A 1,153,433-nucleotide genomic window follows, 5' to 3' on the forward strand; every position below is an offset into this window, starting at 1 on the left:
ATCTTAGAGATCTTTTTCAACCTTATATATTCTCTGATATACTTATGCTACTAAAAGTACAAATTGTATATATGTATATTTATGGGTGCGTGTGTGTAACAGGTGTGCTCCCATAGCCAAATGACGCCGAGGAAGGCAGCCCTCAGCCAAAGCCCGGCGGGACCCTCAGCTCGGTTCTGACCCTCAGCGCGGCCCGTCTGGGCAGGCTGCGGCACCAAGGCGCACTCCAGCCCCAGCCTCCCCCATACACCCGCAGGCAGTTCCCGTGGAGCCCGGAGCAGGGAAGTTTCCCGTGAAACACCCGCAGCCGGGACAGCGGGTACAGCACGGCGGGGACAGCCGGCGCCGCTGAGGGCCGGCGCGGGCCGGGGGCGGGGCGGCGGGCGCGGCCGTGTGTCGGGAGCGCGCCCGGCGGGCGGCGGGCGGCCGCCATCTTCTCTGCGCGGCCGGCGGGAGCGCTCTCTCTGCCCCCTCCTCCGCTCCCTCCTCCTCCTTCTCCCTCCTCCCACTACGCTCCACCGTCGCCGCCGGTCAGGAACGGGGCGACCGGGATAGCGAAGGCCGCGGGGAAGGCGGGGGACGGGGGAGCAGCCCCGCGGGGGCGGGCGGGCCGCGGGGCGCCAGCCCGGGGGGTTCGTGCGGCCCCCTCCGCTCGCCCTGCCGGGCCCCTCTCCCCATGGGATAAGCTGTAAACATGTTCAGCTTTGAAGGGGATTTCAAAACAAGGCCCAAGGTGTCCCTCGGAGGAGCGAGCAGGAAGGTAAGGAACGGCGCCTGCCCGTGCCTGTGTCTGTGTCGGTTCCGTCGCCCCCCGCCCTGTTATCCGTGCTTTTACCGTCGGGCCTTCAGAAATGGGAGCAGCGATGACTAAGGTTTAATAGAGGGGAAGAACCCTCCTCTCCCGATGATGTGTTTATCTCTGATCTCCCTGCCTCTCTGTTATTATTATTTTTTGTGTAATCAGGCCACACCATCCCAGGCTTGTAGTGTAGTAAGAATTGTGGGAAGCGAGGAAATGTCTCCTTGGCTCGTCCCCCCCGCAGGCGATCGATCGATCCCGGGTGTCGTGGCCCGTGGCACCTCCCGAGCAGTCGCTCTCCAGGTCTTCCAGGGGGAAAGGACTCGGAGACCTCCTGTCATTTCCCTCCGGAGGGAACGTGTGGCGTGGACCTGCCTCGCCGGAGGGATGTGGGACACACACAGCCCGAATTGCTGGGGGTGGTTCATCCACGTGAGCCGGGGCTGCCGGGTTGGTCTCTGTCAAGTTTAGGTTCAGTCAATTTGTCGTGCGCAGGGTGAGTAGCAGTTAATTGTCAGCTGTACCAGACTATTACATCTCCTTATGTTTATTGATGGGGAAAAAAGCAGAATGATTTATTCGGATCTTGCTGATTGGACAGGGTAAGCAAATGTTTAGTCGAGCACTGAAGGGCACAAGACTTCCGACGAACGACAGAAAGGACAAAGTGTTTTTAGAAGTGCCCTGATCTGTAGGGGTCACTTTAATTCGCTGTGAAAATAGCGAGTCTCCCCGTTGTCATTGGAGATGACTGTGGGGGAAGCTAATGAGTGTTTCCATTAGTATTTTTGAATTTTAATTGGGTAAAAAAATAAGTCTTAAGTTTTTATTACTGTGCACTAAAACCAAATGGAAACTTTTAGGGTTTGGCAGTACAGTGAGGAAATGAGCAAAAATACTTCAGTATGTGATATTAAAATCGCAGTGAAGTTTGCATTTTGGCGTATTGACTTAATATGAAGAGATTGTATATAGCACTGTATTTAGATTATGCAGCTTTTCCTCTGATTCATCTTCTGTTTATCTTAAGACATTTCTGTTCATTAGGCCATGTAAACTGGCATTACATGAGTCAAAATGCCATAAATACTCCCCAGCTTAAGTAGGAGTTGGCAGAACATGCCCTGGTCCTCAGCTGTACACTTCAAGTACTTTGCAACTTTTGACCCTGACTTGCTCATAGTGTTTCTTGCTGAACATGTTGCCTCCTACAGAAGTAAACAACTGTCATAACATTATCTTTTACACTTATCAATTCATGAAAATGTATTAGAATTATGTCTGTTTTAATTATATGGGCGAAATTTATTAATGTTATGCAGGTATAAATTTCCAAGGGCAAATATTAGCATGTAAAGGACTGGGAACTGAAATTGATGCGTAACCTTCAGTCTGTGAGTAGAGGTTGTGGTTCATGATGAGATTGATACTGACTGGTGCACAGATTTCGTGATTTTACATTGGTTCACTGAAGTGCTTGTGCTGCATCAGTGCAAATCAGTTACACGCAGCTTTGGGCATCATGGTTGCATAGACATCCTAGAGTGTCCTTGAAATAGCTGCTTCTTTTCAGAAGCTGTATACAGTTCTAATGAAAGAATTTCTTTGAACAGTACTAAAAACTACTTCTAAATGCAGTTTACATGAACTTCGGTGAAAACATACTAAAACTAAAAAGAGATTGCTGTGGGAAGTGTTTATGTGAGTTCTATATGATGCCTTACAATTTTAGCTTTTGTCTTTTTCAAATCCTATACTGTATTAGTGCGTAGCTCTAAACTCCATATAAAGTGTAGTTAACTGTCTTCACATTTTGGTTAGACAAAACAATCCCTCTGGGCCTGTTATCCAAGGACACCCTACAGCCTCAGGCCCCAGAAAGTATGAATTAAAGTGATTTGGGGGGAACAAACTGGGGAATATGGCTTCATTACCTGAAGCTGTAATTGGAGGATTAACACCTGATACATAAGTAGACCAAACTTATATCTGTCTGAGAAACTTGTGACCATTGTCCATTTTGGGTGTAGCTCTTAATGTACCTGATGGCCCTTAATTAAATATATCTTCTTTTATCTTTTAACTTTGTCTGGTCTTTATTTCTAGGTAAGCCTGTGTTAGGCATCATGTGAGTTTCTCATTATTTCACATCATAGGCTCCTTTGGGATCACGTTTCTCATACGTATTGGCTGCATTTTTACAGACAGCTGGATTGTAAATGGTATCCTTTCAGCTTTTGGTACACATACTAAAAAAACCTCATTTATTTCACAAATGGTGTATAACTTAGAAAGATGAACGCTGTACCTCTGCCATGCTTTTGGTAGCTAGCTGTATACTTAGTGCTGCCTGTTGTGATTCCTTTGGTGGAAGAAGGCACAGTTCAGAAACACTGGGGCCACACAGGTTGCCTAATGCTAAGAATAACTCTGTGCCCAGTTTGGGGAAGTTCCCCAAATGTGGGTGCACCACTGCAGAACAAGGACAAAACCTCCCCATACAGACACAGGGATGCCTGTTTGAGGAGCCAGTCAGTGCTAAAGGTGCAGTGGAGCCTGATGTGAGTACAGCTACACCAAAATAGTGATCAGCAACACTATTAGAAATGTGGTTTTGCTGATGGAACTGCAGCTGCAAACAAGTGTGTTGGTCACAGCTCACATGTGTTGACACCTGTCTGGCACCGCCATGTGTGTCTGTAGTGCTCCCTTAGGCCTCACAAGGGAACTTCAGTAAGTTCTATCAGTAGGAGCACAATGATAGAAGTAAAATTGGGGATTTGCATAATTGTGGCAGTTAGATATTGAATCTAGTGTGCCTTCTCATCACTAGCTTCTATGGCATTTTTGAATTACAGAAACAGAGAGCTTCAGGTTTGTTTTTGTGCTGTTTGCATTTTATATTCATGTGTGTTATGGTCTGAATTGTGTATACTTTTGAGAGGCACTTCAGTCCACCCATATCAAGCATCACTTGTTTTTATTCTAGTCACTGGCTGCAAATTAATGTTCTCAAAATTACTACCTCAGTGACTGATCCTTTCAGAATATTATTCTAGCATTATAATAATGCATTGTACAAAAGTGTAAAAGCGTAGGTGGTATTGTCAGTGCTTGGGCTTTTCCTTCCATAACTACTTTCAAGAATCTGCTGATTCATCTGGACTGTGCCCTGTTGTATATGTTTGAGGGTGTAGATTAAGGATTTTATTTACAATCTGAAAATCTGAGCTAATTTTAGAGGATTTTTTAATTTTTGGGGTAGTTTATTGTCACCTTTAAAACACGGTTCTTTGCTTTATGTGGCTCTTCATAAGAAATTTTCAAATTTAGTTTAATTGTAACTGGCAAACCATATTTTTGTGCTTCTTAAGTAAAGTAGCCTCCAAAAATGAATGCTGTTATTAGAGTTCAATATGGGAACCTCTTGAATTACTCGTGGACATTTTGTACAGGACAGTAATAGTTGCCTGGAAGGCTGTGGCTGCAGAGAGTCTGTGGTGTGTTAGGCAGGAAATGCAGAGCTGTGCATGAAGAGCTGGCTTGGGGTGCAGCTCAGATTGGCCTCACCTAGCCCAGCTGTGCAGGGGACTGGAGCAGATGGTCCCCTCACCTGGCTGCTTCCCAGCCCATCCCCTGTGTCCCGTGCAGTGAACAGATTCCTGCCAGGTGGAGTGTCACCAGGCCTTCTGGGGACAGCTGGCAGCTTTCACTGATTTTAGCATGAGGCTGGACACAGCACAGAAGTGATTTAGCCATATCAGCCTGATTTGGGAACAGTCAGGCTAGTGTTACTTCATTAATTCAGTAGTATTAAGAAAAATCTGAGGTAGAAATGCTTTAGTGCATCCATGCAGGGCATCCCCAGGCCAATGCTGAGATGTACAAGGGGCTCTGTAGCTCCACAATTGTTTGGTTACATTGTGAAATGTATGAATGACACCTTGGAAGTCTTAACAAGAAAATGGGTAAAAGAATATTCAGTCAAATGTACAGTATCACTTGAGCTATCTAAACCATGCTTTTACGAATTCCAAGACTGTTTAAAATAGAAAACTCCCTCCTTTTTCAGGATTTGTAATACAGGTAAGGTAGCACAGTCATGAAAGTGAAAGCAACTTCATTGAGTTTGGGGTTCTTTTTGATCTTTGGCTTTTTTTTAATGGAAGACATAGAAGCTTACTAATGAACAAATATTGATGATTTCATCTGTATTTTAAAACGTCTCAGTAATTTCTTTTAATCTAGACATTTTTACTAATCAGAGATCTTCTATTTGCAAAGTTTGTTTATATTTTAATTTTTTAGTTACTGATTTGCTTTCTTAAATTAGAAGCATGACATTAAGCATTAGATTCTTGTTTATATTTCCCTCTTCTTTCAGCTGAAGTGCAGTGGTAGAACTCCAGAAACACCTTGTTTACTATTTTGTTGTCTGTATTCTACACATTAAATAACTTCTTGTGGAATTAAAATGAAAATTTTACGAACAGTAGGCTGTAAAATTGCCAGTGTATGGAGAGATCTGTCCATGTTGGGATTGGTTGTTGTGGTAAATGCCAGTAGGATATAAGCATTGATGGGACACTTAAAAAACAGCTTTGTTTCTCTCTTACTGATTGAGTGAGAAAAAATAGTTTATAATTTTAGGAAGGAATAATTTCTGTTTTATTGTAACTTATTTGACCTTACACCATGCCACAATGGAAATAAAATTATGGTAAGGATTTATAGTATGGGAATTCTAGTTTAGAATTATAAACTGAGTGTTTATTTTTGAATGATGGGAAAGAATTGCAGTGCTTTGCTCCCTAAGACCTTTGTCCTGTCAGGCACATGGCGTAGCTCTGTGTGCAGGTGCATACTTCATTCTGAGTCAGGGCTGTTTTTTATCCAGAATCTTGCAGTGTCACAACTTAAGTCTTGAAATACTCTTGGAATTTCAGATCTGTGACATAAAGTATGGGAAGACTGTCACGTTCTAAAACAATGACTGCCTGTCAGTAGGAAACTACACAGTTAATGCATACTTGGTTTTTTGGCATTTTTTTCTCTCTGTAACATTTGAAATTCTCCTCATTTGAAAGCAAGCTACAAAAGATGGAGTTGTAGTTAGCTGACAGCAGTGATTATGCTGTTATTTTCAGTTCTTTGCTATTTTTTCAAATCCAGGTAAAAAATTTTTAAGTACAAAATATTTATAAATTTTATTTACAAATAAAATGCTTCTATAAATACATTTTTCCCACTTGCGTCTAAGAAAATGATGAGTCACAGAATGGTTTGGGTTGGAAGGAACCTTAAAGATTACCCAGTTCAACACCTTTGCCATAAAGGGCAGGGACACCAACAGAAGTCACTCACCTATAGCTCTGTGTACAATATACATCTTCAAAACCATAATAGGGACAAACTGAGCATAAATGTAAAAGCAGCTTTCTTGCATTTCAGTTGGCTTCTGGATCCTCCAGTCAAACTCTGGTTTCACTGTGTGTGGTTTTGTGGGTACCATGATAGAAGAGGTTCCAGATCCTCCCGACACCCCACAGTACATTTCAGCTCAAATGCTGAGGTGTTTTCTAGCGAGCACTGTGACATTGACTTGAGTGAGGCCAGGCTTTGCCAGGCCAAATGCCTCCTCCTGGGCATAATTCAAACTCCCTTCTTCTGCAACATTGTCTGCTCTACATATAAACGTATTTCTGGCTATTTATATCATTATTAAGAAGAATCACGAACTGGTTAAAAGCAGAATATTTCAAGCTGCTGAGCATACTCAGACATGTTCAATGGAATTTACATTGTTGAGGTTCAGTTCAAGACATTGTAAGCCTTTTAAAATGCAAATTTCTTTTACTATTCAGATTAAAAAAAAACAGTTGGAGTTCATCTTGTCTAAAATAATGTCGGGAAATAGAAACTTTATGGAGAAGGTAGGGGTATCTCCCAGCGGCCACATTTGTTCTGTAAAAATAAATGTTAGAAAATTTTCCATTTATTTGCTGGAATTACTGAATACTTGTGTTAAAAGGAATTTTATTCTATAAATTGTTTAGGTCACTTCATTTGTTTTGGGAGTCATTACTGATTTTTAAGTGGTTCAAGTAAAATTCATCTGTAAAGTCATGTTCCTCATTTTAAAAAAGAAAAGAAAAAAATATTCAAGTTCCTGGATTTTGTGGATGAAAACCATACAAGTTTTTATAATTGTCCACAAAATATAAAAAGATCAAGTGTTTATTTGTTTTTTAAAGAAAATTGCATAAAAAGTCATGCTTTGTACTTTGCATGAACTCTTGTAATATGAAATACAAAACATTCTTAGCTATTAACCAAAATAAATCCTCTTCGTTTATAAAGAAGCATCAAACATTTGTAAATAATATTAATTTTTTGGCTTCAGTGTGCTATTAATATTTTTTTTTTAAATCAGTGTTTAGCTAATACTTGAAAATAATTATTCAGTTTCATCTTTGCATCTGGGCATATTTAGGTTTTAAATTTATTTGCTATAAGATGGCTTGATTAACATAGCTGTCCAGGAATGTTCAATTTCAGATTTTAAGAGTCAACAAATATTAGAAGTGTTGAAAAGCATTTAATTATGTGTACATTTTGTTTTTCTGAATCTGGATTTTGAGCCAAGAAGGCTGAAAATTTATTTCTCTCAGGACAAAGTGTTCAAATGCAGAAGGAAAAGAGTAATAGTTTCTGTATTTGTGTACCTTATTCAGTCTTTGTCTAGGATGTGAAAGCTAGGAGCTCTGCAAACATACTTCTGCAACCAAAAAGTGTATTTCAGCAAAATAAGGGTAAGAAAACAACTTCCTTTTTTTTTCATTAATGTTTGAACTGCTGTTTTTGAAGCACTGACACTGACATGGTTCCACTGTCAGCTGCTCTCAGCTGCTGCCTTACAGCAGTTCTGCCACCCAGAACTTTGCTGTGATGAATAGCACAGTACATGGAACTCTATGTTATCCCCATGTACAAATGAACATTTCAGATGTTACTCAACATTTCTTTGGTGGCAGTCACACGTTTTCCTTTCTGTGTACTGTCCTCGTCTGCTTCCCTGTTTTCACCTCTTTCTCCTCCTGTCTTACCCCTTGAGTCATCTGTAATGTCACACTGTGTTTTGCTTTCGTGTTTCTTTGTGCCGTGCCTCCCAGGACACTTCTCAAATTGGGTTTTTCATGGTGCTGCAGCTCAGCATGCTAGAGCAGGAGGTTGGTTGTCCTTTCTCATAGGAGAAAACATCAGGCAGGAAAGGGACTGCCAGGTGTCTCCTACATTGCATGAAAACTCAAGGACGGTGTATTCCCTGTTCTGCACTTGGGAGGGCAAGGCCTGAAGGAAGAAGAACGCACCATAAAAAGTTCAGTGATCCAGGGAATGGCTTTTCACTCCTTTTGAGTTAGGCGTGACAGCGTCGGGACAAGCTCATGCTTTGTTCCCCCAGCCTTGTCTGCTTGCCTTGGAAGGAAGATTCAACACCTGATGTGTTCCTGTCTGGCAGGTGAAGAAAGACGGTGGCATGAGCAGCACAGGACCAAGGCACAGTGGGGAGTAGGAGCCAGGTGTGATGTTTGGGAGTTCCTCTCGGGCCGTCTCCTGCTGTCGGCAGCAGGAGAGGTGCGCCTGTCGCTCTGGGTGGGAGTTGTCAAATGTGTCACTTGAGTAACGCTGTTGTCATTCACAACCAGACACAGAGCAACAGCTACTGAGTTTGGCTCCTTTTCACAGTGCTGGTTGTCAAGGGCCAATTCAGGGAGGATTTCAGGGGTGGCTGCAGTTAACTCTCTTTAAGAAATTATTTGATAGCATGCCCTTTGTATTGGAAAATTATTTCGTTGTTCTTTTCATCTCATTCCTACTGCAGGCTTGTTTTCTTTTGCACATGCATGGTTACTTTTTAATTTCTGAAGTGGCAGTGTATTGCAGCTTAGTTTAATAATGCTTTAAGGGGATGTAATTCTCTTGAATTTAATTTAAATGTGTTCTTTAGTAATAGTTATGATCCGTGTATATCTTGTGAACATCAGTAATAGTATTATTTTACCCGTAATGATTTGTTACAGGTGGGTTGTACTTACCTGAATATTTTATTGTCTTATGATAGTTCTTCTGTTTTATCTATTTTATACTTTAACAAGTTGGCATTTTTCTTTACAAATACTCAAAGCAGGTATGTGGCTGACGAAAAGCTTAACTTTTGTTGGTTTCAGAGTCGATTGGATTAAAGACCGATTGCTACAAAGACACCCAGTTCTTCATCAGTGAAAAGCTGGTGATACACTAAGGATACACTTTCTGTTATATCTCCGTCCCTCTTCTAGGGATTTGAAATTGTTTCTGATAAACCCTCTGGCCACTTACTTCCCTTTATCTACTCATGATTTGTATTTTTTGTCTTTACTTGTGTTTTTTCATACCATTTTCTTCTCTATTCACACGCAGCAATTTGTTTTCCTTTTCCTGTATTTTGTTCTGCTTTTGTTTTCAATTCTCTCTGAAGTGTGAGGGCAAATTACAAAACCTTGTTTCTAAGCAGAAAGGCACTTTACGTGATAGTTACTGTCTGCAGAACAATCACTTCTAAACTGGGAAATTTCACCAACTACTTTAATATATCAGGTATCAGCTGTTGAAAAAGTCCTGAAACTTAAAGCCATTTGTTGGTTATTAATTTAGTACCTTGTTTTGTCTTTGTGTGTGGCTTTCTGTACTGCTTGAGTGGAGATGCATCATCCTTATGTATAGATTTCCTTAGGTTTGTTTGTGGTGCGTTTAACACATGGAACAAACCCTGTCTTTAGAGGGCAATAGCTGTAGTTAGTGGTGTCTTTGGCCATAAATACGGTCTTTAGAGGAAAGATGGTTAACCTTCTTGTGGGATTTTTTTTTTCTTTTTCACTCTCTTGGTGGTCTGTGTAAGAGTATTTTCTATCCTAAAGAAACTAAGAGAATCATGACTTGCTTCCTCTGTATCACCAGAAAAGAAATGCAGAAGTTTTGCTCTCGTTTTTTGTATCTGCTGTAGATATTGAAAGTTTTCCAGCACAGTAGTTTCAGGTGTAGTTAAATATTTTATAAATATTTGTTTGCCAACTTCAAATTGATTATTCTATATTAAAATACAGTACATTTTCTGCTTGAGTGTTTTTTAATTTCTTAACTTCTCTAGGCTAATTGGGGCATGCAGAGAAAAATGAAGTTGTCATATGTGTCGTAGTGTCAAAAAATGAAAATAGTTTCTTTAAATCTGCTGTGTGTTTTAGACTGGATATGGGAAAGTGCCAGGGTGCTTTCATCTCCTGTTGCCTGCAGTGGAAACTGAATACTGTGTATCAAAATTTTGAATTATTTTGTATATTTCTGTGGAAATTACCAAGAATCACCCAATAAGAGACTCTTGCAAATAAAACTTTGTTTATATATTGTAATCTATGAGTACTTGTATAATACTGTGGTTTAAAAGTTAATGCATCGTTTTTCTGTTGAAATAATATTGGGTTTTGAGGCCTCATGAATACTTCAGTATTCTTGTCTTTTTCTCTGTTGGTGAGGTCATTGTCCTGAAAATTTTGATGCATAGTCTTACTTTGGGTGAAGAGTTCAAAATTTTAAAAGAGAAAATCCCTGCCATTTATGCTGTGTCTCTCTTGACATCTTTTCTGGACAAGCTTTGGGAAAAATGAGAAGTAAATATAAAAGCTTCCTGCCTTTTTGCAAGTTAGACAAAAGCGTGGGGCTTTGGAACAGGATGTGATTGCTCTGAACGTGCCACAGCTTGCTGTGTGCACCTGGGCCAGGGATTTATGTACCCTCCAGGCAAGGAAAACACTCAGACTTGTGGTATGACCTGGTGGGACTGGGACCTTATTGTGCTCCAGCTCTGCCGTTTGTAAATGGGTGATGTTTGCCAGGGCAATTGGGATGCTGAGACCACAAACAGATCAGGCATCAGTACAGTTTGCTGCTCTTTACTGGTCCCTTTCCATAGGGACATAACTTCCCTCCATCACTGTTCTTTTGGGAGGGCTGCATGACACGAACTTGTGAGTTCAGAAAATGATTAACACCTTCTTTTCTCTGTTTTATGTGTTAGGCATTTTGAGCAATCCCTGAAGTCTGCATTAAGTATCCTGAGCACGGTTGAAGAGGTTTGAATGAAAATGCAGTTGTATGTTTATTTCTGTCTTACAGGAAGAAAAGGCTTCTCTCCTTCATCGTACTCAGGAAGAAAGGAGAAAACGAGAGGTAAAGTAGCCTGTAAGCGTTTGTCTGCCCACTGGATTTTTCTTTGGTGTTACATTTACAGTGCAAAGTACTTCTCCTGCAGTGTATTTAGTTCAGCAATGTTTTCTTTCAGTTTGCATGTTCTGTATAGTCTTAAAGTATGCTTTAATTGGCAAAACAATTTGAGTGCTTTAGAATGTTCTTTAGAAGTGCTTTTCATCTCAAGATAAGCATGCACTGGGTGCAAAGGGAAATTTCCCTTTCATTTTGGTGTTTATTGGATCTTGTCTTTGTTGAGAAAAGATAAGGATTTCTCTAGTAAATTGCAAATTTTACCTTGTCCATAATCTATTAACTATGGGTTGGTCTCAGCAAACTTTCTTCTGCTCCTGGTTCTGCTATGATTTCTTGGCTGACCTTTAGTACTTCACTTCCTCAGTGTGTGTCTCAGTTCTGTGAAGGTAAAATCAGAGCAGTGATTCTTGAATGCTTTGAAAAGTGCTGATTTGAATTTACCTGATAATTAAGGAGCAGTGAGAAGCTGATGTGTGAGGCTTTAAGCAACCTTAATACTGGTTTGTGATGGAAGTTTACTGCTCTGGAAAATTCAGTCTGGAATAATGCATAGAAGGAATAGGCACTGAAATGAAGAACTCTAAATTTAGTAGTATGGAATTTGAGTCCATATGTTAACTTTATCATTTCCCCCCACCCCTCCCATATAAGTCGAATAAAAATTTGATGTTCAATACCATTTAAAAAAAATGTAACTATGCAGGTTTCATGCTCATGAAGAAAACATCTCTTTTGGCCCTTAAAGGTGTGTTTGTCCCATGCTGGGTTAAGCACAAGTTCTGTAGTGGCTCCTCAGTTTCTGTGCACAGTTACTGGTTTTTTTTCTCTCCAACATGGGTGTGTAGGTATGGACTAAGTTCAAGTATGAAAGTATCAGAATTTCACCCTTTAGTTCAGAATTCCATGCTATGAATCAGCTTTATGATCAATGAGTCATTAGCAACATATTAAAAATTCTTCGTGTTCCATAAACCCATTCAGTTGCTTGGCTCTGTCCTTTGCAAAGCCGATGCAGAGCCGTGCACTCATCCCAGTGGAGGTACACATGTGCACACAATGATTTGCTGTGGCATGGAGCACATTTTCACAAAATGAATGACTCCTCTGAGAATAAAATCAGCTGTGGCTTTTAAAAACTGCCTGTAGCAGAATCTTAGCAGTGACCTCAGACTTAAAACCTTTGCAATTAGGAGTTTCTAATTGACAATTATGTGTTCTGAGATAAAACCAGTACCTAGAGAGAAGGAAAAGTTATCTGTGTTTTAGTTGAGCCTTACATTGTGATTATAAAGAGATGCTGCCTCTCTGAAACTCTCTCCTGATTGCACTTTTACTGTCAATATTTTGGAGAGAGAAATACCCTTTGGCCTAAGAAAATTTTGATTTTGGTCCATGATTTAGAGGCAGAGTCCTCAAGAATCTGCTTATTCAGATAAGTTGCTTTAAGAACCAGAATTTTCCAAGAAAAATAAAATAGGCCTTGAATAGCAATTTTGGCTGGTGTTCTCTCTGGTCAGTTCAGGTCATGCTTTTAAGTTGGATGTGTCTTTATAGGACAACACATTGGAAATCAAGATTTTGGGACTTGAAAGTTTATGTGAACTTTCCAAAAATATTTTTATGAAATTCATGAAAACATTTTGGTGTTTTGTTTTGCCTGGTGACACTCAGAGTTATTGGTACAATATAGTTTAAGGATTTATTAGGTTAAAAATTCTCTTTTTAAAGCAGGCTTCTTGATCCTTGTATTTTCCTTCAACCACTGCTTTGTAGCTCTAGGTTCATGAGCAACTCTTTATTTGCCCTCTTTTATTCCCTAAGAAACCATATGGATATTGTTAGAAATACAATTAGAGTAGCCACTTCCCATCAATATTTATTGTAATGGGATATGCCCAGGGTATTGTCAAGGAACCCTCCCAGAGCTCTTTCCATAGCATCTCAAGCAAGCTGACTTTCAGTTCCTCAGAGACATTTTAAAGGGGTGATTTTTGCTACTCTTTCCACCTGCTGAGGAAGATGTCATAAGATTCAGTAGATATGTCTGGTTTGGAAAAGAGATTAAGAATTTTTATTAATTTCTATATTTTGCTCCTGGGCCACAATGAGCTTTAAGCCTCATTTTCCTTTTGACAGAGGTACTGTCTCCAAATAACTGATTTTTAAAATTGTTTTTCCCACATCTAAACTGTGCCAGCATCATAATGCTTATATATTATTTGAATGAAAACAAATAAGTGGGTTGTCAGTGTTTGCTACTCTATGCAGAAAGAGGAATTATGTCATTGAGTTTGATGAATCCTTCAACATTTTTCAACATAGTGTTAAGACTTTGTCTAATAAAATGCATTAACGATAAAGTGATGCAAAGTAATAAAATATTTATGTTGATTTCTGTAGTATTATATACTTTCTGAGTATTAAAGATTCTTTTGCAATATTTAATGGTAAATTTGCATTTAAAAACATAAAAGGCATTCTTGCTGATTTATGTGTATTGGGTACAAACATTAAAATAATTTATTTTACTAATAATACTGCTTAATTGTCCTCAAAAGGCCATATTGAATACAAATGTATTTGATAAAATGATAGAAATTAAGGGTCAGTCCTATGGTATTGATTTCAGTTTTCTTGTTTCTTTTACAGGAAGAAAGACGGAGGCTGAAAAATGCAATAATAATCCAGTCATTTGTAAGAGGGTACAGAGACAGAAAACATCAAGTTAGTACCTGGTTATTTAATTAGAAAGATGCTAAATAGTTTTACTGGAAATGAGACTTTCTAGTAATAAATAATTTAATTGAAAAATAATTTTGAGTATTTGAGAAAGTGACAGTTCTATTTTCCCTCTTGACATTTTAATTTCAAACTCAGTATTTTAGTAAACAGATGTGTATTCTGCAAAGCATGGATGTGACTAGACCTGAGTGGGATCCTGCAGTGGTTTTTTTAGCTGATAAATTGGATAGAAAACATTAGGTATTAAGAACTTTCAGACACCAGTGGAACTTTTAATTTTTTTTACTGTATGGCTAAAGTGATATTTTGAGTCAAAAAGTTGTTCTAAGTTGCTGTTAGGTAGATTCTTTTAAGAAAGAGTTTTGTTTAAATTCATTAATTTGAGTAAACTAGACTAAAATGTTTGAAGTGATAATGCTTGATAAGCAACAGATTTGCTGTAACTGTACTTTTGAAGTTGCAGAGTGGAGTTATGGCTTCAACTATGATATCATGTGTACATTTTGATCTCTTAATAAATGTGTTTTATCTATTTTACTGCTTTGCAGCCTGACTGGATGGGAAGCTGAAATTTTGCATCTCTGTTTTAATTTATAACCATTATTGATACATTGATGCATGTTTTGTTTTTAAGTACTCTATCCAAAGAAGTGAATTTGATCGCTGTGCTAATTTGGCTCAGTCTGGAGGAACCTTTTCCACTGCTAATGGAGCGAATTTGACTCTTTTAGTTCGCCAGTTACTCTTTTTCTATAGACAGAATGAGGATTCAAAGCGTTTGGTGAGTGCTGTAACATACTTTGATCCTTGCATTTCATGCACTTTTAAACTAGTCTTTCACTTACAAGTGTATTTTTCGCTATACTCTGCTGTTTTTCATTTAGTCACAATAGCTTAAAATTAGATTTCACAAGGGCGTGTGCCCACACACATACATAGTATGTGAAATTAAGCCTTGAAAAATCCTATGTGTATTATTCACTGTAAGTTTATAAAAACAATATACTTCTGTTAGGATTTTAATTTTTAGACAGTATTTCTGCTTGGCCCCATGGTCATTCTCAAGGTGTTTGGGTGATACTTTTTTTCTCACTGTTCAATATTGCTAACATATCAATTGCAAAGTCACTGCCAGCTTCCCAAATGTGTGAGTAAGTGTGATTCATAGTGGCTGTTAATAATGGATATTAAAGAATTATGGCTGTTTAAAAACATAAAATTACCAGATGGTGTAACTCAGTCTTAACTTTGAAAGTTTAGTACTAGTGGTTGTGAGTTTATAGTGAGTAACAATTTTTTTTCTCAACTGAACATGATTCAGTCTGAGTTTGTGTTTTCTAGGTCCTCCAAAGGTATCCACAACAGCACTGAAATATTACTGAGTTGCCATAAATGCTAGAACTTGTCCTGATAAACTGTAAACTTGTGCATATCTTGTTGCAGGTATGGATGTGCCAGAATTTAATTAAACAGAGTTCTCAGTTTGTTAAGCAATTGGATGGTCCAGACAGACTTACTTGCTTATTCCAAATAAAAAGACTGTTGGGGCTGTGTTGCAGGTGAGTTCTTTTTTCCTATGTGCTACTATGTAAAAAGTGTTCAGAAATCATGTTGGGCACTTGCTGTTTCTTTTTGCAGCAAGTGAGGTAGTAAATATCCATTTATTTTATATGGAGGACTGTTAATATTAAATATATGTCGGCCATGGTATAGGATACCTGTTCTATGTAGAACAATCAAATGTTTTTAAGCTCTGTTGACTTTCCATGTCAACATGTGCTTAAGGGCTGCCCTCCTAGGATAGGCCTGAGTATGTTCTTAACTGTTTTTGTGTAGTGGTAACATTGGCAATATTTGTGGAAAACAGATTTTCTTGGGAATTGGTAGTGTTTAGATGTTATTTTCTGAAGTACACTAATGTTCCAAGGATATGCTTTGGATAGATGTTGTTTCAAAATTAATATAATTTAATATGCCTTTCCTCATCCTTTATTTGAACAGAAGGCATATTAAGCAGTTACATTATTGGCTTCAGCATTAAATTTATTATTTGTAGTGGGAAAAATCTCAAAGATAAGTTAAATCTGTTGAGGTGATTTGAATATCTGGCAGCTATTGTTAATATGTTATTCGAACACAATATATTTGTTCTTATCCATAATAGGGACTAATTACACTCTGCAGAGCTTTAAAATACTTGTTTTTTAGAAAATTGTTTCATTTTAAATGACTGAAGCTTGTGTTCTTGAAAGTGTGTAAACTGTATGTATGATAAAGAGTGACACCAAATACTAAAGAAGACTTGAGTGATGGGCTTTAAAGTCCATGTGCAGTGGGACACAGCTGTGGTGTTACTGCATGGAATTGTACATTTTCAGTACAGTGGAAATTGTGTTTTTGTAAATGCAGCTGTTAATATGGATGGGGAAGAAAGCACATTTTTAGGACAAATCAGCCCACATATATCTCAAATTAAAAAATACTTTTGATTCTAAACAGGCTCTTAATCATCATAATTTCAATGGTTACTGGTAGCTGTTACATAAGCAACTTGTTAAAAGGGTGGGAATGGCTGTATTTTTATTATTTCAGTCTGTAATCAAAGATGTATTGTGTTAATTATGCACATGATGTTCCCTAGCACTTGTTCCCAGCCTCTTGCTCTGAGACTTTCATGGCTTCATTTGTAGTATCTTAGTGGTACATGTTGGTAAAACCTGTATTATTCTTTGCTTCTCTTCCAGTTTATGGCAGTAGAAGTCGAAATTTTCAAATGACTCAGAGCAAGAATTTAGTAGGATTTAAAGGGAGAATGCCATATTCGTAGATACCCTAAAATCGGGAGTTACTATTTTAAAGATGCCATCAAAAAGATGTAGCTAAACCACTGAGAGCACCTGGAATCCAAGTAGATAGAAATAAGTTAACTTAAGGTGAATGGGTGGTGAAGTATGAGAAATATCTTGTTGAATAATTTTAATTTCATTTACAGGCTACTGCAAAATTGCAATGATGACAGTCTGAATGTTGCACTTCCTATGAGAATGCTTGAGGTATTTTCATCTGAGAATACGTATTTGCCTGTTTTACAAGATGTCAGCTATGTGACATCATTAATTGAACAAATTTTGCACTACATGGTTCAAAAAGGTAAGTAGTTAGGAACTAGAAGTTCTGGGAAACAATAAAAAATTGAACACCTGAAGCCCATATTGTTTAATCAAATTTTTGTCTTTACCACAGACACGATGAATAAAGTGCTGCATACAGTAACATATATATTTGGTGGATGTTGTTCTTGTAATGAGGTCATGGCTTTAGAAATTACTGCTTGATTTCTTTGGAAATTGTTTATAAATTGAATATTCTACTAAATTGTTTATACAGACCTGTAGCACAGATTTTGAGAGTAAGTGGATATTGCCTAACAAGTTTTATTCTAGTACCTGTTTAACACTTTCACATGGACACACACACTGTGGCAGATCTAAGCTTCAGTTGTGTAAAAGTTGGTCATGGTGTTGCAGTACTGTTCTCTGTAAATGTTAATATTCATTATTAGTCTAGGTTGGCATTACCTTTTCATCCTGCCAGCACTCAGACACCTTAGCAGAGATGGTGGCCTGGATTTTATTTCTCTCCTACCATCATCAGCAAAACTGTTTGTCAAACTGCACTCAATGACACCTGTGCAAACATACCAAAAGTTAATGAATTGGATAGTTAGCACCAAAATGATATTTAGTTGCAAAGAAACTTTATTATTCTAGGAATGTCCAAAATAAATTATTTTGCCTTTTTGGTACGGTGGCTTGAGTTTGCAAAACTAGTGAATCACGAGGAAAGACAAAAACATTTTGAAATAAATCTCTTGGACAGCCTCTTTGGTATAAAATGCAGAAAGATCATCTTCCAATCATTGGTTATTGGAATATTTCTATATAATATTTAAAGTACATTCAGTGGACTTGACTACCTAATGCTGTTACTAAGGACTGTATGTCGAAGTCCCTATGAGAAAAGAAATTACTCTTACTGTAGCATTTATTTTGCTTATCTTGGCATAATAAAAACTCTTTGTCTCATTGGTTTTTATATAATGAATATCTCTTCCAAAACACATGTATTTGTTCTTTTAGTATATTATTCTCTCCTCACAACTGATATATATGTGAAAGTTTAAGATTATAGAATCATAGCCTTTTCACTAAAATGTAGCTTTCTGATTACTTACAACAAAAACAAAAAAAAGCAATTTTGTGTAACTGCAAATGTTCTATCTCCTAATAATTTTTGATGCTTAACTTGTAAAGAATCTGTTACCAGTTTTCATTAGTGTCTGTTTTTGGATATAATTTGCCTTCCATGTGTATGTGGTCAGCATTGCTAGGCCATTCCTTTATGGGGACTTGCACTGTGACAAGTTAGGTGGTCCCTGAGAAGGGTTCTTAGACTGGACTCTCAATGATGTGGCACTGTTTATGCATTTACAGTGTTCCTGTAATTGTGGAACTTGTGTCTTAGTTTGGGAGTTCATTGAGCATGAAGGAAGTTGGTTTAAGAAGAATGAAATCACGTGGTTCCATTTGTACTTCAGTGAGACAAAAATAAATTACTCTCTATCCATGTCTTTATGGCATGGGTAATAATGCATTTTATTAGTGTCTGAGGGAGCCCTGTTCTGGAAATAGTGATTGTATTCTTCAGCCTGCTGAGGCAAGGTGATCACAAATTGGGACATTCTGCCAGCAGGCCTCTTGCCTGTATGATGCAGTAATGTTTGGGAGTAGAGTGGAAAATTCTTCATTTATGAAAGAGTAGAAGGACAAAATGACTAGAGTCACTTCAAGGAGAACTTCTTTTTCATAAATCATTACTTTAAAAAATAGAATTATTCACTTCATCAGCAAGACTTGATTGATCTTTGAAAATCAAACTCTGAATATGGTTATCTATGAATGATTTTTTTAATGTGATGTTTCCAAAGAGATTGCTGGTATAGCCCATTAATTATGTGAATGTGACTTGGACTATTGTAAAATATCTTCTTGAGTCAAGCTTCATGTAATGAATTCTAAAGGTTTTTTTTAACTTATTTTATATTGTTTTATATGGAAAAGAAGAAAAATAATACTGTATTTAAAAATGATTTTTTTACTTACAGGCTACTACAAGTCGCTTTATTTGTTAATTAACAATAAGCTTCCCTCGAGTATTGAGTATTCTGATGTTTCTCGTGTCCCTATTGCAAAAATACTTCTGGAGAATGTTCTGAAGCCATTGCACTTCACATATAGCTCCTGCCCAGAAGGTGCAAGGTAAATAAAGATAATATTAAGCATTTGTGTACTCACTTGCTCTAGTCAGAGGTGCAGTTTGTGTTGTCTAGTGTCCAGCTGTTTTTTCAGTGCAGTTTGTTGATTTATTTGTACCGTGATGATTTTTTGGTAACGCTGTACATCACTGAAACAATGTAGTTTCAGGTGTGTTTAAGAAAAAGGCAATAAAATGCTGAATGCTGCAATAAACAGCACAGAGAATAGCAGGTATCACAGTACACAGGAATGAGGGTGTGGAAAATTTAGATGAGAGCAGAGATGCAGCTAAGGGTAGATGAAAAGAATTTTAGAGTTCAAAAGAACTTTGTGACAGATGGGCTGAGGTTTATGGAGAGAAATTACTAAGGCAGCTTAAGCAGAAAGAGGTATGTAAACAGAGGGAACATAAATTCAGGTTGTATCATGTGCAGTACTGTTTTTTGTTGCAATAGGATTTTGTGTAAAACGGGTTTTTGAGATACATTTTTTTCCTTTGATTTTTTTAAAAAATGTATTTAACTTCAGAATAGTTCTTCGAGTTCATAGAAAGTTTTAAGGATAGAATTGCATGTAACATCTTCAGGAAGAGGATTTAGTGTAAGAAGTTAATTTTTGAGAAATCTGAGAAATTTTATGTACTAGGACAGAATTAATGGAGCACATCTTTGGAGTCCTCTTGATGGATGTGTTCGTGCTTGCAAAATGATCTATTATTCCATTGGTATAATTGTGGGAAATTTTGCCTATATTTCCTATAGCAACAATTTTTCTTCCTTTCAGGCAGCAGATTTTTGCAGCCTTCACAGAGGAGTTTCTGGCAGCACCTTTTACAGATCAAATATTCCATTTCATCATTCCAGCGCTTGCTGATGTGCAGACTATTTTCCCTTATGAACTCTTTCTGAATGCACTATTATTAGCAGAAAGTGGATGTTCAAGAAGAAGCGATCAAGCCCCATGGCTTTTCTACTTTGTGTTAACAGTTGGAGAAACATATTTGGGTAAGCAAGCTGAGTGGACAATTCATAGCCTTTTCCATGTTGGAATTAATATATTACGTATTTCTTCAACATGGTTCATTGCCAAGTAAAAAGGACAGTTTGTGGATAAAAGTGTTGGAGAGATCTGTTACTTATTCTTAACCTTTTCATTATAAAATTGCATTAATTTGGTAAGATTTGGCATAATTTGTTTTGGTCAGGTATTTCTGGTAAAATATTTTTCATAGCACTGTGTGATCTCACTGATGAACTTTTTTTCAATGTATGTGCTCTAGGATCCCTTTCGGAGGAAGGACTTCTTGTGTATTTGAGGGTACTCCAAACTTTTCTCTCTCAGCTGCCTGTGTCTGCTGCTGGTACAAATTGTCAAGATGCAAACAGTGATTCTGAAGATGAGGATGAAGAAATCAGTAAAATGACAACTACACCGGTAAGCAGTGCAGAATTCCTGTGAATTTGTACAGCAGCAGCAGCAAAAATGGGCAAAAACACGATCACTCCAAGTCCAGTATTTTTCTATAAGGGAGTCTGCTTCTTAAAAATTGATGCTTGTTCACTGCAAGCAAATGGAACTTATTGTTTACATTAAAACAAACTCCTTACTAGAATAATGGATCATAAACTACAGATAGTGTGTCTCTGAAAGTACAAAGCTTTTATTTTAAAGAAGGCTTAAAATTGCCTTTTTATATTTGTATTTTGCAGAGATTTTCTTACTCTCTGTATTCTGTAGGTTCACGATGATGCTGAGATATAATGAAATACACTGAACTTAGTATTTTTTTTTCTCATGGAAGTAACTACAAGTTAAACAAGTGTTTGTCCTGTAGAATAGGTCTGTATATACCCACTATCTCAAAAGCCCTCAAAGGGAAACACCTGCTTTCTCTAATAATACATAGAGACACTGTTATAAAGAACTTCACTATAATTTAACCTTATAAACAGAATAAATCTAACTAACTTTAGTCTCCTACTACTCATATCAAGGCTTTGACTAACCAAAGTTGGACAGATGTAAATTTAACAGTTTCTTACTGTCCTTTATGTAATCTTTCAGAAGATACAGCCATTCAAAGGACTTAGTGTGCGTGCTTTCATTCTAGAATGTGAGAAAATTCACCATATTTAAAATTCATTAAAAAAAAACTTAGGGAGAGCCATGTTGCTAGGGAGTACTTGTAGCATTTAACTTGAGTGTTTTTAGATGTTGCATGTTACTGTTGCACCAAAACCTTTACCAGCACGGTGTGAATAAAATACTTAATTTGCCAGGCACAAACACTGTGTTCAATGTAAATATTGGCAGATTCTACTTGTGGCATAGAGATAGGTGATGCTTAAGAGATGATTTGGTCAAAACAAAGCACTAATTTCTATTCTCAGGTAACTTACACTAATTCATAAATTAGAAAAAAAAATTTGCTCAGAGGAGGCCGCTTTATATAGATAATACTGTTTATTGCAATATAGTTTTTTGTGTGTTTCTCCTATGATTTTTTTGTACCTATTCTATATTTTCATGCACATTTGTCTTACCAAAAAAAAAAAAATATAGTGGGTGAGGAACCCCTCTTTCTTAAAAATTTATTACTGATTAACTTGTGTCCTTCAATGAGCCTGACAGCTTTGATCAGTTGGGGGCAAGATAAAGATAGGAAATTAGGAAAAGAAAAGGTTGAGGTGGACTCAGTTATATGCCAAGAGAAAGCATTCCTCTTCACACACTGCTGGTACTACCCAGACATATGGTGACCACCCTGAACTTTGTTGTCATTTGTTAATCCAAGAATTGTGAATGTGAAAATACTCCTTGTAAAGGACTTTAGAATCAACATCCATTTCTGGGTTTCATGTCCAATGCTGATTGATGTCAGTGAAGAAGAGATGATCATTCATGTGTTTCATGCCAGTAAATGATTTTCCCTAATTGTATGCAAGTGTTGCAGATCATACTTACAGTAAAGGCAGTATTTCCACTGGCCTCAGTGAAGGATGGATACCAAAGCACAACATTTACCTGCCTGGGGCTTTAAGTTGGCTCTTGGGTCTGATATTTTTAAGACTTGGATATACCTATGTGCTTCTGTTTTATGTATTGTACAAGAAAACTTCATTCTAAGTTAAATTTGGAGGTATTTTTTAGTAGAAAATGGGATCTCATTAAAAAGGACTAAAAATAAACTTTCCTTTGATGCGTTTGTAGGCTGATGGGAGAATTTCAGTCCAGTACATAACTGAGGAGTGCCTCAAGAAACTGGACACAAAGCAGCAGACAAACACTCTACTGAACATGGTTTGGAGAGATTCAGCCAGTGAAGAGGTCTTCACCCTGATGGCATCAATCTGCCACACGCTAATGGTACAACACCGAATGATGGTGCCAAAAGTCAGGCAAGTAGAAATAATAGTCATCTTGACTGTAGTACATCTAAAATGAGTTTTTTTAGACTTGTTTTAAATTCCTTGTTGAGTTTTTTCTGTGTTTTCTTTTACAACTAGCTGAAATAAATTAGAATTTCAGAATTAAAACAGTAATTCCAGGCAAGCCAAAGAGTGGATTCTTTGTTTCTAATTTTTCTTGCTGTTCACTGTGCCCTCTCATGATTCTTGTAAGCATTTTATCTGTTCTTGCTCAGAGGCAGTGTTACGTGTCAATCTAGTAGAAATTGGACTACCTTGTTTTTAAAACATCCAGTGCTGTGAATTCCCTAGTCTCTCTGGCTAGCTGAGCACTGAAACCAACTTGCTCCCACCCTAAAGTGTATGCCAAAATCTCTTGCTACAAATTAAAATAATTCCTAACTATTGAAAACTGCTATTGTTTGGGGAGAGTTTGGCACCTGAGAAGAAACAAAGGAGATGTTCATTTGTGCAGTATTCTTTTACAAAGATTGTAAACCACAAATGGCAGAACAATGAGAGAAGATTTTTTTACCTTTTTATTATCAGACTGAGACCCATAAGTATTAACACTGTTCTGGTGCAAGTAGTTTTGAGTACCTATGTAGTTGCTGGTAGTAAAGTAAGTATTTAGGGAATGTTGTAAACATAATTCAAACTGCATTGTAAACAGTGATACAGAAAACTAATTAGGTGCTATCTTAGCCCAATGGTGTTTATAGCTGCTAGAGGAAGTAAGATGTCAGTGAAACTGTGATTGCTCGATTAGGGTAATTAGTTCTTTGTAGACTAATTGCATTAGAGCAGGATGTGAGACCTGAAGATCATAGCAGCAGTTGAATTAGTGTGCCAGCTTTATTGTTGCAAGTAGTACATTGCCTTGGATAGTAATTACTGAGCTTAAATGCATCGCTGCTTTGACTGGAGGCTTGCTGGTGAGCTGTGTGGAAAAGGGTGTTTAATGAATAAAGAAGTCACTGAACTTTAATTGTATGAGTATGGCATCTATTTCCTCTGAGGAGCTCTATTGGGTCTTTGCAATTATTTGTGATAACAAGCTCTTTACACATTGGATACATTCAGGAGTTATGAAAGTTCTACTCAGCATCTTCTAGTAGAAAATAATTCACAAATTGTAACATTTGAATAGCTGAATTTTAGAAATAAGTAGTAGATACTAAGATTTCTGTCAATGATACCAGTGCAATTACTTTCATGGTCAAAATGAACTTATTTTGCACAGATGTTTGGTAAATTAAAGTAGACAATTGCTAGTTCTGACTTAGAAGTCAGCTGTAAGTGCTGGGTTTGCCAAGGATCATCATTTCAGCAGGTGTCAATCTTTTATCCTATTCTCTGTACATTTTAGACTGGCCTAGGTTACCAAGCAGCTGTTTTAGACATAATTTTTGAGTGTTTTTTGAAGGACAGATTATGCTTATTTGTGTAATTTAAAAGGATAATTAAAAGACTTTTTGTCATTAAGTTGCACTGTTTTTATTTGTCTGGTGTTTTTTTTCGAAGCCCAAATAATTTTACCAAATTTAATGATAGTCTTTTGAAAACTTCTACACTTGCTTTGAAACTTCTAAATTACTTAATATCCAGAGTGAAGTATATCTACTTAATAAAACCATGTAGAAATAGTTAAGCAAAAATAATTTATCTAAAATTATTTTTAATATATTCTAAGAGCTTAATAGTGCTCTTTAATTTTGTGTTTGGACTCATACTGAGTCAAATGGTTTAAAATAGAAGGAATTGTTAAAAAGACAGTTTATTTAACATCATATATGTCTGTAATACAAAATAATGATAAAAACATAGAGGCTGCAAGTCTGAAAAGTGGGATGATAAATAGAGTAATAATTGAAAATAATCTTTCAATAACAAGAAAATTGGACAAGCTTCAGAAGAGACAAAATGACAAATACCTCAGTATTGTTTTAATAGTTCTGAGGTTTTTTTCCCTTCTGGGACAAAGATGAGAATTTCAGAATATAGACTTGTGTCACTCTGTTAAAGCTGAAGGCTTTTTTTTTTTTTTTTTTTTTCTGGAGGCTTCCAAGTAGTTTTATAATTTGACCTATGATTCTGATATTGTGTGGTGTTAGGAATATTGGTGTTGCTGAATCAACTCAGTATTTTCCTTGGTTTTGCAACAGAGACCAAGACAGAAACAAGATACCCACAAGTATAATGTTTTGAAAAGGAGCAAGCCTGTAAAGTTATTTTCTGATGCTCTAGACAGTGTGGTGGGATCCAGAGGTGGATAACTGAAAAAACACATAGCTTGGAGTTAGTTATTATGAATTTTGGTGAACTTTGAATAATTCTGGAAATATGCTATCAAGCCAAATTAAAGAAGGTCACAATACAAGAAAAACCTGACTGTAGCCTATGTTCAGTAACCTGGATTAGAGGTGTAAAATAAAATCCTGGTTGTAAAGGAACCATTGGGAGTTCTGCTTGTTTTGAAAAAGGATGGGGCTTTAATCTTTTTACTATGAAGTTGATACATATTATTGAATACAGTTATTTAAAAAAAAGAGAAAACTTGTGTCTTGGACTGTAGCTCTCAAAGAGAGACTTGCAAGACTTTTTTCATCAAAACTATACTTTAAATAAATAGTTTCTATTTCTATTTTCTAAGTTCTGTTTCTATAAAACATTTCAGGGTGTCATTTAATACCTTAGGCTTCATCTTCATTACAGCTGAGTATTGAACAGTGGTGGAAGCTGTGCTGGTACTGGGATGTCAGTCACTGTGTGTCAGTGCCCCCGAGTTCACTCGCCTTGCATTGTAACAGCTCCACAGTCACTGTTCATCGCTACTGCTAATTACTGTAACATTGCTCATCTTAGCCTGTGGTTCAGAATTGTTTGTTAGATTACACTCTGTGTGATCTGAGCAGCCTCTCTTCATATGTGTGCTGAGATACCCAGGCTTTACCTGAGGCTGTTGGGGTCATTCTTTAGGCAGTGTTCTGATACTGCTGTGTTTTTCTTAAAGCCAAAATCATTGTATATGCAGTTTGAACCTTCTATTTTAAGCTTTGCTTTATGTTCTTGGTGCAGTACAAACAGAGGTAGAAGCAGAAAGCAGCCAAAGGAGCAGGACAATTCAATTACCAATGTCTCGTACCTGTGACACCTCACGGTTCTGCAGTGACAGAATCCGCTGCCCTGGCAGCAGTGACCTGTCGCAGGCTGTATGAGCTCCTCTCATTCTGCTGGATTCTCTTCATTAACTTAAATGGTCTCAGTGGGAAACTGGGCCCAATTTATGACCTAGACTGAAAATCCTGCCTTTAACTAATTAACTTGTAGTGGTGCCTCAGCTAAATTAAGCTTAATGGGTCATTTAATCTGTCCCATTGCACAGGAGGAATTTGACACTTTTTTTGAACCAGAGGTGCCCAAAATGCTATTCTGGCAAGTAGACATAAATCATGTGGCCTTTGTGGACAATTAGATACCTAGAGAGAGAAACAAGGTTCTAAATAAATGATCGTTATGTACTTACTTTTGGGAACAGATAATTTAATTTGGTATGATTAAAATTGATACTTAACAGGAATCAGCAAAGTCAATTTAACTCTATCACAGCCTGAGGTTGAGGCAGTGTGTGTTTTTCCACTTGAAAGAAGTTTATCCTTTCTGGTAGCAGAGAAATGTTTCTTTCATCCAAATGACTCTGCTAAATCTTAATATTGGACTTTACAGAAAATCTATTAATGAATGCATTACATAAAACATGTATAATCTCATAATAAAGAAGTTGGTGGCATTCAGTGAGATTTTCAAGAAAATGCAAAACCTCCAGATATGAGGAGTTTAAACTAGCTGCTTAGGTTGTTTTTAGAATTGTGCAAATACTGAAAATGAAGCCCCTAGGTTAGATTTTACAAGTTTATATAAAAATCAAAATCTCTCTAATCTTTTTCATTTCTTGTTTTTTGTGTGTGTGTGAATTTTTTTTTCTTTAAAAGAAAAAGTGGTCAAGGCTGTATGGACACTCAAGCTTTTTATTAGCTGATCTCTAAACTTCGTGGATTCATAAGGCTTTTTCCTCAGGATATACAAGCCATCCCTGTACTCTTCCACAGTTTATCAGAAATTCTTGCAGTGTCATTTTAATGTATCTCTACCCAGAAAGGCTGTTTTTAAGCATATGAAAATCTTTTCTCTGCCAAGGAAACAGACCAAATAATGTAGATTTTGACTTACTTTAATTTTCAGAATTTTAATTTTTTACTTAATTTTTTTTTTGCTTTTTCACAGTCCTTTTTTTTTTTTTTGTCAATGTGAAACCAATAGTTTTAAAACTTTATTACAGCCAATTTTGTGTAGATGCAAGTTTTCAAGGCCATCCTTATATTTTGTGGTGGGTTTCTTTTTTGTACTTTTTTGTTTTTTTGAAAGCCAATTTCTGTACTTGGAGTGGAAAAGTAGCTGGTTTTTCTGCCATTTTTACTTTTGCAGTGGATTAAATTTCAAGTGAATCTAGCAATGCAAATATCTTGTAACACATGGCCCAGTTCACCATTCTGTGTTCAGTTTGCAGTTCTGTGTTTGCTTTCTGGTCACAGTATGGAAACTTTAAAATGGAAGCTTTAGAACTGATGTATTAATTTTCTTCATTTTTACAGTTATTTCGTCTTAATCAAACAGGCTGTTGGTACCATCTTCTACCAAATGTGCATTTTTGTACTTAAACGGATTTTCAGGAAAGGGAAATGTGAAAGTTGAATGCATTCAGCATTTCTGGAACTGAGCCATGAAACAGAGCAGTTGCTACAATTGACTGCCTGAATCACGGATATGGAATAAAAATTGCTAAAACTTAGGCAAAGGTTATTATTATAAGCTCTTAAGGCTTGTCCTTTTTTCCCCTTCATTACTGCTGAATATTGCTAGAATGAAAAAATGAATTACATTATGATAGGTTCATCGTCCATAATGTTTGTTCATTTCTGCTCAGACTGTTACATAATTTCCAGGGGTGATTGTGAAATTAACAAGTTTTTGCTTGGAAGCTGTGTGAGACCTGAAGGCAAGGTGCCAAATTACTTTTCTTTTTAAATATGAGCATTAAAACTGAAGGTCACCGAGGAAATTTCTCATTTCGGAAACCAAGACATCTGAGCTATCATTCAGATACTTAAACATTAAAACACAAATCCTTATTCTAAATCAGCTAGGTATGATAAGGCTGTCCTTACATATTAATGCATAATTTTTGCCAAATGTCAAAATAATGTGACTTTAGAAGGAAATAGAATTCTCATGTATCAAATTCAGGTTGAATTTTTTTTAAAAAACCACATAGTTAAAGTAGAACTTTATATAACAGCAAAACTTACCTTAAACTGGCATTAACTCAGTTGCTTCAAATTTGACTTGGACTTGGTCATGTCCCCATTGTGCAATTTCTGTGAAATAAGTGAAGCTCCCAACTTTTTTTAAAGGTACTGATCTGTGCATTTAAAATTCAAAGAGGCACACTGCAAACTCAAGGTTCCTTTTTTCACTTTCCATTTTTCTGCATGGCCCTACTCTATTTCCAGAACTCCCTGTACCTGTGAAATGATTCTTTGTGCTTGGTGAGGAGTTGTGCCCTCCTCATGCTGCTTTATCCTGGCACAGATCCTTGTCTGTGCAGCTGCATCTGGGGGATGCAGGTGAGCTGGGAGCCCGAGGAAGGGACCAGCTGTGGGCTCAGGATTGAGGCTGTGCTGGTGGGAAGGAGCAGGAGGAGCAGCCAGGACCCAGGGGCCTGTGCACTGGTCTGTGACAGAGTGTGTAGGTGTTCTTGTGTGGGATTTAAACCATTCTCCAGTGTTTTTAATCAAAAATATCAATCTTTATTGATGTTTTATTTTTTTATCCTTAATTAAATATATGCATCTTTTCCTTTTGCCGTCTAGCAAATTTTAATTTCCATGTGGTCCATAATAAATACTTTGTTTTCTGGCAGCAGGTAGTTTCCCCTCTCTGCTCCCATTTCCCATTCTCCTATCTCTTGTATGCCTGGTCACAGAGAATTTTGATTTTGCAAAACTATTGACCAGTGGAAGATGTAGATCTCAGTATTTGTTTTACTTACTTTCTAATAAGAATGAGGAGACCTAGGAAAGTAGCATCTAGAAAAATTAACTGAATACTGTACTTTGATACCTGAAAAATGGCTGTTTAGTCAGTGAAATCTGGTTTGGTTTCTAGAAGACATTGTTTCAAATTATTTTGTCCCGTATGTTGTTTCCTGCAGGGGGAACAGGAAAAGTCACACTAGGGGTGACTTTCTAGTTTCAGGAAGCTTTTTATTTCTCATTTCTATGAAAAGTTGATCATACTGTAGTCATGTCTGAAATCATGTGGTTGAAGTCAGCTCTGTGTATAACTGACTTGTGAAATTGTACGTTTATTAATTAATAAAATTTTTTCAAACAAACAATAAATTTCACTCTACAGAGTGTTAGTGTATGTGTAGCTTTCCTGCCATTGTTTCATTGATGTTCTATTTCTCTCTGCCACGCTGAGTATACCAGTAAAATTGCCATAGTTCTGACATAAACGAAGATATTTTAATCTACCTTTTGCAAAAATTGCTGCATTTATTACTGTCAGAAGAACCACAGAAGTGACCTGTTAACTAGTTTGGTGTAATTTTCTATATTAGAATTTTTAAAGTCCCAGATCATTAATTCAGTGTTACGTTATTTTTATTAATATATGTTGAATTCTGTGAAAGACTGGAAATGTTTATATTGTATAGTTCGTTGCTGATTTAATAAAAACTGTTACTTTTAGTATAAGGTTTTATATGGTTGATTTTCAGCTTTTGGGGCTTTCACCAGATTTGATCCAAATAAGACCCTTCATCCTGAAAATGTAAATTTAAATCGTTAATTTCTGAGAAGTGCTTGACAGAAAAGTTCTTAAAGAAACATTGTGTTTTGTGAATACAGTATTTTGGAAGATGCAATTAATTTGAACTTCTTCTTGCAGGCTTCTTTATAGTTTAGCCTTTAATGCCAGATTCCTGAGGCATCTTTGGTATTTGATATCTTCAATGACTACACGAATGATTACAGGGTATGTATTCTGCCATTTCTGGAGCTGGTTCTTTGTTAAAATAGAGCATATCTAGTGAAAAGGGAATGGGACAGTTAGAAGTATGGTTACTTATTCCCTTTGATTTCATAAAACTGAGTAAAATCTTGGAAATCAGACAGAATAAGAAAATACTTACCTAAAATGGGTTGAACATTTTGTACTTCTTGGAGTGCTTACCAGCATCAGTGTAACAAACACTGAAGCTCCAGTTCATTATCCCAGGCGTGTGAGTTTTATCTCACATGCTCTGACTCGTCCAGAAACAGGTGGTGGCAAAACCACTTTCCTGGGAGCTGAGGCACTGGACCTACAGATGTGTTCAGTGCTGACATGCAGAGAATTATTCTCTGCTTCATGTCTCCAGAGTATCTGCAGTCTGTATTAGTTAATGACCAGGTTTATTTGTCATGGAGACACTGAGGTACCAGTCACAAGAACTTGTGAAGAGTAACCTTATTTTCCAAAAATTGGAAATAATAGTTATTTAACTGAGAACACCATTGTTATATTGCTGTTGGAGCTACTACCAGATTTTTTTACTAGAATGTTGAAGATAATACTTTATAGAGTATTTTATTAACCCTCTCTTTTACGCTGCATTTTGTATTTTAAGGTCTATGGTGCCACTCCTTCAAGTGATTTCAAGAGGCTCTCCAATGTCTTTAGAGGACTCTAGTCGAATTATCCCTCTCTTCTACCTTTTCAGTTCTTTGTTTAGTCACTCACTTATTTCTATCCATGATAATGAATTCTTTGGTGACCCAATAGAAGGTGAGTTTCGAACATACTAAATAGCAGTGCTGTGTAAAATGTTTTTGTGTGAGGCTGGGCAATGATTTGCTGACATGTGGGAGGAAGGAGCTTCTGGGCTGGCTTACTGATGGTCCCCTGAGCACCAGCTGTCAGCTGGCTCTTTTATGGTGATTGCACTTAGAAAAAAGAGAGAAAAATTAATGGTCTGCACCTTGGGAACCCTAGCTTTACACACGGTCTGATATGGAAGTTCTTAATCATGATAATTTTTAATGAATTAGTGAAGAGAGCAAACTTCTTCTGGACTGAACCTGTAGTTTAATGTATAAATTTAACATAGCAGGAATCAGAAAAGAGATCAAGGGGATATTGTAATGAAAATAATTGTGACCACACAATCCCAAGATTTGATCTCCTTTCTAAATGTTTACTCATTCTCTTTTTGGGTGATGTTTCTTTTCTCTACCTTTAGATTATGTGTGTGAATATTAAAGTTTAATTAAATAAGTGGAGTTTTAAAAAGTCATTTAAGGAAACTTAAACTTGTGTTTCATGTAGTTGTAGGTCAAAGACAATCATCAATGATGCCTTTTACACTAGAAGAGCTTGTAATACTCTCTCGCTGCCTTCGAGATGCATGTCTAGGAATCATAAAGTTGGCTTACCCAGAAACAAAGCCAGAGGTTCGTGAGGAATATATTGCAGCTTTTAGAAGTGTTGGAGTAACAAAAAACACGGAAATGCAGCAATGTATACAGACAGAACAGAAAAGGTGGATTCAGTTATTCAAGGTAAATTGTGTCAATTTTCAGGCATAGCTGAATAAAATTTTCATGATTCTGCTGAAGATATGAAATTAGATACTTTGATCTCTAATTTTCTTGCTGTTGCAACAAGGAATGTAGATTTAGGAAGATTGCTGTTTGGCTTGTATGCTAAACTTCAAGTAACTAAATTCTGATAACAATTTTCTTTTCCTTCTGTCAACTCTTTAGTTTTCTTGCTTGTTATGTTTATAAAAAGTTACTGTGTAAAATATGGGGTTCAGCTCAGTCTCCCATTCAGCAAGGTAAGCATGTTGTTATAACTTTGTATAGGTGTGAAATTCTAACAAAATCTAGTGATTACTCGGGTACTTCTGTATTGGAGACTTCACTATATTGGTACCATGCTCTATTAGTTTTGTTGGTATTCTCCTAAAATCTGTTGGTATTCCTCATTTTGGGTTTGCTGGAATACTAAAGGAAAGGTGAATCTGGATTAGCAAATGTGAATTTAGTGTATGTTCTTTCTGGATACCCACCAGTGTTTTTCTGCTGATTTTATCTGTGGCATCCTAGCTAAGACATGAGTTAAGAGAAGCTGAAAACATTGGCAGAAAAAAACCCGTAATATAACTGTTGCTGAAAAAAAAGAGTGCTTGACTTGTCATGAAAATTCTGCAGCAAACACATCTAGTCAGCTAAAATCGCTCATTAAAGAAGTGGGAGCAGAAGAAATGCATTTTCCAAATTGAATGCTAGATTTACAGTCTGTTTAATACTGGCGACCTCTCGCACACTAATGTTCAGTTCGAGTCATCAGCTGTCCCTTCAGGTCTTTTATCACTGCTTTTGTCAAGCTATCTATTTAATTGAAAGAAGTTAATTGAATGAAAATGATCAACTAAGCTTGTATTAATATTGCTAATGGAACTTTCTTCTTGGCCATGTTTAGAGAAAGATGTCATGCTAGACTTTAGGAAAGGCCCATTAAGGCTTGCACTTAACCTGATGGGCTAATTAAGGAATGCTTATTCATTCTACAAGTCTAAGGTAGCCTCTATCCAGCCTATTCTGCCTGATTTTACAACACATTTCACTTATGAGCATAAGCATTAATAGCAGTGAGAGTAACTGATAATGTTTTGATCGCATTGAATACAGTCCTAATGCACCACTGAATTTGTAATTTGCACAGATTGATCTAATATATGTTTGCACAATGTAATTTAATTACATGTCTTTAAATTGCCAAATAAACTTTTGATTTAAAGGTCACTAATGAAACCCCCAATATGTCTTTTTTTTTTTTTTGAGAAATATGTCAGACCAGGGAGAGTTTTATGCATGCAGTTCATATCATGCCTCCTTTTTGTTTGCTTTGGTTTATTATGCTTTATCAATCTTTCTGTAAATTGGTGGATTTCAGGTGAATTTGGTCATATTTTGCTGTCATTCAGAAAGCTGTAAAATCCTGAGTTACTTTGTCCCACTTTGACAGTCAGAAATTAAACTTGTAGTGGAACTGTCAAAACTGAGTGTGCTCTTATTATGTTCAGGAGCCAGAGTTGTCTTCCATCAGTTGAATTGAAAATAAAAGTCTTGAGGGTATCTGGAAGGCTCCAGTTCTACTCAAAAAAGAAGATAATAGTAGAGCTTCCCTCGTTTACTTCCTCAGATGCATGTTTGTTGTTACTGATAAAAAAGGAACGTGGCTGAAGTTAATGTCATCGAGAAGTCTCCTGTGCATAGCACTGAGTCTTTCCTGAGGGCACTTTCCAAATTGCTTGGTGCCAGTAAGCAGGCAGCAGTACCTTCTTCCAAATCATTAAAACAAAGCTAAAGTAGTTAATTATAAATTCAAGTAGAAAATTATTTTTCTTTCTTTTGCACTATATCAGGTAAATCCCATATAACTGATAGATATATCTTTGCTGAAGCTTTTACAAGCTGCTGGCTGAAAAAAAGGCACATTCCTTCTTTATCATCTGTGCTTTTAATTTATATATTTCCTTTTTCTTATTTTTCATGTCTCTGGTGTCTAGTGAAATCCATATGTGTATATATAAAGTGAATGAAATATGTATATATATAAAAATATCCACACACATATATACATGCACATACAGGCTTTACTTCTGCCAGGTAATAGTACATCTGGAAATAGTGAGGCTGCTGACAATGATGTGCATATTTGCTAACAGATTGGAGGTCTTTGGTAAGGTTTACATGTGTAAATGTCTTCATTCAACAGAATCCCCCATTTTTGGCTTGGCAGAATGATGAGTAGTGTAGTCAACTGTTTGAGATTTCATAGAAAATCTTAAGTTATGAGTACATGAAAATGGATTTTGTTAAACAAAATAATTATTTCACTATCCTAAGTTAATCCTGTGAAATCAAGTTTCTAATTTTGTTGAATTTTCGTTTTAAATGCTGCTTGCACTGGATACTTTATTGGGAAGAAATCCCATTTTAATATTTTTTATTGTAGTTTATCTTCCCTTTCAATAGAATACATACGTACAAAAGTTGTTACAAAGTTGAGTTGGGCTGGCAGCTGAGTTAGTGCTCTCAGTATACATGCATTCTGCAGGAGAAACTCCCATTTCACCTAGTCTGATTCAGCTTCCTTTAAGGTTTCTTTAGTTGCTTATAAAATATTGTATTTACATGGTCTTCGTGTGGATCGTATTTTCTGATTTTATTTTCCTTTTTAAAAGCATTTGCCTCACTTACAGTAGTAATGAGACCAGAGGGCTTCAGTGACTCATGTAACCTGCACTGAATTTTATAAGGGAAAGGTGATGAAAATTCCCATGTAATCAGACAGTCCTCTTAATAGCATTCTTTGTTCTGTCTTGAATGAAGACATTACCTTAAAAACTGGATGTTAAAAGCTCTTTTGTGTGGCATCTAGACACAGAATCCTTTAGAAGGCTCATTAAACTTTGTTACTCTTGACACCTGTCTATTAAGACTGTCTTTTAGCAAGATTATTTCAGAAAAGCTCAGTGTACCTTTTTTTTGTTATTCATTTTTCAAGTGCTGTACCTTAAAGTTGCCAAACAGATGGCTATTCATTATAACAGTGATAATGTCTTCTTAGCCTAGTAATTTACTATTCTATTGATTCCACTTAATTCTGTTTTATGTAGTGGTAGGTGAACTTGATACAGCTTTGGACAGAAGACATGCAACCGAGTGTGGCAGTTCTGCTTGAGGTGGAGAATTTTTTAGCTTGGTTTCTCTACTTCTGTTTTCTTTTCTGGATTGGAGGAAACTGCCAGGAAAAACACTAAAATTGCAAAGATACCCTAGTGACCATGATAACAATTTTTCTCAGCCTCTCAATTTTGCTAGGAAGAGAAAACATTATATACATACATGATATACATTGTATGTAGACTTGTTTAGGTGTTATTTTCTTTAAACAAGTAGTTTAGTATTGATAATGACTTGTTTGGGTTTCCCTGAACTGACATGCAGCACTTTAGGTGTGCAGTACTGCTAAATCCTATGTAATCCTGGTTCCTTGATTTTGGAATGAGACTTGTATAAGCCAGGTTTTTCGATGTCTTGCAGGTGAACCATGATTACTTAATTTCATTCTAAGGTATTTAAGTCTAACAGCAAGGTTTTGTGAGTTAAAAATAAGTGGCTATTTTATACATTACTGATTTTTTTTAAAAAAGCTTTTGCGTTGTACATTTAATTATGTAATTACATTCACAGTGCTAAATGTATATTGAATGTCTGTGTTTCTGACACCTAGGTTATCACAAACTTAGTGAAAATGTTGAAATCTAGGGATACAAGGAGAAATTTCTGTCCACCAAATCACTGGCTCTCAGAACAAGAAAATATTAAAGCAGACAAGGTAAGAGTCATATCCTTTTCAACAAATTCTTAAAGGTGCCAAATTTTCAACGGTAAAGAGTTTGATTCCTGACAGTATTAGTGATGTTGATTTTGCATAGATTGTATGGTTTAAAACCTGGAATAATGTTGCTTTTCTCTATTATAAGAGTCTTGCACCTGTTAAGAAACTTGTATGTTAAAGCATGTTTCCAATCAATAAAGGAGAATTTGCCCTACAGTGCAAGAGTGTAAATTATTGGCATTTATAGCCAATAGGAGAATTGGAAATCTAGTAGCGTTTAGTTGCATATTCTCATAGTAAAAATGCTAAATGAAAGAATTGCACTGTAGTGGGGAAGATTCTCTTCCAAAATGATAGAAAATTCAGCAGCATTTTCTGTACTTACCTCACCTTGAAATTACTTTTTCTAAGAGCTTTTGAAAAAAAAAAAAGACATTATCTCTAAAATTGTATACGTGTGTGCAAAAGAAAAGGCTAATACCTGCTGTGGACTGGATTCCTTTGAATCATGACACATGCTCAGTATAAAATAAACAGAATATTTGACGCCTCAAAATTCAAAGTCAGCTTGTCTAGTGTCCTAAATACCAGAACTGAATGTAACATTGTGTGGTATTTTAAAATACTTGGGATTTATATTGTATTGTTGTTAATTGTGCAGCTCTCCTGTAAGGCACAAGTATAAGGAGGGATCAGCAGAAAAGAAAATGTTCATTATTGCATATGACAACTCTGTGCATTTTCTATGCAGTAGTAAATTGTAATGTGTAATCAGGTCCTTTTAACTGTGAAATCCTGTTAATTTGTGAGGTCACACAGCTGTATGTGCCATCAGCCAGACACATCTGGAGAGTCAGGAGGATGGGGAGGATAGGACCACTGCAATCTACTTTGGATGGTAAGACACTGTCTATGCCATTTTAGCTCAGCTAAGTCAAAATAAGAGTTGGCCTTATGCAAAGAAATCTATCTTTTCTAGAGCTCAGTTGAGTATTTTGTAGTAGAATCTTGGTAGCCAAAAGCGACTTTTTCATAATTTTGGTTAAGATTTTTTTTAATTGTGTACTCGTATGCATGTGTACATGTCTTTAGAATATTTAATGTTATTTAATTTAATAATTTATTTGCCCAAGCTTCTGCTGGCATTGATGAGGGGAAATGATGAGGTAGAGAAATTGTGTTTTTAAAATGATGTATTAATAGGTATAAAAGGCAGTTGCATAGAACAGGAAGTTAATACAGTTGCAGAAGATGTAAAGCATTGAGATTTTGCTTTTACTGTATACTATACAGAAACATTTTCATTATGTATTAAACTGTAACAAACAGGCTTTGCATGGTAAATATTGATTCCTGTTTATAAATATTGTCTCTAATTAGATAAGGCAGAAACTTAAATCTCTGAATTACTCAAAATATCAGGATTTTATGGAACTTGCAGAGAAAGATTAGAGAATGGGACAAACTTAGCAATCAGGGTAAATTTACACTAGATTAGTTGTGCCAATATGCTTTCTCATGTAGACAGTCTGTTTCTTCAAGCTTTTCATACCTTTTCAGCTTCACTATTCTAGAATTTTACCTCTCTATGAACAGGTAAAATAATCATTAAATCACTGGCACTTATGCAAAATTAATAATGAATTAAAAATGGGGCCTTTAAGTGGCAAAATGATTCATCTACAATAGTCCTTACTGTCTTTGAAGATGATGCAATCTGGTTTAGTTAGTTTAGCAGGTACAGTAGATCATGTAGAGACTTTGAATGCTGCTGTAGACTTGTACAGAATTCCGAGCTTTGTCCTGGGTTGAAACCTAAAGACTTCTAGTGATAATTTTTATTTGAATAGCTATGATGGTAGAAGTTTATTTTGATTACCTTATTAGTGTAGTTGCCAGATAATAACTGGTTGGCTCAGTTTAAGTACTGCTGAGAATATTTAATTTTTTATGTTTTCAGTTTAGTTTCTTTCTTTGGAAGTCAGCTCTTCTCCACATCAGCAGTCTTTGTTTCTTTCACTGACCTACATGACTCTCCCCAGCTGTTTATATTGTCTGGATGTTCTTCACTGTCAAACCTGTTCCACATTAATGACTTCCACATTCTCCTGGTCTCCTTGCCCTCATACCTACAGTACCTTGAGCTCTCTGCTGGGTCTTCCTTCCCCAAATGCCCCCAGTTCTCTCCATTTCATGCCTCCCCTAGTGTGGGCAGTTGGGGAATAAGGAATGCCTGTGCTGTGCTGGTGTGAGCAGCTGTTCCCTCCTTTTTCCTGGCTGGCTTCAGGTGAGCTGGCACACTGAGCACTGCTCTCCTGGCTCTGCCTGTGTTCAGGTTGCTAAAGGAATTTCTCCTCTCTGGCCCATTGAAAATTTTCACAGTACTTGGTATTTTTGAATTTCCTGTTCTCTGTCGAAGTTGAAGTTCAGCTGATGAACTCAAGAGATGTGTTGGAGGCAAGATGGTGAGGAAAGATGACTGTGTTCATGTAAACCTTGTTTTCATATGAAATCAGGCTAAAAAGGAAGTGCAGTCAACATGAATGTGTGAAAACAAGCAGGTAACCTTGTGCACATGACTTGTTTAATCCCTCTTGACTCCATATGGGTTAAAGCCAATTAGCATGAAAGTACTGCTGAATCACATATGGTCATGTTTATTTGTGCTTTTTCATTTACTTAAATGGCAGACTTGTGAGTTCTAAATGCCCTCTGTATTGATGACTCCATCCCATATTTCTCTTTAAAGAAAGAAGCTGTGATGGAGAAATGCAGATAAAATTGACTAATTGACTGAAATAATTGAACTGTCGAAGTCATGTAGTAGTTTACCTTTGCTGTACATGCACTTTTCATTTAAAATGCTTTTAACTGTTAGCTTAATAGGCTTCATACATTGACTTTAATTAAAAATGTTTACTAAGTAAACTAAAGGTAATCACAAATAAACATTTTATCAGAAATTCCAAAGGCTTGCAATGTTGAAAGCTGCTCCCAATGAATATATATCAAGATAAATGATGTTTAGGGTCATATCCTATTAAATTGGTGCTTAAAATATCCCTACTTAAAGTGCTTTGAGGATTTAAAAAACAAACAAAAAAGAACACTGAAATGTTCAGTCCAGAAGATGGCAGAAGATGCTTGTTACCATGGGTAGAAGCCAAAAAAACCCCCCTTGAAACTGTAATCCAAAACTTCCAGCCAGGGTAGTGACATGAAGCGTTTACTTATTTCGTAATACACTCTGTGAGTATTCCAGACTGTGGAGTCTTTTTTCAGAGAGGTGGTTATTAAGCATGAAAATGAAACAGCTGAGGAACTGTGGGTGTTGTTACCTCTGTAGACTGAAGTCAGGTGGACCTTTGGCCACAGTGGCTCATCAGTGAGCAATATTGACTGCACTTAATTAATTTACAGTCAGATATGTGCTGGCTGGCTGAGTTTGCTCCCATGAAGTTGGAGCAGGATTGTCATTTCTACTGTGCATCACCAAAAGTTTAGTTGTTTCCTTAAACTACCCTCTGTGGGTTCAAAGGAGCTGCACAATCGTTTGGGAACTGCATAAATCAGCCTCTCTGCTGTGGCTTCTTGAATTCTTCTCCAAGATTTTTGTCTTAAGTACGTTATACAGGTTCTTGGTGATGTTTTCACTGTTTTTGCAGTGACTGGATTTAATGTGGTCATTGTGACTTTGCTGTTAGGAGAGAAAACTCTTTGAAAAAAAATTTATCTTTCTGTTGGTTTCTTTAGATGTGGTTTCATTCTAAAGGTTTTTACCTAAACCAACTTGATTGAAAGTAGATGATGTAGTTGAAAGCACAGTAACTGAAAACTATTTTGAGTGTGAGAGTAGGAGTATTGTATATTCCTACAGTGAAAATTCTAAATCATCACAGTTACTAATTGTCCTCTGTCATGCATTTTTCATAATCACTAAGCTAAAATGTCAGTAAGATTTATTTTTTTATGAATAAAATAGAGGTATGGAAGTATGTATTTTTATATGCATTTTGTTTTCGTGTGTTTTCACTGCTTATATTTCAGTTTGCCTGTAGCAACTAATGTTTAAAGAAAGGTAAGGCTTTGAGTGAATATATAGTAAATAAACTATTTTAATATATGTATTTTTATACAAAGTAGTATATATACACAAAATAGATTGAGTCACTTGATACAAAATAAATTGTTTTAAAAAATGTTGTTTCCAAAATTTTTAAAATTATTATTTCTGTTTTAAGTGGGTTTGGAACCAGCACCTCTTTCTGTATCTGAAGAACGACAACTTGCAATTCTGACAGAGCTACCTTTTGTAGTTCCTTTTGAAGAAAGAGTAAAGGTACCTAATTTCTAATTTAATATGCAATTGGTTTTTTAGTTGTTTTGAGTAAGTGTAATAGGAGCACTCAGGTAGAAACTGGATTCAGTTCAGATTCCCTACAGAAGGATATGGCAGTCTGCACTATTTTTCTTCAGTACCCATGCAGCAACTGAACATTCGAAGTTAATGATTTCTCTCTTACTTTCCTACTTATGTTGCCCTTAATAATATTTGCACTGAAGTTGGAAACATTTATTGCGAGGCGGAGGAGAGCAGTTTGCAGTCCCGGCTCAGAGGTGGCTCTGCCTGATTGCGCCCCCTTGTGGTGGCCCAGCGCCCGCCGCCTGTGTCTGTGCCGGAGTGCGGGCTCACAGCCCTGCTCGGCCTGAGCACTCTGCGTTTGCTCCAAATGAGATAATGCATCTCCATTTGGGGAAATTAACACACAGACATTGAGTTCCTGCATTCGTAACTGAGTAGCTGAGCTTCAGTGGGGTGTATAGCTTAAAACTTGCAAGATTCTTGATTGATTGGATTTGCTTTTGAATGTTTTTGAGATTTTATAGGTGTAACTGTTCTATTACCTATTTCAGCTTCCATCGTAAATATTCTAAAAGTTTTTTTTTCTGTTAAAGACATTTTTTAAAACTGGTTTAGTTTTAGTATCAATTATGTAAAAACTGGTCCCTAAATTGTCTTGGAAATGTTACATTTCAAGACACCATCAAGGGAATGAAAAATAATTCCATAGGGAAAGTCAATCTTTATTTGTCAAAACAGACAGAGGCAGCTTTGGTAGAAAATGTGTGGTTTTTTTCTCAGGCTTCTATGAAACAGTTGTTCCAACAAAACATCTTATTGCTGTATGGCAATCCTATACTAGGATTACAGGGAATGGTAGGAACTGACCTCAAGCAGGGATCTCTATGTCATGACTTAGTCACTGCCTTCCAGACTCTGGACTTCTTAAAGCTGTGTTGAGATGCATTCATGTTATTTTTTTGGAATTCATAAAGCCTTTTTTGGTGCAACTGGAATTCATAGAATTATTTTTATTCATTTATTTTTTATTCATTTATTTTGTGCTTTTATCACAAAAACTGAAGTAACAGTGGCATGAGAGCTTGGTAGGTAAGGATAAAACTACAACTGAACTTCTGTAGTTCAAAGAGGAGATCCTGTTACACTGTGTTTTGGAACAAGTGTGTACAGTCCTTTTTGTATAATAGTGGGAGTCAGCATTCCTTTGGAGTCTCCCATTGCCTCTAGAGAGCAAGTTGCAATAAGGGAAGAAAATACCACGACCATAATGAGATTTTTTTTTCCCCTTTTGGTCAGTTGCTATCTATTGCTCTGTAATTTAATATGATAAGCTCAATGCTGCTTGTGTGTGTGGGTTGTTCCATATGCCCTTTCATTTTCTGACTTCCTCATGCCATTTTTTCCTTGACTTACCAGATAACAGATACTCTTACAGGCAATTGCAGAGTCCAGTTCCATGGTAGGTTCTTCAGCTTTCTGGCCCCAGAGAGAGTTTTCCCCTTCAGCCTAAAGACACATTGGGGTGCACCTTTCAGTCTGTAGGAGGGAATGAATCCTATTTGTAGCAAATGCCTTGGTTCTCACCTCCTTAGGCCATGCTTTGGTCTGCTTGCCTATGGTGGTGTTACTTCCCATGATGTGTGCTTCAGTCAGCATTGCTTGTTCTCCTGTGTTTGTCTGAAGTCATTGCAAACACTTCAGTTGTGCATCAGAGTTCTCATTTTTAGGACTAACATATCCAGGAGCATTGGGTTATGTAGGGAGTCAGAGTCAGTGCCAAAAAGACTTCTGCTATGAGATGTAATACCAGATGATTTTTTTCATCTGGAGTTGGGTAACAATAATTAATAAACTACATCTAGTCCTGCTTCAAAAAGTAGTGTGGTGGTGAGCATATTCTCATGCTCTGTACATAGAAAAAGGTGCCTGTGGCTACATGTCTTGATGTTACAAAGGCCAAAAGGGATCTCTGACCACATCCTTCCTCTCATAAGAGTAACTTCAGACTTGGCTCAGCATGCACAAGGACTTGTCCAGATAAGTTTTATCTATCTTCAGAAATGGAGATTTCACAAACTCTCATGTAACCTTTTCCATTACCTTATCACTCCTATTATGATTTTTTTTCTTTATGTCCATCCCTGGTTTCTCTTTCTGCAGCTTAGGACTATTTTCTCTTGTTTTCCAGCTGTGTACCTTAGGAAAGAGTCCTGCTTTGTCTATACTGTAATTTTCCTGGTTGGAAAGCATCTTCTCCACTAGCAACAGTTGCCCATAAAACCAGTAGATTTGAGATCTTACTCTACCTTTGTTTGATATGATCAGATTTTGTCTTCCATGGAAAATTTGTTGTTTCTAAAAATCCCTGCAGACTCTTACTTTATCTTCTTCATTAAAAAATTGTCTGACATATTACTGGGAGATTATATCCCTTGGAAAATGTTCTAGACTATTTATTGAATATGGGAATGATGCCAAGAGAGAATATAGCAAACATACACTGCCTGGATAGAGGGGATGTTACTATGCATTAGGCAACCCCCTCCCATGCTACATCTTGGCATGAAGCACAGTTAGCAACAGTTATTCTTCAGGGGGGCAGGTTCCTGTTGTGAAGACTTGAAAATGGAAGGTGTGAAGTTCAGTTTGTACTTCACCAGGCATAATTGTTTTGAATTTTTATGATGCTCTGGTTCTTTTTTTAATATGGCAGTAACATCCATGATTTTAGTCTGAATTATTTGTTCACTGCTTATACAAAGGGGAACTGGTACCTATTTTCTTATTACTGAGAATGTTCCTGACCATTGCAAAAAGCAACAAAAAATTATTTACCAGTATTGAGAATAACCTCTGTGTGTGTAAAATACTCATGGAACTTTTTCCTTTGCTTTTGAATACTTTGCATTTCAGAACTCAAAGTTAGGGAGAGGAAACTGGAAGCACTGGCACAATATATGTAGATTTGCCTCTTTATGTAGAAGGAACTGAGGATGGTGTCTTAGCACAGGAAAGTTCTTTGCATTTCTGTCCCCCCTCCTTCCCTTCCATGGGTCATGGCTCTGTATTAAAGTTTCTGCAGCTCAATGAGACAGAAGATAAATCACTTTAAAGTGAGTGCCAGAGGCAGCTCAAAGGACAGTAACAGTAGTGAATAACCATTTCTCATTGAATGTTTAGATGTACACAATGACATGATTGCTCCTTGCATTCATTTTAACAGATTTTTCAAAGACTGATCTATGCTGATAAACAAGAAGTTCAAGGAGATGGGCCATTTTTGGATGGAATTAATGTCACTATCAGAAGAAATTATATTTATGAAGATGCTTATGATAAACTTTCTCCTGAGAATGGTAGGTTGGCAGTTAAATTATCAGCTTGTTGCAACACTATTGTTCTTACCATGTACTTCCATATTTGCTTATTTGACTGGTATGCTGTGGGTTTATCAGCTCTGAGATGTGGAAGTTCTTAAAAGTTAAATTTCCTTGTTTTTACAGAAGTAATTTTCGCCCATATTCTTTCTGATTATTGCAGTCTAAATCTCTTTACAATCAATTTTTATGGTGCTTTTCTTCCCATTTGCCCATCCGAATAATTGTAATTTGTATATTTTTCTCTGTAATTCATTAGATATTTTCTGCTTTGGTAATCTTTGCCAACAAATGCATACGAACTGATTGGGACTTGCTAGGTAAAATGTGTCTGATAATAGTGCAGGGCTCTTTTTAATGATGGGATGTAATACTATACATTTTAATACCTTGAATTAAATCACATGTTTGCATGAATCTGTGTGAATCTTGCACTCACAATATTTTATATAAATACAATTTTCAAGTTATTTCTGGGTCTCTTTTAAATACTTTGTGGGATTTTTTTTTCTTCTCCTCCTTGTGGTCTTACCTGCTTTTTTTTTATGACTCTTAAAACAAGACATTTTCTACAAACTGAGTGTTTCACAAACTGAATATTCCAAAATTTAAGCCAGTAATAAGAATTTTGCTGCTATTTACTAGGTCAGTTTTTATTCTAGCATATATAGCCTCTCTGTGTCGTTACATAAGTTTTTATCCATACAAAACTGAAGCAGACAATTGCATTTGAGTTTGTCTTCTTTCTCTGCAGAACCCGACTTAAAAAAACGCATTCGTGTTCACTTGCTTAATGCACATGGTCTTGATGAAGCTGGTATTGATGGTGGTGGAATTTTCCGAGAATTTCTGAATGAACTCCTCAAATCAGGATTTAACCCTAACCAAGGTTTTTTTAAGACCACCAATGAGGGACTGCTTTACCCTAACCCTGCTGCACAGATGCTCGTTGGAGACTCGTACGCCCGACATTACTATTTCCTTGGGAGGATGCTTGGAAAGGTAAAACCACTGTTCTGTAATACAAAGCTATAGCAGTACTGAAATTATTCAGTAATGGGTTTTTTTCTAATTAGGAGGAGTGGATGGGAAAAAAAAATATTTTCCCAGACTTGATAGACAGTAACTTTCGGATGTTGAGTATGAACCTTGCTACTACTAAATTTCTGGTAGATTTTAATGAATTATATACTGGAGAAGTACAGCAAATTTGTGTTATCCTGACTGCCAGTTGAGCAAAGTTTGTTTACTTCTTTGTATATCCTTGTACTTAAGGTTAAGTTGATTGAAGTCACCAGCTCTACTCTGCACAGAGTGATTTTCAACCTGGAGCTTTTAGGAATATGACTGCAGTTACATTTCTGTGATTTGGAATATATGAAATGAATGTTTTAAACAGTTACTAATTGTATGAGGTATACAATTCTTGGTAGCATTAAAAATTTGCCATCAGCATTTACCATACTTAAGAGCCACATGCAAATTACTTTTCACATATTCTGTTTGGAATTTTGTACATTTTATGTATTTCTTGAGTTTTAGTGCTTGATAATTTGGTGGTATGACTGTTCAAAGGCTAATAGATGGTTGTTGAACTAGATGAAGAATGACGGGGGAGGAACAAAGAGAAACCATTACAAACATTAATTGCATTCAATTTTCTTTTATGGTCGAGTTTAATACTGAGGCTGTTTCATTCTAAGCACTCAAAATAATTTTTATAAAGCTAATAATTGTGAAATAAAATTTGGAATACAAACTCCATTGCAGAAAAATAGAGTATTAACTGCTACCTAATTGTCTAATACTGAAGGTATTTGAGATGTAAAAGTCCCATTTAGCTGCCTGAAGTATTTTGGAGGCTAAAATGCTGCTGCTGCCTTGGAGTCAGCATTGATGTACAGTCAGCAGGTTTGATGTGCAGTTGGATGTCTTTGTAATGTAGCTGGAAGTGGTTTCAAGGGATGTTGTTGGCAAACAGTGAATTGTTGAAACAGTGCTGTGCTTGGGAGTTGCCAGTTGACTGATTTAGATAAAACTGCCTCTTTGTAAGCAAATTCCCTGCTAATGCATCCTAGCTACTGCCATATCCAAACTTCTTAAAGAATGGAAATTAGAAATTGGCCATTTCAATCAATAATCTTTGAGTGATGTTCCCACTCCTGTTGGGAGATTAATTCAGTACTAATACAATAGTTGGTAATTATGTCTAATACTACCTATCCAAGCGTAATTTTCTTTCTGCATGTATAAATTTTTGGAGTGCGAAAGCAAATATTTGTGGTATTGTTAAGGAAATTACTTCACCACAGAAATGTTTTGTGTATATCTAGGAAGGAGGCAGGGCTCAACTGTCAGGGGAAGTTTGAAACATTATTTAAAAAAAAAATTGTAATTTTGAGTCTTCAGTTTCCTCTGTCAAAACAGCACATTGCCTTCTGTAATTGAATTTCAAATATTAGCATAGAGACATAAGTTGCAAAATGTGTTTTATCTCACAGAGTGCTACAAGTAGATTTTTTTTTTAATCAGAGAATCTATTATTTAACATTTTGAAAGCATAAATTGTTTTTGTATTTGCAGTATGTGTAGATAAGGTAAGAATGGACAGTGCTACTTAATAATTACCCTTGCCCAGGTGCACAGACACCTTTTTAGTAGTGTATTTAGAGACTTGATGAATTAAACAGAAAGATAAGGCACGACCATACTATTCAAAACCTGCCAGTATTGTGATCTTGGTTAGGTTATTGACTACCCACTCATCCGTTTTCAAAAATGTATCCATTTTGTGCCTTGCACAGGGTTATTTGAGAGCAATAGTGAATTATTAAAAGTCCCTTTGCAAACAAAATAGATATAATGCAAAGGAAGCAATCAGGCATCCACAGCAATTTCTTATTTGTGGAAACCAATATGTAAAGAGTGCTGCCACCAAAAACTCTCACGTAAGAAGCTTCAATGTTATCAGAAAACAAATACATTAAAATATAATAATTCATAGAAATTCTCTGTCTCTTGGTAACCACTTCATACTAATATCCAAATGCATTTAACTTTCAGCACCATGAAGTTACACCTAATTCAGTTTTTCTTCTCATCAGGAAGTTTGTAACAACTTGGCATCTTCTTTGTTAATTGGTCAGTTCAGAAGCAAAAAACATCCGAAAATTTAAAACGTATCTTGAAAAATGGTATATCTGAAAATGTAAATAATTTTAATCCTGAATAAATTCCTGACTTTTGGGTATATTTTTCTAGTTGATGAAGAAATTAAAATCAGTGTACAAAATGCCTAGCTTGTTCATGCAGCTTTTGTAGTCACTAGATGAGCAAAAGGTCTTGTCAAAATAATACTGTGTGATCATGTAATTGCATATGTTGTCCAAAATCATCCTTAAAAAAAACAGAAATGAGTTTGCTTAAACAGCAGCTACTCAAACACTTGCAAAGTTTACATTTCTCAACTGTCAATGACTTTACTCTGAAATGTAAATATTACCTTAGCACTGGTGCCTTTTAAACATTTTCCTTTTTCTTCCTGAGAAGTTAAAGCTCAGCTTGCCATGCACACCTTTGGTAAGAATCTCCCACTGCCAGAGGGGTTAGGAACTTGAACCCCTGTGTTGCCTGCTGGATCACAGCTGGGGCACTCTGAGTCTCAGGCTTTGCTGGAGAGCCAAGGGTGTCCTGGGCTGTCAGGAATGACCAGGCAGAGGAGTTCTAACCCCAGATCCTCTTTGTTGTCCTCTCTGGAAAGTCAAGTCTTCTTGTCCCAAGTGGTGTCCCAGAGGGATGGATGGTCTGCATGGCGTGATCCTTTTGCTCTCTTGGTAGTTTTGGGCTGTGGGCAGGCTCCTGGTTTGGTTCCACTTCCTTCCTACATGCAAGGGTTGTTGTTCTGGCTGCACTAAAAATCTCCCCACGTGCAGACTCTGCTGCTGCAGGTTTGATGATGTAGTAGAATTGGCTCAGGAAAACCCAAAAGGTGCTTTTTTGACAGGCTGCCAAGAAGCAACAAAGCAAGGAAATTTGGAAGCAACGCCTGAGAATATTAAATGAGAATTTTCTCCATGCTGATTCTTGAGTGGTCTGTTACAAACCTGAAAAGAGGGAAAGACTGGTTAACTATTCCAGCAGAAATAGTGCTTGGTAGAACAGTGACAGAGAATTAAAATCTGAACTTCACCGTGTTCTGACCTAAACTCTGTCTAGTATGCAACATATTTCTCCATTTCCAGTTTACATTTGCATTTATTCAACGATGTTACTGTGACAGATGTTGTGGAAAAGAACATTATTTGCATTTGGAATTCTTTGACATCAAGCTGCTAATTCTTAGGATAATTTACTTAAATTTCATGAAGTATCAGCATTGATTTAAGAATATGGCAGGAAATCCATAGATAGATTAGGATGATAATTTTTATGGTTTCCTCTTCTTCCCTTTTGACATAAACCTGCTGGTTCTTGCATTTATTTTGTTTTGCAGTGACTGTCTTTGCATGTTAAACAGAGTGACTCTGACAGTGGAGATTTTTGTATAATATACTCAGTGTCTTTGAATTTACTGAATTCTACCACCTCTCTTATTCCAGAATATTAAACAGTACTTGTGAGTCACACATTCATGTTGCTGAAGAACATCTATTTTTGAAATATAATATTAAGTCCCCTTTTCTGAGCAATAGAACCTGCAGTCCTTGGAAGACACTAAGGTTTTCTGAAAATATTTAGATTTGTTTTGCCAAGACCCAACTTCTGTCTTAAATAATTGGGAAAGTAATATGGAGAACATAATGTCTTTTGAGTTGTTATGAACTGACTCCTTCCTTTGTGGAACCAAGTAAAGAAGTTTCATAGAAGAAGAAGCAAGGATTAGAGAAAAACTATCATGTACATGTTAAATTTTAGCTTTATTTTGATGGTGGATACAATCTAAGTTTAGTTCTTTGATCATTAATATTTAATGGTATATAGGAAGTCAGTAATTTGCATAGACTTGTGGATATTATATGAATGAAAATCAAAGTTGTTTATTTTCCTATGAGTTTTTGTAGTTTACTGATTTAAGATCTAACAGACTGTTTTCTTCACATATCTAAATGTTACTAAATAGATACAATTGAAAAAAGAGTTACAAAGTAAATCCTAGGGTAAAATGAAGCTGTAGAAGAGTAATAGTATATCAAATACAGATTTTGTTACAAGTAAATATGGGACCTAATTATTGATTTCTGTGTATTAGAGAGTGTACCTTATGGTTTCTGTTTGTAACTTTGAATACTGTGCCTGTCTGGAAGGCACAATTCTAAGATGAGCAGTGTCTGTAGAATCCATTCTGCAGAAAAACTAAAGTACTTCTTAATCATTCTTGGATCTTACCTAAGAAATATTGAATCAGGGGAGTCTTTTCACAGCAAGATCTGCATCAGCTCCTAAACGCTTAAATTATAACTAAGCTGCACATATGGAGTTAAAACATTCAAGGAAATGTTTTTAATAACATATTTGAGTGTTGTTTGTGCACCAAAAGCCTGTGGAAAGAAAACAAAGCAAGAAAACCTCACAATGAGAACTGAGTTTCATATATTGGATTATTTGGTAGGATGGTGTGTCAAATATTGCACTGCCACTCTTGACTGTTGGAAGGTGGGTTTTTTTTCCTTCTGATTTCTAGGCTGCCCATTCCCTTTTCTTATTGTTCACTTAATTAGACTCACTTTGACTTGGTTTAAGTCAGTACACCCTTGATTGGTTTGTGCTGCAGCCACAATTGATACTGCTGGTACCTGGGAGGGTGGGTATGGGGTTGGTGATACTGATGCAAAGAGGAAGTAATTGGTATAAACTCTTTGTTTTATTAATTTTAGTTACCTCACACATGATTTTGTAGATTCAGCATTTTGCTTAAAAGCAAGTTAGCTGATGATCATTTGTCTCAGAAAATCCTGAATCATCTGATATGGAATCAAAACAGGAATTTACCATGAAAAGTGGCACGGTGCTTTAATGATAAATTTACAGTGTGGAAACACAATCCTAAGAGAACAGAATTGATACCTTATGGAAGTTATTTTATGATTTATGAATGCAGATGTAAACTAATTTGAATCTATTTTCTGACACAGTTCTTCAGCTTGTCGATTCCTTTGTGTACTGGTGCATTTAACAAAACCAATTATCTTTTGATTACAAATAGCTATGTTAGTAGTAACCTTGTAAATATATGTCTTGTGCTAAAAGACTACTGAAATGTGGTATTTTAACTCTAAATCTTTAGGGAGGAAAAGTGTTTATTGATGGATTGTGATATTTATTGGGTCATAATGTATTTAAATTTTCTTTAATGCATATGTTAGTGATTGTTTACCGTGATAAAGTGCATAGAGGTCTCTGCAAGGAGTTCTGCATGGAAAGAATTACCTCATGTCAGTGGTCACTCCTCAATTAAAAGTTCCATTAGCAGATGATTCCTGCTTCTGGTTTGTGTACTGATTGCATTTTATTGCCTCTAAATCAGGTTCCTAGACAGGGAATAAATAAACAGTTAGAGTGTGTGGTAATGGTATCCGGATCTTTTTTTCACAGTTGGGAACACCTACATCCATTTCAGTCAATTAGGTTTGGAATATTTACTGAAATTCTTGAATTGGTTTGAACTTTAAAAATTACTAGTTTCACTGCTGTTAAAATACAGATTTGTCTTAGAAACATATCCGTAGGTTAGTTATATAGTATTAAATGTTTCAGTATATCAGAAGATCAAACTTAAATAAGGAGGAGAAGTTTTCCTTTTATCTTCAGTTCTTCCTAAATTATGTTTAAATTTGAGACATGAAGAATCTATTAAGCCTTTACTAGAAATTCGGTAATGAATGATAACTATCAGTTATCCAGTGCATCCACAGGTATCCATAGTGCTTTCCTTTCTCATCCCTCAAAACCCCCCAAATGGCATTGATCACAATTTATATCATAATTATGGCATAAGTTACAGAGATAACTGTTCCTTTTAAATGAGAATGAAAGTATCAAGCTGATAAAATTGTACTTTTCTGCACGTGCTGGCATTTCTGAAGCACTTTGTTTTGGTAATAAACGTTAATGTAATTAAAGACATCCTAAATTCCTAGAATAGGAATGACTAGCATGACTTTCAATTTATAAATTAAAAATCAATTCAAGGTCATTACAGTTGATATGATCCAATGAAGTGTTTGTGAATGGATCCTTACATTTTCCTGGTCCTGTGTTCATGGGTTTGGTCTGTGCTGCCACACCCCTGCCATCCATTTCAGGAATTTGCACTGACTGCAGCACCTGTGACAGACAGGTCTTTCACACCTGTGTCTTGCCACCCCAAATCTCTGGAACTTCTATAAACTTGTACTCACTGACCTTCAAATTCCCACTGAATGGGAAATCTGAAGTAAAACCAATTTACAAAAGGTTTTTTCTAAAAAAAAAAAAATAATAATTTTAAAATGTGATGATATTCACACTGCTGCAAGGGCTATTAAAGCTTGCAGAAGCCTAATTACAGCCATCAAGCTGTGGAATTTTGGACTCCTTTTAAAAGACAGAACAAAGGCGAGCTATGAATTTTCACATAATACAGGGAAGATAATATACCAGTTTTTCCATTATTATGGTGATACAAATGTATCTGGACATCTGCTACTGCTTGGAGGAGAGGCTTGGAAACAGTGACTTAGAGCTCCCAGGTAAAGGCACACAGTGCATTGAGACACACACCTGAGAGAAATAATTTTATTTTGCCACATTGGCTTTAGAAACAATAGCATTTATAGTTTGCTCATTTTAAAGCATGTTATTAAACATATCTTTAAGAAATTGTTTTATCTAGGTATTACTAAATGTTAGCTCTAAAAGTGCTTCAAAAACATAAATACATGTTAATTTTAATTTAACTTAAATTTTTAGTTTAGTCTTTTTCATTAGGGTTGAAAAGTCTCTGCTGCCCCCAAAGGCTTTGTGAGTGTGATATTTCTAGGATATAAATAATAAGGTAGAAGGAAGTTCTAATGGTTTTGCTATTTTTCGATCATTTTTATTAATGACTCTGTACAGCTTTGAAGATCTATTGCACTCTGTAAGTGCTAAGTATTATTTAATAGTAACTGTTTAAAATTACTGAAATAGAAAGGGTTATGGTCTTGGGGGCTGATTATGGAAATAACTGAATTTCAGTCCAGTCATTTACTGCCTTATCCCAAAAGCTGTGCATCTTTCTAGGGAATATGACTTTAGCATTGTTTATGCTTTAAAATACAGTTCTGGGTTGTGAAGGATTAATGGAAAGTAGAAGCAGTGACTGATTATTTTTCTTAAGAGAGATTTTAGTTGAAATAATAAATGAGAGAATTAGCTGTAGACCTGAAAGTGTAAGTAAAGGCACTAAAGCTTACAGGGAAGGAGGTTTAATTAGTTCATCTGTGAATTTGTTTACAGAGTTTGAACTTTATTCAGCACGTTGTAGTGCTTGTGTAACCTCTACTGTGTATAGCTAAGCTGGCTGAAATGACTCTTAATAGCTTACATTTTGTCCGAATTTCAAACATGGTGTGAGATATTTTCTTTCTGAAGAGTTTCCTAAATCTTGGGGTCATACCTGAGCAATACCTTGTGTGACTACGTAGTACTTAAATGGTATCGTGATAGTTACCATCTATAGTGTCTGTCAGGCATTATTCTTGGTTTTTTGAAAGAAGAAAAGTCCTCCTTGTCCAGAGAACTGTCATCCTTCTCTTTTTGCCACTGTGTACAGCTATCCTTCAGCCCAGATTGCTCTTCCATAATATATTACAAATACTAATTGCATGCCTGTATTCTGAAGGGTGCCTGCCTTAAAGAACTGCTTCTTGTTCCTCCACATCCCAGATGTGTAGTGAGTGCATTCAGTAAATTTGTGTCTGAGCATCATATTTATCATCACTTCAAATGCCCACATTGTGATCTGTGTCACTGAACAGAGTAAAGGCCAGTCCCTGTAGCAATCAATTATTGTGGAGCTATTCTGTAATCACAGGTAGCTGAAATTATTTAAGAGAGGAACAACAGGCTTCAGACTGCATGTGAAGTGAGAACTTAACCACAGAGTAGGCTTTCTGTTACTTTGGTGGTTTTTAATATTCTGGTACATTCTGCAGACATTAACACAAAGGGGGAAACAGGTGGGTGAAGTTCCTTTTACTGGATACTACTTTTTCCATAGTGAAAAAACTGCTCTACTTTTTTTGATATCTAGAGATGTCAACTTCAACTAAAGAACATCCCTAATCTATGTGAGTTTGAAAGAGTGCTGGGAAATTCAGGTTGGCCTTTTCAGCAGACATTACCTTTTAGGTACTTGGGAATGTGTCACCCTGTGAGCAATACAGTGCTTGTGGGATTGCCCTTGATGTGAGCATCACTGGCTCTGCTGCAGACCAGCTGCTTGCCCCAAGCTTGTACCAGCTGGAGTGTTAATATCCCAGCCTTTCAAGGAGGCAAAGCTGTCTAGGATCAGGTGAGGTTTTTGTGTTGACCCCCACATCTGAGTGTTAGAAACTGGAAGTCTGATGCCATACATGACCACCAGTCACTCCTTTCATGACTTCCCATCTGAACTTTTTGCCTTATGTAGGCGTGCTGCAGGTTATGGGCTGCAGGGTAGAGACAGTGAGGAATGGGAACTGTGAGAATTCATCATAGAAAGGCATCAATCTCATTGGTGACTACTGCAGAGTGAGAGGAAGCTTGTGAAAGGGTGAGAGTACTTGAAGTCTGAGAAGAGATTAGTTTTAAAATTGGTTAAGCTTGCTGGCTTTGATCTCCTGAAGCAGTGTCTGAACAGGAAGCTCTGGTTTACCCAAACAGAAGTAGCTATCTCTGTCCAAGAGCAAGCCATTTTCTCCTATCAGTGTTGTTGCTCATTGGCTGTGAGGGAAAGAGAGAGGAAGGTTCTGTGTGGAGAGCATGGCCATATATTGTATTAAAGGACTATATAAGTATACTCTTAATGATGCAGCTTCACACAGCAGCTGATGAATCTGGCAGGTGCTTTCCTCTGGTACAGGTGGTCACCATTCCCTTGCCTGTTGCTGGGCTCCTGCATCCTTGAGGATGATGTTGCAGAAAACCAGTTTAGACAGGCATAGAACTAAGCTTAAAATAGGGTAACTTAGAGCTCCCCAAAGCAGTTCAGTATGGAAAAACAAGGAAGGAGGGAAGTCTCCCTCTTGGCCATTAGATTAGCTTCAGTAAGAAAAATCCCCATCAGGGTGGGCTTCCATGGGCAGCTGGCAGCTCAAAGGTTTTGCTCCTGGTGAAACAAATGGTCCTGCAATTCCCACTGTGTTTCAGCCATGGCTGGGAGCTGGGTCTTGCTCTAATTTAAAAGAAACTTCAGTGTCCATGCTGAAGTGCCACCAACATACACCCACCCTGCAAACCCCAACAGCCGAAACAAAGCACAGCACAAATAATCTCCAAGTTTTAAACCTTACTCAGTTTGTAATGACCCTGTAGCTTCTACTGTACAACTGCTCTGCTTGCATCAAACCTGGGGGAATTAGCAGCTGATGGGTTTCATTGCCTGGCAGGAATGTGTGGAATCACATTTTTTAGCAACAACAGGTAGTTTGATCAGTTTGTGCTGACTAAGAAACAGAAAAGTTAGATGGAATGCAGAAAATAAAGTTTCAGTTTATTTACTCATACTGTACACAGCATTTCTCAGCATCTGTGCACAGTGCTGGGACTGCAATGGCAGCATTCACCTCTTTGAAACAAACCCAAAGTTCATTATTACTTTATTCACCAGAGTTTTAGTGCATTTTTTATTCAACTTTATTAGGATAGCTTGACTTTCAAACTAATTAAAACACTACTGTTTGTCTTCTTTCCAAAAATACTTTGAATATTGCAATCACTTAGCTAAAAGAGGGACTAATTAAAGTTATTCTTGAGTTGCACAATTTAGTTTATTTAAAAATGCTTTATATAGTTTTTAGATGAAGTTATAAATGTTCACTTTGGAACTACCTGAAGATTAATAGTGATGCATTTGAAATGCATTATTTTTTTATTGATTCTTAATGTAGTAAATTACTGAAGTTATTTGGCAGCAAACAGAAATAGCCAGTGATGTTGTTCACATTTATTTTCCTGATAGCATCACAATTTGCATTAATTGCATTGCAGCTGCACTCACTTATATTAAAAAGCTTCTACCATAATTAATCCTTTTTATTTCAAATCATTTTGGCACAATTTCTAGCAATAAACACTCATAAAAGACAGACACTTGAAAAATAACATACAAGTTTCTTCAATATACCTATTGCTGTTTTTTTCCTGACAAGGAATTATTGATAGGCTTCTAGGATCAAGTGTTGCAAGTGGTAAAGACTTAAGACCAGTTTGAAAAATGCTAAGTGGATTATTTTGCATAAAAAATAGACAGGTTCTGAATTTGTGTAATTAACCTGTGTTTAGAAAATACCTTGATTTATGTCTACATTTGTATTTCAGTTGCATACATTATGGAAATTTAATTTATAATCCATTTAGCTGATGTGATCATAGTTTTTAGTGCTATCATTTATTAGTCCTTGTATATTAAATGCTCTAAAGGCTTAAACCTGCCTTGTGTAAAAAATTACACCTCTGCATTTACATTTTATGAGTCACAGATGGAATTCCATTTTAAATTCGGGTAGCTTTGATATATTTAAGGAATTACAATAGCTTTATTGTTACTAATGCAGGAACAGCAAACACTGACCTTACACATTGCAAATTAATGATTTATCCCTCTAGTTTGCTTTTAAAGTCAACTATACAAATGAGGATTTTGACTTCTACACCTTGAATAAATCATATAGCTCTAAATATAATGCACCCTTTGGCTTTGAACTCGTTATTCTCAGGGTTTTTTGCAAGGTCTAACTCACCTCATAGAAGAATGTTCTTTCAAAAGTTTAAGGAATTGTGTATATTTTTCTTAAAGTCTTTGTTGGAATATCATTGAGTGATTAGAGCTGCATCTATTTGTCTTTCTTCAGTTTTGTTTTTTTTTCCCTTGGTGGGATTCCTTTTCTAAGTCTGCAGCAGATTATGGAGGAATTAAGTGACACTGAAACGCTGCTTTTGGAGAGTTAAAAAGGAACAAACGATGATGTTACAATCATATTATGTTGGTGATGCCTTTTCTGATCAGCCTGGCAGTGATATTAATGTTCTGTGAAGATTTGGTTGTCATTGATAGAGATGCTGATATGGCAAACGGACTGGACAATGAAAGGCAGCATGTGCCAGGAATGGGTCTTTTTAAACCAGTGGTCCTTTATCAGAATTGCTCTGAAGGGTACACCTCTCATTCTTCTGAGAGCTACCATAAGCACTTTCTTCTTCCAATCAAGCAGTTGTTACTTTGCATTACATGGAAATGTGCTCATGCAGTAGATGAACCTAGAATGGTGTTGCTGGAGTTTGAAAATTCTTGAGGATAATTTGGTTGCAGTCAAAATACATCTTTTGTGAGAGCTGCCAATTTGGGTCAGGTACATGTTTGGTTTAGTAATTTTTTGACACTTGTAGCAGTGTCTGGCATAGAAAGAACTGGACCAGTGATACAGTCAGAACTAAACTCTTGGCTTGGAAATGAGGATGTTTTGACTGTGCATTAGAGCAGTGGAATTCACCAAAAGTGCAGTAATGAATCTGTGTAACATGCACGAGTTAGTTTTTAGTAGTTTAAAATGTACTGGGTTTACAGAGGTATTTTAAGGGGATAAGGGGGATGACAGTTTTACATGTAGTGATTGATATGAATGGAATAATGAGGCTTGTGATGGTGCTAATGGAAGTAGAGATGTAAACTTATTTTGTAATTCTTGATGCAGTTGTATTGTCCTTTAGCAAACCTTGCTTTTCCTGAAAATAAGTGCAATTTGGATAAGAAGAGTTATGACAGATAAGCAATGACCTTGCATTTTAAATCACAACATAATTAATTTGTGAGATTTGGGAACTTGGTATTTCACAAGAATATTCACATTTCAAATTTTGGATGAATATTCTTAAATTTATGCAATATCTGAGCTGTTTCCATTCCAGAAGAACCTACTCAGGCACTAAATTAAGACAGAATTACTCAAAAGTTAGAAATAGACAATAACCTTCTGAATTGCTGCATGTATAACAATAAAATCTAATGTGCTTTTAATTGCTTTATTTTTCAGGCTCTTTATGAAAATATGCTGGTGGAGCTGCCATTTGCTAGTTTTTTCCTCTCAAAATTATTAGGGACAAGTGCTGATGTTGACATTCATCATTTAGCTTCACTAGACCCAGAAATGTACAAAAATTTGCTTTTTCTCAAGAGCTATGAAGGGGACGTGGAAGAACTTGGACTAAACTTCACTGTGGTAAATAATGACCTTGGGGAAGCACAGGTAAGAAATGCTTTGAAATTTTTTTTTCTTTTATCTATGACTGATGAATCTTTACTATCTCTGCTAACTAATTTTTAAATTTAAATGTGGTAGGAAACAACTAGTAAAGGTGCTGTGAGGCATGAGTTGGGATTCTGACTCAATATTTGGAGTAGAGAGTACACTAACTGTGTACTTAAAAATAACTTGTAGTGATTACTTAAAGGTCTGGTCCTTTAAGGAGTAAACTGCAGTGATGATTTTCTAACAGTCATACATATAAAGTTCTATTGCCTGAGAATGTTTCTTGAACAAAAATGTGTTGTTTCTTCAGTTGCACTTGTAATAATAGCAAAATTTAGATGATGTGTAAACTGCAGTACTGCCTGGTTTTAGAACTGCAGTTCGCAGTCTGAGAGGTTTTAAATAATAATTATAGTAAACACCCTTTATTGGGAGGTAAGTGTTGTCTCCTTTATCTGTAATTTTCAAAGTAACAGAGCCTGAAGTTTGATGAACCTTATTTTTTTTTTTTATCCCCTGCTCTTTTTTTTAAAGGGTTGAGATACCACATTAGTCAAAGGGGATAAAAGGTGTTCAGTACTTCTGAAAAGCAGTTACTTAGGTCCTTAAGTCTGAGTTTTTAAAAGCAGTCGCACCATATAATTTGATTACAGCTTTTATTTGCTCTGTTGTGTGTACTAAAGATCACTCCTAGTAGAAAATAAATGTCACTAGAGATCTAAAAGCCTGCCTTAGTGTGCTAATGAGGGTAGCCTCCTAGGTAAAGTCTTTTGTCATGCTTCCTCTTTCATTTTTGAGAATTTAAAATGGAGGATTTCAAACTTACACTTGATTATGGCATATAGTTGGATGAAAAAAGGAGACCTCACCACATTGTGACTAGCAGCAGCATCTGAATTATGAGGAAGAAACAGAGAGTCCAGAAGGGGCTGAGCAGTGCTCTGGGGTTTGCTGCTCAGGGAAGCCAGGACTGTGCACATCTCCAGTGCAGCAGCACCACTGAGATGCAGTAACCTGTCCTGGAAATTGGTACCTTGAATTCTCTGCTGCTGCTTAAGTCATAGCAAGTTTGCTGGCCAAGACTTCTGCTTGAACATTGTCAGGCTTGGATTTTATCTTTCTCTTCTGTCATCCATTTGCTGCCCTTTTGGAAGATCCTAAAATCTGGATTGCATTAAACTTTAAAATAATACCCATAGATTTGGGGTTCCTAAAGCATACTAAAGGGGAGAAGGCAACAGTTGCCTGATACAAGTAAGGTTTAATATTTAACATGTGCCATATGTCATTTTCCTCCCTGGATTACACTCCCTATATGGAAACATCTGACATGCACTGTCTTTAAAAAAGCACTCAAAAACTTGAGATAAAGATGCGATACAGATATACCCAAAAGCACATTCTTAGAGTGCCTACTCGGTGGTACCGTGTGCTCGGCATGGCTGGTGCTAAACTGAGGTCTGTAGCACCCAGAAATGGGGTTCTGGAGAGGAAAGCACGCCAAATGGCAGCTTCCAGTATTACCTGGGACTTTTTTACAATGGGTGGAAAATCTGAGTTCTAAAACTATTTATTTAACTCTGCTTAAAGTAATAGCTTTGTTGGTCACAGCTAACACAAATCCAGTTTAGAATCAACTAAAATGAGGGCTATGGCCGCAGTTTTCAAGACTTCTCATTTGTAGTTGTTTGCATAACTTTAAAAGGAAGATTTAATATATTAGTGAGTTAATGAGTATCAAGATGAAATGTAAGTTAAAATAAGTATTCTGATGCTGGTTTGCTTTTTTTGTACTTGAAGAGAGAACATTTTACCCATGAAGTATCAGCCATCTTTTTATGAGGCTCACTGCATGTTAGTGTAGTTCAACAGAACCCATTGGTACTTGTCACTGTCTTCTGCCTTTCAATGCAACCAAGTCCCTTTTTATACTTCATTTCATTACCTTAATAAACCTCATAGGGATAAATACATTTTATCTGCTATTTGACTTGTAACCATTGCATACTAATTGATTGTGGCAAGGTAAGGCTAATTCACTTTGGGAAAAAAGCTTAATTTGCACTCCTTATGTTGAATGTACATTATATGTCGTTTTCAGCTAAACAACCACTTTAGTGTTTAATAAATTAGTGCCCAATAAATGCATCATAAATCTATCGTTGTAAATAGCTGTCCTCATGACAGTGTCCATCCACCAATTGTGGCACAGAAGCATTATCTGCAATGAAAGACACATTCAAAAGGGGCTCGATTGCCTGTGTCAGTAGTAGAAGGTAGAAATTCTATTATCAGTGTATTGATTCCAATCCTGTAATGTGCTTTTAGACCCCATTAAACTATTGTCAAAGTGCATTCAGCAGAAGTTGAAAAAGGTACTTAATAATTTGCACATTAGACCTGCTAATTAGGGGAGCTATGCCATCAACCTTATCTTCCAACCCCAAATAGCTTTTGATAAAGATCTATCTAATGCAGTGATAGCAGCCTGCATTTCAGCTGTTGGGTCTCCTGCAGAAAATAGTGGCCAGTATCACAGTCTCAGAGGAGGTCAGCCTGTGGTCACAGGTCTGTATATTGATTTAGTTTTTCCTTTTATCTTGTAGATGAGATGGTTATGAAAGGTCTATAAGAATAAGGTTAGCAAATTCAAGAAAATACCTTCTCTTCTCAGACCTTCCTCCCTCCCCTTCTCTCAGTGAGGAAGGCAAATTTTTTGGCTGTCCAGGGCAAGAAGGAGATGCAAATACTCAATTCCTCTTCCTTCAGAAATGTTGGGTACTGTACTCCAGAAACTCTGCTTGAGAGTATCAGTCTCAAACACTGGTACTGAAGAATATATGGATTACAAGCTGAGTGTGATCAGAAGATTCCATAAATAAAGTGTAAAAGCACAAATCCACAGAGAAGCACTATGATATATGGCAGCTGTTTCTATGAAATCCATATCATATAGAACTTGGTTTTGGGACCTTTCTTGGGCTTTTTAAACAGATGTGAATGGCCTTTTAATGTCACTGAAAATATGCTGACTCACCAAAGATGAGTTCTTTGCCTTTAAATTTCTTTGTGGGGGAGATTTTGAAGCCTTGAAAAGAGTTTTGAAAGTTTCTGTCATGACAACCTCTTTACTAGGATATAGCGGCTTAGATGGATGATTTTAGAGGGTTTTCATCGGCAAAGTAATTACTTGAGGCTGAGCCTTCTCAGGCAGACTCTTAACACTTAATAGAAAATGCATTCTTAGGTATTCATATGCAATCTCCTACCTGGAATTACTGCATGAACATCTGGAAGGCAGGTAACAGGGAAAGGAAACAAAAACTTTATTGACTTCTTTTCAAAATGGGAAAAAACTGTTGGGGTGATGTGAACAAAAGTGATCAGAGCCCAAGAGAAAAGATACAATATTCTCATAAGAGTTCTTGAATATCTGTAAGAGCTTTATGAAATTGCACTGGAGATCCTGTGGTTCTGAGAAGAGATGCCTGTCTTACGTCTTCATATTGGACTTTTCTATCCCTTTTTGATATTTCCCCTTCATTTTGAAGATGTACTTTGTGAGTAGGGAATCAAATTTATCTGAATGATCTGAATACTTACCTAAATTATATCTATGGTTTGATTGCCTTTAGTACATTGGAGTTTGATTACAAACCAAGTTAAAATGCTTTTTGTTTGTTTGTTTAAACTTAGATCTACAGAATAGAAATGGATGACGCAGGGCTGTAGTTTCCTCGTGTGGCCAGTCCCGGGTAACCTGGGTTATTGTCTTGCCCCATCTAGTGGCCAAAACTGGATGGATAAAAGTAAAAATGAAGCTGATAAATCGTTTAAGATCTACTAAGTTGTGCTATGGCCTTTTTGAAAAGGAACTCTTCAACAGTCATTCCTGACTTTTAGAATTAGGTGGGAATTCTACAGTAGTTCCTTTAATGCCATGAAAACACTGAGTGCATCTACCTTTAGTTTTATGCTTACCAACTGTTACTGTTCTCTATTTTACATCCTTCTTAGCCTTTTTGGCATAATATATTTATTATCTGTTTTCTGTTATCCCTTTTGTTTTGGTCTTGGATGATACTGTGACACAACAGTGGTAAAATTAACCTCACAGTGACAAACTGAAAATGGATAGTTTGGCCTCAGGAAAAACCCAGGAAATGCACTCAGCTGAGTGCTGTACCTGTACTTGTGGCAACGCAGGGCTCTGGGGAGGAAGGGGAGCTACAGAAATGTTGCTGGATCAGAAATTAAGATTTGCTACTTAAAAATATAAAAATAAAATGAATAATTTGATTTAAAAAAACAAGCAGCTTTGTCCTGTTCTCTAAAAACAGTGGTCAGAAAGAGTGCAACACCTCTTTTTTTCCTTTGTTTTGCAGGAAGAACTTATGGGGAGAGAATAGCTTTTTATTATAGAATGTTTTCCTGACATCCTGACAATTTTCCTGACATCCTTAGAGCACTGTGGAGCCAGTGCTATTACAATGCAAATGCAAATTAATCTGTGTCCTGATTTCTGTTTGTTGGCCTGCAGGGAAGATCAGACATTTTACTTCACCTAGTGCTGGGATGAATCTTAAAATACAGAAATTTTCTAGAACACCCTGCCAGTAGTTCCCTTTGACTATTTTAGGAAGGAGGTCAGTTCAAGAATCTTTTAGTGTAAATATTGAACTCACATGTATGCACATGGAGTGATATCTGTTGGTGTATTGTTGGTGTCCATATTCTTAAGAGATGCTTGATGAGTTAGGTGATACAAATATGCTTTAATGCACTTTAATATGGCCTAATTCAGTGTGTCCATACTTCAGAGAGAGGGATTGTATTAAGTGGTGTCAAAAACGCAAGGGATTCTGCAGTTGTGCAAAACAAGTAGAGAAAGTTTGTAAGTGGGCAGGTAGTGAAGTATTATTAATATTGAGGTCACAACACTGATCTGTTCATGTGGAACACCACTAATCTGATCTTGTAAAGCTGAAGAGGACAAGAATTTAAGAAATAAGAGAAAGCTTTCTGGTCTTGTTAGGCTTTGTAAAAGGTATTTTATAGGAGGAAATGAAAAATACCTGTCTTTAGTTCTGTGTAAAAGTCTCTGGGAAGATTAATGAAGTTGCTGCCCATAGGTAATACATCATGGATATATTTGAGGAGGAAGGAAAGAGCTGATTGAGCTCTTCAACACTGAAATAAGGACAATGGGTATGAACAAACTTCATCCGTTGGATTTGAAGTGAAAATTAGAATGTTTCTTGTCAAAAATTGGATTAATCTGATGACTGACTTTCCTGTGCCAGTTGTAAAATTGCTACAGTGGGATGAACCACAGAGAGCTCAGCAGTGCAGGGGCCCCTTCTTATCAGCTGTTTCCACTATGGTATGGAACATGTCCCACACTTCTATTAATACTCCACGTGGACTTTACCAGTAAAAACACCCTCACCCTTAGGCCAGCCAGTGGTCCCAGGCACTGGCCTGTACCCTCTGGAATCTGTCCCTGGGAAAAAATCCCTGGCTGTGTCCCATGCCAGGCTCTGTGATGGTGGATCCCAGAGAGAGCCCTCCTGGGTCGTGTCCCTGGTTCTTGTCCAAGGGAGCAAGATAATGTGTACAGGGTGTGAAATGGTGTCACCTACACTCACACCTATCTTTTGCTTAATTCTTGCAGGAATAGGATTTAAGCATAATCAGTACCTGCACACAGACATGGTGGAGTATTGATGAGTTTTTTTACTGTAGTAGCTAACAAAAGCCAGAAGCTTGCAGCTGAGGGATTAAAGTGGGAAGTAAGGCATATTTTTAACACCTATTGTAATTCAGGTTGTAGTAGCTTATCAAAGAAAATGGTAGATACTCCATCACAGGATTGCACATCTCTAAAGGTGTGCTCTAACTCATCTGTGGATTTATGGAGTTAAATACAGGAATCTCTAGACAGAATCCTTTGGCCTGTGTTATCTGGGAGGTCAGAAGTCACAGATCTTAATGGTTTCCTTTGCCTTAAAGAGCTATGAATCAAGAAAAAAATCTGAATGCTCAAAAGCACTGTGAATTTTTAATTATACCATTTTGCACATTTAGCTTAGTACAAGAACAGCTCGCATTATTAGGTAGCATGTTAGAAAAGGACCTATTCATGTGTTTAATTCTCTGTGCTCTAAAAATGTCATCATTACCACATACTGAAGTGTACAATTGGTTTAAATGAAGAAATTGCTGACTAGAGAGTGTAGGGAAAAAAAAAGGAAACAGTTTTTGGAATAGTGATAGTATCTCGGCTTTTCAGGTTTTTTAAATTCTTCTCTTAATTACTCTAATAATACCTTCTCATTGGGTTGCTGCTTAATAAAATTAACCTGATGTAGTAAAGAGTAGAATATGTGAAGGCCTATAGTGTTCTGATAACAGGTATCTGAACCTGGTTTTATATCTTAATACAATTATAGTATCTTTAGTTTTGGGGTTTTTCTTTAAAATTTTTCCCATACTGAGGTACCTTGGTGTACTTGAAGGACAAAAACAGCCCTTAGTCTTGATTTGTTTGGTTGGGTTTTTTACTTTCATTGAATGTACTAAGTATGTACAACAGTACATTTTCTGTAGGATGAATTGTGAATGCTGAGCAATCTGCAAATCAGACTTTGAATTTTAACTCAGCAGACATTGCTTTTACCATAATGTGACCCTGCAGAATTCACCAGCAGCAGTTAGGGAAGAGCCCAGCCAGTCAAACTCAGCTCCCCTAATCCAGCTGTGAGGAGAGTGTTCTGTGTGAGCTCTGTGCTGTTACAGGCCACTCTCCCTTCCAGGGCACTCAGCAGTGAAGCTGGGGGAGCTTGCCAAGGAGTATTTTCATCTCAGTTCTTGTCTGACTCGGATTGGTGAATTTGGTGTTACAGACGGCTCCTGTGAAAGAGCTCTGACTGTGCTTAATCTGCTGTCTGGTGATAAACTGTGGGACTGTGTGATGAGCTGCATTGGCAGCTGGAGGTCTGGGTGCACAGAATGTGCTCTTACACATAACCAGAAAAAAACACCTCCCTTTGTAACTCCTCATAATCTTCTATCTTCCTTTGAGGTGAATATTCCTGAGCGTATTCTAGTCAGCTTCAAACGGATACGTCAGTTCCTAGAAAGTTTTGCAGCGCCGTTTCACGGTTAGAGCACGGAAGTGCAGGTGACCAGGTGCTGAGAATGGCTGTGTTTGTAGGTGGTTGAGCTGAAGCCGGGTGGAAAGGACATTCCCGTCACCAGCGCCAACCGCATCGCGTACATCCACCTGGTGGCAGACTACCGGCTGAACAAACAGATCCGCCAGCACTGCCTGGCGTTCCGCCAGGGACTGGCCAACGTGGTGAACCTCGAGTGGCTTCGGATGTTTGATCAGCAGGAAATACAGGTACTTTGCTTAAAGCTGCACAAAACAATTGCTCTAAACACAAATAATTGCTGGTCCTGTAATGTAAAGGTCTCATTTCCTTTGCCATTAGGTTCTGACTTCTGGTGCGCAAGTTCCTATTAGTTTGGATGACCTTAAATCTTTCACAAACTATTCAGGTAAGCATATTTTGCTTAAGGAGAAAAAAATCTATTATGACTGACTTGGGAATAACTGAACTTGCTTGTTTTCCTACCTTTTAAGAAAAAGTTTCAGGGTCATTCTTAATACCTTTGGCCAAATCTGTTGGATGTGCCTAAATTTGAGAAAATTGGCTGAAATTACAACTCAGTTTTATAAACTGTGGGAAATTGAGATACACAGTTTATTTTATTTGCATGCTTAAATGCAAGTTTATAGCCAGATAATTTGAGGGTGTTTAATTTCTAAATTAAAGTTATCACTAACTATGTCTGATTGATCTGAAAATAAGTCTGCAAATAACTCTGTGGTAGTAATTTCTATTACCCCATTTAGATACTTAACATGTCTCAGAGAGTCTGAAGAGAGAGATCATATATGTTCCTTGTGAGAAATGCAAGGTATCTTTCTTCATTTGTCCCCTGCATTTATCATGAATGTAATCAAAAAGTAGCTACCAAATCATCAGTTCACATCTGGGCTTATCTCAGGGTAAGCAGATTCATTCATCCTGGTTCTTGCAGATTTTTCACACTCTTAGAGTGAAAGGCGATAATCTGAAGTCACTAGCTAAATGCTAAACTAAATAAAATGAATTCAAAATAGGATTCCGTGAAGAAAACTGCATTTAAGAAGCTGAGGGATATAGTAGCCATAGGTAAGCAAAGAAACTGAAATTGCAGTGATGACAGACCTGTAGGTACTGGAAGTTAGCAATACAAGCCTACGGTTATAATATTTTCCCCAAACCTTCAAGATAGATGTTAGGTTTTCTGAAGAATTTATTTTTCATGTAAAACTATTCTAGCTGTAAATAATTTAAATCTCATTGTAGGTGGCTACACAGCAGACCATCCTGTAATTAAAATATTTTGGAGGGTTGTAGAAGGCTTCACTGATGAAGAGAAACGCAAACTACTCAAATTTGTAACGAGCTGCTCTCGACCACCTCTTCTGGGGTTTAAGGTATGTCCTCTGACTTCCTGGCAAGCTTTTAGAGATGCTGGACATGTTGGTCAAGTTTTTCTTGTCTAGCAATCAAAAATTTGAGAATACTCGTCCATGACTACAGAAACAGCTTCAGTGTTTGCATTTGCATGTATAATAAGTACAGTTTCAAAATGTGCGATGAAATGTTCTGTTACTTTCTATTTTAACTGCAAAATTTGATAAGCCTGCAAATCACTGATTAGAGCATTTGCTGCATGTGGTGGGAGGTCCTTGCTGCCATTTCATGTTGTGCAGAAACAGACTTGCTACCAGTTTCAAGCAACAGGTTGAGCTAAGCCTGGCGTCTTCTAAGGCTGGTTGGTAATTGGTCTGACTGTCCCGTGTGTCAACTTCAGGATGTAATGAGTCATGTCTTAGACTCCCCAAAACATGCTAACCAGATATCCCCTTTAACATAACAGTAAAGGGTGTCCTTAGGTACGGATATGATGTGGAGACAATGGACATGGCTGTTGAATAACATGAATCCTGTCAGGTATTTGTCAATTGATTTATGTGATTCCTTATTTAAAAGTCTGCAGGCTTATCTCCTAAACCCCCCAAGTCCATGCAAATATCACTGTACAGTACTCTAGCAATGAATAGGATTTTACAGGACAGCAGGAAGAGCAATTGGAAAACTCTGAGATGAGACCAAGATAGGACAGTGCACATCGGTCAGATGAGGAAGGGAGAATTGGGGAACAGCTGGGGAAACCAAGTAAGCAGTTCCCATTTGTTGTCATCCTCTTTAATTACAAGGGGAGAGGAAGAAATGCAGATGTAGGTACCCAGCTTTGAGGTAGCCAGTGTGACATTTGAAGAGATGGAGGAAGTGAATCAAAAGTCTAAAAATGTTAAGACTGACAGTGACACACTCAAAAGAAGCTAAATGTGGAAAGCTGCAGTTTGTGTGTTCACTTGGGAGATGGGCCACAAACTGCCTGTAGCATACATGGTTGGGAAAAAATGGAAGTAAATTAAGTCACCAAATTTTCAGCATGAAAGCAGTAAGTTAAAAGACGAATTCACGGTACGAGGGGCTTGCTCAGCCACATGCAGCAGTGTTGGCAGAGAAAGCGGCTGCAAGGGCATGGGAGCCGCTCTGCTGGGCAGCTCTGAGCGGGGCCTCGGCAGCGCCGCCCGGTGGCTGCAGCAGGACCTGTCAGCAGGGATTGCCCTCCAAACCAGGGCCTTGCCAGGAAGAGGCTGCCAGAAAAGGCAGTGGTGACTGGGATTGTCATCAGCAGGAATGTCTTGGTAGCCCGTGACAGTGCATTGTTTGCAGCTTTGAAGGTGCAGAGTGTGAAGCCACGGGAGGGCTGAGTATTACCAGCCAAGTAAGCATGAGAACGTGTTTATGTTGATGGGAGACATGAACACAAACCATCTTCAAAATTTGTTTGCACTTTTAGTGTGTGTGCTGTATTTTTCTGAGAGAAACACAATTTCTGGTTCTCGCTCTGAAATTTTTTGTATGTGCATTATATTGTGGGACCAGCATGCTTTCTTCAAATTAATTCATGTTGATTTAAGATTAGGAAATATCTTGATGGTCGTAGCTTATAGATTACGTAGTCCAGCTTTGCATCATTTAAAAAATTTAAACTTTCATTGCCAGAGTCAGGTTCAGAATAACATTTACTAAAGCTAATTAAAGTTTAATAAGTTTAATAAATGTGATTGTTACGGACAAAAAAAAAAATCATTAAAGTGTGGTTGAAAATTGTTAAGTTCCAATCAGGTCACATAATAAATTGATGATACTTTTCCCTTCCAAACTATTGCAGTTTCCCGCTGTACAGTATTTAATTATGCAACAAATGGTGCCCTTGGCATGACATTTCAATTTAGAACTCCATTTTCCCATTTTTAAAGCTAGAGCAGGGGAATTCAATTAGCATTTTGAAAGGAACACTAAAAATGCAGCATTTTAGCCATGAAATACTTTTAAGGCCTCCATTTGAACAATAATTTAGCTTAGAATCTCATTGACCTTTTGCCATTGGAGCTGGAATTTTTTTTCTAAAATCAGAACTTTTTTACCTCAGGCAAGCAGTCGATAAAATGAAAACTGTCTTGCCAGCAAAAGCAGTGCTTTGGAGATAACAAATAAATATATTTTTCTCTATACTACTTCTTGGAAGAAGATAAATGGGATATTATTAAAACAATTAATATTACATACAAAATGTCTTTAAAGTGTGTTCTTCAGATCAGTAGTTAACACATCAGAAGAATAATCAGGGTTTGACAAGTTTATATTATTACAGACTCACTTTGCACATTGATACTATGTTTTTTGTAGCATTGTAAATTTGTATCATAGACTGTATGAACAATAACAAGTCATTGTATTTTCCTTAGAATCACATAAATTGCTTTGTGTATTCCAAATTAGTGGATCTTGTTGGAACAAGGCAAACACTACAATTCAAGAGTAGTTTTGGTGCTATGAGAAATGAAAGAAATGCCATTTGAGTGTCATTGTGACAGGTTTTAATCTAGTGATTTACTTCATAGAAATACGTGCCATCTGCTACAGGGTAGATTTTGGCTTATATACTTTTTTTGATGTGTGCTTGTTTTTTGTTTTGGTTGCATCTTCCAGGAGTTGTATCCTGCATTTTGCATTCACAATGGAGGATCTGATTTAGACAGGCTGCCTACTGCCAGTACCTGCATGAACTTGCTGAAGCTTCCTGAGTTTTATGATGAGAACCTGATGCGAAGCAAGCTCCTCTATGCCATTGAATGTGCTGCTGGATTTGAACTCAGCTGAGTCCAACCAATGCTTACTTGGATGATCTGCAGAAGAAAGAACCAGTGCCTACTCTATAAGCAGCACCCATACCCAAGCAGTTTTAAGGGAATTCTGTCTACATTTCTGCAGCTCTTGTGTCTTACCAAATGCCCTCAAATAGGTTTCATTTCTAAACACAATTTCTTAGTTAGCTTCCATTACTGAATATTGTGTTGACACTGCTTTATGACTGAAAACAATGAATGCTGTGTGCAGCGTGGCTGATTTCTGTGTTTATGTGAAGAAAGAGCACATTTAAAGAACAGTGACATCTCAGTGAAATTAACCAAAGATGAAGCTTTGGCTTTTTGCTGTTCAAACATAAATAATTTTGCAAACTGGCAATAAAGTTGAGTACTCTGCGGTGCATTGGGATAAGACAGGGCTAACATCCTGTAATTAATCTTTTAGAAGGCAAGATGGGCAGATGTTTGCAAATGTCCCAGAACTGAGAGGATGAAAATGCTCATTACTGACAACCTAACATCTTAATTTGCATTGTAGAGTTGTATACAAACCATAGAGAGATGGGCAATCCCCAGTCATATAACTTCAACCAGGGCAAATGCTGGATTCTGCACCTGGGACAGGGCAGCCCTGGCTGTGTGGACAGAATGAGAGGCTGGAGAGCAGCTGTAGAAAGGGACCTGGGGGTGCTGATTTATTTATGGCAAGTTGAACATGAGCCAGCAGTGCCCTGGCAGCCAGGAGGGCCAACCCTGTCCTGGGGGCATCAGGCCCAGCATCACCAGCCAGGCAAGGGAGGGATTGTCCCGCTCTGCTCTGAGCTGGGGCAGTTTTGAGTGCCACAATATAAAGAAGACATTGAGCCTTTAGAGAGCATCCAAAGGAGGCCATGAGGGTGAAGGGCCTGGAGGGGAAGCTGTGTGAGGAGTGGCTGAGGTCACTTGGTCTGTTCAGCCTGGAGGAGACTGAGGGGAGAGCTCATTGCAGTTACAACTTCTTGTGAGGGGGAGAGGAGGGGCAGGCACTGATCTCTGCTCTCTGGTGAGCAGTGACAGAGGCTGAGGGAACAGCATGGGACTGGATTGGGAAAGATTCAGGTTGGATGTCATGAAATGGTTTCTCACCCAGAGGGTGGTTGGGCACTGAGCAGGTTCCCAGGGCAGTGGCCACAGCCCCAAGTCTGCCAGAGTTCAAGAAGCGTTTAACGATGCTCTCAGACATTTGTTCTAACTCTCGGGGTGTCCTGTGCACAACCAGGAGTTGGACTGGATGATCCTGATTGGCCCCTTCCGACTCAGCATAGTCCATGGTTCTATGATAGTTGTTGCAGAACTGATTTTGTTTCATACTACCTTCCCTTAAGATGGTAGGCACTGAGATAAAATGGGTGTAATATTCCGTTTGTGCTTTCTGAAACACTTGGAAGAAAACATATTTGCATTATTTTAAATTCAGCCTTTGCTGCATTATTATCACTTGGACACTGTTCTGAATGGATGTGACTTTCCAGGTTTTCTCTGTTCTGTTTCTGTCTTTTGTGCCTGTACAGGTTTTATTGACTGGTTGGTCGGTTTTAAATTAATCAATCTCCTATTACATACACAGTACATACAGAAATCACCACTTTGGAAAAATATACATGTAATAATTATTAAAGTTATTTGAACCAAAGTTATCAGGCTTTATCTTTTATATTTGAAGCCTGTGGTGTTCACATTCCTTTCCCCTATCATTTCTTTCCATCTTAAATGCCATATCTGTGCCGTAGACACTAATAAAATTAACTTTTTTTCTGATTAAACAGCTTTTATATCCATTTCCCTGCAGCATTTCTGCTGAGAAAAGTAAGTGGGAATATGCTGCTGAATATAATTTGATATCTGGGAAAAAAATTGCTCATGTATGGAAGGAGCTGATCCTCTAGTAGTAGGCACATCGTAGGGTTTCATATGCAAACTGCAGTGAGTTTGAAAAAGGAATTATAGTTCAGACTGTAAGATTCATCAGTCCCTCCCTCTGGACTTTACTTTTATATTTTAAATCATCAAAAATTACAATCAAATTTGTATTCATCTCTTATGCAAAAAAATATTTTGCTGTTACTGGAAACTCTGCTGGATTTCCTATTTAATAAGCAGTAACCAGCAATATCCTTTTAAATGTGGGGAAACTGAGTGGTTTTAAGATGTTTACTAGTAACCATATAAAAATGTATAATTTCTTAATTTGGGTAATAAATGAAGTGTTAAAATACTATTTGTAGTCTTGATGTACAGAAATAAAATGATTGGTTTTCTTTTTGGTTTTGCTTTAGGCTTTTTATTTATGTTAAATGTTACATACTCAGCTTATTCTTTATCCCAAATTCTTTTCTTGTATATTTTTCTACATAAATTATGAAACTTGTAAAGAAGTTGAAAAAGAGATCAGTAATAGTGAAACTGCCTCCTAATTGCAAAACCTGAACACTTCTTTTAGATAGCATTATTTATTTTAGAACCTAATGCTTTAAATATTTTGAAATTATTTTTCAATTCCATTATTTTGCTACATTGGGTAGTGTTGTATCTGTATTTTGTAAAATTAAATTAAATTTTTCTATTAAATATTTGTATTTTTAAGATTGTGTTGGAGTCATGCCAAGTACAGGTGACTGGTGACGTCCACTTTGTGCTTTTGAAAAGGAGCCAGTGCCCACTATTGCTGTCTGTGGCCAGGAAAGCAGCAGGTGCCACAGGGAGGGTAGGCTGGGGGAAGTGTGACTTGCACAGAGCTGTAATTGCATGAATCCCAGAGCTGCAGAAACCTTCAGGAGAATACTTGAGTTAGCTGACAATACTCTGCTGTTTTATTTCTTTGTTCTGCAGCACTCGGTGCTGTCTGTGTCTCCTGTACGTGGAGTGTGACTCTGGCACAGGCAGGCCATCAGAGCAGGTGTCCCGATTTCACTGTGCACAGGCTGGAGCTCTGTGCAGCTTCACCACCTTCAGAATCCAGGCTGCAGTGAGAGCAGAGTGGGGCTTTCCTTTGGCAGCCAGTGCTTCCAGCTTTGCCAGCTGTTTGCAGAGAGGCAGGATGAAGCAGGAGCTCCTGCTTTTCAATGATCTATTGCTGGATATTTTAAGGAAGAGGAGATAAAGGTGTGAGAGGTGTCCTGAGGAGCAGGGGGGTCGAAATGATCACTTGTAGCACTTACGTAGCAAGAATTGTTTCTATATGAAACTGGATTTTCTGGATTTTAAAAGAAGGGTGGATTGTCCCCCAGTGGTGATGCTCCCAGAGTTTAGGTAGGCAGAGGCAGGAGCAATCTGCATGCAAGCAACCTGAAATATTATTGTAGATTTGATCATCAGAGTTATAGCAGTGATAATTATGAGTTTGGGGTTGGTTTCTGTACAAGACAACCTATCTTTAAAGTAAGTTTCTGTACTACAGTGTTTCTTCCTCCTAGTTCAGTACTTGCTTTTTGAAAAAGCAAGCATTTTCTGATTGGTTTTTGTTTTCAAGTAAGTTTGGGTTTGTAATTTTGTAACCTGTTCTACAACCATTTTGTCAAGGTCTGTATGATGGAAGAGTTCACAAATTTTTCATCTCTACAAAGTTCAAAGGCATTAAAAGTGGAAAAAAGAAATAAAATTAGGACTTGGTCTCTTTATTTCAATGAGAGTTTTTCCAGATGGCGTTTCAGTCCCATTAGGTGGATTAAAAAAAAAATAAAGCACAGCAAACCAAACCAGGAGTAATTGCCCTTGTCCTTAATCTCTCTTGTCTTCCGTCATGCTCCTGGAAGCCAGACTTGTATAAATGTCACAAAACTGATTTCTAGGGAATATTTTTATACCTTGAAAAGAGGAAAGATTTCCCTGCAGTTTCATGAATGAACACTGAGCTGACAGAAGTTTGATTTGAATAAGGAGGATATCTTCAGGTATTTTTTGGGGAGATGCTCCATAAAAATAATAAAAAACTAGCTCCCTGATGCTATTAGTAGCAATGATGACTTTTTATTTTTTTATTTCTTTTTTTCTGCATCATTTGAGTAATATAGCACAAATGTCCTCATTTAGTCCTATAAAGGGGTTTGGAATTCAGAGAAAACACTTTGAGTGAAGTGAGTTCATACAGTTCAGTTTCTAACAAAAACTGTTAGTTAAATAGCAGTGAGACAGCACATACTCTTATCACTACTGAAAAATAGTACAGCACAGAAAAAAAAAGGAAAAAAACAAAAGAGGAGTGTTTGTTGGACCTGTAATATTTGCTCATATAAATGAATCTGTGTTAATAATGGTTTGTGATGTAAATGCTTGTTACCTTTTCTTTCCATGATGCTTTTGCCTGTCAGTGGAGAGAAGAAATGAACATGGTCTGTAAAACTGATCAGGATATCTATATTTTTATTGACTTCTGCTTTTGTGAATAAAATAATTTGAGTTTTCTTGAAACTCTGCAGAAACACTCTTTTTTTTTTTGCAGTAAATTGGGCATTCTATTGTTAAAACCTGGTAGTGCTGAGTATGTTCTAAAAGAACCTAATATTAAGTGCTTGTTGATCTTGAAGATAGTACTGTTGGAACTGGCCACCCATGCAGTGACAGTCACCATTTCCAAGAGATTTAGAATTCCTGGAGATGGGTCACTGAGGGACTTGGTTCAGTGGTGGGATTGGCAGTGCTGGGTTAATGGCTGAACTTGATCATCACTGAGGTCTTGTCCAGCCTGAACATTCCTGTGGTTCTGGTGCTTTGGGATGGTTTGTACCTTCAGTGTTCGAGCAGTGATTCCCCACTCTGCCAAGGAAGCTGCAGCTCTGAGGTTTACCTTTGTTTCAGGGTGTCTTTCAAACAATGCACTTGCTCTGCTTTGTAAAAACTTCTTCAGAATCTTTGGAAAGAAAAACTCCATGGATAGAAGTCTGAGAAGCTGCAACTCATAGGGAAGAATGCTGCTCTGTCAGCAAACACAAGAATTTCTCGTTCAGCTGCTTCTGGAATTCTAGCACATGAAGGCGGCGCAATTTAGTTTTTATCTGCTTTTAGACTTACCTGCTTCCCTTTGCTTATTTATTATTTTCATTGTTAAATACACTTTTAGTTCTCCTTTAATATTTATAAAATTAGTATTGTGCATATTTTATTTTTGAGTGCTTAGAAATAGCAGCATATATGCTTCAGCTTCTCCTCAGCCTCTCCTCATATGACAAAGCCTCCAAAACCTTAATCATCTTTCTCTCTGCTTGCTTGTTTGTGAACCCAGCAGCATCTTCAAAGTACTTTTTGTGGACTTTGATGTGACTGGGAACTGAGTTAAGTGACAGTAAATCTCTCCCTTGTCAGATTCCTATGGTTGTTAATCAGTGGCATTTATCAGGTAGGGTTGGATTTAAGATTTTGTGGCTTTGCTTTTTCAACTTCCAGTGCTGCTTTGACTTTCCAAGGATTTTGCAAATCTCTTATCAGTGCAAGATAGCAGACTTGGTAAAAACTGAGCTCTGAATTATTTTCACAATTTTTTATAGATAGGATGCTAAACATTGATATAAAAACCATAGGACTAATGTTAAATCACCTAATTGTATATTTGCTTCTGTCACCGACAGCATCAAACACCCAAGTGCAACCTCTTGTGCAAACTCGTGCATTTTGATTGTCTTCTGAAGGTCGAGTAGCCCAGAATTCAGCAAAGCACATCAGACAGTCAAACAGGAGAAACATGGGAATTCTGACTGCCAAAAAATGGGACATAAAAGCAGGCACAGATGTCCTGCAGCTTGTTTTCACACTGTCAGAGGAAGAGCTCTTCTTCTGTGATGGTTAAAGTGTTGCTGCATTTATTGCCAGAATAGTTGCTCTCCAGTCTGGGACTAAGCTCCCCCATCCACAGCTCTGCAGAATCATACATTCTGTTTGCAAAGTTGGTTCATGTATTTATAGGAGCAACGTGCTCAAATTTCCTACTATATTTAACATCATTCTTTTCTGCATTCCCAGAGCAGCTGTTTGTTCATTCTGTGTAACATTTAACCAAAAAGTAGTTTTGCATTATTTCTATTTTATTCTTTGTTTATAGTTACACATAGTTCTTGACTGCTGAAGAAAGAAACAGGCATTCACCAGATGGTGTTATTTCAGATCCTCCTGCTACTGCTGCTTGCCCAAATGTTAGACCTGGGAAAAGTGTCTCTCCTCAGTTGCTATGTAGTTTTGCTGTATGTTGTCAAACAAACCTTCTGAAGGAATTATTTCCTTCTAACCCTTATCTTAAGAAAAATTATTTTCATTACAGCTCTATTTTTCTTTTTTCCCCTCTTCACTTTCAGGCAAACAGCAGCAGAGCTCAAAGTTCTGCAGAGATATTTTACGTATAATTATCTGGTTGATCTGGCTATTGATGAAAAATTACACAGAATTAACTAATATTTGGGATTGTCACATATCTCTGATCAAGTTAATGAACATAAATGCTGCTCAAGCTGTCCTTGCAAAGAATAAGCACTTGGCATAAGCTGTGAGATCGTCTGACTGCTCCCAGTAGTTCCTGGGTTGTTGTGTGCAGACCCCAAATAATCAGCAGAATATATCTGATATTTCAAGAGGAATTGGCAAAAACATCAACTGTGCTGAAGTGGTTTAACCACTTTCAAAAGCATCCACTTAGCTCAGGCTTTTGCACACAAAGAGGAGTCCAGATAAACTTGCAGCCTCTAGATTACTAAGACACACTGTACAAATGAAAACTGAGGTTGTGCTCAGCAGGAAAACACTGGAGAATGCAAGTGAAAATGGGTTATTTTGTGCTTTTAATGCTTCTCCTGAAAGTTTTAAACTCTAGGTGTATTTCCCATATTTCAAGTCTTAATTGTTTCTGATAAGCTATCAGCAAAAAGTTAATGCTTATATTTAATTAAGTGGCATTTTCCAGAATTACTTTGCCAGCAGTACTATAATTAGATGACATGAGAACAGTGTTTGATACATATGCTCATATTCTTTGTTAACACCAAAAATAGAACCTGTAAATCTGTAAATAGAAAAACTGGATGCATTAAGCAGCAGGGCAGAGCAGCAGGCCGGGAAGGCTGCAGCCATTACCACCTCAGGAGGACTAATATTAATGTCTCTCTAATGCAGCATTTTTAAGCATTTCTTGTGTTCTGATGGGCTTTATATACTTGACCTCTACAAATCATAAAAGATGGTTTAAAAAAGGAATCTGGGAACTATGTGAATTGCTAATACCTCCTGGAATGCTGCCACATTATTTTCATCATTAGGTTACAGCTAACAGTTAGGCCTGAATTCATGTCCCTTAAGTTCAGGCATCTGTGAGGTGGCTGTCGAGGCACTTGGGGAGAAAAGGCAGCCCCAGGACAGAGTTCTGGCAGGCAGTTCCTTCTTTCCTGAAACATCTCCAAAGAGGGTGGAATGAACTGTGCCCTGCAGGTGCCCTGTCCTCCTCTCTCTCCTCACGCTCAATGGCCCCAAACTGGATGTTTGAGACAGCTGAAGTTAGGTGAAGTGACCAGACCTTTCCCTCATGTTCCCAGAGGAGAGTTGGAAGTTCTTAAACAATTAAGAATCTATTCTGACTCAATGACTCAGCACTTGGATATCAGCCTGGATCTCTGATACCAACTTTAACAGACCCACCAGACCTTCTTTTGTTATTGGAATGTTGATGCTCTGCCAGCAACATCAGATTTAATGCCCCTTAACACAGTATTCCAGGCTTCTGCTGCAAGCAGCAAGCCATAAAAACATAGGACACTTTGACTCCATACTTTTGCAAATACCTACCTTTGAAGGTTTTCTGAATCTAAAAGCTTTTCAGTTTTATTAGTCCTATAAATAGATCTAATTTAAAATGTTAATGAGCCAGTTATGTAATCCTTTTGGATTTCGGTGAAACTTTTGATACTGTCTCTCCCAGGATCCTTCTGGACAAAATGTGCAGCACACAGCTGGATAAACACATCATGGGACGGGTGAGCAATTGGCTCCTGGGTCAGCACAAAGGGTTACAGTGGATGGGGTCACACCAGCCTGGTGTCCCGTCACTAGTGGGGTTCCACAGGGCCCCAGGCTCAGCCCTGTGCTCTTCAACATCCTCATAAATTACTTGGACGCAGGACTGGAAGGGATACTACGTTTGCCAAGGACACTAATTTGGGAAGAGTTGCTGACTCCCTTGAGGGAAGAGAGGCCCTGCAGAGACCCAGACGAATCAGAGGGCTGGGCAATCACCAACCATGTGAAGTTCAGCCAGGGCAAGTGCTGGGTTCTGCACAGGACAGGGCAAATCTGGATGTAGGTGCTTCAGTATCCTCTGCAGCATCTCTCCTGGTGGTGCTATTTTAATTGAAATCACCTGCCTTTCCCTGTTATAAAGAACAGAAAATTAAATATCATGTGCACAATATGAGCAGACTTCTAAAAAGGAAATAATTCTTGTCATTGTTCAATGTTAGAGATAATCTGGGCTATCAAAGATTGTAAGTTAAAAAAAAAAAAAAAAAGAGTTGCCCTAATAAATGATATTTGTAATTGGTGGCTCTGTAAACTGCCCGTTATGGAAAGTCTTAGGAAATATCTTCATGTCTTCCTCAAAGATAAGCATAAACCAATTAAAATGTATTTTTAAAAATTAATTACACAATCTTTTGTTTTCATCTGTAACTTTGTTAGGAAAACATTTATTTACATTCTCAGTGTTTTGCTACAGAAAATTCAAACTGCCCTGCCCTCAGCTATGAGCAGGCACTTTACCTTCTCATACCTTCCTTTTTCCAAATGCAAAATTGGTCTCTAAGCCTTCCCAGATATTATTCCTATATCTGAAGGACGCTAAAGCAGGGCTATGCTGTCTGGAGTCAGAACAGTGTTAGAAAATCTCGGGGCAGATTAATGTAATGATAACAATTGTGTTAAAGAAGCCATAGTCCTGTTTGCATTGATGCAGGCAGTGCTTTGATTCCAACCCTCTAGTTCCATATGGAATCATGCTTCTTTGCCATGTTCTGTTTGCTTGGATAAACAGAAAGTTTTATGGTTGGCATCCATCATATCTTAACTGTAAATATAAAATCTGCTCTTTAAATTATTAAAGCAAAGAAACTGCCTCATGCAGCTTCTGTCTTGTTTACTGCAGCTCAGGTTTTAGGACTCTTCACTCTTTTTTTCCCCTCTGTAATTGGTTATGAAAGGTTAAGGAAAAACCTTTATTTCCACAGCAAGAAATGTTTAAAGGATTAAATGAAAATTTTGTATGGTCTCCTCCCACACCACACGGTACTGACCTGCTTTGCATTTGCCAGGCTGTGAATCCTCTGAGGTCTGAACCTCAGCCATTAGGAAGAGCCAGTCTAACCTACAATCCTTTGGGTTTTTTCTTTCCAAGTGGATCAACAACTTGGACTTCACAGCTACTTGCTGATGAGAAACTAATAATGGAGTGAGGTGTCTCTTCGCTCTAATTTTGAAGAATTGTTTCCATGACCACAACTTAGCATCAATAATCAACAATATTTCTTTTGAAGTTTGCATTTCCCCAAGCACCAAGCCTATACTTAGGGTTGTCCTACTATTTGTCCTGCTGATTTGTTTTAGGTTTTCCTCTGCCTTTTTCCAAGCTGGCTTTTATCTTTTTGAACTGACCCCACTCCCTAAATAATGAGTAGCCTTTTAATTGAATTTATTTGGGAAGCATACATTTTAGGCGTGGAAACTCTCTAACTTCACTTTGGTGATCTATAAATTAATGCCTCCACTTTTTAAATAAGGGGCAAGAAATATAATTTTACAGAAACTTAAAGCACAGATAAAGTCCATATTTTAAAAACAGAATAATAACTTTGCTGCCCTATATTTTGCTCTCAGCCATGGCACTCAGAAAACCACATACTCAAATATAACACAAAGGATGCTCCAATACATTCACCCAGCACAGGTCTCTGTCCAGGTGCTACATGCAGGGAGAGGAATCTGACCTCAAAGGAATCGTGTGCCAGAGTTACAATTTTTGAGACTACAAATTAAACACAAGGGGGAAAAAATTTTGTCATCTCACCTCTAGCAGCCAAGCTCACCTATTCAAAGAGTCTTTCTTAAAACTGTTAGTTGTTTTTTCACCTTTTCCTACAGCACCACACCCAGGCATCACTTCTTTTTGCATTCCCCTCACAGAATCCCAGAGTGGGTCAGGCTGGAAGGGTCAATGGATCACCTGGTCCAACCTCCCTGCTCAAGCAGGGTCATCCCAGAGCACGGGATTGTGTCCAGATGGTTCTGGGATATCTCCAGAGGGAGGCTCCACAGCTTCTCTGGCCAATCTGTTCCAGTGCACGGTCACCTGCACAGTAAAGAAGTTCTTCCTCACGTTCATGTGGAAATGTCTGTACATCGGTTTCTGCCCACTGCCTCATCTCCTGTTGAAGAAGAGCCTGGTCCATCCTCTTGGCAACCCCAGTTTTTGAGTAAAGACACGAAAGGGGAAGAAATTTTGTCATCTCACTTCTAGCAGCCAAACTCACCTATTCAAAGAATGACTCTCAACATTATTATTTTTCTTTTTCCTACTCATTTCCCCTCAGCTACACACCTGGGCATCGCTTCACAAAATCATATCGTCAATTAGAATCCAACCTATGACTACCCAATCTAAGAATCCAACCTATGACTGAACATCATCATGCCTAGTAGATAGCCTGTGATTCTGTGGAGCAGATGTCGCTGGTTTGGAACGTGTGGGGGCACAAACGCACAACGACCCCGCACCGCCCGCAGCCCCTTCCCCTCAGCGAGCCCCGTCCCCTCAGGCAGCCCCTTCCCCTCAGCGAGCCCCGCCCTCACGGAAACCCCGCCCCGTCTCGACCCCGCCCCGTCCTCGACCCCGCCCCTTCCCTGTGCAGCACCTCCGGCCGCCGGCAGGGGGCGCTCTCCGCTCACACGGGACACCCGGCGGGGCCCTTCGAGAAACTTCCGGAAGCGGCGGGGCGGAAGTGACGGCGCGCGCTGGCGGCGCTTCCTGTTTGCGGCCGCTGCCGTTTGTCCCGGCGGGAGCCGCGGGAGGGGACGGGCGGAGCGGCGGCCACGCTGAGGAGTCACCGACGGGTGAGTGCGGGGCACACGGGCTTGTGGCCGGCTGGACGCGGCCGTGCGGGAGGTAGGGACAGCGGCGAGCTGGCGCTTGGTCGGGCCGCGGTGCTCGGCAGCGGTGTCCCTGGTACCGGGGCCTCGCGGCGCGGCTGGCGCAGGCCCCGCAGTGCTGGAGCGGCCCCAGGTGCCGTGGGGGTTCTGCCTGGCCTTGGAGGGGCTCGGGGAGGGGGTGGCTGCTCAAGGCTCCCCCCGGACTCGGGACAAATGCCGGGATGTTTGGTCCCAGCTCGCACTCTGCCTGTTCGCCGCAAGGCAGAAAAAATTCCGGATTTCTTTTCCTTGCTCACAGTGATGCCAGTTTCTAGAAGGTGAGGGCGATCCTCGGTTCGTTAAACAGGCCTTGTCCTTAAAGCGTCTTTCATCGCAGGGGACTGCCTTGGCGGCTTGTGAGCGTTATTGTGTCCTCCTTTTTTCCGTTCTCTGCAACTCCCTGAAAGGCGATTGTAATGAGGTGCGGGCCGGACTCCTTTGCCGTGCCTGCAGTGAGAGGAACAGAGGAAATGGCCCTAAGATGAGACAGGGGAGATTCAGATTAGATAACGTAAAAAATACCTCATATTTAGGGTGGAATAGGCACTGGAATAGGTCGCCGAGGGAGGTGGTGGAGTCACCATCCTTGGAGGTGTTTAAGGAGCGCCTGGACGTGGCGCTGGGTGTTGTGGTTAAAGGACACTGTTGGGGGGGTGGTTGGACTGGATGATCTCAGAGGCTTTTTCCACCCTTGATCATCCTAAGCCAAACGCGCTGGTTTTCTCCCCGCTGGAAGCAGTTTGTTACGTTCTGCTCAGTGTTTATTTCTCGGGATAGGGGCAGGAGGGAGGTTTGTTGTGGGTGAGGTCGGTAGAGGTCGGGTGTTTTGAGCTCGCTGTTGCCAGGTTCCAAGCTGAGTTGAAAATTGACACTGCCAGGTAAGGGAACACTGTTTGTTGTCAGAATTTGCTGCACTTCAGAGGGGGCAGTGGGCTGGCTTTAGGACCCGCGTTCCTGTTTGCACCAGCACTATGTGTTGTGTTGCTGTCGGAGCTCTCCTTGGCTGCTGAAGACGTGTGCTGCCAGCCTTCAGCTAACAAAGGTGTTAGAAATTATTCAAAATACTGAACAAATCTGTTTTAAAATGTTATAACAATAAAGTGCTACTTATTTGGACACAGTAACAGGAAGGCTGCGTTTATAACAGAGCTAATGTGTAAATGGTCAAGCTTGTGACGTTGCATAGTTAGTGATCAAATCGAAGAGATTTTAGGGTATAAAGTGTCAAAAAGTGGTAAGAACAAGGTGCTGACACAAAGGGAGCAACTGAGATGAAGCAAGGCTCTGCCTCTGGTCCTGCAGCAGAGGTTGCAGTCGCTGCTGCCTGCTGACCTTAATTTTTGTTTACTCTGTGGAGATCCTTGTACTCCAGTTAGGGATTTTATGTTCAGCTGGTGATCAAGAGCCTGGTAGTTAAAATACCACTTAGTTTGATGGATTATGTTGTCAAAGAAGATTTGTTTGGACCAATGAGTAAATGTATTTACAGATCTTGTCTCTGTGATTAATATTTTTATTTTTTTAATTGCAAACAAAATTTTAACTATTGCTCAACACTGGTCTAACTTTACTCCCCTTGGCTCCTGTGCTGGCCTCTCAGTGGAGAATAAGAGTGTGTTGAAGATGGATAGTAAATTAGTATTAAATTTTCTTAAATAATCTCTCTTGGAGGAGAAATTTAAATTGCTGCTTTTATTGGCAGCCTTGTTTAGACTGCAATACTACTAATAATGTCTCTATCTGTAAACTGCAGAGTTCCCCTTGTTCTCCATCAGACTTGTCTTTTTAGTACTTGTGCTTTCAAACTGCAGCAGATTCTCACCCAAACAGCTTCTCTCTCTGGTATTTTCTCTGTCTTTCCCACATCGATGCAGTTGGCTAATTTATCTGGGCTGGGCTTGGGAAGAAGGCATGCAGGGTTTTACTTTTGTGTGACATTGAAGTTTTAGTTAGACGGTTAGTGTGTTTTGCTACTGATTTTTTTTTTTAATAGATAAATAAATTTCTTTACCTACTGTATTGTTTGTTTTATCCATTAGAGGTTTTGCAATGTATGTGGGGAGAGGTAACAACTGAGGTTAAATCGTCATCTTAAGCAGGATGTAGGAGTTCCTTACAGTAACACGGACTGTCCTGAGGAGAAAACACCAGGTTTTTGGTTTGTTGTGCATCTGTGCCGAGCTCTCTGGCGCAGTGAGCTGTGTGAGCTGAGGTTGCGTGGGACGAGGGCGGTGATTGCGCTGTGCCCCGTGCAGAGGCGCCGCGGTTGTGGCCTGGAATCGACGGAAATGTCAGCGCGGGTTGAGCGCCGGGCGCAGCCACCCGTGCGAGCCGGGGCCGCTCTTGGCCGCCGGCTGTGCAGGAGCGGCAGCTCGGCCCAGCCATGCGCTGCACTTCCACACTTCCAGCAGCGCTGCTACTGCTTCTTAACCGTGGAGTGATGCTTTGGAGCGAATTCCTAGCTGTAATTTTCAATTGAACTGCGTGAGGTTTATGTTTAAGCATTGTGCTCCTTAAGTAGGAAGTGCTCCCATTTCTCTAATAGCATTTGTAAAGAGCCTCTCAGTTGTGTCCTGGAAACAATTTCTGTCAAAGCTTTTTCTTTGTCTTACTCAAGCAATGGAAGGGTTAGTGAGAAATTACTTAGCTTTGTCAAAACTTGCTGGATCTTGCATATGATGATTGTTTCTTTCAAGATAGATTTAAAATTAAACTGTTGATGAGAGTATTAGTAGGTTTAAATTATATTTTCTTTTTGATGAAATACATTTGAATGGACGGTAGATTTCCCTTACTTTAGACTTAATGAAATAATTCTGCATTATTTATTTAACTGCTAAGGAAGAAATAATTCATGCATATGCATTTCACTCCTACAGTTACTAGTTGTTGGTTTTATGTTTTCTGTTTGTTCTGAATGCAGAAATCCCACTGATACTGGTGAGGACTCAGTACTTATCAAGCATCTTAAAGGCCATATAATAAGTCTGAAACCATTTGTAGCTACATTGCAGCCAGTTTTTATTGAAACTTTAATTTTTCTGGTTAGAAAATTTTTTTCTGTCTTAAAATGTAGTCTGAATCTGTGATAGCCTGTCAACACTCTGAAGAAGAACTTGCTCTTTGCTTTAATAAAGCCTTTTTTTTTTTTTTTTTTCTGGCTTAAATGAAGTTATTATGACTCCAAAAACACTTCAGGGGAAATGTGTAGAAACTTGAAACTATTTTCTTTTCCCTAAAGGATCATCTGATTGCGTGTGATTATTTTCCTAAAATTTTCTGGGCCTTATCTTTCAGTGGAGGCTTTTGCTGTTTTTAATTGCTTCATCATACACAGATCACATACTTTTAAAAATAAGATACTAGTTTTGCTTAGTATAAAATACCCTTTTATGGTTAGTTTTAGGAGAGTGACAGTGTTCCAGATATTTGTGACACAATTCCAAATTTGGACACCTGGGTTGTCGTGTTTTGGAAAAATGCTCCTTTGCTGTAAGGAAAGATCATAAATAAGTCCCCTTTTATCAGAGATCAGATGGATAAGCAGGAGAGTCTCAGCCAAGACAGTGAGGGTGGCCTATTGACTGATCAACATCCTTTCCTGTTTTTTGTTAGCCAGTTTGCATTTCTTTCACAGATGAAAATTTTGGATTTCTTCTGTTTCCATTTTTGGTTGGTTACTTTTTTTAAAATGGTTTCTTACTTGTTGCTCTCTGCAAGCTTTCCATGTGCCAGGTAGCAATACAGACCAAGTCCTGTAATTCCTGCCAGAGTTGTGTCTTGCTGCCCTTGGGGAGGAGAGGAGTGGACAGGTTTCTTTGTAATTTCCTGCCTTAAAGGAGTGAGGGTGTCCTGTGCAGGTGTCTCTGGTGTTTGGCTATGGTGGAGTTTTGTTGTTCAGGCTTTTCTACAATGGAACATGAACTGCAAGGTAAAGCAGCCAGCCCAGCTGCCTTCTCTCTGTATGAGCTGGGATAATAATAACTGTATCCAAATCCACTCTGCTGTCTGACATACAAGCAGGATGTTTGCTGTAAACATGAGATTAAACTAAGCTTTTTGGAATGTTCATTTTATTAAATTCATCTCCTGGGGATGCTGAGGGAGTATTAAAATAATGAGCATAAACATGGCTATTTAAGTAAATTTTACTAATTTTAATTATATGGTAAATTGACATTTTTCCATGAAACAATAAATTTCAGGAGCCTGTGAGGTTAAAGTGTGACAGCTTTTCTAAGCTTAGGTAAGTAAAAGCTAAAACTATTGAAGTTGTTAATATGCTTTAGTCTACACTGCACTGTGCATGTATAAGTGGGAGGAAAAATTAACGCTGGTGCCTTGTTTAAATGTATCTGTCAGGTTTATTAAACACAAAACTTACACAGGTTTTCTTGCTCTGTGTTCTTGCACTCAGAAGTAACTTTATTTGTTAGTGAGCATTCCTAATATTAGAAAAATTTTCTGGTAAACTGTGGGGGTTTTTGTGTTATCACAGTGGATTTTTGTGAGTTCAGTGAACTGGGTTTCAGAGCAGGGTGTTTGTTCCTCCAGAGCTGCCAGCAGGATGCAATCCTTTAGGTGAGTCCATGGAAAACAGGCAGGTGCTAGGCCTGGGTGGCTGTGGGATTTGCAGAGGATGTTGATGACTGCCTGCTCTGTGAACTTTGTGAATCAGGAGTTTGGAACTCCATCCCGCTCTCCAGGTGTCTGCTGTAGTCTAAGCTCGAGCTGTTCTGGCATCTTTGAGGACTCTCTGTGCTGCCTGTTGCTTCATGGCCAGAAATAGATAACTTTTTCTGACTAAGCTGACTGCAAAGGTCGCATACCCCTTGCTGTCTGAATTCCCTCCTGGCTGCTCTAAAGAATGTCTTGTTTGGATGCTTTCCTTCATTCCGTATTTAGTTGGGGTGCTGCTTTGTCATCCCTGCTGCTTGGTTGTCTGATTACTTGCTTTTCTCTGTTATTTGATCTTACAGAAGTTTAGAGCTCTCTACGTATCTGTCTACTGTGATGTTTCTCATGCTCTTTGTGTAGCTGAGGACTGTGCTGTAAAGAGAGTTTATGAGCCAGGTTTTGGGTAACTCAGGCTGAGCGCTGGGCTGAGCTGTGCGAGCAGGGCCTGAGCCTGGTCATGTGGCCCTGTCACCCGCCTTGAGTCAGTAGTTCAGGGCCACTGCTCTGTAAGCCAGAACAAAGCTGCCTTCTCCTGTGATGACTGAGAAATCTGTAAACTATGGAAACCTTTGGTTCACATAAACATTTGCCTGTTTGATTTTCAGGCCCTAAAGAAGGAGTTGGAGTAGCTGATAGCACACTGTAAACATAGTGCAGTTCCCAGCTCAAGGAACTACAGATTGTTGTGAGCAAACACGAAGGTCATGAAAAATCTCCTTCAGCTGCTTGTTTTTTTTTTTTTACCTGTCTTTTGTTGTGAAATTTTGAAGATTTTCTGTGGATGGAGGCGGGAAATCAGCTAATGTGGGCTGGCTTCCTCCTGACTTCAGAAAAAACTCTAAAGTGCCTAATTAATGAGCCTTGCTTGTATATTTGGAGACAAATTGTTTGACAGATTGGGTTTTTGGAGAAGATTTTTGTCATGGCATTTTGGTTAGGGTAGTTGAGTGGTTTCTTTCAGGGAGGTATATGGTTTGCATCTTTGAAACACCTAGGCATTTTTACCATGCACATTCTTACTAGACTTGAAAGTACTGATTTTTTTTTTTTTTAATTGGCCGTCTTCTATTTTCTAAGTCAGTTGTCATCCATATTCTGCTTTATTATTAGCTGATAGTGGCTGTTTTCTTGAGTGAATATTTTAAATAGTTCTGTCCTGAAAAGATTGAAGATAGAGGTCTTTTCTAGTTTGTGAATATTGTTGGATTTTTTTGGGGGTGTGTGGCGTGTTTTTTGGTCAGTCTTACTGACTGTTGAGGGGCTAAATATTAGCTGATTTCTTAAGCTGGACAAAAAAAGCTGCAGATGGATCTTTTTGTTGTAAATATTTTGAAAACCTTTTTGCATACAAAAAGAAGTTCCTGTGATTACTAAAATTTCAGCAGTACTGTTTATGCTTTATGATTACTAGCAGATAGAAATAACAGTATATCATAGATAAATTCTTGCTGTCACCTGACTTTGGTAACACATTGGTTAGGAGGAGAATATTAAGAGGTTGTTTTCTTTAGAAAGTTTCTGGCTTGTTTTAATTCCAGACTTTATAGTAGTGGCAAGTAAAAACTGAGCAGTAACACTCACTAAAGACAGAATATGCAATCCCCAGACATTCCTTTGAAACAAATAATTTCTCTATCTTGAAGGAGTTGCTTTTTCGGGTCACAGTCATCTGTTAAGATGTGGTTATGTTGCTTCAGCTTTGCTTTTCTGTCCCAAATTCAGGTTTCTGTTATCTAGGATATACGGTGTTTGTATTGAGTCTGAACTTAACAGCTCTGCAGCATTGCTTTTAAACAAGCAGGAAAGTTTAAAAAAAATACTGTGTTGAAGTCAATATGACTACCTGTGTGCACAAAGTTCTCTAAGAAAAGATGTGATTTATTTTCTACATCTAAGTTGCTTTTCCTACATGCTTTTTCTAGTTAGAAGCTGGAGTTTTAAATTTTCCCTCTAAGATAGGTATCAGAATTGAGAGGAGAGCTAATGAAAGTCTTGTATGTAAGAAAGGGAGAATATGGCAAGAGCACTTAGTGTTACAGTATATGCTCCTGTCCTGCGGCTTCTTGCTGTTTGCTTACTAGTTTTAGGCTGGTATCTCTTGTTAGGGGGGACTCTGAGCTCTAGCCTTTAGTTTGACTCATACTAGATTCCCCCCTTCTGACTTCCTTTTGTAAACTATAGGTTCCATATCTGCATTGCTCATAAGGCTGGATATGGGATTTGATAACATACTTAACCCCTACTGACTTTGCTCCTCACCTCTGTGTTCACAGAGTTCTAATTGTTTTGTGGGAAACAGCAAAACCAGAGAGACCTGTTGATAGCAAATATCCTGGGATATTTTTGGTAATCTGTATGTTTACATATTGAACCTTGCCATTAGTACATTATTATTGGCATTCTTAATTTTCATGCACATCCCCCAACTTCCTTTGGTGTTGCTCACAGTATTAACTATACCCTTATGGGGGTTTTTGAGGTTATTTACTTACTACAGGGCTATTTATTTACGACACTTACTAGACTTTAATTTTGTGTTTGTGAGACTGTATGGTTAAGTAGATTGCTAAAACCACCCAAGTTTTAAACACGTGCATCCTCCAATACATTTGCTTCTGTAAGTAGTTTGGAGAGGGGAGGAAACATGGCGGGTATCTCTTAAACTAGTTTTGCCATTTGAGGAAATGTATGTGTAACCACAACCCATAATTAGAGTTAATTAAGCTTTAACCTACAGCAGGAACATATTTTGAAGATGTACCAATTTATTTTAAAAGGAAGTCTTTTTTCAATGTTTATATCCCAGGATGTTGAGAGATGAATGTAAAATAAATAAGTACAGTAAATTTGGGTTCAGAATATTTCACTAGGCTATGTCATACTTGGTTCTTTCAGCATTTATGGGAAAGAAAAGGAAACTGAGACTTTGCCTGGGCTAAAATGAAAAACAGTGAATGATTTGAGGGAGGAAAGGTTTTCAATGAATTTTTGTTCTTGATGCATGAGATAAGAAAATGTGACTAATACATTGCTGTATTGTTATGTTCTGAGTGTATTAGGGTGATTTTTCTCTGCAGCAAGTTGATAACTACTGGAAAAGGTCACTGTTTCCTTGTTCATTAAACTTTAAACAAACCAGCAGTGGTAGGATGGAAAGGGGATTGGAAGTTTTGCCAAAATTCAGACTTTTTGCGGTGGTGGAGAGAAAGGCAGCATTGCATGAAGACATGAAACATTCTTGAAACTTTTAAAAAAAGTTATTTTGTCTTAGTGGTCATTTGTTTGGAGTAATGGTCTGTGTAACTGTTCCTTATTCTCTATTGTTGACAAGAAACTGTCAGTATTAAAATTGCTTTCTTAACTTCTGGGTTTTGCAGGGTGCTTGTGGTAGCTATACTAATAAACACTAGGCGCTTCTGCACTTGAGTTGGTTCATTACTTTGCAGTTGGAGCAATCTTGCCTGATTATGTGCAAGTGGAATTCAGTAGCTTTGACAACCTGCACATTTTTTGTCAAAGTCTGAGTACAAGAAAGGCTTATTGGACTCAGTAAGGTTGAGTTTTAAATTTCCAAGACCTGCACATACATTGTTTTTCTCAGTGGAAGTAATTTTCTGAAGAACAGATGTGAAAGATGGGTCCCTTTTGTTTATGCCCATGTGTGCTTAAGACATGACAGGTGTCATAGATAACAGGTGAACTTTTGCATTCAGAGTTATTCATATCTACATCAAAACTATGATCCAGATACCCTTCTTAAAATACTGATTAAATTTAGCCAATCAGTCTAATCTCTTTCAGGAACTGCTATATATCTATGTGTTTGCATACTTTGTTTCGGTGGGATTAAAGAACATAAAAATTGGAATTAAAATAATTGTTTGAGTAAAGCGTTTTATTTTTTGGAGTTTGGAACATATGAACTTTGTCTTTCTTCGATCAGGTTTGGTACAAGGCAATGCCAGGCTCCTGCCTGATTTTTATGAAGTAGCTGTACTGGACAAGCTTCATTTACAAGTTGTTGTTGTTACAGGACTTGAAAGACTCAGCTGTTGTTACCAAGAAAATTCCTGAAACATGGTGGATTACTATGAAGTTCTGGGAGTGCAGAAGCATGCCTCAGCAGAGGATATCAAAAAAGCGTGAGTGTCACTGGTGTAGATATTACAGCGTTTAGGGGACAGATACAATTACACGGTTTTTGGATTCACACTTTGTTGTCTTCCCACGTTCTTTTGCAAATTCCTGCACGTGCTACTTTATCAACTAAATGTTTGAACTGTGATCTTGGATGATTGCAAAACACATCAACCTAAGTGTAAGCTTAGCTTTGCCTCTCTAAGTAAGAAGTTATGAACACTTTGCCTAAAATGTTTCATTTGAGGATAGGAATTATGTGCACGTGTAATTGTCAAAGAAGGCATTGATGTTAGGATGTCACAGTCAGTGTATTCTTGGAGCTTTATCAACTTTTAACGCACCAGATTCTGCTTGATGCTTCCTTGGTTGGTTGTAGTACTGAATAATTATAGAGCTTTAAGGAGAAGCCCACTGCAGAGATATTTTGGAATGTGTTGCTTAGGCCTCACAGATGTTGATCATCAGAAAGGCACAGGAATAATTTCAGAATAAGTAAAGAACTGCAAACCTACTTTCTAATTCAGAACATATCTGAGTCGGTGGTTCTTTGTGTACCTGCAGGATCTGTTGATCCCAACATTTAGATGCATGATACAAAGAACTAAGAATTTCTTACTTCAATCCCTGACAACCTGTTTAACCTGACAACATTGTGTTTATCTGTATAGCATATTCCATTATTTCAGAGTAAAATATCCTTTGTTTTCCTTCCACTCAGGTACCGTAAATTGGCACTAAAATGGCACCCTGATAAAAATCCAGACAATAAAGATGAGGCCGAACGGCAATTTAAGCAAGTAGCTGAGGCCTATGAAGTCTTGTCAGATGGTAGGTATTTTAAAAGGGCTCTTGAACTGCCTGTCTGTTCTGGGGAATCAGACTGAAAACGTTGATCTACGGTGCTTTGAAGGGGTATTGTAATTTTGGTTCACCATCCAACTTGACTACTTCTTTTTCAAAAGAAAGTAAGGAGAAAGAAGCTTGCAGATAAAACAGAATAAGAGAAATTTGGAAACAACAATTGCAGGATCTCCCTAGATATAGAGCCAAACTACTAGAAACTGAAATTCAGTGTCTGCCAGAAATTTCTGTAGAGACTTCTGTGAATCCCAAGATTAATTTTATCTTAGCAGGTGAAGCCAGTGTTACCATCACTATAGGGATATTGTGTTTTTCTTCTAAAGTCAAGCTAGAACAATTCTGAACTATCCACTGTTAGGCCTACAGCTGATAGATTTTTTTTTTTTTAACTGTAAACTAGTCTTGACAAAGCCCAAGCATACTGTAAACCTTGCTGAAAATTTGGATTGCATTTGAGTCAGTTCTGTGAATTCAGTCAACTGTGGTACTGAATATAGTGTTTATTTTGAATTGTTCTGAAAGAGGTGTTTAGCCTGAGCCATTTAGTGCAGGAATGCAGTTTACAGTTCACCCATGTCTTTTTGCTTGAAGAGTGTCCTTAACTTTTGCCAATGTTCTGACAAAAGCAGCCTGAATCATAACAAAGTGATTTAAGCTACTTTGATTATTTTCCTCTATAATTGACTGCAGCTGTCTATATGCTATTTCTGAAGTGTCCTTGATTTCACCTGAGACAGTGAGCATGGGAAAGCTATATTTAAAGCACTAGCAGCATCTAGATTACCTTTCAGAGTTCAGCCTAATTTAGTGAGCTGCAGTCTTGTACACTGTATTTCTTTGCTTGGTTTTGATACTTAATTGACAAGAGAGAAAAAGAACTTAATTTATCATTAGTTCATTGTATTCGTGTCTTTAAAGTACTTGATCCTTCTTAAGCTAATTTTTTTGAGCAGAATAAAAATAGGATACTGGTCTGGTTGTTATACAGATCTCTAAGTTCTTTGGAAACAGTATACTGCTAGAAATTTAGAACATCTTCTAAAAGTGCTGCCAGTTTTTGGATCTAGGCCAAATCCTAAGTTACTGGTCTTAACAATCATTTTTGCAGCAGGGATACCAGAATCCTGAGCCCATTGGTTGAGAGTCAGTCAAATGTTCTGCAAACTTAATGAAATTTTCTGACACCATTACAGGCTTGAATTATGACAGAATTTTGGCAGAAAAATAGTTTTGTAAGGGATTACATAAGCAAAGAATACTGAAATTGGGTGATCATTGAACACACTTCCCTTGTGGGAAGCCTTGTGGTTTCAAAAATGGAACATTTTTCAAGATGAATTTTGTCTTTGTGAGCCTTCAGAGCATCCTTGCTGTTTCCTGCCCATGACAGTTTATCTACCTTCCTGCTTTCTTTTTCATAATTTGATGGGTAGGCTAACCTCCTTTCTTTAAAAACTGCTTTCTAGAAAAGCAATACAGATAATGTATCAAGCTTTAGGGGTTTGTCTGCTTGTGAACCTATTGCAGGCTCGTATTATTTGAGATGATAACCATTATATAAAATTTTAATTCCTGTTAGTCAGAAGTATTTTACTTTCCAGCATCTATTTGAGGTAACTGCATGTTCTTCCAGTGATGCAGTTGAAATTTTAGAAACGTGTTTCACTGAAGAGATTCCACTGGGAAAAGCATGATAATATTAAGAGACTAAAATCAAATGCCCTGATTAGTTTTTGACTGATACTTCCACACCAGTGCAAGCAAAGTAAGCTGTCTGCCTCTTTAAGCTCTTCGGGTTCCCTTGCAGTACCAAAGTGCCATCTGATCTTGTGCAGTAATTTAGAGTTCATTTTTTTCTCCTTTCTCATGAATACTATAAGGCTGGTCTGCAGTGAAATTAATAGTCATCCCATGCTTTCTAAAATAATAGAGAGCAAGCAGTTTGAGTCACATCCTTCCATGGCATTTTGGAACATCACTTCATTCTCCATTATTAAGCTAGCAGAAGTGGTTATAATTAATTTTAAGGGTTTTGCAGTCACTCATATAAACACTGGTCTTCCGTTTTCATAACTCTCCCACAATGTGCTCAGTCTTGTGCAATAAAAGGTGAAGAGGCAATGGTCAAGGTTTGCAAGTGGGATAGAAGGAAGGGAATGCTTGAGCACTGGAACTGTTCTCCAGAGAGCCTGTTGAATCTTCTCTCAGAAATTGATGCAATCACAGCTTTATTCAGGCAAGATGTAACCAGCTTCACAATTAGATTTGTGTGGAGGAGCAGGCTGAAATCCAGAGGTCCTTCACAGCCCTAAAGCTTTTCATGGTAGCTGTCCAAAGATGAAAACTGCCATATTCTTCTTAAAGGCAAACTTCCATGTGAAGTTTGTCCTTAAACCAAACTTTTGCTCATACTTCAGGACCTTCTACAACTTAATGGTAGTAAAATTTGAAATTCAGTAACTGTTCTTTGTGAACTAAATTGCTTTGGCAGTCCTTGTTAAAGATGTTCAGCAGTTATATGCCAGAACTTCCTTAAATAAACTAGCTTTGAGAAGATGCTTAACTGAGAATACCGGTTACGTATTTTTATTTTTTCACAAAACCAACAAACGTGTTTACTGACATGATGTACAACTTTTCCTTATAGCTAAAAAACGTGACATCTATGACAGATATGGAAAAGAAGGCCTAATAAATGGAGGCGGAGGTATGTTGAGACACAAGTTCTTTGATTTCTCTATTTTCTGTAGCTTTCCTTCCAAGACAGGAATCTGGAAATGCTTGTACTGAGGCCTAAAATTCAGTCTTTTGAAAATAGAGATTACAACTGTTTACAGTTTTTCTAGTTATTATGAAAGGTGTTACTGTTATCAAACAGAGAAACTATTATAAAAAATAATGAAGTAATGTGTGTACTTAAGTTGAATGATGTCTGAAAGAGAGGTTTTGGAAATCATTGATATTTTTAGGTGATTCAAGTATCCTATAAGCCTGAGCTTTGTTATTAGTAAGAATATCTGAAGGTAACTGAAATTTAACTTTTTTTAAATTTTTTTTTTTTTTTTTTTTTAGGTGGAAACCATCATGATAATCCGTTCAGTTTTGGATTTACATTCCGTAACCCAGATGATGTCTTCAGGGAGTTTTTTGGTGGAAGGGACCCCTTTTCATTTGACTTCTTTGGTAAGTGATCCCCTGGTTTTAGTTACGTGTATCTAATGTGTGGCTAAAACTTTACTCTTACAAAACAAACATAGCTAATGTAGTTGTATTAGAAATAGTTCTAAAAATGAGGCAAACAGTTGGTATTTTGTATTATATTTGAAATCTTGTTTCATACCTGTTTCTTCGTTAATTTTATAGTATAGAACAGATATGGCCTGCCCATTCATGCTTTGTTGGAAGGCCTGGTTTTCCAAACCATAAAATGATATCTGCAGTGTCTCTAAGTTGAAAGGAAATAATATTCAACAAAAAAATGCATACTGGAATTTCCTTTCAAGAATTTGAGCAGGCTAACTTAGTCTTTTGGACTTCTCTCTTTTGATCTATAAATAAATTCAAAAATAAAACTTTGAGAGCTTCTGAATGGGACAGCTTCACTGTAACTGTTACACCATAACTCTGTGTGAGCTTGTGTCCTAGCAGGACAGATTTTCTTCTACCAGAAGAGGAGCAGTTGCATACACAATCTAGACACTCTCCCAAATTCATGTCACTTGTTTGCTTGGGGTATAGAGCCCCTAGAGACCCAGATAAAACAGTTCTTGAGGCCTGAATTGTTCATTTAAGAAGCATTCATTAAAGGAAGTGATATGTAATAAAAGTTGTCAAAGTAATCTTTTTACCCTTGTGCTGAAGGTCTTCTGGCTTGTGACATTGCTTGCTCTAGTGAAGGTCTTTTCAGAGGTGCTGGGGTTCTTATGCAATCTGTGTGCTCAACTCAGCAAAATGCTGACCTATAAAGCAGAACAGATCCTGTGTTCAGTATTTACTGTGAGGTAGTTCCATACTGAAAACTGCAAGGAGTGTACTTGAAAAACCGGACTTTCTTCATGTTCAGTATGTAGATATTGATTTATCTCTATAATAATGTTTGTAAATGATTTAATGTTTTTTAAAGTAGTTTATTATCTTTGGCAGCATTAAGGAGTAATTCAGCTCAGATTTTAATTATATCTTTCTCTGGTTTGCTATTTCAGGATCATCAGCTGTTAGATGACTAATGAAGGATTAGAAAAGGAGTTGAAGGCTAGAGGTTGAATGCAGTAGAAGGCTAGTTGATGAATTAAATGAGTAGCTAGAGGAAGAATCTGGTAGAAGATAGGCAGCTGAATTGGGCAGTTGATCCAGTGTGAAATCAGCTGAAAGTAGGAAGGGGAAGATTGGAGAAAGCATCTAACAAAATACTGATGGTGACATGGTCACTGAACTGGGTACATGCAACTTCTTCACTGTCTGCAGTAGAATAAGAATTTTAAGAAGTACTAGATAAGGATTTCAGTTTAGATGAGTGATCTCAGCACTAGTTAGGACACATCTGGAGTACTGGTCCAGTTCTGAGCTCCACAGTAAAAGAAACAGCTACTGGATAGAGTCCAGTGAAAGGCCACTAGGATAATTACAGGAGCTTCTCTCACATGAAGAACAGGTTGAGAGAATTGCTGTAATTTTTCAGTATAGAGGGGGCTCAGGCTGAGAGTTTCATCAGTGCATTGGGAAGGGAGTGGAGAGATCAGAGGCAATAACCACAAATGGAAGCCCAGAAGTCTCTGCCTGAACTTAAGGTAGCACAGCTGTACTATGAGGGCAACAGTGTTGGAGCAGGTTGTGCAGAGAGGTTGTGGAATCTCTATGTTTGGAGATAACCAGAAGGCATCTGGAGTGGTCCTGGAAATCCCACTGCAGTTGAGCCTATTGGATCGGATGAACTCTAGACATCCCTGTCAAACTCAATTGTTTTGTGATTGTGTGGTAGAAAACCTAGAAAAGTCTGTGCAAGATGTTGAGTAGGAACCTAGTGTGGAGGAGCTGGGAGAGAATGTTCAGTTCTTTTGTTAATTTTTTGATTGAAGATCTATTAAACAAAATAGTTGGTTCTCATCAAATATCTTTATAGTAAATTGTATAGGTGAGGTGTTCTAGCTACTAGTAGGAGACTGACATAGGTTCTGTTTGATTTTGCTTGTATTTATTTTAGCAACACTAACAGAATACTTAACTTGTTGTCTCTGAAAATGTCAGTATTCATGATTAACTTTAAAGCTATGAAGTTTAGTTTTGCTGTTAAATAAATGATTGGCTTAAAGAAAGCTGAGGCCTTGCCTTTTGGGTTCCTTAGAAGGAAGGCTGTACAGCACAGAGCTGGCCAGCTTATCAAATGGAGGTACCACTGCTGCCATTGTTTCCATGGGATACTGCAGCTGCCATAGCCCCTCCTGTAGAGGTACTGGTCAATCTTGCCTTGGAGCACCAGTGGACTTAACAACATACCTCTCACTAGTGATCTAGAGAGATATTCTCCTGCTTAACATCCAGATTTATTTATTTATTCAAAAGCAGGTTATCTACTTCATGTATTGATCGTTGTCTTTGTCAGCTTGAAGATAAGAGTACTGAGCACAGGCTCTGCTTCTTGCCAAAGTTCTGGCAGTGTCAGCAGTGTTATGTGCACTCTGATTAATGAAAACTAATCGTTCCTAAGCTACCTCTCTACTTTATGTGGATAGTTGCAGTGTCAGTGACCTAAAACCCTCAGTTAAGCTTTGGATTTTGAGCGTAAGCTCTTGAAATTTTTCTAGTAAGAAGGTTTCAAAGTGAGCACTTCTTCTTTTTTCTTTAAGATGTTGAAGACATTCTCTAACATGGGTAATTGTGACTCCAAACAATTTTTTCCCACAAATTTCTGTAAAAAGTATTTGAATTGGTCTTCATACATACATGAATGTTTCAAGATAGTACAATATAAAAATGTGTGCTTTCAGCTGAATGTAGTGCATTTTATAATTCCAAAAGCAAGCAGAAGAATTTCATGTATAGCATGAATATTTGTCTTGGTGAGCTACAGCCCTATTAGGTTCTGCTGTGTTCAAACAGTAGAACAGTTCTGTCCTGACTAGTGGGGAATTAATTTATCTTCTAAAAATGAGGAGTTTTCAACTTGTTGATGAGTTTTCTGTGGAACTGGTAACTTCTTAAGGAGCTACTCAGATTATAATTGATATTCTAAGCCACTAAATAAGGACTGAGGTCATGTTTTCTAAAGATGTGCACTGGTGGAATCAAAGATGAAATTGAATAAATACTTTAAAGCATTTGTACTTTTTATACAGTTTGAAGTGGCACATAGTGAAGCCCACAGAATGCAGGTGGGACTCTCTATATCCTGATTGTCATTGAGTATGTAAAGAGCAGCATTCATATGCATAATTTCTGTAAATTTATGGATGTGAAGAACTTCTGAAATTGTGCTATGAATTGAGTCTGTTCAACTCTACCGAGCTATAGTTCACTGCTTTTGCAGTTACAGAAAGTTTTTTTTATAAAGAGAGACATCTTTATTCATCTGTAGAAAAGACGAGAATGTATGAAGACTTCTGTGGTGATTTTTAAATTATGAGTCCCTTCAGACTTTTCAAATGAAAATCTATAGTACTGTTGGAGACAGCTCTGAACACTTCCAAAAGGAGCAAAATTAATGTTATGTGCTGTGGGTTGCACTGGAGACAGTCACAGTTTATTTTCACTGTTTTTTTCAGGCAAATTCTTTGTAAAACTAGGGGTGCATGAAGGAAAGTACTTTTTAAAACTTGATCTGATATTATGACAGATGCTTAACTCTTACTGTGAGATTTGGAGGCTTGCTTTTTTGTAGCACGTGGTAACATGAGTGTGTGTTCCTGGTCAGCTCTCCTAGGGATAGTTTTTAGCCTCTGACATAGGGATGAATGGTGATCCTTGTGGCAGGAAGAAAGGTTGGTGCTTCCTGTGCAGCACTACACTTCGCATTGCAAAGTCCTGCCTTGGTGTAGCAGTGTCTGATGATCTGGTGTTCAGTCTGTCCCATACACCTCGGGCTCTCTGACTCTTCTTTGGCATTGGAACTCACTGTTTGCTCTTAACGTAGGGATTGGTTTCTCATGTCAGTATACTTAAACTTTATACTTCAGCCATATCCTATTCCATTTATATGTGGTGCTTGCCTTAATTTGGTTTGTGTTCCTTGTTGTGTTTTATTTATTAATAAATTTATTTATTTATTGGGTAAACTGTTCAAGGACCTTTTTTCTTCTGTACTTTAATTGTTCACAGGAGGGAAGGTATCCCAGTGCTACTGCTGGTAATGGAGGTGTATTGATGAAAGACTGCTGCATCAGGCTGAGGAACAGAAATTAATGTCATTTGGTGGAGGCTGGGCTGTATTTCTGGGCTGTTAAAGAATTTATTTGGTTTTGGTTTAGAGACTTTTCAGATTCACTTCAAGAGTGGGGTCTGTGTTGGAAGGTGTTATCAGTGAGAAGTTACTGTGAAAGATGGAGTTGGTATAACAAGATCATAATATTATCCAACAGAAACTCCTTAAGGAGTTAATTATTTTTTTTTTCTAGCCTGGAAGCTGCATACACACCTTAAACCATCTCAGCTGTCTCCAGATGTATCAATGTTGCCTGAGTAATTTGTGTATGGGCTAGGAAATACAACTCAGAGCCTACAGCAGATCAGTATCCTCCAGCAGTGGTGTCTGCAAGCTTGACAGGATGGTTTAGGGCATTTCAAACTGCTTCCAGTGTCGGTGTGTAGTTAAATTAATTCCACAAGGAACCAGGCTTTTCTCCTGGTAGAACATGTTACTAACGTGACATGATAAATTGCTCCTGGTGGGTGCCCCCTCTAGACTCTGATGTCTCAAGAGAAGTCTGTTTGTAGGATCTCTTTAAACAATGATTGTAGTCTTGACAGTTTTGCTGTGGTTCCTAAACATTTTAGTTTTCTCAGTGTACACTTGGAGATGGTAATACATAAATGTCTTTATTTTTTTTTTTAGATTGTGAAGTAGAATTCATGATGTACTTTAATGCATGTAAAGCCATAGGGATTCTGTGGAATTTTCCCTTGAGAATTCTGGTTACCTGGTTTATGTGATATTTCAAAATTTATATTATTGGAAATGAAAGGTAAAATGAAACTTAATATGTTTATATAGCTAGTTAGATGCAAATATTTGTCACAGAGAATTTCAGCTAGCTAGATATCTGGTATGTAGTTTGTTTCCATCAAATGTCAGGATTACTTCAGCTTGACTACTGTAATATTGATTACATAAAAAGAAGCAGGACTGTTCTGGAAAAGTTCACTGAGTTACTTTTAGTATCCAGGCAAAAGAGTCTTAATCTGACAAGAGAGGGGAAATTTTATGTGCAGTAATCATTGCAAGCTCTACATGATATGTATTTTAGGATGGTTTTCCTGAATGGGACAGCTTTGTCAAACTATTTGTCTCAAGGACAGAAAGTTGTCTTGCTGTGGCAAAAGATTCACATAAGAATCAGATCATGGCATGCTATCCCATTTCTGATAATTGATTGTTTTAATGTTCAAATGCAAAATGTATTTGTTAGTAAAATGGGTAAAATGTTAGTAAAACTGAAAATGGAGGTGGCTTTCAGTTAAAGCTGTCTTGAACAGCAGTGTCTTTTTGGTAATTAATCTTTTCGTTGATGTAAATTTGCTGCTTTTGGTGCAATTTATGAAGTGCTCACAGATTTGCATGTGCATTCATTGCTTTGGTTTAAATGTGCAGTTTTATTTCATAACCACCAGTCTTGGATCATAAGTATCCACTGAATGGTCCAAATCTCACCATGATTTTTAAAGGAATAACTTGATAGGTTTGAAGAGGGTTTTTGAAACACAGGAATTGTCTCACCCAGACAGCATTATCAGACAGGAGTAGGAAGTGCTGTGGCTCCATGGCCAAACCAATACATAATTACTCCTGCTGAAGGGAGGAGGCCTTGTTCCAAATCCTCATGTCTCTCTTAAAACTTTAATCTTTGTCTGATATCCCATTAGATAGATTGAGAAACTGCTTGATAGCATACTAGCCAAAGTTTGTCTTGGGAATCCCAGTCCAGATGAGGTTGTTAATCCCCAAGAAAATGGTTTGATTTGGTTTTGTTGGACAGGTAGCTGGTTCAAGTGGTCAGAGCACAAATGCTGAACATTGCCTAAGGAGAGCAGGTCATATGGAGGTAATGGAAGTTTCTCCATTTTTAAGATGTATCTGAACATTTGAGCATTCATTTGATAAGTATGAAATGCTGACTACTGTACTCCAACATCTCTGTAATTACCATATAGATGGCATTCAAAGGTGATGTTTTAGGTCTCCTTTTCTAGAAAATAATGAATCACAAGATCTCTGCTATATATCATTAGAAGGACTTCCAAATGCTTCTTCTGGTAATTTATTAAATGAGTGGGGCAAACATCTGTTCAACATTTAGTTTATCAAAGTGAGCAATTATAAAGACCGTACTGAAACATTAGGCAGGTGAAGCAACAGTGCTTGCATCGACATTTTAGTGTCTCCCCTGAGTAAGGGGCGTCAACAGTGTGCTTTGTAAGGAAGAGACTATTTCCATTCAAAAGTGCTTACAGGTTTCTGTGGCCCCTCCAGTTCTGATGATAAGTTTTTTAGTGCTTGAGTGCTCTCCAGAGCTGTAGCACGAGGTTCTGTGTGCCTTTAGTGCAAGTTTACATCTTTGAAGCTTCTTTTCAGGTAGGATACAACGTAGAAAACACCTATTCCCAGAATTCTGTTGTTATGTAGGTATTGTGTCAGTATTCCTCTGCATAAATGTATTGTTCAGACCTGCATCTGAGCCTCTCTCCTGGCAGGATGTATAAAGTCGTTACAGGATGCTTTTGATACAGAGAAAGGATGGGGCAGACAGCCTTTGCTTACTGCAGCAATAAGCAGTGGGTTTGGCCGTGCCCTTCCACAGGGGCTGCACAGTATCCTTTATCCTTTCTCCATTCTCCTGTTTTGCAGTGAGTGCCCCCTTCCTGCCTCTGCAGTCGAAGCAGTCTGCTCAGGTGTCGGGCTTTGGCAGAGGCAGTGATGAGGCTCTTGTGGTGGAGAATAAAGGAAAGAAGGTTCACTGGCTGGGGAGGTGGCTCAGTCAGTGGGGTCTGAGCAGTGGCCCTGCTTGGACAGGGTAATTCCCTTTGCACATTGTCCTGAAAAGATGAGCGACATCTCCGACTGTGACAGGACTGTGACAGTACGTGGAGCGTTTGCTGACAGCTCACCATTCATCTCAACACCTTTGGTTTTTGGAGGTGAATGATGGCATTGCAGTGGAATGTGCTCAACACTCAGTCATTGATAGCATCCTTCTATGACTGAAAGAATCTTCTTGTGCTGCCTTTGACCTTTGGGCACTTCTGCTGCTGCCTGCCTTGCAACCAGCACGGTTGCTTTTACAGCCACGCTGTGAGCTCTAGCAAAGAACTGACGTGGCTGAACTTGCTTTCATCTGGAGATGCTTTTTTCAGCATATCAATTCCTGATCTAGTTCCCCAAGCAAGAGCCAGGATACAGGAGTTTTGGTAAAAGTGACTGCCATAGGAAATGTGATTATGTATTGTAATTTCAGCTATTGCCTTAGATTGCTATAATGAATTCCGAGTTTTAACTGCACTGTGGACTGCTTCAAATTGTGGGGTTTGCCTCCTTTCCTCCCTTCCCCTTTTGTATGGTGCTTTCCTGCCCATTTTTTTTCTGATATACCAGTCTTTCAGTGCTGGAAGAGATTAGCTTATGAGTGCAATAGAAAGTAACAACTCACTGTTTTCTTTTGGATCAGTGAATTACTGCAACTTATTTGGTTCCGTGATCACAAGGCAGGAAAGGAAAACAATCACATCTTTTAAGTAGTATTCAGCCATGAGCTGAATGGGAAAAAATCTTGTTTCTGTGTTACAGCTGGGGACTTCTCAGAGGGAAGAGATTATGACCTGCTTATTTTGAGCTGCAGTGAGATATTTATTACGGTAGTTGTTGTTATTTGACCTGTTTAGAGGTGAAATTCCTTTCCTGTGACTACAGAAAAGCAAGGAAATATTCCATGGTTTGCAGGGAGCATATTTAATGTTTTACCCAGAGGAACAAGACTGTTGTATTTGAGTTAGCAATGATTTTTCTAAAGAGAGTAAATTTTCCTGGAAACATTACCTCCAATGCAATTATTTTCAGACAGGTTTGTTAGGTACAATCTTCGGTGTTGCTGGGGGTTTCGGGTTCCAATCTCCACATTAACTTTTTGGCTCCTGTGACTTCACTCTTCCTACCTAGTAACAGTGAGAGTCCTCAAGTCCTTCATTTTGTCTGGTGTTTTGGTAATGGGCTACCATGAGTTCTGTGCTTAAGCATTTGCCTTTTTCCAGAAAGTTTCATGTCATCTCCTATTGTTAATAGATAAGAAGTCTTTCTCACTGGCTTTCTTGAGGTTTTTTCTCACCTTCTCTTCTCTCTTGATCTTTGCTGTTTTGACAGCACCCCAAATTCTGTATTAGAAGTATACTCCAACCTTTTTATTGAAACTGAATCTAATAGTCTGTCCTCCCATAAGCTTCTGGTAATACCTAGATTATAATAGACTGAATTTATCTCCAAACAGTAGTTACTAATACTCTTTAAGTGTCACTGGTTTAATATTTTGATTTTCTGAAGCTTGGAAATTGTATTTATATAGTATTTTCCCTTTTTTAAAAAGGCCTTGACTAATTTTTTTTTCCTGCTTAGTTTTCTTAATCTGATACGCTGCTCACATTCAGTAAAAAAATGGACTGGAGGTACCAAAATGACTATAGTAAGAGGAATCATTAAAAAACGGCAACACCTTGCATTTGAACAGTTTGGAAAAGGCCTTTTTTCTGAAAAGGTTATCAGGGATGGAAAGGTTCTGCTAAAATAAACTTACAGGGCTGAAACGTTGTTATTTTGCTGAGTGGTGCTATTAATCATCCTGATTTAGGGAGTAAAAGCATAAAGAGGGTGTGAGTAGCTGTGATGTTGCTATATCAATATGTATTTGGTGGAAGATAGAACAAATGATAATGCAACAGCCTCCTGCTGCCGTCTTTCAATGGTTTTGATAATTTTTTTCTTCTGCCTGCTGTACTTGGCTGTCAGAAGTATAAAGGAATAGTTTCTCTGACAAGTCCTGCCCCTTTTCCTGGCTGGGCACAATCCATCTTGCTGAGCATTCTGCAGTGCACTGCGGAAGAGTGGCTGGTCTGTCTAATGTGAGAGAGTTACAGGAAGAGCACTGGAGGATTGTTCCCAGGCTGCTGGCAGCAATCACCTGACATTTGGACACGTGCTGATACCAAGTGCTGACCTCTTCCTTTGCTGTGCAGGCTGATAAGGCATGGCCAAGTCTTGGTTAGGCTTTGGTGTGGCAATAATCCACTGAGAAGCTGGGTTATTATCAGGGATCTCTAGGAGAGTCCATGATCTTCCCTTAAATAACTTTGTTTCTGCAGCTGTTGTGCAGGGGAGGAGAGATTCACTTGCAGAATAGGCTGATAGACTGTGGGAGATTAAAAACTCAAAGCTTACATGACAGGTTGTTTTGTTTTTATTCAAACTCCAGGTAACGAGAAAATTTGGATTATAAATAGAAAGCTTAACAGTGGGAGTAATATAGTATAGATCATTTGTACACGTGAGTGAATGACCTTCATAACTAACCTCTGAGTCATTCCTGTGAGAATAAATTGGACTACAAAACAATTAACTGCAGTGGTTGTACTTGCTGGTTGATATGCTAGACTGACAAAACTGGCCTTTTTAAAAAATGGTCATAATGCTTGTTTTGGAAATTATAATAATTCCTGTATTTCCAGCTCAAGTGTTGGTTACCTTCTATAAAGGTACTAATAGGTCATCTTTATATTGAGGAAAACTTACTTTACATGGGAAAAAATGAAGCTACAAAACAAAAAGTGTCCAAGGTAGAAAAAAATCTTATCACTTGCTTGCCAGTGTATGTAAGATGAAAGTTTGATGCTGTGTTGTTTTACTTAATAACTGTGGAGGTTAGGAGAGGGGTAGGGGTATTTTTTAGCAGCTGCCCTTGTTTAGCATAAATACATTGTGACATTTCAATTGCACATAAACCAGATGGTAACTTACATATTTTTATTATCATACTGATTACTTAATGATGCAAAATGCATATTGCATTAACTTGGTGATTTATCATAAATCAGCTTGGATTTTTGTGGAGGTACCAGAAGTGGAACAAATACTGCATTTCTGACCTTCTCTTTGTCAATTTTAGTTTTGAGAAGTCAGGCAGTTACAAATCTTTCCTTGCTTTCACATTTCTATTACTGCTATCACCAGGTTCTGCATTTTTCATTAAAAGCTTATTCTGAGCTTTCAATACTGAGTCTCTGTGTGCACAACTTGGTAAAATCATTGGTGTTCTCCATAACACTTACTCTGGGAGAATTGTGATTGATCAAGAGAGTGAGTAGTTGTAGTTCCTAAACTTTTTTGGTTTTAATGCAAGTATTATGTTTATTGACGTTCTGGTTTATGATTGCAATTTTTTTCTTGTCTCAAGACAAGTTCTTTGTCTCGAGAGAATTAGAAAAAAGCAGTTTTTTGATAATTCTAGTAAATAAAGACTGCTTAAGACTGCTTTTATAGGTGCTGGTGTTGTACCCTATGGCCTGACACCTCCCCCATCTTTTTTTTTTTTTTTTCCTTTTTGGAAAGAGGCTATTGTCTTCCTGGTGGAGATGGAACAATAGCTGTTCTGAATGACATAACAGTGGAACTTGAATTTGAAATAACATTTTATCGGTGACCCCCTTTCTCTATTTTTGCCTCTCCCTCCTGCTTGGTACAGACAGAATGCCTCTTTGGGACACTGTGTGTAAACCTCTCTACTTTGCTGCTAAATGTGCATCAGAATACGTGTTTGGAGTATCTAATATGGCAAGTGCTAAATTAAACACTTGGAACGCTTTAGGGTAATGAGTCATCAATCCCTGGCTGCTGTTTTTAGATTTCAATAATTAATACAACCTATCTGGAAGTTATTTTTCAGATCATGGTGATCCTCAATAAATCTTGAATAGAAATAAGCTGGAAAGTTCAGGTACCTTTATGCAGTATTTTTCATTAGGTTCACTGGTTTTTCATGCTAAACAGGGAAAATAAGGCAAAATCAACTACTTTTTATATATAAAATTATTTTTAGGTGCAGAAGCAAGCAGAATTTAGACCAGAAGGAGCATAGGAATTACCTTTGGGGGAGTCTCTTGTTCAGTAGCCTCATATATTTCAAAGAAAGAATCTTATCTGTTAGCAAAAAAAAGTTTGTTTTTTTAAATAAAGAATTCCTAATGATTAAATACACAATCACTCAGTAATACTGACCTCTTAAATGTTGTCTTCTGTTTTGTAGAAGATCCTTTTGAGGACTTCTTCGGGGGCAGGCGGGGTCCAAGGGGAAGCAGGAACAGAGGTGGTGGTGGATCATTTTTCTCGGCCTTTGGTGGATTCCCTGGTTTTGGAAGTAGTTTCTCTCCATTTGACACAGGTAAATATCATAACATTTAAAAACAAATGCAATTTTGGCTCACAGAGGGTTGCAGTATAATAAACTGGCTTCTCCATTCAACTGATTCTGTGACTGATTTTTTTTTTCTTTTTTTCTTTGAATTAAGCTGCTCTCTTTAAGATGTAAATGTAAATAAAGCCATAGTTAGAATATTTGGGCTACCTGAAAATTTATATAAAGTTAACAGATCTCTAAGAAGTAGAACTTTGTTTCCTTTATTTTGGTGCTACAATTTCTTTATGGCTTTAGAATTCTTTTGTTCTGTCTGCTTTCAGGAGTGTGATGGCTTTTATTACAGGTCCTGAAAATCCTGTGACTAAATCCATGGTACTGCTTAGGTTGAGTGCTGGGAATCTGGGTACTGCTTGGAATGTTACTGGTACAGGACTTGTTCTGCCTGCCAGCTTGGGGCATCCCAACATCTGCACTAAAGCTGATGATCAGATTCAGTAGAGTTGCTGGCTTTCCCCTGAGTGCAGAGTGTGGATAAAGGCTGAATGCCTTTTCAGGGGAGGAATTAACAAATGGTTTTTGGACAATGCTGTGCATTTGGAACTTAAACTGTGTGTCCATATGAGAGAAATGGATGGGGCTGGAGCCATGGTTTTATTCTCATGCTGGTGCTAATGCCATCTAGTCACTGATGCTGTGTGATCTAACCAGCTGAGGGTTTCCTGAAAGTGGGATTAGTCTGAGTGGATGATAAATTTGGATTCCAGAGTCATGCAGTCATTACATTTTATTCAAATGCTTTCTTTTTCAATAGGTTTTACGTCGTTTGGCTCTCTGGGACCTGGAGGCCTTACTTCATCCTTCTCCTCTACGTCATTTGGTGGCAGTGGGATGGGAAACTTCAAATCAGTATCAACCTCAACTAAAATAGTTAATGGCAGAAAAATTACTACAAAGAGGTAAGTGATCTAAAGATATTTATGTGAAACTATATGTAGAGATGTACATACCTGTAATTACATGCATATAAACACACTGTATCTTTGCACACACATATAGTGATACATGTTTTTATGGTTTTTTACTTTTGTTATTATCTTCATCATATTACTTGGATTTCTCTAAATGATTAAAAACATTTTGAAATATTTTATTAGGTTCCCTTCTATGCCCTGTTAAGTTACTTAATGCTGTAGCTGGAGCTCTTTAAAGCTTCAGAACCTCCTGTGTAGTGCTGCACCTTTTATTATGGTCCTTGACTATTGTCTGCTCAGTCATTTGAACTTCTGGGAGGAAAGTGTGCTTGGTGTCTATTGATTGTGAAGCTTTTAACTGGGAATTGGGAAGAATTTTAATTTTGCAGACATTATGAAAGAATTTTCCCTAGCATCTGCTTAGTGTGCTTTCTTAGGCAGTGTTTGAGTGAAGTCTTGCTAGTAATTTTTTTCTGTCTGTTAAGTGAAAAAAGCAGCTGAAGCCTGCTTTGGAGAAAAATGTGTCTGTTGGAAAGTGAATTTTCAAGTCCTGTACACAGTGTACTTTCTCTCCATTTCATGCTTGTGGTGGGTAAATCATTGCATTTGGGAAATCCAAGTCTTAGTTAGCTATAGAATAACCTACATGGAATATTATAATCAATATAGGAGTACTGAACAAGTAGTTAAATGTAATTTCATTACTTAATAAAAAATTACAGAAAAGCGAGGGAGAATGAATTTTTATTTTTTTCTCTGTTAATTCATGTCCCATACTTGTAAAGTGTAAGGTTCTTCTGTGAACTGTTGTACTGGAGAGCTCCTATCATCTTGACCACTTAAAAACAGCCTCTGGATCACATGATGGTGTGGTCATGATGTTTTCCTGTAAGTGTATTCCAGAGAAATCTGAAAACTCAAGAGCTCTTTAATAATCTCTCTTCAGTCAGGAATACTTGAATTTTGTAACATGCATGCTGGTTATGAAGTTGGTGTATAGTAGGTCTACAAATTACTTGCTCCAGTAAAATTAAGAGTGGATTAAAGACCATCTTGTGTTCAAAATTGTGATTGGATCTAGAATATCATACATATAACAAATGGGTAAGGACTAAATGCAATGTCAAGATTGTGCAGCTGATCTGTCAAGGCATTTAGGCCTGGATAACTGCAGTGTGTGGGGTGAGCACAGCTGTGAGGGTGTATGAGGTGGCAGCTGTAACTATGAGCTCTACATCCTGGAGGATTCCAAGTTCCAGCAGGCAATTTTCCTGACTAAGCAGTGGGGAAATGCAGATGGTTACTGGTGACAGCTCTGGTGCTGGTAAACACCAAAGCTTGCCAAGTACAGTTGCATTAAGCAGGTGCTGCTCCCATACAGTTTGTTACCTAAACCTGAGGTCTGGCTTGTGTTGAAAACTGCCTGCAGTGCTCTAAAACGGTTCATGGTGTTTTTTTGTCTTGCAGGATTTTTGAGAATGGACAAGAGAGAGTAGAAGTTGAAGAAGATGGCCAGTTAAGGTCGCTAACAATAAATGGTAAGGAGCAGCTGCTACGCTTGGATAACAAGTAATTCAACGCACGCATTTAACAGAAATTTTAAGCTATAACAGCCACCATTTGAGGATTGACAGGAACATTTTTTGAAGATTTCAAACGAATTCAACTTTCTGTATATCTGTACTCAATCTTAAGTAGTATAAGTAGCTCACAGAAGCTCGTATTTGTCATAGACTTTTGAGTTAATCGTTGGGACCACATCAATTGGACCATTTTTTGTCCTTAAAAATGTTGTAAACTTCTGTATGCACTTTTCTTTTCTTATCTGTGATCAAGGTGAACCATGATCCTTCAGTAGTGCTAGGGCAAGATGTACACTAACACTAGCATGAATCTTGCTTTTTCCAATTTGAAATGTGAGCCAATTGGTAGTTCAAGTCTGCTGTGAAGTTAACAGTTCCAGGATAACCTTTTTAATAATTTCAACTTTTTTTTTTTTTTTTTTTTTAATGTTTAGTAGTGAACAATGTTAATACATTTCTGGTAATGCATTTCTGGTTTAAATAAATTAAGGATGTTTTCTAGTTGTGCATGAATGCAGACAACTTTAGTAAGTTTTGACAAATGTTTAAATGTGTAATGTAAGCAAAAGGTAAACAAAAGTGAAGCCAGTGAGCTGAGTCTTTTGTCATTTGCTAAAAAAAATTCAAAATGAATAAATGCTGATGTTTGTGGTGCATTCTTTCATGAATGGCATTTGTAACCTTCCTGTGTCTGTGTGTGATTTGGGCAACTTGGGAAAACGGTGCTTTTTTTTTTTTTTTTCCCCCCTTACCATCTTTTTCTTCAGTCTTAAGGATGAGGGCCTTTTATCTTCGCAGATGTTTTCTTCAGTATGACTGAAAACATGATTTTTAATTTCATTTCTAAACTTGTATTTGAAGCACCTATTTTTAAGAAGCATTCAGAGGCTGACTCTCTAACTCCATCTTATGCCCTAATATGTAATTATTTTAGGTTTAGGCCTAAAGTGACTATATTTTTAAAAGTTTCCTAAAGTTATTCGGTGACTTGCTTCAAGAAATAATCTGTAGCAAATATAAATATACATTTGATAAATTTATTTATTTAACATTCAATAATTACAAAAAGACTGAGAATTATGAGATTTTTTTGCTATTTTGAGAACATTTTGAAAATTTGGAAAAATTATTAGGATTATGCTATCTCACTCTTATTTTTAGTCCTCAACCAAAAATCGAAAGATGGATTAATGCCCTTTGTTAAATTAACGGAGTGAAGTAAAGTGTTCATTTGTAGTTAAGACCAGATTTTCAAAGTTGAATGAAATATGATTTGGTTTTTGTGTGTCACAGAGAAAGCACGCAGGTAATGGTGTATGTCAACACCTGCCAGGTTCTGGATAGTTCCATGCATAGATCATGGATGTGCAGTTTTCATCTGTGCACCAGCTTTGAACATCTGGCCTTCACAAAACTCTTCAGGGTGGCTTAGTGTTTAAAAAAAAAAAAAAAAAAAGCATGGTGTTTTCAAATGATCACCTAATGCCTTCTTGCTAAACACCATCTGCTTTGTACTAACAAATGTGTTGATTATTAAATACATTGAAAAGATATGCTCTTGTTTTTCATGCAGGAAAACCATTTCAACTTAAGCCAAACCAAGCTACAACAGAATTCGTATTTGCAGTAAAGTTAGTGTATTGTAACTTTGTCCCTCTACCATTAATGCTAATTTGAGATAGAACTGACAAAAATAACATGTAGAAGAAAAAATAAATATGTGCTTTGGTTTTGGGACTAAAGCAGTTATATACCTTTTCAAGTTCTTTGCAGAGTTCCTGTCACTTCAGTGTTGTGTTTTTGATGTAGAAGCACAAACTTAGTTTAGAACTAAACAGTGTTTTCTTGTTAATGCTGATTTTTCCCTCCCCGTGTATGTTACTTCTTGATCCAGATAACTAAACATGAAATTTATTTCAAAATTTGGCTTTGTTGTGATGTCTTGAGTTATTAAAAATGTTAATTTATATTTATAGGATGCAGTGTGCTCCTTTAAATTATGTAAATTGTAAAAAGTGCTTTAAAATTGATTAACCAAGTCAAATAAAATTAGGACAATCTGGAGTTGAGTTTGAATGCCTTCCTCTGGATACCAGTAGGTTTTATATTAAAGTGCCAAACTTTGCCTTCTAGTTTTATTCCAGGTCTTCTTCTTTAACATTTAAATTACCTTGCTCAGGTTAACTTGAACACAATTAGGGTGGCAAATCTGTACCCACATGGTTATCTTCTTACCTAGGAAAGTGTGGTCCTTCTCACAGTGTTACACACAAACAGGTCACACCAGGGTTCTACAGTGAAATTTTTTAACACTAAATGTGCTTGAGATCCAGTGTTTTGGATAATCTCTGTTCTGCCTTCAGATCCCTGAAGCTGAATGTCAGAGCTGGCCAAAATGCAACATTAAAATGGCAGTGCTGCATTTCCTTTGTAGAAAGACAAACTGGCGAAACACTAGGAATGAGTCAGCAGAAGGCAGAGTTTGGCAGTAGATTCCTACAGGAATGAGATGCCCACACACCAGCATTTCCATAGGCTGCTGGTTGAACTGGATATGTGGTCTTGGTCCAAATACATCATGGGACAAGAAATTCCAGTTCCAGGTTTAAAAAATTGTCATTGTTCACTTGACCTGAACCTAACAGTCTCCATCTCTTTCAGTGTGTTTTTTGAAATAGATACAACACCACATCCAACATTTTTTTTGATGCAACTTCTTGCATCCAGCTCCTTTTTTAAAACACAAAATAAATCCACATTCCATGTTATATTCAGAATTTCTTCTGCTGAATTTAGTTATTTTCTCCTGAAAACCCACTTACTAGGTTGCTTTGAAAAAAATTTTGTTGTTCCTTTCTAATATATAATTTGCATGGGTATATGAGACCTGTTATCATCATGGGCAGCACATTTCCTTAAACTTCAATTTGGCCAAAATAGTTCAAAATAATTAATGACAGAAAAAGTTACTGCTAACAAGTGCTAGGTACAAATGCCCAGTGGGATGAGGCAGCTTTCAAAACCAAGTGCTGTTGGATTTTCATACATCAGGGATTAATTTAGAATGTTTAGGGACACCATCCCATTTAAATTAAGCTTCCTGGAAAAACAGCGGTTTGCAAAAACCAAGATGGAGTTTTTGAACCTGCTAAGTCATTGACTCTTTCATGCTCTGCTTCAAAGTTCTTTGGTGGATACAAGAACTTTGTAATGCTTTCTCCTGGTGCAGCCTCCTTCGGGTCCCTTGTGCATGGCAGTGATTGCAGTGCAGCACACTAACCCCAGTTTCTCTGTAGATTGCATGGCACCTACCCCTTCCACTTGGCTTTACTGAAGGAGTTTGGGATTTTGTGTTAGAATGCTTCACACTGTAAAATGGCTGCACTCCTGCAGTGCTCAGTTCTCATAATACCTTCTGTGCTGGGAATCAGAGGGGTTGGTTTGTGGTGTAGGTGACAAAGCTGCTCTGTTGAGAATGTGTACGTAGCATTTGTAAGGTGGATCCTGTGATTAATTGATGAGCTGAGTTAGAATGCTGAAAACAAGATTGTAAAAGGTTTCAAAACCCATCATCTCTAAGCCCAGAGGGTTTGTATCTCTTCTCAGTGTTTGTGTTTGGTTATCCTGTTTCCTTGATTCCTTCAGTGTTTTGGCATTAGGTGTAACTGGAGGTTTGTCTTTTGTATTTAGCTGTGCTGTGTTTCACATCATCTGTGGGATGGTCCAGTGATAAACTTAGATTTAATTTTTTTTTTGAAATGTGAGTTCCTGAATCTGCTTCTGTTCTGTTTGAGAAGTGAGCTTTAATACCTCTTTTGCCTGAGTTTAATCTGTGGTTGTACCAGGATGGTGCTTCTGAAGATGGTTGTGTTGCAGAATGAATGCTACAGCTGTTTGATGCTTGTGGACAGAGAACCTTTGAAAAAAGGCTCAGTACTTAAAATACTTGTTAACCTTTCTGTGGAAATGTTTCTTAGTATTTTTGGAAAATCTGCCTCTTTGGTTGTGATTTTTGGGTGTTCTGGTATTTAGGCTTGTTTTTCAAGTCGTGATATTCTCACGGGCTAGTGGCAGTATGGACATCAGTAATCTTCCAGTCAGCAGTAACCAGACATCGAAAGCTTCCTTTTTTTAACATAAGAAAGCTTCTTTACACTGTCTGCTCCCTCAGGGCTTGTTTGCTTTAGGATTGAATTGTGACCACAGATTTGCCTTGCTTAGTATGCAACACAGACAGTTTGGGTTTTCTTGTTATTATTTCAAGTTGTTGTCCTAGGTACAGAACTTCTTATCTTCCACCTGAAATGCTGAAATGGTCCTTACGTTGCACTGTGGCTGGAATGAAGAATATTGACTGTATAATTCTAGTGGGTTTCTTTACTTGGTTTTGAAAAAATATCTCTGCTAGAGTTGGTCGCTGAGTGAAGTGCTCTCCTGAAAGGTTAGAGCTGAAGGTGGTTGGTTTATACTCTGCCATATAATAGGTCATACATTCACAAAATATTAAACCTCATGTTTGAGATGCTGCTGTCAGATTAAAAACCCTGAAAGAACTAAAATCCTGTGATGATCAGAGCCGTAACTCTGAACCTCTGCAAGCTGTGCTGATTTAAATCCATTGAAACTTCTCTGAAAACTCTGCTCTGGCAGACTCAGCACTGCATTAGGTGTTATCTCTCTCACAACAGCTGGTAAAAAGTTAATCAAAACCCCACGTGAGTACTCTATGCTCTGTCATGCTGCTGTGGCCAAAAGATAGGCAGGAGTTTGGAGGTGATAGTGCCCAGGCCTGAAAGCTGGGCTGTCCTGGTGTGAGGTAGATTGCACTGATGGCCTGACTGCTAATTACCTTATAAATAAAGGAAGTGGAAGACTTTCAGATGTTGTCAGCTTCAAAATGTTGTGGTGGGGATTAAAGTATATTTAATTGAGAAGTAAAACATTTTATCAGAATGACACTGTTAAATAGAATTCTCCTTAGTTTCTCTGGCTTTTACAGTAAGATTAACCTTGCAGCATATTGAGTTAATTTAAAACTAAAAATAGGTAATTTTTGAACCTGACTTAAAACTGACAGTCAAGAAAATGTATTTTTAGAGGCTCCTGGTAATAACTCTTAAAATTTGGCTTTGGCCTATAGCTTATCCTTACCTCTGAATCTCAGATGAGGGCTCTGCTAGCTCATCTTTTCAATGCAACCAACTTCAAGTGAATTTCATAAAAATAGACAAAACAAAACCCTGTACCTGCTAGTTTACCAACAGTGAAAGTGAAGCTGAATTCTTTCATTCACCTGAATGTTAGAGACAGATTATTAAATAGTAACACCTAGTTGGTAGCAGCTCATGTGAGTGTGCTGGTCTGTTACGTGACAGAACAAATAACATGGTACATTAAGAATGCTTCAGTTCCTGCTTTCTTTGACTGTTAAAACTAAAATTTGAAATTACCTACATTGTTTCTTATTTGTAAATTATTTGTAAATTTATTTGAATTGCTAGAATGAGAGAGGAATCCAGCCTGGGTGACTGGTCATAGAATTCATGTTGTGGAACACACATTCCAGATGGCCAGAAAAGAGAATTACTTGGCTGTGTCTGTAATGGAGTTGCTTGAAGGTGTTAGTAAACCAGCCGAAAATGCAAGGCAGGAGCTCTGGAATCTTCTGTCTTGGTTCCAGTCACAAGCTTGATTGAATTGTAGTGCAGGAGGGGAGTTTACCTTCCAGTAATAAAGACACTCAAGGCTGCAGAGGCTTTGAGACATCTGTTAGAGAAGCTGGGCAGCCTCATCCATCTTCCAGTTTCCCTCCAGAAACACGTCAAGTGTGTGTTAATCTTTGTAACAGATATATAGAGCAATTGCTAATTTATCACACATTTGCATAACTATCACCATAGTCACCTCTGGCAAAGTTTTCTCCAAGACATGTAGTTGGAGGCTGCCTTTTACTCTTTACAGAAACAAAATCTGCATTTGTCGTCCTGTTGTGATATTTGTCATACTCAGCAATGGAAATACTGTGCTTTGCTTTTGTGAAAAAGCATTCTACAGTATCAGTCTCTATCATTCTCCTTCTGGAGAGAGCTAGACTGTGGATGTTTTAAAATTGGTTTGAACTTCTCTGTGAAAGTGTTTTTGAAGGAAAATGGAGAAAACCCACATGCCAGGGCTCAGCCTCTCCTGCAGTATTTCTTAGCTAGAGGACTGATCCTTCTGTCTCCAGGGGACCTTGGCCAGGCTTTGTAACAGCACTGCCTCTCATCAGAAGGCACTTCGGTGCTTTGAGTTATTTGGACATCTCCTGTTAAGTAGTCACTCAGACACTCCTGAGAATTACTCTGCTAATCTCATTTCTTACTGCTGGGTGCCTTTGGAAATATGGTCAGGTCCTTATCACCAAATGCACTGCACTTTGAAAATGAAAGAACTTTATTCATCTGTTTTACACAAAGTGGGAGCTGGGTGTCCAGGAGAGCAGTAAAGAGCTAGAAATTCACTTAGAGCTGCTTTGGATTTATCTGGTACTGCCTGCAAGCAGGAGTAGCATTCACAAGCCTCCTGCCTTCAGGTTTTGACTGAACTCCTGAGTAATTGCAAAGAGGTGGAATATTTTTCTCCTGGGGACATTCACTTTGAGAGTTAGGGCAACCACCAAAACATTGCTTTTATTAGACACCTCTAGTGCTACTTCTGTCTTTTCTGGGATTGGATGGTTTAGCCCTGAGAAGAACAGCAAATCTTAAGGTCCTTGAAAACCAGTAAGGGAGAAGCAGGAAAACAATGCAGCTTGTTTTGTGCTGTTGACATAAATTTCAAGGACTTTTCTCCTCATTTGGCTTTTGCCTTTCTCATCAGGAAAACATGATCACGAGTTATCACAGTGAATGCAGAAGTGGTGGGTGTTCGTGTCTCCTCCTCCAGTGAACCCTGCTTGTTCTCTGGCTGCCCAGGCTCAGGGCTGTTCTGGAGGCTGTTCCCCTGCCAGCACAAGCAAGGGAGGTGCTTCTGCAGCCTGAGGATGCTGTGCCAAATTCCACTTTGATTCTAAAAAAATGTGTACACCAGTTAGAAAAAACTGTGCATATCAGAGGTCGCCTTGTTTGGAAGCAGAGTATAAATATTTGTATCAGGCTAGACAAATTCAAATGAGAAGATAAACATACATTTTTAACACATGGATGATTAACTGTTGGAAGAAGCTGCCAAGAGCAGTAGTTTCTCTGGCTTTTTCAGTGCCTTAAAGACTAGCTTTCTGAAAAATATCTCCTAGTGAGAAGGGAGTGCTTGGGCTTTACAGAGAAGTAGTGGAAGCTCTGGGAGCCTGGGGTGCAGAGTGAGATGCACCATTGAGCACAGTGTTCTTCCAGCCCTCCTCCATTTCTCTATCAGCTTCTTCCCTCCTGATGTGTTGACATCCATGCACAGGTCATGTTCCCTCACTGTGGTTTTGAGACTGGGGATGCTTTTGTGACTGGGGGGTTGCTTTGCCTCTTGGGAGGTGCTGAAGAAGCAGGGAAGCTGGGAAGAGAGGAGCCAGCACCACGTGCATCTGGGGCAGCCTGATGACTATTGCCCTAAAGCATCCAGTTTGGGATGTGTAGGTGCCAAGAGTGGACTTCATGTGGGAGAAGACATTCTGGATCTGTTCAGGTAAGTTGTTTTATTGTAATGAATGAATGGGATGTTAAGTGAGGAGGAACCAGGGTGAGGTCCATGATGAATGTGCCAGGGAATTAGATTTGGAATTTACAATACATTCAGCCCTTGTGTATGTCCTGTCTTCTCACCAACTACTGACTGCACACCTTGAGGCAGCCTAATTCCAGCTCCTGAGTTGAAGATTAGGAGGTCTCGTGTTAATTAATGTAATGATTCACCAACAAGCCACATTTCAGAGTAAACTATTCATTTTCTTGAATGTGGGCAATGTTTTAATGATCTGAAGTTTTTTATTTTTAGTGTATGTTAAGTCTCATGTAGCTAGCAATACATGTGTTTTGTATTTGAAGTGGCTGTGATGAAAAGAGCTGGCTTTTTGTTAATGGAATCACATTTGGTAGTGTGCTAAATGCCTAAGACTGCATTATGTCAGATAAATAATTCTATAGAATAGCCAGGGAAGTGTCCTACAGGGCTTATGTGTGTGAAAAACCTCTGTGGATTTTGGGTTTTGTATATACCCAGAGCTGCGTTTTTTAGTTTTATTTCTAAGAGAAACTTGAGGAAAGGCAACTTTATAGAATTATAACTCAGCATCATTTGGGTCATGTAAGCAACAAACATAGTTTGTAACAAAACTAAAATGTAAGCTGTTGTGTGGTAAAATCCTGGTATCTCTTAAGGTCCTTCCATATTTTCTGGGAAAGGTATCCTCCTTCAAGAGAGCTGGAACTCGAATGTTAGTCTTCAGTGGTCAAATGAACCATATTTTGAGATCTAAGTATTCAGCCCTGAAAATAGTCTTTGTGCAGTCTCCTTTCTGAGCAAGTAATAAAAACTGTAAGGCTTTTGCCAGTCACCAGCATGGACAGAGCCAGCTGTAGTGACACGAGGAATCTCGTTAATGGAAAAGCAAACAAGTGTACGTGCTGTACTGCTCTGCTCTTTTGTGGCCTAAAAGGAGGCTCAGACAGAAATATTTCTGTAGTTTGCAAAGTGTGTAGCCAGTGTACACCTTGAATGTTTGTTAGCAGTAAAAGGCTTCAAAACTAATTGTTTTTAAATGTACTAGATCTGGAACTTGGCAAAGCAAAACAATTCTATCAATTTTATCTGTATTTTCCAAGGACCTTCAAAGATTTGAGTTGCATTCTGTGTGAAACTTATTTCAGAGGTGGAAAACACAGTTCTGTTTGCTGTACAACTCAAGTCCCCTGTTACATCACTGGCAGAGTCACTGCCAGGTGTTCATAGACTAAACACTGTTTTCTTTTGAGAAGTAGGTAGAAAATGACAAGTAGATTGGTTTTTACAACTGTTAAGTAAAAAGAAAATTATGTGTACTTTACTATGCATATTCATATTTTAGAGGTGTTATATGTCAATGTCAGCTACTACTATATAGTATCTAAATTGCAGGATCTATTGCAAGGGGGGGCATGTGTGCATAATTTCAAAAGTACTTTTGAGGCATTGCTATTGCCCTACTTTTCATCTATATTGAAAGTATTAACCTGAAAGAATTGGAAGAAAGTCCTTTCGGTTAAAGGTTAAAATAATTTGTCCTGAAGCTTTCTCGTAACAGTTTTGTAGCCATTAATAATTTATTTATTAATAGCTATAACTCTGTCTTGAAAAGTGTCATAGAACAGAAAGTGACTTTTAAGTGGCTTCTAATGCAGTGACTAATTGAGAAGATGCTTCTTGTAATCACTCCTAAAAACAAGAAGCTCAGCTCAGGGAAATAAAACATTTTTCTGAGAAGACACAGGTGTTTAAACCTCCCTGCTCTTCTTGATGAACCAAATTGAGAACATAAGATTAATTGATTACTCTTACATGGTTTCCACTCTTCCCTCTCCTCTAGCACTTGCTCTGAGATCAGATCACATGTGTGCTTTTGCCTTCGAAATGTTTATAGAAGATGATGACAACATCCCTGGTAACCCTTTTCGTGGAATAAATCACGAAGCCAAGTGCATGCCCGTGCTGCTCTGCTGCAGGGGAGGTGCTTGTTGCCCTGCACAGAATAGTTTCCAATAGTGGAAAGTTCTTTTATGAGAGCTGTTTGTGGGGGGGAATTTTGCCTTGTGCCTCCCAGCTCGTCCTAAAACCAAAAGCCAGTCCCTGGTTCACGCTGGGCTCTCGATTCAGCTCGCTGTTGTTTTCTGGGTGTGGTGGCAAAATTACCCAAATTGTCAGTGCCTCATGTTGAGTTTGAGCCTGTAAGTGGCACAGAGCCAAGCTGGCAACTTAGAGTGCAGCTCTAATGTAGGTTACATGATAGATTGTTAACAGAGGTCAAAGCCTCTTGGGTTTTCTATTTTTGTGACAATTCTGGCTAATCTTTCCTTAAAATATAGGTCCTCCAGATTTTCAGTTGAAACTAGGGTAGAGGTGGACACTCAGGTCGCAGCTGAACTGTCATCAACATTTATTTATTGCTGTTACAACAGCGTGGTTTTATTTATTGATTTATCTTCTCAATTGAATTCTGTGCTTTGAAGGCTTTTGCAAACAGTTTCCATCTCCTGGAAGGTTATGTTGCTGCCCTTTTGGCTCCAATTCTGTTTCCAGTCCACTATTCAGCTATTCAGTCTTGACTAAGCAACTTTCTCCTTAGAAAAACAGTTTATGATTTTTTTATTTAATATTTTAAAATATTACTGTAAAAGGAGATTGTTTCTGTAGAGATACCAGGCTGTATCCAATACCAGCAGTTGAAGCAAGGTCAGAATTTTAATTGGAAAGTGATGAAATGTTCTCAAATGTGCAAAATCTAGGATTATTTCTGTCAGTCACTGACCTGCATGATAACAAGCGTAGGTGAACATCAGTCTTACCTATTGTGCATCTGTTCCAGGTTTCCTTTCTCTGTCACAGTGCAGGACAATTCCAGCCCTGCAAAGGGAGCCACACTGGTTCACAAGGCCTTTTGTGTAAATGAAGTTTGACACCTTCACACTTAGTAAAACTCTTGGCAAATGTTTCTGAGAAGAGTCTGAGTTTGCTGGTGTTCAAGGAGGAGGCGGAGTAGCTCTGGTGGATGCTGCACTTTGGGCTGCCAGTAGTACAAAATTGTAGTTAGCTCAAATTTTGGAATTTTTTTTTATAGTTTTTCAAATATTTATACCATGACATAATGAACCTACTGACAAATAGTCACTTAAACATCTGGAAAAGGTTTCACTGCCATTACAGAATTAGAGGAGATGAGGGTACATCTTTATGCTGAGCGATTTTGAGCAGAAGCTGGTTATGGCAACTTCAGGTGTCAAGTTGTTGTTCAGTTGTGCAGTTTTGGTGGGTGCAGCCCTCCCCACGTCACATCCACCTCTCCACCAAGACCCAGTGGGCACTCCAGTGTGTGTTCCACCTTTCTGGCATGTGGAGTGCTCCAGCTTCTCTTCCTTTATGGTAATTCTTAAATACTGTCCCCCCTTTTTTGCTTTGGCTCTAGAGACTGTGGTTGGAAATGGTTGTTACTGTCCTTGGTGCTTCATCCCATGGATCTCAAAGGTGTGTGAGAAGAGGAGAAGGTGGGATAGTGCCACTGCAGCAGCACAGGGTGGGAGCAGCCCTGACTCTGGCAATGGGCAACCCTGGGATGGCAGTCCTGGGAAACAGATACATGGCCTTCCTGGGTGCACCAAGAGGTACTAATGTCACTCTTCAAACTCTCCTTCTCTTTCCAAAACTCACAAAGCTCTCTTGGTAAAATCTTGCCTGCTCCCACTGGATCTCTGCAGAAGGAGTGTATAAACTGACTATACTGTTTCCAGGCACAAAAGAGAATTGTAAGTATTGTTAGTGCTGGGTGGCAGTCATGTTCCTGGTTTGGTGTTTTTTCAGTTGAGAAAAATCTTTATTTCTGTGCTCTCTTTGTTGGCTGTTTGGGTCAGAAGTTCAGTTTGAGAAGCATACATGGAACAATTTATTTTTGTCTGTTTAAATACATGCATGTATATGTATGCATACATTTGCATTCATAAACATTGTTATTGATAGGATTTGAAAAATTAGTTGTATTTCTAAGCTGTGGGGAGTTTTAAGGCATAGACCTTGGCTAGGGAAAGGTGGGAAAGGAAGAAAGTTTGGAAACTTTGAGAGTTCCGTGATGGATTGGAGATGCCAAACAACAAAAGATGGTGCAGCTTGGGAGTCATGTCTCCTCTAAGGCCAACTGTACATGTTTCATAATTAAATACAGTATTTAGTCTAAACTACTATTGAATGTCAACTTGAAACACTTTTTTAAAAAAATTCAGGCTTGTCATTTTTGTGGCAAAAATTGAAAAGCAGCTAACGACTTAGTCATTGTCTGTCATTGGGAAGATGTCAGAAACAAGACTGGGTTTTGTGGTGAAGGTTCAGTAAACACTTTGAAACCCACTGAGCCATCAGAAGAGATGTCCTGTTCCTGTGAGCATGTGATGTTTTCAGGATCATTTAAAAGATGATGGTCTCTGGAGCTCTGTAAATCAGGGATGTGTGCTCACACTGGAAGATGGGATTTGCCTGTCGTAGTTCTGGTATTACAGGGATAGATGGATGAGGAATAAATTGCATATTGGGGGGTATAATTGGAGAGGGCAGGTATCCCTTCTTTTTTTTGTAATTAATATGTGGAACCCTTAGTGTCAGAGCCATAGTGTAATATTTAAGCCTCAGGGTAGAAGGGAGAATATTTTTCAAATTATTAACCTGAAAAGATGAGACCTTGCAAACTCGTGGACAGTGCAATATGAAGTGTGGAGCTTGCACTTACTGTCTCGTGTCTGTGATATTTCAACAACACTAATAGCCATTTGATGAAAGTATAAACTTAGTGATTTTGTGCTTTTGCCAAATTACTATGGAAGTGTTGACAAAACAGCTGGGGAAGTCATTCATCACATTTTTCTGAAGTCACTCATGAGATTCTTTTCTTTTTAAATTTAACTGCATGGCTTTTTCTTGATGTATCTTTTTTTCTTTTACGGTAATCTGGGTTTGCTGTGCATTAAGGTTTTGAAGACGGGTTTAAAGCTGAAAATCAATGGAAAAATATGTAACACAGCTGTACAATTTGCAAATTGGGGCTTGCTCAGAACTGTTCTGGAGATGCTCTTTCAGAGAGGGCCACTAATGGGAATATAAGATGACATCTTGTTACTTTAACTCATTAGTTTTTAAGAGCTATAACGATCTGTTGCAAAAGTAGAAGAGCACTTTTCCTCTGCTTTTGCTGTTTGAAGAACTCTTTAAGTAGAAATCAATTTTGCTTGACCTGGTGGTGGTGACTCCTAGAAGGGCTGAAGACAAGAAGCAAAGTTTTGTCTTTGGGGGCAGTGAAGGAGCTGTTTCATCTGGAACTGGGAGATTCTGGAGAACAAGCGTGAGAGGTGTGAAGGTCCACAGGACTCTGCTTGGGCACAGGGGCAGAGGAAACACTGGTGGGAGGCACCTGTGTCTGGGTACACCATGGAGCACCTGGCAGGGCTTCATGTAGTTGCACTGTGGAATTTTTATTTCTTTGTTTCCCTTTAATAGTGAGTATTAAGTTTCATTATAAGGATTGGTTCCTTTTTTTTTTTTTTTCTCAGTAGGATTTTGGTTTGCACTTCAAATACAATTTCAAAGTGAAACTGCAAGGCTTCCTGATGGTAGAGATGAAACCCACGGGGATTTCTGTCTGTGGTTGAAATATAGTTGAGATGAAAAGCCCCTTTTTGTTTCAGGACATTTTGAGTTGGAAGGGACCTTAAAGTTCAGCCAGTTCCAAGCCCCTTCCACTATCCCAGGTTGCTCAGAGCCCTGTCCAGCCTGGCTTTGAACACTTCCAGGGATAAGGCAGCTACAGTTTCTCTGGGCAACCTGTGCTAGGGCCTCACCACCCCCACAGCAAATATTTATTCCAAAATATCTAATCTAAACCTGCCCTCTTTCAATGGTTTAAAGCCATTTCCCCTTGTCTTTTCACTATCTGCCCTTGAAGGTATCAAACCAAATACAATAATTTGCTGTCAGTGATCCAATTTCTGGAGGAAGAGGAGCCATGTGAGAGCCAGAGGCAGGTACAGTGTTCTGAGCTCCATCTCAGCTATGTGTTGTGTTGGAGAGAGAAGCCCCAAGAGTAGGAGCCCATGGTACAGGTTGTTGAAAGGGTCTGGTCACTTCAATGTAGTGCTGTCCAATGAGACTTAACAGGAAACTGGGGTAGACCTCTGACAGGACCCTGAAAAGTGTAGAAAATATCATCTTTAAAGTAATCTTGATTGGTGTTTAAAAATCAGGTCCATTTGGTCAAGCTCCGAGCTTGAAATCTTGCTAATTTGTATTTATAGATGTCAAGCTGTGAAGCTCATTCCTCATTTTTTGCTTTCTTTCAAAATTCATGCAGAAATGAATAAAAGGCCCTGCTTGATAAAGTCTTTTAAAATTAATAAAATTCCCTTTGAGCTGCAGCATGCAAATTGGGTCATCTCTCTGCTTGCTCTAAATGTGAGGATTCATGTTACCTCCTGCCATTTGCATTTCCCACATCCCACATCTTTAAGGTGAGAGCAAGTGGCATTATCAATACGGATGCCCCGGTGTGCTTGAACAGAAGTAAAATAGCTGCAGAAACCTGGATGTGCTCAGCCTGTGCCTTCTCTCTTGCTTCAGAAACAATGTAAGACCAATTCACTGGGCTTTAAAAGGTTCTGAGGAAGTTTTGGCAGGGAGGAGGTAACTTCAGGCTCTCCCAGCAGCTCCCTCTCTTTAGGCCAGGCTCTAGAGCTCGATCTGGTCCAACAGGAGTGGCTATAGCCATTGATCCCTGATAGCCACCATGGGGAACAGCATGATCACATTTCCTTTCAGAGCAGTGCTGTTGTGGTTGGTGTGTGCTGAAAACTCACTTTATTTTACCAGTTTATTGCAGATTGGGGAATCTTTGTGGTGAAATAATGCCTTGAGTAGCTTGTGATGTGCTGGGAATGCAGGATTCGTGTTGGTACACGCTGAGCTGAATGCAGGATATAATGGGGTTCTTGGGTGTGGATGGGGGTGGTAGGTAAAATCCACCTTAAAAAAAAAAAAAAGGAAGAAAATCCAAAGTTTGAACTTTGTTAGGGAGCTGCTGCAGGGCAGGGAGGGTGAGCAAACCCAGCGTGGGGCTTTCCCTGCTCTGGTCTGTGCCGCAGGGGTACAGCTGGGCAGGAACAGTTGAGCTGGCACTGCAGCAGATGAATACAAGGCAAAAATAAAAGGAGCGAGTCCGCTGCCAGCTTTTAAAGGCAGAAGGGCAGAGGGTTGCTCTGTGCATTGAACAGAAAGCATTGAGCCCTGCCCTTTCCTGGACACTGGATGTGCTGCAGCCAGGCCTCTCCCGGGACAGAAATAGCACTCCATCAGTCTGTCCCTTTGCCCAAATCCCACACCCTTGTTTTTTCCATCACTTCCCAGGACCTTGCCACCATCTCCCCTGCCATCTCCTGCCACTTCTGGATTTTTCTTCCCCCTTGCAGGAAATGCCTGGCTTGCGTGGCAGGTGAGATAGTAGTGCTGGTCCTGGCCTGGGAAAGGCCAGCCCAAATCCCCTAATTATAAACTTAATATGAGTTTTTGGGTTGAAGCATGGAGACATAACCCATATCTGAGTGCAGTGCCCTCGGTGCTGAGAGCTGAGCCATCAGAGCCAGTGCAGGATGTGAGATAGGGAGAGGAGGGGCTGGGACCCTGGGAACAGGTTTCTGCAGGGCACGGATTGGCATCTTCAGTTTCTGCCCAGCTGAGCATTCCAGGCACCGCTCTGGATAAATATTTCCTTGAATTTTGCAGGACAGGAGTCTCAGACAGACACCAGGAAACTCTGAATCACCTTGTGTTCTCTGTGACACCAAGTGCATTTGCTCTGGGAGGAAAATGATTGCCAATAATTGGTGAAAGACACTGATCTGTGTGAGCTGACTCAAAACGTCATTGTTTGTCCTGTGCTTTGGCTGCTAAACGTCACTGTTGAAATAAACTCCCTTTACAGTTTACAAAAGTGACGGTGCAGATGGGGCAGCTGCTCTGGCATTCCCTGGATAGTTTCTGAGTGATTTCAAGCTCTTTTAGCTTTCAAAACTATGTGCGTCTTTTTAATCAGAGGATTTTAAAATGGCTGCTTTTTCTTGTAAGCATCACATCAAATAGCAAGAGAGAGGTTTTTAAGGGCCGTGACTGTCAAACTCAGAGGATTTTTTCCAAAGAGGACTCGATGCAAATTTTGGTTTCTATTGAGTCTGATAAACCCAAGAGAGCACAGGCTGAAAGAGGGTTTTATAACTCCTGCTAAGCGTCACAGTGTTAGTGTTTCCCGGCATTTAGAAACAAGTTTAAGAACAATTAATCAGAAGAACTTGCTCAACATAGCCTCTAGTAATGGTGAGGGAGTATATTCTTGGCTGAGCGTGTTGTCTGCAGTTTCAGGAGAGGTGAGGGGTGTGTGTGTGTGTGCACGTGGTTTTGGAAAATACCCTGGGCTGGGTGTTTTATAATGAGCATCCGTCGTTTCCAACAGCAATTAAAAAAAACGGATGATTTGGCAACTTTCTGAAAACAACTTTCAAGGTGTGGTCCCCCAAATTAGACCATTTCTGTGTTTTAGTAGAGTCACCTGGTCTCCTGCTGTCTTCTCTGTGCTATCATACATTAGGTATGAAGCTTTCATGAGAAGAAACAAAAGATCCAGTTAATCTCCAGGATTTTTTCAGCCCAGGGTAATTTAGGCCTGTAGACAGATCTGTTATTAGATGAGTTCTCAGATTGAACTAGTTCCTGTAAAACATAAGATTTCCCAGCAACTGTTGGGCTTCAGTCTGGGAAGAACCCTGGTGACTTCTGCCATGGTAAATACTACTATAGCTGCTGTAATAAAATGGAAAAGTTTATCGGTAGAAAAATCTTACCAACAGGTTCCAAAGATCATAGTGCAATTCACTTCAGATAAATGTGTTTAAATGGGGATTTATTTCTTTCACTTTTGGTTGCTCCTTCCGTTGCAGTTCAGCTCTCTGTAACAACAACGGATGTGGTTGAGTCATCAGAAACTCCAGTGTCTTCTGTAAGCACAGGCTAAATTCCAAACCCTTGCAATATGAAGGGGGAAAAAATTCAAGAAAAGCTTCCCCCATCCCGCTTTCTGCACTCTTTGTGATGTCAGCGTGCATCAGGAACGGGTCAGGTGAACGAACCTCAGACTGCCAGCTGAAGCAGCAATATCATGCCTTGCTCTGAGTGTACATGCCCCTTAAATTCAGAGTCTTGAAGTATTAGAAAAACACAGGCTATCCTTCAAAGAAGATTTGAATGGAGGAAGCGTCTTTGAATAACCGGGTGGCAGGAGCTGAGCTGGGAGCTGTTGTGTCCTTGGATGCAGCAGATGTCCCTCGCCAGGTGCATCTCCTGATGCTGCGTGTGGGACCAGGGGCTCTGTGCTGTTTGTGGCCTCAGGGAAGTGTTCCTTTGACTGAGCAAACTGGTGCACCTGCTTTTTATTTCATCACATAGGGGAAATCCTGATTCTAGGTGTATTTCTTTGGTGAGGTGTGTAAGGACACAGCAGCGCCGTGCGGGAAGTGAGCTGGTAAATGCAAATCAGCAGCTCCATCTCCTCAGGATGTTTACCCTGGTTTGTTCAGCATACTTCTGTCATTACTGTCTTGCCATTAATTACTGCTGATTCCTGCTAGGATTTCAGTTCAATTCCTGGACATACATAAATATTACTTAAACATAACACTAAATAACAATGCTAGCCCGTGGGGGACTGCTTTGTCATGAAGTGCTGCGAGACTTACCTGTCCCAGCTCACCTGGCCGTCTCTGCCGGTGCTTTTATTCGTGTGAGTTATCTTCATTTTCCGGGATCAGAGACCCTTGGGTGTAGCTGGTGGCTCCCCTAAGCCCCGACCTGGTCCTATCCGTGTAAAATCGCGGTGACACGGCGCGGTCCGGGCTGGCCGCGGCGGTTCCGCTGGCACACCTGGCCGCAGCCAATATTGCCCTCTGCTGGCACCAGGGAGCCCTCTTCTCCCCTGCCATCTCTGCTATCACAAGTTATTTTCCAGCTCTTCTTGCTTGGAGCAGAAAGCAGCTTTTAGCCCCAACACAGCTTTTTAGGATGCTACAGCTCTGTATGGTTTTTTTTTTTTTTTTTTTTTTTTCTTCCCTGGAAGCTGCTGTTCGTTTCAGAGAACATGGTGCACTAGAAAACCAAATCTTAATTATTGTTTTTAAATGCTACTGGTAATGCCAAATCTGTAATTGTCAGAATTAACCTTTAGAAACATAACTTCTCCAAACTGGTTGTGCAAATGAAATAACTGCTAGGTTTTTAATTATTATTTTCATTAGTAGAATAAGATCTTTTCTTAACACCATAACCTGGATGCTGATTCCAGCTGCCCTCGATAATTTCCCCCTTCCCTGCCCCAGCTGGGGTGGCTGCACGATGAGCTGGCTGCAGGCCCCGAGCTGGGTTAAAAATAAGCTGCCAAAAGAGTTATTTTTAACATGGGCCAGCCCCTGCCTGGGGTCACAGCGTGGCTGCCCAGGCTCTCACGTGGGTGTGCTGGCTTGGAGGCACAGGGGATGGCAAGAAGGAGGTGTTGGGGGAACTGAGAGCTCTTTAAAGCACCCTGAGCACTCCTGGAAGGTGCTCCTTGGGTGGATATTCCTGCTCAGAACTCAAGTATTCCATACCCATAGCCCCCATTACCAGCTGTCTTCCTAAAAGCCATTTCTAGGATAAACATCACTGCTGACAAAACTCTAGCAGAATTTAAGCACTTTTTGGTGGTGATGTCCTTTGTGGCTGACTTCTCCCAGAGTAAATTCTATTCAGGTTTTCTATTTGCAGTGGTACAGTCTGGCTTGAATGTTTCAAGTATGTAGAACAGGAGAGAACAGTTGATGCAAATCACACCTTAATTTTGCTGTGCCAGGTGTGCTAAAGGTGGATGATCAGAGGAGGATCAGACAGTTCATGCCATGCATAGCACTGGAGTTGATTCAGTCTTTCAGTCACAGCTGACATGGTATTACACCATTTAACTGATTTGTGGTGCCATCCTGCTCTCCCACTCATAAGAGGGGAAAAGTTTTGAGGTTTACTTGTTGGGGTCTAAAATTTGCCTTTGCTTTGGGGATATGGAAGACTGAAGGACTCTTTCATGATCAAGATGGATTTAATCCTTTCAAATACTTAAAGAGAGCTAATAAGAAAGATGGAGACAGAACTTTTTGTTGGGCCTGTAGTGAGAGGACAAGGGGTAATGGTCTTAAACTGAAGGAGGGTTGACTTAGATACAACGATGAAATGTTTACAGTGAGGATGGTGAAACGCTGGCACAAATTGTCCACAAATTGGGACATGTCTCATCCCTGGAAACATTCAAGGTCAGGTTGGATGGAGCCTTGAGAAACCCTGATCTGCTGGAAGATGTCCCTGCTTATTATAGGAGGGTTGGGCCAGATGAGCTTTAAAGGTTCCTTCCAGCTGAAGTATTCTGTGATTCCAAAGGTGTGCTGGTTCCTTGAGCCCAGTACAGAGGAGTTGTGTCAGTGTGCCTGGTTGGGATGTCTCTGTCATGCACAAACACACCCAGAGCCTCAAGAATGGCCTCGGCATGTTTCCCATTCCTGCATTTATTTGCAAATATAAATTTTAAACATACATTAAGCGAGAATTTGCACATGAAAAAGAAATGCACCTGCACTTTGTGTTTCCATGGGAGAGGAGGGATCTCCTATTTCTGGTGCACTGTAATTTGGTAGGAAATGAACTCTCTTGACTGTTTTGTGTGTGTGCAGCTGATGTAAATAGGTTCCATGTGCTTTTTTTTCCTTAGTCTTGGCATTTTATAGGCTTACCTTCACCATCAGCCTGATACCTGCTTCAGTGCTGTTTGTATAGTGTGTAAAATCCTGTAGCCTCTTATGGGTAATGATGGCAATTCTGCATCTGGCATTCCCTGAGCTTTTCCTTGTCCTCTGCGTCTTGTAGCTGAAGTCCTGGTGCTGTCCTGGCAGCCCTCTCCTACTGCAAGGAGAACCATACACTCAGGGTTTTACACTGGCGTGATGCAGGCAGGCAGAGGCTAAATGCAGAAATCCTTGTGAGTGATGATCTTATCACCACTCGTGTTTTTGTGGTGTTTGCTTGTGCTTTTGGAAGCGAGGGGGACACCAGGGTACAGAATCAGGAGTGTGGAGGTGGGGATGGGCATTTAACCAGTGGGGAAGGAGCATCCTCTGCTCACACCCAAGCCCAGCCTGTTGGACGCTCAGGAGGACGATGTGAGGCACGTCCTGGAGTCCTCCTCTGCTGTGGGGCCTCGGGTGCCTCACTGCACTCTGAAATGACTTTTTAAACACGCCTTGCCTCCTTTTCCTCATGCCCTCAGAAGCATCTCCCCGTGTACGATTACAAGGTAAAGACAATGCAGCCCGTTGTGTCTGGAAGTGGTGGTGTGGGGCACACACAAAGTGGGTGTTCCTGCTCTGTCCTGTGTTGCATATGTGGTGCCTTTTTCATCTTCAAAGCATTTTCCAGCCATGAACTAAGAGCACACGCATTAGCTGAGAGCACACACCCCTCCCTGAGCAGCTGATGCTGGGCACATCCCAGGAAAAAACTTCCAGAATATGACACACCACTTTTGATGAAAATAAAAATGATGCCATATTTCATCAGCTCTATTAGAAGTACTTAAGTAATTGAACTAATGAAACTTTAAAAAGCCTTTAAGAGACAAATGTGGTACACACCTTTGTTCTCTGTCTTTCCCTTCTGCCCCCCTTATTTTCACTGTTGAACATATTTTGTTGACTTTTTGGGGTCTTTGTTTTTCAATGTGTGGTTTTGCTGAGTTCTGTGTGTGTTATGGGAGTTGATTTCTCGGCTTTGCCGCAGTGGTAGTGTTACAGTTTCTGCAGCAAAGGAAAGTGTCATCTGCAAAACAGCATGAGTATGACGGGAGTACCTCATCTTTCATACCAGTTTTTGCAAACATTGGGTTTTATTTCCATTGTGTTCATTGGCCTGTGCTGTGTGTGCCTGCATTGCCCCTGGGCTGCTTACCTCTCACAGCTTCAACATGAGATCTTGTCTTCATGTGGTCCATCACACATCTCCACCATCCTTCCAGCTGTGATGTCCAACATCTGGCCCCTCTGAACCCATGTTGTCTAAATTCTTGTCCCACCACCCCTGTAAGCAGTTTGGGTATTCATCTCTCCCTTTCTCTCAAGCAGGACAGTCGAGGTGAGGTGGGATGTGATGACATGCTCTGCACAGGACAGAAATCCTGTCCAGGGCCATGTTTTCAGCTCCCTCACCCTGCCTTTTGGGCAAAAGGGGACAGTGGCCCCTGAGTCACCATATCTAGTGGACTGTGTTGGGTGGCTTCAGTGTAGTGACTGGCCAATGATGGAGCTTTCTGCTGCAGACACTCCCCAGTCTGCAGATACAAAAAACCTAAAACAAACCACTAATTAAATAGCGCAAAACTAACACCGTTGTTACACTTTCTGCTGCAGACACTCCCCAGTCTGCAGATACACAGGACTGTCCGTGACCAACCACAACCAAGACATTGGTTTTGTGCCCCCAAACACCCAGCCCATTTCTGAGGGCTTTTTTTTTTCCAGGCTGAATTGATGCATTCTGGGTGCAGCTTACTTTCCTTGCGTTTGTTTTTTTTTTTCCTTTTGCAGGGGAGGCAGACGAAGAAGCCTTTGCCGAGGAGTGCAGACGGAGAGGACAACACGCGCTGCCCTCCCAGCCCACCAACCTCCGCCTGCTGAAGCCTCACAAGTCTGCCAGCTCCCCCCGCTTTGCCTGCCACTACAGCAGTGATGAGGTGGAAGAACAAGACAAAAGCCGGGTTACGAGCAGCTTCGAGGCCCCATTTTATTTATCAGGTGTGCACAAGCATGTTGGTGAGAAACGTGCAGAGAAGGACCCATCACACACTCAAAAGTCAAACTCAAAAAGCCAAGGAAGGAGTTGGTGCTGTGTGTTGACTTAATGTTAGTTCCCTGGTAGATAATAAATAGCAAGCAGCTTGTTTGCCTTCATCCTGCTTTAGCTCTGATCTACCATTTAGCCTAGATTCACTAACGCCCTGGGATATTTAAGGATCCAGGGCAAATACTGTTGTGCTGCTGAAGTGCCTCTGCTCTTTGTTGTTAAAAGTGAAGGCATTTTAGAGGTTAACTCATCACAGTACTTTGCACGTTCATTTACTGAAATTGTGCTTGGCTTCCTTGTCCAAGGAGAAGTTCAGCAAGTTGATGCTATTTCTGGAAGATGCAGTTTTAGGCAACTAAATCCTAATAGAGGGGACTGAGAACTTCAGGCAAACGTGGCAACGTGGCAATTGTCCGGGTTATTTTTGGAAGTAATTAATCCTTTGATGTATTTCCAGTCTGTAATTTTTTTGGCAATGTAGTCCAGAGGCTATCTTGGACAACGAAGTCCTCAAAACTACTTGATTTAATTGGAACTTGTGGCCAGGACTCCAGGACTGCGAGGACAGGTTTTTGTGATATGTGAAAGATGCCTTTTTACTTGGATGCCCAAACCAAGGACCCTTCTCAGTAGTGTGAAGTCAGGTGAAGTGCTGGGAAGTGTGAGCCTATGAGGCTTCTCAGGGTAAACACAACACATGAAAAATATGCACTGTATCCCAAAACAGGTGCTCGTGTACTCCCAGAACTGTGCCAACTTCCACTGTGTTTATGAGCCTTTAAACCTAACACTGTCTTTTGTATGGAAGAGCTAAAGATATTATGATGGATGACAGATTGAAAAAATATAATAATTTATATTAATATCTTCCTGAAAAGTTGTTGGAAGCTTTGTGTCTTTAAAGATGACCAAGCTGAATATTTTCTTTAAAAAAAAAGGAAAAAAAAACACCCCAGAAAAGTTACAGAGGCTTGAATGTAACCTCTGGGCTGATGTCCTGAAGCCTCCCACGCAAGAGAGAGAGACAGGTTTGGTCTCCTGTGTCTGTGGCTGGCAAAACAAAACCTTGGCTTTGCCTTTGGACACACGAGGATCTCTGCAATCACAATATTTTGCAGTGGATTCCAAGGAACACCTGAGTTTAACATGCACCATGCAATTTTTGGAGCAATTTTTATGATTGCTTAGGACTTTTTGCTGTGAATTTATTTATGCTCCAAGACGCACAAGTTAGCAATTAAAATTAATTTCCAGAAGTATTAGTGCAATCACAAAATGCTCTCGTCTACCAGTAGATTGTGAGTTGCCAAAAAAGACTCAGGGTGAAAACTTAATTGCAGTAAGACTAAGATTTTACTGTTGCTTTAAATATTTTGCCTGCTGTTCCTCTGATGGACAGGGCTGCTGAAGGACTGGTCGAGTCAGTCATAAAAACCTACGTGAGTGTCTTAATCCCTCCCTGGGGAGTTTGTGCACGAGCCCTGGCCAGTGATGCCATTTCCCTTCATGGGTGTTCACCTCTGCTGACTGCCTTGCCCTGCAAGCAGCTTCACCAGCACAGCTCTGTAATTACAGAGACCACTTTACTCGCTTGGCTTCTCATTGATCACTGCCCTGCTTACACGGGCCAGCATCAGGAGAGAATCGTTTCTGCCTTGCTCCAAAGCCCTCTCAGTTCACTGGGAAACAGTCAAGTTCAGTGGCCTCGAACCAGGTGCAGTTCCACCTTGAATCAGACGTTTTTGCCACCACCAGCATAGGGCCCTTGACAGTGGGACCAGTTTTAGATGTTGTCCCAGTTGGAGCATCTCAAGCAAACCCTCAGTCATTAATGATTCACTTGCAGTGAAGTGGTTTTCTTTTCCCAGCTCTAAGAATGGGACTGTTTGAATTTTGATTTGTTAAGTCAGTAGGAAATTTAAATGAAGGAGAAGGGGATAGGATTCGTCTTGACTATGTGATGGGAATCCCTCTGGAAGTGGCATCTCTAGTGCCCAAGAGGAAAGGCTGGCCAATTCCTGTAGACTGGCAATATCCAGAGGTGAGATGAATCCTCTCCTTAGTCAGGATTGCCAGTCATCACATTTAACAAAAAAATGAGAATTTAATTTAATTCTCCATCTACCATGGATGCTTTGTGTTTTAGTGGAAATTGCTCTGGAAACTGTTCCTGGTTTCATTATGGCTTTTTAGAACAAAACTTCACCTCTTGTGCTCTGAAGTCGCTGCATATCTCAAACAGTTCTCTAGCTCCCAACAAGGAATTTTTGAAATGAGAATTCAGCTACTGCAAGTGCAGTGCTCCCTGATAGTGTGATACATGGCTGAGTGGTGGGATCCAAGCTGTGTCAAAGTGATGTTAATGCCAGCAGAGACCTGGGGATGGCAGCTGTTAATGCCAGAGCTAGTGGTAACTACCCCTTAAAAACTACTGCTTTGGATTTGAGAGTTTTGACCTTTATCCATCAAGAATGATTGAAATGTTTAATTGTTAAAATAGTGAAAAAATATGATACAAATTTCATTATTTGGAAAATAATATTGCAAGGTTTGCTCTTCCTTTTCAAAGAAATAGCTTGCATTAACCTACAACTTACAACATTAATAATTCATTTTTGCTGCATTTTCATCTGCTGACATTTGTGAAGAGGAAGCCATTCTAAAAGAACTACCTTAACTAATCTTGATCCTTTCCTAGCATGGATTCCTTTGCTGGAAAGCTGAGCTATTTGTACTTTATTTCATCTTTAATTCAGTCTCTGTTCTTTTTACCAACATGCAGTTTCCTGAATTGTATTTTACTAACTAGTAACAGTGATGTGCTTTGTTATCCAAACTAATTACTTTATAATTCCATCATAAACTTCATTTTGGGCATGTAATGGAAAGAGAAAGGAAAGCAAAGCCACTGTTTTTTGTGGAAATCTAATAGACGAAGAATGCTGGAGATGTGGAGATGGAGTTCTTCCTCCCTTTGCTCCACATCCCCTGGCTGTAACTGTGCAAGTGGGATGGGCTAACAGCTGTACCCGTGTGGGGCAGGGGCTGGGAAGGCTGGCTGGTGGATTTGGAGGCTGGCTGGTGGATTTGGGGACTGGCTGGTTGCCCCCAGGCTTAGCTCAGAGCTGCCTTCAGGCATGGTGTTTTGGCTGCTGGTACAAAATCATTCTGTTACCCATCAAAGACAGCTGGGCTGTGTGTGGAAGGGCTTCCATGGCTGCATAGCCTTGCAAGCTTTTGCTTGCAATTTGGTAGTAAAACCTTGGAAATCTATTCAGTGCTGGTGTTATCCTAATTTATAGGAGGTAAACAGGTGGTACCTGGCTTGGTATGTTCTTGTGGCAATTCCAGGCAGAATTGGTAAAGAAAATGGGATGGTGAGCAAGCATGAAGGAAGGCCCTTGCAAGTTGCTAAAGCTTTTCAGCCCCCTAAAAGGTCAAAGTTGGGATTACATCACTGGGTTGGCCAGTGAAACTGGAGAACTCACGCCTTGGATTTAACAGTGTGGAACATCATACCTAGATGGGGTGGGATGTTTTGTCACCCCAGGTCTTGACTGAAGGCTCCCTCCCCACGATGCTCCATGGCACAGGCAGGAGCTGTGGATGAGGAGAAGGAATTAGTAGGTCAGGCTGTGCTGTGTGCTGGGCAGTGGCTCAGGCTGAGGGGAGGGGATGTGAAAGTGTAAAGCTGTAATTGCAAATTGAGTCATGCACTAAATTATACTGAAGCTGTGATCTGGGGGGAATTTTTACAATGGCATATGTGAGTGTGATCAGTCTAAAATAACAGAGGGTGGCTGCAACTCAGAAGTAAGCCAGATGCCTTTGATATCGCAGTTTATTGTTTTGACTAGAGAGACATTTCTAAGAGCAGAAAATTAGAAAGAGCACTACAGAACCCAGCTTGAAAGTGCCTCACTGCCCTTTTAAACTTCTGTGGGTGTTGGGCCATGGCTGTTTCCATGCTTTTGAAGGAAGGTCACAATGTTAGCAAAAAGTTGGTAGATCTTGGAGAACATTTTCTCTGAGACTTGAGCAGAAAGTGTGAACTTTCTGCTCCCACCCCGAAACTCAATGTTTTACTCTCAAAGTGGAAGGAGGCTCCTCCAAAGTCTTCACCTTAGCAGATCTTGTACAAAAATCACTCGTGGCCCTTATTGCTCACTGATGTGTGCCAAGCAGCAGCAATGCTGTGTGTTAATTGTGGCTGAACACCTTGTTTCCTTCTGCTGACTCCTCTGCTTCCCTGTGCTGGCAGAAGGAAGGTGGAGCAGACCCGTGGCCACTCTCTGCGTCCTGGTAGAGCAGGCAGATGTCAGGCAGGACAGGAAAAAGTGGGATACCAGAAGCGTGTTGGGTAGGAGTGTCACACTTGTGCCTTTGGATGTGCACACCTCCCCTGCAACTGCCACCCAGGAATGCCAAGAGTTTCACAGCCAGTGACTGAAAAAACTCGTGACCCTGGCAGGTGCAGAGGGCAGGGAAGTAGAAAGCCAGAAGGAAAGTCAGTCTGGGACACAGCAGAGAGGCTTTCCAGTTTGGGTCCTTGCTGAGTGATGGTTGAAGGAATTGCACCTAAGTGTTTCTGGAAGTAGTTTTCAGCCTGCAGCAGCTTTATGAAAGCTGGAATTACTTCTCTGCTCCTTATGGCTCTTACAGAAGTAGAAAAGAAGGGGCTGAAATGGGCTAGCTGATGCTGTTTCTTTTAGACAAGGATTATCCAAGTAAAGCAGGTATAATTCCTAATGGTGTGGATTCTTGCTTCACCCATCTCTGCTCCTGGCAGCTGACAAAAGCAAGAAACACTAACTTAGGGAGATTTCTATCTGCATTTGAGTGAATCTGTTTCCCAAACGTCACAGCTTGGGGAAGCTCTTGGCAACCTGTTCTCCCTCTGCCCCATGAGGCATTTCTAGAGTTTGGGTGGCTAAGGACTGATGCTAAGGGTGGAAATTTGAACAGCCTTCTCCAAGGCCAGCACTGTTTGGCTGAAGCCAGTTCAGCTTGGCACTTACTATGGGAAGTTTCTATGGACACTTTGGGATGCTGGCGACTCTCCAGGACACAGGCTCACTGCAGAGTGATCAGTCATGGGGCTGCTGCTTTCTAATTCAGATTTCGTTGTCTCATGACTTTGGGGCTAGTCTTGTAACCAAGGCAGCTAAATACACTTTTAATTAGTGCTGGTTGAAGTATTTGAGTGAAATATGCACCGAAGGGTTACATCTTCAGTGTGTAATTCTTATTTATGCTAGGAGCTGCTTCACTTGGATCAGGTTTTTGGCTGTTATCATCCAGCATAGCATTGCTGGAGCAACAGACTGGCAAAGTTTGACCTATCCTTTCTTCTTAGGTGGGGATAGAAAAGGAAATGGCAGACAGTGAAATTATTTATCACAGCAGGCTCAAAACAGAAAAGACCTGGCAGTTTTCTCTTGAGGAATACTCTGTGTTTGTGTGTTATCTCCTACTTTGGGCAATCTCTTTCTGTGTGTCAGTGATAACGCTTGAAAGATTTCCACTTTTCAGCCTTATCATTCCAGGGGCTGGTAGGAGACCATGTTGTCAAATGCCTAAATATCTTCATACCACAATATTTTAACATTTAAGTGGTTTCATTTATAAGACAATAAATTATGTGGCATTCACTTCAAGTAATAATTTACGTTGACTCAATATTTTTAAGAAACAGTTGCTAGAATTGCTTTCAAAATCTCAAGCATTTGAACTATTGCAAAAAAAAAAAAAAGTATAATGATATAAAATAGCAGCATCAAATGCTATCATGCCTGGATGTGGAAACATTTTAGAAATACTAACACTGTTTTGAGAATGAAAAATGAAAAAAAATTATCAATCTAATACCTGCTAGGGTTTAATGACCCTTTCCCAAATATGTGTTATTGTTTCATAGTTATTACATGAGCTAGTTCTGATCAGCTGAGATGATGCTGGTTTTCCCTCCAGTAAAGGGAGGAATCCTTTGAATAACACCCCAGAGATGACTGATTCTCGGGAGTCAGCACATCTCTTCTACTTCCGTTGACCTCTGTGGGAAAGCAGGGAGATGCTTGAGCCCTTCAGGGATGGGCCTTACTCAGTGAATTGAATGCAAAAGGATCCTTTTTTTGGTGATGTACGGGTGACCAAGGGGCTGACGTGGAAGGAAACTTCCTGGATGGAGTTCTTAGTGAGGAGATGTTCCCACAGTGACTCCAGGGACAGGAGTTTAGCTCAGGGGGTGACAGAGTGCAAGGAAAACCCAGTGTCATCTGCAATTCTGCTAAGCACTGCCAGTTTCCCTCTTCCTTAAACAAGAAAACTGGTTTCCACTCTAACTTTGTGCAGGCTGATCGCTCATGGCAGAATTTCTAAATAAATAGCCTACCTCTTGACTCAGATGATTGCAAAAGATGAAGTCATGCTGTGGGTACAGCACAGGAGCTAGAGTGATAACCTAGAACAGTTTCCCGTTGCTACAAGTGAGTGTATTTCGTCTAAGCTTTGATAATGTCTCAAACGGTTTTAGCTGAAAGACTTACCTCGTGGTTCTCCCCAAGTCTTAAACTTAAACTGCAGAACTTCAGCTCTGCCGTGGGCACATCTCTGACTGTGCTTGGGAGGAGCTCTGGTGAGGAGCACACTGCAGCCACAGCGTGGCTTTGTACTCCCCTGGCCTCCCATCACTTCCTCCTCCCGTCTTAATTTTGCTATTGATAAATTGATGAAGAACCAGGTGCACTGGTGAAACTGCTTCCTTGGGGTCACCTCTGCCTGCCTGCTGACAGAACAGAGGAAAAAAAAAAGAGATTTCCATACAGGCAGAGCTGTGCCTTTCCAGGGCCATTCCTCTGAGTCCCAGCCCTGCCTCTCGCTGGATTGCAGGGGCTGCTCTGTGCTGGTCCTGGTCACTGGACTGTGCTGATCTCCAGTGACAGAGCACCACTGAGCTGAAAGATCCCTCCAGCTGTCTCAAAACATCACACAATGATTGTCTGGGGGAAATGTTTACTGGCTCTCAGTTTGGATTTATGAGTGCACCTGGGTAGATGTGGTGGTTCACACAGTTCACTGCCCATGCAAGTCTGCCAGTTTTGCTGCAAGTTTGGAGGAAGAGATGTGATGCTGAGCAAGAATTGGTTTTCACACATCTCTGTGGGGGTAATAAACCATTGGAATGATGATCACATGGCTGGAAGCTTGTGCCTACTGAACCTGCAGCAAATAATTGTTGCTTGAACTCAATGCTTTCATGCACCATTGGGGCTGCAGTTGAATATAACCTGTGGTGCATAGTTAAGCATGAGCAGGCTGATGACCAGCATATAAAATATATATTGGTAAACACTGAGCACCTTCTTATTTACTCAGGATTCTTGGCATTCCCTAGTCTTAAAATGGAAATGCAAATATCGTGGTAACTCTGACTACCGTGAGCAGGAAATGCCAGTACTTAAATTGCTCCTGCTGCATAAATCTTATTTATTGCTTCCTTTTTGAAAATTATTCTGGTTTTGCATGTGCTCTAATTTTGAAGCTTTTCCTGAATGGCTTTGAAGTATTTTGAAAATTCTCCAGATCATTTCAAACTTCAAAGATTGGTAGTAATTTCTTTCTATCCTATGTAAGGGATATAGTAGAACGGGGGATATAGTGGAAATGGCAATTAAAAAAACCAAAACAAACACATTAGGAAGCTTTTCTTTAATATTCTTTAAACCATTCAGAGAACATGTGCTTTTGCTAGAGAGAAAAGTCGGTGAATGCTGTGAAAAGTGTTTTACAAGCCATGTTTCCTCAGGATACAAAGAAGGCAGCAAGAGGAGGAAGCAGAAGCAGAGAGAGGAACTGAAGAAGAAGAAGGCAACCAAAGCGAGTTACTAAAATGGACTTCCCTGCTATGCCAGTACCTTTATAATAATGACAACAACTTCATGTTACCTTCAAGCACACCTCTTTTTTTGTGTATATTTTTTGATTGTTCACACTGCTACCAAGGAAGTGACTCATGTTTCAAACTGTACTAAAATTGCACTATGTTATTCCTCTTAGTTTCACAGAGTGGCTTTCTTGCCCGTTCAGGTTAGGGAATTCAGACGAGGCAGGTCGTGGTTAGAAGTGTGTTATGTTTGAAGATTGGAAAGTTACAGAATTTCTTACCTCTTCCTTCCCTGGGACTAAGATGATCTAGTCTAGTGTTTGTTATTTGTCTTGTAGGATATAAAAGGCAAATGCCTGCTTGTTTGGTCACTGGCATCAACACCAGGCCCATTGAAAGAAGAGTCCTGTTCACTCATGTCATTGGGAGTGGGACTGAGACATGAGCTCTTGTAGGGTAATTTATGCGAGATTAATAAGTGGCTTTTATGGTTGGGTTTTTTGGTTTTGTTTTTTTTTTCCCCTGGCTGGGCAGTTCTGCCTCTGCTGTTAAAATGTTCCCTGATATGAAATTGTATCTTGAAGTTATATCCTCTGATTTTAAGAAATGTAGTGTAATGATGGTCTCCTGTAAGCACTCCTACTGATTTCTTTAGGCTTAGTTGACTCCTGCTGAATCATTTAGTGAAATCATTCCTTATTTTAAAAGTTTATTTTCAGAACCTAGAGACAAATGATCCAAGTGCTACTTTAAAACTGCTCTTTGTTTCTTCTGAGTAGGTTTTAGATAACAAACATTTTTTCAGCATCCACTTTAGATTTTATCAACTTGTTTCTGCAAAGAACTTATACCTTTATGTATGAAAGCATTTTGCATTGGTTTTATTGCAGGACAATTTTTTTTAAGCTTGAAAAGATGTCTTAGATCTAAAAGAAATATATATTTCCTGGCAAGATTACTTCCTTGCTTCCCATACTTGTCTCATGTGCATGACACATTGCTTCTTTTAACCTTTTAGTGTGTACAGAGCCCCTCTGTTGCCTTAAGCATTTACCTGCATGTTTCTTGTCAGTGTGTTGTCTCCTTTTTTTAACCTCCGGGTAGGAGTTAGCAGCTTATGGTTTTGTTTTGTTTCTTTTGTCTTCCTCTTGCCAATATGTTGTTGATGTAACAGCCTTAAACCTGGCAATATTGAAAGTCCACAGTTCCTGAAGAAACTCACTCATCCTAACGTTTCAAAGATGTAGGAATGCACACAATGGTGTAAGAGAACAGCTAAACAGAAAAGCCAAGTCTGCATTCTAGCATGGTTTGGTATAACAAATTCTAGTGTCTCTGGTATCTGAATGGTTGAGCTTCAATTCCCCACTGTAACCCTCTGCAGGCACCACATAACACACAATAACCATTTGTGAACTCTCTTAGGGTCTGTAAATTATGATTAAGATCAAATAAGGACTGAATACTGTTTTTCTGTCACTTAAGTACCACCTGTTTTTTTGTGCAGTGTTACTAATATTTAAAAATAAAGAAAATCTGCCTTTATACTTTGTCCTCTTGCACTGTACTGTAGACTGGCATCAGTTGTCTGTGGTTCATTTCCATGAAGTTCAGGCTGTAAGTGCAGGGGGGAGCGTCCTCATTCACACTACACTCACAAGCATTCCAGGTAATTCCTTTTGTTAAATCCATGAGCAAGTCAATACAGTCCCTGTGTCAAATGGCTGATACTGGAAAATGAGGGTTCTTTCTGGCTGGAAACATCACTATGAGGAGAGTGTACTTGAAGCAGAGCTTGCACATTTTCCATGCAAGGAATATTCATCCTGGATAATGCACAACACTGAACTGCACCCTGGTTAAGTTGCTTTCCATACTCTAGGGGAAATGTCCCCCATACAGATGTTAGTTTAAAGCTGTTACTGCTCATTATTTGTTGGGGACATGGGGCATGCTTTGGAAAAGCAGCAGAGGTGGAGGAAGGGAGAGGTGACACCAGCTCGGGGCTGGTCTCCCCAGGGCTGTCCCTGTGCTGTGAGCAGCCTCCTGGAATGGGACAGAGTGGCTCCAGATCAGGAATGTGCCTTGAAGAGTTAGAGCAGACAGGGATTTGGTACATAAATATCTGCTTGACTCAATCCCTGTGTTAGGAGGTGGGTAGAGCATTAATTAGGAGACCTGCAGGCAGGCTCTAAATTAGTGAGGAAAAGCTTGTCTCAACAAAGGCATCCTTATCCAAGGGTGCTGCCCTGCTTGCAGGTGGCCTCCTACACCCGAGCTTTCCACTGGGAGAAACTCCTGGGAAACAGAGTCCCCAGAGGAGGGAACCGCGGGCGTCATCTCTCCCATAACCACCTGGAATCTGTCTGAGCTTGCCCAGAAATTAAGAGACGTGGGTCCATGGCCACTGAGCCTAATTCCTTCTTTCTCAGCCTAATTATTTCTGGATTTTAGCTGAAGGGGAACTGCTCAAGTGTAGCATGGCTGTAGCACTATGTTCCCGTGGCTGTGGTGCTGCCAGGACAGCCTGGAGCTGGAGCTGTGTCTGCAGGAGCAGGCACATGGTTCTGTATCCCATTGCATCCATCTGCCACAGGTGAAGGCTGCCTGATGATGTGGGTACTTAAATATGTGTTGGGGTAGGAAAAAATGCAGGTGGGTGTGAGACAGCACAACTGATAACAGATGCTGCTGGCCCAAGAGTGGCTGTGAAAAAATGTATTGTGGAAGTTGGGAAATGATTCCTGCCCATCCCACAGTACCTCTGTGGAAGAGCTGAGAACAGAAATAGAGGTAGTTTAAATACAGGGCCTGATATGATGTATAAAATGTATTGCAAAATGATTCTTTATGGAGCAGATACCTGGGCTCCAAGACCCAAAATGTATCCCATAAGAAAATAAATTTACTAGGGTAGATAACAGTTGAGTAACAAGAAGGATACACTGAAAGGTATCCCTTACAAAGATACACTGAAAAAACCCCAATTTTGAGATAGAGGGGACACAATTGCAAACAAACACAATGCTGACAGATAAATGTTTCTCCTCACTTGGAAGCTGCCATTATGAAAATGGTTTTAATTCAGTTGTTTTTCCACACCTTTCAGAGATGTGCACTGTCTACTCTTTGAACCAAGACTTGGCAAGACTTTGATGTGAAATAAATGATCTCAGAGTGTGTAGGTGTCAGAATGATAAGAAAGTATTTTTCAAGTTTTTTCCCCAATCTCTGCTCCCTGCTGGTGCCACCTTCACGAGCAGCTTGCAGACCTGTGCATCCTCTGCTCTTAGAGGTAACACAAAGCTCTGTTTCCTTCTGTCAGCTTGGCCTTTACAGAAACTTCCATTTCCCTCAAATTTCAAACTATCTCATGAATAGTATGTATTTCTTGAAATAACACACTGAAAAGATGATGAGTCAAATATCTAGAAAATGTGCAGTAATCATCAGGTAAGCACTAAGCTGCCTGTTTTCCCAACCACCTCTGAAATGTGTGACTCGTTGTGACTACTTGTTCTTCAGGAATGTTCCCCACCATGTGCCACCAAGTGGTGCCTATCAAGTGGTAGGATTAGCTTGTTACTATATCAAATGTCATAGTTTTATTCTACCTGTAAAGAATTCTATTAATTTCCATTTTTTCCCTTTTGTTTTGTGTTCTAGTTGCACAGGATTTCCTGGATGCACAGGTTAATCCTTCCTACATTTCAGATCTTGGTTATCTTGTGCAGTTCTGCTCTTTTATGTCCAAGCTGAGCTCACATTTTAGGGCTCTCTCTCGTTTCCTTGCCTGGGCAGCACCTTGCTGCCCTGTAACTCACACACTGATGGGAGGGTGGGGGTGGCATATTTGCCCAGGATTAACTATATTTAATTCTCTTCTTTCCAATTGGGAAGCTGGTCTTAAGATACTTTTTATCACTCTTTGCAAAACTTTTCTCATTGCTACCTGCACTAAAATCTCCAGGCAAGGCAATTTTCCTCCCCATTGATGAGAATTAAAAGAGAGCACTTACAGCCACATACAGATCTCAGTAAATGTTCATATTTGGAGCTATGATTGATTCACTTGCCCTGTGTCAGCACACTTTGTCTCTTCACAATCTCAAAAAGGATTAGGTGGGGTGTTAGGAAGTGTCAGATTTGCTTTGTACTTTGTTGGTGCCCTCTTAGCCACCAGCTGTTAACTCCTGACAGTGGGAGAAGCACTCACAAAGGGGCTGAGCTGACGTGAGATGACATTTCCAAGCACGGGGTAGGTTACCTCACTGCTCTCATCATGACAAGAAGAGGCTGACCGTGTCATTTGGCTTATCCTGAACTACAGTTCAAGTATCCCAGACTTGAGATAGGCAGGATCCTACCTCTTCCTGAAGGCCTCATGCTGTCACTGCAAAACCAGCCCAAAAAAGTAAGGAGTGAGTGTGAATGTGAGATTAAAACACTTGCTCTGATAATGAGTCTGAATGCTTTGATTTCAAGGGAACACCTCAATATCTGCCTGGAAGCAATCATGGATTTTCTAGGATGTCTTCAAGGAGGAAATGGGACCTCACTGTGCTGGCTGGATGTCTGATTGCATCTCTTCAGTGTCTGTTTGCATTGGCACACACATGCACCTTTCTACTGAAATAGCAGATGTCATATTTTCCACCCCATGTTTGGGAAGTGCTCATCCTTTGGACAATGCTGAGCAATTTGCTTGTTCTTTAGGCTGCTGGTGGTTGAAATGTAATGAAGTATTATATGGCAGGTGCTATTTTTACATTATTTCAATGTTAAGAGATTGCAGCTGGGAAAATTTCCTTTAACTTGAAAAACAAAACTTACTTCCATGATTTTGAGATGAAAGCCAAGATGGCAAAATCGTGGATCACACCAAAGCTTTTATGCACACACACCCCTTAAATGTAATGGGGTTAAACCTATAAAATATGTGTTTCTGCCTGATTTTTTGAGTTCAGATGTGTAGCATTTTTGGATGGTTTAATACGTTTAGATGAGCAGTGTTATTGTATATTGCTACATCAGAACAAGAGAGGGTTTGCAGCCTCTGTACAGATTACACACTCAGAGCCAAGGAAGGGAAGGAGCAACGAGGAGAGGTTTTGGAGCACTAAAAAACCACTTGCACAGTACCTGGAAGGGACATTCACCACAGGTGGTTGACTTGATGCTGGCAGCAGACACAAGCTGCAACCTGCCATCCTGGCAGAGCTGTGACAATGGGTTTCACCACTCTGGGATGTGAGGGGAGGAGGTACCAGCACTGGAGCCTTCCCTGGGCTGTGAGTCACGCTTTGTACCCATGAAAAGGGTTTGTCAGCTGCCTGGCCCACTGTCCTGTCTTTGATAGTGACTAATGTCACTAATGGGGAAAGCACACGAACAGGCTGAGCGTGTTATACCTCACCAAAGTGTTTTCCCAGCTGTGGCACTTTGGGGGACAGAGGCTTCTGGATCCAGAAATGGCCTTTTTGTTACCCAGTATTTTTTTCCCATTGACTTGTCAACCTAGAAAGCAGCTCAATACTCATTGTCCTGTGACAAGGCATTCCTCATGTGACTCCACTGGGTGACAAGACAGGTGCTGAGTTTTAAAACTCTCTCCTACATCTTCCTTTGGCTTCCTCCCCTCCTCCATCCCAGCATGGGAGAGACCACCCACCACGTCCTCACTCATCTTTTCCATGGCACTTGTGATTTTACACATCTCACTCATGCCAGCCTTTGGTTAACTCTTTTGTGGCTCAAGGGGTTCAGTGCATTGAGCCATTCCTTGCAGAAACGCTTTTCTACCTTTGATCACCCTCTCAGAATGGGGAAAGATGGTTAAACAGTGGCTCAGCTCCATAAATTGTGCTGACCATCTGGACAAGCATGAGTAGCATGCTATCAGCTTGCTAATACTGCACTGACAGAAAGAGAAGTGTGCCATGGGATGCAGGAAGGGCAGACCTGGGGCTGGCTCTGCTGCCCTCAGTCTCACCAGGCTCTCACAGGCTCTGGGTGCGAACGCATGAGCTCATGGCAGTGATGGTATCTCCAGAGCGTGGTCCCACACACCTTCCCTCCCCCTCAGCCGAAATCACGTCATGGGACATTCCTTGGCAGCATTTGGGATGTGCTCCTCCTGACTCAGGCTCAGCTCCTGCTGCCACTCATTCCTCCTCCAAGCGTTCTCTGTCCGTGCCCCTGCTCGACTGACAGCGCCTGGGCTTGGGATCCATGGCCAGTGCCAGGCTGCCTGCTCCCACAGAAAGCTGGCACTGCCTGAAGAATCCCTGCCAGCCAGGGAGATGGGGCCAGTAACCTCGGGAAGGCTCCTGGTGTGACACATCCCTGCAGGCAGTGCCAGGAGTCCTGGGCGGTGTCACTTCTCGTGTCCCCGATTTCTGCAGCACTGCCCTTATCTACTGCCAACCCCTTCTTGTTCAATATGCAGAAGTTATTTCCCATCTGTAGCAATCTGGGCTATGAGTTTCCTTGTTCCTGTCAGCATCTTTTGTGCAGGGACAACTGCATGCAAGTGTTCCCTTACTGTGTTTTTGGGTCATCCACGTCATCTGGGAAATCTTAAATGTCTGGGGAAATAGTTATGAGGAAATGCCAGTGATGGGAACATCCAGAGAGATGGGAGGGGGCAGGACAGCAAACAGATAGTTAAAGTGCAAAGGCAAAACCAGCTCATCGATCTGAGTCCCCAGAATGTTGTGCCAGGACCTGGCAAAGCCCAGAGTGTGTCTGGCTCTGCAGTTCTGGTAAGATCCAGCTCCACTGTAAATGTGATTTTGCCCAATATGTTTTTGCCTGAGTGCAGACACAGTCTCAGGTGATGGGTGACCCCTGCCTGCTGTTCCTCTGCTCCAGCAGACAGCCCTGCTGGGGTGTACAGGGAGGAGGTGTTTGGGTGCACCTGAGCCCCTGTTTTTCTCAGCAGGATTCAGGTTTGGTGGTGACATTTTCTTTAATCAGTAAAATTACTTCCCTTGGAACCATAGATTTTTCTATCATTATTTCTTAGGAAAATATTATTCAGCTCATGTAATGCAAGTCTGAGGTTGCATTATGAGATGGATGTGATAGAACACGATGGTAATGAGTCACCTCATATCATGTTTTATTGTGATGTGTCAGCTGAGAAAGGTAGAGAGCTCGAGGTGTTTCCACCAGCCCAATTATGAAACAGCCGCTGGTTCATGCAGGAATTAGTAAGTTTTTCCTAGGTTAGTTAGCAGATGAGTTCTGGTCTGTCTTTTAACAATGTGGTTTTTTAGGCTGCTAACAATGAGCTGCCTCAGAATCTATTTTCCACCCAGAAAAGTCATCAGTCTCTAGCTAGAAAGGGTTATATGTGCTCAGAAACTCCAGTCATCAGGATGAGACTGTCTCTCTTGGCAGAGGGGAAAGGTTCTGAGATGGCCTGTATTTTAGAACTACCTTCTGCTGGCATTGACTAGAAGGGGGTGATGATGCCATCCTATTGCTGCTAAGTGAGACTATGGAGGTATAATTTGGAAAGCCAGGAGATTACAGAACAGGCCCTGTTCTTCTCAGTTTAATCCAGCACACTGGCAGAAGTGATCAAGGCAGGCTTTGTATTTCTGTCTCTGCTGGCTGTGTTCTTGGTGGACATTCACAAGGACAAAGGACATTCCTTCAGGACGTTGCAGAAGTCTGAGTATGAAACCATGTCTGTGGGATGTGGATGATGGAAGTGGTGGAAACCAATGGGTCTTGGTCCCTCTCCACCCCTGGTCTGGTGACACCTTCAGCCAGGTGCTTTGCTTCCAGCTGAAATGCCCATGGATTTGCCAAGGCTGTACAAGCAAGCAGCCTCTCAGCTGGGTAGTCTGGAAGTATCTGGGCGTAGTTTTTTTTCTTTGGTAGAAGTTTAGGTAAATATCAAGAATAAAGATGTGTATGTCCAACTTTTCTGGTGCTATTTCTTTGATTTCTAGTGGACTCTGTGGAGGGAGCCTGTAGTTTCCAGCCTCTCATAAGGGGACAGATTTGGGGTGAGCACAGGTGTCTCCTCTCTCACAGCCCTGTGCCTTCTCCTGACCACAGCTCTTCTGCAGTCCCTGCCCGTTCAGCCCTGCATCTTTTTGCAGCAGGAAAAGTCAATTCAGTGAAATGCTCTGGGGCTTTTGCTGTGTCAATAAACAGAGGCCAGGGCAGGATCTTTCCCTTCATTTTTGTACAATGGTTTGAAGTGCCCTTCTCAAAGTGCTGGTGTCACACCATTAACCCCTTACAGCCCTGGTTTGAGGAGAAGGTTTCCCAGTGGGGTCATAAATGCTTCAGAGGAGACATCCAGGAAGGGAGGCTGAATAATGGAAATGTTAACAGACCTTTCATTACACACCCGATACATCATTACTTAATTTCTTTGCTTTTGTCTCCTGTTCTTATAGGTTTTTTTTTCCCCCTGATCAATAGCATTCATCCTACTCAGTGAACAGTCTTGAAACTGTTTTTATGGCATGAAAATTACTGTTGCTTTGACTGGCTCCTATTACCAGGTGACACTTCTTGGCAGAAAACAATGAATCTTCCTATTATTCGGAAAATAAATGTGATTTATAGGAGCAGCAATTGATAGTGGTCTGTGTCTTGCCATCAGCATGCTTACTTTCCTGAAATAAGGCTTTTACCTTTGGAGCGTGAAGGCTGTTTGTCTACTGCTGCAGAGAAATTATAGATATATTTTTTTAACCCCAGCTTTCATTAAAATTGTTTAAAACTATGATAAGGAAATCATCTGTTGTTGTTTTAAGTGTTTGGTGCCTATGCAGGAAGCAGCTGTGCAGGTGTGAAGTTAAGCAGGCTGGCAGGGAAGGACAAGCTGTGGATGCTGGAGGTGGTGGAAGGAGGAGGGGAAAGGGGAAAGCTGACCCGAGCACCTGCTGTCCCTTCCCTTCACTCATGGTAGAGATGATGGTCAGCACTGAGGATTTCTTATTAAAATCCCACAACACTGATTAAAAAAATAATGGACTGCAGGGGAGGAGAACCTCTTCCCCTACGAGCTGGGCAAGACATTACCCAAACATGTCTGGGGAGATCCGTGAGGATCATTCTTTCATTCTTGCTCTTTTTCAGCAATCTTTGCTGCCAACTGGTTGGCCTTGGCTGTCCTGGGCCAGCTCTCCCCCAGCCAGAACAGAAGTGGACACTCTCCTTGCTAATGCAGGTGCAGAATATATCTTGTGCTTCTTCAAGGACAAATAGATAAAGGTCTCACCTATTTTGGAACACTTTTAAATATTTTCATAGGGCAAATTAACTAAGAAATCCCCCGCATCACTTTGGATTTTTTTTTTTTTAAGTTAAAAATAACCATGGTGTGGTGGGTTGATCCTGGCAGGATGCACCCACCAAAGCCACTCTGTCCATTCCCTCCACAACTGGACAGGAAAAATAAAATATAAAGGAAGGGTTCATGAGTTGAGATAAGGACAGGGGGAGATCACACAGAGATTAACAGCCAGGCAAAACAGGCTTGACTTGAGGATGTTAATTGAATTTACCAATCCAAATCAGAGCAGGATAATGAGAAGCAAAATTAATCTTAAAGACACCTGTCCCTATTAATGTCCCCCCCTCACTCTTTTTTCCTGAGCTCTCTCTTCCCCTGGGAGCTCTCAGGAGATGGGGAATGGGGTTACAGTCACTTCATCCCCATTGTTTCAGCTGCTGCTCGGGGAGAGAGATCCTTCCTTCCCTTGCTCCAGTGGGGGGTGTCTCCTAAGGGAGAATTTTCCACGAGCTGCTCCAGCTCTGGGGTCACTCTTCCCTGGGGTCATACCTTCAGGCACAGCCTGCACCAGTGTGGGTCCCCCACAAGTCCCACCAGGGATGGTAGGTAGCTCCAGACGGGCTCTTCCCTGCACAGCTCTGCAGCTCTCTGCCAGGATCCCTGTCAGGAGCCTACTCCAGCACAGCTTTCCATGGGCTGACAGCCTTTTTTCAGGCATGGGTCTCCTCCTAGACCCCTCTGCCCCCTGTGAATCCCCATGGGCTGCAGAGGCACAGCTGCCTCACCACGGGCTGCAGAGGAGCCCCAGCTGAGGTGCCTGGAGCACCTCCTGCCCCTCCTGCACCAACCTTGGTGTCTGCAGAGTTGTTGTTCTTACATATTCTCACCCCCTCTTTTCTGGCCACAATTACATCTGCCCAATAACTTTTTTCCCCCCTTTTAAAATATGTTATCCCAGAGGCATTTCAATAATTCCTAACTGGCCCAGCCTTGGCCAGTGGCTTGTCCATCCTGGAACCATCTGGCACTGGCTCTGCTGGACACAGGAGAAGCTTCCAGCAGCTTCTTGTGGAAACCCTTCCTGTAGGGTGGGAATTTTCACCTTATAGGAATCAAATCAGCCAACAACTTCTGTCGTACAATGCACTGCAAAAGGGGCCGCATTTCTTTTGCAAAATTACTAGTAAAAAAGCTCCACATCCAAAGAGGTTCATCTGCACATTTGCACAGGAAAGGCTGAACACTGAACATACACCTATTTCTGCTGCACAAAGGACCAATGACACAGGGACCAAATTATTTCCCTATACAGAACTGAGCTGCTCAGAAAAACAGTTAATCAAGATATTTTCATTAAGGTGTTTTGACAAAGATGAATGTTCCCAGAGGAAACAGGTACATCAGACAGGAAGAGTTGGACCATTAATTTTAAAAAGTCAATTTTCTGTCAAGTAAAGTTGTATTTTGGATTGGTTTTACTACTCCTTCCTGCCAGCCTGCTTGCTCTGCTTTGGGGTCAATTTCTGCTCAAGCTGAAGTGAATACCTTAAAGTTGTTTTTTCTTCACAGAAATAAATATTCAAGCATTCACATCCACATATATATGGACCTTAAGAATCTTTTGGGATGTTTTTACATACTTTTATTAGGCCAAGAAGATGGATAACTGTCCTAGCAGCTAGGAGGCTGAAGCAAACTAGAATTGCCTTTATCATTCTTAACGCAATGGAATCAGCAGTTTTCTGAATATATTTGGGCAGAACCTTTATTTTTCAGACCTCTCAGTTTATGCTCAGGCAGTGCCAAACACTGGGGAGATCTAAGCCTGATTTGGGATTCCTCAGTGGAACTCCTTTGTTTTGGGGTCAAGAGGAGAATATTATGAAAATCTGATCTGCCACATTACATGGGACCATATAACTTCATTTAATGATGCCTGAATTGAAGTTATGATCTCATGGCAAGCCCAGAGTGTATTTCATAAAGGAACACCCATCCACAACTGGAATATTTATCTCTTTTAAGCATCATCCCATTCAGAAGTTACTTCAGTTTACTCAGTTCCTCAAACAGCAGCTTCTTCTACACAATTGCCTGTCTGGCTGCAGGGTCTTTATACAGGTAGGAGCATCTCTAGCCAGGACTAAACACAGGGTTTGTCCTCAGTTAGCTACAAGGAATGGGTTTTAGTGGGGGAAATGGCATAAATACAGTTTCCAGGGTAGCTATAATTACACAGACTTTGATAAATATAATTACACTGTTGTTAAGGGGATTTTAGTGTATTTTATTTCTTCCACTTGCAAGAGCTGGATAAGAGATAGAGAGCTGTCAAAGGGAGTGCACAGTTTTGTTTCCTTATCTGAAATTAGAGCCCCAGGACACAGCTGTATTCTTACACTTTGAAGATTAATTTAAAATAAATACCATGCTTTTTATATCAGACCCTTGCCTTCTGTCTGGGATTTCTGTCACGTGGATGCATTTCCTGCAGGTGCAGCTTTTCCCACTTTGCTTCCCCTTTTTGGAGGGGATGTTTGTGTATGTGTACTTGTGTGCTCACCTGGTGCAGGACCCAGCACTGTGTGTTTTAGCACTGCATTTATAATGATAAATATTCCTTTACTGGAATAATGACATGTGAACTTAAAGAGGTGTTAAACCTTCATTATACCAACACAGATTCTGGAATTATTTAAGGCTTCATGCATGTAACATAAAGTATTGTTATGTGCATCATAACCCTGAATCTCACTCTTAAAGGATATTTTATTTTGATCAGGAAACAGAGAAGTTAACTAACAGAAGTACCATGTTGCAGCCTCAGAATCCAGTCATAATTGGGTGGCATTATCAGGATGTGTCCTCTATAAAAGATCCCCAAAAGGTCTTCCTATTTAAATTAAACCTTGTGGAGTGCACAATGTTTTTCTGAATGGGGCTAACCATTCCTTAATTTAGCCCTGGCAGCTGCTGTGCTATTTGCACTAATATATGCTGATATTCAGTGAATTAAATCTTGATGCATCCTTCCAAGTGCAGTGAGGAAGAAATCCCATCAAGGCACTTTCCCTAAAGCAGCCTTCACCAACTGATTTGTGTTGCTCCAAACGTGGAGCACTTTGCTCCAACACACACAGTAAAGCCCCAAATCCTGACACCATTTATGAGCCTATAAGGAGCTTTGCTCCACAAAGCTTAACGTACTCCTGTCAGGTTCCCGACTTCATAAATAAAGCAGAGGTCTGCCTTCACCCTGGGAAGAGGTTGCTGTGTTCCTGACTCTTGTCAAATGGAAACCAATACTGAAACAGCTTTTTGGCATCAGCCAAGTACTTTCTGCTTTGTAAGTTACCACCTCAACCTCGTTTTTGATACAGCTGAATTTCCCAACAAATTAGCATGATTTATCAACTTTGTAAAAAACCAGTTTCTATTTCTTTAGAATCTTATCTGCAGTTCCTGAGCATTTGGGGTTGCTCAGCATATTATTCTGGAATAACCATTTCTTTTTCTGGAGGAATTTACCCTTTTAGACATGAAAATCAAAGCTGCAAATCTGCTCTAGTGAGGCAGAAAGTGGCTTGATGTGTGATGCATGGCCACATTACAAACAGAACTCTGTCCTTGACAAGGTGGTGTTCAGGGTTAAGAGACTGGGACTCGGAGGATTTTCATGCAGTTCCTGACTCTGCTCCTGATTTCTTGAGCCAAGCTTAGAGTGGTTACCAGTCAGCCTCTCTGTTCCCCCTGTGTATCTCTTGCACTTCATTCAGTTCATTTAGCTCATTAATTTTTCAGACCAGGAAACCAAAAAATGCTGCTTCACAAGGCAAACAAACAAGGAAACAATGTGGAATAATACAGAATAAAGAGCCTTGTTTCAGCTTATAAAGATGAAGTTAAACCCTACAGTGCATTTCTCCTTAGAGCCAATGCTGATACAGCACATTTCTCCCTGTCCCTGAAATCTAGACACACCAGAGAGGGAGATGGGTGAGGTCTGCTAAGTGCCCTGCTCCACCCTCTGCCTGTGGCTCTCCTTGCACCCCCTCTCATTGTGAGTAATTGTGTTTGCAGTGCAAGTATTTGTACAGCCACAGTCACATCCGAGGGCTTTCCCAGAGATAAGGGGCTCTATTTCACTTCCATCCGCAGCTATCTGCAATATAATGTAATTAATTCATCCCTTGTTTGTCAAGAGAAAACAAAAGTGAACAGCTGAAATGGTATTCGGAGGAGCAGCACATTCCTGCCCTTTGGCATAATTCAGCCTATGACTCTTTGTCCAGCTGTTCCTGTGCTGTGATGTCCACCACCCTGGGATGTGACACGGAGCAGTGCTACAGGAAGACACCATCTTGATTTATAGGAAAATTTCAGCACATCCATTACTGATAAAGTTATTAAACTCCTTCAGTTATTTATCTTCAATATTTGTGACCTGTTCTTTTGTAGGCACACACATTTTGGGGGCATGGGCTAGTGCAAAGTACCCAGCAGTTTTCTGGCTCTCCCTCAGCTCTGCCCCAGCACTCTGGAGTGAGTCCCACTGGAGTGGAACAGACCCTGGGACTCTTCTCTTTGAAGGGTTTAAATACATTTTCCTGCTTGTTAGACAAACCTAATGGAACTCTAACTATCCAAGCCAACTAGAGTGGTAAAAACATGCTGTAAAATCTCAAGAATTCAGAGCAAAAGAAGGAATGCTTAAAAAGACCCTCAAAGCAGCTATATTTAATGGAATTAGATATCTTAGCTAAATAAATAAGCTACTGCTTGTAGAAGAAAAAAAAGAACCTCAGTGATTTCCCTTGAGGTAAAATCAGTAGAGCAAAAGAAGGAAAAAAAAAACGGACTAAAAAAAAATCCCTCACCATAAACCCCAAAGGACTTGTCAGCTCTACAGCAGAAATTGGAGAGACTACTCAAGCAAGAAGAGGATTAGGCTATCTCCTATCAAAGCACCCAGGGACTGGATTTTTACAGCAACTTAAACAGAAAGTGGTGGAGTTTTGGGTTTGGATTTTTAAATCATTTCCAGCTGTGGCAAAGACTGGAAGAAAAAATATGCACAGTATTACCCCTAAGGTGATGTCTTTCCAGCAGGACCAGTGCCTGTGGTCCATCCTTCCAGGTCCATCAACTTTAACCATTTTAAAAGTGCTTTGCTTTGTGCAGTGACCAAAGGCAGTGTGAAACATTTACAGCTTTGGGTAAATCTCTGAGGACCCATGTCCCACGGGTCCCACAAGAGTGAGCAGGGCTGGCTGTGAGAAGGGCAGGACACAGTTGGTGGTGAAGGATCCCAGATGCTGCAGGAGAGCTGGAGGCAGCCACAAATCCTTCCTCCTAATCCTCTCTCACCTGGGCTCCTGATCCCAGACACATCAGGGTTCAGCTATCTGAATCTGCTCAGGCTTCCAAAAATACCAGGCATGGCCCGAGCAGCCCCCTTAAGCATGGCTGTGCTGGGAGAACGCAGTCCCAGCTCGTTCGCTCCGTGCAGGAGCCCCAGGCTCGCCCCCTTGCACGTCCCTGCCCCACAGACAGCATCACTGCATTCACAGGTAGCAGAAATGGGGCAAATTGTCACTGCAGAGTGGAGAAATTGTTCCTTGTTAAAACTCAACACTTTTTTGCTAAACCCTCACATTTGAGACTGTGCCCGTGCTCATGATTCCTGAGGGGAGGGCATGGGTTACCTGGCTGCTGTGGAGTCCTGCTCTGCCCTGGCACAAGTCCCCTCCTTGCTCTGCTCCTCTCCTTCTTTACACGGGGCTTCCAGGGACCATCTCCTTTGGGCTCAGCCCAGCTCCAGCCCTCTCTTCTTCAGTTCTGCAGCTTCTCCAGTTGGGTTGGTGGCAGCTGCCAGGGACACAGAGAAGTTGGTGCATCCCTTGTCTTTCCTGTGGTATGGCTTCTGCTGTCATTTGAGAGTAAACTGTGCCAGGGCTGCAAAACTGAAAATCTTCACCTGCCCATCCTCAGACCTGTGTGTTCTGGTCCCTCACAGTCCCTCTGTGGCTCAGTCTTGCTCCCATCATCTGCTTTCTATCTTTAACCAAAGATTTTTCCCCCAGAGAGAGAACAGATAGGGTTTTAATTTGTAGTCTACTGGGCTTTCAACTTGCTCTTCTAAAAGTTATTAATTCCAGGACAAACACAATTTTCTCTCTCTTTTTCAGCCTCAGATTCTGGTGCTGTTGAGGTAATGTGTCTCTGTCTGTTTAACTTTATATAACTGTCTCCCTTTCTCTTTCTTTTTTTTCCCCTTTTTTTATTTTTTATTTTTATTTTTTATTTTCTTTGCCACTTTATCAACAGCTGGAGAAAAAACTGTTATCTCCTTCCTACGGGCAGGGCATGAAAGAGATAAAAAAGCAATTCCAAAGCCAAAGCTTGAAGTCTACCTGACTAGCCTTCAGCCACCAACCCTCCTTTAGCAAAATCTGACAGTGTCCTAAGCCTGGGGCCTCACTAGGCTCTCCTTGGAGATTTCCTTCAACACCCCCCATGTTCTGCATTCAGAGACACACAGCCACCAAGTCTGTGCAGCAACCTGTGCTCCTGCTGGGGGTCACCACCGAGGTGCTCTGTGCCCATTGTCACCTTCAGAGCCAGCCCTGAAAGGGCCCCGTGCCTGAAGGTGGTGTTGATTTATGGTCAGGGGATGAAACTTCCTGCTAGGATGGAGTAGCTGCAAGTTCACCTCCCTCAGCTGCCTGAATGCTTCAACAGCATTACCTGCTGCTCACAAGGTTCTGCAGCTGTAGGGAGAAGAGTAACTGGGCATATCTCAGACAGCAATTCCAGGATTTCATAAATGTGGGAAAGCTTGACCTTAACATCTGGAATCAAGTCCTCTCCACAGGAGACCTTAACATGGAAGTGCTGTGTTTAGCCCCTTCCCCTATAACACTTTGTGAGGTCAGTTTACCTTACCTTGATGCCATTCCTAAAGGTGTTTGACTTGCAACAGTGCTCCTTGTAGGTACTGGAGCACTCATGTTCTGTTTATAAAAGTAACTCATCCAAGTTAAAATAGGAATTTGTTCTGAAGCTATCAATCCAGTTTGAATTTACATCACTTCTTTTTAACCTCAGGACTTCTCAAAACAATTGCTTCAGTATATGAATATTATGTTATCAAATAATTTTTAAGGATGCTATTGGTCTAGATAGGGTGGTATCAAGGCAAACTGTATCAAAGAATCCATTGCTCATTGCTCAATATGTGATACAATGGATTCCATGTCTTTACAAGTTTACATGTTTAGCTCCAGGCATTTTATTATGATTGGCACTAATGATAACCTTTCAAAATAAACATATGTGTATTGTTTCATATTGTTAGTAAAGTGATTCTAATCCCTACTCCCCCTAGTTTTCCTATTTTAAAAATTCTTCTGACCAGAATTTTGCAGACCAGTACTGAATTATTTCAGATTAATAATTTTGATGCCAGGGAAATATTTTACTGGTAACTCCCTCACTCCCTGGAAAATCCATTCAGATTTTAAAATCTTAGAAGGAAACCAGAGATTTGCCAGTTCCCAACTGTCATTTGCTCATTATAGCCTACATTTGGAGCATTGCCAGAAGCTCTCATCAGTCTGCAAGTGATGTATACGTGGCTCTTTCAGTGTCATGTAAGGCTGGGGACAAGAAATAGGCACATGGAAATGATGGCTGCTGATTTCACTATGAAGATGCTCTTTGACCTTGACCCCTGCCTGGAAACCACAATATTATTAATTCAAGTCTCATGTTGTCTCTTCTCTTTACTTCTAATCTGTGTAGATTTTATTACTAAATACAGTTTACAGATTTCATAAACTCAGAATAAAATCACACTGTTAGCAGGACACCCCCAAAGTCTGTCTGCCAGGGTTCTCATGGGAGCTAGTTACTCTTTGCATGGCCTCAAAACCTTCCTACTGACCCAGCACAGGAGCAGAACTAATACTAGAAAGCCCTAAATTCACTGTTAGTGTAGAATAATTGTATTTAAAACCATTAACCTAAATCCCAATTGAATTCATTTAGAAAAACATGAGTCCTTGGAGTAGCACAGATACCAATTTTGTGTGTGTGTGATAGCACGGATTCTTGCTTAGGAAGATTTATCTGCTATAATGACATAGCTGCATTTAGATTGTGTGGAGCAGTACGTGCCATAAACTGCTTGAACACTCGTTACACCTGATGAATGAAACAACCCTCCTGGGCTGGAGAGAGATGTTGCTGTTATAGATTATGATACATCATATATCACATCTGGTTGTTATTGTTCTACCCAGGTTATTTTATGTGTAAAAGGGAAAGCACCAGTAGGAATAAGTCCTGCTTATTTTGGAAGAAACAGATGCTCGGCAAACAGGAGACAGAGCAAAAAGCTTAGAAATTGGGATATCTGCTTGGAATCAAGAAATCTGCTGGAAATCTCTCTGACAGTCAGAGGAAGTGCAGGAGGACTTGACTATTTGGGGAAAGCCTGAAGAATATTATTATGGATCAGTTATTATATTGTGGGCTGCTTTTTTTTCCTGAAGTACACCAACTTGCATTCTGATTTTAATTCCTTTCATTCTGCGTGCTCATCCTCTGGAAATGTTGCCATGAGGGCTGCTTATCCCTTGCATGGGTCTCAGGTTGGAGTCTGGTACTCGATGCTACTGATATGTGTCTCTTCTTCTGTCCCCAGGGTGCATTAGACTGGGGCCCAGATCTGCATTTCAGTGGCTCTCTAAACGGTCTAAGTCTTGGGCAAAGGTAAATCCTCCTAAAATTGCAGGCCAAGCGCTGTTCTCTTTGTGTAATCTGTATAAACTCATATTTTTTTATTAACTGGTAGCACAATTCCTCCAGTTCTCAGGTTTACACTTTTGGTTGGCCATGGATCTGTTGGCAGGCAGGGAGCAGCTTCTTTCAGCCAGGGCCAATTCCCGATGGAGTCAATGGGTTCTGAGCCAGGCCAGCTGCCCTTGGCTGTGAACTGTAAAATAAATATTTCTCTTAAACACAGAGCATCTTGACTATTCCAAGAATGTCTCAAAAGCCGATCTAGGCTATGTCAGCTCTTCTTCATATGCAAAGGGGAAAAATCCCTTCAGAACTGAGGCATGGGAAGTATGTAACACTGAGATGTGTCATTGTCTAAACTCCGGGCAGGGTGGGATGTTAGGGAAGGTTTCCAGGGAACCAGAAAAACTTTCACAAACTTACTGGCTGACATCCATGGCAAATGTCATTCCAGATATGGCAGAGAATTAAGCAGCTCTAGAGTAAAGCAAAAGCACATCCAAAAATAAAAATCAGAACACTTATATTTTAATGCTAAACGCTTAAAAAATCAAGTGCTGTAAAAGTCAGTGAGCGTAGGGAAGAGACTTATAATCCCTGGTAGTATTTAAGTGCGTAATTTTCTGTGATTATGATTAAAACCAAGTTAAGTCTTTAGATGCATTCAAATGTGTGAATTGTTTCCTGGCTTTCAGAGGGACCAGTCGTTAAGTTGCATGCAGTGTGCTTTGTGGTCAAAATTTTTCTCACCTGGCCAGTGATTGATCATGCTGTGATGTGAAAACTGGCTCTAGCTTAAAGTGTCTGTTTTAAAATCTAATAAATAGATAAACAAAGCAAGCAAACCAACAAAAGCTGCCTTTCAAAGAAGCCCACCTAGGACTTAAAACCTTCTCATTCAGGCTACATAAAATTTTAGAACTAAACATTGTCCCTTAGTGATTCTCCCATTTTATGTCCATTTACTCCTTTATCATTTATCTTTCCAACCCTCTGTGGGGCATCACTGGTTTTGATCCCGGTATCCTCTCAATGCTGACAACATCTGGATTACTGGGTTCCTTGGGTGGAAAGCACCCACAGGCAGCTGTGTCCTTGGAGCTACTGCCTAAGCACCTACAGCAGAGAGTGCAGCTCTGGTCAGGGCAGTCCATTCACCCACGGGAATACTGGAGATCATCCTGAAGTTCTGACCTGCCTTTGGCCACACGATTCCCTCTCTGGGCTCCAGGGCTCCCACTGACAGTGACTGTAACAGGGTCCCACACACAGGCACCCTGGCACATCCCTGGGATTCTGTGTCCTAAGCAGGGTCTGGATCCTACCTTTGCTATCCAGACTAAAACTCTGGCACATCTTTGTGACTGGTCAGTTGCTTTTAGTTCAGTTTTTAATCTTTCCTCACAATGTTTCCTCCTTTCCACATCCTTTCCTAATCAGGGCAGGGTGATAAGGCTGTTCTGCTTGTCACTCAGGCTCCCAGCCCAGCCATTGTATGAGCTGGGATTTGACTGAACTGTGATTACTGAAATCTCAATGCTTCCTCATTTCTGACTTCTCAGCAGCCAGCCCTTCCCAGCAATGCCCACAGGTAAACCTCTCCTCCAGGCACCCCCATTTTCACACTTATATCCCTGCATGTTTCTTTCCATTACCCTTGAGAAATTCAATCCTACCCTGCTCCTACGCACGGGTTACAAAAGGTCATTCTCTAGCCTGGATTGCCTCTCACCTTTCTTTTTCCACACTGACACCTTTTTCTCAGATATTGAACATCAGCCTCTTGCCTTGGCTCTCTGGGCACAGCCTGGCCAGCTCCCAGCCTTTTGCCTCAGCTTCCACTGCCTGTCAAGGCACTTCTCCCTGCCAGGGTGCCATCATTCCTCGTTTACTTTTCCAACAAGAAAACCTGAATACTTTCTTCCATAGGCCCTAGGGCTTGGGAGAGACATCTTGCAGAGCCACAAAATGACATCATTACCTGCCTTTAGAGCTCTTATTTTAATTATACTTTGCCATAAAGCTTAAGAAAAAAACCCCCACCTTTGTCATAGTACATTACACAAATATTTTATTATACAGAATAAATGTAGTTGTTCATGATTTCTTTTATTTCCTGTACATCTTTTATTTTTGGTTTTAAGCTCCTTGGGGTATCAACTGCATTCAGAAGTTTGTTATTAAAGAAAACCAAAGTACATCATTAGGATAAATTAAGAAGGGTAATAACTTTTTCATTCAACAGAAAGACAGACCTGAATTTCCTGTTAGTTGGATATTGTGAACTCCCTTAGGACCCCTGAATGTAGCCATCAGTTTGCCCCATTCATTGGCTTTTTTCTGGGGTAACAGAGCATGGGGTTAGCTTTGGGAGACGTGAGAGCACCCTATTTCAGTCAGCCTTATTTCAGCATAAAACCCCAGCTGCTTCTTCAACGCTGCACTTTTTGGAGAAGCCACTGGAGGGAAACCTCCACTACAAAACCAAACCCATCTGCAAACGTGCTCCAGCACATCCAGCCTCGTCCCTCCTGCTCCCTCTCAGATGGAAGAATCCAAACGCAGTTGTTATTCTGGTGGCAGATTACTTCTGGTTTAAAATCAAAGAACTAACATGACATAAAGTTATTGTTTCTATAGACACAGGAGGAAAAGAAAAAAAGGAAAAATGTTTATGTCACTTTGGACCAGTGTTAAATCTCACAATTTTAACGAGGGGGAAACAATGTTGGAATTCCTGCTCTGGCAAAGCCCCTGCTTTCAGGGCACCTGTGCTGACACAAGAAAAGAATCCAAGACTGAGCCATAGCTCGAGTCTGCATCACCAGACTCATTTAGGCAAACAATTTCTGAAGGCCAGGCTGCTCCTGCTGCTGAGGGTTTTGTGAGTGATAGCCACAGCAAAAGTGAAATTGTCTCATTCTGGGTCTCTGGAAGCTGCAGAATTTCCCTTTTTCCACACCAGGTATACTCCTGCTATTGCAATCACAGTTTCTCTAATCTAAAGGGAGTAGTATTTATGGCTTTCTGCTACTTTTCCAGAAAAAGATAATAGTAACCATGAAAGTGGCAATCTGGAGAAAATATGCCAAATGTGTCTAAAACATCTCTGTGCAAACATTACACTATTTTTGTCTGAAACAGAAGGCAGGAAGCATTTATATTCCTGAGTACCTAAATTTATCTTCAAAAGAATATTTATTAAAGTCACCATAGAAACAGAAATTTGGAAGTATTAGACTTATTCCAGTTGTTGAAATTACTATTTCCTCCACAGCAGGATCTTTTATATTACAAATAATGAAGAGTTCAAGATCTGTTATAATCTTATTCTAGATATTTTTGCTCTTTAATGGAAAAATCCCAACTTCTGTGGCATGAAAAACTTCCCTTTCACATCCCTGCTTTAATTCACTGATCAAAAAGAGAAAAACCTTTGAAATATTTACTTGGAAGTAAAGATATAAGGAAGAAGTTTGCACGTGCAGTGCACAATTTTTGGGCAGTATCCAGGAGCGTTTGTCAGATTTAAAAATCTGACAAAATTAAAAAAAAATTATTTTATTTATGTTTTATTTTCTGACTGATAAGCAAGGTCCACGACTGACTGTACATAGAACAAAGAATCTGCTCAGCCTTGTGGCCCAGTGGTCACTCTATATTGTGTCATCAGTTGTCACAGCTGCTGCTTGCAAAGCCATTTTAAAAATGACCCCATTGCTGGCTTGCAAAGACCATTTTTGTAGCTTGACTTCTTTAACCACAGCATCCCCCAGCTGACCCATGCATGAGCTGCAGCCCACGCTCTGGCCATGCTCAGGACATTCTCTCTGCTTTTCCAAGGGGATTACACACCCCACGTTCCTGCTGGATTGACTCACGCTGACCACAGCCAAGCCAATGAGCTCCATTCTGGAACTATTGATAAAGAAGCATCCTACAAATGCCAAACTCTGAAACAACTGGTTCTGTGTGCTAAAAACCAACTTAAACCATGAAAAATGTTAAGTACTAAGCAGCCTCTGCTCTCATCCTTTGTGCAGCCTTTCACACAGCTCCTCAGTGCAGTGGCTACTCCAGAGTTTCATCATTCCCAGTATGGATGACACAAATGTTCCATCATGAAAACTTCACCTTTTCTCACTGGATGTATTTTCTAAAAGCGACAATGTAATCCTGTATGCACAGGTTATATTTATCACAGCTGGCTTAGGCAGCGACAGAATTAATTAGGAAGTGTCTCAAATGTCAGATCATTAAATGAAATTGTAAAAAGGTAAATTGTAGTCTTCAGCAAGCAGAGATCTCAGAAAATGATCCTTGAAACAAATTGCAATTGCTGTAAAAGATTCATTTCTTCTTTACAATAGGGACAGTGTATATGGTTCCACATAAACACTATAACTTTCTAATTTGATGTGAAGGTCAGTATAGAGGTCGTGATGAAGAATTTCTTTTAGTCTCTGAGGAATGACTAAACACCGAACAAATATTTAATTTGCATTTTACATTACTATTGAATAGACTTTTCTTCTTCAAAAAATCCCTGTAGAGCTTATTTCAGCTCCTGTCAAAAATTTACACGATTAAAATGGAAAAAAACAAGATATACAACAGCTAACAGTTGACAAATTCTTCCTTTTTTACTATTTTAATAACAAAAAAAGTTAATATAATAGTAAAAAATGGAAAAATGCAGCATATTTCTCTCCTTCTACCCTAACATAAAAATTTTCTAGCCTGAAACCAGTATTTAGACTCGGTAGTAGAAATAAATTTTAAAAGGAGAAACTCTAGTAATATAGTTTTAAAATCATGGCTGTGAGGTCTGATATTTAATGCACTCTTTGATTCTGCAGACTAACAGGAAATTTATCTGGATCAGGATGCCAACTCTCACCCACATTGCAAGAGGTAGCAAATGAAGACAGAAAGCAGCATGTGGGGGGACAACACATTATTTTCCTCCCTTCTCCCTCTTCCCTCCCCAAGTCAATCTGTTTGGACTGTGCCAGCTGTGGTGTCAGAGCAGTGTGTTATGAAAAGGGATGCTTTGAAGGGGCAACTTGTATTATATTAAATTAAAACATAGGTCCTGTAAAACAGGGGGCTGAAATATGGCAGGACTTATTAAAGGGTCTTGTTTCTTCTTAAGATTACCCCCATATCCACAGCTTCTGTGTGGGCACCATCTGCCTGGCCTCACTGTGTTAAAATCTGTGTCTCTTACACTTCCCACATTGATAACTGATAAAGAGGGTCTGGAGATTGGCCACCCTCACAGGAGCCCTTCCCTGGGATTTCAAGTTTCATGGTAGCAGAGATGGTCTCTACCCCCTCTCCTCTGCAGAACAGTTTGGACAACCTATTCCTGAACTTATTGAGTGCTTGGCAAGTGAAGCCACTTAAGTGGAAGGCCTCCAATAATTTTTCCCTGCAAAAATTTTCTACAGCAATGTTGCTGATCCCTCCTACAGTCCCAGGAGACTTTGGAAGAAGGGAATTCTCAGCAGAAAAGTGAACATAGATACCTCTGTTGCTGTTCCTGTCTCCTCTGCACAGTGCTGAAGAGGGGAGCTCTTTCTCATCTGTTTTTCCTGCCCTAAATTCAGTAAGTGAGAGGTGAGCATGGCCTGGAGCACAGATGTGCCTCCACATCACTCCCTGGGGCTGTGCTGGAGATGGCAAGGGACAAAAGCAGCCAGTGGTGACACTTGCAGATATGAAGCTAGATAACTTCGAAATTCAACTTTCAACACTTCCCTTGTGACTCATGTTTGTTAAATTGTGTCAGCACATGGACCTGCTGGAGCAGGTCCAGAGGAGGGTGATGAAGATAATCAGAGGGCTGGAGCACCTCTGCATTGGAGACAAGCTGAGAGAGCGAGGGTTGTTCAGTCTGGAGAAAAGAAGGCTCCAGGGAGTCCTCAATGCACCTTCCAGATCCTAAAGGGGCTACAAGAGAGTTGGGAGAGGGAATTCTGACAAGGACATGAAGTGATGGAACAAGGGGGAACAGCTTCAAACTAAGAGAGTAGGTTAAAAAGAGGTGTTAGGAGGAAATTCTTTACTGTGATGGTGGTGAGGCACTGGCACAAGTTTCCCAGGAAAGTTGTGGATTCCCCATCTCTGGAAGTATTTAAGGCTGGGTTGTATAGGCCTCTGAGCACCCTGGTCTGAGTGAAAGGTGGCCCAGCCCATGGCAAAGTCTTCAGAACCAGGTTGTCTTTAGGGTGCTCTCCAACTCAAACCATTCTGTGATCCTGCGATATTGGAACTCACAGACACGTATGGCAGCTTCACCTCAGCTGGGACACATCCACAGCCTGCTGTGACAGAGGAAGTGTTCCCACCTAGAACTCTGCAATTCTCCACTGCACCACCAGACTCACAGCACTCAGTGAGACTGGCAGATCATGGCAGTCAAAATGTCCGTGTCCCTAAAGGAACCCAAAAGTGACTGACCATCAGTCTCTAATCCTCCACCAGTCCTGCAGAATTGCTTTCATTCAATCTTCCTTGTGTTTTTAGCTGGTATCACAGGGACTCCTTCATGCATGCCCCTCCTATTGAAAGCACAAACCTTGGTCATCTGCTAGGATGGCACAGTGAATGTTACATGAGTGAATTTTTGGATTTTTTTTTCTTTGTGAACTGTTAAAGTTGCTTCTGGAGGACATAAATGCCTTTTCTGTCTGTCTCCACTCCTCTGTCTTCACTTTTGATGCTGAGGACATTCAAGAAGTACAGGTCATGTTGCATGGGATGTAGGAAGCTTAATGCACAAATCACAGACCTTCTGTTTCATTCATAAAGAAATAATGGGAGATTTTGTTTTCTCTCAAATAAATCCTTTGATTAAGAGGATGATGATGGGCATTTTTTTAAAGTGAGACAGCAGTAATAATAAAAAGGTCTGTTTACTTTTTGTTTCATATTATACAATGATTTGCCTGAAAGAGATATCAATTGTATTTGTAAAAGAATATTTTTTCCTCACTGTTTTTAGCCCTGCGTGTTGCACTGATTAAGGGGAATTGATCTTTGCTGCCACACGGAAATGGAAAACAAACATGAGCTCAGTGGTTGTATAAGATGTGCTCCAGGGCCATAATTTGAGCCAAGAGGAACACTTTGTGGCTTAGACCATGCAGACAAGTCTATCAAATGTACAACGTGTCATATACAGATTTCTGTTTAGTGGACCTTTCTGTTCCAGCCTCCACATTTATCACTGTCTCCCTGACAGGAGCTCTGCCCTGTTATCCTGACTTGTATGTCATTTATCAGTGTTAAGTACAACAAAAGAGTATCTCTTTAAACCCCCTTTACCCTTTCACATGCTTCTACCCTTGAATAATGATATCTGTCTCTGCAGCCACAAATATTCCATTTCATCCTTTCCTTTGTATTATGTTAGTTGCTCAAAAATGATTAAAATGGCATTAGTGCACTTTAAAATGAAAATTATTATATTATTGTTGGAGTCATGTGTAAGAGAAGAGATAAAAGCATTTGGGTGCTTTTGCCCCCTTTTAGGCCTGTCAAGGCAAAAGAATTTTGTATATATATGTATATACAAAAAATTCCATCCACAAAGCCAAAATTTGCAATGCCACTTCAGCCCAAATCACACAGCCCCAAGCCTAAAGCTGAATTTTTAGCTGTGGGTATAAATAGCTGTGTCCAGAGGAAAAAGTGTAAATTATGACATAAACAGAGACATAAAAATAACATTAATGATCTTTGAACATACTTTCACCTATGACTACTGCATTTATTTTATTCAAGAACAAAGAGGAAAGAGGTGAAAATGGGTCACAGAAACCTTACAAAGGCTACACAAAAAGTGTAGCAACACTGAAAACAATTGCTAGAAGAGATGTTTTCAAGCAACATTTCATGGCCATGCCTGCTGCCATGTTTTATAACAACAGACCGCCTTTATAGGAAGTTGGTAACATGCTGAGAATCATAAGCTTCACAGAATTTATGTTTAGCTACTGCCTTGCTAGACATTTTATAGAGATGTGTTAGCAACTCTCTATAACAGGTATGGTTCAGGCTCAGGTTATTAATTATAGCTTGGAGATTCAATTTATAATCAATAAAAAACCCAAATGAATTGCCAGTTTGAAACTTTGCTTCTCATTTTCTCATGTGTACATAGGCATAAATCATCCAGTTCTCACACCTCCTGCTCTATTTCCCAGACCTATTTCCCAGTTCTCTTTCTGAAAGGCAGAAAACACCTCATCCTTCACGCTTTTCCCAGCCTCCTCATGCTCCTGCACTGGTTGGATGCATTCCCTGGCACTCCTCATCACTGTGCTCGATCCTTTCAGACACCACTTACAGGATGCTGGGACCTGCAGTCTTGGGCACAGCACTGAAGGAATATCTGCAGGGGGAGAGAGCTCTGCATGGCACAGCTCCTGCAAAGTGATGGCACGGGAAAGGATGAAAGGATCCCTCTCACCACTCCAGATTTGGATGAGACAGACATCATTTGTGCAACACATGTCAAAGCCTCTGTGACAAAGAGGGATAAGTTTCTGTATGATGAAAGTACCTGATGCTGAAGGAATGCCCAGGAAAGGATTATTGGATAAAAACAGGTCACCTGCTCCTGAAGCTGGTACAATACCAGGAATACAGGCATACATGGAAATGGGGGAGAAATTTGGACCGTAGGGTGTCTCCAGGAGCTCTTGATTCCCAGGTCTGGTAGCTGAAAAGGTTCTTGGGGTGTCTAGGAGCTGGAGGCTTGATGCTATCCCTGAGCAGATTTGTCTTTTGTATTTGTATCCTTGTGACCAGTTGCTTTCAATGCAGTAATTAAAAGTCTGGCTATATATCCTGCTAATTGCCTTCTCTTGTTTTGCCATTGAGTTTACTTGATCGCCTGGTCTTAAATACACTTAGCTGAAAATCACTACATTTCTACTGAGTAGAGGAGGCATGTTCTGGATCAGGTTTTCAGGCAAAAAAACCTAATAGGCTTATAAAAAGGATGGTGTTTGCACACTTGTGTGCTGGCATGGCAGACTCTGGAGTCTGCTTTTTGTTGACAAGTTGCTATCACAAACTGGAGATCTGGGAGCGAGCCTCTCACAGAGGCTGCCAACTGGCACAATGCATTTTCCAGCTGGCAAGCAAGTCCCAACCCCTGACTGTCCTAGGAACATCTCTGGAGAGCAGTGAGGGCAGTCTGAACCTCCTTTCTCTGGCTGCTCTGCAAAGACACCACCAAAAGACCCATCCTGGTGTGACCATCACATGTGTGCAATGCTTCAGATGAGCTCCTCTCAGACAAAGCTTTACTCAATGTCACTGTGGCAGCAGTTTTCCCAAAATGGGATAAACTGACCTAACAGCCACTTCCCAGTAGAATCAGTGCCTACTCCTTTCCCTTTCCCCCATCTCTGCTCTCTGCCATACACTCATGTCATTAACCATGTGGTAGGTATGTGGCTCTCTGAATCTCTCTGCAAGTGGATGCAGATCTTTCATTCAGTAAAATCCCATTTTTTGTTCCTTGGCTACCAAAAATTGCAGGAGACTGGACTGACAGACAGCAGAAGACCATGAGAAAGGACTGATGAAAATAGAGGTGGTGCACAGGAGATAGTGAGAACAGTGTCTGAGCGTAGGAAAAGGGCACAAGACTCATGTCTGTTTTTAGGGCAGGAGCCATTAGACCAGCCCAGAAGATCATGACTCTTACCTTGATACATCCTTAGCTTTCCTAGGAATTTCATTCCTGCTACAGCTGAAGGCAGCCTTCTCACAACTGCCCTGGGGCTGGTGGCTCACAGCTGCCACACAATCAGCTCATGACTCAGTCATTTCCAAAGATGAGCTCCCATCTTAGGGGTGCTATTTTTTCAGTGTTAGTTCCAAATGTATCACTTAATATTTTGCACCTTGAATGAATTTTACCCTGTTTCTATTATTTCAGTCTGAAGCACCATGCAACCCCTCCTTGTACCACGTATCAGCTCATCTCTGTTGGGAACACCTCCCAGCTTTGTGCCATCAACACAGACCATCAAATGCTCCTGACATTTGTGCCAACTCAGTGTTTGCATTTAGGGTATGTTTTCAACAAACCACATGCTACTTCACATACCCTGATGGAGCATGGCCTAACCCCATGTTGTCACTTAGTGAAGCCTTTGATGCTAAACACCATCCTGGCAAGATTGTTATAACTCCCTCTGAAATCACAAGGGGTCTTGGCAGGGATGAGAGTGTGTTAGGCCACTGTGCAGAACAGGCTAGAAAGTTTGGGACCAATAAATCTAAGTTGTTGAGAAAACGGTTTGAATATGCCAGTGGTTTTTTAGGGTAAATTTTGTAGCTTTTTATCGATCAATACAATGGAAACCCCTCCCCCCCCACCCTGTGTTTAAACAAAATTACAGTGAATTGCTCAAAGGCAAAACAAAATTCTCTGCTCAGCTGTTTGGCTCACATTCATCTCCCTTTACTCCTATAGAAGTGACATTTTAATTAACTGTGTCAGGTGGATGTGTAACATCTCTGCTGAAAAGCCTGTATCTGCTCAGCTGTGTGTCATAGTTTCTATACCACCAAGATCTACCAGAGGTCACGCTTTTGTGGCAGGAGTATCCAAATTCTAAACAAATACTTCCTAATACATAATCTGTCTAAGCTTTTCTTCTACTTGCACAAATGTATGGAAAGTAGTGATTTACATACACAATTTTTTCTAACAGCAAGCAAAAAAAATTTCTATAGCAGGATCAAAAATCAGTTCTTTGTGGGTAATAAACAGTTTTGCATGGGACTGGCTGCCTAAATGGTAGTGATTTTGTTCCTCGAGTGAGTGCTTTTAGCTATGAATACCTAAGTGTGCAAATGTAAACCGCTGCTTCTGCAAATATATGTGCAGCTCTGAGGTTCACTTTCTGTGAATGTTAATGGACACAGAATTCAATCACATGAATATTCAAAGAAAGTGAACACAAAAGCAGCACCAGGGTGGTTGAAGCAAACAGATGTAAAAACGTAAGCCCAGAATCATGGTTCCCCCCCGCCAGTGTGAGTACCTTCAGCTTTGAGAGCTTTACAGTATTGACCAGATTCTGAATTTTTCAGGTAAATATAATGCAGTACAAGCCATGACACTCCACAGAGTCTTGTGAGGAACATATCGGTTGTGTCAGGAAGTCTGATTTGGATCTGAAGCTTTCCTAGTCAACTGTCAGCTTAGACCTACATGGGAATGGTGTGGTGCAGGAAATACTTCTGCTGGGATGACAAGGATATGGTCAAAGAAGAGGATCACTATCTTTATCAGAGTCCCTTGTCAACCAGGAGTGAGGGAAATGATATTTATGAAACTCTGTGAAAGGGAAGGGATGAAGGTGAGCAATATTTTTACTATTTTACAAAAAAAAAAAGTATAGTGGGGTTTAAATTGCAAGTGTGTGATTTTAACATCAGTGAACAGGAGGAAGAAACAAAGGAGGAATGGAAATCTATATATACACTTATACATTACTTGAACATATATTCTCAATCTGTCACCTTTAGACGTGCCTGCTTAGCTGCAGCTGTGAGTGGCAACCTCTGAAAGAGTCACTGAAGCAGGAGTGGGCATACAAATACAGTAAAACTCCAGGTGGCTGGAGTGCTGCATTTTGTTATTCAGGAACTTTCCTGATGCATTTTAATTTTACCCATAAAGAAATCACATACGGACACAATCTACAGGGAAAGAACATTGGAGGTTATGAACGAAACCAGTTAAAATTAAAGAGAGGCAATTCAGACCTTTGGAAAAGTGAATGGTATTTTCCCAAGCACATCATGAGCACACAGTCAGTGGGAGCTCACCATACATCAGTAATGTGAGTAAATGGCAACTCCCCCGGGGAAACTGAGGCACATAGTGACTGACTGGAACTCTGATTCTGCAAAGCACTTAAATATATGCTTCAAATATGGGCCATCCTCAATGATAGCAAATGCTGTTTTCCTGAACTTAGTAACTGTTTGTCTCAAATCCCTTCTCCTTAAAAGAGGGATGATGTGATGGCTGTGCTTAGAATCTTTCTATGGCTGGAAGCAAGCATCAGTTTAGTTAAAAGCTACACATATGGCTGAAGGCCAGAGCAGGAGGGGGTCAGAGATGGGATTGAGACAGAAATATTGTTGAGAACATCAGGCACTGATGTTCTGATCACTGGGGTTTGATGACAGTAGGAAGTGAGGAAGAACAAGAACTGAGACTGGAGGTGACAGACAAAATACAAAAGTAAGTAGGAAGCCTCAGGAAGATGCACTGTTGAATCTGTGTTGCTGTTTCAATGGAAATTAAATGTAGTGTTCTTACTTACCGTGCAGAATACACAGGAACCAGCCTGGAGCTTCCTAGATAGCCTTTTACTGCATCAGCAGAAGGGAGGGATACTGTGGAAAGGCTCATCTCCCCTCATTCACTTTGTAAGATGGGCAAGACTTGGCAAGGCGGAAATCAGCACATTTCTTTTCAGTATATTTCCTTTTAATCTTCTTCTTACAATTAAGAAAAACTTGTGCAGTGATTCATGCAAGCTTTATGCTCAGAATCTTTATTTCGTCATGACACCTTCATTTCTGCCACACAGCAACTTTTTTCTTTAATAGCTATCAAGGAATATGGATTATATTTATTTGTTTAGCTAATAGGAAAGGTTTGGGTTACGTAGTCAATCTAGTAGGTTTTGAAGTCTGTTCTAGCAGTTTAACAGCTGACAACAGACCCTCAATAATCAAATCTAAATTCATTTTCAAGGAAATTAAATACTACCTTTCATTATGCTATCTTATTGGCACCATGTCAACTGCTATTTTACTGATACTCCTCCAGAAAAATGAGATCTGATAAAAATTTGCATTTCATTTTACATTATTTATCAGAATTTTAGTTTAGATTTCGTAAATGTCTCATAATGATAATAACTGCAACTGTCTGCACAGTTGCATGAAGACCTACCAAAACTGCAGCACACAGCATCACTTATTCTCTGTGTGGTTCCAACACAGAATAACTCCCTCTCTACTCCATCCGGTGTCAGCACCTCCTCCCTCTTCTGGAAATGCCACCAAATGATTTGGAGATGGTATAAACATGACTGAAATAAATTTAAGCAAAAGGATTGTGCACATTGATATATGGGGAGATCCACTGTGGTAACTTATGGAAAATGGTGGGAAGCCTGGCACTGCCTGAGTGCTTTTCCTTTTTTCTTCAATGAGGTGATCTAGTGAAAAAGCAGAATTTGACTAGGTTGCAACTCCCCTAACTGGAGTTATTTAGGAAGCAGGCACATAGTCTACACCAGCCACGTGGGGTCCCTCTACATTCAGTGAAGAGGAGAGACACCTTCATCCCTCTTATTGTGGCCTCTCAAGAGCTTATGCTGAGGGGCCACTGTGATTTTGGACAATCCTTCCTCAGGAAGACTTAATTTTCTTGACTGAGGTTTGCCAAAAATACTGACTTAAAAGAAAAAAATCTCTTTGAGTGTATTTTTCACAAAACCCCGTGTTCTTTGAAAATTTTCTGATCCTTCACTTTGAACAGTATCCAAACTGAAATAAAACCTAAACAATATCTAGCTGCTTTTTTTTTTCTTTTTCCATATTCCAATACTCCCTGCCTTCTCTCCGTTTTTCTCCTTATTTTCCTTTGCTTTTCCAATTGAAGAAAAATAGAACAGAAAATACAGAGAGTGTGAGGATGACTAAGCCTATTTAACTAACCTGTTAAAGGCTTTCTAAACATACAGCCAGAGATCTGCTCAGGACTCTCAGGGCAAATATGGCTTCACCATAGGATATTCTCTGCAGAGCTGTATGGGATTAAGTGAGCAGGGTTACCTCGTCACTTTCTCCTCAGCCATTAGTCCACAGCAATCTGCTCTCCACACTCTCGGGCTGCTCAGAGTTGAAGGGAGAGAATTTACAGTAATGGCTCATTTCTGCTAGGTCTGTGCCCTGGTAGCAGACAGTCCCTCTTTCCATCAACCTGGTGGCTCAAAGCAGGCAGGGTGCTGCAAGTCAAACAGAGCAGCCTGATTGATCATTCTGCAAATATTTTGCTTTTTCAAATTTGCTTACATACCAAAATACGGGTTTAGCTGATAAAAGCCAATAGCTCCATCAGAGTCCATTACAATCTATCAGGCAAATACTCAGTAATTTCCAAATTAGTCCATGGACTACAATACATTCAAGTCATCTTCATAATCTCTCTTGTAAAAAAGGCCCACCGTTATAAGAATTACATAAACATGGATTTACCAGATAGATAGCTTGCAATGTAAATGACTTGTGTTTGGATAGGTAGAATGCATATCAAAATGCGCGCTCAAATGAGAGACCATATTGACTCTCTCCGAGTTGTAATGGTCTATTAGATAAATATTATCTTGGTTCAGGATAGAGGTAGTTTTCTATATGCACAGTTTCCTAATAAGCCATATGGACTCTCAGATAAAATTGTGCCTTCAGATTTCAAAAGTGATATGGCTGAATAGCTGTAATGAGTACGAGGAGGCTCCTGTAAACCAATTAATCAGAATGTGTCACTGAATGCCCCCTCCCTGTTTTGTGTTAGGATGTGTTACAATACCCACCCAGCAAACATGCACTGCTCAGTGGTATTAAACACATACCAGGGCCATGGCAGCCAATCCCTGTACAAGAATGATGCTTGTATTAGTATCTCTGCACTTCTGTGATTCCAGTCATCTTTTTATTATTTTTCATCCTGTTCACACAAATGCACACAGACTTACAACCACTGCTCACCAATATTAACAGAAAGAATTTTAATGGTGTCAAAGACATGGATTTCCATCACACATTGCCTTTTCTCACTTAATAATAATTTACTAAACACATTTGTCATCATCGGTGGCAAAAATTCAGTGGATTTACATTTCATCTACACGGAATGTGAGCTCCAGGAATCCCTGCATAACCTATAAAATGTTCACATGAACTAAACAAGCCTGGGATGCAAACCAAGAGAAAAACCATTTGCTGAAGCCAAATCCGAGCCTTGTAGGTGACACCCCAAGCAACTTCTCCCTCCTTAATAAACATGGGGATTTGTCCAGTGCATTTGTACACCACACTGATGTGGAAAATCATGTGGTGAATTCTAGTTTATTTCAAGTGACTGTGTTTCTTAGAGCTGACTGGTTTTTTCCTTCTGGCAAAAGAGGTCTTTTGCTACCACATAAAAAACTGTGACTTCAAGAGAACAAAAAAGGACATTATTTCTGGATAAATCAAATTTTATTCAGCTTTTCCTCATCATTATGGAGGAAATTTTCTCCTGAAGAATAACACGAAGATGTGCCTACACAGCATGGTTCAGCATTATGCAGATATGATCAGGGTGACCTTAGGGTACCACAGGCCTTATAAATGACTTCTGGTGTGCTTTCCCATAATTGTCTCTCAGACTGGACAGCACACCAATGCAGAAGTACCTGGTAAAAAGTTTTTAAAAAATATGTAAAATGGTTTCCCAGCAGAAAAAGTGCCTTATGGTTGCTGTGCTGGATGCTCCCAGATGGCTGCAGAGGGTGAGTCTCAGTTTGGGAAAGGGATGGTCCAGATACAGGCGAGGCCATGAGTGTCATGATATTCTTCCTCACCCTCCATAAATGGTTTAAGTAACTTTTGGTTTAGACCATTGCTTATTTTACCTGCAGACCTCAGAAGCTAAGGCAGCAGACAGCAGATTATAAAAGTAATTTTAACAGGTGAGAAATGGAACTTCATTTGGAGCTTTGTCCCATGACTTCCTTGTTATCTTGATATTATTTAAAAGTAGCTCTGCTTTGAATGGCTAAATTCTTTCTCTGAAGCATGCTGCTGAAATGGAAACATCATACAACTTTGATTTCCTCTGAATGGAGAACACATGCTGCTCCTGCAAAGAACATACAAGATTGCCACGCTTTTAGAAATCAAATGTTAATTATGACTGGGGATTGGAGGACACAATAAGCTTTTGCCCATTCATTGTGGCCAAAGATAATTTCCAAGCCTCTACCAAAACTGTATTTTGCAGGTCTGTTTGGACTCTTGTATTTTATCAGGAGAGAAGTACTTCCAGCCCCTAATCTAGACAGATGAAGCTGTGGCTGCAGGCACTGTCTAATGCTACTGCCTACCTTTGCAAAGAGGACATCAGCATCTTGCCTGTGCTCATGTTCACAGCCATCCTCCCATGAAGGAGTGTTAAGATTTTCAGCTTTAAACAGCTCTACTGTGCTGTAAACGTGCTGTTAAAGCTTTTATAGGCCAAGTTACACAATGATGTTTTTCTTTCTGTGTACATAACTTTGTATGTCAAACTTCCAATGTGAAAATAACACCATTGTAAGCCTGAAGCATTAAGAGGTGTCAAAAGAAAGTCAACTGCAATCAGTTGCTTTATCTTCCCGAAAATTTGACCACAGGCAAATGAAGATGTGGCCTGGGTTTCCAATAAAACATGTAACTTACTAAACCAAAGTTGCACGCTTGGTAGAAGTTTTGGACTCTGCTTTTCCAGGCTTTTATAGTTTATGCAGCTTATTTTAACAATGAAAGAAAAAAAGTAGGAAAGAGCTGAGCATTGACAGCGTTTCAAAATTTTGTTTCTGCACGCTGTGTTTCAGTGCACCTTTGGCACTGCCAGACTCTGAAGCCAGCAGACCACTCTGGCCAGCCCTTCTGAAGGCAGCCCTCCCTTCCATTCTCTAAGGAACGCTGCTCTCAGGAGATTTCCAGCACAGCCCAGGCTCTGTTCAAAAGGCTCAGATAGGCTTGAATAAACATCTGACCTTCTCGAGGAAGAAAATGTAAACTTCCCTCCCCTCCCACCCAAGCTTGGATTCTTTTGAGGTTCTTTTCTACTATTTGTCTTTATTTATCAAGCAAAGAAAATATGTTTGACCCTATAGAAGAACAGAAGATTTCCACACTTGAAGACGTTTTCAGCTATAATGGAAATAAGTGGAGAGTTCAAAATTGTGAATAAATATAAAGTTTGTGGGAAGGAAGTTTTAAAGTTTTTTATATTGGGAACAATAAAAAGAATAAATAAACCCCCAGGTACACAGCACATGATGAGTCCCATTCCCAGGTCCGGGTGACAACTGTGTTTGTAATTATATTGCAGGTATTGTGGAAAAAGTGCAGAACTGTGTGGCTTGATCAGCCAGGATTTCATGTTTTTATTTTACCAGAGCACTGCTATTTTCAGTGAATTTTAATGTGTGCCATCAAACCCAAAAAGTAACATAAGCAGATGTCAGTTTTCTTTTTTATTAAATGCATATCTTTTTTCTTGCCTTTTTCACTGAACACTTCATGTCTTCCTCCAAATTGTTCTAGGTTCAGCCTCCAAGAGAATAGCAAGGGAAAATCAGGCCATTTAAAAATAAAATAGATTACTTCTGCACAGCTTTCTTTAATCAAAACCATTATAACTGAAGGCTCAGAGCCTTGATTACACCTCTTCAGAGGGCACCCCTTGATTTTTGCGCGACATCCCTGATTATTTTATTTACTTATTTATTTATTTATCAGCTTTTACTTTCAGCATTGATTTCTAGGTCACCGAGTAGATGCTTTTTCTTGCTTTAAATGGACTTGCTTGTTTTTCAGTGGCAGGTTATTTTTTTTTGCAGGGGCTATGAAGTAAACATGCCTCTTTTTCAGAAGATGACAGAAATTCCCGTGATCACATATTCCTGGATTTCTTTCTCTTTTGCCTTCCCCTAGCCCCTGTGGTGAGCAAGATTGGACCAAGAGTCATTCCTCCCGACCTCTCCTGAGCCCCTGCAGAGATAAGGGCCAAAAGGTCATTTTCTCAGGTTCCCTCTGGAGGGAGAATCCAAAGGTCATTCCCTCCCTCCCCAACTTACCCCAAGTGCATCTGAGAGACATTTAAAACTCCTTCGAAGAGGGAGGGAAGAGTCCATGTGCTTTACCTACTGAGCAGCCAGGAGATGTGAACCAGGGCTGCACCTGAAATGTTTATCATAGAATCCCAGAATTGTTTAGGTTGGAAAAGACTTTCACATCAAGTCCAACCATTTGCTCAGCACTGCCATGTCCACTACTAAACAATGTCCTTAAGTGCCACATCTACATGTCTTATAAATACCTACAGGGATGATGAATTCCACCACATCCCTGGGCAGCCTGTGCCAATGCTTGACAACCCTTTCACTGAAGAAACTTTTGCCTAATATTCAATCTAACCCCCCCATGGCAAAACTTCAGGCCATTTCCTCTTGTCCTACCACTTTTTACTTGGGTGGAGAGACTGACCCCCATCTGGCTACAACCTCTCCTGTTGTAGAGAGTGATAAGGCCCCCCTTTTCTTCAGGCTGAACACCCGCAGCTGCCGCTCATAAGACCTTGATGCTCAAACCTACCCAGGCCTGATCTTGGGTTTGAGGTTTGGCACTGTGAACTTCAACATGGATGGGCACAGATTGATCATGCAGCTATGACATGGGCTTAACTATTTCTGCTTCCTTTCCCCCAAATCAGCCTTTTCCTTTTCACAGTCCCCAGAATCCTTCTTGTCCTCCCAGATCAGGGTTTCACTTGGAATTAACCAGATGCCACTGGGGAGTTGTGTTAAACAGCTCTGAACATCCTGATGTTCCTGGTTCTTGGGAATGGGGCCGCAGGGATCATTTTATGAATCCCCTAGAAAACAACCCCCGATAGACTCCCACAGCCTCACCCAGAGCTCCTGCTGCTGCTGCCTGCTGCCCTGTCATCCGTGAACCCTGTGGACCAGTTTTGGATTTCCCAAGACAGAAGTAAATAGTTAAGGCGAGCTCCTCTACACTTCCTCCTCATCCCTTTCAAGGAAAAAGTCTCTTCATTGCTTGCTCTTTGAATGATGAAGTAAAAGCGAGCGATTTCTCATCGTTAAATTCTTTGAGCTGCCTGAGGAAGGAAGGAAGAGAAGAGCAACACTTATTTCACAAGGTCCCCTGCAGAAGGGGGGCACCAAGGGTCACTTCCTCTCAATCTGTCCCCTCCGAAGGAGAGCAGTCAGGCTGTGTCAATGCCATGGTCCCTTTGTGGCGGGTAGGCAGCCGGAGGTCATCCTGTGCCCCAGCCCCGCTCTGGCTGGGATGCACACACGCTGCTGAGCCCTGGCTTTCTCTCGCACACGGGGGGCTGGGGAGATTAGTTCTTTTTTCCTCTCTCTGCTTTGTGTAGAGGGAACTCACAAGTCACTACCTGGGCCCCTTTTGGAAAGAGACAATAGCAAAAGGGCAGTCCCTAGGGGTTTTTTTCTGGGGATTTTCCAGGCTGCTGGGACACAGTAGAATTAGCTAAGCAAAGCTTTAAAATCCAAATAAAAGTGAAGTGCTGAAGTACAGGTTTTGAACCACTTGGAGGTTTTGGTGACACTCTCACTGCAGTTGCAAATCCACAGCAAATCCACCGACCTCCCTGTACACATCAGCCCCAAATTTGGGGAAAACACTGAGCTACCATGAAGTACTTTTAGATAGCAAGGATCATGTGATATACACTAGAAAATTTGGGTTCTGTGTTGTCAGACAGGAAACAATAAATAAAACCACCTATCCTGCTTGTTGTTTGGGGTTTGAATTGTTGCAGGCGGCTCCTTTAGAGCCTGATCTCAATATTTTGAAATAACTCAGGTGTTCTGACTGAATTTCATGTGCTTTGGCTCAGGCCATGACTGGGCTTCTTTCCTTACATTAATCTTTGGGCAGATCTTTAAGGAGCCAAATGTGGAATTTGGAGTCAAGAGCTTCCTTTTCATAGATATCTTCTGTTCTTTCAAGTCTTTGGGTCAAATTTTGTTCCGACAGGGGCTTGTAGTTCCCACTGAACTCAAGGAGCAAGATTTTGCTGTCTCCAAAGCAGCATTATTTAGTTGCTTACTTTAGACCAAGAATTTGGACCTAAGATATAACTAGTAAATACTTTTATCTTTTTAAGGTATCCTACAACTTCAGCCTTCACTATTTTAAACAGCAAACTCAAAAGAGATGTGCAGACTCTCTACGTACTCCTAAGACAAGAGAAAATAATTCATCCCTTGCTAAGTACAGAAACCAATTCAGCAACATGAGTTAACTTATGCCCAGAACCTCCATGTCTCAAAATTCCTTTTGAAACACTCCGAGATCATTTACAAGAGATTTTAGTCAAGCCTTCCTTCCTTCCTTCCTTCCTTCCTTCCTTCCTTCCTTCCTTCCTTCCTTCCTTCCTTCCTTCCTTCCTTCCTTCCTTCCTTCCTTCCTTCCTTCCTTCCTTCCTTCCTTCCTTCCTTCCTTCCTTCCTTCCTTCCTTCCTTCCTTCCTTCCTTCCTTCCTTCCTTCCTTCCTTCCTTCCTTCCTTCCTTCCTTCCTTCCTTCCTTCCTTCCTTCCTTCCTTCCTTCCTTCCTTCCTTCCTTCCTTCCTTCCTTCCTTCCTTCCTTCCTTCCTCCCTTCCTCCCTTCCTCCCTTCCTCCCTTCCTCCCTTCCTCCCTTCCTCCCTTCCTCCCTTCCTCCCTTCCTCCCTTCCTCCCTCCCTCCCTTCCTTCCCTCCTTCCTTCCCTCCTTCCCTCCCTCTCTTAAGGCACTCCTGGCCTTGGGACTGCAGTCTGCACATCAGAGTCTGCACTGAAATAATTCAGGACTTCCCCTTCCAGCTCTTGAGATTACAGAGATTTTCTACAGGAGCAACAGCACTTAAACGTGGAACAACACAGTTTTTATGGCCTAGGTGAAATATATCTCTGTGATGCTCCGAGGTGTGAGCAGTAAATGGTTACAAAATGTTTCCAGATCCCCATCTAAGTGTGCAATATTGTTACTCTACAGCATTTCACCACTGTGAAGATCAGGACTGATGCTGTTTGTTCATCAGTGCATCATAAAATCCCCTTACAAATGAAGATTTTAGCCTTTGCACATGAAGTGACATTATTCCACACTGTGTTGCAGTGACACAGGTGGAGTGTCCTTTGTCAGCACTGAGCCTTCCTCTCCACACATGGAATCATTCAAGGATGTGAGGGGGGACAGGGTCCTCTCTCCTACACAGACTCACTTGACTCATTCAAGCGTGAGCGCCTATTTCCACCTGTGCCTGTGGATCCATGAAGCATGCCATACTTCCAATGGAGCATGTGAAGATTCTTTATTAATTGTGATGGTTTCGTTATTGCCAGTGCTGTCTGTTAAGAAGAATACAATGAATTTCACTCATTGCAGTATCCTTTCCTCCCCTCCCTCCCCAAAGGCAAATACAAATCCACTTAAAAAGTGGAGATCTTTTGACTTCTAACAGAAACTTTTATCCACATAAGAGGATAAGAAATTCATTAGCTTAAGTTGTGTAATTGTAACAGCTCATTAGAGAACACTGTGCCTTTCACAGTGAGCATGCCTCCAGCTTTATGTGGAATCTGTCAAAGTTAAGGATAAAGGTATGGGACAACTTCACCATCTTGGAAAGCAATTTCTGTTTTTTAACTATGCAGACCACGGGGTTCATTAAATTATTTTAATGAACAGTCACAGGCCTGATGTTCAAATCTTCATTTGTGTCTAATTGCAAGCAAAATATAAAATTGCTAAATGGACCGTTCTTGACAAGAGAAAAAAATACGGTCATTAATTATGTTTTCAGACTATTTGTTGTTAGGGTTTTTTTTAAGGTAAAATAAATATTTTGATCTCAGGTTTGTCTGCTGCAAAATACTGCTGTGAAAATCCTAACACAGCTTCTCTTCAAACAAGGGGGAAGCTGTCACTTCTGAACAGAAAACATAGTAATTAGTCATACTAATTTGTTGAAAGAAAGGAAAGATAAAGAAGAGTTCTCAGCCATTTATCAGATCAAAAAAGTTAGTGATACAGTATTTTTCCATCTATGGAATCTCAGAAGGCATGGCCTTGAAAACACAGGTAGTTTGCAACATTTTATAAAATATATGAGGGGAGATTGGAATGTATTTTTCAATCTTCCCTTGGCAGCCTTCATGCCTTTATTCAATTTATGCATCATCTCTTGAAGTTCAATATGGGGCACTGGGTCCCAAAATGCACTTTGAAGCATCCATAGCAAATCTTCTGATCTCTGCTCTCACTATCTGAGCAACATATGCATTAGAGTGGAATTTGGGATCAGCTTTTAGGTTGAAGGGTTACTTAGATAACCCACAGTATCTCAGCTTCAAGTGCAATGCTCAGGTTTGGATAAATGATTGCTTTTCATTTTCCCCAAAGATAAAAGATACAGTTTTATACTAGGATTTACAGACCTCTGTACCCACATAGACATCAAGTATTTATTTTAAAATATATGTTAAATACAAATACTTCAAAAGCAACTATTTCCTTATGCTATTCTGAGAAAAATGATACTACTTTACAGAACATGATAGTTGCAGTAAGCTACCATTGTGTGCCTTTAGTGATCAACGAGCTTTCCTGCCTTCACTGCTCTTACTTAATCTAAACAAAGCTCAATCCCTTTCCTTCCCCTCAAAGAATGGAAATTACACATTTTTGTGTGTGTAGCAGTACTACAAGAAGAAAAGGAATTGCATGTGGTGAGGCTCAACTCTTGTTTCCAGGTACAACTTTACTAGAGCGAATTTTTGGGTTGTTTCTGCCACTATTCTGTCACTTGCATTTTGGCTTCGTTCTCCCGTATGTCACCCGAGAGCAATGACTGTGTCCTGTGATAAAACAAGCCATGGGCTTGGAAGGGCAAAGCCACAACGCAGTGATTATTGCTGGAGGGTGCAGCGGAGAGAAAAATAATCTGATTTTTCAGCTGATTCCCTGAAAGTGATGTGTCGTTTATGGAGTAGTACAGCATGCTCTCAAGGAGCATTTCTGTCTCACGAAGACGAAATAAAAAATCCTGTTTTCCCAAATTACACAGCGATTTGCACTTAAGAATTTTAAAAATAAAAAAGAGGGGGGATAAATTTAGATAAATTTACAGTGGTTTTGTTCTAGGTGCATACACGGCATCTTCCCTCTGAGAAATCCTCAAGCTGAAGGTGCTTTAAAATACATTTAGAAAAAAAATCCTAAAAATAAACAAACAAGCAGATAAATAATCCGCTTCCTAGCGCTCAAACCCCTCAAGTTTCTCTCGGTTTTACACAGCGGTCACAGTTAAGGATTGCACGGACACTCTTCCCACACCACGCAATTCCCTCAGAACCCGCCCCGCCGCCGCCGCCCGCCCACCCTTTGTGTCGCGCCTCCTGATTGGTCCGACGGCGGTTGCAAGGCCGGCGCGGATTGGCCGGGCGGCGCGCGCTGTTGCCATGGCTCTGTTGCTAGGGAGGCTCTGCCGTCTCCGGGCCCTGCAGGAAACATGTAATGAATTATGGATGCTTGGTTTGCTCAAAGAGGGCCTGATCTGTAATGCAGATGAGCTGCCAGGCCTCCCCCCCCACCTCCCCCACCCCCCTTTTCTTCTAGGTTCTTAAAAAAAATAGTTAAAAAAAATCGGGGGGCGGGGGGAAGTGGAAATCAGTTTTAAATCAGAATCTGCCGTTTGCGCGTCCCCCGCCGCAGCAGCGGCTCCCGAAGCCGATGGCAATTCTCATGCAAAGGCAAGGCCAGAGGTCACTATCTGTTATTTGTTCAGGAAAAGCTTGTAGGATTTTTCACTGAACTCCGTGACCTACTGGGGTATTATTTTTTCCCCCCTCTTTGGTTGGGAGACAAAATAGGATACAAACACCAGAAGTGGTATTTTCTAACAGTTGGAGAGGAAATTGTCCCCTCGGTGCGTGAGGAACGCAGCAGCCAGGCTGGCTTTTCTTGCCTCCTAAAAGATATCTTTGCCGAGACGTGACCCCAGACCTTCCATGGTGAGGCTGCCCATGGTGGCTCAGGCCTCTGGCAATGGTGCCAGAAGCCTTTGGCTGTCGAGATGTTCCCTGCGAGTGCCACAGCTGTAACATGCCCGCTTCACTTCCCCGCAAAACTGGATCTTGTTCCCCACAGATCGCTCCCCAGCTGGAATCCCCCCCCTCCCCGCTTGAACAAAGCCTCTGGTGCTTCATACCTGAATACACAGGTTGCTACAATTAATTTAATTCCCTTAATCTTCTTGGAATAAGAAGTACACTGGATGTTATGCTACAGAAATGATAATATTTTCCTATACCTAATGAATACTGATGTCAGAAGAGACACCTCTTTTATGCTCATGCAGAGTTTAGTCTTGCTTGGGGTATTTTTTTCCAACTAGTGACAAATTGTTTCAATCCTTTCTGTGTCAAGTCTCCATGGACAAATGTGACTTGAAAAGTTCTTAACTCTCAGAAAAATAACGAACCTGATCTTTGTTTTGAATCATATGGTGTAATTTTGGCCACACTCAGCCAAGAGTGGGCACCCTTAGCTATCCAAATACTGACCACAGCAGAGGTCTCTTTGCACCTTGAAGGTTCATCATTGAGGTGAGAGATGAAATAGCCCCGCCCCTCCTCAAAGCCCTGTTTTTCAGAGAATTCCACACTAAACAGTTTACTCAGCAAGGAAATTACTGAGCAATTAGATTAATTTCTACATATTTTGTATTGTGGAATTTTATGCCTTTTGCACCTCAGATCCCGACTGGTTCATGGTTCTTCCTCTGGGAGAAGTAAATACTTGAGTAAGAGGTCTGAGATGAAGACAAAATATATCTGACCCTCCTGTGATTCAGAGTAGAATGATGCCTTGTTCCTAGGACTGTTAAACAAATTGCCCTGTTGTGTAAAACTACTGAGCTCTTAAAAATAAGGAAGTTTGTGAAACACTGAATATAGGAGAAGAAAACACTTATGGTGAGCTCTGGCCGTCAAGCAGTCCCAAGAGCTTCATCTGCAAGGGCCCTTATGTTTTATTATTTTTTATTATCAAAATATTTTCTATTGAAGAAAATTATAAGGAAAAATTGTTTTGTCTATCCTACCCATTTTTGAAAGAGCTTTCATCAAATTCCATTAAAAAAAATTTCAGGCTACAGAATTAGAGAATCCACGGTGCTTAAAGTTGAGAAATGTCTGAGATATTTTTAGCTAAAAACATAGTAATAAAATTTGTACATATGGATGTATTAATTTTTTTTTTTTGCGGCAGTGGTTCCCTGCAACATACATTAAAACAAAAGATATTTAACAGTTTGCACTTGCAGGAAATGTACGTCATGTTTCTGTGAACCAAATAATTGTGGCTTACACTTTTCATTTATTGATCTTCATTTTCGTATACAATACTCTGTGTCTAAGGTATTGGAAAATGTTATTCCCACACCTATACAAATACATGCTGCACATACCATGAGATTTGGGGTAGCTTAAATAGTCAGCAGAGAGGCAGAAAATGACTTCTTAAGCACATAAGCAATTTAAACAAATCCATATTTCCAGTGCTTTAAATGGCCTTAGCATCTCTCCCATGCTTCCTATTGAGGAATCACAAGAAATTCAACCAGCAGCAGCCAAGCTCTTTCTGTAAATCTGCTGTCAGGTTGTGGAAAGCTCGTGTACTGATGTCCGCAGCACAGCTTTTACCTTCATGCATTGGTCCAAACTTCACCAAAATAGAGCTGGAACCTTCAGGGCAGAGAGACCTCAACTCCAGCAAGCCTTGCATCTTCCCCAGGACATTTTGTAGGCAGCTCCTCAGGAGAAACCCTGCTGAGTTCTCCTGATTAAGATTTTATAATTCCCTTTGCTGTGTTTGTGCGCTGAGGGGCGAAGGAGGGGCTAGAGGCCTTTGGGGTATGGACCTAACAACCTGACTCAAATGGATACAATACATACTGCACAATAGTTCAAGTGTGAGAAGGTCTGGAGTCACCAACAGGGAGAAAAATGATGCAGGAAGCTTTCACAAAAGAAGCAGCTCTTAAGGAAAGGGCTGAATGAGGAAAGGGAAGATTTTGGTGCATGATGAGCGGGAGATTGGTGTGTGGCCAGGGTGGAGCAGGAGGGAATCTTCAGAAAGCAGGAGCAGCTAGGAGAAACAAAGGAAAAATAGTAAACTGTATTTTTTTTCTTCGTTCCTGTGGGATTTGATTGAAAAAAAATCAAATCTATTTCCATGGAAAATAACAAAGATATATTTACCTCCAAATTTTTAATGTTATTGTTTCAGTGGAAGCTTCTTGATTTTAGAAACAAAGGGCTTCTTTCAATTTACTTTAAAAAATGCAAACTTTCTAATGCTCCTTTTCTATTAGGTCTGTATAAACAAAAAAAGCTTTCCATTTTTAACAATAGCTTTAAAATAGTGCTTTAGCACAAACATATTCTTCACAAAGATCCTTCTGTAATTTAAAACATTTTTTTTCTGAAGTAATTTCAACCAGTTTATGCTATCAGTAATCTTCATAGAGTTTACATTAATCCACAAACATTGTATAGTGTGATGAAGTTGATGAGAATCAACAAAGGATAAAGTAAAGTATTGCAGCCCAGATAAAGAAACCCTCTGTTTAATGCCAGCTGCTCAGGAAATGTCAAAAGTAAAGTGAATTTCAGGTCAAGGGCACTGGGAACAGTTTGTTAGCAAACCCTAAGACAGGCAGCTCTTGTTATTAGTATGAACAAGGATATGGTGAGTTCTTTTTAATCTATCCCTGGGCCTCTTTCTGGCTTCCCAGACATGAATTCATCCCATTTGGGCTCACCTCTGTGGGATTGCTAGGAGTTTTTCAAAACATACCGTCTTTGCTCTGTCTAATGTTCCCCATCAGGTTCGCTAAAGGCCAGGATTTCAGAGAAAATCCTGCTCCTAGGAGACCTGTGGGCTCACTGCCAGACCTTGAAAGTGAACAAAATTGTGGGCAACTGTTCTTTTTTTTTTTTCACTTGTCTTGACAGCAAGGATTTTCTTCACCCCTTGTTTTTTGCCACATACCTGTGAGTGTACCTTGTTTATCACCACTTAAAGGAGTTACTCCTTGATACAATACTAAGTTGACAGGTGGAATGTCTGGGGAAATAGGAACAAAGTGTGGGCAGGGTAATAACTGGGTGAACCTCTCTATTGGTAGCCCTTTCATGAAGGATGGGGCACTCTTTCATGTGACTAGGGAGCAGAGGAGCTGGTTTGGGAGAGTGAACATGGTATATGCTGATACTGCTTGACAAAATGGCACCAGCAAAGTGCTGAAAAATGAGAATACTGTTGACAGCCACCCTGGAATGAACAGCAAAGCAGCTTGGCTCTGTGAATTCAGAGCCATAATAGGCACTTTGATGTAGATGTGCACCAAAAATACAAGGAATTTTGCAACAATTGTTCAGAATTGTGCAGGTTAATAGCATAGTATAACTCTTTCCTTGCTGATGTTCTTTAATCTCTTCAAAATTTCAGGGATCCCTTAAAATGCATGTTTAGTTCTTGAATGCTGTGGTTTGGGCCAGAGGAAAAATCCTAGTACAAAACTCTGCAATGTAGTTTGTAACATGCAAACTGTCAACACGCTGTGGGATATGACTTGTGCATCTTTATGATACAGCACTAGGTGAAAAACTTCTTCAGTACAAAGTATGTAAGCTCAGCCAGAGCATTAGTCAGACTGATGAGGCCTACTCATTTAGAAATTGTCATAATATGCAAATATGTTCTCACATTTTATTGTTTGAATAGTGGGTATTGAGAGATATAGATTGGGAAGAAACAGATGAGTGACTCAGAGGCTACTGGTGCCATAAAACTTTACGGTTATTAGAGCCAGACAGTCTTTCAGATTTGGTTCTGTTTGCAGAGTAATTGTCCTGTGAGAAAGAACAGCCAATATGATGCAAGCTGCTATGGATCCAAACCTTCCTCTCCGCAGTGACAGCATTTATTTCATCATATGTTATATATTTAGAGAGGAGAAATTTATAGAAGATCTAATGAGCCCAGGCATTGGAGATAAACATTATTTGGCACATAATTTGCTTATTCTATTTAGTGCGGTTTTCCTTAGATTGAAACAAGCCCATGTCCTAGAAGTAGGTATGTTGGGATCACAAGGTCAAAATGAATATTCTGTCAGTGTGTTGTGGTCATCCAGGCTCTTTAGGAAACTCACTTTATATCTGTTTCAAAAGACATCTGTACAGATGGGATTAGATGGGATCTGTACATGGGATTAGGCCCAGCCAGAAAGGGTTTATGAAATGCAAGCTTTGCTTGACCAAGCTCATCTCCTTCTATGACAAGGTAACCTGAGTGGGTGAGGGAAAGGCTGTAGATGTTTACCTGGACTCTAGTAAAGCCTTTGACACCATTTCCCATAGCATTCTCTTCCAGAAACTGGCTGCTCATGCCTTGAACAGGTGCTCTGTTTACTGGATAAAAACTGTCTGGATGGCCAGGCCCAGAGAGTGGTGGGGAATGGAGTTACATCCAGCTGGTGATTGGTCACAAGTGTGTGCCCCAGGGCTCAGTACTGGGGTTAATTCTGCTTCATATCTTTATCAGTGAACTAGGCGAGGGGATTGTGTGTGCTCTCAGTCAATTTGCAGGTGACACCAAGTTGGGTGGGAGTGTTGATGTACTGGAGGGCAGGAAGGGTCTGCAGAGGGATCTGGACAGGCTGGACTGATGGACCAAGGCCAGCAGTATAAGGCTCAACAAGGCCAAGTGCTGGGTCCTGCATCTGGGTCACAACAATCACAGGCAGTGCCACAGCCTGGGGACAGAATGGCTGGAAAGTGGATCTGTGAGAAAGGACCTCGTGGTGCTGGTTGACAGCAGCTGAACATGAGCCAGGTGTGCCCAGGTGGATAAGAAAGCCAAAGGCATCCTGGCCTGCATCATAAATGGTGTGGCCAGCAGGACCAGGGCAATGATTGTTCCCCTGTATTGGGCACTGGTGAGGTTGCACTTCTAATCCTGCATTCTGTTTTGGGCCCCTCACTACAAGAAGAAAGACATTGATGTGTTGGAGAGTGTCCAGAGAAGTGCAACAAAGCTGGTGAAGGGTCAGCAGCACAAATATGAGTAGCATCTGAGGAAACCAAGATTGTTTATCCTGGTTAAAAGGAAGCTCAGGGAAGACCTTTTCACTCTTTACAACTGCCTGAAAGAAGGGTGTAGCCAGGTGAGGGTTACTCTCTCCTCCCAAGGAACAAGCAACAGGACAAGACGGCACAGCCTCAACTTGCACAAGGGGAGGATTTGACCAGATATTAAGAAAAATGTTTTTTCATCAAGGGTTGTCAAGCACTGGAACAAGCTGCCCAGGGAAGTGGTGGAATCAACATCCCTAGAGGTATTTAAAAGATGTGTAGATGTGGCACCTAGGGACTGGTCTTGGCAGTGCTGGGTTAAGGATTGGACTCAATGATCTTAAACGTCTTTTCCAGCCTAAAAGATTCTGTGAAATATCTCAGCCCTGCTACTCTTTGCTGTCTGTCACACAAATCCTCTTTCATGCAAAACTTTTTCACAAACCTGGAAAGAGCCTTTTTCTGAATGAGCCAGGAACAGTTACTCCAAAGCAACTGGTTACTGGCCTCCCCACTCTTTGAGCAGCAGCTGTTGGTAGGATCATGGCAAGTGTAGCCATGGAATCTGCTTTAACAGCAGCTTGGTAGCTGCTTCAGCTTTCCAAGACAGCTGGCAGCTGAGTTGTAAAGCTGCAGCCAGTCAGCAGTGAGATGTCTAATACATCTCCAGAAATCACTGTGTATTTGCCATGATTACCATAGTGACGCGTCCCACTGTTTTGTCCATGCCCTGTGATCAAATAGAATCAGTCAAGATGTTGCCATTTATCCAAAACTGAAATAAAACAGTGAGATAAGAGGAATAACAGCACTTTGGATGTGGATCCCACATGCCATAATTCTATTAGATTACAAATAGCTTCTGTTATGTATGGCCTGGGAAGAAAAGATACCATGATGGATAGGTTCCTTCTGGAGAAAGCACTATGGTACCAGAATTATGGATGTTTCATAGGGAATAACTGCCTGTGTTGCAGAGATGTTGATATGGTAACAGGTTGTGTGAATAAAAGCAGCATAGATAATTGGAGTGTAATAGTTAAAACATTACTCAGCTTATTTGCAAGCAAAAGCTCCAATTTACCTTCAGCAATCCCTGTGTAACACAGAGAGCTGCTGCATTGTGCCTTGTCTGAGCTTTTCAAGCAGGTCTTGAACTCATAGCTACTGGCAAAGGTGGCAGATTTGAATATCTCTATGCATATATAGGAATTTTGTTGGCATTAGTATCAAAAATCATTTTGTGATAAGGGAAAACAACATTGATCCTTGGTTTCTTAAGAGTAATTCCTTCTAAGATAGGAAAGCGCCATAAGATCCTCTAGTTTAATCTCCTATGTAATATGGTCTATTCAGTTTTAGTTGATACACAAATATTTGCATAGTTTAAATGATGCTTTTGGTTAGATTAAAGAATTTAAGTCTTCAGGGGTAGCAGTTGCATGCCACAGGCATAACACAGAAAGAACAAGCTGTAGTGCCAAGTATGTGTGAGGCCTCAGTGATGATAGAGAGTTTATTAAATGGGATGTGCCTAGTTGATCACAATTAGTAAAAGTTTCTCCCATCTTTTAACTAATTTTTTTTTCCAATTGGACCAGATAAATTCTTTCCAACCAATTTTCTTTAATCAATACGGTTCTGCACATTTAAGCCAGAAATACATATATAGTATCTAGGAACATTTGTCTCTGTCTGGTTAGAAGCCAGATCTTTGGTGCCGTTTTGTAAGTTATGGCAAATCTGTAACCCAGGCCCTCAAACAGTCAAAGAAATAAAAAATCCCAGTCTCCAAATGCCCAGTCATGTCCATCTGGCCAGTTGAGCATGGGAGGGAGAGGGAATCCTTCTTGCCCAGACTTGCTCTGAGATTGTATTGAAACCACATCTGTTAGGAAGGTGTGTGGTATTGCCTTGCAACCTCCAGCCAGGAGTGAGACCAGAGACCCTCACCTTTGCTGGAAATCTTTTAGTGTTTAATTACCCTGCTGCCAGAAAGTTACATCTTGTTTCAAGGTTGAATTTGTCTAACTTCCAGCCATTCAATCTTCTTCAGGCTTTTGTCAACAAGATTGAAAGCCCTTTATTAGGTATCTTTTCCACCAGGGAATACCTGTATAAGCTGATAGAGTCATTGTACAACTTACCTGACATTCTACCTCTAAAATAATTTCCCAACTCTTGATTTCCTCACGTCTTCCTGCCAGAGATTTCTTCATTCCATGTGCTGGATGGTGAGAAACCAACACTGTCTTCTAATAAGAGATGAGGAAAGAAGAAGAAATTATCTAAGAAAGAGGAGAGGTTCAAAAGGAATTGCTTAGAAGAGGCATTTTCTCTTGATTTCAACTCATTTCTGCAATACTTCTAAGTAGTACCATGTCCTGGACCACACCTGGCATAAACCAGACAAACTCCAGTGATGGAGTCAGCTCCTATCAGTGGAGCTGTTGCTCTTTATAGCATTTGAGGATGTAGAAAGTGCTTTATAAAGAAGCACATAGATGGTAAGGCACACTGGCTAAAGCAAGAATAACCTGTAGCATCCTGTCTGGAGCTCTGCAGAGTCACTGTGAAATCACAGAAAATCCCAACCACTTAATTTAGCAAGTCATGTTAAACACGAAGAACAGTTACAATTTCACTACCAATTCGCTGTCAAGAAGTCATTTGTCACCCTACCCCTCCACTTATTGATACATATAATCAGCACTTACCTTTCATATTATGAAAACATGAAGAAAGACCTGCCATTGTAGAACATCACTAGATTAGGACAAAAATTTAAGGCAGTCCCCATAGCACCAAAATGTTGATTTATAATATTAACAATTTATACTGTAATAATATTAGCTATTTATACTGTAATATTAACTATTTATAGCTGACCAAGTCTAGGCATTTAGTGCAAAAGGAGAGAGGAATTCAAAATAAGAAGGTGAATACAGCTCTTCCCTAAGGAAGAGCCATGATCAGAATTCAACCTTTGCTGGTGGTGTAGTTTTTGTGTGTACTCTATGGGGGTAAGTTCTGCAGCAGAGCTTTATTTCAAACATCTTCATTTTTCCTCTCAGGGTGAAGCAAATGTTTTAAATTACAGCTATAGCATGGAAGAGAGAATTCAACTGAAGCACAAATATGAGTCATGAAAGTGTTTGTGCCTTATTTTCAGGGTAATCACTAAACACCTGCTAAATTACATTTTAAAAAATTACCAGTTATTCACAGTGGGTTTTATCCTCTTGTTTATTATTTTCTCTCTTAAGTCCCACTCTCAATCCTTGATCTGCATGGGAAGATTGTCTCATCCATCGTCCAGAGCTCCCAGAACTCAGCAGAGCTCTGCATGTACTGATGCTCTGCCCAAGGACTGAGGTTTGTGCTAAGGGGACAGACCTCGAGGCCTTTAGGCAGAGTTCTGGCACAGCTCTGGGTGCACCAACACAGCATGAGAGAGGAAATCATTACCCAGAAAAATAACACAGACTGTTTTTGAAAGCTAGTGCAGCAGAAAAAAAAATTTAAGTGACTCATCCACATTGATTCTGTCTAAACTTTACTTTTCCACATGTTGCTGTTTTCTTCTGTTAGCAATTTTAATGTAAAAGTGCTTCGTGGAGGAGAAGAATGTTGTAGATGGGCACTGTCCCCCCTGAGATGTGTAGTGTATACTCAGTTACTGAGCCTCCTGGGAACATGGTGGAGGGCACATGCTCAGTTGTCTGTTTTGCTTTTTATGTTTTCTTCAGTTGTTTTTCAGTCTGGCACTGAGTGGGCAGACAAGACTCTTGAACAATCTGTAATTACATCATGTCACAGTTGATGAGGTTACAAAGGAGTAAATATCTAGTTGGTTTTAGAGAGGATATTTTTAACAATACTCACTCTACATCTAATAGAGTGCATCTGTGTCCTCTGTGGGCACTTTGCCTTAGATAATATAAAAGGAGAGCAATGGGGAAAAGAGCAGCATAATTATATCTGCATAGTCTTCAGCAGAATCAGTTTCTGCAAATACACACTTGACATTTCAACTATTTCATATCAGTGCTGCTCCTATTGATGCCAGTGGCATCTCTGCCCTTGAATAGGAATAGGATTGAATTCTGACTGTTGAATCTCTTATGACAAGAGAGGTGGAAGTTTCCCAGCATTGCCATAGGGAAAGAGAAAAGTTTCATTAGACCATCATGTCAGTAATTCTTGACCTGGGGTTGTGACTGTGTCTTGACAACTTTCCCTTCTTTTGGTTCACAAAGAGAGACCAGAAATCCAATATATTTTTCTGTTGTAACATGGGTCACAGCACAGAACAGAATAAAATAGTTCCATCAGCCTGCCTCTGCTGGATTGTTACCTGCTGTGTTTCCACTTTGGCTAGCCAAATGTTGGCATCTCAGTGATACAGAGCAGCCTGCTCTGGACAGTATCACTTGTGGGAAGTCATATGAAATTATATTGCATTTATACCACTCAGGGCTGAGGGAAAAAACCTTTTGAAGAGTCAAGTGCCACTTTCTCTTTATAATGGCAATGTAGAAAGATTTGTATAAAAGGCTGTTGGATATCGATGCTTGAGGTTCTTTGGTGAAGCAGTTACTGAACACACTTATGGTCATATTTATTAATTATTTGTGCTGCAATGACATCTATTAATGCACGTATCTGGTCCAAACATACAGAGTGACATCGCTTGAAAGTCCATAATTTCCAGCTTTCAGGGCAGGAGTGGGAACAATCAAACTGACTTCCATGAAACAGCATCAGCTCACTTCAGCTGTTGCTCTCTTTGCAATCTGAGGATGAGACTCAGGCTATTGGGAACATCCCCTGCCTCTCAGCTTCAACATTCAAGGTTTTGCAAGTAGCTTGACCTTGAGCAACAACAGACTTCCCTTTGCACATTATGATGAAATGGCAGAACTCCCCTCTATACAGGGATATTATTTCCTGGTTTATAGTGCAGGAAAAAATAACTGTTAAAAATACCTTTAGGAAAATAAGACAAAATTGAGAAAAGGCAATAGTACACTTAGTTTGCTAAAACTGGGATGTAAGTGCACACTTACTTTCTAGAGTTACTTGCTGAATTTTTGAAGAGATTACAAATAATTTGTTTTTGTTTTCCTAGCCTTGCTCTGCCTCTTTCTTCTTTTCAGCATCTGACAATAGCACCACCTACACAATACAGCAAAAATGATCAAGAAATCGGGGGAGTGGTTAGGTGATCTGCGTCTTGAGCAGCCTGCTAAGAACCATCTTCTGAATGAGAAAATTCAGACGGAATGTAGGAGAAATCCATCAGCACTTGCTTGCTTTTTTCCTCCTCTTTCCTCTAGCCACAGGAGAGCAAAGCAATCTCTATCCCCTGGGCCTGTTGTCCTATGGAGGGATTATCCCTTCCTCCAGCATGAAGGGTTATTTGTGTCTTCTTTTCATCTATCTTTTACTCTATTTTCCCTGTCTTCAAGTTTTTCCCTCTCTTATTTAAACAGTGTTGCTCTGTTTTTGGCAGTAAGGAGTGCAGGACACAACAGAACCAGGCCTGCCTTCATCTAAAAGGCAGAAAGAAAAGAGTCCTTTTCCTTCTGGCTTTGACATACTTTGTGAGATCTCTGCCTAATCCTCACCATTCTCTTCCTCTGCCTCTGCTCCTCCTTTGGGCTGCCCACTTAAACACTCCTCTTGCTACTCTTCCCCCTCCTTGCGATGTAAAACCTCAACATCCAAGTAATGAATGCTGTCTCACCTCTTTCTCTTCACTCATATCCCTGCAAGGTGAATGAACGCCCTCACAGTGGAAGGAGGAGATAAGAAATTCCCCGTGGAATTATCACAGATACTTAAAATAATTTGGAGCAAAAATCCCTGCAGTTTTATTGAAAACACCCCCCTCCACACACAGAGATTTATTTATCTGCTTTACTGCATTTTGCTTACGTCAAGAGCCGGATTGCTCCTGTACAGCCCCCCTCGCCAGGCAGATAATTGCTACATATTCTTTTGTACTGCTGCCACCACCTCCACCATCGGGCGTGTTCCCAAACAATCGCCTGCACAGCCTCGGAGCAATCCATCTCCCTGCCGACACTGGGAGAGCAGTGCTTTGGTATTAGAGGTCTCCCAGGAGCAGGTGAGAGTCTTGCCTCTTTTCTTGAAAATCAGATGAAGTAAATGCGGTGTATTTCTCCTTCCCTTTCCAGATAATTAGCAAAGATGTTAAATAAAGCCAGCGTAGCTCTCTGACAGCTCCAGCCTCTCCTCCATGGTGTCTCGTTGGCCGTCATTTCCATGCAGACACACCGACCTGATGCAGTGTCATTTATCTTTACCTTTTGTTTACAGCCACTCAGCCAGTTGTCACTCTGTGTGACAGTGCCTGTATTCAAGCCAATATGAATTTATTTTTCAAGAAAGAAATTTCTGAGACCAAAGCTTATGCCTCACTAAGGATCCAGCTAAACTGCATTGCTGGCAAGACCTTTTCCTTCACCATCATCCATTATATTCATGATTAAACAGATGATAGCATAACCTGGCCTTTCTTTTTTCGTTATTTCCTGTTCAGGGTTTCTTCCACATGCTGATAGTTATCTTTTCAGCTGAATAGTCATTAAATTCTATTGCTATGCATTTTGGCAATAACAATTTTTAGGTGTTCTTTGATTTCCTTCACCTGTCTCCATCTCCTCAAGATTGGTTTCCTTCTCAGCTCCCTGGACATGAGACTGTCAGACTCTATTGGCTGTAGGCAGCTGGAGACCCCAAGAATGCCAGGACTAACCATAGTTCCATGTTTTTTCCTAGGAGAAGGATGCCTGACAAATGTGACATCAGTGTGTGTGAGGCAGGGCATAAACAGCTTTTTGTATGTTGCTGTAGTCACAGCAGTGGGTCTTGGTTTTGAGCTTCTTCCTTTTCTTCCCTTCCCTTTTCCCTGGCTGCTAAGTGAGGATGAAAGGAGACAAGCTGGATGTGGGGACAGCATCCCAGGGAGAACTGGGCCACATCTGTTTATCCTCCCCTTGCCTGCACTCGTGTGGCAGTGTGCAGGTAGCAGCCTCTTTGCCATGGCCTTGCACAGAGGCAGGAGGATGCACTCACCTACTGGGTTTCCAACTGCATTTTCCAACAACTGCAATGTTTCCTTCTGGACAAGGGCAAAGCTGGATGGCAACGGAGTGCAGGGACTTGTTTTCCATGATGCATACCAGAAGCAGGTTCAGCAAAAGAGTTTGCTACACTGTGGACGAGTAATGACTCTCCTTTCCCTTTTTACTGCTAAAGTATTCATTGCCAAAATAAATATTTCATTTCCTGGTACTAATGCAGCTCAAGAACCGAGAACATCTGTATTCCATTCCCTAATATCTCTTACCCCAACACCACATAATATAGAATTGCATAAAGAAGACTGGAGAAATAAGGAAATACCTTAAACTGCTTCCAGTCTGTCTCCATCTTCAAAACCAGGACCCATATGCTGGGCCCAAATACACAACTAGATTAACTATTTCATGCAAAACTTCTGGTGAACCAAGAAGTTTCCATTATACTAAATATTTAATTGTAAAAAAAGTTATCTCACTGTGAATTTTGCTGTCTAATTTCATACGAAGTATGCTTCTTTGTAGTATTGACAGGGTGGTATATATGATTTTTTTAATTTGGAAAGTACATTTTAGCTAGAAATTACATGAAAATTTATTCCAAAAAAGTTCTAAATTTTTAACATCAGATGAAAAATTAAATATTTTTGTACATGAAGTATTTTGTTTTACCTGATACAATGATTTAAAAATCTTTTTCTGTTTGCAGATAAGTAACAAAGTAGTTTGAAATGAGACAGTCATTTCAATGTCATTTTTTCAGAGCCACTAGTGAGATAAAAAATCCATTATCTGTAAAGCTCAGAGTAGAGAATCTAAGCCATGAAAGTTGTGTTGAAAGCATCTTGTGATCTTTAGATGGTAGGCGCTGGCACACACACACACACACATATATATATATATATGTATGTATGTATCTGTGTTTATATATGCATCTGTTTGAAAGCATGAGCATTTATTTATAAACAAGGGCATTGTGCCACAGGGGTTTGCCCTCAGATGTAGTGGCTCCATATAGCTCACGGAGAGGCATGCAGCCAGCATTATTGTGGATATTATTTCTTTACAGCTTTGCCCCCAGGCCAAGACTTAAGCACAGTTATATTTGAGTATATCAATACTTGCACTGAGCTTTGCATGAAAGTTTTCCTTAAGTCTTTCCCAAAAATCTCCCATGAACACACAGTGTGGGATTTTGTTACTAACCCTGTTAATAGTCCCCCAAATCCCTCCTTATCTTCTGTTTTGGAAACCATCATGATGTAATACATGTGTGTGCTGGCAGTGGTATAGAGAATGCTGAGGGCAGTAGTTACACACGTTTTGGAGAAGGTGTTTTTGCTGCCATCCCTGGCAATATCAGGATAGGTAAATTCAGTTCCAAGCCTTCTATGGTGGGCATGGATGCAGCAGCCTGGCCCTGATCCTTCACCCTGAGTCTTGCCTGCCTCCTGAGTCAGGTGGAGCTGCCTTTGCCTTTATCCATGGACAGAGAATTGAGCAAGAGGTGCACAGGAGCAGCACAGCCTGCTCAGCGATGCCGAACGTGAGCGCTCCGTCGTGGCGCAGGTGCCACCTCGTGCTGTGGGTGAAAGGAAAGCCAGGGAAAACAACAGATCAGCCTTTGGCTGCACAGAGCTGCAGATCAGGTCCCCAGTGCCCCTCTCCCTGCTGATGGACAGCAGCGTGTTGTGGAGGCAGTGTAGCATAGCTTGTTTAATGCTGCATTATGGTAATGAATACCAGGGAGCCATTAACACGGGAATCTCAGATTTCAAATATAACGAACCACACACTTCAACGTTTTCTAGCAGTGTGTTCTTTGGAGCTGTAAGCACATGATTTTTTTTTTAATCAACTTTCATCCCAAAGCAAATTTTCCCAGCTAAGTACCTCTTTAATCAATCTATTCACAAATATATATATTTGTTTTTAATAACATTTGTTAATATTTGCCAGAAACATAATGACACTGCTATTTTTACCCATGGTATGTTCTTTACCTACTTAATGTTATACAACCTTTCTAAAACCAAATTAAGCAAAAGCATTAGCATCAATCCATTGAATTCAGGTGCTATTAAAATAAAGTAGATGTTTTCAAACACTAGAATGAATGGAAAAATATTGCCTTGACTGTCAGATTGCATTTCTTTCCCGTTGAAGCTAAGTGGGTTAAATTAAGTGATTAATTAACTATGCATCTGCACAATTAGGTGGGCATTTTTATTTTGTTTAACTTATATATTTATTTCCAACTTGGGAAAAAAGAACTGCAGCTAGACAAAGGGAAAGCATTCCCCATAGCACTATTGTAGTGTGGTTTTTCACGATCATTTCCATTGGAGTGCTGTTAATTACTTAGGTTTATAACTCAGGCATAAAAATTTGCACAATGGTGAAATTTCTCAGAGAAGATTTTGCTAAGCTTTATTAACTGTTGTTTTTGTATTAGAAAAGCTGAAACAACATCCAACAACAATAACCACATTTGTTGCAGGTGTTCCGAGTCTCTCCTTGTTGTGAACTGACTTGGTCTAGTCTGGGTACCATTTCCAAAACTATCTCTGGAGCTGCTGCCTGGACCTTTGCCTGTGGTTTGCATGAGGGCAAGGCAGGTGCTGCTTTGCAGCTGAGGAGCTACCCAGATGCCTAAGCCAGTCTGGGGCAAAAGCAGCAATCACGGTTTCAGTTTCTCCAGTTCCCCTTCCAAAGTGCATGGGGCGGTTCATAAACCTGCAGCAAACATTCAGTGCAAGAAGGGCACCCAAGGCTTCTCCACTCATAATGAAACTCTTCTTTCCCATCTCTTACACTGCTCCCCCAAAACTGCATCTGGCTGCAGCATTGTGCTGGATTTCTCATTGAATTTCCTCTTGCATAGCAAAACCAGAACTGCTTTTTAGCGCTGCCATTGGCCAAACCTCCTTTCCAAGATGGTTTTTATCTCGGTTCTTGCCAGAATCCCAGTCACTGGATGGTACAAATGCTGTAAATGGACTAATGTGGGCCCAGCAAGCACTGGGGCTGCTGCTTTGAGCTGAGCTTTTGAAAATAATGAGCTGGATTGTCAGAGCCCTTGGTCAGCAAGGCGAGAGAATGAGAACCCTGCTGCTCCCCTGCTCAGTTTGCAACTCCAGCTGCCGGCAGTGGCAACTATTCAACTGAAATTCCCTCCAGTGAGAAAGGTCTTTGGCAAGATGGAAATGTTGAGATTTTTTTTTCCCTCCCCTGTAATTTTTGTGGGTTTTTTGGCATCAGATGCCTTGTGTCTTCATACAAAAGTTCTTTTCTTTTTCTTTTTTCCTTTATTTTAAGCTGACATTTTGATTCTGCCTTAATTAAACAACTTTGGAAGCAGCATGACTCTGTTTTGGAATGAGTTGCACTGGTACAAATTTTGTGCAGAGGCATCTCTGTTTCAGAGTGACTGCATCCCTTCTGACAGTCCTCCCACAGCTAGCCCTCCTTGCTTTGCTTAAGGCCTGCATCAGGATAGGTTTTTTTTACCTGCATGAATCCTACTGCTCCACAAGCATCCTGACCAGATGTCACAGGGCACTTTTCATGCCGAGAGAAAACTGCTTTTGCTCCTTTGCTTTTCTGCTTGCCTGACAACCCTCATGCTCCTTTTCCCCCTCCTCCCCTCTTCCATTCAATTACTGATCCAGTGTGGATGTCATGCCCCAGGATTTCTCAGGGCTTTTTTCTCTCCCAGAAAAAGAGCTTGTGCAGTCCTCACTGGATCCGTTCTTTGCTGTGACCTCCCAGTGTCTGGGGCAGAGCATGCAGGAGGAAAGCACTTGTGGGGACAAATGCCAGCACCCTACTGCATCCAAGGAACACGTGTGGCTTTACTGCACTACAAAAATGCTCTCTTGCTACTCCCTCCACCTAAAGTTGTGCACATGATTTAGCAAAGTTTTAAATAGCTATAAATAGTGGTTGTTAAAAGATAAGTGACTTTTTTTTTTACTGTTGCTCTTCAAATCCACCCTCCTCCTGCCCTGCTCATATGGTGCTCCTACAGCCTTATACTTTAAACAGCTGTGTTTTGTTCAAAGTGTCTAATTTTGTAGCAATTGGCCAAATATCCCACCTCTCCCTCATGCTCGTGAACTTGATCTTTCTCTGTCTTGCCTCTTCATAAAACACTGTAAATAGTCAACTATCAATATTTTGCTTACCAGGTTAAAAAAAAAAAAAACTGGTTCAGAAAAGCCATGAGTGAACTGCCTCCTAGGTTTTTTAACTGTATTTATAGTAGAGGAGGTAAATTGCCAAAATTAAACCATGGCAGCATGACAAAAACCCGTGGAGATGATAAGGCAGAAATTCCTAGACATCCTCTCTTGCAACTCCACTTCCAAGCCCATGAGCTCATTCCTACCAGCTTGGGATGTATTTCTCAGACTGGAAAGCACCTTCATAAGGAATTATCAGTATTTTTAGTAAAATCCTTGGGAATTTTAACAATTCAGATTCAACCCTGTCATTATTAAGTCTCGTTATTTGAAGGTGCACTCTTACGATCAAAAACCATATGGGAGAGGATTTAAAGAAAGAAAAGTAGTGCTCAGTTTCAGGGCTGGGCTATGGAATAATGGACAGCCTCTTCATGGGGCTGTGTTGATTCAGTGTTTCCTTCATATCCCAGCAAGGCCTTTCTGTCCACCAACCTGGTACTGTGAGCATTGCTCCATTTTCCAGGTTTATAGAGCCTTTTAAAACAATATGCATTTCTGCAGCCCAACATTTCAAGAAAGCATCCACTTACAGAAGAGAAATCTTTGGAGTTTAAGAATAATTACAAATCAACTATTTGAATTACAAATATTTTTTACCCTGTGCTGTTGCTTAGTGGATTGAAAATTGAGTCCACTTATTAAATGAATTAAATGGAATGTGGGAAGAAGACTATTGGGAAGTGATTAGCTGATCCCTATGTCCTGGAAAGTCTGGTAGGTCACTGCTAGGAAATTCATAGCACCCCTAAAGCCAAACAACCACATACTGGATTCACAGAACATCTTCCTAGGGCCTGCACAGCTACTTTGAAAAAATCCAGTGGTACAGTAAGCTTGAAAATGCTCTTAAACTGGCATTAAAAATATCACTGAATATGTTTGATAAAAATCTTCTATCAAATGCATTCTTTTAGGAGTGGGAGAGAACTGCATAAGGACATGTCAGGCAGAACTAGGTAATTTCTGGAATTCTGGCTTTGTAATCCCTCTTTTGAAAGAGAGACAACAGAAGCAGTTTAATTCCAGGAAAAGAGGCAGAGCAAATGTTTCTCCTTTGAGCAAGAAAAGAGAAGAGGGAAACTGTGGTCATTCCCCGTTGTACTTAGGCTGCAGGGCAGCTCCAAGCTGTCTCCTGTGCAGGGCAGACAGTGGAATTACAGCCAGCATAGTCCAGTGGGCAACTCACTGCCCTACCAGCTATGTTTAGTGGTGGGTATTTTCAGCAGCAGGATTTTGTCTTGTAATCCACGTCACACAGCACCTGACTGGCAGATGTCTGGGTGCACAGGGAGGCTGGGAGGAATCAGTAGCTTGGGAGTGCTGGAGTTTTTTTGGACGTGACTATTTTGATCATATTGTCTCTATTCCAAAAGTGAATTTCTAACTACACCCACAGTTCTGGGTGAGTAAAAAGCCAGACCTTGCATAAAAACAATCAATTTTGTAAAGTTGTTGAAATGGCAAGATCTTTAAAAATCTGTCAGCTCATTAATATATAATAAACCTATGCCAGCTTGCCCTGAAATAATTTAGTAGATAAAATCTCATTTTGCTGTTAAATGAATTTTAGAACTTTCAGGGTATTTTTTTTGTTTTTAAATCTTGTTTTCATTTACAATTGCTTGTAACTGTTTATATCCATTTAATGACTAAAAAAGCATGTCCACAATCTGTCCCTGGCTGAATTCCTCTGAATAGTTCACTCGTTTAGAGCAGTATTGGCTTAGTGCGTTGGTTCAGTGACCAGCGTGATTTTTGAATCAATGTAACACAGGAGAGGGCTTACATTACTGCTGCCACAAAATGTAATCAACTGCCTAGCATACTTGTCTGAAGAATTATTAAAGCATAGAATGCAAAGTGGCAGAAATAGAAGTATAATTCTAGTAAAATCATCAAAGGATGCAATAACCGAGTTAGAAAATGCAGTGACAGATCTAATTAACGAACTAAATTACAATTCAGTCCAAAAATAATTGTCATTAGAAGTAAAATCACATTTCTGTCTGAAGCATCTCAGCATGTTTGCCATAGTGATTGCTAAAACTAGAAAGAAACCCACTCTCATTATTTTTTTAATGCAATTATTACACACAAAAATCAGTCATGAAATCGAATATGCCAGTTTAGCAAACGATTCTCAGCTAAGAGCCTTCCCTCTCACACCACAAGGTACAGATTTAGGCTGGGGCTGCTGGCTTACAGCACTTTGTTTTTGTGCTCATGTTGGAGTCAACATTATTTTTGGACTGACTCCTTCCTCCCAAAGACCTCTTTGTATTCTGACTTAAAACAACAGACAATTTAATTTTAATATTGATCTAATTGCACATCTGAATCCGTTGGAAGCTGTCTAACAAAACAAAAATACTAATAGGGCATGTGCCAACTGCAGTTTAAGTTGGGCTGCTTTTAATGTAAGCTGAAGAGCTTTTGTATTAAGCCTTAACAATGGCTAATACAGCTGCTGAGCTGATTACTTAAGCAACTTCTGGATATATTCACACATCAAATTTGAATTCCAAGTATTTTGCATACTGTTTCCACCTATATAATTGTCCGCTGGCCCTTATCATTATTTATTATGTAAAACTGATTTTTTTTTTTGAAGCGTGAAGAATGAAGTAATTTAGTATGCAAACAGTTAAAACTCTCATGTGGATTCTGATTTCGTATGTGTTGATAAATTCACTTACGGTGACTGACAGTGTGAGACTTTTTGGGGTCATATCGGTCACTCTTTCCATGACACTGATGAAAATGATAAACTAAATGCCAGAAGTGTCCCTGGCGCATCATAGGATGAAATGTGTAAAATGTCAGTGTCTAGCCTGTGTCTATTAATAACTAAATATGATTGTGTGTAATGAGCAGAGATTTTCATGTTGATTGAAGTATGATTTCTTTTGATCTTCCAGATGTTGCTGCTTAGAAATTCATATTGCTCTTTTGCTTCTAAATGCATAATGACCTTTTAAAACCTTTTAACTGTTAAAACTCCTATTATTTTCAACAACATAGCCAAGTTTCCATCTGTTTTTTTAATGTTGATTGGATGTTTCTCTTCCCTTCCTCACCTTCCTTTCTCTGGTCTCCTCTTTCTCTCTCTTTTTTATACTCTTCTTTTCCTCCTATAAAATTCTCTAGCAAAGTTCCTGACATCACATAGACTCCTGTGCTCAAAGGGGCAGAAGCATAAGAGGGCAGGACCCTGTCACCACTTGTGTCACTTCTACACCCTAAATGTCCTAGGCTGTTAGCCAGCATTGCTGGAAAATTTGTCCTGAGCAACCATTTCAGGCAAACACCCAGGTTACCTCGCTTCTGAGGTAGAAAAGGAACAAAAGCAGGTGTCAGAAATTAAGAATCGTGTAGCTGACGTTGATAGTGGAGTGATCAGCTCTGAAGAAAGGAATTGTGGAGCATTGTAAGCTTTCTGCATGAATAATGCATTTGTGTCGCTCATTTTTGGGCTTAGTCACACCCTGCCTTCCACATTTGGCCCCTTTATGGTTGCACCTGTGCATGAATGGTGACTGCCTGAGAGCCTGCAAGAATAAAACGAGTCCCTGAGTAAAGGCAGCAGCAGCAGCAGCGTAAACATCTCTTCATTATTCAGCTTTTGTGCCAATCTCACATTGGCAGGAGGCTGTCTCTGGCCTGTGTGACTCAGCCATGTGGATGCAGGAGCTGCTTCTGCACCCTGAAGGTGTTTCAAGCGCTTGACTGATTCGGTCAGCAGAGAAAGGAATCTCTACTCCTTGCACCTCTGCCAATATGAGTTTAGGATGCTTCAAGAGTTCTGAAGGGGCTTCACAGTGCCCAGGTTTCCTCCTCATCAGTGAACCATTCCAGCACTGTTCATACCAAAAAGGCCTTGGGACGCTACCCAGTCCAAATTCCCATTTCAAGCAGGGCCAGCACTGGCTTGAGACCTATTTCACCCAAGCTATTTCAAGTATTTAGGAGGGGTCTGGAAAGACAGCTGCACCTGGCTTGTTATGTTTGGAATGGTGTATACTTAATGGGTCAAGGGCCAAATCCTCTTTATAGTCTCATTCTGAGTGAATGCAGTGTCTTTGAACAGGACTCCTGTAAATTAGCACGAGGATGTACTACTTGAAACAGTTTGACCAATTCACTGTAAAAGGACTGTTCTATCTAAATACTTCCAAACCCCCATTTGGGCCCACTAGGAGTTGTTTCAGCTCTTCTCATTACCTGGATGCTGGCACAGGGCCATGCCTCAGGTATTTTGTGCCCTCTGAAATGGGGAGGTGGCTCATCAATCTATTTAAGCTGTTGTGTAACAGCAGGAAAAAGTACCACTTCTGCTTGGGCACTGTGTAGGTGGAAAAAGCAAACCATTTCACCAAGTTTTTTACACCTAGATCTGTTCCTGGAAATATTCAACATGGAAAACAAATTATTTTGGTTTTAATTACAGATTTTGCCACAAAAAGGACACACAGAGCCAAACCCAAGAAGATCCCAGACCCATGGAGGCCCAGACCAAGTCTACCATGACAGGTAAAGAGTGTCTGTACCAGATGATTATTTAGTGATTAAAAATGCTGTCTGTCATATGGCATCTTTGCAATATCCTTGTGAAAATAGATGCATCTTTTACTGATGTCCCTGTGGTTTTGTTTGTCCCTAATGCAATAGTGGCAGTCCTGGGGCCCTATTGCTCTCAGTTACCTCTGGTTCCTGTGCAATGTACTGTGTCCTTCATTATATATTCTGGTCCCATCTGGTCTGACAAGTCTTCTCCATCCTCAGAAGCCATTACAAATAATAATGATGACAAAACCCAGAGAATTTTTACTTTATTTTGAAAATGATTGTTTTGTGTTGCATGGTGGCGCTTCCTGCCTCTCTCTGGGGTCCCCTGGCAACCATTTGCTAGCCTCCTGCCATCAGATCCGTATTGAGCAAGGGCATCTGGAAGCTCATTTGGGATGGGAACTGCTTCCTTTCACCATTGCTGCTGGCCTTCTGTGGGCAGAGGTGAGGTTACTGTGCATGCAGTGGATTCATGACCATCACTCTGATAGAGGCTATTTAAGCATATTGTAGCAGTTTCATTTGTATGTTGCCAAAATATTAAAAGAAAAGCTGGTGATAATACAGTATCAACCACCAACACTGCATAATTAAGCATGCATTATTTGCAGTTGATGTTTGTCTGTTTAATAGAATTAAGGATAATTAAGAGGAAGCAGAAGATATCTCTGCACAATGTAGCAATCTACCAAAGTAAGTGAAACAGAGAAAGCAGTCTCTGAGTAGGATTGCTTACTCTGTGTGGTGTTTGGTCCTTTGTTTCTTCTATGGGTCACTTACTATATATTAAAATTATATATTTGTATATGTACATGTATATATACATGGGTTAAGTGAAAAAGTGACAGATCATGGCTAGGGCACATTAAGATTTTATAAGACATGCTCAAATTTTGAGAGTTGAGGCATTTGCTACATAAGACTAAGAAGGACACATCCCAGCTTTCTCTCATCCAGCACCCTTTTCTTTTGTTTTCACCGAGATGCCCTGTGACTGTTCCTGTCTGATCACATTCCCCACTCTCCTCACCCTGAAGCTAACATCTCTGCCCTGGCTGGAGTAAGTCCAAAGGTTGTTAAACACTGGCTTGGCCACTGGGTTTTGCTACAGGAGTGAAAGTGGATGAATGCCTTGTGCCAATCCATACCTTGGTAAGAGCACCTTCTTCTGATGTCCCACCTTGGGGCTGAGCCTCCTCCCCTGGCTGTGGTGCTACAGATATAAATCACCTTTCTGTAGCTGGACAACCCTTTGCTTTAAAGGTCTTTTCCTTTAATCAAAAGCAGTAGGAACAGCAGAGGGAGTGTGGCTGAAGATGTATTTACTTGAAACATCCAGAGCTCTGAATATATCACCAGCATGGACCAGAATGGCCTGGGGAACATCTGTGCTTCAGCTTTGCTCAACAAAGACAAATACTTCTCACTCAGTGCTTTGTTCTTATAGACATTTCCATATCGGTAGAAATAATTCAATGTATCTTGGTAATTCTGTTAAGGCAGGCTCACCAGTTCCCCCACTTTGGATTCAATAGTAATTGTGTTGATATTACCTGCAGGTATCTTTGTGAGATAATGCTGTTAATGTCACTACTCCAGAAGCTTTATCAATACATTAATTGGTGCAGGAAAGTTGACAGCCTGCCCTTACAAGTGCCTTGCTTTGAGCAACCTGAAACTGAAATGATTATTTGACATTATTTTTATTTTTGAGGATAGTGGTCTGCAGAAGGACAGCAAGAAGCAACATCCTTAAATGGCACTCAGGTTTGATGAATGGATAACTAATGCAATCACTATTTTTTGTTTGTTCCTGTACTGAAGGCACACCCAAAGGCTTTGGTGAGGATTAGGGTCTTTGTGCTCAATACCATGTTACAAAAAGCTTGCAATAAAATGTGGATTCATATATAAGAAAATGAAACTATTCCCTTTCAGAAAAATTTAACTCCTTTCCCAACAGGTTGATAAGCGACCTCAGACAGCAGTGGTTGGGAAGAAGAGACAGCTGTCATGGTGTGCAGCAGAGCTTCCTGACAAGGGTCCTATTCCTCCAAAAGACTCCAGCAAGAGGAGTCTCTGCACTAACACAGGGCTTTGTGGGAAAAATATGCTCCAAGATAGAAATTTATGTCTCTGTCTTCATTCCTCTAACATCACCTTTGCAGACAGGCAGAGTTGGTGGCTCCCTGTGGCAGCAGTGGCTGGCAGACTGCCTTGCTTGGACAAGGCACCTGGCAAAGCTCTCCCCAGTCCCTGTCTGGCCAGTCTCTATTGTACAGATTCTGGCAGATACTATTGGAGACAATGATTACTAATCTGTTTCTTCCTCCTCAGCAATAACTAAAGAAGCAAGTCTAGTTCTCCTTCCCAGGCTTGTCCCTTCCCCCTCTCACCTGATCCAGCATCTCCTGTTCCCACTCACAAAGTTTTCAGGTAGATAGGTCAGATACAACTTAGAAAAGCAATCTTCTCCCAAACTGGTGTCTCCAAGCTTTTCCTACAGTCTTCCTCTAAATATTTTTTTTTTCGCTTTTGCAGAATTGAATTTTACCTGTCGTAAGGATCAGCCTTGAGCTGACTTTGCACTCTCGAGCTCTGCTGAGAGCTGATCCTGAACTGCAGATTTTGTCTGCATTTTGCAGAGTTCGCTAAGGTCTAGACTTCCTGACATTGTACAAAAAAGCCCTGATGAGGTACCACAAAGGGGTAATGAGTACTACTGCCTGGAAAGGTGGTAGAGGCCCCATCACTGGAAACAGGGATGTTGATGGGGCTCTGAGAAACCTGGTTTAGTGGGAGATATCCTTTCTCATTCCAAGGGGGTTGGACTAGATGAACTTTAAAGGTCTCTTCTAATCCAAACTATTCTATGATTCTATGCATCTATGAAAGTGGCCTGAACGCAGCTGGTCTAGCTTGCATGTATGGTTGAAATTTTAGAGGCCTGGGCAGAAGGAAAAAGAGATGGATGCAGCTACCTAAATCTTTTTGCCAGTCAATGTAAAGGCATAAGCAACGATAAAGACTTCCAGAGGTTGCTCCTGTCTCCCTTATTTGTGATGTGTGAGGAAACAAGAGGGGACTCACTGGAAATGTTAGTTGTCTTCATGCCTTTGAAATCTGCTCCATCACCTTTCTATAAAGGTGAAATTTCTAATTTCTATAGAGGTGAAATCTGCTCCTTTCTATAAAGGCAGGATTCCAGTACTGGACGGTGCCATTTGTTATGTTATGAACTATGTGTCAGCAGTTAGAGTACTGATTTAAGATGGAGATTATCTAGCTCTCAGCTTTCCTCTGATGCAGGAAGAAACGTTCTCCTATTTCCCAGATCTCCAGGCCTGATTTATCCTGGACGAGATATGTGTCCTGGACAAGAACAATCACCAGCTCTTCTTTCCAAGCCAAACCAGGTTACAGCCAAGCTGTCAAGAGTCACGTGGAAGAGTCAGCAAACAGGAGGGAAACATGCATGATCAGGCATCAGGCACACACGAGTTTTGCCATGGCTTTCTCCTGGTTTTTATTCAGTCATGCTGAACTCCACCAGCAGATCTGCCCCAGCATGGCCCTGGTGGTATCAGAAGTCCTGGCTCATATGGAAGCTGAGAGAGGTGCAGGTGCCTGTTGGTCTATGCTTGGGTTGCTTTAGGATCAGTAGCCTCAACCATGCTCCCTGCACCAGCCAGTGCAGCAAAGAGTGTGGGCAAAACTGAGGCTAAACCTGTGTGGATTTAGCTGTCATCATCCAAATATGAAACTATTGAAAAGGAGCAGTTTTGACAAAGTGGACCAGTGTCTGATATTTGTAAACCAGCATGTGTCTGTGTTCATATTTATTCACACCATTCTTCAATGCTCCAGTTCCTAGATTGGTGTGAGGATAGTTCCTTGGAAATTAATAACTGTTAGAGCTTTGTGGCTCAGTGAGTTGTTTACTTCCTTACATCATTAATACTATCCTTGTAGGGAGTAGGAGTGCTGAAAATAATAAACACTCTTTCCTTCATTAACATGCTGAAGGCTGTGGAAGCAAAGGCAAGACATGACTGCTAGTTACAGCTTCCAGCTGGTGCTTCAGTCCACACTCAGGTATTTCTCCTTGCTGTAATAAAAAAGTGGTATAATCACATAAACCCAAGTTTTCATCTTTTCTGGCATATTGACTGTTCTGCTGCCCGTCTATCTGTATATGTATTGTATATACATTGCTTAGAAAATATGCTGGATTTTACATATTAGGTGTGGGTATCACTCATTACAGGAATTCACCCTGAGCACTGGTCCTTGGTGGGGTGCTGGTTCAGTAGGTGGCACTATTTCCTCTTAATTTAGGAACAAATCTGACTCCCAGCACCATGTGTGGGAGCCTTAAGGCCCAGTTTGAGTCAGTTAGCAGGGCTGGTTGCTTTTGTGCAGGACATGTAGCAGCATTTCTGGCCATGGGTGAAAGGAGCCTGACTTTGGCATCGTAGTCAAAATTAATTTATATAGTTTCATTCTGATTCTATAAATCTCTTTTGCACATCAGCTGGATGTTGCATTGGTTCTTCACAGTCTGAAAACTGCTGTCTGGTACTGAATATGTTGTAGTAACTCTCTTAAACTAGTTATTACTAGCTACCCCAGAAATGGCTGCATTCCTACAGTAGAAAAGAGATGTATCCCTATACATTTCTCCCTTCATAATATTCAGTCTTAATTAATTGCAGCTTATAAATTGCTTTCAGATCCCCATAGGGAAAAAAAATTATATGGAAGTGCAAAGTATTGTTAATTGTTATTTTAGCACTTTAAAAGCATGAACCTGGCCCTGAAAACTAGCCACAAAATAATGCACTAATTCCAAATTCTGCATGAGAAAACTCGAGGCCACAAGGGAATTTGAAAGGTTCCTAATTAGGCAGAACTCACAAGGCAGACAAAAACTGGAAGACAAAGGTTAAACAAAAGAGGCAAGAATATATTTCATAGGAATCCAAAACACAAGTAGAGAAATGCAGTGATGGACAGATACTTGGTGTGGACCCGAGGCCAGGTGCAGATGCACCCGGGGAGATGCCTGCACATTAGCATACATCACTCTGCTAAATGTGCTGGGCAAACCCAGGCCTGAGGTAGCTCGAGCAACTTCCTTGGAGTGACACCAGGGATTTGCTTGGCCCCTTTTGTTTTGCTGATATCACGAAGTGGAGATGGAGAATTAGAGTGGCATTGATAACTGCCTGCCATGCAGTCAGGGGAGAGGGTGATCATTTGTGTGCTGCTGGCTCTGCCCCCTAGGGTCTTTGGATTTTGTGTTTTTTCCACACATATTATTATCCTTACTATTTTTAGAAAATTCTGTAGAGAAAGAATAAGTTGTTAAACATAAGAACTTAAAATGAAAAAAGTGAGTAAAAGCCTAGGGGCTGGATTTACAAGGACAGATCAGGGTACTAACAGCCATTTTATGCTCTAAGTCTAAATGTAAATTTTTAAACTGTCTCCTCCTCCCTTTAATTAAATTTATTTTAACAGGAAATTTTTAATTCCCTAAATACAAAAGTTTCCACTGGTCAGTTTTGCCAGGTTCCATGACACTGGGCTTGCACAGACTTTCATTTGCAATGTGATGACTCTGAGGTGCTTGACATCTGCTTCACTGACAAATTTTCTCTCTTTCCCACAGAGCAGATCCTGAAGCCATCCTGTCCCTCCATATCCCTGCATCTTCTCACAAAACACTCCTCCCTGCTACACATGCAAACCCCAATTCTTTTGAGTATCCCTGAGGTAAAATCCCTGCTTTGTGTGTTTTGGGACAGGAACTCACAGCCAGATCTCCCCTCTTTATGGAAACTTTCTGCCAGTGGGGTTCTGACTGAGATAGGGTGTGGTTGTCTTGGTCAATCCCATAAATTATTCTCAATGTAATAGAAGCCCTTTCCTTTGCATTTATTTGCAATTCAGTATGTACAGACTAAGGCAGCCAGCCCTGCCTCTCGTCCAGTACAGGTAAGGATCCAACCCTCAAGGCTGCAGAATCAACTCTTTACAGCTTCTTGTTCCCTGTGCCTTAATGAATATGTATGTTTTTAGTGCAGCATGGAATAGCTCAGGTCCCATGAGCACAGCAAGCAGGGAAATGTTTGATTTGAGAGCCTGAGATAGGGAGCAGCAGTAGTTGAAATTCAGGTACCACAGGGATTTCTGTACAGGAGGAGAGCCATGGTAGCTATATAATTTAGGTACCAAAGAGGTCTGGAAAATGGCTGGTTTGGAAGTTAGCACATGGACCAACAGTTAGACACCTCCAGCACCCCAGGGAATCAAGCTCCAGAGGCTTCAGCACAGTATGCAATCCATATTCACATATTTTCATTATTCAAAAAGGTTTTTACCTTGCCTGGAAATTAAGCACAAAGGGCCTAATTCTGGATGTTGCATGGATAAAGCCCTTGGCAACTATCACTGAAATTGATCACTAAAACAGTGTTTCACTTTTGCCTCTTTGAGAGTGGGATTTTTTCCATACCTAACCAGATAGTTGTCATCAACCTGAGCCATACACCTGCATAAGAAAGTGTCTCTTGTTTTACCATTGCCACAGCATTTCCTCTTTAGACATTCACTGCATATCTGAAGGCTCCACAGTTTACACAAAAAATGAAGAGCTACTCTTTCCTTGCTAGTCTTTTACTGATGTTACCTGTGATCAGGATGCAAAAGTCAGTGTTCATTTCCCATCCCTGAAAGTGTTTCAGGCCATGTTAAATGAGGCTCTGGGCAACCAGGTCAAGTGAAAAGTGTCCCAGCCCACAGCAGGGATTTGAAACTAGATGGTCTTTAACGTCCTTCCCAACCCAGACCATCCTTTGATTCTGTGATGAGTCTGATTTTCTTGACATAAGATATGAGTGTAGCACCCTTAAGAGAATCCACAAACACTTTATGGAGAGGTACAGCATCTCTCTCTTGGGCTGATCTTTGCTTAGTACATGCACTTTTAAAAGGCTAAATATTCCCAAGAAAAGGTTAAGACCAGAGTTGGTTTTCTTTTTTTTTCCCCCAATCAGTCACAGCCCAAGTACTTAGAATAAGGTTGTATGAGGCAGCTGAGCCTTCAGTTCACAGTCTGCAAAAATGTTATGTCCTCTTGTACAGATCCTGTGGTCTGACTTCTTCCCTTGCATTTACTTTGGTCTCTGGTCCTTGTAGCAGCCAGTCTGTATCACTACAGAGAAAAAGAACTCCATTAACATACATGAAGAAAAGCAGAAATGGATGTTTAGTGTCCTAACTGAGCCAGTGGGAGGGACATGGTGGGCCAGCACTGCCAGCAGCAGAGGGATGTGCAGGAATAGGGACTGTACCCCAGAGAAATGAGCTGTGAGCTTCCCTCTCTGCCTGTGAACCTTGCCCCTTAGAGGTGAACAGGTGTCATTCTTCTGTAAGATCCACCCCACGAGCCTTCCAGCCCAGCTTCCTATCTAGCAACAAACTAGACCCAGATGCTTTAATTGGAGCATGCTACCATTACACACACCATACTGCAATCTGGGTGGGGAGTAGGAGAGAAGACCTAAGAAGTGATGCTAGCTGTGACAGGAAAAAATGGCTTGCTTTTCTTCTGTGTTTCAGCCTAATTATTGTACTGACAGTCTGTCTTCACTGGTGTCTTAGAGCTTTAGGGCTCAGTGCTGAAAGCAGGATAAGTGCCAGCAGCCAGGGAATAGGGTACTTGGTACAAAACAACAAAAACATCTTCATGAAGGCAGTGACCTGCAGGACTCTAATTAGCTCTGCTAGCAGCAGGGCCCAGCTGTGATGCTGAACACAGATCTGAAGCTTGAAGAGACTGGCCAGCCACAAGCAGGCTCCATAGCTGTGCCAGGAGAGAAGGGAATTCTGCCACAGTGACATGAAAGAATGCTCAGAAGGTGTCTCGGGCTCCTGTGCCAGCTGGCTGAGTGGCTGCAGAGCCTGCCTATAAAGACCACTTTCTGGGAAATGGAAAGACATCTATGTTTAATATTAGAGCTTGTGACTCATTTTCTCTATTTGCTACCCCAACTGCATAACCAAACAGAGTCTCCAATCTTCCTTCCTATGACCTTCAATCATCTGTTGGAAAGACACGTCACTCGGAAGAAATGGAGAGAATTTATTCAGAAATTTCACTACTCGAGATGAAGCAACCTCTGTGCTGCATTTGTCCATCTTTCCTTGAAGACCAAAGATGAGGTGGGTCACACAAAAGGCAGATTTTTCCATCAGTCTGACCTCACAGCACAGTCTCCATATTTTGTTGAATGCAGGAAGCCGATAACCTTATCCTTGTCATGTTTTCACAGATCTGTACCTCTTTTCATCATATTCCTCCAGGCAATTCCATGTCTATTTTGTACTTAACCTCATAGTTTTTATTTGCATAGCAGGTTGCCTATTCCTTTACTTTTGCACATTTCTTTTGTTTAAGAAAGAATCTCATCCTAATCCCTTGAATTTGCCCATGATTCTGCCATTAATACCTCAAAAAAGGGTGCAAAATATAAAAAATCTCTCAAAACCCAGAGAAAAGAGTATCCTAAAGAACATCAGTGCTAAATACTGTTGTTTACCTATGCCCTCCAAATGCATTAATAGGTTAGAAAATGGAGATAAGTCTAGGTTAAACAGACAGCTTTGTTGCTTTGCACATGACAGGCCTTTAGACATACAAAATAAATAAGACAATTCAAGCATGGCTTTACCACTCAACATACTCCTCCTTATGTTCTTACAAAAGCTCATACAATTGTGTGTTGATGTAAAAGGCACTTTCCTGCCTGTGATTATTTATGCAATCAGTAAGAAAAAATTCATGATGAACTAGACTGTGGGTCAGCTTCTGATCATTCTAATTTGAATGCTGGATGAAGAAAAAATGTCACAGGCAGCCAATATCCTGGAAAAGAGATCTGTAGGGTCACTGACAGGAGACTGGCAGTGAGTTGTCACAGTAGACTTTGCTGGTTATTTGCTGTCTTTCTGTGAATCATCTGGTCTTTTTCTCCTTGATCACAGGCTTAGGCTCCCCTGCATGCAGGACAGATGCCTCATTTGTGGGTACCAACAGGAGTCATGTCTAAGATGAATGTTGAACTGCTCAGATCTGTTAAAACCGAGAAACTTCTGGGCACAACTGAAAATACAACATGAATTGCCTCAGGAACGCTGGTGCTCGAGGCTGTGATGCCTGCAGATTTTTAGGTGCCCTTTAATTTCATGAAGAAATGGAAAAAAATCTGTGGCTTGATGTCTGGCTGATAGCTGGCAGTGAACAGAGTGCTGGGCTCTCATGAAAGCCCATCTGTGTCTGGTTTGGGCTCCAGCTGAAGAAGAATAGGAAGAAGCTGCAGAAGGTGTAATGGAGGACTACCAAAATGGCACGAGGTTGGGAGCTCATGGTTCACAAGAAGAGGCCAAAGGAGTTGAGTCTGTCCTGCCTTTCTGGAGACAATGCTTAGGATTGGATCAGCAGCTCAACAGAGACAGAAACTCAAACCCTTCTTGGTAGTGCCAGGCACTACAAGAAGGGCTAAGATGCCAAAGTGAGATTTGGGGTTTCAGTCTGAACATAAGGAAAGATTTCAGCAGGAGGCACAGCAGTAGTAGAGCTCACCAGAAATGTTGTTCAACCTCCAAGAAGTTCGCACATCTCAGCTACAAAAAGCCACAGGCTTGGTCCCTTGTGAGTGATGAATATAATAATGGAGACTAGACATCTCCAGATGTCCATTGCAACCAGCATTTCTGTGTTTCTGTGATTTGGAAGATTTTTAGCATATTTTGTAGCTGAAATGCAGTTCCAGACTTCTCAAGTGAGACTAAGTCAGAGCAGGAGACTAGAACACAAAGAACTGAGAGCAAAAGTTTTGCTCTAAAAACCAGTGCACCAGAAAATTGAAAGAATTTTATCCATATGCTATTGTAAGCTGAAGAGCTGCATGTTTGCCATTACACTGAATGGGCTGACTGTGAGTTTCTCATCACGGTGTGAAGAGTTAGGGAATGCTTCAGAAGGACCCTGCTGGAAGGAAACTCTGCTTGCTGGAGTGGTGAAAAGCTGCCTCTCAGCTGACAGCAGAACAAAGTCTTCCTATGTTCTAAAATGATCCTCACAGAGACCAAGAAGCGAGTGTGTGTGTGGGGTCCTTTCTGTCTCCTGACAGTGGTTGTGCTCTGGATTAAAATGTTGGGGAGAGAGAAGGAAACACCTTGGGGAGAGGACTCAGCATTAATTTTACTGTTACTCTGTTTTGGAGTGAGCAATACTGAAGTCTTAGGCTTGCAGACATCCACGTGGTGATAGCCCCCAATTTAGTCTGCAACAAAGAAGGCTGTTGTCCACACACACACACACACATATATACATCTTTGAAATACCATCTAGCACCACTCATCACATATTTCCTATGTGATTAACACGTTCCTGTTGAGTGGGCAAAAGTAGCATTTCCAGTTTTTGCTGTACTCCAAGTCTTTGAGCGTCTGGGCTGGCAGCTGCACGGGGAGCATAGAGTGCACTCCATATCACCTAATCCCAAATGTCAAACTGAAGAAGGAAGTTGTAGCTGTGACAGGCACACAGCGGTGTGCATGAGTATGAAACCTAAAAAAGAAATAAACTTGTAGATCTCTGTGGATCTACTTAAACACAGTATTTTATTCCATTCTGTGTAGCTTTTTATACAGTTCTGATCACCATAGCAACAGAGGTCCGCTCTTCAAATGGTATTTAGGTATCCTTCAGCACCCAAATCTGTCAGCTGGGTACTATTGCAGTCACAAAAAGATTATTAAGCTTCCACACACTCTTGTGTTTATTCAAAGTTCCTAGATACAGGTGCTGCCAATAGCTGGGAATATGCTAAGTGCTGCAACTTAAGCTGAAATAGGACTTAAAGATCCCCAAATGCAGAATTTCCCCACTTCACTGTCCAGTACCTTTGAAACCCTAGGAAGATGGTTAAATGAGCTGTGGTTCAGCCTAGGGACAAATATGGCCCTATATTCATTTTCACCTCTGCCAGTCTTGCCACCCTGGCAGCCCTCTCCAGCTTGGTGGTTTAAGAACTGATGTGTGACAGGCGAGTTCAAATTTTGCTCTGAATCATTTGATGCAGAGAAATATGACTCCTCTCCCACATCCTACTATTACCCTACTGCCAGCTCTCCCTGTTTGAATGAACATGCTCAAGCAAAAATATTTCCTTTGCAGAACACCTTCCCCTTAGGGGAATGGTTTGAATTTTGCCTCAAATGAAGCAAAACCAGGGAACTGAGCTGGAGTTTCCTGCAGTGCAAGATTAACAATCATCTGTCATGGTTTGGTTCCATTATCTTTTTGTAAAGGGAGATATGTACGCAGGGGGATTTTTAAAATATACATATTTCCGTGCATATAAATTGTGTCCCTCTTTGCATTCTTCTACTTGGATGAATAGTGTGTGGATACTTAGCAGCATTGCACAGATTTTGCATGCATAAATATTGTTGTGTACATTTTTTATTCCCCTCTCTAAATAGCTCGATATACGTGGAATGCAGTGACGTTTATGTTCAGGCAGTGTGCAAAGCTGTGAGTGGATGTGCCCTGTGTGATGGGGGAAGGGGATCTCCTTGACACAACACTTATTAGTATCATCAATCACTGGGGATGTCATTTCCAAATTCCCTTTCCCTTACCTAATTTGCTAAACCTAATTCTTTCTCACACTACAAAACCCAGCATGAGAGATGGAAGTGATAATAAGAGATGGCTTGCTCTACTGTACAGAGGCAACGTCAGCCTGGCACCTTCTAGAGGGATTTCCCATTTTCTGTCTCTTTCCATGTAGGGTGCTTTGTATCTGCTCAGCCCAGAGCAATTAGAAGCCCATTGCATCCCTATTTTACTGTGGCTTTATTTACTTCTGGCTCCTCAGTGAGCTCTTTAGTTGCTGGAGTCCCTAAGTCAAGCATTTTGCTTGATTTGTCTGCTGGTGCTTTCTTGGCTTATTTGCTAATGCATCCAATTCAGGACACCTCCAAAATGCACTTCATTAATCTCAACAACCTAAGGCTATATATTTTTTTTCCCAAGTCTGGCACTAAATTAGCCAAAGACCTTTATCAAAAACTTGCCTTATTGAATTTGCCAGTCCTGTCCTACTTGTGCAAATAATTGCATGTCTGTAAAACTTGGAGGGAGGAAAACAGCAAGCCATGTGTGGAATCTAAACTACTGACTCAAAACTCCCACCCCTGACATGGACAGTGCCAGGATCTCATCCTATATGGGCTGTCACTTCCATTCCATATGCAAGTCCTCTTTCTGTCAGTGAATTTAACTCACCAGAAATCATTGATTTCCCTGGGTTTATTCACAGGATTGTCCTACACATGGACTCCTAATGGAATTAATGGATCTGCATCCTGCCCACATAGATTATAGCACCGGATTGGGGCTCAATTATTCATGGACGTGACTTTGTTTCACCAGCAGACCTTAAAAATACACAGCGTCTTCTCTCAGTTGTTATAAAGAGGATGCCAGAGAAAGAGAACAGAAATATATGAAAACTATAATAATAAGGCAGGTCAGGAGCCTTAGGAAGAGATGACCTTCAAAATATCATGCACATTAAGGGAAAAAAATACCAAACAAGCTCTGTTTTTCATAAAACAAGGAAGATGCATCCAGTGTGTAAAGCTTTTAACCAGCATAAAGAATCAGTGAAGCCTGACTCTTACATTTGATGAGAAATGAGTAAGACTCAGAATACAAAGTTGTCACCAATTAGCGGCATCTCAGCTGAAAGTGTGAATATTTTTAGAAAACTGAAAGGATTAGAGGCTTATTTTTAAACAAAGAAGAGGTTTTAATCAGATGAAGAGATGGATATTATGAGGAATGCTTTGCAAAAATCCTTTGGGAATTTGGTTGCTTAGTGCCAGGAGGAATGGTACTTACCTAGTATTTTTTTAATTTTTTTTTTTTTTTTCACTTTGAACATCTGTAATTCCCCCAGTGACAACACAGTCCCTCGAGCTAGACCATTGGGACTCCCTGTTCAGATGCTGTCATGATGACATCAGTCTTGGTGGGAGCACAGGAAATAACACTGTGGATCAAGGCACACCATGCTGAAGATTCACCAAAACCAGAGTGTTTATGAGTCCAGTAAAACTGACCACACTGGGAAGGTCCTACCCAAAAGATGAAAAATCACCAACTCAGGCCAAGAGCAGTCAGGATTTACTAGAAAACTGGGGGAGAGTGTTTCTGACACAGAAGCTGAGATAACAGGAGATGTGCAATGAAGGGTCCACTGTGATACCCAGATTTGTGGTGCTGCACCTCACTCACCCTGGGTGCCTCCCCAGGCAGTCAGGCACCGAAAGCTTTATTACTTGAATGCCCCCTGGCAGCAGCAAGAATTCCAACCACAAACTCTGCTATTTGCCCAGAGGTTCTGAGAACCCCAAAACTGCTGCTCCTTTACAGAGAAGGTACCTGTTTGCTCAGCTTCCTCACTGAAAGCCATGTTCAAACAGCAACAGCTGAAAAAAAAAGACTTAAACAAGGTATTTGAAATTGAAAAAGCTCTTCTGAGCAGGGATTGACCACTACACTTACCCAGTGCTCTGTATTCAGTTCTTAGTTACCTTTTAGGCAGCTCTGTAAAATTTATTCTCCAAAGAAAATATAAAATCTTGAAAAGCTAGAAAATTTCAGTATTTCTATGTGAGAAATATCTAACATAAGAAAAATGTCTGCTTGCTACAGCCCAGATATTTAAGGTAAATGTGCTCTGATCTTGTGATTTCACATCAAAAGGGATTCATGCCACTGCCAAATGTCCAAGGAAAGGCACCATAAAAATCCTTATGTCCAGTTGACTACCCATAAACAAAGCTACCAGAGAAGTCTTCTTTCTTAGAGCTTAGAGTGAGTACCTAATGGAAATGCCTTTTAGCATAGAGAGGCTACAAGGAATGCAGCAAAACTTTGGCACTGAAACTACAAGTTGCTTTTCAATGGCTCTTTGCCTCCCCAGACCCAGAACTACAACTCCTCCCTACAGTAAATGCTCTAATATTCAGATTGTCTGAGGAATATGGATATTGTTTTATCCTTTTGTAGAAGAGCTAAAGAGTAAAAAATTTAAATAAATTTTAAGTGTAAAATGATACGTGATTAGACACAGAAAATAAACCTCAATTCCTGCATATTTTGTGAAGGCTGGCAGAAGTTTTTTCTGCATAAAATCTGCTATGAGAAAACATTTAAAAACATTTTACTAAGAAATGTGGCCATATCTGCCAGAGGCAAAGGAGCAAACCCTATACAGATGATGAATTTGAGAGATCTTAGCTAGACTTTAACAACCAACTGCAAAGATGGACAAAGCTCTTATCCCCAGTGGCTGTGTTTCCACTCCTCCAGGGCAGTGGAATTTAGCCAGGTCTCTGGTTTTCTTTTTCAGTCTGTAGAATATTAAAGAAGATACCAAAACAACTTTCTTGCAACGAAACAATATTATACTCCATGATATAGAAATTTTTGGCAGTTAAGTATCTTATTATTCACATTTGGCCTTCATCAGTCACTGTAGTCCTGTAAGACCATTTAATACTGTGCCTGGTAAACTTTCTCAACAAGCCTGGAAGATTTGTTGTATTTAGGTCAATACCACAGCCATTTGGTTGACCTGTACTAAGGAAAATATTACTTTAGCAAATCCACCCAGTCATGTGCTGAGGTGCCATTCAAGTTAGGAAGGTTATGAAGGCAGTTGTCCCAATCTTCCTGCTGCTCAAAGGACAGTGCAATAATTTTGGCCCAGAAGCCAGCTGTAGGCTTATTTCAAATATCAGCAACTTTCACCTTGGTGTAAGGTTTAGTGAAACTCATTGTTTTTAATTTGCAGCTTTGAGAAGTGTAACCATCTATGTTTTATAGATTTTTCTTTTCCTGTGAGGAAACTCATCAACTTTGATGTCTGTAACTATTGATTCTCTGCATTAAGGGATTGGTAAAACAGATTAACCACAATAGCATGTTAATTAAGACCATGTTTCAGCTTTCCAAAATTACTCTCTTTTTGCAGAAAGCTGATGAATTGACTGGCATTAGAGACCATCTAGCCCAAGGAGCCAGAAGGTACAGATCCCAGGGGAAATCATGCACATACCCAAAAGAAGGCTTGGAGAGAGTGCAATCCCATTTTCACAATGTCCTGTGTGTGTCTGTTGTATCCAAATCTTTAGTGATGCTAAAGGGATACTCCACATATGCAGAGTCTGTCAGATCTTCAGCCAGGTTGAGACAGGATTTGCCATGCATGAAAATTCCAGGATGAAGGGTCAAGGCTAGAAACAGGACCTTGTCCCACAGAAAGATGTTCTGCCACACAAAGCCAGTCTATCAGCCCAGGAACCTCTTCAAGTTTATTATATTAACTTCAACTAAAGCAATAATTTGCCTCCTTCCATCATTAGCTTTCATGTCTCTTGTGCAGCTAGGCTTTAATCTTTGGAGCAGAGTTTGTGGTGGGTTTGTGTCTGGTCCCGAGGGTGCTGACCTGAGCTGGGACATCATGGTTGGCCCTGGGTAAATACCTGTTTGCAACTGAAAGGAAAATCCAAATGCCTTTGTGTTTTTTTTCTCCTACCTTGGTTCTCCTAGAGCCCTGCTCTGGAGGTTGGACCCTCTGTCTGCTTTTCACTCCAGCTTTGCTCTGCCTTTCTCAACCTGCACTCGCACCAATTGTTTGTTTTTCTTTTCAGAAGCTACAAACTGCAGGGCCAGCTCAACTCGCATTAGTGTCAGAGGAGTATCTCTTGGCAGTTTACAAAAGAAAAAAAATGGAAAGTTGAGTATCATTTCATGTGAAATGTTCTAGAGTGCCTATGCTGTACTTCTCTGAGAGGCCTGAGGCTCCAGCTACCTGAAAAAGCTGATAAAAGCTGCTGTCATCCAGTGATTCTGCTCCCCTCTACAATTGCTCTGGTCCTGCTCTGTGTGGACAACACACAGGAACTTTTTATTTTTTTTTCCTCAGTCTTAAGTGGCAACCTCTCTTCCCAAACCTCCCAAGTGGATCATAAGATTGGGGATTGGGGGAGCAAACTCCCTCCCACTGTATCAGGAGATCAGGCTTGTGACTTCCTGTGGAATCTGAATGTACAGAAATCTATGGAATCTGATGAGATGCATCCCAGAGTCCTGAGGATTTGGGTGATGTAGCTGCCAAGCCACTCAGCAGTCAGGTGAAGTCCCAGGTGACTGGAGAAAGGGAAATGTTGCACCCATCTTAAAAAAGGGTAAACAGGAGGACCCTGGGAGCTCTCAACCTGCTCCTGGGCAGATCATAGAACAGAACCTCCCAGCAGATGTGCTAAGGCACACGGGGGACAGGGAGGTGATTTGAGGTAATCAGCATGGCTTTGCCAAGGGCAGGTCCTGCCTGACCAATCTAGTGTCTTCAATGATGGGGTGACTCCATCAGTGGGCAAGGGAAGGGCTACAGGTGTCATTCATCTGGACTTCCATAAAGGCTTTGACACAGTCCCTCACAACACCCTTCCCTCTAAACTGGAGAGAGAATGATTTCTCTCTCCAATGATGTGTGGCCTGTCCAGTGAATAGGGAGTTGTTTGGATGGTTGCATCCCCAGGGCAGTGGTCAGTGGCTGAGATCCTGATGGACATCAGTGACAAGGGATGTCCTCAGGGGCCTGTGCTGGGGCCAGTGTTATTTGATGTCTTCACCAGTGACACAGTGAGACTGATGCATCCCCAGCATATTTACAGGGGGCACCAAGCTGAGTGGTGTGCTTGATGTGCCTGAGGGATGGGATCCATCCAGAGGGACCTGGACAAGCTGGAGAAGTGGCCCATGAGAACTTTGCAGTGTTGAACAAGGGCAAGTGTAAAGTGCTGCACGTGGATCAGGGCAACCCCCAGCATCAGTCTGGCTTGGGGATGAAGGGATTGAGATTTGCCCAGAAGGACTTAGGGGTGATGGTAGAAGAAATGCTGGACATGAGACAGCAATGTGCACTTGCAGCCCAGATGGGCAGCTGTATCTAGAGCTGCATCAAAAGCAGTGTGGCCAGCAGGTAACAGAATGTGATTCTGCCCCTCTACTCTGCTCTCTACTCACCTGGTGTGCTGTGTCTGATTTGGGGGTCCACAGCCTTAGAAAGAGATGGACCTGTTGGAGTCACTCCAGAGGAGGCCACAAAAATGATCAGAGGATTGGAGCACCTACCCTACAGACAGGCTGAGAGAGCTGGGGTTGTTCACCTGGAGAAGAGAAAACTTCAGGATGACTTTAGAGCTCCTTTCAGTACCTAAAGGGGTGTATAAGAAAGATGAGGACAGAGGTTTATCAGGGTCTGCAGTGACAGGACAAGAGGTAATGATTTTAAAAAACAAAGGTAGATTTAGACTCAATATAAGGAAGAATTTTTTTTATGGTGATGGTAGAGAAACACTGGCACAGGTTGCTCAGAGATGTGGTAGATGCCCCATGCCTGGAAACATTAAAGGTCAGGTTGTACAGGCTTTCAGAGCAGCCTGATCTAGTTGAAGTTATCACTGCTTATTGCAGTGGGGATGGGCTTTTAAAGGCTCTTTCCAACCCAGACTGACAAGTCAATGATTCTGATGCAGGCTGGTAGTTAGTCCTGCTATTCATTCAAGTTTCACTTGCATTGAAGTATTCTGCAAATGCCCAGTGCTCTTCTGATGTATTCAGTCAGAAAAAAAATGATGAGAGTTTGCTTTTTATGCAATGATGTGGATTGCTTTTTTAGCTATTCTGTCTGGGAGCGAGAAAAATTGGATCAATGTCCAAGGGGTGTCTCTGGTGGTAGATCAGGCTGGTCTGATCCACTGCCAGAAAGAGATAGTACCATGTGGGCAGAGTCACCTCCAGCAGCAAAACCCTCTCTCCATTTCTTCCCCACCCTCATTACCTAGTGCAAAGATATCCAGCAGACTCTTACCCCTCTTAACATCATGTAAGCTGGAATATCTTTTGTCCAAAAAAAAATATTGTTAGCACAGCGCTTCAAGGTCATGTACGTTGCTGTGCCCAGTTAATTTCATTTTCATTTGGGTGTGTAAAAAATTGAGGAACATAAGCTATATAGCTTTTGAATATTGTTTAAAAAGACATCTTTCCTGGATAGATGGGAGTATGCTAAATGTGTGTATCTTTTAGAAGAAGCCTCAATTTTATTATTGCTACGATTTTCCACTTTCACCATTTTCTGGAAGGAACGGGGTTATTTTGTTCAAAGATTATTTTAGCTGGTACTATCAATTTTTCTGAACTGCTTTCCCCCTCCCCAGAAAGCTTCCTTTTAATAACAGTTGTTATTTCTTTGCAACTGCTAGGAAGAGGAGTCCAATAAACCCCTCCTTGGGTTCCTTCCAAAAATTAAAAAAAACCATCTCAGCTGTCATTCAGGCCTGCCTTTCCATTAATTCGATTTCAATGTATTTTATGTGACTGTGTGCCTGCCTTTGCAACAGCAAGGAATCTCAGTGGGATGGAGCAGCTTAATCGATCAGCAATCCTGGTCACCCAGAAAGAGTGTTAATTGGCCTCAGTACTTGAAGCATGTGACACTGCCTGACCTAATCATCAGAACTGGAGAAGTCAATAAATTAGAGTAGAAATGCAGATGGATAAAATAAAGACCCAGCTCTATACAACACGCTGTGAACATTGTTCCTGAATAGTGCTGTATGGAAAAGCCAACTCAAGCATTTTCTGGATAAGGCCCAGGGGAGCTCAGAGCAAGAATAATTTCATGTTTTCAGAGTTTCACCTTTTAGTCTTCCATCACGTACACTTGCTATGTCTCAGCAATTTGTCTGAAAGCTCCTAACTGAACCTGTGAAAATTCATTCTCCCTCTCTAATAACCAGCAGTGTAGCTTGCCTCACTCCTGTGCTCCCTGGGGAGGGGCTGAGCCAAACCAGTGTGACCTGGTCAGGGGTTTGGCAGGGACATGCCCAGACTCACCTCCCTCTGAGAGAGGAGCAGTGTTCCCACAAAACCTGATGTCTATTTGGGTTAAATACTGCAGGTGAGAGCTCGCTCCCTCTGCCACCATGGGAGCAGTTTGCTTTTTCACGGGGTCCAGCATTAACTGCTGATGAGCAAATAACTTCAGGATGCTAATTTAGACCCATGAAGAAGCTGGTGTGAGCACCTCCCACAGAACAGCCAGTGAAGGAGAGTGTCAGGGCAGTGTCCTGTCGGCCTCATTAAAAGTGCTCCCTTCCCTGTGCTGCAGGCACAGGACTTTGCTCCCTGGAGCCAGCAGGGGTGATTTTCCAAGTGTTGGCTGCAAAGGAAGTAGCATGTGCAAGCCCAGGGTGCCACAGTAAACATGGAAAGGACTGCCCTAGTGACTGAAGCATGTGGGATGTAGGTCCAGGAAGAAGCTGAGGGGACAGAAGAGGCCAGAGTCCCAAACCTGCTCTCTCATGTGGAATGGCTGTGCAGAGATAGAACCCTTAACAGCCCTTCTGTGGGTCTAGGCAGTGTCAGGATTGGATGTGGAATAACAAAGCTCTTCATCCTGCCTGTTCCAAAGGCAGTGAGACCCAAACCTTCTCTTAAATGTCCAGAAAAAGAAGGAAATAAATATAAATGCCCAGCAAATGCATCTATCAGGCAATTAATTAAAGGGAGGTGATGCAAGGTCTATCACTGTGCTGGTTTTGCCCGGGATAGAGTTAATTTTCTTCACAGTTTCTAGTATGAGGCTGTGTTTTGGATTTGTGCTTTGATAATGTAGAGATGTTTTTGTCATTGCTGAGCAGGGCCAAACACAGAGCCAAGTCCTTTTCTGCTTCTCATACCACCCTGCCAGAAAAGGTGGCTGGAGGTGCAGAAGATATTGGAAAGAAACACAGCCAGGACAGCTGACCCCAGCTGGGCCAAGGGATATCCCACACCATATGGCATCATGCTCAGTATGTGAAGCAGGGGAAGAAGGAGGGAGTGGAGAACATTTGGAGTGATGCTGCTTTCTTCCCAAGTCACTGCTATGTGTGATGGAGCCCTGCTTTCCTGGGAATGGCTGAACACCTGCCTGCCCATGGGAAGTGGTAAATGAATTATTTCATTTGCTTTGCACATGGTGTGGCTTTTGCTTTACCAGTTAAAATGTCTTTATCTCAACCATGACTTTTCCAGCTTTTACCCTTATATCAGATTTTCAGTTTCCTACCAGTTAGAACCACCTTGTGTTGGTGGAATCACTGGAGGGCACTGGTGGGAGAGGCACTGCTGCCAACCAGGTGTGAGGATGCCAGCAGATCCAGAATAACTCCCAGATCCCAGGAGAGCCAATGTGATAGCGAAGGGTTGGATGTCTCCTACACCAAACATTATAGATGTCCAACCATGAGTAAGTGAACATGTGCCTGGTAGGAGTGCTGTGATGCTGTTTTATCCTGCACAAATGTCTGGAGGGACATTTATCCATCTGTTGGCTGTCCACATAGCTGTGCTCTTATTTATTCTCTCTTTTTAATTTTCTTTTTCCTGCTGCTGTTTATTTCTGTCTAGATCTGTGATATATATATATCTATGTATCTATCTATATCTATCTATATATATAGATAGATATCTATATATCTATATCTATATTTATATATCTAAAACAGCTCCAGAGACAGTTGCACAGATAAACATCTGTTGCAAGGTATGGTCCATAGAGAGAAAATACTGTAGCAGAGAAACCAACACAAAATTGCAGTCAAAAGTCATAGGCACAGTCCTATTAGTTGCAACTGGTCAACAGAATGCATTTGCAAAAATAAACAAAGCTTAGGGAAAAAAAATCAGATAAAGTTAGCAAGGCACTACAATCTCATTTAGTTGCCCTTCAAGTGCTAGAAGATGTTCAGAGACAGCAGAGCTTCTGATGTTAAGTCAAATATGAAAAGAAAATAGACTGGATTATTGTAGCCTGGCAGACATGAAGGAACTTAAGGAATATGAGCAATAAAGTCTCCAGACCAGCCAGGTGAAAAGTGCAAACCTGTCCTGTCCCCTCTGTCCATAGCTCACTTTTTCCCAGAGCCAACAAAAAATTATCTGTTACCTGCTGGCCTTTCAGTGGGGCAGATAGGATTTAAAAATAACAGCAATAAAGCTTTCCATTTGTATTTTAATAAGGAAACATTTCTTTTTATCAGATTACCAGGCCTGTCATGATTCACCTCTGAGCCCCTTGCTTAGCTAATGAATTTATGTCCCTCTCTCTAGGGGAAGAAGATCTTGTCATTCACAAAATGATGCCATTATCAGCATATCTCATGCTGAGGTGAGGCAGGGAAAGAAATCCCTGCTCAGCTTTCTTGGTGCTGGTCTCTCCTTCCTGCTGTGTTTGGTGCTGTAAGAGGGCAGACCATTGTTTAGCTCCAGCCCTGTGCTGCTCAAGGGCTGCTGTCTGATCTCAGAGCCTTTGAGGTCAGGAGAGATCACAGTGCACAACGGAAAATCTCACACCTTTGTCCTTTCTCAGACCAGGAGCTGCTTATTATGTTACTGCACAAAAGCTTCCTTGACCCAACTTGGGCATGAAGTGAGTGGAATACACTGCCCTATCCTTCACCAAAAGGTTGAATGAGAGTGAATTTTTGGCCGAAACATGGTGAAAAGAAGGCTGGACTGTGGGCCAGGAGGTGATTCTGCATCTCTGGCATGGACAAGGTGTTAACCCATATAGCAACAAAATCCCCCAGATGGCTTCAAACTTTGCTGAAGACAGTTTGCCTTCCATCCCCATCCATTCCTGAGCCACTTCACACCATGCCAGGGCAGCTTCTCTGCTCTGGTTCAGGATCCCAGAGCTGCTGCCTACCACCTTCACCCTCATTGTGGGTAACTGGTGAATTTAAGTGTGAAGATGGCTGAAGAGCAAACCTGTGTTACAGTACAAGGGGCAGACCTAAGTGCTGGAACACCATCTGGTATTGATTTTATAGTCTCTAGCAAAAAATCTCTAGCTAAAAAAGAAAAATAAATGTATTTTCCCCCCCTAACTTCGAAGTGCCAGTTATTCATAATCCTCACACAAATCTGGCCTATACAGGGGCAGTTCTCACTCTCAGCTTTGTGCTGCAGTGCTCCTGGCACACCAGGGAGGATTTGTGGGAGCTGGGTCTGGCAGCTGCCTGTTGGCAGAGCAACATTCCCATGGGAGGTGCAGTGTCCCTGATCAGACCCCTGAACATGCTGGGGAATGACAAGGGAGACCTAAAGCCCGTGGCCAGGTGGGAGTTCTTCCACATCTCATGGTGCTTTCCTTCTGCAAGGGAACCTTTTCAGTAATGCCCTGCCTGCCTAATTCCCAGCCTGTGTTTTCCACTGGGGATAGTATTTTTCTGCTCTTGGCCCATAGATAATTCTGAGCTAAGTAGTTTACCACTGTTTCTTTCTCTCTGCTGATTTGGAAGAAAGCTGAAAGGATTATCTGGGTCTACCACTTAATTTTTAGCTGTTTGGATTAGAGAAACCAAATCCCACCTTCTATACCTACATTACTTACTGAAGGGTAGGGGATGCAGATGGTATGAGGAGAGGAAAGTGTGTGTCTAAGTAAATACTTATTGGAAGGTTTAGAAAAATATCTGTTAGTGGTACTCTGCTGTGCTCTCACCTCTTGTCTCCTGGAAGGTCTAACCTGCCAGTGCATTCCCTGACCCTGGCTATGAGCAGGAGAAGTTTATCAAGTTTATCCTTATGCTTCCTTTCCTTCTTTGCCCAACACTCTATATCTCACTGTGCATTAAAGGAAAACTCAGACAAGTAATTAAATTACTTTTCCTTGACTTAAAATACTTAATAATATTAAATGAGCTTTCACAGAAGCCAAAAGTAAAAGCTATAATGGCATTTTCAGGCAGCATTAAATTGTTAATTAATTGACATACATTAGAAATAGTGTAACTCATGGAGCATCAGCCATCTATTCTGAAGAAACATTTAAAATGGGATGGTCTCAGTGACTCACACTGGTCAGATGCAGCTAGACTTGTATATATAGCTACAGGAGTCTGCTTTAGTGAGGGGGACTGTATTGGTTATGTATGGAGGGGCTGCTGTGTCTTCCATTTACGTAAGTCCTGCTTTTACAGAACTGGAATTCACCAAAGAGAATTGAAAAAGCTTTTTCAAGCCAGCATTCTGCTAAAAAAAGAACTTTTGTGGACATTTATGTGGTTCTGTGTACGTTAGATGTTGTGTTGGCAACTTACAGAAAAGCAAGTTAGATGCAGGAAAAGAAGATCTGTGAAGGTCTTCCAGGATAAATACCTACAACATTGACAAAAAACGTGCTTTTTTTTTTCTTTTTTTTTTTCTTTTTTTTTTTTTTTTTTTTTTAACTGAGAAGAAAAAGATTATTAGAGACTGAAACATGCTCAGCAATGAGATGACAGCTCTGGCAGATCAGTACAAAGATGTCCATCCATTCCATTCCTAGGTGAATGTGATGATACAGGAATCTCTCAGGAACCTCTGCTGTAAGCTCTTAGCTGCACAGCAAGCATCCACATCTTTCCTGCGAGATTCTATTCTTGTGCTTCCCATCCTCATGTCAGAGGGAGACCAGCCTACAAAGCACATCCATCTCCATTTGGCCTCTTGGCCATGGAGGATAAAGGAGGTGGAAGTTGAGCAGGGCAGGAATTTGACACAACTGAGAATCCAACAAGGGTCTGGTTCAGCAAACAGAGCCATAACAAAATCTTCCAGAACAAAACACCTGGACATCTATGAGCCAGTAGTGCATCAAGAAATATTTTATTTCCCAAGTCATCTCATTAGCTCATCATGTTGCTATAGTGTCTTTATTCTCTGAACTGCTGAGAAAAAAAAAGAAAGTAATTTAACATAGCAAACACAGTCAAAGTGTTTCTTCAAAAAGCTCAGCATTTAGTGCTATAACTGTAAGGAAAGCCAAATCCTACCTAACTGCTTAGGAACACAGTTTGCCTTGGTTGTCTTGAGGGTCTTTGCAATGAAAATATATGGCATGGGCAGGAAGGTAATTAATTTCAGATTAACCCTAACAGATCCCAGCTTGTTACTCCAGCTTCTATATTAACATATATAAATAAAATATAATGAAAACTGTGTATTCTTAGAATGAAGAGTAGAACAGATGAGAAAGTCAATGCTAAAGTCCTTCTGTTCTGCAAGGAACACCTCACTGAGTTAGGTCACTTACCCAGCTCCTTCAACCACGCACAGCTAGACACACCAGATGTTAAATCAATCTCCCTTTTCAAAAAGCAATGTGTATTCCTGCTTGGAATGAAATGTCTAAAGAATCAAAAGGTTTTTCTGCAAAAAGTGGAAGTTTGTTTTTTCCCTTTATCCACTTACCAGAGCTCTGGCTTCCGTTCAGCTTTGGCAATGCTTTTTTCAGGATCACAAAGCAGTGGGTCCACTTTGGCCTCTGCTCAGCAGCTCAGGTGTAGCATCAGGAACACCACGAGAGCTGCTCTTGCTGATGCTGTCTATTGTAATATCCACCTTCAGGAACAAACATTTCTAACTTCAACAATACAAATGAAACCTGCTGGAAAATGGAGCAAACTTCCTGTGTGAAGGAAATGGATACCACATTTAGAAACAAGTGCTACTAGAACACTGCTGTACACTAGGTTTTATTTTATGTGAACTCATGCTTTTGGCCAGTTTTCCCTTTTTTGCCCTATTGTTCTGGAAAGCAACAGTGCCTCTGATCCCTCCCTGGCTGTGATGTACACAAAGATTTTTAGTGCTACCCAGCCCAAGGGCTGCTCTCCAGCTGTGTCCTGCTGTGGTCATTGCAGCACCTCATGCTTGGCACACACTCAGATAACGCTGCTGAAGTCACTGACAGCAAAACAAGGGTTTTCAGAACCTGCTGCCTCTTCTGGAGTGGTGGGCTGTCTGGGAAGCTGTTGTCCTGTCAAATTCTCTCCCATACCTTCAATTTTGGTAGAAGATACTGAATCCAACTACAAGACACATGATGTGGGATACAGATCCCCGAATGTAGGCATCCAACATTATTTGAGGCACTTCAGGAGCCACCAGCACAGGACTGGCAAACAAAGCACAAGACCTCAGCCTCAGCCATTTGGCAGGAGTGCAGCAGGCTGGGCAGGGGACCCACAGCATCTGCAGTGACATCAACCACTCACCAGCAAGCACTGAATCCTGCCCAGAGGGTGGGATTCGGCTCACAGATTAAGAATTTATTTAAAGTCCTTCCATGTGTGCTTCTTGCCTGAGTGTGCTCTACAATGGCAACTTTGGTGGTGGAACCTAGAGAGGGATTTGTCTGCACACGGCATCTCCTTTTGAGGAGCTGTTTGGCAATCAATCAGCATCAAGGGAAATTTCAATGAGATCTTCAAGACATATTTTTCACAAAGAGGACCCAGAGGAGTCTGCATCTCTGGAGACATTCAAAACATGTCTGGGAATGACCCTGAGCTGTGTGCTCCAAGTGCTGTGTTGAGTGGGGGTTGCACTAGCTGAGCTCCACAGCTCCAATTTTAGTCATTCCAGTAGCTCTCCATTGACTCCAAAAGGACAGAAAAGCTATTTTATTGTGTCCTACTCTATAAGCTGCATCCACACTCCAATGTCTAGGTCGTGCATAACCAGTGGTGTAAAGGGGAGGCAGAAGCAACAAAGCTTTTGCAGGGGAAAGTTGTGTTGCAAAAGCCTCCTAAGAGACTTTGAAGGAATCACTGAGTTCAATGATGTGTGTGATTATTTTGTATTTGGCTTTCCTAACAGCATTTGGTGAAAGCTGTCTCATGAAAGGTTCTTACAGAAACTGAGTTGCTATTGCATTTAGGGGGCAATTTTTAGTGGGTTAATGAAGGATTAAAAACTAAGAAAGAAGTTGTGAAGAAAGGGACAATTTCTGTAGTGATGGTGATTCCCCACATTAAACAACAGGAAAAAGGAAGAGGTGATACTGAGATGGCATCAATGCCACATTATTACCTACCATTATAAAAACAAAAGTAGCTGTGAAGTGTCATGGAGAGACACTTGTGGTACTGTAGGACTGTGAGGATGGCAGATGAAATCACTGATGATAAATTAATTAATATAATGAAATACATCTTAACAATAAAGATACAAAGATGACCTGAAGAAAAGCATTTGGTATTGCTGTGAATGAGAGTCTTTGAGCAGAACCTCAATGGTCAGCAGTGGAAAAGGGCAGCAGAACGTTAGACATTCCAAAGAATAGGAAAATATTTAAAATCTCTATAAACATCACTGTGACACTGGACCACAGCCTGGGCCCTGTGTACCTCAGAGTGTAGTACAACCAGGATTGGACAAGTTAAAGTGAAGGGTAGCAAAGGGGATCAAAGGCACAGGACAGCTTCTGTAAGAGGGGACATGAGTCATCTGTGTGGAACAGGAGAAACTAAGGAGCAATAAGAGAAGGATATCTATAAATGCAAGGTCTATAAAACCAGAAATCACTTCCCTTTTTCTCACAAGTGATCCAATGCAATTTTGAGGGAATAGGCTTACAATATAGAAAGGAAATGCTTTTGTACTTAGAACCTAGTAAAATTTTAATGTCCCCTGTTTCAGGGTATGGTATGAATAGGATGAATCACCCCATGGTGAAGTGGAAGCCAAACCAGGTAATTCCTACTCTAAAAATGCTCTGTTTTCCTTTATTGACCACAAAGGAAGCTTATAATGAGTTGGTGGTTTGTAGAAGTCCATGAAAACTGCTCAGAGGCTGGTTAAGATGAATCCCACCTGTACTATATGCTGGAAATGATGGGAGCAACACATTCCTGTATCTTTGAGAAGTGTGACCAAAGCTACTGCTGGAAAAATCTGGGGCAGGGCAGTACATCAGCCAAATAACCCAAACCTTACTAAGTCACATTGAGTCTTTTATCTGTCTTGCTGATTTACCTGCATGTTGGGGGTTAACTGCTGCACTCTCAAGGGGAGAAATTAATTTTTGACCTAAGAAGAATTTCCTCAAGGACTCGGTTGTGTCAAGCACACAGTGCTTGAAGGTTCCTATGTGTAAGCCAAGACTAAACCCAATGTACCTGCTGCCCCTCCCTGTGGGTGTGCAGTTCTTTGCCCAGCATCCAAACCAGGAATACCAGTCCCATCAGCACCTGTTTTACAGCTCTGTGCACCTGTGCAGTGTGAGGCCAGAGCAGCACTGAATGAATGATGCGCAGCTCATGGCTTTGGGTTCACCTAGAAGACTCACAGTGCTCCAGTAGTTATACAGTTAAACACATTTCTCTTTTTGTCCTCCATCTGATGTTACCAGAGTTTTCAGAGAGCTGTCTTGGAGATGAAAGACCTCCTAAATTACACCAACAGGAAAATAGTTGTAATGGTGCATATATTTTGCTTCCAAGATGAAAGTCACCTTCTTACACTGAGAAAGGCACAGATATTAAAACATGCAACTACATAAACAAGGTTAAAGAGTGTAAAATGTGATTCCTCTGATGGGAAGGAAGTGAGCTGGACCAGGACCACTTTACATTTCTGTTTACATTTTTCTAGTCATTTCCAGATAAGTGGCAACCATATTTAAAGTACTCTTCAAAACACAAGTGAAAATTTAACACAACACAGGACCATGAAAACTGCCATGCCAGGGCTGCCTAAACCCAAAGACTGCTCTGGCAGCTAACAGTAGGTATTTCATGGGAAGATCCAAACCTTCATATAATGGACAGTGCTTATGGGAAACTGACTTCCTATACCCCAAGAAAAAGGAACTTTTATTGAATGCTGTGTTTGTGTGGTAACCTTATTCCTTATTCCTCTTAACCTTATTTAATACAATAGTGAGAAGTTTCCATTACCTGTTCAAATACTCCTATGAACTTCTACTATTTTAAAACTATAAATCCTTGGCCATTTTGTGATGGTCTGATCTACCAGCCTTTCCTTCCCAAAAATATTTTTCTGCCTTTAATTTTCCTGAAAGCAGGTACCACTTAATGTTTGTTAACTTGTACACTCAGTGACACAGGCTCTAGGTGATTTTTTTCCCACTTTCTGGCAGTACAAGGAGGGTCCCTGTAACTTAATGATTCTTTTGCCTGCTTCACTTTTGGCCTGAACACAGGAATCTGTCTCAATCAAAATCCTGTAAGGTGCAGTACCACACCCTGAGCCAGAGCTGGCTGAAATCTCTTTTCAGAGCAGATGAAATGTGCATATCCAAGCCATCAGCAGGGCCCTCCCTGTGAGCTTCCTGTTCCCACCTTGGAGGGGTTCTCACCCGTCCAGCAAGAGACACCAGCCCCACTCCCAACCCCAAATAAAAGCAAAGCACCAGCTGTTAATGCTGTATTCACCATACCATACTGCACAGACAACGTGACTTTATTCACAAATATGATTTTTACAGAGGTAGAACAAAATACTTTGTATAATCTTTTTTTTTTAAACTATATACATATAAAGAATATAATAGAATGACAAGAAAGAAAAGGTTGTAAACAAAACAATATTATGCCATCAAATACAGTACAAACAGCATGCATGAACAGCTTCAAATGAAATCTTGCTGGTGTAACTTTTTTTTTCTTATGTGGTAAATGAAGAGTAGTAAAGAGTCATGCTCTAATTGGATTGAGTATGCCACAGCTCTGCAATTTTGTTTTAATTATTTTTTTTTCTTTTACAATAAACCAACAGGATCACTTTCTTTTCACTGTGGTGGGGAATGCTTTTGTAATGCCCAATGTCATATTAACAGAAAAATATAATAATCAAATCTACAAAGTGTACTCTCATTTAAAAAGCAAAACCATAGAAACTGTACAGTTTTAAAAAGCGAATTATCTCAAATGCTTCTTAAGAGAATTTTCTAAAGAAAGAATAAAATATGCAGAATAAAAATGAGGAGAGCTATTGTTCTGTAACAAAGCTAATCAAATACTTGTTTTCTATTCCAATAAACATTTTTTTTAATTAATGACTATTCTGGAAATTATGAAGTGGGCCAGGTTTTATTAATGTTCCACTTGACTAATAAGCATGAACTCCTTACAGGTACTGTAGCTGTCATTCCCCTGGGGATGGATGGGGGTTGGTTCTGCATGCATGCTGGAGACAAGGGACAAGGTTTAGTCATGGGTGTAGATTCTAAAAATACTCTGAAATGTGTTAAACATTTAGTAGCTTTTATAAAAATAATCTGGCTTGTTTTGCTACTGAATTGAGATTTGGATTTGTGATTTTCTGCTGAAATTCATTCTTGGCCAAGGACTTCCCCTGGGATGGGAGTTACCTGGGCTGCAGCAGGTCCCACAACAGTGGGTTACAGCTCACACCTGAACACCTGGAGCCAAGAGCAAACCCCACACTGTTGTTCAGCCCTGTGCCTCAGGCTGAACCTCGGGATCTGGGATCTGGGGAATGGTGCTGTCCTGCCTCTCCATTCCTCTAAGTCCCAGCCCATGTCATGGAAAGCGCAAAAGCTGGAGGGAGCAACTGCACTTTTACTCCTGTGAAATATCAACTCTGATGACAACCACCTTTCTGTCCCTCCTATCTGGACACACTGACTGCATCAGCAGGGTCTGGTCAGGTCCCTGCCCTGCTCAGGGACAGCAGCTATGTGTGCTGCCTTTGGGAAAACAGGGATTTCTGCCTCTGACCAGCGAGGAGCAGTGGGGTTAAACTGCCCTCCTGCAGGTTGCCCCCTAAAATGTCATTTAAAGATTCAACCACACAAACCTGTACACTCCGTTTGTCTTTGCCAAGAATGTGAGCATGTCCAATATTAAACACATGCTGTTTGTGGCCTAGAGTCAGGCACCAGCCCCAGCTTCAATCACAATGAATTTACTAAAGATCAGCAGAAAATTGAACAGAGAAGGATGCTGGGTCTCATCTGACTTTGAGCTCTCAGGTGATCCTGGTCTTCAGGCAGAAGCTCAGCTCAGCCTGACAGTGACCATGGGGTGCATCCCATGTCCAGTGCAAGGGACTGGGGCTTGGCCTGAATAACTTCCTTCAGATCACAAGGATTAAGTTAACTGCAGTGAAAAGAAATACCTGCCCTGCATGGCAAATCCATCTCTGTGGCTTCATCCATGGCTTTGGCATCTTCCTGGCAAATGGATAGTCAGACCCCTCTAGACTGCCCTGGTGAAACTGAAAGCTGCGTTTCACTAATTGACCCTGCAGCAGATTACTGCCCCCAGAAGCAGGGGATTTGTTGAGAGGTGTGAACAGTGTGCTATGCACAGATGAAATATTCTGTGTGGTTGTTTACAGTCAACAGAATAAGCCTTGCACCTCTTTGTGGAAGAACTGTACAAAACATGGCTGAAATAACAGGATTGTCGATGATGGTCAGTGGGAGATACTCTAACCCTCTGAGTAAGACTGCATCTTTCTGTTGTGTAAACTGCTCCACAAGGATGAATAAAACAATACATTCCTGCCCCATTAGCCTTGGGGAAGATTAATGCCCTCTAATCTACGCTAAATAAACTCTGAAGCATGAAGTCCCACACTCAGCTGCTTGTGAATTAATAGGGATCACCCTGAAATTGCTATTATGAAATGCAAATATTTGCTAAAGAACAATTAAAAAATATTCCTGAAGTGCAACGAAAGGCTCGTCAGTCATGTTTGTGGTATGCACAGGGACTAGTCAGGAGGCAAACACTAATGAATCCCAGGGCAGAAATCTGTGGTACAACCCCACTGGCCCCTTGGCAGTGGGTGATGGCACAGCATCTCACACTGGGAAATCATTCCACCCAGGAATCAGAGGGCTTGGCTTAGGATGCCCCGGTTTTGATTCTTTGGACAGTTTGTTTGCATACAACTACCTGTATTTTCAGAAAGCTGCAGTATGTGGCTCACAGTAAATCTACTTCAAACACTTGCTGATACAGCTCAAACTGATCTCATCTGCCCTGATCTGCAATTTTGTGTTAGCTAAAGTAATAAAAGAATCCTGTTAAACCTAAATTATCAAATGAAAAAGGCAATTTTCTCATTTATACTCCATTAGTTTTTTTAGTTATTGCTAGGAAAGCTCTAAAATGCTTAGGCCATAAAATAAACATGTGGCTTAATGTACAGTATGTGTACTTAAGAGGATGATGGCATCTGCAGTAACTGCTCTGCACTGCTATAGTAATGGGATGCACAAATTAGGCAACACCATATATCAAGTAAAGCATACAAAAATGTATGGTAAAAAGTAACAAGCCTTCTGCTTTTTTTTTTTTTTTTTTTTTTTAAATCTCTTTAATTGCCAAAAAAGAAGAAATCACCAATACCCACACCTACAACACAGAATTGCAACATGGTTGATTTTGATTGACGCTCATCACCTCTGGGCCAGCAAAACTGTGTAATACTCTTATTTGTAACATTTTACTGATTAGAAGTTTTTATAAAAGCTCCCCTTCCCAAATTAAATTCAGTGATATATTTTCCAGTGTTGAAGTTAAACAATTAGCCTAATATGGTTTCAAGCACACAACACTTGTAAGATTTTGAGAAAAAAGCACCCCAGATTCTTAAGTCATGGAGATGTAGGATAGCATATGAAAAAACATCCAAGTATTCACTTTTGAAAAAGGAATTAATAGTCTAGATCACTTAGGTACCTTCAATAATTTTACTCTCAGGCCCTTCATTCAAACGTATCAGAATACTTTCTATCAATAATGTAAAGTCCTTTAGAAGAGTGCCACAACTAAACCTGTGAAATCACAGAAGCAAGATTGCATATCCAAACCATTTACAGACATATTTTAGCATTACTTTGCAACAGTAGGCATTAGGCTTTTGAGAACACATGAATCTCTGAAATTCGATCTTTGTGCTGCTTTACCCCTTCATGCTCAGTTCAAATAGGTGTCCTGCAGAACAAGGAGTGAGCAGAGCCTCTGCAGAGAGCTGCAACAAATGCCTGGATCAGACAAACTCGATCAGAGTCATAAAATGCAGATGGGAGATTTCTTCTTCAGCCAGGCTTTTACAGAAATATACTTTCCTGGTATGAAAAAGGATGGCACAGAGGAGCTTTACAGAGGGAAATGCAAAGATAAAGGGGAGAATCCCATTTTCTTCCTCAGTAATCCCATAAAACCAACAATCTCTTTCCGTAACAGCTCCAGACAATTACCTGACTGCTGACAGGACCTTTCCCATCATCTGAGAGGAGCCTATGCTCTCCTTTTCTGTGCTGGCAGTGCCAGGTACATGGTCAGAATTGTGCTCATTATCCCCTGGCTTCCCATTAATGTGACCAACATGTTTTCTCCCCAGCTGCAATAACCATGCAAACCTCTTTTACTCATAGTTCAGATTTTCCTCCTCTCATGGCACAAAGCTGAAAAGTAAACAACAGTTAAGAAAACATTTGCTTGCCAAAGCCTGGCATGAGAAGGTGCAAGCTCTCCTTGCCAGAGCCTGGACCTGTGTTTGCTTACACCCACAGCACTGTTTCATGCTCCAGCTTGGCACTGTATGGGAACAATCACCATCCTCTTCAGGCCCTCGCTCTTATTCAGCCTTTGAGAAGTCACAAAATATAACAGAACACTGTTTTCTGAGACTATATTGACTGCACTAATTACCCACAATATTGTATATTTGCTATTAAGAACATGAATGTGTGCTTTCAAAGTGTGACATTCAGGGCTTCAAGGATGTGGGAGGAATTAGATGGATTGTTCTGTCACTTAATCCAAGGCTTTGATGTACTTTTAAAAATTTGTTTAAAACCCCAAAAAACCAGAATACACATTTTAACTGTTGAACTTTTACCAGCTAAAGGAGTTTGTAAGGACCCTATCACTATGTGGTTACAACAGAAGATACACAGTTAAGGTCAGGTCACGGTTTCCAAGAACATTCATAGGGACTGAGGATGAGGAAAACGAGGGATGGATTCTGCGGGAACCTTCAGGAGACTGAGCTGCTCACTGGGGAAGGGCCTTGAGTATTGCATTCACTTCCTCTGCCACTGCTGTCAAAGCAAACTCAAACTGCTCCTGTGGAGAGAACAAACACACACCCTGAATAATAAAACAAAACACTTTCCAGAAAGCCTAGCTCTCTATTCTGCAGCTGAACGTCCTCAAGACATTGTTAAAAATATGAATATGCAGGATGAACTGTACACTGCAATGGAAAGGAACAAAATGTTCTGGGATTATTGGTGTCATATAACATGTTTGACAGCATCTCGAAGCTGGAGTAATTTTAATGGAGAAAAATGTTAGCAGCAGAACCCAAGCTATAGGGACATGATGATATATTGCCATTGCATGTCAGAAGGGTTTGGCACCAGCCATTTCCTTCTAACACAGAGATGGGAACTCAGTACATTATTGAAATATGAAGTAAGTGAGATGCTCTAAAGCAGAGACTTTGGCTTTTCTCAGGACTGTTTCTAGTTGAAAGAATCTCAAATAAAGCTATTTATTTTATCTATGATATCTATTCTATCTATCTGATATCTATTATATATAACAGTATCTGCTTTTTGGTTTGCCTATCATTGATCTTTTTATGCCTCTCTTTTTAACGTCCTTTCCACTCTCACGAATTACTCAATTTTTTTAAGACCACTCCTATATAAAAAATACTTGGGAAGACTTTTCTCTGCTATTAATTTACTGTAACCTCAACACCAAAGTGATTTACAAGCCTCTGTGCTGGGTTGGCAGAGGTGTGAAGGACACAGCCACGAACAGCTACTTCTCCTAAGTGCAACCCTAACACACTCCTGAACTATGTAGTCCTACAGAAGGACAAAGCAGTTTTAAGTCATCAAGGTTAACAGGTGCCGTATTTTCCAAGCAAGTAAATTTTTTTTCTCAGTAATTTAGCTTACTGAAATAACTGACAGGGTGATTTGGAGTTTGAGACTTTTCAGTGGAAAGTTTTCTCAAAATATAGGCAAATCAAAGACACCAAATAAGGACTGTGGAGAAATTCCTGGATTTTCTGGAAGTACTCCAGAGCTTTAAGCCAGCTGTGGTCAAGAGCTGCTGAGGAATCGACTTTTTTGAGATGCACCCTGCAAAGTATCCCAAGATCACTGCTGGGATACTGTCTCTGTCTCCCATTAGAAAATTGGTGGTCTGTACCTCCAGCCCCTCAGTAGGTGCTGCCAGGGGCTGTGTGGGATGGTTACAGAACACAGCCACTCCCAAAAGTGATCACTGAAACAATAACATTAATTTTCCACAGTGTTTCATTTTACTGCAGAAATGTACAGGAAGGATGAAAGAACAAACTACAGATGTACAACTCATAGTTCAGAAAGGCAGCTGACTCTTAATTCCTGCAATCCATTGCCAGTCTTCTCTGCCTTGTCTTACCCAATGCAGTCAGCTCCCATGTGGAGATGCTTCAGAGAAGCAATGATGGGCACAGTGCCAGAGCAGAAAAAGCAGAACAAAACAGAATAATTTCTCAGCGACTCTGCCATTCAGGAATTTTGCTGTCTGCTTGGTGCTGTCAAAGTGGCATCCATGTACACTTGCTGGACTGCAGCCAACAGCTTTTAATCAGACATCAATTCACCCTAAAGAGTAGGACTCATCCTCAGCAGGCACTGAAAATGGTGTGCATGACTGCCTAAGGCTCCCTGCACTGTCTAAGGTCTCTGCAATTAAAGGAAACACTGGGAAGGCTGGGGACCATCCAGGAGCATCAGTTGTATTTTAACTGGAGCACAATGAGTTTGTGAGAGAAGCTGGAGAGCAGCAGGGTCAGAGAGGGCATATATGGGACATGCTGGGCCAGAACCAAACTGGGTGCTTGTACCAGTTCAAAAAGCCTGAGGAAGGGTGTCTGCCTCACCCAGGGACTGAGCAACAGGAGGTATGACCTTAATGACTGAGGCAAAACAATTTACAGAGCATAATCTGCACAGCCAGAGCTCAAAACTGACTGCAGAAAGGGGACAGGAGAGCAGACATGAGAGCCTGTCAGGGATGCTGCAGCTGAGCTCTTCCCCCTCCATCCTTCTGCATAACACAGACAGGTGGAAGGCAAGGAGTGCAGCTTCCTTTGATGTGCATCACCACCTTCCCAGGAAAAGCCTTTCCACACCTTCCACACTTTTTCATGAGGACAACTCCAGTTAGAGCTTAATGTCAGTAATTTTTAAAGGAGCTCGGTTTGTTGTTTTGTACAGCTACACTGCCATTCACATATTCTATTTGTAGATACAGGACTGCCTGAACATGAATTTTGACATCTAGCTTTGCCTAGAAAACAACTGGACAGACATTCTGTGGTGTCACTTCACCTATAATGCAGAGGTGACAAGAATATACTTAATAAAAAATAACTATGGCTGTTTCATTAAGTCTACAGATAAAAATTCCCAGGAAAACAAAGTGAGTTCATGTAGCAAATGTAACACAGTAAGGAATCTATCTACTATTATAGATTGTGAGAGCATATAGGAGAGGGGAAAAAAAGGAAATATATATTTTTCCCATCACAGTGAATACACTTCCTCCTTCATCACTTTTTCCTCTCACATGTGACATATCAATTCTATTTTATGATTCCCCTGCAAAAAAAAAAAGAAAATCCAACAAACCCACAAACCCTCTATTACGCTTCTCAGAAATGCAGAATGTCGTTATGATCATTTCATTACAATTTATTATATACAGTGCTTTTGAATTAAAGATCTCTTCCAGAAGACAAAATGCTTCTAACAGATCTTTCCCATGCCTACTGGAAAGGTGGAGCGCTGCCTGCTGGAAACACAATAACATTGCTGAAGGAAGTTGGTGTTTATTTTGCCTAGGGATATTCTGTAATTGGCATTTCTAACCTGACTTTTAATCCATCGTTTTAAATTACTCCAAGAGTCTAATATTCCTCATTTGTATTCAGTTGGGAAAGCACAGGGGTTTGTTTAAATCCATCAGAAAATTCTCCGGGGATCGTGCATTGCTAGCATGTAACCAGATATTTATAATTTGCAAGACATTAGCTTGAATAAGTGATTTGGGTGGTTTTGAGAAAATGACAATGATGGAAGAAGGAGCAAGAGGAGAGATAAGCAATATCCTGAGAAAATTTTTCATCCTGGATGAAAACACAGGATACATTTGTTTTCTGGATCTCTTCCAGACAAATGTTTGGAGGGAAAAAACATGTCCTGAGGGAGATTTTCATGGACCTCAGGTAACTATTGCTGAGCTAAGCAGAAGTTGTTCACATAACCACAATTCTTTGGTTCTGGAGCGATGTTTTTTCTTCTGTTGAAGGCAACAAGCCATACTTTCCCTGCCCTGAAATGGAAACTGGAATTGGAGCTCTATGTTGCCACAGAGCTGCCACATATTTTGAATGCAGTCACAGAGTAGTCCAGGATTTGCATCTTACCTCAGAGTAAATATATATGACATTGGATACTGTGTGCTATTTGCCTTTTTTCCAGTTTGAATAATCAAAGCAGAAGAAAGACTCGTGTAATTTTATGTCTTCCTTGCAGATAAAGATTAGTTAGTTTTGACTGGCTCATCTTTATTTTTCATGCACTTACTTAATTGGTAAATAACAATTAACATTCCCCAAGCTATTCTTCAGCAGTATTTCCCCCCAGTATTAGTGGGAAATAACGTGACTGGGAAGAGATTCAGGAAAAATTATGAACCAATGATTGCTGCAACACACATTTATTTCACCTTTGCCCCTCAGCAATTTTAACTCCCTAAACACTGCAGAATTTCCTATCAGTTCCAGCCTGGCCAAGACATGATGCTGTCACATTGCTCTTGTTACTCAGTTTGGGACTATAACTATCATTTGATATTTTAAAAGGCCATAAACAGATTTATTTTGCCTCAATACCACGAAAGTGCTTCTTTATTGTCATATTTGCAGCTCTTAACTTGTAGCACATATCCCAAAATATCATTCTATACATCACTGGAATTGTTAATAACAGAAAGTTTTATTTCTAATTTAAGGGACTGGAATTGCACCATCAGCTACTATGTTTAAGTTTTACATTGTGGAAAAATGTCAAAACTATTACAGCTGACAGGAATTTGAGAGTGAGGCATTCATCTTACCAAAGTGTAAAAATATAGTTACCATGTTACATCCATAAAGGCTGTAGGCATGATGCAAGCTCTTCCATTCAAAGATACTAAAAATTACTTGATTTCCTGCAAGACTTTATTTTCTTTAATTCAAAACTTTTGGGTTCTTTTTTCCAGAAAAAAAAAAACCAAATGCAGCAGTTTCATTCTCTTTAATGAGTAGAAGCTTTAAAAAAAATTACATGCACAGTTAAGCACAGATACTCTAAGAAAATAATCCATAGTTCAGGATGAAAGCAAGAACACTCTTTCAAATGCACATTTTCTTTAGCAGGCTATAGATTGTTGTCTTGACTGCCCTTCATATATGGTAATCAAGATAGATGTTGGAGATGTTACAAGAAAGAACAGTAAACACCAAAGAAAGTAACCTAGATAAATCTTCAGCATAAATAAACCTCAGTTGGTAGGGAGCCAAACAGAGTAATCAGCAAGCGACCTGCGTTAAATTAGGTCATACCCTCTCTCTTCTGTCATGAAAACAACTACTGTGAAAGACCTTTAATGTATTTAAAATCCCAGTGGATTTATTGACAGTACCTTTGTCTGGACCATGCCTGGTCTCTGGTCCCTCAAGTGCTCCAGGGTAGCAGCAATATCAATCTCTTTAGCACCTGCAACAAACCACAAATTGGGCTGAGTTCAGAGCACAAGATAATCCATGCTGCATCTGTCAATCTCTTGCTACCGGGTTCCCTTTGGGCTAACAGTCCAATTGAAAATTATTACATCCATCTCTCAGCAGACTTGGCAAGCAGCTGCAATTTTTGTCTTCATATAGAAAAATAAGAGGTTGGGGCACCTTTTACTAACATTAATTCAAGAGAAGCCAGAGAAAAACAAATTCTTAAAAATGTTCTGCACCTAGAGCAGAATATATTTTGTGGAACCTGAGGGTCTGTTATGGCAGTGCCACTGAGCGTCCCTTTGTCACTTCTAAGAGTATGCACTGAATTAAGGGCCTGAACCACACAAAGATTAATGCTGTAAAAACAAGATTTAGGTGACCTTTTATCACCTGCAGCTGACATCCAGAAAACCTGTCTGTGGCTTCCTAGCTCAGGACCTGTCAGACCACCCTGCTGTGTGGCCACTCTTCCACCTGGGCAGTCTATGGCATTTTCTTTAGGTTCTGCTCTGGGTGTCTGGGCACAGCTGCCCTGTAGCCACTGGCAGCACCAGAGCACATGAAATAGGCACAGCCAGCCTGACTGGGAATGACTCCCCATGCACATGGAGGACCTTGCTTCTAATACATGAACTATGGAGATCAAAGCAAGTCCTGGAGCCTCTTGCCTTTCTTATAATCCACAAAGACTAGAGAACTGAAGGGAGATGCTGTTTTGCTCACTTTCCCCAGACCACCGTCCTTATTTTCCTTAAGTGCCTAATCTTATGTTTTATGAAGGGATTAAGGGGGAATCAGGATTTTGGTCCTTCCTGTATGAACTTCAAGAGTAGAAGCCTGGCTGGAAATCCTTTGAGGTGAAAAGTTCACCTGCAGAATTTGGCTTTCTTGTATCTGCTCCCTTCTTCATCTTACAAGAACATCTCATGGTACCAAAGCAAGAGGCAGATGGGCAGAGGGTCATCCTAATGCAAGTGTAATTACCTCATCTCTGCCCCACTGTGCCCTAGTGCCCAGGCTGGCTGTTCATTCTCCTAGGCCTGATGTGGGCCCACAGCTACAGGAGCTTGGAAACGTGTTGACCTCAGGTCTCTCCTCTTTTGTACATTCACTTTCATCAGTGGATGGTTTATCAAGGGCAGGGATTGGCCACAATTCTGGAATCTGCTCTATTTAAGGGATACTCGGTGTGCTCTGAAGAAAGTTTGTCAACTCCTTCCCATTGCCTGGCCCTACAAATTTCCTGGGCCACTCTCTGCCAATTTGGGACTTCCTTCTGGAGGCATTTAAATATCCCCAAATATTCACAGGGGTCTCAGTGGCCAACGTGTGGGCTATGCCTTAGAGCATTGCTGCTGCAGTGTAACTTGTACACATCTACTTGAACACATACAACACATTGTTGAGTTCCCAGAACTGGCTTTGGAGAATTGGATTCAACACTTACCACTCTTCCTACAACTCTTGTAAGGGTTTGTCTACCTGTAATTGGGTTCATATCAATGTAAACATCATGCACCTCCTCATTTACCCAACTAAACTTTATAGCTCAGCACCATCTTTTAAAAAATTCAGAAAAGCAATGAATAGTGAATGATTTAATTTGGTTTCCTTGATAAAAAATATGAAACTGTATTTAAAAATAACTTAAACTCTACAAGAATAATTGATTTGGAATATATTCTTCAAATCAATGAATATATGTTCCTCTGCTGTATCAGAAATGGAACAAATTCATTCAGTAAATATAACAGTGACAACTATTATAGAAATGGTATCTGACAGACAGTTTTGCTAATTACCATGGATTGGGGCATTGCATGCCTCTTGCTCCCCACCCTCCCCAGAATTCACAGGGATGAGCTTTGAAAAAACATAGAAGGTTTTATTTTAAAATTAAAACCCCCCAAATCTCCTTACAACAGAGCAAAGCAATACTTACATACTCTGTAAAGTCTGATAACAGTGACAGTAATTATACCTTAAATCTGTCGCAGGTTTTGCAGTGGCAATTCATCTGGAAATCATTACTAAAGGTACCCTCTCCACAAACCCTAACACTGGTGTAACACAGTAGCTCTCTTCAGTGTTTACTCTCACACATACATGTGCAATTAGGTGGGATTTTCCTGTTCCACCACAGCTGTGGATGGAAGCAGAGCTATGTGAGCACTGCATGTGCTTTACAGCCTCACTTGTAGCTTCGTTTCATTACCAGGAAATAAAATGTTCCAGTAGCATATTGGTTCAAAGTAAGAAGAATTCTCCTTTCAGAAATTAAGATATGAGAAATATTTAAGACGTGTCATTGACAGACAAGGTCAACTACAGTTCTGAGCTTCCCAGGTGTATGCTGCAAGGATGAACCCAGAGATCCTCCCACTGCAGTTGGCAGGCTCAAATACCCATGACTGAGAACATGTATGCCCCCCCACCACTGAGGGATGATCTTTATTTGAAAATACTCTACCCTCAGGAGAAAAAAAGGTTCATGACAAGATATACTTACACTCTTTAATGGCCAGACAGGCTTCTGAGTTTACCTTTGAAAGAGTTAATTCCTCCATTTCTGTGATGCAGATTGCAGGCATTTACTAGTGAACTGATGTTTGCTTTTTTATCATCATTAAGGGAATGACATGACTGATAGTATGAACAACACTTAATTAAAAAATCCTGATATGAAAAACTCCAAAGCAAATGCATGCACTGGAACATAAGAACAATCCTAGTGGGCTGGTGTGCTTAATGGGAAGCTTGTTCTGTAGTGTTTTGCCAGCAAAGTCCCCAAAACATCAGTTTTTACTGACTAGCGTCCCCAGCCTATGGGTTGTGATCATCAGGTCACCCAAAAGCATTTCTAATGTCCTCAGCCACAGGTAATTTTAAGGAAAAGCAGAGCAAATCAAGTGTCTTGTTGAGATGCCATTGGGTCAGAGACAATCCAAAGCAGAGACACAGATTGGTTTGCACCATTTTTTCTACCTCTGAATGCCTTGGATGCTATGGTGAGGGAAAAGATGTAAGAGACTGATCAATGAAACTTAGTGCTGCAAAGACAGGACACTGTTTCAGAAGGAAAACATCTGAGAACAAGAAAATTCACAGGACAGAAGATGAAATCAATGGCATAGAAAAAAACCAGCTTGACTTGTTCTCTCTCTACATGTTCTACATCCATTCCCTTATTGCAACTAAAACAAATGTGTTTAAATATACATTTCTAGTCTTCTATTAAATCTCATTTTGTGATGAGGGCTTTTTTCTATTGATGTTTACGATACTTTGCTGCTGGATTATGTAAATTCATCTCACTACCACTGGCGTATGCAATAGTCTGTGAAAAGTTTTCTGGTGACAGACACAAATTTTCAATGCACAAAGGGAGTTCTGAACCCAACCTGCCTTCACAGGTGAGAAGAGCTCAGTGTTTGAGTGCAGCATGAACTTTCAACTCTTTGGAATTATTTTGCTGGAATCTGACACAAATTCAACATTTTCTTTGCCATGCTGAGGCCTTTTCTTTAATCTGGGAGTTTGATAATATGGCATTACATTCTATTGTAACCAATAACAATTTATTTATGCTTTTGAGCCATTTCAGGTGACAAAAAATACACCATATGCTACATGACATTGGGAGAGAGGATATTGCATCTTAGGGTCAAGTCATGCTCTTACTGAGATGGCTGCCAAATATCCACACACTGCTAAGGCATTTGAAACATTGCTTATCTGGAAAGCCCACACAAACTAGATTTGATGCAGTGGTTTAGAGAAAAAGCTGGAAGAGCTTGATTCAATGATTCCAGGGATATCCAGTTATTGGAAGTGTTTTGCTTAGGCTTCTAAACTATTAAGTCCAGTAATAGATGCAGACATCAATTTATTGTCACACAACAAATAATCTACAGGAAGGGTTAAAAATACTAGGCTGGAGAGCAAGTGACATTTGGAAAAGAAAACAAAATATGTCAAAAAGGCACTATTTTCTATCTTCCCACCAATATATATCTATCTGCTACTGGTTTCAGAAGCTAAAGAGAGGAATAAAAGAAGCATTTAAACAATAAAGAACTGCTTTTCCACCTTTTGACTGTATTTTACTCTGCAGGGAATAAATTTGGGTTGTGTTTGTGACAGGCTTTTCACCAACGGATTTCATTGCTTGTTTTAAATGAACCTACGAATGTAACTTAGTGTGAGACTGAGCTAATATTGTACCAGCAGTATTGTGAAAAATGATTGTGGAATGTGCTGTTTTTTTAAAACAGAACATACATTTACAGTAATTCACTGTGAGCCAGATACTGCCAGCCTTCCCCTGCCCCTAGCAGCTCAGTGAGCTGCCTGAGTAAATACCTCTGAAAGCACTTCCACACCAGTGCAAGCCAGATTTTAACTTCAGTAATTAACTATCATCTTCCTAAAGGCTTGAAGCATTCACAGTGAGTGCACAACAACCCACATCAGGAACATTAACTGGATAAACTAAAAGAAAACAAGAGAAGATGCAAGCTGAATGATATTTTGCCCCCAAGGAGAGAAGAGGTTTCTGAAGTTTAGGGTCATATCCTTTGCAACCCTCCCTGTCCCTGCAGGCATGGATGCTGGATGCACACTGGCACTTAACAGCTGGTGCTCCTGATTAGCAGATCTCAAGGGGTTAAAGTGTTTGCCCTTAGACAGTCATGTAAGTGGAGTATCCAGCATGTCATAAAAACATGGGTAAATCCCCCTTTTCTCCTGCAATAAATAACGACCCAGCCTAATTCTGCTGCAGTAGGCTCCATGAGGTGACCAGCAGCTCACAATATTTAAAATCACTGTGAATTACCTAATGTTAGTTTTATGACTATGATAATGAAAGCTTCCCTCTCTTCTCATTCCCCTAGACATGGCAGGGGTCCTATTTTGCTAAGCACAAGACACATGAGAAATGCTCTGTGGAGGATGGTCCCTTCCACACTGTGGCAGTGCTGCTGTCACTGTGATGGCACAGGAATATGACAATGTTTGTCAAGAGGAGTAACGTCTCTAAATATGAAAAAATGAAGGCATATCATTAAAAAAGTTTTTTACAGGTTCAGCAAACTACAGAGTTTGTGCATATGAAAATGTGCTGGGTTGGGTTTTTTCAGTTATAAGAACAATCAGCATTTGTTACATAAATGCATGAGAAGTTTTAGCTTAATTAAGGTAATCTTTGAGATTTTTATGTAATAGGCTTGAACATACACTGAAAGCAAAGTCAAATGTTCTATTTTATTCAGTACTAATGAAAAGTGCAGTGTAGATTCTGTGAGACTGATAGAATTTTATATTAAAGCTCTGTCTTAAAAGGAATATTTTAGATTCTAGATGCTCTGAATTTTCTGTGTATTTATAAAAATAAAATGATGCTTAAATACTTCATCAAAGCAGTTATTTGTGGGGAGTTTCTTTTTAAATAACCCAAACTGAAGAGTTTTCTTTGTGAATCTTTCACAAATACATTTTGCTCATAAATATGAAATTAAAAAGGGTTTTTCTAGTTATGAAAAAACTTCCAGATCTACTGGCATATATTCTCAGAAAGATATGATTATAACTCTGCAGAATGGCTATAAATTTGTTACTGTGAGTCCTAAAGGATGGCTTGGTCATTAGGGGACTATGTTTAGACAGATTTCAGTTCTCTGCCAGACTGAGCTTTTGACTTCCTGCACCACTTGGGCTAAATCATTAAATTCACCCTATGTTTCACACCATCATTTATAAAATGAACCATTTTTTTTCCTACCTAATGAGTTGTTATGAAAGCAAATCCATTAATGATTATAAGGTACTTGGACACTAGAGAGGTGAAGACCTAGATAGATCCTCTTTTTTTTTTTCCCAATACCCTTTGCACCATTCTCAGCCCTCTTTCTGTTCTCCTTGATCATAAAATGATTGCAATAGTGACTATATGAGGTGGGAGCCTTGCTGAGCAGTTGTAAAGGGGGGGTTATTAGCACCTTTACCATTTCTCCTTAAGGAAATGATGATGATCAGTGTGGGAATAAGCATTTATCCCAACAGAAAAAAAATGGAGTATTAAGGGCAATACAGAAACGACATGTCAAATGGCTTTCTTTTTGTAGCAGAGAGTAATCAACTTCATTCTAGAAAGATATTACCTGCCTAATGCATCTTTTTACATTTATTATATTGTATAGATTTTGAATTAGGCCTTGAAGGGCAAAGGGACTTGTTAGCTAAGATTAAAAACTGGCTGGTTAAAATCCTGAAGGAACAGTCCCTACTACAGTTCTTTACACTGCTGTTGCTAGAAGCTGAAAAAGAATCAATCAGTGTTTGCAGGATCAGCAGCCTTTAGCCTCGGATCCTGCATGGCTCAGTATTCCCAGGCAGCCAGGAGTGCTGTGGAAGATGCACTTGTAATCATGTGAAACAGCAAAAATACACTTGAGAAAGAAAATAAGGGGAAACAATAGAGTGCCAGTGAGGACACTAAGCTGTCTCATCAGTGTGCCTGTGTTTAGGAAGAACTCAAGTGTTTGTCATGTTTGGGTGATGGCTGCATGACTCATGTCTAAAAGTGGTGCCTCATGGTCAAAGCAAACTCGTGCACAGCAGCTTCACACTGCCTTCCTTCCCTCCCCATCTGAAGGCTGACAAAGAGGCTTTCTTTGGTCCTGGATTTTCTGGCCCTTTTCTGCATTCAGTTTTGCCACAGCAAGGGGATAGTGAACTATGGAGACCAAAGTACAGACAGTAAATAGATCCAGGTCTGTCAGCAGCCTAATACACAAACATACCCATCTACACTTCTGTCTGCCATAGTGTACAGAGACAGAAGTGGGCTCTCTGGGGAGTTGGGAGGGTAAATCAGCACTCATGGACTATTAAACTGTCACAGCCACGCTGTTTCCAATGTCTAATGTAGCTGGACATAGCACAGATATGCTGTAGATTTGCAAATCTCCTAAAGCCCTACATGCCTCCAGCTTCCCACTGACAGCTTCTAAAGGAAGGCTCATGTAGCTGGCCCAGCAAGTGTTTGCCCCATTGAGTACTTAATGTTGCAGCAAAACATTTAATCACACCATATGAGGGGCAAACTCAATCTGATTATAAAGAGAAAAGGGTCATAACTAGGGGGAGTGTAACACCACTTCTTCACTGACCATTAGTTTTAATAGCAAACCGGTAATATTTACTAACCAGCTTGGTCTCAAAGGCCCAACCTCATCTCATCTACTCCAGCCATCCTTGAAGTTTGAATTGGAGTTAGTCATCTCCTCTCTCAACAGCTAAGAGAGGGAGGGTAAGCTCTGATGGGCAATTCATTTGCCTGAGAATTATCCTCCAGAGGTGTGTATCGTTCTCTGTGATGGCTGAGGAGACCCACACAACTAGGTTAGGTGAGATGCTTAACACTAGATGTTTCATGTGCCTAAAGTTAGCTGGAATGAACCTGGGCTGAAAAGAGCTGAGTTTCTGTCCTTCTCTTCTGGGCTCACAAATTCTAGAATCTGCTAAAGCTTACAGTGTTTAAGATCTGTGCTTTGTGTCTGTAGCCTTCCCTATTTCCCTTACCTCTACATTTGGTGATTTTGAAGGAAATGACAGAAAAAAGGCAACATGGAAGCACAATGAAAAGATAAAAAAGCAGTACAGTGTAGTGAAGGCCATGGAGGTAAAAAAATGTGTCCTACGAGTAACTGCTGTTTGTACAGTTCTCTGCTGCAAAGAAACGAGTATTTTCTTCCTTCAACTTGCATTTTCTAAGTGCCAACTAAATAAAAACCACTTGTAAATATTGGAAATAAAAAAGGGGCCTGAACATCAGCAAGAAACTACAAAAATAAAAGCAATTTTCATTTGTAGCTATCCAGATGTCTGCTGCTGTAGCTCTGCTCTTGGCCAGGAGGATCATTTGACTCTTTCCATGGAAAGAGAAAAGCGTCAGCAAAATCCTAGTGAGGGGTACAATTTTAAAGATAACAAAAAAGATTAATGTATTAATGCTGGCATTTTCATTATAAGCTTATTCATCTTTGAGATGAACAAAACCTGTATGCATGTGTGTGTAGTTAGGGATGGACCCAGCCTATCCCAAGTCAGTGAACTGTCTGTAATTTCAGACAAAATACATAAGTGCTTTTATGCACCTAACAACAACCCAAATTAAAATTTCATTACCTTTATTAAAAAGAAAACCAAACAAAAACAATTTCAACAAAATTACCCAACGGGCAAAGCAAGCATGTAAGTGGAGAAGGGAGTGCTTAAAGTAATAAAAGTGAAGTAATTAAAATTATTGTGACAGTCATGCACACACAGAGTGTACATTACATATATGCCTTACATAATGTGCTACTGTTTACACATTTTATATTAATACTTGCAGACTGCATGTAATAGATGTACAAATGTGATATGGCTTTGTACACAACCCAAAGGAAGGTGACACTGAAGACGGAAGACCTAGGCACAACCTAATATTTTAAAAATGATACAGGAAAATAATGCTTCTAAGTTTTACACTGATTTTAACAGCCTTGCAGGGATAGAAATTCAGTGCTGACATGTCAGTTTTTAAGTTAATATCCTTTGTCAATGCAGAAAAAAACATGCAGAAATCACTCACTGTAACTGAATGCAAATGGATGCTAATTTGAGGACCAATCCTTCCTCACTTCCAGGGAGTGTGAGAATTGTCACATCACATTCTATACATGATAGGAATTGTTTCTCTTTTACAATTAGATTTTCTCCACCTTCCCCAGAAGTTAAAAGTAAAATTAACATGTCCAAATTACTACAGAAGAATTGCTAAAGAAATGGATGTTAATGAGTTTTATTCTGTATGGGGTAAAATGTCCCATAATCACCTACTGTCACTGAAAACAACAATGCACACATCTACATTCAACTTTACATGTGCATGTGCAGACACACACACACACACTCAAAGCACATACAGAGCAAGTATTGTGAATGTGCTGCTACTTCCTGCTAATAGATGTTCCCCAGGATCAGCTCCCATGGAGTTTTACACAATTTGCTTCTTTTAGTATCTCTTCCAGAAACTCTTGGTACATTACCTGAAAGGCTGTTGATCTCCATGTGATGAAAATTTTGCAATGATTATTGCAAAAATGACATTATTGAAAACATGTCTCACTTGGCCTTAAAAAAATCTTGAAGTCCCCTTTGGAAAATATGCATTTTCTTTCCAGGAGACACAGAATCAGCTCGCCTACATAAATCTATTGAATTGTAAGAACTACATTTTACATTACTTTCATTTTATGTTGCACGTAGGTGGTAAAGCTCTCACAGGACAATACATGGAGTGACCTGAATAAAAGATGCAACTGTTATGGATTCACTCTTTAAATTCTTTAAACAGAGTTTATCCTTAAAAGTGACTAAACTGGTCTAGCTATAGAGACTGTGGAATAACTACACTTTAGCTACCAAATTGTACCTTTACAGCCAGAAGACCACCACTGGTCAATTGAACACTTCTCTGCTGCATGAGATTAGCTACCAAAAAAGAAATGGTTTTACTCTCTGTATATAAACTTCCTTTTCTAATCATGTGCAAAGCAGTAGCACAGTACTTCTATGACCCAGCTTTTTCACTTTTCCATATCCTAACCTACCCATTGTGGGAAAAAATGCTGCACAAATTCCTTATCTGCTTGTCTCCTCCTTAGTTTCAGTCAATGACCTCTTGTTTTCAAATTAGTCACTATCTCAAGCTGCTTACTGACATCAATACATTTCTTTCAGGGTCTTCCAGTGCTCTATGGGGACCCCCCTTCGTGCTCCCTCTCCCAAGGAATAGCCCATGTCTGATCAGGCTTTCTTCACAACTCATTTGCCCCTAACCCTGGATAATTAGGATTGCTTTCTACCGTACTTTCCTACACCCAAGTAGTTTCCAATAAAATCCTCAGAATAGCAAATAATTCAAGAAATATGGCTCTTTTAGAGTAATCCCTGACAACTAAATTGTACATATATATATATATTTAAAAAAAAAGCTAAAGAAATTGTACCAATAACGTTTGCTTTTTGCTTGAGATGTTTATATTCTGTAAAGGAAGCCACCTAAAAATGCAGACCATACAACATACAGTGGGAAACATCAACCAAGAACACCTTCCCCAAGATTACTAATTCATTTCAGAGCAGAAGCTTGCAGAACATGTGAAATTTTTATCTTCCTTTTCTGAACTATTAATTGATGACTCCATACAGGCAATAACATGCAAAAAGCTTGAAACCATCATATGTCCAAATGTGTTTTTCAAAGGAAATAAGCACTGTTTTAAACAGCTTTTCCCAAGAGTTTGCTGAGCATCTCAGGCTCGACCGTGAAAAACTATCCTATACATTCCCTATACACTTGTGCATGTAGCTGGGGGCCCAGCTCTCATTGTGATTAATTATCTGCTGGGAAAGGCTGCAAGAACGAGCACTATTTGCCTAATTGTGTTTCCAGGGTAACTCATTACATAAAAGTTACAATACATAAATGCAGCTCATTCGAAAAACTGGCCTCATAACATACGATATGTTTACATGGACACGAGCAACTTCCTTTGGAAATTGAAATAGCAGCATTTCAGATTTATATGGTTGGCATTAGTGCTGCTGAGAACTGAGGCACTCTTGTGGATAGCACAACAGTAAACAAAGCAAACTCCAATTTTTTGGCTCTTTATTTTTTCTGTGTTCCTAGAGATAGTAATCTGTCTCACCCAAATCTCAAAGACTAGCCATATAATTAAGTCAAACTCAGACCCTGAAAATAATTATGTTTTTACGTCCTAAAATTTTTCTGCTGTAATTTTTTTTCCAGAATACTACCTATTTCTAATCCCACTTTTTGACCCTCTAGCCATTAACTACCTTTAAAAAAAGAGAAAAAAAATAAATCTCCCTTTTACACTCTCTATTCTCTCAACCTCTGCATGAAATGCAGTATGTTAAATTTTGTTTTCATGGGAGAAGCTTGATCCTGGGATGAGGAAATATTCCCTCATTCACCAAAAGCATGTCAGAAATAGTCAGCTCTAGACTTGTATCAGCACAACAGAACAATAGAATTTTCTCAGACTTTGCACAAGGACTCAAAAAATAAGCAGATTGAATCAATTTTAACACAAGTATGGGCAAGCATTTCCTTTCATAAAACCCTTTCAGAGACGAGCTAACCCCACAACTTCATTATGATTGTTAAATCCAAACAGCAGATAAGCAAAACCTCAGCAAGGGTTCAGATTAGCCCAAATCATTTGATCACGATGAGTCAGAAGGCGAATTAAGGAATCTTTTGTTTTGCCTTAAAATGTCACGGTATAAACTGCATCTGCTCAGGAGCTGACTCACAAGACCCTCAGACAATAGGGGAGAAGGGGCAAGGGAAGGACTTGGGGAGATAACCTCCACAGCCAGCCCTGGCCAGAGTGTGTGTGCTCATCAATTATAATCCAAGCTTTTGAATGCAAGAGAATAAACCGCTAGTTCGGCTTTGCTAAATGGAATCTTTCTTTTTTGCTGGGTTTTAGAATTTGGAAATCAATACTTTAAAAGGATTTTAAAATTCATATTCACCTTCCTTTTGACTCATCTTGTTTCAGCCAGTTCAAACACAAGAAAATGGATGGTCAGCAAACCCTAAGCAGCTGCTGGTTGGATGAATATCTAAAAATCAAACTATTATCTACACTATCCAAGCCTCTCAGTTCAGAAAAATGAAAGTGGGAAGACTCATAATCTCTTTTTTTTTTTAAATTTTTTTTTTTTTTGGTGCCAGAAACACTCAATAAAAATGTCTTGCAATATATCACACTTTTAGTCACTACAATAAGCCTGGGGGAAAGACATGAAATGAGAAAATTCTCAACTTTTCTCTAGATCACACAAATAGAAAAAAGAAATCTGATCAGCTCAGCATTACTGTGAGTTTGGAGTCAGGAAGAAATATCAAGTAGACTAAATCTAAATAATCTTATCTTCCCTAGTAACAAAGGATAAAACTTGTAAATACATCAAGAACATTGAAATTCTCAGCAGAAATCAGCCTCAGAGAAACAGTCCCTATCAAAAATCCAGCAAGCATTGTTATCTACAAAAACAATCCATTATCATTTTCTGCATTTATTTAAATCATGAAAATGGACATGGGCTGAACGAAATCACTTCTCAGCTTCTAACTCAAAACTAAAGCTTATCCTAAGATGGCTGGCACCGAAATCAGAGGTGATTTGGTAACTGTCTTAAAACTCTTAACACCCATGTACAAATACTTATCATAGTTAAATAGGTATCATAATTGAAATATTGTAAATTGTATTTAAATATGTTACTATAAGGCCAGATTCAACACTATTTCATTTTTCTTATTGCCTTGCTAGGTATAGGATGAGGGTCTCTGCATATCACAGAATCACAGAACACCAGAATGGGATCTCAAGGATCAACTTATACAAACTTTCTAGGCAACAGCAGATGAAGCTAGGAAGAAAAAAAATTACAGTAATAAACTACACAATAAAAAGCTACATTAATTATTGGAACAATGAAACAAAAGGATATACTTTGCATTGAAACTTCCTGCTGACATGACACAGGAATGACAGCACTGGATAGACACTGCTGCTCTCTGACTACTCCAGTATCTCAGATTATTTAATGTGGACATTAGGAGTAAGTGCACAGATGCAGTCATTGCATTTACTGCACCAAGGACAGTGAAATTCATTAAGAACCTCCCCCAACAGCAAATCCATCCCAGTGGCCCTGTGAGCTCCTGCACATTCTTCCACCAGCTCCATTCACCCCCCAAGTACACCATGGGAGCATTTCTGCCTTCGTTACCAACTTTTACTGTCCTGCAAGTGCCCTGAGCTGAGATGTTTTGCTTCTTTAAAGTTTCATTCTTTAAGATTCCCTACCTCAAAGGGGTTGGGACTATCAAGCTGATGTGGCAGATGTCAAACACAAAATCCTCCCCAACTTGATTTCTTGTCCCTGCTCTAGGTTTTAGGAACAGGTCCCTTGTTGGTGGTTTTCAGCATCTAAAATAATATGACGGTTGGCAACAGCAGGGTAGTAGAAGATATGAATTTATAACGTGTTTAATAGACTAAGTGTTAGCACTAATTCAATGAGCAGTGGAAGAAATTGTAAATGACAAAGGCATTTACAGTTAACTGTCTAAGAGAATGCAGGGAAGTAAATCATTACATGAAAAAGGAGCTCCTTTGCCCAACCTATTAAAGACCCCACTAAAGAGCCAAGGTATTTATTGATTGCTTTCTACTTTCCCACTGCTGAAACTAAGTACTCCTCTATTTACTTTGATTTAAAAATGCATTATTGTCTTCTTTCTAATAAACCAGACCATGGAACAAGAAACTCAAATTATTCTAAGTTTATTCTTAAAAGTCCATGGTGGTTTTTTTTTGGTTGTTTTTTTTTTTTTTTTGCCTTTTTTTTTTTTTTGAAAGACTGAAGGCCTTAATCCTTAAAAGCCTTTTTGAAAGAAGGGTTCCTCGATGCTGGCCCTGCAGCTGGGCCCAGATTGAAAGTGCACTTACATTTTTATGTTCAGCGCTGAAGGACTCTGAAGTTAGCCCTCGCACTGCACATAAAAGCTTTGGAAAGGGCATTCTTTGCCACTCGTGCAATTCATTCTCTAAGAAAAGGAAATGGAAAGAAAGATTTCATGTCCAGGGCTTCAGGCCTTTGATCATTTGATGAACATTGGATCCTCAACCTGGGCCTCCAGCTTCTCAGGCCAGACAAAGAGGGCCCCGGCCGCACAGGCTGGGCCGCGGCTCCCGCCCGAACAAAACCTTTGGCGGCCGCACAGTGTGACAGCCTGGGAAAGGCCCACCTCAGCAGGGCTGAGATGCCCGCTCTGCCCTTTGATCTTTCATTTAAACTCCAGCCAAAGCACCAGGTCAGGGGATTTCGCGTCGCACACCCCCACGGGCAGAGGGGAGCAGGTCAAGAACAAAATGGGGGTGAGCGATCTCCAAAAAGCCCTGTGACGCCTTTCTCTGGCCAGTTTCACATGACTTGTCTGCCATTGTGAAGCGCTAAGCCCACACTTAAAATGGAATTTGACATTACATGGTACAATGGAGTCAATAAATGGCATTCTTCAGTGCTTTTACAACAAAGTCAACCCTCCCTTAAGTGGCTGAAAGCCCCAAGCCAGAAAATACTCCTCATTTACTTCTATATGCCAATAAATTGCATATACTTTAAATCTAGTTTTCATTATGGCTTCTCGCTGCTGATGGCCGAAATGAGTGAACAAACACTTAACAAAGGTCCACATTAATTTTTCCACATTCATTTTACGGTGTACCATTGCTTCTATTTTTAAAGTCTAGGTTGTGACGTGGCAAGTAACAAACATTGGAAATATCTCCATATTCCTTCATGGAGCAAAACCCATTTTCCAATGAGCATGAAAAACTAATCTCATCCCACTGAAAAATTTATTTTCAGTACAGCGCAAAGGAGAAGGCAAACATACAACTTCTTTTAGCATCAGTGGCAAGTTCCACATGATGCTTGCAGGCAGAAAATTCAGTCCATGTTTGATGAGACATGTTAACAAAATCTGGAGACAAAAAAAAAAGCAAAAATCTTCCTTCTAAAGGGACTGGATGCCACCATGTCCCAGAGGACTGGAATATTCAGGATGCAGCAGCAGATGACTGCAAAGCATGAAGAATATTTTAGAACTACATGTAAAAATATGTCAGTGTTAGAAGATCTTAAATAAAAACTATTCAAAGAACTAAATATCGTTTCTCTCTGTAAATTAGCATGTTTTTACAACTAATCCTTTTTCATTTAAATACGCATGTGTGCATAATACCAGATGCGGCTTAAGAACTCAGGTTAAGAATCAATAAAGGCAGATTTGGTCAGCTTTACATGTTCACTCTCACCCTCCTTCCTTCTGAAGACAGTACCAATATTAAAAATTTATTCAGTTCTAACAAAGATTATTTCAGAGTATCCCAAGTACTTCCCACTATGAACAATTTACCAATCAAGAAAAAAAGGAATGGTCCCAATTTCTACAGAATCTATAGATTATTCATTTTAACAAACAAGTTTATGTTTAGTTGACAGATTATTGATTAAATTACACATCACAGAGGAGACTTCTAAGAAACAGAGAAGTTAAATGCATTGTTCAATATTGAACAGATAGTGCCAGAACTGGCAATGGAGATTTATTTTCAGTCCTCTGACCTGTTCACTGCAGTCTTTTTCCTTGTAAGAAACAAATCTGTGCCAGACACGAGGCCCTGTCTGGCACCACCACTTCTACACGCGTTGGTGGCAATGGGCAGCTCCAAAAAGTAAAATAATTGTATCTGACTGTCGTGGTGGGGTAGGTGACAGGGGACTGGGCAACAGCCATGACACAGCCCAGGACCTAGCTCCTGTAACCACTAAATTAGGGTTGTACAGCCTCAAGGCATCTCTTGTAAAAACCGTAATAACTATTTTAAATGATAAATTTAAAAATTCAAGTACTTCTCAACAGCACAAACACACCTCTCATTATTCAGAAAGCATTTGCATTAGGTATGAAAATAAAACTACAGAACATTCAGGAAAGAGTACAATTTGCCTCTAATTTATTCTCAGATTTTCTGTGAATATTGCTCCCCCACTGTTGTCATGGCAACACAAGCACATCTTTCAGTACTGAGGAAGTAACAAGCCTTTCGATTCTCACCTTTGGCCATTTTATTGAGAACCATGTCAATTAGAATGTAGGTTCCACTTCTTCCCGCACCATCACTGCCAACAGAAAAGGAAAAAGAAAAAATAAAGCCTATCAATGTGCATCTAGACTCAACATGAAGGTACCTGCCCTTAATGTTACAGTGTTACGCATGGTGGGAGAGGAGAGAATGAGGGGTTAAAGGAGGGTACTGAGAGAGGAGAGAAAGCTTGCACTGAATAAACACAAGCTGGTTGTGGAAGATTAACTACTATCCTGCATGGATAACAGGGCTTTGTTTTGATTTTTTTAAGACAAGTTGTGTTTATCCAGGAAAAACATTTTAAACAACAGTGGAAAACCCTAAACCAGGATACCATTTCTAATCAAAAAGTGTACATATAGTGACCTTAGGGTCACTTATATATGAGATGAAGAACTCAGTGAGTTTGACTAGAACATTATCCAGAACAGTCAAAAATGCTGCAGATTTCATTTGAATGCAGTGGTCAGAGGGAATGCAGAGATCTGCTCAAGAACAAATATTTGATTACTGAGGACTGCAATCTTTCTTCACTATAGATGAATGTTTTATTTCTCTGTACCTTTCGCTTCAGTTCTTCCCTAGTAGCAATGACCAGAAAGAAATATTATCTTGGAATTCCTAAGAAATAGCTTTAACTTTTGTGTATCAATAGCCCTTCCTCAGAGATGTGAGACCAAGCCACGGGAGGGGGAAAGCTCCCTAATCTGAATGCAGCTTGTGTCCCTTTCAGAGAGCAATGTGTAATTGCCAGCGTGATGCTCTTTTAGAGCTGCTGTTATCAAACATAATTAAGACTTTAAGTAAAAGCTTTTCTTCTTTCCCTCCCCAAAATTTTTACAAAGGTGCATGTGTGACCCATTAGGCTGGTATGTAGTTTTATTAATTAAGCCATTATTTTTATTGATAGCTCAATTTGTGTACAAGAATTAATGAAAGAAAAAAATAATAGAACAGCATGAAGCACGTTATTGCATTCTGTTTACAGGCAGGCTATGAAACTTAATTTCTGTAGACAGAGATTTTTTTCTTTCAGTTACTAGATCACAGTTTAGAGACAAGGAGCTAGTGGTATTTTTTTTTTCTCTGTCTATGAAGGGAACAAAGACACAATCTTATTAGTTAAGCTGAATAATGAAAGACAAGACAGCAACGAGGCCCAGTAAAAACAAAAACCACTGAGCTCATGGTAGATATTTCCATCCATTACAGTAAGGAAAGAGTGAGAAACTTGAAGGGTCTTCATTGTGCATCAAATCGTTCTTTTTTCATGTTTCCTGAAGGCAATGCAGACAAGCCCCCTCTGGAGCATTCAGCTCCTTGCAACCTCACTCGGCTGAGCCACACGTGAGAAACACGTCCCCTCCCTCCTCATTCCCACCCAAACTGAAGTGCCACATGGCAAACATCCTGCCTCTTAGCAGGGCTGTTCTTCTGTCTTCATTCTCTACAAGGATATTTTCAATAAGTAAGTCAGAACCCCCAATGGCAAAACTTAACATTAATGTTGTTATGCTGAATTTTTCCATTGAACTGCCCAACAGCTTTCGTGTGCATCTATTGCATTGTCAGGCCTAAAAATACTCTGTGCTTAAAGAATTACTCAATCTGGGCAGGTTTCCACTCCCTGACATTGCCCTCATCTCACCCTGATTGCTAAAAACAAGCAAAGAAGAAATAAAACATAATTAAGTGTTAATAAAATAAGGCAGACTAAATTGGGAGGGCATGCAAAGGACATCTGTAATTTTGAAGGAGATATATGATATTGAAATGCTACTTATACTGGAAAGTGTGGCCATACATTGTTAAGTCACAGCTCAACATCTAAAAAATCACATGGAAGGATAATTTTATGATGAAAACAGATTCTAAGTATTAAATAGCATTAAAACTCAGTGGAATTATACTTAAAACTTTTAGCCTACCTCACTGTTTAGTAATTCATGTAAAGATTTAATTTGCCCACGTTGTTTATATCTATGTTAAATTCTTACACATACATATCTCTCTAAAGCTATTTTAGAAATTGTACTTGCCTGCAATGAACAACTACTGGACAAGAGCGACCCCTGTAGCACTTGTTTACTTTTCTGAAATAAAACAGACACAAAAAATTAATTAAGCATATTATATACCGTTTCTTTAGCCAGCTGTCAAAAACAAGCAATAAGAAAATGCAAATATTGCTGTCTTTAAAGAAGTACTCAGGTTGATATTTTCCTAATATTACAAGCTGTTAAGAAGATAATTTTGTTTAAAGTCTGATTCTGGTTTGCTGCCTAAGAAATCCCACAAAACATTCAATTATTGCTATTGTCTGGGCAAAATAAATGAGCTATTTCCGCATATGATTCATGTCCTAGCTCCAAAACTTAAGATTAGCTTGAGATGCCTTGATTTTGAGGCAAACTTTGAGTTCATGAGTTTGCTTGAGGAAATATCAAGGGGCATCAAACTGAATATAAAATTAAAAAAGGCTATTTCATTACGCTTTGTACAATGTGTGCTGATCTGTAACACCACTTCTTCCCAGAAAAGCAAATGCCAAATCTCCTGAAACGCTTCTTAAAAATTTTAAAATCTAATTTTATTGTAGTAAAAATAACTAGATCCATCAGCAAGCTTTGGTTCTACTGCTTTGGTTCTATTGAAAAAGTGTTAATATATTTAATATTTACACACTGTTGTCTTCGACAGCTTCCTGGTTAAACATTCTCAGTGGCAAGAGAATGTATGTGAAATCAATCAATAGTACAGCCACAGAACAGGTCAGCTGATATGTAAACTCAATGAAGGAATTAACTAGTGCTGAAGCAAACCAAGATACTCAGTCTAAGAATAGAGCCCACAAAATTGGTTTAAATCTATTTAAATTGCCTCACAAAAACCCAAATCCCAAGTCCTCTCTTTTGCTCTAGGATATATTTTGCATGTCAAGTACGTTACAGGCCAAAAACCCATAAAATATGCACACATATGTTAACAAGGCAAGATGAATAAAGGCTAAAATGGGAAAGCATTGCTTCAAGAAATCAAAACCCTTCATTCAAATTATTTGATGAGATTTTTGAGTTTACTGGAGCTAGAAGGTCTCCTATAAAATAATTTCATAGGGCAGCTTCCAAGGGGTGGTCAGTTAAGCTTAAGTGGTACACAGGGTCCTGATAACTAAACTAAAGGGAGCTGCTGAAATTTGACAACAGTGGTGTGATGTTATTATGAATTTTAAAGCATAACTAACCTACTGAATCATTTAGTTCTTGGCTGTTCATCTATTCACTAACATCTGTGCTGTGAAAACATGCACATATCTTTAAACACTGCTTAGAGTATAGCCTGAAGATGCCTAAACTTCTGACAGGGTGTTGGGATACCTGGAACTCAACCCAAATGGCTATGGAGATATTGGAGTTATCCCATGAAACCGTGTTTTCATATTCTTCTTTTTGTTACTTAAGATTCTAACCAAACTTGAGAACAATATTAAGTTGTTGTCGGGATTCCTTTTAAACATTTGAATTCAGTCACTTTTCACAACTCTTATCTCTTGCTTACTTATGTAAATCATACTCGCCGAGACATTCTGTCTCTATTTATATTCCCTGGATGTAACTAATTAATGCAGTAGAACAATGTTCTTATTAAATGAGTGGTAAGTAATTGAGAAGCACATGACTTCAGAAGTTAAATGGACCATTTATATGTCCATAAATATATCTGTATGCAGGCAGTACCAAACAAAACTTCAATGACGTGGCCTACAGCAGAGTTTTCACATGAATGAACCACTCAATTCCTGATGGTCATATCTTGAGGATCAGCTCCTTCTACATCATATAAAGCCTGGTTTGGTGTTTTAATTTTTTTTTTAATTGTACAGTAAATTATAATTGAAATATACAAACATTGTATACAATAATATAGTGTATACAATTGTACTGTATTAAATGTACCAACATCTGATACAATCTGTCTGCATTCCCCAACTTGCAGCTGGTCAGTCTCCCCCCACCCATCATGTGCATTAGTAAAGAGTTGTTTTTCCATTTCAAGAATTAAATACAAGCTAATCACTACAGAGGGGTATTTACCGTTTCTCTTTCTGCTTGTGTGGTTCCTTTGTTCCTTGCGTGGCACCACTAATATGATATTTGCATGTTGTGACTAGCCATCTACCAAAGTCCTAATATAATTCCAATGAAAAACTCGATCTAAATCTATCAGACCTCTCAGTAAATCAGACAGCCAGAGACACATGTTAGGGAAAGACACCTTATGTTTGTCAGTTTTATTGAAGGCGTTTCAAACATTTTCATTATCACACATTTCAGAAAACACATTAAAACAAAGGGTTTCAATCCAGCTGGTTCATAGCTTTGTCTATATATAGCTTATGAAAATATTTAGAAGTGCAGCAACATCTCATTTCATTCTTAGTTCTGGCTAATGAGAGTGAGCTGAAAATTCATCAGTAAGCGAAGTTCTTGAATGTTGAAGAAAATATATATTATATATATATATATATACATATACAGGAAGAATTAACTTAGAAAGAATGATTAGTAATACAAACCAACCCTTGGCTCATTGAGTGAAAAAGAAATCATCATGCAAACCATCAGCAAGCAAAGGTCAGAGGTCGTTAGAGGCTCAGAAAAGGGGTTTCCCACATTGTCCCTGCAGCAGAGTCACAGTTTCCAATGATCACTTTTGTGACTATGCAACTGGGCTCATATTACTAGCTGCAACATCACAAAAATGACACTGGCAACCGCTAATTAGCTGGCAAAATAAGAATTTGTCCATTTTTAAAGTGAGCAGTGTTAGTAAATGCCATTGCACACAGCGAGAAGTGATAGCATAATAGATATATATTTTAAGCAAAGCCCTCACATGTGATGCTAATTATCTTTTAGCTTAGCAGTCCCTCTTTAAAGTGTAAATGTGCTCCCTCTGGGCTCAAGAAATATTTAATGACACATATCAGTGCATGACTAACAAGCTAGTCCAGAGCAATAATGATTGGTCTATTGTTCAAAATGAAATTAGGACTCCAGAAGCATTTAAAACTGACCAGTGGTTTCCGTAGTAGCCTCACCTCTCAGGGACTGTCTTTTGTACAGATTTTTTAATTATATAGAATAATCTCTTTTTGGCAATTTATTCCTACATTATGAAAGTATGATAGATTATTCAGCATGGTTTAATGTATCCGCTAGATGCAAAATCATCTAAATCACTGTCTGATACAGAGTAAGAGAAATGTAAGCTTTCGGTTTTCAAAGAGACTTGCAAAATTTATTTCAATAAAAATGTTTAGGTCCATATTTCCACAGACTCTGGGCAAGGTAATTTTGGGAATCCAATTTTTCTTGGTGATGAATTATAAAAAATAGAGGGTTGGTTATGTATATGCTTAATTTCATATATGTATGTGAATATATAAATATACACACATATCCATATATATATACAAACACACTGAATGCACATAAAAACATAGATAAGATTAAAAGAAATGAGAGCAGCCCCTTCCTAGCACTACCCTACTAAGAGTATGGTAGCACTGTCAGACATTTTTCTGGGGGCTTTATGACTCAGCTGTTGTAATCCAGCAGAGTCTGTACTTTAAATAGAAAGCTTCAGGTGCAAAACATGTATTGTATAAATGAATTCCAAATACATTATTTTAGCAATAGTGCATTAGTTCTTTTGTCATTAAAAATGAACGGAAAAAAACCAAAAAACAACCCAAACATCAGATGACCAAGAAAACTGAGATTCATAGACCAGCTATTGTGCATGCCAAAATTCCTTTTCAGGCGGAATTTTACTATGCATTCAGTACTAAGAGTTCATTGTACAAAATCTGCACGTAGCAAATGATTACAGTACCCTACACTGGACTGTGAATACATGTGAAATGAACACTCAGAATTCAATTAAATCTTAACAGGTTCATTCCCATACTGGCTTAAAATACAAAGAATGGCAGCTCCGCTACTTTTCTCATCTAGTTATCATTTTTCTTTTTCAAAGTATTGCACAACACTTCTTCAACACAGCTATTTAACCCTTACACAATGTCACTCTAAGAAGTGCTTTCCTGGCGATGTGAACTGTGACTTACTGTAGATCTAATCCTGCAGCTCATGCAGGGACCTCAATCCTTACTGAAACGAGTCAGGGGCGAGGTGCTCTGAACTTCAGATGTCCTGGCTGTACAGGCTCATTAATGCTCTAGTTAGAATTGCTAGCAGATTTCCCACTAAGTTTGAAAAGAGCAAAGCCGGGCGCTGCATTGGCTCTGTGCTGCAGCCCCACACAGCTTAATGGAGCCGAGTCACAATTCTCACTACAGAAATTCACTACAGGAAACCTCCTTGGTACCACAAGAGAAGGGAAATCAACCTATAAAAATCATATTAAAGTTGGACCCAGAGAAGAAAACCTTGAAAATTCAATTACAAATTCAATTCCATCCTGTGGCTGCACTTCCTTGCTCCAGTACTGCTTTTGTGTTGTGACTCTGTAGTATATCCTTACACCCTCACCTGGCCATAGCTCCAAGTGACTCAGAGCAGCTGCACTCCATTACCTGACCTGCACCGTGTGAGATGTCTCTCTGCTTTGAAAAGCCTTGCAATAGCTACAAGAATACTGAGTGGATGAAGGGTGGCATTTAGTCCTCAATTTTTAAGGGTAAAATTTTGCCAACAGACAACTGTGCAACCAGCTCCGGTTGGCTGTATGCCAGCTCCTCCCCTTGGGTGCAGACACACAACTTCAACTGACATCAGTCAGAGCTCCCAGCACACATTGAAAGAAACAAGTTTGGACCTTTTGAGCACTGAGCCCCTTGTAATCACTTTGGGGGGCTGTAGATAATATTGCAGAGCAGAGAGAACAAGAGGCGGATTGAGCACCAACTCCCCAAACCTCCTGGAGATTCTTTTCATTAGTCATAAGCGCATCGCTGTGGATTAGCTGGTACACGCTAACACCTACACGTGATGCACTGGGCACGCTTTGCAATCAAATGAAGATTATTTCGCTCCAGTATTTATCATGCATGGCTTTAATTTTCAAATTAAAATTTAGATAGGCACAGCAAACATTAGGGAAGGTGGCAAGGACTTTCACAGCTTTTGCCTTTGTATATTTGTATTTTAAAGCCACACGGACTTTTTTTAAAGTTCCAAAGGGTATGCTTTGTCAACATTTTCATCTGCTTTCTCAAGCTTCCACCTTCCTGCAGCCAAAGGTCTGCAGACCTCGCTGTTGGATCCTTACGAGCAAATGGTCCCACGGGAATGACGCTATCGCCATATGACTCCATTGTGATTCTTTTTTTCAAGCATGCTCACACTTCCTAATTTACTTGTGAGAGTCCTGATATTAGGACCTTAGGGGAGCCACACAAAAAGCCTGGAAGTTGCAGAATGGATAAATACTTGAAAAACAAAGAAATACAGAAGAACTGAGATTATACAAAGGGAGGAAAAGTATTGATCTCTAAATGGGAAATGAATATGTATTAAACCCAGGCAACATCTCTGCGTGAGGCAACACTAAACATCAACCTACTGAAGACATTTCTTAGTTTAGCAGTGTGGCATCACAGGTTGAGGAGCCCCCTTTCAACCCAAAAATCTTTAAAGGACAAAAGAAAGCACAAGTTCCTCAGACCCGTACTGCCTTAAAAGAAGCGCCATCCTTTGTGCTTTACCTGCGGAAATCCAGGAGGGATCTGGTGGAAGCAGGAACCCTCTGATCGTTCCAGCTCAGGAAGTGGAACTGAGTCACTGTGCGGGTCTCGTTGGTCTGCAGGTTCTTCAGGTAGAAGCTCCTCACGAGGAAATCCTCGCACCAGATGTGCTCAGAGACAAGATTTACCTGCACCCACAGGAAGGAACAAACGGAGATCAGCAATTTTGGTTGCGAGTCGCGTCTTCAGGATTGCACATGTAAGATTTCTGGGATGAAGGAATCGCACGAAAATTTTATTTTTATTAGCAAATTGGCCAGCACGAGGAGGGGGAAAAGATTGATTTAGCAATCAGTGTAGCTGTTAGAAAGGGGTTAGCTGCCATTGCTATTGCATTGAAAACATAAGAAAAATCTTGACAATTTTAATGCCAAAGCAAAATTCACTGAATTTAATCTTTATAACATTATGTGAATACAAAAGATATTTTGTATAGAAAATATATTAGACTGGCAGTTTCTTTCTTATCAGAAATGTCCACAAATGCATGGCCCAGGCCACTCTCATAGGTCTTAAAAATATGAGTTGAATTCACATGAGAAGTGAAAATTCAGTTTCTTTTGCTATGAACAAAAATAAGCATTAAAAAATGCAGCTTATTTGCAGAGCTCATCTTTTCAGAAAATGACTTTATTCCCATTTTAGTTTAAATAACAGTATTTCTTCACTATTTCTCCACATTTCTTCTTATTTGGCATTGTGGTATTATTTTCTTCCTCTACACAGCTGGACCACTGGAAAAATCTGACAGTCGTCGTCAATGTTGCATTGCAACATAACTCATGATATGCTATTTTGGGCTAGAAATGCAAAGCAGAAAATAAAAATATATATTTGTTGTTGTGACTGAGGCAAGAGATAAAAATAGATAGGATTAATTACTACAGCAATATAGAGATTGTTCTACAAGGATTTACATATGGCTGTTCTAAGGCAAAATTCACTAGCTCTAAAAATACTATTTTCCTATAAAATATAAATACACGCTTTCATAAATCAACCACTTGCAAAACAATTCAAAATGAAAAAAATTATTGTCCTTATTAATATTGCAATATTTCACTCATTATTTACTACATTTTACTCGGTGGAAACCACCTTGCTGTTAAAGCTGCGCTCCAAATTTTTTTTTTTGCAAATGCAAAACTACCCGAAGGCACACCAAGAGTATTTCAGAGTCCACAGCTCGACCTCCAGGTTAGATCATCTCCAGCATCCCTTTGGAATCAGCCCCTGCACTTACTGTCGCGTTTGCAAGCAGATATTTTGTGCAGGTACCTCGTAGATGTGGTAGAGGTTTGACCCTTCGTCTGGCCAATAGTGGTAGCACTGTTTGACTCCGTTTTCCACGAGGGGTGTCAGCATGACAATAACGACACAGCCGTTCTCCCAGACCATCTGCAGACAAAGAAAGACACCGTGGCCACATTGTGACTGCCTAATTACTGCGTGACATGTATAATTACTGCACTCAGACACACAATCAAAATTTATTCCATTCACAGGAAATTTATTTCATTTTCATTAGACACTTTTACTCTGCAGCTGCTTTCAAATCCCTGAATAAACTGGCACCATATTTTGCAGGCGTCCATGAAATATTAAAGAATTTCCGGCGATTTCAATTCAGGTCATCCACAAAATCTCTCCTTGCTCCTGGTACTGTGTTCAATTGCTTTTCTGTCAAACTTTTAGATCCACTAAAGGAACACTGAATGGTGCTTGCAGAACACCCATCTATTTAAGATTGGGTATTTAACACTGAAGCAGCACAGACCTACTAAAGGTCTGTCACATGTACTGAAACCTGTTTGTGCTCTCAATCCCGTGTCTTTTTTCAGTTTGCCAAGTAGCAAATGCCATTAAAATGCGGCATTGCTGAAACAATCATAAAAGTGGCATCTGAACAATAGTAATGAAGAAAAGGCAAGGAAAATTCAAAGCAAATCTATTTTCCCAGGAACATTTTGGATGGAGAAGTCATCCCTCCAAATGCACATTTATAAACAATTCCTTGCAAATGTGCATTACTTTCTTTTTCCTTCTTTCCTTCCATCTTTCCTTTGTTTTCTTTCTTCCTTTTTCCTTTCTTTAAAATTTCATTTTTCATTTCCTTTCCCTTTCCCTCTTTTCTACTTCATTTTTCTTTCATCGTTTTTTTTTTCTTTTCCCTCCTCCTTCCTCTTTTCCTTCTCTCTTTTTTCTAGTTCTGTTTTCCTCTTTTCTCCCTTTTTTTTTTTTTTTTAACCTGGAGGTAGAATGAAAGTCCAGCTGTGCTGCAGACAGAGCACAGGTACAGCAGAAACAGAAGAAAATAGAGTATCTTTGCTGCCAGCATGATCACTTAATAATTTAGACCAGCCACAGAGCAGGATACAAGAATCAAGCACATCCTCAACTAAAGGATTTATGGATGTCTCTCACAAACAGCAAACAAGCAGAGATGCTCTGGTCTGGCATATCTCTGTTCCAAACACAGCCCATGATTGAACAAAAAGGCTCCTATGAATTAATACCAAGCAGCATAATCACTAAAAATTGTTATTATTATGCTGTACATTGATGTTATATTTGCATACAACTTTCATTGTCTTTTTGCTAGCATATAAAATTACTAAATGAAGAGTAAACTGCTCTTTTTGTGAAGGGTTATGTTTATTTCACAGAAATATTTATAAGCAACTGTATTGACATGTAAATTTTGTCAACAAAAAAGGCCTTTGTCTAAACTGTGCAAAGATGAGATGATACATTCAATTCAAGGATTATTTTTTTTAATTACATATCAAATAAAAAGGTTTCCCATTCATGGATAATGATGTTGTCTTCTCTTTCAAGAATAGCTTGCATATAAAGAAACAAATAACGTTTTTCTTCCCTTTTTTCATTTTGCAACATAATTAAAACTACTTTTAAAACCGGCTTAGAATTATTCAGAGAAATGAATCTAGGGCTTACACAGAATAGGGTTATTTACCGTTTTGAAAAGAAGTGGGGTAAAAAAAATTACAGTGGAATTTAAGAATAATATTTTTTTTCTTTTAACCCCTTAAAAAAGGTTTCTCAAATAAAAATGTCTGTAATTTCCTCCTCCTCATGTTAAAATCTCACAATGCCACAAAACCATTTAAAAATACTTTAAAATTACAGACACTTTACAGACAGATGTATATGTATAATTTGTGTCTTTATTGTACTGCATTTGTTCCAGGCCACAGCTGGAAATCTTCTTTATATGTAAGGAAGATGATACAGATTTCATTCATTCTAAAGTAGTTTCACCTTTTTCAGCCAGCAATCAGACTAAGATAAGAATTCAAAACATGCATCTTACTTTAAAACTAGCCCTACTAAATCAGTACTTTCATCACATAACGATTTAATGTGCCTCTAGAAGGTATAGAAGCTCATTGAAGCCATTACGAAAATGAGGAGAAACACAGTTTTTATGAGTGTAATAAAAATACAATGATCTAGACCATAAACTAATCATCGAGCACTCTGCTTGTGCCACCCAAGTGTAACATTATAAAAGCCCACTCATTTAGAGAGGAATCCTTACAGTTTGGCAACCCTGTTCATTGGTTCAAAGACAGAGCATTTCATTAGAGAGGGGCTGTCTGCATCTCTGAAGATTTCATTAAGCATAAATCCAAATGAAAGTTAATTTAAACAAACAATTTCAAAGTTACTCTGGGGTATAATATTTCTTTTAGGTCATTGTGTGAAAAGTAGAAGTCAAATCTACTAAATCAAGAAGGCAATACAATCTAGTGCCTTCATTCCTGCTACAAGCAACTGTCCCTGCATCTCCTGTGCTTACCATTGAGGTGGGATTTTCACTAAGGCTTACAGGCTGTGACTGGAGGACTACAGCATTTTCTTTGTTTCCTTGTTAATTTAAATATTAGAACAGCAGGCTGGCATCTATTACCATCTATTTCCAAGTAACTTGGAAGCAGGATGAGTCAAAGGCAGTTCATGGAGCTTTACACTGTTATCTGTTCACCTCCCCATCTTTCAGTAACTGATGGGGTTTTCACAAGCTGCACATCCCAGCACCTCACACTTGGCTGTGCTCAGTGTCCAGACATGTCCACAAACTAGAAAGTGGCCCCAATAATGTGTCTTGGTAAAGAAAGAACAGGTAGCCAGACCTGGTCTGCACAATCCCAGCACAGCCTCTGGAGAAGCACCTGTGGTTACCAAAGAGACATTTCAGCTGGCCTTGGAGAATGGAGAGAGAAGCTCAATTGCAAATATGCAGTAATTCACAACTAATTCTGAACTTTGTATGCTTGCACAGTGTGATAGAAGAATAAAGAGATCATCAGGTCCTCGGGGCAGAGGTTTTCCTGTTTATGTAGAGCCCAGCAAAATTAAGTCTCAGACCCCGAGTGTCTGCAAAAACTAAACATCATTCATCCCAATGTGGAAAGAAATATTCTTTTATATATACACAATATATAATATACACATGTATATATTTGCAATAGAGAAAAAGAAATTTATTTAAATCACTTAGCACAGCCAGGCTCATGTTTGTAATTCACAGTAATACTTTGAGAAGAAGAAGAAATGTTGAGTGGAGTCCTGTGAAGGGGAGTGATAAAGCCCCATTCTGTACAGGAGCTCACTGCAGAGCCTGCAGTGTATTCTTTGCTAAAAAGGGAAGACACTGCATGATTTTGTGTGACATGTCCACCTTCAGCCTATAGGCCTAGAGAGTAATATGTTAATGATCTTTAATGAGGTTCTGCTGTATGCATCATTCTCAGAACAATTCTTGGACGAGAATAACACCATCCTGTTCCATTAGCTGCAAATTAAAGGCTGAATCCTGCAACCCAAAGATGAGCAGAGCATTTGAGATCCTCAGAATTCCCTGTTGATGAAATCCACTAAGTGTAGAGACCTCATGCTGTGGTTATCCAGCACTTCCAGCCCCATATAAAGGGCTTCCACACTGGGATGAATTATGTTTAGTAAGAATTACTTGAAAAGGAGCACAAAATTGGTTTTTCATGTAATGAGAAAAACAAAGTCACAAATAGCAGAACCAGTGTTACAACACTGCCATAAATCTGATAAAACATCAGTTTTTGATAGTTTATACTTTAAAATGTCCTTGTTTACTAGCTTGTAAATAAAATGGTTAATATGTACCCCCTTCTCTTTTTCAGACACTTCATCACTTTGAAGCTTCTTTTTATAATAAATGATTCTCCCCGAACTCCTTTTTCAGCCATTTCTGTCATTTTCGTGAAGGGGAAATGACAAGATATGAACTCTGCCCAGACACTCTTCATTTAATGGAGACTAGTGGAGAAGTTTCTAAAATGCAATGATTTAAAAGTAGAAAATAGATGGGATAATGAGCTAAATCCAGCCAGTTCACTAAATATAACATGCTAATCACACCAGCTGCTCTCTGGGAGAGACCTCCAACAAACTACAGAATTTACCTTTTCAGTCTTTCAGGCTTCCCATATAATTGGAATAACTGGTAAATGCAAAGACTTGGAAAAACAGATGAACCAGCAAAGAGAGCCCAAATAATTTCTAAGGATAATCAAAACTCAATATGAATAAACATGATGCCTAAAAAAAACCAAAGCAAGGTACTAACCCTTGCTGCATCAGATAACATTCATGGCATTAGACATTGTGAAAATAATTAGCTCAACTGTGATGTCTTTCAAGCTTTAAAAAAAATGGGGATCTTTTAACTGAAAGAAAAAATTGAGTTGAATTAGGTTTTCGTTACCAACTAGAGCTTCACAATGCATGCCAGTCAAAAAGTCACACAAACTTTTTTTAAAAAATATTTTGTTTGTAAATGACATCATTTTAATATTAAATGGGTCAAATCTGGCAAGGTCAGAATTATGGTTTGCAAAATCGTAACTGCGCCTGACAGTTAAGCAAATATGTAGGTTGAAAGATAAATGGTCAATAATCTGTATTTCATTTAAAAAGTATCTGACTGCAGCTGCAAAAACGTCTTCAGAGAGGACCATATGTAAATACACAGTTGTATTATGTCCCCTGCTGTTGCAGCAACACTTGTTTGGAAGTCATTGGGAAAGGCAAATTCAAGATGACTGTATGTGTCGCAATAATTTCTCTTTCTGCTTTCTCACAGAGACATAAACTCCTCTCATTCTTCTCAGTAGACTCCTAACTCAAGCCTTATTATTAAGTAATTTAAATATGAGTTCTGTTTAGAGTTGCACTGCTGACAAAACCACATTAAGGAGCAAAAGTCCACCAAAATCATCAGAAATTAGCTTTTGCTTTAGTATTGAAAATGTGGAAACTAAACAAAAAAGGGATACAAATTTTAAGGGACCATTTCTAAGTACCTTCTCCAACCACAGCCATAATTAGAAGGGAGCCTGGTAAAAGCAGACTCCTTCACTGAATGCCTATGGAATTTCTAATGTTATATTTATTTCTCATGGCTTGACAAGTTACTAGAGCTCTAGGGGCTACTGTGCTGTGCCTATGTCTCCCTTTTTGCTTTTCCTTTATTAAATTAAAATATGCATATTTTACACATTGAATTGCTTTCTGCTGGTTTTCATCTGCTCTTCTTTCTGAAGGTGAGAACTGATTAGACATGCAGGAAGTCCCATTCCAGGCAAAGAAAATAAAACTTGGGAATCACAGATGCTTGAAAGGACTGTGTCTTGTTCTAAAAGCACAGAACAAAATGCAGAAGAATAATTTAGCCTGTAAATTAATTTCAGCACTCACAAAACGTGCTGAACTGGGAGCACAGAAACCAGCACTTAGAGAAGACAAAGGTTTGGTACAGTTGTTCTTACTCAGCCCATGGGCCTGGAACACTGATTTTGCTGGAAGACTCATTCAGCTATGGGGACATGGTCTCCTGCTAGTGAGATCTGCCCTTAGAGACTACTGATGACTAATCCTTTTTACAGAGGAAACAGTCAACTGATAGTGTTTTGTATTTCTTTTGTTGAATTCCAAAACTGGAAGAGAGAATGCTGATTAGACATTCAAAGATTTATCACAGCCTCAAGACTGTGATTCAGGAATCAGCTCTCAATATGCCCTTGTGATCTGGGAGGAAACCAACAGTCAGGTTTTTGGACTGATAACTTACTCCTGAACAGGCAGAGAGAAAAGTAAATATAGTTTTAGATTAAGAAATGCAGGACTAGGGCAAAGAAAAGCAAATGGCAGTTGAACTCTCTGGCTCATATTAGGGAGATGGACTTTACTCTTGGGATCCCTTCTGCACTTCACATCTAACAGTCTTGCAATAAAAGTAAAAAATAATCAAGGGAACAGAGATAAGGTTTCCCCAATCACTACAACCACAGCAGTGCAAACCTCCACTCCAGTGTGCTCTCTGTCAGCAAGAGACGGGCAGCTTTAACTAGAAAGCTGAAGAGCATTTCCAGTTTCAAGACTATTTAATGCACTGACAAGAAGTGGAGGAAAGATGGGGTAAGGAAAAGCGTGGGTTTCATTCAGGATGTGTGGGATGATGAAGCTTTTCCCTGCCTCCTAGAGGAGCATCCCAACCACAAAGGGGCAGCACTTCAGTTCTGCCCTCCTGCTCCTGTCTGACTTGGTGGTGGTGTCTGCTCTGTCATCCTTGCCACACCAAGGCACTGAGGGATCTCTTTAGCCTGAGCTACACATCTGTTTAGGTAAAACTCATGGAATTCTCTGGTCTAAACTACGAGTGTGGACTGTATTTAACTTACTCTCATGACTTACTGTTACAGGTGCACTACTCAGCATATCATATTTCTCTACCCCTGCTGCAGAAATTCTATAATGTTCAGATAATGATTCATTATCTTCTTCATGGAGGGAGGACATCACAGGGGCCCAAAAAATGCTTGCAGAAGTATATATATCACATATTATTTCATTTTCTAAGGTAACTAAAGCATGGCAGGAAATGCTTGTTCCCTCCCCCTATTTCACTTAACGTGGTAAAATAAAAAAAAAGTGAAAATGCATTTCCCTCCAAAAAGAAGGAGGGGAAAGAAGGGCAAACGTGGGTAGATTAATGAAAGAAAGACATGATATGGATATTTTCAAGAGGGAAAAATTATGGCCTCCTACAGAAATCTCCATTTGGAGATGACAAACCTTAGCAGACATGCAATTTATAAAACCGGCATAATTAAGAATTTTTCAGTGAAAGGAGCTGGTTCTAAGTATCCTAACTCTTAGAAATAGTTTCTTGCATATTATCATCCCTTGCTTCTTAGAATACTTTGCAAGTTAAGACATGTACTTCATGTCAAATATTCTGTGGAATTATAACCCAGCACACACTGAAAATAATAAAATTTTATGCCTCCAGAATTATTCACAACATGGAACTCCTGCTGCGAAAACTTGTTATAGATCAGAAATGTTCTACGTCCTCTTTCTTTTGAATTATGTTCAAAGAGATGTTGAATTTTAATAGCACTATGTGAAAGAGATGAGTGAAATCTCACTGAAGCTGCTGGACAAAATCATCACCTTTCATTCAAGATAAATGTAAGAAACAAGCAAACTCTTTTATGAAGCCTGATAACTGAAATTACAGAAGTTATCATCAAAACCAAGAGAAACATGAAGCATATGGACCCATGAGTTTCTCTAGAAACTGATATGCTTAATGCAGAGAGAGAGCATTAATCAAGGCAAGATGATTAATCCCGATAAGCAGCATAAATGTGTAAAAGGAATAAAGAAACCACCAGCACAGCTCGACAAACTAGCATTGTGATCCTGGTAGAAGAAAAGCTGAAAGAAAGGTTGGGGGTAAAACACTGGGTGAATGAGATTTGGAAAAAAGAAGTTATTGACTGTTATTTGATTCTGTCTTTGTTCAAGGAAATAAAACTCTGTTCTTTCTTTGTAAATAAAATGGAACTCTATCAAAGCAAAACCTTGTCCCGAGGATGAATTTTCTTTCCAGCTGAGAAGAAAACAACCCACAGACCTGACAAATTGTTTAACCACTCAGGTAAAAATGGATTAATACCATGTGAGGACAGTCATGCAGTTTTTGAGAAAGGGAATTGTGAGGTGGAATTCCCACTGAACAAAAATAGAATCAATGAAGTATGTATTTCTCAGAAATAGTAATTGGTAAAAAGAGATGAAAATAAGACCAGATAAAATTAAAAGAAGACTTAAATCAGCTGGAGGCTTTTCAAAATTAATTAAAGTAGTGGCTGGAAAATTTCCAGAGTGGTCCAAGAGATGACAAGCGGGTAGAGATGAAATCTCTGCTTGAGCTGCAAACACAGAGCATCCAGACAGATTAGGAAACCCTGTGGCAAAACAGATCAATGAGATGTCTGACAACACAACTCCTGCAGGCTAGAAAGTTTTCAAAGAAATAGGTAAGCCAGGAAAGTTAGAACTAACTTGGCACTTGCTGACTTAGAGAAGCTATGCCAAAAAACCAAGGAAAAGTAAACTGGAGGGACACACATAACCATGGAGGTTTTTTGGCATTAGACATGTCAGTGTAAGACTATTGCCTTTTTAACCATTAGTTTTCTTACAACATATAAAAATTCAAACACCATTTGCAAATGACCAATATCCAGACATTTGGACCATCTCCAGCTCAAACATTGTGCCTTTGAAAGAAAAACTTCCATCAAGCCGATCTCTCAGGTCAACTTGGAAACCCAAATGAGTAGAAAGTTTTACAGAAAATTCTGAGACTAATGGCCAACTCTAGTGGCTCAATTAAAATGATACTGAAGAATGATACCTGCTCTTCACCCTACCAAAAAGACATAATCTTCCAAGAAGTGGTCACTAGTGAGATCAGTGGAACTGGTGCTCTCCAATCTCATAGTGGTACCAGGCTTGGATCTCACCTCTCTCACCTGTACTAGGAATGCTAAACTACATGAGCCTGGACCAAGCACCATCAATGTTGTATGAAAAAGCTCTGCCTAGTTTCAGAAAGCAAAGTCACTGAACTAACTATGATCTTTGTTTGGATCTGCACAACTCAAATACAGTAAATGGGAATTTGATTGCTAAGTGTCTAATAGCACTTGCACTAAAATACTGGGCACTGGATCAACATAACATGTTTTAGAGGGGCCTGCCAGTAAAACTAGAAAAAAAAAAGATCACCCAAAATGAAATTATGTTTGGTAAAACTTACAAAGTGTTGTGACATTCCACAAATCCATTCATAGCAGGCCAGACTGCTTGCTACTGTAGAGTTAGTCACTGACTGGGGGGAGAATATAATGAAAGCTTAAGAGAAAGCTGGTTTAGAAACTATATCTGGAATAAGAGCATGAAATGTAGACAGCACAGATCAGAAGCAGTTTGGATTTCATTGTGGATATCAGCTGTGTTGTAAATGCCAAGAAAGTTGCATTACACTTTCAAGTAAAACAAATGCTCTGTAGACAAGAGTTTTCTAGAAGTCAGCTTGAAATGCCTGCAGGAGTGGAAACAATTACAACAGGTTCTTGTGGGGGCAACCTTTCAGTCAAGACACAACAAAGTGGCTGATGGCCACTGGGCACCCTGGCTCTTGGGAATCTCAGCAGCTATATCTCTGCAAAAAGAGGAAGCAAGGCATCCAGTAAATATTGCCATGGAAGGCGATGCCAAGCTCCAAGAGCTTCTGTTGGACTTGCTAAAGCATAACATTGTGCATTTAGACAAGGAACAGCAGAATAGTCCCAGATCTCTCTGGAGCCAGTCACTCTTCTCAATATCAGTCAGAAAACTGCTTCACTGAACACAGAAAAGGGAAAACAGCAACGCAGCTCTGCAACAGCTGGCATTAAGTGGAGGAGGGAGAGGGAGGAGAACCACTGAGAAGATGTATCAGGAATGAATAATTGAATCTTTAAACAATCCCTGGTGGCAGCATCATAGAAGCACCATAAACTCAGAACACTGTATCCAAGTAAATATCAACTGATTTTGCCCTGATAGGAGTTAAGACTATTTTCCATAGCAAGTTCAGATTTCCTATGCTTTACATTAAAATAGGCACTATTAGGTGAAAAATAGAAATTAACTTTTCTCCTGCAACTGGGCATAAACAGCAACATATTCAAGCCATGGCTTTTGACTTGTACACTGGATCTCCCTCATTTCAGTGGTCCTGGATGCAGTGTTCTGCAAGGAGCTCATCTCTCTTGGTCTGTTCATTACATCTGGTTGATACCCTGGGCTGTGTAAAAGGTTTGGGACAAGAACTGGCACATTGAAATGTTATCTGCAGGAAGTTTAAGTGGGTAATGGACCAAACCAGGCCACTGGCACAGGTAGATTGTTATGTTGAAGTGACAGACATCATTAAAATAAACATCAGGAAACACCTTCTCTATGGAACCTAACAGAAGAAACTGTAAAAGAACATCACATCAGAAATGCACACAGCCACACCCAAACCAAAGCTGAACCACGGCTCCCAAATGGTTTCTGAGGAGATGTTCACAGCAAATCTGGTAGGGAGCTGGAGTGAACTTTCACTGATGGATTACTGGAAGAGAAATAGCAAAAACGGCAGAAGGAAAGTGAAGACTCTTCCACACAAAAGAGCATGAGGAAAGAAAGTAAAGAAAGAGATCTTTTAAGTGGAATGAAGAAGATTGCACCACAGAACAAAGAAACAAAGTTGTAGTTTCTGTGACCATGCAAACAGATTGCCTAACTTTTCAAACTGGTGTGGGAGAAGGACCAAAGGTATCCTTCATACTATGCTTGTATGATTGAATTCTGATTTCTTCAACGCTTACTCCAAGTGGGCTTTTAAAATGCCTTCTTTAAAATAAAAACGTATTTTTTTCAACATGTAGAGGGGCATTTACAGATGAAAGGATACACAATATTGATATACAAATATGAAAAAATAAACCGTTAAAACCTGGGCCATAGAAATAATAAAATGTCATTAAAGAATAGCTTACATACAATTTTATTTTGCATACGTAACTTAACAAATGCATTTTCAAGTATCATGCCTGTTAGAAGGAATCCACGTGTCAAGCAAAAAAGATCAGTCTTCTCAATTCTAGCTAATTACCAAACAGTAAAGACAAAAACCACAAGTTACTTGAAAATTTAAGCCAGACCAAAAGCTCACCTGGCTTCATGCAGAAAGCATTTGCTCTGCCCTTCCAGAAAACAGTCCCAAAATATATTGGACAGAGCATGTCAATATTCACACACTCAAAATTCAAAAACTCTTTTGAAAATGTCCTGATTTCTCATCAGAAAAATTGTGACATGAAAAGAATCTTCAATAGGGATCAGTTAATACTTTTTAATGATAGGTCAAGTGATACAGATGAAGAGATGATTTCAACTGATGCAAAGTCTTAAAATACAATGACACTTCCGAAATCGTCACACAGACATTCTCTCATCTTCAGAACAAAAACTTCTAAATTCATAATGCAAAACAAAAAATAAAAGCATATGTTCATGTTGATAATAAGCCCCAGTTGGCCTCGTCCCCAGGCAGCTTCTGTAAACTTTCAGACACAGTTCTGCACTTCCAAAGGAATATCTAACACTGGCATCCATCACACCATCACACACATCTACCCTGGCCATGTGTGTTGGTCCAAATCTGAGAGCTGCACCAGCACTAAAACACCTGCATGCAAAGGAAGCTCCTAACTGTGCATCAACAACTACTCCATTTAGTCCCAGTCCTGCAAAAAATTCTGCCCCTACTTAAATTTATACAGCTGGGTCCTAACTGCCTGTGGTAGGGGAAATGCATAAGGATTCAAGCATATTGGAGAACTGGGACATGTGTGGAATAGATTTAAATGGAAAATTCATGGCACTCAGTGTTAGGTCCTTTCTCATCTGGAGAATGACAATGAATTCTGGCTACACTCTGCAGGCCCTCTGAAAATCGCTGAATTCCTGGCAGTAATTTAATTACAGAGACCAGGCACGAAAATATGAATACTTTGCCCTGAGGTTTTCAGATACATAAATGGCTTGAATATCCATATACTAGATTTTAAAAAGACATTTGAATTAAGATTATTCCACCTACAGTGACTCAAGCACAACATACTTTTACACAAGTTACATTTCAAGAAGCACAGGAAAACTTGTGACATAAATTCAGTTTTCAAAGAGATGTTTAACTTACCTGCCAGAAATCAGCAACAGTAGCTGGGAGAGGGCCCTGGGTGGCAATATATGCAGGGTTTCGGGGGTCATGGTCCATCTGGAATAAGGAAGAACAACACAGACTGGATTTATTTAAAGGAAATCCCTCGCAGTGTTAGAAAATATGGGAGGGCAGAATAAGGGAGTTCCTAAAGGACTGTCAGGTCCCTCCATCCTTTATTGGCAAGCACTGTGTTTTATTTCTATTTGCAAGCTCAGAGGAGAAGTTTTCCCCCAAAAGACTGATGACACCAGATGAATATCAGCACACGTGATGAGCAATGTCCCATGTCCTCAATATGCAGACTAAGATCATTTATGGTGGCTGACAAAGGCATTTATTTGAGATCAGTATTTGTGGTTTCATAGCAACCTAAGAGCCTTTTGAAACATTTTTCTACACTGAATGTTAAGAATGCTCCACACATCTAAATGTGCTCTCCATTTCCACCATGCCAGTCAAGGGCACATGTAACTAAAAAATAGCAAAAATGGGGAACAAATTCAGTTTCTGGCTTTTTCTGGTTAGCTGATTTATCTAAATGCATGGATTTGGCCTCAATGGAGGAAGTTCCGCTTAAAGACCTTAATTATTACGTTTAATTCAAGGAGCAGAAAATTCACTGAGCAGAAAAAATAAAGAATCTAAGAAACAAAGCCATCAGGAGTAAATAGGATTAGTGTGTTACAATGAATGTTTTCGAACTGATGGGTGGTTTTCTTGGTTCTAAATCTTAGGACCCATTCTGCTGAAAAAGAAGATCTGCTGATAGGATTAAAAAACAAACAAACTCATTCTAACCCTGAACTGGGCAGGACAAAACTTTGAACATAAAGAAAAGAGACCCATTTCAGCTCTGAGATGTGTGGGTGTGACTCAGTGACACTGAAGTCGGTGAGAGTTAACTTATACCCATGTAGCTGAAGGCAGAATTTGTCTCAATAGACAGTTCTGTTCTATAAGTAAAGATCTGAATAAGAATGAATGTGAGTCACATTTGCATTAACAGGCATCTCCTGAATTTATTCATAGCCTATCAAAATTTTCAGTGATGGTACATGTCAGCGTAAAAGAAGGCACCTCATAATTATGTGCAACATAAAAGAGGGAAGAACCATAAAAGAACAGATGTAAGTTATTCTAACAGAACAACAATATGATGAATGTTGCAAAAAGGAAGAGAACACTTTTATGTTTCTAATTTTCTGATGTATAATTAAGCTGGACTTAATATTAAAATTCTCCATGACAACACAACACAGGTAAAAGTCACTGAATCCATTTAGACTAAAAGCCTACTTCTGATTCACCACCCATAGTTATAAAAAAACCTTGACCAGGATGTCTATAACACCATCATTTTATTCCAAGTTTCATTTGGATGCTTCTCTTATCAGCAAATAAATCTTCCCAACAAGCAATTGCTCACAACAAATTTCAACCTTGCCTTTTTTTGCCTTTTGACAAAAGCAATTCTGATAGCAGGACATTTACTACTATGGGTATTTTGAGACAAAGGAAAACTAGCTTTCTTCAGAAATCAGTATTAGCAAAAAAGCCCTTAGGAAACATTTCAAAAGGGGCAACTTTCTTTTTATTTTGTTTTTCTTTGTTTTGTTTTGTAAGAATTGAGACACTGAACTAAAGACAGTTGAAAACAGCAGCAAATGTGATTGAGCAAAGTCAAGCTTAAAAGCAGGGGGTATTTTATTCTCCATTACAGTTGAAATGATTTGTTGTTGTTTTGTTTTGAATCCCAAAGATCCACAGGATTTAACCTTGTGGTGAAATGATTTCCTATGCTGGAACTAAAAATCTTAACTTAGAAAAATTGACCTACAACGAGGAGGATGTGCTACTCCCAGTGGAAATTGCTGTGGGCTGCATCCACTCAAAAATGGTGTCACTTTTCCAACAGGCTGGAGCTTGGCTTGGAAATGTAACCAACAGCAAATAGACCAAAACTTAGAAAAAATTTAATTTACTTCGAATTCTTCCTAAATGATGTTTTTTTTCTTTTTTAAAGTAGGCATACCAGAAAACAAAGGCAGAAGAAATCAAGGATGATGCAAATAGTGCTGTGATGGGGGAAATATGTCTCAACATTCAGCTGATAAATCAGGAATAGGCCAATCTTGGCATTTCAGCATTAATCAACCTCTGCCATAAAGGTGATGTTGGAATGTGGCAAACATTACAATAAGCACAGGGTGGTGAAGTATATCAGCAGTTTAACAATAATTCAAAAGACAATTACAATTATTACATTCCAAGCACATAGTGTTACACAAAAAACAATTATGAGCAGAAACTCTGCTTGCTTGGAGCAAATAGAAAATGGCAGAAAATGCTATCATACTAATAAATGATCTTTAACTGAACAAAAATAAGAGTGAAGTTAAACTAATTATATGAAATTCCTGGTTTCATTAATTTTGTATTACATGCACTGTTTAAAAGACCATGTATTTCAAGAAAAGTGTGAAAAATTCCTAGTCTTGTAACATTCAATTTAATGTGAGTAGGTGATGGCAAGGGACAGTTCTTGAATGGTTTTGCTTTGTTCTTTTTTATTCTCTCAAGGTCACCAAGAACACCAAGGACATCTTAATCTATCAAAGTTAACAGAAGTTTGAATAAAGAAATGAGGTCAGTAATGGGTTTTAAACTAACTAACTCAGGATCAAGTAAAAGATGGGTGTTTTTTTATGTCAGTAGTCATTACCTTCTTTCAAGGATCTCTCAGATTTCTCACTTCATGAAAATAAAATAGAAAAATGTATTCTCCAGAGAAGAATGGAGAACTCCAGACTTCATACAATCAAGTATTAAAACAAAAATTGATTGTTTGCTAACATTTTACATCAGAACAACCTTCAGAAATCACCCTAATAGTAATTGTTCAAAAAGAACATGATTTTTCCCTCTATTTCCCTATCAGAACACCAAGTTCACAAGGCTTACATCAGAATGGGATCGAAGAGCCTTTGTTGGAAAGAAAAAACTGCAATTATTACAACTCTTCTACTGTGGTAGAATGCTCATTTTCTGCTGCAGTACAGCAAAGGCAAGTCTGGTGATAATGCTTCAATCTATTTTTCCATGATTTTATATTAGGGGTCAAGGATTATAACTGGCCTCACCATTGATTGTACTGATTTCTGTCACTACAGTATCAAAAGCAAGTGAAAAGAAAGGAGGAGCACTGTGATTTCTTCTTGCAAAAGAAAAACTAGAGAAAACTTTAGTGCCACAACTTGTATTTTCCTACAGGGCTTTGTAGTATAAGCTGACTTACAGTACCATAAAGTAGGAAAGTATATGAAGAACACTATCACAACTTGTGAATATCAGACCAAGATTCCACCTTTGCTTTACTACAGAATAAAAGCTGGTTCTTCCTACAAGAGTTCTATTATCCAGCTGCCTTATTCTAAGACTTTGCAAGGATTCCCTGAAGAATTCTGAATTTTGTTGAGTTTTTGATAGAGATTGTGCTGCTGCACGATTTCACTGATAATGCTGATGAAATGCAGAAAAATCAATACATTGTGGGACTAAATCCTTGAGAGTGTTACATGTAGATTCTTTTTAAGCTGTCTTGTAAAACAGCAAACTGAAGTATAAGTGTCAATAGGCATCAATAACCATTTTGAAATTTCATGTAAATGATAATACTGTTTATTTCCTTCCCTTTACCTTTCCTTTCAGCTTGTTAGATCTTTATTTTCCACAGAGAAAGATGCTGGGTGAGATGTGCTCTCAGTCACACCATATTTACCTTCATCTAAATCCTCTGAGTCCATCTGAAATATTCCTGAATCGTGAGATCAGAATGAAATCCAGTGTAGACCAAATACGACAGAAAGAAAGTTGAAATCTGATTAACACCTTAAAAATTCGAATGGGTTCAAGCTTCTGGGTGGCTTCCAGACTTAACGTGTTTACAACACAAGAGGATCTACTTCCACGCATATATTTATTACACAAAGTACAGACAGTCTCTAAAAGAAGAAGTGTATTTGTTTTTGCAAAAGAAAGCATATCCAGCAAATGCAGATGAACTTCGTAATCATTCATCTCAGCATTAAAATTAAAAAGGTAGACTAGTCCTCATCTTCATGTTTGAATTAAAATTTAAAACAATTTTTTAAATCCTTCCTTTTAAACCCCTAATGGAATGAAAGAAGCAAATCTGGTTGTCTATGCCATTATGAATTTCAGAGTCTATTCTTGCTGATGAAATTTGTATGCTGTATTTGAACAAACTGTCATGCTAATGACATTCCTCAGTCTGCTGTCTTCAATAATAAGCAAACTGAGTTTTTAAATGTAGTTGATGGGATTTTTTCTCTCTCAGACACCCTATGAGGAAAAACAGAATTTCCCATTTACTTTCATGACCTCTGATTTAAAAGCAAAGATTGCACATTATTTACTAGTGGATGATTTTCCTGAAATTTAATGAGGACTAAGTACAAATATGACAGAAGTAATTATCACAGTTTTATTCTGCACAGTCAGGGTCTCCTTGTGCTGTAATTGCAAGCCTTTCATTCAGCTGCCGATACCAGAGTTATTATCATAGTACTTTATGTTATTTCTGAGAGGAGGGAAACAGATTTCTACCTCACTTTTACCCTGCAAATTTTATCCTGAGGACTCATTTTGCCTGGCCTCATGCTACAGTGAAATAAGACATACAGGAAGAACTTGGACTAAATCTTTCCTGATTCTCTTCACCCATTCCTAGCTGCAGTGAGGCCACCAATATAACCCCAGTTTTCACATCCTACTGTGAGGTATTAAGGTATTGAGGGGGGGCAGCAATTTTTAAAAGGAAGAAACATGTGGGCAGGTGGCCAGCTCATTGTCTAGCACAGGGATTTTTTTACAGTGTGCTGCTGCACTCATTTAGACTTCAGTGAAGGCTGAGTGAGCCCCAGCTGGAGATTGGACCACTGACCCAGAAGCTGGAGATACCCAGCAACATGTACAGGACTGGCAGCCTCCCTCCCTGAAGCTGAAATATAATTACTTTATTTTACACTCTTCCTGCACCAGACAGCTCCCACACACGAGGAGGAAAAAGCCTCTTCCAGTCAGTTCATCCTGTACTGACCCTGTGCTATCAATGCCCATCTCACAACAGGGCTCACTCCTCACCCAGGCACTGCAAGGACGAAATGCACCAGGAGCATCACTGTATTGACAGGATAATGACTGAGGTTATTTAAGTTGAAACAGTCTGAAGGAAAGAAATGGTAGGATTTTTGCAAGAGTGAGTGAAAACAGTTGTACTGATACTCCACATCCACTGTGTGCTTACACAGACAGAATAAATGTGTGCCTGCTACCAGAAAACATCTCAAGAAAACAGCAGTAGAAATAGCACACATGTCCAACCTAGGCTTCACTAGCTGTATAAACACAGTAAATACTGCAGAATCAAGTGCCCAATTCAATATTGCAGTAGGCATTTGAAGTGGGGAGAACAGAGACTATCTCTGCCACTTCTATATTCGACCTCATTAACACAAAACCTACACCAGATTAACAAATATGTTTACACTAATCTGAGGATATTTAATTTGGCTCAAAATTCAGCACTTTGCAGGGAATCTTTCCAGATCATGGGCTTGCAAAGCAGAGATTTCGTCCTATCACCCCCCACTGCATCACCTTCAGGAAATACATTTTGATCTACTGCTCTCAAAATAGCAAAATGACTACTGGCTTAGTGGAGCAAATTCATGTGACTAACTGGAGCATCTCCTTCCTTGGAATAGCAGGTCTACACAAATGTCAGCTGTGGCACTTCTCTCCTCACAGTAGGGTCTCTATCCTACCATGAAGAAGAGGAACTTGAAATTTTTTCTTGCCAGTTTTTCTTGGCTGTGTAAGTTACTGGGCACTTGTCCCAGTCTAATGAAACACTTGTGAACCCACTTATTTCTGGGCATAGAAGTATTTCTGTAAGAGATACAAAGACAGCTATAAGAATTTTTGGTTCATCAGTGTGACTTGCATTGAACAGAACTCTTGAGTCTGGGAAAACTACAAAAAATAAATACGTTCTAACTCTGTAGAAGGACCCTTATTAAGAGCTGGATGGAAAGGCAAGATTACAACCCTCTGTAAAAACGAAAGTGTTAAAGCTATGGGAGCAGGGACCCTGTGCTTGCATGAGCTTTGGGCATCCTGATAAAGAAAATCTCTTCCCAGTTTTGTCAATGGGATATCTTAGTCCTGTTTCTTCACTTCCAACACTACTTAATCTAATACTTTACTCTTCAGTGTAATTAAAGAAATAGTTACACTATAATCCAAAACTACAATTGCAACAGACACACACATGCAAGAATTTACCCTCTTCTCCAGCCACATTTGTGTCTAAAACTAGTTACTACACAGACTTTTGGGCAGATTGTAGAAGCCCAGATTTTCAGGAAAAACCCAGCATTTGTACTGCTGTCAACACTGAACCCTTAGTGACTTAGCACTGTCTACAGATGCTGTAATTCCACTTTGATACCACGTTGTTGCCATGTGAATTACAACCAAGCTCTTAAAAGAATACAATATCTCACTTCCAGTTATCACCTCCCACTCCTGTCCTTCCCACAAAACCTCTCAGTTTCTACTATGAGATGAAGGTTTGACCAAACATAACTCACCAGCTGGGTCCTGAGGACACAAACAGAGCACTGAAACCCTGGAGCTGGACCTCTGTGTATGATTTTACAAGCAGGATTCATATTCCTTGGAACATGACCCACTGTGATCCCCTGATCCTGGTGCCAGATCTCTAGTCAGAGACCTACCTAAAAGCAGTCTAAGAACTCTAATCTATGCCTATCTACCCTTGTCCTCTGAAATGGAAAATGGCAATCCCTCAACACTCAGATGCTTTGGTTTCCCCTCCACCCTAAGCCAAAGACAAAAATATCCCAAAAGTGTTTTTTTGCTTCAGTGTGTTTTTTAGTTCTTTGAATAAAGCACTTTTATGTGTTGAAGGAAATGAAGCTTTGAACTCTGTTGAAACAAAGATCAGGGAACAGTTTCTATGTAGCTGTTGGGATTTTTTAAGAAAAAAAGTATTGTCAACAACACTGGAAGGAAGCAGCCTGTAATTTCATGCTGTTGCAAATTGTCAGCTGCCTTGCCCACACAAAGTCATTTAACTGGGGGAGTGATACTCCCCAGGAAAATGAGCCAGTAATGGCAAACACAGCACACTGCAGAGAGATTTTATTCTCCATCCTCAGTTCTTTCTAACAGTTGCCCTGTAACTTTTTGGTGCCTAATTAATGTGAATAACAACTGTGAGAAAAAGCAGCTGAAATACCAGCAGTCCCACAGAGGTCAAGGACACAGTGCCTTTTTCCCCCTTCACATGGATATTCTGACACTTCCCTTGAGATGCTATGACAGGGCCATGCCATTGGCATTACCCTACCTTTTAGTTTAGTTTAGTGTTTAGTGTCTACAAATAGAGACCTTTCCTCCCTATCACCTTTCATGGACAAGAAAGGGATTCACATTCAGCTCACACAGTCATGGGAACTGTGGCAGCTGGGCCACCCTGGAGTAAACTGGACTGACCTACTTTGCACTTGGAATGAATACACAGGGGCTAGAGGATCCTGTTCTTGCTTTCAAAACAGCAAGCTCAGAGAGGAACCAGGAGAGCTACAGAACCACCAGACTGTGCATCACTAGGTCAACAGAGGAAGAAAGGTAAGAGGAAATGTCACTTCCTAATGCAGAAGAAGCTCAAAAGTCTGTGGAGCTCAGCTCTCCATGCCTACAGAAACCATTCCTCCTACTGTAGCTAGTAGGACAATGCAAAAAAGAACAAGCTATTTTTACCTCTCAGGAGAAGGAAAAGCTCCACTAAAGCAAAGCATTGAATTTTATAATCTCTAAGTTAATAATATCTAATATCAAGTACAGAAAAACTGACAGTATTGCAAGGTGGAATGAGGGTTATCAAGTGCCTTTTTCTTAGATACACGTCAAGGATATTGCATGCATATACATTTCTCTCCAATTAGAAAGGATAGGCTGAAACACCAGCATTGTGAGGTGCTCACAACCTGACATTAGCAGTGAGATGCCTGGAGTGAGCCAATTTTGACAAGAAGGAATGGCAAGGATCAACTATTTGGAATGCTTCTCATAGGTTACCATACTTACAATTGGACTGGCATTGATGTAGTCTGAATTGTCATGGCTACTTTCACCTTTCAGACATATCCTGGAATGGTCATCTGCAAAGGAGAAAACAAGAGAAGAAAGTTTCTATATCAGTATGCTGCCCATTTTATGTTAGACAATTCAAAGGCAGATTAATGTGCTTTTCAAGACACACAAATATCAGAAAGGATATTTCCTTCTGATTCCCAACCTAGCCATAGGGTTGATACAGCCACAGCATCACAGCCTCACTCAGGAATGAAGCAATGGGATATTCCAGAGGCTCAGTATCACAAAGCCTGTCTTCATGGGATGCACTGTGATGTACTACAACGTTTCATAGGAAAAAAGAGAATCTCTTCTGTTCAGGGAGTTTAAGATTTAAACCAGGCAAATCACTAAAAACCCCCAGTATTATAGCAAACATTCCTGTGCTTGCAGGGTCATGGAAGAGGGAAGCTGATGGGACCTTGTCCAGCTGGCTTCTCTAAAATATGAACAGCAGGAATATGGAAGTACAGCTGAGAGCTAGAGAACAAGTTAATCTGTCCTCGTCAAAGACCAGTGCTGTGTGGTGCTCCACTAGTGACCTGGGGAGACAATATGACTTGGAGATGGTCATGGGACAGAGGAAATGCCAACAATTTCACTTAAAGTACAACTGGAGCACACATAACATCTGACACTGCTGTTACTATAGCTACTTCAGACACCAGTAAAGTAAACAGCAGTTCTGGAGATAGGAGACTTACTCATGTTTGCCCACCATCAAGATTATTTTATCACTTTTTAACTTGTGATTTTATTGGTGCTAGCTCAATTATATTTAAAGCTGGTACACCCCAAACTCTAGTCCTTTAAAAAGAAAAAATTTCTACATCAGAACACGTATAATGGATGGATTTTATTTGTCTTTACTCGGGCAGAGACAATGCAGTTATCTGCATCTCTTCCAGTCATCTAGACTCACTTTCTGTAATGAGAAAAGAAATGTTTCTATGTGATGATCATTTCATCCTGATTTAGCTGTCACAGACAGGCCAAATTGTGTTCAAGAAATGCCATTTCTTTCCACTAACTAAAGAAAGAAAGCCCAGACCACACTCAGATAATTTGAGAGATGTCTAAATCCACGTATGAATCTCAAACAACTTGCACCTGATAAATAACCAGCACAATTTATACTTCTCAGGAAACCTACCCTGCACAGTATATGGCAGAAAGAGGTTGTGGAGCTGCCCTTTCTGTAACCCTCTACAGCTGAACAGATATGATGGTTTGAGAGGATCGAGGATCTTTCCACTAGTTATTCAAATACACAAAATAAGAGTGCATTTTCTTGTGGCCTGTGACATCACTCAACACCAGGCTTCCCAGTTAGCTGTTAAGTACCATTCATTATTTTAATAATGAGGAACAATAAATGAATTATCAAACATTCTAAGGACCACACAGGAAGGCAGAGATAGAGAGTCTGGGCTCTGCTTTCAGCAGTAATACCATGGCAGTTCAATATTTGAGCAAGACAAAGGGATGTTTGTAAGAGTGTGTTTATAGTCACTCAATCTCACCCAACAGTGTCAGCAATCTTCTCCTGGAATAAGATTAGTGATGAACAAGTCATGTCAAATAACTGATGAGATATTCTATTCACATAAAATTACTCTCCCTGCTAAGGTTTGAGGATGAAGAAGACAAGAAAAGGCAACATGTTCATGAACATTATTCATTTCCACCCCACTTTGGCACCACTGCACAAAAAAAATCCAAAACATAAATATGAACTGCTGACACCTAAGATCTTGGGCCACCCAACATTTTTTATAGGAGGCTTTACAAAGAGCATTGTCACAGGGTGCTGGAAGAATTGCAGCTCTGAAATCTTCTGGCTTTGTAGGAGAGACACAAGTTACATGCAGTAAATGTGGTGTCTCATACCTTAAGCTAAGCAAGCACTCAGGATAAGCCCTGTGCATTGAATAGCAGAAGTGTTTGAACTAATCACCAAAGGAAATGTGTGAAATGTTTTCAAATGGATGAAGGAGAGATAGCAGACAGTGATTCATCAGTATTTAGCAAATAGATGTCAATATGTCCCCAATAAGAGTCAGATGTGAGATCAGTAACTTTAGGATCTTTTTATAAAAAAACATAGTGTTTTATTCAGGCCCTCTGATTTAGTGTGCCATGTCATTATCTTGCTGTCTTGGAGGGTTTATCAGAGGGTGAGACATACTAAGGCTTTGGAAGTGAAAAGGTGTTGAGACTTTGTATTTTCTCTTAGAAAAAAGAAGTGTACAAAAAAGGTTGTATGTGTTTTTCTGCATATATCAAGAGTTTGCACCCATGTGTGCTTCAGTTGCAGCATCAAACATTCTTATTGACAATGAACAGATTGTGCTTGTCTATGCCTGTTATCACCTCAAAGCTTCTAGGAACTAGCATAATAGCTCTTTGAAAGAGCCAGGGGAAGAAGAAAAGAAAAAAAAACCAACAGAATACCACGGACACCAGCTTGTTATGTTAACAATGAGCAACTATGGGGAAAATGCTGAATGTACAGCATTTTTTTTTTCCAACTGCATACTGATTATGTGAGGAGCAGGAGAAGCAGGAAATAGAAGTGAGGAAGGTATGTTAGAAAAGGAAGATACATAAGATCAATCTAAAAAATGAGAAAGAAAGATGAATGAAGAGATAGGAGTGGAAAGGGGTGGTAATAAGGAAGTGAGAGAAAAGACAAATGCTGTTACCAGATACTGTAACATGGCCAAGCTACAACTCATCATCATTTGAAGTATCTACAATAGCTGCTGCTGAATGCTGAACTGCTTTGCATTTGCTATTGCTCCAGCCAAGCCACAGGCGAAAGAAAAGCAAAATGTATACATGGATATATGGGGCAGAGGGAGGCTTCCGAAATAAGAAGGAAATTCCCAAATTAGGCTTCCTAAATTAACCTATAGCTCCAGAGAAACATAGCACAATGTCGCATTTTATATACATGCAAAATACAAATTATAAAATATAGAGGATAGAGCATCAAGGACATGATATAAGCAAACACACATGAATTTGCAGTACATAAATCTCAATTTATAGAGTGAAAAAAAGCTATATTTTGGTATCTACACATAGATATTTTCATGTGAAGTGATTAATGGAGCTTGATTTAGGTGGCTAAACAAGAACATGGATTATTTGAGAAAATGTAGGGCATGTGAGACGTTACACAAGGAAAACAGACAGGGCACAAATCCCCAAGACTTTTACCCCATTAGACCAGAATCTGAAGCTCACACAGGATAGAGTGGCACCCTAAAGCTACTCATTTCACTATGAACCAAATACCAGCTTTGGCCATTGCACAGCTCTGCTGATGTGCCTGCACTGACTGGCTCCTCGCTGGTGTCAGAGCCTTTGAAACCTGGCTCATATGGAGGCATCTACATGGACACACTTAAATTCAGGCATCCTGATCCACAATCTCATAGACTCATGCCCAGAAAACTTGGTTTCAATGCCTCAGTGTGGGTTTCTACTGATATTTGAGAGTCCTAATGACACTTGGGCTAGCAGGCAGGAGGGTCACAAGTCTCCCACAGAGTAGTCGAGCATAAAATGTCATTTCTATCTGAATTATTAAACAGTGACCAATACTAAGTAGTATGTCACCTCAATCTTTTACTTCTTGCACAGTGGCCCTGCAATTTAATGAAGATTATTTTTGTTGTTGGATGGAGATTGAAAGCTTGTAAGAGTCACATTTTCCCACTTTCTTTTGTTTCCTTTTAATCAGATACTTCTGAAGGAACAGAAGCAATAAAGATAAGGTTGAAAACAAGGAAATGGGCAAATTTGGGTTGTCTGAATCCAGGCATCACAGAATAAGGCAAATCTTATAGCAATCAACCTGGCACATTCTGCCCTGATCATAATTTTCTTCCTTCTAGATTTAGGCTAGTTTTTGTTGTTGGCTTTTTGTTTTTTTTTTTTTAAATACAAAGCACCACACAGGACTCCACTGAATTAAGAAAGTGAAGAACTACTGAGGAATCAAAAGTGGTGCAGCCTGAAGACTATGAAGAATCATAATCTGCTGATTATCATTATTTTGCCTATAGATGATCTGCAGAAAATGGAGCTTCTCTTTGCTCTGAACTGCTCAAGTTTGTTCATTTCAGAGCACTATCTGCACATGTATTTGCAATGGATAATGCACACCATAATGCCATCTGCTCAGGTGTTCCCATCTCTGGTGCACAGCCCCAGGCTGTGCTCTAAAGGCAAGCAAGCCTCAGATCTGGGTGCTTTCCTTTAGAGGAAAGGCAAAGCACAGAGAAAAGCAGGTTGCTTAAATATATACCATGACCCATGGGCATGGCTATGGTGGACATTTTTTGATAGATGTCCAACTGCAAAAAGTTGTTTGCCAAATGTTTAAAATACCTATATATATTCTTGGTGTGCATAAATAAAAACATACAGTATTGACTCTGTTGAGATGGGTTTACTTTTTAGAGATGCAAAAAGAGAAAAAAAATCTGGAAAGCTTTTCTTGAGCTGCTCATGTATTCATAAACAAAATAGGCATCACTAAATTATAGCACTAAATATAAACACCATGTGCCCTAAATTAAAGCAATCTGCTTCTTGATTGGATAAAAGGATACAGTTTTGTTAATCTAGAAGATCCAGGTAACTTGAATTGTTAGTATTTTTTAAATTAGTAATTAGTTAAGTGCAGTGTCGAGGTGTTCTGCTATCAAGTATTTTAAAAGCTGTTTGTATAGAATAGAAAATAGAAAAGTTAGGTACAAGAGTAAGCTATGATAAAATTGTGATAATAATTAGATTGGTTATATAATCAGTAAAAATAATATTGTATTACTTCAAGACTGGTTCAGAAAGAAAAACAAAGCAAATACAACGTGATTTTAAAGCTTCTTTGAAGCCTTTCTAAGAGGAAATCTATGTGAATTGGCAATCTTGCTCTACCTTGTCAAGGTGATTATGAATATGAAAGGGGTAAGGAAATACTAACAAGGCATTACTCTGTGAGAGTACACTGAATGTAGCATAACAACTCTGTAGAATATCAAAAGCATATCACGTTTGCTTCATGCATTATGAAGCAAATCTATGGCTTCCTTTGCTATAGTCTTAATGTCTAAAAAACAGTTAAAAAAAAGTGGGCAAACTGGGCTTTCTCATCTCAGTCTAATCTTAGAGCCTAAAACAACCACCACCTTATCAAAATTTAATATTGCTTAAACTCTATGCCATACTTTCCACCCATCAACAAAGTAGTAAGTAGTTTAAACATATATATCATGACAGCTGTTTACCAGTGAACAGCAACTTCAGAAAGTGAAGGCAGGTAATTTTGTGCAATTCAGCCAAAAAGGAAAATTCCCAGTGCACTAATATTTGTAATAGATGTTTCCACATTGAAGAAACAAAACAAATGTATCATTTTACCCTTTCAAATGTACTAAAATACTTCCAGTTAAAACTTCAGATAAGTTGCAGTCACCCTATCCATGTACAAATACCTTCACCAAATCACCTTCAGGGAGCACTAATTCAATCTAGACCCAGATATGGGAAAAACAGGAATAATAACATGCCATGGAAGAAGCAATGGCAGAGAAACAAAGGCTGGTCAGTTCTGCACAGTACAACATGATGAGAAAAGACAGACTACCTGTCACCATCCCTGAGTGTATTTAAAATACAGGCACACATGGTATTCAGAGGTGTGGTTTAATGATGACTTGGCAGTGCTGGGTTAGTGACTGAACGTGATGATCTTCGAGGTCTTTCTCAACCCAAATGATTCCATGACACTCAAGCTAAAAACCTCTGCTCTATAGCACTGTCCCAGCCTTGATGCTTCTGGATTTGGAGAAAACTCTAGTAGAAAACTCTAGTCTGAAGGTTTCTATCTTATAGCTCATTGAATCATGAAGACACAGTTTCTACATCAGTCAAATAACCTGCACCAATTTTTGGCAACATCTCTAGCTCCTATGCTGTCTCTGTGGCAGCAACTAAAACCAATCTAGCTTAATTGATGAGCAGGAACTTGGAATACCTTAAGATGGTCTGACTGTAAGTTCATATTGACAGAACACTTTAAGCAGAAAGATTAACTTGGATCAATATATAATTTTCATGTAAAATTTTCACTGCCTATCATGTCAGTTGAGTGCTGGTTTTTTTCAAGATGTAAAAGAGCACAGAAGACTTTCATGGTGACATCTTTAGAACTTCTCAAAAGGCCTAATCCAAAAACACATGGAAGTCAGCAAACTGCTGCTGTTGCCCCAAAAGGCTTCTGACCAGCACTATATTTACTCAGGAGAATTGATACTGCCAAGTTGCTGTAATCCTCTCCTGAGTAGAAAAGTACTGCAGAAAGAGCCACTGCATAAACAAAAGAGACAAACCCTACTGAGGCAAATATGCAGGGACTGATGGCCTAAGTTAAATTATCATGTTCTTCCAAAGAATCTTCACTCTAAATCTGGCTATGACATTTACTTAAGGTGTTACCTGCCATTTCCCCATTTTCTAAAGGAAGAATACTACTTACTCAAGACTCTCTTAGGGAAAATTAATGTTTTCAGGGCACTTCAAAAATTAAACCAGCTATATATGTTTGCCAAGCTATCCAGCTGGATTGTGGGCACACTGATTGAGAGCATTTTGGTTGCTGTGGACTGTGCATATATTCTCAGTTTCATTTTTGTTTCATTGGTTGCTTAATGAAATATGTATCTATACACTACCAATGTAATCTATGAGATAAATATATGTTAGCATAGGAAAAATATGTTACTGTTATTTCAAGCTCAAAAGGTGGCTGCTTACAGAGAAGAGCAGATTCTAGGAATATAAACATCGGTTCCTTTTTTTATTTATCATTATTTTTATTTTTGTATGTTTAGAGAAGCCTTGCAGAGAGAAGCCAGTTTGCAAACTTATCCACTGAAGCCTAAAGGGGCTCCTTCAGTACAGCTGAGTATCTGATCTCTGCCTGTGGACTGCTGGTATTACTGCTGGATGGACAAGAGACCAACTTGTCTTGCTCAGAAGAAGAAGAGACTTCTATTGAACAGCTACAGATGCCACTCTTGTACACACAGTATATTCCAGCAGTGAAAATCACTCTGGCTATGGAATTTTGTGTGAGACAGCACAGCTGCAGCAGCAGTGTTATGTGGCACAGTTGTGCATTGTGGTAACACCTATGCGACTTACAAGGAGATGAACAGGGTGTGATATGACAACAGGACATGTACCCAGCCCACAGCTGCAGCCACAGCTTTCCAGCACACACAGAGACCACTCCACACTGTGTGCCTGCCTTCTGCAGCTTTCACACCAGTGCAAAGGATATTGGGGAAGGTATCAAGACCCTCGAATGCCCTGGCCCAAGGGGAGGGGTACATACACGGTACCACAGCCTGCGAGCGGTTCTTCTGGGCATTGTCCTCCTGCTGTGCCACGCTGCTGTCGTTGGGCTCAGCCTGGTAAGCACACAGAGCTTCCCACTCCTTCTCCAGACGATTCTTGTTTTTCAGGTGATCTTCCATGTAGGACTGGAATTAAAAGAATACTGCATTAAGCACTGAATTAGCCAGGCTGAAAGCTAAGCTCAAAGGATGTTTCTCAAAGCAGGGAAATCCGGAGCTTTGGGGAAAAAAAGAGGCTCAGTTTTAAGGTTCATTTCTTTACTTAAGAGAGTTAACTTCAAGCTTATTTGTGCTATAAAAATGAGAATGATAAAATGTACCAGTGCTAACAGAGAGGAAATATATGAAGCATCCAGTCACTGAGCTTTAGGAGGAAATTATTTCCTCTTCAGTACCTAGAATACATAAGCCCAAATGTCTCTTTCACCAGGCAATGGAAAAGAAACAAAGTTCCATTGACAAAAATGACTACAAACAACAATTTCTGTCAAAAAAAAGGATTTAACAACTAAATTTCAAGCACATATGCATGTCACAACAGTGATAGAAATGTTGAAAAGAATTTAAAAATTGCGAAGCTGAACTGTTGTGGCTCAAGTACTGGGTCATCAGAAACTCATCTTGCAGATGAACTGGCACAGAGATGCCTTGAACTGAGGAGGTGTTGTTAATTAATATTAATATATGTTGTTAAAGATTGTACATTGCATTCAGTTAAAAGTATTGGGAAAAGCATCACCAAAGAAAGCTGTCTGTGGCAGGAATGATGGGCCATCAAAGTATATTGGTGCTGGTCTAAGCTTTTGCACATCTCCCAAGGCTAGAGCTCCCATCCAGAAGGGGATAGGAATTCAGTTCCAAAGATTTGAGAAAAGTGAATCAAACCCCTTCTCCTTCATCCCATGGATCAGAAAATAATCTGAGTATGTGAGTGGAGGAGAGCAGAAAGGAAGAAGGGTGGGGAAACCCAGAAATCTTCCCCTCCCTTTAACATGAAAATTAAGAAAGTGATCACCTGGTTGTTTAAGCCTACTTATAGAGGCTCATTACCTTGCAGACCCTGCCATCTTCTCCTACAACAAGCAAGAGAACCATCTCACATTATACCCTGTTCATATTTGTAAATTAAATTCCATACTGCCTTTACTAGGTATGTTGAAATTAACATTCCAAAACAGATTTTTAAAGGACAGACTGTTTAGGAGACAGGCTCAGGGCTGAGGTCAATAGCAGAGCTTCTGGCCCAAACATCAGTCACAGTGGTTATTGCTGGGAACTTCACTAATACAGCCCACTCTGTAGCCAGCCTTGTCTAGAAAAAGCTCCTAGAAAGGATTCACTGTAAAGTACAAAAACACTTTAATTGCCTAGAAAACCTTTTCCATAGACAATCTCTGTGATGTTGAATGTTCTTCCCAAATATGCTTTAAAGAAGAAAGGCTCTCATGCCCTCTCAACAGATTTAACAGGAGGTGTAAAAAGCTTGCAGCTTGTCCTCTGCCAAACAGGAGCTCTGCAAATCTGTTGTGCCACTGTGCTTCCCACCTGGCTGGCAGGGCAGGATACAGCTCCCTCTTGCAGTTTGAACAGTTTTTTGATGACAAAAGAGCCCCTGACACATAGCTTTGTTTGGTGCAGGGCTTGTCAGGCACCTGTGTCTTTACACAAGGTTTGTAAATCAAAGCTGGTACTGAAAAACCAATTCAAGAAGCGATGCTTCCAGAAAGGATGTCTTTAAGGACACAGAAAGATACTGCATTAGAAGAGAACTTTCTAAAGGAGGTAAAAAATAGTGGTGGCCTAGATGCAATCAAAACACCTACTGTGTGATTACTTCTTTTCTATAATGAAGGAGAAAGCATTGCAGTGGACAGAGCTGTGACCTGGCAGATGTGGAACTGGGAGAGCAGTGTGGCCCTGCTGGGTGTCAGGGTGTGGGTCAGGTAACATATTCCCAGCATTAACTGGCAAGTTAAAAGGTGGAAACAATCCTCTAATAATTTGTTTGTCCTTGTCAAAAGGCTGTTGCTACTGGGGAGAGAGGCTAAAGATCCTTTTCTTTTCCCCTAGCAAATCTGTGCCTGGATATGTATACTGAAATCATAGGAAAAAAAAAGAAAATCCCTCCAGAGCACAGACTTGCTGGTATATAAGAATTTTTATGAGGCAAAGGGAAAAAATAGCAAAATCTTACAATACCACAGAGCCAAGACTGCTGGCTTCAGAGCAGCTGTTTAGCATGCAGCAGAGATCAGGCAGTCAAGGACCAGCCTGTAGCATCTTCCCATTTTAAACCACATTTTTATAATCTGATTCATTTTGACATGCCCATCACCAATGTCCCACAGACTTCAGGGACATTTTATGCAGATGTACAGATCTGCCAACACTGAATCTCTGGTAGGTCCACAAAGCTGTAGGAAAAGGGCCATGAACATTTGATTCCTAAGGCAGGACTGAATGTAGTAAGGAGTTTTCTGTTGACTCCAATTTGTCTCTTTGATGATTTCAAGGATTGTATTTTGAAAATAAATTTAATTTCCCTTTAAAATCATAAAATCTGACACAGTTAAGGTAAAATTTACAGTTAAGGTAAATCGACTGCTTTTACTGCACAAGAACTTTTAAATAACTCAATGCTCTTTAAAAGTTCTCACTTTTACCTTCATTTTTTAGGTAATCTTGAGTGTAAAGATACATGCATTTTCAAAGGAAAACACACTGAAATCTTTCCTTTAACCAACCATTTTTTGTGTGGTTTCAATTCCTGCATCACATGGATCAGATTCACAGAGCACTTCCTGACAGACTTTGAAGAGGTGTTTGACTATTTGAATGGACCCATGGAAGGCTCTGCCCAATATGAACATCTGCTTTACACACATTTTTAAAAGCTACTGAGAAAGAAGCTTGCTTTAAAATATTCAGGAGCCAGACAATTCCCTCAGAGTTAAGTAATCTTTCATTTACAGTCCTTCAGAGCCCCAACGCTCATCCCCGCTTTGCTAAACAGAAGCTTAGTGATTTTGAAACACTCTCTTGGGAGCTGCTGGATGTACATTAAATTGAGTGGAACTTCTGATATTTTAGAGATTGTATGTCTACTCAAATCCACTCCTTAATTAGGATGTTTTTGATGAGACATTCTGCAGTGTTTGCCTGCTACAAAAGAAATTCATTACCAACATGTCAAACACGCAGATGATTGTCCTTGTCCCAGAGCAGCAGGTAAAATAAATAGGGGTTGTCACCACTGTTATTGCAATGCTCCTCAAGCCTGCTGAAAAAGCAGAGGTCTAGCCTCACCAATATGTGCACAACAAGGCAAGTCCTGTAATCCCAAGTATATGCTATTATTTTAACAAACACCATCTGCTTGCACAGGTCTTCTGATGCACCTTAAATTCCATTAACCTTAATTTTCCTTCCACAGGGCCTCACCTGGGAGGACAATTGGTAGCCCAGTCCATACTTTCTCCTGTTTAGACAGGGGAGATACTCTTGCTACCAAATATGCTGTGGGGACAAGGAGGATGTGAGTGCATGTTTTATAAAATCTATTATTGCTGTGTGAGACATGCAGGCTGTAAGGCAAAAGGGGAGCTTTTAGCCAGAGGATGAAAAGCTGTCCCAGGGACAATGAATGGGCTAAAGAGACACTGCCAGTGGCACATTTTGAGACAGATTCCATGTGCCTGAAAACAGGCACAAAGAGCACAGTGGCTTGGCTTGGTAGCTTCCTGTGGCTCCGTTGATGTTGTAATAGGGTGTCAAACTACTTTGGTTTTCTTTATTTTTTCTTTACTCTTTTTATCAAGAGGGGTGTCCTATGCATACTCTAAAACATAACTATTAAACTCTAATTGACTGGTCAATCTTAAAATCATAGAATCACAGAATCATTTAGGTTGGAAAAGTTTCTCAGATCATCAAGTCCAACTGGTAACCCAGCAGTGCCAAGTCCACCACTCAGCCATATTCCTCAATACCACATCTGTATGTCTTTTAAATACCTCCAGAGATGGTGATGACCCCACCACTGCCCTGGGAAGCTTGTTCCAGTGCTCAACAGCCCTTTTGGTGGAGGAAGTTTCCCTAATATCAAATCTCAACATCCCCTAGCACAACTTGAGGCCATTTTCTCTTCTCCTATCACTTGTTACTTGGGTGAAGACACACATTATTTTCTTCAGAGATAGTATGGTTTGCATCTGTCAAGGTATTTATTTTAAAAAGACCTGTTTTATTAGCTGATGTTCAGCTGCCACAATTATTTTTGACACCATAATTCCAATCCAGTACTCGAGTAGGAACCCTTTTCATGACTGAGGATGCATCTTTCAGTGAAAACATGTGCAGCTTTCAAATTGACAGACCTTGACAGGCCTGATCGAATTTCAAATGTCAGCTGAAGATGTGGATGTGAAATTATCTTAATCCTTGTCAATGGTGACCACTCAAACCCACACTGTTCACCCAGCAGCGTGGGAACCAGTGCTTTCAAACTGCTGCTGCTTTTTCCAGAGATGCAGAGGGCCAGGCAGTGCTGCTGTGCTTCCCAGGGTTCCTCAGAAGGAACATGTAGAGGAGAGAATTTGTCTTAGCTATTACATAGCAAATTGTGCAGTAAAAGACTACACTTGAAAAAGTTGTTTTTATATTCTCGCCAGTTAATTTAAATAATGGGTTTTTTTGCCTTTGTTCCTTGCTAACTCATGGGCTGCATCGTTCTGGCCCAGGATGCCCCAGAATTCTTGCTACTCTGTTTGAGCTTCTTTGTGTTCTCTAGTACACACTGCATTGACTACATGTAAGAGGAATACTTTTCTGCATAAATCCAATTTGCTTTCAACACCACATATGGTTTTGTCCTTCCATTTTCTGGCTTAATACCTTATCATTAGTGGCTTCACAGTAAATTTCTCTGTTCCCACTCATATTACTCACAGTGTTATAGAACTCAGAGAGAGAAGCAAACTATCTGATTACTTGCTTCCAGGTCTTCAAATAATGTAATTTCTTGTACTTCACTAGAATCTTTCTAACATTTGGTTGCTCTGGATCTAAAGCAGAAGCCTAAAGCACAGTTCATTACTACTTATTGGGACTACAACTGTTCTGAACCATACATTGTATACCTGGAAATATACAAACATTTTCAATAAGGAACACTAGTTCTCATTTGAGGTTTTTTTTCACAGGGATGTCAAAAATATTGCTTTTCTATTTCAAATTTAATTTGCTACTCATTTTCACCAAGCCATTTATTTCAACTTTAGTCTGCTTGCTCAGAATATTGCTGTTCTCCATAATTTCTGCTTATATATATTCCAGTGTCTTCACAGATCATGAATTAATGGATCTATGCAAATTACAGATATGTCTTCTTGCGACTCTTTTCTTCAAAGATAATTTATTTGTTTTATGTGTTTCCAGGTTTAACATTTTCAAACTTTTGAATTACTTCTCTGTCATCACGTCTGTGCAGAACTTTAGACTGTGATGAAAGTCATTGTCACTTCCACTCATTTCCACATCATTATTTAAAAAGTTAAATATAAATGGATCTAAGAGCAATTCCTGTACTCTGCCAGACACTCCTAGACAGAGCTTTCGATCATTACTTTTTGTATATCAACCTTTTGCCTCATTTTAATCCACATAATTGTCATCTAAAAATTTGGCATTAATTTTTCAATTAACCATTCATGAGACAGTGTCACGACTTCATTAAAATCTGTATGTATTACCTCTGCTGTTTTCACTTCATCTATTGGGTTTTGTAGTTTTACTTTAAAAAATGCAATCAGGTTTGTCCAGGCAAGATTTGCTCTTTAGAAAATTTTGCATATTTTTACTCATTGTTCAGCTATCCAACGGAAAGGGTGAAGGAGATTAGCAAACACACAAAGGAAAGACTACAGCCTTCCCCATCCTCTAAAATGACATCCTTACATTTACTTTCCTTTTACACCCTTGAAAAATCTTTCTCTAGATAATCAGCAACTCCTTTTTTAATATGTGCTCCACTATTTTCTAGGGCTGGAGTCTGGACTTGGGGAATAGCAACAGACACTTCTCTTTTCCATTCCTCTTTTACAAAGTTATTACTTTATTCTTCTATTTTGGTGCACCTAAACTTGTCTAGAGCTGATCAAATAAAGGTGCCTGAGATCTGAGTGTCACTATTACAACTCTGAGCCATATTCAGATCCTGCAGAGCACCACGATGTTTTTTCCACACCTTTGAAGCATTTCTCACTTCCCAGCACAGATTCACAGTAACACTGAAGTTACTCTGGGGTCTTGCTTTCAGAAGATCAGTCTTTCCCCCTGAGATGCCCTGGTGTCCTTGCACAGACAAAAGGCTGGGAGCTCATCACATCTTTCCATGAAGAAACTTCCAGTGGTGCTGAGACATGGGAGCAGAGACAAACTATGCCCATGCTTTCCTACTTTTCTTCCTAGCAAAGCAGACCTTAAACAAATAGAATATGCACTATCTCAACCAATTTCAGTCTTTCCATGAACTAGCATGTTAAGAAAATTAGTTTTTTCCAAGTTAGTTGTTCCATGGAAGTCCCACAGTTGTTTCTGGTGCTCTAATCCAACCCCCAATAATGCAGAGCCTGTAACTAGTACCAAGACCAGCTCCATCTCTGAAGTATCAATCCATAAATGTTAGAAACACCAGCTTTAATCTTAAATATCAAGTTTCCAATATTAACTGCAAAGAAGTGTGACTTTACTGGGGTAGTTATATTTGGCTTATACAGACATATAAAATTAAAAATTCTGCTGTGGCAGCTCATTGTCAGTATCTCACAGCACTTGTATCTGGAAGAAATCTCAGTAAATTACCATCTGGCTATAAAGTCTCACATGCTTTCAATCCCAGGGACTGTTCTGCATCCACTGCTTTACTGGAACCAGGATTTCATCACCTGATTAGTCAGTCATTTCAGGCTGGAGGCTCCTTTCTCTCTTCTAACTTATCCTGTGCCATTCCAGATCTCCTGCTTACAGTAACAACAAATGAACATATGTGGGAAATAAAAACTTGGGAATTTGTATTTTCTCTTTGCAAAAGACACTGAGAAATTATTTTTCCTCCTCCATTTGCAGCCATAGTACTACCATGATGTGTTTTGATCTAATAGTTCTCATATTTCTCAGGACACGATTACACCAGTGAAAAAAATAGTTTTGAAGCTTTTCAGTTGTGTACTGAAAAATACTATGGAGCCCTACTTGTAATTTGGCATGAAACACTACTAATATCATATGTAATATGGTAGGTGATGAAAGAAAACCTAAAAAAAAGAAGCCAGAGGGAGGCAATTCACTGACAAAGCAACTATTCAGTGTGGTTGAGAATAATATCCCTAGATTACTTCAAATAGGTCGTATTATTCGGAAATAATTTATCTTCCATGGTGATATCAGCCAACAATAAAAATGACATTCCATAGTTTCAGTTTCATATTTTTAGATGTAAAGCTCATTGTAGACACCTAAGCATGCACACAGACAGCAGCTGTGCTTTCAGCATGCCATCTCAATAATGTTAAATTATTGTCCCTGGTTTGCTAGAGAAATATCACCTTTGCACAAGCAGTGTAAGGCATTATCTACCAGAGTGGACCAGTGTGCAACTTTGCCAAGAAAAGCTGTAACTCACAGGCATATTAGATGGGAAACTATGTTCTGTTTGCCTAAATTAATATACCCTTGATGCAGTGTACATCACCACCTCTCCCTCTCTTAATGCTCTGATAATAGAGTTTTGTAACTTGTAAAAGGATTACTTCAATCCAATCAGCAGGTGCTGGGATCAGTGTGTGCCACACAAACACTTGCTAATCCCTTTTCTTACAGCTCCCAGCTGCCAAAGGTGTTCAATGAAATCCCAGTGAAATGGATGGACACAACCTGGTGTGGACTGACACAGGTTGTCATCTCTGGAAGAAATCTTGGAAAATACAAGTTATGCTAAGAATTGCTTCAACTGGAATAGTGGAGGCAGGTATACTTTTAAAAAGAAATGCAGCTAAGAAGGTAAACATTAAAAGAATGAAATGATTAATTATGAAATATTTACTCTACCTGGCTCTCTAAATATAGCAGAAGATAAAGAAATTCACTCTACAAGGAATCCCTTCTTAAGGAATATCAGCTACTTAATGGTGTCTTCTAGGTCTTAAAATACAGCCACCCTCATCTCCTCCTCCTCCTTACCCCCTTTCTTGAAATCTAAATTATACCTATGAAGTTTCACCCCTGCAATTACTTTGCTTTAAATAAACCTCAACAAAAAAGAGAAGATGATTGCCATAAAAGGAATATAATTTGCTCCCTTACAATCCCTGTATTTCTATAGCTCCTTCTTGTACAACTGTCTGAAAGTGCTCACATTACTCCTGCAGGAGAGGCAAGTATCACTGCTGCCTCACAGATGGGAAATGAAAGGGCAGAAACATTGAAATTTATTTCCCAAGGTCACAGAATATGTTCCTAACACACTAAATTTTGCAGAAATATTCTTGACAGCTGTTTTTAACCCCATGATCATGTTTAAAGACAAGGCTAAAAGCCAGGACACCTTAATGAATCCACATCTGATAACATTTTTGTAATTAAAAGTATACCAAATTTTCTGACTGTGATGGAATTATTACAGATTTTGGGGATTTTGGAAGTACATGGTTTAAGTGTCTGGTGAGTAGATAAATTTATGCACATGCTGAATGCTGTTTATACAAAGACATGCCAAGGTAAATAATATATATGTAAAAGATGAACTATTCAGAAGCAGTTTCTAAAATTTCTGTATTTAGAGTAGATTTCACTACAAAAATCTTCAATAGCCTTCACAAAAGGAACAATATTACTTAAAAAAATTAAGGTCTAAACCTCTTAGCCAAATACTGCTATTTCACAGCACGGGATATGTTGTGACATTTCTTGAAACCAAAAATAAATCCAAAACAAGAAAAAACTCAGCCCAATCCTCCCCATTAAAGACAGCTCTGCAGTACAGGAACTGGAGCCAAGGAGAGTGTCAGCTGAATTCATCAACTGAGACATTTTGGGAAGCATTTCTGGTAGCTTTGTTAAAATGGAAAAGCACAAGCATGTAAAAAACTAGCTGGGAAACTGAACAAAAATACACAAATCAAGTCCTTTGACTCTTTGTGATAAATATTGACACCCAACACTATTCTCACAGAAAACTGCTATTTTCTTCTTACACATTAAATCAATTTTTCAGATGATCCCTTCTCACTTCATTTTTTTACTAATGTTTTAACACCATAGCACAATCCAAGACATATTTGTGATTCATTTATATGTCTGTTGTGTATGTCTGAAATGAAAACTTTAAAAATATATTACTGCACACTAATTACCTGGCTGAAAACACAAAACCAAATTCCCTGGCTTCTTCTCATAGCCCTGCTAACTCAATTAAGCATCTAAATTTGGGTTCCCTGTTGGGTACTGTATTTTCAAATTTAAATTTTAATGAATTACAGTCTGTGTTTCTTTTCAAAGCACTTGTATAGTCATCTTCCTTTACTATATATAAAAAAAATTACCAAGAGATAAATAAAGAATTCTGAAAACTTCATGTTTAAAAATAGTCCTCTCTTCAAGCGTGGTCAAGTTCTACAAAGATAATGAGACCAGTAAAACCCAGGCAACCATGACCAAGTATATCCAAGTGATACAGAACATGATCTGATTTATAGATAGTCTGGAAAAATATCACTATGTTAGACACTGGCCATCTTGAGGCCAGAAAGGAAAATATTACTTTTACAGACATAATACCCCTGCTAAAGTAAAGTAAGTACTTACTTAACTGCTACTCTTAAACTTGTGAGTAGAAGTCAAAAAGTGCTTCTCCAGGCTAAAATAATGGCTCCTAAAGGAAAACCTCTCTGCTTTTCACTGTGGGTTTGGGGTTTTTTTTTGGGTGGGAGGCAAGGTAAGATAGCCAACTGATAAGAGCTTGTACCTAAACACACACAGAGGTTGTAGAAAATTGAGAACATGCAATATGAAATCCAAGAAGTCTTGGAATTCATGCCCTACCCACAGCCCAGAGGCAGGCTATGCATACAAGCACAAGTCACCATTAGGTTACCTGGGAGAAAAAACAGGGAGATAACAGAGTGGCTAATCAGCCTTTTCCTTAGCAATCTCCTGTAACAGAGAACAAACACTTCAAACTCCACAAATACCTTCAACAATCACATCCTTGCACTCTGGACCATTTTGGAACCATGTCCACTACCTAGGAAGTTCCATGTTTGCACACAGAGAAGCAACACAATTAGTGAACTGCCAGTCCCATGACTGCAGAGCAAACTCAGTGCAATAGCAAAAACAAAGAGCTTGACTATAAAAGACTCCTCAGAAACCAGGTTGAATGAAATACTGATTTATTAATGGTTGGACTTGATATAGGAGGTCTCTTCCAACCTAAACAATTTTATGATTTTATGACAGTAAGAAATGAAGAAACTCTTTTTTCACAGAAGTCCTTTCAGGACTTAAAAGAAATGACTGTGGGAGAAGACACTTTCTGCCCTACCTCTTCCATGTCACACCCACGGCCATGTTGAAACAACATGCAGTAGGAGAATAAGCAATGCTGGCTGTAAGAAAGATACAGCTGGAATCTACCCAGCTCCCAAATCTGGAGGAAGTGTCCCATTTTTCAGGTAACCTTTTATCTATGCACCATGGGATTTTCAACTGATGCTGCCTAGCTCAGTGATTCTCAAATATTTTTCTCATGAAAGCATTCAAAAGGGATTGTGCAGTGATGGTAGAAAAGCTTTAGAAGTGTATAAGCTGAAGACATCCTGTCTACTTCTGGGACTCTTGGGTTTCCATGGAAGCCAGTAAAGGATAACACTTTAAAGAAGTTTGAGGAACACTGGTCTAATCCAGAGATGAAAATATTTGAAGTGACAGAGGGCAAAATAAGAACAAGGAAAAAACAATGTGAAAGAGGACAGAAGAAGAAGCCAAGAACAGACTGTAGAGGTCAACAAAGAAGTGAAATGATGAAAGAAGACACTATACTGCAAAGGAAGAGAGTCAGAAAAACAAAGACCAGAACACAGCTAAATGCTATGGGAAGAAGCAAATTTTGGTCACAGCTGATAACTCCCAACATTTCCTTGCATGCTGTTTCTTTTCCTTGGAACCCTTCCTTTCAACTGCTGAACAAGGAGAATACATTGAGGGAGTGACAGTAGTAATTTTGAGTAGACAGTAAAAGCACAGCTGATTGTTAAACAGAAAGAAAAAGAACCTGAAATTTGGTGCATGTGCATGATTGCTAAGGATTTAGCAGACTGGGCTTATATTCTTGAAGAAAACTGTTATCAGTTCAGAAGAGACTTTAAAAATGTGTGGAAGGCATCCCTTTCCATCACAGAGTTATTTGCTATAGACTGCACATCTTCAGTTTGGTCTTCACAAGCTATTTCACTATGTATTTAACATGTTTCAGTCAGGTCTCCAAATACAGAATATTTTGCTCTTAGATAATGAGGTGAAAACTAAACTTGCAAAATGAAATCTGACAAACCTAAGTCCAGAATTCCTTTATACTTTCATGTCTTAAAAAAGAGTAATGAGTGACAAAATGGACAAAAATATTCTCCTTCGATACAATCCTTTTTCTGCTAAAGTCAATATGATGAGTTGTGAGAGCACAGCACTGGGACACCAGGGAATGGGGGTCTACTCCTGGCTCTGTTTCCAGCCTTAGGGTTTGTCTTGGTCAAGATGCTTCCCTGTCTGTGCCTGAGTTTCCTGGACTAAAAATACAGGATAATGATATTGACCTTTACAAAGAGCTTTGAATCTACTGATCAAAAGTAGTATATAAGCATTGGCTTATTATTTTGGTTACTGGAGTGAGTTGAAAGGATCCTGGTGACTTTTATCAAAATTTCTTTTATCAGGCCCCAGAATCCTACTTGAAGGACAAAGTTTCTCAAAATTCAGTTATGAGGACCCACACATGGTAAGTTGAAGGCTGGTGGATATCCTCAGACACCACCAAGTTTTCCTGACTGCAAGAGAACTTCAAATGACACAAAAGCCATTTATGGACTTCCACATGAAATAGTGTATTAGGCACCATTAATACATTTAGTACAGCAATTAGACACTATCATGATGTTTTCAATCAAACTGATGCAATGCAAACAAAGACACCAAAAGGTGAGAGGAAAGAAAGAAAGCCCTTTTCTCAGGCAGGTATTACACACACACACACACACACACACACCAGAGAAACAGCAGAACGTCCCTCTGCTGAGCCAGCACTGCCCTGGGCATCTTGGGTTGCTGTGGTTAATAAACCCAACCCTTCCAGGTGCCTTCCCCAGCAGCAGATAAAGCAGTAGGTAAACAGCTGCATCAGAAATACTCCTGCATTTAGAAAAGCTTTGCGTTTGGATTCTGCATTAGCCTCATCCTTGAAAAATTCACTCTTTTAAGTCCATCCCAGTCTACCACATTGGGATGGTCACTGTCTCTCACTGTCATGCTCTACATGGTTTGTTATGATTCTTACAGGTTAAGAAGCACCCTTTGATGCCTTTGACCTAACACATAATTATAATACATACAAAACATGATTTTGTGATGGAAATGTTTCTCTGAGTATTGTGACTGCATGCTATTTAAAAACTGCTATGTTTAAGCTAGAACTCCTTTGGTATTGTCTGATGAATGAAGTGAATGCACACTCTAGGACATTTCCTGCTGCAACAGTACTCCTCTGCAAGACTGCTCCAAGGAGCATTGCAGGACTAAGATAAAAGGTTATTTCTGTAACCTGCAGTTTTTGGGGAGAGCCCAGTGAAGTTCCGCATGCTCCACACAGAGGTAGAGCTTGGAGTAATCTCATGGTAGAGCAGGTACACGAGGGTTTGTTGTGTTCATGGTACTTCTACACACAGTCCATCTACTCATGCAAATAATGTCTTAAAGCATTTAAATGATCTCTATCTATTCTACTGGTAAAATTTGTCACTGGCAAAGACATGTGACATCTTTTCCATTAGTTTTTTTTTTCTGTAATGTGACACAGGCAGATTAAAAGGGTTCTTTAACATACATCTTCTCCAGTATTGATGTGGCTGAGACCACTGCAAATTAAATTTTATAAATTATCACTGCTGTGCTTTCCACCATTTATGTCACTATATATTCACAATTTTCTCATCCCAAGGAGCACGAATAGCCTTGTCAACTTCATTTGTACAATGCTGTAAGAGACGAAAATTGCAAATATTGCAAGGAAAAGTTTTAAAATTTAAAATGCTAAACGGTTTTCCATTAACACTGAAAAGTTGTATGTATTGTATCTCTGCTCCCAAATATTTATCTATACCTACAGAGGATACCATTGCTGTTCATGGTATTTGTACACAAGCATGCACTTGGGTATAAAGCACCCACCACTGAACAGTCATCTCAAGGCACATGATACTAAAAAAAATATACAAACCCTGAAAATATACCAGTATTTAAAGGTATAAGAAGGCCTAAATAAACATGAAGTAACACTGTGTCATAAATATATCACCAAGATCTAGGGCCTGATTCTGACTGGGCTCCCACCTGCTAATCACTCGTCTGCAGACACAGCCGTGGGTGCAATTTCAGCTCTCAGATTTTCCTGCTGCAGCTTTTTTCCCCTTGTTATCTCAGTAGACATCTTCACTTTGCTGAGATGGATATTGAACTACCATCCTGCTACACATTCTAGGAATATGCACACAGCAAGCAGCTCGGCATCAGCTCACACATGAACAGCCTTAGCTCCCATAAAATATTCATTCATTTAAAAAATATTTGCACCCTGCTGTCAAACTTAGACAAATTCATACTGAGCCTCAGAAAATAGCTGTTTTAATGGTAAATGATGTTCCAGAAACCTCTTTCAGGCTAAACACTCTCGTCAAAATTATTTTAATAAGAAAGATTAACAATTTCAACATTAGCTGCTAATCCCCTTTCATTTGAAACTGTGCTGATAAAATTCTTTGCTTGTCATTCAAATAGTAAGTAATAATTATAGATTTGGGGCCTCCATCTCTTGCTTCATTAATAGTAAATTGCATGGAAGTCTGAAGCATAAAGTCAGCTTTGATACATCTCAAAATGCAATTTCCATAGCTTTCCTTAGCTATGTACAATTAATTACAGAGTTAATAAGGGGAATATGTTAATGAAAGGGAAATTATTCACTCAGACCACCTGGTCTTATCAAATTTCTTTAATATGTTTCCTTCTTTCTGTGAATTTGCATGACAGCAAGAACACAAATCATGGTGTGCATTGCTAGTCCTTTAGTATTTTTATTTGCAACCAGCTAAAGTCCACTTAAATTAAATACAGAAATAATGAAATAAGTAGTCAGTAGTAAATAACTGACTGCATTTGTTTTCTCAAGTCCAGTACCTTTATAATTTTAAAATAAAATCACTTAAACAGCTTTATAATTACCAGACTTTCTTCAGTGCTGAAGTATAAATATAATGCATCCAAAAAGGAGACATTGTCATCCTCTATTTTCTTTAAAGAAATGTGCTGCATGTGCACATATTTAATAAAAGATGTACAGAAACGTGCTTCAATTCACTGCAGTCTGACAGCTACTAGAGCTAAGCTGCCATGTGCAGTAAGGTTTTTGGATGTTCATGGGAATATTTTAGTTGGTACAAACAGCCCAGTCAGAAGGTGGCAAACCTTCACATAAATCATCTTAAAAATAACACAGTGGTGATATACAGTCAGAGAAATATTTTTTAAAGATGGGTCAAATCCACAAACCAACTATCTTCAACAAACCTTGATGGATTTACTACTGACCAGACAGAGGACAAAAACAGTATAAGGGCTGGTGTCCAGGTCCTAAAATAAGTCCAGCAAGAAAAAGGCCAGAGAATATAATTCCTAGAGCAATGGCAGGTTGTGTTTGGAGGAGGTGATGCTTGTGAGCAGTTTATCACCCCTCCCTTCTATTCTTAGTCCAATGCAAAGGTCCAACATACAGCCAGCAACAAGAGGCAACTCATAATTCTCTCTTGCTATGAATAGGGTTTTCTTGGCCAGCTTGGCAACCTAAAGCAGCATTAGCTCATGAGTTTAGGAGAAGAGGATAAGGGAGACATGACAGCATTGAGGGAGAGCTGCCAACTAGAAAAAAAAGTAAGATATTACTCTGGTCTGAAATAAAAGGACAGTTACATAAAGGAGACAAACTCAGTAAAATTACGTCTTTTTTAAAGACATACTGGGGCAGGGATGTAATATTTAAAGATGGAATACTTTACCTGGTTTTGACCAAAAAGTAAAACTGTCCTCTTTTATTGAACAGAAAATACTATGTCATTCACTTCCAAGCAAACTTCACAGATTATTTTAATGTTTATCTCCTTATTTAAAAATGTTTCCACAGCTGCGTCGTGGGTGCATATGCAAAATTTGATCATCACAGGAGCATTTTGTCTGTGTCCTACACATCAAATTTTCCAAATACCACCCAAATTCTGTTACCTTACTCAGAAAACACTGCCAAATTATGGTCTAATCCAGGAAGGAGTTGCAGAAAGCAAAGTATAAGTTTTTTCAATCTTGCCCTGAAGATGAGCATAACCAGACTTTTTTGATTCAGTGGAGGGATTGAGCTGTCTTCATTACAAATAACCAGGCCATGTTCAATAACTTTTGCTGCCATGGCCCACACAAAGAGAAAGAACTCTCCAAAATATTGATGGGAGTTCTCTCAGGCATCCTAAACTAGAACTGGCACAGCAGTGCAAAAACACAGTGCCAATATTATGTCTCTCTGGAAGTATCATGAAGCAAGTCCCAGTTTCACCCTGAAGTCTTTCACATTTTGAGAAGCTCTGAAGCTGTAGTCCCATTTACCACACATCATTTGATCTTAGCAGAGCACCATGTCTAGCAACCCATGTGAGTGATGTCTTTACCCACAGTGAGTCAAAACTCACCACCTTCTCATATCTGAACTCTGCCACCAGCTCAGAAGTACTCTGTAGCATATATTATCATCTTGGGTCTCCTGCTTGAGAAGCCTTCCTGAACTGCCCTCTTTCTAGCATCCTTCTACACAGGCATTTCCACCTGTTAGATCCAAAATATGATTAACTGCTGTATGTGCTACAATGAGTTATCACGGATTTAATGCATGATGTGAGCAGGCACAATAGGAGAAATAAAGCAAGAGCACTTCATCACGAAGGATGCATTTGGAGCCAAAAGACAAGATCTCCTGGATAAATGTTCATTTCCAGGAGACTCCACGGTTCATGAGACTCTCAGAAGCAGCTGAGTACCCAGTAACATTCCTTGTCTTCAACCTGAACTATCAAAACTCAGATATTTTTCTCCATCTATTGCTGCTTGCTACAGCTGATACTTGTCTTGCCTTGACATTACCTGGATGTCCTTTAGAAATGCAAGCAAGCTGGGTGAAACAGAAAAACATCCAGAAAGCCACCAAGATTTGTTTCAGCCAAGAAAATGATCCTTTCTTTTTATTTGGTGCACACAGTTGCATAACCTAGTTTTGTGTCACATATTTCTTCCAATGTAACACTTTTAAAATTAGTACTCTAGAATACAAAATGTTTTCTTCATCTTTCTACTAAAAGCCTTAGGGAATGATGTAAGTTGGATAAAAGTGTTCAACCAAAGCAGCTTAAACAAAGCTGGAATAAACACTTTACAGTCAAACAACAGAGCAAGATGTAGTCACAGAAATTTGGTGAGTTATTTCTAATCATGAATATATTAGGGGAAAACAACTGGCATGGAAGAATTCAGGGAAAAAACAATTTTGAAATCAATTTCATATTATGTTCAAGAGGAATGTTTTTCTCAATTTAATACTGACTCTGCAATTGTCATTATTTCCTAAGGCCCATTCAACAAAATTAATATAGAAAATGGGGGGCAACTTATCATGAAACAAATAAAGATGAAGAATCAAAGGGTAATGTGTTCATGAATATTTTTTTCTGAGTTTTATTGATGTAATCTATGTAGTACATACATCCATTTATTAGATTTATGGCTCTATTAGTAGAGCTGTTTCCATATGCCACAAGATTTTTTTCACTTTTCTTTGCAGCTTTTCTTTGCTCCTGTATCTCAAGTCCCAGCTTTAAACAAACACAGGCAAATGTTTCAAAACAACTTAAACATTTAGGGAGGGAAAAAAGATGTAAAATGAAGGGATAAATGCTATTTCATCAGCAGAAGATCTTTCAGGAGGCAGGCAGCTCTGCTTGCCCCTAAAAGCATGACAACTCAGGGAGAGAAGGGTAAAGATTTTCCCATCCACAGTGTTTATGTCTTTTTGGGATATTGGCTATCCTGCCACTGAGTAATGCAATACACAACAGCCCTTTCCCTTGTGAGTCCTCCTGTCCAACTGTTCATGATGAAATGGCCCTTAGGGCCAAAGCTTTCTTGGGACTTAATTTTGTGAGGCTTCTACAACTATTTATACTGGCACAGCTGAAAGACAACTTGGGATTTAGATCCACTTAGCACATGTGTAAGGAGTTTATACTTTTAGCTAAACTTTGCCACTGACTTTTTTCCCTTCCCATGTGAGGGAGGATTTTTTTTCCTTCATTTTCTCATTTGCAAGCTTTATTTAAACAGGGTATTTATATTCTTGAGATGTATGAAGAAGTATTAATGCTTGTAGAAGGAGATGGTGGGAAAAGGAAAAAAAAAATTTAATAACCAAACAAATGATTGTGACAAAGACCTTGTTTTCCATATCTGCACTCCTCACCTTTGTCCCTGCCAGCATTAATCACCTCTGCAGCATCTGTGTCCCCAGGCAATGCACTGCACTCATGCCCTGCATGCTGCTTTGCTCAGGAGATGTTTAGTGTGTATATGGATTAAGGTCAAGGTGGAAAGTACACCTGCTTCTAGCTCAGTGCTGTCTGTCCTCACAAAAACGCTGGAGCTTCTCTCTTCATTTAGAGAAGTGTGTTTGGATGCCTTTTGCTCCCAATTTTATTGCAGCATTAGGGATAAAATAAAGGAATCTCAGCAAGATGTAGTACAGCATCTAGCAAATACCTTTTCTTGTTGCAATGTGTCTTCAGTCACTCAGCTCTACACTCCTCCTTCTTCAATTTAAAAAAATCTAGAGCTGCTACCCCATAGAGCTCATTTAAAAAAGAATTCACTTAAAAAAATGACAGTGAGGGGGAAATTGCTAAGAAACCACCAAAAAGTTACTATTCAGAGAGTACAGGATACCAATATTATCAAAAAACCCCAGGTTCAATCTTGGAAACTATTCCCTCTTTGTTACCCTTCCCAGTCCTACAGCAATCCTATCAGTAGGATTTGATTCAGTATCAAAACTAAAGTGGATGCAAAATTCAGTACCTGGTTTTAGCAGCACCAAGCCCCTACCCCATGTCCCCAGCTAAGGCTGTGTCACCTTCTGGGACATAACCTGTCCCAAGACTCTGACAGAAAGTTCTCATATGAGGCCATCCTTCATTCCTCTGTGGTGATTGTCCTTCTGGTTTTACGGGCATATTGCCAAAGACAAGGGGATTAAGCAGACTTATATCTCTTAGATAAAAGGCCATAGATTTCAGGCTCTAGTTCATCTGTTCCCATCACCCCATTCAGACCAAGTATGAAATTTTCTTCTCCTTCTGAAAAGTACATTATCACAAACAATCACATGTTATTATTATTTCCAATACATTAAGCAGTTTCATACCCTCTGAGAGAAGACTCCTCAGACTTCAGCTTACAAAAAATACTGGAAAAGACCTTTTATAAATTCACTTTCTGAAATTCTAATTTATGTACAATGATCCAAATTTTAAAGACACCTGTCTTTACAATGAAAAAACCTGCAAAACACAGAAAATCTTGCAAAACACAGAAAATCACTTCTGCTCCTGCAAATTCCCTCTCTTATGTGGTATTCAGATAACAAGCTCATAGTGTTATCATCAAAAGCTTATGTTCCTTTCTTGCAGTACTGCTCCTCATGTAAGACTTCATAAAAGATAATTATTTTGACCAAAAAAGCATGGAAATACATGAAGCAGGTGTTGGATCCAATCCACCTTGGTGCTGAACTTATGCTACAGCACAAGCAAAAGAGACTCCTTTGTGTAAGCTGCAAACATCAACTGGATTGAGCAGGAGCAAAGGGGCATCTCAAGAGAAATCCACTCTCCCTAATTCTCTGGAGACCCTCAGAGCCACCCACCCACTTCATCAACCAGAGAGGGAATTTATGGACTCAAGGCAACACCAACACTTCATTAAGTGCCTAAAATATAGATCCCAAATTAGGGAGACTAAATCTCTCCTGATCACTTTTAAACGCCCTCTGGTTTTCTTGCTGGACTGCAAACGGAATTGTTGCTCTTTACTGGAACTTCTCTTGCCAGCTGCAATACAGACATACACATGAGAATAAAGTGGGTAGAAATCGAAGTTCCTATTCTTTCCCTTGTTGTGACCTTCTGAATGATGTTTTCTTGCAGAACCACTGGTGACCAAAATGAGGGCACACATCCTGAGCTGTTGCCCGTGCTGAAACCAGCCAGCCAGTGCCACAAGCATGACTGCATTAAACATGCTCCTCTAATTACACTTCCCAAAGTGCTTGGATTTTTTAGAAAGTCAGAATCAAAATGCGCCATATGCGCCACCCTCCTGTTAGAAATGTGATGAAAAAGACAGTGAAAAGGGAAAAAAAAAAAAAAATCTCTGAATGTTGTTATCGCTGTCCTTCTGGGCCTCCTGAGCCCTCCCTGCTTCCTCCTGCCAACAGCTCAAACCAGCTCACGGTGCTGTCAGTGCAGAGCCATCGCCTTTGCTGCACAGGGAAGGAGCAGAAATGCAGGATTTTTTTCCCTTTGAAGGCTGGTTTCAGCCTAAGTGAGGAGACTGCCCCACAGCCACAGGGCTTGGAAGATTGCTGGTTTCTGCACACCTCGAGCGCTATAAGCAATGGGCTAACAGCAAATGGAAAGTCCTCCAAGGAAACAGCACCTGTGGCCAAGCCAAGTTCCAACATATCCAGAGCTGAGGTGACTTAGATACGACTGAAGGTATGACTGAGAGCATTTTCCAGCAAATTAAACTTTACAGAAAGCTTTACAGCTTTACAGAAATATTTCTGACCGATGCTACCTCTGAATAAGATTACATGGAATCATTCAGCAGTCACACACTTCTAAGTTATTTCCATTTAAGTTTTTTCTGTTTATGATTCAAAATAAATTATTTCCTGCTGTCACATTACACAGTAATCCATTGTTTTATTTTCTCTAAGGAGATCGTGGCACCTATAAGCAATAAGGACTGAAGAGCCTTAGCTCAGCTAACTAGCCCTTCACTGCACATTGTGGAGCTCAAAAACACATTTACAGACCTGTAAGTGCATTTACCCTGCAAAACAGAGGATATTTGCCATTCTTACTAGACACCTTGCTAATATTTCTCATTGCTTTTTTGGGCACTGACATATTTTTCAAATAAAATATCTACAAAATTTAAAAGGTAAGAGGATTGTGGCAGAGGAAAATGAGAAGAACTGAAAAATGTCTTCTATTGAATGGTATAGAAGTTGCAAAGTGTCTCCTCACTCTCCTCCACTTGTATCTGGAAGGCAAAGGGAGGAAGAGGTCACCTCTGGTGAGCTGCTTCTGTTGCTGAGGTCCAACAAGCCACAGCATCCCCAGAAGGAGAGAAATTCAGGTAAATAAGGTATTACAGAGACGTGCACTTATTTTTGAGCAGAACACAAACTGGGTCAGCTCTCCAGTTTCACTGTGACCCACAGTGACACAAAACATGAGCATTTCTGATCAAGCCCAATCATCTGCTTCTGTGCTGTAGCCGAGAGATGCTGATCCTTCCATGTAAACCTAACCCAGCTTCGCCTTTGGCAAATCTTATATTTATGGTTTAACTGCTTCCTTAAGTAAACATCCCACTGCCTGCCTGACCCTCCTATTAGGCTTGCCCTGATAGCAAAGCTAAATGCATCTTTTCGATGCTAACAAATATTTTCTTCCTAACTGTATCATCTGAGTCCATTAAGAACAATTTTTCTCATCCTGTATGCCACAGCACATAACATAGACAGACTCCCCTGAATCACTGATTTTTGTTTGTTCAGGTTAGATTTAACAAATTAACTGTTTTTACTCTCTCTGTGTGGCTTGCACTCTCAAAACACTACAGCATTTCGTTACCCTTCTTTGAACCCTCACCACCTAAGATATAACATCTGTTGTTGGATAGTTAACACATGTATGAGTTCATGCAGGGTTAAACAGGACTGACTGAATTATGGACACTGAACACCGTAACAGTGATCTTGACCAATGTGACTATTTTTTAAAGTTTATTTATTGCCATATGAAGAAAATTCTTTCTTGCAATCTTGCAGAAATTTACAGAGCCAGAATAAGTGGTTCCCATATGCAACTTTCTCTCCTTTAAGCATGATTTTGAGATTACTTTTTGTTTCCCAATAATATCACTGAAAACAATTTTGCTCGATTTGAAGTAGTTGAAACTGTTTGCAAATGTTAAATGCATATTTACATCTACATAGGAAATTTTGCTCTTATTTCCATACAAATATACTGCCTCAGAACATATTGAACCTTGCCTCAGAATTTGTACTTATTTTGAGGTTGGGCAACTGGAAACGTTTGGGGTTCTCCATCCTCCCCCCCCAGCCCCCAAGTACTTTACTCAACTATGAAAGGAAATCAAGTGAATTTTAATTATGGTTAGGCAAAAGTGGAACAGTCAAAACTGTAACAAATGGTTTTCTGTCATGGGAACAACCCTTCCAAAATGCACCAGATATGTCTACCAGATATTAACATAATAATTAATTAATTACTTTTGGGAGGGGGATGGCAGTCATGTATTTACTCAGGATGATATACTCTGAGGAAGCATCTGGTTTAAAATCCCACCTTGCTTTTGCTCAGTTTTATAGCTGACTCCGTCAAGGATGAAGGAGGTCAGTAACTTGGCTGAGGTCAAATTGGGCTTTTGGGTTTTGCCTGCCTTCATTCCATTCTCCATTATGTGGGATTGGCTTGTAAGAACTTGAAAAATACCTCAGAAGATAGCACTTTCAAATACACGTCCAGAAAAAGAAAGAGGTTTAAAAATTATGGCCCAAAAGTATGACAGAAAGCAGAAGAAAACATATAAAGCAGAAGTCAAATATATAAAGCAAAACAATACAACTTTTGGTCAAGTTCTTCACCACCAACTAACTTCTACTCAGCTAGTGTCAGCACACTTCAGAGAGACAGTAAATATTTAAAGAAAGATAAAATGAGGCACAAAAAATGGAGGATTGTTCTACAGCTCTCCCAGCAGGACAGAGAAAAGCTCCACCAGTCCCAACCACTGGAATCTGACTCTCACACACAAAAAAACTCTTCATGTGTCCATCTTCTACACTAATATTGGTCTCAAGCTGTGCTTGGAAGTAACCCAAGATTTCCAACATAGACTCCATCAATAGAATATATTTGGATCATTTCAAACACAAGAAATCCAGCTTGGAAGAAATTCATCCAAGGACAAAAAACAAAAATCCAGGCAAGGTTTAAAAATCAGATCCCTTTTCTTTTCTAAGGGTGACAGAAACAAATTGCTCCATATCACTAATCTTCTGTTGCCTTCTCAGCTCAGATACCTCCACACATTGGAGACTCATGAGAAAAAGCAGTGAGCTGATCAGAAATTTGGCAGTTGTCTAAGCTGGGGTAAACATAAATTAATAGGACGAGAGGACACCACAGGGCTTTTTTTCTTAAAAGCAAGCACGCAAACAATTCGTATGTCCAAGAGAAAAGAATGTTCCCAAGAGAAGAAAAACGAAGATATAATGAAAAATAAATGTACATAAAAATGCCTTTAGTTTTAATTACACGAAGTTAAGATTACCAACGAAGCTCAGCAATATTTTCCACCTGTGAAAAGACATCTTTAAAAAGCCATCCCTTCCCAAAAGCTGAGCCGGCACCCAAAATTGTGCCGCGAGGACAGCAGTGCCTTACCAGGATCATGTGACCGGTGGAGATGTCCATGTTGGACTGGACTGGTTCCTCACACCAGGACGAGGTGCTGCTGCGGGCAGAGGGGCTGGGGATGGGCCCATCACTGAACTGGGACGAGACGCTGTTGATTCGGGACGAGTGCAGGGGCTCGGGGCGGTCAGAGCCTTTCACTGCCATGCGCTGGCGGCATAGCTCCTGCAGAGACAGACAGAGAAAGGAGGGAACAACCTACGGTTAAGAGTAATTACAGGATGGAGTCTACTAAAGACATATGATTTACAACGTGTTTCCAGGGCTGGAAGTGTTCTCTCCCTCGCTGCAGTAATTTTTGGGCGGCTGTCTGTTCCGTTAAGCACATCTACAAAGGGATGCTCAATGAAAATTACTACACGATGATTACCCTAACCTTTCAAAAGTGCAATTATGACTGCATGCACATCTTCATATAGATAACCAAAAATCACATTTTGGAGCTTGACTCCTCTAACAGATTTTTTTTTTTTTCTCTCCCTAATATCACTCCACGTTCTGCAAAACCACTTTTGAAACACACAACCTCCTGAAGTTAATGGGGTTGCACGGGAGTAATTGAGAGCACTGCTTGGCCCTGGATATGCAAACTCAGCAAGCTCAAGGCAAGTGAATTGATGTGCTCTCCAGTGTAAATCCTAGTTGATAGATGCCTCATTTCTCTTCATTAAAATAGCAAACTCGCAACACTTCCTCCCTGATGTGGGGCAGAGAGGATGAAGAATGACATTAACGAAGAATAAAAGCAGAAATCTGTCATTGTATTGTTTAAGCAGCTTTGGCGAAGAAAGAAAATTCAAGCTATCACACACACTAATGCAAGTCATGTTGAAACACCAAAATAGATAGCACTGGGAATACGTATTTTCAGTTGCTCTCATGCATAGAATTCGTGCAAATATACAGAATTCTGGTTAGGTAACAGAAAATCCTGCTGGTAAAACCGACTCCTGATAATATAAAATTCTGATTCTAACAGGATGAGCAGACCTACATGTCTGCTCATGTTGTGCTGCTGTTAGAATCAGCTGTGGTGGTGAGATCACAGCCATTGTGATAAAATGATCCTTTTTTTAACATATGACTATTGTCCATGAGAGGTCCTTGGCTGCATAGCACACAGGATGTGGCCATATTGCACACACGGTGTGGGTACACATTTGTCTCAGATTACTCACTCTTCACAAATGAGTACTAAGAGCACAATCTCTTGCCTCAGGCTAACAAAATAATACAGGCTGAAAAATTCATACCACTAGAATGGCTTCTGTTTTTCCTTATTCATTGATAATTTAGTTGCAGCCCAAGTGCCATCAGCAGGATGATCTGAAAACCATTATTTATCAGCTGCAATAAAATCTTCTTTCCAGACAGGAGTTCGAAATATAACTTAAGATTATGTTGGAGGCTTTTTTAACCTTGCAAACTTTAGGACACTGAAGGGGGATCCTAATCCATGCAGCAGCAAGCATTTAAACAAACTCCCTGAAACCATCATATTGAGTCTCTTCTAGTCACCACATGACAATGATTAAAGGCCCCTTCAAATATTCTTTTCTAGCAAAACTTCTGTCTTAACTGCCAGTAGAGATTCTTACACAGACTTTTACTATGTCATGGTGTTTAATACAGTATGTATATTTATATAAATATACATACATGCATATATGCATATACAAATTAATAGACTGAGATGAAATTCGTGTAATTTATAAACAGGATATATTTCACTGTCTATTACAAAAATATAGTCAACAGAAGCTTAGGAAGCAGAGATTACTACTTGTATATGGTGTCAGTTTTTAGAGTAACTGTTCAGAAGACTGTCCCAAGTGAAACTGCTACCTGACACCATCACTGCATTTTTGTATATTTATTAATTTTGTCTGGGCCATGAAAGAGTTTTTCTAATTTTTACCAAAAGCAAAAACATACTATCACACTTGAGTAGTATGTATTCTGTCACTTGATACTTCTGTAGCTTCCTACTAACCTTAACATGAAAAATATTAGAAAAATAAATTAAGCTTCAAAAATACATTGAATTGAGTAACAGATATCAGTGTTAGGTAGTTAAACTATCAGTATTAAACACAAGACTTTTTAATAAAGGAAAAGATGTCATTGTATCTCTTATTTTTAAATATAGGAAGAAGGAAAAAACCTCTTTTCCTCTTTTTCTCTGGAGGATCACACACTTCATAAGAAAAGATAGCAATAGTCCACAATGACTATTACTAACCTCAGAATGACCTTGCAGTAGTGTAATTTCAAATCACTGCTTTTAGCAGATTTTGGGAAAAGTATAACAGAGCGGAAACTTTTTAGACAGAAAAATAAATCTACAGAAAACCAAAAAAGCTGCTCAGATGTTTAGATATCAGCCATTCCCAGGGGAAATGGTTTATTGGACTAAGCAAAAGCATAAGTAAAGGTATAAAAATAAGAGGTCTATCTCATAACTGCTAGAAGGATGTGTCTTCTGGCTAGCATGCCATGTGGCTTTGATATGAATTTATTATATTCTAATAGACATCCTGCCACTTGACTCGCCCCAACTCTGTGCTAACAATAGCATTTGTACTCAAACAGGATCTTTGTTTTTAAGTTGATCTGTTCCTGCTGTTCATATCCTGCCTCAAGTCATAATCCTCTGCTTTTACAAGTGGTTGCTGTGGAAAGGATTATAGACCTCTGCTAACAAAAAAGAACTGAGATCAAGTGATCTCTAAGAAATTAATGTACCATTTTTACAGGAATTATAATGACAAAGGAAACAATATTATAGACTCCTGGTTCTGGAATAGATTAACCTCTAACCAAAAAGACCTTTTTGGACATAAAGTATTTGTTACTAAGAAATGCTGTTTTAAAATTAAGTTTAACATATTCATGGTCCTCATAGAAGAAGGTGAAGTTGAGAATCATAGCAAATTTAAATATGTTTTAAAAATGTACCTATTCTCAAATATTAACATAGTTCTTTCCTGACATATATAGAACCAAAATAATTATTCCCAGAACTGTTCTAACTGTCAAATATCTCAAACAAAGCAACCACGTCACTCTGCCGTAAAAAATGTTTAATGTAAACAGGAAGGTCAAATCATGGCTGAAGCAAAAACACCCCTGAATTTCTTGATTGGAGTTTTAAATTTCCATGACAATGGGTTTTCCCCCGCCTGTAAACAGAAGTTTTGGGTTTGAATTTATTTCCAGATCAGTCTGACAGCTCTCGACAGCTCTTCCTTCCCCCTGTCCCAGCCAGCGCAGCCCTGGCTGAGGAACCTGCCCCATCCCCACACCCACACCAGCCAGCTCAGGACAGCTACAGCTTCTCCAAAGCCACCTCTCTGTTAGCCCAACCATCCCAGCTCCCACTTGGGTTTCTGGACTGGCACTGCAGGGATAACATGTTCAAGACCACCACATGTAACAGTTTTGGTGCATGGCGTGTTTTGGGGAGCCACATGGGTTCCTCCAGGACATACGGACAAGTGATGTGCAGCTTAAAGCAGGGAAATGTCTTTATGTGGAATTTGGCCCTAATATGGGTCACCAATGCTCCCTTCCTACAAAAGGCATTGGGAATAGTGGGGTCTCAGAGTGTGTGGGGTGCTTCACACCATCCCATGGCACTTACTGAGCTGGCATCTCTTCACAAATGCACAAAGCCCTGGATGGCTCAGACCCTCATAAATACAATATCTGTTACCTGTGCACTTCTCTATATGCTCAGGTATGCTCTGCCTTCCTCTCCAAAATTTTTACTCCCACAAGCATTTTGCAAATCAGTCATTTACCAAACCACAACTAGAATTCAAACTTGACTAAAATGTCAAAGCTTCATACTGTGAGAATGACATGAACTGTACTTCTGTATTGTCTCAGCCATTAAAAATATTTTCTAAGAATGAATTCAATTTACTGCTGCTCTTCTATATTTAGCAGAGTGGCTGAGGCTATTTCTGCCATGCTGCGACTCAGTAATGTCTAGCCATTGTTTGTGTATAGTTCAAGTGCCATTCTTCATTTAAAAACATCATTTACACCTAAAAAAGCAACTATAATGCATACAGTGAAAGATGAAGAAACGATCCTCCTGACCTTCAGGCTATGATCTAATGGATGGGTTGGACATAAACATTTATTTAAAAGGTAATTTGAAGTTTATGACATTATTTCCCATCACATGGGAATTGCTATCATACTGAGGCACTTACTCTGTTTTTTATTTCCCAACATTTATTATCAAACTTATATGGTGGTCACATGCAGTATATAATGGAGAAGTAATATCGCTGTATGACAAAAACTGCCATAACCAAGATAAATATTCTGTAAATAATGTTGAGTTAAATGAGTTCAAAGTACTGCACCATGATCATCTGCAGTGAGCTTTTTATTTGACACACAATTGATAACCTTAAACAAACCATAAACAGTACACTTGGAAACCCCCCAGTCCTCTGCACAATGAGATTCTAAAATGCCCCTAATACTTGGCTGTCCACAGAGAGACAGGGAGAAGCATGAAGTGCCAGGTCCAACAAACAGATTTTCAAATCCATACACTCCACTTGTGAATGAACCACTCTGTAGCATAAATGTAGCTTACCCACATTTAAAGAAAGGCATTAAGAGACTTGCTGCACCTCCTGGACAAAACTGGGAGCCAGTCTTGCCACCATGTTTTGTTAGGTGGGTCACTGAACCTGAGGAGGTAAAAAACTCTCCTCTCAAACAAGGAGGCATCAAGTCTGTTCAGAAATGGAGCCCAGAGATTCCTGTCCAGGCTGGTTTGCAGATGTGACTTGCTCTCCAGAAGTGTCAGCCCATGTCACCAGCCAGTGACAGGAGCTGTGTCTTCTGCCACGAGACTTTGTGATGCACAGCAGCCACTGGTGTCACAAAGGGCAAGACAGCAAAAAAGAACTCAGAGAAATTTTCATCTGTCTTCTACTTCAGGAAATTGGAAAATCCATTGAAGCCACACAGTTTGCTGAAACGTTTGGTTTTAGAGAGAAATATATGTATATACCCTGGTAAGAATTATGAGTATAGGTAACCATAGAATTAAAACCAGATGTAACCGAGGCAAATGGGTAATACTGAAGCTTTTCCCTTGCTTTATTTGCAAAAATGGAATTTGAGAACCTCAGGGTGGCACAGTAAAGCAGAAGAGCTGACTGGAGCATCCCAATTAAGACACAGCCAATGTTCACCTCAGCTTTGCAGTCATTAAAGACGAGCCATTCTACCCCAAAGCTGCCTCCAGAGAGGATGGTGCAAATACTCAATGCCAATTCTCTAAGCAATACCTTCAGCTATTCCAAGTCCAGCCAGTGACCATGGCACATGAATCATTTGCTTCTAGCTGGTACCAGGTGCATGATAAATGTTCAGTCCAAAGCAAACAAAAATAGCTTCGTATCTAAAACACTGCTCTTCTTCCACAGCCACCTCAGATCTGCCTAACAGGAGATCTGGGATCTGAGAAAAATGTCAACTTTTCAGTTTATTTAGAAAAAGAAATATAATTTCATTACTTCATATTAATGAAAATCTATTTTGTAACTGATCCTGAAATTTGCACAAAACCAAAAATTAAGTCCAGGAAATAGGACTAACATTTCCACGCTTTAATTTTTTTTTTTTGTTTAGCAAGTTAAAATGGAAATAACTTGAGTTAGTCCAGAAATAGTGTGGCACAATTATTCTAGAATTTGCAAAATATAGGAGAAAATAAAGCTTTCCATGGATAATTATTAAGAAAATGCAGAGACACTAAACAAGTAAATTACTGTTTATTAAAAGTGATAGCTGAGTGTACACCAAGCCCTTCCAACCTGACCTGCCTAATATTCTATCAATCAAAAAACAAATCTGCTTAAGCAGGCATGATCACAAGCACACTGTGTTAATTTTATATGTGAAACGAACATATTTTGCAGAAATTTTAAATTAAAATGCTGACACAATTCTAAGTGATTCAAGGCTACACCTTTCAACAGAATGTATAGCACAGACTAAGAATATATGTAATCTATATGCTAGGTGTGGAGGAATAAGACCTTTAAAATGCCTCTTTTTTTTCCCCTCAGCTTTAATACATTTGAGACCGTAGTTTCATTCTCCTTTTCAGGAGGTATTATTCACAGGATGAGCTGAGGTCTGCACGTACAGCCTGGATTTCACTGTTCTGCAATGGATGCAGTCATAAGACAATGAGATTTAAAAAGTGAAAAAATAAGCTAAGCTCTTTTTTTTAAAACAAATGAATCTGGGACTATAAACATCATTATTCTCTAACTAAATTTGCTTAGTGTTACTACAGGGTGAAGCTAAAGTCATTTGGCTGCCTTCGTTTTGCTTTTGCATACTTGATAAGCTTGCAGGTGTTATAAATTTAACTTTAACTTATTTACTGTATTTCTAGCTTTGGGGATAATTACAGCTTTATTACCATTTATTTTTGAGTTATTGAAACATACTTTCAAGCTTTAGCTTAATTTCAGCATACTTTTTGTCCAGGAATAAAAGAGCTGTTTACCTATGTGGAACATTTGCATGTATATTTTCTATCCTTGTCAGAAAAGGCAACTGTATCTCATATCTGTGTCCCTTCAGAAAAGGGATAAAGAGATATATTGGAAAAATGTTTGAGAGTAATATTTTGAAAGACACAGCATCAAACGTATCATTACACATCCATACTTTGGACAATTCATTTTTATCTAGACTTGTATGTGACAGATCTTGGGAGGAACAGAAATAGAAAAGAAGAAAAGAAGAAAGTAAAATATATTTCTTTGATTGTCAATGCAGTCTTCATGTGTCCAGTTCAGTTCACTATCTGCCCTCTTGTACCACACTCTGTATATCTGAATGTAACTCTGAACCTGGGGACAGGGGGAGGGGGATGGCTTTGCTTGATTTTTTAATGATCTAAAACCCAGGGGTGCTGTTTCTTTTTTGAGTGCATCACAGCCAAATACAGGCTTGAGAATCATTCTCCTAACAAAACCTCAATTTTGATGGTGGTCTGTGAAACTTAAAATTTCAATTATTTTAGCATTGTGTGTGTTTCCTGGTGATGACTCATGTAATGATGATTCCCCTTTCCTCATGTGTACAAAGAAAGTTGAAGCCACGCAGAAAGGGAAAGCAAAGAAAACATGGCTAACTTTAAATGGAAATGACTTTTCCTTGGTTTATTTCTTTGTTTTATTCCCTCTCTTTAAATTCAAACATTTGCACAGTTTTATACTACCAAATCAAACAAAAAGCCATTGGGGTCTTGTACGCATCTCCAGGTGTCCAGCAGACATGAAAATTTCCTGCTTGCACAGAACCAAAGATGCTGTCTATGCAATACAGCTTGAGAAAATATTTTTACTTTCATTCTTTCAGCAACCTCTCACCAATGATGAAGTAATCTGAATAGTCCAGAAGCTCCTGAAAGAGGCAGATATCTCTCACATAGCTCACACTGCCAAGGAAGACATGACAGCATAGGTCTAATGATATTTCTCTGAAATAATGATAATATTGCCCTGCAGTGCATGCCAAGAAAGCACAGGTATCTTTGGGGATAATACTGCTTTCCAGAGGGTCAGTGAAATTTGAAGACCAAGTTTAGGTTACTCAGCTGGGGAATGTTTTCCCACACAAAAATACAAAAGACCACTGACTGGGACTGCATGAGTATGAGAGTTTAGAGCCTTTATTTCTAAAAGTCTTGTGAAACAGATGCTGGACTAAACAGGACTGCAGCACCCTGGTCTTCAAGAACAGGAGCGACACAAAGAAAGGTGGGGATTCTTTAGACTGATTTGAAAGAGTATCTTCCCTACATGATGACATTATGGTGGCTTCCCTAAGAATTTAAAGGGACTACCAGAATCTAAGGAAATCAATGTCTGTTTCAAATAACATATATCTGAAAACTCTGTACCTGAAGTCACCTGAGATCTACTGGTGTAAAAGCACCCTTTTTTTTTTTCTTATTTTGTTCCTGACTATGTCTGACCTTGCAGTTCAGACAACTGCAATTCTGGAAGTGATGATACATCAGACTGACCTACTTGCCACAAAAAAAACACCACAAAAACAAACAAACAAACAAGTAGTTTTGACCAGTGCTGGTTTCTAAATTGCATTTCCCACATTTCAGCTGTGCTTGCATTTAATACTTTACAAGTATATAAGTATATGGCAAGTATGAAGCTGGAAGAGGAAAGACTTCTTAAAGGAATAAGAGAGATAAAAAAATGTAAAACAAACTTCACCTTTGCCATGTTTTGTTCATCTTAACTAACTCTAGTACACGCTCATGAGGGCACAGCTGCTCCTAAATACGAACTGGCACAGAAGATTCACAAGATTCACCACTAGCACAGCGAGAGCCACACAGCACAGTATGGGTTACAAATAAACCACGACAACAATTGAATTAACCTGAAAGAACCACGTGTAAATCCATCGTGGATTTTGACTTTGTCTAACCCACCCAAAACCTGAGCAGCTTCCGGCAGATGCCAGCGCTCCTAAAGATAACTGCCACAAATGTTTCCTTTTTCACTCCCAGCGTTTATAGTTGCCTGGGGCCCAAAGTAGGCAAAAAATGCAGTCCCAAGACAGCTGTAGTTTCTCAGGAAAGCTATACATTAAGGCTGTGTAGGCAACTACTTTATTGCCCTGCAGGACTGAAAATGGGAGATCATTTCTGCTAGAAATAAGAATTCCCAGCAGCCAGCAGGACTCAGTGTGCACTTCCAGCCTGGAGAGAAATAAAATAGCCACTAGTTTATGTCTAAAAATGTTATTTTACCCCACTCCAAATATTAGTATTGCTCCTCCCTAAGTCTGTGTAACTTCATTCATGGTAACAGAGTTTCTAAAAGCAAAAGAGAAATAGGTAAAGAAATCCTAAAAACTTCTAAATACTTCAAATACTTTCTTTTTTCTCCACAGAAGGCAGCCATACATCAGAGGTGATGCAAGGATAAAGGAAGTATTTACCAAAGATGGCCATAAGTGAGAAACTTTTTTTATAACATCATCTATCATGACAGTCAAAATTGCCAGTCATTACCCCCTCCTGATCTGAAAACTAAACTCACTGCTTTTCACCCATTCCCATTGAAAAAAAAAATCAAATCCCTCTTCAGCTCTGCTAGGCAGACCAAATACAAATTTAATGCACAAGTGTTAAAGTGTTATTTGATAAAGAACAAAGTTCCTACTAAGTCACAGTAGGTTATTATGAAGCAAATCTTCGGTAATACAGAGAAATCCTACTAAACTATGGGGAAAATAGTATGCATGAGTTTCCTCATGGCTCTAAGTACAGACATTCTTTCTATCACACATCACACAAGTCTTCAAGGATTAAAGAATGGCCAATATTTCACTGTACACTTTCACTGTATTGGTGTCATAGGAGATACTGGAAAAACGAACAGGGATTTAATACCTGGTACTGATGGTCAGAGAGACCTCGTGCACAATTTCTCTCGGGCTCTCCCATGTGTCTCCCTGTACAGCCGTGCTCTCAGCTGGGCCAGGGCTGTGCCCTGAGAGTGCCTGGCCACAAGGGAGCTGCAGCCCTGCCCACTGCCCCTGACCTGTCCCATGGCACCAGTTCCACTGAACACCCTGCAGCAGCAGCAGGGGTTAATGTCTGTGGTTGCATTCAAAGAAAAGGACTTTCCTGGCCATTACTGAGGTTCCTGCATTTTCTTTTCCCATGCCATACAAGCACAGGGGGTCACTACTCTCCCTTGGACCTCTCCACTGGTTTGTCTGCAAGATGCACCAGGGAACAGCACAGGAGGACAAGTTCAAAGTGGGCCCATTTCTTAAATGGTCATACTTCATATTTGGATTATTTTAAGACCTGGGCATGAAGTTACAGGCATCTTCTAAAACATTATTAGCTGCTTTATCACACAGTATTTTTTCTCGTGTGGCTCCTTTGGTTTTTGAGATTCCTGCTAACAGCTTGTGCATCAACAACATTCTGCACAAAGTGTTGCCTGTTGCAGTTGTATTCTGTTGATAGCTTTTCTTCTATTAGTCTTTTATTTTACATACTTAATACAACTGAAAATCTTTGCCCTGGTGCTTGGCCAAAGACAGAACAAAAGTTTTACTCTTTCTTCAGTTTCTCATTTTATATATCTCTTTTTTTTTCTTTTCTATACTATTACTTGTTACTGTTTTAGAAGAAATAATCTGTCTTTTCAATCTCTCTTCATATGAATTTTCCATGCCCTTAATCATTCTTGTCACCTTTTCCTTGCTCCCTCCATTTCTGTGTTGTCTCTTTGGTGATGGAGTGACCAGCACTCACAGAAACCTCAAGCACTGATTTATACTTAATTAACTTCTAAAGCCCTCATAGAGGCAAACAAAATTCTTAGTTAACAATGCCTGCAGAGCAATTCTCCAAACAGAAGGTGAAATTTGGAACAGCTTGCTAGGCAACCCTTATGTATGTCTTAACTTCACACTCAAAGTGCTTTCCAGTGAGGTTAACTAGGAACTGCAGCTCTTTATTTTGTTCTTGGAGGCCACAATACACAGAATTTACATGCTCAAATCCCCATTTTACTATGCATATTGTTACCACACAGTACAAAGGGAGATGTGTGACATAATTTCCCTATATAAGATAAATTTGTATTTGTACATTGTTTTGCTCCCAAAAATACATTCAGCTCCATCCCATTTCTCCTTCTATCTGATGTAAATAGCCAGCCACTGGCGCCTTGTGCTGTGAGCCACTGCAGCAAAACCTCTTCCAGCAAATCACACCATTTCATTCCACTCAAGGCATTTTTCTTTCCCAGAAAGCCAGAATGAACTCCAGTTGAGAAGCTGAAAAAAGATAAAACCCAAGTTTCTTTTCCCTGCGCTGTCAGAAAGGCACCAACATAGGGAATTTTATCTTTTCATCTTTCCCTTGTTCTTTTCTTAGTAGTTAGTGGGAAAGATCAGTATGCCTCCAACATGTGAATATTCCCCCCAACACACTTCTGAAGACCAAGAGGATGTTGAGACCAGCAGTACCATAAAATGGGTGGTGCTGGTCCTTAGGGCTCTAGTGCAGCCCACTTCAAACCAGGCACCTCTGCTGTTGTCAGTGTGATCAAGGACAAACCTTTCAACCTGCAGGGAGTGCACAGTTCCCCAGGTCAGGTAACACTTGATGAGGGGAAAAAGAGTGATTTTAATCAGCCAAGCTAAGCATGTCATCCCAATACCAAAAGTGAGTTTTATCAGGATAATGTTGAGCTGTTCTCACTTTGGAGAGCAAGATCAGCCATTTCTGAGATATCTTGAGAGGCTGCCAGAACGTGGTTCTGCAAAACAACAGCCGTCCTATGTAAAAGGAAAAAGCTGGGATCATCAAGAAGCCTGCAACTATGTCAGCTAGACAGGAAAACAGAAAAATAAAAACTGTACTGAAATTCAACAGAGTTTTACCAGTATGAAAGATTAAAAATTTAAAAAAATTATTGCTCTGGTCTAAATCTGTGCTTGTTCAGAAGGCAGTAATCCCAAACAACCATCAATAAAACATCACTTGTTTATATTTAACAAAAAGTACAGAAACTGGTCAACAAAGCTAGAGAAAACCTCATGGATTTTCTCCTCTGCATAAGCCACTTACACCAAATTTGATTTTGTCCTATTCAAAAGCTATTCTCTCTTGCCCTCCAAATTAATTTTGTTTCTCTGAAGGATTTAACTTCTAGGAACATCCTTTTACAGTCTCCCTTCTTCAGTCTTGGTTTGGTTGGTTGCCAAGAACACAAGTGATGAAAACTGAAAGCTGAGAACCTGAACTGGAATGGGAAGAGCTGCAGGAATGCCCCAACTGAATTAAAGTACAGGGACAGACACTGATGCTATTAGAGCTTAGAACACGTCACAGCAAAGAAAAAAAAAACACAGAACAAAGAAGTCAGGTGAGCTGTCTCAGTCCTTTATCATGCCTTACTGGTGTGCATTAAATCACTCAGATTGTCTTGCACAGTTATTTAAACCTCTAGAAAGAATTTAGATCTCTGTTGTGCAGGAAATTACAAGAGAAAGAAAATACCTTGGACAGAAGACCCCCATCCCTGGAGCCGGAGTTTTTTCTCTGTTGAGAGAAATGAAATTGGGGCTCTTGTCCAGCCAACACAAATCACATCCCCAGCGTCTGACTTGTGGTAGCTCAGCACCCAGGCCTTCCATGGATTCCCCTGCCCTCACATGTTACACACGAGGCTTTTTGGGATGACACCTCTCTCTTGTGCCCTTAAGACTGGAGCAGCTCAGTCCCAGAAGAGCTCCAGCCTGCTCTACCCAAACTTGTCTTATAGCTTATATCACAACACAACAAGCAAAACCATCAGTCCACTCTGAATATTCCACTTGGCAACATCCCTACAAGAATTCCTAGAGGGATACAAAGTCGAGTATTTGGGACTCACTTTTGTTCATCTGTCCCACAAAGCAGCCAAGGTCAGCCTCAAGCCCTTCCCAAAGGTGAAGCACAAACAGTGCAGGAGGGACCAAGACCCTTGGAGTAAGATGTTGGTGGCTTGGGCAGGACCCAGAGCTGCTCTGCCCACACGGCCAAGCACAGCACAGCCTCCCTGCACACGTGGAGAAAGAGAAAGGAAGCAACACAGCATTCCCCATCCTCTTCCCTTCCTCTGCCCACCCTGTCAGACTGGTGTGCAGGAGGAACAGATGCACCAAGCAGAAATCAGTAGGAAGAATGCTTTTATATACCTTACAGACTTCAGAGAATAAACTGCAACCTGTTCCTGCTCACATGGCAGGCAACATGGTCCTACAAGAACTGACAAACATCATCTACCACAATTCTTTACGTACACAAAATTATTTCTACTCCCTTTCAGAGGCCCTGGTATAAGATTTATCTTGGAAAAAAAACCCAAAAAACTTTCCAGTTAAAAATTTTTAAAAATGTATTTTTTTTCTTCTAGTGCAGCACTCTGGAGGAATATGAAAGGATCAGCAAGCCAGATTGCAGTGTTAGCTGCTGAGCATTCAGAGAATATACAATAGAAGAATGTGTCAAATCTGAAACATGATAACAGAGCTGCTGCAAAAGAAAAAAGGAAAATCCTAAAACAGAAAAAGGGAAGAAGTGTGTAGGAAAGACAGGCCTGATTATCCTCTACATTACATGGGAAAAAAAAAGGCATTGAAGACAGTATAGTTATTCCAGAAAGAAATCAGGACACTTGAGATGATGTACAGCCTGGGACTGCAAATCAAATACTCTCCAGCCCATTAGGCAAGGCTGTGGTTATCTTTGGCTTCTTTATAACCTACAGGCACTGGGACATAATCAATTTACCAGGGGGAGACAATCCATTGTACTTATCCAGAACCAGCCTACGCTCAGCTGGCAAACAGCCTGTGGCACCATAGGGATGGGTGAAAAGAGCTCTGAAGCAGGAGCAGAATGCTCAGGAGCTGGATCCACAGGAGCCTAGACCTTGGTGGTCCAGGACAGGGAGTTAGGGCAGATAAAGCAACAGGAATTCTCACCCTCTAAAACCAGTTGGCTACAGCCAAATTATTAATGAAACTGCCTGTTGAGTGAATGTATTTCTTTTTCTTGGTTTGTGCTTACTCTGCTAAGAAACTAGGAAAATTTGGGTGGCCTGACCTGAAATGGTGCCAGAACCATTTGAAATATTTACTGGTTTAATTTACCAGGCAAGATGCACCCTGCAAGTCCAGAATACCTCCAGCACTTTTCTAAGAAATGCCTGTTTGGGTAAGGACTCTGGACTTCCCAGTAATTAAAAATGAGTCACTAACTTAATTTTGCCTCCTACTATTTTTACTTAGCATTTTCTTACATCCTAGATACAGAGAAATTATCCTGCAGGATGCTTGGGGCATGTTTGTCCTTGTTTCACTTAACATCAAGTTCAAACATCATACTTTTGAAAAATAAACAAAGTTGGCTAGGAGGAGAGGGTCAGCATCACTTTCTCTCTGCCACTTTGCACTAGTCCTATGCAGAAAAATGGACAAGTACTTGAAAAAGACATTTTTAATCAAAATGTAGAGCTGCATGGCACCTTCTCATCCCAGCACTCAGGACCTGCATATATGTTCATTTTCCTTCCACACCTGCAAAAAACCTTTCTCTCACCTGCCTGCTCTAATGTACAGAGTATTTTACTCCTAGGTGTTGCTGCACCACAACTGCTACAGCAGCCCAGGGCCTGGGATGTGAAGGTGAAACCCTCTCAGGTAAGAGCCAGTCCATTTCTCCAACACTGAGTAATTCACAGAAGTTACTCATGTCCATAGGAAAAGGCTGGAGGAGAGCCATCAATAATAAACCCATTAGGTTCCCTTTCCTGTGTGTGCAGAGCAGAGGGGCACAGCAGGGACAGGAGGTGACAGGAGAGCCCTGCTCCTCGAGACACACACCACAAGCTCAAATAAAGACTCCTAAAAATGCCCTCTGAAATCTCTGCCATCAAGCTCCAGCCCTCAAGATGGGCATTTCTCATTGAGCAGTATTTTGAAGTTTATTTTAAATGCTGTGTTAGCAATACACCCCTATTTATTTTGTATCCTGATTTATTGACCAAGGAAGTTTGAAAAATTTCTGCTGATCTATGAATTCGTACAGTATTTTGGAATGCTACTTTGAACACTGCCACCATTTAACTCAATTTTATGGCTACCACAGGAAGCAAGGTTAGGGAAAAACAGAGTCCAGCACACCACAGGAATTGTGGATAGCTCTGAACACTCATCAGATGAAAAACTGACTGAAAGTTACATCCAGATTTGTACACATCCTGTTTTGCTTCATTCTGCTTTGGCCATCCACTGTCTGAATTCAATAAAGTGTTTAAACATAAGGCAAAGTCTTCTTCTAATCACCTTGAAACACTCCCCCTTTCTTCTCCTCTCCCAGAATTGCTATGTGTGACTACTGGGAATTCTGTGTAGTCACACATATTTTGTACATTGTGAAAACTGTCTCACCTTAAAGTACAGTGGTTTATGTAACTACGTACAAAGTATCTGCAGGTTCCTGAGAATTTATTCTGAGGCAAAATGCTAATCAAAGAGAGACACAATTGTTCACATAAAACACAATAATCAGGCTTAAATGGACAAGAACAACTCTTCTAATTTATATATCACGCCGTGTATGCTTTATCACAAACAATTACAGCTTGTCCTGTAGCTTTACATAGTCATGAGATGATCTCTTCTTGCCTCTTTAAATAAGGACACAGGAAAAGAAAAGATTAAAAATGCATTATGCCCTTTGTTTTCCCAGAAGAGAACACAAGCGAGCCCTTCACAGCATTCTGCCTTAAGGCAAAATTTTCATCTATCCAAAATCCTTATAAAATGTATTCCTTCTGAAATGTTTACTAAATACTCATGTACTGAATAACCTCATCCTCAGTGATATCTTTTGTGCTTAAGTGTAGGAGGGTCCTTGAAAATTAAATTTTATAAAGATAGAAGGTAATACTTTATGGTACAGATTGTCTCCAGTTTACCAGCTTTCCTTGGTACTAAGAGTGATGTCAATTGGCATATTACTGAGAACTTGATAAATAAGAACAGCAAAATTTTCCTTCCCCCCCCATTTCATTTGGTCCACAAAATTCCAGTTTCTAAGGAGTTGATATACAGTATTACTATAACATTAAGGTCTAATATTATAATAACGAGTTTGCTTTAGAAATTCAGTCTAGAGTGTAAAATATTAAGCCATATTAGGGGTAATGAGTTATCTGTATTTAAACACACAAACCATCCATGATGGTTAAGTAGAGGGTTTGTTTCCAGCAGATTGCTTCAGTTGGAGCCTTTTAAAATATTTGCAGCAAAATATTTATTGTAATTGTTGCAAATAGTGTGTTCTTAACACCTCTAATAAAAAATACCAGCGGGATCAAATCTGTAAGAGCACACAGAAGTTCATAGGGGCTTTGAATCCAGCAGGATCATGTAATTAATAAGACTGTATTTGACAAAGGAATATATAATTTATACATAATACAATACATGTAATAATGTAGAATTTAACATATAATTTACAACTATATGCCTGCCAAATCAAATTAATTGGACAAGTTTTTAAAACAGCTGATGATGTAAGCCATCTGCATGTAATCTTGAATACTTCAGGCAGTTTAAGAAAGAACTTCATTGTAAACTGTTTGGTCTTTTCCTCCTCACTTTTTTAAGGAAGTTCTTTGGGCTGAGATGAAGGAAAATTAAAAAGAATGTTATTGACATAAAATATTAAAAAGCAAGCTTGCTGAAGCCAGCTTCAGAGCATTTTAACTTTTGCATTTTAATTCCACTATGAGCAAGGTTTTGCTGAGCATTATCAGTGATGCAGAAGACCATGCTTATAGGAAAGTTCTGCAGTGCAAAGTATAAAATATGCTGATGATTTAACATGCACACCCCAGCGTTCCCCACACAGGGTCAAAAGCCAGGGTTCAGCTGGACTCACAAATACATCACCCTGAATCAAACAGAGCATCCCTAAATCGCAGCAGTCACTACCACACACTCATTACATTAATAAATTGCTCGCTAATGGGAGCGGTGACAAGTAAGAAGTGCACTTAGTGGCCCTGTCTGCTGCCGGCTCCTGATGCCTGAATGCCCGCTTTTCTCTGGGTTATGTTCTAAAGTCTTCAAAGTGCACGAAGAAAATCTGCTCAGTGTTGTGAAATAAATCAAAGAGTGTCTGCTGAAAATTCCTAAAACGCTTCTGCCCTAATCTCCTGGACCAGAGAGTGGGCTTGCAGAATGCTAAACTTGCTTTTCAAAGAAGATCAAAGCAACGGCAGCGACAATTAAAAACAGGGGTGCAGGTGCGCGCATGCGCGGGGGCTCCGCAGAGGCACCGGGAGCCTCTTTTTAGTCATCCCTGAATGCTGAGGCTGACTTATCTAATCACTACACGTGTGGTTTGAAAGGACAGGAGATGTGTTTGTGAGAGACACAAAAACTGCCCGCCTTTATGTATGAAATGTAACATTTTACCAGACACGCTATTTCCATTAATTTTGAAAAGCCCCTCAGCTACTGTCTAATTAAACCAGCCTGTAATTTTGTCGTTTAGTGATTCAAGGATAAATGAAGTTGCAATTGTGTTCCTGTTACTTAGTCTTTCAATAGGGTTTCCCTACTTCAACACTTGGAGGGCCAGCTGCTTGCCTTACCCAACACCTGAACAGCCAGGTTTGGCAGCTTATCGGGAGCACAGCAGCGATTTAACTCCCCTGCTTCAACTTTTATACAGTCCTGGTTGTCCTGCCTAAGACAGGTCCCTTTTCCACGCAGTTGCACAAGAAATACTTGTGTTAGTAGCTGAGTGTAAGGAGTGCTCGTGCCCGAGGGAGGGTGATGTTGCATGACAAGTGCTACGCCTCCACTACGGGGGGAGCCTTAGGAGCCAACCTGCTATTTCCCTGATAATATCGTTTGTCTGTTTTCCCCTTCTCAAGATGGCATTTCACTGCACAAAACAGAAAAGGAAGAAAAAAAAAAAAAAAAAAAAAAATCCCCAAGCCCCTCCAAAAAACAGCCATGGGAAAAAACGCTTCAAAGTTCACAGGATGAGTAAGGAAGGAGTAAAACCCTGAATGAACTCTCCTGGCTGAACTGGGTTAGGATGAAATATGCTTCTGCTAAATGCTGAAAATTTAGGTCAGTCTTGTTTATGTGAAGATATAAACCAATGACATTTTGAGAAGCATGTGAATCAAAGTGATATTTCTGTGTTGTCTTTCAATCACATTGGGCCACAAGGCCCTTTTATACCTACCAATTTCTCCCCCTTAAAAAAAAAAATTAAAAAATCGAAATTGTCATGTCAACTGTAAGCAGCAACACATTGGAGTACCATGCTTTAAAGCCTAGTGGCAGCAGTCCCTGAAATATTTCATATTTTTAAAAAACATTGAGTTAACTGAGTGGCTACTTGGGAAACACATAACAGAGGCGAACCAAGTAGGAACAGTTTTGAAAGCTGCCTGCTTCTTTCCTTCCCCCATGTTAATACAGGTTACTTTATTCCCCTGCAAGTGTATCAAGAGAAGATGAGGAAAAGATAGCAGATGCCTTTCTGAGACCTAATTGATGTTATCCAAAACATGCATCACACCAGATATCCATTACATTTAACACAGCTCAGCATAAGGCGATTCTGACAATGCCAAAAGGGCTCAATCCTATTTCTCTTCAAATCCATGTGAACAGTTTATTATACACAGACCCAGGCTCAGCGATTCATTTTGATAAAATGCTACTTAGCAGCATCAAAACTGCCTGAGCATTTTGTCTGCCTATACTGGGGCTTCCTACTTCTGCCATTGAAACAAATGGCAGAATTCCCATTTATTTCCATGGGAGGAGAGCCAAGCTCTTAGAAACCTTTGTTTTTAAGGAAAAACATTTTTCCTCCCACTCATGACTACAGTTCCCCTGAAAACCCAATGGAACTGTTTAAGAAGTCAGGTGGTTAGGACTGGGCCCAGAGGTCAGGAACAAAGAATATTAATACAGTCTTGCTATTGCAAAACTGAGCAGCAACCTCAAAGCATTGTTGTTTTTAAAACAGAAAATGTGATTCTCAGATCTAAATATGAAGATTTAAATATATATTTATATAAATCTGTGAAGAAAAAAGGAAGCACACATTTCATTTACTGTCTGGATTACAGATTCTTATTAAACAAACCGAGCTCATTATAAAATCAATATCAACCACTACACTCCCAGGAGAAATGGCAAAAAAGGTCACTCCAAGAAATTCAAACAATTTTCCTGCTGGAAGGGCACGATTTTAATTACAGATACTATTAATTAGAGCTGTCAGTAGGAAGATTGTCCTGTTAATTATCACAAATTCAGTTTCAAGTGTGGTTTTGGAACCTGGAGGGCTTTTCAAAAAAATTAAGAATTCCTGTATTCACAATTAACGGAAGAAAAAGCCTACCTATTGCTTCTGCACTTTAAATAAGCCATCAGTAAGTTACCTATTAAAATCAAACAAAAATATTTATGGCCACAGTCTCACTGTCCAACAAAACTAATAAACTGCTGTTTTGTTCACACTTTATCCCAGAGAACAATCTTTCTTTTTGTCTACAGGAAATGCTCTTGCTCTCCTCACCCTTTCTTGCTTTGGAAGTCATTAAATGCAAAAATGCAATTTAATGATTTTTTTAGAAGTAAACATTTCTTTAAAAGTGAAAATCAAAACCATTGCTGAAGATACTAATTTTACAGAAACATTCATATTTATTATCCTGTACTTAATTCTCTCTAGACTCAGCCTGTGGAGATAATACATCTTTAACATCTAAGAGGTAGAGACAGACCCAAACTTTGTGAGGAAATATGAGTTTATTCCCATATGACTCGCAGCTGCCAATTTGAATCTATCTCAGCTCCAGGATACAGAAAGGCCAGAATGTCTGATCCTAAGCAGAACAAGAAAGTAAAATAAAACTTGACAGAAAAGTGCTGTTAGCGAGGCCCTATGGGTGCACAACAGACAGAGATACTACAGAGACAATGTTTACACATTCTCAGATTCTTTTTCCTGGTCACACTCCAAATATTTTTGGATAGCAGACCAGGGCTGTCTGGTATATGACCATAACACACGCACTACCACACCAACAGCACATCAAGAAATAAGTGCCATAGGATCTAAAACAAATTGCAAGAAGATGCAGTGTCTCTCCACCCAACACTTTTGAAACTGAAAGAGAAAGCTTGAGGTTTCTGATTTATTTCCCAGAAGCTGAGTGCAATCCTCCAGCATTACTGGGTACACATCTGCTATCATTGTTCTCCTAGAACCAGTCCTGGTTTACCTCCCATCTATCAGCATTAGATTTCATTTTATCTGAATAATGGCAGAAGGTGGCAACAGATCGGGTCAAAGGCTCTTTTCATATCAGACCCCGAAGAAGTCGATTACTCAAAAAGAGAGACATCTTCAGATAACCGTGCAATCCATTCCTCATAAATGTTAAAGATTTTTTGTTATTAATAGTGGCAGGGGTGACAGATTATGGATATTAATGTTATTTTTCTGAGAATTTCAATGGCAAGGGCTGCTTTTTTAAATTTTTTTTTTTTAATGTTTCTAATTAGGCACGAATTTACAGCAGCTACCAGAAGAGCCAAGATTAATACCCAGCAGTAAAAAGCCGCTACACCGAATCCGCGGGACTATGAATGGAACGGGGGCGGGGGGGAGCGTCGGAAACAAACCCACCCCCGCGACTCCCGAGGCGAGCAGGGCCCCCCCGGGCTCTGCCGGGCAGCGGGGCAGGGCCGGCGGAGGAGAGCCGGGTCCTTACCTGGTAAGCAGCGGGCGCATCGGAGCCGGCGTCAGCCCCCAGGGCCGAGAGCTTCTCCTTCAGGCGGTGGTGGGCGCGGTGGCGGAGGCAGTAGGCGACCCCCGACGCCGCCAGGACCCCGGCGATGCAGGCGAGGGAGAGGAGGGTGAGGAGGAGGAATTTCGCGGACTCTGCCTCTTCCCCGCGCTGCGCCAGCGGCGGGACGTTGCTTTTCTGCAGGGGAGGAGAGAGAGGCAGCGCCTGAGTTGCGCGGTCACGGAACAGCGCGGAGGGGATTCCCGTCGGGGGGGGGAACACCCGGCAGCCCTAACTTTTGGCCGGGGAGGGAGGCAAACAGAGGGGCAGGGACAGGACCGTGCCCTGCCCCGCTCCGTGCCCTCCGCTCCGGCGCCTCGCACTTAACTAGCGAGAGGCGGAGGCGCTGGATGCGCGCAAGCACCGCGGAGCGCCCCGCGGCTCCGCGCCCCGCTCGCACCGCGTCGAGGGCCAGGGGCACCGCAGCGAGGGAAAATCCGGTACTGTTTTTTTCTTAGGGAAAAATAAAACACGGGGGAAAAAAAAAAAAAAAAGTAGGTGGCGATCCTTCCTTTTGTCTGTTGTAGAGGGAAGCGGCTTTAAAAACACCCCGATAGTTCCAAACTCCTCCAGATTACTATTATTTTTGCAGCAATAGGAGAGAATCCTTCTAGTGCATTTCACTTGTCTCCATGTGCTAAAAAGTTGTACAATAATTTCCCCTCATTAGCTTCATTATAAGCTATATTAGCAACAATTAAAAACGCAACATGAAAATGAAAAGACCAGGCGCGCAAATTGCAGCAAGACTCATTTGGCCTGCATTCCCCCTTTCACAATTACCAGGGAAATGAATTGAAAAGCACGCCCCTGCCTCAGTCCTGGTTGCTACAAGACGAGAACAATTAGCAAACTCCTTTCCACCACCTAATTTCGCGTGGTAACAAAATGGATTTTTCCCCATGAATGCCTAGCCGGCCTATTCATTATCTCTCCTCTATTAGTAATTTTCTGCTCCGTATTCAGCTAGCCAGCTCTTAATTTCCTCCTGTCTTGCAGTGTACACAGTGGCTCTTATGTCAGGCCCGGTCCATTTTTATCTTGTAATCATAAAGGCCACCAAAGCAATTATCGCTGGTCTTGACTGTAAAAGCTTGTCATTAATTAGCCTCCTTGCCTTCAGTGCTGCGGATTAGCCGGGGCTGAGGCTGAGTTAATGGAAATGCAGGTTCAGTCAGACTCCCGGATTTTCTTGCCCGGATGCGCCGCGCGGAGGAGGATCGCGGGTCCGTGCGCCCCGGCGGGGCGGCGGGGGGCGGGCACAGGGCTGGCCGCGGCCACCGGCCATGTGCCGTCCGCGCCCGCGCAGCCACCGCCGCGCCCGCCGCCTCGCCTCCCCTCCCCTGCACGGCGCTCGGCCCCTCCTCCAAATCCCAACAGCCACCAGGAGGAGGGGGCTGCACCCCCACCCCACCCCGCCCCGGCCGCGGGGGGCTCCGGGGCCGCCTCCTCGCCACCGCCCCCGCCGCCCCAGCCGGGCACCTGCCCCGGGGGGGAGCGCGCCCTCGGCCCGCACGGGGTTGGGGACACCGGGAGGCGCAGCACCGACGGCTCGCTGCTCCCGCCGCCTCGGCCCCGGGGGGGTTAAAGGGCTGCTGCGCTCTGCCATTAGCATCTCCCTGAAAGGCCCCGTCCCCCCGGGGCCAAGGGTCGCAATCTGCATCTCAATAGGCGGCTCCCGCCGAAGTGCCGGCGCCCCCTCCCCGAGCGCTGCGCCCCGGGACGTTAATCCTTCTCGCCGCGGTGTTTGGCCCCCATCAGCCGGGCAGGGACAAGCCCCCACCCCCGGACTCGCCCGGCTCGGGCCGCCTCGGCCCCCGGGTGGGCTCAGGGGTACGGACGGCAGGAAAGAGCCTGGCGGGCAGTTTCGGGCAGTGCTCCTGAGCCTTACTTCTCTGCTATCTCTACCGCGGTTTTGAACGATTTTCTTTCTCCGGGTGCCGCGTGACAGGCGCACCAAGCACACGGGGAAAGGGCTATGCGAGAGAAACGATGACAATGATGGGAGCAAAGTGCTGTCAAAAGCTCCGAGTAAACATGCAGAAGAGAAACGGCGTCAGGCTCTTTCTCCTACTGGAGTTAGAGCGATTTTAGATGTTGCTTCTAACTTCGCCAGGCAGTTTTCCCTGCAAAGTCAGGGCTGCCGTCCCCGGAGCTGGGTGCCCTTGACAAAAGAATTTCTCGAAGACCTTCTTCCCCCACCCCACCCACATATTCTCAGTGTACAGCTGCACTCGGGAGCCTGAAACACGGGGAAGAGTTAGGAACCTTCCGTGGGGCGTTCGGACATTTTTTTACACCTCGGCAAGCGTCTGCCCTGGGGGAGTCAGTGTAGCCGTGTCCCCTGTGACGGGCTTCGGGCAGGCGAAGGTTTGCAAAGCCCCAGGGGGAGCGGCGCCCACTCCTGCCCCGACCCCCCGTGCCCTGGGAGGATGGAAGCTCCGCGGCGGGAGGGCAGGGGCGAAGGGCCAAGGGGCACGGCCGCTCTGCGCTGCCCGCCACGTCGGAACAACCCCAGGGGAAAGGAGAGGGGCTCTGCCGTGGAGCCACCGGCCCTTCTCCCACTCTTTCCATTCCTCCCGCCTCACGGGGAGCAGCTCCAAGAGCTGATACCGTCGGGGCCCGGAAGACTCCGCTCTCCCCTCCCTGCGTGCGGGGGCTGGTGCTTCGGGCACCTCGGCCAGCCCGCACACCGCTCCCGGGGAACACCGCGGGACCAGCGGCTGATGCTCCCTGCGCCGGCCCGCAGGAAACGCCGGGTGCGGCCGACGGCAAAGTCCCGTCGCCCGCTCCGGCTCTAGCTCCGGGTCGCGCATCCGCGGCGTCCCCCGGCCCGGGCTGGGGACAGCCGGAACCGCAGAGGATAGCCCGACCCGGTCCCTCCAGGTACGTCCCATCAGGACACAGCCCTCACTGTCCCCAAGGTAGCTGGAGGAACCCGCTGCCCTTTCCTCCTGCTCGATGCCTGACCAAACATCACATTATGAAACGGGTAAAAATTAATCCGACGTGTTAGTTACCAGCTCCCTCCCTCCTCTCATCTCTCCCCCCAGCCGCCCCCGCTGCCTCTAGCCAGGAGCACAGATTTCCCCACCTCGCCTAACCCCCTGATTCTTCCCTGCAATAAGGCCCCAGCCTGAAACGGAGCCCAGGGTTAATTAGAGGCGTCCTGTCAGCCTTGACTTGAAATTGAAAGAAAAGTGTTTAAATATTTATGAATTTGACATTTACAGTCGGATGTCTTTTAAAGCAGAACACCTCTCCCTGTGCTGGTTGGGGCTGCCATGGTGCGTGTGCCGTGGTGCGTGTGCCTGGGGTGGAAGGGGAACAATAGCTGTTGCATAACAAGAAAAACAAATTACCTCCCCACCCAAGGCTTAACAAATAAATAGACCACATAAATTATACGCAATTAAATATTAAACTCAGCTACATGTAACTATGCATTTTTTAAACTTCACGTAACAGAATATATTGACATTGCTCTGACTGATTTTCTCCTTCGAAAAGTGTGGAGTATCAATGAAGTCCCAATGAAGGAAAAACAACTAATTCCTAAATGAATGGCTTAGAAAGTGAATCTGAATGAAGAGGCTTTGGAGGTGTTCATCTAGTCTTTACTTGCTTTGAAACAGCCCGACCTAAATGCTAGAAGGCAAGGAACAACAGTACACCTAACACACACACACACACACACACACACACACACACACACACACACACACACACACACACACACAGTGTTTACTTGAAGTACACTGTTTCTGTGATAGTCTGTGGGTTTTTTAAGAGGAAAGAAAATGCTTAGGGTCTGATCTCATGTAGGCTTTCCCTGTCCCTCGACAGAACACATTTTATATACACCCAAAAGTGAGTCATTAACTAGAGCAGCCATAACACTGGAGTCACAAATCACTGTTCTAATCAAAGAGCAGCGTCCCGTTCCGCAGTGTCATCCCATGATGCAGCAGAACAGTCGACATTTCAAACGAATTCCAGGCAAATGTCAGTAAATATTTAATGTACGCTTTCATGTAAATAAGTTCTCACACCTATGCTGGAAGTGTGGGAGAAAGTCTTTGTAAGAGCAGAAAGGAGCTCCCCATGCAGTGATGTGGAAGCTCACCATCCAGATGCCTCAGCAGAATTACACTTCATTATTTACTTTAGGACACAGGGCATGATTCTGGTCCTTGCAAAACTGTAACTGAAGTTGAGGTTTTGTTTTGCTTCATAAATTTAAAAATATTTAAAACCCGATTTGCCAGTTACTGCACCTGACCATTCTTCCAGTTAGCAATGGAAAAATCACTACAATTCATTTTTTAACAACTCAACATTATAATTTTTGTAATTTTTGCAAGGTTCAGTTTTTACATTTATATGACAGAGTTTTGTTTCTGAACAACAATAAAAAAAAAAGATTTCTTGGTAAATAGGGGAAAAAAGAGGAACTTCAGAATATGATTTGTTTCAAAATATTAGAACGTTAAGAAACTCAAGAGGTGCTATTTTTAATTTGGAATTCACTATAGAATCTAATAAATGAGAGAAGTGAGGCGGAAATAATCATGTATTAATTCTGTGCATTACAAAATCTTTTCAGAAGCTATTATCAGAGCAAGAGGCATTGTGGTTTGGATTCAGGGTGGGAGAAATCCTTTGTGCAACTGAAAGCTATTGTTCCTCTGTGCAGATGAAATTGTACTTGCAAATATGCCATTCAAGGAGGGAAAAAAGTACCTAGGCAGAAAAAAGAATTCTACAAGAAAATCATTAGTCTTCGAAATAAACTTTGCTAAAATAAGTTTTGGTTCATTGTTTGTTTGTTTGTTTTCTAAGGAATATCCTGTGTTAACAGTTGCAGCCACTGACATTACAAGAAAATATAAAGGATATGCGTATTATTTCCTTATATAGAAAGCATGAAGAAAGGGATGTGTGGGTGTGTATATATATAATGTGTGTGTGTGTTCATACATATATATACACACATCCGTGTATGTCTGCTCATTTATATAAATCTAAACTTAAATTCACTTCTAGTCATTTCCCTCTCCCAAAGGTTATCTGAGACATAGGTTGATACACTCTGCTAGTTAAGTTTTGATAGGTTACTAGAAAACCAGAGAAACACTTTAGGTCAGGAGGAGCCTGGATACTGTAATCTGTCCCCGGGAAAGCTACAGAGAAGGTTTTTTTTTTACCTTTCATAAAGTAAGAAAACAAAACAGAAGGGAAAGCAGCATTTCCCTCAGCTTTGGTTGCTGTGTCTCCTCCCCTACTGTGCTCCCAGTCAGGTTAGGCTGGGGCAGCAGGGCCTGAGGATGTTCACCTTCTGTGCATGTACCACTCCTTGTGTTCAGCACTGCTCACCCAAGCTGTTTGGTCCAGGCTACTTGCTGGTGTTTTAAGGTACTATCTTCAGAGTTACTGAGAGATTTCTGGGGCCGCAACCTTCTGACTCCCTGTTCACACCCCCTCCTTCTCTACCCGGAAAGCTCACCTGACTCCAGAATCACTTTCAGCAAATGTCAGTTCATCACCTGAAACGAGGTCAATTTAATGCTTTTACTCGGGAGGATGAAATCGGATGGGAAGGTACTTTTTGCTTCTTTTAGGGGTTGGAAAGATTAGACAAATCGACAAACACAAAAGGCAGATGGATTTCTGGGAACTGCAGCTTATTCAAATCACTGAGAAAGGTCACTGCAGAAGCCACAGATCTATTCATCTGTAGGGGTACAATGATCTTTCCACAACCTTCAACACCACAAAGCACTCTGGAGCGTCTCTATACCTTTTAGTAGGATTAATACCATGAACAATGACTGAATACAATCAAGAATTCACTGAGTTCAAAGATCCCTTGATCAATGGTAGATATTTTCTTCTAGCTTCCTAAAGGCAAACAGAAGTGAAGTTTTCTGTTAGAGTTACAAGAAATTAGGGCTATTATTCTGAATCCCACTACAAGGTGATGCTGAAATGCCAGAATGTCCAAGCACCCTGAAGAAGTTTGTGGCATGGAAGGAATAAGGTTGTGAAAGAGGAAATTCAGTGAGCTTCAAGATTTTCGTGAGGATCTGGGTATTATTTTTAGTCAGCAGTTAGATAAAGAGTAAAGCAAAAAAGCCTACAAGCATCACTGAGACAGTGACACAACTCAGGAAACCGGACAGCCACATCCATGCCTGTGGAAGAGGTAGGTGAGTCGGAGATGGAGAAGCGCGGCCCATCCTGTCCGAAGCCGCACAGTGCACCTCTGAGGTGGCAGCAGGAAGAGGAGGGTTCGGAGACGGCGAAGAAACCACGGTGAAGAAACTTCGATCCCCGTCTCTAAGGACTCGGGGCAGTTAGGGCAAAGCATCAGAGTGGGTGCACCGGGAAGCAGGTTTCCTCCGCAGCCCAGGCTTTGTTAGCCAGAGTAAAACCGTGAAAGAGAGGGACTCGGCAGGTCTAAGTCACAGTGTCAGAGCCCGAGCCAAGAGGACGGTCAGCGATAGCCGAGCTTAATCAAATATCTTCAGCTAGCAAGAGAAACACGAGCCGCAGCGCCAGCGCTGATCTAATGCTGATGCTGAAGGCACATAATTCAGGGATTAGATAAGGCGCCCTTACAGCCGAGTGCCAGCAAGCGAGCCGGCTCTCGGTAATGCTGGCAAGCACCAGCTTTCCGTCGGCGGAGCAGCCGCCCCGTCTCGCCGGGAGCCGGGCCGGGCCCCGCAGCCATCCCCGCCCGGGGATGGGGCTCCGCGGCCGCACGCCCGCACCCACCGCGGGGTCCCGAGCCAGGAACGCGTCCTCGCCCCGCCGGGCCCGCTGCTCCTTCCGCCCCGTGCCTGTCGGACGGCCCCGCGCCGGGGGCATCCCCGGGGCTGCGCTCGGTCGGGAGCGCGCAGGGCTTTGGCGGCCGCGGCGCCTCCGTCCGCCCGCGCTGCTCCGCGGACACCCGGCCCGGCCCCGGCCGGCGGCAGCGGCTGCCCCATCCCGGCCGCCCCCGCACCCCACGCCGCGCACAAGGCTCTCCCGAGTCCCGGCCGAGCCGCCTCCAGAGACGCGGGCGCTCCCCCCACCCCGTCCCCCGCCGTATGTACCTGCTGCCGGCGTGCCGGGACGGGCCCTTCTCTGCGAGGGCTCGGCGCACCTCGGCGGGCTCCAGCAATCCTTCTCCGGTGCCAAAACTTCCCCCTCTCCCCCCCCGCCCCTCCTCAGCGCAGACAAAGGCGGCGGCCAGCACAGCCGCCCCTGGCAGCCCGCAGCCGCCTCCCGGCGCGGTGCGGCGGGGGCAGGCGGCGGCCCCGGGCGGCCCGGTGGTCCCCGCGGGGCGCGGGCAGAGGATGCCGGCGCGCCCCGGCGCTGCCCTCCTTATATCGGGCTGCTCGCAGCCCCTGCCGGCTGCCGCACATGGCCCATCCACCGGTTGCTATAGCGATGCCTCCCCTCCACATGTTGCTGGCAGCAATTGGCTAAGGAGGTCTGGGCTGTGCAGAAACCCTTCGCCGGAGTGCGGCGATGAATGGACACGGGCTGTGTCACTCATTTGGAAAAGCTGTTTGGCTGTTTGGGGTTTCTGCTGAGGATGTGCGGGCTTTTGCGTTTGTTTTTTTTTTTTTTTTTTTTTTTGTTGGTTTTTTTTTTTTTTTTTTTGCTGTGGTTTTTTCTTTTTTTTCCCTTCCCTTTTGGTTGATTTTTTTACGCGCACCCTCCCTCCCCCATCTTTTTATTTTCCCTTTTTTTTTTCTTCTTGATGTCTCTCTTGCAAGATGGAAGTGGGGGGTAGAACAATGACAGAAAGCAAAAAATAAAATCAAACAAGAACAGCAAGGAAAAGCTACAAGTCATTTGCATCACAATACACTAAAGGAGCCCACAACACTTCTTCCTGAAAAGACTTTCCTCCTTAAAAAATATTCCACACATTGCCAAGCAGAGGAGATCCAAACTTTCTCTCCTCTCGTCCTCGCTCTCCAAACGACACACGAAATTAGGAAGGAGGAGTGTGCTCCGACCAGCCCCGGGACAGTAACCAAGTCCAGTTCGATAAAGCGCGGCAGGCGCTGCTCAGAGTCAGCGCTGCGCACCCCGAGCTCCCGGTCAAAGCCACGCTCCGCGCAGGGCAGCACCGACCCTTATAACGAAACGGGCCCCGCGCTCTTTGCCATCTCCCTCAAATTCTGCATGCCGCCGACAAACACGCTGCGGGCACCACCCCCCCCCAGCATCTGCCCACGAAGTGCCCCGGCTGTCCCTGGGAGCGGGACAGGAGCGGGCGGGGAGCGGCAGGGGGTGGCAGGTCCCTTCCATCTCTCTTCCCCTGCCGATGAACAGCCCTCCCGCTTCCCTGGCCCCATTGTTTCCCGCTGTCATTGCGTCTGGGGATGGCAGGCAGGGCAGAGCCGGCTCTCCTCTGTCCGTGGAGGCGGGCAGTCCTTTTCCTTTCCCCTTCCTCTTCCCTTTCCCCTTTCCCTTCCCCTTCTCCTCCCCAGCCGTCCCGCCCCCACTCCGCCGCGGCCCCTGTGCCCCGGGCTGCCCCGGCCCCGGCTGCTCCCGGGCAGAGCTGTCCTGAGCCGGGCAGCTGCGCACACCTCCCTCCCCTCGGCAGGGACCCCCAGCGCCGCCCGGCCCTTCCCCAGCCGCGGAGCGGGGGGACGGTGCGGAGGAGGCAGTGTGCGGGATGGGATGGGATGGGATGGGATGGGATGGGATGGGATGGGATGGGATGGGATGGGATGGGATGGGATGGGATGGGATGGGATGGACAGGCCAGGCCACCCTTTCCCCACACCCCTGCTGTCCCGGCAGCTGTCTGGGGCTCGGCCGCTGCCGCCTGCCCGGCCCCGGCGTGCTTTGCCTTCCCGGCTGGAGCGGGCGGCCCTGGCTCCCCGCGGCTGTCCCGGGGACGCCGCAACAGCGCCGTGTAGCAATTCCTCCTTTTCCTCTCGACAGTTTTCATCCTTCCAGCGCCCCTCGGCAGCCGGCACCCGGGTAAGGGACATCCACCTGTGCGAGGAGCCAAGGAAGGGCAAGGGCCGCGTGAGTTGCCAGAGCATCCCCGCCCCGCCCCAGAGAGACGCTTCACTTAAACTTGCGGGACAGCACCGAAACGCCATCACCAGCTCCTGTTCAGGGTCGTTCTGCTGTGTCCAGAAAGTGCAGAGTGGTTGTGCCATGGGCTCACCCCCCACTGACATCTCACCCACACCGAGCCTTCCCATTCCAGGGCGAGGAAGATGCTTTTTACATCACCACCGTTTCTGAAAAGGTTTCCAAGTAGGAGAGTTACTCCTCACCTGGCTTCTGCTCATGCAAAATCCCTCACGTTCCCACAGATTAACACAAATTTGGCTTCTCCAAACATTTCCTCAGCCACGTTTGTAGTGCTTGGTCTGAAAGCATTGCTTCATCACTCTGTCAGCCTGAGAGGACCCTCTCCCTCTGATATTCTCCTGCCCCCAGAAGAGCCAGAGCACACATAATGTGCTCACTAACCTGCATTGCTTAAGTTGGAAGATAAATGAACCCGCCAAGTGATTGCATTAAAAGGACACGTGTGTTTGCATATTGATCCTTCTAATGAACTGTCTGATACTGATAAATACTTCCATTAGCTTTGTAGTTTGTATTTAGTATTTAAAAATATATTCATTAACATTTCCTGGGAAAACATTGCATCTTTTCAGAACTGTCAGGTGCTGAATGGGTTGAACATGAATTTGACTGGCCAAGTGTCAAGAGACAGCAAAATGCTAGTTAAAACACATATTTTTTAACAGTGAGATTTTGAGAAATTTGTGGTGACATTTAAAAACTTTTCACGTTTATGTAATTTTCATTGCTTTTATCCCATTCTAAATATGACCTTTGAAGCAATGACAGATATTTGTGAGGGTTATGTCACAGGGAGAAATTATTTAAACAGATTGTTTAACATGTTATTCATTAAAAATGTAGAAGGTGTTGAGAGATAGAAGAAATAATTTTCAATTGTTTACTAATTTTAAATTTTAAATCTGCTTTTAAAGTATCTATAGAACTGTTAGTCACATATCTGGGAATTGACTTACTGATAAATTTTCTCATATGATTTAATTAAAAAATGGGAAAACAAAAAAAAACCCTGTCATCAGCAGCTTTTCATTATAAAATTTCTAGAAAGTTTCATGTCTGTTTCTCAGGAAAAAAGTTGACATTGAAAGTATAAGTGACTTTGAGACAGTTTCTTTGGGTTTAGCGCATCTAAAAATACCGGTATTTTGAAGACTCACATTAACATTCATCCAAATTCAAGAGCTGTATTTGAACTATGCCTAAACTCAAAATATTCTAAATCTTGCAATTTCAGTGAGAATGATGCTGAAACGCATTTCCATTTTGCACAGAACAAAACTCTTGCCTGAGAACCACCAATGTTTGTCAGGACTCCCTAACAATCTGTTCTTCAGAACTGGGCACTGGAAACCACACTGACCATTTTGCCTTGATTTCTGACTACAGATTTGTCTGCACTTCTAAGTTTAGCCCCTTCTTTCTGCAAATGCATGCACAATGTACAGCGTGAAATAGATTTTCATTCTTTTAAAGCATGTATGATAAAGCTAAAACACCATTTAATCTCATTTGTTGTTTTGTTTATAAGTTATCCTTTGGAGTCTTGCTCATTAAATACAGATCCAAGTATGTTGTAGAGGATTTTCTGTAGATTTTCTGTTCATGTGGATCTTGAAATCAAACTTGAATTTCCTTCACTCCAATGAACAAAACATCTTTTCTAAATATTAACTTCCTATACCACATGCATTTAAATTACTTTAACTTTAGGAATACATGTATTAGAAAGAGGCAGATCTCCCATGTCTTGAAAACACCACACCTTTCTTACAAATAAAACCAACACCTAGGACCATAATTTAAAAGTAGAGTTAGCAGAATTTTAACCACTAGACTCCATTGAGTTTTATGTCTTCTCTTCTCATGCTCATCTGTGAACATCAACAACAGACATATTCTACTTCCAAGTAAATTCTAGAGCTCTTAGCTTTATTAAGAAAATTATTTCATTCTGGCTAAGATTTGAATCTAATTAATCTGTCTTGCAGTTTAAAAATGATAACTAAATTCAAGCTGCATACTATTCTTCAGAGACAGCTTAAAATATTAATTAAGTAAAGAGTGCATTTTCCATTTATTTTAATTACATTAATACAGTTTCAATAAATAAAATAGTTCTGTGCTTCATCAAAACAAACTCAGATGCAAATTTTCCTATTGATTAGTTCTCTGTTCACATTGGCCCTCTTGACTGTTTATTTTTAAATAGGAAAGAGATGCAGAAATGTTTGGGGGTTCCTGTTAGAGAAGTGAGGTCTAACAGTCTGAAAAGGTCAGTTCAGTCGTTCCAGGAGGCTGATGTAGCCCTGTAAAAGTGGCATCCTGATAATGTATTGCTTATAAATGTAATCAGTGAGATAAAACTGGATGCATTTATAGACATTTTTAAACAAATGAAGATTTTACTTTATTACATTTTTCCCAAGTAACAAAAAACCCCAAAGCTGTTAGATCTCTCTGATCCACTTGCCTGTGATGCTTACTGATCCACAGACAAAATATTACAAGACCAATGGATAAACTGCATTTTTAATATTCAATTTAATTAAAGCTGACGTGTTCTAGATTTGCAGGTGCACCTCTTTCTTGAGATAAAGCACAGGACAAGGCAGAGGAGTCTTGTTAGTAGCTACGTCAAAAAATAAAAAGTGTAATTCTACCTAATTCAGTAATAATTCTATCCTTCAAATATTTGAGCAGCAGCATCAACTGAAGGAAACTAAATATTGAAGACAAAGTCTCAAAAATACCCTAGGAGTCACAGCAGGTGTTTTGAAACCTATCCTTTATATGGAACATTTTGAGTGTCTTTGTAGGGCCCAATCCTGCCCCCTTCATTCTAAGAAATCAAATATAAATCAGCAGAACCAATCAGAATAGCACCAGGAACACAGTAGCAAATGATTTCAGAGTGAGGCTTTATGTAAATTGGTATTTCACAAAAAAAAATAAAAAATTGCACTATTGAAACTTTAATTCCATTGTGATTAGGTTTATATTCACAGAATAAAGATAAAAATATTGATCTAAGTTTTAACATGAGACTAAATACTATTATTATGAAAGACTGGTTAAGAAGCTTCTATAAAAATGCCAACTTAAAACATGTTTAATGGCAAAACATGATGAGAAATGCATGATTTTACACTGTGATCTTGTTATAACAAAATGTGGCTATCATTGAAATGATGGACTCCTTTTATGCAGCAGTACTGTATGTGCCAAGAATTCAGAGAACTGTGAGGTATCAGTTTTCTCTACTGTAACATCAGCAGATTAGTTTGTTTAAGTGCTATTTTAATATCATAATGGAAAGGGTGCTTGATTCTTCTTTCCTGAGATGAAAACAAACTAGTACAGTTTAACTATGAAAAAGTATTTTCAGAATAGTAGCTAGTGCTGCAAATCTGAAGGAGATCTGAAATCAAGATGTGTTTTTTCTGCCTTTGACACAGATATTGCTCTTTCTATCTTATCTCCTAATACTGGTAGCCTCAGGACAAACATAGATTACGTTAGAAAATTGTCCTTCATTATATCGATCGAAATTCACTTCCAACCTACCTCAATCTGATGTTAGAACATTTTTATTAGCTTTAAATTGTTTGCATTATAAATTTAAATTAATAAAATGCTTTTATAAATAGTTTAAAGTTGTGAAGCAGACAGTTTACAAAGTTCTTATGTGCTTCATACAGTCCCACTGAGTTTCTCTTGGCACCAACCTTCCATTTCTGGCTGCAGAGAATGACCATCTCTGTGGAATATTCAGCAATGCCTTCTATGAACATGCATGGAGACAGCATTTAAACTGGTACACAAAGTTTTGAGAAAAGTCAGAATTGCAAAGCACTGTCTGGCCAGCTGAAGTTCATGTACTGGTAGAACTCCACTTTATTTTCCATTTCTAGTTGCTTCTGCCATCGGTTTAGAGTCCCTGACAAAAGCCTTGATTTTATGTTGTGACTCACAGAAACAGTGGAAGTCTGAGCAGCATTAGAAATACCACCAGGAATACTGGTCCTGGAGCTGGGCTTCAACACATAATTTGGCAAAGATGGCAGACACCCAATAAAATCCTAAATGTACTTTCACTGTATCTAATAAAGTCACCACCTCCACTCACACCCCACTTCTCTATTTTAGAAAGCAATTTACCAGGGTTTTCCTCTTTTTCTCCTCCTACTGAAGAAATTACAAAATGTCCCTTCTTGGTTGGAAGCAGGCCCTTAGCCAATAAAGCAAGTGGGCACTGTGTCTGTGGCATTTGTAATATAACTAGAATCCTGAAAATATTAACACTTACCAAAAAGAGAAGGAAAATCCTGACACTTATAGGAAGGAGGATAGAAACTACATAACTTTAAGAAAGTCCCTTTCTTCTCTGTCATACAAGCATTTGGGAACATTGAAAAATTTCTCCTTTTCTGGCTACAGAAAATAAGAAGGTGACTGCATCAGTTTATGCAACCACAAGCTATAAAACCTAGATAAACAATCATGTGTGATAGCATGCTAATGATAATGTGCTAGCATGAATGTGTCACATAGTCATTTAAAAAATGTAATTTATATATGTAGCTTCACATTGCATATGAAAGCAGAGAGGATGTTGAAAAAGCACCTATCCTGTGTTTTCCACTTAATAAGGCATGCACACACACTTCCAGCAGAGTTTTTCAATTGATTTCAAATTCAAAACTCCAGTTAAACCAGTAAGACTTCAGAGTCACTGCTTTATACTGTGATTGACACGGGTATGTCTATCCCCAGTAGATGCAGGTATGGTCCCTGAGCTTTTACCTGCACTCAGACACTTGGTGCTTGAAGTGATTATCATGAAGTCTCCTTTTTTTAAATGAAGGAAGAAGAACAATGGTGTGATTTATATGAACAGAAGCTTTCATCCTCAGCTGTGGTCTTAACAAGTGACACCAAGAGTGACATCACTGTATTCCCATAACTTTGTCAGAGTTTTGGAAGGGCAGAGAGTGGAGGGGTCATGTCAAAGCTTGAGAAGACATGTACTGACAAGCCTCTCATGCAAAGCTAATTGCAGAGGCAAAGCCAGAGTTTCTGAGAAGATGTTCTGTTTATCACTTTTTTTTTGTGATTTGCTCAGTCCTTTGAAAGAAAGACCTTCTTGCTTCTTCCCTCCTTTTAATCACTCTGTGTATGATAACTTTATACAAAAAGTTTTTCAATAAATCTTAAAGATCTCTCTTAATTCAATAGCAAAGTTTAAATTGTCAGTAATACTTATGATGCAGCCTTTACAGACATGGAGCTCAGGAAAATTTAGGTGTTTACCATTTAAAACTATGTATAGAATTCAGTTTTCCACAGGGAACTAGACAGTCTCCAACACAGCTGGTCCTAAGTTTTATGTGTTACATTTCCTTGTAAAATTAAGGAAATTAATGGGGAACAGGACTTATGGAAAATTTTCATCTAGAAGTCTTTCCAGCCTCCCTCTGGTCCTGGCCTCAGAGCTGCCAAATGCACCATGGAGATCTCAGGATAGATTTTAAATATACCAAGGGAAGAGCTGCTGGCTTGGTGCCTGGATCAATTGTTTGGTGCATGAAAGTGTGACTCTCCCAGAGGCCAGGAAATGTGTGCCATGATCAAAGCTTGCACCTTTTCCTACTACCTAGCCCTGCTTGTAGGAAAAAAGCACTATAGGGTCTGACTTCACAGGTAAAAGGAAACTATGCCTGAAAGTATTGCACTGTTTTAAAACATACTCATCCAGGAAGTTTTAAGCGTTGTAGCTTAATAATTAAATAATAAAATTAATGAAAAAATTCTGCTGTTCAGCTCTTCAAGGAAATTGAGAAGATGCTTTTGAGGGAAGGCTGTGTGAAGACACTCTTTAAGGCTTTCATGTTCCTGTGTCATTATCTCTAATTCACTGGTTTTAATAGTTTTGTTTCTCTAGCTCCGTAAAGCTTTGGGATTGATTATCCTGTCTTCACTAAGCTTCACTGGCACTACTGGGGATTTCTTGGCTGTAACCCCACTATTTATGTTCCCCAAAACATGCTTGTGCCTTTCACCCTGCCCCCTTGCCTCCAAAACCCCAAGTCAAGTCCATGAACCACAGAAAGTTCTTTAAGCCCCCGGCTGAGGGCTTAACTGACCTCTAACCACTGTCTTGGTCTCCTGCTGGTCTGAAAGGACTCATAACAAATATAATTTCTTTTCTTTTATGGTCAATATTTTAGTTACTCTACTGTTGATCACAATTAAAAATCAAATGAAAAAATATCATCCCCTTAGAAAAGTTACCATAGAAACAACACTAGAGAATTCCCTTTTAAAATGTCAAGATTTCCCTCACATTTAAATACAGACTCCCATGCATTACTCACGCCCCATTAAAAATTGCAACACATCCAGTGAGTCATTAGTTTAAAAATACATCTACAAACATACACTCCTTTAGGATAGAGATGTTTTTGTCTCAATAAATGTATATCATGACATGACCCAACTTTTGATTTTATCTTGTTCTACATAACATCCCCAGAGAAAACTTGAACACTGTCATCTCTTGTTCAAACACTTGATTGAGGAAGGAGAGGACAAAAATGAAGAGTGACAAAACACACAGAATGTAAGCAATGCCAGCAAAAGCTACTTGGAAAGGAAGAATAACTTTGAAAACATATTTACATGGTAGTAGACAAGATGAATGGAAAGAAAATTGTCTGAAATGAGACACAGTGCAGACATTCTCCACACACAGAGAGAATTTTAATGTTGTATCTTAAAGTAAGAAAATTTCAAATTGAGAAATGTCCTAATTTAATGTAATCCAGGCCATGGCACTGGGCTTTATAACTCAATTTTCATTTCTTTGTACCAATCTGTAACATAACATTAATCTCACATACAATGCTGCTCCATCCTCCTTCCATGCCATAGCTGGCAAACTGACATATTTTGGCAGAGCAGAAGAAGATCCTTCTGCATTAGACACTTTGATCATATGGAAGCAGAAGAAAATAAGCTGTAGTCAAAATGGAAGGTGCTTCACAAATAATAATAATGTAAATTTAAAGAAAATTCAGAGCTGGTCACAAAGAAAGCTGATAGTTTATTCATAAACTCTTGCATATTTAGAGGAGATAATAATATAAAGGCATTGTGCCTTCCCTTTGCATTACTGGGTCTGCTGTAGATAAACAGCATGGCTGAATGGAACCAGATTAATGATAATAATGACAGTTTTCTCATTTTCTTTGTAGTAGAGCCAACCTGAAAATGAGGAAAAACAACAAAATTGAACTATTTTTTTGTTCTTCAGGCTCTTATAGAAATGTTTCATTCCTTTCATTTTTTTTAATGCAGAGATTCTTAGGAATTTGCTTCTGAGTTTTTTAGTGGTAAAAGTCCTCCTATTTTTGCATAGCCCTATTTCCTCTTTCTTTTTTTAATTTTTTAAAAGTTCTTTATTTTTTCCTCCTTAGTAAAAGACAGGAAAAAACCATCAGAGGACAGATGTAGGGAAAGCAATAAACCCAGTTAAAAAATAGCACCAAACAAAATTATTTTTATTTCTCTCAATATATAGCTTCCACTGAGCCCTTAAATTTGCCAGAAATGCTGCAAACATTTTCCATATTAAAGAGAAATTTCAAATACATTATTTTATCGGTGTTTTTTGTTGTTTGTTTTTTGTTTGTTTGTTTTTTTTTTACACAGAATCACAACATGGGGAAGGTTGGAAGGGACTTGTAGAGGTCATTTAGTCCAACCTCCTGATCAGGCAGGTTATGCTAGAGCATATTACCCAGGATTATGTTCAGACAGCTTTTGAATATCTCCACAGAAGGAGACTCTACAACCTCTCTGGGCAACCTTTTTCAGTGCTCAGTCACCCTCACAGTAAAGTTCTTCCTCATGGTCAGGGGGAACTTGCCACTACCTGCTTGTTAATTTATATAATCATCATATTCTGACTGTTAAAATATAGTTTAAGGTTTTCTTCAGTCAGAATTGGGTTTTGTGTTCCCACTTCAACTGTATGACATAGAAAAACAGAATGAACCCAAGGAATTAACTGAGATTATGTGAAGGTGAGGAGCAGTATTTTATCAGGACAGATGTATGTAGAAGACACCATCAGAGAAATATATTCTGGAAGTGATCTCACTCTTTAAATTAACTTAAAGATTTTGATTTTAAATTTCCTGCCAAGGGCAGTGCATAGCACAGCTGTAACTGAAGTATCCGTGGTATTTTGCTTCTGACTTAATTATTTACTATTTCTAAAATGAAAGAACAAGTTTTGGAAATATTTAGTTATCATTTATATACTTAGATATAATTTTTCACCAGCACCAGTCTCATGAAGGGTTATATTCTGATTTTACCTCCAATTGTAGCCCAGCCCCACTGATAACAGGCTTTGCTCATTAGGCATTAGCAAGAGGCAGAAATTTGCCACTGCCAGCACGGACTGAAGGGAAAGGTTTAGTTATGAAACACAAGCATATTGTGGCAAGTTTTCAGCTGGAAGTTGATTTTAAATCTTTGGTAATTATGCCTCTATTCAGTGCCACAGAAGGAGTTTCACATAGCAATAGATCTGTTTGTTTCAAAACGCAGTTGTTCAACATTGTCTGGATCAGCAAAACACATTTTTTGGTTTATAGACTCAGTGCCATAACATTCTGGGGTGCCTATGAGAGCTGGACTTCCTATCTGGATATCAAAGGTAGGTGATTAACGTGCTGTAGCTGCCCTGGCAGAGAGCTCCCCACTGACCACACACCTGAGCACAGGCTATTTTTACATGAAGTGAGAAACTTGCTAAAGGGAGGTGCTAGTTTCTTCAGTAGCCCCCCTCACCTTGTTTCTTCAGCAGGATGTATTTAATTTCTCAATTCTGCGAATTTCTCTGTGTTTACCTCATCATTCATCTGCCTTTAAAGAGTAACAAATACAAAATGGGACTAACTCAAGGCTTCAGCCCTGAAGCCCCTTCTGCATGGTCCTGCACCTCTGCCATGTATGAGTAACAAACCTTGCCCTAAAACAATGACAAAAATCTCTATGCCACTTCTCCTGTCTCCTCTCTGAGAGACAAATCTCTGGAGCTGTAACAGTTTACACTGGGGAAGGTCTGTCCTCATCTATTTTTATTCACACGTATGAATCACACTTCCATGCACCACAGCTAGAAATAAAACAGTAGTCCACCTCAAAGCTTTAAATTACTTAGGGCTTAATTAAGAGGATGATAGAACAGATATGAAATTTAAGATGCAGTCAAGTGGGTAAATTAATGTAGACATAAGCTCATGTGTCTGCTATATACCTCAATCTGGTAGTTTCACACAGAACAAATTTCCTACCCTTTTTTTCCCCCTAGACATAACACAGTGTAACAACCACGGTTACCATTATATGAGAATTACACAATTTTGAAATTGCAGGGTTTGGAAACACAACTATCATATATATGACAAAGGAAAATGATATCTTTCTGTATCAGTTTATCTCATCCATGAAAGAGTGTTGGATCTTGGCCCACTCCAGTTTTCAACCAACTGCAGGGCTGGGGTAGGCAGGTCCTGGAGGATTCCCTTGCATCAGAGAGGCAGAAGAGTGGCTGTGTATTGATTCCTCCCAGCCTTTATGGAAAAGCCACTCCTTCAGGATAGGAATATGACATGAATGCCTTAAAACAAGAACATCAAGCTTCTTTGTAGAGATCCCCCTTCTCACTTCTAGTGGTCCCTCAAAATGGGAAATGTCTCAGGAAGAAGAATAAAACTCTCCTGTCTTATCCATGAATCCTATGAATCCTGCATGGTCTTCATGAGTTTGAGCAATCATCCATATGGAAAAGAGGTGGAATAAGCTTGCAAATGGCTTCTCATCTCAAGCATTTCATCTGGCACGTCTTTCAGTAGGACTCCTTCTTACAATTGGGTTCTTTTACAAGAAATTTCCCCACTGCAGTTGGTTACTTACAATTAATGCAGAGCTGGGCTAAAATACAGCATATTACCCAGTTTCCTTGGTAGGACTTTGGTTCTGCCAAAGCTTTTACTCTGAAACCCAGGTTACTTCATCTGATGGAGCAGCAGAGGGGAGATGCTTAGGAACAAGCTCTGACTCTGTCCGATCAGACAAGTTCTAATAGAATATCAGACCAGTTTCTAATTTCTCTTGGCAGTTCCCATTCCATCTCACCGCTTATATCTTTGAAACAACCTCTCCATACCACTTTAGATTTTAAAAGGCAATTCATCTGCCTGAAGGAAAACGAGCAGAAAACCTAACAAACAGATCATCAAGGTCATTATTTATTTTTAAGCTGCTATCCTTCTGTGAGTTTGCTACAGAGCCCTGACTTTTGCTTTCTGTTGTGCAGAACAGAATTTAAGAAGACTGTGGACCCAAGACTGTGAAGGCTCTGTTGCTTTATACTCTATTACAACACTGAGTTAAGAGATCCAAAAGTTAGGCTTCAGTCCTGGCTTAGTGTCTAACTAATGATGTGCTAAGGAGGGGAAGAGAATTTCCGAAGAGGGTATTAACAAAATACGGTTTTGATTGCAATTTGTTTACGCATCAAAATGGATGTTAAACAAAATAAACTCTACATTTGGCCAGAGAGCTGGACCTCATTGTAATCAAGAGCTAGAAAACAAGAATGTTATAAATTGCTTCCCCGGTGGCTAAGAAAGGGAATAAATCCAAAAGGCTTTTTAAAGGAGAAGAAATAAGACAGCTGTACTATCTCACAGTTACAGTGTATGGTTTAGTGCTACAATTACAAATCATAATTTTCAAGGGGGTGCTCCCTGAAAAGTGAATATAGGCTGAGCTACTGCGTCTCAGGTTCATGCTGAGGAAACCCGGACTGCCAGCGTTGGTCCATCAGCTGCTGTGGCGGCACCAGCAGGTCACTGCTAATTGCAGGGCTGCAGGGCGATGCTGCAGCTCTCCTCCTGCTGCTCAGAGCCGGGGGCATTCCCTCCTTCCCCCTCCCGCATGGGGTTTCCTTGGGAGAGCGCTCCTCAGGCACAGGAGCTGTGCCCTTTTTCCGGAGAGGGAGAAGGGTGCTGGGAGCAGACGTGATGCTGCTCGGAGGGAGGGGAGTCACGACTTCAGGAGCCCGCACACCCGAGAGCAGCACGGCGCTGAGCAGGGCAGGAGGCAGGGTCTGCAGCTCAGCCCAATCCTGCTCCCAGCACATCAAGGCACTTAGAGCAGGATCACCTCGGAACCATCCTCTGTGCCTCTAAAAGCTGCTGTCAGCCCATGCTCAGACCCAGATGTCGCATGCTGAGACTCACGATCGGAACGCTGTGTAAAGGTGGAGTGGGGACAGCCCGTGCCTTAGCACATCTTTGGTCCCTCACCCGGCCATGAGTGCTGGAGCCCATCACCACCTCTGAGCAGGAACACCGCATGGCCATCACCGGGCTAACTGGCCAGCCAGGCTCACAGATGTGGATAACACAAACAATTGCAGATGCAGTTTAAAAAGTTGATATTTTCCTATAAATGCACAGGTTCAGACTGGATGCTGTGATCTCGAGTGCTGCAGACAAGCTTCCCAAAGGCACTGGGCTGCCCTCACCAGGCACTGACTGCATGTGACCACTGAAGAAAGCCAACACAAATGCTGCAAGACCTTCATGATCACACAGAGATGTGTATAACTGAAGGAGAGAGAAGGGAGGGCAGCTGGACTACAGTTTTAGATGTAGTTTCCTAAATCCTGCACTGAATTGAGCCCCAGGTTTCCGGGGCAGCAGCTGTATTATGCATTTTCCTCAGAGTGTCAGCTCTCATGCTTCTCAGAGTAGGGACATTCATCATCTACTGAACTGCTGGATTATTTATCACTGAGAAAAATCAAGGACTCTTAGTTATACATTAATTTAAAATATTAATATCAATCTATTTGTCAGTAAAACTCTCTAAATGGTTATGAAATATGTGTGGTGCAACAGATTTTACGTAGAGGAACACCAAAACCATTCCTTAATATCTCTTTTGTTGGAATTCAACTTTAAAGCCTGTGACTAAGATGTGCTATGTTTTTAACACCTCTCCAGCGGCTTGCTGCTTCTCTTTATTAAAAAAGGATCCCAACAGAGAATTTTTTCTTGCTGTAGATCACTTTTGCCCCTCACAGTAGAAAATGTGTGCTCGCACTAATTTCTATATAGCAGATTATTATTATTTTATTGTGATGATCAGATCTGAACAACTTGTCCTGGCAGAATGATTTATGTACCTCATTTCAATAAGAATAGGCCTCCATTTGATTTTAAAGAAAAGACAGGATTTTTTTTTAAACAATTGAAGTTAAAGAGGATTACAGAGACCTCTGGAAATATAAAAGATGCAAACATTTTATTTATTTCTTTACATGCGCCTAATAATATCGTCAGCACAACAACTACAGGTTTATTTTAAAGATAGAGGTTGATTTCATAAGCTTTTATTGGTAGGTTAGGCTAAAGCTGCTAGCTGGGGGGATTTAGGCAGATAGGAGGGGAACTGTGGATTTTATGGGCTGACTGGGACACTAGGAGAAATCAAGATGCCTGCCTGGGGTCAGGACAAGGCACTTTCATGGAGAGCCCTGCTCATCCTCTTGTGGACTTGCCACACAAAGCAAATCACACTGGCATAAAACCATCACACAGCTGGACCAATAAATCTGCACCTGGGAATGGTACCAATGCACCTACTCCACATGAGGGGGGAAATCAATACCTTTCTGAACCACAGGGTTTATCAGCCCTTTCTGAATCCTCCAAGGTGCTCATCCCCAGATTAAAATATTTAATTTCATACACTATCCTCTTCTTTTCAAACGAAAGTATTTTGTTGGCACACAGTGGGTCAGATGGAGATGAAAGGATGAATGGGAAGAGGACAGGCTGCTTTCCATCTTCAGATTCAAGCCAAATCTCATCAGAGCAGTATAAAAAGCCCTCCAGAGCTAGCAATGACAGCAAAGTGTTTTGTTCTACAGATTTCCATATGTTTTTGGACCTTGGGAAGATAAAGTGATAAGGGGGCATTGAGATTTTAGTCTTCTTCCCATGTTTGCCCATGACACTTGGTATAATCTTTCTCAAGTTATTACATTTATCAGTTCCTCACTTTTCTTATTTGTAAAATGGACATGGCAGAACTTCAATCCCTCACAAGGCTGTTGAGGAGTTCAATTCATTAAAATTTATAAGATGCATTCAAGGTTTTAGCCAAAAGTTACCGTATAAATTTTGAAGATTGTAACATCTGTTTCCCTACACAGCTGAATAAAAACCAGAAGAAACAAAAAAATCACATATACAAGTTTTCTTGTGCTACCTTAGCCATTTTCTACATTTTGCTTTGTGGCCCAAGTGGAAAAGTTATAGGTGGGTATTTGAAAGTGGCACATCCTTTTTGAAGAAAGTGTAACTCCCATTTGGGACAACCAAAAGAGAGCTGCCTCTGGGCTGCGTGGAGTTCTGGCAAACAGAAGTAACATGAACTTACTGAATGTAGGGTCAGATCTCCAAGCTTACTGCAAGACTTTGATAGAACACTACTAACAAAAATTTGAAAATAAGACCAGGCAAAGAAAAAAATAAAATAAAATTAAGCAAGATGTCCAAGTATTTTCCAGGTATTTTTACCCTGGATGAACAATAAGCAAGAGGGACACAATGCAGTTAATTTAAATATCACAGCTGATAGACAGATGTTCAGACAGATTCCTGTAACAAATGCCATGAAGCAGGAATAAACAAAGGTGTCTTTGTGAAATAAACCAAAACACTAACGGACAAAAATGAATATTTTTTTTGGCAGGGGGTGTTTGTTTTGTTTCTGAGGATTCTAGCAGATCTTCAGGATGGCAGAGTGGTTACTTGTATCACTGCAGTGCCAACACTGCAATTTCATTATCTTCCTCAGATCTTATAATATGTCATGGATATGCAAAGTCAACTCCATAAGACAAAAAATCTGAAGTTTAATGAGATGGCTGCTAAGGGATAGTTAGTTTCATTTTAAAAAATGACAAAAAGAACCTTCTGTTTCAATGCAGTCTTGGGGAAAAAGAAAAAAAATAAAGAGATAATAATTGCTTGGCAAACTCCAACCATATGAATATCTGAACACTGGATTTGTTACCTGCAGGCAGGTCAGAGGGATGAACTACTTGGCCTAGCTAGAAAAGCCTGGTGTATGATGACTCTTACATTCCAGTACCATGGCATAAACCCCCAGTCCCAAAACAGAGGAGACATCAGATACAACGAGTAGCAAATTTAAGTTGGGATCAGAACTCCCAGGCTCTGTTTCAAGCTCTTGGCTTCTCCTGGGAATGCAATTTAACCTCCCAATGAAAGATTTTTTCATAAGCACCCAAGGGATTCAGAAGTGCAACTCTCATTAATTTTTATTAGACTTGTGGAACTCTCACCCCTTGGGTACTTTGAAAATCTCCCTCTCTGTGTTTTTAGTTGACACCCCTGTTAAATAGGGATAATAATTACAACTGATCAACCTGTTTAAATAATACAGTTTTAATATCACTATTATTTTCGTAGGTTATACTCAGCACTGAAATAAATGCATCATAATAAATAATGCAGAACTTTAACATCTGTTCTGGTTAGTAAATAATTCACAAGTCAATAATTAATTTTCTAGCTGTTCATTTATAATTCATAAATATTTTCCAAATATTCACAGTCTGAAAATTTTTATCTGAACTATTATATGAACTTTTCCCTTTAATTATTACATACTCACAATTTGTGTCATTTAGTTGGGCATTTAATTAACACAGCATTATGTTCCTTATCCTGACTGAATGAGTAAAATTTTTCAAAGGCTGGTAAGAAAGTCACTGTCAACACCGAATCATGAATATTCACTTAGCATGAGTTTTCAGTGCCCACAAAGCTCACAGCTTTTTGAGGACTCACCAGCATTTCCATGAACAGAATGATTTATGGAGTCATCTTGGTGCAGTTGCCCATGTAATGTACACTTGTACTATGAGACTTCATCAGCCAACTCTCCTACTTCCCAGTTGTGCCATTAGCCAGTTCTCCAGTTTACTCTCAGTGCTTACCTACTTCAACTATTTAATATCTGCATGATAATTTGGAGCTTGAGAATCAAAATTTAGGTGCGAATATTTTTTTAAACAGTAACAGTTTTTACAGGGGAAAAAAGCCCTTTAAAACATTCATTTAATAATTCTCCAAGAACTTAAATGCTTTTTATATCCTTTCACGTTAAGAAATGGGACAAAAGCATCTTTGGTACATCAGACTGTGACTGTTTTAACAATAAAAAAAGGACCTCAAAGCTCAATCACTGCTTTTTATTCTGCAAAACATGCAGCGCTAAATATTGCAGATAATCATTATCATCAATGGGCATTTGAAATGGAGCTTTGCAGCAAAAGACCTGAAAGATTGAGATTATCCAGCCTGAGGCACCTTCCCTGTCTGGTTAAATTGGGGAACTGGCTTCTGTAGGCTACTTGGGCTATGGAAAATAATGAGTCTGCCCTGGCTGTGGGCTAAAGTGTTTTGAGGACACAAAACTTGTTTTTTCTCCAGTGGCTCCACACAGGGCCAGGGCAACTTTGCTCTTTGATCTCTTCATGGAGAAATGGAGCCCTTAACTGCTGCCTAAAGAAGGTCTTGTTGTTTCAAAAGCAGAACAAATAAATAGTCACTTGTTACTTTCCCCTTGAAAGGGATCTCTGCATTCACCAAATGGTCCTGATTAGGCTGCTGAAATAGTCTAGAATCAAAATTGACAGTTTTTTGTCTGGTTCTCCAGAGGATGCAAACTATGAAACTATTTACATCTGGATTTAAATGCCTGTTCAGAATAACATTCTGCATGCAGCTCATGCCTGTGTGGGTGCATGGATAAAGGTACAGGGGTTAAAAATATGTCTGGAAGACAGGCTCAGGGCACAGCCTTCTGTCTGCTGCACCAGTGGCTGCACTTCTTCCACTAATTAGACCTTGATCAGACTAATCATGTATGCAGTCCTACTGAATGCAATGGGACTACTGCTGGGGACAAAAGTAAAAAGCAAGTTTAAGTGCTGCAGGTGGTTAGATCATCAATAACCAGAGCCAGAACCTTTCATATAGCAACTCAAGTAGGGAGAAGCTATCTTGTACCCAGCATTTCCATACCTATTACTTCACCAGAACCATTAGGATTGTTATACAGTGAATATCCCTGAAACAGCAAAGTATCATTATAATGGATTTTTTGTTCAGAGTTCATAGCATCCATAAGCCTATTCACACAGCAATGTGCAGCCACAAAGCTTTGAAGAGTGAGGTTTAGAGAGCAGAAAAGTAGCACAAAGGTAATTCAATAAGATGTTGGTCTCACAAACAGTATCAAAAGACTAACTTTTACATAGATCATGACATTTACTTTTAAAGCTAAGAAGATTTTTTCTTATTCATATTATTTTCATTAGGAAGCTACACTTGTTATGGATTTTTTTCCCACTCAGGTACAGATGAATGAGACAAAAAGCCGTATATTTAAAACATTAATATAATGGCCTGATACCCTGTAAATAAAGCTTTGTTGATTATCCATTTGCATCAAGTGTCTCTTTTGTTAAGCCACCAGTTTTTAGGTCATCTCTGCCGTTTAATCCAGAGTAGCTGTAACAGGTACTGGCCCTTGAACATAAGCATCACCTACAGATGTAGAAAGCAGGTGGCAGGTGTGCTCATTGTACTCAGCCAGGAGGATCTTTGCAGCTTTTAAAAGGGATTTGGTGACACCCAGGATAGGGTCTACATTGTCATCCATGCTAAAACGAATTTTGAAATAACAAAAATACTTAGGGAGATGCCACTATGAAGGCTGTAAAAGGCACTGCCACAGTTTCCTACCTTATCCTGTTTTAGCCACATACATACTTGTTTAGCAATGGACACATATGGATCGGGGGGGTGGAGTTCCTCTCCTATGAGGAAAACCTGAGAGAGTTGGGGATTTTAGCCTGGAGAATAGAAAATTTTGGAAATAGCTCACTGTGGCCTTTCAGTACTTGAAGGGGGCATTTAAAAGAGATGGAAAAAGGTTCTAATAATAGAAAGAGAGGTAACAGTTTTAAATTTTAAAAAGGGTAGATTTAGATACAATATAAGAAAGAAATTCTTTATGATGGTGAGACACTGGAAGGGGCTGCCCAGAGCAGTGGATGCCCCATGACTGGAAATGTTCAAGGTCAGGGTGGATGGGGTTCTGAGCAACCTGATCTAGTAGAAGGTGCCCAATCTGTGCCTGTCCATGGCAGGAGGCTTGGGACTAAGTAATTTTTAAAGGTGCCTTCCAACTCAAATCACTCCATGAATATATGATTTTATGATATTGGCTCCTTCTAGCCCAACAATCATTTAATTACTCCATGTACAATGCAACAACTTCAACAGGACACCTTGAAAGAAAGCATCTGAGAACATGCTGATGAGTTACAACAACTTCCAGGAGACCAGACATGTCAGTATATTTCTCAAAGCATGGAAACTGAATCTGGTTGTCCCATGTCCTTGGTGATCTACAGGTCAGAAGATTGTCCATGGACAATGTCTCCAACTTTTCCTTGAAATCTGTCTAGTGGATAAAAATCTACAAATAGAATAAGCTTCAGAGTTTTAATTCCCATCTTGATCTCCTGATTTTTTTTGTGTTTCATTAAATATATGTGACTTAATCCTCTTTGGCTTCCTTAGGCATTCCTGGTCAGTTTTATTGTTCATTTACTGTATCTGCAAACCCTACACACTGAACGAGTAACCTGCATGGTGAATTTCTCACATTTAGGCTTGGTTAATAAAATAGTTGCCATTACTGAGAGTTTTTTCAACTAATAACACATAGAAGAAAGTTAATTACAGAAATGGTGCTTATGAATTGTGTCACCATTATTCTGACCACATTGGTGAGAAATTAAATCTGTATTGTCTCTAAAGGTAAAAAATTACAAAGAGGTAATTTACCCAGCACCTAAAGTATCAGGAATTTTGTGAACAACGGATAGATCCTGAAAGTAGGCAAACTTTGACAGAGAAGCCTATTTCAGGCAAAAGTATAGGCAGGCTGAATGGGAGTGAAGTAATCCATGACAGTTTGCCCAACCTTTTCCTCTTGATTCTCAAATAATGTGTGATTTGAAGTGAGAGCAAGTCAGCATCTCATTATGTGCTGGGCCCTCCTCTCACAAGTCACATCAGCATGCACATTCCCAAAGTGCTGATTCTCGAAGGTGCAGCAGACTTGTCCAAACTGTTCTGAGCATCAAGATGCATTTTATACAACATGGTATTGGAAATATCTTCACCCAAAATGTCAAGTTTATCCTAAGCATATTTGATGACAATAATTCCTAATAAATTGTAAGACTAGAGAAGCCTAAGGAAAAGAAGCTTTGTAAGTCCTTTGTTGCAAAGGGACTAGCTATTTTTTTTTCCCTAAAGTTATGACATTTTGCCTTTGGATGATTTTCTTTGCAAATACTATAGACCAGTGTCAGAAGGGGAGGAGAAATAGAGCAACTGTACCATCCTATAATATGCATCACACGATGCCTTTTGGTTCAGTAGACATAAACAGCTTTAAATTTCAAGGCTAATTCAAATTGGATTTTAGAAACAGAAAGTCTTAAAATATTTGCACCAAACTAAGGTATTATACTCTTATCCTTAGAAAAGCTTTTAAAAAATATATAGTATCTCAGATTTTAAATTGGGTCTTCAAAACCCTCTTGTCTGTAGTTGTGTCATCTGCTTGGTTGCCTATTGTCAAAAGGTAAAATGTGGTATAGGGAAAAGGATTTGCATAAATTGCTATCACCTGCTGGCCATCCAGGTTAATGAAAGGCAAGGAAAATAAGGCAGGAAGCCTTTGAGCCTAATCTTTTTTGACTGTTTCTGTGCCAAAACAGATGAGCAAAATATTACTGTGGTATTCTTAACCTGCATTTACAACCTGGGCCTTTCCTATTGCTATCACTGAAATCTTTATCTCCACCTACTGAAATAATTTATCAGAGGGTGGAGGAACCTTTTGATTGCACAGATGCTTTTAGCCTTGTGTTCCCCACAGGCACCAGAAAAGATGTAGTACAGGAAACTGTGGGAACAAGCAAAGAGAAAATTCCCCTTAGTGGCTTGAGCAGAGCATACACAGCAATTGAACAGTCAGTCCAGAAATAACAGCACAAAACAAAAAGCACAATAGGGAAATGCTTGTACTCCTACATGAATTGAACACTTAGTAAAGATGGGTTAAAAGGGCAACCTATAGCATCCTGCAGCTACCTAAGAGTTAATGAAAGAGGTGGCAAAGCCAAAGTCTTTGCAGCAGTGGTAGATATGAGACATATGAGGACAGGTCACCAGCTATGGCCTGGAAGATTAGGATAGCCCAAAAGAGGCAGTGGAATTTCCACTCTTGGTGTTTTCAAGACTTAGGAGGACAAAATCAGGACTGACCTGAGAATGCATTGGCAGTAGCTGCAGTTTGAACTGGAATTTGGCCTAAGACTGCTCACGTCCCTTCCAATCACCATTTACTGTGACCCCAAATAATGTTAAGTGAAAGTTAACATGGTGAATATAACTATTTACACAAAAGATAATAAAAGGTATAGCTATTGTGAAAGCAGTAATTTTGCTCTGAGGGATAAAGAATGGTTCTGACAAATTACTACAGTAAAAAGAATTTTACCAGTTGTGTCAAATGAATTGGTTTTTATAGTGTCTGTTCATTCCCATTTAGACAGTTCTCAGGAAACTACCATTAATATTCATGGGGATTTTATATTTACATCAGAAGAGCAGGTAACAAAATAATAGACAACACTCACCTACAGGTGAGTTTCATTTCAAAAAGAGTCTCCATACTGCACTCTATTATCTAACATAGTTTGCCATGTATGACTTTCCAAAGTATAGTCTTTTGGGGATGCAGCAGAAAAAAAAGGAAATTAGGCTTATTGCTAATATTTTTGGCTTATTGCTAATATTGAGGATTTTTAAACAGTTAGTGAGATTGACCAAAGCACAGGCTAGAAATCTGAGAGAAAGAGTAACTGCACACGTCAGGCTATTCTGGCTTATGTGCTGCAACAAATACATTGCCATATATATTAGAATACATTTAACCAAGAATGATTATAGTAGTGAAGCCCTGGATAATGCCCTGTAAGATGATCTATACATGAAAAAGGTGTTTGAGGTACATCTGCATTATTGCTCATGGGCAGATCAACCGTGCTGTGCTGAGACTGCTGCTCGGTTTGTCTCAGCTGCACCCAGCTCACTCTGCAATGCAATACTTGGATTTTTTTTTAGGGAAATCTCTGACTGATCTGCAGGAGGCTTACACCTGGCTATATGAACGACTACAAAAAGCATTGCAAGCGATGCCCACAGAAGGTAAATCCATTCTCAGAAGTTGCTAAGTAACAGTACCTGGAGCTCAGGATCATCCATTATTCGACAGCTCATCCCAAAGACTTTGACATGTGTTTTTTTTGGCTGAAAACCACTATTTCTTGGTAGTCTGTTTGGGCAGAACAGGTTGAAGGGGGAAAGAGAAAGCTCTCAATTGATTTAGATCAGCAGAGAATCTGACTTGTCTCACAATTGTGAAGTTTGAATTAACATCTCTGTAAAAACTCCCGAGTCATGAGAAAACACAGTAGCTTCTGGACTGGTATATGCTAATATACCAAATGTTACTCTGGCTACCATAGCATTATCTCCTTAGAATGCAGAAAAAATCATTAGAACACAGGTGAAGTAAATTTGATTTTGTGAAGCTATCATGTGAGTGCAGTATTACATATAGAATAGAGCACCCTTATGTTTTGCATATCCTAAGTACGTAATTTCTGTTTGCTGGAGGTTCTTTTCTGTCTGCCAGGGATTTTTCCTTCACCTTTTTAAAGAAATAATCAATCAAGTTCCCTCCCAGCACACAGGTAAATAAACATGTACCAGCAACTGGATTAAGGTCAAAACATAACCAATGTTCTGTAAATACCTAAGATTAAAAAAATGCATTTTTACTATTTCTGTTAGAAATCTCTCCAATATTTGAATGCTGTGACATTTGAACAATAATAATCTTCTGACTGTCACTGACAGGTGCATTTTGTCAGCAAATACTGTGATACATGGCTTTCAGATTCAAAATAAAGTCCTTTACATAAATTAAGAAGAAGACCAAAGCCAAAGGATCTACATTTGGTTCATGGCTGCCATTCTAATATTAGTGAGTAATGATGTACAAAATAGAATATTAGCTAAAGCTTATTTCATGTAAACAAAATGGCTCTTTCAAAAGCATTTAAAACAATATAAAAGACATCAATTCATGTAAAACATAATGAACGTGCAATTCCTTGTAGTGAAAAACATAATTTACAGGATTTTGGCAGACAGCATGTGTGTAACTGAAATAAAAATCAATATAATTTCTTGTATAACTTAGACATAGCTTTATCCTCTTCTACTCAAATTAATATATGAGTTAGCAATTTATATGCCAAGTCTCAGTTCTCAGGGATTAGAAATAGCTGAGATATACTGCAACACTGAGGTTTATGATGTGAAAATGCTGACAGACTCAAATAAAGTGGCACTGCTGCTATGTCGGGTTGGAAACCTGATCCATGAACTATTGCTGGTTGGGTGTAAATGCCTGAATCCCCAGCTTCAGTCTAAAGGGTTCACGTTTGCTCAGAGGATGTCACCTAGCCTATATCTCTTTGTTTACAACACTCTTCAAAGTGATATTGTACAGTAAGTGAGCTTCAAATCAGCTACTTGTGGAAATATGCTGTAGTGGATCACCAGCACAAGGCTTGCATGACAGCTGAGCCTGCTTAACACCTTAAAGAAGGGATTAACAGATGTATTTTCTCAAGCGCTGTGAGTGAGCCTCCTTCCCTCTCTTATCCTTCTGTCTCTGGGTTTGCAGCACTGTGGTCCCTGCCCTGCACTGATACCTAGTGCCCTGCACACCTGGTTACTGCAACCAGCTTTCCAATTCAAAAACATCCCAATGGAAAAGGACATTCTTTCTAAATGTATTTTTCTTGCTGTGGCCTTACCCTGAAGCTGAAGTGCCTAGATTATGCAGAAGCTCACAGCTAGACCTCAGGCTAATCCCTCTGGATGAGGGGATGTTGTGGCTTTCACCCTGTAAAGCTTTTTGTCAAAGTCATTTTACAGTGCAGCATGTCCCTCTCACCAAGGAGCTCTTCTCGTGAGTCCTGGCCATCCTGGGCACTTACAAGGGAAAACTCAGCTTCAGTCAGTGCATTTGATCCCCACAGAGATCATTATGCTTTACTGGTTCCTCAGGACATGGCTAAACAGGGCTCTTAGTGCCTTGGGAGTATAAAGATGCATTTTGCTTTCAAGGCACATCTCTGCTCTGCTTTCTACAGTGCTTCTCCAAAGTACAAAAAAAAGTAGAAAAATAAAAACAAAATAGCAGGAAGTAGACTCCGAATGCTGTACTAAGCATGAAATTCCCTGAGGTGTGAGGTAATTGCAGCACCTAGCTGTCATGGTAACAGGCACGACTACAATTAATACAATTCAAAGTGCACTATATGTGGAAGATGGTAGGTACAATCTCCACGAGCCTGTTTGTTTATAGCTACTGCAGCCTTCCTGCTTATCCTCTCTGAAAACTTTCCTGATGCATCTCAGCTGGGCATCAGATTTCCTTCAGGGATTTCAAACCTTTGTGCAAAGCTGCTGCCAGCCGTTCATAAACAGAATGACACTAAATTTCTCTGCCCTGAGGAATAACACCAAACACTTATAATTTGGAGAACTGAGCCTTTGGTTTTCCATAATGTGTGCTCTTGAATACCAGGAACTAATCTAATGCTGTGTAAACCTGCTTTCAGTGCTGGGCTCGGCAGCCATCACATCAGCATGGCTCTCTAGCCAATGTCATGCTGCCCTGGAACTGCGAAAATCAATGAAGGTTAAAATCACACACATGAAGGCATTGTGGTGATCTGTGCTGCCATTAATTTAAACCATTTGGGGAGGCTAAAAAAGCAACCCAATTATTTTCTATTTGCAATTCTAGTGTAGAGTTAATACACAGAGCAATACCCAGTATATAAGGAAATGTAAACCTGTCAGTTTGCTGCTAAGTGACCCAGCTTATACAGATGTAATTAGAAAGTTATTAAACCGGAGTCCCTTTAGCCATGGCTTCAGCTGAACAGCTCTGCTACTAATACTATCCATTAAATTGCATCCATTTATAGCTGGAGCACTATCACTTTTTAATAGCACTACTCCTAACAATCAGCCAGCATATGCTGCTTTAAGCATTAATCCTTGCATGCCATTGACTACTTATAAACACAATATATGTTAAAATTAAAAGAACTGCAGTAGTACTCCCCTTGCAGGTTGTGATTAGGAGGTATTCCCTCTCTTTGAGGTGTGCAGATGCCAAAACCAGACCTGATCTCTCCTGGTCAGAGCAGAAGAGGCCAGAGGGGCTACATCATGTCCCTGGCTGTGGAAGCTCACCTGGGGTGATGGCCCACCTGAGCACAGGACTGTGCTGTGTCACCTGCAAGTGACCTTGCCAGCCTGGTGGTACCACTGAGGCCTTTCTATGATGCCTTCATGCCTCCTTTAAAGAGTCTGTGACCAAGAGAAGGCAAAGTTTAGCAGAAATCAGACAGGTAAGACTTACAACAAGGTGCAGTTGATTTCTTTTCTGTGGGAATTTTTGCCCCATACCCATCCTTTCTGAGAACAGCCCATGAGATCACAGAAGAACCTGGTTCCAAGTGCTAGTTAAATAAGGGGATTTGTGGCATGTAATCAGGCACCGGGTCTCCTCTGTCTAGTCCTTGACAAAGCCTGAATCCTACCCCCAGGAAAGATGTTCTCATTCCACTGAGCCTCTGGACATTCTCAAATCCACACCTCTACACAGGTCTGTACAAGAGTTCATTAGATTCAAGAAAAAAAAATCTTCAAAATAGGTTCAATTGGAATGAAAATAAAGGCCTTTGGCAAGACGAAATATTTCTTCTTTTTGAGTTGACCTTTTCTATTTCCATCCATACTGGCTGATCTGTATGTATTAGCATGAGACACATCATTTCAGTTGCAGCACTTTTTGAAATCAGGTATTTTCCCAACTCCCTACTATATCACTGGAAGGTACATTTACTAGAGATTGAATCGAGAAGCATCTAGGCTTCTGAGGTTGTACTGTGTGAAATAGTTTAATTAGGTAATGGTACATCAGTATTTTTAGGAGAACTTTAATTTATTACATGGAAGTGATCATAAAATTTGAATGAGTTCTGAAAATAACTTGTTCTTTTCTGAGACTATTCAAAAACCTCATCTTTATTTTTAGATTTAAAATCTGTCTTAATTTTAAACTGTATAGATACAGTGTACTTAGAACATATATAATTAGAAAGGAGAAGTCTAGATTGCTCTAGATCAGGAGCAGTAAAATTTTCCTTAAGCCTGGTAGAGGCACTGAGTGTGGTTTAGCATTGGAGAAAAAAATATTTCTTTATCATAAAATGATTTGCTTCTCAAATTTTTCAGGTATAATCTTCTGTCAGCTGGGTCTGCTGGATCTAACCTCAATTCTACAGATATCAAGACTAACAGAAATGGAGGAATTCTCACCCTTTAATAGCCTCTATGTAGTCTTTTCTCTCCATCTTTCTTCCGCATAGGGTGTGATATTGAACTCTAAGCCCAAAGGTTACATCAAGGGACAGTGCCCACGTGTCCAATGCACTGACAGTGCCACACTTCCCGTGCATCTCTGGGGGGAATTTTCACTTCCCTGGAGACTGTAGGAACTGTGTTTCTGATCATGTAGCATTCTATACAGATTCCGTCTGAAAGCTTCCTCATTTTGAACGAGGCATCTTTAAAATGAAAGTGTTTGGCTCCTATACTCCAAAAGTATGAAACGCTAAGGGGCAAAGAGAGAGCCTGGGTTTCAAGCATTTGAAGACCCTGATTTCCAGCAGGTAAGGCCACCTGGCATTAGACAGTGGAAGATCTTAGAAGTAACAAATCAAAGAAGTTATGCAGTGCTAAAATGCTAATAACTGCACAGGAACCATAGGTCTTGAAGCACTAAAAAGTATATGTTCACTTCTCCATCAGAAGTATGTGTGTACGTAAAATATTAATGTGGAAAGAATCAGTACAGACAAACTTCAGCATACTGGAGTAGGCTGTCTCTAACAGTGGAGAGGAACAATCCTTAATCACAGGTGAGCAATCTTAATTGCCCTGATCTTTGAAATAGCAGAAAACTACAGCACAGAGCACAATATGGCATGATTTTAGATAAACTGCACAAAATTCTTGCACTGTTGACTCACCGGTACATGCTCTAGATGAGGCACATACTACAAAATAAAATTTTACTAGGAGAAAAGTCTCTTTTTCAATTTCTATTTGTTGAACAGTGATTGTATCAGCAGAGAAGATGCTATGTTTCCTGCTGAATTAGATGTTTTATGGTTCCTCATTATAGCAGTTGACTACATATATCTGTATGTTTTACAAGTAAAGGGCACAAAGGGTCCTATCCAAAGAGAACTCCTGAGCCTGTATATTACCCCACTATAATCCATATAACCAGGTCTGACCCGGTGTGACAGCTTGCTGATATATTGCAGTAACAACTACATATACACGTTGTAATATAGTTCAGGCTATTACCAATAAAAGTCAGTTATTTGGCCTCTGACATTTATACAAGCCATGAATATCCAGAAATAAGAAAGTTAGATCCTGCTTTCCTACTTCTTGTCTTCCTAATGATGCATTTTTTTTCAAACTTGATAACAACCCTGTGTCCAAGAGCTGTCCAACTCTATACAGTCATTGTGCACATTTCCATTTGCCTAACTAAATGCTAAACTTTCACAGAAGCTCTTTAACAATAATTTTTCCCTCTGTGCTTTTGACACCTCCGTTATATTCTCTCCACATTGTAAAATGAAAAATCTTAGATGCTCTGACATATAGTCCAGTTTCAATGTTTGTGTTGTGACGTGCTTCCCTCCCAGGAATCATTTATAGTATAAAGCAAAAGCTGGTAGATCAGACCAAAATTCTTTTTTTTTTTTTTTAATCGATATACTGCAGCTAAACCATTTAAAAATAAAAAAAGAAATGTAAAAAAAAAAAAAGTTCTTAAATTTTGCAAAGTAGAAACACAAGACATTTTTTAAAAAAACCCAAATATCCTCTATACCAGGCACACTTGGACATATTCTGTTTCACACTGACTTCAACCACTGCAACTGTCTTCTACCAGGCATCTATGAAAATTTTAAATACTTCCATTCAGCCTTGGCACAGAAGCTCCTAGATGCATTTGGATGGTTTAATGCCTTTACTAAAACATCTTAAGTCACTTGGCTCAGATAAAACCTGTGTAAACAGAGAGAAGCCTCATGCCATACTCAAACTGTCCAATCTCAGCACCAAAACTCACTCAAATGTGCCTGATCTCTGATTTAAAGAGGTGGTGGGACTACACAACTCATCTAACTTTAGACATGGGGTAATGAAAACTTGGAGAATTATGCCTATTTTAACTCTTAAATACAAGCCTTGCTGCCCAACCTGATTGCCACAGTTACAAATGTGGGCTTGCAGCTGTAAATCCCACTGACCAGACCTGAAAAGGACCCAGCCCTAAAGTCAAAACTGCACTGCAGAACAATGGGGATTTGACTTAAGCCTAAAGACTGTGTGTAGGGATGGTGAGCAATAACCCAGCTGGGTTGCCCAGCTAGGGCTGATCCATCTTTTCAGGTGGCCACTCCACTAAGTTAGGCAGGGTGCATGTCACCCAAGCACAATCCTAAGACAAACACAAAAGAAGTAGCTATGTGACAATCATCCTAAGAATTGTGTTCTGCTTTGAAACCTGAAAAGGCCTTGACTGCCAGCTTCACATCCTAGCATGTTTTTCCTGCAATGCCAGCATTTGGTCCCAGGCCCCCTCCTATCTTGCTGGTGTCTGAACTTCTTACCTCATACCACACTCCTGCCTTGCCCTTGTCTTTCAGGACTTCTCCATCTCTGGGTCTTGTTTGTCAAAATTTGTCTTCTTTCACTCTGATTCAGCTAAGTTCAACCAACAGGCAGAACCACCTGTGCCCTAGTCAACACAAACTGAATCAGACAACAGCTTGGTTTCCACCAAGGTTGGGAGTCCTGACTACTGTAAACCCATAAAAAAAGAAACTTGTTGAGACAGGAAGAATCTACACTGCTCAATGGCATTTCTCTTTAATTGAATGCAACATGGTGAATTTTGGGAATGGCACATCTACTCTCCTCCACAATTTCAAAGGGAATGTTGGAGGTGAGTTGAAGGGAGAAAAAAAATGCATTAAAGGCTATTAAACACAAAGATACCATCTCTGATGCAGGAACTCCCTGGACCACAAATTGCCAGAAGATGGGGAAATATATCAGCAAAGTGTCACTGGCCCTACTCCATCCTGCTGTTGCCTGCAGTTGCACACAGACTTCCATGGTCCAAAAAAGATGTTTTTATGTGCTCACGTAGCCAGGGGGCAAATCATGATCAATATAATAAACTGATTTTTTTGCTGGAGTGGAGTTGGGGTGTATCTGGGGGAAGAAATTGGGAGGACTGAAGGTGGGAGTCCTACCATCTGCTTCACAGAACCCCTGCTTCAGGTACCTGGCCTGAATTCCAAAGAACTAACCAATGGCATCAGTAGACATCTTCCAGAACAGCACTATCCCTTTATGGGTGCCTCCCCATAAAGTTTAAGGTAGTGCCTTTCCAAATGATTGCCTCCTAGCTAGGGAGAAGATGGAGGTGGTGGGAAGAGAGGGTAACACCAAGCACTCTGTCAGAGGGAAGGCAACAGGGGATCTACAGAGTCCATGGAATTAACTGAAGGGGAGAGAAAAGGGGACAAATTGGAACAGCATCCCCATCCCTGCCAACAGATTACATGTCTTTGGTTAGAGGCAGCACAGAGAAAACAAAGTCCCAGGCACAGAGGGAAAGCTGAACTTTTAAAGCCTCTGTTAGCAGAGCAGACCTGAAGAACTGAGCTGGGCCATGAGTTTGGATGGCAGATGCCTCAACAGAGAGGAGCCTCCTGATAGAGGTTATATGCAGGGTATATATCCCTGCATCTATACAGGATATGTCAATCCTTGAAGGGGGTGCAGAGTTAAATAATATGTGGAAACTTGCTAAAAGGCTAAAGAAGATCACTCCATTTCTGAACAACCTGCAAAATACAGGGCCAGACTGTGCACTGATGGAGCAGTGGAGCCTGTTTTGGCTTTTCACAAAGAAGGACAAGATCAGTCAGTGTTTGAGTCGGGGTAGCACAAACCCTGAGCCCTAACACCGTTGTTTCTGAAAGCAGATGTGTTTCTTTTATGCCCTGAACGTGCTTGCTCCTCATCTCAGACCCCAAGTGCTGAGGAAAGGAGGGTGCCACCAGGCCCAGACACGTGGGCGGGAGGTGCCTGAGGCAGGTGCAGACACCCCAGCGCGGGCGGCTGACACGTACCATAGCCCGGAGCTGCCTGGGGATAACCTGAGCATCTGGCAAGTCTATCTGCTGCAACGTTCTACACCATTTGTCCAAGATAGTCTCTGCTCTCCCTCTGTGTGACTCTGTGCAGTGACCTGGTGGACCCCTAGGAAGAGTCCAGCTCCAATGCAATTAGCACGAACATCAGAAAACGTCTCCCTGCTGCACAACTCCATACAGCCAGGGCACAGCTTGAACATGTTTATTCTGTGCAAAGCTTATGAAGAATTTGCATTAGAAAACAGAGACAAATGGAAATTTTGGCTTTCACTGCTGTTTTTAAAGGAAGTGCCACCCAAAGAGCTATTTACCTATTATCTAGATTCTGTTGTTGATAGTGCTAGCTTTGCAATATGAATTTTTAAAATTTATTTAAAGCAATATTAGGAAATGCATTTTACATCATGTAATTATATTAATAAAGAAATTTGTTTGATGTTAAATATTTATTCTTCTCGCCCTGTAATCATACAGGGATGCCACATACATTTAAAATGAAAAAAAATTGCAATTTCAAATGTCTTCAACCTAGTTTTATGACTATTTGTCAATGACACTCTATTAAAACATTTAGGTTCTGAGTGGAGGGTTTGGGTTTTAGTGTTTTTGTTTCCTGATGTTTTGTTTGGTTCTTTTAGTGTTTCACTTTGGTTGGCACAGTGAAAAAAAAGTAATTTGGGTTTAGCATGTAGAATTTAACTAAGCTTTATTTATTTTATTGTCAAAAGTAATAATAGGGAGTAATTTAAGTACTTTGAAGATGTGCATTTAGTGGTCTTTGAAGCATAATCCCATTAAGATTAATAATGAATTGCATCTGAGAAAGACTACGTCCCTTAATGCTAATGTCTTTTGCAAGGTGGATAAATCACTCAATTTAACAGCAAAGACAAATGTACTGAGGAGCTGTAGTTGCACTGGTTTATTTGATGTTGGGAGGGTCTAATTTTGGTTTTTGTTTGTTTGTTTTGGTTTGGTTTTGTGTAGTAGTGACTCGTGATAATTGAAAACAATGAGGTGCATCAGGCCCAGCATCACCAGCCAGGAAAGGGAGAGGATTGTCCCACTCTGCTCTGCTCTGGGACAGCCTCACCTCCAGTCCTGGGGCAGTTCTGGGCACCTCATCATATGATGGATATAAAGGTGTTTGAGATCACCCAAAGGAGAGCCATGAAGATGCTGAAGGGTCTACAGGGGAAGCCATGTGAGGAGTAGCTGATATGTCTTGGCTTGTTCAGCCTGCAGAAGAGAGGACTGAGGGGAGACCTCAGTGCAGTCTTCAGCTTCCTCATGAGGAGAAGCAGAGGGGCAGGCACTGATCTCTTCTCTGTGATGAACAGTAACAGAACCTGAGGGAATGGACTGAAGTTGTGTCAGAGGAGATTTAGGACAGATACTAGAAAAAGGTTTTTCACCCAGAGGGTGATTGGGTACTGGAATAGGCTCCCTAGGGCAGTGGTCCCAAGGCTGACAGAGCTCAAGCAGTGTGTGGACAATGCTCTTGGGCACAGGGTGTGACTCTGGGGTTGTCCTGTGTAGGGCCAGGAGTTGGACTGGATGATCCTTGTGGATCCTTTCAAACTCAGGAAATTCTGAGACTCTGTAATTTGCATAAAGCCATTCCCAGAGATGACCAGCTCCCTCATATAATCACCATCCACATCCCATAACTGCAAACCTCACTAGAAGAGTTTCACCATTACCAAAGCTTTCCCAGCAGGTCTTGGTCACAGTGTGCACAGACAGCTTGAAGCAGCCAAGATAGGCTGAAGAGCTAAATGATGAAGAGAATGTCACAGCCCTACATAATTGAGCCTAATTTGGCTCAATAAATTGTGCTCCTAAGCAACCCATGGGGTCTTTCATAGACACCAACATTCAGGATACCAACTTCAAACTTACGCAATGCCCCACAGAGAGAGATTCTGCTTCTTTGCCAGGAATGGCAGCGTGTTTTGTGAGGTGCAATAGCTATGAAGGTAGATCAACATTAAGAGAGATTTCACTCTTTCAAGAGCAAGAGCAATGCACCCAAGGACCAACACAGAGTCTGCAAAGGAAAGCTCTAAGTTATGGCTCACACTAGCCTGAGGAAGAAGCCATTTCCCTTTTTATCCTTTCAGGTTCCTGTAGCAGAGACCTGGTGGGACAGCTCTCCATTGCCACTCACAGAGGATAAACATCACTGGCAGGACACCAGGCAGTAGCTCCTCCTGTGCCCTGGTATTACATTTGTGTCAATCAGCTAAGTCTTCATCCTGTTTAATTTCTAAGAGCTAAAGAGATCACATTATGCACTGGTACAACCACAAAATCAGTGCTGCTTTGCCCAGCAAATAATGGTATATGTCGCTTCTGATTACAATTGGTTCAAGGGGGCAACAGACCTCACAGTATGTGCAGCCTTCAAAGCACCTATTAAAAATACACTTTTATGTTGTAATTGCTTACTAAAAAAGATGCATCGATTTCTTTCCCTCACATCTGAGAAGCAATTGCACAGACCTATTCAGAAGAATGCACATAATATACTTGAAAAACTAAGCGTGAAAAATCAGTTTAGATTTCACTGAGTGTGAATTTGGGGAGAAAAATTATCCCTCCACCTTCTCACTACTAATGCAGTAGGGTTTATTTTTGAATGAAGGCAATATGAGCTTAAATTAAATGTCAAATATAATTTAACATTAAAGCATGAAGTGGCTGAGCATGTGCGTGTCAATGCTAGCAGCTCTTCTGAGTGGTTAATTGCTATCTACAAAATAATAACCTATAAAAAGATCTCTCATTTTCAGTAGTGAGGCTTAAATTTACTGTACTGGAATAATTCTAACAAAATAGAGCTTAGAAGTCTTTTTAGTCACCCATGCCACATGAAGACACACAATGATAAATAAAAACATCTGCAATCTGGCTGCCTACTTCTCCGGGAGACGTCTAGACTCCTTTTATAATCAGCAATGAGAAATAGACACTTCTGGGCTGTAGTTCATCTTGTCCTAAACTAGATATCTAAAATAGGCCAGAAGAATCACATCTGAAAAATGCCCGTTTCTCTCCACTGACTGTAAAAGGAGTGATTAATTCAGAGGTAGAAAGCTACAAGGGAATGTATAGTTTTGATTATTTTCTGCCAGCATGATCAACTGACCAATTCTGCAATTACTTTTTTTTTTCACTGCCATCTAATAGGTAACTATTATTAGTGTTAGAAAGCAACTATTTTATCCAACATGCTGCCCACTTTAGAAAGTAGTGAAATCCTTGCCAAAAAAACCTCACAGTCTGAGACTTCAGCTTTGGGGCAGAACTCCAGAATGACATTACAGCAACCAAAACAGCTAAAACTGAGCAAAATAATCCCGAGGGACCTACCCTTCCATGTAGTTGCTTAATTCTAGCTACACAAATAGTCCCATGGGACAGATACAGACGACTTTTTAAATGAATTATTTGCTACCAGTGGGCAGAGCTCTGTGTGCTGTAGTACAATGGACTGGCTGGAAGCTACCACTAAACCAGCTGAGTTCTACTTGTAGGAAGGGGCAGTTCCAGTGGAGGAGAGAAAACGGAGAGGACAACACATTTTTTGTATTAGTTCATAACTTAACCTTGAGAAAGAAGGGTACCAAGTTCCCCCTCCCTTTTTTGTTGTTGTTGTTGTTGTTTAGTGGTATTCCTAAATATGTAAAAGTAAAAAATACAGAAAATCTGAATCAAATACACTAGGAACAGCTAGACAAAATCCTGATGTGTGAAGTTAACAGCAAAGCTGTCACTGACTTCAATCCTTCAGTGTTTAGAACAATTAAAAATCTAAGATTTTTTTCCAGAATATGAGATAACAATATGTCATTATAATATCTCTATGCAACTATATCTGCAAAGAGAAGGAGGAAGAAATTTGAGATAAAGAAAACAATAAATTATTTTTGTAAAGGCATTATCACTGGGGTATATGAATATGAAAACAATAAACTATAATTTTCATCATGATTTCTTGTTTGTTTCCAAAGTGTTATATCCATACAGAATATATTCTGTATACTTCAATACAGAAGTTTTGATATAAAAGTTGACAAGGGTCATGCAAGTTTCATGATGGAGAGTGTTGGGAAGTTAAATTAACAGAGAAATCTGAACACTAAATACACCTTAAATAGCAAGAATTACTATATAATCGTAAAACATCAAGTTAGGCTTCTAAATGGCAGATGTAATAAGGAGTAATATGGATGAGAGAAATGGAGGGTAAGCAGGAATCACAGGGGAACAAGTACACAATTCTTGTCCAAAACTTTCTACCAAAACAGGTACCTCTAAGTGCTACCACACTGCCTTTTTGCTTTATGATTAACGACTTTGAAATCTAAGCAAGGCCTAGGTCTCACTAAAGATTACTGTGTTTGCTCCCCAGTGCCCAAAGGCAGCACAGACAGCGGGCAGGAGCCCAGCACAGGCCAAGGCCAAGGCCGCTCGTGCCCTGGTGCCACAGCCACGCTCTGCACAGCCATTGCCAAATGTGGAGATCTGCGGGAGGCTTTACCCAGCGGCACGAGCCTCGGGCCCGGTGCTGAGTGCTGCACTGCTGCCAGCCTGGCCCCGCTCGCCGTCTCTGCAGGCAGCCAGGTGCCAGCCATGAGCTCTCCTGCCCGCTGGCTCCGGGCTCAGGGGCTGCCACGTTGGCAGCGGCATCGGGGCAGCCCCGGGCCCCGCCACGGGAGCACAGGGCTGGGTCTGCCAAAGCACCGGGGCTGTGCACAGCTGGGGAGCCCCAGCAGCCATGGGGCTGGGCCCTCGTCCCTTCAGCTCTGGCTGATAATGACACTGAGAGCCAGAGCATTATTTCCAGCCCCGGCACAGCGTGCACAGCACAATCCTCCTTGCTGCCATCCCTCCCTTTGACACACCCTGAACAAGCACAGGGTTATTTTGTGCTCCCAGCTAAGGTCTAAGTTGGTGTGGGCCCAGAGGAGACTGAGGGGGGACCCTCATTGCAGTTCCAGCTTCTTCACGAGGGGAAGAGGTGGCACAAGCAGTGATCTCTGTGGGGCCAGTGACAGGACCCAAGGCTGAAGTTGTGTCAGGGGAGGTTTAAGTTGGATATTACAAAAAAGCTCTAGAACCAGAGAGAGGTTGGGCTGTGGAATGGGCTTCTCAGGGATGTGGTCACAGCACCAAGGCTGAGAAAGCTCAAGGAGCCTTTGGACAGTGCTCTTGGGCACATGGTGTGACTCTTGGGGATGGTCCTGTGCAGGGACAGGAGTTGGACTCGGTGCTTTTGTGAGCCCCTTCTAACTCAGTTTATTGGGTGATTCTCTGTATTCATGATTTCCAGTTTGATGACTGCTAGGAGCTTGCTGATGTGGCTCCTCCTCCACCTGTAGCTTGTGTTAAGCTGTTTACAACCTCAGTGCCTTTCCTGCTCCGTGACTTCTGCCAGCCCTCTGCTGTGTATGGGACTATCTGCCCTGGTAATAAGCACAGGTCCACACACCACAGAAAGCAGAAGGCTGTGATAATCACATCTTCCTCATTTCAGAGGTATCCTGTATTTGATACATTTTACCAGCACAAGACAGGAAAAACCAAAGAAAGACTGGCACTTTACTGAGTATAAAAAACACCAACTCAGTTTACTGAAAAAGAGTGTAACATCCAGGGGATGATTTACTCTGTGGAGTGACTTGCATTGAACTTGCACTTCCAGAGGGATAAGAATGTCCCCGTACAGTGACTCAATGATTACATGGTGAAAACAGAAAGTGGGTCACAAGAAAAGGCCTGTGTGGAAACAATGACAGTAAAACTTGGGCAGGGCAAATGTTACTTAACCTGGCACAAGGTCTGCTGACAGTAGTCCAGTCAGGAATATTACCTATTTAACTGTTAAACTGTTAGTATTTGAAGCTGGTGCAGTGTGATGTAATCACTGATTTATATAATCTGGTTGCTCCTTTTTAGCTTTGGTTCTCAGGCTAGAGATCTCTAAACCTGCTACCTGAAGTCTGGTAAATGCTCCCATCAGCGCCGTGACGCTTCATTTACAAAATTCACCAGCAACTCTGTCTTCTGTATACCTGAGGTGATGATGAATGTTTTAAAGTAAGTAAATACTTTGCCTGGCAAGAGAGGATCTGAATACCTTACTGGTCATCATATTAAAAATCTACCTGCAGCATTTGTTGTATGGTCTCCTAGTCTTCCACAAGTTAAACTCTATCATAAATAATTAGGAACTTTGAAACCTCAGGATTTGCTGATTTAGCAAAAAAGATATCTTGTAGCAGATGAACTTCAGCACATTTTGCTGAGGTGGTTTAGATGTTACTGCTCTCAGTTATTTTTCCCAGTTTTCTGCCAAAGTTACTGCCCCTGGACAGAAGGACAAACCAAAACCTGAGCCTGTATCTCAGACAGGCCCCTCAATCTGCTGAGATGTCAGTCTGCAAAGAGACATCCTTGAAATACAGGCGTCCAGTCTTTTTCTGTTGACCTTGACACAGGGCAGATTTGAAATAAATATGTCCATCAAAAGCCTTAATCACAAATATATAACCCCAAAAATATATAAAAACTACCTCAGTTTTGTCTCCCACTCGTTCTCAATGAATTCAAGTCACAGCCTTTATATCTACAACTCTCCTGTCTCTGCTAGCTGCTAATTTTAGCCAGGGTACTCCATTATAGGGCAAGATGAAAAGCAAGGTATGAAAGGATGTGAGGCATAGCTTTCCTAAACCTTTTATGTTTTTAAGTCCCTCACTCAGCTCCCAAATACCTTTTCTAGTTCTCTCACAATTCTAGCATACAGAATGGAAACACAAAGTGCCAAACAGATGCACTTATTTGTAAGAAAAAGCCAAAACCTTCTGTCCTCTCTCAATGATCTCTGACTTTCAGAATCTTGCCTTAACATTCATCAAATATTCCCTTTGTCTGTTGTCATTCCTCTTAAACACATAAAGAGCTCATTCATGAATGTATAAACTTTTTTTAGTCTCTAAAGTAAATGGAGTTTTCTTTTAAAATGTTTTAAATCAAACTCACTCATTGCATGGTGCTCTGTACCGTTATCCTCCTTTCTTCAGAGATTGTGTCTGCTTTTGATCCTTTATTCTGACTTCTCCCTAGCACTGATTTCTCTGTCAATTTTGGAGCTGTGTGCCCTCTGTTAATGTTTAGGCAGAGTATTTTGATGTTTTTCCTCTCTCACTTTTAAAAAAATTCTCTCTTAAAACTGGTGCTGATAAAGGTGAAAGATACTCAAGGATAATGTAATTGAGACTTTTGTTCTCACCCCATCAGCATCCCATATTATGAAGAAATAGTCAAATACATGTTGAAGGACCAGAGTTCCATTTGAGATGCATCAAGCCCTACACTTGCACAGATAGTGAACTGTGGTTCATCCCACTACAGTATTACGGCCCAAACTCACAAAGGACCAAAGACCACAGTCCAGGAAAAAGTTTCTACAGGAAGCAGTACTCAGTTTCTAAATTTCCTACTTGAACCTACTGCATGCTGAGGGAAATATGATCTTGCCTTGCTAAGCCATTTCTGTCATGCTGTGAAAGGAGACCACCACTTTGGATTCAGGAGTCAAGTCATCTCTTCCCAAAAAAAACCATACAATATTCTTTGGGTATTGCTTCATGTTATACCTTTCTCTAATGATTAAATCATCTTTATTCTTCTAGTGAGAAGACTGGCAACAAAGCAGCAGACACTGAATCGACTTTAAGACAGAACATAGCTGAAAGAGCAAAGAAATCTTTCTTTGGTGTATGTGTATATATATTTATACACACATTTATTTTTGTATAAACTTTTGTATTACACTCACTTGCAGAGATAGAGACGTCTCTGTTAAGAAGCAATGGAGAACTCTGAGATAGAGTAATTGGAAACGTGTCCTTCTGCAGCTCCTATTCACTGCTGGTGTTCAGCAATAAAAAGAGAATTGCAACCATGAATCACAAACACTACTGTGCTGTCTTAATACTGCCTTTCAAGAACTGAAAAGACAAATACCACTTAGTCAAGGAGAAACCCTCATATATCTGATACACCTCCAAATGCTCTGTGATTAATCTTTTTTCTTAAAACCAAACAAAACAAAACAAACAGTTGATTGAACAAAAAAATCCCACATCCGACAATCTAGATTTCTAAAGCTTTGATGGAATGAGGCCACTGGTGAGCAACAGTAGAACTTTACATAGAAAAAAACCCCAAACACTTTGCTAAAGCTATCAAAAGAGCTATTCTTTTAGGTAGTTTTGGAGTAAATAAAACAACACTTACTCCTTTAAGTGATTTGTTTGCATTAAATGATTCATTTGCATTTATTTGTCTAATCCCAGAGAGGTTATTGTGCTGCAGCATACTCACACATTCAATTGGGCTATTCTTTAAAGCCAAGTGGTGTGGCTTCTAAAGTGGGAGTGTGGATGCTGGATTGCAGCAGAGTTGGAATCCACTACATAAATTGAAAGAGTTGACTATTCTGTATTGTCCGTATCACCCTTGCTTGTTGAAAGAACATCAACCTTTCAGCAGTGGGAAGCGGGTGGCCTGCGGAGCAGGAGGGATTCCTGTGGCCCTTTGGGAATCCCAGTGAGATGTGCTTGCAAAAACTCTGGTGGCTGCCTCTATTCTCGCTGTGAGCCCTTTTTGAACAGCTTCCATAAGCCTCTTCAGGATTATGGTCTCATAGTGCTTAACTGGAAGGCAATGAGAGTTTGTAGTGCAGATCCTTCAACAACCTCATGAATAGCCCTCATTTTTTCAAGGTAGGATGGGAAGGGTTTGGTTAGGCTGGCTGCCACTGCAATTTTTGCCTACACGCTCTTACGCTTCTTTTGCCCCATCACCAGCCCTCATCTGGATCAGGGAGCTGAACCAAGAGACTATAAAGAATAAGAAGTCAGCAGATTTTTGCCCATTTAGTATCCTGGACTGGTTCACCATAATTGATCATGGGTTTAATGTAAGAAAGAAAAAGGACACAGATAGCTGGGATGGGTCAGAAGAACGTTTTTACAATGGTTTAACTATATTCTTAAAACATACCGTCAGTCTGTCTATCTATGTATCTTTCTATCTACCTATCTAGTCTCCTACATGTGCCAGGATTTAGGGGCTGTGGTTGAAAGAGACACTTACGTAAGCGCTAATGCAATCTGAATAAATGGTGGCATTTAGGCAGGGGCAATGTGGGGGTGAGACAGCCATTACATAATGTAATTGGAGATTTATCCACCAAAGCTTTACACTTGGAGTGGGACAAACTGGATGTCCCAGAAACCAGCAGTTAAACAAACACTGAATTTGTAAACCCATTCAGAATTTGTAAAAAGTATTGTTGTTTTATTACTGTTATTTATCTTGATCGCATTTGTTCTGCTTAGAAGAAATAAAACACAGGCGCTCTTTGCCTTAATTGCTGGGCCTATTCTTTAGTAAACAATGAAAAGTGATTAGAGATGTTTTTTGGCATGCACAGTCCAAAACCACCTAGTGAGAGTTCAAAGAACAAAGCAAATGCTTATTGAAAGAAATTACTCAGCTAACTAAACTTGTATATCTTCGAGTCAGACATTTTTTCGGCATCTTTACCCCATTTATCAATGCACAATTACTGTCAGTATTGTGTTGTGTCATTAGGCGTAAGGTTACAAGTGCCAGTCGGAATAAAAAAATTGCAGTAATGTTGGCATAATTTTTCATTATCATCTTCATTAACCACAGCTAGTGGGAGTAAGAGTTTATCCTTGCTGTTGTCATTGTCATGACAACGCTTCCAAAGCTTGTCTGCCGAGAGTTCACCAGATACAAAAAACTGAATGTCCTCATTATTCCACTTCTCACACTCTCACCCATGCCAAGGGTGATCTGAGATGCACAGGGCCCTTGATTTATCCCCTGTGATTTCTCTTGACAGCCTGGTATGGTGTCTCAGCTTAAGGCAATCGGTCTGATTTCACAGTTTAATTACTGCTAATCTGAAGGAGCGTGGCCAATGCTAATGAGCCAGCAGCAATCAAAGCAGTAATGGCTAAACTCACCCTGTTTCATTCTTCTTTTTTTTATTAAAACACCCCTGTCCTGAAATAAGCAAGTAATTTCTTTTTTTCTGCACAACTGCAGTGAAAATACAGATGAGCTTAATGTACAATTTGGTGTCATTTCAGAAGCAGACCATAAGATTCCTTTATATTTTGCTCTTACACCTCTGCTTAATGTTAGTTTCCAAACAGCTTTGAGTCAAGAAAAGGATCAATAATTAGAAGAGACTCATTAGCAGATCACTAGCTCAACTGCAAAACATCCATGCTTGTACACTGGGGCCAAATTTTGGAGGGAGGTCTCCTTGATTTTTATAGCTGACCATCACTGAATTATGCAGTAAATAAAAATATCTATAATGGCACTGCAAAAGAGAACCTAGAATACCCAGAAAGGGCTTTATTGTAACAGGAATTAATTACAAAACCGGATAACAATCTACTCTGCAAAATGACCTGCGCCTTCAGTTAACACCATCTGATAACAGCAACTTGCCCATTCTCCCTTTTATTGAGCTTGTCCCCTATTGCTGAAATAGATAAAGAAAAGCACGGCAAAAAATCTTCAGAACTGATTTTTGTCAATCATGCCAGTCAAATACCTGGAATAAAAAATATATAGGAAAATAAAAACAAAATAAAAACAATTGGGCGGGCCTAGCATCTGCTTTTCCATACATCCTGCAGTTGTGTTAGAAATTTCATCAGAAATTTTCCTTGGTTTTTTTCTTCCTCAGTAGAACTTCAATTGAAAATATTTACCAAACTTCACTATGATGATTTAATTAACATACAAAACCTTTCACTCTTTAATGCTTCTCCAAACAGGAAGTCATTATTAGAAGCAAGAGCCCCAACACCAGTAAATCCAGGCAACTTCAGCCACCTTCATACAGATATTCCATGTTTACTCTGGTGAGCTGTATGTAGCTCGTTTGGAATTGAACTCTTACTCTTTGGAATGAAGAAAAGCTGTGTTTTGGTGCTACTGTGCATGACATATGATATATAAATAGAAGGTTAGGCAATATTTTGCTTGTTGAATGACATGGGAGGAAGATGCCTAGAGAAATCGTCTGTAAAGGAAAGGGTTTAGTGAAAATTTTGAAGAATATGAACTGCTTGCCTCAAGCTTATCTGCCATTACTTCAAATTTAGTGTTGGTCAGTTTACCTTAAAAAAATAGCTTTTTCACAATTTTGTGACACCTAGGAATACCTGACCAGTACACAAAGTCATATCATCTTTACAGAAAAAGGTGTTTAATAAAACAGAAAATATTAGGATGTATGATCTGCTTTTTACAGCACCATCATTTAAACGTGTAATATAGCAAGAGAGTGGCCCTTTGTAAGATTAAGTCTATTATAAATCAATTATTCTCATCCATTCATTAAAAAGCTAGTCCATCAATGATTGTTTCACACTCACAAATTTTATTCAAAAATGCAAAAGTCCAGATTGTAATGTTAAAGAGATCTGTTATTTTGCACAATTAAAAAAAAAATTATATAACTTCTTTTTTCCCTTTTTTTTTTTACTCTATCTCAGTACAAGGAAAATAATGCTATGGGTACTCACAAAATATGGCTATTTCCATAAGATATATGAGAGAAAGAGAATGTCACAAGAGGGGAACATCATTCTAATAATATTTTGTACTTCATCATAGCACTGTCAGAAGATGCCAATGGAGACTCTAAGTCATTTTAAAGAACCACTTCATTTACAGGGAAGGAGTTCACTCCTAATTAAGTTGGAAAGCCTCCAGGGCTTTCTCCAGCCTTTGCAATTCTGATTTCCTTGGAGAACTCTTGGTAAATCTAAGAGATCCAGAGATTTCAGTGTGATTAAGACCCTATTGACACAGACATTAAAACGACAGTAGTCAAACTATGCCATAAACCTTACACAAAAAAACCCCTAAAACACAACCTGTCAACAACAGCTCAGGTAAACTGAACTAGAAGTCTGTTGGAATGACAATAATACAGCATAGATATGAGAAACAAGTGGTAAAAAGGAAAAGATGGAAAAAATCTAGGTCCAAATCTCTTTGTTTCAGTACAGCTCCTCCTTGATACTCATCTGTGTTAGACGGCTGAGGAACTGAGAAACCTTGATGTAAAGCACCAAAAACAAACAAACAAAACTAAACTAAAAAAAAATAAAAAAAAAAAAAAAAAGAAAAAAAGCTAGGAACAAAATTCAAACTGTGCATGAAAGAGTTACAATTGTCTTCTCATGTAGAATGGTTCTATATGGAAACAATTTAATCGGGTGCCACCAAACTGATGTTGTATAGCTACATGAAAGATCTGAAGCCCTGTAAATAAAATTAACATTTCCATATAGGGCTAAATTCTCTGATTTCCTTCACTGAGAAACTCCCTAAATCTATCAGTACAACAGGCAGAAGAGAAAAAAGGTGGCACAGTAATAATAATAATAACAACAACAACAATAATAATTTACAACTCTAAGATGAGAATCAAATAACCTGATTTCCACTTACACCCCTATTACCTCATTCTGAACTAAACTATTTATGCCTAACATAGCAGTGAACTATCCATATAGACCCACTCTGACACAGAAGGCAAGGAAATATGCATTCTTATTTGTAGTTTGTCCTTTTTTATTGAATATCCTTCAGAAGGTCTAGGTTGATAAGAAGTTGTCAGTCAAGAATAAGTAGCAAACACAGGGACTTGGGCAAAATTGAGGCCTTGTAAATTTGGGTCAAAGAGAGCAAGCTGCACTGAAAAGAAGTAATTTTATGTCATTCTGAATAATGGAAAGCACCACAGCCATTGAATTATCCTTCTCTTCCCATAAATGGGAATTACTAGCAGAAGTGGAAAGCCTTTTTGTTAGAAAAGTGATAGAAGCATCAAGTTAGAGATGTCATTAACAAATGTAGGGTATTTTAGTGAAGTGTGATGTGATGGACCCTGTGACAAAGGAAACACAATGATGAGAAAAGACTTCTAAAAAACGATGCAGGCACACATTAATCACATGGAGGCAATGAAAACCAAAGAACAGACGGTCAAGAAATCTCAGTTGATTTCCTTCCGGATGTGGTGAATTAGGAGGTCATCTGTTTTAGTCAGCTGTGGACTGGCATCCCGGTACTCTCCCCCAAAAAGGAACTGCTCAGATAATAATCTACCATAGAGGCCAGACCCAGAGCTGCTGAGACTGCACTTCTTGCACAGTTAGAACTGCTCAATTTTTAAGTTACAATAAAGCAACTGCCTTCTATTATTCTAAAATAATGTTACTGCTGGGTTTTTTCATTGCAAGACAGGAGTGAGACTGCAGTATCAAGTCACTGCTGTGGAAAAGAAGGGATCTGAGTAATCACACAGAAGAGTCAGGAGAGGGGGCATTTGAAATGAACACAAAGGGAGAAAAGGAAAATGAATAAAATTGGAGTGATCTTCAAACAGAAACAAACGTCAGAGGCAAAGGAAAATAAAAGAAAGCAAACTTGGTTTGTTTAGCCACCAAGACTAATTCCCCTTCCTGTTAGAAAAGACCTTCATAGATCAAAGCATTAGAGTGCTCTGAATTTCACTTGGGCTACCAGTGATATCCTGATTAGATTTGTATTTAAACAGAATTCTCATACATTTCAATTATCAGAATCATTGGAGCCAAGTGCTCTTTCAAGTTAGACCTAAATTATCCATTCTCTAACAAAAAGTGAAAAGGCATACAATATTGAAACCCAACATTGCTCTGCAGAGCCATATATACTTTTAGCAGTCATGAGCATAAAGAGAAGCATTTTGTATTCATACAGTTCCACTGGCAAATGCAACACTTGCTATAGCAAACAAAAGCAAGCTCATTCTTGGCTTTTAATTTTTTTAATATCCAAAGGCTAGGCTTTCATCCCAGTCTTCAAAACTGTTCTTCAGAACAATTCCTCCTGTGTGCCCAAAATGATAAAAGAAAACAATTAAAAGATACTACAAAAGGTACTGATTTTCATGTATTTGGGCTAGGTACCTTCTAAAAACAAGTGCCCTTGATGGTGTGCCATTTGAGGGATAAAACCAGAGGTACCCCAAACCAAGGGTCTCTTTAAACAATGATGTGGGATCTAGGAAGTTGCACATTTCCATATTCCTAGCAGTGAACAGGAATCTAAAATCTACTGGTACAGTCCTGAAAGACAAACATATTCAGTGCTACTGACAAACACCGTAATAGCACCCAAACACAACAAAGAGAAATGAAATGTATCTCTATAACAGGTCTGGGCATCAACAGGAATTGTAGCTGTTACTTAAATGCACAGGGACATATATAAGGTGAGAACATTCCTTTTTCACTTAAAGTTAATCAGACTGTGAATTTTGTAAATATGTGCTGTTCTGACTTAATACCTACATTTTGACTCTAGGATTTTAAAATTACAAAGACTTTCCTTGGTTTTTCAGAAGGTGGTTCCATATTGTCTCAACTTGTACTTGCTGTTCCTAGGGGTCATGCTGTTACTATGTCTTATGCTGTCTGTAAAATTATAAAGAGCATGCAGGTCAATAGGGAGAATTAATCAACACAGTTTTTCAGCAAATAATCTGCCAGATTATACCATCCTTCTACCTTCCAGAATTTTACTGCTCAAAGACAACTCTGAATCACAATGCAACGAAAAAAATTTCATCAGTGCTTGATGCTATCGTGGACCTTGGACTGCTTTGTGGCAGCTCCCATCCTCCCCACTCTGCTGCTGAAAGCAGCCTCTTTGCACTCACTGTGTTTTCTCACAAATCCTTTCCAAAGTATCTGCACAAGATCCTACTTCTACTCCTGGACACTTTCCTTATTATAGCAATTTTCTCTAAAGGATGATGCTGTCTACCTCATCTGCAAGACAGTAGGAAGTAAAGATGCTTAAAAATGTCGTGGTCATCCAGATATATCCTTCTCACATATCTCCTGCTCAGTGTCATCTAGAAATTCCAGTTTGTGTGTGGGACCACATACGATTACCTGGGACAGAGATCAGTTATTTCCCCATCTCACAAGATCTATCTTTGAAACCCTAATAATAATAATAATGCACTATAATAACAATTAAATACCAAAGACTGATTGCAATTTTTCCCTTATCCTGATGAAGTTACAAGTGAAACAAAGCTATATTTCTAACACCACACCACCGACATATTTGAACTACAGTTTTCTCTTGTATGATAGTTTAAATAATTTTAGAAAAATGCTGTTTCCACTGAATCCTTTGTCTGGAAGGTAGGATAACCCTACCCACAATTCACAGTTCTCGTGTACAGAAAAAGAAACAGAAATTATAATGTAAATTTACCAGTCAGGTTCAGGTCTTATTTCAAGTAGGTAAAATGTCTGGGCTGGAAAATTTAGATGTAATTCAGTGCATCCTCTTGGAATCCTATAGGGTGTAACTGTCCATTACCCAGTACTACCTCACCAGGCGAAATTCCAGAGTCAGAACCTCACTTTGCTTCTCATCAGTGAGAAGGAAAAACATCAAAGGACCTTCCATTGCTAGAGAGAAACAAGGTCATCATCATTATCAGTGATAACAGCTCTAAATGGATGTACAAAACTTTTGCAGAGTTAGAAATGTGGCACAAAGACGCTCAGATGCAAACTGTTTTGCATTATCCAAAGCCTCTGTGCACAGCATTTTTCCTTTTTAACCCTTCTGTACCAAACAACAGCTCTTTAAATGGATGCCAGCAGCCTCCCTGCCATCTTTGTGGCAATATTTAGTATTCGCAGAGTCACGTTTCAAGGCGTCAGTAGCTGCAGCTGTCCTTATTTGTGTGGTCCCAAAAATAAGGTTTGAATAAGACTTGTACCTCTATGGCCTGGTGAGTCTGTCAGCCTGCAGCCCCAACATTTAGCAGATGGCCATGTTTAGCCAGTGAGCCACGGGAATGACAAAGAGCAGGAACCCTCTCTCCTTACACCATTCAGAAGGCACTGAAGCACAATTCTGAGTAGGGGCTCCAAGGTATTTATATATATAAATGGGAAAAGAAATAATTCTTAATTCTAAACTGTTTAATCACTTCAGTTGAAATGATGAGCTAAGTCAGGCCATTCTACCTGTCCCTACTATTTAGTTGTCTCACATGACAGCCAGTGTCATCCTCTACAATAATCTCTGTAGGACAGAAAGAAAACCAAGCACACCTTCCATTTAAAATTATTTTTAGTATGTTGTATGAGTCATCTTTGTCAATATAACCCAGAGGATAATGAAAGCCTTCAGAAAAGTTAACTCAGGTTAGTCTTTCCATCACATCATTAAGCATGTCTAGAACTCTAAGTCATGCTCTGTAATTTTTTTTTTAAATATTGTTAAGCTTTGAACCCGTGTTCCTCAAATAAGAAGAGATCTGATTTTTCTTATATACACTACTTGCAAACAGGAAAAAGAAAAAAATGTGCATGAGCAATCTTTAGGCTCCCTGTTTGGTATCTTCATTTGATTCAGTACATAGCAAGAGATGCAACACATATGTTTAGAACTAGCTTAATTGCTATTAAGGAATTATTTTTGCATTATTTTTGTATTTGCTCTTTCCCAGCTATGCTGAAACAACAGCAGTAGATGGTAACAGGCAGCGTCATAAACATTTTATGCTTTATGTATAAAATACTATGTATTAATATTCTCTACTTGTCTCCTTTAAAATCTTCTTTAGCAGTAAAAGAGGCAATATTATCCTAGCTGGACATCAAATAACTCATTAGTGCAATGAAGGCAGTCTACTTCTGTCTTGTTTCAGACCATCTTGTGACTCAGACAATCCCATCTTGTTGGTTTACACTTAATTTGCCTCATTATCTTTTCAAGCATAAAAAGATGATAACTTCTTTGCTACATAAATAGAGACTGGACATAACAAAACACTCCCCACAGACAAAAAAAAAAAGCTCCTGGTTAAGATGCTTTTAGTCTGTCTTTGCCCATGAAAACCACAAGAAAAATAGAAAAAAAGAAAAACCACACTTCACTCTAAGGATATTTATCATTTCTCCTTTGCTTACGCCAAAGGCACCTGGGCTGCTGAACGAGTAAATTGTCCCTCACTCATGATCAATTTTAGAATTTTACCCCTTCGTGGTCCTTACTTGTGCCAGTTTAGCTTTTCAACGCTAGCCTGAGGATATGCCTGTTCCTGCCTCCCATCTTCTTCCAAGAATCCTTAGCTTAACATAAAGAAAGCAAGGGAGTGTGATGGACAAAAAAAGAGTCCAGAACAGCTGTCTGGGAAGCCAGAAAGATGGGGAGAGGGGGAAAAGTTTGTGTTTCTTGAGATTTACCAGCAAAGTGAGATGGGAACTTCTTCCCTTCAGAAAGATGGGAAAGGTATTAAAATAATAGTAATACCATTTTCCAGGCTTGAGCCTCAGTGGTCCATTCTCATAAAAGAAAGTGTATAAAATACCAGACAATTGAAGATAGCTGAACAAAGGATTCTTTTATTAATCTGACCTCATTTAGCCCAAAGCTGCCAGATGATATTCCCCTAACATAAAATTCTAGTTTTTGATAGTTAAAGATTTTGTATTTTCCTGAGCTGGAAGTTGTAACCAGACCATTGTATTTATCAATCTTTGCTGCATCCTTCTGTCTTGAATTTGTCCAATCTTTTCTTAAAGCTCTTTAAATATGTGGTATCTAAAGCATCTTGTATCAATGAAATCCTCAATTTATTTGCATTAGGAATTAAAAATGCTTTCTTGCTGCCTTTCATGGCACCCCTGCTTCTTATTCTGTAGTAGCAGGTGATGATCAACTCCTTCCTGCATCCTCTAGATAATTTTTAACTTAGTGCATCCCTTTACATCTTTGCTGTTCACAGTGTTAAGCACATCATGAGATTCCTTTTTCCACAGGATGAAGAGATTTGGTACCTTCAGTCTCTGGCTGTACAGAAACTGCTCAATTCCCCTGTTCAGGCTGGTGCCTTCTCTGCAGCTCTTCCAGTTCCATCACATCCAGCTGGAGACAGGGTTACAAAAGCTGCACATGGCTTATGAAGCACAGGAACATCACAAGTTAGAGCTGGAAGGTATTTTCTTCTCTGTTCTGTTCCTTTGCGGGTAACTCCTTTTTGTCTGATGAAGTTGCATTTTTACAAGCTTCTGGGCTGCGTGCCAGCATGATGTGAGATGACTTGATGTTTTTAGTGTTATTCTTCTAAACTCTGACTTCTCAGCAGTCATGTGTCCTGTGGGATAGCTTCCCAGGAAAGAAACGAATTGGCCATGACTGAAGTGTCACTGCTACCTGTGTACCAGCCACCTCTGTTACTGATATCATCTCAAAGCAAGTGTTGCTGCTCTGGAAAGGTCCCTGTGGGAGAAGGCAGGTCCACACCATGGCTGAGCAGCTGCATTAGACACCACAGTATTCTAATGTAATTAGAAAACAGCTGGGAAGGAACAGTCAATTGTTTTTTTGGCAGTCATGGCCAATTTTGCATCAATGCAAATGATGACTCAAATCCTGCAAGTTTACAATATCTGCTGAGAGCATAATGGCAGAAGCCATGCTAATGATTTTAAATCTTGTTTATGCCATTTTTAGCTGATGGAGTAGTCCCCTGTCCCCAAGAAGCCTCCAGTGTGAAGGAATTCCCACATACTGCACCATAACACCTATTGGGCCGGAGAGAGGAGAGCCAATAGTAGGGTATGGAAATCAGGCAGCCACCTTTCAGCCACAGACTAAACACAGGGTGTTCTTCCTTTCTGGAGCAAAATCCATGCATTACCCAGCCTCAGCAAATAAAAAAATTTTTTGAGAGAGAATAACTCAAAGTACCCCATTACTACCAGGCTGCTCCTCTCTGACTATCCAGCCCAGTACACTCACTATATAGTAATGCATCACAAATAGTCATGTAGGAAATGAGTGTTATTCCTTTAAACATGTTCCTCATACCAGTTCTTTTAATAAACATTTTAGTTCTCTTAGGCTATCAAATATAGCCTGTAAAAATCATCTGCTCCTAAAATATGTGCAACTTTACCATGTCAATGAGGATGATAATTTCTAGGGGCACATTGTCTTGCCGAGGCCCCCCACATGATCTTTCAAAATTATGGGTCAGCTGGGATTGAAAATGCTTCATAGAAGGATAACTGCTAAAAATATCTTTTTGTGTTTGCAGCAGTTCCTGTTAACATGAACAAATGGAATCCACTTAGCAATGTTTGCATAAGTGCAAACTTTGAGATAAAGATGTTAGAAACAACATTTCAAAATGGCCCTTTGCCCTTCTTGTTCTGGCCCAAAAATAGCTGCATGTAAGTCTTGAGGCAGTACTTTTGGCCAGATAGTCAATAATTTTAATAGAATTAGCATGGGACAGAAATGCCATCCAAAAATGGATTCATGTTTAATCTGGTAATCTGATCCCATATGGCACTTTAAAGAGTGGGAGGAATTAGTGTTTGCTGCTTAAAGAAATTACCCAGAAAATGACTGCTGAAGACAGACCAAATAGTACCTCATCAGCATTCGGTGTGAAAAAGGCAAACAACACAGGAACAAGAGAAGTTAAAAGGTGAGCCAGCAAAGAAAGCCAAAATTAGTTCCTGCTTGGCTGGGAAAGGGATAACAATCAGATGATAAAGGCAATCTCACAAAGTGCTGGATATAAATAAAGAGGAACTAGAATATATTGCACAGGAGGGTAGAAGATAGTTTAAAAACCAAAGCTAACAGTAAGGCAAGCTCCATCCTTAAATGCCCATTCATCTTCTCTGCAGTTCTGAGGTGTTAAGAATGCACAGTTTTGTCCCATAGTTATTCCTAATCACCCTAATAAGGGAAGCAAAGGTCTGGGGCACAAGGATCATAATGACAAACTTTGTTCTGACACTTCACTTTGCTTTATGTCACAGTTTCAGGACACATTTCTGGGAGGCAAAACAGGCCAATGTGGCTCTTCCTGCCTTCGTCCCTCAGTCCTGCAGATGTTTGTCTGTGCGACCTTGTGGTGAACTACATCAAGAAACTGAACTTACAACTAATCCTGTTAAAGAACTGCAAGAAAGGACTGCCTATAGTTTTAATATAGCTGAGGTCAACCAGTTCATCTATAGCCCTGCAAAAAGTGGCAATGGCACAACTGAGGAGCCACCCCTGGAGTGAACAGTTGGAGCTAAATGGAATAAACAGATGGAGTTGAAGAGGAGAAAAGTGGGAACAGCTCACGCTGCCTTTGATGCCAAGAGCGACGTCCGCAGAAACAGCCTCAGAGCTCCCAGTTTGTGCTGTCTCTGGAAGTGTGTTAATATCTGCATAAACACAGTAAATACGGCCTTTGTGCTAAAAAAGAATTGTAATGGCCAGAGAATAAAAATAGCTGAGGGATGAAATGTGGTGAACATCCAAAACACTTCAGATTCGGGCAGGCAGAACAATAATGTCATGATGCCTTTTCTGTTCTTCGTCTATCAGGAGGCTCAGCCAGCCTGACCTGCCCCATGTTGGCAAACCTCCTTTCCTGACATCGACCTTTCACTTGGCTCATCCCAAAAAAATCCTACAAGATGTGAGGAGCTCTTCTTTTACTGAAATTATGGAAACTGAAAGGCACCAAAACAATGGCTGGTGAAGTTGCTGATAAAACAGTGCATGGTTTGTGGCTTACAAATGTGTTTGGTGTTTCTGTAAGTTGACACAGACATGTAGCATAGGTTAAAAACCAAAGAAAAGCTATTTTCACCCTTCACACCTCTCTGGAAAAGAAAGCATTTAGCAGAATAAAATGGGTGTTGTAAAATTAAATAAGATGTGACTGTTCCCATATGGGGATTACACAAAATACACCCCTAAAGAATTATTCTGTTGCTTACTTCTGGGGCAAGAATACAGGATTTATCTGTAAAACCAGCTCAGACCAGGGCAGTGCAGTGGCTAATGAAACCCATGCCAATATATGTCCAAATCCTTTCCTTTGTGTCACCAGTTCAAGCACACCAATTTGTGACAGAGCTCTGAAATGAAAAATCACAGCCCAGTGCACAGAGATAATATAGACAATAACTAAGCTTTTGCTGCATGCTTATGCACACATGCAACACCCAGCATTCAGCTCAGACAGAGCTTGGCTGGCTCACCAAAGCCAAAAGCCCTGAGATAAAGAGTCCAAATTCGGGGGAGGAAAAAAAAAAAAAAATCTCTTGGGTGCAAGCTATAAATACAAAAACTCATAATACTTTTCAACTTTTATCCTGTGGTTCTGAACAGGCACAGGCTCTGGGTTCTCCACTAATGTCCAATGTCAGGATTAGTGCTATGGCATTACATCCTTAGTGGATATAATTTTCTATTTATATAAATTTTGTCTCTTTAGATAATATTTTTCTTTATATATTTTCTCTTTATTTTATAAAAATAATTTATAGAATAAAAAAATTTTTGTTTTGTTTAGGTGGCAGTTGAGGCAGAGGGAGGACAACATCCCTTTTTCTATAAACAAATTACAAGTTCTTGAGTGAGATTCCCTAAAATTCAATATAACATAAATGCTTGTAGCAACTTAAGTGTCCTCCCTTAATTCCCTGGGCTTTCACAGCCCATAGCTAGTCTGGATGTCAGAGCAGCAGCTATCAGCTCTGCACAATTTAAAAACTTCTCTGAGAATGAAAAAAAACCCTACCACATTCATGAGAACAGTATTTACTCACCAAGGAGGTGAATCAATACAGGTATCTGTGCATGTTCAGCATGGCCTGCCCTTTCATACAATTTTCTATCCACAACAGACTCCTGGGGTCCCTTTCACTAAGGACTGGCCACTTCTGGCAGTTTCCCCACTCTCACGCCACACCAGACACATTTACATGATTTTATGTGGATATAGGTTAAGGCAGAAGGGATAGAGGCAGGCTAGAGGCCTTCCCTGATTAAAAGCACCCAGGTATCACCAGGGACCTCTTCCAGGCTGTACTTGATTTCCCTTCTTCCACTTCCCCTTTCCCTCCTCTAAAGGCCTTGTTTAACTCTTTGCAGAAAAATAACAATAGGTGAACTGAGCTGACATAAAAGCAATTTCCCTACACTCACATTCTTTGTGCTCAGTTCAGCCAAGATTTCCTTATTTCACCCAAGAGAAAGGCAAAGAACACGTTCCTAAACCCAGCATTTTATTTGCCCAGCAGTCTATCGGGTTGTGCCACTATTAGAACATCCAGCTCACTAACAGCACAGTGGTCACTTTCCATCAGCTTTTGCAATAAAGTGTTTATTGACAGGTCAGAAAGGAAAAATGGCAGATTGAATAAACCAGAGCAACTGTTATCCTTTGCTAAACATACCCCAGAAGTGTCCTTCACATTCTGCAGTGCGATTAAGATAAGAATGTCAATAAATTACAGTTTTTATTTCAGGATTTGGCTAAAAAAAAGGATGATATCCTGCCTTTTTGACTGCAGTATTATTTTTTTATGGTCTTTAGATTGTGTCCCTTGTTTGTGTTCTTTCCAGTTCAGGAGTTCAAGTTCCAATGACTTCCTGTGTGTCAAATAGAAATATCACATTTAGAAATCAAAAGGTTAAACTCTATTATCTGGAAAGACCAAGTTCCCCTTGTATCTCTGCAAGTTGACTGCTTTTATGCAAGTTCAGATTATTACTTAATATGAAAAGCACAGCCTAGAGATGAGACAGGAGATGTGCAAGACGTGTCATGAAAAAAGTTGGAATTAATGGATGGGTCTCATCAATCTCATCTTGTATTTGTGATGAAGACAGTGCAAAGTGAATATACACCTTTAATAAGAAAGAGAATGTCAAAAAAATGACAGTTATAAATCCAAGGTCAACTGTAGCCTTCAAAGAGTTTTCTTAAGCAGTTGTGATGGATTCCCAAATTGCTAAAAGTTTTATGTAAAACAGCTTGACACTTTATTACCACATGTTTCACAGCATAAGAATTTCAAGGCTTTCAGCACGTACATAAGGAGATTATAGAACCTTGCTCATTCTCGGTAGCCATGTTAGTGAAGCCACAAGGGGTTCCCAAAAACAGGAATGCTAAATTTTGCCAAGCAATGGTCATAGTTTTCTTCTTGTGACTATTTATAAACAACAGTTTAGTCTAAGCCAAAGCCCACAAAACTCTTGACAGTATTACCAAAGACTTCCAAAGAAAACCCATAATGTTCTTTTCATCTTGGAGGCTATGTAAGCATCCCACACCTTCATACACTGGTGAAGCTCAGCAGCTTTCAGGCTAGCACACAGCAACTATTTAACAATTTAGAGCAAACCTACACAATTCTTTAAAAGCAAATGCGAAGTCTACTCTAAAACAGCATTTCCAGGGTTATTTTAGGTGGGTACAAGTAATCACTTTCACAGTTTAACAGCATATGTTTTGCCTTTAATCTCTATATAGTCCCTCTGAGAACATAACCTTACATAACTTTAAAAAAAAATTATTTTAAAGATAATCCCTGAAAAAGCTATACCTTGTTCTCCTACAGCTCTCTCAATGAATCCCAAAGTCTCCAAAATCCATCTAAAGTCTCCAGCTTTCAGGGAATGACACAGCAGTTCAGAACAGGTTTCCCAGAAAAGACAGCACCTTCAGGCTGCTGGCATTAAGCACTGCCCTTTGCTTCAGTTCCTGTAACTTCTTCCCAGTTTCATCTTCCTCCCCATCATTATCTGTACACTGTTAACATTGCAGCTCATTAGTTGCAGTAGTGGGCAAGCTAGCTCTGTATTTTTCTCCTTCCACTGGTTTTCCATTATTCTCTACCCACCTAAGTATGTTTGTTCATTTCTATCTCTTCTACAGGAGTTCATTCATGCCAAATCAGAGGACAGATGTTAGATGCTAGAGCAGACAGACACATATGTATTTATATGTGGGATTCTTACCAATCTCCTTTATGAGAAGTGATTTTTTTTCCCAGCATATATGGAGAACTAAACCAGGAAAGCAAAAATACAAACAAATATTAATTCTGCAGAATTACCAGAAAGAGCACTTAGAGTTGTAGCATAGCTCATACTGGCATTGGTAATAAAACAGCACATCCAAGAACTGCAGCATGTGTCATGCTCTTATTTCTAGCCATAGATTCCAAATTTTAAATCTAGTCTGAAAGACAATTTCCATGAGCAATCTACTTGAAGGAGCACAACTTTTGGTGCAGTCTCTTTTCAGGGGACTTGGTTCTTCGCTGCCTTGCCTTGATATCGATACTTTTGCACAAAAAGTATAATGTGCTACACTTCCTGCTGCAGCACTCACTCCACTCTCCTCTCCTGCTGAGCAGGTGAAAATGAACAAAGAAGCTGCAAGACTGCAGCAGTATAAATCCTTACGCTTGCTTTTCCAAATAGTTTCTATGAGAAACATAGCATTTAAAAGTCCTAGAAGAAAAGAGGTTATTTTTAAAGACAAATTAAAATTTTCTGTCAACATTTCGAAAATTCAAAGGGTCCTTTATAATTTTAATACTATCTTACATTTGATGAAATTCTGAAAATAATAGTTACACCTCTGAAAAAAACCCAATATTATTAGCTTTAATAAAGTTCTTCAAATGTTTCCTTTCTTGGAAAAAATATTTTAGAGTTTTGGTTGAAGGAATAAAAAGGTACCCTTTCCTAGTTTGACTTCTCTCTTGAATGAATTTGATCCTCATTCCAACCACGGTGTCCCCTTTGCTTCTCCTTGAAGCTCCTCAATGAGCTCTGGAATGATCATGGGAAGGGGCTTGCCAGGTAATGGCAGCCAGAGGCAGCAGGGGGGGCTCACACATAGGGTTACTTTGCTGGCCTTGCATATTTTCATCTTCATTTTCACTCTTTACTGATGGTAATGGCAGAAGACAGAATTTCCATAGCAGTATTAAACTTTGGAACCTAAATTTTCTGATAATTTTCCTTGGAATTTCTATACACGACTGCTTTTGATGATAATTTATATCTATTTCTTGCATCGAGACATTCATCAGTAAATCTCAAAGCACTTTAGAAAGGAGATCAATGTCATTATCATCATTTTGAAATTAGCTTACCAAGAGATTATTATTTCTGGTACAACGTGATTGCTGTATAAAAGCAGTATGAGTGCAATGGCATTTGCCTTTGTGCCATAATCTTAACACTGCTATCTAAAGATTTCTTCAGCCAAATCAAAATAAGATGCCTTAGTCTTTTCTACTGTCCTGAAAAAAAAAAACCCCTCACAAAAAACAAAGGAAGGATTGAAAGAAATATGAGTCTTTTGACTAAAGGAAGAAATACTAGTTAACATTACTATATATTTTACTTAAATCCAGACATACAATTCCAAAAGGACTGACAGACATCAAAAAGAACCATGTTCACTAAAGGAAAGCTTTGCTCCTTGAAGGCTTGCTGAGCCCTGTCCTTCACAGAAAGGGCTCCACTGATATATTGTGGAAAAACTGACCCAATCTTGAATAACACTGTGCTTTCTCTCTCTAAGCAGAGAAAAAAAACCCAGAGGTCTTCAGAGAATTTCATGCTAAAATGCCACATAGAAAATTGTTTGCTGCTTGCCATTCTGCTGCAATGCATCCACGATAGGGCTTAAATGTTACCCTAGCAGTGCAATGCAAAACTCAGGCAAGCCCCAAGAACTTCCTGCAAGAGAGAGAAGAGGAAAGGAAAACAAATAAGTAACAGCAGCCAAAGGATCTCTGAGCAGTATGTTCTTTTATGAACACTCTCAGTACAGCACAGATCTACATGGAATTTTCGCCTATTTTTTTGCAATAAGTGCATGAGAAAAAAACGTTAAAGAGAAACCTATACTGGTTAGTCAGAAATCATAATTTTTTCCCAAAAGAAAACATGGACAAATGTGTGTTTTGAAGTGAAGATACATGTATTGCAAATAAAAATGAAAGGTGTGGGGTTTAATAACTGGACCATTTCTACCATTCAAGCATCAGCCTCAAAACAAAAAGCACACAGAGCAAGAGAAAGTTCTGTAACTTTTTCAATATTCTTCATTAGACTCCACCATTCACAGCCCCCAGAGTGAACTGCATCATCAAATCAATTGCACCAAAGCCTCCTCTGATTTATGAAAGGCCTCACCATGGAGTTTTCATATAGCAGTTATTTAAGTACTGAAAAGTCTTACCTATAGATCCTCAAGTAATTACACACTGAGAAAGCTCATGCAGAGCAGACTTTCAGCAAAGGGAGGCCACTGTAGGAACAAAAGCCTTTTTACAGCTGAAATCAGGCATGTATTACAGGTTTGTGTTTTTATAGGGCTGCATTAAGAGCTGAGCCCCAAGACTAGCACAAAATGAGAGCAAAGGGACTTTCCTGGTAATAAATCTGAAGAGATATAAAGGCATTTCCAAGACCATCACTATAATAAAATCCAGGTACAGGTTTTTCCTTTTCACCTCTGTTTAAATAATCATTTGGTAACCTGTGATGGCACACATACATATGCATATTGTAGGTGTTAAAAACATCACCTTTCTACAGTTCAGTTTGGATTTTTATTTCTAATGTTCTCATCCCTTTATTTCCCATCCCCCACCAGCACAGTCAAAAGTTTCTGCTTACAGGAGTCTGCTTATGGAATTTGGGCAATGGACATCCAGGGGAAGTTCCCAGCCTCCACACTCGTGGACCACTGTCATAATGGTCTGGGTGAACAGAATGTTCATCCCTTTTCTCTGAAACCTGCCCTTCAAACACGGCAGAAATCGAGCAGTACCCACTCTGCACTAGAGTAAAACCAGCAAAAGCATTATCAGCATCCTCCTCTTCACCAGTGGAAACTATTTTCCCCCCTTTCCTTCCCCCTGTCCAAAGTCCCTCTAAAAAATGAATTGTATAAGTGAATCAGCCCTCATCCCTTCAGAGAATGGAAAAAGACCATGTTTATATGCTTTATCCCCTTTAAAAATATATATATACACTGTTTATAAGCATCAACACATGTTTATTTTCATTTAGGCGGGTGGGCAAACAAATTTGCAGGATCTTTGCACCAAACTTAAACAAACAATCTCTTTGGTCAGCTTCAATCAGTTCAGATGGCAACTGTATATTCACTGATACTTTGGAAAAAATGCTGTATTTTGTGACTCCCAAAGAAATTTGCTCCCCCCCCCAACAGCAACACCTAAATCAATCTACTCTGTTTCAGTTAGCTGAAAAATAGTTATACATCATGAAGTTATATGGAAATATATTTTATATATGTTAAATCTCTACCAAAATGTAAATGTAACTAATACAGAAGAGTGAGCTATTGCATCTCTATGATGCACCTCATGGGGGCAACTGATGTGAGCACAGTCACGAGGCATTATGAATGATGCTTATATACAGTGATATATTAATAGTTATAATTTCATTGATATCGCAGGACCTACAGCTATGTATAGGTGTCCTAGTGTTTACAATTATTCCAAGTAATTAAATATCACATTCCGTGTGATACAAAGATATATCTTTGGTTAAAATCTACCAAAACAAAGCCCCTCAGTTGCTACATCCTAACCACTATCACATAAAATGTTAACCTAGGCCTCATTTGTTTAGAAAGCACATACTAGTGCATTATGGGGAGATTAGGAGGCAGATGAGGTACTCAACAGAAAAAAAATCTAAAAGATCTAAAACTGCCTGCAGGTGGGCTTAATAAGACATCCTTGAGTTTTAGCCTGCATCAAGGCTAAGAACTAGCATGCAGCCAACCTGATTGTAGGTAGAAGAACGCTTCTATTTTAAAGCATTTTTTGAATAAAACATTTTGAATTAGATTTTTTTAGTCAAAAGTTAGCGAAAGGCAGAATTAATATTGCTATCCTGAACAAAATCTCTTCCCACAAACTGAAAAGGGCAGGTATTTTAAAATGGTAAAACACATGAATTTGCACTGTAGTTGTGCTTATATAGACCACTGTCTTCTCCTGGGTCACCTAGCAGATGCTTTGAATGTTTATGAACAAATTGTCCTTTGGAAGCTGAAACCTCATGTAGTCTTAAGACAGGATTTTCAAAAGATGGAATCCCTAACTCCATCTAGGATCTTTCCCATAAACCCTAATCCTAACTGCTTGATGGGGCTTTTCCTTGGATACCCTATCTTTACCATTTTTAAAATATAAAGGCAGCAGGCTGAGGTTTGGGCTCACCTAATAGAACACAGAATAAAAACACGGCATCTGGTCACCAAGATTTTTCTCTCAAAAGTGACTGATGTTTCTGATTTGTCATTGATCAATGTGCAATTTATCTTTGGGAAATAAGAATGACACTGTATTTTCCAACAGGTGTGACTCACTCACCGCTTTCTCCCAGTGAATTTTCAGCGGCAAAATCATCATCAGGTTTGGCACTGGATGTACTGGCTTTCCTACAGCTGCTATTCCTGCCGTGTTAATGACTTGTGCTTGTGTTGGATCACATTGAATGGCTGTGCCACGAGGCTCCCTGTGGCCCGAGGGATGCTGTAGCTCTCCAGCAGCACATCTATTACCTGATGTCAGACAGCACTGTCTCCAAGAGCAGCAGCAGCCATCAGCTGCCACGAGCCAGGGAGAAAAGCAGCTGTTTCCAAACCTTTTTGATATGATGTGCAATGCACTCGAGCGAACCTCCCTTCTTCTCCCCTGGGATATATTATAAATATTATGAATTTGTATTATTAATACTGTATGAGTGTTGGAATATTTACTGTAAGAGTAGGGCCTTAACATTTGTACAACTCAAGTGTGTCTAGGGAATCTCTCACTAAGTGCTGATATGCAACTGCTTCTAGATAAGTGTAAATATCACAGGACAAGGCTGCACAACAGTTTAAGAGAGAAGGTAAAAAAAAATGTCATATTATCCTACAGGGCTGATGCTGGAAAGCATGCAGCTGTATGACAGGCAGCCGAGGGTGAATTTTGACAGGGTATTAGGCAGCCAGTGTAGCAAAAGTGTAATAAGATCGTTAACGAACAAGAGATCAATAGCCTTTTAATTTCTCCACCTGAAACCCTGTAAAATGCTTTCTAACACGAGGTTTTTCAGGGAAGGATGTCAACTACTCACTAATCAAAGCTACTTTCTGCAGCAGTGCTGCACCTCACAAACCGCCCTTTAGGAGTGTTCCTGATTTACTTGCGAATCAAATTGCTCACAGTCCAATGTGGGATCGCTGTAATAGGAGAAAGCAACAAGGGAGGACACCTACTGATACATTACTTTTCTATTTTATTAGCAGGAACTGTGTTAAAGCCAATTAAATTTCATAGAACTGAGATCAGTTGCACTCTTCTGGAGATTCCTGTGAAGGTTTAAAGCTAAAATGAAGAGTCTCCCACAGAAACTGTTAATTATAATTGTTCTTAATAAAGAGGGAGCACAAATGCAACCAGAATTTGAAACTAGTGCCGCTGATTTGGCAGGTCTGTTAATAAAGTTTTGTTTGCAAAGTCTGTTCTTAAAACTGACTTTAATAGTCCAGTAACATCAAAGCTGCTCATCACAAGCCAGACTATTTTCTGATTTTCAGTGCACATAAATGTACGACATTTTTAGTTAACGAGAAATTTCTGTCAAAACTTGGCATTTCACATTTCCAGCTACCAGGGCCAGGAAATGGCCATTGAAATTAATTTTTCTCTTTTTGATGCAAAGTACAGACTGTTCTCCTAGACCTTTCATAATTACTTAAGATGCAGGCATATTCTCAATTGTTTGTAGTTAAAAGTGTTCAAGAAAACCAATCTAGAAGAGGGAAAGTTTACCCTAAATTCCTAAATATATAGTTCATTCTTTTGGAAATAATAACCTTTTTGGTTTTAATTATAATTAAACACACCCCTTTTGTCTTTTTTTTTTTTTTTTTTTTTTTGTGGGGCAAGGGGGAAATTCTGCATTTTCTGAATGGTATTCTTGAGCAAATGTGATCAGATGTTGCTCCAGGAAAGAGCAGCCATCCTTGTCAAGCTGCAAGTGTTTCATGGCTGACTCAAAGTAATGCTCAGGAGAAGGAAAAGCCAGACTACCCCAATATATTATCACCAAGTTGCCTGCAGTCTCAGCAGCTGCAAAATTCTGACCTCAGCAAGCTCCAGCTTCTCAGCTTTTGGGAGCTGCCACCCACCTTCTCACACATGCCAAGTCATCACTTCAAACAAACTCTCCTATAGTTTCGAAAAATCAGTCCAGAGAAACCTCATTTTAAAAATTGTGCAGGAATTTGCTTCTATCACCATCACAGTCTCCCTCTCTTCCCGTGTTTATTTCCCAGTTTGTTCTGATAATTTTTGATCACCAGGCATATTTCTGCTCTGAGGCACAAATTGTACAGCATTACACTGAAGTCTTCAAACCAAACCTAATTGCCACATCAGCCTCCTCTTTGGATTTCAGCCACTTAGACCTACCCCACCCTGCTCTGTCTTGGTTTCCTATCTCTTCTTCTGCAGAATTTTTGCTTTTTTAAATTTGTATTTATGTGTGTGTATATATATACATCTATATGCATAGAAAATAAATATAAATAGTTATCTTAAGTACCCTAATTTTCTTTTTCTTGTGGAAAAAAAATTCATACAATTAGAAGAGTTGAGAACAAGATTCTGATGCAACTCCCAATTCAAGCATGTGAGTGGTGGTGAGTAGAGTGTAGTGTCCCCTTTCTGCTCTGTCAATCTTACTTCCCCTACACAAAGGGTTCAGACTGTAGTCTGAATGTACCATGTAGTAGTATGAGCTCCCCAGCTGCCACCTTCTGGAAGAACACGTGCAACAAACTGCTTTAAAATTGGTTTTTATTTATTCATGCATTTGGCACTTTAAAGCTGTGATATATAATTTAATACAAAAATATAAAATCAATACTGATTTAGTTCCAACTATAAAGCAAGTTGAGCACAGATCAATTTTCATAACATGCTTATAATCATTTAAACACCAACTGATGCCTGATAAAAAAAAAAAGTCAGAGAAGCATTTTGCTGGTTGCTGACTTATGGAAATTGATGAATTCTGTGAGATAAGGACTCTGCATTCAGTAAACCAGAGCCTTCACTCTACAATCCTCTTCCTCCCCAACACTGCTCTGTTATGGTCACTCTACAAGAAGCATTGGATTAAGACTTCACAAAGAACTATTATACTCCAGCATTTCACGCAGGATTAGCAATTTTCAGTTCCAGAAGCTTCCACGGAGCTGTGGACCTGAAGTTACATAATCCCAAAAAGGCTGGATTAGGTATGCCATATGAAATTTACTTTTTAGTGCTGCCAATACTATGGCAGGGACACTATGGGTCAGACTCTGCAAGCACTACCAAGACTTGGTGACTCTGGGCCTTGCCCTGTTGAGTATGAATCAATAAAATGGAGACAACTGGGCTGTTTCCTGGACAAAGGGACCCATTTTCAGCGGGTTCTCAGTCCGTTCTTGTAAAAGAAATAATCTGAGTACTAACAAATACTTTCCATTACACTTGAGAAAGCCTGTAAGATGTTAAGTTCAGAGTCAGCCCCAGGGGGGACCACCTCGTTCTCAAACACATCACCAGCCTCTAACTTGCTGTACCTGCTGCTGTTACAACACAGTCCTGGGCTTCTGGGACATCCCTGTGCTCTTTTGGGCTGGAGCCTCCCTCCAGCTGACCTGGGACATGGAACCAGAATCAAATGCACAAGGGAATATGTGAAGGAAGCTGCCGAGAGGTAGCTCATCACCTCTCACTGCAAAAGGCAGACGGTTGCACCTCTAAGTTAGGTGGCTTAGATTTAAAATTCACCCTGAAGGTGAATGTGATGGATGCCTGGGCAGCCAGAGCCTTTGAGGAAAGAGACCACTCGTTCACCAAGACGAGACAGCAAAAGGTTCCAGTTCTTCAAGACTGATTTCTATGACAGCACAAAATGCTAACCCCCAATGTAGAAGCTACTCATCATGTTGTGAAAACTCAGCAATGTTGAGACTAAGATTTTTGGAAAGGGTGAATTCCAGGGCCTTACTGGGTCAGCCCAGCCCTGACACACAGCTCTGGATACATGCACAAGTCTCTATAGGCTCAGTGTCCTTGCAGCAGGCAGCTCTCCTCTTCCAAAGCATCTCTCCTTCTCTACCCTTGCAGTAGACCTCAGTTTGCAGCCCCTGGCACCTGAGATCTGGTGTCCTGATTTCTGCCAGTGGAAAGGGAAACAGCCTTTTTGAGCCAAGATGTGGACCTCTAATTTGTCATTCATTGTTTTAGTAAAGCATACAACACAGATAGCCTGCAAATAAATAAACCAGCTAATCATAACTTTGCCAGAGTGAGACAAATCTCAGATCCTTTCTTCAGCAGCGTTTCACTTTGAGGTAATATAATAAAGGATTAGTTGCCAGAGGAGTTGCTATTCAGTTTTGGGTAAACTTGGATAAGTGACAGCTAACTGAAGTCTACAGCTGTCTCAGACATTATGATATACAATTAATCAGACATCCTGATAAAGAGTCTTCTGTTTCAGACCAAACTGACAAGCTCAGATCAGGGAAAGTCAAGATTTTGCATAAGCAAAGTCTTTGCTGGAAACCAGCATTTCTCCATGAAGGGGTGCAAGCTGTGTGGAATGGAGCAGCCTACAACCCTCTTCTCCCACTCTTTCCTGAAGCTTTAAGTGTGACTCCCTATACTTTAATTAAAAATTTGGCAAAGCTCCCAATGCTCTCAAATCCATGATATTCACCTTTCCCTAGTAAACTGTGTTTTGATTTACTCTGGGGACAGAAACATGATCAAGAGTAGCAATCATTTCCCCATTGCATTTTTTTTTATTTTGATCTTATTTCAGATTAAAACCAGGACCACCTTTTTAAACCAGAAATTTCATAAAGAGATGTCACTGCTGCAGTGATATCTAGTGACATAGAATTGTATTTATAGACCAAAAATTATTATCTCAGTAATGCATAACTGTCCTAAAGAGGCAGCTCAGCAAATTATTTTGTTAGTGCTGACAATTTACAAGTTCCTCATATTAACACATGAAGTTGTGTGGGATTGTGTGAAAGCATTTTTAGAATCTATTCTGCTTATCTGCATAATAAAACTCATGCCATCTAAAAGATGTCAAAGTCCCTCACAACTTAAAATATTCCAGCTGGAGAGACAAAAACTAATTCTTCACTGATAGTCAGCATTGGTTTAACAACACACATCACTAAATAGGAAGTAATTTTGTACTCTCATACCTACTTCTACAAAACATAATAAACCACTAATGAATGAAAAGAGATGAGTTTGCTAGAGTGCAAGGGAAGCAGTTAAGATAGTCTGTTGAAAATATGAAATAAATTGAGACATCAACACCAGAAAAACAAAACACTTCAGCCATTGATGACTTACCAGAATTTACATCCCCTTCTAAGAGCCATATTTTTCCAACTTTGATAGAGAACAGATGAAACTTCAACCTTTTGTAGTATTTATTCTCCCACTGATACTGGGATATCTCAATATAAGCCTGTAATGATTTGCACCTGGAAGAAGGGAGGCAGCCCTACAAACCTTTCCAAAGTGAAGACAGCTGGGGGCAGAGCAGGTGAATTGAAGCAAAGCCTTGGCCAGAAGAGGGATATGAATTATTTTGCTCTTTCAAAGATCAAAATAGGAATTGACCTTTCCTGGGTCTACAAACAAGGGACAATCCAGGACTTAGATTTGTGTCTGAGACCTTGTTCCTCATGGCCTGCATGTTCCCAGACCCAGAGTTTGCAGTTCAAGTCTTGCTTGTTCCATCCTTTTGGAATAATTTCTGAACTATGTAATTCTTTTCTCTAAATTTGAACAGACCTGCAGTCTTTGTTGAGAGTGCATTTTGAATGCGGGGTTTTTTGAATAGAAGCATCAATTTCCTAGACTGTGACTATTTGCTACAGTAAGCTAGATAACTCTTGCTAACACTTGCATATTTAAACACTTTCCTCCTTAAATAGTTATTTAGAAATACATTTTGTTCCTTATTGACTTTGCTCTTTTCAATTACATTCAACAATATTAAAATCAGGTTTTTTCAATGTTTCTTGGCCTTCTGCAAAATTAAAATTTTGGAAAAGAAAGAAAAAGCAAACTCTCAAAACTTTGTTTTAAATGTATTAAATCCATACCAATCATACGGAAGGCGTTTGATTAATGCCATAATCATTCTCAGAATGTCTGTGTTTCACTTAAAGTATGTCACACAGAACTTAAACATTTAAATGCAGAACAAATATTGTCATATCATTTCATTTCCTAAGCATCAGTGTGACATTTTCACCTCTAAATAATACAAATGAATCCAGGAACAATCTACTTATAAATAAGCATGAACCTCTGGAAGCCCTGAATGATGAGCTACCACTACAAGCAGTGGATGTGTTTTCATTACCAACACGAGGGGCCTGACCCAGACCCTTGATGAGTATTGTAATTCCCTGTGTACACAAAACAAAACAGAAGAAGAGTTAGTGACTGGAATCAAGTTCTGTGTCATAGATTGTCTTAAGACATGACATTTTTCAGTTCCTTCTCTTTTTGGGTGTTTAAGCCATACCTCTCTTTCCTTGTTCCTTTTATCTCCCTCTCGAATTGTATTTCAGAATCAGAAATGTTTTGCTCGGTCTATTTGAAAAAAGACAACAGCTACAGTTGTTTCCCACAGCTACAAATCCACATTTGACCTTCACACTGCATTTCAGTACAGCACTGCTTCATTTTTCACACATAATCTGATTTCATTATACAGGTCAGAATTACTCATAATGAAAAGTTGAACTAATAACAAGGGGCACAATTGATGCCTCTTGTCTCCTCATTAAAGCACAAGACTTTAGTTTATGATAAATGGAACCATAACCAAATATACATGCATAGGTATCACCAGAGATTTAAGATTTTTGCCTTTTTTTTTCCCTACTCTTTTTTTCCCCCTTTGTATTCTTATTTTCTGTACAGAAAGTAATCAAGTTGCTTTATTTAGTTTTATTTAGATTGGAAAGACTTTCAGTTGTCTGTTTGGGTAAGATGTTCTGTTCACAATACAACAGCAGCAGCACATTTTTTAATGCACAGCTCTGCATGAAAACAGAACACAAATCCCCAGCTCTCCACCCACTGTGCAGTGGAATCTGTGGGTGACAAAGTGCAGTCAGAAAAGCACATTTGCAGCCTGTAACAAAACAAATGTTATGATGGAGAAGAGAGGAAGAAAGGAAGCAATTTTTAGAAAGGGTTTAAACCATCATTTACCCTAGCAGGAGGATGTGACTGACTTGCCACTTTAAGGCTTTATTGATTAATAAGATTTGAGGATACAGCATAGTAAGAAAAGTTTTCTTCCTTTTTTAAAATAAAAATAACTTCAAAAGATGGTACACAGCTATTCAAAGTTGCTCGTATTTGCTTTGGGATTGAAATGAAGCCTTTGAGCATCAGGAATCCATTCCAGAGGGAATGAATGATGTATTTTGATTTTTAGACTTGCTATTGTACTTTTAACACATCTTTTGGCAATAATTCAAGTTCTTATTAGTTAAAGTTGGAATGACTTGCTTATCTGGGGTTGAACAGACCAAAGCCAAGGAGCCAGTGTTCCTATATGCTACTGTGGAAAATGGAATGCTTACTGTTTTGAAAATACAAAACAAGGCTCTAGACCAGCAGTTGACTCCAAGCCTGGAGCCAGCATACACTGCAGTCACTCCCATGATCAGAGGTTACTATTATTAAAAAGCTGTGATTTTTCACTAAGCTGAAAAGATAAAATAATTGTAAATATGTGCAAATTGTAAATTATTTTCATATGAAGCCCCTGATCTTTACTGGATTCAGTATACACCTTTGTCTGAGAGAAAGCTTGACTGGCAAAGCTAAGACCTCAGTCTCTAAAAGTAGAAGAAAAAAAAAAAGGTAAAAAAGAAAAATGTGTAGTTTAATTCTATACCAGTTGAAGAAACAAGTGTTTTCACAAATGGATTTAGGAAAAGCAAATTCTAATGTGACTGCCATTTCCCAGACTAAGCTAGACACTTACTCTGATGGAAAGCTGAAGCCAGAGAAATCTAAGACCAAAAGAGTTTTCATTTCTTCCAGCTATATTCTGTTGCACTTATTATTTCTTTTATGTCATGTACTAGAAAGGATTCCCTTTTTTCCCCCCACAACACTTTCATTAAAAGAGAAATAAAAAACCCCAACCCAACAACAGTAATTCAAAGCTCAGACAAAAAAATAAAGGATGCCAGATATCAAGAATGAAAGAATTTTTTCCTTCTTTCCCTCTTAAAATGTCCTGGTTAAGAGTTCAAAGCCATTTTTTTCCTTATAGGCTAAGCTGGAAAAAAATGCCATGCCCAAGATTTGAAGTACAATTTTGAAAGTACATGTAGAATTCTAATTGGCAACAGCAGGAGAAACTGCATACCTAAGAAAAATATCATTTTTATTCAGAGTCACTAGCCTTTGCAATTTTCATTCTTTAAAGAATGTGGATCAGAATTTAAACCACAATAAATAAGCTGCATTTTTCACCAATTTAATTTGGTGACACTGACCTAGACTTACTGTTTTTACCAAAGATGCAGCCACACGGAGCTGCATCCTTGTCATATGGTCACAAGCAGGCCAGTAACAGAGCTGGGAATGAAATCCTGTGCCCCAAACCAGAGCATTGCACTCATTAGGTAGGACAGCATTCTCACTTGTAAGCAGACTTTTGTGATGCTTCCAGTGTTGCATAAGAAATAGAGGGCAACCAATGTATCTTAAAAATTTGAAGACTCTCCCTGCACTGAAATGACAACAGAAGAAATAAAAAAAAAACTGTCAAAGAATAACAACTGATGTGCAGAATTTCCTTTGAATTAAACTGAGATGGCATAAACCCATCACGATGGATCTCTGTGCTGCATCATTTCACTTACCAAACCTGATCACTCTATAAAGAAGTTGATATTTTCTCTCTGACATTTAAAACAGTCCAGCCTCTTACTAAGGGTCTACACCAATTTTTAAATCATAATACTTACAAGTGCCACAAGAAAGAGGTATATTCTAAATGTAGGAATCTCTTAAATGAAGATCCCTGGTACTAAGGTTGTTTGCTGCACTATGGACTTTACCAGGGCCATTATTTGTAAAAGCCCCCTATTGCCAGCATTCAAATTTCAGCTATTGATCAGTATTGAGTCCTTGGGGAAACATAACAAACAGCAGAGTTAAATAGAGGTTTTTAAGAGCCTGGGATTTGGGTTATGCCCTAATTATGAAGTTTGAATTTGTTCCTGTGTCTGGCTGTGAAAACAAAGCCCCATGCAGGCTATACTATTAAAATCCCCGCCAGCAGCAGAATGAGCAATCTGCACATTTGCTGTGATTCTGTGAGTGTTGCATCACTTCATAAAGATGTCTGTCATTTCTCAAAAGATACAAGAGCACCCTACAAAAAACCTCTACCACTCTAATTCAGATTTTTTTCTCCTCTGGAAGGTACTAGAGCCTCATGTATTCCTGTAGACAGACATGCTTTGGGTGACAACATACATTCAAGAATGGTTACTCTTCGCAACTTGAGGGTCAGTGATTCAAAACTATTTAAAGATTCAAAAAAGATCTGTTTGCACTGTAAATGCTAGTGAGCAGCCTAGTATAAAGGACTGCTCTAAAGATTTTCATAACCTCTCTCATTTGTGGGGTTTGTTTTACTCCTTTGGATATTTTGGCAGTTGTGCTGTTAGCTTTCTGTTAATGTATGAAGTAAATTGCTGTTGTGCATGAGAACAACCAAATTTGGCTATTTGAATGCTAAAATGACCAGCAGTTTCTGTTTATTTCATAGCAGATTAGAAATCTGCCTTTTGCACCAAAGCAGTATTTACAGGGTATTCATGTAGCAGACACACAGTGTAATCTTCTTTCTCTGCAGCTGACAGCACACAGAGATGTTCAATGTAAAACTCAATGATGTACAAAGAATTTGACTGCTATGAGATAACTGGTCCTTTTCTTAACCCTCTCCTGATGGATTATGGGAGGCAGACAAAATAGGGATCTGCTACCAGGCTGATAAGTCATTTCTGTTCTCTAAAATAGGAAAGCAGGGCCATATTAAAGGTGAAACCATTTATAAATATAGTCCTGTGGAGAAGGAGATGGACAAAAGGTTGTACGTGATGTTTGAGGACCTATTAAAAGAAGCAGGAACACAAAAACTGAACAGATCAAAATATGCCTGTTTGCATATGTCTGTTAATTCTGAGACAAACTTTTGAAGAATACTAGCCAATATATTCCAGTCTGAGTAACAGAATTGGGCTAAGTTCACAGCAAAGCACTTAAATAAATCACCTGATTTTCAGAGAATATTTGAAACTCAAATACAAAATATAATTGCCTACCTTTAGGCATAAAATAATGAAACTGCTGACAAAATTACTCTCAGCAGCCATGAGTTCAAGGAAGCTCAAAGATTGAAACCAAACATTCATACACAGGTAATAATTATTTTTTATTCCCCCTCCCCCCCCGCAATGTTTCTGTATGATGTCATATGTGATCTAAACTTTTAAAAATGTATAATATTGTCTTAGGCACAGCCACACCTGACACTTAGTGAGTCTGATGGAAAACATCACTGTAACTGGTCACTGCCTCTGACCTTAATCCTTCTTTTGGTGGAGGTAGTCACAATATTATAAATTTTCTCCTTTAGATAAATTTGCAACACTAGCATGTGTTCATCTCTCTAGGATTTAAGTGTTAATAAGATGGTATCATCCCAGAAGGCTTTATATATGTATTTACACTCATGTCTACATGCTCACAAGCACATATAATGGGAAAGTTCTAATATATTTTATAAGATTTTACCTTGAAATTGTCCTCCCTTAATCATATCCTCTGAAAAAGCCCTTGTGATGTTTATTTCCACACAATAAACCAATGGTGTAATAGGAAGTTGATTTTGTGTGCTCTGTTTGGAGGCCTAACTCCAACAATTATTGCCAATTTTTCATTAATCTCTTTTCTACAGTTTTACAGAGGAATGGACATGCTGAAAGTGCCATAACAACCACAGAAACAAGGGCAGGCCCTCTTTCTAAGTGAAAATGTAATAAAATTATTTATCAACACAATATTTTTATAAGAATACTTTAAAAACAGTTATGTGGGTATATATTGTGATTCTGCATTTCACTTATCTTCAGTTAAACAGTTAATCTCCTTACTACTCTGTCTAGAATGGCAGCATTGAGAGAGACCTTGAAAATCTTATTTTTCAATGTAAATCTTATTAAAAAATGCAGAAAAAAATTCTCTGTCTTGATTTTTTAAAGAGGCCTGTTCTGAAAAAACCTTTATATTTTAGATCTAATACTTTTTCTTAGGTGCTCTGATTATAAAGGACAAACTTCCTCTACACATTTTCTTCTCCACAGGAGCCAGGGTTTGTTTCAGTTTCAAACTTCACTTGAAGCATCAGACATCAAACCTTTGCCCTAGAAATTACAGGCTGCACAGACAGTTTCTGAAGGACGTGCAGGAATTTTATTTGCATGTTTTTTCTGTTTCTAGTACTTTACCTTTACTACAGCTGAAATAACCACTGTGCAGAGAATGTGCAAGCCTAAATAAAGGCAGCTGGAGTGATTAAGATCTGAGGTGATATTTATTGGATATTTAAAGCCATTCAGTTTATTAATTAAAATAAATCTGGTGACAGCCACCCCAAATTTCATTTTTAAATGCTTTAGGTAGTCCCTTTCAATTCTGATTTCTGAATTCTTAACATCACCTACATCTGTGAGATAACTTGCATAAGAGTGAGAAGAGCCAAAATTCTTTCTGTGAGTTGGATCACAGGGTAAAAAAAAAATCCATAAAACTCTTCCCTCTATCTTCTATCAGGAAGGATAGTCCTCATGGACTGACTCTCCTGCTGGAGAGAAAAAAAAGGCAGTTTTGGTTGTTACTTGGTGCCCAAAAGCCAAGTGGGCTCTTAGGAGCAGCAGGTTTGGGAGCCAGTCATGCCTTCTGTTGCCCACACTGACTGACATGCTACACACGCAGAAGAAATGTTTTAAATATTAAGATTACAGTGACAAGTGCTCAAAAATTAGGAAACACCAAAATCCATCTAGCTCATAAATATGTATTTTGCTCCTGTCGTTAATTACATGATCACAGGCCCCTTTTTCACAAAGTCCTCAGCTGGTGCTCTCTGAATGAGCAACTGCTGAATATTTTATCTTCACCATGTAGTTTTTGCACTAAGCCTTGGGGATAAAGTGAGAGAAGGTAACCTGCATTACCCATGGAGCCAAAATACTTGAGGAAATGAAGTGCTGTGAAGTAACTGAGCATGCTTTTGGTTTGCTCAGTTGTGGTAACTCTTCTGTAACCCACCCAGTTAACTGCATTCTTGGAAAGTATGAGCTGGTCCCAAAAGGGGTCTCAAGAGTCTGATACTGGGCCCCATGCTGCTCAACATGTTCCTGAGTATGATGGGATTGAAAGCACACTTTTGCTGGTGACACAGACCCAGGTGGTGAGATGACCATGGCAGAAGGGTGACCCCACCTTACAGACAGCCCTGGACTGGGCTGGGAGAGCAGGTGAGGGAGAACAACATGAAGTTTAACAAAGCCAAGTGCAAAGTCTTGGGGTGACATAACCAACGAGGCCAGCACACTGCAGGTTCTGGGGCTGGGGACAGCCTTGCTGAAGGGGGCTGGAGATGCTGGTGGGTCACACCCCAAGCAGGAGTCAGCAGGGCACCTCTGCAGCAGCAAAGGCAAAGCAGATCCTGAGCTGCATCCACAGAGCAATGCAACCAGGGACAAGAGCTGTGATCATCCCACTCTGCTCAGCCTTGACAGGCTGCACCTGGAGCACAGCACAGGTCTGGTCACCACAATTCCAGAAAGACTCAGATAGACTGGAGACAGCCCAAAGGAGCACCACAAAGGTGATCAAAGAGCTGGAGAACCCAACCTGCCCTATGTGGAAAGATTTAAGGAGATGGTTATTTTGTCCCTGGAGAAGAGAAGGCTCAGGGAGCACCTTGTGACAGTATTCCAGCACTTAGGGGGCAGACAGAAAGGGGATAGAGTCTTTCTCTTCACAAGGGGCCACATGGAGAAGACAAATGGCAGTGGGTACAAGTTCCACGGGGAAAAGGTTTCATGTCAGTATGAGAAATAAATTGTTTACAGTAAGAACAATCATTAACTGGGAAAAACTCTCCAGAGACACGGTGGAGTCTCCATGGCTGGAGGTTTTCAATATGTGGTTGGACAGGGGGACAGATATTCTCATCTATGTTCCCTTTCCCATGGAAGGACACACCAGATGATCCTTCCAATCTGGGCATTTTAAGAAATTGCAGTGGTAGACAGTGCTGTCATTTCTTCCTATGCATTAAATGTCTTGAATATTTTGGGATTTTAATCCCTAGAATTAAATCTAAATGATAAAATAAAGACAGAGGCCTATATAGAGGTAAGTAAATGAAATTAATTTGGGGGAAAAGAGTAATTAATGAATTTATTTTAATCTGAAATGCTAAGACTTTTCAAATGAAACATATTGCTGTTCAATGTTCAGTGAACACAGAAAAGAGTTTTTATGGGGAGAGATAATTGTATAAATATAATTCAAAAGCAAAAGATAAAATTAAAACAGCTTCAAACTAGTAAATATAGATTACAAGTTTTTGAAGACTTAGAGCTGTCTTTATGAATAGAAAAGAGTTATCTATATGTAATTGAGATTATTGCTGCTGAACTATGCATAAGACAGTGATTACAACGATGCTTCACTGGCCTGGTTAGTTGGGGTGAAATACTACTCCCATTAAAGTTGTTAGAAAGTTACAGGTTTCACTTCAGCATTACTGAATTTCTAAAGAAAATTTAGGAGTACGATGACTCACATGGTGTTCAGGCTTGATTTGCAGTGAAGATGCCATTAGTGAGAAAGAAGATAGAGCCTTAAATTGCTTTAACTCTTTTCAGTGCTTGATTCTTCACTACATGACACACAAACCAGCAGAACTGAGCTGGAAGCAGTCTTTTTTGCCTGGTGAAAAATTAAGGGGTTTCAAAAACCAAATTTTATTCATTAACTCAAACACAATAATCTGCATTTTGCCCTACAGCAAATTTTAATGAATTATTTGAATCACAGTAAACACTTCATTTAAATAAGGTACAGTAATTCATTGCTGTTCTGGCAATTTTTAATTTCTAGATTATACTTATTTTAAAATTTCAGAGAAAAATATTAATGCAGTTATGAAAACATACCCAAATGTGCATCTTAAAATATCAAAGCTTATTTTTTAAAAAAACCTTGAATTCAAGTAATTATTTTGAAATTGTCTTCCATTAGAAAACTTTTAAAACCATTCTTTAAAACAATTGAAAAGGAAAATATTTGACTAGTCCTGTGAAATGTACCACAGGTGGTGCATAAACCTAAGTAATAATTCTACATTTTTTTATTAAGCTTGGAAAGTAAAATTCTGACTAGTTTATAACTGCATTTATTTTATTTTTTATTATTATTTAGTTTGGGTAAAACATCCAGAAGTGCCTGGCTGGGACCTCAGGTCACTCCCCAACACTCCAGGCTGCTGTGTACTTGTTCCACAGTAAATATCCACATCCATGTCCTGCCTTCCTGGCAAACTGGAAGTCACATGAAGAACACTTGACTGTCCATCACTTCAACACAAATCTTAGTTACCAGCAGAAGCACTCCTTGAAATAAAATCTGGTGGTTTCCTAATCTGCCATGAGCCTTCCCAGTGCTCAATTCTCAGTGATTGTTTCTCAGGACTTGAACGGATCTTAAAGAATAACTTCTGTTGGTCACATCATTGAAGTGGTAAAATCTTCATTCTGCATGTAGCTCTGTTATAATCCAATTGGAGCACAAGGAAATAGATCCATTTTGGGAAAACTATTCAAATGCAGAGAAATTGCTCTCCCAGCATGAATAAATGTCAGCAGATTTTGGCTAATCTGAGTTTTCCTTAATAATGCTTTGCCGATTTAGGGTGTATTGTAACTCCCAGTTTCAGACATTGCACTATTTATTGCCAGTCTCTTTCTTCTTGTTTTTAATTGCAACGCTAGGGTTAAGGTAATGAACAAGAGCATTTGCATGCCGAGGACAAGGGGACTTCCCTTGTTTCTGTGCCCCTGCAGCCTCCAGCTAATCTCCAGACAATGCCACCTCCCTCTCACACACAAACACTTCACAACCTGTTGATATTCGACGGAGGAATCAGAGCAGACCATTTCCATTTGCAGCTGTAAATCAGTGCTAGGGAAGCAATTAGAAGTGCCCTAAAGTCTGATTTAGTTAAGACCATAGGAATTACCCGAGAGCCAAAAAAATCATCCTGATTAGCGCAGATCTGTTCCAGCAGAGCCCTCCAGCAAGCGTGGATTCATCACTGCCTTTAGCAAGGGGACTTGCAAACACAGTGTGCAGTGTCACATACAGATGATTGCTTTTGTTTGCAAATCATCCTGTGTGCAAGATCTGTGCTAGCCCAGCACACACAACCCCCCCAAAAAACAACACAAATAACTTGGTACTGTAGCATTGCAGCTTTGGATGTAGTCTCAGCTTAATTAATAATCAACCCTTACACTTTGGAGGGGCCACCTCTCAGCGCTGTCACAATTTCCTTCAGCACGCTTGCTTGCTTTTGGAGAAATAGCTGCAAGATTGACAAGTGCAGGAAACAAAATTACCCCCCTCAAACCAGAAAAAAGGTGTCCTCTCAAGGTCACGCTCAGACAAATGGCATGAGCTGTGTGCTAAATCTCCAGCAATTTACCTGGGCTCGAGGTAAACAGAATCCTTCAGTATCCTGTGAAGCTCTAATGCCAACTCCTCCTCCTTTTCATCCTCCGTCTTCCATATGAAATTCATTGTGAAGTTTCAAGGGGGAAAAGTACTCACAAAGGTTATTCTACAGCTCAAATCCAAATGCATTTTTAAACACTGCTGAACTCACTGCAGATGCCACACACTAGACAAAGAGCTGCAGAAGGCCCACAATAATACGCTAATTCCTTTGCAAGAAGAAAGGCAGAAGACTTCAATCAATCTCGAAATTAACTTTGCATTTAAAAATGTAACAGCCTCTGCACTGCATAGAGTGTCAATTCTTTTATCAGGATTACTTGTTATGTGTCAAACCATTTAGTCTCACCTCCTATTGTGCTGTGATTGAGTTCATGGCAGCAAACATACTGGCCATAAAAACAATGGAAGCTTGAATGCTGCCTGAAATATTTGTTTCATCGAAGCTGAATAATCAAATGCACATTATGATTTTTTGTCAACAACTTTAATTTAGTTCTGTTTAATTGATTGCCTATGCCTTAGCCATTTTTTTCTCCATAAAGGAGGCCTGTAGGACAAACAAGATAGCTAGCTGAAGCTCATATTCTGTAAATAAAGAAATGGCTGAGAGCATTTTTATGTATTTGTTTCACAAATCCTCCTCTTTTTTTCTAGTGTCCCTTTTGTTCATCTAAAGCTTCTGTATTCAGTTGGTGGCTTCAAACTTTATGACCTGGATGCCTAAAACCTTTTTGGTGAGCTGCAAACCATTACTTGGATTGCTTATAACATCTATGAACTTGGTTCCTTTAGACATCTTTTGGTGGTCCAAAGCCTGAAAATGGACTTGGCTGCAGTGAGTGTGCAGGATGGGCAAATGTTCCCCTCCAAGGGGCTGGAGTGAAACAGGAGGCAAAGCTCCCCTCACCTGCTGTGCTAGTGAGCACTGAGGAGCCTGCTAGGGAGGATGTCAAAGCCTGGGGTCCCTGTGCTGCCTGGGGACAGAGCTTGTGAGCATCTCAGTGCTTCTGACCTCTGCTGCAGGACTGTCCCAGCGCCACTCTGCACCTCTGCGAGTGCAGGTGTCAAAGCATAATAACAGGCAGAGAGGAAAGTTTAGAAGTGAAGTGGCCAAGGAGGGAAATTCATCTTCCATCACACTCCACCATGTTATTGGTCTTCTGATAATCACTGTTGGCCACAGCAGCAGCAGACATGGGATCCTATGAACTAAAGTTATCTTGGGCTTATTTATTTGTTTTTCTCTTTTAACCCATATTTTTTTAAGATGTGGAAAGCTCTGAAATTCTTATTGTAACCTTTTCATGAAATCCCTTTACTTGAAATCTTGTGTGAAAATCATTAAAGTTTTGATTTCTCTAACAGCTAAAGAAAGGCCATGTCCTGTAGCATACTTTTTATCTAATTCCAGTTTGATAAAAAACGTTTTACTCCTTCTTTGAAGTTAGGTGCAAATCTTACCTTCCCTGTTTATTGCAAAGACATTTTCACCTAGAAAACGAAAATGATACTTTAGCCTTGTGTTTCCAGTGTGAATATCTGAATACAGTCCCACAACTAGATGAAAAAATATGACAAGGTGAATATGTATACAGAAAAAAATAAAAAAGGAGAATGGGCTGTTTTGGCTGTGGTTAAAAGCAGAAAACAGGGGGCAACACAATGATGGAAGACATGCATTGTTATTCACTGTGAATTTCGCAGATCATTTTCTCTGCTTCACAACCTTTAAGTGCTAGTCCACTTTTTAACCTGCTCCATAGATCTGAGAGCACTGCAGATCTGCCCACAATACTACTTTATTAACTGCAGATAATGAGGTATGCAGCACTTCAAATAACAATACATCAGTCAGCAGAACAGGGAGCCAAATGCCTGGCTTGGTTTGGTTTGCTATTTACATGCACTCCAGCATTTATAATGGCTTGAGGCTGATGCTGGAAAAATAAGAGAGATGGTATCATTTATCTTATTTTTTTCTTTCTTCTTTTTTTTTTTTTCCCCCCCAAAGAAAACCTTTGTAAGAAAGAAAGGTAATGTTATTTTAAAATTAAAGTCTTGTTTCTTATTTATCCTTCATTGTGAGTACATTTTTGTCCTATAGGCAAAGCCAGCTAAGTCAATCAAGCAAAGGACTTTGGTTCTTCTGCCCACTTTGACCATGGCACAGCACTGAACATCCAGGCTCAGAAGGGAAAAATTTAGTCTGTGACTCCTGCTGAGGTGAAGGTTGGAGGAAATTATTTCCACTACGTCTAGATTTGTTCCTCACATCCAGCAGCAAGGGTTTCATCCTCTCTCTCCATCTCTCTGCCACACTTGGCCTGTCTCCTGGACTCTGGATTAGCAAAATTAAATTTTTTATTTTTAAAAAAACTTCTAGAAATCTTGACTTAATGGTGGCTCTATTTTCTGTGCATTAACCTCTGAAGGATAGGATGGAAGGAACTAGACTATCTAGTTTTCCCAATTACACAATCAGGCCCCCAACCTGCTGTGAGAGAGTAAAAAGTAAGAAATATTGGGAAGATGAATTTAAGAATAGAGACCAACTACATTGAACATTTTTCTACTTCAAAAAACTATCATGAAAAAATATTTTCATGTGTTTACTGGCTCATTACTGAAAATAGAAATTAAATTAAATCAAAACTGTCCTCACTTATATTGTCCAAACCTGAAATACTCATATAACAACATCCAAAAAAAACCAAACAAACAAAAAAAAAACCCAACAAAACCCCAAAAAACAATTGTATACAGATGTTTCTAAGGTCTTAGAAACAATGTAAACAAATAACTGTCCTCCAGAGCATGCTATATTCCTGATAAAGACCGAGAATACGCTCAGCAAAAAAACAATTAGTTCTTTGAGATTTTATTTATTTTTGTGACATTAATGTTTTCTGTCCATCTACATTTATAAATACTTTAGGCCAAATTCAGAAATTATATAAGTGAGTATAAAAATAATCCTATTTTTATACATTCACAATTTAGTTACAAGACACCTTAAATTGCCTTACTGAAGAAAACTATTTCCCATTTTTAAAAGGGAACATGAAAAAACCCGTCACCCCACCCAGCCTGTCGTAATATTTTTCTGATTTTGTCCACATTTTCTGTCTTACTCACAAACCCCATAATTAGTGAGAATAGAATCCTCTGTTTTGCTATGATTTTCCATTCAGAAACCATGGCATAATCTGGAGTGTGTTTGCTTTATAAGCAAATATTGATGAGTGAAAGCAGTTCCAAGACTGGGACTATACCAGGGGAAAACTGAGGATAAGCTAGAAATGCTCATTATATTATTGGGCTTAGTTACAGAACCAGAGAGCTGTTTACCCACAAGTAAGACATGCTGATATTGCTCCACAGAAGGGCTGGGAAGGGACAGTGGATCCTGTAGGTGATGTGGGATGCCTGAGTCACTGATCCCCTTTATGATTACAGAATAGGCCTTTCAACATCCTGGATGCAAAATCCCACAATTAGAAGGGCAGAACCTCCCTCTTAAGGAAGTTTCAACTCCTAATTCTACAAATCTGCTCTCAGAGGTGAGACATGCACCATGTAGTTACTCACCAGTGTAAAAGTGCTGGGATTCTCTCCTTACTCCTCCTGTTGCAGCCATGTCTTAATATCAGAAACACTTCAGTAAAAGAATTCCCAGTGTTAAAACCACACCAGTTACAAAAAAAATGTGGTTAAAAAAAACAACTTAATGTGCCAGGTTGTCAGTGCTTCTACAAGTAGCACACTTTATAAACCTGTCTGAGAGGCAGAGAATATCTGAGAGCTGTCTGTGTGCCCTTATCTTCATATTAATGTAATACTTATCCAGTGGTCACTAGCTGAGAGTGACAGTTTTGTGACAGAGGTGTAGTAGTTTTAGATTCCAAATCAATTTAAATAGCAACCACAGAAAGACTGTCTGGAAATGACATAAGGAATGGTTTGTAGCATCAAGGTTTGAGGCTAAAAAAAAAGTTACTTTCTGCCTGTATTGAAATGGAAAAATCTTGTCGTATTGATATGGAAAACTCCTCTTGAGCACCTAAAAGCAGCAAGGGAGTGAACAATAACTACAGATTGCAAACACCGAGATCAATGGCAGATGAGACATATGGTAAAAAGGGACACTTATGGTCTCCTTTAGAGGAACACTGAACATGGCCTAATTTCCATTGAATTGGCTATTGTGTTTTGAATTCAGACTAGGGAATTGCAACTGTTCTTTTTTGGACTTCCAACCTCCTCTGTTTCAGTTCCACATCTGGAGCTCAAATCCAGAGATCGACCTGCTGGCTCACAAGGGTGCTGCAGAGCTGGAAGGGAGATAGCCAGACACCTACTGACACCAGCCATCCTTCCTAGCCATGGACTGGCAAAATAATGTCTCTTTGGATTGATTTTGGACTTCAAAGATGTTTAGTGGTTAAATATATGGGAAACTAATTTTGCATGGAGCTTTATCCCAGTTAACTTCAGGACTATGAGACCTGAGGGCAAGGTATTTCCAAATGTGTGTATAAGAATTTAAAGAGTTATCTGATTTTCAGTTTCTAGATAGCTGTAATTCTCTCATTCACTAATTATTGCTGGCTAACTGTTGCCATTTACTGAAGTCTTTTAAATTAAGACTTTTAAATTAAGGTGAATTTGAAAATACTTGCCTAAGCACTTAGCAAAATTTGGACTCACAAACTTATATCCATAGGAAGGAGTATTAATTGTGAGTTAATAATGGTAAAAGGAAGGGCTAAGACCTGATTTCCTCCTATAAATGCATTATTGTGCTGTGCTGCATCAAACCAGCTGTTGGTGACATTTCCAATAAGCTGCTGCAAAACTCAAACTAATTATGGAGACAGAAAATACTGACTGAGAAAAAAGGACAGGTAAGAAAGAAATCACCAAGGTAAACTTACAAAATCTATATTTTGCATAGTCAAGACCTTTCTTGAAAAGCTCCATCTCTGCTCTTTATATACATAGAAAATTAGCATATCATTGGATAATGACCTATCAAAACCTATGCTTTGATTACAAGCAGCTGCTTTTGATTACAATCAATGAATCACTAATTTGTGCTCAACCACATAACAGTTGGACTCCATCTATTATTCATTCTTGAATTGGAGATCCTATTTAGACCTGGATTCCGAATTTGACTAGAGCTTTTTACCCTCTTGGCTATTAATAATTTTGTTTTGAAGTCAGGTCTCTAAGGTTTCATGATGGCCTCTCCTGTTATGCTTAAACTCTGAAATAATATGCTCAGCTCTTGCCCAGATCTAGACACCCTTTCTTCCTGACTGTATGTGTGGAATTGGCTTATTTAAGTTTTCTAACAATCACATGATACTCTTGATTTTCAAAATCACTGGCTTTTACTTCCAGTATAAACTGAGCCGTATTCACAAGGGATTGATATGACATTTATTGTCAGTGGTTGTATGACATGAGAGCTGTAGATCTCTGGATTTCTTTGCAACAAATATATATATATGTATATATGACATGATGAAAAGATATACAAATGCCACATGGCTTCTCAGTTTGAGGTATTTAGCCTGAAGTCATGGGATATGATCCACCTTTGTGGACTGTAATTCTTCACACATTCTTCAGTTAATTCCTAACCTTTCAAGCTCCTGGATGTCATGTTCAACAGCTTTGATTATATTATTGCTAGTTCAAGATAAGGAACAGTATGTTTCTTTCTTAGATTACTAATGATATTGTTCATAAGAGTGTGTGAATGACTTCTTCTGTGGAACAAAACCTCTCTGGTCTGAACTGCTTTCAGAATAAAAACTGTTGGGCCCACAAATCTGTGTGACTCCATCAACCAACACAAAGTGACACCTCATTTGATAAATGAATGATGATTAGACTCAAAATGAAACTGACGCTCAATGTGTGCTGGTTTTCTATCAACCTCAAAATAAAAATAATTCACCATCAAGCAAGTCAATTAATTTACGAGCCCAGAATGTCAAAATATGCCCTGTCATTCTGTTTGGGTGGTGGGACTGATGGATGCCTATAATTTAAAAGCTTCTATTCTAAAAAGTGTTAAACATGTTCAATCTATGCAGAAACACTTCATAAAGCATAAAGCCTGAGTTACTGTCCTCAGTCTAAATCTGAAGAAGGCAGCTCAGGATTGGGGCTCAGCCTTGAAGAGCATCACCAGTGCTTGGTGGGAGTGCACACAACCTGGCTTCCCAGTCATGGGTTCTCTGACTCCTCTGACCCCTTATGAAATGTGGCAGAAACTGTGACCCTGAAATGCAGCTGAAAACCAGTTCCAAGTACCCAGGGATGATTTCCCAAACTGTAAACCTGAGGAAAGAAAATATTAATATCTTGCCTACAGTGGAGGAGTATGAAGAAAAAAAATCAGTTTTTACAAGACAGTCTGCTTGGAAAACAATATTCTTTCTTAGATTTACTCTTAAATTGCACTCTACTTCTGTGTGTGACATTAACCACCCACGAGAAAAAGCTGAGTGAAAGTGAGATACCTTTCCAGTTCAAAATGATGGGCACAAGTGTAAAGTGGCACCCACAAAACCAAAGATGCAATTTAAAAATCACACCTCAAGCTTGACAAACACAGGCTCCCAGGGACCCCAGTGCAGTCCATGTCTCTAATGAGCGCTTCCTGCTCCTCCAACCTCTGCCCACCGACTCCAGTATGAATCGTGCCTTGTGATTTTTTAAATACTCAACAGAATGCTGTAAGCTGTAACTCTTACTCATGTTAATAAGTACTTAATCATCTCCACAGGATCTAGATACACATTGGGACTGCTCCTGAGAATAAATTGCTTCCCATTGAACATAAGGACTCAGGCCCATTTTTATTTACACATTGTATGTGAGATTCACAAAAAGCCTGTGAAATTTCAGCCCGAGGTCTCATTGCAAGAGTTGCTGGGAGCTAAGTGCCTCTGAATAGCTGGCACGTAGCACCAAACAGCTGACAATCAGTCAATCCATGAGACAAATTTTGCCCTCAGATGTATGTTGCTTCCACTGAAGTCAGCAACTTACACATCCTTCACCAGGGAATTTGATCATAAAATAGCTGCTAAAGCAGACTGGCATTTTAGAGTTCATTTTTAAGCAAGGTGGTTCGTAAGGAAAGTTGCCATGTAACTAAACGTTTAACCACAACCACATAGATTGGAAATGTCAGGGAGGAATAAGTCTTTGCATGCCTTTTTGCTTCCCAGGGAAAGCTACATAACTCCCTAGCCCTTTTACAAACCAACCAACAAACAAAGAAACAAACAAAAAAAGAAAATAAAAGGAATGGCTGCCTGCTCAAGAAAAACCTCTGTGAAAGAGAATGGCTGAGTGGAGCCACACAGCAATTCAGCTACAATGGCCAGTAGCTTCAAACAACACAAAGCCGGCATAAATGTAATATTTCTATTACTGGTAGACTGAAATCTTTGCAACAGTGTTGTTTCTATTAAGACTCAGCATCACCATATGCTCTAATTACTGTTAAAACGCAGTTTATCATGCCTGAAATCTTTCAATTTGTAAACATATCCAGAGCCCAGGGCACAGGTGGGTACACAGTGGCAGCACACACTGAAATTATTATCAGCAAAACAAATGTAGGAGGGAAAAAATCCTCGCCAAAGTGACAGAGTTTTGGTGCTCAATGCTCTCTGTGTGGGACCAAACCCCAGGCAAAATCACAGCCTGTGCTCAGTAAGATATCCCCTAGAAAGTAAAGTTGACCCTCTGTGGCTCATTGCACAGATCTAGGCTGAGGGAATCAAGTTTACAGCATCTCTGTGTTGAACACAAAATTCTCTTCTAAATGTTTCCTGGTTTAGCTGAATTTGCCTGGATGCAAGTGGAAATCAACTTGAGACCATGTAAAACTGAACTCAAGGATTCTTGAGTGGCTCATGCTGTTTCAAACATATCAAATACAAAAGATAAAAAAATCTTGGTATGACTATAAAGGTACTTTCCTATGGAGACATAACCTAAGGTGAACAAAGTTTTCATTGATGTGAGAGAAGCACTATGAATTATCATTATTTGCTATAGACTATATATATATATATATACACACACACTCAATGCTAGAAAATTGGTAACCATCAGACAACCAGGATCAAGCGAATTCACTTGAATCTAGGTTCCTTTCTGGTTTGCAGGAGCACTAAAGAGCTCTGGTGGGTTGCAGTGTGGGGTTCTACTATCAAATGTGCTACTAAATGATGCAATACAGAAAACACGTTTGTGGAAAACATGTATTTCATTATTAGGATTTTGGATTATGGTGAGTCATACCATACATTTCTAGAAACCTGGTGCTGGTGAGATGTGGCTGTCTCTTGAAATTACTTTTTGTTCATTTAAAATTCAGTTTCTTTAAATGAAAGGCAGAAACAGAAATATCTACATGCAAGATCCATATGCTCTTTCATTCACAGTTTATTTTTTCTCCTAGTTTTCATGAGCATAAGCAAAGAACTTAAAGATAGTGAAGAAATAACAAAATCATGTAATTAAAAATTCACTAATTGCTAAGTTTTGAGTGCTGCTTTAGAACATGAGTGGGGTGATATTTTAATGCAACTATTAATGAAAGAAGTCCTGTAAGTTGGATGAATATGATATACAGCAGTGAAAGACAGATATTTTCCAGCAGTAGCAATTATCTTGCATGAGATTTAAAAAACACCAGTGAAACATATGTGACTTTCACATGAGAGGTAATTGCACCTTCTGTAAAGTTCACTGTGATTCCTGATGTTCTGGTCCTTTCCTCTGAAAATTGTCTTCATCAAACTAACTATATGAAAGACAGAACCTTTTATTTAATAGCTTTCCATTAACTATCATTTTGTCATCTTGGTATAATCTTTGGTAACATGTCTGACCATTTTGCCATGGGAATCAGAAATCGTGAATTGGGAGAGGCTACTGAGAGGAGCAAATAAGCTTCAGAACCTACGGATATCTCCATAAGATTTCCCCCAGTCTCCTGTATGCCAAGAGACTTCATCCTTTTGTTTCCCTTATACCTTTATTCTATTTAGAGCTTCCCTCTGACACTGAAGATCTAGGGGTAAACCAAGCTGTGCATATCATCAGATATTTCATAAGGAAAGAAAAAGAGGACAGGATAAATGCTGTGTATGACAAACAGCATGAAAGCACAAAGCAAAATGGCAGGTACCTTCAGAAAAAAGAATTATTCCCACAAAAGCACTTTCCTGCACCTTAATGAACATTAGTCTTTCTGCCATCCTGCATCCTAGTGCTGGCTGATTTTCCTGGTGGTGCATTTCTGGAGGCTCCTGAAGGAGACACAGTGCCATAGTACAACTATGACACAATTCTGATTTTAGAAAATCCCAAAACTATTGTTCCCTGATATCCAGCTGGATTGGACTGATTTGAGTGAGAAGGATATAAATTAAAGTTGAATTTTAATATATTAAACCTGCAAAGATCTGAAAAGCTGGGCAGCAGGTACCATCAAAATGGACAGACAAACTCTTCAGGGGTACTATTCCCAGGGGTGGCATGCTGCTCTTCCTACTGATTTGCAGGTCTGGGAGAACTTTAAAAACATGATTAAGAGTTCTTACTAGAACTGTCAATATTCATTGCCTACTGCCCAGGGAGCAAAGTGAGTGTAGCTGCATGGGCAAAAAACTGGTTGTGACCTTCATTTTCCAAAGTTTAAATCTGCAGAGAAACACAGTCACTATTTTGTTTCACCTTTGTGGAAGTATAGATCATAGACAGCCTTCATATCCAACCATGGTAAAATTTTAAGTAACATGATGTCAGCATTTCATATTGCCTTTTCTTTAAAAAATAAGAAGCACCAACTACGACTCTTGAATAACCTGATAGATTTGTTTTTTAAAATCAGCCTGTATTCTGATGCTCGAATTGGTCGCAGAACCATCTCCCTTTTATTATAATTTTCTTTAACTGAGGGAAAGGAGAAGCAGAAGGCATGGGTATTGAGAGAAAAACAAACAGCAGAGACTAAACTTAGGTCTGCGTATTCCACCTGTGGTGCCAAAACAAGCTATCAGATTACTGCACAAAGGGAGATAAAGGCGTGACCTATACATTTATTTTTGCTCATGATTTTCACCGTTCTGTTGGTTTTTATTGCAAGACTTAATTAAAATTAATAGCAAGTCAGACTGGCTTGAGATTGTTTGGAAACACTACAGAACAATTGGATTGTATCTCCACCTACTGTTAGTACTCAGCTTGAGAGGGGTGTAACAATGGCATTTTAAAGCACAGGCACAAATGATGCTCTCGGATACAAGCTGGGCAGGTCATGAGCAAGAAAACAGCAGACTGAAATAATGGAGAAAGTTGAGTTTTGGCTAAACCTCAGATTTTGTTGTTACTGTAAAAAGGCTGCAACTGAGAGCTTTGAGCTTCTTCTGTCTACTGTTTCCTTTCTTGTGTCAAAATCTGGTGCATTCATGCAAAAGGAGCAAACAGCCTTTCCTCTTATTTCCATACATTGCTTTGGAGATTTTCTCCTTCTTTGTATCTATGGCAAAGTTTCTTGTGAAGCCAGGGCTCACAAGAAGCTTTGAAGTGCATAGTTTAAACACACTTCAGAAAAGGTTTCTCAGGAGCAACCATGTATTTTACATTAATGAAAAACTTTCCTCTGAGATTATGCATATTTCCCTGCAGAAACTACCTAAGAATGTGTAGACTACATCTTGCCATCCCTAAATATCCTTTCTTTTCCCTTGGGCTAAAGTAGCCCAAGGGCATTTGGTAATTTCACTGCAAAAACTGCCTCCTAGATACTGTTCTGCCAAGGGCTTTTCCCAGCTCTGAATTAGGCATTTTGGGGTAAGGAAAAGGCCAGACTGAAGGGTTCACAGCTAGCACATCACTGGATCTGCCCAGCCTGGCCAGTGGAAGATGGATATGGCTTCAGTCTGCATCATTCAGGGCCTCTCTTGCCCAGAGGCACTTAGCTGCATTCAGGGCTCAGGTAGATAAGCCCATCCTTCAGGTGAGCAAAGCAGGTCTGGTCTTCTCTAAGGGCAAGATGACAGTGCCCCTTTTCACCCAGTAGCTCAGTATTTAAAGCATCTGCTTTAATACTTTAAATACTTTAAATACCTCCATATGATGTGGACTCTTGCCTTGATCAAACATCTCCCCCCACCCCAGGGATCCCTCCTGCCAGACAGCTGGAGCCACCAGAACTGGAGTGTCCCAGGGGAGCTCCTCTTGGTCCATTCTGGACCAGGTCCCAACCAAAGTGGAACTCTTCCACTTTGTATGGCCCAATTAAACATTCATTGGGCCAGAGAGCAGTGGGCATCCCACTGTAGCTCAGTAGTTTTGTCAGCCCCTAGGGACTGAGTCCCATCTCTGCTCACATGGATTTTGAAGGATTTTCTACGATGGATTTCCCAAAACAGACACGTTCAGGTCAATGCACACCCAGGGGGGCCAAGCACGTGGGTCAGGTGCTGTGATGGGGAGGGGAATTTGGATTTTGCATCCTGGATCTGGAGTGCAGGTTGAATCAATTTGTATGCCCAGGGAATGAGATATTTTTTAGATTTACCTGCTGCTCTCACTTGGACCAAAGAATCCTGGGAAGCTTTTCTTTAATTACTGGATTAAGTTTGGAAAATAAAGCACTCAGTGTCAGGAAAATCCAGAATTATGGTTGCCTCATCAACTCTATCTTGCCCTCTTCATGTATTTTGAAATGGTGTTTTATAAGGACTCCTCTTGGCTCAGGGCACAGTATTTTTTGAGCTTATATTTGCATTTGGCCATTGGCCATATTTACCTCACATTACACAATGCCCTCTGTGATGACAGATGTCAGCTCTAAGGATAGATTAATAATTTTCAATATTTTCATTTCATTCTTTGGTACTCATTTTCCCAGTATACAAACACTACATAATTTTAATGAATTTCATATCCTGCTAGGACATGTGGGTATTATTCCCTCTGTAGAAAGGGAATTTGAAGCACAGAGAGATTTATGTCAAAAGGTACTCATTAATTCTGGGTACAGTTTGAGCTGTCTCTATATTTTTTAGTATTTCAAATATTCACATACACTCTTCAGTTCATACATTTGTTGTGTGAGTGCTCACCAAACCCATGAATCAAGCCCTATATGGAAGATCTTGTACATCCAGAAAATGAGAAAGAATTGGCAAAAGTGGTGTAAGAAAATTGCCTACTTTCATAAAAGTCTTTCTGGCAAAAACAAAATGAATTTTGCTGTTTTAACCTGCCTCATTCACTCTATACTTTCTGCCTTACTTAACAAAGGAGGTGGGGGACCCTTAATCATTTGCTTTACTGCAAAGTCCTAGTTCACTGCCATACCTGACTCCTCCTGCATATGAATGAAGCATGATTCTGTAATTAAACATGCTAGCTTAATATACATGGAAAAATGAGACAAATTAAGGATGCACAAAAAATGTAAGTCAGGCATTACATTTTGAGGGCTTAACTTTGCATTTTTTTTTCAAAGAAAATATTCTTTTCAGAAAAAGAAATTATAACCACAAAATTTTGATTCTGAGAAAAAAGTACTCTCCCCTTTGTTGTTTGAATCTTTGCCTTCATACTGACTCCAATATAGGTTGTCACCTGACTTAAAATCCATCATCCAGACCTGTGTCATTTAGGCTACTGGAATAAAGTACAGAATCAAAGAATCATGGAGTTCTTTAGGTTGTAAAATACTTCTAAGATCATTGAGTCCAGCACTGCCAAATCCAATACTAAAAGGTATCCCTGCCTTCCACTTCTACACATCTTTTAAATACCCCCAGAGATGGTGACTCCAGCACTTCCCTGAAAGAGCCACTGTATTATCATTGGTTCTGCATCTCTCTGCTGATGCAGGAAGTCTCTCAAACAAAAAACAGTGGCAGAACACACTGTGAAGGTGAAGGCAGATACTCCATGTAATGTCTTCCAAATCTGAACCCATCTTTTTCCCAGACCCTTGGTTCTTCGCCTACCCAGTCCCAGTATGAAAGTTCCTTTTCATGGTTGTCCTGGTTGTATCTTTCCTGGCCAATTCTCCTGCAGACCAAGGTATGTATTACCCCTGGTGGCCTTGGAACACTTCTTGTTACAAGATGTCATCCCTGACACCTTTCCAAAATCTTCTTGACTTTTGTGTCCTGTGGAATTGCTGATGCAGCAGGGAGGTTAAGGTCTCCTCTAATAATCAGGTCTGAGTCACAGAAACCTCCTTGATTTATTTAGAAAAGATCTCTTCTATTTCTCACCCTAATCATCAGTTTATAACAAACTCTCTGGATCATGGTCCACAAGGTCTCAACAAGCTTTTTGTCTACCATGACCAATGATGGGATTTATTGCCTGGTGAATTCAGATGCTAAAATGCCATAGACTTCTTCAGGGCATGAGCAAACCATAGATATACACAGATTCATAACTACTTTGCAAAGGATTTCCTGGATTTCCATATAAAAAGGGCAAAAGATAAGTCCTTGTCACATGGCTTCCCCTACAAAGCATCAAACAAAGGTAAAGGGATGAATCACAGGGACAGTTAAAAGAAAAAAAAGCACCATAACTTTTTCATATTGGCTTAAGGTCAGTTTTCAACAGTGCAATTTCAGAAATGACTGAGCTGTTTTTGTGGTAATTTTCCTAAGAAAATTCCGCCAGAGGCAGAGAGTACTTTACGTATTTTCAAATTATTAAAGTTTGCAGCTGAAATTTCTAACAAGAAGTGCCAAGAAACTTTGATGGTTGGTAATGTTGTCCAAGGTATAAGCTATAAACAAAATAACTAAGAAAGAAATTTCAATATGCTTGTATGTGGCATCTTTTAACCATATTTTTAAAGTTACCATGAATGGAGACAGTCTGTACCTCCATCAAAAGTGCCTTTTATCTTCCAGAGAAAACACACAGCATACAAATGTGTCCTCTGTTCTGCTTCCAGAAGCAGAAAAACTTAAAAAGTAGCTTTAAAAAAAAAAAAAAAAAAAGCAAATACTCAATAAAATTGCCCAGTTTTGAGCTCATGTGCTGCACTGTTTCAGATTCAAGTGAATTCATTTAGCAAGTGTAGTTGTCATAATTTTCCATTAAGCTCTCAGGACTGGTGAAGACAGCCAGCTTAAAGGAAGATTAGAGTATGTGTAAACACCTACCTGTACTTCTGTCAGTCCCAAAATTAAAAAGAAAACTTCATGAATTTTGTGGGGCCCTCATATCTTGGCCTTTAGTATAAATATGATAATGGATTTAGGATTTAGTTTCAAAATGGGTGCACACCTTGCTTTTTATGTATTGGTTAGGCTTTCTGGGTTATCTCTTTTAAATTAAGTCTGTGATTAACTTTGATGTGTCTATCAACACTAGATCATAGGCTTGTTCATCCAGTACTGCTGGGAAGCTGAAATATTTTAATGACAACCTAGAAATGAGAAAAACATTAAAGAAAAAAATTACTAAGGCTCCAAGAAGGTAAATTATATTAAAGCCTACTTTTGAGATGTCCATGTGCAACTCAAACACGCATTCAAGGACAGAGACGAACTTTAAACTTTAGTATTGCTACAGAGTCTGTCAGTTTTTGAGTATCATTGGTATAATGAAAACAATTGAATGACTAATAGTCCAAAAATTTGATCTTTGCTACAATATTACCAGACCACTACAGAATCAGTCATTATGAAGGTACAACCTGACTGTCACATCACTTAGATGATCAGATCTTCTCCAAGCAAGTCTATAACTTTAAATCATTTTTGTGAGAAAGTCAAACAAAGTAATGGATCAATTGAAGTGTCCTGGAACATGTATTCCCGATTGACTGCAGCAAAACATGAACTATCCTCACAAAGAGTTATTTAAATAGTCCCAGGAGCCAGTTTTATCTGTATAGCACATTAGAAGAAAACTGGAAAAGCTAATAACAGTAGGAAAATGTATTTTGTGTCTCAGAAGTGATGCAAAGATGATTATATAATTATTATTTAACAAGGGTTTTTTTTTGTTTGTTTTGGTTTTAATTCTGACTATATATTTTAATTTGAACATTTGGTATCTCCCAATGTGTGAGGCAGGACTTCCTCCTCCCGCAGCCTTCTGCTCCAGAGCTGATTCAGAGTTATGTGCTGGAGCCAGGAGTCTGTAGGAAATGCAAGTCCTTAAGAAAATTAGCCTTGTTCTCAGGAAAAAAGTTCTGACTTAAAAGAGCCCCTCCCCTGATATTGTAATTGTAATTTTAAATGTGGATGGGATATCTCCTTTTATGTTTTCCACTGATTGTGCTGATAGTGCAAGATAACGAAGAATGTTATGTTATTGCAAACAACTGTAATTTTGATGTATATAATTCATTTTTAATAAGGACAACTTATTAAAATCTCCCCACATATTTCCCCTTAGAAATGTATTTAAAAGAGCCTGCAATAAACTGCATTCTACAAAGCAAGGCTATTTATAGGCAAAAAACTGAAACGCAAGTATGCTGGTCTCAAAGAAATTGCTTAAGGAGGTGCATACTAAAAAGCTGAGCTTGTTTGTGCACAAAAGCTCAAACAAAAATTTTTACTGGTAATTCAGAAACTTCGTGTGCATGTAGGTGGGCTAAAAAATAGCAAGTATACAGTATTTCCATATCAAACAAATTTTGATATCAAAGATCGCTCCTGAAAAATGTAAAAAAGCAACAACTTTCTCTATAAATAGATATCCTGTCTTCAGAAACAAGTTTTCAGGATTATTTTACTGGAAAAGGAGGTAGGGGACAAAGGATCTGAAGTAAGATGTCCGGCTAGAGCAGCTTAGTGTGGCATTTCAGTCCTGCCCCTTTGAAAGCTGCCCCTGTGTTTTCTAAATCTGAATCCCTCTGCCTTCCTTTCCAGAGTACCTGATGAGAATGATGTATTTCCCCTGCTCACAGCTTCCACAGAGGAAGTAGAATACAGTGCTTTATGCCATGCAATGATGTCCTTCCACTCTGACTGATACCTCCCTTTACTGACACTTGAACAATCAGGGGGTTTAGGTTTGGATGTTAACACAGACAGAAATCAGACGTTGCTGTCCATCTGCCCTTAGGTCCTGCCCATCCATACCCCTGCTCCTCAGCACGGGTTAGAATTTCATCCTCTGCTGAGTGTGAAAAATGGAGGAAATCCATTGAAGAAATCCAGCCCTTTTTAGCAAATCCAAGCAGCTTGGGCTGGGATGATTTCCTCAGTAGTCCATTCCTTGCAGAAAATGAACATTGCAGCAAAGAGAGAAGGGAGAATGTTGCAAGAGCAAGGAGGGTGTCTATTTTACCCCTTCTCGTGATTGAAGAGATGAGAAATGTCATATTGGCATTTTAGTTCTGATATCCTCCTTATAACAACTGCATAATATACTCCAGGATTGCCTGTTCTTTGTGTTCTATTTCTGATGGACTTGGCCCCCTGCATGCCATACTTGTATGCAATTAATGTGATACACAGCAAAAGTACATCGAGTTCCTTGGATGCTTCAAGGAAGAGAAATGAATGAGACATCCATTGTGGCCTTCAGCATCCATTTAAATTGAGATGATATCAAGAATAACAGAATAATAGGAATTTAAGAGTGAATAAATGATTACTCATATGGGTTAAACTCAACTTCTAAAAAATATATACTTGACATATCTGGCCTGTAGCCCGCTGTGCATTTTTATGTTGTGTTTTCAGAAATAAGAGGATTTTTTTAGGTTGATCAGAGGCAGCTGTACTTTTTGAAATGGCTTATACTGTATCTGTACTTTACACTACACTAATGGACTTCTCTGATGCAGCAATCCTAATCCATTTGGGCTGCTATGGGTGGCTACATTTCTGTAAACTGGAGATAGTTTTGTTCCCAATTTAAACATGGATTTGAATGAACATTAGTGATGGGCAAACTGAAATTCTGGAGCTGCAGTTCAGTTTGAAAAGGACTGACATATTTGTTTATCCAAACTTCCTGGCTTTACACAATGCACAACTGCAAATGACCCCAGGAAGAGAAAAGCCTCTCGAGCCACTTTCAGCACTTCATGTATTCAGTGAAAACTAAACCCACAGATGAAGGAAGTGCAAGAGGATGACAACACATAGTTCAAATTACTATTTTGTTAAAGATTTGGACTACACTAGTCTGCCCAAACTGGAATGGTTACTGGTTCATTTATTAACACTTCTATTAAAATGGGAAGGCTGGAGGTTACCAGAAAGTGTGTTGACAGGATTTTCTTGCTGCTTGGCTCTAGTTTCTAGCTTCAAGGGTGTGCTATATTGCTCTGAAAGCACCTTCTCAACATATACCAACAAAACTCATAACATTCTCTGAGCGCAATAAATCATTTTCTCAGCACTAAACACTTTCAGCACAGCACTATTATAACATAATCATAGAATATTCTGAGTTGGAAGGGATCCACAAGGATCATTGAGTCCAACTCCTGGCCCCAGCACACCCCAAGAGTCATACCATGTGCCTGAGAGCATTGTTCAAACACTTTTTGAGCTCTGTCAGGCTGGTGCTGTGATCATTGCCCTGGGGAGCCTGTTCCTGTTCCCAGCTACCCTCTAGGGGCAGAACTTTTTTCTAACATCCAAACTAAACCTCCCCTGACACAACTTCAGGCCATTCCCTTGGGTCCTTTCATCAGCCACCACAGAGATCAGTGCCTGCCCCTCCTCTTCCCCTCACAAAGAGTTGTACTTGTAACAATAAAATTATATCTAAAATCATAAATAATATAGGACTATATAAATATACAATATTCAATACATAAATGCGTTATATTTATTGTATTGATTGATTTGTTTATTGGGTTTGGTGTTTTTACAATTTTTATTTGGAGATGATCCATGATACCCAGGAATATATCTCCATGCAGTGCAGTAAATTTTTAAGAGGGTTCAGCATTTGATCCTATAATACTTGATTCAAACCTTGACATGCTATAAATAAAATAGATCTATTGACTTCTAAACTTCTTAATCTAGGAATGGAGGCGAGAGTTCTCAGAGTGCCAGGAGAGAAGGAAGGCTAGCCTGTAGACACTGCCTTCCTACAGAGAAAGCAGGTATATGTCATGGGCTCAGCCTTCAGAAAGACAAATGACAATTTGGACAGTTGTGGAAAGAAGAAACAGAATAAAAAAGAAGAAAAAAAAATTTCTACATGTCTTTTGGGAAAAATGTTGAGTGTGTTTTCAAGAGAATCCTTTTTGCCTGGTCACCAATAAAAATTTTACACAAGAAAAAGCTTAAATGATGGCTTTTTTCCCCCTCTGCCTTTACTCCAAATCTCTCAAAATTTTTCTTGCTTCAAAAAGAAGCAGCTAAGTAACTTTTGTCAAATAGAAAGAACCAGAAATCTCAATGCTGCTAATTCTTGTTTTTCAAGATAGGTACAATATTTGGTGTATCACTTTTTATGAATGGCTAAAAGCAGAAATGTGTAATTAAAAAAAAAAACAACAAACCAGGATTTAGAAGGAAGTATTTATGCTTTGATTGTTGAGCTGGACACAGCCTGGAAAGCAGACACTTGGCATAAATACATATGCATTGTTTTGGGTAATGGAAAATATTTCAAGTAATTTATATTGGTTATTAAATAGAAAACATGAGTGTAATAGACAGATGTATGCCTAAAAATACTTCTAAAGACATCAAAGCTAACTGCACCTGGTTAGTAAAATACTGAAGGTACTATCAGTTGTAACTAAGGTGGTTGCAACCTCTTCAACTCTGTTCCTGACCTTGTCAAGCAACAACCAGTGCCCTGGAGCCCTCTGTTTTCTGGCCTGGCAGAGCTGGCTGCTGCCTTCTGTATTATACAATACAAAATAGGACCAAATGAAATAGATTTAAAAGATATCTTAAAAATTAAAACCATGACAGAAAAATAAAGGTTAATCAGAAAATCTGACTTTCCCCCCCCCTATAATTTATTTAAAAAATTGAATTTTTCATACATCTGGAGGTACCCTTACTTGTTATTACAGGAACACCTTCAATTTTGCACATTTCTCAATGCTGACTTGCTGTCCACAGGGTGCTTGTAGAACAGCATATGGTGCACCCTGGACAATTTTTCCCCCACTAGAGAACCACAGTACAGCTTTGGCAAGCAAGCATTTTAAGGATCAGCAGAGAAGTTGGGAGTTTATTTTCTGTGTTGGTCCAATTAGAGCTACCCTGCAACTCCCAATGTCTTTCTATTCTCTCACCTGCCATAGCTGTCAGGAATTTGGAAGTGCATGCTCATTTAAATCGATACCAGATTGCCTTAAAACCACTCACACAATATGCTCTAGACTGTATTATTCTCTTCAAGAAGGTCTATGAGTCAGTTCCCTGTGTCCATAACATAAGGGCCTTTCTCCATTAAATTCCATTTAGGCATCTTGTCTGGTGTTGATTATTAAATGAAATTGTTTTTACACTACAAAGACGATGAAGAATATTTATATGAATCCCCCACAAATATGTGATAAACCAAGCACACGTGTACATACACAGAAAGAAACACACACCAAGGTGAACATTTGTCCATGTATCTGCAATATGGAAAGTAAAACCAATTTTCAGCATCTGGTTTTGTATTTCTGTGGTTTGTGCAATTTTCTCATCTATTAATCCCCCAAAACACCTCCAGGATTTTCACCTGATGTGTACAGGCATTAGCATACTGCCACTGCAGCTGATTGGAGTCCTGTTTGCTGAAAGTCAAATGTCTATTGAGTGAAAAAGTTGAGATTTCTCAGCTTCTGAAAGATGCAGGCTACAAGACAATTGGGATGCAGTTAAACTGGGATTTGTAAATTCAGCTCTATTCAAACTTGTACTCCCACTGATGTATTTTTTTTTCCTGAGTCTTAGAGAGCCTCGTGCCTGTGTATCTGATTTATGATGTATGGGAGGCTACACAGACCTAGAGAACTCTACACAAGAAATTAGACTAATATAATCGAAGACCAGCTGGCAATACATGTTGGGCAAAAAAGGAAGATGTGACAACTTCAGCTAAACCAACAGACAGAATCACTTGATTTGGTCTCTGCGCATCTTTAAAATCATGCTCTGTGAACATTGTTATGACAGGGAAAAACAAGATTTTTTTCCCTGTAAAATTAAATGTCACTCTTGATAGCATAATATCTGAAACATCAACCTTCCAAGTCCATAGCAATATTTTACACAGAAAATTAAACTCTCTCTCTGTTTATTGAGTGGATAATGCTGTCTTCGAATGTGTGAGAACCCCTGCTAGGTGAGAAATTAAAAAAGAAGCACTATAAAGTCTAATGGTATGTATGAAATACAAAAAAGAGAGAAAAAGGTAACTTAATTGGTAATCAGAAGAAATCATAAAACTAATCATGCAATTAATGTCTTAAAAAGCCGGCATATGAGGTGTGTATAATTACCAGAAAACAATGCAGTGATGGTTTCAAGGATTAATGAATTAATGATTGTTGGGGGGAGGAGGATTTGATCTGCAATTTTAGATGTTAGCTTTAAATCCATGCTTAAACTATTGCTTTACTTTGTTTACAGGAAATTCCCTCACCATACACATAGAGAATTTATCTCTGAAATTAGTACTTTTTTCAATATTACATTGGATATATTTTCCTTGAGAAAGATGCAGATGTGTTCCCTTTTCCTTGATACAGCTCCCCATCCTCCCCTCTTGTTCATGAAAATTGAGGACTCTTGGCAAGGAGAAGAGTTTGGGCAGTACATACATCAAAATGACACAAAGCCTAGAGAAATTCACCAATTGCAGGTGCCAGAATAAATTAAAAAATATCTTGACATTATAAATATTTTAATTTTCTCTTTAAAATGTAAAGTGCTACACCACATATTATCAATTGTCCTTTGTTTTGTACACACATTAAAAATAAATTTGTGTTCTGGTGCTGATTGCTAATTTACTGATGATCTTATATATCAAGATGTTAATTTGTTGATAAAATGAGGTGATAGAAAATTACAAATGATTTAAGACTGCTGTACATCAAAACATAAGCATTCCTTTGATTTAGTTGCCAACTACAAAGATTTCAAACCATGGTACGTAAACATTGGTCTTTGTTCCATTTTTTCCCCCTGTCATGTGGTTCAAATGTGTGCATCTGCTGCTAGACGTGATAGCAATGCATGACGGATGGAGGGATGGATGAAAGGATTCCTTTTTTTTATGACAACAGAGTCCCAGAATTCAGAAAACCTTCAAGGAAGGGCTGAGAGGATGGTCCAGAGAAGAGGATGCTGGCTTAGAACTGAGGAGATGTGGGATTCCAAATGCATCCCTAGGGCCAACAGGACTTGACTCCCCATCTGTAAATGAAGGATACATTTTACTTCCCTACCTTCATGAACTTTTATCAAAGTAAATGCCTTCAAGGCTGCCAGGTAGATGGATGCTATAATAAGAGCAGAAATGTGAGTATACAGGTAGAAGCTTTAAAAATTTTTTGGCTAATATGGCAGAGATTTTTAAACTAAAAAATGGGTGAATCCTTGTAAAATGCACCACTGTTAGCAATGTAAGCCCTTTCTATGAGAAGAGTCTGGGTTCCCACAATGTCTGTGGTGCTCCAGGACTTGAGTGGCTCATGGGTAGTGCAGGTCTCAGCACAGCTCCTCTCTTCAGCTCCAGATAATGCTTTCAGCTGAGGAAAGGAGGAAAGAAAGGAAAAAGAACAAGACAGAACAAAGCAAAGAAGATACAGAAACGGGACTGAGAACATATCAAGCCAATTCTCAAGTCTGTTTCTGCCTTTCCTTTCATTTCTAGATTCCAGCTCCCAGCTGTAGCAGTGGTTATGATGCTTGGCTGCAGCTCAGAGGGGTTCCATCACCCCTCCTTTAATGGCTGGAGCAGTCACTCAGTGGCACTGATGGGGCTTTGAGACAGGCAGAATAAATACCAGAGGTACAAACTGTGTTTGCACATATGGTGCCTGTATGTTGAAGGACTGAGGTGGGGCTGGGCAACAACAGCCACTTCCTATTGAACAGTCACTCACATCTAATAATCTCTGAACTCCCTAAATCCAGACTGATCCAGCCACTGCTTGATGCAGCCTCATTCTCATGTGTCTGCAGGAAGGCATCAGAGGGAATAGGATCCTCACTTCTAGGTGTTAAGGCCCCAGGGCTGTCAGCTGCCCCAAAGAGGATCCAATTATTTTTCAAAAGAGGCGTGATTTTGTTTTCAGTGCATTTTCTTCCTTCAGTGAGTTTAGGACTGTTTTGGTGCAAGCTAGAGAGTCTTGGTAGTAGTTTTGGTATTTTTAGATCACTAATTTTCTATTTCTCTGTTGCTGAAGCTCTGTGACCCCCTGTGTGAGACACTGACTGCCCTGTCATCCCAGTGAAGTTAGTGGCACAAGGCTGCTGGGAGGGCTGGACAGGATCATATTTTGGTTTGGCAGAGCAATGACTTCACTAAACCTCACTACTGAAGGCAAACATATGCCTTTGTCTTATTTTGCATAAAGCTGGACTTCTGCTGTCCTTTGAAATCACAGTTTGTGTAAATAAGATTTATTGCTGCTCTTTCTGCTGGACACAGACAGAGGAGATATTTGGAGACAAAAAAAAGATATAGTCTAAATCATATATATCATCATCAGTTTTCTTCTTTGCATTCTCCAAGATAAGCCTTGTCTTTTCTATTTTTGAATCAATAATATAAACGCCAATGTACAATAATAGGATCTGATCAACAAGAGAAGCTGTTATTTTCTTAATAACCAAAGAACACCTGAGATGTGGATTTCTGAGTCTTTAAACACATAGGAGTGATCTAACCAAGTTAGACCAAAATTGCATATATTGAATATTCTTCTTATGGCAGCGACCACAGGTGGGTGCTCAGAGAAGAGTAAGAGCAGGTGGAGAAGCAGGTCAGGACACTTGCACTCAACACTGGCCATGTGATAATTCTCTCCCACTCTCCACTCTGTAACATGGTGGGATTTAATTTAGAGGCTTCAGGATCTTGAGCTCTTCTGTGGATACCACCTGACCTGAAACATGGTCTGACATCCTGTGGTGTGAGAGCCTCTATTCCTGCCTCTAAACAGAGAGGAGAGGAATTCCTGAATCTCACATCATGGAGTTTGTCCTCATGTACTGAAGTTTTGGATTCTCTTGACTAGTCAGAACCATCCCAACTCTTTCCAAGCTTAAGATGTTAAGAGATTTAAAGCAAGTTCTAATGCATTTGCCTTTATCTTGCCTAACAAAATGTCCAGGAAGATCTGAATTTTTTACTGATGGAAATTTAGTTGCTATGCTTTATCAAGGGGAGCTTGAATTCAATATTTAATCCCCAAGCATAATTGTGCATTTCCTTGAGATGAGAAAGCAGGGCAAGGAAAGGCTGAACCAGCAAATCAATGGCTCCTGCAGTTCTGCAGTCTTGTCTCCTTACCCATATCCTGCAATATGACATAAAGGTATTCAAGAAATTTGACAGAGTTCTGCTTTGCTCTGACAATCCATAAAGTCAACAAGAAATAACTCCCTAATCTTGATGAATTTCCCTTGACAAATATCCAACATCAGGAAAATTCTACTTATAGCACTAAAAGAAAATTTCTCAGTACAAGTCTTTTCTAGGCATCAAAGCCACTGACAACACTCAGAAATAGATTGATTAATTTTCCTTTTCATAGAAGTTATTAAAGTCTCAAAATTTCTAACTGTATAATCAGAAATGTTAGCACTTCATCTTGATGTAACTTAAAAAAATTCAGATCAATTTAAGTGAGCACATTCTTAAAAGTTAAACATGAAAACACATATTTTGATTAATATGACTAGGTAATGCATGAGTTAGAAAAAAAGATTACTGGAATTTCTACCCTAAACCCACAGTTTGCTGTATAAAAATTTTGTGCTGTAAAGTTCCAAAAATAAAGCCTCGTTTTCAAAATTGCCTGGCATTTTGGATCTCATCTGATTTAAACTGTAGCTTTGAGTACTCACTGGCTTTGAAAATCAGATGACAGTGACACATGCTAAACACTGAGCCCTGAATTTAAATAATTCAAAATTAAAAAGTATTTTTGAAACTCTAGTAAGAGCCTTGATAAGAAATGAAACAAAGTTTTCAGCACAGTGCACAAGAATTTCTGAGTCTTCTAACTAGAAATATTCAATCATGTCCACAAGACTGCTCTTACCCCCAGTCCTGATTTGCTTTAGTTTATGCTAATTTCTTTCACCCAAGCTGTTCCTTAAACCCATCTTTCCTGATTTTTTTTTTACAAAGCAATTCAGCATTATTTAATCTTACATGACACTCAGACAGTGACTTCATAATTAATATGCCAAGTAAAGCAGGTAAACTAAATCACCTCTTAAATTAAGAAACCAGATCCTTTCTATTAGAGCATAAACATAATTTAAAACATTGGTCTTAATAACTCATGCACTATTAAGGAAAGAGCAGGTGGCTTAGCGTTGCTAATGCTGAATTGATATTACAGAAAAACATGAGAATCTTAGGTTGGTGTATTATGTACTTGAGTTGCTTTCTAGCCGTACCATCAGCATTTAAATCATGAAATTAGATTCCTATTCATGAGACACACTCTTCTGAATTTTAACATGCATATTATAATTATTTTTAGAAATTAAGGGATAATGTTTATTCCTGGTGGATACTATTTAAAAAAAATTTCTTATTATTAAAATAGCGTGTTTTTAAACATTAACTACCAAACTGCAGGCAGCAGGGCAGGTATCTCCCAGATAATCAGCAATCAAACATGCTCTTCCATTAGCAGAAAACAGAGTGGGTGAAAACAGAGGCTGAGCTGGAGTCAGTGTACACTGAGAGCCCCAGCATTACAAGTTCAGCGAGGGTCACTGATGGGACTGCAGGTCGTTTTGTTTAGCTCTGTTTTGCAGAGTAACATCGTACATCCTACACTGAGAGCCAGTAGCTTCCACTCTGATACGTTCAAGGAGCTGAAAATAGGGACACACTGTCTCCTGCTGCACCAGGTGCCCATTTTGCAGTGTTTTTTTTGCACTTTGGTGGTGAAGATGTAGCATTTAAATACATACTGCAGAGCAAGGCTGAAAGCAGATGCCTAAATGGTGGCATATAGAATCCACTGTCTCATCTTCATAAATTATAAAGGTAAATTTGTCACAATGGCCACTTTCTCATAGAATTTTCCTGATTACCCTTTGTATGTTTTGAACCTTTGGATATTCATTTGTCTTTCCCCTAGTCAAACAAAACCTTTGTTAAAATGCTGGTAGTATTTGCATCTAGATCTCTTTCTCACATCGAGCAAATTTAAATGATGGATTTAGTTACACAACAAGAGAATGAAAATATCAGGGAAAATAAATGCCACAGGAGGAAAAATCTTTACACTATGACCTGCAAAGCAAGATTATTCATTTAGATAAATGTAGTTTAAAATGCCTTACTGTAAGATCTGCAAGAACTCTGCAAGAAATAAACTCCAGACCGGGATGCAAACTCAGTCATCTTTTATGTCAACAGAAATACCAGTTCAGGCCAAAGTTTACTCTTTTATATTAAAAATAAGAATAAAGAAAAAGTAAAAAGCTCTACAAGCAGGGATGTGCTCAGCAGGAATGCTCTAGTTGATAAGTTAATTGTATGGTCCAGGGCTGTCTTCTGACTCATCATCACCTGTGCCAAGATGATGTAGTTTTTTTACTACTGCAAGAGTTTCATTAAACATCCTTGTTGATACTGAGGGTTGACAGAAATTGTTATGAATTTAACACTAGGATGGAGGCAGAGTTAGTGATCTCACAGATAATTTAACTTGTGACAAGTCCTTTCACAGGGAATACAGTTTTCAAAAGGAGACCACAAAGAGTTCACGAGTGCATGTAAAGCATAGGCGTCAGGGGCAGGTGCTGCTCACACCTGCCAGACAAGCACATGTGTCAGGGCACACAACACAGACTTCAGATAAACCACTTGCTATTTAATTGACATTTGTGTCTAGAATGGTTCAGGTTTTGGAGGTATTTGGATATATAGGCTCTATTCTTAAAATTATTCACTTAGGTGCTGTAAAACAGGTGTGTAAAGGAAGGGAATAAAACCTGCTGTTACCCAATGCCAATGGATGCAGAGGCTCTCAGTTCAAAGCTTTTGTTGAGTGTGAAATGTGGCAATAAAAGAGGATCAAACATGCAGTGAAATACTCTTCTGGGAGCTAAAAAACCCTTAGTGCAGTCAGTGTTAAATAATATGCTCACATCAAATTGAAAAACAATGTGACCAGTGCCAGAAGAGCTGTGCATGTGATGTTGTCACTTAACTAACAAGAGGCTGCTTCTCCAGCACACGGCCCAGGGCTGTGTGCACTCTCCTGAGGATGACAGGGAGGCTCCATTCGAAATGTCATTAGTAACTCCAAATCTGCCTGCTAGGATTTGAACACCACTTATTTGAAAAGAATAACCAAGGATATCTGAACGTGGGAATGAGAGACAGGAGTCTTTGGTCCCAGTTTTGGTCTTATTAGCTTAATTTAACAAATAATTTCCCATATCTTCATGCTGCTGCTTGAAAGCTGCTTTTGATGAAACCAGAAGCAAAATACCTCCCTGTACTTTCAAGCAGGGCTCACATCCAACACAGTCAGTTAAAAAGCTAATGAGGCAGGGATGTAGCAACAGCTCCTTTCACTAGACTGATCAACCACTTTACAAATGAACATGGTGCTTCTTTAAGAGACCCAAACAGGCTGAAATGGTCTTTCAGTCAATCTCCAGCTATATTTGCCCCTCAAAACACAAAGAAAGAGATGAATGAGTTAAAGTTGCTGTGGAGCTGACTGAGAGACAGAGACAGGCACATGAAAAATGCTATTTTTGTGGAGAATGGCAGCTGCTATGGTGTAGCACCACTTTGTGGTCTGGGGCTGCTGTTTAATAAATGACAGCACAAATCCTGCTGCAATCCTTTAGGAAAACTTCTGCAAGACAAAACATCCTGTATACATGGAGTGATAACCACACATTAGAAAATGAAGCATAAAAGGATTGTATGTTGTACATCTGTTGTACCTGCAGTTTATATTTAGTACTGTATGATAAAATATCTCCAAAGCCACATAAATCATTGTGATATTCTAACCCAACTCTATGATCTCTATTCAGAAACTGTAGCAGCTGTCTTTAAAAGAGTCCTTCCCAACAGTAACAAAATCTGACCCTATTAATGAGATCAAAGCTAAAAATTACTAGATACTAGATTATGGAAATTATTGTTCTGTTACAATTAATGAAATTCAACTCTTGCACCCATAAAACACTTCAAATTTTATTAAGCTACAAAAGGATTCCGCTTACACTTACATGCCAATAGGAATTAGACTTATGTGATGCAGATATATGTAGTGCATGGAATAGGATTTACAGTATTAGTATGAAGTTTAAAATAAAGTTGTAATATTTTTTGTCTTCAGTTCACAATAGAAATAAATTTATTTTGTACATTTATCTCGTTGTGAATTCTCATAGACCTGATAACCATTAGTAGCAGATTTAAGTCCCATTAAATGAGACAAACAGAACCTAGCTCTGCCTGCTCTTCCCTGTAAGAGTAACTTGCAAAGGTCTGTAGGATATCAACAGCAATTTGTTGAAGCTTTAAGAAAGCCCTGAACCAGAAGCAATATGAAACCTGGTCTGAGCTTTTAAGACTAGCAAAGGCTATGTGGTGAGTGTTTGAAACTCAGACTAAGGTTGTGCTCAAGGAGTCCACACCAAAACCCAGGGGATTCCCTGAAGAGACCACGGCGATGCCATGGGCAGCTACACCACTGCTTTCAAAGGGGACAGCTCTTCTCAGTAGGCATTGGCAAGCAAGGCTGTGTTCTTCCTTTTGGGATAGCTGCTAAGTGATGTTTATGACATGGAATTAGACCAAGGAAGTGAACCTAAGGACTGCAGGAAAGTTCCTTAATTTTCCTTGTATGAAGGAACAGATGCGTGTAGTATTTTCTACTACTGGTGCTTTATCTTCCATCCCAATGATTCTAATGTATTTGTTTGAGACCTAATCAAAGCATTTCTCCATTTTTTTCTCAGCATTTTCAATCACAACTGTTGTAGGCATATGGTCCTGAGCTCCTTTGGAGCTGGAAGCAGGAACAGGGGAATAAGCTCTGTCACTGTGTCCAGAACATTTCTAGTCAATTCTAAAAGTGTCTCTAGGACCAAACAAGACTGCACACTCATGCAAAGCCCCTGGTGACACACAGAAGGAAAACAGCTGCAGGGAACTTTTGTTTGTCAAGCTAGTTCAACCAGCCAATGCACAAGGTATAGAGAAAGCCATGAAAACGATGGCATTCCTCACCCTGCACAGGCCTGGCAGGACAGGGAAAGAATGTTCTTTGTGCTTATGGGTGATTGCCACCCCAGACATCTGTGGCAGATACATTTATTACATGCAGAGCATTTGATGCATGACTTTGAGCAGGTGAAGGAAGACAAAGAGAACTCATCATTATTTATCAGTGCCATATGGCAGGAATGCCAAACCAGGATGGTTCTAGGGACACACCAATATCACCATCAGTCAGCAAAAGACTAAGAGGATAGAAAACAAATACTAGGAAAAGGCATGAAACCACATTGCACAAGCAAGTTAGTAGCACCCAAAGGATGTTATTTCCTTACAGCTAGGGTGGTTTTCCTTCTGCCTTCAAAAATTTGTCCTCATCTTCTAATGATGGCACTCAAAGAGCCAGTATAGAAAGGAAATCTGATAAGGTGCTGGCAACCACCCCATTTGAGCAGGAGATGAGACAAGATGGATCCGGGGTCCCTTCAGACAATGTTCTCAAGACTTTGTTTTTATTTCTCCAGATTCTCATAGAAGCAAACAGGCTCTGAAATATGACAGCAATATGAGGAAACTTCACCATAAAAACAGAAATAACCTTGCAGTCAGTATGGATGGGCATTACAGTCGTGTAATTTGGGCCACAGGAAGAATAAGGCACAGTTCACCTCTGTCCCTCTTTGGAGCTATGGACTTCATACAGAGCCAAATGCTGCATGCCTAAAGGATGGCTGGCTCACCTGGGCAGTACAATTATGTATTTTTCCTGCTAATCTAGAGAATGCACTGTTCCAAATTTCATAAATGCATCATACAGAAAAGAGGGAGGATTTTGAGGATTTTTGGATATTCAGTGGAAAACATGCTCAGAGCTAACTGATCTTAGCAAAAGAAGAGCTTACTGTGAAAGAAAAAAAAAAAAACAAAAATAAAATGGCATGGTTTTAGTAGAAAGATATAAGGTTAAAAAAAGGAAAAATACCATGTGAAAGGCTGTATGAAAAACTCAAGCACTGCTGAAGGTTTGAGCTAAGATTGTCGCAGTCAAGACCCACTTACACCATGTTGTAATATCTGAAATAGTGGATCATGAATGCATCCCATGATAGTGCTGCATCTGAAAGATCTTCTCGTGCCCAGTCCTAGTATGACATGGGAGATGCAAAGTCAATTTACCATGCAATTCACAGGTAAATTTTAAATTATAAAAAGTCACAGAAAATTGCACAGATTTCTTTTTGATACTTCATAATTTCCCCTTGGTAATGCACTTAAGTTGTAACAATCATCTGAAAGACATAAAATATGATGGGGAAGGTGGAGGAAAGGAAGCACTTACTGCTAACTCTACACTGGCGAGATAAGCTCCAGTCATAATCTGACCTGATATTAATTTCTGTATGAGAAGGTGTTTTCAGGAGAAATCAAATGCTAAATACTTCTGTGTAATTGTAAAGAAAGTAACCTGTGAAGTCATGGGCTATTAACTAATCATTATACTTCAACTAACAGCAGCATTCAGTTGCTAGGTAACCCCTGATAAGATGTGTGCATCGGCTGGCTGAGAACGGCTGGAGAAAAGTGATTCCCTCTGCCAGCACCACCACCACCCAAACCATCGCTGAGTCAAACTGATTACAAAGGAGTTTCTGTTTTGACTGATTTTATAGGTGATAAATGGTGACTACATTGTGTTTAGACAGACGAAATCTGCACGCTGGTTGATAAAATCTAAAAAAATGCAATCAATGAAGTGCATTTGTTGCTTTTTCAATGGGTTCATTTACCTTTGACATCATAATGCTGCATGCTGCAATCCAGCTGATTTATTTTTATATATTGCATTATATTTCATAAGATATAAAGAGTCAGATGACTGGAAGCTGACTCTGAAAATCAATGAGGAACAGATACCTACTGGCATATATGAGCAGTGCTTCCCTTCTACAATTTTTTAATACTTTTTACTCTCTATTTCACACTATCACATTTATGTGTTTGATAGAATCCTGAAATTCAATTCCATTTGAGCATTTTTTTCTTTATTTTCGTTCACCAAGTTAATATTAAATAAAAATGAATGCTAAATCAATTCAGTAAACGGCTTTTGAGGAAATATTATACTGACTTGTTATGAATAGAATAGAAATGAAAACAAGTCTAAAATCAAAACAGAGAAGACATCCCCAATATCAAGAACTACATGGAAAATACTGGCAGAAAGGAATAGGTTTAATTTTTATCCAGCTGCTTAGCATTCAATGTAGTATCCATAAACTGCAAACTATTTTGACAAAAATCCTTGATGACTTCTAACAATGACCTGTAATGCTTTCCTTGCCCTAGAAAATCATACACTCTCAAGTAAATTATTTAAAAGCAATAAAGATAAATTCAAAGGTATTTCATCTTTCTAAACTTCTCAATTTTACAGTGTGGGAGAGTTGTCTCCCTCTTCTGGATGATCCAGACAACCTGAGGGAACTACAGCTGCTTAAACACAAGAAGCCTCAGGTTTGCAGTGAGCACAAACAAACATTTCTCATGTAAATGAACTCATATAGACATTTTCTTCATGAAAAGAAGATCTCCTTATCATCACCTAGGAAGGGGTGAGGAAGCACTGGAAAGAAAGAAGAAAAATAAGAGATGACAACATTATTATCTTTTTCTTCTGAGTTAGCTTTGAGATTTGAGGATGCACCAGGGGTTTCTACACTACTAGAAGAGAAACAGAGTTGTTTTCATACACTTTGAGTGGCATCATTATTTTTGTATCCCCATCACACATCTCCTGTGCTGGCATCAGCCAGGGCTCTCTCCATGGCAAACATTGCTCACAGCTTGATGCAACAAACTGCCCGACAACTATATTGAGAAACTGCTCGTTTGGTTCTTCTAATTTGGAAAACAAAGGCACGCTGCAAGCTGCGCTGACTGGGAAGTCATACATCTTTAACACAAAGTAAAAAGGAAAAGAAAAGAAGGAAATATCCTTTAGATACCACAAAAACCTTCCTCTTCCCTTGCAAAGTGTTCTGTCATCATGGCCGACCTCATACCACTTCTCAAAATCAGCCAAAATGAATGAACTCTTTATTCTCTTTGTGTTCAAAAGTTAATATTAGGGAGCTCGCCTGTAAAGAAAGGGTTTCAGGATACCAGAAAAGGCTCTTGATCAGCTCTGAAGCTAATGCAGACTACAGACTATTCACTGCTTAGGCCAGCAGTTGTCAGAAGGTTGCCCTGGAAGGTAAAACATCCACTGGGCCATCAATGCATGGGCTACATGAAGTGTAGGGCAGAACTAAAGAGCTCTTGTAGGGACTCTTAGAAATGCACAAGGGTTGAGAGACCTGCTGGACATTGAGACCTGACTGCACACACTCTGTGGGCACAGCCTCAGTGCTCTGTCAAAGATGGCCATAAATTGTTGAAGATCAATGAGGAATCCCCAGGACAGGCTTATCAGACTGACACAGAGTTCAGTGAACATTATTTGCACTATTTGCATCCTCAGCCAACACTTAACACTGTGATATCCTAGTTTACCTAGTTATTTATATGACAGAATCTTGACACCTTAGATGTCAAGAAACCTATTCAGTCTTAGCTTTTAAACTGAATTCCATTTAACTATGCAGCCCCAGCTTTTGGCTTTCCCTCTAATCAGCGATGGGAAATAAAAGGCAATTCCAATCATAGCTGGACTCTGCTGATTATAGAGCTCAGCTGACTACACTCCTATCACAGATGATTCAGTTAAGTGTCTGTACAACTAAGTTTGGGGTGGATAGTGTCAGTTTTCTAATCAGTGGGCTCATATCTCACTGGAGGGTAAGGGTGCAGGAAACTGTGAGCCAGTCTTTCAAAGCCCTGGGAAAAGCCAGAGCCAGACTTATGGCCTGAGACCCTGGAAACCATAGATCTGCACTGCCCACTCCTCCAGTGCCCCATGAAACAAGAGCTGGGGTAAAGTTTCTGTAAATGAGCAGGATTGCACCCAAGAAATAACTTGCATGCAGCATTTACCTTCTTAGGAAATGATCCAGCAAACTCCTGAGCATCTGCTAATCTGTCAGGCATTTAGCATGAGGCAACGCAGCCCCGTGATTCCCTGTACCTGCTACACACAGTAATTAATAATGAATATTAGAGACCTGGCACAAAGCGAGGAAGAAACCTTGCTCTGAATGCTGTACATCCTGAATGGGCTGGGCAGGAGTGCTGAATTCAAATCCTGTAAATATGCCATTTTACTACAGAGGAATTCTGTGGTTCCTATTCTCCTGAGCCAGAAAAGCCACAGTTGACACAATTTTTCATTCTGCTCTCCTGACTTGTGGTCTGATGGCAGAATTTTTAGACTATATTTTGAATTAAAGGCAGGCACCAATACAGTATATTGTTGTGATATATAGATATACTAAAGATGGCTTCCTTCTTCTGTTTCTTTGGGTTATTTGCATTCTTAATCAGAGATAGAATTTGGCTGAGAATCTGGGAGTCCCCAGGATGAAGCAGAAAATTCAGCAGAAATTTAATTGCTCAAAAAATGCATCAAGTTGCCATATTTTGTTTATTTCCTGAGATTCAATTACAAAAATTGCCAGTCTGCAGTTCCAAATCACATGACAACTGTTGAACTTACAGTCTCACAAGGATAATCACCCCAGAGCATAACAACACACACATTGCTCCATGACCATCAATTAATACAAGCTACCAATAATTAGAAAGGATAGAATAAACTCCACACTTCCTTTATTCTCTGACTGGTATAATGAGGATGTCATTCTATTGTCTTCTGGGAGGGATCTTTTGGCACCTCTCTTGTTACCATTTTTCCAAGGCACATTGGGTATAAATATGGTTTCACTTGACAAAATGTCTCAGTGCCCTCACCAGTCTGTTCATCCTTGTCAAATCAGGATTTCACACATTGTTTTCTGCACATTCCCTAATCTTAGCAAAAGTTTCATTTCCCCAGCCCATTGCCACCGGCTATTAGTCTGGCACAAAACTCAAGCTCAAAATGAAAAAGATAAAACAGAGAAATGACAGCAGACACAGCCACTATTGTTCTGTTTTGTCTTGTCACACCTAACAAAATATGGTTAATAGCACTGTTGTGTTATTGGTGAGCCAGAGGGACAACCAGGTGTGTCTTGTCATGCCCTGTGAACACTACTTATTCCTGAAATATTCTGTATCTGCCCATTAGTGTTTCCAAAGTTCACCATGTCAATGGAGAGAGGCACATTTCATTGTCTAATGGATAAAGCCAGCAATAACAACCTGGTATTAGCTACTGTGGATGTTACTGACCAACAGGGCCACAAACAACACCTGGATCTATTCCAAGATTTGACTGTTGAAACCAAAATAGTAAAGTATTAAAATGGCAATTTAAAATTTCACACATTAATAATAATAATTTTAAATATTATGGCATCTTGATATAATCTTGTCTATCTGACAGACTTTTAGCATTTTTGCCTACTCAGTACCAGCAAAGTAGAGAAATTGAACTTGTTTAGAAAGGAGACACAATTATTCTTATTTTCTATATTTATTATATGTTTAAAGATGTAATGAAACACCATCAGTATGTTAAAAAAATCTGCAGATTCTGGCTTATCTGGGTGAAAAACTCTCTTCTCTGGTTTAGAAAAGAATGATTTTCCTTTTAGCATTCAAATCTGCATGCCAATATACTTTGCATATAATTTACATAACATACAGTATCACAACCACTTTGCCTCTTATTGTAAAATCCAAGATCAGCTCCTAGCATTTCATAGCTAGGATTATTAAAACATTTTGTTAAGTCAAATCTGAAGATAAGCTTCCATCCTGATGCTTCTGGAATTGCACACCAATGGGCAGGAAAGGTGAGTTTCTGGTTCCGACACTGGATAGGACTTTGGGTCCTAGAAAATTCTCATGGTCTAGTTTTTAAATCTGGGTAATTGCGTTCAATAACTTTATAGCTTGTATACTTAATTTTAAAATGAGAAAGGTGCTAATTCTTATTCCCTTTCTTTCCTAATCTTGTTTTTTTCAGTGATTACCTTAATCACTGAAAGACACAGCTTTCCTGTCACTTTATGTGTGGGCAGGTACCCAGTGAGATCCCAATCCTGTCTAGAAAGCATTACTGGTAATGCTCCTATTAATCAAAACTACTCAGCCTTTTTTCAATTAAACGATTTATGCAAAGAAATATCAATTTGCTGCAGAATAATTTTTTTAATAGGTCCGTATAAGTTTTAGGGAAACTTTGAATAGGGAATTTCTTTTCATGTCAAAAGCATGATTTTTTTGTTAATGTTCAGTTGACAGAAAGCTTTAACAGCATCCATAGTTTAGTGTCAGAGCACTCCTATGGGAAACCAAAGTCCAAGCCTTCACCCATCTGACTCAGAACAAGAATCTTGACATAAACCAGGAGCTATGTTGAACAAATACCTGTGACAGGGTCTCTCATAAGTTATCTGGAATATTAAAATAGCTAAAAAATAGAAACAATTCCAGGAGGATAATGCTCAGTGTAGATAATGAGGTTCAGCCCACAGAGGAGAGTCATGCAGAAAATCAGGGTGTCCCTCCTTCTGCATCAGGGCCTGCACGTCCCTTCAGTCTGGGTCTCTGTTGTGTTTCTGTCATGAAGAAATTTCATTCAAATGGAAAAGCAGCAATGCTCCACAACGTCAACAAGCTCTGCATCATACAGAACTGTCTCCTGCTGAGCACTGCCAAGTGTGCACGGGGCACTTTTGTAGGGAAAATCAGAGTGCACATCCTGAAGGTGCCTGTGATGCTTCAGTAGTGTGCAATAGCAGCTCCCTGCATGAAGGGAAATGGGAAATGGAACCCAGGACCACAGCTGAGGTCCATGAAGCACCTGAAGCCTCTCTCTTACCTGTGGTAAGAACCTGAGGATATTACTTAATACACAGACACCTAAAAAAGATAAAGTGGGCTGCAGAGGTCAGTGGTGTGAGTACTCACACGATGCTGGTATATTGCTTGCAGGTACATTGCTTATCTCCAGACACTGCTTTGAGATGTTTTATGGCTTAATATATATGTGGCTTAAATATTTAATACCAGGCTGGCTGGGGCTTTCAGCCACCTGGTCTAGTGGAATGTGTCCCTGTCCACAGCAGGAGGGTTGGAACTGGATGATCTTTAAGGTTCTTTCCTACCCAAACCATTCTATGATTCTGTGATTCTATGATTGATGCTTCTCTAATCATAATCTCTCTACTTAAGAGAAACTCAAATCAGCCTTTCAGTAGAAGCTATTAAAACTGATTTGGTTATTTTTCCTATATATCCATCTATTTTAGCCAAGGTTGCTTATTATATATGAAGGAATAGTAATTTTCTCCATGAAGAAACAATTATGAATTATACTAAAATTAATAGTAAAACATGTAAGAAACTGAAGTGAATAAAGAACTTGGTTCAAATGGTGCTGCCTCAATGCAGGCTGCTGCTGTTCTGCTGGAGAAACTGATGAACTTCAGAGTCAATTTAGTCTCAGGAAAAGGCAAAGAGAAAAAAAGGCAGCTCTCTAAGAATCACTCTGATCAAATAGGATCAAAGAGTTAAGAGGGGTCATTACTATTCCCAGGTATGCATCTTGCTGGAGCAGGTAGCACTAGAGGAACAGCAGACTTTCTTTTAGGAACAAGTGATGGAATTTTCCCAGAAAACATCTAACTACCTTGCATTATCTGGCACCTGCACACCAGACACCTGTACAGCTGAACACCCATCTGCTATATATGCTACATGCATTTCCTTTATTTTTTTTAAGCTTGGCAAAGGAGTTGATTAGGAAGATAAAGTCTCTGAAAAACATTTTGGACAAAGATGCCAGCACAGATTGTACAGTTAAAGATATCAGGTCTGCCAATACATGCACACCACACTCTGCAGGCTGCTTATACTCGCCTCACAACAATTTATTGCACAAATTACTGGAATTCTGAAACAAGCCATATCTCCATGTTCCTATTTAGCATAGATTTCATAAAGAAAGGGTGCAATCCCCAGAACAAGCAAAATTTGTATTCTAACTATTCTCTTTTCTTGGTCAGTAGGAATATCCTTTTTTTCAGAGCAGGCTCTGCCTATCTTTCTGCTCTCTCCTTATACAGGCAATATAGCTGAATGTTGCTGATATATTTTTTTTACCCACTCCCAAATCTAAAAAAAAAAAGCTTTTTGTATGGCAGTTTCTCCAGGAATTCAATAAACTCAGTGAAAGCATTTTGAGTTTTAAGAGGACTGAGTCACACATTGCTGGTGAGTGCACAACAATCAGGAGCTGAATGGAACTGTCCAGTAGCACCCACAGGCCTGTCAGGCAAATGTCAGAAAACACAAGACCTTTCCACAAAAGGATGTCCTTCTTTATACATACACACCCATATATGTGTATGTGTATATATGTATATATATATATATATATGGGGTTATTTGTAGGATCAGGATCTTAATGATGTATCTAATTTTTTTGAAAAAAAAAGGTCATGAAACCCCTGAGAAGAGCAATGAAGGACAAGATACTGTCTGCAACTGAGTCTAATAATAATAATAATAATAATAATAATAATAATAATAATAATAATAATAATAATAAATATTCTTATTAATAATAAGAGTAATAATAATAATAGTAAAGTATTTTAAGGCAAACACTTCTTTTAGGACAAACCAGATTTTCATACTAGTAAAGACAAAATGAAGTACGAAGAAATATTTTAAACTGAGTATTTTAGCATGCAAGTATATTAGTTGAACAAATTAGCTGATATAGAAAACATACTAGTCTCACTTTTGGATAAATTATAATACATTTTTTCACATTATATGTTTTTTATAGGTTATCCAATCAGTAACTGCCTGACTCTCCTGTTCAGTGCACAGCACACAAAATACAAGTTAGCTCTTCAGGCTGTGCATGTGCACGCACAGGTACAGAGATACACACACAAAATCCTAAAGCAGCAAACTGCACTTATCTTCTTCCCATTTTTCTATCATACATATTTCATTAAGCTTCATGCAGAGTGTCTTCTGATTTATGGTAATTGTCAACAAAAGCAAAAAATGCCGTCAATTTTAACCCTGCAGTACTGAGGATTTAACTGGGATAAAATTAAAATGTTTAGGGGGGAAAACTCCCCCCACAACACCTTAAGCCACTGGGAGCTTGACCCTTGAGATGTTGTCAATTTTTTATTTTATTTTATTGTGTTTGTTGTCTGTAGAAGCTGATGCCAGCAGCAACATCTGATGTACCGGACACCTCCAGTGTTATCCCAGCATGCTCATGGCCTGGAGGACTTGGAGTAAGACTAATTTCCATATCAAACCCAATTTAGATGAAACATCTTGGTTAAAGAAAAAAAAAAAAAAAAAAAAAAAAAGCCAGTGCATCAATAGCCCCTTGATTAGATTTTCATCTCCTCAGCAGACAAATATGAATATTTATTACCATGAATGCAGATTCCCCTCTTTCCATTGCTCTGATCTTGAATATTACCCACTGCTAATTTTTATGAAAATTTGGGCAACATAATGTTTTCACATAAACTGACAGTTCTTGAGATAATCCCATTATTGTTTGGTGGGAAATGACAGTTTCCGCTTATTCATGTGTTAACGAGGGATTAAATATTGTTTTTCATCACCATAATCTAAGATGGACTGGAAATTAAAATTCAAACATTGTGCATTAGCAGAGCTTTGAGGACCAGAATTTGTTTGCATTCACTTAGTAAAGATCTGTAAATTAACAGTTTAACAATCAAGTGAAATCCACATCATAAAACCAGCATTGACATTTGTAAAATGAAATCATTACTCTACCTGCTGAAGGTAAAGAACCAGACAGACAAATAATTTGCAAAATGCCATCCCTTTGTGAGAGCAGAGTGCTCAGTGAGTGCCTGTCAGCTGCAGTGGTCCCTGGGCATTAATGGACCAGGTCACTTTTCCATGGCACAGAATCATGTCCCTTTGCCCTGTCACAGGTGCTGATACTCACACTCTGGATATGCTCAGATCACACTGACAAATGCCCCCATGGCAGATCTCTCCACAGCACTAAAAGCAGCCACACTGACCCAGGGGCACGTGCTGGGCTCACACCCTCCCCAGGTCTGGGTGTGCAGTACACGGACACACATCATTCTTCACTGAAATGGGGGTTTTGCTGGAGCTGCACTGTATCAGTTCTCTCCTTATTTATTAGTTATCTCTTCAATGCTTGTGCCTAATGGCCAGCAATCCAAATCAGAGATACCTACATGTTCCAAAATGAGCACAGAGACCTGCTGGGGACATTCTGCAGCTCAGGAGCCACTCCATTGTTGTTTCTACAGAAACTCTGAGTTGGTAATTCAGTGAAGTATGTTTGCATTCTGATTACAAAAAAAACCCCAATATTTCCCTTTGATAACAGTCAAAGTGCACACAGAACTAAAACTATGCTTAGTCAAAGCAACTCCAACATTTTTCTTAACTAGATCTTAAAACTGTCTCATCGGGATAAGTCTGCTGATTAATGCAAAAAAGAAACAAAACAGAGCTCTGACAGACTAATTTAATAGGAATTACCACGTTTAAATTTAGAAACTTGTTAAAAGTTTTCTGACAAAAATTTGCATTAATATGTACAACAGATAAAGCCTTGCATTCTGAAGGAGTTTGAAGTGATGGACACTACAGCCATGTTGCCTTTGAGGGTGGAAAATTAGTGATGTACAAGTGTAAAGCAATTCTGAGAAGGATGAATAAGAATGTGCTATCAGGCCTTCCCAGAAAGCAAAGATCTTAAGTTTTACTTAAGTACTTAAAGCTTAGCACTAAAAACCTATAACAAGTGGTACAATTATTTTAACCCACAGCTGAAGTTTAATTCTATTACTCTTTAATTTTAACGTGCCTTTACACCTGTGCTCCAAAGGTGACCACACTGAAACTGCCTGCTGTGAATGGTCCCTGGCCAGGATCTTGCTTAGATGGAGAAGCACACAGCCTGAAGAGTCCTAATTGGCACAGGACACAATGTGAGTGACTGGCAACAACTTGACATTACAGATAAATATGGGACCATGACAGGCTCTGGCTCCTGTTGCTGTTCATTTTACCAGCTCTGATGCAGCTATAGGGCCCCTAAGGTAAAGGATTCCTATAGGAAGGGTGGATGTCCCAAAGTTCGAGTCTTAGAACCAGACTCTTATTCTCCTGTGCTCACAGACCCAGAGCAGAGGTCCTGACAAGTGTCTTTCCATGTTGACCTATATGGGACCATTTCCTGCCCAGGGTCTGCTAGAGAGAGGGCTGAGACTGGGATCTGCCACTTCTTCCCCTCCTTAAATAGTTAAATATGTGCTTGAGATTGCTTTAAACCCACGTGTTCCTGCCAGGACCAAGCTCCTATTTGTGGAGATGGAAGAATCTCCCTTCTTTACAATTTCTGACCATCTCTATCCCTCAAACTTCAGACAGTTTAGGAGAATTTAATCTGCAGCTTCCCCAGCTGAGCCATTACACCACCCAAGATTTTCTTTTCCTTTGAGTCATAATAACCTGGCTGCTGGTAGAAAGAGGTTGCTGAATTTCATGAATCAGTAAGATATCTAGTACAAACAATCATGTTCTCCTATTTAAAGATTTTTTTATTAATATATTGAGTGCAGGCTGCCAAATAACAGCTAAGGTGAATAATAACACTGATTCTTAAACAGAATTATCCTGCAGTTTGCTCTGTGTAGCCAGTGCTAGTATCTAAATCTCTTTTCTCTGCAGATTTATAATGGTTTGTAAGGGAAACTCTGCTTTAAAAACAATGGCATGACACAGCCTAAACCCAAGATAAATCCTTAAAACAAACACACGCTACTTTTTAACCTGTGCAATGTTAAAAAAGACAAAAAGGAACAACACTGGTAGGATGCATAAGTTCCTGAAGCCACAAGGCAAACCGTATCTTGTTTCATTTTACATGATACTGAATAAAAATTGAATTGCTGTAGTTGCTATGGCAACTGCCACATCACTTGGCACTTCTGCTCCTTTAAATCACACAGTGCTACTGTAAAGGAACTCATGAACCAATGTGACACTTGAATACTTGTGCTTTATATACTGTTTCAGGAGGAAAACATAAATCAATATAGACTGATAGTTCTTTCTGAAAATCAGGTTTGCTGTATTTTTCTTTACATTATAATCTCCTCATTTCCTTGTCGTGTTCTTTAAAAATTTGTAAAGAAGATGGAGGGCGTTGTCACAATCAGAGCACAAGAAAAGAAATTACTACTGACACATGATTTCCAAACTGAAGCTGTGACCTGTCATTCAGATGTCAAAATACCTCTGCTATGCAATATTCAAATCAAATACAGGGGATAAACATTGGAACTTTGCCCCTCCACAACCAGAGACGGTGTGATATGTGACAGAAGACAGTCTCAGGAGCATCCAGGCATCTCTTTAGCTCTAAACTTAGCAACAGCTTAAAAGAAATGTCTAACTATATACTTGAAGCTAAGCATATTCTAAATGTTTTTAGATTTGGGGACGTGACTTATATGGTCTTAGTATGCTCTGTATATAACGTGCAGTAGCAGAAGATAGTTGACAAAATAATGCGGTAAAATGATACACACATTTCTGCTGCATATATTTTGTTTTTAAACATTTAACACTTTTATTAACATTCTGGAAGCAATTTATTTGAAAAGCAGCCCTCTAGTGGGCTATGTACTGTAATGAATAGTTAATAAATAGCATTAACATTATCTCTAAATATTAGCTAGAATGCATTTTTCAAAAGCATACAAGGTCTTAAATAAATGAGCCATAGATCTTCATCATTCTCATTGGAGAAATTTAATGTTCTGTTTAGCTTTATTCCTCAAATTTCTTTAAGTGTTATTTCTAAATGTTACTGTGTGACTAAGTTCTGATCAGCATAACTTCCTTATTCATGTGTACTTACAAACTATAATAGTGAGATATGATTCAGTTAGTAAATTTTCACATAAGTAGTATATTACTACGAGAATTCTGTGTAAAATATAATGTACTAATTTTTAAAGGTTACACAGCTTTAGAATCTGTAATTTGTGTGTGTGGTATAACATTACACCTTCACCAAGAATATTTCAAGGATTGTACAACTAAAAGTTTTTTATTCAATGTTATTGCTCTTATTTCTATATATAAACTTAAAGTTGCATGCCTTAAGACAAAGAACCCCTCTGTGACCTGATCCATGCCTTGCTCACAACAATGCATGTGGCCTCTCCTGGAAATCTCAGTTTGGCTGCTCATCAACACAGCCACAGTGTTCAGCAAAAGCCAACAGCAAGAGCTGTCTGTGGGAACTCCAATCTCACATAACAGGGAAAAATAAACTTAATCTCTAAGTCGCAGGGTTTGTAAGAAAAAATGCTGAAGGCAGGCACAGGGAAAAAGCCCTGTCTGGTGTGCCCTGGTCTAGGAATGCTTACCCTGCAGTGCAGAGGTGTCTGCTCTCCCTCGCATGTGCCTGAGCCTGGCTTCAGCCTAATTAGCTCTGGTAAAAGAAGGGTGGGTTTCAGTGGAACTTGAAAAACTTACCTGTTTCTGGGCTAAAACTTGAGTATTTGTACATGCACAGCTGCTGTTCCTACACCATGGTAGGTCAGTCTCAGACCTGCCTCATCTAAATGATCTTGGGTACAGCATCCCTTCCAATCCTGGGTACCCCTGGGCAGGACCTGCCCCAGGTCAGGAATATTTGGCTCGCCAAGATGTCACTGTAGCAGAGACAGCTGGAGTAGATCCCAGGCTAATTTTGTCTTTACAAGCCAAAAGCCAGTACTAAGCATTTTACCTAGTAGTCAAAGATCAGAAAAATAGTTTACACCTCATTCTTCAACAAGTGAAAATGATTTGTCAAGTTCTGTACTCCATTCTTTTATGGATTTCCAATCCAATATCATTCTAGGTAAAATCTGGATGTACAGACATAAGTGACAAAATCGGGCAACATTAAGGAAGGTAAGAATCTAGAAACCTGACTCCTGCCTCAGAAGCTTGCATATCACTGGAAAGTCTGTCCTATCACGTCCTCTAGCTTCACTAGAATTTTTTAATGCAGATTTCTTTGTTGTAGTAACATCACTTTATGCAACATCAACACGATTCTACACCTATCAAAATATCTATAAATGAGAATATCCTGAACATGTCAAAATATCACTGCTCTATTTTAGGATAACTAGAGGTATGGTGAAACGTCCATTTTGCATATATTTTGGGTTATTTCCATTTGCTTTAGAAAACTGTTCTAATTTTAATGTCTGCCATATGAGAGCCATGATTCAAATCCTACAAATGAAGTTATGATCCCAATGTTTAGTTTCTTCTGTGCATTCTTACTGGGAAATTGAAAGAGGTAATTTAATATAACTTATTCTGAAGTGGGTGGTATTTTGTCAGTTCAAGACAGGAACAGTGCCATTCCCTTGCTTTGGTTCAGGGTTTATTCATTTATTATTCAAATAACAGACTCTTATATCCCAACACCTGATTGCACTTTCTTGAGCCACTGGAGAGCCTGACTTGTTATTCTGAAACTGTGGTTGAAAGCAAATTTCAGCCAAAAGCTGAATGAACATTTATCAATGTCACAGTAATCCTGGTCACAGCCAACCTGAGCATGGAACTGAAGTTAAAAATACTGTGCTCCTATAATAATTCAACAGTGCTTATGTGAAGAGATAGAAGGAGTTAAGTTCCTAAAGGATGCTGAAGGAACACCTCAGCCATGCAGAACAAGCTCAACTCAAGTTCACATCAAGTTGGGGAAGAGGAGAACAGAGTTATAGTTCCTGCTTAAATGCTGTTTAGCTCTTCAGTTTTTTACCAGTATTGTGTCTTTCATGGTATTATGCAAATAGACATCTAAATAACACAACACATGCGTTCATACCCTCATAGACACTCGGCTGAACAACTGAAGATGACCTCAGGACTTCAGAGATTTATTTCATGTGTAGGAGATCAAAAGAAAATACCTCAAAGCTTCATTGTATCTGAATAAACAAGAAGGTGTGAAATGCTCATGATGGATTTGTGTGGCACAAACATGCATGGCAATGAGACCAACAAATCTCTCATGGATACTGTAGAGTTCTACAGGTTTTTTAGTTTTAGTTTTTTCCAGCTTCTGTTATAGGTGCTGGAAAACTGCAAATAAAAAAGAAATATCTTGGCAAATATAATTCCAGAGATAGTCAGTACTACAGCAATGCACAGATCCTCAAGATCACAACCTCAGCATGGGTTTTCTCTACAGCAGAGTTATTCTGGTTTTCTGGTATAACAGCCTTCCTGCAAACAAGATAAGTGTCAAAACAATTCTCATTTTAAGAGTGATACACATCATAACAAACTCCAATCTAACTCTCTGGATCCCTGTACTCTTGAATATTCTGTTGCAAATGTTTGATGTTGAGATGGATGTGCTCTGGAAATACCAGCAAACTCTGCTCTGTAATGGCCTGAAAGAAGCTCTGCTTGCCCACAGTCCAGGCAAGGCTTTTCCCTTTATCACCCACACCTTCCCATGAAAGGCACAGAACTTTTAAGCCACCACCCTGAAACATGAGCAGCTTTTGAAGCCACAGTTAGGAACTTGTTTTTAGTCCTGCTAAAGCAGAGCCAGCCCTATGCTGACACTGCAGCTAACTCAGGCTCAGCCACAAGAATCACAAGCTGTGGAAATCTTTCACATGACATAAAGATGATGAACTGCATTGCAGCTGTGTAGACTCCAGACCCATGTTGTTAATGACTATATAGCACATGTTTATGCAGTGACATAAAAGCAATTCATCAGCCCTCCCTGGACTTGACTGATTGGCTCAGTAAGCTTGGTGTGAATTTTATAATCTGTTGTTGCTTTTGAAATGTTTTTCTTGAGATAGGGGAAAGAAAGAGAGATTGAGGAGCTCTGAGAAGCATTTCTCATCTCCACAGAGGAAGAGACAGTTTCATTCTAGCACAGCCAAGGCCTGGGAAGTCACTAGTGTCCACACATTCCTTACTGAGACACAAATCCTGTTATCATAGATCGACACCTAAAACAGATTCCACTGTCCAGAGCCACACATGAATTACTGCTGAGCTTAGGAGAGTTCCTGCATTTGTTTGGACAGCAGCTCCATTTGCCACTACCATCTGGGCTATATTTCTCTTGAGGTATTTCAGATATGAAAATTGCCTTGCAAAATCAATCCTTTTTATTTTACAGGCTTGCATGTGAAGATTATATATCCATTAACTTTGTCATGCATCTCACCTGCTGTCCAAACAAAAAGGCCATTTCTCATTCTCTACTAAAGTTTTAAAGTATTTTTGATTAGAGCATCTTGACTTTGATTTACTGTCACTATTATATATAACTCCATTCCTAATTCCAGTGTGAAGTAAAAGGAATCCTTGCTCAATAAGAAGCTCCATCATTATCTTTAAATACATACTTTCTATTATTTCAATAATAATTATTCACCAGGGTGAATAAAACACAAAGTGCAAAATTGGATTACCATAGTTAAATGTAACCTGAAATAGCCTGAATCTGATATTGTATCAACAGAGAAACAGCTTGGTTACAGCACTCCTCTATTTTTTATTTATGTGAGACCATAGAAATGTATTCATTAGCTACACAATCATATCTGATAAGACTTAGAAAGGGGAATGTACACAGCTGGGAGAATTCACATCCAACAAAATACATAAGCAGCTGAATAAATGTTCTTCCATCACCTTACTTGGTCCAAACCACTTGGTTCTTTCTCTGCTGATCACCCTCTTTCAGATATAACCTAGAATATATTTAGGCTAAGATGTCTGCTTCACTTGGGTTAACCAGTTTGCACTTTTTGCCTTCTAATAATACATATTTGGTAGAGTGTAAAGCACAAAATTGTGTCAAAGTCTTCATTAATCCAAGTTGTATCAGCGGTTTTTATTAAAAGTTACGATGGTCTAAGTATATGGAAGGTGAGTTCTACGTGACTTTTTCTGAACCAAACACAAGAATCAGACTGGTGAGGTCTCTGGCCTGAGAACTGTTCAATTTTTCCCACTCTGCTAGCTGGTCTTAGAATCTAGGCAGTGCTTAAGGTCATAGCTCCAGCACATGCTTAGACTACCATGGTTACAGCAACCCTAGTGCTACAATGGAGATTAATGATACAATTAGCAGGTGAAAACTTCCTGCATTCCAACTATCCAAAAAGGAATTCTTTCTCCATTGACCACATATAATACAAAAACTGATTTAACAGTAAGCATCTAAAGTGGGCTTTCATTCTTCAGCTGATTTCTCAGCAGACTGGAATCCATTCAATGGCTAGAACTGCACAAAACACATGGAGGTATTTCATTAGCATGGATGAGTCTCATTGGGTAAAATAACTCTGAGTTTGGCTTCCACAGCCTGTATCCCAACCCTGCCTCTCCTGTTATTTAACAGAAACCAGGGCTGCAGAAAGCACAACCACAAACTTCAGCCTGGCCTGAAGCCAGGACACAGACTAAGGGGCACAGCCATGCCCCAGGATGTACTTCCCAGTTTCTAAGGTTATGCACCTATAAGAAACATTCCTAGGTAAATCAATTAAGGAGAGATTGTGGCTTTCATCTTCTGATAATTTCACCTATTTTTGTTTCCAAGTTCTAATTCTTTCAGCTTTAGCCCTCAGCATCACAGCAGGCTGCAGTGTTATTACCTCTTCAGGACCAAGTCTTTAAAAAATGTGAATGAAGTTGCACAGTGAAGCTCACGAATCTTGTCAAATTAAGTTCTTAGGCATGAACTGATAAAAATCAGAAATATAAACCCCAAAAAGCAGTAAAAAAAGAAAACAACCTATTCCTTCAGTACATTAGAAGTTAGTTATTCATTATTTTTAATACTGAGAATAATGCAATCATGAGAAAAAGGCATTTGCCTAGCCCTGTGAGCATTCACCACTAGCAAAATTACTTAAATGAAAAGGAAAAAAAAAAGATAACTGTGTACACAAAATTAGCACGAGAATTAGCAATCAACTGTAGTTCATACAAGTTTCTTAGCAGATAGCATCATGTTTATTAATAAATGATGAACTGCTTAGTGGAGTTTTTGCTTAGTGATAGCACTATAATAACAGACACATGTTTTATTTATGTTTCAAGTTACATCCAAAATAAGAGAGATATTCAGATGTCAGATTCTCTCTAAAATCTACAGATTCTTTACCCCAAATTTAAGATTCCACTGACCTAGATGAGATAGCACTCCATCAAAACCAAGGGGAATAATATGATGACTTCAGTTGCTGTGTTCATCTTTGGGGACTTATTTCCTGTGATACAACAAAGCAAAAACTGCATTTCTTAAAGCTGGCTGCATTTTTCTCATAAGGATGGTATTTTTTTTTTCTCTGTGGGATACAGTGCTATTTGTGCAGCAGATTGTATTTTGACAGATGCAACTGTATCATAAAAAGGCCCTTAGCACTATGAGACTGGTAGCTCACAAACGTTCATGAGCTCCAGAATTTCTTTAAAAAATCCCAATAACTAAAATATTTTTGAGAATGTAAAATGCCTGAAAGCCACTTACCTCCCCCACACCAGTCTGCAGAATTTTCAGTCCAGTTGTTTTTTCAAGCTTCTCTTTGTTTATGGCTGTAAGGAAAAATTAAAATTGAGAGAGTTAAAGGAAAGCTGGAATATGTATGATGTTATAGCATTTCCCACCAAACTTCTTTCCCTCATCAATATATTAATGAAAGTTCCTACCTATTCCATCAATGGAATATCTTTCCCTGAGAGCAGCTCTGCTAGTCAGTTTTTGAATGCATATTTATGTTATTAATTGCTCATTATTATGTGAAAAGAAAGCCAAGCTAATTCTATTTTGCAAAATATTGCACATTTAACACAGATGCACAATTTGTTTGGAAAGTTCTTTTCTGAGGATAATTCCCACTTCCTTGCATTGAAAAGCAGAGCAGTGGTTTACCATGAGAACAGCACAGGACTGTTCACAACAGATACAGACTCTTATGTCACAGGTAAAATAGAGAGTTTGTTTCACACCACAAGGATGCAATGCACAAGTTTTTTCAAATTTAGTTTTTTCTCTTTTTCAGCATCTATATCACTAAAAGCATTAAAAACTAAAATAAGCAACCCAGCATAAAACAGTTAAATTCAGGTAATAATGACTAAGACTACAATTATACTTGCAACCCAAATATATTCAGGGCATGAGCTTGAGCACTGTTGTACAATTGCCCACCCTCTTAAATGGTCTGATATGATTTTGTCCTGTGACTGTTAGCAGCCTCAAAAACAGTGCTCCACCATGATTCTGGGAACAGCACAAGGATGAGATTATTCCTAGCTGGATGCATGGGAAATGCCATCCCATTCTGGATGGGAAGATTTTAACCTTCCAGATGCAAACTGTGTGAGTTGGACTTGTGGCCAAACCCCAGGCACCTGGCTTGATTTATTTATGAGGAGCAATGAAGCCTTGCAGCCTTGTTAACCTCTCCTTCCTTTAGCTGCCTGTAATCCAAGTGAGTCATCTGGGTTCTCTCTGCTGTCTTTGGAAAGGGATGCACATTTAATGTGGTGAGTCACCCCACACATCTCACACATATCTGCAGGCACCTACCTCTTTTCTTTGATTATGAACAAAATTTGATAGATGCAGCTCCTTAATTTTGGTTGCCTAAAGCAAACCTTCCAATCAGAAAGGTCAAGAAGTGCTAGGACATACTGCACACTGTAAATTTACATGAAAATACTTAACGGAATTAACTTTTTTTTTATTTGTGAAAAATTCTCTTTAATTGTTGCCATTTGAAACATTCAAAACAGCTCAGATTGCAGAAGACATTGCTAAAAGATTATTGTGAACTGGTTTGTCAAAAGTGTAACACAAATGACTCACATTTATTCCAGAGGTAAGTCGGATCATGAGGCTCCGTCTCACCACTTATGGAAAGCTTTTTGTAAGAGTTTGTACATGCAAAGACTCAAGAAGTTACACCTCTAGCAATTCTAACACAGAAAAACTTTTCTGAATGCCTTCCTCAAGGGGTGAATATTACCCTCAATTTAAACAAAGAAAGCTCTGTACACCTTTTAGACCCAGATGTTTTATTTTTGCACTTTTTAATATGCTGATTAAACGGAGAGGAACATGGAGCCCCAAACTAAGAAAGCTTAAATGCATGTTTTGCTGAATGACAGCCTAAAACCCGCATGCAATACTCACATACTTAACACCTGTGTCATGCTTTATACATTCACAAACATATTTATTCCACCCAGAGCTAAAGGGACCACTTGAAGGCAAGTTGACTGAAACATGAAATTTGAGACTACGTTTTGCAGCATTGTATATCTTGTGCAGTATGAATTTCCAAAAAAATAAGTAAATCTTTACAAAGATATGCCATGCTAGCACACTGACCACCTCACACCCAGAAAACACATTAAAGGCAGATTTCCACCAAGTGCAAAAATAGAAGATTTATAAAATGAGAAAGTTCCACAGCCTCCTTCAAAGAAACTGAATGGTCCCACAAAGGATTCTTTGGCAGCTTAGGATAAAGAAAACTGCACAGCAGAGTGGCTGCAAAATAAATGGCTATAAGTAAACAACAAAGCGTAACTCCCACTGTGTAATTTCTTACCACATGAACAGTTAATAGAAAATATTGGGTCTGCTGAATCGCTGAATTTTATAATTACTATTACTGATTTGACCTCCTTTTCATAGGTTTCCTGCAGACATTAATTATTGAAGCTTTGATATTAAAAAACAACAACAAAAAAGGTTTGCTTAATACCCCTGCTTTCCCCCTTGATATTGGCTGAGACACAAAGGACAGGTCTGACAGCCATGCTAACACAAACCCTGCCAAAATTAGGAGGCATGAAGGCACGAGGTGTTATTGATTAAATCATAACCGGAAAATGGTCAAGCCCAGGCTCTGTCAGATTGTGGAGAGAGACGCAGCCGACAGTCTCTGGCGTGTACAGGAGAGAATCTGAGCTAACCTTGAACTCCACAAGCTGCCCAGGAAGGTCAAGAAATTCTGTCAAAAATGGTGCTGAAGCTGAAGCAGCAACTACATACCAAGCAGCTGTTTCAAGCTGTGGAATGGTGAATACAACCATTTAACCTTTTCTATGCAGAACTCTAATGGAGAATTTAAAACAAGGAGACACAATATAGATAGATGGAAGAAGTGGTGGGAAAATGTATTCAGATATTAAGAACAAGCTACTAATTCTCTGAAAATTGGCCCAAATTTTTGAAAATATTTTAGTGTACTAACTACTAGCTTTTATTCAAATACGAGTACACAGCAGCTGATGTTTCAGTTGCAAATTTTATGAAAGTAGAAATTACAGCTCTGGGTAACACAGTATATTGCTCATTTCATCGAAGTTATTTTTTTATGGTCACAGTTTAAAGTCCTATAATACTAATGGAGAACTGGCAAACTCATCAGCAAAGAGGCATAATAAGAAAAGCTATTCAAAATTAAAAAAAAAAGAAAAAGAAAAAAATCCCAACAAAATCCCCCTCGAACCAGTTAGCAACATATAAATCCATTTTTTAATTTTCCATTGAAACAAAAACGGCTTCCAAACACACAAAAAGGGAGGCCTTTAAATTAAATTCACTAGATGAAGGATATGCAAATTACCTGAAGAAGCGGAGCCCTATAATGTTCTCAAAATTCTGCAATAGCCTATTTAATTAGTATTTTAATTTATCAGAATAATTCTTTGCACTTGACAATTTATGCAGTATTCCATATAATTAAGCACGTAGCTACAGAGGAATAATTTTGCCTACTCTCTGTATACCAGTTATTTTAACCTGAAAGAATCTGTGGAAGTCTCTTCTGTGATCTAAATTACAATGGGGACAACTTAATGGCTTTGCTCTATTAGAGAGCATGATGAGGGTGTTGCTGAGTGTTGAAGGGTAGGGATTGTCACTGCTCAGTCTTCACTAACCTGAGGGAGGTCTGATGTGTTTTCTGAGGGCAAACATTTATTTCCTTTAGCAAAGTTATCTGTCAGTGGCACGGTCAGGAGTTGGAGTGCGTAGCTTTGGCAGGTTTAACCTCAGAGTCCATCACTTATTAGAAGGAGCAAATTATGGAGGGCTCTGAGCAGAGCTCCAGCCTCATTACTGCACTTCTGGAAGAAAGTTTTCTATCAAGCAGGCTGCCAAGCACAACTGCACTCATGGGAGCACACACTGGCAAGAGTGAGGGAAGGGAACCAGGGAAAGGGATTCAGCAGGAAGCCTTCCCAGTTTGTCTCCCAGGCTGTTGCAGGATTTACCTACCCCAAAGAAGAAACCACACTTAAAGATGAAAAATGTTTCTGGTAAGATGGCATCACTCACAAGGAAAACTTGATTTTTGAGTGTGTGTTGTATTTAATTGAATGTAGGAAAAAAAGTACTCATGGGCATATGGTTCCCCTGACCTCTATTAGCTGCCCATTTTAGAATGAGCCAATTCATGCTCTAAGACTTGTAAACCATATTGACTGCTCTCAGTCAATAAACTGAGAGCAACTAATTCACATTTACTGTAGGCTGTCAGATGAATTCTACAACCACTGTTTTCCTCCCATCAGCTTGTTGCAAAGCTCTTTTCAAAGAGCCACATTTAGAAGAATTTAATTTATTTTCCTCTCTGAGAAGAGGAAAGAGATAAGGAGGAAGGGAATTTCAGAGAGATGGTGCTTATTACAGGTTTTAGCTTTTTAACAAGTATCTTTAAGACATGAAAATGTTACACTTATTTACCTCAAGTTAGACTTTTCTTTCTCCTCCCCTACAAGGAGCCCTTGAATATTTGGAAAGTTTCTTCATAGCATGGTTCAGAGAGAGTGCCTTTGTCTTTGGCAGGGCCACTGTGCCATGTATATACACAGCAAGTCAAAAGCACAACATGGAATATTTAAAATGCATCAACTCAGAGCAAGAATGACCAACTCAAGTTGCCAGACAAAATGAGAAGGCTGCCTATACTAAATCTTACAATGCAATTTGTGAGGAAGAAGTGCACAAGCTAGAAGCAGAAGGTATTTTGTCCTCCAGTCTTTACAGGGTGATGGCATGAGATAGCTGCTTCAGGTGTAATTTCCATTTAACTGGCAGCCAGGCCTGGAATGGAAATGGTTGCAGAAAAGTCAAAGCCACATCGCTGTGCTAGCAACAGCCTGCTAAATACTATGTCATATTCAATTTTCAAGTCATTTTTCAAGTGATTTTAATTAGATATTGTTTCAATCTCATGTGCATTAATTTAATTTCTGATATCAACATTTCAGCTTTCAATCTGTTCAGATGCAGCACCTTGCTGCCTGGAGTAATTTAAAATATTGTTTGCATCTCCAGCAATTTTGAGAGCACACATCCTTTATAACCTGCTCTAGCCAATAAAACCAGCAGATGGAAATTCAGACCATGTTCACCACTCCCTGTACACCTTTGCATTCTCACAGATTTTGGTGTGAGGCAGCTAAATTTCCATGCTCACAATCAAGGAATTTTCCATCTCTGTTTGTCTTTAATTCTGTACAAAAAATACACACAAAATCCCTTTGTCAGGGAAATGGCAACACTGCATGTTGCCCTAAGTGGGAAATTGGGCCATACTTGAATAACTGTCAAGAGCTGTATATTTTTTAAACTTATTCACTTTTCCCACTCTAAACCATCTACCTCTTACACCCATGCCCAGGTATAATCAAGGATAGAGCAGCAATGCTTTTATGCAGGACCTCAAGTACCTATGTCTTTGCATAGATTAGGGATGTATTTTAAACACATCCTTTCTGAATGACTGCTTGTATTGACTTATTTCCACTTCTTCAATAAATAACTGCTCAATTGTATATCTTCCTTTAACTTTCCTTTAAAATGAGCACAGTGCTATTCTAAAATCGGATATTTAAATTGTAGTAAAGGAGTTTGGGATGTATGAAATGACATTTTTTTATTTCTCTGGAGCTTTTTTGCTTCATGATGGGATCCATCTCTACAAAATTTGCTATCTCAACTAAGAAATCAGTCAAATTCCCTGCCTTGTCAAGAGAAGTAAATAGATATCACCAGAGATTTACTTATCCCATCCTAAGATTGGTATAGTTTATTTATGACAGATAGATATATAGATATAGATATAGATATAGATATAGATATAGATATAGATATAGATATAGATATAGATATAGATATAGATATAGATATAGATATAGATATAGATATAGATATGCCTGGAAAGGGCTGCTGCATCAACCAATTCTATTTTTTTTCCACAGGTATTTCCTTGCAAGAAACACATGTACACAAGCTCCAAAATGCTTCAGCAGTAAAACATTTCAATAGATAATTCCGTGGCTCCAGGGAGGGAGGGATTTTTGAGGTGTGGTGTGAGGATGATTCTGTTTCTGAAGTATGAACAAACCCAGTTTACATGAATTAGAACTGCAGGAATGAAAAACCTTTATCTATCCTAAATACTTCTTTTTGGCAGAGCTTCAGGAACCCATTATAAAAAGTATTCTCTTAAATAATATAAGCAGATTGGTGTCCATCAAAAGAAGAGTTTTGAGAAATAACAAAAATAACTATGCTCTGGGTGTATATCATATGTTATATATGTGCATATATCTGTGTATATATGTATATATATATTTATGTTACACGTTGTATGTGCTTTAGAAACAAAATATATTTCAATGAATGGTTAACAGTGACAGTTTTTAACACTACTGACCATTTTATCAGTGACAATTCAATGTTGCACATTACTTGACAGAGTGCAGTGCATGTATGTGTAACAACTCTCTTGCATACTTAAAACACTTATCCATTATTTATAGCAAAAGTTGTACCTATTCAGCTGGTGTTAGCAGAAAATGAAAAAAAAAAGAAGTGCCATTCCACTTTTCACATCAAAATTTGTTCACATAAATATTCCTTGACAAGTTTCAGCTCTGAACAGAAAATTCAGATGAAACAAATTGCAGGATTTTGAGCTGAAACTGGAGGAGAGCAGGTTCAGGTAGACCAAAGTGCTGTGACTACCAGGGCAGTGCTTCTCTGCAGAATTATGCTTGGATGATTGCTAATGTCTAGATCAACTATTAATTGTCCTTTTTGAAGTCCCCCCTTATAGTTTAACGTCAAAATTCACCATCATATGTCCAAACTTAACATTTAAAAACCAGAAAGCAAGATTGCTGGTCCGAGGGGATGGGTGGCAAGAAAAACCACCTGGTCCTTCCTTAGCCCTTCCCATGCAGAGCACTCTCGGCCACCTCACCTTCACCACACTCTGAAAAGCAACAGCACATTAGACAAGCTTGAGGCTACAGCTTTTTCCTTCGAAATACACAAGGTTTTGGAATAACAGTATAGAAGAATAGGTTTTCTGCCCTGTTTATTTATAATCAAGAATCCAACAGATTGCTTTAATTTTCCAGGGCTGAAAATACTACCAAAAAAACCCGAAGCAGATAATAGCAGTAACTCAGCTTTTCAAGAGTAGCTAATATTCTAGTTTTGTATCTGCTTTTTCCTTCTATTTGAATAGTCTCTCCTTCCATATAAATCATTTTGATCTCTCAGGATATCCAACACATCTCTTTGTGATTAATTTTTTAAAATAAGCAGAAAGAACCACTGAAGTCATCCAGAGGTTGATATTTATGCTTGTAGCTTTGTAGAAATTCAGGAAAGCCTGTTATCTGGAACTTAACTGACCTGTGGTTTCTTTAGAATAGAAGATGTGTTACTGGGGCAAAGGAAAGGACTAAACCATCTCTCCAGAAGTCTACAATGTACTCATTCTAGAGTTTCCATTATTTTTTAACACAAAAGAAAGGGACAGACTCAGAAAAACAAAACCAAGAATAGTTGCTGCACTTTTAAAGAAGCAATCTACTCCTCCCTAGGGTATCCTTGGAAAGTACACTGACCTTCTTTCACATTATAATACATAATATTTTAAAATACCTATATTAGCATATAATTATTAATCCTCATCTTTGTTATGCTCTAGTTTTTTTAGCACTCTCCAGCTTGCACCATTTTGAGTCTTAGCCTGAAACAGTAAGAAATGCATGATTTATTCTTGCACTTATTTAAAGTCTGTCAAAATCTTTGGATGGACACTGTGGTGTATTTGCACTGGTTTATGAAAAATTTAACGGACACTACCACTAATTCTCAGCATGCCAAATGTTATTTTTAATAAATACACATTCAAGAACTGTCATTTTGTTCCCAGTCATTTCCTCAGTTAATAAAACAGCACCCTGTAGGTTCATTTCTTTAATGATCCAAAACACAACTTCGAGACACGTTATTTGTTATTCATCTACGACTACACTTAATGTCATCCTCGTGGCACAAATGTAACAAGACTGAGTCACAAAAAACATTAGCAATATTTCAACTGACTGGCTCACTAAATCATGAATAGCACAGCTAATGCACAAGGTCATTCACTAACAAAATCTATTTGCTATGCCTCAGAATAAAATGAAAATATTTATTACCAAGGATGCCACTAGTAACAAAAGTCACAATAAAGCTTTCAGATGAGAGTGAATACAGATGATGTTAACTTGCCCAGTTAGCTTTTAGAAAACAGTTTTTCATAATTCTGCTTTCATGAAATTCTGGAGGCTACTTCACTACCTTTAAACGGAATTCTTGAAAATCAGCAAGAATGGAAAAATACAGGCCAAATATTTTTTGAAGAATACAAACTTTAATAATGTAATAAAAACCATTATTTTTATCCTTGGATGGGTGAAGTGCAAAATAAGGAAGACAAATGCTTGCCTACAGAGATAACTGTGTCCTAAATGCATTTACAGGATTAGAATGTGCCTGTGTCTGCAGGTGTGCACATTTGATGGGAATGAGGAGAAGGATGCAACAGGAAAGATCTAAGTGTGTGAAGAATGGCTACTTTGCAGTACTGAAAATATTATGATTACTACAACCTCATCTACAATGCTTTCCATGGCCAGCATCACTGTGCCAAAGGCACTGTGCAAACATGCTACTTAAAGGTGGTTCCTGTGCAAAAGAGCTTCCATCTACCAAATGAGTGGAGACACTAATTGGTGGCAGAGAGGTAGAGATAACAAGGAATGGATATTAGGCAACAGAAGAGCAGAGTGCCAAAGCTGCCTCCATCCACACAACAGTCTTTCTCTTATTTTTTGGCATGGGAAGTGATGTGTTCAGCTAAGCTTTATAAATCCTTTAAAAGCTGCAGCACTTTCACCGTTTCACTGTTAGGGGCAGAAGAGACTTATTGGCAGGGTTTAAAATAAGGAGAAATGGCAGGACAGGACACTGATCAGCTGTCCCAGAAGTGCTGCAAGCAAAAACAAAGCTTTCCCATTCTGTAAATGGTGATGATGGAGAGGTCTCTCCTTTGTGGTAGGTTTAACCCAGTGCACATTGGAATGAGTTTCTGCTGGCAGCATTCCTCCTCTAACAACACTATATATTTTTTAGGACATCCCTTCAAAGTGTAGAAAAGGCTACCTGGGCTGTGCCACTCCCCATGGTGCCAGTTCCATCTGAGCAGGTTATAAATCTGATTATAAACCTCTCCTTGGGAAAAACGCCATTCTGTGTCCCAGATCTCTGTGCGCTTTGTGTGGGAATCTTACATCTCAGAAGAAAAGAATTTTGTCAAACTGCATCTTTAAAAAGAAATCATAAGCAACTGCAGAAATATTCAAACTAAAGAAGACAGGTGAATTGACAGAGAGAGGCTGTGGACTAATGCTGTGAATCAGGAGTCTGCTCTGCTGATAAAACTGCTCACTGTCCATCAAAATGCCAGCTACACCCTCTTATGAGTATACCCTTATCCTTTGTATTTTCCAAATGTGCATCATTAGCAAAAAATCTGCTATTTAAACTAGTTGAGGCTACTTGGTAAATTTGGACTGACGTGGTTTAGAGAGTGACCACAGGAGCAGTTCCACCAGCAGACACACAACAGCAGTCACCTCTCTCAAGGGTATGATAACCTCTTGCATTGGCACTGATACATTCAAAAGGAGGCATTGGCCCACAGCCTTTATAAGACTGTCAGACTAGTATGGATTATGCAATTTAACACATAGGAATCATTACTGCATACAATTTTCGAGAAATGTAAATGAAATGCCTATCTGCTTTATGCATACATGGGCACAGGTCACTATTAGACTGCCAGCAATTTCAAGCAATTTCTGCATGCTATTTTCGGGAAAAAATTAGCACAATAGCATTCTTATGGGGTAAAAAATCTATAGGAGAGTTAAAAGCTCAGTGAAACGTTTTCTGACTTCTGTCTGACTGCTGTCAGTGTCAGGCAGGTACTGTCCTACCAAGACAGGCTGTAAAGTACCCCTAAAACTGTGAATAAAGCCATGCTTTCTCCTGCCTGACACTGTGGCCATAGCACAGGTCCGTTTCCAGGGTTTCCCTTTCATGAAAATATACGGAAACTAGCCTTAGAAAACATATTTGCTACTGAAAAAGAAAGGTGGCTATTGCAAGGGCAGTATAGATAATGACTTCCTCGGGAAATAATTTTGTGAGAAAGTGGTTTGAATATTTCCTGACCCTCTTGCTTTTGTAGACAGCTGGATCCATGACTGATTTCTAAAGGAGAGCATGCAGTTGTGAAGGTATTTTAAAATTCCTTTATATATTTATATCATCTATATATACCTATATCTATATCTATATACCTATATATCTATATTACAAACAGAGCCCTGTACTTTATAAATACCTACAATAATCTACAATACATACATACATAACATGCATGTCTCAATATAAGATGCATACATATAGCTTATTCCACACTCTACTCTTCAAAAAGGAACACAGAACTGTAGTATAAACATAAATTAAGTATGAGGTATACATCTTCACCCATCAAGATTAATGTATATTATTATCCCTTGACCCCTTCTTAATGTTCAATTTTACCACGTTTCTAAAATATTTATACCATACAGGGTGTTAAATTATAGCAATTAAGACCATAGTATGGTTTGATTAATATTTCATCAAGAATGTTTCATAATTTGAATTTTCTTGGTGTCCTTCTGTTGCTTTGCTGAACACTGGGAATGAAGGGCATTTCTGTCTTGTTCTTCATCTTTGCAGAACTTTACCATCATTTTGCTTTATTTAGCCAGATGCAGAGCTTTGCAGCTAATGCTTTTTTACCTGGTGACTAATTCCTGTAACAGTTTCAGGATTGTTATGGTCAGTTCTGTGTCTCCAACAAACACAGAGGGATGGGGATACCGAAAAAATTACTCAGGACTTCAGGTTAGGTTTGGCTACTCCCTACACTCTCCAATCTGTAATTCAAAGGTGGTTTCCAAATGTAGTTTTAGATATCTGAAAATTAAGCATTTAGTTAAAGTTTCTTTGCTACTTCCCTTACAGCTGACAGAGAGAGGCACTTCCAGAGGGTGCTTCAATCTCTGTGACAGATATAATTCACATACAAATACAGTGCCAGCATCCATGTGACATGCAGCCATGATACCCCAAAAGCAGTTGGGGGCTGATGCAAAGACTCCAGGAACCGACTTTGATGATACAGAAGTAGGTCGATGATCTTTCAAGGAAGGGGGATATCAAATTAGTGGGAAAATCAGCATGGAAAGAAGGAGAAATCTCTCCTAACCACGGGCTGAGTCATGCAGACTACACCAAAAAAGGTGACATTTTAGAGTGATGTTTTCCTATGATTCTGAAAGTGCAATTTCAAACGCAAAAGTAATTTTGGGTTTTCTCCTAAAAAAACCCCAAAACAAAACTGTATATTTTCTCCATTCATATAATTTTAAAATTTTATATAGTCTAGCACATAACATGGTAGTGAGTAATACTAACACAGAGTGATAAAATTGACCTAGAAAAATTCAAAGTGAGAGAGTAGAAGACTTGAAACAACAGTTGTAAAATATTGTATTAATTTTAAAATATCGAGAATGGTTTTTGCTAAGTACAGACTACAGCATCTTATTTTTGTTTTCTGAATGATTAAAGAGCTTTTTTGTACTGCAATTATGTTAAAAAATACTTTAATATATGAATTGTTTCATTCAGTACTCGTTGCCTGTTTTGAAACTAACTGAATATTAAAGTTTTTTGTATTTCCACTGGGTGTAAAAAAAAAAAAAGCAGAATTATGTGTATTACAAGAATCAATTTTGATTGATAAGATGTACAAAAAACTTCCTACCCCATAAAATTTGCTGAACAGACAAAGTTGACAAATTATCAGGAGGAACAAGTACCTCCAGGGTTATGCTGAAAGGATTTGGTTGTTGTGGGAATTCATATAAATGGGGGTCCCAGAAAAAGAGCAGTTCTCTATATTACATTGTCACATCACAGGAAGCCTTGATGCTCCTTCAGGTAACATTGTGCCAAGTATAAAAAATGAGCAATTTCAAGCAATTAGTTGCACCAAAGGTTGAATGAGAAGCTGAATGTCCTGCTGCCTTACGAGTGGGGATAGGAAGGAGAAAGGAGGGTTGTTTTTCAGGTGTAGGATGGGTGAGGAGATGAAGGCAAGGTAATTTACAGGTTTCTCATCTCTTTTTGATGGCTAACTTAATTAGATGTTCTGTAATTTTGTATCTGGATAATTCCTTCGGTCAAGTTAGAAATGCAAATCCTGCGAAAACTCATCTTTAATGGATAAAAATGCCAAGGTCCTGTAAATGCAGATAAATGTAGGATGGAATTATATGTAAGGTGTATGTGTTTTGTGTGTATGAGGTATGGTGCTGCAATAGGACTTGCATATATTTGAATATTCATTAGATCTTCAATATCTTGTGAAACAAAATGCAATAAAGGAAGAAAGAGAAACAGAGATAACAGGGAGAAGATGCATCTCTCTCATTTCCCTAATTTCACAGTGTATAATGATCTACTCATCTATTTTCTTATTTAAAAATATCAACAAGATGTTTGATATTATAAATTACATTAAATAATAGACATTAATAATGCATTATACTCTTGAATCAATTACAATCTTTAAATTAAATCCAAATATATTAATACTTAAATATAGCACTGAATTACTTGGTGGGAATTATATTAGTAGTTAGAATACTTTAAGGACATAAGCCTATCTAAAACAAATTACAGGCACTGATGACAATTCATTAAAAGGAATTAGAATATACCATCTATTAGATAATTGCAACATATCATTCCATTATTTTATAGATCATAGTATAGCATCTACCTCATTCTTTTAAACTGCCTCACTATCACTTGTGCAATTTTACTATGTACTGTGCCACACTTTAAAATTATTTCAACAGCAGTAGTGCTAAAGGAAAACAGCAATTTTATAAAGCCTAATACATCTGAAGGGGAAAGCACTCAGAGTATCTAAATATGTTTTCTATGCACAGTTTGAACTCCAGTTGTTCAAAGTGAAGCGTTGCCTTTGGTGTGGAACATGAAGTACTTGGGAGAGGAGAGCAGAGCAGCATCAAAGGAGGCCCCACCATCTGATGCCACAGAATGCATGTATTGATTTCATATTTTGAAAGGCTTCCTTTACCCTGAATACTTCGGAGATCCAATGAAAGTCTGAACAGACCCCAATGACTTTAAATCCTGCTCTAACTAAAATGTAGTATTTGAGAAGGACATACAAGTTATTCTATTATTAGGCTTGCTATCAGCAAGCATGGTAGTAATTCAGAGACAAATATATGACACATAGGGCTTTTGGACCAGAGAGATTACAAAAACTGCAAATATTACTTGTATTTACAATTGTCAGTAAACTGTGAAGAAGAAGCTACTTCAAAGTATCTTTTATAAGGTAGGCAGAGGTTGCTTTTTTCACAGCAATTAAGTTAAAATACTTAAATAACCTATCTTTCTGACCAGTTAGTATTATACAGCATGTTTTCAGCCTTCAACACACAAAGCAATTAAAATGACTTTTCGATTTGACTTTGGCATTAGGTCTTTTTCATACTTGCAGCTTTTAATTTTATACACTGTTAAGTTTAATCATTAATTAATATTGACTTTCAAAAGGACCATGATTACTTTTTTACTTGTAGCAGAATCAAGATATTCTTTTCATATTCAAGATGCTGATCCCATTTTAAACCTGGGTGCTAGATAATACCACATGTGAAGATGCTCCCAGTAAGAGAGGGAGCATTGCACATACGTTAAACACATTTTTTTGGAGAACCAGAGAAAGAGGTTTCATGAAAAGTGAAAACAAGATAAGTAGATACTGTCCTTTACTTCCATTATTAGGTTTTTCTTCAAATTTGCTTTAAAATACCTGTTTCTAATGAACACAATTCTTCCCACTGTTCATGTAATCAGCATCTGACCCCCAGTCAAGCTCCCTGGCACAGCCTAGAGCACATACTTGAGAGAACCTAAGATGTTGCTAATAAAAGTTGCAGCTGGTACTCCTCTCACAGAAATTACTGCTCTAGAGCAGAATCTGTGTTTGTGTCTGGGCTGCCAAGGTGGAACTCTGCATCTTGGCACGCTCTGCCCTCCCCGGGCCTGGCAGTGACAAGGGACAGCTGGACACATGCCCCAGTCTGTTGAGCTGCCATGGCAATGATAGCCCTTGGCAAAAGGAACGAGTAGGAGCCATACATAACATTTCCCATTTTGCAGCTAAAGCTATCAGAGCGTGTCTGCTTCAGTCCCATGGCTGAAGCCATCCCTGTGCATCCCTGCATCTCAATATAGCCCAATTAATCTCACTTTATTAAGAATTCAACTCTGGAAAAAGCATATTTTCCCTACTGAGCTTGCATTTTTTCCTGTTTTGCAGTTTTGTTTGAGCACTCATGAACTAGGCACAGTGTTGGTTACTTGGCTGATGATAGCCAAGGTGTCTGAACAATTTTTTGCCTATAGTCATAGTATAAAACTGTCATGGTATAAAATACATAAATATGAATTCATACAAAATTCTTTTATGTGTTTGCAAGTTGTCTCCAACACCTTGATCTTATAGCTTTGTCAGATTTAATTTGAAGCACAGTTTTCTGTGCATAACTCTTAGGTCATAACTCAGAAGTTCACCCAGGGCTGAAACGTGGAGTGAGCTCGTAACCACCTCACTGATTTCACTGCCCTGCTCCATTTAGGTGCTGTCAAGGGGGAACCATATCCTGTTGATTTTATAGGGTCACACTTTCACGGGCAGTTGGCTCGACTCCCTCAAAATATAACTGCTGTGCATCAATTGCAGCTAGACATAAAAGTCATGTCAAGCTGCTTCTGCTTTGTGATTGGAAAGAGATTGCATAATATAGACACATTCCCTTTATACAGTAATACTTGCATCAGTAAAAGTCTTTGTCTTCCATATGTGACAGGAAAGTTGTGAAAGAGTAAGATAAAAGTGATTTGTGTAAGTCACCAAGCAGCCTACTGCCAAAACCAGAACCCTCAATGTCCTGTCAGCTGTGAAAAAATATAATATTTCTAAAAATACTCATAGTTTAACATATCCACTCCAGCATGGAACCTGTAATCAAACACTACCAGGGGTGAAGGATAAAAATAAATAAGTGAAAGTAAAATGAAAGTATAGAGCTAAATAAATCAGCTGGTCTAAATATTTTTTCTCTTTTTACCTTGAGCATTTTTTCCAAAGAAAGGTAAGGGAATTTTCTGTGGGAAAAAGAGAAACCACCTTTGGGAAAACAACAGCAATCAGTGCACAATAAAATAACATATTAAGTGAAAGATTCTTTATTATAAGTACATCTAACAATTCATTGCACTTGATACTTTGGCCCATTTAAAAATGAGCTGATAAAGCAACATTATTTCTTAGACTGAAAACCAGCTTATTGGATTTCAGAGAGGTCAGAGGCTTCCTTGTTTATTTAGCTGAAGTAGTCTTTTAGCTCTCTGATCTCCTCAGTCTGTCATTATTATTAGTCTTCCCTGAGTTCTGCTTTTCAAATACCTTGTCTCCAGCTCACTTTGCATTTCCTATTCAGCAATTTAACCCTACAGACAGTTTATAAAACAAGATAAAAATCCATAAATTAGGCGTCCATGGGTGCCTGTGCCCTATATCTTTGTCAAGGATGATCACAATCAAACGCTTGTTTCTGGAGACAGCCTGTCAGCGAGCACAATTACAGGTTTTCAACTTGCCCTGCCATAGCACAAGGCAGGAGACTCGTGTAGCGAGGGAAAGAGCTCCATATCATTCTTCACCTGTCTCTTTCCTGTCTCTTCTCTTATTTCTACTTATTTTCTTTACAGATTGTCATTAATACTTTCTTGAGAAACTAAGACTTTATTAACTATGCAGTATTATTTATTTATATTCCTACCCGGGCACAGTTATTTCAGAGACAGTGTAAAAAAAGTGGAGATTTTCACCCAGGGAGTTAGCTCTGCAATGTCACCACAACAGCGTGGGGAATTCAATGAGAGGGTCCAAGGTGCCACAGCTAAACTGTGAGCCCTGTGACCCCCAGTAGTGCAAACCCTTTGAAACACCAACACTCTCAGGGTCTTTATGTCTAGAGCACAAGGGAAAATACTCACACCATTGTGTAGGGCAGAAATTTTGCCTGACATTCTAATTGTGTAGGTTTGGGGTTTTGTTTTGTTTTGTTTTGGGGTTTTTTTGTTGGTTTTTTTTTTTTTTTACAGTTGAGGAAGACAGAATGTTACTTACAACTGTGACTCCTGGCCCTTGGACAATAGGAATAGCATATTCAGAAACATCTTTTCTGTGAATAGTGGCAATTTTTGGATTAATGCTGTGGGCTACTCATTATCTGAAACAGCACATATTACAACAAACTCCAAATTGTGCTCTGTTGAGCAAGGAAAGATGATAATGATGTATAGAAAGCCTGTACACCTGTCATAGTTTTGGAACTCTCTGGTTTAGTGCTTCTACTGAAACAGTGCTGCCACTTGCTTGCCCTTTCCTTTCCTTTCCTTTCCTTTCCTTTCCTTTCCTTTCCTTTCCTTTCCTTTCCTTTCCTTTCCTTTCCTTTCCTTTCCTTTCCTTTCCTTTCCTTTCCTTTCCTTTCCTTTCCTTTCCTTTCCTTTCCTTTCCTTTCCTTTCCTTTCCTTTCCTTTCCTTTCCTTTCCTTTCCTTTCCTTTCCTTTCCTTTCCTTTCCTTTCCTTTCCTTTCCTTTCCTTTCCTTTCCTTTCCTTTCCCCCTTCCCTCTGTGCCCTGCAGTGGGATGGAGAGGAGAATTGGAGGCAAAAAAGGCAAAGATCATCGGTTGAGTAAGGGAAATTTACTGGAAACTACAATGAGATAAGAAAAAAAAAGCCAGTAACAGCAACAATACTAATAACAAAAGTCCACAGAGAGTGTGTGTGTGTGTGTGTGTGTGTGTGTCTGTACAAAAATTAACCCTGTCCTGGTCAGAACCAGGACAACACCACAGGTCATTATGATGGAGTTCAGTGTCAGGAGAGAAATTTTTTAGATTTCTGAGAGAAAATGGATACATATTTAAAGATTCATCCTGAAGTGAGCCTTAGTACATTGCTGTAAGGAAAAATAGATGATGCTGTTTTAGTTCAGTGTCTTTTCCTCCTAAATTCCTCTAGGAACCATGATATATTAGGAAATTCTGCCATGGTCTGAGGGCTTCCCTATTCCTCAGAGCCTCCTCCAGGATGTTGTGGAGTGTTCTGTTGTGGAGTCCTACCAGGAGTACCCACATCACATCACACTTTGCTCCTATCCCTGATGTGTCTGTCTCATCACCCTCACCCTAATATGGTCCCCAAGGAACACTCACTGGCCAGGCCTGAAAGTCTCTCATCAGAGTCACCAAGCCAAGAATCTCTAGGTACATCTGCATATTTAAGACACCTCAACTTCTCTCTCTGCATGCAGCAAAGAACTCAGTATTGCACTAAGGCTCCCACCTTAATTTTCTGTTTCTTTCCTAAAGGAAGCAGATCTATTATCCCAAATATGAGCAAGCATCTAGACAGCCAGGCAGAGCACTGACACAGTGGGACATCTCAGCCACTAATTCCAGTGCTGTCTCCTGGCTGTCACATTCTCTGCTTTTCTAGCAAATACTGCCACTTGCACAAATGTTATTCCACTCATAGCAGGCCTCCAGGCAGATTACAAACAATTAATTAGCTCCCTTTGATTCCAACAATTCAGGCAGTTTTTCACCTTTGTACGAATACAGTCATTGAGACTGAAATGTCTGAACTCAAATTCATGGAAGCTACAGGAGATCACGTCAAAAGTCTGGTTTAGGTCAAAGTAGATAACAGCCACTCTTTTCTGGTTATCCACAGAGCTTGTCATTTCCATTGCAGAAAGCAACGAGGTTGGTCAGGCATGGTTAGCCCGTGATTAATTCATGCTATCTAGTCCCAGTCATCATCCTGTCCTTCATGTGCCCAGTAATAGCTTCCTAGAGAACACACTCCATAATTTTCTCAGAGTTCAAAGTGAAGCTGACCAGCCTCTGATTCTTGGATTCCTTCTTGCTTTTTCTGAAGATGTGTGCAACACTGGCTTTTCTGCATCCTTAAACCCCAGTTTTCACAATTTTCAAAGAATATAGAGTGACATCAGCTACCTTTCTGAGCACCATTATATGCATCTGTCTTGATCTGTGGACTTTCCTGTGTAAAGATTTCATGAGCTCTTTGACTCAACTGTCTTCTATTATTGCAGATTGCATTTTCTCTCCTTAAAAGCTCTGTCTGCATATATTGGCTTGGGAGACCTTATTTTTGCTGTAGGTCACAAAGATGATACTGAGCAATTCTGCCTATTTCGCATTTGCCTATTTGTACCACCTGTCCCATTTAGAAGTAGGCCCTTGCTTATTTTATTTTATTTTATTTTATTTTATTTTATTTTATTTTATTTTATTTTATTTTATTTTATTTTATTTTTATTTTATTTTATTTATTTATTTTTATTTTTAAAATTATTTCTGTTACTTCTAATGCAGTGGTAGAAGCTCTTCTTGCTAGCATGTCTTTCCTGTATACATCCTTTTGGCCCTGGACTCAGTCCTTACTTCCCAAGCCAGTTTCCTAGTACATTTCATTTTCCAGAGTACCAGGAAAGATTTTTCTTTACCTTTCTCTCTTAGATACCTGCCAGCTCTCCCGAGCTGCTTTTTTCCTTAGAGTTCCCTCTCACAGGATCTTGCCTACCAGTGTCCTGAAAAGCCAAAGCCTGACCTCCTGAATTCTAGGGCTGGTACACATTTTCCTCATTCCCCTCAGTCTTGAACTCTCTTTTTATTAGGTCACTAATTAGCATAAGTTTAATACAATTATATATGTTGAGTGTGAAACATGATTTATCACATTCTATATGGATTTTCACTTTTACTTCTTGATTCAAATTGTGTTCGGACTGGATTCAGGGAAAGCTGTGCCTAGGAAGGACCATGAGGTTTAGGCATCAGGTTCCCCATATAACTTATTTACAGTGTATAAGGGTACAGGGTACTGGGATAACCTCCTGGTGCCTTAAAAACACCCTTTGTGAGGATATTCCTTAACTCTGACTGCATTCCCTCTTTGGTTCAATGTTCAATCTTTAGGCTCATTCATTGCAGCAGTCCACACCTTAGCACCACATGGTGTCATTTACAGTTTCTGCAAGGTATTTGCCTTTAAATCACACCAGCTGCACAGCTATAATTAATTAGATGTGAGGCAGGAGAGGATCAAATCAATGAAACACAATGCCATCACAACTGGTGGTGTCTACATTTCAGAAAGTCTGTTTTTTCCTGGTGAGGCTGAATCCATGCAGAATTGCACACTGTTTCACTGCTTTAGTGATTTTCTTTCTTGCCTTTCCAAAGAGCTTTAAATAAATTTCCATAGCTCACCATAGTTGGGGTATCAGGGACTTTATTCTCCCTAACTTAAAGTTATCCCTTGTGAGGATTTTAAGATTTTTAAATTCAGCATCCTCTAAATAAATCCAGGCAAATAACCCAAAGAAAGCAAAGACAACAATGTCTGGGGTCTCAGAGCTCTTGTGGTCTTACAGCATTGTATCATCTCACAGCATTTCAAAGTGTTCAAACAAGTATTCAGTCCAACTGAAAAACCACTTGGTTTTCAGGAACCAAAGCTCTAGGGTTTTTCATCTCAACTCTTTAAATCCTTAAAGGCTTTCGATTTGGCAACTCCTTCTCTTTTGATGGACCTTATTACTAGAACATGTAGGGTCAGAATATGAGATGACTTTTTCTCATTTTGAATAACTTTATCTGCTTATTTATTTATTACAATTACTTTTTTTTTAAATTCTGAGGACATCAAGGAACTGCAGAAGTGTTACTCCTTTGGTCTTTCTTTACATGAAGCTTGCCAAGAGGTCATTAAAGCATTTCAAATAAATAAATGTATCATTAGAGTTATCAGCATGTGTCCCTTGATGCTCTAGCAGTTCCTGTAGCCTTTTCAGATAGGAATAAATACTTTGAGAACTGTTGTATAAGGAGCTGCTCAAAAAAGGCAGATAAATGACCTTTAAGACAAGCTAAGTGGTTTGTTTGGTTTTTTGTGGTTGTTTGTTTTTAATTAAAGAATTAAAACTTGTAAAATAAACAGGAATTCTAATCTCCAGAATGTAAAGCCTTGAAGAAGGAAAATAGATGGACTTCTCCCTATGGATCAAGCAGGAATTTTCCTGTGTTGATCCTCTGCTTTGACTTTACTTTATAAACACCAATCCCCTTCAGAGCTTGCTTCCATCCCACAATGCTCCTGATTCCTGGATCTGTTCCTGACTGGATGGGCCAGAAGAGGAAGAAGCAAAAAGCACAATTTCAAGCTGCAAATGAAGGATCATGAGGTTGGTTTGGGAAAGGAAAACCTTTGCTAGTGATCTGAAAGATACGAGTAAGTTTGAAGAGAAATTATCCAAAGAAATCTATAGAGATTTCTATACAGTCTTGGGGTGGAATTCAGCTAAGAAGCATTAAGTTCAAGAAAAAAGATAATTCCTAAAGGTGAGATCTATCAGATTGTGGAACAGTCTCCTGCTAAAAGTAGTGACATTTTGAGTTACATCATTCAAATGCTTCACATGGTATCATATTTACACTGTCAACAGAAAGCTTTTCCATTAAAAAAATTCCTGCTATATATGTATGTCAAGCACTCTACATTTAGAAAAGCAAAAGACAATATTCACTTTTGCACTTGTTCTATGTTTCTTCTTATTATTTTCTTACTATTGGGAACACTTGTGTTGCTTTTTGCATGTTTATTTGTTTTGTTTTGTTTTTATGCAGGTGGCAGACGGAATAGGAAAATGCAGAGTGTTCATAATGTGGAGTTTCACAGGTGTTTTTTTCATCCTTCAGAGAGTAAAGATCAGAATAAAATTGTCTTCAGCAATTTAAATGTTTTATTTTTCCTGAATGGAAGAACACCTGAAGTGCTAAGGTGTAATTTAGTGCAGAATATGCACTGTTACATGGCCAGGAATATATTTCTCAAGGACCTGTTCTCCTCTTATGCAGAGAGAAGGACACTAATGACAACAGAAATTACACATCTGCCATAGGAAACTGATGATGGTTCTTGCCCTGATGTGGCCATTGTGCTACACTGGTATTTCAAACACTCTGTGTCTTTTACTAACCACAGGACATTTCATAAACACGATTCTTACTCGCCAAAAATATACACATATGGAAACACAGACATTTAACATTATTAATTATATATTGCATACCAGTGCCTAGACTTTAGCAGCATAATTCCTAAGGGAAAAATGCCTGTGTGTATACATAAAAACACACTTAATATAAAATTGGACTGAAAATCAACAGGCCCTTCAAAGCACTGCCCCAGGACAGTTGAGGTCTTTGGTGAACCAGAAGTGTTCCAGAGACAAAAAACCAAGCATAGCTCAGCTCCCTCTGCCAGCCTGGTTCCCCATGGCTGCTCAAGGGCCCTGGCAGCACTTTGGTGGTACCTGGTAGCCCAGATAATTTCTCACAGCAAATTTGGCAGCAGAGATACGTGAGGTGTGTTTTAACAGGATATATTTTGTAGCCAAACCACTTAACCTGGCACTTTGCCTGGGCTAATTAGTCCTGCAGAGAAGATGGGCAAACCAGTTCATAACACCACAATGCACCCAGCCTGCTCCTTGGACCTGAGCTGGCTGTGAAATGCTACCTGAGGCTTCTGTTCAGAGTGCAGCAATCGTTGGATATCACTCAGTGATGTATCCAAAGTCATCAGCCCACAGATGGGGCAAATGAAATTGAGCTAATGGGGATGCACAAAAAGAAGTAAGAAATTAATTTTCTATTGTGTTTAGTCTCTAAGACGTATCATTCTCTTTGAGTAGATACCTCTTGACATGACAACCCTATTTTAAAATCTTAGGATTATATGAAGGCAAAGTAGAGCAGGAAGTTCTGTGAATACATATCATGGTCATGTAAATTATTTATCCCAGAAAATCACTAGATCTATTAAAAAATATCCATAGGTCACATATTTTCAGCCTTAGCACCGTTGCTAGCTGTTCTTGGCTTATAATGCTGCATTTTTTTCAAATTCACACAGAAAACTGGCCAGCAAATGGACAAAAATATTGTAGAAATTGAATAAAAATCAGAAATCTCTTTTAGCTAATTCACTTTCTACCAATGGAATTCAATTGTACTATAAGAGAATAGGCTGGGCATAAATGATTTTGAAGTTACAGGGAAGTCAATGACGAGCACAGAACAGAAAAGATATCACTTTAAAGTAAAAAAACACAGCACCATAAATACTAACTATAGTTCTAAAATCATAGAAGGGAAGACACACTAAAAGTGTACTTCTGGGACATTAACTTAGCTTTATAAAATGCAAGCATCCTATGTGATGCTACTGGGAGAGTAAAATGGAATTGAAGATTGCTGCAAATGCTAAAGTTGTCCTGCTCCAATCTTATGCTAGATTGTCCCAGCAATTCTTTGCTTTCCTTTTGTATTTGCCATAACCATTTACTCCTTAAAAAAACAACCAAACAAAAAACCCCAAACCAAAACAAAAACAACAAAAAAAACACAAAACAAACAAACAAAAAAGCAAAACCAAACCCCAAAAAACTTGTAAGATTCTTTAGTTTAACTTAATGTTTGATTCATAGTCATAGAAAATATCAACTTAGAATGCTAGGTCACTCAGCAATTTGTAAGAACAAGGTGACTCACCACACAGCAAAATTATTCTTTCTTATTGGTTATTTTGGTATCTGTTCAGATACCAACTATTCTGATAATTTGTCCACGTTTCTCAGTTGTGTGGATGAAACATGTCTTGCACAGATCTTCTAACACTTCCTAAATGCTTTAATGGTTTTACTGCTGCTACTTCAACTCAAACTGCAACAAATTGCTTGGAACAGTATTTAATCTGTTCACAGTCTTTAATTCTTTGCTTCAAAGAATATTCTTGTACCAGAGGATAAATCCAATGGCTCTCTAAAGGCTTCCCCAAAACCAAGGCTTTATACCTCAAACAATAAGTTCTCATATTTTCCCTTACTAGCACTAGTACCAACGTGTTGTGCTCTTCAAACTCAGAAGAAGATGGAAATGCCAAGAAATCTTTGGCACATCAGAGATTAGGGCTTTCCATGGATCACCTTTGACTCAAGCTTTTGCATGAGTCATGTTTGGCACTACTCTGGCCCTGAGCAGAGGAAGTGTGGAGTGGCAGAAGGAGAAACCTCACAGTGATCAAGGCAAGAACATTTATGTCCTGATTGCAAGTTTCCTGCCAAGGAGTGGGACATCAAGAGACTGCATCTGAAAACTGGCCCCAACCAACAATTATGGCTGACATTTATAAATTTAGTTGTTTTCTACTGTTTCATTCCTTTCTTAGAGAAAAGATACTGCCACCACTGTCTATTTCTACTGCGCTCAGGTCCAATTTATGCAAAGACAAAAAAAAAACACCCCAAAAAACAGAACTTTAAAAAAAATTCCAACTTTAAAAGCTGGATCATGGATTCACAATAAACCACAGTTCAAAAGATGGATGTTCAAGCTCACAGATGATAATCTGTGTAAAGACATACATACATTCCTAGAAGGAAAAGCTCTGAAATATCCTGGATACCTATCAGAAAAGAAAACAAACAGAGGTATCTACCTCTATACAGACTACAAGGGTGTATAAAGTGACTAACTCTGACTTACATGTCTAACTTTTGATGTGTAGATTAGGGCAGATAAATGTGCTCCATACTGTGAAAGAAAAAGTGACTTAGAAGAATGGAGCAGAGTACAATCAAATATATGCATCATTATTTTTTATTACTATATAAGAAGAATTGTAAACACCATCTATATTCATCTCTCTCCAACCTGCCCACTGGTAAGTGATTTATGTTGACACATATTATGAGACAAGATTTGTAAAAGAAGGCAACAGCTTTAATTCAATAGATTATATAGCTGGGGTTTTTGTAGCTACAATAGTGGGCCCAAGAAAAGTATTTTCATCATTAGAATACTTCCTCCTCTCATGTCCCTAAGGATCAGAACTGTAGGAATATTACCACACAGAGAAGATGTATGATGGCAGAAAAATAATTTGAAGAAGAAAATACTGGCTAGAGGGTCAGTTCTAGGAGATCCAAGTCTCCAGTTAGCTAAGAAAAAGAGTTATTTAAAAAATAAAAATAGAAAATTATAAAATCAGAGCCATTACAAAATAGCAGGTCAGGATAAACACTGATTATACAACCTTGTGAGAATGATTTGCATTCTAGCACATGCACAGAGTAAATTAGAGATTGGGGTGCTCTCAAACACAAACTCCTAAGAGGAATCATTGCATTTGCTGGTTCTCATCAAGTATTCAATCAGTGCAGAGTTCAAACCTAGCCAAGTCTTGACACAAAAATATATTGTTAGTCCATTACTGAAACAGCTCAAGCGAAGGTTGACCTTCTGGGAGTTGCACCTCCAGTCATCATGGCAATCTCAGCTGGAATCAGAGTTAACCAGACAAATCATAACATCCACTCTGAAGAGTCATGCTCCACTTCCCTATCTCTGCAACGAATGGAGCAATCCCTTCTGTATTCCTTCCTATGGGACACGGGGAAAAAATGCACTTCTGCATGCCCTTATAACAACCTGCATTTGTTAGAACTGCAGAGTCCAATAAGCTTCAGTGCAGATGAAAAAGCCAATAAAAATACTGATTAAAGTGAAAGAAATGGCTTTGCCAGTACAGCACAAGGAGAACCAGCACTTCAGTCCTTGTGTGCTGATTGCCACACGTCTGATAGAATCGTGCTTCATCATTGGCTTCTTTATTGTAAAACCATAGAGAAAGGATAAGAGAAAACAGCTGGGACTTTGGTAGGAAATCTAATATGTAAGAAAAATTGGAGCACAAAATCAAAAATAGTGACACTCAGAAAAAAAATCTCTGAACCTACTTTAAAGGGGAAGGCACTGGGTTGTAGGGGTTTTGGCTCCCAGTGTAAACTGAAAAGAAGAGGACAAACTAATCTGCTTTAGAATAGAAAGATGTTTGTGAAAAATTGAGATGACAATAAAAAAGTCCTTCAGCATTTCCTGGAGAAGGAGTATATTGGGTTTGCATGGCCAGGTTTTGGTGGAGGGGGGCTACAGGGGGAGCTTCTTGAGAACCAGCTGGAAGCTTCCTCCATGTCCAGCAGAGTCAATCCCAGCCAGCTCCGGGATGGACACACCACTGGAAAAGGCTGAACCAATCGGAAATTGTGGTAATAACTCTGTGCTAACATATTTAAGAGGGGAAAAAATAATTACTAAGTTAATTACTAGGTGCACAGGTGCAATTGCAGCCAGAGAAGAGCAGAGTGAGAACATGTGAAAGGAGCAACTCTGCAGACACCCAGGTCACTGGAGAATGCGGGGCAGGAGGTGCTCCAGGTACCAGAGCTGAGGTTCCCCTGCAGCCTGTGGTGCAGACCATGGTGAGGCAGCTGTGCCCTGCAGCCCATGGAGATCCCTGGGGATGCAGAGATCCAGCTGCAGCCCATGGAGATCCCTGGGGATGCAGAGATCCAGCTGCAGCCCATGGAGGAGACCATGGAGACGAGGCTGTGACCCTGTGGGAGGCCTCTGCTGGAGCAGGGTCTTGGCAGGGACCTGCAGACCCGTGGAGAGAGGAGCCCATGGTGGTTTAATGGCAGGACTTGTGACCCTGTGGAGGACCCATGCCAGAGCAGGCTGTGCCTGAAGAACTGCACCCATGGAAGAGTGACCCAGGCTGGAGCAGCTCATGGAGAACTGTCTCCTGTGGCAGGGACCCCACACTGGAGCACAGGCAGAAAAAACTTGTGATGAACTGACTGTAACCCTCATTCCCCATCCTGAGGGTTGGCAGCGGGAATGGAGAGCCCAGGGAGGAGGGAGGAGTGGGGAGAAGGCTTTTTTAAGATTTTACTTTTTATTATTGTGCTCTGATTTTGTTAGAAATAAATTCAATTAATATCCCCAAGCTGTCTGTTTTGCCTGTGATGGTACATGGTGAGTGACCTCTCCCAGTCCTTATCTCAACTCATGAGATATTATTATATATTATATTATACTATACTATATTAATTATATTAATGATATGATATGATATGATATGATATGATATGATATGATATTATATTATTGTTATATTACCTCTTCCCTGTCCTTGTCAGTGCCTGGCAAAGTCAGGAACCTGGAAAAGCAGACCAGTGATGGTGTGGGAATCACTTACAGGCACCAGAAGCAGCATGGGTGGCCGTGCTCTGCTGGCTGTTGGTGGCCCATGGGACACCTCCATCACTAACATCTGGCTGACATTTACTTGTTTTTCAGTGACAGTGCTGAGCAACAGCACTTTCTGCACTCTCCAATGGGTTATACAATTTTATGCTTCACCCCCCTACCTCACATCCTAGGGATGACACCCCCCAGAGAACACAAAAGCAGATAAATGAGAAAAAAGTCACCATATGAGGTTTGGGAGAAGAGTTTTTTCCAGTAGTGTCAAGTTAAAAGAGGTTCCAGGTGAGAGGAAGCCAGCTGTGGCTGCCAGGATAAAAAGGCAGCTATTTGAACCTAATTTGATATTTTAATTCCAGCAGCCTAAAAAGCTTTCAGTTAACTAAAGGCCAAGTGATTCTCAGCAGAAGAAAATTTAAAAAAAAAAAAAAAAAAGCTGTACAGAGAGAAGGACGCTTTTTAGTCCCTCTAAAGTGAAATGCTGTGAACCATACAATTCCAATTTCAACCTCCCACTTAAGTATTCATGTGGATATCCTTTGCACTGCAGTGGGAGTAAAGACACTCCCAAAGTCACAGTAATATAGCTCTTTTTCATGGCAATATACTTCAAAGGAATAGGTTTACAGATCTACTTACAGGTGCTTAGGATCGATTTGAAAATGTGTGAGGCATCAAGGCTCATCTGACCTCACAGATTAAACATGATATGTCATTTCTACAATAATTTGCAAAACCTTCCCATGGATGCTCTCGTCCCCATAAATCTTGGGGTTAGCTAAGCGAAGAGTGAATAGAACTTCTCTTTGCAGTGTCTCTGTAGAATATTTGATCATCAGGGGACTGCAAAATCTTTCACAAAACCATTATAACAACAGCCAGCAATGCAAAAGAGAACAAATATGGACACCTGAACTGAGGAAGCACTGTTTTGTTTTGTTTTGGTTTTTTTTAATTTTATGACATCAGATCTATTGAAAATATATATTTGTGATCTAAGAGAATGAGGTTGGGAAAGATGGATAGAATAGGAAAGAAAGGTTCAGAATTAGCAATGTTGTAGTGTTATGTTCTATAGTTTATGACATTATTTCTCACAGAGAAGTAGAAGGTAAAAATGTTTACACAATCTAGAATTTAAAAATACTTCAAATATTTACTTTAACACTATGAAAAGTATTACTTTGTGACATTATTAATCCTCCTGAAACATGTTTTTAGGCATATGAAGAAGGACATGAATTAGTCAAGAGGAATTCACTAAAATTAACACATGCCTGACCAACCTCACTGCCTTCTACAATAAAATAAATGGATTTGTGTATGTGCAAATATGTGTTTCTCACTTTTAAGTGCAGCATCACCAATAAAGTGAACACAATTAGAAATAATGGGTATATTTGAATTTTTGGGCATGATTTACCTTCAAATTTCAGCATCTGTGAGATATTGTAGCAAGAAGCTCTGCTTCATGGCACTCATGTAGGAATTCAAAACTTTATATATGTCACCAGTATGATGCTGCTGCACAAAAGTACATTTCATTCTGAAACACAAAATCCTGTTTATATTTTTCCTTTCATGAGCGCTAATGTTAAGGAACTCTGATGGTTGGACTGGATGATCCTGAAGGTCTCATCCAAAATCGATGATTCTATGATTCAATGATTCAATGAATGTGAGTGGCTCTACTCTCCATGTAAGGCAGGCCCTCCTTTTCCCTGGACTGTGCAAAACTTTAGGTGTTATCACTCTCCAATCACATTTGGATTGTATGAAACATATTATTCAATCATTTATAGCCTTCAAGGATTGTCTTTCCATCCCAGACAAGGTATTAATCATATATATGAGCCTATTGTGTTAATCACCTCTTGGCTTGGCTGCTTTGGTTTCCTGGGTCTGAAACAGAATGTGAACATACAACAGTGCTCTTTGAGAATTCAAAAGGTATTCAACCACACATCAGCTTAGATGATATTATTTTAAATACAGAGTATTTATAGGATAAAAAAAAAAGCAGTAATTGAAGGAATAGAATGGAATCACCAAGAAATTCTGATTATTTTGCACTGTGAGGGTGAAGCAAAGCATCCACCATCTAAACACCTTTGTCTTCTGCAGAACAATATGGTGCAGGAGCCCTGACAGAAACATAAATGTGTAATTTACATAAATGTTAATTTACCCAGTGTAGATGGCAATCTCTTTTAGGGATATACAAGATAACACAAATTAAGAAAAACAATTTCTATTCTACATTTGTCAAAATTCCTCACTATTATTATAGCACATGCTGACCTTGTAAATTCTGAAAACTGTGAAGAGTTGCTTTGCTGAAGTAACAAGAGCTACAATATTGTGAAAATTAACTGAATGGAAGGAAAAAAAATTGGCTCAAACCATCAGCATGAGAATACACTCCGGTGATAAGGAAAATAAAATTTAAAGGAACAAATAACTCTGACTTCCTGTCACTATTAATGAAATTTCATTTACTTTTTCTATTTAGCAGCTATCAGTCTTCATATATCAAATTTAATTTTGCACAGTTACACATTATTTTTCAGTTGTATCAAGAAATTAACCTCATGGATTGTAAAGCCAGATGGGACCAGTATGAGCATCTAATCTGACCTCATAAACTAAAGAACGTTTTTCTTGATTAAGTTCAAGCTGAGAGTGTGTGTATGTGCACATATACATATGTATGCATATTTTTTAAATTAAGTGTCTGCAATTATAACAGCTCAAGTCCTAATCTAAACCCAAGTCTTAAACCACTGGATTATGGGTAAGAGCTTTAAGGCTGACACCTCCAAAAAATAAAAATGGGCTTCCTTTTCTATTTTTTGGTTATTTGATTGCCAGATTGGAAAGATGGTGTCACTTGCCTTTTAGCATTCAGTAAATGTATTTCAGTGTGGGAAAATAATCAACGTTTTAAAATTAAAATTCATCGTTACCTTTTACTTACAGCACCTGAATAATTGTTAAAAACAACTAATTACCTGCATACCAGAAAGCACATTTAATTAGCTGCTCATAAACAGAATACATTTCGAAAGCCCTCCAGGGGGATAGGTGTAGAAATTCCATTAACCAAAGTTGTGCGTGAATTTGAGCACTTCGAAAATATACTCTGGAGACCACTTTTATGCATATTAGTTTTTCTCTTCAAAGTATGTGCATGAATGAGAAGTTCTGTCCACCTACAGGGGTATGGGGTTTTATGAATGAAGGAACCGTGGGGCTTTTGCCTTTTGTAACTGGGGGAAACAACACTGAGGTTGAGGGTCTTTTCTTTGATAGATTCAGGGAAATGTAATGGAAATTACATCAATAGAAGATGGGAAATTTATATGCAAGAAATGAGTTTGATTCAGAGAGGGGCAGAGTTGGCAGTCACTGGGTGTCTGGCTTTGCCAGGCAGCTCTGCCATGGAGCGTGAGTCATTCAGAACCTTCTCTTCCTGTTTTGCTACAATATTAATACAATAGCAGGACAGTGGAAAAACACAGCACGCCCCTCTTGCCCTAACCATGTTACAGCTGCTGGGAGACACACACAGACACACACCCCTGCACTGTCCCTCTCATTGCATTCACTCCATCCAATTTTCTCTTCTCTCTAGCCTGAAACGAAGCTGCAGCCAACTTATTGAAGCAAACAAATGCATGGTCTCTTTTCTCTTTTAAACTGAACGAGTTATCTGGGTTCCCTCTTGATGAAGTAATGTCAATCCTTGTCTAACTTATTTCTTTACTGCAGAAATTGTCACCTTCAAAATTAATGGTCCTTTTCAGAGAAGAGTGCCTATTGCAAAGCATTTATCTGATTGAGCTGGCAACATTTTTTCCAAGAACCATCCTCCATCAGGAAACACTTTTTTCATTGAAATTGAAAGTTTTGCATGAACATGTTGATTTTTATAGCATTTGACAGAAAAATTTTAATGCTTCAAATAAAACTGGAACATTGAGCTTTCTTACTTGATATTGTTGTGATGGTACAGTCTTGTTCTATTTGCACTTGTTTTAGAACTTAATTTCTAAATAATGCAGCATTGTTTCCTATAATTCAATATTGTATTCTAATGTTCTGAGATTGGCAAGCTGAACTGTTTTGACTGAAATGGAAGTTTTAGTAACAGTTATATAGATGCCTAGAAATACATTTACTTCAAAGTTTCTTCTAGGTTCTTCGGTTGCAGTGGTTTTATTCAGTGTTAAAATATTGATATTTCACTGAAGAATGAATTTATTTTTAGATTGAATGTCTAATAACTATGTAAGTAGGTAAGTGTATGCAGACAGTTTTATACATAGTGGGTTTATTTTCTCTCTCTTAGCACAGAGAGTTCAACGTCTTCTGAAATACATACAACACATGGAAAACTTTCACATACACATATTCAGATATAAGTTACTGAAGGCTACACACATTACTGGTTTTCTTGCTTAAAGAAGAATTTTGAAGTGAATCTATTTGTAATGGTTGTAGCAAATTGTTTAAAACTATAGTACATATATTTGCATTTGTGTGTGCATCTCTGTTTATGTATTCATAGGCATCCAAACCCCTATAGTTAGGAGTTTTCATTATACATTTATTTACTTTAGTAAATATTTCCCTCACAGTTTTATACATCATGTAATGACTTGTGAACTCTGATGAATTAGGAAAAAAATTAGGCAAATCCCATGCAGAAAATCTTGCAGTTGAAATCTCTAAATGATATTTCAGAAGCCGAAGCCAAATTTCTTCCAGTATTATTGATTTGCTGGAGCCAAAGCAGCTGCACCTACAGGATCACGTAGGTAGTTTGTCTCTTGTGATTTCTACATTAATACACAATTTTATGGTAGTCTTAGACACTGCTTATATTGCAATAACAGTGTCAATAGCCTAATCATAATGTGATTGATTCCTTGGTCAGAAGAGGTGAAAAAGATGTCGAGTAGGCAAGATGATGAAAGGATGAGACCTCACCATGTGACTGGAAACACTAAATCCCTCAGCAGACTCCTGTTTCATCCTAGGTAGCAAATGGTGATAGCATTTGGAGAAAGCAATGCATTTAATACATGGTTTTGTCAAGTTTCAGACACCCACTGATCCTGCTGTGGCCCAGTGTCCCAGCTGGTGCAATGTAAACAGAGACAGCTCTGTTGCCTCCTTTCCTTTGCCTTTGAAACATGAAACTCTTCACATATGAAGCTAAACTTTCTTATCCTTCAGAGGAGAGATTTGTTTTTCTGCCTTTATCTTGCCAAAATTCATGCTCCTTATCCTCAGAAATAAAAAAAGGAAAAAAAAAGAAAAAAAAAGAAAAAGAGAAAAAAAGAAAGGGTGGGTCAGCCCAAATATGTCTCTGTCATCTGTTTCATCACATTCTAGACAGAGTTGGTGAGCACTCAGTCTCCAAACTGAGTAGAAATTTGATTTGCAAAGCTTTACTCTTTCTTTTGCATAAAAAGTAGAAAACAGAAAAAATGTCTCTTGACATTTCTGAATGCATATAGTACGGAATAGTGAGCTTTTCTTTTATATTTTTAAAAGTGCTTTGAAATTATGAAAATAATTTCTACTATCTGGTATTCTTATGATAGCATTAGTCAGGATGAAATAATTTATAGCAAACAAGGAGTTCCTTATGAATACCTTCATGGTATTTTCATCATTTCCATAGTATTTCAGCATTAAGTGACTGTAAAGTATCAGAATTTTTAGCATCAGCTGAGACAGTACATTTCACATCTGCATTAAGACACATGGATTAAAAAAAAAAAGAAAAAGGTGTTTCATCGTTGTAAGAAAGCCTATGATAAAACAGCAAGGCTTTTCTTGCCTCAGGCTACAATAGCTACTAGTTTAACTCAATGGTCAGAGCACTCCCTGGAGAAACAAAAAGCCTTAATTCTATTGCTGGCAGTAACTTCCCCTTTGTTAGTGGCACATGTACGAAATTATTTTTAAAATAACACCACATGTATTAAACACTCACTCCAAAATGTCTTATAAAAACAATGTTCCATATGTGCAAATGAGATTTTGGCAAGCACAAAATTATATGCAGAAATTACATTTGGGCATGGAAAAGATTCTTTTCACTAACCCAGATAGATATTTAATTTCTATGGGATAAATTGCATGCTACCTATTCACTAACATAATTTTCCCGCTGATGATTGACATTTAGATATCAAAGAGGAAAAAAGATAGCATAACATTAGATTGCACATCTCAGAGGAGTAAAAGGTATTCATTAGACTAGGTATTCCAGCAAATGGCATGCTAAAGTCTTGACAAAAATCATGTCAAAAGTCATGTCAATCTTTTTTTTTTTTGCTACTTCAAAAGCACATCTGTCTGTGGATGACAATCACTCATTCTGGCACCTGAAATATAACAAATAATATCCACACTCAAAAAAAATGAAAACTGGAATCCATGTGTGATACCCAGCATTGCTGACCGGTATTCAAGGACATGAAAATGCAAATAGAGAGGCTTGCTATTCCCATGGGGAAGGTGTGCAGCTGAGGGGCAGCATGGAATGAAGGAAACCATGGCAAAAGAGCTCAGGCCTTCACAGACTGTTTAAATCCCCAGAAGGGGTGTGATGCACAAACAGCAGCAAAGCCCTGGAGCAGGGGGCAATGGGCACACCTTCCTCCACAGGGCACATTTCAGCCTGCTCAGAAATTGTGTATCCTGGCTCCAGAGAGAACCCTGGCCAGTGCCTGGAGCTGAAAAGAAGATGGTGTCTCTGATGAAACACTATATTTATGTAAGGGTTAAAGCAGAGGGGAAAATGAGGAATCATTTTTTAGACTTTTTACATGGATGGAAAAAAAAAAAAGAAAATCAGACTTCTCCCAGTGGGAGAAAGCCAAGACCTGCAATGAGAAAATAAAGAGAGCTGCAATGCAGAGTAAGTGGACAAAAATTACTTTCTCACACCAGACTGAACTATTCAGAGGAGATGCACTACATAGGAGAATGTGTACCCTGCATTTGTGTCCAGTTTTGCTTCCCTTGAAAAGAATAATGCTAACAATACAACAATAGCAAGGAAGATTTGCATTATCTGTGTTCATTAACCTAAACTATAATGCTTCTCTTAAATATGAAATACCTTTCTATGATTAGAAACACATTGTGAAAGGCTAAAGAAATAGATGGCAAATTTTTTTAAAGAATATTTCTCTATGAGACAATGAGAAAAGCAACGCAGCTCCTTTAATCCTGTAATCTCTCTGGTAGCAATCAGCTTGGGGTACATTTCAGTTTGTTCACTTGTCATCTACATTAAGAGTCCTTCAATGAGCTTTTCTTTTAAAGTAAATACAGAATGACACATTTATAATTAGATCTCCCTGACCATTCCTTCCTAGGTTTGAAGGATATGAGGTGTGCACATGTCATGTAGACCCTGCTCCTGATCAGTGTGCTAAGGAGCTTAGACTTTCACTGTTGATTAGTGAATTGTAAAACAACCAACAAAATACACCATGGGTGCTGTTGGTTCAGATATTGTAGCTTCAGTTATTCCCTGAATTCAGGAACAGTCAGACACTCAAAAAATGTTTTGAACCACGCTGAAAAATAAAAGGAGTTCAAACCTTTCCTGAATTTCAAGCAAAGATTATTTAATCATTTAAGAACATAAGCCCCTGTGAACACAGCAGCAAGTAAACCCCCTGTTTCTGTTGAGCCTAAGAGCAATAAATATGTTTAAGGATTATTAAGAACACAGTATAGTATTATAGGTTAGTGTTTGTAATTCCTCTTGATATTCAAATAATTTCTTAAACTTCATGGCCATTCAAAATGTCCATAACATTATTTCTTACTAAGGGATAAAATGAGATTGTCTTGTTTGTTCCCTCTAGTTCAGATTAGATTTTAATCATTCATGTCTTTGGTATCTATGAGAAGATTTTTCAATAAATAATTTTCTTTCTAGGAATAGCCTAATGAAGCTGAATTTTCATTAGCTTTTCAAAATAAGAACTGTGTTCCAATATAGGGATCTATGTTTGCATGCTTTTTGCTTAATATATATATGATTAAGAGGGGGTTTTTTTACAGCCTTAGAAGAAGAACCAGAGATAATTACCCCACATATGTTCCTTGGTTGTATGTATTCGCTGATTAGAGGAAAATACAAGAATCGCTCCTCAGTACTTCAGCTGTGCAACACTAACTTTACTAAGGGAAGACAACTTTGGGGATTTAGTGAATCAGCAATGTTCTTGAGCTTTCTGATTTTTAACATGACTATTCAGCACTAATGTGGACCTCCTGGGGCCCCAACTCTTTCACTTCCATCATGGTTATAATGTTAAAACAGACATTTGCTGCTGTTCTGATCTCCCTCACTGTACCAGGAAAACAGTAGATAATTTCCCACCTTTTTCTTCATAAAGTAAAGCTTTCCATCCCAATTTTCTACAGTTAATAAAATCTCCCTTGCCTGTTTTATTTTGTTCTGCTGTGTATACTTCATCACATTTTTTCATTAAGTGAATCACTTCACCAAATACCCACCCATTATCACCTAGCATTTAACCATCTATGTTCTGTTTGCAACTCAAACTATTTACTACCTCTTTTTGATCAAACCTGTTTTCAAAAAGTAATGCTCTTGCAAATTCTAAGAACCCTAATCCTGTGTTCTCCTAACTATGGCTACTCCAACAGTTCTAAATAAAACATGGCCAATGACTGAACCTTAGCCTTGAGGTGCTGCTTAATCGCCTCCACACTTGGCTATGGGTCTCCTTTTGGCCATTGCACTACTCTGTGACCATAAGATGTAACTATTTAATATCTGTAGGGTGGGTTTTGGGATATCTGGAAAAAGGACTGTGTTGTAGCTCACCAGAACTTTAGCTGAAATATCTCAGTTGGCATCAAATCTCTCTCACACTAACTAGACCCTGGAAAGAATGATTGCACCATCATTATGTAGATGAGATGTCATCTAATGTTTGGGGTTCTGAGAATGCTGCAGTCAAACAGTCAAGTCACTGGTTACAACATATACTGTCAACTGTTCTTAATCTAGCATTATGCTGCAAAATTAATTCTCAAGCACCTAATTTTACCACAATGAAATATTTTACTTCTAGTTCACAAGAAGCAAGAGAAAATGTTTCACCTGTCTTGTGTAGCATTGATTTCCTTGGGCATTATAAGTACACAGTTCCTTAAAAGAGAAAGATTTTTAAAGATGTAGATCTAAATATGGATTTGGGAGCTTGATTTCAAACACTCAGCTTTACAATAGGAAGACTAAAATTCTTGGAGAATTATGAAAGTAAAAGAAGTAAGAACCATTGTCAGGAAAGTTGTACGAGCTATAATATGATATAGAAAAAAAATACAGTCAGGAAAGAAAAGATCAAGAATTATAATTGTGTAATAATAATATAATCAAGAATTATAATTGTGTAATAATTGTGTAATGGAACAAAGGAAGTCTGTAGAGATTCTTAAAGAGAAGAGTGAAATGGTCAAATCACAAGCCACAAAAATAAACCGAAGAGATACACTTGGTAAGCATTGGAGTTATGGAGTTAGGTTTGAGAGAAGATGCAAAGAGAAAATGTTTGAGAGTTAGCTAAACTTTGCACAGCCTATAGATAAAAAAAAGAACAAGGGAAAATAAAGGAAAATGACACCCAAGTCTATGAGGAAAATGTTATCAGCAGTATGCCTCAGTTATCCACACATATGAACTCCCTGGAAGTTACAGGCTATCATCCAAGAAAAGAGGTTCAATACATTTTAATTTTGCTATTCAGTTTTTAACTCAACTCTGGGTACAATCTGCATAAATTAAATACAATAACTGAGCCAGAAGATTTCCAGCAAATACTGAGAAGTCATTCAATGGGAAAAGTATATTTAATAGTTCAAGTGAAATCTAAGACTCCACCACTTGTCAGCAGGACACAGTCTGATTACACTAGGCAAGCCTATGTGTTAGCAAATCTGATAGCTCTTTCCAAACCAAAGCAGTAATTGACATTAAAATATAAGAATCAGAAAACTGAAAATGAAAGAGTCCATTGACAACATATGGCATGTAAAAAAAAAGCAGCTATTTTCTCTTCAATGTCTTATTACTAGTAAAAACAGTAATAAATTTCAAAGGACACTGATTTTCTGAATTAATGGAATTACAGATGAGAAAACATTGGACTTTATTTTACCTTCATAGCATTTAATATGAGATCAGAACATCTCATACTGTTATAGTTCCATTGATTTCAATTAATTTAACTTCCTGGCTAACTATAAATCAGAGACCAGAATCAGGACCAATTATCCCCAACGAGCACAAGTATTGCAAGGAGCCAGCAAAACTCTCAGGACTACTTGTAAGGAAAGAGCTTTTAATCTAGGGAATATTTCACATGTCTCAGTGGAAGTCACCAAGCAGTCAGTGTAATCTTTGCATGGATTTTATAAGACCATGTACTAGGGAAAAAAAACACCTTAATTGAGCTAATTTAGAAATGTTCTCTCTGATCAATGTATTGATTTACTTATAATTTGATTCTTAGCCTGGTGATCATCTTTCTGTAGCTCTGTAAGTGTATTGTGAATTTGAAGTGGACACAAATACTTAATGAAATCCATTAACTAATAAAACAATGATCAGTCAATTCATGAGAAATGGTGCAGGTTTTTAACATTAATGGCTAGTTTTACACAAACATTGCATAATTTGTGGCTACAGCATTGTCTTGTTTAATAACGAGAGAATACTGGTGTTATAAAGGACATGAATTTGATATTTATTGCTACTTTTGGAGGAATATACAGTAGCAGGGGATTCCTGTCAAAGCCAAAAGGAAGAGATGAATTTGTTCTTTTGTACTGAACTCTAAGCACTCACCAAAATGCTAATATATATCCTCTCTTCACTGGACCTTTCACCAAAAAAAGTGTTGTTTTGAAGCACTGATTCTGTATTTTGACCCACTCATGATTGCTTAAATGCCTGTGAATCTGATTAAAAATCTTAAAGCCTGGTCTTCTGCATGGGACAGTATCGTTGTAAGATGTGCCACAGAAATCCTGTTCTTAGAATGAATAAAGTTACTCAACTGATATTTAGAGAATGAAAACTAGTGACTACCACGTGGATGTATCCTCATCTCTTACATCACTGTAATTCAAATCCCTCACAGTCTCTGGAATGAATCCAATTTAAATTAGATAATATTGCTGCCCTGATTTAAATTAGATGATATTGCTGTCCTGCTGTCCTGATCAGTGTTCCTGATTTACTTCTGCATGGTGGACAACCAAATGATGTCCTGAGAACACCACAGTGACTGCACATCACTGTAGTTATTTCCTCTCTTGGGAACACTGAATAAACAAACAACGAGTTTCCTGTGACACACCAATAGCAGAAATACTTTTTTTAAAAAAAATAAGCTTATATGTATTGTAACAAACAGTGGAATTCATTATAACCAGAGAACTTTGAACTTCCTGCACTGTTTTCCAAAATCTTAGTTCAACTTGAGCTGGAGGCAAATATTTTTATTTGGCCTCATCTTTCGAACACTTATTATTTCCTTGCTGGCATGTGTTTGCCTATTGTCAGTTAGAATCTCCACATTTTTACATTTATAAAGAGAAGTTAAACAATTCAGCCAAACCCATAAACTTTTTTTTTTTTTTTCCCTAGGGACCAAAGTGGCAGCTTTCTCATTACATATCAATTTACAGCTCAAAATCAGGAAGAGATCAATGCAAACCATCTGCACCTTGCAAGTTTTAGCATATCTCCTTTTCGTCACTCTGAGTAAAACAGAGGAAGTTATGCAGAGCATGTGGTCTGCTTTCACAAATAATTTCTATGGAAAACAGCAGTCAGACAGTAATACAGGCCCAAGGTGACCTCATTACTGAAATTTGTTCTAGTTGTCATTAGACATATCACACTGTGTCACTCAAATCGGGAAAGGAATAAGAGATACTGACACGCAGCACCAGTGATTAGAGATGAAAAATACTGTTATGCCATAAGAATCCCTTGGTGGAAAAGAAATATGTACAGGGCTTAAGATTCATTCACCACCCCCCCGATCTGTCACTACCACCTTTGTGGCTTTATTTTTTTTCTACTTGTTAGTTCTCCTTCACAGGGGACAACACCTTATCTTGAAGGATATTTCAGAGGCCAATGTTCACTGGCTGGCATAAAACACTGCTGAATTTTTGGTAGTGACACCCTCATGCTGTGTAAGGGTATTTGCTGAAGTTGCAGCAGGACAACTTGGACAGCTCCTTTTTGTGTTCCTCAGTGCAGACTCTTGTCCCTGCCTGAGTGCAGGGACAGTGGAATGTCATGGCCTCATTCCTCACAAGTTATGGTTAGATCAGGCCAAGTTTTGACCTCTGTAAATTGACAAGCTACCAGGAACGATACCAGCGACTCAGGAGAGGATATCTCCCTGAGCAGAAGCCAGGTATGGTTGGCAAAGACCCTACTGCTCCTACAGAGCTCTGATTTCCAGCTTTCCCACCTGGAGGTAAAAGATCTTGGTCAGCCTGGCGTTTGAGACCTCCTGCCCAAAGGATGCACTTCCATCCTGGAAAAATATTTTAATTCTATGGGTCCCCACAGGGACAACATCCCTTGGGAGTTTCAGGGCACACCTCCTGAAGCACAAAAGTTTGGATGAGATTAGTGCCATATGCTAAAGTTTAGCCAATCAGAGGAAAAAAAAATTTCAACTCAGTTACTCAAACGTAAAGCTCAGTTTTAAAAGTTTAATCTTCCATGCCCGAAATATATATTTTATTATTTTGTATCATGCTTCCCGTTTATATCCTGTTAAATGCTTTATTTCTTTCCAATGCACTTTACACTTTGTTAAATTTATAGTGAAGAAGAATGCTGAGCCTGACTCACCTATTTCCGTACAGAAATTAAAACATTTGCTTCTCCATTCTCTCTTCAAAATATTTCTTTTGCCATACAGACATCTGCTGCAGGTGCATGTTTTCTTGAAACAAAGGGGTTTATTGTTAACCCCTTCTCTCTGAAATCTAACATTTTAATTACTGTTTATTCACAACTGTTGAATCATTTAAAACTGAAGTTTTAATCACCATCTTCAGAAGGACCACAACTTGATTTTTAGTCAAATATAAATACAATCTCTCTTAAGCTTGTCATACTGTAGAATTTTCCCCTTTCACTAAAATTCCTTTCAGTGTTAACAGTGCTTTCTGCAGAGTGTGAAAATATGTAATTGCATTCAATCACAATGTTGATAGGTTAATTTTTTTCTCAAGATATATACTTTTTACCCATATACTTTCAGATTGTTGCCTACTGCATTTATTAGTCCTTTCTGGAATAGTGGCAGTCCTATTCTACTATTAACTTTACTGGTAAAAGAAATAGGGCAATCTAAAAATGAGAAGTCCAGCCTGTGACAGCTCATCATACATTATAAACCAGCCTCAGCACATCTGTGGGTAAATTGTCTCTTGTGAACTGTTCTACAGCTGTTAGGGTTCATGTTGTTCCCTTATAAACCAGAAATAGGAATTTTTATTACCTCTGGCCATAATTTAAATTACATGAGCCCAACTCCATGATGTAGATTAGTGTACTGTCATGCAGTTCAGCTTTTATTTTGGCACACTACAATGCAGCTCACACATGAACTCTACCATCAGTGGACATGTGATAGGAGCAGAAAGGATAAACACACAGAGTATTAAAAATGCTAGAACAAAACCTTAGGTCTATAAAGAATTATTTGTACTTGCACTGATTCTCATAGGTTATATTCTTGGCAGCTTTACATCACCAGAGTGAATGGTTTGAGCACTTCACTCGTACTCGACAAACACTCTAAAGGTCAGTGCTGTCACCCTTTCACTAAACATCACCAAAAATAGCTACATAGCTGTTCCAGAAGCTCTTATTTATTTATTAAATAAAATTTGAGTGATAAGGTTTTTTTCCAGGCCTTACATTGCAAAAAATGAAACCAGGTTTTTAAACAATGATTAAAAGTTAGTATTTTTGAGTAATCTGTCCAAATAAGAAATGTATTCCACTACAATATTTTAAAAAATATATTTACTTTTCAAATATAAAATATATCACTTCAAGATTAAGAATTGCTTTGCTTGTCATAAAAAATGCCACACACTCTCCCTCCTCCCCACATATATTTCTTTAACTAGAAAAAGGGGTATTTTAAGAAATATGGAGAGGTCATAAAAGAAACAAAAAAAACCCCTACACACCCCAAAATTCAGAGTTAGAAGAGGGATACAAAGGAAAATAATCTCGAATTCCAGCAAGAAGCTGAAGCTGTCCCTGACTAGATTTAACCAGAAACTTGTACTTTCCCAATAAATTGCAAGCGAAACATTCATTTGGCAGATTATACTTAATGGAAGAAATACACGTTATAATCTGAATTTTTCTCTAACAAGTCATAGCCATTACATTCTTCTGTTAAGTCATACACTTTGATATACCTTAGAGTAAGCTGCAGTTTATAAATTACCAGGATGCAAAAGAACATGAATGTTACTCTAAGCCTGTTCCAGCAACTTGCTTTAGAAAGTCATAAACATTATGGCTAATTAACAACCTAATGGAATGCTGAGAATGAAGGTCTTGCTTCTCTGTGCACTTCTGGGCTTGCCTTTAATTGGTAAGAAATTTCCAGGGCTATAAACAGAACATGACATCTAAGCAACACTCAAAATTTACTTCTGGCTTTTCATCTCAAATAAAAATAGTAATTATCATTAGCTTTCTGATTAATTTTCATAAATCATCATGGCTTGAATAGAGAGTTGCTCAAACCCAAGACTTGGATTAAGGATTTTTGCATGTCTCCTCTTTGATTTCATTCAGTTTGTCATTGTAGGAAACAGTCTCTAAATAAGTAATTAATCTTTCATTTTGATTGCAGCACAAAATGAACCAGACAATCATGATATCGTATCAAGGAGCTGTGATGGTTAAAATGTGGACCTATATTCAGAGGCTCTCAAGAGCCTCCTTTCCTGCTATGTCCCAGATTGAACCACATAACCTTGAGCTAACAGCTCAGTATCTCTACCTGCAAGAAGCATTTCATCCTTAGTCTCTTGGCAAGCTCAAGAAAAGTGGTGGTTGTGGCATAAAGCCTGGTTTGCACAGAGCTCTGGACAGCCCAGCATACCACTAATTTTATTAAACCATTCCTTACTCTCATCCTTGCTATGAATAGTGAATTAACTCAAAAACTTAGCCCACGAGAAATGTTTCCCACACTTTTAAAATCTTCCAAGATGTGACATACAACAGAAATAAGCTGTGATTAATTTTGGGAATGAATAAACAGGAATGTAGTTCCAATCAATCAATGGAATTCTTCTAAGGTTTGAAAATGAAATACTGTTTTTAATTTTAGTTTGGGGGTTTTTGTTGGGCTTTTTTGTTTCATTTTTCTCCCACTAAGAGGAACACAACTAGCTATTCCAGATGTGAGCTTCCTCTACACTTGTTTATTAAGTGCAAGGCCTTGCTCCAGCAATTAAAACCTCTGGGACTGTATGCAAACCAGAATATTTGCATTTGGCCTTGAGCAATATACCTCCTGCACAACAGTGTGCTCCCCACAGTTTTGAACATGCTGACAGACTAAAGTAACCAAACCACCAGAGAGCCAAGGACTAGAACCTGCAATAATCCAAAGGGAAGGTTACAGGCTTTATAAATAATAACAGGGTAAAGTAGCACAAAGTCTGGGAAAGAATCAGGCTGAGGTGACCATTACTGTAAAGTTGGAAGGGTTTTTGCCATGGATACCAGCCAGCCAAAGGCAGAATATTTAAAACAGGAGAAAACTCATTATTTTGAAGATGATGAATGTGATTTCTGTGATTGACCTTTCAGGGCCAGATTCTGATCTTGAGGCAATAGGCTGGGTGTTATCAGCAGCACAGGCTCATGGAGATCTAATGATAACATGTCCCCATGACCCAGTCTGGCCAGCTGCTGTCCCTTGTCTTGTGCTTTATAGTCTCTTGAAATTAAAATACAATTAAACATCTTTAGAAATAATTTAAATAATTTCTGAACAAAGTAGCTTGCATCATGGTGTGCAGAATTATAACAATAGTTTTCATTTAAATATAAATAAAAAATAGGCAAAACTTTGAATCTGTAGTTATTCTAACTTTCATTTATTTACATGTTAGAAAAATTGCTCTATTTCTTTTCTTTTTTTGCAATCTAGACCTCAAATGGATAAACTCTACTCCTAGATAAGATTAATCTTATTCCTGAAAAATCAATCAGAATATCATCTTCCTCTTTTCACAGAATCTTCAAAATAGGACTTGAGTGGACACAAGTGCTGGGGGCTGTGCCAGAGGCTTATTCTCATATCCATGTAAACTATGTCTCTGGGGGACAGAATTAATTTCTATGCAAACCATTCATATTCCTCATGATTTACCAAGAATTTTATAGTATATATCCTAAAGTGAAATTTTAAAAAAAGGGAAAAAAAAGAAAAAAACAGAATAAATCCCTAAAAGAGGTTTGAAGCTACCATTTTTTCAAAGTTTACAATAATTCTTTTGCTAATTTTCTAAAAATTACATAACTGGATTACAAACAAAGAAGCAGATGTCAAAAGCACAGCAGAAATCAAGATCAATGTGGCTCTAATCCCTGAGCATAAATCAGGAGAAACTCTGTTTAAAAAAGCCAGCAAGGTTATTAGGAGTTACTAGAAAATGTAAAAGAAATCCTCTTTGCATGTGAGCTATAGCTGCTGTAGTCAAATGGCAAAACCTGGGTAAGTTTGAGGGAAAATATACAATATGCAAACAAGCCATAGCCTCTTTTGATATCTGACATGCACTAAGAGGTAACAAATGAGAGGCTCTTTCAAACGAGCTGGTCCTGCACAGCTGAATTATGATAGGCAAATGGGATAGGAATGAATTAAAGAGCAACGCTCCCTGTCACAATATGCCTTTGCAAAAGCTCCTTCCCTTCAGAAGTTATCGGCACCTGCCAAAGCCACAGGGATTACCCTTCCAGGATATAACAGGAGAGGAAATTTTGGCTCCAGACCAAGAAGCCTGAAACTGAAAAATGTCCTAACAAGTGAAGTGAGAAAGCTAAGCAAAAATTCTTTAGGAAAGTAATAGATTTATCCCTGCCCAGCCCTGACTCCTCATTGACATTTAGCCTCTGCACTGCAGTATTAGAACTGCTCACAGAGGAATAAAGAAAATGGCAAACAAATCTGGGCCTAACAGAATATGCTTCATCACCCAGCCATGATTCACTGAAAATCAGCAAATGCATAGGGAGATTTGACCCACCAGTATACTCTGTCCAATGTATATTTCACGTGGCCCAGAAAGCCAAAAGCCAAAGCCCAGAAGGAAACCCTGTGCCATGGCAGCACAGGCTTGCAGGGAGCTGCTGCAGATTGCACCTGGAACTGCTGCCTTGAATGGAACAAAATACCCTGACACAGCCTGGGACGTGTCCAAGGAATAGCTCTGATTTGCTGGTCAAGAACAAGAGGCCTGGGCTCCCTTTGGCAAGAATAAGAGTGGGAATCCCCACCTGATTGGCCAATTCCATTTGCATTCCTCTGCGTTCCAGCCTCCTGAAGGTCCTGAACAACCTTAAAGCTCTTCAGCTCCATTCAGTGCTCTTCCTAGTGCCCAAATATACTTGTAATGTCTACATAGGGCACTCTTTGGATCCTCTCTCTCTTTAACAGCTCTTTTAATTTGCCAACAAATAAATATAGGCAGCCACAGAAATGTATTCTGTTCTGAAGTGTGTGATGGCAAAAAACACTGAATAAAGGGCAGATCATATGCAGGACAAAGAGAAAAATATACAAAACGAGAGAAAGAGAGCCTAGACATACAATAATTGATGGGTCTGCTCTGTATATATATATATGCACCAAGGTCCTCCCTAGAAATGTATTTATTTGATGGTAGAGGGTTAGTACTTTATGGGTTGTTTTGTAAAAATAATGTGAACTATTTTTTTACTCTAGTGATTGATTCTCATAAAAGTTAAGTAGCCATCTATGAATAATCTTTAAGATCTCATGTGCTAGTTGTCTCTACTATAAAAATGAAGATATAAATTCTGATAATCTAAGCTCAAGGTCAATAGTACAAAATCTGGTTTACTATTTCTTTTTAAGGTCTTGAAAAGAATTACTGAAGACCCCATTCAAATTCAAGAAGTGGGAAATGGCAGATTAAAACTGCTTATGGAACTCAGCTTGGACCTCTTGGAACATACAGACTACTTTTCCATGACATAGCTGCAGTGCTTTTTGTGTGCATTGTGCATGGTATTCTGAGAAATGATATTTAGGGAATGAATCAGGTTTATCTAGTGAATGAAGCTTTCATTTCTCTCTGCCTCATTTGTTTCAGGAACTGGAAGGTATATAATGAACCAGCAAGGGACTACAGAATGAGAAAATAAGATTTAATGGTTAAGGCAGCTGCCACCAAAGAAGTGAATTCCATTTCTGGATCTGCCACAGAGCTCCTATGTGATGTTGGACAAATTACTTCACATTTCCCAGAGATGACCATTAATTTGATGTTCCTTGTTTTCTAGTCTCTATACAAGGCAACTGAGCTGAGCTATTGAACACTTACAGCTGCACTTGATGTAGATTAAAACTGTATTCACATACACATAAAGATTGATTAAAATTATAGAGACTATGAAAGAAATACTATTTAGAAATTAGTTAATACGCTGTCAGCTATTTTCCTCTGCCACCTGTAGGGATAACAAACCCATGAATGGCCAGGGTATTATGCAGGTAATTTCATTACTGTGTGAGAAGCATTCAGGTATGATAGCTACAAGAAGAAGGAAGCAACCAATAATTTTATATTCAGTGCAGGTTTTGAACAATGTGGTGGTAAGGAAAGCCCTGGGGCCACATCCTACATGAAGAGGATGGAAAGAAACACAAGCTAACTGCTGATGAAGCAGGGTCATATGGAAACAAAAGGCATTCATTTTTAAAAGTATGTCAGAGTTCGTGCACTCCAAGGGGCCAAGTTCAGTTTCACAAGAGCAACCTTAGGCTGGTAGCACGTAGTTTCTGCATGGACTTGATTTTGTTCTTTTAAGGTAGATCCAGAGTTGTGTTGTCAAATATATATTACAGGTTTTATGTGAGAAGAATCCAGGCACCTGTCCCCTCTCCCATTTCTAACTTAGGCCACAGACGAATGGCAGCTTGAATCTAAATCCATATCTCCAACAGAAGAGGTGACAAATGTGATAAAGATCAATGTCTTGGATTTGGGAATAAACCTCCAGATGGATATGGTCCCACTGTCTGAAAAGGCTGCATCCAAGCTTGTCCTCAGAAACAGGCCTGACTGCAAAAACCAGATGTTCCTCCAGGGAGACAAAAACCACTTGTTATCTGGACAGGATCCATTGTCTCAGCCCTTTCATTCAGGAAGAGCACCCAGGCTGAACAGCAATGCCCAAGGCCACCAGTGGCCATTCCCTGCTCAGTTCATGGCCTAGAGGATGTTAAACCTTAGCTGGTCCATGGGAGATGGGCTGGGCAGGCTGAGGTGTGCCCTGGAGCTTGGCTTTTACCTCACTGCTCATCTGAGCTGGGCAATTCCACCACTGTGTCTGTCCAGTCTGGACAGGACATGGCCAGGTGACCCTGAGGTGTGACCTGGCTGACTTTTGTACATGCACTGAGGCTGTGCTTGCACAGACTGAAAACACAGCTCCCCATGTTTTATTCTTTCCCAATAATGCAGATTCTGCTGGAGGAAGAAAGGAACTGGAGATACTTTGGCAATTCACTAAAACTTGGAGTTATGATAAGGAAATCACAGTGCAGGGAAGTCCTATCTTGTTACCACCTTCCCTATTATATGAAAGGCATGAAAGAAATGAATATTGTGACAGGGTCATGACTTTGCTTATAAAACCTGCATATTAAGTGGTGGAAAAGATTACTGCCAAATGCCTTGTTTTACTGTTCACCATCTCTTGCAGTCCTCTATTTTCTGATACTTCCTATAGCTGACACTCACTTTGCCAAAATATATTACAGGCCACATGGAAGATCATATATCAGCAAATAATGGAATCAAGTTAAAATGCAAGTTTCCTATAATGAGCTGAGCCAGCCCATTTCAGCATTATGTTCAGGTGTTACACTGGGAGAGAAGATAGGCTTTAAGGTACATTTTAAATTTGATTGCCTGCGAGAAAGAAAATATGCAACTTCAAAATTTCACGACAACATGCCTGCTTTTTAAAGCTTAAAGCAGTTTCATTCATGAGGTTTATAATTTGTCAAAGTATTTTCACTAGATTTGCATGCAAATTATGAAATACAAAACCAATTTAGTACAGCAAAGAAAATGATTTCAATCACTAAGGGAAATAAAAGTAACTTTTACTTAGAGCATGAGAAGAAAAGAAAAGCAAACAAGAGATTAAAAGTATTGTCTCTTGATGAATTCCATTGTTTGGCCTAGAGAAGATTAGCCAGAAGAGTAAAAAAATATTTAAGAATTTATTCATAAATATTACCAACCCTAAATCCACATTCTGAATAAATTAAACATTCCTAATCTTTCATATCTTCATTCTAAGCTTTCCGGATCAGAGCAGAATAGAAGTTATGACCTGGACCTTAGGACAAAGCAGGGGTGAAATTTCCCCATCCCAAACTCCAGATGGCATAAATTTTCATGGACTCATTGAAGTAATTTCAGTTCTGGTTGCTTCCACTGTATTAAGATTTAGATCCACATTAATTGCCTCTATAAAGTAGTTTATAGATGCTAATTTTGGATCTCACCAAACCAACAGATATAAGTTTAAAAAGCAGTGAGTAAACATAGCCATGACACTCATGGATTATCAGGAAGACATGACATCCAGCAATTCAATATTGAGGGGTATAAAGAAGTGTTTATGTCTGGTCACCTGTGTCCAAGCCAATGAAGCCCTTTGGTGCTCATGCCTCAATCAGAGCAGCACTTCAATCAGAACAGACTAAGGCGATCAGTGTAACATGCAACTGAACTCCTTCACCCAAGTATGAATCTCCACATACAAAGTAAGTTTCTCACCTGGTCTCTTATCAATAATATGAAGAAAATACAATTCCCACTTTTAAAGCAGATCTTAGAATCATAGAATATCCTGAGTTGGAGGGGACCCACGAGGATCATTGAGTCCAACTCCTGGCCCTGCACAGGACACCCCAAAAATCACACCATGTGCCTGAGAGCATTGTCCAAATGCTTCTTGAACTCTTGTCAGGCTTGGTGCTGTGACACTGCCCTGGGCAGCCTGTTCAGAGCCCAGCCAAGCTCTGGGTGTTTCCTATGTGCAAACACCTACAGGACAACTGTGAGCACAGCAGAACCTGGTGAGGGAACTGAACAACAACAACAACTAGGCACCTCCTGTCTGAGAGCTCTAGTGAGATATTTTGGAAACAAGTGTTTTTAGATATTCAATAGGATCTTTCCTAAAGGAACGACATAGTTAAAAATATTTTGGTACAAAAAGATTTAGAAGAACCTTGTGTCTCATTGCCATTTGAGTATCAGGAAATCAGAAGTACACAGGCTATTTTTGCTAATTTGGCTGATCACCTTGTGAGCAATGATCCACGAACAAGAGGTATAATTCCTTCAAAGATTCAAACTAGCTATTTTTCAGCTGACAGAGTCAGATCCAGATAAATAGATTTCTTTGATTCTTGATATTCTTTCATCCAAGAAAAAGTGTCTGAGGATAGAACAAACCAATTTCAAGCTCCTGGAAAGAGTATAAACATATTTAGATATAAATTTCTAATAGCCGGGTTGTTGGTTTTTTTTCTTTCAATAGACCAAAAAGACTCCCTTTCCTTTGTTAAATTCTTTTTAATTTTCTATTACCTGTTTGTGACTACAGTCCCCAATGAGCATTATGATTACATTCTGGTATCTGTCATAGGAAGATACAAAACCTCAAGATTTCTCTGCACAGTACTGTCAGGATTCTTCTTGATGTACCTGATACAGTAGAAGAGGAATGATGCTGATTATGATAATGATGAAGATGATGATGATTTGGCAAACATCTTACAAAACACAAGACCACAACAAGAGGATTTAAAAAAAAAAAAGAGCAAATTAAAAGAAGTAGAGGGCAATCTGAGAAAACGATACCATTATGTATAGCAGTAAATGCAGAGCAAGAGCAGCTTTAATGCAAGTTAATAGTTTTGTATGGATCCAACTCAAATATAGTGAAGCGAAAAACATTGTCTTCTACCACAAAATGCTTTGGGGACCAAGAACAGGATGTGATGCAGGAAAGACCCACATCCCTGTGCTGAATTTCTTCTGCAACGGAGAGAGCATTTCCATACATCTCCAGAGAGCCACTGGAGTGGTGCACAGGTGTTTATGTGGCACATAAATGTGGCACAGCACTGCAGAACCCTGATCTCTGTGCATCACTGCAACATGAGCTGGTTCCACAGGAATCCCCTATTCTTAGAGAGTGAGGAGGGGAAATTATGCTTCCCCCATAGGTGAGAAGGCACCTCACACTTACCTCTGACTTTGATTTTACCAATAGCAGGACAAAGAACATTTGGGAAGCTTCCATTCCAGTCAACAAGGTAGGAGGTGGTGTTTGCAATAATTAAATGTAATATTCCAGCATATGCACATCAGTCTTAAGAAAGACATACTGTGACCCATTCTTTCAGGCAGCACCTTGTGAAATGATGCAGAGATACTTGAAGACACAGCAAACCATCACCCCATCTCAGTAAAACAATAAATTTTTGTTTCACCAAAGCAATTTCTTAAGATATGCTTCCTAGAATAGTGCTTTGACTTGATAAATGTCTGGAGTGATAAATAGAAAGTCCTGATGTGCAAGTGTCCAAGCTCCTTAACACAAACTATCACATTGTTTTGGATCCATGTGAAGAGAAAACACTGCACTAGGGACATTTGATTTCATTTGATAAAGCCATGACATTCACCAGCTCACAAGGATACCTTCATGTCTAGGGTGGGAAACTCACAAAATTATTTCAGAAAACAGCTATCATACATTCAGGCTACAACTCAGATCTAAAAACTGAGGATAGGAGCAACCTGCACTACCTACTTTAGGTCTAGACCTAAACCTCTGTGGTCTAGACCAAGCCTCTGTGTAACTCTGCTTTCCAGGAGCAGAGTGGGGACATTTTTTTGTTGTCTGTTTGTCTGCCAACTTCTTATTTTTCTTTTCTAGTTAAGACACAAATGCTCCTGAATTCAAGGACTATCATCATCCCATATACCTGCAGCTCTCAGCCCCATCATGCTGCAGCCTTGGACTGCTGGAATACAAAAAGCAGCGTTTTGGATTTTGGGTAGACAGCATCATGAGGATCTCAATATGCATGTAGTCCTACAACAGTAGCAAGCACAGTTATTTCATGCATGAATTAAGTCTGCATGACAATAAGGAAGTTCAGTTCTTCACTGCTTTTAATACTAATCCTGACAGCCCGTGCAAAATGACAGCTGTTTTCCTTTTTCATGTGAAGTTTACATTGGAATGTTTACCAGCAATTCATGATGTGGTGTATGGTGTGGATGTATTGAAAAATTTCTAAATGCTCATTATTGCAAAGTGGAATTGAAGGGAGAATTTTATATTCACTGTTTTACAGTACCTTTTGTGTACTTTTCATCATTAATATTTAACCAAACTGTTTACAAATAGGGCTATACTTCCCTGAGATGTATTAGGCCAAGCCTTTGACCAACAGTTAAAGTCGTAAAATATGAGGAAAAAATAGCAATTTCTACTATGGAACTTTAATATAACTGCATAATGATTTAATTTGGAATTTATCTTAAATGTGCAGTAACTTCTAAAACTACAAAATTAACACCAAGATGAGCAGTTTACTTCCCTCTAAGTAGAAACTGAAAATAGATTTCTTCAGATAAGGAGGTGCTGAAGTGGGACTCAAGTGGTATAACTTAAAGAAAACCATAAAATGTTGCCAAAAATAACAAATAACTGTCCCTGAAGTCAATGCCTCAGGAAAGTATTAATGAAGAGTACATCGATGGAAATGCCATTTTTCATACCAGAAATAAAATCTTCTCAACATTGTGTAGACATAAATGACCCTGGATATTTTTTGCTAATGCTGGAGACCTTGGCCCCTGAATTTGTGCTGAACTAATTTGATTTAATTACATTCTGCACACCTAATTCCTCCTGCAAACTTCTAAACTATTCTGGAGTGCTAACTTTTTCTTCCCAAATACCTGCTACCCTCCACTCTAAGATTTTTTGAAATTCTCTGCCTGTATTTCTGGGTTTGATCAAGTATATTTCCTATCTTTTTTGTGGGGGAAGGGTTCTTTTGAAATAACAGTTTTTCAAAATGTAAGTTTTTAATGAAAGAACTGTGAGACTATCAAACCAAATACAAACAGAGGAGTCTCATAACACAATATGTGTGCAAGGATTTTTAATTCAAGAATTTGTTTAACATTCTCCTTTTGTGTTGGCTGTTTCTTAGAAAGTAAACGGTACCATCTGTATAGACCATCTGAACTGAACTGACCCTGAACAGGAACATGAACAGAATGAACCCACAGATAATCCACAGCACTTTGTTAAGACTGAGGATAGCTAATTTGCTTCCAGAAAATATGGACAGGCAATAATTACCAGAAAACTTTAATGGGAAAAAAAAAAAGAGAGAAGCATTATTTTAATTTTGCAAGCTTTACTTTCTACAGGAATTTGTTCTGTGGCATAGTTTTCAGCAGTTCCAAATTATAAAGGAACAAGTCATCGGGGCTGGTTCTGAAACCAGCATCTGTTTTCCTGCTCCTGTCAAAACCATTTACCTTTATTTAGTGTGAAGTTTGGCTTCTACATGAGCAGAGCCTCCAATACAGGGTATCAGTACACGCCTGTGAGAATTGTGTGTGCTGCTCAGCATCTCTGGTGAGCTCCCTGTCCAGTCCCACATATGCTGCTGCTTCCACATATGCTGCCAACAGCATCAAATGCAACCAAAGAGCAGCAGATGAAGAATAATTATGTTTAAGGAGCAAGGCAAGAGACTGAAGAAAATCAGAACACATTGGGACGTCCTTGAGGAGATATTGGCTTCTCAACCTTGCTTTTGTGTTTGCTTGGTCCTCAACAGCTCCATCCCCACCTACTCTCTTCCAGCACCCTGCCTTTGGGCACTGGCCCCAGCAGCACTGGAGGCACGATGGAAATCTCTGGTACAACCCGACATCCTAATTTGCTCTAAGTGCTCAGCTGCTGCTGCAAGACCAGCCCGTGCACTTCTGGAGCTTGTCTCCCCCGCAGGGAAGTCAGGATAACTCGATTTGCTGCTGTCAAGGAAAGGGGTGCCAAGCCAAGAGATCTGCTTCTGCTGAGCCCTTGGCACTGAAATCAAGCCTGTGGTTCTGTCATGCCCTTTTTGTTGCTTGGATTCATGAGGAACTGCTTCCTCTCCCTGCACAGCTAAACTGTACCACCGTGGGAGGCTTGAACTGTGTTTTTAAACAGGCTCCCTGCTGTTCTGTGTCACATTCTTTCTTCTTCTCTTTCCACAGCAATTTCATATATATTACATTCTAAAACAGAGGGCAAACTCCAGAAACAAGCATCCTGCACACAATTTTCCAACGTTCATGGCCAATTTGCTGCATTCTGCTGTGAATTTCATGACAAGGAATTCAGAAACTATTAATATTGCATTTGATCCTTCCTCTTTTTTCCCTTGTATCCATTGATGCTTGTGTATTCACAGTATGTGAAACAAAGAGGGGGGGATCTTAAAATTCCAAAATCTTCCTACTTACTCATTTTTACATAAATTAGATTAACCCTGACTTCTTGAAAATGCTGACTTCAAGAAAATAAATTACAATTTGAGGATATAACTGATAGCACTACAATGGAAACACCAATTAATGTATTTAGTCGTGTCCAGGGATTGATCTAATGAAGAATTCAGATTATTTATGCTACATTCCCATTTTTACTTTTCAGTCATTTGGGTAATGTAAAATAAATGATGTGTTAGATTAGCTTCTTGGCTTGTACTAAGTATTACCATGTATTTTCTTATAAGGAAGTATTGTGAAAGAAGCACTAATGATAATCATTAAAGGTAGGAAAAACGTTCAAATTCAAAGGAATCTCTCTAAGTCCCACATTCTTTGCCAAATTCACACATACCTTTATATATATATATATCAGAGGCAGTGAAATAAAGAACGTCTTTGATTTCATTTCAAGAAAAATGTCAAATGCAGAGATGCATCCACTATCCTTTCCTAGATATCAAAGCTATTTTCAACAGAAGGGTCTCTCCAAAATTATAGTCTGTTTCCATACTGCAGATGAAGTCTGCAAAAGCTCAGAGAAAAGAGGGGGGGAAAAAACCAGTTTTCATGGCTATGTACCAATTTCTACAGGATGAAAGATGAAAGCACTCTTGGTTGAATCAGTCGGTATCTTTTAATTAGAAGGAGCATTTCCAAAAGTGTCTAGTTGACTCCAGGAACACAAGTCTCGGTCACTGACTTCAATTTTGCTACAAAAATTATACTATGACTTAGTGACATCTTTCACAAAAATGGATCGATTTTTCTTTCATAAAAAATGCAAGAAAACCTGACTTTCAAGTCATTTGGCCTTTTATTATAATATATTACATCCCATGCACTGTCTTGATGACATTTACTGTTTCCTATGCAGGATCCCACAGTCTGTGTGAGTTGTCCGAAGTTCAAAGAGGGCAATCATTAAGATTTGACATTTATGTCAATGTGTGCACAGGGAGTTTACCTTTTCATTAGCTGCATATATATATATATATTTTTTTTTAATTTTTTTTTTTGGTGGAAAAAGCTGATTATGGAGTCATGAAAGACTTGAGTGATTTTGTGTGATCCCAGTTGAGACTAATGGGTAATTCTTTATGATCATAACTGAGATTACTTGGTAAAGGAATTGATTAAAGATAGGTTTTTTTGTTGTTGTTTGCTGAGTTGTCAGGAGGTGTTGAGTCATACTGTGAGAAGTTTGAGTGCTGAATCTTCTGCTGTCATATACAGAAATGTCACATTATATTACACAGCATGCTGAACTAAGTTTAAAAAATTCTTTGTACATCGTACAGTAGTTTGGTAAACAAAACCTACAAACTTTTCTGGTTCCCCATCCAACTGTGTCTTATTTTTTCATGCCTGATAGGCTCAGATTTTTTCAGTGCACAAGTCCCAGCATTTGTCTTTCTCCAGATGAACAAACTGATTTAAATACTGTAAGGATATGACTGTTGAGAGCCAAGCTGTAATAGTTCTTTCTTTTGGTGCAGAACTATTTATCAAACTCCTCCTGATAACAAATTTCATCTGTTGCATCTTTTCCTTGTTTAACCAGCATACAGTAGTTCAGCAAACTTTTGCCTCTCAACTCATGCCAAAATACTTTTTTTTTCACAAGTTCAATTGTGAACTTACTGAGAAGACAGAAAGATGATGATGTGATAGCCAGAATCAGGTTACAGACTCACAGAAGTTTTATGCTTGGTCGTGACATGAAGTCAACATGAAGAGGAATAAATGAATTTTTGTGCTGAGTTTTAATTTTAACCAGTTTAGCTGTATTGCAATGAGGCCAAAATCCCTTGCAGGTGGGTCTTGGCTGGCATACAGCTGTGGTCCCAAACATTTGGGAGAAAAAAGGAGAGCCACTCCAAAGAATAAAACTGCCTCTGAACAAAAAGCATCCTGACCACTTTCACTCCAAAGCCCAGCTTAAAGGAGACCAATTGCAGATGAGGACAAGGCCATCAACATTCCACTTACAAACTCTTCCTGAGGGATTCCAGAAGAAGCAGGCAGTGAGAACACCACCCAGCAATATCAAACCAAAATTTTGGCTTTAGTTCTTATTTGGTCTCACTATGATCTTGTTGTTCTTTAATCCTGTGATTAAAAGACAGGCTAGGCTCTCTGGGCCTTTAGGAGAAGTTTGCTAAAATTATCTCTACACTCAGTGGAGGCAGTGACCATTAAACTCGTGGTATTTTCTCAGAACTGCAAGTACCACCAGCTATCTTATGTTCTGTTAAAAGCAAGACCACACCATGCAAGAAGAGGCCACACATTTATGAGGAGAAGGACAGTCAGAGGTCTCAGCCTCAGGAGCCTGCATTTAGTAGCTCTTTTTCAGGCTCACTGAGGTCAAATTTGCATTAGAAAAGTGATCTTTGCAGACAACATGAGAAGGAAAAGCCTACTTAGGTCAAGAAAAAGAGGAAATTCTTACCTTCTATAATCTTTAAAAAAAAGAGATTTCCCTCAATTACAGCTGCACAAGTGTCTTCTAGATCTCCATTCTGAACTTCTATCTTTGCTAATCATTTGGTTGCTTAGTTAAAACAAAAAAAAAAGATTTTCTTTTCCTCTTCATTTTTATTGACCTAATTCACCTCAGGAATGAGAGGCCCTTGATAAGACTATTTCATTCCACAATGCAATTAAGATATAATTTGGACCAGGCCATTACACTCTTCCCATTTGTCTCTTTAGAAATATACAACACAATGTTAGTTATGATATTACCTAAAGGCTTCCATTGCATCTGTGTTGAAGTAAATATTCTGAAAGTTCTTTGAATAGTATCTACAGAAAATTATTTCGGTAAATATTTTTAAATCTGCCCAAAATGGGGAGGAGTTTTAAAAGATTTGTAGCTGCAGGTAAAGGTTTTGCTTTGTTCAGCTTCCCACTGCCCTTTTTACTAACCAGCCTGCAGCTTCTAACACGCTGCTGACAGCCACCTTTCAGATTTCTATATGTCTTGTAAAGACAATTACTGAATTTACCCAATGAGCCAGACTAGGAACATCCTAATAGGTGTGTGAAAGGCTAACAAGCTGGAAGCCTTTGAGGTGGTGTCAGTGTCTCACATCCCTTGATGTCAGTGAGTTGATAAAATTGTTACTAGTTCAAGAAGGCACGAACCCATGGTTTCTCCTTTCAGTCATTCTCTTCAACCAAGGCTAGATAGTTAAGGTTTTGTATCTCAGATGTGGTAAGTGGCCTGAAATGCCAGAATTCACTCCTCAGGACTGTCACAAACAACGGAGTTTGTGTTACAAGAAGGACTGAGCTGTTAACAGGGGGAGAAACTGTCTCATTTCCAACTCACCTATTTATTATTACTATTTTTAATGAAGGGAATGGCATCTTTAGCCATTTTTCTATCCATAACCTGAGCAGGATGTTGATGAAAAGATAACACTTCTTTAAGGTTATTCTTTCTTGGAATCACCGAAGCACCAAGCACGATGCAACTGTTACTCTGTCACATATGGTCCAACAAAGTTCAGCTGTGAGCAGAGATATCTCACTCCTGTTCAGCCCCAGAAACTGCTCGAGCCTGGGGAAAACGTTCAGGATTATCTTTGCAGAGCTGACAGCCTCCTAGCACTGAGTGTAGTCAGCCATTCTCAATTCCCACCAAGCTGAACCTTACCTAGGCTGAATGGGATGATTTCAGCTACAGGTAGCACTCGGTGTGAGCCCAAACAGCAGAAATCACCCAGAGCTCCCATTAGTAATCATTACAGCAGTAATAATAAACTCACCAACTTTTATGTTCATAAAACCGTGTGTGTACCCATTATCACAAAAGAAATAATGCAGTAATGAATATCACCACCACTACAAGCCATTAAGAGTTCAGGAGAACACAGCACTACAGCGTAGTAATCTAGGACAGCATGTAGAGATTAAACAGTTGAGTCTAAAAGTATCATTTGCATAGAGGCTGCCTACTGAAATTGAGTGTAAACAAAGATACCAGTCCTGGTATCTGTACAGAAAGCCACTTGCACTGTGTAAAGGCCTGGGTTCAGACAGATGCAGAGCAAAGAGTGCCACCTACAGAACTGCTGGGAACAGTCACTTATATGTATCAGGTCCCCTTTCCATTTGCAGACCATCTCTGATGACGTTTAGTTAGCATGTCTGGTGAGATTAAGTCCAAGCTGCAGTGCTTTCCGAGCCAATAAATTAACCGAAAAGTGAACCAACATAAAAGCAAAGCTGCTAAACAAAAGAGATGTTTGAAAAATTTGCTAATACTGCAGCTATAAGAAATAATCTTGTCAGCTCAGAACAAGCCTGCTTTGGATGTACAGTTCCTGCGTGTTTGACATTCTAATACAACTCATTTAATACTTGCACAGAATCCATAATACACAAGAAAACCTCAGAAATGCTACTGCTGCCATTTTACTTTCATAAGGGTGCCCTCGATGAAAAGAAGCACAGAAGTTAAAATCTGTGCATTTCTTCCTACTTTGCCTCCATCAGTCGAAGTCCAGGAACGTGCTGCTCACTGAGGTTAATGGGATGGCAGCTTTTTTGGTAACTAGGGGCTAGTTGGCAGCTCAGAAGCAGATGGCAGGTTAAATAGTCTCAGCTGGAAGGAATTTTTGCTTTGGCCTTTTCCACCTCCCTTTAGACTAACATGTGACCATATTGCGACAGGAAGATTTTAGGTGGTGGTCAAAAAGTACAACAGACATTCCTCATCCACATGCAAATATTTCCCTATCCAGCCTATAAACTGCTGTCATGCATTTAATCATGACCATACAGTGATTATAATAATATGGCTGGACTATGAACTCCTATTTCTATTAAGAAATATGCTTGTTCTGGGAGTATTAATATTCAGGTATTGGGTCTACAATAAAAAATTAAAGGAGGCTGCTGTGGCTGTGGACAAAGTAAAAACATTTTTTTCCTTTCTCACCTGATATTTGTAAAAAGTTTTAAAACCCTTGGGGTTTGTGTGTCAGATGGCTTGCATATCCTGAAAAATCAGACTGTTTGGGGCTGAACCTGGTCAGCCTGCTCAGCTCCTGTGTGTCTGCCAAGGTTTGAGCCAATAACATATTGCAAGAGCCAGTGCAGTAATTACACAATCTGATCTCTCCATGCTACCAAAATAAACTCATAGCTAATGATGGCAGTGCTACCATCATTTAGCAGGTTGAAGAAGTGTGCCATATTTAATGCTCCCTCATGAGATTGCTCTCCTAATCTGAAAGAGATTTAAGACACTTAGGGCAGTTTCTCCTTTCTGCTGTTTTCCAACTGCTCCTGGTCACACTGGGCCTCTCTGCTCTATCCTTCAAATAAACAGAAAAGCTGCTTTCACAGCTCATCTCCAGATACGAAATTACTTTCACGGTGGCTGAGTGCTCTCTGCTATCCAAATTTCTCACAAAAAAACATTGCTTTCATTTTCTTGTGCTACTGAGCTGAACAAAGATAAAAGAAGTCAAATAAAGATTATTGATTGATTGTTATCATTTCTCATCCCTTCTCCTCCTTAGGAGCATCATTGTGTATTTTATACCAACATATGCAGCAGCAGCAGCAATGCCACAAACGAGTCAGCTTTGTGACTCTTTGCAAGCTTGAGTTATCAGCAGCCACCTGTGCCACATGCTGTACTGAGGAATTAGTGATTTGGAAAATTATCCAATCCATACTATCAAATCAAGGGAAAAGATCTCTTGTTTGCAATTACTTCCTCAGAGCTTGCTGCTGCTCCTTCCTGCATTTGATAAAATTCAGGTAGTGGAACTACAGCACTGGACCTTCACAGTGACACTTCACCGTGCTTTATAAGAATATTCTCAATACCACAAAAGATGATAGAATTATTACTAGAGGGTAATTGTATTGATTTTTTTCCTCTCAGGTTGAAGGTAGGCTGTATGACTGGGAAGTTACAGTCACATTCCCATTCCTAACATGTGTACAGTCTAAAAGCAAGGGAAGTTTGAAATTCAGTACAGCAGAAGCTAACACCCTCTGCCATGGCAATAACTACAAAATAGCAGCTTTCTCACATCTCCTGTAGATGCATCAGGAGGAAACTTCTCCAGAACTTGAATGGGAGCAGACATGAAGCCTTAGAGATGCCTTTTCAAAGGACCTACTAACATGGATCCATCAAATATTTCTATGATGGGCAGTAACATTAGGCCCAGTCCCCAGCCCAAATTTTTCTATTTTTTTTTTCTTTTTAGACACAGAAACTTGATAAAGCCCTTGGCATAGCTGATGGCTCAGCATCTAAAATCTGTGCAATTCAAAAAAAACCCCTACCCACCAAACAGAAAAATGCTGCAAAATTATCACATAGAAACAAGACTTGGAGAGAACCCCAACCAGTAAAAGGCACCAGCTGTACTTCATGAATGCAGAATACCTATCAACATCTTGGAAACAACTGGATGCACTTGTTTTCAGAACAACAGAGTTTACATTACTGTAACTAAGTACACAGCTTATCCTGCAGGATGTCTTTTATGACAGATTGGGAATAGAAACAGGCTAACACAGTTCCCTGGTTAGGACAGACACCTCAGGCTGTGGTAAAACATGACCTTTATAGATATCTAGCAAAAAAACATTTAAGAAACAGATATAACATCATGACCTTTTTAGATACATAGCATAAAACATCTAAGGGGAAGTCCTGCCCCTCTTCCCTTGTGCCACTGCAGCCACGGACACAGCAGGAGCTGCCCAGGGCCAGCGGTGGCACTGGAGCTGCAGGTTTGACTGAATCCTGAGATGGCAGCAGTGGTGGCACTGATTACACTGAACTTTGCCACCTACCTGCCTGTTATTTTTGGCTCTCCCTACAGTTGCTGGAGGGCAGGCAGGCAGTTCCAGAAGTGTGGTTTAAGATAAATGTCTCATGCAGAATACAGGAATTGTAACACATACTTTTTAAATTCTTCTTTGGGGACACTTCCATTGCTTTGACTACAAAGGGACTACTAATTACTAACGAGAGTTCACTTGGATGAATGGCACCTTAAGAGATGACACAGACACCCTCTGGGGTGACAGGGGACTGCTTCTGTGGCTCCAGCACACAAAAGATCACGTTTTAGTGGAATTAGTGCAGGATACAGGATTTCCTCCAACAAACAGAAGCCAAAGCTTAACACTATTGCACTGCAATTTTTTGCTTCTTAATGGAAAATAATCTTGCAAAACTGGAATTACTTCTCTGACAGACTTTTTTTTTTCTCACACGAAAATAAACCAACATAAAAAGCAAAGGGTTGTTTCCATTAAGACTGAGCAATTGAAGATGACAGTGTTTTGCTGCTCCTAAGGTCCTACCACAGTCAATCCCATTCAAGATATAGTCTGTAGGGTATTTTTAGCAAAACAATGCCATGTCAGTGAACTTTCAAAGGAGAAATTTTGGAGGAATGATAGCCCAAAGTCTAATCAGAACTGGAAAAACAGAAATTAAATAAAATCGTCAGGAAGGAACAAAGTACATTGAAGAAATCAGAAAGAAAATAATAGTTTTGTAATGGTAAAATTCGAGATACCAGTTAAGTTAGATGGAAGTTAATTAAACTCTGGAACAAAAGTGTAGAGCCCCAAATGAAGTCAAGAACCACAGCCAACACTCTAAAAGAGGAAAATCCGAGAGTCTAAAACTATCTTACAGTGAAAATCAAACAAGAGACACTCAGAGGACACTGGAATGAGGAGAATGAGAACAATTTGCTGAAGACTATCACAGGTTAATGAAGCAGTTAAGGAAGAGAAAGGTCCATCTGAGAAGGCAAATGATCCTTTGCCTCAGTGAAACAGGAGACCCTTGCTCCTTTCCACTAATTAAGAATAAATTCTATCAAAAGAGAGGTGCCAGGCATTCTGGAACAAATATCAAGCTTCTGAAAAAGCATCTAAAAGTCATATGAAGTGTATAAAAGACACTGTCTGTGCTTCTCTGATGTGTGCAGCACAGTGCAGCTGTATTTAAAATCAGTGCAGAGATACAGAATCACTCCAGGGGATTACTGACCACTGAATGTAAATGGCAGCTCAAATCAGAAAAACAAAACACTTGGAAGATGATGATAATAAAGGGGCTAATCAGTGATGGTTTTCTGAAGAAACACCATATCTTTTCTCAACACCATATCTCTATGTGTTATTTTCTAGAAGAGCCATCTTAAATGCCCCCAAACCACCATTTCCACTTCCCTCACATATATTGTAATGCCCTTACCAAAAACTGTGCCACTTTAACTGTTGGAGAACCTCAGTTATATTACAAATACAATATATTTCCTTAAAAACAATATTTATATTTAACAACAAAGACTGTATAGACCAGCTCCCATGATGTTTACTATGGAGGAGGCAGCAACAGGGACACAACAGAAAAAACAAGATCATCAAGTTTAGTTTAGGGCCGAAGAAAACATGTCTTAGAGTTACAGTCTTAGAAGCCTTATTATGTGTTGATAAAATAATGAAGAAAGAAAATCTTTTGACAAACCTTATTTGGATTACCAAAATTATATTTCAAGGTCTGTTACAATAGATGAGTATAGGTAAGAAACTAGAAAATAAAGAGGAAAACGCTGCCCCAGAGAACAAATGACCAGAGGAGAAAAAACCCAAAAGATATGATTAAATGGTGCGTTTTTATCATGGTGAAAGGCTAATGACAGGCCATCCTGTGGTTACTTTCTAGGTCACTGGCTATTTAATAGATTCATTAATAATCTAGGAAGGGATGGTGTGTATGTAGGCAGAAAAACAGGCACAATGTAATTTTTCAGGTTATCAGGACAGAGAGGACTGAGAAGTGAGTTCAGAGTTTTGCCAGAATATAGGTTTGCTCCTCTTTGACAATTTTGTCTTAAATTATCACCAACTAATACAGTATTAAAACCACAGGCGTCCTCCATATAGAATACAACAGTTTTATCATCACTTTATTCTTTATGAACTCGATGTCATTTATATTTTACTAGATAAGTCCACAAGTTGCACAAATTTTTTATTTCCTGTTCTCGTTTTTTCTTTTAGATCTCCCAGGAAAGAATGTGGAGTTTAGCAGTAAGACTAGTAAAATATCAAGAAACTCCGGAAATTAATATTAATCCAATAATATAAATTTTTTACAATTTTTTAAATTTTTTTTTTTTACAATATAAGATTTGAGAGATTCACCATCACTCCATTTTGTGCAAATGCACAGGTACTAAAGTATACCTAATTTCTTTGTCCCTCAGAGCTCTAAGAAGAGAAAAATTGTCAAGGTCTTGAAATCCGCACAGCAGCCATACCCTGTATACAAGTGTGGAATCATAAGACTGCTTCTTAAGGTCAGTGCAGCTTATGGTAATGAATATGGAAAGGTTACTATTGTTGTCTTTTGTTGATTTCTCCTCAAAAAATGCAAAGAACAAAAAGGTCACTAAGCAATGTTTCTAAGCTACTTTGGAATTTACTAATCTATCACTGAAGAAAATAAAAAAAAAAGGGTTAATAAAATATACTCTAGACACAGAAAAGCAGATTAGAAGTGGCATTTAACTGTGAAACCATCTTTAGAAAGAGAAAAAATAACCCCAAAATCAGACAGGAAAGCTACTTTCAGACTTTGATCACTAAATAAATATTTACAAACTGAATAAAGCTTTTTAAAGTACAAGGCTGGAGCACTATAACACGTCATTGAGGAATACATCTGTGACAGTGGAGCTGACATCTATCACTGTAATGAGTGCTAGATGCAACAGTTCCATGAAAACTGTACTTGCCCGGACCAGTGACAGAAATTACTGTGCTTGAGTTTTGCAGCCAAGCCTATACTGGAAGTGATGGAAAAAGCAAACAGGGTGACAGTGCAATGGTGAGAACAGACCCCAGCATGGTGTACTGAATTACCAAATTGTGAGACATCCAGCAGGGATACAAACCTGCATTTTCAAGCTTGGACAGTGAAGTCTTTGAATTAGGGGAGCTTAGAGATGAGAGGAGAAGCCCTGCCAAAGGCAGTCTGGATTGGCAAAGGGATAAAGGAACCAGGACTCTGAAAAATGTGTCCAAAGACACTGCTCAGTCCTGGCTCCAAGCTGGGGAAACTTAGATGTAACATAAATTTCAAATAGTATCTCTGTCCTCTGACATGTTTTGGTCCTAAACAAATTTTAAATGGGCTTCAAGTCATTATTTGGTTGCCACCATTGTCTCCAAGTGAAGGGTTTGCAAGTTAGATCCACTGTGGAAACCCCTGGTGAAAACTAGGAGCTGTAGGACCAGGAGTTACCTGAGAGAGGGATACACTTGTAATTTGATCTCAATACATGGAGCCAGGGAGAAAGAACCAGAAGTGCACTCTGAGATGTACATCTGAAACAGCATGAATAAAAGGTAATTTTTTTCAAAGAAAAATTAGTAAAAAATTAATGGTGTTTCTATATGGATTTCCAATATATCTGTCAACAGGATACACACATCATAGATTCTGAATTATTGCACATATTTGTATTTCCGTGGTTTTCTCATGTTGTGTGGCCCTTTAGCTTGGCAGTAACTTGTCTACAGTGTTTGTGCAGTGTGATGACAGAGTGGAAGAAGCAGCATAATCTTGACATTTTGGCATTACTCTTCATCTATCTTGCCTTTTGTGGAGGTTACTATATTATTTAAAATGCCAAATGCTCAGAACAATATAGATAAGCCAAATTCTATGAATTTTAATGGGAATATTTTATACTTTAAATTCAAAATAGGCTTCTTGTTTGAGAGGAGGATCAGCTTTGAAGATAACTGTGCAAACAGTGACATCGTCACACTGAGATGTTTGGTAGAGTAAGTTTTGAATGAACAAGAACATGTAAGAAGTATTTTCATGAAATAGCCCTTTCACTGATAGGGGATAGGTGAATCTATTTCAGTAATTTTGAAGTCACAAAGCAATGGATGTTTCCAATGTAATGGATGGAGCTGCTGGACTTATGTGATAATTTGTTTGTACTTTTACAGAAATAGAGATTATAGAATTAAGGGACATAATTACATACGTTGCAGAGGAAAGAAGCACAACTAATTTATCCATTTTCTGTTACAGAGAATGATATCTTTAACAAAAGGAAATTCAAATAGAGTTTTAAAATGGTAGGGCTATGTTTTCATGCTGAGCATATTCTTTTGTGTAGGTACATACAAAGGCAAAGTTTTGAGTCTTAATTTGTTTCTCAAGCCAATTTTGCGTTGAAACCACACACGATGTCATGTACAGATGGAATGCAGAGAGAAAAGAATTTCAGATTTCATCTGCATTTTCATTTCACTATATATGCTTTGCCTTCTTTAAATAAAGGTCAAGAAAACACAACGATTTTCTTTTTCTCCTAAGAGATTCTGTAAAACAAGGAAGATGTGGGTGGAATGATTTGGAAATTAGTTCTTTTTGAAATTCTCTACTGCAGTGTCCTGTCACCCCAAGACATGCAGTCAATTCAGGACTCTTGTCCTGAAAAGACAGTTTAACAGTTGGAAAGTTAAGTACACAATTAAGAATGAGATTTTAGAGAAAGTTAGCCCTGCAAATCATTAAATAGTATCCAAAGATATGGGAATTATTTATTTAATAATTCACAAGGCACTGTTTTTGGCAAAATAAAAGGTATTTTTAAAAATTTCGGTAAATTAGTAGAAGGAAAATATGTAAGAACACAGCTGAAGGTCAGCCACATCCTGAAGACAGATTCTCTTCAGTTTAAACTACTTAATTTCTCTGAAATTACAAGAGGTCATCTCACTTTTCCTGGAACAAACATAAGGCTGATATCTGCAGTTGTGTTTACTCCAAGGGTGCTGTAATGATTGGCTAACTCAGCTTTGCACAGAAAGGCAGAACAGCCATGCATTAGCTGGACAAAATCAGTAAAGCCCTGCATAACTGATGGTGGTAATGACTCAGCAGTGATTCACTATCACAGTAGCTATCAAGGTAGCAAGGAATGAACAAACTACTCCAGTACTCCTGAATGTCATAATGTCTTTTCACTCAATTTGGGTAAAACAAAATTAAAAAAAAAAAGAGAGAAAAAAAAGATATTTTGGATCTTCTCTGTAAAAAAATCCCCACAATGTATAAAATATAGAAAAATAACTAATCCTCTTTTAAAGATTTTTTTTTTGTCTCTATAGATAAACTGGATTGAAAGCTTATTTAGAAAGGTTTTACTAATGAGATTTCTAGAAATAATTATCACCAGCCAAAGTGAATAACAAATCAAACAGATGACTCAATTTCAATGATAGCTAACATAAGCAAAAAAATGGTTCAAATTCTTTCCACATTTTAAATTGGAGAGGCAATTTCCAGAACAGACTATTCAGGTGGACTAGAAACAGATTTTTTCTTTCCCTTCTCAGATATTAGACAATTCTATGAAAAACCTGAACTACTGGAAGAGTGAAATCAGTTGTGCCAACAAGTACATGCTCAAGAATAAGAACACATGACAAATTTGACACAAATTCTTCCACAGAAATGTTTCTTTATTTTTTACATCAGATACTAAAAAAGGAAGGAAAGGACTCTGAATTTTGAAAAACGGCACTTTTTTTCTCCTCAGCCTAAAAACTGGAAATGCTTGGAATGCTTAGTGAAAGTGACCTTAGTAAAATATTTTATATTAAATGAGTTAACTATATTTTCATTCTGATCAATTTTTTTATCTTCTATAAAAACACAAGGCTGAAATTTCTATATTTTTTCAGTGCATCTTGATGCAGGTATCCTTATTTTTTAAAAATGGTTCAACTGTGGTCTGTTCAATTAACATCAGGAAAAATATTTACAGCAATAGAGACATGGTACACACATATTTTAGAATCAGATAAGTAGGAAAGATTTTTTTACTGAAACATAATATACCCTTTTGCAAACTGTAAAAAGCACTAGTACTCACATATATCCTTTTCTCATTCAGGGGACAAAACTCAGCTTTCCATTTCTGCTCCCTTATCTCTTTTAAAGTGCAAATACATTTCCTGTAACCATGCTTTTCAAGCAGAAAACAGCCAATGGATTGTTTTTTTTTAAAAAAAGGAGCTTTTTCAGAGCCAACCCTAACTAAAAGAAATGGGACAATTTAGAACTTTGTCCTTCTGCACTGAAAATTTTCAATTGACTTCACTTGCATTGGGATTGGGGCTCTAAAGGAGATGTAGAAATTAGCTTTGAACAGCTTACTAAGTAAGTAGCCCTAACTGCACTCCTTACTGAGACACAAAGCTGATCATTAATAACTTGGTAATTTAGGGAAAAAAAATCAGGGTTCTCAAGCACCTTTCAGAAGCAGACTGGAGGACTGCATTCAAGGAATAATGGCAGAAATGAAAGAATAAAATTGCAACCGTCTTTCTTCCACTTTAAAAAAAAAAAAAAAAAAGAAAATCAATTTCTGGATAAGCCCAGGGTCTTGGATACTCTTCAGGCAGCAGAACAGAAAGCATTGTCATTATTTTTTTAAACATATATGAAGATAAATGCCTTAATCGGTGAAAGAGAAGCACATGATGGTGATTTGACGATTTTTGGTTTTGTGAACATAAGTCAGCTCTTGTAAAGAAATTCAGCAAAACTTCAAAGAGATAAAAAAACCCCAAAGCAGTCTAGCCTTTACTTTATGCATTTTTCTATCTCATCAAGAGAAGAATCAAACTCCTGCATGAAAATACCTGTTCTGTTCCAATAGTATATAGCAGGTCCCTCCCTTCCTGAAGCCCTTGCACAAACAAACAGCTCAGAATTGCCTCCACAGCTAAGTTAGCTCACAGCTCTGCTCGACTGGAGCAGCTGCAGCCAACGGCTTAAATCAAATTCATAAAATGCAGGGACTGATATTTTCAAAAGAAAATAACAGCTAATATAGATGAAAATAAAAGAAGGCTTGATATTAATCTCCAAGTTATTTAATTTTTAAAGATCAAAGCTTGGAACTGGGAGAGGGTCAAGACTAGAAATGAAGCATTCTGAGGAGAAGGAAATTTGATGCCACACTCAACAACCAAATTTTGGCAAATATGAATCAGAGGAGAATGACCAGGAGGCATGGAAAGCTCCTTTCTGAAAACGTTTAAAAATAAATTCTCTGTACTAACTCATTTTGAAGAACAGACATAAATGACTGCAGCTCAGGCAAAGAAACTCCTGATATCCTAACATGGAGACCAGTTTTATCCCTTTTCCCAAGGTGGTGTTGTAGCCCCGTGGGAGAGGTGCAACAGGAGACCCTTGACTGCAGGACCATAGGTTTAGGCTGGTGCTGCTTGGTGATATTTGCAGATGTCAAGACCTCACCACTAGGAAGGTTTGCAGGTCTGTGATGTTTCCACTGTCCTAAGCTCTGACAGTAATAGCAAAAGGATAGAGGAGCTCAAAATAACAGACATAGCCCCAGTATATTAATGATCTTATTTCCTCATTAATGACCAGGATCAAAACTTTGAAAACAAAGATTTTAAAGTGAGGAAATCAAATTTCAAAACAATTCATATAGTTGCCTCATTTAATAACAGTCATCTTTGAGCCTCTTCTATTAATTTTCCTCTGCTTCAAGAACTTTCCTTCATCCTTTTTGGTGGTCATCACCATTCACACTCATTGAATGTAGGTGGATGTAGTTAGCTTAACCACTTCTGAATTTTTGATATTTCTTGCCTGTTTTCATCTACTATGTCCCTTAACTTTTCATTTGTGTCTTAAATACTCAGATGTTGCTCTGTTGGATCTCTCTACCTTTGGAGCCTCCATCTGCCCCTTGGGAAGTCTGGGATCAGCCTGCAGATCACTCACGGGGAAGGAGGACAAGCATGGCAATAGATTTATCTCTTCTTGTCTGGGCAAAAAGCAAAAACCTCAAGGGCTGGCAGTAGCCCAGGGCAGCAGCCAGCCCATCTCCTGTATCTCCATCTCTCCCACAAGTTCCATGCCATGCACCTTCCCATTTACCTCAAAGCTGAGGATTTCTACCAGATTAAGGCTTAAATCCTAAAGGTTGAAATTATACCTGGTGGAGGTTGAGATGAACAACGTGCACAAGGCCAAGGTGCCATTTGGTCAGCAGGATTTGAAAACAAACCCACAATCCTTGTCTGTATGACAGCCCCTGTATTAATTGGCTATCGTACGGCACCCATGCATGCAGTGCTGGTAATTAAGGCAGAGTCAACACCCCCAGATTTAAAGAAAGATTGCTTGGCTAATTAGGATACAATTTGTTTTCGTATGCTTCTAGAAATTGTTCCAATAATAAGTTTGTGTGCTATTACTACAAAATTAAAAACTGTCAGAAAAGCTGCTATAATTAATGTCTCTGAATTAAAGGGATAACTTGAATTTTAAGAATTACCTTTCCTAATAGTAAGAGAAAAAATATTGCTTAGGTTTAAAAGATTGAGTTTAAATCTGTTTATCAGAAACATGAATATCATATTTCCCCCTATTCTCGACATCCTATTAAATTTTTCTTTTTTAACTTTTTTTTTTTTGTTGTTGTTGTTTTTTTTTTAGGATCTCTGCTATTTTGAAGTAACCCATAATTAGAGACAGACAAATGACAAATTCCCTCAGCTCAGCAATACAAGAATTTCCAGCTCAAAGACCTCACCCTAAAAACTTTACATACTATATCTGACACATGGTATCTGCTACCAAAGCTATGTATCTAAGCACTGCAATTTGTCATTTTTGGGGCAATGCATAGCAGGGAACAACAATAACAAAGGGGGAAAAAAACCCAACCTATCTGACAACGGTATAAGCTACAATAACAGAGTTTAGGATGTAATCACTTAGCTGCTGTCTCTGACCACAGTGGTAGAATACTACTTTCCAGCTGAGTTTAGGCTCTGAAGGTCATTAGAGATGTGTACCAATAAACATACACTCTGCTATCAGATTAGCAGACAAAACAGTTTCCATGGCAACCCTTGGACCAGAGAGCTTGCCTGCATTCAGCATTCATTTAAAATATTTTTTTTTTTCCTCCCTCAGTCTCCTTGGAGTCAGTCCTGTGAAACACAAGTGCTTGCAAGCTCTCTAATCTGCGGCTGCCTTTGAAAACCCATCCAACGGGTGTTGAAGCTGAGCCAATTAACAGGACGAGAATTGGGTGAATTGCAGAGAATCTGGCGAGGCTGTGTTTACCAATTAGGGTTTTTTTTATGATGCAAATGTTGCACACCATGCAGCAGGAATAAAAGCCAGCTATGCTGAATATGAAACTGTTAATTGCATTTTTCAGAGACACGGCTATAAGGTGAAACTAATCATACAAATGATAACTGGGTTTTACCACCTACAGTGCTTTGGTATTGCACTTGCACTAATCTGTATTAAAATAGCCCATAAATTTTTACAGCAAAGGGAAAAACAGGCCTTAGTATACCCTCCTGAATTTTGGGGGACATAAGGAATCAGGGAAATTAGATATAAGCACCAAGGAAAGCAAACAAATTATTGCTAGCAAATAAAATAGAAACTTTTTTCTAAAATTATTTTTAAGAAAATATGCATTTGTCTCAAAACAAAGAGAAGTATAATCTAATCAGCTCAAATGAAAATCCTTCTGGTAAAAGAGACTGGTAAAGATGTCAATGAATAGGAAGTTTTCTATTAGTCCAATGAAAAAATTGGGGATGGGGATGGAAAATGCTTGAATGAGAAGTTAAAGAAAAATGGATAGAGTATATTTATGAAAAGGTTTATTAGATACTTTATAAACAGCAGAAGAGTCCAATATATAAGACCTCAGACTGCTGACAGGATTTGGAAATACTCTAGTCTGAATAGGGACTTATGAAGAGGACATCATGTTTAACTGGTCCAAGTTTAAATACAATAATTCAGTATAGGAAAGGGCAGGCAAATTAGTTTTTTCATCTAGAATTGCCCATAAGTTAAGTCTTATTTCTCCAGGGGTAAAACTCACTCCAGCTATGGGAGCCCTGAAGATGGAATACTTAGAAAAACTAAGTTAAATTAAATCCTTCAATAAAATTTTTGATGATGCAGCAGTACCTGCAAACAGTGAAATTTGGTTTTATCCTCAAGGATTTCTCAGTATGGAAAAATAAACCCAATAAATTTTATACCATTTTCCCCTGTAAATGAGATGTTGAAGTTTTATCATTAGATAAAATTATGAGATTAAATTTCTGAAACGCACCTGGTGAATATTTAGACAGAAAATCTTTCCATTAATAACACTAAACCACAAACACTGCTACTACCATTACCTCATCCATTTGAAAGTACAAGGTACTTTGAGCATATTTGGCTAATTCTTTCCAGTGTCAAATTAAATTAAACAGCAATGAGAAATAAAAGAAAGTCCTAATGACATCTGAATAAATATGTTCAGTTGTCTTCAGGTAGGATAAAAACCACAATAATTTTGGGATCCAGATTCCCACAAAGCTCTAGAAAATTTAATCAGTTCTTCACTGAATCCTTATGAGAAAAATAAAAATAATTATGATCTTTCTCATTACTCAGACAATTTCTGTCAGTCACACAGAATTAGAAAGACACACAAAATCTCCTGTCATCAATTAGTTTGTCATAAAATTATCTCTATGCCTGTACCTTTGTCTCCTAGAAGACAAAGCATGCAGCACAGTAAACATTTGGAGAGCACAAATATTTGCTAAACGAATGTATTTTGTGGTCAGCAATCACGTGTACATGACACTTAGATAGAGAAGAAAAGCATCAGGCAGAGAGAGTTTTCAAATGTTGCATTTGAAGACGAGGATCAAAGTAAACACTGCAAAGAATAACCACAACTAGAGTAATACACTAGATTACTTCAATGGAAAGTGGCATGGCTTAAAATAAGATAATAGGGTTGAATAATGCAAATGACCATATCCCATGTGGGTTTGCACAAGAGATCCTAAAACCACAGAAAATTAGGAAAAAAGCATTGAAGAGCAGATTCTTGAAGAGATTTTCCTAAAAGAATAGAGAAAATGAGGACAGCTGGGAACCTTGAATGCACAGCAGGATGAGGGGCAAGGGAATGATTTGCTCTGTAATAAGAACTGAGGGAAACAGTGACAATTGTAGAAAGTGCATGAAGAAAACTAGCCAGGAATGAATGGCCCATGTGTTTCTGAACTGCACTGGCAATCAATCATCTGTTTTCCAGCAAAAGACAAAATAGAAATTTGAATCGCAACTGCTGCCAGGGTGTGCTTAGCCCACATCAGTCCAGCATTAAGACAGCAAGAGAAACTCTGTCAGACATGATAAAATGGTTATTAGAAGGGACGTGTTTTCATGAGCTCCACAAGACAGATGGGTCACGTCAGAAACGAACTGCATCTAAATGACATGCTTCTCTCCATTCCTCTGTGTATTTATTCACCTGAGCTGCTCATATTCGTGAGTTGACTCACAGGATGCTAAAGACATCCAATACCACTGGCATAGAAACATCTGATAGTTGAACATCTGAGTTCTCTTCAGAAGTTTCTTCTAACCAGGAATTTACTGCAGGTCTGTTCACTTCTACTGGGCATAATGTTAAATGACACAGATTTGTAAAATCTGTTTTGCAAGAATTTAGCAGCTATTCAAATGTGGCCAGAAATCGTTTTGATTTCAATTGTTGCAATGTATAAATTCAAAGACCTTGGATCTTGGGATTAAAGTGAAAGACAAAAAAAAAAAAAGGTAATTGAGATAATGATCAAAGGATAACAAAATACAATTGTTACTGAAGATTATAAAGTGCTGAAAATTCTTACTGATTATCTCTGCAAACAAGATATCAGATTGCTGGAAATTGTTGGAAGCATGGAGGCTATTAGGAAAAAAAGATAGCTTTGCAATGAATGAATGACAAAATTAGGATCTGCCTTGTATCCCTGAAGTTGTAGATAGATGAGTAACAAATCCTCTGATTCCTGAGAAAGAAACATTACTTCAAAATTACTGTAGGAACGGCAGTTCAGCATCACAGTATGAGGAAGCTCATAATTTTTGAATAAATCTATCTGGCCACAGAAGACAACTGTGAGGGTTAGAAGCACAGAGCAAGTATTTCTATGGACAGTTTGAGAGTTATAGTAAGTGGGATATAGGACAATTCCCAAGGCTTAATTGATCAGCTGGGAATACTTGATACGTTCAGGTTAATAAACTCAAGGAAACAGTTTAGGACAGAAGATCTGAGAGATTAAAACTGGAATCTTTCACAACAATCTTTTACTCAGGCATGATTTTTGTTTAGTTTTTTGTTCTTTTTGTTTGTTTGGTTGGTTTTTGCAAATAGGAAAATTCTGCTTTTCACATTTAAAATCCTGCCTGTTAAAGCTATAATGTAGAAATAAACAGCTGCTACCACATTCAGAATACATGTGCTCAAAAATATTCTCTTCCTTGAAGACTGTTTGATATTATAAAGACAAGAGAGGAGAGAAAGGGTGAGAATGAAACACAAAAGTCACTAAAATGGTAACTGGACAAGATTTTGTCATATTGTTGCTTACCCTTGAACATACTTGGCTTATCCACCTGCCTGGGGATATACTGCTCCTAGTCCTTGCTATGAGTTAGTAGGGCTTTTTATAGAAAGGATTCAAAACCAGAAAATAATTCACATTAGTGACCTAAATTAGGAAGAAATATTCATCCTCATAAAGAAGTCTGAGAAAGGTGTGGCTTCATGCTGCTCCAGGTTTGCAATCCCATCATAATGAAGTAGGTATATACACAACAGGTATGCATTCTGAGTATACTGGAAATCGGATTTTTTATTCTTTTCTTGTCAATATTGCTACTTTTAAGATGTGATATCACAGATGACAGTCTTTACTGTGTTAACAGGGAACATCTCCAAGTTGGTATCATACAGAAATGTTTTCTCTCTCCCAGGCACCATGGTGATGGCAGCACTAAATATAAACGTTGTCTAAAGAGAGATGAATGAAAATCTGAGCGTGGCATCCTGCAAGCCACAGCCAATAAAATCACTGAAAGTTGGATTAAAATTTTGTGGAAAGAATACTCACTGTCATTTTTTCAACAAACATTTGATATGCAAGTGCCACAGAGCTGGAGCCACTGCAGCATGAGTGAGGAGCATCCTACCCATCCTTTGACCAACTGGGACAGTTTCAACAGCCTTCTACACACAGTTGACATAACTGTGCTTGACTCAAAGTCCAAATGCTGTAGAAGCCCTAGGGGTTGTAATATCCTGAGGTTACAAGGTTTAGCACAATATAATAATGATAAACCTGGTAAGTAAAACCCCTAGACACACCACTGGTCCCAGGTGAACCCCATTGCCGTGATGCATCTGCTTCTCCTGAATTCTGATTGACTTAAAGAAAAATTTGCATTTTCTGAATTACAGTGTAATGTCCAATATGTGTAAATCTGATGGATTACATAACTCTAAACAACTACTGGATGTCAAATTGGAAAGAAAAGCTGAAGACTGCATATCTTGAGAAACATTTTAATCAGGAGCTATTTGGATTTTTAATCTGACCTGTGTTATTGTGTGTTGACTATTTGTTTCTTTAAAAAGTTTTCATAATCCTAATGTAAAAAGCAACAGTTCTTCCTCTGTGGATCATTGAGACTCCAGAGAGAGTAAAATCAAAGTCCTGGTAAGTCTGAATAGTATAATTAACAATAAAAAACATGAAAGTATTTCTTAGATTTGCAAGATGATCTTCTGTACCACTGTAAGGTAACAGAGGAAAATAAAGCCCTGGTTTATCCTTGTAAGATTTCCACAAGTAGGGTTTACCACAGTCACTCCCAATGGATAGAATAACTTTATTTCTCTCACAAAATAGAAAAAAAATCCTTCTGGGTTAAAAGTAACGAAAAGAAGAGATGCAAGATCATCCTTTAGTCTGTGTTCCCAGACCTGGGTTAACATTATGCCTTTCATTCCTCCAAATGATATGGTTGCCATGTCAGAAGCAAGCTGGTGTGCACGATACCTGACGACCATGACATTTGTCAAGACTCTGAAAGGCAGAAGATTTTCAGAGTGACATTATTTCCCATACTAGGTATACAAAACTCTGTACAAAGTGATGCAGTGCTGACTTCAAGTTTTGGAGTGACTGAGTGGAGAGGGGCAGCCAGCTCAGACATCTCTGTGAATGGGAAGATTTAAGAGCAAACCAACTTTGAGCAGGAGAGGACAAACCAAGCCCAACCTAAGGGTCACTACAGGGATCTGCCAACACAGGTGACAAGCCTGGTGATTTGGTTGTGTGGACTCACTGTGAACAAATGAATTCATTGAGTTGAGACCATCGGATGAGATGACAAAGAGAAAATAAACCAGGCTTTACAATAGGGAACATAGGTAAACTCAGTAATCAACTTGGGAATATGTTTGCTCAGGAGTTGGTATTGAAGATTGAAATCTGCTTTGACCTAATTTTGGAGTCTATAGATACTTTAATCTATTTCATAACAGATTCAGTTAAAATACATTGGTTAAATATAATTGTAGCTATTGAACCTGCATATAACTTCTATAACATCATGTAACACCTTTTAGACTTAGCAAAATGTATGACATATAAATAGGGAATTTTTAGTATAGATTTCTCTAGTTAGCAATCTGTAATGTTAATTATACAAATGCACAATACTTCTTCATTTTAGTCTTCCCAAAGCTACAAATGAAAAGAATGAAAGAATGAAAATGCACAATGTTTAAATAGCAAACTGAAAACAGATATAGAAACTGAAAAGAAAGTCAAAAGGGCAAACAATTCCCTTTAACCATTTTCTTTCCTTTTTCTAATTCTATTAAAAAATATCTTCTCAAATAACAGCAGAGTGCACTGTCATGATTGCTAGAGTGGTTGCTCAAAAGTTGCAAAAGTATTTTCTGGCAATGGTCATGAGATTTTGAAACTAAAAACAAGAAGAGATGTACAGTACATTTCATGTATTGATTGACCTTTGTATGTGACAGAAAAGCACCTTCACTTTGTGAGCACAAATTACAAGAAGAAAGTTTAAGGCAACATTTCTACTACAGACCTCAGTTTTCTTTTCAAGACTATAATAAAGTCCAACCTGCAGTTCCACTTCTCTAGTGTAAGCACAAATTGGCTGAAGTTTGATGTTTCCTAGGGCTTCCCAGATTTTGGGAAAAAATGCATACTGACAAAAGTGTTATCACCTCCCACATGTTCCACTATATCCCAGCCTGGGTAGAAGTGGAGATCACAGCCCTCCTCAGGGAAATAAGAGCAGAAGAAAATTGTATGTTCCCAGGGCACTGGAGCTGGACATTGGCTGTGGCCAAGGTTGAAAGATGAAACTCACTCTCTTCAAGACACAGAAGATACTTTCTGAATAGGCAGGGCAGGTTTTTTGAAGTCTGGATCACAGAAAACAAGTTGTTCTAATTCCCAACTTTGCAGCTGGAACATGAGGTTATATATATCTTATACATGTTATACATGAGGTTATATACATGACGTTAAAACATGTCCTCTAAAAGTAGAGAAATATCAAAGGATCAGAGAATCATGGGATGGTTGGGTTGGAAGGGGCCTTAAAGACCATCTAGTTCCATCTAGTGCCATGGGCAGAGAAACCTCCCACCAGGCCAGGTTGCCCAAAGCTCCATCCAGCCTGGTTTTGAACACTTCCAGAGACGGATCCACAGCTTCTCTGGGCAGCCTGTGCCAGTGTCTCATCACTCATAACAGCTGAGTGGGTCTTTAAGGAATACTCTGAGATTTAATAGATACTTGTTCAGCCACACTAGGATGTCTTAAAAAAGGAGGAAGTAGACCTATTTTACCCTTTACAAAGCTTCTACCCAGGAATATCTTTTCCCCAGTAATATAAATATTGTATTTTGCCAGAGGGAACATTTTCAGGCTCATTCTGTCCCCCATACATTTTCAGCCCTGGCTGAAATAAGCATAACCACATATCAGTTAGGAAATCCTCATCAATCCTTGAATTTCAGACAGAGATAATATTTTTATTGCAGCATCTTGTGAGACATTGCTAGTCATTACATTTTATTTCTCTGTTTTCATTTCTAGTACTGCATACAATAATTCAGATTTCATAATATTTCCAGGAATGCATTCAGGTAAAGGAATGGATCATACTTTTAATGATTGGCTCAAAATCAAATTGTTGCTGTAGATATGGATATTTCCTCAACATATTGCTAAAAGGGGGAAGGGGGAAAAAAAAAAAAAAGCAAACCAAAGCCAGGGACTAAAATAATTCCAGAGATCAAATCCACTTATTTCTAGAAGACATGCAGTATGTTGTGAAAAAAACCTTTGTACAGTAACGAAGGTAAAGACCAGAAAGAAATTTAAATAAATAGAGAGGCATATATTACCAAAGTTAAGCTTTCTGGATTAGTGAAACAGAAACCCCCTTACAGATCCAGAATAAAAATTTCCTTTCAGTTTATTTTCTGTTGTATAGGTTACTTTTCCATTTCAGTGGCTTCTGTAACAGAGGCAATTGGTTGTTATTGACCATTTGTATGGGGTTTCATTGGCAGTAGCATTTTGAGGGGAAAAGTGCCTTTCCAAAAGATCCTATGTTGCTTTAAAGCATGTAACAGTTTCAGTATGCCAAATGCAGGTCGTGCTGTGAGCCATCACAGCAGTACACAGATATTGATTTAGATAGAGACTAGAGAGCTGGGGAAGATAGAAAGGGCACAGTGTGCTTTCTGATGCGTATGCATTATTTAGCTTTCATAGTTTCATCTGAAGTTAGTGCCTATTTAGATAAAATTATAGAATCGGTATCACTGTGTTCAATACAGGTACATCAAATTACCTCTGAACCAAAGAGATACAGACAATATGGCTTATTTCTCCTTGGAGCTACTATGAAGATGGCTTTTAGTGATGATCCTTTTTTTTTTTCAGCTTGAAAAATATACCTGGAAAAAGTATCATGTTGTGACAAACAAAGAAAAATAGCATCTTACCTGCTTGGTTCCCAGAGAGTTACACTAGAGAAATCTACCACACAAATTCCACTGACTCTAATACCTATGAATGTCAAATGATTGACTTGAGACAACTAATTGGGAAATACTCCAATATTGAAACATGCTAATCTTCACAGAGAAAGGAAGACAAAGGCAAAAGAAGAATGCAAGGAAGATGTATCACACTAAGAAATGTAGAAAAGAGTGGAGAAGTCACAAGAGATCATTACATTAGTAACTTGGATGAAAGTCTCAATGTTTTATTTTTACTTCCATACTCTCCTAATATGTCTTAAACTGGGACAGAACTTGAATCACCATAAATCCTAATTTTGGGGGGTCAGATCTTGTACTTGAAAATGAAATTACAGTAATTTGTGCAATATTTTCCACATGCAGAAATAATCACAAAAAAAGCTGAGACTCACATACTCCACTGAGAAATATTTTATTTTGCAATTCTTTCCAAACTTGTGTACTATAATAGGGCTAGGAATTTTCAGAAGATGGCCTTTATCCTTACATTTATATGTTCACTCTGATCCTGACCTACTGCCATTTGCACAGGAACATCCCTAATTAGCAGTATTAGTATCAAAAGGATTATTGTGTGAATAAGCACTTGCAGATCAAACTGAAACACACACGGTCTATGATAACAGGCTGACAAATAAATATATTCACATGGAAACACTTACTTGACTTAGCAGTGCAGAAACATTGACTTCCAGTCAAACACACACAAGCAGAGAATTCTTACACAGGAACCTCAGAGTTGAAACCTTCTAACAACAATGAGTCATTTTCTGATAAACAAATTAAATGTTTCCTGTTGTATTTTTCTACAAAACATTAGATATTTAGATGATTTTTAAAATTAACTTATGTTTCACTTGACAAATAAGTTCTTCTTTTAAGGACAAAATAACCCAACTACACCTGTCACAAGCATCATCACCAACTGTATTGTACATAAATATTTAGCAGAAGGTTAAAAATCTCAACACTCTAACTCCACCAAAAATGTATGTAACAGAAGGTGACTTTTTCACTGACAATGATTTATTTGTAAATATGATAATCATAGGAATTACTATAATTTTCTGAATACAAAAAGCCCCAATTACATACATAAAGCCCTAATTTAATCAAAAAAGAAAATTTTCCAATTGTAATTAATACTTGTCATTATATTTTACAATGTAGATGATACCTTAGAAGCACATCTAGTTCTGGGCACATTTGAAGTTTAATCTTTAGAGGTACTATTCTATATTTACTGGAGGTGGTTCTGACACACAAGTGCACAAATAGACAAAGATTACATCTTGTTGTGAAATTACATGTAAAAATGTGGCTGTAGTTCCTTCCTTTCTATTTTCCATTGCTTAATTTAAAAAGCCCTTGATTATTTGGTTAATTCATTCATTGTATCAAGCGAAACTTCAAAATAGCATTTAAAATATTAAATAATCAGTATTTTATTATTTAAATATGGGTTAAATCCTATTTTGTGTAAAAGGATATCACCAAAAAACCTCCTGTGTGCTACACACAAATAACCCTGCACTGGATCTTAGCAAGAATTTATCAGGAGGATATTTCTGATAGCAAGCCAAAGTCCTGGAAGTAGGGCTCTAAATAAAAACTAAGGAGATGGACAAGTCAGGAATGGAAGAATTCCTTCCCATCTTTAGACCTTGGAGAAACAAATACAAGGGACACTTCAGCAGCATCATAATTTGGGGCCCAGGTCCTGCTGGTCTTTTCTGCACACTTTTCCTGCTGAAAACATCACAAGGACAGCTGCTTTCACAGGATTTTTCATGAAGTCTCAGGAGATCTTCTTGTTATGTTACCACAGTACTTTGAATGACAGTCAGACAGCAAAAACAACAAGTACAAGATCCAAAGAGAGGAAAGAGTGAGGATTGGGACTGTAAAGAGGCAGGGAAATATAAAGAAAGATACGGAAAAATGGATTATGAAAAGGGAAGGATCATAAAATATCAGCAAAAAAGAGGGAGTTGGGAAACCAGAAAACTAGGGAAAAAAAGAAATTAAGTGAAAAGGTTTACAGTGAATAAGCTTTTAGGATAAAAGAAAGGAAAACAGAGCATCCATAGGGAGGGAGGGAGGGAGGGAGGGAGGGAGGGAGGGAGGGAGGGAGGAAGGAAGGAAGGAAGGAAGGAAGGAAGGAAGGAAGGAAGGAAGGAAGGAAGGAAGGAAGGAAGGAAGGAAGGAAGGAAGGAAGGAAGGAAGGAAGGAAGGAAGGAAGGAAGGAAGGAAGGAAGGAAGGAAGGAAGGAAGGAAGGAAGGAAGGAAGGAAGGAAGGAAGGAAGGAAGGAAGGAAGGAAGGAAGGAAGGAAGGAAGGAAGGAAGGAAGGAAGGAAGGAAGGAAGGAAGGAAGGAAGGAAGGATTCCAGGAAGGAAGGAAGGATTCCAGGAAGGAAGGATTCCAGGAAGGAAGGAAGGATTCCAGGAAGGAAGGAAGGATTCCAGGAAGGAAGGAAGGATTCCAGGAAGGAAGGAAGGATTCCAGGAAGGAAGGAAGGATTCCAGGAAGGAAGGAAGGATTCCAGGAAGGAAGGAAGGATTCCAGGAAGGAAGGAAGGATTCCAGGAAGGAAGGAAGGATTCCAGGAAGGAAGGAAGGATTCCAGGAAGGAAGGAAGGATTCCAGGAAGGAAGGAAGGATTCCAGGAAGGAAGGAAGGATTCCAGGAAGGAAGGAAGGATTCCAGGAAGGAAGGAAGGATTCCAGGAAGGAAGGATTCCAGGAAGGAAGGATTCCAGGAAGGAAGGAAGGAAGGATTCCAGGAAGGAAGGAAGGAAGGAAGGATTCCAGGAAGGAAGGAAGGAAGGAAGGAAGGATTCCAGGAAGGAAGGAAGGAAGGAAGGAAGGAAGGAAGGAAGGAAGGAAGGAAGGAAGGAAGGAAGGAAGGAAGGAAGGATTCCAGGAAGGAAGGATTCCAGGAAGGAAGGAAGGAAGGATTCCAGGAAGGAAGGAAGGAAGGATTCCAGGAAGGAAGGAAGGAAGGATTCCAGGAAGGAAGGATTCCAGGAAGGATTCCAGGAAGGATTCCAGGAAGGATTCCAGGAAGGATTCCAGGAAGGAAGGATTCCAGGAAGGATTCCAGGAAGGAAGGATTCCAGGAAGGATTCCAGGAAGGATTCCAGGAAGGATTCCAGGAAGGAAGGATTCCAGGAAGGATTCCAGGAAGGATTCCAGGAAGGAAGGATTCCAGGAAGGAAGGATTCCAGGAAGGAAGGAAGGATTCCAGGAAGGAAGGAAGGATTCCAGGAAGGAAGGAAGGATTCCAGGAAGGAAGGAAGGATTCCAGGAAGGAAGGAAGGATTCCAGGAAGGAAGGAAGGATTCCAGGAAGGAAGGAAGGATTCCAGGAAGGAAGGAAGGATTCCAGGAAGGAAGGAAGGATTCCAGGAAGGAAGGAAGGATTCCAGGAAGGAAGGAAGGATTCCAGGAAGGAAGGAAGGATTCCAGGAAGGAAGGAAGGATTCCAGGAAGGAAGGAAGGATTCCAGGAAGGAAGGAAGGATTCCAGGAAGGAAGGAAGGATTCCAGGAAGGAAGGAAGGATTCCAGGAAGGAAGGAAGGATTCCAGGAAGGAAGGAAGGATTCCAGGAAGGAAGGAAGGAAGGAAGGAAGGAAGGAAGGAAGGAAGGAAGGAAGGAAGGAAGGAAGGAAGGAAGGAAGGAAGGAAGGAAGGAAGGAAGGAAGGAAGGAAGGAAGGAAGGAAGGAAGGAAGGAAGGAAGGAAGGAAGGATTCCAGGAAGGAAGGAAGGAAGGATTCCAGGAAGGAAGGAAGGAAGGATTCCAGGAAGGAAGGAAGGAAGGATTCCAGGAAGGAAGGAAGGATTCCAGGAAGGAAGGAAGGATTCCAGGAAGGAAGGAAGGATTCCAGGAAGGAAGGAAGGATTCCAGGAAGGAAGGAAGGATTCCAGGAAGGAAGGAAGGATTCCAGGAAGGAAGGATTCCAGGAAGGAAGGATTCCAGGAAGGAAGGAAGGAAGGAAGGAAGGAAGGAAGGAAGGAAGGAAGGAAGGAAGGAAGGAAGGAAGGAAGGAAGGAAGGAAGGAAGGATTCCAGGAAGGAAGGAAGGAAGGATTCCAGGAAGGAAGGAAGGAAGGATTCCAGGAAGGAAGGAAGGAAGGATTCCAGGAAGGAAGGATTCCAGGAAGGATTCCAGGAAGGAAGGATTCCAGGAAGGATTCCAGGAAGGAAGGATTCCAGGAAGGATTCCAGGAAGGAAGGATTCCAGGAAGGATTCCAGGAAGGAAGGATTCCAGGAAGGATTCCAGGAAGGATTCCAGGAAGGAAGGATTCCAGGAAGGATTCCAGGAAGGATTCCAGGAAGGATTCCAGGAAGGATTCCAGGAAGGAAGGATTCCAGGAAGGAAGGATTCCAGGAAGGAAGGATTCCAGGAAGGAAGGATTCCAGGAAGGAAGGATTCCAGGAAGGAAGGATTCCAGGAAGGAAGGATTCCAGGAAGGAAGGATTCCAGGAAGGAAGGATTCCAGGAAGGAAGGATTCCAGGAAGGAAGGATTCCAGGAAGGAAGGATTCCAGGAAGGAAGGATTCCAGGAAGGAAGGATTCCAGGAAGGAAGGATTCCAGGAAGGAAGGATTCCAGGAAGGAAGGATTCCAGGAAGGAAGGATTCCAGGAAGGAAGGAAGGAAGGAAGGAAGGAAGGAAGGAAGGAAGGAAGGCAGGAAGGAAGGAAGGAAGGAAGGAAGGAAGGAAGGAAGGAAGGATTCCAGGAAGGAAGGAAGGAAGGATTCCAGGAAGGATTCCAGGAAGGATTCCAGGAAGGATTCCAGGAAGGATTCCAGGAAGGATTCCAGGAAGGATTCCAGGAAGGATTCCAGGAAGGATTCCAGGAAGGAAGGATTCCAGGAAGGATTCCAGGAAGGAAGGATTCCAGGAAGGATTCCAGGAAGGATTCCAGGAAGGATTCCAGGAAGGATTCCAGGAAGGATTCCAGGAAGGAAGGATTCCAGGAAGGATTCCAGGAAGGATTCCAGGAAGGATTCCAGGAAGGAAGGATTCCAGGAAGGATTCCAGGAAGGAAGGATTCCAGGAAGGATTCCAGGAAGGATTCCAGGAAGGATTCCAGGAAGGAAGGATTCCAGGAAGGATTCCAGGAAGGATTCCAGGAAGGAAGGAAGGATTCCAGGAAGGAAGGAAGGATTCCAGGAAGGAAGGAAGGATTCCAGGAAGGAAGGAAGGATTCCAGGAAGGAAGGAAGGATTCCAGGAAGGAAGGATTCCAGGAAGGAAGGATTCCAGGAAGGAAGGAAGGAAGGAAGGATTCCAGGAAGGAAGGAAGGAAGGATTCCAGGAAGGAAGGAAGGAAGGAAGGATTCCAGGAAGGAAGGATTCCAGGAAGGAAGGATTCCAGGAAGGAAGGAAGGAAGGAAGGAAGGATTCCAGGAAGGAAGGAAGGAAGGAAGGAAGGAAGGAAGGAAGGAAGGATTCCAGGAAGGAAGGAAGGAAGGATTCCAGGAAGGAAGGAAGGAAGGATTCCAGGAAGGAAGGAAGGAAGGATTCCAGGAAGGAAGGATTCCAGGAAGGATTCCAGGAAGGAAGGATTCCAGGAAGGATTCCAGGAAGGATTCCAGGAAGGATTCCAGGAAGGAAGGATTCCAGGAAGGATTCCAGGAAGGAAGGATTCCAGGAAGGATTCCAGGAAGGATTCCAGGAAGGAAGGATTCCAGGAAGGATTCCAGGAAGGATTCCAGGAAGGATGGATTCCAGGAAGGAAGGATTCCAGGAAGGAAGGATTCCAGGAAGGAAGGATTCCAGGAAGGAAGGATTCCAGGAAGGAAGGATTCCAGGAAGGAAGGATTCCAGGAAGGAAGGATTCCAGGAAGGAAGGATTCCAGGAAGGAAGGATTCCAGGAAGGAAGGATTCCAGGAAGGAAGGATTCCAGGAAGGAAGGATTCCAGGAAGGAAGGATTCCAGGAAGGAAGGATTCCAGGAAGGAAGGATTCCAGGAAGGAAGGATTCCAGGAAGGAAGGATTCCAGGAAGGAAGGATTCCAGGAAGGAAGGATTCCAGGAAGGAAGGATTCCAGGAAGGATTCCAGGAAGGATTCCAGGAAGGATTCCAGGAAGGATTCCAGGAAGGAAGGATTCCAGGAAGGATTCCAGGAAGGATTCCAGGAAGGAAGGATTCCAGGAAGGAAGGATTCCAGGAAGGAAGGAAGGATTCCAGGAAGGAAGGAAGGATTCCAGGAAGGAAGGAAGGATTCCAGGAAGGAAGGAAGGATTCCAGGAAGGAAGGAAGGATTCCAGGAAGGAAGGAAGGATTCCAGGAAGGAAGGAAGGATTCCAGGAAGGAAGGAAGGATTCCAGGAAGGAAGGAAGGATTCCAGGAAGGAAGGAAGGATTCCAGGAAGGAAGGAAGGATTCCAGGAAGGAAGGAAGGATTCCAGGAAGGAAGGAAGGATTCCAGGAAGGAAGGAAGGATTCCAGGAAGGAAGGAAGGATTCCAGGAAGGAAGGAAGGATTCCAGGAAGGAAGGAAGGATTCCAGGAAGGAAGGAAGGATTCCAGGAAGGAAGGAAGGATTCCAGGAAGGAAGGAAGGATTCCAGGAAGGAAGGAAGGATTCCAGGAAGGAAGGAAGGATTCCAGGAAGGAAGGAAGGATTCCAGGAAGGAAGGAAGGAAGGAAGGAAGGAAGGAAGGAAGGAAGGAAGGAAGGAAGGAAGGAAGGATTCCAGGAAGGAAGGAAGGAAGGATTCCAGGAAGGAAGGAAGGAAGGATTCCAGGAAGGAAGGAAGGAAGGATTCCAGGAAGGAAGGAAGGAAGGATTCCAGGAAGGAAGGAAGGAAGGATTCCAGGAAGGAAGGAAGGATTCCAGGAAGGAAGGAAGGATTCCAGGAAGGAAGGAAGGATTCCAGGAAGGAAGGAAGGATTCCAGGAAGGAAGGAAGGATTCCAGGAAGGAAGGATTCCAGGAAGGAAGGAAGGAAGGAAGGAAGGAAGGAAGGAAGGAAGGAAGGAAGGAAGGAAGGAAGGAAGGAAGGAAGGAAGGAAGGAAGGAAGGAAGGAAGGAAGGAAGGAAGGAAGGAAGGAAGGAAGGAAGGAAGGATTCCAGGAAGGAAGGAAGGAAGGATTCCAGGAAGGAAGGAAGGAAGGATTCCAGGAAGGAAGGAAGGAAGGATTCCAGGAAGGAAGGATTCCAGGAAGGATTCCAGGAAGGAAGGATTCCAGGAAGGATTCCAGGAAGGAAGGATTCCAGGAAGGATTCCAGGAAGGAAGGATTCCAGGAAGGATTCCAGGAAGGAAGGATTCCAGGAAGGATTCCAGGAAGGATTCCAGGAAGGAAGGATTCCAGGAAGGATTCCAGGAAGGATTCCAGGAAGGATTCCAGGAAGGATTCCAGGAAGGAAGGATTCCAGGAAGGAAGGATTCCAGGAAGGAAGGATTCCAGGAAGGAAGGATTCCAGGAAGGAAGGATTCCAGGAAGGAAGGATTCCAGGAAGGAAGGATTCCAGGAAGGAAGGATTCCAGGAAGGAAGGATTCCAGGAAGGAAGGATTCCAGGAAGGAAGGATTCCAGGAAGGAAGGATTCCAGGAAGGAAGGATTCCAGGAAGGAAGGATTCCAGGAAGGAAGGATTCCAGGAAGGAAGGATTCCAGGAAGGAAGGAAGGAAGGAAGGAAGGAAGGCAGGAAGGAAGGAAGGAAGGAAGGAAGGAAGGAAGGAAGGAAGGAAGGAAGGAAGGAAGGAAGGAAGGAAGGATTCCAGGAAGGAAGGAAGGAAGGATTCCAGGAAGGATTCCAGGAAGGATTCCAGGAAGGATTCCAGGAAGGATTCCAGGAAGGATTCCAGGAAGGATTCCAGGAAGGATTCCAGGAAGGAAGGATTCCAGGAAGGATTCCAGGAAGGAAGGATTCCAGGAAGGATTCCAGGAAGGATTCCAGGAAGGATTCCAGGAAGGATTCCAGGAAGGATTCCAGGAAGGAAGGATTCCAGGAAGGATTCCAGGAAGGATTCCAGGAAGGATTCCAGGAAGGAAGGATTCCAGGAAGGATTCCAGGAAGGAAGGATTCCAGGAAGGATTCCAGGAAGGATTCCAGGAAGGATTCCAGGAAGGAAGGATTCCAGGAAGGATTCCAGGAAGGATTCCAGGAAGGAAGGAAGGATTCCAGGAAGGAAGGAAGGATTCCAGGAAGGAAGGAAGGATTCCAGGAAGGAAGGAAGGATTCCAGGAAGGAAGGAAGGATTCCAGGAAGGAAGGAAGGATTCCAGGAAGGAAGGATTCCAGGAAGGAAGGATTCCAGGAAGGAAGGAAGGAAGGAAGGATTCCAGGAAGGAAGGAAGGAAGGATTCCAGGAAGGAAGGAAGGAAGGAAGGATTCCAGGAAGGAAGGAAGGAAGGAAGGAAGGATTCCAGGAAGGAAGGAAGGAAGGAAGGAAGGATTCCAGGAAGGAAGGAAGGAAGGAAGGAAGGATTCCAGGAAGGAAGGAAGGAAGGAAGGATTCCAGGAAGGAAGGAAGGAAGGATTCCAGGAAGGAAGGAAGGAAGGATTCCAGGAAGGAAGGATTCCAGGAAGGATTCCAGGAAGGAAGGATTCCAGGAAGGATTCCAGGAAGGATTCCAGGAAGGATTCCAGGAAGGAAGGATTCCAGGAAGGATTCCAGGAAGGATTCCAGGAAGGAAGGATTCCAGGAAGGATTCCAGGAAGGATTCCAGGAAGGATTCCAGGAAGGATGGATTCCAGGAAGGAAGGATTCCAGGAAGGAAGGATTCCAGGAAGGAAGGATTCCAGGAAGGAAGGATTCCAGGAAGGAAGGATTCCAGGAAGGAAGGATTCCAGGAAGGAAGGATTCCAGGAAGGAAGGATTCCAGGAAGGAAGGATTCCAGGAAGGAAGGATTCCAGGAAGGAAGGATTCCAGGAAGGAAGGATTCCAGGAAGGAAGGATTCCAGGAAGGAAGGATTCCAGGAAGGAAGGATTCCAGGAAGGAAGGATTCCAGGAAGGAAGGATTCCAGGAAGGAAGGATTCCAGGAAGGAAGGATTCCAGGAAGGAAGGATTCCAGGAAGGAAGGATTCCAGGAAGGAAGGATTCCAGGAAGGAAGGATTCCAGGAAGGAAGGATTCCAGGAAGGAAGGAAGGAAGGAAGGAAGGAAGGAAGGAAGGAAGGAAGGAAGGAAGGAAGGAAGGAAGGAAGGAAGGAAGGAAGGAAGGAAGGAAGGAAGGAAGGAAGGAAGGAAGGAAGGAAGGAAGGAAGGAAGGATTCCAGGAAGGATTCCAGGAAGGAAGGATTCCAGGAAGGAAGGATTCCAGGAAGGAAGGATTCCAGGAAGGAAGGAAGGAAGGATTCCAGGAAGGAAGGAAGGAAGGATTCCAGGAAGGAAGGAAGGAAGGATTCCAGGAAGGAAGGAAGGAAGGATTCCAGGAAGGAAGGAAGGAAGGATTCCAGGAAGGAAGGAAGGAAGGATTCCAGGAAGGAAGGAAGGATTCCAGGAAGGAAGGAAGGATTCCAGGAAGGAAGGAAGGATTCCAGGAAGGAAGGAAGGATTCCAGGAAGGAAGGATTCCAGGAAGGAAGGATTCCAGGAAGGAAGGAAGGATTCCAGGAAGGAAGGATTCCAGGAAGGAAGGATTCCAGGAAGGAAGGAAGGAAGGAAGGAAGGAAGGAAGGAAGGAAGGAAGGAAGGAAGGAAGGAAGGAAGGAAGGAAGGAAGGAAGGAAGGATTCCAGGAAGGAAGGATTCCAGGAAGGAAGGATTCCAGGAAGGAAGGAAGGAAGGATTCCAGGAAGGAAGGAAGGAAGGATTCCAGGAAGGAAGGAAGGAAGGATTCCAGGAAGGAAGGAAGGAAGGATTCCAGGAAGGAAGGATTCCAGGAAGGATTCCAGGAAGGAAGGATTCCAGGAAGGATTCCAGGAAGGAAGGATTCCAGGAAGGATTCCAGGAAGGATTCCAGGAAGGAAGGATTCCAGGAAGGATTCCAGGAAGGAAGGATTCCAGGAAGGATTCCAGGAAGGATTCCAGGAAGGAAGGATTCCAGGAAGGATTCCAGGAAGGATTCCAGGAAGGATTCCAGGAAGGAAGGATTCCAGGAAGGAAGGATTCCAGGAAGGAAGGATTCCAGGAAGGAAGGAAGGATTCCAGGAAGGAAGGAAGGATTCCAGGAAGGAAGGAAGGATTCCAGGAAGGAAGGAAGGATTCCAGGAAGGAAGGAAGGATTCCAGGAAGGAAGGAAGGATTCCAGGAAGGAAGGAAGGATTCCAGGAAGGAAGGAAGGATTCCAGGAAGGAAGGAAGGATTCCAGGAAGGAAGGAAGGATTCCAGGAAGGAAGGAAGGATTCCAGGAAGGAAGGAAGGATTCCAGGAAGGAAGGAAGGATTCCAGGAAGGAAGGAAGGATTCCAGGAAGGAAGGAAGGATTCCAGGAAGGAAGGAAGGATTCCAGGAAGGAAGGAAGGATTCCAGGAAGGAAGGAAGGATTCCAGGAAGGAAGGAAGGATTCCAGGAAGGAAGGAAGGATTCCAGGAAGGAAGGAAGGATTCCAGGAAGGAAGGAAGGATTCCAGGAAGGAAGGAAGGATTCCAGGAAGGAAGGAAGGATTCCAGGAAGGAAGGAAGGATTCCAGGAAGGAAGGAAGGATTCCAGGAAGGATTCCAGGAAGGATTCCAGGAAGGATTCCAGGAAGGAAGGAAGGAAGGAAGGAAGGAAGGAAGGAAGGAAGGAAGGAAGGAAGGAAGGAAGGAAGGAAGGAAGGAAGGAAGGAAGGAAGGAAGGAAGGAAGGAAGGAAGGAAGGAAGGAAGGAAGGAAGGAAGGAAGGAAGGAAGGAAGGAAGGAAGGAAGGAAGGAAGGATTCCAGGAAGGATTCCAGGAAGGAAGGAAGGAAGGATTCCAGGAAGGAAGGAAGGAAGGATTCCAGGAAGGATTCCAGGAAGGATTCCAGGAAGGAAGGAAGGAAGGATTCCAGGAAGGATTCCAGGAAGGATTCCAGGAAGGATTCCAGGAAGGATTCCAGGAAGGATTCCAGGAAGGATTCCAGGAAGGATTCCAGGAAGGATTCCAGGAAGGATTCCAGGAAGGAAGGATTCCAGGAAGGATTCCAGGAAGGAAGGATTCCAGGAAGGATTCCAGGAAGGATTCCAGGAAGGATTCCAGGAAGGATTCCAGGAAGGAAGGATTCCAGGAAGGATTCCAGGAAGGAAGGATTCCAGGAAGGATTCCAGGAAGGATTCCAGGAAGGATTCCAGGAAGGAAGGATTCCAGGAAGGATTCCAGGAAGGAAGGATTCCAGGAAGGATTCCAGGAAGGATTCCAGGAAGGATTCCAGGAAGGAAGGATTCCAGGAAGGATTCCAGGAAGGATTCCAGGAAGGATTCCAGGAAGGAAGGATTCCAGGAAGGATTCCAGGAAGGATTCCAGGAAGGATTCCAGGAAGGAAGGATTCCAGGAAGGAAGGATTCCAGGAAGGAAGGATTCCAGGAAGGAAGGAAGGATTCCAGGAAGGAAGGAAGGATTCCAGGAAGGAAGGAAGGATTCCAGGAAGGAAGGATTCCAGGAAGGAAGGATTCCAGGAAGGAAGGAAGGATTCCAGGAAGGATTCCAGGAAGGAAGGATTCCAGGAAGGAAGGATTCCAGGAAGGAAGGATTCCAGGAAGGAAGGATTCCAGGAAGGAAGGATTCCAGGAAGGATTCCAGGAAGGAAGGATTCCAGGAAGGAAGGATTCCAGGAAGGAAGGAAGGATTCCAGGAAGGAAGGATTCCAGGAAGGAAGGAAGGATTCCAGGAAGGAAGGAAGGATTCCAGGAAGGATTCCAGGAAGGATTCCAGGAAGGATTCCAGGAAGGATTCCAGGAAGGATTCCAGGAAGGATTCCAGGAAGGATTCCAGGAAGGATTCCAGGAAGGATTCCAGGAAGGATTCCAGGAAGGATTCCAGGAAGGAAGGAAGGAAGGAAGGAAGGAAGGAAGGAAGGAAGGAAGGAAGGAAGGAAGGAAGGAAGGAAGGAAGGAAGGAAGGAAGGAAGGAAGGAAGGAAGGAAGGAAGGAAGGAAGGAAGGAAGGAAGGAAGGAAGGAAGGAAGGAAGGAAGGAAGGAAGGAAGGAAGGAAGGAAGGAAGGAAGGAAGGAAGGAAGGATTCCAGGAAGGAAGGAAGGAAGGAAGGAAGGAAGGAAGGAAGGAAGGAAGGAAGGAAGGAAGGAAGGAAGGAAGGAAGGAAGGAAGGAAGGAAGGAAGGAAGGAAGGAAGGAAGGAAGGAAGGAAGGAAGGAAGGAAGGAAGGAAGGAACCTTAACAGAGAAGAATTAAAATGGATGTTTTGAGTGTGGCATGACTGCAACTTGCAGTAAGAGGCAAGAGATGAATACAAACCAGATGCTCTGTAACTAAAAGACAGAATAGACAAATTGTGAATAAATGGCATTTACAAAGCAAACCCAACTTAGAATACATGTGCTATTTTATTTTCCATTAGTAATAGAAGCATGTGTTGAGTTTGTAGTATCCATTTATAACTTCCCTAAAACTTTGCAGGAGCAGGTAGGACTAATAAGAGCTTGCCTGACACAAGTCTGGTAAACAATGATTGCATTTTCTGTATTCACACATTGTATTTTTGGTCTGTGTTTCTTCCCTGCTTTGCAATAGTGTTGACATCAAGCTAAAAATCACTCTCTACATGCACATACAAACACAGAAAGTCAAGATGCAAAATTGTTTTCTTTCTTGAACAACTAAAAATATTCATATTATATAAATTATGCCCATGGGAGCCTGTTTCTCCAGTGTGACTGCATTTAAAATTTGATTCTCCTCCTTTCCAGGCACTGGGGACTCTGCCATTTACGTGTACAGTGACCATAATGGTGGATATTCAGATAGGAGAGGGAAGAGATGAGTCATGATGTGAAAAGAGGACTTAAAAAAGAATTAAAGGTAGCAGCAATCATTGTGTGCTTTAAGCCTGAACTGAGGGCCACGGATGTCAAAAGGAATGCTTCAATTAGCTTCAGTGCCCTCTGACTCAAGTTCTTTTACATTCTAGAGGGCAGGAAGGATTATGTTTTGGAAGGATGCGAGATTGAAATCATACACAGGCATTAAAAATGCCTCTTCTCTGCCTCAAGTGTGGCACAGTAACAATTGTGTGATGGGGGCTGAAATAAGACTGGCAACTCACAGTCATGAGAGCACAATCACATTCATATCACTTACCAGAGCTGAAAAATATTATGTTTTTCCTCAAGTTACCTCACTACTTGGTTTTCCTATTCTTTTCATTTTTAGGGAAGAAAAAAAAAAAAAAGAAAAAAAAAAAGCCCACTAATGAGATATTGCTGTAAAACAATCACTCCATGCAGACCCTTACAGTTAAGTAATGTTAACTACAAGGCAGTATTTTGACTAATTGGCAAAATGACATTTCCTCAATATTACATTCTTCCTTTTCCCCTCAATATTGCAGAAGAAATGAATGATTTTAATAGATAAAACTTCTCAAGTCTCCACAGACAAAAATAGCTTAATAAGATGCAAAATGTTATACTTCTAGTCTGCCTCTCTTCTCTTTCTTCCCATATCCAAATCCCCAGAATACACGTGAAAGAAATTAGTGACAGCATGAACAAAATACCATAACTACAAGTATGCAGATGTGTAATTTTCACACTTTTTTTTCTTATGTAGTTTTCTAGAATTAGCTTTCTAAAGGAAAAAAAGGAGATGCATTATAACTTCAAAATCTCTCTTTTCCATCTTAAAGTATTAAAATATTATTAGCACATGAACTGAGAGGGTTATGTCTATTTTTACTTTAGAGAACATAGATAAAAGGCAGGGCAAGCATTTTTTTTTCCTGGACTGCTTCACACGCACATACACCCCTTTCCAGTGTTGTTTTAATCTCAACTGGAGGTGACTACTCATTTGTAAAAGAAAAGAGGTTAAGAGGCACTAAATAAAGATGACAGATAGCTTCATAAAATAATTTAAATTACTCTGAAAAAGAACTGGGTAGAAAACAAAGATGACGCTGTTTACAGTAACAATATTTAAAATGTATTAATTAAACCCAGAGCAGAACTACAAAAGGGAGAGGTGCTTTGAAGATTGAAAGCTCTGAATGCCACAGAAAGCTTTGAAGTTTCTCAGTTTCCTTTGTTTCTCACTCATAATACATGAGGACACTCTGCAGTAGCTAAGCTTTAACTTTCAAGGGACCTTTTTCTGTTTGTTCCACCATTAATGAGAAAAAAAAAAAAAAAAAGAATCATACCCTGCTCTTGCTATTCGTCTTTAGAATTCATGGCAGAGCGATCCACTGCTGCCGTGAGAGTTTCTGGTTCCTGTTTGGGAAGGCTGATTTAATCTGCTGAAGGTTGCACTGCCTTCAGTTGTGCCAAATCTGTGCCAGGCTTTAGCACAAATTAATCAAAGCAGTCACTCAGTACAACTTCCCTTCCATGGCAGAGGCAAAGGCAGCAGAGCCACAGCTTCAAACCTGCTCTTAAACCTGAATCTAAAAGTTTCAGTTACATATTCTACTACTTGATTTTCTCTCTGTTCCTCTCCAAAATGTTTTCTCTGACAGCCATTTTAGCAGAAATTTAGATCAATAGTAGGACAAATTTTCTACTGCTACCTTGCTCATGAATGAGGTTATGCAAATCCAGGGAAAAAGAAGAGTTTGAGGAGTTTCTTGCTTGGTTTTCCTGGAAGCTGTCCTTCACTCCAGTATTTGAATATATTGAACCAAAAGATAATTCACACACACCTATAGGTTTCTTGGCCTTCCAAGAGGAAAAAATAACTTAATTTCTTGCTCATGATTCCTGCAGCAACAAAGATTGCTCCCCTTCCCCTTCCTTCATCACACTTTATAGATCTAGGTACAGCAGCTCCATCATGTATATTATGTGCATTATCTCCTGAGATAACACGATCCCATTGTCATGCAAAGATGCAAATCACCCCTTCTAGTTGCCATGGTTTTAAATTGAAACGCTGGCATCCTTTTATCATGGCCGAGCCTAACTTACTGTAAAAAAAAAAAAAAGGCAGCAAGGCAGCATCCACAGGCCCAGCCTGCATTTCATCAGAGGAATTCAGATAGCTCTAACCCACCTACTATTTATAGGACTAAATCCTAGGTATATTTTTTTAAATTCCTCTAGAACTTCTGATGCTGCATCTGGGTCCTGTTAATTAAAACATTTTTACATAAACTGGCTCACATTGCCTCTAATTTAAAACTAAATGAAAGGAATGAACGTCAGGTTCCCAGCCACAACACAATACCACTGGGAATGTGCAGCCTTCCAGTTTTAGCACTCAGAAAATACTGCATTAATGTGGTCAGAGCAGACTTTTTAAAAGGAAATTGGAAAAAAAAAAAAAAAGGAGTTTTACAAGTCTATTCATTGATTGCTTTTACAAAGGCTTAGGGAGTGAAATACCACAGAAGAGGTGAAGTCCAAAGGGAGGCAGCACAAAATTCTATGTTGCCCTGCTTGAGGTGCTCCTGTAACCCCCATGTATGAGCCAGAAACAGCATTCTGAGGTTCACTGCTCTAACTTCTGCCTGCCCTGTATGAATGGCTGGAGAGATGTGAACACATCAGTTGGAAACAACATGAAGACCTGAAATTTTCCTGTATGAAATTACCTAAGAGCTGATAGAAGTTTTGAGTGTCTATTAGAAAAAACAGGTTCAAAAGAAGAAGGTAACTGCTGTCTCATGTCTCAACAACCTGCATTTCACTGCTGGACAACTCATTATTGATTAATTACATTAACTCATTAATCTAGCTTGTGGTGTGTTTATGAGAAGGTTAAATTTCCAAAGACCTCTGCAAGAGAATGGAAAGAAAGAACTTCCTACACAGGGTGAGTCAGAGCTGCAACTTAACTTAGATGCACTGAATTGTCCTCTGGGGAATCTTCCCCCAGCCTGAGATCTCTATGAGGTTATTTTGTTACTAATTTAGCCATATGAACAGTTTGGCCTGAATTATGGGGTCATAAACACCTTCCCAAAAAGCTCCCTAATACCTATCTGGACAGGAACCAACCTACAGAATCAGCCAACAGAGAAATCAAATATGAAGGCCAGGTCAGACAAGACAATCCTGCTTGTGGTAAGCTTCAAAAAAGAAACCTGAGAGCCCTGGTTGTCCCCTTCTCAGAATAAGGGAGCCTGGACTTGATTCTCTGCATTAGTGATCAAGCTGTTGTTGCTCACATGGATGGGATGATGCCTTGTTCCTGCTGCCTGTCCCAGAGCAATGTTTCCTACAGGTGTGTGCCTCAAACTCCTACAGTGTAGGAATTGTTGGTTGTTTGCATTTCACCCAAGATAAGAAAAAATAAAATCAGCCCCGTGAAAGTCAATAAAACCCAAACGTTCCATGCTTAAAAACAGAAAGTAAACTAAGAATTAAAATGTTTGCTACAGAAAAATGCCCACTGTTATCTTCTCTCCCCAAAATTAATATTTATTGTACTTAATTAAACTCTCTTTTACATCCATGTATATTCCAAGTCTGAACACTAAATATTATTAATAACTATGGCTATTACACTGACTCATGCAAACACAAGTCACACATCTCAAGATTCTAGAAAGGCAGTCAGATTTCATGATGGGAAGTCCCAAGACACGGGCTCTGGCACTCCAGATTTTAAGGAAGTTTCCTGAGTGTTTGTGATTTTGTTCAGTAAATTAAAATGGAATGTAACTTCACACCACCTTGAAGCCTCTACAGTAGCTTTAAAGTAACCTTTCCCCTGCCTGTGGCACCCTCATGTCAGTGCCACAGAATGCTCATTGTTGTGGTTGTTTTATTTTGTGATTTTCAGAGAAATGCAATCTCTGTTCACCATTAAGACCACAGAGCATAGTCCAGAAGTGAGTATTCCACCAATTATTTAAGGACAAACCATTTGCTTCCATTGTAAGAAGGCCTCCAGTGGTCTTTCTATACTTTTAAAATAAGGAATTAAAATAGGAAAGATACTAGAAAAAAATGCTTTTCCACCCATACTCTCTCATTCAAAGGTAGCTATATGCCTCAAAAAAGAATTTTGATACTTTTAAAACAACCTATATCAAATGCTATTTTTAACAAAATCTATAACATAACATAGTCTATAGCTCAGGAAGTAATAAATTTATTACAAATGTAATTATTATTTTTAAATAAAATTGAAGTAATTAATATTCATGGCTTTGAAATCACAGAACCCCAGCTACAGCCTGAGGCTTTTTATTACTCTCTTTGACCAGTATCCAGTTGCTTTCAGTTGTCATCTCTCTCTCCTCTCTAAATACCTTGGTTGGCAGTCAGATTAAGCCAAAGACTTCATGGGGCCCAAAAGAAATTCTGATTTATGGATGCTGGGCCTGGTGCACTCAAGAAGCCTCATCATACTTTTAAAGAAGAGTTAATGAATTTTTCACACCCAGCAAACACACATGTAAAACCCATATATCCAAATACTAATTTATTCTACTTTTACTTCGACATATGATACTTTCCCGGGGGGGGGGGGGGGGGAAGAAAAAAAAGAAAAAAAAAAGAAAAAAAAAAGATAGCATATGATTTGTCTTAAGTAGGAAAAGCAGCATAATTTTGATGTCTATTTTTGTATTAAGTCTCCTAAGACAAATGTTCTGCCCCATCTGCCAGCATAAACTGAGAGGCTCCAAAGTCCCTTCCTCTCCGTTTCTCACTGATATTTCTCCTCCTATGTGTTCTCTGCACCTTCTCTCTCTGCAAATGGTGCTGGTCCGATGATTTGGAAATATGTAATTGCCTTGTAGCTACTTTGTTTGAAGCAGCTTTGACATGCACATCTCTGTAACATCTTAGTCTTTGAAATCAATGGAGGAAAAAATATCCTAAAGGAGACTTTATTACCATCGTTACTTCATTGATTTCAGATAAATTCAAGTAGAAATAAATCTGGACCAAGCATCCAAGGCAGCATTGTTGTGTTAGGAGCACTTAAGAATGTATTAATTAGTCCAAATTGTTATGATATCAAGCTGAAAATGCAAACATCCCTTAAATACAGAGACCCAAATGCAATGATACAGTGTTAAAAGCCAAAAGCAGGAAGAATACAGTAAATCTGACACCTGATAAAACACCTGATGTCATAAATAATTTGCTTAAAACCCCATCCCCAACAGTGACTAATCCTAAATACTGAGGAAAGCCTGTGCAGAAACAGGACCTAGTAGAAATTTCCAGAACAGTGCTGCAAAATAAGGCAGGAAATTTCTAAGTCAGATGTGGTGTTTTTCCTTTTATCAATTAATGTCTTTTTCTTACACTAACGTGCGCATCAGGGTTTTTTAATCAACATAAACTTTAGCGTAAAATAACCTTTGGCAAGGTCTTTGACTGCTTGACAGTGCACTGTTTGTAAAGCCCCTTCTTTCTGCTTGTTGACAGCTTGGTTTCACACAGTTATCAATGAGGACACTGTATATACAATGTTAGGACTGTTTACTATATAAAACATAACAAAATTGATGGTCCTTGGTTTCCTGTTCTGAAGACAGAAGAAATATTCAAACCCTACACAATGACTCCATGCCAGTCATGATTTCACAGATCTCTAGCATATCTTTCCATCAGTCATATCACTTTTAGCAGGCTGCTATTCTATTAAATCTTTCCCTGCACACCAGATGTTCCATACCTTTGATCTTCCTTGTCACGCCTCTCTATATCTTTGCCCATAATAATATACTTTTTGGAGGGGAGTGGAACAGAGCTTCATGCATTTAGGAACTCAGGCGCAGCATGGTTTTTTATGATCTGTTCTCTTTTTTCTCTCTTTCCTTCCCTAACAACGAATTTGCTTTTGTTGCTGCTATTGAGCACTGAACTGATATTTTCACAGAACTATACATTAAAAGCAGAAATGTCATTCCCAAGTACTTATAGTTAGCTCACTGTCCATTACTGCATATCCAAAGTTAGAACTGAGGGGTTTTTCACCCCTTAGTATCCGATAACTTATAATTTATAGAAATTGAATTTCATTGGCTAATTTATTGCCTAGTCACTCATATGTCCTTCAATGTTAAACAGTCGGCCCTTGTCTTGAATATCTCGAATATCTCAACATCCTCCACAAGTTATTCTGTTCTTTTCACGGATCACTTATGAATCTGTTGAAGAGCACAAACCTCTGTGGAATTCAGCCAGCGACACCTCTGCATTGGGAACATTTATTCTTGCCCTCAACTGCCTCTCTTTCTACTGACTATTTATCCATGTGAAGACCTCCCTATTATCCCAGAGCAACTTAGCTGCTTTGTTGAGAGCTGGTGCTGAAAGCCTTTGGAATTCCATGGGACCCATTATCAACAGTATCTGCCTTTAACACACAATTGTTACTGAATTCAAAGGCCTGAAGCTGCGAGGCAGGACTTTCCTTTTCAGAAGTTGAGCCATTCCTAATGTGCCATATACACCCACATTGACTTCGTATTTGGAATAATTTACACTAATTTATAAAAATACAGATATTTGGTTCAGAGATTTGTCATTTTTGTCAGTCTTCTCTGTGACCTTTTCTATAAACTATTGTTATATTTACTGTGTTCTAGTCTGTAATGATGAGGCTTCCCCATGTCACCTACTGACTCAGCTATTTCATTCTCGAGAATTTGAATTATTTTGAGCAAATATAATCTGGCAATGGTGACCTATTATTTTTAATTTTGTCTATTTGTTCCATAGATTCAATTTCAGACATTTTCTGAGGAGTTTCCTATAAAGAAAGATCCATTCCTAAAAACCTTGATAAATACTTAAATAGTGAACATAGCCTTACCAAGTTAACTTTTTTTTCATTTATGCTGTCCTTTTCTAAGAGCTACTTTTCAAAACCTTTGACCTTATGTAATCTGTGAAAAGCTTCCTGTCCCCATTGAATTTGAAAATTATTTACTATTGGTTTCTAAGAATTTGCAAGTTGCTTGTTTGATCATTTTTGCCAACTTTACTACATTTTTATACTTCATTTGTCATTAACACCCTTTCTATTTTTTCTCTTGAAGATACCTCAGATTTCTTGACATGTTTTCAAGTAACTTCCATTTTCATAATGTTTTACCATGTTGCCTAAATTTTGGTCTTCCTGAAGTATTTTTACTACATAGTAAGAATTTTGCTGTAGATCCTAATATGATGTCTTTAAATAATCTCCATAGAACTGGAACCCTTCTAATATATTTCACAGCTCCTTTTGTACGATTTTAGCTATATTACTCTGTCTCTATATATATATATTATTTCCACTTAATGAGTTTTCTGTTTCTGAAATTTGGCACAGGAATAGCAGAATTTCTTTTTGCATTTGCTGGCATGTTGAATTTGAGTAAACCAGTTTCTCTTACAGAGCAGTTCATTGAGAGAAACAAGAGAGTCAAGTCTTTCACCAGTGCTCAGGACCAAGTTGAATTGTTCACAGATTCCCTGAATGCCTACTTCCATCCAACAGTTATAACTGGGGTCAAAAAACACAGATGTGGCAGTTACTGCAGACAGGAGAGAGCATTATAATCTTATTCAGCATGTCACTGTATCCATTGTAATTCTATCATATTCCTCATACTATCTTTCTTATTTAATGCTTGTTTATGTATTTTAATTTTTATTCTGTCTTCTAAATTCATTTTCATATATGGAATGGCATTTCAGTCACAACTCACTGACATGGCTTTTCATGATGGGCTATTCTGATTTGATTATGAGCTTCCTTTAATGCAAAAACTTGAAACTAGAACCCCACAAAACTCAACGAGGGCTGAACTGTCCTTTGCACATTTGGTATCCTAGAGTCTCAGAACCATAGAATTCTTTTCACCAGATCAGGCTGCTCAGGGCCCCATTCAGCTTGGCCTGGAACACTTCCAAGGGCCATCCACAACTTCTCTGAGCAACCTGTGCCAATGTCTTATCAACCACACAGTAAAGAATTTCTTCCTAATATTTAATCTAAACCTGCCCTCTCTGAGTTTAAAACCTTTATTCTATCACTATCTGCCTGTATAAAAACTTCCTCATTTTTATTAGCTCCCTTAAGGTGCTAGAAGGCTGTAATGAGGTGTCCCCAAAACCTCTTCTCCAGGCTGAGCAACCCCAGCTCTCTCAACCCATCTCCCTAGAGAGGAGCCAGCCCTCTGATCCTGCCAATGATCAATGCCATTTATCTAGACACGATCCACCAACAGAAACATTTAAAATAGTATTTACAGTTCAGAAAACTATAGCATGACACATAGAGAATTTAGTAAGATTGCAGTCAGGCAACGAATATGCAGAATACAAAGAAACCTGAGCAATTTTGTGCTATTACCACGCTGTGGAAATCTCAGTAAGATCCAAATGGTAAAATATATTTTCCATGCATTATACATGCACACACAATGTGCAATTTTCCGTAACTTGAGCATCCTCACTTTTCAAAGGGAAAAGAAAAAGGACACATGTTCTGGCTTTACCTATGTTGAAGGAGATCCAGACTTGTTCACCACAAAATATTAAATTGTGCAGCAAAGCTTCCCTGCACTTTGTGGCATGCAGATGAAGTGCTTACTTCCCTGCCACCTAAGAAGACTGACACACAGGGTGCTGTGAATAAAGAAATGTGACTGTTTACTGATCTTCTTCAGAGATGGTGAGGAATAGGAAATAAAAGCCAATTGCTGGTGGATATTAAGCATCTGGGCAACCTGAGATGTGTTTTTCATCACTCCATGTTACAGTTTCTGCGTCAGAGTTCCTCTCCCCTGTGGACAGCACAGCTCTTCACAAACTTTCTTAAGGCTCATAAAACTTCCTGTGTTAGGCCTTCTGTTATTTTTCCCACTAAAAAGAAGATATAGGGAACTTTTCTAAGGCCACACAAATGACACTGTTTAAATTAAAGGTGTTTGTGACAAACTGATTGAGTTTAATATGTGGAAAACTGTGACAACCACCAAATATCTACAGTCTTCTCAGCTTCTCTGTCCTCAGCCAAAGGCAAAGGGAGCTGCTGTAAACAAAATAATATGTCTACAGCAAAAATCCACATCTCAATTGGGTAACTTTAAGAAAATTTCATCTTAACGATTTAAGCCAATTACTTCCTTATTTTAGATCTCAAATAGTCTTTTACTTTCCTGATACTTGTATTGGTAAAGAGGAAATTAAGGCAACATCAAGAAAATTAAAATTATATATGATCAGCACAGAATATTAGTGTTATTACCAGAAAGCACTGGAGTTCTCCAAACCAAAAAAGCACAACTTTTTGGTACCAAAAGTGTCAACTCTCTTCCTCCTTCTCTCTTAGTAGTGTATAAGGAAAAGCTCCTCCTTACACTCCTCTAATTATAATTAGGGTCATTAATAGAAAGGCTACATATGTGTTCACCTGAACTGTTTATAAATTACAGTCTGATCCAATATGTGCATAAATAAATTACTCACAATATGAATGTAAGACTGAATGTAGGAGGAACTATAAGTACATTCTAAGTTGGTAATTAGGCCAATTTGATAATTTGGTAGTTAGGACACCCAACAGTAAAGAAAAAGCATTTCTTTCTCCAAGAGTCTCTTATATTGCTATGCTCCATCATCACTGAGAGGTACAAAACCAGTACACACAATAATCAGATTTTTGAGTTCTTTCCTATTCACTTTGACAGCCCTGACCCCCAGGCCAGTGTGTGGCTGTGTCAGGCTGGGCACCTCTGGAGCCAGCACTGCTCAGCTCCCAGATGTGTGGGGCAGGTTTTACAGCAAGGACAGAAAATATCTTTTCTCTTCCCCTCTTCCCCCTGTAAACGCCCAGTAGTTTGTTCTCCAGAGTCAACTTCAAGGATGGGAAACTGTGGCTTCCAGTCTCCCTGAGGTGTGCTGTCTGTGAACTCTTGAGGAGCCCAGTTCTTGGGGAAGAATCATTATGTTTTCTTCCCCCTGTTTATTCTCAGGAAGAGCTCTGTTTCTAGCATTATAAGTAAATCTTATTTTCAGCTCTATCCAGGTAGCTAAACTTTACTGAGGTAAGAAAACTGAGATAACCTATTTATCCATTTTCCCCCACTGGCTAGTGCTGGTGGCTTCCAGCTCATTATTTAAAAGTTTTGCATAATTTCCACTGCTTCCCCTCTCTTGGAATAAATTCATATAAAAGGCTTCCTTTTCCTTCCAAGGAAAATCCCTTAATTTGGACATCCTGTGGCCTTGCCTGTGTCTGTAATTTTCTGTTTCTTGTGCAGTCAAATCTAAGTAAAATATTAGAAACTAAGATTATTTTCAGTAAAGGCCAGAAATGAGTGGTTGAATCAGTCTGGGAATTTAGTTGTGCTAAACGTATTCTTATGTTGTGTTTTTGCCAAAAATTATGTAAGTATAGTGATCCACAAGACAGAAATTAGAATGAGTCTGATGTGATCACCGAAGAATAGATCCAGGGGTACATTTTTAAAAATTGATAAAAACTATCAGCTTTAAAATTTTAATTACCAGGGAAATTCAGGTACCTAAACAGAAGAGGAATGGGAGAGTATTGTAGGCTCATACATGTGGATATGTAGTAGCTGGTTTACACTGGCATGGCTTGCTTTTGCTTGAAAGTGAACCACTGGCACCTGAAAAAGTCAGAGCTTCTTATAAAAATATATATTTAAAAAAACTATATTCAAAAGGCTTGAGCAAATCCCTAGGGCAGACAGAGCTGAAGTCTAAATGTCAGTGCTCTTTTGGAGACAAGATCAACCTATAACCTTATCAGAACACAAATTATGTCAGTGAACAACATCCAAAACCTGCAGAGGCATTTGAGAGATTTTTGGCATTCTAATTTATGGATTTCAGTTGCTGTTTTCTAACTTTCAGACTGCTCAGAAAAAGACAGTTTTTTCTTAAGTTGTTTTTTTTTTTTTTTAATTGGTTACAAAAGTCCTGGAAATCTATCACTTTTATCCTTGTGCATTTTGATGATGCATAATACTGATTAAGAAGTGTCTCAGCTGGTAATAAGTTCCCTTCATAATTTTTTTTTTCAAATGCTGTTTTTATGCAGTTCATACAGGAATCCAATTAGCATATCATTGTGACTGATTAAATATGCCTCATGTAAATTTACATGTCAAAATACATACTGTACTTAAACAAACAGACAAGGATGCCAGTCTTCTGTAAACAGCTTTGCATTCATAAGCTAACTCAGGAGCACAAAAGCTTATATTTAAATTCTCAATGACTACCTGAATAGAGTGAAAGGAAGATAGAAAGGTAATGTTACTCATGCATGAAGTGAGAGAATGAATATAGACATTTGTTTCTCTTTGTCTCTGAAGAAAACTATTGACAAGAGATTCCCCATCTGCATATGAGGCTGTCACGTCAGATTAGCTCATCAGGTAATGGAAATTTGGCCTCTGATCCAGAAAAGGTCCCTATGCACTAAGAATCAAGACTGTTTCAAAGAGATTGTATTATCTTAGACAGCAGGATTAAATTAATATGGGAATGACTTCTACTGGAGGAAATTTTTTGTTAAACATGTGCTAATGTTTATTATGCAGAGCATCCACTTCTCATAAGTGATCTTTCTTGACATTTATTCATTACTTGCTGACCTTCCTTGCAACTGAAAAACAAACAAGTAAGTGGACCCCCTCCAAAGCATGGAGCCAATACCTCTAAAGATGCATTCATGCTAGCAAAGATTATGAAACAGTAGAAGAAACTACATTGTTGTCTGATTAATCCAAATGACCCCCAAAAGTGGAAAAAATCTTGGGGTGAATCAATAAGGACTGGGCTCACAAGTGAATGTTGTAGCTACTCTTCATAGCCAGCAAAGAGAAAAATTTGTTTCCAATTATTTTTTTTCAATGCATAGTTCACTAATTTACATTCAATATACAGCAAAAGGAAGGGCTTGGAGATGACTCATCAAACTGCTACAGTGCAGTGTTCCCTTTGCTCTCCTGCACTCCAGGTCAGTGAATGTTCAATTATTCCATGCAAAGCCTAAGAACTTCTGGAGGAAAGGCTGAGAATCTCCTCCCAGGACTTTTCTAGCATTGTGATTAAAGCTATAGGTTCAAACTTGCCAAGGCACAGGAAAACTGTGAATTCATATATTCATCCTGACCAAGTGAATTCCTGATAACAGACTGAGACTTCTTCCATAGAAATGAATCAGGAAGAACTGATTATATAGATTTGCACAGTGGTTTGGAGTACAGGCCACAGGGAATAAACACACCAGGAAGAGTATCAAGTAGCTGTAGAGCAAAAGTCTGTGTATATGACTAGATATATTCAGCAAACAATTCAAGCTGAAGTCCAGTGTTTTCGATGGAAATCAGATTAGGGTACCACTGAGCATGGCAGGAAAAAAAAAGGCCACCTTAGCCCTGACTTTAATGATGTCTCACATGTAAATAAAATGTGGTTAATTTGATCCATATAATCTCCTGCTGATTTCACACAAACCAGAGGAGGGAAGGGAAGAACAAAGCATAGCATGGAGATATTTTCTGCACAGCAATGGTGTGTCTCTACCAGAGAGATAATCTATCCAATTGCAAGTGCTTATTACTCCATCTTATGTGTATTGTAGCACAGAGAGATGAACTACATAAATCACTTAAGAGTCCGAAATAAGAAATGTAATTGTGAGGCAAATAAATGTAGGATGTTGAAATAGTGAAATATCTGGAGAATGAAATGACATCTTGATATTGAAATTACAAAAAGCACAGGTCGCATAGAGTATAAAATAACTGATATGTGCCTGTGGTAGTTATTGATTCCATATACCATTTCTGTTATTTTATTTAATATATATTTAAAAAATAGAACAGATTTCTGAATTTTAAAGTATCTAAAGTATCTAATTTTTAAGTATCTAAAATCAGCAATTTAGAATGTTTCTTTGATAGATTTAATATCGACAGAAGTAAATTCAGTTTATTTTTTAAGCCAAATGTGCAAAAATATTTCTAACAAGTTTCAATGTACATCACAAGCTTCAGTCTATATTAATAGGAATCTGAATTGTGAATGTACTAAAATAAGTTGAAAGCAGGAATTTGTTGTTCAGCTCTAACTGCTGTCAAAGGGATAACATCTTAACATTAACAGTAATAAGTGATGTAAAATTTTCAAACACTATTGCAAGAAAACTGTTATTTTGCTAGATTCAAATCAACTACCTGTCCATTTATTTTATCTTTGCTGGAAATGTGGTACAGATGCTTAATAAAAGTACAAACCATTTTTTACTGGAACACAACAGGGGAAAAAACCACCTGAAGAAAAATATTTGCTTCTTGTACCTCCCTAAAACTTAAGGATATCCCTTTATGAAACTTTATCACTAGTTAACATCAAGCAGCTATCCATGTTTTAATTATTGACCGAAAGCCCTATATGAGCTCTTTTTTAGATAATTATTTTAATTCCCTAAGCCTTGTTTAAGACTCACTTGCAATCTGAAATGTGTCTTGCACAGCTTGTGCAGAAAAGTCAAGGAAGACATACACTTAATAATGAGCTTTTTTGGTGCTTATAACAGAGAAGCATTAAAGTGCTAGGACATCAAATTCGGAGAAAGATATGGGTGGAATTCAGTTCTCAAATTAAGACATCTAAAGCTAAGTGTCTGCAGAGACATGCTGACATACGGGTTACATAAGCTCCCAATGTAGTTAATAAAGGGCAGGAAAATTGTGGATATATCAGTAAATATCCTTAATGAAAAGAGATTTTGCTTTTGTTTATTGAGAGAAAAACTCCGCTATTGGCCATATATGCTGTGAGAAAGGAGCGTACATAGACAATTTTCTAGAGGGGTTTTCTCTTTCACAGCAGTGTCCAATTGCATATCACATGGATAAAAACTATGTCATTTCAGTTTATCTACAATCACTACCTTATTGTATGCAAAAGAGAATTTAAAAAAAAAAACTTCATTGGAGAAAAAATCTTTCACATGTTAAAGCTGTATAAGTTGTGTAAATTTTAACTCTCAGTGCCATAAGAGTCATACTGTGTAGTTTTCAGAGAATGTATACATTTTTCAGCTGGTGACTTTCAGACTCCATTTGCCTGCAATAGGGAGATGATTCAGTCACAGTTCAACTAACAATGCATGTAATATTGTCTCTATTAGAGCTGAGAAAAATCACAAGAAAATACTGAAAAACTGAAAATCACATTGACTAAAAGTGACAAATATCAAATCTGTGATTTAGTAGCATGTGGCTATTTCCTTACTTTTTAAAGTAACATTTAATGCTGCTAATTAAGATATGTCCAAAATGGCATTCCTTGAAATTTTTAATAACAACACAACTAAAATTGAAAATTCTTAAAATAATGAAAAAGATTGTTTAATAACACAGTCGATATTTTAGGAAGTGGCACAAATAAAAAAAATGTTGCATACTGTATGAGGCTAATGGTCTAAGTTTTACAGCTGATAGAATTACATTCACTGAAATATTTGTTCACTTCAAGTAGAGCATCTCTTTCCCTCACTCTCCTAACTTAATGTTGTGTTTTGGGATTTTTTTTTAACAAAGCACAAACCAGAAGGTCTCACAGAAGGTCTGCTAACCTCCAGACGTCTCCCTAACAGAGGCTGAGCTAGACACTCCTCCAACAGGTTTGTTATGATGTAAGAATAGTTTTCCTTGGCAACCTGCTTTGTGCCCAAATTTTCTTCAATATCCAGGTAAGGGGATAGACAAACCGAAATTTCTCCTAAAAGTACAAACACGATGGGAATGCTACGGTGTGATAATGAGCAGAGACTCAAGTCACAGTCTAGTTAATCCCTGAAGGGATCTCCTTGCCTCTATTGCTATAAATATTGTCAGGAAATAACAAAGTAAGTAAGGATTATTTATTTTTTAAAATCACAAGAGCCTTTGCCAAGAATCAGGAGCGAATTGAGAGGAGAATTTTAGAATATATGTGTTTTGGATTTCAAGTTTCACTGTTGTGTTTTGCTGTTCTTGTCAGCAATTTAGACAGAGATTTGCTTATACATATGCAGTTTGTGCAGCAAACAGCATTATTTATCTATATTGGATAATTTTGTAGAATCAGATGCTCCTAGAAGAACACTTAGAGATGCTCCAGGCCACAATAATGCAAAGCACTTCTGCAGAGGTGGAAGGAAAACAGGTTGTGGGAGAAAGGTAAGAATAAGTGACAGTTTATATCAAAACCAAGGTAGCCTTTAAAATAAATCAGTTTAAATATCAGTCGCAACCTACCAGAAAACATTTTTCAAAAACACCTGCTGTTCCCACACACGGATGTGCAAACTGGTGACATTACTTCCATCACAAACTTTGCTTGCCAAAAAATGGCAGCCTGCCTGGAGAGGAGTCAAAGGCAACAACTGCTGCAGAACTGAAACTGCTACAGTTATTTCTGTAAGAGGGTTATTAAGTGCACTACTTAATTTATTAACGTGAATGGAGTTTGCTCTTAGCAGAAGCTAGATGTGCACTGAAGTAGAATAAACCATTTGAAAATTACTTTTAAAAGCCACTGGCAACAAATTATTACCCTTTGCCCTTTCCCCCCACTTATTCATTCTGTTGACTAAACACAGCAGCACATGCCCTTTGAGGTGACCCAAGCACCTAAGATATCAGTATGGGGTGGCCAGAGGTGACTGAGGGCCATGAGAAAACATCACTTTTCTGAAAGAGCTTCTGGCAGCCAAAGGATTTCTCAGTGCCCAAACTGCTACAGACCACGCTGGGCTCCGTGAGGTACAACCCGTCCTCTTTGCACAAGAGAAGGTGGAAATACCTTGCTCCAGAAAATGCTGCCCTTCCCTTAGCAAAAGATTTCCATGGCCATATTAATTCTGAAATGTGCTCTACGGGTGCTTGAAAGAGATCTGAGGGATTTGCTTTCACTGGGAGATGTTGTTTAGTCTGAAATCTGAGCAAGACTCCTGTTGTAGCTAATGGAGAAGAACAGGATCCTCAGGGGGATGATATATACTTGACCTGTCTTAGACACCAATCATAAGTGTGATAGACATGTATGAGATAGATGAGACAGAGGAGTTCCAGATGAGACAGACACCTCTCATGGGATGAAATGTATTACCCTCTGGAAGCACTTATTACACTGCACTGATTGTGACGGGAGCCAAGGTTGACTGGCTTATGCTTAAAGCAGCTAAAACGAAAGACACCTGAGTTAGAGGAGACGAAATCCACTCTTACATTTAAATTTGATTACAAAGAATTGAGTTAGCTGACACAATACTGACCATGACTGATTGGGTCCGTGCTCAGAAGGACAAGTCCAATTCCACACTGAGCTGTAAGGCAGCCACTGTAATTAGTTGGCACGATGCTAAACACACTTGTTTTTTTCCAAGCCATTCAGTCAACTCTTTTTTAACATGAGCAGAATCATTTACCAATCAAAGGATGCAGTCTCAGAAATATGGGACAGTTAAGAATGATACACCTGAGGTATTTATGGAAAAAAAAATTTCAATTCTATTCTGACCACTTTAAAATACCCAATGACAATGAAGTGAACATATTAATTCCCATTTTAAAATAGGAAATTACATATGTTCTGATGAACCTATGAATTAGTGTGAAATAAAAATTAAAATTCTGAATTACTAAACTGAAACCTTTTTTAAAAAGCAGAAGTGTATGAATGAAAAAATCAACACATTCTGCCAATGTAAACCGACAATATTTGAAAGTGTTTTCTTTAAAATAAAATGTGAAATTAGCCTGTATGCTGTCATAAGTTGAGTGAAGCTATCTTGATTTAAACCACCAAAATTTATGTTGCCATAAGGACAGACAAGGGAGTTTATGCATGTATTGAAACTTTTAAATTCCAGTACCACTTACACATATGAAGATATTTATGTAAAATACCAGGCATATAATTATAAAGAGAAACAAGTGACAGCAATAACGCTTGAATGGTATTTTATGTTTTGCTAAAGATGACTAATGAACTGAATTTCTATGGAAATATAGTGTGCCTGACATTCTCATACCTACCCAATGAGTTCATAATGATTACTGTTATTACAATGAATACAAAATTAATGAATAATAAATTAAATCCTTACACTAAATTGATATTAGGAGCCTCTTTAAGTCATTTTTTGTAACAGTCAAGTCACAATCCATAATAACCTTCTGAGAATAACAAGTTATGGATTTAATTACAGATAAAAAGAAATATCTATTAAAATGTGGGAAATTATGCCTTAAAAAATTAAAAATGGAGCAGATTTTGGAAAGCAGCAAAGAATGTTCATAAACTAAAATAATAACATTAATGAGAAAGGAAATTAGAATGTCATGTTTTTACTTGTAATTTTTTCAAAAGAAATATGTCAGGGTTAGGATAAAAGATGAACTAGCCAAGCATGCTTACAAAAACTTGTGAAGGTTTATGACATATAAAAATAAAGGACCTCTCTCATTTCTTTATATAAAAATCTTTTCAGAAGAATTTAGCTAACAATCAAAATAAGTGTCATGTCTGAATTTGGTAATCATCACTCAGGATTCATCAGAAATCTAAAACAGTGAAGGGAATTTTTGTTCTTATAATCTTTCCAGAAATCTTCTGGAGAAAAGATAATTGTCAGGTCCACAGATATATAGCATTTTGAAAGTTTTAAAACTCTTGGAAATAAAAGATGGAAGATACTTTAAAGGGGCACGGCCTTCCTCTGTGTCCTACCACATTTAGTGTTAGAAGTTCTATATGACAATATTTCACTAATCTGGACATCTTTCAGAATTAAAAACAACTATTTCATCATAAATCATAAACATTTTGATTTATCATGATAAATACCAGCCTCTAAAAAGTGATTCTGACAAAGTCACTGGAGACCTGTGACTTCCGCCTCCCTTGGCACAAGGGCAGAACCCATCTGCACACTTTGGAACATGTTCAAGAACTCTTCAAGATCTCCACAAAGAGAAGATGCACTCAAATGCATTTCTGTCAGGTACAACAGTTCCTAAACAGAATGGTAACGAATGGAAATTACTCCTATAACTGAAGTTTCAGATGTGAAAAAAAGAATTCAAGAAAGAATTGTGTGTCTCAACACAGAGAAAGACACAGTACATTTAAAATCTGTAAAAGTGATTTTGCCCTGGAGTTGGTTTCTATATGAATGGCTGTTTCTGGTTCCTTTATCCATGTATCATATCTCCAGCAGTGCTCACAAGGAAGAATACGGAAATCAAATACAACTGGTTTCACCTTTTTCAAAAAATATTTACATTGATTTCAGGAATTCCCTCTTTAATGTGATGAAGGTGTCAAAAGAATGCAGAATATCTTTAAATATCAAGGTATAAATGTACTACCTAACTTCAGCATGTGTCAGCATCAACAAAGATTCTGGCACACAAGTGCCTGGGCAAGGGTAGGGCAATAGGTTTCATATTCCTGCAGGGTTCTACCCCAAACTCAGTTTTACCTCTGATGATACCACTGTTCATTAAACCAGTAACAGTGGCTTAATCAGCATGTGTGAATTGCAAGTGTTTATCCAGAACAGAGACTAGGAGTGTGAAGGATGCTCATCAGTGGCCCCAGTGACAACCTAATAGCCATTAGTAGATGCACACTAAAAGCCACACTGAAGTCTGTTCCCAGGGGTGTCACAACTTGAGCTTGAAGGCGTCCATGTGATAGTGAAAACATGCTGTGGACTGTCTGCAGTGTTACTGACCATTCTGCTGTGAGAGCTTCCATTTCTGCTTTTTCTCAGTGAACAAATCTGAGATGTACATATCTTTTGGAATGAGCATTCTTAGATAATTGCTGCCTTCTGTCTAAAGCAAAGATTTTTTTAGCTGTATAGCAATATTCCACTAAGTTTGTTTAAAACTCTTAAGGGCAAGTTATAATTCATTTTGGTACATACGCCTCTACACATAAATATCTGCCAACTGTAACATTTCTGGTTGTTTGCTGCATAACAGATATCAGTATATAATGGATATCAGTTTAACAGTTTAACAGTTTAACCAAGTTAGAGCTCTTAAACTCTCTGATGCTCCTTACCTACATCTAACACAGCAAGAAACCAATATAAAGTGAGAGATGGATGCACTTATTCATACTGGCAAAGAGTATCAGAGAAGCAAGCAATATGTAGAAAAATATGCAATAAATATCCAAACACTGCCTCATCACCACTTTAATAATCAGAGAAGAGAATCAACATCCTTGTCCATACTGACACTTAGGCAAATATCTACCCATACTTGCTTTTCTAGCCTTACCACATGTCCCAGCTTCCATCTCTTTTTCATCCCCACTGGCTGATTTCAGATATTTTGTTATTCTATGAGAGCTTTGCTGCTGGTAGGAAAAAGAGCCTTGGATAGAATGAGAGGAAAAGGGACCAGACAAAAAAGTAGAATTGCAGAAGGACTGAGAAAATGTTTGCAAATGTTTTGATCCATCCATATTTACATCAGAAAACCTGAGAGGGACATCTGATTCTTCAACATAATGTTAAAAAGATATTACCTTATCAACAAATAATAGTCATTAACATATTTTACTAAACCTTAAAGAAAGCAGAGTATTGAGAGCTGCCAAGTGAAAACAGCCTACTAGCCTAAAATGTGACCTAACCTTGAAAACATTAAGTTGCAACATAAAATAACAGGTTCTATAGCAGGTGGATTTCTCAATTTGAAACACATTAAAAAGAATGTTAAAATACTCTTAATTTAATATGAAATAACATAATAACCTCTCTGACTTCCCAGTTGTCAAGTGGAAATAATTCCTGTTTGAATGTGCAAATCCATTTTACAGCCAAGGGTAGTAACTACACCCAGTGTGGTTGATTTTAGCTGCACATTTCCCATTAATGTTAATGTGAAACTTACAGCTATATTACTGCACATGGGTGCAGGATATACCCTCAAGTTGTTAAATGAATGAAGAGAATGAATACATGGTGATTCCCATGAAGAGGAAAAATGCCAAGGAAAGAAATGTCAGAAAGAATAATATAATACACAAAATCCATTCAGGGAAGGAAGGATGGGGAGGGAAAAAAAAGGAAGCATTTTCTGATTTCTTTCCAAAATGAGCTGTGTTCTGGGTTCCCTGCAATGATGTAACAGTTGAAAAAGGCTTAACCATCTCCAATAAAAGCTCAGTGATGAAATCTAGAAGAAAAAGATAATCCTTTTCTCAATTAAAGTCTATGTTTCAGGTTAACCTACTGTTCTTTAGACCTAGATGTAAAGCTTTATCTCTTTTTGCTCTGGACTATATGTAAAGTTAAAAACTGATGGAGGAATATTTTCCTCAGTGCTGCAGCCCCATGGCTCTGGATTGGTAACAGCTCAACAGTTTGTGTGGCAGAGCTGATCAAGGTTAAAAACTACTCAGCCAAAAAACCAGTGTGGTTTGACTGCTACCAATGAAGTTCTGCTCCAGCTCTGACTGCAGCCACTGAAATGTTGCCACCTTCTCTCATTAGTTTTAGGTCTAAGATTTCTTAGATCTGATCTAAGATCAGATCCCGACCTCCATTTCTACAGTACACACTAATCAGTCCCAAGCCATTACTTTTTGATGGTCTGCCTTCTTTCTCCATGCACAGTAAGAATTTAATGGTCACCAAATACATATATTGAGTATTTTAGTTCATGAAACAAAATCAGAGGGAATGAACACTTAATTGTGTGTGAAATCACTGCAGACCTGAGGGGCTGTCTGGAGTTTAGGAGCACAGCTGAACATCTTGAACTCCTCTGAAACATTCCCTGCTTCTATCTTATACACACACACACACACGTATATATATATATATATATATACACATACAGACAATTTCAGTAGCAGAAAGAACACCATGATAAGCAAAAACAATTTTTTAGTTTAGTCTGATAAAGACACAAATACAACACAAGGAAAAGACAATTAACATTATAAAACAAATGACACATATTATAAAAATCTTCATTGTTTCCATAATTGTATTGATAAAATTATTTGTTTGGGGTTTTTTTCTTTCTTATTTTCTCGTATCTTGCTAAAGTATTTTAGTAGTTTAAAAACCCTTTCGATTAAATATTCACAGAGTAGTGCTGGATGAAGTGAAAATGCCCACAAGAAAAATGGGAATATTTTGCATGCATTGAATTTTTTTATCTGAAATTTTCAGCATATTTTTTTTATTTCCAGCACCTTTATTAAGTACAATAAGTGCATCCCTTTCCTTGCCTTCTTTCCTGTCCTTTTTCTTTTCTTTTTTTAATTAATATATTTCAATGTAAATTAAAAGTATTATCATTATTTATCTCTATGTACATGTATAGCCAAATACACACATACATAATAAACATATATAATGCATATGTAATGCATATGCATATGTAATGTATATGTGTGTATATATATAATACCACCTATACATATATATGCATACAAATAAGCATTTACTCTGTACCACAGATTTCCCATATTTCTCCAATTCCATATTGGTTGTTTACTCCTAAGCACCATTTAACTAATTTTGGTGAACTCTGATAAATGGCATTACTCTGAATTATTAGTTCACTTAAGCTTGGTGCAAAACTACAGTGAAAGCTGGTTTCCACAACTTCTAATTACAAAACATTAGCTACCTGAGACTTCTCCAGCTGAGCAGATTAGCATAGATCTTCTCTGCTGACAGCTTTGACCTTCACTCCAGCAAACACTTGTCAAAATGCCAAAAGTAATTACCTGGCTGTTTAGGAAGGAGTAATGGGGTGTAGCTACCCACCTTTTCTTGTTACTGATCTAAAATGTCTATAAAACTTTGCCAAGAGGCACCCTCTGGATTTTGGCATATACAATTTTTTTTTTCCCTTTATTTTTTTCAACAGACTATGAAATATTTTCTATATGATCTCCTGCCAGCCAATCCCATCACAATTCTGGAGGACAGTCTAAATAACACACTAGATGGATCTTTCAACCAAAACCATTTTATGACTGCTGTCATCTCGATTTTGTTGCACTGATGCAGCCAGGAAAAAATATATTTAAAATCAGCAGAAGTAGCACAGAGACAAACGATCATAATTATCCTATGATGATGGTACTGTCTATCCTCTGAATTAACTTATACATTATAGCTTAATTTTTTTCATAAAAAGCCTTTTACTGTTCATATTTCAGATTTTCAACTAAGAAAACTGAGCTGCAGAGAATTTACAGGTACTACTTGAAAAATCTATGGCTAGATTAAATCTAGACATGTCTTTTGACTTCAGCCAACAAATCATACAGTTTCTCTTAATCTGGAAGGTTCAAATTTATGGAAAATATCTTTTAAACATAACAAAGGGATTTAACTTTTTCCTGACGACTAGGCAATGCTAGAAAGATTTAAGTATTTGCAGATTATAACAACGGTCAATAATTTATAAATCCTGCAAACAACTTTTGTCAGACAATGGAAAACATCATCCCCAAATAAGAACAAGATCAAAAGTGATAAATCTGACTCAATCTTATCTTGCATTTCAGAATGGACATGTGGAGTTCAGGAAAACTCGGGGTTGGGGGGGAGTGGGGATGTCCTTCTTTGGTCATAGATAGTCCAGAAAATAAACAATTAATGCAGAACAAGGCTGTTGCCTTGTAGTCCCAACATTCCCTAACAATTGTGCACAGTATCAGGCAGGAGCAGCAGCTGCAGCCTTCAGTCCGAAGGAGAAAGACTGCTTAGAATGAAAGGAATGTTAACACACAGGTCTGAACACTGCTGACAAGGGTGCCCTTGTGAGCACTGCCAAAAAAACTTCTCTTATCCTCAAAAACTCTCCCAAAGCTCTCAAATAATTCCTAGTCCCACTATCAAAAGCTCATTTCTTTCCCTCTCAGATACATCCCTCCACGAGCTATCAGCAGCAGCAGGTCATGCAAGTGCCTATTTTCAGGAGAGATGATACGTGAATCCCCTGGACCTTCTAACTAAGCCTTTTTCAGCCAGAACCCCCTCACCTGCCCTTTCATCCCAGGTCACATTTGTGCCTCCTTCCCAAGATGTCAACCTGTAAATCGTGTTCTACCAAGAGAACAAATTGCTCCCAGGTTCAGGGCAGCTGTCCTTACACACTGTTACCAAAACACCACACTTCTGGAGAAGGGCCTTTTCATGTTATTACTTTTCTCCAGGTAAAAAGCACAACAGCCTGATTCTAAGATGAGTATATTGATTTTCTGGGTTTTTTTCTTGTGCTTTAAATAACAACTATTTTTCATAGACTCCTGAAGTAGCACTGCTCTCACTCACAATTTTTTTCCTTTGGCTGATACGAAAGCTATCAGCTCAAATCACAAGACTGCTAATCATCCAATTTCATATATTAAAAATAGGATATTTAGTTACATCAGATAAAGACTATTTTCCTGTTTGTACCAACTAAAATAGAACACTATCTGTTCCACATTATCCCTGTTCCACATGGTGCCTAGTGTTTATTTGCATGCACACTTCAAAATCGTTAGGTTAATCTTGTTGTTCCACATTTTGAGAAGTTATAATCAATCTGTCTAATAGGTGAAAAAAAAAGGTAGTGACTGTTCTTTTCAAGGTAAAGATGAGGTTACAATGCTATCTGACCTAAATCAAGGTTTATTCAATTCCCTTCTTTATGCTTACCTAGAAAGTTACATAATCATAAAAAAATTTTACATAGCCAAACTATTCTTTATATAAAAGCTGGCTGGTATATACTTGCATTATCATATTTCTTGTAACTGTTGCATTTTTAAAGAATTAATTTTAATATGCTCGGGATCTGCTGCAAACAGAGATAGCATCTTAAGTGTACTGCACAAAAATGCATAAAACTTTATTAAAGGACCATAACATTTAGAGATGTCTGGAATTGTAATTATTATTGCTGTATATGTCATATTGCATATATATTTCAATTTTCCTGGAAAATGTGCTGCTTCGCATAAAAATGTGAAATAGAAGAAATTTGGCTAAATAATATGGTGAAATTAACATTAAGCAATTGTCTTGGGTTTGGGGATTTCTGCTTGCTTTAAGTAAGAAATAAATTAGTTCTGAAATATTTTAGTGTGGGAACGTTTTGATGCTACGTCCACAGTGGGACCCCCAGTACTGCTGCTATACAAAAAAATGTTTTATTTCAGTCACACATTCTCAGTGCCATGGATTTGTTGATTTGCACCAACTGAAAACGGTCCTACACGTAAAATGTACAGGTCAGTTTCAAACATCTGTGCATGGAAATCTGTAGCAAGTTTAAATGGTAAAAGAATTTTCAGTTCCATAGTAAAAAATGTATTGGGAGATTTCTTTGGCTTGAAAGAAAACCACTTTGCACTCCAACTTCAGAGCAGTTTCATCCTGGATTATCAGCTCTGTAGGTGTGAAGAAGCAAACTGCAGAATTTGGTTATTTAATAGCATCACACGTGGTAATATTTATCAAAATTTAAATTTTTGTATTTTTACTTGATCTTAAATTAACTTTGAATTCTTAAAGAGCTTTAAATATGTTAGCAAAGGACAATGTGAATAAAGGAGTCTTATGTAGAAGAAATCAGGATTTGTAGCAGAAGATTTTAAGAGATCTATCAGTAGAAAAAAAAATATTTTGAGCCTATTACCAAGCAGCAATTACAGAAAGAAGCTTTCCAGTGTACCATCCTGACTTCCAACAATCCCCCCAGATTTACATGCAGGATCTATCATCAACAATGTCTCAGTGATTCTCAGTGATTAGTGATGATTTCTCTCTCAAACCTTTAGCCACCTATGATAAATGTGACTTCATATAATCTATCTTTTCTCTTTGAATGTAGAGGCAATCTAGGCAACTATTTTTGAATAAATGCCTAACATTTAGACAGCTGCAACCGATTTAGATGAATTCTACCCTCATTATTAAAATGCATTTAGATATATTACCAGAGGGCTCTTTAAAAAATTCAGCTTTAAAATCTCTATTAACCTCTAAACCACGACATAAATTACTTAAATAGATGACTTATTTTTATCAGTCTCCATAGGCCTGCTTATGGATTTCAGAAAAAAAACACCTAACAGAAATATGTGAGTTTCAATCTAAGCTTCAATTTTGATATTTCCATTGAACCTTTGGTATAACTGTGTTGTTCAAGTGTTAATTATTGTATTCCACAATATTCTAATATCTATTCTACACAAATAGTAGATCTTACTTTAGTTTAATTGATGGTTTTCTATGAATGGGTGCAAATAAGAGGCATGAGAATGCAATGACATAAACTATCATTGCTTTAAATTAAAGACTATTAACTACATAATGCTACTTAGCTCTTTTTGTTTTCCTCCCCAATTTTACAAAATTATTAAATAGCTTTACCATTCCCAACAGTTAAGCAGCTGGATTTATGGGTTTATCCTGGAATAGATGACATCACTTTATAAGTTGAACAGAAGGAAGTTCTGCAACTTTCTATTAAAACAGGAAGTGGTCTCAAGGACAAGAAATATTTCTCTCTAAAATTAGATATTTCACAGTTATTCTTAGAGGAGAGGGGTGTATGATAAAATGAATTCCACCCTTACTAATCACAGCAAGGAATAGCATCATTAGAAGGAAGTCCATGGAGAAGAGTCATAACCAAAGGTACTTGTTCTTCAGAATTGAGATGCATTTTCTGAATGGTAGCACTTCTCACTTGTTCTGTTTTTCAACAGAAGAACAAGATGGAAAAGAAATGCCATCTTGAAAACTCATTAATCATTGTATCAGACATTTGGTACTGCAGGAAACAGTTCAGTTTCTGAATAATCTTCAAAACCATAATGACATCCTTTATTCAGCAATGGAAGGATTTGAGGAAAATAATTCAGATGGATTTGATGATACAGTAGGTGAAAGGAAATCGATCCACTACAGAGGGCTCAGGAGGTGAAAAAGGACAATGTGAACTAAGGAGGCTTGAGTAGAAGAAATTAGGATTTGCACCAAAAGACTTAAGAGAGATAGAAATGGAAAAGGACCTGTCAAACCTTTACGTTTCACATTATAGACTGAAGAATTTTAATCCTACTTAAAGCAGGGACATGGCAAGTGAAATCAGATGAACTTCACAGCCTCCTGGCTACACTGTTCAAAGTTTCAGACACACAAGCTGTCAGTTCTCTCCAAAGAAGAAGAACTTCAGATTATTCACAGACTTATTCTTTGCTACCATCTCAGAGACCAAGATATCTAATTGCACAGTCTATAAAAATCTAAACAGAGGGAAGGAATTCACCTGAAGACTTTAAACTTATTCTGTTTACTTCATCACAGCTGAATTATGATCTGACAGTGACTGAGCAATGAATATTTTCAAAACAACAATCGTTGCTCACAGTTGTGGGGTGGGAGAAGGAACCAAGACACTCTGCCTGCATGGACATGTTGGTGCCTGAAACAAGAGCTCATCTTGCTGAAACTTCTTCTCACAAGACTTGCAAAGCTTACACCAAAAGTCAACAAGAAAACCAAGGCTGGCTGTAATGATTTTGCTTTTAGAAATTGAAGTTTCCTCCTTTTGATGACACAGAATTCATATCTCCTGCACTGACAGTCACAATGAAAAACAAGGTGGATGTTATTAGGAAACCAGCACAAAAACATATTGTCAGATTCCATGATGTCAGCAAGAGAGGCAGGGCATTGGAGGCAGAATAAGGCATAAATACTTTCTGCACCAACTGGATCCAGGCTCACAAAGAGCTCAGCCATTTAGTCATCCTAATTAAGAGCAGAACTGTGACATCTTGGATTACTCCAAACCACTAAGACACCAGCAGCTGAAAATACTACAGAGGATAAGTTAATTCTAAGGAGTTTGAGTATTCATTTCATTCAAAAGGACTCCTTAATGCTAAAAGCTAAGGATGGTGTTTTGCCTGTTTAGAGCTGCCAACTTCAACAAAAATATTCACATTCAATGTCAAAAAGTTCTACTGCATATTTTTTGTCATGGATATTTCAGCTCAGCTGGAACATCTACAAATTTGTAGATGTAAAATCTCAAAATCTGTAAGATCATGGATTTAATCATTTGCAGTCATTTCAAACTGCAGAGAAATTCTATGTTTTTTAATCTATTCCAATAACTTTGATGCAGTGTCTTTATTCAAATTTGCTGGTTCTATTGCATAATATAGTAACATTTGAATAACAATATATTATTTTTTGCATTTTTGTGTTTCAGCAGAATTAATTTTGTGATGTTTTATTTTCAGAATTAAATCGCTTGCAGAGAAATGATTTTTAGACGAGAAGTTTGTATGATTCAACAACCTACTCTCTAAGTCAGGATAACAGTCCCTTTCAGACTATGCACAGTGTGAAAATGTGAATCTCACCATCAGAGCAACAGAAAAGTGAAAAAAAAAGCCCTAACATAAAAAACCTTCCAAACCAATAGTTTAGTTAGAAGTTACGGATATCTAAAAACAAAATAATTGAAAAATTTTCTTTTTATTCTTATATATACATTAAATACATCAAAATTTCTGACTTTCCACACTGGTGTGTACCACAAGGTATCTTAGGCACAAGAACCTGCACACAAGACCTGTTACTTCCCTAATATCTGGTTATGCACTGCCATGCCCACACTATGCACACAGCCCTTTGCTTTTCAGTCTTATCTAAACACCTAAAATGTTGCACTTCAATACAATACAAAAAGAAATGTAAGCATGGCTCTAACAATAAAAGACATTTCAGCAGTGCTGAGAGTCTGTGCCCAAAACTTTTCTCCTACATCTCTTTTTCGTGTGTTCAGTATATATATTACCATTATAGGCACCTGATGCCAAAATTCTTTGCTTGGAAACTTCAGAAGTTTCCAATTTTCTAATTGTCACTATCCTTGCCTAAACGGTAGGATTCTGCACTACATATAAAGCAATTTCTTTCCTCATTTCTATATCAAACATGTTACAATTTTATATAGAAGTAACTTACTGATAATTGTTCTCTGCTAGGTTTTTCCTGACCTTTAAACTGAAAAGAAATACACATTTGTTTGTCTAAATGATGTCGTGCCAACTGTAATTACTCCTAGAGCAGGTCACATATGTCTTGAGAAACTTTATTTCTTCAAAACATTGAGATGAAATTACACTGCACCACTGAACCTGACTTATTAAACAGAAATAGGCCAGAGGACAGCCACTTGATGAAAGATGTGTTCTATCATTTGAATGTCAAAGTGTGTGAAGCTGGCAAAATATTGGGTGTCCTGCTCTAGAACAAATAAAGGTATTGTTAATGTGAGAAAGAAGCTATTCACAATTTTAAATTACTCTGTTGTCAGCTTCCCCATATAATTATGTAGCCCTAGAAACTGAAAAAAAAAACCCAATACAACCAAAAGTAATCAAAACATGTACACAGAATTGGAACTGTGAATTACTGGGAAAAAAAGTTTTATCAGCAAGAATGTCTCTAAAGGATTTTAGAGAGCTTATTTTGCCTCAAGACAGGTTATGTGTACACCAAGAATGAACCTCAAACTCAAAGACAACAGAGGAAACCATTTTTATTATCATTCTTCCATATCTCTGTTTTTAGTGGATATTTTATCATTCATCTTCTTGTGTAGTTGCTAAATAGTCCCATGTCTTCTCTAACCTGAACATTTTTCAAACTCCACAGAGAAGGATGGAAAACTTTAAATATAGTTCCCTATATTTAAACCTCAAATAGTGCAAGGAAAATATGAAGTGTATCCATTTTGGTTACAAAAATATATGCTGCATGAATAACAAGACCAAACTGATGCACAGAAACTGTTCCTATGGCTATCAGTGAGACTTGCATGTGCATGACATCTGCACAAATAAATTTCTTTTTGAAAATCTGAATAATTTACATTCCTATAATTATTATGGCATTTGATTACCTCAATTTCTAAATTATTTTCATTTCTAAGAAAGTGACAGACTGTGAAATTCTTCTGTCCATTTGGTCTATTCCTTTTCTCTAAACAAGATCTGCTTTCTGAGCTCCTGGAGGGATGTCAAGTTACCTAATAGAAGTATAGCATGGAATTATGCATTTACCTGTGCCTACCTTGGAAGTATGCATTGATTTATTCTCCTTTGGCTTCCCTTGGTAAATTAAGTACTCGGAATGCTTTTCTTCAAGACATTGTTGACTTTAAAAATGTATAATTACAACTAGAGCCTAAAAAACCTTCTTATGTAAGTATACATTGCTGTTGATTTTTTAAGAGAATTTATTTTTGGCTTAGAGATCTGGAAGTAAGAAGTTTGCCTTAAATAAATGAACTGATTAGTGAGTACATTGACAAGCACTGCAATTTCATGAGTTAGAAAGGAAAAATAAGATCGTTCAATAAGATACTTCTAAAATTTAAAATATTTGAGGGATGGATAGAATTGTGAGCTCTTTTTCTTCTTTTTCTTCTTTTTTTTTTCTTTTTCTTTTTTTTTTTTTTTTTTTGGTAAAGGGCAAACACAAGGTTTAGTTATGACAATACTACGGCCACACTGAAATACCAAGAGGAGCTTATGTAAAACTCCTAAAAACTTCTTTCTGCAGCCATCAAAACCTGAAACTTTTAATTCACTAAGCAAATGGAAGTCAGAAAATGCCTGGGATAATAATGCAATAAAGAATAGATAAAATTACTGTATAAAAGATGAATTTAAATTGGTGAATCTGCAGAAATTCATAGAATCATAGAACATTATGTTTGGAAAAGACCTCCAAGATCATCAGGTCCAACCTTAACCAAATACCACCATGCCCACTGAACCATATCCTAAAGGGCCACGTCTGTTTGGTTTTGAACATTTCCAGGGATGGTGACTCCATCACTTCCCTGGGCAGCTTTTTCCAGTGCTTAATCACCCTTTCAGTCACATTTTTCCTAATATCCGACCTGAACCTCCTGTGTCACAGCTTGAGGCCATTTCCCCTTGTCCTGCCATTTGTCTTGGAGAAGAGACTGACCCTCACCTGGCCACAGCCTCCTTTCAGGTGGATGTGGAGGGTGACAAGGTCACCCCTGAGCCTCCTCTTCTCCAGGCTGAACACCCCCAGCTCTCTCTGCCACTCCTTACAGGGTTTATGTTCCACATCCTTCACCACTGGGTTGCCCTTTCTCTGGGGTGGCATTATTTTGTCCCCAGAACCTCCCTACTTTTTCAGCAGCATTTAAGTTAAGGAAGTTGAAAACAACTACTTTGATTCCAGTGGTAAGAAAAACCAGAATGTTATATCTTGAGTTTTGCTGAAATAAATGACTCACAGCATTTTTACTTTTCAGAACAGCTTGTCAGGAACAGGCCAAGGCACATCAGGAACCTCCTGGACTTGACAATGTTTCCACAGGCTTGTTAAATTTCAGTGGATGTCAATTCCATTAATTTCCTTACGTGCAAATTTTTGAACACATGTAAGCCTAATTATCCACAACTGGAAAAACTATAAACTGCATTCAGCTTTATTTTAAACCTGCCTTCTGCCAGTTTCATCTGTTCTTGCATTGCAAAAGCAATTATACAGTCCTGTCCACATGCTCTGTGCAACTCTAGAGCTGACAGACCTTTGTCATAACATACTCATATTTTTTATTTTTTTGTCCAAAGAAAGTTTCCTTTCTCTCTTCACCACTTGTTATATGGAAGATGTTCCATACTTACAGTCATGCCTTCTCCCTTTCCCTGAATCTTTCCATTTCAACCAGAATTTCCAATCTCTCTGAGGTATGAGAAACAATACTATGTGTGGTATTTAAACAAAGGCAAAGAACATATTTATGAGACAAACAAATTATATCATTATGTTCTCTATTCCTTTCCAAATAATTCTTAAAAACACTTTCCTTGTTCAACTGATAATGGAGACTGAACTGTCATTTTCATCAAATTACCTATTACTACACTAAGTAAATTACTACGTCAACCTTGTATACAAAGCTATTATTTCTCCATATGAAATTTTTACAGTAATTTACAATGAAATTCATCTGCCATTTTGAGTCCATTCTCTCATCTTTATACACTTCTAAGATTCAACCTTTAATACTATGAATAATTCAGAATTAGCAGGATTTTTCACCATCCTGCTTACTCTCTTTTCTAATTCTCTTATAACTATGTTGAATGTTACAGTCTCAGCAGAGATCCTTACACCTTTTTTTCACTATCTTTAGCCTTTTAGAAAACGAATACTTTATTCCTAATCTCGGTTTCTTGCCTCCTAACCAATTAGTGATTCACCATTTTTCTGTTCCATATTCTACATTCAAAGAAACAATTAAGTTTCCTTACAAACTTCTGGGAAGACCCTGTCAAAAGCCTCTGGCAATCCAGGCAGGCTCCACCAACAGCGTCTTATTTGTTGATCCTTTCAGAGAGATTCAACAAGTTTACAACACAGGGGAGGTCATTATTGTACAAAAGCCATAATAATTTTTCCCAGGAAAATCATACCCTTTCAAGAGTCACATAATTCAGTGTTTATTGTGAATTCTGAGTTCTGACAGTACACATCTAGGGATTTTTGACATGATAAACCCTTGCTCCTCTTTAATCACTAGTTAACAAAACCCTTCTCCAATGCAAAAGGTTCTGCAAAGGAAAGTTCTGGCATAGGAACTACCCTAGTTCTTTCTACAATTAAATTCATCCATGGTGAAATAAAAGAAAAACTTAATGAACTTTTTGGGGGCCCCAGTGCTTATTTACATAAACTTTCCTTGTTTCTGTTTTCAAGTAATATTGCAACTTGTTTAATTCTGATTTTTAAAGCCTATCAATTGAGTAATTTGGAAGCAAATCAGTTATCAATTCAGACACTTGGAAGAAATTATTTCTTGCAGTCAACAACTCCATAATACAGGTAATAGCCAAGCTGACTATTGAAAAGGAGCCAATAGGAATCCTTAGAACAGTGGAAGCAGCTTAATTCTAGAAATACAACCTCTACTTCCAGGATTAACTTGTCATTGAAATAGTTCAAACAGAACACCAACAAAGGCATATTCTACCATTTTTTGTTCCAGAAATTAAGGCTAAGGTGTAATAAAATTTTTTGTTCCTTGAAAAAACCTATCAGAAAAGTGAAAGTATTATATACTCTTTTACAAATTACTAATGTGTTTTTATGAGTTTTTGGCAGCACTGAGGAGTTTTTCACCATGCTGAAACTTGACTACAAGCCTCTACTTAATTTTCTTGACAAACAAGGAGTCTCAAACACTTTTAATGGATTCAGAGAGGTTAAACTGAAATTTTCATGTGCCACTCACCTCTCAACCATCTCTCCCTTTAAATGTCAGTCTTCTGGGAGAACAGGATGTGTCTGTGCTGTCTGCAGTGGTACTGACTGCTAAACACACGTGTCACAATTTGGGAAAGGAAGACAAAGACTTACCTGCTTCTTTGGCAACATCTGCAGTTGAAATATTTTGGAGGTTTGAGTGCACTCGGAAGGTCACAGCTGGTCCCAGCACGCTGAAAGAGATTATTAAAAAAATGTAAGATTCATAATCAAGAGACATGGCATAATATTCCTTATCAAAATAGGTTTTTAAAGAGAAACTATTAAGACACCATTTAGCCCTCTTCCTTTTGCTTCATTAGCTACATTTGCATACATTTTTATACCTCTTGTGGTTTCCTGTGTGTATCTTGTGCCCATCTGAAAGAATTCCAATGACATTAACTAAACTTTAGAACACTCCTGTAAATACTATTCTTATTATGAAGATGGCAAAATGGAGGCACTGAAATTGCTATTCACTCAAGTACAGCATAGATCATCACTGGAATTCAGCATTTAAAGAAGATGACAAGTATTTTCATATTTTATATTCCTAATATCAACACAACTTCAGTTCCTGTTGTCACAACTGCAATATAGAAATATAGAAACTCAGAATATTTATCCTAATCATATTCTGCAAGAATATGTGTGGAGAAGAGATTCTGGACATATCTGATCCAATAGTTAGTTCTGACCAGAAAAATACCAAAAAAAATGTATCATTTAACAACAGAGGTGATTACCTCTTGGAACAATTTTTGAGAGGAAATGATTTGACTTTGTGGAGACCTTTCTGATGGTCCTTTATGGCACTAAAATATATAAGAAATTTCCATATGTAAAGTGGCAATGTACTGAGGGCTTCACCAAAAAGTATCATTGTGCAATTTTAAGGAAAAAGAAATCTGTAATAGTAACTGTATTTATTCTCCATCCATCCCAATAAACATCCTACATGTACATCTGATGAAAGAAGAAATTTCAGGTGTGATGTCCTTAAAATTATACTTAAATACTTATCTACAAAACACATAAGAAAAACACACATAATAATATAGTGAATGTATTTTTGAAGAAAAGATTCTGGAGAACAAGAGACTATATAAATTATAATGCAAGAATTTACAGGGGAGAAGAGCGTAGGGTCTCAAGAAAACAAAAAATTGGCATTATTTTAAAAAAGTTTACTTACATAATATATATTATGCAAGTTCCTAAGGTTTTTTAAACTCATATTATCTGTGTAAAGAGTTACATTTATACTATGAAAAGCAAGCCTGCTTAAAAGGTAAAGTACATGTAACAGCTTTTGACTTCCTATGGCCACGGCTTAGGAGAACTAAAATCTGAAAAATTGCTGCAAAAAAGAAATAACTTGAAAAATATTTTGTTGCAGGGCTTGAAATGAAGTATTAAGTTATTCTCTTAGTAACATGTTAATCTCTTACAATCATAGAATGGAGAGCACTTAATGAAATGTGCTTAATTGCATCACATATATCCTAGATAGAAATACCTTTAAACTTTTTCCATTTCAGGCAGAAAAAAACCCTTTTCTTAACGACAAGACTTTTCTTTGAGCTCACAAAGGGAATCAGAGTAAGAATAAGAATAAGAAATATCCTTTCATCTTTTACTAGCAAAGCATGCACTGCTCACATTTTATTCTGGAGTTAACAGGGACTGCCATTAATCAATCATTTTTCTTGAAGTACTCTTAGGGGGAGGGGAGAAAAAGAAAACAGATTTTATTGTTAAAGGACACTCTAAAAGCCTGGCCACTAATGGTCAGGAAACACTTTTAATAATGCCAGGCAATTATAAAACCTTTGTCAACATCGTGTTAGTATTATAGATTAAAATACTCAACAATTGCAAAGTAATTTTAATTTGAGATAACTGGTTTACAAATTCCAGACTATTCTGTCACTAACCCTGATATAATCCACCATAAAATGCACCTGTTTTAGGATACTCTAACTAATCTTGCACTGCCCTTCTTTCTGTGTTGCCATCCGAAGAGAAATTCTGATTCCTCCCCAGCTGCTCAGATATTTTCAGTGCCATTAGCAGTCTGCTTTAAATAAAAGCAGCATCACCCAAGTATGCAGCTCTTGCATGACCAAAATAGGAGGGAAAGAAAAAACAATTTCAGATATTCCCCCCAAATCTTCACTGCATAGTCCTTTATAGCTGAGACCCTAGAACCAACACAAAATACCAACCACAGTGCAGTTATATTTTGGCTCTATCGGCAAAGACAAAAAGGTTCCCTCCCTCCTTCCCCTACCTGAATGTTTTATGTCTCAGCCACTCCCCATTTCCTCCCACTGGTCCTGTCCTGCCCCACTCCCTGCAGCCCTGCATTTCCTGGTGTCAGTAAAATCATAAAGATTAAAACTGGATCATTTCAGTGCCCCAGCCCAGGCAGTGAGACAGGCATTTCCAAGGAGTGTCAGCACCATCCCACTGTTCTCTGCTGACTCCACCTGGATACTCCAGGAACACGGGAAGATCCCAGTCTGTCATTTCTCCTCACCGCTCAGAGAAAACAAGAACAAAAAACAGGACGAGTAAAAAAATTCCTTACGCAAGAGGGATAATACTGAGTTAAGACCATCCTTTTGCAGGGAAAAAATAAATCTCAGAATAATTTAAAACACCCACTCATATGCTGCTCTATGGGACATTGTTTTCCTCTGCTGTAGCAATTGAATTCTTGTATGTAAGAAATCACCTGAGCACCACATCAGCATGGCTTCACCAGGAATATTTGTAAAATACAGAAAATAAAGCGGCTTTTGTCACAACTTTTCGCACATTGGCATTCTGTTTTTTTAAAAGCAAACAAAAGACCTTGAGATTACTTGGTCAAAATTGCATTTCTGCTTGATGTTTTGGGAACTGACTGCTTCAGGAGTTCATAAAATGAGATTTTTCTCATGGGGGGCTTCTGGCAAAAGCACTCAATAAATAAATATTTCAATAACAAAAGACGCCCTTTAGGGAATTCCTCACTGTTCATTATGTGTTGGATGAGAACATTTAAACAAAACCAGTAATTATTTGACTGCAAAATATTTTTAAAAGACTTTTTAACAAGAGGTCAATCAGCCTGAAAAAAGGTTCCAAGATGTATAAAATTCACCCCTGACAGGAACTTTAAGTTGGGTAGATGAGACTGCTTTCCTGTGTCAGACCCTCTGAAACCTGCCCAGCCTGAGTGGCAATAGTCTTCAAACTGCTCTAAATACAGGGGCTCAGTGAAATGCACACATTTGTGTATCAGGGGATGAACTGGAAGCAAAGCATTCCCATGGAGGTGCTGGGGGAGCAGAGGCATCACTCCTGGCTGGTACCAGCACTCACCCAGCTGGGCAGGAGAAAACACGGGAGCCACAATGGCCAGGCTGAAACCTCACCCACATCTGCTGCAACTGGGCTTGCAAAGGTTAGACAGCATTTTTTGTCTATCCCTCCCCTGAGCTGCATGCTACTACAATTGCCCCCAGGTAAATTTGCAGTCATTTTTTTCTGACACAAATGAACTTATACTCACTTAAGCGAAGATTATGAATTTTAGAAGGTATCTGGACTCTACAATGTAATTGCACTTATCACTTTTTTCTTATACTGTTTTACAGGGGTTTTTTTAATAAAGGTAAGCAGTTCTGGCTTCAAGGCTAATAAATAGTGACTTCTCCCCACACAAAATGTAATGTCTGTTGCAATGACCTGCTAAATTTATTATTTGAACTTTACCAACTAATTATCCCCTCTTTGCGTGTCACAACTTTTGCCTATTTTTTTTACTTACAAAAATGTTGCCTTCAGTCATAATAAGGGGTTTTTTAACAAAGACATTCAAAGCATATTGCAAATTGTCACCCTTATGTGCTGTTGTCTTTTATTCTGTTTACTAGAGATGAAATAATTACAGTGTTTATACCAAAATGACTTGAAGGTTGATTGCTGATTTAATAATATCCCCTCCCCTTGGGTTTATATTTCCCATCTGAAGGTGGGAGGGTGCACAACACACAGAGAAACAAAGAATATTCTTTGTGTAAAATAGAAGTATTTCCTTTCATTAATTGTTTTACGACTAACAGCATTCTTCTTATATTTTCCCTGTCAACAAATGAATGATCTGAATAAACAGAGCTGGAGCGTGATCAATATGGCAAGGTCCATATCACTTTCAAGCCGTGGGTTATAATTATATTTATGAATGACAGGATTTAAATCTCCATAAATTATGCACCAAGCTTTTCATGCCTGTTCCTCTCCCTCGTGTGCTTCAGCATCACAGTATCACACTGCATGTTCTCTGAGAGAGGCAGTCACAGTCTATCATACCCCCTAGTGGAAAAGGATTTGAGAAACAAGTGCCAACATGGGTCTGTGTACACTTGAAGATGAGACATAGAGCTGATGCCAGATGGAAATGATTTGAGGTGGCACCTCATTTTTAAGATACAGGCAGAGTGCAATTTCTCAAGACTGGAGGAAGATGAGGAGATTAGGATTGGCTATTTCCAACATGAAACATTCTCTTAATGACCCTATTTTATAAAATAGGGCTTGCCTTAATAAAGCTTAGATTTGAAATTAAAGTCACTACTTGTCTATATGTTCATTTCAAAATCCTTTAATCTCTGGAGGTTAAGAAAAGCAATTAGCAACGCTCCAGAGGACTGTGCAAAGCAAATTTTATAGCAGTGAAGGTAATTGTCTCAGGAAACGTTTGGTAGGCTTGAACTAATGACTTGCAATGTGTACACATTTCTATGCCTTCTGTGTTTAGGAATTTGAAGCTTATGTCCATTGTTTATATTGCACTGAAGCCTCCATTTCACCTTCTCAATTTTGGAAAAATTAAGATGCTCATGCTGCTGTAAATGTTTTATATATTATATTTAGAGGTATATAAACATACTTATGTCAAATCAAATCAATGGAGAAAAGCACATAATTAGCAGAGGAATTTTTGTACTATAGTGCGTTTCTACAATATGATTTACAGCGAAAAGCAAAGGCAGAAAATTGCAGCTGGACATTGACACATAAAACATGAATGGATTAAGAAGTGTATGCTGCCTGTTTTGTTCTCCTTCCAATATTCAGAGTAGCTGTAAATCAGTTGGCCATTTGAATCAAGTTTCACCAACATTTTTGACCAGAACTCTAGACCAGAGTTTATTTTGTGAAGCATTGCATCATACTGTATTTACATTACACGAGCAGGTACCTGACTGAGCTTCGAAGATTCAGGAAAGTTTGCAAAGGATGTGTTGTGCTGACCTGCTATAAAATAACATCCCTGAACTGTTGAGTAGAGAATTATTGATCATCACTCACACTTAATACTAGAAAGACACACATCTCTCACTCTTTAATATCTTTACTGTTCAAAGATTTGCTTCACTTTGCACCTGGGCTGCAGAAATATCAATGTGGAGCTGTATGTATTCTCACATTCCTATTGACAGGTATGTATGCACAGCCAGTGATCAATTAAAAAAATCCTTTTCTGTTTTAGCAAAATGAGTTTTTCAAGCCCTTCTCAGGAAACTCTCAACATGCTCCCTAAAGTGCAGAATGATGCACAGTGTTCCAGAACACCCTGCAATACAGCAAGTAATATATTATCTATTAATGTTTATATCCTTCATATACGCTAAGCATGAACATTTTGCACCATTCTCTGAAGCGTTCCTGCACTAAACAAAACACAGCATAGAGAGAAAGCTGAAGACTTGTGCTGGCATTACACCTGGTGTCTGACAGTGACCAGGTACTCAAGGTGGAAAAGCAAAATTCCTGCTAAGGGAAAGGCACTAATTGCAGTGCTCACCAGGTAGTGGCTGATTTCCTATCACCACTTGAATTTCATTAGAGGGGTTTTCACCAGGCAGCTGGGAGACATAACAGGTAGACCACAAAGATTAGAAAGATTGACAGTTTCAGAGCAACCACATCTCGCAAATGTAGCTACATGGAAACAAAACTTAGGTCTGGAATTGATGGTTGCAGCCCAGATTTACTTCTGCAAGTTACATTCTTCACAAATCAGGTAAAGCCTTGGACACCTTGTCGTGCTCTCTTCTCTCCCCTGGCATGATAAGTGCTGAGGAGTGACTGCACAGAGCAGCATTTCATGGGCAGAGAAGAGGCCACGACAAGGTGTTCAAATAATGAAATGCCTGACACACTACTGTCATTAGAATAATTTCCAGACTGAAGTCACAGAAAAGGGATGACTGGTCCAGAAGGGGATGCTTTCCATTAACTGCACTCCATGTCTGGTGGGTCTCTGATACCGATACTAAAAGATGGAGCTTTAATTATTTTACATTAATCATTAATTTTGTATTAATCATTTAATCTATATGCATCAAAATTGTGCTAAGTACACTGATCCTAATTTACATTGCAAAAGATGATGAAAGAGTATTTTAAAGATTTTACAACTTGCTTCATCTGAGGTGAAGATTATTTTGCTAAGCCTACAATTTAAATGATTTTAAAAAGAGACAACGCTTAATTTAGAGATTGATGCTACACTCAGTTTGCCCTATTTTTATTCTCCACAAAATGCAACTTTTGATGATTACTCAATATCTATGAATAATTTGCAGAGTTTTAAAATAATTTTTCTATTAATCTGTCACAAGCCATGAAACTTGACATTTTCACCACACTGAGTACATGAAAGTTGCCAGCTTTGCCTGCCATGCAAATAAGGTTCTTAATTACAGTGTTTAAAAGAACAAACCATACAAGTGCTATAATTTCTTACGGTAAAAAAAAAACAAAGTGTTTGGACCCTGTGAGGGTGGGAAAATGGTCTCAAAAAGCTTCTTAAATGTACAGTGATTTTTCTTCCACTCCTCAAGGATTAAATTAAAGGATAAAATTTATGTCATAAAAAAAAAGAGAAAGCATTCTATTTATACTTCCATTCTCCTTCTTTATACCTTTATATCTACAAACAGCAGACATTTTTAATTTTCACCCAGTAAGCCTTCAATGCATTTTGCTGGCTTCAGCCCTGCTCACCCTCTGCACACCTGTGTTGTTAATGGAACTGGCTGAAAGCAAGTAGAAAATTTGTCTGCTGGGATGACAGTCACCTTTTGCTCCCCTTGCACAAGTGACTTTTAATCCTTAATGAGGAGCACGACTCACATGTTAGGGTTGTTGCAGAGGTACAGGTTCAGAATGCTCACAGCTTTGATGGGATCCATGTAGGACACAAGTTTCTTGCATCAGTAATAGGCAGCACGAGTAAAGACAAAAAAACCCCAAATTTGCTACAGTGTTAGCTCGAAAAGGGTAGAAAATTCTGAGTGCTACAACCAGACCTCTCCTGCTTGTCCTCGTAAGGACCTGTTGGCTTCTCCTTTAGTTCTGATAACATCAATGAGATTTGTTCTTGAGGCATCCCTGCCAGCTGTGAGGTAGAGGTATTTCCTTGGCAAAGGAGGCACTGCAAGAGGAATTTATTGGGCTTTTTTAGTTGCACCTACAAATGTATATTTGCTCTGTCTTTATGGCTCCTAAGGAACACAAACCCTTCCACAGGCAAGTTGTAATTCAACTTATTGACTTGTTTATGCAATATTTACTGGCTAGGCTGTAACTAAAATGCAAAAGAATTATCTTTTTCAACTGGGTCAGCAGGTCTGTAATACTCATGAAATCCAACCACTCTGGTCACAAAATGAGAGAAAAAAATGTGTTTGTAACTCTAGGAGAATCAGGTGGCCAAGGGCAGGAGGATCAAGACAGACATAGACATAAAATAATTTTTATATCTCTTCTAAGAGGTTATTCTTTTAAACAAATCCCTACATTAAAACCTTTTTTCATTTCTAATATTAGTAATTTTATTTGTGGATGAAGCTTTAGTTCAAGAGTGAGAATCACAGTTCTCTGTTTCTATTCTCATATCTGTCATCAAGTTCCTGTACCATTTTAGGGAAAATGAAGCAAACTGCCTTGGGTTTCAATCTACCCATCTGTAGAATAGAAATTATTACCTGTTAATAATATGTGAAGTGTTATATAAATTAAATGCAATGGCACACACTAAATGACTTACTTGAAAGAAAGGAGTATATCCTGCCTACCCTATAATGTTATGAACTTTGATTTTCTTAAAAAGGAAAATTATGGCATTCTCAGTCACACAGAGATGAGTAGTAGAGAAATATGAAGTTAAAAAAAGATGGACTTCAGAATTGCACATGCCTGTAAAAACCTCCTCTTGAGCAGAGACCTGGGAGTTAATGGAAATGTATCAATAATAGTGGATTCATTCTGCTTTTGACTACAAAAGTGCAAATCCTCTGTTTTAATGAGATGAAATGTTGTAATGGAAAGCCAAGCACCATCATATTATTTATAAGAATCTCCTTAGATTTTTATGGTCTTTCTCTTTTGTAACCTGGAATTTATAAAATGCTGCAGGCCAAAATACTTCCTATTATTTTAATGATTTTTATATTTTTCTAGCAGGAAAGTTACAGTGGAGAAGGCAAAATTATCTTGGTTATATGCACATTCATTTAAGAAAAGAACACAAAATGTATAGTACCTCAGGGGGAAAAGCCAGAAGACTAATGTAATGCTAAGGTTGTGGAACCACTCATTTCAAAGTAAGGAAATGCATAGTTTAAATTTTCACCTTTTTTTTTCCTTATCATCATTCCTCTAAAAAGTGATGAATCTTATATTATAAATTAGTTGTCAAATAAGACAATATGTACCAGAAAACACAATGTAATTTCTTATAAATGTCTGCATGCAATGAGCTACAGCAATACATTTTTCACATAATTTGTTTCACAGACTCATTAAATCTGTGGGAGAAGTCAAGTTTGTATAAAAGGGGTTCCATTATTTCTGAGTTATGCTTTTATAACACTTTAAACAAGATTATGTCAAATAACTATAGTTATTTGTTTGCGATTTAAAATCAGAGAATATGACAAATACTGCTCAACTTTCTTCAAAAGTCTATCTTTTTATTGAGACTAAACATGGTACAGTTCAAACTGAAATACAAATCTTGCTTAATTTCTGGGCAATAAATGGAGTGAAAATAAAAAAAAATTGTGTATTTCTAGTTAATATTACAGCATCTTAAGGAGAGCAGGATGAGTTATAGAACATTCCTCTCAATAAATCTAAATGACATAGACAGCAGAATCCAGAATCTGCCAATCTTGAAAAAATCTTTCCAAGAATACTAATCCACAGATGTTTAACATACAACACAAGAAAAGATTAATGACACCAAATCAAGGAGAATGGAGTCATGGAGAATCTGCACAGTGGAGAGAACTTTTCAAATGCAAACCTAACAAGACCTGTGCTACCTGTCCTAGGACTGCTCAGTGGTTAAATAATCCTCCCTCACACTACCCTGCCTCTCAATAATTTCCTGAATTGTTCACATTTAGAGCATACATACACCACATGTCATAACCCATCAGCACAATGGAGTGAAAATACCAACTATTGTTCCAGTGTTTAGGTTCTGGATGACTGAATATGATTAACTGGTTGATTGAATTTTTCAGGTGTTATAAAAGTAACATGACAAACAATGAACAATGCCTATAGTGCATGATTAGGACACTGCAGCCAATGCACATGTTTATAATAGGTGAGGCTGGGAGCTCCACTCACCACTCTGCCTGCCCAACACTTCCAATTTGAAAGTGTTTTAAGCTTCTCCAAACTTTCACCACTTGGTTTGATTTCCAGATATCTTCCTCAATTCAAGTTCTTTTCACTGGGATGGTTGGCTGGCTTTTCAGATTGTATTTATTCCAGCCCAACCGTTCCAGCTCTTCCTAAGAGCAGAGATAATGATAGCAGTGTTCAGTTGTGTAAGGCCTGTTCTTTGAAAACGAGGTGCAAAATGTCTCCAACCAAAGCACTTGGAAACAAGAGATTTGATGTATGAAAAGAATCTGATTGTAACTGTCCTCATGATAAGCCTTCCAAATTCAAGATTTTGTTAAAATCGGTTTTTACACAAAACTATTAAAAAACCATGATTAACACTATGGACATGCTATTGTATAACAGGAAAAATCAATCTTACTTCAAATACAGAAATGCAGCCTTCCTTTTAAAAGTGTTTTTTCAGTAGGATCCTTGAAATCCTAAGATGAATGGTGGTCAAGTAGTAGAGAAGACCAATATTTTCAGGGGCCTTAATTTCAATTTTATCAGACTTCAGGAAGTATGTTGCAAATGAAGTATGGAATAACAAAGATTTAAAGGTCCTACTGTTACTTTAAATTTTGCTGGAATCATCTACTTCAGACTTAGCCTCAGTCTCAGTTCATTTGAGGAAAAATAATTTCAGGAATTGATTGATTGATTGATTGATTGATTGATTGATTGATTGATTGATTGATGTTAAAGGCCAAATACCATTGTCTGAATGGAGAGCTGACTTCTGGAACTGCTGAATGCTCAGGTCATTGAATGCTCAGCAGATTGAAGCCAATGTCATCCCTGTCTCAGCCAGGGTAAGTTTCAGAAGAGGCTGAATCAGCTGTGCAGTGACACATCACACTGGACACCTCGTAGTGGCAAATGCTTTGACACGAATCTTTTCATGCAAAACTCCAGCTCTGGATGGTCCTAATAAAACCCCATATCTCATATGAGTCAAATGTATCAATTCATGTTTGCCAAGCATTTTGATAGTGCAGTGAAGAGCACTATAGGAAAAAGAAATTCAAACCAAAACAGAAGGAAATGGGGTTTCTGACCTCAAAGCAGAATTTGAATAAAGTGCAATAAACAAAACCTGAAGTCACACATTGAACAATGAAAATAAAATGAAACACTGAAGAGCTACTCGTTAACTGAGGATTTCTTTTCTGTTCATGAAATAAAACAGCTGGCTGTAGAAAAATATATAGATGTGATTCAATACTTCAGAAGTCTATCATAATTAGTGTTATTCAAAAGATTGGTCACCTGAACAAAACAAAACAAAAAAAATTGCTTGAGTCCAGTCCAAAGTCAATGTTTTGTTTATTTTCATCACCTAAATAAAAGCATTTTTCTTATAAGTCAAGCTTCATTTAATTTTGAAACTAGTTATTACCTTGAATTTATAGTATTTTCTTTTCCAAATGTCAAATTACATTGCTGTGTCTGCTACAAAATTTGAAAGATATTTTTCAGCTGAAGTCTTCATATGGTTTCCTTGTATACCTTCAGCTAACCTGAATTTTTCATATAATAAACTATTTAAATAAACACAGAATTCACCTGTAGTCCCAGTGTGGGGAGGGAGCACTGTGAGGGGAAAGCTGAACAACCAGCCTGAATCTTGGGTGTTGGAAATGTAGACTCTGAAAGATGAGGAATTTGATCTTTTAACTTAGCTTTGGATGCTCAATATAGATGCATCAATCCATGATAGGGGAATACTGGTCAAATGAAAAGGCTTTGCAATCCAGGATGTTATAGTAGATAATCAGAATCAGCCTTTTCAACTTAAAAAAATCTATTTATATTAGCATTTCAAATTTAGCCTAAGTGTTCTGTTCACTCTCAACATTATATATATAGATTATATGGTTATATAGTGAATTGTTACACTTCAAAACAACAGCAGCAGATTGAGATTAATGTAATTTTATGGAATGAATATAGAGTGCTCTGCTAGAGGTTTTCTGCTGAAAAATTATACATGAAAATGGAAATGCTGGTCAAATGAGCACATCTCCTGAAAGTTCAGTTCTTTGGGTACTGAGTTTTGGTATATTAGAAGGCAAAAATGAAGAAACTGCCATTAAGACAAATGGGTGGAGGAAGCTAAAGCAGAACAAAATGGGGAAAAAAGAGACACCGAGAGTGAAAGATCTTCAACAGCAATTGGGAAAATCATATCAGTCTAGAGAGAATGTAATATTCAGCTGAAAATCTCACTCTTAGCTGGAGGCTGAGAATGGGGATATAAGGCCTGAAATACTATGAAATCAGAATAATCTGTTTTCTTTCCATACAGATATTCACCCAAGGTCAGAACTGAAACTTGTCCTTTACAATGTTGGCAGTAAATGCCCCAAATGTGAGAACATTAAATATAAATTCAAAATTTATTTGTATTTTCATCAGAAACCAGTTAAGTAATTTATGCTCTGATCAATGACTTTGACTAATAATTCTGTGTCCTTTCCACTACTTTCAAATCTAAGCTTAGAGATTTTGGTATTTTTATTGTATTTGGATGTTTCTTGATTAAGTCTCATGTTGTGAATAACTCAATTGCATGAAGAAGGCCAATGTTGCAAATTGCAAAGTCATATTTTTTTTAAGAAAATAGATACAAACCCTCCTAAACATTAGTACCCATCTGACTTCAATCTCTGATACCAGTCCAACAATCAATCAGCAGGGGCATTGGACACCCATAATTAGATTATAAAATCATAACTATAGTAATTTTACGTCTGCTTGCATAATTACATCAGCATGCTAATATCCTTTTAATGGTCTCTAATGATGTAATAAGAAATAATGGAATTTATTTGACAGCTACATAACCATTAACAAAACATATTAAGCATAACTATTACTTCCATAAAGATTCAGGCTGTATCCAAAAGTGACAACTGACATGTTGGATCTTTTCTTCAACGTTGAAATATTTCTAATTTTGAATTCCCTAAATCTATTCCCACTCATCTGCTTCACAGGGCAAGCAAAGTTTATGTCAATGCAAACTTTACAACAAATCATCTGTAGAGATGGACTGAATGCTCTGCAAGCCAAGCCTGGGGATATCCTGTGAACTGAAGCCTATCCTTAAAGTTGGCAGGACTGTGAAAAAGAAGATAAGATAAACTGATTACTACCAAGCACCAGCTAATCAAGAGCTAACACAGGGTGTTGGATTCCTATCCATGGCAAAAGCAATTGTTCACTTACCTAACTCCAAAGCACAGGGAAGAACTAAAATATACAGAAGAGTCAAAGATATTTGCAGAAAAAACTAACTAAAGGCAGTAATTTATTAGTGAAGCAATTTTTTAAATTCAAATTTTAAAATCTAAATTTTCTTTGGGTTTTTTTTCAGAGAAAAGGACAATAAACTCCGAGAATTTAAAGAACTTTAAAAGAACTCATCCTCTCTCCTCAGTTCTTGCACTATTCCTATTTGATGTGATGACTTTGTCTATACTCTCAAATTAACCACATGATTCTCATTAACATGTTATTACTCTGAAATCTAGCAATGATCTAAAATGTCCAAGTCTGTACTATTACTTTCTAACCATTGGGAATTCTTAGAGGGAAAAGAAAGAATTGAGAATTTTAGGCCAAGCAAATAAATACTCAGGTCAGAGTTAAAGTAGGCTAGTATGACAAATTCTTACTCCTTTTATAATTCATCTTTCTTCAGGCTGACTGAGAGTTTTTTCCTCATATTTTCTCCATTAAAAAAAAAAGAATCTTTAAGAAAAAGGATACTTTTAGCTGCTAATGAAAGAAAATAAATCACCCTGATGCCTTAGCCCAAGTAAGGAGCATATTTCTTGAGAAATATTTCCTGATATGTCAGTGGCTATGACATGACATCAGGTTTTCCCTGAAACCCCTCTCCATGAGGCCACTGAGAAGCTGACCAGAGCATTCAGATTCGTACTGTTTTCCACTGATAGTGGTGCAATGGCAAGAAAACAAAAAATTCAGTGTTAACTCTTTTTTTTTGGCAAGGCCTTTGTCTAAAGCTTCTACTACTGCTTTATCTACTGGTCAGCTCCACCTTAGTCCTTTATGGGTTTAACCTGAGTGGATGCATCTCATTCCCTTGAACAAAGAAAATTTACTATGGATGAATTCTTCACTGATTGGAATCATAGATTTATAGATTTTTTAAAAAGACAAAGACTGATAAAAACATTGTATGGGTAGAAAGAATGCTTAGTCCTGTTTGGACTTCATATCACACTTTTAAGGTACTGACCATACAAATATTTTCAGTACAGTCACGTGACTGCATATTAATAGATGCAGAATAAGCAGCTAATTCTGCACATTAAAAGAAAGGTCCATCACAGCTGGCTATACCACTGGAAGGATATTTTACATTAGAGAACAAATCTACAGCCTATCAACTGCAATGTGTTGTGATTTATCAAATGATGAAAAATAACCAAAAGGTTTTATAATAACAATTAGAAAGGTAGGTGAAAGTGCTCTTGTATTTAAAGGTTAATGAAGCTGAATCCAATGGTTCCAGCTAAGAAATTGTTCCATGGGATTTCTCTCTCCTTTAAAAATGGAGTATACTTTATCTGCTAGTGTTCAAAGTCAAGGGTACAAATTCTCTTTACATAAAGATAATAGAATATAACTTTTTTTTTCAATTTAAAGCCTCAGTATTTATAAAAACACACCTTTCATGAAATATAACCAAAAGACATTGATCAAAACAAGCAAAATATGGGAATATTTTCCTTCTCAATAGCTAAAGCCAATATGCCTGGTATTCTCCAGGTTTCTGAAAAGATTTTCTCATCAGGAGTCCATCTCTCCTTATAAATACAGGAATAGAAGAGGTACAAATTTTTTTTTTAATACAATCAAGAATAAACACTTCCACTAAAGAGGAAACATCATCAGACTACAATTTAAAACAGAGTATTAAACAGTGGATTCTATTCTGTAAATGAAGACCAAACAGGAGCTGATGGCAGCACAGGTGAGGCTGAGAAAGAAGCTGCACTTCAGCAACCCAACTCATGGGCCAAGGGAAGCAGTCCCAAACCTCCTGGATGCTGCCCAGACATCAGTTATTTCTGTGTGCCCAAGATGTGACTTCTTTTCTCAAAGCCCTCCCACAGCTGGCTCTTCTTTTGAATTACATTTACATCAAACTACTTCTGTTTTATACAGAGAGGATGAAGTTTTGTGAAGTACAAGTTTCTTCCAAAATGCCTTCAGAAAATCCTCAATCAAAAACTCTTCACTAGATGTGGCAGATCATAACCTCCTAGTTCATGAGATTAACATGCAGAGCATTCATCAGTATGAATCATAGGAGGAAAACCAGTGCTCAGCATAGCTGAACTCCCTGTGACTTGTTAAATAAGCAGCTGACCAAAAAGCATGACCTAGTGTGCCATGTGCCAGACTCAAAGCCAGGCACTCAAGTTTTTATCCATCTCTATGTCTTTTTTCCCCCTGGCAATGCTGGGTATAATGACCCTTCAGAAGACTTTCCTTACCAAGAAACTGTTAAATAAAGTTAGTAATATTTATATAGCATTTGGAACAGATTATTCTTCTCTATGAAAGCAGGAAAAAATTTCATTCTATATAATTTTCTCAAAATAATTTGTTTCCACGTGTAGGGAATGTTACAAAGATCATCAATATTTTTTCCATCTTGCCCACTCTCCTTAATTTCCACAGTAAAAAGAGGATATTTCCTTGTAAGACAAACTATTCAAAAATAATGAGACATCCAATAAAATAAAAAAAGGAGAAAACCCCATGTACATACTTGACATCATCGAAGACACTCATCTGCAGCTTCAGGAGATCTGCCACTTCCTTTATTAACTCCAAGCCCTTTTCCACACTCAGGGGGCTGTTGAAAGGGAGCAAGAAAACAGAGCATTAAAAAAATGGAACTCATCAATACTTGAGAGGCTAAAGGTCCCAAAAGAGTTATCACCTTGGCCTCTTTGAGTCTGAAAGCCACCACTAACTGTATTCCTGTCACATAGTGATCGTGATATCAAGGGAATTGGGATCAGGTGCTTCTTCAGGCATGATGAATCACCTGAATTTTCCAGCAATAAGACAAACAATAAGGTGCAAATGGAATTGTTAGGAAGTGTAATGGGCCCATGATGCAGCAACCAGTTCATCTCAGTCCTCAATAAAAAATGTAATAAAGTAAAAGGACAGAAAGAAAGAAAAGGATTGACGAGACAAGGAGGGAAACAAACAATGAAAGTCAAATTGCAGGCTCGGTATCAAATGGACAAGTGAAAAGCATATTTTTAAATTCATTAGATTTTAAAATGAATCTTTGCTCAGTGAAAGGATACAAAATTATTATGGATTTGAAAGTAAACAATGGAGCAAGACACACAGTCCAGAGGACACTGATTAGATACATAGGATTTAGCTTGGTGTGTGCATACACTGCTGACAGAGCCCCCTTTAAATCTTTTTAACCTTTGTCAATGCCACATTTACATTTTTTAATTTAGAAAACAGGTTGCAATCAAGCCTAACACAAGATAACTGCTATCATTTTAAACAGCACTTATCTAGATGCAAAATTTATATTTGCAAAAATTTCAGGTTGTTAGAGTTCCTACAACTCTAAAGAGGTATTAAGAACATTCCATCCCCAATATACAGATTGTACCTTGCTTAGTTGTTGTTCAGTACTGTGGAACCAAATACAAAAATATTAAGAAAATAAAAAGATGTGGAAATTATATAAGTGTCCAGTGAAAACAACAAAGCCAACATTCTCTGTCTAAATTGTGATCATAGATTTATTCTCAACATTGTTAAAGCCCCAAGGACCATAAAATTATATCTTACAACCTTATCTAACTTATGCCACGGCAAAGCAGAAACAACTTTGCTGAGATTAACCCACAGGAAAAAAAGATTCTGTATTTTTTCCTTCAAGGATTTATAATAAGTAGGAGAAGAAGGTGTCTAAAAAAGCATGTAGTATTAGACACAATCTTTTCAATTGAACTAAGGGAAAAAGATTTTTTTTTCAAAGCTTTTTTCAAAGGTCACTATTTCTAACTCAGAGTTGAAGTTTTTAAATCTAATTTTACATCATGGTAATTCATTGCCACTATTTTATTTATTGTCTGCAATTAATACTGAAGGTTTGGGTTTTGATTTTGGTTTTTTATTGTTTTTTTTTGTTTGCTTTTTTGTTTTTGGGTGTCTTTTCTTTGTTTGTTTGCATTGTTTTGTTTGGTTGGGGTTTTTTTTTTGCACTGCCTTTTCTGCATGCACTGCCCTAAGGGCACCTCTATTTAAATAATGGAATATCTCATGTGGATCTTGGTTAGGATGGAATTGCTCAGCTTCCCTTCATGCTACTAGCCCAAAATGCTCAAGAGACCTGCTGTCACACAACCAGAGGTAGCCCCTCAAGGCACCAGATAAATATAGAGTTTTTCTAGATGTCTAAGACAGAAATGTTCTTGTGTGAAAGTAACAAAAGAATCTGATTGATTGTGTAAGGAAAAAAAATGTACTATAGATTATGCATAAAACTGTTGTATTTCAAGGACTGACAGTGGATAGAAACATGATTATTCCCATCACTATGAAAGCAGATTGTCATAGTTACTCTGGGGTTTATGTGTTAATTAAATCTTTTCTCCCGAAGAGGTTGGCTTAAATTTTACAGAAATGATTGGTGTCAGCAAGTGGGGTTTACTGTAACAGCAAGTCTGATTCAGGCAAAGGCTGTCTTAGTAACTCTCATGCAACATCAAACAAGCACAAAGGTTCACAAACTCACATGCAGTTTGATAGGCTAAGAAATTCTCATTCATAATAGCACAGGAAAGCTGCAGGATGAGTGTTCTATGGTACCAATACTATCACTGATCCCACAGTCATATTTGAGGATTCCCATTAAGAATGATTACAATCATGATATTTTCCAATGCAATTTTTCCAGCTTCCCAACACTGATACAATCTAGCACTGTTTATTACAGTTGTATGGCAGCTGTGTTGTAGGACAGTAGAATATTCAAAATCTTTCTCTAAAATGCCAGGCCATGATTTTCCACACTCAATTAATGCTTTGCTTTTGTTTAGTGCTTCATTTTGTTCATTGCTGCAGGGGTTGTATGGTGATTGCCTTTAACTTTGTTTACATGGAGAGAATCACACCATTTCCACCAGCACAATGCTAACCAAACTGACCTACCTTGAACAGCACCATTCACCCACATCACCCATCTGATTTCAGGCTTTCACAAGGACTTTCAAACATCACCTGTTCTCCTGCCCATGGCCCTCCCACTCATGCTCAGTGCAAGCACTCGATATTTGTAGAGCAGATGATGTTTGTGATCTTTCACATACTTTGCTTAGTTTTCAGCCTGCTCAATTCAGTTTCTGTATTAGGGAGTGGTGTTTTTCTTAGAAATATGTTTTGTCTATTGATTGTGAGGGTTCAACAGCTATGAAATTAATTCAATGAGAAGTGCTAGACAAGAAAGAAACATAAAAACTAAGTGTTGAGATAAGGAACAAATAGTGAGACACTCCAGACTGAAGTGGTAACAATAGAAAGAAGACTCTTTAGACAATCCTGACAACTGAGCTATTCAATGCCAAAGACTTGGAGAAAAATTATGAGTAGTGTTCACACTGCTTCATCTGAACTATCAGGATGGTCACTGCAGTTCCCAGTGGGGAAACTGGGATCTCCTTTGGTGCTGGGCCTTGCTGGCACTCCAAGCTCTACAGCAGAGAGTGAGTCCCTGGGCTGTGGCCCCTCACATTCTAGGGCCAGGACAGGTCCAGTTCCTATGAATTTTCTTCCAGGAGTCTGTGATAAAGCATTTCAGTACACCAGTACCAGTGAATCCTTAAAAGAGGAATCACAATTTACACAGGCCTCTGAGATACAAAGCATGAGCTGGGAAAAAAAAAAAAAAAGCAGAAAAAGGAATTCTCATGGACGCTATTTATGTTTTCCAAGTTCTCTTGAGGCTGGCTAACCCTTCTATGTCCAAGAAAACGAATGGTTTCTGCAGTGCCTTTAATACCCTGCTTGATGGCCACTGGAACAGGCTCCCCAGGTCACAGCACTCTTGTCAGAGTTCAAGAAGATTTTGGACATTAGTCTTGGGCACATGATTTTTGGGGTGTCCTGTGCAGGGGCAGGAATTGGAGTTCAGTGATCCTGATGGGTCCCTTCCCACTCAGGATATTCTATGATTCTATGATTTGATTTTACCACTACTTTTTTTGATTGCCTTGATTGACTTTGGTATAGATTTGGGGCTTAGGAAGAGTCAGCTCTGGATAGCAGAGCACCTTTTTGCAGATGATATAGATGTTGCCAGCTGAGATCTTGAGGCAGTGCTTACTTTGGGTTTCCTACCTTGGCTCTCATTCCATTTGCTGTAGATTTCTCTTTTCCATCTTCTTTCAAGGTAACTGTAATAATAGCAGCTAAAAGAAAATTTGATACATCTCACTGTTTAAACTAATTCTTTTGAGGTCCTTTTTAAGTTTCCGTCTCCAGTTCTCTTAGAAGATGAAAAGAGTCAGAAAGTATATAAAATTCAAGTATAATATTTTTCTTTCCATTGCTTTATTTTCAAATATCATCTCTGCCTGTGAGTGCTACCCTAATTGTTATGTTTTTAGTTCACAGATTCAGACTCTGAATCTGTACCACTGAACCAGTACCAGAACTCTGTCTCACTCAGAAGGCAATCTGTACCTCATATTATTAGTAGAATATACTTTGACACACTAATGACTATGAATAAATAAATAGGAAATTAAATATAAATATTTCCTTTGGGGTTTATATAGATTGATGGATATAGTTTTAAAGTCTTTCAGAGTGTCATCTGCAAAATATTTCACTACTGCTTTTGTTTGATCTCACTTTTCAGGGCATGGCTCTTGTACTTTTATACCTCTTAGAGAATATGGCTTATATCTCTGCTAAAAATAGCAAATATTATATGGTAGTACTGCATTATCCCTTCAGAAGAAATTACTCCCCAGCTCAGTTCAAGACTCTGATGTCATGATTTAACATCATGACATAGACTTGAAAACTTCTGTATCCAGTTTAATCATACCAAAAATAAATCATCCAAATCAGATCTATTTGGTTGACCTAAAATAATCCTGAGACAATCGGCTCAGGAGTTTTGTCTAACATACACAAAAAAAATCCCAAACAAACAAAACAAACACATCAAAAAAGGCAGGATCTAGGCTATAAAGATATATTTTTTAGAGATGAATCTGAAATGAAAACACAGGAATAAATATCTCTTAACTTTAATGTGTTGCAAAGCACTTCTGAAAATTAGTGCAATCCATTTAAATGCTCAGGAGTGGATTTGGAAGCCCAACTTTATGTAACTATCAAAGTGTTTCCACAAAGTGTACTGGACATTGAATACAAGAAAATTAGATTGTCTGGTGAAAATAAGATTTTGTATCTTCCAGTGTCTAGGTCCCTCCCAGTGAGGAAGCTGAAAACAGAAATATTTTAAGGAACAATCCACTTACAGAGGTAATTTAAATAATAGAACACTGAATGATAATCTTCCTCTGCTATTGACTATTAAGAATTAACTTTTTAATTTAAAGGAAAAATACAGTGATGAGAAGTAATTTTTAAAATCTGTTCCCAGGAAGTTGGCACAACTTAGAACAATCCCATTAAGTGAGTTTCTCCTTAGTTCCTGCTACCAAATGTACAATAATGCTAGCCATTCTTTTAATCTGTCTATACAATCCCACTGTTTTCAGTGGTTTTATAAATAAATGAGAGAATACCTGCAGCTAAATAAATAACTAATGAGGAACAGAATATATCTTCATCTGGGAGAGGTCTATGAAGTTACCCCGGTCAAGACATCTTCCTGACCTGAAATTCCACTGCTCATAAAATGAAGGCAATTACAACAACTTTCCTTGGCAGGTGCCTGGCATTGTAATATAAAAGTTAATAATGTTATTATTTGACTTGCATCCATTCTGGATGTAAGAACAGAAACACCAACATTATTGGCTCTATATACCACTCCCTACCAAATATGGAGGAGATGTAGTAGCAAATACTATGCAACCTGAAAATTAACTTAAAAACTTTGCCCATTCCCCTATAAAAAATTTTGTTCCCAACTTTCTTAGCACAGGAGCTCTGACTGGTTTTAGAGCACATCTTGCTGATTTTAGAGCATGTTTGGAGCACCCTGATCCCAGTGAAGTTAACTTCTGCTTCACTGGTGAGTTGGAAGTCCTGCTAAAAGCCTGCTGTGGGCAAATAGAATAGGAGACCAGAGTCTTATGGACCAGACTTGCTTCACGAATGACCTAAGTTAGACCACTTTAACAGTAGAGTAGTGCTGAATATTGGATGCTGATATCAAGACCAGTTCAGCTTCATGCTCCAATCCTCTGAACAATGTTACAAATGGATTCCACGTTTTCAAGGAATTCCCAAGATTAACTACAAATCTGATGAGTGAGAACAAACATTTTGAATAATGGCCTATTTTTGACCTGGACCTAATGATTTATGCATTCAAGGCTCAAAGTTTCCCCTTCTGGTTAAAGAACAAAAAGGAAACATGTAAATGAAGGCACAGGAGGAGTTCTGTGGGGAGCAACACTGGCAGCATGGCCAGCTCTGCATGCTGAGCTAAATGGAGCTCAAACTAATATGAGCCAGTGGGCAATGTCAAAGGGAACAAGAGGAAAAACAGAAGTAAACAATGATGAAAACTATATGTTCTGTATTTCCCAACATGCCTGTCAAAACAATTGCATAAATTGAACCGTTTTGGTAGCAAGAAATCTGATGCAGTTATACAGATGGCTTGATTGCTGCTGTTTGCCAAGCCTGCTCTCAGCCCAAGGAGAACAACATGTAGTTCAGTGTTATGCTGAGGTAATGTCAGTCTCACAAGAAGTTGCTCTCACCTACTTTTCCTCCTCCCAGTTGCCAAGTGCCTTTGGAAATCCACTTACTGAACTCTGAAATGCTCCCTTAGTGCCATCATTCAAATTAAGTATTGTCTTTACCAGACTGTACCTAGTGCCCTTCCAATACTCTGTTTAGCAATTGTAATGCAGCACTATAATGGACATCCAGTCAGCCCTGTCAGATTAATTCAATTGAATAATTTTCTGCAAAAATGAAGAATAATATACAGTACAGAAATGGGACTGACATAGGGAATTGCACTCTTTAAACCTAAATGTCAATCTAATCCCCAGTAAAATCTCAAGTAAGGTAGGGTTCAATCCACCTAAAATTTACTTAGATCAGAACACAGGCAATGATGGCCAGTTTGCTCATTTTCAGGAGTGATGAGCACTACAATAAAATTGCAAGGCATTTCTCTGTAGATGGAAAGTTGCCTGGATGCTTAACTGCAGCATGCTCCCAGCAGTAAGTGTATTTTCTGGGCAGATAAATGCCACACCCAGCCTCTTTTTCTTTCCAAACTCGAGTACAGTGGCATGGCCACTCAGTTGATCTCCCCTAGAGAATGTTCAAAGGTTTGGCTACGCTTGAGCTCAGCTTGAATAGTATTTAATACACATCTAAATCAGAGAATGAAGCAGAGTTTGAAACCAGCATCTAGGACTTTTGGGAAGGAGATCCTTTATTCAGATTTATGTTGACTTTAAAACCATTCAGTGAACACATGCTCAAAAAACTGAGTTTGGACCAGCAGTCTTCCCTACTCCTGAGTGCTGCAAGTTAAGAGTTAGGTTCTCTTCTGTGCATTATTTATCTTTCTCTGCTGCTTCTAGGCCTGAAGATGATCCACCAGGCCATCAAGAGGATGATGGACAGTGCTATCTCTCATTTCTGGTACAGAGAGCACTCTTGCAGCATGTGAGAGTTAAAAGTGCTCAGACCAACTTGAGTAAGGTCTCTCCCATCTCCTGCTTCACTTTCCAAGGCCCACAGTAATAAGCAGAAGACAGACAGAAGATCCTAGACACACTGCCTGTCAGCAGAGCAGCACAAGACACGCTGGAACCCTGAACATCCTGCTTGTTTGGCATATCTCAGTGAAACAGGGAGATATTTTACAGTCTGGGCTGCCTTCTGGAGTCTTCAAAGGTCCCTTCTAATCAGTGGAGGAAAGAAGGTGTCTAACCTCCCTGTGTAGGTATGTCTTCACCTGTCTCTCAAGAAGCTCGATGATGTGAAATGAAGTGGATGACATCCTTGGGGAATATGTGCAGCATACAGCAGTTTGGTACCTAAATGAGGCAGCCTGGCTTTCACTCTAAATTCTGAAATAACCACATTTCAGCTTTACACCTAGAAATGTACCTTAAAGGGAAAAGATATTATATACATGGGTAACGAGACACATATCCAAAGCTCTTGAAAACAGAAGCTGAACGGATGAAATCTGTTGAAGAATTTAATTTCAGTAATCAGCTTTTATTAAACAATGGGAGCTACACAGAGATTATACCTTGCAGGCCAAAGTGTTGGGTTAGAATCATAAGAGTCTTTCTCATTTGGTGCTTTATCCCACAGATTCACATGTTAGGAAAAAAAAAAAAAAGTACCAGAAGACCTATCTGGATGGCTTCACCAAAGAGCCGTGGCTTCTTGTGGTGGTACTTCACTGTAGGAGCTAATCTGAATTTTGATCTGAAAAACAAAATTTTGTTGGTCCTACCTGCCACTATATTTATTCTGAGTGTTTATATTTTAAGATTTTTTAACAGTCATTCTCTTAGTGGACACGAATAGGAACTTCTTTTATGCTGAAGATTTTTTTAGTACTCATCTGAGAACTGAGAGTCATTTTTTTCCCCTCTAGTCTTTTTAAATATTGAATTTTAAGAAATATTAATTCCATACTTTAAAATAATTATTTAAAGACGTTCCACCTGGCCATTTCTCAGTAATATTTTAGTTTTGACTGACATTGAATCAGCTTCCTGTCACTGACTGAGCAACAGTCTATAACAGTATCACTTTCTTAATATGCAGCATAGTCTTGTTAGTACTGAAGATAAAAAGCTAAACCTAAAAAAAGAAAAATCAAAGTTCAGAAATATGAGTCTGGAATACCATATGGAATGCATTAGAGAGTCAAATAAGGAGTCTGTCTTTAGGATGAATAATGTTGAGGCTGCTAACACCATTTGGCAGCAGCATGGACATTGACTAGTGCAGGCAAAATCCCTGCTGGTGGGAAGCTGGGATGAGCAGCCTGGCCATCTCCAGCCAAGCTGCCATCCTCCTTCCACGCCTGGAAAAGAGCAGGAATGACTGTCACAGGGCTGAGGCTGAGTGACAAGACTCTGAGGTGTGTGCGGAGGTATTTCAGAGCTTCTGTAAAATGACTTACAGGCGTGCTAGGAACTGCCTATTTGCTTATTACTTGCTCTAATAAATACAAAGTTTTAAATCCAGTAGAGAGGGACTGTTGGAACAGGTGACTTCAGCATTTTTAACCACCCACCTTCATGGGCCAGCATCAGGCTTGGTTTCTTTCCCATCCTCTCTCCCCTCCCAGTGCACTGCTTGGCAAGGAGAAGCAGAGGAGCTGGAATGCCAGGACTGGGGCACTGCCTGTCCATGGGCAAGGGGCTGGTGCACACCAGCCACCACTGCTTTGCCTGCTAAAAGCAGTCAAGAGAAAAAGATAAAGAGCAGGAAAGCAATTTCCAGTTCCTGCTGCTGGGAACAAGGAGTGAGAAGAGCCACGCTGAAGGAAGCACACTCCCAGCAGTGCATGCTAACCCCACAGCCTGAGTCAGCTCTCAGCAGCAGCCACCAGCACAAGACTGGAGGTTATTTTAGGCCACCTTGGACACGCTACTGCCTGATTTTCTAAAACTAGCACTAAATACAGGATAGCCCAAAAGTAAGTGCAAAGAAATAAAGTCCAAGATCATTCTGGAAAAATTCTGCGGGAGAAGTGGTCAGCTGGGATCTGCCTCTGCAAGGACCACCTAAGGATCCCTCTATTCTGGGAAAAACAGTGCTTTAACAGAAAACATTCGTTCTTGAATTTATTTTTGGGGGGGCACTGATGTGTTTACACTGCTAATAATCAAGAAAGAAAGATGAAAAGACATTTTAAGAGTTCTATTCAAAAAATAGTATTTCCTCAGTTCCCTGAGGGAAAATTTGAATGGTGAAAGGGTGTCTATGAAATTGCCATTATTCAGGCACTTGCCCAAAACCCAGACAAAAAGTAGAAAAATACAGATATTTTATCCCAGGAGTACTAAGAACACCAGACCAAATAAATGAGAATATTATACACGGAAAAAAATCAGTCTAACTGGTCATTCTCTGACTCCAGAAGTCGGGAATGGTGCCACGTTTTCCTTACGTGATCCTCATGAAACACATGAACCTTTTGTTTAAAAATAATATCAGCCAAGCACTTTCCATGTGCCACATGTGCCCTGTAGCCTAGGCCAAGAGCAGACAGGTATCAGAAGTGAATTCCTCTTGCCTTATACCCTGCAGCAAGAGTATTCCTTCTGAAAATAAATAAGATTATGGTTATAATTCTACAGACAATTAGTTAATGTGATTATGTATCTTCTTAACAATTATTAAAAATCTCTCTTAAAAAAAATCTCATCCTGAACTCTTGACCTCAGTGATATGTATTAGACTAATTTGTGTTTTAGAAATGTTGGGAAATGGGCCATTGCCTTGAGGATTTGCATGCTTTCTTTTAAATTTTTAAGTCTGAAAATATTTGCCACCATTTGAAGAGCAGGATTTAAGTATATAGATATAGCAAATCTTCAAATTTTCCACAGCCTCGGGACACAGACTATGAGGAGTTTAAAGAATACCTTTACTTTTTCTTTTTTTTTCCGCCAAAGTATTATTTCTGTTAATGTCTATTATTCTGTCACACTTATTCCAGCTGAATTGCATCTACCATTGTATTCCTTAATCCCTCAATGTATTTAAATCCATCTGGAATTTTTTCTAAATCCTCTATAGTTCTTCCTAACAGAGACAATTTGCCAATGGGGTACCACTAATCTCTGTGCACGCTGAGGAGCAGCAGTTCATGACAAATCTTTCTCTTCTATCTCATAACCAGCTCTTAATCCGCAGTGACACCTGCCCCTTGCTCTGTGACTCACCCCCCTTAAAGTCACTATGAAGAGCATCCCATTTATCTCCTGTTGATTTGAAGGGTAGGTACAACTTGTGGTTTTGCTGTGACAGCAGCTTTTCTCCTGGGAGAGTGTGATGCATCTCAGCAGAAGGTGCTGTGGACCTTCCATGTGTGGTTCTGCCACAAAGGAGAGGAGAAGGTCCCTGGCACTGCCTCCTGGAGGCCCAGGCTCAGTGGCCCTCAGATAGAAATAGCCAGGACTTTAATTGTGTAGCTTAAAATAATAGTTTATCATCACTGTGGTCTCAGAGTCTGTGATCACAGCACTTCTCCATCTCAGAGAGGCTAGGGAACAACACTAGGAAAACTTTTATTTTAAGGACACAGTTTAATTCTTTTGGGTTTCCCTAGTTTTTTCTTTTTTTTTTTTTTTCTGCTAAGGTTAGTAAATATTTTAACAAGCAACATAATGGGAAACTCAGCTACTGATGTATGAAATAGATTGATGTGAAACTCCTTGTGTGCAAATTTCAGTAGTAACTGAGGCATGGGAGAGCTGCTGATGGTACTGCAATAAACAGATATAGTTTTACAAAGGTTCCCCTAGAGATTTTCACTCCCCTCTTCCCACTGACTCCTGTCTCCTGGGAATTGGCTTTGTGGCACTTTTTAGTGCACCCACACCACTGTTCTCTGATGTGAAAGGTCATTTACCAAGCCTGGATACTGCCAACTTCTGAGCCACACACCTCACAATCCAAAGGAAGGATGTCACATTTGCCTGAGGAGGGAATAAATGGAGAAGGGTATCATCTATTCCTGCCCCAAGGATGGAGCAAGTGCTACTGCCACCTCAGGTAGCACACAGCCTGTTGGAAATGACAGGGCAACACAGTGACATGGCTCTGACATTTTCATCAGGCTGGCAACCACCAGTATAAAGCAGTTGAATCCAGCCTTCTCCAACTCCTACTCCTCTTTTTCTAGACACAAAGGAAGTCTCAGTCATCACAAGAACAATGCATATTATCCATACAATGGAGAAGAAATGGAGACATTAGAGGGGTTCGCTGCAGGTCATAGAGGAGGTAAGTGCCATGGCAAGGACTATTGGGAACATTTTTAATACCAAATTTTTATAGTGTTGCCATTACATTTTTCTGAGCCTACCAAGCCTAAAAAAACCCCCATTTAAACACTGAAATTGTATTTATTTCTTTTCTCTGGAAGTGCCTGTGAGAGTAACTCATCTGATAATCTATAATTAAAGTCCTGGGCACTGATGCTTTAAGTCCATGGTAAGAACAGCCTTCCTTGTCTGTCTGAGTCTTGAGTTTTTTGTCCATGGTTCAGTGTAACTTCATACATCTCGAAGCACACATCTCCAGTAAAGACTTTGGGAAGCAATGCATTTCATTTATTTATTTTGGTTTGAACACAGTCTGTGTCTTACATTAAGTTAAATAATGATTAATTTTGTAAATGGTTCACATTTATCCAGAATTCATGAGAGCAACTAAATAACTTTGAAGCACAGAGCTATTCCCTGGATTGTTTGAGAGCTGCCTGAATTCACAGCACTGTTATCGTAATCATTTTAAGGACACTGCAATTTTATTGCATTGGACTGCACTTCCATTTTTTCATGCTTGTTTCCTCAAAGGCTATATTAGCCATAAAACCTTTTTAAGCTTACTTCTGTTTTGACGGCTCAGCAAATTCCCACTTTCTGTAATTTTTTCCCTCTTTTCCCACCATCAGTAAGTGTGAATCTAAACCTCTTAATACAGACAGATTCAAGTCCAGACCAATTTGTAACACAAATGACACTTGCTAAAAATCAATGGCAGTGGTAGGGCTATGAAGGTCAGAGGAGATAACAGCATCCTGGAAACAGGAGAGTGAGAGAGAAGTTGAGAAGGACCAACTCTCTGGAGTTATAATCAAAGTGTGACACTGTGCCAGCCTGTGCTTGCATTACTTCAAACATTCAGTACCTCCAGCTGTGTTAATAGTAACAAATTCATACAGATGCTTTGTTGCCTGCAGAAGCACAGAAATAATGGCAATAATCTGTGCCATGATTGTGCTGCCCTCCCTTGTGAGGCTGAAATGGACCCCACCAAAGTACTCCCTGATGCATTTTAAGCTGAATGCTGGAAACAGCTACAGGCTTCACTTGTCACGCACCCTGAATTTGTGATGCATAAAAGCCTTGAAAATGCAAACCTGTTCTTTCATATCAGATTTCTTCTTCATACAAGTAATTAGTAAATGAGATTGAGAACAAATGATGATACACCTTTTTAATGCACTTTTGACTTTTCTTTCTTTCTTTCTTTCTTTCCCTTCCTTCATATCTTTCATCTTCCTTCCAGGCAGCATAAAGCCCAGAACAATTTATAATGCAAAATAACAAAGAATATTCAATACAGTGTTCCAAAAAAGGAGTTGAAGAAAGACAAATACTAGTTTATAAAGGGACCTCCTCTGTGAAGACAGACTGAGGAGGTTGGGGTTGTTCAGCCTGGAGAAAGGAAGGTTGTGTGGGAACCTCAAAGCAGCCTTCCAGAGTCTGAAGGGGGCCTACAGGGAAATCAGAGGGGGCTCTTCATCAGGAAGTGTAGTGACAGGACAAGGGGGAATGGCTTCAAACTAAAAGAGAATAGGTTTAGGTTACATGTTAGAAAGAGATTCTTTACTGAGATGCTGGCACAGATTGCCCAGAGAACTTCTGCTCGAATTTATTCACTGATTTTCTACTTATGAAATTACTTCATTCTAATTTTTAGTGGTTGAGCATTTATATTTTGTACAAGTAATGTGAGCTAAGAAAGTAAAAAAAAAAAAAAAACCACACACAAAAAACCAAAGCATGAAAATTAAATGATGTCATTTTTACATCTGAGCTTCCCAGGACTGGGCAGAAGAGCACTGATGAAAAAGTACTGTCAGATAAAAATAAACTGCACTGTGATTCAGTATGCTGCATTCCCAGGAATCCTGATCTTTGGCTTTCCTGTTCTCACTCATTTCAAAAGTTTAAAATTCATTACTGTTTCAAAATGACCTGAATAGTAATCACCCAAAAAGCACTGTGATATCCTAGAACTGACCATATGTTACTGTGAGATATTTCAGCATCTCAAGGTTTTAATGACTCCCAGTGATTATAAAAACAAAGCACAGCCCCCAGCCCCATCCTCAGTTTGGGCATATTTAATGTGCAGTTCTATAGCCTGGAGTCAGTAGAGTGACCTGAACCTGCTCACTGAGAGCTTGTGGAGTACCTGAACCAGCTGCTCTTCCAAAGACCTGGCATGTAAACATACCCCAGACATAGGATGCTAAAGCAGCAGAGAGGCATGGAAAGGGGAATGAGAGTGTCTGGGAATGTCTGGTCTGGGAAATCAGGCCAGCAGCCATTCCTGTTCAGCTAGGTGGAGTAATGCAGGTCTGAGGGATCCTTGTGGTGCTATAGGGCACTCTAGGCACGCTCCCAAAATTGCCCATTGCATCAGGACCAGAGTGAATCCTTGCCATTATTGTTGTTAGTGCAGAGGACTGGCTGATCACCAGCTACATCAATCAGGCAATTTTCTCTCTATGTTCCTCTAGAGGTAAAAATGCAGAGCTGGTCCCAAAACATCTGGGAAAGCAAATCCCTTCGAGGAGGGAAAGATGGACACTGGGAAGGACTCTTCTCTTGTAAAGTGTTCTACATCAGCACGTGAGAATCACGTTCTGTCACAATATATTTCAACAGATTTTGAAAGCACAAAAGTAAGGGTAGCTGAAGTAGAACAGATTATCATAATATCTCTGCACATATAACAGATAATAAAAATATACAAAGCTGAACACACATAAAAAAGGCAGTATTTATTGCTCTCTGTGACAAAGCCACATTAACTACTGCTTTTCTGTTATTTTCTTGTGGATGAATAGGAAGCATGAGGTATCATTTTCCTATGGGAATATATAATATCAAAATTGAGGCAGTGAAGCCGTAATATGGGGGATACGAACTCTGTCACTTTCTAAGAATCACAAGAAAACTGGAGAATTATAGACAGAAAAAAGATTTCACGTCTAGAAAACTCAAGGGACTATGAATAATTATGCATGAAGAGTTGGCAACAGAAAATTCTAGAATTATGTCTCTCTACAACTTCTGGTGCTGAGATACCAAGACCAAATTGTGCCTACTGGATAATTTCACAGGAAAGGATTTTCCATGTGTATTATTCAGATAAGGGGTCAAGCTATGTTGTCAGAAGCCAAACCTTTGGCTTTAAAATCAATTATGGACATTTATGCAACTTACTTATACAAGGGAAGAGTTATATAAGGGAAGAAAAAATCAGAGATAAAAATTTATAATTTAACTTCTAATGTCAGCAATGCTGTCCTTTGGTGATTTTAAGAGACTTCAGTAGCAACAGAGTTTCTGGTTTATATGTGTTTATATTTTCTCTTAGTTTTTAAAGCTAGTTGTAGAAATTAAGTGAAGAATATGCAGAAATCTCTTTCCCTTGATAAAGTGCATTTGTAAGTAGAATAATGATTTCAAAAAGGACTGTGAGATATACAGAGAAGGTCAAATCAGTGTTTCTTTTTGAATATGTGCATTAAAAGACAGGAACATTCTGTCGTTATTTTCTAAAAAGAGCTGCAAAGCCTCATGTAATATAAATGTTTAGCTTCTAAGAAACATCAAGATCTTCTGGTAACTGAGAATGATAAAACCTATCAGCCCTCTTTCATTGCTGCAGGTATTGTGATTCATTTTTCCTATTTCTTTTAAATTTAATTTTTAAATGCAATTAAAATGTTTCCACCTGGTAGAGGAAAAATAATGAAGATCATAAAAATACAACTCTTTAATGACCTGCCTAGGAAAACAGAAAACTTGAGGAATAAACCAAGACTTCTGCACAACCCAGCTTCAGGGTCCTAACCTGAATGCCATCCTGAGGAAAGTAATCATTATATGCAAAGCAGTATCATTTATCACATTTGTAAAGGTGGAGAAATAATATCAAGCATTTGCAATTAACCCAGCCCTTCAGCACGTTAAATGGGTCAGACTAATCATATTCCATAGCAATTTTACACTATGAACACAAGACCCATTTTTTCCCAGCACCTGAGCAGAATAGCAGCTACCTCCAATGAAATGCAGAGCCATGCATGCAGGATCCAACTTGGTTAATGTGTTGTGAACAGATTTACAACCTATACAATTTTACACAGACAGTCTGGAATTGAGAGCTAACATATGACAAAACATGAACTATCCAGGAAATGCATAATACAACAATGTCAGAAGTTGGCTCACAAGCAGAGAGAGGTGCCATGAGCTGTCTGTGATCTAGTATTTGTATGAAAAACTTCAAGCACAAGCCTTCTGATAAATCACAAAACAGGATGGGTTGCTCTGCATTAGGTGTCCAAGCATGGCTTCAGACAAGCATGACTTGATTTTGAAGCTTGAAAAACTGTGATAAGCTGTGAAAGAGATGAACTTTCAAACTAGGATTTTTCTCATCATTTAAGTCTAGCTACTCAATCTCATATTTAAGAAATTGCACGCCAACTTGGCTATTTAAACTGCTGAGCATACAGCAGCTTACATTTAGATTTACTGGAGGTGGTAAGTACTACATGTTCTGGAAAGTCAGGCTTTGGGTTTCCTCATGAGACACTCAGGAGACTAAACACTGTGTAAATGTTTTGATTGTGGGATCTAGGCCCTCATTTTATAGCAAATACTGCCAAACAAATGGGAGAATTGGCAAGCTTTAAAAAAAAAAAAAAAAGTAGTTTCCCAAATGTGAAGAACTAGAATTTCAGAAAATAGAGTCCAAAGGCAAGACTTCTCTGATTAGAGAGTTCACATTGATGTATCCCAACTATAACAGAGTTATGGTTTATAACTATGGCAAAAGAGAATACAAATGAAAATAACATCCCATAGATTACTTTTAAAAATAAGATTACTTTAGAATTTTAGAGTTAAAATTAATAAAACACTTCAAAGCAATTACATGGAGAAAGAAAAAAAATCTCAACACAAATACTTCAGTGGTAGAATAGCAATTTTTTGAAAGAGAAGAAAGTAAACAAAGTAAATCACCAATTTGATTGGTTTCTCAGAATAATAAAGTACTGAAGCAGCACAGTGGAGAATTTGCTGGACAATTTTCTACACTGAAAGTGTCAATTCATTCCAAAGCTTAGCACTGATGGATAATATGGATTGGTATGGATTGCAGTGCTGCAACCATCTGAAAGGTCACTTGACAAACACAGCAGGAGGAACCTACTGTTCTTGCCATTGGCAATCAGACTGCCATTTTGACAAGTCTTTAAAGTATCACGAATCTTCACTTCAAGTATTAGATAGAAATGTTTATCTTTTGTATGTGGCATGATTAAATGCTGGCATCTTCTTAGCATTTCATGGAGTTCACTGTAGCAGTGCTAATACCTCCTTGGATCATCCTTGCAAAACCTCAGAAGGTAATGGGGAATGGGTCTCCCCATAAAGGTCAGCTATAGCACTGAGAGGATCATAGGACCATAGAATTATTTAGGTTGGAAAAGACTTCCGAAATCATTGAGTCCCACTGTTAGCCCAGCACTGCCAAGTCCACCACTGGATAGTGTCCCTAAGTGACACATGTACATGCCTTTTAAATACCTCCAGGGATGGTGACTTTCCCAGGGCAGCCTGTTTCAAAGCTTGACAATCCTTTCTGGGAAGTTTTCCCTAACGTGCAATTTGAACATCCCCTGGTGCAAGTTGAGGCTTTTCTCTTTGCAGAGCCTTCCTGCCCTCCAGAAGATCAACACTCCCTCCTAACTTGGTTTCCACCTGAAAACTGAGGACACACTTGATCCCTTCATCCAGATCATCAGCAAAGATGTTAAACAGAACTGGCTGCAGTACTGAGCCCTGTGGAACACACTTGTGACCACCAGATTTACAACCATGGGAACTCCACTCCCCAACACTCTGGGTCTGGCCATCCAGCCAGTTAAAAACCATTAAAAATGGTAAAGAACGTAAATTATATTTGTGTATATGGACTCCTCTAGAACCAGGAATCTTTGGACAAATTACCTTCTTCAGAAAGTTTCATTGAATAATAACAGATATAATTCAGGGAAAACCCATCAGTGCAAGACTAGCTTGGAAGAAAACCAGGTAAAATGATACAGGAAAGAATTCCAGGTTGTGAACACTGAAATTCAGAGTGTCTCACATTTCACAGAGCTCTGACAGTTCTAAACTTTACCACATTTATAAACCAAATAAATCTGGATAGTCAAAGGAGATGGTGTCATCAAGACACTCTTTGGAATAAAGGAGTCTTCCAGATATGAGTTGAAAGAGCTGGGGGAAGTAGGGAAGTAGTACTGAGCTGGGGAAAATCTGTCTTCTACTGCTTCTCATAGCATTCTTAGGCAGGAACAAAGAGGTGCAATAAAAGGATATTGCACCAGTTTCTGGTTTGTTTCTAATGTGCAGCCACATGCATTTCAATGCAACACAGTATAGTAAAAACAAGAATCCTCCACAGCCTTATTGCCTTCAATCCTATTAATAAGTTTAAGACAGCCAAAAGAATCAATACTTACTAAAGAAATTTCTGCCTCAGTTTCTCTGTGATACTGGACAGTGATTTGTAAGTTCATTCTAGAAATTCCCAATTTCTCACAGAAGAGGAGTCAGGATCACTAAACAAATATAACATTGTTCTACAGAGACAAAAATGATGTAAAAGTGCCTACAGGGCTCTAAAATCCCAAATCCTGTAATGCACTGTGTATCATTAGGTGGCTAAAGTTGCCTCTTTGAAAGTATAATATTAAATGTCAAATTCATTAGTGGCATGACCTGAAATCATTAGGTCTTTCTTTCTAACTAGCTGCATGTGTGATGTTTGGATTCCTATACGTGTTATTTTCAGATCAAAATGAAACCACAGAGAAAATACTGCACTTTATTATTGTGTGTCTTTTTTTTGAAAGAATGACTCAGGCATTGATATTTAGACTACTTTCAAGTCAAATATTTAAAGCTTGCATCCTAACTATAAGCACACTTACTGACATATTGGAAGGTCACTAGAACATGAGAAGATAGAGAGAGGTCTAAGCAAAGACCTACAAAGTTAATGTCTTCTGCAAGGGAGAAAAGGCAACTGTAAGAAAATGAAACTGTTTGCTTGTATTTTCATCAAAGTACTGAACAGGTTCCAAACAGTTTCAGATGTATTAAAAATCAGGCCTGTGGCATTTTCCTCCTGTACATTCATATTGCATTAGGTGCAATGACTTTATCTTTCCCCCAGTTAAAAATGCCATTCAAATTGGCTGTTGTACTTACTCTTTCACTGTCACAATATAGCCATATTCTTCATCCTCAGAAGATTTCACTTCAAGTTGTAAGCCTTGTCCTGGGTTTTTCTGAGGCTTTTCATAGGAGTTTCCTTCCTGGATTAAAGCATTCTTCATCCAGTAGCTGGTCTGGCTGGGGTCTTTGGAGTCAGATTCACTATTCTTTGCAGTTGTCAGCTCCCTTGAGTAAGTCTCACTTTTTACATTTTCCACACCAGCATTTATTTCTTCTGAGGAAGAAGGGTCAGTTTCTTCAGATTTCTTAGTTTCTGTCTTTGTAGGTTCTTCAGGAATAATGTCTTTATGCATGTTTTCAGCTAATGCATTCTCATTCAAGAATCTAATTAGTTTTGCAGTGTTCTCCTGTATTAAAAGAATAATATTATTTTTAAAACTAAACACAGGAAGGTTATACTCACCAAACCTGGATATAATTTTTAAAACTCTTATTGATATGGTTGAGTCTATGCATACAACTGTTGCATGGTCATTTTCTTAATTTCTATAAACTGCTAGAGCTTATAGAAGAGCATTATATATAAAAGAACATTAAATTATGCCACTATATTTTGCCAGTAGTTTCCATGCATATGTGTGTCTAAGTATTGACGAAAACAAAACTTTGTTATGAGATAAGTTAATGAAAAGGAGAACAAATAGAAATGTCTGTCAACATGCCTGGGTTGGGCCTGGAAAATTTCATACTTCTTGGGTCTCACAAATTATAACACCAGAAAAGGAACAGATATTCTGTTTCCCTTCTTCATTTCTAGAAATGGTGACAAATTCTATGTGAGTGATCCAACAAGCTAAACATATGACCACAGAAAACCAAAATCTGTCTAACAAACCAACAATAAGTAAATGAGCCAAAGTCAAAACAGGTGCCTGGAAAAATTCATTAGCTAGTTCCATTTCATAACTTTATTGCAGCCAAGCATTTGGGAGAAAATGATGGCTTATGGGCACTTTGTGCTCTGTGTCACAATAAATTCTATTCAAACATTCCCTATTCAAACTGTCACTAAGAAATTTATACATGAGATCCTCTGTAAGTCTGTTGTGACTGCAGCACTTCATTCCTTGAAGATTTTCATGTGGGTGTTTAATGCTCCTGCCACACTGTCCGTGTGTGTTTTCCCTGCTTGGTAGAAGGACTGAAGAGATTTTACTGTGAACACAAGAGGATTTGCCCGTTTATGAGTCTTGCAGTATTAGCTTTTGATAGAGTACATAGTAGGAGAAGATTCACACAGATTTTTTTTAATATTCCTTTGACATTTTTCTGTTCCATGAAACTGAGAAAAAGAAAGATGAATATACCTCAAAATGGCTAAATATTGGACAGCAGTCCATAGGATATGATTCAAAGCTCAGGAGGAATATTGTAAAAGTAATCTGGATTAAAATGCTAATGTTGATGTTACTAGTTAGGGTATGAGATGTAATGCCTAGAGTTTTTGAAATACCTCTGATGTTCTCCAGAACGAAGAGCCAAAGAAGAGGGGGGGAAAGAATTTTCAAGAACACTTCAATGCTCAAAAATTACTGATTTGAGGAAAAGCCTGAATTTGTCTGAACTTTGTGAATCTGTTCTGTCTATTTAAAAATAGATAAATGGAAAAAAAGGACTTGATTTTGCTTTTCGAACATCAAAACTCATTTTGGTTAAGGTTTAAATAAATGCTCTTTTAATATTTCAATGCATCAACAACAACATGTCTATGTGTGGTACTGAACCATAGCTACACAAAACACAGAATAAGTCTTATATTTCAGTGAGTTTGTCTTTCACTGCATAGAAACCTGATATATGGAACAGTTGTTTTGTTAAAATACTGGTACTCTACCTCTTTATCAGTTCTCACACTGGCTTCATGCACTCCGTTGTCTGTAGGATATAAAAAGCACAAAAATATAGTTATGAAGGGCAAACATCATATACAACACAAAGACTTCTCATGGGCTGCTTTTTAGTGGTGGCCTTTTTATGTGATTTAAACATTGAGACATCAAAGCTGGAAGGGCAGAGTGAGGAGCACTGTATAATTTGTTATTGTTATTCTAACCCCACTTTGATAGCAAATTAATGCGAGATCAATAGACAGAGTACTTCAAGAGCCAATGTAATAGTGTTATTTTGCTAATTAAGTGTCAAATCATCATATCAGTTTACCAATATCTGAGGAAAAAAAAAAAAACAAAATAAAATTGCTCTAGCTTGCTGAATGGACGTTTATGGTAAAGGAAAAGGAAACATATATTTCCATCATACATATTTTGTTTGGAGAAAATTACATATTTCAATAGATATCATTCACCAAAATCATGTTACAGTGTAACTTCAGTAATAATATTCAGTCATATCCTTAACATCAGTCAAATAACACTGGCTTTTTGCTTTATGAACTGAAAGTCTCATCTTTCTCAGCACGATTCAAGATAAACCCTCAAGTTTGCTCCTTTTAATCTACAACAAAATCTGGCAATCAGAATATCCCTAACTAGTAAGGATTTCAGTATATCATCATGAAAACAGACAGTTAAAATATTTTTTTATGATTTACAGTATATACATTTCTGGTGTACTAGATATTATAACATTCCTAAAATAAAAAATGGATGAGCAGTAACTTCTGTTCCACTGTGGTATCCACTCATTAATGGCAATTACTGCAGCTCCTGAATCTGCATCACCAGGAAAATATGTATGCAGTCAGAAACAAATAACCATAATAACTCTCCTTATTCCTTAAGAAGGAAAGAGAACAAGTGGGTTTGTACCTGTATTTGCCACGGATTTTCTTCTGCAAGTAACTGTGGCATCTTAAAAAATTATTATCTGTAAAACATATCTTTTTCTCTGCATATTTTGAAATACATCTTATAATAATTTCCATTATCATTTTGTTTAAACATCTCATTTTTCAAGAATAGGAAATTAGACCACACAGCATAAAGCAATTCTTATTTCAATATAATTAGGTGTGTACGTTTATCTTGTTTGTGAAGCTTGAAGACAAAGTAAACAGATATGTAAACATAATTCATAAACAGATTTTTTTTTGGTAAATGAAGAATGTGCTGTAAAAAGAAAACAACAATCTAAAATTCCACAGCCATTTGGGAAATACAGAAAATTTCCCTTCCATCTTTTTTAAAACTGATTTTTAGATGTCTAGCACTAAGGTGAAGAAATAGAGGAAAATTAGGGTAGCTGTCTTTTGCTGTACTTATCTTCTAAAATAAATACCTGGTATATTAATGCTGTTTTCCATTAATCCAGCCTGAAGCTCTGCCTTTCCTTGAGCATCTCCTTTCTTCATTTGTGTTTCTGTTTTGTCTTTAGTTTTTCCAGCATTTTTTTCTGTTTCTTCCTGAATGTCAACACTTTGAATTGCAGTGGCAATAGTATCAGCGATTTCATCCAGTTCTGTTGAGCTGAGATTCTCCACATTCACTTGGTGTTTCTCGAGGTCCTTCAATACATTTTTAATCAGTGTCTCTGGATCACAAAACAACATAAGCACAGGATTTAGCTGCATACATGAAACACATGTGCTTTCCTAACAGATAGATCTCCCTTCATGGAAAGGATCTGCTTTTTAAAGGATTCACTCATTCATGCTGTGTTCCTCACAGAAAACACAGTATTCTTAATGGGTGTTAAAGTTTGTGATGAGGTGAATCTGTGTCAGGACAGGGGGATGTGTGCTATTATAACCCAGCAAGTTCTGCTAGAGAGAGGGCATGAAAATATCACTTTTTCTTTACAGGAAGAACATTCTTTTCTAGTCTAAATTGACTCAAAATACTGAAGACAAGTGTTAAAGTAGCCTAACTTTTTTTTTTAGCTGCAAAACAGTACAAACAACATTACTGTTTCCTAGAGATCAGTTTTCTTTGGTGACTTACTTTCACAAGATAAGTAGCTATGCAGAGTTCTGGGGAAAAATGAGAGTCAGTTATATTATCTTTCAATCAAAAACCTCGACAATTAGAAGTGGATATAAATATATATCCATTGTATAAATGGATATGTAAAGGACAAAATTTCTAAATGGTATTAATTTCTCTGGGACCATATATAAATTTTCAAATATATATTTACAGATATATATTATATAGATATCTATATCTACATATAGATATAAATTATAGATATAGAACTTGTTTTGGTTTGCCAGCTATGAATGTTTTACCAGTTGCTTTGAGAAAAAAAACAACAAACCAAAACAACAAAACACCTTTGATGTTATAAAAGTTTTGAAGATAAGGAGATTCAAGGGCAATGGATATTAAAGGTGAGTCAGAAGATGGAGCATAACATCTCCCCAGGGAAGGCACTTTTCTGACTGCATATATTGCATCTCTACTTCACTGTCAGTCTGTAGAACTCTGCAAAACTCAGCCTAATGTCCCTTGGAGTATAAGACACTAAATGTAGTGTGCTTACTGCAGCACACCAAAACCATTCCCAATCATGCCTCTGTTCTGCTCATTCATGTTGATAAGAAATTTAACATATTTATGCATATGCATGCAAGCAAGAAAACTCTTTCACATAGTATTGTGTAGGAAGAGGAAAATAAGGACTGCTTTCAAATCTCTGTTGAATGTATGAATTTACATATGAGCAGTTTGAAGGTGTCATCCAAACCTTTTTCTCAATAGTAACACTCTCCATATTAAGCCCAGTGGTTGGACAGGCTCGTCATCTGTAAGCAAGACTTTGGGACCAGGTGTCAGCTTTCAGGCTCACATAAAAGTGAATTAAAAAGTAGGAAAAAGGGAAAAACAATGCCGTAAGGGCTAAATATAAGGATTTTTCTTTTTCCTCACAACAGAGGAAGAAGTACATAGAGACTAGGAAAGAAGTAAAACTTCTGCTTCAGGGAAGAGGCAGTGGAACATCTGTGATTTTTGCAAGGAGACAAGCATCAAGGACTATTTTTCATTGGGAATAAGAGGCCAAGACGTTGGACACATCTGTCATTTTTTGGACCCTTCAGTTTTTACTGAAGAGCTTATCAGAATCATCTCACCATTAGCTTCCCAATTCCATCTCAAGGCAAAGTCTAATTTCCCCTGACCTGACCCAAATTCACCTACCAAAATAATGCCAAAATTATTTTCCCTTAACTACTTAATCCAAAAAAAGCAAAAGAACTTAAACAGCTTAAATAATAGGTTTACTATGAGTCTGAGAGGGTGCTGACATAGGAGGAAGATGGTTCTTTGATGTACTTTCTTTTCCAGGTGAAAAGGAAACATCTTTCCAATAACCCACCATGATGTTATTACATTCTACTAAGTTAATGATAAAATTCAGTAACAGAAAATACAAGCTAATCTTCAGAAATGTGAACTTTTGAAATTTCCTTTTAAAAAAACCATAGTTTTAAGTACACTTAATTGTGACTACCAATAAAAAAAGACAGGTTATATCTGTGATTCTACTTCAAACTGACAGCCAACAAAGACTTTGGTAACATATTGGAATAGCAACGTGCTTTGTACAGGAAAGCAAATGTTCAGAAATGTGAATCAAAGATATAAACTCAATCTGGACCAAGATTACTGGAGGCAGCAAAATTAATACTGAAGTTTGAAGGAAGCTTAGCAACACTTCAGAGAAAACTTTGAAAAGTTTCCTTTCTTTTTACTGCATCCGTCCTCTGTTATGAATTTAATAATATGGTAAAAGTATAGTGACCAAATGTTTTAGTTTAGAAAGGTAATCTACAAGAGCAAATTAATCTAAACGGCAACAAAATTTTTCTATACACTTGATCAACCTGAGTTCAAGACACTTTTTCAAGAAGCACAAGAGCAACCTGGCAGGGAGGTGGAGGGGGTGTTAAACACAGCAGCAATGCATAAAACTAAGTAAGAAGAAAACAAACAGTGCTGTTGCATTACCACAGGAGCCTTGTATCTGCTTAGGTATCATTTCTGATTTTATCTTTTGTAGAGCTAGCGGACAATGTCTTGACAGAAAAGTCTAAATTATTGAAGCAGAGCTAATGAAGTCAGCAATGAAAAGACAGAATATATGTCAGATCCAAACCAAAACTAAAACTTTACAAATAAAACATCATTTGAAGACAAATCTTAAAAGAGAATTATATTTCAGGACATATATAATTAAAATAGTTATATTAATATAACACAACTAGATTTTTATTTATTTCATTTGATTCACAGACAGCTGTCAAGACCAACTACTGAGCTACTCAGCAACATGCAGGCAATGTAGCTTTGTCATTTCCATTCCATTTTTTCCAAACCAACTTCTTCTCTTTACCTATATTCTTAGCCCAGTCTTATCTCTCCAGTCCATCTTCATACTCATTTTTAATATCCATTGTCAACAAAAAAGCAGTCTTAAGCAAATGGGGATAGGGGAACAAGGAATAACATGAAAAAAGAATGGCCACAGGCCCTATTCCAGATAATACTGGCAGGCTCACTGCAGGTTCTTCTGGTTCACTAAAACCACAAAATTATATAGAGGAGCCTTCTGCTCCTCTAATACTGGCATTCCTGCCCTGGTCATTGCCACCTGGGCACAGTTCATCAAACAGAGTCCTAAATACTGCATTGACATAAGTAAAACTTTGGCATTATATCTACTTTTACTGAACTATAATGTGACTTAATATGTCAAGAACCAAAGGGAAAAACCAAAGGCAGTAAGTATGAGGAACATCATGTTTTTAGCATCCTAGGAGGGATGGTCACCAAAGTGCTGTAACAGCCTGGTGACATGCAGGTCTACATGAAAAGCCTTGCTAACTGCACGTGGCTACTGATATGATATTAATCCTTGTCCATGGAAAATATGGATATTTACACTTCTTGCTATGGCACTTGTCCATGTTTGCAATAATTTGTAAATTACTGGATAACATTGATAAACAGATAAATATCATTGCATCTGTTTACAAACACCTTTCGGTAATATGATGAATTTATAAAAATCAGAAAATACTGTTGGAGGAAGACCAAAAAGCAGATGGATGCTGCAATGGCACAGCACTGAAGCAGCACATATACTATAACATGCATTTACCTGTGCACAGCTTTTATAGTCTCCCACTGATTCACTTCTAAGTAGACTCAGCAATGCTCAGTCATGTTTCACAGGGCTTGTACTGCAAACCAGATTTCTCCCTTAGCTCCAACTTTCCAACTGATGCAAACTATCTTTTATATTTACACTGGACCCATAATAGCAGTAAAAGCATATATGTCCTAGAAGATGTAATTTTTAATATAAGCTCCACAAGTAGAATTCCTTAGTAGGTAAGAATAGCACTTTATCCAGGGAAAACAGCTTTTTATTGTACAGCATATAAATGATACCTCATACTCTGATGGCACAAGAGCCAAAACCAACTTGCCTGACAACCACATGATATGGGAGCAGTAACTTTGTTAGAAATTCCACAGCATGGTCTGTCTTCTTCAACTCCATCACCCTACTGACCATGTTAGCTGTCTCAGCAGCTGAGCACCATATGGAATGGTGATCCCAGCTTTGCCAGAGAGAGGACATAGAAAAAACGTTTTTGTTCCATAAACATGGAAGTTTGCTATTTTTTTTAAGACATCTGAATTACTAATTCTGTGACCTTTTCAAAGGAACAGAGAGACGTATTCTGTAATATTTAACACACAAAAAAATCAGTAGACTAGAACAAACCACATCAAAATGAGCCAAATTCTAAATATGGCTGGTGCAGAGGAGAGATTAACAATTCCAGTGCTGCACAGTTACTACAAAGGCAGCACCCACGCACATCTTGCTACTCCTAGAGGTAACAACTTCCAAATCTGATGGAAAAATAACTCCATATTTCCTTCTTTTGTATTTCTCTCTCAGGGTGCCTTGTTAGCAAATTTACCTGCCACTGTTTTGCAGCAATTCTCAATACTAATCTGCTCAGTACCTTCTGGATTGTTCTCTCAGTCCAGAGCCTTTGTCTAATCCTCTCTCAGATGGATCAGAGAACTGAGCACCCCATGCCTTCCAGTTTTTTACAGTTCTGTAGTTCACAGAATACAAGAAAAATAACAACCCACAAGTCTACAATAATCCATAAGCATAAGAGAGATTGGAGAAAGGTTAAAAGCAGAAAGAGGTTGTGTGGTCAGCCTGGGAAATCTGAATTTAAACCACTTTCATTCCAATGGACAGCATTTTAAGCAATGAATATGTTGGGGTCTGTCCTCACCACTTTCTTGTGAGATTATTAAGTGCAAAAATACAAAGGAAACCACATTATTTTCTACTCAAACAATTCATAATGCCTTGCTTATGCAACATTTAAAAGCAAATGCAATGGCAGAAGTTCCTACAGGGCATATTATGTATGAGAAGTCAAAGTAGTACAACCCAATGAATTGTGAAACATGTTATTCCCTGTAAGTGTTAAGCATTTTTTTCCCAGTTGGCTCCTACCAGGAAAGGTGAAGTGGAACAGCTGGAGGATAATGAAACCAGCATGTGCCTAGTTTGTTTTGAGTCTAGCAACAAAATTGTCTAACCTGTGCAAGAGACTTACAGTGCCACCTGGATTTGATTTTACATTATAGTTCATTCCTTGAAACCTATTATCTCTGGGCACCATACCAAGAATGCTTTCACTTCTGAGCATCCTTTAGACTGCAAGCATTATCTTTCCTCTGCTGAAACTCTGATATTTCCCTGTGTTTGTGTGTGTTCTGGTTTTGGAGGATATTTAAAAAACAAACAACAAAGCAAATCAAAGAACACTATACTTTATGGATGATAAAGAGGGATTCAAAGGAACCCTCTAAATTATCACCAAAATCCATTGGGATAATGGTGACTGCAGTGTAACAGATACAAGTGCTTGACAATGGCTGGGGATTGACTCTTTCATTTTTCAGGGATCTGAACCACTGGAGTAACATCAGTAGTTAGATCAGTTTAAAGAAACAACAAAATAAATCAGACTTATAAAGTCTATGTGATGCCCAAGACTCATCTTCCAAAGCAGTGCTTTAAGTGTATCACAGCATGGGGATGTTACCCTGCATTTTCATTTAAATATTTGTTGAACTATCACGTACTGAAGAAGAAACTGCGATCCAATCATTGTTAAACAGCATTATCAAGAAAAAGATGAAAATCCAGGAAATGGGTTCTTTGTTACAGAAGATCCAGACCAAACTAGATGCAACCCCACCTTCTTGTCCACCTATCCATGGGACTAGCAGACTCCACCCTTCTCTGTGTTCTGCACCAGAATTCATCTCAATGTTAATTTCTGTGCTTAACTTTGAATTTTACCCATGTTCCTTGAATTTCTAGTTAAATAAAGAGATATGGAACAAAACCAGGCACTTCTGTATTATCTATATATATAGTGTGGGATGACTGCATAAAAACAGATTTGATAGCGAAGATATACCCATAATTATGCGTTGTTTGTAAAATGCTTTGAAAATATAATAAATTACATAAATGCTATGCCTTACTAAGTGCCATATATTTCTGTACGCATATGGAAGGTGGGCTGAAGATTGTGGGTAGATGTTTGCAGGGAAAGAGTAGCTGGAATGGTGAACATTATTACTGTGTTATGGCAGATATAAATATGCCAATATTAGGGGATATATCAAATGTCTAATTTTATTTTCTTTGTCTCAAAAATTTTCAGTAAACATGAGGGAAACTTCAGGTAAGCAAAACAAGTAAATATGAACTTTACCATCCACAATTCTCAGAGGGTCCTTTGGCTCATCCTGGGAAGTGGATTTGTGGCTCAGCATCTCAGGGGTTGGCCTCAGCACTCCAGGCACAGGTCTGGGCTGGAAGAGCTTCCTCATTTTGAAATCTTCTGCTTTTCCTTTGTCAAAAGTTGCACCAAAAGGACTGACTTGTGTAGAGTACAATCTCTCTGCGTAAAGCTGAGACCCTTTAGTCCTGCTGTGAGGGCTTTTCTCACTGCTCTGTGCAGACAGGTTCTGGGTGATGTAGGAGTGCAGCGCTGCCATCCGGCTCTTCTGGGCCATTCCTGACTCCTGCTGGCTCAGGGTCCCTCGGGAATTCTCCAGGAATTCCTGCTGGGATTTGGATGCACGGGCCAAAGGAGGTGATGGCTCTTTGGGGCTCGGCCTCGTGTAGAACCTCGTAGGGTCATTGTAGATGTAGCTCTGGAGAGAGCAGAAGGTGGACAAAAGGAAAGGGGTCAGAATTGCTCTGTCATTATTGTTGGGCTTTACCAACCAGGAAAACAATAATTGGAACCTGAAATGCAAATGTAAACTGCAAACCGCAAACTGTAAAGTGTGCTTCAAAGAGGCACGACTACTTATGTGCAAAAATCCAGTTTATCAAATTATTAAAAAGCAAGAGAAAGATATTAGAGAGAGAATAACACAGGTCACTGCTATCTATGTGTGCACTATTTGTATTCAGTCAGACAACGGAAATAAATATTTATATTTAATATATCTAATAAATAAAGAAATAAATATTTATTAAATCCACTTTCCCTTTGGTTTTCACTTAACCTATGAGAATAACTATTTTTCAGATTACTTATCAAAAACTAGCATGTCAAATTAAAAATGTCATTTTTAAAGGAACACCAAGTTCGCTTACTTTTTTACCAAGTAAAGCAATTTTTTGTATACACTAAATACTTTGTTCTATTTTAAATGAAATATTTTTCCACTAAATTAAATCTCTAATAAATATATCACCTGCCACTATGAAAAAAAAAAAAAAGAGGATAAACAACGTTTAAATTGTTGTTTAGTTAAATTAGTATTTTCAGGAAAAACAAATAACAAAGTTAAAAACATGTCAATCAAGCTCAAATCACATTTTTACTGAAAAAGTGCTGGGCATAAAAAGTTGAAAGGTAGGCTCGCAGTACAGTTTTCTATTTTCAGTTTCTATTTTCATGGGCACACCAGATGGACATTCTTTTTACTATGATTTAATCCTACAGACATTTTTGCTATGATCACATCCTGAAGGCAGGCCTTTTCAGGTTTTTAGCAAACCAGTTCCATCCTCCTAAATAATTTCAAAAATCATTTTCCTTCAATTCTTGCTAAATACAACTTTGAGCTGAGAGGTTTACTTATATCCAGAATCATTCTGATCAGATTCTTTGTTTATAACTCCCTCAGGGCACCTTGCTGAAGTCACATCCCACACTGTCTGTGTGTTCCAGGATGGGTCCTGCTCCTTAGCTGTGCCTTCTTGCTTAAACTGTCACACAAACTACATCACAACGTGGCAGCCTTAGGACAGGGACTATTTCAGCTCTCACTGCTATAAATTATAGTGAATCACTGGTGTCCCTGTGCACTGATGACACAATGATTTAGGACAGGCAGAGCTGCAAAATACAGAGGGAGTGAAGAGACTATACACTCCAGAGGAGAGCAATTAGAAGGATTCAGACAGAAAAATCATTATTTATGTATTTGCTAATGTACTTTGTAAAAACAAAATAAGTAAGATTGATAACCTCCTCCAGAGATGAAGAATTACTTCTAGATTTTATCTAGGTCTTAATTTTTGGACAATAATTTTGCTCTCCATCTGAACAATTTTCTTTCTTCTGATGAGAGCCAGTGGATTTTACAATACATATTCATACCCATTTCTTTCCAAGAGGGTTTTCTTCCCTTTAAGAAATGACTGAAGAGGTTCATTCCATGGTTCCATGCCATGATTTAAATAGAATTATGGTATAGGCAATTTTATTACAGAGACAAAAAGCACTTTGGCCACTTTGGCCTGTGACCTACCAATGCAAGGCTTTGGATTTCTGCAGTTGGTGTTTAACACAGAAATATTCTTTGTGAAAGCCAAGAAGTCGGGCTGCAGTGAAGCAGTGTCAAAAATACAGAGCTAGAGATCAAGCAGCTTTGTGTATGAAATATTTCAGTGTCCCCTGGGAACTGTATCAAACAGCAGCAGTGCAGCTCTGGTTCAGTGCTCCAGCTGCAGGGTAGGCATTGCTCTGATCAGCTCCAAGGGGGAGCCAGTTGTCCAAATGCAAGTTGAACACTGTTTACATGCTTAATAGCAAAGCCTAAATGTAAAAAACTTACAGTCAGATGCATTTATCTCCCTATTTGAACGGGTCTTTGCCTGGGGTAATTAACTCTCTAATGATACTCCAGAGTGAGGAGGAAGTGCAGAGGATGACACAAAGCAGCCCAGGACACCCCGAGCAGTCCACTGAGAATTCACATAAGCTTCCATCTGCCTTCCCCACTCCTGCTCTCTCTGCCTTGCAGCCTTCCAGAGGACCTCCTGGGCTCAAGGCAAGGAAGAACAGGGAGCTGGGAAAGGGAGAAATGCAACAGGGGGAAGAGGACATTCCCCATTCAGCCATGGAAAGACAAGAGATTGCTCAATCCACTTGGTAACTGCAACCTAATTTGGATCTATGTCCCATATCCAGCTCTCTCTTTTGCCTCCTAAGCTTCACTATTAAATGTGAGAGGGGAAAAAACTGATGGGCACTCTCAAACCATGTGAAAGATTAGTGTCAGGAGATGAGGGCTGGCTTTTGATGAGCTATTTAACAAGTCCAAAAACCCTTTAGCATTAACAGATCAGTGATTTTCTGTTCCTGCAGACAACAAGCACATCAACAACGACCACCAACCCACCAAGGGATCACACACAAACTGGATATAAGTGTGTGCCAGTCCTGGGCTCAGAGCTGCTTCTATCAGGAAGGGGCAGCCTCTCAGCAGCTTGACAGGTCACACTTTGGGCAGTAAGGGATGAAATATTAAAAGTTCTAATTAAAGCAGAGCACTGACAGCTCAGCTGTCTTCACTGAGATAGCAGCCCTTCTGATGTAGTTTACTCTGACTTTAATTAAAGGGGTCTCACAGCTGTATGGCAGTCCTCCACTTGCAGGAGAAAAAAAATCCCCTTGCTTGCTGCCCCCATCTCAAACAAAACACCAGAAGTACATGTGCAACCTGACATATGCAAGATGAAATCCAAGTTAAATTGCAGCACAGATAAATACAATCCTAAACTATGGGTTTCCCTAAGTGGGAAAACAACTAATTTTTACGGAAAAATACAGGACAAAAATATCAGTAATATGTAGTTTAGAATCCAGACACAATTTACATCTCAAGTTATTAATAACAATTGCAGAGCACTGTGATTATCTTATTTGAAGTGGGTTTTGCAAAACATGGATATTGGTAGTTTGATTAATGTCAAAGCTAAATGACATAGTCCATGGTTAGTGTAAAGAATGTAAATTCCCATGTTGGTGCCTTTGGAGAATCTTCTAACATTATAGAGAAGCAGAGGGAAACATGGAGCTGGAAATTTTTGAAAGAAAATACATTTCTGGATTGATTACACAGGACTCATATGAAATACTGCCAGTAATAGAACAAAAAACCTCACCCCAAACAAACATTAAGTGAAATGTGCAAAAATAAAGAATGCACTAATTACCATAGAGATGGTTTATACTGAGTAGGGTTGAAATACAAGCCCGTGTGACTATCAAGAACTTTTCATCTTTTAATAGGTAAAATACTGTTCAATTATCTCATGTCACTGATACAAAACCTTTGAAAAGTACTCTGAATTACTAAAACCTTCAGTTTAAAAAAAATCTTATTTCTCCATCTGCACAGGATTTCCCTCTCCTTCACCACCTTTCAAATAAGCTATCTCAATAATTCACACATTACAAAAAATCCACACACACTAACCTTTCTGAAGATGGAATTATTAGGGCAATATCTTATATGGTTTAGATATTTTCTGCATGAAAATTCACAGAAGGGCACATTAAATTGCACTCTGCAGACACACTATGCAAAAGTCTATGGACTATATGTTTTATTAAAAAAATGTTAATCAAAAGAGGGGTGCAGGATTAGATACAGAAAACACAATGCTTTTCAATTTATCCACTAAAGGTTAGATTGACTTGAATGTTCTGCCCCAGTGCAGAAAGAATGGAATCAAATTTACAACAAAATACTTCCTTTCTTGCACATACATTTGCTAAATCTTGAAGGCATATAGAGCTAACATAAATCCCCTAGAAATGCATAATGAAGAAATCTTCTGCCCTCAATTTCATTTATGTTTTTCTGTTTGGTGCATTTGCAGATATTAACCCATGTTTGCTACCATCTAAATTTGGTTGAAGCATGATTCCACCTACAACTCTGAATTTTCTGTGCCTATTTGAGATATTGACATTATAGCCTCTGAAATTAGAAGATAAAACCACAACAAACACTGGAAGGTCCATCTTTACACATGGTGGGATAAAATAACATTTTCCAAAGACTACCAGCTATGCAATTACCTCATACCTTAATTCACTGCATGGAGAGAAAGAAGTTTAGCTTTTTTTACCAGACATAGTCTAGATGCTCTGTGACTCACACAGACTTGCCTCATGCAAACTCACTACATGAGAGACACCTGTACTTATGTGAACCCCCAAAATTAACACAAAATAAACACCAGCACAAGTGGCACTGCCGGCTTGCTGAATCAAAGGGTGGGCTGTGAATTTGTACTGCTCAATTTACCTTTAAATTGACAGAAAGCCACCCAACAATGAAACCCGAGGCCCAAACGTGTCATGGAGTGGATGACAGCATGAAAGTCCCTGGGATGGGGCTGAGCAAGCAGCACAGCTCTGTCCTCAGAGCATCACAGCTAAAGTAGCAAGTCCTATGACAACAAAAGCTGAATTCTTTCAGCTGGGGAGCTGCTGTGCCCACACAGTGCTGTCCTGCCAGGATAGCTCAGCAGGCTTCCAGCCAGGCTCAGGCTGAAAGGGAAAACTCCCTGGACAAGCTCTGCGTGCTGTAGACACGACCTTACACACCCTGCACCAAATTCAGTGTTCGCTTCATCCGAAAATAATAACTACAGCCAATGAGAGTTTTCAATTGTCTGAGTAATAATGAAGCAAAGGCCTTTTCTGTCAGTTGCTAATGACCTTTTCACTAACTATAATGATATTATAGCATGCACAAACCCCAAGAATTTGGAAAACTAATTCGGAATCCAGAAACTGGAGAAGAGGCCAAACCAGTGCTTCCTGCAGTGATGGGACAGCATCAGACCATGGCTTTTCACAGATTCACAGGTTTAAGGCAACAGGCAGCATTACAGTCATCTCACCTGACCTACTATTTCATTAATAATTTTCTGTAACTATCTTCTATTTTCTTTCTGAAAAATGCAGTAGCTTTGAAACAATTTAAGAGCTACATCAGAGAAGGTGGCAGAGATTGTTAATTAACATCCTGTAGTTTGGAGTGTCAAAGCAAAAGGAGCCTTCAGAGTCTGCTTTGATTGAGACTATTCATGACTTTATTTCCTAATCCTTGTTATGAAACTGCAGTGCAACAGGACTGTCCAGGCTCTGACTCTACAGCATTCAATAATCTCTGCTGCTGTAATTTCATCTGATTTCAGAGATTTGGCTTCCGCTCTTAAACAAAAAACCCTCAAAAAAGAAAAAAAAAGATAAAAAAATCAAAAAGACAATACACTGGCTTATTTCAGGTATAAATTACTATTTAATAAAATCACTTCTAAGGCTCAGATGTTCCCAGCAATTTTTGATCTCCTTTGGAATTATCATATCCACTTGCCTACCCTTAACTATCTACAACAGACTCTCCTACATGGATAATTTTTATTGTCAGTTGATGTAACTCACATGTCTTTCGTTTTCATAACTAACTCTGTTTTTTCCCTTCTGACACATCTCCATCTTATGGGTCAAACCAACATTTTCTTTGGTGTAGAAGGGGTTCTGGGTGGTCTTTCCTCAGCATTCATTATTGGCTCATCATAAACAAAAAAGGTCAGTTTTACACATTGGGATACATTATAATCTAGCTTGTCTCCACACATAAAGGAGAAAACACGTGGATTAAAATGAAGGGTGGATGACCCCAAATAACCTGATTGCTGGCCAGGATCCCCTGCCCTGGCTCCATCCAGGACCATCACAGGGAGCCATCAGCCATCATGTCCAGCAGTGCCACCCACCAGACAGCTGATGGGAAAAGCTCTGGATCACTCTGCAGACTGAAAGGGGCTAATGTCTGCAGGGCTGTGGGACTCCTTAAGAGATGCAGAACTCCTTGTGGGTGCCATCTTGTCATTGTCTGAGCCATACTATGGGATGCTTAGGGAAAAGGAATAGTCTGGAATGGTAGCATGTAAGCAGGCTGACAAACACACCTGTCTGACCATGTCTTGTGTCTGTCCTGTCTTCCCAACAAACTCAATTTCTAACGATTCTCCTGGGTGGGAAGCTCTGTTCTGTACCTTGTGTCCTGTGGTGCCTCCTGGCAGTACCTGCTCCACTTGGCCACTGCCTGCACACGGGGACACAAGACTTGGGGCACCTTTACCTCTGCCAGGCCACTGCATTCAGGAGCTCCCTGACACCACCAGCAGGAGCCAAAGAGTGACACTCAGCCTGCAGTGATGGTAGAAATTGTGCAGCCTGGGGATCAGTGCTGATGGATCTACCAGGGTGTATCAGCTTCCCTTGCCTGAGAACATTCTGCTCATATGCCAATCAGTCTGTTACTCAGGTTTTCAGCAAATGATGTTTAAACACATTTTCTGTAGGCATATGCTGGTATATTGAGCTATCTCATTATCTAAAGATGATTTTCAGAGAAACATGGTGATCTTCAGCTGCCAAAAGTTGAGCACATTAACACCAATTCATTATATTTATAATTCCAACACATGAATCTAGAAAATACTTTTATCTTAAGAAATGCAAGTGAACAGAGATCTGCAGGATCGATGCCCACACCATTGCTTCACAACCCCATTGAAAACAACCTTCCATTTGCTGGACAGCTGCTTGAGTTCAGCTGAGGTCTTTTCCCCCATTAAAAAGGAAATTGTTCCACTGTCCTGTAATGTCTACACCAACATATTCACACAGAGGTAGATAAAGTAAGTTTAAACTTCTGTGAGCTCTACCCTCTCATTTGATAAGTATAATGGAAAAATAAAAATGGAATGCACTTTTCAAATTTGTATCAGCTCCATCATCTTCTATTTACTGATTGCAATGTACTGAAGTACAGGGAGTAAATATTTGCAAGACAAACATCAAACTTGCAGAAAAAATTACAGAAACATACTTCAAACACATGGTATTTGGGAAAAAGAGAGTTGATTTTGAATGGAAGGGTCTGAAAAAGAACTAAATCTTATTATCCAGTCAGTATTTGAGATTTTTAAAATATCTATCTATGTTTCACCTGGGAATTACTAGAAATTAATTAACTGCCCTTTTAAATAAAACTCCAGACTTGACACAGATCATTTATAATAACATTTCTATGGCACTTGTATCTTCTAATAATTGAAAAAATAATTAATCCTTACAAGATACCTGTGTGATAAGGGAAATGATGGTTTCTATGTTAGATGTTGAAATGTTGTCCTGCATAACTGATGGGTTGTAGGTAAAAGTATGGGTTGGATCTAAGACTTGAGCATGATACTAGCACTAGAATTCTCCCTTGCTAAATTATTAGTTCAAAAAATAAATCACAAATCCCATTAGATCACCAGACTGTATATTTATGCCACACACAACGTGACTGCAATTTTACTACACTTTGTAGCCATGATTCTATTAGAGCTTTAAATCTGTGGGTACCAGTCCCTCCAGAAAAAATTGCAGTCTACACCAGATTCATGCAGAATGGTCAGGAGGATGGAAATTACAGTGTCTCATTTTATATACTTAAATTAAAACAGATGGATCACAACTTGAAAACTCTCTTTTTCCCTCCATTGATCATGGAATGAGTTTAAGTTGATGTGCACCAATATAGACATCTTTATATGGTCAAGTGATTTTTGCTTCAGTGCTTCTGGGGGTTTGTTTGCTGGGTTTAGGGTTGTTTTGGTTTGGTTTTGGATTTTATGGGGTTTCCTGTTGATTCATTTGGGGTTTTTTGTCTATGTGTGTTTGTTGACTTTTTAAGGAGTATTTAATTTTTCTATTTTGCTATAAAGAGCCATGAAGAGGGGAATGATCTGAAAGATTAAATACTTTTCTGGGATTTGAGGCTTAGCTTTTAGTCTACACTTCACCAAAAAGTTATTGCATGACCTCAGAAAGTCTGTCTGTGGGGGCATGAGCTCTTCCCTGCCTTGTAATGGCTTTAGGTAAATGAATACACCAATGCTCAGGAAATGTTCAGATATCATTGCATAAGTATGCCAATAGAGAGGCAATTCAAGGAGACATTCCTCTATCAATTATTTCAGAAATATTTTTATGAAAGTGTTCAAGCACATCTGAATTACTTTTATTCATACATAATCCCTTATATATTAAATATTACATTTTACCTTTATATAAATAGTGTTTAAATGTATATATTGCAGGAAGTTTTTTGACTTTTTGTCAAAATTCTGATGAACTTCATTCAGTCCTGTATTTAAATCAGTGTGAGATAAATAAAGGTGATGCTTTTATAAATTAAAGTTTCAGGTTAAAATGTGCAATGACTAAGTAATTTCTTACTAGTTAATCACAGTAATTAATGTTTGCGGATAAGCTCAGAGTACATCTTTAAGCACTCATGCACCCAGATTTTCTAAAATTAATAATAATCCTTTTAAATAATTGCCACACATCTTAGTTCTCTTGGTGATCAATTACAAAGATTCAAACAATTGATTTTTTAGGCCAGCAAATATATGAATTTTTATTTTATATAATTGATTTGATTTTTACTTGCAGCTTCCCCCATTTCAGCACCACTGCACTGCTGAGCCACAACTCTCTGGCAATAACCAGTCACTTTACCTGTTTCTTTTCCTCCTCATAATTCTGAAAAGGCCTTTAACTTTATTAGCCCCTTATTTGATGTGATTCTGTGGCTTTTTTCCCCCAGAAATCTTTGCTTTGAAATTTATAAGAATACCTAAAATGTGGAGATTTCTGTAATCACAGTATCTACACAAGAAGTCTACCATGAAAATGAATTGAACTAAAACACAAAGAAACATAACAAGAGAAAATTTATGAAATTCCTTAATCTATCTGACATAATTTTCTCTTTCCCCTGTCCTACCCACGAGGGCCTGAATGGCACATTGGCCTCACAAAGACCTCAGCAGCAGGTAGGACCAACCCAATCTGAAGCCCTCAGAGGCCAAGTCAGGAGGAAAGAGAAAAAGCAATTCCATGAATCTTCAAACCACAAAACCCAAGCCACAGAACTGAAATTCCTGAGACAAGAAATACAGCAACAGCACAAGTGTGATGGCAACTTCCTTATTCCTACAGCCTGTCCAGCAGGAAATACATGTGGGTCAGGTTTCAAATAAGTTCTCTTTCTGTGATGATTAAAAAATTTTCTCAGTCAGATGAAAGCAGCAGAATTGAAAGCTGCCATAACTATTCAAATACAGGCACGCAGACCAGCAGCAAGTTCTCCTTTACAGCCTCTGAGCTTTAGCAATACCAGCTATGTGCTATCTCTCAAATCCAACAAAACCCTGAGTTTCTGTAGGTATGTCAGTGCAGCGGGTTTTTCAGGGGTTTGGGTGTTTTGAGATGAGTTTGTTCCAGCTAGAGGGGAGAAGAGTAGGGCATTCATACATAATTTGAAGCCTCTGCATTTCTTGCCTCTGTAGCTAAGATAAACCAATTCCTGTTCAAATAAACGCCTATTTGGTATTTTCCATACTGCATCCAGGTTTGGTAGAAAGGAATCACAAAGACTGATAACTCAGCATTTTGTGACCAGTAAAACTTTCATAAAGCCCAAACGTGTCTGTGGGGAAGACCAAGAAAACCAAATACAAAATCCCACTAGCTAATGCTAAGTAACAAATGCCACCAAGTGCCCATTTCCTGAACAACTCTTTTCAGCTGAACTAAAGTGAAATGTTCTTTACAACTGTAACCCTCGGGAAACAGACCCACCAAACTTCTGATTTGCTGCTATTTATTCCCTGGCCGAGTCATTATCAGCTGGCTAGATTACAGCCTGCAGTAGACACTGCCTAAATACTGAGAAATAATTCTAAGTTAGTGATGAATTTCAAGTGCTTCAAAAATCACCCAAAGAAGCTCTTGCAGTAAATGGTAGATACCATAGGAATTTTGGTCAATCACATGATTTAAATTTACTGGTGTTGTTTCTGTCACTGCTGTATCAAGCCTCAAGTTGACAGTTGCTTGAACAAGGGAAATAGGAAAAGAGTTACCTGCTTTAAGTTTTGTGATGTTTTATTTTACAGCTGTCTGCATAACTGTATGTGTGATGTCTATTCATTAATTCTAAAGCTCTGTAGTTTTATTCTGATAATACAAGTGGAAGAGAGTAGGGCAACTGAAGACTGAAAGTTTCTAAAGTATATTAATTTTAAGATACAAAATAACAATTTCAGAGTATAAGGAACCTTTTAAAATCTCTTTATCTTTTATCTTTGTTTTACATTTGGCCAGAGACCTCTGATGTCAGGCCTGGCACCTGAATCCAGGCAGGAAGTCTGCTCAAGAAGCACTAAACTTCTGCAAGATTCAGCTAGACTTCACAGCACTGCAGGTATCAAAGCAACCAGAGTGGTGTTGCATCTCCTACTCCCCAACAGCAGGAATGAAGTGACACAGGTAAATATATACTTGAAAGAAAATTATTTTTAAGAAGGGCAAAGCTCAAAACCTGCAGCTCTAAGTAGGGTAAAGTACCTCTGTCTTGTCCTTATTTTAATAAGAAAAGCACAAGAAAGTTTAAAGTATCAGATCTGGCTACAATTATTTAATGTGGGTTTGTAATTTATCTATATATTAAGTACAAAAATAAGGTACCAATATTTTGTTGAAGCTTGCAATTAAAGTGCATAAGGTAGCTGTCTCAAATTTTAAGTGGTACAACCATATCAGAGGTACCTCATTCAGTTATTTTTCCGCCTTTTATTTTCAAATTGTTAAATTTTATGGGGGTTTTTTCTGCTTCTTGGAGCAGAAAAATTCCTGTTTTCCCTCTTGTTTAAATGCTATTTCACTAATAAAACAATGAATCGAGATAAAAATACCATGTCCCTCTTGCTTTTTCAAGAAGAGCAGTTGCATTTTATTTGCCAAGGATAGGGAAATATCTCCAGGATCATTTAAAATTCATGTCTGATCACTAGTTTTTAAAACAATTTTCCTTTTCTTTTCTTCTTTTCTTCTTTTTTTGATTTTAAATTATAGGTAACACATCTGACTCAATGTCTGTTGTTTCAAAATGCTCCTTAGTAAACAGAACTGTACAGTTCGCTCCTATACGTGCTTAATTTCCAGATTTTCTCCTCTTTATCCCACTCCCCCAGGCTTCAGAGTACCCATCTCCATGGCAACACTCGATAAGGTTGGTGGGTGGTGTTATCACAGCAGGCTTCCCCACAGAAGGTCTCAGCCATATGGATTATTTATGAACTTGCATGGCAACACCAGACCCACTGAAATACTTCTGGAGCAAGTTTTTGTTGAAAGCCAGTGATTCAAAACAGAGCATCCTCAGTGAGAAGAGAGGGGAGGAAAAGCACCACCAAGGTGGTGCCTGGTCCCTCCTCAGAGCTGCCCTGACATGTGCCATAAATCATAAGTGCTGTATAAGTCGGTCAGAAACTGGGAAGTTGTGCTTCTGACAAGAATAAACAACCATGACTGAAAGGTTGCTAGAGCTGGCGCTGTCGCCCGGGGTTGTGCTTGCAGATACCAGAGTGGTTTGGTGTCTCTCAGTTAGTCCCTGAACTAAACTAAAGCAGTTTGGACACTATAGTCTCTTCACCTAATACTTTTCCTAAAAGTTCAATATATTTTTTGGCAAAGTTTGTACCATATGCATCAAAATAGCACAGACAATTTCTTGTAAAGGATTGCTGTAACAGCAGCCTAGTTCTTTAAAATCAGAGTCCACATCTGTTGAGCAAAAGATGCAGGGCCATAAGGGCCTGTTGTATGGAACCCCTTCATCCAATAGCTTTAATAAATTTATGAAGCTGCATCTTAGAGTGAGACAGATTTTCTCTAGGAAGGGGAAAAAATGCTTTAGTTCTCAAACAGGCATGTTTGTAGTTTTTGACATAGTCAATACTCAAGATTTAATGGTGGTGACTTATCTTCCCAGCTATCTGTACATTTATAATGTATACCTTTGAACCTTAATAGGTTATAGGAGGCTTTCCTTATAATCAATAAAAAGTAGGAAATGTTGAGTCACAACTTATCAAACCCATTATTAAAATTGGCTTAAAGATTATAGGAATCGCACCCTAAGCAGCATAAACACCAGCAAGAATTCACACGGTAGTTCAGCCAGGTTTTTGTGTAGGAGTAGCTCAGATGCAGAGTTTCAGATCAGCCAGCCAAGTTGTTACCAGCTTTATCCCACTCTTCCTTCTTCATCACATGCAATCCATCCCTAACTAGGGTAAAATGCTCCAGATATGAGAAGCTGAAGCATTTACAATGCTGAAGGTGATTAATTTTGAGAAAACTTAGTGCACTTATGACAATCAATTAGAGGAGGCAGTTAAAAACAATGTCTGGCCTTCAGACAGACGGGAAATTTCAAAAATGAGAACTCAGAGAAAAAGGAAGCCAAAATCACAGAATGTAAGAACCACATTAAAGATACCTTGACAGAAGTTTTGTCACTTGTCTTCCTTGGATACAAATTTTTAGATGCAGACTGGGAGAGAATTCTGAGATACTTAAAGTATTGCTGAAGAGACTTGGCCAAGTTCACATCGTTTTCCACATCATAATTTCTTTCATTATCTTCATTCTGTCCCAAAGTCCTGCACAGCAAAAGTAAAAAAAAAAAGAAAGTTACCAGCACGTCCAATGGATAAAGTGAACAACTAAAAAGGCACTGCAAGCAACTGTAGTGCAATACATAGCAGAAAAGTCATTCAAAAGCTTATCAACCAAAATAGTATAGAAAATTCAATGTTTCAGCAAAAAGAAGTAAAAAAATCTTGCACTATTAAAAATTTATTTCATTAATCAAATAATGATTCTAGAGTAAATCAGATAAAATGCCACATGAAGGCAAAGCCATACTCAAAAGAAAAGAAAATGCCTGTAAAAAGAAAATGCACATGATTAAATTGCACCCCAAAGAAATATGAGATGGTTCTAAGATTTAAAAGGCCTGCTGGATGATGATGAGATTCAGTACCAATTTGGCCCTGCACCAATGTAAAGAACAGAAAAAAGACTACTGGATATGCAGAAATAATGGAGCAAGTAAACTCCAGTGAAAGGCTTGAAAAGGGAATACTGAGATAGAGCAAGTATCTCTTCTGATCTTCTCGTGTGCCTGGGATTCACGGAGTAGTGGTGTTTCCTGAGTGGTGTAGATAGATTTTGGTGACATTTGCAAAGAAAAGCTAGCAATGTGATTAAATGATGGCAGTGTGGAGGTGTTTATATGGGATTCAGACTGCTGTGTGCAATGAATCTGAATTATTACCAGCTGTCCTCATCTATCTCAACAACACGTAAGCAGTGATGATAATTTAAATGTCAGCATTGGTAACTATTTCATTCCTCGTGCAAGAAAGCAGAGAGAAAGTTCCCAGCCCTCTTCCTTCCCTGTGAGTGAAGCTGTTTGAGGGAAATCACCTTTTGGTGTCTCACATGCCCACGCACTTCTCCAGTGAAGAAGAATTCCAGGTGGAAGAGCTTTACCAGCTCAGTGAATGAATTTGACTTTCAACATTTCTGCACCACTGGAAATAAAATTTTCTTCTACCAGCCCACATCTTGGTGCTAATGTAGAAGCACAGCCTGAGAGAGCACCATCATATAATTTTCCAAAGCTAGGGTTTAATTATATTACTTTAATCAAAAATTAACAGACTTCCTTCCATGCTCACAGTTGTACCAAATGTGTGTCTCTACTAATTTAATACTAATAGAGGTAATTAATAATCTAATTTACTGTGGTGGCATTGCAACCAACAGTGCTCACACGTTTGCTCACTTTGAAACACCAGAAAAATCCTCCATTTCTCCCCAGTGTATAACAGCAGGCCCCCATCAGGGACACAAACTCTAGGAAAAGAAGGGTTACTGCACAGAGCACTACAGCAAACCTGATCTAATTTACCATCAGTCTTGCTTCCTTCTCATGCTGCTTGCATTTTTCTCTTATTCCAGAGCTCTGAATTCTGCCTACTGATAGAGCATGGATGTGCAGGTAACATTATCCACCAAATTCTTTTCAGCTTGAAGCCAGACCAAAACTATTCTGCAGTTTTAGAAAAACCTGGGCACTGTGCTTTCTGCTCCAGTAGAGATGAACTAATCCAAGCAGGCTCTCTTCATAGGAAGGATCTCAGTTGCCAACACTCATCTTTCATTCATTGATTAATTCCAACACCTATCTTCTGCTTTCTTCACTAATTTGTAAAGGAAGGGAAAATGGAAAAAAAACCAAACCAGACCAAGTTCTGCCCCAAGGTTTTCCACTGGAGCTAACAGGAACTGGACACACAGACAAAGGACAGTATTTAGGCTTTTCAAACCATTATTTACAATATATAATCACTGTCATTGGTGGTAGAATCTGGGATCTAAGATTTCTCATTTTTTCATATGGAGACAATAATTGCACTCATATTTACGTTCCACATTAAAGGTAATATTTTATGCTATAAACATTTAAACAGTCAAAATGTAAAAGACTACAAAGCTTTACGTTTCATTTGATGACAACTTTAATAAGATACTATGAATACATCAGAAAGATTTTTTTTTAAATCTTGTAGTTCACCACTATATCACCTTGTAACTCAGGAATGTAAATGCATTAACTGACCAATTATTGCAACTAAATTAAAATAGTTCTTTTAAATATGAAAAAGTCATACTGGAAAATGGATGAAAGACAAATATATAAAAGCACTTGGTGAGTAGGAGAAATGACTGTCAGATGAGTTCTTTTTGTGCACTTATTTGGAAGTATTTTCAGTTTTAATTAGCTCTGAAAAATGACTTTGCCTACAATGAATTTAAGAGTATAAAGAAAATATCATATATAATTATTTATCTACAGAAATAATTATGTATTTCCTACAAAATCTAGCATTTCCGAAGCTTTTTTTGTGGAAATATCTATATCACTGCACCTCTGCTATTTCTGGAATGTTCCCAATTAATAGATACCACGCATTTTAGAATAAATTTCTCCCTTTAAAATGCTGAGAGTATCTTATTACTGACTTAATGATGGTTTTATTATAGAAATAATACTATACCCCATTTCATACATTGAAGTTTGCTGGAAACGTTTGTGGTTTTGCCTAATTGCACCAATGAACACAACTGACATTTATTCCCTCTGTGCAGAATGGACTTTTTTTCCTTTATCTTGAGCCCTCTTTCAAGAGAGGGTTTTTTGAAATTTAATAAGGACCCAGGAAATACCATGTACACTCCAGTTAGCCAACAAAGAAAGAACTTTCATCTTGAAATCAAACTCCCAGTTTCAGCATTTTTTTTTGAGATGAAATCCATGTCTTCTGTTTCATCAGATTTCATATGCACTAATTTAGCCTAAGTCAATTTACCTTTCAAGTGTCTGAGTCTATTTTCTTGCTCTCACCAGCTCTGTGGGGATTAATGACTCATTAGTATGACTTCATATTGTCTTATTACACACGTTACCCTTAATAAAAGGCCTTTCTAACATAATGTTTCTTTGATAATTAGATACCTACTCTAAGTTGCTTTTTAAATTATTTAATTATTATTTGATAAGACTTTAGCAAGCACACTGAGCACACTCAACATATAACACACTTGATCAGAATCTACATGACACCAGATTTCCTACTGTTCTCTGACCTACAAAACACTTTGCAAATGGACAACCAGAAAAATCAATTAATGCTTTAAACTGTTGGCACATAAGATAATGCTTTCAGAAGCACAGCTTGGTGACTGCAGAAAATCTATCCACAATAGGAACTGCTTTACACGAACACATTGGAAATTCTGATGGTCCTGAGGTATCAATATACAAAATGTTGCAATTTTTTTCTAACACATACAGCTAAAAATGTAAAACATCTCAAACTTGTTGAAAACAGGAATTCCTAAAAGTGAGCATTTGTTTTCAATCTAAGCCTTAAATAATTTCTTGTGTCTTCTTATATTTTTTTTATTTTATATAACTATGAATCTTGAACACCGCAGAATATGGTCTTGATCTCATGGAAATCTGGTCTATTTTGTCTTACTCTCATGAATAAAAATTTTAGGTACTCTCTTAAAAAAAAATCCCCAGAAGATACTGAAGATCATTTCTGATACCATCTACTGAGAGTAATCCATTCAATACTGACATTTTGTGTACCTAAGCAGTGAAAACATGTTTATGGATTCAACCACGTTGTTATCACCTTTATGGTAATCTTTAGATCACTATCTTCTTTAAAAGTTAAGTTTCTACCTAACTGCACCACTGAAATGGTGCTGTGATTTTCAGAAATGTTTTTGAATCAGCAAACATGTGAAATACAGGGTGAAAGTCTCTGAATTAAATCAAAACACGGTGAGTAAAACACAGTTGAAGACACTGGGAAGTATCAATTACACAGCATTTCATTTCCAGAAAAAAAGCGATATAGAAAAGAAATGGTTCTGCAATATATGCAAACAACAGAGTGCAGTACATGAAAATGGATTCCAACATTCAATATTCTGCCCATCAAGGCTAGTTCAATTTTATCCCAATATGATGAATTTTTTTTTAACAAAAAGCCCTTTCTTTCAATTTCACTACTTTTGAGAATGTATTTCTTAAAATCATGTAAGAGAAAGCAAAACATATCATTTTTAATTGTTCCTAAAATTTCATTCTAGGGTTTGTATGCTTGGGTTGCACTTAAAAGCCTGTAGGAAAGAACAGAGCAGATAAAAGAGTCTCTTTATATGTGTATCTGCATATGAAGATGATATAATTTCAGGTTCTACAACCATATCACTCTACAGAATTACTGATGTATCTCTTGCAACTAATTATTGCAGTCACCCCTCAATACCTTTCAAGCCATGTCCCCACATTTTTTTCTGTCATGGGAACTTGCAGGAATCTCTCGTCCCTGGATAAATTTTGCAGCTAGCACTAGGAATCTATGGATTTTAAATCAATTATAGGTATGTTTTGGAATAATTTGATATCAAAAATATAATTTGCCACTCAGAATGTCATTCAGTGCTTAGTCCAGAATAAAATATCTCCTGTAGTTGAGCTACCCTAAGTTTGCCTTTTTAAGCCAGTCATGGGTAGGGATGACTGAACTGACACTAGACAGAGCATAAACTGAATGAAAGGTCTAATGTTTTGAATTCTGACACCTTAATTAGCAACAGAAAGTGTATTTCCTTAACTTAATTATAAACAGAAGAACAGAGTCCAGAACAGGGTTTTAATTCATTCTGTCCCCTGAACACTGGTGGACACCTTTATACATATATACTAGCTTTTGAGATTTTTTAAATTCTCCTTCTGGGCCAACCTCTTTCTTATCATTAGCAAACCTTTCCAAAACCCAAGCAAAAAACACTACAGAAGACTTACCTCCCTGTGTCAGATCCTTCAGATGCAAATACACCAGGGCGTCTGCTGTGGATTTTGTGAATAGTTGAGAGTTCCTGACCAATAACATGCTGTGTGTAATCATCTCGCCAGGTAAATCCTGATAAATAATGAAACAAACAAACAAACAAAAACAGAATGAAAAAGATTCACCATTCAATAACTTGGAAGTTTGGCAAAAATGTGTCCTATATAAACAACATTAAAATAAAAGAAAAAAGAAGCCTCACTCAATTGGAACCCTAGAATGAACTACAGATTCTTTTCTTCTGTATGAAACTCTGTTAATGAAATTTTACTAATGAAACTTTCTTGCAATGGAAGGAAGACAGTAAATCACACAAGGACATTTTGAAAGCCTTTGGTCTTAGCAGAATCTTAACTAGTTGCAAACCAGTTTTAACAGATAAAAACGGGTTATTTTGGACAGCTATGGAAACTTTCCCACTAGCTGGTGTCTGTTGAAAGGTTGCTTCATGTCCTCCCCATTCACAGCACACTGCCCCCTCTCTGTTTTCCCCAGGAAACATTAAGGTTTAGAACACTGAGGAGCTAGTGTTGCAAGTTTTAGTATAACACGTGGAGGTCAATTTAAGTTACATTTAAATGATGCGACAAAGAACTTTTCAACAAAGGGTGAGCAACTATGCAACTATGTAGGCAAATTACAGCGACTACTCCTTAAGTACATGTGCTTCCAATCTCATCGTAATTATACCTGAAATAATTGCATAATCCCAAACATAATTGTTGCCTGATTTCTAGATTTTTACATGCTACAGTAACACTTCAGCTCATAGAACTCGCTGATTCAATTATGTGTAAATATCTAATAACTAAATATCACACAGCTGAAGAGAATTTCTGCTGTTATGCCCTGTGCAGCCAAACACCACAAATCTCTCAATGCATATTGATAGAAGTTCCAGATATGGTTATCCTGATAACATCTTCCTGTAAGAAACCACCTAAAGAAAAATCTTCTCTAGCATCAGATACAGGCAGTTGGATCTTGATGTTAGAACCAGGAAGGGAAGTTGCTAGAACTTGGAAGGAGGATTTCTGGTTCAGTCATTATTCTATATACAAATTACAAACTTCATCACCATCTGGAGTCAACATGAGGTTTTTTGGTGTGGGCAGACCCTTAGGATGAAGATAAAGCATCTTCAGACCCAGAGAACTCAAAATTTAGCCACTTCACAACCTGGATGGGTGCTTTATCCATTGGACTCCTCAGAGCTTTCCACCTTTTGAATTTTTTGAGTGGGAATTATTTATCTGTTTACTAAATTCAAGAAGTAAAAAAGAAGCCTAAATAGGAGATTTCTCCATTCTGCCAAAGGAGACAATTCTGAGCACACAGAAATAAAAATTACTTTAATATTTATCAAATTTTCATCCTAGAGAGGAGATACTTCAATAAGTTCAGTATAAATTTAAACAGGGCTAGGAAGCATTAAAACTATGCTGTTGTCTTGGATTTCGACAAGATTTAGGGGGGAAGAAAGAAAGGCCTGATTTGGGCTAGATTTAGGTGGACTGCATCCCAAACTTTTCATTAGTGAAAATAATAATAAAAAATCGGAACCAATGTAAGTATGCATGAAGGCTTTAAGAAACAAAAGAAATCCTTTCTAACATTCCACCTTAGATCCTTCTTTCTCCTTTCCTTAAAAAAATATTATTCAAGTTTATTGAGGAAACACTTCACCTGAAGCCATATTAGATGTTAATGGCTACAGTAAATGACTCCAGACACTTGGGAGGGGGAAGAATATCTGTCTCTCTCTAATCTGGTTTTATTTCTGATTCATCCTTTTCAAATGCAAATATCACCTTTTCAAAGATGCCATGTAAGAAGATAGATTCAAATAGTTTCAAGAATCTGAATCTAAGGCTGCTCAGAACATGTTTTTATGTGAACACACAAAAATGAGTCACCATGCACCTATGATTACTTTGATGTAATGCAATTAAGATTATTTTTAAAACAAAGTTGGGATATATTCCATACGTATTTATTTACATATATATTCAGCACTACACATTTCTGTTTGTTTTATAATCTCATGAAGGAGAAAAAAACTAAGATAACTTTCCATTTTAGGAGAATATGCAACATAAAAAATCAGCTAAAATACATATATAGTAAAATCATTAGCATAGCCTTAAAACTACTAATTTATGAACTACGAGTCCAAAATTAGTACAGTTTCACTCTCTGCCTCTAAGCCAATATCAACCCTATTAAAGGCTAAAAATACACAACAAATAACATAAACCTTGAAGCAAAATACATTGAATTATTCTGAAGAGCTTTTCTCAAATTAAAGCAAGAAGAGTTCATCCATGGTACCTGCATACAGATAAGAAATTAATCTCTTTGAATCCTGAGCAAAATGGAGTTTTATGCCTACAGACCCCAATGTTTTCAGTAAAAAGAGCGTCTGAAACCATTGTGTTGCCTGTTCTCATTGACAAGACAATGGTATGTCTGTTGTTAGCTTCAATGTATTTTTTCTCCTGCTGCACTATTTTAACATCTTTTCCCATTTCAAACCAGTAAGGATGCACCATCATCTCATCCCTAATGCTGTAAAAAATGTAACTATGGCACTAAAAAAGAGTAAATAGATGAAAGAAAAACAGACTACTTGTTACAGAGCTAGAAAGAATTAGAGTTATGAGAGAATATGCCCTCTCAGCTGTATCTCCAACACTTCTAACTTACTTCAGTGTTAGAACAAGACATGGATGAAAACCAAAAATTTTAACTAATTCCAAACCCCCCTTGTCAGTAATTTAATATTGCTGTCTCTTATGCAACGATCCCAGGAACTGCAGCTTGTCTAAAGTTAACCTCATGCCAATCATTTTCCAGCATTGTTTCAGTTTCAAAAACATATCTCCCACACACTGAGCTGAATAAACCAGCACATTCAGGAGCCATAATGCCACGCTGACAGCTGCAATCAAAATTAAGGTTGAGAAGGAGCGTGTGACGCCGTGTGGCGATTTCCTGCTCCCTTTGTCCGAGCCGTCACACAGCCCCGGCCCTGGCACCCAATTATTGCGATTTGTGCGCAGTGGCTGAGCAGGATCACAGCGGAGCCCTGGTGCACACATTAATTCCATGTCACCAACTCATCGGGGGCACGCCCAGCCCTCACTGACCATCCTCACCACGGCTGCAAGGCCCAGGTCTGCTCTCCCAGCCACGATTCCCACAGAGGGACAATGTCAAGGGAAGAGAAGGAGTCTGGCGGACACTGAAATGACACAAACGCTGTGACAGCAGCGGCCACAAAACTGCTCTTGGTTCAAGCTTGTTGATAGTAGTGACCCCACGAAAAACAGCCATCGCTGCAGGCTTTCCCCACAGAAGCAGCTCTTTTCAGTGGAGTCAGCTCGATGTTTAATTTTTTCTTTTAATTTAATTGGAAATCCATAACCTAAACATATGTGAAAAGGGAATGCCAATATAAAGACAGTAAAGATAAGACATTAATACCTTTACAAACCCAACTGCAAGATAAAATCTAATGGAGGTCATGTGGATATGACACAACCTTTCATATCACCAGGTATCTCCCCAGGTCTTTTATTTCCACAGTCTATTATTATTATTATTATCCACAACTACAAAAAAATTGTTTAGGTCCCCATTATATTCAACACTTAGCAATGGCTATGTCAAAAGAGAGTGCTCTTCTAAGAATTATTAGTTGAAATCAAATCAAAAGCAAGCAGTTTAAATAGTGAAGAAAGCAGTTTCAGAGATTCACAGTGGTGAAGATGTTGGCTTCTGTCTATAAAATTAAAATTACTTTCAAATTCAATATAAAACGTCACTTAACCTGCTTGTCTTTGCTGCTATAGCAATTACAGAGAATTACTGAAAAATACTCAAAATTCAAATATGTATTTCCTTCTTCCAGCTGATGAATTTTTCTAAGAAATTGCATTCTTTTCTGTGGTTTTGACTCTGTTTTCCATCTTAGAGAAATTTGATGTCTGTCCAAATATACCTGACCACATCTTTAATGCCTGAAAATTATAACAGCAGCTTTTGAAAACATTCATCTGCTACTTCTCTCTCTAAACTTATTCTAGTCCAGACATACTCCTACAAATGAATTTACCTCCCTCTGAAGGCCCAAGCAAGAAAACCAAAAGAGTTTTTTAACACTTTGGAGGAGTTCTGGTATAAATCAGCAGAGCTCAATATAAGTCCTTTAAAGACACAACAGTTCTCACTGCCCAAAGATTTGGCTGTGCCAAACTTCCTGCTGCTGTTCCTGACCCTTTTCCCAACCAGCATGGCTGAGGCTGAACAGGGCTCTGCAGGAAAGTCCAGCAGAACCTTTGTCTGACTCTTCCAGCTCTTGTGCAATAGAAATCTAAAATTATTAGTTCTGCATCAATATATTATCAACAAAATTATATTTACATACCAAGTTCATTGAAAATGACAGGAGATTATTCTAAATTTGCAGAAACCTATACACTAAAACTTGATCCTTCTTTGCTAGGAAAATCCCCTTTATAAAGGCCCAAAACTCTCAGTATTATTCAGAATTAAAGCCAGGATAGGCACTATCTCTGAGTTGTGACATTATTTTTTCTCCAGTTTTTGGTAATGTTAGGCATTTTGTCCCTATATGGTAGAGTAAAAAAATATTTTTTTTCCTGAGCTAACTTCAACCGCTACTTCATTTCAGCCAGGAAACTCTCAGCTGTAGAGCTCAGAGACTTTCATCCCCCATGCCATGTGTTGCAAATTGTTAATGCCTACTTTAGCTGTCAGAACGTCTGCAGAATTGGGAATGATTTGCTTTCTTCCCTATTTTCACAACAGACAGGTCAGCGTAACGTACAGACGTGCCTTTCTCCAGGCTGCCTTCCCACATTCTCCAGAGGAGCTGCTCTTGTTCCCATTCCAGACCTCCCTTTTCAGAGCTCAAGGACATACCCAATAATGTTCACATATTTCAGCTCTGGCTAAGTCAAAATTGCAGCTTTAATGCTGAGGTTGCTGTGTACAACAACATTAAGTCTTTCAATTGCTATTGCTGTATTTCCTACCTAAGATTGCAGCCCAAAGATAAAATCCTGGTGTTTGCTCTTAAAATAAAACAATCCAAAAGCAATTTTGCAATACAACTTGAAATGACAAGTTAATAGCAAAAATAGAAATGCAGAAGTTAAACCCAGCTCTTAAAACACAGCCTTTTAATTTCTCCATTTCTTTGTACTGGAATATTAATTTTTCGTGAAAATTTTGACTAAGATGTTTTCTACAAAATTGGAAGAAAGTCTGGCAAAACAGTTTGTATTACACTTCCACAAAAACTTACTTCAATTGAATTTTTTTGCTCTGGTCTAACTTTGTGTTTGCCTTCTAGATGACAAGAAAATCTGGTTCAGAATTTATTTGACAAAATGACTGGGGGTTATAAGCAGTCATCACCACTCTTGTCGAATCCATTTCAGCTGGAGCTATGGCCATCCTGTCCTGAAAGTCCTCCAGAGCTTTTTTTGTTTCATTCCCTTTTCCACTTCCAGGTACCAGGTTGGCATTGGTGACTTTGTTGCCTTCTTTTGGAGTTTCTAGTGAGATCTTTTAATATGGAAGAATTTCATTTGCTGCTCTCAGCAGCAATTCACTCACAGGCAAAGAGCTTCTGTTTGAATGAACAGATGAAAGGGCTGCCTAAGGATTACGGCTTCAATTTTTCATATATTGTTTTATTATACATAAAAGCGATAATCTCCATAGAATTAAATTACAACCATGATCTGCTTACAGTCCTGATTTTAATTTACTTTAAGCAACTATCCCAGAAGGTAGAGGGAAGGCTTTTCTCTTCAGTTTTTGATATTTTTCTATTATTTGAAAAAGCCAAATGAGTGCTTCATTTGCCAAGGAGATTATAAAATGCTCTCACAGGACTCAATATGTAATGTTTCCTTACCTTTATTTCGGCTCTTGCAGAGAGCTACAAATAATTGGGTTTCTACAAGAGAAAGTTTCTAAGTGTTGCATAAGACTTTTCTGCCACTGGAGTTGATAGTAATAAAAGAATAATACTATAATGGAAAATATATCTCCAGACTTCCACACAGAGCAGGTTACTTTCCAAAGACTATAGAAGAATGGATACATGATTCCCAAATCCTTGAGATTAATCCAATGCTATTCACCATGCCATATAAACCTTCCCAAAAACTGTTGACCCTCAACCCAAAAGCTTATCATTCCATTCACAGAAATGCTTTTTAGGAAGGGAGGTTGTCTTGCTTCTTTACAATTTTATATTAATGTTCAACTTTAATTTAACTCATGGGCAATCCCATCTTTAACTTGAATATCTTTCTGCCCTGTCTAGGCTGTGACATTTTTATTAAAAAAACAATCAACTCTAATACATGGTGAGTAAAGGTGCACCTCCTACTCCTCCTTTTCCTTCTGTCCCTGTACTATGCACAGACATTTCCTCTGTGCTGTCAGCCCAAGGAGTTTTCATGAACATGAGGAAATATTCACATGCACTCAAAATAGTGACACTAAAATAAAGATGAGACTACTTTGCTTGTTTCACCGAGCTCTGAACCCAAATGCAGTAGCTGGCAATCACACCGAGATGTAACTATTCCAAATTTAACCCAAAAAGGTCTGATGTCAGTTCCACGCTGCAAAACACATCTTTAATATATTAATCTTCTGCAATCTCCTTTTAGAATTAGTAGTGATGATCTTTCTTTTCCTGTCAAAATTACTTTCATTTTTCTATTCCTTTCTCTTTCCTTTTCTATCTTATTATTCCCTTCCAAGATGTCTTACACCACTCTGCACTTTCATTCAAACTCAAAGTTTCTCCCAAACTCAGGAAGTCTTTAAATATGCAGAAATTGGTTGTAATGCTAGACAGTACAATGCTAAGAATGGAGATTATGTCCAAATAGTAGTTATCCATGTATTTAAAATCAGCAGGTTTTCTGTCTCATTTTATTTTATCCAACTCATTTCATGCTATCAGTAGGATGACAGCCTTATTGTCACAAAAAATATAGTTCCTGGGAAAGGATTTTGAAGTGTCTTCAGTCTGGAAATTAAAACATCCCCTCTAACAAGGTAGAATTTGTTGAAAATGTGTCGGCACTTAAATCAGTACAGAAAATTAAATGGATATACAGGTTACACTTACTCTGGCAAATTCATTTCAGACCTGCAGTTCTTCATGTATTTTTAAATGCTTATGAGCAGAACTGTTCTTTCAGCTCCACATAGTGGTTTTCACCCTCGTTTTATGTAACTGTAGGACTCTCATTGATGTTTGTGAAAAATCAATTTTCGGCTGTCAGAGCAGAGCTCTCAGCTGCACATGCAAAGCCAATACCCAGGGGTGCCACCCCGGGCTGGACAGTGAGGGCTGCAGCTGCAAGGGCTCCTCCACCTTTGGTTCTGAACAAAATTCCCTCTGACCAAAGTACAGGTAATGCACCAGCAGCACGGAGGGAGGGTTACAATGGGCCAGAGTAAAGGCTTCTGCAGGACACTCCCAGTCTATCCCTTCAGGAAACTCAATATTCCTGAAACATTTGCACTAGGAAGAACCTTAGGTCTGCTACTCGTGCACTGTGCTGCATTATGACAAACACAAATTAAAGCAGGTAAGAGGTAATTTGTTTATTCTAAAAGATTGGAAGAAACTCTACACACAGTTTGTGCAGAACCATGTCTTCCATTTTCCCCTTTTATGCCATTTTTCTGAGACTGTAAATTCCTCCTGGGAGAGGCCATATATTGCATGCATTTGCAGAGTCTCTTTCTATGGCAATAACAATAACAATAATTGTTATTGTTGCTATTACTATTATTAATAAAAGTCCAGCAGTTGCAGAAGAGAGGGTTCCCTTAGGAACCTTGTAGGGATCTTGGTGGCTGAAAGCTTGGAGTTTTCCAGGGAACTGCATTAGCCAAGTTAGTTTGCCTGCAGCAAAGATGAACAATCTGCAGGTCATGCTGTTCCCCCAAAATCTGATTAGAGTTCCTCAGGTTTCATTTTGAATTCACTCCATGTAGCAAAAATACACACACAGAATTTGTGCAACCCTGAAAGGCATTTTCAGCCAGAGGAGTATTCGAATTATCTTCTTTTTAATTTCTTGTGTCCATAAAATTTTTGTGTATTGACCATCCAACCAACTGCAATGGAGGATGCACTGTACATTGAATGACAGATAAGTTTTTAATTAAAGCCATTTTAAAGTCTTTGCATCTCGGGGCTCTTATTTACAACTCAATTCCAATTAAAAAATTACTGTACCACTTCTAAGCCAAGGTACAGTGTCTGCCCATGTATAAAGCTGATGCCTATGGGTAAAAATTCCATCATTTGACTTATTTTAGCCAACAATTAAAGGATTTCATGAGAGAATCTGACTGACATAACTTCCAACATGGTGTTCGTTTTCTCTCCCTTCTTTCGTAGAATTAGTACCTCAGTAAGCTTTAACATTTTTAGACAATTCATATAGTGCTGATTCATGGATCCACACTGATGCTTTGTCAGCTGCACACACTGTTGTTACTTTACTGCTTTCTGGAGTTGATCTCTCTGAACATTTAAGATATGCCATGATAAAGCTGTGACTCAGTTTTACCACAATATACCACAATGGTACTAAAAAGTTGGGTTTTTTTAAATCTCTAAATTAGTTTCTGAAAAAGACTGTCAATGAATTAAAATATTTTCACTAGAAGGGTTGGAAAAGTTCATCAGATATGAACTTAAAACTCCTAAAATCGGAGTCTTTATGAGGACAGTTTCTGTTGGCATCTATTGATAACACATCACCGCATTCAAAAACTTCATCAGTTTTTTGCTTGTACCTCTAAAGAGCAGCTAGGTCTAAATGTAATTCACTGGAAACTCTGACATTAACAAAATGCCTCCAAAAAAGAAATGATGATATAACACTGAAATAAAACATACAGAGGGGACATAAAATTCCTATTAGTCCTGGGAGAAATTTTATCTTTGTGAGTTCTATGCTGAAATCCAAATATTCTCTAATAAAAGCTTGGCTAATTTCATGCCACTAAGGCCTAACATTGCACAGACTTGCTATTCCCAGCGTGCTCACTGTGAACTCAGGGAACTTTCTCTGGGCACCAACCATGGTTCAAGGCACAGCCTGGACCTGCAGGCTGAGCCACAGAATGGGGAGCCCAGGAGGGGGGACCAGAAGCACTCATGCCTTCTCTTGGATCTGCCCTCCCACTTATAAGGCAACACCAGCTCCGTGGCTCATTTCTCTATCTGCATCACAGAAATAACAAAACAATTTCAAGGTTTAAAGTTGCATTTCATAAGGCATTTGAACGTCGTAGAACTGGGCGGGCAAAAACAAGGAACAGTGGCAAAAAGGGAATTAGCCAGGAGCTACTGCAATATGGTACAAACTAAGTGGCAAGTATTTGGATTTTTTCTTAACTTCAGTGTGTTTTTACTATTTAAGGACTAGTAACTAACATCAAGGAATTTAATATATTTTCAAAAACACTATTCTAGATATTTGTTCATTAGTAGCTTTGAATGCTGTAAAAAGCAGCAAACCCGCTTTAAAACAACACTGAAGTGAAGCAGCAATGTTGTTAGAGCATTAAAAAAACACTGCTGGGGTAGCTCTTATTTCTCACTGTTGGTATTGTTACAGAGGATAAGTCTTCTGATCAGTGGCTCCCAGCTTTAAGAAATAATGAAATATTTCTAGATAATCGACTGCTACCTATTACCATACTTTTGATGTGGTGGAACAGTCATGTGCCTTATTTTCTACGTCCTCAGGGTATCCTGGTAAAATGTCACATGCATTTTTCTCCCATGTTAAAAAAACAAAACCTGCATATTAATTCTTTTTAAGGGAGGCATAAAATGCAATAAGAAAGGAACATTGATTATTCTATTCATCTATAAACGACTCCAATAGACATATAAATAATACTAGAAAATGTAATGTAGCTTTAATTAACAACAGTGCTCCCTCCATGTTATAACAGTCTTGATAGATGAAACCTGCAGCAATCAATCTGATTGCTATGAGAGCAGTTAAAGCTAATTCACAGCAAAAGACAAAGTTTAAAAGCCAGAATACTGCAGCATTTTTAGAAGTATTTTGTTATTTAAATTAAGATCTCTGTGTCACTGACCAGGTTTCTTAGTAGAGAAATTATAAGCAACTCTTTCTGTAAATGTAACCAAGAGCTGAGGTGTCCAAGAGTTCCATACACTCCTCCATGACTGCTCCAAATATGAGAATAAAACAGCAAAGAACTATCCTCTTCTAACTCCAAAATCCTTGTGCTTCAGTTGTCCAAATCTGTAGCCCAGTAAAGCAATCTACCTACAAAATGTTTGCTATCATGACCCAAAAAGGCACAAATCGTAGAAAGGAAATAGCAATGAGTGAATTTCACACAGTGTTAGCAGTTTCTAACTGAAAAAAAAAAAAATTTATCTAGAGAAACAATCAATTTATTTTACACTTCAGGACTCTTTGTTGAAAGGAGGAAACTAGGATTAGCTTGTTATATTTACTATGACAAATAAAGAGAAACACAGGGCCTTGCAAATTCAATGATTTATTGCTAATTTGCTATTCCTACTCACCATTTATTTCTATGTCTATGTATAAAGATAAACCGCATTTATATATTTTACTTTACATGCATTATATGACATTAAAGAAAATATTTCCTTCTCGCAATTATTTCTCAGCCAAATGCCAAAGGTTCAAGCATATAAACTGAACATGTCTGTCTTGACAGCCAGATAAGACTGAGCTTTTGTACTTTACATTATATTTAGCAGTGAGTCAGGTTTGGATCATTTTCCTCTATGCAGTACCAAGCTATGCCCTTAAATCTCTGACATTTTTAAAAGCCAAATATATCCAATGTTACTCAGAAAGATAATTTTTGATCAACCTGTTTGCTTGAAAGCACATTAGAATTGGTCAAGATTTCCAAGATTACAGCAAAGATATCCACATTATGTCAGAAAAAGAAAATTAAGTCTTTTTCACATCTATTCTGTATTTAGTAAAAAAATCTGTTTAGCTGACTGTGATGTTTATATACTTTGCGGATGTAACGTTTCAAGTTTGTTTTCTTTTTTTTGTGATCCCCATTACAACTCAGGCTAAATAAGATTGTGCAGCCACACCAGATTGCAGCTGTGCAGGCAGCACCACTGCAAGGCATGGTGCATTCCCCAGGTGTCCCTGTTCCTGGAGCTCCTCTCCTGCACGCTCAGATGTCACCTGGGATTCTCCCAGCTGTACCTGGCACAGAAGCAGGGACAATTATTTCCCAGGGCTCTCCTAGAGACTGAGCAGGTTATGCTGTGTGGATAAACATGCCCCAAAACCCCTTTGGCTCCATCAGTTCAGACGTTTAGCTGGAAGTGCTGCCCAGAACGGGTCTTGCTCCAGCTTTGGTGGAGCCTTGGACAGTGTGGGGCTTTGCCACAAGTGGTTGGATAAATGGGTGAAAAGAAACTGTCCTGTATGGGAATTTGTGTAAATATTGTGCTGAAAATGCTAAATTAGACCCTTTCCCACTCTCCCCACTTTATGGCCTTACATTGATAACAGGAATAGGAAGCAGAAAGATGTTTTTTTTTATTATTCCTGTTCTCATTCACATGAATGCCATATCAACAGATCTGGTAGTCCAAATCATGATCATAATGATTGTAAATCCTGTTTACTTCTAGTGCAAGCTTTTCAAATGGCCTTGAAGCATGCAAGGCATTTTTCATAAAACAGAAGTCAGGCCTAGGAAAGAATAGCTTCTAGTCAGGTGTTTAGGATTCTGTTATCCCTAGCTATTATAAAAATCACCCTCATGTATACAAGCCTGCATATATCCCTTCTCTTACTATACTTTGCATCATTTTTGTTGGCCAGGGAAATTTTTCCTGACATAGTTTTGACAATCTCACAATTAATTTATCTTCATTTCATTGTGTCCTTAATAACACTATGTAGGCAACAGATTTCAAGCCTTTCCAAGTGGAATGAAGCAGAAGTGAGCTCACATTCCTAATAAATTGTTTATTGAATATTTATTTTTACTTGGATGACACAGCGCTTGTGAATCTGCTGGTGGTAAAAGCCCATGCTTACATGCTACAGCACAACATTTATTGAAGCAGATATTCTTGCCAAATCTATATTGCATTTATAAATCTTCAAAACAAGCCCTGGTAAATGTCACTTCTTCTTAAATGCTTGGCAGAATCAATGACAAGTGATGCTGCCTTTGCCCTAGAAGAATTCATGTGTTTGGATCTGAGTCCGAATTCTAAAAACCTGTTCAGAACACATGCAACATAAATGCACATGCAATGCACCAGAGGCACTGAAGAAAGAAAGAAGTTACTGTAAATGCAAAAGTTCAATACAAACAGGAAAGCTTGTCTATGGCTTTTTAAGACTTTCACTGTAAACTCTCTGAAATACACTACTTAAAGCCCATTACCTTCTTTCCATTCTGCATTGGAATATTTTGCAGTGGTCATCCATACACTACCCAAAAGCAATCAGCTTATTTTGACGTGGCCTTAGTATCTCATTAGACATCTTTTGAAATAGGTATGTATAAACTAAAAATCCAAATATAGACTTAAAATATTTAATTCTAAGAAGCATGTAGAAACTATCCTGGCATAATATCAGGCAATGCTATGGGCTGCATATTTGTGTTTCCTAAGTATGTATCATTCGTTTTCCGAATGATAATTCTGATGTATTTTTAACTATATCTCCAAATTCTGAGCAAAAAAAAAAAAAGCGAAAATTGAGCAATACTGTAAAAAAATGTTCTGTGTCCTCTAACTTCTTGCATGCTGCCAGTGAATTGTGGAACAGTCTGCTCAGTGTCAGTGGGATGCCCATCTCCAAAGAGTGGAGCTGCTCTATTAGCAGCACAGTCCAGATTTGCTGTCATGCCTGACATGGCACAACCCAAATGCTTTTCCAAGGAAAGCACTGCAACGTCCTCGTTTTCCATCTGGTTTTGTAACAGCAATGGTTTAAAAGGGTATGGGGTAGTCTAGTCAGGGCTCTGAATTATACAGCAAATAGTATTCTTCAAGAGCATGTCAGCTGGTTTAGGCTAATGACATGTTTCTGTGGCAGAGCTGCAACTATATCACCTTTTTGCCCACAGTGGATTTCTCAGAGTTAGGAGAATTTCCCTGAGGAGAAATGCTGTCAGCACAGGGCAAGGAAAGAGACCAGATAAAGAGAATCTATGGAGATCCAGCAGAGAAAAGTCTCTCTCCTTCGGAGTTATAATCCCCACAGCACTTTATACCCTCCAGCCACACAGAGTCTCCCTCCTTTCATAAAGAATCCTTTCTTCTGGGGAGAAACCGGATATGTGATTCTCCTGACTTGACCCACAGCTATCTTCAGGGCACCTCCCTCACTAGCCAGAACCAGCATCTCTTTTCTTTTTAGTATAACCTACATTTGTTTCACTCCCAAATGGTGCTGAATGTGTTAATTAAACAGAAAATAATTGGCAGAGCTTGTCATAGAAATGACACTGCAATGATAGATGAGATCCTGGGGCAATATTAATTGATAAAATACAAAGTGAAATGGAAAAAAAAGATTCGTTCAAATCAAGACTTTCTGCTTATTGATAGAAGTCGTCTGAGTTTAAAAAAAAACAAAACAGTCTCCATCTTTTGGTGTCTGTCAGGCTTCTAATTGCTTTAGAATGGAAAACTGGCTTTGAAATGGCAGTAGTTCAATAGGAAACAAAAACCTACAGCCTAGATCCACACATCCAGGAAAATGAAGGACAAAAAGAGATACTTTGCTACTTTTTATTTCCAAGTTTAAAAAAGCACGTTCCCCTTCCATCTCCTCCCCAAAAAAGGATAAATAACCTGTCAGCAATCTCACCCTATTCAGTAACATCCTTGGGGATAGTATGTTGTAGTAGGCATGAAAAGGGCTACATGAGACTTTAGAAAATGTGATTATTACATTAATACATTATTTTATTCAATGCTTTATTCAATGTTTTATTAATGTAATTATTATTTTCAATTCATTATTTTAAATAAAAGATAAACCCATTGCTTTTACAATTTCGATTTGTTTTTGATGTCTGCACAAAGCGATTTGTAAAGCTTATAAAAAATGCTTAAGCACACACCACTTCCTTTTCTCTAATTCCTGTATGCTTTGTTAAATAGTTGTCTTAATGCAACAACAGCAGGACATTTTGGATCTTAACAGGAGAGATGGATTACATGGCAGCCACTAAATATTGGCAAAAGCATCACACATCCTACAAAGTTTTCAAATGTGTAATGCAAAGAGTCTTTCATTTCATCCACCAACCCTGAAGATATCTCAGCTGATAAAAAGAAATATTCCAGCTCCCTGTTTGAAAATTACTGGGAGCCAGGTGTCAAGATGCTGGAAAGCTGCCCTTTCATCAGCTCTCTTTGGCTATGTGACAGTGAAGTGAGAACCTGTTGGAAGAAGGAAATGATTCTCTCTAAGTTCCTTCCCAGTCTGTGGCATTGACTCCACACAGCTCTAACTGACAGCCTTGATTTGGAAGAATTTGGGGAAACATTTAATGTTCCCTAAGTGCAATGAGTTAAGGGGTTAGAATAAAACAGGAGGGAAGAAACACAATTTGTTCATGGTATGGATTGCAATGAAATTTAAATCCGACACAATTTCCTATTACATAAGAATGTGTTTACTCATCTCATATTCTTCACAGTGCTCCCTGTATGTCCCTAAAAAAATGTTCAGGGTTGTATGACAGCAATGAAGTGTGACAGGTTCCTAATCTGAAAAACAACTGAAAAATGATATTTTTTACAGAGGCAATCCCACATTTGCCTGCTGCCTGATTTAGAGTTTCCATCTGGGCAGTTGGCAGTCATTCCCTACAGTTCAGGCTACCTCAAAACACAGCACAGAGGCTTTGGGCAAACTCTGAGTTAGATACTCAGTAAGGGAAGATTTTTTCTTCCTAAAATCACTTCAAATTTCAGATACTTTAATCAAATGAACAGCAGTTTCATTCCCTTTGTTCCAAAACACAAATGTAGAAAACCACTTGAAAGCTGAAATTATCATTATCAGAAGTTTGTTGTGTCCTAAATCTCTAGATACAATTTGAAATAGGTTTTGTCCATTCATTTCTCCTCTATCCTTTCTTCATCTAAAAACTGATTCTATTAGGACAGTTGAAAATATAAAACTAAGAAATCTGTGTAATGAAGAGAAAAAGCCCTTATTTCTAGAAATATTTCATTAGCAGCATTCTCTGAACATCACTGTTCTCTGCATTACACACAAAAAAAAAAATGGAACTGCAGTTGCCTTTTCCTCTTCCTACTTCTGTTACCATGTTGTTAATTCCAACTGCGAAGCCACTGACCCTTGAAATTATTTTCACATGCCTGGAAAACACACGTGGCTTTGCCTTAACTTTGTTTCTAGAATTGTTCCTTCAAAATTTAGTGTGCCCCCTAGAAAATACTAATTCACACAGGTGAATTAATAAATATCAAAACTTGGCCTTTGTTTTAGCCTTAGAGACCTAAAACCCCTAATGCTGGAATTCTGAGTTCAGCTTGCATTATTCCTCACTAGAAACATAAAACCAGATTCAACACATGTAACACTGCTGCAGCTTAAGCACAGCAAGATACATCCTGAACTTGCAAATCCCTTCTTCTTATTTGTACAAGCCAGGCTATGAAAACAGACACCTCTAATGAATTCACTGAGAAATCCTCAGTAGAAGTACCAACGGCAGACTTAAAGCTATAATATTTAAAGCAACTGCAAAATTGTGCTTTCATCAGGGGAGGAACAAAAGCTTTGTTAGTTTTGAAGCTTACATTTATATTCAGCATAATAATTCAAAGTATCATTGCCTGCCACTATTAGGACACAGAGGTCAAATATGGCAAGTAAAAAAAAGATTACATTCACAAGCTATACAAAAGAGAAAATAGGCTCAAATTGTATGAAGTGCAGTGACATTATTTAAATGTCTTTGTTAATCAGGGTCCTGACATAAGAGATGGTGCTGAGAAGAATTTGCTCTTCAGACTCTTCTCAGCATGGGTCAAATCTGCTTAATATTCCAAACGCTGAGTCTAGCTGAACTGCGTTACCCCTTTATGATCTCTCATCTATTTTTTTTTTCTCCTTTGAATTCAAGATGCACTGGTATTTTCAGTTTTCATCACTGCTAAAGGGCAGGCAAGTTATAGTATAAACAGTGAAGTTCCTTTCATGCCTTGTTTATAATGATTTATACATTATATAGCTGTTAGACCTGCAGAAATTTTTGTAGAAATTCAGAACACACACACAAGAAAAAGAAGTTTGGGAATGTTTACCTTCAACCTTGTGTACTTTTTTTTCAGTTTCTTGATGAGAGACAAAGAATAGGACTATCTGCTGATTCACACATGAGAAAATAAGAGCAATCTAGTTTCCATCCTATAGAGCCACAGGAGCAGGAAGCCAATGCAAAGCAAAGAGCAGTGGGGCACACAGAGCATTTGAGGTACAGATGCTGCTGTTCACTTATCAACACCAACATCCCACTTGAAGTACACCAGGAGGGCTATGAAGGATGTTTCAGGTGGTCAATTATTACTCTTACATGAAAGAATACAAAATATATAAAAATACTAAAGTCAAGCAAGTGGCACATCTTAGCCAGTAAATTGGTCTCCCCATTCACCAGCACTCTTTGTGGGGAGCAAAAAAGGATTCCTTAAAATAAAAGTTAGCTCTGGTCCTCCTGTTGGCCCCATACTGAAGAAGATGTGCACTGCAATCACAGGAGCAAGACCTTGTGTTCTTCTATCATTCCTTCTTCCCCCAGCCATCCACAAGCTTTATCCCTGCCAGCTGCTTTCCCATCACCCAGGCTTGCTACCTGAGGGCTCTGGAGGCTTTTTTTGTTTCCCTGCCAAAATACTCAATCCATAAAAGACTTTCTCCCATTTCCAACAAGACATACAGCGCACGGAGGGGACATGAAAGAGCAGCTGGCCAGTTTATTTTGATTTATTGGAAACATTATGGGATTGCCCAAAGGCCTTGGTCAGAGTCCAGTTGTGCTCAGAGCTGTTCCAGCCTGTCTGCAGCAGTGCAGAGCAGGAAGATAGATGAGGTTGCTCTAGACAAGATGAGATCCAGCCCACCGAGGACAACTATTTTCACAGTGGGGATTTAGGAAGGGCATATTACTATAAAGACCAACTGCACAGTTGTTGAAGATTTTGATAGCCCGACCTAACTGCAGGATTTGAGAAAGTGTAACGACACAAATTAGACTGTCTGAAATGACCCTTGCAGGGGTTCACATAAATGAATGAAGTTTTCACACTACTAACCAATATTTTTTAAAAGCTGGTTTCCAAAATATTCCTGTTCAGAATCAAAACCAATTCAATACTAACTACTCACTTCCTAGAATATCATATCCCGTGTTTACAGTTAATGGTTATATTTTAAATTGCAAGAGTGTGGAGAATGCCACTTCAGCTTTGAGACAAGTTTCACCAAAGCAGTGTAGGTCACAAGGGTCTCCACCCACGATGCAGAAAGATGGTGGCATATTGACCAGGTGCCTTGGGTAAGATAACAGAATATTTTCCATGTTTTCAATAGGTTTAATATATACTTGATTATTTCTTGTCTGTGGCTCTTATCCCTGCTGTACACATCAGCCCCAGTGAGAGCTTAGGGGCTATAATTAGAGCTTTGCAAGTTAGAAGGAGACACCAAAAGTGTGGAAAGGCTGAATATGTTTTAATACTTTCTTCCATGACCAACACAGGTGGAAACAGCCAGTTGCTGTAGCTGAGACACTTCTGGGAAGGAGAAGGGTGCCCAACATGGTCTATATACAACATCATATAAATGCACTGTGTTTTATTGGAGATCAGATACTTGCACTTCATTTATTTGAAAAGCCCTCAGAAGAACAAAGTAAAATATAAAGAATAGATCACAAGGAGAAGAGGGAGATAACAGGAGGAAGGATTTTGAAATAGAAAGAGGGAAAAGAGGTTTAAACATATTTCTTTCTCTCCTTCTTACAATTTTCTTCATGGTGGTTTTACCTTTTTCAGGACCAGCTTCAGACGGGGAGTATTTAAGCATCAAAAAAGAACTCTTCCCTTCAAAGAACCAGTTTCACTAAATGTAATGTTGACAGGCACTGTACAGCTACAGTGTGTATTTGGGAAGACATAATAAATACGATCTGAAAAGGTCACATCTCACACAGGCACCTTTGACGACTCATGCAGACTCTCAAAATACAGCTCAGAAGTAGATACAGTAACACATTCCTTCCCTCCAGCGTTCACAGTAAGTAGGGTTTCAAAACCACTTAAATTTCCTATTAAAAATCTCAATTCAGGAATATACCCCACTTTGATTTAACACATTTGTAGAAAGGCATTTGTGCTCCTGTATACCATGCAGCAGTCCAAATCCAATATGGAATTATTTCATTTCATAACAAAAAAAATAATTACCATTTTCAAAGAACGAAACAAATAGGTAGCAATATATTTATAAGATCTTACTCCTCCTTTCTCACACCCTTCTGCCATTAAATATTTAAGAGATTAATGACCCTTCAAATTATAGAAAAAAAATAAAAGACTGCAATTCTTTTAAATAAAAATCATGTCCAACTTGATTTCTCTTCTTTTTTCATGCTTAGCTATTGGGATTGAAGGAGTTAATTTATTCCCTGAGACAGAAGACCTTAGATAAGCTTGCTGGTTATGTAGGCATGTCTGGGTTGCTAGGAGTTTAAACTATCAGCTTGCAAATGGAGCTATTTCAGATCCCAGGTGATCCAAAGAATAGGTCTCCTCCTGCACTAAACGATGCAGGGATTATGTGGAAACAAAATTGTATGTGATCCTGTAATCAGACAATACACTATAATACATAAGCAGAAAGATGCTGAATTAAAGCTGTGTAGGAAATGCCAGAATTACATTTGTCTACCTTCTGAACGTTTGATTTGCAGTCTCAGGAGGTTTTTTTAAATATTATTTTTAGTATTCACAACTATTGTGTATAACACAAAACATTATACGGTACTGGGTAATAATGACACCTCTGGTGTGCAGCTCCTGCTTGTTAACTGTCCCAGTATTTTTCTTATTCAAACATGGATATTCCAGTGGTTAATAATATAATATCTTCTGTATATCAGCTCACTCATGCATATGACCACTTGATTGCCTCACATACCTAATTATCATGAACACTGATGTCTCAAGAATTTTCTGTGCCTCCAAGATCTGCACTGTGGCAAACAGGCATTACTCTCTAAGCAATTTCTGAGCTTGGTCACAACACAGTAAACCTGTGCCACTTGGCTAAGCCAGATGCATCCTTGATAAACACTGCTGAACCACTGCCAGCAATGCTCTGTGCCCTATGATACAGTTTGCATTAAAGCAAAGGCTAAAACATCTATAGAATAAGAAGAGCAGGAGCTTTGGGAGAAAGGGAATTGGTGCCGTGGGGTTTTTCTAATAATTTATACAAGCACGAGAAACACCACAAACTACTTAGTAAGTGGGGGGGGGGGGGGAGGTAATGTAGGCTTGAGTTTAGCTGACAATGAAAGTAATCAGAACCTGCCACACACAGTATATAAAATATGTGCAAACACATAGTTGACTTTAATTTATGGGTGCTAAAGCTCCCACTGAATTAAACCGGAGTTCAGGGTGCTAAGCACCCCTGTAAATCAGAAGCTTCGTGCACGTGCAATTGCAGTCCCGGGCTGCCTGTTCAACAGGAAATCACTTTTATCATCACAGCGACTCAAGGAGAAAAGCCCATGACCAGAATGCTTTTCTTATCTTCTGAATCTGTGACTCTGTGTAAACTATTTCTACAGGAAATAAATCTGAAAAAGTGGCATCAATTATTAGAGTTTCAATTAAGGTATTGAATGGCAGGAGAGGCCATGCGTAACAGAAATGAGTAATTTGAAAAGGGAATAATGTTCATTTTTTAGATAAAGCTGAAGTAATTTCTTTATTTTTTAAAAAAATAATTTACCCAGGATATTTATTCTCTTTTCAACAAAGGAGACGACAGTATCCCCACATGATAAAAATCTTCTCTCTTCCTCTGCTAGACAAAGGTAGAGAGACAAGGCTGGTTTTCATATTCAGGCCCATCAGTTATTAGTTTTGCTACATTCCCAGCTCTTGCCAAGGGCCATAGATTTCCCCTTTTCCTTAAAAATCAGTGTAAAAATCCTCAATATGTGATTCTGAACTGAGAAACCACACAGACATTGACAATAGATGTGTGCTTGCACAAGTGTTTAGATCACCAGAAATTAATAGCTTGCATACAATTATGCTAAAATATCTTCATGTTTGCCTACGTAATACATGATTGTTGGGTTGTACATGAAGCAAAACAACAAACTATTGGATTTGTAATGTTTTGGGTTAGTAAAAAAACTTGAGTAAAAATTAAATGATGGCAAAATTAATTTAAAGGAATTACACAGGAACTGATCTGGTTTCCACAAATCCAGCAAAACTATTCCCTGTGCTACATGCACTCCATCTAACCCACCTTCCCGAATCATCAGCAAAGTGGTTGACAATGCAGGGCACTCTTTGCAAATGAGCAGTTGAAGTGACAATGCTGCTAATGACACCATGTCCTACATTTATATGGTGCCTGCCACCCCCAAGAACGCTGGAATATCTAGATGCCCTGCATAAAGAGTAAAAGTCCCACACACAGGGCTCTCCAGTCATGTCCCTAGCACTGACTTTGGTCCAGGACAGCAGACCATTTCTCTCAAAAACCTGCATGAAATTTTCCACTCAGACAAAAAGGGAATCTCTCTGATCTCTCAAGACATGAAAGAGCAGCCCACGTTTAACTTCATACAACTCAGATTTCTCTCATGCCTGAGCCTTTTCCCTGCCTATATTTCTCTGCTTTAACTTTTCTTTCCCACCAGTCAACTGTGAACATATATATGAAGATTAGATTTTTGGAAAGCACCTTCAACTCGATTCACTTCAGCTGAATCTTCAAATACTCAGCCTCTTTGACTATCAGGCCATAAATATGAAAGAAGTAAATATCTGTACCCTGCAAACTCTTCCCTTCTCTCTTTGTGACAGTGCTGTTCATGGCTCCCCTAGGGACTGATTTATCCACAAGACTGGCATTTTAAATTCAACAATATGTGATTTATTTCATAGTCCTCAAAGATAACAAATACTCAGTTTTAAATTACTGAATCATTCATTTAACTTAGTATGCCTGAAAAATATCATTTTTATGGAAGTAATAAATTGTAATTGCAAGTAATAAAAGTGTAAGTAAAGAGAATGCTGGGACGTGCCACAGAGAAAATACCTCACTCTGTAAGCGAATATCTTTAATTAATGATGGCTTCTAATTGTAACACATTATTTACAGAATTAACACTTTTTGTATCTGTCTGTTAACCCCAATTTTAAATGTTATTTCAGCTGTGAATGATAACAGTCATTTCTCTGAGTCCAGCCTTCCAGAAGCAGCAGGAAGCAGTGAGAGCCCCTGCACAGAGCATTTTCAAGTGGACACACAGCTGACTGTCTGGACTCGTGCAAAGGTTCACACTGAGACTTTGGACTGTGAGGTGATGTCCTGAACACCCCACAATAAGAAAATGTGTCTATTAAAGTGGCAGCTGAAGCTACACCAGTGTAATCCAGCTCAGGTGCTGCAGTGACCATGACTGTCCAGCTTCCCGGGATGAAACTGCAGCATTGGACACAAGACTTCATTGTAAGGACTTGGGCACCTTTCCAGGACAATAAAAGCCTTTCCAAACTGTCCCAAGGGGTCTCATCTAAAGGCCATATCCTGCTTAAGAGACACCAGCAAAGCTTCAATTGTAGCGAGAGTAAGCTCCTCATCCCTGGTGTTGCCACACTGCTTGTGCAAAACTAAGCATTGTATTTATCAGTGCTGGTGTCTGGTATTATGATTTATTACTGTGAGATTCAAAATTAGAGCCTATATAATCTCAAAATGTACTGGTGATGATGCTCTGTCAATGCAGAGTAATCCTCTGCACTGCTTATTTCCCAAGTTTGGCAATAATGATACTGCCTCATTAAAAAAAATAGCATTTTGACTTTCATTTTTCATGAAGTATTATTCTGTGATTAAGGTTACTTTTGTCTTTTGTTTATTTGTTTCTACTTCCCCATTTGAATTCATCTGGATTCAGCTTCCAGTCTACTTCAGCCAAATCTTGTCTTTCTCTACTAGATTATAGAGGTAACCAATATTTTAACACATTAAGGCCTTTCTAAGCTGTAAACAAATTGTCTCTCTCTCCTTGAGAAGAGCAGAACAGATGGAGCTCTAAATTCCTCACTATAAGCATTCTCTCAAGATGATTTTTCTTGCCCATTTTTTCTACCTTCTTCAATGTGTCAACATAATTTAAACAAATGTGGACACAACACAGAAAAAGAGATTCCAGTAGTTGCCTAACACAACATATATAGACAAAAATCACTTCCCTCTCCCTAACTCACTGTATCCATGATCCACATCAGCCCTCTTTGCCCCAGCTCTCACAGAAAGCCCCAGTGAGCTGCTGGCCTGGTTTGACACCTTTCTCAACAGAGCAGATATCCTCATTGCAACTGCCAGCCTCCATTCTCCTTTTTTTATTTTTTTCCCTTTTGAATGGCCCAAGTTGGCAACAATTCTAAATTCTCTGGTAGAATTCTCAATTACTATTCACCATTCCAATAGTCTATTAGTCATCTGGAAGTTTCCTTACTGGCAGCTAGGATATGTATATCTCCAATTTATTGACAAAATTGTGGATGAGATTTGAGCCAGCATCTCTCTCTAAGGAATTTCACTAAAATAATTCTACTTAGGTCTCATTATTATTTTGGGAGTGGAAAGCATCATTCTATCCAAATAAAGAGTAAAAAATCTAAAAAATATTTTTTAAAAATATGCAAAGCCTGTCTTTTCAAGGGAAAGTGAACAACGGGCTTAATTATGTAGACGTAGGAAGGCTGTGTAAGAAAATGAATCAAAAATTATCCTTATGGAGTTTTTGAGCAAAAATCTTGTTTTCCACAATGCAATGAGCATAAGGAGAACATAAAATAATTCTGAAAAAAGAAAGTACATGTTCATACTCATTTGGACTACAAATACAGGAATAAAAAAAAAATCCAAATAACTGCAACACAGTAAGGCAGGCATAGTAGATGGAAATACATTAATGCTCCATACTAGTGACATTTTATTTAACGTGGGCACTGTTAAGGATATAAATCCTTTCTGCCTGTCTCTGGGATCCCCAGATCCAAAATAGCATAAGATTAACTTTCATAATAGACTTTTCATTTTGAGGAAGGGAAAAAGGCGGAGGAAAAAATGCTGTGTCACTGTGACAAAGGAAATCTCAAAACAGATGAGTTCATAACAGAGAAAAAAAAAAAATCAAAAAGTGTACTGTTTTTCAGATTACTAGAACCACAGGATTCAGGAAAGCACTGAAACATGAAGCTCATTCATTCCTCTGGATGCAGTGAATACAATCTACAGCAATACTAAAATATTTCTTGGAGAGAAAAGCTTCTAAGGGGTATTCATGTTACTCTCCTGACTCCTCCTTAGTTCCTCCTCCTTTGCTCTCTGCTAACTCAGAGAAGTGGCCAAGGCAGCACATGTCTGGGTGAAATTTGTAAAATAATCAGTAAGATGCCACAAAGCTGAATATTTGATGCTGGCTTATTATTCCCATTGTGCTTCTGCAGGTTGAGTCTCCCTCCCCCCAGCCTGCTCTCTTCCCCCTCCAGAGGCACAAACAATTTTAGCTCAAAAGCTGCATTACCTCTCATTTTATGAAATTTCTGCAAGGAATAACCTTTAACCCATACTTTGCCTCCTCCCCTTCCCTGCCAAAAGCTTTATTCATTCAATCCTTTTTCAACCTCAATTACTTCCCATTTAACAAATGGTTGGTGTAGCAGTGAAGCACTACAGTAAGAACAAAGGTTGGTGCTCCATTGCAATCTCTTCAGGGTAGAATTAAAGGCAAATTCTCTATCAGAGAAAGCCACCTCTCCTCGATTTTTCTGTCACCACATTATTATTATACAGCTTGTCTCTGAAAAGAAGGCTCTCTGGGTGTCATGAACTCTCAGAGAATTTCTAGTCTACAATGCCTTTCAGTAAAAAAGAAAATGCTCCAGAGAGAAAATAACCTTTGTGTAAGGAAAGGTTTGTTCTGCAATATTGTCTGAGCATTGGCTTTACAGGGGAAGAAATGAGTCTTTGCATTTGCATTACCAGAGCGTAGGAGCTGCTCCCAAAGAATAAGACTGTGCACAGCCCGAGCTGTGCTGCTCCCTTCCCTCTGCCTGAGGCTGGGGGGCTTCAGCAGGGCTGGCAGCACATGCAACCCCTCCTGTGGATACCTGTCCACAGCAGAACTCGGAAAACAGGAATCCTTTTCACTTCAAATGGTGTTCTTTAATTACACAAAAATGCCATGTCACTTACATCTCTGTCCCAATCTCATTTGAAGGATGAGGAATGAATATATTCCTAATCCTCGTCCCTCATTCCTAAATTATTCTCCTATTTTGTTTTCCCGTGGTTTTACATACTTTAAACTCAGGTATAAATCCCTGCCTCTTGCAAGCATGTCTACAGCAGCAGTTTATGTTGATATCAGGACAGCAGCATCCTCACAGAGACAAATTAGTGACACTCCAAAAGAGTCCTAAAGTGTCTTGTCTAGAAAAAATAAAGACAGCTTATGGCAAGTATCATTCATACAAATATACACAGCAGACAGAAGTGAGAGATATTCTTAAAAAACAGAGGAAATCAGGAGACAGATTCCAAGCTGTGCAAATTGTTAAATGCCCTTTAAAATAAAAGGAACTCCAGTAACTAATTTCAGCTGAAGATCTGCCCCAAGAAATAAAACCCACCTCTCATCCTGCTCAGAACTTACTTTCCTGAGTTATTTCAATTATATAAAAATTTAAGGGAATCATTATTTTTATTTCGTATAACTTCATATATTCCAGAGGTAATTTTAAAGAATTTTGGGTTTCTATTTTGTTTTTAAATGACTATTTTTCTTCACCCAAATAAGAACAAGAATTTTGGAAGATAAAAGGAAGGTAAATGACTTATAAATACATAGAAAAAAGTAAACAACAGGAAAAGAAAATTGAATTTTATAGTATTCAGGTTAAAGCTCAACAAGAAGTATGATCTACATGTATCATCCCTTGAGAGTTACAGATTACTGAAGACAGTGGCACTTCATATGCTTTTCTTAATACTGTTTACAAATTATATCCTTCTGGGAGTTGTAGAAAAAAAAATTATACTTCAAAGGCATGCAAGTGGGTTATTAGCTAAAGTTAATAGCCACCATTCCCACATATCTGAAAGACTTTTTTACCCCCTGAAAGAAAAAAATAAAGCAAAGAAAAATGGTATCATGCTTGATGTTCTGCAAACATTTTAATAATACATAAGTCTGAGTTAGAAAGGAAAACAACTCAAAACCAAATCAATAAAGTCTGCAAAACTAAAAAATTTCAATTTAGCCTCCAGTTACTCTATGTCAGTGTTTACTGCATGTCGTACAGGCTACTTCACATACCTGCTTGCCTAGGATATTCTTAGTGCTGTAAATCCTTTAGATGTATCCCAAATGCTGAGATAACGCTATTTAAATCTCTGGAATAATAAACAATTAAAAAAACCCCACTACTTCTGTCATTCAGTGATTCTTTAAAAATAGCTCAGCTAAGCAGGTGGTGAGTAGTGATTACTGTGCTAGCTGTCACCGACTGACTGCAGATTGTGCACACAGCACATCTATACCAAGATATCCAGTTATTTTTGTTACTCATCTTCTCCCTTCCTACTCATCAACTTTACCTAAATGTGTTTTTCAGCTGTAACATGCTGAGTTTTAAACTGTAGCCTCCTCAAGGCAGGGATTAGCATGCTAAACTTGGCTGCTACCCCTAGAACGGGTCTTAGACTGTAAACTAAACTTTCAACCTATGACATTGGTAATCACCCCATGGCATCCTCAGAGACAGATTGACCCTTAAGGGTAAATAGGACAGTAAAGAGTTAAGCATTTTAGTTTCTGAAGACTTTTTGACAGTCATAAGTGCTGAAAAGACAAGGAAACTGGATTTGGTATGCAGTGAAAGGAGCAACCTGCAGGTTGTAAAATTTCAGGTTAATCATTTGTTAAATTACCATCTATTTTTAAAATTATTTCAAGTTTGAGTGGGATGAGAGATGAAGGTTGACATAAATTAAGTACACTGCAGTTACCTGCAGCATTTCACAGTTCATTTTCAGAAAATTTTGGGTCTTGTACTCTTTGGTGCTTTTTTATAAATGCTCAGTACACTTGGCCAGCCCATCATGACAGTACTTCTTCACTATGATGCAGGAGAAATCATAAAAGGCTTTTAAAAAGAAAGAAAGAAGAAAAAAAAAAAAAAAGAAAAAAAAAAAAAAAAGAAAAAAGAGAAAAGGTTTTCAAAACCATTGTTAAAATGAGGGTCCAGAAATCAATTTGTAATTATCTGCCAACACATATCTAAAGGCTTTTCTGTGATAAGGGTGGTAATACATAGGGCTGTAATGTGAATTATTTCAAAGAATAAAAGACTGATTGTCTTCATGACCTATATAGCTTTTAGTGAGCTTTAAAACAAAATTACATTTTATCCTTCTCATGAATGGTTTTCTCCCTCCTCTTTCTCCCTTTAAAAATGCAGGGGTTTTGTCCCATCTAGTAGGCTTTCAGCTTTAAATAGGACTTGGTTTCTTCCAATGTTGATATATTTCGTTCCACTGAAAGTGAAGGCTCTGGATTTGCAAAAGAGCTGAAGCTTCCCCTGTACAAAGGCAATCCTTTCCAGTGTTTTAAAAGCAAATTAGAAACCATATGATCATGTTATTTTTACACAGAGGCTCAGTGATAAAAATCTTTTTTCTTTTCTAGAAAACTTTTAGCATTAAATATGATAAAATAAGTATCTCACAAGGTGTAAACCCATTAGGAAATAGCTTCTCTTAGGTAAAAAAGCCGAAAAAAGTCAAATGATTATGAGGGAAAAAAAATACAGGGCTGAGTATTTGCAACAAATTGAAGAAAAAGACAAAGTGCAACATTTTCAGAGTGTGAGGTCTGTCTTCAGATCCCTGTCCTTATTCCCCTCTGCTCCTGCTGTCAGCAGGGTGACTCCAGCCTGGCTTTGGGCCAGCAGTACTCAGTGCAGGGCAGTCCTGCAGATCCAAACCCCTTGAGATCCTGCCTTGCAACCTTCTTATGCAAAGCTGCCCCTACATGGCTTTACTCGTGCCTGTTGCCTGCTTGGAAGCTGCTTTCCAGGGAGTTTCCATGGTAGTTTCAGTGAATCATTATATTAAGAATATCAAACATCTTATGCAATGCATTTTGTAGAGGGTATATGTCTGTTAAATAATTTAATTTTTTAAAAGAATGTTTGGTTTTATTCCACTAGCTTATCCAGAGATGCAAAAATTCAATTATTGCTTAAGTGTATCAGTGTGAAACTTTTTCAGTCTTGGGAAATAAGAGCTCCCTGGGATGAATACCTACATCTCACTGTTATTAACAGTAAGCCAGATTCTTAACTCAAGTAGCTGCTGTTGTGTATGTTGGGATTCTTTTGCACCAACAGCTAAGTTCTATTTTGAAAACATGATGAATTTCTTTACCAATCTACGATTTTTAAAACTGTACCAAAATTCATAATTTTGGATTTTTAACATAATAAAAATAAATTTAAGGTATAAAACAAAATAACATAACTTTTTTTTTTTTTAATTCCATTAACGGTTTGGTTATTTTTTCTGCTAATTGACCAAGTCTGTAGAGTAACTACCAGGAAATATTACAGAATCTTCTCTGTTTGGACTTCAGGCAAGGACCTCAGACAAGGAATTCTTTCCTTTTACATAGTTTGAATCTTTAGGAAAGGGTTTTCTAATCTATTAAGGTGAAGTCTTTTCATTACTATATCTACTTATTTTTCCTAATATCATTCCTTTTCCATTTTGTAATCTCTTCCTGTTTGTATCACAGCACATAATTTGTGCACTGACCCTATATGTTCATACACTGCCTCGAATTTTAAGGATATATTCAGAGGCCCTGCATGAGGTCTTTTAAATAATAAATAAAAACTACAGTGCCAAGGCAGCCCTGCCAACTTTTCTGCAATTGGCAGGCACTGCTCATTTAATAACTTTGCTTTCCACCAGAGAGTAAACCTGTCCCCATAAGCCATATGTCTTTCTCCAACATTTTTTTCACTTGAACCTAAATTCTAAAGGGAAAGTAAAGTACATAATGTTACACCAACTTGCTGATATATTTTCTAATGCTGTAAGCAAGGTTATCCAGTCTTTTCTCAAGCTCCAAATAATTTCTATTGGGTCAAAAAGGTGGAAAGAAAGCAAGGAAGAGATTAAAACTGCTTGGTTCCTTCTTATTTCTTACCCTAGTAAATTAATGTTGGGTTAAAAACATAATAAAAGCACAGACTGGACAGTTCATTTAATCTGATGCAAAACGACCCAAGAGACTCTGTGTTATGACTCCTCAGGAAATATTATCTCCTGAACACAAACGGGGACAGCTCAGAGGCTTTTCTAAGCTACACCACAGAAAAGGGAAGATGTATATAATCAGCTGGCACAAACATAAGGACACAGAATTACCTTCAGCACTTCATCCCTCTCCCTGTTGTTCAATCTGACCATGGCATCTGGTCTTTGAACCAGCCAAATGTGGCTGAAGAGAAGAGACAAGTCCACAGAACTTCTCGAACAAACTTTGGAAACACAGAAGGAAAACTCACTGCACTGTTAATCAGCTCTTATCTTTTAGGGGGAAAAAATGCAAATGTAACATCATTAAAAAAATGAAAACTTTTAATGAAAACAAGAATTACTCATACTGTTCCACAGAGGATAAAAGATCTCTCTTTGGATTCCACTCTAATCTACTTTCAGGGTAATTGTTAAAATGTTTGAAATATCTTATCTCTCCCTCCTCCCTGTTTATATTCTCGACTTCTTTAACATACAGATTGCTTTTAATTTGGTTGGTTGGGATGTCAGTTCTATATGAGGCTCTCATTTAAATTCCAGATAAATGAGCATTTCTCAAGAAATAAACTTCTGTTCCTTTTTCCTTCCAACACCTTCAGCCCAAAATGCCCACCCCAGTTCTCATGTCAAAGGAAATTTTATTGTCCTCTCCTCATCCCATCTTGCAGGTTCCTTCTCACAGATGTGCCAAGGGAGTGGGTGCTGCTCTCAGACCCCAATCCTCTGCTCGTGGCAGGATTCTGTTCAGAAGAGCCATCTGGCTCCAAGTCATGGTGTCAGATCCTGGTTTACTTCTCAATTTCCCTGATTCTCTATGACATTTCTGTGCTAAGTAGCTCAGATTTTCTCTTGATGAGGAGAGCTTATCCTGCAGAGTGAATCATATGGCCTTTATGTAATTGTCAAGAATGTACACAGTAAACTGCATATTCTATAAGGATCTATCACTATGAAATCCACTGTATAGTCTTGTTCACTTCAGTTACTTTCCTGAAGTTGTCACCCTCGGTGCCTTTGAATAGTCCTGTATTTTTGCATTATTTTTGTGACTGCTTTGAACCAGAGATCAGGGGAACTGAAACTTTTGTGTCCCAGCAAGAGATCAGTGAAAGTTTTTCAACTTATCAACAATTTCCTCTAAGCTGTCACCCCGGTGCATAGGAGATACAATAAGGGCAGTGTAAACTACTTGAAAACATTCATTCTCTTTTCTGGCTGTATCTACCTCAGTAGGAAATGATCCCAACAATACAGAACAGAAAAATGTGTTAGGTCTGAAAATGTACGTTGTAGTTTGGGGTCAAAGCCTTTCTGGCTTTCTTTTCCTTCAATGAGATGCTGGGCAGCATGTGGCAGCTCAGCATGCTTGTCACTCACTTCTCACCTCCAACTCTCCAGTTCATGGTAAGATCAGAGCTGAGGAACACTGAGGAAGATTCTATCACATGGATCATGGAACAAGACCCGGTGTTCATGCCCTCTGTATACAAAAAACCTTCTGGGTGCTGGCACTAGGCTCAGTTTCTCTTCCCTTTTCCCAGACCCTGAAGTACTGATTGGTAAAATGGCTACAAAGGAACTCATTCAGAAATAAAACTTGAATGACAACAAAAGAAAACTGCTGATAATCACAAGAGAAGCTGAATAATTACCAACATTAGACTGAGACTCAAGTATGTAGCAATACTTGAAGAATCCATTGATTCCAGGGTGACTGGAAAAAGCTAAACTATCCAACCTCTGCTGCCCACTCACAGTACAAAGCAATCCACATTATTCACAGAAATTATAAACTCACAGTGATACTATAATAACCCACCATAATCCTATATTTTTCCCATTGAACAATTTAAAAGCAGTGTTTCTCTCCAAGTCCTATTTGAAGGTAAGACATTTTATCCTCCTACGTTTTCATTAATATTGACCCAAACCCAGTCATCCCCTCTGTAACTCAGTCTCCCTCAGCAATCCAGCCTGGCTCTCCACTGCACTGAAGTCACCATTAGCACACAGCAACAGCTGAGAGGAGTTACCAGATCAGAGCTCACTCTGTGCTAGGATGGTTCCCAGAATCCTTAGACAGGAGAAAATACCAAACACCTTTACTCAAGTGTCCTCTCTCTTTTAGACTTCATCAGCTCTCCCTTCTGCACTAAACCAGATGTTTTTATGTATGTATCATTGCCAGCATCACCTAGTGATTATTTAAATCTTTATATTCTTCCTCCAACAATACTAATAACAATAACGTGTTTTGACAACTTGAACTCCATCACAATTATCCTTTGGGGAATCAAAAGTACATCCTATCATTAGCTAGGAACATAACCTTGCAGAAGTACAAAACCAGAATTGTCAGCAATGTTGGGTTGTTGGTTTTTTTTAGGAGTCTCTCTCTGATTGAGATCTCAAATAGGGACTAACAGGAGGGACAGTGCTGCTCACTGAACAAATGCTGGTGACCTGCTCAGTGCACCTGACAGCACCACTGAGTATCTGAGCTTTTGGGACATCACTATTATGATGCCTACCATGAGTTGTTATAGAGTCTTCTTAGATTCAGTCAATGGGAGAGAAACAAACTCTCATTATGTATTTGTACCATGTTTGGCACAAGGGGGTCCAATCTACACGCTAAAATTAACACTATTTATGTCAGCACCTAAACCACTGATAGAAAAGGGGCTACAGCTTACTTCATCATCTAGTAAACACATCTTATTTCTTTGCAAAGTTATGATCATCTTATCTTCTCCATCTCAGTAGGAAAATTGATTAGACTGGTAAGAATCCCTGTAAAAAAGCTGATTTTTCAATTCTTTTCATTTTAACTATCTTAGATTCTGAAACAACACTCTGGAATTGTTTCAATGGGGATTGTGAAAGCTTTTTACTGGTGAAAAATATCACAATAAGATTATAGAATGGTTTGGTCTGGAAGGGACCTTAAACATCATCTAGTTCCAATCCCCTGCTGTAAGCAGGGACACCTTCCACTAGACCAGGTTGCTCAATGCCCCATCCAACTTGAGCTTGAACACTGCCAGAGATGAGGCTAAAGTGCTAAATTGCAGGGAGACAGCTGAAAATTGTCACAGGAAGGCATTCTCCTGCTAATGGACAGCTGAGAGGAACCACAGTGGTTCACAGCACCAACATTACTGCTGTCAGATACTGCCATGTAAGAGTAACTCAGATCATGCAAATAGCCCCAGGGACATGGCCCTCACTCAGGTCACTGAAAATTTAACTGCACTGCATCAAATTTACCAGAAAATCGCAAGGGCAATCACCAGATGATCACTGGCCATTACTAGAGCATGATCATTCTTGCTAATGACATCCCCAAGCCATACAGGATGTTATCTGTTTTGGTCAATTGCCAGACAAAATAGTTTAACCAATATTAATGCAATTTAGAGTTTAATGCTCCCTCACCCAAATGCTTTCTCTCTCCACTCCAACAATCAACAATCTCTTCTTTCCATCTCATTTGAAGTGGTGATTTTCTATCAGAGATGCATACATACATACCTGGGGTGATTCCTCAGCTCTGTTAGAGGATATTTCAGCTTTAGGTCTCTAAGATGCCTAATGAGACAATTCCATGCACTGAGAAAAAAATGTTGGAAAAGCAAAGCGTAGAGCTTTATCGTACTGTTGTTGGTTTTGAACAGGCAACAGTAACTACTCAAAAAGAAGCATGATTTTAATGTTGTATTAGCTTAGAAGTTTACAGAGACAGAGGTTTTGTATAGAAAACATTCTGGAAAATACCTCACAGCACCCTGCCTTCCTATCCTTTCACTTCGGAAGAAAAGCTGAAGTACAAGAAGTCCTGGGAGCTCCAGCCTGTCACCTGAAAGACAGGAAATCCTGGCAATTCTTCAATTCACAGGAGCTGAAACTCCAAGGACTTCCAAGTAGATGTGCATCTCAAGCCTCTGGGAGTTCTAAAATAATGCAATTTATTTCAGAATTATCAAAGTTTACCCCCAAGCATCAATCCATATCCCCCAAGACAATGTCTTTGAGATGTGAGGGTTTCTTACAGACGAAAATTTCCAATATTTGATTAGTTCTACTCTAAATCCTGCTATTGTCCTACAATTTGCTCTGGCTCAATACTGCTGCTACAATGACATCTCTGATTTAATTTATTCCAAGTTAGGATTAAAAAGTGGCACATTTTTTTCCACATTACTCAAAATTTAAGAAAACAGACAACATAATGGAATTATAACTTCCTTTCCACTGCATCTCACTGTAAATGCACAGGTTACTTAAATACAACACTTGCACAAACCATTTGAGGGAAAATACTTTCAAAGACAATTTTAAACAATGACCAATGTAAAGCTTAAACCTCTATCAGACTCTCACATTTCTCTGGACTTCTTCCCATAGCCCCAAAAATGTCTCATTTTAACAAGTCAGCAGGAAACAGAACCACATATACTCATTTTTCTTAGATAATAATTTCTATTCTGAGTTTTTACCCTATCCCCATCTCACAGAATGTCAATTCCTTTTGGAATAATGTTTTCTAGGTTTGGGGTTCTAAGATTACTCCTTTTTCTTTCTTAAAAAGAATTTCAGTACCCTAATTGGCATTTCAAGAGAAAGCCAAAATCCCACTAATCCTTTTATATGCACACTTCACTCTTTGGAATGGCACTAAAAATGAAAGAACTAGGTCTGAAAATAGAAAATAAGCCAAAAAATGATCCATCATGCTATCTTGTACTGAAAGCAATTTGGGTTTAGATTTGATCTTGCTAGTAATTCTTTTTTTTTCAAAAAAAAAGCTGCCATTGAGCAGTTCTTTAATCTAACAATGCATCATCTAGCAGAAAAGTCCGTGGAATGTTTCAAAGAACTTGTTTAGATATATTTATTTTATTGCCATGCCCATGAGAGAAGAGAGCTTTTTTCCCTGACACAGATTTCTATAATTCAGTTTAAGGCACAGAGGCTCCCTCCTGCAAAATGACAAGCAGTTTCTGCTGGGAGTTGATGTTCTCTGCTCAGACTGGAGTTATCCTGTGCCTCTCAGAAAAAAAGTCTTGCTCAGTTCCAGTCATCTTAATCACCCATAAGTTTTAGGGGAGGAAATAAATATCTAGTTCTGAATTAAGACTGTAAAATAGTAAAATTTTATACACGTTCATGCAGTTAAAAACATTATTATGCAAGCATATGAACATGACATCCATGCTGGCAGTGTCCAATTGGATAAATGTGATGTTTTACAGCTAACCTAACGTTGTGCTGCTGTGGTCTGTCCCCTTCCTTTCCTGCTCAAGCAATAGCCACCAGTGCTGGCCATGGTGGCTGCATCTGGCTTGGGCTGGACTCTGGGAAGACAGAGAAATCCCAAATAGCTGAAGGTCAAAAAATCTCGCTTAACAGCTGAGGGCTAGTTGAGTGCACACCAGCTGAAATATGTTTGGAATGAGAATATAACTAAAAATCAATCATCTTATTCCACAAACAGGGACAGCCCAGGGCCCACTGAGCTCTGCACAGCAGTGGCCTCCATGCCAGGATTTGCCCTTGGAGTAAGGGCACCTCTAAAGGCTGCACATCAAAACTGAGAGGCTGCTTATCACACCAGGCACTCAGAGAACTGGAAATAAGAGTGCTGAGACTGTGGAGTCTTAGCTAAGTGATACAAAGGATTAATGTGCACATATGATCCTTTAGAATGAACCATTAACCAAGCCTGGGACTAAGTCTTGAGCCAGCCACACCTAAACTCCCCTCAGAAAGTAGCCTAGAACACAAGGGGATCCTTTAGAAGCCTCATTACTCAGTGGTAGGGTCTCCCTGGCACTTTTGTCTGACCCTGTCTTCTATGCAGTAAATAATCAAGCATGCTTCACCATTGAATCTTGTTAAACCACTGTAGCATTTACTATCAAAAACTTTGTTAAATCACTAGTTTATATCAATAAACATTATGTTACTTCTACAAATGAAGTATGTCACTACATCCATGACAATGTACATTTCTTACTCGTTTTGTGAAGCCAATCATTTTTCCTACATTACACTTTTTTCCTTAAAATGTATTTATGAATAGCTGTGGAAAAATAATGTATATTGTACAACCATTTATCTGAGACTACTTTGACAAAATTCGCTTGTGTCCCTTAAGGCAGATTAGATGAACTACCATTTAGTGGTATTGATGATGGATGCAGTAAACAGCTTTAGGCCTGAGAATATAATCTATGACTCCTAGAGAATGTTAGTGTAGCAAGGAACTCATTTGCAGCATTTAGACAGCACTAACTATCAGTCTATGCCATGTAAATAGGAGGAAAAAGGTTGTGTTTTGGGATGCAGAACGCTCTGTGAAAAGTAAAAGGGCTGTGACTCCAATCACAGCCTCTCCCTGGTGATCACTTCTGAGCCACCATGGGCAGTGCAAAGGCTTGGATCAATTAGATAATAACATTATAATCCTTGGAGAGCTGGACAGATGAACACTTATCACTGGCAAAGCTTCTTTTCTATTACACTTAAAAAAAACCCCGAAAAACCCAAACAACAACAACAAACCAAAACAAAACAAAAAACCCCAAACAAACAAACAAAACCTCATCTTTAACTTTTTCTCTCAGTTTAATTTCTCCTAAGTCTACTAGGCAAAATTCCTCCTTGTGCACAGGGTATTACAAGACTAATTTCCCCCTCGCTTACCATTTAAAGGGCATCCATGGGGAAGCACCCAATGATAACCCAATTATTTACAGCTGGAATGGCAAAAAAAGTTGTTTTAGAGGGCATCAAAACCTTGAATTATCTACTCACTAGGGATGGAAAAAGAGGATTGTGTATTTCAACCTAAACACTAACTCACTAACTTTGTAAACACTGAATTCAACTGTTCAACATTCAGTTCTGGGCTTGTTCATGGACCAGCTTCTCTACCAAAACCAGCTGCAAAGGTTTAGATAGGGAGGTTTTTATATCTTGGGCAGTCCATGTGGAACTGGATGACAAATTTTAAAGCCTACAAAACTGCTAGTAAATAACAGCAAATAAATCTCTTCTGTGTAAACTCACTATCACATTAAATAAAAGAAATTCCTCAGAGAAGTACCAGACACAATATGCATATGGTGCATTTGAAGACACTGGTCTGGGTTCATTGTATACAGACTAAATTTTATCATAAGAGGGTAGATTCCCATGACAAATTAACAATAAACTCAAAACATTTCCTTTATGAAAAGAGAAGAAAACCAGCAAACTGGATAAGGCTTTCATATTGTAAGGTAGTTTAGAACAGGAAGTCAATACATGTAGGCCTTGTTTAGAAATCTACTTAAGCAATAATACTCAACATATTCTACATCTAATGATCAATACAGCGAAATCACTAGAAGTAAGTAAAGCTTCAGTAAACTAAAAAAAACCAGCATGGTAAGCAGAAAACTGATAACCTGAAAAATTAGATGGAAATTTAAGGTAAGGACTTAGCATTTTTAATACCAAGAGACTCTAAAATCGACCATAAATAGCATATCTACTCAATAAATGCACTACCACGTTGAGATACTTAAGTTGGCACTATCAAAGCTATAATGTGTACAAAACAAAGCACTGCAGATCTTAGCAGGGCTAATTAACCCAGGAACAGCACTATGCTGACACAGTTATACAGAATCCCCACCAATCCCATATATTGTTCAGGATGCAAAGACACAAAAGCATACTCTACTTCTCTAACAAAGACAAAAACATCTTGGACATTTTAACTAATTATTTTAACATTACAATTTCTACCTGGATTCATTCACTTGAAGTGGCTGAGCATGTTGAAAGATGAACCTGATGACCTGTTAATAAAAATATTGGTGTACTCCTTTCTGTGGCACTAAAGGGAAGGAAAATCAGGGATGAGACAAAGGAGAAGAGAGACTTCACTTAGCGTGTTCTGAGCTCATCCCATCAACCTTGCAGCCCTATTGCAATCACAGTGAGATTTCATACAGCTGCCTGCTGCTTCTCACCAGGCTCTTCCAAATCTTGTTCAGGTGAGCCTGCCAATTAAACCTAAACTGAGGTTTAATTGAGAAGGGGATCAGGTGCTTTGCAGCTCCCATTTTATCATATTTCCCTTTCCTGGTTAAAAGCAGAGTATGACAATCTCTTAACATACCTCTGTCTCCATTCTGCCAGTACCAGACTTGGGTTTGTTTCTTCCCACAGAACAAAACCTTTGCTAGAACTGCAATAGTATTTTGTTACAAAAGCAACCAATGAGGCCTTGGGAAAAAGCTTTGAACTTTAACTCCACTAACAATTATAACTTCTTTCTAGAGCTCCACGATTGCCTCTTTGCCTGGAGTATAGACATGGTTTTCCCCCCAGTTTTTTTGCAAACAGGAACTTTTACAGGCTTTAGCACCAATAGGTTTCTTTCAGAGCAGCACAATGTTCTTTACCACTTCCCTTTGGCAATGACAGGTCATTTTGAAATCTTGCCCATCCCTGCCTGGATCTGATGCTCTTGACACTAGACACACGCATTTTAACAGAATTTCTAAAAGGGCTCTTTGAAAGACAGGGTAACCTGACAGTAAAAAAAAAAAAATGTTACTAAAATTCTTTCACAGCACTTTTCACATGAAAATCTGTTGTGTAGTCACATCGAAGCTATGCATACTGTTAGAGCTTCAGTAAAAATGAAAAACAGAAGAGGAAAAAGAAGAAAAATCACTTAAGTGGGAAGTTTACAGAAGCCTGAAGGATAATATAACATTTATCTAAGAAAGCAATCACATTCTTTGTTGTTGAATATGTTATTATACATAATATAAAATAGTTTTCAGTGAAAATATTTTGAAATAGCAAATAAGCTATTTGGTTTCACTTTTGATATATTTTAGTGTTAAAAAATGAAAGAAATAAAGCAATTTCTATGGCTAATGTGGGAATGAAAAATAAGCTGTTTGCTGGACCTTCAAAATATTACTAAATCAAACAGTATTAAGCATAAAATAATTTTTTTTACTGTTACCAACAACTTTTAGTATGAAAGCATTGGAAAATTATAGCACGCCTTTTTTTTCAGCTGAGATTAATATGTTGCCCTCTGAGGGCTGGAATACAGTGCCTGTCTGATAGCATAAAACAAACCTGAACAGCTGATAAGGGCAACGATTAAATAAATATAATGGATTTTATACGGGTGTGGGAGGAATTCGGTGAAGAAAATTGTCCAAATTAAGTTTGTGTCAGTCACTGAAATTTATGTGCTGCTGCTTGCAAAAGGTGCCTATCATCTTTAAAATCCAGAGAGGATCAAGGCATTATACTCTGCAGTGGCATCTGTGTCTGAAACAGCACACTCCTCTTTAGAGCCATGCTGGATTATCAGTTTAATGTTAAATAGACTCAGAAAGAAGAAAAAAGATAAAACGGAACAGCATTAAGACAACTGCTTTGTATATCATCAGTTTATCACTGCTGGTCTCCATTCAAGAGTTGACTGAACTAAGCTTCAATAATTAACTCTTGCATTTTGATTGGTCTGACCTAGTCAGAATTATATCAAAACTCCAACCCACCAGAACAATTCTATTTCCTTACCCAAAGTGAAAAATTTGAGACATTGAATCTCTTCCTGTCTGTACAGGGGATTTTTAATATTCCATACCATTTGGGGATTTCTCCTTTCCCCCCCTTTATGAAATCATGACACTTTTTGGTTTTGACATATTGCTCAATACCTAACGAGAATCTCACCAGAAAATAAATCCATAGTTGTTTTCATGACAGCAAATTACATGCCATAGTGTGACATTTAAATGTTGAATTTTAATAGCTTGTCAGTAGAAGTGAAATGCATTTTAAAAAATTAATATGTGAGAGAACAATGTGTCTGTCTATAAAATAATTCTGTTCATAGTAGACATGAATGGTAAATACAGTGTCAAATGTATTCTATTTCTCAAAGAACATCTTCATTTAGTGAGAAAGGAGCTATATGAATAGGGGTTAAATTTGCCTCTCCAGCTGCTGCACTGGATCTCTGCTGCAGTGATACAGGTCAGGAAACTCCTACCCAATCCACTCCTAGGAGTCTCCATGTGCAGGATAATTTTAGCATTTAGTAAATGGTGAACAGGGCAGCTCTGGCAAGGGAGGGGTGTCCCTCTCAGATGTGACTGCTACACACTTGTTGCCTCTCTTTTTCCTTGGACTGTAAGTAGTGACAACACTGATTTTCACATTGGAAATTCAAGAAATGATTGGCCAAAAGTATTCTAATATAATTAGTCACATGCAAGTGTTTACTCCTTGCTATTTATTTTAAACATTTCCATCAATAAATTTTTCATTTGCTACCAATACAGACTTGTGTTATGGAAAATGCTGATATTTAACTTAAAAACAGAAGTCAGAAGAATTACATTTTCATCCTGCATTTACAATTATATACATTTTGATTCCATTTCAGTTCTCTTGCTTACATATAAGGTCCTTTAGACTCTTTGGATTATTAAATAATCCATTATTAAATAATCGTCTATAAAGGAGCTGTGACAGGTGGTATGGCCATCCTCACAGGTTAGTGCATACCCTGAAATTAAGGAAAATCTGACAACGTTGTGAAAAATCAGCACTTGATAACATGTGGGAATCTGAGAAAACAAAGTTAACTGCTGAAAAATGGAAATTTGTATACATTGCACAAAATAACCTATAGCTATAGTTTTCTGGGAGCAAATTTAATTATCTTCTTTAGGGGGAAATAAATGGAAAGCTTCACTATGCACTACCATGGACACAGAAGCACAGGAAGGCTGTTACTTGTCCTAAAATATTGAACCAGCTGAACACCCCCACTAAAATACTCTGAGCAGTGCTGGCCTGCTTATCCAAAACCAAACAAGGAGCAGGTTTGACCAATGAGAATGGCTAAAGAAATAGAAAAAAGCTGAAATCTTTATTCCTTAGGGTTCATATCCCACCTTCATGGAAATACCAACTCCCTCCAAATACTCTCCACTGCTTTCTCCTGCAATTCTGTCACATTCTCCTTGCATGTCCTACACCAGAATCTCTATTTCTCACCTTTATTTACCTTCTCATTCTTCTAAAATGCTCTTAGTCTTTCAGGTGCTCCCCTGCATCTTGTGGCTGGTTTCAAAATATTTGTATCACCCAGTCAAACACACCAAGGAAACTCTCTGTAGGGGTATTCACTTGGGAGAGCTCCTTGAGCCAGCCACCAAATGTATGCACTGAAGGTATTTCAGACCTTGGCTTTTTGTCAAAATTCAAAACATAATGAACGACTGAGCTGAATAAATGCAATGGGCAGGCAATGGTCATCCTTGTAATGCTATGTTAAAAAAATAGAAACAGCAAAGTCACATCAGGTAAATGAAGAATTGAGAGGAATTCAATGATACCTGACTCAATGATTCTGGTAGAGGACTAACACAGGGTGTTTGTCTGAGTAAATACAAAGGTATTCAAGGTTCTATCAAACAGCAACGGGAGACTTCCTTTGTTCAATAGGAGACATCTGCCCTGCAGCTCTTTTTCAGAGCCAGTTACCGTAGGAGGGGGAAACACCCAAATTATAAAATCTACCAAAACTCCAAAGTCTCCTTCACATTTCTTGTCCTGACACTGTCAAAAAATGAGGTGCAGGCTTAGCTAAAACAACAAGGAATAGGAGTTTTCCCACCCCCCTGGACAATCAAAGTACACAGATTTAGGTAAACCAGTGCATTTAGCTGATCAATTTGCAACTTGCATTTTTATTCCATGTACAGAATTCCATGAACAGAAGATTTTCCCCCTAACACTTAAACAGAGACATTCCTTCTCCCCCAGAAAGATTCATGAGACTTCTGCCAGACTGTCATTAGAGGCTAAAACACAAAACAATCAGTGCAGGGGAAATAGCAAAGCGTAGTTCCTTCAATGCCTTGACAGTATGTCCCCACCTAGGGGCACATCACTTCAACTCCCGTGCCTGTTCCCCTTCCCTATTTATTTTAGAAGAAAGGCTGGCATGTCAGAAATTGGCTGGTTTTTATCAAGTATCTCAGCTACTACAATTATTATCCCTTTCTCCAAAGCATACCTCATTCAAAGAGATCTTGACTATAACTTCCTTCATACTGCTGAAATTACATGACAATAAGGAAATCCAGATCACCTGCAGTAAATCTAAGCCTGTTAACCCAGAAATAAAAGACTTACATTCTTACCTAGCATCACCCTAACACTTTTGTTCTTCTGATAGATGACGCTTTATGATGATAACTTCTTTTGAGTTAATTTCAAGGTGTATTTTTAAAGTAGACAAGGACCAATCTGTTTTATTCTTTAACTTTTATCTTTTTTATTTGTGGGTAATACACTGAAGTTTTGTATTCAGACTATATAACCCTGTCTGTCTTCAGATCTACAGGCATCACTTGCACTGCTGGCATTGAAAAGCCAGTTAGAAAAAAGGTGGCACCAAAATCATATCCATTGCACGGCAGTGAAATTAAATGCCTTTAATCAGTCAAGCTTCTTTAGAACAGATGAAATGAGATTTAAATTAGATTTAGGATTTGCAATTAAAAATATTTTGGTCTGTCAATCAAGCCTCAGCCAATTACTTAGCAACATATATATTTTATTTCTAGAAAACATGTGCAAACATGTTTCAAAACCAGGCAAATCAAAACTCTCTATACTGCCAGTTCTCTAACTGAAGACTTTTAAAATCATTCTGAATACCTATACACTGAATTTTCAGAAACACTCTTACTTGTTACACAAGTCACAATATCCACAGGTCCCTGGAAAAGCCTGGTATTTTAAGAGTACAACTATCAAGCAGGACTGTTGAAAGCAACATTGTCTAATTAAGCAGCAGTGATCTGACAGAAATGTCTTCACTATGGCTTCAGCCTCCAACGTTTTGAGAGCCTCACGTGGAATGGTAACATAAATACAGGCAGCTCCACAGTGAGGATAAAGGGTTGTCAATACAGTGACATTAGCATGCACTTTTGATTTTCTCCAACTAAACACTTAGTTTAATAAATTGAAACCATTTTACTGCTCTAAGTGGTAATATCAAGATATCGGATGAAGAGAATCCATAACGGAATGGTAATGAGGCTGCAGTATTGAATTTCCACCATTAAAATCCCCAGATAAGTTCTCAGTTTTCTGGACTTTTGATGGAAGGAAAAATCAGCCAGAAACCCCAGGTATAACCTACTGATTTCCTATCACCCATCACTTGGAAAGTACAGAAGTGATTGAACTGAGGAAAATGCCTCTGTATGTAGCAGACTGGAGGTATCTAATATTCTTGCCTAAAGCTGTATGTTCAAGTCTTGACAGAACGAATTGTGCATGCAAAGACATATCATCTTTTCCTCATCCCTGAACGGCTCCTGCCATGGCAAAATCCCTGTCCATATGCCAAACCACGTTGTTCCAGAGTCCCCATGTGCTGCACTGATGCTCTTTAGGGTCTGGCTGTTGTCTCTGAAATCGTAGGTTCTCCAGAATCTGCCTGTACTGAGTCTATTCTGTAGCAACAGCACAAAGTCTGCCAGAGGAGCTTCTAACACTAGGACAATGCTGCAGAGTTTGGTTGAAAGAATTAAAATTCCATTTTTTGGAATGTATTAGTTTAATTTTTCACTCACCACTTTTGATGTAAAAAAAAAATCTGCCTAATTGAAACCACAAAAAGTCTGCTTTGCTTTTCACAATTGTGTTTGCCACAGGAATCAAAGAAAGATATAGATGCCAAATAAGTAATTATAACCTTATCCTTCAAGATGAAAAGGACTACAAAAAAGCTGTTCTAAGGACCAATCCAACCTCAATTTAAATCAGTAAGCCTTCATCATGTACTACCTTTTTGAACTCAGAGGTCTTACATTTGATGGCAGGCAGCTTTCTCTGTTTTTCCCACTGTTTTTTCTATATTGTTATTTTAACAGTCTTTCCTCTTCCTTTTTATATTTAATACAGCAAAGACTATTTTTTTTCATGCAGGAGAAGAAAATACTGTAACAATCAATACAATTATCCCATTATCCTACACTTTGGTATTTACATTTCTCTCCAGAATTAATTCAAGTAACCTTTGTTGCCATATCAACAGCTCTTACATCAAAGTGGAAGAAAGAGACCTTACTTATTTATTTTCAAATCAGATCTGTGTTCCCCAGTGGTGAAACTGAAGAACAGAATAAGTTCTTCATCACATTTTGGAAGGTGTTTTGACCTGCATGTTATTGCCAGTGCTGTGAGTGTCAGTGCACAGGTGACAAAAATAGCAGCAATATCTTTTTATTGATACTATATTCACTTTATCCCCCAATGTTAAATTTACAGCTCTCCCTAGAGAACTGATATCACATTCACATCCCCAGCATTCCAGCTGTATGAGGACCCCTCTAGAGCCAATATCAATCACACCATATGTTGGCCTGAAAAGCAGATAGTGCAGGCAGGTCACCTTACCCTCTGACCTGGAGAATTAGAGTTTAATTATGAACACAGGCTCCATCTCCTTTGTTTTCAATTGTGCAACAGCACAAAAGAGGTTATAAATATTCAGAAATTATCATTTTTACCTACTCTGCTTTTCCCTCCCTCACCCTCCCCTCCCCCCCAATTCTTCTGATACTGATTCTTTTAGCAGTACAGAGAGAATTTAGTTCTGTCCCAAAGCTGTATCTCCTCTAGCTTTTGATCCAACAGCAGTGCCCATCTCCCAGAAAGCACTAGGTCACTTGTAAATGCCTTTTTAAAGTCAATTCTGTTTTATAATGCCCAAGGCAAACAGCTATCAAAGCAGCTTTCTCTACCTCTGTCCCATTATGCTAAAACCTGCTTGGTGAGAATGGAAGGCTTAGACTTCACATAATCTCAGCAAGCACACAGCAAAAAAAGATGAACTCAAAGAACACTAAAGGGTTCAGATCCCTGTGTCACTACTGATTTCCTGTAAAATGTCAGCTAATCACCAAGGTCCGTGACCAAAAACATATTTAAGCATCTTATGTAGGTAGGAGACTTGTTACTGAAATCAATGGAAATATAAATATTTACATATCTCTGTGAACCTGACCCTTTAGTGCTTCCATGTCCCATCTGTGAAATGAGGATAACATTAATTCTTTATCTACCAGAGATAGCGAACACAAATACTGAAAATTAAAAGGTGCTCAGATTTTAGTGTAATATAAAAAAAAAACAAAAAACAAACAAACAAACAAACAAAAAAAACATTTTAAATGGGGAAAGCCTTAAAATTGGGGAAGAGCAGGGATAAATATGCTCCATGATCTGTTAGCCTTCAGTGCAAACTTTCTAAATACAAAGGAAAGATTCTAACTTCACTTGTGCTTTTATCTTATTGCTGCTTTTCTGGAATATGCTGCCCTGATTCCCCCGCAGAGGCTGGCAGTATATGATACAGCAGATGCTGAACCTTTTAAGTCTTTGACAGTTAAGGTTTTTTCATAAATTGTAACATTAAGCCCAAACACTCTGCTTCATGTTTATGCTGCCTCATTTAGATGAACCTGCTTCTTCAACAGGAACACAGAAGCAAAATAGTCAAACTAATTCAGTTCTGCATTATTTGCCTGGCAACATGTTTTTATGAGATCCTGGAACATTTTTGACATGTCTGAGAATAAGGGAGAGAGGCCCTTAACACTTCTCCTCAGCACAAAGTGTCTCCCATCCAGATGTGCCTGCTCTGCTGTGGATAGCATCAAAGGAATTGATGCCACCTTCCCTATCACTTCTCCCAGCAGAAGGAAGGCAGAGAACAGCCCCAGCAAGTCTTGCTTATATGTGGGCTCTTCTTCAAAAATTAATTGGGAAAAAAACTGATGAAAATTTTGAGAAGAGCACCTGTTACCAATTTATACTTACTACAGGTAGCCAGCTTTACAGAGAGTTAGTGGGGAACCAAGAAAGAACCAAGAAAGTGTCTTAAAAAGGCATCTTGTCAAAATAACACCCTTAAGCAATGACCACAAAGAGAATTTAGGTATGGGAGACATAGTTAGCCCAGATCCTGCTAAATCATTGTGGGACAGCATCTGGAGTATGCTGGCACACTTTTTCTGGCAGGTTTACAACACTGCTTTTCTGCTACCAAATATTTCCCAAAAAAATCATCCTAAACATCAGCCTTGTCACTGATTTCATAATGAAAGAAAAAAAAAATGTAGAAAACAACAACAACAAAAATCCCATTTTTGGTGTAGTAAAAAATACCTTTTTTCCTAGAGTAATGAAAACTTGCTACAGACCGCTAAAAATTAAGCTCAATCCCAGAGACAGCAATGGAAAATGGGGCCAATAGCAGTGTTTCAATGCAGCCAGAATTTGATACTAATTAACAGCAATGTAAGAAATTAAAGGGTAAATGGACCTATTAGATTATCTACTAAGTATACTGCTCATAAAGAAACAGCTTTTCTAACATTCAAATGATGTATCATATGGCACAGTCACTCTGAATCCCAAAGCTGTCCATCCTTAGAGGCTGTAGAGTTTCTTAGTGAAAAATAAGCCAAGACACAGATTTCAAGACAGATGGAATGCAGCTTCCAGGAACTTAGTTTGCAAAAGATTAAGGGGCAAATAATTGGGTCCTTTCCACAGCTGGATCACAGTTAATCTTGGGCTGCCAAAACAGGATTTGGAATGGGTCCATGGCAGATTCGGTTTTGCTCTTAACTCTCCTGTACTTTTCCACATCATCATCATTTCAGTCAAATCAGTTCATCTGTTTCCCTGCCCAATCCAGAAGGTGCTGGTGTTTTCCTTTTCCATTAAAAGCACAAACATATGATGTATGAAATATTCATAATGAGAATCAGTGGTGATACAGCCAAAGGAAGGATCTGGAAGGTACAGTGGATATTGCTATGTAATATCTCAAAAAATCATGCTGGGACAGTGGCCCAATGGTCTATTACTGTGAAAACCAAAAGCAAGTCTCCTATGAAACATGCTCCTACTGTGCATATCACCACTTACAAACTTTCCAGAAACCAGTTAGTTTAATTGATTAAGAAAACTAATCTTTACTCCTGATAGGCATAAAAGATCCACATTAGGATAAAAATACTAGATCCAGGTTTCATTTATGTCATACTGCAGAAGGAGAAAGCTTCCTCTGGTGTAGAAGGTGGAGGACTAGCCCTTCCTGGGCTCAGGCACCAATGCAGTTTGTCCTTGGAAATGCAGAACTTTTTTCAGCTGTGACTCTACTTTAGATTAATTTAGGCTCCTTTGAGGGATGCCAAGAGGTTGTTCACAATGAACTTTGGAAGTCCTGGCCAAAAGAGAAAACAATTAACTATTTTATAAGTAATTTTATTGAAAAACAGAACAGCCATCCCAAAAAATGTGCTACGTCATTTTCTTGACAATAAATATGAATAATAAGGATTTTTTGCTTGAGGAAAGACAGTATTCCAAAAAAATGTCACTAATATTCAGAGAGTGAATTTCAGAGACTATCACTGCTCTATAAAGCACTTCTAAGGGAACCCTGTGATGACAGGATGCAATTACTGCTCATCTTTCCTCCTATTTCATCACATCACGGCTTCTTTGCTTCAACAGCAACTTTTGGTTTTTACATATTACAAGTAAAAAATACAAGAATTGTGAACTCCCTAAAAAATCTGAGTTTCAGAAGTGATACAAGGGAAAAGCTTATTCTATACTTGCTCTGTGTCTTACACTTCTTCACTCTACCCCAAAGTGTCTGCTACCAATCACAGTCAAAGGAAGATGTTCAGCTGGATGAATCACCTGAGTGAGCTAACACTGCACTTCATCATTTACCAGCCCAGAGCAATGGGTTTTTACACTTATCCAGACTTGTTAGCTGGCTAAACCAGACAATTGCTTCTGGACCTTTTATTTCAGTCTGCAGAAATATGCCAGCAGGCCTAATGGCTTAACAGCAAAGGGCAGGACAAATGTAAATATTTGTTTACAAGTTTACAAAACCGTAATGGTGTTTTGTTGCCATGAGGTAATGTCAAAAGCTTATTTCAGACTCATTTGCAACCAAAAAAAATCCAGCTACATGATGGATGGGACTGTATTTTTTGCATCTTCCGGGTATCATCTGACAAAGTCTTTCCCTGGCCTTGCCAAGACATAAAAAGAAGTTGGATTCTGTTCTGAACCCCACAGGGAAGCCAAACAGAAATGAATCACTTGAGGAGCTCAAAGAGTCCCTTTGAAGAACCCTATTCCAGGTCAAGTTCACAATGCTCAGTATTAGAAACTCTGGATGCAATGCTGGACAATCGAAGGAAATGGCCAAAGGTTCAAAGACCCTTCATCTTTAATTTGTAAACAACACAAATAGATACAGAGGTTAATGAAAATGATTACTGAGGTTGGGAATGTAATTTTCACAGTCTTAAAGCTACAACTTGCAAGCTAATTCCTGGCACAAAAGCCACATAACCTTAACTGGTGTTGTGTGAGACCAATCCTGATGGAATGAACACATGTACCTCTCTCACTCTGCATGGCTCAGCTACAGCAAACCCACTGATAAAATTAAGTTTCCTCCCAACATACAGCAGCCTACAAACATACACACAGTCTGCAATGATTGTCTTTTTATTGCTTAACTAACTCAATAAAACAAAGCTGAGCAATTCTGCAGCCTGGAAATGAAGGATGTACTGTAATTTGATCTAAAGTTCCTTAAATCTCATATTTATAGGAGCTGCAGTAGGCATTTCACGAGTTGTAAAGAATGTAAATATCACTTGTGCAACAACAGACCATGCTCAACATGAGAACTAAATCTAGAAATACTGAACTTAAATCCATTAATCAGCACTGTAGCAAAGCAGGTAAGGAGACTGATTGTTGATTATTCTCTATATATCTTTGATTCGACCCCAGATGAGTTATTTTTCTCTCAAAAATAGACACAGACACCTGATGAATACTCCACAAATTGAAGGAGTACATGTAAAATATAAGATTCATTATTCAGAGTATAGAGTAATATACCAAGCACCACCAGGAAGGAAATGCTAAGTCCACACTACAATTTATAACAGGGATAATAGCCTCAGGATATCTTTTTCTTCATCTCAGAACTGGAGACACTACTCTCAGGCTCCTGGATTTTGTTTAAATTCTGCTTTGTGGGATTCAAAGTCCTGCAGTGACAAAATCAATACGCATGCTCCACCTGCTGCTCGCTCTTCATTGCACCACTGAAGTTGCAGCATCTACACAGAGGGATGGATGTTTTGGAAACTCCTACAAAAGGTTATAAATGCTCTGACTCAAACAAAAAGTTTCACTGGGTTGCTGATATCATACTTGATTTTCATATTTGGAATCGCCTGTAAAAGCAGGTTATCAACTTACCTAAGTACATTTTCACAGGACAAAGAGTCAGCCATCCAGACCTTTTACTAGATACATTTGGGAAATTATCTATGCAGGAGAAAATTTTGAAAGAGAAATAAAAAAAAAAAAAGTCTGTAAAAATTGATAAAATAATACTTGTGCAAAATAAATAAAGAGAAGCCATTGAACTTCCCCGTTGTTCTCGATGCAAGCAGTGTTTACACCACTAGTCATTGGAAGAATAATTAGCAAAAAGCCATATTGACTTAATAATACTGTGCTTTCCAGAAAGGAAAATTGTTACACTTCTTCAAGAAGTTACATTAAATGAAGAGCTTGTTGGCCTACTGCTCAGCCATCCAGGAAGGAAACCAAGAGACTCTCTGGCCCTTTGATCTCTCACACCTTAGGTGGTCAAATCATTGCAAAACTCAGTTGGCAATTCACCCAACCTTTACAATGTCCTAGCACAGATCCTCCAGAAAATAAAGACTTTTTTTCAGACATGTTTTAGTTCCAGCATCCTTGACTTGAATTTCTGAGTATTTTTCTCCTATTTTTCTTGATTCCTTGAAAAGGAAAAATTAAAATCAGGAGGAACATTTTAAAATACTCCTGTATGACAAAGGTAGAAAATCAATGTCATTTCCTTCTTAGCATCGCCCACCTTCAACTGCATCTTGCTCAGTGAAACAGCAGGGAGGTGAAAGTGTCTAAAATGGCAGGTTTTATTATAAAAATTTATGCTTTCCATACTCTTAGTAAAGAATGACTAACATAGAAACAGATAGGTGCTGTGTTTTTAAATTAATGAAACAGTACTAAATAAAGACATTCTAGACTCATTTTCTTTTTAAGAGAGAAAATACTGCAGTTTGATTATTTCAACAGATCTGATTCTACAGCATTTATGTGAAAATTACAATGATAAAATAGCTTATTCTCCCCACAAAAAAATTTACACAGCATAGTCACTAAAATATGAAAGACATGCAAACAGGTATATCTTGTCCCTAGTTCAAAAAAATAAGTGATGAAGTACAAAAATAAGTGAAATTATAAGATCACAAGAATGTTCTCAAGATTAAAAGCAGAACTCTTTCCAGTGAAGATGAGTTCATACCGTCAATTGTCAGGCAAGGACCTGTACCATGATCTGTTCAAGAAAAAAAAAAAGGGATCTATTCTAGCATAAGTTGAACAAAGAAGTTCGTGCCAAAATAACACAGCAGGATTAGAAATTGCCTGAACCCCTACTATTCAACAAAGGTCAGAATTTGAGCACTGATTAGTTTATGCTGCTACATGGATAACTGATGAGTGCCCAGAGGATTCCAGAAAAATAATTAAAATGTTGCAAGAGCAAGGGCCAAAGCAAACTGAAGCAAAGTTGATTTTTTTTTCCAGTGACCCTGGCACTGGGAATTTCAAATGGTTTCTCGGGTTCTGTTCAGTCTGAATACGACTGTTGAAGCTGTACCCACAAGCTACTTATCTTAGAGTAAAGGGAATCCCTCTAAACACCTCTCCACAGGGCCTGGAACATGCCTGAACTTAAATACTGCACTCTGAGACACAAAGGACCAAATCTACGTGACTAAATGAAAGACAGAGGTAATCAGCCAGGGACTACCCGGTTAATGGGCAGCTAAAGCAATATCATCAGTGAAATCAAAGATATGACTCACTTCATCCTACAATTTTCTGAATTGACACTCTTTTAGGCACCCTAAGAGTGCCTGTTTCTCTATTCTTTATAAAAAGCCCCAGGAGAGAGAGGCTGCAGAGGTCTGTGTGTGTGAGCTGGGACCATGCACCCCATGGGAGCTCCCAGTGTGGCTTCAGCAGCTGCAGAGTCAAGCCAGGGTGGCAAAGTGCTTCAAGAACCATCTTGGAAGTCACTGTCATTAAGAATAGGATGGGATGTGCCAGGGAAAGTGGAATGGGATGTGATGGGAGGAGTGGGATGGGAAGTGAAGAGGTGGAAGATTAAGAGTTTTGTAAATTTACAACCCCTTAGCTATTTATACTGAGTCAAGCTGGCCCCCATAGGGCAAATGTAAGGCTGCTTTCAACAGAGTTGCTAAGAGCAATTGAAATAACATCTGCATTCATTTAACATCTGCTGGAATCACCAGAATGTGGATCACCTGTCTACACATTGAGCAAGCTGGCACAAGGAAGATCTACTTCCTTAACTAGAAACAGTCGGCTTTGTGCTACAGCATTCTGTGACACTTGGCTGCTGGCCTAAGAATAAGGCATGAATGTCATGTCTTCCCAAAGTTCAAAGGAAAACAATTGGTCACAAGGAACCTGGGATGAGGTGAAGGATTACAGAAGAAAAGTAAAGACCAGGTCAGCAGAGAGAAGGGCAAGATCATGTGCAAGAAATAACAGAGATATCTGCACAGCTCCTTCAGTCACCACAACCTGGGGAGAAAAATAGAGTGGATTTTACAAACAATGAACCACCAACCTTAGAACCAATGTTTGCATGTTAATATATTTTTATATATTAATTTTCACACTGAAGGAATGTCTTTAAGACAGCCCAGAATGATGCTTTACAGTCAATGGTAGGCTGAGCCTTCAAATGGTTTTTTAGCATCATACAGGCAGGAAATCTGTTGGTTCCTAAAGGAGATGAATGCAGTAGTAAAGATGAAACAATACAATTATTCAGGAACATTTCAGCAGAACAGGTAAGTGACTAATTTCATCTAAAATCTTATCAAAACATGAAGTGGGATTGCTTATATACTAAGTGCTAAAGTTGAGCACTTAATTAGACTGTCAAATCTGGGAGGACCAGAAGCAGATTAAACTTTGGATACTTATACATAGTGATCAGACACTGCAGAGCAAATGAAAGATTAGATGATCACAACTAATCTAAGTTTTAATTAAAATTTAAAAGCAGACAGGTTTTGCACTGCCCACAAGGGAAAAAAAGCAGAGTTACGTCAAGATGGGTTCAAGAGTATTTTTCTCATTTCTGAATTGAATTTGGTAACCACTCTTTGTAAGGTTATTCTTAGCTAAAAGAAAATTCTCTCCATTTAAGTAACTACTACTGAGAACTACATTTCATTTTCATTGATTGACTGGTGGAATTACCTCACAGGTTAATAAGATGTCTAGTAAGAAGTTTTCCATTTTGATGAACATTTTAATTTTAAACTTAAATTTAGTATCTTGATTTCTGAGCATTGATTGCCCTCTGCTCAAGCCTGAAAGCAATGTCAGAACAAAGTTCACTTTGATGGAAGAAAAAGGAAAAATATTGTATCATTGTCTCTCCCACATATAGGCAAAAATGGTAATGCCCAGTCTTGCAGTTTTCAATGAAGAGTGTTGATGATGTCAGGGCCATCATAACCCAAACCATAAAATAATGTCTTTTCTTTCCTATGTAGGGCTGATTGACTTATTTATTATGATTTAATTAGGTGGAGAGTTTAACTCTTTTTTTATTTAGAAATCGTTTGAAATTAATTTCTAACTTCTGTAAAATTAATTTCTAACTTCTGTAGTAAATACCTATAAATATTTCATGGAGGGTTAAGGTGAATGTTTTTTACCATAATGAATTTTTTAATCTCTATTTCTTTTTCTAGAAAAGAGCAGCCTGGCCTAAGTCACATAGAAGTGACCTTACCAAATACCTCCAGTGGATGATGATACTCATTATAGTTAGGATACATAGGGAGCTTTTTCTAAAATGAGGATAAATATAATCAGTCTATCAGTTTAGAAATTAATGGGTGATGAGTATCAAATATATTTGAAGACTCTAAATATTATCAGTTAAAGAGCAATTGTCCAAACCTTTAGAACTTGCCTTTCACACTGCAGATCAAATGAGAATTTCACAGAGAACCGACCTTTATCATGGAGACTTGTAAAGAGAAAAGGTATGTGAGTGAACAAAATAACTGACCTTGTGACCATGAAGAATTTTGAATTAGGTTTTACGCTATTTTGCAGTATTGGCTGGTATTAAATCCTTCCAACATCTTGAATGTTACTATGAGCTGGATGCCTGCTAAAACCTAATAACTAAAAAACAATGAAAAGATCAGTGTTTAACACTATAATGAACATCAGTAACTAAAATTATCAGAAGTGAACACAGTGCAGTTAGAATTTACCTGGAAAGACTTAAAACTCATCAGCAATTAGAAATAGCTGAGCTGGAATGCTGAAGTCTTTTCATTTCATTACTCTCTCTCCTGAAGAAGGGATGAAGGGACATCTAAAGACTCAGCACAGCTTTCTAGGAATACATCAAAGAACTAGAGGATGCTCAGGCAGGAATTTTAGCTCTTCAAAAGAGCCACATAAAAATAAAAGGAACAAAAAAGTTAAGTTTCTGAAACATCACAGACTCAGGAGCCTTACACTTTCTCTCCCAGTCAGAGGTTTTGAATTGTTGAGTAGCTCACAGATAAAATATGGGAAAAAAATTTATCTTACCATGTTAAAGAAATGTGAGAATACAGCATATGAGGGAAACCTCACAAAACTCAAAGTGGGGTAAAGAACAAAACATAGTTTAACAGCTATATGCATGACATATAGCTATTAAAGCAGGAACTCAAGCAGGAAGAACATTCAATGCCTTCCCAAAAGATTGGAAATTATTTAGCTAAGAATGTAGGGCAAGTCTATGCAATGTTTAAACAGAAACCAGACAACAATAGGAGTAAAAACTAAAAATGGGGAGAAACTCCTTTTTTGCCATTTTAGAGCTGGGAAAATCTGTAAAAGAAAAACTAAGCAATGGAATACTAGAAGGATACTATAATTTTATTATCATTAACTGCTTTGTCTATCCATGTATAGGCAAAATAAAACAGAAGGGGAAGCTTGAAATGTAGTGAGTATATGCCAAGAATCAGCATGAAAAGAAAGAAAAAGTAGAATTTTAAAAGAAATTTAACATTGCTCAACCTTTTCAAGAAACTGCTACATTTGTCAGAAGCACTCTGCCACAGCTGTGAGGTAAACAATGAATACACTTTAAGTGGAAAATAAAAAACCACCAACATATTTTATATGTGTGTATATATATATATATTCTTTTTCTACAGAGAGGAGAAAAAAAGAACTTTTGTGGGAATTCACACTTGTTACTAAAACAAAGCAAAGCTTCAATCTTATCATGATTGTGTGAGGGACAAAATCTTCCCACTGAAGTTTTGTATTAATAAATTAAATAATGATTTTGAGAAATAAGCCTAAAAGTTTTAGAATTTAGAGAATTAAAAAGCTAAAAAAAGATGTCAAACACTGGGTGTCATTAAGAGTTGATATCTTAAAAGAACACGAAGCCAGGTAATAGAGATTAGAACTGTAGATAAGGATATGCAATGAAGATAGAAATAGAAAAGGAAAATATTCCCTAGTAATAAACAAGTCAAGAAAAAAGCACTAGTGCAATGATAAAAAAACAGTCTTATGTTGAATATGCAAATAGGCTATAATTACAGATTAATGGTATAAAATGGCATAATTAGTCTGGATATGCTATATTGTTATTCACAGTTTCCAAAAGTGGTGTTATTAGAGAATATAGCACCTAAAGAAGTAATCTCATGCTTGAATTGAGACTTGCTGACATTCCAAGTGTGGGAACAACTGATAATGAGCTGCAATTTGATTGATGCATTTTCAAGTGCGTTTTAAAAACATATTATGCACCTATATCACTTCAAGCTTGGTGTTTGCCCAGCCCAATGGTCCTGTGGAAAGGGTTAATTTTTTTAATTACCTAGGAGGGTAAGAATGAAGTTCAGAGCTCCCTGTGACACCACTGACACATTCATGAACATCCCAAATAGAAAGACTTTCAGCAGCTGAGCTGCTGCTCAATCCAATGCTGAGAACCATCCAGAGGTTGCCTGTGAGCTCACTCAGGGAAGCCCAAAAGGAAAAAGAAAAGACATCTGCAGCTTCTTCCACAGAAGGAAGAAACAAAGACAGTCCTCAATTTCCAAAGATCAGAAAGAGAACAGATTGCAAAAGAGACAGCACAGACACGGAAAAGACAAAACATTAATGCAAAGGTTAAAATCCATGAAATGCCACACAGATCTTTTAAACAAAGTAAGCAAGGCAGGAATTGATCAGCAGCCTTAGATATTTGCATTATATTATCACTAATTTCTAAGTTTCCTTTGGAAGAAGAGCTGTAAAGTTACCTGGCCACAAAGAGTTTGATATAATTGTCGCTGCTAGTTGATAGAAACATGACACAAAGGAGACATGCAGACCTTTTCTCCTTTGTATCAAACATATTAGTTAATGTATTATTTTATCAAAAACACAAATAAAAGCTCTGATTGGTCATTCTTTTTAAACAAGAGAATGTGGTGATAGCATGGTGACATATATGTTTTCCAAAAAGAGAAAAATTCAAATGATGCAAAATCAAAAAGGTTTACACAATGGTGTTGTGGATGCAGATAAAACACTATATACTTTGCAAAAAACTTTCCTCTGTACTTTTTAATATTTTTCCCAGGATACATGGAATCTGTTTCAGCCCTATAATAATTTTTGTAATTCCATTCATCCTTCATAAATACCAATTTCCTAAAAAGAAGATTTTTCACATATATATCATATGGTATCTGACAAGTCTAGTGCCATGTCAGATTATGTCTGGTAAGCAGAGCAGCCATACAAAGAAACAAACAGAAAAAAAAAATCTGTGTTTTTTGGTACTGTACTGTGCCACACATGAGTGTTCAAAACAGGACCTGCTGCTCTATAAATAAATCTTCTTGCTTTTTCTGAAACTCATTCTTTCCTGAAGTTCCATTTGTGTCTTTGAAGATCGAAAAAATGTCAGTGGTGCTTCAACACTTAACAAAGGCAGGAATTTTTTGCAGCCTTTTCAGCGTGTTTTTGTCCATTGAGCCACAAAGTTAAGGCACCATGACAGTGATACCAGGAGAAGGTAAAAATATCCTGTCCCAGCTGAGCTCCTCTGGTGTAACTCATCATGGGACTTATGCTTCAATTCCTGGCTTCAGCAGCCATCTAGGAGAAGAATTTGCTCTGTAGACAGATGTCTGGAGCAGGCTGATGCCCAGGAAATTAGATGTAAACACACTGCTCTCTGCCAAAGAAGAATCTGCCTTCATTTATATCAATATTTCAATTTAAAGAAAAAAACTGCTTTCTCTTACCTCTCAGGGTTTCAGCTTTCTGTATTCCTCCATAATGATGTGATAATCACCTCACAAATATGTGCAAGAACTGCATTATTCCTTTTAAGTTTATTTCAAAACTGAGCCTATAAAGGCTTACTTTCAACTCTTACCTTTCTTGGAGTAAAAAATTATACTTTTTCTTGAAAAATAGTCCTGACTGAAAGAAATATTTAGAAACCCTTTTGTAATTCACAAGCTATATGTGACAAGTCACATTCATTTCAATTTTCAAGTTAACTGATTGTAAATCATTTCAGTTTTTTAAACAAGTTTGCTGTAAGAGTATAAAATTATTTCTAGCAAAGTTATATTAATCACTTACACTTAGCTGGTTAGAATTAATTTAAGACAGATAATTTTTTCTCCCTGTCAAGAGCTTCCTGGCTTGCAAAGAAAGCAATAAGAAGGAAAAAGTACTATTTTTTTCAAATAGTCTGTAAATATGTTACCTATTGCCACAGCCCATTAATCTCTCCAGAATTTCTTGCTGACTTAAGCTACATGAATTTAAAAGCACATTCTACTCTTTTTGGTTCTCTTAATATTACTCTTGATATCTGAATATCTTAAGCAGGACTTTCTTCATAGAAGAGTGAATTAAACTGCTTTCATTGAAACTATCATTTTGAACAAGGCGTTATTGCAAAAATTAAGTAGCAGCAGCATGTATCCTGAGGAATTATTTAGGAATGGCTCCAGCTAGCACAAAACTAAAATTGGAAAAAAAAACGAAACCAAAAACTGATCTGTTTTTCAGTCACTCTGCACATTTCCCCCAGAAAAGTGAAAACAGAGGTAATTAAGTTACATTTTGAGTAAAACAGAAAACAGAAGCTGAAATACTGATTATTAGTCGAATACACTTTGTTTCTAATACGCAGCAGCCTGTCAAGCTGTGCTAGAAGCAGCATCCACAAGCATGGAGCAAACACAAAAACACGACTTCCAGCTCAGGAGAACCACATGACACCAAGGAGAAAGTGCTAAGGTAGGAATGCTGCAAAATTCTCCTCTGGCCTTGGAATCTTTTCTTAAATTTTTTTCCCAAGCTTAGCTCTCCTATCTCAGCTTTCATGGCTCTGATTTACAGGTCAAAAATCAATGTGGAACTGTTTCCAAACCTTGTTAAGAATCTTATTTTAGCGAATATTTTGCATTTACAATATAAATGTGACTATTGTAGGGACAAGAAAAAAACAAAAAAAATTAATAAATTTAATGCACTTAAGTTAAAAAAAGGGAAAACTATTTTCTGCATTTTAGCTCAAACCAGGAAATGCACACATGATTTATCAAAAACTATCTTCTTCCAAGTTGGTCAAGAGCATGCAGAAGACCAGCCACAGGGATAAGTATCTCCCTTTCCTTCAGGCACTACTTATTTACCCCTCTATGCTGATACTTCCTTCCCTTCCCTTTTCAAATGATTCAGGCCCATCTACATGGCATCCTTTTGATTGTCCTGTTTATCACACGATGACAAATGTTTCAATTCCTCATAAATTATTATGAATTATAATATAAAGTACGATCAGCTTCAGAAAGTGATTTATCATGTTGCAGCAGCAGTGAGAAGGATTTTTCCCATGCAGACAGTCCCCTTTATAAACACTGAACCTTCAGAAAATCTTCATGAGGGTTTGACTGACTCAAGGACAGTGTGAGTGAAAATGACATGAGCAAGGGTATTTGAATGCTAGCAGATAATTTCTTTGTAGGGAACTGTCTAATATTCCAAGGCATTCATTTCTATCATCAATCTACCCAGTAGATAGTGTAGACAAAGATAGACTCAATGTGTAAAGAAGACATAAAAACTGTATCATTATGAAACCTGAATTCAATTTTAGTCAAAGTCCTTTATTAAACAGATTATCATCAGGTGTGTCACTCATCTAAGCCTCTGTCTTATTCTTCCCCATTGTAGTAAACATTTAGAGTTGGCAGAGTCACAAATTCTATTTGCTATTCACATCACATTGTCCTTTGTTTTACACATCTCACCACACACTCTTCCATTTGGGCCATGATTCAAACACAGGCACCACTTACAAGCAATCAGCAAAGAGGGATGAAAAAGAATGTACATTTTACAAGATTTTCTATTGATTTTTTCTTTTAAATCCTATGGAAATATATTTCAACAGACTATTGTCAGGGTTGGAGAAGGAAAGTAAGATCTGAGTAATTCTGCAAGAATATATCAGGAAGAAAACAAAATAGACAAACCAAGTCACATTAGAAAATTTTAAAAATAAGAACCCAGAAAACCACTCAAGTTAATTACCCTCAGAATATCTCATCCTTAACTGTATATACATCTAATAAAAATAGAAAGGGTTCAACATAGGCATTACTAAAATTTTTACTAATCATGAGACCTACTGTACAGTCTTTCAAGGGAACATTGTCCTGCTGTTTATAGAAAGTAGAGAACAGATGCAATAGATGCTGTCCCCTATTCTTTCCAGAGAAGGTGGGCACCACCAAGCTAAGCTAGACAGAAGTCTTTTTGAGATGACAAGAATGGGTTATCACACAAATAAGGGAAATAAAACCTCTGAAAAATTAAGCCCTTTCTGATGGTTGCCTGAAATACTTGTGTGGTCTTGACAATGTTTCATCTATCTTTACAGCAGCAATGGTTATCCCATTTTGCACACCATGTGCAGGAGAACAGCATAAACTGTGCAAGTGACCATCACAGCCAGAAAACATGACCTGAGGGCTGGATGTTTTACCTCTGATAGCACCAGTAAGCAGCAGAGTCTTGTCTGAGCAACCTGTCAGTAATCCATCAATTTGATAGCATTGATTCTACTACTTCCCTATTTCTGTCCCCACCAAACAAAATTTGCAAGATACTAAGAATAAAAAGAAAATGAAAAAGTGATTTTATCACATCAATTATTTGAGCAAGAGCATTCCAGCATTCTCTTATGTTTCATAGATATATTTAAGATTCCCTTCTCAAGGATACCTGGAGACAAAAACAGCTTGCAAAAGTTTTGTATCAGTTTGAATGCACCCATTTGTGTATGCACCTCTGAATGTCTCAAGTAAAACAGATAAAAGCAAAAGTCTTTAATTTCCACCATGGTTTCAATCTATGTTTTTCTTGTAATTTTCTTGCTGTAAAATGTATGAGACAAGACCACATTTCAATGTTCAAGTTTCCTTAAAAGAAGCATACTACAGTTTCCTGCAACAAAAAAGTTAAATCCAGGGAGGTGGCTTGTGGATAACAAAGGTCCTAGGAAGGGTGGTTTTACTGATCAGAGGAGCACAGAGGAGGCCACATCAATTCCACTGAAACAACCAAAATCTCATGGTAAGAAGGGAGATGGAGGCAGGCGAGCATCCTTTGAGACTCCTTGGGGTATCCCATCCCCCTGTGAATGCTCCCTTCACAAGGACATCAGTCTCCTGCAGGTCTCTTACCTCTGACATCCTCGTAAGACACCTGATTTTACATAGGACACCTGACTAGATTGAGACAATGTAAATAACTGCTGCGGGTCCATGTGTGCATGATCACTTTAGGTATTAATTTAGGTGACTTAATGAGATGAATGTGTAGTCTCCTCCTTCCTCACTATATTCAAACAGAGCCCAGACACAAGTTTTTTCACTCATACAGTGTTGTCCTGACAACAGAATATTTTCATAACTTTGCTTGCATTACTTAGCCTTTAGAAAATGACAAGTGAAAGAGCCACAAGTACTATTCACATGTAACTGTTAATCAGGTAGGAGCTACTACAATCAAGTTTTGCTGAGTTTGTCTCATTTGGATGGGCTGCTGGACAGCAAATAAATCCCTGGAAAATTTTTAAATGCTCTAAATGAGTGTCCAAACTAGAAGTCCAGTCTCTAAGCAGAGGCCCACACTTGTTAGAAACCAATTTTTTCTCGTTATTAAACTAGTATCATGCTAATGCAATATTACTACTTTGTCATCGAGCTTGTGACTGAAAAATACTTAGGCAAAAACCCACACAGATGATGCAAGTGCAAAGTTAAACATTCTAACAATATTCTTGGAACAATTTGGATTACAAAAATATCTTGGTCCAGTAATTGTCTACAAGAGATGCTTATTTCATGTATTAGTATCTGAAAGGTTTGTTCACCTTACCGCCTTTCACTTTATGCAAGTTTTGATTTGTTAGTTCAAGTTATGCCATTCAGAAGCTAGAAAATCCTTTCTGGCTTTGGAAAGAGCAGAGAGATTAACATTGGAAAGGTGAACAAAAATTAAAAGAAACAGGCCAGCTGCAGCTGGTAATGAGAGCAGTTTTTTTATCTGAATTCATTAAAAAGTTCAGAGCTGTTTCCAGCTAACTGGAAGTTTTGTGGTTTTTGCCCATGCACCCTAAAATATGCTGTGGTGCAAAAGGCAAACTCTTTTCTTTCCTGCTGATTTATTTATTTGATACCAGCATTCATGGATGCTAACATTTTCTAGCACAGTGTCAGTCACAGACGTGCTACACAGGGAGGAAATTCTCTCCTGGAATTGTTTCCCCAGGTCCTCCTGGCAGACTCAGTGAATCCACAGGCTTTTTACTTTTATGAAGTCTGCACCAGCAGGGCTGAAACAGAAATGTGTTCAAAAACTTCTGGAGACATCACCTCAGAGGGAGCACAAATAATTGTAACCCCCAGTGCATGTAACCCATTCTGGGGTTTTGACTGTACCTCGGTGTGAGAGCTGCTCCAGGATGATTCTCAGGTGCTGCAGAACAGGGGCTGAAATGTCATATTTATAGATGTCTATTACTGGCACTCGCTGACATCTCCCAAATATTCCATCTGCAGGAAAGAAAAAAAAAAGAAAAGGAAAAATACACATTTCGTTTTCTGAGAGGCATGATGAGATGCGCATTTCCAATACATCCTAATTATATACTGAAGGAACCTTTTAAAAGACACTTTAAAAAGCTATCAAAGGACCACTGAAGTCATGAGACAGGATATTTTCTATCAAAATAAATAAATACTGGAAAGAATATTAGTTGGAGGAATATCCTATTGTATGAAATAGGCATATAGGTTATTTTATAAAGTATTTTCAGACTTCTGCTTCCCAAATCTTTAGATGTAAGACTTCTTTACTGACAATTCAGTGAGAGAAAGCCTTAATGTTCAATGCCTACTATGTTGTGGATGAAAAGTGCAGCATCCAGAAATATAAATATTAATTTGCAGAAACTATGTGGATTTGCTGAAACATTTTTAATGCAGGAGCTGTGTGTTAGGCATTGGTAAATGAGAACTGAATCCATAATGGCTAGTAAAGGCTCATTTCAAGTAGTACCCTCTAATGAATGCAATAAAAGAAAGCTCCTCACAGAACAATGAGATATTAATGTGGCCTAATTTATTTAGCTCCATTCCATTTGTCTGAAATGACAGACTCTTCTCATCAATGTCTTTTCAAATCACACCTTCTAATTAATTTAGCTTCTTATTAGTCTTTATTTAGAGAATTGTTCATTTTGAGGCAAGCTTCCTGTGTATGTGTGGGAGGAACAGGGAGTTCAAACATTCAAATTACCTTTCTCCCTTTCATACAAAAGCCTAATTCAGAGTCTAGGTGCTTCACATACAATCTGACCATCTGCAATTCTGGGTCTCTGAGAAAGAAAGAGGTTTCATTTATTGTTCAAAATAGTTCTCTTCTATATAGTGATCCAAAGGAAGCAATTTAAATGCAACAAGTTTAATTAGCAAAATATTCTACCGCAATCCTAGTTTTAACACAGTAATTACTTCTGCTCTGATACTACATCTATGCTCCAAAAGGAGAACTACATCAGATGAGCACAAAATAAGGGTAAGCATTAATTTGCAAACGTCCATTACTTTCTGTGCTACTTCACTGAGCTAAAAGACTACAAATGGGAACTACTGGCCCAGCTGTTCACTAAACACAAATAATGGCATAAAAGAAAATAAACCAAACCAGGATGCAGAAAAAGGGCATTATTAGCCCTCACTGTTAAACACAAATACCTCATTGAAATTAGCCAACTTTTTCTTTCTTCGCCTTTCCAATCCTCCTGTCACTTACAACTGCCAAATTAAGTTAATTCAAATTAAAACCCTACATCTGAATCTAATTTTGCTATTGGAAACCGGGTTTAATTTGGAAACCACATAGACAGATATAGTTTGGTTTTCTGATATGTAATGTGAAAAGCAGCCTAACAGCAGATTAAAATATTAATCTCTGTTTAAAAACCTGCTGCAGTTGAAAATAAGCAAAGTATATAAATATCAGTCAGTTTGTAAATGGATGGATAACAGGAATAAGGTTTTGATTCAGAAAGGAACAGAAGAACATCTCAGTGTTTAGGAACAAGATTGTTCAAAATGAAACATAACCTGAACCAGCCAGCTCTATTTCGGAATACCATCATTACTGGCTACAAACAATTAGGATAAAATCTGTGTTTACATAAATAACTAATATTCCATTCATTTTTTAGAGATAATGTACCTTAAAAATAATTCTAATCTTATTTTAGAGTCCAGAAAAGCATACACATTCAGTAAAAATGAAAGATTTTTGTATTAAGGTATCATTTAAGGATATCTCCATGCATGCAAAAACTAATTCACTCACAAACTCTAAAAGAGACCAAACCATTTTCCTGAACTCAGAGTTTTGAGAAACCTTCAGCCTACTTCCTTTGAATAGAACAAAACCCATTTAAATTCTAAAATTAACAATTAGCACATGAGCCTGAGCTGCATTATACAATCTATCCAAAAACACTGGGACTGCTTAGGGAGAAACTGCAAGTTACTTTGGCTTTTGTATTTGAAATATGGGCATAATAAGCTTTGGAGGGGCTGCAACCACAAATAGCACTGAGCTCTGCTCAATGCAGCACGAGGAGAGTGGAGTGAGAGCAGAATGCCCCAAGGAGTGGTTGGCAAATACCAGCTCTAAAATACAGAGAATCTTTGTGCCGGGGATTACAGTTGGACTGGAGTCGTGCAAATAATACATTTCATAGTTCAGCTGCTTTTTCTTAAAAAAGTAGGAATTTTCCCAGATTTTTCTGTTTGCAGGGGGCTTTCCTTTTTTTTGGTTGGGGTTGGTTTGTTTGCTTTTGGGTGTGTTTTGACTTCTTAAATTTTTTTTTTTTAATTAATAAGGTTTCTGTGGCAAGATATAAGACCTAAAAATTAAATTGAGGTTGGGTATTCAATTTTCAGGGTGTCTTTTAAATAAACTGGCTTTCAGTTGCACAGATTGCAGGGGAAGAAAAGGCAAGGGAGAGACATTTTACCAAGAAAAAATTCTCAAAGGTGTCCCTCTTTTACTTTCAAGAAACCTAAATGGCAGATGTGAGGTCAGAAATGGCTTAGGTCCAGCACAAAGCTCATTTTTTACTTGAAAAACAGATTAAATTAAATGACAGCCAATATTTAAAATGTCCAGCTTAGTCTGCCATGAACTATCCCCCTCACTGTGGTATTTACAGCAAGTCTGTACGTGGTGCATCTTTCTGGACCCTGCTGTGCCTCAAACAGTGAGAGAAATGCCCAAAGCTGGGCATAAAGCAAAAAAGAAAGTGGAAAAGCTCCCAGATTTACAGAAGATGGATTGGAGCAGAGGAAGTTCAAAGAGTGAGTGATGTTTTAATAGCACCATGCTCTATATTCCTGTAGCTGCTGAGAGTGTGTTCATACTGAACTTCCATTAAAGTTGTGTTAGGAGAGGGAATGTAACACACAAAGGACATCTGCACTTTACACAAGCCCAGAATGAGGGAATGTTGAGACTGATCAATAGGGACATATGTTTGCTATTAAGGTGTTATCATTTGCTGTCAGCAAAAAGTAGAGATTTCCATAATAGTATCTTAAAAATTATACTTAGACCTGGAATAATCCACATTGACAACATGCTCATGTTGGCTTTTAGAGAGCTGCTAGATTTGTTTTCAAAGGAGATAATGAACCAGAAGAATAATATACCCATATACCCAAGGAAACAGTGAAATGCTTCTTTATTCATTTGGGTCTTTTACTGATAGGCTTAATATTTGGGAAGAAACACAAACATAAATTTTTACAAGCATTTATTTAAAATCTTCAATTTTGACAGATATTTATATACTAAAGAGTTAGATGTTAAGATTAAAAGACACAAATTTACTGTAATTCGGGTGCTCAATAAGATCTCAAATAGTGTCAGGTGTCTTTTATTAGAGACAATACCCTGGAGTATGGTATACGTATTTACACTGAATATTTATCAACTTCTAGTGAAAAAATTACAACTGGTAGAATAAAACAAGAGGAAGTCAAAACACAAGTTCTTGAAGGCTGATCATTGAGAGAAGTTGAAAAGAAAATAGAAAACACCCATCGTTATTCATTATTATTGCCCATTTGTCATGAATTAGTGCATATTTATGACCTCCATTACCTAGTGAGAAAATACCACGTTGCATTCATGATTGACATCCAGGTACTGAATTATGTAAAAGAACACCACAAGAAGCTATAGTTTGAAATAGTTTTGAAGAGTTGATTGTGCCAGTATGTTCACTTGGTAAAGGAGACAGGCATCAAGTGCTTAAGAGGAGCTAAAAAGTCTTTGGAAACTTGTGCTGAGTGACAACTTGCACCTTGAAGGTGATTTGTGGACATCTGATTCATGATGTTGTTTTTAGGCAGTCTGTCCTCAAAAAAAAAAAAAAAAAAGAAGAAAAAAAATCAAAACTACAACAAACAAACAAACAAAAAGTATGTATGTATGTATGTATGTATGTAAAAACAAGCTGTCCTTGGCAAGAGAAACATATCCCATCCTGGAATCACTATGTATGGCTAATCTGGTGACTGAAACTGTGTCCAAGACATGTCACAGTGTTGAATAATTCTTGTTGAGTGTCTTTTGCTCAGGAAAGGTGTGAAGCCTGGTAGAGATACTGGAGTTATCTGCAGGCAGCTGAAAGCTTGATATATGTAAATTAAACGATTGTGCTGTGCAGTAATTAATTATTTAGATCTGCACACAGTGAAACTTTCACATGGCACTGACAAGTGACCTTTGCAAAGGAGCCTTCAAGCAGATGCTCTGAAGCACCTGGTTCTCCTGCTCTTCAAACTTCCTGCAGCAGGCAGAAAGGAGCAGCTCTCCAGACAGTGTCAGTACTCACATACATGGGCCAACCAACATTTCAGCTTCCTTGCACTAATTACCTGACAATTGTTAACAAATTAAAGTAAAGCTCTGTATAAAATTCAAGTTTTGCCCTATACTGGCAGTCATTGTGCTTTGTTCTTGTGTTATGTAAAAAAGAAAGTCCAGAGTGGTGTGTCAAATGGCAACTTCTGCCACCTTAGCTTGCATCATTTGTGCTCTTGCAGTTAACGAGAGAACTTACTATAATGTTCTCAATGGGCATAATTTTCCAGCAACTTAACCTTCTGTAAGAAAAGAATCCTTTCTTCTCACTGAATATGACATCACACTCCTTCCCCTGGCTAGTGGTTTAAGGTGCTCTAAGGTCCAGGACTAATAAAAAGGTCAGTGTTGCAACCCACAGTAAGAGTCTGAATTGCCTGCTGGAGAGATTAAATCCTTTTCCAATGGGAAGCATAATATTTGCATCTCAAAAGTCTCAAGATACTGAACTTCAAGGTCACAGATGTTAAATGTTTAGGAAGTATGAAGGAGACTGTTACAGTATTTTATTCTTATTTCCCTGCTGTTTCCCATAGTATGGAGTTTGTTTTCAAAATCACTTTTCAAAAATTAAAAACAAAAATATTAAATGTTACTGATACTTGAAGAGGACATTAAGTAGTATTCCAGGAGCCTTATTTCAAAAGATATAGTCCACAAATCCACATTCAACATTTACAAGTAAAGTCTTCAGCAGGCACCATATTTTTAATATTCCTTCGATTAAAAAATATTTGTTCATAATTTACATCTCTACTTTTATATTCACTTTGCAAGTAAGGTAGAGATAATACAGATAGAGCAGCAGTGGCTTCTACAGCATCGTTTCTCATACAATGTTTTGAAAACTGAGTCCAGTGCTTCCAGAAAATCCTGCAGTGGTTGAGCAGAAAAGCTGCTGTGTGCAATCAGAGGAGCTGAGAGCAGCCTTCCGAGGGGCAACCTTCCCCTGCTCAACTTTTATAACCTTTTTGTCATTTTATTTTGCTTATCTCCATGGTCCTCGCTCGTTTTCCTCAGTGGTCCTTGGTTATTCCCGTTTTGGAGCAGTAATAGTGGCATCTAGTGGACAGGGATCAGTCCTGGAGCACACACTGCTCACCTCCTGAATTCACTGCTTCCAGATCCATTTGAAGCATCCTTTTCATCCCAACACAGAACCAAGCAGTTCCAGCCACCCTCAACCCACGCTGTCCTTCCCCATCCTAATGGCTGACAGGCAAGTGGAAGACTTTAAGGCAGCTATTTAAAATTAAGAGATATGATTTTAAAATTAAAGGCTATAATATTTGTTTCTAGAAGTAAAGCATCATAGAGACAAGTAAAGAAAGAGCATTAAAACTGTTTAACAAGAGTATGTAGTGGAATTCTGCTTTTGCTACCATGTGAGGCACAAAACATTATGCAATAAAAGTAAATCCTCAACTTCAAGTAAAACACAGCATATTTTTGTAGATTTATTCTATAAGCATAGTAGAAACATCATAAAACGCAGAAAACAATGAAGCACGACATTCTAAACATGTAAGTTTTTATCCAACAAAAATAATTGCCATGCAGTGGATTACTAAGAGTTCAGTAAATCCACTCTTCCTCAGCTACTGAATAAACTGCTGCCTGGAAGGCAAAGGTAACTCTAAAAAAATTCTGCTGTAATCCAGATCACCTAACAGTCCTATAACTCTAACAAGATTTAATGCCTCTTCTCACCTCTCTGGACCCAGATATTTAAGGAAAAAGGTGGATAGCTGGTCTACTTTGAAAAATTCCCCAAACATAAAAATTTCCAGATATTTCTGTTGATTGAAAGAATCGGGTAGGATGTTAGAGATTATGAAAGTGCTCATATTAAAAGATAAAAGCTAACATTAACAGCAGCATTAGTTAGCTGTTGTGCAAATACTCTGATAGGGCTGGGATTTGCAAAGCTCCAAATCATTCTGAGGCATGAACAGCTCCTCTGGGCATTATGGTCCCCTTGTCTCAAGGAGTAATCCTGACTGCAAGTTCTGGAGGACTCAGTCCTTCCTTAAAAAAAAAAGAGCTATAATCTTCAACAGAAGAAAAATATAATTTCAGTAACTATTTCTGTGTTCACCTAATTTGAGTGCTGGATTGTACAGTCCTAAAGCATTATGCACACTTAGAGATTTTTTTTTTTAAGTTACAACAGAAATATGTAAATTGTGCGGCAAAAGGAGGAAAGGAAAAGCCTGTGAAAAACTGAGTTACAGGCTAACAAAGCAAGAGAGGAGCAGGCTTGCCATGAAGGAAGTGCTGCCTGCTTCCAAAAAGCCCCTAAGTTCTTTAGCTTTGACAATGAGAGGTCCAGATTTCAATGCCTACTTTATGTGATTCAGAGCACAGAAATAAAGCTCAGCCTTAACAGGTCATACTTAGGCCTTACAAACATTGAAATAATGACCATTATCCTCCCTGGGAGGAGAGGGCAGGAGGGACTTTAAGGAAAGGAACAAGTAGAGATGAAAAGAAAGCAAGACTTAACATTTTGCTGCTAGAGCTAATGTTCAAGTTGAATAATGCTTCAATAACTTGGTACTTCTTAGAGAACCAAACTTGAACTTTCCACAGCTTAGGTAACTACATGGCACGGAATTTATGTTTTTGGCTCTGTGATGACGATAATAAAGGATCAGGAAAAAGGGTGACTGAATCAACACATTCCACATCCAGATAATTACCACAGGCTGTAAGCAATAGGAGCCATCTGCCTTTAATTTTGATCAGAGGTAAATCCAGAAAACCTTTGAGAAAAAAAAAGCCCAAGAACTTCTAATTGTAATATGTTGAGAGGGCTTTTTTAAGCAAAACTGTGCCTTCAGTATTCGCTGTGATGCTTCTAAGAAAAAAGAGCTTGCAATCAAAATCCTCTGAGCAGCAACTCCCTTTCTGGTCAATACTGCTAGTAAAGAGAAAAGGGAGGAAAGATTTAAACACATAAATCCTCCTCCAAGAGGATAAATACTTTAAATTCAAGTATAAATCAAATATAAGTAGGCTTAAAATAAAGCTATCTCTTCCTTTAACGTGTTTAGGCACTGGACTGCAAGATTAACATGTCAGTTTACCATACATTGCTATCTCAGTACTGAGAAATCTAAGCCATGTGCCCTCCCCTATTTAGAAAAAGCTTTTTTTTCCCTAGGAAAAAAAAAAAAGACAGAATACTGCATCAAAAGATATTAATAAACTAGAGAAGTTCAGAGAAAAATGGAAGGAACACATAGAGCCTTAAGCATTGAACTACCTGATTCTTTACAAGAAACACTAAACATTTGTGCAACCTGGTTGATTAATTATTTATGACATTATTGGGAGAAATGGAGTGAAAAGACAAAAATGAACATTTTGAATCAGAACAAGTTTCAAGCAGGGAGAAACGATTCTGGAGCTGTTCAGCTTCCTCCTGGAAGAGTAATGGAGCTCCTATTGCTTGTACTGTTTAAAATTAAACCAGAGCTACAAGGAATAGTAAAACATGAACAGTTTTTTTTCTTTTTTTTACACAATATGCATTTATGAACAGAGGTTACTGGAGGGACTAAGAATTTATTTATGGAATCAATGAGATGCAAATATACTAATGCTTATTTATGTACACTAATTTTCCAAGTATCACTGAGATGTACTTCAGCCACTTCAAGGATCCCCATTACATTTTTGGTTGGTGCCAAGAACCACTTTGGTGCTGGCAATGTCTTCACTGTGTGATCAGACTGTAGCTGCTCTAGCATCTGTATTCCCAAGGCAAAAATAACTCTGCAAGGAAACATGCTTAGCAAAATGCATTTCTGCATTAATTTTAATTTTGTATTAAAAACAAAGTAGTGAAAGTTTTAACTTGTCCTAAGTGCCAAGAGCTTATATTTTAAGAGTTAGTTATTATGTGTTTGTAGGAGACATGACTAATGACCATTCCATTCATACTCACCAGCTGCAGTGTCTAATAGAGCAAACTGGGTTTATTTCTGTCCTTTGCCAAACTAGAAGCTTTCTAGATCTTTGCAGGACAATATTTATTGAGCCAGCAGATTGCTTTTTTAAGCTGAGTTACTGAATTTATTCCTAAATGGACTTCAGACGTGCATGGAATTATAGTAATAAAGATCTCCATCTTGCTCCCTAGCTATGAAATATTTAAAAAAATATGGAAAATTATGTTATGTGAACCTGAAAACATCAGAAGAAAAATTAAATGCAATCCTTTAGGGAGGGAAAGGGAGGGGAAATCCTTATAAACAAGGATAACTTCTGAGTGCTGCACCTTGTGGCCTGATTAAAACTGTTTGGAGCTATCTCAGAAATCTCTACGCATTGCTCAAGTCTGAACTACACCGACAGAAGCCACAGCACATCAAGCTACCTCTGACAGCTTAACCTTGGGCACTGGAACAGCCAAGCACCTCACTCAAACTGACATCAGGATGCTAACAGTTTCAACTGAACAGCTTGAGGAACATGAAAAATCTGTCAGTTTTCAAGAAAACTGTGCTTTGAAATAGCTAAATATGATGCTACATACCTCGGACCACCTACCAGAAGCTGCATCCAGAAAAGTTATTTCTGTTACAACTAATTAGAGGTCCTGACACAGCTTTTCCCCAACTGTGTGGCAGACCCAGAGCTCTGCCTGCAGCCTTGCTAATGGCAACAGGTGAAGGGCAGCACATGTTACAGTGCTCCTTGCCTGATTCAAACCCCAGTGCTCAGTCTCACATAACGTGAGGGCAAAAGCACAGAGAAGGTTTGGGGATTTATGAACATAACAGCAATGAGTGGGAACAAGGAGGTGGCATCATTCAGTATGCAGCATTGGTAAAGTCAGTATGGGAATGCAGAGTTCTGGAGTCGAAATCTGAAGATGAATGATAAATTTTGGAAAGGGCATTGAGAGAAGCAAAGGAGATTATTTATGGGCTGGGAAAAAACCCTGTGGTGAAATGCCTTTTCCAGCACAGAAGTCTTCAGCACAGCAGATGATCTTTTGTCTCTCTAAGTAAGCCTGTAGACAGATGGAAAGATCAGGAACAGGGATCAGGAACAGGGCTGGGAGCAGTTTCAGAAGTTTTTATTCGCCTCAGTTTTTTGTGCTACAATTCAAAACAACTTTTAAGACCAGCAATATCTAAAATGATGATAAGAAGGGATCTGAAAAGCAAGACTTCTTTTGCAATGGGCACAGAGACCTCTCAAAATATGTGATATGTTCAACCCCAAATTTCCCATTTTACTCACAGAATGCATACAACTCACATGAAGTACTTTACAACTTACAAGTATGCATACACGTTATGGGCTTTTTAAAACACTACATGCAATTAAAACCCATTCTTTAACTGGACTTTGGGGGCTGATTTAAGCTGCTCACACCCTTAGAATATCCTGCAACTGGAGTGGTTGAGTACAGAAGCTGTGCACTCAGCACATATACTTAAAAGAAAATAGAATAAATAAAAAAAAATTGAACAAAATACTCATGCTACAAAAGGATGAAAAAAACATTCATCAAAGATACAAAATAAAAACTTGAAAGCCAGGACTTTAAAATCAGCAAAATAACCTACTGAAATAATATTTTACTAATGAGCATCAAACTGTATCTTTATAAATGTCTTCCTGATACTATATTGCTTATGAGGGGCCAGATTCTTGATTGGAGGAAGAAAACCACCCAGAAAATATTAACCCTCTTTGTTGTTGCTTCCTCCATTCCAGCAGAATGCTCTTCCAGCAGAAGCCATCACTGTTTTTAGTATGTTTTCTTAGATCTAACAGAAAGGGTTTGCAATCCTACGTGAAGGAAAATGCCTCTACCCAAAATCTACTATTCTGAAGCTTCTGCTGCATTATTCAAAATAATCCCACACATTTAAATAATACTGCTGAACTTACAACATTTATTAGATGGATAACTATTCACCCAGATCTCTGCACACAGATGACTTAAGCATGTCAACTCAGAATTTCACTCTTATGCCAGTGCTTGGCATCCTCCACTTATCCAACAACCAGCCCAGCCTATGCTCCTGTTCTGACCAACAGAGAGGTTTGCAAAGGGCCAACAGATCCAGGGTGGTGGTGTGGGCATCACCAGAAACCTCCCCAAGGTCAAAAACACAAACAGAACTGCAGACTCACTTATGTAAGCAAAGGGATAAGCTGATATTTTTCAAATGGGAAAGGAAACAGGAATGCAAATCTTAAGGAAGGAAAAAGTCACCAGCTTCTCTCCCTAGTCATATTTCAGCACTAATTTTCCAGTCAGCTACAATGCTTCTGTCATAAAATGTAATGTGGATATACTGAAACCAGAAAGATTTCCCAGTCATGTACAGAGAACAGCAGATTTAGATGTATCCAGATGTTTTTGTTTAATATATAATAGTATTTTCTCCAAAAGACATCAACCGAAATAGTAAATTTTTATTTTTCAATCCAACTTCTGCATGCCTAGTAGCTGCAGTGATTTTACTTTGTAGCCCATGCATTCTTTCAATGTCACTAAGAACAGCAGCAAGAGACAACTTTGACCAATATTTGCTACTATCTTCAGTTTTTATGAACATCCAGTGCAGCAACAGAACATCCCATTTCTCTCACATCTGGAGCACCACCCTTTCAAATAAAAATGCTCATCCCTAAGTCAAGGAACTACAGTCCGTAAAACAACCTGCAAAATTTGAATAAATTCAAGATTTTAACGTCAGCACCTGAAGTGTTTTGCACAAATTTCATTTGCCGCAAAGTTCATCTTCTGCCTAAACCACTGACTGCTGTCATATTTGGTGCAACTTGTTATGGGTGGAAAGATAAGCAGCAGGGCAGCAAAAAGAGGAGGTTTATCTCTGGCAGCTAATCTCCTCAATCAACAGCACTCAGCTCTGCTTAACAGCCGTTGCCAAGGAACGGGGACCAGCTTTTCTTATCGGCTTCATAATGTTTCATTGACTATTCAGACTAGAATAGAAAGCTGTGACACTCAGGGTTATAAGCAGCACAAAATGAAAATGGCATATTATGTGGTATGAAGAAGAGAAGTCTTTTAGCCCTCACCTTATCTGGACAGTGACTGTTACACAAAAAAAAAAAAAAAAAAAAAAGAAACAAAAAAACAAACGGAACAGAAAAAAACAAAAAATCATCTATCATTTTCTGCTCTGCTTATTTTAATATCATAAAACAAACAGAAAAATACACCTACATAAATAAGATTATTTCTTTAACATTGTTGGCAGGTCCTCAGCACTTCACTGACATCACTGATACCTCTTATACAGAAAGACAAGGGTTGTGTAGATCCTCTATTACATTACTGAAAAGCAAGTGTTGGCTGCTTATTGTAAAGCTATTGCAGCAGCTTCAGTGCTTTGAGGGACATCTCCTAGGAGCAGGGATGTTCCTCAAACCTTGATAACCACAACTAGAGTAAGAAAATCCATGCAAAACCAACAACATATCTTTTAGAGTATCGCTGCCCTTCCTTCCTCTCTTCATCTCTGCACAGATTTTGATTTTCAAGCTGAATATGGACACTCTTCATGTACTTGAACAGGAATAAAAAGGCCTTATTGCATCTCTACTGATTATGAATTTTTAGTATAATGACCTTTCCTGAGTATCTGGTTACTAAAATTTAAATCTGGGGCCATCCAGATTCATGATGAATTGTAACTGGCATTGTATTTGCATCTTATAATCAGCATATACAGAACTATATCATTATCCACCAAAGGAAAAAGTGGTAAATAAGGAAAAGATGCTTAGACACATTCATTGTATCAGAATAAATCACCTAATGAAGTACATCCAAAATTAGGAAATAAATGCATTTACCTTTTTTCTATCCCAATGAATGACTAACCATCATCAAGGCTACATATCTAGCAGGATATGAGCCCTCATATTTATAGATGTCCAGAAACTGAAAGGAATATCCTGGAACAAAATTTACAGAATTCTCTGCTTTTCACACAAAGTTTAGGTATGGACTTAAGACAAATATTCGTAAGCATTTAAGGCTGCAAGTACTTCTGAAGGATGTCAAGTTACCCAGACTCTTTCTGTACAAGCGCCAATGCATCCAGTTACTATTAAAGATATGCCTAAATTTCCATTTATTGAAAGCCTCCCAGGGGCTACTGGGAACATTTTTATGCTTAAACATAGCTACTTGTTTAAGCAATTGTCTTTACTGAAGCCTCAGACTAGCATGGCTGTCTTGCTTTTTCACAGTTCTGCAAAAAATTACAAGCACTTGCAGAATGCTTCTAGGACCACACCACACCCTTCAGGAAATGTTAAAGCTTTGCTGTAACACAGAGCCTGTGGGATGAAGATGTACTGAGGTAGAAAACCACTTTTTTTGGCACTGAAGCTTCTTCTGCAGATGTGATTCCAAAGTCCTGACATGCTTGCTTTGAAGTGGTTATGGTACAGTGGGATAGAACTCTGGGCTCTTACATTCAGGCTGGGATAGATGAATGCATTTCACAAAGGCATAATTGTTGTCCTTTCAGTGACAAATATTTCTGAAATATTTTCCCAAAGCTCATCACACTTGTACTAGTAAACCTGCAGTTTTATCTGGATAATGTCCTTAGATTATCTGGTGCAGGCTTATCAACTTCTCTACTTCATTTCCTTCCATTTTTTACTACTAATGAGAACAGAAAATTTTCAATTAAGAGAAAATATTCTTTCTAATAACAAACAACGGCAGCATTTGTTTTCATAGTAAATGGTCTGATTTTTATGAAGTGTTTTTAAGTCTGACACATCTTACCAAACCTTGCATAGGAGATTGGACAAGTAATTTAGGGGTGTATTTGTGACAGACTTACTCCAAAGATACCAAAGAGGGACATGCTGTAGGTGATTTGGCTAAATTAAAATCTAAGTCAATAAATTGAACACGTACATGCCTTGATACAAATAAAAGCATGAGGCTGAGATGACTGGATTAACCATAACTGAAGAACAAACTCAAAAAAATGTCATGGATTCAGCCTTAGCTGAGGTGCTTCTATCAGTTTGAATGCAGTTTGGCTTTTCAGCTAATGAACACGAGGAGGTGTTACACCCATCTCAACTTGCTTGACTATGGTCAAAGTAAGAGAAAATTCAAGTAGAGAGGTACTGGGTTTTCTTCTATTGATCAAATAAGTAAAATCAGAAAGTTGAATCTATTGTTTTATCATTAATTGAATACATTTGAAATTATTACTATTTAAATAATTTGGTTCTATTTATGTGGTTTTTCTTGTGAAAACACCCAAACACGTTCCCAAATATTTTCGTTTCACAACCCTTCCATGGAGATATACAAAGCATCAGAAAAAAAACTGGTCACATCATTAATTTTGGTTCTTCAGACTTTTGCTTCTTGCACTGAGGCAGAGAGTGACTGAAGATCTTGGTCATGGAGAGCTGACAAGCTCCATTGGAAGCAAATGATGGTACAGACTGAGAGAAGCAGGATGTGTTTCATCTCTTCAGCTCAGAAGCAAATGCAGCCTGAGAGAGGAGAGTCTTCTTCAGCCATGACCACACAGTGCCATACAAAAGCTTTGCAGGTCATTGCAAGACTCAAGTGTCAAGTCCACCAAGAAGGGGTCCCATCCTGGGGACAAGTGCTGTCCTGTAAGGATGGATACATCCTGAAGTTGCTTTTTAAAATGTTACTACCAGAAAAACAACTCATTCTCTGGCAGTATCATATCTCAAAAAATCCATTTAAATTTCTTTGAATAATGTATAATTGTTCCCTTACTCCTGTGCCATATCAGTAGTGAGATTCCATTTGAAGGTTCACATCAGGATCCCTAAGGGCCAGGTCTTAAAAGCTGAGCACAGACACTTAAGGAGCAAAGGAATAAAAAATAGCCAATAAGCACAGACATGGAGATTCACGATTTTGTGTGCGCATAAACTCAGTTGCACAGGTGGTGTCACAGGCAAGTCAATAGTAACTGCAAATGCAGATATGGGAAGCATTTCCATATTCTACCCATGGAAGATGGGTAGACCAAAATCAGGGCAGAGGTTACTGCTATTGTTTTAACTTCTCTCTGGTAGAGATTCCATTCCAAAACTGTCATTTTAAAATCCCTGTTGTGTTGTTTCTGTCCCTTCAATATTTTGGTATCAGAAGTAGAAAAAAGGGGGAAGGAATTGACTGTATAGAAAGTAATAGCACAAAACAGAGAGTGGAATAAAAATTTTGCAAAATAATATGAAAAAAACCTTACTTCATCTCGAGTGTAAAATATTATACTCAAACCCAACAGTAATTACAGAGATATACAGTTTTCACACAGATCCATCATTAGACATCATTCCAGCAGAAACATTGGAAGTGCCCTCTTTTTACCCACAGGCAACGCCTCATGCTAAGCTGCCTCCCTACATTTAAGGAATTGATTTTAACAGTACACTGGGTTTTGTTTCCATTTCTTCCTTTTTTTCTTTTTTTTTTTCTTTTTCTTTTTTTTTTTTTTTTTGTGTAAGAAGGCTTCAGAATAATTTCTACAAAACCAACATGGATCATCTTTAATTACTGCATTGCAACCACGGCTATTTAAAAACCCAGTCTCAGCAAAGTAGATGACAAACATTAATGAGCAGTAATGCACACATGGTATTGTAAATGAAAGGATAATGAAAGCAATTTATTTGAAAATTAAAATATGATTAAGAATGGCAGTCTGTTCTAGGACCCAGATGCCAACAGAAAGCAACCAATGTGCAAGCAGACTGTCATTAATTTGGGAACCATACGAAATTGCTTTCATTTCTTTGACAGTTTTTAATAAAAAGTATCTTAACTAATAGGCAGCACATATACCCTGGAAGCCACAAGACCTATGGAGATTTTTAGAAGAAATTAAGAACAGCACAGGGAAAGTCTCCAAGAGGACACTCTCCAAGAGAGAAAGAGAGAGGAATACATTTGGAAGCAATTTCTGATTTTAGGAAGGATGAATTACACTCTGCAAAAGTGCCTCTCTACATTGGCTGTGGAGAGCCTGTCAGTTCTTAGCTCAAACTCAGCAGAGTGCCTGAAGTGAAGTCAGGTGAACCTGGAGCAGATGTCCAAAGCAGGTGCTCACATCAGCACCTAAACAGGAACAGGACAGGGGTAAGCCCAAAAAGCAGGTGCACTGACTTAGCTAAATGCATGCAGAGGAGGTCTAGAAGTAATTTGACCACAATGCTTTTCTCCTTCACATGTGTTAAAAAGCCTTTCTGAGATTATGTGTGTATGTTCAGTATCTAAATTGGTTCCATCTGCACAGTGTGGAATCCTAGTTCAAGTGTCCATTATTTCAAGGACCTCTGAACTTTTCTCCAAATCAGAGTATAAAATACCTTGAAAACATGAGTTATTATTATGCATTAAAGTGAAAATGCTCTTTTCTTTTTTGAAGTATGTGTGTACCCCAAGTTGACAACGACACAACAGCAAACCACACTCAGAAAACTGTTATTAAGTTGTCATATATACTCATATTTAAGCATTGGAGTCTGAAAATTTAAACTAAAATAACTTCCTCAGAGACAATATGTCAGATGCACTTGAGTTCCATTACCAACTACTAGACTGTATGTCTCCAGGACCTACAAATATATCAGGATGCATGGGCAAGTTCATTCAGAATGGTTTCTCTTTTTTAAAAAAGTCTGATTAAAGACAAATTGGAGCTCTGCTGTTCAAAGCCAAAGGACTGCTCCATCTTGAGCCCACTGGTTTAGTTCCAGATGCAGCAAGTCAGGTTTGAAACCTTTATCAGTCCCATTTCAGAAATGAAATAGTTGTTTGAATAGCTGTTCTCAGGAAGATCAAGCTCCTGCTAAGACACACCTTCTGTTACAAAAATTCACTTCATAAATGTATTAACCTGGACCTAACACAGCACAGCCAGCTGCTCAAAATGCACAATTATACCTGGAGTGCTGTGTGCAGTTCTGGGATCCACAACTGAAGAAGGATGTGAAGGTCCTTGAATGCACCCAAAGGAGGGCAACAAAGCTGGTGAAAGTGCTGGAAGGTGCTTCTTATGAGGAGCAGGGAAGGGCTTTGGGTGACCCCAAAGGTTGACTTTGCTGCTCTCTAAAGCTTCCTGAGGAGGTGATCTGGAAAGGGATGTTTCCCTGGGATCCAGGGACGGGATGCATGGGAATAGCTCAAAACTGTGCCAGGGAGAGTTAGAGTAGACATTAGGAAACATTTCTTTGCTGAGAGGGTGGCCAAGCACTGGAACAGGCTCCCTAGAGAGCTGGCTGATACTCCAGACCTGTCAGTGTTTTAAGGGGCACTGGGACAATGCCCTTAACAACTTCTGATCAGCCCTGAAGTGGTCAGAGAGTTGGACTGGATGATCCTTGTAGGTCCCTTCCAACTGAAATATCCTATTCTAATCTTCACAGCAGAACAGAATACTCTGCTACTATGAATAGCATTTTGTTGTATATCTATGTAAATGCTTGTACAGTGTTCACAAGATATGTAGACTATGGAAAATCAAGGTAATCAGTCAATAGCTTCTTCCATTATCCTCTTTTTTGAATAAGTTTCTATTTTATGTACATAAATAATTTATTCTCCTAACAAAAGACACACCAGAAAAAAACCAAATTTAATCAATATGGCTCCCAAGAAATGCTATTTTCCACTCTCTCTAAGGCATGAGGAGAACTTCTTATGCACAGTAACACAAATCCTCCTATCACGGATGTAGATTATTGAACACTGCAGACATATTCCATCCATTTTTGTCCTGAATATTACATAATGTCTATATTTATTACAACTGCAGAAGTAAAAATTTAATAATCTAAAACAAAACTGGCAAGATTTTAGGGGTAAGAGCTGTACCCCAGCTGAGCTGCACTGTTACCTTCTCGCCACTAACAGCACAGAAAAGATAAAAAAAAACAGTTTTATCTGCAGAACTCCTTGTTTAACAAAAGGCTACTCCCTGGCCAGAATAGATTTTCCTCCACACCTCTTTTTTTCTTCTTTCTCTACTATTGCATTGCCTTAGATATTACTAAATTTTACAAAGATTACTAGAATTTTCAGCTTCTAATTATTTCTTTTCTGTCAGTCAAGCCAATCACTCATATCTTCTTAAAAATTGCTTCGATCTCTGTTCGAACAATGCCACTTTTGGGTAGGTGACAAGGGCTAATCATCAATGAAAAAATATAAATAGAACCAATGGCTGCTTAAAACTATATTTTAATCCTTAGGAAATCCACTGGGATATTAACAAAAGATGGTTTTGTCTGCAAAAAGGCATTAACATAGCCATTTATAAAACTAATAGGAAAGCGAGCAGTGCTCCAGTAATAATGAAAGTACACTGCAGAATAACATTATGGAAATAGGATACCAAATTGAAGAATTGACCTTGGGGCCCTGGCTTATCCTGGATGAAGATGACTTGTGAAATGAAAATTTGGCTGTAATTTGCTCTTGCTTTCCCTAAAAGGTTGAAGGCATTTCTATTTCAAATGAATAAAATGACTGTTAATTTCCTAGCATTAAGCAGGATATTCTTAAACATAGTTATTTAAGGGTTTTGAAATATATTTTCAAGTCTTATTCTTAGAAAACTTGAACTTGTTTTCTGTGATTTCTACCATAGTCAATTTCTAACAGTTAATTTTTAAATCACTTCAGGGAGAAATGTGTGCTACAGCTGAATTAGTTGGATGCACTGAAGTATCAATTGTTTATTCTTAACAGGATACATTGGTTGGAGCATTTGATACTATAAGTGAATGTGAAATACAAAACATGAGGATATTCCTTCAAATAATCATATCACTTTCAAATAATGGTAATAAATGATAATCTGTTATAGAAGACTAACAGCTAAAAATATGAGCTTGATAGCTTTGTTTAACATGAGACATTAAATTTTGGGTACCTCATTGCATGGAATGGGAAAATGTCACAATATAGTGGTTGAAGAATTGAAATATTTTAAAACAAAGCAGAAATTATGGGAGGATAATACTATATACGAAGTCAAAAATTTGCATAAAATACTGTTTGTGAAGGTAGCAGGCATATATCAAATACCACCAGAGAATCACAAAGGAGAGGAACATGTGCTGTAAGATCCACAAGTCTTAAAGCGTGCCTTTTACATCAGCAGTTTTCATTATTGGTATCACTGTAGTGCCGAGCATCCTTAATAATTGTTCAGGGAACATGTTTAAAATACAAATATACAACAACAGAAAACCACCATCGCTATATATTGACATAAAACTGTATGTCATATCTCTCTCTATATATATATATAGACATATAACATATATTTTTAACATAAATATGTAATTTGCATATTACATACCCATATAAAATAAAATAACAATCTAAAATACTCTCCCCCAAAGAGTATTTATGGCATTCAGACACAGATACATGAAATAAGAGCTTGGAAATACCAGGCAGAATGGCAAGTAATGCTAAACACAGTCCAGTTCCCAGAGCATATTTTGTATGCTCCATGGAGGAGAATTGCAAGAAGGAATCTGAAGGACATCTTTAAGTCAGCTCATGAATGGTTACAAACAGCATCTGTCAAACATAGTGGGTATGAGGGAGAAGGGCAAAGGTGCTTATTTGAAAATGAATACAAAGAAGAGAAATCCTGAAGTAAGTGGTAAAACAGAAACAGGAATTAAAACCTGTATTACTAATTTTAAAAAATAAACCTAATACATTCAGAGTGTGTATCCAATATAAGAAAAAATTCTCAAATTGCATGTCTGAACACGGAGACTTAAAATTTGTTAGTATTTTACCAAATCTCAAATTTAAAAAAAACCAAAAACATATTTATCAAATCAGCAACCTCTTACGAGATCTTGCTATTCAGTATCCTTTTCATTTGCTCACTAAAGTGGAATAAAGCACAAATGGAAAATCTTTCAGAAAGCCATGATTTCGAGGACAATAATATTCAGTAGCAGCTTACTAAACCCTCTTTAAATTTTTTTTTTTTCTTGTTTCATTCCACGGCAGATTAATATCTGATCTACTGCTTTACACCAAAGATAACTGGATAGTTCATGAAATACAGGATTTCAAGGCACAAGTGTAGGAGTCAGTGCATCTCTGGCTGGCTTTAACTGGAGATGGATCACTCTGTGCTGCTCAGATGCACACGATGGGTCCCAGTTATTTCTGTAGCCCCTATGGCCATGTATTTTTAGGAAGGCAGCATAAACAGCAGTGGATATTGATTCTCTCCAGAATGTTTTCCTTGCAATATATAAGCATCCCACAAGAACTTGACACCATTAACAGAAGTGCAATTTTGTGTAACAGGAAGCATAGCAACTAAGTTTAAAGCCAAGTGTAGGATTAGAAAAATTAAAGGAATTTCCTTCTGTGTTGCATATAATACATTTCCTCGGATATAAATATTCCAAGCTTCACCTTCTCACTGTTTTGTTCAAAGTTCTTATCTGGAAGGTGGCTCCAGAGCCAAAAGTCTTGGAAGAATTCTCTAAGCCTGGCTCTGAACCTACTCACGATGTTCTGATGCTAACGCTGGCCTTAAATAAATCTTTTATCTCCCTGGTCTTTTATGAGGCACATACTGACAGATATCAGCTACATCATCCTGTATCCTCTGCCTATCTGGTATCATCTCTCAAGGTGTAATGTGCAAGGCTAACTAGGATGCCCTCCTCTAGTTTCCTCATTGATTAGAGACTTCACTCTCTAATCTTATCATCAGCCTTTGTTTTCCCATCCTCCAGCTTCAATTAAACTTTCTTCAACACATTTAAAAGAAAGTGTCCATATGGGTATTACAGGTGATGTTTAGTTAATATTATGCACATTGCTACTTGTTTCTCCCTTCCTCCATGTCCAGGAGAGATGCATTCTAAATTTGTTCATGGTCTTTCATAATAACACTATGGTAAGGATGAAGATTACATACAAGCCCCTCTCCTCCACCACTTCCAATTGGGAATGTTCTAATAATAGTCAAATTTTTAGTCCCTCAATGTATCAACTTTCATTCTGTACTATTCATATGAGTTTATCATTCTACTTCTCACAGGTGCACATTCTTTTCATTGTAATATTCTTCTTCTTTTTTTATCAAGAAAGAAGCACTGTTCCCAGACAGTACTATCTTAATATTTGCCCTAAAATCAACAGTAAGAATATAAAGAGAGATCTTTTAGAAAATGAATTCTTCAGAAATTCTTTTACAAAGCCCAGTCCAAGTACTTCTCTCATTAATACTTCCCATTGACATTCTATTAAGACATTGTATTCGCTTCACAATTCTTTCAATAGACTTTGTACTCTTAAATTTAAATTAAAGTTTCTTATACACACCAACCAATGCTCTACTGACTTGCAGTCGATGCCATTGCCTCCATTTCTTGTCTAGAAACTTAGTTGTCCTTCAAATATAAGAGGACAAAGCAAAGAAAAGCTTTTCAGGTCATTGGTATGATTCATCTTGGCTAGATTTATATTATTGTCTTTTCCTTTAGCTCAGATCCAATTCCCCAGCTTGCGTTTGCTCACGTCAAACATAAGCACTACTGACTCTGCTCCACCTGTGCTGCTGGGTTTAAAACACTGCTGCCAGAACCCCCATGCTGGAAAGTGGAATGGAGATTACACAGCATCAAGTTCCTTAAACGGGTTTTCATGTAGTTGGATAATTTCTGTTTTTGCCAATGTTTAGTCATCTCAGTTAACGTCAATCTTATTTTTAAAAAAAGGCAAAGCATTAATAGAGCCATAGTATTGTCTCCTTTGAAAACTTTCATTGGCATGAAAGCAGTTCAGCTGGCAAATGTGTCACTATCTTATCACCCAGAATATTAACTGGCAGCTTTGTATCTCTCTTGTCCACTTACAAGGCCTTGTTTGGAATAACTACTTCCAAATGGATATTTTATTGACATGTGATCCACACAACCTCAGCCATTAACTACACAACAGAAAATATATATAATAGTATATACATCTTTATTCTGATAATACATTTCTTGACTAGTATTTAGAGGATTAAACAGGAAAGCACTAAGAAAGAAGAATCAGAAGTCTGATATGTTACCAGTGGTGTCTTTCAGCAGATTTCACATGCCAAAAGAGAAGCCTAACACATAGATGCCCTGAGGAGATTTTGTGCTTCAAACACAGGCTCTTTCTTAATCAGCAGAAACCTCTCAGTCTTTTCCAAAATACAGCAGCTGAGCTGATGGCAAGAGGAGCTCACAGCTCTGTACACTCACAAGTTAACACCTCCTTTCCAACGCTTGCACACCTATTAGTTTTTCAGGAAACCACAACAGCAAAGGATACTACAATAGTGAACATGATTTCTGAGCCTATCCTATATGGCTGCACCTTGCAATATGTTAATAATTTCTTTAGAAAACAGATGTAACTATTACGAAACAAGGGCATGCTTGTAGAGAGATATAAATACAGGTATTTCTCATATCAGTATATGTAATTCACTACCAGATAATGGTATTATATCAAAGAGTTCTTAAAGAAACACTTCAGTTTTGATTCATGAAACTACAGAACATGCAAATTTCTAAATAGGATTAAAGTATATGAATTCGATCTATCATGTTTCATGATAAAGACCAGCAATGTGGTTAGGAAGAAATTTCTGCACTGAAATTAGCATGAAGACTGACAATTGTATTTGTTGAACCTCAAAGTGCTCCCATTTTATTCTATCAGGAGGAGAATTGTTAAAGATAAAAGAATACATCCATTTTTTGCTGGCTTGCAAGTTCAAAGATAACAAACAAATAAAGAAAAAATCCTGCAGTTTGTTAAAACTCTGAGATATAGAACATTTCCTTTCTACTTCAATGTAATAGCATTTTTATTACTAGACTTAAGCTTGAAGTCTAACTAAAACAAAAAAATAAAAGAAAAACAGAACTGACAAAAATAAATGACACAAAAAGCTCTCACTCTTCAGTGTTCAGAAAAGTGAATTAACATATTTATTGAATTACATTGGCAATGAAGACAGCAATATATTGAAATTCATTGATTTTTTTTTCTTGACTTAAAAGCAACACAGATGCTTATTACAAAACAGCGGTTCCTCTTCTCATTTTTATCAACCCTTTTTTAACAGCCACTGACATTGACAGTTTCAAGCTTAATTGTACATTCAGCATGTACTGTTAATGACATTAGATAAATGGATCACATCAGAATGCAGTATCGTCAAAAGAGACCACGTGCCAATCTTACAAATTTAAAATCAAACAAGCTACTCTGTAGACCCTGACTCTTCAAGTTGTTTATCAACTGAGTACTAGAGAATATTTTGAATGTCATTATACATCAAAAGATGAAAGATGTGCCTACCACAGCCCATGTTCCATTTATACAATGAAATTTAATTACATGTTATAACTATGCTGTCTTAGAACTATGGTAATTAAAGGGGTACAGTACATTGGTGTTTTATTCATTGTAAGCCCTTATTTTCAGAGGGCTTAGCTCAGCCATGCAAATTTACTCCCTTATCAAAGGGAGGAGTCTGTAACAAACACAGCAATGCTTGCTGCGACTATGCCAAAACAGTTGAAAGTTATTTGCAGCATTGTTCAGGATGTTGTGAGAATGAGCCTTAAAAATTTTTTCTGTTGTAATCTATAAGGCCTCAGAATAATACCTGTTTAAAATACCAGTTGAGATGAAGTTTGGTTTGTAGACATGTCTAATCAAATCTCTGAGCAAAACACTCTCAGACTTATGCAAAATGTTTCTGCAAGCCCATTATAAGCACAAGCAGTGAGCTTCTCAACCACTCTGGATGCAAAAAAATCTATGTCCTTAAGCAGCAGGATGTTTGGATAAAATTTTCACCTGTATAGGCAGTTGCAAATTACAATCCTCTGCATCCACATGGGCATCCAAGCAAGACGGGGTGGCTGAGTGGAGGCGGCTTAATTGGCTGGCCGTGCTCCACAGGAGCACTGGAGACTGCCTTGGAGAGGTGCCGAATTAACACATCTCACAGACTTCCCAGTCCTCATTCACTGCTCCATAAAACCAGCCCTGCCACCACAAGTCTCCCAGACACCCCAGATTATGCAGGCTGCCTCCGTGTATGTGCAGTAGCACGGAATATCCACATCTATCTTCCATGGTGTGTGCAGATACACCACGGAATAAGCACTGTGCTTCCTTCCCAGACAAACTCCCTGTTTGTGGTCTCATTTCTTGGATTTCCAGTGAAAATGAAACAATTTCATAATATCAATTTCCTGTAAACTATTCAAGACTCATGTTACCTTCATTAGCCAAATCTAATATTTCACCTGTTCCTAAGGCAAGGATACGTGAAACGTGTGGGTGAGAAGTTTTCAGGGACTCTAATCTCACCAGGTTTATTGCTTCCACTCAAGTTATATAGTGTAAGGTGTGTGGCATTTCTTTGTGTATGTTGGGCAAATGCTTCTTTCTCCAAACATACATACAAAATATAGAAGCACAAAGCATCAATAAAAATCCCTTTATCCTCAATCCACTGAAGGAGGTATATGATTTCCAATAAGCAGTCATCCACTGTAGCAAAATCCTGAGAAAACCAACAAAAGGGGCAATTTAAGGATGGAGCATTGCCTTGCTTCTGCAGATCTAAGTCTTATTTTAAGCTTTTTTTTGTGTGTGTGTGCGATCAAATCAGCATCAACCCAATTATGCCTAAGGTCTATCTTCTTGTTAGATGGCAGGGTCAGTCACAAATGAGCAGCCTCTTGCAATTTTCCATCAAATCAGCTCTGTAATTTGAGAGCTAATGCAGACATCTCATGCAAACAAATCATCAGAGAGTGTCGGTTCTCCCCCTCCTACCCAAAATGAAGCGTTTGGAGAGATTTGGGTTTCTTTTTAAAAGCCAATTCTCATCTCTGTGAAAGCCAATGCAATCTATAGTAAACAAAAGTCAGTAGTCATTTTTAGACTTTCATGAATACTTCAAACCTCTGTGCACCTCTTCTCCAAAGGCTTTCTCACTTTGTTCAGTAAAAGACAGATTATCAACTTTAAGTAACTGGAAGTAAAGGTATTTTGCAAGAAATAAGACATTTGCATGAAACTGCAAAATGCAAATCTGTTGTCATAAACTCACTTGCTGAGAGCTCAGCACCATTTAAATAAAAAACAGGAAAAAAACCCAGCGACTTTCATACCCTTTATATTAAGTCCTCAATTCAAAAATACTGAAAATCTACAGAAAACCCTTATTTCTAATGAAGGGACAAAAACACTGTGCATAATGAACTACAGACTTGAGCTTCCAGTCACCCAACCTCTGACTTCTTTCTGACAAACTAAGCCACTGACTCTCTACATCTAAACTGCCAAGGTAAACAGTAGGATGATAAGGAAGATCCCTAAATTATTCAAAGTGGTTTCTGGGCTTCAAAAGACTCCTTCACTTTGTTCCTTTATATATCTACAGCTATTTAAGTCTGCCTGCAGCTCTGACACAAACAGCATTGTGCCTGTGATGTTGAAAGAGAGGAGCAATTCTGTAAGTTTGGGAATATACTTCTCTGCTGGAGCACAGGTAGAAAAAGCCACTTTGGCAGGTGTTGGGATACAAGGATTATGACTCTAAAGAAGTCCTTCCCTTCTGTCTGCTTCTTTATTTCCAGTTTCTTGCACACTATAGAACTTCTATGAATGCCAGACAGAGCTTGCTAATCTCTAAGGATCAAAAAGCAAAGCAGGATCATAGAATTACTTAGGTTGAAAAAGACCTCTAAGATCATTGAGCCCATCCAGTAACCCAGCACTGCCAAGCCCAAGGTGTAGCCTCACCTGTGCTGAGAACAGGGGGACAATCATTACCCTGGTCCTGCTGGCCACTTCATTTCTGACACAGGCCAGGATGCCTTTGGCTTTCTTGGCCACCTGGGCACACCTGGCTCATGTTCAGCTGCTGTCAACCAGCACCACGAGGTCCTTTCTCACAGGGCCACTCTCCAGCCATTCTTCTCCCCAGGCTGTGGCAGTGCCCGGGGTTGTAGTGATGCAAGTGCAGGGCCCAGCACTTCAGTTTGTTGAACTTCATACAACTGTCCTCAGTCCATCAATCCAGCCTGTCCAGACCCCTCTGCAGAACCTTCCCACCCTCCAGAAGATAACACATCGACTCAACAGGCTATCATTTGCAAAGTGACAGAGTGTACTCAACCCCCTCGTTCAGATCATTGATCCCAATAGTAAAGAGTATATTTACTGATTATTTTAACAGTATGTGCCCTGGGGCACACACTTGTGACCGGCCACTAGCTGGATGTAACTCCACTCCTCAACACTCTCTGGGCCTGGCCATCCAGCCAGTTTTTTACCCAGCAAAGACTACACCCCAGAGCAGCCAGTTTCTGCTGGAGAATGTTGTGGGAAACTGTCAAAGGCTTTACTAAGGCAGACATATCTACAGCCTTTTCCTCACCCACTAAATGGATTACACTGTCATAGAAGGAGATCAGGTTGTTCAAGCAGGACCTGCCCTTCACAAACTCACATGAGCTGTTAGCCCTTTCTCCCAAAGGTCATAAACTCTCCCCTTTTTCTCTGAGTTCCAGTAAAAACTCTCTGTTCAGCCAGGCTGGTCTTCCTTACCACCAGCAAAGATCATCTTATGGCACACTGGGATGGCCTGCTCCTGCAGATTTAGGATTTCCTTCCCAGAACCCTTCACATTTCGGGACAGTCTTCCAAGGGACACTGTCAGCTCCTTTCACAAACAGGATAAAGTCAGCCCTCTGGAAGTACAAATGGCAGCCATTCTGCTGACCCTCTCCTTACTTCTCTGAGATTCAAAAACTAATCAATGCTATTAACATGTGCTTTGCATGCTTAATAGCATATAGACAGTGTTTCCAAAGGGGGACTGAGGCTCCTAAGGAGGGAAAAAAAAAGATATCAGAGTCAACATCCTGCCCTAATTCACAGGTCTGCTGCTGGTAGAGCCCACAAGTGTTATGCTGCTTTTTTGTGCTTCTCTAATGTCAGCAGCCCCATTCTTAACAGCAGAACAATAGGCTGACACTGAGCTTAGGCAGGTTTCTAGCACGTTGCCTCTTGGATAAAGATATCTTTTTATTCTCATATCTGCAGAAAAGGAAATATCCTTCTAAGTCCTGCCAGCTGCTGGCAAAAAGCTCCAGAGCATACAGCCTTTCATACAGGCTCCCACTGAAGTCAATGGGATCACTCACATGAATGCAAAGTTGCTAAACCAGGCACTCCAGAGGAATTGAATAGCCATCTGCTAATTAACTTAAAAATCTATTTTCATGAGATACTGAATATACTTTATGCACTTCTCTATGTGCTCCTCAGATTTAGATCCCAAAATGCAGAAAAGAACCAGGACCTGAAAACTGACAGTCAGGATGAGGATTGGGGCCTCAAACCAAGAAAGAAAAATGTTAATGCAGAAGCTCATAAAAACTTTATTCTCTAGCTAACCACTCACAATGCAATGTCACCAGTGTAGTCCAGTTTAATAAGAAGTTTCCAGTTTGACCCTAAATTCATTATGTGCACAGTATTGCTGACACTGGGATAGCAGAAGTGGAAGGGCAGCACTGTGGAGAATTTTGATGCCATTGCCCTTGGAAAGACCTTGGAAAATCAGTCATGACTCAAGGTCAAATCAAAAATACAGTCAAGCAAAGGATATGGTGCCTTGCAAAGTAACACACACACTCCCCTCAACTACCATCTACTCCTAATTTCCATATCTACAATAAAAAAAGGCAAGGGGCAACAAGAGAAAGAAGAAGCCTCCCTCAGGTCTCTGGAGGATAAGCATTTTATTTTCTTCCAGTTAGAGCCCTTTAAAGCTGCTTTTCAGAGGGGTCCGACTCTGTCTCTGCTTCCAGTAGCAGTAACATCAGTGAGCTAAGACTTAAAAGAAGCGAAGGTTGCTTTCTCAGATAAAAGGGATTTTCTAATGCCTGGCCTTCTGGATGTTTCTTGTGTAGTTGTTTGGCATTCAGAAATACTGTCTGGTTATTTCTATTCCAGAAATCTTTTATGCTTTGGCAACGATACTGCCATGCTCCACACACATTGGATCCTGTAGGCTCTCCCTATAACACTGTGATATATTCAGAATAAAAATATTTCTCTGCAAGCCTTATAAGCAGGCTTAACCTTTCCAACACATCTGCCACAGTAAAGTTCACATGCGATATCTTAGGTATGTATTAATGGGGTATGATATTGTCTATAAAAACACACATTATGCATTGCATAATAGCACAGCTAGAAATGCTACATACCTTTAGCATAATGCAGGCTAACACTCAAATGACATCGGTTTTGGAAATATCAGTTCAGCATCAGCAACTACTAGCTATATGTAAAAATCAGAAGTTTTTAAAAATCAGCTTCTTGGTGGGTCTGTTAAGCTGGACACTGCAAATATCCACTATCCAAAGGAGATTTTGACATATATAGATGGCAGATGTCAGACCTTCATGTTGTTTATTTTTAAACATAGATTCAGGTGTTTTTGAAGATTTTAAGATTCTGAGTCTGTGACTGTAAAAAGTATAGTAACTAAATGTTTATCATTAACCTCTAATAACTTTAATGTCCACGACAGTGAATTATTTAGTAATATTTTATAACATACATTTTTCTGTGTTTCTGTTGTTACACATAGATTAGCAACATCCATTTGTGATGATCTTTCCATCTGCATCCCAGAATTACTCAGTAGCAGCCAAAAGAGGACAAATCACCCAAGTGAAGATGTAGCTGTGGTGCAATTTCCATCATGACTTTATTCATGTGAAAGAGGAGCAGGAGGAGAAAGAAAAGCAGCAGGAGTTGATATAGCATTTACAGCCAGGGCTGTGCCTGTGCCTGCATTAAAAGTCATGTCTCTATTTCTAGTGGCCTGGATTAAAGCAGATACTGTCTGACTTGCCATTTATTTATTTGCACTGGGTTTCAATCTACAAGATGCAGCAGGAATACAGTACTGGAGGGTTATTTAATGCGGGAGCTGACAAGGCATTCAGGGGAAAAAAAAGTTTTTTATTCAGTAACTAAATCAGTAAGAAGTGTGCTTACAATTACCCCAAACACACTTCCTTCTCTTGGGTATTTCCTTTCCATGTCAGACATCTGACTTTTCTTATTACACCCTAAATTTTTGAACCAGATTGTGCTGATAAAATCCTGCAATTCTGCAAAGGCCCTTTAAAACCAACAAAGCATCACAGAGATTCCCTCTTGCAAGGGCTGAACCAAGGTTTTCAATGAGGCCCTGGCTAATTCCAAATCGGAGAGCAGCAAACCGTAACTAAGGGCTGAGAACAAGGAATATTGCTACGTGGGGCAGGAAATGCCAAGGTCCTGCCACAAAATCCATTTATTGTACTCCTCTCACAGCAAGAGCTGCACCTCAGGAAGACACTGACTTTGACTGCATATTGCAAACCACCAAGTAATTGCCATCAAAACAACCTGTGCATTTCATTACACAAATGTATGAGTTCTCAGCACACAAAGACTTAGAATGAGAAATTATCTGTATTGTCCAAATGACAAAGGTGCAGGACTGAGGCTTTTTGATATTACGTTTGAAATGGGGAGAAATATTCTCATGAAAATTCAAAGTTCTCACCTAATGAAATGCAGAGTAAATTATTCTTCTCTTGCATGTCTTTTTTCTATCTTCTAGGAAGATGATGAGAACAAATCTCTAAATAGTCATATATGGAATCTAGAATGTACTCAAGTTATAGGGTAAGGAAATCCAAAATAGCAGCAATTACATGCACTACAAAAATATATTTTCAGTCATTCTGAAAGCACCTTATAGAAAATTTGTGAAGATATGCGCTTTATAGCCTATAATGACAACTGAAAGAAAAATAACATTAATCTACGATAAAAAACCAACCCTGCCATTGTCAGAGCCACAATACAACTGTAATTTGAGCAGGTTAGGATGAAGATATAATACGAAGCAAAGCACTAATATTATTTGCTTTTTCTCAGATCCTTTTTTCTTCTCAGTGGCTTATGCCACTACAGTGGCAATATCAGTTCTTTTCCCATCTTCTGCAAATGGAGAAGGGGGAAGGGGAAATAAAACATCTCTTATTCACTCATGTTTGGATTTTCAATATTTTTTTCCCTTGATAGCTTCTCCTTTGAGCAGTAGCAGTGTCAACTCCCCAAGGGCAGAATTCAGGTCTCAGAAATATGTACACAGCATACAAATCTTCCTTAATGCTCTAATAGTTTGTTAAACTCTGAGAAATATTATCTATAGAAATACATATATGCATTTCATAAGCCCAAAGCCAGGTACTGATGCCATCTGCATTGAGCTATAACAACCATTTATTTGCTTTATAGAAAATGCTCATAGTTTATACAAATAACTAAGTTTGAATGGCTCCTGCCAGGATGAATACATCTATCAACACAGAGACTTCTCTGTGCAGTCCCCAGGAACTGTGTTCCAAGTCCACATGGAAAGGTTCACAGGCTGCAACTTTGTGAAATGTTTCAGAAATTACTGGGCAGGCCTGAGTTCAAACTTCCAGCTTTCTACCAAGCTAAAGAAAGTCCTATTTTGTACAGCTATTCACCAGCCTGCCTTGAGCCTGAATCTATTCCCAGTGTCATTGAAGGGCAGTTCTGCTTCCATAAACTGTGAAGTTTTGAATCATTTTGCCCATTAGGATAAAAGGTTGTGTTTAATTTGTGGTGTGGGGTATCAGAAAAGAGTAGTCACCACAGTCACAGTGGTCAAAAAACATCCAAAACTAGAAAGAATTTCTATGTAATCTTGATTACAGATTAATCTGCTGATGTACAAGCAATAGATTATTGAGGTAATGAAATTTAACACAGCAGACTTTTACATAGTACATGCCAATGTTACACTGTCTGGAGTGAAGATGATTTACTGGGCAGACTGTTATTAAATCAAGTCTGAAGGTTTGCTGTAACAAAAGCACCCTCCTGACAAGAATTTCACCTGCCTGTATTGTTCTCAGTTTTCAAAATCACCTGCAGATAGCTACCGTGAGCAAAAATGCAAACATTAAGCAAAATGACAGCATCTACGTTGGTACAATTCTGGCTTACCTGTGAGTAATATCTCAACTCTAAACCTTTTGTTCCCTAAAACTGTCTCAACAACCATCCCAAGGCCTGAATATTTTTTTTTTCTCTCCACATATACCTCTAACAAGCACTGAACTTTGCTTCTTCTAAATCTTGCTCTTCTAGTTTATTAGCTTCGTTTGAAGTCACAGCCTGCAGACGAGCAACATGAGTCTTTTATCAACCAAATATTATTCTGGTATTTTCTGAGAGAGGTTTTACAAAGTTGAAACACTTTATTGAAATTATTTAATGGATATCATTTATCACTAACAATGAATTTAGAATTTCCATATTCTCATCCTTTACAAGTCATTAGTTAGAGACAGCAACACACACGTGTCATGCCTTTAGCTTTGCTCACCTGCAGGAACAGTCCTTATGAACTACATCTCTAGAAGCATTTTCTTACTGTAGAATGGAATTCATTTTCAAGGCACTCATTTAGAGCCAGGACTGACAAATTTAATGAAGCAGTTCTCTATACAATGCTGTCTCAGAGGGATCTCTGAATACCACCTCACTGCAGAAACAAAGTTCACAGCATGAATTAGTGCTACGTAGCTGAAACACAAAGCACAATGCCACTTACAGCAGTAAAAGTTCAAAATTGTAATTGTAAGCCTGGGTATCTGAAAATAGCGTATATATTCAGAGAGTGAATGCTTTTTGAATGCCTTCCTCATTCTTTGGGCTTTATATATAACCTTGACTTACAAAATACTTCTTAATTTTATCAACATATGATATGCAAACTAGATTCAGAGATAGATACCATGGGTGTGGAGCACAATAATTCGTCGGATAAAAGTGAGAAGTCTGTCACCAGTTACTATAAATACCTATGGGATCATTTTATTTTTTTTAATTGGCCACTTTCAGACAAAGTATAGAAAGTGGTTGCCAGAGCTATGGCTTAGCCTGACTGACATGTGGCAGAAAGTGATTATGTCTATAAGCACAGAGTGAGCAGAATAGCACGTTCCCAGATGTGCTCTCCAAATCAAAGAGGCACTTGAACTTTTCATGGAAGTTTGGTTAAAGCCCAAGATAACAAAAGCTACAATACTGTAAAAGATAATATGGTAATTAAAGATCAAAATTTATAAACAAAAATAAAGACTACTGTTATTTTATATTTGGTTTATGAAAATATAAAATTATGAAAATACACAGAAGGAATTACTGGAGCCAGCCACACATCCCATAACAACAGGATAAGTTGAGGAAGAAAGCCCATGCTGCTGTCAAAACATGCTAGCCTGAGCCATCATGCTAAAAAACACATGATCTAAGCTGATGTGCTAAATAAAGCAGGCATTCATTATATACTTTCTAGATATATTATCTTCCTTTACCTCAATTTTACATAAAGTGCTGTCACAAGAAAAAATTGGCCAAGTCATATGGTTTCAATGAAATCTGAGTTGAAGAGGTTTATTGATTTATTAATGGGACATAATTAACTGGCAATCAGTGAGCCATACATTCAGGATCAATAGCAACAAAAGAACAGATAAACCACAGTACCAGGCACTTACCAAACGATAGCAAATCACAATTTTCTAAGCAGTCCTCTACTGCTAGACCCCCAAAATTTCTAATGCCCACCACCACATTCACCTTTCCCTGCACACACACAGCCTACTCACAGGCAGTGCACAAGGATCTCCCTCTTTTGGGGTACAGATCCTATTTACAGGCACCTCCTTCAGATGTGGGGGCTCCAGCTCAGCACAAACCTGTCCTGCTTTCTTCAGCTGTGTAATTTGCAGGCAGTGAGCAGAGCCTCCCAGAGCCAGGTGGGAATGCCCAGGGTATTTTTCAGCAGTGCCAGATCCCCACAGCCTCCAGCAGGGAGGAAGCACCATCCAGGACAGCACAGGCTGTGACAGTGCTGGGGCAGCCTCCAGCAGTGCAAACACCATTTGATGCTGCTCTCTTCCTGCTTCTGTCTCCCTGCTGTAGCACCTTTTCATGCTTCTTTTACACTCCTTTTCAAGCTACTCCTCTTTTTTGTTTAAGCCTCTAGGTAACTCCCTAGTTACCACTTCAACCAGCTAATATTCCTGTTAAGCAAACTTTGTTCTTTTTAATTTCTGCTTTAGCACTACCAGGTTCTGGGCAAACATCCTCTGAAGCAGTTTTGGGTGCTCCATTCACAGAAGCTGTTTACTCTTGCATTCCTCTTTGAAGTTCTGCAGGCCATGTTACTAAGAGAATGAGCTACGTTGATGAGTAACATTGAATTCCATGTTACCAATAGGTGATTATAATTAATAAAACTATTTTTGCTAGGCATAGGACAGATGATAAATGAGACAGAGTTTAATCGTTGAGTTCAGCCAGACTGCAGCAGTGTTTATGGCTAGACCTGTTAGCCCTCAAAAACAAATAAATAAAAATAAATATGAGAGCCCTGAGGAGAAGGATGTAGGTGGATGAGAAGCCCAGTGTGATCTGGCAATGTGCACTCACAGCCCAGAAAGTCAAATGTGTGCTGGGCTTCATCAAGAGCAGCATGGGAGGAAAGGGATTCTGCCCCTCTGCTCTGGTTTCATCAGCTGGGTCCAGCTCTGGGGCCTCCAGCATAAGAAAACCATGGAACCCTGGAGCCAGTCCAGAGGGCACAAAGATGTTCAGAGGGTTGGGGACCTCTCCTCTGGAGACAGACTGAGGGGGCCGGGGTTGTTGTTTCTGGAGACCAGCAGGCTCTGGGGAAACCTTGTCACACTTTCCAGTATGTAAAAGGGGCTTAGAGGAAAGCTGGACAGGGACATTTTGCAAGGGCATGTAGAGAAAGAATAAGGGAAATAGCTTCAGACTGGCAGAGAGCAGGTTTAGGTTAGATGTTAGGAAGAAGCTCTTTATTGTGAGGGTGCTGAGGCACTGTAACTGGCTGCCCAGAGAAGTTGTGGATGTCCTAGTCCTGGCAGTGCTTAAGGCCAGGTTGGATAGGGCTTGGAAGACTTGGAAGACGATCTTTAAGGTCTCTTCCATCCTTTTATATGATTTCATTAATTCTCAATTCCAAGTGATGCTTTTGTGGAAACCCCCCTCTCATGTAATGTACCCATAACTCTCAGGGATCAATAAAAGGAATTGTTTTACATGCTCAGTATTGACAGTTTCAGCCTTATTTTCCCCAGTCCCCATTCCCAATTGGTGACATATCACCTTTCCCCATTGAGTAAACTAATTAATCATGTTGAAAAACGTAAATAGTACTGTAGTGATTGATATTGCAACATGTGACAGTTATATAAAAATTATGGACTTAGCACAGGATTTGGATATGCTGTGCAGCAGACACAGACTGATAAAAATACAAATAAATATAGCTATGAAATACAGAAGAGGTAATATTTATTGAGTACAGGGAGGCACCCTCAGATGCTTAAATTCAAATAGCTGCTTAAATGTGGACTTGCATAAGCAGAGGTCTGGTACCATGCATGAGTACTTTTGGGGACTTGGTCCACTGATTCTCTTCCAAGTATGAAGCCACAGGACAGAAAACTGCAATTCTCTCTCCCACTTATGTCCAAATTAAGTCAATTCAGAATGTTAGATAATAAATATCACTTGTGACATCATCTTAAAGGGTAAGAAGCAATTTGTATTTATATGAATAGACATGGAGGACAAATATGACCTATGGGAATATGTTAAATGTCTTCATGTGAAAACCAGAACTCTAATGTTAACAGAAAAATTGTCTCTCTGAAAGATATCTTCTTGCATCCCAACCAATATCAATCTACACATGTGCTAACATTTGTGTTGAGTAACTAGATTCACACACCTGATCATCTTTCAAAATGCTTTGGTTTCATCAACGACACACAAAACTTGAAAGAAAAAAAAATTACATTTAAGATTATAGATCTACTAAACTGGTTTAGAAGCCAGCAATATAAAAATTCAAGTTCTAAAATTCTCTGTGGTTTTGAAACAAAGAAATATCATTGTTGTTACCTATTTAGATAGACTGTGCAGTTTTATTCATGCTGGCAGGGAAATGGATTCGGACCATGGCGTAGGCCTGGTAAACATCTCCGAGGAAAAAGCAGGTCACTAGTGCATAAAGTAGATTTGGGAACTGTTTAACTACATTTCTTCTCAATATTCATTACAGCAAAGCACCCAGGGCATCTATTTAACTTTACATTGTTTATTGCAATTTCCTCTCCTGAGAGCTGTAGAGCCTGACAACTGAAGCCACAGCAGCAGCCCTCGAACCAAAGTTCCTCACAAAAGAGCAGCATCCACATCCCCTGTGACTGTGGGAGCCCAGGGAGCCTCACAGTACCCAGCCCTGAAATGCTTCTGGGTTTTGGGCTTGACACTCAGCAGCCACAGCAGCACAGCACACGGAAATCTCTTTGATGGAGATTGACTTTTCAGTGAGTTTAATAAAGAAAGAGTTCTGCTCATCCCAAAATACATCATGTGATGTGATTGACTTTCATAACATTGTATATGGGTTTGACATAGAAAAATTTTGGTAATTTTAAATTTTGTACTTTCGTCAATAGAGTATTCAGTTGCATTTTTTTTTTCTTGTCTCTATTTTGTTTTGGTTTTTAATGAGTTTGACCTTAATTATCAGAATAAAGCTCTGGTAATTGGGAGATCTTTCTGATGAATAATAATTCTCCTAAATTCAAAGCTCTCTTAATGAAAGGCATTGTAGCTAGGGAAAAAAGTGTCAGTATTATAACTCAAGAGAAACAAATCAAAACACTATTGGAACTATTTTTTTCCTGTATATTCTTCAACTCACTGAGGAAGGATTTACTATATTCAGTTCAGTGAATGAACTGCTTCACTTTCCACCGGGCAATGTTGGGCAACTGTTCATTACCAATAATTAAATAATTTCATAACTAGAAAACAAAGAAGCACACAGGGTTTTGTAATTGCTCTTTTTCCCCAGTGAGCAGAGAGGGCAAGAAAAAGTAATAGTAAGACTAACAGAACAAAAAATTAAAGAGTAAGAAATTATATACACAGATACTGTAAGATCAATATGCACAAAAAAATTAAATATTTCCAACAAGAAGCAGAACTCATCACACCAGCATAACTAGCTGGACAAAGGCCAACTCAGGAATCTCAAAAAGGGTGGAAAATATAAGTTTCAGTGATCTAAAAGCCTTTCTAAGGAAGGGAAGAAAATTAAAGTGGTAAGAGAAAAGCTCTAAGAGTAAGTTTTGTACTTTGACCTTGGCTTTTCTTGCCTATGAAGTTATATCATGCGTTTGACTTTACTGATAGTAAAGTGATGTCATAGTACTGAGATTTTATTCCCCTGCACATACCTGAAAATAACCCTGTATTTTCTGCAGTCATAGATATGAATGGTCACCTGAATTAATTTTCCTGGTGCCCTCTGACTAGTCTTTAAATTGCTTTTTGGAGAGTCTATTCAGACTGGGGACTTTAAGCTATTAATGGTTTCATGGAGCAGTTGGGGTGGCTCATCTTGTGTTTCTTCAGCCACTCAGGGCAGACAAAATGGGGAAAGCAACCCCATGCAGCCTTTTACTGGCAGAGCATTTCCATTCTCTTCTGAGAAGAACTGGGCAGGATATACTCCTAAAACTCTAAATCTGCATTAAGATTCAGGATGAAAATCAGGATGCTATAACTCATTCCTCTATAGACCCAACAAATATTCAGGAAAGATCCTAGTTTTTTGAAAAAAATACAGCTGTACAGCCATGGAATTCCACCATTAAATAATCACTAAGAATTTAGCATACACCTAAATCCATATTTAATGGATTTCCATTATTTTCCTTCCATTCTCCTCTATCCTAAATAAAATACTACACTCACCGTAACTTTATTTCACATAATGTTATAAAAACACTCTAAGGACAGAAGCACAAAATCTACTTTCTTTCTTCTAGAACTCAAATTTGCCATTCCACAACTTAAATTGAAGCAGGGACATTTCTTCAGGCAGATTCGAAGGCATCAGCAGTGGAACAACATAGTTTTTGAATCATAAATGGAATTTTTTGACTGTTGTCATTAGACTTTGGCACAAAAGCACCATATTTTATATTCAAAAAGCAGTAATTAATTCTACACAAAGCCAACAGCTCACTAGTGATACAGTTCTCTCTAAATTTTCTTCAAAATTGTCATGGTAAGAAAATGAGCTGGTTTCATTCAGTAGCTGCAAACATTTCTACACAACTACACAGTGTTAGTCAAACTGACAGCTGACTCAAGTATGGCCAGCAATTTGTGGCACCTGCTATTCACAGAAGGGAAAAAAAAACAAACCAACAAACCACTGATCATGTCTGCCTGGTATGTTTTATTTCCAAACATGTCTAAGCTTTACAGGTGAAAGAATCTCCTGAGAGAGAAAAAAAATGATGAAATAAAACCCCCAAGTTTGCATATTTGTTGTGAATATGTATTAAATACCATTAGCAGAAAGAAGGAAATAGAGATTCTTGTTGAAATGTTACCAACCAGCCATTCTGCTAAAGATTTTCTCTCCTGCCTTGCATTTTTTATGTGCTGTACAAGGAGTAAAGTTTGGCATGGCAAAGGTACCCTTGTGATCTACACATATAGAAGAAGCTATGGGAAAAATATTGACTTCAAAAGAACTGCCTGCAGCAGAATACTAGTGAATTCACTGCCAAGATAATGTCAAACCTAACTTGTATTAAAAGTGCCTACAGCTTTTGGTCTAAATTTCAGACATGTAAGTTCATTAGAAAATGATTTATAATGCTTTCCTCATACCTTGTCAGTTCAATTAATTCCTTGGCTGAAAAATGGAGAACACCAGACTCTGGAACTTTTTTAATTTTTTAAGATATTAAGTAATGTGACAGGTCACAAACTTGAGTTGACTTATGAGACATTACTTTATCCCACCATTAGACCACCCTTCTGGCTATATATTTTATTAAATAATCTATTTTTATATCTATGTAATGCATATATTATTTATTAAATTATTCCTTTAGATCAAATCAATATACAACACTAAAGAGTTCCTGCAGGAATCTGTGCTAGTTTTCTTCCCTTTCTTTAGTTTAGGCTTAAGACTAAATACCAAAGCTACTGAGGATCTGAAAGACTGACTTGGATTATCGTTTGGAATTTCATTACTAAAAATACTGCAGCTGGCACTGACTGACATGAAGAACAGGCTTTCTCCATATGATTACTCTTTCAGGTTTACTATTTATTTGCAAACATTTCCTGTGTAAAAATAAGATTAATCACTAACACAGTTCAAAAACCAAAGGGTAAGAGTCAAAAGATGTGGCTAGTAGGATTTTTCTTAGCTTTCTGAAGTTTTATTACTATGTCCAGAACAGGACACATTGACAATACTTAGTAAGATGCAAGTTCTAGTAAACTGCTTCCCTTTTTATCTGTAACTTGCTTACCTCAGATTTCTACAGCTCAGTAGATCCTTGTTTGAGTAAACAATTCTTTGCCTGGCTTTCTGCTGCATAAATTTCTTCTCCCAATTCAGTGATGCACACCCACAGCACTCCCAGTTACTGTCCCCACTGAGTTCTCAAGGAAACCCAGCATCAAACTTTTCATCATCTGGTAGGTTACCAAAACTATTTGCAAAACAACATTTCTAATGGGGTGCTGGAAGGTACAGTGGGGACACAGTTATGTACAGACTCACTACATGTTGTGTGCTGCAATCTAATCCATTTACCAGCCCTGAGAACACTGACCTGCATCACCCCAACAACATTAAATGTTAAATTTTAAAAAGCCTTCCCACTCAATATAGAGGTTTTCAGACTTGGACAATGAACAGGCTGGGGCACTTAGTGAATACAGGTCCATATTAACCTTGCAGTGCTCTTGCAGCAATACCTTGGATCAATTAGGTTGCTTTTATTTAAAAACTACATGTGTTTGTTGCATAGCAAAGGTGCCAGTAAAGCCATAGTCTTCAGTTCTGTATTCTGCTTAAAAATAGATGTATTTGCAGGGTTGTTTTGTTTCTGTTAAAAGTCAAGGCATCAACAACACTTGAAACAGCCAAAATGCTGTGACAAAAATGTCTGAAGTCTTTGAAACAGATCAAAAGTATAGTGATTTGTTTGATCTAATTTGCTTTAAAAGTGAATATTGAAATATTTAACATGCTTAGCTCTCACATAAGAAAATTACTGTGCTATTTCACTCTTTTCTCTCTCTTTAGCTCTTTTCCTGTAAAAACATTACTTCTAGATCTAAATACAGTAATCAACAGGAAGAAACAAAATTAAATTGTGCAGCTGTATTCCATTCCACAGGAGCTGAATTCACTTAACCTTGTGATCAAGATGTACAGTACATATCACTATTTGCTCTCATGTTTGTAGGAAATTAATATTCTAGCTAGGTGCACTGAGTGTGTGACTGAATTCACAAATGATGTTATCAACAATAAAATAAATAAATCATGTTTCATACTAAGACACCATGGCTATTTGTTAGATGAAAATTATCCTTGAAAACAGACATAAAACATAATCAAATAGACCAAGAAAAGAATGAAAGAAAATCTCAGAAGGATTTAAGTATTTGAGATAAAAGACATATAAAGCAACTTTGTATGTAGGGGGGAAAAAAAAAAAAAACTGCTGGAATAAGTATTGAGAGAAATATTGAGCAGGAGCAATACTTTTGTGCTTTAGAGTCTCTTTCTTCCTTCCAGTGATCCCAGTGAAACCAGTAAGAATTTATACAAATATGTACTGGAAGAGCAACAACAAAATATGCAAGAAACATAATGGGAGAAACTCAAAAGACTGCAAGTACGTGCATTATGTGATAAGGTATTTCATTAAAGACTATAATTAATACTGGTATTTTATAAAATTCTGTCAACAGTAAAGCAAGAATTATGGTGGAGAAGACTGAAACAACTTTCTTACCAATAGGTAAACATTTTCATACACCATCAAAGAAATCCTACCATTCATTTTTCATACTAGATATTGGAGCACTACTGTACTACTATATTTTTTTAAAAACTTTGGCACAGTGTAAACTCCTTCAGTACTTGTATCTCAGCCATGGAATATGCAGCCACAGTGAGATTTCATTTTACTTCCTAAAAATTTAGTTTGTAAAAAATTCTTCTCACTCACTAGTGGGGTTCAAAAGGGCTCCATTTTAGGGCCAGTGCTCTTCAGCATCTTCATAAACTATTTGGATGCAGAGCTTGAAGGTATATATAACAAAAAATCAGCCCTGCATCTCAGACACTGCCACAATCTTTTCTTAGTGACTTTAACTGCCCTCCTCACATAATACCCAAGTTCAACACAGCAACTTCTGCTCAGTGCATGTGCAATAGGTGATATTTTTTACAGATGTCAAAAAAGTCCCTCAGTTCTCTTAGGGCTAGGACCAGTAGCAATGTCATTTCCACACTGATGAGAGACAAGGACTGGACTGGCCCAGTGAAATCAGCACTTCAGTGGAAATTACAAGTTTTATGATATTGTCCATGAATTGGATACAAAGCCTGGCAAAGGTATGGAAAAGTATTACCTTCCTCCCTACCTTTCTGAAATAATTTTTCTGGCATTACCCTCAGAGCCAATTATCCAAGTGGGAATCTCTGAACAGCTTGCTGGGAAGCTGGGAACCCACAGCCTGGACAATGCCCAGCACCTAAGCTGGTGCCCTGCCTGTGCTGTTCCCTGCTCAGGAACAGCCTTAGGCTAGAGCAGCATTCCAACACCAAATGTTTCCTTTAGTCTGAATAAAGCTTTAGAAATTAATTCACAGAGTAAATATCCGGGGATTACTTGGGTCATCCCATCTCTCAGGGCACTTCATTTTACATGCTTTGGGACTAGTTTTAAATATTTCAGAAAAACATTCTAGCAACAGTGGGAAAAAATACAAAATTCAAGTTGAAACTAAATCATTCTTGACAATCAGTCTTTTGAAACAGAAGCATGAATTAATCCAATAATCAATAGGCACTGGAGCAGGTATTTTTCTAGAAGTCTCTGCCAAAAAGTTATGGGGAACAGGAGGACTCAACACAACTAAAAACTGGGAACAATGATGAAAGACAGACTGCACTCAGACTAAGTCATCAACAATGCCTTTCAACCTGGCACAAGAAAATTTAGTGGAAGTTTCCTAATTGGCTAAACCACATCTGTCTAACATTTTGACAGAATTAAAAAGAAGTCTGTTGCTGCCACTGTGGCATGTTAATAGAGATCAGATATCTTGTATGATTATAAGACAGTAATTTTTATATATGTTTCTATGAGAAGTAGCATTTTCTTAAGGCTAAAACTCTTAAGATCTTGAATGACACAGCTCTTTTCTGAGTGAATTCTAAGCAATGGCTTCACTGATATATTTTACCAGGGTGCTCTTAGTGAGCTGGGATGACAGAATAGTACCCCACAGATATAAATAAATATTCCTGCATATGATAAACAAAAAACCAAACAAAACAAAAACACAGAACAAAACAAACAAAAACCCCAAATAAACAAAAGAAAAAAAAAAAAACAGAAAGGAAAAAGTTTTTTCTGGACCCTCATTTTCCCATTCAAATGCATATTTGCTCAGTGCAATGCAACATCATTTCAGAGCCAAGCTCAGCCAAACCAGTACATTTATACAGCACCATGCAGGGATATTAGCTGAGGTCTCAGAGAGAATATAACCTCGTTAGAGCAACATTGTGCATGGGCTAATTAGGCCTGCCTCTCAAGCAAAGCTAATTATTCCCAGTACAGCACCATACTGATACTGCTCTGCTGCTTCTGGGTTCTGGAGCTCAATTTTTCAGCAGTAGCTCAGGGATCTGCACCCCACACTGTATTCAAAATTATAAACAAAATCATGAGAAATGGATGTATCCTTCTGAGATAGCAGCATGATGCACTGCACTGTCTCAATTCATCTATCAAGGACATCAAAATGAAGGATTAACATGTTTGTGCACTGAGATCTTCACTTATGTAGGAAATTTCAGCACTAGACCAACAGCTGTAACACAGAGAGAAGTTGGGAACCAATATCTCAGGCCTGGAGTCCAGAGTGGACACAATCATCTCCTTAGGCACTTGCCACACTCAGTAGGCCCTAAAAAACAAACAAAAATTGGCAAGGCTAGAGAGAAGCTCCGAACTTCTGTCTTTCTTAGAAGACCAGCTTTGAGTAAAAGCTAGTGCAGAACAAAAGGTTTCTAATTCTGCTGGCAAGGCAGTGCAAACAGAGCTCCTGTGCTGTGGTGAAGCATTGAGCACAGTTAACCTGAGGAACCTCGGGACATCTCACCACAAGTTTCAAAGCTTAGGAGAGTTCGCCTTTGCTGCTTCAGATGGTAAAGCTGAGATCAAATCTGTGTCAGCCTGAGACCTCACAGAGTCTAAACTAAAAAACAAGAGAGCTGGGACCAGAGCCAGCTGCCCTGGAAACACGCCAGGTGCCAAGTCCAGATGCAGTTGCAGGCAGGACTTTGTGCATCAGGTGGATTCAGCAGAGAGCAGAGTGGTCTGCACCAAATAGGGATGAAGGGGCCATCTGACAAACTGTATAAAAGGAAGTTCCAGGCTTTTACATAAAATACATTCAGAGGAGTCAGCACAATTTTTGTGTGTAAGTTGAAAGTTTTGTATTTATTTCAGTGGAGAAGTTTTCTTTGTACCTTAATTCAGCTATCTCCTTATGGGAAAAAAAAAATCTTTGAAATCAAAAGGCAAGGTGAGGTCTGTCACATCACCACAGAGCTGCACACATGTTACTTCCACACATTTCTAAGAAGCAAGCTCAGGAACCAGAATGAAGACTTAAACTCCTCCAGGATTTGAGCCCTGTATTGCTGACACACACTTCTGTGAAAAGACTGAATTGCCAAGAGCCTTCTGTTAAAGACAGCGGTTTTGTTCAGTTCATGTTGTGATGCCAGGTAGCAGCAAATCTAGTGCTCAAAAGAAACTCTAATAGGAAATGTGAAATAATAGAAATGTGATGCCAGTATCAAGATTTGGAAGTACAAGTAATACCTTCTAATGAAAATGAAGAAAAGAGGAAAAAAAAAAGAAAAAAGGCTGAAAATCCAGCTTGGTCTCTAGCGTTCCAATAGAATTAAACAATCAGTTTTGATGAGGGGAGCACAGGGACAAGGCAGAAAGGCACCATCAATTTAAAGTCAATTTACCTTTGTGGTTATTGGGCTGTAAATGAACACCTTTAATAGCATAAGCAAAGAGTTCATTTGGAGTTTTTACTTAATACCTCTTTTTTATAAAATATAGTAGGCAGAAATTTGAAATCTTGGCCAATATTTAATAAAATAAGTCACAGAATATCAGGATTAATTTGGTTGCACCCCTCCTTTTATTCTAACTGTTCATTGTAAATCTTTTTTTATCTTTTTTTTTTGTTTTAGCCATGAATGGAAGACCATGCCTCACATTTCCCACATCTCTCATGGCACAGTTTAGCCCCCTACCAATGCCCAACACAGCATTTCAACTCCAGCAAAAGAGGGGCCAGTGGCAAGTGGGGATTGGACCATTGCAAATTAACACACAAGCATGAAATTAACACAGATGCATGAAAAACAGAAAGAGCATAAATCCTTAGACATTAGGAATCACTGATTTAGGGAACAGAAAGAGAAGAAATCTTGTACAAAAATAATTAAATCATAATATTTTAAAATTCCAGCCTATAGAGAGGTAAATACTGATAACATTTAATTTTTATTGCATATATCCATTTTCCACATTTTCAGCAATGTTGATATCTATTCTGTATCAGTTGACAAAATGCAAGGATTTAGTAACTCAAAGCTTATCCCATCCAACCTCTGCACTTATATCCTGTTTAACATGCTAGTGCCTGATTGCTCCTGATAGAAAGATATGCTATAGCTTGCTAGAGCTGGTGATGTGCCAAGTACTCAGTGACACAGTGACAAATTGCCTTCTCTATTCCTGACAAAATACTCCCTCTGCTGTACAATGCACACTGTTACATAAAGCCAATGCACAGCTGTACATATTTAAAGTATGAGCAGGTCATAGGTATGATAGGATTCATAAACCAGAGAAAAAATTTACTCTTCCAGAATGATCTTGCTGAAAATAGAAATAACATTTGTGTCTGTAGAAACGGAAACTTATTTGTGGCTTAGCAAACAGGATGAATTTACTACAGTATAAACTATATGGGTGCCTCAGCCTTAAAGACTATAACATCCCTAAGTTACTTAATTATGTAGTGAATATCAGAAAATAAAAGGTCAGATGTCCTCTTAAGACATACATAAGTCAAAATACAAATATTTAATATAAGGAATACAGAATGAAGGAATTAATTCAGCCACCGTTTTGTTTTCCTTTCCTTGTATTTTACTACTTATATATCTAGAATTTGCCTTGATTCAAAACTGCTCTCTGTCTACAGTTTCATTGTGCCTCTATATGAAAGAGTAAAGTGGCCAACAAGACTGGAAAGCTTTACCAGTTCTTATGGGCTGGAACAAACCTTCTGAGATAAATTTTCCATTCAGAAATGACGTGGCATAAGAAGACTTGGAAAACCCAAGGCTTTCAGGACAGCTCACCTGGAACAAACTGAATCAGCTGTGTCAAGGGCACCCCAATGATGTCATGTAAAGACCAGCCTACAGAACTCCTGGAGTGGCATCCACAGGCCATCCATGCCATGGAGTGTCTGTGCCAAAAAGCATGGAATGACCTCTCCAGGTTTATATCACAAATCTGTTTTAATATTTAATAGACACAATCTCTCCCTCAGGTGCTGAACATTTCTAGGAGAGCACCACAGTACATACATAGCCACAGAATAAAACATCATTACCCATAAACAGAGGTATAATTTTCAGCTTTTAAATAAGTTAAAATTGGTTTTTAAGGGTAGAGATTAGGGGGTTTTTGCATTCAGACAGTCCACTAATCTCTTTGAATTTATAATAGTAGTGCCTGACACAAACACTTTCTCTCTGCTCCAGGCTCTACCACTCATACAATTTCAACTCCTAGGAAGGTATTTTAGAAAACAGCAATTGGGGAACAAAGTCATCTACATCTCATGTTTTCATTATGCATGTTTTGGGCTTATTCCAAAGAGGTGTTAAGAAATTTAAATTCTGAGGTCTATCTTAAGGCATATTTTCATTAAAAATTCAAATTTTTACCTGTCATGAAGACGACTTAAAGAAATGAACCATTCCAGAGTAGAAATATTAATACACTGCAATAAAAAGAATGCTGGCTTATCTGGGAATATAAAACCAAAGACAATTTCTTTCCAGAAATTCCATTAAAGGGATTCTTTTTAAAGTAAAAGCTAAAGAGAAATTACTTTTAGGCATATTAATTAGAACTCAATTGTACAAGAGGATTTTTTAAAATTTTTACATTAATAGTTAATATAATTCCTTTTTGTTTCAGAAATACATCAAGTATATAGAATTATCCCAAGAGCTGTAGTCACAGGAAATTCACATCTTCCTCCCAGGAAGCACAATAAACATCATCATTTTCTCACGAACAATTGCAGCTAGCTGCAGTATGTGCTAACTTGCATATACAAGGGAGAAAATAATCTATATGGTTGATACCACAAGTCTGAGTATTTATGTCATATATGAATATACACCGGAAGAGCAACTCCATTTAAAAGAAGGACCAGGGTGTGATTCACTACAGAATCACTCTGTAGTCCATGTTCAAGCAAGCCAGGACAGGCCCTTTGCAGTGTATCAGGATTGCCACGGGATGGCAGAAAGAACACCTGATAATTCACTGCTTTTGAGAATTCCCAAGATGCTGCTGAAAACCTGCAAGAATCCTCTGCTGCCCATGTTCTGGGAACTGCAGAACTGCAGAACAAGCACCCATTGCATGCAGGGTCTCACCCGCAGAAGCTCACACAGCAGTGTGAAAAGCCTGAAACATTGTGAAAATATGAGTTGTTTTAGTGCTACTCATTTCCATCTTATAATCACTTCAGAGCTACAAAAACCTATTGCAGTTTATACCTCGTTAGGAAAGAGGAATCAGATGAATTTTCAAACATTATCAGTGGGTTGGTGTCAAGTGGGACATCCCCTTGTGCCAGTCTTGCAGCAAAATCGCCTGTGATGCATCTCTGAGCACACAGTCCACAGGTGGAAAAGTGTCAGGTAAATCTTCAGGCCTCCAGCTCAAGGGATGTGTTGTATGCACACGACACAAAGGAAAAGCAGGATGCTATGGAGCACAAACCACAGCACACTCACATCCGAGTGCTTCTTGCCCTCGGGCAGAAAGTCATCTCGAGAGGTATTTCATTTTTCCTTTTCAAGCAGTTTACTACCACTAACAGGTATTTAAGAGATGTAGAGCAACTTGGAGGCAGACACTTGATAAGAGCCTGAGCTAAGGGGACATGTGCCCTAAAAGAAGAGCTGGCTTGCATGGGACATCGTTGTTCCCATAGTTTGTATGTTCTCCCTGTCTCACAAAATTAGCAACAGCCTCGGGATGAGCACAAGTGGCTCTTGACCCTGCTCTTCACTTCCAGCAGTGGGATAGGGGGCTCCAGGATGCTGCAATGTGTCTCCATCCACAGCAACCTGATGCTCTGCAGGGGAAAGTCTAGGAAAAAAGAAAACCTGTGGAAAACTTCTAAAGTTCAGAACAAGGAACCGCAACTTTGTTTTTTTAAGCAGGGATTATTGGATCATTCTTATCTTTCCAGTGTAGCAAGCCAAGGAGAGAAAATTTTCATCACAGACCTCACGGGAGATTTTAGACAGTTTTTCCTCCTTGGAAGGAATATTACAAGATTTCATCTCGGTGCTTTTGATCCTCACTGAAATTATGAAGGGATTTGTTTTTTAGGATGGATAAAGTTTGTTGTAACAACAGTCGAGACTCACTTCTTTCTTGCTGCATCAAGTAATAGCCTGAATTTCATTTAATTTCTATCTTTTCCCCTTGTTCGCTACCTAAAAAAAAATTGAAGACTTTTCACATTTAAATTGCTATATCTCTCTCCTTCTGAGAGAAAAAGACAAGAAGTAACTGATATTGCAGACAAGATCTTTGCTTTGGCTGAGAAGAAAACTGCTGCTTGCTGAAAGAAAGAAATTATATTACTTTCAGAATACTGATAAGAACAAAGAATAGCTTTTTCCTAGGTTTTGGACAAGGATTCAGCAATTTCAATCAAATGAACAATTCTCGCATTTTAGCTAATCCAAAGGAATCTAAATTCTGTTTCTACTATCGAACTTGAGAAAAATGTTAATAGTCCCAGTCCAGTCCTTCCTGCAGTATTTGGAGTGTAACATATTTCCAGTTGTTTTGCAACAGACTTGCTAGATATATTCAGCTGGTTCTAAAAATCTTTTTCCCCAGCAGAGAATCCATTTCTGGATTGAAGTGAATAGAATTAATGAAAGCCTCTAGAGCAGCTTTTATTTTTCCAGACTCTACTTGTTTCCTCTTGCTTCTTCCTTGGAAGGTACTGCACTCTGCTCTCTGCTTTAATGAGACACTGACTTAACCAATGTGAAGGGAGCCAGCAACAGTCTGAAATTAATTCCAGTGCCATCCATCCCCTCCCCTGGCGTCTGAAGATGACACCTCGTGGCGGGTTCTCCTTCAGCAATGTCTTTTAAGACTGATACATGATTGCAATTTCCTTCCATTTTCTGGGACTGCCAGCATTACAGCCAGCCTGGGGACTTTTTGGGTTTGCTGATACTTCTGATGATGAGAGATATACACCTTTAACAGTTATGGTAATATTAGTGTGTAGGAAAGTACTCGATTTTCACCTGTTCTACAATTCTGTCTAGAACTGTGTCTTCAGTTTAGGCTGCACCACTGGCAAAGCTACTGATTTTTTCATCGTTGCAAACCCTAGTTTTGTTATCTAACTAGGCTTAGAAACTTGCTACGTTTAGTTAAACAGACACACCCTGGATTCCATCTGGCCTTTTGGGATCTGCAGCTACACGGTGACATGCAGACCTTGGAGGGTACAGCCATTCCTAGAACAACAACCATGGGGGAATATTCATTTCTCTCTTGTTTTTTTTTTGTTTTGTTTTGTTTTTTGTTTTTTGTTTTTTGTTTTGTTTTGTTCTTTTTTTGTTTGTTTGTTTTTTGGGGGGTTTTTTTGGTAGGTTTTTTTTGGGGGGGGAGGGGGGTTTAATTAAGGAGAATGTATGTCACTTGACATTTAAAAAAAATTCTTTTTTGACTTGCTAGATGAGAGAATTACACAACTAGGCACTGCAAATTGCTTTTTCCTTCTTTCCTTCAGTGAACCTTTGAAATTGCACAGATTGCCCTAAAATCAGCAGTAGAGTCCACACACTGGCTCTGGAAACAGTATCTTTGCTATGCTTTTTAACCATGTTTTATTCATAATTCAGTGAGAGTTTAGATTTGCATTTGAGCAGTCTCACATGCTTCCTAATGGTTTCACAATTGAAATGTCTTGCTTTTCTTTTACCTGCCATTGATTGCTTCAAGGGGGTTTAATTTATTTAGTGACTATGAAGACAGCCCATAACATTAAATAAGTTTTCGTGTTCAGGCCAACACAAATTTGTGCTAAAAATAAACATGAAAGGAAAAGCATTGCAACAGTACATCATACACTGGAGCAGCTCTGTTAAAATAATAACTATATCATGAACATGGATGAATCAAGAACAATTGCAGCCCCTATCCACTGAGCGTGTCACATATACTTTCTTTTCCCCCTCATACATGAATCAAGAATAATTCAGTCCTTACATCATGACAGGTGGGGAAAAAATATCACTTTGAAGTGAATTACCAAATATCTCTTTGAGTTTCATTTCAGAAAGATAGGTGGTAGATATTTCAGCCAGGTTCTGCTTAACTCACTCTGTCAAGGGACTGGGACTGTTGTAAAGAAGCACAAGGCAAATCAATTCTGATGTTTGAAAAATACCCAAAACCTTCCTGTCCCCATCAACTTTCAAAAGCCTTGCTCTAGCTTTTCATCTGTATGAGACATTGAAAACTTTTCTAAGCATTTTCTGTGATGTTAGCGCTTTTCAGAATGTAATTCACTTCATGCTATAAACGAAAGATAATGCTCATCACCAAAAGTTAGCAGGTACAAATCTGCTGGATTCTTACATTTGAGGCCTCATTATGCATCTCCCCTGACCCTCAAAGCTCTGAAATATCCTAATTTAACAATCTACCAGTAAACATGAGATAACCTTTGCCTTTGCTCATTCAACTTTTCCAACAAGAAAATATCCCAGAAGACAAACGAAGCCTGACACTAGAAGCATATCTAAAACAATAAAATAGAATAAAATATACACATCTTAATGAAATTTGAGTCTGCATTTGAATTTTCACGTTCCATTTTAAAATTTTTGAAGACAATTTTAAGAAACAAGTTGGAAGAGGTACTCCAAAACCATGTTCTTCATATCAAATTCTACATCACATTTCAATTATCTCTAAATAAGAACTTTACAAGATAAATATTGGTAGTGATCTCACACAAATCTAAAAGAAAATGATCTTTCAGTATTAAATCCAACAGTCTGCTGCAAAGTTCTTCACATCAGTCGTCTTTTCAATGACCAGCAATGGGTTTCAGAATAAACATCCTTCAAAGATAATTTGGATCACATTGTTTTAAGCAAACCAATTACTATATCTGAATTTATCTGCTATCTGCTTGTTACAGTAAATACTGCTACATTTATCCTCACTGTGTTCACAATTTAATACCTATTTTCATAACTAGTGGTTGACAGAGAGAAATCATGGTAATGGAAATTTTGATTTCAGAACACAAGATGGCAGCCTCCAAAAGGGAATAGGAAGTCATCCCAAATCAATTCCAATAATTATGGACCACAAGTGACTGTAAGAGTCCAAGCTTTGTCATCCCCTTCATGTGCATTCATCACAGAAATGATTATTAAAAGCCAGGAGCTAAATATGAAGCTAATATATATTTATTAAGAGAAATGCATATTAAAAGTAGCTTATGGGAAATATTTTGCACATTCCCATCTATGACTTCACAAAAGGCTTTGCTTCCAAAGGCAAAAAATGCATGTTAGTATTCCACAAGCAAAACTGGCAGGTAAAATTTATTAATACATACATGTAAGATCATTCAAGAATGGTTCCCAGATTTGCCATGTAAAAAAATAACTCAATAAATGCTTCAGCCCATAAACAGTCCAATTTTATATGTGTATGACTATAACATGATTTACAGGGAAGCAGCTAAAAGCCAGATTTCAGTTACAAAGCTGGATAAAACTAATCTCCAATAAACTTCATTGACATTGCTGATTAGCTGAGACTATGCTAAGTATGTTATAAACTAGCACAGTTTCTTTTCCTCCTGAAGCAATATGCAAAATATTTTCATGCAAAGTACATGGATGGGCTTCATCTTCTGCAACTTCTACCTATCAAAGTCAGACAAGTTCTTTCAGACCCTCATGTACCTGAGAAGAAGATTAAATTACAGGTGTTATAAGGAAACCTGGGGGAAAGAGAACCTAAAAAGCTATTTTTTTACCTTGTTTAATCTCCATCTAGGTGATTTTCACAGTTCTGGCTCAGTCATAGGTTATATATATGATCCCACAACAAAGTACAAGTGATTATTAATGCTGATCCATTTTGAATTCATATCACAGTAATAATAATGACTTAATTATTTCCTAATAAGTCAAATTATCTTTAAAATACATGTATGGCTAAGTCATAGCAAAATTATATTATAAAAGCTACTCCGCTGTTTTTCATCTTCTTAAGCATTGCATATTCCAAAACTAACAAACTTATACAGCACAAAATTAATTACCCTAATAGCTAATTAATAAAGAATAGACACTTTCCACATCAAAGACAAGTGACACTTCCCCATTCTTTTGTAACCAAAGCTTTTCCTCTCTCCTTTCTTTCCAGAAGCAAAGTCCTTTCCTTCAAAATTAACCACCAAATCCTCATTCAAAGACACCTATTGCCATCCACTGCCTGAAGGAGAAACCTACAGTTGTTTAGGCTAAATACATCAGCCTCTGACTTGCTAAAACTATGTGAAATTAATCCCATATTCAAAGCTGGTGCACCCAACTGGATAGGTCCTGTGGTGACAATACCGAATACCAATATCAGTGAAAATTTGATTTACTGTTCTTAAGACATCAGTTTAGAATACAGAAGGAAGCAATTAGAACAACAACAGGAGCCCTACAAGAACCGCTTTATCTGGAAAATCTCTGTACTTCTCCCACAAGGCATGTGGCACCTCTATGAATTGCAACGTAAAAAAACCAAAGCGACAGAAAACTTTCTGATGGAGTTTAAAGACAATTTAAAGCTCAGGGCTGGGACAGGAGGAGTGTGTAGGCAGGCAAACCCTTTGCAGGAGCAAGTCCTGCCGGATGCTGCAGTGAGCCCGGCACTGCTGTGACAGATGGCAGAGCACACACACACACACCCGTGTTCTGGCACACTGCAGGCTCTGCCTATCATTTGGTCGCACCTGTGTCTTTCTCTACTCAAAGATTAAAGTCCTGGGAAGCTGAACATATTTTGCTTCCATTTTTTGTCTCTTCCACACAGTTCCTCTGGCTCTCGATTCTCCGAGGTCTCCACCCAGGCCAGCTGGCAGCTCAGGAAAAATAGGATGTACATGCAGACCTCGTGAGAGCAGACAGCCCTTCACCCACCTCCAGGCAGATGCAAAAATCCTTTCCTATAGGATATGTTTCACCAGAAATCTATTTACATACTCATTGTCTCAAGCTTTGGACATTTATCCTGATGCCTCCTCTTGATATCCCGTGATGTAGCTTAAACTACAAGATTTTGTTCTCACTATAGGGAGACCCTTTTCCTTCCCTATCAAGCTTTTCTTTTTCATATCACTGATTCTTTCACTGGTATCCATTTCTCAAGCAGATCCCTTCCAGCACCAAAACAGCATTGCTCCAGAATAAGTCTTCCTAAAGTGCTGACTGAAGTGGAAGTACTATCTCCCATACATTCAGCATAACATTCCCTGCTAAACATACCTTTAGAACGCTTAATATTTGTGCAAAAAATGACAGGACTGACTCCAGCACAGAGTGTTTCCTCCTACTTAGTCGTGCCCCTTCCTTTGAGCTATTTCTCCAAATATTTTCTAAGTCATTTTGGATTTCAAGACTCTCCTTTCACATGTCGACAGGCCCACCTGTACCTCAGATTCCATAAAGCACATTCTGAGATGTATTGTGTAAATCATTACAAAATGTTGAAAAGCACCAGGTAAGCATCTCCAACCAAGCAGAAATTCCTGCCCCCAGGAAGACATTTGCTCAAGTCACAGTGAGAAAGGACACAGTGCCAAAACCAGGGGATCCTGCTGCCCATGGGGTCTCCAAAATCAGCAGGTCCCCTCCTGGAGTGGTTTTGCTGCACCAGGTTAATGATGCATGCACCAGGTTAAGGACTTCCACACAGACAGTATCTGTACAACTTCCTTTTGAGACTCCAAGTGTCAAAAATCTCAAACTCATGATTTAATCATGTTTACTGTGTATGCTTTGCCCAGTCAAAGGATAAAATTAGTTCATATGAAATCCTTCTGGGTTGTTGTTTTTTTTACAAAACCATCCTATCTATTTGTTACTATCCTACCTACCTTTTTTTTTTCCTCTTTTTTAAAACCAGGTAGAGACTTATAAGCAGACAAATGAAGTACACACACTTTAGCTTTTTCCCAGAAATTAAGGTTATTTTTTCTGGAGCCTTTCTATGACTTCTCAAAAATTGCTGCTCTTAAGACTGTATTGAATAAATTTCACTGCAAAGCACCTTGAAATAAAGTGAGGCAATCTCAAATTATCTCACTTAAATAGTTTCTGGCTTTTGCTGCTACCCAGTTCCAGCAGTGTTGTTACTGCTCTGCTGCCTGCGTCAACTATGCAGAGCTAATCTTTTTTGCAGACATCGTATTGAAGGAGGGAGAGCAAACCATTTTTGTCCTCACAATAAACTTCCATTTTTATCTCTACACTGGGTAGCAAAATAACTCTGCATTAGTCCATGCAGCAATGTATGAAGTAAGAAGCAATAAATATTCTCATTTAATCTCATTTTTTCTCAACTATTCACAATTTTATTGCATGAAAGGTTTTATTTGTTTAAACACAAATTTATTTGTTTAGCTTTGCTTTTATTCCTAATGAGAAAGAGTACCTTAAATGGGTTGGGAAAAAAAGCACTGGATGATCTGCCAGAATCTCAGGTCCCTGCTACTGCAGAGGCTGCACAGGCTGTTCACATGAGAAGATAAAGGTTAAAGTGAAATCAGATTGATGTGCAAACCTGCACAAAGAAAACAGGCAGGAACAGAAACTGAAGACAGTGTTGTGGAAAGCAGCTCAGCTCTGATTGTGGGAAACAATCAATAACCCTGAGAAGGAGGAATGCTGCTGAAAAATATAACAGCAACCACAACAACAACAAGGCACCTCAGGAACTGAGGAGTGCAGCAGTGACTGTCAATAATAACTTGGTTTTGAAAGCACCTCTGCATTTGCTCTGATTTAGAGGCTATTGTCACCACTGATTAAAAAATGCTGACAATATATCAGCATGATTTAAATATATATATACAAACAAATGAGACTTCACTTCTTCTGCCCCCCTTTTCTACAAAATGGTCATGTAATAGTTTATATATTTCAGGGGCTGGTAAACATTTCAGTAACAGAAGATGGTGTTAGTAGAGCACTGCCACCTTCAGTGCTTTTCTGTTCAGGAAATTCCTTTGATTTTATACTAGCAAACATATTTCAGACAAAACCTAAGATTGGATGGGGTTTCCATAAGAAATTTCACACTGTAAGTTTGGATGGGGTTTCCATAAGAAATTTCACATTTCAAATGCAATCTTTGGCACAAAAACTTAGAAAAATGGAAGGAGGAAGGTGTATTTACAGTACTGTTTTATTTCACAAGACATGTTTTTGCAGCAAATCTCTGCTTCACCCTCACTGAACACACTGGTTTCCATAGAGGAGTGCACACATTTATCTTTTTCTTGGAAATAAGCACTAGTGGCTTTCAAGTCCTGGAATTGGACCAGAGGCCTTCCAAGGGAAAGCACCTCCTGATATCTGTGCGACCCTGGATGTCAGGTTTGCAAATCAAGTGTTTTGCTTGGTAGGTCTGCTCCAATTGCACCACATTATGTGCAAACATAAACACAGCCAGAATCTAGCTGAGAAACATTTTGTCTTCCTTCAAAATCTATAATCACATTTACACTGTCTCTTTCTCTTTCCTTTGCAAGAAAACATTCTGTCATACCAAATGTTCCCACACTATTGATATTTACTCATTCTGCGAGTTTTGTTCTCTCCAGCATGGTGAAGTTCCTTGCTAATTAGGATCTCCTCATACCATTCTTCCTTAGATTCAGTCACCCTGTCTCCCTCTCGTGGGAGAAGGGCTGAGGTTATACAGGAGAGTGCAGGACAATATTTGAACCCAATGCTCCTTTTCACACAGTGTGGTTTGAGTGCAGTAATCCTGTTTGTTCACATTTCAGCACAGGAACTATCACAGGAGCAATGTCAGCACCAAGCTGCAACACAAACAGCTCTGTCCCACACCAGGGCCCCAGGCTGAGGTCAAGGCACAGGGAGGATAAATGGAAGAACAGCCCAGCACGACTTACAAACACACAGTTTCCACAGCAGTCACTCCAGCCTGCACAGACGTATCCTCAGGGGTTGTGGCATGGACCAGATGGCTTTCCATTCACATTTCCTGCTGTTCTCATCACATGGCTATCCTTAAAAGGATTTATTGCCGAGTAAAAAATGCACCTATTTTCCTGAATAAACTCCCAAACAAACATGTTTTAATGTTCCTGCTAAACACAGCCCTACATTACAAACATAAGACTTTGTTCTTTGCAAAGAAACAGAGAGCAAGTGGTGAGAGTGAGAATAACAAGGTATTAGAGAGATGCTAAGAGATTTCCTTCCATCAGTGTAAGTCGTGGATGACAACAGGGATGGAACTACTCTTGACCTACTTTTGTCAGAAAATAAGAATGGAATTCTGTCACGTACTTTGCTGTACAGAGATGAGGTGCTGGCACAAACACGTAGGATGAGAAGCAATAAGGCATAGACCTGGTAACATCATCATCAGAACCAGGATTCAAAAAGACAATTATGCTTGAGGTGTCATGACAGGGTGAGAGAGACAGCAGGTGATATTTTGACTTTGCTGAAATCAGTAGGATTTATGCATCAATCTGATTCAAGGTGTTGTGCTTCAGCATTTCCACAGAGTAAATCTCATGGACTAAAATGTATTGTTTGCAGTTTTTATGACATCACCAACCCAACTTAGTATGGGAGACTTAGATACTTTGTATTATAAAGCTTCCATGCTAGTATTCAAAAGCTTATTTTGCAAATAAATTGAGGTCAAGCCCCTACAAACCATAAAATGTTGTACATGCTAAAAGCTGAATATCACAGCATCTCCTATGTCATACATACGCCTTGTAAAGTGAATTAAAAATATTTTCAGAAATTACACATCTGCTCTAAAAATGTCAGATCTTGCTGACACTAGGAAAAGCACAGGAAGAGTTATGGGAGCAATATGCCACAGATGAAAATTCTCCAATGAGTACATTTTGATTAATGCTGCTGCATTCACTAATGAATGACAGGCAAGGTCACAAGTAATTTCAGTAGTCCTGTATACTACAACCTCTGTATAAAGCAAGCCCCAAACCTTCCAGGAGCTTTTCCTTGAAATTTACTAAAATACTTCAGAAACCAATAGTATCTATAGAGCTGTGGAAGTTACCTCAGATATTTAGTTATATAAAGTCATAAGAAATCATACCTCATATTTTCATATGAAAGATCAAGAAATCTTGAAAGTCTCAAAGTTATTAAACTCATTTTTCTTTCTACAGTACATTGTCTTATTTGCAAAATCTTAGGAGCTAAAATGAAATGTTCAGCTTTAAACCAATGAAGCAAAAGTCTGAGGACAGGGACTACCTGGCAAAGCTGGACCATTATGCTACTTTGCCTACTGAGACAAGCTTAATTAAAATGTCTCTGCAAAGACTCTCTGCTATTTTTTATTTGAAAAGTAACTTATAAAACACCAGAAATCCATAAGTTACTTGTACCTTCCTGCCACTCAGATAAACCCCATTTACACAAGACTTAACTCTCAATATTAGGTGAGATGAGCAGTGAGGAGTTTTTAGTTTTATCTGCATTTCACAAGGTTAAATCCACATAAGGGAATACCAGTTTCATATTGTAGCTTTAGCAAGTCCACAACAGCATAGTTAACTATTTGAACTCCCTACACGTTCTTCACTCTCATGCTAAAATTCACCTCAATTCATTAACAGCTGAGAATGATTTCTGTCACATCAGTTCTGAGCCACTCCAGCTTGTTTGGAACAGATGTTATTACCAGCTAAAGAAGAGCTCTACCTCCAAACTGCCCTCTCCCAGCAGTCAGCATGAAACACACAATGAATAAATATTCTCTCTTCAGCCAACAGTTTTATTTATCACTATTCAAAGCAGCTTAAGAATGCTAAAAGTTGCTTACTTTTCAGACCTGTTCAATGCCACCTGATTTTATTGGGATCTATATCAGCTACAACTCCTGCTTATAATCTCGACCACTCCTATTTGCATAACTAAACAGAAACAGACTGCTGCAGAGGAGGGAAGAAGGAAATAATGCATTTTATACATTTAATACCTGGCCATCTGGTACCTCAGAAATGTGTTCAACTTCAAAACAGCAAGAAAATAAAATGAGGGAGCCAAAAGAAGCTTTGCTGAAGCAAAAATGCATTTATTTATATAAAAGGCAATTGGCAGCTGATGCAGAGGATACATACATAAATCCAATTGCTAATGCACAGGGATTATATGAATAGAAATGCCATAGGTAAGCAGTAGCAATGGAAATTAGAAGGAAGTCTCTGTCCATGCCATCCCTATCTAAAGGATTTTTTTTTCCCAGTTTTCTCTTCTATGTGTCACTGGAAGAGGGGCAAGAAAACAGAACCCTTAAGAGGTTTCCCTTCACCTGGGGAAGAAAAAAGAAATGCAGTGATGCTTAGCAGCTTCAGTGTCCTCAACGTTTGGTGGATGTCTCAGGAGGAACAGAGTAGGTGAAATTTCTCATTAGCAGACTACACGACTGCAGTACTGAAGAGGGAAGGAGCCATTCTACTTTTACCAAAAGCCATAAGTCAGGTACAGATAAATGGGTTTATCTGTAGAGAAAGGTGGTGATTGCATCACAGCAAGAACTCAGATTGGAGAAGGCCCTTTACAGCTTTCAGCAAACTCCTCAGCTTCTCTGAAGTTCTCTCTTTTTTGTCCTCTGAAGATACACAGGAGAAAAATGCACCAAGCTGTGTTTGATATGATGCCACAAGTTTCATGATAGCTACAAGGGAGCTAAAATTATCCAATTTATCTATATTAATGATTTTTAAATTCAAACAGCTTTGAATTTTTTCAGCTGTCATCTGCACTAGTCAACAACTGAAGTTCTGTGATTCTTGCCACACAAAGCAAAACAATAACAGATGTCAAAATGGCAGAAACAGAATGGTGCTACTATATCTGGTTGGGGCAGAAATTGTGAAGTAGAACAGGGTGATTCTGGAGATAAAGGTAAAATTTGTATAATGTAATCTAAATTAGTTATTGGTTTTAATAAAAAAAAAATACTATTTGTAATGTGATTTCACCCAGATTAGGAAGCTCTTTGAAACTTACAATTTTTACCAGTCATGACAAAATATTTTGCTGCTCTCACACCCAAGTTCTATAGCATTTCAAGATTAGAATTTCAGTTTTTACTGTCAAATAAGTTCATACATTATTCAGCTGTTCAGAAGTTGTATGGAAAACAAAAATGTTCAGAGGAAGACAAAGCATCAGCATACAACCTTTTCTACCACAAAAAAAAATTATTAAAAGACATTGCCTTAGTGTTTAACTCTAAGTTCATTGCAAGGGATAAAACTTTACTAGATATAATGAAAATGCACAATCTTCAAATAACACCATTAGATTGCAAAGCAGGTATTATCCTTGGCCAATTCCTGGAGCAAAACAAAGTTAAATCAACATTCCCCTTGCAGTTTGTTTGCACTTGGTAGGCATACACAATTTTCTAAGCATATATTTGTATGTATACATACACTACCAAACAGCTTTTTGTAGGTTTCTAATGCTTTATAATCAATTACACAAAAAAAAAAAGGAAAAGAGTCAAGAACACTAAGTAAAAAGAGAACTACCAAATGCTCACTGGAAGCAGAATGCAGCAGGACACTTTGGGCTGGTTATTTATATAAAAGCATGTGACAGCAATAAAGAAATACACTCAGCAGCTTGTTCTGGCAGAAAATAAGGGCTTTTCAAGACCTGTCAAAGGAGCTATGGGTGCAAAAGATGGCAAAATGGCAAAGGTCCTGATTTCTTCCTAAGAGAAATCCAGTGAAGACTGGATTCTGGAAAGTCTAATTTCATTGTGCCTAGAGATGTGGGGGGTAGATAAATCACAAGATCTTCAAAATAAACCACTTTAGAAGCCAAGTTAGTAAGTAGGAATATAAAAATAGCAAGAATACAGTGGCACAAAGGTCAGAAAGATGAAAGTGTAACATAAAGGAACAGATAAAAAGGACACAGAAATAGTATGAAAACAGTCATGAAATTGATGGTTCAATCCTTCCCAGTTTCTCTTTCTGTGGTTGCTAGATCACATAGAGCTCCCTCAGAAGGCAGCCCATATATAACAGTAGTGAAAAGTGGCAAGGGTTAATGGTTCTAAACTAAAAGAGGGCAGATTTAGACTAGGTGTAAGTATTTTTTTACAATGAGGGTGGTGAAACACTGGCACAGGTTGCCCAGAGAGGTGTTGGGTGCCCCATCCCTGGAAACATTCAAGGTCAGGTTGGATGGGGCTCTGAGCAATCTGATCTGCTCATTGCAGAGGGGAGGGACAAGATAAGTTTTAAAAGTGCCTTCCAACCCAAATCATTCCGTGATTAAATTTATCCATGTAGACTTTGAAAATTTGTACATTTTTCTGGGTAGAAAAAAATGGAAAAAGATAAAAAATAAAATCCTGCAGCTGGTTTACAAATAAGAGCCATCATAGTTTCACCACAGGAAAAATACATGGACTGTTTTTAAATGATTAGGCAATGCATGGATTTCTCTGGGAACTTTTTTATAAAAATAAGTGCATTGAAAATAAGAATTGCACGTTACTCAGGAAAATTACAAATATATGACCATGACAAAAAACTCAAACTGCTTCAGCTTCATTTTTTATTAGAAAGAGAACTGTGATCAGGCAATTAATAAGTATGCACTAGGAAAAGGAAGAAAATGAAAGATAAAATAAAGTGAGCATTTAACCATATTCTACACTTTAAATTCATCAAGACTGTGATTTGAATTTTTAGAAAGCACGCTAAAGGAAATTTAGAGCCCTTAATGCTTAAGAGGACTGTGGGAAAGAAATGTAACTCAAGGAGGTTAGAAAAAGCAAATCAAAGTACTTCTCTTCAGAATGAGAGAAAATTGAAAGTTTTGGGCAATATTAACTACTCAGTTTAAGCTGAAGTCTCAGAAAAACACTGGAGCAAATAAAAAACACCCAGAAGATAAGACAAGTTACATAAGTATTGTCAACATGAATTTTTACATAACAGATTGCTGAATCAATTTGATTTTTCTCCTTGACAGATAAGAGCCCTTGTGCAAAGGAACAAGTCAGTAGTTGTCTTATTTTCACCTTAGCAGGGCTTTTGGTACCATCTCACATGACACTCATTAGCAAGTCTAAATGAACCCTCTAAAACTGGTAAAATTATTTTGGAAAACATATTTAGACCCAGCAATGGATAAATGAGAAAACAGGTTGGCAGAAAAGGCAGTATCAAGGAAGATTGTGAGGTGGGTGTGCCCTGGGTCTAGCAGTACTTATTGAGTAATTTCATTAATCCTTTAGATGATGGAACCTAGTGAATGCTTATCAAATGTGATGTTTCTCTGCACACAACACAGGGCCTGCAGCTTCTTTCAAGCCCCTAGAAAACAAGGTAAGTATCAAAATAATCTTTTCAAATTGGAAAAATGGCTAAATAAAAAGGACATGATTCAGTAGGGAGATATTTGAGATGCTACGCCTGTACCTAGGTAGACAATCTGCTGTACAAGATGCAGAATAGTCATCTTGAATCTTCCTGATGAGAAACTTCGGAATTTTAATGGACTAACTATATGAGACATTGTTATCACACCTTTATAAAGCATAAAGTTTATTAAAATAGTACTTGGATGGAAAAAAAATGCAAGTATATAATAATTCTATATATTTTTCGTGAAAGACTTTTTTCTTCCACAACACAAAAATATCAGGTTCATGTGAGGCAGAGAATCATATAATTATGTAAAACTATCAGTCAGGGATGAATCATCACCAAAACAAGGTCTGACAATCCCTTTTCACAAGTAGATGGAGAAGCAGCTAGTAGCCATCTGGAAGCAGCAATTTCAGATGCTCACTTGATAACTCAAATCAAGTACAAGACTTACTTTCCCACCTTTGGAGCAGTAATGACATCCTCAGATCCATATTATCAACAGAGCATGAGCATCTTGCCTATCACAAGAAATGCTTCCAGTTGGATCACTGTAGCTTTAAAAATCTGAGCAAAACTCCAGGGATCAAAGATTTAAATAACCTTCCTCATGACATGAAGCAAAGTGGATCCCTCCTGTTGTTACAATTATCATGCTTATAAATACATATCTATGGCTTCCATGAAATGTCCCTTACCTGATTTACTTTCTCCACAGTGAAGTTTTATTCTGTAAAGTACCTAATGATTACATTTTTTAGATACCTGTGAAATAACAGTTTGGTTTTTACTTAGGCCAAGGGGAATGGCAAAAGTGGCAAAACTAGTCCTCCTCATATCTTTAGTTTCTGTAGCCAGTGTACCTTCCAGCTGCTTGTCTATAAGATTACAACTCCCAGGATTCTTTAACACAGAAAGGTTTTTGCAGAGAAGATATTTAGTCCTGGTATAAAAGATTACAAAATCTTTATAAATGTGCTAAACTTTTTATCACGTCAAAATAACAAATGCAAGATTATATCTAGAATTTTAAAAACTCCATTTGATTATTTAATGATCATACATCTACACAACATCTCTAAACCTGTTCTAATTCCTGGCCTTTGCTGAGTTTTAATCCCACACACACAGAGCAACCTGAAGCAAAGGCAAATGATAGATGAGCTGTGAGGCCATATTGATTCCCTCTGCTGTAGTGCAAGTCAGGAGTGAAGTACAGCATCCTTATTAGAGATGCTGTCCATTAACTTTTCCTTGCTCTACAAGTCCTTAGTTATAACATATTAGCAGTGTATGCCTGAGTGAGCACTGCTCTAATTTGAAACTGAAACAATGCTTGCATCCCACTGTGAGCAATATTAATTAACATCTTTCTTCTGTTTTCCCTGAACTCTCCTCTTGGCATTTCCAGGTAAAGTTAAATAAAAATGTATGTCAATATGAAAAAGCTGGCTATTGGCAAATGCCTCATGTAATTGAAGTGCTGGATGTTGAACGTCAATTAAAAGAGTTTCCCTTTGGAAACTGAGTGTGTTTATCCATAATATATCATGTTATGGTCTTTGTTAATAGCAGTGATCATAGCAGGCAGCCTTTGTACATTTGACAAGTTGATAATATCATAAAATATATATGCTTGCCTAAGTAAGCTCTTAAGTAAGGTAAGAACTCATTTGTTCACTTACTGATATACCAAGTCAAAAATTGCAAATTGAGGTGGTCTGTTACTGTTCTGATGACAACCAGATTGAGCAAAGTTTGACTGTGAGATGCAAAATTCAAATGATGTCAAATCAAATGTTTTCTAGAAGTACCTCATATTTGAGAGAGTACATCAGTTGGCCTTGAAGTTTCTTGTTCTTTTTTAATGAACTTTCTTTTTTTCAGCTACCTGGATAAAAGATTTCAAAAATGTAAAAAGGCCATACTGAACCATCTTCTAAAAACAGTTTTTCCATCAGAAGTATTATATTCCTATGTAGCATACAAAAAATACAAGTATATCAACCAACAGTAGCAGGCACGTCTGGGTTCTTTTCTCTCTGCTGTCTGAAAACCAAGCCAGTAGGTTGCTTTAATGGAGTAGTTCTTCCATAGAAAACAGGTCCTTTTAAATATCATTATCTAGTTAAAAATATGGGGGGAGTGCCAGAAAATAGGTTCTGATCACCTTTAACAAGAGGAACTCAATTTGTAATTTAACTGCCCCCAGTGTAATTTAATATAACTTGGCAATACATTTTTAATTAACATGTAAGTACATTAAGCTCATGTAAAATTCAAATAGCAAGAAACTGAATTAATATATAAGTATAGTTCAAGATCTGGGAGACATTCCCATGGCATGCAGAAACAGCCTGTGTGTCACCTGCTATCGAGCATATATTCAATTCCTTACGATAATTAAGTAAATTATAATATTAATTAATAGTTATTTAGTAAACTAACTGATTTCCCTCATTTCTTGTGTAAGGTATCTGCAAAAGGATGCAAGTGCATTACAGCAGTCACACACAGTGGCTTGTCACTCCCAGCTGCAGGGTGCCACACACCCAGCTCCCAGTTCCAGCGTTGGCTGAGGTGACAAGGTCACCAAACCACAGGTGGGCAGTGTCCATTGATCTTCCATCACCAGGTGAGTATCACACAATATCACTACTTACACTCAGCTTCTGGAGGGGCAAAGGGATATGATCACCTGCAAACCCTCAGATACAAGAGCTGGTCCTGTCTAATCCAGGCACAATCCCAGCTTGTGTGGCTCCACCTCTCCTCACAACTCAAGTCCCAGCTGTAAGACTGTGGTTTTGTGTCCAGTGGCTCCAAAGAAGCCACATCCTCAGGAGGTTTACAAGCCAAACAATTATCAACTTCAGCAAATCAAAGAAGAAATGCAATGCCTAAATATTGACTGGAGGTAATGTTTTAAAAACATGAGGTGGCAGAGGTTTCTGAGCAGATCCTGGTACAGTGCCAACCGAGTTTTAATGGAACACTTCCAGCAAGATTTCAGGTTTGTTGGAGCTATTTCTGCTTTACTTCTCCGTTTCAGAGGCAAGATAATTCTTGTGTTTATGTGGTAGAGAATCAGATTCTCTAGAAGACTCACATTTCTTCTGCTTGCATTTAACCCAGAAAACTTTCAGGACTTCTAGCAGAGTGGCTACAGGGATTTGGACCTTCATGTAACACAGTTTCTTAGGTGTTTTCTGGCTGGTTAACCACTGTTAATTTACAAAGTATTGTGAAAAAAGAAACCAACCTAAAACTTAAGTCACACCTTAAAATACAAAGTAGACCTCATCTACTTAAATCAATAAACCAAGGACTTAACAGAGTCAGACTTTCTGTTAATTAGTGATGGTAGGACAAAGGGAAATGTTTTATAAAGTAGCATCCTATGAACCACAGCAACAGGACTTGTTATATGTAAATAAATAGTATTTTATAGGCTTTGAAAAAGGGTGTGAGAATGTAGTTGAAGGAAGGAAAATATTGAAAACAAACAAACTTTGGTTAGTGTTGTGGTAAACACCAATGGAGAGCTTTGACAGCAAGTTCTACAGATAATTGCAGCACAGTATTTAAGGTTAAATCCAGTCACCTTCAAAATATAAAATGATTCAGACTAGTCAGAAATATCAAACAGCTTTCTACAAAACACTTCAGTATTTGCACAACAAATTTTCAACAAACCCACTTACAAGTAGGTGCAGTTCCCACAATACTGATGTCCATGTATTTAGTATAAAGCCCAATGATTCATAAGCAAATGTGCTACTAGGTGTCTTAATTGCTGCCCTTTAACTAAAACTAAGAAAAGGCTTTTGAATCAGATGTAAACACTCGCCAAAACCCAAATCAGTCTCCTGTGCAATGCCAAAATAATGTACTGCTCTACTCGGGAATTTTGACATGCTGTGTGGAACACTGCTCCTTGCACCATCCTCAAATGTCCTCAGACTTATTCACCTTAAAAATCACCTGGGAACAAGTCAAACATCAACTTCATTGTGTTTTGTCACTAAAAGGAAAATATCTTTCTTTTTCCAGATTTACATAGTTATGTAAAGAATATCATCCCCTGCACTGTACACCTGTGTGTGAGGCAGGACAAAAAATAGCAGGAAAAAATATCTAGTTGTATTTATGTTAAAACATAAAATACACTGCAAAGATATTATAACCTCAGTATAAAAGCCCAGAACCACACAGTCCAAGCCATTCATTCTTACACAGACTATTTACTTTTTTTAATTGTTCCAACCTGCATTCAGTAGAAAAGTATGTATTACAAATCAGACAAATCACTTTATTCACAATATTCTCATCATAGATCTGAAATCATGCCTTCCAGTCCAAATCTGTGCTATAAAAGCAAACCTTTTTGAAAGACTGCAAAATGCTTAACATCCAAAAATACCACAGTGACTTGCAGTGTACCAGCAATGCCCAAGCCAGTCACATGCCATGGGGATGCTCAGAAAAAAGGCCAAATCAAATTCCTTTTCTGTATCTTGTCAGGGCAGGAATCACAGCATCCCCCAGTGGGCATAACCAGACAATTAAAATCACAACAGACATTTTCACACAGATGCTGCACAAGTATCACCCTCATTTACCTGAAGACTATGAGTGCTGTGTGCCAGTGCAAATCCCCAGTATGAAGTCACTGGGGGCCAGAGTGCAACTGAAAATCTATCCCATGCCCAGAAAAGATCAGCAAAGCCCTGTATTTTTCTGCTTTGAAAAAATACGATCCCCACTACCATCATTCTTGGTGGCAAACTGGAACTGCCTCTGAACAAGCCAGGAGTCCAGTTCACTGGGTGTGCTGAGAGAGCCAACTGGATCCAAATGCACAGAGGGAGGGTATTCTCAGCATCTTTCCTAAAAGCAGCTCTTGGCTGGTAGGAACTGTGAGGAAGTTACACTTAGGCATATATATAGATATATATTTTTTTTATAAATATATTTTCATATATATAGAAAGAGAGACTACTGACTAGAACTCAGGAAATAAGAAATCTACTTTCTTCAGTCTGAAGGTGGTTTACTCCCTGATCTGCCATATCACAGGATAGTCCCAGGCTATTACATTTTAAGAGGGGTTGGGACAACTCTCATTTTCACTGAAGCCATGTCAATGAATAGAAAAGCTGCATAGAGCCAGAAAGGGAGCAAAATGAAAAGTATGACTCTGCACCCTAATAGGATATTCAGCTGGAGAGAATGCAATTATAATTTCCAGCTTCTTCCCCCAGGATTGTTAATGTATTGTACATTGAGTAGCTATTCAGTGAAAATTTGACATAATCTTGGGAATGAGACTCAATCATAGCCTAACCACAAGGGTACAATCCTGTTCCCTTGTCTTCTTTTCCCAGCTCTGAAAATCTTGTCTTTTCTGTACAATGGCTTTAGAAAAAGGCAAAGTCTGTCTTTGCTCCATGCAGTCTGTAGCTCAGTGATCATTGTGCTGCCCCCAGGAGTTAATAAGATCTTAGGCTGTACTTGTGGGTGTTCCTGCTGACACTTTTTAAACGGCTGGCATGTCTCATCAACCATGGTTTGAGTGGGGAAGGGTGCAAGGCAAAGGTCTGTCGTCCCTGTTTGCTTGTGGTGCCAGACTCTGTGGCCAAGGTTATGCTGTGTTTTCCTGTTCACTTGCTCAACATGACGGGTACTACTTCACCTAATTAGAGAAAGTTCCCTTCACAGGGGGTAGGCTTTCCATTTCCCTTTCAGACAATCAAAGGAAGGAGACAGGAGTTATCCTGGGGAGTGCTGACTGTATTAGCTATGAAGTACCTGCCAGATCTTTTGTTTTGCCTGCCAGTACCAGGAGCTGGCCATTATCCAAGACAGCATGGATGGGATTCATAAGGTTAAAAACAGGTCTCAGCAGCAGACCCAGTCATCCCATCCACTGTGTTTGCAGAGCTGCAGTCAAGGGAACAATTTATCTTCTTCTTACTGAAAAGATCTAAAGCATGGTACATCACCTAAAACCTGCCTGTTTTACTCTCAGCTATATGGCAACATCTGGGAAAACAGCTCAGAGGCTGACATCCAAACTGCAAACATCTAAAGTTAAGGCTGATTAATGCCCCTCCACATGTATCTGACTTCATCCTTTCTCCCCCTATATGCTGACATGAACATGCTGACCACAATCCTTCTTTGGGCCAAAGCAGAAGACAAACCAGTCCCTGAAATACACTGGGTTATTTTGTAGCACTTTGAGTAGATTTCAGCTTCAATAAGCACTGGATCAAATCTTATAAACTTGGAAGTTCTCTTCCAGTATCTCACTCTCTTCTCAGCTCTCACTAATTGAAATATATTGAAGTAACATCATCAGAAAGTCCAAGTACTCATCACAAATTTGCAGTTCAAGCATAAACTTAAATCTGTATGTTGTACCCAAAGAAAAAGAGAGAGCACAGTTCACCCATTGGATCTAATGAAAAATTTCAAAAGCCCATTACTAGTTTTGCAAAGGAAATTAAGTATGCATACCTACTTTTTTAACTGTTAAAGATGTTTTTCAAACTGGAATGTAGATTGCAACTTGCCTATGCCATTGATGTTCTGGAATAACATTCTCATCAGTAGCAATTTCTTTTCAACAAAGTATAATTGAATGGACTAGGCTAGGAGTGGCTATCATACATAACCCAGACTTTTTAACATGGTTGGAAAGCTGAAATAAACCCATTAATTATTCTGATACAAAATTTATGCAGAAAAGATTTAATTAAGAAACCTGACTAGAATACCTCCAAAAGTGAGGTGCTAAACTTGGCCAGGAAAAACGTGTTCACTCCGAAGAAAGCAGTGAACATAGAATTTAGAAAATTATCCAGGACTGAAATCTTCTAGTCTTTCCCAAACCTCCTCTGCTCAGGGTATTTTAATGAAAATCCTCCCCCATGCTCGTTAGTGTAAAGTGCAGCTCTGCTGTTAATGGCAAGGCTATGATTAATGCAACAGCTCTGCTCTAGGAATGGGGTTATTTAGATCTGAGGTGGTCAGATCTGATTAGGGCCATGTTAAAAATGACAGTGATAGCTCAACCTCCATCAGAACAAGCTGTGTCACCCACAGCAGTATGCAGTTCAAAAACCAGCCAAAAACAGTGCAGAACATGATTTATCTTGTTCTGAAATTATATTCCAAATGTCCTTTAGTGCAGTTACAGAAACCTTTATTCCTGATTTGCAGTCTGTGTGCTTCTATGCACTGATGGAACAAGTGACCCAAACTGCTCCTTTGCTTTGTAAAAATTGAACAGCCAGAGTTCAGGCCAAAAGAGATTATTTGGCCATTTAACCAAACTGCTCATGCCTCTCAGATTCCAGTTTCACTCCTCTCTTCTTACCAACTCCAAAATTGCAGAAAATACATTCAACTCGAATATATTAAAAAAAAAAAAAAAAAAAGAAAAAAGAGAGAGAGACAAACCAATGAGGCTTATTTGAAGACAAATGATAAATAATCTGTTTACCTATCCTCAGTCTTTGCCCACCAGTTCATATTTAGACTCTTCTTTCTTTGAAGAGATATTAATGTGTGGTACCTGCAGAGCATTAAATACTATCACACAATAGTCACACAATCCCACAATATTCTTTGAAAAAATGAACCAACTGGATTTTATGTACTTTATTGTTTTCTCGAGCTTAAAATCATTTCAGCTACCCTTTTCTGTCTCCATTCCAATTTTTGACAGCAATTTAAAATGTTGGTATGACAGTTTTATGTAGCATTCTCATAGCGGCCTTATCATTAGACTTGATGAAAGCCAAACTCCAAGTCCCCAAGTTACTCTCTGTTCTCACATCATGAATTATGTTAACCTTTTTATGCCATAATGCCAGACTAAAACCTGCATCCATTACTGAGGGCATGGCTGGGTGAGGACAGCCTCACCTGCTCTGCAGCATGCACTTTCCCCTTTGAGAAGCACCTCTTTCCATTTGGGTGCTTGGAAGCACAAAAACAGCCTCATCAAACCCCATTCTGACCATTCACAGTTATTTGGTTATGGGAAAATAATTATATATTTTTTCCTAATCATTTCTGAACAGAATAAAGCTGAATCCTATGTTAAAATCCAGTTCATGACTGGTTTGACATTGGTCAACTCCAGCTCAGAACAAGGCCAAACCAACCAAGCCATATTTCCTACTATTTTTTTCCTAGCTCCTACTTCAAAATATTTTTGTTGTGTAATTTAAAAACCAGATATCTGTTAAATGAACTTATACCGTGGTGAGATTTTTTCCCCCCAATAGTTATACTGGATTCATGTCCCTAAAGCTCTTTGGGAATTTTTACTCCCTTAATAACAATAATAGTGGCATTCCAGGTAATTTTTCTTTACTTCACAAGAGATCTTGGAAGGCAAGAGAGAGCACAGAATATGAAAAGATAATTACATTCTGTATAACTGGAAAAATACATTTACCTTCATTAATAGATTTAAATAATATAATTGATACTTTAATTTAATTAACATATGTAGAAGTATTAAAGAAGCAGAATTTAAGAAAAATCAACAACAGCTTCGTATACCCACATTCTGGCTTAAACAATTGTATTCACAAAGTATATTAGATTATTATTGTTAGTTTTGTTTATACTTTCCACTTCCTCAAAATCCCTGCCTGTCTTCTTTTGTTTTCTATGTCCATTGGAAGGAGTGAAGGAAGCTCCTTTCCCTTCTGCCTGTGTTGTATTTACTGCATGACTCTACAAATAGTGCAAACACAGAATCTTGCAAGATGTGGATATGTTCATTATTCATTTATATAAACACATACCATGCCTGCAAATTCACGCGTTCACAATTGCTTGCTAGTGATTTTTTTAAAAAACCGAACAATAAACCAAAATTTCCAAGTCCAGCGCTGTGTTCACTACAATCTCTCTTGCAATTACAGATCTAGTTAGTTTCCTAATTTACTTTCTGAGAACTTAAACTTCTGCTTAACTTAAATTTAGGTGCCAATTTCATTGCAGATGTTCAGCTTGCTGCTTGGTTAAAGGATTTGCAGTTACATTCTGTAGATTTGTTCTTAACTGTCAGCTCTACTACCAATAAAGCAGAACTAAGTTCTGGCTCAGTGTCATCCCTGCCTTCTTGAGTTATGCATGAACCTGAGCTTTTTGTCTGTTTGGGAAGAAAAACAGCTGCAATATGGAAAAAATTTAAGAAGTTAAGGAGATTTTCTTTTTATTTGAGCTTCTATACATTAACAAAAATTTATTCATTTTATATAAACTTTTTTTGTTTATACGTGTATTTGTTGAGGGATTTTTAGGTGTTTGGGTTTTGGTTTTTTTTGCTTGCAACACCTGGTCATTCAATATGCAAACCCTGCTAAATTTAATTATGATACTGTACACCTGCACTTCTTTATGTTGCCAGAAGGCATCCCTCCCTGAAAAAAAAAAATTAAATGAAGGAGAGAAAAAGCTGACCCTTCACTCCACAAGGATTGTGCTTTGGCATGGCTGCCCCTTGCATTACCAGCAAGATTTTTTCATTTATTAAATTATTACAGGTTTAATTTCAGGAAAAAAATCAAGTCATTCCAAAGAAGACTAATGATAACCAGCTTGTAAATACTTGCAAAGATTTAAGGTTTAATTTTTGGCACTATAATGAAACAATCCAGAGCCTACCAAACATATCAGCAGTCAAAGGAATTGCACAGTTGGCACTCCCCACACTGGGACACCTGGATTTTGGGTTTTTCATTATATCATTGTGCTGGGGCTTAACAATCTTTAAGGCTACTGGTTTATAGAAAAGTGATCTGGTGAGTCCTGTCCAGCCTTTAGGGGACAGAAACAATTTCCCCTACATATGACATATAACAATCCCAGCTAGAGTTCTGGGTAGCAGTGAGATCAGCAAATGCCTGGACAGAGACTGATTTATCTTTTCATTCCCAGAATGAGGCACTCAGCTGAACCCAGCCCTAAGTAACCTGAATCCTCTCTGAAAAGCTTTCCCAAAACTTTCTTCAAAATTCAAATGAAACCATAAAATCCAGTTTAAAAATAATTATTTACCTATTCCAATACTACTGAAATTTCACTGAAGCTTGGGCAAAGTTTCAGGCCCATTTCATTGCCCAGACTGATCCACAGGAGTCCCAGCTATGCACTAGACTTAAATCTTTACAAGCCTTATTCTCTCAAGATGAAAGTAGCCAGCTAAGAAGCTGCATCCTCCTACACCACACACCTCAAGCACACCAAAATGGTTATGTAATTTAATTACACCCTTGGATAATCTCTTTAAAAGTAGGTTGCACTTTCAGGCTTTTTTGGAAGCCATGTGAAGCCTTCACAGAAGGGCCATGAGTCCAACACTCATAGGGCAGATGGCACACATTGGTTCTGTCTTCTGCTAGGACCAAACTGATCTGTGAGGTACAGGATTTCAAAAGAATTTCAGTTATCTCCCATTTTGCATACTTAACTCCAAATTTAAACAACAACAAAATCTATTTCTGGCAAATATTAAACCTCCACATATTCTCAAAGCAGAGAAAGTTTAATACAGTACCCTGTTTGTAAACAAAAACAGTTCAACTCTTGCACAGAAGTTCCAGTTTATTTTTATGCAGGCTGTTTCCATTTTTAAAAAAGGTTCCTCTTTTGTGGAATCACTAGATTTTCTAACAGTACAACTATTTATTCCCTAATGATATCATTAAAAAGACACATTTACTCTGTGAATAATGCAGTCCAGCCAAAATATGTTATTATTACAGATAATAGAGTGGTTTTCCATGTTCCCAATTGTGTTTTAGGTTGCTGACTCAAACATATTTAATAAAAGATAGTAAAGATTTGATTTATTGTTCAAGTCTCTCTTAATTACCTCCTCTAAAAAAAAAAAAAAAAAAACCCACCAGAATTAATTTGATTTCAACTTTCTATTCATTTATACTACTGAGTTTCTAATGTGGAAAAATGGAGCATTTCAAACCCCACACTTCCCCCAGCAGCACACGAACCACAATGCAGACGACAAGTTCATTAAACTCCATTATTACAAATGAGGTTGCAGAACAGTAGGTGCAGAGGCCATGGCTCAGACCTCTGCAGTGAGAGCCAAACTGAAATGCCCACAAAGCATGGAAAAATAATTCTAGTTCTGGAGCTGAGCTAATAAGGAAGCTGCTCAGCCTTACAAGTAAGGCAAAATTGCAGACAGCAAACATTGTTCCCTGTTCCCCAAACAGCTTTTTGTGGATACCTGTCACCCTTCCCATCCATGGTCCTTATCCACCAGGCTAACTTACTGCATCCCAAAGGATCCTAAAACCAGAGAAGAAAGGTCTGACCCAAGGAGAGCACCAGGTGCTCATGGCTGGGGAGGAAGATGAGACAGGAATCACCCCATTGGTGAACTGCACCCTAAAATTCACCTCTGAGGAAAGCTGCTTATGTCAAGTACAACACAATGACACTATGCAGCTGCACAGGATCCAGTTTCAAGACCTGCTATGTCACCTTCATTTTGCTAGAAAACAAATCAAAATAAGTTTTTGTGTGTTGCTGACATAATTTGTTATGTTCACTTTGCAAAGGTAAATAGTAAATTTAAAGGAAAGTCTGAAATTTGTCAATGTAGCACAATATTCACAGAATTCTAGCAAAGTGCTTAATTTTGTGAAATTTCTTTCACAAAAGACTTTTCCCCCTCAGACCGCCCTGTGCATTTTTTCCTCAGCTCAATTTACAAAGTAAAATTGACAGGGAATTAATAATTTACATGCTTATGTGGAAATCATTAACTTCCTTGTTGAGAAAAAAAAAAAAAACACAGAACAAATGAACATCTGAATTTGTCACAAAAGTAGCTGCATGTTTGGCACAATTGATTTTCTCCTTTTAAATTAAGATGAATGGTTTCAGATGGATTGATCCAAGATGTTTATTTCATTTAAGGTATTTACCAAACTACATAAAGGTACATTTTACATGCTAAAAGTACAACCCGCCTCCTCCCTTCTGCTCTACAGTTTTCCTCTTCATATTCAAGACAATAATCCCATGCATGAGAATTTAGAAGGTAGAAACAACCCCTGGGAGGCATTTACATTTAGTTCAAGGTCTTACTAACAGAGCAAGCACTGCAAATTAAAGCATTTACTATATAGATGGTAGCATGACTATTGTTGCTCTTCATAGTATCTCTCAGAAACTCAACATTGCACCTGAAGATTCTACATGCTATGTCAAACACTGAAAAAAAAGAATAAAACCTGTATAGGTTATACTCATTAAGCCAGTCCTTTGTACCTATATGTTATGAAGCAGTATTTTATCCCTCTAAAAGTATTTCCTGGTTCATAGTTTTTCCCCATTCATCTCAGTGTAGCTGTAGAGGGTGTGAACTGATTTCTTGCTGAATAAAACTTTCGTGAATCCAAAAGCAGTATTTCCTTGTGGATTTCCACTACAGCATCTACAACAGAGTACAAGATGCAGCCATAAATGAACATGTATAAGCAGAGGCTGCAATTCCAATAGCCTTAGCATTAAATATTCTCCCGTGTGGTTTGAGTTGGGTCTCTAATGGTTATTACACACTCTCCATTTCTGCTGATTCATATGACACATACTGGGTATAACTTTGTGCTGACACACACCCGAACAAGTTTTTGATAAACACATACTGGAATTGCAGAAACCTGTCCCATTACACACTTGTGCTAGATTGAATTAAACTACTAATTTCTGTATTCTGTTTATGCTCTCCTACCAGCTGACTGCTAGTTAGAGCTGCATTTTGATCTCAAGCACTGTACACTGCAATAAAAAACACCAACTTGAATCCTCACCTCCAAACCTGAAAACCCAGTAACCACATCAGGGCATCAAGAACAAACACTCACACCCCTGGCTTTCCCAAACACAGCTAAATAAAGACAAAAGGAAAATAATGGTAAAAAAGGACAAGCCCAAAATGACCCCCTACCCTTTTGAATCCCCTCCTCATTTGCACTTGTGACTGATGGGGTGTTAATTAACAGCCTCCTCACACCATTACAAATCAGTCAGAGCTCACTGTCAGTTTTCCAACTCTCTTGGCAAGGCAGCTCCCTGCCTGTAAGCCGGTGCCTCCTGCAGGATTTGCTGCTCCTGAGGAAAGGTGCTGCACAGCCATGGTGCCTGGGCTGCTCTCCAGTCAGCTCATCCAGAGATGCTCACAGTGAGCACATCGTGCCCAAGCCTCTCAGCCCAAGGTTTACTTTTCAGTCTTGTTGTCTTTCTCTGGCACAGGTACAAAATGTTTTCCATACCATCTGCTCATCTGTGATATAAGCAGGGTCAGCAAAATGTTACATCAAAGTAATTTACACCTATTGGTGCTGAATTACAAATAAGTAACACATCAGTGCTAAGATGAAGTTATCTACAGCCTTCCTAAGGTGGGCCAGCCTTTCTGAGAGGCTCCCCTGGCTGCACATGTAACTGCCGACCAAACACAATAAAAAGATTTACCAGGTACCATTTGCTCCAGCTAGCTTTGAACACTTAAAGGCCAGTTACACTGCTCTTATGCTGTAACAATCCTAATTGTAAGATTTTAGCTCTGCAGTCTTCTAATAGGTTGCTTTTCTATTAAAAACAAAATCAAAACCCAAACAAACGAACAAAAATCCACCAAACCCTCCCCCCAAACAACAGAAGTTATCAAGTCTTTCTTAAAAACTTGAACCAAGATGGGTTGTGGCGAGAGATGGCTGCTTTGCTGCGTTTTTAAAACTTGAGTTTCAAAATTCCCTGTCCTTATGCAGTTTCAGGATTTACCACAATGGGCCAGACTATGAATTCTGCCGTGGAACCAGCCCTACCCATGACACCCCTCAATGTCATTCACAGGGCATATTTGGATCCTGAGCTCTCCAGTCTTGCACTTGCTTCTGAGGGATGCCTGCCTCAGCAGGGTACAAGAGGGAGAGCTGCATTAATGCAGAAAGTAAAAGGTCAGTACTCAAGGAGGGACTAATGAAAAGGAACAGGAGGAGAGAACAGTTCATTCTGGGGGAGAACATACTGTTTGCTATTTTAAATTTCATGTGAAGAATTTTCTCTTAAATTATCGGAGTATTTTTTCAAGACAACAGTACTGCTACACAAATTCCTTTTCAGAAAAAGTAGTTCTCTTACAATGAAAAACTATGAAATAAAACCCCACTAAATAATTAGAATGCAAAACATCACATTTCCCCTCTACTACTCCCCAGAAAAATATTAAAAAATTATAAAATTATTAATGAATTCCAGCAGTTTTCAGTTTCCCTGCTTTTATTTGCAATTATTTCTCATATAAAATAGCAAATAAAACATACAATTTTGATCATATAAAGCTTTATCCTGCCTATTACTGACCAAGGATGAGCAGCTACTTAAAATACAGTATATTTGTAACACCTTGAAAAGAAAAGTGCTGACAGACCCTTAACAACAACAGCCCCCCTAAACACCTTTCATATAAATTCATCTGTTTAATAAGAATGTCCTCTAATAAGCAGGTCAGAGAGCTGCAAAGCAAACAGGGCAGCTCTGCTGCTGCTACTGCTCCCCAGACAATACTCTCATCTCATACAAGATAACCATTACACACGATTATTAGAAAATAAGTCATTTTAGGTGTACATTGTCTGGATACTGAACACTGATGTGTTTTCTCCTTTAGAAATCAATTAGTGTGTTAAAGCTATACTCTTGGATGTGAGCACTGCATGTCCCTGGACTCTGAAAAAAGGTCCTTAATTCTGCATCTGTGATTATTACAGCAGAATAAATCTCTGTGTGTATGGGAGAGGGAAAGAAGGATCAGAACTGTCCCCCAAAAGGTACAGAAATATTGACTGACTATGGACAAGGCAAAGTTATGGTCCAAATTATGCTCCCAAAGTACCTGCAGCAAAAGTCTATTTGATGGTTTTCAGTTTATTGTTGGAAAAAAAAAGATACATGAAAAGTAGCACCTCTGCTCTGTTCTTAACATGGCTACAACAGCCTCGTGCTGTGGGCACATCTCCAGCCACAGGAGGATTTCCCAAAGCCACATCACCAGCCTGGCAGGGATCACCTGATCCCACCAGAGCACAGCACCAGGTGCAATCCAGAGGAACTCCACTAGCCAGTTCCATGCCTCCATGACCCCCAACACTAATTCTGGCCCACCTGGCAATCATACTTCCACAGCCAGAGATGGGCTGCAAATCTGTGTCTTTGTTGGGTCAGGAGAGGAGAAGAACATTCCTCAGAGCAAAAACAGGATTTGTGCTTCTGCCCATGGGATTTCTGATCATCTGGATCATCATGGGGCGTGGAGCTGTGTGATGGGCAGGACACACTCTTTAAGCTGGGTTTAAATCCCAGTATCACCTTAGCTCTGTGCTCAGGGGTTTCTGAGGTCAGCACAGAGCACTCCACAACAGCAGCTCCTGTGGTCAGTGGTCAGCTCCTCTGGCTGACCACTTCAGATTGGCACCAGATCACATGCAAGCTACATATGGACACATTGATCTGCCCCTGGTTAAGCAGAAGACACAAATCAGATTAATAATCAATCCTATTCTAGCTTTTTTCAATGAAAACCAAAGTCTGAAAGATTGGGGTATTCCTGGGATGAAAGCAAGAGGCACACAGCAATGGCCAGACAGGTTTTGATAAGGTGTGTCAAGCCCAACAGGCAACCCTCTCCATCCTAATGCCTGCATAGCCCACATAGTACATGACCCCTGCAGGGTATGAGGTAAAAAGGTGACCCCACATCCTGCCTGCCAGCATCAGTCACAGACACTGAGATGGACAATCCAGCCACAAGTCAGGGAACAGAAAAAAACAAGTGCTGCTTTCACATTAGCAATATTTCTGACCTAAGAAGGGGAAAAATAAAAGGCAGAGACTCATGAGAACAGCCATGCTGTTGCTCATGAAGGTGCCAGGGAGCATGAGGAAGGACCATCTGGAGGCTGGAGAGAGCAGCCATGAGTCTCAAACAAAGTTTAGGATTTAGAAGGGTATTCTGGCCACAACAGCACAAATAAGGTGGATTTGAAAGAATTGTATCTGCTGAGGCCATGCCCAAGATCATAATATCTTGCCCAAGTAACAACTTCTTTTAAATATATGAGATTTCAAAACCCATAGGAACTGTATCACTGACATGGATAACATAAACATCACAGTAACTTCTCTTTGGTGTACTCAGAGAACATCTTAAAGTCAACTTTCTTTGACTTTTTGCACATCACATTTGTCCATGTTTATTTTGCTCACAATTACACATAAATATTATTGCAATACTGGTAGCGTGATACACACAAAATAATAAAAATCACATATCAGCAAGTTATTTTTAAGACATTAGAAAACTTCCAAGTTTTTCCTGATGTACCAGTGACCTTACACCTTACAAAGAGAAACTTAATACTTTTGAACAAACAGTAAAGTGTCAGTCACTGCTGCCCCTTGCAGCTGATGCTGAATCATTCTAAACAGCAAAGATTTGCAGTTGCAAGGGTCCACACAAACACTGTAAAACTTTGCCATCTTGAATTGCTTTTCTAAGTATCAATGATTTTATTCTTTCTTTTCTTTGTTATCTGCCAGCTCTATCAAATTCTGTGAGTATTCTGCAGCTATGAAATTCTTGGCTACCTCTACTTCCTATTACCAAAACCACACCTGAATCCATCAGCTTTCCACATTCCATTATGTCATTGCTCCTTGCTATTGCACACTAATTCACTTCCATTCTCTGACAACTATTTTTAATGGGAAAGGTACATGGCTGAATATATGACAGACTAACCAGCATTTGTAGCTCTCTTAGGCTAACCTTAAGCATTAAAATTTCTTTGGATTTCCTTTCTATCACACATAATGCCACTACATCTGCTAATACAAATACGTCACCAGAACAAAAAGAGAATACATATCAAGTTTTAGAAATTCAGTACTAAAAGATACTTTTGAAGCCATATTATTGTTACTCAAGCTCACCTTAAAGCAAGTGTTTCTAAGAGACTAAAACTTGTTAGAGTAGTGAATTCACCTTTGCAACTTTCTTTCTTACCAGTTCCACATTGTCTGCCACTGGAATGATGAACATGCCAAGAAGGTCATTAGGTAGTTCTGGAGTAGAACTTGGCATCTGGCTGTATCCATTCATCCAGAATTTCCCACAGTATCAATGGAGCTGCCTTTATGGCACCCATCCACCACTCCACATTGGCACCAGCCCCTGACAGAATACATTGCTGCTAAAGTAATGGCGTTTTTCTGCAGACTCACAGTTGGTGTTGTTCCATTTTTGCTTCTCTTTGCAGTAATTTCTGTTCTGACCCTGACATTGTGGGGCTGTCACTCGAGCCTCTCCTGCTACCAGCTGGACCCTGCTTGCACCCTTCAGCCTAACCTAGCAACCTAAAGGGGCATCAGGCAAAGAGATGCTAATGGGATTGAGAGATAACCTAATTCATCCAGCTGCTGTTGAACCACTTGCCAAAGTAAGGCAATGAGAACAGACTGAACCTGTCTAAACAGGAGTGGTGATTGACAGAGGCAGACAGAAAATGAACCTTCTGTGCCTGCTACTGCCATTACCCAGCACTGGTGGCAAACAGACTCTCAACTGCCCACAAATCAGGGGAAAGACATTAAAATACAAACAACCACGTCAGCTGATCACACAATTTTTCCTTTGTTGACTGACTAGGAAAACAAACAAGCAAAAAAACCAAACTGACCTCTCACAACACCTACAGGACAAGAGGGATGTCCATACAAGTGCTGGATGTTACAGCCTTTTCTGACATGTTCTTGTGTAAGCTCTCCCTTTAGACAAAATTTTAATTTTCTATTTTTTCATACTACTTATTCTCTCAGAATAAGACTTCAAAAGGATACAGAAGATTCAGGAAAATAAAATTTCTTCTCATTACCTATCTACCTTGGATTATCTTCCAGTCTTCTAGCACTGAAGTTCATTCACTTATCCCAAGACTTTTGGCCCTTTCCTTACACAAGCACCCTTGAACCAAATGAGCAAACAAAAATTCGCTCATTGAATAAAATTAGGGACCAGCTCTATAAATTATTTTTCCCAAGTGCCCTTTACTTTTCCCTAATAAAATGCAAGTTTCATATTTTAAAAGTAAACACTCTTGTAAAAAGATGAAAATAAAATACTTGGTATATTTTTAAATGATAATAAATTATGGATGGATTTAAACATAAAATAAGAGTTAAAGGCTGTTTACAGAATAAAGTATGTAGATCTTATTTCTGAATATATACAAAAATCCTCATTAGTTTCCTTTTTTACAGTTTTTTTCTTGAAAATTGCTGGTGAGGTGTAGTTGTACCAAACATTATTTATCCTTCAGGTCCATATAAGCTTTTAGAAATGCCTTCAGCTACTCATGTACTCTGACACTTGACTCAGAAGTCAAGACCTAATACAGTAAGATGTATGGAGAGCTCTTTTGAACTTAAAGGACAAATATCTGAAATTAATATTAGTTTGAGTTAGCAATCTCACAGATTTGGGGATGGAAGCAGAGTATAAGGGAGTGCCAATGGAAACTGTCTCCAAAGTTTATTTGTAGAGATCTGGTATGCTAAACAATTTCTGTGCTTTTGACCCACCTGGCTGCTGCAGAAGACCAATTGGAAGGTAAATTTATCTGATAATCCAACAGAAACAGCTTCTTTTTCCAGTCTTGATGAAGCAAAAATAAAACTTACTTGCACTGGTTTCACCCTCTGCTCCACCATCAGGCTTTCTCCATAGGTGTCCTTTTCATGTCTTCTCCTCACCCAACCCCGAGGCTCCTCTCAGGGCTTCAGAGCTCCTCAGCTATGGAGGCAAAACTAAATTTGACTGTTGGTGACACCCTGGGAAGGAAGGTGAGGTTGCACATGGGAAGGAGGCTTGGAGGAAAACGAGGTTTCCTCAGCCTTCCATGACCTTTGGGATTCCCTCCTCTCTTCTTCCACCCTACGCATGCCTGCAGGCTCCCTCCACAGTCCTAAAGAACCTCTTTTCCCCCATTCAGGATCTTTTCAGCGTGATTTGTAAAACAAACTGGCTTCTCTTCCCTGGAGCATTAAGTGCTGCTCACAGAAGGATCCCAGGCTGTGGCAAGGAGGAGAGGTGTCAGGTCACAGTCAGGCTCTGAGAAGGCAAGGACAGCATGGTCAGGTGCAGAACAACGCTGAGCTGAGGAGCTCTGGGGGACAGAGCTCGCTGTGAGCCAGGTGAAAGAAGAGCAAACCACAACTCCTGCTGCCCCTATCCCTGGTGCCAAATCTGCTGCAAGGAAACTGAAGTCAGAACATCTCCTCAACCCCTTCTCAGCCTTGAGAGAATGAGCTGCATTCCTAAAGTTGATTTAGATATTGTCAACAGCAAAAGATGAAATTATGAGTTGTTTAAGTCTCACTCAGATTCTTTTTTGCCTTCCATAAAAACAGCCACTAACCAATATTTTTACTTTGAGTGCAGCAGTGTAAGATGGGGGAGATTCAGCTCTGGGCACACAAAGCTCAGACCTGTGCAGAGCACAGAGCCAGCCCTGCCAGACAGCACGGCTCACAGGCACAGGCAGTAAACAAGCAGAAATAAATCAGTCTGTTCCACTTGAGTTGCAGTATCTCACACACTGATACTGTAGATAATTCGGTTTCATCTTGATTACGACCTGTATTAACACCCAAAGTAATAAAATCTTTCACATTCTCATTTTACTGAAGCCAAAGGACAAACCTTCTGCAGTGACATATGGCTCTGCTCCTCTGCAAGTATGTTAGACTGCTTACAAAATCTCCTTGTCTAGCAAAGGATAATGCTTTTTAAAATAAATTACCTGCATTAATTTGTATTTTCCACCAAGAAAACATCACATATCATCATAATTGTCTATCTATACAGATATATGACTTTCTCACATTGTTTGCACTTTTTTTCCTCCTTTAATGGGGTGATTTTGGACTATGTCATTGATTATATAGCTGTAACATGCAATTTTTTCCAGCACAAGAGCCAGCTTGGGGCTCACAGACAGCAGAGCAATTCCTGCATAGTTCAAACAACATAAAGAACAGTCTAGGGGGCATGAACTGAGATGAGAGTAAGTTTTGTAGAACTTTGAAAGCAAGAGGTATTTCATAGCTGATTACTGAAGTACAACTTTCAGCCTCAGGGGATTTGGTATTACAGGTTAAGGTAGATTTTTTTTTTTTTTTTAATCCAAAAGCTTTCTCCGTAGTGTGTGTATTGATACACTATTGCATAAACTTTGGGATACTCACTTTGATAAAGAGTCTCCTGCTCTTTTCCTGGCCGTGTAATTCCTCCCCATGCCCCTGCAAGATGACAAATTACCATGGGGAGAGCAGAGACTATTCTAGCTCACTTTCTAGGAGCAGGAACTGACACTTCCACCTCTGTGAGGCAGGGAAAACAGCCATGGTCCCCAATGTCCTGCAGAAGACCGCTAGAAGTGGCTCCTTGTAAAATTTCTTTGTGGCCAGGGACTAGATTTTATTTTTGTGTGATGGGAAAGTATTTCTCTGCTTGAAAAGACATTCAGATTTAAAAGAAATTAAGCAAGAAAAGGTGAGAATAAAACTACTTATGCCTCTACTTGTTTTTCCATCTAAAAACTATACTTCTGAAAATAGCCAATTTCAGATGAAGAAAATTCTGTTTATTCATTGTTTTTAATACAACATCTACCTGTGCCAATGACTTTTAAATAGCTAACAGGATGTGAACTGCATGGCATACAGGAGCGGATTTTGTTTAGCAAATGCTTAATGTCATTGTCATGGTTCCTAAGAAGGCAGCTTGCAGTGGCACTGAAATTTGCAATTACTGCAGCTTAATTAACAAATGCCCACTTCCCGTTTACATCTACTATGGAGACATTCAAGTTTAAAATAGAAATACTTATTCCTGTACTACTGTACATGAATGAAATGCATGATGAAAACCCTTAGCCCTAGAATTCTGAACTATCATTTCCTTTGGTCTATGATGAACTAATGAAGTCATTCTCCCCACAACTGGGGAGAAATCATAAGGCATTATTTGAGCCAGCTGATCTGCATCATGCTTGGGAATCTTGTGGTTCCTTCCTGCTTTGCTTAGGCAACATTAACTTCACAAGCCATTGCAGCCCTGTGAAACCATGCCATGTTTTAACCCAGCTAGAACTTAAGCACCAAACAGCTGCTTTTCACTGCCCCCCTAGCAAGATGGGGAGGGGGGAAGAGAATCAGTAAGGTAAAAGCACGAAAACTCCTGAGATAAGAACATCTAAATAATTGAAATAAAATAATAATAATAAATTGTATTGGAAAAAAAAAACAAAAAAAACAAGAAAACCAAGAGAATTAAAACCAAGAGAATTAAACCCAAGAAAGAGAAATTATGCAAATGGAAACACTCTCTCACCACCAACCAGGTGATGTCCAGCCTGTGCCTGAGCAGCAGCTCCCAGATTATGACATTGTGGGGTGTGGGACATGCCTGTGGCCAGCTGGGTCCCCTCCCAGACCCCAGAGGTCTCCCAGACCCCTCCGTGTGGGGCTGCATGAGGAGCAGAAGAGCCCTTGATGCCGTGCAAGCCCTGCTCCCCAGCACTGAGAACATCCCTGAATTACCAACACTGATTCCAGCACAGATCCACAGCCCCACACCAGCTACTGTGATGAAATCTAACTCCAGCCCAGCCCAAGCTAACAAAGTGTGGCCTCTTCAGAACTCAGGAATTAGTTAATGTGTTGGCAAAGAGATTCCTGGGGATAGAAAAATAATTCTGTTGACTGATTCTTTCCATAGACTTTTGAGATTAAATAGCCCTTCTGAAGCTCCAACTTTCTTGCCTTCTAAAATATGCCATTAACCTCTATGCCAGACATAACTTATTTTCAATTATCATGCCAACAAAATACATTGAGACAAGTAAATCTTTTTTGACATCATACATGAAGGGTAATATTTCACAGAATAACAAAATAATTTTAATCAATGACCTTATTCCTGGGAGGGGAACAACCAAAATTTTGGGGCTAGTATAAATCTCTTGAGATATTTGAAATAAAGCCCAGAGAGAAGGCTTGACTTCTAATTGGGGATGCAGTGGATCCAGAGACATGAAATGGGCACTAACTGCCTAATTACCTTTTTAGTGAACATGGATTTATAATTTGTACTGCAACATTAAGCACATCCATCAACCCTTTGCCACTGAGAAAAACAGTGCTGGAAGAGGGATCCTTTCCTGCCCACACTTCTTTCAGAGCTCTCCATTTCTTCAGTTATAAAAACTTCTACCTCAAGTGTTTGGGTGGGGGAGCTCTAACTGAAGGGGCAGAAAGACAATGGAGAAAAGAAATCTTAATATTAGACAACTTCAAACATTTGTAACAAAAACACTGTGTGGAAGTTTGACACCTAAAGTTAGATTTACCATAACAAAATTGAAATTAATAAAAATTAATTTGAAACATGGAATAGGTCTGGTATTTCTTAACTGCATATTGATCCACTTTTGTCCAATTATTATTCATAGAAATTTTAAAGTAAGGAAAAAATAAGTGAAATAGTTTAAAAGTCAAATATTTCAAAAGCAATCACTCACCAAACACATCAATCAAAATTTCAAGTAAAAATTGAGAGGAAACTTTTCTAACAGGTACTGTCAGTGAAAGAACAGTTTGTTTCATTAAATTACTCAGCATAAGCCATCACCAAAATTCCTCTAATATGAAGGCAAGCTGTCAGCAAAGTTGGAAGTCTTAATTATTATAGAAATCTAGTAAATCTACATATCTCTAACTTGGAAGTGAAACAACATCCCAGAAAGAGAGATTAAATCAGAAGACTAACAGGAGAGTATTATAATTTGGAAGGGTTTGGGGTTTTTTTAAGTCACATTAAACAAGAAGCAGTCAAGTTTACTACTTAAAGACGGAAAATTAATTAAAAATTTAAAACAAAATGCTACGTCTTGAAAGCCACTCCTCCTCCAAAGAAAACAAATTGATTTAATTTTGGAAATACAGAAGCCATTTAAACTGCTTCCACTGTGACTGGGTATTGCAGATTGCTCTCTTTAAGTGTTCAATAAACTATGAAACTATTAGCAGTCTTGCCATCCAAAAATCCAGTCATCAAATTATCCCCCAACACCTTTCCTATCTTAACCTCACAGAAATGGAGATGCAGCAGCATAGTGAGGAGTAAAGAGAGAGCACTACGTGACAAAGACAAAAATCTGAAGGAAGGTCTCAGCAGTTTTCAACTCCCTTCAATTTATTTTTCCCCACCAGTACATTATAGTTTCTGGTTAGGTAATACACCTCTTTCTCATCTACTATAGAGTTTATGATACAGAAAACATCAATTGCAGCTCAATAACAGATAGAGAGGACCAAAAATAAACATTTTTGCCATTGAAAAATTACACAGTGTGCAGCTGTTCACAATCATGCCTGTCCTGTTACTTCCAGGAAAAAAACTAAGATGATGCAATCGTTTTTTGGAAGACTCAGTGAGATAGTGCAGTTGAAAGTCTAAATACAATCTTAAGAGGGTTAACATTAAATAGAATAAATTAGGTACACATTTTAAACCCTATCCCAACATTGCAAATTCATTACTAACACAAATGTTCACTGCATTACATTAAAAGCATTTTCCATTGTACCTTGAAGACTTACGAGTCCAAACATTCAGTGTTGTATTCCCAGGCTCGGCCTCAACATGCCCTGCTGTTACCAGCCTTAAATCACACTGATCCTACCACAGGGCACTGGAGGAACACGCTGACACTGCAGCAAAAGCTACCAAATATTCTCAACTTATGCAGAGCAGCAGCCAAAGCTATTTCAGTAAACACCAAGTTACAATAAATAGTTTGGGACCATAAAATATATTTATTGTTCTGTCTACCTCTAGAGCAACTTTTGTTGCTGTTGCCATGGGGTTGGAGGGAAGGAAGGAAAACTCTGTTTAAATTAAAGGCTTGGAATGTCATATAATGCCGGATGACTTTTCATTAACAGGTCTTTACCTGTTAATCAACAGCACCATAATTAGTTCACTTTCAGATTGTTCTTGTTTATTAAATGAGGACATATAACAATAAAAGCCTCTCACAGTTCTTTATTACAAAGCATTTGTTCTAAGCACTAGAATAAAGAGAGGATATATTTTCTTGTTCACTTGGAAGAATCACTATTCAAAGTCCTTGATTTGGATTAAGTATAAAACCTGGAAAAAAATTCTACATTCTTTATTCAAAAATGTTTTTTTAAAAAAAGCAAATGTTGAACCTCTTTAGCACATCTGTTCAAAACAATCATAGTAATGAAAAGGTATTTTGTATATTATATATGTATCTTTTTCATGTGCATCTAAACTTGCACCTCCTTTAGAATATTATAAAGTAATACCTTCTTCCTTGGCTTCTTACTTAACAAAATGCATGTCAATAATCACTGCATATATTTTTCACACACAACCTGTCCTGAGACAAAACAAATCTCTATTTCATGCAAACTAATTACTTTTGCTCTGCTGCAGTAGATGATCCATGTTGTAAGATGAACGTGGTGAACCATATTGTAAGGTTTTCTACTCATTTCTCCTATAGTCTCTGAGAAGCTACTTAGCCAGGACCACAAGATTCTCCCTTTGAAAACCATAAATACCTTTTCCCTTATATGTTTACTGTCTAAAGGCAGATTGAGAGTCAAAGGACTGTCAGTGCTTGTCAAATGCTAAGAAGTCAGAACCAAAGTGATGTTCACTAAATGATTATTGTAATGCAACAGCAGTCGGGTGATGCATAGTTTGTGCAGCAAATGGGGGAAAGGATTTTTAAAGAATGTTTGAAGAAAAAAAGACAGAAAAAAACAGAAAAAATAGATGGCATCTTCTGCACAGAAAAACTTGTAACTGTGAAGAATCATCCAAAAGAATGTTATTCAGAATAGATTTAAGAAATCTACAGCTTTGCCTCCTACACACTCAAGAAAATGCAGAGTTAATAGTCGAGTCATTCATTAATGTCCTCGCAAAACTGGTACATTTTGGAAATATATTTGATTCATGACTTCATGTCTTAAGCTTATGTACTATTAGACAGGATTACTGAAGTTTTCAAAAAGAAAGATACAAGCAGCATGAATATTTTAAGAAGCACAATTTTCCCAAGCAGGGGATGGATTCAAAGTTTTCTAGTCTGTCTTCTTTTAGACATTCCCATCAATGCCTCAGTTAATTACCAAAGTACCTTAATAATTAATCTGATTGACCCAACTAACCACTGCTACCCTGAGACAATAGTCACTGATATTTAGGGGGACAAAGGCAAACACCAGTTTCCTTCCTGACAGAGAATAGATCAAGCCCAGAATAAGCAAGTAGTTTTTAAGTGCTTCATTTTTGGAATTACACATTTTTAAGCAATTGAAGTGCTAAGTAGAAGGCATCCTTTAACACCAGGATAAAAGGTTCTATCTCATTCAAATCTGGGGCTACCCAATAATCACAATATGGTTGTGTAGCCATCACTGCCAACTCGTTTCACATATCTTATCTTCTGACAATCTTTATTACTACCTTTTGTTCATTAAAAAATTTATGCTTTTTCTTTGTTAGTGTTGTTTTGGTTTGTTTTTTTCTTAACAAAGGTGAACAGTTAAAGAAAAAACTGCCTATTATTCTATTTTTCTCAAAAGCTGTAACCCAAACCTCTTAATCATCATGAAGTGAACCACACTCGTGAATGTCCCTTGACACAAGAAGAGGACAAACTATGATGGATTTAGAGCAGAGGCACACTTCTGCAGTGTCACTCCAAACCAGGATTCATTTGCTTTCCACCTCATTGCCAGAACATTATCCCTTGGTGTTCTCTTCTTCTCTCCAGACCACACTGTCCTTTTCAAGCTCTCGTGTTTCATCATTCATCAGGCTCAAACCTTACTGAGACTCCCTAATGCCTTTATCAAACAGGCTGTACTTTTCCATGGCGTCTCAAATGTTAAAATATTTTTTTGTGTGTGTAATACAATAGTGAAATGGGGAACATCTCTGAACACGCCCAATGAATGGGCTGCTATGTATGTTAACTCAAAAGGAGTTAACAAAAACGTCCACCACACCTAAGATACAAGATAAAAACAGAATCTCTAATACACAAATATATTGTCATGGAACATTAGCATGCTAGTTTAACATACATGTTCAGAGTTACCCTAAATTGTATATATAATGCCTAGTACTTGTCCAAGAAAAAGCAGAAAAATAAGATTTGGTTGGATTTTTAAAATTTACACAGCTCGTAAGGCTGAAGACTTCGTATCACTTAAATATTTCAGGGAGAAATACTAAATCTAAAAAAAGGAAAAGGCAACTCCAAAATTTTCAGAATTTTAATCCTACTTAATATCAGATCATTACATTAGGTTTTAGAGACTCATTTACCTTATCACCACAAATGCATAATTTTGAATAGAGAGATACCAGATAACTACAATTATTCTCCAGTGATGTCAAACTTTCCACCACACACACCCCACATCCCCCGAACACACTGGTGGAGAGGTGGAATCTTGTAATCTAAATTCTTGAATCAAACACAAAAATGCCCCCAAATCACTCAAAACCACGCTGGTTAAGCCATTTTCTTACAATGCTTACCCTGCTTCTGTGAAAGCCAAGAAAATACATTACCCCAAGTTACAAAACTAAGAACTAAAGCTTCCCTGTGACAACGCAGCAGAATTCTTGCCTTAGCTCTGAGCAGGTCTGTCCACGTGAAATAACACTGTGCAGCACTCAGCAGCTCCAAAACTGATTTACTAGCACAGGATATGGGAATATGAAGGATTACCCATGGCTGGTGGGAGATGTATGGCTGCCTCTCACCCCTGGTGCTGAGCAGCACCCTGTCAGTGAAGTCTGAGTGATGCTTTTCTGCCCTGCACAACCCCACCCCAAAAAAAAGTTTTTACTGACAGCTGGGGTAGTGGATAACCATAGTTGCATTATCATGCTAAACATCTTTTCCTAAGAGGAGTGTAACTTCCCCTTTGACCACTACCCCAGTTCTAATGCCAGTTGTGCTGGACATTTCTATCCCACCATCACACAGGCAGCTGTTTTAACACCACATTGAGACAAACACAGGACACAAATACACAGTTTGGAAGATAGATGGGTTTTTTTACAATGAGGAAAAAAAAAACCCCACCACACTGTTTCAGAGTAAAGGCGATGAAGCCATCACTGCACTAACATTTTAACCTTAAGCCTTAAAATGTTAATTTTTCACCTCCGATACCTCAAATAGCTCAGGGGAAGTCAGAGCTAATGCACAGGAGAACACAGGCTAATGGGAAATTGGAGTCTTCCTGCAAAATCAACTCCATTTCATGTAGTTGCTCCTATTACACAACTGTCACATAACCTAATGAAGAACAAGTGTGGGGAACAAAAAAACTGAACCAATTTCAATCCTGGTGTTTATTTCCACAGACTTGTTTCAAAAGGTGTGTGCATTTCCTCAAAAATAAAATATTCCTAATAGCTGAGACACCATCCTCATACTCACAGATTCTCAGGAATATTTAGGTATTAACTCACCCTTGATTTCAGTTGAATGAAGTGTGTAAATACTTCTAAAGATGTGGATTTTCAGAATACCATTATGCAATGGCAAATTTTAAGCTTTACTCCATCTTGAGTACCACACAAGATTGTGACTTCTTCTAACATTACTTATTCAAGGTGTACTTTAAAAAATTGTCATGCAAAAAAAGTTCCATTATTTCTTTGAACTAGTACAGAAGAACCACTGGAAGTAAATCCTAATATTTAAATAATTGGTCAGGTTTTTAATGCAAACATCCATTTACTCTCATTTACTTCAGAGTTCAGGTAGGAAATGACATCAGGTGGTATTTGAATTTTGGTTATTTGTGAAGAATCCCCACATCCTTGTAAGCATAGAAATTCTCTACAAACAATACAGCAAGTGCATGCAGAGGTGCCACTTAGTGTTACTCCTCAGAAGTCTGAATTTAGTTATAACAAGTACTGATGCTCACTGAAAGGGCTCAGAAAGCTTAGGCCCAGATTTATAGTGTCATTTGACAAAAATTCAATAGCTTTTGGAGAGCAGTGCCTTGCAAAGGCAGATGTTGCTGCAGACATCTGCTAGCTAAACAATGCCAAGGTGCATCTCCCTCTGCAATCCCACCCTAGCAGGCAATGGTCTGGAAAACCTCAAAGCATAACACATTAAGTTCAAGAAACCATTTAAGGGATCCTGACTTTTCTCCCTTATCATCTGTAGCACATGTTCACCGTTTATGGCTCATCACCAGCACACGCAATCACTTATATTCCAAATGTTCAAGGAGCTCTGTAGCTGGGGAAGGAAACGCGTTAATATTCTGAACGAGGCGCAGGGATCCGGACTTGGAAAGGTTCACGACTTTGTACTGCAATGCCTGGGTGCCTCTGACACACCGTGCTAACCTCAGCCCCTCCTAACAAGTGCAGCTTGCATACATAAAGCAATATTGATTCAGCTGTGCAGTGCTGTTTGCCCAGCCTTTCAGAAGCACAGCTTCCTCAAACACTGCTCAGACATCAGACCGTGTCTTCCGAGGAGAAGGTTGGTGTTTGTCAGCCAGGCTTGGCTTAATGATGCACTCTGCGCCAACGACTGCATTTAATTAACTTTTCTTGGTTGGCCTCACAGAGTTGTTTTCTACTATCTGATCTTGTCTGCATGAACCCCATTATGATTTCATGCAGGAAGGAGGCTTTCAGCCACAGCCTCTTTCATAAATAAAACTGCCCTGATTTATAAAGGATCTGTTGATAGGAGCAAAGATATCATGGTGTCCATGCCCGCATAAAACACAGCACAAAGCTGCTTTCTGAAGCAAAATATCTGGAGATTAAAGCTAAAGGAAAGAATTCCACCCTTCTACATGAGCAGTTCAAACAGTTTAATAAAGAGAGGAAAGAGGCCAATAAGGGATGGTTATTTTGAAATGAACACTTTTATCTGTACCACATGGTGTCCTTCCCAATGGCACTGCTAGAATTCAATAGCATGATTTCATGAGAAACAATAAGAACCTGTCTTTGTTTTGCTGTTTTCAGGAGCCAGTTTGTTTAAACCTTCCAACAAGGAAGATAAACGAGCTGATGCTTCACATGAACTGCTTTATCTATCACTTAAAATGCAAAACAAAACATGACATATTCCTGCTTATCCAGCTGTACTAAATTTAGTATATAAATACAAGGACTGTTCAAGGGTAAGCAAAGGATTTCTGTCTCAGAGATCCTCTAAAAATTCCTTCTTGATGCTTTTTTCTTTCCTTTTCATACAAACATATTCTAGGCAGAGCTGTTAAGGCAAAATTACACACACAGGCAAACTCTTTTGCTTTAACTTCTAACTCAGACAAGAAAATGTATGTGAACAGGTGAAAGCCATATCCCTCTTTACACACAGTTGTCACTACACATACCATCACTGCAAATACTATTCCTCATATTATTAGTTTCCTTCTATATATCTTCTTTAATTAAGATGTTATTTGCTTCCTGTTGTATATGTAACAGCTTCTCATAATTTATTGAGGGGCAAGAATTTCCAATTTATAGTATGCCAGGCTACTTTCAATCAGAGTTGGAAGTTCACAGGCATATTCACCTTTCCCATCAAGTCTTTTCAGCTGCAGACTTGCAAGCTTCAGGCATTTTAGATGGGTGAAAATGTCAGTTCCTCCAAATCTAAGAAAGAAGCAGTGACGTACCAGAAGATAAATAAATGACATCTAAGTCACTTTACCTCTGAAAATTCTGGCTTTGCAAAGGGAGAGTCCAGGAAAACTAACTCAGTCTTTTTGCCTTTTATCCTTATGCCATTAAAATTAACATGAAACAATATGTTCCTTTTTAACCACTTGATGAGTCAGTGCAGCTCAGAAAACTGATAAAAGGTTTGTGGAAATAAATTAATATTGCATGAATGCTTCTGGAGCTATTAAACAAACATAAGCATGAACCCATCACCGAAAGCAAAAGAGACCTTTATACGATGAGGGAAAGTGGCAGAAAAGTCAACAATCATTATCACAGCACATCCTTTGCCCTGCAAAAATGGCATGAGACCTAAACAGATGTAAGCAGTGCTTATCTCTGACATAAACAGCTATGCTGCTTATCTCAGATCCTACAACTCTATTACATTGCTTTTAACAACACAAAATCCATTATTTTAACACCAATTTTTTCTTCATGGAAGGGAAAATCTTTCAGTCAAAATCTCTCTTCAGAAGAAATGAGAAGGGAAGAAGAGTAGAGGTTTTTTTAAGCTATGAAATAGCTCAGTTATTGGCATTTTCATTATGCTTTTACAAGTTTGATGCATGAAATGCATTTAAAATCTACAGTTGACAGATGTGAGACAGCAAATACGGTGACTTATGTTTCAGTAGGCAAACCTAGTTTTATTTCTGAAAACATGGTCAGTTCAGTTGCCTCTGCTGGAGGCAGAGAAAAAGATCAAAATTATCAGCCTTCCTGCAGGAGTCAGAAGCAGATCTGCAGATCACAAATGCATCAAAGATGTCATCAAAAAGCAGCTGCTGTTTCTTACCCACTTTCACACTGTACTTCAGAAATACCCACTTGTCTGACAAGAAAAGAGGCAAACCTTTTCATGACCTTGAAACACACAAAGTATGCTCTGCTTCTGAGCCAAGCGACCTCCACAAACTTCAGTTTCTGAGCTCTCAACCCAGCAAAGTGCTCACATTTTAATATATCAGAATTTCTGAAAAATTTCTGATACAGGTGCATCAGCAGCAGTTTGGGCAGGAAAAATGTGAAGGATTGCTCAGAAGCAAGAGGCTCACTTCCTTTCTGCCAGAAATAAAAAATAAATTCTGATAGTTTCTTAGTACTTCAATGTATGATCTTCCAACAATCCTGTTTATTTTCTCAAGAATGCTTTATCTTCATTTGCATCAAGGACAGCATTTAAAATACACTTTAGACAACATTTGTCCAGTGGGACAAAAAATTGCAATATTTTACAGTTGCCTTAAACACACTGACAGAATCCCTGCAAATATTTTTTTTAAAACCATATCAGACATTAGGAGATATTATTGATCAACTGTCTTATTCATTACTGACGTTTCTTTAAGTTAGTTATGCCAAAATATGAGTAGATCTACAGAAAAGGCCCATTCTAATTCAAAGATACAACTTCCATAATTCAATTTTGTTTGCTAATGAGTGTCACATGGAGATTTCACAAACAGCACTTTAAGAAAATGGGTAGAGCAAGTCAGGAAGTTACATTTATAGGGCCAGCAAAGTCTTTAATAGAGATATCCATTAAAGTATAGAAACTACTATCATCTGTTGCATAAACTCCCCATTATGCATTATCTACCACATATAACAGTTGTCTATGATTAAATCTGATTAAATGTAATTAATCTGCTTGTACTGAGGAAGACTCCAGCCTAGACACTGGAAAATATTGATAGTCAGCAAAATTCACCCTGTAGAAATCTGTCACTGCCCTTCCTGGTGTCAATCATGGGAATTGTCAATTCAGAATTCTTATAAATTTGCATTTGTCTGATATTAAACAGTACTGGAAATATAATCTCTTTTCATCTTCGATGTTCATTAGATAAATCTTATTAATATCTTAATTTATTAATAGATCCATATTATTGTTTCTGTGTTTGCTAGAAAACAGAAATTCTCTGTTACAATATAAAGTCACAAATAAAAATTTCATATAAAATATCTAATTAAAAAATTAACCCCCCTTATTACAGATCTACATATTGCTATATATTTCTAAAAGACACTCTTAAAACTACTCCCTTCCTCCTTTCATCACATATACAGATATTTTATAACAGTTATTGTTTTAAAGATCTCTCTCAAAACATCCTCTGTCCTTCATTGGGAATTATTTCATATAGCACATTTACAATTTTCAACTATTATTAGAAAACATCTTTCCTACTATTCCATTAGCTTCATTCATATGTTGTGTTGGGTTTTTTTTACTTACTGAAAATAAATTATGCAGGACAGCAGAAGAAAGCTGTTTCTGCATAATTCAAGTAAAATCACAGAAAAAGGAAGCAGTGTAAGCAACAACTGCAGTGTTCCTTTGAGACCTTCTTTCTTATTATAAAAAATAACAATCTTTTGAAGAAGAGACTGCTAATTACCCAACATTATCGTTTAAAAAGAACAAACTGAAGGTAACAAAACAGTTATTTTCACCCATATCAAGACAAATTAAATGTTAGCATATTTCAATGTGTTTAATTAAATTAAAATCTATTTTAAATCAAAGTAAATTATTTTGGTCAGATTGGGAGAATATTTATTTATTCATTTTTAAATCTATTAAATTTTTCTTAACTGCTGACCAGATTAGTCATACCTGGTACTTTTCCTTTTCCTTTACCCCTTCTTCTCACTCACATATGTATTTGGTTTATTGAATCAAATATATAGTAATTACAGAGTGGAGGACAGACCAATCAGCAAACAAAACATGGAAGACTTACCATTTACACAGACTTCAAAAGATTTGCAAAGGTCATCCTCAAACAGGCAGCCTAAAAACACAAAAGAAAGGTAAAAATTAATACAGGTTTCAAACTGTGGATAATTAGTGCATATTGAAGAGCTGTTAAATGCTCTGCAAGAGTCAGACATTTGGTTGGCCTTGGGTGTTCAAACTGGGCAGTAGAGAAAATCCAGAGAAAGGTCTGATTAGACAGCATATCTTATAACTGGCTATGTCCAGAACAACCTTTGATATTTCCTCTCCATTCCTCTACTGAAGGTTCAATTTGTTCATGCATGTCTCTGTCATTTAGTAATTTGAGGGACTTTATCTTCTTTTAATTTTGAGTACATTATTGAGTACAGTCATGCTGCAATACACTATAAGAATATATATCCTGGCAATATTGTTACTGCTGTGAGACAAGCCTACAAATCAGCCTATAAATTGCTCAGAATAAGCTTGGATTTAGGAACTGCAACCATTGACCATGCCTAAGACTTCAGGAGTGCTAACTCCTTGTAGAAAGGTTTCCAAATTAAGCCATCCTTACCAACACCCTGATACCTCAGACAGCTGACAAATCAGTATAGGTCCATGAAAAATATCCTTAGATTTTTTTTTTCTATTTACAATAGGAAATTTGTTCCCTAATTTGCTGCTTGATGAGCCCCTGCTGCACAAACTCCACTCCTCACCCTAGAAACTTCATCCAGCTGGGCAATCCCAGCTCTTTCACTTGAACACATCTTCATGGATAAAGTCTTCTGTTCCCTTGTCATCAAACTGTTCTGTTCCCTTGGTGCCACCTAACCAGGTATTGAGACAATAGTGATTATTGCCTTTGCTCTCAACCAAAATGAGACCCTGCTGATATTTGGGAAGGCAGCAGGGAAGTGGGCAAGATCTGCCTCTGGTTGCTCTACACTGGGGCACAGGGACAAGGATCAGGTTCCAAAGCACTGTGAAATATCCTGCTGCTGTTAAGGGCACTCACTTTGATAACCCAACCAGTAGTTTCTTTATTTTCTGACAGAGCTAAAGAGCTAGGACTGGAGAAAATCTGAGGAATTAAGCTGTACGTTGGACACAAACAGTGCCCTTAAGAGCATATTTTCACTATTAAGCCTTTTAATCTTCCTGGGAAAGATCTTGTTTACAAATGGACATGTGGAAGTATAGATATTAAACAATATCGAACTTTTCCACACTTTGCATCAAGAAAACAGCCAGGAACTACACCAGATCCAAACAAATGAGAAAATCCTCTCTTCCCAGCCATGCCTATCTCCGTGAAAGCACCGAGTACAGCACCTCTATTCACCAGGGAGTCCGATGGATTATGTAAGATGTCCTTAGAAAAATAACTGAAAGGCTCAAAACCCTCTGACCATGAATAACATGGCTCCTAATTCTGCTAAAAGAAAAGTTTTGGTGAGATAGAGTGACTTAGGAATTTCTGCAAAGCCTTTCAGGAGATAACGATTAGCACATCATTAAGCCCTGACTAACATGCTGTGTCTCCCAGCAGGATTTAGTAGCACATGCTAGGTCCGAGCTAGGCAAGCCCAGCTATGTGAATGCAAGTCTTGTTGGGGAACCAGCAGAGACCTTCACATCCATCCCACATCTGCCTGCAAAGACCACATATGCATGACCTTACACAGATTTACAATATTCACACCAATAAAAGAGTTCTCTCACCCTTTTATCCCACCGCAGTGGATACACATTTGGTACCTTTAGAAAGGGAAGTTTCAGACCAGGAAAGCTGCTTCACACAGAGTGTGGCAGAATGGCATGTGCCTACACAGTTTACAAACTGTGGTTTTTAACATATTCTTGACATGGGGATGATTTTGCTCTAGACAAGCTTGCTGTAAGAACCAATTGACCTGAAACAGTGTCTGGAAACTCACTGAAGATACCTGACTGCAGCCCTGCTACTGAGCCAGCCAAGCAGGAGGATGCCTGAACTGTACATTGACTCATAAAGAACTTCAGACAAGAATTATGACAGGCAGTGACCAAAACACACCCACACAGAGCTCATAGCACAAGAGTCTAATTAAACGAATAACAGTGATCACTTTAGAAAGGTATTCTTGCACACAAAAAAAACCCCAAAAAAACCTCCACATTTCAAGCACCAATATAAAACTAGACATGGAAAGGTATGCTTCAGTGCTCCTGTTTCCATAAATCTAAAGTTAACTCTTCTAAAAAAAAGTTTTTATGGCTAGGAAAAATCAGTATTTTTTTTTTCCTGAGAGATTACAAAAGAATTAAAACCAGAAGCCTGAAATATCTGTGTGCAGCAAAATGCTGCTGAACTTGTCCTGAGATGGAGAGAAGAGAGTCAGTTTTGCAGTTATTTCCCATCCTGCAGTGCTGTGCATCCAAAAGGTGTCAGATGAGACGCCTCAGCCAGGAATATTTCTAGTGGAGTGCCACGTTAAAACAGTGACTGGTCCACCTAGACCCTCCTGATTTTGAAGCATCTGGGAGCTGGGATTACAACCACCTGCTGTCTGTAGCCACCTGCCAGAGGTAGGCCATCCTACAATAATATATTGATAGTCTCAGAAGCAGAAAAATACAGATACAAAATTAACAAAATGAACCTTCTTAGGTACAAAGAAATCAACAGCCAAGCTACCTCTATACAGAGCTCTGGTTTTGCTTTATTGACTAATGTATTTTCCATGAAAAGCATAAAAGAAAGCTGGCATTATCATATTCTAGTTTCTCTTTTAATAGCTGTTGTTTATTTGATGCTCAATGCAGCAAGAAATCTGATGCAATTAGACTTGCAAACCCATGTTTTGGAGAGAAAATTATTGAAGTCAATACATAGTAAACTATAGCCATGTAGTATCTATATATGTATAGCATGTATAGCTATGCATTCTAAAATAGACAAGGACTTCCAAAATGCCTTGAAAAATATTTTGTTTCAAGTTATTTATTGCTAGAGTTGATTGTTATGCATATTTCACCCAACCAGTCAATATGCTAATTTAGCTACTAATTTATCTCCTGCTATTTGCTGGAACATTAAGAAGCATCATATTTCATTTTAAATATCATCTACCTACTATTAGTTATGGTGGTAATAAGTCAACTCTGAAAAGTGAAGTGGCATCATCTCCAAAATATATTTAATTCAGTTCCTGCCTTATAGGGACAAAATTACATTGCATTTTCTATCCAAAAAAAAAAATCTCCCTACCACAAATAATCTCCCCGTACACATAAACTGTTGATAAAATACTTTCAAACACCTAAAGCCCCAATCTCACTTTACACAGCAGCCCTGAAAGAACAGACTCCACATAATAATCCAGCATACCATGCCTTGCTAAATGTAGAGTTTAAAGGGTTTTCTTATCTAAATTGCATTTAAATTTAACTCTTTACTAACACTTTCATGGTCTCCACATTTCAGCAGTGACAAAACAGTGCAATATATTGCATATAATGTATACTAGAGTACATTTACATGGTGCATTATTAAATAGCCACAAAAAGAGATTCCATAGGGCCTTGCAAATTCTCCTGCCTCCCTTTCCTCCCCCACTTTATAACTCCAGTGCTGTTTCTCAGAGAGGCAGCAAAACAACCACAAAATACTACTGCAAGTACAGGACCTAAAAGCTTCTATTTCTTTTTTTCAACTCATTCTTCTCATGCAACACTAATAAAACTATTTCCTTCTCTTCATCATACAGTAGATCTAAAGAAAAAAATAGAAAAGTTTAAATTGCACTAGAACACATTGTTCGTTTTGACTTATAAGAGGAGCCTCTGAAGGTTGGGACAGCAGACGAAATAACTTGAACTTCATCTAGAAAAAACTGTAAAAATTCAGTCATCTGGAAAATATTTTTTTAAAAATTGACATTAACTGATGATTCAAATAGATTATATTATGCCTATTTCCCTGTCCTTTCCCCCTGTTAACCAACTCATGATGATCATGAACTAAACATCTCTCCCAAGAATGCCATAAATCCTGTAAGCATTTTTCTGAATTAAAATTTAAAAGTAGGTCATAGACTTGTTTATCAAAAATTTTCTTATAATCATCAAAATAAAAAACCAAACAACTGGCAAGAACAGCTATATTTCTTCTGAAGCTGGGAAAATACAAACCTTTTAAAACTTTTGTGTTGTTAAGGGTTCCCTGCCTTTTCATTTCACTCTCACAACAACTTTAATGGAAGCACTTAATTTCTCCTCACATTTGCAGACCTTAACAACCCCTCCCCATCACAATATTTTAGCCAGTACATGTTCCCTTAATCAAAATATATCAGAACTCTTTAACATTTTAATAGTCCAGAAGGAAAGTGCACTGCACATTTACCTGTTTATTTCACATTTGCCTGCAAGACAAGGTCGGGAGACCTTGAAGAGTGAGCTCATCCCTGCTGGTGAGAGCAAGAAACAAGGAATCACCTGGGCAAGTCAATGCCTTCTTGGGTTTTTAGCCCCAGCTGTGGAAGACTCTAAATAGTGAGTCACATGTTTATTTTCCTAGTAGGATTAATAAATACAGTCCAATAATTACATTTTAGAAGTGCCTATCTCACACAACTGGAACAGTTCTAACTGAAAAAAACAAGATTATGCCCAACAATAATGAATGATAATCTGAACACATTGGTAGGAAAAATCAACAAGGTTTCTTGAAGAAAACTGATGGGAGAAGTCATCTGTCTGAGAGAGAAATGTTCTGCTTACCAATAGAGGTGAGAGATAAATTTCCTCAGTCTGCTAAAGCTGTGATCTATCCAACACATCCTCATCTGTCTGCTATACATGTGTGCTTAACAAGTGTAGAATTACCCAAAATTGCAAGAATCTCTGAGGGGAATTATTACTGATTAACATTAAGCTGATCACAGGCTTTAAGCAAAGCTCATCCCAGTTTCCCAAACCCTGGGGTTACATAGGTGTGTGCATATACAATATAAGTATATACTCATTACTCAAAACTTATCAATTGCCTCTGAAAAATCAATGGATCAACTACCTTCCTTTAGTTTCATTGTGGCATTCACTCTGATAAAAAACCTGGCTATTCCCTAGCCCTACCTTTTAAATTTTCATTCTTATCCCCTTTCTCCCTAATTCACCACCATAATGCAGCTGCCCCTGCCTGCCCCTCCCAAACACGTGTGTGACTGGGAGAGAGCTGAAGAGCCTGGAGGTAAAACAAGGGCAGAATTTGCTCTGTCTTGCTGCCTCAATTCAGAGCACTTCAGAGCACGAGTAGGTTCAGTTCCATTCTGATTTGTGTCCTCAGATTCTCAGGATATCCAGAATGTTCTACACTGAAAAATGTATTTTATCAAGCCCTCAGAACCTGTGGTGGTTTATCAACAGCTGCTTGGATAATAATTAAGTGATGAAAGAACAGTAAATCAATGTGGTCAAGAATAATATTAAAGTGGCACATAATACTAAAGGGGGTCTTTCTCCCAAGAGGGAAAGTGAGAAAAACATATGATAGTATAAAATCTACTGAGCTTTGATCTTCTTTCTTCACTCCACCTTTTATGTTTTTTGAATGTAATATGTGCCTGATGTTTTTGTAATACTGCAAACTCTTGAGAGAAGTGTTTTTCCTTTCTTTTTTAATTATGTGCATGTACAAAGCCTCATACGACAGAGCACTCATCCCTGGTGAAGAATCCAGGTTTTACTCTAATCCAAATTAACAATCATAAAAATGACAAAAGAAATCCCTGCAGTGGTTAACTGCAGGACTGTGCACACTTTTACGTGAAAAGTTTCCAAGTAAAGTAAAGAAATATTTCCCATAAGTGTTGCCATATGGTTCTAACACTTCCTCATCTCAGATTTACCCCTTCTTTCAATCGTTTTTCATATACCTTGATTTGTATATTGAAATATGACTCTAGCAAGAATAATTCATGGTGGAATAGAGTTTTCATTCATCTAGGAAAAATTTCAGTACTAAACTTACAGCCAAGATTTCCCCTGAAGCCTCGATGACATTACATAGCAGTACTTCAATTACCTTCTTTATATCACTTGCCCTTCAACATGTATGGCTTGGTGCATAAAACAGGCACCACAGTACAGAAATGCTGTGCTGTATATTATTGTTTCTCACTATGTAAATCTGTGCTTTGTCCTTTTTGCATTTAGGGGAAAAAATAGATCTTTTCCTTTGCATGTAAGTGGTCTGAGAATGTTCATCACGAAAGAAAAAAATTGTTTTGTGGTGAGAATACTATTAGCTTATCTGATTACTAATGGCATGATTGCAATGATGTAGGGCTTTTCTTCTGGGGAGCACTGAGAAAAGGTCACTACTAAGAATAATTGAAGATGTGAGCAGTAATAACAGGTCATGAAGAGAAGAGACACTGAAAGTCCATCACTAAGAATGCTTTAGAACAGCATTTGCATTTGCCCAGGGCTCAGAAAGTGGCTCATACACTGTTTGATGTGCCATTTTGTCATTTTTTTACAGTAAACATTAAAAGAACTTGCATTATCTCCTCTGAAAAATTACAATTCTCTCACTGTTCTGTTTCTTTAGCAAGACCACCATTCGCTCAAAGGAAAATGGAGAGCTCAGATATAATCTGCCAAAAAAGTAGCTCCACCAATTCTTACTTATACTGAACACTAACATGCTCTCTTTATATTTAAAAAATAGGAGATTAATCCATTATTGGAGAATAAATAGAAGATAATTTTAAAACTTTGGAAATATTACCCCTAAGGATCATGACTGAAATCTTTTACCTTTAATTGTGGCAGAAGGGACCAAATGTGATTTACCCAAGTAACACAGCCGCAGACAAAAGATTTTTGCCTTTTTCGTGTCCCATATTGGGAAAAAAATAGCATCTTTACAATATGAAATGTAGGATCTGTTCCTTCAAAATTACAAAGTGTTAATTGGAGTACTCACAAAGTGTAGACAAAATGTTATAAAGGTCAGAGCAAGTCTTCAGTAACTGTGATTCAACTCCTTCTGGTCACCAGCTGCTAAAATTACATTCCTTACTGGGCAGGAACTGAAATCACCCAATGCCCACTGAAATCTCAGCTGCAAAGCAGTTCCAAAGCAAAACTTTCTATTGTGCCTGGCAGAGACTTTGAAGGTTGAACACCATTGAGTCTAAATTCCACTTCATTGTGTAAATACACCAACAAGCAGCCTGATTTTTTTACCTGCCATTGGCTGTACAATATCTTTGCCCACAGAATCTGTTGGCAGCAAAACCTTCTGGTATTACCCATAGCCAAAAGATATAACAGTGAGGCTTACTTACAGCAGAGTGTGACATTACCAGCAATGCCTTCCTCAGTATCACTGCACACAGGCTAGCAAGCGTGGCCCTGCAGGGGCCCCTGTGATATTTATTCTGTGAAAGAACTGCTGGCATCATTATATCTGTCAACCTCATTTTGCCCATCACTAACTGCCAGTCTATTCCAGCAGGCTTGTTTTACAAAATTGCAGTACAGGAGTGAATTCTAAATCATAATTATAACATAATTCTAGATGTCTTCCACAGTGAGGGTTAAGACAAGCTGGGTCAGAGAAGTAATGAACTAGAGGAAGCAGGAACTCTGTCTGGTGGTGATGTGCTTTGGAAGATAACTCTTTCAGGTAAAATACCCAAAACACTTAGAGGTTTAAGAAACTTATGTTCTATTCTCTGAAACTACTCAGTCTTCAAGAGCCAGATTCAGTGACAGAGGGGGATTTTTTTTAAATGGCTCTTTAAAGTTTTGTCTCCTGTTTTGAGAAAACTTCCATTATTTCCATAATCAAAGGAAGGAAAAGAGACATGTTTATCATTTCCCTCTAACAAGTGCCAAAATTTTGTTTTCATTATTTGGCAGACGTTCTTAATGAGTATCTCCTTGGTGCTTAAAAAACATAACTGGAATTTACAGCAATTCTCATCCACTTATATTGCCTCTAAAACTAACCAATTTCCCAATATTCCTCTCCCAACAATATCTTAAACAGACTTCAAAGGCAGAAATTATTTTTTTGCAGAGGACCTCTCTGCTATTATTGACTTTTCTGTTCTGTTTTACTTAGAAAACAGTACAGCATCTTTTAACCAATGATGCCTGTACCAAGAGCTGCAGTATGACCAAGTGCCTGTCATATAGAGTCTTCTCCGTTTTACTTCCTCAGGCTTTTTTTAAAACCCCTCTCCTTTTTGCTTCATCTCCACAGTTAATTTGAGCTGGGTAAATTACCATGTGGGCTGGGTGAAAACAACTTGGAAGGAAAAAAGGAGCATGTCACTCTGAGAAGTCTGAAGTGCAAGGGGCTAGTTCAGAGCCATTTACTGCAGGGAAGTAATTCTAATCTGGACAACAGCACCCGTGGGTGTGGGAGCTACACTTACAGAAGAGCTCCAAAAGGGAAGGCAGGACCCAAACACTGGTCTAAATCTCTCTATTTCTCTGCATCCATATGGAAGTATGATAGATGTAGAAAACAGCAAAAATTGCTGTTTGGAAAAACAGCTTCATGCCTTTATCATGTGTTTCTGAATCACATTGTAATGTTAATTTAGTGTTGAAATCACCTGTGTTCGTCTAATGGAAGAGACACTATTATATACACTTGGTAATTTCTGTAATAAAGAGTTTAAACAGTCCAGAGTAATCCACATTAATTATTCATGTACTGGAGAAACATAATGAAAGTCAATGAAGAAAGTCATAGTCTCTTGGAGATCTTGAGAGAAAAATAATAATATTAGGTAAAATTCAATGGACTGTGACATCAAGATTTATCTCTACAATTTACCCTGGGAATTTGAATTGCGAATGAAGCTGCAGCATCCTTTAGGATGGGACAGAGTTATGAGAAACAGGTCACACAAGGATATTGGTAGCACATCAAAGTTAACAGTTCTTACTAAGATGCCCAAAACTTTTCCCTTTCCACAGGAAAAGAAAAAATCAAATACTTATAAAAGTATTTATCTAATAGATATTTTTTAAAATCTACTGAGAACTCAGCTGCCCCTATCAATACAAATTATCTCTTGACAAATAATCCATGTACAGCACCTTGTGGCTTTGTTCAAGTCCTGTTGGGCTGTAGTGTTTGTAACCCCCCACATGGGCATCACGATGACAAGGGACAGAATTAGGACAATGCTTAGCTATGCTGCTAAGGAATTAAATCTATTCTGTATTGATTAAAAACTCATTTCAGACAGATGTTTAAATTTATCACAGAGTAAAATGATCTGCCACTACTTACTTTTGTGAAATTACACCTATTTGAAAGAGCTGAGAGTGAATGGTCTTGATTTTGACCAGTAATTGAGCTCTAATTACTCCTGACTCACCCTGATGTTTGTGAGGCTGGCAGCAGAGCCAGCTGTCCTAGAATACATCCTGCTGTTGTGTCTGTGAAGCAGCTCTGCCTACTCCGTGAGACCAGTGAGATGTTTTCTTCCCTAGGCTAGTTGTTGACAGGCAGCCACAATAATGACACACATCAGAGATGTAGTTAAGAAAAAGCCTAATGATTAAAGCAATTTGGGGAGGAAGCCAAGAAAATTAGAGATGATTCTGAAATATGACAAATACTGTGCATGCTGAGTAGCACCAGAATTTATCTTCTGTTTCCTTCCTAAAAAGTACACACAAGACTATTTTTCTCTGCCTGGAAAAAAAGAAAAAAATATCATTAGAAGACTAAACCTCTCAGACTGTAGAAGTTCATCTGTTACACTCCTTTAAACACCAAGGAGAAACTACACTTAAGCGAATCCATTTATGAAGGAAAAGAAATCTGAATGCTGTCAGGAGTTTATATAGGTACTATTCCCCATGAAGAGTAGACAGAAGCCTTTGCTAAACTGTAGCCACAGAGACACCAGATCTCATTAATTTAGCCTCCAACACCTGGTGATTTTTATGGAATTGAAGTATCTGAGCAGGGAATTAGGGTCCAGATGCCTATTTTTATTTTTTTCTGTTTAAGTTTTTTTGTCTTTGCTGTTTTTCCTTTGTAAACTTTATTTCCACATTACAGACTCCTCTGTGCTCATTCCCTATCCTCTCCTGGATATCCTTCACTACTGAGAGTTACCAGGTAGGAGACACATAATGGAAAAAAGAAAGGAATGGAGATTTTCACATCACTATTCATCAATCAGGAACTTCCTCCCAGCTTCCTCCACTCTCCACCGAGCTGCTCTGAACTCCAGAGCTGGTTCTGTCGACTGAATCCAGCCTCTCCCTAGTAACAATAATTAGCCTAGAGCATACACAATGAAAGAAGAATGAGACCTATTAATTCATAAAGGAATTACCAACATTTACGTCAGAGGGGATTTTTTGTTTGTTTTGTTCTGGTTTTGGTTTGTTTTTTTTTCCTGTATGGAAATACAGAGGATCAAGGGGGTTGAGGAAACTTATAAAATTTGAAACAGTAAAAGGTACAAATTCAGAAGAAAATACTGGAGAGAAAACAGAGGTAATAGTGAACACTTCACTGTGCAACAACAGAGGAAGAAAAATGTACAAAAAAAGAGGAAATGGGAGAAAATAAGAGGGTCTGAGAAAGGAAGTGCGAGAGAATAACCTGCCACAGAAATGTCTGTAATGCATGATGTGTTAAAAGTGATAAAAAGTCCAAGGTTCATAGATAAACCAGTAGGAGAGATAAGAACAGTCCTGCATTTCCCTGCTAGCACTTTACACGTTGCTGTCTTGGGATTTCTGAGAATTTAGAAGGGAATTCTCTCATTTCTTGGAGGCACCCTGAGAATAAAAGTTGTTTTACAGTAATCCCATTGATAGTTTTGCAAATTGATTCCAAAGATTCATTAATTAAAGACTGGATTTTATTTTTTTCCTCCAAAAAATGTTTGATGTTAATATTTCATGAAGTTCCACACATGAGTCTTCAGTCTGCAGTTGGCCAGCATTTGCATAATTCTGTGAGACAAGATATTCAGCAAGGTTTAGAATCAGTCTGGCACCTCATATGGGAGACCTCTTAAAAATTCTTAAATTATTCTAATGAACAAGTATTATTCAAAAGTTTTTTTTTCCTTCAGGATTTGAACTTCAGCCAAAACATTAAAACATAATGTTTAAAACTATACTTGGAGACTTTCTATTTGATGAATATATTACAAATCTAATTTTGTGTTGTTTCTGAATCCAATACTCTGCAGGAAGCAAGGAATGATGTGTATGCAATGCTTTCTACATCAATGCAGCATTTACAAAAAATCCCAATTGTAAGACCTTAAAAAAAACACACACCAAAAAAGCAACAAATATATCACCCTAAAAATCCAAAGCTTTGTGACCTTTATTCTCTATTCTACAACCTATAAATCATGCAGCAGAAGTAAAAGCACAAGAATATTGAAATTATGTCCAGATGAGTAAAATACTTTCTTTTAACTGTGCAACTTTATTTGAAATATTCTTTCAAACCAACATGAGACTGTGACGAGAATGCCTGAAAGACCTGAAGCTGTTTCATTAATGATATGTCAAAAAAACCGAAATGTGATGTGTTGTTACAAACTACTCTGTACAAGGAAATAATACTCAGCTACTTCTCTTCATTTGGCTTTGTTAAAAACAAAACTATCAGAGTCACATCAAGCACTGGCCTGTTTTGAGAAGGTGGGTTCAATTTCCTGCAGGTAGAGGGAGAGTATCAGGTGAAGGACCAGAACAAGAAACTCTGTATGTACAGTTCTCTTCCTTTTGTATAACTTCCTGGAACATTTTTACAGAGGGGTACATGGAGGGGGAAATGGTGCTCATGGAATATGAGCTGTGTTGTTATTCTGCTGTTGAAGAACTTACACTGGCAGAGTCTTGGCTTAAATTTGGTTCAGGAGAGACTCAGGATTTTTACAGCTAAGAGGTTTTGGTTATCAATTCAACTTGCCTTTAGCTATTAATGTGATGGTAGAACAACAAAATCAAAAAAACCTTTTGTGCAATTTCTTGAATAATTGCCACAACAATTTTTAGCAATTTTACATAACTATAAACATTAAGTCAATGTGTAGGTCCAATACAAAAACAGTCCTCAAATGGCCCAAGTCTGCTGGAGTCTTACATTAGAGTAACCCAGCTACTCAACTTCCCAATTTGAATAAAATATGAGGACAGGGAGCAACTGTGAGGAAGTGGGAGAGAGCTGCTCATGGCTGACAGTATGTGGGCATACCTGTATCCTCCTACCTCTCAGAAAATCCTCACTTTCCTTGCACTCAGCAGCTCTGCCCATTGACATCTGATGATGTAATAATACACAATTTTTGTAATTCTGGGTAAAAGGTAGAACACATATAAAAGAAAATTACTGCTCAGTTAGTGCTGCTTGTAGTTGTAATACTTTAATTCCATAATGGATATGAAAGCGTTCACAAGATTTCAAATGACAGCTGAGTACTGGAGCCTTTTATCATTCCAGATCTTCCAAGCCTTTACCTGCACTGTTGGTAAAACCTTCTCTAAGGATGCAATTCCCTTGTTGACACTTTTTGACAACACTGTGCCTTTATTCTAACCCCTTTTATATCTCCCCCACGCCTGCCTAAGCCAAGACCCTAGAGTTGCCAGTAAGGTCTTTATGGGTAGGACAGTGACCTCAGGCCATGGATTATCCCACCAGCCCCCACTTTCCCAGATGTGTGAACACCTTTATTGCTACTACTGATAGTCTAGTGTAGAGCTACAGAATGCCACAGCCAACCTCAGAAAAGATTACCCAGTCTTTTTCCTCTAACAATCCACATTGCTCACTTCAGAACATTTGCATTCCCAGATGGATAACTGATTCTTTACCCTGAAGTTAAAAAGAAACATTAAAAAAAGCAACTGAAATATGTCACACAGAAAAACTTACGAGTTCATTACTTCGTAGAAGCTTTTTTAATATAATTTTTACTAAAATATCCTAAGAGATTTAGGGTGACTCACAAATGCCTAAAAATATGGAAGCTATTTTCCTCCTGTGCTCCTTTTTCCTTTATGATGAAGGGAAGCTAAAAGTACTTTGCTTTTGTTTCTTGTTATTTTTTCCTTGGTTTCTCCCTCCCCTTTCTGCGAGAATAATAAAGTACATTATGTTTTCACTTGCAAAGCTCCTGAGTGTGCAGCGCCTGCCCCAGCGGGAGGCACAGCACACAAAAGCACGAACCACACAGCTGCAATTACAGATCAAAGAGGATTGCTAATCTCACTAACTGCTGCACCTCAGCTCTCCCACCTTCACTCAGTGCCAAGCACTCTGCAAAACTCACTATCAGTGTTTGTCTTTGCAAACTACAAGTATATAGATCTGTATTATACCTGCGTGGATACAAATATATTAAGCATGTCTGTAGGATATATGTATTAAAAACATATTCTTATTCATTATTATTGTTATTATTGCTATTGTTGCAGTAAAATGGGTTGAAATTTGTTGCCAAAATATTGTCTTCTACTGTCACCTGAGATACCACAGACTAAAGTACTGGTAGGAGATTCAGTCCTTTCTGGAGTGTCAGGGACATTAGGCAGAATACCCACAGCACCTGGAACAACTCAAGGTGCCCTTGGTCAGGCAACTGAACCCAGACTTCTTTTCTAAAATAATCTAAGTGAGCCATGCCATAAAATTAATATATTTTTTCAACTGGTCTTGCAGGTTTCTCTTAGTGATCTTAAAAATAAATGTCAACTGCCTAAGTAATACAGTTACCTGAGATGAGACCTCTCTACTGCGTTCCTTAAAATGTCAGAAAACCAAAAGTCTACCTCTTCAAAACTGGTAATTTTTCAAGACTCAATCATTTGAATACCTTTGAAAAATACAGATTCAGACGATATAAGGACTCAATAGGAAGGAAGAACTAAAAAAGAGGCCCTGTACATTTATTGAACTGCTTCATGAGGTTTCAAGGTTTGCTGGATGTCTCTGCTTGATACTAGTTCTGTCAGCATTGTAACCTTGGCTTGCCTGCTCCTCTGTGTCTCATTTTCCAGTGCTGAGGTGGTCATATTTCCACAATATAGAGTAGAGCAGTCACCAAGGGAGTATCTTGTTCCTGGTATAGGCACTGACAGGCCTTCACTGATTTTTGAAATAAGAAGTTTGGACCCTAAATGTTCAGGACAGGAACAGGAATTAAAGCAGTCTGGGAAAATGCTTCTGCTGCATTATAGAAGAGATGCTGTTCCTCAACAAAATTAGGAACATAAAAGTGAATTAGCCTTTCTTTCTACTTGAAAAAGGAGAAATATGCTTCCCCTTCCCTATATTTTGCTCTTGTCACACAATTATTGAATGAGCAACTCTGTGAATCAGAAATAAGTCCAGGCTGGAAAGCACACAGTTCATCTGGAAGTATGATGGTACAGATGGGGACCTAGGACAAGAGAGAGTAACCCAACATGGGCTTTTAAAGGAGAAGGTAGGAAACATCTAAATAACTTTGCATTATATTTTTAGGATCCATTCCTAAAAATACTTGACATTATCTGCATACTGTTGGATATTTTTACCAAAAAAAAAAAAAAAAAAAAATCTAAAATATGAAGATTTTCCATGGAGACCTAAGGCTCAGAGATGCAGTCATCATGCCAGGTCACTGGCACATATTGAAAGACAAGTTTGTGTGATAAAAACAAAGCTAATGGGTTTATTTTTAAATACAAGCATTTCATAATGAATATTCAGCAAGACAGCTGCAGTCTAAAAATCATCCTCGATACAGACAAGAATGGTTTCAGATAATTGTTGCACACATGAAAAAATCCAGAATATTCCTCACAAGTTTACCTCTAGCCTAGGCATTTGGGATTATATTTTATTTTTGTTATGTTTGATACTTATACCTAAACAGTATTTAAAGGCAGTTTAGAAAAATAAAAAAATAACACATCAGGAAGCAGTAAGATTCTTGATTCATGAAATAATCATCTGCCACTTGAAAATTATCATCTGTGGAAGAAAGGTGATGATTTATAAACCTCAGCTTAGGGGTTTTTCTCCTTTCAACTCAATGAGAAGGGATAATCTCATTCTGTAGTTGTACAGTCAATATGAGAACAAAAATTATTTTAATGGTGTTTACCCTACTTGTGCTGGCCTCTTAAAGAATAGGAGAACAAAGAAAATTAACATTTCAATCTTCCTTGAATCACTACTTAGTCATTGTAAAATCGTGGGGTAATAAACCAGTCAGTGGAGAAGACTGTCATCAAGAACACACAAAAGCACAAATACACACACACAAAAGAAAAAGTAAGAAACTGCAAAATTCAAGCGGAACAGCACCCACTACCCTCAAATCAGGATGGATGGCTCCATAATTGTGTATGATAAGGCACTGATGTTCAATACTTCTCCCATCCATAAAGTTGTTTTACCCATATGCAGAGCAATGAAATCCAGCCACCTTAAAATAAATGGCAAACTCCTACTTGTTGCAACTGGCACCAGGAATGCTATTTTGCAGATTTATACGGCTGATAATAACATGAAATTTCCTTTCTGGCTCCTCTGAATAGGTACGAACAACAGTTACCACATTTTTCGACCATCATCTATGCTGGTAGCAATCAAGCTTAAAAAATGACAAAGATCTCATTCATAGAAAATTTCCAGACATTTCTCTTTTCAAATTATAAACTTGGGTATCACTTATTGAATTATTCATTCCGTGCTTTCTGTATAATACAGAAAGTAGGGATGAAACTGGGGATTCTAGTTATCTAAAGCCATCTTAGTTCAGAAGGTTAATTTTCATTTCAACAACTGAGAGGTTCATTCTCTATTTCTGTGCCCCACTGCATCTGAATCCCTGAATGATCCCTACAGAAAAAGTGTAAAGGAGCAAAACTGTAAGGCTATTTCAAGTCTATTTCAAGTACTGTAGGAGTTTGACAGTATTTCATTTTTCAACATATGCTAAAACACCGTGGGATGACTTTTAGCTTCTGCAGCTTCATGCAGATAAATATGGCTAGATAGGATCTGGATGTTTCCTGCAGTCAGAGAGATGTAAGCACAGCACCAGCAGGTTCCTTTCTGCAGTGAGGTCCTAATACAGAACTGCCATGCAGGAGCCCTCCATAACCAGTCACAGCAGCTGGAATCCAAGCACAAAGAAACAGAGACCACATCCAAGCTCATTTGCCCTGTTCACAAAGAAAGGCTAAGCTGGAGCTGAATTATACTTTACTACAGCAGACTAGTTCACTTGGGGCCAATGCCTCAAACACTGGAGGATGACTAATTTATGATGACTAACTGAAGAGGTCTCATTTTTAAAAGAAATGGTTCAAAGCCAGAAGAAATAATGAGAAAGGAAAAAAAATAATAAATTCCTGTTATGTGACCCAGTTCAAGCTTAACTCTGTATATGCTATTCCTGCACAGTGAACTTTTTGGTCCCATTTTATTTCCTGTTCTCCTGTTCTGTTAGAGGCAGTGCTGTCAACCAATTTCCAGCTGAGACCTTTTCAGTGCTGATACTCCAAGGGCTCTTTTATATCTCCTCAGCTCGACAGAAGGAAACACAGGCAACAGAAGATAAAATGTTTTTCTTCCTCTTTTATGACTGTTGCCATTCGGTCAACTGAGGTGGCACTGATGGCACAATAAAACCACCAGCGTGAAACTGAATGGGTCCCACAGTAACGTGCAAATTTTAAGAACATCAGGCTGGCCATTTGCAACAGGGGAGTTCTGTCTGGACCTGGATTCTGGCTATGAAAGTGGCCATCAGCAGATGTTCAGGGAGAGAGCATCAGAAAGCTGTTCCAGTGAGAGTGAAGACACTGTTTTAAAGCCTAGAGTTAGAGGCTGTGTCTGGACTGTGGTGTCTGAAAAGTATCAATTCCCCTCCAGGGCTCATTTATTCCTTTGGTTTCCATGAGACTCTTCAAAGCCCTAGTGACAGGCAGGTAAATAAATAGTATCTGCTTTTAACAGGAAGAAGAAAATGTGTTATATAATGTGTGCCAGCTGTTGTGAAAACTAAGCAATTAACAGCCTTAGCAGTGGTCCATGTGCCACTTGTGTATCTCATTTTGCCTTCAAGATCTTACAGTCTAGACAGATGGCATAAAATGCTCCAGAATAGAAAAGTGTCAAGCCTGAAACTTGGAAAAGTTTTGGGGGTTTTTTGTCTTCTTGTTTTAATAGTGGAGAATTGAATGCTTTTTTCTTCCATTTTAATACATTAGGCTTCTGGTTCCCAATGTCTGACATAACCCTATTAGATCAGAATGCTTCCCTGTTTTTCTCTTACTTTCTCACCACAAAATAGTCAGACAATTTTTTGAGCCATGAGCAGAAGATGAACTGTTTTACAGACCAGAAAATATGGCCATATTCACTACAGTCCAAACTTCATCAGTAAAGTTAATATATTATTTTCTTATTCTTCAGTCATAAGTTCTAAGGTATAAAAGAGCCAAATACTAGAATTTTGGCTAGGCTGGAAATCAGGTTTGGGTGTATTTATCTTTCTAACTTTGAACAGCAATTTTTACTTTCAGTTAATTCAAAGTCAGACTTCTGGGATCAAAATGCCAAGGCGATTTAGGTAGGGTAGGGTATTTTGTGCTCAAATGAGAAAAGTAATGCAAACATGTATAGGTTATATCCAACCAGCAGTATTTTTCCAGGTAATGATATTTTCTTACTTAATGCACAAACAATATTTTTAAGTTGAGTATGCACAGAAAAAAAAAAGAAAACACAAAGTTTTACTTTTCTTTGAATGATTGTAAAATTTCTGGCTTTTCCTTTCCAGTGGACAAAAATAACAAACTTCTAATTTAAGCATTTGAAAGAACTTGCTGCAGTTTCTCCAAGCAGATGAATCTTCTTGAAAGAACAAAACTTTTAGTTTAAGCTCTAGAGATGAAACTTTTGGAAATTAATTAGCATGTGATAAAAGAGATCAAGAATACACCTTTTATAGTCCCCACATAACCTGTGTCATCAGCTCTCCCACAAAAGTGCTCACTTTTCTTCTGCATTGCTTCACAAGTTTTAGGTGAGTAGAATATTTTCAATAAACCTGAGGATTAATTAATACTGCCAGTATAGTATAACTTCCAATGTTTATAACATGAAGCATAACTTCTAGTATTTCTAACTGTGCACTACAGGTCTACCACTTTGTGGAAAGACAATTTATCCTATCAAAGAGCACAGAGCACCCAACTGTAGCAGTACTGATGAAAAATATCAAGGGGTATGAGAGTTTCCTGAAGTTGCTTGTATTCAGCTTTCCATCTGACAATTAGTAACAACCATAACTAAACTTCATTGCAAGAATAATTACAACTTGCATACGAATTGAGAAAAAAAAGTATCTGAATGTGTATTTCCAGCTAAGCAATAAAATAATGACTGGCATCTTCATTACTCCAATTTCTGCTATATAGATTTCAGAATTTCAAATTCAAGCAAAACCTGGTATATTCAGTTAAACAAGGAAGTAAGGCTCCGACTTTGAAAAGAGATAAAAGATATTTGTCACATGCTCTTCACAACACTCTCCACAGCTTCCCTCAGCAGAAGCCTCTCATCTATGGCAAAAAAAATAACTGTAGATAACATTTAAACTGATTAACATGCTTGTGCCTTCTGTTTCACTCCAAAGAAGTTTCCATTCTGCAGAAGATGACTTCAAAAAGTTATACATCTGTTCCTTCATTTTGTGAGCAGCAGTGGTCATTCCATCACCTGATTAGAATCACATTTGAGAACCCTGGATAAAAGGCATAACATTTTATTATCATCAAGCATGTCCTGCTTGAACTCCAGCTATTTTTAGCCATTTGTGCTATTAATCAGCAGCATGGATCCCCACCAGGGTAACAAGCCCGAGCTCCTGACACTCGCCAAACAAGAACTAGAACGGAAAGCACAGCAGGAGCAAAGTGAAGGTGACAGCCACAATACAGGAAACAAAACAGACCGTGAGAGAACCCTGCTTTACAGAATGAGCAGGACTCAAACTCATCACTTTTACCTTCCCTGTAATAACTGTGCACAAGTGACCAGAAGGCAAAGCAGAAAAGCTTGTACAGAAGTAAAAATTAGCCAATCCAAAAAGAGCAGTCTGGAGGAGTGCTAAATAAAAGCAGGAGTATTACTCAGTGCTTTGGGAGAAAGGACAAGCACCCAGGAATTTGAAACCAAGAATCAAATTGTCAATCTGTAAGAAGCCTAAGTGCTGCAGCAGATTATTATGGTTTTTAAGAAATGCTTTAAAAGTTACTTTGCTTTTACTTCTTAGTGAGTGAAAAAAATATTCAAAACGCATTTTACTATCAGGTAAAAAACTTCATTGAAGATCTTGTCTCCATCTTGCAGCTGTATTACCTCCAGACTTTCTTGCACACTGGATGCATTTCATGGCACACATCATCTGTGCAAACGGAGATAAACACACAACAGAAAAATAGGAGATGTCTACCTGAACTCTTATTTCTAATAATTCTTTTCTTCATTAATACATAACCAAAATGCAAGCAATTTAGTATTGGTATTGCTTGCACCTTATAATTTTCCTCATGAACTTCTAAAATAAAACTTTAAAGAGATTTTCATTGCCCTGTACAGTTTGCTCACAGTCCTCACAGTCAATATACTGCTTGAATGAAACAAAGCCACATGCTAAGAATAGCAGAAACAGAACACTGAGGATGATAAATAATATACATAGTCTGAGCACAAGTCAGGGAGAGTCCTACCACAGGCTTCTGTCTTAAACTGAATTTACACTATACATTCTCCAATCATCCTGACATGAAAGGAGATTTTTGAAAGAAAAAATTGCAGTGTAAACTTCTTTCTAAACATGTTTAAAGCTCATCTTGATTTAATTAATCCATATAGTTTTCTAGTGTGCAAGAAGTTAGGTACCGTAGACTTAACTACTTTTTCATGCAAAGAGAAAAAATTACTATATAAATAAATAAAGAGATAAGTTCTCTGCTCCGCCAGAGAAAGAAATGCTTAATGAATCCAAGGTTATTTAAAATATTTACGTCCAAAGTAAAACTTCACCAGTCACCCTATCAAGTTCTTAAATTGCCAGGTGACAATGCCTCTGGCTGCACACATCTTTTCCTCTAGAAAAAAAAGTATGTAGGGGCATGTTTGCCATGTGTCATTTAAAACCACCATCATAATTTGTTAGGAATGTCTTTATGGGTTCTTTGATGCTAGGTTGTATACTGGAATTCTGATAAATTACCCCAACTTCTGCACTTTGTTAGCATGTAGGTGTACTGTTCCCAAATCCCAAGCTGGGCAGAAATATCTGCATTTGATTATAACAGTTTTTATCCATAAGAAGGAGGGTCAACTTCTCATCTGAGGAGATAACAGGATATCCAAGAGTGAGAGGCCTTCTGGTTCCATGGCTGCTGTAGTACTGAGCACCAGTCTGGGAAAGCCAGAGAGGTGAATTGCACTGAATTATCAGCAGTGCAGGTAACTGCAATAGCTTCAGCTCCCCTGCTGTTCTCACAGCCTGGCTGCAGTCAGCACTGGATGGAACACCAGATGGTTAATCCCAAAGCCAGAAAATATGAAGGAAGTATTGTGAAAAACACGCCATAATTTCCATTAATGGTAGAAATTCCAATCGAGAATGACACAGTAACAGTGAACTCCTTCCTATTACATCTCAGAGGATATATATATATTAATTGTACATTAGCATTTCTGTAAGTTTAATTTCCAGGTATTTATTAAATCAAACTTCTAAAAGCTAGAGTAGATGTGACCATCTTAAATAAAGTCTTACTCACTGAAGAGATGTCGAGAGAAAGATCTGTGGGAAAATGTTCTTAAAGTACATAATTAAAAATTATCCCAGTGTATGAGTCAAAGGGAGCAATTTAAAAATAGGTGTTTTCCATCCTTAAGTGCCAAAGGCTGCCACGAGAGACTTGGTCCATATCACAAAGGATGTTAATGTTGTCCTGAGCTACATTTGAGGAGTGTTGCCAGTGATTCAAGGGGTGACCCTTCCCCTCTACTCAGCACTGGGGAGACCACAGCTGGACTCCTGCACATATGGGAGAGAGCCCAAGGAAGGGCCACAAGGATGATTAAGGGGCTTAAAAATCTTCCTGTGAGGAAAACTGAGACAGCTGAGACTGCTAAGCCTGGAGAAGGCTCAGGGGAGATTTCATGCATAAATATCTGAAGGGAGAGTGCAAAGATGGAGCCAGGCTCTTCTCAGTGGGGCCCAGTGATGGGAGCAGGGGCAGAGGGAACAGGCTGAAACACAGGAGGCTCCCCCTGAACATCAGGAGACACTTTCACCATAAAAATGGCACAGGTGGCCCAGAGAGATTGGGGATCTCCTCTGTCAGAGGCACTCAAAAGCCAACTGGACACAATCCTGGGCCCTGCCTGAGCCTCTGGGTTACACATGAGGACCTCCAGAGCTCCTTCAACCACACTGTGAAGAAAAGGCTAAGTCACCAGTTTAAGCTGAACTCGAAGAACATCACTTTACTTCTGAGTGCCCACACAGTGTGGGTGTTTAACAAATGTGGCACAACAAATCCTCTTTAAATTCACACTTTTAATAATTCAGGTTATCTTGTTTATGTAGGCACATGCAGAAAAAAATCCTAAGCAGAGATATTTTCATATTTGGGGGATGCGTTTTCTTTACTCTTTTATTTTTTTTAAGGAAAAGAAATCAAATTATCTGCAACTGCTGCAGATCCTGAAGTGGCCCTTACCACTTAACCTACAGGACTATATTTGAGCAGTAGAAGACTGAGAGCCTGACACTGCTTCAAGCTGACCTTGAGCTCAGAACTAATTTTTAAGAGTCCCTTCTTTCCCCTCATTGTGCTTTAACAAATTTTAGGCTTCCCTTCTCCAAGGATTGTTCTTACAAAACTGGAATGCAGTTACACTAGGATGGTTCATTCTGTTATTCCATATTGGAGATAAACGTGCAAAGAACACTTTCTGAACAAAACATCTGTCTAAAACTTTAATTAGATTTCTAATTACATCAGAATAATTATTCCACAAATGGGGGGACCAGAGCAGTTTTGTACTTTCATTATAAAGTATCAAATTATGCATGATTGTATGCATTCCTTAAAAACAGTTTCTACCTGAAGCTATAAGCTACAAGAATTTAACTTAAGCAAAATGAAAGCCATTTGCCTGCTAGGGCAAGAGATCATCAGCAAATCTATTAACCAGGTAAATGTTGCAACAAGACTAAAATAAAATCACAGTAAATTCTCCTTATTTGCTCATCTATTTTATTTAAAATCTTTGAAATCTTTATTTAAAAGATCTTAATTATTTGTAAGTGGAAACATAATTTTTCAGTTGAAAGCATTTCTTCAGCTTTTCTTTCCATCAAATTTTTCCTAACTTGCTTTCAATAACGAGAAGGCAAATGTGCATAACTAAAAGCCTGTAACTATTTCAATTTTAAGACTGCTCAAGGAGAAGGGGCATCACACTTAGGGGGATTCCAAGTTGTCAGCAGTGCCTTTTTCTCACAGCTAGGTCCTTGCCAAGCCATTTGAAGGCAAGCTTGTTATTTTGCACATCACTAACACCCACCCATCCTTCACATTTCTCTCCACTGCTGCCCTTTTGTATTATACATCAAAGTACAGACCTCTTCAGTAGCATGATGGAAAAAAAAAATAAAGGAGACACTAATGTTACTTACATTCCATCACACTGTTACTCCTTGCTTTTACTTGTCATTCCCTTTGAATCCCCTATTGATGTGACACATTGGGACGTGGATATACTACAGATGCAGCATGATTCATCTGTACATCAGTATATGGCCCCACTTGCAGCACAAAAATGTTTTTCAGAGATACTCAAGTTCATTGATTCAGTGTTTCTTGCTAGGAAGCCATTTTTGCAATTGTTCTCTTGGTTTTCTTAAGCCACTATCCCTGCACCCCTGCTCTGCAGTCAAGGACTCTGTTCTTAAAGAGCTGTGGGCACTGGGCTCCAGCAATGCACACTGGATTGTTCCCTTCATTCTGCCTTCAAATACCCTGAGCTGGAAGGGACAAGGATCACACAAGTGCAGCTCCTGGTCCTGTACAGGATGGCCCCAGGAATCACACTGTGTACCTGAGAGCATTGCCCAAAAAACTGAAACCAACCTTCCAGGTGGGAGAAACCAGAGCAACCCAACCAGGACAAAGTAGTAACAACAGATAAAGGGCAGAAGGCAAATAAAATAATCCTAATAGTTTGAGATAATAAAAATACGTAATTTAGGACTTTAAAAACACACTGTTGGCAGAAGAGGTTCAGAGCCAGTGCAAATTGTGATGAGATCTGATGATCTCCTAAGCTCCTGACATCTGACAAATTAATTGAGTCATTCTTGCCCCTTTACCAGCTCCAGCTACTTTCATTTTCTAAGAAAAAATATCTGTCCTGGATCAAACCTTTCTATGACACAAGAATATAATATCTCCTTGATGATGAGTAGCCTTGAGGAGCTTATACTGTGGCTCTGTCTCAGAAAGAAAGAGGACATCATTATCTGCAGAGATAGAAAGAAGAAAAAAAACCACTGGAAAATAACAACTTCATGAGCATTTAATACTGGTATAGAGAGGCATGATCACAACCCTGACTGTTCATTGCTGCCTCTTTCACCTCTGGCCAGTTTTAGCTGGGTTTAGCTCTCCCAGCCTGCAGAGGACAGAGCAGCACAAGGACAGCACAGGAGCAGAACTGATTGCCAGATCAGGAGAAGGTTTGGCATTGGGGAACTTTGTGCTACCTTAAAGTGTGCATGAAACTACACTGTTAATGTGTTACCAGAACTGAAGAGTACTATTTTGTTCTGTAATCCATTTCCTGTAAAACCTTGGAATTCTGCAGGATGAGTACTCAGATGTCCTATTCCAAGTAGCTGACTGCAGGTTTGTGGCCAAACTGAAACTGAAGCCCAGCTGTATTCATTGAAAATGATCATCTCTGCTGAAAGCCCTGTGCCTTCCTGTTGCTTTGCATTTCCATTACTCTCTGTAGTTTTGTCGAGTTTGCTACTGCATATAAAGAATATAGGCTTTCATGTTAAAGGAAACATAAATATACTCTGTAAAATGGTATTAATTTTGCTGTTTCAAATAACTGAGGAGAAATCTGGCTTTGTCTAAAAGTTCGTCCAACACTCCCTGCGAGCTCCCTGGTTCAAATAGTAACTTGTCAAAAGTTTCATGAATGAATACTTTTTGGCTGATAAAAATATTTTAAGCTACACAACACAGGCAAAAATCAGTTATCCAAGGAGCTTTTGGGACAAACAAGAAGATGGAGAGAAACTTCTTACAAGGACACATAGTGACAAGACAAGGGGGAATGGTTTCAAACAAAGAGCTGGTTTAGATTACATATTACAAAGAAATTCTGTTCTGTGAGAGTGGTGAGACACAGGATGAGGTTGCCCAGAGGAGATGTGGATGCCCCATCCCTGGAAGTGGTCAAGGTCAGGCTGGATGAGGCTTTGAGCAACCTGGAAAAGTTAAAAATGTTCTTCCCCATGGCAGAGGGGTTGGAATTACATGATCCTTAGGGTCCCCTCCAATACAAACCATTCCATGACTCTAGGACAATAACTAGTGCAGCCAACCCATCAAACTGAATTGCCAGCAATGAAATACAACATAACATAAATAACACAATATCAGTTTCCAACAATAAGCTTCCACTACTCAAAATTATGGAAGAAATCTGTAAAATATTAATTTAGATTAGATTGCAAAATTGATCCTGACTTAGGAAGCAGCTCATAATATTTCCAATTTTTGCAATACTGACTCTATATTATTTGCAATCCTATTTAAATATTTTAAGATGTTACCTCATTTTACTTGCCTATTTATTAGAATAAAATTTCTAAATTCCTAACATATCAGGACATTTCTCTATCCCATTTCTGTTTGAAATTTATGATTAAAAATTGTTTCATGAAAAAGTAGATTATAGTGTAAAGAATGTATTTGGACGGCATTCTAAAATGTAAAAAACGAAAAGTTGTATGAGCAATGAGAAAAGTAATTGGATACTGAATAACTACAGCAACATAAAAAGAACTCAAGATTAGAGGGACAAGCATTGAATGAAATGGAATGACAAAATTAATTACAGCCTAGGCCTCAGTTTTTACTAAAATGCTGAATCAAATTTTAAAATTATCCCACAGTTTCTGTCAAAATTAAACACTATTCCAATTCTAGAAACCTAAGTAAACAAGTGAGAGTGGCAGTCCTAGCACATTTATAAACCTCAAAAATTCCAGGTGCAGACAGAAGAAACTACTTTTTGTCTCTTCTGATTCACCTCAATATGGGTCTGGAGCAGTTCACTTTAAAAGCTGTTAAGTAACCAAATGTGACAGTCCCAAACTGCAAGATGAATGATAACTGCTTCCTGCAGGAGGTCAATGCTTTAACTCACCCCTGTATTTCCATTAAATTCAACAGCTAAATATCACATATCCATGGGACAGATTTAAAGGAAAGAGAAACATGTCACCTGATTTGAGATATAGCCAAACAGAAGACAGAGATGGGTTAAAGCTGTGATTCTGAGAGATACTAAATAGCACTGTGTCAAAATACCTTTAGTAAGTGATGATACTAGACACAGAAAGTATGCTCAGAGAACGAAGAATACATTTTTCTTCTGGGATGCTTGTAAATATTTAAAATTAGGGAAAAGACACAGTAATTTATTGGTGATTGTCAGAGGAACAGAGGAGGAAATTTTCTCACCAGTAAATCACTGCTCTTTCTGCCAAGAAGTAATCAGTTATTCCACACTACTACATCTCAGCTGCTCTTACTTGTCACTGTGATGTATCTCCACTTTGAAAAAAAGTTTCTAAGTACAAAATTTATAATACTTTGTAATTAGTGCAGTTTATTCCTTAAGCTCTCATGCAGAGTTACTATTGTAGCTCATTGGAAATTAATATAATTAGCAAAATTCTATCCCAACGTACTTTATGCAGGATGCAAATCACTCAGGCCCTGTGATGATGAAAGGGAGCCAGAAAACTGAATCCTTTGGGATGGAACAGGTAAGGAGGACTGAGAGCTTCATCCAGAGCTTAAAATGAGAGGTGAGAAATCCCAGATGACCTCACTTCAGAAGCAACTGGTACATATCATCTTAGTAAAAACCTCTGTTTTCAAAGCTGGCAGCTCTGCTCCAGGCTATAAGCAAAAATAAGCCACTTAGGAAAAAAAACCAAAAAGAAAAATCATGAATTAAACCTAACATACCATCATGTAAAGAGAAGTAAAATATCCAGGAAAAGCAATCAAAAAGAAAGAATTAACATTTTTTTGTCTAAAATTTTTCTAGATTTTTGTAAATTTTTAACTAGAAAAAATGAAATTATAATTGAGTTTCACTTAATAATAATACAAATTTATTATTCATATGAATAAATTTAATCATAAGCTTGACAAAAGAAGTATCATCTTCAAAGGAAAATTTCCCTTCAGGATGACAGCATTTCTTTACACTTAGAACCTCAGTTCTTTTATGTTCAAACTTTTGCCAGAGCTATATTCCAGCTCACTTCCATTCAAAAGCCTCACAGATTGGATGAGCCTTTTTTACCTCCACCATTTTGTCTGTATCAACCTACAGCAATTAAAATAACTCTACTCAAATTGCACACACACCTACTGTTTCCTACTTTTTGCAGTTATCAGTAAATTTGGAGATTTAGAACCACACTAGTTCAGGTCAGAGCATCATCTCATTAATTTACAATTTAATTTTTCTAAGTATGTCCCATTCACTGCTCTTTAGTTACCATTAGTATCTATGTGTAATCTCATTAAAAACTGATCTTTTGTTATTACTATAATGCAGTAATTTAAAAAAATAGACTAAAAGCTCAATTTGTATAAATGATCTTAAAAAGTCTTCCAAGTGTTGAAATGAGTTTAAATTTTCTGTGTCTTGATGCCTATGAAATTGGATTTGGGTAAAACTGCCCTCCAAACTCAGGCAGTTAATCAATGTTCTCTGCCCCACAGCACCATTATTTTAGAGCTCATTTACCTAAACATTATAAACAAGATAATAAAGAAGCTTCAATGCAGGAGTTTTCATGGGAATCACATCTGTTTCCTATTGATTTAGGAAACATTGTTACCCTTAATTTTCTTCCACTCAGAAAAGGTAGAATTACAAAATATTTCTCAATATCAGGGAAGTCCAAAAGGTAGAAGTACCACTAATGTGAAAAATTGCTTTTATTAACATGCTTCTTATGAAATTTATTTTACATTAGTACAAACTAAGATTAGAAAACCAAAATTTAGCATGTAAATGATATTTGCCAACATAGAGGTTAGATAAACAGAAATTCACCTCTCCTTTTAGTTATTACTAGGGAATAAAGTCTTAGACTTATGCTGCTAAGTTCCAAAAAATTATGCTATGGTCTAATAAGTAAATCCAGAAAAAACAGTGAAAGGATTCAGCTTGTTCCCTTCTAGAGGAGGGAGTGTGTAAAACAGAAGGATTAAAAATTCCTAAGTAGCATGAAAAACATAAACATGAAGAACTAAGTTCACCATCCTGACAATACACAAGAACAGTTGTTTTAAAGAAGGACTCATAAAATTCTAGAAATTAATAAGCAAGAATGCGACATAATTTTTAATTTAGCACTTTCTGAGCTGAAAATTTCTGAAGGGTGGAAAATTAAACTAGAGAAATGTGAATATGTGCTTGCCCTATTCTTTTGTACTCTTTTAGGTAAATGCTATAGGCCACCAATGCTACAGGTAAATGCTACATGCAAGAGAGAATGAATGGGGTGTGTGGGTCCTGAGTGTGGCCTAGAACTGCTCTTATCAGGTTCACTGGTAAGTACTGATGTTCCTCAGTTAAAAATAGGACCAAGGTTAAACTGAAGAAAATATAAGCCAAAAATAGATCTAGGAGTTCCATGGGATATTCAGCTCCAAGTTCTGTTTCTATAGAGCACATGGATATAGATGATCAGCTGGCTACAGATCTCGTAGTGAAGGGATTTATATTTTAATTAGAAGGAATAGTCAATAGGGTAACCAAGGTATGCTGAAGATCATTCAAAATCCTTCACTTAAAATGCAAATGTTGCAGAAGTTTCTTGTTATGAATTTGACAAAAAAAAAGACATATTCTCACAAAGAACGGAGCAGCTGTGATGGGTGACCAGCAGACACAGTAGCCAAAAAAGTCCACAGCTATCCACTCTAAGTGAACTCCCCACATCTGATCAGCTGAAAAGCCTCTGGCCTTGACAGATCATATTGACTGTAATATTGGGTAACAAATTCATTACAGGCACCTACGTGGACACATCTAAACATGGGTGTCATAATCTGAAGCTGAAACCAGCCACACTTAATTCAAATGTGCCTTGACTAGTCACATTTAAGTAATGCATATTATAATGCTTTTATGATTTTATTATCTTCCAGCCAGGCTTGAATTGCTGACCCCATTTAGCTTTCCAGTTAATAGCTGTTTGATGATTTGCCAAAACCAAAATCATGTGTACAGAGTGTTCTTTGCTGAATTGATTCAGGACTTATTTTCAAGATCATGTCTTCCCCATTTGCAGATGTTCTGTTCTCCTTAATAAGGACAGGAAAACTGACAGGACTTGTTAGAAAATTCATATCACTTCTCTTCTGTTATTCCAGCCTGCAGCTTGTCTGAAAACTTGCTGCTTCTATTCTTTTTTTTTTTTTTCAGGACCAATAAATCCTACACTCCATCCAATTTTTATTTTCGGATAGGATTTTCAAAGAGACCTAAGGGATTCTGAGGTCTTATTAGAAGTCCCTGGGAACAGGGCTTTTAACTTTTTCAAACTTCTTATCTTTCTCCCATAAGCTTTCACATTCTGCAGCCCTGAGTCAACACAGAGAGCAGGTAATCACTGACACAAAGCGAGGTTTAAAGGATGGGTTTTAAATCAAGGAGCTACTTACCTGACCACAACCAAAGCTGATGCCTGTACCATTGCAATCCTGCTATCAAGTTTTATGATTCCTCAATACATAACTTCAAATGTCAAGATAACTCTGGGATGCTGCAACCTGTCCTTTCAGGCTTCTCCTAAAAATAAATGAAATGGGCCAGCAACAATTCTCTGGCCCTGGTATTTATTAGCACAGCTTGGCTCACATGCATTTGGCTGACTTCTCTCACTCTATCTCCTTTTTCTCCAAAATAAAACAGGTGCATCCTACCTCCCTGGCTCCTTGGCCCATAAAATATCCCCAGTCTTTGCCTGGCTATTATCTGCAAAAATGCTTATTCAACACTCTGAACTGCACCATGGACATGACCATGCTGGAAGCTCAGGAGTTTGAATGATGTTATATCTGCACTCAAACCCAAAGTGTGACCAGGATTATTTATTAACAAAGACATAACCTCATGCTCCTAGAGGATGATACAGTTTGGGTGACAGTTGGATTGTTTTTTGTCTGGAAATGTAAGGAAAAGTAGACTTCTTGATGGGTGCATTTCACTAAAGAGTTTTTCTTTTTTATAAAGCAATTATATTCTTCCCTGGGGAAGTAGCTTTCTCTGTCCTTTCTTAGTCTGAAGACATAATGACATTCTCTGAAAATGGAGAAATCACTCAAAAGCTACTTACTTGTCTCTTCAGTGGGGTGGGCTCTCTCTGCCAAGAGTTGCCAGTGTGAGTTCCATAAAACAGCCTTAACAAACCCCTTAAAAAAGATATATTGAGAGACGTCTGTTTCATTCACCATCACAGTTTAAGTGTCAAAGTTAAAAGGTGAAGGCTTACAGTCTCAACGTGGAAGTTTAACCACAACTATGAGACAGGTGCCAAATCCAGATGAGAGAGTTTAGAGTGCTGCTTCTTCTCAGCCCCCAATGTGTATTTCCATTCTTAAGAATCCCAGTCTATCAGGTGCTTAACTTCCTGCTCCTTGTTTGGGAAACTGTTGCCTAACCATTGCTTAGCCAAACAATTTATATGCATGTCTGGCACAGGTGGTCCTAACAGTGACCAAATTCTTTGGATCTAAACCTCAACATTTTTGCTACCTTTTCTTGCCTAATCCAGATACCGTTTCCCACTTTTCTTGTGCTGTTCTCATTCGCAGTCCCTTCTTATTTCTCTGGTTTCAGTTCTCTCATTTTGAAACCACCAATCATTCCTTAAACAACATCCTGTGTTATCCCACATCCTTCCTTTCCCCTCTTCCTTCTGCAACTTTTCTGGGGGAAAGGTGCTCCTTGTCTCAGGTCTGTAATCTGTCTCTCCTGCCAAACATTAAAAAAAAAATTAATTAATCTGTTGCCTTGTTATATTCTGATTTTATCCTTCACTCAATCTTCTTCTAGGTACCCAAATGATATATTTTATATGTGAGTTCTTCCTTATGCAAACCACCATTTTCCTGTGATGTCCTCAGGGCTCTGAGTTCTCTCCCCTATTAGAAGCAGCTCAAGACCAGTTCACTGCTTTCAGCTGTTATGAAAAAAAGCTGGAACTGGAGGCTCCCCACTCCATCTCTTGGGAGCTGCTATTAAGCTGAGACCATGTCCCCTGGTCTGAACTGCACTGCAGCTCTGTTGACACCGTATCAGTGCCTTGGCATGCCCCTTATTGATCCAGACCCTGACCCAGACCTTCAGATTTAATATCTCAGCCTCATCTCAGGCCTTCCTCATCACCATGGGCTTGCTGTGGCCCAGAGTCTCAGCTAAATCTGCCTTGCTCAGGGGTGGTGGGACTGGCTCCTTGTCCGGGAGGCTCCTGCCTGTGCCAGCTGTGTTCCCATCCTCAGCTGCTGCCTCACTTTCCTTCAGGGAGCAGACTGCCTCTGCTGTTCCCTGGCAGATTCCTTCTGGGCCGTTTTTCATTCAGACTTTTACTTCTGCTGAAATAGCACTTGGCTTCTACCATGTGAGAGATAAATACATTCAAAAAGCTCTTGCTTCTTTCATTATTGTTCTTGATTTAAATACTTTATTTAGATAGTGTGCATCTGTGATAGAAGGTTTGTTTTTTCTGTTTCGCTAATCCTTCAGGAAATATGGAGATTATAATCTCTTTCCCTTTTTAATAGGCATCTCCCCTGAGTCTAGCAATTTCCTTTTTAGCACTTTATAGTGCTTTCCTTCTTTCACATGCCTTTCCTAAAGAGGCTTTCCTCTTCAAAGTTAGTTTCTATTCTTAAATCAAAAACGTGCCTTTCCAGTCTTTCTATACTATCTATACTACTATTTGCTTGCTAACTAGTATTGACTCTCTGGAGAGAAATAGCTGAACACAAACACAGCTAGGAAAGCCTAGTTTTCTTCAGTTGTCACCTGCATTTACAACTACTTAAAAGTTACTTTGTATACACCTACATTCTTATAATTCAAATGTGAAGACGTACTACAAAACCTGGTCTTGCTAGGGACTGTTCAGTTATTTAATATTGTTATAGATACTTTTCTGTCTCTTAGTTTTTACAATTTTTTATATTTTTACCATTTTGATTCTATTTCAATAACTTCTATTCCCTTTAATATCCATGCAAAAGACTGTACGTTCACCAACTTACTTTGTTGCAAAAGCTGTCACATCTATTGTTCTTATCTAATTTTTTGAATTAAAAGAATGAAACACCAGGTCACGGAATCAAATAATCACAGAATGGTTTGGGTTGGAAGGGACCTGAAAGGTCATCTAGTTCCAATCCCCCTGCCCTGGGCAGGGACACCTTGCAGTAGACCAGGTTGCTCCAAGCCCCATCCAATCTGACTTTGAAAACTTCCAGATATGGAGCATCCCCAGCTTCTCTGGAAAACTTGTGCCAGTGCCTCACCACCCTCACAGTAAGGAATTTCTTCCTGGTATCTCATCTAAACCTGTCCTCCTTCATCTTAACGCCATTTCCCTTTGTCCTATCACTCCATACCCTTGAAAAAGACCCTCTCCAGCTCTTTAGTAGCCCCTTCAGGTACTGGAAGATGCTATATTGTCACCCCAGAGCCTTCTGCAGGCTGAGCAGCCCCAGCCCCCTCAGCCTGTCCTCACAGCAAAGGTGCTGCAGCCCTCTCAGCATCTTTGTGGCCTCCTCTGGACTCACTCCAACAGGTCCATGTCTCTCTTATGCTGGGGGCCCCAGAACTGGATGCAATATTCCAGGTGAGGTCTCACAATCCCCTCCCTCACCTGCTGCCCACAGTGCTGGTGATGCAGCCCAGGACATGGTTGGGAATCAGCTGCAGCATCTCATTGTTTACTCCACCTGAAAACCTCAATGGTTCTCTAAAGCCTCTCCTGCTCTTTCATGGCCAGGAACACATTATTCTCCTTCATAAGTTTATTATGGAGAACGCAGGATACTTATGCAAAACATGAGACTAAATTAGAAAGTACATGTGATTTTAGTTTTTTTAAAACATGTTCTTTGTCGTGCAACACAATGGTTACATAAAAAAAGACTGTGTTAATTGGGCCCTTGGAACACATCTTTATTAAGAACATTTACTGTCAATGATTCAATCTTTTTATGAAAGACTTTATACTGTCATGATCTGCATTTGTGTAAAACCCTTTACTCTGAGTCATTCAGATGATGGCTACTTTCCAAAATGCTGAAATTACTCACCACAAATCTACTGCAGTGACAGAAATGTAAGTTTTGAATAATGGATTTAAGAAGCCTATATTACATTTTGGCTCATAAGCTGTATTACCATAAAAGAGACATTAAATATATGTGTGCAGTACAGCAAGCTCCCAAACCTCATCAATAGGGTGACAAATGACATGAGAAATTTAAGGTTTTGAGTTTCAGAAGTCAGTTGGGATCCAGTTTAGAAAATGTTAGTCTTATGATCACAGAAATCTAATCTTTAATGCCAGAATTATTATTACATTCAAAGGGGATGTTATTTGAAAGCCTTCATCTACTTTTCAGAGCAGTGAATAAACCTGGTGACAAACTTGATGTTTTCTTGATGAGCAAAAGTAACAGAGGATGCAGTAACTTCTTCCCATGTTCTACCCTTCTTCTGTCTCCTTATTCTCATATTCCAACCTTCGACTATGTCCTGCATACTGAATACAGACCAAAGGAAAGCAAAGGAGGACAACCCTTAATAAACCCCAACAGGTTTCCTCACCTTTCTGAGCTCCAAACAAGATTATATACTGTTTTCTGAGTACAAGAAGGGGGGAAGCAACTGGGAGAAATTTTGACAGACCAGCAGCAAAATGTTGAGGGTCTCATGTGCAAAGCCTGCACACTCCCTGGGGGAGTGGAACAGGGTTACTGTTGATGTTCTTATTGTTTTTGGTGTTCAGAATGCAGCTGAGCATTAGTAGGCAGCACTCTTGAGTTTACTTAATTCTGTCAATATTTCACAGCAAAGCACAGAGAAATGTTCATCATGAGAATTAGTGGCTTCACCACAATGATGAATCAGCCTCTCAAATGTTTCAATATGTACTGACATCAGGGTGGTGGGGGCTAGTGGGAAGCACAGAGAGTGGAAATCAAAACAATAAGTAATTTTTTTTCCCAAGGATGAAGAAAGCTATAAAACCTATTGGCAAAATATTCATCTTTTTAATATGCCTTAAATAAGCAGGCAGGGACCTCACCTGCAAATCATATGGTGACAATCATGAAGGGAATCATGGCTCTGACTGCCAACTTCACAGCGTTGTGTTTCATTAACATAATGGTAAATGCATGTTTCTGGCAACATAAGTGGTGAAATATATTCTGAACCAGAACAGTACTGCCAATCTGACCAGTATAATTACTATTATGTCCTATTTTTATTGTGCTTTTTGTATTTGGGCAGTAAGAAAAGTAGAAACTTATTATAATGCCAGACTCCCCAGGCTAGAATGAGATCTAAATGTCCTCGATGTATGGAGAAGAGTAGGCCCTTCTGCCTATATTGGGGTTTTTTGGACACTCTGGTGAAGTTTTCATTGAAATAGTCCTTTCCAATCCACATATGCCAACAACAATAAGAAAATATGGCAATTGGTCCTAGTCAAAGATTATGATAAAATCAGGAAAAAAGTCATCATAATGTTGTAAAAAAAATGGGTTTGGCAGTTTTTTATTTTAAAAAGTAATTTCTATAATTTCAAGTCATGAATAGTCTCTCATTGAAGAACCTGTCTACACTGCAGAAATAAGACAAATATAAACTCATTACTCTCTTCTGGCCTTTGGAGGACTTATGCATTTGAGAAGTTTTTTAATATAGGCTTACAAGCACTGTCATAAATTATTCAGAGTTTGATTTTATATTGGATTTGTTCCACAATGCAGTGATCAATCTGGGCTACTTTCAGAAATGAGAATGGCAGTTTCTGTGAAATACAGAAGTTAATAAATCCTGTTTTATCCTCTACAGTGTGTCACTGTGGGTCAGACATTTGGTTTATTAGTGCAGACTCTGATCACTGTGCTTGGCCGCATAGCCGAGAACAAGTTTCTGAGTTCACTTCTAGTTTTTCATTTAATGAGATTCAGAAGAGACCTTTCATGTGTATTGGCAGTTCTATAACTCCACTGGCTTTCAGGTTTTTCACATGATTACATCATTAGCAGGTAATTACCATTAACACTTTCTGCCATATTGCTCTCCTGTTCTCGCTGTAGTCATAGAAAGGCACTTCATTTGACACCTACTTCACTTCCACAACTATTTTAGTATCAAAAACTTTGCTAATTTTCAGCAGATTAGGAATAGTCTATTTTGTTCAGGAGATAGCTTGCCTACAATATGGTCAAAAAATTAAATTACTGTGCTTTCCAGCTAAGAATTGATGGCATCTCATGTATCTGAAGGAAATGTGTCAGTAATACATTCCTGCTAAAATAAGAAAAACATTTTTCACGGGGCAACACATGGGCAAAAATATTCCTTATCAATTTTGATGAGATGTGACAATATATATCAGCATTTCTCTTCTTAAATACATGTAGATTTTTCTATATGTTTTCCAATATTGTCATAATCTTAATATTTTTAGTAGATTATTATCAATCTTTCTATTTTCCCTCTCTCCTTACACTCCTCTTCTTAATATTGGTGATCTGGGCTTGCCCTCTCTCATGATTTCAACATTGATCCTTTCAAAACTCACTTTACTTAACATTGATTATAACATTCTCAAAATATGCATTCAGCAGGAATAGAATAGAATAGAATAGAATAGAATAGAATAGAATAGAATAGAATAGAATAGAATAGAATAGAATATTTCAGTTAGTAGGGACCGACAAAAATCATCTAGTCCAACTGGATGACGTGCAGAAAGTTGCCAGTTAACCTTCTAAAATCTCAAAATATGGAGATTAAATCACCGTTAATATCCGCATTAACAGCTGCAAGTAAAAACATCTTTTTTCCTTCACTGCAAATTAAACTTTCAATGCAAATAGAGCAGCATAAGAGAACCATATTATTTTCAGATTCAGGAACAAATGCAGACCATCTGAATGAACAAGCTGCACGTCTGGATGGGTATGACATGGAAGTGGATTTAACAGCAGGTGTAGATTCCTTTATCCCTTCAAGTAACCTGTGCCTGATAGCAGTGCCAAAATCCTGAACAGAAAAACAGATGTAATATAATTGGAACAACAGAACGAAAGCATGAAGAAAGCAAGCAAAAATCTTCTTAAAAATAATAAAAGGATATGATGAAAATTCTTCTGGGAAGGTAGTTAAGGTATTTCTGTGTTTGTACCAGTATAATCCTCATGCACTTTTTTTTGGTGAAGATCTTGGAATTTAGCATTTATTGATTTTGAACCTCTGTGAGGTAAAGGGATTTTGTAAAGCTTTGTTCACTGAAGGGCATTGCAACTAATTTAAAAAGGATATAAATATATCCCAGAGATTTCTATGGTAGCTGGGTAAAACCAAATGAAACTTTAAACCAGTCCAGTTTTCCTGGGGAGATGAGTGTCATTTTACCCATGTTGAACCATCTAACCAGAAGTTAGATTAGCAGTATATGATCTCTGCTTCAGAGAAATATTCATCAACACAAGCAGCAACAAAATTGTGTTTATGAACTGCCTTCCATCCAGCATTCACATATAATCATTTTGCACAAATCATCTCCATGACTTGTGCAACTTTATGGCACATAAAGCTGTGAATCTTATCTTCTACTCAAAGCCTCTCACATTCCAGGCTGCCTAGAAAAGGTATGGGATTCTCAAGATTTTCATATGAGTTTTTCAGTCACTTGTTTTTCGTTTTTTGAAGTGGAAAATTACTGACAAAACCTCCAGCCACTCACACTTGATTACGGATACAACATTTGCCTGCCTTATCCTCAAATCCTATTTACCTTGAACTATAAGAGAAATATTGACCAAGCTGGAGATATGTCGGTGGTATACTTCTCTCCTAGGTATATTTGTAATTGATTTTTATACAGCCATGCAAACATACTTAAAAGCTTCCACCTGATTTTAAAGTATAAAGATACAGACATGGGCCAATCCTCTGCTGTCTTATTCCAAAAGAAGTCAGATCCTCAAAGAAAAAAATAACCTCTCAGAAGAAGGCTGCTGTACTTCTATCAGATGCTCTGGCCTTTTGCTCAAGTCCTGGTATGTAAGATAAGCTTTTCATTAATGCTTCAATTTTCCAGAAAGCTTCCTTATACTCCTGAGCCAACAGAACTCTGGTCTTCTGCCTTGGATATCGTCCAAAGTATTAACAATGATTGCTGAAGTTTGCTTAATACGTCAGTGAATAAACGAGTTTTACGTTCTACCTCCCATGGCTGTCAGCCACAGCCTGTGTTCCCAGACACTGCTGCAGCAATGGGCCAGCAATAGGATTTAGCTGCTACCTTGGGAGAAATGGGTCTGTGAATACCTCTTCAGAAAAACAGGGTGTCCTCACTTGCATGGCAGTCTTAACACTGGTTTTACTCTGGTGTTTCACTGTGAACTCTCTATTTCCAGAGCAAAATAGATTATCTTAATTCTAATAAATGATTTTATTACCGTCTGTTCTCTTACTAAGCCACATATTAACTCCATGAGTTAATATAAATTAACTCACGAACAGCATTTTTTCATATTAGCAGTAGTGGGTAAGAAAGACAAACTGTTTTGGATTCCAAAGGAGAACTGCAGGATGATTTATTCACACTGATTAAATTAAACCCTGAATCTTGAGTATCTTTTATAATTAACTATGTGATTTATCCAGACTGGTCTATTGGGTTGTTTTTACTGCATTCATTTTTTTCACTTATATACACTTTAGGTCTCACACAATATGCACATTTTAATGGATCAGACAAGCCTAATGGCTCTTTGTAGTTTAGCTTTTCTTTTTCACTTTAAATTGTGTGTTTTTTTCCCAGTTGCTATGTGATGTTTGAAAATCAATTCATTAAAATGCACACTTTCCTCATGCAACTGCTGCTTCATATTTGATTGGACATATTTGAAGGGCTTTTTCAGCTGAATAATGCTTTGCTTCCCCAGCAAAGAAGCTAGAAATGGTTTCCAGCTTGGATTTACAGACACGTCACGTATGTCAATGTTGATCTTTTCAACTCACTGCTAATAAAGCCTGAAACGAAAAAATGTGTAAAGATAAGAGACGGAAAAACCTACATCTGTGGAAAAATAAACCTTTTCTATCTGCCCGGCCAGATCTGCATCTTCATTATTACTGCATCACTGAGAATAGACATTAAATCATAAACTGGCTCTAGTAGGATGCTCAGCACTTTCTGTCCAAAGATAAATGTAATTTCCCAGTAATTTTAGAAAGGGTGGGAATTGTGAGAGTACTAGGATCTAGCTGGATGAGGAGAAACAGAGAAGGCTGAAGCAGAGACAGTAGTCTTGCTATTTTTAATATAATCACTAAAGACATATTTTTCATTAAAATCCACAATAAAGATGGACATTTAACTCGCTTACACTCCTTAGAGAACCAGTCCAATCTTACTGTTCTCCTAATCCATTTTACAGGTAATAAAGAAAGACTGACAAATCCCATATTACAGAGATTATAAACAGTCAGTCTGCTACATATTTACTATGGAATAGCAACAAAGACAGTTGCTGAGAGCATTCAACATCTGCCAACTAGTTACAACTAAATCACAGGAGAGTTTCTGCCTATTTTAGCCTTTCAAGTGGGAATCTAAATTCTATGCAAAGAAGTCTGTCTCATGTTGCTTTTGTATTAGGTCTCACACCTCAACAAGCTGTATTTTGCACCTTTTTTCTATTCTTTAAAGAAAAAAATCAACACATAAGCTGTATCAAAATCCATCTAAAGATTTCCTTCCTTAAGCAAAAGAGAATGGATAGTCCAAACTGCCAGTTCTGGCTTTCTACATTTTAACAGTGTCCCTCACTCCCAGATGAAAGGAAATATTTGAATTAAGAGTGTGTTTCCTGTAGGAAGAAGAAGACAGAGGAGACCACATTGTGCATGGCCACTTGAAACTTTATACAAATCAGAACAATTGAAAAGTACACAATGCCTGAACAAAGATATGCAGCAGAAATAAAACATAGCCTGTCGTTGACATTTATAACACTTTCAGATGGTCAGAAACACTGTGTTCAGTCCTCAGCCAGTAAGGTGTTTCTGGCTACATCTGTCATCTCTTACAAATCACTGATTCAGACTGCCACATATTAAATTCTTTCAGTATATGTTCACAAATCAGTCAACCTGATATAACTTGCTCCAGCCAGGTTCTGTACATCTATTTGTCTCCTTCATGTGTGTTTCCTTCTGAGCTGCTTACACTTGGGAAATTGACATCTGTTGGAGCCAGGGATGGTAAATCACTATTAACATTGCAGCTAAGCATGAGTGCAGGATTTGTAAGAGTAGCAAAATCTTGCTTGGAAGTTTAAAGTTTATTTAGGAAAAATTTATATACTACTTTCTCATAATTAAATTCTTGGTCTATATTATATCTATTATAAACCAATATACTTAATTAGTCTTGGACATCACACTCAAATTGATGTGTCCACACTACAGGCTCATCAAAGAATTTCATATATCTGCAGAAGATGGAATTTGTTCTGTAAGGTCACCTAAAATAACCTTTTATTGACTTACTCCCTTTATCATAAAAAGCTTCGGGAAAAGAAAAAAAAAAAAAACAAAAAACAACAACAACCCAAATCAGAGCCTCAAACATTTACTATTCCAGCCTGCAAAATAACTAGATACAGACTTTTCATCTAAGCATAAAAATCTCATTCAGCTTTTTTCTTACTGTCCTAGAGATCAGCCAGTGGAGCTCAATGTCTCTTTTAATCTTCTCTTTCTTCATCCTGTTCTGCAGGTAGGTTCCTCCTCATTATATAAACTCAACAATAGTCTGTGAAAAATTGTATTTGACAGCTCATTCCAATCTGTGCCTCTAGGACTGTGTAAAGCAGCAATTCTCAAACTTTTTGGAAATGCAGCCCTCCTTTGGTAGCCTGTCTTGGGTATGATAGCTCCCTTGCTTGACAGCTACTTAGGTTTAACCTAATATGCAGCATGATCAAGGAGTGCCAGATTTCATAATTGTTAGCAGAGGACAGGATCCTCCAGGACTGAAAGGTGAGAAGAGGCTGTAATTACTGGCTATAGGTTTTTCCCATTTCCCATGGAGTTGTTAACTATCAGCAATTAAAAATAGGTACTGCTACTACCGTGAAAAAAATGGAAAATATCTGCTTCTATTAATGATAGCTGCTTCTAGTTCTCTTTCCTGGAAAAAGAATGAGCTGCTCCTGTCTTACCTGAGTAGTACTCCTATGCCATACTCCTAGAATCTCATCATAGTGCTGCTTGGCAGAATTACTGCCTGTATGAAAAGCATGGATTTATATCTCAATTTAAAAGTAAAACATTTTTTAAAACCAAAACCAAACCAACGATCTCCACCTTGTTTTCAAATACTAGATCTAGCTAATTGTTTCACTGAAGAATTGATTCACCAAAGACATTATATCAAACCAATCTCAGCTTCATGAGGCCAGCTCTAGTTCAGTAATTTCAGAACATTGCAGATAGTCCTGATGGACAAACCACAATGTAGTTGGGGTTTTCTGCTATGCTGCACCTTGGCAGTGAGGTCTATCAAGAAAATGTGAGGATTTTGAGAAAAAATGTCCTTGGAGCCTCATTGAGACAAAAGACCTACACCCCATTTTCCACTGACAACCCAAACCACCAGTTCCACTGGTTAACCCCTGGTTGGTTCATGCAGACCATAGGAACAGATTCAAGAGGACCAGCTCAGCTTTAAGCACCTCTAGACCTCAGAATGAAATAGGCCAGCTGAAGACTCTGGTGAGAGAAGCAGAAAGCACAATCTTTACTATCTTTACTATTTTGGAAATTATGCCTAAAGCCCCTTGATAGTCCAGCTCTTCATTTCTTTATGTTTACTTGTAAAATGTTTGCATTATTTCCTCAAAGTAAATCTAACAAAGCATCTTTAAAAATCAAACAATTTGATTTCAGGATGACATAAATTGGTCACAATTCAGTCCTCAATAATTTATGTTGTTCTGGCCAAGCTGCCTTTTACTATGCTTCAGCTAAAGCAATTTTATATCTCAAATTTATGGATCTTACTCACTCACATCTTACTTTGTATCTCCAGTGACCTCATGTTCTAAATAAAGTTATATAACTTTCAATGGTATTAAGTCACTCAAATTTTGACTACCAGAAGCAGAAATGTCTCCTCTAGAAAAAAGTGGCACTTCTGTCAAGAACATAGGCTTTCCATCACAGGTAGTTGCACCACAAGGGAATTCTATTTTGGAAGTAGGTGAGCAAATCTTGTAAGAATTTGGATTTAATTCACTAGTATTAACTAAACCAATGGACATGGAAAGTTTTCAAATGTCCATAATTATATAGATAGAACCACACATATGTGCTTTAAAATTTACTTTTCCATAATTCTTTTTTTTCTTAATTCTCCTTTTCTCTCTTTTACTACACCAAACTGCCTTCCATGATCTTTTTAGCCTTCATTTGGTGAGCTGTGAGAGTGCACTGTGTCACAGCAGAAATCTCAGTAAAACTACTCCATGATTCTGAGGGAAAATCTCCCAACTCCTGAATCATCTCACTCCTAGCAAGGCAACTCCCTCACTCTTTCAAGTAACTCTCAGATCCAGAATCAACACACAGTGCCAGTCAATCTGGCTTTGTAAGCCTGTGCTGCACCAAGTACTCTGAGATGTGTGACAGTTTCTAAAACATAAGCCCTTCTAAAAGGCGTGCAATCATTCCTAAATATTGCCATTTCTAATGTTGCTAGGAAAATTTAATAAAATAAATATTATAAAATTAACTAAAGAATTGGTCTTACTGAGTGAAATAAAAAAAATCTTCCCCATAAAACAACCAGCAAGTTGTCTGACCAAGAGTAGCAAAGGTAGGTCAGAATTTGGGTGACATGGGGCCGTCACCAAGAGCTGTCCTCAATGTCACCAGCCACACAGCAGCATTCTCTGCAGCTCCAGTCATGCCCTTACAGACAGCAGCAGCCTTCCTTAGTGATCACTGAATAAATTTTTTCTTTGCTGCCTTCACTGTCCAAACATTTTCTGGCTCTCTTTTGTTTCCTGTCTTTTGGCAAAGCTGTTGTGACACTTTTGCACCATGAGCTCACCCCAGCTGAAGCTGCCCATACATTAAGACTGGATCTATAAGGACATGCCTTACTTTAGGACAATGTGCTAGCACAGCACATTACTTGGAAGCACCTCCTAACTATGACATTTATCTCTTAATAATTTTGAAAGGAGAGAAATATTTCAGTAGCTTCATTACTTCAACAGCTATAACATAAAAATTTCAACAGCTAGAAAAAATATGTGCAAGAATATGGAATGAAAGAAACCTCTGCTGCTTCAAAAATAGCTATTCTTTTCTTACTTTTTAACAGATACCTGCTGTTTCTTTTGGCAAAAGAAAATCATACTATTATTTTTTCACAATGAAAGCCAGCAATTTATCTCCTTATTGACATTTTAAGTTACACAAATTTCTACACCATAAAATGGAAGCAAAATACAATGAAATTATTTTATATCTCAATTTTCATTATCCAAGCTGCAATTTCTCCTGCTCTCAACAAGAAAAGTTCAAGTTTAGTGCTATTCAAAAGCGTGTAATCTATTTTTGCAGAACACAACATGAGCTGAGTGTCAATCAGACCACACCTCCTAATGACTCACACTCCATTTGTCTCTACAACACCTATATTTTCAAGGAAAATGTTTTTAATAACACACTTTTTTTTCCCTAAGTATGCTTTTGTTGTTACATATAAGATTCTCTTTCAAACAAGCTAAGGGCAGGTGATTCTTTCATGCTTCTTTGGTCATGGCCATTTTTTTTGCTATTACTGTACTGCCTACCAGTTCTTTTCAATTAATTTGTATGAAACTTAAAACCAGCAGCCGGGGGTGAGTGATTAGGAGTAATTTTTTAAAAATAAGAAAATTTTATTGTCTAATCATAAAAAAAAAAAAAATCAGAGGACAAAATATTGTCTGAAAAATTTTATGTTCATTTCTGAAAGATGACTGTATTTCAGCCTCTTCTTGCTCCCTAAAAACCTCTGCAGCAGCTGCAGAATGTGAGCAGATAGAAGCTCAGATACATTTCTCCCCATGCAATATGGGAACACCTGCTGCCTTCCTTTTCTCTGACGTTGAGTTTGGCAGTGAGTAAGAAAACTAAAGCTCTATATGAGCCAGTCCTACAGTGCCCACTGGGGCATGATCCTGTACTGACCTGAAGTCACAGGACTCATTCTCTCACTCTCTTTCTTCAGTGAGAAACTGCAGAAAAAGCTGAAGAAGGCATAGAAAGCTGCACTGCAGCAAAACACCAGGTCAAAACCAATAATGATGCCTTTTCCATCAAAATAATACAAATTCATACATTCCTTTGGGGTCAAAATTGCTATATTTTAAAGCCTGACTGGTCAGATTTTTCTCTGTGTAACTTCCTTCGCAGTTACCATAAAATCAGCGGGGCTGATTTGGATTGTCTGACCTCAAACACTGCAGAGGGAACTTAATAGACAAGTGCAGAAGAATCCAGAGGTAGCTCTGATGCTTTGTAATGCTGGTGGTGAACTGCAACCAGAACTCTGCAGAAGAATTCAGTGTGGAGGTGTCTGTAATGCAGCGAGTATCTAAGGACAGTGAATAGCAGTGAGCACCACTGAACCAGAACATGAAAGCATGAGAACTCTGGGCTTGGTTTGATATTAATAATATGTACATGTACATACATACACATATATGGAAAATTGTCACATGTTGAGGATTTCACTATACCAAAATGTATCAGCTTAGACTGAGCACTACAAGTGGCGTATGATAGAGATCTACAAGGTGACACTCATTCATTCTGATTTTCAACAAAAAACAACTAGATGCTCTCACTTGAGTACTATCTTGATAGTAAATAACTCAGACTACTTTTGTTCTCATGAAACTCCACTAGAAATGCTGCTACATTACTAAGACAGAGCAATAATAAAAGACTTAGTAACCTTATAAAGTTCTGGTGAAGCTGAAAACCACTGTTCTCGAGGGCATACTTGTCCTTGGAAAAACATACTCTTCTCCAAGGCTTGCCCAGATGAAAACCAAGAACTAGAAAAATGCCTTATGGCAGTTTATTTAAAAAATCATTTCTCTAGTTTACTACTCAGGGATTTGATTTTTTTTTTTCCTTGAGTATTTCAGTGTTTCATGAGCAAGTCTTCAAAATCAATTTTAAAATAGTACAAAAGGTAAAAAAATATTTTCCACTTAGCTTTTGCTATTATATATAAGTCCATCTTTTCCTTCTGCAGTTGTTACAAAAACAATAAGAAATATTTGGCTATGTTTTCTTATATGGCTACAAGCCATAAATGACAAAATATGAATACAATTTACCATAAAGACAAACTTCTACAGTCAACCCATTACAAAATGCATTGACTAAAACAACACTTTGCAATCAAATGAGATTTAAACTTAAGCTGATAAGCATTTTTGTCTTTGTATGCTGGTAAGATGGGCAAGATTTTCTTAGACCTTGTGATTTAGCATAATTAAAAATCTAGTTTTTCTAATAATATAACCACCATAAAATCCTTTAACTCCAGAATAGGTACCACCATTCACATGATGTGAACAGTAGAGGAATAGTGAAGAAGAAAAAAATCTGTACAGAATATATTTCACAGTAATGCACTCTGTCATACAAGAGTGATTGATAGATTTCAAGGTCAGAAAAGACCATGGTGAGCACATTCTACATGAAAACATCAGAGAATGTCATCATCAGGTAGTCAGTACAATTAGTCCACAACTTCTGTTTGAATAAAAATATTGTATTGTATGCCCCACTTGAATAATTTTGATGGCTTATCATCCCAGTGATTAAAAAATCCTCATCTTTTAACAATAATTTATTCAGTTTCAGGTTAAATTTTCCACTACTTAGTATGACTTTTTTCTTGACAAATTTAACAAAATTTTTCCTTTAGCAGAACTAAAAAGCTGTCAAGTAAACTCCCCAAACTCTTCTCAGTCCAAATCTCCATGTTTCAAAACAAACTTTTTGTGTAAGTACAGAAAGATTTTATTACACTGGATATTAAAAATATGTTTTGGGTCATAGAATGACATTAATTGAATGGTTTGGGTGGGAAGGGACCTTAAAGATCATCCAGTTTCAACCTCCCTTCTGTGTGCAGGGACACCTTTCCCTAAATCAAGTTGCTCAAAGCCCTATCCAGCCTGGCCTTGAACACTTCCAGGGATGGGACACCCACAATTCCTCTGGACAACCTGATCCTTGTCTCACCATCCTGATAGTAAATAGCTTTTTCTTAATATCCAGTCTCAACCCACCCTTCTTCATCTTAAGGCCATTTCCCCTTCTGCTGTCACTAAATGACCTTGTAAAAAGTCCCTCTCCAGCTTCCTTATAGGCCCTGCTTTAGGTACTGGAAGTCTGCTTTAAAGTCACCCCAAAGCTGAACACTCCCAATTTTCTCAGCCTTTCCTCATAGGAGAGCTGTTCCAGTCCTCTGATGATCTTTCTGGCTCTCTGGACTCCCTCCAACAGTTCCATGTCCTTCTTATTTTGGGTACCCCAAAGCTGGATGCAGCACTGCAGGTGGGATCTCAGCAGAGTGGAGAAGAAGGACAGAATCCCCTTCCTCCCCTGCTGCCCACAGGGCTCTGGACCCAGGATGTGTTTGGATTTCTGGGCTGGGAGTGCCATGGCTGGGTCATGTCCAGGCTCTCACCCACCAGCACCCCCAAATCCTTCTGGGAGGGAAGAAGAATCTGCTCATCCCATGGCCTGTGCTGATAACAGGGGTTGCCCCAAACCAGGTACAGCACCTTGCACTTGATCTTATTAAACTTCATGAGATTCCCATGGATCACTTCTCAAGCTTGTCCAGGTCCCTCTGGATGCATCCCATCCCTCAGGCACATCAAGCACACCACTCAGCTTGGTGCCCCCTGTAAATGTGCTGGGGATGCATCAGTCTCACTGTGTCACTGGTGAAGACATCAAATAACACTGGCCCCAGCACAGGCCCCTGAGGACATCCCTTGTCACTGATGTCCATCAGGATCTCAGCCACTGACCACTGCCCTGGGGATGCAGCCATCCAAACAACTTCCTATTCACTGGACAGGCCACACATCATTGGAGAGAGAAATCATTCTCTCTCCAGTTTAGAGGGAAGGGTGTTGTGAGGGACTGTGTCAAAGCCTTTATGGAAGTCCAGATGAAAGACACCTGTAGCCCTTCCCTTGCCCACTGATGGAGTCACCCCATCATTGAAGACACTAGATTGGCCAGGCAGGACCTGCCCTTGGCAAAGCCATGCTGATTACCTCAAATCACCTCCCTGTCCCCCATGTGCCTTAGCACATCTGCTGGGAGGTTCTGTTCTATGATCTGCCCAGGAGCAGGTTGAGAGCTCCCAGGGTCCCCCTTTTTACCCTTTTTTGAGATGGGTGCAATATTTCTCTTTTTCCAGTCACCTGGGACTTCACCTGACTGCCATAGCTTTTCAAATATCACAGAGGCAGCTACATCACCCAAATCCTCAGGACTCTGGGATGCATCTCATCAGGTCCCATCAACTTACGTATATTCAGATTCCTTAGGTGGTCATGAACTTGGTCTTAACCTACAGTGGGAAGCACTTTGCTTCCCCAGTCATAATCAACAGTAAGTATAATTTCAATAAAAAGACAAGTAATGTTAGCAGCAAATTGCTTACTTACTGCAGATGAGAGAAATATCCAAATACCAACAGAAAGAAAAACCATTTTCATTTTAATTTGCCTAAGCTGCCAACTGACTCAACAACCCACAAACTGACTCATTCAGATATAGGTTTTCTCCAGATCTGTCAATCATTTTGCATAGAATGTTAACTTTAGAAAAGATAAGTTTTCTCATATGTCAGTAAAATTATTACCATGATCCATGGTATTTTTATAAAGAACTTTTTGTCATTATGTGGTTTTGGATTGCTGTTCTATTCAATTGTTTTCCAGTGCATTGACATGTGCAATTGGCATGACTAATATGTAACTTTTTGAAGTTTTCTCTCTATTGCTCTCTTTCTGTGTGAATTTCTCTGTCTTGCCCATTCAGTTCCAGTGGTATTCTTACAAACAAGTGTGTAGGCTTTGAGCTTGATCTGCAGGAAACCAGTGTTCAAAACAGAATCCCACTCACCTCTGCCTGTGTTGCTGAATTCACCAAGTGCCTTTTTCTGCATTAGCAACCCTTTATCAAAGAGCAGTAACTATAAACCACAGTGCATTATCCTACTGAAATCCAGATGAGAGGCAGTGAAAGGATGCAAAATCCAGCTTTGGTCATCACCTACCAGCATGAGACATGGTATTAGAGGCAGCTGGACATGGGAGACAGGAATTCTTAGAGCTAATACTGTGTGAAGTCATCATGGATATAAGGACAATTCTTGAACTTCAAACAGATTCAATTCTTAGTATTTTTTAACCTTCAAGAAAAGGAATACCCGTGTAAAACCAAGTATTCCCTCCAGAACATTGTAGTTTCTCTGAAGTACAGTATTTTGCTTTTACAAACTGTACCACTCTGAGGATATCTTATGTAGTAAGTTCTTATTTGGAAAATAAAATCAATACGTGCAAGGATTGCCTCTGCATCTGGCAATGGTGGTATTGTACATGTTTCTTTTATGTAATGAATGGGGACACTAAATTTAACAGTTAGTGACACAGTATGATCTCTTACCTTGTATTTTAAAATACCCTGTATTTTAAAGAAAGATTAGGATCATGAAGTACAAAGAGAAGGACACGTCCTCATTAGCTACTCAATATGGTTACAGATTAGAAAGAAAATCACCTTGTAGAAACTTGCTTTCCATAAATAAAAAGCTTTGTATACAGAAATCAAGCTCTGCAGAAATCTTGATTACACAAAAATATGTTAATGAGTACTACAAAAAGTAAGTTCAAGGAAAGTGTGAACCTAATGCTTTTACATCACCGTGTTCATTTAGGAATTTTTAAAATTAGTAAATTAAATATCTCATTTACATTGCACCAAGATCAGAGCTGTCACCACAATTTGCTACTTGGTATGCAAGCATTATCCACATTTTCAACTCATAAAAACCAGAGAAATGTCATGATTTGCCTAATGTCACATAACAGGAAACAGGAATCAAATCCTGTTGTATGGCCACTTGACATTCAAAGCCCTTCATAATCTGCTTCCTAATATTTCTCTCTTCTCCCATCACCCCCACCTCTCCAGTCAAACAACTTGAGTCCTCCAACTCATTTTACTCTCACTCACTGTTGCCTTCCCAAATACATTTGGAGTTCCCTTTCTGAACCAGGTTACAGTTTCCCCTCTATTTATTAATGCTCATCTTAAACCCAGTCCCTCAGGATGGTCCTGGGCCAGCACAGATGTCCCTGTGTGTGACCAGTTCTCAATCCTTCTGGACACATATCCATGGACTTTTCAGCCCCTCAGGCCAGGTGCAAGTGGGTTTTCAGCCCACACTGACTACAATATTGCTCCTTCTTCAATGAGTTAAATATTTTTCTTCTTACTACACTACAAAAGAGAATTCACTGTCAAATTAAGTTAATGTAACCAGCATATTGTTAACCATCTTTACACTACTATTCATTTATGCAACCTCTAAATCCTTGCATTAATTATACATCCTACCTAATTTATCAACCTTTTCAGGCTGGAAGTGCATCTTTCCAAAGAGTTTTAAGATTTCCAGCATGTTAGGTGGCAACATAAAATAAATAAGCACTATATAGTTCATTATAGATGTTTGAAAAAAATGCAGTATTTCTATATACAAAGCAGTCTACATCATGCAAATGCATGATTAAAGACAAGTTTGTTTTCTAATAAGCACAGGTGAAAGAAAAATCCCTAACATGTACCTCTGAAGTTTTTACAGTAACCTAAGATAAGTCAGTACTGGGGGAAAAAAAAACTAAGCTGAACATGAGCAAAGTAGGATAAAGTAAATAATCATCAAAAATTATGAAACTTGTTATACTGTAGAAGAAGAAAGAATGAATGTATTTGCAGCCAAGTATGTCTGTGCTGGTGCATTTGCATGATTATAGACCATGGCCAAAAATGTTTTGAGCTTAGAAACAAATTGGAATTTAACTTCATCTTTTCAGTTCAGTGATTGTTTATTGCTTATTATATTTTCATTGCTTATTTCAAACTAAGAATTTATTTGCAAGCAAGAAGATTACTTTTTAAAAAGTAAAAAAATTGACTTTTCAAAAATATCATTTAATCCCAAATCATAAGATACTCCATTACTGTAGAGCCAAAATGTGCTTCAAGAGAAGGAAGACAGTGCTATCCTTCTACAGAGCTCCTGTTGCTGTGGCTCTGTTAGCTTTAAAAATTTTGCATGAGAATGTATTTACTTTCTATGTGATATTTTTAGGCATAACAAAGGCACCACTAAAGATTATAAACCTTACCATTACAAAGTACTCTTAAGACAGAGGATTTGGAAACTATCCCATTTGAAGTTAAGATGCAGATCTGAAGATTAAAAAAGTTCATGGAGATATTTCAGAACATTTGGATGGGAGCTCATACTCCTCTACATTTCTCTAATACAGCCTTAGCTCACACTTTGCTGCTTCTGCCATTGAAGGAAATTTAGTCAGTTTGCCAAATGTTCCTGGAGTACCACTCATCCCCTCCTGACGCAGGCACGTAAAATAGGTCAGATCAAATATGTCCCACGAGTGCCTCTTCCTCTTCAGTGACTATAAATGGGACAGAGTGACTGACTCAGCTGCAGAGATCTGAAGTAAGATGAATCCCACACCACACAACTAAAAATCCAGTAAGTTTTCTCAAAAAAAGCTGAGATGGTTCTTAGCAAAAGCAATTTAAGAAAAAAATAATCAGACTTTTAAATATCTAATCTAACACAGTCTTATTTCTGAGAGAGTGCTAAATTGCTGGAGTTGAAAAGGAATGTGGTACATGTTGCTATTTCCCATGAGATTTGTCAATAGGTTTAGCTTCCAGTCTGTCTGGGATTAGAAAATAATTGAAAAATTGTGCAGAACCCACTTTCCTGTAATTCTCACTAGAGGACAAATACCTACACATTTTGTGATATTTTGTAAAAGCTGGAGCCTTTGAAAGCACATGAAAACACACTTTTTTTTTAGTGAAATCAACATGTTATTTGAAGACAGTTGAGAGACAGGATTTCTTTTCCTGGTATTAAAAAAACAGACTAGGTGGCAGACACTTCACAAAGCAGAAGTAAGAAAAACCCCACAATTTTCATGAAAATTTCACTCACATTCTGCTCTTGTGTAAGGAAAAGTAAAAGGTTGCTTTATTTTTGGTTGTTTGGGTTCTTCAACAGAACCAATTGACTTCTCTGAACATCCTGATTCTTACATAAGCTAAAGTTGACGGAGATTGTCAACAGATCTTTCAAAGAAAAATGTAGTTTTCAGGAAATGGAGGTTCTACAAGATAGTTCAAATGAAACAAATAATAAAATCAAAATGTTTCATTTGAGGTAAATTTAACACTACAATGCATCTGAGTCAGATATGAATGGTGGGTCTTTAGATAAAATAAAGAATTTGGACAGGACCCTGAGCAACCTGATATGGTTAAAGATATCTCTGTTCATTGCAGGGGGATTGGCCCAGGTGACCTTTAAAAGGTCTCCTTCCACCAAAACCATTCTGTGATTCTATTCTGATTTTGTGACTTTTGGGTATTTCAAAAGCCCCTTTCAGAGCGTGGCCTCCTGGATCAGGTGAACAGGGCAGCCTGGCCCAGTGACAACTTTGGGTTCTCCTGCCCATCATGGACACACGAGGTCTGGGGACACAACCTCTAGGACGAAGCAAATCCTTCACTCTGCCCCTGAGCTGACAAACCTTGTAGTTCAGGCTGAAAAAGTTCAGTGTTAACATAAAATCCCCAAATTTTAAAATATTTCAGTATTTTACCTTCTGCAAAAATAATACTTTTAGCGGTTTATTCCATTAACAAATTTTAATTTGCTACTTTATTTTTGCCCTGAGATGGAGCAAAAACAAATATTACAATATGAGAGGCTCCCATAAAGGAAAAACTCCACATGTTGAGCAGATAAAATTAACACCTCTTCAAGGAATACTCTCTGCTGCAACCAAGGAATGAAAGCAAAAACCACAAAAACTATACAGGCAAAAACATCCCAAAATACAACTTATTTCCTTGTTCTGTTGGGTTCTGTAAAACATAACTTTAGTATCTGTACTACACTTTAGAGTTTTAATCTAATGATCACACAAAACCAGTGGCTCAAGAAGTTAAATACAGCAGTTCTAGCTCTATGCAGCCACACTGCATTTGGGAGCAATCTGAGATCCCTTGCTCTTCAAGCAAAAATTCGTAATCATTGCTCAAATAACCTATATACAACAGCCAGAGATTAGAGGAACTGCCATTTTTTGTCACTGTAGTAATTTTTGGGGAAGAGTTAAATGTTTCTTTCGTTATTTTAATTTTAAAGTGATAAACATATTCCTATAGGCTTGTTTTAGGACAAACCTGTTCTGATAGCTGGAAGATTCAATGAACTGTTCTGTTTTAAACTGCATATTCAAATAACTATGAGTGCTATTAAAAGAAACAAAGCAGTCTAGTTTTTTTAATCTTTCACCTACCTCCTTCAAACAAGTCTTCAAAAATTATGCTTCTTTAAACTCTGTGACTTCAAGGTTACAAAATAGTAACAGATCTTCTTGAATCTGAATTGTCTTTCTCATTAGTATTATCATCCTTGGCTTGTTTGTCTCCACACTTATTTTTTAAGACTTTGTTCATTTGTGAAAGTAAACCAAAACAATGAAAAAGAAAGGTTCAGCTGTGGTTATAATATCCACCAATTTGATATAAATCAGCACACTTACTGTACCTCTTTCTACTTTATTCAATTACCTATTTTCTGAGTGCCCTATTGAGCTATTTTCTCTTAAAATTCAACACGCTTGCAATTTAACTTTCCCTCTCACACAGATGTCATGCACAAAGATGCACTTTTATTATTTCACACCCAAGAAGTAAAATAAATCCTAGTCCATCCCATCACCTAGAGCACAGAAATTAGCTGGAGGCCACATTGAAATCCCACTTGCACTTGCTCCCTCCAAAGACCTTGTGTTTCCACCAGCTCTCACACACTGGTGAATACAGAACTGGGGGATACAGAACTGGGGAATACAGAACTGGGGGATACAGAACTGGGGAATACAGAACTAGGGAATACAGAACTGGGGAATACAGAACTGGGGGATACAGAACTGGGGGATACAGAACTGGGGGATACAGAACTGGGGGATACAGAACTGCCACACAGTCTGACAGCAGAGGCAGAAGGATGCAGGGGAGGTCTGGCATAGCAGGGTGGAATTATCCAGCTCAGCAGGATCCAGTTCTCATAATACTCTGTGGTTTCTGCCTTGATGTAGCATTTTTTCTTTCATACTTTTTTATCTGGACTGAAATCCAATATACAATGCAAATACACGGCTTTTTCTCTCATCACAGTTAGTTACATACTTTCCATGGCTACAGGAACCCAGTGGGAGCACTTTAATATAGAGATTTCTGGCCAGAACACAGTTATAAAAAACTCATTTAACTACTGTATTTTCTGCCCACACTTAGCATTGCATTAGCAGTTCAGTAGCAAAAATCCATGGAATTTTGTTTCTCATGAAATATTTTTTTATACAGAGCCTGATGAGCAAACACTAGTATAATTTTTGATTCATGATTACTGTGACTATATCTATTTCTTTTTCTTCTAAGGAAAGTTTCTGAATACTTGCACCTACAATCTTTGTCCACATCAGAATTGTTCTATTATTCTTCAGAATACTCTCAGCACTGCAGTCTCCTGGTCCCATCAGTCTGCAAGGGAACCCAAGCATTATTCAGGGCTGCTATTTGTGCTTACTCAGTTTGCTCTTGTCAAAAGGGGCAAACCATACAAAGAATCAAATCAGATTAAACTGAAATCATTCTCTGGCAGGAACCAGTAGCATTTGCTGAGGGAAAGAAGGTAAGAATGGGGCAATAGATCATAACATTCACATTGCTGTGACCTTGCCAGCTGCCGGCCATCCATCACTGTGGAACATCCTCAGACCTGCCAGGCCTCATACCAGCTTGGAGAGCTGATCCACCAACAGTCTCCCTCAGCAGATCCGTGAAAAAAACAGGAATCATCACTTTACAAATATTTTAAAGCCTCATATAATGGAATGGCAACATATTACTGTAGGTAATATTATTTTTTTTAAAATCGCTATCTGAAATCATCTTTTTTGTCTTTGCACCACTTGAATATTTTTTGGTAATTCATCCAACAAATACCATATGTGACTTTGAAAAAAAGCCATACTGTGAAATCTGGAAGATACAGTCAAGAAGGCCACTAAAGCTTTTTGTCAAATCTGAAAAATATTACTTTTCTATTGCTACAGTAATATCTTCCTAACAAGCCCTTTAAATTGAAACACTGTCTTAAGAGAGTTCTAGGTCAAGTTAAAAAGCACAGTCAAGCTCTTCAGAGGAATCCAGTTCATATTCAGCATGGGCAAGGATGGGACAGAAAAGGTGAACTAAAGTTTTTATCTATTTCCATAATGACTTCTCACTTGCTGTGGTCTGCCCTACTTTCCTTCCCCTTAGCCACCCAGTAGTCTCTCTTGTGAGGAGAGAATCCTCAATGGTCTCTAAGGAAAATTCCCTAATAAGTTTTTATCCTAGAGCAACTTATCATCTTCATTAAAAAAAAAAAATAGCTTACATTTGCAAAAAGATATATTTGCAGAAATAAGTTTTCACCTCCTGAGATGAAACCAAGAATAAGAAGCTATTTCCAATTTGTCACATATGGAGAATAACTACACACAGATAATATAAGAACTGAGAAATTGCAGAGTGAATACTAAATTCATTCATGAGGCACCTGGGGATTCTGACAGGAATTTGTATTTATTTTTTCTGTAACTATGCAATTACCTCATTGGTCTGTAAGGTAAGGTCCAGAGCTCCAGTCATTCTTCTGGGGAAGCACTGGCAATATGCATACAGAGGATCATCTTTGGAAAAGGAGGAATAACCTCTTTCCATTTTCATGCAGTTGTAAAGCATCAGCCAGTGGATTTTTGGCACCAATCTGGTTTCAGAGAAATATTCAGTTCATTTGCATCTTCCCAAATGTAGGTTTTACTGTCCTTCCCAGATGTCAGCAGACACCTACTCTTTGGATAAGAATGAAAATGAAACCTTCTAGCTCATCTAGATTTATGCCATATCAAATTTTTAAAAGTGAAATACACAAAGTATTCTTATTGCACAAGGCATTCCAAACAGCAGATTCAAGGCAATTTTAGGAAATTCTACGTAGTCTCATTTTAGAAACCCTGTATCTGTAACTATCTTACTTGGAATGCAATGAATTATTTGAGTAACCTTGAACATGTATGCAAGTGACAGCACTATGAAGTTTGAATTACAAGTTTTTCTAGTGTGTAAAATTTTGATGTCATCAAAGTGCTCAATTATCAACTAAATGAGTGAAGGTCCAGATTCTACAAAAATTCAGAGAATAATCAAAACTGCTGCAACCTATATTTTTCCATGCTGAAAGCATAAAGAGTGAACACTCACATTTACTAAGTGACAACAACATTTACTTATAGATGGGCACATACTTAACTCTATGCATTGGTAATCAGTATCAAAATTAAACAGACAGACTTAATCACAGCTTTCAGATTATAAACTATTACAGAAATAGCTCTTCTTTGATTTATCAAGTGAAAAAATATCATCATAATACCTGACACACATTTTTCACAAATGAAACATGAATAAAAATAAATTATGAATAAATAGAATGTAAAATACTGTGGAATGAAGAAGTGGTAAGAAACTACTGAAATTAATCTATTTCCAACAGAGCTGCCAGTTCAACTGTTACTTATAAAGACTAGAAAAAGAGCTGTTGCATACTAACTCCAACATAACAAATAATACTAGAGTACTCTGACTCTCAGCTTAATAATGTGTTCAGGAAGAGTTTTATTGGCAGTGTGCAAATGGTTCTGGGGATTCTTTTTTTGGTTTTGTTTTTTTTTTTTTTTCTCAAACTGGTGTTTAGTTGACATCTGTTCAATTGGGAAGGGCTTTCCAAAAGTTGCATGGCCATGACGAAGCTGGTCAAACAGAGTTTCGTTAGCACAGCTGAGAGGAGCTGAAGGTGGGTTGAAATCCCAGGTATGAATGAGCCTTCTCCCTAGAGAAACCACAGCAGAAAAGTAGGTTCTTCTTGTAAAGTCAGTGTGCATTTTGGGGAATGAGACTTGACCAAAAATAATCTGTCTCTGGGAAATGTAATTAAGCATTCTGATAATTACTTTACTCTGACAGTCTGGTAAAGATTATAGGTTATGGAATGTTATGTGATTATTCTCTGCACCTATTCTTTTGTACATAGTTGCTTTACTGAACTCTGCATAGAGTGGAATACTTGCTTTTCATTTGAACGTGAACATTGTCTAAGCTTGGGGAGTGACTTAGGTGTGGCCAGCAGAACACTGCCCTCTGTTTCCCAGAGTGACATTCCCAAACAAGGTAACACTCACACCCCATTCTACGGGATCAGGGTCATAAAATGGAACTCCATCAAACCACCAAAGCCCATCATCTGGCAAGAAGAACTGCCCACACTGAGAAGAATTAAGGAGAGTATCTTTGTCAAATAGAAGGAAAACATGGGAGCTCCTGAGCCAAGTCTATCTTCCAGACTGCAACAGAGAGAGTAGGAAACTGATTAGAAGGAAAATTTTCAAATATTTATTTGGTAATGCTTTGTCTTAAATAGAGCTAAACATATTATATAAAATCAGGCAAGCCCTGTTTAAATGTTTGGTGTCTTAAATCCAGGAACCCTGGACTAATACCAGTGGCATCTAAAGGAACTGAACCCGAAAACCCTCAAATTTACATCAAACACAGAAACAAATTCGGAAAAACTGGTGAAGCTACTCATTAAAGGTTGTATTTTATACACCTCTCTTGATAGCAGAGTCTCCTTGTGCAGGGATGAACTTTCATCTGAAAGCAAGTTGATATTATTCTAATTCCAGATGGACAAAAAGAAAGACACTGAATGACAAGAGTGTTAGGTAGCCAAACATATGTCACATAAGTTCAGATTCTGGCAGTTTCATGCACACTTAGGTGAAGCTCATCTCCCTTTAATGCACTACTATTTAATTTAGTCTCTCTGGCATGAGCCTTCTTAATCTGCAAGTTAAGAGAAAGAAGTACAGCTACACTCCTTTTACAACCTGCATTGCCACCCCATCAGTGGGTAGCTGATCCTTTCAGAGCTCTTCCCTACCTGTTAAACTGTGAAAATAGTTCCATAATCTTTAGAGGATAACATATTATTCTAGAATTCTCTCAAGTAATTCTTCAATTAGGAAGGTTTGACAACTGGGTGTGATCAGTTCCTTCAAGCTGAATCAGATTGAATTCAAGCTGAATCAGGTCTTCCATGAAAGCTGTGTGTTTCACTTTCTGAAACAGCAGCCATTTGACAGCTGTTTATTCTCAAGCCTGTGTGTTGTGTCCATTTCCTGCTCAGTTATTTACTTTCCGATTACAAACTCGTTAGAGCAGGTGTTACTCAGAGAAACAAAAGCAAATGGACAGAAAATAACCCGCCCTCATCCCTAGATCCTTGTTGGGCAGCATAAAACCCAGCACACATAGTACTAAAACAACCTTCCCATTCTGCTTTTTAAATGCCACTTGATTATAGCATTATACATTTGATATTGTCTGAAATTGTGAGTGATTGCTTCCAAAGAACATAATTGTTTTATTTTTCAGCAGCTCTCACGATGGAAATTCACCAGATAGCATCAGTTAACTTTGGGTTTTCCTTCAAAATTTCAGCTGTCATTCTAGTCACATTTATTCTGAATATACAATTTTTATGGCTGCTTTTTGTCCCTGCTTTTTGTACCCTGAATCTAACATATGTTGGTAAACTGTAATTATGAGCTGACATAGTTAACTAAAATAAATTTCCAGGTAGGTAGTACTAACAAGAATATTTTCACAACTTTAAACTTGAGGTAAGACAAGTTTGCAGAACCTGACCCTGGTTTTCAAGAGGGGAAAAAAAAAAAAGAGCAAAACAAAACAAGCACAGCCAAACAGATACTTCTTAAATATAGACCTAGAAAAAATCAAAATTTAATGATACTCTGCCCTGAAAAATATTTGGGGTGGAGTTATGTCTGTCAACTCTGTCACTTAGGTGACCTACCTAAATGCTTGATGATATTTAGCTTGGAATCTTGTTTTCATTAATATTCAGCTATCTCCAAACAGTTATGACAGATGACTAATTCCCAAATTTCCCTTTCCCCTCCCTTTTTTCTTCCTTTAGGACATTAAAGTAAGAACTGGGATAGTCACCAGTGACTACAGCCATCTCCAACAAATGGAAGCAGTTGCATAATCCACAGATTGATGCCATGAAGATAAGAGCCAGTGCTTAGCTGAGAAGCACTGGGAGGTGTGGCCAGGTCTCAGAAGAGGTTTGGTGGAAGATTTTGCTAGTTTGAGTAAGGCATTGACTGACTACATAGAGACTATTGAGCTCTGCTGAAATCCAGAACAGGAAGGAAGATGTCATGAGTAATTGCTCACTTAAAGTATTCGATAGTTAACATCTATTACATCAGATATCAAATAAAGCTGAAACATAAGTATTTTATATATAAAGTATTCCACACTACAAATTAAAAGCATAACAAAACATTTTTCCAAGAGAAATAAACAATAATATATACATTCTTCAAAGAAATAGAATAGACATTCACATTATTTGGTGGTGATTTATCCACATTAATCAAGACTTATAATTTTTGATGTTATTTTTTAAATTCAGCACTAAAGTGCAAATACAATGTAAGGTCTGACTTATGAATGTACTCTGTAAGAGAGGCCAGGTTAATAGGAGACGATCTTTTACACACATACAAGTCAAGATTTCATAACTTTGAGACCTTAAGAGAAATAGTGGCATAAACTAATCCTATCCCCAAAACCCATCTCCCTGTTGCCAGCACTGGTTTCACTGCTTGTGAGCAAGGCTATGGTTTAGGTCCATTTTTATTTTTTTTTTTATTTTATCTGAGCCAATACCCTTTACAAAAGCAACATCAACAGTCGCTGTCAGGAATGGCATAAAATTTTGTTACTGCCATTCTGCAAAACTGCACTCTGGTAATAGTTGAAAAAAACACAGACAATTGCTTAACACACAAACTCTTCCTCAGGCCTGAAGATGAGGCAAGACTTTCCAGGTGAAGTAAAGGTGCTGCCTGAACCAATTACTCTGAGTTTAATTGAATGGTATCAACCAACTAAAAAAGTTGTAGAGAAAAGACAACTTCTGCTCTTGGTGTAGAGCAGAATAGTAAGAAGAGAAGAGGTTATAATATATTTACCTCTTTTAGGGCAGCAACAGACAGACAGGTAACTCTCCCACAGAATAATGTGAGCAGAGAATTTCTGTGCACCAGAAACTCAAAACACCTCATTCAGCATCCACAACTGATTCTCATAAGGTACTTTGTAGAAGTTGAGGTTCAAACTTGACAGATCAAAGATTAATTGAGGAAGAGGAAGTAAAAAGAGGAGGTTACATGTATCTGGATATTTCCTGAGCTTTGGTGAACTGGATAAGTTCAGTGCAACGGGACATTTTGGAGGCACATCTATCTCTGCACATTATATTCTGCTCGCTAGCTGTGACTTCAAGCTTATGTAACCATCATTGCATGCTGCTAAGTTATGACTGAAAGAAGAGACCTTACACCCACTACAACCAGCTGTACTTCCCGTAAAACTTCTAGTTACTCATTTTACATGTAAAAACAGCTTGTTTAGTCAATGTGTTACTTGGAAGCAAAATAAGTAGGCATTATAAGTACTAACTCTCTGTCCAGAGAGACTGTGTATCAACAAACTATGTTTGTTATTTAAGTACCATTTGCTGAAACTATAGGGAAAAAACACACAGTAAGATGCAGTAATTTACTAAGCTACTTATCAAGAAATTCCTTCTCAAAAGGAATAAAATCTATACAGTTCCTCTAATCTTTTCAGAAATAAAACTCCCTAATTGTTGGATGAATACAGCTGTTCTGAATGGCAGACTCTTACTGGGAATGCAGTAATGTATTGACACTGTGGAATGGTTGAGGTAGATATACAGCCCTTCCACCACAAATAAACTCACAGAAGAAAGCTTGTTAATGTATGTACACATTAACATCCTTTCCCTTCATGCTTTCACTTGACTGTCCAAAACTCATGTCTCCATAGTCCCCTTCCTTCAGCTTTCCAATATCAGATTCCCCTACCTTCTTCTCTGTCTTGCCTGCAGACCTCCTGCACATTTACATGCTTTTTTCCCTTTGCTTGCTCATTCTGTTACACCCATTTCTCCTCTGTCTCATTTGGAGATCACCTTCACCTGTTTGCAATTACCAGAGGCTGATTCTCTCAGAGAAATTTCTTTCAAGTATTAAAATATCCACCAGCCACCTCACTTCACTCTCTTATGTGACAAACCTGCTTGACCACACACAGAACTTTCCTGAACAGCTCACTGGCAAGTCCTATAGATCTCAGAAAGGTTTTGAAGAAATGTAGCTGGTGATCCTCAAGCAACCTAACTTGAGTTTAAGCTACTTCATTAGTCCTACCTAGTGAGCAAGGACAGGTGAATCACACTCCAAATGTGTTTAGCTCTCCCCAAGTTTAACCTGAGCATCTGATTTTTGAAGAGCTGAAGTGCACTGCCTACCATGTAGATATTTACAGATACTTGCCCTAGCCTGGGAAGTGTATTAAGATAATACTAAGTGGAAAGCAATAGCTACAGTCAGGGAGACATTATCTGACCTGTGTTATATATGTACAGTTGGGTAAAATTAATTGAAATTTATAAACTAGAAATAGGTTAAAAGGAGCCTAGAGTGATTAGCTCAATTAATTACATTTAGTTAGATGGTTCCCAACCCTTACATTAAGAGAAATAATTCCTTTCTATTCCCAGAGCAGGTTCTCATAGTGTATATGCATTTCTTGACTCCATTATTTTTGCCACAGCTTTGGCCTGAAAGAATGAGTTAATAGTTTTATTTTGCAAATCCCTTATCTTTCTAGTCACTTTCCTTCATTTTCTCATGCTTCAAACTGATACACTGGACATCTCAGGTTTGCTGCTGCAATTGATTGTTTCTACCAAGAGAAAAAGTAACTCCATTTAATCTTAAATTTATATCTTTACAGATCATATATAACTCACTAATCTCATTTCTGATCTCCTATTCTAACGATTTAATTTCTCATTCTGTCCTTTAAACATTCACATTCCAACATGCCTCTCTCTATTCCTTGGCTTCACTTCTGCTTGCTTCCCTTCTTCATCTGCATCTTCACCTGCTTACTCTTCATTTGCAAATATAAAACTGTTTGACCAACAACAATATTACTCACTGCCTTTCTAGATGAATTAATAATGACCATGCTGAGCCCAACCAGATACACATCCAGCTCAGCAATCCTGCAATGGAAGCTAGCAGTGAACTTTGCCTCTTGGAGACTTCCCATCCTCTGCCAAAATTATGACCAAAACCAAGGCAATCTTTCCTCCAGTTACTGAATTTCCTCCCAAATCTACCTCTAAACACCAACACGGGTTTTGGCAAGACAGCTGATACACTGATTTTGTATGAATAACTGCAGACATTTTAGCTACATCTTAGGCTGCATTGTCAGTGAGATGATACCAAAGTATATATCATTCTCAGGCAGCTGGAATATACACTGCCTTCTGACTTGCACAAGTCTTCTTGTGGATTTGGATACATATGAATGATGGCAACCACCTACATCTGAGCTCATGTTCTAATGCTCTCTTTCCAGGCAGTGGAAATCTGACTGGCACAGGGGACCTCAGCTCCTGCTCCTCAATGAGCTCAGCACCCCCAGGGACTGCAGCTGCACTTTCCTCTCCATGGCAGTCTCACCACAGTGCTGTCTAAAACCCACACAGCTCACAGCCACAAAGTACACAGCCACTGCCTGTCTATCAGCAGTGTGTCAACATGACCTGCCCTGGGTGTTTCAGAGGAGCTGCCCAAATGTTCCGGGATCTAACCAGCAGGAGGAAAGCAATTCCCTCCCAGCAGGCTGCCTGACGTCATGGCACTATGATGGTGCGGTGTGGTAAAGTTTAGAAGTGCTGGGGCACACTCAGGTAGGAAGCAGAGACTAACTTATCATGCCAAAATATTCTCTGTTTTCTCTTAGCCAGTAAGACAAACAAGAACACAAAAAAAACTCCCAAGAAATCCCATGCTATGAACAACCTTAACAGCACCCTGCAACTTCTTCCCTGGACTGAGAGAAATAATTCACTTCCTGTCCACTTGCAACTTTGAACACAAACAAGTTATAGTAAAAAAGCTATTGTAGAACAGTCATGGCACGATGCCAATAATATTAATGCATTTTCTTACCTGTGACTCAGTGGAACTGACAGATAGACATGCCTTGATATCAATCTACCTTAAAGATGCTTTTTAACATAACTGATAACTTAAAAAACATTTTTAGGATATGCAAAAATATTTTTGATGAAGGGAAGAATCCAGTTTCCTACACTGAATCCTTCACATTCTGAGCACACAGCCTTGTCTTAATTAAATTATTTCACTGTTATTTTTATTTTCTAATATCATAACATAAATTACACTCCACCATCAATAATTACATCAAATAAAGACATAATTAAAAAACCGGAGCACCTATGAGAAGTTCCAAATTAATGCAACTGGAAAGTCAGGCAATTTTTTTTGTACTGAACAGATGGTAACACTAATTCTCCCACTTTCTCAGCCAGTCTGCTACAAACCTCAAACCAGAACTTTGATCCAAATGCTGCTGAAGTCAATGGGAAGGTTGATATTGACTTCAGTGAGCTTCAGCTCAATTGCTGCAAGAAGCAAAACTTCTGTCCTCATCTTCAAAGCAGTTAACAATGATGGCTGAGAACAACAGCTATGGTAGCTTTGCTAATGTAACATCCATCCAACAAGAACTAAACCAAGATAAACTTCTTTGCTATTCCCCAGGAAACATCCACAGACAAAAGCTCTCTGTCATTGCCTCCTTTGGATAGTGTTTCAAACACTGAATGAAATGCAAAAAATCTAAATAAATCATTTTTTCACTGTCCTACCCTATTTCACTCTCTTAGAACTTAAGAATCAACATTGAAGAAATGCTTTTCACCAATAGTAACTGAAGTCCCTGTTCTGGTAGCTTCTTAATCCTGATCAACTTTAGCCACTTGGAACTCCTAACCCACCTCTAAAATATTTTTTCAGTAGTTAAATATGCACACAGTACTTTGCAAAATTACTAAACTTAACATGTGACAGTTTTTAAGTCTTTGAGTAAAGTTTCTATCCTCAATTACAGTTAAATCCTAGAGAAATGTAAGACACTAAATCTTAGCTTAAAGTATGTGTCAGGAACTCACAGCTAAAGGTTTAGGAGTATACTTCATGTTTATAATGAAATGTGACTTGTCTTTTTTGTTAGCAAGTTAAAAACTAAATTCACGCTCATTTGACAGACAAAACTTCAGCCTGTGATTACTCCAATACAACTCTGAAGGAACATTTACACATTGTATGGAACAAATTTACGTTGAGTGTGGAACAAATGTTTCTGGAAATTTCCACAGCATATCAATATAGGCATTTAAGAGGAAAATGCATACTGAAAAACGGGATTGCACACAGCACAAAAGATCAAATTATATTGCAAAATTGTATTGGCTGAAGGTTATAAGCATCATTTTACACATTAGAGGTCAATGTGAAGGCACTGCAGCAAGCACATTTACTCTTTTCTGAAACACATGAGGACAACTTGTGCTATGAAGTACCAGTGTTTTAGTACTAATGAAGGAACGTGATTAAGAATGTTCACAGCTTATTTTGTTATTGAGTTCTCTATCTCACCCAGCCTAACTAAAATGAAAATAAAGTACTGCTGCAACTTTCTGAACCAATTAGTCTGCCTAAAAAGCTATACAACGAAAATATTTCAGTAGTTGGAGCTGCAGTTCTCATTGAAGCTACTTAGTGTTATGACCAGCAACACAAGAATGGATAGCTCAAACCTTTGGAACTCAGCAAACATGATCAGGATACATTTTTTCATAAATGATTACTTTGTAAAACACTTTAAAATAAGTTCCATAATCTTAAATGAACTTTGTCTAATAAAGATTTCTTTAGAATATTAAACTTCCAGCCCCAGTGTTTCATTAAATAATGAATATTACTATGTACTCAGTTGATTTTTTTCTGTGGAAAATATAAGAATCTCTCTCCCGACCTAGAGTGAGGCAAGAAAAAGAGAGAGAGAAAAGACTGTCCTTTTCCTTATTTTTTTCCCATTAAAATGTTACTATAAATCATCACAGAATGATGAACGATGAAAGGTAAACGTGAAGAAATGGAAGAATACGTGCTTCTGTTGGTTATTGCACCTTGACCAAACATCTCCACGCAGGAACAAGCTCCAAAGTTTCCTGAATTATAGAGGCAGAAGAAGCAGAAGTCGAAATCTTGTACCTTTAGTTAACTCCAACTTTAAATCTTCTAATTTCTAAAACAAGTTGGTAATTATGTTGCAAAATAAAGGTCAACATTTAAAGATGCTCACTATACTGGAAAGTGTAGACAAAAGTTGACCATAAAAAAGAAGGAAGGAATGAAATTGGATTAACCATCCCATGAAATGGTAAAGGTCATGAACTTCTGCTTCTGAAACAACCTTTAGGAAGAGTTCCTGAAATAATGGGGAAAAAAACCTCAATAAAAATAGGTTTCTATAACTACTTTGCTATTAAGGCAGTTTCCAGCCCACATTCTAGAGATCTCATAATGCATCTATCTGTCTTCATTTTTCAATTAAAGAAGACTGGACTGTGCACAAGAAGAAACTAAGTTAATATCTTTCACATATAGACACAAATAATCCCAAAACTTGGATACCTTGTACAATTACAATTATGTCTCCTGATGGTGTCTAAAAATTGTACTCCAAAATTGAACAGAATCTACAATAATAAATAGTTTGAACTCAAGATGAATGAGATCTGAAACACTGGTCAGTAAAAGAAATGAAGGAATTCTAATGGAAGAGACAGCTAAAACTGTTTCACTTCAAGCAACGCTAACATTTTCCTGCATCTTGTCAAACACAATCAATCCCTTCCCATCTTTCACAGAGATCCGTGAGTTATCAGTGAGGTCCCTATCCCAGCAAGAAGCAGGGACCTCAGCTTGTTTTACTGCTCCTGAAATGCCTCCCAATTATACCTCCAGTCCAGTGGATTCACTGTGTAAAATCAAGGCTGCTCTTCCCCCCGCCCCTTCCACACAAGGACAGCTTTAACTGGCAGGCAGGGATCCTCGCCGAGGCAGGAGCTCAGGGAAGCTGGAGGGAAGTAACAACACACACATTGTTTTTGTCTTTCAGCTACAACGAACTGAAAAAATACTCGATGACCCAAACTGATTTACAATTTGTGTTTAGGGAGAGAGAATCAAAATCTGACTACTTCGAAAGCACAGGCACAGTGCAGGCTATTGCATTATTAAAGGTAAAAAAAATTACAGCTATTATTCGCAATATTTTTATGCAAGCTTTCTCTTCAGCAGATTAGGAGAAACAGTCCATATCTATAGCAACCAGGAGAGAGGAGGGATGGATAAATACAGTCCAAACCATTTCTCCTTAAAACCTTGCATCACTACCTTCACTATAGCAAGCATAATAGCTCATTTTTATTGCTACTTGACTGAAGTCTCATTAAAAACATGGTCAGATGATTTTAATTCCTTCTTAACAAACAGAATGTACATGAGGAAAACTGCAGCAACATTCCTCTGGAAGGCTTCCTTTGTTTCTTAAAGCAATTTAATATTTTTTTTTGTCTTAGAAAAAGATTTCTTAGGGATAGTTTGTCTAGCTTTCACTCTGATCTCCATTACCACCCTAGGTAGATATTAAAATGGGGAAAAATACAAAATTCTCCTAGTCATGACCTTCTTGACTTAAAGTGAGCTTTGGGGAGATACTGTAAGTGAAATGAGACTGACTCTATTAATAGATATTAATATTAATAGACAATTCAGGTGAGCATACAGTGCTGAGTGTCTCAGTGCAAGGAAAGGACTGCCAGGGACAGTGTCACAGGAGAATTGCATGGATTTGAAACACAGTTTGTTTCCAGGCTCCCTTCGTGCCGGTGTGGGTCACTTGGCAGGTGGGGATGTTCAGTGCAGATGGTACCTTCTAAATGAAGAGGGGTCGGTCGAGAATGTCTCAACAGAAAGCAGCTGTTTAATGGTCCGCACTGGGCAGCACTGGGGGTTTTCTGACAGCTCTGAAAGAGCCTTAACCCGGAGCCAGTGCTGACTTCCACCTCCAGCAGCATGAGTTGGAGAGGGGAACTCCACCACAGGCTGCATCTAGGGGATTGTGGCCGGGAGATTTCCTGTCTCCTTCAAATATAAGGGCAGTTCAGTGGGCTGAATCCAACAAACCGGGAGAAGGGTTAAATATGTGGAGGCTGGAAGCGTTTTCGGGGACTCGCCACTGGCGCACCTCGATTTCAGGGGCCTGGCGGAAGTTTTCAGCATGCGGGGACAGCGGGTGAGAGCGGCCCCGCTGAGGAATCCCCCGAGCCGGGACACGCCGCTGGGGCAGGGGCCGGGGCTGCGGGCGGAGCGGGGGGCAGGAGGTCGTGAAACACCGGGGGACGGGCAGCGGCAGGCGGTGCTGAGGCACCGGGGCACGGCGCCGCTTATCCGGAGCCGGCGGTGAGGGAGCAGAGGACGGAGCTCCGTATCCGGAGCCGGCGGTGAGAGACCGGCGGACGGCGCCGCTTCTCCGCAGCCGGTGGAGAGGGACGGGCGGACGGGCCCCTCAGCGTCCGCCGTGCGGGCGCGGCCGCCGGGGCCCGGCCGAGCTGCCTGCGGGGAAGCTCCCGGGCAGCAGCAGCGCTCCCCGCCAGCCCCCCGCCCCTCGCCCCTCGCCCCACTCACCGATCCGCGCCTCGGCGGCGGCCCCCGCGGAGGGCGGCTGGATGCGCGGGGCGGCGGCGAGCACCTGCGGCAGCGGCGGCGGCGGCAGCAGCAGCAGCAGCAGCGGGAGGACGGAGCCGAGCGCGTCCATCATGCCTGGCCCATCGCATGCCCCGCTCCCCTGCCCGCCGCCGCCAGCCCTCACTCCATGCCGCCCGCCCGCCCTGTGCCTCCCGCGGCCGCTCCCCGGCTCCGGCAGCCGCAGCAGATTCAACACCCAGGACAGCGACCAGCGCCGCCCGCCCCCGGCCCCGCCCCGGCCCGCCCGGCAGCCGTGATGGGGGAGCGCTCCCGCCGCCCGCTCCGCCCTGCCCGCCCCGCCGGGACCGCGGGCCAGCGGCTCCCCCCGGGAGAGGGCAGCGCCGGGGCTCCCTCGGGCTCCGACCCGCAGCGGCCCTGGCGGAGACCGGGATCCCCCTGGAGATGGCTGGGCATGGGGAGGGAGTTAATGTGCTCGTTTCACACACCTGTACGGGGAAACAATGGAGCCGTACAGGGCCAGTGCCCATAAACTGAAACACAAAAAGTTTCACCTCAACAAGAGGCAGAACTTCTTTACGTTGAGGGTGTCAGAGCACTGGAACGGGCTGCCCACGGAGGTCATGGAGTCTCCCTGTCTGGAGACATTCCAAACCCTCCAGGACATGTTCCTGTGTTACCTGCTCCGGGTGACCCTGCTTTGGCAGGGAGGTTGGATAAGGTGATCTCCAGACGTCCCTTCCAACCCTAAAAATTCTGGGATTCTGTGAAACCAGTTCACCCTATCAAAGTTTTGTCCTGAAACATGTGCCAGCTGAGTGGATCCTCTCTGTGGCCTCCTCAGCAGCTGTTTGTGTACCAATGTTTTCTCCACAGAAAATTACTGGCTGTTCCAAAGGATTTAATGAGCCTTCAGGTAAACACTTCTGTGAGTTTTCCTGGAAGACATCCACATGTGTGACATTTTCATCCTCCCCCTCCTGTCCCCAAATCACTCCCTGCAAGTGGGAGCATCAGTCCAGGCTGCTAGGAGAGATCTCAAGCTCATGGAGTCCCTCCTGGTTCACAGGCTCTCCTTTTCTCACAAATTCACTGTAGCAATACTCAGCCTTTAACGCAGCAGTCACAGCCTCCAAGGTGACACAGCACAGGTGCCATATCTCCATAAAGGGGATGTGTTTTTGGCCAGGACAGCCAGCTCCATGCCACACTGAGTGATATTGGTCCCAGCTCCCTCTGTCACCTAAACAAGGACTTTATTCCTCCCTGAAGTTTCAGATTCCCATGATCTTCATAGCTCAGGTAAGCAGCTCTAACATGGCTCATCTCTGGCTTTAACCAGACTGAGACACACTCGAGGTCTTTTAAAAGAGTAAAAATTGTACATGAAGTAGCTTTGCCATCGAGCAGAAAAGCAAATAACAAAAGTCCACAGAACAGACTAACCCTGGAAGAGCAAAGATCTTCCTCCTTGCTCACTTCCAAGACTTGGAGCAGGGGGGCTGAGTGGGAGCTCATGGGAAGAATAAGGGGAACTTACAGACAGCTGCAGACAACTCTTATCCTCTGAGTTTTGCTCTATGGGAAAAGCATGAACCTTTGTGCTGGAAAAAAAACCATTGCTCCTAGAACTGGTGCAAAGTCACTTCCTTTCCTTTGTGGTTAAGGTTGGTGGCTCAGAAGCAAAAATGGACAATACTTGATTCAGAAAACAGAAATATCAAAAAAATGTATTGATGGTGAATGGTCTTTTTGAACCTTTCTGCTCTTGAGGTCTGTTACATGACTGTTTATGTCTTGCAGGAGAGTGGTTTCGCTGAGCCAAAAAGCCCCTTTACCTCAGAAAAATCAATTTTGACGACACTGAGAGAAATCTGAGCACTAAAAGGAGAAAAACAAAAAAGGAGGGAAAAGCATTCTGTTGAAAGGACAAGATGAGAAATGAAAGTGCTGAAACATAAATTAGTATATTCTCATGGGTTATGCAAACCATCTGGCTTTAAAAGCTAGTAGTGGGAACAAGGAAAAAGGTCATCAGAATTAGCAGAGAACTGCAAAACAACTGAAGGTAAGAAAGCAGCAAATGGCAGGCACAGTGAGAGAACAAGTTGTACGTCAAAATACAAAATAGCAGTGATATTACCGGGAATCAGTGCAGCTCTGCAAGAAATGATTTGCATAGTTCCTGTGAATTTATGATCAAATACTATGCAGATTTTGAAAGGAAATTAAAATTCTCATAGCCACTCTGTGCAGAGGATTAGCAAAATAACGACATTTGTTCAAAAGCATTCGAAGCAATGTGGAAAATCAGGACAAGAAAGGGCATTCATCGAGGACAGGAAGAAATCCTTGAATACACAAGTTCAGTAAAGACAGGAGTCAAGTGTCAAGGAACGAGGACAGAGTCAATCAGTAGGTGAATTAGGCATTTGGAGATAACTCAAGTAGCAGTTCTCAGGACTGGGAAGTGCAAGGCATTCCCTGCCTGGCTGTATTCTACAGTTTTGTAGTAGGCTTCACCTAACAAAGATTCACAGATCTGTCTTAAAACCCCAGGAGCAGACAGATTGAAGTAATGGGTATTAGGTATAATGAATTTTGTTAATGAAGTGTAAAAACTGCAAGGCTTGAGTCTGTGTGCAAATTAGATGAAAGACAGTATCACAGTGTAAATAACATGTCACATGCAGCTTCCTTGATGGTTCACAGTCATTTTATCAAGACAGTTATCAGTGCCAAGGTTTTCAATAGTTTCAATGTTAAGCATCCATGTTTAGGTCTACCAACCTTGTGAGGTTGTTTTGATTATGGTTTTGCTTATCATGTTTTCAATAAGTTTCTGAACTGTGGAAAAAGAAATCCTAAAGTGTGCAAGTTATTTGTGAAAATGTCTAGAAAGACTAGAGAAGTTACTCCATTCCTGAAGTTGGGGGTGTTGTAGGGAACAGAACTGTACAACTTGGTAATTTTGAAAAACGGTATCAGCAAATTATTTCTGTAAGGGCATATTTAAATCATTTTGGCAAGGGACTCTAAAGATATTGAATGGTTGCTGAGAGGGTAGAATATCAGCTCTCCCTTGCTAATGTGTCTAGAGGTGAGTGTGAGGCTTCATCAAAAAATGACATTGGAAATTAACTGAAAAATTCAGCCCAGTGAATAACATATTGAGGTTTAGAATGTCCTTAATTTCTGGAGCTAAGTCTTTTTATGATGCCCATTTTGATGTGAAAAACATGCTAGGCAAAGTAAAAGGAGAGCTGGATAATCTATATGATTTTATGCATGTGAAAGATTTACATCCTTATCCATGGCAACCACAGCTGAACAGGAGTTTTTCAAGGGAACACTTTTCTGTTTGAAAATGCTGTGTTGTCTGACTAAGGTTTTTCTTGAGAAATATACATGTTTTAATAAAAAAAAAACACTAGTAAGGGCTAGGAAAAAGATCTAGAAGGCGCCAGAAATGATCCCAGGGTGGCTAATTAGCCCAGTAGTGAGGACACCTGTGTGGCCTGGTATTCTAAAGGTTCAAATTTTTGTCCTGGTTGATTCAAAAACATGAAGTAACCACTGGATATTTAGGTCAGCCTCTCTCAATTTCCCTGGGCCATTCAAGATTACATTAAAAGCAAATGGCCCTGCTAGAAAAGACCTTGTAGGTAGTAGTTTAGCATGAGAGAGGTGAGGAGATCATTATAGGATTTATTCTGTTGATTTATTACTGTTTAGAATGAAATACTAGGAGTAGTGAATTAATCAGCTGGGAATTGAGTTGATGGTGGAATTTTTTAGAGATGTAAGAACAAAAAGTGCCAAAATTACACAAACCAGACATTGATTGGGTGTAAAAAAGAGACACAGGATTCAGTTAAGGGAAGACATTGCCAGAGAATAAGTTAGGCATAAAGATACAAAAAGGAAAATACTCTTGTATTAATTTGTAAATAATTGTGATATGTTTTAAACAGAATTTAAATAATACAGGTTAGTTAGAGGCTAAGTATTAGAACTTACAACACAAAGGTAGCATCTGAGTTTTACTGTGTACTTAGTTACTGAGGTCCTGTTTGAAAGCCTTTGCAGGTCTGTTTTTTAATTACAAATGGGAATTATATTTATAAGCATAGGCACACCTGTGTGATTGTATAAATTGTATATTTTTACTGGACAGAAGTGCATGTTTCATCTAAGAATCATGGAGCTATTTGTCAGTTTATCCAAGTATAAAGAAGAGCCTGAACAAAAGGTCAGTTCCAGCTATACTAAATACACTCTACCTGCACAGACAAACAAGCCCTTAGAGAAAAGAGAAGCTTTAAAATTACCTTCTTCATTTTCTTTCTTCCTCTCATCCCCCTGTCCCCTCCCTCCCCCCTCCCCAAATCAAGACTTCTGAGCACATTAATTGCAGATCATTTGTCCTGCTAATGGGCCTAAAGTCCACGGGGAACAATACCTATCAGGCAGTTTATCTCAGATTCAGTAACCTAGATATCTTGGCAGAGCTTTAAGATGTATTGGGGGGTTAAGGGTGAAAGAAGAGAGAAAGAGATAGAGAGGTTTGTCCTACATCTATGCCCAGAAATCACAGAATTTCTACTGCTTTATTATTTCCATGTTCTGGCTTAAGAGGATGTAGGTAAAATATTCAAAGCCTGTAGATGTATCTACAGACACTGAGGGAGAATTTGAAGGCTCTGATACACATGTAACCTTCAGCACACCTTTCTGAGGGCAGAAGGAGCTGCTTGAGCAGCAGCGAGCCTCCTGCACCTTGTGTGTGATTTGAGGACTTCTTTCACAAGACTTTGAAAAATGATGCCACAGAAACCATCTCTAGAGCCACATCTTGGGGTGCCATGGTTACAAGAGGGGCAGCACCTATTGCCCCTTTGCAGGTTGCTGGTGTGAGCAGTCATAAACTGCTCTGGCAGTGGACAGTCTTCAGGGTGATCTTGCAGAGACTCTCAGTGGCTGCAGAACTGGGCACACGCATGACTGTGTGTGAACATCAGTATGAACAGCCATCACACTCTTCATTCCTAGCATATTTTAGTTACATTAATTCACTGTTGTTGATGGAAAGCTTAAAGTCATGAGATTTATATTCAAATTATGTGAGGGGGGTATTGCAACTGTATTGCAGAGGCTCTAATGGCCCTTGGTATTAAAAACGATCAAGAAAGTTTAATAGAAATATTTGTACTATGCATTTATCCAGTAGCTTCTTTTATTCATGCATGTTGAAAAAGTACAGATGTGGTTATATAGCTTTGTGTATTTGATCCTTTCAGTAAGAGAAAATGTATAAGTTATTACATGTACACATTTTTTTAAAAAGCATAATTTAAATAGCTAATATTTAAAAGCAATTAAGAAGAAAGAACTTTACAATAGTTATAAGCAATATGTCTAAAAAGCCATCCAATGCCTGAGACAATAAGAGTATTTAAAGCATGAAAAGCTCTACAGAAGCCTGGATTACTGAAACCTAATGTCATACCACTCTCTCCATAGCAGTACAAATACTCACTTAAATTTCAGTTCAGTGGTTGGTTTCTGAATTCGGGGACAAAGTTTTAGGATAAAGGAATAGAAAGTTCCTAAAAGGAAAAGTCTTTAACTGGTGTGAAAATGTATAGTCCAAGGTCATATCAGCAGTGATTGTGGTCTTTTTCAATTGTTGAATAATTCATAGTGTAACTGAAAGTACTTGAAAGGATTTTGGCATTTGATACAGAAATTACCGATTTTCAGTATTTTTTATTTAATGTCTATAAAACTAGCAAAGCCTTAGAAATTTTTAAATTAATTCCTACTGAATACAGTTTAGCATGAAAATAAATATTTGCAGAGTCTAGAAGACATCAGACTACTTGACGAGAGATAGTGGCATGATTAACTTTATGAATATCATAGAAATTCTCTTATACCTAAGAATGATGTTGTCTGGATGTTCTCAGCTATTATAAAACTTTTTTTCTTGTTTGCAAAATTGTATTAGAAAATGTCTTTGACCTGGTGCACACTAGAAGTTTTACTCTAGATATTTCAGCATCACTGAGGAACAGGAGTTCAATATAGAGCCAGAAGGAAAAATCCTAGAGAACTGTGCAAGTGTACGACTGATGAAGTTTAAAAAGGGAAAAAAAAAAGTAGGTTGATTTTAGTTATGACTGTTAAGATGTGAGCCAGTCTTTTATTCCCTGTGCTGTAACTGAATGATAATGTTTTTTATGTGTTTCTGGAAAGGAGCCTAAAGTGGAATGTTCAAGGCCTAAGAGATGAAATGCAGCTAGAGAAAATTACCAGTGAGAATAGCAAGAGATGTGACTTACATTAACTGAAGACCTAAACATCTTTGTATATGAGTGCTCAGGGCTGACTTCCAAGGCTGTAAGAAGCCTTGGTACCACACCAGCCACTTTGGTGTGCATGTGTGAGGAGAATTTCCATAATCTCTCCTGCTGGTTTGCTAGGGATGCTGGAGAGAGCAGCTTCTGTTAATGCAGGCATTTGCAGGTCTGGATTGAACCCAAATTCATTTAAGACTCATCTAAAATTCTAGCTGACTTGTTCAAATACCACTTATGGTGATACCTACAGTAAACAGGTTGCTGAAGTTGCATTTGGTGTGAAGTTGCTGGAAGAGAAGGCAAAGGTGGAGTGAAGCAAGTAACAACGTGTGCATGTCCAGAACCTGTGAAGAACAGCCCCCGGTGGCTCAAGGCTGGGCTACAGTAACTGATGAATCCAACTCTGAGGCCATTCTGACATCTTTATATTTGGTGTCAAGCTATAAAAGGGAATCTGGGCTTCCCTGGGAGAACAAGCACAGGTGGCTGAGGTGCTCTAGAGCTGGTCCTTTTTGACTGACAAAGGCATATTTTCTGCTGATACCCACTGTCACCTCAGTTCAACACACGCTGAACACTATGACTTGACTGTTTTATAGTCAGAGACATTTCAAAACAAAACCACCTGAATTTCTGCTGGTTTTCATGGGCATTTAGAGGCCTCAGCACTGCTTAAAAACTTGCTGTCTGAGGACATAATGAGGGGATGTCCAAGTGAAAGGATTACACAATTGTAATGTTTTTTGATAATAGGTTCTTGTTCTTCAAAACCATCTTGAAACCCTTAGGTGTGCAATGAATAATTAGATTCAGTTACCATTGATCAAAATTGATTTGAAATGTCAATAGGGAGACAATTTTTAAAATTAATTAGGTTCTTTTAATGGAAGGGAGTTCAAAAACAGTTTAAAAATTCTATTTTCATCCAGCTTTGTTAATCTTTAAGACTCGATACTTGGTGAATGGATTTTACAACGAGTAACTAATCCCCTGGGATACCCACTCCTCTTGTGCTCAATTAAAGGATGAATAAGATTACTGCACTTTGTCATTCTGAAAGAATTGGCCTGTAGTTGATTGAAGTGGTTATGTGTCCCCCACTTGCTGTAGCTGACTTGGAACCTGCAGCCTGGTTCCAGTGCTGAGCACCTAGAGCTGCAGATAGGTGCCTTGAGGCAAAGTGTTATAATCTGACAAACATGGAAAAAAATCCATGGAAATTTTTTACCTTAGTGTCACTGTGCATATTTAAGATGGTGATAAACAAACCTCCAGGGAGCTGGAAAGAGACATGAATCAGTGTGAAATTCTGGCACTGCAGAGAGTAGTGCCATAGTAACGCCACTGCAGAAGGAGCTGGGTGTGAACAGCAGGCAGCAGGCTCAGTGTGGAGACGTGTGCTGAACCACGAGGAGATAAAAGCACTGACCATTTGCTGTATCATCAACAGCAAGGGGTTTGCATGATCCACAGAGCAGGTACAGGGAACAGTTTGTGTGGAATGAGAAACCTGTCTTAATGTGATTGGAGATGTGTCATTTGACACAATCACAGGAGAGATTTAAGCTGTGCACATTTTCATTATGATATCACTTGACTTTTGAGTGATTGACTTTTCAGCTCTAATAACACTCTTAAATAATGTATTTATGTGTTTCAAAGAATCATAGAATTTTTAAGGTTGGAAAAGACCTCCAAGATCACAGAATCCAACCGTTAACCCAGCAACCCTGTGTTTGCCACAAAACCATATCCCCAAGTGACACATCCACACATCTTTTGAACACTTTCAGGGATGCTGATTTCATCTCTTCCCTGGGCAGCCTATTCTAATGCTTGAACATGCTTTCAGTGAAGAAATTTGTCCTAATATCCAATCTAAACCTCACCTGACACAGCTTGAGGCCATTCCTCTCATCCTGAAAACATGAATCTGGTTTCACAAAGCACAAAGTACAGATTCTTGCATTTTTCAGCCCCTTGCTGCACTGGTGGGACAGCAAACTATCAAGAAGTCACCTGTGCTCTTCTCCATTATTTTCTCCAGCATCTCTCTCTCACTTTGGCTGCCTGTTACTGGAGGTAACTGCCTTGGGGGTAAGCTCATCCTCTTTGTTCTATCCAGGAAACGTTGTCCTGCTTACTGTAAAACACAGAACCCAGAAGTTAGAATTGCTATAGCTGCTGTGTTTCTATAAGCTTGGAGCATCCTTGAGGATATTTTCCTCCTGCTACACTGTAAAGGAAATGTAGAATTGACCAATATGTTTGATAGCAACTCAGAATGGAACAGGAGCAACTGAGCTCAGATCCTTTTCACTACAGTTTTATAACAATGCTTATTCACATGGGTTATTTTTAATAGCTAAAAATGGATAAAAAGTAAAGTGCAAGCACATAATTTCTAGTTTAAAAAATTAGAGTCTTGCTGAAAGCATTCTGATAGATCACAAGACTGCTTGGGCCATTGCCTGTGATGTGTTTCTTTTAAAGGAAGGTCACTTTTTAAGGGTATGCTGTGATCAGGAAAAAAAAGATAGGGAAAGTTCATGGTAATGATAGCTGGGGAGAGGAACATTGTTTGGACTACACTGAAATTACATTATGTGTCTCTGCAAGTACAAGATTCTGTTGAGAACAATCACGGGTTTTGGGGAAAGTATTAAAAGTTGAATAATAGAAAAGATAATGCTCTTTTTTTCTGTTCTGAATCACTGCTTTAAAAGCCTTCCTTTTCTGATGTTCCAATGGAGCATCAAAAACCAAACAAAAACACCTACTTTGCTTCTCAAGGGAATCACCTTCCTAGGCTGGGCATTTCCCATGAACTTTCCTGCTCTGTACAACAGAGCTTCTACTGTGCATGATGAAGAGAAACACAAACAGATGAACAAGGTTTTTGCTCTGAGGTGTGTGATGGATACTTAATATTCTATAATTTCATCTCCTAGATTGACAATGAAAAAAGGAAAATCATGCTGAAAAAATGGTAAAGGCACAAAATTATACTGGCAAGAATTAGATTAAACACAATTAGAAAAAATACCAAGAGAAAAACAAACTTGTAACTGGCATTTTCTTTCATTAGCAGATGAATAAAATTAGAAATAGAAGAGCTGTCCTAAACTGGAACTGCAACAGGAAGCTTGAGAGCCAAGAGGACAAAGATGGTCTTCACAAATAGGTTTATGTAAATAAAAAAAAAGAAATCTTTGCTTTTCTCTCACCATAATTACAAATAAACAAACAAAAAACCCCCCAACCAACAAAAGAAATTGGAAAAATTGTTCCATGAATTTTGTTCCACAAAGTCAGTTTATTTCCAGAGTCAAAAGCATCACACCTGTTCAGATGTGCTAATTGCCCAGGAGAGTCTCTCATCAGATAGCACAGAGTGCTTTCTAATATTAGATCACACTGAAACAGGCTGCTTTTAAGCATTCAATCAATGCATCATGATCCACTGATAAATTAAAAACTGTAGGCTAGGTTCCCCAGTCTCTGTGTGCTACTCAGGCAGTTTAAGGCTCTGTGATCTCAACTGGGGAGATAAGAATCCCCCAGAGGCTGACCTGTGATGGATGGTTTAGGAGCCAAAGTTTGCTGTCAATTCCAGTGTAGACCAATCAGGGAACCAGGAGGCTGTAATCAGATCACTTGATCTCTTTATTGCATTAAACAGTTATCAATTTCATTGCAGATAGACTGGTTTTATATCCTTTTTGAGCCCTAGCATGACATTAACTTTTAAAATTCTGACAAGAGACACCTACAAAAGGAAAAAAAATCTCATCTGGAAGATGGTAAACCCACCTTTAACTTCTGTCATTTAAAAATCAGATTATTGGGACATAGAGTGCACCATGCAGTGTCCATCTCAGACATTTTTGCTATTATCCTCCATTGAGTTTGAATATAGGTTGTTGTGGTCATTGCACATTTCCCAGCAGCTCTTGTACACAAGGCAAACTCATCTGCTGTGCCCAGTGACCAGCTCAGGCACTGGCAAACAAGTGTTTTACCCATCATGGGGAGCAGACCCATGAAAACCACTGTCCTGCAGACCAAGAGAGCAGCCCATGAGCGAGAAACTGGGGACAGAAAAGTAACGATTTTTGTCAGGAAGGATGATCCCCTTTAATAAAGGTCCACTTTTAAACACAGAACAAGCCTTAGAATTCTCTTTGTGCAGAACTGAGAAATTGCTGAGAGTAAAAACCTTTTCTTTATCCTGTGTATTGGTAGTGTCTACCATAGAGGATGGTGTAAGAAAGGACACCATTTTTGGCAGTGTGATCAGTAAAAGGAACCTACCCAAAGGAGCTTTTCCTTCAATGCAGGACAGTCACACTGTCCTTAAATAGCCAGAACTAGACCACGAAGTAGAATTACTTTGTGTTTTGTGTTTTGTTTTGTTTTGTTTTGTTTCTAAGTACTGTCCTAGGCTGGTCTAATTGAATTTGTAGGCTCTTACAGATGCTGTATTTTTCCTTTAGAGGCTGTTGTGAGAAAATAAAGTTGCAAACACCTATTTTTAATAATCATGGCAAGATTTCAGAAAGGTCTGTGCATGAAGTCTGAATTTCTTGCTAAGAAACTTGTGCTCAGGCAATGGGTAAGTAAGGATGTTAACAGTAGGAAACAACAACAACAAAAACCCCAAATCAATATTCTTTATTCAGATGGAAGCTGAGCTAACACAAACAGTTTATCTAAGTGTTTAATAATTACCCTTAAAGGCAGGAAGCACACTCCATTGCAGATTGAAAAGAACTCTAGAGGAGGCTGGGCTGGCTCTATCCTCTATGTCCTTTGATGTGGACATGGAGTCACACAGGATTCACACACCTCTCCAGCAAGAACTGCTAAAATGTATCTGTTTAAAATGTAAGGCTTTACAGCAGAGCATCTGCTACTGCAGCATAATAAAAATGCATTAACCCAAGACAAGGATTTATTGTAAGTGTAGTAACATGGTAAGGAACCAACTGAACGGAAGAGGGAACTAGATTAGGCTGGAAAGTAATTATTAATGATGTTTTGGAACAGTATCTTATTTAGTATTTTCATTAATGACAGCATAAAAAATAAGCATTAACGAATGAAGTTTGAACATATATTTGAAACTGGGACAAGTTGACAAAGTATAAAGCAAAATACTAGAATTTTACATAGGGAGAATCTAATAAAGTGACATCTTAAGTAATGTAAGCACCATGAGATAAACAACTGTCAAGTCATGTGTCTGAGAACCAAGTTATTTTGCTAAGAAAAAGGTTTAAAATAATGGTTAAAAATAATGAGACAAGAGAAAAAGATTGGTAACAGCTTCTCCTTACTAGAGTCATGAGCAGGAACTAAATAAAAGAACTCCTACTCCACACTGCTTTCAAACAGTGGTGACCGATACCACAGAGAATGAAATATTCTCAGTGCCACAGCCTATCATTTCTGCAACTTTGCTAGAACCATGATGTGGAACTGGACAGAGACAAAGGACTCTGATTAGAGAAGAGCCAGAACACATCTATGCTGAACACCCTAACCAAGTGAAAAACCCCCTGTGACTGCTGAGTAAATGAAAGCTACAGCACTGCTGGAAGCCTGGGGCTGTGCCTCAGGTCATGCTCAGACAAGCAGCCACACAGAGCTCAGGACCAAGAATTCTTCTCCAGAGCAGATTAGGCAGGACCTGTGCCTCTTTGCAAGGGCTTAATAAACCTGCAGAACTGCTGGCCTCCCGTGGAAAGTTCTGCAGCTGTTCCTGAAAGCTGCCCTTGGCCAGCTGCCTGTCATGGTGCCAGTACTTAGCCACGCTCTTCTCTCAGACATGGGCAGCTGCCACACAGGGAATCCTGGCTCAGGCACGGCTGGACACATACATACATTGAGTATCCTTCACTAAGCATCTTTCAAGTAAGGTGAAAGATTTTGTCAGAATTAGTCTGATTTCCTTCTGAAAATCAGAAGACCTCAGAACACTTGAGGGCAGCAGCACACGGGAGTTTAAAATGAGTTGCAGCTCTCAGTGAGTAACCAGCAGGTGCAAGGTGGATTTTTTTAACTTCCCTGGTATTCTGAAGTTTTGGGTGCTTGGATCCATAGCTGAAGACATTTATTTGCTAAGGAAGAAGCTTGAGAATTTCTCCTGGCTTTTCCTTAGCTCACAAGTTGAAGCTGTGATAGGTGGCAGATGCTGGGCTTTGTTTCCCATCCAGAGAACAAAGCGAATGAATGTTGTCATTACAAAAAGGGCCCAAGTCCTTATAAACAACGTTGATTACTGAAAATAGTTTAAAGTTATCGCTTTCTTTAGTCTCACTGATCCTGAATGCATATGCACAAAGGGAAGAGCTCCAGCCATGGCACTCACAGGTACAACTGTGACCAGAATGTTTCTTCTCTGGGCAGCTCTTCATCACCAGCACCTGCCAGTGCCAGTTGCCCAAAAGAGTGTCACAAACTGGTGTTTTCTTGCTCATATTTCAAGGAATTGTATTAATCAAAGTCAGGTTCAACGTCTTCAAAAAGCTGAACAGATCTCAAAGGGTCTGTCTCAAGATTAAGAGAAGTTTTCAAACCTACCCAAAGAACACCACCTCTTCCCCAACAGCACTTTTGATTAATAAGATGAAACAAATCTGTTTTACAGGTTCACAAAACATAACAGCTTAAGAAATGTCCTATATATTTGTATCTTCCAAACAGAAGGAGAATGTAGATTTAAATTCTTGCAAGACCGAAGTTTACAATGAGAACAGCAAGTGAAACATAGAACTCCTCCAATATTCTTGTGAAATTTGCCACAAAGGCCTAAGGAGAAAGCCTAGGTAAACCTTGGCTCAAGGAATCCCAACACCATTATTTGTGTTGTGGAAAGCCAATGTTTTTTCATGGCAAAGCAGTTTAGTAGAGCCAGACTAGAAACTGAAACATGTTCACCAGCTGCAGGACTAACAGAAAATTATTCAAACCTCTTAAGAACCCCTTGAGTACCAGCCACCAGGAAGACAGAGGTTTATCTTCAAATTTTTTACCCTTCCTAGCAGTATCACCTCTGAGCTCTTCAAAGGAAATACACATATTTCTGATGTTGATGGAATGACCTTTATTTCCTTCAGGCACAGGGCTATTGCATCTGTACCATAAATTCCATGAAAAAAAGCAAAATTATACAGTGAGGAAAAACAAGGCAGTAAATTTGGATTATTTTCTAATCTAATGATATGAGCAAATACTGAGAGGCAGAAAAAAGAAACTTATTTACATATTCATTGAGTAATTTGTATAATCAGAAGATTTAAAAGGTCATTACCGGAACACCTGCCTGTTAACAGATGTAGAAGAATGAAGGCCAAAGAACACAGTTTTTATAAAGATGTTGATAGATAAACAGTTGGCAGATCTGCAGATACCTGCTGGGGCAGCATTAGTTCCTTTGGTCAGGCCACTGTTGTGGATGAGGTGAATCTGGAACTCATAAATCCATGCACACACTGACTATCCTGTTGCAAAGCTTGCCAGTTGTTCATTAAGAACAGCATTGTTTTTAAATATCAACATTCCAGCTAAAACAGGTTTTATCCAGTAGGGAAATTTTATGTACCAAGGTCAAGTATGGGTCTGATGTTTGCACTGACAGCAGATATTGAAAGAAACTTTACAGTCTCTTAGCACAGAAAGAAAACCAGCAGAGTAGATGTTTGTTTAGACAGATGGGAGGTACAGCTTTTGCACAAATCTTAATCAAGAATGAAGAGCCTGTCTTACTTTAGCCAAATTGGTTAACTTCAGTGTCAGTGCCAGTCATTAACACTGGAGACTCAATAGCCATTTGTACAGGCCCACCCTGAGAATCACTGCACTGGACTGGAGATAACCAAGTGCTACATGTCCAGGTCTCCAGGCCTAAGCTGGAGGATGCGACTCTGGTCTGTGGCTGAATCGTTCCTATTAAATCTCCTAAACCGGACAAAACTAAAGCATCAGGAGCTGTGGTTCTGCCTGAGATAAATTCCTTCAGAGTAGCTGATATAGGGCTGTATTTTGGATTTGTGCTGGAGACAGTGCTGGTAACACAGGGATGTTTCAGCTATTGCTGAGCAGGGCTTACATGGCCTCTCTGCTTCTCACCCCACTCCTAAGGAGGCTGGGAGTGCACCAGGAGTGTGGACAGGGAACCCCAAGTGACCAAAGGGATATCTCACACCATATGGCACCATGCTCAGCAATAAACTGGGGGGAGGCTGTGGGGAGGGCACTGCCCAGGGACTGGCTGAGTCATTTAATTTCCCTCTCCTCTTATCTCTTTTTCTCACAATTTGAAAAAGTACTATTATTTTTTCTTAATTATTCAACTGTTTCTTTTTGACTTGTACCCTTTCAGTCCTGCCCCCATGTCCGAATGGGTGGAAGCGGTGAGGGAACAGCTGAGTGGTGCTTGGCTGCTGGCTGAGCTTAAACCACTTAATGAGCTCAGACAGGTAATTTACATTACAGGTATCTCCATTAAAGCAAAATAACATTGTGCAATCAGCATTCTATTAGTCTTGGGAGAACATCTGGTTGCATGAAGAAAATTAAGTGGCTTAGATGCCTGCAATACCTGCACCATTAGTAATAACTTATCAAAACAGCTATCATTTTTAAAAATAGCTAAATATAAAAAAAATTATATATTACTCAAGTCTGTGTTTAATACTTAAGACATTTCCCCTCAGTGTACTGGGTATTGAATCACCTGAATATTCAAGTTATGAGGAAACTCAGAGGAGAATCTGGTCCAAACCCAAGCTCGGCAGGGCTAACTCCAAAGCTGTGACACCATGGAAGGTCAGAGCACTTCTTGTCAGCCAAGTTCTGCACACCTCCAAGGATGGGTATTCCACAGGCTTTCTGAGCAACCTCTTCCAGTTCCATTTCCAGCTCCAATTCACTCTCCTAATGATTGTTTTTCATGTCCAACAAGAACTTGTCTTGCTGAAATTGTTTCTGTAGCCTCACATTCTCCTCCATTCATCTCTGAGGAAAGTCTTGCCTTTATCCTCCTGCAGGCAGGTGAGGCAGCAAGAAGCTGCCCTCATGCAGGTGCCTGTCGGTGGTGCAGGATTTGTCCATCAGGTCCAGGTCTCTGAACATCAGGAGATGCCCCTTGGTGCCAGCTGTGGCTCCCAGCTGCTGTCATCTGCCATCAGTCCGAGGCTGCTGCTCACCCTGTCAACCAACCAGCCCTGGCAGCAGGGCCTGCCCTCAGCAGTGCCACAGCCACAGCTGCCAACCTCATCCCTTAGCAGATTATTCTTCCACTGATGCTCCAGCTAGTTTCCCACTCCTCTTTCCATACCTATCCATCCCATCTCTCTCCAGTTTGGCTGTAAGGATACTGTATAAGACTATGTAAATATCTTTGCCAAGGATAGGAAACAGGACCTGCAGTGCTCTCTCTTCTTCTACCAAAGGGAAGGAAATCAGGCTGGCCAGGCAGAGTTTGCCCCTGGTAAAGCCATGATGGCTATTCCCAATCACCCTTTTGACCCTCACATATCTCAAAATAAGATTAATTTCCATAACCCCTAGGAATATGCTCTAGTCCTCCCAGGGACTAAGGTTACGTGTGACCTCAGTCTCAAAAGTATCTATGATACAATTATTATTTGTTTTACAAAAACAAAGATAAAAAATACTGATTTTACATTCCCCCCAAGAAGACATTTTTATACAGAATAACCTCTGTAGCTGTTGAAAAATATTTACTATTATGTAATTTCTATATACACTTTTATACAATTTGCTTGCTTGAAATGTACAGAGTAATAGAAAACAATCTTAAACAATTCACAAGTTTACAAGGTACGTTTTTCAAAAAGCAATACATCTTCCCTCAGTTTTCACGACAAAAGCTTCTGCGTGGTCAAGGATTCAAAAACTCATCCAAAATTTTCAGAGATGATTCACACAGCAATCTGAAATGCCATAAAACAATGCATAACAGAATTAGAAATGCTAAATGCCAAATCAATCCTCAACTATTTGATTCTCAGAGCACAGCTACCACATGATTTCTTTGACCAGTTAGTCCATATTAGTTTATTAAAATGCCTTTACAAATTACTTTTGAAATAGATGGATTCTTTTTCTTTCAACTTTTCCCTTTTCCTGCTGATCATCTGTCTCTAGAATAACCAACAGCAAATCAGTTTAAATCACTATGTCAATTTAAGCACATTTTCTAATATTTAATCATCTCCTTAAAGAAGCCACTCATTTCCTGCACAGCATTGTTACTTTTTTGTTCAAACAAAACAGTGAAATCCTTTACAGGTAATTTATTCCAAGACCACTTTTCATTCTTTTACTTTACTCATTTCTCCCTCACTCTTCACAATTTTTCTTCTCACCTGTGTCAACTTTTTTCCAAACCTGAGCTTTCTATCTTATCCTTATCAGCAGCTGCCCTCACACTCCTCTTAGTCCCGTTCTGACTCTAATCTCCAATCTCACACTCCTCTCCACAGTGCCACAGCCTTTACGCCAGGATGAAACTCCACTGTCAAAGTAAGGTAGTGTTACAAGGCACTACAGAATTAGGATAATTAGTTAAGTCCTGTGGGCCTAGGCACAATGCTGCTTTGTATAAATTTTATTTCTTTACAGTTTAAGGCTAAAAAAACAATGAATTTGTAATGTGGGACCATTGGCACATTGGCCAAAAGCCATCAATTGGGAAAACTGTTCTCCTCCCAAGCAGAAAAGCTGAAGTCAGTTTTACCAAGTACCTTGCTAGGGAACTTAAAGATGGAAGCAGAGAAATCATACCCAACATTATACACCAAAACAATTCAAGAGCCGTAATTTACACATGCAATGAAAGTGCAATTAAGAATTTGGGAGCTGGCTAAATATAATACTAAAGAAATATCTTTCAGCACAGCCATTAGCTAAATTTAAATTCTAATACTCATATATCAAAATGCTAAATAAAGTAAATACACAGTATTAAGTAAAAGTTATTACCCTATAGCACATTAGGTTCTACAGAATGTGAGACATTTTTCTCTGTCCTCCAAATGACTGAATTGACAGCTTTATCTGCATTTTTTGTTAGGCATAAATATTTGCATTTTATAAACTAAACTAATATGTGTGCCATTACTCTTGAGGAAATTCTCTCAATATACAGTATCTTGTCCAGAATTTTTATATGCACTAAATAGCATTTTTAAAATACAGACCCATAGGACCATCTGAAACCACTAACTCAGCTGAAGAGGGAAGAGTAAATTGCAGTGAAAAGTTTTGCTTCTGAATTAGTGCAATAATTCCTTGTATAAGGGCAGCACCTTAATTACCACACCAAACAGCTTTTTTACTTTTTTCTTTCATTGCTAATATGTAAGAGATTACTCCTAAGTCTGAAGTTAAGATGCTGGCACAGAATGCCAGTTCTCTTGGGAAATTAAAGAATGTCACCATTTCCTGGTATACCTGGGTATTGAATAAAATAATCCCTCAAGGAGTTATTAAGAGATAATGCTTTCAGAAGCAAAAAATAGTAATATTGAGAAGGAGTTAAAGCCCAGTAATGTGCTTTTGTGTGTTAGAGGACTGTCTTCAAATTAATGACCAGAGATCTAGCTTGCAGCATACCATAAGTAAAATGTGGTGTTTGGTAAGCAGAGTAGGATGATAAAATAGTTTACAAACAACAGGGCATGCTTTAGACCATGTATAATCACATTTAGCTGTACATTAGCACACAAGCAGCAGAGCACTAAAAAATGGCACACCAGAAGCCACCAGAGACCCAGCCTAGTCTGACGTTCTGTCTTAGCTGTGAGACTGCAAATACACTTAAATTCATCATGCAAAACCTAATCACTGCAGAACTTCCTCCAAACCTCTTTCCAGCATCAATTATGTTACCCTTCTGGAGAGGAAAATTCCCCAACATAACTGTGCAGATATGAATCCCCCCAAATTCTGCAAAGCTATGTGATAGCTTCTGAATTTTATCACAGTGCAATTCCAATTCATAGAAAAAATTTTCCCATTATCATATTCATATCTCTAACCCTTGAATTTTGTCTTCAACTGTCTCCTGGGTTGGTATTATACAAAGGTAGCCACTCACATATCACAAAATTAAAACACTGTGTAGCATCTTATACTCTTCATCTGCCCCAACATGCAGTTCACTGGGCAGAGACAATCATATAGATTCATAAAGCAATTATCTGTGTTCTCACTGAAATTTATAGTCACTAGTGCTCTCAAGTGGCAGCAATTATTCATTTTAATGTGCCTATTTATTTAATCATGTTAAGATTCACTTTAATTTCACAGCTTTTTCTACTATCTTGATTAGAAGTGCAAACTGAAACATGATACCCTGCCACTCTCCTTCTTTTCCAGATAATTATTATTATTATTGTTAAAATATTCTAGTAGGACACTTGGCAACCCATCATAAAATACTTTCATGTGGAAAAGAATGGGGTTCTGTTTATTTGTGTTTGATTTTGTTTGTAAGCTAGGTCCTGACCAAAGGACATTTTGTTCACAGCCAAGCAACTCTCCAGCTTTCCTGCAGGCCTCTTTCAGGTTGTGGAAGGGACCCCAGAGCACCATCCTCTGGATGGAGGCACAGCTCAACCACCAGTGTCTGTGCCAAGTCACTAAAATGCCAGAGAACAACATGCCTCAGGCCAGGGATCCACGAGAAGAGCACACTGGGGAAGTGTGCTCAGGCTGGGAGAGCTGTGCAAGAAATTGTTGAGTAAATGAAGCTCCTGTACAATGAGGTTTCTATACAATGGGCTTTTTGGATTGTTTGTGAGTCTTTTTTAAAATTTTATTTTGAAGTCTGTCTACACCCATTGTTTGACTGAATAGTAAGGATCACTGGTTTGTAAGAATGAAAGACTGCAAGGACCTCTGCATGTTCATGCCTCTGTGGTGCATTACAAACGTTCTCAGAAGTTTTGGATTAATGTCCATAACCTCAGTCTGGTTTCTTCACATTCTGTATTTGTGCTTAAAATGTTTCTTTGACAACTTTTTGGTTCCATGAGCAGTTCAGTAACTAGGCAGAAATCAGATGTTCACAAGTTTCAAGACTTAAGCAAGTTTGAGATCTAAAGGCTAAAGCATTCATCATGATTCTCTAGATAGGCCTGAGAAAACTGACTGCAAACATAATGCAGCCAATAACTTTCAAAAAACTTTTCACAAAAGATACACCAGATATGACACTTGAAATCCCCCTCAACAAAAAGAGCAAAATAAAATCATCTGTGGAAAGGTCTCAAAGTCATTATTATATCCAGTTAAATTTTTAGTGCCTGCATAGGTTTGGATTCATATGCCCAGTGCCAAAGTGTGGGAGAAAAATCTCCTAGTAATGAGAAATAGTAACTGGAATACTTGCTTTGTTCTACCCCTGTTGCAAACAGACCTGGATTTCAGAAGTGAATCCTGCAATATACGGGACCAAGTGATAACACATTCAAATTAAATGAAAAAAGCCCAAAGCTAAATATGTAAAGATTACAATCACAGCAGATATAAGGGCAGGAAATTTAATACTGTGCTGGGCTCAATACCTCCCACTCTCCCCCCCACCCCCAGTATTTTAAATCTTGCAATCAATCACTCAGAACACTCTAACAGTGTTATGTAAGTACAGAACAGAGCCAATTATTGCAGAGAGGGGATAGGAGAGCTCAGTGCTCCTTTCCCACAGCACACCCACCTTTCAGTGCTGCTGGATTCTCCTGTGGCAGCATCCTTGCATATTATCAGTCTCCTTTGAATGGCAGGTGCAATATCCTTTAGAAGTGAAGTTTTGTGCTTACCTATTTGAAATGAATTGAAATGTTGGACAAAAATAATTTATCATAAAAATAACCCCCACTCTTCCAGATTTTCATAGAATAACTTTAAACATAAAAGATTACTTAATGGAAGATTAGATATTAAATTGGATTTTCACTGTCCAGGATTAACTACTGTGTATTTCAATGTAGTACATAAAAAGAAAGATGGAAAAAGGACAAAAATATTTTTACTGACCTTTAATTATAATCACAATGCAGACAGTAGCTGTTAGACTAAAAATCCCTTCAATTTCTTCAGAGAGAATGCACTCCATTAATTCATTTAAAATTGACCTAAGGAAAAAAATAAAAAAAAATTTATTATAAACCATATTTATTTCAAAATAAAACTGAACAGAACATGTTTGTCATTATGCTACCCTGCCACCACAGCTTCAAAGATACCATGCAGGACAAAGCAGTGTGACTGGGTAACTGAAAACTATGTGCTGCCTCTGAACTGAGAATATCAAAGCATGATAAATTGCTTGGGGAGACAATAAAGTCTGCAAAGAGAAAAAGTGGTATTAAGAGAAGTGAAGAGCTTGTGGTGTATTTTAGGACAGTAAATCCGTGAAAAAACTACTGATTTACTGGAATTTAATTCACAGAATTTGTACTGAAATTTTAAACTCGAATTTCTACTGAAGTTTGAAAAAATATATTCTATGACTCTGTTGGTTTGCTAGTACCTACTCAGGCTTAATTAACATCTTGACCTTAAATGTGTTTCTCATAAACATTAAAATAGGAAAAAATTAGAAAATTAAAATTTTCCAATTACGACCCAGTGAAGATGATTTTTAACTACACAGTGCCCTGAAACACTTCCAAGCAACATTTTAGTTAGTGAAACTATGGACAGGATAACAGAAGCATGACAGCAGCTCCTTGTAAAATACTCACTCAGTATGGATCTTAAGAGATTTTGTCACTTCTAGCAAGAGATGAAAGTACTACTAGCAAACTCTAGTGGTGTTTTGGGATATATGTCAAGGTAAGAAAAATGAAATGATAGTCACAGATAGGGTCTAGCAACCAAACTAAACTGCAATAGGGAGTAAATCAACAGCACAGAATGGAAACAGTAACTGGTCATTAGTGTTTGTGGTAAAAATCCCAAACTTAACTCAGAAGCAATTCTCAAAACCAGCGAAAAACAGAAGAACAAGAGGGATAAAACAGGAGATGGAAGAGATCCATAATCCTGATACTCCTCAGAGCACAAAGCTAAAGGCTCTGTAAAGAACTAAAGGGGAAACTGAGAGCAGCAATGTTACAGTAACTTTCCCTAACATATTTCAAAATACCTCTAACAATATTATTATCTGTTATGAAAATTGATCATCATACATTGCCAGTTCTGACTTCAATTGTTCTTCAGGCTTTTATTGTGCTAAGACATCAAAATGAAATATGCAGTTAAGAACCAATTCAGTAAAAACGTTTTGCAGAAATTCAAATATTGCTTCTAAGAGCTGAGAAAGATGAAAAATCTTTAGCTTCAGAAATAAGCATTATGAAGTTGCTCATGCATTGCATCAGTTTCATTGTATCATTGTGGACTAATGTGACCAAGCATTGATTCCATTTCACCTTGCTCTTAAATTGCTAATGGACAGTACTGGGATCAGAGCGCTGACTTCGTTGTTATCATTGTTTGGGTCACTAAGCACACTCTTAACCTCCATGGAGGAACACTGGAATTTCATTAACCTGTAACAAGACTCACTGCAGCTGCCTTTCCCCACCTCCCTCTGAGAAAGGGTCACATGAGCCTGCAGGCAAAGATAAAATAGAATAGAACAATAAGCTATTTAAAAATACATATAAGGCTCAGAGGTAAGTAACTGGTTCCTATACAGATAGCTCCCTACTAAAATGAAGGATGCTCATACAATTGGACAGATATTGCCAAGCCTCCCAGTATTATCACTGCTATGGGGATTGAAATTCAGTGCTAGAAACTGACTGAAAATAAAACAGATTTTCTGCAGAACTCAGAGCAAGATGACTGTGAGCTCACAGAGCAGAAGCTCACATCAGATTTCATAATGTCAAAGGCTTTCATGTTGCCATAAAAATTTCTGAAATACTGAATGATTTATTACTGGACTCTGATTATGACCTATCAATACAGATTTATAAAAGAGCTTTAAAAGTAGTCTCAATTCTGAGGCACCAGTAGAACCAGATGGTAATTATCACAATCTTTGCCCCAAAAAGATAAATATTAGAAGATACATTTTTTTCCCAAGTACTTAGAAACAATTTGGCCTAAACTTGCAGTTTCCTCCACCAAGAATGGACAAGATTCACCTTGATTACTACAAGAAAAAGTTTCAAAAGAATTAGCTGATTTTCTGCATCTCTTTTGAAAAGAGATGAGTAAAATAATTGTTTCACTAGAAGAGAACACCTTGATGGAGAGCTGCTGCCTCATGGAAGAGCAAGATTTGGATTAGTTGGACTGTTGCTGGAGTCTCTGGAGCTTTTTGTTTTGCAAGTTCAACTAGAATTAGAGAAGGATTGAGAAGAAAAAGAACACTTCATGACAGCAGAGCCAGGGATATTCAGTGCTTGTCAGACGAGGAAGTTAAGAAGAGGAATTAGTTGTGGTAAGTCAGGGAGAGCTATGGACTTCCAAGCTCCTTTACAATTTAAAACAAGTCTAGTGTGTACAGACACATTAAGAAAAATCGAATATAAACAAACTAGGCAAAATAAAATTCAGTTGTAATAATTTTAGAATACATTCAGGGCCACCACTGAATAGAGCAAATACCCTCCCCCCTCCCAGTTTAAGTTTTAAAAAACAAATAACATAAGCTCACTTTTGGCGGCTTTCAGCACTCAGATACTTTCTATTTTTAATGTCGTGACTTTAATACAGCCATAGGTATATGTCACCTCATTGGAGATGTTCAGCTAAAGGATTAATTTTATTTCTGGCAAATATTTTATCTCATCTTAACATCTCTGTGTTGAGGGGGCTCAGCTTTACAAGTATCTTATGAAAGAAGCAAGCCAAAATGTATGATTAAAAAACTTATCATGATTAAGAGTCTTGTAAATAAGAAGCACTCTTGGTTAAAAAAATGGACTCAACCCCAGCAATCAATACCTACAGGCAACATGTCAAGAAAAAGGGATTATTAAATAGTCCAGATAAATTTAGAAAGCAACTAGTTATTCGAAATTTATTTTAATTTAGAAAGTAAAATTTTATTGACAACATATAAACTGTTTTATATTAGCAAAAGCCTTGGAAAAATTAATATAGAAACATTTACCTGACAACATTAACTGACTTTGTAATTACAGTCATTAAACAGCTTGAAAGAGGGGGAAGGTCTGAAATAGTCTTTGGCATGGTCAAATCTTCTTCACTGGAAACCTAAAAAAGAAAAAAGTCAACAACCCTTCTACTTCAAGAAAGGTATGTATGCAAAATATTGTATTTCAATAATCACACTAACCAGGACCTACCCTTAAATAATTAGAACACTCACAAATATTCTTTCAATAGCTTTAATTCAACTGTGTTGTGTCCAAATAAATAAAACTAATTTAAATTAGAAAGACTGAAACTAAACCACATAAACAGTATTTGTACCAAGGCAAATATTCTCTGCAGTTGCTTCCACCAGAAATTTCACTTAACTACACTGGTGGTCACTCTTTATAAAGGCACAGACTATTAAACACAAATGAGTCCCCTCTGTGGCTCCAAATCGAAGGGTGCATCTGTGATTTCTAAATGCAACTCAGGTGACAGTGATTTTCTGGATAGCTGCTCTTTTTGGTACCAAGTTCTGAATAGTATGACAAATATTTAGTTAGAATTGAATTTTGATTTACAACAACTTGGGGGCAGGGAAAACCTGAGCTCAGATGAGTGACTGGAACAAACACTCAATCTATGAGTATGAATCTCCAGTGTATCCAAGCCCAGAAATGTTTCCTGTGCATCACGTGTGAAGAGCACCTGTCACCCACAGCCCCTCAGCCGATACATCAATATCTGCAGGCAAACAGCTGGCACTCCTTCAGTGCCTCCTCTAACACAGCCTTGGAAGCTGCTCCGTGGTACTTTCTGGCCACTGTTTCTTGCTCTGTGTCTGAACCCACAGCAAAAGTACAGTCTCTACTAAAGAGCCTTTGCTCTTCTTTTTTAGTCCTCAAAGCTTCCAATCTTATTAATCATATTTACTTCTAGCACTACCTGCTTTAGAAAAATGAGGTGAGAATATTACCCTTCTTCAAGGGCAATTGTGGTTCCTTGGACTTTCAGAATATCAAATAACCTCTGTCTACACATTTTTTTCAGTATTAGAGATTCTTTCTTTACTTTCCAAAACGGTGCAAATCAGATGTTTGGAAATTCTCTGCACAAAAATAAGCAACTAAAAAAAGATGCAGCATGTGAAATGTCTCTGTATGGAAGCAGAGAATGTACAAGTGATTAGTGCCAAGCAGGGCATCAGTCTGCTTTGAAACAGGGACTACAGAACCTTATGGTCCCCAAAAACAGGGAATGGGAATCTGTCACACATTAGACTTCTGAAGTTGCCTAATGCCGGGTGAGAGGAAGTGGGGTAGGTTTAGAACAAGCCCCTGTCCTCCTCCTTTCCCTGAGCTCTAATTGCTGAACCCTGCATTGCATGGTGTGGCCTAAGCCTTTGATCAGTTTGGGTCCGAGGTCTGGGCTGTGTCCCCTCGCAGCCTCTTGCCCACAGTCTGGCTTTTTTTTAGAGCGGAGGTGAAGGAACCAGGGAAACATTGACACTCTGCAAGCACTGCTCAGCAACAGTGTGTCCTCAGCAGCGTCTCTTGCCCACAAATGGCAACCACAGCAGCACGGGGACTGCAGGGAGGAAACTCCTGCCCAGCCAGATCCAGTACAAAAGCACAGAGGAAATATTCCAGAACTCACATTGTTAATCGCCAGCATTGCTAAGTTCTCCTGTCGGAGGCAGATACTAAAATGAGTATCAGGACAAGTCTCTCCCTACATACCTGTAGCCAGAAATCCAAGAGATGAATTCTAATATGAAATTATAGCAAATAAAATTTCCTGTTTGTTTCATGCCAACACAAATCCTCATCTGCAGTACAAAGATCAATTTTCTGATTAAAGCTCTGTCGTTCCAACATGACATTTAAAAAGCGGAAAGTGTTAAATAGAAAAAAGAAAATCAGGATTAACTTTACCTTCTGTAGCACACAATTTATCTCTGCTACTATTGCAGCCAAGAGAGTGGAGAGTACACCCTGGTGAACTGCTGGGAATGAGGAATGCCAGCACTGCAGTGTATGGATGAATTCTCCAAGAGGCATTTGAATAGACTGAATCAACTAAAACCAAAAGGAAAAACACATCTTTTTTTTCAGATTGCTTGAGTATAACTGAAATATACCAGCAAGCCTTTCTGTGAAGTGCAGACCACACCTTGAAAGCTTTTGAGGTATTCTAGTCACTCAGGATCAAAGGGGGAAATCAGCAACTGGGAAGTCTACTCATAAATTTGAGAGAAAGGAACAAAGCAGTGATTCTTCTGAAAAACATTCAGTTCTTTTTCGTAAGTTCTGAAAAGTAGATCATCAAATTTCCCAGAGTGATCCACCCATTTCACTACTATTTAGTATCTGCTTTAAAATACAAGAAATCAACTGTTCTGTGAAGATGCGAGATTTTCAAGAATTTTAGAACATCATATCTATTTTGAAGTTGGCATCATTCAGGCTAAAAAAAAAAAAAAAAAAAACAAACGAAGAAAATTTCTTCTCCTGCCAAAATCGTAATATATATAAACAAATCCTTTGGTCTGGATTGAGGAAGTTCATCTAATTGCAGACAATATTAACAACCCATAAGTTCCAGCATGGTGCAGGGTTATTGGCAACAGAATGCATTTGTTTTGCAATTTACTAGTTCTTCTGTGATGATGAGACCAAAATGGACAAAAAAATTGGTAACAAGAAAACTTAGAAAATTTAATCACATATCTACCCAATCAGTAGGTAATAGTGAGGTAACAACCTCATAGTCGCTAAGTATCCCCCTTTGCATAAAAAGTTATGGATTCATCTACACATTAGCAATAATGTAGCCATTTGAACTGTAATATGATACCTGAATCCCTTTTTCCTGTTCTTTCCTAAGTCTCTGTGCCACACACTCTAAAATTTTCTGAAAGATGTTCTGTAGAGCGTGGAAAAGATTTGTCACTTCCTCTGTCTCAGTATTCTGATTTAAAGAAGCTTCAATGATTTCTTTTAGAACACACAGCAACACTGGAGCACAAAAGCCACCTCTCCCTAGAAAAAGAGATAAATACCACAATATAAAAGTTGTAATATTCATCAGGTACAAGCTTAGAATGAAACTCAGTTGGATACAACAAATAGTGATAGTTTACAAAGAGTAGACAATGCATTTATTTTCTGAGCACCCTTAGCTAAAATTTTCATACAGTCCAATTAATATTTTAAGTATGAATCCAGTGTTCCATCCAACTCTCAAAAGTTAGGGATCAACCAACTTGCTAACACAAGAAAAGTCAGCTAAGTCTAAATGCAGATATTGTTATTAGTACCAAAATAGGATACCTGTTTGCATAATCAGAAGAGCCATTTCTAAAAGGTGTGCTTGAAACGAGAGATTTCCCAGGCCCACCATTATGACATCTTTACACACGGTCAGGTAGGCCTAGAAGAGAGGTACAAAATTATAGGAAACCCAAACTTTATGCAAAGTAACTATTCAGTAAAACTCAAAAATAATAAAATCATGAACTCTTCGTCAAGGTGCCCTGAGAGCTGGTGTACTTAACTGGAGTTACTCAGTTCACACCTGATGAAAAGCATGAATTCCAACCAGTCCTTCAAATGCTTCCATTGCTCTTTCCCAACAGTAAAGTTTCTCAAAAGGCAGTAAAATTCTCTTTTATACTCAGGCTCAGTCTAGTACATCAAAGGCTTTGATACTTACCATTTACTGAGGCAAAATATGACATATCTACCTGCCTTTAATAGCAAAACTAAAACCAGCAGACAAAAAGAGCTTTTCCCTACAGACAAACAGTTGCTACATACTAAACAGATTATGAGATAGAAGTACAGAAAGAGTGAGAACTTTTAATCAGTCTGTGTATATGTGAGCTGGGTTGTTCAAGGACACTGACTGGGACCAAAGTTAGCCAAATCTTTCCTATCACCAAAATCTGGTAAAAGCTCAGTGCTAAAATCCACCTTGCGTTAAATGTAATGTGAGAGGAATGCAACAGAAAACAATTCAGAACTAGCTAAAACCTGACCCACATTATATCATCAAATGCTTTCCTTGAAGGGCAAATCAAGATCAGGGGTAAGGGACACTGTAAGTGATGACACAAATGCCAGTGCTGTTTGTCTGCATACAGATTGCTATATCTACAGCTTTTCAAACTGAGAGCAGCTTGATTTATACTGTAAGAATCCTCTAACCTGGATAATTAATTCAGAAACATCACTGTGTTTTGAAACACAATCCTCTCGATCACTTGCTAGTATAAAAGGTACAACTTGATTTTCTATCCAAGCACCCGTCTCCTTCAGAATTGAAAGGTAATCTTCTCCTTCTTCAGAAAACTGAAAAAAAACCAAAGGGAAGTTTACCAATTGTCTTGGAATTTCCTTATCCTGTCAACTGTAACTCCAACTTCTTTTAGAGAGCTATAACCATACCTTGTCCTGAAGATGAATACTCAGTCTGCAAAAGAGGCTGAAGGCTCTTAGGCTAGTTGCTTGATTCCAGCCGCCAGAATCTGTTCCTTTCAGAATTGAGTTAAGAACCCTCTGAAATATCAAGGTTTACATCTATATTTTCAGAAAATCCTTTCAAATGTTTCTTTCCTCAACAACTTTAAACAAAAGGTTAAAAAAAACCCAAACCCATAAAAACAGCAAAACACCAACCCCCAAAAAGCAATAAGCATACTTTAATTACTTCCATTTTGCAATGCCGTAACTGATTTTCAGACTATTCCTTATTCACATATTCTAAAAGTCATATCCTGTAAAAACACTCAACACTAGATCACAAAAATTTCGAGACACTTAAAACTGAGAAGCTGGTTAAAATCTGCCATCAATAAAAAATTTCGAACTACTACTAGTTTAAAGTATTTCTTGGAAGTACAAATCAAAAGGAAAATCTTTTTAAATAGGAAAAGGGGATTATGAACCTTATTTATTTGTTGCCCCAGGCCTTTAGTTTGAGTCAGACAATATATGATATTAAGCATTGATTTTATAAGCAATGTTTAATGATAAGGAGGAAACTACCTTTGCAGCACCGAGGATCTTCAAAAGCTTCTTCAGTTTCTTTTTAGGAACAGAAAGGAGGCAACCACGATTGACAGGATGAGTCAATAAATACTCAATGTAATCAATTGCTAAGTCTGGCTTTGATTCATGTGTTACTTGGATACGTACTCGATGCTTAGATGTTCTAGTATTCTGAATAGGAAGGAAGCACAAAACCAGTACAACTCTGTTAGTATTTGATTTGAGAGCTGATTTCAAAGCAGAACAGTATAGCATTAAAAAGCCTTATTCTATTTGAAAAAAGCTTGATGCCTTAAAGCAGTCTGGCAATTCCTATACTCCCTGTCATATGCATATGCACACCTTTGTAGGGGTGAGAGAGTCAGCCAGCCAGTCGCAGGCTAATTCCATGACGTGCCCCACTTGACCCCAGCTGCACAGGCAGTCAACCAGGACAGAGTATTTGCTTTGGTCAGCTCCAGTGTCAGTATTTCTGAGTCTGGAAACCACACCACAGCTTAAAAGAAAACAGAAAGATAAAGAGATATATTACACCCATAAGTGCAGAAAACAATTAGTATAATACAAACAAAGGATTCACCAACGACTTCGACAGACTTGATCACAAATTTTACTGACTTACCACAGTTTTTTTAGTGTCTTAATTTATCCAAATGGGCATTTAACATATCAGATTGTGAAAAATGAACATATACAGTCAACAAGAAATTTCTTGTCATTTGCATTTTGGATTTCCAAATAGTACCTGAATGTAGGAATAGCAGCAGGGGGCATAAAGGATGCCAGAATAACCAATGGAGTCATGCACCGCTCATCCTAGGATGGAAGAATTACACTGTATGACATAAATGTAAAGGTACACACATGTAAACAAAACTAAAGAGAGTACTGAAAAACTATGATTGCATTTCCTCAAATTAAGGATTTCCCTTTCCCACTACATATGGAGCTGAAAGAAGCTCAAAAGAGTATGTGGCTTGCAATCTGAAATGCCTGATTCCTGGTTTTGGAGATCAATTACCAATTATCCTTAATTTTCTGACAAACTGCCAGAATAACTACCATGAATAGTCATGGCTCCATTAGGTTAATAATCTTTGCAAAAGAAACAGCAGCTCCACATCACTTTTTTTTCCAGTAGTGACTAAGGTTTAATTGCACAACCATGACACTTTCATGTGTCACAACCATAACTCCTTTCAACAAGTGCCTTAAATTCATTCACATCACAAACTTATTAAAAATATTCTAAAGAAAAGGGTTCTTATATAAGGATGGTAACGTTTAATGCATTATTATTCATTACAACATGTCATAATACATGGTCTAGGCCACAACATAATCTCCCTCAGGTTATATAAAAACCAATCTATGTTAAGAACTCTTCGAAAATGAAAACAGCCACATGAAATCATTACCTACTTAGCCATTCCAAGATCTAAAACCTTTTTTAAAGCTCATATTTTTAAAAGAAGTTTTAAAATACATTTGTAGTTTTTTCAGGAAAGAGACAGGCTGCTTCAGTATGTTTGTAGTCTTTTAGGAACGAAGTCTCTGATAACAGGTCCTTTTAGATCCAAGCTGTTTACTCACTGTAAGAATATCAAAGTCAAAGAGGTTGCCTGCTAAAGCTGGATATCTTCTCTGTTCACCAGATCCTTTCGGAAAGGATGCTACATCCTCTACCAAAAAAGATCTGGAATGTCTTTGACAACTTCCAAATGCTTTCAGGGTAGAGAGCGCTTGTGTATCTGTGCTGCAGAATAATATGTAGCAATGAGCTGCTTTTCACTCCCTGATTATCTAAAGCAAAGTTGCAGTGGAACAGCCACCATATTTCAGGATACTTCAGCATAAAAGCCATCAAGTAAGAAAAACATATCCAGTATGTAATCCTTCCAAATTCATTCTGGGTGCAGCAGCCACCATTAGCCACTCTCAGGATGGCACCCTCCTCAAGAATAACACTAAAACAATTAGAGCAAGGAGACTGACCATTTGAAAATTACTGATTTTAATTAACTGCCTATATCAAACCTAAGCAATAAATAAATGCATCAACAGATCATTAGAGAGTAGATTCAAATTGGCAGAAACCTCAGAATCATAGAATGGTTTGGGTTGGAAATGACCTTATAGATCATCTTGTTCCAACCAGCCTGCCATGGGCAGGGACACATTCCACTCAGCCAAGTTGTTCCAAGCCCCATCCAACCTGGCCTTGAACACTGCCAGGGATGAAGCATCCACAGCTTCTCTGGACAATCAGTGACATTGTCTCACTACCCTCACAAAAAAGAATTTCTTTCTAATTTTTAATCTAAACCTACTTTCTTCTAGTTTGAATCCATTCTCCCTTGTCCTATCACTACACTTCCTTGTAAACAGTCCCTCTCTGTCTTTCTTGCAGGCTCCCTTCAGGCACTGGAAGACTGCAATTAGGTCACCCCAAAGTCTTCTCTTTCCCAGGTTTAACAATCCCAATTTTTTTAGCCTTTCCATTTAGGAGAAGTGCTCCATCCCTCCCCATCTTGGTGCCCATCTTTCGGACTCCAGCAGATCAGCAGGACACGTTTGGCTTTCTGGGCTGTGAGTGCACTCTACCAGCTCATATTCAGTGAAAAAAGAGCCTCAGCTGCTTCAGTTGCAGCTGAATCATAAGAAATGCTGCTGGTGGAAGAGGGGGGACAGTGGAGTGAAAAACACGTGGACTCTAATGTATGCTGAGTATTTATTCTGCAATGGTACATTTGTATTTACCGTCTTCCAAAAGTTCTAAAACATTCAGAACTATGAAACCCTACAAAAGCCTTACAAGGAGAGCAAGTATTTCTGAGCTGACTAGTTAAATAATTTAGATATTTAGATAGTGCTTTAGATAATCAGTCAGACACTGCAATTGGAGAATAGTTTCCATCCATTTGTGGGATTCCAAGAAACTTGCTGTTGTTTGTGGTTTATAGCAACAATGAAAAAGAATACTTAATGCCATAAAAATAGATTAAAGACATAAAACATGAAAGCATCTGAAGAAAATACTTAGACTATACAGGAAAATCTAGACTTACTTTACCTGAAATACTTTAAAATATTCAGGAAGTACAGAAGCAAACTTCCTGATAGCATAATCTTTGGCATCTTCATTGTGATCTAGTGCTTTGTGGATACTTCTCCAGAGTATTACAGTGATCTCCAACAAACTTGCCATGCTGGCCACATCATTTACTGACAGCACATTATCCAACACCTGAAGTACAAACATTTAGATGATATTATCCATTACATTCTCAAATAGAAATTTAAGTTAAAATAAGACTTTAAAAACCACTGAAAATCCTTCTAGTCCCTTTACAAAGGCATTGTGGTTGCTGTAGAACATGAACTCCACAATTCAGTTTTTCTCTAACTTCACATATCTTGCAATGGTAATTTTAAAAATAATTTAACTACAAAACCAAACCAATTTATAATCAGCACTGGAATTAGGCAACTATTAATTTAAAATATGCTTCATATTCCTTCTATCTTATTCTAGCTACTTGACCAAATTTCTGCTATCACAGGACATGAAAATCCAATAATGGCAGTTCCCTCCTTCCAATTCCACAGATGACCAAGGCCTTCCTTTCCTTTAGACTTCTGTCATATTCTGTCTCACATTAAGCACCACTGAAAAGAAGTTCCCAGAATGTAGCATAAAGTGGACTTTCTTACACTGCTGTTCTCCTTTTCACTTCCATCTTCTTCATCATCATCATCATCCTCACTATCATTAAGACTCTCTTTCATTGATTTCTGGATGCAGGCATTCAAGCAGCGCCGAATAGTGAGCATCAACTTAGCTACATTTAAAGTAAGTAAGAAAAAATTAGACATTTACTATTTGCTAAGAATGTTGGTAATAAATGCTTCTAATTATAATGCCAGAAAGCCAGTATGAAAAAGTAGGCAACAGAACCAGAAACAGCTAGGAAAAGATGGAGAAAAATTCTTTGTAAAGGAAATGGAAAAAATGTGAACATATTTTATATCCTCAAGTATGAAGAAGAAATGACAACATTATCATCAGGCTCTGTAATTTTACTGTTAAAACAGTATACTAAAAAAAAACCCGAATAACCACCACCTTATCAAATCAGAATCAGAGGAAGCTTCTCCAACTCCTACATTTAATCTGGCATAGCTGTTAATTTAATGACCCACGTTCAAGAGTACATTCCCTCCTATGTCAATTCCCATTCTTTGGAAAAGATATTGCAGCCCAACCACTGAACCACTCCTGAACGAGGAGCTCAGCTCTAGAAAAAGTGGAAGGGTTATGCCCTCTCTGGTGAAAGTACAATGAGCTGCTTTCATAATTGTGATTTCATAACCTTATCAAGATGATCAGTTGAGAGGCAATGGTTTGGGCATTTCACCCTAGTCACTCTATGCTGACTACCCGGGTTTTATCAGAACTCCTCTGAAAAAAAATTTTCCTGATTTTACTTGGTTCGCTAGGACTTTTCTAAAAAGCAGTGACATTCTGGGCAGTACCTGCCCTCTTCACTGAAACTTTCCAAAGCTTTCTGAAGGAGGACTTTTTAGATTTTCTCTGAGCAACTTGAAAATACTGATCCACAAATCCCAGATAACCAAATTATCAGAAGTAAAATTTTTTTCAGTTTCTGTATAATTTTTCATGTGAAGATCACTTAAGTCACTTAAGGCACCAGGGTATTTGCTACCCTATTTCTACATGAGAAATAGGTATCAACTGAGATAGTTTTAAGGTATATGTGGAGAGAAAGGGGAACAGAAGGACCAGGTACCACCATAGGCTGGAGTGTACAGTACAGCATCTAAGAGCAGAGATGAAAAGCTTTGCTCTCATTGTTGAAAAAGCTGATGACTTTATTGCTGGTGTCAAGAAATTTGAAAAACTACAAAATAATATTATACTAAACCCCAAAAAGATCTAGCAACAATGCACCACTATTACAGAAATAAGAAGAAAAAAGCATTTGCATGGCGTGATATCAGTAATTCCAAAAGCTCACAACGTTTTGTGCTTTACCTATATTGGTGGGGGCAGTAAATTCACAAGCATATTGATAGAACTTCCTGGCTGCTGCTGGATTCATCTGGATGAGGGTGACACAGCGCTCACACCACACATCCTCGGGCTGGGTGGTGGGGAAGAAGGAGTTCAGCAGAAGGTTCACGATGCGCCGGGACACCGGCCGAGAATCAGCTTCAAGGCGAGACAGGAGATGCTCCATGGGACAGATATTCCAGAACTTTGTAAAGCCAGAAAAAGATATTCAAAGGACTTAAATACAAATAGAGGAAAAAACCATCACCTTCATTAAGTGATTGTCAATAGTCTAAACAAATATAGTGAACATTAACCTGGAAAACATGAGTATTTTTTATTTTAAACCAACATGTACTGGAAGCCAAATTCTGCTGCAATGTTATTTTGCTGTGCTGATGTTTAATATCTCCTGGTATCTCTGACTTATTGGTAAAATTGTGGTTCAAGCAATTCCAGTTCAATACACTTGCAATAAGAATGCAATTCCATAGATACAAGGAACAATTATTTACTCAATAAGTATCTCACCATAAAATGCAATTATTTGTCATTATGTGCCGTGTTTCATATTCTCCCCACAAAGCAGGGCCAAACTACTTACAAGTATTGTGTACACCTTAACCTGTATGGATCAACACCCTTTCCAAAACCACCCCAAAACCCTGCATTACTAAATACTGAATGCATCCTATTCTCAGCAGAGCTCTAGTTTATTTCTAACACAGAAATCAAAGGCTATGAAACTCAGAAAGACTACACAGCTGTTATGCCAGCAGTAACACTACACTTGTAATTTTTGTGAGAAGATTCTGAATTAATCATGCTGGACAATTTCAAATTAAAACAAAAAAACAAAAAGAAAGTATTTTTCAATGCCAAGGAACCTATTTTACTCTTGAATAGAAATACTTGCAGCATATTTACCCCATGAATTCGAATTATGGATGTCACTGTTAGAACTGTCATAAAAAGCAAGTTTAAAGTGATTCCAGGACATACCAGAGATACATATTACAATTTTTAAATTAATAGGAAGTTACTGAGAAACACCTAACACATACTAGGATGTTTTTTTCTTTATGCAAACCTGATCTTTCCTTCCCCTAAAAAATCACTTGAACCTTGAAAATGATCGTTTTTCTTTGTCTTTAATGGCAACAAACTCAGAATAATTCACAAACCGAATGACTTCAGCCACACCTTGTATGGCTTCCCCTCTACACCCTTCACCGTCTTCAGAGCTCTCCTCTGGATGCTTTCTAACAGTTTTATGTCTTTATTTGGCTTAGCAAGAGATAAAACCATTGCTAAATTAAAATACAAAATTGAAATTAAGAAACTATTAACATTAGAGAGTGGAATAAGAGCTCAAAGATGCTATAATGCCTGTGGCTGGACAGTATCACCCTAAGCAAGAGTCCACAGCAGAACACAAAATATTATATTAAATATTTTTAATATAATATTTAATTATTTAATATTTAAAATACTTTTTAAATATAAAATATTAAAAATCACTATAAAAAGACACGAGAATCTCAAAGGATGTGGCCACAAATAGAAACAGATACAATAAAAATGGAATCAAAGCAAAAAAGCTACTGGGTTAAGGTGTTAGGCATTTAGAAGAGTTAGGCAGCTGAGGGAAGAGTGGCTGTAACCCATTGCTCTCCCCTGCCCATCCACAGAGAGAACAAGGGCCCACAGAGCACTCAGGACAGCAAAAATAGTAAGTATTACCAGAGCAAAGCAGGTTATTTCTTTCTTTTTTAGGATCACTGCAGAGGTCTCAAAATGTACATTTTAAAAATTTTAAATAAATGCCTTGATTTTGTCTCCTTGCTACTTATCAAGTGTCATTATCCTACCTTAGCAGCCTTGGCAGCCTTCACTTTGAGCAGCATTTCCACAAAAGCCACTCTCACTTTCTCAGAATTGTCATGAAGACTGTGTTTGGTTGCAGGCAGGAGCTGTTCCAGGAGTGGGTGACTTAGTTTGTTGTCCAAAATTATTGGTAGGCACTAAAATAAAAAAAAAAAACAAATCCAGAAAGTAGAGCTGAAAAATCCATAGTTAAAAATTGTTGAAGAGGACTATGACACTTCTCATGTCAAATAAAGCAGGGGCAGACACTGTACATGCTTATTTTTCTTGCAATATTCTTTGGTAAAAACTGCTTTGATTACTTCAAATTTACAATGAAATGTATTCAGTGAACTCACTTCAGTTGCATCAGCTTCAGACCTACACTAAGGCCAAGGTCTTGCACTCTACCTGAGGGCACAGCAGCTCACTAAAAGATGCTGATTTCAAATTAAAAATATATTTATTTTTTCAAATTCATTTTTATACGAAGCACTTTCTGCTTATCCAGGATAGCTCCCCCATGAAGCAGCAGTGGAGCAAGTGGGGATTAACAGGATGACAGCTTCAATTTAAGGCTGAAATGACACAGACACAAAATCTTCAAGTGAAAATGCAACTTAGGGAGTTCATTTTTCTGCCCAAGCTATCAGTTATTTCTCACGTGCCAGAAAGATGTAGGTGAACTATTTCTAACATAGTGAGCAATGCATGGGAAGAGGCATTACCAAACAAATGTGGAATTATATCCATCCAAACCTCAGATACACAAAGTGGGGTACAAAATCCTAATTGTACATGTCTTGGGATGCATTAAACCCACTCATGTAAGAACATCCTGGAACCTGCCTACATGTATTTCAAGTCTAAGCATCATTTCCAATAGCTAAAAAAAATAATTATTGGGTCCAAACAATGTGTGTACAACTGGAATTGAAAAAGCCTAGAGTCAGAAAGCCAATCAGTGACTATTTTAAAAGACACTTGTGTTTTGAAACATGTGGCTTTAATGAAATGTGCAAAACCTCCATGTATTAGGAATTCTATTGCATAAGACATTTTGAAGAACAAGTAATTTCCTTGATTTAAAGTGGTCTATACTAGAAATCTGTACATCAAGTAAAATAGAAAAATTACATTCATGACAAAAACCACTTACTTTAAAAACAGAGCATCGAACATCAGCAGATGTTATATCACATGCCAGCTCTCCAGTTATCTTTTTTAAAAGATCAGCAAGAATTGTTGAAGGAATCATCTCCCAGTATCTGGATGTGATCTGAGTAACTCCAAGTATCCCTGTAGAGCGGACAACTGGATGAGGATCCTCTAAGAGATTCTAAAATAAACAGAATAATACTGTGAGCATATGTGACAACATACTGTGAGATTATTGTCTCTACTGCTCTTTGACCTGTATCATAAACAAAATGCTTTCCATTACCTTTTAATCATCATGAAAACGGTCAAACAATAAAAGAACTGTAATACTATTAGTCCCTCAAGGCATTTTACTATGAAGAAAACAAGGAAATTTAAATCAGAAGCAAAATAAAGATAACTATTGGTTAACTTTTCTTATTGCACTTTTGAATTTATTTTTTTAACTATATCAAGCCTTGCATTTGTGACTTAAGAGTATTTGGACTTCTATTGATATGAGTCTGCACGGATCACTGTTCCTATGGAGCAGCATAAAAATTTTGAAATTCATTCAATTACCTGATGTTTACTCAGGAATCCCCAAACATTTTCTTAATGAAAATACTATGCCCATTCTCACCAATCTGGACTGGTAAGGAGATTTTTAGGTTCTCTCCATTATACTTCATTTCAGAACTCTTTAGTAATACAGTACTGAACCTTCATTGAGTGCTTCCACAGTTAACTGTGAAGCTCTTCCCCACAATCCTAGGTTAAGTAAGAATCAAGATCATTACTTGTGCATTTAATCTTTCAAAGGCATCTCTCATTCACAGATTAATGAATAACAAACAAAACATTTCCTTTTTAGAGTGGTAGTTAGCACCTGCAGAAAATATACTACAGAAATTTTAAATATTAATTTACCTTTTATTTTCTGCACCACAGACTTCTATTTCCCTACAACTATCCAGAAATTCCATAAATTTTAATTGCATCAACAATTTTTTTTAGTTAGCTTTGATAAAAGTTTCATTTTTAACATTTTAGTTTCATTAAAACTTACAAAAAGTTCTTCAAACTGTTTCTGAATTTCACTGTCCATGTCTTCAGCAGTAAAACTGGGATCACGAATAGGAAAAGCATCAATAAACAAAAATGCTGCATTTGCTCGAACTTCTTTGTTTCTGGCCTGTTACAATGGAAGAAAAGATATTTTTTCCATAAGGACCAACTGTTACTATCCAAAGGTGTATCCTGTAAAATATTGTTTTCCAAACGTTTTAACAAGTGTTTTTAATTAAGTAGATGGAAGAGATGAATTTATAAATGGATGGAAGAACTTAAAGTCACATATGAGTTTTAATGTTTCATCTTCTATTTCTGCCCATTCAGTAAAACCTGAATTATTGTTACAATCAGCTTTTAAAGCATATCAGCTTTAAAAAACCCTGAGGAATCACGGTCAGAGCCCTTCTGCTTTCTGTAAGGCTGAATAAATTAAAAGCAGTTGGGTTTTCTCTGGGTGGCCTTAAAGCTTCTATTCAAGACAGAAGACTCTTGAATTCAATCAGATTGGATTAATTAACTTGCTTGTCAAGAGACAGGCGATTTAATTTGAAAAGCTCAAGCCTATTTCTTCAAGAAAATAGTATTTAGTAACTAAGTACCAGAAAGCCTGGAAAGTAACTTATCCAGCAAAAGCTTATTCAGTTCTACATTCCTGCACATAAGTATTAGAACTATGTTCTGAGCTCCAGGCAGCTCATCAAAAATCTATGGGAAACCTCACAACATTTTACCATATTTAACAATCTTCAGTGTACTCCATCATATATTTTACTGGCTGTAGAGCCACAAATGCAAAAGAAAAAGGTGCATACTTAGACACTCATTCAGTGAAAGATAATTGATTCTGTGGACACTTAAAGGAAAAAGAGACCAGGCAATGAAACCATGAAGAAATTCAAGGCATCTCATGGAGAAAGCTGAAATCTAATCATCAAACTACATTTTATCTATCAAAGATAGCACTGCAGTGATTAAGAGCCTCTGCTGACTTCTCTTGAAAGAAGAGAGAAGGAAGAATTTTGTCCAGATTTTGGGTCCAACAAGAAATAAAATCTCTCAACATAACAAGCAAAGTAGACCGAATTTTAACAGCAAGACGAGACAGTTCAGGGAAAATCCTGACTCTTCTAATCATCTATTTTTCTCCTTTCCGTATAGAGCACACTGAGATCTAAGGCAGGGAAAAGAAACATGGCAATAACCATGTAATATTTAGACTTCAATAAACTAACGACAAGTAAAACCAGAAAAGTACAAAAGAAATAAGTAACAATTACTTCATTTACAATCTGTTTTGGGTTTCTCTTCTTGACCAATCCTGATATGGTAGAGTAGAACCATAACATTCCAAATTCTTCAAGTCAACAAAATTACTAGGAATTCTAAATTGAATATTACAAAAGCAAATAAAGCACACACATACATTCTTTAGTTAGGGACTTGTATCTTTCTTTATTTATTATAGATAATGCAAACAGTTTAAAGGTGAAAAGATCACAATTCTTAATTCTATTCTATAAAGTTGTAGAAAATTCTTAACTCCGAGCTTGTCTATATTTAAGAATTAACACATACCAAGATAATTTGTGAATTCAGGGTGAAATAGCTCTTCTGCACTAACATTGCATGTGAAAATTAATTCAAATGTGTTTTTGTGCAATAACCTAGACCTTGTCTACCACAGCCATTCCAGAAAGTTAATTTCCATAAACTTTTAAAGTGCATTACACTGAATTCCATTAAGCTCACTTTTAATTCTGAACTGAGTACCCACAGTTCAAATTCCTGCCTTTAATTAACTGGAATTTATCCCAAATGTATTTACATATTCAGGCTCCTACAATGTCTTCAGAGGTAGAACCAAGGACTTTAAATTCATGGCCTGTTTTAATCCACACTGACTTTTCCATGCCAGAGCCTGCAGTTATTTAAATTACTAATATTTCTTTACCATTATGCTTGTACTATTCTGAGGAACTTTCAGAACCTTTTGAAACAATATTTTAATTTTTTTCTTCAGTTAATTTTCATAGCTTTCTTTTAAATTTTATCTGGTCTTATAGGTTCTGAAATTCACTTCCAATTATTTAAAATACTGCTTCCCCAGGACGTTAGTTTAAATGCATGGGATGTTAAAAAAAATTAAAAAGACAACCAAACACTTTAAAGGAGTCACTTCCTTCAACAGCTTGAATTCCTGGAGAGTGGTTCTTGACTTTTTCAGCTTGATAAGAAATAGCTTAATCACTACTTACCTCACACTAAATACCCGTATTTTTTATATCCATATATCTTCTCATACTAACAACCAATCATTGCACATCTCTTTTATGTTTGCATGACACTTGCTTTTCATAAGATAACATGAAAAAAGATGAAATGATATATGGGCTTATATTACAAAAATTTGAAGTTGCACAAAGCCTTACAAAAGATGTCTTGGTAAAAGCCCCAACAAAAGCTTGTGCAGTCTAAGTAGCTGCAAAACACACATTTGAAGAAAAAACAGAGAACTGTATCACAAATGTGTATTCTCAATTTAGAGATCAACAGTTCTGGAATTCATTGTATTCTTACAACTGAAGTATTTTTGGTTTCTGCAAGAAGGAGGAGTAAACAGGCCTTGTGTATACGTTGTTTCATAACCATTGTTCTAGAACAGAATTTGTTCTTCTCTATATTAAATTAGGGATTTGGCTAAAATAGGAGCATCAAACTGATTATCTAAAATTAAACTGACATTTCAAGCTTTGGAGTAGAATCCATAACAGTAAGAACAGTTTTAAGCTTCCCTTCCTAGTTCTGCATCTTAAACTACTGGTGATTCTGAGCCACAGCAACAGTTCAAAATGCCAAATACTTCATGTGGTACTATATGATTTGTTCTAGCAATGGAACCATTTGTGATGTGAAAATTATGAATAGCAGCTGGTAAAAATTTCAACCACTTCTGGAATCAGAAATCCTCCTGTTGTCTTGTGGCAAATCAATCATTAACCTTTTTTTTCCCTCATGACACACCGTCTGTTACATTTCTCCAAATGAATGTATGCAGATTTCATAAGGTTTAACAGAATCTTCCTCCAAAAAGTAGTCTAGTCCCACATTTTGAGTCCTGGGCTTTGGAAAGTGACTTTGACCTTCCACTGACAGGCAGCAACTCCCTTAAGAATGGAATACTGTTTTTTGTTAACTTAGCAAAAAATCAGTTAAAACCCCTATTCTTTTTGGAGACAGAAATGTAGAAATTAAAGGAAGTCATGCTTTGTAGCTATTATTCTCTGGCACTAGGACATAAATGCTTCATACAGAAGGTTCCTTGTTTACATTAATTCTAAAAGGATGGGATCTAACCTTTAATGTAAGACCAGACAAGATACTGGGCTAGCAATGGCTCTGTTTGTATTTCTACCTCTACCACAGGGTTCTGTTGAAACCAAAAAGCTCTCCCTTCTTGTAACTCATAAAATCCATTGTAAACAACTTTTGAAGTTAATAGGAAATACTTTCAACTTTGAGAATTTCAAATACCTTTCTCATGTCTAGAGAAGATGCTTATGACCAACCAGTAAACGAAATTGTAAATGTTTACCAGAAATTAACTTGGCTCTATGTGTATGCTCTCATAAACAGGGATTTCATAACTTCAGACAAAATAAAAGCTGTCACCAAAGAAGGAAGCTGGCTCCTCTTAATCACAGAGTGTAACTGAGCAGACAAACTGCAGTGGGTCTCCTTTAGTCCATGAATGCAATCCACAGAAGGACATATACACACCATAAAAGAACTACAAGTAAGAAATTTCATTCTGAGTGCACATTCATACCATTAATGTCTGTCCATATAATCCAACTAGAATAAAAGCTTTTCTAAATTAATACTCTAATAAATTCATTGAGCTGTATTCTAAGGCTGGTAATTAATCAACAGGTGAGACTAAACCGTCCTCTGAACATTTCTGGCTTTGATCAATAAAACACTGATAATTCCCTAAAGATCTTGGAAAAGATAATACAAGATTACACAGAATTTTCAGACTGAGAAGGTAAGAATATCAACTGCAATCCTGGAAAGCACTCTACGTACCTGTAAACAAAAATGAACTTTACAAGTAATTATATTAACAAATTAGAATATTATTGTGCATGCTATGCCTAATTACAAGTTGCAAAGTTACTCAGCTACATCTGTGATGTTAAACACTCATTTTGGTTTTTGTGGCTGTTTAATTTTAAAAGCAAATAATAAAAACAGAAGATGTGGAAGGGACCCAAAATTTAATAGCTGGAGAAAGACAGTTGTATTTTTTGAAGAGGATAATTACCTTCAGTGCTCTCCAGAGGATAGGCTGATACAATCTATAGAGCATTTCTTCAACTCCTTGACGAACTTTACTTTGCTTATGAAAATAACACAGCAACTAAGAAAAAATAAATAAAACAGGCCCCAAAGCCATTTTAACATTCTGTATTCAGGAAGGAGTAAGGGGTTGTCATATTTCATAATTATGTAAGACAGAGTTTTCATACTATGGAAATGATAAAACACTTTAGTTGATCCTATATCTTATTAGGAATTCTCAAAAATAGTAAAAATTACAACAATCTAATAAATATAATATTTTATCACTTTATAGAGTCAGTAAGTTTATATAAAGATCTACAACTAAGAAAAAAACGGTTAGAGAATTCCACAGCAACACTTCATTTTTGGTACTGCAAAAAATTATTTTTAAAGTAACTGGCAGAAATACTTTAAAACCATGAAATGATGAACTACAGATAAATAAGCCTTTTCTCTGTTAAGAACAAAGGAACTTATCTGGTAAGTGGAGTTATCCGAATACACGTGTACAAACCTAATGCATTTTTTATGCATTGATGAAAAGCAAGTATCTGCACTCCTTGGGACTTAAAATTGTACTTAATTAGCTAAAAATCCTGTTATTTTTGTATCTGAATTATGCAGAAAAGAGAGAAAAAGTGGAAGACCAGAGCAAAATATGAGAAAGGACATCATGGAACTTGATATGAAGAATTCCTCCACTTGAAACACTGAGCAGTTTTTGAGCTGTGTTCCAAGGTTGGTAATTAATCAGAAAGTGAGATCATCCTCTGAACTTTTCTGGCCTTGATCAATATAGCACTGATAATTCCCTGAAGATCTTGGAAAACAGAATACAAGATTACACAAAATTTGAAAAGAAGCTGACCCTCCAGTGGTCAGTTCAAATCTATTCCAAGACCTACTCCACTTGCAGCCCAAAGACATATTTATTCATTGTCCTTTCCAGATTCTAAGCCTCGGAGTCTGAAAAACATGAAATGCCCTGTCAAAAGCCTGTTCCATCGATCAGGAATCACAGGACAAGGAAATCCTATAGCTATGAGAAAACAAAACTGAGCAAACCTCCAAAAAATCCAAAACAAAACAAACAAAAAACCCACTATAGTCTTGTACAGCTGGTATGTTGAGCTGTATATTGCACACACTATACACTCTAGAGTCTGGGTATTTGGGAGAAAGCATGGGAGGGGAAGGGGCATTGATCAAATACAAATGTCTTAAAAAGCCTTGTGCACTTCTCATTCTACTTCAAATGTTCTGCTCATGGCTAAATGCCAAAGACAGACAACTAGAATCAAAGCTTGTCCCTATAAACATACACAAATCCCTTACATATTATAAAAGAAAAAGTTTCATGTCAGACCCATCTACTAAGTTTGCCTCAAGAAGGTTATGACTTTTCATTCCTGTGATTATCTATGGAAAGGTCAATTCTATAGGTAAAGAAAGCTTAGACAATAAAAACTATTTCTGGCACTCTGGGAAATCCCCTGCTATTTGTACTTTTGAGCAGCAAAGACAAATCTGGTGCAAAACTGTAAGCAGACTCCTCCTAAAATTCGTTGTAACATCGTTTCTCAGGATATGCTATTTTTTCAAGTATTTGTGGTGGGTTGGCCCCAGTCATCAGCTAAACACCCACAGCCATTCACACCCTCCCTGCTCAGTGGGGAAGAAAGAATTGGAAGAGAAAAGCAAGTTCATGGGTCAAGATAAGGACAATTTAATAAATGAAGCAAAGAGGACCAAAAAAACCTTTAAAGGAGTGATGCAAATACAACCACTCACCACCTGCCAAAAGCAGGCCAATACTCAGCCAGCCTCCCAGCAATGGCTGCCTCCCAAAACCTGCTTTCCCTCAGTTTGCTGAGAGAATGATTGTTGTATGGCATCCAATATCCTTCTTGTCAATTTGGGTCAGCTGTCTCAGCTGTGATCTCCCAACCTCTTGCTCATGCCCAGCCCACTCCCAAGGGAAAACATGGGGAGGAGAAAGCCTTTGAGACCACACAGGCTCTGCTCAGCAGCACCAGAACATTGCTGTGCCACCAGCACACCCCAAACACAGCCCTATACATATACAGGCTGCTATGAAGGGAAGTATTTCCATTCCAACCACACCTAGTAGGGTATTTTAGTATCAAATGGATATTTTCCACTTTATAGCAACTGATCTCATTTTGATGCTACTAGCTCATATCATGCTTTCCTGAAACTTACTTCTCTAACTTTAGAATGAACAGGAGAACTTCTAGGAAGATGAATTCCATGATGCATGAAATCCTGAATGCAGTTATATTCAAGTATCTGCAGTAAAAACACACACATGTTCCTGTTAACACAATAAAACAACAGCAAGTACTGTAGTTGTGCAGCAACTATATTTTTCCCTAAAACAAGCAACTGAAAATTGTATCTGCTACTTCTTCCAAATTTTTACATGCTGGGGGTCTCAATCTGCCTCAATTGATTTTCAAAATTTCAGAATATACTAGTCCAACTGTCAGAAGCTAAAAGCGAGGCAAATAAAAATATTTTGTTATCTGAAATTTTGCTCTGGCATTGTTGTGATCTGTAACTATGCCTTTAATCATTTCCATGGAAATTCACAAAAACTAGATAAATACTTGAGCTATCAACTATACCGACTTGCATATATTGAATGAAAGCTTCAGTAACTCAAGCTAATGGGTGTGTTTATGAAAGACATTGTGTTTACGCATATTTGTGTGAACCAAAACTTCAGCAGCAGAATTAAAGGTGTTTAACTGCAGCCAAGCTCATCTCAGCGGGAAAACATTCAAAGCATGACATATGGTAACTCCTTTACAATGCTGAAGAGGCCCTTTCCTTAGGGAAATAATTTTTTAAGGCTTGTTAAAGGAACCTCTCTGAGGTGGAGAGTCATGAGTCTTTCCCATCTTGAAATTCAAAACTATCCAAATGAAATTTCAAGCATAGTGTTACCTCTATGAATTCTCCTGACACTTTCTTCCAGGCCCTGAAGTAAACTTCTGAAATGTATTCCATCAAGAATCTGTATTAACATATAGGAAACACTGTCAAGAAAGCATACTAACCATATGGATGTACAATTCATAAAGGTAAAACATGAAGTTTTGTATAAGAACCAACACTGTTCTTAATTCTGTGCATCACATTGGTTTTTAGAAGAAATTATTTTTCAAGTCTACATCAATAACTACCAAGTTAACTCCTAATTAATGAACCCAAGCACGACTACATGATATTTGAAATATCTCTTACGGTGAGAGAGTCAAAACATTCAGAGAGACACTTTATCATTCATGTATCATTGAAGAATGCCTTAAATTCTTTATAGAGACATACAGGAATACATTATTCTACCTGAAAGCATTAGAAAGCCTCTGATTTTAATACATAGAATTACTTCTGCAATATTTCACTGCATAATCAAAGAAAAAAAAATCTCTGTATTTTTTATCCATCAACCAAGTTTTCAGGTTATGATTTATCCTGCAAGTCACTTCTTATTAGGATGCCTTACATGGAAACTGAGCAAATTAAATTAAGAGATTGCTCGTAGGAAATAGAAACACCCTACAAAAGGAGAAATGGACCTGCAACCCTCACACAAGCACTGCAAATAATGCAGTCCAATTTCCATCAAAGTCATTTGCTTTAGCTAATGGCAAATAAACATTTCTTACTCCTGTAACTGCATACCTAGGCACGTCAGAGCTACTATTGAATGAAGTTGCTGAAACAATATAGCAGTTATATTCAGAAGATTTGTGGGTTTCTGGATAGTGATATATTTTTTCGATACATTAGGTATTTTTAGAGTGAGACAAGATTCTAGACAAGTTCTTACTAATTAAGTACTCTAACTGGGATGCATACCTTGGAAAGAACTGTAATTGGTTTTTAACAGTTCCATGTATCATTTTAATGAAGTTTACATTCCAGCTGAACAAAAAACTCAAGAGTCTTCTTCCCTGTGGGGAGGAGAAAAGAGGAAAAAACAAAGGGAACTCAAAGCTCAGAAGAATATCCAATTTAAGAGCACTTCAAAAATCAGTAAATACAATGGAAATTATATCTTTAATTTTAAAATGCAGAGGTAAAATGGAAAAAACTATTTAAGATTCTTAATTATTAAACAGAATCCAAGCACTACTGTTATTCATACTGTAGAAAAAACACAGAACAAATGAACAAGTGGATCACATATCTGCCTCCATTCTTTGAACGTCCTTTCTGTTTTGGTGTGCCTTCAGCACACTCCAGAACAATAACAGACTGTGCCATCAGCACCCTCATCAAGGCTGGATCACTGAGCTCTGCCCAGTGCAATAGCATCCCAGGATGACACTGGAATGATGGTGAAGGCATAAATAAAACACCACGACTCTCCCAGCACTGGACACAGAAGCATTTTTAACAAAGCCACAGAGAACAGCTGAGCCACTGAGGAAATTAAATGTTCTGATCAGCAAGAACAATTCCTTTCCTCTTGCCACATGAAAGGTAATATTGCAAACTTCCTGGAGCGGTTTTCATTCATGAAAACAGAAACTATTTTTCCAAAATTAGTTTTGTTCCATTATAACAAGTCAGGAACAATGATGATGAATGTGATTACCAATAGAATTTTGCAATAAAAGGTAGTGGAAGGCTGTGGATGAAGGAAATAAGCCAATACTCTCCCAGAATCAGCAAGATCTACCCAAGGAATTGGGGTCTTATACAGTATATGTACAGGCATCCTCATTCTGACTTAGATTACAGATGAAGGTAAGACTTCAAAATGTTTGTTCACACATAAGGGTGAGTCAGCCAATTGTAAGAGTCCTTTCTATCAACTTTCTAGCCAAAAATAAATTAGGAATATTAAAAAAGGAAGTGCAGTAGTAAAGAGCACGTTGGCAGAAGTGCAAAAGGATCACTGAACAAACAGCAGAGGTTCAGAGGCACTTCCATTGAGAGCTGGACCAAGAGTTGTGGTCACACCTAAGACCAAACAGAGAAATAGAATGCCAGTCACACTTGGAGTTGAAATCTCTTAGAGCAGGGGAGGGAGATGGAAGCACATAGTCAGAAGCTGCCCTGTAGTGCAATTGGTAGCTGAAATGCCCTTAGGTGAAGAAGTAACTCAGAAGCTCATAAAATCAAGACCTAAAGGCTAAACACAATGTCAAGATTCTTGTCTACAGGTCTGATGGAATCCTTCTAGTTGTCAGTGAGAGTTGTCTCTGTCTCCAACTTTGATGGCCTAATATAAACACAGAGAAGTCCCACATCAACATCCCTGACAAAACAAAGGGTCAAAGGAGTTTTGACCTAAAGTTCTTTCCTCAATGAAACATGGATGAGGACAAACCCAAACTCATCTCATCTTCTACAACCCCAGCAGCAAGACAGATGATAAAAAGCCAAAAAATAGCTTTCAACCAATTCTTTTCAACCTTAAGTTTCACAAGATTGAGCCTGCTCCTAAAAATTATCATAGGTGCCTCTAACTTAATCTGCTGCCTTTGTTTAATGGATCTGAAATAATTATTGCTATCAACATTCTCATTATCATGAGAGGTAACCTGCTAATAGGTAACACTGTGAACTTGTCATCTTTGGTATTAATGCAGTATCAGAGTGTTGGGAGTCTGGTACTGCTGTACTTGTGGACACAGAGCATGTGACTTTGTTCTACACACACAGAGAAAGTTAGCAAGGAAACAGTACAAGAGACCCGCCTCCAAAACACAGTAACATGCTCTGCAGACTCTGAAGCTGTTTGACTAGAAACCCCATCTGAACAAGAATGTTTTCATAAGTCACAGAGATATAAATTCAGAGGATCACCCCATTAATGTAGCCTGATAATAAGCCTCAGAGAAGTATTACTCTGTGTTGAATAGCACAGTCTGGGAAGGCAGAAACACTGAACTCCCTGATCCTACAATGAGGTATAAATGTACAGTTCTCTATTGGTTTAATCTGATTTAGAACTGACACACAGCATTCCTGGCCCTTCCTTTCCTTCAGTCTTGCACATGATGAACCATTCCAGACAGCTAATCTGTCTGAAAAATAATCTTACTAGAAGAAAACAACTACCTCCTTCAATCAACCCATGACATTGCTGCTTGAACATTACACTGTGGAAAGGAAAAGAGGAATGCTAGCCTATGGCAACATAGGATCATTGCACTGGAGTTATAGCAGCTTAACCTGCTATGGCGCTGTGCTCTGGGGTATGTTCCCAAAACACTGGGATTACTTTTCTTAGGAACTGTAAGACAAGTCTGCAGGCATTAAAGGGAGTATTAGGCCTGAGACACAAAAGCTCAGTTTCATCTCAAAGCAATTCATACATCATGTTGATATTTAGTATTACTACGAGCATTTTAGAAGAATTACAGGATGTAAAAAAAGGTCCAGCAGAGATACTGGGGGAGTGTTGGTTGGTTTCTTGTTGCTACAAGAAATCTATTATTAGTGAAATGAGCCAGGAAGAGAAATTAGAGAACACACATGAGGTGTGTTATCACTGCAAGTGAACTCCAACAGCACACAAATCCCAAACAAATGGACTCACAACTGAAGTAAAATGGCTTCATAGCAACAGGAAAATGCTTTGAACACTTTGAATCTCCTGTCTGCAGAGCTAGGAAAATCCAAGTTGGTTACCATTCTGGGTTCTGCTCATAAACTGAGACGTGAATTTGGATGTTTAAGTCCCTGAAATGTTAATTGTCTGAAGACTGATTCATGTGATCAGCTGTTTAGTTTCTATTTTATGGAGCTGAATTGTTCTGTTGACTCTGTTGACTAGGGTTAATATGGCACACCTTAAACGCAGAGCAATTTTACATGCCCAGATGGTTTTCCAGAAGGCAGAGATCTATGACAGTGTTTTACATGCCAGCCCCACATGGATGTCTGAAGCAACTTAGGTCATTTAACATAGCATGGGTCATTCACTTAAGCAATCAAATCCTTCCCAGACCTGCACTGATTTCTAAATTTATTTCAGACACTTAATTTAACTGAACTCTGTCCTAGGATCCCTCCAGAATGGGTTATGGTTCTTTTTATTTTGAAGTGTTATCCTCCAGGATGTAAAGTGACTTGTGTATTGGGCTAGTATGGCAAGATTTTGGCAGTGGAGGCTTGCAGAGGTGGTTTCTGTGAGAAGCTGCCAGAAGCTTTCCCCGTGTCAACAGAACCAACAGCAGAGCTCCAAGGCAGACTCACCACTGGCCAAGGCTGAGCCCTTAGGATACAGCTGGGAGCTGCTGCTTTCAATCAATCCTTCCAGCCAGAAAGCCAAGAATCCAGACTTAAGGATTTAAACCACTAATGATCAGATGACAGAGCAGAGAGTGCAGTAAGTTGCTCTCTATATCTACCTAGAAAGAGACAGGCCTATGAAAATGCAAATGTGATAAAATGTCAAGAGCCAGAAATCCCTGGGAGAGTGAAGAGAAAAATCTTAGGCAGAGAAGCAAATGTGCAAAGCGTGGCCAAATCTGAACATTCTTGTGGAGCAAAGTAGATGAGTTTTATGCCAGGAAAAATATTCATTACCAAGTCTGATTACCACTGCTTTTCTCCCATCCTATTAAAAAAAAAAAAAAAAAAAAAAACACAACAAAACCACTACTTTTATACTGTTTCACTCAAAGATTCAAGGTGCAAACCTCCTTTAGAAAAGCTGTGTAGCTGAAAATCATGTGAGCTGAAAATCTCACATGATGTGGAAAGAAAAAGAACGACAAGAATTTGCTTCTAAAGTGTAGATAGCAGTTGTACTTTACATATATAATGACCAATTATTTGCTGTGCCTATATGAAGATCAAATATTAAAATAATACACTGGATTCAAATATAACAGAAGAAAAACCATCTAGAATCAAATATAGCTAATGCATTTTAAGTACTGTGACAAAGAACACACACAAGTACACTTTTTCCAGACAACAAAAAATCTTAAAATTAAATACACCAAAGACACAAAATTAATTGTAAACTCTGTCAATAAAGTCCTACCTGTCTTTCTTCTTTCCACCCACGTTTTCTTTTTCCATTCCCATCTCTTACATTGCCTTAGTACATCACAATTTTAGTCAAAACTAAAATAGCTTAAAATATGATATGTAAGTAACAAAGACCCCACTAACTTTGTGGCAAGTGTCCAAACCCTGCTCTATCGAACATTTCACCTAACTCCTTTGTTATCTCCATTTTTAAAATGCTATATCCTTATACTGCAGCAATCTCTGTGCTCATTTTATGACAGAAGTTCATATATTCCACAGGAAAAGGAATATATCTATTTTACACATGCAGGAAGGAGTTAGAACTTCAGAGACAAAGTCAGGTGGTCATCTAGCCAGAAAAAAGGCTTGGACACCACAAGATTGTGCCTGTGCACAATCTAAAAACAACAAGACATCAACTGTTCATTGAGAGAAATGTATATAGTTAAATAAAGTAATTCTCATTTTTCTGTAAAGTTGGGGTCATTTTCAGAATATGGCAACGCAATTTTCTAGATAGAGTCATTTAGAAGGAGAATTATTTTGCTACAGTTAGTCGTCTTCAAGAAAAAGAAAAAGAAAAAAGAAAAAAGAAGAAAAAAGAAAAAAAAAAAAGAGAAAAAAAAGAGAAAAAAAATTACACCAGGGAATGATTTTAAGTATCAAGGGAAATGCACTGGAAGCAAAGCACTTGATTCTTATTGCCTCAGGATAAAAGAACTGGACTGAAGATCTAGACATGAACTTTCACACTTTAGTCTGGAATAGATACAAGTTTTCCAAATGAAACAGTGTATCACCCATTTATAGCTTAGAGTCAGAGCTGATTTGTCTCATGTTGCTACCTACCGTACAGTAAAAAAAGACAAACTGCCAAACTATTAAAAGCAACCAAAGGTGACTGGCACAAAACCACAGTAAGATAAAAGCTGGCTTACCTCTTCTTTCTTAATGTGTTTTACACTCATAAAACACTGAAGCAACAAGTCCTTGACTTCATTACTCTCATCTGAATCATAATCAAAACAAAGTAATGCCTGATGTAGATTCCATACACGAATTATATCTGCACCCTGACAGGAAAGAATAAATACACATTAGAGTGGAGTATGCATGGCTTTAATGCAAATAATTTAAATAATGAACTGGACATGCATTGTTACAGACTGTGAAATTATGATCATTGTTTGCATCACATTTCTAGGAAAAAATATATGTAACTGCAGAAATTCTGACTTCCAACAAATTAAGACATGCTCAAGTACAGAAAAAAAGTTGGCATTCCATGCAAGATATGTTAAAACCACATCATTCCACTTTTTAAACTTCGTACAATACATGCAGTTAACAGGGAAAAACAGAGGAAATAAATAAGGATACATCCACTGGGTTAGTGCAAAAGATGTGTATCACAATACTCCAAGTAACTCACACATTTTGAAAAATGAAAGAAAAATGATTTGTAGAAAGACAAAGAGCAAGAAAAGATGAAGCTTCCCACAAAAGCTATCTCTATGCTTAGCTAAACATAGCACTTAAAATCTGAGTTGACGAAAAGAGTTAATTCCAATAAAAACATTGGTCATTGGATTGGACAAAAGAGCGAAAAGATGAAAAGGAATGCAAAAAACCCCCAAACATCCAGTTCTTGTGAAACTAATGCCAAAAATCATTAAAATTTGCTCTGGAGAAGACAGTGTTTCACTGGAGGGATAACGTTTTTTGAAATATTCAATAATAACCTGAAAGTCAATACAGCCTTAGCATACCGTAGCAGCTTTATTCAGGCTTTTTCTCAGCAGAATGACAAACAGAGTCTTCCCCAGCTGCTCCTTCCCTTCTAGTCCCTTCTCCCACCACATTTCACACACACGTTGGATAGCATCCTGTAGGATTTTTTCAGATGCAGGTAATGCAGGAAGAATACCTACAAGAGTAATGAAATACTTATTTACTGCAATGAACCAAGTCATTCCTGTAAAACAATAGTCGGTTAGCACACTAACTACACCTCACAGTGTTAGCTAGCTCCTGCCACATTTACACACCTTCTTGGCTTATGCTCACTGCAGTACTTAGGCAACTCTAGGGTGTGGCCCAAGTTTTTGGATCAGTAACAATGGAATATTGAGGTTACCTTAAAAGTAGTATAAGTTGCAGGATAATCAAAGTTACCTTCCACTGAGTGAACAGCTGCGAGAAAGAAAACTATTTACATTCCAACTTCTAAATTGTGCAGCTGATTTTTAGGTAAATACTCCCTTAATTTTGTCTCATAAACAGGCACTCAAACCAGTACCAACTTTTCTCCTGTGAATTCTGTTTCATAAGCCAGCTGGATTTCAGTCAGATCAAACAGCCTCTGTAACATGCTACATTCTGTACAGAGAAGTACTCACTGTTTAGTATAAAAACGCATTCTACAAGAGCTTTGTAGTTTACATTTTCATCCACCGCAGGTATGGAGGCAATAACGACAGCTGCCACTCCTTCGATCACTGCTACAGTTTGTTTCTGAAAGAAAGCAATGCTGAGGAAACACTTCTGCAGTTTGTTTTGGACTCAGAAAATAATTCAAACAAGAAATAAATCTTAGCAACAGAGAGCAAAGCTGAATTGTTATTATGCTTCCATTTTGAAGAAGGAGCACACTGGCACCCAAAACTGATCAAATAAGAGGCAAAAGAATAGATTTTTAGAGTACATCTTTTTGAAAAGTTTGAAAAGGGTTTTCAGCTCCAGCTAGTCCATAACTCTGTAACTGTAAATGTGCATTCCAGCACTTCAATCCTCATCTGCAACAAACCCACCCAAACATCCATTTCAGAGCTGAAAAGCCCCTAACTAGCAGGGTCTTGTGTAACTCAGAGATGTGTACATCTGGTGACTTTCACTCCCAGGCCTCTGAACAGATGACTGATTTTTCTACAAGCCTCTATGTTTCTCTAATGATTTCCCCACTGCATTTCTTTTCTTCCCCCCAAATTAAAGAACCTTTTCCACTAGTATTTTCAGGGCTACATAGACTACAGTACAGAAGGCAGTATATAAAGGTCTGAGTCAGAAAAATTCTATATATTCTAAATTTGTGGAAGGGACAGTCAAATCTAGATTTCACAATCTTCATTAAATAAAATGACATCACAAATCGGGTAGTGAATTTTTTATACTATATGTCAGCTACTTAAACTTAACATCTGCAACATTAACATTTGTTTATTGAAATAAGACACAGAAAAATCCCATTCAACTCTACTGAGAAAACTAAGTGACATCTTTCATAATTAAAATTATCAGCAGATCTATCTTTTACACTATTGACCAATCATAAGTTCAGCTTTAACCAAGTATACATTAAGTCATTTAAAAAATGGGCAGGAAGGTGATATTTGGAACTAATCTTATTTGATAACCCTTGCATGTTTTCAGATGTTATGGAAATATTCCATTTTATTTCCCAAAAAACATGAAACATTCATAATATTTTCATTTTACAAGATTCTTACCATTTCTGGAACTATATCAACTTCCATGTCATCATCATTTTTATCATCTCCAGTCCTGTGCCATATTTCCACAGGGTTCTTCATCAAGCTCTCTGTCAATAGCTGTATCAGTCTCTGCCATAGCACTTCTTTTTGCTTTCTTGGCAATTCTTGAAGTAGCTCATTCAAGTCAAAATGATCAAATGTATTTTTCTATAAATGGTCAGAAGATACCACACAATCCCACATCAGTGAAGTGGCTTACACTTCATCATCATATTTTCTACACTTAATGTGGGTTTTTACATTAATGATCAACTTATATTCCTCTGCAGCTATAGAGATAAAATATCTTCTAGAAGTTACATTTTTTAAAGCAGAAGAAATTCCTGCTAGTTAACTCTATCAGGAAGCCAGAGTGCTGCTTTTAAGACAAAAGTCTTCAGCCCTTAATAGCAATGAAGACAATTTCATACTCCTAGCTAAGAAGCTCAAAACTGCACAGAATTTAAGTCTCTGATTGTGTCTTTACTCTCTTAAATATCGATTGATGATGGCTGTTGAAAGAAAATCCTTAGGCAAGGACTGGAAACGCAGCAGTCAGTAGAGCCACAGAGACAGCACTAATTTGGGATATGAGCACACATCAGAGCTCTGCACACTGCACTGCTTTAAAGCCCCACATCAAACCCACCTCCTGAGCCCACTGACCCCACACCTCCTGCTGACAGGAAAGCCACCATCAGTCTCCACTAGAGACTGCTCCACAAGGCTGATCTGAACTATTTCCTAGTAAGAACTCTGCTAGAAGAATTTACCTCAGGGACACAAGGAGTCCGTTAGCATCAAAGAAGGGTAGGCTACCCGCTAGGAAAGGGAATATGCAGAGAGATGAGAAGGAAAGCCAGGCACAACCACGAGAAAGAACAGATAGTTTCTGAGATGTAATTTGCAGTACTGAAGTGAAGGTTTACTGGATCAAAAACACTTCAGAAGAAAGAAGAAGAATGTCCATGATCTTGAAATAAATATATTTTTAGTTTGCAGATACACTGCAAGACAAAATCGAAGGTAAAAAGAGAAAAGAATGAAAGAAGTAGCAGTAAGTATTAGAAAGTTCCCAAAATGGTATGAGAAGATCCTGTTATATATTTCTAAGAGAATTTCTATTCTATTCTACAACTGAAAACAAGTACAATAAACCAAGGGCCTCACAGGGAATTCTGCAGCCCTCAAACAAACCCAAATGACAGGATATTAAGATTGTACTGTTTTGAACAGAAAGAATGAGCCCCGAATAAGACCAGAGACTTTGGACTTTTCTTTGGGATGATATGACATAGAATTATTCCAAAATCTATGAGGGGAAGGAATGACAGTGAATGATAATCATATCTCTGATTCCTATTTTTCTGTCTAAATTATGTATTTTCTTGAATTAATGGGATTTAGTGAAAAAAATCTTACAAAGGAAAAAATGAAAAGCCCATGAGAAACCTTGAAGGAAAATTCACAAAGCCCTGGAATTTTAGAAGACACAGATGAATCTAAACCTTGATAGTGTGGAAAAGAAAAATTCAAGGGAGAATTAAAAGGAGGTTGGGGTGTGTGCAGAAAACAGACACTAAAAGAAGCAGTGATGCTAAAGGAAAATTCTAAGGCTAGAGTACCAACTAAGTAGAAAATATAATGCAAAAACTAAGGAAAACAGTAAAGCTTTAATGATGATTTATTTAGCCACAGCCTCCTCCAGAAAAGCAGTCAGGAATTTTTCAAGGGAGATCCAAAAAGGAGGATCCTCACACTAAGACAAGACATGGTCACGCTTCCTCCATCACTGAATGTTTTAAAAGGAGATTAATAAAATAACTTGAGTCTCTTGGACAGTCAAAAAGTCATGTGGATATTCGTGTTCCCTTATGCTACAAAGACATGAAGACAATTTTAATCAATATATTCATTGTAGCTGGTGACAGAAAGTTTCCAGACACACTGGCAACAGCTGAAAACTGTTGCAAGAGAACTCCTGTGAATTGGTGATGAAAAATAAAAGGATGAAAAAAACCCCAACCATTTTTAATCCATTTTTTACTGAATGCAGATGGTAGAATCAACACAACCAAAACAATTGAAAAGGAAACACTGCAAATGAAAACTAAAGTGAATATTTTTTGTTAAAGTGTTTAGATTTAGGGAAAAATGGGAAGAAGACTTTAAGCAGAGGCAATCTGGTAACAAAGCTATCATCTATAACTACATACAGGTACACAAATTAAAGAAATAGCAAATTTCTTGGAGAAAGATTCAAGGATGTTTGGGAAACAAACTTTGTGAGCTTTGTACAGAACATGATTGTGGGTTTAATATACTTGCTGCATTCAATCAGTTCATGCCTCTGTGCACATAGAGGTGAACTGATGCACTTTATCCTGATACAGGTACTACTAGGAAAATACCCATTAGAAAGCTTAAGAAACTAAATTGACAATACCATTTATGGCAGCAAGCAAAAGATGTTTAGAAGAAGTCAGGTATATCTCAACACCAGACAGATTGAAGCTGAGTGGAAAACACTTCAATACAAATTATTATTTCTCATTATTATGCAATATATACATAATGTGAGAATGAGCTTTTAATAGTAGATTTCAGGGGATTTGTTTTGTTGTTCCTCTCTGTTCTCTCCACACTTTATTTAGAGAGAGCAATCTACCCCTTTTCTAAAGCATTCAGTGATAGAAAGAACAATTCAAGTAAAATTAAACATGGACCAAAGAACATGTGGACAGCCCAAACTATCAAATGAATGCACAAATACTAGTGAAACACAATTCTGCTACGTTTATACATTAACTCATATTCATTATATACCAATAAACTCTTTCATAGATTGTAATTTTAAAATGTAATACTTCAGCAACATGAAATTAGTATTTTTTTAGTACTACCACAATACTAATAATTTATTTTTTAAAAAGGTATGTGGAACAACCAAATACCAAAAATTAGTTGGTTTATAAACATTCAATTTTCAGATTCCACAACTTTTTCAGCCTATATACCTGCAAGTGCCATTTGAACTTACTTTCTACAGCAAGTATTCCCACACATCTGCAAGTACCAGACAAATAGTTTCTGTCCCTTTGTCACACGATTTCTGCACAGAAATCTGTAACAGATTTATGACTCCAGAAGTGATATATGTATACACTGGCTCACTTACAGGATTGTGAGTGTAACGCAGGAAGTCTTCAATTGACTCCTTAGATACAACTTGCAAAAATGCTTCACGTTTCATCCTGGAATCGGTCTTCCCTACTTTATAAACAAAATGTAACATTAGAGAAGGTACTGTATATCAAACCAAGATTATTTTGGTCTTGGTTGTAGTCATATATCAGTTATGTACATAGTATTTATGTTATAAATGTATAATGTATATAACATATGTTATATATTACAGTAGTTATACATATAATACATAGTTAAAAGTAGTTTTCCCCTCCAACTTACTTTAGTTATCTGAATCAGCATTTAGATTCACAACATCATTAGGCTGCAGGGCTTGCTCTCTTTTTTTCTTTTAGTAAATAGTCTTCAAGCAGAATAAAATTTTACTGGATACTTTGTTTCTTAAAAAGCACAACGCATTCTCCAGCACCCACCCACTACTTAAGCTGGCCATCACTCCCAACAACAGTATTTATTTGTATCAGAAGCACTGAGGGGTAGTAAAATAGTCTCTTTTCTCGACTGTCAAGTAAAAACCATGGGAAATGGGAAAGGCCACCAAGAGCCTTACTTGCTCACATAAACATTTCCTCCATCCTAGGTGTCTCCTGACGTACTTTTCTAGTTGGGAAAGTGACTTACACAGTATTTAGTGTGTGTGAAGCCACACCACAGAGCGGGGCGGGGGCCGCTCCTGGGCCCCGTCCCGAGTCACCCGGGGGCTCCCGCCAGGCCCCGGCAGAGCAGGCAGGGGGAAGCCGGACGGGCCGCTTACCTCGGGCTCCCTCAGAGCAGCCGAACCCTCATGGATCCACGGGATGCGCTTCCAGCACGGCGGCGCCGCCTCAGCGGAGCGGAACGAAGCCGGCGGACACTCGCGTAGAAGAGCCCGCGGCGCACGGCAGCACCGCTCGGAGGGGACACCCGTGGACAGCCCGGGATACCTGGGGACAGCCCGGGACACCGGATGACAGCCCGGGACACCTGAGGGCAGCCCGGGACACCCCCAGCCCCGCCCGCTCCCTCCCTCCCTCACGCGCCACTTTTCGAATCCTCCCGCGGCCGACGTTGAGCGCGCGCCGCGGAACTCCCGTCTCCTCTCGCGAGAGCTCGGCCGCCGTCCCCGCCCTTTCCCGCGCGCGGCGCCGCTGAGGGCGGGGTGAGCGGCCCATGTTCAAAACTCAGAGACTCATAGAGTGAGCTAGGCTGGAAAACGCGTCTGAGGTCATCGAGTCCTACCGATGTCCGAACATCACCAGGTCAAGTAGACCGTGGCACTGAGTGCCACGTCCAGTCTTTCTTAAGTACCTTCTGGGAGGGTGCCTCCACCACCTCCTTGTGCAGCCCATTCCAGTCACTCTTTCTGTGAAGAAATTCCTCCTAATGTTCGGTCTGAACTTCGTCTGGCGCAGCTTGAGGCTGTGTCTTCTTGTCCTGTCGCTGGCTACTTGGGACAAGAGCCCGACCCCCACCTGGCTACATCTGCCCTTCAGAGAGCCGTAGAGAGCGATAAGGTCCCTCCTGAGCCTCCTCCAGGCTGAGCACCCCCCCCGCTTCCCCAGCCGCCGCTTGTGGCATTGGTGCCCCAGGCGCTTCCCCGGCTCGGCCGCTGAGCAGCGCCTGTGCCCGCAGCGCCCGGCCCGGCCCCGGCAGCGCCCCGCGGGCAGCGGGGCTGAGCTGCGCTGCTCCCAGCAGCTTCGGCCGCGCTGAAAGGCTCCTTCCACCGCTGCTCTCTAACACAGGCTGGCTGGAGACACGGCTTGTCCCGGGGAATGTCCCTTCAGTTATCTCAGAGGCTGCTGCCATGGTGCAAACCCACCAACTCGCTGTTCTCTTTCTGTACTTACCCGCAAAGTGTCAGTGCTTCCAAATGAGGGTAAGTTAAATTCATGTTTAAGAAACAGTATTCCTTCTTCCATGGATCTCTGGTAACGTGGACATAACTGCTTTTAGAAAATCATAACGCATTTGATTGCACCGGTGGCTTTTTTCTCCAATAATGTTAGTATTGCTATTGCTGACAGCTATGCTTTTACTCACAGTCCTGGTGAACAATATGAGTACTTTGCACTTTTCATCCAAAGCAATCAAGAGTTAAACAGCCTATATGCCAGAATGGATAGGAGGTAATGTAACTCAGATGATATTTAGAGTTTGATAACTAAGGATTTTTTTTAATATATCAGAAAATTATGTCTTCTGTTTCTTCTTTGTAGTGTTTGGAAATAGAGGCAGTTAGGGTTTAATTTATATCTCTCCATTTGGCATTTTCAGCAGCATTTCTCAGTGTTGGCTGTTCAGAAAAGAGAGGTGCATAACTGAAGTAATTCACTTTCAGTCTAGAAGCAGTGCAGCATGTGCTGCTTTACTGTGCAAACAAACAGAAAAACAACTATAATTTCTATAGGAGTTCTCACATCTGGTTGGACTTCTCAGGATTGTAATTTTACAAATATTTTGTAATTCAGATTTTATCTCGTATTAAATGTAAAAATTCACTCCTTTAGAAGTAGCATTTACATCTTCTGTTTTAATTTGTAACATAGAATCTTCCTTTATGATCCTGCCTTTCATAGTTTTAGTTTATATTAAAAGTTAAGGTTTTCACATTTTCTACCACATTCATTTGATATAAGAAGCTGGCTTGTTTCAGATCCTGTGGACTTGATTTTTTCTCCCAATTTAGGTATTCAGCTAAGTGCAAGGAGCCTGTTAAACAGTTTGCTTGGAGTAAGTTGCATGAGCAATGAGCATACCTGTAGAATTGTAAAAGCAAATAAGAAAGTATAACACCTAACACTTACGCATCGTGCTAATGTCTGCCGATATAAAAAATTTCTGCATAAAAATCTTTTCTGTTAAAAATCTTTGCAATTTTAGATCCAAACTGATGGATTTATTTATCATGACTCATGTAGACTGAATATTTCATTAATATCTTGATTAGTCTTTTAATTAGGTGCTACATTAGTCACCTGGTTACTGTTTATTTAGTTGGGCACATATCCATTTAGTAAACAAACTAAAACATATTTTAGCTTTTAATTTCTGTTGCATAGCAACCACAGAATGATTTTTTTTTTCATAGTATTGAAACTAGAAGTTGACACAGATAACAACAGGCTGAATAACACCAAGTGATTCATTTTAAAGAACCACATAGAAAAACCAGAGAGGCAGAATAATGTTTTCTAGGTTTTTTCAAGAACTGTGCATGAACTGCAAGCCAGTAATAAACCTACAACTCTATTTTCAGTTTCTCTAATATTCTTCCTTTCAAGAGTACCAAATTACATGCCTCTCTTTGACATATCTGTTCATCTGTTCAAAATAATCTATACCCTGTGATAATAATCTCATATTTATTATCATTTTCCTGTCAAGTTAAGGCAAAAATGAAAAATGGGCCTTTCGCACATGGTTGCTGAGCAACAGCAAATAAAGATTTGCTTTTGTGCTACTGCTTCATGAACCAGCCTTTATTCTTGTTGGTGCCCTGCATTAGAGATCTCGGTTACAGATGGCTCACACCAGAATATTGTTGTTTGGGCTAGAGCAAGCATTCCATTTCAACCTCTAAGAGTCAGCAGTATAAATAAAAAATAAACAAGTAGTTCCCTAAACGTCAGACGTTTTCTTGACAATATTTTCTTATATTTACAATGTTATTTTGTAGATAATAGTTTCTTATGAGATTATTTCACATGTTATCTACTACTGTGTTGGAGTTGTAACTCCTATTTCTTTTTCTTTGAATATATAATAAAATTTGTTATAGTTAATACAGTATGAACAAAATCTGCTCATCCTCTGAGGCAGGCTGTTAATAATTTACATGCATGCATTTCCCTTGATTTTTTTTTTTTTTATCTTCACATACTTTGATAAATAATCCGAACAGCATGGGAGAGAGATGAAGTTTCACACTATTCCACTTCTCCAGATCTCCCCTTGCCTGAAGGTAATCCTGCCAATCATGCCATCCTTTATTCAGAGGCAACTGTCACTTTTCAATGCTGGTGTGATTAGACCGTGAAAAGGCTTATTTCCCTTAAATTATTAACATTAACACGAATCAATTTTAGAGTTTAAGAGATTAAGTAGGGAAAAAAAAAATCACTGCAGAAGAAAAAAATGTATCCTTGTTAACTCACACAAAAATAAGGAAATTAAATGCGCAGAGGGAATGCAAAAGCTGTTTGGAGAGCCACTCCCTGGAGTGCTGCCGACGGAACCGAAGTCCTGAACTGCCGCCCCGCGGGAGCTCCCTGCTACTGCCGGGGGCTGCAGGGATCCACACCCAGCTCAATTTAAGCTGGAAAAACACAGCAACTTCATTTTCTTTGCTTTGTTGTGATGCTTTATGACAAAATATTTAGTTATTATATCATGAAGAGGGCTGGAGCACCTCTCCCATGGAGACAGGCTGAGAGAGCTGGGGGTGTCCAGCCCGGAGAACTGAAGGCTCTGGAGAAACTTTAGAGCATCTCTCAGTGCCTAAAGGGCTTACAGGCGAGGAGAAGGAATTTTTGTAAGAGCACGGAGAGACAGGACAAGGGGGCATGGCTTTAAACTGACAGAGGGCGTTTTAGATTAAATACTGGGAAGAAATCCTTTATTGTGAGCGTGGCTGAGGCACTGGCACAGGTTGTCCGGAGAAGATGTGGCTGCCCCATCCCTGGAAGTGTTCAAGGCCAGGTTGGGTGGGGCTGTGAGCAACCTGGGATAGTGGAAGGTGTCCCTGCCCATGGCAGGGGGTTGGAAATAGATGATGTTTAGGGTCTCTTGCAACCCAAACCGTTGTATGGTCCTATAGTTATTATTTGCTGTATTATTATGCCCTTACTATTATCACTCATTCCTTATAAGCACTGTTACAAATCACTAATTTTTCTCTGCTCACTATTAGTACTATGAAAATGGAAATATTTCTGAAATAAGATGCTCACGAAAAGAAATTACAGTAACAGTATTTGCATAGCTGAATCTATCCCACTGTAAAAAAAAAGGAGTGCAATTTTTCACTACAATTACAGCAAATATTTTCTTGTATAAAGTCACTGTCATCTTTCAGAATATTATGTATCACTGAGTAAATTTATAATACTAGTTTGTCAGTTAATTTGTTCTAGATATAAAACACTCCAATTATAAATGCCATGTCTGTATTACTTTAACCCTATTAAATTACATTCTGATAGAGATTTACTGCTCTTAAGTGTCCTGTCTCCTTGCAGCTCTCATTCTATTTTAGTCTTTAAGAGAAAAATTGCTTCTAAGGTACAAAATCGCTGTTATTATTAATTTTACAAGTGCTCGTAGACGTTTCATTGTGATAGACATGCATCATTTCGATATGACACCATCATCTCTGTTCCATCTGTCTAGTACAAAACATGAAAATACTGTACAAATATCAGAATGGACATGATTTGCTCATCCATACTAGTTTATACATATATAAACACACTCAAACACACAACAAACTCCTTTACATTGCTTGGACATTATAACATATATATATTCACTTGTCTCTCACATCTGTGGTGGCTCTGTCAGTAAAGGTGTTCCCCATATCCTTGATCCTGACCAAAGCCCATTGGTTTTTTTTACAGGCTGCCTGTCCTGCTGCCTTCATGCAAAACTGACACAGGTGTAGTATCAGCCTGGGGGGAAATGTGGAGCCAGGCACCCATGAGGGCTTCCATATTCACTGAAGGTAGACATATTTGTCATTTATTCCTGCTCTGGGCATCAAACAGTTTTATCATCACAAGACCTGTGTTTTAGGAAACTTTCTGATCATGTCCTTAAACAAAGGAAAATTGATTCTTAATTCATTTTTTCTAGTAGAATTTTATCTCTCTTCCCTTTACCCCTGTGTTAATTGTACTGCTCCTATGAGGGATTTCATTGTTAGCTATCCTGAGTTTCCAGCCACATGCTTGAATCAACAATAAATACTTAAAGCATAGTGATGTTTCAATTGTGCTGGTCAAGGCCATTTTCCATGTCCTAAACTATAATTTCATTTCTGTCTACTTCTGATTAATTTCAACTTTTTGCACTTAATCTTATTAAAGTTGTGTCAGCAACTGAAGGGAATTCTAGAATCAAATCTAATTTGGTATCTAAGGGCATGAAATACCTATGGTGAATTGCTGACAGAAGCATGCAGAATTTCTGGTGAACTGAGAACCTTAATCTTCCAGAAGTTTCACATTTCCTCACATCACGGACCACTTTTAAAATTTCCTGTGCCTCATGATCTCTACAAAATCATTCTGGCAAATTGAATCCCCCATTATGAAACTCAATTCTTTTAGGATTTCTGGAGCCTCAGAGGAAAGGGGGGAGAACAGAGCACAGTGAGGACAATATATGTTGTTCACTGCTTTTAATCCAGGGTGACTTGAGGCTGCACTCCCAAACATGCCTCTCATCCAGACCACTTCCTTATTGTACAAGAAACAAAGTGCACAGGCAGCAAAAAAAAGATTCTGAGAATAAGGTCTGCACTACCATCTAGTGGAATGTAACAGTACCTTCAGAAATAAACACTGGGCACCAATGACTATACATGGAAAAACTTTAACGTCTCAATGTGAAAAACATGATTAGCAAAACTAAAATGTTTTTGTAAAAAAAAAAAAATCGAAATTAAGCATTTTTTATGTCTCAAATAATCCGAACTTGAAAAAGCATATTGAATAAAAAAATATGGCATAGAACAAAGTTGCCTAAAACTAAGATTGAAACTTGTCAGAAAGCTAATCTTAGTATTTTAAACTTTTGATTCCAACTTTACTTATTTTACATGCAAATTAATTAATCATTTACCAAATAAAACAAAGAACTAGCATTGCTATTGCTAACAATACCATTCATGAGTCATGAATATCCACTTCCACTAACCCATTTTTACCCTTTATTTCATTTTCATCACCTCGACAAATGACGGGTCTAGAGACAATCCAAATCCTTTGTTTGGATGCTGTTGTCAATTCATCAAATGTATCCAGTGGGACTCTGAGCTGGAAATTACAAGAGAGCACCCATTCAGAAGCTATCATAGTTACTTGAGCTCAGAGAATTTAATGATTCATGCCAAACTAGATAAACTTACCTATAAATTGTAGCTGGAAAACATTGCAACACAGTAACTTCAACTTAACCCAAGAGATAGCAACAATAATCATACACAACACATCAGGGATTTCAGCCTATCAGTTGAAGTATTTCTGCCATGGAAGTCTGCATGAAACTGTCTTGCAAAATATTCTGTATTAAATTATTAATCATTATGACATGCTTAGTAAGCTTTAGTTGTCAGGCTCTCAGAGTTTGTAGAATAACAGACTAGCTTGCAAATTCAACTAGAATAAAAGGACAAAAAACTTGTTTGAAATTTCACGCTGGAAACAAGCTCTATTAAATGCATGCACCCTTTTTGAGTTTAGGGATCTTGACCCAGTTACTGAGTAGAATTAGTGACCTTCATTCAGTACTACAATTACCATTTTGCTCACATTATCTATGTTACAACTCAAGTTCTATGCACAGATTAATGTATTTTTAATTCCTATCCAATCCTGACTCAGCAAAGCTTGCAGCTCCTAGCTGTGGCTCCTTGTGTCTGCCCAGCTGGAGTAGCTAGATGTCCATCCCTGAGAGCTTGGGCTCAGGAAGGAGAGTGCTCAGAAAGACCTCCAGCACAGGCCACGAGTGCACAGAGCTCCAGCACATTTACTGAGCTCACCTTAATGTTTAAAAAAACAGACTTTGGAGCCAGAGAATTGAGGTTGGAAGGGACCTCACCAGTTCATCTAGTGCAACATCCTGCAGAACGGAACTACTTTGCTTAAATAATTAATAAATAAAATTAATAATCAGTTAGATCCTTACCACACAGCTGATGAGTGAATTCACAGGACATAGCTGGGTGCAGGGACATCACAACTTTCTTCTGTCATTTCTTGCACAGAGGCTGAGGTGCTTGGTGCCCAGCTCTGAGAGCACCAAGGGTTCACACCCTTCCACTGTGTGGGTGTGAAAGGCTGGATTCTTGCCTAGCTTTGGGCTGTCCTTGGACATGTTCCTATATGGATCTTAAAGGGAAGTATGATTATTATTAGGCCTTAATTCCCTTGCTATAAAATTTACAGCTACCGAGGACTCAAATATTAACATGAAAGACAGGTTGGCTTCACTTTGTTGGTATCTGAGGAAACAGATGCAGGAGCCTGCTCAAATTGGATTCCACTGTAGATGACTGGCAAGCAGTATTCCCTGCAGACAGTGAGAACAGAGAGTATCACCTCTAGCACATGAATACAGATTAGACAACTTTCCTCCCAGAGCTGCCATCTACTCTGGCAGCTAAATTTACTGCATAACACTGGAAGAAATACAAGTGGATTTTTGCATTTCTCATAAAACATATTTCAGAAGGTGCCTGAGAATATTGTTGAGAGCCTGCCTGACTTAGAAATCAGTAGGAAAGCATACAACAGTTGGACACTTTGGAATATACAAAATCACCATTTGAGATTAAATAACCTGACCACTTCAGCAGCCAGCTACAACCAAATAGGTCCGGGACAATCTGCAGTTTTGGTTCTTTCTACCCAAAGGTAACACCCAACAGGCAGAATTTGTTTGGGGAAAAATATAAACAATTAAATTGATTTAAAAATGTACTTCATAGGAAACAAATTTTGTATTCAGCTCTTATCTGAGAAAAATACTAAAAATAGCCACATTGGTAACTTTATTGGCAAACACTGTTCTAGGTAGAGACTAGATGAACTAAAAGCCCAAACAGCAAATACTAAGAAGAATCCTAGGCTGGGGTGAGCCTATCAGATTAATACCAAAGCCATCTGCAGGCACATCTTGCACAGTTACTTGTGCTCTCTAATAAGATCTGTGAATACACAAGCAGTGCTGATCCAGGTACCACCTGTCTTGCAGGACTGAATAGAAGGTTTGATCTTGACCCAAGTCATGAAAATGCTGGCACTTGATCAGTACTGGCACTGCCAGGGAGTGTGCAATCCAGAACCACCTCGCCATGAGGGAAATGTGGAGACAGCCATGCTTTTCCTTGGCTTTAGGTGCCTTCCCATTGATTAGCAGATGCTTTTTATTCTGCTTAAAAAGGGACACATCTCCTCTAAGGAAAAAAAAAAAACCAAACCAAAATGGAACATAATTTTGTAGTTAGTAACATTAAAGATTACCCAGTGGGGCCCATTCTGAATGGGATAGTGACTGATTGATGAAGTTTTGCAGCTTTTATTTATGGCTGATGATAACTGACTGAATATGATGAATTCAGACAAGCTGTAGCTGTTTATGGGAAGAGGTATCATAATTAATGACAGAATTGTAACTAATTATAAACTAATGTTTAATGCAAAGAGCATAATTTCTATGGCGCTTTTTCTGGAATGGATAGAGGATACAACACCTCTTATTTATGCAGTACATCATTATATTTTAAATCAGTATTTGCCTTACCAAGCAAATGAAAGAATAGGAAAGAATGCTACAGGGAGAAATCTGCTGATTCAAAATCTAAAGCAGTTAAAATTCAGTTCTAAGTCCTTTTGAAAGCATAATCAATGAAAATTATTTAATAAGTGCTAGAATTACAATAATTTGTTCAATTGATCAATTTAAGAGAAAAAGAAACCACTGAAGTTGAACAAAGGACCTACTAGTTCTTATGAGTGAATCTGTTCCAGAACAAGCACAGAAATCCCATGAAGTATCCTCCACTTCTCACTCCACTTTCTCTCATGTAAGACCCAAAATCTGCCTCTAGATATTACAGGAAGGCTCCCTAAGTTACAGAAGTGTGGATACAGGACTATTTTAAAAATTCACTTCATTGTGTTACCAGTTACAACAGGGATATGCAAGAGAGCAGAAGGGGTAGAGGGAAGCAACACACTGACTTCCATATGAACCATTTATTGAATAAATACATGCATCATAATGTAGAATTACATGAGCAAAAAAGGCAATCTGTACAAAATTGATTACCCTTTGTTCTCATTTTAACTCTCACCATTTGCTGCAGCTCTGATAAAGGATTCAAGACAGAAAATTAAAACTCTCTCAGTCCACTTCCAAGTGATATCCATGCTGATTTGAGTTCGAGTTATACCACTGCTATATTTAAGAAAGCTGGTTTTCTTGTCAGTGAAGCAGAGTAATTCTAAAAACAGTTTCAATAGTACAGAACATGTGTTGGTACATACAGGTAGCAAAGCTTATTTTTAACCATTTTTTAAACATCTTCATATGTTCATATTTTAAGGCACAGGATAAACAAGAACTACATGAAAAGCTATTAGTTGATATTGAATAAATGACTTGATAATGAGGTGCAATTTTTTCCCAGAGGCAAAACTGTCCTTCCTACTTCCATACAAATGGAACAACTGGAATTTGGTAATACAAAAGTTGCATCCACTGTCCAAAGAATCGATCTCATCTAGGCACTCACAGTCTGATCCAAATTCACTCAGGAGAATTTTTCTGAAGATCTGGTATCCAGAACTGATAGACTATGGGAATTCTAGTTGCTGAATTGCAATGACAGTTCAATCTCTTAATTACAGATTCCTAAATGGAAAATGGGATCTCTAAGAACCAATCCCTAATTTTAGGTAGTGAGCTATTTTGAAAACCTGCGCTATATTCTTCATTCAGTCATTCACTGTGCTATCCTTTCACATCTGCCTAAACACGGCATTATTTTCCACATAGAAACTTTAAAATACAGAATTTTTTTTTTGTTCAAGTGCAGTTTTCTGTCCCCAGACTTCACTTAAGACTTGAAACACTGAATCAGTTTAACACTCTATTTTTTGGCTGCAGATCAAACTCTGTGCAGTCACTGGCCAAGATGTAGAGCAAATATCCTTCAACCTCAGACTGAACCAAGGCAAAAGATAATTATGTTGAACTGCTACTCTTACATCTCATTTATTCAGATTAGCATTTGGTTTCTTCATTTTCATTGCATTAAGAACAATTCTCTGTCTTTCCATTCTTACCATCTTAATGGAGAACTAGCAAAGAAAATATATTTCATAATATATTTTATATGAATAGATGAGTAAATATATAGCTACCCATACATTCCAATATACAGTGAAGCCTTCAAATGGAAAATGTTTTCTTATGAAGAATCGCTACTCCCCAGCCCAATAACAGCAGTTACAGTGCAATTTATAATGTAAGATTGTTTGATAAAATTGTCTTATATAAAACATGGCAATGAGAAGGCCATCGCTGTATAGAGCTGTATGATGCAGTTCACACATATCTATAACAAATGTTCATGTTAAATTGAATTTAGACAAACTTAAATTTTTAGACTTGAAAAAGACAAAAAGCTACATCTATGGTAGGCACTTTGGTACATCTGGTAATGTAGGCAAATTCTACATCTAGAGTTAAGGTTCTGTCAGTAGTCTTACAATAAAGCTAATTTCAAGAGTTTATCACTCTGCTTTAAAATTCTTTCTTGGCTGAGACATCATTCTAGAATCTTAGCTAAATAACATACTTTGTCTAATTGCATACTTCTCCAAGGATGAGGACACTGGCTCTGGCAAAAGCCAAGTTATTCTCTTGGATTCTTAATGCACATTTTTCTAACAGTCTGAAAAAACTTACCAGAAAAAGAAAAATCAGTTCTGAATACAAAAGAAGTTTCCCATAATTCATAAAATTAGAGTTACGAGCTCAGCTCTTGGGGCTGATGCACTCCCTCAGATCCTGCCTGCCTGGATCACTTTTGGTGTCCCTGCTGCCTCCTGCCCAGCCCAGGGCACTGCTTCAGGAGGAGAGCATTGCTCAGAAACCTGCATGGAGCCCTGAAGGGCATTTTGTTCATGCACCAAACACACGAAGTAGCAATGAAGCAACTGTCAAAGACAGCCAGGTTCATCTCGGTTCCCCACTTTCTGACCTACTGGTGTTCATTTGAGGATTGCAGAAGGTATCACATAACATACATTTTAGCACAGTACTGTAGAATAAAAATAACATATGTCTTGTACATATGCCTACTATATGAACTTAACTTGCAAGCTGATTTGTCTACTTATAAATTAGTGAAACATGGTGGTAAGGACAGTTTAAAGTGGTTAGAGATCTTCTTTATAATACAGAAAAATCCATATCCTCATACCCTCAAAAAATCATGTCCAGAGTACAGGAATAAATAACAAAATCCAACTGAACCTGTATAATAAAACTGTACTGTTTGTTACATTTACTCCGTTAAATGAAAACTCAGATTTAGAAATTGATTTGTGGACCTCATCCTCTATTTATACAATATTTATAGAATTCTCCTTTTTATTTATAATATTCTATAGCATGATTTCCCAATAATACATTTATATATAAATATTAAAATGTTAATGTTTTATACATTTTAAGCTAGCCCCACTGGGCCAGAAACACCATAAAGTAAAAATGTTTTCCTGCAGTTTCTTTCCGCAGAATATCACAAAATGATTAAGACCATTGTGCTGCAAAGACAAAAGAGATTCATCTGAAGAAATTAACATGCATTTAGAAGAAAATATCTGTATCCTTTATCTAACTTTCTTCTGAATTCAAACCAGCATGAAAGAATTATAAAAATAGTATATATTTACATGGTACAGTATACCTTGGTGAGATATAAAACAAGGCAGGAAAACAGCAGAACACATTCTTTTCACTTTCTAGCAGGTACAGCCATCATAAAGATCAATTTAAACACAAAAGATTACTTTACTGTACTATTGCACATTACAGTAACACATAGAACTGTTTAGCAAAATAAAATACAAAGTTTAACAATGAGGAAGGCTATGACTAAATGAAATGACCAAGTGTTATAAAATTATTGGGGAGGTGTCTAAGAACTAAATCAGTAAAGCTATAAAAATAATATTGGTACATCTCTGAAAACAATGTGTTAAAAATATATAAAGGTTGGCAAAATTATGCATGAGGAATTCCTGGTGTCTATGGGCCTAACTTGCACCATGTGGCCTTGTACCATCTTCTGTCAAATCATACCTGAAAAAGAAAAACCCAAAGGATTCATTTTTTTACATTTAGCATGTATTATTAAAACTATTATTAACACAGTAGTTGTTAATATATAGTATTGTTATTAAGAAAGGAAATGTTATACTTACCACTGGGTCCAGCCTTTAGCAAGTTCTTCAGATGCCAGAGGTATTAATACCTGTGGAAAGTTAAATTACCAATCAATGCACTGTGTGTGCCTTTCATTCTATTTCTATTAAAGATCAAATCTGACAATCCTGTAAACTACAGTGTAAGCAATGCCATTGGTAAATGATGTATTTTACATCCTTGTCATCACAGCTCTCTGTTATCTGCCTAAAATTTCAAGTTGCTGGTTTTGACCTTAAAATCCACACCTTTCAGTGGTACAGTCCCAGAGCACGTCACAGCATGGCAGCGGCCATCAGCAGATGTGTGCCTAAAGAGCTTTCTGGATGAACAGGAACATTGAGGACACTGTTCACCACAAACTGACCATGACTCTGTATCTCTCATTCTCTTCACAGAGCTCAAATATGGCAATTTGAAAGGGTGTAGGAATTTACTATTCCTTTCTCATGCTCCAAATCACACGTGTAGCAAATCGGGTGATTTAATGTGTGCCCATAGAACACTGAAGTTACAAACACAACAGCTGGTGTTGGCATTGGGAATGTCTCCAGTAGCAGCTCTTTCTCATGGGTTTTACAAACTGGGAATTTAATTACTTGTGTGTTTTGCTAAATACTCGTTTGTCTTTCCAGTTTTGTCTGAACATTTTCTGAAATAATGCCTGGTTTCTACTGGTTCTTTCTTTCTCTGACAGCATGATTAGTAAGTCTGACAAGCACATTTCTTTTGTTACTGTGAACTTATCACTCTCCAGAAGAGATTACTGCCTCATCTTCCTAAGTCCAGCTCTGCAATCTGTTCCCTCCCCTTACTAAAGCCTGACATCTAAGGCACCTGTAATTTTTTAAGGCTTCACACCTGAATCAGATGCTTCAGCCAACATGAACTCATATGTGAAGAGGATTTTTGTTTTGTATAATAACAAGCTGTATTTACAGAATTTGCTTATTGTCAACTTACTTTGCCAAGCAGCCCTTTATCTTTGGACAAGAATCCACCACTGTTCTTCACTGCTACATCTAGTGTTCTTCTCTGTACTTCAGGCAGGGAAACACTGAAATCAAACCTGACAGGCAAAGAGATGCTTTAGAGGGAATTCTGTACCACAGGTGCAAGTTCAGTCCCTGTAGCTAAACAGCCACTCAAATCAAAATCAAACCATCTCCTTCCCCAAATTAAAAAATGAGGTCTGAGACAAATAAAGAAAGAAATCCCAATGTTTTGCCTAAATTTTTTCTTGAAAACTGTGATCAATATCAACATCAAATGTTTGAGACTTCTGTTACCTTTGGCCTCTAGAGGCCACTGGTAAAACGAAACAAACACATGAGCAAGACAAAAGTAGGAAAAGCTCAAGCACTGACTCTAGAGAAATGAGAATGTGGAATCCTACTGTACTGAGAGCTCAGTATTAGTATTTTCTAAAAGGGAAAGATTGGTCAGTTGTACTGTAATTGATAAGCAGAGCTCCTTTTCTTTTCTGGCTGGCTAAAGAAAACTATCAAAGATAGCTCTTTGCTAGAGCTGAAACTTAGACAAAGTCAGGACAAGGGTATACCACACCTACATCTATTTGTCACTACAGTTCTTAAACAGCTTTATTGCTTTGCAATATATTTTCCTTGGAAAGGCACGGCAAAATAAATCTATAACCTGGAATGAACAGGAGAGAGCTGCACTACCAAGAAAATCTGCTGGAGCCTCTAAGGATTTACAGATTTGCCTTGGACTGTGTGTTTTCCCTGAGTTCATTTGCTGTCGGTAGAAAAAGGTCTTTATTGAAAAGTGATGGGTGGGAGAGTAAGGGGCAGACATGGGAGGGAAACTACTATCAAAAATATGACTGCAAGGATAAGGATTTTTTTGCAATATAATATTGCACAAGCTGGTACAACTTCCAGCATATGGGCCAGGATATAATCTACAAGGAAATTTCCTGACTCCCTGGATGCTGGGAAGTGCCACTGAGTGACTGAGCAATGTGACCATGCACAGGCACTGGCTGGCAGCATCAGCCAGGCACTCAGCTAGCCAAAAGCTTTCTGGCAGGAAGGGAGCCAGCAGCACTGGCCAGCTAAAGGCACTCATGTTCTCACCACCTGCCAGGACAGCAAATCCTGCAGCTCAGCTACCAGCACAAGGGGCATGGAACTGGTGTAGGTAGGCAGCAAAGACAGAAGTGGCTCCTAATAGCAAAAAGGGCTGTAGTGATAACAGGGAATAGGGGAGAAGAGCTATTACAGCAGAGGAGGAAGGTATGATTAAGTTTAATGGTGACAACCAGGAACTTCAACAGCTCACCCTTCAGTAAGCACAGAAATCCTGATTTGACAGCTTTGCAATTCCATGATACAAAACTACTACACATAGTTTAGAACCTACATTTGATCAAACACTGGGTTTAATGTCTTCTTTGATACGTGTGTTTTTCTTCTTCCTGATCGTCTCTTATCAGGCAACAAATACATTCGCACATAGGGATCGGATCCTTCTTCAGAAAACGCTATGAGATTTCTGTGAAAAAACACGGAAAAGCACTTAGAAAATCAACGAGGCATTGCTGAATAGAAGTGTCTACACTACCATTACTTCATTTAGTACATGAAGCAGTTCCCCTGCACAAAATACGGTGTGGAGTGACTTGTACAAGACCCGATGACCAGTAAGCAGAGAGCAGAGGTGGGAATGCAATGTTTCCTGAATTTTAATTTGATGTTTAGATATAGCTTTCTAGAAATCACGTGTTTTGGTCATTCTGTAAAAAATTCAGTCTCTTAGAAACAGCTTTCAGATACCGCTGACAAAAATCTAAATGTCATTTTCATTAAAAATCTGACAGAAGCATAATAGACAAATCACGGCAAGATCTTCCACAAAGTTTCTACTGATTCTGAGTACAGCTCTGTATATTTTTGCATTTATGCATATGTTGTTTTTAAAATAGCAAAGATTAACCAATCCACTTAATAGTAAGCCAGGATATAATAAACGTTATAAAGAAATATGCCCAGATATGAGACTGTATATTTACTGTATGCTCACCTGCAGGAATGCACCACCACAATCAGTTTGTTTCTTTGGGAACTATGACGAATTGTTAGCTGAATCTGTCCTAATGGAGATTGCCCCAGAGTTGTTCCACTGCAGGAAAAGGCAGAACATTATGCTTAGATTTTGAAATGCACATTAGAAGTAAGATTTAACTGAGCAGTCTTCCCAGAAATCATGTTATCCATTTAACTTCTCTAGACCAATGTGAAAGAAGAGAACACATGTAAGCATGTGAGCATATCCTCATCAGATTCTTGTACTTCAGTTCCTTGGCAAACAGCTCTGCTCTCCAAAATAGATCAGGTTTTCTTGTCAGTTTAGAGTCAGCTGCTCCTTAATACTTCGAAAATCATTATGAGTAAAAATCTTGCTTGCCCTAAAGTAAACATCAAAGCAGCATCTAGGAAATTGGAAAGAATAATAGTGCTTACTGCAATGAAAACCTCAGCCATGGGTTACCTAAGGCCAGAAGTCAACTAGAAGACCAGCTAATTCTTTTCTAAATTCTCGTATCATAGAAATATAGACATTCTTGAGATTAAAATAGTGATAATTTAAATCCACTCCCTGTTGTAAAAGCTCAAATTACAGTATAAACACAACCATTTTACTTTTCTTTAGCTTATATCATCATAAAAATAAGATTAGGATAAATTTACATTAACAGACCATATTTAAATAAAAACTAAGTATCATGCTTAAGTATTTGTGTTTTAAAGAATGGCCAACATGTGCAGTTCCCTCATCTCCATGAAATGCTCATTTTAGTTTGTGTGAACTGACTACAAGTATTTTCTACATCACACAGGACAGTATGTGCCATATTTGCCATTTCTCAGCCACTTGCAGGATATCTTATCTTCAAGGGAAAAGAGAGCCTGTTTTGTGAATACCTACTACAAAGTGATTGATCCATAAAAATTCCGAAGTTATTCACTTAAAAAAAATAGAATGAAGTTTTAATTTCAGTATTTTCTTAGTTAAAATAATAAAATTATAAAAAAATCAGACAAGTGGTCTGCAATAAAGGACCTCATTACCTGTAGCTTTACCACTCATACCAAAGGACAAAGTATGACATTTGTGCATTACATGACGAGTAGTATTTCAATCTTTATCACAATTAACAAATTCTAACTCAGTTTTGGATCAGGAGAGACACTGACAAAGTCAAGCCAAGTAAGCATGTGATTATGAAGATAAATGGGGGTCTGGAGCCACATAAGCAGGTGGTGTATTTGTACCAACTGAAGAGAGAGCCAACAGCAGACTCAACTGCAGCCCTTCCACTACTTAAAACTGCCACTTTAGAGAAATCAAGTCAGACTCCTCAGAGCTGAACACAGTAAAATAACAAGAGGCCACAGTCAAGCTGCAGCAAGATGAATTTCAATAGAAATAAGGAAGAAGGTTTTAACAGTGGAGTGGTTCAGCACTGGAGTTGCTGAACAGGTTTATGGCATCTCTATCCCTGGAGATAACCAAAAGTTGTTTGGACAAGGCCCAAGAAACCTGATCTAACTTGGAAGAGGGATTTGCTTTGAGCAGAGGGATGACCAACCAGAGATTCTGTCCAACCTCTGTGACTCAGTTGATTCTATGAACTCTGACAGAGAAAAAGATGAATTGCAATCTCTTGCAAATAAAACAATAAAATCTTCCTACTTAGGTTCACAGAGAAGCTCCATGAATAGGAAATGAATAGTTTCCAGTCTCCTATTCAGAGCAGGATGGCTGCTTAGCTGTCTGTACTTGGTAAATATAGCTGCTCACTGAGGCAAGTAAAAAAAATTGAAGAACTTAAGGAAGAATGCTGCAGCAATCTTCAGTGACTGCATAGTAACTGACTACCCATTTAACATTCTTCATAGTCAAATATCCCTCTGAGTTATTTAAAAAGACCAACTATTTCCAGCTTAATTGGCTTAATTAATGCTAATAGGATTCAGTGGTGAAACAGGCAAGTACTCCTATGAAACTACAGAGTGCAGCTATGAGAAGAAATGGGACTTCCAGACGATCACAGTAAGGAACTTCTAATTGCAGCTTCTGTCTGAGATACCAGGCAGAAGCAGAAAATCGGAATGACTGCACAGTGAGAAGTATTACTAAGATGTGAACTAAGCACTGGTGCTTTGGTGCCCCTCTTTGTGAGGCAGCCGAGATGTGCTGCAGGAGCACGCGCTGCGGGCCGTACTTCTCGAGCTGCCGCAGCCGCTGGCGCAGCTCCTGCGTGGCGATGGGCAGGGAGATGTCGGAGGCGATGCTGGGCGTGGGCTCCTTCACCGACAGGTGGCTCGGGGAGCACGAGAAGTTGGAGGCGTGAAGGCTGGACGAGCTGCGGCTGAGATCTGTTGGCCACTGCGGGCTGGCATTGGGAGGCTGACTTTTATCAGCTGTATCAGTCTTTTTATCACTGTCAGTCACTGGGGATGCTGGAACAGACTTGTTTGGGTCAGATGTTGGCGAGACAGGAACCTGAGGCTTAAAAGATGATTTTCGTGCATCTTTGGAAAGCGATGGCCTTTTCACTTGAGCTGAGTGTTGATGATCTGGAGATCTTGCCTGCTTTTCAAGAGAAAGGACCTGGATACAGGAAAATACACATAATGTTACTATTCTGCAGTATAAGAAACAGGAACAAATTTGTTTCTACAAGAGTACCGGTTGGTCACAAGTTGTAAATTTAAGACACCAAAGCAGAACCAAAACCATTCAGACTTACTGCCTCTACAATATGAAATGCTTTGCATGACAAAACACATCTCCACCTTCTTCATGGCAACTGCACTAAGTACAAAGCAATGTGAAATTCTCTATTCATTAATAAATATTCTCCTCATTATTCCCTTCCCATATTCTAAGCACTTCTGGTGTAAGTGCTATTTACTTTGCAGTTCTAGCCATCTGGAAAGATATTCTTTAATTTTTTCTTCTACCCTTTTGAAATTTGATTTTACATCACTACTTTTTCTCATTAATTTTCCTTGCTTTCTTTTATAGGTTAGTTTAATTTATTAATGACATGGAAGCGACAAAGTGCTTTATAAAGAAAAATAACAGAAGTCTGACAGTATTTGCAAAGAGATATAATACTTTATTAAACCAAATTATTTAGACAGGGAAAAAAAGACAAACCAACTTTCAGGTAGGCAAGTTTTGTTTTCAAAACTAATATGTTTGAAAGCTGGTTTGAATTTTTCCAGTACTATGCAGGTACTTCCTTCCCTTATACACTTTATTTTTTAAGACCATCAGAACCTCAGTTCTATTTCTAAATAATGGCTACTTCACTGATCTGTAGCCTAAGGGGTTCAAAAGATATTTGAAGGAATTCAGATTCAAAACATGATTTCCAAACTAAAGCCACAGGGAAGCTCGGTTTTAATTAATGCAGGTCACTACTGTTTCATTTTGAGAATTGTACAGTTTTCAATTGGACTGTATTTAAATTAGAGACTATCTCTGTGTACTGACAGCTCTGCACGACCAAGGACACTTGACAAGTGACATCAAAGGGAATGTACTTCTTCAGCTTCTTCAAAAGCTGCCAGGCCAGAGATGACAAGCCCAAAATATGCTTTCAGGTATTTACAATGGGAAAGGTTTTAGAGTACCCTGAGTGCAATCTTCATGTTTATAGTGCTGTTGGGACCAGAGTTGCTCAGGTGGAACCGCTGATGCATAGTTAAATCTTCACTCTCTAGCAACTGGCTTAGAGGCAGCTTGAAGTTCCCCAAAGAACACTGGTGTTGTTCATCCCTCACCTGAAGGAACACAGAAATTAACTCACTTTGTATCATCTGCTTTGTAAGAATTCAAAGAAGGAAATTACATTTTTATTCAAAAACAAAAAATACAAACGATATTGAAAGTAGTTTGTTCTTAAACCAAGTTTCCCTGATTTTAAGATTACATTGAAGGAGATAAAAACAAATTTATTACTGCCTCATTTCTTCAACCTTATCTTCTACAACAAAAGTAATACAGAAAAGTAACCACCATATCTACATCTACCAGACCCTTGATCAAAATAACTACACAGCTTCCAAACTGTCCATGTGAAAATTAATTCCTACAGCTATTAGAGGAAGAGTGACTAAGACAGTCCTCCTTTACAGTTCAGTCTCTTAGAACTAAGTCATGGGTCATAGACATGTCAACAGCATAAAGGGATATGGTATTTGGATAAAGTGAATACTTTCCTTGGTATGAGAGAGGAAAGATTCCAAGTTCCAAACTGGTATACCAAATTTACTTTTGGATTTTTTTTAAATTAGAAAAGACAACCATTAACTATGTTATTCATGTGAGAGCCTGGTTATAGTTTTCTTTCCTTTTATTAGTAAACAGAAATAAACATTTAATTGCCTGGTTTAAAAAAAAATACTTGAAGTATAATTTTAATGGTGTTCACATTATATTCAGTCTCATTTCATAACAGCCTTTATTGTATGAATGTTACTACTGCAACATCTTAGAACAGAAAGGTATCTAAAGAGAGTGAGACACATACCTCAACTTCAAGATCTTGTCTTTTGGGATTGTGTACAAAGAAAGTAAAGTTTTCCTCCCATACTGGTTCATTGGTCTTGTATCTAATCTGAAGTTAAGAAAAAAGGAAGTATACAAATTATAAAACAGTTTGTCTAGTCAAGAGATGAGCACATTTTTCATTTTGGCGTTTTATTTGGTGCAAAGAAGGGCAGCAAGGCTTGGGAAGGGTCCAGAAAACAAGTCTGATGAGGAACAGCTGAGGGAGCTGCGGTTGTTTAGTCTCAAGGAGGCTCAGGGGGAACCTTATTGCTCTCTGCAACTCCCTGACAGGAAGCTGCCTGAAAGGAGGCTGCAGCCAGGTGGGGTCAGCCTCTTCTCCCAGGCAACCAGGGACAGGACAAGAGGACACAGTCAAACTGCACCAGAGCAAGTTTGTGCCAGGCATTAGAAAAAAATTCTTCACAGAAATAATGACTGGACACTGGAATGGGCTGCCCAGGGAGGTGGTGGAGTCACCATCCCTGGAGGTGTTTAAGCAAAGACTGGATGTGGCACTTGGTGCCATGGATTAGTTGATAAGGTGGTTTTAGGTCATAGGTTGTAATCCTTGGCTGCTCGTTGCCAGTTTCAGCTCTGGTGGTAACTCAGTGTTGTGTATATGCCCCCATGGTTTGGTAGCCAAATGCCAAGCTCACAGAGCCAAGTGTAAAGAGCAGGAACTTACCTTACTCTCCTGTGCCTTGTGTCCAACTGACAGCAAAACAAGTGGGTTGGGATTGCTGTTTATTTTCTTTCCTGACTGGTAAAGAAAAAGCGACAACTTTGCTTTCAGAATAAAGCACAACCTCTCCCCTCTGAAACTTAATGCTTGCATCTTAAAAATACAAATCATATGCATTCTACTACATGCTTCTCTATTATTCTCAGTATTTTATTCAGCTGGCTGGAATGGCAGACTGGCGAGTAGCTGGTGAACACATCAACATGGAGGCATCCAACTACCTAAATATGCTGAAGCAAAATGCTGCTAAATAAGCAGGAGTTTTAGACTTCTTTCCATTTTCTTTAAATGAAACTGGTAAGATGCAAATTCTTATCTTTTAATGAGCATTACAATCCCCAAAGCTAATGAAGCATAGTTAAAACTGCAAAATGAATATTGCATGCAGATGGGAGATATAAAGAAAACACAAGCTCAGGAACTTTATATACAGAATTATTAAATTGGATGGGGTATCCAACACTGATGTTCCTTACTTTTCAGTTTGGGGAGAAAGAATATGCACTATAATGTATGTGAGGGATATTTCTACAGTTTACCAAATACTCTTTATTAGAGAATCAATCATCTGCCATATCTGAGCCTTGCTCACCAGCTGTATAGCATTACATCAAACTGTGAAAACAAACATCAGTTTAGAAACAAATTATATATGCAAAGGAACATTCCAACTATGTTTCTTTCATGAATTTCAATTTAATGTAACAAAAATTCAATTCGGAAAGAAAATTTAGACATGAAAGTTAATCATCTCAAGCAGGTGTTAATGCCGTTTAAAAAGCCTAGAAAATGTAGGATACATGGTTATTTTGAGATCTACCCTGTAGGAAAATCAGGTATATCAAGAGAAAGTTAGTTAGAATCTTCTTAATGCATGTAAGGTCACAATTGCAACCAAGTGATTCAAATATTTTGTATTTTTAAATTAAGATAGATACATTTTTTTATCTGAACTTAGATTCTGGACATAATACCTCCACTAATAATTCTCAACTTTAATGTGACATACTGCTTAGAACCATACTTTCTTTTAGAAATAAAGCTGTTAAGAAAGCACTCCTTTCTTGGATGAATGCTGCCTTTCTTTTTTTATGATTTCCATTTAAAAAAATATTTAGCTCTCAAATAAAACCAAATACAAAGGTTTACAGAACAGAAAGCAAGCCATATTACACTGCAACTGATGGTGTTTTAAAATGGTAGGTGACATTATCTTCATTTTTATTTTGTCCACAAAATGGTGCCTGACAGTTTCTTCATAAAATGATGAAACTACAGAAGTTGACAAAAAGACCCTATCACTTATGCTGATATGTAAACAGGAATAATTTTAATTCAAATTAAGCAGGTAGCAATGTGCACACACATACAATGCACCTGTAACACCAGGTACTGACAGACTCGTTGCTGACAGCCTATTAAAGTCTGTCCCTTGATCAAGTTACTCCAGCTGAGCACATGGCTTAGCCCTTTCCAAGTTTGCCTACCAAAAAGCTGGCCTAAATTCTTTAGCAGTCATATAAAAGATGTAAAACCTTCTACAAGCATCTAGCAGGAACAAGATTATTCCAAACCAATCATTCAGAGTTGAGTGATAAGGTATCACTCAGTATGTAAAAGATGTCTTAGCTTTCATGTCAGCTTCATTCTTTAGTCACCACTACAAATTAGTTCTCACCATTTTTCCCCAGTCTTCTCAAGCAGCCTGTACTCCACTAATCTGATCTGGAGTTCAAATTACCACAGTATTTTAACATCTTGACACTGGCTTCTTGAAATGAAATTCAAGTAAAACAGAATTACACTAAGTATCTGGCAATAGAAATCCCATCCAGTGTTGGAAGTGGAGTGTTGCAGGCATTCGTGCATTTCCAATTACTCTTGTGACCTTAAATGGACAACTATATTAATGTTACCTTTAGGGCTTTCTGAACAGCAGCCTTCTTCAAGCCATCAGGGTTAAATTCTAATGGATTATTCTTTTAAGTCAGGAGAGAATGAACATAGGAAGGGTTAATAAGACATGCAATGAAGCAATTTCACTAGGTTAATAAATTATGACACGACAACATATGACAAAGCAGGGGGAAAAGAAAAATCAACCTAAAAAAATAAAACCAACATCTTTCAAACAAAACAATGAAGGACCACCACAACAACAAAAAGTCTGACAAAACTTTTATTTCTCTTCTCTTCTAGACATTTTTATTCTGCTTTATAACTAATATACCCGATTTCAGTCTGCTTGTATTTCTCTGTTAATTTTTTTTTTAATCCTAATAAAGATAATTCTCAAAATATTTTTATTTAATGCCTGGTGCCCTATGAACTGCCTTCTGAATGAACCTTTTTAGAATTCGGTTGAGCATATTTTCACAACCCAGAAGCTTCTCTAACAAGTAATTATGCAAAGGAGTCCTTTTATGGGAGAAATTACAATATCTAATTGATAGGGATTTATATCATTATAAAAGTCAAAGTTCTTTAAGCCTCTTCAGAAAACTGATGCAAACACTGCATGCTAACTAGAATGAAGGTCTGCTATCTTACTCAGTTGAATGAAGACATGCAAATATACTAAAAACAGGAATTTAAACTGGCTTAGCAGGACAAAACCTCTGACTGCTTTCCATTAAATATGGAAATTTTAGAATTTTATTTTAAGATTAATATATTGTTCTTGAAGGGACAATGTCTACGAAAATTTGCATTCAATTCATATGAAATAGTTTTAGGAAATAAGACTTGTAAATAAAACAGACTTTAGATTAGTGCACTAATGGCTGGCTTTTTCTTTAGGGACACATTTTTGTTTCACGGGAGAATTCTGTTTTAGAAGCTGTAGAGTGCAGCAGTAAAAAATTGCATACTGGCTTTTTAAAATATTCTGGTTTATGAGCAGGAACTGATATTAATGCTTTGCCAAAAGAAATGCCTGTCTGAAATGAAAATCTAAGTGACTAAAATTTGAAAATATTTAACCTTTATGCAGAAATATTATTTTGCAGTTTCTTTTGGGATGTCATATACTCCAGTTGGCCAAAATATTCCAAAGATTCCTGGCATTTTCCTGCTTGAAAATTTTTATTTCAGAATGAACATACAATAGCCAACACAAAATCACAGAATATTCTGAGTTGGAAGCAACCCACAAGGAACATCAAGTCCAACTCTTAAACTTGAGAGAACCAGAAACAAAGTTTGACTACTTTTGTGGGATATTTTTCTTGAACATTATCTTTCTTAAAATAAAATCAAGAAATTGTCTACAGTTATTTATCTGATACATTAGGAACTTAGTATTGTAACTGCAGAACTTCAAAGATGGAGATTGCACACTATCTCCAGTTGAACCTAATTGAAACTAACTAGCCCTCATTGAAACTAAGGCTTAACTGCTTTTTATTAGGAAAATTTTAAATGCTTGACAGGTACGTTTTTTGGCTGGAGTTTAAGCACTGTTCCCTGTTTTATGACAAAGATAAAATTGGAACTTTGTTTGCACCAGTTGTGGATTCCCCATCCCTGGAAATATTCCAGGCCAGGTTGAATGGGGCCTTTGAGTAACCTGATCCAGTGCAACGTGTCCCTGCCCACGGTAGAGGGGCTTGAAGGAGATGATCTTTAAGGTCCCAAACCTTTCTGTGGCTCCATGATTTATCTCCTAAAGTTGAGCTCCCTCCCTCTGCTAGCCATGGTTACTGTCTCTCTCACCATCAGTGCAGTGCTCCAGACCTGAAATTGCTACAGCCAAGATCAGGGCCTTGGCAACAGCTAAGTAGAACAAAAGGATTAGGCCATACATCTCACAGGCTGCATTCCTCTTTTCTACATAGAGTACAGTGTTTTCTTTCATAACAACATGACACTGCACAATTACAAATCTCTTTCTGTAGAAAGATCTCTTTTCAAATCTCTTTCTATTTCCATCCCACATTTATAAGGATGCAATGACTGTCCTCTAAGGAGAAGTACCTGATTTTATCAGGTGGCATCTACAACTTACCAAGATAATTTTGAATCTTAAACTGCCACTCAATTTACTGAACTTTTTTTCCTTTCCATTTGCACTTGCATATTCAATACAAATCTTTCCCCTCCTATAGTATTATTTCAAAGAATTTTAGAAGTCAAAACCAAACCTATGTGATCATACATAAGGGTGGGCAACCACTGACTCCTGCATATTGAACATATCTCAATTCCTCTGGAATCATAGCAAGGATAGGCCAAGGAGGACATGAGCTGGGGCAAATTAAGCCAGGCTTCAGGTTTCAAGGGAAGAAGCTGCACATCCATGAAGATGGTGGCTGAAAGGCTGGGAAGAAGGAGACTCGGAGGAGAAAAGGGGGTGCCCAATATAAAAAGGGGAGTCCTTGCTTTGGGTGACAGAATAGTCTTGGTGTGGTTCTGAGTGTCTCTGCAGTTACAGGAAAAGAGGATGGGTTATCCAAGAAATACACTGATAATGACACAGTGGAATTCTCTAACAGCCAGTGACATTTGCAGTAAATCCTAATAACAAATCCATTAATTATACAAGTGAAAAACTGGTTTGTTATGCAGCCAGCTCCTGATGCAATATGCTTTGGCTATGACTCATTACTTCTTTAGACTCACTAAGTGTTGCTTGGGGTATCTCTGAATGCATCTTCACCAGATAACCAGGAGACTGTCACTACCTGTAAGAGCTAATTTTAAATATGTGTCATTTATATATTACACAGACACCAAAACTGTTATGAACTATCGATTATCATAAAACTAGTGTTACTTTTGGAAATTAAACTAACACAATTCTTACACCTTAACTTTAGCTAAATCAGATTTAGATGGGTAAATGTCTTGGTGTCACAAACCCAGATTTGCAGTAGCCAATAAACCATCTAGAAAGGAACAGAGAGCACTCAGAATTTTGCTCTCCCCATAGGAAGTGAGCTCCCTTTTTAACACTTCCCCAGTAACTCCTGTTACACATCAGCTATGGACTGAGCGTGCAGGTGTGAATGTTTGTGTAACTGCCCATGTTTAGGGATGCTCTGGGAACAGGCGCAGTTCTAGGGCTGCTTGCAGCAAGATCAGCACCCAGGACACTGCAGAGCCAGGCAGTTCCCAGTGCTGCAGAAGAGAATCCAGACCCAGCTTTCTTTGAACAGTTGCTGTTCCACTCTGACTCACAATCAGATTCAGGGATTTGGAAAGTTTTGTCTGATTTCTAAATAAATGCTCTATATAGACAACCTGTCTTAACACAAAGATCCTAAGATCCACAGAAACCATTAGGGCTACATCCTTAATCCAGCATTTTGATTTTTTTTTAATATAATAATGACTTTAAAGAGGTATCTAGTATTGGTATAACTAAAAGAAAGAGCAACTCCTTAACAGTTTTAACACTAAAATGATGGAACCTTAGGTTGTAAATGGTCTCATTCATTAATTTTTAACAAGATAGAGAATGGTTATAACTTTTTAGATACTTTAAAATTAACCTCTACAGAGAAAATAACAGAGAAAGGGTTTTTCTGGGCTTTGGAAACGTCTTTTAAAATCAAGGATTATGATGTAGCCAGCCAGTAACAAATTTATCTGCATAATCTCCAAAGACAAACCTACCTCTTTCTGACAAAAAGATATTTATTCTGAATAGATTCTCAGTCTTTTTGAAGATACCAATGTTGTACTTCCAGATTTAAGTGCAAGATACTCAGAGGCTCATCAGTTTTTAATAATTTTGTAACATTAAATTCAAGGAAAAAATATTACATGGTAGTTCACCCTAGCCTGGATTCTCCCAAATACAGACTAATTTGAAAAAAAGAAAAGGAGCTTGGGAATTTGCAAAACAAGGAGCATCATGGAGTGAGATAGAATTTACAAGGGAATTTATAGTTTGGGAAGCACAAAGAACTGCACCCATTTTTAAAGCAACTTGAACCAGTGTGGAGAGGTTGCAAGTTCTGACAAAACATTTAACTGTGTCACCTTTTAAAGAAACTATGGGGATGTTGGTTGCAATATTTATTATTTTAATTTCTTTGCAATAAAAGCCAACCATCAACCAGCACACAATGTGCTAGTAGAGTATGCATTTTATTTCCCAATGAATCAGCAATTTAAGTTTAACGTAATGAACTTTTACAACAATCTTATCTTGGGTTTTTATCATAGAAGGTTAGTTACTTACCCAATGATATGCTGATCAATGAAATTTAAGTAGCCTTTAAAATGCAATAAAAATAGCACAAAAACAATGCACACTTGTTGAAACCATGCAGGAAAACAAATTGCATGCTCTCATTCCACTAGAGTGAGTGGCTTTAGTAGCACTAATCCACACTCTGGCAGAGAAAAGGTACAATACAAACAATACCAGAGAACTCACAAATAGTGCTCTATAGAGTGAGGTAGTGTTTTCACAAAAGACTAGTCCCGATGCTCTCCTCTCTTTTAAGTATCCACACCCAAAGTTTCCCTCGTAGATACTCTTAGGAAGATGGAAATGGAAGGAGAAAGCAGAGTGATGGGATTGTGGCAGAATGAATGCATAAGCAGCTTTACTACACAGAAAAGTTAAGGAAAATAGTCAAAGGATTCCAGAGTAAACAGCAGGTAACAAAAAGTAAATACTTGTCATTATAAATAGTTTCATCCATTAAATGACTTTTTGTAGCACAGCAAGGTGGAATGCTTTTTGAATTTTATTTTCTTATTGATTACTTGACTATATTAACCCACTTTCCAGGCTCACTCTTGGTAGTTCAGATTTATATGGCAGGTCCAACTAATGTTTACTAACTCAGAGACCAGCCTTCTACACCATTTCTATTTCTCTTACAGCTAAATCATCCCAGTATGCCAGAAACTTACAACTATGATGAACCTGTACAAAAGAAAGGCCTGTGTTGGGGTAACTCAACACTAACTCGAACAAAACAAGGCTGAAGGCACGATCAAAAATGTACCAGTGATAAGCATTCACTTCAGGCAATTTTAAAGGTAATAAAAAGTAATTGTTAATGTAGAAAACATTTCCCTGTAACTTTTAAAGTTGTGCACAAAAGTCTTCAAACTATTAACATGGGTCAGTGTAATCTTAACCCTTCATTCTCTTTGAATTATCTCTTCTCCAAAAATACAAGCAATCCAAGAGATTAATTTGCTATTGCTCTACACAACCCCTACCACTGAACTTGAGCAAAACATGAGAAACCAGCAAATTTCACATTTAGTCTTGTAAATATTGCTCCATATTAAAATCTTATGGCCCTTAAAAAGCTCTGGTTATTTACAATTAACTGCAGTTCATGAAGAAGCTCCATGACATTGTCTTTCTAGAATATATAGGAACCTTTTCAGTTCTCCTGCATAAAGAAGTCCTCCCATGGTATTTCCTCCCTATTCGACATAACTGTGAAGTCTTTTGGTTTCTGGTTTGTGGAAAAAATTATTTAACACAGTATCATGTAATTCTATTGGAGAAAACTCGTACGTGGAATTTGCAACTGTTCCATGTTACTTTCTGTTATATTCTTTACAACACTGCAAAGAAAATGACTTGAAGTTAAATATTGAGTCATTTGTTGCAACTGCTTTTCTGGGCTGGTAGAAGAAGAAAAAAGTAAGAGGATTAAACAGGTCCCACATTATGATCATCATTCTCAACCCACCCAGGCAATTCTTGTACTGTAGACAGAGTATCAGATGCAGCAATAGGAAATCCAGGATCTGTTCCCAAATTTCCTCACTGGTCAGATTTGTGCAAAAAAACTCCCCCTTTCTGTGCCCTAGAGTGTAGAGATCTACTGATTAAATTTAAATGCACTGAAATGAAAATACTGTCTGCAAAAATAGGTAGAACTCAAGACTTGCAACCTGATCTTTCCAAAGATGGGAGACAATATTAGAGGATATTTGTTTAAAACAAAAAAAATTGATTTATGACAAAGCCTCAGAGTATTTGCTGGAGAATGTAACAGAGAATCAGAGCTGTATGGAAAAGACTGGAACTGGTGTATGAGAGAACTTTACATCTATTTTAAATGAGAGGCTTTAGTGTATTTTATCAAATATATTAAATTTGTAGCTGTGTCAGTAAAATCCAGTAGCTGAACAAGAAGATACATAAATTGGTTCAACTGAATTTAGTACACAAAACAGATGGCAGACAGTCTTTATCTGTTGCAGTACTCTGGAACTGATGCTAAGCACACTATAATTCTATTCTGTTCCTGCTTACTCTGTACTGTAGTAATTCTATTTTTTTTCTGCTAAGTTACAGATCTTGCCTGAATTCAATATACAATGAGGCTAAAAAAGTAACATGAGGATCCATTCCACATTAGTTTTTTTAGCTTTTAAAATAGCATAGAAATATTGCTTCCAAACTCTGCTCTATACCCCCTGGAACAGACATGAAATCACTAGTCAGTCATGTAAATTGTTTGGGCTACTAAGGCTGCATTTGTTACCACTCTGATTTAACTTAATTTTAACTTAAATTTCAGCAGACAAATCTGTAAAATGCATGCAAAAAAATCCAAAGCTTGAAAACTGTATTCTCTGATTAATATTTTAGTCAGCACTTCCAGAATCTCTCATCTAATAGCGATACTGAAAACCAGCAAAACTCAGTGAAGCTTCATGTATGTCTTTATGGTAGGATTAACTTTATTACTGCTATCAATTACAACCAGGAACAGTACTTCATTAACCTGAAATAAACTCCAAAACAAGTTATTTCACAGTCCTTTAGGATAAATTGATAGAGTGAGAGAACTATTTATTTTTATGTTTTGCACAATCAAATAAACCACCCTGCAGAAAACAATCTGACAGAAATCTTGTACAAGTATTCTGGCACTGTAACATCAACTGCACAGTATTAATTTCATGATGAGGACTTCAGTACCTTCAAATCTCCAGCAATACCCTAAGCCAGAGCAAGCAAGTTTACCTGATCACATGGAAGTGGTTTTTTTCCCAGTTAGTTCCTTAAAATTCCTCATGCTAATCCCATACGATTTATGGAAAACATGTAATAAAAACATGCAGCCTTTCAAGTCCAGGAAAGGAGCATTCTTTAAAGAAAAAACCATACTGATTAAAGAGTAATGTTTTATTAAATATATAGCTATAATACTATGCTACTAAAAAAGTGGACCTTACATTACACGTCTTGAAAGGAGAGGAATTATAGAGAAGATGGCACAGTGTGTGTTAGTAAAGCAGTGTGTCACACTACCAAGCAAGACATGCTGGGAGTACCCAAGGGACTCTGTGACAAAAGGTGTCCATGAGAATGTAACTTACAGGCAGATTTCTTGCTGAGTCCAAATACAGAATAAGCAATGCAGATGAAAGCCCATCATTAGCTTGGTCTTTATCAGCTCTAATGCTTGTTAGCACCTAAAACAAAAACACATTGTAAACCTTTCTAGAAACTAAGTATTACTATTTCTATCCCATTTCTGAAAAAAAAAAAAAAAAAAAAAAATCACACCAAAAAACCATCTCCCAAAAAGCAAACATTCATAAATTCACAGCATAAAGTATAAAAAATAAGTTTCCAAGACTCATACAGATATTTCAAAACAATTTGCATGGAAATTTGCACCTCATTTCCTACTTATTTTTTTTCAGATTGGACAGATTGTAAAATCATATCCAGCTTTATCTCCCAGACTAATGAAATGTTAACAGATATTCTCAAACAGTAACTTTAAGAGAAAAGAAGAGAACCACAAAAGCATTTGAAAATCTCATTTAAACCACTGACACTTATGACTGGTTTCAGATTTCTAAAGACAGACAGCTTGGAATAAAGCTTTATTATTCCAAGTAAAATTACACGTTTCTCCAAATTCACAGCAGCTAGAGAACTGGTTACATACTTAACAAATAAACAAAAAAGTCACAACAAAATCACCCCAAAACAATCAAGATTAGAATGAAGGTAATGTGTTCCTTTAATACCTTGTCTAGATTGTCAGCAGTTGGCATCAATGTGAGCCATTCCAGTTTTAAATGCAACTTTCCTTTGGACACTTCATCCAAAGTAAACCACTGAAAATTAAGAGAAGTAATGTGAAATAATCTGGCAAACAAATAAATGATTGCAATTGGTTCTTCAGGACATTTAGGAAGCACTAAAGTTTACTAAGAATCTCTCAGATCTGAAGTCCACACAACCTGAAAAGATGTGATCCATTCAAATGTCATATTTTACATAAAGTATTACAACACAGAATGATAAAACCACCCAGACAAACCTCTATGTTATATGATAAAAGCAGCTTTAAAATACCAAGAAAAATCTTAAAGTTCTATAAAAATGTTCTGAGAAAACAAACACTGAACAATGTTCCTATAAAATCTCTCTTACATATAGGACAAAAATTAGTCTGTCCAGCAAATAACTACTTTCTTGCAAAAAAACCTTCTCACCAAATATCTAGGTTACTAGTTTTTGCATTTGCATAGAAGTAACCTTAAAATCCCCAAGACTGACAAAAAATGTCATTATTTTTCAGATTTCACCAGTTTAGATATCTCTTAAACCACTGTACTGATCATCAGGGCATCTACTTATCCAGCATTAAGGTTATTCTTGCACATACAGGAACTATGCCCAGGAAAAATAATGCAAGAAAAATAATGCAAGAAAATAATGCATGTCCAATGTATGTGGTTTTTAACCCAAAACTTACTGAACTTGCTTACCTCATCTAGAAGACGTTCCTTTTCAACTTCAATTAAATCAATCATCAAACTAGAAAAATTGAGAAAAAGAAGTAGCATTTTAGCCAAGAAACAAAAGATCTAGCACAGAACTCAAGCACCACCCTGAGTATCCACTGAGATCAAAACAGCAGAATATTATTCTTTTAGCTTATTCTTTTACCTAAAAAAAGAAGTAAGGAATGAAATGGCTGAGCAAAGATGAGTGCAGGGTAACAAAAATGCAGTGTAGACTAGAGCCCATTTTGTAGCTATGAGGGCAACTGGCACAATATAACTCACATATATATGACCCAACTCTCAAAACAGAGAGCACATCCAAACTACCCACTGGAAATAGCACCTGGATATGTGCTATGACCAACTTCATGCTTTGGCAGTGTCTGGGAGAGTTCTAGTTCACACGAGCTAAAAATGTAGCAGAGAATGAAGTTGCTAAAAATTAAACAGAGCAGACAGTGCATGCCAGGGCATGAACATTTGTCTGGCTTTTTATTCTATTAGTACTGATATACACATTATGTCACTTCCTCCTACCATCACTTCAGTGTAAGATTAGGGAAGTGCAAAGAAAAAGAAGCCTTTGACCTACCCTACTTCTTTATTTTAATGAGAAGTAGGTACTGTTGCTCCTGTTAAGAGAAAAGGAGCTGGAAAGGTAAGGGAGCTCTACTCTGTACAGAAAGCAACAATGGGAAGTTCTAAAACTGCAAGAAATAAAGGTGACAAATTACTGGAGAAAGAAGCTGGCTAAAACCCTGAAATATTTATGGGTAAATGTCTATGGAGTCAGAGAGTGAGTCATGTTTGCAAAAGCATTACAGCAAAAATTTTTCTTTAATCAAAAAGTTAAGATCAGCTCTTAAGAGAAAAATAAACTCGAGACAGTCATTTAGAAGCTATGAAGATGAAGAAGATATAGAGTTATAGAACTATATTAACTTTGCCTGAAGAAAGAATTATGACTTAGAGCTAGCTCACAAACATTAAAGAAGCTAGAGCACAATTCTGGGTACCCACAATAGTCACCTGGTTTTTTCAAAAAAGATGTTAACATCTAGATGTGTATATACACACCCAAACACATTTTCATATAAATGTATTTACATACATGAAGTAGTTAGGGAATTACTTACTACCAAGATAATTGACAATTACATAGCAGAACAACTGCAATAAAATAAAAATAATAACTGAAGAAAAATTACAATATTTCATTTCTTCCCAATACCTACAAACATATTCTCCATAACATTTACCTTCCCAGGAAGTCATCTTTATCTGGATCTTCATCAAAGAGCTCAATCTCTAGCTCTTGTCCTGGATGTTCATACACTAAGGCCTGGAAGTTCAGTGAGAGAGCATTATCAGTAAATTATCAATGACCAGCTTGGTTAAATGGCATAATAACAATAAAACACTGAGCTGCAGTACCTTTGTATAATAAAATACATCAGTAAGCAAACACTTTAAAAACTGCAATTTAATGAGTACTGCAATTTTAAGAGCTTTTCAGATAAATCTGTCAATGTTGTCTCTAAAAGCCCAAGCTACTTTTTCAGAATTAATGATGTTCATTCTAGACCAAAAAAAAAGACTTAAATCAAGGGAGAAATTCTGTTTTTCTGTTTTCTTACAGAACTTTGGGCTTCTGGAGGGAGACATCAAGATGCTCCTTAAGGACACCCCCAAAATAACCTCTTTAGCAAAAGAAAGAGGATATTTCTTCTTTTGTTTCTTCTGTAAAGAACAACATACAACAAGGCACTTTTATTGGTTATACCTCATAAACTTCATTCCATTTTGGATTGAGATTTTCTTTGATGACCTTGCTTTGGAAAATCTGGTTGCCCACACGGATGATTCCATAAGGATCTGACTTTCCTTTGACAATCCCTTTTAGGTAAGTATCTTTCCCCTCCAGGTCCTGAGCTTCAATAAAGTGTATCCTCAGAACACCCTGAAAAAAGAGCAGATGAGTTTGCATCCATGTCATCACAATTTACACAACAGAGGTTTTAAAATTTCCATTGCCATTGCCTTAACATGAAACTTATTTTGGACATACTCTAAATAGAAGATATCAGTGATGATCCACACACTCAACAGACCTAGCACTTAAGAGACTCCTGAAAAGAAAAACTGTCATCAACCATCAGAAACATGCCAGTTACATCAAGAAATACCAGGTTCCTGGAAGTGAGTGGCAAAAAATAGCAACAACTGTTTAGTGAAGCACACTAATAGCAATTTTCCATGATAATATAAAACACATGCTACTTTATTTTTAATCTACAGTTGAACTAGATTGCTACCATCTAGCAATTGTAAACGTAGTAAGTTTAAGATTCCAACAAAATAGAATAAATACATCAATCAATCAATCAATCTTGGTGTTCTTTTGAAACATTAATTTCACAGAAGTTGTTTATAAATTTAATCAGATATTATCAGTGATTGAATTCACAAGAACTTGTACCAGTGCAGTAACTGTATTTCTAAATTGACACAGACTGTCTTGAACAGTTACTAGAGAAGAAACTAAATGCCCAGTTATTACTGTAAACAGAAACTGGCTTACCTTTGGTATAGGAAACCTCAACTGAGCAATCTGCACTTCACTGACAAGGGGCACTGTAATTCTGTTTGGAAGGACCAAGTAGTTGGATATTATATCCAATATTATTGTGTCTGATAAGCCACTGTTGGAGAAAAGAATCCTCAGTTACTTCAAAAAAGAATATTCCTTTTGCTGCTTAACAACCTAAATAAGAAAACGTTTGCCTTTCTGGGGGGTAGTAGAAGACACATCTGGTTTGTAAACTTAAAGGATTCTTGTCCAAACGGCCACCAGGTGGAAGCAGCTGACACCGAACAGCCGAAACCACAGGGATGAATACAGAGTTCCTATTTCCCTGCCGCAGCCAAATTTCCCCCTCACCTTTGTCTTTTAAAACTAGCCTGAGTAAAAGGTATTGCATAAGTTCTCTTGCCTCTAATGCACCTAACCAAACAGATGGTAACTGTTTATTTAGTTTTATATTTCAAAAATGATTTATCTGTCGTTGGAAGTTTGGCTACCCAGTCCTGTATTGTTATGAAACCAGTTGTCCTCTTGAGCTGGGAGGACCATCACTTAAACCACAAGCACACGGAACACAAGCTCATGACTGAGTAAAATGTAGCCTAGGGAAGCAAAACAGGTTTTGTTCAGTGAAAAGGGAGTGGCAGTGCAACCACACTGGTAATGAATCACATAAAACCCAACCCCACACCCCTCCATAAACACAGAGAAGAGAATGATTTCCCAAGCTACAAGATCACCCAGGTCTGAACTGACAACAAATCCTTGTCAGACCAACAGCACTGGTTACACACACTGCCTACAAAGACAAAAGGCAGAACACAAGTACCCAGCACATCTCAGGAAGATGTACAAAGGTTCAGAGAGGTAAATACAAAAATACTTGAGATACTCTGAACTGCAGAGGTGCATTCTCACTAAAGCTGGTGGAGCTGCGATTTCTCCTCCTAAATACACTCCATGATTCCCTTTTTACCATCTTTTACAGTGTGAAATAAAGATGCAGATAACGTCTGATTGCTTTGAAGATTTTTTGGATGAAGCAATTGTGTGTGAGCACCTTGTTAAGTTTTTCTAAGACTGAATCTGAAGCTGGAAATAGCTCTGACTCAGGAGCTAGCACATAACAAAAGCTGCAGTGAAATGCGATACGTGTTACAGTTTCATTTGGAAAGGAAATGTAGCGGTGAGCAATTAACATTATGCTAGAGATGGGCAACAGAACAAACCCATTAAATACAATCTGGCCCGCTAGGAAAGCACATTGATTTTCATGCAGAGATTTGCAACCTGAACAGCCTGCATCCCCCTTTGGCTGCCTACTTCCACTGTAAATCCAGATAACTACAATACATGATGGAACATGGCTGACTTTTTAATGGTACTCGGAACAACAGGAACAGGAGCTCAAGGCTGCATCAAAATCAAGGGACAGGTCTGTGCAGGCCTCTGGTTAGAAAGAAGAAACAGTGAATAATGTTAAGATATCGCTCAGAGGAAAAAAGTTTCCTCTCTACTTCTGTGAGTTAATTCACATCTGCCCTGGACTCTTCCTTCTCCTCCTCTTAATGCAGAGCTTATCCAATCACATTTACAGAGACTGTCATTCTATGTGAACCCTAGAAATTCAGCTTCAGTAATTCTTAAGATAGACACTACAAGATAATCAAGTTCTCTGAAGAGTAGCTTCACTTTAGCCATTATTTTAATATACTGCTTTTCAAACTTTAAAGTTTCATTTTGCCAAACGTCCAGCTTTCAATTTATGTACACTAAGCTCAAATGAGCCAAGAAAATAGAACTCATTATTTTGTTAAGAGCTGACAAAAAAGTGAAGATAAATAGCTCAGTCAGTCTTAACATTAAAAGAAAAATAAAAACCAAACCCAAGCTGAGGTGATGGTAACTACAAAAGTAACAATCACACTTTTCAAAATACAAGTCTAATTACAAAACTCTAGTACAGAGATCAGGTAAGCTTTTATGTTCCTGCTTTTGTTAGTGTCCTCACTTACCAAGAAGAGAAAGCTCTGCCTTTATGCTCAGTCCCTTAAGAACAGATGACTAATGGAGAAAACCAAGTGATCTGGGTCACAGAAAGCAAAGGAGCAGCACAAGGAAAGCAATGGTACCAGAGCTGCCTCGAAAGAAAGGCTGCCCTGCTCTTCTCTAGCGTTTCCTTAAGATCACAGACTTTATGTGATCACAGGCATAAATAAACCTACTCTAGACTAGCATAAGGTTCAAAGAATGACTAATGTTCAAATAGAGCTACAGCAAATCTCCTTAAACAAGAGAAAGAAACACAGCCCAAGCACTGGAAGGACTCACAATCCTTTATGCCAGAACCAAATCCCAACTCTGATTCCAGAGGTCAGTCCCATAATTTTATCCCACCATTACTACTTGAATTTCACTGAAACACCTGAGAAAAATCAGGCAGCATTAATGAAGTTTCACCAAGTTTTATGAAGTTTCACGAAGTTTTACACAGAGAAACTGGATGCCTAGAAGATAGAGGATACCCTAACTTTAAATATAGGGAGCTGAAAAAGAACATTGAAGATTTTATACAACTAACTAATGAATTAAACGAATTCTAAAACAAAATTATGCTTTCAAGCTGTTTAAATCTCATCTAGTATTAGCCGGCTGAGGTGCTCTCAGATGCAAAGTATTCTTCATTAATACAAGGCAAAAATGACAATCTTTGCATTTTTTGTTATCTAAAGTAAGTGGTCTGATCTATGGAAAACAGATTCAAAACACTGCAAGCAAAAGGGAAAGATGCACTATTATAAACCCTTATGTTGATGCATCATTAAAAACAGCTTCATAGGATCATAAAACTTTAGTCAATGGCTCTATGTGCAATTATTTTTTCACTTCAAAAAAATGAAAAAAGTGTGTCATGTTTCATATAGTTTATTAGACTGTCTTCAAAAGCTCAATTTTATTGCAGAAAAATAATTGTTTTGTATTGCTCTCTACTTAGCACTACTTAATTTTTATCAGCTGTGTATTTTTCCTGAGCTGTCTTTATTCATTCTGCAGAGACAGCACATTTCTGACTGCATAGAGTGTTTTCATTGTATCTCAAGCCACCCCAACAACATCTTCCCATCATCCACATCCCCTCCTGAAAGCACTTGAGTATTGTCACAGCCTGGCTCCTCCTCCCACAGAGATCTTAATTCCACTTCTCCACAAGCTACACTAATGATGGACTATGAATTATTTGTGTGTCCTTCTCCTTGTGGAGTCATATAGGAAAAGCAATGAAAACTGTTAACTGCTGACAGGGAAGCTTCCAGCAGCTAATGCTCAAATTCAATTAGTAGAAGACATTTGCAAACAGTACCATTAAGCAGTTCAGTGTGCAGCCAACAGCTGTAGGACTAAAAAGGCACCTGTGGTGGCAGCAATCTCTTGTTCATCATTGTTTATAACAACTACAATATGTCAAATTGTCAGACCAAAATACACAACTTATCTATACAGATAAGAAAAACAAATACAGCTCTAAAGAAACCTCCTGGCAAGGCAGAGCATGAGTCACCTCAGCTACAGTTACTATAGAAACTATACCAAGTCTAGATGGCACTGGTTTGTGCATATGTGGCCAAGTTTGGTTGCTCTGGAAACCATAAACTTGAGATATTAGCAAGCGAGACTTTGTTTACATCTGAGGTTTTGTGTTTGCAGTCAGGCAAATATACAGCAGGATGTGAGTCTCAGGAGCCTAGTAAAGTTAAGTACTAAATGTAAATTTAGTCATGTTACATCAAAAGAGAGAATTATTACTCAGGAGCTGTATTTTGGAAGCCATTTTCTCTCACTCATCAAGAAAATCTCTTTCCTCAGAGACACTCTTAAGCAGGCTTGAAACATGAGCAATTCTTGCAGCCATTAACCTACTTAATGCAAGTTCTAATTTCCAACTGGGAAATTCAATTGGGATTCCATGCAATGGCTTCACATGTCTAAGGAAAGCAAAACCCACTTCAGTCATGCAATTGATTACTAAGGGATTAATTTAATACCTAAATTCAAACTCCTGTTTTGAAATAATAAAAAATAATTCTGGAGTCAGCCAACTCTTGAAAGTAGAGGATCTAATAAAAGGGGTAGTCACAAATCCAAGTGCGTATCAGATCCACTATTATCTCCTTTGCCATTGTCTCCATATTAAAAAGCCCCTGGGCAACTATTAAAACCTGATAAATATGAATACATTCATGGATTTAACTTTATCAGGTTTGTAATGATTCAAAGCAGCCTGATTTCCACCTCTATTGACGTTTTTTAATTTGGGATTTTATCATGTGGTATTAGGAAAAGCTCTGAATAAGCTAAGCTATTTTATAGCTAGATACAGTCAATATTGTTGCTACACCACTTGATCTTCACATAATAAACTGAAAGTTTTAAAAGTAAGCACTTGAAGATATTAGAAACCTTATTTAATTTGAAAAGTCTTAAGGTATTTCTAACTACCTTTACACAAGTAAACAGAGATAAATTGGCATACAAAGCCAAGAACCAAGATGTCATTAACCCATTGGTATGAAAGGAAGCTCTGTGTCTTTCTGCTGTCATAGGAGATGCAAGATAGGAAATTCACAAGATTCTGGAAATCTGGAAATGCTGAGAACACTAAAAGAAGTACATTACAAATTATAGTTTCAAAGTATTTTTAACAAGACCTACTAGATACACTTTTGGCATACTTTGATTTGTGGTAAAATCACTACCTTCTGCAAATCGGGCAATTTCATGTAATTCTACATTAAGAGAGAACTGCTCAGAGTCATCTAACCTAGAAACGATTCAACTGATGGTCTTGAGATTTTCTGGGCTTTACTGGGGTGCAGATATAGCAAACACTGCTTTAGGTATACTCACTTCAGTCCTGGAACATCCAGAAGATTGGTCAGTCCAGTCCAGTTAATTTCCAAAAGCTGTGAATTACAGAGAAAAGAGGGGGGGGGGGGGGGGGGGGGGGAAACCAGAAAAAAAAAAAAAAAAAAAAAAAAAAAAAGCAGCTTAGAATTCATAACACTGAGGAAATAAACACAATTGTTACAGATTCTGATCAGTGGAGAATTACCCAGTTTCCAGGATTTTCTTAAACAAACAGACAAAACAACCCTCTTCCATTCTTAAGAATCTTTAGAAACATTTTTTCAAAGTTATAAAAAGTTTCACCATTCTTTTATCCCCTCTTCCACCATTCATATAAATACACACCCTTCAATATACACAAATACATAGTATCTACTCAGTACAACCATACAGAATAATGAAATGTGGTCCTATTTTCTGGAGAAATACTTCTGGGGTCACCATAGACCTGTTATAGATGAACAGTCATTAGCATTAATTTGCAAATTATAATAAACTGACAAGGAGTCCCACCTGAGACCAGGAAAATAAGAGATCTAGAGGACATAACCAATAGAAAGAATGAAGAATTGGGATTAAGAAGGTGGCAGGAAGATGTGACAGCAGCTTGCAAATATAAGAGGCTGTTTTCAAGGCACAAGTTCATTCTATCACTGATAAAGAAGAAAGGTATCACCAGGATTAAGTATCAAAGTGAGAAAAATCCTCAGAAATAATTAAAAGGGATAACTCATTGCTAGATCATGCATACTTTCTTCACTGAAAATCTCTGCAGAATATTATGCTGTATAAAAGTACCTATTCTGTTTCAGGATTGCTGGCATTAAAAACTAATTTAAAACATCCTTTTTGATCCTATAATATTCTAGTTCTAGATAACAAAACCAATAGACTTGAGTTCCCTTAGTTCTCTCTTTATTGAATGATTTCTCTTAACTTCACAGAAGTTAACAGAATATTTAAGCAACAAACAAATCCAAGTCACCCAGTTACCATCATGTTTCCAAATCCAACTCACACAATCTCAGTAAAACTGCATGAGAAAAGGATTTTGATATTCCTCAGTTAAGAAACTAATTGTGGTGGTTCAGCTAATTGCTAAAACAAAACAACAAATCTCTACAAGAATAGATGTGCTTTATATTTTCACAAACAGACAAGAATTATCACCCCACCTCCACTTTCTTTTTTAAAAATAGCACACACCATTCTTTTATAAAGGAACTATTAATAGCTTAATTAGTGATTTCCTTTGTGAATACTTCCAGTAAAGATAACACATAATAGATTTACTCCTATAGGGAGCATTGTTACTAATATACTTTTGTAATGGTGGCAAATATTTCAACCATGACACCCATGACCAATATTACCAGGCCTGCCTGTAACAAACAATTAAGCAGGAAAAAAGAAAATCATTATCCTTTCAATGAAAAAAGTAAAATGTAATAACCAGATATTCCAGAAAAAAAGGCAAGACATATCATGGGATGTACTGCAAGAATCTACATGAGCAAGCATCACGCCCTTGCCACAAACAGGGCTCAGGCTACCCTGGGCATCATGAAGATGATTAAGGGACTGGAGCATGATGTCCTGAGAGATGCCCAGCACCTTCCTTATTTTTGTGGCCTTTCACTGGACTGATTCCAGCATGTCCCTGTCTCTGTTGTACTGGGGAACCCCTCACTGCACTCCAGATGTGCCTCACCAGTGCTGTGGAGGAAGGAAAAGTCTCCCTCAACCAGCTGGCAACGCTTCTCCGAATGCAGTGCAGGATGCTGTTGGCATTCTTTGTCCTAAGTGCATATTTCTGACTTCTCTTCCCCTTTCTGTCCAGCTGAACAGTCCATATCTTTTCCAGCAGAGCTGCTTTCCAGTCAGTCAGCCCCCAGCCTGTCCTGGGAGACAGGGTTATTCCTTTCTAGGAACAAGACTTTACATTTCCATTTGCTGAACTTCATGAGATTCCTGTTGGCACATTTCTCCAGCTTGTCAAGGTCCCTCTAAATAGCAGTACAGCTATGAGGTGTATGAAGCACTCCTTCCAGTTCTAGGCAAGCCAACTTGATGAGAGCACACTCTGTCTCACTATCCAGGACAGCCAAGAATTTGTGCTGGCCCCAATTTTTACTCTAAGGTAAACCACTAGTGACAATCCTCCAGTTAAACTTCATGTTGCTGAGGACAATTCACTGAGGCTGAAGAGTTCAGCCACTTTTCAGCCAAGCTGTTCTTTTATCTACTCTGTACATAGTGGTTTAACTACAAGGATGTTGCAGAAGACAGAAGTGTCAAAAGCTTTACTGAAGTCAAGATAAGCTGTATCCACAGTTCTTCCCTCATCCACCGAGCCAGCCTTCTGATCACAGAGGGTTATTGCCTTGGTTAACCATGATTTCCTGTTCATGACTCCCTCCTGGCTGCTCCCAATCACTTTCTTGTCTCTTCAGCCTTACCAGCAGGACAGAGATCACCAGCTGAACCCCTGTGCCCCTGAACTGCCTCCAGAGCCATGCTGCAGTCACGTTTCATGCTTTCCAGATCCCCACATGGAGGAGCAGCAGTGGGTCATGGTCTGAGGGCCAGACAAGCTTTAACAGTCAGCAACTGAATCTGAGTTCCAGGAAACTGATTCATGCTGAATGTGAAGTCCAGGCAAGCACAAACCCCATGAGAAAACAGGTCAGGTTGGCTCATGGGGCCAGGAGTCTCTCAGCAGTGACCACTTCTCCCTTTCTTGTGCTTCAGTGCAGTTCAGGCTCTGCTGGCTTGGATGCTCCCAGGCTCTCCTCTGCTACACTGGCCCCAAATCTGTCCCACAGCTGCAAATGTGCAAATGGGCTAGGAGTCATCTTCCTTCTGGCAGAAAATTTCCATCTTTCCCCATCATGGAATAATTCCACCCAGTAGTTTCTCTAGAAAGTCAGAGATCCTGTTTCAGACAGCCCCTCTCTACAGAGAGTCACATTATGAGAGGGAAACTAAATTCAGACCAAGCCATCTACCTGATCATATACATTTGCTATGTATGAAAACAGACTATGAGAATCTAGAGTGAAAAAATTCTTCAGTCGTTCTATAGAGATTGCTGACTTTCTTGACTGATTCCTTCTTTAGGTGAAAGCACAAAGCTATTGCTGGCTGTAGGACCACTTTGTATACAATGTCTTCTTTAAAGCACCTCATTTACAACTAGTTTTGCCCACTTTCTGTTAGAGTACTAGCAGGATTATTTTAGTGAGAAAATGTTAATACTCATCTATTTATGGAACATTAGCAAGACTAAATGGCAGTAATACCTTTCAGAAGAGAATAGGTTCTTTGCTACAACCAATAGTGTATACTGAACAGTCTATTTTTTTTTGAGGTGCTGCAGTTTTTTTTCTGCATGATTAGCAATTTAAAGCTATGAGATTTTTAAATTCCAAATGTAAAAAAATCCTTGTTGAAAATAATTTGTTATAAAATGGGTTCTTTTACATTGGTATGTAAGCTTTAGTTGTACAGTTCTACAAAAACAAACTATGAGCTAGAACACAGAAAATTTACACTTAGGAAAACTAAGATAATTTCAGTACATTCTTCTTTGAAAATTAAATATGCTCATTATTAGTATATGTTCTTAAATCTCCTCATCTTAAACCTGAAAAAAAAAAGCTAAGAAATAAATAATTGAACCAAGATGAAAAGTCCAACTTAGTGTGAATATTTTCACTTTTATACTACTTCCTCAATCATGCAAACCCACAGATGTTTAAGTAATATAGCAAACAAGTAACTTGGAAGTAGCAGATAAGACAAATCACAATTTGAGTATTCAGACTAATTATCTTGTTCTAATCACAAGTTTTGACTGTACATTATGAGACACTTTAGAAACCTATGCAGTCTACCAAGCTTCTGTAAGAAGTAATTTTATACTATTTTAAGACAAAGAACCCCGTTTATGACATAATTTATTTTTTATTTATTCATAGGTGAAATAGAAGGAAATGGACACCACAAATACCCTCCAAATGTGGTCCATATCCTGAGGTGTTCATACCTTCATCCTGTATTTAACTGTTGTACATAATGATGTTTTCAGATTAAATAGCAGATGAGAAAATATTTGCATTTCCTTCTGTTTCCATATTTTGTTCAGTGTATTTCATATAGCAATTAACACAGCAAATCCTATGCTGTCTCCTAAGTAGACTTCACTGAATAAATGTGTTGAGCAACACAGTGCATGTTGAAACTCAACATTGAGAAACATCTCCTGCACTGGACTGAAACATTTATCTCAGTGGTTTCTGTATTAACTGCCACAGCCCAAAAGAAAGCCAAGAAAACCTAAGAGATGCCACTGAGAACTGACACTTGCCATTGATATGACCAATTGCATTTCAAAAGGTTGCAACACAGCCTGTGAAACACAAACACGGTCTACGGTACAGCCTTACTGTCAATATTTTGATTATTACATACCTCTGCTAAAAAACAAGCCTACTCATTAATTCCATCATCAGTCCTTACAGCATGAAGCATGGAAAACAATTACACAAAAAAAACCTGGTATTTGTGCCACCAGGAGTGGTCATTTATACAAGAAATACAATTGGTACATATAATATCAGATATTCTCTTCATCCACTTAATGTACAGGAATAAAGACAAAGACCAATTTCAGAAATGGTGAAGACAAATCCTCTTCCATTTGAAGCTGAGCTCAGAAATTAAAAAACATTACTACAGCTAAGCACTTTACAGGATTATTAGAAAACCTTTGCAAATAAATCTTAAAGCTATTAAATGTTTTGAAAGGAATATGAGCCTTCAAACTCCTGGCAAGATTTCACTGTTTGGCTTTTGAAGGTAAGTTCTCTTTGCAGATTAAGTTTGTTGCATTTTCCCACCACAGAACTTAGTTCCCAGTTCCACCAGAAGCACCCAGCAATAACACACATTCTAATTTTAATCCACAGGTATTAGGGAGAAATGCTTTTTTTGTTTTCTCCTGTTTTTTTTCCAGTTTTCTATCCCCTCTCTGCCATCACCATAAGGTTCCTGTCAGTAAAATTGTTTCAAGTCTGCAGGTGGTTTCCAAAGTAATCAGGCCAGCAATAGATACATTGTTTGCAACTTAAGAAGAGTTTTCCAAAAGGCAACTCAGGAAAAAAAAAAAGTCCTCGTACCTGCAAAAGTATAGAAATAACACTGACAGCAGACACACACGCAGCAGAGTGAGAAGAAAAGAGGCAAAGATTTTTTTCATCGGCAGGAGGGAGCCCTCCAGCCACAGTCCAGCAAAATAAGAAGGGGTTTACATTCTGTATTTCGGGCACGTGCTGGAGAAGAACAGGACCCCCTAAGGTGTGGTTGTGACACAAGTTACAGCAATGTCATGGAGAAAAAGGGAGCAAGCAAAGGACTGCAGCTAATGAATCTTTTATGAAGCACTAAATCTGAAAACTTTCCCTATTTAAAAAATAGCTTAACAATATAATTTGTCACCCCTTTAGGCAATGCATAATTCTCTTAGTTTAGCTAAATTCAGAGAATGCCAGCTGGTTCTCTGCAGCAGAACTAACAGGGCACTGGAAAAGCTGCGTGCAGGATTTGTCACTAAATGAAATTCTGCCAGAAGCCAGAAACGATGGTGTCTTTCCACAACACACCACAACAGAGAGGTGATGTGCCCTGCAGACTCTACCAACCAGCTCACTGCACAAAGGCAGGATTCCAGACACCAGTTACACTTGCCAATGAAGTTGTCTGTGGGTCTTGTTACTCAAACCTCTGACAATTCTTCCTCTGTTCAGGGAAGTGAAAACAAGCTTTTTTACCTCCCTGAAAACGAAGAAATTCACATCTTACCAAAGCTCTGTACTGAGAATTAATGCAACACATACATTGGAAGAGGTTAAAAAACAAAATTAAGAAATAAATCCCTTCAGCCAATAAGAAAAGATAGGCTAGAAACTAATGAGCATTTCTATACACCCTGGGTATTCTTAAGACTCTAGAAACCTTTACAAAGTGGAAAAACACGTACTGGAATGTAGAATATACTGGGCCATAAATAAAGTTCACAGAAGTAAAAAAGCAGCCTCTAAACACTGCCAACCTTGTGGCTTGATTTGGCTGCCATAAGCAATACTAACTCTTAGAAGAAAAGCCACAGAGTATTTTAAAATGCTGATTAACAACTTCCTGCTAAATGAGTTATGGAAGTGTAAGATTTTTGTAGGAAAACTTAAGCTCTGCTAAAGCCACGAGGATACAATTCCATAGGGTAAGGTGTGATTCTTCTCAGGAATGTATTACAAGGAGGGGACTAATAAGCCCTCTACTGTTACTCACAAATGGCTATACAGAGACAAGGTACAATTTGTTTGTTAGCAGAGGAAAGCCCATCACCACCTACAATACTGAAGTGCTGGCATTGTTGTAATAATTAAATATGCAACATCATCCAGTGTATCTCCCAGGAACCCCTCAAAACAATACAGAGAGTAAAGTGCTGGTTGCTATAGGAAACATGGCATAGCTCTGCATAGAAATGGTATTTAAAAGTTTTTCAGTTGTAACTCTCTGAAGATTTAAATGAGACAACTGCTAGAGAGGTAAGATGTATACTTGAGGAAGACACAGCAGGCAAGTGAGTTGAAGTGACCAGAAGGATCACAGTTGACAATGCAAAAATCCAGTGCACCTGCTGTTCTCCATGTCAGCTACTCACAGCTTCATTCAAGCCAGTTCTCTTCACCTTCTCTACTCCTTCCTACCCTTCTACCAGTGTGCATTTTGGTGCACATTCTCACACCAGTCTTGACACTCCTGACTTTAGAGAGACCTGGCTCAGGCAACTAAAATACATCTGAAGGACAGGAAACTGAGCACTTCTTCTGGTGTTTAATATCTTGCCAGCTCATGTTCCTTAGCCAGCTTCCTCCAGCAGCAGAAGTTTCAACACTGGTGTAAGAGAAATAACAACACTGAATGGGAGGGCACAGGGAGAAAAGAATAAGGTACTATGGAAACATCAACTGTGATGGCCCTTAAAATATCCCATAAGCTACCGAAATCTAAAATTATTGAGAAAAAATGCAAGTTGTAGCAAATTGTAAGTATGCTGAGTAGCAGTGCAAATCATTCATTTCATAAGCAACAAGACTAATTCTTAACAAATATTATTCTAACAGTATCTGTTAAATGCATCAGCATTTATCCAGATGTTCCACAAACCTGACAGTCCCATATATTCTAGAGGCTTCTGTACATTCTACATAACCACTTTGTTTATTTCCAGCCATCTCAGTGGGACTATTATATAAAAAAAGAAGTGCTTGCAGCCATAATTTTCATCAGGACTTAAAATTTTTAAAAGTCCCATCCAGTTTTCCAAAGGCAGACAATTTTAAATTAAATTGAACCTATATAAAAATTAATCAAAACTACAGGAGAGAACCAATCTGTAACGTGAGTAGAAGGAGAGTAGTACTCAAGTCAGCAAGTGGAAGTCAAAACTGTGAATCTGAAAGTGAGAGCTTTAGAAGAGCTGCCCATTTTTCCTGGAAGACATCCTGTTTTCCAGCCATTGTTCTTTTTAGAACAATAGTATTTTAATGTGTTTGTCTTATTGGGAGGGTTTTGGCTTTTATTAAGAGAAAACGGTTGGGTTAGGACACACCCTCAATTCTGAGTGTGCCACTGAACAAGCTTTTGAAAATTACCCACTTACACTACAACTATTTGTCATATAAACTTCTATAACTGAGCCACAAATCAACTATGCACTGATTTGTGCTAGAAGTAAAACGGTAACTAAAACTGACAGACTATCTGGTAAATATATATAATGTTAATATAGTAAGAAATATGCAAAGAACTTCACAAATCCTGACTGTTAATCCAGTGCCACCTTCTCTCTAGCACTGACACTCTAAGATTTAAATGACTATTTCAAACATTAGAATGCACATATTTCCCTCCCTTGAAATGTCCTACATATTTGGATTTATTTTATAAGCTGACGAAACTTAATGATCTTCTTCACAATAACAACAAGAAAATGCAGTACATACAAAGTTTCATAAGATGGAAGAACTCTTGAAAGATCAAAAACTCTATGTATTACTCAGAAATATGAGACTGGTAAACTCATAGGCCATGTTGCCTTATATAGTCATTAAGTCCAGCAAACAGATGATACAGAGCAAGAGGAATTGTTGCCAGTTACTTTAGACTGGAAAATATGAGAACAAAATCTAATGCTAGCTGCCAGCTAATTCCTCTTCTCTTCTAACAAAAATATTTAAGAAAATCTTTCTTTAGCTGCAGCCACTTGCTCTCTAGTAAGATAAAGAATTTGGTTCTAGCTATAATAAGCATTATTTTACATTTTTCTACAGAAGTTAGAAAAATAAACACTGAGAAAACACACTGGTGGGACAAGAAGTCTGCTTGGAAAAAGCTGAACAGCCATGGATAACTGTCACAGTTATGGGCCATCTTAGATTATCTTTTAACCATTCACCCTTAGTTTGCTCAGACCTTGACAACTATGTAAGTTTTTAAATTAAATGAGAGTAGAAAACATTTTAACATATTTGCAACTGAATACTATTGGGGAGGGCTTTACTTTTTAGTCCAAGCTGGTCCTCCACTCCTCATCCGTTTTTGTCCCACTAATAAAGTGTCAGGGGACAGGAAAAAAGACAAAATTACTATGGACAAAGTATTTCCCAAATGAGGGGTGTTTCACTTGGAATGTTTTCAATTTCTTCTCTCAAGTGCAAGTTGTTCTAGTTAAGCACTTTGCAGATGCATCACACTTAGAAAAGAGTAGGCTCAAGTACCAGAATTAAAATCTACAAGAGAAGGCTCTGGGACCAGCAGAAGTGGAAGGTTTGGATAACTCCTGCCAGAGCAGGATGCTGGGAAGCAGAGCAGTGCCAGGAACTGCTTCGAAGGATTCCTGCTGCTGATCCCTACCACTGCCAGCTTTCCAGCCTCTCCCCCAGGAGGCACCAAACAGAAGCATCTGCAGGAGGTACCCCAGGGCAATCCAGACATACTGGGTCAGGTCACGGCTCCAGCACAGTGACAGAATGACTTCTGCAGAAGGACTTTACAAAACAGAACTGAGAGAGACAACACAAACCATATCTAGACAATGGAGAAACGTTATTCCTGTAAGGAAAAAAAAAAAAAAAGGCAATGCCTCTGTGGCAAGTCCACACAGCTACACTTTTCTCCCTCCTCCTCTAAACCAGCATGTTTGCATTTAATTTGTTTATTGAATGATCTCTGGAATGGGCTGGGGACTGTACTGAGTATGGAAATTGCTTAGGAGAGGATTAAATAGCAAAACGGTATCAGAGAGTATGCTAATAATTACATAGTGCAAACCAGCATAAGACAGCATTCAATCCTTTTCAGGGCCATGCTTACTTTGTTAGGATAAACATGAAGATTAACAATTGTCCTACACTCACTGCTCAGCTGGAGATTAAAAATGAGGTGTAACTTAAGCAGACATCTAGTGTTTAGGCTCACTTCAAAGAAATCTGTGGAAATCCAAATTTGGTTCATCCCAATGTACTTCCTCAACTACTTCCAAATAAGAGCAACGATGTTTTAGCAGTTTTGCATGAAATAATTCACTTTTACAATAACACTGACTAAATCAGGCACAAAATATTTCCAAATTCTTGCATATTTTACTAAGATTTAAGTCTCCATTCCTTCTACCCAAGCACACATGGTTTCTCTAGACAGGTGAAACAAGCCACATAAATAACACAAGTGACAAAGTTTTTTTCTATGCCATATACAAACACCTAAAACCAAACCTATCTTTTCAACATGGTAGCAAAAATTTATCATGGGACATTTGTTCAAAAGAATTGTATCACAAGAATGTAACTTCTTTGAAGAAAGTAACAACATTCCTCCCAAAGCTGTTGAAGAATTCACTCTCACCCCCCAAGCCTAGATCAACTTTTCAGAATTTCAGACTGCTGACAAAACCAAGATATCCATTTGAGATGCTTCAAAGTGTCTAAACCCATACACTTGTAATTTGTGACCTGCCAGTCTGAAGCTGTCAAACCTTGACATAATAAGTTTTAATGTTTAATTAGAACATATTCAAGGAAAGCTTCCAATGGAAAATATACTTTCAAGTGAGAGATGGTAACAATTAATTTCTTGAAAGAAGTCTGTGGAACATAAGAATTTCTACGTTGTTCACATTTTCTGTTAAGCCCTTACAGATACTTAAAAGCAGTATCAAACTGCCTCATATACACACACAACATCAAAGAATTTTCCACCGGCCAAGTGCAATGTGTATTATGTTATCCTTTATAATTTTATAAAAAAAAGAACTTGTTGAAGTGCTGTGCCTAAAACTGAAAGTATTTGAGGGCTGTCCTCTTGTTACAGCCAGTTTGGCTCTATCATTTTCATACCAGCACTACCTTGCTGGCTCACCTTTGTTTCACTATTATTCCTGCTCAAACATGCACTTTGGCCTAGCACATTTTCCAGCTGAATTCTGTGACCTTCTCTCTGCTTTTCACTTTTGCTGCTATCGTGATCATTTTGAATCCCAATTCCATCTCATCCACCCTCACCATGTGCTTCATCCACCCTCACACTTAGGTCACTGGTAAATGTAGTGGAAATTGCCCACTTGCTATCTAGGACAAAACTTCACAGTAGGCAGGGAATCTCCCATTCTAATTTTAATTTGTGCTAACACCAGCATTGATTTCCTTAACAATCTTGTGTAGATTCTGTGAAATTTTAAGTCAGATGGTGCTTACCTACAGAATGTCATGACAACAGCAACAAAAGCTTTTTTACAACCAATCTAGATGGTATCTATTGATCTTTCCTAACCCAGAAGACTTGTAAGAAAAGTTTGACAGCTTTGACAAAACACACTTCCAAATTCCAAGGTAATTATTATCCATCATAAAATTTTTTCTGTGTTTATCTGTCGAAGTTCAACTAAACAGCAGTGATTTCCAGAACTCTTTCCTTTTGGTGCTTAATTCTTACCCCATAATTTTCTAACTACCATCATCAGTGCTCTAAAAAAAGTGGAAAGGGAGATAGAAGTACTTACAGGTTTCCTCAGGAAAAAGAGGGATAGTGCTCCAATTAGGGGCATGTCTCCAATGAGTGGTTCCAGGATAACCCTCATGGTGCCATGGATCTGTGAAAGGGGAAGAAAAAAAGACAATGAAACTGACTTTAGCAAAGTTTTAAATAAAATTTATTTGCTGACAATGCTCACACTTCTAATTCATTAAATTCTTGCTTATGGAAGAATTTTATATATATATATAAATTCTTTCTTTATATGTCATCCAAACCACAAAAAATTAATACAAGCACGTAAGAGTTGTGCTTAAAAATTCATTACATTCATCTGTATCATGTAGTGTCATGTTGGTGGTAATTTTTTAGAAGTGTGAAGTAGATTATTACTCCAGCTCCACATAAACAAATGTGACACAAGAAGCACAGTGGCATCCACTGGAGCAAAAGCAAGTAAATGCTAATAGGTGTGTATATATAAGAGAGCTTATTCTGCTCCTTAGGGAGAGGTCTGTTATCAGAAAGTTAAGGAAATCTCAGAAACAATAGCAGAAGGCAAGGCTACTAATAGTAATTGCATCTACACCAGTAACTCTGACACTTAGATAGTACAAGAAATAAAATTTTAAGCTCCGTGGTGCCTTTATAAAGTGACATATCACTTGAACACATGACACATCACATCAGCTTGATGTGAAATTATCTCCAACTTGTCCTGTAGTAAATGTTATATATTTGTTCTACATCTTAGAGGAATTTTTTCTTTTGTTAAGTCATGCTACTGAAATTCTAATGTAGTATCAATACTATTCAAATGAGGAAAAAAAAAGCTACAAAACTACAGAATTATTGTTGCTTTCTTACAGATTATTTCATTAGAAAATAGTGATTTAGTGATATGAAAATCAAAGGAAAAATGCTGAATTTCACCTGTATACTTTTCACACCAGCTCTGCAGAAGTATCTCTTGATCTCCAAATCAATTTCACAGTTTCCAACAAAACTAAACCAAAAAAGAAAGTATACATTTCACTTTTATGGATTAAATTGAAATGAAATGTTCTGTTTTGCACTGTCATTTTTGCACTGTCATTACAACGTATTTTGTCTCTCAGTGTATGCACAAAAAATGCATGTGGAAATATGAAAACAGAACAATGTCAATTTGCTAAAATATCCCCTTCAAAACATCATCACTGTCATTAAAATCACTCAAATTAATACCTAGGTTTGCTACCATCTCCAGAAGGATGCATAATAGGAAACAAGCAAGAGGCCCTACTTTTGGCAAATAATGGACACAGAATTCATACTCCATTTCAGGAAAGCTCTCCACAGATCTCATTGATTGTGAATGTACCCAAATCCACTCTCATTGAACATACTCATGAGAAGCACTAGACAGAGCTGGTGGTTATGCTAAAAATGAAACTTGTCTGAAATATTCATAGACTTGCAAAGCCAGTCATATTTAGAATTTCAATAAGCAGGGCATGCTGAGCTGAATGATCTTCTAAGCAAGTTTTAAGCCAAAAACAGTTGAGCCCTTTCTGAAAGGAGAGAAGGCAGGAAGCACATTAGAGAACATATTAAAAACTATGCAAATTTTTCCCTGAACAGTTCTTGCATCCCAGGTCAAGTGATTGAAATTTTCCAGATGCTGCCCTGTATTTCAGATTTGATGAAGTTGGCAAAAAGAAGTCCCATCTATTTTGCCCATGCTACAAGGCTACAAGATTACTCACACACAACTCAGGCTTGGATTTTTAGCTGCTTTCCCTGAAGCTTCATGCAGGTCAGGTATGTACCAGCAGAGCTGCAGAGACACACTGGAGCTGAAAACTAATTTTGAGACTCAACAAAGATTCAGGAAGAAAGCTTGAGACTCTGATTTAGCACAGAATTGGTCAATGATTCTACAGAATGAGAGCTAAAAGCAAAACCCAACAGGTTGAATACCATGCTCCAGGGAGGGAGAGAGGAACTGGATGAGGACACTGGATAAGAACATAGAGGCTGTAACAGAAGGACAAATGAAATCTGAAGAGCTTTCTGAACAGACTGCTCAGGTAAAGAAAATGGAAGAAGGAACCAAGTGGAATGGAGATGAGCCAGATTAAAGACAGACACTGCTGAAAGGAGGGGGAAATTGTTTCCTCTGCAGGGCATCCTGCTCCAGATTCTGCAGCAGAGCCCAACTTTCTGCACATTAATTTCTCAGACCCGACCTGTACAGTGAAACACTGTTAGCTGTGTTTGGGAGTATGAAGCAATGTTATTACAAAAATGTTTGGGGAATTGTGAACAAAACGGAATTGCTCTCTTCATTGGCCATTCTAGGCCCAAGTCAATATAAAATAAACTACTCTTACAGCAAGAATAGAACAGTAGGATTGCTGTTCCCTGCCCCTGAGCCTGATGGCCACAAAGTACTACCAAAATAAAAAAAAGGGGGAAAAAGCTGAGAGCTGCTGTATTCCACATATCCATTATCCCAATCATCTGTAGCCTCCTCTGCTCTGTGTGTGGTGGTGCTGCCTTTGGGACTTAAACAAATGCAAATCTTATTAATCCCTTAAACAGAAATAAACAATAATATCAAGAATTTCCTGTAAACATCCATCACAGAATGTATTTTTGACGATTCAAAAAATAACATTATGCAGAATCTTTTTTGTTCAATGGTCAGTTTGGGGAAGTGGAAGACAACAACATGATGGGGTCTATGTCAAAGGAAGGTGACAGTTGCTTTCCTTGGAAAGAATGTAGTGTGACTGTACAGTTTAAAAATAGGTATGTAACTTTTAATACACAATTTAAAACTATGTAATTTCTATTTTTAACCTATCTAACTATATATAGAGATAGTAGAGATATATATAAATACACTCCCATATATATAATTGCATAACAACATGACATGGAGAAGCAAGGTCAATTAAAACCTGCAACTGAAACCTCAATCTCTGCACTCTGCAGCATCAGAACTATTTGTGTTATGAAGACTGGGAAGCAATATGCTTGTTTGAAAATCCATAACAACATGATGACAAAGTCAAGTAAAAATAGTAACGAGCTGCATTTGAGGGGACCAAGTCAACAACATTTAACTTTATAATAAAGCTAAATATGGTTTTATCCCCTAAGATATTTGGCTGGATCCATTAATAGTCAATGCCTACACAATTCTGCTGCAATATACTATATAACTTGAAAACTCATTTAGCAAGCAAATTCTATACATTCAGATCATAATATCCCAGAAATATTTATGATCCCTTTAAGGTACAGAACACTTCAGATAGATTACAGTTTAATGAGGACACTCTCATAATATTAACAGCAGCTGCACTGAATCAAAAGAGAAGGGCCATGTACTGTGTGTGGTCATTGCAGCCCATGGAAGATACCCAGAAAGAGAAAAAATAAAAGGTTATGGCAAAAATATTTCCTACATTACAGTGATGTGTGGCTCTGTACACTGGACTATCTTAATTGTTTTTAGAAAGTCTTTAGGCCCTATTTTTACACTGGTCTTCTGCCAGTATAATGTAATGAGTCTCCCCATTCAAGAATTTCATGTTTGAAAAAATCTGCCATGTATTTCAATCTGCAACCTAAAACTCTTTCAGTACATCAGTCTTTTTGTGTCATGAGAAGCTGAAAAAACTCAGATTATTAACAACTACTTCTTCAATCTCTCAATCTTTCTTGCTTTCTTTGCTACAGTTCACATTTAAATTGACTGAGTTTATCTTTTTTTCTGTTGATCTATAACCTTTACCCAAGTATTTACTACATTAAAACTTCAGCAAATATAAGATTTCTTTTTATTAACAATCTATTTAGATTTTATCGTCATTTGCACAAGTAGTTGAAATTTTTCCCTTGCCCATATTTGTCATCAGGAACTAGATTTATAAACTGTAATGGGGTTTGATTTTTTTTAACATAAACTATACAGTAAGAGAAAGGCAAAGCATTCCTTCCACAAATATGAAAACTGAAACTTTAAATACATTCTCCAGTGAGTGCTATTCAAGCTTAGAGTGAAGTTCTTAATAGGATCCTGAGTGATGCACAAAACCTGTTCCAAAGAGTTCTGAAAAATACTCTGAGGCAATGATCACAATACACCCAATATCCTTGCAGAAGCAATAGAAACTAAACCAAAACATTCCTTTTGCAATTAAAATTAAAAGCAGACAAAAAAAAAACCCTCAAGGACAATGCAAAAAAACACTAGAGTTTTGGAGACACATTGAAACTATTTAAATGCACTATGGAAGGTCCAAAGCAAATGCACACACCCCGCCACAAACAACTGACAGTAAAAAGGGCTAAAAGAAGCCACAATAGTGAAACTGCAGATAAAAGGGGATTCTTAAAAGAATTAATGTACTTTAAACTGAAAAAATACATAAATAAAATCTTTCCTTCCTTCCCTCGCCACACACCCCACAGGGCTTGGCTTCCTACACTATTCCTATGAATGTTTAGAGAGGTTGTTTGAGAGATCCTTCTACATTGCATTTAGAGAATGAAGGGCTTATAGAAAGCTCCTAACTTTAAAACTAGAAATAAATTAAAATTATAACAAACTAATTTAACAGGAGATTAAAATCTACAGGGATGAATATTCCAAAGGATGGACTTGTCTCCAGCAGTGAGACTGTTCTTTATAATCTTGCAAAACTGCAATATAAGATATAATTTAGGGTTGGTATCTGTATTTAACTCTGTATCTAAATGTACCAAGAGACACTTACTCTTCCTGCTACAACTGAGACAATCCCAGTGATAAGAATCTCAGAGGGTATATAAATCAAACATCAAACAGTAACAACTGGTACAGGGGGCCAGGGGGGCTCTCTGTCTTAAACTTGCATACTAAAAGCCTTTGAAAAAGAGCCCTTTCTGAATGAGGTGCCAAGGACAAGTCTTAAATATGAAACAGGACTTCCTTTGATGATGGTTTTGTCTAAGCTTTAATTCCCAAAGCTGTGATAGTCACTCCAGAGCTCTCGTTTCCATGTTCTTCCTGGAAGCCTGTGCCACTGGCAGTCGGGACAGGCTGCTGGGCTCAACAGGCACCCAGCTGACCCAGCACAATCATTGTCATTTAAATCACTTTAAGGAATTTCTTTCAGCCTTTTAGACTGGATTCTATTGCAGCTGTCTACCACTTCTCTAAGCAGGTTGCAAGGTAATACAATGAGACATATGAGTAAAGATTTCCTTCAGGTCTATGTACTAGGGCATTATTCCTGAAATTTTTATACAAGCCCACTGGCCTTTTTACTTTTATTTACTTCATGAGGATGAGCAGAATTTTTTTAAAAAATAAATAAATACTAGATTTGCTCTGTCTTCCTGAGAATAGTTCTGCCTTAAATGGAAAAAGTGCTCTTGGAACAGAAACAGCTTCTCAAAAACAATTTCTCTGTGCTGTTTGGTCAGACAAGATTGTTTTCCTGAGGGCTTATCACTGAAGAGGTGAGGCTGCTCTCCCAGCTGCTGCTGAAAGTGGCAACAAAGAGAAATCTCAAGGAAGTTGCTCCATCAGGGCTAACACTTTCATCCAGTGAAAAAAGCTCTCAAGAATCAATCCTGCTGGATTTTGTCCAGCAACACCAATCCCTGATTTGGACAGCTTTTTCCTATAGAAATAAAGTGATTCAATTCAATGAAGACTGGGCTCTGCTCACAGCTGTAGCTCCCACCTGCTCTGGAACCCAGGGAAGGAGACAGCAGCCTTTGCTCTTATCACTCTGGGGCCTGCCACCTCTGCCAAAGCAGCAAAGGCTTCAGCACACCTGAGCTTTAGGCAAATAATTCAAATTTAACAATAACCACGTGCAAATTTTGGAAGTGCCTCTGAAGTGGAGATGCCTGGTGACCCTCCTGGCTGCTGCCAGGGAAGCAGTGAGGAACACAGGAGGCTGCTCTGCTGGGCTGTCAATGACTGACAAATTTGGCCTTTCCATAACCCACAAACAGGCAAAAGCAGCCACGGTAACGCAGACCTATAATGGTCAATTATAAAAGCATTGCTGGGTTCACTGACTGAACTTCCAAAAAAATTCTGCAACTGCAGACTGTGTTGAGAATGACTTAGGTAAGTGTAGGGTAGACCTACTGAGAAACCTACATAAAAGGGGTCATGATGACATGGCAAAGAAACCTGAAGCAATGGAGCACAGTCATTCTGGCATTTTATAATACACAGATTTATTCTGGTAAAGTAAACATAAATTCTTCTGTAGCTATCATTTTTTTTAATAATACTATGTTTATTAAAAAAAAATCTAAGTAACAGAAAAGTAAAAAAACAAAAAAATCTTATGTCTTAGATTTCAGACTACAATTGATGGCAAAATACTAATACTATTAAATATTACTATTAAGAACAAAGTCAAAGGTAGTGCTTTATCTTTGGAAAGTATTTTTTTATTAACAAGCATGACTTTAATGACACAATCACATAGAGTTGCTATTCCATTCCCCTCAGATAAATACTATTTATGGAATGCAGTTTCTTCCTTCATTCATACACAATTAGAACTAAGTACATTTGCATAATGAAGTAATTCTCCTTTCAGACCAACATAATTGTCAAATCAAACAATGTGCAGGTTATAAAGCATGGATCCCATTGTAATATAGTAATAAAGTTTACCTGATTTGAAGATCCAAAATGATCTGCCTTTTGTCCACATTTTCCGTGTACACTTTTACACCATTTATCCTCAGAGGCTGGAACAATGAAGCAAGTAAAAGTTGGATTCTTCTACAGAAGTACATTAATTAAGCTCTTAATTTTGAAATAAAGGTGAACACAGGCATGTTCATGTCTGAGGTTAAGCACTTACTATAAACATTAGAAGGTGTGGAGTAAGGCTATCAATTTAGTTCAAATTCTTATTTCAAGGGTAAAAATTACCTTGCTGGGATCCAATTAGCCACAATCCTTCTGGCTATTACCCTGGGTATAGACCACTAAACTACAAGATTTACGAACTATTTAATAATCAAGCTTTCCCTCTCCCCTGCATAAGCATCTGATTTCTCTGTAGAGGTGTATGTCTAATACTCCCAAAGCATTCTTTCCTGTGTAAATACAACCACAAGCTAAATTTAGTTCACAAAAAGACAGTTGCCTTAAGTGGAATTTAGTGAGAATAGACGGAAAAGAATCTGTAATTCCCATAAGAAGTTGTGTAAACCACTCTGTGCTGTCTCTCTAAATCACTGTGCTCACACTCTCCCCTCCTCATACAGAATTAACACATATCAATCACACACTCAAGCCTCAAACATTCATCAAACATTAGGCAGGACAGGATGACTAACAACCTCATTTTTAAGTTTTTCCTTTCCTGAAAAATTTCAAGATTTCTATTTACACCTTTTTGATAATTTGTGTAAAATCAAAATTTCACTGGTGTGTTGGAGCTGTGCAGCTCAATCAAGGCTGCAATATAAAGTATGAATAGCTGTTTGTCATGTCCAAGGTCACTCAATCCAGCTGCAGAACCATACAGAGTTCTGGGAGCTAGTCTAAATCTGACTTAGAATTAGTATAGCTTAAAAGGAACGCTATGGTCTGTAATACAAATATATCCAGGGCAGGACAAAGGTCCTGTGTAAAAGGATTTACAATTTGAAAAAGCAATAAACCCAACACACAAAAGGTGCAGTAAAGCATAATGAACTGTAACCTACATGAAATAGAGTCACAAAGAGAGGAAAAGCAATTCCCCTCTAAAACACCTGAAAATTAATTTCAGGTTTCCTAACATTTGGGGGTATGTGAGGGTGTTGATTATTAAATCCTTACTTGAGATTCCATTTATGACAAGCGATAGAAACACAAAAGACAACTTCAAACAAAAGCTGTTAAACTGCATCTCAAAGCAGTAAAGTTCTGGTTAATGCAGGGACAATTGCTGCAAGCAGAGGGAATCGTTCTCAGCTTGCACTGGTCAAACAGGCTCTCCTGCAGGAATGAGACCCCTTCCTTCTTCCACAAGAAGGGACAGAAGACAAACATCTGTATGCCCCTGGATACTGTGTTATGTGCAGTCCTTGAAAAGCCAAGCCAGCAGCCTTTCACTGACTGCACATATAACAGGATCAGAAGTGCATGCACAAGAAAACTGCACTTGGATCATCTGGCTAAAGGATAATGGTCCCTGCTCATTTAATGTAAAGCATTGCATGAGCAATATTAAAGTCACATTGCTGTGAGCTCTTCATGTGACCAGGCAGTACTACACTGAGTCATCTCCAAATCCTCAGTCAAATTTCTGAAGCATAGATCCCAGGAAATGCAAAAAAGCCTCTGCTAAAAAACTCACACATTTTAATATCACAACAGAAATCAGAATCAGGCTTATGACCAAGTGTCCCAGAGAAATATTTCTGTGTAGATTTGAACATGCTACATGGAAAGGTTATGTACAACAGGGCTTCTTAAAAAACTTCACCACACACTGACCTGATGACCAATATCAATCTTTGTAAAACTGAAGGTACTGAGGTGGTTGTTTGCTCCTCTTACTGCTGGTTCTATGGTTTCTCGGAAGAGTTTCTCAATGAATTGGCAAATAAAAGGCCACATCTGTTTTACAGTCTAAGGAGAAAAAAAAAAATCTACATGTAAGTACAGTTCTTGAATACATGAGTAAGTTATAAATGTAAAGCAATCAAAAATTCATTGCATCTGAATTTTCTATCTGAAAAAATAAATTCTATATTGCTTTTTTTCTTACTATTTTCCAATTAATTCATGTTCTCCTATGCTCTTTGAATGAAAGATTATTTTTAAAAAGTAAGCTGCATAGATTTATATCTTAGATTATCACACACACAAATCAAAACTGCAAATTTCATTTATTTTTAGATTGTAGGTCAGGAACCTACAGTAACTGGAAAGTATCCTAGACAAGTAGAAAATTAATGATTTTGTTTACAGCTGCTATGACTTCCACACAATTATAGCTGTCATTACTATAATGCCACTTTAAATCATTCATAAAACTCGTAATTTCAGAACCATGAAACTAAATTTAATCTTTCTTGTGACTAACTGGATCAACAACCAAATGCATAAAGAAAAAAGTTAAAACTACTCTTGTTCTCAGATTCTTGCCTCACCTTTTATTTTAATCTCAGCTTTCCCTCCTGTCCCTTCCCATTTGGGAGCAATGCTTCTCCTTACCTTGTTGAGCCATTCTGCTCTCTCTGTGTCTGGAAAATGCACCTAAAAAAATCGAAACAAACACAAAGCAAAAAATTAATACAAATACAAAACACTTCTTAGTTAATTGTGTCCAGTAATTTATAGTACCGGAAAGCTTAGGGGTCTCCCTAGACAGTGGACAACATATTGAGCAGTTAAAACTCTTGACAAGAGAATTAAAATGCAAGCAAATTAAAACAAACTCATTTCTGAAGTACATAAATATATGCTTGGACTTGTTTCTAATAGTAGCACCTGGAATAAAGTATTGCTGTAACACCATGGAGAAATTAAAAAACAAGCACAACCAACACAGCCTGTGTCAACCAATATTAACACAACTCACACAACTGCCAGAGTCCCCACTGCACTTCCACTTCCTTTTATTCATGCCAAAGCTCTTCCAATGTCAATAAATCATAGCTATAAATATTTAATCAGTGAAGTTGAAGCTCAGGAATATGGATTTAAGTTCGGCCAAAAGCCTTTTGAAAGACATTTCTAGTGATTTCTTTTCTTAAAAAACTGCAGAAATCAGTCAGAGACAGCGTGACAGTTTATACACAGGGCAGAAAGTACCCAAGGCAATAGGAAAACATCAATTAAATGCTGGAAGAACAGACACAGTTTTCCAGACATAGAAGGAGAGCACACAAACCCATGCACACAAAAAAAAACCCCAACCAAAAATCACCACAGAACAAAAATAAAGAAGCAGACCTAATAAGAATTTCTTTAGAAACTCACAGGCTGTAGAACAAGATGCAGATCACACTTCCCAAACACAAAGAGCCTTTGAATACACTAAAAATTCATGACCTACATATAGTGACTTTCGTGAAGCAATGTCTCTACTTAACTGAATTGTAAAGTCTTAATCTCTTCATGGCATAACAGATTGCACCACTGGCTTCAACAGCAGCTATTTTTATTATGCATATCCCAGATGTGAACAGTCAGTGAAAGACCTACTCTTTAAACTGTATTTTCAACAAGATGAATCTGAAAGCAAGCCCCATTAATGACTTTTTTCAGTTTTTATTCACTTCTTGCATTAACAAGCAGCACAAACATATTCTTCCTATACTCTGCTCTACAGAGCAGTCCTTAATCTCATCTAAACCCCCAAATCTTTTCTATACAGCTTTTGATATGCTTCCCCCCAGCAGCATAATCAACAGTGTCACTGTCTCTCCAGTCTGTTTCTTTTTCAACTATCCCAGGTCAATAACAAAGGTAAGCCCTGTGTTTCTACAGATTCTTGAAGAATTACAAATGCTGCTGTCTTACACTGTCAAGAAAGACTCTCAGCATCTTTTTCAAGTATATCACATATCTCTCAAAAGCATCACAAGTGATGCAAAAATGTCCAGTGATCTGTTTGACTGTGAGAAAAAAAACATTCAATACCATTTATTTTACTAAATAAGTTAAAGAATAGAATTATTAATAAAAGATGGAACGATTTGGGAGACCTGCTATTTTATTTATTTACAATGAATTTCCTAGAAAATTATAGTGGGTAGAATGTCAGAACTCTGTACTTGGAAGGCTGGGGGTGGTATCTGCTTTTTTAAAACAAAAAAATACTTATTTTGTTTTTTAATTTTGCAACACAAGCAATTACAAGTATGTACATGAACTTACAGCTGAACAGATCTTACACTCAGTTTTTATCTTGCAGGTTGCTCCCAATGGTCAAGAAGTTAAAGGAACAGAAAGAATGAACAGTTAACCCTAACATTAATAAATAACATTTTGATCGTTCCTTTAAAATATTTGCCTTCTGAATCTGCAAACAGAAAAAATGCCAATTCTCAGTAATGACTTGTGCAGGATGTTGGATCAACATGTTTCATTCTGATTTGCTTACAAGAGCAATCAGTGATGCTCAGTGTGAGAGGGTGAGAGCTGCAGAGCTGCTCTGTTCCAAATAGGGGAACCAAGGTAATCCAAGAGGAAATGGTCAGCAACCTGCTACACCCCTTAGACAAGCACAAGTGCCTGTGGCTGGAAGGGATCCACCCAACGGTACTGGGGCAGCTGACAGCAGTGCTCACAGAGCCACTTCTCTATCATTTACCAGCAGCCCTGGCTAACTGGGGAAGTCCCAGGTGACTGGAGGGCAGCAAATGTATCCCCATCCACAAGAGCCTGGGGAACTACAGGCCTGTCACTCTGACCTTGGTGCCAGCAATGGTCATGGAGCTGATGGTGTGACCAACTTAGTTGACAAGGGAAAGGCTGTCACTGTGCTGACCTGGACTTCAGTGAAGCCTTTGACATGTTTTCCCACAGCATTCTCCTGCAGAAACTGGCCGCTTGTGGCTTGGATCAGTTTACAAATAGCTGGGTAAAAAATCTGGCTGGATGGCCAAGCCCAGAGAGTGGTGGGGAATGGAGTTACATCCATGTAACAAGTCACAAATGTGCTCCCCAGGGCTGTAATGGGGACACTCCTGTTTGCTAATATTATCAATGATCTGTATAAAGGGATCGATGGCACCCACAGTCAATTTGCAGGTGACACCAAGTTGGGTGGGAGTGTTGATGTGCTGGAGGGCAGGAAGGGTCTGCAGAGGGATCTGGACAGGCTGGACTGATGGACCAAGGCCAGCAGTATAAGGCTCAACAAGGCCAAGTGCTGGGTCCTGCATCTGGGTCACAACAATCACAGGCAGTGCCACAGCCTGGGGACAGAACGGCTGGAGAGTGGCCCTGTGAGAAAGGACCTCGGGGTGCTGGTTGACAGCAGCTGAACATGAGCCAGGTGTGCCCAGGAAGGCCAGTGACATCCTGGCTTGGATCAGAAATGGTGTGGCCAGCAGGACCAGGGCAGGGATTGTCCCCCTGTACTGGGCACTGGTGAGGCTGCACCTGGAATCCTGAGGCCAGTTTTGGGCTCCCCAATACAAGATGGATATTGAGGTGCTGGAGCATGTCCAGAGAAGGGCAGTGGAGCTGGAAAAGGCTCTGGAGGATTTGATGGAGCTGGGGTTGTTCAGCCTGGAGAAAAGGAGACTCAGAGGAGACCTTATTGCTCCCTACAATTACCTGAAAGGAGGCTGTAGTGAGGTGAGAGTCACTCTCTTCTCCCATATGAAAAAGAGAGGAAATAGCCTCAAGTTGCACCAGGGAGGTTTAGGATGAATATAAGAAAATTTTTTTCATGGGAAGAGTTGTTAAGCATTGGAACAGGCTGCCTAAGGAAGTGGTAGAGTCACCAGTGCTGGATGTATTTTCAAAACCTTTCAGCTGTGGCATTCAGGGACACAGTTTAGTGGTGGATCTGGCAGTGTCAGATTAATAGCTGGACTTTATGATCTTAAAGGTCTTTTCATAAATTCTATGATTCTACAGACATTGCAATGAACAGCAACAAAATAAATAGAAAAAACAAATTAAACACACAGATGAGGAAAGGAAAATTCATGGGAATACCAAAAGCAAACCTGTCTGCTGTGAGTAATGCAAGATATAACAGTTGTTATGTTCACAATTAATTTTTAGTCTTCTGTACAAGTATCCAGTTGACATTCAACAGAAGAGACACCCTAGACTTGAGAGAGGCTTCCTGCTCTAAATATAACCTCAGCCCGGATGAAATTCACCTTCCTCCAAAGGGTGATCCAACTTCCCAGATGCAGAGTATAAACTTCTGAAGGTACAGGCCACATGCCCTGCACCATGCACACAGCTGACATCCAGCACACCTCTGTGGAACGAGGAAAAGAAGAAGGATCTCTCTTGCACCTATCAAAGACTCTTCATATTCAGTCCCAAATTATGCAGAAACAGCTGAGATAGGTTGGGAAACAACAAGAGGCCACAGATACCCAAATCTACCCATATATACTAGTTTATTAATTTTTGATTTTGTCTACCTGTACAGTCTTTATTGAGATCTTGCTTAACAGGACACAGTTCTTAATTTTTCCATAGATTTAATAATTACTTTTCCTTTAGTGTGCCTCACCTATCATACTCCTACAGTTACTTGAGTTGGCACTAATCCAGCTCCTCAATGTAAGCCTAGTTTACTCCTGCAGTTACATGTGATAATAGGAAACAAATAATACAGTATCTTCCATTCCTCTTTCTCATCCCTTTTCCATTCTTGCTTTTCTGCTTGCTCACTCCAATTTTAATATAGTTCAGTTTGGTGCCTATTCTGACACTCAAAACAGAGAGCAGAGAACCTTACATTTTCAAGACTGAAGCCAAACTTGAATCAAAAGCTAGGCTTTGCTTAATCTTTAGATGCTCTGAACCCAGGTTGTCTGAAAACAAGGAATAAAACATTTATCCATCTACTAATCCCATACATTTTATGCCTGCTATAGGAGACCACAATACTAGTGACAAAATTATATTTTGCTTTAAGAATTTTTTACTTCAAATACAATCTTATGCACAGACAACGGGACAAAGCCTGAGGGATGAAGTTGGTACACTGGATCAGCCAGGACTGACACGAACATTGAAGCAACTGCACAAAATTTTTTATGGCCAGAAGCAAGAATCAGACTAACTGATGGGCAAAATCTGTTAATTCTTGTACAAAAATCTATTGACAAGCATGACAGAAAGAGACAAAAGTCAAGATTTTAGCTAAGACAGTTAACATCTAAAAGCATTTTCCTCTTGGCTTCTGTTAGTAAATTGCTCATGCAGGTTTGGCAAGTAGTGTCATTTCAACCACTTCGTGTACTAATTTATTATTCAAAGTATAACAAGAGAGAACTGTTGCAAGAAATGCCCTAATGGCCATGTTCAACACCAAAAACATAGATTACATGCTCCAGGCAAGTTCTATTATTAAACACTATCTTGCAAAATACTTGGAAGTGCTCAAAGATGCACATTAAAAAGACTATTTGGCTTTCTCACACCAATTGCTTGCGCTTAGCTCTAAACAACTTTCACGTTTATTTTTTATTTCTGATCTTGCACTTTTGAAAAACTCAATTCAGACACAGTATTTTTTGTAACGATCAATAAAATACCAGAAAGAACCCAAGGAATGCAGTTCCTTATTCTGTCCTGGAAGACAATAAAAGAAAAAAAATGGACAAAAGGAAACCACTTACAATAACAGTAACAACAATAGAAACATTTCTTACCTACAATTATTTCATTTTTTTCAAACTCTCTATATACACTCTTCATTTTGGCTAAATTGACTCAGTTTTCTGGCCAGACTGCAATCTGCATCTTTCCAAGGAAACAAGGCTAGACACAGAATAATAACTTTTACACTCAAATGCCATGGACTAAGGATTGGTGAGACATTTTGGAGTCAAATAGCAATCAGTAAATAACATGAAGTGAGGTGCAAAGTGCAAATAATAACATTAATGCCTTCAATATAATTCTTCATTTAGATAAAGGAAGTTTCACTTATCTACATAAATGTTACTAAAAGCAAGCATTGACAAGAAATTCAGAAGGAAAGACATGACAACACCCTTTTATAGGTAATGTTGAATTGCTCTCAACACAAGTCATAGGTACTAATAATCTACTTTAAAATACAAATTGCATAATCGCTGTTACTATTCACCGATTCCCTCACTGTAAAATATTTTTCTTTTAAAAGTTTTCTTTGAAAGCTTTCTCCATCCTTAAAGGTATTTAGCAAACAACTCTAGTTAAATTTAACATTTATGTGATGATTATGATTAACACATAGGCCCTAACTATTATCTACATAACTCAAACAAAAAACAGAGCACCTACACTGGAAGTACAAAACTACAGACATTGACCAGAAACCCCAAAAACTGTAAACTTCATCTGCTACAAACCAATCACTTCCTCATGAATTGTGTATTACAGCAATAGAAGAAATGGAAGCAATAAATTAGATTAAATTAAAAAAAAAAAAAAAAAGAACAGCAACAAATAAAAGCCCCAAACAAAACCCCCTAAAATTCTGGGTTTCTGATGTTTGACATTCAAAGAGTAGTTTCTGACATTTTACATTCAAAGAGTAAAGGTAAGAATTCCAATGCTCTCAGGCACATGGTGATTCTTGGGGCATCTTGCACAGGGCCAGGAGTTGGACTCAACAATCCTGATGAGTTACTTTCAACTCAGAATATTTTACATTAAAAATAATGCATTAAACATAGATATGATAACAGATACTTATCTGAGTCAGCATTACTTAACTTATGCTTAGTTCCTTCCATTTGCATTGATTATTTGTTGCTCCAGATGTAAATCTTAAAGAAACTATACCAGTCACTTTAAGGTCACACAATATAATCAAGTTTCTTCCTATAGCTACAATGCAAAGTACTCTTGAGCAACTGCTCAAGCTATTTCACAAATATCTCTTCTATTAGATACTGATCCCTTCTGCTTATTTTGGAAAGCTAAAATCACATATAAAAATACTCCTCTCTATCAAAAGTACACTTGTCTAGTAGAAATTTAAAAATCTATAAGGGTATCACAGTATGTTTTCAGTCTCTTCATGCATAATCAGTGGATAGGGAGACTATATCACAGAAGGAAATTCAGGACAGAAGCCCAAATTAGGTGCTCTAAAACCTTTTGAATGTACAGCATAAGCAGTTACTTAACCATTAAGCCTAAAGTCAGTGGTGTGGCAAAAAACTAAAACACACTAAAATTAAATTATCCTTTGAATTACAGCTGACAGTTTGTCTAAACTCACTGCACTTGTAACTCAAAAAGGCCAGAAAAAGTCACTAAAAGAAGAAGCCCAGCATGGCTAGAACAAATCGTGTCATATAGTGGTATTCAAGCTCAATTTAACAGCTATTCACTCCAGTGTTTTCCAGTTGGTAAAGCAGGCTGGCCTAAGGACATTTTAGCTAAAACAGAGTTGAGCAGGGCTAATAGCTTAATCCCATGAATTCCAGCCAGCAATCTCCTCTCAGTCTGAAGCAACAAGGAGCAGCAATAGGTGAACTATTTGTTCCTTTCCACAGAGCAACTGACCCAGAGTCTTCTCCTACTTGACACAACCTGCAGAGGCTTCTCCTCAAACACAGACTGAAGGGACAACCACTCCTTTTTTAAAGAGCTAAAGAAGGGGGGCTGTGAGCAGCCAGCCTCTGTCACTTCAGTAATTCACCTCCAGGGCTAACCAAGACATTTTCCTAAATTCTGTCAATACCAGAAATACCCTAGCTCTCTCCTCTTCTAAATAACAAGAAAATACCACGAAATATTTACTGTTGCAGAACTGCTGGACTCAGTATTTCTAAAAGAAAAGGTTAAATGCTAGTAAGTGAGGGTTCCTTAAAAATCCTGCAGGCCCTTGCTATAAAATAACAATCGACTGCTATTTCCATTACTTCTGGTAATCTGATTCAGTTTCTGTTTAGCACGCCTTGGGATGGATTTTGTGTTTGTAGTTTTAAATGTATTAAAATGATTAGCCATTGCACAGCAAAGTTCATGCCCAGGACTACAAATGTGGTGTGTTTGCAGTATGAGAATGAAGCTCAGTTTCCCTGAGAATCATCACAGATGAGCTGCATGTGCCACATCTTTCAAAAGAAACATCTGGAAGGTCCAGAAGCAGACTGAACATAGAAAATCAGTTTTGTCAAACACACTATTTATGTCCATAGTGTACTTCACAGAATAACAGCTAGAAAGACCCATATGAATCAGTATCAACTAACCCAAAAGTGTTATAAAATGAACAGTACAGGTTTTGACAATAATTGCCTATAAAAAACCAAACAAAAAAGTTTTCAAAAACAAAACATCAGAGAATTACAGGTAGGGGGGGAAAAAATATATCAAGCTACCCCCCTTCACATAGAGTACACACACACACAGAGTAAAATACAGAAATAAAGGAGATGGGGAAGGGCCCTAAAATCTTTGCCATGGCTTTATAATCAGAGTAAAACAAAAATATTGGAAAAAGTGGAAACATACTTAAATGAAAGAAACAGCTGTAATACCAAGCAAGATTAAGGATTGTATTTATTTATAAACTGGAACATAAGCCATTTAAGTGCTTGGACAACACACTGGAAAACAAAATAAACCTTTATGAAAGAAGCAATTACACACCCTTTGAGTCAGATTTGCACCTATAAGACAAGAGTGGCTTTAGAAACACATACTTGGTACCCCACCAAATGTTCCCAAAACACTCTACCAGCACAAACTGCCATCCCACGTGAGCTGCCTCTATCAGTTCAAGTCCTATGAGGTGCCACAACAAATTACAGGCAGCTGTTCAGCACGAGTTTTCCAGGGTGATCTCTGTATTCCCCACTATCCTGAGCTATCTGCTTCAGTCACTGTGAGCATTAGGGTGAAAAGGAATTTCTTCAACCATACAGCAGTTAAAGACAAAACAAGCTTGGAGAAATTGAAACAAACAGCTTTTCAACACCTCCAGGGTTCAACTAACACAGGAAAGCTACTACAATAAAATTCATACACCTCAAGTAATAAAACTGACATTCTTTATAAGCTATAGAAAGTTTAATTTCCTTGCAACCTTCTGTAACGTCTGTTCCTCTTCTCTTTTTTAAAGGTCTAGAGAAAAGTCTAACCTGGAATAAACAGCAGTTCACATACACAGGACATTTCAGCACCCTGGTATGGCCTGAAGGACATTATTTCCTAATATATATTCATAAGTACTATAGCTGTGAGACAAGGAAAGCAACTAGCAGCACATAGGCGGTGTCTTGTAAAGTCAGGCTAAACTAGCATAAACCAGACCTTCCTAAAATGCTGTCAAGAGTCAATACTGCCCATACACATACCCTTTGAACCTCACTAGAGCCCAAACTTCACCGATATCCATATGGGATATAGGGATCCCATATCCAACTTTTCTGCTGTGCTAAAATTAAAGCATACCATTAATTCAAACTATAAAATGCCTTTTTTACATTTTTCCAGTAACCAGAAACGTATCTGTATTTCTCATTTAAATAATACAAACATGTTACTTTGCTAAAACTATTTTTAAAAATATATATTAAATACAGATACAGGACTGTAATTGAGAGTTGTCCCTCTGTTTTCCTTCTCATGGCAGGATTCATTGGAACAGCATTTAGAAAATTAACAATCTTCCAATTTTTGCTAGCATCCCAGCTAAAGCCTGATCAGCTTACCGTTTTGGCAGCTGAGGATTCAGAATTCATCTTCATGCAGCCCCACAACACCACTAGAATATCCTCACCTGGATATTCTCCCCAATTTCTATGGCAAACAACGTCTTTGGCAATGAAAAAAAAATACTCTATTTGTAAAAGATACACCCTGCCTAAAAAGAGGCTCCAGAGCTCTGATATGACTGAAAAAGCAGCCCAGAACTAAATCCTTTAATTCAAAAGTGAAGGATGCTGAGCCATTTCAAAGCACAGCAGTTTCATTTTTTTCATGCACATCTTTCACTTCAGCATCTATTAAATATGCTTCACCCACAGTGGCAGTGTGACTTGTCAAAAGCTGCATTGCTTTTCAGCAATTTAACTCACCAATACCAAAATTGGGTAAAATTTGCCTAAGTGCTGCTATTTTTGCAGAGATGGAGAAAGCATGCCACAATAGAAAGTTACCCAGAGACCTCCTACTTAGCAGCAGCTCACTCGAACAAAATCCTCCAGGATATGCATTCTAAGCAGCTGCTCTGGAAGAATGACAGAACAGTAGTGAGGGATCTGGGAAATCCTGCTTCTACCCTGACACTCAGCCTCCCTAGGCTCAACTGGAGGAAGGAGGTTCAGCCTAGAAATTAAAAACCAATCATCATTACCTTTTAGAAGCATCCAGGCTTAAATCACCTGACAAACAACATGAAACAAAAATCCCTTTCTCTACCAGTAAAGGTTAGAGTTTCCTTCCAAATACGTGGAAGTACACTTGCATGGTTTTCTCTGGTATTTGGGTGCAGAATCAACCCTAAACACAGAACAGGATGTCTGCCAGAGGGAACCACATGGGTTTGCCTTGCTCAGCTCTTCCTGAACAGAAAGCTTGAAGCTTTTAGTCCACTACCACAGATTCATCTTCTAGCACAGCCTAATTTCAGAATTATCTTCAAGTACTCACATATTAGTAATATATAATTTGGGTTTCAATATAGAGATGACATCAACTCTCTAGCCAAACTGCTTTATTTTCACTGCAGTTTAATATCTTATAGTTTTTCTTGGATTCTCATGTTCACATTTCTTTTCCACTCTCCATCTCAAAAAGAACAAAGGCAAGTTTTCAGTGCTTAGTTTAGAGTGAGACAGGACAGTAGAAATAATAAGAAAGAAGTAGAAGGCATATGGGGGCATTAGGTTGCAGGAACCTTTTAATGGTTTCCACTTCTGAGTGACTGACATCCAGAACCTCAGAGAGAAGACTGATATCCTGACACAGGAAGAGACATTTTTCACATGTAGCACACCTATTGAGCACCTCTTAAAGTGAGGAAACATAAGAATTTAGATTTAACATTTTCACTGTTTACTATCCACATTTACAACAGTGTTTTTGTACCACTTTCTCATTCAGAAGACCAGAACTCAACATGAACACTTAGGACAACAGGATGCCCTTTTCCAACCTCACTTCTACAGGAGATTTACATTTATAGCAGTAACAATTGTATTTTATAAAAGCTGATGTCCAGTACAGGGCCAGGACAAGCACAGTTAAAAAAATTAATAGCATAAGACTCTATACAAGCAAAATATCAAAAACTGGATTTACAGTGGTTGAAGTCTTGCTCTCACACCATGTTACAGAGAAGCAGTGCAACCAAGGTTTACAAAATAAACATTTAATGACAGCCTGCATTAGCACATCTCCAAATTCCCATAAGCATTGCAACTACTGAAAGTAAAGACCCAGATTTTAAATGTTTAAACTGCTAAAAGGCACAGGATGAACCACAGCTCACAGGACTCACCATATTTTACCACTTAAAAAATCTTGCACAGTACTCTTTTTTGACATTATTGACTTTACCCTTTTATTCCCAGGAGTAATTTCTTCTTCTTCTTCTACAAATGAAGTCTTAATACCTTGAAATGCCAGGTTTTGGATTTTAAAATAAAATTATCAAAGCATTAGCACGATATTTTCAATTTGCCACATTTCAAAAACATGACCTCTTTTGTATTTTCTCAAGTCTCTATAACAAATTCCTTCTCAGTTCCCATGAGAATCCAGGCATGTTCCCACCCCACTGCATGCCAGACTGTCTTATTCTCTTGACAGTCAACAGAAGACAAATTTTCCTCTCTGGACTGCTAAACTTAAGCTTTCAAACAGCTTATACAACCAGTGTCACAAGCACAACCTACTATCCTTTGAACTGTCCACAGCTGTGAAAAGAAGTGCTGGGCTCTGCACCAAATTGTCAGCCACTCTTGCTGCTGGATCTACAATAAAACATTGAAAGTTTCTTTGCCTTCTACTCCAGTGACCCGCTTCCCTAACCCTGCAGTCAGCTCTGATCCTCTGAGACTGAGGCTCCTGCAGCGGGGAGAGCTCATTCCTTTAGCACTCACCAGATTACACAGCTCATCTCTCTAAGGGAACCATGCAGGTGTTCTCTGAGGCCTAAAATGGGCATCAGCTGTCACAAAAGGCAAGTGCTAAGAAGCAATGATCAGCTTCTGCAAGACTCCTCTTTCTCAGGCAGATTAAATTTTTCCTTGTCTTTATCCTGAAACATCTCCATGTACTGAAGCCCAACCTTCTATTTTTTTTAATATTATCTATAATTCACAATACATCTGAAACACATTTGTGTGAATTGCAAGTATCATTCACTTTGTACTGGTTGGGAATGAGCAAACAGCAAATTTCTGTTTGAAAATACAAGAGAGCAAAATGCAGAACTTGGATTTTTATTTTTTTGGTGGCATCCAAAAAAATGCAGCATCACAGCACAAGAATTCAAGCTAGGTTAACCTGCATCCTAAGAAGTCAAACAAGTCTGTGGAATACACTCAGTAGTTAAAACTTAATGCTTGTTTTTACTGACTCTGACCCAACACCTGCAAAGGTGTTTAACTTCTGCATACTGCACTGCATCCAGTACTATCCAGCCAGATCTTATTCTTAATATTAAAACATTTTTAAAGTATAATCAGAAATCATGCAAGATATAACAGGCATTTTAAAATCCCCATTTCATTTCTAGTCGAAACACTAGAAACTCACTATGCAACATTCAAAGAGTACAAAGAATGCAGACCAACAGTCTGGGAGTTTTGTGGAACCTGTAAATAAACAGCTTCAGAGGGGGCTAATCACTATGTACTGACAAAGTAACAGAAAGCAGAGAATTCTAATGAAGTGAAAGCAAAAGGAGGCACAGTGTTTAAATCGGGTCTCAGTTAATACAGTGACAAAGGTGGGAAGGAAAGCCCCAGTTAACCTGACAGCATCAGGTAAGGGATGACAAGCTTGCATGTGTAACTCCTTCTGCTTCTTTCATTCAAGCATTTAACCGAATTCTTATGCCAGGTTCATACACAAAGTTCAGTATTTCTAATAATTAGGTAGACACTAAAATTGTTTATAAAAGTTTATAAGATTTGTTCTCTCTTCTCTCTAGAAAATCTCTGTCCCCCTCAATGGGCTGTGTATCAGCACCAAATTCAGAACAGTGTTACTTTTTAGAAAAAGATATGCAGAGTATGTCACACATTTCGCTGGCAACACATAACACAAACTTCTGCACTAAGCAAGATCAAAGGTCCAGCTAACACAGCAATCAGAAGTGATGTCTAAAGAAAAATCAGAACTAAATCAGTACTATGGAGTTGTCCTTCCCTGAATGCCCTCTCAGCTTCTGCAAAGGATGGCTGTAGCCCTTTGCAGCTGCTGGCATCCTCCAGCACCCCTTCTATCTTGAGGCATGCTCAGCCCCTACAAAGGAAAAAAAGCAAAAAAACCACAAGCAATTCCATTTCATGAATACTCTTCAGGTAAGTTTACTTAAAACAAAAATGATGCTCTAGAGTTTAAGTGCAGTCCTTAACCTCATATAGGATCATACTGAAAGTGCAAGACCAACGAAATACGTAATTGGAAAACACTCTGACCACTGAATTCCAATCCCCTACAATTGCAGGACTCATTATCCTATTTTTGTTTATAAACTCCACCTTAAAACCATGGAGAGTTTGCTACTGTTCCTCAGTACCGAGCAGGAAGGGCAGCTCTGGTGTTTTGGTAGGCTGGGTTGCTAAGGAAAAACACTGAAAGCACTCCCTGCTAAATCAAGTTTCTAAACTTAGGAATGCTACATCATATGTTTGAGCTGCAAGGTGGAATCAAAACCCAGACTGCCTCCCCAGCTAAATTAACTATTATCCTCATCCTTAAATATCAGTCTTACTATTTTGACTCTATATGTTAACAAAAAGGTACCTTAGAGGAAAAAAAGTCCTCAAAAATGACCGAAGGTCATGTTCAACATAAATAAAAATCCTCACCTAGTAATATCACTTTGTTTTGAAACAAAAAAAAAGTATTTTCATTATTTATTGAAAAGATTTTAAAAGAACATAAGAACATTTTTAAATTTGCACCCACAGCTTTTAATTCCTGTATTCACACAAATCACGTTTGGACAGCCTATCTTCCAGCTGGAGTATCTATCCCATGACTGAGCTTAGCACCTCTTATCCAAGAAGCTATTTTAGAAAAAGCAGAGTAAGTGTACTTAAATCAAACCTGCAGAAGGACAGGCTGCTACTGAAACTGCATCCTCTAAGGAAAATTCATGTGCTTATGTTACTGGGTTGGCACATACAGCATTTGCACAGTGGAACATCCAGCAAGTTGCAAATCTCCTGGGCTTGCAGTGCCTCTCTAGAACTGCACTGTAATTTTCATCAGAAAGTGAATTTAATAGCAAAATATACCATCCCCAACACTAGGAGATTTATGTTCATCCACAAACAGATGGACACTGCCTGGCAGACACATCACAGTCTGCAACATATTGAAGCCCACACACACCAAAAAGGAAGATGAAGCCCCTGAAGTGGAATTGCAGCAAACGAGTAAATGAGCACCCAAGGTTGTCACGTACCTTTTCCCCAACAACACAGTATTACATATTCTAATATTTCAGTTAAAGCACACTGGATATTTGACAGTCCTGTTGATCCTTTGACTTGTGTACACAGCAACATTTGTTCAGTCACTTGTCCCACCACACAAGGTTTTACAACTCAACAAAGCCAAAGGAAAAGAAATAGTGCTAATATGTAGGAAATCTGGAGTTTAAAACCAACATTTCATCTTTTGGGGAAAAAAAAGGAAAAATAGTGATGAGCTTTGAAGATGCTGACATCTTTTGACGTGTAGTAAATACAAAAATACAAAACACTAAACAGAAATTAAAAGTCCAGGCAGTTTGCAATGCTCTCTTTCACCCTACCAAACTTCCTCTAGGTCCTGCTTCCAGGAAACATCTCCTAAGATTCCTGTTTCCTGCAGACACAGACACTTTCTCTCAGGTCATGAGAGAAACCATCACTGATACAGTCTTTTGAAACAGCTGTCTTGCAATGCTCTGCATCAAAACATTCTTCAGACTCTGTTAAATTTCCATCTTAAAAAAGTAAGCAAAGTAAGTGATGATAAATTCTAAAAAATGTAAATCCTCTTTCTAAATTAAACTCTTTTTAAAACAATACTGGAAACTACAGAATCTGCTTTGCCTCATGTTTTGGGAAGTTTAGCACTTGGCCATATATGCCTTAAATGATACTCCATTTCAATTTCTCTGCTTCTAATGTAAATTCATGTATTTTATTTGCATATATTTGGAGAGGAGTTTCTGTGTTTCTTTAGAGCATATACTCTAGTTTTCACAGAAGCACTTACAAAACCAGCCCTTCAGTGGAAGCACAGACTGTGGACACACTACTATCTTGAGTGTATAACAAAGATTTTCAATAATACCATCAGTTCACCTCTAGAATGACCAATCAAGTGTGCAGTGCTGACCTGAATGACATAACCCTGCTTCTATACACAGCCATTGCTTATCTTCAGCACTACTTTCATGAAGATGTTTTACCCACACCTGAAACCAGCCCTTACATAAAGGCAGTTTCTGCCCTTCAAACAATGACTAGAAAGCAGCAGAGTGATTGAGATTCCACATCTTCTTGGCCTTGGAGGAGGAATGTTCCTGCCTTGGAATTGTTGGGTGTTTGATAGACAGGATGGAGAGGCAGCAAAAGTGAAAAGAGAGGAGCTGGATACATTATCCCTCTTATAAATGCAACACAGAACTGTCACCTCTCCTGTTACTGATTATCATCAATGTTGAAGATGACCCAAGCATTTGGGGATCTTTTGAATATTCTTTACCCCTAGCTCAACTACTACAAACACACCATGTTCTTTCACTTCGCCATTTAGCAGCAAAAATAGCCATCATAAATCAATATCATTTTAATTAATGACAGCAGTAGGCAGTGTCACGTTATAGAGATACTGCCTACAATTAATCATAACATTACACATGTAAGAATCTTTAAAGACTGAGCAGTTTATAACTAATACTTAAGCTCATCATTTCTGCATTTTAATCTGCATCTACTTTCCCTCTTTGTGTGTTTGTACAGTCCATAGCTGGAACTGTGATAATCAGATCATACCCACTAGATCTTGACTGTAGTTTATGACAAAGGAAAGATGAAAAAAAACTTTTTACATCTCAGCAACCCCTTTTACCTACACATGGTCTCACAACAATTTCAAAGATTTCCAGTTTTTAAGATTCAAGTATTCTTAACCAGTAGGCAATTGCAACTGATTAATTACTTTTCTCTAATTCAAAAAATTCTGTCTTTTATATGTCCAAAAAGAAACAAGTCACTCTACACCTGCTTCATCATCAATAAAAGAGAAATAAAAGCCTCTGGAGAGATCTATCTGATATCTTGAAAATTTTCTTATAATCAAATACAGTCTTCTGGAGATGTATATACTGACCATAAAAATAAACTCCAACTAATTTGTACCCATATGTTTAAATTTAAGTTCATCAGATTCCAGCTCTAAGGGGAAACAAAACACCCAGTGCCCAAAACCCAACTTAGTAATAACTCTAAGTAAAAAGAAATTTCTTTTCTGTCAATTCTAAGACAACTTGCTTGGATTGCTAAGAACCACCTAGTAAGTCAGTTGTCTAAAACTTAACTCCAAGAAATCTTGCCCATGGCAATGCCAATTTATCTGACTGCTCCCATGCAGAGCCTTCCTTAGGCTGAATTTCTCTTGGAGAGGTTAATCTTTGTGCCCATGCAGGGAGTAACACAGGCAGCCAAGTCACTGTCAGCTCTGAAACTCTCAGCAGATTTTATAACAGATGCTTGTAATTTTTTTAGAAGTTTTACCACAGAATATTTACTACATGTATTAATTAAACTAAACAGCTATGGCCCAAATTATTCCTTGATAAATTTAAGCATGTAAAAAGTAGGAGCATAGTTATGACCTCGTTACTGTAGGTTCTCATTATACAGAGAAAAGGGGTTCTGCTCACCCCTTCCCAGGCACCAAAGGCAGGTGCAAGGGAGAGACCTTCATCTCTGGAATGAGGTGCCCAAGTCTGGTATCTAAATTTCAGTTTGCTACAGGAAATGTGACTATGTGTGCTAACTGGCAACAGATTCTCTTGTAGGTTTTACTGTTTATTGTGCTGTTCCAGGCCTGAATCCCAGACCGATATACAGCTACCAGATATTTTCAGCAGTCTTAGATCTGTACTCAACTTTTAATCACATGTAATAACTTTCTTGCAAAAGACATCACTTGAGTTAGAAGAATGCAGTGATGACAGCTAAAATGAAATCAACCCCCTTGAGTAAAATGCCACAGTTATTTTCAGAGATCTGCATAAATAGCAGCTAATTTGCAACTATATCTTCCTAGCTCAAAAAAGTATTTTCAAGAATTTGATAAAGTCTTTTCCATGTACAACTAGGCTCTGAGAAGTATTTTATTTCTTTTCAACATCAAGGGATGCTGAAGTCCACTGCCCATGTTGCCATATATCATTTGCCTTATCTGATACAGGCCTGACTGCCCAACGTATTTGAGAAGTCATTAGGACATGAATGCTAAGCTGCCAAAATTTCATTTTTAAAAAAATACATTAAAGACATGTCTTTTAACTGAACGGTTTAAGATTGTAATTGGGTGTGTGTGCCAAGGTTTTAGGAGCATGTGGAGAGTTAGGGCCACAGGGGTGGCTTCTGTGGGAAGCTGGCAGAAGCTTTCCCTATAGAGCTCCTAACAGAGCCAATGCCAGCCAGCTCTAGGATGGATCTGCAGCTGGACAAGGCCCAGCAGCAACAGTGGCAGCACCTCTGGGATAACTTACCTCTGAAGAAAAAAAAAATATTGCACAGAAGTAATTCTGTCCAGGGAAAAGTGAGAATGTGAGAGAAACAACTCTGCAGACACCAAGGTCAGTGAAGAAGGAGGGGAAGAGATGCCCCAGGTGCCAGAGCTGAGATTCCCCTGCAGTCTGTGGAGGAAGAGTAGTGAATCAGGAAGAAGGCAAAGCTCAGGAAGGAGGGAGGGGTAGGGGGAAAGTGTTTCTAATATTTGTTTTACTCTTCATTAACCTACTGATTTGATTGGTAAAAATCTCAGTTGATTTCTCCAATTCCAGTCTGTTTTGCCCATGTTGGTAACTGGTGAGTGATGTCTCTCCCTGTCCTTATCTCAACCCTCAAACTTTTCTATTGCATTTTTCTCCACATCCAGCTGAGGAGGGGAGTGATAGAACAACAATGGTGGGCATTTGGCATCCAGCCAGGGCTCCAAAATTAACTCGTAAACTATGCTGGGGAGAAAAAAGGTTTTTAATGTATTTATTTCAACTGTCACAAGCTCATATAGTTACTTTCTTCTAAAATAGTGACATCTCAAATCCCTTGTCATTGACTAATCTGGACTGCTTCAAGTCAAGAGTTTTTTCTATTTTACTTACTCAGTGAGAGATCACAATGTAAGAGCTGTACTTATACATTGCCTTCTCCACTGGAATATGGCATCCAGGAATGCTATTTCCACGTGGCTGACAATGCAAACAACCACAGTAGCACAAAGCAGGGCTGGAGTTTGTAACTTCGCTGAAAAGAAAACTAGAACAAATGAAAATCCTCAAGTCGACTGGAGTTGACAAAAAGAAAAACCATTTCCCAAAGCACTGCAAGTCTCCAGCAAGAAAGCAAATGACCTTGTAAGTTCTTATCTGTTAAAACTAAACTAGAATCTTATGTGTTACATGGGAATCAAGAATCAGAACTTTACAGCAAAGGAAATTCCTGAGTGATTTGTCAGAGCTTAAAACCCATTAATTTTAGGAGCACTGATGAACTAATCTTCTCTCTCTGGCAAGTGGATACATTCTACTGCTCTCCAATAAATTGAACCTACAGTTTATCAGCTTCCTCCCTGAAGACAGATGTGAATCAATCTTATTTCAGTGAAGGATAAATGCTTTAAAGCTGCAATCACTTCCATCCCTTTAGCAGAGTTCACTTCAAGCACAAATACCTCCACATTTTACATTCAAAGAAGTTTTACAAAATAGGTGCGAAATATTCCACATCCCAAATACCAAACTCACTCAAAGCGAATGAGGCAGAAAGTTTAGAGCCAATACAGACTGTCTTCCAGTATCCCTTCAAGTTTTCCTATTGCCCATTTCCTTTGGTAAATGTTTTAACATCATCTGAAATTGTCCATCAGTCCTTGACTCCTGTCTACACTTAATCCTAAACAAGAACTGCCAGCTACAACAGTCTGCCACTCCTGCATGGTATCCAGAACACCACTGTGCAGACCCTCTCCCCAAACCCAACAGAGGATCAAGCACTTTGTCAGATTTACTGTCATGGTGTTAGTACAACAGGCTTCCCCACTGGCTGTGCCAGAAAACCAGAGTTCAGCACAAAGGCAGCAGGCAGAGCAGTAAACAACCTGTGTGCAGTGGAAGCAAATCATTGAACACTGAAATACTGTTTAAAAGAACACTTTTGTAATTCCTCATCTCTCAAATAGTAAAATTAAAGTACACATTCTTATATGAAAACTTTATTTGTAAACTAAGCAACCTCCAAATCAGATCTACTGTCAGGCTGTCACTATGGTTCTGTGTGTAATGGATTACCTTAATGAACTAAGAAGAAAAAACTTCATTAGGGCTTTTCTTTTTGGTAGATCAAAAGTAACAAAATTAACAGATTGGTAACATTTTGGTTATTCAATTGGATACACAAAAGATAGGACACAAGGGAAAGAAATGTCGGCTGTAATTGCAAAACTTTAAAACCATAAAGGACTTGAAAAACGATTGTTGGCAAACACAGACAAATATAGACATTTATGTTAAGACCTGAAAACAACACAAGCATACATTATATGCAACTTTTTAAACAACTTTATACATAGCCAAATGTAGCAGAAAATTAATTCCCATCATAAACACTTATATGAACATGACAGAAATAAGTGATTTTATCAAATGAACTTGGACAGTTTAGGCACATTCACATCAACATTGTACTCATACATAGCACACCTTAAGAGAAAAAACAAACCCAAACACTTTCAAAAGCCCAAATATCTTCCCTAAAATATAAACCAATATAAAGATTAGCATGAACAAACAGAACAAGAAACTACTACAATTTAATCTAATATATCAATCTCTATTGAATATTCTTTTAACACATACAAGTCAGATGACTGAACACTGATTTTCTGTTCCCCCATGAAACACTCTCTTATCATTTGCTGGCTGCCATTTGAGATTTAACTGGCAGAGAGTGGGTGGAAAAGCATTCTTTTTCTAGTTCAAGTATTTTAGAGAAAGTCACTGAGTGAGGAACACCACATTTTAAGTTATAAATTTAGTCTGCATCATAAATTTTTTACTAGACTAAGACAACTTCCTAGCCACATACAAGAGAATTTAGCATTCTAGTTCAACAATTAGCAAGATGAATCAACAGCCTGGGGGAGGAGGGAAGACTTGCTTCAAAACAAACTACAACTTTTCAAAATTCTGGACCAACAAGCTTACTGCATTAGGAAATACTAACAAATGAAGAGAAGACATTTCCTCATTCGAAGTACCATTACATTCATCACATTAGCAGTCAGCCTGAAACATGCAGAGCTCAAACATAATGAACACCAAAAAGTCTTGAAAGTTTGCCCTGTGAGTCTGGACAAAAACTCACAGCTCAGAGCATATCTTCTAATACTCTTCCCTGCAGAAAAAAACCAAACCACAGGAGTTCTTGTTGAGCTTTTGGATATGAAGATGTAAACTTATTCACTAGTCTACAGACTATGCTATGTGAAGAAGGGCATCTAAGAAAGCACAGATACAGGGTTTGTTTTTTTTTCTATCAAGCTACGCAGATCTGAAATAAGGCATGAAGAACTATGGAGTACAAAGAAGCAATAATAATGCTTAAATATAAAGTAAACTGTGAGTTCCATGGGTTGTGAAGTTTCATTTCAGTTCTCCCCACAATTCACTGCTTTTTTTAGTGAGCTATTTTTAAGAAATCACCTACGAACTTTAAGAGCAGAGCTGTGGATCACAACACTGCATAATTAATTCAAATCAGAGCAATCAAGGTTTTACAGCTACCTTCATGTTTCAGCATATCTTGCTTTTACTTTCAAAAATGAAACAGGAAGACACTGCATTCCTAGACATTCACCTTCTTCCTACCTGCCCGCTAAGGATTGACAATGACAGAATACAAGACAATGGATTGTCAATACATTTAATTTTACATTCTGTTGTTGCATCTTTCAAAACTTTCTCAGAGGAAACTATTTCAGTCTGCTTGGATAATTCACTGAGCCAGTATCTAACTAAAGGAATGCAAACAAAGGTTATGAAAACAATAGTGTAGTCTGTACTAGACTCAACTGAAAATTTCACATAAACAGATACCAAAAGTTATGCAATTTACATCGCAAATATAAATATCTCAGGTAAAAGTGCTGCAATGGAACTAATGTAAACTCGACCCATGCTGCTATAAGATAAGGACAGCCAAATGACAATGCAATTCTTGTCTGTCATATGACAGTTATTTTCAGCCAAGTAAAACTAGTTTCATGTTTCTAGTATAGTAACAACTTCATGGTACATAAATCCAGATTGCTTCAGCTGAAAACCATTAGTCCTGTTTCAGATTTTCAGCTCTTAAGGAGAATTTTTTAGTCACATCAGGGTGCAGCAGACAAAACTTTGTGCAATGACTCATTATATGGGAACGTTGCTCTCACAAAGACTATTTATGTAACAGGAGTTCCATTTGAAAAAGTGTGTGTTTTAACGTTTTCTGCACAGAACTTTTAATACTATCTATTTAGTTGACAGACATCCAAATGATTTAAAAATTGTCACTACCTCCAACAAAACACCTCTCTAAAATAGCCTCTTTATAATTATTTTTCTTGCTAGTACACTTAATATTTAAGGAAATATTTGTATTTTATGCAGAAAAGATTTCTTACCATTTCTTAGCCATAATTGGAGACTGAAAGCTATTTTAAATGACAGCTTAAAACAAAAAGGAAAATGATAGAATAATTCAGGTAAGAAGAGACTTCTGGAGTTCAACCAATCCAGCCACGCACTAAAATCATGGTCAACTTTTAAACTGAATCAAAATACCAAGGGTTTATATGCATGATGATTAGATATGTTAACACATCTGTTAAAATATTATAAAAAAAGTTAGATATGCAAATTGACATTATAAATAGCTCCCATTCAGACTTTGCTTCCCCACAAAAATACCTCAGCAGCATTATTTGCCACCCTTTTTCTAAGAACAGCCTCTTTGTGCAGGCCATTACTCCATCCCACTGCAAACCTGAGCACAGGCTTCCACCACCTCCCTTTTGTGGGCACTGGCATTTGTGTTGTCTCACAGTAAACTCATGAAACTCATCCAGCTGAACACCCAACTTGGCAGAAAACTCACAATTAGCTGGCCAAGTCAACTCTAATGTTGGCACAAGGTGGCACTGGGAAAGTGCAGTTGGATGCAGAACATCCTTTTTGTCAGGAGTGCACATTTACTTCATTTTGAAACTGCAGAATTGATGCCTTGAGGAGCTGGAGCAGAGGGGGGAAATGATGCTTTTAGTTTTAAGTTTTCCTATTCTCCTTGGATGTGCTTTTCTGATGTGCTAGGGTGATGAAGACAAAACAGTCCTATTCTAGTTAAGAACTCAAGGACAGTTTCTCCAAACTTCAGGCCCTAAGCACAAACTACGTGGAAACGTGGAGGGTGGGTTCATGCAAATGAACCAAAACCTATAAAAGTGTAAGATTTTGTGACCAACCCCTCCTTTGCTTCCATCTTGGAGCCATCCAAGCAGGGGTCACAACTGTAGCACTCATACTCCTAGGGTGTGGCTTTTGTAGGCCTCTCCATAAATACCCATTTTATTCCCCTTAACTCTGTGTGTAGCCTCTGTTCCAGCTCCTCAAGGCATCAGAGCCAATCTCTTTACTAATCCCCCGATCCTCTCTGCTACAAGCATGAATTCATAAATGCAGAGCAGAGCCTACAAATAAAATTTAAATTATTCTAAGTAAGGACCAAGTAGAAAGAAGCTTTAAAATTCTCGCTGCTGCTCTAACTTTTAACTGTATCACAGGAAGTACATAGAGAGAACAAAATCAAACCAACCAAGCAACAAAACCCCGTGTCATTTAAAATGAAAGGAAATAAAAACTCTACTAATGTAACAAAAACTGTAAGATTGGTACATGAAGCCTGGTAAAGCTGTTGGGAATAAAACACTAGAAGTAGGTTGGGGATCAAATGATGTGCAAGAAGGCTTAGGAACACTTCTTTTTCTCCCCCTCCCAGGCACCCTACTAATGGGATTCAAGAAGAGATGGGACACAGCTTCTTACCTGAACCATGACATTAGGATGGAAATTATAAGGCCTTTATAAAGGAACAAGGGATCAAAAAGTATCTTGAAAAGCTGAGGTAAATGGAACAGACTTCCCAAGGCTAGTGTGCTGGTTTAACACAGGCCCCTAAAGCCAGGAAATGATTCCTAATTCTTGAACCTCCCTTTTGTAATGAGGTCCTCACAAAGGAAGTTAAATCTAAATTAATTCCAGTCAATGGAGTAGAAGCCTACTATCAGATATGCCCCTAGCTGATGGGACAAGTTTGTACAACCCATATTTCCATTCCTGATGATCATTATTGCCAGCTAAGAAACAGAGAGAACATGGCATATTCCAGAAAAAAATCCAACAAATTTAAGTTAGTTATTTTCAAAAAATAAACAAACATCTTTAACTACACTATCTTTTCCTACCTGCCCCATTAGAACTTTATGAGAGGTCAAGGCCTCCTCTTGAGGCCGTCTAAGAAATGAAAGTTTAGATCCTCTTTTTTTTCCCCCCCCTTACAAATAAAGAAAAGCATTTAGTGCACGGCAGATGGAACCAAAGAAGGGTTCTGGATCAGTTCATGCTATCTTGGACAACTACAAAGTCTGTCAAATACAAATCTGGCAACTGGGTTTCACCACTTCATACACTTTCAGCAAATTCTTGGTCTAATTCCTCCCTCTTGTTTCTTATCAAACATTTCCTTTCTCAATTTCACAGACCTCTCTCCTCATTCAACTAAAAACAGTCTTAGCCAGAATCAAAGTGCCATATGATCTAAAAGCTATACACATGATAAAGTGTCAGACTTCTCTAAACAGTTCCATTTCAGAATTTACTGAATTCAAACAGTTGTTTCAAATAAAAAAACCTCTTCCCCTATTCTTATCAAAACACTTTTCCCCCAGTGTTACCGTTGATTCTATGTTGAACACACCAACTCTGTATAGCCTTTATTTTCACTAAGTGTTCACAAACAGCAGCCAAAGATAAGGATTTAATTTGCTCCTTTGAAGTGGCAGTATTTACCCTGAATGTGCAAAAGCAGCCCCACACATCCTACATTTGAAATTCTGCTGCCCTTTCAAGCTAGGTACATAACCCTGAGAAGCTGGGTCCTGCTAGGCCACAGGAAAGCTCCAAAGCTGCTGGTGGGGTGGCCATCCTCCACTTCCTTAGGAATGGGTAGTATCAGATTTAATTTATATTATCCAAGAGTAGAGAAAAGCACAAAGATATGATACCACAGGCCAAACAACTCTGTATCTAAACTAGCAATGCCTCACATCAAACCTATTATTTCTTTACATCCAGAAGAATCTTATTCTTTTTTTGATTTCCTTTCAGCTACATATCAGAACATATCAAATCAGTGGTATAGATTAGTTCATAATCATTAACTTTTGCTTTCAGAACCTTATATACAGTTATAAAACTCTGAAAAACTCATTTTAGACTCTACAGAGGATATTTAGAAATTAGTGCTCTTTTAAAACTTGCTATTATTTGAAATAAAGTTATTTAAAAAAAAACAAAAACAACAGAATCAGTATGAGTACATGGCCAGCCAAGCTCAAAAGAAGTTATGCAAGTTAAGGCAATTTCAGTAACTAGAGAAGTAGTGATGAATTGATAAATGGGAGAGAAATAACTTGGTTTATATTAAAGTTTAAGTCTAAGAACTTTATCTTACCAGAAACAACATGCCACCTCTTCTTTCATTTTGAAGAAAAATAACAGGATACTTCAAATGTATAAAACAGGCTTTCATTACTATAAACTGCAATGAAAATGTTTTGACAGCAATCCTGATTCAACTTTACTTCCCAGAAAGCTCTCATGTTAAAAAAAAAAAAAATCTGAGACTGCATACCCCACCACACTATGACATGTCAATCTCAGAAAGCAGTTGGAATTTAAATTGAAATTTAAAGTTGAAATTTAAATCTTGTAGAAGAGGCAGAAAAGGTTGACTGTTATCCTAGATTTCTTTTTCTTCCACAAAACCTCAGCCTCTACAGACAAGATCTTTCTGGCTCCTGCATTTTCAAATATGGTTCAAGATGGGCCAGTCCTTATATGCAAAGGCACAGAAACAACACTAGCAGACTAAAATGCAAAACTAAGAAATACCAAACAAGCAAACAAAAAAAAAATCTAAAGAGACCTATACACATCTTTCTTAGTTATTCAGACAAACTGCATATTTGAAGAACATTTACAGTAGTCCCAAAATTCAGTAGTAATTTTTAAGTAATAATAATCTGTTAGATTAAAAGAGAATGTATCATACACATAAATTTAGAAAGCCTGTATCACCTACAAAGAGTTCAAGAGGCATACTAATACTTTCGGGCTGATGTTTTTCTTTAGGAGTTCGATATCGTGTTCATAAACATCAACTCAACATGTGGGTTTCTACCATAAGTATTGTGGAAAGGGATCTTTATATATGAATCACATGGTGAGGCTCACCTCTTCACTACATCAGAGAGGATGTTTTGGGACAGACATCATCTCAGCATACCTTTAACACACTCAACTTGAAAACTCTGAGAAACAGGGAGATAGGATCAATTGTCCAAAATCTTTTTTTCTCCCCCTTTGGTTATCCATTCCCAAACCCATCATTTACATTTCTCCTAACTATGGGGCACTCTTAGGATGCCACTCAGGTTACCTAAATTTCAAGCAGCAATACTGAACCAAATTAAACTTCCTCCTTTAAGAAAAAAGCCCAACCACATAAACACACACAAAACACAATACACGTATGTGCATATTCATAAACTATGAATCAGGTAGAACAGAATGCAGTTCAAAATGAAAAATAATCAGGTAGAAGAAGGACACAGAGTTCAGTTGTTAAGTATTTACAAGCTACTACTCTATTCTTACTCACACCTCTTCACACTTTTCAGATGCAGGCTGGCAGCCCAGAGCAACGGCCACCTGCAATACTCACCACCCAAACTGATTAAATCCTGCTTAACACTAAGTTACTGTATTTGGGAGTAATTTTTCTTATAAATCACCCCTTGGTAAATTCAATCAAACAAGCTCAACTAAATTGGATAATGGATCAGAAGAATGTGTCACAATGTCTCAGTGTCTTCAAATTTCACATGCTGCAGGAAAACCTTCCTACAGTTCCTAGAGCTGCAGCAGTAACAGCAGTAACCAAAGGTACAACGAGAAGAGGAACATCTTTTTCTTCTATAGCAAGTAACACACGATGTATTGCAGAAGTCCACCTGTTTATCAGGTCTACTGAGTACATGACATCCATCAGCAGGGATTCTTTGGAGATTCCTGTCCTGAGCCATCTATATTAGATCTAGTTAACAAGTTTGACTCTGTATCATCAAGAAATCTTCATATTAAATACCCACAAGAGCATAACCACCTTAACCTTCTCTGCAAATGTTACTCAGTACAGGTGAGATCCTGCAGTTAGAGCTACCAAGCACTTTTCTTCCACAAATGCTGACTCTGCCTCTCCAGTACCAGTAAAAACCAAAGTCGTTGTTGCTCTAACCACACAATTGAACATTATCTCCTTTCTCTAGGTGTAGCAGTAGTACAGCACTTCAGTGGTGACTCACAATCTGCAAAAACTTCATGCAGCTTCCCTTGAGAAAGAAGATCTATCAGATTTCTTTACAATACTACTCCAAGTAAGTTTAATTGAAAAGGTGATGACACCTATTTAGATTTAGGCAGGCTTTTTTCTTTCTCTTAAGTAGATGAGAAAATAAGAGAAAGAAAAAACAGCATAAAAATCACTCCAACCTAGAGGCGAAACTTAAGCAAGTGTGTAGGACACAAAATGGCACAGCAGACTTGTAATTAATGTTCTAGTATGTCACTACTTTTACTACAATCACATACAGTATTTCAGTTTCTGTATGATACATACTTAGGATTACAAAAAATTGTCTAAATCTGTTTTCAGAATCCATTCTTTAAAAATGCTAAGATTTGTTCCTATTTTGGTCACCTGCTGACTGTTGACAGACTGCACACAGATACAGCTCCTGGTACCAGGCCAAATTCACATTTAATCTGGGGAAAACAAATTCAGCATGGCTTTTTATCTGTATATTGAAGAAAACAGGAGCCAAAGTTTCACCATTCCAAAAACACGATGAACGTGATACGTTGGCATGTTATGAAAGTGGCACTAAGCAACAAGAACCACTGCTAAAATGGAAAAATTAGATTAACTTTCTCGGCTGATCTGAGAAAGAACAAAGTAAATTTGTTACACTCCTTAGATTATTAAATTCCATTACCGTTCTTAAAATAAAAGGTAACACATACCTGGCCTTTAAAAACTTAACAGTCCGGGTTTCCTACCTTTGCTCCTCCATGTAGTGATACTTAAATTGCCACGTTCCTTCTATACACCTTTGTGTCTAAATTACATTAATTCCAGTATAAAATACAGGTGGTGCATAAGAATGCTGCAAATAAAGGGGAAATGTGTTTCTCTAAAGACATTTTCATCTCTTAAAATATCTTTATTTAAAGACAATTTTGATCTCCAGTTCTTTCTCATTCTAAGTTCTGCTGCCTAGCTCTAAATTACTTGGAAAAGCATTCACCTCTGCTCCCTCCTACTCCATATAATCCATGACACCTTTCAAACATGCAGCAGAGCTATAACTACATGTTAGCAAGTCTATGAGTACAGATCTTTTTAATTTTTAAGACAGTAAATGCAGTATTTTTTGCGCATACTTATTTGTAGTTAATTCTGTGTTGACATTTTAAGTAACATAACTTGTATTCATGTTGAATTAATTCATTTTACATGCACAGTACAGAATATTCCTGATATATAACCACCTGTTCATGGAAGAAGAAAATGTAATTTAGGAAACTAACAATTAACATTACAAACTCTATCTAGTGTGGTGGCACAACAGTATTATTTTCAAACTGCAACTAATCATATTGCCTGCAGAAAAATATTCTCCTGAAATAATCACTTCCTTAAAAATAAATAACTTAATGCAGTATTACTGACTTCTTAATATGAACCACTAAAGCAACACACAATACCAGAGTACAAGTTTCCTACATTTAAAACAAGCATTGACCTACTCAAGCAATTTAAAATTTATTTCCATAATCCAGAAACCAAGAGAAAATACTTCAAATTAGAGTTCACACTGAGATAGATAAAACTGATTCCCACCAAAGATGCCTGCTTCCATCCAGTAGCTGTTATTTCAAATATGACTGAAATTCATAAATCTCCAGGAAAATACACATAATGCAGAAGTAAGAATAACAGCAGTTTTTCAAGACGTATTACAGAAGCAGCATAAGACCACTTTTGATTTAAGGAGGTCTTCAGCATGTAGGAGTCTTCTGTTTTCCAGATTACATTTATTCTGAAGGCTACTTTTATTTGAAAGAAGAATGCTTCCAGAACAGAATAAATACATCAGCAGAAAGAACCAAGACCTTTAAAATTTAAGAAGGTAGACAAAAAGGAATGAAAAAATAATGAAAAAATCTACAGCCAAAAAAAAAAAAATCTACATCCATTTGCCAACTGGCGTGTGAGAGTGTCACGCTTTTGGGAATCCCTGCATATTGATCAGTTGCTTTCTCAGGATGCCACAGGATATATGCAGGTGCTTGCAGCCAGCACTCGATTTTTTTTGCCTCTGACTTCAATCAGGAGGGCCCTTTCTAAATCTTTAGTTATTTGAACAACTCCATAGAGAAATTAATTGCAATTTTATCAAAGATAACCAATTGCGACTTTAAAATAAAACTTACACACAGCACTAAGATAAAATATCTACGGCTTAGTTACCAGCAGATTGTTACTATATAAAAGCCTCCACTACAAAGCTAGTTTCAATTAATTCATTTTAAATGCATCATCACAAAATTTCCATTATATTGCTGTGCGATTACAGGAAAAACCAAACACAACACGCAGGTAATATAAGAGCTATTGACTCCATTATTTGATACTCACATCTCTGCTTCAAGAAGTAAAAGCATTTAACCTCTCCTGTACACTGTACTCATTTTTATCATGATCTTCCACCAGAACTTTGGCAAAAGATATGATGAAAGAGGAGTAAAAGACTCCAGTCTCACACCTACCCACTCTATTCTTTCCTATAACTTCCTCAGTAGAGCTAGAACAGGTCACATCAGGTATTGGAATCTGATCGCATGAAAACAGCTACTTGGACTCTCACGATCTCAATACTCCTGGATGCACAGTCACTGCAAAGGGTCCCTAGGAGAGATGTGCGTGACTATAGGTCAGGAGCAGAGAGTAGTCAATAAAGGAATCGCACGGGAAGAATCAGCAGAAACCCTCAAGACTTCGGGTATGGGCACTAAGAGAGCAGCAAGCTCTGCACAGAGCATCACAGGGGCAGAGCAGGGCACGGGGAGGCCTGGATGCACACTGGCAGCTGGCAGCCGCAGCAAAAACATCGTTAATCCTCCCAAGGAGAAATTACAAACAAAAGGCATTCAACTTTGAAGCCAGATTTAAGCTTAAAAAAAAAAAAAAAGTAAGCAACGTTAGTTCTGAAGACCTAGTAGAAAGCCTTTCAAAGCAACATTAGGAGAAAGTCTTAAAAAACCCACTACATCACTGCACAAATAAAGCCACCACAGCCTCTGTACCTCAGTTCTCATGTCACAGCCCTGAAACTAGTCAGAAACACAACCTCCCTCCTGCTTCATCCTCCATTTGGTAACACGCTACTGAAAGATCTAACAGCATTAAGAGCCCGATTCTATTTCTCTCTCATCTCAACTTTTTAAGGAACGGCCCAAGCCGCGACACCCGCGCTCTGCGGAGAGACCGCGCTAGAACCAAGCCGCGCGCGTCACTGGCACCTGAGGGGAAAGAAGAGCAAAGCCTGCAGTAAAGTTTATTTCTGCCAGGGGAAGCCCGGCCGCAGCAGGCTCAGGCTGTCAGCGCCGCGGGCGCAGCGGAGCGGGCGGCGGGGGCACGGACAGGCCACCCCGGCGGAGGGAGGGAGAACCGGAGGGAAGGGGAACGCTGCCCGCCCGCTCCCGCCGCAGCACGGTCTCAGGAGAGGCTGGCGAACCGGGACAAGCAGCCATGGGGCACGGGAGATGCAATGCCCTCACCCCTCCCGCCAGGCCGGCTCTGGGGCTCCGGCCTGTGGCGCGGCCCCCCGTGCCGGGGCGGCGGGGACGGCCGCGGGGCTGGGTGTCACGCAGGTCCCGGGGAGGTAACAGGCCCCGGCCCGCCAGGCGCGGGTGCTCGCGGCAGCGCCGAAGGGTGTTGGCCACTCACCCACGCAGGCAGATCCGCGGAGGAGACGCTGAGCCGCACCGCCTCCTCTTCGTCCTCCAGGAAGGCGAGCGCCCGGCCCAGGCGGGAGCTCTTGCCGCCGCGGTGCCTGCGGATCCAGAAGAGCCCGCACAGGGCGATGAGCACCCAGCTGAAGCTCAGCCCCAAGTAGCCCAGCACATACACGGGGAAGATCAGCACGAAGCTCCTCGCAAACTGCGACACCAGTCCCGTCACGTCCACGCTCAGCAGCGGTGGAGGTGACTCCGGCACGGGGTCCGCAGCCGCCGCGTTTTCCGCAGCGGGATCCGCGGCGGACCCCGCGCCGGGGGGCTGCTTAGCGGCTGCCCCGCTCATGCTACCGCAGCGGCGGCTCCTACTGCTGCTGCCGCTCCTCCCGCTGCTCCTCCTCCTGGGGCGCTGGCTGCGAGCGGGCAGGGGGCAGGGCGGCGGCGGCGCCTCCTCGCATCCCGCGCCCGGCCCCGCTCACCGCGCTCCGGCACCACCCGCCGCCGCTTCCGGGCTCGGCCGGCCCAGCTCCGACCGCCGCTGCCTCCGGGAGGAGCCGGCTCGGCCCCGGCCGCCGCTATTGGCGCCCGGCCGCCGCACGAACGCCTCTGCTCGCCGCCTCCCCCGCCTCGGGCAGCCTCTTCCCCTCCCCTCCGCCGCTCGCTCATCCCTCTCTCGCAGGCCTGCCCGGGAAGCGCGGGCTCGCTCTGCCGCCGGGACCCACGTCCGCTCGGGCCCCCTGTCCGGCTACGCTCGGGGCCATCGCTGCGCGGCCTCCGGGAGCGCGGGGAGAGGAGCGCGGCTCGGGGGTCACCGCCAGGAAAGGGGATCTTGGTGGGTGGCAGGAGCAGGAGGAGCGTGCCAAGGCGTGTGTGCGCTTCTTCGTGGGCAAACCACACCGTCTCCCGTTCTCTTCAGTCACGTATGCGGCTGGATAGTTTCTACCTGTTACGCCCTTCGGTAACAACCTTCGCGTCTCGCTTTGTTTCCTGTTTGATGGTATTATTAAAGGAGAGGCTGATCAATGCCTCAGAGGAACCAGACGCTGGTCACTCCGTGCCTTAGTTACAACAGGTGTTTCCTGAAGCTTTGCTCACACATCCTCACATAAAGCTGCCTCCTCTGTCATCTTGTTAACACACGCGACTACCAAGGGTGGCACCCACTATGTTGGAATTTGTTAATCTGAAAAAGCTGGTTTTATAACAGGCTTGTGTCCTGTATCCCTTTAACACCTGGTTCCCACACCATTCCTCCTGTCAGTCCTTTACCTTTTCAAATAACTATAATGTAGCTAGGAGTTTGGTAACAGGCAGCTGTTGCTTGTCCTTAGCTGTGTCCTAATCAGTTTGCTGGTACACACTCAGAGATGAAATTCAGCATTTACCAGGGGTTTTTGTTTGGTTGGCTTTTTTGTTTGTTTTGGGGTTTTGTTGTTGATTTTTGGTCTTTTTCTTTAAATAGCTAACATTTCACTTAGTGGGAATGAGAGTCCTTTCTCTTCTCTTCAGATGCTAATTTTCACAAAATGTGTAGAACTTTGAGATTTAATATTTGTAGGCAGTGAAGAGGGGAGAATGACTTTAGCCAATAGGCTGAAAAGTTATGAAAACACACAAATAGGAAAGCTGTATGAGCTTCATTTTCTTAGGAAGTGAAAGTAACCTCATTTCAATTAACCAGAGAAAGGGAAAGTCAAAAAGGCAATGGCCTCAAAGAAAAAGTTCTTTGCTTCGTATGGCACAGCAGAATTGGGAAAAGAATCCGTATTTTGACAACTGAACGTGATGTTCTGTTTTCTCATCTTTCCAAAATCCCTCCATGCCTGCTATCAGACTCAATGGACCACTCTAAGCTAAAACAATTTCTGGCTATAGACTCCAGCTCTTCTTAACTTCCTCTTTACCACTGACATTGTATGTTCCCCATCTGTGTATTTAGATTGTTTAAGGTGAATATTTAGAACAACCAAATTATACAAAAAGATGTAACAAAATCAGTGATTTACAACTAGGTGGTTCACCAAGCTTTGAAATTATCATTTACTTTGGGTCTTCTAGAGAACTCAAAATACCTACAGGCTGTAACCTTGAAGGAACTGAAGAGCACGGAAAGACCCTAGGAAAGCTTGTGACCTTAAACTGAGGATATCGAGTATGATGCTGTGACTCCTTTGGAAACCAATGAAATTAACTACAGTAAATCTGAGTGATTTTTTGCATTTATTTAATTCTTCTTCTCCTAGTTAATTACTCTGCTTGTAATTTGACTTTAATGTCACTCACTCCTGCATTTCAAATTACTATTACAGATGGCCACATTGTATGTTGGCTCCCTCCATTACAACCAACACTATTAATACTCATTTTTTCAAGTCTTTTGTTCTCAGCCTTGCAGTCCATTGTCCATTTTATTTCCCCATCCGGCCTCACAGTGTCTTGAGTCATAATACAACTGTACCACAAATTAAATGAAAATTCAAAATGAGAGAAAAAAAGTGATTGAATTAATGGGATATTTGGCAAGTAACACTTTAGCATAAGCTACATATTATTCTGCTCTCATGTATGTCTAGTGTGTATTTTGAAAATGAGTTGGATGTAGGATTTAGAGAAGTACCCCATACAGTAAAATTTTATACAATGGAGAAACACAGCAGGAAATAAAAATTAATCTTGTAGGAGCATTTAGGTTGACAAGGCAGCCTAGCACTGATCCTATGCAGAGTAATTCATTAATCGATGTGGAAGTTGGATTGATCAGAACTAAAAGTGTGTGATTACGTGCCAATCAAATAGGAGAACATGAGATCTTGTAGCATGAATTTGATAACGTTTATCTGTAACATCAAGAGGAAGTTCTGATAAAGAGGTTACCACTGACTTCTAAGAACTTTTGTAGATAACTGACTTGGGCCCACACAATATTTTTATGAAGAAACTGGGTGGTATGAAATTAGCATAGACATTGTTGTAATAGAGACAAAAGAGTCTTGTTAAAATCAAGATATAAAGTGTGCTGCTAGGGGATAAATTAGGGTTAGTTACTCCATTATAATTTTTTTAATAAAATGTTCTAGATAGACACTAGTTATTTGTTTTTTCTAACATTTTGGTGTAGATAAAGAGTTTAATAAATTGCTCAAGAATCTTGGAAATGTTTATTCACGTATTTCCTGATCCTATATTTTAATATTTTAAAAGGTTCTCTTTTGTGCATCAGGATCTCTTTAAGATAATCACTTACGGCCCAGAGATTGCTCTGGCTTCTCATTAAGTATCCTAAAACCAATTGTATCAACTACACAGCTGATTATATTTATTTAATTTAGGTAATATTTCTTCTTTTCACATCCTCTTTTTTAGGATGTTGCATTATTAGTATTTTAATTAATACTTTTTGTTTTCAACATTCCTTTATACCTATTCTTAGCCATATGTGTTTACTTCTCCTTTTTGCTCTTTCAAATGCAATAGCCTTCATTGCAAAGTAGTGTCATCCTATGTTTACCTTTACATTGCATCACCATTAGTTTGCCTTGATTATTCTTTTTCCAGTAAATACCAGCACTACTCTCCAGAATAACTTCCCAAAAGATCTTGTTTGTACATCATTTTTGACAATGAGAAAAATTGGGAAAATTCCGTTTATGTGGTAAAAAAGAAAACCTAATTTTTCCCAACTTCTTTGGATTTCACACAAGAAAACATGTTTTGGAAGCAATTTTAATTGTTACTTCATGACCATTTTCAGTAAGTTTATTTCCCTGAAGGACAATATGTGGTATTACACCTTGTTTTACCCAACAGCGTTACTTCAGTCTAATGGTTCTCTCTAGACTTTTTAGCTATTAAAGAGAAATCTGTATTGAATAGAAATTGGGGAATTTTTGCTGAGGAACTTTATCTTTAAAAAATTAAATTATTAATGAAAATATAATTTACATGACATTTTATCCTAGTAGATTCTCATGATGGAATACTCTCTACTTCTGTGTTTGATTGTATGCAGCTGTCTCAACCTGCTCCAGATTATCTACCACAAATATTTTTTGCCTGCTTCAAATTATCTAATATATAGCACAAAGAAGAGTCAAGACTCTTAACATACCTGAGCTTCTGTTGTTTGGAGAAAAACTGTATATGTCTGATCCCTGCTATCACCCAGGCTTTAGTTTCACTGAATGCATAAACTGTACTCTCATGACAAGATCCTCAAATATTTATTGTTCCTGGAGACAGAAATACTTTCCACTAAAACGTGTTTCTTAATAAGTTTTCACAATAATTATAGTCTCCTTTTTTTCTCTTCATTGGATTCTTACAAGTTCAAAACTAGACACAAACTTTATTGCAGAGATCCACATTTTTGCTGTTTCTATTTATGAACTTGGAGGACTAACAAAAGCATTTTGACACTTTGCAGGAGGTCATTTATGCACATCTGCTCATAGAAATTTTTACATTTTCTTCTCATCTTCCAAGGGCCTCAGCAAAAAGTGGTTAAAAAAGAGGGGGGGGTGAGGGAACCCTACAAAGCCTAGATCCTAACAAGTTCTTTTTTTAAGCCTGGTGGAAAGTTGCCATGTTGTCCTGTTGTCCCTCTGAGGAGTAATATTTCCAGTAACTTTTTGGTATAATACTGTGATGTGTCATTCCACAGAGGTGAAGAAAAATGCAATATTGCTTCAAAGGCTTAGAGGAACATCGGAAAATAAAAACAAACAAACAAAAAGTTTATTACTACAGAGTAAAAAAAGCTGTGCTATTTTGTCTTCCTGTTTTTCAGCTAACAGTGCAGGTGGAGAAGGAGATATATGTACCAAGCCAGACAAGAGAAAAATCTGTAGATGCTAAAATTGTAATAAAATTCTGAGGGCTACTTAATCCCTTGTTTACAACACTTTTCTGGGAAAGAAAATCTAGGGCATGCTTTTATGCTGGCTTTACACAACAGAGATGTGTCATTTTATTGCCTGTATTCACTTGAGCCTAACACACATTTTATAAAACAATCAAACTGCTGGTGTATTCATTTCCTCCACCAAATTGGTGACACATTGTAGTTTATTTTAATAATGGTGGATACATTTATGCATGCACAAATTTTAGTATTGTTATTCCAAATGTGCTATTCTGCCTTATATTTTCATGCAGCAGTTAAATTTCAGTTTGATCCCTAGGTTTAAGGCTTGAAAAGTTCTTTCCAAACCCTCTAGTGGCACTTTCCCACATCTGTATTTTTTCTCTTGTCTTAGAGATGCCTGACTGGTATACTATCAAAGGGCTAAGAAAAAAAACTATTAGCAGCCAAAACTGATACTTTAATTTTTTTTTTTTCAGTAAATACATATGCATGTTCTATCAGAACTTGAAAAAAAGCTGTTTCTTCTAGCCAGTTTTTGGTAACACTGTCACATTTGCTTATTTAGTTAGATGTGTTCACTATATTGCTGTTAAAAATAAAACTCAGTTTAAATAATTGTCCTTCAGTCTCTGTACATAGGACAGCATTTCTGTAGAGATCCCTTCCTAAGCAAATGCCTAGTTCCATGTGTTTATGACACTGTTACCACTATGGCTAAAGAGCTCTTTGAGTTAATCCAAGATGGCTTATAAATATTTTAGTATCCATAGATATTTATATTTGGGGGATGTAATTTAGCCCTTAAAATCATACTTGCGTTTAATGGTGTGTTTGGACCTTGATTTTTTTTTTTTTTTGGGTGGGTTTTTGCAAGTGTTTTATTTGTGTGTTTTGGTTTTTTCCAAGAAAATATCAAGATGAGGGTTTTTTGCTCATAATTGCATGCTTGATTTACTTTTCTGCTACATGAGAAAGGAAAATATTTCAGTTTGGACAAGTGAAAACTTTTATAGCATTTTTAATTTATTCTGGAAATATGATTTCAAGGCAAGGTATCATGGGTTTGTAGGTACTTGTCAAGTGACTATTTAAGGCCAAGTATAAGGGGTTAACTTTTATCTCTTTGAAGTCAGCCACAAACTCCCATTGAACTATGGCAAGAATGTTTCTCAAATGCAAAAATGCCTCTTCCTTTGCTTCCCCCCCAGTAGTCAGTTTTCTAAAACCATCAATATTAGCATATTAGCAGCAGCAGTTACATATTAACTTTTTTTTTTTTTTTTTTACATTCTGAAAATCGGGAACGAAGTTAAAAGAACCCGGAGCAATTTTCACTTGGTCTTTTAAACTGCACGTGTTAATGAGTTGTAAATATTTGCTGTGAAATGGTACACACCTTTCCTGCAGGCAACCATCGAACTCATTCCAGGTGTGTTTGGTGAGCTGCCACTTGTGCTTTGTTGCAGAAATCAGCTCTGGTACTTGTCACTGGGGGAAGATTATTAGCATTTTAATTTATTTATACAACTGTTCTTCATACCTGCCTCTACCCAGCATCTGGAGAGGTGGTAGATTAAGCAAAGCACCCTTTTACAGTTTTTTTGCCCTACAGTAATTGTGCACAACTTTACTAGAAGTGAGTTAACCACGATGAGGGATGGTTTCGTGATACACTTCACCTAGAATAGGCCAGTGCTGCAGAGGAGAACAACAGTGCTTGAGGGCTTTGAGGGGGCCCCGTTCCCAATTCACAGGGTCTGAGCCTTCACCTGTGGAAACCCAGCTGGGCAACTCCGAATCACTGAAAGGATCAGGCTGGAAGGGAGCTCAGTGGGTCATTTCCATCACAATTCATTAACTCACCTCTTTTCAGCAGAGGTGACTGATGTGCTGCAGTTATTGAAATTAGAATATGACCAGTGGGTCACCTGGTCCAACCTCCCTGCTCAAGCAGGGTCATCCCAGAGCACGGGATTGTGTCCAGATGGTTCTGGGATATCTCCAGGGGGAGACTCCACAGCTTCTCTCGCCAATCTGTTCCAGTGCACGGTCACCTGCACAGTAAAGAAGTTCTTCCTCACGTTCATGTGGAAATGTCTGTACATCGGTTTCTGCCCACTGCCTCATCTCCTGTTGCTGGGCACCACCCAGAGGAGCCTGGTCCGTCCTCTTGGCATCCTCCCATAGATACCTATACACATTAACGCGGTCCCCTGTCACTTTTCTTGAGGCTGAACAGAGCCTCAAGAGAGAGCCTCAAAGGAGAGATGCTCCTTCATCGCCCACTGCTGGACCCGCTCCAGGAGCTCTATTGTACTGAGGAGCCCAGACCCGGACACGGACTCCAGACGTCCCTCAGTAGCGCTGCCGACAGGAGCAGGATCACCTCCCTGACCTGCTGGCAGTGCTGTCCCCGCTGCACCCCAGGACTCCCCTGTCCCTGTCCCTGTCCACACGGATACCCCGGTGTGGAGGAGCCTTCCCGCGGCCGTGCAGCCCCGCAGGCGGCGCCGCCGCATCCATCGCTCGACGAGCGGCTGCCGGCCCTGGTTGCCGGGGCGGGCCCGCAGCAGCGCCCGATCGCGGCCCGCGGCGGCGGACGCGGCCTCCCGGGCCCATGGAGGGGGACAAGGTGAGGGGCGGCGGCCGGGAGAGCGGGGCAGGGCCGGGGAGCGGCGCCGGAGTCCCGGCTGCTGACCCCGAGAGCCCCCGCGGCTCTGCCGGGCCCGGTCGGGCCGCTTCGTGTGGTGGGCACGGCGGAGCCGTAAGCCAGGAAATCCTCATCCCAGAGGGGTGATGTACCAGCGGCACATCCTCCTGCACCACGGGATAGGTGGCTGCGGAAATACCCATTGTTTCACGTTCTAGAGAAAAGTGTGTTTAATAATTGATGCTCCTGTTACCGCCAGTTGTCGGGCTTTAGTTGTTCGGGAACACACGTAACTCTTGCATTGAGGTGTTAAATTATTGAGCGTTTGTAGAGCTCCGGAATAAAGGAAACAAAACCACATGCGCGTGCTAACGTCAATTACTGTGTGACATTTTCACTTTAAAAGAGTAGGCGTGCCAAAGCAGTGAGCTGGTGAGTTATGATGGAAAAGTAAAAAAAAGTAAAACTTTAATCTAAGATATTTCGGGTGTGTCGCTGTGAGTGCCAAAGAATCAGAACAGCCACACTGGGTGAGGAACCCTCCTTTTGCTGCTTCTGTCAGTCGTGCTCTTGTGCCTTTTTGAGGGCTCTCAAATTGGCAAGTCATATTGGAAATAAGAAAGATAAATGTTTGCATGCAAAAAATAAAGTACTTTTCTCTGGCTTAAAAATTAAAGGCAGAATTTTGTCTTACTGGTCTTTTGTTTCTTGTTTTCTGGAACCACATTTGACTGAGTTCTTAAATTAGTTTATACCAGTATGTTCTGAAAACTTCTTATCATTCTAGCTGTGAGTGAAGAAACACCTGTTGGTCTCTTTCAAAGTTTATCTAAAGCAACAAGGTTTCTTTTTCTGCTAATTGCTTTTTCTTTAGGTTAAGGGATAGATTCTTAACTGGTAAGGACATTCATAGCACTTTTTGAGTTCAGTAAATCTGCGGCATTTCATGTGAGCTGAATGCTCTCAGGTGGATGAATTAAGCTAAACCCCAGTGTCATTTAAATAATTGATCTTAATCTGGATTTAAATATGTATATAAGTACTTCTAAATTAGCAGACGGGTCAGAAAGTTCAATAAATCCTTTGAAAGTTTGAAACATGATTGTTTCAATGGACATTTAATTACAGAGGGACAGAGGTCTCAACCCTTTATAAAATATCTCCTTTTCCTGTTTATTATACTTCTGCAAAAGCACAGATTAAAGTGGAAAATCATCATACACAAAAGCAGCAGTTTCTGGTTGTGGTGGGGAGGTGAAAGCTGCAGACCCCAGAAAACTGACAGATATTATTGGGTGCCAGAGAGCCACCTGTGAATGTTTGCTGTGTGCTTTTTGCCTCAGCTTTGAAATAAATCTGAAGCTGTTTTATCTGATGTTGTCTGTTGGTTATGCTGCTTTTATGCTATTAACATCATTAGCATTCTTCCTTTGTTTGCTGATACATGCTTAAATATGGTCTAAAACCAAAACATGATTTTAAATAGGTTACTGTTTGAGACTATAATGCAACATTCTGCTCTCTTCACATTCATAGCCTTCCTCCCAGGTAACATTCACACAAATTCTGTTGAGTTTCTTAGGCTTTCTTAAAGCTTGACTTAAGAAAATTATCAACTTTGTTTTCACTTTCTCATCTCACTTTCTGCAGCAGTAAATATTTGCATTTTTTGGTTTTTTGCCTTTTTTAAGTATAAGAAGAAAATAAAACTGAAGGGGCACTTTCTGTTTGTTTCAAATACTGCCTTCTTGGGACTTCTCATTGACTTTAGAAGTTCACTACAATCTTCTATAAAATCCAAGTTTGAAAAGACAAGGTTTTTTTTCATGTAGAATTTAAATATTTACATTTAATATTTTATATATATATATATATATAATGTTAAAATACTGCCTCCATATAATGAATTAACAAAAAAAATGGGCACCATATGTTTTTTTCTTCCACCAGTGCAGCTCGTCATTACAATATTTATCAGTGATGATTTTATTAATCTTCAGTGGCTTTTGCCAAGTCTAAATTTGAGAATCAGGACAGCCTGATCATGTCATTTTGGATATGGTCATCATCCTCCAATGAACTAGTTAAAATAGTCAATAGATTAAAATTCCTCCTTTCCCTTAGTGATCTCAAACAATATGATTTTTTTATTTAGTCTTTTTAACGACATCCAAGCAGCCAAGTGCAGGAGCTCTGCATATGCAGATAGAAGAAATATAACCTATTTTACTAGGGAGCACTCTGGTGAAACAATCATGTGTACTTTGATTAGTTTCATTATCTTTTTGCTTTTTACCTTCAGTGCTACATATAAATTTTTCACGTGCAGCCAATTTACACATGCAGTCTGAACTTCAGGCTTCTTCCAGGTCCAGTCAGATGAAATTTACTGTAAATAGGTGTTAGAGCAAAATCAGATTACTGTTTGCATGATCTTTTTAGTGATACTTGCCATGTGTACCTTGGTCCTTTCCTTGGAAATATGATTCATTGTTAAATGATTTACTTGTCTCTGCAAATTGGTTACTCAGTCTTTTCTGCATTTTCTCTTCTAGAAAAGAACCAAAGAAGATACTTGGAAAGCAGAAGAACTTAGGAAACACCTAAAGGTGCATTTATTTTATTTCTGCTAATCTTGATGTTAAGCAGCCTTACAGCACTAGAATTCATTGGTGGTCTAAACATAAAGAGTTGACTCTGCTCCACAAGCACTCTGCCTTGTGGGATCTGCAGTAGCTCTTTAACACTTCCTGGTGCACCAGACACTTTAAATCTGCATCACTAAATATAAATGATATAGGGCTTTAATGGGTAGCTGCTGAGTTCCTTGTCACACTGACTATTCTGGAATCTCTCCAGTCCAAGGTTACCCAGAGGCTGGCCCAGCTTAGCTCTTTCTAGCTACATGAGTCATATAAGATTACCCTACAAATTTCTAAATTAGGTAATAATACATTGTTACAGTAATCACACACCAGTCAATGGGGTCTGATTTGCTGGTCACCCAAATCCAAGTGATATCTCTGCTTTATATATATTATTAGCTTTCCTGAAATGTATATTATCTATTGTATTTATTATCATCATCTATCATGTTTGTCCTGGTGTTTTTAAACTGGCTAATTGCATTATCCCCTGGTCAAACAGACATTCAGGCTGCAGTCAGTTGCATCATTGATATTCATAATAGGTTTTTTAAAAGCTGTTTTCCAGTATGTGTTGTTATTATTCCATTTAGTTTTTTCAGTAAGCACAGACATAATGTTGGTATTTACAAAGTAAGCCTAGAACTTTATCAGCATTTTAATATGGTTTGGGAAATTAAATGCATGTTTAGTAATCCAGCAGGTTTGGTTTTTTTCCACATGAATATACTCTTATCAAAATAGATTGCTGAATTATAATGATAGATTTTTTATTTTATTTCAGGCATCACTAGCAGATATTCAAAATGAAGATCAAAAACACAGAGAAAAGAAACTGCAGAGAGAGAGGACTGTTCATGACATAGGCCCTGACAGACATGAACGCAGAGACAGAGAGAAGAGCAAGGAAAGAACAAGAGAGAGGTTTAAATCCAGTGAAAGGGACAGAGATAAAAGGAGAGAGAAAGAAAGGGAAAAAGAACACCAGAGAGAAGACCAAGAGAGACACAAAGATAAAGTTCGAGAGTCACGTTTGGAGGAGAGACACAGTGTACTAAAGCATAAAGACAGGGAGACTGATAGAGAACGAGACAAAAAGCACAAAACATATGAGATAAAGCATATAGATCCACAAAATTATCTGAAATCATTTGAAGGAGGAGATACAGAACATCACAGGAGAAGTGAAATCAGGCATCGTTTGAGTAAGTAACTTCGGGTTGCTGTAGTACTTGGAAATATTTGATATTTAGACAGGAATACTCTGAAACCATCTGTGCAGAGAGGATAAAACAGGCAGGTGTGAGTACCTACTGGCATGTGTATTTTATGGAATGGTTTGGTAACCTAGTTTTATTTAGATGCTTTTAAAAAAATTGATGCTTGTTTCCTTTCCTCTGAAGAGAGGATGGATGTCACTGGTTTTGTTGGTCAGTGCCTAGACACTCTCTACTGAATGATCCATTGACTTGCAGGGTGATTGCTGAAATCAGTAGCACTCTCATATAAGACTGGAGAGATTCATTAGGAAAGAGCTTTGGAGAGAGGATTTCAACAGAATTCCTTTTTAGAAAACTCTTATGTTAGAGAAAACACTTTGCTAAAAAACTATTTTCTACATGCTACAGTTTGAATATTATAAAATCTGTTTCCTAATTTATACATCTGTTTTCTAGAGGAGGAAAAAGTAAGAACTGAAGACCGAGAAAGAAGACATAAAGCACAGAAGGTAAAGGAAGTTAGTGAAGTGTTTCCATAACAGAATAAGATAAAATTGTAGAATAATGAAGAAACTGGATCCAACTGTAACTCCCATGAAATCCAAGAGATGCATAGATAGTAAGGTGATAACAAGTGTACAAAACACAAACAAAATATTTCTCAGCTACCCAATTTTAAGGATGTATTTTATTCTTTTTTTTAAGTAAATATGTAATAAAATTTTCATAGGAAGCAATGCTTCATTATAGTGCAGCTACATCAATTGTTTCCATCTGCTATTTATGCCTTGATGAGTGTACATCCTACTTTAGACCACCTGGTAGAAAAGAATTAATTTTTTGTGTGAAGAGCATATAATTCAAAGAATTTTCTGTAGCAAAGTGTGCAGTGTCCTAGAAGAAACACTTAGAAGAATCTCAAGTGCAGTCATAATTGGAAACATTTTATCACAGGAAATTAAAAAAAAAGACTGGAAGATCCATGTGACAGAAAGATTAAGTACTTACAATTCAGTCATTTTAATGGTCAAATATGGATAGATTTGTGAAGATAGAACAGTCTTGGAGAACTTTTTAACCATTTAATATAATTTTCCTCTTTGCAGGATAATGATTTAAGAAAGAAAATAGAGAAAATTTCAGCCTATGAAGTTGAAGAAGGTGAAGGTGGGCACAAGTTAGAGAAACATCAAGAATTGGATAAAGGGAGAGAAAGAAAACATAGAGAAAAAAAAGAACATGTTGGAACAGAAAAAGAGAGGCTTTCTAAAGAGAAAAGTCGTAAACATTATGGAAAGGAAGAAGAAGAAAAACATAAATCAAAGAGATCTGAAGAAAAACATAAATCAAAGAGATCTAAAGAAAAATCTTCCCATGGAGACAGAGAAGGGCCAGAAGCAGAAGCTAATGAGAGAGTAAAAAGTAGAGAAAATGAAAGAAAGAAATATGATCTAAGGGTAAGTTTTGCTAAAACATTACCTTGTCACTTCAATTATTAGCATATTTTCAGTAGGGGAATGATAAAAATGGTAGGATTTTAAGTCAACATTTCCTGAAATTTGAGGCTGAATTGGTAGATGAAAACACTACATCTGCATTATGTATGCTAATTCAGAGTTTATGTCTTCCATAAAATTTAAACAAAACAAAACCAAACAAACAGAAAAACAAACAAACAAAAAAAACCAACCAAACAAAAACACACAAAAAAAACAAAACCAAAACCAACAACAACAACAAAAACCCACACCAAAAAAAACCCCCAAAAAACCTATATATTAGAAACGTCTTTTATTCATGAAATTCTTTCTTGCTATGACTTTTGAAATTTTTACTTTGAAATGGAAATGTTATAAGGCTTGAGGTCCGTTGAAGTTTATTGGCTGCCTTTATACCAAAAAGTATGATTTTGATAGAAGTGACTTTATGTTGTCTATGAAGGGAGCACAGCTATCCAACTCATAAGTAGGCATGTCAGTATAGACTCTTTATATTTGTGGTGTTTTCTCTACTTCTGAAGCCATACAATATATTTTTGTGTTGCTAATATACATGATGTTATGTCCTAGAGGCTTAATCAATAATTTGTCAATTTTTACTGATTTTTAAGTATTTATTCAACAAGATTGAGAGAAGGAATCACTAGTAATTTGTAACTCTTAAAATCAAATAAATTTTATGAGACACAACAGTTGAGATGGTCTAGGGTAGTTTCTTCTGCTGCCTAAACAGTGAAGAAGTACAAGCTTCTGAAATAAAAGTTCAGAAATGTATTTTGTAGGGACAATATGAGTAATTTGCAGTGTAAGAGCCCTCCATGAGTGATTGCTGACTGCAGCAGACAACTAAAGTCTATCAGGGGCTTGCTCAATGTTTGACTTCCTTGGAAATTTACTCAGGTAGTTATTAGAGAAAACACACACACTGATGCTTCTGTCCCAGAGTTATATTTTGGTTTCTGTTTCTGGATAGAGACAAAGACCTTTATCTTAAACAACCTATTGAATACACTTCCAAACTTAAGCAAACCTTCATAATACAGAATTTAGGTTTCAAGTCTCTCTACTGGGGATTAAAAGTGCCTGAGACTGTTCTCTGTCCTTCCATCCAATTTGTGTGAATTGTAATACATACTATTAAAATCTCATTTTTTGGAACAGGTTGGCCACAGCATTCCAAGGTCAGCCCTTAGCCCCTGCCAGTTTTTCAGAGCATCTTGCAAGCAACGACTGAAATAAAAAATAGTCTGGAATTGAAACAATTCATTAGCAACCTTTTTTACTGTTAGATGAGAATACTACTAATACAGGTTCACATACGTATTCCCTCCCAGCATTTCTGACTCATGAATATTGTGACTTCTTTCACAGAACAGTGAATACAAAAAGGAGGAGAGGATTCAAGAAGAAATGAGCCATCAGCTTGTAAGGTAAATTCAGAGATTTATAATAATTATATACTAAATGGTGTCTACTAAGATTCAGTCACCAACCACCAAACTAATAAGCATAAATTCTTAATCTCACATATCTAGGGATAATATAATTTTTGTTCACTGGCCTAATAGTACAGCAATTACAAAAAAAAATCTGTGTGTTGCCTCTAAGATGATTCAGATAAAAATGTATGTATTTGTATTCCTTTAATTTTTTTTTCTTCAGCAGGGTAGCAAGAGATGTTTTAAATTGCATATATATTAATCTAGGCGCTTAGTTTTGGAGACAGTAATTCTGTATTTTACCACCTGGAAATTCACTATGTAGTCATGTGGACACATGTAAGGTTCATGATGAACTACGTTCTATTTTGTTGTTTAGTTTAATTTGAGCACCAATACTCAGTTCCTATCCTAGATGGTATCTAAAACATTATATTTATATATATAGCAAGTTTGCAGTTGAATATGGGAGGAAAAATTCCAGATACCCTCAGTAGGATCAGTTAAATCTCAGGATTCTATTTCTAAGTTTTATAACTAGCAAATATAAATCTTAGAGAAGTTTCCAGTATATTCTAGTACTCTGAATTCTTTAATTCTTGAGCCTTGTGAAATTCTTACACAACTTTCTGAAGTCTAATCCTCTGGGTACATTGTTGGTTGCAATTCTCACTCTTAAACCCCAGTTTAGCTTCCTGGCTCAATACAAGTCTGGGTTGTTTGCTTCTGGGGACAGTGGCAGTGAAGTCACTACCAAAGTTGGCTGAGTATTACTAGTGTTAAGCATGGGACAGACCACTTTGGCCGAAGTGAATTTGTGGAAGTGTATTCCTGCTGAAATATTTCAGAATACACGTGTTGGGATGCTACCTGGCAGCAGCACTCAGCTGTGTCAGCAGTGCTGAGTATTCAGGCAATGTTTTGAAGCTGTTGCTGCTGGGGTTGTGGCTGAGTCATTGTTTGTGCTTAGCTGGGGAAGGAAGAATTTAGCCATTCCTGAATGGCAGGGAAGGCAATATGGTTTAGTGAGATGTCCTGAAACCCTGGTCCAGCTTCAGGCACTGTTAATGTTGAATGACTCCAATTTGTTGTGACAGGATCCAGACAAATTTTAATTTTTATTGTTGCCTTTTCCTATGTTTATGTTTGTTAATCCCAACAGCAGTATATACAAATACTCACATAAGAAGTAAAAATATTCTCTTCTTGAAGTCTGATACTCTCTACTTACTTTCTATTAATAAATAATCAAAGATATTATTGAGGAGCAAAACCTTGTTGTTGATTTGCTCCTGCTCTCTGACCCTGATTGTATTGCCCTCATAAATAAGACCCCTGAATCAAAAAACAGATTTGAAATCAGTCTTTGATTTACAGCTTTTAAGCATATCTCACCAACCTGATCTTGATCTATGGTTTGCTGCAGATATTAATACAAGTAATAAATATATGAGGTTGTGATTTTTTTTCCTTACTACTTTTTCTTACCTTTTGATGCAATTAAAAATGGTAAATTTGGACAAAGTTTCTGAATTATTTGCTGGTTAATCACTTGGTTGTTTCATTATCCTTTTGCATCATAGAGATCTATAAAAATACTTTTAGAAATATTTCAGTTAATTGGAAATTTCCAACTGTTTTTTCTTTTCAGGAAAAAAGCCTTTTTTTCAGTAAAACAAACAAAATCTCCAGAAAACAGAACTGCTTTCTTATGAGTTAACCAATAAAATTGTTGTTCTCTTTTTGAATAGGACTGTAAAAGATAAAGGAAAACTCATTGAAAAAGAGGATATGGACACAAGAGAAGAGGTAAAACTAAGGAAAAGGAATTAATTTTTATATTTTGAAATTATTTATTTTAATATTTTTAAATTGAGAGGTGCAGACAGAACCAAATTTTCAGCAAGTCTGAAGCTGTATGGGCTTGGGCTTATTTGGAACAGTTTTGTGATATTTTCAACTGTTTGATTCAGCTAGTCTTTAAGTGTGAATTTCTATTGTGAGGACCTAAATTTCTTTTGTAGTTTGTGGAGAGAAATAGGCAGTTCAGTCCTCTTATATTTGGTCTCTTTTCCCATTATCTTCTCTGTCTTCATTGGCAATAGGAGGCAACCCAGGAGGGCGAAATTCCTACTTAAGACCTGGCTCAACAGGGAGACTTAAATCCAGGGCTTTGCACTCTATGCTGTTGATTTTTGTTTTTTGGTACATTTCTTGCTCCAAATGCCACAGCCTTCCAGATATTCCAGCATGGCTTCTAATCCTGCTTTGTATTGACGATATATAGATTTTCTCTATAAGTTCTTAAAAGGAGGAACCTAGACAAGTATTGAAAGGTGGAGGTTTCTAGTGTGTAAAAAACCATGTGTACACCAGATGCATCTGTGTTATTCATAAAGCTGACAGCTCTGTAGGCATTTTCTGAGATGATCATAAGTAATAAAAACTACAAAGTAGCCTAATAGCTAATAAAGACTCACCTTTGTTGAGTGTGTTACTAAAGGTGTCTGACGAAATGGAATAAGGATTTTTTAAAGAAATTTTTAATTAAACTATATGAATTAATTACTGCAGAGTACCTGCAACCTTGCAGGCAGAAGAAATCAGAGAAATTTCTTGCAATCTAAGTTGTAGTGGGGGACCCAATCCGTTAATAAAATAGTGCAAATGTTGAAACGAGGAAAGTTGCCATAAATAAATAGCTTTATTTTAATCAAGTTAAAAATCTGGAGAAAGGTATTGTAGAGATACCATAAATCTTATGCCATGTAAATAAAGTAGAGCATTCAATGTTTCAATTCAAATTATTTCCATATAAAAATGATCTCCTATTATATCCACGTCTCTGCTTTCCCGGTTTCAACATTTGCACTACTTTATTAACAGATTGAGTCCCCCAGTATAACTTAGGTGTAGGGATAATTTTGTCTAGTCCTCAAAAAGGTAGGGTAATCTTATTTTGTTGTTAGCACCATCAATGAATTTGTAGGCAATGCAGCAGTTTTTATGTTTTTCCAATAAAAATACTGGTAGAAAAACAGTTGGTCTTCCAAAATAAGGATGAGTTCTGCTTTTCTTCCTGTACTGTTAGTTTAATTCAGTAATTATCATTTGATAATATAATTTTATTTATCTGTATAAGCAATATGCTACATGTTTGCTTGAAAATGTAGAAATATCTGAGAACAGCAACTATTAATCTATTGTTTGCTAAGATTTCCAGATAAGAGATTTTTTTTGGTAAGATTATTTAACAGTTTCATTTGTTTTTCTCGTTTAGGAAATGAAAGGTACACATATCTCTAATCCAGACACAGGACTTGAGAATTTTTCACCAAATTATGAAGATGACTTTGAAGTAAGTAAAAGTATACAGTTGTCTGTCTGAAGTAATTCTTAAGTATCAAAATAGAGAAAACTTTGTTCACAGAAATATACAGGATGTTACATGGTTTTAGTTATTTTTTTGATGACAGTAACCTTAATTTGGCTAACATAGATACTGAGTAATTAAAATGTTATGTAGAAACTCTGCTGTATATTTAGTTAGTTTTCATCAGAGGTTTGGAACTGACTTTTGTTTTTTTAGTTGAAGTGTTCACAAAATGTTTTCTCTGCCTTTATGGATTTAAATTATTTAAATGACTTTCTGTGAAGAATGCTGAATTGTTTAAATAATCAGAGATAATAATTTCTGGTAAAAAGTAAAAAAAGCCTGTTCATTTATCACTGAAAAAATATCATAGGAAAAAGGTATTGACACACAGCATTCACTTGATTAATTTAATTGAACTCCCTAGTTTTAGCTCTCTTTTGTCTAGTTTAAAGTTATTAAGGTACAGGAGTGTGTGGGATGTGCTTTCATTGTGAGCTGAACTAGAATCATCTTTGTTCAGTGAGGGTAGAATTCATCTCCACTCGTGTCAGGAGTGATGATTTCCACTGTTGAGCTGGTCCCTGCAGTAGCCCTTTACCATCCAGTGAAGAGAAATAAGCACATTTAAGACTTGTTCATGTCATATGTGTTAGGTGATTATTTTAGGATGTAATGAATTGTCTTAGTTTGGAGAATTTATTAAAGGATGACCCTTAGCCATAGCCAGGAAGTGTGGAAGTTTGGTAAATGTGTGCTGGCCATTAAAGGACAGCTTGAATTAAAACTGTCAAATAAACAACTTCATACATCCCTGAAGCCATATCACTTATGCCACTGAACACAGTTATTTTATTTCTTTAAAGAACACATAATTCACCTAAACACATAGTATCTACTTTAGGATATTAAATAAAAATACTATTTTGGGCACTATAGAACAGCACTGAGATTTTCTTCTCTTCATTTAAATTACTGCACAATCAAGAGATGCTGTTTTCTTTCCATTGGTTATTTTAGAATGCCTTTCTGTCAGAGGATTTATAGCCATCTGTATGAGTTTTTTATTTTGACACAATTGTATAATTTCTGTGAAATCTTGAAAAATACATCTATAGTCTGTATTTACTTAGTATAGAAAGTTCTGTTACTTTCAAAGGACTATGAAGATGATTTTGAAGATGATGAAGATGAAAGTGGTGAAGTAGGAGATGAAGAAGACAACCTAAGTGAGATTAAATTTTCTAGAACATCAGAAATTGAAGAAATTCAAAGAGCAATTACTGCAGAAAATGATAGAATTTTTACTCCATTGCCAAAGAAACTGGAAAATGAAAAAAAGAAACCAGTCATGGGTATGTGACTAGATACCAGCCTTTTTTTTATTAAATGTATGAGTAACACATAAAACTTTCAAGTCAGCTGGCCACTTTTTCTAAAAGTCTGCCTAAAGACCAAAATCTGGTCCTCTGGATGAATCATGTAGATTTGTGGTAAGCACTGTAACGTCCACATTACTAAATGATTCATAGGCATTAGTAATCATTTAAATTGTGAAATATAAAAAGTACAGACTGACATTTAATACATCTTATTTTGGGTAAGAGGAGCATATGAGAGTCTGGATTTTGAAAACTTGTGGAGTGCTGGAACAGCCTGGGGCTTCCGCTGGCATTAAATTCACCTTTTTCTTTTAAGCAAAATTGAAGCAACTGTTCTGGAGGGAAGGCAAGAAAAATATCAATACTACACAAATATCTTAATCACTTTTAAATGCAAGCTCTATCTAAAATGTCTGGCATTCAGTTGATCTGACACCTGTGAGTGCTAGAGCTGCTTATTAAGTACTCTTGTGGTTCTCCTTTGCAAGTCTGCACTGAAGTGAACAACCACACAGAGTCATTGGGCAAAAGGATGTTTAATACCCTTTTAGTCTGGTTCAAAGTTAGTGCTGTCATGGAAGAATAGCAGGGAGTTTCTGTAAGTCTTAAACATCTTTTCCAGCCTAGAAAAGTCTTTGATTCTGTCAATAGATTTTCAGTTAATGGTCATTGCAACCAGAACCAGCATACTATAATGTGAATTTCTTCTTCCAGAAGATTTATGCAATTATTATTTTTCTACTGAACAATACAGAATCGATAAAGATTTTTAAATTTCAGAATTGTAGCACTTGGTGGTTTATTCTTAATTACACTACACATTATTTTTTTTATCAACTTTTGATCTTGTTTGCTTAAAATGGTGCTTGATCAGTCTGGCAATTATTTTTATAAGTTTAAAAGCATTTTACAAGTATTGCCTAAAAAAGCAGTTATCCTTTGAGGAAGTGAAGCACCATTAGTCCTGACTGGAATTTAGATCATGAGGTCAATTAGCTACAACCTAACCAGGAAAAGGAGTAAGATAGCCATGACATCAGTTGTAGGTGATCTGTTAACTGTGGCTTTTCAAGGAGCAATTTTCAGTGTTTTCCTTATTCATCTAAGGACATGGGTTAAGCCTGTGTTCATGAGGTTCTCCTCTACCTGAGTTCTTACTCAGAGGTGTAGTGTGCACATGGTGAAGTCTGTGAGACTTCAGGAAAATTTTTAGAACTGATCACTGAGTGTTTTACTGTACGCAGGGGACCAAGGCACCTGCTGATGGCAAGAGAAAGAAAAAGACACTTTCTGCATCAGTCTTCTAAAGTAAAAATTATAATGGTCAGTCATTTTGAGTTGATTGATAAAGAACCATTGTAAAGGCTATATGCTGGCCCATTACTGATGTTAAACTTACTGTACTGAAAATGGTGATAGAGCACTTTGTGTAACATGTGAACCAGGAACTTTTAGTAGCTGTGTTGTAACAAATCTGCAACTTTTTAGACTTACTGCTTAACATTTTCATGCACTGTTAAGTGTGAACTGTAACACTATGTTTTACAATATCACAGAAAGGCAAGATTCTTCTGTCAGAAGCTCTTTTTGTGGAATATTCATGGATTTCCAAATGGCAAACCAAAGACAAAGCAGCCGAAGTATGGCCAGTAAGCAGAAGTAAGTGTATTTTAAATAATCCACACAAAATGGCAGCTCACTATGTGAGATGCACGTTTTTTTCATTATATTTGAAATATGTGAACTTTATAAACTTGAGGCTTATGGAATCAAATATTTTATTAACTAGCAGCAATTAGTTAAGTATATATAATTTACAGGTATTGCTTCATGTCATTTTGTAAGAGAAATGTATCTATATATCAGTTTATGTGCATCATTTTATTACAGAATGAGTTTCCAGGATTGTAATTTCTTTGTGTAATGCTTCAGTAATTTAATTAGATATTGACTTAAAATACTAAAGAGCAAGCCTTTTAGCTACCATCAGGTCTCTGCAGAACTGTAACTTCTTGAAATAATCAAGAATATATGGTACATATAGTTGGCAAAATGGCACATTCCCTTTCAGGGATAACATCGATTGCTGTAAAAACATGTTATTACTGATCTAAAATTAATCTAGATTTGAGACACCTAAGACATCTCTGTATTTTAAAGAAACAAATTGATGCCTGCTTTTTGTGGAACTTGCCAGGGGCTCCAGATTTATCTGAAGCACTGTATATATCTCCAATTTTCTGCCACAATATTTGGATGCATAAAGCAAGGTTATTAAATGCTATTATTAATTCCAGATTCCACTGATGTATATGGTTGTACATCAGTGACTAGTTTTCCCATAAGGGTGATTTTATTAGCCTTTAATTTTATTAGTCTAATAAATCTAATCTTATTTTATTAGTCTAAGTTATTTAATTCACATTGCCCAAAATTATATACTCAAATTTTACACAAGTTAATTTTCTAGGCTTCCTCTCTAGGCTGTAGAGACAGATTAAGAAACTTCCAAAGCCATCTCTGGAGAATTGCCTTCTGGAATATTTGTCAGCCTCAGCTGATGCTGTACCATGACTGATTATGACTATGTTTATAACTCTGTGTGCATGCTAACAGCATACACAGCCTGTGAAGATAATGAACATTTTCATGGGAAGAGGAAGGGGTTGTGGAGTTTAATCTTGTGATGATACATTACTACCAGTAAATAGACTGAAAGCATCCCATAAAGAAGTTGTGGCACTTGGGAGTTGTAAATTATAAATACAAACTTATTAGTTTATTTTAAGGATTTGCCTGCATATGTCATTAAGATTTGTAACTAGTAATCAACTTTGATATGATTGAGTTAGAGCTCAGCAATCTATGCCCATGTTTGTGAAGAGATAATGTATTATGAAGCACAAGTAAAATCGTGGGTAAGAATATGCTATAGATGTCATCAAGTAGCAAAAAGGAGATGTGAAAATTGTCCTTGTGCATAAAGAAAAATTCAGTTTAAAATGCTGATGAAATTCTAGCTCTTGTTGCTCTAGTCTTTTCCATTTTCAAATACCATCTTGCTTCAGCAAGAATCTGTAACTAGAGTATGCATCTGCAAGAGTGTTCAGATACGGAATTGCTATAGATCCATAATTGTATCTGGTTTGTATTTAAGTATTACTTTTAAGTACATTAAAAAAACCTTCAAGTGCAAGAGAGAGAAAGGGAGACTGCAAAAATTGTCAAATTGTCAAAGACTGTACTACAGCAAGAGCCTGGAATCAACTTGTAAGCAGACATCTTTGTGTAATTCAAGCAGTTCACTCTTAAAATGAAATATCTTAACAGCTTTATGGCATTAAAGAAGATAGATAGTGTGTGAATTGTGACAAAGACTGTCACTCTTTTCCTGCATATGTGTAACAAAGCTAGGACATCACAGATCTTTATAAAGCATGTACACATATGAGTCATGTGAGTTAATAAAATGAGTTTAGGAGAATTAGCCACTGTCTTAACTATAAAAGAAAGAGAGATTCATCTGTTACCTCACAGAACAGCTTTGGAATACTTAGGTAAGATGATTGATCTGCTGAGCTTTTAATAGTTTGGCTTTAGTAATAAACCGTGTTAAGTTTGCCATTTGTAATTAGTATTGCATTTTCAAATATGGCCATTATCTCAGTGTAACATTAAATGAAAACTTTTAACAATAGTCTCTGTATTTCTATAGATACATTTTTATCTGCTAATTGTTTTCAGTACAACTTCTATTCTCATAGATTAAAGGATTGTTAGATACAAAATCAGGTTGTCTTTCTTTATGAATACCAAATATTTGGTCTTAACCATTTTTGTGTTTTTCTCTTGTAATTCATCCTGAAGAAAACGGAGTTCAGAACTTCTGCCACTAATTGACCTGGATTTCTCAGTTAGTTTTTCATTACTGGATTTGCCCCCTGTCAATGAGTACGACATGTATATCAGGAATTTTGGTAAAATGAACACTAAGCAGGTACGTAACAAATACACAGTAATATTTAAATCCTCAAAGGCCTGATTTTACTTGTGGAAAAGAATTTTCCTTAAAAAATAAAGTTGCTAAAGCTACCAGGACATAAAGTAATAAATCAATCATATTCATCTCTAAGCCTCAATTATTATAAAGCAATGATCTTGAAACTTTTTGCCAGACAGGCCATTTCCTTTCTGTATTAGAAGAGGACTCTCTCATTTTCTTTCCCCATTTTCTAAAGGGCTTTTTGCTTGTCTGTGGCTCAGTGTCCCCAGATATGCTGGTTTTGGTTTTTACACATCATGGAAGACATTCTGTATTTTTGCAATATTATTTATTTAGCACTCTGATATGAAATGTGACATGCATGAAATAGTGACAGTATGTCATTATGCTCAGGTCTGAATTCATAAGCAGAAGAGATTGAGCTTTAAATTTCAGTTTTAAAATTGCTAAGTTCTATTCAGTTACATGCTATCATTCTTATCAGTGTCACCCCATATTTGATAATTTTATCCTTTTTCTTTAGGCATATATACAGTGTAATGAGGACAATCTTGACAGAGACATTCAGACTGAAGAAGTTGAGACACTGGAGAAATGGACACAGCATCCAGGAGAGAGTGCTCTTGTATCTGGAGGTGAAGAACATTTTAATCCTATTCACTCATGGATGATTGCATGTCATGTAAACTTTTTCCTTGGTATCCATTACTTGTGAGAATCTATAAAATGGCAGGCTGCATTGATATCAAGCTGACATAGGCACTCTGAATCTTCATGTGGAAGGTATGAAAAATAAGTGGCAGAAATAGTTTTTCCTTCTGGCTTGATGTTTCTGTTGGCAGCAAAAATGAGTCTCCAACAGATCTTGTTCTTCAATGCTGTTATTTCTGCTGAAGATAACTTGATTCCTGCCACTCTTCTCTTGCTTAAAAATTAGATTGTCCTTATGCTTTTCTTAACTGATTCCCTTTTGAAGCCTCAAGTTTGGTTTTTGTTTTTCTGTTTTTCATAGGTCCCATAAACAGCCAGGATACATCAGTGAATGGAGCTCTAACATCTAAAATTGATTCACAAAGATTAGCAAATTTTCTCCGGTCTGCTTGCCAGGTGCAGTTATATCCTTAATGTCCCTTCTGAGCTGTGTGCATAAGTATACAGTGTGATAGATCACTTACAGTTCTTGTTCTGACTAATTTAAGTAAATTACTTAAATAATACTTGTTATCAAAGAGAATAATCTTTCTACAAAGGAATCGAATCAGAGCTGTGCAACTTTTATGTCTCTAAAGCGGTATTTGCAAAGTTACAAAATCAGCAAGACAGTTGATAAAGTTTTATGAAATTAATCCACATAACTTTAGAAATCTACAAATAGCCAAGTTGGAAGATAAGATGACCCTTTTATTTCTATAAATCTAATTATGTTTGAAAGGTGATTGCTGTTTTGGTAGAGGAAGATCAAGTTACAACACAACCCAGGAAACTAAGATCTCGACAAACCAGTCTGTCTATTAGTGATAGCTGTTTCCAGTTAAATACTAACCAGCCATTCCTCCATGGTAAGGGAACTTTATTCTACACCTTTTAGTGTACAGAGTGATCTTTCTTATGCAAAGTGCCATGTTCTTTGTCATTACTTGCAAACAGCACATATCAGGATATACAGATGATGTAAACCCCACTTTCTTTTTAATTGCACTAATCTTGCTGGAACTCTGTGCACATTGGTTTCACAAAAGAATGTCAGAGCATCTTACAAGAAATATATTCCATCTATTCCTACCAGAAATAAAGCCAGCAATTAACATGATGTGTGCAATTTCTTGTCCCTGTTGTTGAAGGGCCATCCCAAGGGGTGTAATTTTGTTTGGGCTCTTTATGCTGACAGTAGGGCCAAAGTTACAAATAAAGGCAGGTAATTCAACAGGGACACTGTAGCCTGATATATTTGAAAAGCAATTATATCTTCTCCATATAAACAGTAGCTATTCAGATGAAAAATGAAAAATACAACATCTGTAATTATGTTAGGAAGGCCCGTTATAACACAGAACCCTACATCATCTAACATTAACACATGAGATGAAACCAAAAAAGCCTGGCCTGTGCTGTTTCCTGTTTGAGACTCAGTTTTATTTTCAGAATATATATTGACATCAGATCAGATTGGCTTGCTTATGTCCAGAATAATTATTCTGTTAATTTCCTGACTCTCTTCGTTTTTGCTTTCTACTTCTAGTATTCTGTATTCCTTCTCTAGACCCTCCTTTTTTGTTGTATAGCTTCAAAAGCAACACAGTGTTAATAGAAATATTCTTCATAATTGCATCTTAGTTTGTTTGTTGCTATAGCAGCTGAATATGCTTTTTCATTTGCAGTGAATTTGCTTTTTAATTTATTGATTTTCTTTCTTGTTTTTCTTTTGTAATGGTTTAGGCCGAAAAATACCCTGCTTGTATGTCTCTCAAGTTCAGAGGCAGACACTACTTTCTGCTCATGGATTACCTGAAAAGGCAGGTGTTGATTTGCTGAGCAGAAAGAGCCTTATATGTGTTTGGAACATCTGGCAGCCCTCCAGTCCTCAGAAAGTTTTAATATGTGATTCAGAGGTATGTTTTAATAACATTGTATATTTGTCCATCAATTACAAGACTTTATTTGAAGATTTTATTTTTACTTGGGGTCTTTTTTTGTCTTACTGCAAAATGTGTCATCTTCAGTCTTCTGAGAAACATATTTGGGCCAAGTGACCAAACACTATTCTTGTTCTATTCTGTACTCCAGAACCAGATTGTAGTGATGGTCATGGTGTTTTGTTGATTGTTTTGATTGTTTAATTTTGACTGTATTTCATGGTTGAAAAGTGAATGAAGCAAAACATCTGGTTCAGATGTTGTTAGGACTTCTCTCTACTCATCCTTCCAATACAGCTGAGTCATCTCTTTCAGCTTTGTGACAGTAGATGCAGATTACACAATTGATTTGAAAAGGGAAGGCTTACTGAAGGTCTTGTATCCTACTTCCCTTTTAAAATAGATTTCCCTTCTGCTATAAACACATGTAATCTGTATTTTCTAGGTTTCCATGTTCACAAACCTATTTCAGGTTCATCAAACCATTGATCTTTACCATAATATCAAGCCTGCATGTTTTTACTGTTTTACAGGTGGTATGTTGTTGTTTTGGTCCCAGTAAAGCAACGTTAGTTTTTGCTGGAACAGTAGATGGTTCATTGTTGGTGTGGGATCTTCGAGAAGACTCAAGAATGCACCCTTGTATGATGATCACTGAAACTGAGTGGACATTTAGAGTTCCCACATTTTCTACAGGTGAGCATCTGTGCAACCTGGTCAGTCACTTTGTGCACAGTGAAATTGTCACCTAAACCTTGATGTTTCTGTAATGTTCATGCAAGGTATCCTAACATGTAGAATAACATATAGCAATAGTTTTGTAAATAATTTTTTAGGAGTGTAGGTTTGGGTTAATTTTTAGGAAGACATTTTCTCCTGTGGGAGTGGTGAGTCACTGGCACAAGTTGCCCACAGAAACTGTAGATGCCCCATCCCTGGAAGTGTTCTAGGCCAGGCTGGATGGGGCTCTGAGCAACCTGGTCCAGCAGAAGGTGTCCCTGCTCACAGATGGGGGTTGGAATGAGATGATCTTTAATATCCCTTTCAGTCCAAACCCTCCTATGATTTTCTGATTCAACTTTGCCTGTGGTACTAGTATTTTTATAAAACATCCCACCACACACATTCACAAAATCCTCTTTTCTTCACAAGTGTTTCTAATTGCTGCAGCCATGTAAAAGTAAACAGTAGTTGATTGTAGATAGACTTTTAATTCTTTCAGTAGGTCAAAGATGCTTGGTCTTGTGTTGCATGCTGGTACAATTGTGTACAAATGTGTACAATTTCATGTAGTTGCTTATGTAAGCAGGCAGGTTTAATGCTGGATACTTAAGAAGCTTTAATGCTTTCAGTCTTAAATGAGATTAAGTTCAGTGCACAGGGCAAGTCCAGAAATCATGAGTATCTGACAAAGAGCGCACACTGAAATGCTCTAAACACACATTTGCCCTAAAATGTTACTAAACAGTAAATACACATTTTCTTGTGGTAAATACTTCGTTTCAGGATTTTTCAGGATGCTTTCTACTAAGATTCAATTTTGTCTTCTTTCATAGTAAACAGTGATTTGTTTCTACTCCTGTTGTTTATGGAGCTTGAAATAATTATTTCCATGCTAACCCTGAATGGCAGATTTTAATGAAATGTCTGGTACAGTGATATAAATGGTTCATCAGTCATTTGGAAAATGAGAAGTGAATAGAAATATTGAAACACTGATTCATCTAGTAGTATTTTGTTAATTTTGCAAACAGTTTGCAATATTGTATTTGAGAGTTGTGCAAAGTTCATTATTTGCCATTCTTTCTTTGTAATCATCATTCTCCCATAAGCTGAAAAGTGATGAAGATTTTGTTGTTGTTTTTTGTGGAAAGTGCTATGTTTATCTTTCATTATCCTTGTTTACAGATGGCATTCTGAACTCAGTAAACCACACCTCTCCCATACTGGCAGTGGAACCTGTCTCAGCTTCTCTCAACAGTGACCACAGTTATGGGCTCTCAAGCCTCTCCTATCAGGAGGGTATGTAAACTGCTCTTCTAAGCATCACTACATCCCATTCTTTCGTTAGGTGCCTAGTGAAACAAATGACAACATAGCCAAAATCCAGTTTATAATCCCAGTCTGCCTCTTCAGTTGTTGGTAGCATCAATTGCATGCAACATTCATGTTTGTTTTCTGCTCTCATTTTTATGTAATGTTCATTCATTGCAGCTTCACATCAGGTGTGGTTGTGTACTTGTTATAATGTCTGTTTTCTAGACCATATTTCCATGATAAAGCAAGTTATCACTCAAAAACTGCCTTTGGAAGAGTCTTAGTACTTCTCTGAGGTCCAAAGAAAATCCCTGTCTGAGTCAGTGGAGCAACTTAATTATATCTGAAAGCACTTAAGATATGTGGCTGTAACTGGTGGTTTTTCCTGTGCCTTTTGCCTATTCTTTTTATGACCAACTTTGCAAAGAAACTCTAATCCTCACATCCTCAAATTCTCAGACAGTGTGCTAGGGAAGACATTATCACTTCCATTGCAGATTTGTACTTTGAAATCCATAGTGGTTTGAGGAAATGTGCTGCGTGTTGCAGGTTCTATGAGATTCCATCTGTTTCACTTTATGTTCCCTTCCAAAGTCCATGCAGAATCCAGACATTTTAAAAAAGATGCAGACTGAGATCATCTGCCTTTCTGGTAGGACAAGCTGCACATTCTGGAATAGACAGAGATACAGAACAGACTGTTTGAGTTGGAAGGTTCCTACAAGGATCATCCAGTCCAACTGCCTGATCAGTTTGGAGCTGACCAATTTAAAGCACGTTAAGGGCATTGTGCAAATGCCTCATTAACACTGACAGGCCTGGGGCATTGACCACCTCTCTAGGAAGCCTGCTCCAATATTTTACCACCTTGTCAGTAAAGAAAGTTTAATGCCTTTTCTTTCCTTTGGTAGAATTAGGGCACTTTCACTTTTTATGCAGCTGAGAAGATTGTAGAAGTTTCAGAGCATGTATTAATGTAGGAAATGTTTCAAATCCTTTGCTATTGTTCAGGAGGAAGGTCAGTGTATGAATATAAAATTGTTGCCATTCCTTCCATAGAAATGTCAGGCCCTCCATTTCAGATAGCTTCAATGGATGAAAATGGAATCCTTAATATGTGGGTGAGTATGTATGAAAAGAGAGAGTATAATGTGTAATAAAATACTTCAAATACAAAAACCCAAATTCAGAATTTTTTATAAGAATTGCCTCCCTGAAAAGTACATCAACACTAACCATTCTGTTGGAATTCTCCTTAAAAGTTTTGATCTGACTCCCTAAAGTTATCTTTAGGCAAAAGTATTAACAGGTATATGAAAAAAGACAATCAGTTTTTTTACTTTATAAAAATATTCACATATTCACTTATTTCTAGTAGTTGAATAATAGTCCTCTGTCATCTTTCACCCACCTGCTTTAATTTAAAATCACAGTCGTGTCAGAGATGATACTGAATATAGGGGAGAAGTTAAAGTCATGATTTATATAAAACAAATAAAAAGGATAAAAAGTGAAAATCAGAGGATAAGATTTCCTTGCCCAAAATATGATGCTCAGGAAAGCAGCAGGTCTGCTGCTCTAAATTACTGTCCTGAAAACTCTTCTATCACACATTTTCAGTGGTTTTTTGCCTGATGCAGCTTTGGCCCAGCTCCTGAACCTGTGAATCATAAGGGATAAAAGTTTTTCACCTCTGTGTTAGTAATCAAGTTCTTTAAAGTCTTAACTTCAGTTACTTTGGTAACTTTAGTAGCAACAGATTCAGGCCAAATGATCTACTCTTTTTATTTCATGTATAGTTTGTGTGTAGTTCATTTTGTTCATGTGTACAGGAAAGCACAGGAAATGTGTTACAATTCCTTATTTAGGGTGGGTTTTTTTGTGACTGACCAAAACAACAAGATGCCAACTAGCAATTAAGTGTAGAATGTAGCTGTCCATCTGCTGCTTTCCATCAGAGAACATCCAGCAGGCATGTGAAGATATTTTTAGAATTGCAGACATTGACAAGGTATAGAGAATCTACCTGTAATCATTGTGATGTGAGACCTGCCTCTCCAAACAGTCCTTTAGAGCTATTCCTTACTATTGCAACAAGTCTGGTAAATATTGATTGTTTATTAATGTTAAATATTGACTTTTCAGGTAGTTGTTGAATTGCAAAAAGTGGATCTAGCTGGTTCACAAACTGACTTAGGTGAGTACTGTATGTTAGAGGTAGAATAAAATGCTCCAGTTTTGAGACTGTGAAGTTAAAAGACACAAGAAGAGTCAGTGACGTACTGGAAGTAGTTTAGAAAAAGGCAAAATTACTGAGGAAAAGATTCATTCTGAATAGTTCATAACTAATGTTTGGGGTTATTGGTTAGGTATGAGAATCATTTTCACTGCTATCTAAATCTCATCTGCTAATTCTGTATTGGTAATTGCCATCAGACAGCCACATTTCTTACAATGTCAGAGTAGTTTTCTGTGCTGTCAACAGCTTTTTTTTTTCTTTTGCAAAGAATGTGTGATTCTATGTCTTTGGTCCTCCTCTTTGTACTTTAGTTTTAACCAAACCTGTTATAGTGGTTTTGTTGTTGCCTGTGTCTCCATTTTGAGAATTGTCCTGAAAGCTCATTTTTAGGTAAGATACTTAATTTAGCCTGATAAAAGTTTTCTGTGAAAACATTGAAGAGCCAAGTCCATTCAGCCCTTCTTGAGTTATGTAAATGGAGAAAATTACATTCTTTGTTCTTTAAACAAATTTACACTTACATTCTTACCTAACTGGAAAAGGCTGTGGCTAAAATATTTTTTCACCTGAAAATGCCTAAATAAACAATGAAGTAATGCCAAAACTAGAATTTTTGATCAGTTTCTATAAGCTCATGTGCAATGACAGGCTACATTAAGCTGCTAAAGCTGAGTATTATGTCTGTGGAGAGGTGCATTTTAAAGCTGTGGTATGTATTGACATATTTTTACTGCAACCAACAGTAAGATTTTTTCCCTCTTCAAAGAATTCTTATCTTTGAAGGATTTGAATTATTTATGTTGTTCTCTGCTAACAAGTAACATAGACCAACTTTATGGATACATTATTACATTATCTCATCACTGTAATTCAAAGATCCAGGTAACATAAATGTGCATTTTAACCATCCCTAGAATTGTGTCTTACAGAGTGCTGAAATAGAAACATGTACCTATATTTCTGTTTCTGTCAACGATTGTAACTCTTCAGATTGGAATTCTGCAGCAAATAGTTCTAAATGATGTAAGATTCTTATATGTCAAAGGCTGTGTCTGCAGTAAACTAATAATGAAATATCCTTTTACTTACTACTTACAATTTAATTTATTGATTGCACATTTTAATGCAAAGTGGTTAAATCAGTTCAAATAATAATTTTTTATAATTTTAGGTTTAGTTCCCGGAGGGAAAGTGAAATTAGTGCATAGCTCTACTGTGGAATTGAGTAACAGGTAAGAAAACTGGGGCATTTCAAACTTACATATGTTACCTCACAAAGCTAATTTTTCCTATACCTTACTAATTTGCTGTACCATAAGATATATTTAACATTATTTTCTGTTGTGAGTATTTTTTAATACACATTTCTTCCTAGATCTAGTCATAGATATTTTAGATCAAGAGTTTCTGCATGTACCTGCACAGTTTTAGGAGATAATTCCCTGTATTAATGTCATCTTTCACCTTTGCCATTTTCCTCAGCCTTTTCCCAAAGGATATTAGCCAGAGAATGCCACAGACACTGACTATTAAGTTTCTATCTTCTAATCCAAATCACTTCGTTGTTGGAACAAACATTGTGAGTACCATGTTGGAATTCATCTCATTGTTAGTATTTTTGTTTGGAATCTGTCTCATTTAGTTGGAATTTTAGCAGTAGATTGTATATAAAATTTATAATTTGAGTCGATATTATTAAAATCTATTAGCTATTAAAATTTGTTAGCTAGTAAGGATCTTTTAAAGCATCAGCTCATGAATTATTTAACTTTTTCCTGTAATACCAATAATGCAACTTTTGTTTTGTTTTGTTTAATTAATTTTCTTTACATTGTTCGTAGGGTCTGGTAGGCCATGGTACAAGACATGATTTAAAAGTTGTTCCAAAGCTATTCAGGCCCCGGGAGAGCAGACTGAGATCAATAAGCATCACTGCAATTGATTTCTTCCCTTTTGGAAAGCCACTATTTTTGGTATGAAAGCATTTTAATAGAAATTTCATTTTTTAATATTACTTGCTGAGGGTGTATTTCTAATTTGATGTATTTATTAGATGTGATAGTTGATTTACTTCACTAGTTCAAATCTGCCATGAAGATACTACCAAAAAAAACAGAGATAAATAGGATCATTTAGGTTGGAAAAGACCCCCAAGATCATCAAATCCAACCCTTAACCCATCACTGCCAAGTCCACCAGTAAGCAATGTACCCAAACACCACTTCTTATATCTTGCTTAGTTTGTTTTGTTCCAGAAGGTATTTTCTTTTTATCTGTGGTGTAGGTTGGCTGTTCAGATGGAAGTATTAGATTACACCAGATGACATCAGAGTACCCTCTCATGCAGTGGAATGACAGCACAAAGGGCCAGCCAATTATTGCCCTGCAGTGGGCTTTGACAAGACCTGCTGTGTTCTTCGCCCTGGATGCATCATCCAATATTTACATTTGGGATCTTCTGGAAAATGATTTGTTGCCTGTGGCAAAGCAGACTATGCCATCAGAGAAGTAAGTGCTCTCTTTTTAAAAAATTTTAATATTGTTGCATGGGGTTTTTTGCTTGACTTTAAATGATCATTAGAATTTGCTTTTTTAGCTCTATTTGGTGAACTACTGAAGGTGTGGAAACAAGCGAGAGTGAGCTAAATTTTGACTGTCTTCCCTAGGCTGAAGTTGGCCTTGCTGAATATCCCTCTAGCTAGAGGTTTTCCTTGTATCCTGATAAACTGTAGCAAAACACTGCTAGTTTTTGGAGAAAATATTACAGTTTTAAAATTTATTACGCTGTACTGGAAAATGCCATCAAACATTGTTCATTTTTACAAGCTTGAAATAATTTACAGACATGATTAGAAATTGATGATGAAATGCATAGGGGAAGAATTGCATGTTATATTTACATTAAATGGTTATAACTGGTGAAAAGCTAAATAACATGCTGGGACTTGAGCAGAAAAGAGGAATCATTTAGTTGACTGTAAGCAATTTCTATTTATTTTGCCTCAATTAAAAAACACTCCCCTGTTCTTTTGATTTCAGGGTTGCAGCTATGACTCTGCTGGGAGAGCCAGAAAAAGCAAATGGATTGTTAGGCATGGTGCTGGCCAAGGAATCTGGAGAGATAGACATTCAGTATGTAAAGAAGAAGTGGGCATTACCTCAGCCTGAGGAATCTGACAAACTGTATTCTATTTTATTGCATTCTTTTTAGAAACAGAGTTGTACAATTTATTGCAAAACATTGTAGTCTATTTTGTACCTCAATTAAAAAAAAAATAATGTCATTTGTATATAATCTGTATATATTTTAAAGACTATCAATACAATATTTCATCTGAAACAATATATTTTATCATAAAAATGACAATCAAATTTACCATTATTGTACTCAAACACATGATGGCTATGTTTTGTTAATGAAGGTATTCTAGATGTACATATATTTTTAAAAAATAGCAAAAATACATTCCTATAAATTGCACTGCTGATTCTTGTTGTTTCACTCTGAAAGGTTTGGCAAACATAAAGCTGTGTTTCTTAAAACCTGAATGTGAGGAGATTTCTACTTCTGAGCCTCTTAAACATTAATTCTTGGTAAAACTTTCTTGTGTCAACCTAAAGACCATATGCAAACATACCAAAATACAAATTCCATCACACATGTCTACCTTCTGATTTTGACCCTGAAACTGTGCAAAAGGAATAGCTGACTGATTCAGGTTCTGACATGTACACGCCCTGTTTGGATCAAACTGTGTGAACAATATGCCTGGGAGATTTACTGAAATTCTAAATCCGCTGGGATTCCTGATGTAAAATAGAAACTTCTTACCTGTTAATTCTGCAAATAATTTCCAAAGGTCTTGTAGTGAGGAAGAGGATAGCTGTCTATAATATGATGCTAATTTTTGTACACTATTGGCAAGGGTTGGACCAAGATGAAGCACTGAAGATATATTTCGTAACCTAAGGAAACCTGGCTTAAAGAACTTGAGTAAAACCTTTATTAAACAAGCTCATATTTGGTGAAAAAAGGACAATTGATAGACAATGTATTCAGTATTTACTGAACAGATACATTTAAGGTATGTACCTTCTCTTTCTAAAATAAGTTGAAATATTTCTAAGTTTAAATCAATTAATTGCAAACGTTTTTCTATGTAAATTTTTACTTGAGAAAACTCAAAGTGGCCACATGATGGTGCCAAGTCACAGCAGTAAAAAATGAGTTCCTTGTGAAAACAACATCTGCCACTTCAGCAGTGAGTCTGTTGTTGTCCATTGCACAAATCCAGAAAGTCCAAAGAACTGCTGGAGATATTAATATTTCAGAGACCCTTTTGGCAAATCCTAGTTCTTTGCTTAGCCATGGACTTTCTTTTTAATGTCCATAAACACAAGGGACCCTTTTTGTCTTCACTGCTGGCAGTGATATACATTATAAGTTAAATAAGAATATTTTTAGTAATCCAGATAAAGGAAGGGCAGGTAGTTTTTCCAGTAAGGTATCAGAGCATCTCTACTGACACTCATCCTAAAAAAAAGGCAAACCCAAATCTCTCACTCTTTCCATCCCAAAGTGAGAGACACACACTCCTTTCTCCCAGATCAGTCTTCTGAAAGAATTCCAATAGAATTGCATCACTTTCAGGACTTCCCGTCCTGAATTTTCTTTAGTGTATCCAATTCTGTACATGGAACCTATAAGCAAAAGGTTGGGATTTTTCTGCCTTGTGCTGTGTGCAGTTGTGGTGGGCTTTTTCAAGATGCAGAAAGGAAAAAATACTGTCAGGCTTTGCACAGAAGTACCTGTCACTGCTTTTGAGCAGCTGCTGTTAGGTATGCTTGAATTCAAACGTCCAAATATTTTGTTATCATATACTTGCACTGCCTGGAGAGTCAGTTCCTGCACTGGGCCTATGCTTCTTGCCTACAGGATTTTCCCCTCCTGAACTGGAAACTAATGTAAGAATATCAGTAGTAATAAAAGTATCCTGGGCTGAAAGTTGCTGTTATGAGAATTTAAGGAAAAACTTTTGCCCTTTTTTGCATGCTCTCAATGAGTAAATGCAGATCATTAGAGTGCAGGCCATGCAGTCTTAGCAGTTGGACATTTTGATAAAACCCTTTTGGAGCATTTATCAGCAAAGTGGGAAGTATTGGCAAGCCACACTACAAGGAAAGCAATGCCATGCATAAGAATTTAAGAAATTGTTTCAAACAAAACATTTAATTTTCCATCAGCTTCTTCTAATGATTGTCAAGTTATATAAGTTATTGGATTTTATTCATAAGAAGGCAACATGATTAATTAGAAACGAGACTTATGAAAGAAAAAGTTCACTGCATTTTCATCTTGATCTAATTTTTACTGGTACCTCTGGTATGAGTTCATGTACATGCACAAACATTCTGTTGAATGATCTTTATGTAGGACATAAACATTGCTATCACGAAACATTTCAACCAGACCCAGTAAACATTTTTTTTCCCACCTGTGGGTAATTTTGGAATACATGTTCATAACAGTATGAACTGCAGTTGAAATTAACTGATCCACATAATAGAGACCATTCAAATAATATAAAAGTTCACCTATATTAATAACTTATATAAAATATGATTACTTGCTCTTAAACCAACAAATCCTGGCAGCAAGGCTGATAAATTTTAAATTTGCAAAAGGCCAGCAAGTTTTGGATAAACTTCTGCTTTTATTTTCCACTTTATGAACGTGCTTTGAAAGCCTTTTCTGTTTGGAACATAAATATTAATACTGTTTTCATTGAATTCTGTCATCTCACAGATGGGAAAATCAAGTAGCTGAATAGTAAGTTAACCAAGGAACAGAATTCTTGAATCAGATGGCTGATTTCTTACAACTGTTTAGAAATGCTTCTATTAACCTGTCAGCCTATATTTGCAGCAGAGCTTGGGAGAACAGGAATAGAATGACTCTTCTTTAGTCCCAGAACATTTATTTTTATTTGTACTGAAGGTGACCATCCTATCCAATGCAATTTTGCCTTAATTAATTATAGCTGTCATTTAATTAAGTCATATTGAAGGATACAGGTGCTTTGTGGCCTCCAAAGGAAGGGAATATTCTTCAACCTGGAATATTTTTACCAGAGAACATTTAAACTGTAAAAATAGAAGCTTTCTTCTGAGGAGCTGGAAAGTCCATCTAGGTCTCTTCTAGGTGTAGAAATTGGCAGGATTAAAGCAAATACTGAAGTGACATTAAATTGCAGAGACTGTTGGAATAGGCCCATGTGGAATTACTTAGGATGTAACCAGAGTGTGGCCATCAGTCATGAAATGCAAACCAGGGAAAGTTGTGAAGATACCAGGAGAAGGAAATGGCTAATGAACCATATTTTCATTATTAGCTTCTTTTATATTCTATTTACAGACTATTGCTTGTTTGTCTGTGTTTCTGTGCCTCCTCAGCTGAGAGGAGGGAGGGAGGCAGACAAGAGTCAAATTGTTTGATAGCATTGATGATGGGCTTGATTTTGAGCACAAGGAAATCTGTGCTTTTTTCTTCATATTGGTTACTGACATTCTGTCAAATACAGACTCAAAAGCACTAACATTTGCACATAGTTAGAAAAATCTGTATTTTTCATGGATGTAGCTTAAACTTTTTAACACTGTGCCACTAAACTGATGAAATTTCAGCTCCAAATAATTTATATCCTATTATAAATTAAAGCAGCCTAAGGGCTCTGTGCAACCCAATTGAAAATTGCAATGATACTCTATTAAAAGCAGGAGTAAAGCAATACAGTAATAGCTTATACTACCCATTGACATTTACAACATGATTATTTTTTACCTTTGGTTGAACCCTTGCTTCCCTTGGATTCATTAAATTTTGTGATATATTTGCTGCCCTTTTCTCCTGGATGTCAAGTGGGTTTTACTTTTAGGAGTCTGAAATATAACAGCTCCACTGGAAACTAATCCCATGCACAGGTCAGACAATCTGTTGTTGCTGAATAGGTTCAATGCAGTAAATAAAAAATCATGTAGACTGTATTATCAGTCTTTTCAGTCAGGTCTTGAAGTGCTCCAGTGTTCTTAAGAGGTCTTTCTTAGCCAAAAGCTCTGCTCCACCAGCTCATAATTTCACTGCTGTTCCTCTTCTACGATGTCTTGTGACCAGGCAAAACCATTCAGCTCATCCACCCCACAACTGTTGCACATTGGGGATTTAATAACTTCCCTCTAACTCCAACTGCAATGTTTTCTCCCTCTGTTATAGAAAAAAGAGAGGCATAACACAGCAATGCATTAAGCACATATTTTAAAAGCCACATTTTTAATCTGCTTGGTACTTCTTGAGAGAGAGAAGATGGGAGAGCTGGGTAAAAAGAGTTGTTTAGGGAGATAGAGGAATTCTTCCAGAGGCTTAGAGAACAATCCATAAGTCCAGAGTGAGACATTTGCTGTGATTTTTAAATAGCAGAGTCAAACAATGAACCATAACAGTGAGTTGCATGAAGTTGTGTATTACCCTGACTGCACTCAGAACTCCAGATTTCTAATGCCATATTTTAAGGGCAAAGAATTAAGAGAAAAATTTAATAAACTTTCCTCATCTAAAATAACTTTTATCAATCATTTGGAAGTCAAGTTCTATTGCACTATTGAAATAAGTGACTAAGAAAAGTCTTTGTCTCACAGAGCTTATATGAGGTAGGTAGAAAAATTTTTTTATTGCTCCATTTATTTGCAATGGTGATAGGATACTCTTAATGCCCATGCAGTTGAGCCAGAGGACAGGCTGATTATTACCAGAAAAGTAGGATGAAGGAAAAGATGGATGTGAAACTGCCCTTCTAACCTTCACTTAGAAAATTAATGATTACTTAGGTTACTTTAGATATCCAGCTATTTTTCACGTTATGAGACAATGTCAAGGGGCATCATTTAAAGATAAGTCACTCAAAATGATGAAATTCACATTCACAAGAGGGAAATTCCTTCATTGGTGCTGTGAAATGCAGGACATAGGTTAGCCACTACATTACTGTAAATGCCCTAAATTCCCTGAGGCTTTTGCTTTACTTGCTCAATAGTTAACATTTTGGCAGTTGTGTAAGGTCAATTCATTCAGCAAATTCATTACTAATTATGTGGGTGTTGCATGGGGTCCAATCAAAACCTACATATCCACAATCTTCAAAGGCATTCAGTGTAGTTTGCATTTGTTTAAGTTCTGATTTGCATTCTTTTCATATTTTACAAAGATAAGAATTTCACAATGTACTGCATTTCTTCATATCATTGCATCCATGTCTTTCAAAACAAAAAACTTCATTTCTTTAATGATATTACTGATCTCTTAAGTTTAAGGTCTTTCTGAAAAATCCATCCATACGTGAAAATAGCCATACTCAGACAACAGGTTGATCTTACCCCAGCCACAGGGGCCAACAGCAAAGGCTGAAGGAAAAAGAGAGAATAACAGGGGAAGCAAGACGTACATGCAATGAGACTTTTCTTCCAAGTATGGTGTGTCTTCCAAGCTTCTGGCAATCTGGAAGGCAATTGCTGGGTGGCAGAGGAATTTTCTGACTCAGATGATAGCAAATCACAGTGCTTAAGAGGAAGAGAGGAATTTTTTTCCCAGTGATTCATCCAATAGCTTTTAAAAACTATTTTTATTTTGTCCCCAAAATATTTTGTGGCAATATATTCCACCAAATTATTAGACTGTGTAAATAAATACTTCTGTTTCACGCCTGCTGGCTGATCAGTTCGCTAACTACATCCTACATCTTTTATTATCTGAAAAGGAAAGTTTTAACCAGGAAATAAGTAGGAATATTATTTCTCATAGTATCTCTGTCTATTTTTCTGATTTTAAAAAGTCTATTCTGATTTTCTCGTAGAGAAACTTTTCCAAATGTTCACCTCTATGTTGAGATGAATTGCACTTAGAGCATGATTTAGCCTCAAATATCTGACTTTTAGTTATGAACGTTTTCTGTAGCAGTCATGCCTGGGAATACCAGTAAATTCCATCAGACCCTACACCAAAGACACTTGTTTAGATAAGGAAGGTAGATGTGTGTTGAAATTAGCCTCAACTAATTATATCAATCAATGGAAGTTTTAAATATAAATGTTAATTGAATAATTTAAACATATACATAAGTTTATATTATTCTATATATGTATGTATTTCTATATATATATTTCTCTGTATCTACATCTTAGACACCTCTGGCCAGGCAGACCTAGCAAAGGAGAAACCAAACTAAAATTAAAAAAACAAATCTTGCTGTTGAATGATTTGTAATATCAGGTTGAGAGCTCAAACAAGTCCCATTTACTTGAAACACTTTGAATCCTTTATAATCCTGTGATGCATGATCACACTGTCTCCCATGTATTTATTAAAGGGGGAAAAAAAACAACCCACACTTGAAGTGCCTAGAAATTGGCTTTTAGAGCAACAAATGCATGAGCTGAGATCTAGTGGAAGAACTCAGAAGGAAATGGATCCCAAGCCTCAGATATCTGGGACATTTAGAAATACTGGATTATATTAAAAGAAAATGCACCCAGACAAGTACCCACCAGTCTTAAAATTGAATTGGTTATATATTTCTATTTTTATATTTCTATTTCTTTTTGTTGTCACTTTGTAATGAGAAACCTGATTGCTCATCGAGCCCAGGTGAGCCATTGCTGGGTGTGCTAATGGTGGCCCTAAAGGAGAAGCCCACAAATGACAAACCCCAGTATCACACTGTGTAACAATCCCCAAGGAATCTACGTGGACCAGCAAGTGTCTAGGGTGTCCTTAGGCCCAGAAGGTTTGAGAAGGAGTCTCCTTGTGAATACAAATCACAGCCCTGGGCTCCAGATAAGTCTTGAGCCTTAACAGTCCCAGGTTTTACTCTGTGCATCTAAGCACTTCACTTGGGATGTACAGAAAAGGCTCACTGTTCCTGGAACACAGGCTCTCCAGTACTTTCCCACAACTTCATCCCTTTCCCCTTTACGTGCAAACTATCAGAGCAGCTTTTGGGTACAGAAGTCCATGTTTGGTAAGTTATTTTTAGTTATTCTATCTATTGAAACTCATCCAGAATCTAATCTACTGTACCAGCAATGTAAGACGTCTTGTGAGAAGAGGCTAAGCATTGCATTTCTGCTCAGCTTGTATTTCAGAGCCTCATTAAATTCTGCTGAAGGTTTTGGGGGTTTTACAATATCATTATTTATCTGTGCCTATTAAAAAATTCCAAAGTATCTGTAACTCCTTTATATGCTGCCTTTGCTGTCTCACAAAATTAAGGCTCTTCAAAGAGCTTTGTTCTTGCTAACACCCAACACAAGGTTATTCCCATTCCATCAGAAAAAAATGTATTTGATGTTAAGAATTTCCATATTTTGGTTAAAATAGTTGTTGTCACTCATTTTGTCAGTCTGTTGCATCCATTGCATTCAAGGCATAGTAATACCCAGCCAACCATGTTAGTGAACAAAATCCATTAGAAAGTCTGATGCTTGACTTAAAGAAGACTATGGCTCATAAAACTCTGCTACTCTAAAAGAATTATCAGCTGCTGAAATCACTTCAAAGTAATCTTCTGTTCCAAATTAGAGTGCATCTTTGCAGCTTAATCAAGTAATTTAATTTACAGCTGCAGTTATTATTTATGGCTTATCATTCATATATTATAAGCAGTTTGCTGCAAAATACATTTGTAATGTTGATAGGTACATTAACATACATCATTTAAATCAATACATTTTTAAAACCAGAACATCCCTAATGGACAAGTTAACAATCACTGTGATGCCTTCAAAATGTCTAAAGCACAGGGATTGCCTCACAAGCTGTTTGCATTAGAACAGATCTATCAATTTGCAATAGTAGCAATAGCATTGCTTAACATTTTGTTTAAAAATGCCTCTAACACAGAATAAATCATTAACAGCAGGAAGGAAAGAAAGGGGAAATATATTATCCAGGTTGCTTCAAGGATAGGTAGATATATCAAAATATTAAAAGTTGCCCACAGAGAGTTTTACAATTCAGTGACATGTGTGTTGACAGATATATAAACTAAAATACTGCAGTGCTGGATCATTCATAAGGACATAATGGAATTGCTAGTCTTGTCTTCCATCTTCCTGATAAACTTCTGACCATCATCTGAATAAGAGTCCTTATGTTTTCAACTCCTAACTGTAGTGACTGCCCAGCTGCCTTGCAAGGAGCTTCAGGGACGTCCCTCCCTGGATTTAATGCTTAAACACCATGGAAACAGCTTCCTCAAAAGACCCATCCAGAACAGCACAGCCATCCCTGCTGATTGAATCTATTTTTCCAACCACCGAGTTGTGAGCCTGTGAAAATAATTAAGCACAGGTGTTTGAGCAATATGAATATGCTGCTCTAATGGTGTACACACCTGTGAAAAATAAGTATAAAATACCTACAGATAGGTAAAAAATGGGCATAAAATTCTCCCTTCCTCTAGTTCTGCAGGAATGCAAGGACCAAGACAAGGTGGGCACTGACAGATCAGGCCTATGGGCTTGGCAGGATTCAGCTCTTTGTCTATTTCCTCAGCATATCAGTATGCTGGAATCTGTATTATCCGGACAGCAGTTTTCTTTGTTCACACTCACAGTTTTGCCTTGTTTTGTCTTCATTCCACCTTCCTCTCCCTTGTTCACCCTCTTGCACCAGCACATCGTGTACCACCATCCCACCTGTCAGGCTGGTCCCAAACCTGTCCTTTATCTTTCCACAGCATCCTCCAACCATCCTCACGTCAGTCTAAGTGAGGCCAACAGTCCTCTAAGATATAATCTGTCCTCTCTTTCCATACAGCTATAGTGACAAAAATCTATCCTCTCACCTTGGATCTTGCTTATTTCAGTTCCCATTACTTTGACATCAATGAAAATAAGTAGATGAATAAATTAAGTAGTCCAAAGAGATAAAAAGTGTTCCTGAGAATTTGGATGATGCAACATTTGTGAGGTAAATCAGAATTTGCCGTTCTGATTTGCAAATGGCACATGGAAAATTTATGGTTTTTTTGCCTCAATGAAAAGCTGATGTTTCAGCCTGCTGTGAAATTCATAACGGGTGTTCAGTGCTTTTCCATTATCAGCAAATCCAGAATTTCCCAAATATTACTGTGTTAGGGCTCTAAGTACATTTTTGCTTTTGCCCTCAGGTAGATATTTAACTTTCAGGCATCCACCCAAGCTCATGAGCCTCGATCTGTGTCTCTCCTCAGATCTGCTGATTTAACTGTGCCTCATGCCTGAAACTTTATCTCTGGGCTAGCAGTGGTGGCAGCCTTTTGCATCTGAGGCGTGGAGCTAAGCTTGAGCATGACTTTAGCGGGAAGTTCACAATATCTCCTGTTCATTTTCTCCCAAATAATGTCCAGCAGCACTGAGAGAAGGCTGGCATGGGCTGCTGCTGTGCTACAGGAAAGCTCCTGCTGGAATATTTCAGCCTCAGTTGGAAAGGGTAAGTGACAGGTACCTCCTGCAAAATGCTGCCTGTTGCCAGCTCGGTGCTGCAGCCTCAGGAGGTAAATACATCATGGATAGCACACAGATATCTTCAGCATTAAGGCTGGTTCCATAAAAGAGCACAGATAAAAATGTCCTGCCTGTCACCTCTGAGTTTTCCTGTGTTTGCATTATTTCCTATTATAAAATGCCAATAAAAAGCATTAAAAAGCTGTAAAAAAGTGCCACCATCCAATGGCTTATCAGTAGTGCAGCTTCTCCTGGAACTTTTTCTTCTCAGCTTGCATAGGGGAACCCAGTGGTACTCCATTACCCATGCAGACATCCTTGGATGGTGGACCATGCCAGCTTTGGCTGCACATCTGGGCTGCTGCAAAGGATATGAGCTTTTGGGGGACAGTGTCCTTTCCAGGAGGGGATAGAAAAACTGTTGTACTAACTTGACCCTAATTCCATGGCCATCCTTTCTTGTGTATCCCCACAAGGTTTCCTTGTGTATCCCTGCAAGAGACTGTCACAGGGATTTAATTTTAGATTCCTTGGTCAGTTTTGTTTGGGCTGAGGTGATCACTTCAGCTTTCTATCTGCAAGAAACAGGAAAAGCCATAATCAAAGAGAAAATGCAGTCTTGACCAGGAGATGGACACTTACTAATAATTGAAGAAGTCAAAGAACACTGATGTGAACTGATGGAGATAAATATTCTAGTAAAAAACATAAGGAATAAGTTAAACTGGAGGGAACATGAAATTTATTAGGAATCCTGAGTCCTGACAGGCACTAACTAAACTAAAAGCAAAACTGGCACATGGCTATGTGCTTGGATCCAATTAATTGCTTGACATATCAAGAGTCAAGAAATCTTAATCATCAGTCCTTCATTAAAATAGTTTGTGCTTCTATGTCCCAGCTAATAAGGTTCCTGGAAAGCTGAATAGTTAATATGCAGTATGGGGAAACCTGGAGTTATGGGAAAAGTGCACACTATGGATGGAGGGCAGCATCTCAGTTCAGCTAGTGCTGTGTGAGAGACAGGGTCTGTGCCCAGTGAGAGCCAGAAGAGAAGACAAGAAGGGCCCATGGAGGCAGCTTGGGGGGATCTGAAGAGCAGCTCCCAGGGTCAGGATGAAGAGTTGTGCAGGTAAATGGACACCATCTATTCAATACACCTGGCTTACTCTGCTTTTAACTCCAGCATGGCTAAAGAATGCTGTTATCACTTAGCTGCTCTCACAACACACCTGTCTTCAGCTCCTGCGGCAGCACTGGTTTAGCCATCACAGAACACACAGGGAAGGAGCTGCATGAAGGAAAGCTCCCCTTGGATGGGTGTTTTCCTCCTCCCAGCCTCTGCAGGTGGAGCACAGGGGAAGAAGCAGCAGGTGCAGAGGGGCCACTTCATGGTCTGGTTTCATACATGTGGCTTCCTTCATCTGCAGTCCGAGCCAGGCAGGATTTGTGCTGCTTTTTTTTCTCTGACAGCTGCTGTTCCTTTGCAATGCCTGCCGAGTAAACTGTGATTAAGAACCTTTATTTGCCAAAAATTGTGTCACTGTCACGAATAAGTAGAATAATGTAAGACAATTAATCGTGCTGAAACCCACACTCCAAAATGTCTGAGGTAATTAAACGTGTTGTTATGATGAAATTACCTCAAAATATGTTCAATACTATGCAAGCTGATCTTGAGGAGGAAGGAAGATGGTTGACAGTACTCATTAATGTTTATTATGTGATTTTCAAATGCTCGAGCATGGAGGTGTTTCAGGCAGGCAGAGGGACCAGCATGATGCCTGCTGGCAGAGGAGCCATTCTCTAGGAATGGTGGATGCCAGCTCCCTGTGGTGCCTCCTGCATTGACTGTGCTTGGATTATTGCCATCTCTTTCTGTTTCAGCAAGAGCACTGAGTGTAACTCTGGAGCAGCCACTGACAACAGAGCCAGCAGAACATGTTTGCAATTCAATATTTAAGACAACTGTCTTTCATTTAATGCCCTTGAGAATGAAAAAAAAAAAGTGACAAATAGGAGAAAGAGAAAAAAGCATTTTCCTTAAGTATGGGTAAGCAGAAGAGGCGGGCAGGTAAAAGCAGGTAGGAATTTTAAAAGCATTTCAGTGAATTTTGTGCTATTTTAAAGGTGCCACCAATACTTAGAAGCTCATGAGAGGTGTGCAGACCTGTCAAGTGTTCAAAAGTCACCTGACAGTGACATTTTATACTGGACCTGCACAACTCTTTCTGTTTCTCTTCAAGTTTCACTTTCAAAGCTTTTAGTTCAACTTACTTTGGCACATCAAATGCTGCAGTGTGATGTCTTGACTGCACCTCGTGAAAGTTGCCTGGCATTTGGAACAAGAAGTTTAGAGCTGCAAGTTTGCTAAGAGGAATCACAGGGATTGTGGTGTCCACCAACATCAGCAAAGCACCGGTGGTTGCAGTCACCTTGCCCCAAAGCTTAGTGGAGAGAAATCATACATCCTTCAGCCTTCTGCAAAGCCAAGTAGTGCTAAAAAAACCCCAAAAAACCCCAAAAACAACAACAACAAAAAACCCAAAAACCCAAAAAACCCCACAAAAAAGAAAAAAAACAAAGAAAAAAAACCCACAACAAACAAACAAACCAAAACAAAACAAAACAAAAAAAGCAAACCCCAAAGAAGCAACAACGAAACAAACAACCCAGTAACTGATTGCCGGTGTCACTTAGGAGAATTCTGAGATTTGCTCTCCTTTACCCACATCATCCCTGCACCAGACTTTTATATTCACATGTCAAAGACTGAGGGGTACAGGATTTTCCTCTGAGCATCATAACCAGAGGGGAGAGGTGAACCAAATCCCAGAGAATGGTGCCTATTATATGGGCTGTGCCTGAAGATATCACTATAAATAAGGGGGGGAAATGCATGCAAATCAGCAATAATCTTAAATAAACCATACTATTCTAAAATCTACGCCTGGAGCAGATCCACTGTCAGGTGGAACAAAGCAAAAATACTTATAAAAATAAATGCTGATCCTATTAAGCCAAGCAAGGAAGGAAGAAGATATCTTCAACATCTCTTTTAAGATAGGATAAACTGTTCCCTCATGTCTCCATGATGACTATCAAAAGTTCTCATGCCTTCTGTCTCAAATGGGTGATTTCAGAGTGTCTCCTCCAAAGGCTGGATTGCATCTGTGAAAATCTAATAAGTATGGGCAACAATTTAATTACAAATTATATTTGTTTCATTTTTCAATACTCTTGTATTGAAACCAAAACACCAAGATGATACAAAGAAGAATGAGGATGTGTCCTTAAATAGACAAAATACTACTTAACATTTTCAGAGAGGCTGTAAAATGGAGCTGATAAGAGTCTCATTAAGTGAGCATCAACATAATGGGAGAAACTACAGGAAAGACTTTTTGTCCAGTTTTCGTACAAATGCAGCAAAACAGTTGGTGGTAAATAGTGTTGGAAAGACTTCTGAAATGCTTAGGTACAATTTAAAGTAAATTCCAGATATTTCCATCAGCATCATGTGAGATATCCAGCAGTGAGATTGTGATTTCGTTTGTTTCTCTGAAACGTCTGCCCGCAGGACAGAGGGGTGTGAGAGGCAGGACCTGACCTGGTGCCTGCTCAAGGGGAAGCAGCTCTGGAGCACAGCACAGGAGCTCACTTGTAGACTGTGGTGGCTAAACTCTGCTCGTCTGACTTCTCACCCAAATCCTTGTCAGCTAGGCTAATCATGGCTCCTAATTCAGGTCCATTGAAACTCAGGAATGTTTTTTCCTTTGGGGAAGTGGGGTTAAGTGGAGTGAGTAACCTCTGCTTGCACAAACACCATTTGCTGCCAGCGAGCGTGGCCTTTGCTTGTCTCTGGGAATAGAACTTGTTGATAGCCTGAAGTCATGAATGCAATTATTTTGCGTGTCATCACCACCCCTCTTGGCCATGATAGTGCTGCACCCACCTATCACACAGAGCTGCTGCATGATGCACTGCTGAGTGCTGAAATTATTCCCTCTGCAAAAATAACACACGGGTCAGCCCACTTGTTTTCAGCCATGGCTTTTCACCACTCTGTAGTAGAAGTTGCAGTGAAGCATCATCTAAATGTCTTTTGACACTTGCTATTAAGAACACAGCATGGTTCCTCTGCTTCTTGCTGGTGTGTGAACTTCTGTAAATGTCTTCCTCTGTCCCACAGACTCCCAGGAGCAGGGAACTGGCCTGGGTGCTGTGTGCTCCTGTGACAGAGCAGAACAGCCCAAACACAACAGCAAAGTTCCAGAGCCCATCAGCTACCTTTGGAGACTGGTGATACGATATGACAAAGAAAAACTGGATAAGCTCAACACAAATTATTAAGGATGAACTCACTCAGGATGACTCAGGGAGTGAAGTTAAGCTGCCTTTGCTTTGTGTGGCTGCTCTCTGTACAGTTTGCACACTGATCATTTCAGGTGTTTTTTTTTTTTTGTGTCTGGTAATATCACTGATTATTGTTGCAAGTTGAAATATCAACTGAATCCTGAATGTCTGTACATCAGTGTTTGTTTTCACAATCAGTGCCTGGCTGGGATTGCCCTGTTCTATCCTTCAATTGCTTTTTGAAAGTGCAGTGCATTAGTGTACACAAAAATTGGTTTGGGTAAAAGCAAGGAAGAATAAATTTTTCTCTGGCTCCTTCTGAGTCCTCAGAGCCAGATTAGCTCCCTTTGACATTAATTTAGATTAGGATCACCAAGTCCTTAGTGAACTCAGGCTTTGTTGGTTGGTGAATTTCAGAATTCCCTTGAAAGCAAGTACGAGCTGCAGTGCCTGGCTGAATCATTGCTTGGTCTCTATTAAAGAATCAAATCTCAACCAGATCTCTGAGTCTCTTCTAGGTGACATTAAACCTTTTGTCTGCTCAAGAGAGAATAACTGCTCTTGTACATTGGTCAGCACCCACACACATCCTACTTGTAGAATAGAAATCTCCGAATGATCCAACCTCCAGTTCCAGCTGCATTTCCCTGCCTGGAGCTATCTGACGCTGTTAGAGAATGTGAACCAGCTCATACTTTGCATGGACAGTGAGGAGGGCACTGCAAAACTGGCTGTGCCTCACCATTACAGAACAGACCAACTTTCTCTGTATAATTTTGTACATGCTAAAGTCTGCTGATAAACTTCCTCTTTTTATCTTACAGGTGGCAGTTTGTGTGGACTGTTGCCAGGAGAAACAATACTGTCAAACTCTCACAGGTGGACCAGAGAGTTCAAAGCAAAGGAGCTCAGATAAAAAATTAGCCAAAGCATCTGCTAATTGTCAAACGAGTATGAGAAGATATAAATGCTGAGTAGGTGGACCGTCCTTGCATCAGAGCAAGTCACATTATGTGTGCAGGCAACAAAGCAAATTTTGGCTTCTGGAGTTGATTGATTAATGAATTTGGTCCCAAAGGTGCTGGGAAAAGTCAGGTGGTATAAGCTAACTCATTTCACTTTGCATTTAAGGTGAGTAAAAGGCAAATGTTGGCTCAGCAGCTCTGTGGAGATGGATGGAGAGCCAAGCAGCAGTAGCTCAGTTTCTGATGGTTACAGAACATCCCAGAGGGTAATGAAGGAAGGTCAAGCAGAGAAATATGAAAGTTGTTGGCTGTGAAAATCCAACAACTTTTCCTCCTACTGATTAAATTGTTGTTACAGCAATGAGATGGGAAGGCTAGTTCAAATTTTGTTATATAATTTTGCATATTTTCTGGAATTCACAGGTTTTGATTAAGAACCAGGTGACCTCATAACTCATATGTGTCCTGCAATACCTTTCTCTAGGACTTTTTTTCCAGTATTTTGTTTGGCTATTTTAAAAATATCAGCATCATTTTCTTATTAACTTGGCTCAGTTTCTGCTCATCCTATTTTGTTCCACTATTGACGTATCTTCTACAGGCCTGCATGGTTATTTTTAAATGCCTAACTGCTGTTTACAATTTTATCTTAACTTGCTATGTTTGATTTAATGTATTTCTATTTAATAATTTCCATCATCAAGACACTATTTATCCATGCTGACCTTTGCATATTTATTATAGCTAATTATAAAAATAGCATCTCCTACCTTGTAAGTAGTCTGTACCTCAAATTATTAGAACAGAAATTAATAAATAGCATATGGGAAACCCTTTGATATAACTCTAGTTAAATTATCTGCAGTAAAAATAGTGGAGGTAAACTTTAAAAAGAATTATTCAAGAGACTTATGCAGTGGCTATGCATTTAACTAAGTAATGGAAAGTTAGAATGATTGAGGTTTACATCACTCCATGGGGACATACCAGTTTAGGCAGAAGTCAAGGGCTCAAACAGAGCGTAAAAGAGCATAAAAGAAAGACAATAGAAAGTTTAAAAGTGAAAAGAAGTCAGTAAAATATGCCCAAGAATACTGAAAGTAAACATCAGTCTTCTGAGCACCTCACAGAATCTTGAGGAGCCTTAGAGAAGAGAATAGGCTTTTCAAATATTTCCTTTTTATCCTTTTTTTTTTGCTAGGGAGGATGAAGGAAAGTTTGTAGGTACTTCCTGACTGGCTGAGTGCAGCTGAAGGGAATTCATGGCTTGTGATGCCAGATCCCTAGGAGGGTTTAGGAGAGTCAGGAAGTCAATGAGGTCAGTACCACAGTATTTCTTTAGTCTCAAAACCAATTTGATCAAGCTGCACATTTTGGAAATCCCACTTGTTTTCAAGCTCTGGGACATCTAGAATTGGTAGGAAAGGAAAATGGTAGGTGAAATCCTGAAATGACTGCCAGGTAGAGACTTAAAGGCCAGTGGTATAATTAGCTCCAGGCAGCATGTTTTGTACTGAAGAGTGACCAAACAAATGTATATATCCAGTGATGGAAACTGTCTTTGTCTTGGGCTGTATCATCAGCTCACACATTTAAGGAAGGCAGGTGTGTATAAACCTGCACAGGGTTGCTGTGCCATTTTAATGAGCATTTTAAGGGCCAGTAAGGGAACTAAGGAGGATCTCCAGGGCCTTTTAGGTCCCCCGACTTTCTGAAGTTATTCCAAATGTTGCTGACAAAGATTGGCAGCTTGGTTATATTCCAAACAAGGACCTGAAGGTACAGTACACAAGCCCAGTATTCCTTATATCTAGCAGTGAGAATAGTTCACAGCTGTCATGTCTGGTCAGATGAGCTTTTACAAACTACAGAGAGTTAGATTATTCATTTAGTTTAAAGCAAGGTTGTGCTCCCACAGCTGAAAATGTTGCAGACAGTTTGCAGTTAAATGTCCTCCATTTATACATGTTCTCCATTTATAAATGTCCTCCAAGTTATACAACTCTGATGAGAGAGGAAATCCTTCATTCTGCTGAAGCTAGTGGAAAAAGTTCCCATCAAATTCAGTGGTGGTAGGGTTTCAGTTTGAACTTTCTGAGATAACCTGGCACAATTTAGAGTGGGTATAACAAGCCCATTGCTGTCCCAGTTGTTGGCTAGGAAGTCATGAGAAGCCTTTTCAGCTTAGGAAAATCAACTCCTCCTTCATGACCTTTCCCTCAGCTCTAATTAGAGTAGTTAGATTAGAGTAAATGCTATGGAGGTTCAGCATAGACATCATTTGCATGCCTTTATGTTGCTTAAAAAAAAATGGCAAACTGATTTCTTAGTCAGCAGCAGTGTAGACATTGAAGTTGTTACAGAGTGAAAGCTGGAAATCTCCTCTAGAAGATTTATTATGATTTATGCACCTTTCTAACTGCAGAGTGGCCAGATTCCTTTTTGAGATTCTCTGTTATAAATTCAGATAAATTGTGGAGAGGACCTTTGGAAAGGCCTGCTGATTCATTGTCCCATTCAGCATTTGTTAAAATCAAAGCACCTTTAGCAGGTGTAGGTCTAAGACATGCACACACAGTGTATAATCCCTGATATAAATCTTCATTTATGGGTATATTTACATGTTGGAGATTCTTTCATCTCCCTCGGTGATCTGCTGTAGGATTTATCAGTTCCTACAGCACACATGCCTTCCCAAACCAGATTCCTCTGACTGCAAATGAAGTTGATTCCATCTTGGTTTACATTAGTGTAAATGGAAAAATCTGGATTATCCTATTCTTTAAAAATCCCTGCATGTATATGAAAAATATTTGCTGCAAAAATATTTTATTGCTGCAGCACTTCTTTATTCTAGAATGAATACAGACAATTCTTACTTTTTTTGAGAGGTTGAGGATTCTTAAAGTTTTTGGTTTTTTATTTCTTTCCTCTAGTGCTTCTCATTTTTCTAGAATATTAAGTGAAATGTCCAGGGTAAATTGCTGTACTATAGCAACAACACTGTGAAATAAATTGAACTGTTTAAAGGGAATGTAAATGTAGAATGACTTGCACCAAAAAAAAATTATTTCAAAATGCCATTAACTATTTCTATCACAATTCTCACTGAGCAAAGCAAATCTGTCATTGATTGACCCATTTCCAGTAATATAGCACCCCTTAATATATTACTATTTAAAAGACAATTCAGAAGTATTTGTCCTTTTTCTCTGTTTTCTTACTGCTCCCATCCAGCGAGACACTTTCATGGCATCATTTTGGGTGGTGCCATTTGGCTCCTGCAGAGGAAAAAAAAAGGGCCAGTTTTTTTTTTGTTATCCTGGCTACCACTTCATCTTGATTTATTTTCTACCCTAAGTCCTGACAGCATCTTTCAGGTTTTGTGGCCTCGCAAAGACAAATTGAAGTCCAACTTGTTTGCATTTTAAGATCTGCAAGTCTTCCACTGAGTGATTAGGCTCACGTCCTGCCTAAATTCACTAGGTGACAAGGAAGGGTTACACACACACAGCTGGGGCTGGAGTGACACCTGGAAAATCAAGTGCTTGTGTCCTCCCAAAGATTAATTGCTGTTGAAGATGAGAACAGAATCTCTCCAATTATTACCATTTGTACCTCGACCAAGAGGTATATCCTCCCTTTCTGTGCTAGCACTTATTCTCTGCAGCTGCCTGAAACATTTAGCTTGAGATGAATGATAGTATGAAGGAAATTTTTATTTCCATTTAAGTATAGGAATTCTGCTGTAGTGCTGAGACTTTGAAATATGCACAGGAGGCTTATATGCAATAGGACAGAAGCCATCTCCAGCTGTGGAATTGGCCAAAATCATGAAATAGGAAGTGCTTGTTTTAAAGTGTGCGAGACACTGTCCTGGCTCACAGCACAAATTATGCATCTTCCCCTTCCTGCAGGCCTGCACTGTGTGTCCATGGCTGAACACACAGTCCTTGGCCACAGTGCCTGGATAACAAAGGAAATGGAAGATTTTCTACTAGGCAGAACAGTCATTTCTCACTGAGCCTTGTCCTTAGTGACATGGAGTGTGCTGTGGGGATGGATGCAGCTACTTTGCTGAGAAAAGAGCACTCTCTAAAAGCAATCACTGCTGCACTTCTGACAGCCATCCCAAGAAATTATCACCTTGGCAGAAAAAAGGGAAACAAAAGTCAAAACATTCAAGGATAACTTGGTGTCTGGAAAAAAAATAAATTCTTTAATGCTTTCTCATTCCAAACATCACCATCTTATTGACATTATGGTCAAACTCACTCAGACCAGACTCTCTGCTCCTCTTCCTCTCCCATAAAAATACACCATTGATTAAGTGTGTATCCAGACATGGTCTAAAGCCCAGTCCCCTTTAACATTCACAATGTAGAAATTAGTACTTAATATTACTTGAAATGATAGCAAATGCTGCCCAAGGGAGCAATTTTTCACTGTGTAACCTGCTGACTTGACAATTACTGTGAAATAAAATTATAATGAGCCAGGGACAACAAAGGCATAGAGTGACTTCAGGGCACAGGAGAAGCCAGTGGATGAGTTGGTTGTCCTGACTGGCTGAGCTCTGTCTCTGTAGGGAAACCCTCAAAACCAAGAGAAGCAAACAAAAAGACAAAAAGTGTCTGTCCTTGGCTCCTGGCTGCAGAGCTGTGTCCTCTGGAAAGCTGCCCGGGAAGCGTAGCACACCTTCAGGTGTCATGGGAGATCCATGAGCTGTATGTTACAGCCAAGAGCAAGCTGTAAAATATAAGGCACAGAGAGCAGTCATGAACAAGGCACTAGTTTAGTTTAAATCAGAGAATAGTCAAGCTATGGCAGTGATTCAGATCATATTCCTATAAAACACAAACCTATCTCTGACCATTGCAGAGCTGCCCCTTTATATTTCACTGTCACAGAAGTTACTAACTGCAAAACACTGCTTGGCCCCCATAAAACTGTTCTCAGTTTTTGAGTGCTTTATTTATGGGATAAGTGGTGTGATGACATTTTAAATGCTTTCTCTCTGAATGGGGATAATGATCTAATGATTATTTAAGTGATTTTCTCAAACAGTCCTGCACTGAGGAAACTGAAATATATGAAAAGTATTGCCATATAAATGCCAGTGAAAGTAATTAAGCAGTGAGAAATTTAAGAAGGTATAATTTGTTTCATTTTCCCCTCGTCTATGGAGATTTTAAAAATGAGCAGAACTAAAATGTCTTGGGAAATATTATGGGATAATAATATGGCATGATTTAAGGAAGGTTTTCCATCTCCATTGTAGCTGCCACATGGTATTTCTGTAAAAAATTCAGAATGAAGTACAAATGAACTGTACATTGGATCCCTAAAATAATTTAATGGCATACATTCACTTCTGAGTGTAAACTGGTGTATCCGTTAGAGCAGCGAATAGTTTATCAGGGGACTACTCACTGGAAAGTTATTGGATATTTCAAAATAAAAAGAAAGAGGCTGGTAAGAATGTTGTCCAGTGATTCTATGAATTTCTGTTAATGGAAGATTTTTAATACAGATGAAGCTACATGTTTCAGAAATTGTTTAGCAAGATTTATCAGGAGAAGTTCTTCAGTTTTCACTCCACAAAATGATGAACTAATGGCATAGATTGGGCTGATCCTTGAGGACAGAAGTTGCAAGTCAGTTATTTTCATGAAGTCTTTTACAGAGGATTGGGGGTACCTTGATTCTCTGATCTTTTAAAACAATCCCGGTCAAATTAAGATAAAAAGTGACAAGGCAGAAATCTGTAGAACTATAACAGATTTTCTAATACTCTTTCTGTGATTTTTTTTAGGCTTTGTGTGTAAATCAGTGAGAAGTTCTCTTTCTTGTATATATCACAGTGCTGATCTATCTGTATCTGATTTAGTTTTATATATGCCATGTTCTCTACTCAATGAATTCACTCATTAATTTCCTATGCAGTAGCTTCTATTTCATTAGATATTTTTCCCTCCCACAGGCAGAAATAGCTCTGAAGAAACATTTATCACTGATTCCTGCAGAAAATATTCTTGAACTGTGAGCTGTGCAGTGCTTCCCTTTCTTCTGATTTCTTGACTTATTCTGTTTTTCATGTACAAGTTATTCCCAAGACAGAATCTCCTGTGTGGCCCTTCATTCAATTACAACTGATTATTATGTTAAATTCTTTTTCTTCCATTAATGAGGCTGCATTATTTAATTAATATTTCCATTACTTTATAGAGACTATCAGGCAAATTTTTTTTATCTTGAAGGAATTGTTGCTTTACCATTTGTTTAAATAGATATTTCGCTAACAAAACAAAATAGAATTAAGAAACCATCTGTTGCATGTAGGTAGTGTTTTTCCATTGTTAAGGTAGTGTGTATGTGTGCATTGTGATCCAGATAGATAAATGAAAGTAGAAAAGCATTCTGTATCAGCAGCTTAAAAGCTGACATTTCTGTAGCTGATTATGGAAATTATATTTGATATATTAATGCTCTGCTTCAGTGCACAGAAATCTGCATGGTCTTAATAGAAAACAGACTTTATCCCATCACTAATGGGAATGCACTGCAGCATCCTTGCTAAGTGTGGGATTCCTGATTCAGGCAGGACACGAGTTACCTGTTGAATGTTCTGGGAAAAAGAGGTGCCCGGGATTGGAGTGATGCAGTTCAGAGTTGCTGAGAAGGCATGGCTTCTCACCAGGAGATGTGGCTTTCCTGGTAAGACCAAACTCAATTTTTATTTTCAGGTCATTAATAAGTATAAAGCTTTATACAGTTAAAAACCAACCAACCAAATAAACAACAGTGATTTTGAGAGCTGACCACTTCCTAACATCCCCAGAGTCAACAGCAGATAAAAAGATCTTCAGGAAGAAGGTCCCCACAGGAGGTTGCAACAAAAAGCATCTTGCCTGGCCAGTATCTTGCAATTATGTCCCCAGTCCCCTATGTCCCATACATCCAGTATAGAACTATTTTTAAAAAATGGAGAAAAACTGTTTTATTACTCCTCTCGTCTGTAGCAAGCCTTGGCTCACTGGGCAGCACCTTTTGGACCTGCCATGGCTCAGTCTGCAATTGCATGTGGGCAGAGAGTGATGTCTCAGTTCTCAGACCCAATGTGCAAAATTTTGTTCTGAACTTTGATCAACAGAAAAAAAAGCCCTTAGGAATATCTGCATCTTCAGAAAGGATCTGGTGCATAAAGAGTTACTCAGGACTGGTCAGAAATGCTATGAGCCTCAGCAAAGAAACCAAATTATTCACTGCCTCATCTTCTTGCTTCATAGCCTAGCCATGACAGTGGACATCCCATTCCTACACTAAGGACATGTTTACCTCCTGCCCTTGGTGCAGTGGGAGTGTCCCTCACCCCACACTTCATTTGGACTGCTAAACGATCCTAAGGCCAAGAACAAAAGGTCTTTTTTGTGTTTGATTTTCTGTGAGCAGATTTTATTCAGTAGTTTCAAAACCCTACATATTTTAAAAACATTAGTTGGATTTATTGTCTGTGATTTCATGATCTTCCAGGAATTCTCTCTTTGAAGTGCTTTTCCAGAGAATATTACAACTGTGTCTGTTCCTTTGTAAACTTACTGACACTACTCTGCTTTTTCAGATAGATAACACGAGCAGCTCCCAGGCTGCTATAATTTAAACTTATTTCTTAAGCATGCACCAGAGCAGTATCATGAATATATACCCCTGATGTCTTCTCATGCTTTGGAGACTCCAGAGCAAATTGTTTCTAGGAAAGGAAGAATTCCTGCCAAACTTGTACCTGGTCTAAACCCTGTGACTTGTCCTATCCAACTTCAGATGTCCGTACTCAAGGACATGGTGCTCCTGAGTGTAAAACTGGGGGATTGAGTTGGGGTTGGATATTATATACTCAGAGTTGGTGTTGTTCAATCTGGAGAAAAGAAGCCTCTGGATTTTGGGGTTTTTTTTGTTGGTTTTTTTTGGATAAAAGAAGCCCTGTCCAACCTGGCCTTGAACACTTCCAGGGATGGGGCAGCCACAGCTTCTCTGGGCAGCCCGGGCCAGGGCCTCACCACCCTCACAACAAAGAATTTCTTACTAATATTTAATCTGTGGATATTATAAACTCAGAATTCCTTTGAAGATCTATAAAGCTCCATGAAGAAAGAGAGGTCCAGGGATTCCTGTACTCATGAGGACAACAGAAAGGCCATACTCCCAGAGTCACAGTATTCCTGCCATTCCAACACTGGTGTCCATCTTATCACCTCCATTTCTATATTTGTGCCTTGCAAAACAAAATAAGAAAATTCTCTTGCAGAGAATGATAAAAGAAGCATCTCCCTCTCACTACATGTGTTTTTTTAGAGCAGCTTTTCAGGAGGTGAATCACATCCCAGTCTCCAATTCAGTTTAAAGGATAAGGGAGCATTGGTTTATCATCATGATCCCATCCTGAAGTACTGAACTAACAGCCTGGGTTCTTGCTCTAAAAGTTACCATCTTGGCATTTCATCTGCTTCTCCTCTGAGTGCCTGCTGGCTTTGTGTGTTTGGTCTGCCATGGTAGCAGTAATCAGAACACCTGATCTGATGGAAACAACTCATGAAAGGAAACCTGAAAGACACATTAACAGTAGGGTATTGAAATATCTTCTAGAACTGAACATAGAACTGGTTGGGATGGAAGGGACCTTAGAAACCATCTCATTTCAATCCTCGTGCCAGGAACACCTTCCACTAGACCAGGCTTGCCAAAGTCTCATCCAACCTGGCCTTGAACACCTCCAGGGATGGGGCAGCCACAGCTTCTCTGGGCAGCCTGGGCCAGGGCCTCACCACCCTCACAAGGAAGAATTTTTTACTAATATTTGCTCTGAATTGACTCCCTTTCAATTTAAAACTATTGACTCTTGCCTTATCCTTCCATGCCCTTGTATAAAGTCCCTCTCCAGTTCTCTCAAGTAACCCCTTCAGGTACTGTAAAGTGTTTTAAAGTCTCTCTAGAGGCTTCTTTTCTCCAGGCTGAATGACCCAAACTCTTCCAATGTGTGCCCATGGGAAGCTGCTTCATCCCTCGTGCCCCACAAGGTCACATTTCTTCTGATGGAGCCTGAGATATTCGAACATTGAGACTTAACAAGGTAAAACCACTCTTTAATGAAGGAATAAATATTACTAAAGATATTTAAGAGTTTGATTGCAGAGGTTGTAGAAGATATTTTTTGTACCTCAAGACAGCTAGAATTTTGAAATATGCTAATAGTTTTGGAAACGACTAGGAATTCAGTCTTGACTTTTATCCCAAATGCTGTAATCCCCAAGACTGTTTAACATGGATTTGTTACTCATGTAGGTGCCCTTTGTGTTGCTCTTACTGCTAGCATCACTGTTCCCACAAAATGTATTACATTTTGTTCTTTAATGATTAATCACTCCACTTCCCTATTAACAAAGCAGCAAACGGGATGCTAGTTTCCTTCCTCCATGCTGAGGAGATCATTTAATGCAGTTTCCTCACAATAGACAGTAAAGGAGAAATAGAGACTGCTTCCTGTGAATTACTGCTATGGATACAAGTATCTTCCCTTTCTCAGGGCTCTGAGACTGCATGGAGTGCTTGTTAGTATATTAGCCAAAAGGCATTCAATGCTGACCATAGCTGTGTTATATTAAAATCTACTGCCCATCTTATTTTGTTATAGTCTATTCTGTAGAAACAAATGTCAAAGGTTTCTTTTCCCTGTAAACTGTTAAACTTCAAAACTAAGACATAAAAAGCTTTAGTGTTGATGTTAATAAGAGCTGACAGCCTCACAGGGTGCATAGAAAAGACCAGAATTAACTAAAGAAGAATTTACCATACATATAAGCCCTTATCACCCATATATCACCCATTTAAAAATAACTCTTTAAACAAAATTTGGAGGAAATTAACTTCTGCTATTGTTTGGACAGTGTTCCTTATGCTGGTGCTGACATATTTGTAGGTCACAGCTATTTAGCTGAAGAACACCAAACAACATATCTTGCCTAAAGACATCCATCTCTTTGATGTCAGAAAGCTCAAACATAAAAGCAGCAAGATAAACAGGCAAAAGAGATCAATTTAATTCAGCACTGGCAGGATATGGGTTGTACTTTTAATAAGATTAAATAAATGAACATTTAAATGACTGCTCTGTGTGAAATGACTTGATTTGTTTCACATATCCACTCAGTGTTGTGTTCATAGAAAATCTCACATGGAGGATAACAAAGGAAACAATTCGTGCATTTTTTATTTGGCTGTGGTAGAAATACAATACACAGTTACTGTGAGTGAAAGGTTACTGATGTCATTCTGTAAGTCTCTCTGATACTTCTTTCATTTTAGGTTCTATGTAAGTGATGTTTTAAAGAGCCTTCTTCACTGAGTCATGTACATGATGGAAATTACTGCTTGCATAAGTGAACTGTGCTCTAACACACACTAAAGTGTGAATTATAACTAAGATTTTTTCAGTTTGCGTGAAAAAATTCCAGCTTGGGAGATATGTACACCAAATATTTGCACCCAGTGAACACCTCAGCCTGTTTTTGAGTGTTACTTTTAGTGCCAAGCCACAAGCTCGAATAATTGAAAGATAAAACCAACAGAAAGTAACATTTTATCAGTATATAATATTATTTTCATATTAACTATATGGAGTGTTGTATGCCCTCTCTTTACTCTGTTGAGTTGTGTAGCTTTTATAAAAAAAAATGTCAGGACCTTTTCAAGTTCTTGCTAGTTAAGATGGTGTTTATTGTAAGGAAGTAGACCACTGCAGTCTGGGACTTGATCCAAAGTCTATTTAAATCTGTTGAAAAAATCAGGTGATGACTGCTCATACTGTATCTTGGGCACATGCTTCATGTTCATGGGATTCCTAATTAAATGTTTTCTCAGCAAAGCAAGCACATGAGTGACTTGCTTAGTCAAGGTCTGTGAAAAAAAGAGATTATCCTGTCAGCACATAATGATAATTATTTTGTGCTGCTTGGCTTCCCAGGCACTTCCTTGTAACTTGAACTAATTCAATATTAACTCACTGAATACACTAAACCACAGATATTGTGCCATGAAATTAACTTAACTTATCTTTTTGGTAACCCAGCAGAAATTCAGCTGGTATTACAAATATCTTTATCATCCTTCATTGATTTTCTCTGGTGTCCCTACAAATTGATGTCTTTTACTGGACTTTTATTAGCATTAGTTTGCATATGAGGTACTGAATGAGAGATTAACAATCCAAATATTCTACTTGTTTTCTTTGGGCAGTGAATGAAATTATTTCAAAAAATCAATTATGTTTTTTCTTCCCTTTATGTTTGATCTCACAATAATTTTCTTAATGCTGAGATATAAAATTATTACAAAACTAAGCTTTGGTTTAAACTCATTGAACAAATTTTGAGGCTGTCAAAGAAGCAATTTAATTACCTATTCTACAAATTGCACACAGCAAACAAAACTGCAGATCCCAAGACATTGCACAATTACAGGTTTTGTTTAAAAACTCTCAGAGCAGGCAGACTTGGATTTATCTGAACAGATTTATTTACTTTGAAAATTTATGCCTTGACTTACTTCACTGATGTACTCAGCAGATGAGACATTTCATAGATTACTTTTGGGGTAACCGTGAGCTAATATTTATAGATAAATGTCTGCTGAAAACATGTCCAAGTTGCATTTTGATGGAAACCTTCATGAAGCAAACCCACTCGTGGGAGCTGTTGCTGTTGTTGGTTAATGTTGTTGATTAATGGGCAACAGAGGATGGGCCTTGATCACTGTGAGGGGCTCTTAATGAAAAAGGCTACAAAAATAATTTATATTAACCAGGAAATTTATTATCTGGCATTGTTCAAGAATAATCCTTACTTAATCCAGAAAAACCAGGCTGTGATGGCTCTGAGAAGCAGGCCTCAAGGCACTGACCCTCTGCCTGCAAACAGAGCCTGGTGGGCAGATAGGAACAATCAGGGAAGGCTTAAAGGCTTTGTTGAAGAATTAGATACAAACTGGCCAAAAGGACCAATCAGACCCTGGGGTACATCAGGCACAAAATCCCTGGCTGCTCCAAGGAGGGGATTCCTGCTCTACTCTGCCTGGTGTGACCTAACCTTGAGCACTGTGTGCGGGTTTGGGCAGCACAATAAAAGAAGGAAAAGCTATTAGAAATTGTCCAAAGGAAGGACATGAAGATGGTGAGGGCCTTGAGGGAGAAACAAAAACAGGCTGAGGTCACAGTTCAGGCTGGAGGAGAGGGGATTGAGGGGAGACCTCTGTGCAGTCACAGATTCCTGAGATGGGGAAGAGGAGGGGCAGGCTCTGATCTCTGCTCTGGGGTGACAGTGACAGGACCCCAGGGAATGGCCTGAAGCTGTGTCAGGAGAGGCTCAGGTTGGATATCAGGAAAAGGTTCTTCCCCCAGGGGGTGGCTGGAACAGGATCAGGCTGCCCAGGGCAGTGGTCACAGCAGCAGCCTGGCAGAGCTCAATGAGATTTTGGACAATGCTCTCAGGCACAGGGTGTGACTCTTGGGGTGTCCTGTACAGACCAAGAGCTGGACTCGATGATCCTTGGGTCCCTTCCAGCTCACAAGATTCTATGATCCCCTGATTCTATGGAAAAGAGTGGCAGAGGAATTCCAGATCTCTGCATTTTATTTAAGGTATTAGTATAACATTAAGATGTGTTTTGCAAATAACTGCTGCTAAACCCTGCAGAAATGAGAGAAATACCTCAGATAGTCAAGTGGCTAAAAGATATGAATTAAAACTGCAAATTTAAGGTTGATTTGAGGATTTGCATTACAAAGGTGAAGGTGGAAAAATCACAACCCCACTCTATCAAAAGTAACAAATTAATTATCACTGACATGAACCTGATGCCAGGCACTTCCATGGCAATAGTGTGGTATCTTCTTCTGAGAAATGTTTATCTGAATGTCATGCTTCCTGTACTGGGAAATACTCTAGAGAGAGTAGCCCATTATCTCCATAAATGAAGGTTTTGCAAGAAATATTTATTGCAAAAGCACAAAAGCACAGAAGGAGAAATAAAATTTTTTGTGTCAGAGAATTTAAATACACTCGAGTGTATGATACTAAAATCTCTTAAAAATTGAATCATTGTAAGCACAATGGCAAAATACACAAACAGTTAAACATCAGCAACAAATGACTGAAGTGTCCCCCAAATAAAATAATGTAAATTTTTAAGCTAATTATAGAAAGAGATGATATTAAAGTCCATATGCCTCCCTCTCAATGTTCCTGCAGAAAACGACCTCTCCATTATTGAAAGGTTTGTTTCTTGCAAGTTCTGAAATTATGAAGTGTCATGACTGTACCTGAACTGCAATTACGAGAAAGCCAAAATCAGAATAGCTATAGAAGTGTGTGTTGGAAAGATCATCAAATCAGTCTTAGATATAAGGAAAAAAACAAATAGCAAGGAAAGAACCTGTAATATGGAAGTAAAAGTGAAGACAAAAACAGAATGGAAAAAACTGCTGTTTTCATGATTAAGGCAGACTTTGGGAGGACTTGGCAAGATGGATACTGGCTAGTGAAAATAAAAGTGATTAAAGAGGCATCTCCTGACCATCAGTGCTGGCTCTGGCAGGTCAGGGGCTTCAAAGGCAGCTGTGCCTCAGGAGACATCGGGACTGGGTAGAGAGGGGAAGCAGCCACAGACACTCATTTGCCAAAGCATTTTTCAAACTGATAATGGCACTCAGTTAAACTCAGTTTGGGAAGCCTTGCTTTAGGCTCTCAGATGTTCCTAAGATAGGATGTTGCCTTATCTTTTTGCTTATTATTAATAATGATGTATTTGCAAAGAGAAAAATAGTGGGATTTCTGTTGGGTTTAAAACACTTAGCAACCATTTACCATGTGTCTCTCTAGAAATGTCCTTCATTAGGTATTTTTATTAATTTGGTTTAACTAAAAACAATTCTATGAGATTATTCTCCTGCTCATATTTTCCATTTCAAAACTTTTCTGATATCCATGATAAACGAGTAAGCATGAATTGCTTTTAACTGAAATTACTCTCATGTTCTTTTAAACATTTCTGATCATGATGAAAAGTGAAAAGACTAATGAAAAGGAGTTATGGCTAATATTTGAGAATTTTTATTTTTATATATATATATTGTCTCGGTTTGAAAGACAGGTATGGTCTAAGGAAAGGCAGGAGCCCCTTTTCTGCGATGCAGAGTGCAATCCCCCTCCCTTTTAATTATTTTAGGTCCAATTCAGACACCTTCAGGCAGGAGATATGGGGATGAGAATAACAGTTCTTTACTGGTATTTAACAAAAGCAGAAAAAAACAACAACAGCTATAAAAATTGGCAACAGAAACAGTCTAGCTCCGCTCCAGTCCCTTCTGGCCGCAGGCCGTCTCCCTGTGCTGTTACCGGTGCTGTGGGCAGGGCAGGTCCCGCGCAGTTGAAGAGGGCTGGGTGATGGCGGCCGCGGCCCAGGGGAGAGAGAGGATGGGGAAAGTGACTCCCCCCTCACGGTGTCGGTCGTGGTGCTCAGCAGAGTGTCCGGAGGTAGTAGGGTGAGCTGGGAGAGCCGCGGAGCGATGTCCAAAGGCAGGGAGCGTGGATCTCAGCGCTGGGATGACAGGGGAAGATGCCAGAGCAGAGCCCAGGTTCTCTTCCCACTCCACGAGCCAAGCGAGAGCCAGTCCCCCCCGCTCCAGACCCCCCTATCCCACCTTTCCTTTTCCGGTTCCCCCCCCCCTCCCCCTCCAGCCACCCCCCTACGAGAGAACATTATCTGTCGTTTTAAGGTGTAGCCACAATTACTTAGCATAACAATGGGAGAAATTCCACAGAAAGAAAAGCGAAGCATTCAACCCCCAACATTATCCACCCCTGAATTTCTCCCATACTAATATGCTATATCAAATTAAACTGTTACATTATATATACATACATGCAGTTAGAGACATAGGCACAGTACTATAGGTATTTCACCCTAAAACAAGGTCTCCTTGGGGTATGCATCTGGTCTCTCCATTCTTTTGCATCACCCACCAGGTGCAACCTGGTCCTTGAGCGAATACAACTCCATGGATGGGATTGTCTTTGCTGGAGGCAGGATTCACCCAAACAGTTTTTCCTAGCATACCTCTCATGTGTACCACTGGAACCTTATCTCCATTCGATATTCCCAAGGGCTCAGATTGGGCAGGGCCTGCTCGGTTAGTGGAACCTCGGGTGTTCACTAACCAGGTGGCCTTTGGTAGATTAATCTCCCAGTTCTTGTAAGTTCCCCCACCCAGTGCCTTCAAGGTGGTTTTAAGCAGGCCATTGCACCGTTCAACTTTCCCTGCAGCTGGTGCATGGTAGGGGATATGGTACACCCACTCAATGCCGTGTTCTCTAGCCCAGGTGTTTATAAGGCTGTTCTTGAAATGAGTCCCATTGTCTGACTCAATTCTCTCAGGGGTACCATGCCTCCAAAGAACTTGTTTTTCCAGGCCCAGGATGGTGTTCCGAGCAGTGGCATGAGGCACAGGGTAGGTCTCCAACCATCCAGTGGTGGCTTCCACCATGGTCAGTACATAGCGCTTGCCCTGGCGGGTTTGAGGCAGTGTGATGTAGTCAATCTGCCAGGCCTCTCCATACTTATATTTGGACCATCGCCCCCCATACCAGAGGGGCTTCACCCGCTTGGCTTGCTTGATGGCAGCGCATGTCTCACAGTCATGGATAACTTGGGAAATACTGTCCATGGTTAGATCCACCCCTCGGTCTCGTGCCCACTTATATGTGGCATCTCTGCCCTGATGACCTGAGGCATCATGGGCCCATCGAGCCAGGAACAACTCTCCCTTGTGCTGCCAGTCTAAATCTATCTGCGACACCTCTATCTGTGCGGCCTGATCTACCTGCTCATTGTGTCGGTGTTCCTCATTAGCCCGACTCTTGGGGACATGGGCATCTACGTGACGGACTTTCACAGGCAACTTCTCTACCCGGGTGGCAATGTCTTTCCATTCATTGGCAGCCCAGATTGGTTTTCCCCTACGTTGCCAGTTAGCCTTTTTCCACCTTTCCAGCCATCCCCACAGAGCATTGGCTACCATCCATGAATCAGTGTAAAGGTAGAGTTTTGGCCACTTCTCTCTTTCAGCAATGTCCAGGGCCAGCTGAACAGCTTTGAGTTCAGCAAGTTGACTCGATCCACCTTCTCCTTCGGTAGCTTGTGCAACCTGTCGTGTGGGGCTCCATACGGCTGCTTTCCACTTCCGGTTCATCCCCACGATGCGGCAGGAACCATCAGTGAAAAGAGCATAGCATGTTTCATCTGCTGGCAGTTGGTTATACGGTGGGGCTTCTTCGGCCCGGGTCACCTGTTCCTGTTCCTCTTCGTCGGCAAGGCCAAAGTCTCCCCCTTCCGGCCAGTTGGTAATAATCTCCAAAATCCCAGGGCGATTCGGGTTTCCAATACGGGCACGTTGTGTGATGAGGGCAATCCATTTACTCCATGTGGCGTCAGTGGCATGGTGGGTTGAGGGAACCTTTCCTTTAAACATCCAGCTCAGCACTGGCAGTCGGGGTGCCAGGAGGAGTTGTGTTTCTGTGCCAACCACCTCTGAGGCTGCTTGGACCCCTTCATAGGCGGCCAAGATCTCCCTCTCCGTTGGAGTGTAGTTGGCCTCGGACCCTCTGTAGCTTCGGCTCCAGACACCCAGTGGTCGGCCTCGCGTCTCACCAGGCACCTTCTGCCAAAGGCTCCAGGACAGACCATGGTTCCCGGCTGCAGAGTAGAGCACGTTCTTCACATCTGGTCCCGTCCTGACTGGGCCAAGGGCTACAGCATGAGCAATCTCCTGCTTGATCTGGGCAAAGGCTTGCTGCTGCTCAGGGCCCCAGTGGAAATCGTTCTTCTTGCGGGTGACCAGGTAAAGAGGGCTCACAATCTGGCTGTACTCAGGAATGTGCATTCTCCAAAAGCCTATGGCACCTAGGAAGGCTTGTGTTTCCTTCTTGCTGGTTGGTGGAGACATTGCAGTGATCTTATTGATGACCTCACTGGGGATCTGGCGCCGTCCATCTTGCCACTTTACTCCCAGGAACTGGATCTCTTGGGCAGGCCCTTTGACTTTGCTCTTTTTAATGGCGAAGCCGGCTCCCAGCAGAATCTCAATGATCTTTTCTCCTTTCTGAAATACTTCCATTGCCGTATCCCCCCACACAATGATGTCATCAATGTACTGCAGATGTTCTGGAGCTCCACCCTTCTCCAGTGTAGCCTGGATCAGCCCATGACAGATGGTGGGGCTGTGTTTCCACCCCTGGGGCAGTCGGTTCCACGTGTATTGCACACCCCTCCAGGTGAAAGCGAACTGAGGCCTGCACTCTGCTGCCAGAGGAATGGAGAAGAATGCATTGGCGATGTCAATGGTGGCGTACCACTTTGCTGCCTTGGACTCCAGCTCGTACTGCAGTTCCAGCATGTCCGGCACAGCAGCGCTCAGCGGTGGAGTCACCTCATTCAGTGCACGATAGTCCACTGTCAATCTCCATTCTCCTTCCGATTTACGCACAGGCCAGATGGGGCTGTTGAAGGGTGAGTGGGTTTTGCTGACCACCCCTTGGCTCTCCAGCTCACGGATCATCTTGTGGATGGGGATCACGGCATCTCGATTCGTCCGGTACTGCCGGCGGTGCACTGTTGAGGTAGCAATTGGCACCTGTTGCTCTTTCACCCTGAGGAGTCCCACTGCAGATGGGTTTTCTGATAGCCCAGGCAGGGTGTTCAACTGCTTAATGCCCTCTGCTGCCACAGCAGCTATTCCAAAAGCCCACCTGAGTCCCTTTGGGTCTTTGTAATAGCCATTCCTGAGGAAGTCTATGCCTAGGATACATGGTGCCTCTGGGCCAGTCACAATTGGATGTTTCTGCCACTCTTTCCCAGTCAGGCTCACCTCAGCCTCCAGCAGAGTCAATTCCTGAGATCCCCCTGTAACCCCAGCAATTGAAACAGGTTCCTTTCCGACATGTCCTGATGGTATTAATATACATTGTGAACCAGTGTCAACCAATGCTCTGTGTTCCTGTGGCTCTGATGTGCCAGGCCATCGGATCCACACCGTCCAAAAGATCCGGTTTTCCCGTGCCTCTCCCTGGCTAGAGGCAGGGTCCCTCTAGCCCTGGTTATTATTTCTCTCCTGGGCATACATACTGGAGGTTCCTTCAAGGGGATCTGACAGATCATCCTCCCTTCTGTAATACCCTGCACCTCCATGGGAGGCTGAGGCTACCCTCACTTTAGTGGAGTTCCCTCTGTTGGTGTTCCCCTCCCTGATTTGGCGCACCCGTGCTGCCAGGACGGAAGTGGGTTTCCCATCCCACCTTCTCATGTCTTCCCCGTGGTCACGTAGAAAAAACCACAGGTCAGCACGTGGGGTGTACCCTCTCTCCCTAGCTGGGGGGCGTTGGGCTCTACTTTTGGGGTCCATGACTCTCACTGGTGCTGCACTGATCTTCCTCACCTCTTCCCTTATCTCCTTCATCTCCTCCTTAAACTCCTCTCTGAGGTCCTTAGCCACAGCAGAGACATGAGCCTGCACTGGGCCAGCCATCATACTCTGATAATTCCTGAGCCTGTTGGCAACAGAACCCACTGTCACTTGGTTGGTATCAGCATCAATCATTGCAATAAAGGGGGTATATTGAGATGGGCCCAGGTTTGCCAGATTCCACAACATCTGCCCTGTGCACCTGACCTTGTCAGGGTCATTGTCATGCTGTCCATCCCTCCCAAAGAGCACCTCCAGTACTGCCACTTCTCTCAGCTTTTGGATCCCTTCCTCAAGGGTATTCCAACGTGTTCTCTGGTGGTACTCCTGCATTCTTTCCCTGTGGACAAATCTCTCTCTCACACTCATTAAAAGTCGCTCCCAGAGGGAAAGGAGACCTGTCTCCCTTACAAATACCTGGTCCACACCTGAGTCCTGGGTCAAGGCTCCCAAATTCCTTGCCTCAGTACCATCCAGTTGCACACCTGTACCCATAAGGTCCCAGACCCGCAGTAACCAGGTTGTAAAAGCCTCACGGCCCCGCCGTACAATGTCTTTTCGCAGGTTACGGAGACTCTCGTATGACAGGGACTCGGTGATGATCTCAACTTCTGGCTCCCCTGCTGGTTGTGAGGGGCCCCCTTCCTGACCCTTATTATCTAGGTGCCTTGTTTTCATCTTAGACTTCCTAGTTTCCACAGGGGCAACTGCTGCTGGCTGTGAGTGCCCTTGCAGTTCAGCTGGAACCTGGACAGATGTAACATCTGTGGGTCCCACTGCTGCACCACCAGAGTCTCCCTCTTTAAGGCAGGGGGAGGGTTTCTCACCAGCTGGGGAGAGGTACTCCTTCAGCATCTGGCCCATCTCACGTATCTCCTTTGCTAGCACCCCCACCCATTCTGGGTGGTTCCTTTCCGAGGTGGGCTGTGGAGCAGGGTCAAACTCTGGGGTAATATCCCTAGTCTCTGGGATAGGATCAGGCTCTGGGGTAACATCACTAATCCCTGGGGTAGGTATCAGGGTTGTTATCCAAGTCAATCTCCCCTTATCTCTGAATGTTAGATAGAACAGGTTTAACAGGGATATAAGCAACACTAGCCACAATATAATGTCATTAGCATTTAAAGTGGATTGGAACCCCTTGAAGACTGGTGGGGTGAACTTCAAAAACCCTGTGATGGGTTGAGAAAAAATTTCACCTGCTGCCACTTCCTCACAGTAAGTACCATTATTGAAGTAGCCCCAGAAACACACACTTAGAGTGTGATAGCTCTGAATCCATGTGGCCATCTTCCAGAGAAAATTAAAAATCCATGAATTCCTCAACTGATCAACCCACATAATAAACTGGATAATAGCCACAGTAACCTTGGTTATGAAACTCATGTTTAAAAAAGGGCTTGCAAATGGGAGAGATATAGCAGTGACCACATGGAGGCCAATCCAGGGTAAGCTGGACAGCATGGTGTCACCTACCACAAGCTTGGGTAATTTAAGAACTGTTATCCCCTTTTCTACCCCTCTCTCAATGCCCTCAGGCAATGCCCCACGTTGGGCGCCAAAATCTGTCTCGGTTTGAAAGACAGGTATGGTCTAAGGAAAGGCAGGAGCCCCTTTTCTGCGATGCAGAGTGCAATCCCCCTCCCTTTTAATTATTTTAGGTCCAATTCAGACACCTTCAGGCAGGAGATATGGGGATGAGAATAACAGTTCTTTACTGGTATTTAACAAAAGCAGAAAAAAACAACAACAGCTATAAAAATTGGCAACAGAAACAGTCTAGCTCCGCTCCAGTCCCTTCTGGCCGCAGGCCGTCTCCCTGTGCTGTTACCGGTGCTGTGGGCAGGGCAGGTCCCGCGCAGTTGAAGAGGGCTGGGTGATGGCGGCCACGGCCCAGGGGAGAGAGAGGATGGGGAAAGTGACTCCCCCCTCACGGTGTCGGTCGTGGTGCTCAGCAGAGTGTCCGGAGGTAGTAGGGTGAGCTGGGAGAGCCGCGGAGCGATGTCCAAAGGCAGGGAGCGTGGATCTCAGCGCTGCGATGACAGGGGAAGATGCCAGAGCAGAGCCCAGGTTCTCTTCCCACTCCACGAGCCAAGCGAGAGCCAGTCCCCCCGCTCCAGACCCCCCTATCCCACCTTTCCTTTTCCGGTTCCCCCCCCCTCCCCCTCCAGCCACCCCCCTACGAGAGAACATTATCTGTCGTTTTAAGGTGTAGCCACAATTACTTAGCATAACAATGGGAGAAATTCCACAGAAAGAAAAGCGAAGCATTCAACCCCCAACATATATATATATAATATTCATATATGAGAGTTTCTATTTATTTAAATAAAGTAATTTCTACTAAAGGAAAAAGCTTTCTGTTACAAGCTCTGCAAATACAACCACACCAAAACTCTGTAGCTGAAGTAACTGTTTTCAGTAATTGGGTTTGGGGTTTTTTTTTTGTTTATTTGGTTGGGTTTTTTTGGTTTTGTTGGTTTTGGTTTTGTTTTGCTTTGGGTTGTGGGTTGTGGTTTTTTATTTTCTTAGGAATCAAATTACTCTAATTAAGGGCTGCATTGATTTTACTTGACTGTAATTGCAGTATTCCCTAGGACAGGGACAAAACCACATAAGGAAAAAAATGACAGGCTCATAGGAAGATGGATGTGAAAAGAAATGTATGTTATATACAATTTTTAATATTCTGTTTTCCACTGATTATAAATTACTTTTCAATCAATATTTTTCAAGAAATACTTCTGCTATGTCATGTAATGAAAAGAGAAACCAAATGTTACAGAAAAGACTATTCTGTTAACAAGAAGATTCAGATTCATGTTCAGTAATTCTTTTTTTTTTCCTCAAATATTTCGTGTAAATTCGCAGGACTTCTATGCTGTAAAGCTTCCAAGGTAGAGTGTTCTGAAAAGAAGAAATTGAACACATTATGAATGAGATTCAGAGAGTCCTGATGTGTTATTTTCTGAGGTTCTTTTTGCTTTAAGTCAGTTTTGTTCTGGAAGATATGCTTGTCAAAAGATGAGCTGTAAAATCCCCAGCTGTAGGTCTGTATGGCAGAAAATGAGCCACAAATACAAGAAATGTGTTCATTCATAAAGGTGCCTTTAGATAATTTTGTGAAAATGCTGCCTTGCTGCTTAGTCAAAAGTCAAAGAGAATATTAAATAAACATCTTCAATTAAGATCCCTTAGTATGTATTTCTTAGCAAACAGAAATCATAACTAAGTCATAAAAATCAATGGTGGAGCCATTTCTTTATCACTACGTGCAGCTCTGTCCCCTCTGGGAAGGAGATGCAGCAAAACTAGAGAGGATACAAAGAGGGCAGAAAGGCAGGATCAGAGGGACAGAGCATCTACTGCTCTGGATTGTATTAAACAGTTCTTGTGGATTGATCCCAAGGCAGCTGAGCCCCACACAGGCAGGCACTGAACCTCCCACAAGGAAAGGGACAGGAACAGAAGGGTGAAAGGGAGAGAACTCATGGGTTCAGATAAAGGCAGTTTAACAGGCACAAGAAAAGCCATACACACACAAGCAAAGTCAAACCAGGGATTAATTCCCCTCCTTCCCATGGTTCTGCCATATCCAAGAAAGCAAAGTTTCATCACACATAACAGTGACTTGGCAAGACAATCATTCCGAATTTACCCCCTTCTTCCTTCTCCCCTCAGCCTTTATTACTGAGATACCATGGTGTGGGACACCCCTTTGGTCAGCTGGGCTCAGCTGTCCTGGCAATGTCCCATCCCAGCCTGATGTGCACTCCCAGTCCTTGCTGGTGAGGCAGTGGAGAAGTGGAGAAGGCTGGATGCTGTGTATGGGCTGCTCAGCAACAGCTGAAACATTCCTGTTACCAACACTGCTTTGGTGACAAATCCAAAACAGCACCCTACAGACTGCTATGAAGAGAATTAATTCAGTCTCAGTCAAAGCCAGGACAGCTTCCAAGCACTACCTGGTTCAGCAGAGTGATGACTGCAGAGAGGCAATCATCACTCTGGAGCCAGCTCCTGAGAGGGGCAACAAGGGAAGTGTTATTCATGACTTCCCATACCAGAAAACTTAGGGAAAACACAATTAGATTATTAAGTTTCAGGGTTAAAATAAAAATAATTACTTTTTCTGACAAGGCATAGCAAAATTTTAGTACTCAGATTTCCAGGATGCTGTGGCAGTCAAAAAGATCCAAGTGTGTTCAGTTCAGGTAATGGAGGACAAATCTAACACTGAGTACTAACACTGGATGCAGCTCTGACTCAGGATGCTTTCAGCCTTATAATAAGCTGGAAACTGAGAACAAACACAAGGAAGAATACATTTACCCATAGTTTTCTTCCCATTCCTTTCCCTCCTGCGTCCACCACAAGTTCATGCCAGAGGAAAACTAATCACCTGGGCTGATCTCTGTGTCAATACAAAGTGGCATTTATGTTCTTATTCTCCATAAAGTTTTTAAAAGGAGCACAAACCAAGACTGAGGGAGGGAAAATCATCATGTCTTGCATGTGCCAGTGTGGCTGCAACCACTTTGAAACATCACATTAATAACATCACTATGAAAAGACTCAAAATGCATCTGTAAAAACTAAAGCTCTTTGGAGATGAGAATTAAACAGCGTCACCTTGGCAAGAAAATATTTAGAAGAACGGAAAAATCTTCAATGCTATCCACACATTTATATAAACAGTAAATGCAGGTTATGGGCGGATGTTATCATAACCCAAGCTCACCACCACCTTGCTATTCTCTGCAATTGCCAAGGGAAAACATTTCTGCAAAAATATAAAGATAACTGCTCAGTTAAATTTAGTAGACTATTTTAATCTTAAAATTCAGCCTCTAAACACATGTAATTGATAGTATATGAATGAGTCATGGAAACTTGCTTTTTATGAAGAAAATTACTAATGTTCAGTTCTGGCTCTTTTCATTACTTTTTATATCACTAGCTTTCTTCCAGTATGCAATTTAGTGATCCTTGATCCACAACATTTACAGCAATTTAAATGTATTTCAGATGCTGGTAACATGGCTCCTGCCATTTCAAATGTTCATGAGTTTCCAAGCTCTTCTGCTTCCATTTTCGTTCTTTATGAGCAAATCATTATTTATGAAGTCTTTAATGATAAACTCCTGCTTTGCTTAGGCTGGAGTGCATCCCTTTCACAGACAGCTTGCCAAGTCCTCTGCACTTCCAGCCCAGCACAACTGGGGAGGCCAGCACAGAAAAGGCAGTGGGGAAGAAAGGCAAAGGAGCTTCTGGGTGATGCATGACAGGTACCTTGGTGAGCTCAGACAGCAGCTGGTCACAGGATCACAGAATCACAGGATCACAGGATCAGCTGAGCTGGAAGGACCCACAAGGACCATCGAGTCCAGCTCCTGGCCCTGCACAGAGCCACCCCCAAGAGGCTCATCAGGTACCTGACAGACACTTGAGCAGTGATTTCAGAAAATGTGGGTTTCCAGGTGAGACATTTTATGCTGCTGTAGTGATGTGCTCAGGAACTTTCACTTAAAAATGTGCTACAAGTGCAGGATAGGACTAGGAGTCAGCCAGGATTTGGGATATACCTTTGAATATATCTTTGAATTATAGAAAGTGTCATAAGAGACAAACTATTTTGGGGGTTTTTCAACAAAAATTCAAGATTCAGTGGCAAATAATTTTAATCATTTTTTTTTAAAAAAAGTAAGATAGATGTGAAATATCAAGAAACTCAATTTAGCAGGGATTCTGGGGTGGCTCAAGTCTGGGCTGTAGGATAAGCTGCAATATTATTCTTTTACTTTTCCTCCAAAGCTCTGAGTAATATCAGATTTGAGAGACTGCAGCATGCTGATAAACTGATGGCAGGTAAGGAAGGAATAGTGAATAAAAATTTTCGTCTCTAAAGAAAAGCAGGTTACACAGACTATCTCTCAACTCCAGAATGATTTCATGAGAATAGTCCAACTGAGTCTACAAAAGTTTAGTAAACTAGCACATATTTCATGAACAGGTGAAAACCAGCAGACAAATGGCTGATTTGACCTTGTCATCCAGAAATGATGTCTAGTCATGCACATTTTGCATGCAACCCTGCAACATGTCCATTTAAAACTCTCAAAAATGTCTATATACTTCTTGAAGTTTCTGTCTTCTCTCTTCCTTTTCAGTGTCAAGCCAGCCAGTTCTTCTGGTAGATTGGGGCCATCTCCATGCAAATTTTCACTAATAGCTCTGAAAAATTAATACCATAAATCTTCTTTGGAATTAAGTTTTGGTGTTTTTACTGGTGGGGTTTTTTTCCTTTTTTTTTTTTTTTTTTTCGTGTGTGTGTGTGGTTTTTTTGGTTGGTTGGTTTTTTGTTTGTTTGTTTTAGGGGGTTGTTGGGGTTTTTTTTGCAGTGGAGGAAGGAGGCTCTTTTGGATTACAAAATATGATTTAAAACAAGTCAAGTCTAAGGAAAGCTGAATTTATAGCTAAACACAGGGCTAATATTGAGAAGATCTGGATTATATCCTGGACTGCCACAGATTTCCTGTATGATTCAAACATATAAGAAATATTCAGTTTTCTCCTAGGAAAAATGGGATTAGTTCTATCAAGGTAATAAACTGAGAGAATTTATTAACCGACATTTTTCAAATGCTCTGACACATTTGTTTGAGACAGTATAGAGCCACAAAAAATGGCTATAATTTATATTTCATCACTGTGCCTAACAGGGTGTCTACACCTGGAACTTATTCTCTTTCTTGGTAGAAGTCTAAATTATTCATGCACTGCACATTTTTACCATTAAATATTGGTGTATTCTTATCTGTCACTTGGTAACATTAATTTTCTTTGATTTGTCTCTTCATCACTCATTTTCCAGCCCTTTCTCTTGAAGCTACTAAATTTTCCCTATATTCATACTTTACCAATTGCTCCTATTTTATGGAGATTCAACTTGAAGCTCCTCTGAAAGGCCACAGGTAGGATTTTATATTGTCCCCACACATGAGCACAGAGTGACAAATCTTTCTTTTCGGCTTAAGCAGCTTCTGGCCCCCTTTTTCCATCCCCTTTCCTTTGTCAGCAACTCTCAGTGTGCCAAATTGACCATTTGCAGGGCAACGTGATGAAACAGAGCCCAGAACTGCTCTAAGATAGGTTGAAGGGTGGTTTTCTTTTGGGATAGACAAACACAGACAGAATGGTGCCTTTGCCAAGGTGCCAGAGAAGGTGAGACTGATCAGCAGCACCTCCCGTGTCTGTGCCAGGACCCTGCCATTCCCTTCCCTTACCTGCTGGCCCAGGACCTTGTGAAGGTTGCTCTGCACCCCTACCTGAGAGAGGCAAAAACCAACCCTCAGCTTTCAGCTCCACTTCAGTGAAACTAATCTACCACATAATGAGAATTGACAGCCCCTGCAGGATCATTAACCAAGCAGTTTGATTGCTTAATTAACTGCTTGATCAGTCCTGCTCCTTTCCAACAAAAGCAGTTCAATTGTCCCTTCCAGCTCCACACAGAAGTGAGCTGGTCTTTCCACAAAATCACCCCGAGCTGGCAATACCTGGGGTATGCCACGTTATTTGAATTCTGGATGTTGCTCTCAGATACAAATACTGTGAGCTGAAAGCCACAAACACAGCCAACATGCCCATGATTTATTCATGAATGGAATAGCATATGAATGCAATGCATCCTAAACACCATGTATTAAGGAAAGGGATATGAGTCAAATTAAGTAGCTTTGTTTCAATTTCACCACCTGTGGTATCTTTAGATCTTTTTACAGCCTCACAGGCAAAAACCAGCTTTGAATCTGGCAAAAAAAAAAAAAAGTGCATTGAAAATTATTCATACGATGCTGCAAAAGGTTTTACTAACCATTTTCAAAAGGACGATATATGAAAGCAAAAAAAAAAGGTGAATAAAAGTATAAAATGGGAACTATTACACACTTTCAAAGAGAAAATTTTCCCTATTGGGAAAATAAGCATCCTAAGATAACAGCAAAGAAACAAACAAGCAAGGTTTTGTACCAGACAAATGGGTACAACAAGGCTTTCTGGCTTGCATGAACATACGGAAATTCTGGCTTTTGTTCCTTTTTATATAGAGAGCAAAAAGCAAGAGAAGGCATAAATCTTAAAACTTCATCTTAACTTCAAAAGTTAATTCCACCTTCATTGAAATTGGGATGAAAAAGCCAAAGAAAAAAAAATATAATTAAATACATTCCATTGATATGTTGCAATTTTATTTATTCTTGCAAATCTGTAAGGTTTCTGAAACAGTAGAGTCTCATACATTTGATGTGTGATGAAGCTTTTTATGCTTCTGTGAGTGGAAATCCTGAACAAAATCATCAGATTTTGGGATTGATTTCATCTGTGTAAGCAGCCTGGGAACTGCTATCCTAAGGGTTGGGAAGGGCAAAGAACATCTTCCAGCCTTCAGCAATAGCAAGAAAATGTCTTGGTGTGCAGGCAAGCAACATGGAGCTGCACAGGGAAATGCTTCAGCCCAGAATTCAGTCAGGAAATGCAGCACCTAAATCTGGAGACTTCAAACTAATGCACCTACTGTATTTTACAGCAAGGAGCTATTGAACTTAGAAAATGCACTGATCAGCTCAATAAAAAGGGATAAAAAAAAAGTTACCCTTTGGAAAGAGCAGTCTACAGTGGGTAGGATTGGCAAAGAGATAAACACACTCAGAAAGGTGTTAGGGAGGAATTAAAAGGCAGCACAGGGAGCTGGGTGTCTCATATGCCTGAGTGTGAGTTGGAAACTCTGGGTTAGAAAGAGACCAAGCTGAGCTTGTACAGTAAAAATGGGTTTTTCCTGAAGCTTTTGCTACGTGTGGTCATTGATTTGATCTAGCATGGCATGCTCTACTATCTATGACATAGCAATGCATATGGAAATGTTTCCAAATTGTTAAATAAACAGAAAAACCCTCTTGAAAACTAGCAGACATACACACAGTTTATACTCATTTTATAATAGGTGGTTGCAGTCTTTATTTTACACCAATTACTGTCCTTTGTAGGGACATCTTATAGAACCCAGTTGAATGATTCTTGGAGCAAAATGTATTCGAAGTAAATTTATGAGAATCTGAACAGTGTACAGATAAATAGAAAGCCCTTACTTTTAAACCCATATAGTTGTCTATTGCTGGAACTCTAATTTTATCTGTAAGCAAATCTGTGTCTTTCTGTCACTGCTGACTTGAGAAAGTGAAGTCCATGCTTTCTTAATTTTCCCCATCCAAGACTTGGCTTTAGTAAAAATTATTGCATTTAGATTGTGCAACTTAGTGGAGATCCTTAAGTACTTTAAATATACTGAGCCATTCTCAAGTGCACTCATTAATTGCACAGAAACTTCTGCACTAATTCAGTGTCTTGTGTCAGTGATTTACATTATATTTTTCAGTGTCCAAGTATCATCTCTTGGGTTTGTTAATTTGGTACTAAATCATCATGCCATAAATCACAAAAAATATTGGTGGGGTAATGGAGTGACACGGGAAAAGACTAAAGAAATATTATATATGGGAAATAAAGTGTAAAAAAAAGCAGGAATTAATGTAAATATAATTTAGGATGACTATTCTGTACAAATAGTGCTAGAGACTACTATTCTTATTGTCTATCCATAACATAAAACCAATTTAAAAATAGGTTTGCATTGGTGGTTGCAAGGAAAATCTAATGAGCTTTTCTCTCCTCTTGTTTAAATTCTTCATCTACATTACAATGTCTGAATTTTAAAGAATGCTAAATGATACTGGGACCTAGATGGACTTGTCTGACTGTTTACTTGTTTACTGTCAATTGAAATTCAGCTATAGGCTTGCTTTAAGTTATTCACCAAGAAAAGAAGAAACAAAATTGGGACTAATGGCTGTCTGCATCTTGGCTAGTTCTGTATCCTCAAACTCTGAGACTGCTTTTAACTTACTCAATATCTCTTCTTCCACAGTAACAAAGTCATAGGCAAGATTATCCAAAGTATCTCTCAAGTTCAAGTTCTTAGTAATTAACTATGATAAAAGCCATCTTGATTTAAGTAACTGCCACGAAATTAAAACAAACATTTGTGAGGAGATATCTGAAAGAATAAACAGAAAATTGGAGCAATGATAATGAGACTTTCTGATGTATGAGCCAGAGGTCCTGCTGGAACCCACAGCTGGGAGGTCACACTGCAAGTCTGGGGCTGTCTGCACTGCTGTCCAACAGCCCCAGACAAGATTGGGGTGATCTAATCACTCACTGTAAAAAGTCAAAAGAGCTCCCCTCGCACTGGTGCAGCTGATCCAAGCCCTCCCCTTATGCTCTTCTAGTGGGCTGTCAGTGTATGTCAGCACCAGGATCCCTTAGGGAGGGTTTCAGACCCCTGTGTGGGAGGCCCTGTGCCATGTCCTTGGCTCAAGGCTCATTCCTGCTGCACATTGACACTCTGGTGTTCCAGCTCCTTGCCCTGGCACCTGCCCTCTTGGCTCAGCGTTCCAATCTCTCTTATTCCCTGAGGGGTGTCATGACTGTCTTGCCTCAGCTGTGGCTGTGTTCTCCTTTCCCTCCTGCCATAGCAATTCTGAAAATAAATCCAGAGACCATAAATATTGTATCCAGAGACCAATGTCAGCAAATGTGTCCATATATATTAAAGGGAAAGATGTACGGCATCATGAAATTCTCACAATATTGCAAAAGAAGAAACTGCATCCTTGGTGAAGTGCAAAAGATGAGTTACAAACATGCTGTAAGATGGGTAAGTATTGATAAGGGATTCTCAAGATCATATAAAATTTACACAATGGAAACCATAAAGCATAAGCAGAGATGAGCAAGCACTGTTGCTCTAAACTTGTTTATGATCAGCAAAACACCAGATCAGCATCCTAAGTTCTGCTGATGTTTCAGTAATTAAGTATAGGCTTAAAGCTTGAGATGTGTACAGCTGGATAACTGAATAGGCCTGAGAGAATGTGGGTTTTTTGTAGGAAATGGGCACATATTTAAAAACAATAACAATTTATGATAAGCAGATATCCAGATGCTTTTGTATTTTGCTCATTGCAGAAGATGAACTGAAACATATTGCAGAAGACTTATTTTAGAGCAGCAATTAAGTTCCTTCAAACGACTACTATATGCCATGACGTGTGGATCTCACCAGAGGAAGAATTATACACAAAGCATAGGTGTTTCTCCAGCCAAAGCTTGGGACAAACGTCTTCCCTGAGAGGATTTCTGCCCTCTTAAGATTGTTCAGTGCCTGCTGCTGGGGGACATAAAGTACAGATTGAATAAATATGTCAGGATTAGCAGGGACAAAGTTACGGCTGGGATAGGTCACAGGTCATCATGCAGGAATTTGACTCAGCATGTCCAAAATTCATGGTTTTACAAAGGCAGATGGCAAACTTTAAGCTGTATTAATAACAAAACCAAGTGCTAATTATTTTCAAGTAGAAAATGAAAGGGCAAATTAATCAGTTGTGCTCAAAAATCTACTTCCTACTTAGCTGGTGTTGAGCTATGCTTCAACATAGTTGGCAGCCTGCTGGCTAGTGGGATTGTACCTTTAGTGAAGCATTTGCAATTAAATAGGTACAAACTGGACACTAGTGGAAGAGTGAAAGCCAAAATTATTGTGTTTTGGTTTGGGAGAATCATAAAATAAATATTCAAGACATATTAAAGTATGGAGAATATTATTTTTTCATGAGTGAATTTGGCTGTGGAAATCACTGCACACATAATCCATCAGCTGACACAGTTAATGCCACAGTTTTTAAGTTTGGTAATGAGATCAAGATTCATGATTTATGTTTAATGCCCCAAAATGTACTATTTACTAGCTTATGGGTGTAAAAATGTTTTCTTGGTCTGGTGACGTGAAAAGCTTTTGCTTTTTCTTTCTTAGAATATGAATCAGTACTTTCCAATTCTCTTATTTACTCAGAAAAGCTTTCATTTTTTCTTATGTAGCGAGCCAAAAAATGGCCCTCATGTAATCTAAAATGTGAAAAATTTCTAAAATTGATAGGTGGGTTGCACCTGAACATCTGACTTTTTCAGACTATGTATCTTAGCTGCAAACTGGAGCAAAACTGGAAAGGTTTTATATGCAGTGCATGTTTCTGAAAATTTAGGCTCTAGTTTAGCTCCACACATTCACCATGGAAAATATTTAGAAATGAAATTAAAATGGTCCTCAAGTTGTGATTGACTCAAATAGGATCTTCAGCACAGCTCCTCTCTTCCTATCACAAACTTTTTCCACCCACTTCATTCTACATGTAGCCTCCCCAAACCAACCCTCCCTTTCTGCTTCCATTGTCCTAGAGCATAACTGTATTTCCTCAAAGTTATATCCTAGCTTTTACCTCTGTTTATTTCCCAACTTCACATCCTTCTCCTTGATGTTTTTCTTCTAATTTACCATTTTACATTAATATGATTTTTTCAAATGTGCTAACCAGGCAACCACAAGTTAGTTGTGAAGGTCAGAAGCCGTTTTCCACCCTATGAGCCAACCAAATACTTCAGTATCCAGATTGTCCAAAGAAACTACTATTTTTGAAACCTCATGACACAGTGCATGAGGAAAGTTAAAAGCACTTGAAAACATTGCCAAATGCTGAGATGAATAATTACAACTCAGAGGAAATAAACTATTCAGCCCAGACATTTGGAGAACATATATAGCAGTACAGTTGTACTATTCATGGGTCAGTAACTGAATAGGAAATTGGAAGAACTTTTCTAGGCTTATGATGAATACAGAGCACAATAGAGGGACAATATGAACTGAGACTAAAAGTCTCTTTATAGTGCTCACATTTCTTCCAAAGCATCTACGTCACAGCAGTTTCCATTCATCCAGGCACAATGGAGCAGCACCAGACTCAATCTACAGCTGAAATAAGTGACTGAAATGGCATTAATAGCGAGTTTTGTAATAGCAGTTGACAACAGATCAAAACCTAATGATTTTTGTGACTAATTCATCTGTCTAAACTCCCTGATTTGTATAAGTGTATAAAATTTTTTCTAACTTTTCCTGTTTCTTTTCAAAACTTTGGACATATTAATGCAGTTAAGATCCCATAGCCTGACAGGAGTGCAGGAAGTATAAGTGCATGGGTCATGAGGTCTAATCCCCTGACGTTCTAGACTCATAACACATTACTCCTCCTAAGCCATATAAACAGGAATCTAAAAATTGAATTTTCCTGAGATGTCATGAAGATTTTTCAAAACCTCACTCCTCTGTTTATTGCAAACAACTTTCTAGGTTCCAGCCTCAGTTTATGTAATCCTAGTCAATATTTGACTTATGCTTATATGTAAATTTGCATAGGTACCAGAACCATAAAACACACCTGCTGCTGATTTTTGAGCATCCAAGAACAGTTGTAACTCAGCTTTAATCCTTTAAATCCATTATTCTGTTTGAAAGCATTCCTCTAAATTCAATATTTCACTGCAGTGAAGCCAGAAAGGGTTGTAAAGTATCTTCGTAGTGGATATCATGAGAGGGGGACAATAAAATAAGAGATCTCTTGGTTTAAATTAAGATGCAGATTTTGGAAGGGGCTGAAAGAGTGGGAAAACCTCAACATATCTATGGCACAGCCCTGTCAGACTGCCAGTGAGAGGGGAACTGTGTGTGAGGGGATCAGCAGACTTGCTGAACCCTCTGTGGGACATGGGATTCCCCATGTGTCTTGGCTTGCAAAGCTGGATGTTAACCAAAAGCACGTGTTCTATCACCACCTGTTAAACCAGGTGGGGTAGTGTTCTTTATCTCCAGAGGGAATATCTTCTGTTAATGGACCATCTGTTAAAACCAGCTGGGGCAGTGTTCTTTATCTTTTCCACAACCCATCCTTCCTTCAGGAAGATATCTTCTGTTAATGGGCCACTGAGTCCCACTGCATGACTGATTAAATTCCATCATCTCATTGGGAGAAGCTCCAGCCAGGGGGAGGAGCCAAGCCTTTCCTACCTAGAAAATCTGCGATTTGGAACATCAAGACAGCCTTTTTCCACTGGATTCCAGAGGAAAACCAGACCTTTCCACATCATCACTGGACCTTTGGAGGAAAATTGCACGCTTCTACAGCAGCACTGTTTCAACTGAACCACAGCTGTCACTGCAGGAGGATGCAGCCACCATTTAATGGGACTGCTACCAACACCCTGACTGACTGACAGAGTGTCAGGTTGTATTCTGACTCTGTCAGTGTTTTGGGTTTGTTCTTTTGTAATACTGTATTTCTATTTTAATTTTTCCTAGTAAAGAACTCTTATTCCTATTCCCATATCTTTGCCTGAGAGCCCCTTAATTTCAAAATTATAATAATTTAGAGGGAGGGGGTTTACATTGTCCATTTCAAGAGAGGCTCCTGCCTTTCTTAACAAACACCTGTCTTTCAAAGCAAGACACCATGGCAGCCCCTTGTAGAGGCACCAGGCAAGGCCTCCTCTGGGGCTGGGCATGAAATATCCAAGAGGCAGGAGCAATGCTTCAGCTGGATTTTTAGCTTTGCATTCAGTCAAAAAGGGGAATTATAAATAGAAACCTTAACTGAGATGTTTCAAGCCAGACAGAAATGGACTAGACCTCAATGATAAAAAAAAGCCCCAATATTGCCTGTGTCTTTCAAGCTGCTCTCAGCTCATGTTTGGGGCATCAGGACAAGCAACCAGAGCTATACATTGATCAAAGTATATGCTGGTCTTTTAAAAGATTGAAAAAAACCACCCTACTTATTAAAAATATTAATTCCATATGTTTCATGACAAAAAGGTACTTTTAAATGTCTAAATTCATAAATTATTGTCCTAACCCAAGAAACAGGATGTTATGGCCTTCAAAGGCAAAATGAAAATTATTTTCAAAGATGTTGTGTATTTGAGGGAAACAGTGGCTTTCTTTTTGTTTCTGTTGTTGAGTAATAAAGTCAAGTGTTTTCTGAAACAGGCCATATGATTTTGGTACTTATCTGAATTACAGAAGTTATAATCTGCAGGAATGATTAAATTGTCCAATTCATCACCTGGCTAAGGCACAAACATTCTCTATAGCACAACTTTGTGTATTGCTCAGATTATGTTTTAATTTTCAAATTGCTTCTCATGAATGCAGTTTCGTATAACAAAATGTCCCCTTGTAGTCAGGATCCATTATTAATTATACTGTTATAAACTTGCTTACTGATTCCCTCATTATTACCCTCAGTATTTTTTCATATCCTACAGAGACAGGCAGGCAAAACCCAAGGCACTAATTAAGAGCAGGTGAAGAATATAAGCAGGAAACCAGGGATAAGCAGTGGCCAAGGGCTATTACTAAATAAAGCCTTTCTGAACAGAGAATTTCACAGCTTAATGGGATTGTGTTTAGAAGCTGTTTCAATTACGAAGGCACCAACTGAGAAATCCAGAAGGATTTCAGCATAAAGCACAGTGCTTCATTTTGATTTCTGTTGTCTTCCAAATCCAATTTCCATATTTAATGGAATATCCTAGGGAAATTTGTAGCATATTACATGGAAAATATTTATTTGTCCTGTTGTGAAAAATCTATAACTATTTTGATGCAACGCAGTTATTTAATGGTTTGAAGCAACATAACTTACTTATTAAATGGTTTGATACAATAAATCAACCTAAATTGCATGTCAGCCAGCTCATAATATATCCCAGTCTATATTAAGAAAAGGATATTGAAATATAGTTGGTTGTAAATAATAGGACTTAACTAATAGGTAGCATTTTATTTCATTCAGCTAGACACATATGGTTTGATTATTTAGGACTTTTTAAACATTGTGCAGGGAGCCCATTTGCAAACTGGAATGACCTGTAGCTTGCCACAGTGACAGCTTTAAAAAAAGTCACCCCCAAAGTGCACAGACAGGGCAGTGTTGCAGGGGACAGACACAGGCTCTGCTCAGCAGGGTGTGGGGGATGGATCATGCTGCTTTTCCTGAGCGTGGGCTCTCCTGAGCATCCTGCTCCTCCTCACGGTCTGTGTCAACACTCTGCCACCTAAGGGCTGACCTCTGCCTTGGTACGAGCAGAACTGGGAACAGTGCTGGGAATGGCACTGGAACTGGGAGATAAATGGGAATTTGGCTGATGCACTGCCAGGGGAAAACAAGTTGTTCTCTGGAAGTAACCTCATTCTACAATTCACACCAAACTGAAACACACGCACAGTTTTCAATACCTTTTCTCTAACTGTCTGCTGTAGATCTTTGGTTCAGTTCTCTTACAGAGAAGAAGGAAAGAGAGATGGTCTTTCTGACTCTTCCACCCTCCCATCCACTGATCTCCTTTACCTTTTCAAGTGTCCCAGTTAGAAGCTCCCTGGTGCAATCAGAGGAAAAGGAGTGTATGTATTCACAGTTTGTTCTGTATTCACAGCTGCCTGTGGGCCACTGGGTATGAGTACAGAGCTAAGAGATTCCTGCAGCTGGTACTGCCCAGTGTGACCATGAAGGAGTTGTCAGAGAAATGTTTCCCTCTTTAAGCTGTTTCTGAAGTGCAGACTCCCTTATTCTTCCCCTCCACAGTATACTGCTTTTATTCTGGAGATAACCATTCCTCTCATTATCCAGAACTTTTGTAAGGGACCCATTTCTGCATTTGAGAGGTCTCAGACTAGCCATGGAAACCTGCAGGTGCTGTTGCCAGAATGGATAGGAACCTGTCCAGTGTCCCTGTTCATCTGCACCCTGGCTGTCCTGCATGTCCAGGCTCATCAGCTCCAAAGCAGCTCATGCAGAGATCAGGGTGATCTGGCTGTGGGGCTGCCCCTTCAGCTCTGAGAGAGGGAGGGCATGCATGTGGGCAAGGACACTGAAGTGCTTTGTGGGTGTGTTGTTGGCTGCCAAAGGGTCCAGACTGATGCAGCTCCTACAAGAACTCACATAAGGTGGGAGAGGATGAGAGCTCAGGTGTCCCAAAGGCTCAGAGGAACCCTCTGCGTGGTGTGGCTTCTGTGATTCACAGACACTCACACAGAAGGGGATGGACTCTCTGGTCCATGAGAGACACCAGAAAAGGCTCCATCCTCTGTCCCTGCTCGGTGCCACTGCCAGGGCAGGGATTGCCCCAGGAGGTGCCACCTCCTCCCCCATATGCACTCCCCTCTCTCTCTGCCCCCATCAGCAGCACAGTCAGTCTCTTCCCTGTGCCCATTCCCATTACAGGTACAGAAATAGATACATAGCTTTTAGGGAAAAAAACCCATGATATATGGTGTTGCCTCTACAGGAGAGACTTCACAGCTTTCCTTTGTTCTCACTGCATTATATTTTACTACTGACAGACACCTGTAATTCTGACAGATTACTGGTTTTGAGTGAACTGTGATAAACCAAAAATAGCTGCTGGCCATGGAGATGGTGTCATACATAGCATAAGGGATCACCTGGTTCTGCTCTAGCTGTGTGCCATTCTCATGTCCATGTAAGCACATCTAGGTTACAGAAAGCTGCACTTGCCTTAGTGAAGCTAGGAACTGTTTTTCTTTAACATGTGTGTCTAACAGCTCCTGAATTAAAAAGTAAAATCCTAACTCAGCCAAATCCTCCAGCATGGCCAAGACCCACTGAATCAGTAAGAAAACTGCATCATTGTAAACAATAACATAAATAACAGAATTTTTGTGCAAAACTTTCAAAATTTTTATTCTCTGATTCCTCTTCAGTCCATTATAGTGTTGTTGACTATTATTATCTGTAACAGCATAAAGATGTAAACACTTATTTGTTCACAGCTTTATATATAACATCTCAGAGAAGGCTGTTAGGTTTGTGACATTAAAAACTGAAACCAGAAAAGAACAAAAGAGCTAAACCAGAATAAAACTATAGTGAATGAAATCTATTATGAAATCTATTTACACACATTAATCTATACAACATCATAATCTGTACATTTTGTAAAAAATAATCACATTCATTTACATCATCTTTAATTTTTACCATACTTGACAGATACAAAGTTATAACAAAGAATGCAAAAGAGAAATACGAAGTAATAGTCATACTAATGTGCCAGGACAAAAAAAGCTGCAGGTAATCATAAACTTATTACAGTGCTTTGGGAAATAGAGGGATTTGGGACATTTCGGTCACTTTTTTTAGCTGACAATGGAAATGTTCCTGACTTAGATTTAACTAGAACCTGCTATGGTTGGGCAGAACCAGACTCAACACAGAGTGGTTAAAATATATCACAGAATGCTCCTTTTAAATGTTATCCTGATGTACTCTTGTGACATACATGTCAGAACGCTTTTTAATTTTTTTTTCAGCAACAGAATAGCACTGCATCCTAACTTCTGTATTTGGTCATGTCAGGTGGTACTGGCAGCCCACAGCTGATATAGGCACTCATGGTAACATGAAGGTACTTCTGTTGGTGAAGGTATTTCCTGGATCACTGTGCACAGACAGTAATTGTTCAGACAGTGACCCTTATACACATAGCAGCTTTGTCTGCAGGTTGCTTGCCAGTTCTTTCTTTTTGTCAGACATATTTAGGGTTTGACTTTTCCTTAAGGATGTCTGAAAAAAGTCTGTATGGACTGAATTTGGACTTTATCCCAAATCACTTTGCTGAACTGGGCAAATTCACAGTGAACAGAAGATGAATTTTTAAAAAAATAGAGGAAAAATTATGCAGATGATTCATCTTAGTCTTTGCACACAGACTATGTGACACATGCACCTGGCAATTATTTCATCAATCTGCCCCAGACAGAGTCTCTGGTTTGCTGAGGGTCTCTGCCTGCTGCTTTCCCCTTTGGCATGTTAAAGGCAAAGGGAAGCTTAGGGTGAATCAGGACATGAAGCAGATGCTACAGAGTGGGGTAGGATGGCTCCAGCTTGACTGTAGAAAGTTTTTTGTAATGCTATTTGCCACCGATTATCTATTACTGCTACAGTACAGTCCCCTAACAAGCTTAGATTGGGTATTCCTCAGCTGGCTACCTGCAGTAAAACATAAAGAAAATTTTGGGTACTGTAAAGCACTATTTTTAATCATATGGCCCCCCTACAAAAGGCAAAAAGGCCAAACACCTAACCCAAAACAATAAATATTTTTTTGTAGCTGAGGCCAGGCAAATCAAAATGGGACATAAGGCTGTGGGCTTTATCATGGCAGGCAGGGACACCTGACCAAATGTTGGAACCCAAATGTTGGAAACCATGGGTGCAGCTTACCCAGTACAACCAAATGAATTGTGGAACCTGCACTGCCTGGGCTTTTGAATTACACTGCACATTTCTTGGAGGATAAGTTTGGCCAACCTAAGGTAATTGGCTTAAAAAGGAGTATCTGTGTAATATTACCCAGACAGTTTAATGATCTCTTCTGGAGGGATACATCTTACCTGACTCTGTCTATGGAGTGAGAAATCTAAGTACTAGCTTCCCCTGGCTCATTTTATAGTAAGTTCAGAGAAAACTAGGTTCAGCTTACCTGCCTTAGATGCCCAGCTGAACATGGAAAGAGTCATCTTCAATTAGTGCCTATTTCTCTATGAAGACTGTGAAGGCACTTTAAAAGTGTCTTTAGCTCAGAGACAAACATGCAGCTTTTAGACAGAATTTCACCTGAGTTTATCAAGCACCCAGCTGAAATCGACTCTGCAGAGGAAAATTTACGTCAGTGTCCATGTATATTTTGTAATTGTGGTTAGTAAGTGGAGAGCAAGCTGTCACTGTGCTCCTCAGGCATCAGCAGCAGGTAATGCTGACAGAAATCATTCAAAATTAATGGTGCTTCCAGGGGAGGTAAAACACAACAATCAACGATGGTGCTGGTAGTGACCTCTATTACCATTCTTGTTCAGTAAATACAAGCTGTGCTACTGGCTTTTTAGTGGGCATGGACAAAAAACCCCAGGTTTCCTGCCTTGAAGACTTTACAACTCAGTTTGGACCCTGATGCAACTAAAGGGGAAAAGGCATTAAAGTAATAAAGGGAGGTGCAGGGAAAGGTCACCCTTGTCTTGCAGCCTCTCCTTCCTCCCCTGATGCTGCTAGGACTGAGTGAGAACTGGGATTAGGGATGACAGAAGGCCAAGTGATTTTTCATTCCATTGTTCTTTAGAGTCACCACAGCACAGAGCAAGAGCATTTAATCCCACACTCCTCAGCAAAATGCAATGAAAGCCAAAGCCATGAGAAGCTGTCTGGTTCTGGGTATTGTAAAGATGAAAAACATTGATCAAGTTCTACATTTGTCAAACTGTTCTGCACCTTTTACAGACATTTTTATATCATGTATATCTGTCCATGAAAAGGCAGCTGAAAGCCAAACTGGTGATGATAGGGTTGGTGCTGTGACTTTGCAAAAAAATATTTGGAAATCAGAAATTTTCTGGGAGTAAAAACAAGTGAGTGCAGTACCCTGTGTGTCTTTACTGCCATGATAAGGCTTGCACAAAGTATTATGAAGTTAAACTGTCTCACAAAACAGTATCTAGATTATCTTCATTTATATTATTAATAGAGGGATAAAGTTCTCCAAAGTACTGTACTTTCCACTGGTTTGAAAGACAAATATATACAGCACCTCTCTCTCCTGTGTGCCATTCTTTGCATGTCCACATTGTCCTTTACAAAGTTAGTGATACCTCTATGTTCTCTCACTGCAAATTTCTTGTGGCATTTCACCCTACATGAAAAGTAGAACCAAGCCCAAATGCATCTGCACCATCTGTAAAGGAAACAATGATGGTTTGTTGCAATATAAAATGTATTTTCTTACTAAGGCTTTTCTTTTTAATAACCCAGGAATAATTAAAATGCAGATTTTTTCCATGCTCACCTAATTAGAACAAAGACAGTTTTCTCTAAGATACAATGTGTTATAAACACACATAATTGGTGATGTATCATGCAGAACAGACTGATGGAAATGATTGCCTGAAACATCTATTTCTGTGCTATCATTCTGTCTGTGTGTCAACTCGCTCACATAACCTCATTTGAGCAAAAAGATGAGCACACTTGAATGCTTGTCACATGTGCCTTTCTACCCTAGAAATTAAGGGGAAAAAAAGAACATTCTGCACATCATATCTCAGGGAACTGAGCAGTCCCAGTGCCACTGCAGACAAAAAATCCTAATGTGGACAGATGTGTTTAATTTAGGTGTAAAAGCAGCTCCCAAAGCTCCATTGGGTCTTCATATGTTTACAGTTAGGAGCTTGTGATAAGTTTTTCCAGAGATCCAGGAAACATACTAAATTTTAGCAGTGCTTCCTCAGTCTGAAGTCTTTAGGAATATATTTAGTTTAAATACATGTGTAGGGGCACATCATTAGACCCCATGGGAATGTCCTTGGGCAGCCCACTTCCATCCAGAACCTCACAGTTACTCTGCCAAGCAAAAAATATTATGAATGATCTGGAAGTGATCAATGGCTTCTTTAGATTCAATTTTTGTAAGTGACAATTCTCTGAGTGATTGTTGTTTAACTCAAATGATACCTACTGGTGTCCTGTAACATTCACCACATTCTGCAGCAGTCATGTGAACCACGGGGCCCTTTCTGTCTTTGGTCTGACAAAACTTTGTGTGCTTCCCTGGCAATCCCATTAAAACAAATTGTGTTTGACTGATAAATAGCTGGATTAAATCAGACCAAGAATTGTAGGGACACTGTGACAGCTGCTGACAATATTCCCAGTACTGGTAATACTTTCAAGGATGTACAAATATGTCTGCCAAGAGATGCCCTTGCTGCCGTTCTTCCTTTAATCTGACATGAGTAAGGACCTTGGATTCTGCTGGCTCCATAAAATCTGTTACCTGAAATATGAGGGCAGTGGTTTGTATGGAGGTGCTCATGCAAATACATATTATTCCCACTTGTGATGTAGGATGGACATGGTTAAACGTTGACATGGTAAGAGAACACTACTGGGTTTATTTCTTTTAAAGAGTGGAAATGTTATGTATATTTTTATAAGACTGTCAGTTCTCTGCCTTTTTTTTTAAAGTGGCTACATAAGAGGTTTGGCATTGTTGAAAATTCCTTCTTTATGCCTTTTATGGTAATTTTTAGGGATTCTGTCTAATTTTTTTTTCTGGAGTCATGGTCAGGACTAAATTTCAAATCATGTCAGATAGATATAAAGCTGAGTAAACCTAAAAGAATTTACATTTTTAGTTAAATGTGAGTTGTAACTTCACTGCAATACTCCTTGTGTTTTGCAGTCAAATATGTAGGTCCTAGGAACAGATTTCACTGATAACACTGTAAAAAATGATATTTTCAATGTGCAATGTGCTATCCAGGGCTGTTTGTCCTATGCTAGGCTGCTTTAGCACTAAAAGATACCTCTTCAGAAACTTCCTTCAGGAAAGATCAACACAAATCTCTGACTTTAAACAGAAGAGAACAACTGAGAACTACTATATTCAAAAGTAATATAGTAGTTTTTTTCTGTACGGACCATAAAGACAGCCCTACACTCTGCACCCAAACATGAAACTAGGCACTTCTGAAAGTAACAACAGAAAGAAAGTAATCTCTGAAATTTATACCATTAGCCTAGAAATACTACCTTTTCCTCTCTGTGTGAATCATGTTCATGATTTCCTGGATCAGCACACTGAACTCCCAGTGTGGTTAATTATGGTCTTAGTTTTGGTTTTTTTTAATTTTATTTTCCATAATTAGCAAACAATTTCTTAATCCTTAAGGCAATGTTTCCTTTAGTATAAATAAAGTGTAAGACATTTTCTTGCTTTCCATCTTAATCCTTACACGTGCTGAAGAAGTCTGCATTGAGCTGGTTACCCTGCATGGGTCTTGTAGCTATTTTGGAAGGTAAAGGGACCTTTATGGAAAATGAATTTTTGAGTTTTTTTGGCTAGTAAACTGCAAGAGAACATCAGAATCAATATGAATACCATTTGAACAAAACACAAAGCATCCATGTTACAGGCTTCTCTGTTATTAACAGGGTGGCTGCACAAACCAATTCCCCAAATACCAACACGTAGAAAAGCAAAGAAGTAAACTGTACATTTTAAAAAATATCACATCAAGCTGCATAATGAATGATATATCCCACAGTTTTTCATGTTTTGGGGGACCTAGCTCATTTATATCATGGTGGTCTCTGTCTGCATAAATGAGTGAGCTCTAGAATTCCGGTGGAGCTGGGAAACACTTTCTGATCCATTTCGAGAAATGGACGAGCTGTGGAGTCTGTAATCTCTGCCTGCTGTCTGCTTCCAGCACAAACTCCTCCACTTTCTTTTCAGCTCCCCCTGCACCTGTGTTAAAAAGAAAATGCACAATATGAGCTGAAAATTTCCTTTTATGTGAGGAACTTTTCCATGTCTATCAGCTGTTACATGGGGATCTCTAGGAACAGAATCATAGAATGGTTTGGATTGGTACAGACTTTTAAAGACGATGTAGTTCTACTCCCTTCCAGGGCAGGGACACCTTCCACCAGACCAGGTTGCTCAGAGCACCATCCAGCCTGGCCTTGGGATGGGGCTTCCACAGCTTCTCTGGACAGCCACAGTGTCTCCACCATCCTCACAGAAAAGATTTCTCCCTTCCTAAATCTACATATCAGTCTAAAAGTGCCCTGACACTACAGGCCTTGCTAAGAAATTTTTTTCCATCTTCCTTATAATCCCCCCTTTATGTACTCTAAGGTGCTATAAAGTCTCCCCATACCCTTCTCCTTTCCAGGCTGAGCAATCCCTACCCCTCAGCCTGTCTTCACAGGAGAGGTGTTCCAGCCTTCTGATAATTTTTGTGGCCACCTCTGGACCTGCTCTAACAAGTTCATGTCTTTCTTGTACTGGTGACTGTTGGATTTCAGAAACCTGGGTTCTTTCGAGCTTCCTGTGCTGTCTGGCAGTGACCCCCAGGAGAACACTGCTTTTGACCTGAGGCCTTGGAGAAGGCTTCCAAATTTGAGTGATGGAGTTAAAATCACGGGTGTGTAGTTAAACAGAATGTATGCTTTCACATGGTGAAGGGTTTTAAATTTGAGGGTTTTATAATATAGCAATAGGTATGGGACAAGATGGAGGATTTTGGGTGGTGTTCATCTTCCTTCTTTGCGGTTTCAGGTCACAGTTCCTGGTTGGACAGTCAGTGTCACATTCAGGGTCATGGGAATTTAGTTATTGGGTTAAAAGGATAAATAATATAGGTGTTAATTCCATATTGGACTGTTTAGCTTTAAGAGACCTTGTAGTAGCTGGATCCATCTTCATTTTGCTCACTTTTAGCTGGTGGCTAGAAGTGTTGCTGAATGTTCTATACTTTTGATAAGACTTAATAAACAACCAAGCCTGAAAATGAAAAAAATCCTTTTCCTTCCTGTATTTTTTAATCCTAGCTCTAAATAACGGCAGAAAAAAAACTTAAAACAAACCACTAATTAAATGGTGCAAAAAACACCCACCACTGTTACAGTGATAATTCACCTGTCTTGACCTGCTTCTTTTAATGCTGAATAGAGAATAGAGTTGGCTTTTTGGGCTACAAGTGCACATTGCCAGCTCACAGTCCATTTTCATCCCCAAGTCCTTCTCTGCTGGAGGCTCTCAACCCTTCATCCCTCGGTCAGCACTGACAGACCCAGGTGCAGGACCTTGGACTTGGCCTTGAAGCTCTGGAGGTTCTTTCCCCCCTCTCCACAAGCCTGTCATGGTCCCTCTGGATGGCATCCCTTCTCTCTAGTGTACCCAGTCAGTTTTGCAAAGGTCACATAACTGAGGCAAAGCCTGCCTACACTGTGGGTAGAGAGGTGCCCTAAGGTCACTTTCTAAATCAATTTTGTATCACTTGTGCTGCAACATTAGCTTTTGATATAATTATTTATTTATTAGCTATTTATCTCATGTACTTAAGGCACAGAATCAAATGATTAGCCCAAAATCAGGCATCTCATGAATATCAAAGACCAGAATAGCACTCAGGAGAGCTGAATGTTGTCTTCTTCAGACAGATTCCTTCTGTCAGACACTGCATGGTGGCTGAAATCAAAAGGAATTCCTTGCATCTTTCTCAGTTGAGAGTATGAAAACTACAACATGCTGTGCACTTCTGAAAATCTGTTGCTGTTCTGAGGTTTAGATGCTGACAGAAAATTACCCCTAAATACTTACTAAATAGTATTTCAAGTTGCACCTCACTTGTACACTGCTTCTAACAGAGCTAGATTAGATCACGTTAAACAGCAGAAGACACTAACACCTCAGTTTGCCAGGAATTAGATTTTAAACAGCTCTTAAACTCTTCACCCAGCTACACTGATTTCTGCTGTTGTATAAAAACTGTCATGAATATATTCCACCAATATCTTCTAAAACAGTTCCACGTATCAGAGCAGAATTATAGGGGCACTTATACATTTACTAAAACCAATATTTAACATTCTCAGTAGGAAAGGTGAGACTTACTTCACTGTTCAAAAAACAATACAGGACTGCAACAATCAACCCCTGGAAAGAGACAATATTCTTTAGTTAGTTGGCAGCATTCACCTAGGTAAATAAAACTTCTTTTGAATAAAAACCTTAAAAATTTACCTGAAAAGATCCCAAACACAACTCAAAGATTATTTTATAATTGTTGGAACTGCGGTCAGGAAATAGAGCAAACACTGTGTAGTGAACTCCAAATAATGGAATAAGCAACAACGTGGATTTTGCAAGTCTCCTGGGTAAAGGAAAGAGACAAAGCTGAAATTTAATGATGAACTCTTGTTTTACTGAGATGAATGTGTAATTGTATGTACATTGCACATGCACAGGATGCAAACAGGACCTAGGAAATGTAATCAAGAGATTTTCATGAGCCTCAATTCTAAAACTTCAGAGCTTTAATGATGGTATTAAGCATACTCCATTAAATAATTTTCAATGTTGTCAATCACATAACAAAATTTAGCAGAACACACTACTGAAGTTAAGGAAATAGAACTTTAAATTACTAAGCAAAGCACAACTGCTCTGACAAACAGCTTGTGAAACTGTGGAATGATAAATTGCTACTTTTACCTTATCTGTCATTTATTTCACTCTAATAACATCAGTGTTATATATTATACAGGGCCAGTCATGCACAATTTTGGATGTCTGGTATCAGATAATATTTGAGAAGTTATAATGTTGAGTTCCATAATTCATCACTGTCTTGATGAATATAACTTGTTTCAACAATGCAAGGATGCTGTTCTGAATTCACCTATTTTAACAGAAAAGTTAAGCTATTTCAAGTAGTTTTAGTTTTTCTTTGTCATCTTCATGGCCTTGCTTTGTTTGTAACGTCCCAGGGGCTGCATCTATTTATGTGGAAATAATAATTTCTGACAGCAAAGCTTCTCAAGAATAGTAAACCCCTAACATCTAAAGATGGTACCAGAAGCAAGAAAAATGGGGATTCCTTAGCAGAAGAAATTCATTTACAGCTGGTGGTAATGACACTGGCAGCAATTTTCCTGGTTTCCCAAGTGAAATGCAAAACTGATTTTATTTGAACTTAGCCCTATGCACTGCAAAAGCAAAATGAACAACAAAAAGGATGGAACCAGCTACAAGCAGGTTCAGAGGAAGGGAATAAAAATGGTGACTTGCATGAGTAGTATTCATTTTAGATTCATATTTCACTTTATGCTTAGCTTAGTAATTTTTGTCTAGTTGATTCTACTTTCTCTATACTTCACTTACATTTTAGTAAAAGAAAGGGACAAACAAAACTGCCTTATTCTTCTCTGCATTTTAGAAAATGCATTTGCAATTTTATAAATGAGCCTCCCAGATCTTTTAATTTGCTCTGTAGATGCAGTTTCTTGAGGAGGTTAATCTACTTTCCCATGGGTATCAGCTAAAGACCAGAAATGCAAGCTTAATCAGGCAATCAAATGCTAAAAGCAAAGAATTTACAGGGCAGAATAATGAAGGACAAGGTTGCAATTAATGTGAATATTTAATATTATAAACTACTACAGTAAACTGTGGGAAATGGTGGGACTGAAAGTAAAGGAATGCCTAATTTTCAAAAAGTAAATAAATATCACATGGAAGCAAAGAAAGCTTTATGTCACAAGAAATAAACTTGAGGGGATTTCCTGCCTATAGGTTGGTCACTGTGACACTGTGGTGGTTTGTAAAGGTTTCTTGAAATTTTTCAAATTCAAATTCAGTTCGAATTTTTTTTTGAACTGAAACCAGGACATCTTTATAACAATGTGGGAGAGCTTATTGAATCTAGATTAAATCGTGCAGTTGCCACATTTTAGGATTTAATGTTCAAACCAAAACACAAAGGAAGAAAGTATGATCAGAAATGAAGTTGATCTAAGCCAGAAACAACCGTTTTCCTCCAGAAAAGTAAAGACAGTATTTTAAATCAACATAAAACATCATACTTAAATTTTTATTTTTTTGTAACAATGTAAGTTCTTTTCAGCTCTTAAAATATATTTAAGTATTTTTGAAATTTTAAAAAAGGTTTTAAGGAGCTGAAGGAAAATTTTTTTGAAACTTTTCTTATGTCAAGATGAAACATTTATATATCAAAAGAAAGATATTACTCTCCATATATTTTGTGTCAACATATTAAACTCAAATTCAAAAATAGCTTGTTAGTCTTTCTGAAATTTAGTATCTTTTCTTGAATTTAATGTTTAATAAAAATGTATCTCCATTTCAGCATACTTGTATTTATTAAACCATATCTAAAAGCAGTTCTAAATTAAATGTAATTATAGTAACACAGCAGTTGTTGGTTTTCAGAAGATGAAATCTTAGCGATTATTTTGGTTCTGTCTATAATATCTAAAAATATGACTCACTTGTACTGTGACTGATCATTTCCTCCAACATCTGGAGATCTTAACTTCTGCAGCAAGATTCTTATGATGCTTATGAAAAGTATAAAATTCACCTGCAAAGAAAGCAATTGTAGCGGTGATTTCTGAATCCTCTGCTCAATCCACAGCACACAGAAATGCTTATCGAGTCACACAGAGCCGGCTCAGCCTGGGAGTCGTGCCCCCACCCCAGCACCCCTCGGTTCTGCAGTGCCGAACCCGCCGTGCTCTGCAGCACCAGCTGTGCCGGCAACCACTGCAGGCCCACCAGTGCTGCTCTGCCTGGCAAAATCTGTCAAAAGCCCCAATATTCAGAAATGTCCTCCTCCCTCTACTGCAGCTGAGGACAGGTTTCCCAGCAGGGTGGGACGGTGGATGTGGTTTTTTGCAATCAAGCACTGCCCTAAGTTGTCGCATGGATTCACCCCTGGAAGCCCAGAAGCAGTTTTGACCTTCCCTTGCTCCTCACCTCAGTCTCAGTATTTTCTGTCTGAATTAGGGTTAGGGAAGATTGTTGCACAGCTGATCTGTCTACTCCAATCAAGCACAAAATGGGCCTCTCACAAGTATCTGACTTTTGGATATTGATGCTGACATTATGAATGAAGGAATCAACAACAGCTGGGGTTGGAAGAGACCTCTGGAGATCATCTAGTCCATCTGAATCCCTGCAGCCTAATTCTCATGACAGCCCTCTAAGACAGAAGAGCAGCATTTTATTTTGTATTTTATTTCATATTTTACTTTATAGAAAGGCACTTGCATAAAAAATCATTATGATCAGAGCCTAATCAGTCTAGAAAATTGAAGTATAAAATTCAGTATATCCTAAGTGTCATTCCCCTTATTTCTTCAGCCAACTTTCAGCTTCCTCTGGTTACCATCCCCTATTGGATCCTTTGGTGTGGTCTAGAAAACTGCACACTAAATATAGCACCTCCAGAGCAACAATGTGTGCTAAAAACTGCAACTACAGCTACATAAACAGCTGCATCAAATGCACACATATTGGAATAAATTAATCTAGAGGAAAAAATGATATCACAGTGAAAATGAGAATTTTGGTTTTTTAAACTAACCCTATCCCAAAGCACAAAATCATGAGGTGGAGTATCTAACCAGACAGTGCCTGTCTCACTGCTATAAATCTCTGTCTTCATGTATTGGTGGAATCTTCTTCTTTCTCCTAAAAGTTTGGCTCCAAGCTTTTCAAGTTCAATTAATTTCCATGTCTTCTATAACACAGCCCATAGAATTTTGGATACTAATAAATAAACCACAGTCATAGCAACTGCATGTCCCTCTGTTTTCGTTTGAAATGACAGGTGAAGGATAGTAAAAGGAACTGACAGAGATGAAATATAAAATTAGGAAAAGCATATCTAATATATTTTTAGAAAAGAATAAAAATGAAATGTTAGAAAATATAGGCTTTTGTTGAACTTAACATATATTTTTTTCAGGCAGATGATTACTTAGAAGCTTACCTATAAAGGTAACACGCAGAAATCTGTTATTGCAGATTTTATCTGCAGACTTAATGCAGCTGAGTGCACACAGCAGGGGATATTAACTTGCCATATGCACTGGAGCCAGTATTAGTGGCCAAGGAAAGAAAGGGGTAACACCACATTCATTTGGAACAGTCACATCCAACAGAGTAACTGAAGTGTGTACAGCATGAAGTGTGAACATCTGCCAAATGACTTCTCTCAGGCCAAAATTCTCAGGAGGAAATGCCAGGGAGGTCTCTGACACACTGAATTAACTGAAGCCATTCCCACTCTGCAAAATGGTACCAGAACCTGCTCTCACAATACTGTTGGATAGATCAAACTTTGCTGCCTGACCAGCACCCCATTGCTCAAATCACAGCTCTCTTCCCAGTCTTCACTAGGATCCAGCTGCAGTTCAGGTCTGCCAATGTGCCCTGGGATAACTTCCAGGTCCAGGACTGCTTTGGAGGAGCACTGCCTTCTGGCACATGAAGCCTGAGATAGCTGCTCAAACTGAGCATCCAGAGAACAGAGTTTCCTGTAAACACCAGGTGGTTTGTTTTGCTTTTATCTTCCAACACATATTCTTCACTCTGGATTGTTCCTCATTCTCCTTTCAGGTCCAAGTATTCCCTTCATGCTGTACTTCTGTTGCATACTCATTTCTTCAAAACATAAACCACCTTTGAAGCCTTACCCAATGTCATTTCACACATATGGCCTACTCTTCTTTCTCTTCAAACTGCAGAATTCACTCTGACGGCGATGACAGGAGTTTCTCCCAAAATTATTTTCATCAAGGACAGATTGAAAGGCAAGCCCAAGCATAATGCAAACTCCTGAAATCTTGTGTAATCTAATAATGCCCTAGATTTTCTGCCTACAATTTTAAAAATGAAGTAACTATGTCTAAAATACATTAATTTTCTCTCAGACTATTTTCAGAAATGGACATATAACCATAGTATATTATGCCCAAAGTTAATTACACAATCATTACAGTGAACAGGAATATTATTACATTACTCCAGTAATTCTAATGAGTTCCAAACAGGAAAAGCCCTGTGAAACATTTTCAAATGGTATTATTTTGCAAATACTTCATATTCAGTATATATTTCAGTAGGCTACCAATTAAAGAAAGATATACACAGCCATACTTTTTATGACTAATATCAGATTCTCAATTGCAAGACATCTATTTACACACAAAATCAAATCTGCAATTCATTGAAAAGTATAATTAGATTTTTCCTTCCTCCAGGCTCATAAAGAGGAGAGATGTTAAAGAAAGAACAACACACAAATAAAAGGAACTGCTCATTTAATAGGATGCAGATAAATTTTGAAGGCAACAAATTTTAATGGCCTTGGCATCTGTTTAACATTTCTCCTGCAGCACAATTTCTTTTCATTAAAACAGAATTCTTGCCTATCTGTAACTAGCAGTAAAGAATAATGGCTACATGCACTGCACAATGCTGAAGAGATCTATAATTCATGCTTCAAATTTTACTTACTATAATAGAAATTAAAATTGGTATTCGTATAACCCACCAGGGACCACCATGCTCATTTGTATCCCAGCAACTATAAAAAAAAAAAAGAGGGAAAATAATGTTGACATTAATATCATCTGGCAAGCAAAACCTATGAGAAGTATTTCTTATAAACAAGTCAGAGCACACTAAAATAATGCCTGCTCTAGCCTAGAATTTGGCATTCAATCATTTCCTGTTATTAATTTTATTTCCTTTGTTTTAATATACATATTAGATTTCCCCACCAGGAGCACTGTGTGCAGGTGTGGAGTCCTCAGCATAAGAAAGATGTGAACCTGTTAGAACAGGTCCAGAGGGAACCCCAAAGGTGAGCAGAAGGCTGGAGCACCTCTCCTACAAGGACAGGCTGAGAGAGTTGGGGTTGTCCAGCCTGGAGAATACAAGGCTCCATGGAGAAATCATTGTGACTTTCCAGCACTTAAAGGGGGCTTATAAAATAGAGAGAGAAAATGACATTTTGCCAGGGCACGTAGTGATAGGACAAGGGAGAATGGTTTAAAAATGAAAGAGGAGAGATTTAGGCGTTAGGAAGGAATTCTTTACTCATAAAGTCACAGAATCATTTAAGTTGGAAAAGACCTCTGAGATCATTGAGTCCAACCTTTGACCAAGCTGCACTAGACCATGGCACTGAGAGCCACGTCCAGTCATTTCTGGAACACCTCCAGGAAAGCTTTACAACCCCTTCAGTGAAGAAATTCTTCCTGATGTCCAAACTGAACCTCCCCTGGCACAGCTTGAGGCCATTTCCTCTCGTCCTGTCACTGGCTGCCGGGGAAAAGAGACCAACCCCACCTGGCTACAACCTCTGTGCAGGCAGCTGTAGGAGTGATAAGGTCTCCCCTGAGCCTCCTTTTCCCCAGGTTATACAACCCCAGTTCCCTCAGCTGCTCCTCATGACTTGTGCTTCAGACCCTTCACCAGCTTTGCTGCTCTTCTCTGGACATGCTCCAGCCCCTCAATGTCCTTCTTGTAGTGAGTGGCCCAGAACTGGACACAGGATTCCAGGTACAGCCTCACCAGTGCATTCACTCCAAGGGTGGGGAGACCCTGGCCCAGGCTGCCCAGAGAAAATGTGGATGCCCCATCCCTGGAAGTGCTCAAGGCCAGACTGGATGGGGCTCTGAGTAACCTCAGTGTGGCATCACTGCCCATGGCACAGAGGGTGGGAACCAATTGGTCTTCAAGGTCCATCCCAACCCAATCCATTCTATAATTCTATAAAATCAGCTCAAACATCAAGCACACTGGGCTGTACCATTAGACATCATGGAGGATGTTAACCTTTGTGGGAACCAAGCTTAGTTTCACTTTGTGTAAGGACACTTCTCAGTCTGCACTCAATGCTGACCTCTGAGTAGCAGGAAGATCTAAAGCAACCGGCAGGTGCAATTGAAATTAGGTAGTTTCTTGTGGGATATTTAGGTTATAGATGCTGGAACTTGTTTGTGAAAATGTGAGACTGAACTTGAAGCTCTGTCAGAAAAACTGAATATTTAATTTTCACTCTGGGCTCAGGACTTTTGATCCAAATACTTTAAATGCTCTGAAAGGTTAGTCAGATTAAAGATTAATTACTCTTCAGACTTCCTATGTAATCCTAATGACAAAGGAAAAAGAAGTTTGCCTTTGGTTTACATGTTAGAGGTCTTGCAAAGAAAGCCTTGAAATTACGTAGGACATGATTTTTCAGTTTAATTACAGAATAAAATGAAAAATAATAGTTAGTTGGACAAAGCAGGACTGTGCAAACTGTTTGTTCACTAGTTAGGAGTGTTGTTCCATTCCTTGGGAGCAGCAGGATCAAGCCTGATCTTCCTACAAAATTCATGTCTCAGTTCCCCTTCGCATGCCAGGAGCCAGGCTTAGCTCTAGTTGGCCTTAGCTTTACCTTCATGCATCTGACATACTCTCACATCACTTTTGGGAATCTGATTTATGTGTACCCAAAGTCATCTGCACTTCAATCTTCTGAGTTGCTAGTTATGAAATTAGAATGCCCAGCACCTTCCTGCACATTGCAGCACCCAAGGACCCCACGGCTGTTTTAAACATTTCCCAAGCTCAAGATGTGGATACCAAGGAGTATCAGCAGTCATAATCTGTCTCTGCTCTCTCCTGCTCTCTGAGGTTTTCAAATAAACATCAAGCATAACCCACAGCTGAAGAGCTCCCAAACCCCTGTCCTTTTATTGCCATCTCTGAAATTTCAGTTCTGTGCTCGTCCCTTCTAGAGCAGCAAACCAGCTTTGTGTGAGCAACACCATATCCAAGGCAAGGATTGTAGAGGCATGGGGGGGCTTTAAGCTTTCTTTCCTACACAACTCACCCAGTGTCCTCTAGAATGATCCTTGTCACTGTCCACGTAATAATGAATATCGTAGGAATTCCTGAAAAATGCCAAGGGGTTTAGAGAATGATCACAGAAATACAAGTCCACAAAAAAAAACCAACAAAAAAACCCAAAAAAACCACCCCAAAAAACTTCAGCCCGCTAGTAAGCAATTATTCCCCAAATACACAGCATATAGTAAACTGTTCAGTGAATGGAAGGAGAGACCCACATGATGAGCTACATTATTACATGTTTACTTCAGCAATGTATTACAAACAAAGACTGCAGGGAAGTGAGTTTATTTCTCATAAAAGTGCAGCCATAATTACTAATACACAAAAATGCCTTTCTTAGGTTTTTTGCAAGGTGTCAGAGTGACTTACAGGGAAATAGATACAAGTTATGCATTCCCAATGCACCTCCAAGGACTGCAATATAAAATAGTAGTATAAATCATTTCATAAGGAACCTTGTCCACACACTGGTTTATTCCCATTTCCCAGCAACACCCAAATGTTTTATGACCATCTATTACTGGAAGCATTAAAGTGTTCCATATAAATATCATCGCATTGTCTGTAAATGAAAGGAATATATGTATTTAAAACCAGATGGACAGTATTATTGTGCTTTTCAAAAAGCAAAATTGCATAGTGTAGCTGATGGCTGTGCAGCTAAACTTCAATTTTCCTCACAAATTAGGACACTTGAATCATGTATTTTGCAGTGGCAGTCCTTGCACCAGAGTAATCCCTGGGTGTGGTGCAGATGGCCCGGGTGAAAGCTGTGCCAGGGATCAAGCCAGCAGTGATGCTCCAGCAGTTTTGTGCCTGCTTTTTCCTGTGCTACAGCAGCTGTAACCTGTGCTGGAGCTGAGCTGGGCAACCTGTGACTCTGAGGAGTCACCACCAGAGACACTGAACCTGACCAACACACACACAGAGGAAAAAGAACATTACTGCAAGACGTGTAAGCTCTTACCCCATCCTATCAGCAGGTAGATCGTGAAGTGTCTGTTGGGGGAGAATATTAGCACAAGGAGGATGTGGAGGTAAAGTCCTTCTACTAAGAGCCAGTAAAAGTTTGCCATAACACCATACTGGAAAAACACCAGAATTGCCTTGCAGCCCACCTGAAATATGAGAAGGATCAAATTTGTCACAGGAAAGATGCTATTTTATTTTTATTACTACAGCCAAAAATCTTAGCTGTCTTTGTAGTATCAACAAACCAGGTCCAGCAGAAATTTTTATCTTCAGTCAAGCAAACTGTGACATTGTAAATGTTACTGTATATATTAAAAGCAAGTGAATTATTAAAAATTTTTTAGACGGTTCTCTTTGCAAATTCACTCAGAAAATTTTAAAACTTCACAGGATAAATACAGAAAAATATGGTGGTTATCAATAAATCCACACTTTTGCAACAGTTTGTTAATGAATGACTATAAAATTAAATTATCATCTACTAGGAGTCCAATAAATGTATTAAAACCTCACATGGCTTCCTAACACAGTAAAAATTAACAAAGGAACTACTTTATTGTTTTCTCAAAGCTAAATGTGAAACTGAGTAAAAAATATAACTTTATGTCATGACTAAGTAGACTGAGAAGAAAAAGTTGGCTGGACTTTTAAAAATAATGTTTTCTCTTTAGAAAATGTTTTAGACTTTCTTAGTTAACAAAACACAGACATGTACCAAAAAATGATACTTATAGTCTATGTGCTGCTCTTCAGAATTAATTTTCAGATGTCTGTGTTGCTGATGTTCCACGGTGCTGGCTGCTGCTACTTTGGTACTTCCCAGCAGGAATCTGGGATGTGAGAATTGAATATGAAAATGCTCATATGGACTGAGAATGTGCTGAGAAATGTGATGATATGGTGAACGTAACAGACTAAACAAACTGGACCAAGTAAAATCTCTAGTTTCTGCCAGCTTTACTCACTTCTCCATTTTAAATACCCTTCATACCTGTATTTTTCTGTTAAAATCCCAAATACACCAGATAGCTAAGCAGGTAACTTAGTCACAGAGATTGATTGCTGTGTCTGAACATAGGTGTTTATTCAGAAGTGAGATGCAGTCACCAGCTGCTAAGCCAAAAGGGCACAGACCTCCCCAGGGATACTTCTTTGTATTAATCAGCCCCCTATGATGTCTCAGATACCTCAGTAATATTCATGCCTGTGTACATGCATAGACAGAAAACTAAGGAAGAGTCCCAAGGCTTGAATTCATTTCACCTGATTTTAGCTGCCTACAACCAAAGTTTGAAAGCTAGCTAACTTTGGTAAGACTAATCTTACGTCTGGACTTGGAGATATCCACTGCAGATCAGCAATGGGCCAGAAAATGTAAGATGGATAAAATTAAGCATTTCAAAATTTGTTAGAAGTTGAAATTTTCAAGCAAGTTGAAATTTGCTTTTATGCTTAGGGCTCCTTACAATCAGATCAGCAGTGAAAATTTTGTAATCCTTTTTAAATTCCAATATTCCCTTATATTACATTCTCAATTTACATACCAGAACCTGCATTAAAGTATTTTCCCTTCCTCCTGCAGGCAATCCTGTATTGGCTATATTTGCAGATGCTGAAGGTATCTATCAGTAAAGTTAGCCCAAATTAATTCTTCGTGTAATCCAGAGCTAGTGCCTACTTACAGAGCCTCATGGACCTCTGTGAGTGCAGCAGAACTGTGGAACATCACACACACATGACTAAAGGAGCAAACCTCACGTGTTTTTACGTGTGAAAAGCAGCACCAAGCCAATGCAAGACAGAACAGCCTCGTCAGGCTGGTGCCAGATCATCCCACATACAATGCAACAGAAATTAGGCAGCAGTCCACAAATTCTGGCATGTTTAAATAGGAAAAGATAAGGTTTTGTAGCCAAGAATTAGTGGACAATAAATTAAATTGCAGAAACCAAATAGTATTTTGAGAGTCCACTGAACAGTCTTTCAAGGACCTAAGAACTTCTGATTACCCCTGGCAATCTGTCTACCATCTACTTTGCCTAATTGAGGTCTACTAACTCAGTTCCTGTTTTTCCCATTAGAAATATCCCAGATTATTCATTTCTATACACAGTTTAGTAGTCACTGCTAAGAACTTCATGTTTTGGGACAATATGCCTTCATCAAGACAAAAATATCTTCTTCCATTTTTTCCTCACAAGTTTAAACTGTAGTTAATTAAAATTAGAAGGGACTTTTGACTGAAACAACAAGGCAGAGAATGGGACATATCATACAGAGGTCAGTCTTTTAACTTAAGCTAGGCTTGAGATTCTTTTAAACCCTGTGCATGAAAATGCAGTAAACATATTAGCTTGCCAAGAATGCAGATGATAACACTTCTGTCATAGCCCAGAAGTACAGAGGAGTTAATGAAGACAGCTCCTGCAAATATTTAATTTCCTGAGTTACTTCCCTCCCTCCACTGATACCTGTCCAATTCCTGCACCCCTGATAAAGCTGCTGGAACACTTCTAGAGCAGCTGCCTTTAATCACTCCCAGCTGATGGCACTTCTGTTTGTCTTCAGCTCTCCCAGCTGATTAATGCAGTGGCCATATTTATTCTGAGCTGTATCTGGTTATGATTTGTCTTGGCAGATGAAAAGTTGTCCTTCATGGACATACAAACAATATTAAGGTCTCCTACTCGTGCTGCAGCCTTCTTTATCTGTATACATCTAACACATCATTCTCCTAGTCATTATATTCTCTTCAGAATTGTCTACGCTGAAATCTTGGTACTCCTAAATATTTAAAAGGATCAGGCAGGAAAATTCAGTGACAAAATAGTGTTACACCAGGTAGCAAATGAGGTTTATTACCCAAGAAGTTTGATCCTCTGGACAGTGAGCTGTGTTGGAGCTGGAATAGAGAATATCATCCTTGACTAAAACAGAGATTGCTCTTAGAATGAAAGAGAGGAACAGGTTCAGATGGATGTAGTTCCGAGTACAATGAAGTTTTCTAAAAAGAGATTTAAAAACAGGCATTTTAGATTATGATGCTGAAAACGTTGAACAGACTTCTATTACTCTGTGGACATTTCTTAGCAATATGAACCTTGAGTAAGAGCATACCCTCTCCTTCTCTGTCATTTTGTCAGCACTGCCTTGCTGTTTTCTTTCATCTCTTACTTCTGTTCAGTATCACAGACTAAAAGATCCCAGTGGTATTTCTCTCACATTTTAACATAAGCTGACAATAAACATAGGTTATTATATCCTTCTCTGTATGCACTCATTCCAGTGTTTTTCTTGCAAATTCAACTTTGATTATCCTGGATCTATTTCAAATGTGCTCTCACCTATTATTTTCTGGTTTCATTCTTTTGTTTAACTCCTGTAATTTGCTACATGGTGACTTTTGATCCTATGATGTTGGTGTATGCAGGAGCAATTAAAACTACATTCAGAACATTTGATCACCTACCCTTTCTATCCAATGAATGTAAAACTTCTCTTCTTTAGTCTGGAAGACATGTGAAAGCCTTACAAACAAATAACAGATTAAATATTCCATGTAACTGAATGAGTACTTAAGGGAAGCAAGCTATGAAGTTGAGGGCTTTTCCCTTAAAATACAGTCCCTTCAAGATTTCCTGTTAGACAAGTGGAAGTGATACACAAAGGCATGAAGGTGTAGAGGTTGAGAAAAACTGTGATACTGATAAGACCATTTCTAAAGTTATTTTACTAGTTGAAGATTGCCTTCAGTCTAAGAAAAGTCACAGAAATTAGGCAAGATCAGCAGGCAGTACTGCCTTTCCTGACAGTGCCTAACAAAAACCAGACTCAGCACAATTATCCGTACCTTTACTACAGTGTTTGGAACCAGTGAGGCTTGTACCTCATGTTCAGTTCTGGGCCCCTCATTTCAAAAAGGACATTGTGGTGCTGCAGGTGTCCAGACAAGGGCAATGAAGCTGGTGAAGGGTCTAGAAAATATCTTGTGCAGAGCAGCTGAAGGAACTGGGGTTGTTTTGTCTGGAGGAGGCTCAGGGGGACCTCATTGCTCTCTAGAACCACCTGAAAGGAGGGGGTAGCAAGATGGGAGCTGGTCCCTTCTGCCATGATTCAAGTGAAGGGATGAGAGGAAATGGCCTTTAGTTGCATTTTGTTCAGACAAAAAATTTTCACTGAAAGGGTGGTCAGGCATTGGAATGAGCTGCCCAGGGAGGTAGTGGAGTCAGCTGTCTTTGGAAGTGTTCAAAAGGTGTTTGGATGCAGCACTTGGGGACGTGGTTTAGGGGTGATTATGGCAGTGCTGGGTTGATGGTGGGAGGAGATGATCTTGAAGGTCTCTTTCAACCTTGGTGATTCAGTGATTTGGTGATTCTGTGATTTACAGCCCCAGTTGGACAAATTAGTGAAACCACTCAGAATCTTCCACAAAATATGGCTGCACTCTCGTCCAGTGGTGAGATCAGCATCCAAACAATTCTCAAGAGCAATTCAGGTATCTACTTAAATAACCAAATAGAAAATGCTTTATGTAATCATTCCTAAATTACTATTCTTTCTTACATGGGCTGAAATACCAGTAAATTTGTAAAATGCTTTGAAAATTGTTACTATGGTCGGTGCTAGCAAAAATCTAGTCAGCATTACATTACTGTCAGCTGTTTAACTGTGAAGAGTGTAAACTCAATTAATGTCTAAATAGCTGAGCAATCAGACAACAGTTAAAGATGTCTTATCATTGTTAATATTTACCCATGAAAAACACATACCTGAAAAGGCAAAGAATTATACTTCCTGTTGTAAGAGCAATCAGAGATACGCTGTGTCCAAGGGTATAAATTGCTTTCACCCTCACATAGAAGTTGACCTGCACAGAAAAATGTATATGCAGAAACTACTTACTGATATGTCAAATTGTCTGTGAAATGATGTAATTGTCCATTAAATAGCTCTGAAAGCTATAGCATGATTTTCATTCTTTGCTCTACAGTACATGATGAGAATGTTATATCTCTATTCCAACACATTTTGCAAGGCAACATCTCAAGACAATTGACTTCAGTAGAAAATTTAGCCTCAGGAACTCAAAACTTAGACACACAATCTGGTACCATTCCAGTTGATTATACCATGTCAATGAGGTCAAATAAAGTATCAGATTCATCAATTTCCATGAACACAATCAAACTGGTAAGAGCAAGTCAGTTTGAAAGAAAGGATTATCTCTAAAAGAGATAATTTCTCTCAGTCCTTCTGCTCTAGAGTACTTTGTAATGCAGTTATACATGAATTTAATTTTAAAGACACATTTAAATCTCATTAATCTCCTATTCAAAATGTTCAAATACTTTATTAAAGGTCACCCAAACAACCCTTTCTTTAGTAAAGTTACTTGCTAAAACTTGAAAAGGAAATTTTTCAACAGAGGAGAAGGCTAAAATGCAGTCTGCTGATTAACTGCATTTATCTGTAAACTCACCAGCTACACACTACATTAAGTCCTATTCTGAATAAAAACTTCAAGAAAAATAGGGCTAAATATATTTTCAGAATTAAACTGCTTCTCCATTTATGCCTACAACAAAGTCATTAGACTGACATTAGTTTCCACTCAAGCTAGATAAAATATTAAAACAGCAAAGTTTTTTTATCACATTATGAAATTAAAGATTTAAAAAGCAACGCAGAACATGCTACATATAAGAGACAGGATTTCAATATTTACTGCACATGGTTATCATTTGCCTTCTCAAATGATGCTTGTAAAAAGTAGCAGGGAAGCAACACTTTTAAGTAAACTCACATAGCCAAAGGAATCTCAAATCACTTGGCATATTTATTTTTATAGCGTTCAAAAGGCCACGTAAGGAGGTTATTTTAGTAATCTCAATTCATGATGAAATTAGCTGAACATTCCCTTTGCAAATGTTATAGAGATATGGAAAAGGCAAAATGAAATGTGGAATAAAATGAAGACTCTTGCAACTGCACTGTTGTAGATATAGTTGAAGTGGAAAAATTTGGGAAGCAACTGCCATGGATCTTAAGTGCATTCATAGCAACTGTTATGTTGTTATATATTTCAACCATTAGATTGCAGAATAGACGGTCTCTTGTACTTTGGTATAAAGAAAGTAGCTCTTCAAACTGCATTGGGATGATTGAGACATGCCCAGTAAGAAAGCTGGACTGGTTTAACTTTTCATCATTCCACACCAGTTTGAAAATTCTGTCCGGATTTGATTTCAGGAAAACTCCATGATTGAGAGCCTTGAAATTGGACCTATTTGATTTCAGAATTCCTAAATGAAGGAAAAAAAGGTGGAAACCCTGCATGAGCTTACTAACAAAGCATCACTTGTCCACCACACTGTTGTAACAGTGCCTTGAATTTTTCCTCTGGCCATGTACTCTGAACTCAACAGAAACTGTCAGGCTGCTGCACATGAAGTGGCTCTGTCACCTCACCCTGCTAGGGAGAACAGAAAAGGTTGTCTTCTGCCAGAAAAAACACACTAGTTCATGTAATGTTTCTGGCATTCTGTACACACACATGACCCCTACAACAAATAGTCTGACTGAAATCAAAAGAAGAACCCCGTGTACTTTCAGCCCAGCAAACAGCTGTTGGTAGCAGCAGGACTGAGTCTCTCTGCTGGCCATTCCTTTGCCAAAGATGAATGTGAAATAACTGCATGGAAGTATGTCAGGACTGAAGTTAATCAGCCAAGAGTGCTTGGACATTACGTTAATAATGACCATGGTCATTTTGTTCAAGATAAGCACAAGAAAATTAGAAATAATTACACAGTTGAAATTATTTTATCATATGATAATAATTATCCCGCATTCTGCACTTGGAATGGTAGAAAAGAACATCTTTTCCTTTTTCTCAAACATTTTAGTGATTTAGTTTTATAATGGACAGAAATTCTAGATGATACAAAATTTTCTACTGATGAAAAATTAACCCTGCTTCTCAAACTGTTGCAAAGGTAAGTAAACACTAACCCATTTCAATCCATTATATAAAAAAATTACAATTGTTCAAATTCATGTGTTTTGATTTTCCAAAAGAATTTAGATGATTAGAATGCTTTAGATGATTAGCATGAAGCTGTTTATCAGATTCATCACCAAAGATGATGCAATCATACTGCTCCTTACATCCCCTGTGTGAACATAAAACAGATGTGTCTTAATTTGCCTGTAAGACCTCTATAACTCCTAAAGACTCAACAAAAAAAAAAAAAAAAAGAAAATGGCGTTTTCAAATTATATGTCAGTTAAATATACACAAAAAAAATCCATAAAGACAAACAATTAAATTCCACATTGTGCTGTGGCAATTGAAAACCAGGAAATTCATTAGACTAATATTGACTTAGTCACAGCTATTAAATATTTGTTACTCATCTGTATTTCAGCTAATGCCCTTTAGAAACAAACTGTTTGCATTGTATTGTGCAAGAAAAACAGGCAAAGCAATACCAAATCTGATAGCACAAAAAAACCCAGTCTTTTATGCAAAATGGGATATCTTATTTATTTCTTACTACTCTGTGTGAACTGTAATACTCAGGTCTCGAGCAACATTTAGTTTTAACCTCTAAACTTAAAATATAAATGTGCAAGATTGGCAGGAATAAAATGACTGCAACAAAGGCATGGATTGACCAAAAGAGAATTTCAGAAATTATATTTTCAAAATATTTTAACACAGAAGAAATATCAAAACCCCTTCAGATTGTGCAGCTCTTTTCAAAGGAAAAACTGATTCAAGTCATATATATGAAATAGAAATACCATTATGAAGCTGAAATGACATAAACTTTTCTGCAGGTCTGACAAAATCAGTACTTTTGCAACATAGTAAGAACAGCTGGCCTCTGCAAAATATTCACAGGATTATTTGAACAATGCAGATTCAAAAACTGAAATCCAGCTATTTATTTTTAAACTTCTGAGGAAAATATTAAAATTGCAACCACCAAACCAAAGTCAATATGTTGTTAGGCACAGAAAAATACCAGTGGCTTACGATTTTCAGAAAAAAATCATGGAAATGGTTACAGGAAGTGTAAATCTTTTCTAAAGAGCTGATACTAAAATGTTTCCTCTTCTTTTGTGACTACTTAATGTTACCATGTTTTAAAGGGCATAAAACCCCACACATAAAATGAAGTTGGATTAGTACAAATTTGCCTAATTTGTCTTAACTTCAATAAATGTTTTGTAAAATCTATTTTTAGGCACACTTGTGTTTTGTTTTCTTCGAAAAGACACCTGTTTCTGCCAATGTTTCCTTTAAATTTAGTTTCATGTTATTTTTACTAAGTTCAGGAGACAGAATTCTCCTGTTTATTTACAAAATAGCTCAGAAGAGCAGAGACAGTTCCGAGGCAAAGCAGTCACCCTGCAGGTCTCTGAAGCTCAGCCTTGGTCTGGAAGGACCTCTAGGGGTGAGAAGGTTCCTCAGTGATGGAGGAGAAAACACTGGAGAAAATTAAGGGCTTGATTCTTTGTCCAAAGGAGTTTTGCTGTTGATTTTCCCTTCATGTAAAAGAAAAGCCCTCAAGTTTTTATTCATTTACTCAGAAATATAATTTATCATTGCTAAGGAATATATGACCATTATTTTCCCAACTGACTCTTCATTTTGTTTATTCTGTGGGCTAATATAATCCTGTAATACTGCAGTAAGAGTTTCCTCTTTACAGGTATAATTAATTACAACTGTATTACAATTTCTGATCTTAAATTTTCATGATCCATGTGTCAATATTTGAATACTTCATAATATTTGAATACTTCATAATATTTGAATATTTATACTTGAAGAACATATCAGAAAATCTTAAACTGTACAATGTAAAATAAGAACTGGGCCTAGCAAATGAGTTCAGTGCTTTAGAAACACTGAAATGAGCAAATGCAGATAGAAATGGAGTAAGGAATCCTAGTTCTTTCCTTCTGCAAAATTAAGTTCAACAAGGCAGTAGCCATTTTTGAATCTTGTCCTTATACAAGAATAAATAGAAACTGAGATAAAGAGACGGATTACATGATGTGGAAAATTTAATTTTCTCTTACAGGACTCTTCTACACATTTTTAATTTATGTATGTAGAGAAGAATAGAATTTACTAATAAGATGTAATAAAATTGGTATTCCTCTTGGTATTTAATAATCTTTATACGAGTAATTAATGATATCCTTTTTCTGACATTTTTCCTTCAATTCACTTTGAGCCTAAACACCACCCAAAAAAAAAAGATGAGATTAGCATTGCCATAAGTATCTCTTAGTAATAGTGGCATCATTAATTTTAATTATATCAGTCAGAATGTCTTATTCAAAGTTCCCTAACCATAGTGGGAGAGATGATAACTTTGTAAATGCACAAACTTCCACATTTTCCTGTGTAAACATGTATCAGCAGATGTATCTGTGAACGTGAACACTCACAGTGTACTGGAATTTAGCAGTTTATTGAATATGCTGCAATTAAGGCAAATTCCCTCTGTGCTCTACAAGAGAGAATATCAGCTAATATTCTGTCCTAGTCAAAACTTGAAGTCAAAGGAAGATTTTGCACTTATTTTAAGGAATACTGGTTTCTGAATCACACTTCATGGAAAAATATTATTGAAAAATGCAGCATTAACATAAATAAATTTAGCATGACTTACAGGCACAATAAAACACATTACTAGATGTCTGCCTTGTGTCAGATTTTGGTGAGAAGCAAGGAATAAATTTAGACTCACTAGAAAACATCCATTAATGCAGAGCAATGCTGCACTCCACAGAGAGCAGCAATGCATCTGAAGGCATTTTCCAAAGGCAGCTACAGCCAAGCACTGCTTGTGTTGGAACCCAGAAATCTGGGATTTTTGAGTTTTCTGTGCGTTCTGGCACGGACACCCAGGAGAACATTGCTTTTGACCTGTGGCCTTGGAGAAGGCTTCCAAATTTGAGTGATGGAGTTAAAATCACGGGTGTGTAAATAGAAGTGTGTGATTTCATATGGTGAAGGGGTTTAAATTTCAGGTTTTTAGAATACAGTAATAGGTATGGCACAAGATGGACAATTTTGGGTGGTGTCTCCTTTCTGTCTTCTGCTTCCTTCTTCATGATTTCAGGCAGTATTTTCTGGTTGGACAGTTTGTGCTGCACTGAGGGTCACAGCAGTTTAGTTATTGGATCAAAAGTATAAATAATATGTGTTATTTCTCTATTGAACTGTTTAGCTTAAAAGAACCTTGTAACTAACTAAATTCACCTCCATTTTGCTGGCTTTTGGCTGGTGGCTAGAAGTGTTGCAAAACTCTCTGTAATTTAGATAAGATTTAATAAACAACCAAGCCCGAACATGAGAAAATTTGTCTCCTTCATGTTTTTAATCCCGACTCTAAGTAAAAACAATCGAAAATAAAGACAAGCCACTAATTAAATAGTGCAAACACCACATTTACACTTGTGCCACTCTGCCCTCACTGCCTCAACTCCACTTGTCTGGCGTGGTGTTCCTGCTGCTTCATCCAGGGTGATGTGAACACTCCAGGAATCTGGCCAAATGGGGGATGCTTCTTCCATGGATGAGGTTTCTTCTAAAGGCACAAGCTGCAGCAGTATCACCACACTTAACAGCCCTCAGGATCTTTCTCTCCATGAATTCCCCTTCGTATGACACTACACATTCAAATCACAGCCTGTACCTTGTACTTAGTGGGGCTTTTGTGTGACCTAGTAAATCCTGGACCAATTCACACTAAGATCAGACAAAGCTATATTAACTAGTCATTATTTTAAATAAAGTGGACACATTTCAATGCTTTACATTCAGCAGACATCTTGCTGTATATTAATAATGCTGACACAGAGTTTATAACTTCTGACAACAGCTAGGGCATATCTCCAGCTTGTTCAATCTAGATAGAAGATGTCAAAGTATGCCAAGGAAAGACTGCAGTGAAGCTTGAGTTTGGTTAACACATTCTGATGTGTGTTTCTAACATGGTCAAATCATTGCTTTTTTTGCTGTTTGCATGTTGTATTGCCATGAGCTCCACAGAAATATAAAAGAGGAAAAAGAGAAGATACTTATCTGAATACCAAAGATGAAGCTAAAACTTGATCTTGAAGGTTAGCATTAACTGTTTTACTTACAGAAAAAGGTCTGGAAGTATATAATAAAGGTTTAGATCTACACTTCCATGCCAAAACAACATACAAATATGTTGTTCAGACATTATCATTGTCATGCTTTAACCCTAGTGGCAACAAAACATCACACAGCCACTCCCTCCCTCCTCCCCTGCCATGGGGTGGGGAGAAGAACTGGGAAGAAGGTAAAGCCTGGGTTGGGATAAGAGGGCAAGTGATGCCCAACTCCATTGCTCAGTAGCCCCTGACTGATGCCCAGCCTGTTCCTGAGCAGCAGCTGACAGCTCCCAGCTGACAGCTCCTCCCAGTTTACACTGGACATGACATTCTGTAGTGGGGAATATCCCTCTGGCCAGTTGGAATCACTTCTGGCCATGCTCTCTCCCAGTTCCCTGTGCACAGGCTTGCTGGCAGAGCATGGGAAACTGAAAATCCTTGACTTAGGGTAAGCACTACTTAGCAACAGCTGAAACACCAGTGCGTTGGCAACATTATTCTCACACTAAAATCAAAATATAGCCCTGTACCAGCTACTAGAAAGAAAATTAACTCCATCCCTGCTGAAACACTCATGTTTATCAAACTGATCCCCCATAAATAATGGCAAGAGCAGTAAAGAACACTAAGATCTTACATAGAATAAACCAAGGGTCTTGTATCAGGCACTTACAGTTAATTTCAAAATGTTAAGCAAATTTTTACTTTTTGTAGAACCTGCTAATCATTAACATGGAATAAAAATGGAGAATTTTAATTTGAACATAAAATCAATACAAGCTGTGGAAGCGTGCAAGATCTTTCAGAAAGGAAATAAGAGGTGACATATTTATTCTATTTTTTAATAAGCTTCCTCACTTCAGTGCATTTTTAAGCATAGCAATTTGGAACCTGTTAACAAATTATTCAGTATTTGTTCACAGATCTTTATCATTTAAACCTTCTCTAGAATATTAAAAGCTAGTCAAAGCTGACCAAGACAAATTCACATCTGCAGAGAGATATATGCCCGTGAGTATGCATATATATACAATATGTAGAATATGCATAGAAATAAGCCCCCTTGGCATTAAGAAGTCTGTATCTTAAAAGACAGAAAAAAACCCCATAGGAACAAATACTTAAATGGATCTATAATGGAATTTCATTCACAAGTGAAGATGCAGGCACCAAAATTACACCAAAGACTGGTTCTACCTATTTCTCTAACATCGTCTTCAAATGAAAAGATAAAGAAGAAAACTTAGGACTCACTGTATCAAAACTATTTTTCCACTTTCCCTAAAATATTACTTAATGTTACTTTGAGGACAACCTCATATACTTTATACCCCATACTGCAGAGCATGTTGTTGCATGACATTTTTATGCCCAGAATACTCCATATACAAATATTAGGACTTTATTTTTAGCTCTCATATTTGAAATATTAGATTTTTTTAAAAAGAAAAATAACTGTACTGATTTACGCTGAGTAAAGATTTTGGTTTGAGGGGCAACCATTGAGCACTACGATCCGAATTCAAGAAAACATCTTCTATGTAAACAAGTAGCTGGTGTGGAATCTCAAATGCCTCCTGAAATCTCACTGCTGCATGATGCTTGCATTTTTCTACTGTCTCTATGATTTATATACATATTATATTATCTCCACTGTTACCTGCTTTCCACATCCCTCTTTTGATTTTCACCCTCACACTCTTATTATTTGCTTTTTTCAAGACTTTTGAAAATGTTGCTGCCATATCCAAATTCAAGTTGTCTAGGTTAATTCCTGCAAGTATATTCAATTCGCATTTCATTCACCTCCTTCAAATTACTAATGAATATGTCAAACAAGAACTGCTTTTCTTTTATGCTAGTTCATCTTCTAGCTGTTTCTCATTATTGAAATATTATAGTTTGTTAATTTGAATTTTTATGTTTTGACCCATTTTCACACCACATGACAGTTCCTGGATTGAGTGATAATATTTAAAGTGGCTGTTTTAGCAGCAATACATGTGTGTTCCCAAGCTGTCAGATGACACAGATGTTTTAGAATCTGTCTTCAGAAAAGTTGGGAAAACAATATACTCTCTCAGTTTTCTCTATTTTCAACTACAGTAATGATTGGGCTTTTAAAGACAGAAAAAAAAAGCCCAAATCTTCCTGCCTTAGCTGGAATACCAATGCATCTCTGCAAGCCAGACAGAGCAGATCTGCTACAGCTATTCCACACATACTAAAACCCAGGGAAAAAAACCAACTGGCCAAGTATCTTTGTTCATGAGAAGACTTAATCTGTTTTGGGTAACGAGACTTTTACTGACACTATGACTCATCCTTGTAAACAAACTCTTGCTCTGTGAGCCTCAGCAGAAAAACAGACAGAAAATACATAAAACATGATGGCAAAAACCCTTCCCTCAACAAAAAGTTAGTATCTGCAAAGTGAACAAATTCAGTTTTCCATGCATAGTGCATTTAGGATACTTTCTGAATACCTTACAACTGCTAGCACAATTTCAAGTCCAACATAAATCTGCCAATAACTCCAATGATCTAAAACAATTATATTTTACTTGTAACTTTAATGCATAGCCTCAATCAAGTGGTGCATGTAATATTAACAGATTGGAACAAATTATTAGTGTTAGGATTTGAGATAACTTTTTAAAAATATTCCTTTGAAATAACAAACTTCTAGAAATAACACAAAGCAAAACATATGGTGCAGCAGCTGAGTAGCACTGCAATGTTAGATATACAGATGCTTTACTGCAATTACCAGCTGTTTATAGCCTTGAGTTTCAAACACTCACTGGGTTCCATATTCCTGATTTTATCTCATTAGACAACTGCAATGCAAGCATATTGCAACCAATGTTATGAAAAAATGCTACAGATTTTCATTAAATCTCGTTTTAATTCAGTCTGACTAAAATGGGATTTATTTAGAAGCAGAATATATCTGATAGCTGTACTGAACACCATCATCTAAATGAATAGAAAAGTCTTTTTCCTACCTTATAATCGTCTTCATAGTCATTATATCCACAAGTACTTAAGATGTCAGGAAATATATCTGACCATCCATTACTCGTACAATTTTTGCTAATGTTTCCTGTAAAGCAAAATTAGAGAGTTTAAATCAGAAAGATTCAAAACTCTCCTCATCAATGACTTCTTAAACAATCTATTTCATTAGCTGGTCACAACCTAGCTCTTTTTCCTTTATTTCCTAGGACTCAACCCAGCCCTTTCCTTTCATGTGCTTTTCATTCATATTACTTTGGCTTTTACTCTTGCTTGGAGTTGCCTTTGCATTACAGAAAAGCAGAAGCAAACCTGGCTTTTCCTTTGGTATAACAGCCAGTTCTGTTACACATCTGCAAAAGCCTAAACTGTTCTGCTGTTTTATTTCAAATACTCAGAAGGGAGCCATAACTTCACTCTGTAAAGGGGCGATTTGTAGGCAAAGCAATTTGAAAGAAAAGTCATTTCAGTGAGAGTTGTTCTAACCTCCTACTTAAGCCTTCTGAGAAGCCAATACCAAGGGATCTACTGAAGAGTTACAAAAGCTCTTAGACATTAAGGTGATGACTTACTGCCACAGCAAATGTTGGTAAGTTTGGTAATGAAGTTTAAGGGCCAAATTATGTCATAATCTGAAGAATGAGGAATAAAGATGCATGCTGAATTTCACTCTTTGAACCAATACTGAAATGATGTAGTACAGAGAATGTACAGGACGTGTGAAAGTATGGCTGGAAAGGAGTTTCAAACATTTTATAATTACAGAAAGCTTCTGTTTGTACAGAAAAAGTTGAGTCTTTCCAGAGACAAAGTCACATAGATGAGATGGGGGCAACCTATTATTCTACTTCTCAATCTAATTAAAATGAATTAATTTTCTTGCAACATGGAACAACTTCAAAAGAGGAAAACAGAAAAGCCTGATGTCAGACTAAAGAATAGTCATCACATTTATTATAACTTACTCTTACAATGTTACTTCATAGTCAACTTCCCCTCACATTTCTTAGAGCAATTTGTATATCTATGATACATGAAATCTATAATAATAGATTCCTTTGGTCTGGAGTTTACCACTGGTCTATAATTGACTTAAGATACCTGGTTTTCACCACAGAAAAATAAATGTATGTGTCATAGATCAGTGTTGGTCAAGAATAACCAACCTTGTTTATGTATATGCTCCAAACTAAAGCTTTTGTGATCTTTACTTTGTTGATTCGTTACTGGAATTTCTTCTTTGTATAAAGTCTTCAGTGCAAAGTTGTAAATATCCCATAAATGGTTCACCAGCCAACAACCAAATCTTTCCAGCTAATAAAAAAGTCTTGACCTAAACCCACAGTCTCCTCAAACAACGGGACCACTTTTGCTGTTTGGCATGGAAATGACATTTTTAAAAGAAAATGTAACCTATTTATACACTGTGAAGAGTCTTCACTTTAAAAGTACATCAAGATTCTCTGACTAGGCAGAGCAGAGGAATGTGTTAACAGAACCACAAATTGCGTCAAAGCCAGTTTTGCAAGAAAAAACTCAATGTACTCAAGATGCTGAGCTATTTTCTACTTCAAATACTTCAATACCTTCTAACCTAAAGAGAGTTGGGCAATGTTCTAGAAAGGCAATGTTTATTTCTACACCATCTTTTCATGCAATTAAATATTTCAGATGGCAACCTTATTTAAAACCCATAACTTGACACATACATTTGAATAAAAACTTTACAGAATAACATCCTGACACTCATAAACTTGTACAATTCAGGAAAAACATTATAGGATAGTAGGATTGCTTTTACAGTAAAAATTATTTTAATCAAAAGTTACTAAATACAATACAGAATTAATCATGTGGGATGCTTAAACTATAACATAGAGCACCACAGAAAAAATTTAGAGCCAGCACTCCAAAAGTTCTAAAGATGAGAAGACAACTACTTTTTAAAATTCACAATTTAAATTGGGAAATCCTTTAAGGAATTGATGGTATTTAAAAGCCGACTTCTGGTTTGGAATATTTGCATAAAAATAAGGTAGTCTAGACCATCTTTTAGTAGAATTTTAACTCCTCTTAAACACCAAAAGCTAAAACATACATCTCACAAGTCTGGCTAAATAAAAAGAGCTAATTTCTCGTTTGAAGGTTTGTTCATAATTTTCCGCTATAAGAATGAAGTTAATTTGTAATGTGCTGTGCATGAATTAAATAAATTACATATTCCTGAGCATAATCAACTTATGAAAATACCAAGACGCTTAGTTAGCTCTTAATTGAATCAACCATGCAAAATGTTTGTTGTCTTCCTTTTCTGAAATGATAGAAAGACCAGGTTTAAAAGACACTCTTAATTGAACAGGAACCTCTAAAAATCAATCCTGTTAGTTACACAAGCAGGAAGTAAACAGGTGGCTACGGAAAAAAGCTGGATCTGGGTAAATGGTAGCAAACTATAAAATGAAGTAATCTTTCAGTCTTGCTGACACCATGGTGAAGTGAGATAGGGTTGTAATGCACTGTGAAGGTTTCAGACTTCAGTATTTATTGCAGCTGTTTTATAGTAAAATTAAAAAGTTGTTGTAATATAACTAAAGTTTATGAAATAAACTCCAGAGACAGTGTACATGCCCATGCTTTTGGCAAATAGACAGAAGCAGCATGATTTAATTCAGATTTTGAATTTTTGATATTTGTTTGCTTTGTCTCATGACAACAATTTATTATCTTTGTTCGAGTAATTTGAAAACTTTTATAGATTTCACAACATTTAGCAACGATTACACATACTTTCCCCTTTACAAATTGTTTAGACTATTTGTGATAAACTAATCAAGATTCACCAGTTCCAGGAATGAAAACCTTTGCTCATCTGTAGATTGTTTTACTTATCTATTTTTTACTGGAACAAGATTTATTCAACCGTTTTGAGTCTAAAGGTATTTTAGTCATACCACAACTTAACCTTTAAGTTAAAATTAATATTGTTAAATCTCTCTACAGAGACACCACCCCCCCGTCCCCCCCAAAAGAGTTACATAACCATGTTAAGTTTTTCATCTTTCACCAGCTCTTCACGACAATGGCTTCCCACCTGAGAAATGGGGATAAGATTTTTCCTGCAGCATTTTCAGATACATGTGAAATACTCTGTGCTCATCATCTATTTTCCAAACCCCACTTACATGCCACAGGGCAAAATATGATGTATTGACAAGATGGTGCAGAAGGTGGGAGACTTAAACCAGCTCATTGTTTCAGAAGTCTGAGACATTGATTAGCTCTTTTCTAGTTCCATTAAAAAGCAGAATAAAAGGTTTCATAATAACTACCTTAAATTGCAATAGCAGTAATTTTTAGGTATTATCTGTTAATGTGGGCTCTTTATTCTCATGATGGCAAGGCAGAGCTCCCCTCCTGAGACACAGAAGGAACAACCTACATGTGACCTGCTGGCAACTGTTAGAGATGTCAGTCAGGCTCAGCTGCCTTAATAATTAACAAAATAGGTCAAAAAAGAGCAAGCAATGACAGCAGTTTTAGTGAGTGTCACTGTATCAGAAAATGTATTTAGTATCTAAGTGAAAGAACACCAAACAGAACACAAAGATGATAATTTGGTCTTTTCATGGTATATCCTGAACAGTTCTGACAAGAATTTTTAATCTATAAAGAAAATTAAAACCCCCAAATAAACAATTTTCAGCACATTATGTTACAGAATAGCAGAGAGAAGCCAGTAAAAACACATCTTAAAATAAAATACCTGGTTTGCCAGAAAAAAGGCTAAATACTTTTGGACAAGGGACAGTGACAGTCTCTCCAATCTTCGCAGGACGCCAACAGGTGATGTTATCCCAAACTCCAACACATCCTGAAACAAAACCAGAGATAACAGACTTGAAAGCTGGGCTTACCTAATAAAGACCTGGTGAAAGCTTTGGACAAGCAGTTCAAAAAATATTAGACTCCTTCAAGAAAGCTGCAAAGATGATTATTTTCTATGAAAACTTTAAAGGAATCATAGGAGTCCACTGACTAACCAGCAAATTTTTAGGTCAGTTAATACATTGTTTTCAAAATGTCTCATTAAAACAATGTCATTGGATATCGATATGGATTATTAAGAACTGCAACATTTTCAGAATTTCCTAATCACAGTTAAAATGGAATTTTCTATCAAGCAGATTGAACATCACAAATAAATATATAAGTAGGTCATTGGACTCAGTACCACATAAGATAGGAATGCATTATGATTGCAGAGTTTGGAACAATAGGCATGGACTTACAGAATAATATCTCAAACTAAATAACAGTCAATTGAACAAAGAATGCTTCTATATATTGGTTTCAGGAAGGTGAGGGGGCCTTCAAATTTCACAGGCATATTTTATAGTGGCAGTAAATGCTTGTTACAACTAGAGAGTAACTTGCTACAGCTTTGTACATGTTGATATTCATTTTAATGTGGCTCAAAGGCTGTATTGTGTGAATGAGTGTAAATCTTCCTACAGCTGCTATAGGCACTTGGCTCAATCACACCGTGTTTAGAGGTGTCTGTTTATAATGCAAATCTTCTAAGCTAAGCAAAGAGCAATGAAAGTTTGTCAACACAAGCCTTGTGAGGACAAAGACGTAAGGAAATGTTACTCATCACAGTTCAAGCTTTTTAGAAAAAAAAGGAATCATGCAAAATTCTAGGCATTTATGTCTTCAGATAAGAAAATTAAAATTTTAAATTTATAATTAATGGTAAAGACAGAAATCAAACTATTATCCCACTGGTGTTATCTCCATAAGACTATTCGCAGTATAAGGGACAGTTTGTTCCTTTCAGAAGAGAACATAAAACTTGGACTGGGAACTGCTCACAGCCATATTATTCCTCAGAATATTTATAGTATTAGCAATTCATTATTAATTTATTCTGTACTGGTGAGGTCATGCCCAAAATCAAGCTACACGAGTTAAACGAAACTTGAAAAAGAATATTTAGAAGTTCTATATTTGTATAAAAACTTTTTAGTGCAATTAGACTTTGACAGCTTGTGTTGACTTAAAATATGCAGCATCCTGCTCTCAAAGTTTAAGTTACTTTCAAAGCACACGTAAACTAGGGAACCAAAGAATGTGTTACAGGACCAGCAGCTGGATTTGCCCCAGGGCTGTGTCCTAGCTGCAGCACGAAGGAAAGCCAGGGGCACAGTGCTCCCATGGGCCGTGCTTTCCTTTGGGAACACCCATCCAAGTGTGATAGCTGGGAGGGAGCCTCTGTGTGGTACCAAGAACAAGGTTTGGAGATGATAAATGAAGATGAGAGGAGGATTATGGGGAAAATTCTGCATTTGTTCATCAATTCCACAGAGCCCTCTTTATACAGTTTCCCAAAGAAGTGCAATTCTCCAGAGGATTCACTTGCTATGGGGATTGGGACTTTCTTCACTCCTCTTAGGACTGTACAGTTCTAAATGCAGCATCTGTTCTACATTCAGAAAGATGATGCCAAAAATAAGGGTTTACTAAAGGGAACATTTCACAAAGTTTATCTCGGTGTGTAGATAACGTAATTCCTTATCCTCCACTGCCCTGCATGCTGCATCAGCCTCTCCTGGCACTACCAACAGTATCCCTGAGAGATCTCTGATGGTGGCTTGGCCATCTGTCACAACTTCAGAGGTTTACACTGAGCAGATCACCTTCATAGCCTTAGAAATGGAATTTCAACATGCTTAGGTGCTTCCTGAGCTGCAGTTCTGGGTCAAAATCAACTCCAAATCTCTATGATGCAGCACCAGGGATTACACAAAGTAAGAGAATGTTTACCTGAACCAATTCAGGTCATGCTTCCTTCCCAATTGATTTTAAGCCAAAACCAACATCAACAACATGACATAAAAGTAATCAGGAAGACAAAGAAACTGTTTTCTTCATCTGCCAGCACTCAGAACTACAGTGACAAAATGAAACTCTTTTGGCTTTGATTGATGCACTGCCTGAGCCAGCATAAACAAGCCCTGGAGTACACAAGAATAATTATCATCTTGTAAGACCTCAGACGTTTTTATTTCAACCCCATTTCCACTAAGAGTGAGAGCTGAGATGAGTCATGAAGCTGTTCATGCACACCCATGGAAGCTGATGACTTTCTCAAAATTTCCCTTTTGTTTAATCCACTCTCTGTGAAATGGTGGGATTGTTACAGTAATCTGCCAACAGCTCAGAGGCTTTTATACATTTTTTCCTATGCTGCTGTATATTGATTGGGCTAAAGTTTTGCCAAACCAGCAGCTGAACAGCATGGGCTTCAGAGCTCCATTGTTATGTTTTCCACAGAAAAATAATAATAAAAAAAATCTTTAAAATCTTGTTCAAGCCTCAATTGCATGGAATACTATACAGAAAAACTGAGGTTCAAGTCCTATTCCTACTAAAATTATTCAACGCAATTTGTATCAAATCTCAAAGCTTGTTGGAAGGAACTCAGTGTACAAGTTTTCGATGTTCAAAACATCACAAATCACTAATGGTTTCTGGGGAATACATATTTTTCTTTTTTGTTCTCCTCAGTATTTTAGGACTTTACAGGCATCTATGGCCCAGGAGAGAATGATACTGTTTCAGAGTCCTTAAATCAAATGGATGAAGTAACACCAAAGACGTATTTCCTACATGTAGACTACATTCAAAAGCATCACAAACCATGTGAGTGAAAACTGAAGTGGCTGCCACCAGAACTCCAAGAATATTAACCCTCAATTTATGTATATCCTACAGGCTTATTGATAATGGTATAGGACATCTGAGAAATCTGCTGAAATGTCCTGGAGGCATTAATAGTCACTGAATGACTACAGTGGGCATCTGAAGACTGGTCTAGTCTGAATGCTGAAATGGTATTACTGGTGTAACTAATTCTGGAATTACAACTGTTAAACAACAATTCACCTTCTGGGCTTCCAAATCACACCTTTCCTCAATCCCCTCTTCTTCCAATTACTACTAGACTTTAAACAATATTGCATTCATGGATCTTCTTTTTCTCTTTGGAAATCATACCCTTATGCAGAGGTGGATACAATTAACGTGATTTCATCCTAAAACACATGTAATTAGGCCAGGTTAATTGCTCCCAACGATTGCCTATTTCTTTCCAGCAACCACAAAGCAGTCCATGGTACCTTAAAGACCACTCTGTTGGGAAGTGAAGGTGTGGTAATGCTACATTAAATGTTTCTGCTTCTCTGCATCGAATATCTAACTTGATCAAACTTAGTATTCTCCTCTCTACTCACTGTCTACAACTCTCTGTCCAGCCATTAATTCAATCAGTGTTAGGATTTCTGGACTATTATCCATCAGTGCAGCACAAATAAAATCATTATCTAAAGTATAGTTTTTTGGAAATTTTACCCATCTCTCACATCATACATAAGCCTGCTTCTTACTATCTCTGAAGGATATTAATCAAGTAAGATAAAAAATATTCATATTTTTAGATTTAAATAAGGTTTTACATTTTAGTTCTAGTAACAATTTTACCAGTAAAATTACACTTTCTATAGCTAGCTTTCTATTTCTTTCTGTAGCTCACTTTTAAGGCAAAACTGTAATTCCTCCAATGTTTATTTCATATAATGTCTATAATTTTTATTTATAATATTTAAAAAATATTATAAGTACCCAGATGTACTTTAATGTGAATCTTTTTTCCCCTTTATTATTGGATTTAGTCTCTACATTTGCACTGTGCTTCAATAAATTCTCAAGCATTGAGTCTTTTTGTCCTTTCAGTTTGATATGTACACATAAAAAGTCAGTCCATCTTAGATATGTTAGCTCCTCAAAATTTTCAGCATGTCTACTACTATATTTAGTTTCTTCTTTAACTACTGGGCTGATTCTGGCTGGGATAGAGCTGGTTTTCTTCACAGTTGCTAATATGGGGCTGTGTTTTTGATTTGTGCTGAACAGTGGGTTTTTGCTTTCCCTATTAAGCTGCCCTTATCCCAGTGCAAGAACTTTCCAACTTTTACCTTCCCAATTCTCTCCCTGACCCTACAGGTGGGGGAGTGAGGAGTGTCTGTGCAGGGCTGGGCTGATCTCTGGGGTTAAGCCATTAACAACTGTTAATAAAACTAGCAAAGACAAAAACAAGGAAGGTTCTTCATCCCTGATTCTGTGGTGTCTGGTAGAACACTCCTGCAGCCTGCACAGAACAATCCCTTTCCAATCTCATCATTTGCACCATACATTTCTCTCGTGTGTCATGCACAGGATCTCCAAGGAAACAACCAAACTTCCCCAAAAATCTCAGTGACTCGTTCAAAAGTCTCTTCTACTGATCCCCTCCTGTTCGTCCAGAGGATACTGCAGATGATATTGTTAGCTGCTTCCAGTGAGATCACTTACTTTATTTGAATGTTTGGTCTTTAATTCTTGTCATGCATTTACAGATAGTTCATAATAAAAGGAAACAGACTATAAACTACATTTTGTTTCCCATGTTCTTCAGTTTACATAAGCACTGCCACCCCATTCATCATCTTGCTTTTTGAGATCCAGTCTTTGAGCAACAAGTTCACTTACCTATGTGTGCTTCTTCGCCTATAAAAACCTGAAACACTGGGGCTTGTGCAGGAAAATTTTGTTTATAGACACATTTCATAAATATATAACCACTAGGTGGCACTTTGTATTTGGATTTTAAAATTGTCACTTCCAAGAGTGGTTTAGCATTTTTTAAAACAGTTTAGGCATGCATAAAACATGAAAAAACAACAGAGTGCTTTGAAAACAAGTCAGAAAGTCGACAGCTAGCCTAGGGTTTATTTTTCAGTGTTTTGAGTTTTGTACTTAACTTGGCAGAGCAGGAGCCATCTCACCTCTTATGGGCAATGATTTCTCGACTGCAGGTCTGTGTGCCACAGCGTGGAACTTGGGTCACATGGGAATTATGAACGTATATGGACTGACATTCCTTCTGCATTTTCACACGAGTGATAACAAAGAAACCAAAAGGAAGCGCTGCACAAGCAGCAAGCTCGCAAACTGGGAGCAAAGCAGAACTGCCTAGAGTGGCAATAGCAACCAGACAGTCCCAAAAAAAGGCTGTTTCCACCTGCTACTGTCAGGGAGCAGGGACAGGCTGTGATGCACCTGGGGCTGCACCTGCCTTCATCCTCCTCAGAGCCTGTGCCTGCCCTGCCCTGCGGCTCAACCCTGGTGCCAGCCCTGCCTTTGTCAGGGCCCTGACCCACCTCTGCAGGCTGATGTCACCTGGCACAGGTGACACCTGATGACACTGACACCTGCCTGGCGCTGGGGCTGTCCTGGCTTGGGGGGAAGGACCTGCCAGACCCTGCTTGCCCAAAGCCCCCCTGCATGGACCTGCCTGCCTGCAGTCCTGTGACATTAAAAACAATAAAAACCATTAAAACATTGGCTACAGTGTGGTCAAGAAGCAGCCCCAGTTACTCAGAAACACTGAGGGAACGCCAGTGTAAAAACTTTTAATTTCTGGTCAACAAACACTACTTGTAGACAGCAAACAGAAATTTGAAATTCTGCAGTATACATCAGACTTAATGAGTTTTAAAAGAATGATGTAACCAATAGAGTTTATCTCATTTTAACCTAAAATATTTGCAGTTCATAGATTCTTCAAAAGCCAGTTCTATTTCCAGGAATTGCAAAAATACTGTTTCTGAGATTTCTAAGGGATTTCTGGATTTTCATGAAATTAAATACTTCAGAAGAAATGTCTTGGTACCCGTTAGAAGAACATCTTCCCTGTAGAGAATAAAAAATCTACTGGCCAGCTTTACATTTAATGTAATTTACATATTTTTAGGGTTCTGTGGGGAAATACAGGAATTGCCAGCTAAAGTTTTGGGAAAAAAGCCTCTCAAAAGAGAAAACAAATTTTCATCCAAATTTTCCAGGTAAATCCTGCTTTCCTATGACTTAAATTGTCCTTTGGAGACAAGGGTACTTATTTTGGTATGACTGGGCAGCATGCAAACCTTCCATAAGAACATTATTTTCTATTCTTGTGCACATACATTAAAGTGTGTATAGTCAAAGCTGTAACAGGTACCTTCAATGTTGTCCCAATTCTGACATGTTGTACATTCTTGAAAATTGCCATTAAAAATCAATCTCCTCTTCATATAAACCCCTCCACAAAATATTACAAGTCTCTATTAAGAAGTAGGACCATATATTTCTGCTAGTATGTATTATGTTTAACCCATGTGCTATTTGTTGTGTTGGCTGAAGTTTTTTTAGTGTTTTGGTAGTCAAATTTCCTTCCTTGTGGTATTTCAGCTTTGGATGAACAGACTGCCATGGCCACAGGTGTCTTTATCAGGACTGAAGTGCAAGAATATGCTGGGCAGTATTTCCTTCAGAATCTTCTGGGAAACACAGTAAATTCACTTATGGCTGTGCATTTTCCTTCTTCAGGGCTACAAATGCCATATATTAATGTCTACTGCTAAGTTTCTATTTAAATTTTGGGTAGAGCAGAAATTTCATGTCTTCAAAATCACTGTGGACACCTGGTGCTTCTTTTCCTTCCAAAAGGGTTTGTTATTGTCACTCAGTAAACTTCATTATGTGAGATTTTTAAATAAGACTGATGAGGATGTTTTCTTGGTCTTCACAATTTTATTTACAGTTAGTAACTTTTCAGTAGGAAACTCGTTTCATTCAAGGCTCTTTCTCACTTTTCTCATCCAGCCTCCTTAAAAGACAAAGCTCTGCCTCCCTTCTGCCCTCAAATATTTAAGTACAGCTTCCACAAAGCCCAGACATTGTCAATACCATAAGGATCAGTTTTATGTTGTCATTAATAATGACACTTCAATCAGTGAAAGCCAAAACATAAAAATATCCAAAGCAGCCCCTTTGGCTTCCTTCATAAAAAATAAAAAATCATGAGCTAAAAAAGTAGCAACATAACTGTGCTACAGCTGGAAAAGCAGCAGCACAGAGATTCAAGAAAGCCAAAGCTGTTCTTCCAAGAGTTACAGGTGCTGCATGAAAGAAGTTCCATGACCCCCCCCATCTCATTTAATTCTGTTTTGAATGTTACCTCAGAGGACTGTCAGCACCACTGCAGTCTGAACTACTGACTCATTTTACAGAGGAAATAGCTTCAAAACTAAACAAAACCTGATGCAAGACCTTGATGAGACAGGGAGCCCTAAGAAAGGGGGAACCTTGAGAAGATTCTTTTTCATGTAGCAGAAGAAAGGCCTCATCTGGCTTTGTGCACTAATGTGGAGGATAGAGTGATCACGTTGGTGTGGTTATAGAGAGAGGAGTGTGTATTATACACAAAGGTGTGGGGGGGTGTGTAAATGCAAAATATGCACCTTTCTTCCTGGAAAAACAACCTTAACAGGTAAGCTAGTCAGATAAATTTAACTTCTGGACAACCTGCCACAGGTCCAACATTTGAATGTTCATCCCACTGTTCTGAACAGCTCTGTTGCATCCATCAGATCATGAGCTCAGTGCTGGAATCACTGAGGAAAATTCCATTGTCAGTGCAATTCAGGAGATTGGATTACACAGCAATATTGGTCCCTCTTGCTTTAAACTTACGAATAACTAAGAGCATTATTTTGCTTTCTTGTCTCTTTTAATTTCCTATTACAAGATGCATTATGAAGCTTCTCTTTGAGAGGTTTATGAAATTCTTTCAAAAGCCATTTTTCCTTTCATCTACATCCCTTCCTCAATGTTAAAATGCCATTTCAAAAAATTAAAAAGTCGTCTGACATATGGGTCTCACAAAAACATATTTTGGAATTCAAAATCTGAAAATTTAACTGTGCAGTACTCAGTCCAAGATGAATAAAAAAATCCCTAAACTTCATTTTTTTCATAATGACATCTTTTTTGGAACTTTTAGTTGTAGAACCCTGTTAAAAAAATCTCCTGAGTTTTAACATTTTTAACCGTAAGATTTCATTTTTCACTTAAAGGTGAAGAGAAATGAGCCAATTACTTTATAAGGAAAAATTCTAAGTACTGAAAAAAGGCAGAAATTTGCAGAAGGACAATTTTAATGTAATTTCAATCAGTTTTCTTGGGAGCTTTTTATTTAAGAAGACAAGCCATGGGTAGCAGATAAAAAACAAAATAGCTTTTTTCCATGTAGACCTCAAAATCACTAGTGATTATGAGCTAGTTAAAACGCAGTCCTTCTGCCCTTCACAAATATAGAAATGTGCACAAAGATGGAAGAACCTCACCTAAGCTTCCAGCTAAGTTCATCCATACCTCAGGGGCCAGATTATAGGAGGAAAGAAGACAACAAATGCAGATAGAAGCTAATGCAGTCTTCATAAAATAAGCAGCCAGATGTTCTAAAGAGCACTACAGAGAGGAGAGCACTGCCACAGGTCTTTGGAGAGTGACTTCTTCCCTAAATGGAGTATAATGCTGTCCACTAATGGAAAAGTATGTGCTAATGCCTGAAAATCCCCCAAAGGGTGCAAAGCAAGAGGTCTGGGTGTCTCACAGTTTGGCATTGGCAAATGAGCAGAATTTAGATCAACTGTGTCCTTTGGTTTCAGCAAATCCTTAGCATTGCTCAGGGGATACTTGCACTGTCTTTATACAGTGTTTCTTTGCAAAACACACTATTGCTTTCTAAGCCTTGAAGTTAACAAGTGCTTCACAGACTTCACAGACAGTGATTTTAGGTACAATGTAAAAAATATTCAGCAAAATTCTTCAGCCCATGTCTCGAGGCAGCTCAGGTGTAAGATCATTTTACCATGGCAGAGAACCCCCAACAGCCTTTCAATGTTTCCTTTTTACCTCCCTAACTGGGAGCTGAAAAGATTAGATAAGATATTCAATAGATAATTGCCATCTAGTTCAAAGAAGGAACTACTTGTCCCACACAATTCTCCAAAATTCAGAGGCTGTGCATGCCAGCCAGAATCTGGAGCATGTGACATAGAGGTGCAAAGGTTTCCCAGGTGCCCAATAAATTAATGAAAACGTTCCCACTGATTTTGATAATGGAGGTCTAAGCCTTCTGTGGAAAGCTCAGGGAACACTTTTTCCAAATTCAAGACAGTACGTTCACAAGATTTCATTAACAGCTTTTGTAAGTCAGGTAGCAAATACCAAAGCTAGAGAAGTATGACAAGGGCTGTATAACCATCTTTCCCATTCAGGAAAACGTGGAATAGCATTTGGGAATTTATTGTAAAGAATTATGTTTCCAATGTACTACAAGTTACACGTGGAGCTATAATTTGGACTAGTTCCAGCTTGCCAGTTTTCATTAGTAATTCTTCTTTATCAGCAGAGTATTACTGTTCAAAATAGTCCTTACTTCTTTGTATGATTACAGAGAACTTACTAGGAAAATAAGGACACACAAAGAACGTCTATTTTTGTAAATGTAAATGCATATATTTAACATAGGCTACTCTCTGGAGATTCTTGGTGAGGGCATCTGTAACAGGAAGCATAGAAAAAATTCTCCTGTAATATTAAACATGCAGTTTTCATCACCACGGGGGCTTTATTCCAGTCTCCAACAAAATGGAATATGCCTTTAGTTTCGGATGAGTATTCAATAAAATGTCTAAATCCTTTCACTGCTGTTTTGCCACTGTCTGCAGGGTTGAGTCAACACCATCAGGCATCCTGTGACCTTCCAAGACATGAGTTTTCTTTCAGAGCAGTTTGCCTTCAGGAGGCACCCCTCTCCCAGTGAAAAGTCTGGGAAGAAAACACTGACAGCAAACTTCTTTCTTCCCCTAGGGAACCCAAAACAAAACTGGTGTGCATCACAAAGATTCCCTTGGAGCAGTCCAGCATCTGGATCACAAAAGTGTGTCTTGAGGAAAGTTTGACTTTCAAAGCTACATAACAGTTAACAGCAAATTTATTGGTTCATGATTTAATTCATTAAGCTGGGCTACTAATTATTTCTCCATCTGGCTTCGCACTGGTATTATTTATGTAACAGCCATCTCTCTTCACCACTCATATATAAATAAAAGCCATAAACCTTATGGCTTTATTATTTATTCCAGATTAATTATTCCAGTAAGATTTTGCATTTTTTAAATTACTGATCTTGATTAATAAAATGAAGAAATTATAATAAAATACAAACTGCTGATGATCCTTTGAATTTTTTTTATTTTATACAAATTAGTGTTAGAATATGCACTGAGAGAGTTACACATTTAAATTGAGGAGAGGTGGAAAAAGCATCCTAAGTTGAGACTCATGTTTATGCCCAAAGAGCACTGCAGATGGCAGGTCTCTGAGGTCCCATAATCATCTTCAGAGTGCATTCAAAACAAAATGAACACAAAAAGCCCAAATAAACCACGTATTGACAATCTGAATTTATCTGTCACTTTTTTATTCCACTTGCTGAACAAACGGCTTTACCAGCAGCTTCAATTTACAAGAAAAATGCCATTTTTCCATAAACTTTTTTCTCCTCACATGAAGATGTAGGAAGGAAATCTAATAAAAACCCAAAACACCCCACAAAAAACCCCCAAACCAAACAAACTCCCCAATCCCAAAAACCTAACAAAACCCCCTATATCTACTATTCTTCCTCCTTCCATTAAATTACAGCTTGCTGTATCACTAGCTATATATTTCTCTTTCTATGCAGAAAGAAAATTAAAACAATAAAGTAACAGCGAGATTTGGGGTTTTGGGTGTAACATGACTGTCTGCTTTTCCCTTTGCACAACTCCATGGTCCTCTGGGTGTGAATCTCATCTTCAGTCTGAAACATTGTCAGCTTGGGAAACCCAGAGATCCTTCCTGCCAGCAAAGTATTGCTCTCAACCACAGCTAGGGAGAGATTCTTGGACCCAAGGCTTTCAGCTTTCCCTCAGATTTGCTTTTCCTGCTGTTCCTGTTATCACCAGCCTGCAGCTGCTCTGCCAGCCAGAAAATACTACAACAACATCTCAGCACATGAGAACGTGTTTGCTCCCAGCCAGGGCACTCTTGGCACCTGCACTCTCACCACATGCTTGCTGCAGCAGAACACTAAATGCAAATTGCATAAATTCCAAAATCTGTAAAATCCCAAGCATAGTCCAGACAACTATGGAAACTGCAGTCACAACAATAAAGAAGGTAAAGAGAGGAAATCTTCAGTATTCCAGTTATCTCTACATTACAGTTTTCTTACCTTTGTAGTCCACTGGCTTTGCATTCTTTAGAAGTTCCATGCACCTGGTTTCCTCCTTGTGAATCTCCAGCTGAAATCTGCATTCTGGATGGACACCATTCACCTGTGTCAAATTAACAAATGGGTTATGTCTTGAAACTAGAATTAAAATGCTTCAATGGAGAGTGCAACTACCAATAACAAAAGCCACAAGTTTAACTGGCACAGGTTTCACCCAAGCACATGCTAGGCATTTTTCACACTTGATGCCAATTTTAGCTTCTCACACATTGACTTTTCAGAGCAAAATGTTGAAATAATCTACTGGCTTCTTCCTGTAGCATTCATTTAGCTTTCTAGTACATTCCTCAATATTATTCCATCAGATCTTTTTCTCCTTAACACTCTGAGCTGGAACTGAAACAGGAGAGTAGATACATTTGCTTTTTTCCCCTTTGCAGTAAGTTAGGGAGCTGCAAGTTTAATACAAATCACAGAACATGAAAATTGATCAAACTTCATCCTCTTAGACATGGTAAATTCTGCTTTTCTTCCCTTTTCCACCACATATATTTTATCTCCTGAAGGCCCCAGAGTTTGATTATTTGATTCAAGCAAATGTTACACAAGAAGAAAACCCCACTACTTAAAAATTAAAGCACTAATGCCTTTACTGGTTCAAAGCCCTACCCTCAGTTCTTTGGTTTTCAGAAAAGTTCATGCATGTCCATTGGAAGAGACAGGAATGCAGCAGTACTGGGGAAAGAAACAGACCTTGGAAAATTGTACTGGGGTCAGCTGAATTCAGAGAGGCAGTCAGAGCCTCACAGAGAAACACAAACTCTTACAGAGTCTGTGAGAGACTGCATGGGAGAAATTACTGCAGGAGGTGGCAAATGGAAAAGCTGGAAACATCAGTGGAGCTGATGGGACAGTGATTAGCTCAAATGAAATCACATCTTAAATAAATAAAATGGGAATATGTAGTACTTCAGTCATTCTCACACCTCACACTTGTAATACCAAGAAAAATGTGGTGTCTCTCCAAGTTTCTGTCTTTCACATCTTTTAGGGGACATTTAATAACAGAATCTGGTAATGATCTCTGATACATGATACAGCACTTACAATAAATTATAATAATTAATTAAGTGGTGATTCTGGGCCCAGAACTCCAGATCCAGAGTTAGGACTGAGAACCTGGTGATGCTGCAGTCTCTTTGTGGAAAAACCACTTACACAGCTTTTAAAAATACAGTGCAAGAGCCAGAAGCATAACAGCTTATGACACGATTATGAAAACTCACAAAAATCTGTCCCTTCTCCAAATGTTTCATTTCACCATCTACAACATTAGAACCTGACTTTCTTTTTCATGTCTTTTCTTTAGGTTGAGCATTGAAACGATACGTTTCAAGTGCAGAATTCTTTTCCTTTCAAAGACACATATTTAACATAAACTAGGATTTCTAGAACTTATAACTTAAAGTTCAGCATTATACTGAAAATACCTACATTTTGGTATTTATAATCCATTTTGCAGATAGCTGCCATATAAAAGAAAAGTCCCATGTATACATGTTTTTAATAGCACTTTCCTTTCACAGAACATATTTTTGGATATTTTTCATTTCCAAGTACAAATATTCAGTAACTGACAGTGGATTTCCTATTCAGCAAGAAGTATAAGTATTACAATTACTAGGTCTTGGAAAGGAAGGTTCAATAAATAAAAATGTTAACTAAATGAAGGATAAGTCAAACTAGCTAGTGCAATTAAGAAGCCTGCTGAATAAACAACTTCTCTTTCTGGTACCTCAGAAATATCAGTGATTAATAGTAAAGGTTAATTTGAAAACATACATTTGTTACTACCCAAAGGTAGCATATTACTTTTCACAGCTGGGCTACAGGCTAAACTGTACTATACTTGGTTCTAATGCATCCAGTTCATTGAGATGGACTTCACAAAGCTGAAGAGATTTAGGGTTCCAGACTACAGGGCTCTGACCACCCTCCAAAGCACATCAGGATTTTGAGGGCACTCACCATTTTTAGGACTTGTGCTCATCCATCTTTCCCTCTGCCTAACCAACAGTAGGTTATCCTTTGTCACAAATGAATACAGAACCACATGTAAAGGTGGATTTCCAGCTCAGGAGTCTCTCTGCGTTTTAACCAGCTTAACAATTTCTAAAGCATCTAGACCAGCAGTTTGACAGATAAACATTTCCTCTGACAAGGAGCTTACACTCACCTTCAGTATGGTTTCCCGACTTTTGTGTTATACAGTAACAAAAAATTTAAAAGGCTTTTAAATTATTTTTTTTTGTATGTGTATCATATTTCCATCAATGGAACTTACTTTTACAAACTATTCAAGAAACGCTTGAAAATATAAAGATGATAAATGCAGGCGCCCTAAAATAGACTTCAATATTCTGAGTACTTTGTGCATCGCAATCTGTAAATATTACAGAGCAATTGTGGGTGTGGGGCTTTTCCCCCGACTATGACGGCCCCTGGACTTCTCCCGGGCAGCGCTCCTTAAAAACTCTTCGCAAACCAGCGGTGTCCACCGGCTCCGGGGAAAAACTGCGGGGATCAAGTGGCGGCTCCGCGCGGATGGGAGCGTGCCCGACGGAGCAGGGATGCGGAGCCGTCCCGAGGATGTGGAACCATCCCGGGGATGCGGAACCTTCCCGGGGATGCGGGGCCGTCCCGAGGATGTGGAACCATCCCGGGGACGCGGAACCTTCCCGGGGATGCGGAACCGTCCCAGGAACGCAGAGCCATCCCAGGGATGCGGAACCGTGACGGGGATGCGACGGGAGGGCAGGGGGAGCCCGGGGGTGTCGGCGGGGGCTGCGTGCCCGCTGCTCTGGCGTTCCCCGCCCGGGCACAGCCGGAGGGCAGCGCTGGGGGAGGCTCCGCTGTCCCGGAGCCTCCGCACCTGCCGCTCCTGCCGCTCCTGCCGCCGAGCGCCCGCGCCGGGAGCTGCGGGAACAGCCCGGAGGGCTCCGCACGGGCTCTCAGGGAAGATCCGTGGGGTCACCGCGCTCTGGAGCGGAGCGACTGCTGCCTCGGTCGGGCTGCTCCGGACACTTACCGGGCCCAGGCTCCAGCAGAGCGAGAGCAGGAGGATCGGCAGGCTCCTCATGCCCGCCCAGTGCCGGCCCCGCCGCGCTGCGCTGCCCCGCGGCGCTCCGCGGGCCCCGTTCGAAGGCGGGCAGCGGGCTCCCGGTCCCGCCCGGCACCATAGGGCCCGGGGCCGCTGCCGGCTCCCCCGGGGCCGCTGTCGGCTCCCTCAGCCCCGCTGCCGGCTCCCGCACCTGCCCCGCTCCGCCGCCTCCGCTCCGGCCCGAGCGCGGCCGTGCCCGCCGCCGCTCTGCGCGGAGCTCCTCCTCTAGCCCCCAGCTCCTGCCCGCCCGCCCGTGTCTCCCCAGCCCCTCTCTTCGCCTTCCTTTTCTCCTCCTCCCTCTGCTGCCGCCGGCGCTCCCCCCACAAGAGGTGCGAGCCGTGCCCCGAGCCGGGACGCCCCCCGCCCATCGCAGCTCCCCGCAGGTGCCGCCGCCACCCCCGGGTTGCTGCCGGGCACTGGGTGCCCCTCAGCCCTCGCTGCCCGCTCCCAGGAGCGGCAGAACAGCCTCTCCCCATGATCCACGCCCAGGGAGCCTGGGTGCCCGTGCCGGCAGCGCATCCTGCCCGCACTGGGTGCCTTTTGCCGGTGAAACCCGTAAGATCATCGAGCACAGTCCCCTCAAGCCAGGCACGCACCGAAAACATTGAGGGGTGAGCGAAGTGATCCCTGGCAGGGTCAGTCTTGCCACTGTGCCGAGCAACAGCTGTATTATTAAATCTTTCTTCCCCACAACTGGTTTTTTTCGAGGTCTCAATAGAGAACCAAGAGTTTAAGGCAACTCCATGGCAGTTTACACCAGGCATGGAGCTGGGTTTTGCCTCCCAAAGCATAGAAAGTAGGCAGTTAAGTGACATGCTAACACATGCCTTGTGTTATAGAAAAGGAAGTCTTTATATATTGGCTTTTAGCTGAGATTGGGAATATATTAGAGTTGCCTTTCCACTGACTTAATATGTGTTTTAAGTATTATGTATTAAAAGGAACTGGGAAGGCAGCATAAAATTCTCCTAAATAGCCCCCCAAAATAACCAGCTACAAGCAAATTAAGGACACTTCTGTGAGAAAAGCTAAAGAGAATTTTAATTTTTTAAGGCATATACAAAAATTATTTTCATATGTTAAGAAGAAATACCTGACTATAACATCTTTGATATCATAAAAAATAAATACTCCAAACTAATAAACAGTATTATAACCTGCATACTGAGAGCAGAGGGAAAAACTAATGTAGAAAGAAAAACTTGTAGGATGGTATATTGTCAGGTAATGAAGGTATTCTCATTGTAGCAGAAAAGAGTACCTCTTTGAATTGACTTTGATCTGTATGGGACAGGTGGACTGAAAGGCACCTACTCCTGACACAGCTGGTTTGCAGAGGAGACTGGTTATGCCATTAGCTCTGAGATTCCCAGGCAAGCTCTCAGGTCAAAACTCCTGGAATGGAGAATTGCACAGTGCAACCCCTCTGATTCCTGGGACCGGGGTCCGAGATTCCTCTTCAGGCTCTTGGTTGGCACAGACAGTCTGGATGTGCTCCTCACAATTTCTTAAGAGCTATCAGTGTTTCCAAAATAACAATCTCAAAAACATTTCTTTTATCATCCACGAGACTCTGATGTTTTATCATTACTGCAAGGCTTTGGAGAATCCTTCCTGTCTTCTCTCTTTAGAAGTTCTTTCTTGCCCTTTGTGATGACTGGCATCCCGCTAAGAGAGCAGTCGTTCTCACGAGTGGAATTAATACATGCCAAGGCTCATCAGGTTCGTCAGCAGCAAACCCCAGGGCAGTCCCTGTGCAGAGGAGTCTGGTGACTCTGGCAGGCTGTCCCCCAGCTGGGCAGCCCCAGAGCTGAGGACGCCAGAGTTGCCAGACACCAAACCCCAGTGTTTAATTCTTCGAGCAAATGATTCATTAGGCTGTTGAAGCTGAGTAGCCTGGGAAACCAATTAACAAATTACTGTTAACGTTCTGTGTAGAAACAGTCTTGGGAACTGTCATCATTATTCCTTCTGTGGAATGGCAGAAACTAATATCTCAAAAATTAGTAGTCCATGTATTCTACAACTAGCAAAGAAGTTTTGAAACTTGCATCTGTTCTATCAGAAGACTGTACACGGTCAGATTTTTGTGATGTTTTGTTTTCAGTGAATCAGCATTTTTAGGTGAAAAGAAATATCAATTATTTCTCAGCCCTTTCCTCTGTTGCTGTTCCTAGTGACTCTTTGACGTGAAAGAGACAGCAGATGAAGGAGATGCATCAAGTACTAATATTTTTGTTTATATGTAGCTTTTTTTCCTAAGAAAAAACCAAATTCTTGATGGATGAAGTCAAGAAATCATGGTTCAATTTTTTTTCACTTAAGCATATCACAGTTCAGTGCTCTCTTACAGCAGATGTAGAACAGAAATTAAGAGCAAGAATGAAATTAGAACAGCTGTTGATATATACAGGTATATACAAATGAGATTGATACTCTTAATCAGCAAAGAACAGATAAGTTTATGAAAGAACAAAGAAGTTATATAAATTTATACAGAGTTGATTTGATGACATTTCAAAGAAGGGACTGTCAAATTTTATGAAAAAGTTATGGAGTTATCCATGAGGCACAGGACTGCAAACACAGAGAGAATGGAGTCAAAGACATTCATCACAATGAGGTGGTAGAGAAGAAAATGCATTTTGACTGAAATAAATATTATTTTGGATCAGCCGAGCCTGGGTGTTCCTCAGAGGGCAGTAAAAGTGGAAATAGAAAGTTCAGTGACAGGCAATGGACACAGTGGCAGACAGTGCCAAGGTACAGCAAGTTCTCAGCTCTCACAACACATTCAGGACCCAAAAGCTTTTCTTCAGTTCCAGTTATTGGAAGAGTCTGCCTGTCAATGAAAGGTACATGCCAGTAGAGCTATAAGTAACAAATACTTGCTGCCTGGCCATCTGTCTGTTCAGAATCCTCTAATACAGTGTTGGCAGCAAATGGCTGATTTAGACTTTCCATACTGAAGTAATGACACCAATCCCCTTTGATTGAGCTGAATTCTCACTTAAATTGTTGATGGAGGTCAGGATGCTTTGAAAATTTGTATTTTACCTGCAAATCTTGTTCATGTTCTGTGTATAAATACTCCAAATCCATTGCTTTCATTGTTTAAAAGGAGTTTTCTTTTGTTCAATCATCTAACTATTATTGCTCACATAATGCATGACATGCCAGAAATACCTAAACTGCATGAAAAGTTTTGAAGGGTTTCCTTCAAAGCATGTGCACAAGCCATGCTGAACAATGTGCCTCTTGCAGGAGTGGCTGTCTCTTGAGCTGCTCAAGCTGTTTCATGTGTTTTGAGCCCTGCTTTCCAGGCCAGAGAGTTTATGTGGAATGCTGTACTAAGTCTCATTGCCAAAGGAGTGCTCTTCCTAGGTCTTCACACAAACACTAGGTCTTCATCAGATATTCCTAAATCTCCCAAAGGCACTCTTTACTGTCATCCTGCATTTTGTTAGGTTGTTTGTTTCATTGTTTTTTTTTCCTGCAGCCCAACTATTTAAGGAAAAATTCCATCAGCCTTGGAAATAGATTTTAGAAAGGGTTTCCAGGAAAAAAAAGATTGTGAGTAATGTATGTACAGTTTGGATCTTTTATACTGGAGAAAATTAAAGTTCTGTAAAATTTTAGTATCAGCTACTATTAACACACTTGATCTTACTAAGCCTCTCTGAGTGATCAGATAGAATACAACAAAGAAGGTTCCAGGCCTGAGAGAGGCAAACAGTATGTGTCCTGCTCATGATAATGGGATTTCAGACGTTGGGCATGCTCCAGGGGTCATGTGGCTGCAGCACCATCCTTTGAGAGAGCAGAGTGATGCTACTGCCCAACCCTCCTGCATCAAATATTGTAGCTGCAGTAAGGGGAGGTGAAATTCAGGTTCTCTGAATAAACAGAAAATGAAATTCAGGTGCTCTGTGTTTTATCTGAAGATCCAGATGGTTCTAAACTCTTGTCACCATTACCAGTCATATTGTGTCCACATAATCTCTTGAACCCTGTATTATTTTCAAGGCAGAGAAGCAGCATCATGCAGATAGTTTTCTAAGGAAAGGCTGTCCTCAAGTGTGCCACCTCAGCTTTTCATTCTCCTCCTTCTGAGCATCCCCAACAGTGCCCTGCTGTGTCTGGCACATGCAGAGTAGCTTTACGATGTAGCTGAGGGTGTTTCTTCTAGTGGTGAGGCTCAAACTCCACAAAACACTTTCTGGCAGTGGCCTTTGAAGTGGCAGCTTGCCAATATCAGCTCCACCAGCTCCACCCCAAGGCAGAGATCCCCAGCCAGTGACAGTGACGTGAAGAACCCTCCAGAGGTGTCTTTCTGTAATGTGAAAGTAGCTTGGCTACACGAAGATGTTTCTGCAGATCAGAAATACAAAGAAAATTCAGTGAAAACAAAGACACTTTTCTGTCTGGTTTAAGTTCAGGACTGATGAACAGCTTGTTTGAAGTGGTGTCTGTCACTGTGAAATCCTCAGTCAGAAGGGACAGGGACACTTTTCATTGAAGATACAGAATGTAGTCTACAGTACTTGGTGTAAAGTATGCAATTTTGTTCTTTCTCTTTTTCAAATTTAGAAGACTTCCATGTAATTTCAAAAGAGTGAGAGACATCCCTTTAGTATAATGAACTCTTTCAATTTCTTGGCCAGGGTATTCAATATTTCTGATTTCCATTATACTCAGATCCTTATTACACTCATTAAACTAATAGCATTCAGTTACAAAAGTAGAATTTGATCTTTTAAATTTATAGGTTAAATTTAAAATAACTAAGTTGGGTACTTGGCATAATGGAAAGTACTTGGCTAATGTCATTTTAATTCTGATTTGTTTCAAAGCTCCAGATTTGGTCAGTGGTTTTTTTTGAGAGTTTACTGGACACAAAGACATCAAATCATTTTTTTCTGATACAAAAAGAAGAAAATTCTCCCATTTAATTTTACGGGTTTTGTAGCGGTTAGTTAGGATGTTTGATTTGATTTGATTTTTAATTTTTTTATTATTATTATTTGAAGTAAGGGTAGATCTTCCCAAAAATCTCTAAAGACAAAACACAAAACCTACAGAAAAAATTAACTGATAAAGTGGCATAAAAGGCTTTATAAGAATAAACAAGAGTAAGTGCAGAAGGGAAGACAAATAAGAAATAAAATAAAATACAAGTACTGTTTATCAAAGGGAGTTAGTACTAGCATGAGATGATATTTTACTGAGAAAAAGTAAGAAAATGTCTTTATATACAAAGAAAAGTCATTAGATTTGTTTTAGATAGCTGTCAGTAATGTGTTTGTATGCTACCATAGAAATTGCCAGTTGAATTGATAGATCTTAATGAAACATCTCTTTGGTTAAAATGTGATTAAATAAGCCTGACTAATAATGCTAATGTATAAACAGGAGGAAAAAAGGAAATAGCAGTGAAGTTCCTCAGAGATCAGGCTGGGGTCCTGTTTTATTCCTTTTAGTAATTATTTTTGTTTTTGACAAAACAAAATTTGCTGCTGATTCAAGGTGCTGTCAGTAGTAAGAGGTATCCAGGTAATCCTACAGAACTGGCTCACCTGAAAATGAAGTCCTAAAAATTGAAAATATAATAAAGCAAGATGAAACGTCATGTGCTAAAAACAACAAACAAATGCTACCACCATAAGCTAAAGGGCAATAGCAGGAACTCCTGTGTATGCAAGTCAGTGTGTGGCAAATACAGGTATTAATGTGGCATGGCTGTGAAAAATAAATGTGATCTCAGGACATGGGACAGAGACATCTTGTAGAGTTCAAAGCAAAGAATGAGCCCAGGTAACACACAGAGCTCTGGTCGGGTCTTATCCAGAGCACTGCATATAAATTTAGCAATCTGCAGTCAAGAAAGATGAATTCAGCAGATAAAGAAGATATTAATGAAGACCTAAGGATTTTAGAGAATGTTTGGTTCAACTGCCTGTGAAAATGTAAACTGAGATTAAATATGTCATCAGGAAAGGAACTATGTAGACTAAAGGAAATTTGGCAGAAAAATGGGTGGATTAATCTAGGTGAGAGTAAATGTGCAGATTCATATCCAGGTGGCTGTTCTGGACAAATATTTTAACAGTGAAGGCAAAGAATTTTTCTCTTTTTCAAGACAGAACACGATCAGCCAGTTGAAAAGATTTTGTACTGTGGCTCTGTGCACAAACAATAGACTGTGATTTTCTATAGATCTTTTCCAAGCCCCTACCCTACTTTTTCATAAATAGTCCTTCTCCAAATTTTCTGTCAAAATCACTGCTCTACAGAAAACCAATGTCTGAAATTTTTTTCTATTTACACAGAAAAGTTAGTTTTCTATACAGAGTGCACACTTTTGTGGAAAATTCTATTTTTCAACAAAAATCTGAGTATTTCTGCCAGAAATACAAATATTTAGCTTTCAGATAAATATTTCCATTTGGGGCTTTCAAAACAACCATAAATTTTGCTAGAGGGGAAAGAGAAGTCACTACTAGGCTCTACTTTCTGGAGTTTTTTTGTTCAATGGAACCTTTTCTTGGAGCAGAGCAGATTTTAGGCAAATTTGCAAAAACTGCATCTGGATCCTCATATTTTGGTAATATGGGAGTATTTGTATGAGGAAACCTGTATTGGCTTCTTCTCCAGAAATAGGGGAAAATAAAACATTTAGATTTGTACTAAAGGATGATTGATAAAAGAGATGAAAAATCCCAGCTGTCTTGATAAAGGGAGAGGGGGAGAATTGATTCTATGTAGTCAAAAGATTAAGTGCTAGTTTTGCTTTGTTTTGAATCTTGGAGTAGAGCCAAGTAAACATACTGTGAATTTTTAGTCAGAGTAAGTTTGCAGTTTGAGGTTGTTCAATTGTCAAGTTTTTGTATCTTTAGGATAGAACATTGTTTACAGTGTGGTGGGTTTTTTTAACACTTCAAGAGGAAGATTGAAATGCCTTTGAAATTAAGAACATCATTCTGTCAAAAGCTTTGACTAACCATGAGCCTAATGGCTATAAATAAAGCAACAATTTTTGAAAGAGGAGAGATGAGATTTCAGTGTAGTTATTAATATGAGGCTTGGTTTCTGTTGCTTAGCTCAAGCCTACCCAGGAGATACGAAAGGAAAAATGTCATCATTGATGTAATCAAACGTTTAAACACTCTAAAATTACTGTCTCCATTAAGAGAAAAAACCATCAGATAGCAAAGTAACAACACTGTAAGTGAAACCTAATTGTCCAGTGTAACGTGATCTGAATGACACTGATCAGGAAAGGATTACTGAGGCTTGCATGAAGAATTTTCCCACGTAACAGGAGGGTAAAAGAAATACATATTGACAAAACAAGCCCTTGTAATCCACAGGAATGTTCCATAGACAGAATCAGAACCACCCAGTGCAGGTCCCAGGTTAAACAGAAAACACCAGAGAGGCAGGAAAAGGCAGGGCAGTTGTGCTATGGGCTGCCAGCATTAGTGGGTGAAGACAGACAGGCATTCAGGTGAGCAAGGAAATGCAAAATGAAGAGCAGGGGTGTGCTCTGTCCTTCTCTAGATTACATCTTTGGTACTGTATCTTGGATTGAGATGAGCTCTTGGATTGAGAGGAGCTGCCTGGTTTGAAAGTTGTTAGAATGAGTTGGAAAGAAAATGAGAGACAGACCCGTGGTGGCAGAGTGGCCCAGCTTCAGGGGGACACAGGGGGATGTCATTGAGCAGAGCCTGGTGGATTGGACAGCCAGGAGTTGTGTGCTCACATCTCTCAGGTTCACATAACCCTGGATGCCTACATTTCCCACTTTCTGGAAAAGTACATTTATTAATAACTTTAAACAGATGAAATAAAATGCTGGTAGGCCCTAGATGCTTTCATTTTGCTGGAAAATGGGTGTCCATGGCCCAGATCTTGCCCCATATTTCCTCAATCATTCTTTAACAAGTGCTAACTAAGCTCTGAGACTAATTCTGAAATCTCTTTAGCTCTGGTCCTAGGGAGGCGTTGAGAGTCCTTGGGTTTGTGCAGTGGAACTGGATATTGAGTAAGCTCAGACTGGAATCATGGAGCCCTCAAGAGAAACTTGAGCACTGCCTTAATCCTTTATTTGTGACCCAGCCTTGCTCACCTTGAGATCAGTGGCAATAGTACCATTGGCTTCAGCCGGGAACTAAATCAAGTATTTGGCTGTGAAACCATGTAAATTCTACTCAAATCTAAAATTTCTATAAATCACACTGCTCTTTTTGAGGTGAGCACATATCTGGGCTGGGCTTATGATCACCAGAAGAATGATGGCACAGACCCTTCCTTTTTAAAGTATCCTACATCAGCTGTAGTGTGGGGCATCTCATGTACTGAGGAATGATATACACTAATTAGCTAACTCAATCTCCACAGTTGAAATGCCAGTAGAACTTTTCCCCAGTTGCAATGCTGTTTTGGACTGAGAACTTAGAAACTGATTCTAGAAGTAATTTCCCTGCTTTAATATATACTGTTTTTAATGGAATTGTGCAGAATGATTAGTGAGAGGCAAATGTCAAAACACCAGACAGAAACTGACTCACCAGTCATAGGGTTTAATATTAAGGTCAGGCTATGGAAATAACTGTGGCACCCAGTCTTTATTATCTTGTGCCTTATGCAGTGATTTACACTGGAGCAAAATGACTGGAGTGGATATAATGTGCTAATTTTCCAAATTTGGTGGTATTTTACATATTCCTTCCACACTTGCTAGCAATGACACAGGGCACAAAGCAGTTAAAGCAAGACAAGAACACAAAACAAAGGAACAAGCTCAGAATGTCCTAGAAGTTTATTATGAGCAATTGTCTGCATGGATTTTAAGGTTTACTCTTTTTTCTTTTTAGGCAGGATTAAAATGTTGACATTCTGTACAAATAGAGCCTATCAAGAACACAGTGCACGCTTTCCCTTGCTAGTCATTCCCCTTTCCACTGCTTTTTCTTAGTGCATTTGCATGTGCCAATTGGTAACAAACCTTTAATGTTGATGCTTTTTATTTGAAAAACAGCTTTCATCACAGAGCTTTGATTGCCTGGACTGCTCTGTGGTAAATGAGCTTCAAATTACATTATGCTTGAACTAACTGCATCTGCTCACTGTAAGTATCTCAGTCCACAGTGGCACAGGAAGACATGCAAGGTTGTCAGGTCAAATGCTGCTACCAGCTTTCATGCAGTACTAAACTTACATGTTAATTGTACTTGATACTCCTTCTCTATTACTGAAACAGCCCCAAACTCTCACTCTGTGTAAGTCTTTGTAAATTCAGTCCCTTCACTGATACTCATCACCCTGTGCTGCTGGTTTGTTTTGGTTGTAGAATGGCGATGAACTGCAGGCTTCAGACTTAAAGTA

At 38.7% G+C, this 1,153,433-nt stretch overlaps 8 protein-coding genes and 4 long non-coding RNA genes across 27 annotated transcripts; 6 read left to right on the forward strand and 6 right to left on the reverse strand.

Moving 5' to 3' along the window:
• The first annotated feature begins 602 nt into the window (after positions 1 to 602).
• UBE3C (ubiquitin protein ligase E3C) lies at positions 603 to 72,092 on the forward strand. Its single transcript, XM_014872232.2, has 23 exons — positions 603 to 760; positions 11,009 to 11,062; positions 13,766 to 13,840; positions 14,493 to 14,639; positions 15,302 to 15,417; positions 16,851 to 17,008; positions 19,023 to 19,176; positions 19,957 to 20,177; positions 20,453 to 20,607; positions 22,384 to 22,571; positions 29,592 to 29,678; positions 30,313 to 30,470; positions 31,011 to 31,243; positions 34,989 to 35,093; positions 35,907 to 35,994; positions 39,338 to 39,435; positions 42,683 to 42,815; positions 43,591 to 43,838; positions 56,087 to 56,299; positions 63,519 to 63,707; positions 63,799 to 63,865; positions 64,723 to 64,853; positions 67,489 to 72,092. Exons 1-23 carry the CDS (start codon positions 695 to 697, stop codon positions 67,657 to 67,659), a joined length of 3,255 nt encoding a protein of 1,084 aa, XP_014727718.1. The 5' UTR covers positions 603 to 694; the 3' UTR covers positions 67,660 to 72,092.
• A 6,515-nt stretch (positions 72,093 to 78,607) lies between these two features.
• Positions 78,608 to 136,734, forward strand: DNAJB6 (DnaJ heat shock protein family (Hsp40) member B6). 4 transcript variants are annotated; one of them, XM_088159025.1, is made up of 11 exons: positions 78,608 to 78,755; positions 87,541 to 87,649; positions 88,366 to 88,475; positions 91,156 to 91,215; positions 91,581 to 91,691; positions 102,998 to 103,132; positions 103,920 to 104,064; positions 105,547 to 105,617; positions 125,740 to 125,766; positions 127,052 to 127,258; positions 135,112 to 136,734. In XM_088159025.1, exons 2-11 carry the CDS (start codon positions 87,585 to 87,587, stop codon positions 135,192 to 135,194), a joined length of 1,014 nt encoding a protein of 337 aa, XP_088015151.1. In that variant the 5' UTR covers positions 78,608 to 78,755; positions 87,541 to 87,584; the 3' UTR covers positions 135,195 to 136,734. The 4 variants fall into 4 exon arrangements, with proteins under 4 accessions (XP_088015151.1, XP_014727720.2, XP_014727719.2 ...); XM_088159028.1 differs by lacking the exon at positions 78,608 to 78,755 and adding an exon at positions 78,786 to 78,807; XM_014872234.2 differs by lacking the exon at positions 125,740 to 125,766.
• LOC148225062 (uncharacterized) lies at positions 115,252 to 123,301 on the reverse strand. Its single transcript, XR_015801236.1, has 3 exons — positions 123,134 to 123,301; positions 122,243 to 122,347; positions 115,252 to 120,374 (listed from the first exon to the last, which is right to left on the reverse strand). It is a non-coding gene; the product is annotated as an uncharacterized LOC148225062 (long non-coding RNA).
• A 51,451-nt stretch (positions 136,735 to 188,185) lies between the features above and the next one.
• Positions 188,186 to 209,657, forward strand: LOC148225063 (uncharacterized). 6 transcript variants are annotated; one of them, XM_088159067.1, is made up of 7 exons: positions 188,186 to 188,432; positions 198,103 to 198,185; positions 198,565 to 198,665; positions 199,205 to 199,281; positions 200,185 to 203,999; positions 206,296 to 206,450; positions 207,273 to 209,657. In XM_088159067.1, exons 2-5 carry the CDS (start codon positions 198,155 to 198,157, stop codon positions 200,537 to 200,539), a joined length of 564 nt encoding a protein of 187 aa, XP_088015193.1. In that variant the 5' UTR covers positions 188,186 to 188,432; positions 198,103 to 198,154; the 3' UTR covers positions 200,540 to 203,999; positions 206,296 to 206,450; positions 207,273 to 209,657. The 6 variants fall into 6 exon arrangements, 4 of the variants coding, with proteins under 4 accessions (XP_088015193.1, XP_088015197.1, XP_088015190.1 ...); XM_088159071.1 differs by having other exon boundaries at positions 206,342 to 206,450; XM_088159064.1 differs by having other exon boundaries at positions 200,185 to 202,316; positions 203,896 to 206,450.
• A 16,976-nt stretch (positions 209,658 to 226,633) lies between these two features.
• On the reverse strand, positions 226,634 to 863,721 carry PTPRN2 (protein tyrosine phosphatase receptor type N2). Of its 2 annotated transcripts, XM_088159088.1 has the most exons (23): positions 863,589 to 863,721; positions 797,617 to 797,667; positions 704,933 to 705,046; positions 644,757 to 644,874; positions 639,801 to 639,963; positions 626,837 to 627,281; positions 620,347 to 620,598; positions 618,944 to 618,984; positions 617,083 to 617,456; positions 598,347 to 598,433; positions 582,902 to 582,981; positions 461,085 to 461,149; positions 332,093 to 332,305; positions 311,643 to 311,837; positions 288,453 to 288,600; positions 280,994 to 281,067; positions 272,774 to 272,851; positions 260,902 to 261,021; positions 259,585 to 259,751; positions 253,892 to 253,945; positions 251,822 to 251,886; positions 235,953 to 236,026; positions 226,634 to 231,323 (listed from the first exon to the last, which is right to left on the reverse strand). In XM_088159088.1, exons 1-23 carry the CDS (start codon positions 863,719 to 863,721, stop codon positions 231,252 to 231,254), a joined length of 3,183 nt encoding a protein of 1,060 aa, XP_088015214.1. In that variant the 3' UTR covers positions 226,634 to 231,251. The 2 variants fall into 2 exon arrangements, with proteins under 2 accessions (XP_088015214.1, XP_088015217.1); XM_088159091.1 differs by lacking the exon at positions 332,093 to 332,305.
• Positions 335,763 to 339,341, reverse strand: LOC148225064 (uncharacterized). Its single transcript, XR_015801248.1, has 2 exons — positions 339,265 to 339,341; positions 335,763 to 338,747 (listed from the first exon to the last, which is right to left on the reverse strand). It is a non-coding gene; the product is annotated as an uncharacterized LOC148225064 (long non-coding RNA).
• Positions 863,722 to 873,616: 9,895 nt separating the features above from the next.
• Positions 873,617 to 921,248, reverse strand: NCAPG2 (non-SMC condensin II complex subunit G2). Of its 2 annotated transcripts, XM_014872238.2 has the most exons (28): positions 921,191 to 921,248; positions 920,408 to 920,502; positions 917,206 to 917,397; positions 916,099 to 916,213; positions 915,469 to 915,626; positions 914,638 to 914,772; positions 909,560 to 909,654; positions 908,642 to 908,711; positions 907,895 to 907,981; positions 905,652 to 905,747; positions 901,323 to 901,448; positions 900,273 to 900,452; positions 899,119 to 899,271; positions 897,230 to 897,452; positions 895,888 to 896,015; positions 895,247 to 895,420; positions 892,919 to 892,989; positions 892,516 to 892,669; positions 892,171 to 892,344; positions 891,571 to 891,681; positions 891,331 to 891,474; positions 890,455 to 890,554; positions 889,979 to 890,163; positions 889,057 to 889,200; positions 887,136 to 887,239; positions 884,039 to 884,136; positions 883,719 to 883,821; positions 873,617 to 879,930 (listed from the first exon to the last, which is right to left on the reverse strand). In XM_014872238.2, exons 2-28 carry the CDS (start codon positions 920,480 to 920,482, stop codon positions 879,879 to 879,881), a joined length of 3,447 nt encoding a protein of 1,148 aa, XP_014727724.2. In that variant the 5' UTR covers positions 920,483 to 920,502; positions 921,191 to 921,248; the 3' UTR covers positions 873,617 to 879,878. The 2 variants fall into 2 exon arrangements, with proteins under 2 accessions (XP_014727724.2, XP_014727722.2); XM_014872236.2 differs by lacking the exon at positions 921,191 to 921,248 and having other exon boundaries at positions 920,408 to 920,789.
• A 269-nt stretch (positions 921,249 to 921,517) lies between these two features.
• On the forward strand, positions 921,518 to 926,926 carry LOC148225065 (uncharacterized). 2 transcript variants are annotated; one of them, XR_015801270.1, is made up of 4 exons: positions 921,518 to 921,674; positions 922,158 to 922,291; positions 924,317 to 924,376; positions 926,031 to 926,926. It is a non-coding gene; the product is annotated as an uncharacterized LOC148225065 (long non-coding RNA). The 2 variants fall into 2 exon arrangements; XR_015801269.1 differs by lacking the exon at positions 921,518 to 921,674 and having other exon boundaries at positions 922,080 to 922,291.
• A 3,451-nt stretch (positions 926,927 to 930,377) lies between these two features.
• ESYT2 (extended synaptotagmin 2) lies at positions 930,378 to 1,011,204 on the reverse strand. Of its 3 annotated transcripts, XM_088159114.1 has the most exons (24): positions 1,010,811 to 1,011,200; positions 980,518 to 980,559; positions 979,795 to 979,929; positions 977,974 to 978,050; positions 972,225 to 972,297; positions 971,320 to 971,409; positions 960,195 to 960,250; positions 955,287 to 955,407; positions 954,489 to 954,665; positions 953,965 to 954,047; positions 952,688 to 952,736; positions 951,941 to 952,030; positions 951,278 to 951,373; positions 948,351 to 948,452; positions 943,882 to 943,944; positions 941,909 to 941,983; positions 941,204 to 941,290; positions 940,305 to 940,454; positions 938,885 to 939,273; positions 936,679 to 936,777; positions 936,019 to 936,150; positions 934,597 to 934,702; positions 933,633 to 933,682; positions 930,378 to 933,510 (listed from the first exon to the last, which is right to left on the reverse strand). In XM_088159114.1, exons 1-24 carry the CDS (start codon positions 1,011,162 to 1,011,164, stop codon positions 933,465 to 933,467), a joined length of 2,742 nt encoding a protein of 913 aa, XP_088015240.1. In that variant the 5' UTR covers positions 1,011,165 to 1,011,200; the 3' UTR covers positions 930,378 to 933,464. The 3 variants fall into 3 exon arrangements, with proteins under 3 accessions (XP_088015240.1, XP_014727725.1, XP_014727726.1); XM_014872239.2 differs by lacking the exon at positions 948,351 to 948,452; XM_014872240.2 differs by lacking the exons at positions 943,882 to 943,944; positions 948,351 to 948,452 and having other exon boundaries at positions 1,010,811 to 1,011,204.
• LOC148225066 (uncharacterized) lies at positions 939,268 to 954,494 on the forward strand. Its single transcript, XR_015801263.1, has 3 exons — positions 939,268 to 940,274; positions 948,806 to 948,964; positions 954,345 to 954,494. It is a non-coding gene; the product is annotated as an uncharacterized LOC148225066 (long non-coding RNA).
• Positions 1,011,205 to 1,018,229: 7,025 nt separating the features above from the next.
• On the forward strand, positions 1,018,230 to 1,044,283 carry DYNC2I1 (dynein 2 intermediate chain 1). 2 transcript variants are annotated; one of them, XM_014872241.2, is made up of 24 exons: positions 1,018,230 to 1,018,314; positions 1,020,888 to 1,020,941; positions 1,021,762 to 1,022,182; positions 1,022,654 to 1,022,706; positions 1,023,304 to 1,023,654; positions 1,025,068 to 1,025,126; positions 1,026,887 to 1,026,944; positions 1,028,416 to 1,028,493; positions 1,029,668 to 1,029,863; positions 1,031,447 to 1,031,549; positions 1,033,758 to 1,033,887; positions 1,034,417 to 1,034,528; positions 1,034,906 to 1,035,000; positions 1,035,326 to 1,035,452; positions 1,036,330 to 1,036,502; positions 1,037,060 to 1,037,222; positions 1,038,435 to 1,038,548; positions 1,039,623 to 1,039,684; positions 1,040,709 to 1,040,760; positions 1,041,974 to 1,042,034; positions 1,042,285 to 1,042,381; positions 1,042,644 to 1,042,775; positions 1,043,087 to 1,043,310; positions 1,043,842 to 1,044,283. In XM_014872241.2, exons 1-24 carry the CDS (start codon positions 1,018,300 to 1,018,302, stop codon positions 1,044,011 to 1,044,013), a joined length of 3,102 nt encoding a protein of 1,033 aa, XP_014727727.2. In that variant the 5' UTR covers positions 1,018,230 to 1,018,299; the 3' UTR covers positions 1,044,014 to 1,044,283. The 2 variants fall into 2 exon arrangements, with proteins under 2 accessions (XP_014727727.2, XP_088015291.1); XM_088159165.1 differs by lacking the exons at positions 1,039,623 to 1,039,684; positions 1,040,709 to 1,040,760.
• A 50,626-nt stretch (positions 1,044,284 to 1,094,909) lies between these two features.
• VIPR2 (vasoactive intestinal peptide receptor 2) lies at positions 1,094,910 to 1,144,056 on the reverse strand. 2 transcript variants are annotated; one of them, XR_015801277.1, is made up of 14 exons: positions 1,143,975 to 1,144,056; positions 1,140,887 to 1,140,989; positions 1,129,448 to 1,129,555; positions 1,125,675 to 1,125,772; positions 1,116,270 to 1,116,367; positions 1,114,363 to 1,114,504; positions 1,111,496 to 1,111,646; positions 1,110,509 to 1,110,569; positions 1,108,138 to 1,108,207; positions 1,105,104 to 1,105,195; positions 1,102,837 to 1,102,966; positions 1,102,708 to 1,102,749; positions 1,096,738 to 1,100,553; positions 1,094,910 to 1,096,244 (listed from the first exon to the last, which is right to left on the reverse strand). XR_015801277.1 is itself a non-coding variant. In XM_014872242.2 (13 exons), the coding sequence occupies exons 1-13, from the start codon at positions 1,144,023 to 1,144,025 to the stop codon at positions 1,100,380 to 1,100,382; spliced, it is 1,320 nt and encodes a 439-aa protein (XP_014727728.1). In that variant the 5' UTR covers positions 1,144,026 to 1,144,056; the 3' UTR covers positions 1,094,910 to 1,100,379. The 2 variants fall into 2 exon arrangements, 1 of the variants encoding a protein (XP_014727728.1); XM_014872242.2 differs by having other exon boundaries at positions 1,094,910 to 1,100,553.
• Positions 1,144,057 to 1,153,433: the final 9,377 nt, after the last annotated feature.

Source organism: Sturnus vulgaris, chromosome 1, assembly GCF_052056855.1.
Source record: "Sturnus vulgaris isolate bStuVul1 chromosome 1, bStuVul1.hap1, whole genome shotgun sequence".
NCBI classification, from domain to species: Eukaryota; Metazoa; Chordata; class Aves; order Passeriformes; family Sturnidae; genus Sturnus; species Sturnus vulgaris.

Bases quoted from the DNA above. Each gene is read 5' to 3' on its own strand.
- UBE3C (XM_014872232.2), top strand. From the start codon at position 695: ATGTTCAGCTTTGAAGGGGATTTCAAAACAAGGCCCAAGGTGTCCCTC. The intron at 13,841-14,492 runs GTTAGTACCTGG...TTTGTTTTTAAG, and splicing joins ACAGAGACAGAAAACATCAA to TACTCTATCCAAAGAAGTGA. The intron at 31,244-34,988 runs GTAAATTGTGTC...TCTGACACCTAG, and splicing joins GGTGGATTCAGTTATTCAAG to GTTATCACAAACTTAGTGAA.
- DNAJB6 (XM_088159025.1), top strand. From the start codon at position 87,585: ATGGTGGATTACTATGAAGTTCTGGGAGTGCAGAAGCATGCCTCAGCA. The intron at 87,650-88,365 runs GTGAGTGTCACT...CCTTCCACTCAG, and splicing joins GCAGAGGATATCAAAAAAGC to GTACCGTAAATTGGCACTAA. The intron at 88,476-91,155 runs GTAGGTATTTTA...TTTTCCTTATAG, and splicing joins CTATGAAGTCTTGTCAGATG to CTAAAAAACGTGACATCTAT.
- LOC148225063 (XM_088159060.1), top strand. From the start codon at position 198,155: ATGGAGGCCCAGACCAAGTCTACCATGACAG. The intron at 198,666-199,204 runs GTGAGGTTACTG...GTTTTCACCGAG, and splicing joins CTGGCCTTCTGTGGGCAGAG to ATGCCCTGTGACTGTTCCTG. The intron at 199,282-200,184 runs GTAAGTCCAAAG...CTTTCCCAACAG, and splicing joins ACATCTCTGCCCTGGCTGGA to GTTGATAAGCGACCTCAGAC.
- PTPRN2 (XM_088159088.1), bottom strand. From the start codon at position 863,721: ATGATGGACGCGCTCGGCTCCGTCCTCCCGCTGCTGCTGCTGCTGCTG. The intron at 253,946-259,584 runs GTAAAGCACAAA...GTTTTATTTCAG, and splicing joins TCCCTCCTGGATTTCCGCAG to AAAAGTAAACAAGTGCTACA. The intron at 236,027-251,821 runs GTGAGAATCGAA...GGTTTGTTGCAG, and splicing joins TCTCAATAAAATGGCCAAAG to GTGCTAAAGAGATTGATATT.
- NCAPG2 (XM_014872236.2), bottom strand. From the start codon at position 920,524: ATGTTACATTTTGTTTATAAAGTAGGGAAGACCGATTCCAGGATGAAA. The intron at 891,682-892,170 runs GTAGTTTCCTCC...TTGATATTTCAG, and splicing joins AGATCCTCGGTGCTGCAAAG to AGGGTTCTTAACTCAATTCT. The intron at 891,475-891,570 runs GTATGGTTATAG...GTTTTTTTTCAG, and splicing joins GTATTCATCTTCAGGACAAG to TTTTCTGAAGAAGGAGAAGA.
- ESYT2 (XM_088159114.1), bottom strand. From the start codon at position 1,011,164: ATGAGCGGGGCAGCCGCTAAGCAGCCCCCCGGCGCGGGGTCCGCCGCG. The intron at 979,930-980,517 runs GTAAGGAGAAGC...TTTTCTCCTTAG, and splicing joins GAGCAGAATGGCTCAACAAG to ACTGTAAAACAGATGTGGCC. The intron at 955,408-960,194 runs GTGAGTATACCT...TTTCTCCAACAG, and splicing joins CTGGATGTTCCAGGACTGAA to TGGCTTATCAGACACAATAA.
- DYNC2I1 (XM_014872241.2), top strand. The intron at 1,031,550-1,033,757 runs GTAAGTGTATTT...TTCATCCTGAAG, and splicing joins AGTATGGCCAGTAAGCAGAA to AAAACGGAGTTCAGAACTTC. The intron at 1,042,035-1,042,284 runs GTAAGAAAACTG...CATTTTCCTCAG, and splicing joins ACTGTGGAATTGAGTAACAG to CCTTTTCCCAAAGGATATTA.
- VIPR2 (XM_014872242.2), bottom strand. From the start codon at position 1,144,025: ATGAGGAGCCTGCCGATCCTCCTGCTCTCGCTCTGCTGGAGCCTGGGC. The intron at 1,140,990-1,143,974 runs GTAAGTGTCCGG...AATTTGACACAG, and splicing joins TCTGCTGGAGCCTGGGCCCG to GTGAATGGTGTCCATCCAGA. The intron at 1,100,554-1,102,707 runs GTAAGTCTCACC...TTTTTAACACAG, and splicing joins ATTGTTTTTTGAACAGTGAA to GTGCAGGGGGAGCTGAAAAG.